General features: G+C 31.5%; 48 protein-coding genes and 5 long non-coding RNA genes across 113 annotated transcripts; 26 read left to right on the forward strand and 27 right to left on the reverse strand.

The window, feature by feature from the left end:
- Nucleotides 1-291,043: 291,043 nt before the first annotated feature.
- LOC138188063 (venom allergen 3) lies at nucleotides 291,044-316,586 on the reverse strand. Of its 3 annotated transcripts, XR_011175338.1 has the most exons (9): nucleotides 316,536-316,586; nucleotides 316,200-316,291; nucleotides 315,801-316,128; nucleotides 308,386-308,556; nucleotides 307,439-307,523; nucleotides 302,653-302,788; nucleotides 298,080-298,381; nucleotides 293,286-293,493; nucleotides 291,044-291,742 (listed from the first exon to the last, which is right to left on the reverse strand). XR_011175338.1 is itself a non-coding variant. In XM_069129492.1 (8 exons), exons 3-8 carry the CDS (start codon nucleotides 315,948-315,950, stop codon nucleotides 293,342-293,344), a joined length of 996 nt encoding a protein of 331 aa, XP_068985593.1. In that variant the 5' UTR covers nucleotides 315,951-316,128; nucleotides 316,200-316,291; nucleotides 316,536-316,586; the 3' UTR covers nucleotides 293,281-293,341. The 3 variants fall into 3 exon arrangements, 2 of the variants coding, with proteins under 2 accessions (XP_068985593.1, XP_068985598.1); XM_069129492.1 differs by lacking the exon at nucleotides 291,044-291,742 and having other exon boundaries at nucleotides 293,281-293,493; XM_069129497.1 differs by lacking the exons at nucleotides 291,044-291,742; nucleotides 298,080-298,381 and having other exon boundaries at nucleotides 293,281-293,493.
- Nucleotides 316,587-323,581: 6,995 nt separating this feature from the next.
- iav (transient receptor potential cation channel subfamily V iav) lies at nucleotides 323,582-378,434 on the reverse strand. 5 transcript variants are annotated; one of them, XM_069129447.1, is made up of 13 exons: nucleotides 376,724-378,432; nucleotides 374,858-375,083; nucleotides 368,274-368,389; nucleotides 364,249-364,479; nucleotides 362,134-362,285; nucleotides 343,747-343,963; nucleotides 338,654-338,815; nucleotides 338,032-338,229; nucleotides 337,221-337,330; nucleotides 333,840-334,183; nucleotides 329,463-329,711; nucleotides 328,694-328,997; nucleotides 323,582-323,826 (listed from the first exon to the last, which is right to left on the reverse strand). In XM_069129447.1, the coding sequence occupies exons 1-13, from the start codon at nucleotides 377,543-377,545 to the stop codon at nucleotides 323,649-323,651; spliced, it is 3,309 nt and encodes a 1,102-aa protein (XP_068985548.1). In that variant the 5' UTR covers nucleotides 377,546-378,432; the 3' UTR covers nucleotides 323,582-323,648. The 5 variants fall into 5 exon arrangements, with proteins under 5 accessions (XP_068985548.1, XP_068985542.1, XP_068985555.1 ...); XM_069129441.1 differs by having other exon boundaries at nucleotides 364,249-364,485; XM_069129454.1 differs by lacking the exon at nucleotides 338,654-338,815 and having other exon boundaries at nucleotides 364,249-364,485; nucleotides 376,724-378,434.
- An 8,503-nt stretch (nucleotides 378,435-386,937) lies between these two features.
- On the forward strand, nucleotides 386,938-442,827 carry LOC138189685 (icarapin-like). Its single transcript, XM_069131804.1, has 4 exons — nucleotides 386,938-387,190; nucleotides 420,615-420,824; nucleotides 439,616-439,731; nucleotides 441,313-442,827. The coding sequence occupies exons 1-4, from the start codon at nucleotides 387,124-387,126 to the stop codon at nucleotides 441,610-441,612; spliced, it is 693 nt and encodes a 230-aa protein (XP_068987905.1). The 5' UTR covers nucleotides 386,938-387,123; the 3' UTR covers nucleotides 441,613-442,827.
- On the reverse strand, nucleotides 386,979-387,529 carry LOC138189693 (uncharacterized). The gene is made up of 2 exons (XR_011176095.1): nucleotides 387,375-387,529; nucleotides 386,979-387,247 (listed from the first exon to the last, which is right to left on the reverse strand). It is a non-coding gene; the product is annotated as an uncharacterized LOC138189693 (long non-coding RNA).
- A 1,176-nt stretch (nucleotides 442,828-444,003) lies between the features above and the next one.
- Syx5 (syntaxin 5) lies at nucleotides 444,004-446,137 on the forward strand. Its single transcript, XM_069131798.1, has 5 exons — nucleotides 444,004-444,296; nucleotides 444,745-445,001; nucleotides 445,065-445,256; nucleotides 445,335-445,456; nucleotides 445,695-446,137. Exons 1-5 carry the CDS (start codon nucleotides 444,098-444,100, stop codon nucleotides 445,852-445,854), a joined length of 930 nt encoding a protein of 309 aa, XP_068987899.1. The 5' UTR covers nucleotides 444,004-444,097; the 3' UTR covers nucleotides 445,855-446,137.
- Nucleotides 446,138-446,221: 84 nt separating this feature from the next.
- Nucleotides 446,222-453,283, reverse strand: Tango1 (transport and golgi organization 1). 3 transcript variants are annotated; one of them, XM_069131753.1, is made up of 16 exons: nucleotides 453,058-453,277; nucleotides 452,832-452,965; nucleotides 450,862-452,542; nucleotides 450,690-450,760; nucleotides 450,468-450,605; nucleotides 450,196-450,312; nucleotides 450,053-450,130; nucleotides 449,719-449,943; nucleotides 449,316-449,483; nucleotides 449,026-449,248; nucleotides 448,816-448,954; nucleotides 448,628-448,717; nucleotides 448,452-448,548; nucleotides 448,238-448,361; nucleotides 447,360-447,869; nucleotides 446,222-446,769 (listed from the first exon to the last, which is right to left on the reverse strand). In XM_069131753.1, the coding sequence occupies exons 1-16, from the start codon at nucleotides 453,215-453,217 to the stop codon at nucleotides 446,711-446,713; spliced, it is 4,014 nt and encodes a 1,337-aa protein (XP_068987854.1). In that variant the 5' UTR covers nucleotides 453,218-453,277; the 3' UTR covers nucleotides 446,222-446,710. The 3 variants fall into 3 exon arrangements, with proteins under 3 accessions (XP_068987854.1, XP_068987853.1, XP_068987856.1); XM_069131752.1 differs by having other exon boundaries at nucleotides 450,690-450,766; XM_069131755.1 differs by lacking the exon at nucleotides 447,360-447,869 and having other exon boundaries at nucleotides 446,717-447,224; nucleotides 450,690-450,766; nucleotides 453,058-453,283.
- Nucleotides 453,284-454,303: 1,020 nt separating this feature from the next.
- LOC138189667 (uncharacterized) lies at nucleotides 454,304-597,739 on the forward strand. Of its 16 annotated transcripts, none has more exons than XM_069131765.1 (16): nucleotides 454,304-454,439; nucleotides 454,548-454,660; nucleotides 454,743-454,880; nucleotides 455,056-455,549; nucleotides 568,628-568,691; nucleotides 578,856-579,112; nucleotides 583,263-583,326; nucleotides 587,331-587,426; nucleotides 589,518-589,618; nucleotides 589,695-589,826; nucleotides 589,906-590,079; nucleotides 590,565-592,448; nucleotides 592,691-592,829; nucleotides 592,920-593,042; nucleotides 593,125-593,514; nucleotides 593,785-597,739. In XM_069131765.1, exons 4-16 carry the CDS (start codon nucleotides 455,445-455,447, stop codon nucleotides 593,826-593,828), a joined length of 3,573 nt encoding a protein of 1,190 aa, XP_068987866.1. In that variant the 5' UTR covers nucleotides 454,304-454,439; nucleotides 454,548-454,660; nucleotides 454,743-454,880; nucleotides 455,056-455,444; the 3' UTR covers nucleotides 593,829-597,739. The 16 variants fall into 16 exon arrangements, with proteins under 16 accessions (XP_068987866.1, XP_068987869.1, XP_068987867.1 ...); XM_069131766.1 differs by lacking the exon at nucleotides 454,304-454,439 and having other exon boundaries at nucleotides 454,447-454,660; nucleotides 455,056-455,145; nucleotides 455,411-455,549; XM_069131768.1 differs by lacking the exon at nucleotides 454,743-454,880.
- Nucleotides 550,295-551,964, reverse strand: LOC138189682 (caldesmon-like). The gene is made up of 2 exons (XM_069131800.1): nucleotides 551,468-551,964; nucleotides 550,295-551,372 (listed from the first exon to the last, which is right to left on the reverse strand). Exon 2 carries the CDS (start codon nucleotides 551,167-551,169, stop codon nucleotides 550,306-550,308), a length of 864 nt encoding a protein of 287 aa, XP_068987901.1. The 5' UTR covers nucleotides 551,170-551,372; nucleotides 551,468-551,964; the 3' UTR covers nucleotides 550,295-550,305.
- Nucleotides 597,740-598,341: 602 nt separating the features above from the next.
- Nucleotides 598,342-623,544, forward strand: LOC138189670 (ankyrin repeat domain-containing protein 12). 3 transcript variants are annotated; one of them, XM_069131777.1, is made up of 8 exons: nucleotides 598,342-598,850; nucleotides 600,158-600,355; nucleotides 610,958-611,215; nucleotides 619,113-619,246; nucleotides 620,478-620,984; nucleotides 621,238-622,299; nucleotides 622,382-622,837; nucleotides 623,078-623,544. In XM_069131777.1, the coding sequence occupies exons 1-8, from the start codon at nucleotides 598,727-598,729 to the stop codon at nucleotides 623,255-623,257; spliced, it is 2,919 nt and encodes a 972-aa protein (XP_068987878.1). In that variant the 5' UTR covers nucleotides 598,342-598,726; the 3' UTR covers nucleotides 623,258-623,544. The 3 variants fall into 3 exon arrangements, with proteins under 3 accessions (XP_068987878.1, XP_068987881.1, XP_068987879.1); XM_069131780.1 differs by lacking the exon at nucleotides 598,342-598,850 and adding an exon at nucleotides 607,757-607,840 and having other exon boundaries at nucleotides 600,222-600,355; XM_069131778.1 differs by lacking the exons at nucleotides 598,342-598,850; nucleotides 600,158-600,355 and adding an exon at nucleotides 610,065-610,494.
- LOC138189683 (uncharacterized) lies at nucleotides 607,847-609,942 on the reverse strand. The gene is made up of 2 exons (XM_069131802.1): nucleotides 609,518-609,942; nucleotides 607,847-608,557 (listed from the first exon to the last, which is right to left on the reverse strand). Exons 1-2 carry the CDS (start codon nucleotides 609,648-609,650, stop codon nucleotides 607,911-607,913), a joined length of 780 nt encoding a protein of 259 aa, XP_068987903.1. The 5' UTR covers nucleotides 609,651-609,942; the 3' UTR covers nucleotides 607,847-607,910.
- LOC138189684 (transmembrane protein 70 homolog, mitochondrial) lies at nucleotides 623,329-624,961 on the reverse strand. The gene is made up of 3 exons (XM_069131803.1): nucleotides 624,690-624,961; nucleotides 624,128-624,487; nucleotides 623,329-624,052 (listed from the first exon to the last, which is right to left on the reverse strand). Exons 1-3 carry the CDS (start codon nucleotides 624,795-624,797, stop codon nucleotides 623,804-623,806), a joined length of 717 nt encoding a protein of 238 aa, XP_068987904.1. The 5' UTR covers nucleotides 624,798-624,961; the 3' UTR covers nucleotides 623,329-623,803.
- A 487-nt stretch (nucleotides 624,962-625,448) lies between these two features.
- Nucleotides 625,449-630,682, forward strand: LOC138189690 (trafficking protein particle complex subunit 2-like protein). Its single transcript, XM_069131809.1, has 7 exons — nucleotides 625,449-626,201; nucleotides 626,385-626,539; nucleotides 627,054-627,096; nucleotides 627,235-627,407; nucleotides 627,480-627,567; nucleotides 627,634-627,713; nucleotides 627,803-630,682. The coding sequence occupies exons 1-7, from the start codon at nucleotides 626,163-626,165 to the stop codon at nucleotides 627,852-627,854; spliced, it is 630 nt and encodes a 209-aa protein (XP_068987910.1). The 5' UTR covers nucleotides 625,449-626,162; the 3' UTR covers nucleotides 627,855-630,682.
- Nucleotides 628,259-629,853, reverse strand: LOC138189676 (uncharacterized). Its single transcript, XM_069131788.1, has 3 exons — nucleotides 629,730-629,853; nucleotides 628,551-629,486; nucleotides 628,259-628,399 (listed from the first exon to the last, which is right to left on the reverse strand). The coding sequence occupies exons 1-3, from the start codon at nucleotides 629,773-629,775 to the stop codon at nucleotides 628,305-628,307; spliced, it is 1,077 nt and encodes a 358-aa protein (XP_068987889.1). The 5' UTR covers nucleotides 629,776-629,853; the 3' UTR covers nucleotides 628,259-628,304.
- An 806-nt stretch (nucleotides 630,683-631,488) lies between the features above and the next one.
- LOC138189664 (uncharacterized) lies at nucleotides 631,489-646,031 on the forward strand. 3 transcript variants are annotated; one of them, XM_069131749.1, is made up of 12 exons: nucleotides 631,489-631,954; nucleotides 632,528-632,716; nucleotides 632,844-634,580; nucleotides 634,660-634,927; nucleotides 635,005-635,438; nucleotides 635,509-635,732; nucleotides 635,803-637,227; nucleotides 637,608-637,771; nucleotides 638,160-638,350; nucleotides 638,456-642,485; nucleotides 643,411-643,490; nucleotides 643,572-646,031. In XM_069131749.1, exons 2-12 carry the CDS (start codon nucleotides 632,615-632,617, stop codon nucleotides 644,295-644,297), a joined length of 9,381 nt encoding a protein of 3,126 aa, XP_068987850.1. In that variant the 5' UTR covers nucleotides 631,489-631,954; nucleotides 632,528-632,614; the 3' UTR covers nucleotides 644,298-646,031. The 3 variants fall into 3 exon arrangements, with proteins under 3 accessions (XP_068987850.1, XP_068987852.1, XP_068987851.1); XM_069131751.1 differs by having other exon boundaries at nucleotides 638,184-638,350; XM_069131750.1 differs by having other exon boundaries at nucleotides 632,847-634,580.
- A 956-nt stretch (nucleotides 646,032-646,987) lies between these two features.
- Nucleotides 646,988-649,362, forward strand: LOC138189681 (glycerol-3-phosphate phosphatase). Its single transcript, XM_069131799.1, has 6 exons — nucleotides 646,988-647,304; nucleotides 647,487-647,647; nucleotides 647,730-647,867; nucleotides 647,950-648,157; nucleotides 648,246-648,387; nucleotides 648,468-649,362. Exons 1-6 carry the CDS (start codon nucleotides 647,214-647,216, stop codon nucleotides 648,652-648,654), a joined length of 927 nt encoding a protein of 308 aa, XP_068987900.1. The 5' UTR covers nucleotides 646,988-647,213; the 3' UTR covers nucleotides 648,655-649,362.
- A 3,956-nt stretch (nucleotides 649,363-653,318) lies between these two features.
- On the reverse strand, nucleotides 653,319-746,147 carry Grd (GABA-gated ion channel). 2 transcript variants are annotated; one of them, XM_069131786.1, is made up of 10 exons: nucleotides 745,433-746,146; nucleotides 725,314-725,826; nucleotides 701,055-701,202; nucleotides 694,738-694,930; nucleotides 693,695-693,915; nucleotides 665,930-666,012; nucleotides 665,107-665,247; nucleotides 657,074-657,226; nucleotides 656,191-656,450; nucleotides 653,319-653,708 (listed from the first exon to the last, which is right to left on the reverse strand). In XM_069131786.1, exons 3-10 carry the CDS (start codon nucleotides 701,159-701,161, stop codon nucleotides 653,319-653,321), a joined length of 1,548 nt encoding a protein of 515 aa, XP_068987887.1. In that variant the 5' UTR covers nucleotides 701,162-701,202; nucleotides 725,314-725,826; nucleotides 745,433-746,146. The 2 variants fall into 2 exon arrangements, with proteins under 2 accessions (XP_068987887.1, XP_068987886.1); XM_069131785.1 differs by lacking the exon at nucleotides 725,314-725,826 and having other exon boundaries at nucleotides 745,433-746,147.
- Nucleotides 653,627-657,938, forward strand: LOC138189692 (uncharacterized). 2 transcript variants are annotated; one of them, XR_011176094.1, is made up of 3 exons: nucleotides 653,627-653,736; nucleotides 657,033-657,228; nucleotides 657,699-657,938. It is a non-coding gene; the product is annotated as an uncharacterized LOC138189692 (long non-coding RNA). The 2 variants fall into 2 exon arrangements; XR_011176093.1 differs by having other exon boundaries at nucleotides 653,701-654,136.
- LOC138189574 (protein FAM133) lies at nucleotides 706,964-714,700 on the forward strand. Its single transcript, XM_069131601.1, has 4 exons — nucleotides 706,964-707,110; nucleotides 710,042-710,247; nucleotides 712,805-713,118; nucleotides 714,453-714,700. Exons 1-4 carry the CDS (start codon nucleotides 706,964-706,966, stop codon nucleotides 714,698-714,700), a joined length of 915 nt encoding a protein of 304 aa, XP_068987702.1.
- On the forward strand, nucleotides 745,718-756,983 carry LOC138189672 (arylsulfatase B). Of its 2 annotated transcripts, none has more exons than XM_069131784.1 (9): nucleotides 745,718-745,787; nucleotides 750,724-750,914; nucleotides 751,280-751,510; nucleotides 753,095-753,250; nucleotides 753,374-753,638; nucleotides 754,429-754,586; nucleotides 754,655-754,790; nucleotides 755,097-755,545; nucleotides 755,658-756,983. In XM_069131784.1, the coding sequence occupies exons 2-9, from the start codon at nucleotides 750,735-750,737 to the stop codon at nucleotides 756,156-756,158; spliced, it is 2,076 nt and encodes a 691-aa protein (XP_068987885.1). In that variant the 5' UTR covers nucleotides 745,718-745,787; nucleotides 750,724-750,734; the 3' UTR covers nucleotides 756,159-756,983. The 2 variants fall into 2 exon arrangements, with proteins under 2 accessions (XP_068987885.1, XP_068987884.1); XM_069131783.1 differs by lacking the exon at nucleotides 745,718-745,787 and adding an exon at nucleotides 748,728-748,895.
- LOC138189663 (golgin subfamily B member 1) lies at nucleotides 755,263-773,444 on the reverse strand. Of its 4 annotated transcripts, none has more exons than XM_069131748.1 (11): nucleotides 773,190-773,444; nucleotides 772,069-772,242; nucleotides 771,617-771,994; nucleotides 771,181-771,533; nucleotides 770,336-771,095; nucleotides 770,106-770,172; nucleotides 768,876-769,004; nucleotides 759,855-768,738; nucleotides 758,171-758,334; nucleotides 757,806-757,860; nucleotides 756,698-757,506 (listed from the first exon to the last, which is right to left on the reverse strand). In XM_069131748.1, exons 2-11 carry the CDS (start codon nucleotides 772,234-772,236, stop codon nucleotides 757,482-757,484), a joined length of 10,983 nt encoding a protein of 3,660 aa, XP_068987849.1. In that variant the 5' UTR covers nucleotides 772,237-772,242; nucleotides 773,190-773,444; the 3' UTR covers nucleotides 756,698-757,481. The 4 variants fall into 4 exon arrangements, with proteins under 4 accessions (XP_068987848.1, XP_068987849.1, XP_068987847.1 ...); XM_069131746.1 differs by having other exon boundaries at nucleotides 770,064-770,172; XM_069131745.1 differs by lacking the exon at nucleotides 773,190-773,444 and having other exon boundaries at nucleotides 770,064-770,172; nucleotides 772,069-772,290.
- Nucleotides 773,445-774,619: 1,175 nt separating this feature from the next.
- LOC138189911 (fatty acid hydroxylase domain-containing protein 2) lies at nucleotides 774,620-784,643 on the forward strand. Of its 3 annotated transcripts, none has more exons than XM_069132216.1 (6): nucleotides 774,620-774,806; nucleotides 781,297-781,426; nucleotides 781,565-781,668; nucleotides 782,068-782,395; nucleotides 782,865-783,137; nucleotides 783,331-784,643. In XM_069132216.1, exons 1-6 carry the CDS (start codon nucleotides 774,779-774,781, stop codon nucleotides 783,488-783,490), a joined length of 1,023 nt encoding a protein of 340 aa, XP_068988317.1. In that variant the 5' UTR covers nucleotides 774,620-774,778; the 3' UTR covers nucleotides 783,491-784,643. The 3 variants fall into 3 exon arrangements, with proteins under 3 accessions (XP_068988317.1, XP_068988318.1, XP_068988316.1); XM_069132215.1 differs by lacking the exon at nucleotides 774,620-774,806 and adding an exon at nucleotides 777,937-778,127; XM_069132217.1 differs by lacking the exons at nucleotides 774,620-774,806; nucleotides 782,865-783,137 and adding an exon at nucleotides 777,910-778,127.
- LOC138189914 (uncharacterized) lies at nucleotides 778,134-780,431 on the forward strand. Its single transcript, XR_011176152.1, has 3 exons — nucleotides 778,134-779,308; nucleotides 779,434-779,662; nucleotides 779,794-780,431. It is a non-coding gene; the product is annotated as an uncharacterized LOC138189914 (long non-coding RNA).
- Nucleotides 784,644-785,799: 1,156 nt separating the features above from the next.
- Nucleotides 785,800-787,176, reverse strand: LOC138189913 (uncharacterized). The gene is made up of 2 exons (XM_069132218.1): nucleotides 786,780-787,176; nucleotides 785,800-786,601 (listed from the first exon to the last, which is right to left on the reverse strand). Exons 1-2 carry the CDS (start codon nucleotides 787,005-787,007, stop codon nucleotides 785,879-785,881), a joined length of 951 nt encoding a protein of 316 aa, XP_068988319.1. The 5' UTR covers nucleotides 787,008-787,176; the 3' UTR covers nucleotides 785,800-785,878.
- Nucleotides 787,177-789,513: 2,337 nt separating this feature from the next.
- Nucleotides 789,514-792,820, reverse strand: LOC138189918 (uncharacterized). Its single transcript, XM_069132228.1, has 2 exons — nucleotides 792,025-792,820; nucleotides 789,514-790,734 (listed from the first exon to the last, which is right to left on the reverse strand). The coding sequence occupies exons 1-2, from the start codon at nucleotides 792,512-792,514 to the stop codon at nucleotides 789,980-789,982; spliced, it is 1,245 nt and encodes a 414-aa protein (XP_068988329.1). The 5' UTR covers nucleotides 792,515-792,820; the 3' UTR covers nucleotides 789,514-789,979.
- A 263-nt stretch (nucleotides 792,821-793,083) lies between these two features.
- Oscillin (glucosamine-6-phosphate isomerase Oscillin) lies at nucleotides 793,084-795,777 on the reverse strand. 2 transcript variants are annotated; one of them, XM_069132229.1, is made up of 6 exons: nucleotides 795,621-795,777; nucleotides 794,797-794,945; nucleotides 794,372-794,656; nucleotides 793,938-794,296; nucleotides 793,730-793,811; nucleotides 793,084-793,383 (listed from the first exon to the last, which is right to left on the reverse strand). In XM_069132229.1, the coding sequence occupies exons 2-5, from the start codon at nucleotides 794,918-794,920 to the stop codon at nucleotides 793,734-793,736; spliced, it is 846 nt and encodes a 281-aa protein (XP_068988330.1). In that variant the 5' UTR covers nucleotides 794,921-794,945; nucleotides 795,621-795,777; the 3' UTR covers nucleotides 793,084-793,383; nucleotides 793,730-793,733. The 2 variants fall into 2 exon arrangements, with proteins under 2 accessions (XP_068988330.1, XP_068988331.1); XM_069132230.1 differs by lacking the exon at nucleotides 795,621-795,777 and adding an exon at nucleotides 795,048-795,502.
- Nucleotides 795,778-795,988: 211 nt separating this feature from the next.
- On the forward strand, nucleotides 795,989-800,687 carry Rtel1 (Regulator of telomere elongation helicase 1). Of its 2 annotated transcripts, XR_011176154.1 has the most exons (13): nucleotides 795,989-796,321; nucleotides 796,393-796,816; nucleotides 796,903-797,158; nucleotides 797,269-797,532; nucleotides 797,603-797,913; nucleotides 797,993-798,199; nucleotides 798,280-798,442; nucleotides 798,542-798,799; nucleotides 798,867-799,106; nucleotides 799,170-799,679; nucleotides 799,799-799,943; nucleotides 800,026-800,179; nucleotides 800,258-800,687. XR_011176154.1 is itself a non-coding variant. In XM_069132219.1 (12 exons), exons 1-12 carry the CDS (start codon nucleotides 796,189-796,191, stop codon nucleotides 800,103-800,105), a joined length of 2,991 nt encoding a protein of 996 aa, XP_068988320.1. In that variant the 5' UTR covers nucleotides 795,989-796,188; the 3' UTR covers nucleotides 800,106-800,687. The 2 variants fall into 2 exon arrangements, 1 of the variants encoding a protein (XP_068988320.1); XM_069132219.1 differs by having other exon boundaries at nucleotides 800,026-800,687.
- Nucleotides 800,688-800,825: 138 nt separating this feature from the next.
- LOC138189916 (T-complex protein 11-like protein 1) lies at nucleotides 800,826-805,153 on the reverse strand. 8 transcript variants are annotated; one of them, XM_069132226.1, is made up of 8 exons: nucleotides 805,006-805,146; nucleotides 804,121-804,234; nucleotides 803,222-803,341; nucleotides 802,811-803,079; nucleotides 802,212-802,730; nucleotides 801,935-802,119; nucleotides 801,680-801,846; nucleotides 800,826-801,614 (listed from the first exon to the last, which is right to left on the reverse strand). In XM_069132226.1, the coding sequence occupies exons 3-8, from the start codon at nucleotides 803,229-803,231 to the stop codon at nucleotides 801,367-801,369; spliced, it is 1,398 nt and encodes a 465-aa protein (XP_068988327.1). In that variant the 5' UTR covers nucleotides 803,232-803,341; nucleotides 804,121-804,234; nucleotides 805,006-805,146; the 3' UTR covers nucleotides 800,826-801,366. The 8 variants fall into 8 exon arrangements, with proteins under 8 accessions (XP_068988327.1, XP_068988322.1, XP_068988323.1 ...); XM_069132221.1 differs by having other exon boundaries at nucleotides 802,811-803,105; nucleotides 805,006-805,145; XM_069132222.1 differs by having other exon boundaries at nucleotides 802,811-803,105; nucleotides 804,900-805,118.
- Nucleotides 805,154-807,259: 2,106 nt separating this feature from the next.
- AIF (Apoptosis inducing factor) lies at nucleotides 807,260-811,131 on the forward strand. The gene is made up of 12 exons (XM_069131049.1): nucleotides 807,260-807,545; nucleotides 808,053-808,342; nucleotides 808,466-808,526; nucleotides 808,613-808,773; nucleotides 808,845-808,975; nucleotides 809,060-809,235; nucleotides 809,297-809,488; nucleotides 809,576-809,769; nucleotides 809,884-810,136; nucleotides 810,235-810,419; nucleotides 810,491-810,688; nucleotides 810,783-811,131. The coding sequence occupies exons 1-12, from the start codon at nucleotides 807,455-807,457 to the stop codon at nucleotides 810,852-810,854; spliced, it is 2,004 nt and encodes a 667-aa protein (XP_068987150.1). The 5' UTR covers nucleotides 807,260-807,454; the 3' UTR covers nucleotides 810,855-811,131.
- Nucleotides 811,132-811,326: 195 nt separating this feature from the next.
- On the reverse strand, nucleotides 811,327-815,750 carry LOC138189669 (protein broad-minded). Its single transcript, XM_069131776.1, has 8 exons — nucleotides 813,954-815,750; nucleotides 813,543-813,880; nucleotides 813,259-813,455; nucleotides 812,848-813,180; nucleotides 812,441-812,760; nucleotides 811,881-812,058; nucleotides 811,586-811,801; nucleotides 811,327-811,517 (listed from the first exon to the last, which is right to left on the reverse strand). The coding sequence occupies exons 1-8, from the start codon at nucleotides 815,627-815,629 to the stop codon at nucleotides 811,410-811,412; spliced, it is 3,366 nt and encodes a 1,121-aa protein (XP_068987877.1). The 5' UTR covers nucleotides 815,630-815,750; the 3' UTR covers nucleotides 811,327-811,409.
- A 26-nt stretch (nucleotides 815,751-815,776) lies between these two features.
- LOC138189671 (TBC domain-containing protein kinase-like protein) lies at nucleotides 815,777-820,206 on the reverse strand. Of its 2 annotated transcripts, XM_069131781.1 has the most exons (14): nucleotides 819,617-820,206; nucleotides 819,268-819,478; nucleotides 818,941-819,190; nucleotides 818,606-818,834; nucleotides 818,259-818,533; nucleotides 818,044-818,190; nucleotides 817,846-817,966; nucleotides 817,537-817,698; nucleotides 817,293-817,470; nucleotides 817,024-817,230; nucleotides 816,659-816,918; nucleotides 816,456-816,583; nucleotides 816,213-816,375; nucleotides 815,777-816,155 (listed from the first exon to the last, which is right to left on the reverse strand). In XM_069131781.1, exons 2-14 carry the CDS (start codon nucleotides 819,470-819,472, stop codon nucleotides 816,048-816,050), a joined length of 2,433 nt encoding a protein of 810 aa, XP_068987882.1. In that variant the 5' UTR covers nucleotides 819,473-819,478; nucleotides 819,617-820,206; the 3' UTR covers nucleotides 815,777-816,047. The 2 variants fall into 2 exon arrangements, with proteins under 2 accessions (XP_068987882.1, XP_068987883.1); XM_069131782.1 differs by lacking the exon at nucleotides 817,024-817,230 and having other exon boundaries at nucleotides 816,659-816,795.
- Nucleotides 820,207-820,313: 107 nt separating this feature from the next.
- RpL10Ab (ribosomal protein L10Ab) lies at nucleotides 820,314-822,777 on the forward strand. Its single transcript, XM_069131805.1, has 5 exons — nucleotides 820,314-820,471; nucleotides 821,196-821,351; nucleotides 821,887-822,035; nucleotides 822,270-822,442; nucleotides 822,549-822,777. The coding sequence occupies exons 1-5, from the start codon at nucleotides 820,467-820,469 to the stop codon at nucleotides 822,717-822,719; spliced, it is 654 nt and encodes a 217-aa protein (XP_068987906.1). The 5' UTR covers nucleotides 820,314-820,466; the 3' UTR covers nucleotides 822,720-822,777.
- Nucleotides 821,939-824,226, reverse strand: LOC138189691 (uncharacterized). The gene is made up of 2 exons (XR_011176092.1): nucleotides 824,148-824,226; nucleotides 821,939-824,065 (listed from the first exon to the last, which is right to left on the reverse strand). It is a non-coding gene; the product is annotated as an uncharacterized LOC138189691 (long non-coding RNA).
- LOC138189666 (tyrosine-protein phosphatase 10D) lies at nucleotides 824,198-834,424 on the forward strand. 3 transcript variants are annotated; one of them, XM_069131756.1, is made up of 21 exons: nucleotides 824,198-824,311; nucleotides 827,644-828,045; nucleotides 828,114-828,401; nucleotides 828,531-828,809; nucleotides 828,890-829,156; nucleotides 829,236-829,568; nucleotides 829,696-830,013; nucleotides 830,100-830,432; nucleotides 830,539-830,838; nucleotides 830,911-831,114; nucleotides 831,242-831,347; nucleotides 831,510-831,736; nucleotides 831,821-831,897; nucleotides 831,986-832,120; nucleotides 832,192-832,314; nucleotides 832,410-832,558; nucleotides 832,734-832,869; nucleotides 833,478-833,544; nucleotides 833,622-833,720; nucleotides 834,158-834,224; nucleotides 834,299-834,424. In XM_069131756.1, the coding sequence occupies exons 2-19, from the start codon at nucleotides 827,649-827,651 to the stop codon at nucleotides 833,705-833,707; spliced, it is 3,825 nt and encodes a 1,274-aa protein (XP_068987857.1). In that variant the 5' UTR covers nucleotides 824,198-824,311; nucleotides 827,644-827,648; the 3' UTR covers nucleotides 833,708-833,720; nucleotides 834,158-834,224; nucleotides 834,299-834,424. The 3 variants fall into 3 exon arrangements, with proteins under 3 accessions (XP_068987857.1, XP_068987858.1, XP_068987859.1); XM_069131757.1 differs by having other exon boundaries at nucleotides 828,941-829,156; XM_069131758.1 differs by lacking the exons at nucleotides 832,410-832,558; nucleotides 832,734-832,869; nucleotides 833,478-833,544; ... (1 more) ...; nucleotides 834,158-834,224; nucleotides 834,299-834,424 and having other exon boundaries at nucleotides 831,969-832,120; nucleotides 832,192-832,315.
- A 77-nt stretch (nucleotides 834,425-834,501) lies between these two features.
- On the reverse strand, nucleotides 834,502-835,595 carry Dim1 (thioredoxin-like protein Dim1). Of its 2 annotated transcripts, none has more exons than XM_069131808.1 (4): nucleotides 835,491-835,595; nucleotides 835,246-835,329; nucleotides 834,985-835,121; nucleotides 834,502-834,808 (listed from the first exon to the last, which is right to left on the reverse strand). In XM_069131808.1, the coding sequence occupies exons 2-4, from the start codon at nucleotides 835,321-835,323 to the stop codon at nucleotides 834,595-834,597; spliced, it is 429 nt and encodes a 142-aa protein (XP_068987909.1). In that variant the 5' UTR covers nucleotides 835,324-835,329; nucleotides 835,491-835,595; the 3' UTR covers nucleotides 834,502-834,594. The 2 variants fall into 2 exon arrangements, with proteins under 2 accessions (XP_068987909.1, XP_068987908.1); XM_069131807.1 differs by having other exon boundaries at nucleotides 835,246-835,377; nucleotides 835,491-835,586.
- Nucleotides 835,596-835,737: 142 nt separating this feature from the next.
- Ugalt (UDP-galactose transporter) lies at nucleotides 835,738-838,764 on the forward strand. Of its 2 annotated transcripts, none has more exons than XM_069131795.1 (5): nucleotides 835,738-836,142; nucleotides 836,693-836,764; nucleotides 836,902-837,021; nucleotides 837,119-837,333; nucleotides 837,420-838,764. In XM_069131795.1, the coding sequence occupies exons 2-5, from the start codon at nucleotides 836,746-836,748 to the stop codon at nucleotides 838,065-838,067; spliced, it is 1,002 nt and encodes a 333-aa protein (XP_068987896.1). In that variant the 5' UTR covers nucleotides 835,738-836,142; nucleotides 836,693-836,745; the 3' UTR covers nucleotides 838,068-838,764. The 2 variants fall into 2 exon arrangements, with proteins under 2 accessions (XP_068987896.1, XP_068987897.1); XM_069131796.1 differs by lacking the exon at nucleotides 835,738-836,142 and adding an exon at nucleotides 836,192-836,346.
- Nucleotides 838,765-839,181: 417 nt separating this feature from the next.
- On the forward strand, nucleotides 839,182-842,274 carry Taldo (transaldolase). The gene is made up of 6 exons (XM_069131797.1): nucleotides 839,182-839,395; nucleotides 840,339-840,462; nucleotides 841,139-841,378; nucleotides 841,461-841,586; nucleotides 841,648-841,784; nucleotides 841,897-842,274. Exons 1-6 carry the CDS (start codon nucleotides 839,299-839,301, stop codon nucleotides 842,169-842,171), a joined length of 999 nt encoding a protein of 332 aa, XP_068987898.1. The 5' UTR covers nucleotides 839,182-839,298; the 3' UTR covers nucleotides 842,172-842,274.
- A 1,659-nt stretch (nucleotides 842,275-843,933) lies between these two features.
- On the forward strand, nucleotides 843,934-846,202 carry Noa36 (zinc finger protein 330 homolog Noa36). 5 transcript variants are annotated; one of them, XM_069131793.1, is made up of 7 exons: nucleotides 843,934-844,048; nucleotides 844,439-844,579; nucleotides 844,812-844,982; nucleotides 845,130-845,361; nucleotides 845,465-845,629; nucleotides 845,737-845,808; nucleotides 845,879-846,202. In XM_069131793.1, the coding sequence occupies exons 2-7, from the start codon at nucleotides 844,460-844,462 to the stop codon at nucleotides 846,121-846,123; spliced, it is 1,005 nt and encodes a 334-aa protein (XP_068987894.1). In that variant the 5' UTR covers nucleotides 843,934-844,048; nucleotides 844,439-844,459; the 3' UTR covers nucleotides 846,124-846,202. The 5 variants fall into 5 exon arrangements, with proteins under 5 accessions (XP_068987894.1, XP_068987892.1, XP_068987895.1 ...); XM_069131791.1 differs by lacking the exon at nucleotides 843,934-844,048 and adding an exon at nucleotides 844,159-844,290; XM_069131794.1 differs by lacking the exon at nucleotides 843,934-844,048 and adding an exon at nucleotides 844,313-844,331.
- Nucleotides 846,203-846,301: 99 nt separating this feature from the next.
- Nucleotides 846,302-847,703, reverse strand: Spase22-23 (Signal peptidase complex subunit Spase22-23). The gene is made up of 5 exons (XM_069131806.1): nucleotides 847,561-847,703; nucleotides 847,108-847,183; nucleotides 846,818-846,904; nucleotides 846,625-846,728; nucleotides 846,302-846,533 (listed from the first exon to the last, which is right to left on the reverse strand). Exons 1-5 carry the CDS (start codon nucleotides 847,701-847,703, stop codon nucleotides 846,404-846,406), a joined length of 540 nt encoding a protein of 179 aa, XP_068987907.1. The 3' UTR covers nucleotides 846,302-846,403.
- A 141-nt stretch (nucleotides 847,704-847,844) lies between these two features.
- LOC138189674 (fibroblast growth factor receptor substrate 2) lies at nucleotides 847,845-851,552 on the forward strand. The gene is made up of 5 exons (XM_069131787.1): nucleotides 847,845-847,925; nucleotides 848,352-848,475; nucleotides 848,952-849,271; nucleotides 849,344-849,750; nucleotides 849,819-851,552. Exons 3-5 carry the CDS (start codon nucleotides 848,963-848,965, stop codon nucleotides 850,552-850,554), a joined length of 1,452 nt encoding a protein of 483 aa, XP_068987888.1. The 5' UTR covers nucleotides 847,845-847,925; nucleotides 848,352-848,475; nucleotides 848,952-848,962; the 3' UTR covers nucleotides 850,555-851,552.
- Nucleotides 851,553-855,680: 4,128 nt separating this feature from the next.
- LOC138190038 (putative ankyrin repeat protein RF_0381) lies at nucleotides 855,681-861,694 on the reverse strand. The gene is made up of 3 exons (XM_069132485.1): nucleotides 859,068-861,694; nucleotides 857,325-857,668; nucleotides 855,681-857,065 (listed from the first exon to the last, which is right to left on the reverse strand). Exons 1-3 carry the CDS (start codon nucleotides 859,868-859,870, stop codon nucleotides 856,503-856,505), a joined length of 1,710 nt encoding a protein of 569 aa, XP_068988586.1. The 5' UTR covers nucleotides 859,871-861,694; the 3' UTR covers nucleotides 855,681-856,502.
- Nucleotides 861,695-861,934: 240 nt separating this feature from the next.
- LOC138190042 (serine/arginine-rich splicing factor 7) lies at nucleotides 861,935-864,521 on the reverse strand. Its single transcript, XM_081833786.1, is given in 4 exon segments — nucleotides 861,935-861,990; nucleotides 861,993-862,177; nucleotides 863,520-863,899; nucleotides 864,172-864,521. Coding segments are annotated over 4 exon segments (612 nt in total). The 5' UTR covers nucleotides 864,181-864,521; the 3' UTR covers nucleotides 861,935-861,952.
- Nucleotides 864,522-864,577: 56 nt separating this feature from the next.
- Nnp-1 (Ribosomal RNA processing protein 1 homolog Nnp-1) lies at nucleotides 864,578-868,178 on the forward strand. 2 transcript variants are annotated; one of them, XM_069132484.1, is made up of 7 exons: nucleotides 864,578-865,013; nucleotides 865,152-865,375; nucleotides 866,066-866,236; nucleotides 866,298-866,480; nucleotides 866,576-866,850; nucleotides 866,934-867,717; nucleotides 867,894-867,971. In XM_069132484.1, the coding sequence occupies exons 1-7, from the start codon at nucleotides 864,788-864,790 to the stop codon at nucleotides 867,918-867,920; spliced, it is 1,890 nt and encodes a 629-aa protein (XP_068988585.1). In that variant the 5' UTR covers nucleotides 864,578-864,787; the 3' UTR covers nucleotides 867,921-867,971. The 2 variants fall into 2 exon arrangements, with proteins under 2 accessions (XP_068988585.1, XP_068988584.1); XM_069132483.1 differs by having other exon boundaries at nucleotides 864,579-865,013; nucleotides 866,934-867,711; nucleotides 867,889-868,178.
- Nucleotides 868,179-870,633: 2,455 nt separating this feature from the next.
- On the reverse strand, nucleotides 870,634-874,471 carry LOC138190039 (lysocardiolipin acyltransferase 1). The gene is made up of 6 exons (XM_069132486.1): nucleotides 874,331-874,471; nucleotides 873,349-873,536; nucleotides 872,826-873,005; nucleotides 872,497-872,704; nucleotides 871,761-872,327; nucleotides 870,634-871,679 (listed from the first exon to the last, which is right to left on the reverse strand). The coding sequence occupies exons 3-6, from the start codon at nucleotides 872,991-872,993 to the stop codon at nucleotides 871,513-871,515; spliced, it is 1,110 nt and encodes a 369-aa protein (XP_068988587.1). The 5' UTR covers nucleotides 872,994-873,005; nucleotides 873,349-873,536; nucleotides 874,331-874,471; the 3' UTR covers nucleotides 870,634-871,512.
- Nucleotides 874,014-876,634, reverse strand: LOC138190041 (regulator of microtubule dynamics protein 1). The gene is made up of 6 exons (XM_069132487.1): nucleotides 876,219-876,634; nucleotides 875,906-876,085; nucleotides 875,611-875,793; nucleotides 875,145-875,359; nucleotides 874,843-875,081; nucleotides 874,014-874,730 (listed from the first exon to the last, which is right to left on the reverse strand). Exons 2-6 carry the CDS (start codon nucleotides 876,079-876,081, stop codon nucleotides 874,473-874,475), a joined length of 1,071 nt encoding a protein of 356 aa, XP_068988588.1. The 5' UTR covers nucleotides 876,082-876,085; nucleotides 876,219-876,634; the 3' UTR covers nucleotides 874,014-874,472.
- Nucleotides 876,635-877,939: 1,305 nt separating this feature from the next.
- On the reverse strand, nucleotides 877,940-883,904 carry LOC138189891 (phospholipase DDHD1). 2 transcript variants are annotated; one of them, XM_069132188.1, is made up of 10 exons: nucleotides 883,345-883,904; nucleotides 882,333-882,647; nucleotides 881,622-881,789; nucleotides 881,403-881,531; nucleotides 881,191-881,332; nucleotides 880,984-881,090; nucleotides 880,581-880,894; nucleotides 880,176-880,461; nucleotides 879,971-880,105; nucleotides 877,940-879,874 (listed from the first exon to the last, which is right to left on the reverse strand). In XM_069132188.1, exons 1-10 carry the CDS (start codon nucleotides 883,406-883,408, stop codon nucleotides 879,729-879,731), a joined length of 1,806 nt encoding a protein of 601 aa, XP_068988289.1. In that variant the 5' UTR covers nucleotides 883,409-883,904; the 3' UTR covers nucleotides 877,940-879,728. The 2 variants fall into 2 exon arrangements, with proteins under 2 accessions (XP_068988289.1, XP_068988288.1); XM_069132187.1 differs by having other exon boundaries at nucleotides 879,971-880,108; nucleotides 883,345-883,903.
- Nucleotides 883,905-884,341: 437 nt separating this feature from the next.
- On the reverse strand, nucleotides 884,342-886,130 carry e(r) (enhancer of rudimentary). 2 transcript variants are annotated; one of them, XR_011176148.1, is made up of 4 exons: nucleotides 885,873-886,130; nucleotides 885,449-885,536; nucleotides 885,047-885,320; nucleotides 884,342-884,939 (listed from the first exon to the last, which is right to left on the reverse strand). XR_011176148.1 is itself a non-coding variant. In XM_069132191.1 (3 exons), the coding sequence occupies exons 1-3, from the start codon at nucleotides 885,873-885,875 to the stop codon at nucleotides 885,100-885,102; spliced, it is 312 nt and encodes a 103-aa protein (XP_068988292.1). In that variant the 5' UTR covers nucleotides 885,876-886,130; the 3' UTR covers nucleotides 885,036-885,099. The 2 variants fall into 2 exon arrangements, 1 of the variants encoding a protein (XP_068988292.1); XM_069132191.1 differs by lacking the exon at nucleotides 884,342-884,939 and having other exon boundaries at nucleotides 885,036-885,320.
- Nucleotides 886,131-886,713: 583 nt separating this feature from the next.
- On the forward strand, nucleotides 886,714-890,004 carry Pgi (glucose-6-phosphate isomerase). Its single transcript, XM_069132189.1, has 11 exons — nucleotides 886,714-886,940; nucleotides 887,253-887,346; nucleotides 887,486-887,677; nucleotides 887,809-887,889; nucleotides 887,970-888,185; nucleotides 888,248-888,487; nucleotides 888,603-888,783; nucleotides 888,899-889,017; nucleotides 889,103-889,331; nucleotides 889,403-889,469; nucleotides 889,543-890,004. Exons 1-11 carry the CDS (start codon nucleotides 886,810-886,812, stop codon nucleotides 889,664-889,666), a joined length of 1,674 nt encoding a protein of 557 aa, XP_068988290.1. The 5' UTR covers nucleotides 886,714-886,809; the 3' UTR covers nucleotides 889,667-890,004.
- A 162-nt stretch (nucleotides 890,005-890,166) lies between these two features.
- Dolk (Dolichol kinase) lies at nucleotides 890,167-893,574 on the forward strand. The gene is made up of 7 exons (XM_069132190.1): nucleotides 890,167-890,562; nucleotides 890,918-891,171; nucleotides 891,379-891,599; nucleotides 891,669-891,857; nucleotides 891,932-892,141; nucleotides 892,230-892,557; nucleotides 892,769-893,574. Exons 1-7 carry the CDS (start codon nucleotides 890,483-890,485, stop codon nucleotides 892,900-892,902), a joined length of 1,416 nt encoding a protein of 471 aa, XP_068988291.1. The 5' UTR covers nucleotides 890,167-890,482; the 3' UTR covers nucleotides 892,903-893,574.
- A 266-nt stretch (nucleotides 893,575-893,840) lies between these two features.
- On the reverse strand, nucleotides 893,841-899,498 carry LOC138189895 (uncharacterized). The gene is made up of 2 exons (XR_011176149.1): nucleotides 896,038-899,498; nucleotides 893,841-895,318 (listed from the first exon to the last, which is right to left on the reverse strand). It is a non-coding gene; the product is annotated as an uncharacterized LOC138189895 (long non-coding RNA).
- Nucleotides 899,499-900,017: 519 nt separating this feature from the next.
- Syt4 (Synaptotagmin 4) lies at nucleotides 900,018-907,723 on the reverse strand. Its single transcript, XM_069129229.1, has 6 exons — nucleotides 907,513-907,723; nucleotides 905,619-905,933; nucleotides 904,412-904,773; nucleotides 903,271-903,429; nucleotides 902,297-902,614; nucleotides 900,018-900,250 (listed from the first exon to the last, which is right to left on the reverse strand). Exons 1-6 carry the CDS (start codon nucleotides 907,562-907,564, stop codon nucleotides 900,131-900,133), a joined length of 1,326 nt encoding a protein of 441 aa, XP_068985330.1. The 5' UTR covers nucleotides 907,565-907,723; the 3' UTR covers nucleotides 900,018-900,130.
- A 3,186-nt stretch (nucleotides 907,724-910,909) lies between these two features.
- LOC138187940 (arrestin domain-containing protein 17) lies at nucleotides 910,910-916,047 on the forward strand. Of its 2 annotated transcripts, none has more exons than XM_069129243.1 (7): nucleotides 910,910-911,328; nucleotides 913,159-913,314; nucleotides 913,384-913,595; nucleotides 913,881-914,063; nucleotides 914,147-914,358; nucleotides 914,703-914,890; nucleotides 915,001-915,834. In XM_069129243.1, the coding sequence occupies exons 1-7, from the start codon at nucleotides 911,214-911,216 to the stop codon at nucleotides 915,132-915,134; spliced, it is 1,200 nt and encodes a 399-aa protein (XP_068985344.1). In that variant the 5' UTR covers nucleotides 910,910-911,213; the 3' UTR covers nucleotides 915,135-915,834. The 2 variants fall into 2 exon arrangements, with proteins under 2 accessions (XP_068985344.1, XP_068985353.1); XM_069129252.1 differs by lacking the exon at nucleotides 910,910-911,328 and adding an exon at nucleotides 911,435-911,589 and having other exon boundaries at nucleotides 915,001-916,047.
- Nucleotides 916,048-921,209: 5,162 nt separating this feature from the next.
- Nucleotides 921,210-972,296, forward strand: LOC138190060 (potassium voltage-gated channel subfamily KQT member 1-like). 2 transcript variants are annotated; one of them, XM_069132543.1, is made up of 5 exons: nucleotides 921,210-921,715; nucleotides 941,019-941,389; nucleotides 947,476-947,655; nucleotides 952,940-953,114; nucleotides 971,526-972,296. In XM_069132543.1, the coding sequence occupies exons 2-5, from the start codon at nucleotides 941,293-941,295 to the stop codon at nucleotides 971,557-971,559; spliced, it is 486 nt and encodes a 161-aa protein (XP_068988644.1). In that variant the 5' UTR covers nucleotides 921,210-921,715; nucleotides 941,019-941,292; the 3' UTR covers nucleotides 971,560-972,296. The 2 variants fall into 2 exon arrangements, with proteins under 2 accessions (XP_068988644.1, XP_068988643.1); XM_069132542.1 differs by lacking the exon at nucleotides 971,526-972,296 and adding an exon at nucleotides 958,857-958,981.
- Nucleotides 972,297-987,904: 15,608 nt separating this feature from the next.
- On the forward strand, nucleotides 987,905-1,061,656 carry LOC138190059 (potassium voltage-gated channel subfamily KQT member 1). 3 transcript variants are annotated; one of them, XM_069132539.1, is made up of 14 exons: nucleotides 987,905-988,809; nucleotides 1,003,097-1,003,649; nucleotides 1,021,303-1,021,393; nucleotides 1,027,053-1,027,179; nucleotides 1,028,906-1,029,081; nucleotides 1,029,345-1,029,485; nucleotides 1,032,662-1,032,772; nucleotides 1,033,386-1,033,592; nucleotides 1,037,478-1,037,498; nucleotides 1,042,517-1,042,749; nucleotides 1,045,064-1,045,156; nucleotides 1,049,053-1,049,209; nucleotides 1,055,031-1,055,153; nucleotides 1,056,035-1,061,656. In XM_069132539.1, the coding sequence occupies exons 1-14, from the start codon at nucleotides 988,488-988,490 to the stop codon at nucleotides 1,056,134-1,056,136; spliced, it is 2,457 nt and encodes an 818-aa protein (XP_068988640.1). In that variant the 5' UTR covers nucleotides 987,905-988,487; the 3' UTR covers nucleotides 1,056,137-1,061,656. The 3 variants fall into 3 exon arrangements, with proteins under 3 accessions (XP_068988640.1, XP_068988641.1, XP_068988642.1); XM_069132540.1 differs by lacking the exon at nucleotides 1,037,478-1,037,498 and having other exon boundaries at nucleotides 987,906-988,809; nucleotides 1,042,502-1,042,749; XM_069132541.1 differs by lacking the exon at nucleotides 1,037,478-1,037,498 and having other exon boundaries at nucleotides 987,906-988,809.
- The last annotated feature ends 9,076 nt before the right edge of the window (nucleotides 1,061,657-1,070,732 follow it).

The following is a 1,070,732-nucleotide window of genomic DNA, read 5'->3' on the forward strand; positions in this document are numbered from 1 at the left end:
GTTATAACGTTATACCATATAACGTTATACTATATAACGTAATACGTTTTAACGCTATACCATATAACGTATTACGTTATAACGTTGTACCATATAACGTATTACGTTATAACGTTGTACCATATAACGTATTACGTTATAACGTTATACCATATAACGTGTTACGTTATAACGTTATACCAGATAACGTATTACTTTATAATGTTATACCATATAACGTATTACGTTATAACTTTATACCATATAACGTAATACTATATAACGTAATACGTTATAACGTTACACCATATAATGTAATACGTTATAACGTTATACCATATAAAGCATTACGTTATAACGCTCTACTACATAACGTAATACGTTATAACGTTATACCATATAATTCTAAACTACATAACGTAATACGTTATAACGTTATACCATATAACGTAATACGTTATAACGTTATAACATATAACGGTATATAATATAACGTAATACGTTTTGACGTTATACCATTTAACGTATTACGTTATAACGTTATACCATATAACGTTATACTATATAACGTAATACGTTATAACGTTATACCATATAGCGTATTACGTTATAACGTTATACCATATAACGTATTACGTTATAACGTTATACCATATAACGTATTACGTTATAACGTTTTACCATATAACGTATTACGTTATAACGTTATACCAGATAACGTATTACGTTATAACGACATACCATATAACGTATTACGTTATAACGTTATACCATATAACGTATTACGTTATAACGTTATACCATATGACGTTATACTGTGTAACGTAATATGTTTTAACGTTATACCATATAACGTATTACGTTATATCGTTATACCATATAACGTATTACGTTATAACGTTATACCATATAACGTATTACGTTTTAACGTTATACCATATAACGTTATACTATATAACGTAATACGTTTTGACGTTATACCATATAACGTATTACGTTAAATCGTTATACCATATAACGTTATACTATATAACGTAATACGTTATAACGTTATACCATATAAAGCATTACGTTATAACGTTATACCATATAACGTATTACGTTATAACGTTATACCATATAACGTATTACGTTATAACGTTATACCAGATAACGTATTACGTTATAACGACATACCATATAACGTATTACTTTATAATGTTATACCATATAACGTATTACGTTATAACGTTATACCATATAACGTATTTTGTTATAACTTTATACCATATAACGCTATACTACATAACGTAATACGTTATAACGTTATATCAGATAACGTATTACGTTATAACGACATACCATATAACGTATTACTTTATAATGTTATACCATATAACGTATTACGTTATAACGTTATACCATATAACGTAATACTATATAACGTAATACGTTATAACGTTATACCATATAACGTAATACGTTATAACGTTATACCATATAAAGCATTACGTTATAACGCTCTACTATATAACGTAATACGTTATAACGTTATACCGTATAACGCTAAACTACATAACGTAATACGTTATAACGTTATACCATATAACGTAATACGTTATAACGTTATACCATATAACGCTAAACTACATAACGTAATACGTTATAACGTTATACCATATAGCGTAATACGTTATAACGTTATAACATATAACGTTATATAATATAACGTAATACGTTTTGACGTTATACCATATAACGTATTACGTTATAACGTTATACCATATAACGTTATACTATATAACGTAATACGTTATAACGTTATACCATATAGCGTATTACGTTATATCGTTATACCATATAACGTATTACGTTATAACGTTGTACCATATAACGTATTACGTTATAACGTTACACCATATAACGTATTACGTTATAACGTTATACCATATAACGTTATACTATATAACGTAATACGTTTTAACTTTATACCATATAACGTATTACGTTATAACGTTATACCATATAACGTATTACGTTATAACGTAATACCATATAACGTAATATGTTATAACGTTATACCATATAAAGCATTACGTGATAACGTTATACCATATAACGTATTACGTTATAACGTTGTACCATATAACGTATTACGTTATAACGTTATACCATATAACGTTATACTATATAACGTAATACGTTTTAACGCTATACCATATAACGTATTACGTTATAACGTTATACCATATAACGTATTACGTTATAACGTTATACCATATAACGTATTACGTTATAACGTTATACCATATAACGTATTACGTTATAACGTTATACCATATAACGTATTACGTTATAACGTTATACCATATAACGTATTACGTTATAACGTTATACCATATAACGTATTACGTTATAACGTTATACCATATAACGTATTACGTTATAACGTTATACCAGATAACGTATTACGTTATAACGACATACCATATAACGTATTACGTTATAACGTTATACCATATAAAGCATTACGTTATAACGTTATACCATATAACGTATTAAAGTATAACGTTGTACCATATATCGTATTACGTTTTAACGTTATACCATATAACGTATTACGTTATAACGTTATACCATATAACGTTATACTATATAACGTAATACGTTTTAACGCTATACCATATAACGTATTACGTTATAACGTTGTACCATATAACGTATTACGTTATAACGTTGTACCATATAACGTAATACGTTATAACGTTACACCATATAACGTATTACGTTATAACGTTATACCATATAACGTTATACTATATAACGTAATACGTTTTAACTTTATACCATATAACGTATTACGTTATAACGTAATACCATATAACGTTATATTATGTAACGTAATACGTTATAACGTTATACCATATAACGTATTACGTTATAACGTTATACCATATAACGTATTACGTTATAACGTTATACCATATAACGTATTACGTTATAACGTTATACCATATAACGTATTACGTTATAACGTTATACCAGATAACGTATAACGTTATAACGACATACCATATAACGTATTACGTTATATCGTTATACCATATAACGTATTACGTTATAACGTCGTACCATATAACGTATTACTTTATAATGTTATACCATATAACGTATTACGTTATAACTTTATACCATATAACGTAATACTATATAACGTAATACGTTATAACGTTATACCATATAATGTAATACGTTATAACGTTATACCATATAAAGCATTACGTTATAACGCTCTACTACATAACGTAATACGTTATAACGTTATACCATATAATTCTAAACTACATAACGTAATACGTTATAACGTTATACCATATAACGTAATACGTTATAACGTTATAACATATAACGTTATATAATATAACGTAATACGTTTTGACGTTATACCATTTAACGTATTACGTTATAACGTTATACCATATAACGTTATACTATATAACGTAATACGTTATAACGTTATACCATATAGCGTATTACGTTATAACGTTATACCATATAACGTATTAAGTTATAACGTTATGCCATATAACGTATTACGTTATAACGTTATACCATATAACGTATTACGTTATAACGTTATACCAGATAACGCATTACGTTATAACGACATACCATATAACGTATTACGTTATAACGTTATACCATATAACGTATTACGTTATAACGTTATACCATATGACGTTATACTGTGTAACGTAATATGTTTTAACGTTATACCATATAACGTATTACGGTATATCGTTATACCATATAACGTATTACGTTATAACGTTATACCATATAACGTATTTTGTTATAACGTTATACCATATAACGCTATACTACATAACGTAATACGTTATAACGTTATACCAGATAACGTATTACGTTATAACGGCATACCATATAACGTATTACGTTATATCGTTATACCATATAACGTATTACGTTATAACGTTATACCATATAACGTATTACGTTTTAACGTTATACCATATAACGTTATACTATATAACGTAATACGTTTTGACGTTATACCATATAACGTATTACGTTAAATCGTTATACCATATAACGTTATACTATATAACGTAATACGTTATAACGACATACCATATAACGTATTACTTTATAATGTTATACCATATAACGTATTACGTTATAACGACATACCATATAACGTATTACGGTATATCGTTATACCATATAACGTATTACGTTATAACGTTATACCATATAACGTATTTTGTTATAACGTTATACCATATAACGCTATACTACATAACGTAATACGTTATAACGTTATACCAGATAACGTATTACGTTATAACGGCATACCATATAACGTATTACGTTATATCGTTATACCATATAACGTATTACGTTATAACGTTATACCATATAACGTATTACGTTTTAACGTTATACCATATAACGTTATACTATATAACGTAATACGTTTTGACGTTATACCATATAACGTATTACGTTAAATCGTTATACCATATAACGTTATACTATATAACGTAATACGTTATAACGTTATACCATATAGCGTATTACGTTATAACGTAATACTATATAACGTAATACGTTATAACGTTATACCATATAAAGCATTACGTTATAACGCTCTACTATATAACGTAATACGTTATAACGTTATACCATATAACGCTAAACTACATAACGTAATACGTTATAACGTTATACCATATAACGTAATATGTTATAACGTTATACCATATAACGTATTTTGTTATAACGTTATACCATATAACGCTATACTACATAACGTAATACGTCATAACGGTATACCATATAACGTTATGCTATATAACGTATTACGTTATAACGTTATACCGTATGACGTTATACTATGTAACGTATTACGTTATAACGTTGTACCATATAACGTATTACGTTATAACGTTATACCATATTACGTATCACGTTATAACGTTATACCATTTAACGTTATACTATATAACGTAATACGTATTAACTTTATACCATATAACGTATTACGTTATACCGTTATAGCATATAACGTTATGCTATATAACGTAATACGTTTTAACGTTATACCATATCACGTATTACGTTATAACATTATACCATATAACGTATTACGTTATAACGTTATACCATATAACGTAATATGTTATAACGTTATACCATATAAAGCATTACGTTATAACGTTATACCATATAACGTATTACGTTATAACGTTGTACCATATAACGTATTACGTTATAACGTTATACCATATAACGTTATACTATATAACGTAATACGTTTTAACGCTATACCATATAACGTATTACGTTATAACGTTGTACCATATAACGTATTACGTTATAACGTTGTACCATATAACGTATTACGTTATAACGTTATACCATATAACGTGTTACGTTATAACGTTATACCAGATAACGTATTACGTTTTAACGACATACCACATAACGTATTACGTTATAACGTTATACCAGATAACGTATTACGTTATAACGACATACCATATAACGTATTACGTTATATCGTTATACCATATAACGTATTACGTTATAACGTCGTACCATATAACGTATTACTTTATAATGTTATACCATATAACGTATTACGTTATAACTTTATACCATATAACGTAATACTATATAACGTAATACGTTATAACGTTACACCATATAATGTAATACGTTATAACGTTATACCATATAAAGCATTACGTTATAACGCTCTACTACATAACGTAATACGTTATAACGTTATACCATATAATTCTAAACTACATAACGTAATACGTTATAACGTTATACCATATAACGTAATACGTTATAACGTTATAACATATAACGGTATATAATATAACGTAATACGTTTTGACGTTATACCATTTAACGTATTACGTTATAACGTTATACCATATAACGTTATACTATATAACGTAATACGTTATAACGTTATACCATATAGCGTATTACGTTATAACGTTATACCATATAACGTATTACGTTATAACGTTATACCATATAACGTATTACGTTATAACGTTTTACCATACAACGTATTACGTTATAACGTTGTACCAGATAACGTATTACGTTATAACGACATACCATATAACGTATTACGTTATAACGTTATACCATATAACGTATTACGTTATAACGTTATACCATATGACGTTATACTGTGTAACGTAATATGTTTTAACGTTATACCATATAACGTATTACGTTATATCGTTATACCATATAACGTATTACGTTATAACGTTATACCATATAACGTATTACGTTTTAACGTTATACCATATAACGTTATACTATATAACGTAATACGTTTTGACGTTATACCATATAACGTATTACGTTAAATCGTTATACCATATAACGTTATACTATATAACGTAATACGTTATAACGTTATACCATATAAAGCATTACGTTATAACGTTATACCATATAACGTATTACGTTATAACGTTATACCATATAACGTATTACGTTATAACGTTATACCAGATAACGTATTACGTTATAACGACATACCATATAACGTATTACTTTATAATGTTATACCATATAACGTATTACGTTATAACGTTATACCATATAACGTATTTTGTTATAACTTTATACCATATAACGCTATACTACATAACGTAATACGTTATAACGTTATATCAGATAACGTATTACGTTATAACGACATACCATATAACGTATTACTTTATAATGTTATACCATATAACGTATTACGTTATAACGTTATACCATATAACGTAATACTATATAACGTAATACGTTATAACGTTATACCATATAACGTAATACGTTATAACGTTATACCATATAAAGCATTACGTTATAACGCTCTACTATATAACGTAATACGTTATAACGTTATACCATATAACGCTAAACTACATAACGTAATACGTTATAACGTTATACCATATAACGTAATACGTTATAACGTTATACCATATAACGCTAAACTACATAACGTAATACGTTATAACGTTATACCATATAGCGTAATACGTTATAACGTTATAACATATAACGTTATATAATATAACGTAATACGTTTTGACGTTATACCATATAACGTATTACGTTATAACGTTATACCATATAACGTTATACTATATAACGTAATACGTTATAACGTTATACCATATAGCGTATTACGTTATATCGTTATACCATATAACGTATTACGTTATAACGTTGTACCATATAACGTATTACGTTATAACGTTACACCATATAACGTATTACGTTATAACGTTATACCATATAACGTTATACTATATAACGTAATACGTTTTAACTTTATACCATATAACGTATTACGTTATAACGTTATACCATATAACGTATTACGTTATAACGTTGTACCATATAACGTATTACGTTATAACGTTACACCATATAACGTATTACGTTAAAACGTTATACCGTAAAACGTTATACTATATAACGTAATACGTTTTAACGCTATACCATATAACGTATTACGTTATAACGTTGTACCATATAACGTATTACGTTATAACGTTGTACCATATTACGTATTACGTTATAACGTTACACCATATAACGTATTACGTTATAACGTTATACCATATAACGTTATACTATATAACGTAATACGTTTTAAGTTTATTCCATATAACGTATTACGTTATAACGTTATACCATATAACGTTATATTATATAACGTAATACGTTATAACGTTATACCATATAACGTATTACGTTATAACGTTATACCATATAACGTATTACGTTATAACGTTATACCATAAAACGTATTACGTTATAACGTTATACCATAAAACGTTATACTGTATAACGTAATACGTCTTAACGCTATACCATATAACGTATTACGTTATAACGTTGTACCATATAACGTATTACGTTATAACGTTGTACCATATAACGTATTACGTTATAACGTTATACCATATAACGTATTACGTTATAACGTTACACCATATAACGTATTACGTTATAACGTTATACCATATAACGTTATACTATATAACGTAATACGTTTTAACTTTATACCATATAACGTATTACGTTATAACGTTATACCATATAACGTTATATTATATAACGTAAAACGTTATAACGTTATACCATATAACGTATTACGTTATAACGTTATACCATATAACGTATTACGTTATAACGTTATACCATAAAACGTATTACGTTATAACGTTATACCAGATAACGTATTACGTTATAACGTTATACCATATAACGTATTACGTTATAACGTTATACCATATAACGTATTACGTTATAACGTTATACCAGATAACGTATTACGTTATAGCGTTATACCATATAACGTATTACGTTATAACGTTATACCATATAACGTATTACGTTTTAACGTTATACCATATAACGTTATACTATATAACGTAATACGTTTTGACGTTATACCATATAACGTATTACGTTATAACGTTATACCATATAACGTTATATTATATAACGTAATACGTTATAACGTTATACCATATAACGTATTACGTTATAGCGTTATACCATATAACGTATTACGTTATAACGTTATACCATATAACGTATTACATTATAACGTTATACCATAAAACGTATTACGTTATAACGTTATACCAGATAACGTATTACGTTATAACGACATACCATATAACGTATTACGTTATAACGTTATACCATATAACGTATTACGTTATAACGTTATACCATATGACGTTATACTGTGTAACGTAATATGTTTTAACGTTATACCATATAACGTGTTACGTTATAACGTTATACCATATAACGTATTACGTTATAACGTTATACCATATAACGTATTTTGTTATAACGTTATACCATATAACGTATTTTGTTATAACGTTATACCATATAACGCTATACTACATAACGTAATACGTTATAACGTTATACCATATAACGTGTTACGTTATAACGTTATACCAGATAACGTATTACGTTATAACGACATACCATATAACGTATTACGTTATAACGTTATACCATATAACGTATTACGTTATAACGTTATACCATAAAACGTATTACGTTATAACGTTATACCAGATAACGTATTACGTTATAACGACATACCATATAACGTATTACGTTATAACGTTATACCATATAACGTATTACGTTATAACGTTATACCATAAAACGTATTACGTTATAACGTTATACCAGATAACGTATTACGTTATAACGACATACCATATAACGTATTACGTTATAACGTTATACCATATAACGTATTACGTTATAACGTTATACCATATGACGTTATACTGTGTAACGTAATATGTTTTAACGTTATACCATATAACGTGTTACGTTATAACGTTATACCATATAACGTATTATGTTATAACGTTATACCATATAACGTGTTACGTTATAACGTTATACCATATAACGTATTATGTTATAACGTTATACCATATAACGTATTTTGTTATAACGTTATACCATATAACGCTATACTACATAACGTAATACGTCATAACGTTATACCATATAACGTTATGCTATATAACGTATTACGTTATAACGTTATACCATATAACGTGTTACGTTATAACGTTATACCATATAACGTATTACGTTATAACGTTATACCATATAACGTATTTTGTTATAACGTTATACCATATAACGCTATACTACATAACGTAATACGTCATAACGTTATACCATATAACGTATTACGTTTTAACGTTATACCATATAACGTTATACTATATAACGTAATACGTTTTGACGTTATACCATATAACGTATTACGTTATAACGTTATACCATATAACGTTATACTATATAACGTATTACGTTATAACATTATACCATATAACGTATTTTGTTATAACGTTATACCATATAACGCTATACTACATAACGTAATACGTTATAACGTTATACCAGATAACGTATTACGTTATAACGACATACCATATAACGTATTACGTTATATCGTTATACCATATAACGTATTACGTTATAACGTTATACCATATAACGTATTGCGTTTCAACGTTATACCATATAACGTTATACTATATAACGTAATACGTTTTGACGTTATACCATATAACGTATTACGTTAAATCGTTATACCATATAACGTTATACTATATAACGTAATACGTTATAACGTTATACCATATAGCGTATTACGTTATAACGTTATACCATATAACGAATTACGTTATAACGTTATACCATATAACGTATTACGTTATAACGCTATACCATATAACGTATTTTGTTATAACGTTATACCATATAACGCTATACTACATAACGTAATACGTTATAACGTTGTACCATATAACGTATTACGTTATAAAGTTGTACCATATAACGTATTACGTTATAACGTTACACCATATAACGTATTACGTTATAACGTTATACCATATAACGCTATACTATATAACGTAATACGTTTTAACTTTATACCATATAACGTATTACGTTATAACGTTATACCATATAACGTTATACTATATAACGTATTACGTTATAACATTATACCATATAACGTATTTTGTTATAACGTTATACCATATAACGCTATACTACATAACGTAATACGTTATAACGTTATACCATATAACGTGTTACGTTATAACGTTATACCAGATAACGTATTACGTTATAACGACATACCATATAACGTATTACGTTATAACGTTATACCATATAACGTATTACGTTATAACGTTATACCATATGACGTTATACTGTGTAACGTAATATGTTTTAACGTTATACCATATAACGTATTACGTTTTAACGTTATACCATATAACGTTATACTATATAACGTAATACGTTTTGACGTTATACCATATAACGTATTACGTTATAACGTTATACCATATAACGTTATATTATATAACGTAATACGTTATAACGTTATACCATATAACGTATTACGTTATAGCGTTATACCATATAACGTATTACGTTATAACGTTATACCATATAACGTATTACGTTATAACGTTATACCATAAAACGTATTACGTTATAACGTTATACCAGATAACGTATTACGTTATAACGACATACCATATAACGTATTACGTTATAACGTTATACCATATAACGTATTACGTTATAACGTTATACCATATGACGTTATACTGTGTAACGTAATATGTTTTAACGTTATACCATATAACGTGTTACGTTATAACGTTATACCATATAACGTATTATGTTATAACGTTATACCATATAACGTATTTTGTTATAACGTTATACCATATAACGCTATACTACATAACGTAATACGTCATAACGTTATACCATATAACGTTATGCTATATAACGTATTACGTTATAACGTTATACCATATAACGTGTTACGTTATAACGTTATACCATATAACGTATTACGTTATAACGTTATACCATATAACGTATTTTGTTATAACGTTATACCATATAACGCTATACTACATAACGTAATACGTCATAACGTTATACCATATAACGTATTACGTTTTAACGTTATACCATATAACGTTATACTATATAACGTAATACGTTTTGACGTTATACCATATAACGTATTACGTTATAACGTTATACCATATAACGTTATACTATAGAACGTATTACGTTATAACATTATACCATATAACGTATTTTGTTATAACGTTATACCATATAACGCTATACTACATAACGTAATACGTTATAACGTTATACCAGATAACGTATTACGTTATAACGACATACCATATAACGTATTACGTTATAACGTTATACCATATAACGTAATATGTTATAACGTTATACCATATAAAGCATTACGTTATAACGTTATACCATATAACGTATTACGTTATAACGTTGTACCATATAACGTATTACGTTATAACGTTATACCATATAACGTTATACTATATAACGTAATACGTTTTAACGCTATACCATATAACGTATTACGTTATAACGTTGTACCATATAACGTGTTACGTTATAACGTTATACCAGATAACGTATTACGTTTTAACGACATACCACATAACGTATTACGTTATAACGTTATACCAGATAACGTATTACGTTATAACGACATACCATATAACGTATTACGTTATATCGTTATACCATATAACGTATTACGTTATAACGTCGTACCATATAACGTATTACTTTATAATGTTATACCATATAACGTATTACGTTATAACTTTATACCATATAACGTAATACTATATAACGTAATACGTTATAACGTTACACCATATAATGTAATACGTTATAACGTTATACCATATAAAGCATTACGTTATAACGCTCTACTACATAACGTAATACGTTATAACGTTATACCATATAATTCTAAACTACATAACGTAATACGTTATAACGTTATACCATATAACGTAATACGTTATAACGTTATAACATATAACGGTATATAATATAACGTAATACGTTTTGACGTTATACCATTTAACGTATTACGTTATAACGTTATACCATATAACGTTATACTATATAACGTAATACGTTATAACGTTATACCATATAGCGTATTACGTTATAACGTTATACCATATAACGTATTACGTTATAACGTTATACCATATAACGTATTACGTTATAACGTTTTACCATACAACGTATTACGTTATAACGTTGTACCAGATAACGTATTACGTTATAACGACATACCATATAACGTATTACGTTATAACGTTATACCATATAACGTATTACGTTATAACGTTATACCATATGACGTTATACTGTGTAACGTAATATGTTTTAACGTTATACCATATAACGTATTACGTTATATCGTTATACCATATAACGTATTACGTTATAACGTTATACCATATAACGTATTACGTTTTAACGTTATACCATATAACGTTATACTATATAACGTAATACGTTTTGACGTTATACCATATAACGTATTACGTTAAATCGTTATACCATATAACGTTATACTATATAACGTAATACGTTATAACGTTATACCATATAAAGCATTACGTTATAACGTTATACCATATAACGTATTACGTTATAACGTTATACCATATAACGTATTACGTTATAACGTTATACCAGATAACGTATTACGTTATAACGACATACCATATAACGTATTACTTTATAATGTTATACCATATAACGTATTACGTTATAACGTTATACCATATAACGTATTTTGTTATAACTTTATACCATATAACGCTATACTACATAACGTAATACGTTATAACGTTATATCAGATAACGTATTACGTTATAACGACATACCATATAACGTATTACTTTATAATGTTATACCATATAACGTATTACGTTATAACGTTATACCATATAACGTAATACTATATAACGTAATACGTTATAACGTTATACCATATAACGTAATACGTTATAACGTTATACCATATAAAGCATTACGTTATAACGCTCTACTATATAACGTAATACGTTATAACGTTATACCATATAACGCTAAACTACATAACGTAATACGTTATAACGTTATACCATATAACGTAATACGTTATAACGTTATACCATATAACGCTAAACTACATAACGTAATACGTTATAACGTTATACCATATAGCGTAATACGTTATAACGTTATAACATATAACGTTATATAATATAACGTAATACGTTTTGACGTTATACCATATAACGTATTACGTTATAACGTTATACCATATAACGTTATACTATATAACGTAATACGTTATAACGTTATACCATATAGCGTATTACGTTATATCGTTATACCATATAACGTATTACGTTATAACGTTGTACCATATAACGTATTACGTTATAACGTTACACCATATAACGTATTACGTTATAACGTTATACCATATAACGTTATACTATATAACGTAATACGTTTTAACTTTATACCATATAACGTATTACGTTATAACGTTATACCATATAACGTATTACGTTATAACGTTGTACCATATAACGTAATACGTTATAACGTTACACCATATAACGTATTACGTTAAAACGTTATACCGTAAAACGTTATACTATATAACGTAATACGTTTTAACGCTATACCATATAACGTATTACGTTATAACGTTGTACCATATAACGTATTACGTTATAACGTTGTACCATATTACGTATTACGTTATAACGTTACACCATATAACGTATTACGTTATAACGTTATACCATATAACGTTATACTATATAACGTAATACGTTTTAAGTTTATTCCATATAACGTATTACGTTATAACGTTATACCATATAACGTTATATTATATAACGTAATACGTTATAACGTTATACCATATAACGTATTACGTTATAACGTTATACCATATAACGTATTACGTTATAACGTTATACCATAAAACGTATTACGTTATAACGTTATACCATAAAACGTTATACTGTATAACGTAATACGTCTTAACGCTATACCATATAACGTATTACGTTATAACGTTGTACCATATAACGTATTACGTTATAACGTTGTACCATATAACGTATTACGTTATAACGTTATACCATATAACGTATTACGTTATAACGTTACACCATATAACGTATTACGTTATAACGTTATACCATATAACGTTATACTATATAACGTAATACGTTTTAACTTTATACCATATAACGTATTACGTTATAACGTTATACCATATAACGTTATATTATATAACGTAAAACGTTATAACGTTATACCATATAACGTATTACGTTATAATGTTATACCATATAACGTATTACGTTATAACGTTATACCATAAAACGTATTACGTTATAACGTTATACCAGATAACGTATTACGTTATAACGTTATACCATATAACGTATTACGTTATAACGTTATACCATATAACGTATTACGTTATAACGTTATACCAGATAACGTATTACGTTATAGCGTTATACCATATAACGTATTACGTTATAACGTTATACCATATAACGTATTACGTTTTAACGTTATACCATATAACGTTATACTATATAACGTAATACGTTTTGACGTTATACCATATAACGTATTACGTTATAACGTTATACCATATAACGTTATATTATATAACGTAATACGTTATAACGTTATACCATATAACGTATTACGTTATAGCGTTATACCATATAACGTATTACGTTATAACGTTATACCATATAACGTATTACATTATAACGTTATACCATAAAACGTATTACGTTATAACGTTATACCAGATAACGTATTACGTTATAACGACATACCATATAACGTACTACGTTATAACGTTATACCATATAACGTATTACGTTATAACGTTATACCATATGACGTTATACTGTATAACGTAATATGTTTTAACGTTATACCATATAACGTGTTACGTTATAACGTTATACCATATAACGTATTACGTTATAACGTTATACCATATAACGTATTTTGTTATAACGTTACACCATATAACGTATTACGTTATAACGTTATACCATATAACGTTATACTATATAACGTAATACGTTTTAACTTTATACCATATAACGTATTACGTTATAACGTTATACCATATAACGTATTACGTTATAACGTTGTACCATATAACGTAATACGTTATAACGTTACACCATATAACGTATTACGTTAAAACGTTATACCGTAAAACGTTATACTATATAACGTAATACGTTTTAACGCTATACCATATAACGTATTACGTTATAACGTTGTACCATATAACGTATTACGTTATAACGTTGTACCATATTACGTATTACGTTATAACGTTACACCATATAACGTATTACGTTATAACGTTATACCATATAACGTTATACTATATAACGTAATACGTTTTAAGTTTATTCCATATAACGTATTACGTTATAACGTTATACCATATAACGTTATATTATATAACGTAATACGTTATAACGTTATACCATATAACGTATTACGTTATAACGTTATACCATATAACGTATTACGTTATAACGTTATACCATAAAACGTATTACGTTATAACGTTATACCATAAAACGTTATACTGTATAACGTAATACGTCTTAACGCTATACCATATAACGTATTACGTTATAACGTTGTACCATATAACGTATTACGTTATAACGTTGTACCATATAACGTATTACGTTATAACGTTATACCATATAACGTATTACGTTATAACGTTACACCATATAACGTATTACGTTATAACGTTATACCATATAACGTTATACTATATAACGTAATACGTTTTAACTTTATACCATATAACGTATTACGTTATAACGTTATACCATATAACGTTATATTATATAACGTAAAACGTTATAACGTTATACCATATAACGTATTACGTTATAATGTTATACCATATAACGTATTACGTTATAACGTTATACCATAAAACGTATTACGTTATAACGTTATACCAGATAACGTATTACGTTATAACGTTATACCATATAACGTATTACGTTATAACGTTATACCATATAACGTATTACGTTATAACGTTATACCAGATAACGTATTACGTTATAGCGTTATACCATATAACGTATTACGTTATAACGTTATACCATATAACGTATTACGTTTTAACGTTATACCATATAACGTTATACTATATAACGTAATACGTTTTGACGTTATACCATATAACGTATTACGTTATAACGTTATACCATATAACGTTATATTATATAACGTAATACGTTATAACGTTATACCATATAACGTATTACGTTATAGCGTTATACCATATAACGTATTACGTTATAACGTTATACCATATAACGTATTACATTATAACGTTATACCATAAAACGTATTACGTTATAACGTTATACCAGATAACGTATTACGTTATAACGACATACCATATAACGTACTACGTTATAACGTTATACCATATAACGTATTACGTTATAACGTTATACCATATGACGTTATACTGTATAACGTAATATGTTTTAACGTTATACCATATAACGTGTTACGTTATAACGTTATACCATATAACGTATTACGTTATAACGTTATACCATATAACGTATTTTGTTATAACGTTATACCATATAACGTATTTTGTTATAACGTTATACCATATAACGCTATACTACATAACGTAATACGTTATAACGTTATACCATATAACGTGTTACGTTATAACGTTATACCAGATAACGTATTACGTTATAACGACATACCATATAACGTATTACGTTATAACGTTATACCATATAACGTATTACGTTATAACGTTATACCATAAAACGTATTACGTTATAACGTTATACCAGATAACGTATTACGTTATAACGACATACCATATAACGTATTACGTTATAACGTTATACCATATAACGTATTACGTTATAACGTTATACCATATGACGTTATACTGTGTAACGTAATATGTTTTAACGTTATACCATATAACGTGTTACGTTATAACGTTATACCATATAACGTATTATGTTATAACGTTATACCATATAACGTATTTTGTTATAACGTTATACCATATAACGCTATACTACATAACGTAATACGTCATAACGTTATACCATATAACGTTATGCTATATAACGTATTACGTTATAACGTTATACCATATAACGTGTTACGTTATAACGTTATACCATATAACGTATTACGTTATAACGTTATACCATATAACGTATTTTGTTATAACGTTATACCATATAACGCTATACTACATAACGTAATACGTCATAACGTTATACCATATAACGTATTACGTTTTAACGTTATACCATATAACGTTATACTATATAACGTAATACGTTTTGACGTTATACCATATAACGTATTACGTTATAACGTTATACCATATAACGTTATACTATATAACGTATTACGTTATAACATTATACCATATAACGTATTTTGTTATAACGTTATACCATATAACGCTATACTACATAACGTAATACGTTATAACGTTATACCAGATAACGTATTACGTTATAACGACATACCATATAACGTATTACGTTATATCGTTATACCATATAACGTATTACGTTATAACGTTATACCATATAACGTATTGCGTTTCAACGTTATACCATATAACGTTATACTATATAACGTAATACGTTTTGACGTTATACCATATAACGTATTACGTTAAATCGTTATACCATATAACGTTATACTATATAACGTAATACGTTATAACGTTATACCATATAGCGTATTACGTTATAACGTTATACCATATAACGAATTACGTTATAACGTTATACCATATAACGTATTACGTTATAACGCTATACCATATAACGTATTTTGTTATAACGTTATACCATATAACGCTATACTACATAACGTAATACGTTATAACGTTGTACCATATAACGTATTACGTTATAAAGTTGTACCATATAACGTATTACGTTATAACGTTACACCATATAACGTATTACGTTATAACGTTATACCATATAACGCTATACTATATAACGTAATACGTTTTAACTTTATACCATATAACGTATTACGTTATAACGTTATACCATATAACGTTATACTATATAACGTATTACGTTATAACATTATACCATATAACGTATTTTGTTATAACGTTATACCATATAACGCTATACTACATAACGTAATACGTTATAACGTTATACCATATAACGTGTTACGTTATAACGTTATACCAGATAACGTATTACGTTATAACGACATACCATATAACGTATTACGTTATAACGTTATACCATATAACGTATTACGTTATAACGTTATACCATATGACGTTATACTGTGTAACGTAATATGTTTTAACGTTATACCATATAACGTATTACGTTTTAACGTTATACCATATAACGTTATACTATATAACGTAATACGTTTTGACGTTATACCATATAACGTATTACGTTATAACGTTATACCATATAACGTTATATTATATAACGTAATACGTTATAACGTTATACCATATAACGTATTACGTTATAGCGTTATACCATATAACGTATTACGTTATAACGTTATACCATATAACGTATTACGTTATAACGTTATACCATAAAACGTATTACGTTATAACGTTATACCAGATAACGTATTACGTTATAACGACATACCATATAACGTATTACGTTATAACGTTATACCATATAACGTATTACGTTATAACGTTATACCATATGACGTTATACTGTGTAACGTAATATGTTTTAACGTTATACCATATAACGTGTTACGTTATAACGTTATACCATATAACGTATTATGTTATAACGTTATACCATATAACGTATTTTGTTATAACGTTATACCATATAACGCTATACTACATAACGTAATACGTCATAACGTTATACCATATAACGTTATGCTATATAACGTATTACGTTATAACGTTATACCATATAACGTGTTACGTTATAACGTTATACCATATAACGTATTACGTTATAACGTTATACCATATAACGTATTTTGTTATAACGTTATACCATATAACGCTATACTACATAACGTAATACGTCATAACGTTATACCATATAACGTATTACGTTTTAACGTTATACCATATAACGTTATACTATATAACGTAATACGTTTTGACGTTATACCATATAACGTATTACGTTATAACGTTATACCATATAACGTTATACTATAGAACGTATTACGTTATAACATTATACCATATAACGTATTTTGTTATAACGTTATACCATATAACGCTATACTACATAACGTAATACGTTATAACGTTATACCAGATAACGTATTACGTTATAACGACATACCATATAACGTATTACGTTATATCGTTATACCATATAACGTATTACGTTATAACGTTATACCATATAACGTATTGCGTTTTAACGTTATACCATATAACGTTATACTATATAACGTAATACGTTTTGACGTTATACCATATAACGTATTACGTTAAATCGTTATACCATATAACGTTATACTATATAACGTAATACGTTATAACGTTATACCATATAGCGTATTACGTTATAACGTTATACCATATAGCGTATTACGTTATAACGTTATACCATATAACGAATTACGTTATAACGTTATACCATATAACGTATTACGTTATAACGCTATACCATATAACGTATTTTGTTATAACGTTATACCATATAACGCTATACTACATAACGTAATACGTTATAACGTTGTACCATATAACGTATTACGTTATAAAGTTGTACCATATAACGTATTACGTTATAACGTTACACCATATAACGTATTACGTTATAACGTTATACCATATAACGTTATACTATATAACGTAATACGTTTTAACTTTATACCATATAACGTATTACGTTATAACGTTATACCATATAACGTTATATTATATAACGTAATACGTTATAACGTTATACCATATAACGTATTACGTTATAACGTTATACCATATAACGTATTACGTTATAACGTTATACCATAAAACGTATTACGTTATAACGTTATACCAGATAACGTATTACGTTATAACGACATACCATATAACGTATTACGTTATAACGTTATACCATATAACGTATTACGTTATAACGTTATACCATATGACGTTATACTGTGTAACGTAATATGTTTTAACGTTATACCATATAACGTGTTACCTTATAACGTTATACCATATAACGTATTACGTTATAACGTTATACCATATAACGTATTTTGTTATAACGTTATTCCATATAACGCTATACTACATAACGTAATACGTCATAACGGTATACCATATAACGTATTACGTTATACCGTTATAGCATATAACGTTATGCTACATAACGTGATACGTTTTAACGTTATACCATATCACGTATTACGTTATAACGTTATACCATATAACGTATTACGTTATAACGTTATACCATATAACGTTATACTATAGAACGTATTACGTTATAACATTATACCATATAACGTATTTTGTTATAACGTTATACCATATAACGCTATACTACATAACGTAATACGTTATAACGTTATACCAGATAACGTATTACGTTATAACGACATACCATATAACGTATTACGTTATATCGTTATACCATATAACGTATTACGTTATAACGTTATACCATATAACGTATTGCGTTTTAACGTTATACCATATAACGTTATACTATATAACGTAATACGTTTTGACGTTATACCATATAACGTATTACGTTAAATCGTTATACCATATAACGTTATACTATATAACGTAATACGTTATAACGTTATACCATATAGCGTATTACGTTATAACGTTATACCATATAGCGTATTACGTTATAACGTTATACCATATAACGAATTACGTTATAACGTTATACCATATAACGTATTACGATATAACGCTATACCATATAACGTATTTTGTTATAACGTTATACCATATAACGCTATACTACATAACGTAATACGTTATAACGTTGTACCATATAACGTATTACGTTATAAAGTTGTACCATATAACGTATTACGTTATAACGTTACACCACATAACGTATTACGTTATAACGTTATACCATATAACGTTATACTATATAACGTAATACGTTTTAACTTTATACCATATAACGTATTACGTTATAACGTTATACCATATAACGTTATATTATATAACGTAATACGTTATAACGTTATACCATATAACGTATTACGTTATAACGTTATACCATATAACGTATTACGTTATAACGTTATACCATAAAACGTATTACGTTATAACGTTATACCAGATAACGTATTACGTTATAACGACATACCATATAACGTATTACGTTATAACGTTATACCATATAACGTATTACGTTATAACGTTATACCATATAACGTTATACTATATAACGTAATACGTTTTAACTTTATACCATATAACGTATTACGTTATAACGTTATACCATATAACGTATTTTGTTATAACGTTATACCATATAACGCTATACTACATAACGTAATACGTTATAACGTTGTACCATATAACGTATTACGTTATAAAGTTGTACCATATAACGTATTACGTTATAACGTTACACCATATAACGTATTACGTTATAACGTTATACCATATAACGTTATACTATATAACGTAATACGTTTTAACTTTATACCATATAACGTATTACGTTATAACGTTATACCATATAACGTTATATTATATAACGTAATACGTTATAACGTTATACCATATGACGTTATACTGTGTAACGTAATATGTTTTAACGTTATACCATATCACGTATTACGTTATAACGTTATACCATATAACGTATTACGTTATAACGTTATACCATATAACGTTATATTATATAACGTAATACGTTATAACGTTATACCATATGACGTTATACTGTGTAACGTAATATGTTTTAACGTTATACCATATAACGTGTTACCTTATAACGTTATACCATATAACGTATTACGTTATAACGTTATACCATATAACGTATTTTGTTATAACGTTATACCATATAACGCTATACTACATAACGTAATACGTTATAACGTTGTACCATATAACGTATTACGTTATAAAGTTGTACCATATAACGTATTACGTTATAACGTTACACCATATAACGTATTACGTTATAACGTTATACCATATAACGTTATACTATATAACGTAATACGTTTTAACTTTATACCATATAACGTATTACGTTATAACGTTATACCATATAACGTTATATTATATAACGTAATACGTTATAACGTTATACCATATGACGTTATACTGTGTAACGTAATATGTTTTAACGTTATACCATATAACGTGTTACCTTATAACGTTATACCATATAACGTATTACGTTATAACGTTATACCATATAACGTATTTTGTTATAACGTTATTCCATATAACGCTATACTACATAACGTAATACGTCATAACGGTATACCATATAACGTATTACGTTATACCGTTATAGCATATAACGTTATGCTACATAACGTGATACGTTTTAACGTTATACCATATCACGTATTACGTTATAACGTTATACCATATAACGTATTACGTTATAACGTTATACCATATAACGTTATACTATATAACGTAATACGTTTTAACTTTATACCATATAACGTATTACGTTATAACGTTATACCATATAACGTTATATTATATAACGTAATACGTTATAACGTTATACCATATGACGTTATACTGTGTAACGTAATATGTTTTAACGTTATACCATATAACGTGTTACCTTATAACGTTATACCATATAACGTATTACGTTATAACGTTATACCATATAACGTATTTTGTTATAACGTTATTCCATATAACGCTATACTACATAACGTAATACGTCATAACGGTATACCATATAACGTATTACGTTATACCGTTATAGCATATAACGTTATGCTACATAACGTGATACGTTTTAACGTTATACCATATCACGTATTACGTTATAACGTTATACCATATAACGTATTACGTTATAACGTTATACCATATAACGTAATATGTTATAACGTTATACCATTTAACGTTATACTATATAACGTAATACGTTTTAACTTTATACCATATAACGTATTACGTTATACCGTTATAGCATATAACGTTATGCTACATAACGTAATACGTTTTAACGTTATACCATATCACGTATTACGTTACAACGTTATACCATATAACGTATTACGTTATACCGTTATAGCATATAACGTTATGCTACATAACGTGATACGTTTTAACGTTATACCATATCACGTATTACGTTATAACGTTATACCATATAACGTATTACGTTATAACGTTGTACCATATAACGTATTACGTTATAACGTTATACCATATAACGTTATACTATATAACGTAATACGTTATAACGTTATACCATATAACGTAATACGTTATAACGTTATACCATATAAAGCATTACGTTATAACGTTATCCCATATAACGCATTAAAGTATAACGTTGTACCATATATCGTATTACGTTTTAACGTTATAACGTTATACCATATAACGTTATACTATATAACGTAATACGTTTTAACGCTATACCATATAACGTATTACGTTATAACGTTGTACCATATAACGTATTACGTTATAACGTTGTACCATATAACGTATTACGTTATAACGTTACACCATATAGCGTATTACGTTATAACGACATACCATATAACGTATTTCGTTATATCGTTATACCATATAACGTATTACGTTATAACGTCGTACCATATAACGTATTACTTTATAATGTTATACCATATAACGTATTACGTTATAACTTTATATCATATAACGTAATACTATATAACGTAATACGTTATAACGTTATACCATATAATGTAATACGTTATAACGTTATACCATATAAAGCATTACGTTATAACGCTCTACTACATAACGTAATACGTTATAACGTTATACCATATAATTCTAAACTACATAACGTAATACGTTATAACGTTATACCATATAACGTAATACGTTATAACGTTATAACATATAACGTTATATAATATAACGTAATACGTTTTGACGTTATACCATTTAACGTATTACGTTATAACGTTATACCATATAACGTTATACTATATAACGTAATACGTTATAACGTTATACCATATAGCGTATTACGTTAGAACGTTATACCATATAACGTATTACGTTATAACGTTATACCATATAACGTTATATTATATAACGTAATACGTTATAACGTTATACCATATAACGTATTACGTTATAACGTTATACCATATAACGTATTACGTTATAACGTTATACCATAAAACGTATTACGTTATAACGTTATACCAGATAACGTATTACGTTATAACGACATACCATATAACGTATTACGTTATAACGTTATACCATATAACGTATTACGTTATAACGTTATACCATATGACGTTATACTGTGTAACGTAATATGTTTTAACGTTATACCATATAACGTGTTACCTTATAACGTTATACCATATAACGTATTACGTTATAACGTTATACCATATAACGTATTTTGTTATAACGTTATTCCATATAACGCTATACTACATAACGTAATACGTCATAACGGTATACCATATAACGTATTACGTTATACCGTTATAGCATATAACGTTACGCTACATAACGTGATACGTTTTAACGTTATACCATATCACGTATTACGTTATAACGTTATACCATATAACGTATTACGTTATAACGTTATACCATATAACGTTATACTATAGAACGTATTACGTTATAACATTATACCATATAACGTATTTTGTTATAACGTTATACCATATAACGCTATACTACATAACGTAATACGTTATAACGTTATACCAGATAACGTATTACGTTATAACGACATACCATATAACGTATTACGTTATATCGTTATACCATATAACGTATTACGTTATAACGTTATACCATATAACGTATTGCGTTTTAACGTTATACCATATAACGTTATACTATATAACGTAATACGTTTTGACGTTATACCATATAACGTATTACGTTAAATCGTTATACCATATAACGTTATACTATATAACGTAATACGTTATAACGTTATACCATATAGCGTATTACGTTATAACGTTATACCATATAGCGTATTACGTTATAACGTTATACCATATAACGAATTACGTTATAACGTTATACCATATAACGTATTACGATATAACGCTATACCATATAACGTATTTTGTTATAACGTTATACCATATAACGCTATACTACATAACGTAATACGTTATAACGTTGTACCATATAACGTATTACGTTATAAAGTTGTACCATATAACGTATTACGTTATAACGTTACACCATATAACGTATTACGTTATAACGTTATACCATATAACGTTATACTATATAACGTAATACGTTTTAACTTTATACCATATAACGTATTACGTTATAACGTTATACCATATAACGTTATATTATATAACGTAATACGTTATAACGTTATACCATATAACGTATTACGTTATAACGTTATACCATATAACGTATTACGTTATAACGTTATACCATAAAACGTATTACGTTATAACGTTATACCAGATAACGTATTACGTTATAACGACATACCATATAACGTATTACGTTATAACGTTATACCATATAACGTATTACGTTATAACGTTATACCATATAACGTTATACTATATAACGTAATACGTTTTAACTTTATACCATATAACGTATTACGTTATAACGTTATACCATATAACGTATTTTGTTATAACGTTATACCATATAACGCTATACTACATAACGTAATACGTTATAACGTTGTACCATATAACGTATTACGTTATAAAGTTGTACCATATAACGTATTACGTTATAACGTTACACCATATAACGTATTACGTTATAACGTTATACCATATAACGTTATACTATATAACGTAATACGTTTTAACTTTATACCATATAACGTATTACGTTATAACGTTATACCATATAACGTTATATTATATAACGTAATACGTTATAACGTTATACCATATGACGTTATACTGTGTAACGTAATATGTTTTAACGTTATACCATATAACGTGTTACCTTATAACGTTATACCATATAACGTATTACGTTATAACGTTATACCATATAACGTATTTTGTTATAACGTTATTCCATATAACGCTATACTACATAACGTAATACGTCATAACGGTATACCATATAACGTATTACGTTATACCGTTATAGCATATAACGTTATGCTACATAACGTGATACGTTTTAACGTTATACCATATCACGTATTACGTTATAACGTTATACCATATAACGTATTACGTTATAACGTTATACCATATAACGTTATATTATATAACGTAATACGTTATAACGTTATACCATATGACGTTATACTGTGTAACGTAATATGTTTTAACGTTATACCATATAACGTGTTACCTTATAACGTTATACCATATAACGTATTACGTTATAACGTTATACCATATAACGTATTTTGTTATAACGTTATACCATATAACGCTATACTACATAACGTAATACGCTATAACGTTGTACCATATAACGTATTACGTTATAAAGTTGTACCATATAACGTATTACGTTATAACGTTACACCATATAACGTATTACGTTATAACGTTATACCATATAACGTTATACTATATAACGTAATACGTTTTAACTTTATACCATATAACGTATTACGTTATAACGTTATACCATATAACGTTATATTATATAACGTAATACGTTATAACGTTATACCATATGACGTTATACTGTGTAACGTAATATGTTTTAACGTTATACCATATAACGTGTTACCTTATAACGTTATACCATATAACGTATTACGTTATAACGTTATACCATATAACGTATTTTGTTATAACGTTATACCATATAACGCTATACTACATAACGTAATACGTTATAACGTTGTACCATATAACGTATTACGTTATAAAGTTGTACCATATAACGTATTACGTTATAACGTTACACCATATAACGTATTACGTTATAACGTTATACCATATAACGTTATACTATATAACGTAATACGTTTTAACTTTATACCATATAACGTATTACGTTATAACGTTATACCATATAACGTTATATTATATAACGTAATACGTTATAACGTTATACCATATGACGTTATACTGTGTAACGTAATATGTTTTAACGTTATACCATATAACGTGTTACCTTATAACGTTATACCATATAACGTATTACGTTATAACGTTATACCATATAACGTATTTTGTTATAACGTTATTCCATATAACGCTATACTACATAACGTAATACGTCATAACGGTATACCATATAACGTATTACGTTATACCGTTATAGCATATAACGTTATGCTACATAACGTGATACGTTTTAACGTTATACCATATCACGTATTACGTTATAACGTTATACCATATAACGTATTACGTTATAACGTTATACCATATAACGTAATATGTTATAACGTTATACCATTTAACGTTATACTATATAACGTAATACGTTTTAACTTTATACCATATAACGTATTACGTTATACCGTTATAGCATATAACGTTATGCTACATAACGTAATACGTTTTAACGTTATACCATATCACGTATTACGTTACAACGTTATACCATATAACGTATTACGTTATACCGTTATAGCATATAACGTTATGCTACATAACGTGATACGTTTTAACGTTATACCATATCACGTATTACGTTATAACGTTATCCCATATAACGCATTAAAGTATAACGTTGTACCATATATCGTATTACGTTTTAACGTTATAACGTTATACCATATAACGTTATACTATATAACGTAATACGTTTTAACGCTATACCATATAACGTATTACGTTATAACGTTGTACCATATAACGTATTACGTTATAACGTTGTACCATATAACGTATTACGTTATAACGTTACACCATATAGCGTATTACGTTATAACGACATACCATATAACGTATTTCGTTATATCGTTATACCATATAACGTATTACGTTATAACGTCGTACCATATAACGTATTACTTTATAATGTTATACCATATAACGTATTACGTTATAACTTTATATCATATAACGTAATACTATATAACGTAATACGTTATAACGTTATACCATATAATGTAATACGTTATAACGTTATACCATATAAAGCATTACGTTATAACGCTCTACTACATAACGTAATACGTTATAACGTTATACCATATAATTCTAAACTACATAACGTAATACGTTATAACGTTATACCATATAACGTAATACGTTATAACGTTATAACATATAACGTTATATAATATAACGTAATACGTTTTGACGTTATACCATTTAACGTATTACGTTATAACGTTATACCATATAACGTTATACTATATAACGTAATACGTTATAACGTTATACCATATAGCGTATTACGTTACAACGTTATACCATATAACGTATTACGTTATAACGTTATACCATATAACGTTATATTATATAACGTAATACGTTATAACGTTATACCATATAACGTATTACGTTATAACGTTATACCATATAACGTATTACGTTATAACGTTATACCATAAAACGTATTACGTTATAACGTTATACCAGATAACGTATTACGTTATAACGACATACCATATAACGTATTACGTTATAACGTTATACCATATAACGTATTACGTTATAACGTTATACCATATGACGTTATACTGTGTAACGTAATATGTTTTAACGTTATACCATATAACGTGTTACCTTATAACGTTATACCATATAACGTATTACGTTATAACGTTATACCATATAACGTATTTTGTTATAACGTTATTCCATATAACGCTATACTACATAACGTAATACGTCATAACGGTATACCATATAACGTATTACGTTATACCGTTATAGCATATAACGTTATGCTACATAACGTGATACGTTTTAACGTTATACCATATCACGTATTACGTTATAACGTTATACCATATAACGTATTACGTTATAACGTTATACCATATAACGTTATACTATAGAACGTATTACGTTATAACATTATACCATATAACGTATTTTGTTATAACGTTATACCATATAACGCTATACTACATAACGTAATACGTTATAACGTTATACCAGATAACGTATTACGTTATAACGACATACCATATAACGTATTACGTTATATCGTTATACCATATAACGTATTACGTTATAACGTTATACCATATAACGTATTGCGTTTTAACGTTATACCATATAACGTTATACTATATAACGTAATACGTTTTGACGTTATACCATATAACGTATTACGTTAAATCGTTATACCATATAACGTTATACTATATAACGTAATACGTTATAACGTTATACCATATAGCGTATTACGTTATAACGTTATACCATATAGCGTATTACGTTATAACGTTATACCATATAACGAATTACGTTATAACGTTATACCATATAACGTATGACGATATAACGCTATACCATATAACGTATTTTGTTATAACGTTATACCATATAACGCTATACTACATAACGTAATACGTTATAACGTTGTACCATATAACGTATTACGTTATAAAGTTGTACCATATAACGTATTACGTTATAACGTTACACCATATAACGTATTACGTTATAACGTTATACCATATAACGTTATACTATATAACGTAATACGTTTTAACTTTATACCATATAACGTATTACGTTATAACGTTATACCATATAACGTTATATTATATAACGTAATACGTTATAACGTTATACCATATAACGTATTACGTTATAACGTTATACCATATAACGTATTACGTTATAACGTTATACCATAAAACGTATTACGTTATAACGTTATACCAGATAACGTATTACGTTATAACGACATACCATATAACGTATTACGTTATAACGTTATACCATATAACGTATTACGTTATAACGTTATACCATATAACGTTATACTATATAACGTAATACGTTTTAACTTTATACCATATAACGTATTACGTTATAACGTTATACCATATAACGTATTTTGTTATAACGTTATACCATATAACGCTATACTACATAACGTAATACGTTATAACGTTGTACCATATAACGTATTACGTTATAAAGTTGTACCATATAACGTATTACGTTATAACGTTACACCATATAACGTATTACGTTATAACGTTATACCATATAACGTTATACTATATAACGTAATACGTTTTAACTTTATACCATATAACGTATTACGTTATAACGTTATACCATATAACGTTATATTATATAACGTAATACGTTATAACGTTATACCATATGACGTTATACTGTGTAACGTAATATGTTTTAACGTTATACCATATAACGTGTTACCTTATAACGTTATACCATATAACGTATTACGTTATAACGTTATACCATATAACGTATTTTGTTATAACGTTATTCCATATAACGCTATACTACATAACGTAATACGTCATAACGGTATACCATATAACGTATTACGTTATACCGTTATAGCATATAACGTTATGCTACATAACGTGATACGTTTTAACGTTATACCATATCACGTATTACGTTATAACGTTATACCATATAACGTATTACGTTATAACGTTATACCATATAACGTTATATTATATAACGTAATACGTTATAACGTTATACCATATGACGTTATACTGTGTAACGTAATATGTTTTAACGTTATACCATATAACGTGTTACCTTATAACGTTATACCATATAACGTATTACGTTATAACGTTATACCATATAACGTATTTTGTTATAACGTTATACCATATAACGCTATACTACATAACGTAATACGTTATAACGTTGTACCATATAACGTATTACGTTATAAAGTTGTACCATATAACGTATTACGTTATAACGTTACACCATATAACGTATTACGTTATAACGTTATACCATATAACGTTATACTATATAACGTAATACGTTTTAACTTTATACCATATAACGTATTACGTTATAACGTTATACCATATAACGTTATATTATATAACGTAATACGTTATAACGTTATACCATATGACGTTATACTGTGTAACGTAATATGTTTTAACGTTATACCATATAACGTGTTACCTTATAACGTTATACCATATAACGTATTACGTTATAACGTTATACCATATAACGTATTTTGTTATAACGTTATTCCATATAACGCTATACTACATAACGTAATACGTCATAACGGTATACCATATAACGTATTACGTTATACCGTTATAGCATATAACGTTATGCTACATAACGTGATACGTTTTAACGTTATACCATATCACGTATTACGTTATAACGTTATACCATATAACGTATTACGTTATAACGTTATACCATATAACGTAATATGTTATAACGTTATACCATTTAACGTTATACTATATAACGTAATACGTTTTAACTTTATACCATATAACGTATTACGTTATACCGTTATAGCATATAACGTTATGCTACATAACGTAATACGTTTTAACGTTATACCATATCACGTATTACGTTACAACGTTATACCATATAACGTATTACGTTATAACGTTACACCATATAACGTATTACGTTATAACGTTATACCATATGACGTTATACTGTGTAACGTAATATGTTTTAACGTTATACCATATAACGTGTTACCTTATAACGTTATACCATATAACGTATTACGTTATAACGTTATACCATATAACGTATTTTGTTATAACGTTATACCATATAACGCTATACTACATAACGTAATACGTTATAACGTTGTACCATATAACGTATTACGTTATAAAGTTGTACCATATAACGTATTACGTTATAACGTTACACCATATAACGTATTACGTTATAACGTTATACCATATAACGTTATACTATATAACGTAATACGTTTTAACTTTATACCATATAACGTATTACGTTATAACGTTATACCATATAACGTTATATTATATAACGTAATACGTTATAACGTTATACCATATGACGTTATACTGTGTAACGTAATATGTTTTAACGTTATACCATATAACGTGTTACCTTATAACGTTATACCATATAACGTATTACGTTATAACGTTATACCATATAACGTATTTTGTTATAACGTTATTCCATATAACGCTATACTACATAACGTAATACGTCATAACGGTATACCATATAACGTATTACGTTATACCGTTATAGCATATAACGTTATGCTACATAACGTGATACGTTTTAACGTTATACCATATCACGTATTACGTTATAACGTTATACCATATAACGTATTACGTTATAACGTTATACCATATAACGTAATATGTTATAACGTTATACCATTTAACGTTATACTATATAACGTAATACGTTTTAACTTTATACCATATAACGTATTACGTTATACCGTTATAGCATATAACGTTATGCTACATAACGTAATACGTTTTAACGTTATACCATATCACGTATTACGTTACAACGTTATACCATATAACGTATTACGTTATACCGTTATAGCATATAACGTTATGCTACATAACGTGATACGTTTTAACGTTATACCATATCACGTATTACGTTATAACGTTATACCATATAACGTATTACGTTATAACGTTGTACCATATAACGTATTACGTTATAACGTTATACCATATAACGTTATACTATATAACGTCATACGTTATAACGTTATACCATATAACGTAATACGTTATAACGTTATACCATATAAAGCATTACGTTATAACGTTATCCCATATAACGCATTAAAGTATAACGTTGTACCATATATCGTATTACGTTTTAACGTTATAACGTTATACCATATAACGTTATACTATATAACGTAATACGTTTTAACGCTATACCATATAACGTATTACGTTATAACGTTGTACCATATAACGTATTACGTTATAACGTTGTACCATATAACGTATTACGTTATAACGTTACACCATATAGCGTATTACGTTATAACGACATACCATATAACGTATTTCGTTATATCGTTATACCATATAACGTATTACGTTATAACGTCGTACCATATAACGTATTACTTTATAATGTTATACCATATAACGTATTACGTTATAACTTTATATCATATAACGTAATACTATATAACGTAATACGTTATAACGTTATACCATATAATGTAATACGTTATAACGTTATACCATATAAAGCATTACGTTATAACGCTCTACTACATAACGTAATACGTTATAACGTTATACCATATAATTCTAAACTACATAACGTAATACGTTATAACGTTATACCATATAACGTAATACGTTATAACGTTATAACATATAACGTTATATAATATAACGTAATACGTTTTGACGTTATACCATTTAACGTATTACGTTATAACGTTATACCATATAACGTTATACTATATAACGTAATACGTTATAACGTTATACCATATAGCGTATTACGTTACAACGTTATACCATATAACGTATTACGTTATAACGTTATACCATATAACGTATTACGTTATAACGTTATACCATATAACGTATTACGTTATAACGTTATACCAGATAACGTATTACGTTATAACGACATACCATATAACGTATTACGTTATAACGTTATACCATATAACGTATTACGTTATAACGTTATACCATATGACGTTATACTGTGTAACGTAATATGTTTTAACGTTATACCATATAACGTATTACGGTATATCGTTATACCATATAACGTATTACGTTATAACGTTATACCATATAACGTATTTTGTTATAACGTTATACCATATAACGCTATACTACATAACGTAATACGTTATAACGTTATACCAGATAACGTATTACGTTATAACGGCATACCATATAACGTATTACGTTATAACGTTATACCAGATAACGTATTACGTTATAACGACATACCATATAACGTATTACGTTATAACGTTATACCATATAACGTATTACGTTATAACGTTATACCATATGACGTTATACTGTGTAACGTAATATGTTTTAACGTTATACCATATAACGTATTACGGTATATCGTTATACCATATAACGTATTACGTTATAACGTTATACCATATAACGTATTTTGTTATAACGTTATACCATATAACGCTATACTACATAACGTAATACGTTATAACGTTGTACCATATAACGTATTACGTTATAAAGTTGTACCATATAACGTATTACGTTATAACGTTACACCATATAACGTATTACGTTATAACGTTATACCATATAACGTTATACTATATAACGTAATACGTTTTAACTTTATACCATATAACGTATTACGTTATAACGTTATACCATATAACGTTATATTATATAACGTAATACGTTATAACGTTATACCATATGACGTTATACTGTGTAACGTAATATGTTTTAACGTTATACCATATAACGTGTTACCTTATAACGTTATACCATATAACGTATTACGTTATAACGTTATACCATATAACGTATTTTGTTATAACGTTATTCCATATAACGCTATACTACATAACGTAATACGTCATAACGGTATACCATATAACGTATTACGTTATACCGTTATAGCATATAACGTTATGCTACATAACGTGATACGTTTTAACGTTATACCATATCACGTATTACGTTATAACGTTATACCATATAACGTATTACGTTATAACGTTATACCATATAACGTATTACGTTATACCGTTATAGCATATAACGTTATGCTACATAACGTAATACGTTTTAACGTTATACCATATCACGTATTACGTTACAACGTTATACCATATAACGTATTACGTTATAACGTTACACCATATAACGTATTACGTTATAACGTTATACCATATGACGTTATACTGTGTAACGTAATATGTTTTAACGTTATACCATATAACGTGTTACCTTATAACGTTATACCATATAACGTATTACGTTATAACGTTATACCATATAACGTATTTTGTTATAACGTTATACCATATAACGCTATACTACATAACGTAATACGTTATAACGTTGTACCATATAACGTATTACGTTATAAAGTTGTACCATATAACGTATTACGTTATAACGTTACACCATATAACGTATTACGTTATAACGTTATACCATATAACGTTATACTATATAACGTAATACGTTTTAACTTTATACCATATAACGTATTACGTTATAACGTTATACCATATAACGTTATATTATATAACGTAATACGTTATAACGTTATACCATATGACGTTATACTGTGTAACGTAATATGTTTTAACGTTATACCATATAACGTGTTACCTTATAACGTTATACCATATAACGTATTACGTTATAACGTTATACCATATAACGTATTTTGTTATAACGTTATTCCATATAACGCTATACTACATAACGTAATACGTCATAACGGTATACCATATAACGTATTACGTTATACCGTTATAGCATATAACGTTATGCTACATAACGTGATACGTTTTAACGTTATACCATATCACGTATTACGTTATAACGTTATACCATATAACGTATTACGTTATAACGTTATACCATATAACGTAATATGTTATAACGTTATACCATTTAACGTTATACTATATAACGTAATACGTTTTAACTTTATACCATATAACGTATTACGTTATACCGTTATAGCATATAACGTTATGCTACATAACGTAATACGTTTTAACGTTATACCATATCACGTATTACGTTACAACGTTATACCATATAACGTATTACGTTATACCGTTATAGCATATAACGTTATGCTACATAACGTGATACGTTTTAACGTTATACCATATCACGTATTACGTTATAACGTTATACCATATAACGTATTACGTTATAACGTTGTACCATATAACGTATTACGTTATAACGTTATACCATATAACGTTATACTATATAACGTAATACGTTATAACGTTATACCATATAACGTAATACGTTATAACGTTATACCATATAAAGCATTACGTTATAACGTTATCCCATATAACGCATTAAAGTATAACGTTGTACCATATATCGTATTACGTTTTAACGTTATAACGTTATACCATATAACGTTATACTATATAACGTAATACGTTTTAACGCTATACCATATAACGTATTACGTTATAACGTTGTACCATATAACGTATTACGTTATAACGTTGTACCATATAACGTATTACGTTATAACGTTACACCATATAGCGTATTACGTTATAACGACATACCATATAACGTATTTCGTTATATCGTTATACCATATAACGTATTACGTTATAACGTCGTGCCATATAACGTATTACTTTATAATGTTATACCATATAACGTATTACGTTATAACTTTATATCATATAACGTAATACTATATAACGTAATACGTTATAACGTTATACCATATAATGTAATACGTTATAACGTTATACCATATAAAGCATTACGTTATAACGCTCTACTACATAACGTAATACGTTATAACGTTATACCATATAATTCTAAACTACATAACGTAATACGTTATAACGTTATACCATATAACGTAATACGTTATAACGTTATAACATATAACGTTATATAATATAACGTAATACGTTTTGACGTTATACCATTTAACGTATTACGTTATAACGTTATACCATATAACGTTATACTATATAACGTAATACGTTATAACGTTATACCATATAGCGTATTACGTTACAACGTTATACCATATAACGTATTACGTTATAACGTTATACCATATAACGTATTACGTTATAACGTTATACCATATAACGTATTACGTTATAACGTTATACCAGATAACGTATTACGTTATAACGACATACCATATAACGTATTACGTTATAACGTTATACCATATAACGTATTACGTTATAACGTTATACCATATGACGTTATACTGTGTAACGTAATATGTTTTAACGTTATACCATATAACGTATTACGGTATATCGTTATACCATATAACGTATTACGTTATAACGTTATACCATATAACGTATTTTGTTATAACGTTATACCATATAACGCTATACTACATAACGTAATACGTTATAACGTTATACCAGATAACGTATTACGTTATAACGGCATACCATATAACGTATTACGTTATATCGTTATACCATATAACGTATTACGTTATAACGTTAGACCATATAACGTATTACGTTTTAACGTTATACCATATAACGTAATAATATATAACGTAATACGTTTTGACGTTATACCATATAACGTATTACGTTAAATCGTTATACCATATAACGTTATACTATATAACGTAATACGTTATAACGTTATACCATATAGCGTATTACGTAATAACGTTATACCATATAACGTATTACGTTATAACGTTATACCATATAAGGTATTACGTTATAACGTTATACCAGATAACGTATTACGTTATAACGACATACCATATAACGTATTACTTTATAATGTTATACCATATAACGTATTACGTTATAACGTTATACCATATAACGTATTTTGTTATAACTTTATACCATATAACGCTATACTACATAACGTAATACGTTATAACGTTATATCAGATAACGTATTACGTTATAACGACATACCATATAACGTATTACTTTATAATGTTATACCATATAACGTATTACGTTATAACGTTATACCATATAACGTAATACTATATAACGTAATACGTTATAACTTTATACCATATAACGTAATACGTTATAACGTTATACCATATAAAGCATTACGTTATAACGCTCTACTATATAACGTAATACGTTATAACGTTATACCATATAACGCTAAACTACATAACGTAATACGTTATAACGTTATACCATATAACGTAATACGTTATAACGTTATACCATCTAACGCTAAACTACATAACGTAATACGTTATAACGTTATACCATATAACGTAATACGTTATAACGTTATAACATATAACGTTATACCATATCACGTATTACGTTACAACGTTATACCATATAACGTATTACGTTATAACGTTATACCATATAACGTAATATGTTATAACGTTATACCATATAAAGCATTACGTTATAACGTTATACCATATAACGTATTACGTTATAACGTTGTACCATATAACGTATTACGTTATAACGTTATACCATATAACGTTATACTATATAACGTAATACGTTTTAACTTTATACCATATAACGTATTACGTTATAACGTTATACCATATAACGTTATATTATATAACGTAATACGTTATAACGTTATACCATATAACGTATTACGTTATAACGTTATACCATATAACGTATTACGTTATAACGTTATACCATAAAACGTATTACGTTATAACGTTATACCAGATAACGTATTACGTTATAACGACATACCATATAACGTATTACGTTATAACGTTATACCATATAACGTATTACGTTATAACGTTATACCATATGACGTTATACTGTGTAACGTAATATGTTTTAACGTTATACCATATAACGTGTTACCTTATAACGTTATACCATATAACGTATTACGTTATAACGTTATACCATATAACGTATTTTGTTATAACGTTATACCATATAACGCTATACTACATAACGTAATACGACATAACGGTATACCATATAACGTATTACGTTATACCGTTATAGCATATAACGTTATGCTACATAACGTGATACGTTTTTACGTTATACCATATCACGTATTACGTTATAACGTTATACCATATAACGTATTACGTTATAACGTTATACCATATAACGTAATATGTTATAACGTTATACCATTTAACGTTACACTATATAACGTAATACGTTTTAACTTTATACCATATAACGTATTACGTTATACCGTTATAGCATATAACGTTATGATACATAACGTAATACGTTTTAACGTTATACCATATCACGTATTACGTTACAACGTTATACCATATAACGTATTACGTTATTCCGTTATAGCATATAACGTTATGCTACATAACGTGATACGTTTTAACGTTATACCATATCACGTATTACGTTATAACGTTATACCATATAACGTATTACGTTATAACGTTGTACCATATAACGTATTACGTTATAACGTTATACCATATAACGTTATACTATATAACGTAATACGTTATAACGTTATACCATATAACGTAATACGTTATAACGTTATACCATATAAAGCATTACGTTATAACGTTATCCCATATAACGCAATAAAGTATAACGTTGTACCATATATCGTATTACGTTTTAACGTTATACCATATAACGTATTACGTTATAACGTTATACCATATAACGTTATACTATATAACGTAATACGTTTTAACGCTATACCATATAACGTATTACGTTATAACGTTGTACCATATAACGTATTACGTTATAACGTTGTACCATATAACGTATTACGTTATAACGTTACACCATATAGCGTATTACGTTATAACGACATACCATATAACGTATTACGTTATATCGTTATACCATATAACGTATTACGTTATAACGTCGTACCATATAACGTATTACTTTATAATGTTATACCATATAACGTATTACGTTATAACTTTATATCATATAACGTAATACTATATAACGTAATACGTTATAACGTTATACCATATAATGTAATACGTTATAACGTTATACCATATAAAGCATTACGTTATAACGCTCTACTACATAACGTAATACGTTATAACGTTATACCAAATAATTATAAACTACATAACGTAATACGTTATAACGTTATACCATATAACGTAATACGTTATAACGTTATAACATATAACGTTATATAATATAACGTAATACGTTTTGACGTTATACCATTTAACGTGTTACGTTATAACGTTATACCATATAACGTTATACTATATAACGTTATACCATATAACGTATTACGTTATAACGTTATACCATATAACGTATTACGTTATAACGTTATACCAGATAACGTATTACGTTATAACGACATACCATATAACGTATTACGTTATAACGTTATACCATATAACGTATTACGTTATAACGTTATACCATATGACGTTATACTGTGTAACGTAATATGTTTTAACGTTATACCATATAACGTATTACGGTATATCGTTATACCATATAACGTATTACGTTATAACGTTATACCATATAACGTATTTTGTTATAACGTTATACCATATAACGCTATACTACATAACGTAATACGTTATAACGTTATACCAGATAACGTATTACGTTATAACGGCATACCATATAACGTATTACGTTATATCGTTATACCATATAACGTATTACGTTATAACGTTATACCATACAACGTATTACGCTTTAACGTTATACCATATAACGTAATAATATATAACGTAATACGTTTTGACGTTATACCATATAACGTATTACGTTAAATCGTTATACCATATAACGTTATACTATATAACGTAATACGTTATAACGTTATACCATATAGCGTATTACGTAATAACGTTATACCATATAACGTATTACGTTATAACGTTATACCATATAAGGTATTACGCTATAACGTTATACCAGATAACGTATTACGTTATAACGACATACCATATAACGTATTACTTTATAATGTTATACCATATAACGTATTACGTTATAACGTTATACCATATAACGTATTTTGTTATAACTTTATACCATATAACGCTATACTACATAACGTAATACGTTATAGCGTTATATCAGATAACGTATTACGTTATAACGACATACCATATAACGTATTACTTTATAATGTTATACCATATAACGTATTACGTTATAACGTTATACCATATAACGTAATACTATATAACGTAATACGTTATAACTTTATACCATATAACGTAATACGTTATAACGTTATACCATATAAAGCATTACGTTATAACGCTCTACTATATAACGTAATACGTTATAACGTTATACCATATAACGCTAAACTACATAACGTAATACGTTATAACGTTATACCATATAACGTAATACGTTATAACGTTATACCATATAACGCTAAACTACATAACGTAATACGTTATAACGTTATACCATATAACGTAATACGTTATAACGTTATAACATATAACGTTATACCATATCACGTATTACGTTACAACGTTATACCATATAACGTATTACGTTATAACGTTATACCATATAACGTAATATGTTATAACTTTATACCATATAAAGCATTACGTTATAACGTTATACCATATAACGTATTACGTTATAACGTTGTACCATATAACGTATTACGTTATAACGTTATACCATATAACGTTATACTATATAACGTAATACGTTATAACGTTATACCATATAAAGCATTACGTTATAACGTTATACCATATAACGTATTAAAGTATAACGTTGTACCCTATATCGTATTACGTTTTAACGTTATACCATATAACGTATTACGTTATAACGTTATACCATATAACGTTATACTATATAACGTAATACGTTTTAACGCTATACCATATAACGTATTACGTTATAACGTTGTACCATACAACGTATTACGTTATAACGTTGTACCATATAACGTATTACGTTATAACGTTACACCATATAGCGTATTACGTTATAACGTTACACCATATAACGTTATACTATATAACGTAATACGTTTTAACTTTATACCATATAACGTATTACGTTATAACGTAATACCATATAACGTTATATTATGTAACGTAATACGTTATAACGTTATACCATATAACGTATTACGTTATAAAGTTATACCATATAACGTATTACGTTATAACGTTATACCATATAACGTATTACGTTATAACGTTATACCAGATAACGTATTAAAGTATAACGTTGTACCCTATATCGTATTACGTTTTAACGTTATACCATATAACGTATTACGTTATAACGTTATACCATATAACGTTATACTATATAACGTAATACGTTTTAACGCTATACCATATAACGTATTACGTTATATCGTTATACCATATAACGTATTACGTTATAACGTCGTACCATATAACGTATTACTTTATAATGTTATACCATATAACGTATTACGTTATAACTTTATACCATATAACGTAATACTATATAACGTAATACGTTATAACGTTATACCATATAATGTAATACGTTATAACGTTATACCATATAAAGCATTACGTTATAACGCTCTACTACATAACGTAATACGTTATAACGTTATACCATATAACGTTATATTATATAAGGTAATACGTTATAACGTTATACCATATAACGTATTACGTTATAACGTTATACCATATAACGTATTACGTTATAACGTTATACCATAAAACGTATTACGTTATAACGTTATACCAGATAACGTATTACGTTATAACGACATACCATATAACGTATTACGTTATAACGTTATACCATATAACGTATTACGTTATAACGTTATACCATATGACGTTATACTGTGTAACGTAATATGTTTTAGCGTTATACCATATAACGTGTTACCTTATAACGTTATACCATATAACGTATTACGTTATAACGTTATACCATATAACGTATTTTGTTATAACGTTATACCATATAACGCTATACTACATAACGTAATACGTCATAACGGTATACCATATAACGTTATGCTATATCACGTATTACGTTATAACGTTATACCGTATGACGTTATACTATGTAACGTATTACGTTATAACGTTGTACCATATAACGTATTACGTTATAACGTTATACCATATAACGTATCACGTTATAACGTTATACCATTTAACGTTATACTATATAACGTAATACGTTTTAACTTTATACCATATAACGTATTACGTTATACCGTTATAGCATATAACGTTATGCTATATAACGTAATACGTTTTAACGTTATACCATATCACGTATTACGTTATAACGTTATACCATATAACGTATTACGTTATAACGTTATACCATATAACGTAATATGTTATAACGTTATACCATATAAAGCATTACGTTATAACGTTATACCATATAACGTATTACGTTATAACGTTGTACCATATAACGTATTACGTTATAACGTTATACCATATAAAGCATTACGTTATAACGTTATAACATATAACGTATTAAAGTATAACGTTGTACCATATATCGTATTACGTTTTAACGTTATACCATATAACGTATTACGTTATAACGTTATACCATATAACGTTATACTATATAACGTAATACGTTTTAACGCTATACCATATAACGTATTACGTTATAACGTTGTACCATATAACGTATTACGTTATAACGTTGTACCATATAACGTATTACGTTATAACGTTATACCATATAACGTATTACGTTATATCGTTATACCATATAACGTATTACGTTATAACGTCGTACCATATAACGTATTACTTTATAATGTTATACCATATAACGTATTACGTTATACCTTTATACCATATAACGTAATACTATATAACGTAATACGTTATAACGTTACACCATATAATGTAATACGTTTTGACGTTATACCATATAACGTATTACGTTAAATCGTTATACCATATAACGTTATACTATATAACGTAATACGTTATAACGTTATACCAGATAACGTATTACGTTATAACGTTATACCATATAACGTATTTTGTTATAACGTTATACCATATAACGTATTTTGTTATAACGTTATACCATATAACGTATTTTGTTATAACGTTATACCATATAACGCTATACTACACAACGTAATACGTTATAACGTTATACCAGATAACGTATTACGTTACAACAGCATACCATATAACGTATTACGTTATATCGTTATACCATATAACGTATTACGTTATAACGTTATACCAATAACGTATTACGTTTTAACGTTATACCATATAACGTTATACTATATAACGTAATACGTTTTGACGTTATACCATATAACGTATTACGTTAAATCGTTATACCATATAACGTTATACTATATAACATAATACGTTATAACGTTATACCATATAGCGTATTACGTTATAACGTTATACCATATAACGTATTACGTTATAACGTTATACCATATAACGTATTACGTTATAACGTTATACCAGATAACGTATTACGTTATAACGACATACCATATAACGTATTACTTTATAATGTTATACCATATAACGTATTACGTTATAACGTTATACCATATAACGTATTTTGTTATAACTTCATACCATATAACGCTATACTACATAACGTAATACGTTATAAGGTTATATCAGATAACGTATTACGTTATAACGACATACCATATAACGTATTACTTTATAATGTTATACCATATAACGTATTACGTTATAACGTTATACCATATAACGTTATATTATATAACGTAATACGTTATAACGTTATACCATATAACGTATTACGTTATAACGTTATACCATATAACGTATTACGTTATAACGTTATACCATACAACGTATTACGTTATAACGTTGTACCATATAACGTATTACGTTATAACGTTGTACCATATAACGTATTACGTTATAACGTTACACCATATAACGTATTACGTTATAACGTTATACCATATAACGTTATACTATATACCGTAATACGTTTTAACTTTATACCATATAACGTATTACGTTATAACGTTATACCATATAACGTTATATTATATAACGTAATACGTTATAACGTTATACCATATAACGTATTACGTTATAACGTTATACCATATAACGTATTACGTTATAACGTTATACCATAAAACGTATTACGTTATAACGTTATACCAGATAACGTATTTTGTTATAACGTTATACCATATAACGCTATACTACATAACGTAATACGTCATAACGGTATACCATATAACATTATGCTATATCACGTATTACGTTATAACGTTATACCGTATGACGTTATACTATGTAACGTATTACGTTATAACGTTGTACCATATAACGTATTACGTTATAACGTTATACCATATAACGTATCACGTTATAACGTTATACCATTTAACGTTATACTATATAACGTAATACGTTTTAACTTTATACCATATAACGTATTACGTTATACCGTTATAGCATATAACGTTATGCTATATAACGTAATACGTTTTAACGTTATACCATATCACGTATTACGTTATAACGTTATACCATATAACGTATTACGTTATAACGTTATACCATATAACGTAATATGTTATAACGTTATACCATATAAAGCATTACGTTATAACGTTATACCATATAACGTATTACGTTATAACGTTGTACCATATAACGTATTACGTTATAACGTTATACCATATAAAGCATTACGTTATAACGTTATACCATATAACGTATTAAAGTATAACGTTGTACCATATATCGTATTACGTTTTAACGTTATACCATATAACGTATTACGTTATAACGTTATACCATATAACGTTATACTATATAACGTAATACGTTTTAACGCTATACCATATAACGTATTACGTTATAACGTTGTACCATATAACGTATTACGATATAACGTTGTACCATATAACGTATTTTGTTATAACGTTATACCATATAACGCTATACTACATAACGTAATACGTCATAACGGTATACCATATAACGTTATGCTATATCACGTATTACGTTATAACGTTATACCGTATGACGTTATACTATGTAACGTATTACGTTATAACGTTGTACCATATAACGCATTACGTTATAACGTTATACCATATAACGTATCACGTTATAACGTTATACCATTTAACGTTATACTATATAACGTAATACGTTTTAACTTTATACCATATAACGTATTACGTTATACCGTTATAGCATATAACGTTATGCTATATAACGTAATACGTTTTAACGTTATACCATATCACGTATTACGTTATAACGTTGTACCATATAACGTATTACGTTATAACGTTATACCATATAAAGCAATACGTTATAACGTTATACCATATAACGTATTACGTTATATCGTTATACCATATAACGTATTACGTTATAACGTTATACCATATAACGTATTTTGTTATAACGTTATACCATATAACGTATTACGTTATAACGTTATACCATATAACGTATTACGTTATAACGTTATACCAGATAACGTATTACGTTATAACGACATACCATATAACGTATTACTTTATAATGTTATACCATATAACGTATTACGTTATAACGTTATACCATATAACGTATTTTGTTATAACGTTATACCATATAACGCTATACTACATAACGTAATACGTTATAACGTTATACCAGATAACGTATTACGTTATAACGACATACCATATAACGTATTACTTAATAATGTTATAACATATAACGTATTACGTTATAACGTTATACCATATAACGTATTTTGTTATAACGTTATACCATATAACACTATACTACATAACGTAATACGTTATAACGTTATACCAGATAACGTATTACGTTATAACGACATACCATATAACGTATTACTTTATAATGTTATACCATATAACGTATTACGTTATAACGTTACACCATATAACGTATTACGTGATAACGTTATACCATAAAACGTTATACTATATAACGTAATACGTTTTAACGCTATACCATATAACGTATTACGTTATAACGTTGTACCATATAACGTATTACGTTATAACGTTGTACCATATAACGTATTACGCTATAACGTTACACCATATAACGTATTACGTTATAACGTAATACCATATAACGTTATACTATATAACGTAATACGTTTTAACTTTATACCATATAACGTATTACGTTATAACGTTATACCATATAACGTTATATTATATAACGTAATACGTTATAACGTTATACCATATAACGTATTACGTTATAACGTTATACCATATAACGTATTACGTTATAACGTTATACCATAAAACGTATTACGTTATAACGTTATACCAGATAACGTATTACGTTATAACGACATACCATATAACGTATTACGTTGTAACGTTATTCCATATAACGTATTACGTTATAACGTTTTACCATATGACGTTATACTGTGTAACGTAAAATGTTTTAACGTTATACCATATAACGTGTTACCTTATAACGTTATACCATATAACGTATTACGTTATAACGTTATACCATATAACGTATTTTGTTATAACGTTATACCATATAACGCTATACTACATAACGTAATACGTCTTAACGGTATACCATATAACGTTATGCTATATAACGTATTACGTTATAACGTTATACCGTATGACGTTATACTATGTAACGTATTACGTTATAACGTTGTACCATATAACGTATTACGTTATAACGTTATACCATATAACGTATCACGTTATAACGTTATACCATTTAACGTTATACTATATAACGTAATACGTTTTAACTTTATACCATATAACGTATTACGTTATACCGTTATAGCATATAACGTTATGCTATATAACGTAATACGTTTTAACGTTATACCATATCACGTATTACGTTATAACGTTCTACCATATAACGTATTACGTTATAACGTTATACCATATAACGTAATACGTTATAACGTTATACCATATAACGTATTACGTTATAACGTTGTACCATATAACGTATTACGTTATAACGTTATACCATATAAAGCATTACGTTATAACGTTATAACATATAACGTATTAAAGTATAACGTTGTACCATATATCGTATTACGTTTTAACGTTATACCATATAACGTATTACGTTATAACGTTATACCATATAACGTTATACTATATAACGTAATACGTTTTAACGCTATACCATATAACGTATTACGTTATAACGTTGTACCATATAACGTATTACGTTATAACGTTGTACCATATAACGTATTACGTTATAACGTTATACCATATCACGTATTACGTTATAACGTTATACTATGTAACGTATTACGTTATAACGTTATACCATATAACGTAATATGTTATAACGTTATACCATATAAAGCATTACGTTATAACGTTATACCATATAACGTATTACGTTATAACGTTGTACCATATAACGTATTACGTTATAACGTTATACCATATACAGCATTACGTTATAACGTTATAACATATAACGTATTAAAGTATAACGTTGTACCATATATCGTATTACGTTTTAACGTTATACCATATAACGTATTACGTTATAACGTTATACCATATAACGTTATACTATATAACGTAATACGTTTTAACGCTATACCATATAACGTATTACGTTATAACGTTGTACCATATAACGTATTACGTTATAACGTTGTACCATATAACGTATTACGTTATAACGTTATACCATATAACGTATTACGTTATATCGTTATACCATATAACGTATTACGTTATAACGTCGTACCATATAACGTATTACTTTATAATGTTATACCATATAACGTATTACGTTATACCTTTATACCATATAACGTAATACTATATAACGTAATACGTTATAACGTTACACCATATAATGTAATACGTTTTGACGTTATACCATATAACGTATTACGTTAAATCGTTATACCATATAACGTAATACTATATAACGTAATACGTTATAACGTTACACCATATAATGTATTACGTTTTAACGTTATACCATATAACGTATTACGTTATAACGTTATACCATATAACGTTATACTATATAACGTAATACGTTTTAACGCTATACCATATAACGTATTACGTTATAACGTTATACCATAAAACGTATTACGTTATAACGTTATACCAGATAACGTATTACGTTATAACGACATACCATATAACGTATTACGTTATAACGTTATACCATATAACGTATTACGTTATAACGTTATACCATATGACGTTATACTGTGTAACGTAATATGTTTTAGCGTTATACCATATAACGTGTTACCTTATAACGTTATACCATATAACGTATTACGTTATAACGTTATACCATATAACGTATTTTGTTATAACGTTATACCATATAACGCTATACTACATAACGTAATACGTCATAACGGTATACCATATAACGTTATGCTATATCACGTATTACGTTATAACGTTATACCGTATGACGTTATACTATGTAACGTATTACGTTATAACGTTGTACCATATAACGTATTACGTTATAACGTTATACCATATAACGTATCACGTTATAACGTTATACCATTTAACGTTATACTATATAACGTAATACGTTTTAACTTTATACCATATAACGTATTACGTTATACCGTTATAGCATATAACGTTATGCTATATAACGTAATACGTTTTAACGTTATACCATATCACGTATTACGTTATAACGTTATACCATATAACGTATTACGTTATAACGTTATACCATATAACGTAATATGTTATAACGTTATACCATATAAAGCATTACGTTATAACGTTATACCATATAACGTATTACGTTATAACGTTGTACCATATAACGTATTACGTTATAACGTTATACCATATAAAGCATTACGTTATAACGTTATAACATATAACGTATTAAAGTATAACGTTGTACCATATATCGTATTACGTTTTAACGTTATACCATATAACGTATTACGTTATAACGTTATACCATATAACGTTATACTATATAACGTAATACGTTTTAACGCTATACCATATAACGTATTACGTTATAACGTTGTACCATATAACGTATTACGTTATAACGTTGTACCATATAACGTATTACGTTATAACGTTATACCATATAACGTATTACGTTATATCGTTATACCATATAACGTATTACGTTATAACGTCGTACCATATAACGTATTACTTTATAATGTTATACCATATAACGTATTACGTTATACCTTTATACCATATAACGTAATACTATATAACGTAATACGTTATAACGTTACACCATATAATGTAATACGTTTTGACGTTATACCATATAACGTATTACGTTAAATCGTTATACCATATAACGTTATACTATATAACGTAATACGTTATAACGTTATACCAGATAACGTATTACGTTATAACGTTATACCATATAACGTATTTTGTTATAACGTTATACCATATAACGTATTTTGTTATAACGTTATACCATATAACGTATTTTGTTATAACGTTATACCATATAACGCTATACTACACAACGTAATACGTTATAACGTTATACCAGATAACGTATTACGTTACAACAGCATACCATATAACGTATTACGTTATATCGTTATACCATATAACGTATTACGTTATAACGTTATACCAATAACGTATTACGTTTTAACGTTATACCATATAACGTTATACTATATAACGTAATACGTTTTGACGTTATACCATATAACGTATTACGTTAAATCGTTATACCATATAACGTTATACTATATAACATAATACGTTATAACGTTATACCATATAGCGTATTACGTTATAACGTTATACCATAAAACGTATTACGTTATAACGTTATACCATATAACGTATTACGTTATAACGTTATACCAGATAACGTATTACGTTATAACGACATACCATATAACGTATTACTTTATAATGTTATACCATATAACGTATTACGTTATAACGTTATACCATATAACGTATTTTGTTATAACTTCATACCATATAACGCTATACTACATAACGTAATACGTTACAAGGTTATATCAGATAACGTATTACGTTATAACGACATACCATATAACGTATTACTTTATAATGTTATACCATATAACGTATTACGTTATAACGTTATACCATATAACGTTATATTATATAACGTAATACGTTATAACGTTATACCATATAACGTATTACGTTATAACGTTATACCATATAACGTATTACGTTATAACGTTATACCATACAACGTATTACGTTATAACGTTGTACCATATAACGTATTACGTTATAACGTTGTACCATATAACGTATTACGTTATAACGTTACACCATATAACGTATTACGTTATAACGTTATACCATATAACGTTATACTATATACCGTAATACGTTTTAACTTTATACCATATAACGTATTACGTTATAACGTTATACCATATAACGTTATATTATATAACGTAATACGTTATAACGTTATACCATATAACGTATTACGTTATAACGTTATACCATATAACGTATTACGTTATAACGTTATACCATAAAACGTATTACGTTATAACGTTATACCAGATAACGTATTACGTTATAACGACATACCATATAACGTATTACGTTATAACGTTATACCATATAACGTATTACGTTATAACGTTATACCATATGACGTTATACTGTGTAACGTAATATGTTTTAACGTTATACCATATAAGGTGTTACCTTATAACGTTATACCATATAACGTATTACGTTATAACGTTATACCATATAACGTATTTTGTTATAACGTTATACCATATAACGCTATACTACATAACGTAATACGTCATAACGGTATACCATATAACATTATGCTATATCACGTATTACGTTATAACGTTATACCGTATGACGTTATACTATGTAACGTATTACGTTATAACGTTGTACCATATAACGTATTACGTTATAACGTTATACCATATAACGTATCACGTTATAACGTTATACCATTTAACGTTATACTATATAACGTAATACGTTTTAACTTTATACCATATAACGTATTACGTTATACCGTTATAGCATATAACGTTATGCTATATAACGTAATACGTTTTAACGTTATACCATATCACGTATTACGTTATAACGTTATACCATATAACGTATTACGTTATAACGTTATACCATATAACGTAATATGTTATAACGTTATACCATATAAAGCATTACGTTATAACGTTATACCATATAACGTATTACGTTATAACGTTGTACCATATAACGTATTACGTTATAACGTTATACCATATAAAGCATTACGTTATAACGTTATACCATATAACGTATTAAAGTATAACGTTGTACCATATATCGTATTACGTTTTAACGTTATACCATATAACGTATTACGTTATAACGTTATACCATATAACGTTATACTATATAACGTAATACGTTTTAACGCTATACCATATAACGTATTACGTTATAACGTTGTACCATATAACGTATTACGCTATAACGTTGTACCATATAACGTATTTTGTTATAACGTTATACCATATAACGCTATACTACATAACGTAATACGTCATAACGGTATACCATATAACGTTATGCTATATCACGTATTACGTTATAACGTTATACCGTATGACGTTATACTATGTAACGTATTACGTTATAACGTTGTACCATATAACGCATTACGTTATAACGTTATACCATATAACGTATCACGTTATAACGTTATACCATTTAACGTTATACTATATAACGTAATACGTTTTAACTTTATACCATATAACGTATTACGTTATACCGTTATAGCATATAACGTTATGCTATATAACGTAATACGTTTTAACGTTATACCATATCACGTATTACGTTATAACGTTATACCATATAACGTATTACGTTATAACGTTATACCATATAACGTAATATGTTATAACGTTATACCATATAAAGCATTACGTTATAAGGTTATACCATATAACGTATTACGTTATAACGTTGTACCATATAACGTATTACGTTATAACGTTATACCATATAAAGCAATACGTTATAACGTTATACCATATAACGTATTACGTTATATCGTTATACCATATAACGTATTACGTTATAACGTTATACCATATAACGTATTTTGTTATAACGTTATACCATATAACGCTATACTACATAACGTAATACGTTATAACGTTATACCAGATAACGTATTACGTTATATCGGCATACCATATAACGTATTACGTTATATCGTTATACCATATAACGTATTACGTTATAACGTTATACCATATAACGTATTACGTTTTAACGTTATACCATATAACGTTATACTATATAACGTAATACGTTTTGACGTTATACCATATAACGTATTACGTTAAATCGTTATACCATATAACGTTATACTATATAACGTAATACGTTATAACGTTATACCATATAGCGTATTACGTTATAACGTTATACCATATAACGTATTACGTTATAACGTTATACCATATAACGTATTACGTTATAACGTTATACCAGATAACGTATTACGTTATAACGACATACCATATAACGTATTACTTTATAATGTTATACCATATAACGTATTACGTTATAACGTTATACCATATAACGTATTTTGTTATAACGTTATACCATATAACGCTATACTACATAACGTAATACGTTATAACGTTATACCAGATAACGTATTACGTTATAACGACATACCATATAACGTATTACTTAATAATGTTATAACATATAACGTATTACGTTATAACGTTATACCATATAACGTATTTTGTTATAACGTTATACCATATAACACTATACTACATAACGTAATACGTTATAACGTTATACCAGATAACGTATTACGTTATAACGACATACCATATAACGTATTACTTTATAATGTTATACCATATAACGTATTACGTTATAACGTTACACCATATAACGTATTACGTGATAACGTTATACCATAAAACGTTATACTATATAACGTAATACGTTTTAACGCTATACCATATAACGTATTACGTTATAACGTTGTACCATATAACGTATTACGTTATAACGTTGTACCATATAACGTATTACAATATAACGTTACACCATATAACGTATTACGTTATAACGTAATACCATATAACGTTATACTATATAACGTAATACGTTTTAACTTTATACCATATAACGTATTACGTTATAACGTTATACCATATAACGTTATATTATATAACGTAATACGTTATAACGTTATACCATATAACGTATTACGTTATAACGTTATACCATATAACGTATTACGTTATAACGTTATACCATAAAACGTATTACGTTATAACGTTATACCAGATAACGTATTACGTTATAACGACATACCATATAACGTATTACGTTGTAACGTTATTCCATATAACGTATTACGTTATAACGTTTTACCATATGACGTTATACTGTGTAACGTAAAATGTTTTAACGTTATACCATATAACGTGTTACCTTATAACGTTATACCATATAACGTATTACGTTATAACGTTATACCATATAACGTATTTTGTTATAACGTTATACCATATAACGCTATACTACATAACGTAATACGTCTTAACGGTATACCATATAACGTTATGCTATATAACGTATTACGTTATAACGTTATACCGTATGACGTTATACTATGTAACGTATTACGTTATAACGTTGTACCATATAACGTATTACGTTATAACGTTATACCATATAACGTATCACGTTATAACGTTATACCATTTAACGTTATACTATATAACGTAATACGTTTTAACTTTATACCATATAACGTATTACGTTATACCGTTATAGCATATAACGTTATGCTATATAACGTAATACGTTTTAACGTTATACCATATCACGTATTACGTTATAACGTTCTACCATATAACGTATTACGTTATAACGTTATTCCATATAACGTAATACGTTATAACGTTATACCATATAAAGCATTACGTTATAACGTTATACCATATAACGTATTAAAGTATAACGTTGTACCATATATCGTATTACGTTTTAACGTTATACCATATAACGTATTACGTTATAACGTTATACCATATAACGTTATACTATATAACGTAATAGGTTTTAACGCTATACCATATAACGTATTACGTTATAACGTTGTACCATATAACGTATTACGTTATAACGTTGTACCATATAACGTATTTTGTTATAACGTTATACCATATAACGTATTACGTTATAACGTTATACCATATAACGTATTACGTTATAACGTTATACCAGATAACGTATTACGTTATAACGACATACCATATAACGTATTACTTTATAATGTTATACCATATAACGTATTACGTTATAACGTTATACCATATAACGTATTTTGTTATAACGTTATACCATATAACGCTATACTACATAACGTAATACGTTATAACGTTATACCAGATAACGTATTACGTTATAACGACATACCATATAACGTATTACTTAATAATGTTATAACATATAACGTATTACGTTATAACGTTATACCATATAACGTATTTTGTTATAACGTTATACCATATAACACTATACTACATAACGTAATACGTTATAACGTTATACCAGATAACGTATTACGTTATAACGACATACCATATAACGTATTACTTTATAATGTTATACCATATAACGTATTACGTTATAACGTTACACCATATAACGTATTACGTGATAACGTTATACCATAAAACGTTATACTATATAACGTAATACGTTTTAACGCTATACCATATAACGTATTACGTTATAACGTTGTACCATATAACGTATTACGTTATAACGTTGTACCATATAACGTATTACGCTATAACGTTACACCATATAACGTATTACGTTATAACGTTATACCATATAACGTATTACGTTATAACGTTATACCATATAACGTATTACGTTATAACGTTATACCATAAAACGTATTACGTTATAACGTTATACCAGATAACGTATTACGTTATAACGACATACCATATAACGTATTACGTTGTAACGTTATTCCATATAACGTATTACGTTATAACGTTTTACCATATGACGTTATACTGTGTAACGTAAAATGTTTTAACGTTATACCATATAACGTGTTACCTTATAACGTTATACCATATAACGTATTACGTTATAACGTTATACCATATAACGTATTTTGTTATAACGTTATACCATATAACGCTATACTACATAACGTAATACGTCTTAACGGTATACCATATAACGTTATGCTATATAACGTATTACGTTATAACGTTATACCGTATAACGTATTACGTTATAACGTTATACCATATAACGTTATACTATATAACGTAATACGTTTTAACGCTATACCATATAACGTATTACGTTATAACGTTGTACCATATAACGTATTACGTTATAACGTTATACCATATAACGTTATACTATATAACGTAATACGTTTTAACGCTATACCATATAACGTATTACGTTATAACGTTGTACCATATAACGTATTACGTTATAACGTTATACCATATAAAGCATTACGTTATAACGTTATAACATATAACGTATTAAAGTATAACGTTATACCATATAACGTATTACGTTATAACGTTATACCAGATAACGTATTACGTTATAACGACATACCATATAACGTATTACTTTATAATGTTATACCATATAACGTATTACGTTATAACGTTATACCATATAACGTATTTTGTTATAACGTTATACCATATAACGCTATACTACATAACGTAATACGTTATAACGTTATACCAGATAACGTATTACGTTATAACGACATACCATATAACGTATTACTTAATAATGTTATAACATATAACGTATTACGTTATAACGTTATACCATATAACGTATTTTGTTATAACGTTATACCATATAACACTATACTACATAACGTAATACGTTATAACGTTATACCAGATAACGTATTACGTTATAACGACATACCATATAACGTATTACTTTATAATGTTATACCATATAACGTATTACGTTATAACGTTACACCATATAACGTATTACGTGATAACGTTATACCATAAAACGTTATACTATATAACGTAATACGTTTTAACGCTATACCATATAACGTATTACGTTATAACGTTGTACCATATAACGTATTACGTTATAACGTTGTACCATATAACGTATTACGCTATAACGTTACACCATATAACGTATTACGTTATAACGTAATACCATATAACGTTATACTATATAACGTAATACGTTTTAACTTTATACCATATAACGTATTACGTTATAACGTTATACCATATAACGTTATATTATATAACGTAATACGTTATAACGTTATACCATATAACGTATTACGTTATAACGTTATACCATATAACGTATTACGTTATAACGTTATACCATAAAACGTATTACGTTATAACGTTATACCAGATAACGTATTACGTTATAACGACATACCATATAACGTATTACGTTGTAACGTTATTCCATATAACGTATTACGTTATAACGTTTTACCATATGACGTTATACTGTGTAACGTAAAATGTTTTAACGTTATACCATATAACGTGTTACCTTATAACGTTATACCATATAACGTATTACGTTATAACGTTATACCATATAACGTATTTTGTTATAACGTTATACCATATAACGCTATACTACATAACGTAATACGTCTTAACGGTATACCATATAACGTTATGCTATATAACGTATTACGTTATAACGTTATACCGTATAACGTATTACGTTATAACGTTATACCATATAACGTTATACTATATAACGTAATACGTTTTAACGCTATACCATATAACGTATTACGTTATAACGTTGTACCATATAACGTATTACGTTATAACGTTATACCATATAAAGCATTACGTTATAACGTTATAACATATAACGTATTAAAGTATAACGTTGTACCATATATCGTATTACGTTTTAACGTTATACCATATAAAGCATTACGTTATAACGTTATAACATATAACGTATCACGTTATAACGTTATACCATTTAACGTTATACTATATAACGTAATACGTTTTAACTTTATACCATATAACGTATTACGTTATACCGTTATAGCATATAACGTTATGCTATATAACGTAATACGTTTTAACGTTATACCATATCACGTATTACGTTATAACGTTCTACCATATAACGTATTACGTTATAACGTTATACCATATAACGTAATACGTTATAACGTTATACCATATAACGTATTACGTTATAACGTTGTACCATATAACGTATTACGTTATAACGTTATACCATATAAAGCATTACGTTATAACGTTATAACATATAACGTATTAAAGTATAACGTTGTACCATATATCGTATTACGTTTTAACGTTATACCATATAACGTATTACGTTATAACGTTATACCATATAACGTTATACTATATAACGTAATACGTTTTAACGCTATACCATATAACGTATTACGTTATAACGTTGTACCATATAACGTATTACGTTATAACGTTGTACCATATAACGTATTACGTTATAACGTTATACCATATCACGTATTACGTTATAACGTTATACTATGTAACGTATTACGTTATAACGTTATACCATATAACGTAATATGTTATAACGTTATACCATATAAAGCATTACGTTATAACGTTATACCATATAACGTATTACGTTATAACGTTGTACCATATAACGTATTACGTTATAACGTTATACCATATAAAGCATTACGTTATAACGTTATAACATATAACGTATTAAAGTATAACGTTGTACCATATATCGTATTACGTTTTAACGTTATACCATATAACGTATTACGGTATAACGTTATACCATATAACGTTATACTATATAACGTAATACGTTTTAACGCTATACCATATAACGTATTACGTTATAACGTTGTACCATATAACGTATTACGTTATAACGTTGTACCATATAACGTATTACGTTATAACGTTATACCATATAACGTATTACGTTATATCGTTATACCATATAACGTATTACGTTATAACGTCGTACCATATAACGTATTACTTTATAATGTTATACCATATAACGTATTACGTTATACCTTTATACCATATAACGTAATACTATATAACGTAATACGTTATAACGTTACACCATATAATGTAATACGTTTTGACGTTATACCATATAACGTATTACGTTAAATCGTTATACCATATAACGTAATACTATATAACGTAATACGTTATAACGTTACACCATATAATGTATTACGTTTTAACGTTATACCATATAACGTATTACGTTATAACGTTATACCATATAACGTTATACTATATAACGTAATACGTTTTAACGCTATACCATATAACGTATTACGTTATAACGTTATACCATAAAACGTATTACGTTATAACGTTATACCAGATAACGTATTACGTTATAACGACATACCATATAACGTATTACGTTATAACGTTATACCATATAACGTATTACGTTATAACGTTATACCATATGACGTTATACTGTGTAACGTAATATGTTTTAGCGTTATACCATATAACGTGTTACCTTATAACGTTATACCATATAACGTATTACGTTATAACGTTATACCATATAACGTATTTTGTTATAACGTTATACCATATAACGCTATACTACATAACGTAATACGTCATAACGGTATACCATATAACGTTATGCTATATCACGTATTACGTTATAACGTTATACCGTATGACGTTATACTATGTAACGTATTACGTTATAACGTTGTACCATATAACGTATTACGTTATAACGTTATACCATATAACGTATCACGTTATAACGTTATACCATTTAACGTTATACTATATAACGTAATACGTTTTAACTTTATACCATATAACGTATTACGTTATACCGTTATAGCATATAACGTTATGCTATATAACGTAATACGTTTTAACGTTATACCATATCACGTATTACGTTATAACGTTATACCATATAACGTATTACGTTATAACGTTATACCATATAACGTAATATGTTATAACGTTATACCATATAAAGCATTACGTTATAACGTTATACCATATAACGTATTACGTTATAACGTTGTACCATATAACGTATTACGTTATAACGTTATACCATATAAAGCATTACGTTATAACGTTATAACATATAACGTATTAAAGTATAACGTTGTACCATATATCGTATTACGTTTTAACGTTATACCATATAACGTATTACGTTATAACGTTATACCATATAACGTTATACTATATAACGTAATACGTTTTAACGCTATACCATATAACGTATTACGTTATAACGTTGTACCATATAACGTATTACGTTATAACGTTGTACCATATAACGTATTACGTTATAACGTTATACCATATAACGTATTACGTTATATCGTTATACCATATAACGTATTACGTTATAACGTCGTACCATATAACGTATTACTTTATAATGTTATACCATATAACGTATTACGTTATACCTTTATACCATATAACGTAATACTATATAACGTAATACGTTATAACGTTACACCATATAATGTAATACGTTTTGACGTTATACCATATAACGTATTACGTTAAATCGTTATACCATATAACGTTATACTATATAACGTAATACGTTATAACGTTATACCAGATAACGTATTACGTTATAACGTTATACCATATAACGTATTTTGTTATAACGTTATACCATATAACGTATTTTGTTATAACGTTATACCATATAACGTATTTTGTTATAACGTTATACCATATAACGCTATACTACACAACGTAATACGTTATAACGTTATACCAGATAACGTATTACGTTACAACAGCATACCATATAACGTATTACGTTATATCGTTATACCATATAACGTATTACGTTATAACGTTATACCAATAACGTATTACGTTTTAACGTTATACCATATAACGTTATACTATATAACGTAATACGTTTTGACGTTATACCATATAACGTATTACGTTAAATCGTTATACCATATAACGTTATACTATATAACATAATACGTTATAACGTTATACCATATAGCGTATTACGTTATAACGTTATACCATATAACGTATTACGTTATAACGTTATACCATATAACGTATTACGTTATAACGTTATACCAGATAACGTATTACGTTATAACGACATACCATATAACGTATTACTTTATAATGTTATACCATATAACGTATTACGTTATAACGTTATACCATATAACGTATTTTGTTATAACTTCATACCATATAACGCTATACTACATAACGTAATACGTTATAAGGTTATATCAGATAACGTATTACGTTATAACGACATACCATATAACGTATTACTTTATAATGTTATACCATATAACGTATTACGTTATAACGTTATACCATATAACGTTATATTATATAACGTAATACGTTATAACGTTATACCATATAACGTATTACGTTATAACGTTATACCATATAACGTATTACGTTATAACGTTATACCATACAACGTATTACGTTATAACGTTGTACCATATAACGTATTACGTTATAACGTTGTACCATATAACGTATTACGTTATAACGTTACACCATATAACGTATTACGTTATAACGTTATACCATATAACGTTATACTATATACCGTAATACGTTTTAACTTTATACCATATAACGTATTACGTTATAACGTTATACCATATAACGTTATATTATATAACGTAATACGTTATAACGTTATACCATATAACGTATTACGTTATAACGTTATACCATATAACGTATTACGTTATAACGTTATACCATATAACGTATTACGTTATAACGTTATACCATATAACGTATTACGCTATAACGTTGTACCATATAACGTATTTTGTTATAACGTTATACCATATAACGCTATACTACATAACGTAATACGTCATAACGGTATACCATATAACGTTATGCTATATCACGTATTACGTTATAACGTTATACCGTATGACGTTATACTATGTAACGTATTACGTTATAACGTTGTACCATATAACGCATTACGTTATAACGTTATACCATATAACGTATCACGTTATAACGTTATACCATTTAACGTTATACTATATAACGTAATACGTTTTAACTTTATACCATATAACGTATTACGTTATACCGTTATAGCATATAACGTTATGCTATATAACGTAATACGTTTTAACGTTATACCATATCACGTATTACGTTATAACGTTATACCATATAACGTATTACGTTATAACGTTATACCATATAACGTAATATGTTATAACGTTATACCATATAAAGCATTACGTTATAAGGTTATACCATATAACGTATTACGTTATAACGTTGTACCATATAACGTATTACGTTATAACGTTATACCATATAAAGCAATACGTTATAACGTTATACCATATAACGTATTACGTTATATCGTTATACCATATAACGTATTACGTTATAACGTTATACCATATAACGTATTTTGTTATAACGTTATACCATATAACGCTATACTACATAACGTAATACGTTATAACGTTATACCAGATAACGTATTACGTTATATCGGCATACCATATAACGTATTACGTTATATCGTTATACCATATAACGTATTACGTTATAACGTTATACCATATAACGTATTACGTTTTAACGTTATACCATATAACGTTATACTATATAACGTAATACGTTTTGACGTTATACCATATAACGTATTACGTTAAATCGTTATACCATATAACGTTATACTATATAACGTAATACGTTATAACGTTATACCATATAGCGTATTACGTTATAACGTTATACCATATAACGTATTACGTTATAACGTTATACCATATAACGTATTACGTTATAACGTTATACCAGATAACGTATTACGTTATAACGACATACCATATAACGTATTACTTTATAATGTTATACCATATAACGTATTACGTTATAACGTTATACCATATAACGTATTTTGTTATAACGTTATACCATATAACGCTATACTACATAACGTAATACGTTATAACGTTATACCAGATAACGTATTACGTTATAACGACATACCATATAACGTATTACTTAATAATGTTATAACATATAACGTATTACGTTATAACGTTATACCATATAACGTATTTTGTTATAACGTTATACCATATAACACTATACTACATAACGTAATACGTTATAACGTTATACCAGATAACGTATTACGTTATAACGACATACCATATAACGTATTACTTTATAATGTTATACCATATAACGTATTACGTTATAACGTTACACCATATAACGTATTACGTGATAACGTTATACCATAAAACGTTATACTATATAACGTAATACGTTTTAACGCTATACCATATAACGTATTACGTTATAACGTTGTACCATATAACGTATTACGTTATAACGTTGTACCATATAACGTATTACGCTATAACGTTACACCATATAACGTATTACGTTATAACGTAATACCATATAACGTTATACTATATAACGTAATACGTTTTAACTTTATACCATATAACGTATGACGTTATAACGTTATACCATATAACGTTATATTATATAACGTAATACGTTATAACGTTATACCATATAACGTATTACGTTATAACGTTATACCATATAACGTATTACGTTATAACGTTATACCATAAAACGTATTACGTTATAACGTTATACCAGATAACGTATTACGTTATAACGACATACCATATAACGTATTACGTTGTAACGTTATTCCATATAACGTATTACGTTATAACGTTTTACCATATGACGTTATACTGTGTAACGTAAAATGTTTTAACGTTATACCATATAACGTGTTACCTTATAACGTTATACCATATAACGTATTACGTTATAACGTTATACCATATAACGTAATACGTTATAACGTAATACGTTTTAACTTTATACCATATAACGTATTACGTTATACCGTTATAGCATATAACGTTATGCTATATAACGTAATACGTTTTAACGTTATACCATATCACGTATTACGTTATAACGTTCTACCATATAACGTATTACGTTATAACGTTATACCATATAACGTAATACGTTATAACGTTATACCATATAAAGCATTACGTTATAACGTTATACCATATAACGTATTAAAGTATAACGTTGTACCATATATCGTATTACGTTTTAACGTTATACCATATAACGTATTACGTTATAACGTTATACCATATAACGTTATACTATATAACGTAATAGGTTTTAACGCTATACCATATAACGTATTACGTTATAACGTTGTACCATATAACGTATTACGTTATAACGTTGTACCATATAACGTATTACGTTATAACGTTACACCATATAACGTATTACGTTATAACGTTATACCATATAACGTTATACTATATAACGTAATACGTTTTAACTTTATACCATATAACGTATTACGTTATAACGTAATACCATATAACGTTATATTATGTAACGTAATACGTTATAACGTTATACCATATAACGTATTACGTTATAACGTTATACCATATAACGTATTACGTTATAACGTTATACCATATAACGTATTACGTTATAACGTTATACCAGATAACGTATTAAGTTATAACGACACACCATATAACGTATTACGTTATATCGTTATACCATATAACGTATTACGTTATAACGTCGTACCATATAACGTATTACTTTATAATGTTATACCATATAACGTATTACGTTATAACTTTATACCATATAACGTAATACTATATAACGTAATACGTTATAACGTTATACCATATAATGTAATACGTTATAACGTTATACCATATAAAGCATTACGTTATAACGCTCTACTACATAACGTAATACGTTATAACGTTATACCATATAATTCTAAACTACATAACGTAATACGTTATAACGTTATACCATATAACGTTATACTATATAACGTAATACGTTTTAACTTTATACCATATAACGTATTACGTTATAACGTAATACCATATAACGTTATATTATGTAACGTAATACGTTATAACGTTATACCATATAACGTATTACGTTATAACGTTATACCATATAACGTATTACGTTATAACGTTATACCATATAACGTATTACGTTATAACGTTATACCAGATAACGTATTACGTTATAACGACATACCATATAACGTATTACGTTATATCGTTATACCATATAACGTATTACGTTATAACGTCGTACCATATAACGTATTACTTTATAATGTTATACCATATAACGTATTACGTTATAACTTTATACCATATAACGTAATACTATATAACGTAATACGTTATAACGTTATACCATATAATGTAATACGTTATAACGTTATACCATATAAAGCATTACGTTATAACGCTCTACTACATAACGTAATACGTTATAACGTTATACCATATAATTCTAAACTACATAACGTAATACGTTATAACGTTATACCATATAACGTAATACGTTATAACGTTATAACATATAACGTTATATAATATAACGTAATACGTTTTGACGTTATACCATTTAACGTATTACGTTATAACGTTATACCATATAACGTTATACTATATAACGTAATCCGTTATAACGTTATACCATATAGCGTATTACGTTATAACGTTATACCATATAACGTATTACGTTATAACGTTATACCATATAACGTATTACGTTATAACGTTATACCATATAACGTATTACGTTATAACGTTATACCAGATAACGTATTACGTTATAACGACATACCATATAACGTATTACGTTATAACGTTATACCATATAACGTATTACGTTATAACGTTATACCATATGACGCTATACTGTGTAACGTAATATTTTTTAACGTTATACCATATAACGTGTTACGTTATAACGTTATACCATATAACGCTATACTACATAACGTAATACGTTTTAACTTTATACTATATAACGTATTACTTTATAACGTTATAGCATATAACGTTATGATATATAACGTAATACGTTTTAACGTTATACCATATCACGTATTACGTTATAACGTTATACCATATAACGTATTACGTTATAACGTTATACCATATAACGTAACATGTTATAACGTTATACCATATAAAGCATTACGTTATAACGTTATACCATATAACGTATTTTGTGATAACGTTATACCATATAACGCTATACTACATAACGTAATACGTCATAACGTTATACCATATAACGTTATGCTATATAACGTATTACGTTATAACGTTATACCATATGACGTTATACTATGTAACGTATAACGTTATAACGTTGTACCATATAACGTATTACGTTATAACGTTATACCATATAACGTATCACGTTATAACGTTATACCATTTAACGTTATACTATATAACGTAATACGTTTTAACTTTATACTATATAACGTATTACTTTATAACGTTATAGCATATAACGTTATGATATATAACGTAATACGTTTTAACGTTATACCATATCACGTATTACGTTATAACGTTATACCATATAACGTATTACGTTATAACGTTATACCATATAACGTAACATGTTATAACGTTATACCATATAAAGCATTACGTTTTGACGTTATACCATATCACGTATTACGTTATAACGTTATACCATATAACGTATTACGTTATAACGTTATACCATATAACGTAACATGTTATAACGTTATACCATATAAAGCATTACGTTATAACGTTATACCATATAACGTATTACGTTATAACGTTGTACCATATAACGTATTACGTTATAACGTTATACCATATAACGTTATACTATATAACGTAATACGTTATAACGTTATACCATATAACGTAATACGTTATAACGTTATACCATATAAAGCATTACGTTATAACGTTATACCATATAACGTATTAAAGTATAACGTTGTACCATATATCGTATTACGTTTTAACGTTATACCATATAACGTATTACGTTATAACGTTATACCATATAACGTATTACGTTATAACGTTATACCATATAACGTATTACGTTATAACGTTATACCATATAACGTAACATGTTATAACGTTATACCATATAAAGCATTACGTTATAACGTTATACCATATAACGTATTACGTTATAACGTTGTACCATATAACGTATTACGTTATAACGTTATACCATATAACGTTATACTATATAACGTAATACGTTATAACGTTATACCATATAACGTAATACGTTATAACGTTATACCATATAAAGCATTACGTTATAACGTTATACCATATAACGTATTAAAGTATAACGTTGTACCATATATCGTATTACGTTTTAACGTTATACCATATAACGTATTACGTTATAACGTTATACCATATAACGTATTACGTTATAACGTTATACCATATGACGTTATACTGTGTAACTTAATATTTTTTAACGTTATACCATATAACGTGTTACGTTATAACGTTATACCATATAACGTATAATGTTATAACGTTATACCATATAACGTATTTTGTGATAACGTTATACCATATAACGCTATACTACATAACGTAATACGTCATAACGTTATACCATATAACGTTATGCTATATAACGTATTACGTTATAACGTTATACCATATGACGTTATACTATGTAACGTATAACGTTATAACGTTGTACCATATAACGTATTACGTTATAACGTTATACCATATAACGTATCACGTTATAACGTTATACCATTTAACGTTATACTATATAACGTAATACGTTTTAACTTTATACTATATAACGTATTACTTTATAACGTTATAGCATATAACGTTATGCTATATAACGTAATACGTTTTAACGTTATACCATATCACGTATTTCGTTATAACGTTATACCATATAACGTATTACGTTATAACGTTATACCATATAACGTAACATGTTATAACGTTATACCATATAAAGCATTACGTTATAACGTTATACCATATAACGTATTACGTTATAACGTTGTACCATATAACGTATTACGTTATAACGTTATACCATATAACGTTATACTATATAACGTAATACGTTATAACGTTATACCATATAACGTAATACGTTATAACGTTATACCATATAAAGCATTACGTTATAACGTTATACCATATAACGTATTAAAGTATAACGTTGTACCATATATCGTATTACGTTTTAACGTTATACCATATAACGTATTACGTTATAACGTTATACCATATAACGTATTACGTTATAACGTTATACCATATAACGTATTACGTTATAACGTTATACCATATAACGTAACATGTTATAACGTTATACCATATAAAGCATTACGTTATAACGTTATACCATATAACGTATTACGTTATAACGTTGTACCATATAACGTATTACGTTATAACGTTATACCATATAACGTTATACTATATAACGTAATACGTTATAACGTTATACCATATAACGTAATACGTTATAACGTTATACCATATAAAGCATTACGTTATAACGTTATACCATATAACGTATTAAAGTATAACGTTGTACCATATATCGTATTACGTTTTAACGTTATACCATATAACGTATTACGTTATAACGTTATACCATATAACGTATTACGTTATAACGTTATACCATATGACGTTATACTGTGTAACTTAATATTTTTTAACGTTATACCATATAACGTGTTACGTTATAACGTTATACCATATAACGTATAACGTTATAACGTTATACCATATAACGTATTTTGTGATAACGTTATACCATATAACGCTATACTACATAACGTAATACGTCATAACGTTATACCATATAACGTTATGCTATATAACGTATTACGTTATAACGTTATACCATATGACGTTATACTATGTAACGTATAACGTTATAACGTTGTACCATATAACGTATTACGTTATAACGTTATACCATATAACGTATCACGTTATAACGTTATACCATTTAACGTTATACTATATAACGTAATACGTTTTAACTTTATACTATATAACGTATTACTTTATAACGTTATAGCATATAACGTTATGCTATATAACGTAATACGTTTTAACGTTATACCATATCACGTATTACGTTATAACGTTATACCATATAACGTATTACGTTATAACGTTATACCATATAACGTAACATGTTATAACGTTATACCATATAAAGCATTACGTTATAACGTTATACCATATAACGTATTACGTTATAACGTTGTACCATATAACGTATTACGTTATAACGTTATACCATATAACGTTATACTATATAACGTAATACGTTATAACGTTATACCATATAACGTAATACGTTATAACGTTATACCATATAAAGCATTACGTTATAACGTTATACCATATAACGTATTAAAGTATAACGTTGTACCATATATCGTATTACGTTTTTACGTTATACCATATAACGTATTACGTTATAACGTTATACCATATAACGTATTACGTTATAACGTTATACCATATGACGTTATACTGTGTAACGTAATATTTTTTAACGTTATACCATATAACGTGTTACGTTATAACGTTATACCATATAACGTATAACGTTATAACGTTATACCATATAACGTATTTTGTGATAACGTTATACCATATAACGCTATACTACATAACGTAATACGTCATAACGTTATACCATATAACGTTATGCTATATAACGTATTACGTTATAACGTTATACCATATGACGTTATACTATGTAACGTATAACGTTATAACGTTGTACCATATAACGTATTACGTTATAACGTTATACCATATAACGTATCACGTTATAACGTTATACCATTTAACGTTATACTATATAACGTAATACGTTTTAACTTTATACTATATAACGTATTACTTTATAACGTTATAGCATATAACGTTATGCTATATAACGTAATACGTTTTAACGTTATACCATATCACGTATTACGTTATAACGTTATACCATATAACGTATTACGTTATAACGTTATACCATATAACGTAACATGTTATAACGTTATACCATATAAAGCATTACGTTATAACGTTATACCATATAACGTATTACGTTATAACGTTGTACCATATAACGTATTACGTTATAACGTTATACCATATAACGTTATACTATATAACGTAATACGTTATAACGTTATACCATATAACGTAATACGTTATAACGTTATACCATATAAAGCAATACGTTATAACGTTATACCATATAACGTATTAAAGTATAACGTTGTACCATATATCGTATTACGTTTTAACGTTATACCATATAACGTATTACGTTATAACGTTATACCATATAACGTTGTACCATATAACGTATTACGTTATAACGTTGTACCATATAACGTATTACGTTATAACGTTACACCATATAACGTATTAAAGTATAACGTTGTACCATATATCGTATTACGTTATAACGACATACCATATAACGTATTACGTTATAACGTTATACCATATAACGTAATACGTTATAACGTTATAACATATAAAGCATTACGTTATAACGTTATACCATATAACGTATTAAAGTATAACGTTGTACCATATATCGTATTACGTTATAACGTTATACCATATAACGTTATACTATATAACGTAATACGTTTTAACTTTATACCATATAACGTATTACGTTATAACGTAATACCATATAACGTTATATTATATAACGTAATACGTTATAACGTTATACCATATAACGTATTACGTTATAACGTTATACCATATAACGTATTACGTTATAACGTTATACCATATAACGTATTACGTTATAACGTTATACCAGATAACGTATTACGTTATAACGACATACCATATAACGTATTACGTTATATCGTTATACCATATAACGTATTACGTTATAACGCTCTACTACATAACGTAATACGTTATAACGTTATACCATATAATTCTAAACTACATAACGTAATACGTTATAACGTTATACCATATAACGTAATACGCTATAACGTTATAACATATAACGTTATATAATATAACGTAATACGTTTTGACGTTATACCATATAAAGCATTACGTTATAACGCTCTACTACATAACGTAATACGTTATAACGTTATACCATATAACGCTATACTACATAACGTAATACGTCATAACGTTATACCATATAACGTTATGCTATATAACGTATTACGTTATAAGGTTATACCGTATGACGTTATACTATGTAACTTATTACGTTATAACGTTGTACCATATAACGTATTACGTTCTAACGTTATACCATATAACGTAATACTATATAACGTAATACGTTATAACGTTATACCATATAACGTAATACGTTATAACGTTATACCATATAAAGCATTACGTTATAACGTTATACCATATAACGTATCACGTTATAACGTTATACCATTTAACGTTATACTATATAACGTAATACGTTTTAACTTTATACCATATAACGTATTACGTTATACCGTTATAGCATATAACGTTATGCTATATAACGTAATACGTTTTAACGTTATACCATATCACGTATTACGTTATAACGTTCTACCATATAACGTATTACGTTATAACGTTATACCATATAACGTAATACGTTATAACGTTATACCGTATAACGTATTACGTTATAACGTTGTACCATATAACGTATTACGTTATAACGTTATACCATATAAAGCATTACGTTATAACGTTATAACATATAACGTATTAAAGTATAACGTTGTACCATATATCGTATTACGTTTTAACGTTATACCATATAACGTATTACGTTATAACGTTATACCATATAACGTTATACTATATAACGTAATACGTTTTAACGCTATACCATATAACGTATTACGTTATAACGTTGTACCATATAACGTATTACGTTATAACGTTGTACCATATAACGTATTACGTTATAACGTTATACCATATCACGTATTACGTTATAACGTTATACTATGTAACGTATTACGTTATAACGTTATACCATATAACGTAATATGTTATAACGTTATACCATATAAAGCATTACGTTATAACGTTATACCATATAACGTATTACGTTATAACGTTGTACCATATAACGTATTACGTTATAACGTTATACCATATAAAGCATTACGTTATAACGTTATAACATATAACGTATTAAAGTATAACGTTGTACCATATATCGTATTACGTTTTAACGTTATACCATATAACGTATTACGTTATAACGTTATACCATATAACGTTATACTATATAACGTAATACGTTTTAACGCTATACCATATAACGTATTACGTTATAACGTTGTACCATATAACGTATTACGTTATAACGTTGTACCATATAACGTATTACGTTATAACGTTATACCATATAACGTATTACGTTATATCGTTATACCATATAACGTATTACGTTATAACGTCGTACCATATAACGTATTACTTTATAATGTTATACCATATAACGTATTACGTTATACCTTTATACCATATAACGTAATACTATATAACGTAATACGTTATAACGTTACACCATATAATGTAATACGTTTTGACGTTATACCATATAACGTATTACGTTAAATCGTTATACCATATAACGTAATACTATATAACGTAATACGTTATAACGTTACACCATATAATGTATTACGTTTTAACGTTATACCATATAACGTATTACGTTATAACGTTATACCATATAACGTTATACTATATAACGTAATACGTTTTAACGCTATACCATATAACGTATTACGTTATAACGTTATACCATAAAACGTATTACGTTATAACGTTATACCAGATAACGTATTACGTTATAACGACATACCATATAACGTATTACGTTATAACGTTATACCATATAACGTATTACGTTATAACGTTATACCATATGACGTTATACTGTGTAACGTAATATGTTTTAGCGTTATACCATATAACGTGTTACCTTATAACGTTATACCATATAACGTATTACGTTATAACGTTATACCATATAACGTATTTTGTTATAACGTTATACCATATAACGCTATACTACATAACGTAATACGTCATAACGGTATACCATATAACGTTATGCTATATCACGTATTACGTTATAACGTTATACCGTATGACGTTATACTATGTAACGTATTACGTTATAACGTTGTACCATATAACGTATTACGTTATAACGTTATACCATATAACGTATCACGTTATAACGTTATACCATTTAACGTTATACTATATAACGTAATACGTTTTAACTTTATACCATATAACGTATTACGTTATACCGTTATAGCATATAACGTTATGCTATATAACGTAATACGTTTTAACGTTATACCATATCACGTATTACGTTATAACGTTATACCATATAACGTATTACGTTATAACGTTATACCATATAACGTAATATGTTATAACGTTATACCATATAAAGCATTACGTTATAACGTTATACCATATAACGTATTACGTTATAACGTTGTACCATATAACGTATTACGTTATAACGTTATACCATATAAAGCATTACGTTATAACGTTATAACATATAACGTATTAAAGTATAACGTTGTACCATATATCGTATTACGTTTTAACGTTATACCATATAACGTATTACGTTATAACGTTATACCATATAACGTTATACTATATAACGTAATACGTTTTAACGCTATACCATATAACGTATTACGTTATAACGTTGTACCATATAACGTATTACGTTATAACGTTGTACCATATAACGTATTACGTTATAACGTTATACCATATAACGTATTACGTTATATCGTTATACCATATAACGTATTACGTTATAACGTCGTACCATATAACGTATTACTTTATAATGTTATACCATATAACGTATTACGTTATACCTTTATACCATATAACGTAATACTATATAACGTAATACGTTATAACGTTACACCATATAATGTAATACGTTTTGACGTTATACCATATAACGTATTACGTTAAATCGTTATACCATATAACGTTATACTATATAACGTAATACGTTATAACGTTATACCAGATAACGTATTACGTTATAACGTTATACCATATAACGTATTTTGTTATAACGTTATACCATATAACGTATTTTGTTATAACGTTATACCATATAACGTATTTTGTTATAACGTTATACCATATAACGCTATACTACACAACGTAATACGTTATAACGTTATACCAGATAACGTATTACGTTACAACAGCATACCATATAACGTATTACGTTATATCGTTATACCATATAACGTATTACGTTATAACGTTATACCAATAACGTATTACGTTTTAACGTTATACCATATAACGTTATACTATATAACGTAATACGTTTTGACGTTATACCATATAACGTATTACGTTAAATCGTTATACCATATAACGTTATACTATATAACATAATACGTTATAACGTTATACCATATAGCGTATTACGTTATAACGTTATACCATAAAACGTATTACGTTATAACGTTATACCATATAACGTATTACGTTATAACGTTATACCAGATAACGTATTACGTTATAACGACATACCATATAACGTATTACTTTATAATGTTATACCATATAACGTATTACGTTATAACGTTATACCATATAACGTATTTTGTTATAACTTCATACCATATAACGCTATACTACATAACGTAATACGTTACAAGGTTATATCAGATAACGTATTACGTTATAACGACATACCATATAACGTATTACTTTATAATGTTATACCATATAACGTATTACGTTATAACGTTATACCATATAACGTTATATTATATAACGTAATACGTTATAACGTTATACCATATAACGTATTACGTTATAACGTTATACCATATAACGTATTACGTTATAACGTTATACCATACAACGTATTACGTTATAACGTTGTACCATATAACGTATTACGTTATAACGTTGTACCATATAACGTATTACGTTATAACGTTACACCATATAACGTATTACGTTATAACGTTATACCATATAACGTTATACTATATACCGTAATACGTTTTAACTTTATACCATATAACGTATTACGTTATAACGTTATACCATATAACGTTATATTATATAACGTAATACGTTATAACGGTATACCATATAACGTATTACGTTATAACGTTATACCATATAACGTATTACGTTATAACGTTATACCATAAAACGTATTACGTTATAACGTTATACCAGATAACGTATTACGTTATAACGACATACCATATAACGTATTACGTTATAACGTTATACCATATAACGTATTACGTTATAACGTTATACCATATGACGTTATACTGTGTAACGTAATATGTTTTAACGTTATACCATATAAGGTGTTACCTTATAACGTTATACCATATAACGTATTACGTTATAACGTTATACCATATAACGTATTTTGTTATAACGTTATACCATATAACGCTATACTACATAACGTAATACGTCATAACGGTATACCATATAACATTATGCTATATCACGTATTACGTTATAACGTTATACCGTATGACGTTATACTATGTAACGTATTACGTTATAACGTTGTACCATATAACGTATTACGTTATAACGTTATACCATATAACGTATCACGTTATAACGTTATACCATTTAACGTTATACTATATAACGTAATACGTTTTAACTTTATACCATATAACGTATTACGTTATACCGTTATAGCATATAACGTTATTCTATATAACGTAATACGTTTTAACGTTATACCATATCACGTATTACGTTATAACGTTATACCATATAACGTATTACGTTATAACGTTATACCATATAACGTAATATGTTATAACGTTATACCATATAAAGCATTACGTTATAACGTTATACCATATAACGTATTACGTTATAACGTTGTACCATATAACGTATTACGTTATAACGTTATACCATATAAAGCATTACGTTATAACGTTATACCATATAACGTATTAAAGTATAACGTTGTACCATATATCGTATTACGTTTTAACGTTATACCATATAACGTATTACGTTATAACGTTATACCATATAACGTTATACTATATAACGTAATACGTTTTAACGCTATACCATATAACGTATTACGTTATAACGTTGTACCATATAACGTATTACGCTATAACGTTGTACCATATAACGTATTTTGTTATAACGTTATACCATATAACGCTATACTACATAACGTAATACGTCATAACGGTATACCATATAACGTTATGCTATATCACGTATTACGTTATAACGTTATACCGTATGACGTTATACTATGTAACGTATTACGTTATAACGTTGTACCATATAACGCATTACGTTATAACGTTATACCATATAACGTATCACGTTATAACGTTATACCATTTAACGTTATACTATATAACGTAATACGTTTTAACTTTATACCATATAACGTATTACGTTATACCGTTATAGCATATAACGTTATGCTATATAACGTAATACGTTTTAACGTTATACCATATCACGTATTACGTTATAACGTTATACCATATAACGTATTACGTTATAACGTTATACCATATAACGTAATATGTTATAACGTTATACCATATAAAGCATTACGTTATAAGGTTATACCATATAACGTATTACGTTATAACGTTGTACCATATAACGTATTACGTTATAACGTTATACCATATAAAGCAATACGTTATAACGTTATACCATATAACGTATTACGTTATATCGTTATACCATATAACGTATTACGTTATAACGTTATACCATATAACGTATTTTGTTATAACGTTATACCATATAACGCTATACTACATAACGTAATACGTTATAACGTTATACCAGATAACGTATTACGTTATATCGGCATACCATATAACGTATTACGTTATATCGTTATACCATATAACGTATTACGTTATAACGTTATACCATATAACGTATTACGTTTTAACGTTATACCATATAACGTTATACTATATAACGTAATACGTTTTGACGTTATACCATATAACGTATTACGTTAAATCGTTATACCATATAACGTTATACTATATAACGTAATACGTTATAACGTTATACCATATAGCGTATTACGTTATAACGTTATACCATATAACGTATTACGTTATAACGTTATACCATATAACGTATTACGTTATAACGTTATACCAGATAACGTATTACGTTATAACGACATACCATATAACGTATTACTTTATAATGTTATACCATATAACGTATTACGTTATAACGTTATACCATATAACGTATTTTGTTATAACGTTATACCATAGAACGCTATACTACATAACGTAATACGTTATAACGTTATACCAGATAACGTATTACGTTATAACGACATACCATATAACGTATTACTTAATAATGTTATAACATATAACGTATTACGTTATAACGTTATACCATATAACGTATTTTGTTATAACGTTATACCATATAACACTATACTACATAACGTAATACGTTATAACGTTATACCAGATAACGTATTACGTTATAACGTTACACCATATAACGTATTACGTGATAACGTTATACCATAAAACGTTATACTATATAACGTAATACGTTTTAACGCTATACCATATAACGTATTACGTTATAACGTTGTACCATATAACGTATTACGTTATAACGTTGTACCATATAACGTATTACGCTATAACGTTACACCATATAACGTATTACGTTATAACGTAATACCATATAACGTTATACTATATAACGTAATACGTTTTAACTTTATACCATATAACGTATTACGTTATAACGTTATACCATATAACGTTATATTATATAACGTAATACGTTATAACGTTATACCATATAACGTATTACGTTATAACGTTATACCATATAACGTATTACGTTATAACGTTATACCATAAAACGTATTACGTTATAACGTTATACCAGATAACGTATTACGTTATAACGACATACCATATAACGTATTACGTTGTAACGTTATTCCATATAACGTATTACGTTATAACGTTTTACCATATGACGTTATGCTGTGTAACGTAAAATGTTTTAACGTTATACCATATAACGTGTTACCTTATAACGTTATACCATATAACGTATTACGTTATAACGTTATACCATATAACGTATTTTGTTATAACGTTATACCATATAACGCTATACTACATAACGTAATACGTCTTAACGGTATACCATATAACGTTATGCTATATAACGTATTACGTTATAACGTTATACCGTATGACGTTATACTATGTAACGTATTACGTTATAACGTTGTACCATATAACGTATTACGTTATAACGTTATACCATATAACGTATCACGTTATAACGTTATACCATTTAACGTTATACTATATAACGTAATACGTTTTAACTTTATACCATATAACGTATTACGTTATACCGTTATAGCATATAACGTTATGCTATATAACGTAATACGTTTTAACGTTATACCATATCACGTATTACGTTATAACGTTCTACCATATAACGTATTACGTTATAACGTTATACCATATAACGTAATACGTTATAACGTTATACCATATAAAGCATTACGTTATAACGTTATACCATATAACGTATTAAAGTATAACGTTGTACCATATATCGTATTACGTTTTAACGTTATACCATATAACGTATTACGTTATAACGTTATACCATATAACGTTATACTATATAACGTAATAGGTTTTAACGCTATACCATATAACGTATTACGTTATAACGTTGTACCATATAACGTATTACGTTATAACGTTGTACCATATAACGTATTTTGTTATAACGTTATACCATATAACGTATTACGTTATAACGTTATACCATATAACGTATTACGTTATAACGTTATACCAGATAACGTATTACGTTATAACGACATACCATATAACGTATTACTTTATAATGTTATACCATATAACGTATTACGTTATAACGTTATACCATATAACGTATTTTGTTATAACGTTATACCATATAACGCTATACTACATAACGTAATACGTTATAACGTTATACCAGATAACGTATTACGTTATAACGACATACCATATAACGTATTACTTAATAATGTTATAACATATAACGTATTACGTTATAACGTTATACCATATAACGTATTTTGTTATAACGTTATACCATATAACACTATACTACATAACGTAATACGTTATAACGTTATACCAGATAACGTATTACGTTATAACGACATACCATATAACGTATTACTTTATAATGTTATACCATATAACGTATTACGTTGTAACGTTACACCATATAACGTATTACGTGATAACGTTATACCATAAAACGTTATACTATATAACGTAATACGTTTTAACGCTATACCATATAACGTATTACGTTATAACGTTGTACCATATAACGTATTACGTTATAACGTTGTACCATATAACGTATTACGCTATAACGTTACACCATATAACGTATTACGTTATAACGTAATACCATATAACGTTATACTATATAACGTAATACGTTTTAACTTTATACCATATAACGTATTACGTTATAACGTTATACCATATAACGTTATATTATATAACGTAATACGTTATAACGTTATACCATATAACGTATTACGTTATAACGTTATACCATATAACGTATTACGTTATAACGTTATACCATAAAACGTATTACGTTATAACGTTATACCAGATAACGTATTACGTTATGACGACATACCATATAACGTATTACGTTGTAACGTTATTCCATATAACGTATTACGTTATAACGTTTTACCATATGACGTTATACTGTGTAACGTAAAATGTTTTAACGTTATACCATATAACGTGTTACCTTATAACGTTATACCATATAACGTATTACGTTATAACGTTATACCATATAACGTATTTTGTTATAACGTTATACCATATAACGCTATACTACATAACGTAATACGTCTTAACGGTATACCATATAACGTTATGCTATATAACGTATTACGTTATAACGTTATACCGTATAACGTATTACGTTATAACGTTATACCATATAACGTTATACTATATAACGTAATACGTTTTAACGCTATACCATATAACGTATTACGTTATAACGTTGTACCATATAACGTATTACGTTATAACGTTATACCATATAAAGCATTACGTTATAACGTTATAACATATAACGTATTAAAGTATAACGTTGTACCATATATCGTATTACGTTTTAACGTTATACCATATAAAGCATTACGTTATAACGTTATAACATATAACGTATCACGTTATAACGTTATACCATTTAACGTTATACTATATAACGTAATACGTTTTAACTTTATACCATATAACGTATTACGTTATACCGTTATAGCATATAACGTTATGCTATATAACGTAATACGTTTTAACGTTATACCATATCACGTATTACGTTATAACGTTCTACCATATAACGTATTACGTTATAACGTTATACCATATAACGTAATACGTTATAACGTTATACCATATAACGTATTACGTTATAACGTTGTACCATATAACGTATTACGTTATAACGTTATACCATATAAAGCATTACGTTATAACGTTATAACATATAACGTATTAAAGTATAACGTTGTACCATATATCGTATTACGTTTTAACGTTATACCATATAACGTATTACGTTATAACGTTATACCATATAACGTTATACTATATAACGTAATACGTTTTAACGCTATACCATATAACGTATTACGTTATAACGTTGTACCATATAACGTATTACGTTATAACGTTGTACCATATAACGTATTACGTTATAACGTTATACCATATCACGTATTACGTTATAACGTTATACTATGTAACGTATTACGTTATAACGTTATACCATATAACGTAATATGTTATAACGTTATACCATATAAAGCATTACGTTATAACGTTATACCATATAACGTATTACGTTATAACGTTGTACCATATAACGTATTACGTTATAACGTTATACCATATAAAGCATTACGTTATAACGTTATAACATATAACGTATTAAAGTATAACGTTGTACCATATATCGTATTACGTTTTAACGTTATACCATATAACGTATTACGGTATAACGTTATACCATATAACGTTATACTATATAACGTAATACGTTTTAACGCTATACCATATAACGTATTACGTTATAACGTTGTACCATATAACGTATTACGTTATAACGTTGTACCATATAACGTATTACGTTATAACGTTATACCATATAACGTATTACGTTATATCGTTATACCATATAACGTATTACGTTATAACGTCGTACCATATAACGTATTACTTTATAATGTTATACCATATAACGTATTACGTTATACCTTTATACCATATAACGTAATACTATATAACGTAATACGTTATAACGTTACACCATATAATGTAATACGTTTTGACGTTATACCATATAACGTATTACGTTAAATCGTTATACCATATAACGTAATACTATATAACGTAATACGTTATAACGTTACACCATATAATGTATTACGTTTTAACGTTATACCATATAACGTATTACGTTATAACGTTATACCATATAACGTTATACTATATAACGTAATACGTTTTAACGCTATACCATATAACGTATTACGTTATAACGTTATACCATAAAACGTATTACGTTATAACGTTATACCAGATAACGTATTACGTTATAACGACATACCATATAACGTATTACGTTATAACGTTATACCATATAACGTATTACGTTATAACGTTATACCATATGACGTTATACTGTGTAACGTAATATGTTTTAGCGTTATACCATATAACGTGTTACCTTATAACGTTATACCATATAACGTATTACGTTATAACGTTATACCATATAACGTATTTTGTTATAACGTTATACCATATAACGCTATACTACATAACGTAATACGTCATAACGGTATACCATATAACGTTATGCTATATCACGTATTACGTTATAACGTTATACCGTATGACGTTATACTATGTAACGTATTACGTTATAACGTTGTACCATATAACGTATTACGTTATAACGTTATACCATATAACGTATCACGTTATAACGTTATACCATTTAACGTTATACTATATAACGTAATACGTTTTAACTTTATACCATATAACGTATTACGTTATACCGTTATAGCATATAACGTTATGCTATATAACGTAATACGTTTTAACGTTATACCATATCACGTATTACGTTATAACGTTATACCATATAACGTATTACGTTATAACGTTATACCATATAACGTAATATGTTATAACGTTATACCATATAAAGCATTACGTTATAACGTTATACCATATAACGTATTACGTTATAACGTTGTACCATATAACGTATTACGTTATAACGTTATACCATATAAAGCATTACGTTATAACGTTATAACATATAACGTATTAAAGTATAACGTTGTACCATATATCGTATTACGTTTTAACGTTATACCATATAACGTATTACGTTATAACGTTATACCATATAACGTTATACTATATAACGTAATACGTTTTAACGCTATACCATATAACGTATTACGTTATAACGTTGTACCATATAACGTATTACGTTATAACGTTGTACCATATAACGTATTACGTTATAACGTTATACCATATAACGTATTACGTTATATCGTTATACCATATAACGTATTACGTTATAACGTCGTACCATATAACGTATTACTTTATAATGTTATACCATATAACGTATTACGTTATACCTTTATACCATATAACGTAATACTATATAACGTAATACGTTATAACGTTACACCATATAATGTAATACGTTTTGACGTTATACCATATAACGTATTACGTTAAATCGTTATACCATATAACGTTATACTATATAACGTAATACGTTATAACGTTATACCAGATAACGTATTACGTTATAACGTTATACCATATAACGTATTTTGTTATAACGTTATACCATATAACGTATTTTGTTATAACGTTATACCATATAACGTATTTTGTTATAACGTTATACCATATAACGCTATACTACACAACGTAATACGTTATAACGTTATACCAGATAACGTATTACGTTACAACAGCATACCATATAACGTATTACGTTATATCGTTATACCATATAACGTATTACGTTATAACGTTATACCAATAACGTATTACGTTTTAACGTTATACCATATAACGTTATACTATATAACGTAATACGTTTTGACGTTATACCATATAACGTATTACGTTAAATCGTTATACCATATAACGTTATACTATATAACATAATACGTTATAACGTTATACCATATAGCGTATTACGTTATAACGTTATACCATATAACGTATTACGTTATAACGTTATACCATATAACGTATTACGTTATAACGTTATACCAGATAACGTATTACGTTATAACGACATACCATATAACGTATTACTTTATAATGTTATACCATATAACGTATTACGTTATAACGTTATACCATATAACGTATTTTGTTATAACTTCATACCATATAACGCTATACTACATAACGTAATACGTTATAAGGTTATATCAGATAACGTATTACGTTATAACGACATACCATATAACGTATTACTTTATAATGTTATACCATATAACGTATTACGTTATAACGTTATACCATATAACGTTATATTATATAACGTAATACGTTATAACGTTATACCATATAACGTATTACGTTATAACGTTATACCATATAACGTATTACGTTATAACGTTATACCATACAACGTATTACGTTATAACGTTGTACCATATAACGTATTACGTTATAACGTTGTACCATATAACGTATTACGTTATAACGTTACACCATATAACGTATTACGTTATAACGTTATACCATATAACGTTATACTATATACCGTAATACGTTTTAACTTTATACCATATAACGTATTACGTTATAACGTTATACCATATAACGTTATATTATATAACGTAATACGTTATAACGTTATACCATATAACGTATTACGTTATAACGTTATACCATATAACGTATTACGTTATAACGTTATACCATATAACGTATTACGTTATAACGTTATACCATATAACGTATTACGCTATAACGTTGTACCATATAACGTATTTTGTTATAACGTTATACCATATAACGCTATACTACATAACGTAATACGTCATAACGGTATACCATATAACGTTATGCTATATCACGTATTACGTTATAACGTTATACCGTATGACGTTATACTATGTAACGTATTACGTTATAACGTTGTACCATATAACGCATTACGTTATAACGTTATACCATATAACGTATCACGTTATAACGTTATACCATTTAACGTTATACTATATAACGTAATACGTTTTAACTTTATACCATATAACGTATTACGTTATACCGTTATAGCATATAACGTTATGCTATATAACGTAATACGTTTTAACGTTATACCATATCACGTATTACGTTATAACGTTATACCATATAACGTATTACGTTATAACGTTATACCATATAACGTAATATGTTATAACGTTATACCATATAAAGCATTACGTTATAAGGTTATACCATATAACGTATTACGTTATAACGTTGTACCATATAACGTATTACGTTATAACGTTATACCATATAAAGCAATACGTTATAACGTTATACCATATAACGTATTACGTTATATCGTTATACCATATAACGTATTACGTTATAACGTTATACCATATAACGTATTTTGTTATAACGTTATACCATATAACGCTATACTACATAACGTAATACGTTATAACGTTATACCAGATAACGTATTACGTTATATCGGCATACCATATAACGTATTACGTTATATCGTTATACCATATAACGTATTACGTTATAACGTTATACCATATAACGTATTACGTTTTAACGTTATACCATATAACGTTATACTATATAACGTAATACGTTTTGACGTTATACCATATAACGTATTACGTTAAATCGTTATACCATATAACGTTATACTATATAACGTAATACGTTATAACGTTATACCATATAGCGTATTACGTTATAACGTTATACCATATAACGTATTACGTTATAACGTTATACCATATAACGTATTACGTTATAACGTTATACCAGATAACGTATTACGTTATAACGACATACCATATAACGTATTACTTTATAATGTTATACCATATAACGTATTACGTTATAACGTTATACCATATAACGTATTTTGTTATAACGTTATACCATATAACGCTATACTACATAACGTAATACGTTATAACGTTATACCAGATAACGTATTACGTTATAACGACATACCATATAACGTATTACTTAATAATGTTATAACATATAACGTATTACGTTATAACGTTATACCATATAACGTATTTTGTTATAACGTTATACCATATAACACTATACTACATAACGTAATACGTTATAACGTTATACCAGATAACGTATTACGTTATAACGACATACCATATAACGTATTACTTTATAATGTTATACCATATAACGTATTACGTTATAACGTTACACCATATAACGTATTACGTGATAACGTTATACCATAAAACGTTATACTATATAACGTAATACGTTTTAACGCTATACCATATAACGTATTACGTTATAACGTTGTACCATATAACGTATTACGTTATAACGTTGTACCATATAACGTATTACGCTATAACGTTACACCATATAACGTATTACGTTATAACGTAATACCATATAACGTTATACTATATAACGTAATACGTTTTAACTTTATACCATATAACGTATTACGTTATAACGTTGTACCATATAACGTATTACGTTATAACGTTATACCATATAAAGCATTACGTTATAACGTTATAACATATAACGTATTAAAGTATAACGTTGTACCATATATCGTATTACGTTTTAACGTTATACCATATAACGTATTACGGTATAACGTTATACCATATAACGTTATACTATATAACGTAATACGTTTTAACGCTATACCATATAACGTATTACGTTATAACGTTGTACCATATAACGTATTACGTTATAACGTTGTACCATATAACGTATTACGTTATAACGTTATACCATATAACGTATTACGTTATATCGTTATACCATATAACGTATTACGTTATAACGTCGTACCATATAACGTATTACTTTATAATGTTATACCATATAACGTATTACGTTATACCTTTATACCATATAACGTAATACTATATAACGTAATACGTTATAACGTTACACCATATAATGTAATACGTTTTGACGTTATACCATATAACGTATTACGTTAAATCGTTATACCATATAACGTAATACTATATAACGTAATACGTTATAACGTTACACCATATAATGTATTACGTTTTAACGTTATACCATATAACGTATTACGTTATAACGTTATACCATATAACGTTATACTATATAACGTAATACGTTTTAACGCTATACCATATAACGTATTACGTTATAACGTTATACCATAAAACGTATTACGTTATAACGTTATACCAGATAACGTATTACGTTATAACGACATACCATATAACGTATTACGTTATAACGTTATGCCATATAACGTATTACGTTATAACGTTATACCATATGACGTTATACTGTGTAACGTAATATGTTTTAGCGTTATACCATATAACGTGTTACCTTATAACGTTATACCATATAACGTATTACGTTATAACGTTATACCATATAACGTATTTTGTTATAACGTTATACCATATAACGCTATACTACATAACGTAATACGTCATAACGGTATACCATATAACGTTATGCTATATCACGTATTACGTTATAACGTTATACCGTATGACGTTATACTATGTAACGTATTACGTTATAACGTTGTACCATATAACGTATTACGTTATAACGTTATACCATATAACGTATCACGTTATAACGTTATACCATTTAACGTTATACTATATAACGTAATACGTTTTAACTTTATACCATATAACGTATTACGTTATACCGTTATAGCATATAACGTTATGCTATATAACGTAATACGTTTTAACGTTATACCATATCACGTATTACGTTATAACGTTATACCATATAACGTATTACGTTATAACGTTATACCATATAACGTAATATGTTATAACGTTATACCATATAAAGCATTACGTTATAACGTTATACCATATAACGTATTACGTTATAACGTTGTACCATATAACGTATTACGTTATAACGTTATACCATATAAAGCATTACGTTATAACGTTATAACATATAACGTATTAAAGTATAACGTTGTACCATATATCGTATTACGTTTTAACGTTATACCATATAACGTATTACGTTATAACGTTATACCATATAACGTTATACTATATAACGTAATACGTTTTAACGCTATACCATATAACGTATTACGTTATAACGTTGTACCATATAACGTATTACGTTATAACGTTGTACCATATAACGTATTACGTTATAACGTTATACCATATAACGTATTACGTTATATCGTTATACCATATAACGTATTACGTTATAACGTCGTACCATATAACGTATTACTTTATAATGTTATACCATATAACGTATTACGTTATACCTTTATACCATATAACGTAATACTATATAACGTAATACGTTATAACGTTACACCATATAATGTAATACGTTTTGACGTTATACCATATAACGTATTACGTTAAATCGTTATACCATATAACGTTATACTATATAACGTAATACGTTATAACGTTATACCAGATAACGTATTACGTTATAACGTTATACCATATAACGTATTTTGTTATAACGTTATACCATATAACGTATTTTGTTATAACGTTATACCATATAACGTATTTTGTTATAACGTTATACCATATAACGCTATACTACACAACGTAATACGTTATAACGTTATACCAGATAACGTATTACGTTACAACAGCATACCATATAACGTATTACGTTATATCGTTATACCATATAACGTATTACGTTATAACGTTATACCAATAACGTATTACGTTTTAACGTTATACCATATAACGTTATACTATATAACGTAATACGTTTTGACGTTATACCATATAACGTATTACGTTAAATCGTTATACCATATAACGTTATACTATATAACATAATACGTTATAACGTTATACCATATAGCGTATTACGTTATAACGTTATACCATATAACGTATTACGTTATAACGTTATACCATATAACGTATTACGTTATAACGTTATACCAGATAACGTATTACGTTATAACGACATACCATATAACGTATTACTTTATAATGTTATACCATATAACGTATTACGTTATAACGTTATACCATATAACGTATTTTGTTATAACTTCATACCATATAACGCTATACTACATAACGTAATACGTTATAAGGTTATATCAGATAACGTATTACGTTATAACGACATACCATATAACGTATTACTTTATAATGTTATACCATATAACGTATTACGTTATAACGTTATACCATATAACGTTATATTATATAACGTAATACGTTATAACGTTATACCATATAACGTATTACGTTATAACGTTATACCATATAACGTATTACGTTATAACGTTATACCATACAACGTATTACGTTATAACGTTGTACCATATAACGTATTACGTTATAACGTTGTACCATATAACGTATTACGTTATAACGTTACACCATATAACGTATTACGTTATAACGTTATACCATATAACGTTATACTATATACCGTAATACGTTTTAACTTTATACCATATAACGTATTACGTTATAACGTTATACCATATAACGTTATATTATATAACGTAATACGTTATAACGTTATACCATATAACGTATTACGTTATAACGTTATACCATATAACGTATTACGTTATAACGTTATACCATATAACGTATTACGTTATAACGTTATACCATATAACGTATTACGCTATAACGTTGTACCATATAACGTATTTTGTTATAACGTTATACCATATAACGCTATACTACATAACGTAATACGTCATAACGGTATACCATATAACGTTATGCTATATCACGTATTACGTTATAACGTTATACCGTATGACGTTATACTATGTAACGTATTACGTTATAACGTTGTACCATATAACGCATTACGTTATAACGTTATACCATATAACGTATCACGTTATAACGTTATACCATTTAACGTTATACTATATAACGTAATACGTTTTAACTTTATACCATATAACGTATTACGTTATACCGTTATAGCATATAACGTTATGCTATATAACGTAATACGTTTTAACGTTATACCATATCACGTATTACGTTATAACGTTATACCATATAACGTATTACGTTATAACGTTATACCATATAACGTAATATGTTATAACGTTATACCATATAAAGCATTACGTTATAAGGTTATACCATATAACGTATTACGTTATAACGTTGTACCATATAACGTATTACGTTATAACGTTATACCATATAAAGCAATACGTTATAACGTTATACCATATAACGTATTACGTTATATCGTTATACCATATAACGTATTACGTTATAACGTTATACCATATAACGTATTTTGTTATAACGTTATACCATATAACGCTATACTACATAACGTAATACGTTATAACGTTATACCAGATAACGTATTACGTTATATCGGCATACCATATAACGTATTACGTTATATCGTTATACCATATAACGTATTACGTTATAACGTTATACCATATAACGTATTACGTTTTAACGTTATACCATATAACGTTATACTATATAACGTAATACGTTTTGACGTTATACCATATAACGTATTACGTTAAATCGTTATACCATATAACGTTATACTATATAACGTAATACGTTATAACGTTATACCATATAGCGTATTACGTTATAACGTTATACCATATAACGTATTACGTTATAACGTTATACCATATAACGTATTACGTTATAACGTTATACCAGATAACGTATTACGTTATAACGACATACCATATAACGTATTACTTTATAATGTTATACCATATAACGTATTACGTTATAACGTTATACCATATAACGTATTTTGTTATAACGTTATACCATATAACGCTATACTACATAACGTAATACGTTATAACGTTATACCAGATAACGTATTACGTTATAACGACATACCATATAACGTATTACTTAATAATGTTATAACATATAACGTATTACGTTATAACGTTATACCATATAACGTATTTTGTTATAACGTTATACCATATAACACTATACTACATAACGTAATACGTTATAACGTTATACCAGATAACGTATTACGTTATAACGACATACCATATAACGTATTACTTTATAATGTTATACCATATAACGTATTACGTTATAACGTTACACCATATAACGTATTACGTGATAACGTTATACCATAAAACGTTATACTATATAACGTAATACGTTTTAACGCTATACCATATAACGTATTACGTTATAACGTTGTACCATATAACGTATTACGTTATAACGTTGTACCATATAACGTATTACGCTATAACGTTACACCATATAACGTATTACGTTATAACGTAATACCATATAACGTTATACTATATAACGTAATACGTTTTAACTTTATACCATATAACGTATGACGTTATAACGTTATACCATATAACGTTATATTATATAACGTAATACGTTATAACGTTATACCATATAACGTATTACGTTATAACGTTATACCATATAACGTATTACGTTATAACGTTATACCATAAAACGTATTACGTTATAACGTTATACCAGATAACGTATTACGTTATAACGACATACCATATAACGTATTACGTTGTAACGTTATTCCATATAACGTATTACGTTATAACGTTTTACCATATGACGTTATACTGTGTAACGTAAAATGTTTTAACGTTATACCATATAACGTGTTACCTTATAACGTTATACCATATAACGTATTACGTTATAACGTTATACCATATAACGTAATACGTTATAACGTAATACGTTTTAACTTTATACCATATAACGTATTACGTTATACCGTTATAGCATATAACGTTATGCTATATAACGTAATACGTTTTAACGTTATACCATATCACGTATTACGTTATAACGTTCTACCATATAACGTATTACGTTATAACGTTATACCATATAACGTAATACGTTATAACGTTATACCATATAAAGCATTACGTTATAACGTTATACCATATAACGTATTAAAGTATAACGTTGTACCATATATCGTATTACGTTTTAACGTTATACCATATAACGTATTACGTTATAACGTTATACCATATAACGTTATACTATATAACGTAATAGGTTTTAACGCTATACCATATAACGTATTACGTTATAACGTTGTACCATATAACGTATTACGTTATAACGTTGTACCATATAACGTATTACGTTATAACGTTACACCATATAACGTATTACGTTATAACGTTATACCATATAACGTTATACTATATAACGTAATACGTTTTAACTTTATACCATATAACGTATTACGTTATAACGTAATACCATATAACGTTATATTATGTAACGTAATACGTTATAACGTTATACCATATAACGTATTACGTTATAACGTTATACCATATAACGTATTACGTTATAACGTTATACCATATAACGTATTACGTTATAACGTTATACCAGATAACGTATTAAGTTATAACGACACACCATATAACGTATTACGTTATATCGTTATACCATATAACGTATTACGTTATAACGTCGTACCATATAACGTATTACTTTATAATGTTATACCATATAACGTATTACGTTATAACTTTATACCATATAACGTAATACTATATAACGTAATACGTTATAACGTTATACCATATAATGTAATACGTTATAACGTTATACCATATAAAGCATTACGTTATAACGCTCTACTACATAACGTAATACGTTATAACGTTATACCATATAATTCTAAACTACATAACGTAATACGTTATAACGTTATACCATATAATTCTAAACTACATAACGTAATACGTTATAACGTTATACCATATAACGTAATACGTTATAACGTTATAACATATAACGTTATATAATATAACGTAATACGTTTTGACGTTATACCATTTAACGTATTACGTTATAACGTTATACCATATAACGTTATACTATATAACGTAATACGTTTTAACTTTATACCATATAACGTATTACGTTATAACGTAATACCATATAACGTTATATTATGTAACGTAATACGTTATAACGTTATACCATATAACGTATTACGTTATAACGTTATACCATATAACGTATTACGTTATAACGTTATACCATATAACGTATTACGTTATAACGTTATACCAGATAACGTATTACGTTATAACGACATACCATATAACGTATTACGTTATATCGTTATACCATATAACGTATTACGTTATAACGTCGTACCATATAACGTATTACTTTATAATGTTATACCATATAACGTATTACGTTATAACTTTATACCATATAACGTAATACTATATAACGTAATACGTTATAACGTTATACCATATAATGTAATACGTTATAACGTTATACCATATAAAGCATTACGTTATAACGCTCTACTACATAACGTAATACGTTATAACGTTATACCATATAATTCTAAACTACATAACGTAATACGTTATAACGTTATACCATATAACGTAATACGTTATAACGTTATAACATATAACGTTATATAATATAACGTAATACGTTTTGACGTTATACCATTTAACGTATTACGTTATAACGTTATACCATATAACGTTATACTATATAACGTAATCCGTTATAACGTTATACCATATAGCGTATTACGTTATAACGTTATACCATATAACGTATTACGTTATAACGTTATACCATATAACGTATTACGTTATAACGTTATACCATATAACGTATTACGTTATAACGTTATACCAGATAACGTATTACGTTATAACGACATACCATATAACGTATTACGTTATAACGTTATACCATATAACGTATTACGTTATAACGTTATACCATATGACGCTATACTGTGTAACGTAATATTTTTTAACGTTATACCATATAACGTGTTACGTTATAACGTTATACCATATAACGCTATACTACATAACGTAATACGTTTTAACTTTATACTATATAACGTATTACTTTATAACGTTATAGCATATAACGTTATGATATATAACGTAATACGTTTTAACGTTATACCATATCACGTATTACGTTATAACGTTATACCATATAACGTATTACGTTATAACGTTATACCATATAACGTAACATGTTATAACGTTATACCATATAAAGCATTACGTTATAACGTTATACCATATAACGTATTTTGTGATAACGTTATACCATATAACGCTATACTACATAACGTAATACGTCATAACGTTATACCATATAACGTTATGCTATATAACGTATTACGTTATAACGTTATACCATATGACGTTATACTATGTAACGTAACATGTTATAACGTTATACCATATAAAGCATTACGTTTTGACGTTATACCATATCACGTATTACGTTATAACGTTATACCATATAACGTATTACGTTATAACGTTATACCATATAACGTAACATGTTATAACGTTATACCATATAAAGCATTACGTTATAACGTTATACCATATAACGTATTACGTTATAACGTTGTACCATATAACGTATTACGTTATAACGTTATACCATATAACGTTATACTATATAACGTAATACGTTATAACGTTATACCATATAACGTAATACGTTATAACGTTATACCATATAAAGCATTACGTTATAACGTTATACCATATAACGTATTAAAGTATAACGTTGTACCATATATCGTATTACGTTTTAACGTTATACCATATAACGTATTACGTTATAACGTTATACCATATAACGTATTACGTTATAACGTTATACCATATAACGTATTACGTTATAACGTTATACCATATAACGTAACATGTTATAACGTTATACCATATAAAGCATTACGTTATAACGTTATACCATATAACGTATTACGTTATAACGTTGTACCATATAACGTATTACGTTATAACGTTATACCATATAACGTTATACTATATAACGTAATACGTTATAACGTTATACCATATAACGTAATACGTTATAACGTTATACCATATAAAGCATTACGTTATAACGTTATACCATATAACGTATTAAAGTATAACGTTGTACCATATATCGTATTACGTTTTAACGTTATACCATATAACGTATTACGTTATAACGTTATACCATATAACGTATTACGTTATAACGTTATACCATATGACGTTATACTGTGTAACTTAATATTTTTTAACGTTATACCATATAACGTGTTACGTTATAACGTTATACCATATAACGAATAATGTTATAACGTTATACCATATAACGTATTTTGTGATAACGTTATACCATATAACGCTATACTACATAACGTAATACGTCATAACGTTATACCATATAACGTTATGCTATATAACGTATTACGTTATAACGTTATACCATATGACGTTATACTATGTAACGTATAACGTTATAACGTTGTACCATATAACGTATTACGTTATAACGTTATACCATATAACGTATCACGTTATAACGTTATACCATTTAACGTTATACTATATAACGTAATACGTTTTAACTTTATACTATATAACGTATTACTTTATAACGTTATAGCATATAACGTTATGCTATATAACGTAATACGTTTTAACGTTATACCATATCACGTATTACGTTATAACGTTATACCATATAACGTATTACGTTATAACGTTATACCATATAACGTAACATGTTATAACGTTATACCATATAAAGCATTACGTTATAACGTTATACCATATAACGTATTACGTTATAACGTTGTACCATATAACGTATTACGTTATAACGTTATACCATATAACGTTATACTATATAACGTAATACGTTATAACGTTATACCATATAACGTAATACGTTATAACGTTATACCATATAAAGCATTACGTTATAACGTTATACCATATAACGTATTAAAGTATAACGTTGTACCATATATCGTATTACGTTTTAACGTTATACCATATAACGTATTACGTTATAACGTTATACCATATAACGTATTACGTTATAACGTTATACCATATAACGTATTACGTTATAACGTTATACCATATAACGTAACATGTTATAACGTTATACCATATAAAGCATTACGTTATAACGTTATACCATATAACGTATTACGTTATAACGTTGTACCATATAACGTATTACGTTATAACGTTATACCATATAACGTTATACTATATAACGTAATACGTTATAACGTTATACCATATAACGTAATACGTTATAACGTTATACCATATAAAGCATTACGTTATAACGTTATACCATATAACGTATTAAAGTATAACGTTGTACCATATATCGTATTACGTTTTAACGTTATACCATATAACGTATTACGTTATAACGTTATACCATATAACGTATTACGTTATAACGTTATACCATATGACGTTATACTGTGTAACTTAATATTTTTTAACGTTATACCATATAACGTGTTACGTTATAACGTTATACCATATAACGTATAACGTTATAACGTTATACCATATAACGTATTTTGTGATAACGTTATACCATATAACGCTATACTACATAACGTAATACGTCATAACGTTATACCATATAACGTTATGCTATATAACGTATTACGTTATAACGTTATACCATATGACGTTATACTATGTAACGTATAACGTTATAACGTTGTACCATATAACGTATTACGTTATAACGTTATACCATATAACGTATCACGTTATAACGTTATACCATTTAACGTTATACTATATAACGTAATACGTTTTAACTTTATACTATATAACGTATTACTTTATAACGTTATAGCATATAACGTTATGCTATATAACGTAATACGTTTTAACGTTATACCATATCACGTATTACGTTATAACGTTATACCATATAACGTATTACGTTATAACGTTATACCATATAACGTAACATGTTATAACGTTATACCATATAAAGCATTACGTTATAAAGTTATACCATATAACGTATTACGTTATAACGTTGTACCATATAACGTATTACGTTATAACGTTATACCATATAACGTTATACTATATAACGTAATACGTTATAACGTTATACCATATAACGTAATACGTTATAACGTTATACCATATAAAGCATTACGTTATAACGTTATACCATATAACGTATTAAAGTATAACGTTGTACCATATATCGTATTACGTTTTTACGTTATACCATATAACGTATTACGTTATAACGTTATACCATATAACGTATTACGTTATAACGTTATACCATATGACGTTATACTGTGTAACGTAATATTTTTTAACGTTATACCATATAACGTGTTACGTTATAACGTTATACCATATAACGTATAACGTTATAACGTTATACCATATAACGTATTTTGTGATAACGTTATACCATATAACGCTATACTACATAACGTAATACGTCATAACGTTATACCATATAACGTTATGCTATATAACGTATTACGTTATAACGTTATACCATATGACGTTATACTATGTAACGTATAACGTTATAACGTTGTACCATATAACGTATTACGTTATAACGTTATACCATATAACGTATCACGTTATAACGTTATACCATTTAACGTTATACTATATAACGTAATACGTTTTAACTTTATACTATATAACGTATTACTTTATAACGTTATAGCATATAACGTTATGCTATATAACGTAATACGTTTTAACGTTATACCATATCACGTATTACGTTATAACGTTATACCATATAACGTATTACGTTATAACGTTATACCATATAACGTAACATGTTATAACGTTATACCATATAAAGCATTACGTTATAACGTTATACCATATAACGTATTACGTTATAACGTTGTACCATATAACGTATTACGTTATAACGTTATACCATATAACGTTATACTATATAACGTAATACGTTATAACGTTATACCATATAACGTAATACGTTATAACGTTATACCATATAAAGCAATACGTTATAACGTTATACCATATAACGTATTAAAGTATAACGTTGTACCATATATCGTATTACGTTTTAACGTTATACCATATAACGTATTACGTTATAACGTTATACCATATAACGTTGTACCATATAACGTATTACGTTATAACGTTGTACCATATAACGTATTACGTTATAACGTTACACCATATAACGTATTAAAGTATAACGTTGTACCATATATCGTATTACGTTATAACGACATACCATATAACATATTACGTTATAACGTTATACCATATAACGTAATACGTTATAACGTTATAACATATAAAGCATTACGTTATAACGTTATACCATATAACGTATTAAAGTATAACGTTGTACCATATATCGTATTACGTTATAACGTTATACCATATAACGTTATACTATATAACGTAATACGTTTTAACTTTATACCATATAACGTATTACGTTATAACGTAATACCATATAACGTTATATTATATAACGTAATACGTTATAACGTTATACCATATAACGTATTACGTTATAACGTTATACCATATAACGTATTACGTTATAACGTTATACCATATAACGTATTACGTTATAACGTTATACCAGATAACGTATTACGTTATAACGACATACCATATAACGTATTACGTTATATCGTTATACCATATAACGTATTACGTTATAACGCTCTACTACATAACGTAATACGTTATAACGTTATACCATATAATTCTAAACTACATAACGTAATACGTTATAACGTTATACCATATAACGTAATACGCTATAACGTTATAACATATAACGTTATATAATATAACGTAATACGTTTTGACGTTATACCATATAAAGCATTACGTTATAACGCTCTACTACATAACGTAATACGTTATAACGTTATACCATATAACGCTATACTACATAACGTAATACGTCATAACGTTATACCATATAACGTTATGCTATATAACGTATTACGTTATAAGGTTATACCGTATGACGTTATACTATGTAACTTATTACGTTATAACGTTGTACCATATAACGTATTACGTTCTAACGTTATACCATATAACGTAATACTATATAACGTAATACGTTATAACGTTATACCATATAACGTAATACGTTATAACGTTATACCATATAAAGCATTACGTTATAACGCTCTACTACATAACGTAATACGTTATAACGTTATACCATATAATTCTAAACTACATAACGTAATACGTTATAACGTTATACCATATAACGTAATACGCTATAACGTTATAACATATAACGTTATATAATATAACGTAATACGTTTTGACGTTATACCACATAACGTATTACGTTATAACGTTATACCATATAACGTTATACTATATAACGTAATACGTCATAACGTTATACCATATAACGTTATAATATATAACGTAATACGTTTTAACGTTATACCATATCACGTATTACATTATAACGTTATACCATATAACGTATTACGTTATAACGTTATACCATATAACGTAATATGTTATAACGTTATACCATATAACGTATTACGTTATAACGTTATACCATATAACGTATTACGTTATAACGTTATACCAGATAACGTATTACGTTATAACGACATACCATATAACGTATTACGTTATATCGTTATACCATATAACGTATTACGTTATAACGCTCTACTACATAACGTAATACGTTATAACGTTATACCATATAATTCTAAACTACATAACGTAATACGTTATAACGTTATACCATATAACGTAATACGCTATAACGTTATAACATATAACGTTATATAATATAACGTAATACGTTTTGACGTTATACCATATAAAGCATTACGTTATAACGCTCTACTACATAACGTAATACGTTATAACGTTATACCATATAATTCTAAACTACATAACGTAATACGTTATAACGTTATACCATATAACGTAATACGCTATAACGTTATAACATATAACGTTATATAATATAACGTAATACGTTTTAACGCTATACCATATAACGTATTACGTTATAACGTTGTACCATATAACGTATTACGTTATAACGTTGTACCATATAACGTATTACGTTATAACGTTACACCATATAACGTATTACGTTATAACGTTATACCATATAACGTTATATTATATAACGTATTACGTTATAACGTTGTACCATATAACGCATTACGATATAACGTTATAAAATATAAAGCATTACGTTATAACGTTATACCATATAACGTATTACGTTATAACATTATTCCATATAACGTTCTATTATATAACGTAATACGTTTTAACGTTATACCATATAACGTATTAGGTTATAACGTTATACCATATAACGTATTACGTTATAACGTTATACCATATAACGTTATACTATATAACGTAATACGTTTTAACGTTATACCATATAACGTAATACGTTATAACGTTATAAAATATAAAGCATTACGTTATAACGTTATACCATATAACGTATTACGTTATAACATTATTCCATATAACGTTCTATTATATAACGTAATACGTTTTAACGTTATACCATATAACGTATTAGGTTATAACGTTATACCATATAACGTATTACGTTATAACGTTATACCATATAACGTGATACGTTATAACGTTATAAAATATAAAGCATTACGTTATAACGTTATACCATATAACGTATTACGTTATAACGTTATATCATATAACGTATTACGTTATAACGTTACACCATATAACGTTATACTATATAACGTAATACGTTTTAACGTTATACCATATAACGTATTACGTTATAACGTCATACATTATAACGTTATACCATATAACGTAATACGTTATAACGTTATACCATATAACGTATTACGTTATAACGTTGTACCATATAACGTATTACGTTATAACGTTATAGCATATAACGTTATACTATATAACGTAATACGTTTTAACGTTACACCATATAACGTAATACGTTTTAACGTTATACCATATAACGAATTACTTTATAACGTCATACATTATAACGTTATACTATATAACGTAATACGTTTTAACGTTACACCATATAACGTAATACGTTTTAACGTTATACCATATAACGAATTACTTTATAACGTCATACATTATAACGTTATACCATATAACGTAATACGTTTTAACGTTATACCATATAACGTTATACCATATAACGCAATACGTTATAACGTTATACCTTATAAAGCATTACGTTATAACGTTGTACCGTATAACGTATTACGTTATAACGTTACACCATATAACGTTATACTATATAACGTAATACGTTTTAACGTTACACCACATAACGTATTACGTTATAACGTCATACCTTATAACGTATTACGTTATAACGTTATACCATATAACGTATTACGTTATAACGTTACACCATATAACGTTATACTATATAACGTAATACGTTTTAACGTTACACCACATAACGTATTACGTTATAACGTCATACCTTATAACGTTATACCATATAACGTATTGCGTTATAACGTTATACCTTATAACGTATTACGTTATAACGTTATACCACATAACGTATTGCGTTATAACTTTATACCATATAACGTTATACTATATAACGTAATACGTTATAACGTTATACCATATAACGTTATATTATATAACGTATTACGTTATAACGTTGTACCATATAACGCATTACGATATAACGTTATACCATATAACGTATTACGTTATAACGTTATACCATATAACGTTATATTATATAACGTATTACGTTATAACGTTGTACCATATAACGTAATACGTTATAACGTTATACCATATAACGTATTACGTTATAACGTTATAGCATATAACGTTATACTATATAACGTAATACGTTTTAACGTTATACCATATAACGTAATACGTTATAACGTTATAAAATATAAAGCATTACGTTATAACGTTATACCATATAACGTATTACGTTATAACATTATTCCATATAACGTTCTATTATATAACGTAATACGTTTTAACGTTATACCATATAACGTATTAGGTTATGACGTTATACCATATAACGTATTACGTTATAACGTTATACCATATAACGTTATACTATATAACGTAATACGTTTTAACGTTATACCATATAAAGTTGTACTATATAACGTAATATGTTTTAACGTTATACCATATAACGTGTTACGTTATAACGTTATACCATATAACGTATTACGTTATAACGTTACACCATATAACGTATTACGTTTTAACGTTATACCATATGACGTATTACGTTATAACGTTATACCATATAACGTTATACCACATAACGCAATACGTTATAACGTTATACCTTATAAAGCATTACGTTATAACGTTATACCATATAACGTATTACGTTATAACGTTACACCATATAACGTTATACTATATAACGTAATACGTTTTAACGTTACACCACATAACGTATTACGTTATAACGTCATACCTTATAACGTTATACCATATAACGTATTGCGTTATAACGTTATACCTTATAACGTATTACGTTATAACGTTATACCACATAACGTTATACTATATAACGTATTACGTTTTAACGTTACACCATATCACGTATTACGTTATAACGTTGTACCATATAACGTATTACGTTATAACATTATTCCATATAACGTTCTATTATATAACGTAATACGTTTTAACGTTATACCATATAACGTATTAGGTTATAACGTTATAAAATATAAAGCATTACGTTATAACGTTATACTATATAACGTAATACGTTATATCGTTATACCATATAACGTTATACTATATAACGTAATACGTTTCAACGTTATACCATATAACGTTGTACTATATAACGTAATATGTTTTAACGTTATACCATATAACGTATTACGTTTTAACGTTATACCATATAACGCTATACCATATAACGTAATACGTTATAACGTTATACCATATAACGTATTACGTTATAACGTTACACCATATAACGTAATACGTTTTAACGTTATACCATATAACGTATTACTTTATAACGTCATACATTATAACGTTATACCATATAACGAAATACGTTATAACGTTATACCATATAACGTATTACGTTATAACGTTATACCATATAACGTATTGCGTTATAACTTTATACCATATAACGTTATACTATATAACGTAATACGTTTTAACGTTATACCATATAACGTTGTACTATATAACGTAATACGTTATAACGTTATACCATATAACGTATTACGTTATAACGTTACACCATATAACGTAATACGTTTTAACGTTATACCATATAACGTATTACTTTATAACGTCATACATTATAACGTTATACCATATAACGTAATACGTTATAACGTTATACCATATAACGTATTACGTTATAACGTTATACCATATAACGTATTACGTTATAACGTTACACCATATAACGTTATACTATATAACGTAATACGTTTTAACGTTATACCATATAACGTATTACGTTATAACGTCATACATTATAACGTTATACCATATAACGTAATACGTTATAACGTTATACCATATAACGTATTACGTTATAACGTTGTACCATATAACGTATTACGTTATAACGTTATAGCATATAACGTTATACTATATAACGTAATACGTTTTAACGTTACACCATATAACGTAATACGTTTTAACGTTATACCATATAACGAATTACTTTATAACGTCATACATTATAACGTTATACCATATAACGTAATACGTTATAACGTTATACCATATAACGTATTACGTTATAACGTTATACCATATAACGTATTGCGTTATAACTTTATACCATATAACGTTATACTATATAACGTAATACGTTTTAACGTTATACCATATAACGTTATACTATATAACGCAATACGTTATAACGTTATACCTTATAAAGCATTACGTTATAACGTTATACCATATAACGTATTACGTTATAACGTTACACCATATAACGTTATACTATATAACGTAATACGTTTTAACGTTACACCACATAACGTATTACGTTATAACATCATACCTTATAACGTATTACGTTATAACATTATACCATATAACGTTATACTATATAACGTAATACATTTTAACGTTATACCATATAACGTTGTACTATATAACGTAATATGTTTTAACGTTATACCAAATAACGTGTTACGTTATAACGTTATACCATATAACGTTATATTATATAACGTATTACGTTATAACGTTATACCATATAACGTATTGCGTTATAACTTTATACCATATAACGTTATACTATATAACGTAATACGTTTTAACGTTATACCATATAACGTTGTACTATATAACGTAATATGTTTTAACGTTATACCATATAACGTATTACGTTATATCGTTATACCATATAACGCTATACCATATAACGTAATACGTTATAACGTTATACCATATAACGTATTACTTTATAACGTCATACATTATAACGTTATACCATATAACGTAATACGTTATAACGTTATACCATATAACGTATTACGTTATAACGTTATACCATATAACGTATTGCGTTATAACTTTATACCATATAACGTTATACTATATAACGTAATACGTTTTAACGTTATACCATATAACGTTATACTATATAACGCAATACGTTATAACGTTATACCTTATAAAGCATTACGTTATAACGTTATACCATATAACGTATTACGTTATAACGTTACACCATATAACGTTATACTATATAACGTAATACGTTATAACGTTATACCATATAATGTAATACGTTATAACGTTATACCATATAAAGCATTACGTTATAACGCTCTACTACATAACGTAATACGTTATAACGTTATACCATATAATTCTAAACTACATAACGTAATACGTTATAACGTTATACCATATAATTCTAAACTACATAACGTAATACGTTATAACGTTATACCATATAACGTAATACGTTTTAACGTTATACCATATAACGAATTACTTTATAACGTCATACATTATAACGTTATACCATATAACGTAATACGTTATAACGTTACACCATATAACGTTATACTATATAACGTAATACGTTATAACGTTATACCATATAATGTAATACGTTATAACGTTATACCATATAAAGCATTACGTTATAACGCTCTACTACATAACGTAATACGTTATAACGTTATACCATATAATTCTAAACTACATAACGTAATACGTTATAACGTTATACCATATAACGTATTGCGTTATAACTTTATACCATATAACGTTATACTATATAACGTAATACGTTTTAACGTTATACCATATAACGTTATACTATATAACGCAATACGTTATAACGTTATACCTTATAAAGCATTACGTTATAACGTTATACCATATAACGTATTACGTTATAACGTTACACCATATAACGTTATACTATATAACGTAATACGTTATAACGTTATACCATATAATGTAATACGTTATAACGTTATACCATATAAAGCATTACGTTATAACGCTCTACTACATAACGTAATACGTTATAACGTTATACCATATAATTCTAAACTACATAACGTAATACGTTATAACGTTATACCATATAATTCTAAACTACATAACGTAATACGTTATAACGTTATACCATATAACGTAATACGTTTTAACGTTATACCATATAACGAATTACTTTATAACGTCATACATTATAACGTTATACCATATAACGTAATACGTTATAACGTTATACCATATAACGTATTACGTTATAACGTTATACCATATAACGTATTGCGTTATAACTTTATACCATATAACGTTATACTATATAACGTAATACGTTTTAACGTTATACCATATAACGTTATACTATATAACGCAATACGTTATAACGTTATAACTTATAAAGCATTACGTTATAACGTTATACCATATAACGTATTACGTTATAACGTTATACCATATAACGTTATACTATATAACGTAATACATTTTAACGTTATACCATATAACGTTGTAATATATAACGTAATATGTTTTAACGTTATACCAAATAACGTGTTACGTTATAACGTTATACCATATAACGTTATATTATATAACGTATTACGTTATAACGTTATACCATATAACGTATTGCGTTATAACTTTATACCATATAACGTTATACTATATAACGTAATACGTTTTAACGTTATACCATATAACGTTATACCATATAACGCAATACGTTATAACGTTATACCTTATAAAGCATTACGTTATAACGTTGTACCGTATAACGTATTACGTTATAACGTTACACCATATAACGTTATACTATATAACGTAATACGTTTTAACGTTACACCACATAACGTATTACGTTATAACGTCATACCTTATAACGTATTACGTTATAACGTTATACCATATAACGTATTACGTTATAACGTTACACCATATAACGTTATACTATATAACGTAATACGTTTTAACGTTACACCACATAACGTATTACGTTATAACGTCATACCTTATAACGTTATACCATATAACGTATTGCGTTATAACGTTATACCTTATAACGTATTACGTTATAACGTTATACCACATAACGTATTGCGTTATAACTTTATACCATATAACGTTATACTATATAACGTAATACGTTATAACGTTATACCATATAACGTTATATTATATAACGTATTACGTTATAACGTTGTACCATATAACGCATTACGATATAACGTTATACCATATAACGTATTACGTTATAACGTTATACCATATAACGTTATATTATATAACGTATTACGTTATAACGTTGTACCATATAACGTAATACGTTATAACGTTATACCATATAACGTATTACGTTATAACGTTATAGCATATAACGTTATACTATATAACGTAATACGTTTTAACGTTATACCATATAACGTAATACGTTATAACGTTATAAAATATAAAGCATTACGTTATAACGTTATACCATATAACGTATTACGTTATAACATTATTCCATATAACGTTCTATTATATAACGTAATACGTTTTAACGTTATACCATATAACGTATTAGGTTATAACGTTATACCATATAACGTATTACGTTATAACGTTATACCATATAACGTTATACTATATAACGTAATACGTTTTAACGTTATACCATATAAAGTTGTACTATATAACGTAATATGTTTTAACGTTATACCATATAACGTGTTACGTTATAACGTTATACCATATAACGTATTACGTTATAACGTTACACCATATAACGTATTACGTTTTAACGTTATACCATATGACGTATTACGTTATAACGTTATACCATATAACGTTATACCACATAACGCAATACGTTATAACGTTATACCTTATAAAGCATTACGTTATAACGTTATACCATATAACGTATTACGTTATAACGTTACACCATATAACGCTATACTATATAACGTAATACGTTTTAACGTTACACCACATAACGTATTACGTTATAACGTCATACCTTATAACGTTATACCATATAACGTATTGCGTTATAACGTTATACCTTATAACGTATTACGTTATAACGTTATACCACATAACGTTATACTATATAACGTATTACGTTTTAACGTTACACCATATCACGTATTACGTTATAACGTTGTACCATATAACGTATTACGTTATAACATTATTCCATATAACGTTCTATTATATAACGTAATACGTTTTAACGTTATACCATATAACGTATTAGGTTATAACGTTATAAAATATAAAGCATTACGTTATAACGTTATACTATATAACGTAATACGTTATATCGTTATACCATATAACGTTATACTATATAACGTAATACGTTTTAACGTTATACCATATAACGTTGTACTATATAACGTAATATGTTTTAACGTTATACCATATAACGTATTACGTTATAACGTTATACCATATAACGTATTACGTTATAACGTTACACCATATAACGTTATACTATATAACGTAATACGTTTTAACGTTATACCATATAACGTATTACGTTATAACGTCATACATTATAACGTTATACCATATAACGTAATACGTTATAACGTTATACCATATAACGTATTACGTTATTACGTTGTACCATATAACGTATTACGTTATAACGTTATAGCATATAACGTTATACTATATAACGTATTGCGTTATAACTTTATACCATATAACGTTATACTATATAACGTAATACGTTTTAACGTTATACCATATAACGTTGTACTATATAACGTAATACGTTATAACGTTATACCATATAACGTATTACGTTATAACGTTACACCATATAACGTAATACGTTTTAACGTTATACCATATAACGTATTACTTTATAACGTCATACATTATAACGTTATACCATATAACGTAATACGTTATAACGTTATACCATATAACGTATTACGTTATAACGTTATACCATATAACGTATTACGTTATAACGTTACACCATATAACGTTATACTATATAACGTAATACGTTTTAACGTTATACCATATAACGTATTACGTTATAACGTCATACATTATAACGTTATACCATATAACGTAATACGTTATAACGTTATACCATATAACGTATTACGTTATAACGTTGTACCATATAACGTATTACGTTATAACGTTATAGCATATAACGTTATACTATATAACGTAATACGTTTTAACGTTACACCATATAACGTAATACGTTTTAACGTTATACCATATAACGTTGTACTATATAACGTATTACGTTATAACGTTGTACCATATAACGTATTACGTTATAACGTTATACCATATAACGCTATACCATATAACGTAATACGTTATAACGTTATACCATATAACGTATTACGTTATAACGTTACACCATATAACGTAATACGTTTTAACGTTATACCATATAACGTATTACTTTATAACGTCATACATTATAACGTTATACCATATAACGAAATACGTTATAACGTTATACCATATAACGTATTACGTTATAACGTTATACCATATAACGTATTGCGTTATAACTTTATACCATATAACGTTATACTATATAACGTAATACGTTTTAACGTTATACCATATAACGTTGTACTATATAACGTAATACGTTATAACGTTATACCATATAACGTATTACGTTATAACGTTACACCATATAACGTAATACGTTTTAACGTTATACCATATAACGTATTACTTTATAACGTCATACATTATAACGTTATACCATATAACGTAATACGTTATAACGTTATACCATATAACGTATTACGTTATAACGTTATACCATATAACGTATTACGTTATAACGTTACACCATATAACGTTATACTATATAACGTAATACGTTTTAACGTTATACCATATAACGTATTACGTTATAACGTCATACATTATAACGTTATACCATATAACGTAATACGTTATAACGTTATACCATATAACGTATTACGTTATAACGTTGTACCATATAACGTATTACGTTATAACGTTATAGCATATAACGTTATACTATATAACGTAATACGTTTTAACGTTACACCATATAACGTAATACGTTTTAACGTTATACCATATATCGAATTACTTTATAACGTCATACATTATAACGTTATACCATATAACGTAATACGTTATAACGTTATACCATATAACGTATTACGTTATAACGTTATACCATATAACGTATTGCGTTATAACTTTATACCATATAACGTTATACTATATAACGTAATACGTTTTAACGTTATACCATATAACGTTATACTATATAACGCAATACGTTATAACGTTATACCTTATAAAGCATTACGTTATAACGTTATACCATATAACGTATTACGTTATAACGTTACACCATATAACGTTATACTATATAACGTAATACGTTTTAACGTTACACCACATAACGTATTACGTTATAACATCATACCTTATAACGTATTACGTTATAACATTATACCATATAACGTTATACTATATAACGTAATACATTTTAACGTTATACCATATAACGTTGTACTATATAACGTAATATGTTTTAACGTTATACCAAATAACGTGTTACGTTATAACGTTATACCATATAACGTTATATTATATAACGTATTACGTTATAACGTTATACCATATAACGTATTGCGTTATAACTTTATACCATATAACGTTATACTATATAACGTAATACGTTTTAACGTTATACCATATAACGTTGTACTATATAACGTAATATGTTTTAACGTTATACCATATAACGTATTACGTTATATCGTTATACCATATAACGCTATACCATATAACGTAATACGTTATAACGTTATACCATATAACGTATTACTTTATAACGTCATACATTATAACGTTATACCATATAACGTAATACGTTATAACGTTATACCATATAACGTATTACGTTATAACGTTATACCATATAACGTATTGCGTTATAACTTTATACCATATAACGTTATACTATATAACGTAATACGTTTTAACGTTATACCATATAACGTTATACTATATAACGCAATACGTTATAACGTTATACCTTATAAAGCATTACGTTATAACGTTATACCATATAACGTATTACGTTATAACGTTACACCATATAACGTTATACTATATAACGTAATACGTTTTAACGTTACACCATATAACGTAATACGTTTTAACGTTATACCATATAACGAATTACTTTATAACGTCATACATTATAACGTTATACCATATAACGTAATACGTTATAACGTTATACCATATAACGTATTACGTTATAACGTTATACCATATAACGTATTGCGTTATAACTTTATACCATATAACGTTATACTATATAACGTAATACGTTTTAACGTTATACCATATAACGTTATACTATATAACGCAATACGTTATAACGTTATACCTTATAAAGCATTACGTTATAACGTTATACCATATAACGTATTACGTTATAACGTTACACCATATAACGTTATACTATATAACGTAATACGTTTTAACGTTACACCACATAACGTATTACGTTATAACATCATACCTTATAACGTATTACGTTATAACATTATACCATATAACGTTATACTATATAACGTAATACATTTTAACGTTATACCATATAACGTTGTACTATATAACGTAATATGTTTTAACGTTATACCAAATAACGTGTTACGTTATAACGTTATACCATATAACGTTATATTATATAACGTATTACGTTATAATGTTATACCATATAACGTATTGCGTTATAACTTTATACCATATAACGTTATACTATATAACGTAATACGTTTTAACGTTATACCATATAACGTTGTACTATATAACGTAATATGTTTTAACGTTATACCATATAACGTATTACGTTATATCGTTATACCATATAACGCTATACCATATAACGTAATACGTTATAACGTTATACCATATAACGTATTACGTTATAACGTTACACCATATAACGTTATACTATATAACGTAATACGTTTTAACGTTATACCATATAACGTATTACGTTATAACGTCATACATTATAACGTTATACCATATATCGTAATACGTTATAACGTTATACCATATAACGTATTACGTTATAACGTTATACCATATAACGTTATACTATATAACGTAATACGTTTTAACGTTATACCATATAACGTTGTACTATATAACGTAATATGTTTTAACGTTATACCATATAACGTTGTACTATATAACGTAATATGTTTTAACGTTATACCATATAACGTATTACGTTATATCATTATTCCATATAACGTTCTATTATATAACGTAATACGTTTTAACGTTATACCATATAACGTATTACGTTATAACGTTATACCATATAACGTTATACTATATAACGTAATACGTTTTAACGTTATACCATATAACGTTGTACTATATAACGTAATATGTTTTAACGTTATACCATATAACGTGTTACGTTATAACGTTATACCATATAACGTATTACGTTTTAACGTTATACCATATAACGTATTACGTTATAACGTTATACCATATAACGTATTACGTTATAACGTTATACCACATAACGTATTACGTTATAACGTTATACTATATAACGTAATACGTTATAACGTTATACCTTACAACGTTATACTTTATAACGTCATACGTTATAACGTTATACCATATAACGTTATACCATATAACGTTATACCATATAACGTAATACGTTTTAACGTTATACCATATAACGAATTACTTTATAACGTCATACATTATAACGTTATACCATATAACGTAATACGTTATAACGTTATACCATATAACGTATTACGTTATAACGTTATACCATATAACGTATTGCGTTATAACTTTATACCATATAACGTTATACTATATAACGTAATACGTTTTAACGTTATACCATATAACGTTGTACTATATAACGTAATATGTTTTAACGTTATACCATATAACGTGTTACGTTATAACGTTATACCATATAACGTATTACGTTATAACGTTACACCATATAACGTATTACGTTTTAACGTTATACCATATAACGTATTACGTTATAACGTTATACCATATAACGTTATACCATATAACGCAATACGTTATAACGTTATACCTTATAAAGCATAACGTTATAACGTTGTACCGTATAACGTATTACGTTATAACGTTACACCATATAACGTTTGACTATATAACGTAATACGTTTTAACGTTACACCACATAACGTATTACGTTATAACGTCATACCTTATAACGTATTACGTTATAACGTTATACCATATAACGTTATACTATATAACGTAATACGTTTTAACGTTATACCATATAACGTTGTACTATATAACGTAATATGTTTTAACGTTATACCATATAACGTGTTACGTTATAACGTTATACCATATAACGTTATATTATATAACGTATTACGTTATAACGTTGTACCATATAACGCATTACGATATAACGTTATACCATATAACGCATTACGTTATAACGTTATACCATATAACGTTATATTATATAACGTATTACGTTATAACGTTGTACCATATAACGTAATACGTTATAACGTTATACCATATAACGTATTACGTTATAACGTTATAGCATATAACGTTATACTATATAACGTAATACGTTTTAACGTTATACCATATAACGTAATACGTTATAACGTTATAAAATATAAAGCATTACGTTATAACGTTATACCATATAACGTATTACGTTATAACATTATTCCATATAACGTTCTATTATATAACGTAATACGTATTAACGTTATACCATATAACGTATTAGGTTATAACGTTATACCATATAACGTATTACGTTATAACGTTATACCATATAACGTTATACTATATAACGTAATATGTTTTAACGTTATACCATATAACGTTGTACTATATAACGTAATATGTTTTAACGTTATACCATATAACGTGTTACGTTATAACGTTATACCATATAACGTATTACGTTATAACGTTACACCATATAACGTATTACGTTTTAACGTTATACCATATGACGTATTACGTTATAACGTTACACCATATAACGTTATACTACATAACGTAATACGTTTTAACGTTACACCACATAACGTATTACGTTATAACGTCATACCTTATAACGTTATACCATATAACGTATTGCGTTATAACGTTATACCTTATAACGTATTACGTTATAACGTTATACCACATAACGTTATACTATATAACGTATTACGTTTTAACGTTACACCATATCACGTATTACGTTATAACGTTGTACCATATAACGTATTACGTTATAACATTATTCCATATAACGTTCTATTATATAACGTAATACGTTTTAACGTTATACCATATAACGTATTAGGTTATAACGTTATAAAATATAAAGCATTACGTTATAACGTTATACTATATAACGTAATACGTTATATCGTTATACCATATAACGTTATACTATATAACGTAATACGTTTTAACGTTATACCATATAACGTTGTACTATATAACGTAATATGTTTTAACGTTATACCATATAACGTATTACGTTATAACGTTATACCATATAACGCTATACCATATAACGTAATACGTTATAACGTTATACCATATAACGTATTACGTTATAACGTTACACCATATAACGTAATACGTTTTACTGTTATACCATATAACGTATTACTTTATAACGTCATACATTATAACGTTATACCATATAACGTAATACGTTATAACGTTATACCATATATCGTATTACGTTATAACGTTATACCATATAACGTATTGCGTTATAACTTTATACCATATAACGTTATACTATATAACGTAATACGTTTTAACGTTATACCACATAACGTTGTACTATATAACGTAATATGTTTTAACGTTATACCATATAACGTATTACGTTATAACGTTATACCATATAACGTATTACGTTATAACGTTATTCCATATAACGTATTACGTTATAGCGTTATACCATATAACGTTAAACTATATAACGTAATACGTTTTAACGTTATACCATATAACGTGTTACGTTATAACGTTATACCATATAACGTTATATTATATAACGTATTACGTTATAACGTTGTACCATATAACGTATTACGTTATAACGTTGTACCATATAACGTATTACGTTATAACGTTATTCCATATAACGTATTACGTTATAACGTTATACCATATAACGTATTACGTTACAACGTTATACCATATAACGTATTACGTTATAACATTATTCCATATAACGTTCTATTATATAACGTAATACGTTTTAACGTTATACCATATAACGTATTACGTTATAACGTTATACCATATAACGTAATACGTTATAACGTTATACCATATAACGTATTACGTTATAACGTTGTACCATATAACGTATTACGTTATAACGTTATAGCATATAACGTTATACTATATAACGTAATACGTTTTAACGTTACACCATATAACGTAATACGTTTTAACGTTATACCATATATCGAATTACTTTATAACGTCATACATTATAACGTTATACCATATAACGTAATACGTTATAACGTTATACCATATAACGTATTACGTTATAACGTTATACCATATAACGTATTGCGTTATAACTTTATACCATATAACGTTATACTATATAACGTAATACGTTTTAACGTTATACCATATAACGTTATACTATATAACGCAATACGTTATAACGTTATACCTTATAAAGCATTACGTTATAACGTTATACCATATAACGTATTACGTTATAACGTTACACCATATAACGTTATACTATATAACGTAATACGTTTTAACGTTACACCACATAACGTATTACGTTATAACATCATACCTTATAACGTATTACGTTATAACATTATACCATATAACGTTATACTATATAACGTAATACATTTTAACGTTATACCATATAACGTTGTACTATATAACGTAATATGTTTTAACGTTATACCAAATAACGTGTTACGTTATAACGTTATACCATATAACGTTATATTATATAACGTATTACGTTATAACGTTATACCATATAACGTATTGCGTTATAACTTTATACCATATAACGTTATACTATATAACGTAATACGTTTTAACGTTATACCATATAACGTTGTACTATATAACGTAATATGTTTTAACGTTATACCATATAACGTATTACGTTATATCGTTATACCATATAACGCTATACCATATAACGTAATACGTTATAACGTTATACCATATAACGTATTACTTTATAACGTCATACATTATAACGTTATACCATATAACGTAATACGTTATAACGTTATACCATATAACGTATTACGTTATAACGTTATACCATATAACGTATTGCGTTATAACTTTATACCATATAACGTTATACTATATAACGTAATACGTTTTAACGTTATACCATATAACGTTATACTATATAACGCAATACGTTATAACGTTATACCTTATAAAGCATTACGTTATAACGTTATACCATATAACGTATTACGTTATAACGTTACACCATATAACGTTATACTATATAACGTAATACGTTTTAACGTTACACCATATAACGTAATACGTTTTAACGTTATACCATATAACGAATTACTTTATAACGTCATACATTATAACGTTATACCATATAACGTAATACGTTATAACGTTATACCATATAACGTATTACGTTATAACGTTATACCATATAACGTATTGCGTTATAACTTTATACCATATAACGTTATACTATATAACGTAATACGTTTTAACGTTATACCATATAACGTTATACTATATAACGCAATACGTTATAACGTTATACCTTATAAAGCATTACGTTATAACGTTATACCATATAACGTATTACGTTATAACGTTACACCATATAACGTTATACTATATAACGTAATACGTTTTAACGTTACACCACATAACGTATTACGTTATAACATCATACCTTATAACGTATTACGTTATAACATTATACCATATAACGTTATACTATATAACGTAATACATTTTAACGTTATACCATATAACGTTGTACTATATAACGTAATATGTTTTAACGTTATACCAAATAACGTGTTACGTTATAACGTTATACCATATAACGTTATATTATATAACGTATTACGTTATAATGTTATACCATATAACGTATTGCGTTATAACTTTATACCATATAACGTTATACTATATAACGTAATACGTTTTAACGTTATACCATATAACGTTGTACTATATAACGTAATATGTTTTAACGTTATACCATATAACGTATTACGTTATATCGTTATACCATATAACGCTATACCATATAACGTAATACGTTATAACGTTATACCATATAACGTATTACGTTATAACGTTACACCATATAACGTTATACTATATAACGTAATACGTTTTAACGTTATACCATATAACGTATTACGTTATAACGTCATACATTATAACGTTATACCATATATCGTAATACGTTATAACGTTATACCATATAACGTATTACGTTATAACGTTATACCATATAACGTTATACTATATAACGTAATACGTTTTAACGTTATACCATATAACGTTGTACTATATAACGTAATATGTTTTAACGTTATACCATATAACGTTGTACTATATAACGTAATATGTTTTAACGTTATACCATATAACGTATTACGTTATATCATTATTCCATATAACGTTCTATTATATAACGTAATACGTTTTAACGTTATACCATATAACGTATTACGTTATAACGTTATACCATATAACGTTATACTATATAACGTAATACGTTTTAACGTTATACCATATAACGTTGTACTATATAACGTAATATGTTTTAACGTTATACCATATAACGTGTTACGTTATAACGTTATACCATATAACGTATTACGTTTTAACGTTATACCATATAACGTATTACGTTATAACGTTATACCATATAACGTATTACGTTATAACGTTATACCACATAACGTATTACGTTATAACGTTATACTATATAACGTAATACGTTATAACGTTATACCTTACAACGTTATACTTTATAACGTCATACGTTATAACGTTATACCATATAACGTTATACCATATAACGTTATACCATATAACGTAATACGTTTTAACGTTATACCATATAACGAATTACTTTATAACGTCATACATTATAACGTTATACCATATAACGTAATACGTTATAACGTTATACCATATAACGTATTACGTTATAACGTTATACCATATAACGTATTGCGTTATAACTTTATACCATATAACGTTATACTATATAACGTAATACGTTTTAACGTTATACCATATAACGTTGTACTATATAACGTAATATGTTTTAACGTTATACCATATAACGTGTTACGTTATAACGTTATACCATATAACGTATTACGTTATAACGTTACACCATATAACGTATTACGTTTTAACGTTATACCATATAACGTATTACGTTATAACGTTATACCATATAACGTTATACCATATAACGCAATACGTTATAACGTTATACCTTATAAAGCATAACGTTATAACGTTGTACCGTATAACGTATTACGTTATAACGTTACACCATATAACGTTTGACTATATAACGTAATACGTTTTAACGTTACACCACATAACGTATTACGTTATAACGTCATACCTTATAACGTATTACGTTATAACGTTATACCATATAACGTTATACTATATAACGTAATACGTTTTAACGTTATACCATATAACGTTGTACTATATAACGTAATATGTTTTAACGTTATACCATATAACGTGTTACGTTATAACGTTATACCATATAACGTTATATTATATAACGTATTACGTTATAACGTTGTACCATATAACGCATTACGATATAACGTTATACCATATAACGCATTACGTTATAACGTTATACCATATAACGTTATATTATATAACGTATTACGTTATAACGTTGTACCATATAACGTATTACGTTATAACGTTATACCATATAACGTATTACGTTATAACGTTATACCATATAACGTTATACTATATAACGTAATACGTTATAACGTTATACCATATAACGTTATATTATTTAACGTATTACGTTATAACGTTGTACCATATAACGTATTACGTTATAACGTTATACCATATAACGTATTACGTTATAACGTTATACCATATAACGTTATACTATATAACGTAATACGTTATAACGTTATACCATATAACGTTATATTATTTAACGTATTACGTTATAACGTTGTACCATATAACGTGTTACGTTATAACGTTATACCATATAACGTTATATTATATAACGTATTACGTTATAACGTTGTACCATATAACGTATTACGCTATAACGTTATACCATATAACGTATTACGTTATAACGTTATACCATATAACGTTATACTATATAACGTATTACGTTATAACGTTGTACCATATAACGTATTACGTTATAACGTTATACCATATAACGTATTACGTTATAACGTTATACCATATAACGTTATACTATATAACGTAATACGTTATAACGTTATACCATATAACGTAATACGTTATAACGTTATACCATATAACGTATTACGTTATAACGTTATACCATATAACGTTATATTATATAACGTATTACGTTATAACGTTGTACCATATAACGTATTACGTTATAACGTTATACCATATAACGTATTACGTTATAACGTTATACCATATAACGTTATACTATATAACGCAATACGTTATAACGTTATACCTTATAAAGCATTACGTTATAACGTTATACCATATAACGTATTACGTTATAACTTTACACCATATAACGTTATACTATATAACGTAATACGTTTTAACGTTACACCACATAACGTATTACGTTATAACGTCATACCTTATAACGTATTACGTTATAACGTTATACCATATAACGTTATACTATATAACGTAATACATTTTACCGTTATACCATATAACGTTGTACTATATAACGTAATATGTTTTAACGTTATACCAAATAACGTGTTACGTTATAACGTTATACCATATAACGTTATATTATATAACGTATTACGTTATAACGTTGTACCATATAACGTATTACGTTATAACGTTATACCATATAACGTATTACGTTATAACGTTATACCATATAACGTTATATTATATAACGTATTACGTTATAACGTTGTACCATATAACGTATTACGTTATAACGTTATACCATATAACGTTATACTATATAACGTAATACGTTTTAACGTTATACCATATAACGTAATACGTTATAACGTTATAAAATATAAAGCATTACGTTATAACGTTATACCATATAACGTATTACGTTATAACATTTTTCCATATAACGTTCTATTATATAACGTAATACGTTTTAACGTTATACCATATAACGTATTAGGTTATAACGTTATACCATATAACGTATTACGTTATAACGTTATACCATATAACGTTATACTATATAACGTAATACGTTTTAACGTTATACCATATAACGTTGTACTATATAACGTAATATGTTTTAACGTTATACCATATAACGTGTTACGTTATAACGTTATACCATATAACGTATTACGTTATAACGTTACACCATATAACGTATTACGTTTTAACGTTATACCATATAACGTATTACGTTATAACGTTATACCATATAACGTTATACCATATAACGCAATACGTTATAACGTTATACCTTATAAAGCATTACGTTATAACGTTATACCATATAACGTATTACGTTATAACGTTACACCATATAACGTTTTACTATATAACGTAATACGTTTTAACGTTACACCACATAACGTATTACGTTATAACGTCATACCTTATAACGTGTTACGTTATAACGTTATACCATATAACGTTATACTATATAACGTAATATATTTTAACGTTATACCATATAACGTTGTACTATATAACGTAATATGTATTAACGTTATACCATATAACGTGTTACGTTATAACGTTATACCATATAACGTTATATTATATAACGTATTACGTTATAACGTTGTACCATATAACGTATTACGTTATAACGTTATACCATATAACGTATTACGTTAAAACGTTATACCATATGACGTTATATTATATAACGTATTACGTTATAACGTTTTACCATATAACGTATTACGTTATAACGTTTTACCATATAACGTATTACGTTATAACGTTATACCATATAACGTTATACTATATAACGTAATACGTTATAACGTTATACCATATAACGTTATATTATTTAACGTATTACGTTATAACGTTGTACCATATAACGTATTACGTTATAACGTTATACCATATAACGTATTACGTTATAACGTTATACCATATAACGTTATACTATATAACGTAATACGTTATAACGTTATACCATATAACGTTATATTATTTAACGTATTACGTTATAACGTTGTACCATATAACGTATTACGTTATAACGTTATACCATATAACGTATTACGTTATAACGTTATACCATATAACGTTATACTATATAACGTAATACGTTATAACGTTATACCGTACCACGTATTACGTTATAACGTTTTACCATTTAACGTATTACGTTATAACGTTGTACCATATAACGTATTACGTTATAACGTTATACCATATATCGTATTACGTTATAACGTTATACCATATAACGTTATACTATATAACGTAATACGTTATAACGTTATACCATATGACGTATTACGTTATAAAGTTATACCATATAACGTATTATGTTATAACGTTATACCATATAACGTATTACGTTATAACGCTATACTATATAACGTTATACTATATAACGTAATACGTTTTAACGTTATACCATATAACGTAATACGTTATAACGTTATAAAATATAAAGCATTACGTTATAACGTTATACCTTATAACGTATTACGTTATAACGTTGTACCATATAACGTATTACGTTATAACGTTATACCATATAACGTATTACGTTATAACGTTATACCATATAACGTTATACTATATAACGTAATACGTTATAACGTTATACCATATAACGTAATACGTTATAACGTTATACCATATAACGTATTACGTTATAACGTTATACCATATAACGTATTACGTTATAACGTTATACCATATAACGTATTACGTTATAACGTTATACCATATAACGTTATACTATATAACGTAATACGTTATAACGTTATACCATATAACGTAATACGTTATAACGTTATACCATATAACGTATTACGTTATAACGTTATACCATATAACGTTATACTATATAACGTAATACGTTATAACGTTATACCATATAACGTAATACGTTATAACGTTATACCATATAACGTATTACGATATAACGTTATACCATATATCGTATTACGTTATAACGTTATACCATATAACGTTATACTATATAACGTAATACGTTATAACGTTATACCATATAACGTATTACGTTATAAAGTTATACCATATAACGTATTATGTTATAACGTTATACCATATAACGTATTACGTTATTACGTTATACCATATAACGTTCTATTATATAACGTAATACGTTTTAACGTTATACCATATAACGTATTACGATATAACGTTACACCATATAACGTATTACGTTATAACGTTATACCATATAACGTATTACGTTATAACGTCATACCTTATAACGTTATACCATATAACGTATTACGTTATAACGTTATACCATATAACGTATTACGTTATAACGTTATACCATATAACGTTATACTATATAACGTAATACGTTATAACGTTACACCATATAACGTATTACGTTATAACGTTATAGCATATAACGTTATACCATATAACGTAATACGTTTTAACGTTATACCATATAACGTATTACGTTATAACGTTATACCATATAACGTTATACTATATAACGTAATATATTTTAACGTTATACCATATAACGTTGTACTATATAACGTAATATGTTTTAACGTTATACCATATAACGTGTTACGTTATAACGTTATACCATATAACGTTATATTATATAACGTATTACGTTATAACGTTGTACCATATAACGTATTACGTTATAACGTTATACCATATAACGTATTACGTTATAACGTTATACCATATGACGTTATATTATATAACGTAATACGTTATAACGTTATACCATATAACGTAATACGTTATAACGTTATACCATATAACGTATTACGTTATAACGTTATACCATATAACGTTATACTATATAACGTAATACGTTATAACGTTATACTATATAACGTAATACGTTATAACGTTATACTATATAACGTAATACGTTATAACGTTATACCATATAACGTTATATTATTTAACGTATTACGTTATAACGTTGTACCATATAACGTATTACGTTATAACGTTATACCATATAACGTATTACGTTATAACGTTATACCATATAACGTTATACTATATAACGTAATACGTTATAACGTTATACCGTACCACGTATTACGTTATAACGTTTTACCATTTAACGTATTACTTTATAACGTTGTACCATATAACGTATTACGTTATAACGTTATACCATATATCGTATTACGTTATAACGTTATACAATATAACGTTATGCTATATAACGTAATACGTTATAACGTTATACCATATGACGTATTACGTTATAAAGTTATACCATATAACGTATTATGTTATAACGTTATACCATATAACGTATTACGTTATAACGCTATACTATATAACGTTATACTATATAACGTAATACGTTTTAACGTTATACCATATAACGTAATACGTTATTACGTTATAAAATATAAAGCATTACGTTATAACGTTATACCTTATAACGTATTACGTTATAACGTTGTACCATATAACGTATTACGTTATAACGTTATACCATATAACGTATTACGTTATAACGTTATACCATATAACGTTATACTATATAACGTAATACGTTATAACGTTATACCATATAACGTAATACGTTATAACGTTATACCATATAACGTATTACGTTATAACGTTATACCATATTACGTATTACGTTATAACGTTATACCATATAACGTATTACGTTATAACGTTATACCATATAACGTTATACTATATAACGTAATACGTTATAACGTTATACCATATAACGTAATACGTTATAACGTTATACCATATAACGTATTACGTTATAACGTTATACCATATAACGTTATACTATATAACGTAATACGTTATAACGTTATACTATATAACGTAATACGTTATAACGTTATACCATATAACGTATTACGTTATAACGTCATACCTTATAACGTTATACCATATAACGTATTACGTTATAACGTTATACCATATAACGTATTACGTTATAACGTTATACCATATAACGTATTACGTTATAACGTTATACCATATAACGTTATACTATATAACGTATTACGTTATAACGTTATACCATATAACGTTATACTATATAACGTATTACGTTTTAACGTTATACCATATCACGTATTACGTTATAACGTTATACCATATAACGTATTACGTTATTACGTTATACCATATAACGTTCTATTATATAACGTAATACGTTTTAACGTTATACCATATAACGTATTACGATATATCGTTACACCATATAACGTATTACGTTATAACGTTATACCATATAACGTTATACTATATAACGTATTACGTTATAACGTTATACCATATAACGTTATACTATATAACGTATAACGTTATAACGTTATACCATATAACGTTATACTATATAACGTATTACGTTATAACGTTATACTATATAACGTTATACTATATAACGTAATACGTTTTAACGTTATACCATATAACGTAGTACGTTATAACGTTATAAAATATAAAGCATTACGTTATAACGTTATACCATATAACGTATTACGTTATAACGTTACACCATATAACGTATTACGTTATAACGTTATACCATATAACGTATTACGTTATAACGTTATACCATATAACGTTATACTATATAACGTAATACGTTTCAACGTTATACCATATAACGTTGTACTATATAACGTAATATGTTTTAACGTTATACCATATAACGTGTTACGTTATAACGTTATACCATATAACGTATTACGTTATAACGCTACACCATATAACGTTATACTATATAACGTAATACGTTTTAACGTTATACCACATAACGTATTACGTTATAACATCATACCATATAACGTTATACCATATAACGTATTACGTTATAACGTTATACCATATAACGTATTACGTTATAACGTTATACCATATAAAGCATTACGTTATAACGTTATACCATATAACGTATTACGTTATAACATTATACCAGATAACGTATTACGTTATAACGACAATACCATATAACTTATTACGTTATAACGTTATACCATATAACGTATTACGCTATAACGTTATACCATATAACGTAGTACGTTATAACGTTATACCATATAACGTATTACGATATAACGTTATACCATATATCGTATTACGTTATAACGTTATACCATATAACGTTATACTATATAACGTAATACGTTATAACGTTATACCATATAACGTATTACGTTATAACGTTACACCATATAACGTTATACTATATAACGTAATACGTTTTAACGTTATACCACATAACGTATTACGTTATAACATCATACCATATAACGTTATACCATATAACGTAATACGTTATAACGTTATACCATATAACGTATTGCGATATAACGTTATACCATATAACGTATTACGTTATAACGTTATACCATATAACGTATTACGTTATAACGTTATACCATATAAAGCATTACGTTATAACGTTATACCATATAACGTATTATGTTATAACGTTATACCATATAACGTATTACGTTATAACGCTATACTATATAACGTTATACTATATAACGTAATACGTTTTAACGTTATACCATATAACGTAATACGTTATAACGTTATAAAATATAAAGCATTACGTTATAACGTTTTACCATATAACGTATTACGTTATAACGTCATACCTTATAACGTTATACCATATAACGTATTACGTTATAACGTTATACCATATAACGTATTACGTTATAACGTTATACCATATAACGTTATACTATATAACGTATTACGTTATAACGTTATACCATATAACGTTATACCATATAACGTATTACGTTATAACGTTATACCATATAACGTTATACTATATAACGTAATACGTTTCAACGTTATGTAATATCGGAATGTATTGAAGATGTAGTTTTGTCCGATTTATTATAATTTATTAATAATGGATTGAAATTACAGATATTAATTAGACAGAAAACGATGTTTGATTAACAGGAAAACTAAATACAACGCTCGTATTTGTATCAAATAACTCGACAGCTATTTGGTAATACTCTCTCTCTCTCTCTCTCACTAGCAACTCTAACAACTCTACAACACTAACAGCTCAACTCTCACGACTCTACTCTTCGACGACTCGGTTAGCTCTCGACTCTACTCTTCGACGTCTCGATCAACTCTGATCTTAGCAACACACTCGCTTTTCGACTTGCACACTCTGACCTCTCGGTCATTGCTCCTTGAACCCGAAACCGTCCTTTTTTGTTCTAACGCTGTTTATCGTTTTTCCGCATACCTCTGTAAGAACTAGGTCACTTTAGTCGCATAGGCGCTCTTAGATATAAACAAACCACAAAGGACAACGTACACGGTGTTTTTTCTAGTTTCAGCCGATTTCAAATCGAAGCTATTTTACGATATTACAATCGGCCTTTCCTGACAATCACATCTGCCCTCAGATGTGTTCATCGTCGCTGCTCGTATTTTCATCACTACTATCGGCATTCCACCACTTCATGTGATCGGCTGCCGTGGAAGTTGTACGTGGCCCTTCGTGTTCTCCCTCTCGCTGCACTATGTATCGGTCATTACGCAGGACTTTTACCACCCGATACGGTCCAAGAAACTTCGGATGCAGCTTTAGCCCAGGACCGCCCTGCGTTCTCTTGATCGCCACCAGATCTCCCGTCTTGTATGTTGTTGCCTTCTTGCGTCTCCTGTTATACGCCCGCTTGTTTCGGATTTGAATCTCCTCAATCCGTCTTCTTGCGTCTGCACGCAGCTGATCCCGTTCCTCTTGGAACACCGCGGCCTGTTCGTCCTCAATTAGCTGTCTGATCTGCGGATCGTCTCGCAGCCTCATTCGTGTTCCGAACAACAACTGGAACGGGGCAGCGTTCGTACTTACATTGGGAGCTGCATTTAGATACTTCTGCGCTGTCTCCAGGTGTTTGAACCACTTGTCCGGCGTTGGCGCAGATAGCTTCGTCAACAGTGGAATAAGCGTCCGGTTCACTCTTTCCACTTGTCCGTTTGCCCGCGGGATCCCAGTCGTAGTCCGAACGTGTTGAATGCCTTCCTCTCTGCAGTAGTCTTCGAAGGCGCCGGCCGTGAACGCTGTTCCGCGATCGGAGATGATTCTCCTTGGGTTCCCAAAGTTCACGGACTGCTTCCTCAGGCGACTAATGACCTCGGCAGAACCCGTCGACTTAGTGGGATACAACCATACAAACTTTGTGAACGCGTCCACCACCACAAAGATATGCCGGTAGCTTTTTTTTGTGGAGGGTAATGGTCCAAGGTGGTCGACGTGATAGGTGTCGAGCGGCAATTCCCCCTTGTCGATGGTATTTAGCAACCCTTCCTGTTTTCCCTGTTTTCTCTCTGCAAGGATACAGTCGATGCAGCTCTGCACTACCTTTTCCACTTTTTCGCGCATTCCTCTAAACCAATAGTCCCTCCTTAATAATGCTTCTGTTTTGGTGATGCCAAAGTGACCGCGTTCGTGAGCCCGTCGAACCACCTGAGTTTGCATTGACTTTGGCACGACCAACAACGGTGTATCCTTTATTTCTCGGTATAAAATGCCGTTCTTTACGATGTACCCGTCGGCCTCATGTTGTTCCACGTTGTCTCGGATCTGCCGCAAGTCGTCTTCCTCCAGCTGCGCGTTCCTTATTCGTGCAACAATCCCTCGCTCGTCTTCGTCTATCAGCATGACTTCAGGTAGCGGATTTCGACTCAACGCATCGACATGCATCATACTGCTCCCGGGTCTATGTTCCACCTTGTAGTCGAATTCCTCTAAAAGGATCGCCCACCTCGCAACACGTACACACAGGTCCCTTTTTTGCATCGTTAATGCAAACGCCTTACAGTCCGTAACGATCTTAAATGGGATACCTAGCAGGTAAACGCGGAACTTCTTTAACGCTTTCACGATGGCCAGGACTTCAAGCTCGTAGCTGGTGTATTTCTCCTCAGCCGGCGAAGTCTTTCCACTCGAATAGTATACAGGGTGAAAAGCGTTGTCCTCACTGTCGCGTTGCAACAAAATTGCACCGTATCCCATACTACACGCATCTGTATGCAGCTGAGTTTCCGCCCCCATGCAGTATAGCTTCAACACCGGTTTCTCGCTCAGCGCTGCTTTCAGTCTTATGAACGCTTCTCGCTCGCGCAGCTCGAACCTAAATGGGACATCTTTTTTCAGCAGATCCGACAATGGTCTCGCAATGATAGAATATCGGGGCACGAACTTTCTAAAATATCCTGTTAAACCCAGGAAACTCTGAACATCTCTAGCGGACCGGGGCTCCGGGAAATTAGTGACGGCCCTGGTTTTGCATTCCGATGGCTGAACGTTACCACCTTCGATAATATGGCCCAGATACTCTATCCTTGTTTGTAGGAATCGGCACTTATTCCAGTTTACGAGTAGTCCGTGTTCGCTAGCTACACGCAATACCGACCTTAATTTTTCGATTCCACTCGAAAAGTCAGTCGACGGCACAATTAAATCGTCCATGTACGTTAGTACAACCCCCGTCGCGATCAGCTCTTTAAAAATTGCATTTATGAATTTCTGGAAGACAGCTGGCGAATTACACAATCCAAATGGCATCTTAAGGAATTCGTATTGGCCCGTGGGGACTACGAATGCCGTATACTTTCTACTACTTTCCCCAACAGGAACATGAAAGAATCCGTTCTTGAGATCTAGAGTACTAAATACTCTCGAGCCCTGTAACGAATCTAATTGGTCTTCGATCAAGGGCAGCGGGTATCTGTCCTTCACTACTTTTTGATTTAGTCGTCTATAATCGACACAAATTCTAGTCGAGCCATCTTTTTTTTTGACTAGAACGATCGGACTGGCATAATCGGAATGTGACTGGCGTATTATGCCGTCCTCCAGCCACATTTCGATTTGTTTATCGACTTCGACTTTGTCTTGTGGAGATAGTCTTCGCGGCCTTTCGTAAACTGGAATATCATCCCGTAATATCATATTCATCTCGATTCCTACTTCGCGCGTTTTCAATGGTCTATATTCTCGGATCAGATTTTCCACTGCCTGCCTATGTTGCATGTCCTTAACGTGTGACAAATCTATCTCACTCGCCTGTGTCTCTACATCTATCTTGAGGATTTCCGGACACTTATCGGGATTTTCGTCCTTTATTCTACTAATAAAAGATTCTCCCCTTTTTATTCTTATCTCAACAGTGTCCAAAAAGTCTGTGCCAATAATAAGCGAATATTGCATCACTGTGTTTGGAACTACGTGTACGGTTATACAGTACGACTCATCGTCTATAATGATGTTCGTTGAAAATTTCCCGAGCGTAAAATTCCTTCCGAAACCGACACCGCGAAATCCAACGATTTCCCGACTTAATCGGGGCGCTCCGATTTTCATATGCTGATCTGCTCGCATTAGAGTCAACTCACTACCGGTGTCTATCAACGCGCTCAACTCGAAGTTTCCGATCTTAACGTTTTTACCACGCTTCGTCGGTAATGATCGAAACGCGCTAGAAATTTTTTTTAAGGACTCACCCAAATTGTCGCATTTTGATGCGACGTGTCCGTACTCCCTACACTTGAAGCATTTAGGCCCTTTCGACCTGCTCGGACACTCCGCACACACGTGCTCCGCATCACCGCAATTGTAGCATCGCACCTTCTTCGCATCTCCAGATCGACCGGGCTCCTCGTTCCTCTCGGTTTCGGACAGCTTCGCCACCGGCTTTAACCTGTTACTCTTCGGCTTCTCAATTTTCATCCTCGCCTCCATATCTCTTTTTATCGCCTCGTAGTGCCTGAAACGCTCTTTTAACTGCTCAATACTTCTGGCTCCGTATAACACAGTCTTGTTCGCGACTGCGTCGGGAATGCCTTGAATAATGTAGTTTATCAAGGATTGCGTATCAACCCTTCCTTGTTTTGCGATCCCGCACATGTGGTACATGTATTGTTGCAAACTCTCACATGCTTTCTTTTTCCTATGGGATAGCTCGTGATGTATCTGTTGGTCGCTTACTACACTTTCAAATTCATTCCTCAGCGCCGTTTTTAGCTTTGCCCAAGATTTCGCGCATCGTTCTTGTTGTATGAAGGCCTGAGCGGAGCCTGCGAGCTGTTTCTTAGCATAGGCCACCATGTGGGCGTCTGACCAACCCCACACTTCTGCCATTTCCTCGAAGTCTTCCACCCACTGATCTACACTCAGCAGGTCATCCCCGCTGAATTTCTTTAACGAGCCCTCAACGTCTTTAAGACTCAACGTCGAACCGACACATACCTTCTGGTGATATTCATCGTGGTTCTGATACACCGCGCGCGTACCTCTCCTGTATTCTCGCGCGCCTCGTTTATCGTCCTCACCCTCACTTTCGTCGGAGCTCTCTTCTTCCGACGATACATCATTTCCTTCTAGGGCCGCCTGCAACCGTGCGCGTAATTCGGATTTTCTTCCCGTTACTTTCAACCCCAAGCTAGCGAGACGCGTTCTCAACTCTTTCGTCCTCAGCTTCTCGAGGTCTTCTTCTCCCTCTTGACTGCGTTCAGCTCTCTGCTTGCTTCTTAGACCTCGCTGGTTTGTTGGTTCTTCACCGCGCTTCGAATCCTTAGGAGTAGAACGACCAGGCTTGCACGCTCTGTTCAACCTGGCGACCAACACCGATCTCGCACCAGATATAGGCAGATTCATCTGTGCGAGCTTACTCCTCAGCTCCTCCAGCGTCAAATCCTCTTCACCCGACAATCGTTCATCCTCAACGTTTGCCATTTTTCTCTATTCTTTTTCTACTCCCACACAAATAGCTCCGTTAAATCGTGTCGTTCTCTGTCTTATTCAATCCCGGACGAGCCCCCAAGTTGTAATATCGGAATGTATTGAAGATGTAGTTTTGTCCGATTTATTATAATTTATTAATAATGGATTGAAATTACAGATATTAATTAGACAGAAAACGATGTTTGATTAACAGGAAAACTAAATACAACGCTCGTATTTGTATCAAATAACTCGACAGCTATTTGGTAATACTCTCTCTCTCTCTCTCTCACTAGCAACTCTAACAACTCTACAACACTAACAGCTCAACTCTCACGACTCTACTCTTCGACGACTCGGTTAGCTCTCGACTCTACTCTTCGACGTCTCGATCAACTCTGATCTTAGCAACACACTCGCTTTTCGACTTGCACACTCTGACCTCTCGGTCATTGCTCCTTGAACCCGAAACCGTCCTTTTTTGTTCTAACGCTGTTTATCGTTTTTCCGCATACCTCTGTAAGAACTAGGTCACTTTAGTCGCATAGGCGCTCTTAGATATAAACAAACCACAAAGGACAACGTACACGGTGTTTTTTCTAGTTTCAGCCGATTTCAAATCGAAGCTATTTTACGATATTACAGTTATACCATATAACGTTGTACTATATAACGTAATATGTTTTAACGTTATACCATATAACGTGTTACGTTATAACGTTATACCATATAACGTATTACGTTATAACGTTACACCATATAACGTTATACTATATAACGTAATACGTTTTAACGTTATACCACATAACGTATTACGTTATAACATCATACCATATAACGTTATACCATATAACGTAATACGTTATAACGTTATACCATATAACGTATTGCGATATAACGTTATACCATATAACGTATTACGTTATAACGTTATACCATATAACGTATTACGTTATAACGTTATACCATATAAAGCATTACGTTATAACGTTATACCATATAACGTATTACGTTATAACATTATACCAGATAACGTATTACGTTATAACGTTATACCATATAACGTATTACGCTATAACGTTATACCATATAACGTAGTACGTTATAACGTTATACCATATAACGTATTACGACATAAAGTTATACCATATATCGTATTACGTTATAACGTTATACCATATAACGTTATACTATATAACGTAATACGTTATAACGTTATACCATATAACGTATTACGTTATAAAGTTATACCATATAACGTATTATGTTATAACGTTATACCATATAACGTATTACGTTATAACGCTATACTATATAACGTTATACTATATAACGTAATACGTTTTAACGTTATACCATATAACGTAATACGTTATAACGTTATAAAATATAAAGCATTACGTTATAACGTTATACCATATAACGTATTACGTTATAACGTCATACCTTATAACGTTATACCATATAACGTATTACGTTATAACGTTATACCATATAACGTATTACGTTATAACGTTATACCATATAACGTTATACTATATAACGTATTACGTTATAACGTTATACCATATAACGTTATACTATATAACGTATTACGTATCAACGTTATACCATATCACGTGTTACGTTATAACGTTGTACCATATAACGTATTACGTTATAACGTTATACCATATAACGTATTACGTTATTACGTTATACCATATAACGTTCTATTATATAACGTAATACGTTTTAACGTTATACCATATAACGTATTACGATATAACGTTACACCATATAACGTATTACGTTATAACGTTATACCATATAACGTATTACGTTATAACGTTATACCATATAACGTTATACTATATAACGTAATACGTTTTAACGTTATACCATATAACGTAATACGTTACAACGTTATAAAATATAAAGCATTACGTTATAACGTTATACCATATAACGTATTACGTTATAACGTCATACCTTATAACGTTATACCATATAACGTATTACGTTATAACGTTATACCATATAACGTATTACGTTATAACGTTATACCATATAACGTTATACTATATAACGTAATACGTTTTACCGTTATACCATATAACGTAATACGTTATAACGTTATAAAATATAAAGCATTACGTTATAACGTTATACCATATAACGTATTACGTTATAACATTATTCCATATAACGTTCTATTATATAACGTAATACGTTTTAACGTTATACCATATAACGTATTAGGTTATAACGTTATACCATATAACGTGTTACGTTATAACGTTATACCATATAACGTATTACGTTATAACGTTATACCATATAACGTATTACGTTATAACGTTATACCATATAACGTTATACTATATAACGTAATACGTTTTAACGTTATACCATATAACGTAATACGTTACAACGTTATAAAATATAAAGCATTACGTTATAACGTTATACCATATAACGTATTACGTTATAACGTCATACCTTATAACGTTGTACCATATAACGTATTACGTTATAACGTTATACCATATAACGTATTACGTTATAACGTTATACCATATAACGTTATACTATATAACGTAATACGTTATAACGTTACACCATATAACGTATTACGTTATAACGTTATAGCATATAACGTTATACCATATAACGTAATACGTTTTAACGTTATACCATATAACGTATTACGTTATAACGTTATACCATATAACGTATTGCGTTATAACTTTATACCATATAACGTTATACTATATAACGTAATACGTTTTAACGTTATACCATATAACGTTGTACTATATAACGTAATATGTTGTAACGTTATACCATATAACGTATTACGTTATAACGTTATACCATATAACGCTATACCATATAACGTAATACGTTATAACGTTATACCATATAACGTATTACGTTATAACGTTACACCATATAACGTTATACTATATAACGTAATACGTTTTAACGTTATACCATATAACGTATTACGTTATAACGTCATACATTATAACGTTATACCATATAACGTAATACGTTATAACGTTATACCATATAACGTATTACGTTATAACGTTATACCATATAACGTTATACTATATAACGTAATACGTTTTAACGTTATACCATATAACGTAATACGTTATAACGTTATAAAATATAAAGCATTACGTTATAACGTTATACCATATAACGTATTACGTTATAACATTATTCCATATAACGTTCTATTATATAACGTAATACGTTTTAACGTTATACCATATAACGTATTAGGTTATAACGTTATACCATATAACGTATTACGTTATAACGTTACACCATATAACGTATTACGTTTTAACGTTATACCATATAACGTTATACTATATAACGTAATACGTTTTAACGTTATACCATATAACGTAATACGTTATAACGTTATAAAATATAAAGCATTACGTTATAACGTTATACCATATAACGTATTACGTTATAACGTTATACCATATAACGTTATACTATATAACGTAATACGTTTTAATGTTATACCATATAACGTTGTACTATATAACGTAATACGTTTTAACGTTATACCATATAACGTGTTACGTTATAACGTTATACCATATAACGTATTACGTTATAACGTTACACCATATAACGTATTACGTTTTAACGTTATACCATATAACGTTATACCATATAACGCAATACGTTATAACGTTATACCTTATAAAGCATTACGTTATAACGTTATACCATATAACGTATTACGTTATAACGTTACACCATATAACGTTATACTATATAACGTAATACGTTTTAACGTTACACCACATAACGTATTACGTTATAACGTCATACCTTATAACGTGTTACGTTATAACGTTATACCATATAACGTTATACTATATAACGTAATACATTTTAACGTTATACCATATAACGTTGTACTATATAACGTAATATGTTTTAACGTTATACCATATAACGTGTTCCGTTATAACGTTATACCATATAACGTTATATTATATAACGTATTACGTTATAACGTTGTACCATATAACGTATTACGTTATAACGTTATACCATATAACGTATTACGTTATAACGTTATACCATATAACGTTATACTATATAACGTATTACGTTATAACGTTGTACCATATAACGTATTACGTTATAACGTTATACCATATAACGTATTACGTTATAACGTTATACCATATAACGTTATACTATATAACGTAATACGTTATAACGTTATACCATATAACGTATTACGTTATAACGTTATAGCATATAACGTTATACCATATAACGTAATACGTTTTAACGTTATACCATATAACGTATTACGTTATAACGTTATACCATATAACGTATTGCGTTATAACTTTATACCATATAACGTTATACTATATAACGTAATACGTTTTAACGTTATACCATATAACGTTGTACTATATAACGTAATATGTTGTAACGTTATACCATATAACGTATTACGTTATAACGTTATACCATATAACGCTATACCATATAACGTAATACGTTATAACGTTATACCATATAACGTATTACGTTATAACGTTACACCATATAACGTTATACTATATAACGTAATACGTTTTAACGTTATACCATATAACGTATTACGTTATAACGTCATACATTATAACGTTATACCATATAACGTAATACGTTATAACGTTATACCATATAACGTATTACGTTATAACGTTATACCATATAACGTTATACTATATAACGTAATACGTTTTAACGTTATACCATATAACGTAATACGTTATAACGTTATAAAATATAAAGCATTACGTTATAACGTTATACCATATAACGTATTACGTTATAACATTATTCCATATAACGTTCTATTATATAACGTAATACGTTTTAACGTTATACCATATAACGTATTAGGTTATAACGTTATACCATATAACGTATTACGTTATAACGTTATACCATATAACGTTATACTATATAACGTAATACGTTTTAATGTTATACCATATAACGTTGTACTATATAACGTAATATGTTTTAACGTTATACCATATAACGTGTTACGTTATAACGTTATACCATATAACGTATTACGTTATAACGTTACACCATATAACGTATTACGTTTTAACGTTATACCATATAACGTTATACCATATAACGCAATACGTTATAACGTTATACCTTATAAAGCATTACGTTATAACGTTATACCATATAACGTATTACGTTATAACGTTACACCATATAACGTTATACTATATAACGTAATACGTTTTAACGTTACACCACATAACGTATTACGTTATAACGTCATACCTTATAACGTGTTACGTTATAACGTTATACCATATAACGTTATACTATATAACGTAATACATTTTAACGTTATACCATATAACGTTGTACTATATAACGTAATATGTTTTAACGTTATACCATATAACGTGTTACGTTATAACGTTATACCATATAACGTTATATTATATAACGTATTACGTTATAACGTTGTACCATATAACGTATTACGTTATAACGTTATACCATATAACGTATTACGTTATAACGTTATACCATATAACGTTATACTATATAACGTATTACGTTATAACGTTGTACCATATAACGTATTACGTTATAACGTTATACCATATAACGTTATACTATATAACGTAATACGTTTTAACGTTATACCATATAACGTAATACGTTATAACGTTATAAAATATAAAGCATTACGTTATAACGTTATACCATATAACGTATTACGTTATAACATTTTTCCATATAACGTTCTATTATATAACGTAATACCTTTTAACGTTATACCATATAACGTATTAGGTTATAACGTTATACCATATAACGTTATACTATATAACGTAATACGTTATAACGTTATACCATATAACGTTATATTATTTAACGTATTACGTTATAACGTTGTACCATATAACGTATTACGTTATAACGTTATACCATATAACGTATTACGTTATAACGTTATACCATATAACGTTATACTATATAACGTAATACGTTATAATAACGTTATACCATATAACGTTATATTATTTAACGTATTACGTTATAACGTTGTACCATATAACGTATTACGTTATAACGTTATACCATATAACGTATTACGTTATAACGTTATACCATATAACGTTATACTATATAACGTAATACGTTATAACGTTATACCGTACCACGTATTACGTTATAACGTTTTACCATTTAACGTATTACGTTATAACGTTGTACCATATAACGTATTACGTTATAACGTTATACCATATATCGTATTACGTTATAACGTTATACCATATAACGTTATACTATATAACGTAATACGTTATAACGTTATACCATATGACGTATTACGTTATAAAGTTATACCATATAACGTATTATGTTATAACGTTATACCATATAACGTATTACGTTATAACGCTATACTATATAACGTTATACTATATAACGTAATACGTTTTAACGTTATACCATATAACGTATTGCGATATAACGTTATACCATATAACGTATTACGTTATAACATTATACCAGATAACGTATTACGTTATAACATTATACCAGATAACGTATTACGTTATAACGTTATACCATATAACGTATTACGCTATAACGTTATACCATATAACGTAGTACGTTATAACGTTATACCATATAACGTTATACTATATAACGTAATACGTTATAACGTTATACCATATAACGTATTACGTTATAAAGTTATACCATATAACGTATTATGTTATAACGTTATACCATATAACGTATTACGTTATAACGCTATACTATATAACGTTATACTATATAACGTAATACGTTTTAACGTTATACCATATAACGTAATACGTTATAACGTTATAAAATATAAAGCATTACGTTATAACGTTATACCATATAACGTATTACGTTTTAACGTTATACCATATAACGTTATACCATATAACGCAATACGTTATAACGTTATACCTTATAAAGCATTACGTTATAACGTTATACCATATAACGTATTACGTTATAACGTTACACCATATAACGTTATACTATATAACGTAATACGTTTTAACGTTACACCACATAACGTATTACGTTATAACGTCATACCTTATAACGTGTTACGTTATAACGTTATACCATATAACGTTATACTATATAACGTAATACATTTTAACGTTATACCATATAACGTTGTACTATATAACGTAATATGTTTTAACGTTATACCATATAACGTGTTACGTTATAACGTTATACCATATAACGTTATATTATATAACGTATTACGTTATAACGTTGTACCATATAACGTATTACGTTATAACGTTATACCATATAACGTATTACGTTATAACGTTATACCATATAACGTTATACTATATAACGTATTACGTTATAACGTTGTACCATATAACGTATTACGTTATAACGTTATACCATATAACGTTATACTATATAACGTAATACGTTTTAACGTTATACCATATAACGTAATACGTTATAACGTTATAAAATATAAAGCATTACGTTATAACGTTATACCATATAACGTATTACGTTATAACATTTTTCCATATAACGTTCTATTATATAACGTAATACGTTTTAACGTTATACCATATAACGTATTAGGTTATAACGTTATACCATATAACGTTATACTATATAACGTAATACGTTATAACGTTATACCATATAACGTTATATTATTTAACGTATTACGTTATAACGTTGTACCATATAACGTATTACGTTATAACGTTATACCATATAACGTATTACGTTATAACGTTATACCATATAACGTTATACTATATAACGTAATACGTTATAATAACGTTATACCATATAACGTTATATTATTTAACGTATTACGTTATAACGTTGTACCATATAACGTATTACGTTATAACGTTATACCATATAACGTATTACGTTATAACGTTATACCATATAACGTTATACTATATAACGTAATACGTTATAACGTTATACCGTACCACGTATTACGTTATAACGTTTTACCATTTAACGTATTACGTTATAACGTTGTACCATATAACGTATTACGTTATAACGTTATACCATATATCGTATTACGTTATAACGTTATACCATATAACGTTATACTATATAACGTAATACGTTATAACGTTATACCATATGACGTATTACGTTATAAAGTTATACCATATAACGTATTATGTTATAACGTTATACCATATAACGTATTACGTTATAACGCTATACTATATAACGTTATACTATATAACGTAATACGTTTTAACGTTATACCATATAACGTAATACGTTATAACGTTATAAAATATAAAGCATTACGTTATAACGTTATACCTTATAACGTATTACGTTATAACGTTGTACCATATAACGTATTACGTTATAACGTTATACCATATAACGTATTACGTTATAACGTTATACCATATAACGTTATACTATATAACGTAATACGTTATAACGTTATACCATATAACGTAATACGTTATAACGTTATACCATATAACGTATTACGTTATAACGTTATACCATATAACGTATTACGTTATAACGTTATACCATATAACGTATTACGTTATAACGTTATACCATATAACGTATTACGTTATAACGTTATACCATATAACGTTATACTATATAACGTAATACGTTATAACGTTATACCATATAACGTATTACGTTAGAACGTCATACCTTATAACGTTATACCATATAACGTATTACGTTATAACGTTATACCATATAACGTATTACGTTATAACGTTATACCATATAACGTATTACGTTATAACGTTATACCATATAACGTTATACTATATAACGTATTACGTTATATCGTTATACCATATAACGTTATACTATATAACGTATTACGTTTTAACGTTATACCATATCACGTATTACGTTGTAACGTTATACCATATAACGTATTACGTTATTACGTTATACCATATAACGTTCTATTATATAACGTAATACGTTTTAACGTTATACCATATAACGTATTACGATATAACGTTACACCATATAACGTATTACGTTATAACGTTATACCATATAACGTATTACGTTATAACGTTATACCATATAACGTTATACTATATAACGTATTACGTTATAACGTTATACCATATAACGTTATACTATATAACGTATTACGTTATAACGTTATACCATATAACGTTATACTATATAACGTATAACGTTATAACGTTATACCATATAACGTTATACTATATAACGTATTACGTTATAACGCTATACTATATAACGTTATACTATATAACGTAATACGTTTTAACGTTATACCATATAACGTAATACGTTATAACGTTATACCATATAACGTATTACGTTATAACGTTACACCATATAACGTATTACGTTATAACGTTATACCATATAACGTAATACGTTTTAACGTTATACCACATAACGTATTACGTTATAACATCATACCATATAACGTTATACCATATAACGTATTACGTTATAACGTTATACCATATAACGTATTACGTTATAACGTTATACCATATAAAGCATTACGTTATAACGTTATACCATATAACGTTATACCATATAACGTATTACGTTATAACGTTATACCATATAACGTATTACGTTATAACGTTATACCATATAAAGCATTACGTTATAACGTTATACCATATAACGTATTACGTTATAACATTATACCAGATAACGTATTACGTTATAACGACATACCATATAACTTATTACGTTATAACGTTATACCATATAACGTGTTACGCTATAACGTTATACCATATAACGTAGTACGTTATAACGTTATACCATATAACGTATTACGATATAACGTTATACCATATATCGTATTACGTTATAACGTTATACCATATAACGTTATACCATATAACGTATTACGTTATAACGTTATACCATATAACGTTATACTATATAACGTAATACGTTTCAACGTTATACCATATAACGTTGTACTATATAACGTAATATGTTTTAACGTTATACCATATAACGTGTTACGTTATAACGTTATACCATATAACGTATTACGTTATAACGTTACACCATATAACGTTATACTATATAACGTAATACGTTTTAACGTTATACCACATAACGTATTACGTTATAACATCATACCATATAACGTTATACCATATAACGTAATACGTTATAACGTTATACCATATAACGTATTGCGATATAACGTTATACCATATAACGTATTACGTTATAACATTATACCAGATAACGTATTACGTTATAACATTATACCAGATAACGTATTACGTTATAACGTTATACCATATAACGTATTACGCTATAACGTTATACCATATAACGTAGTACGTTATAACGTTATACCATATAACGTTATACTATATAACGTAATACGTTATAACGTTATACCATATAACGTATTACGTTATAAAGTTATACCATATAACGTATTATGTTATAACGTTATACCATATAACGTATTACGTTATAACGCTATACTATATAACGTTATACTATATAACGTAATACGTTTTAACGTTATACCATATAACGTAATACGTTATAACGTTATAAAATATAAAGCATTACGTTATAACGTTATACCATATAACGTATTACGTTATAACGTCATACCTTATAACGTTATACCATATAACGTATTACGTTATAACGTTATACCATATAACGTATTACGTTATAACGTTATACCATATAACGTATTACGTTATAACGTTATACCATATAACGTTATACTATATAACGTATTACGTTATGACGTTATAACATATAACGTTATACTATATAACGTATTACGTTTTAACGTTATACCATATCACGTGTTACGTTATAACGTTGTACCATATAACGTATTACGTTATAACGTTATACCATATAACGTATTACGTTATTACGTTATACCATATAACGTTCTATTATATAACGTAATACGTTTTAACGTTATACCATATAACGTATTACGATATAACGTTACACCATATAACGTATTACGTTATAACGTTATACCATATAACGTTATACTATATAACGTAATACGTTTTAACGTTATACCATATAACTTATTACGATATAACGTTACACCATATAACGTATTACGTTATAACGTTATACCATATAACGTTATACTATATAACGTATTACGTTATAACGCTATACTATATAACGTTATACTATATAACGTGATACGTTTTAACGTTATACCATATAACGTAATACGTCATAACGTTATAAAATATAAAGCATTACGTTATAACGTTATACCATATAACGTATTACGTTATTACGTTATACCATATAACGTTCTATTATATAACGTAATACGTTTTAACGTTATACCATATAACGTATTACGATATAACGTTACACCATATAACGTATTACGTTATAACGTTATACCACATAACGTATTACGTTATTACCTTTTAGCATATATCGTTATACTATATAACGTAATACGTTATAACGTTATACCATATGACGTAATACGTTATAACGTTATACCATATAACGTATTACGTTATAACGTTATACCATATAACGTATTACGTTATAACGTTATACCATATAACGTTATACTATATAACGTAATACGTTTCAACGTTATACCATATAACGTTGTACTATATAACGTAATATGTTTTAACGTTATACCATATAACGTGTTACGTTATAACGTTATACCATATAACGTATTACGTTATAACGTTACACCATATAACGTGATACTATATAACGTAATACGTTTTAACGTTATACCACATAACGTATTACGTTATAACATCATACCATATAACGTTATACCATATAACGTAATACGTTATAACGTTATACCATATAACGTATGGCGATATAACGTTATACCATATATCGTATTACGTTATAACGTTATACCATATAGCGTATTACGTTATAACGTTATACCATATAAAGCATTACGTTATAACGTTATACCATATAACGTATTACGTTATAACATTATACCAGATAACGTATTACGTTATAACGACATACCATATAACTTATTACGTTATAACGTTATACCATATAACGTATTACGCTATAACGTTATACCATATAACGTAGTACGTTATAACGTTATACCATATAACGTATTACGATACAACGTTATACCATACAACATATTACGATATAACGTTATACCATATAACGTATTACGTTATAACGTTATACCATATAACGTATTTGGTTATAAAGTTGTTCCATATAAAGCATTACGTTATAACGTTATACCATATAACATATTACGTTATAACGTTATACCAGATAACGTATTACGTTATAACGACATGCCATATAACTTATTACGTTATAACGTTATACCATATAACGTATTACGTTATAACGTTATACCATATAAAGCATTACGTTATAACGTTATACCATATAACGTATTACGTTATAACGTTATACCATATAACGTATTACGTTATAACGTTATACCATATAACGTTATACTATATAACGTAATACGTTTCAACGTTATACCATATAACGTTGTACTATACAACGTAATATGTTTTAACGTTATACCATATAACGTGTTACGTTATAACGTTATACCATATAACGTATTATGTTATAACGTTACACCATATAACGTTATACTATATAACGTAATACGTTTTAACGTTATACCACATAACGTATTACGTTATAACATCATACCATATAACGTTATACCATATAACGTAATACGTTATAACGTTATACCATATAACGTATTGCGATATAACGTTATACCATATAACGTATTACGTTATAACGTTATACCATATAACGTATTACGTTATAACGTTATACCATATAAAGCATTACGTTATAACATTATACCATATAACGTATTACGTTATACCATTATACCAGATAACGTATTACGTTATAACGACATACCATATAACTTATTACGTTATAACGTTATACCATATAACGTATTACGCTATAACGTTATACCATATAACGTAGTACGTTATAACGTTATACCATATAACGTATTACGATATAACGTTATACCATACAACATATTACGATATAAGGTTATACCATATAACGTATTACGTTATAACGTTATACCATATAACGTATTACGTTATAACGTTATTCCATATAAAGCATTACGTTATAACGTTATACCATATAACGTATTACGTTATAACGTTATACCAGATAACGTATTACGTTATAACGACATACCATATAACTTATTACGTTATAACGTTATACCATATAACGTATTACGTTATAACGTTATACCATATAAAGCATTACGTTATAACGTTATACCATATAACGTATTACTTTATAACGTTATACCATATAACGTATTACGCTATAACGTTATACCATATAACGTAGTACGTTATAACGTCGTACCATATAACGTATTACGATATAACGTTATACCATATAACGTACTACGTTATAACGTTATACCATATAACGTATTACGATATAACGTTATACCATACAACATATTACGATATAACGTTATACCATATAACGTAATACGATATAACGTTATACCATACAACATATTACGATAAAACGTTATACCACATAACGTACTACGTTATAACGTTATACCATATAACGTATTACGCTATAACGTTATACCATATAACGTAGTACGCTATAACGTTATACCATATAACGTATTAGGATATAACGTTATACCATACAACATATTACGATATAACGTTACACCATATAACGTATTACGTTATAACGTTATACCATATAACGTATTACGATATAACGTTATACCATACAACGTATTACGATATAACGTTATACCATATAACGTATTACGTTATAATGTTATACCATATAACGTATTACGCTATAACGTTATACCATATAACGTAGTACGTTATAACGTTATACCATATAACGTATTACGATATAACGTTATACCATACAACATATTACGATATAACGTTATACCATATAACGTATTACGTTATAACGTTATACCATATAACGTATTACGCTATAGCGTTATACCATAAAACGTAATACGATATAACGTTATACCATATAACGTATTACGATATAACGTTATACCATATAACATATTACGATATAACGTTATACCATATAACGTATTACGTTATAACGTTATACCATATAACGTATTACGTTATAACGTTATACCATATAAAGCATTACGTTAGAATGTTATACCACATAACGTATTACGTTATAACGTTATACCATATAACGTTGTACTATATAACGTAATATGTTTTAGCGTTATACCATATAACGTGTTACGTTATAACGTTATACCATATAACGTATTACGTTATAACGTTACACCATATAACGTTATACTATATAACGTAATACGTTTTAACGTTATACCATATAACGTATTACGTTATAACGTCATACATTAAAACGTTATACCATATAACGTAACACGTTATAACGTTATACCATATAACGTATTACGTTATAACGTTATACCATATAACGTTATACTATATAACGTAATACGTTTTAACGTTATACCATATAACGTAATACGTTATAACGTTATAAAATATAAAGCATTACGTTATAACGTTATACCATATAACGTATTACGTTATAACGTTATACCATATAAAGCATTACGTTATAACGTTATACCATATAACGTATTACTTTATAACGTTATACCATATAACGTATTACGCTATAACGTTATACCATATAACGTAGTACGTTATAACGTTGTACCATATATCGTATTACGTTATAACGTTATACCATATAACGTATTACGTTATTACGTTATACCATATAACGTTCTATTATATAACGTAATACGTTTTAACGTTATACCATATAACGTATTACGATATAACGTTACACCATATAACGTATTACGTTATAACGTTATACCATATAACGTTATACTATATAACGTAATACGTTTTAACGTTATACCATATAACGTATTACGATATAACGTTACACCATATAACGTATTACGTTATAACGTTATACCATATAACGTTATACTATATAACGTATTACGTTATAACGCTATACTATATAACGTTATACTATATAACGTGATACGTTTTAACGTTATACCATATAACGTAATACGTCATAACGTTATAAAATATAAAGCATTACGTTATAACGTTATACCATATAACGTATTACGTTATTACGTTATACCATATAACGTTCTATTATATAACGTAATACGTTTTAACGTTATACCATATAACGTATTACGATATAACGTTACACCATATAACGTATTACGTTATAACGTTATACCACATAACGTATTACGTTATTACCTTTTAGCATATATCGTTATACTATATAACGTAATACGTTATAACGTTATACCATATGACGTAATACGTTATAACGTTATACCATATAACGTATTACGTTATAACGTTATACCATATAACGTATTACGTTATAACGTTATACCATATAACGTTATACTATATAACGTAATACGTTTCAACGTTATACCATATAACGTTGTACTATATAACGTAATATGTTTTAACGTTATACCATATAACGTGTTACGTTATAACGTTATACCATATAACGTATTACGTTATAACGTTACACCATATAACGTGATACTATATAACGTAATACGTTTTAACGTTATACCACATAACGTATTACGTTATAACATCATACCATATAACGTTATACCATATAACGTAATACGTTATAACGTTATACCATATAACGTATGGCGATATAACGTTATACCATATAACGTATTACGTTATAACGTTATACCATATAGCGTATTACGTTATAACGTTATACCATATAAAGCATTACGTTATAACGTTATACCATATAACGTATTACGTTATAACATTATACCAGATAACGTATTACGTTATAACGACATACCATATAACTTATTACGTTATAACGTTATACCATATAACGTATTACGCTATAACGTTATACCATATAACGTAGTACGTTATAACGTTATACCATATAACGTATTACGATATAACGTTATACCATACAACATATTACGATATAACGTTATACCATATAACGTATTACGTTATAACGTTATACCATATAACGTATTTGGTTATAAAGTTGTTCCATATAAAGCATTACGTTATAACGTTATACCATATAACATATTACGTTATAACGTTATACCAGATAACGTATTACGTTATAACGACATGCCATATAACTTATTACGTTATAACGTTATACCATATAACGTATTACGTTATAACGTTATACCATATAAAGCATTACGTTATAACGTTATACCATATAACGTATTACGTTATAACGTTATACCATATAACGTATTACGTTATAACGTTATACCATATAACGTTATACTATATAACGTAATACGTTTCAACGTTATACCATATAACGTTGTACTATACAACGTAATATGTTTTAACGTTATACCATATAACGTGTTACGTTATAACGTTATACCATATAACGTATTATGTTATAACGTTACACCATATAACGTTATACTATATAACGTAATACGTTTTAACGTTATACCACATAACGTATTACGTTATAACATCATACCATATAACGTTATACCATATAACGTAATACGTTATAACGTTATACCATATAACGTATTGCGATATAACGTTATACCATATAACGTATTACGTTATAACGTTATACCATATAACGTATTACGTTATAACGTTATACCATATAAAGCATTACGTTATAACGTTATACCATATAACGTATTACGTTATACCATTATACCAGATAACGTATTACGTTATAACGACATACCATATAACTTATTACGTTATAACGTTATACCATATAACGTATTACGCTATAACGTTATACCATATAACGTAGTACGTTATAACGTTATACCATATAACGTATTACGATATAACGGTATACCATACAACATATTACGATATAAGGTTATACCATATAACGTATTACGTTATAACGTTATACCATATAACGTATTACGTTATAACGTTATTCCATATAAAGCATTACGTTATAACGTTATACCATATAACGTATTACGTTATAACGTTATACCAGATAACGTATTACGTTATAACGACATACCATATAACTTATTACGTTATAACGTTATACCATATAACGTATTACGTTATAACGTTATACCATATAAAGCATTACGTTATAACGTTATACCATATAACGTATTACTTTATAACGTTATACCATATAACGTATTACGCTATAACGTTATACCATATAACGTAGTACGTTATAACGTCGTACCATATAACGTATTACGATATAACGTTATACCATATAACGTACTACGTTATAACGTTATACCATATAACGTATTACGATATAACGTTATACCATACAACATATTACGATATAACGTTATACCATATAACGTAATACGATATAACGTTATACCATACAACATATTACGATAAAACGTTATACCACATAACGTACTACGTTATAACGTTATACCATATAACGTATTACGCTATAACGTTATACCATATAACGTAGTACGCTATAACGTTATACCATATAACGTATTAGGATATAACGTTATACCATACAACATATTACGATATAACGTTACACCATATAACGTATTACGTTATAACGTTATACCATATAACGTATTACGATATAACGTTATACCATACAACGTATTACGATATAACGTTATACCATATAACGTATTACGTTATAATGTTATACCATATAACGTATTACGCTATAACGTTATACCATATAACGTAGTACGTTATAACGTTATACCATATAACGTATTACGATATAACGTTATACCATACAACATATTACGATATAACGTTATACCATATAACGTATTACGTTATAACGTTATACCATATAACGTATTACGCTATAGCGTTATACCATAAAACGTAATACGATATAACGTTATACCATATAACGTATTACGATATAACGTTATACCATATAACATATTACGATATAACGTTATACCATATAACGTATTACGTTATAACGTTATACCATATAACGTATTACGTTATAACGTTATACCATATAAAGCATTACGTTAGAATGTTATACCACATAACGTATTACGTTATAACGTTATACCATATAACGTTGTACTATATAACGTAATATGTTTTAGCGTTATACCATATAACGTGTTACGTTATAACGTTATACCATATAACGTATTACGTTATAACGTTACACCATATAACGTTATACTATATAACGTAATACGTTTTAACGTTATACCATATAACGTATTACGTTATAACGTCATACATTAAAACGTTATACCATATAACGTAACACGTTATAACGTTATACCATATAACGTATTACGTTATAACGTTATACCATATAACGTTATACTATATAACGTAATACGTTTTAACGTTATACCATATAACGTAATACGTTATAACGTTATAAAATATAAAGCATTACGTTATAACGTTATACCATATAACGTATTACGTTATAACGTTATACCATATAACGTTAAATTATATAACGTATTACGTTATAACGTTGTACCATATAACGTATTACGTTATAACGTTATACCATATAACGTATTACGTTATAACGTTATACCATATAACGTTATGCTATATAACGTAATACGTTTTAACGTTATACCATATAACGTATTACGATATAACGTTACACCATATAACGTAATACGTTATAACGTTATAAAATATAAAGCATTACGTTATAACGTTATACCATATAACGTATTACGTTATAACGTTATACCATATAACGTATTACGTTATAACGTTATACCATATAACGTTATACTATATAACGTAATACGTTTCAACGTTATACCATATAACGTTGTACTATATAACGTAATATGTTTTAACGTTATACCATATAACGTGTTACGTTATAACGTTATACCATATAACGTATTACGTTATAACGTTACACCATATAACGTTATACTATATAACGTAATACGTTTTAACGTTATACCACATAACGTATTACGTTATAACATCATACCATATAACGTTATACCATATAACGTAATACGTTATAACGTTATACCATATAACGTATTGCGATATAACGTTATACCATATAACGTATTACGTTATAACGTTATACCATATAACGTATTACTTTATAACGTTATACCATATAAAGCATTACGTTATAACGTTATACCATATAACGTATTACGTTATAACATTATACCAGATTACGTATTACGTTATAACGACATACCATATAACTTATTACGTTATAACGTTATACCATATAATGTATTAAGCTATAACGTTATACCATATAACGTAGTACGTTATAACGTTATACCATATAACGTATTACGATATAACGTTATACCATACAACATATTACGATATAACGTTATACCATATAACGTATTACGTTATAACGTTATACCATATAACGTATTACGTTATAACGTTATTCCATATAAAGCATTACGTTATAACGTTATACCATATAACGTATTACGTTATAACGTTATACCAGATAACGTATTACGTTATAACGACATACCATATAACTTATTACGTTATAACGTTATACCATATAACGTATTACGTTATAACGTTATACCATATAAAGCATTACGTTATAACGTTATACCATATAACGTATTACTTTATAACGTTATACCATATAACGTATTACGCTATAACGTTATACCATATAACGTAGTACGTTATAACGTCGTACCATATAACGTATTACGATATAACGTTATACCATATAACGTAGTACGTTATAACGTTATACCATATAACGTATTACGATATAACGTTATACCATACAATATATTACGATATAACGTTATACCATATAACGTAATACGATATAACGTTATACCATACAACATATTACGATATAACGTTATACCACATAACGTATTACGTTATAACGTTATACCATATAACGTATTACGCTATAACGTTATACCATATAACGTAGTACGCTATAACGTTATACCATATAACGTATTACGATATAACGTTATACCATACAACATATTACGATATAACATTATACCATATAACGTATTACGTTATAACGTTATACCATATAACGTATTACGCTATAGCGTTATACCATATAACGTAATACGATATAACGTTATACCATATAACGTATTACGATATAACGTTATACCATATAACATATTACGATATAACGTTATACCATATAACGTATTACGTTATAACGTTATACCATATAACGTATTACGTTATAACGTTATTCCATATAAAGCATTACGTTATAACGTTATACCATATAACGTATTACGTTATAACGTTATACCAGATAACGTATTACGTTATAACGACATACCATATAACTTATTACGTTATAACGTTATACCATATAACGTATTACGTTATAACGTTATACCATATAAAGCATTACGTTATAACGTTATACCATATAACGTATTACTTTATAACGTTATACCATATAACGTATTACGCTATAACGTTATACCATATAACGTAGTACGTTATAACGTCGTACCATATAACGTATTACGATATAACGTTATACCATATAACGTAGTACGTTATAACGTTATACCATATAACGTATTACGATATAACGTTATACCATACAATATATTACGATATAACGTTATACCATATAACGTAATACGATATAACGTTATACCATACAACATATTACGATATAACGTTATACCACATAACGTATTACGTTATAACGTTATACCATATAACGTATTACGCTATAACGTTATACCATATAACGTAGTACGCTATAACGTTATACCATATAACGTATTACGATATAACGTTATACCATACAACATATTACGATATAACATTATACCATATAACGTATTACGTTATAACGTTATACCATATAACGTATTACGCTATAGCGTTATACCATATAACGTAATACGATATAACGTTATACCATATAACGTATTACGATATAACGTTATACCATATAACATATTACGATATAACGTTATACCATATAACGTATTACGTTATAACGTTATACCATATAACGTATTACGTTATAACGTTATACCATATAAAGCATTACGTTAGAACGTTATACCACATAACGTATTACGTTATAACGTTATAACATATAACGTTATACTATATAACGTAATACGTTTTAACGTTATACCATATAACGTTGTACTATATAACGTAATATGTTTTAACGTTATACCATATAACGTGTTACGTTATAACGTTATACCATATAACGTATTACGTTATAACGTTACACCATATAACGTTATACTATATAACGTAATACGTTTTAACGTTATACCATATAACGTATTACGTTATAACGTCAGACATTAAAACGTTATACCATATAACGTAATACGTTATAACGTTATACCATATAACGTATTAAGTTATAACGTTATACCATATAACGTTATACTATATAACGTAATACGTTTTAACGTTATACCATATAACGTAATACGTTATAACGTTATAAAATATAAAGCATTACGTTATAACGTTATACCATATAACGTATTACGTTATAACATTATTCCAAATAACGTTCTATTATATAACGTAATACGTTTTAACGTTATAGCATATAACGTATTACGTTATAACGTCATACATTAAAACGTTATACCATATAACGTAATACGTTATAACGTTATACCATATAACGTATTACGTTATAACGTTATACCATATAACGTTATGCTATATAACGTAATACGTTTTAACGTTATACCATATAACGTAATACGTTATAACGTTATAAAATATAAAGCATTACGTTATAACGTTATACCATATAACGTATTACGTTATAACATTATTCCAAATAACGTTCTATTATATAACGTAATACGTTTTAACGTTATACCATATAACGTATTACGATATAACGTTATACCATACAACATATTACGATATAACGTTATACCATATAACGTAATACAATATAACGTTATACCATACAACATATTACGATATAACGTTATACCACATAACGTATTACGTTATAACGTTATACCATATAACGTATTACGCTATAACGTTATACCATATAACGTAGTACGCTATAACGTTATACCATATAACGTATTACGATATAACGTTATACCATATAACATATTACGATATAACGTTATACCATATAACGTATTACGTTATAACGTTATACCATATAACGTATTACGTTATAACGTTATTCCATATAAAGCATTACGTTATAACGTTATACCATATAACGTATTACGTTATAACGTTATACCAGATAACGTATTACGTTATAACGACATACCATATAACTTATTACGTTATAACGTTATACCATATAACGTATTACGTTATAACGTTATACCATATAAAGCATTACGTTATAACGTTATACCATATAACGTATTACTTTATAACGTTATACCATATAACGTATTACGCTATAACGTTATACCATATAACGTAGTACGTTATAACGTCGTACCATATAACGTATTACGATATAACGTTATACCATATAACGTAGTACGTTATAACGTTATACCATATAACGTATTACGATATAACGTTATACCATACAATATATTACGATATAACGTTATACCATATAACGTAATACGATATAACGTTATACCATACAACATATTACGATATAACGTTATACCACATAACGTATTACGTTATAACGTTATACCATATAACGTATTACGCTATAACGTTATACCATATAACGTAGTACGCTATAACGTTATACCATATAACGTATTACGATATAACGTTATACCATACAACATATTACGATATAACATTATACCATATAACGTATTACGTTATAACGTTATACCATATAACGTATTACGCTATAGCGTTATACCATATAACGTAATACGATATAACGTTATACCATATAACGTATTACGATATAACGTTATACCATATAACATATTACGATATAACGTTATACCATATAACGTATTACGTTATAACGTTATACCATATAACGTATTACGTTATAACGTTATACCATATAAAGCATTACGTTAGAACGTTATACCACATAACGTATTACGTTATAACGTTATAACATATAACGTTATACTATATAACGTAATACGTTTTAACGTTATACCATATAACGTTGTACTATATAACGTAATATGTTTTAACGTTATACCATATAACGTGTTACGTTATAACGTTATACCATATAACGTATTACGTTATAACGTTACACCATATAACGTTATACTATATAACGTAATACGTTTTAACGTTATACCATATAACGTATTACGTTATAACGTCAGACATTAAAACGTTATACCATATAACGTAATACGTTATAACGTTATACCATATAACGTATTAAGTTATAACGTTATACCATATAACGTTATACTATATAACGTAATACGTTTTAACGTTATACCATATAACGTAATACGTTATAACGTTATAAAATATAAAGCATTACGTTATAACGTTATACCATATAACGTATTACGTTATAACATTATTCCAAATAACGTTCTATTATATAACGTAATACGTTTTAACGTTATAGCATATAACGTATTACGTTATAACGTCATACATTAAAACGTTATACCATATAACGTAATACGTTATAACGTTATACCATATAACGTATTACGTTATAACGTTATACCATATAACGTTATGCTATATAACGTAATACGTTTTAACGTTATACCATATAACGTAATACGTTATAACGTTATAAAATATAAAGCATTACGTTATAACGTTATACCATATAACGTATTACGTTATAACATTATTCCAAATAACGTTCTATTATATAACGTAATACGTTTTAACGTTATACCATATAACGTATTACGATATAACGTTATACCATACAACATATTACGATATAACGTTATACCATATAACGTAATACAATATAACGTTATACCATACAACATATTACGATATAACGTTATACCACATAACGTATTACGTTATAACGTTATACCATATAACGTATTACGCTATAACGTTATACCATATAACGTAGTACGCTATAACGTTATACCATATAACGTATTACGATATAACGTTATACCATACAACATATTACGATATAACGTTATACCATATAACGTATTACGTTATAACGTTATACCATATAACGTATTACGATATAACGTTATACCATACAACGTATTACGATATAACGTTATACCATATAACGTATTACGTTATAACGTTATACCATATAACGTATTACGCTATAACGTTATACCATATAACGTAGTACGTTATAACGTTATACCATATAACGTATTACGATATAACGTTATACCATACAACATATTACGATATAACGTTATACCATATAACGTATTACGTTATAACGTTATACCAAATAACGTATTACGCTATAGCGTTATACCATATAACGTAATACGATATAACGTTATACCATATAACGTATTACGATATAACGTTATACCATATAACATATTACGATATAACGTTATACCATATAACGTATTACGTTATAACGTTATACCATACAACGTATTACGTTATAACGTTATACCATATAAAGCATTACGTTATAACGTTATACCACATAACGTATTACGTTATAACGTTATACCATATAACGTTATACTATATAACGTAATACGTTTTAAGGTTATACCATATAACGTTGTACTATATAACGTAATATGTTTTAACGTTATACCATATAACGTGTTACGTTATAACGTTATACCATATAACGTATTACGTTATAACGTTACACCATATAACGTTATACTATATAACGTAATACGTTTTAACGTTATACCATATAACGTATTACGTTATAACGTCATACATTAAAACGTTATACCATATAACGTAATACGTTATAACGTTATACCATATAACGTATTACGTTATAACGTTATACCATATAACGTTATACTATATAACGTAATACGTTTTAACGTTATACCATATAACGTAATACGTTATAACGTTATAAAATATAAAGCATTACGTTATAACGTTATACCATATAACGTATTACGTTATAACATTATTCCAAATAACGTTCTATTATATAACGTAATACGTTTTAACGTTATACCATATAACGTATTAGGTTATAACGTTATACCATATAACGTATTACGTTATAACGTTATACCATATAACGTTATACTATATAACGTAATACGTTTTAACGTTATACCCTATAACGTTGTACTATATAACGTAATATGTTTTAACGTTATACCATATAACGTGTTACGTTATAACGTTATACCATATAACGTATTACGTTATAACGTTATACCATATAACGTATTGCGATATAACGTTATACCATATAACGTATTACGTTATAACATTATACCAGATAACGTATTACGTTATAACGACATACCATATAACTTATTACGTTATAACGTTATACCATATAACGTATTACGCTATAACGTTATACCATATAACGTAGTACGTTATAACGTTATACCATATAACGTATTACGATATAACGTTATACCATACAACATATTACGATATAACGTTATACCATATAACGTATTACGTTATAACGTTATACCATATAACGTATTACGTTATAAAGTTATTCCATATAAAGCATTACGTTATAACGTTATACCATATAACATATTACGTTATAACGTTATACCAGATAACGTATTACGTTATAACGACATGCCATATAACTTATTACGTTATAACGTTATACCATATAACGTATTACGTTATAACGTTATACCATATAAAGCATTACGTTATAACGTTATACCATATAACGTATTACGTTATAACGTTATACCATATAACGTATTACGTTATAACGTTATACCATATAACGTTATACTATATAACGTAATACGTTTCAACGTTATACCATATAACGTTGTACTATATAACGTAATATGTTTTAACGTTATACCATATAACGTGTTACGTTATAACGTTATACCATATAACGTATTACGTTATAACGTTACACCATATAACGTTATACTATATAACGTAATACGTTTTAACGTTATACCACATAACGTATTACGTTATAACATCATACTATATAACGTTATACCATATAACGTAATACGTTATAACGTTATACCATATAACGTATTGCGATATAACGTTATACCATATAACGTATTACGTTATAACGTTATACCATATAACGTATTACGTTATAACGTTATACCATATAAAGCATTACGTTATAACGTTATACCATATAACGTATTACGTTATAACATTATACCAGATAACGTATTACGTTATAACGACATACCATATAACTTATTACGTTATAACGTTATACCATATAACGTATTACGCTATAACGTTATACCATATAACGTAGTACGTTATAACGTTATACCATATAACGTATTACGATATAACGTTATACCATACAACATATTACGATATAAGGTTATACCATATAACGTATTACGTTATAACGTTATACCATATAACGTATTACGTTATAACGTTATTCCATATAAAGCATTACGTTATAACGTTATACCATATAACGTATTACGTTATAACGTTATACCAGATAACGTATTACGTTATAACGACATACCATATAACTTATTACGTTATAACGTTATACCATATAACGTATTACGTTATAACGTTATACCATATAAAGCATTACGTTATAACGTTATACCATATAACGTATTACTTTATAACGTTATACCATATAACGTATTACGCTATAACGTTATACCATATAACGTAGTACGTTATAACGTCGTACCATATAACGTATTACGATATAACGTTATACCATATAACGTAGTACGTTATAACGTTATACCATATAACGTATTACGATATAACGTTATACCATACAACATATTACGATATAACGTTATACCATATAACGTAATACGATATAACGTTATACCATACAACATATTACGATATAACGTTATACCACATAACGTACTACGTTATAACGTTATACCATATAACGTATTACGTTATAACGTTATACCATATAACGTATTACGTTATAACGTTATACCATATAACGTATTACGTTATAAAGTTATTCCATATAAAGCATTACGTTATAACGTTATACCATATAACATATTACGTTATAACGTTATACCAGATAACGTATTACGTTATAACGACATGCCATATAACTTATTACGTTATAACGTTATACCATATAACGTATTACGTTATAACGTTATACCATATAAAGCATTACGTTATAACGTTATACCATATAACGTATTACGTTATAACGTTATACCATATAACGTATTACGTTATAACGTTATACCATATAACGTTATACTATATAACGTAATACGTTTCAACGTTATACCATATAACGTTGTACTATATAACGTAATATGTTTTAACGTTATACCATATAACGTGTTACGTTATAACGTTATACCATATAACGTATTACGTTATAACGTTACACCATATAACGTTATACTATATAACGTAATACGTTTTAACGTTATACCACATAACGTATTACGTTATAACATCATACTATATAACGTTATACCATATAACGTAATACGTTATAACGTTATACCATATAACGTATTGCGATATAACGTTATACCATATAACGTATTACGTTATAACGTTATACCATATAACGTATTACGTTATAACGTTATACCATATAAAGCATTACGTTATAACGTTATACCATATAACGTATTACGTTATAACATTATACCAGATAACGTATTACGTTATAACGACATACCATATAACTTATTACGTTATAACGTTATACCATATAACGTATTACGCTATAACGTTATACCATATAACGTAGTACGTTATAACGTTATACCATATAACGTATTACGATATAACGTTATACCATACAACATATTACGATATAAGGTTATACCATATAACGTATTACGTTATAACGTTATACCATATAACGTATTACGTTATAACGTTATTCCATATAAAGCATTACGTTATAACGTTATACCATATAACGTATTACGTTATAACGTTATACCAGATAACGTATTACGTTATAACGACATACCATATAACTTATTACGTTATAACGTTATACCATATAACGTATTACGTTATAACGTTATACCATATAAAGCATTACGTTATAACGTTATACCATATAACGTATTACTTTATAACGTTATACCATATAACGTATTACGCTATAACGTTATACCATATAACGTAGTACGTTATAACGTCGTACCATATAACGTATTACGATATAACGTTATACCATATAACGTAGTACGTTATAACGTTATACCATATAACGTATTACGATATAACGTTATACCATACAACATATTACGATATAACGTTATACCATATAACGTAATACGATATAACGTTATACCATACAACATATTACGATATAACGTTATACCACATAACGTACTACGTTATAACGTTATACCATATAACGTATTACGCTATAACGTTATACCATATAACGTAGTACGCTATAACGTTATACCTTATAACGTATTACGATATAACGTTATACCATACAACATATTACGATATAACGTTACACCATATAACGTATTACGTTATAACGTTATACCATATAACGTATTACGATATAACGTTATACCATACAACGTATTACGATATAACGTTATACCATATAACGTATTACGTTATAATGTTATACCATATAACGTATTACGCTATAACGTTATACCATATAACGTAGTACGTTATAACGTTATACCATATAACGTATTACGATATAACGTTATACCATACAACATATTACGATATAACGTTATACCATATAACGTATTACGTTATAACGTTATACCATATAACGTATTACGCTATAGCGTTATACCATATAACGTAATACGATATAACGTTATACCATATAACGTATTACGATACAACGTTATACCATATAACATATTACGATATAACGTTATACCATATAACGTATTACGCTATAACGTTATACCATATAACATAGTACGTTATAACGTCGTACCATATAACGTATTACGATGTAACGTTATACCATATAACGTAGTACGTTATAACGTTATACCATATAACGTATTGCGATATAACGTTATACCATATAACGTATTACGTTATAACGTTATACCATATAACGTATTACGTTATAACGTTACACCATATAACGTTATACTATATAACGTAATACGTTTTAACGTTATACCATATAACGTAATACGTTATAACGTTATAAAATATAAAGCATTACGTTATAACGTTATACCATATAACGTATTACGTTATAACATTATTCCAAATAACGTTCTATTATATAACGTAATACGTTTTAACGTTATACCATATAACGTATTAGGTTATAACGTTATACCATATAACGTATTACGTTATAACGTTATACCATATAACGTTATACTATATAACGTAATACGTTTTAACGTTATACCCTATAACGTTGTACTATATAACGTAATATGTTTTAACGTTATACCATATAACGTGTTACGTTATAACGTTATACCATATAACGTATTACGTTATAACGTTACACCATATAACGTATTACGTTTTAACGTTATACCATATAACGTATTACGTTATAACGTTATACCATATAACGTTATACCATATAACGCAATACGTTATAACGTTATACCTTATAAAGCATTACGTTATAACGTTATACCATATAACGTATTACGTTATAACGTTACACCATATAACGTTATACTATATAACGTAATACGTTTTAACGTTACACCACATAACGTATTACGTTATAACGTCATACCTTATAACGTTGTACCATATAACTTATTGCGTTATAACGTTATACCTTATAACGTATTACGTTATAACGTTATACCACAAAACGTTATACTATATAACGTATTACGTTTTAACGTTACACCATATCACGTATTACGTTATAACGTTGTACCATATAACGTATTACGTTATAACGTTATAACATATAACGTATTACGTTATAACGTTATACCATATAACGTTATACTATATAACGTAGTACGTTATAACGTTATACCATATAACGTACTACGTTATAACGTTTTAGCATATATCGTTATACTATATAACGAAATACGTTATAACGTTATACCATATAACGTAATACGTTATAACGTTATACCATATAACGTAATACGTTATAACGTTATACCATATAACGTATTACGTTATAACGTTATACCATATAACGCATTACGTTATAACGTTATACCATATAGCGTATTATGTTTTAACGTTATGCCATATAACGTATTACGTTATAACTCTATACCATATAACGTTATACTATATAGCGTAATACGTTTTAACGTTATACCATATAACGTAATACGTTAAAACGTTATAAAATATAAAGCATTAGGTTAGAACGTTATACCATATAGCGTATTATGTTATAACGTTATACCATATTACGTATTACGTTATAACGTTATACCATATAACGTATTACGTTATAACGTTTTAGCATATAACGTATTACGTTATAACGTTATACCATATAACGTATTACGTTATAACGTTATACCATATAACGTAATACGTTATAACGTTATAGCATATAACGTACTACGTTATAACGTTTTAGCATATATCGTTATACTATATAACGTAATACGTTATAACGTTATACCATATAACGTAATACGTTATAACGTTATACCATATAACGTAATACGTTATAACGTTATACCATATAACGTAATACTTTATAACGTTATACCATATAACGTATTACGTTATAACGTTATACCATATAACGCAATACGTTATAACGTTATACCATATAGCGTATTATGTTATAACGTTATACCATATAACGTATTACGTTATAACTCTATACCATATAACGTTATACGATATAACGTAATACGTTTAAACGTTATACCATATAACGTAATACGTTATAACGTTATAAAATATAAAGCATTATGTTAGGACTTTATACCATATAACGTACTACGTTACAACGTTATAACATATAACGTAATACGTTATAACGTTATACCATATAACGTATTACGTAATAACGTTTTACTACATAACGTAATATTTTATAACGTTAAACCATATAACGCTATACTACGTAACGTAATACGTCATAATGTTATACCATATAACGTTATACCATATAACGTAATACGTTATAGCGTTATACCATATAACGTAATACGTTATAACGTTATACCATATAACGTATTACGTTATAACGTTATACCATATAACGTTATATTATATAACGTATTACGTTATAACGTTGTACCATATAACGTATTACGTTATAACGTTATACCATATAACGTTTTACGTTATAACGTTATACAATATAACGTTATGCTATATAACGTAATACGTTTTAACGTTATACCATATAACGTATTACGTTATAACGTTATACCTTATAACGTATTACGTTATAACGTTATGCCACATAACGTATTACGTTATAACGTTATACCATATAAAGCATTACGTTATAACGTTATACCACATAACGTATTACGTTATAACGTTATACCATATAACGTTATACTATATAACGTAATACGTTTTAACGTTATACCATATAACGTTGTACTATATAACGTAATATGTTTTAACGTTATACCATAGAACGTGTTACGGTATAACGTTATACCATATAACGTATTACGTTATAACGTTACACCATATAACGTTATACTATATAACGTAATACGTTTTAACGTTATACCATATAACGTATTACGTTATAACGTCATACATTAAAACGTTATACCATATAACGTAATACGTTATAACGTTATACCATATAACGTATTACGTTATAACGTTATACCATATAACGTTATACTATATAACGTAATACGTTTTAACGTTATACCATGTAACGTAATACGTTATAACGTTATAAAATATAAAGCATTACGTTATAACGTTATACCATATAACGTATTACGTTATAACATTATTCCAAATAACGTTCTATTATATAACGTAATACGTTTTAACGTTATACCATATAACGTATTAGGTTATAACGTTATACCATATAACGTATTACGTTATAACGTTATACCATATAACGTTATACTATATAACGTAATACGTTTTAACGTTATACCCTATAACGTTGTACTATATAACGTAATATGTTTTAACGTTATACCATATAACGTGTTACGTTATAACGTTATACCATATAACGTATTACGTTATAACGTTACACCATATAACGTATTACGTTTTAACGTTATACCATATAACGTATTACGTTATAACGTTATACCATATATCGTTATACCATATAACGCAATACATTATAACGTTATACCTTATAAAGCATTACGTTATAACGTTATACCATATAACGTATTACGTTATAACGTTACACCATATAACGTTATACTATATAACGTAATACGTTTTAACGTTACACCACATAACGTATTACGTTATAACGTCATACCTTATAACGTTATACCATATAACTTATTGCGTTATAACGTTATACCTTATAACGTATTACGTTATAACGTTATACCACAAAACGTTATACTATATAACGTATTACGTTTTAACGTTACACCATATCACGTATTACGTTATAACGTTGTACCATATAACGTATTACGTTATAACGTTATAACATATAACGTATTACGTTATAACGTTATACCATATAACGTTATACTATATAACGTAGTACGTTATAACGTTATACCATATAACGTACTACGTTATAACGTTTTAGCATATATCGTTATACTATATAACGAAATACGTTATAACGTTATACCATATAACGTAATACGTTATAACGTTATACCATATAACGTAATACGTTATAACGTTATACCATATAACGTATTACGTTATAACGTTATACCATATAAAGCATTACGTTATAACGTTATACCATATAGCGTATTATGTTTTAACGTTATGCCATATAACGTATTACGTTATAACTCTATACCATATAACGTTATACTATATAGCGTAATACGTTTTAACGTTATACCATATAACGTAATACGTTAAAACGTTATAAAATATAAAGCATTAGGTTAGAACGTTATACCATATAGCGTATTATGTTATAACGTTATACCATATAACGTATTACGTTATAACGTTATACCATATAACGTATTACGTTATAACGTTTTAGCATATAACGTATTACGTTATAACGTTATACCATATAACGTATTACGTTATAACGTTATACCATATAACGTAATACGTTATAACGTTATAGCATATAACGTACTACGTTATAACGTTTTAGCATATATCGTTATACTATATAACGTAATACGTTATAACGTTATACCATATAACGTAATACGTTATAACGTTATACCATATAACGTAATACGTTATAACGTTATACCATATAACGTATTACGTTATAACGTTATACCATATAACGCAATACGTTATAACGTTATACCATATAGCGTATTATGTTATAACGTTATACCATATAACGTATTACGTTATAACTCTATACCATATAACGTTATACGATATAACGTAATACGTTTTAACGTTATACCATATAACGTAATACGTTATAACGTTATAAAATATAAAGCATTATGTTAGGACTTTATACCATATAACGTACTACGTTACAACGTTATAACATATAACGTAATACGTTATAACGTTATACCATATAACGTATTACGTAATAACGTTTTACTACATAACGTAATATTTTATAACGTTAAACCATATAACGTATTACGTTATAAGGTTTTAGCATATAACGTATTACGTTATAACGTTATACCATATAACGTATTACGTTATAACATTATACCATATAACGTATTACGTTATAAGGTTTTAGCATATAACGTAATACGTCATAATGTTATACCATATAACGTTATACCATATAACGTAATACGTTATAGCGTTATACCATATAACGTAATACGTTATAACGTTATACCATATAACGTATTACGTAATAACGTTTTACTACATAACGTAATATTTTATAACGTTAAACCATATAACGTATTACGTTATAAGGTTTTAGCATATAACGTAATACGTCATAATGTTATACCATATAACGTTATACCATATAACGTAATACGTTATAGCGTTATACCATATAACGTAATACGTTATAACGTTATACCATATAACGTATTACGTTATAACGTTATACCATATAACGTTATATTATATAACGTATTACGTTATAACGTTGTACCATATAACGTATTACGTTATAACGTTATACCATATAACGTATTACGTTATAACGTTATACAATATAACGTTATGCTATATAACGTAATACGTTTTAACGTTATACCATATAACGTATTACGTTATAACGTTATACCATATAACGTATTACGTTATAACGTTATACCATATAACGTTATACTATATAACGTAATACGTTATAACGTTATACCATGTAACATAATACGTTATAACGTTATACTATATAACGTAATACGTTATAACGTTATACCATACAACGTTATACTTTATAACGTCATACGTTATAATGTTATACCATAAAACGTTATACCATATAACGTTATACCATATAACGTAATACGTTATAGCGTTATACCATATAACGTAATACGTCATAACGTTATACCATATAACGTATTACGTTATAACGTTATACCATATAACGTTATACTATTTAACGTAATACGTTATAACGTTACACCATGTAACACAATACGTTATAACGTTACACCATGTAACATAATACGTTATAACGTTATACCATATAAAGCATTACGTTATAACGTTATACCATATAACGTATTACGTTATAACGTTATACCATATAACGTTATACCATATAACGCAATACGTTATAACGTTATACCATATAAAGCATTACGTTATAACGTTATACCATATAACGTATTACGTTATAACGTTGTACCATATAACGTATTACGTTTTAACGTTATACCATATAACATATTACGTTATAACGTTATACCATATAACGTTATACCATATAACGCAATAAGTTATAACGTTATACCATATAAAGCATTACGTTATAACGTTATACCATATAACGTATTACGTTATAACGTTACACCATATAACGTTATACTATATAACGTAATACGTTATAACGTTACACCATATAACGTTATACTATATAACGTAATACGTTTTAACGTTATACCATATAACGTATTACGTTATAACGTCATACATTATAACGTTATACCATATAACGTAATACGTTATAACGTTATACCATATAACGTATTACGTTATAACGTTATACCATATAACGTATTACGTTATAACTTTATACCATATAACGTTATACTGTATAACGTAATACGTTTTAACGTTATACCATATAACGTTGTACTATATAACGTAATATGTTTTAACGTTATACCATATAACGTATTACGTTATAACGTTATACCATATAACGCTATACCATATAACGTAATACGTTATAACGTTATACCATATAACGTATTACGTTATAACGTTACACCATATAACGTTATACTATATAACGTAATACGTTTTAACGTTATACCATATAACGTATTACGTTATAACGTCATACATTATAACGTTATACCATATAACGTAATACGTTATAACCTTATACCATATAACGTATTACGTTATAACGTTATACCATATAACGTTATACTATATAACGTAATACGTTTTAACGTTATACCATATAACGTAATACGTTATAACGTTATAAAATATAAAGCATTACGTTATAACGTTATATCTTATAAAGCATTACGTTATAACGTTATACCATATAACGTATTACGTTATAACGTTACACCATATAATGTTATACTATATAACGTAATACGTTTTAACGTTATACTATATAACGTATTACGTTATAACGTCATACCTTATAACGTTATACCATATAACGTATTGCGTTATAACGTTATACCATATAACGTATTACGTTATAACGTTACACCATATCACGTATTTCGTTATAACGTTGTACCATATAACGTATTTCGTTATAACGTTATACCATATAACGTATTACGTTATAACGTTATACCATATAACGTTATACTATATAACGTAGTACGGTATAACGTTATACCATATAACGTATTACGTTATAACGTTGTACCATATAACGTATTACGTTATAACGTTATACCATATAACGTATTACGTTATAAGGTTTTAGCATATAACGTATTACGTTATAACGTTATACCATATAACGTATTACGTTATAACATTATACCATATAACGTATTACGTTATAACGTTAAACCATATAACGTATTACGTTATAACATTATACCATATAACTTATTACGTTATAACGTTATACCATATTACGTGATACTACATAACGTATTACGTTATAACGTTATATCATATAACGTTATGCTATACAACGTAGTACGATATAACGTTATACCATACAACGTATTACGTTATAACGTTATACCATACAACGTATTACGTTATAATGTTATACTATATAACGTATTACGTTATAACGTTATACCATATATCGTAATACTACATAACGTAATACGTAATAACGTTATACCATACAACGTATTACGTTATAACCTTATACCATATAACGTGATAATACATACCGTAATACGTTATAACGTTATATCATATAACGTTATGCTATATAACGTAGTACGATATAACGTTATACCATACAACGTATTACGTTATAACGTTATATCATATAACATTATCCTATATAACGTAATACGTTATTACGTTATACCATATAACGTGATACTACATAACGCAATACGTAATAACGTTATACCATACAACGTATTACGTTATAACGTTACACCATATCACGTATTTCGTTATAACGTTGTACCATATAACGTATTTCGTTATAACGCTATACCATATAACGTATTACGTTATAACGTTATACCATATAACGTTATACTATATAACGTAGTACGGTATAACGTTATACCATATAACGTATTACGTTATAACGTTGTACCATATAACGTATTACGTTATAACGTTATACCATATAACGTATTACGTTATAAGGTTTTAGCATATAACGTATTACGTTATAACGTTATACCATATAACGTATTACGTTATAACATTATACCATATAACGTATTACGTTATAACGTTAAACCATATAACGTATTACGTTATAACATTATACCATATAACTTATTACGTTATAACGTTATACCATATTACGTGATACTACATAACGTATTACGTTATAACGTTATATCATATAACGTTATGCTATACAACGTAGTACGATATAACGTTATACCATACAACGTATTACGTTATAACGTTATACCATACAACGTATTACGTTATAATGTTATACTATATAACGTATTACGTTATAACGTTATACCATATATCGTAATACTACATAACGTAATACGTAATAACGTTATACCATACAACGTATTACGTTATAACGTTATACCATATAACGTGATAATACATACCGTAATACGTTATAACGTTATACCATATATCGTAATACTACATAACGTAATACGTAATAACGTTATACCATACAACGTATTACGTTATAACGTTATACCACATAACGTTATACTATATAACGTAATACGTTATAACGTTATACCATATAACGTTATGCTATATAACGTAATTCGTTATTACGTTATACCATATAACGTGATACTACATAACGCAATACGTAATAACGTTATACCATATAACGTATTACGTTATAACGTTATACAATATAACGTTATGCTATATAACGTAATACGTTTTAACGTTATACCATATAACGTATTACGTTATAACGTTATACCATATAACGTATTACGTTATAACGTTATACCATATAACGTTATGCCATATAACGTAGTACGACATAACGTTATACCATACAAAGTATTACGTTATAACGTTATACCATATAACGTGATAATACATACTGTAATACGTTATAACGTTATACCATATAACGTTATACTATGTAACGTAATACGTTATTACGTTATACCATATAACGTTATACTATATAACGTAATACGTTATAACGTTATACCATACAAGGTATTACGTTATAACATTATACCATATAACGTATTACGTTATAACGTTATAACATATAACGTTATGCTATAAAACGTAATACGTTATAACGTTATACCATACGACGTATTACGTTATAACATTATACCATATAACGTATTACGTTATAACGTTATATCATATAACATTATGCTATATAACGTAATACGCTATTACGTTATACCATATAACGTGATACGACATAACGTAATACGTTATAAAGTTATACCATACAACGTATTACGTTATAACATTATACCAAATACCGCATTACGTTATAACGTCATACCATTATACCATATGACTTAATACGTTGTAACGTTATAGCATATAACGTTATGGTATATAACGTAATACGTTATAACGTTATTCCATATAACGTGATACTACATAACGTATTACGTTATATCGTTAAACCATATAACGTATTACGTTATAACATTATAGCATATAACTTATTAAGTTATAACGTTATACCGTATGACGTATTACGTTATAACGTATACCATATAACGTTATACCGTATAACGCATTACGTTATAACGTTATACTATATAACGTAATACGTAATAACATTATACCATACAACGTATTACGTTATAACGTTATACCATACAACGTATTACGTTATAACGTTATACCATGTAACGTGATACTACATAACGTATTACGTTATAACGTTGAACCATATAACGTATTACGTTATAACATTATACCATATAACGTATTACGTTATAACGTTATGGTATATAACGTAATACGTTATAACGTTATTCCATATAACGTGATACTACATTACGTAATACGTAATAACGTTATACCATACAACGTATTACGTTATAACGTTATACCATATAACGTAATACATTATAACATTATACCATATAACTTATTACGTTATAACGTATACCATATAACGTTATACCGTATAACGTATTATGTTAAAACGTTATACTATATAACGTACTACGTTATAACGTTATACTATATAACGTATTACGTTATAACATTATACCATATAACGTATTACGTTATAACGTTATAGCATATAACGTGATAATACATAACGTAATACGTTATTACGTTATACCATATAACGTGATACTACATAACATGATACTACATAACGTAATGCGTTACAAAGTTATACTATACAACGTATTACGTTATAACGTTATACCATATAACGAATTACGTTATAAGGTTATACCATATAACGTTGAACCATATAACGTATTACGTTATAACGTTATGGTATATAACGTAATACGTTATAACGTTATTCCATATAACGTGATACTACATAACGCAATACGTAATAACGTTATACCATACAACGTATTACGTTATAACGTTATACCATATAACGTGATAATACATACCGTAATACGTTATAACGTTATATCATATAACGTTATACTATGTAACGAAATAGGTTATTACGTTATACCATATAACGTTATACTATATAACGTAATACGTTATAACGTTATACCATATAACGTTATGCTATATAACGTAATTCGTTATTACGTTATACCATATAACGTGATACTACATAAAGCAATACGTAATAACGTTATACCATATAACGTATTACGTTATAACGTTATACAATATAACGTTATGCTATATAACGTAATACGTTTTAACGTTATACCATATAACGTATTACGTTATAACGTTATACCATATAACGTATTACGTTATAACGTTATACCATATAACGTTATGCCATATAACGTAGTACGACATAACGTTATACCATACAAAGTATTACGTTATAACGTTATACCATATAACGTGATAATACCTACTGTAATACGTTATAACGTTATACCATATAACGTTATACTATGTAACGTAATACGTTATTACGTTATACCATATAACGTTATACTATATAACGTAATACGTTATAACGTTATACCATACAAGGTATTACGTTATAACATTATACCATATAACGTATTACGTTATAACGTTATAACATATAACGTTATGCTATAAAACGTAATACGTTATAACGTTATACCATACGACGTATTACGTTATAACATTATACCATATAACGTATTACGTTATAACGTTATATCATATAACATTATGCTATATAACGTAATACGCTATTACGTTATACCATATAACGTGATACGACATAACGTAATACGTTATAAAGTTATACCATACAACGTATTACGTTATAACATTATACCAAATACCGCATTACGTTATAACGTCATACCATTATACCATATAACTTAATACGTTGTAACGTTATAGCATATAACGTTATGGTATATAACGTAATACGTTATAACGTTATTCCATATAACGTGATACTACATAACGTATTACGTTATATCGTTAAACCATATAACGTATTACGTTATAACATTATAGCATATAACTTATTAAGTTATAACGTTATAACGTATGACGTATTACGTTATAACGTATACCATATAACGTTATACCGTATAACGCATTACGTTATAACGTTATACTATATAACGTAATACGTAATAACATTATACCATACAACGTATTACGTTATAACGTTATACCATACAACGTATTACGTTATAACGTTATACCATGTAACGTGATACTACATAACGTATTACGTTATAACGTTGAACCATATAACGTATTACGTTATAACATTATACCATATAACGTATTACGTTATAACGTTATGGTATATAACGTAATACGTTATAACGTTATTCCATATAACGTGATACTACATTACGTAATACGTAATAACGTTATACCATACAACGTATTACGTTATAACGTTATACCATATAACGTAATACATTATAACATTATACCATATAACTTATTACGTTATAACGTATACCATATAACGTTATACCGTATAACGTATTATGTTAAAACGTTATACTATATAACGTACTACGTTATAACGTTATACTATATAACGTATTACGTTATAACATTATACCATATAACGTATTACGTTATAACGTTATAGCATATAACGTGATACTACATAACGTAATACGTTTTAACGTTATACCATATAACGTATTACGTTATAACGTTATACCATATAACGTATTACGTTATAACGTTATACCATATAACGTTAAGCCATATAACGTAGTACGACATAACGTTATACCATACAAAGTATTACGTTATAACGTTATACCATATAACGTGATAATACATACTGTAATACGTTATAACGTTATACCATATAACGTTATACTATGTAACGTAATACGTTATTACGTTATACCATATAACGTTATACTATATAACGTAATACGTTATAACGTTATACCATACAAGGTATTACGTTATAACATTATACCATATAACGTATTACGTTATAACGTTATACCATATAACGTATTAGGTTATATCCTTATACCATATAACGTATTACGTAATAACGATTTACCATATAACGTATCACGTTATAACGTTATACCATATAACGTTATACTATGTAACGTTATACGTTATTACGTTATACCATATAACGTTATACTATATAACGTAATACGTTATAATGTTATACCATATAACGAATTACTATATAACGTATTACGCTATAACGTTATACCATGTAACGTATTACGTTATAACGTTATACCATATAACGTGATACTACATAACGTAATACGTAGTAACATCATACCATACAACGTATTACGTTATAACGTTATACCATATAACGTGATAATACATACCGTAGTACGTTATAACGTTATACCATATAACGTTATACTGTGTAACGAAATAGGTTATTACGTTATACCATATAACGTTATACTATATAACGTAATACGTTATAACGTTATACCATATAACGTTATGCTATATAACGTATTACGCTATAACGGTATACCATACAACGTATTACGTTATAACGTTATACCATATAACGTGATACTACATAACGTAATACGTTATAACGTTATACCATATAACGTCTTATGTTATAACATTATACCATACAACGTATTACGTTATAGCGTTATACCATATAACGTTATACCATATACCGTACTACGTTATAACGTTATACCATATAACGTTATACTATGTAACGAAATAGGTTATTACGTTAAACCATATAACGTTATACTATATAAAGGAATACGTTATAATGTTATGCCATATAACGTAATACGTTATAACGTTATACCACATAACGTATTACGTTATTACGTTATACCATATAACGTTATGGTATATAACGTAATACGTTATAACGTTATTCCATATAACGTGATACTACATTACGTAATACGTTATAACGTTATACCATATAACGTATTACGTAATAATGTTATACCATACAAGGTATTACGTTATAACATTATACCATATAACGTATTACGTTATAACGTTATATCATATAACATTATGCTATATAACGTAATACGCTATTACGTTATACCATATAACGTGATACGACATAACGTAATACGTTATAAAGTTATACCATACAACGTATTACGTTATAACATTATACCAAATACCGCATTACGTTATAACGTCATACCATTATACCATATAACTTAATACGTTGTAACGTTATAGCATATAACGTTATGGTATATAACGTAATACGTTATAACGTTATTGCATATAACGTGATACTACATAACGTATTACGTTATATCGTTAAACCATATAACGTATTACGTTATAACATTATAGCATATAACTTATTAAGTTATAACGTTATACCGTATGACGTATTACGTTATAACGTATACCATATAACGTTATACCGTATAACGTATTATGTTAAAACGTTATACTATATAACGTACTACGTTATAACGTTATACTATATAACGTATTACGTTATAACATTATACCATATAACGTATTACGTTATAACGTTATAGCATATAACGTGATACTACATAACGTAATACGTTATTACGTTATACCATATAACGTGATACTACATAACATGATACTACATAACGTAATGCGTTACAAAGTTATACTATACAACGTATTACGTTATAACGTTATACCATATAACGAATTACGTTATAAGGTTATACCATATAACGTTGAACCATATAACGTATTACGTTATAACATTATACCATATAACGTATTACGTTATAACGTTATGGTATATAACGTAATACGTTATAACGTTATTCCATATAACGTGATACTACATAACGCAATACGTAATAACGTTATACCATACAACGTATTACGTTATAACGTTATACCATATAACGTGATAATACATACCGTAATACGTTATAACGTTATATCATATAACGTTATACTATGTAACGAAATAGGTTATTACGTTATACCATATAACGTTATACTATATAACGTAATACGTTATAACGTTATACCATATAACGTTATGCTATATAACGTAATTCGTTATTACGTTATACCATATAACGTGATACTACATAACGCAATACGTAATAACGTTATACCATATAACGTATTACGTTATAACGTTATACAATATAACGTTATGCTATATAACGTAATACGTTTTAACGTTATACCATATAACGTATTACGTTATAACGTTATACCATATAACGTATTACGTTATAACGTTATACCATATAACGTTATGCCATATAACGTAGTACGACATAACGTTATACCATACAAAGTATTACGTTATAACGTTATACCATATAACGTGATAATACATACTGTAATACGTTATAACGTTATACCATATAACGTTATACTATGTAACGTAATACGTTATTACGTTATACCATATAACGTTATACTATATAACGTAATACGTTATAACGTTATACCATACAAGGTATTACGTTATAACATTATACCATATAACGTATTACGTTATAACGTTATAACATATAACGTTATGCTATAAAACGTAATACGTTATAACGTTATACCATACGACGTATTACGTTATAACATTATACCATATAACGTATTACGTTATAACGTTATATCATATAACATTATGCTATATAACGTAATACGCTATTACGTTATACCATATAACGTGATACGACATAACGTAATACGTTATAAAGTTATACCATACAACGTATTACGTTATAACATTATACCAAATACCGCATTACGTTATAACGTCATACCATTATACCATATAACTTAATACGTTGTAACGTTATAGCATATAACGTTATGGTATATAACGTAATACGTTATAACGTTATTCCATATAACGTGATACTACATAACGTATTACGTTATATCGTTAAACCATATAACGTATTACGTTATAACATTATAGCATATAACTTATTAAGTTATAACGTTATACCGTATGACGTATTACGTTATAACGTATAGCATATAACGTTATACCGTATAACGCATTACGTTATAACGTTATACTATATAACGTAATACGTAATAACATTATACCATACAACGTATTACGTTATAACGTTATACCATACAACGTATTACGTTATAACGTTATACCATGTAACGTGATACTACATAACGTATTACGTTATAACGTTGAACCATATAACGTATTACGTTATAACATTATACCATATAACGTATTACGTTATAACGTTATGGTATATAACGTAATACGTTATAACGTTATTCCATATAACGTGATACTACATTACGTAATACGTAATAACGTTATACCATACAACGTATTACGTTATAACGTTATACCATATAACGTAATACATTATAACATTATACCATATAACTTATTACGTTATAACGTATACCATATAACGTTAAACCGTATAACGTATTATGTTAAAACGTTATACTATATAACGTACTACGTTATAACGTTATACTATATAACGTATTACGTTATAACATTATACCATATAACGTATTACGTTATAACGTTATAGCATATAACGTGATACTACATAACGTAATACGTTATTACGTTATACCATATAACGTGATACTACATAACATGATACTACATAACGTAATGCGTTACAAAGTTATACTATACAACGTATTACGTTATAACGTTATACCATATAACGAATTACGTTATAAGGTTATACCATATAACGTTATACTATATAACGTAATACGTTATAACGTTATGCCATATAACGTATTACGTTATAACATTATACCATATAACGTTATAACATTATACCGTATAACGTTATACTATGTAACGTAATACGTTATAACCTTATACCATATAACGTATTGCGTTATAACATTATACCGTATAACTTATTACGTTATAACGTTATACCATATAACTTATTACGTTATAACGTTATACCGTATGACGTAATACGTTATAACGTATACCATATAACGTTATACCATATAACGTATTACGTTATAACGTTATACCATATAACGTATTAGGTTATATCCTTATACCATATAACGTATTACGTAATAACGATTTACCATATAACGTATCACGTTATAACGTTATACCATATAACGTTATACTATGTAACGTTATACGTTATTACGTTATACCATATAACGTTATACTATATAACGTAATACGTTATAATGTTATACCATATAACGAATTACTATATAACGTATTACGCTATAACGTTATACCATGTAACGTATTACGTTATAACGTTATACCATATAACGTGATACTACATAACGTAATACGTAGTAACATCATACCATACAACGTATTACGTTATAACGTTATACCATATAACGTGATAATACATACCGTAGTACGTTATAACGTTATACCATATAACGTTATACTGTGTAACGAAATAGGTTATTACGTTATACCATATAACGTTATACTATATAACTTAATACGTTATAACGTTATACCATATAACGTTATGCTATATAACGTATTACGCTATAACGTTATACCATACAACGTATTACGTTATAACGTTATACCATATAACGTGATACTACATAACGTAATACGTTATAACGTTATACCATATAACGTCTTATGTTATAACATTATACCATACAACGTATTACGTTATAGCGTTATACCATATAACGTTATACCATATACCGTACTACGTTATAACGTTATACCATATAACGTTATACTATGTAACGAAATAGGTTATTACGTTAAACCATATAACGTTATACTATATAAAGGAATACGTTATAATGTTATGCCATATAACGTAATACGTTATAACGTTATACCACATAACGTATTACGTTATTACGTTATACCATATAACGTTATGGTATATAACGTAATACGTTATAACGTTATTCCATATAACGTGATACTACATTACGTAATACGTTATAACGTTATACCATATAACGTATTACGTAATAATGTTATACCATATAACGTTATACTTTATATCGTAATACGTTATAACGTTATACCGTATAACGTTATACTATATTACGTAATACGTTATAACGTTATAACATATAACGTTATGCTATAAAACGTAATACGATATCACGTTATACCATATAACGTGATACTACATATCGTAACACGTTATAACGTTATATCATACAACGTATTACGTTATATCGTTATACCATATAACGTAATACTTTATAACATTATACAGTATAACTTTTTACGTTATAACTTCATACCATATAACGTTATAATATATAAAGGAATACGTTATAATGTTATGCCATATAACGTAATACGTTATAACGTTATACCATATAACGTATTACGTTATAACGTTATACCATATAACGTATTACGTTATAACATTATACCATATAACGTATTACGTTTTAACATTATACCATATAACTTATTACGTTATAACGTTATACCATATAACGTGATACTACATAACGTAATACGTTATAACGTTATACCATATAACGTATTACGTAATAATGTTATACCATACAACGTTATACTATATATCGCAATACGTTATAATGTTATACCATATAACGTATTACTATATAACTTATTACGCTATAACGTTATACCATGTAACGTATTACGTTATATCGTTATACCATATAACGTTATAATATATAACGTAGTACGTTATAACGTTATACCATATAACGTTATGCTATATAACGTAATTCGTTATTACGTTATACCATATAACGTGATACTACACTACGTAATACGTTATATAGTTATACTATATAACGTATTAAGTTATAACATTATACCATATAACGTATTACGTTATAACGTTATACCATATAACGTGATACTACATAACGTAATACGCAATAACGTTATACCATACAACGTATTACCTTATAACTTTATTCCATATAACGTGATAATACATACCGTAATACGTTATAACGTTATATCATATAACGTTATGCTATATAACGTATTACGCTATAACGTTATACCATACAACGTATTACGTTATAACGTTATACCATATAACGTGATACTACATAACGTAATACGTTATAACGTTATACCATATAACGCATTATGTTATAACATTATACCATACAACGTATTACGTTATAGCGTTATACCATATAACGTTATACCATATACCGTACTACGTTATAACGTTATACCATATAACGTTATACTATGTAACGAAATAGGTTATTACGTTAAACCATATAACGTTATACTATATAAAGGAATACGTTATAATGTTATGCCATATAACGTAATACGTTATAACGTTATACCACATAACGTATTACGTTATTACGTTATACCATATAACGATATGGTATATAACGTAATACGTTATAACGTTATTCCATATAACGTGAGACTACATTACGTAATACGTTATAACGTTATACCATATAACGTATTACGCTATAACATTATACCATATAACGTATTACGTTTTAACATTATACCATAACTTATTACGTTATAACGTTATACCGTATGACGTATTACGTTATAACGTATACCATATAACGTTATACCACATAACGTATTACGTTATTACGTTATACCATATAACGATATGGTATATAACGTAATACGTTATAACGTTATTCCATATAACGTGAGACTACATTACGTAATACGTTATAACGTTATACCATATAACGTATTATGTTATAACATTATACCATACAACGTATTACGTTATAACGTTATACTATATATCGTATTACGTTATAACGTTATACCATATAACGTATTACGTTATAACATTATACCATATAACGTGATACTACAAAACGTAATACGCAATAACGTTATACCATACAACGTATTACCTTATAACTTTATACCATATAACGTGATAATACATACCGTAATTCGTTATAACGTTATATCATATAACGTTATGCTATATAACGTAGTACGTTATAACGTTATACCATGTAACGTTATGCTATATAACGTAATTCGTTATTACGTTATACCATATATCGTGATACTACACAACGTAATACGTTATAAAGTTATTTTATACAACGAATTACGTTATAACGTTATACCATATAACGTATTACGTTATAATGTTATACCATATAACGTTATACTATTTAACGTAATACGTTATAACGTTATACCATATAACGTTATACTTTATGACGTAATACGTTATAACGTTATAACATATAACTTTATACTATATAACGTAATACGTTATTACGTTATACCACAAAACGTATTACGTTATATCGTTATACCATATAACGTAATACCTTATAACATTATACAATATAACTTTTTACGTTATAACTTCATACCATATAACGTTATACTATATAAAGGAATACGTTATAACGTAATGCCATACAACGTTATACTATATAACGTAATACGTTATAACGTTATTCCATATAACGTGATACTACATTACGTAATACGTTATAACGTTATGCCATATAACGTTATACTATATAACGTAATACGTTATAACGTTATGTCATATAACGTTATGCTATATAACGTAATACGTTATAACGTTATAACATATAACGTTATACTATATAACGTAATACGTTATTACGTTATACCATAAAATGTATTACGTTATATCGTTATACCATATAACGTAATACCTTATAACATTATACAATATAACTTCTTACGTTATAACTTCATACCATATAACGTTATACTATATAAAGGAATACGTTATAACGTAATGCCATACAACGTTATACTATATAACGTAATACGTTATAACGTTATTCCATATAACGTGATACTACATTACGTAATACGTTATAACGTTATACCATATAACGTATTACGTTATAACATTATACCATATAACGTATTACGTTTTAACATTATACCATATAACTTATTACGTTATAACGTTATACCGCATGACGTATTACGTTGTAACGTATACCATATGACGTTATACTTTATGACGTAATACGTTGTTACGTTATACCATACAACGTTATACTATATATCGTAATACGTTATAATGTTATACCATATAACGTATTACTATATAACTTATTACGCTATAACGTTATACCATGTAACGTATTACGTTATAACGTTATACCATATAACGTTATAATATATAACTTATTACGCTATAACGTTATACCATACAACATATTATGTTATAACGTTATACTATATAACGTGATACTATATAACGTAATACGTTATAACATTATAGCATATAACTTATTAAGTTATAACGTTATACCGTATGACGTATTACGTTATAACGTATACCATATAACGTTATACCGTATAACGCATTACGTTATAACGTTATACTATATAACGTAATACGTAATAACATTATACCATACAACGTATTACGTTATAACGTTATACCATACAACGTATTACGTTATAACGTTATAACATGTAACGTGATACTACATAACGTATTACGTTATAACGTTGAACCATATAACGTATTACGTTATAACATTATACCATATAACGTATTACGTTATAACGTTATGGTATATAACGTAATACGTTATAACGTTATTCCATATAACGTGATACTACATTACGTAATACGTAATAACGTTATACCATACAACGTATTACGTTATAACGTTATACCATATAACGTAATACATTATAACATTATACCATATAACTTATTACGTTATAACGTATACCATATAACGTTAAACCGTATAACGTATTATGTTAAAACGTTATACTATATAACGTACTACGTTATAACGTTATACTATATAACGTATTACGTTATAACATTATACCATATAACGTATTACGTTATAACGTTATAGCATATAACGTGATACTACATAACGTAATACGTTATTACGTTATACCATATAACGTGATACTACATAACATGATACTACATAACGTAATGCGTTACAAAGTTATACTATACAACGTATTACGTTATAACGTTATACCATATAACGAATTACGTTATAAGGTTATACCATATAACGTTATACTATATAACGTAATACGTTATAACGTTATGCCATATAACGTATTACGTTATAACATTATACCATATAACGTTATAACATTATACCGTATAACGTTATACTATGTAACGTAATACGTTATAACCTTATACCATATAACGTATTGCGTTATAACATTATACCGTATAACTTATTACGTTATAACGTTATACCATATAACTTATTACGTTATAACGTTATACCGTATGACGTAATACGTTATAACGTATACCATATAACGTTATACCATATAACGTATTACGTTATAACGTTATACCATATAACGTATTAGGTTATATCCTTATACCATATAACGTATTACGTAATAACGATTTACCATATAACGTATCACGTTATAACGTTATACCATATAACGTTATACTATGTAACGTTATACGTTATTACGTTATACCATATAACGTTATACTATATAACGTAATACGTTATAATGTTATACCATATAACGAATTACTATATAACGTATTACGCTATAACGTTATACCATGTAACGTATTACGTTATAACGTTATACCATATAACGTGATACTACATAACGTAATACGTAGTAACATCATACCATACAACGTATTACGTTATAACGTTATACCATATAACGTGATAATACATACCGTAGTACGTTATAACGTTATACCATATAACGTTATACTGTGTAACGAAATAGGTTATTACGTTATACCATATAACGTTATACTATATAACGTAATACGTTATAACGTTATACCATATAACGTTATGCTATATAACGTATTACGCTATAACGTTATACCATACAACGTATTACGTTATAACGTTATACCATATAACGTGATACTACATAACGTAATACGTTATAACGTTATAGCATATAACGTCTTATTTTATAACATTATACCATACAACGTATTACGTTATAGCGTAATACCATATAACGTTATACCATATACCGTACTACGTTATAACGTTATACCATATAACGTTATACTATGTAACGAAATAGGTTATTACGTTAAACCATATAACGTTATACTATATAAAGGAATACGTTATAATGTTATGCCATATAACGTAATACGTTATAACGTTATACCACATAACGTATTACGTTATTACGTTATACCATATAACGTTATGGTATATAACGTAATACGTTATAACGTTATTCCATATAACGTGATACTACATTACGTAATACGTTATAACGTTATACCATATAACGTATTACGTAATAATGTTATACCATATAACGTTATACTTTATATCGTAATACGTTATAACGTTATACCGTATAACGTTATACTATATTACGTAATACGTTATAACGTTATAACATATAACGTTATGCTATAAAACGTAATACGATATAACGTTATACCATATAACGTGATACTACATATCGTAACACGTTATAACGTTATATCATACAACGTATTACGTTATATCGTTATACCATATAACGTAATACTTTATAACATTATACAGTATAACTTTTTACGTTATAACTTCATACCATATAACGTTATACTATATAAAGGAATACGTTATAATGTTATGCCATATAACGTAATACGTTATAACGTTATACCATATAACGTATTACGTTATAACGTTATACCATATAACGTATTACGTTATAACATTATACCATATAACGTATTACGTTTTAACATTATACCATATAACTTATTACGTTATAACGTTATACCATATAACGTGATACTACATAACGTAATACGTTATAACGTTATACCATATAACGTATTACGTAATAATGTTATACCATACAACGTTATACTATATATCGCAATACGTTATAATGTTATACCATATAACGTATTACTATATAACTTATTACGCTATAACGTTATACCATGTAACGTATTACGTTATATCGTTATACCATATAACGTTATAATATATAACGTAATACGTTATAACGTTATACCATATAACGTTATGCTATATAACGTAATTCGTTATTACGTTATACCATATAACGTGATACTACACTACGTAATACGTTATATAGTTATACTATATAACGTATTAAGTTATAACATTATACCATATAACGTATTACGTTATAACGTTATACCATATAACGTGATACTACATAACGTAATACGCAATAACGTTATACCATACAACGTATTACCTTATAACTTTATACCATATAACGTGATAATACATACCGTAATACGTTATAACGTTATATCATATAACGTTATGCTATATAACGTATTACGCTATAACGTTATACCATACAACGTATTACGTTATAACGTTGTACCATATAACGTGATACTACATAACGTAATACGTTATAACGTTATGCCATATAACGTATTATGTTATAACATTATACCATAAAACGTATTACGTTATAGCGTTATACCATATAACGTTATACCATATACCGTACTACGTTATAACGTTATACCATATAACGTTATACTATGTAACGAAATAGGTTATTACGTTAAACCATATAACGTTATACTATATAAAGGAATACGTTATAATGTTATGCCATATAACGTAATACGTTATAACGTTATACCACATAACGTATTACGTTATTACGTTATACCATATAACGATATGGTATATAACGTAATACGTTATAACGTTATTCCATATAACGTGAGACTACATTACGTAATACGTTATAACGTTATACCATATAACGTATTACGCTATAACATTATACCATATAACGTATTACGTTTTAACATTATACCATAACTTATTACGTTATAACGTTATACCGTATGACGTATTACGTTATAACGTATACCATATAACGTTATACCACATAACGTATTTCGTTATTACGTTATACCATATAACGATATGGTATATAACGTAATACGTTATAACGTTATTCCATATAACGTGAGACTACATTACGTAATACGTTATAACGTTATACCATATAACGTATTATGTTATAACATTATACCATACAACGTATTACGTTATAACGTTATACTATATATCGTATTACGTTATAACGTTATACCATATAACGTATTACGTTATAACATTATACCATATAACGTGATACTACAAAACGTAATACGCAATAACGTTATACCATACAACGTATTACCTTATAACTTTATACCATATTACGTGATAATACATACCGTAATTCGTTATAACGTTATATCATATAACGTTATGCTATATAACGTAGTACGTTATAACGTTATACCATGTAACGTTATGCTATATAACGTAATTCGTTATTACGTTATACCATATATCGTGATACTACACAACGTAATACGTTATAAAGTTATTTTATACAACGAATTACGTTATAACGTTATACCATATAACGTATTACGTTATAATGTTATACCATATAACGTTATACTATTTAACGTAATACGTTATAACGTTATACCATATAACGTTATACTTTATGACGTAATACGTTATAACGTTATAACATATAACTTTATACTATATAACGTAATACGTTATTACGTTATACCACAAAACGTATTACGTTATATCGTTATACCATATAACGTAATACCTTATAACATTATACAATATAACTTTTTACGTTATAACTTCATACCATATAACGTTATACTATATAAAGGAATACGTTATAACGTAATGCCATACAACGTTATACTATATAACGTAATACGTTATAACGTTATTCCATATAACGTGATACTACATTACGTAATACGTTATAACGTTATGCCATATAACGTTATACTATATAACGTAATACGTTATAACGTTATGTCATATAACGTTATGCTATATAACGTAATACGTTATAACGTTATAACATATAACGTTATACTATATAACGTAATACGTTATTACGTTATACCATAAAATGTATTACGTTATATCGTTATACCATATAACGTAATACCTTATAACATTATACAATATAACTTCTTACGTTATAACTTCATACCATATAACGTTATACTATATAAAGGAATACGTTATAACGTAATGCCATACAACGTTATACTATATAACGTAATACGTTATAACGTTATTCCATATAACGTGATACTACATTACGTAATACGTTATAACGTTATACCATATAACGTATTACGTTATAACATTATACCATATAACGTATTACGTTTTAACATTATACCATATAACTTATTACGTTATAACGTTATACCGCATGACGTATTACGTTGTAACGTATACCATATGACGTTATACTTTATGACGTAATACGTTGTTACGTTATACCATACAACGTTATACTATATATCGTAATACGTTATAATGTTATACCATATAACGTATTACTATATAACTTATTACGCTATAACGTTATACCATGTAACGTATTACGTTATAACGTTATACCATATAACGTTATAATATATAACTTATTACGCTATAACGTTATACCATACAACATATTATGTTATAACGTTATACTATATAACGTGATACTATATAACGTAATACGTTATAACGTTATACCATATAACGTATTATGTTATAACATTATACCATACAACGTATTACGTTATAACGTTATACTATATATCGTATTACGTTATAACGTTCTACCATATAACGTATTACGTTATAACATTATACCATATAACGTGATACTACAAAACGTAATACGCAATAACGTTATACCATACAACGTATTACCTTATAACTTTATACCATATAACGTGATAATACATACCGTAATTCGTTATAACGTTATATCATATAACGTTATGCTATATAACGTAGTACGTTATAACGTTATACCATGTAACGTTATGCTATATAACGTAATTCGTTATTACGTTATACCATATATCGTGATACTACACAACGTAATACGTTATAAAGATATTTTATACAACGAATTACGTTATAACGTTATACCATATAACGTATTACGTTATAATGTTATACCATATAACGTTATACTATTTAACGTAATACGTTATAACGTTCTACCATATAACGTATTACGTTATAACATTATACCATATAACGTGATACTACAAAACGTAATACGCAATAACGTTATACCATACAACGTATTACCTTATAACTTTATACCATATAACGTGATAATACATACCGTAATTCGTTATAACGTTATATCATATAACGTTATGCTATATAACGTAGTACGTTATAACGTTATACCATGTAACGTTATGCTATATAACGTAATTCGTTATTACGTTATACCATATATCGTGATACTACACAACGTAATACGTTATAAAGATATTTTATACAACGAATTACGTTATAACGTTATGCCATATAACGTTATACTATATAACGTATTACGTTATAACGTTATACCATATAACGTGATACTACATAACGTAATACGTTATAACGTTATACTATATAACGTAATACGTTATCACGTTATGCCATATAACGTTATACTATATAACGTAATACGTTATAACGTTATGTCATATAACGTTATGCTATATAACGTAATACGTTATAACGTTATACCATATAACGTATTACGTTATAACGTTATGCCATATAACGTTATACTATATAACGTATTACGTTATAACGTTATACCATATAACGTGATACTACATAACGTAATACGTTATAACGTTATACCATATAACGTATTACGTAATAATGTTATACCATATAACGTTATACTTTATATCGTAATACGTTATAACGTTATACCGTATAACGTTATACTATATTACGTAATACGTTATAACGTTATAACATATAACGTTATGCTATAAAACATAATACGATATAACGTTATACCATATAACGTGATACTACATATCGTAACACGTTATAACGTTATATCATACAACGTATTACGTTATATCGTTATACCATATAACGTAATACTTTATAACATTATACAATATAACTTTTTACGTTATAACTTCATACCATATAACGTTATACTATATAAAGGAATACGTTATAATTTTATGCCATATAACGTTACACTATTTAACGTAATACGTTATAACGTTATACCATATAACGTGATACTACATATCGTAACACGTTATAACGTTATATCATACAACGTATTACGTTATATCGTTATACCATATAACGTAATACTTTATAACATTATACAATATAACTTTTTACGTTATAACTTCATACCATATAACGTTATACTATATAAAGGAATACGTTATAATGTTATGCCATATAACGTAATACGTTATAACGTTATACCATATAACGTATTACGTTATAATGTTATACCATATAACGTTACACTATTAAACGTAATACGTTATAACGTTATACCATATAACGTGATACTACATATCGTAACACGTTATAACGTTATATCATACAACGTATTACGTTATATCGTTATACCATATAACGTAATACTTTATAACATTATACAATATAACTTTTTACGTTATAACTTCATACCATATAACGTTATACTATATAAAGGAATACGTTATAATGTTATGCCATATAACGTATTATGTTATAACATTATACCATAAAACGTATTACGTTATAGCGTTATACCATATAACGTTATACCATATACCGTACTACGTTATAACGTTATACCATATAACGTATTACGTTATTACGTTATACCATATAACGTTATGGTATATAACGTAATACGTTATAACGTTATTCCATATAACGTGATACTACATATCGTAACACGTTATAACGTTATATCATACAACGTATTACGTTATATCGTTATACCATATAACGTAATACTTTATAACATTATACAATATAACTTTTTACGTTATAACTTCATACCATATAACGTTATACTATATAAAGGAATACGTTATAATGTTATGCCATATAACGTAATACGTTATAACGTTATACCATATAACGTATTACGTTATAATGTTATACCATATAACGTTACACTATTTAACGTAATACGTTATAACGTTATACCATATAACGTGATACTACATATCGTAACACGTTATAACGTTATATCATACAACGTATTACGTTATATCGTTATACCATATAACGTAATACTTTATAACATTATACAATATAACTTTTTACGTTATAACTTCATACCATATAACGTTATACTATATAAAGGAATACGTTATAATGTTATGCCATATAACGTAATACGTTATAACGTTATACCATATAACGTATTACGTTATAACGTTATACCATATAACGTTATGGTATATAACGTAATACGTTATAACGTTATTCCATATAACGTGATGCTACATTACGTAATACGTTATATCGTTATACCATATAACGTATTACGTTATAACATTATACCATATAACGTATTACGTTTTAACATTATACCATATAACTTATTACGTTATAACATTATACCGTATGGCGTATTACGTTGTAACGTATACCATATAACGTTATACTTTATGACGTAATACGTTGTTACGTTATACCATACAACGTTATACTATATATCGTAATACGTTATAATGTTATACCATATAACGTATTACTATATAACTTATTACGCTATAACGTTATACCATGTAACGTATTACGTTATAACGTTATAATATATAACGTATTACGCTATAACGTTATACCATACAACGTATTACGTTATAACGTTGTACCATATAACGTGATACTACATAACGTAATACGTTATAACGTTATGCCATATAACGTATTATGTTATAACATTATACCATAAAACGTATTACGTTATAGCGTTATACCATATAACGTTATACCATATACCGTACTACGTTATAACGTTATACCATATAACGTATTACGTTATTACGTTATACCATATAACGTTATGGTATATAACGTAATACGTTATAACGTTATTCCATATAACGTGATACTACATTACGTAATACGTTATAACGTTATACCATATAACGTATTACGTTACAACGTTATACCATATAACGTATTACGTTATAACGTTATACCATATAACGTAATACGTTATAACGTTATACCATATAACGTATTACGTTATAACGTTGTACCATATACCGTTATACTATATAACGTAATACGTTTTATCGTTATATCATATAACGTATTACGTTATAACGTTATACCATATAACGTTATACTATATAACGTATTATGTTATAACCTTTTAGCATATACCGTTATACTATATAACGTAATACGTTATAACGTTATACCATATAACGTATTACGTTACAACGTTATACCATATAACGTATTACGTTATAACGTTATACCATATAACGTATTACGTTATAACGTTATACCGTACAACGTATTACGTTATAACGTTATAGCATATAACGTGATACTACATAACGTAATACGTTATTACGTTATACCATATAACGTGATACTACATAACATGATACTACATAACGTAATGCGTTACAAAGTTATACTATACAACGTATTACGTTATAACGTTATACCATATAACGAATTACGTTATAAGGTTATACCATATAACGTTATACTATATAACGTAATACGTTATAACGTTATGCCATATAACGTATTACGTTATAACATTATACCATATAACGTTATAACATTATACCGTATAACGTTATACTATGTAACGTAATACGTTATAACCTTATACCATATAACGTATTGCGTTATAACATTATACCGTATAACTTATTACGTTATAACGTTATACCATATAACTTATTACGTTATAACGTTATACCGTATGACGTAATACGTTATAACGTATACCATATAACGTTATACCATATAACGTATTACGTTATAACGTTATACCATATAACGTTATACCATATACCGTACTACGTTATAACGTTATACCATATAACGTATTACGTTATTACGTTATACCATATAACGTTATGGTATATAACGTAATACGTTATAACGTTATTCCATATAACGTGATACTACATTACGTAATACGTTATAACGTTATACCATATAACGTATTACGTTACAACGTTATACCATATAACGTATTACGTTATAACGTTGTACCATATACCGTTATACTATATAACGTAATACGTTTTATCGTTATATCATATAACGTATTACGTTATAACGTTATACCATATAACGTTATACTATATAACGTATTATGTTATAACCTTTTAGCATATACCGTTATACTATATATCGTAATACGTTATAATGTTATACCATATAACGTATTACTATATAACTTATTACGCTATAACGTTATACCATGTAACGTATTACGTTATAACGTTATAATATATAACGTATTACGCTATAACGTTATACCATACAACGTATTACGTTATAACGTTATAGCATATAACGTGATACTACATAACGTAATACGTTATTACGTTATACCATATAACGTGATACTACATAACATGATACTACATAACGTAATGCGTTACAAAGTTATACTATACAACGTATTACGTTATAACGTTATACCATATAACGAATTACGTTATAAGGTTATACCATATAACGTTATACTATATAACGTAATACGTTATAACGTTATGCCATATAACGTATTACGTTATAACATTATACCATATAACGTTATAACATTATACCGTATAACGTTATACTATGTAACGTAATACGTTATAACCTTATACCATATAACGTATTGCGTTATAACATTATACCGTATAACTTATTACGTTATAACGTTATACCATATAACTTATTACGTTATAACGTTATACCGTATGACGTAATACGTTATAACGTATACCATATAACGTTATACCATATAACGTATTACGTTATAACGTTATACCATATAACGTATTAGGTTATATCCTTATACCATATAACGTATTACGTAATAACGATTTACCATATAACGTATCACGTTATAACGTTATACCATATAACGTTATACTATGTAACGTTATACGTTATTACGTTATACCATATAACGTTATACTATATAACGTAATACGTTATAATGTTATACCATATAACGAATTACTATATAACGTATTACGCTATAACGTTATACCATGTAACGTATTACGTTATAACGTTATACCATATAACGTGATACTACATAACGTAATACGTAGTAACATCATACCATACAACGTATTACGTTATAACGTTATACCATATAACGTGATAATACATACCGTAGTACGTTATAACGTTATACCATATAACGTTATACTGTGTAACGAAATAGGTTATTACGTTATACCATATAACGTTATACTATATAACGTAATACGTTATAACGTTATACCATATAACGTTATGCTATATAACGTATTACGCTATAACGTTATACCATACAACGTATTACGTTATAACGTTATACCATATAACGTGATACTACATAACGTAATACGTTATAACGTTATAGCATATAACGTCTTATTTTATAACATTATACCATACAACGTATTACGTTATAGCGTAATACCATATAACGTTATACCATATACCGTACTACGTTATAACGTTATACCATATAACGTTATACTATGTAACGAAATAGGTTATTACGTTAAACCATATAACGTTATACTATATAAAGGAATACGTTATAATGTTATGCCATATAACGTAATACGTTATAACGTTATACCACATAACGTATTACGTTATTACGTTATACCATATAACGTTATGGTATATAACGTAATACGTTATAACGTTATTCCATATAACGTGATACTACATTACGTAATACGTTATAACGTTATACCATATAACGTATTACGTAATAATGTTATACCATATAACGTTATACTTTATATCGTAATACGTTATAACGTTATACCGTATAACGTTATACTATATTACGTAATACGTTATAACGTTATAACATATAACGTTATGCTATAAAACGTAATACGATATAACGTTATACCATATAACGTGATACTACATATCGTAACACGTTATAACGTTATATCATACAACGTATTACGTTATATCGTTATACCATATAACGTAATACTTTATAACATTATACAGTATAACTTTTTACGTTATAACTTCATACCATATAACGTTATACTATATAAAGGAATACGTTATAATGTTATGCCATATAACGTAATACGTTATAACGTTATACCATATAACGTATTACGTTATAACGTTATACCATATAACGTATTACGTTATAACATTATACCATATAACGTATTACGTTTTAACATTATACCATATAACTTATTACGTTATAACGTTATACCATATAACGTGATACTACATAACGTAATACGTTATAACGTTATACCATATAACGTATTACGTAATAATGTTATACCATACAACGTTATACTATATATCGCAATACGTTATAATGTTATACCATATAACGTATTACTATATAACTTATTACGCTATAACGTTATACCATGTAACGTATTACGTTATATCGTTATACCATATAACGTTATAATATATAACGTAATACGTTATAACGTTATACCATATAACGTTATGCTATATAACGTAATTCGTTATTACGTTATACCATATAACGTGATACTACACTACGTAATACGTTATATAGTTATACTATATAACGTATTAAGTTATAACATTATACCATATAACGTATTACGTTATAACGTTATACCATATAACGTGATACTACATAACGTAATACGCAATAACGTTATACCATACAACGTATTACCTTATAACTTTATACCATATAACGTGATAATACATACCGTAATACGTTATAACGTTATATCATATAACGTTATGCTATATAACGTATTACGCTATAACGTTATACCATACAACGTATTACGTTATAACGTTATACCATATAACGTGATACTACATAACGTAATACGTTATAACGTTATACCATATAACGAATTATGTTATAACATTATACCATACAACGTATTACGTTATAGCGTTATACCATATAACGTTATACCATATACCGTACTACGTTATAACGTTATACCATATAACGTTATACTATGTAACGAAATAGGTTATTACGTTAAACCATATAACGTTATACTATATAAAGGAATACGTTATAATGTTATGCCATATAACGTAATACGTTATAACGTTATACCACATAACGTATTACGTTATTACGTTATACCATATAACGATATGGTATATAACGTAATACGTTATAACGTTATTCCATATAACGTGAGACTACATTACGTAATACGTTATAACGTTATACCATATAACGTATTACGCTATAACATTATACCATATAACGTATTACGTTTTAACATTATACCATAACTTATTACGTTATAACGTTATACCGTATGACGTATTACGTTATAACGTATACCATATAACGTTATACCACATAACGTATTTCGTTATTACGTTATACCATATAACGATATGGTATATAACGTAATACGTTATAACGTTATTCCATATAACGTGAGACTACATTACGTAATACGTTATAACGTTATACCATATAACGTATTATGTTATAACATTATACCATACAACGTATTACGTTATAACGTTATACTATATATCGTATTACGTTATAACGTTATACCATATAACGTATTACGTTATAACATTATACCATATAACGTGATACTACAAAACGTAATACGCAATAACGTTATACCATACAACGTATTACCTTATAACTTTATACCATATTACGTGATAATACATACCGTAATTCGTTATAACGTTATATCATATAACGTTATGCTATATAACGTAGTACGTTATAACGTTATACCATGTAACGTTATGCTATATAACGTAATTCCTTATTACGTTATACCATATATCGTGATACTACACAACGTAATACGTTATAAAGTTATTTTATACAACGAATTACGTTATAACGTTATACCATATAACGTATTACGTTATAATGTTATACCATATAACGTTATACTATTTAACGTAATACGTTATAACGTTATACCATATAACGTTATACTTTATGACGTAATACGTTATAACGTTATAACATATAACTTTATACTATATAACGTAATACGTTATTACGTTATACCACAAAACGTATTACGTTATATCGTTATACCATATAACGTAATACCTTATAACATTATACAATATAACTTTTTACGTTATAACTTCATACCATATAACGTTATACTATATAAAGGAATACGTTATAACGTAATGCCATACAACGTTATACTATATAACGTAATACGTTATAACGTTATTCCATATAACGTGATACTACATTACGTAATACGTTATAACGTTATGCCATATAACGTTATACTATATAACGTAATACGTTATAACGTTATGTCATATAACGTTATGCTATATAACGTAATACGTTATAACGTTATAACATATAACGTTATACTATATAACGTAATACGTTATTACGTTATACCATAAAATGTATTACGTTATATCGTTATACCATATAACGTAATACCTTATAACATTATACAATATAACTTCTTACGTTATAACTTCATACCATATAACGTTATACTATATAAAGGAATACGTTATAACGTAATGCCATACAACGTTATACTATATAACGTAATACGTTATAACGTTATTCCATATAACGTGATACTACATTACGTAATACGTTATAACGTTATACCATATAACGTATTACGTTATAACATTATACCATATAACGTATTACGTTTTAACATTATACCATATAACTTATTACGTTATAACGTTATACCGCATGACGTATTACGTTGTAACGTATACCATATGACGTTATACTTTATGACGTAATACGTTGTTACGTTATACCATACAACGTTATACTATATATCGTAATACGTTATAATGTTATACCATATAACGTATTACTATATAACTTATTACGCTATAACGTTATACCATGTAACGTATTACGTTATAACGTTATACCATATAACGTTATAATATATAACTTATTACGCTATAACGTTATACCATACAACATATTATGTTATAACGTTATACTATATAACGTGATACTATATAACGTAATACGTTATAACGTTATACCATATAACGTATTATGTTATAACATTATACCATACAACGTATTACGTTATAACGTTATACTATATATCGTATTACGTTATAACGTTCTACCATATAACGTATTACGTTATAACATTATACCATATAACGTGATACTACAAAACGTAATACGCAATAACGTTATACCATACAACGTATTACCTTATAACTTTATACCATATAACGTGATAATACATACCGTAATTCGTTATAACGTTATATCATATAACGTTATGCTATATAACGTAGTACGTTATAACGTTATACCATGTAACGTTATGCTATATAACGTAATTCGTTATTACGTTATACCATATATCGTGATACTACACAACGTAATACGTTATAAAGATATTTTATACAACGAATTACGTTATAACGTTATACCATATAACGTATTACGTTATAATGTTATACCATATAACGTTATACTATTTAACGTAATACGTTATAACGTTCTACCATATAACGTATTACGTTATAACATTATACCATATAACGTGATACTACAAAACGTAATACGCAATAACGTTATACCATACAACGTATTACCTTATAACTTTATACCATATAACGTGATAATACATACCGTAATTCGTTATAACGTTATATCATATAACGTTATGCTATATAACGTAGTACGTTATAACGTTATACCATGTAACGTTATGCTATATAACGTAATTCGTTATTACGTTATACCATATATCGTGATACTACACAACGTAATACGTTATAAAGATATTTTATACAACGAATTACGTTATAACGTTATGCCATATAACGTTATACTATATAACGTATTACGTTATAACGTTATACCATATAACGTGATACTACATAACGTAATACGTTATAACGTTATACTATATAACGTAATACGTTATCACGTTATGCCATATAACGTTATACTATATAACGTAATACGTTATAACGTTATGTCATATAACGTTATGCTATATAACGTAATACGTTATAACGTTATACCATATAACGTATTACGTTATAACGTTATGCCATATAACGTTATACTATATAACGTATTACGTTATAACGTTATACCATATAACGTGATACTACATAACGTAATACGTTATAACGTTATACCATATAACGTATTACGTAATAATGTTATACCATATAACGTTATACTTTATATCGTAATACGTTATAACGTTATACCGTATAACGTTATACTATATTACGTAATACGTTATAACGTTATAACATATAACGTTATGCTATAAAACATAATACGATATAACGTTATACCATATAACGTGATACTACATATCGTAACACGTTATAACGTTATATCATACAACGTATTACGTTATATCGTTATACCATATAACGTAATACTTTATAACATTATACAATATAACTTTTTACGTTATAACTTCATACCATATAACGTTATACTATATAAAGGAATACGTTATAATTTTATGCCATATAACGTTACACTATTTAACGTAATACGTTATAACGTTATACCATATAACGTGATACTACATATCGTAACACGTTATAACGTTATATCATACAACGTATTACGTTATATCGTTATACCATATAACGTAATACTTTATAACATTATACAATATAACTTTTTACGTTATAACTTCATACCATATAACGTTATACTATATAAAGGAATACGTTATAATGTTATGCCATATAACGTAATACGTTATAACGTTATACCATATAACGTATTACGTTATAATGTTATACCATATAACGTTACACTATTAAACGTAATACGTTATAACGTTATACCATATAACGTGATACTACATATCGTAACACGTTATAACGTTATATCATACAACGTATTACGTTATATCGTTATACCATATAACGTAATACTTTATAACATTATACAATATAACTTTTTACGTTATAACTTCATACCATATAACGTTATACTATATAAAGGAATACGTTATAATGTTATGCCATATAACGTATTATGTTATAACATTATACCATAAAACGTATTACGTTATAGCGTTATACCATATAACGTTATACCATATACCGTACTACGTTATAACGTTATACCATATAACGTGATACTACATATCGTAACACGTTATAACGTTATATCATACAACGTATTACGTTATATCGTTATACCATATAACGTAATACTTTATAACATTATACAATATAACTTTTTACGTTATAACTTCATACCATATAACGTTATACTATATAAAGGAATACGTTATAATGTTATGCCATATAACGTAATACGTTATAACGTTATACCATATAACGTATTACGTTATAATGTTATACCATATAACGTTACACTATTTAACGTAATACGTTATAACGTTATACCATATAACGTGATACTACATATCGTAACACGTTATAACGTTATATCATACAACGTATTACGTTATATCGTTATACCATATAACGTAATACTTTATAACATTATACAATATAACTTTTTACGTTATAACTTCATACCATATAACGTTATACTATATAAAGGAATACGTTATAATGTTATGCCATATAACGTAATACGTTATAACGTTATACCATATAACGTATTACGTTATAACGTTATACCATATAACGTTATGGTATATAACGTAATACGTTATAACGTTATTCCATATAACGTGATGCTACATTACGTAATACGTTATATCGTTATACCATATAACGTATTACGTTATAACATTATACCATATAACGTATTACGTTTTAACATTATACCATATAACTTATTACGTTATAACATTATACCGTATGGCGTATTACGTTGTAACGTATACCATATAACGTTATACTTTATGACGTAATACGTTGTTACGTTATACCATACAACGTTATACTATATATCGTAATACGTTATAATGTTATACCATATAACGTATTACTATATAACTTATTACGCTATAACGTTATACCATGTAACGTATTACGTTATAACGTTATAATATATAACGTATTACGCTATAACGTTATACCATACAACGTATTACGTTATAACGTTGTACCATATAACGTGATACTACATAACGTAATACGTTATAACGTTATGCCATATAACGTATTATGTTATAACATTATACCATAAAACGTATTACGTTATAGCGTTATACCATATAACGTTATACCATATACCGTACTACGTTATAACGTTATACCATATAACGTATTACGTTATTACGTTATACCATATAACGTTATGGTATATAACGTAATACGTTATAACGTTATTCCATATAACGTGATACTACATTACGTAATACGTTATAACGTTATACCATATAACGTATTACGTTACAACGTTATACCATATAACGTATTACGTTATAACGTTATACCATATAACGTAATACGTTATAACGTTATACCATATAACGTATTACGTTATAACGTTGTACCATATACCGTTATACTATATAACGTAATACGTTTTATCGTTATATCATATAACGTATTACGTTATAACGTTATACCATATAACGTTATACTATATAACGTATTATGTTATAACCTTTTAGCATATACCGTTATACTATATAACGTAATACGTTATAACGTTATACCATATAACGTATTACGTTACAACGTTATACCATATAACGTATTACGTTATAACGTTATACCATATAACGTAATACGTTTTAACGTTATACCATATAACGTATTACGTTATAACGTTACACCATATAACGTTATACTATATAAAGGAATACGTTATAATGTTATGCCATATAACGTAATACGTTATAACGTTATACCATATAACGTATTACGTTATAACGTTGTACCATATACCGTTATACTATATAACGTAATACGTTTTATCGTTATATCATATAACGTATTACGTTATAACGTTATACCATATAACGTTATACTATATAACGTATTATGTTATAACCTTTTAGCATATACCGTTATACTATATAACGTAATACGTTATAACGTTATACCATATAACGTATTACATTATAACGTTATACTATATAACGTAATACGTTATAACGTTATACCATATAACGTATTACGTTATAACGTTATAATATATAACGTTAGACTATATAACGTAATACGTTATAACGTTATACCATATAACGTAATACGTTATAACGTTATACCATATAACGTATTACGTTACAACGTTATACCATATAACGTATTACGTTATAACGTTATACCATATAACGTATTACGTTATAACGTTATACCACATAACGTTATTCTATATAACATAATACGTTTTAACGTTATACCATATAACGTATTACGTTATAACGTTTTCCATGTGACGTTATACTATGTAACGTAATGCGTTATTACGTTATAGCATACAACGTATTACTTTATAACGATATACCATATAACGTATTACGTTATAACGATATACCATATAACGCTAGAATACATAACGTAATACGTTATAACGTTATACCATATGACGTTATGCTATATACCGTAATACGTTATAACGCTATACCATATAACGTTATACTATATAACGTAATACGTTATAAAGTTATACCATATAACGTTATACTATATAACGTAATACGTTATAACGTTATACCATATAACGTATTGCGTTACTACGTTTTAGCATATATCGATATACTATATAACGTAATACGTTATAACGTTATACCATATAACATATTACATTATAACGTTATACCATATAACGTTATACTATATAACATTATACTATATAACGTAATACGTTTTAACGTTATACCATATAACGTATTACGTTATAACGTTATACCATATAACTTAATACGTTATAACGTTATACCATATAACGTATTACGTTATAACGTTATACCATATAACGTTATTCTATATAACGTAATACGTTTTAACGTTATACCATATAACGTAATACGTTATAACGTTATACCATACAACGTTATTCTATATAACGTAATACGTTTTAACGTTATACCATATAACGTATTACGTTATAACGTTATACCATATAACGTAATACGTTATAACGTTATACCATATAACGTATTACATTATAACGTTATACTATATAACGTAATACGTTATAACGTTATACCATATAACGTATTACGTTATAACGTTATACCATATAACGTTATTCTATATAACGTAATACGTTTTAACGTTATACCATATAACGTATTACTTTATAACGTTATACCATATAACGCTAGAATACATAACGTAATACGTTATAACGTTATACCATATGACGTTATGCTATATACCGTAATACGTTATAACGCTATACCATATAACGTTATACTATATAACGTAATACGTTATAAAGTTATACCATATAACGTTATACTATATAACGTAATACGTTATAACGTTATGCCATATACCGTATTACGTTACTACGTTTTATCATATATCGATATACTATATAACGTAATACGTTATAACGTTATACCATATAACATATTACATTATAACGTTGTACCATATAACGTTATACTATATAACGTTATACTATATAACGTAATACGTTTTAACGTTATACCATATAACGTTATGGTATATAACGTAATACGTTATAACGTTATTCCATATAACGTGATACTACATATCGTAACACGTTATAACGTTATATCATACAACGTATTACGTTATATCGTTATACCATATAACGTAATACTTTATAACATTATACAATATAACTTTTTACGTTATAACTTCATACCATATAACGTTATACTATATAAAGGAATACGTTATAATGTTATGCCATATAACGTAATACGTTATAACGTTATACCATATAACGTATTACGTTATAATGTTATACCATATAACGTTACACTATTTAACGTAATACGTTATAACGTTATACCATATAACGTGATACTACATATCGTAACACGTTATAACGTTATATCATACAACGTATTACGTTATATCGTTATACCATATAACGTAATACTTTATAACATTATACAATATAACTTTTTACGTTATAACTTCATACCATATAACGTTATACTATATAAAGGAATACGTTATAATGTTATGCCATATAACGTAATACGTTATAACGTTATACCATATAACGTATTACGTTATAATGTTATACCATATAACGTTACACTATTTAACGTAATACGTTATAACGTTATACCATATAACGTGATACTACATATCGTAACACGTTATAACGTTATATCATACAACGTATTACGTTATATCGTTATACCATATAACGTAATACTTTATAACATTATACAATATAACTTTTTACGTTATAACTTCATACCATATAACGTTATACTATATAAAGGAATACGTTATAATGTTATGCCATATAACGTAATACGTTATAACGTTATACCATATAACGTATTACGTTATAACGTTATACCATATAACGTTATGGTATATAACGTAATACGTTATAACGTTATTCCATATAACGTGATGCTACATTACGTAATACGTTATATCGTTATACCATATAACGTATTACGTTATAACATTATACCATATAACGTATTACGTTTTAACATTATACCATATAACTTATTACGTTATAACATTATACCGTATGGCGTATTACGTTGTAACGTATACCATATAACGTTATACTTTATGACGTAATACGTTGTTACGTTATACCATACAACGTTATACTATATATCGTAATACGTTATAATGTTATACCATATAACGTATTACTATATAACTTATTACGCTATAACGTTATACCATGTAACGTATTACGTTATAACGTTATAATATATAACGTATTACGCTATAACGTTATACCATACAACGTATTACGTTATAACGTTGTACCATATAACGTGATACTACATAACGTAATACGTTATAACGTTATGCCATATAACGTATTATGTTATAACATTATACCATAAAACGTATTACGTTATAGCGTTATACCATATAACGTTATACCATATACCGTACTACGTTATAACGTTATACCATATAACGTATTACGTTATTACGTTATACCATATAACGTTATGGTATATAACGTAATACGTTATAACGTTATACCATATAACGTATTACGTTATAACGTTATAATATATAACGTTAGACTATATAACGTAATACGTTATAACGTTATACCATATAACGTAATACGTTATAACGTTATACCATATAACGTATTACGTTACAACGTTATACCATATAACGTATTACGTTATAACGTTATACCATATAACGTATTACGTTATAACGTTATACCACATAACGTTATTCTATATAACATAATACGTTTTAACGTTATACCATATAACGTATTACGTTATAACGTTTTCCATGTGACGTTATACTATGTAACGTAATGCGTTATTACGTTATAGCATACAACGTATTACTTTATAACGATATACCATATAACGTATTACGTTATAACGATATACCATATAACGCTAGAATACATAACGTAATACGTTATAACGTTATACCATATGACGTTATGCTATATACCGTAATACGTTATAACGCTATACCATATAACGTTATACTATATAACGTAATACGTTATAAAGTTATACCATATAACGTTATACTATATAACGTAATACGTTATAACGTTATACCATATAACGTATTGCGTTACTACGTTTTAGCATATATCGATATACTATATAACGTAATACGTTATAACGTTATACCATATAACATATTACATTATAACGTTATACCATATAACGTTATACTATATAACATTATACTATATAACGTAATACGTTTTAACGTTATACCATATAACGTATTACGTTATAACGTTATACCATATAACTTAATACGTTATAACGTTATACCATATAACGTATTACGTTATAACGTTATACCATATAACGTTATTCTATATAACGTAATACGTTTTAACGTTATACCATATAACGTAATACGTTATAACGTTATACCATACAACGTTATTCTATATAACGTAATACGTTTTAACGTTATACCATATAACGTATTACGTTATAACGTTATACCATATAACGTAATACGTTATAACGTTATACCATATAACGTATTACATTATAACGTTATACTATATAACGTAATACGTTATAACGTTATACCATATAACGTATTACGTTATAACGTTATACCATATAACGTTATTCTATATAACGTAATACGTTTTAACGTTATACCATATAACGTATTACTTTATAACGTTATACCATATAACGCTAGAATACATAACGTAATACGTTATAACGTTATACCATATGACGTTATGCTATATACCGTAATACGTTATAACGCTATACCATATAACGTTATACTATATAACGTAATACGTTATAAAGTTATACCATATAACGTTATACTATATAACGTAATACGTTATAACGTTATGCCATATACCGTATTACGTTACTACGTTTTATCATATATCGATATACTATATAACGTAATACGTTATAACGTTATACCATATAACATATTACATTATAACGTTGTACCATATAACGTTATACTATATAACGTTATACTATATAACGTAATACGTTTTAACGTTATACCATATAACGTATTACGTTATAACGTTATACCATATAACTTAATACGTTATAACGTTATACTATATAACATATTACGTTTTAACGTTATACCATATAACGTATTACGGTATAACGTTATACCATATAACGTATTACGTTATAACGTTATACCATATAACGTTATACTATATAACGTATTACGTTATAACGTTATACCGTATAACGCATTACGTTATAACGTTATACCATATAACGTTATTCTATATAACGTAATACGTTTTAACGTTATACCATATAACGTATTACGTTATAACGTGATACCATATAACGTATTACGTTATAATGTTATACCATATAACGTATTACGTTACAACGTTTTAGGATATATCGTTATACTATATAACGTAATGCGTTATAACGTTATACCATATAACGTAATACGTTATAACGTTATACCATATAACGTAATACGTTATAACGTTATACTATATAACGTATTACGTTATAACGTTATACCATATAACGTATTACGTTATAACGTTATACCAAATGACGTAGTATGTTTTAACGTTATACCATTTAACGTCTTACGTTATAACGTTATACCATATAACGTAATACGTTATAACGTTATATCATATAATGTATTACGTAATAACGTTATACCATATAACGTATTACGTTATAACGTGATACCATATAACGTATTACGTTATTACGTTATACCATATAACGTTATACTATATAACGTAATACGTTTTAACGTTATACTATATAACGTAATACGTTTTAACGTTATACCATATAACGTATTACGTTATAACGTTATACCATATAACGTATTACGTTATAACGTTATACCATATAACGTATTACGTTATTACGTTATACCATATAACGTTATACTATATAACGTAATACGTTTTAACGTTATACTATATAACGTATTACGTTATAACGTTATACCATATAACGTATTACGTTATAACGTTATACCATATGACGTGGTATGTTTTAACGTTATACCATTTAACGTGTTACGTTATAACGTTATACCATATAACGTATTACGTAATAACGTTATACCATATAACGTATTACGTTATAACGTTATACCATATAACGTATTACGTTATAACGTTATACCATATAACGTTGTAATATATAACGTAATACGTTTTAACGTTATACCATATAACGTATTACGTTATAACGTTATACCATATAACGTTATACTATATAACGTATTACGTTTTAACGTTATACCATATAACGTATTACGTTATAACGTTATACCATATAACGTATTACGTTATAACGTTATACCATATAACGTATTACGTTATAACGTTATACCATAAAACGTATCACGTTATTGCGTTATACCATATAACGTATCACGTTATAACGTTATACCATATGACGTATTACGTAATAACGTTATACCATATAACGTATTACGTTATAACGTGATACCATATAACGTATTACGTTATAACGTTATACCATATAACGTTATTCTATATAACGTAATACGTTTTAACGTTATACCATATAACGTATTACGTTACAACGTTTTAGCATATATCGTTATACTATATAACGTAATGCGTTATAGCGTTATACCATATAACGTAATACGTTATAACGTTATACCATATAACGTAATACGTTATAACGTTATACTATATAACGTATTACGTTATAACGTTATACCATATAACGTATTACGTTATAACGTTATACCATATGACGTGGTATGTTTTAACGTTATACCATTTAACGTGTTACGTTATAACGTTATACCATATAACGTAATACGTTATAACGATATACCATATAACGTAATACGTTATAACGTTATAACATATAACGTATTACGTAATAACGTTATACCATATAACGTTATACTATATAACGTATTACGTTATAACGTTATAGCATACAACGTATTACTTTATAACGTTATACCACATAACGTATTACGTTATAACGTTATACCATATAAAGCTATAATACATAACGTACTACGTTATAACGTTATACCATATGACGTTATGCTATATCCCGTAATACGTTATAACGCTATACCATATAACGTATTACGTAATAACGTTATACCATATAACGTATTACGTTATACCGTGATACCATATAACGTATTAAGTTATAATGTTATACCATATAACGTATTACGTTATAACATTATACGATATAACGTTTTACTATATAACGTTATACTATATAACGTATTACGTTTTAACGTTATAACATATAACGTATTACGTTATAACGTTATACCATATAACGTATTACGTTATAACGTTATACCATATAACGTATTACGTTATAACGTTATACCAAATGACGTAGTATGTTTCAACGTTATACCATTGAACGTGTTACGTTATGACGTTATACCATATAACGTATTACGTAATAACGTTATACCATATAACGTATTACGTTATACCGTGATACCATATAACGTATTACGTTATAATGATATACCATATAACGTATTACGTTATAACATTATACGATATAACGCTTTACTATATAACGTTATACTATATAACGTGTTACGTTATAACGTTATACCATATAACGTATTACGTAATAACGTTATACCATATAACGTTATAATATATAACGTAATGCGTTTTAACGTTATACCATATAACGTATTACGTTATAACGTTATACCATATAACGTATTACGTTATAACGTTATACCATATAACGTTATAATATATAACGTAATGCGTTTTAACGTTATACCATATAACGTATTACGTTATAACGCTATACCATATAACGTATTACGTAATAACGTTATACCATATAACGTATTACGTTATACCGTGATACCATATAACGTATTAAGTTATAATGTTATACCATATAACGTATTACGTTATAACATTATACGATATAACGTTTTACTATATAACGTTATACTATATAACGTATTACGTTTTAACGTTATAACATATAACGTATTACGTTATAACGTTATACCATATAACGTATTACGTTATACCGTGATACCATATAACGTATTACGTAATAACGTTATACCATATAACGTTATAATATATAACGTAATGCGTTTTAACGTTATACCATATAACGTATTACGTTATAATGATATACCATATAACGTATTACGTTATAACATTATACGATATAACGCTTTACTATATAACGTTATACTATATAACGTGTTACGTTATAACGTTATACCATATAACGTATTACGTAATAACGTTATACCATATAACGTTATAATATATAACGTAATGCGTTTTAACGTTATACCATATAACGTATTACGTTATAATGATATACCATATAACGTATTACGTTATAACATTATACGATATAACGCTTTACTATATAACGTTATACTATATAACGTGTTACGTTATAACGTTATACCATATAACGTATTACGTAATAACGTTATACCATATAACGTTATAATATATAACGTAATGCGTTTTAACGTTATACCATATAACGTATTACGTTATAACGCTATACCATATAACGTATTACGTAATAACGTTATACCATATAACGTATTACGTTATACCGTGATACCATATAACGTATTAAGTTATAATGTTATACCATATAACGTATTACGTTATAACATTATACGATATAACGTTTTACTATATAACGTTATACTATATAACGTATTACGTTTTAACGTTATAACATATAACGTATTACGTTATAACGTTATACCATATAACGTATTACGTTATACCGTGATACCATATAACGTATTACGTTATAACGTTATACCATATAACGTATTCCGTTATAACGTTATACCATATAACGTAATACGTTATAACGTTATTCCATATAACGTAATACGTTATAACGTTATACCATATAATGTATTACGTAATAACGTTATACCATATAACGTATTACGTTATAACGTGATACCATATAACGTATTACGTTATAATGTTATACCATATAACGTATTACGTTATAACGTTATACCATATAACGTTTTACTATATAACGTTATACTATATAACGTAATACGTTTTAACGTTATACCATATAACGTATTACGTTATAACGTTATACCATATAACGTATTACGTTATAACGTTATACCATATAACGTTATAATATATAACGTAATGCGTTTTAACGTTATACCATATCACGTATTACGTTATCACGTTATACCATATAACGTTATACTATATAACGTAATACGTTTTAACGTTATACCATATAACGTATTACGTTATAACGTTATACCATATAACGTATTAAGTTATAACGTTATACCATATAACGTTATACTATTTAACGTAATACGTTTTAACGTTACACCATATAACGTATTACGTTATAACGTTATACCATATAACGTATTACGTTATAACGTTATACCATATAACGTATCACGTTATAACGTTATACCATATGACGTATTACGTAATAACGTTATACCATATAACGTATTACGTTCTATCGTGATACCATATAACGTATTACGTTATAACGTTATACCATATAAAGTATTACGTTATAACGTTATACCATATAACGTATTACGTTATAACGTTATACCATATAACGTTATAATATATAACGTAATACGTTTTAACGTTATACCATATAACGTATTACGTTATAACGTTATACCATATAACCTTATACTATATAACGTATTACGTTTTAACGTTATACCATATAACGTATTACGTTATAACGTTATACCATATAACGTATTACGTTATAACGTTATACCATAAAACGTATTACGTTATTGCGTTATACCATATAACGTATCACGTTATAACGTTATACCATATGACGTATTACGTAATAACGTTATACCATATAACGTATTACGTTATAACGTGATACCATATAACGTATTACGTTATAACGTTATACCATATAACGTTATTCTATGTAACGTAATACGTTTTAACGTTATACCATATAACGTATTACGTTACAACGTTTTAGCATATATCGTTATACTATATAACGTAATGCGTTATAGCGTTATACCGTATAACGTAATACGTTATAACGTTATACCATATAACGTAATACGTTATAACGTTATACTATATAACGTATTACGTTATAACGTTATACCATATAACGTATTACGTTATAACGTTATACCATATGACGTGGTATGTTTTAACGTTATACCATTTAACGTGTTACGTTATAACGTTATACCATATAACGTAATACGTTATAACGTTATACCATATAACGTAATACGTTATGACGTTATACCATATAATGTATTACGTAATAACGTTATACCATATAACGTATTACGTTATAATGTTATACCATATAACGTATTACGTTATAACGGTATACCATATAACGTTTTACTATATAACGTTATACTATATAACGTAATACGTTTTAACGTTATACCATATAACGTATTACGTTATAACGCTATACCATATAACGTATTACGTTATAGCGTTATACCATATAACGTTATAATATATAACGTAATACGTTTTAACGTTATACCATATCACGTATTACGTTATAACGTTATACCATATAACGTTATACTATATAACGTAATACGTTTTAACGTTATACCATATAACGTATTACGTTACAACGTTATACCATATAACGTATTACGTTATAACGTTATACCATATAACGTATTACGTTATAACGTTATACCATATAACGTTATAATATATAACGTAATACGTTTTAACGTTATACCATATAACGTATTACGTTATAACGTTATACCATATAACGTATCACGTTATAACGTTATACCATATGACGTATTACGTAATAACGTTATACCATATAACGTATTACGTTCTATCGTGATACCATATAACGTATTACGTTATAACGTTATACCATATAAAGTATTACGTTATAACGTTATACCATATAACGTATTACGTTATAACGTTATACCATATAACGTTATAATATATAACGTAATACGTTTTAACGTTATACCATATAACGTATTACGTTATAACGTTATACCATATAACCTTATACTATATAACGTATTACGTTTTAACGTTATACCATATAACGTATTACGTTATAACGTTATACCATATAACGTATTACGTTATAACGTTATACCATAAAACGTATTACGTTATTGCGTTATACCATATAACGTATCACGTTATAACGTTATACCATATGACGTATTACGTAATAACGTTATACCATATAACGTATTACGTTATAACGTTATACCATATAAAGTATTACGTTATAACGTTATACCATATAACGTATTACGTTATAACGTTATACCATATAACGTTATAATATATAACGTAATACGTTTTAACGTTATACCATATAACGTATTACGTTATAACGTTATACCATATAACCTTATACTATATAACGTATTACGTTTTAACGTTATACCATATAACGTATTACGTTATAACGTTATACCATATAACGTATTACGTTATAACGTTATACCATAAAACGTATTAAGTTATAACGTTATACCATATAACGTATTACGTTATTACGTTATACCATATAACCTTATACTACATAACGTATTACGTTTTAACGTTATACCATATAACGTATTACGTTATAACGTTATACCATATAACGTATTACGTTATAACGTTATACCATATAACGTATCACGTTATAACGTTATACCATATGACGTATTACGTAATAACGTTATACCATATAACGTATTACGTTCTATCGTGATACCATATAACGTATTACGTTATAACGTTATACCATATAAAGTATTACGTTATAACGTTATACCATATAACGTATTACGTTATAACGTTATACCATATAACGTTATAATATATAACGTAATACGTTTTAACGTTATACCATATAACGTATTACGTTATAACGTTATCCCATATAACCTTATACTATATAACGTATTACGTTTTAACGTTATACCATATAACGTATTACGTTATAACGTTATACCATATAACGTATTACGTTATAACGTTGTACCATAAAACGTATTACGTTATTGCGTTATACCATATAACGTATCACGTTATAACGTTATACCATATGACGTATTACGTAATAACGTTATACCATATAACGTATTACGTTATAACGTGATACCATATAACGTATTACGTTATAACGTTATACCATATAACGTTATTCTATGTAACGTAATACGTTTTAACGTTATACCATATAACGTATTACGTTACAACGTTTTAGCATATATCGTTATACTATATAACGTAATGCGTTATAGCGTTATACCATATAACGTAATACGTTATAACGTTATACCATATAACGTAATACGTTATAACGTTATACTATATAACGTATTACGTTATAACGTTATACCATATAACGTATTACGTTATAACGTTATACCATATGACGTGGTATGTTTTAACGTTATACCATTTAACGTGTTACGTTATAACGTTATACGATATAACGTAATACGTTATAACGTTATACCATATAACGTAATACGTTATAACGTTATACCATATAATGTATTACGTAATAACGTTATACCATATAACGTATTACGTTATAATGTTATACCATATAACGTATTACGTTATAACGGTATACCATATAACGTTTTACTATATAACGTTATACTATATAACGTAATACGTTTTAACGTTATACCATATAACGTATTACGTTATAACGTTATACCATATAACGTATTACGTTATAACGTTATACCATATAACGTTATAATATATAACGTAATACGTTTTCACGTTATACCATATCACGTATTACGTTATAACGTTATACCATATAACGTTATACTATATAACGTAATACGTTTTAACGTTATACCATATAACGTATTACGTTACAACGTTATACCATATAACGTATCACGTTATAACGTTATACCATATAACGTAATACGTTATAACGTTATACTATATAACGTATTACGTTATAACGTGATACCATATAACGTATTACGTTATAATGTTATACCATATAACGTATTACGTTACAACGCTTTACTATATAACGTTATACTATATAACGTGTTACGTTATAACGTTATACCATATAACGTAATACGTTATAACGTTATTCCATATAACGTAATACGTTATAACGTTATACCATATAATGTATTACGTAATAACGTTATACCATATAACGTATTACGTTATAACGTGATACCATATAACGTATTACGTTATAATGTTATACCATATAACGTATTACGTTATAACGTTATACCATATAACGTTTTACTATATAACGTTATACTATATAACGTAATACGTTTTAACGTTATACCATATAACGTATTACGTTATAACGTTATACCATATAACGTATTACGTTATAACGTTATACCATATAACGTTATAATATATAACGTAATGCGTTTTAACGTTATACCATATCACGTATTACGTTATCACGTTATACCATATAACGTTATACTATATAACGTAATACGTTTTAACGTTATACCATATAACGTATTACGTTATAACGTTATACCATATAACGTATTAAGTTATAACGTTATACCATATAACGTTATACTATTTAACGTAATACGTTTTAACGTTACACCATATAACGTATTACGTTATAACGTTATACCATATAACGTATTACGTTATAACGTTATACCATATAACGTATCACGTTATAACGTTATACCATATGACGAATTACGTAATAACGTTATACCATATAACGTATTACGTTCTATCGTGATACCATATAACGTATTACGTTATAACGTTATACCATATAAAGTATTACGTTATAACGTTATACCATATAACGTATTACGTTATAACGTTATACCATATAACGTTATAATATATAACGTAATACGTTTTAACGTTATACCATATAACGTATTACGTTATAACGTTATACCATATAACCTTATACTATATAACGTATTACGTTTTAACGTTATACCATATAACGTATTACGTTATAACGTTATACCATATAACGTATTACGTTATAACGTTATACCATAAAACGTATTACGTTATTGCGTTATACCATATAACGTATCACGTTATAACGTTATACCATATGACGTATTACGTAATAACGTTATACCATATAACGTATTACGTTATAACGTGATACCATATAACGTATTACGTTATAACGTTATACCATATAACGTTATTCTATGTAACGTAATACGTTTTAACGTTATACCATATAACGTATTACGTTACAACGTTTTAGCATATATCGTTATACTATATAACGTAATGCGTTATAGCGTTATACCGTATAACGTAATACGTTATAACGTTATACCATATAACATAATACGTTATAACGTTATACTATATAACGTATTACGTTATAACGTTATACCATATAACGTATTACGTTATAACGTTATACCATATGACGTGGTATGTTTTAACGTTATACCATTTAACGTGTTACGTTATAACGTTATACCATATAACGTAATACGTTATAACGTTATACCATATAACGTAATACGTTATGACGTTATACCATATAATGTATTACGTAATAACGTTATACCATATAACGTATTACGTTATAATGTTATACCATATAACGTATTACGTTATAACGGTATACCATATAACGTTTTACTATATAACGTTATACTATATAACGTAATACGTTTTAACGTTATACCATATAACGTATTACGTTATAACGCTATACCATATAACGTATTACGTTATAGCGTTATACCATATAACGTTATAATATATAACGTAATACGTTTTAACGTTATACCATATCACGTATTACGTTATAACGTTATACCATATAACGTTATACTATATAACGTAATACGTTTTAACGTTATACCATATAACGTATTACGTTACAACGTTATACCATATAACGTATTACGTTATAACGTTATACCATATAACGTATTACGTTATAACGTTATACCATATAACGTTATAATATATAACGTAATACGTTTTAACGTTATACCATATAACGTATTACGTTATAACGTTATACCATATAACGTATCACGTTATAACGTTATACCATATGACGTATTACGTAATAACGTTATACCATATAACGTATTACGTTCTATCGTGATACCATATAACGTATTACGTTATAACGTTATACCATATAAAGTATTACGTTATAACGTTATACCATATAACGTATTACGTTATAACGTTATACCATATAACGTTATAATATATAACGTAATACGTTTTAACGTTATACCATATAACGTATTACGTTATAACGTTATACCATATAACCTTATACTATATAACGTATTACGTTTTAACGTTATACCATATAACGTATTACGTTATAACGTTATACCATATAACGTATTACGTTATAACGTTATACCATAAAACGTATTACGTTATTGCGTTATACCATATAACGTATCACGTTATAACGTTATACCATATGACGTATTACGTAATAACGTTATACCATATAACGTATTACGTTATAACGTTATACCATATAAAGTATTACGTTATAACGTTATACCATATAACGTATTACGTTATAACGTTATACCATATAACGTTATAATATATAACGTAATACGTTTTAACGTTATACCATATAACGTATTACGTTATAACGTTATACCATATAACCTTATACTATATAACGTATTACGTTTTAACGTTATACCATATAACGTATTACGTTATAACGTTATACCATATAACGTATTACGTTATAACGTTATACCATAAAACGTATTAAGTTATAACGTTATACCATATAACGTATTACGTTATTACGTTATACCATATAACCTTATACTATATAACGTATTACGTTTTAACGTTATACCATATAACGTATTACGTTATAACGTTATACCATATAACTTATTACGTTATAACGTTATACCATATAACGTATCACGTTATAACGTTATACCATATAACGTATTAAGTTATAACGTTATACCATATAACGTATTACGTTATTACGTTATACCATATAACCTTATACTACATAACGTATTACGTTTTAACGTTATACCATATAACGTATTACGTTATAACGTTATACCATATAACGTATTACGTTATAACGTTATACCATATAACGTATCACGTTATAACGTTATACCATATGACGTATTACGTAATAACGTTATACCATATAACGTATTACGTTCTATCGTGATACCATATAACGTATTACGTTATAACGTTATACCATATAAAGTATTACGTTATAACGTTATACCATATAACGTATTACGTTATAACGTTATACCATATAACGTTATAATATATAACGTAATACGTTTTAACGTTATACCATATAACGTATTACGTTATAACGTTATCCCATATAACCTTATACTATATAACGTATTACGTTTTAACGTTATACCATATAACGTATTACGTTATAACGTTATACCATATAACGTATTACGTTATAACGTTGTACCATAAAACGTATTACGTTATTGCGTTATACCATATAACGTATCACGTTATAACGTTATACCATATGACGTATTACGTAATAACGTTATACCACATAACGTATTACGTTATAACGTGATACCATATAACGTATTACGTTATAACGTTATACCATATAACGTTATTCTATGTAACGTAATACGTTTTAACGTTATACCATATAACGTATTACGTTACAACGTTTTAGCATATACCGTTATACTATATAACGTAATGCGTTATAGCGTTATACCATATAACGTAATACGTTATAACGTTATACCATATAACGTAATACGTTATAACGTTATACTATATAACGTATTACGTTATAACGTTATACCATATAACGTATTACGTTATAACGTTATACCATATGACGTGGTATGTTTTAACGTTATACCATTTAACGTGTTACGTTATAACGTTATACGATATAACGTAATACGTTATAACGTTATACCATATAACGTAATACGTTATAACGTTATACCATATAATGTATTACGTAATAACGTTATACCATATAACGTATTACGTTATAATGTTATACCATATAACGTATTACGTTATAACGGTATACCATATAACGTTTTACTATATAACGTTATACTATATAACGTAATACGTTTTAACGTTATACCATATAACGTATTACGTTATAACGTTATACCATATAACGTATTACGTTATAACGTTATACCATATAACGTTATAATATATAACGTAATACGTTTTAACGTTATACCATATCACGTATTACGTTATAACGTTATACCATATAACGTTATACTATATAACGTAATACGTTTTAACGTTATACCATATAACGTATTATGTTACAACGTTATACCATATAACGTATTACGTTATAACGTTATACCATATAACGTATTACGTTATAACGTTATACCATATAACGTTATAATATATAACGTAATACGTTTTAACGTTATACCATATAACGTATTACGTTATAACGTTATACCATATAACGTATCACGCTATAACGTTATACCATATGACGTATTACGTAATAACGTTATACCATATAACGTATTACGTTCTATCGTGATACCATATAACGTATTACGTTATAACGTTATACCATATAAAGTATTACGTTATAACGTTATACCATATAACGCATTACGTTATAACGTTATACCATATAACGTTATAATATATAACGTAATACGTTTTAACGTTATACCATATAACGTATTACGTTATAACGTTATACCATATAACCTTATACTATATAACGTATTACGTTTTAACGTTATACCATATAACGTATTACGTTATAACGTTATACCATATAACGTATTACGTTATAACGTTATACCATAAAACGTATTACGTTATTGCGTTATACCATATAACGTATCACGTTATAACGTTATACCATATGACGTATTACGTAATAACGTTATACCATATAACGTATTACGTTATAACGTGATACCATATAACGTATTACGTTATAACGTTATACCATATAACGTTATTCTATGTAACGTAATACGTTTTAACGTTATACCATATAACGTATTACGTTACAACGTTTTAGCATATATCGTTATACTATATAACGTAATGCGTTATAGCGTTATACCATATAACGTAATACGTTATAACGTTATACCATATAACGTAATACGTTATAACGTTATACTATATAACGTATTACGTTATAACGTTATACCATATAACGTATTACGTTATAACGTTATACCATATGACGTGGTATGTTTTAACGTTATACCATTTAACGTGTTACGTTATAACGTTATACCATATAACGTAATACGTTATAACGTTATACCATATAACGTAATACGTTATAACGTTATACCATATAATGTATTACGTAATAACGTTATACCATATAACGTATTACGTTATAATGTTATACCATATAACGTATTACGTTATAACGTTATACTATATAACGTTTTACTATATAACGTTATACTATATAACGTAATACGTTTTAACGTTATACCATATAACGTATTACGTTATAACGTTATACCATATAACGTATTACGTTATAACGTTATACCATATAACGTTATAATATATAACGTAATACGTTTTAACGTTATACCATATCACGTATTACGTTATAACGTTATACCATATAACGTTATACTATATAACGTAATACGTTTTAACGTTATACCATATAACGTATTACGTTATAACGTTATACCATATAACGTAATACGTTTTAACGTTATACCATATCACGTATTACGTTATAACGTTATACCATATAACGTTATACTATATAACGTATTACGTTTTAACGTTATACCATATAACGTATTACGTTATAACGTTATACCATATAACGTATTACGTTATAACGTTATACCATAAAACGTATTACGTTATTGCGTTATACCATATAACGTATCACGTTATAACGTTATACCATATGACGTATTACGTAATAACGTTATACCATATAACGTATTACGTTATAACGTGATACCATATAACGTATTACGTTATAACGTTATACCATATAACGTTATTCTATATAACGTAATACGTTTTAACGTTATACCATATAACGTATTACGTTACAACGTTTTAGCATATATCGTTATACTATATAACGTAATGCGCTATAACGTTATACCATATAACGTATCACGTTATAACGTTATACCATATGACGTATTACGTAATAACGTTATACCATATAACGTGTTACGTTATAACGTGATACCATATAACGTATTACGTTATAACGTTATACCATATAACGTTATTCTATATAACGTAATACGTTTTAACGTTATACCATATAACGTATTACGTTATAACGTTATACCATATAACGTATTACGTTATAACGTTATACCATATAACGTATCACGTTATAACGTTATACCATATGACGTATTACGTAATAACGTTATACCATATAACGTATTACGTTCTATCGTGATACCATATAACGTATTACGTTATAACGTTATACCATATAACGTTATTCCATATAACGTAATACGTTATAACGTTATACCATATAACGTAATACGTTATAACGTTATACTATATAACGTATTACGTTATAACGTTATACTATATAACGTATTACGTTATAACGTTATACCATATGACGTGGTATGTTTTAACGTTATACCATTTAACGTATTACGTTATAACGTTATACCATATAACGTATTCCGTTATAACGTTATACCAAATGACGTAGTATGTTTCAACGTTATACCATTTAACGTGTTACGTTATAACGTTATACCATATAACGTATTACGTTATAACGTGATACCATATAACGTATTACGTTATAATGTTATACCATATAACGTATTACGTTACAACGTTTTAGGATATATCGTTATACTATATAACGTAATGCGTTATAACGTTATACCATATAACGTAATACGTTATAACGTTATACCATATAACGTAATACGTTATAACGTTATACTATATAACGTATTACGTTATAACGTTATACCATATAACGTATTACGTTATAACGTTATACCAAATGACGTAGTATGTTTCAACGTTATACCATTTAACGTGTTACGTTATAACGTTATACCATATAACGTAATACGTTATAACGTTATTCCATATAACGTAATACGTTATAACGTTATACCATATAATGTATTACGTAATAACGTTATACCATATAACGTATTACGTTATAACGTGATACCATATAACGTATTACGTTATAATGTTATACCATATAACGTATTACGTTATAACGTTATACCATATAACGTTTTACTATATAACGTTATACTATATAACGTAATACGTTTTAACGTTATACCATATAATGTATTACGTTATAACGTTATACCATATAACGTATTACGTTATAACGTTATAACATATAACGTTATAATATATAACGTAATGCGTTTTAACGTTATACCATATCACGTATTACGTTATCACGTTATACCATATAACGTTATACTATATAACGTAATACGTTTTAACGTTATACCATATAACGTATTACGTTATAACGTTATACCATATAACGTATTAAGTTATAACGTTATACCATATAACGTATTACGTTATTACGTTATACCATATAACGTTATACTATTTAACGTAATACGTTTTAACGTTACACCATATAACGTATTACGTTATAACGTTATACCATATAACGTATTACGTTATAACGTTATACCATATAACGTATCACGTTATAACGTTATACCATATGACGTATTACGTAATAACGTTATACCATATAACGTATTACGTTCTATCGTGATACCATATAACGTATTACGTTATAACGTTATACCATATAACGTATTACGTTATAACGTTATACCATATAACGCTAGAATACATAACGTAATACGTTATAACGTTATACCATATGACGTTATGCTATATACCGTAATACGTTATAACGCTATACCATATAACGTTATACTATATAACGTAATACGTTATAAAGTTATACCATATAACGTTATACTATATAACGTAATACGTTATAACGTTATACCATATAACGTATTACGTTACTACGTTTTAGCATATATCGATATACTATATAACGTAATACGTTATAACGTTATACCATATAACATATTACATTATAACGTTACACCATATAACGTATTACGTTATAACGTTATACCATATAACGTAATACGTTATAACGTTATACCGTATAACGTATTACGTTACAACGTTTTAGCATATATCGTTATACTATATAACGTAATGCGTTATAACGTTATACCATATAACGTAATACGTTATAACGTTATACCATACAACGTTATTCTATATAACGTAATACGTTTTAACGTTATACCATATAACGTATTACGTTATAACGTTATACCATATAACGTATTACGTTATAACGTTATACCATATAACGTAATACGTTATAAAGTTATACCATATAACGTATTACATTATAACGTTATACTATATAACGTAATACGTTATAACGTTATACCATATAACGTATTACGTTATAACCTTATACCATATAACGTTATTCTATATAACGTAATACGTTTTAACGTTATACCATATAACGTATTACGTTATAACGTTATACCATATAACGCTAGAATACATAACGTAATACATTATAACGTTATACCATATGACGTTATGCTATATACCGTAATACGTTATAACGCTATACCATATAACGTTATACTATATAACGTAATACGTTATAAAGTTATACCATATAACGTTATACTATATAACGTAATACGTTATAACGTTATACCATATACCGTATTACGTTACTACGTTTTAGCATATATCGATATACTATATAACGTAATACGTTATAACGTTATACCATATAACATATTACATTATAACGTTGTACCATATAACGTTATACTATATAACGTTATACTATATAACGTAATACGTTTTAACGTTATACCATATAACGTATTACGTTATAACATTATACCATATAACTTAATACGTTATAACGTTATACTATATAACGTATTACGTTTTAACGTTATACCATATAACGTATTACGGTATAACGTTATACCATATAACGTATTACGTTATAACGTTATACCATATAACGTTATAGTATATAACGTATTACGTTATAACGTTATACCATATAACGCATTACGTTATAACGTTATACCATATAACGTTATTCTATATAACGTAATACGTTTTAACGTTATACCATATAACGTATTACGTTATAACGTGATACCATATAACGTATTACGTTATAATGTTATACCATATAACGTATTACGTTACAACGTTTTAGGATATATCGTTATACTATATAACGTAATGCGTTATAACGTTATACCATATAACGTAATACGTTATAACGTTATACCATATAACGTAATACGTTATAACGTTATACTATATAACGTATTACGTTATAACGTTATACCATATAACGTATTACGTTATAACGTTATACCAAATGACGTAGTATGTTTTAACGTTATACCATTTAACGTGTTACGTTATACCGTTATACCATATAACGTAATACGTTATAACGTTATACCATATAATGTATTACGTAATAACGTTATACCATATAACGTATTACGTTATAACGTGATACCATATAACGTATTACGTTATTACGTTATACCATATAACGTTATACTATATAACGTAATACGTTTTAACGTTATACTATATAACGTAATACGTTTTAACGTTATACCATATAACGTATTACGTTATAACGTTATACCATATAACGTATTACGTTATAACGTTATACCATATAACGTATTACGTTATTACGCTATACCATATAACGTTATACTATATAACGTAATGCGTTATAACGTTATACCATATAACGTAATACGTTATAACGTTATACCATATAACGTAATACGTTATAACGTTATACTATATAACGTATTACGTTATAACGTTATACCATATAACGTATTACGTTATAGCGTTATACCAAATGACGTAGTAGGTTTCAACGTTATACCATTTAACGTGATACGTTATAACGTTATACCATATAACGTAATACGTTATAACGTTATTCCATATAACGTAATACGCTATAACGTTGTACCATATAATGTATTACGTAATAACGTTATACCATATAACGTATTACGTTATAACGTGATACCATATAACGTATTACGTTATAATGTTATACCATATAACGTATTACGTTATAACGTTATACCATATAACGTTTTACTATATAACGTTATACTATATAACGTAATACGTTTTAACGTTATACCATATAACGTATTACGTTATAACGTTATACCATATAACGTATTACGTTATAACGTTATACCATATAACGTTATAATATATAACGTAATGCGTTTTAACGTTATACCATATCACGTATTACGTTATCACGTTATACCATATAACGTTATACTATATAACGTAATACGTTTTAACGTTATACCATATAACGTATTACGTTATAACGTTATACCATATAACGTATTAAGTTATAACGTTATACCATATAACGTATTACGTTATTACGTTATACCATATAACGTTATACTATTTAACGTAATACGTTTTAACGTTACACCATATAACGTATTACGTTATAACGTTATACCATATAACGTATTACGTTATAACGTTATACCATATAACGTATCACGTTATAACGTTATACCATATGACGTATTACGTAATAACGTTATACCATATAACGTATTACGTTCTATCGTGATACCATATAACGTATTACGTTATAACGTTATACCATATAAAGTATTACGTTATAACGTTATACCATATAATGTATTACGTAATAACGTTATACCATATAACGTATTACGTTATAATGTTATACCATATAACGTATTACGTTATAACGGTATACCATATAACGTTTTACTATATAACGTTATACTATATAACGTAATACGTTTTAACGTTATACCATATAACGTATTACGTTACAACGTTTTAGCATATATCGTTATACTATATAACGTAATGCGTTATAGCGTTATACCATATAACGTAATACGTTATAACGTTATACCATATAACGTAATACGTTATAACGTTATACTATATAACGTATTACGTTATAACGTTATACCATATAACGTATTACGTTATAACGTTATACCATATGACGTGGTATGTTTTAACGTTATACCATTTAACGTGTTACGTTATAACGTTATACCATATAACGTAATACGTTATAACGTTATACCATATAACGTAATACGTTATAACGTTATACCATATAATGTATTACGTAATAACGTTATACCATATAACGTATTACGTTATAATGTTATACCATATAACGTATTACGTTATAACGGTATACCATATAACGTTTTACTATATAACGTTATACTATATAACGTAATACGTTTTAACGTTATACCATATAACGTATTACGTTATAACGTTATACCATATAACGTATTACGTTATAACGTTATATCATATAACGTTATAATATATAACGTAATACGTTTTAACGTTATACCATATCACGTATTACGTTATAACGTTATTCCATATAACGTTATACTATATAACGTAATACGTTTTAACGTTATACCATATAACGTATTACGTTATAACGTTATACCATATAACGTATTACGTTATAACGTTATACCATATAACGTATTACGTTATAACGTTATACCATATAACGTTATAATATATAACGTAATACGTTTTAACGTTATACCATATAACGTATTACGTTATAACGTTATACCATATAACGTATCACGTTATAACGTTATACCATATGACGTATTACGTAATAACGTTATACCATATAACGTATTACGTTCTATCGTGATACCATATAACGTATTACGCTATAACGTTATACCATATAAAGTATTACGTTATAACGTTATACCATATAACGTATTACGTTATAACGTTATACCATATAACGTTATAATATATAACGTAATACGTTTTAACGTTATACCATATAACGTATTACGTTATAACGTTATACCATATAACCTTATACTATATAACGTATTACGTTTTAACGTTATACCATATAACGTATTACGTTATAACGTTATACCATATAACGTATTACGTTATAACGTTATACCATAAAACGTATTACGTTATTGCGTTATACCATATAACGTATCACGTTATAACGTTATACCATATGGCGTATTACGTAATAACGTTATACCATATAACGTATTACGTTATAACGTGATACCATATAACGTATTACGTTATAACGTTATACCATATAACGTTATTCTATGTAACGTAATACGTTTTAACGTTATACCATATAACGTATTACGTTACAACGTTTTAGCATATATCGTTATACTATATAACGTAATGCGTTATAGCGTTATACCATATAACGTAATACGTTATAACGTTATACCATATAACGTAATACGTTATAACGTTATACCATATAACGTAATACGTTATAACGTTATACCATATAATGTATTACGTAATAACGTTATACCATATAACGTATTACGTTATAATGTTATACCATATAACGTATTACGTTATAACGTTATACCATATAACGTTTTACTATATAACGTTATACTATATAACGTAATACGTTTTAACGTTATACCATATCACGTATTACGTTATAACGTTATACCATATAACGTTATACTATATAACGTAATACGTTTTAACGTTATACCATATAACGTATTACGTTATAACGTTATACCATATAACGTATTACGTTATAACGTTATACCATATAACGTATTACGTTATAACGTTATACCATATAACGTTATAATATATAACGTAATACGTTTTAACGTTATACCATATAACGTATTACGTTATAACGTTATACCATATAACGTATCACGTTATAACGTTATACCATATGACGTATTACGTAATAACGTTATACCATATAACGCATTACGTTCTATCGTGATACCATATAACGTATTACGTTATAACGTTATACCATATAAAGTATTACGTTATAACGTTATACCATATAACGTATTACGTTATAACGTTATACCATATAACGTTATAATATATAACGTAATACGTTTTAACGTTATACCATATAACGTATTACGTTATAACGTTATACCATATAACCTTATACTATATAACGTATTACGTTTTAACGTTATACCATATAACGTATTACGTTATAACGTTATACCATATAACGTATTACGTTATAACGTTATACCATAAAACGTATTACGTTATTGCGTTATACCATATAACGTGTCACGTTATAACGTTATACCATATGGCGTATTACGTAATAACGTTATACCATATAACGTATTACGTTATAACGTGATACCATATAACGTATTACGTTATAACGTTATACCATATAACGTTATTCTATGTAACGTAATACGTTTTAACGTTATACCATATAACGTATTACGTTACAACGTTTTAGCATATATCGTTATACTATATAACGTAATGCGTTATAGCGTTATACCATATAACGTAATACGTTATAACGTTATACCATATAACGTAATACGTTATAACGTTATACCATATAACGTAATACGTTATAACGTTATACCATATAATGTATTACGTAATAACGTTATACCATATAACGTATTACGTTATAATGTTATACCATATAACGTATTACGTTATAACGTTATACCATATAACGTTTTACTATATAACGTTATACTATATAACGTAATACGTTTTAACGTTATACCATATAACGTATTACGTTATAACGTTATACCATATAACGTATTACGTTATAACGTTATACCATATAACGTTATAATATATAACGTAATACGTTTTAACGTTATACCATATCACGTATTACGTTATAACGTTATACCATATAACGTTATACTATATAACGTAATACGTTTTAACGTTATACCATATAACGTATTACGTTATAACGTTATACCATATAACGTAATACGTTTTAACGTTATACCATATAACGTATTACGTTACAACGTTTTAGCATATATCGTTATACTATATAACGTAATGCGTTATAGCGTTATACCATATAACGTAATACGTTATAACGTTATACCATATAACGTAATACGTTATAACGTTATACCATATAACGTAATACGTTATAACGTTATACCATAAAATGTATTACGTAATAACGTTATACCATATAACGTATTACGTTATAATGTTATACCATATAACGTATTACGTTATAACGTTATACCATATAACGTTTTACTATATAACGTTATACTATATAACGTAATACGTTTTAACGTTATACCATATAACGTATTACGTTATAACGTTATACCATATAACGTATTACGTTATAACGTTATACCATATAACGTTATAATATATAACGTAATACGTTTTAACGTTATACCATATCACGTATTACGTTATAACGTTATACCATATAACGTTATACTATATAACGTAATACGTTTTAACGTTATACCATATAACGTATTACGTTATAACGTTATACCATATAACGTAATACGTTTTAACGTTATACCATATCACGTATTACGTTATAACGTTATACCATATAACGTTATACTATATAACGTATTACGTTTTAACGTTATACCATATAACGTATTACGTTATAACGTTATACCATATAACGTATTACGTTATAACGTTATACCATAAAACGTATTACGTTATTGCGTTATACCATATAACGTATCACGTTATAACGTTATACCATATGACGTATTACGTAATAACGTTATACCATATAACGTATTACGTTATAACGTGATACCATATAACGTATTACGTTATAACGTTATACCATATAACGTTATTCTATATAACGTAATACGTTTTAACGTTATACCATATAACGTATTACGTTACAACGTTTTAGCATATATCGTTATACTATATAACGTAATGCGCTATAACGTTATACCATATAACGTATCACGTTATAACGTTATACCATATGACGTATTACGTAATAACGTTATACCATATAACGTGTTACGTTATAACGTGATACCATATAACGTATTACGTTATAACGTTATACCATATAACGTTATTCTATATAACGTAATACGTTTTAACGTTATACCATATAACGTATTACGTTATAACGTGATACCATATAACGTATTACGTTATAACGTTATACCATATAACGTTATTCTATATAACGTAATACGTTATAACGTTATACCATATAACGTAATACGTTATAACGTTATACTATATAACGTATTACGTTATAACGTTATACCATATAACGTATTACGTTATAACGTTATACCATATGACGTGGTATGTTTTAACGTTATACCATTTAACGTATTACGTTATAACGTTATACCATATAACGTATTCCGTTATAACGTTATACCAAATGACGTAGTATGTTTCAACGTTATACCATTTAACGTGTTACGTTATAACGTTATACCATATAACGTATTACGTTATAACGTGATACCATATAACGTATTACGTTATAATGTTATACCATATAACGTATTACGTTACAACGTTTTAGGATATATCGTTATACTATATAACGTAATGCGTTATAACGTTATACCATATAACGTAATACGTTATAACGTTATACCATATAACGTAATACGTTATAACGTTATACTATATAACGTATTACGTTATAACGTTATACCATATAACGAATTACGTTATAACGTTATACCAAATGACGTAGTATGTTTCAACGTTATACCATTTAACGTGTTACGTTATAACGTTATACCATATAACGTAATACGTTATAACGTTATTCCATATAACGTAATACGTTATAACGTTATACCATATAATGTATTACGTAATAACGTTATACCATATAACGTATTACGTTATAACGTGATACCATATAACGTATTACGTTATAATGTTATACCATATAACGTATTACGTTATAACGTTATACCATATAACGTTTTACTATATAACGTTATACTATATAACGTAATACGTTTTAACGTTATACCATATAACGTATTACGTTATAACGTTATACCATATAACGTATTACGTTATAACGTTATACCATATAACGTTATAATATATAACGTAATGCGTTTTAACGTTATACCATATCACGTATTACGTTATCACGTTATACCATATAACGTTATACTATATAACGTAATACGTTTTAACGTTATACCATATAACGTATTACGTTATAACGTTATACCATATAACGTATTAAGTTATAACGTTATACCATATCACGTATTACGTTATTACGTTATACCATATAACGTTATACTATTTAACGTAATACGTTTTAACGTTACACCATATAACGTATTACGTTATAACGTTATACCATATAACGTATTACGTTATAACGTTATACCATATAACGTATCACGTTATAACGTTATACCATATGACGTTTTACGTAATAACGTTATACCATATAACGTATTACGTTCTATCGTGATACCATATAACGTATTACGTTATAACGTTATACCATATAAAGTATTACGTTATAACGTTATACCATATAACGTATTACGTTATAACGTTATACCATATAACGTTATAATATATAACGTAATACGTTTTAACGTTATACCATATAACGTATTACGTTATAACGTTATACCATATAACCTTATACTATATAACGTATTACGTTTTAACGTTATACCATATAACGTATTACGTTATAACGTTATACCATATAACGTATTACGTTATAACGTTATACCATAAAACGTATTACGTTATTGCGTTATACCATATAACGTATCACGTTATAACGTTATACCATATGACGTATTACGTAATAACGTTATACCATATAACGTATTACGTTATAACGTGATACCATATAACGTATTACGTTATAACGTTATACCATATAACGTTATTCTATGTAACGTAATACGTTTTAACGTTATACCATATAACGTATTACGTTACAACGTTTTAGCATATATCGTTATACTAAATAACGTAATGCGTTATAGCGTTATACCATATAACGTAATACGTTATAACGTTATACTATATAACGTAATACGTTATAACGTTATACTATATAACGTATTACGTTATAACGTTATACCATATAACGTATTACGTTATAACGTTATACCATATGACGTGGTATGTTTTAACGTTATACCATTTAACGTGTTACGTTATAACGTTATACCATATAACGTAATACGTTATAACGTTATACCATATAACGTAATACGTTATAACGTTATACCATATAATGTATTACGTAATAACGTTATACCATATAACGTATTACGTTATAATGTTATACCATATAACGTATTACGTTATAACGTTATACCATATAACGTTTTACTATATAACGTTATACTATATAACGTAATACGTTTTAACGTTATACCATATAACGTATTACGTTATAACGTTATACCATATAACGTATTACGTTATAACGTTATACCATATAACGTTATAATATATAACGTAATACGTTTTAACGTTATACCATATCACGTATTACGTTATAACGTTATACCATATAACGTTATTCTATATAACGTAATACGTTTTAACGTTATACCATATAACGTATTACGTTATAACGTTATACCATATAACGTAATACGTTTTAACGTTATACCATATCACGTATTACGTTATAACGTTATACCATATAACGTTATACTATATAACGTATTACGTTTTAACGTTATACCATATAACGTATTACGTTATAACGTTATACCATATAACGTATTACGTTATAACGTTATACCATAAAACGTATTACGTTATTGCGTTATACCATATAACGTATCACGTTATAACGTTATACCATATGACGTATTACGTAATAACGTTATACCATATAACGTATTACGTTATAACGTGATACCATGTAACGTATTACGTTATAACGTTATACCATATAACGTTATTCTATATAACGTAATACGTTTTAACGTTATACCATATAACGTATTACGTTACAACGTTTTAGCATATATCGTTATACTATATAACGTAATGCGCTATAACGTTATACCATATAACGTATCACGTTATAACGTTATACCATATGACGTATTACGTAATAACGTTATACCATATAACGTGTTACGTTATAACGTGATACCATATAACGTATTACGTTATAACGTTATACCATATAACGTTATTCTATATAACGTATTACGTTTTAACGTTATACCATATAACGTATTACGTTATAACGTTATACCATATAACGTATTACGTTATAACGTTATACCATATAACGTATCACGTTATAACGTTATACCATATGACGTATTACGTAATAACGTTATACCATATAACGTATTACGTTCTATCGTGATACCATATAACGTATTACGTTATAACGTTATACCATATAACGTTATTCCATATAACGTAATACGTTATAACGTTATACCATATAACGTAATACGTTATAACGTTATACTATATAACGTATTACGTTATAACGTTATACCATATAACGTATTACGTTATAACGTTATACCATATGACGTGGTATGTTTTAACGTTATACCATTTAACGTGTTACGTTATAACGTTATAACATATAACGTATTACGTAATAACGTTATACCATATAACGTATTACGTTATATCGTTATACCATATAACGTATTACGTTATAACGCTATACCATATAACGTTATAATATATAACGTAATACGTTTTAACGTTATACCATATAACGTATTACGTTATAACGTTATACCATATAACGTTATACTATATAACGTATTACGTTATAACGTTATACCATATAACGTTATAATATATAACGTAATACGTTTTAACGTTATACCATATAACGTATTACGTTATAACGTTATACCATATAACGTTATACTATATAACGTATTACGTTTTAACGTTATACCATATAACGTATTACGTTATAACGTTATACCATATAACGTATTACGTTATAACGTTATACCATGAAACGTATTACGTTATTGCGTTATACCATATAACTTATCACTTTATAACGTTATACCATATGACGTATTACGTAATAACGTTATACCATATAACGTATAACGTTATAACGTGATACCATATAACGTATTACGTTATAACGTTATACCATATAACGTTATTCTATATAACGTAATACGTTTTAACGTTATACCATATAACGTATTACGTTACAACGTTTTAGCATATATCGTTATACTATATAACGTAATGCGCTATAACGTTATACCATATAACGTATCACGTTATAACGTTATACCATATGACGTATTACGTAATAACGTTATACCATATAACGTATTACGTTATAACGTGATACCATATAACGTATTACGTTATAACGTTATACCATATAACGTTATTCTATATAACGTAATACGTTTTAACGTTATACCATATAACGTATTACGTTATAACGTTATACCATATAACGTATTACGTTATAACGTTATACCATATAACGTATCACGTTATAACGTTATACCATATGACGTATTACGTAATAACGTTATACCATATAACGTATTACGTTCTATCGTGGTACCATATAACGTATTACGTTATAACGTTATACCATATAACGTTATTCCATATAACGTAATACGTTATAACGTTATACCATATAACGTAATACGTTATAACGTTATACTATATAACGTATTACGTTATAACGTTATACCATATAACGTATTACGTTATAACGTTATACCATATGACGTGGTATGTTTTAACGTTATACCATTTAACGTGTTACGTTATAACGTTATAACATATAACGTATTACGTAATAACGTTATACCATATAACGTATTACGTTATAACGTTATACCATATAACGTATTACGTTATAACGCTATACCATATAACGTTATAATATATAACGTAATACGTTTTAACGTTATACCATATAACGTATTACGTTATAACGTTATACCATATAACGTTATACTATATAACGTATTACGTTTTAACGTTATACCATATAACGTATTACGTTATAACGTTATACCATATAACGTATTACGTTATAACGTTATACCATAAAACGTATTACGTTATTGCGTTATACCATATAACGTATCACGTTATAACGTTATACCATATGACGTATTACGTAATAACGTTATACCATATAACGTATTACGTTATAACGTTATACTATATAACGTATTACGTTATAACGTTATACCATATAACGTATTACGTTATAACGTTATACCATATTACGTGGTATGTTTTAACGTTATACCATTTAACGTGTTACGTTATAACGTTATACCATATAACGTAATACGTTATAACGTTATACCATATAACGTAATACGCTATAACGTTATACCATATAACGTATTACGTCACAACGTTTTAGCATATATCGTTATACTATATAACGTAATGCGCTATAGCGTTATACCATATAACGTAATACGTTATAACGTTATACCATATAACGTAATACGTTATAACGTTATACTATATAACGTATTACGTTATAACGTTATACCATATAACGTATTACGTTATAACGTTATACCATATTACGTGGTATGTTTTAACGTTATACCATTTAACGTGTTACGTTATAACGTTATACCATATAACGTAATACGTTATAACGTTATACCATATAACGTAATACGCTATAACGTTATACCATATAACGTTATACTATATAACGTAATACGTTATAACGTTATACCATATAACGTATTACGTTATAACGTTTTAGCATATATCGTTATTCTATATAACGTAATACGTTTTAACGTTATACCATATAACGTATTACGTTATGACGTTATACCATATAACGTATTATGTTATAACGTTATACCATATAACGTATTACGTTACAACGTTTTAGCATATATCGTTATTCTATATAACGTAATACGTTTTAACGTTATACCATATAACGTATTACGTTATGACGTTATACCATATAACGTATTACGTTATAACGTTATACCATATAACGGCATACTATATAACGTAATACGTTTTAACGTTTTACCATATAACGTACTACGCTATAACGTTATACCATATAACGTTATACTATATAACGTAATACGTTATAACGTTATACCATATAACGTATTACGTTATAACGTTATACCATGTAACGTATTACGTTATAACGTTGTACCATATAACGTATTACGTTATAACGTTATAACATATAACGTTATACTATATAACGTAATACGTTTTATCGCTATATCATATAACGTATTACGTTATAACGTTATACCATATAACGTTATACTATATAACGTATTACGTTATAACGTTTTAGCATATACCGTTATACTATATAACGTAATACGTTACAACGTTATACCATATAACGTGTTACGTTATAACGTTATACTATATAACGTAATACGTTATAACGTTATACCATATAACGTATTACGTTATAACGTTATAACATATAACGTTATACTATATAACGTAATACGTTATAACGTTATAGAATATATCGTATTACGTTATAACATCATACCATATAACGTATTACGTTATAACGTTATACCATATAACGTATTACGTTATAACGTTATACCATATAACGTATTACGTTATAACGTTATACTATATAACGTAATACGTTATAACGTTATACCATATAACGTACTACGCTATAACGTTATACCATATAACGTTATACTATATAACGTAATACGTTATAACGTTATACCATATAACGTATTACGTTATAACGTTATAACATATAACGTTATTCTATATAACGTAATACGTTTTAACGTTATACTATGTAACGTAATGCGTTATTACGGTATAGCATACAACGTATTACTTTATAACGTTATACCACATAACGTATTACGTTATAACGTTATACCATATAACGCTATAATACATAACGTACTACGTTATAACGTTATACCATATGACGTTATGCTATATACCGTAATACGTTATAACGCTATACCATATAACGTATTACGTAATAACGTTATACCATATAACGTATTACGTTATACCGTGATACCATATAACGTATTACCTTATAATTTTATACCATATAACGTATTACGTTATAACATTATACGATATAACGTTTTACTATATAACGTTATACTATATAACGTAATACGTTTTAACGTTATACCATATAACGTATTACGTTATAACGTTATACTATATAACGTAATACGTTATAACGTTATACCATATAACGTACTACGCTATAACGTTATACCATATAACGTTATACTATATAACGTAATACGTTATAACGTTATACCATATAACGTATTACGTTATAACGTTATACCATGTAACGTATTACGTTATAACGTTGTACCATATAACGTTATTCTATATAACGTAATACGTTTTAACGTTATACTATGTAACGTAATGCGTTATTACGGTATAGCATACAACGTATTACTTTATAACGTTATACCACATAACGTATTACGTTATAACGTTATACCATATAACGCTATAATACATAACGTACTACGTTATAACGTTATACCATATGACGTTATGCTATATACCGTAATACGTTATAACGCTATACCATATAACGTATTACGTAATAACGTTATACCATATAACGTATTACGTTATACCGTGATACCATATAACGTATTACCTTATAATGTTATACCATATAACGTATTACGTTATAACATTATACGATATAACGTTTTACTATATAACGTTATACTATATAACGTAATACGTTTTAACGTTATACCATATAACGTAATACGTTTTAACGTTATACCATATAACGTATTACGTTATAACGTTATACCATATAACGTATAACGTTATAACGTTATACCATATAGCGTATTACGTTATAACGTTATACCATATAACGTTATACTATATAACGTATTACGTTATAACGTTATACCATATAACGTATTACGTTATAACGTTATACCATACAACGTTATTCTATATAACGTAATACGTTTTAACGTTATACCATATAACGTATTACGTTATAACGTGATACCATATAACGTATTACGTTATAATGTTATACCATATAACGTATTACGTTACAACGTTTTAGGATATATCGTTATACTATACAACGTAATGCGTTATAACGTTATACCATATAACGTAATACGTTATAACGTTATACCATATAACGTAATACGTTATAACGTTATACTATATAAAGTATTACGTTATAACGTTATACCATATAACGTATTACGTTATAACGTTATACCAAATGACGTAGTATGTTTTAAAGTTATACCATTTAACGTGTTACGTTATAACGTTATACCATATAACGTAATACGTTATAACGTTATACCATATAACGTAATACGTTATAACGTTATACCATATAACGTATTACGTAATAACGTTATACCATATAACGTATTACGTTATAACGTGATACCATATAACGTATTACGTTATAATGTTATACCATATAACGTATTACGTTATAACGTTATACCATGTAACGTATTACGTTATAACGTTGTACCATATAACGTATTACGTTATAACGTTATAACATATAACGTTATACTATATAACGTAATACGTTTTATCGTTATACCATATAACGTATTACGTAATAACGTTATACCATATAACGTATTACGTTATAACGTGATACCATATAACGTATTACGTTATAATGTTATACCATATAACGTATTACGTTATAACGTTATACCATATAACGTTTTACTATATAACGTTATACTATATAACGTAATACGTTTTAACGTTATACCATATAACGTATTACGTTATAACGTTTTAGCATATACCGTTATACTATATAACGTAATACGTTACAACGTTATACCATATAACGTATTACGTTATAACGTTATACCATATAACGTATTACGTTATAACGTTATACCATATAACGCTATAATACATAACGTACTACGTTATAACGTTATACCATATGACGTTATGCTATATACCGTAATACGTTATAACGCTATACCATATAACGTATTACGTAATAACGTTATACCATATAACGTATTACGTTATACCGTGATACCATATAACGTATTACGTTATAATGTTATACCATATAACGTATTACGTTATAATGTTATACCATATAACGTATTACGTTATAACATTATACGATATAACGTTTTACTATATAACGTTATACTATATAACGTAATACGTTTTAACGTTATACCATATTACGTATTACGTTATAACGTTATACCATATAACGTATTACGTTATAACGTTATACCATATAGCGTATTACGTTATAACGTTATACCATATAACGTTATACTATATAACGTATTACGTTATAACGTTATACCATATAACGCTATAATACATAACGTACTACGTTATAACGTTATACCATATGACGTTATGCTATATACCCTAATACGTTATAACGCTATACCATATAACGTATTACGTAATAACGTTATACCATATAACGTATTACGTTATACCGTGATACCATATAACGTATTACGTTATAATGTTATACCATATAACGTATTACGTTATAACATTATACGATATAACGTTTTACTATATAACGTTATACTATATAACGTAATACGTTTTAACGTTATACCATATAACGTATTACGTTATAACGTTATACCATATAACGTATTACGTTATAACGTTATACCATATAGCGTATTACGTTATAACGTTATACCATATAACGTTATACTATATAACGTATTACGTTATAACGTTATACCATATAACGTATTACGTTATAACGTTATACCATATAACGTTATGCTATATAACGTAATACGTTATAACGTTATACCATATAACGTATTACGCTATAATATTATACCATATAACGTTATAACATTACACCGTATAACGTTATACTATGTAACGTAATACGTTATTACGTTATTACATATAACGTTATACTATATAACGTAATACGTTCTAACCTTATACCATATAACGTATTGCGTTTTAACGTTATACCATATAACGTTATACTATGTAACGTAATACGTTATTACGTTATACCATAGAACGTTATGCTATATAACGTAATACGTTTCAACGTTATACCATACAACGTATTACGTTATAACGTTATACCATACAACGTATTACGTTATAACGTTATACCATATAACGTATTACGTAATAACGTTATACCATATAACGTATTACGTTATACCGTGATACCATATAACGTATTACCTTATAATGTTATACCATATAACGTATTACGTTATAACGTGATACCATATAACGTATTACGTTATAACGTTATACCATATAACGTTATTCCATATAACGTAATACGTTATAACGTTATACCATATAACGTAATACGTTATAACGTTATACTATATAACGTATTACGTTATAACGTTATACCATATAACGTATTACGTTATAACGTTATACCATATGACGTGGTATGTTTTAACGTTATACCATTTAACGTGTTACGTTATAACGTTATAACATATAACGTATTACGTAATAACGTTATACCATATAACGTATTACGTTATAACGTTATACCATATAACGTATTACGTTATAACGCTATACCATATAACGTTATAATATATAACGTAATACGTTTTAACGTTATACCATATAACGTATTACGTTATAACGTTATACCATATAACGTTATACTATATAACGTATTACGTTTTAACGTTATACCATATAACGTATTACGTTATAACGTTATACCATATAACGTATTACGTTATAACGTTATAACATAAAACGTATTACGTTATTGCGTTATACCATATAACGTATCACGTTATAACGTTATACCATATGACGTATTACGTAATAACGTTATACCATATAACGTATTACGTTATAACGTGATACCATATAACGTATTACGTTATAACGTTATATCATATAACGTTATTCTATATAACGTAATACGTTTTAACGTTATACCATATAACGTATTACGTTACAACGTTTTAGCATATATCGTTATACTATATAACGTAATGCGCTATAGCGTTATACCATATAACGTAATACGTTATAACGTTATACCATATAACGTAATACGTTATAACGTTATACTATATAACGTATTACGTTATAACGTTATACCATATAACGTATTACGTTATAACGTTATACCATATTACGTGGTATGTTTTAACGTTATACGATTTAACGTGTTACGTTATAACGTTATACCATATAACGTAATACGTTATAACGTTATACCATATAACGTAATACGCTATAACGTTATACCATATAACGTTATACTATATAACGTAATACGTTATAACGTTATACCATATAACGTATTACGTTATAACGTTTTAGCATATATCGTTATTCTATATAACGTAATACGTTTTAACGTTATACCATATAACGTATTACGTTATGACGTTATACCATATAACGTATTACGTTATAACGTTATACCATATAACGTATTACGTTACAACGTTTTAGCATATATCGTTATTCTATATAACGTAATACGTTTTAACGTTATACCATATAACGTATTACGTTATGACGTTATACCATATAACGTATTACGTTATAACGTTATACCATATAACGGCATACTATATAACGTAATACGTTTTAACGTTTTACCATATAACGTACTACGCTATAACGTTATACCATATAACGTTATACTATATAACGTAATACGTTATAACGTTATACCATATAACGTATTACGTTATAACGTTATACCATGTAACGTATTACGTTATAACGTTGTACCATATAACGTATTACGTTATAACGTTATAACATATAACGTTATACTATATAACGTAATACGTTTTATCGTTATATCATATAACGTATTACGTTATAACGTTATACCATATAACGTTATACTATATAACGTATTACGTTATAACGTTTTAGCATATACCGTTATACTATATAACGTAATACGTTAGAACGTTATACCATATAACGTGTTACGTTATAACGTTATACTATATAACGTAATACGTTATAACGTTATACCATATAACGTATTACGTTATAACGTTATAACATATAACGTTATACTATATAACGTAATACGTTATAACGTTATAGAATATATCGTATTACGTTATAACATCATACCATATAACGTATTACGTTATAACGTTATACCATATAACGTATTACGTTATAACGTTATACCATATAACGTTATTCTATATAACGTAATACGTTTTAACGTTATACTATGTAACGTAATGCGTTATTACGGTATAGCATACAACGTATTACTTTATAACGTTATACCACATAACGTATTACGTTATAACGTTATACCATATAACGCTATAATACATAACGTACTACGTTATAACGTTATACCATATGACGTTATGCTATATACCGTAATACGTTATAACGCTATACCATATAACGTATTACGTAATAACGTTATACCATATAACGTATTACGTTATACCGTGATACCATATAACGTATTACCTTATAATGTTATACCATATAACGTATTACGTTATAACATTATACGATATAACGTTTTACTATATAACGTTATACTATATAACGTAATACGTTTTAACGTTATACCATATAACGTATTACGTTATAACGTTATACTATATAACGTAATACGTTATAACGTTATACCATATAACGTACTACGCTATAACGTTATACCATATAACGTTATACTATATAACGTAATACGTTATAACGTTATACCATATAACGTATTACGTTATAACGTTATACCATGTAACGTATTACGTTATAACGTTGTACCATATAACGTTATTCTATATAACGTAATACGTTTTAACGTTATACTATGTAACGTAATGCGTTATTACGGTATAGCATACAACGTATTACTTTATAACGTTATACCACATAACGTATTACGTTATAACGTTATACCATATAACGCTATAATACATAACGTACTACGTTATAACGTTATACCATATGACGTTATGCTATATACCGTAATACGTTATAACGCTATACCATATAACGTATTACGTAATAACGTTATACCATATAACGTATTACGTTATACCGTGATACCATATAACGTATTACCTTATAATGTTATACCATATAACGTATTACGTTATAACATTATACGATATAACGTTTTACTATATAACGTTATACTATATAACGTAATACGTTTTAACGTTATACCATATAACGTATTACGTTATAACGTTATACCATATAACGTATAACGTTATAACGTTATACCATATAGCGTATTACGTTATAACGTTATACCATATAACGTTATACTATATAACGTATTACGTTATAACGTTATACCATATAACGTATTACGTTATAACGTTATACCATACAACGTTATTCTATATAACGTAATACGTTTTAACGTTATACCATATAACGTATTACGTTATAACGTGATACCATATAACGTATTACGTTATAATGTTATACCATATAACGTATTACGTTACAACGTTTTAGGATATATCGTTATACTATACAACGTAATGCGTTATAACGTTATACCATATAACGTAATACGTTATAACGTTATACCATATAACGTAATACGTTATAACGTTATACTATATAAAGTATTACGTTATAACGTTATACCATATAACGTATTACGTTATAACGTTATACCAAATGACGTAGTATGTTTTAACGTTATACCATTTAACGTGTTACGTTATAACGTTATACCATATAACGTAATACGTTATAACGTTATACCATATAACGTAATACGTTATAACGTTATACCATATAACGTATTACGTAATAACGTTATACCATATAACGTATTACGTTATAACGTGATACCATATAACGTATTACGTTATAATGTTATACCATATAACGTATTACGTTATAACGTTATACCATGTAACGTATTACGTTATAACGTTGTACCATATAACGTATTACGTTATAACGTTATAACATATAACGCTATACTATATAACGTAATACGTTTTATCGTTATACCATATAACGTATTACGTAATAACGTTATACCATATAACGTATAACGTTATAACGTGATACCATATAACGTATTACGTTATAATGTTATACCATATAACGTATTACGTTATAACGTTATACCATATAACGTAATACGTTTTAACGTTATACCATATAACGTATTACGTTATAACGTTTTAGCATATACCGTTATACTATATAACGTAATACGTTACAACGTTATACCATATAACGTATTACGTTATAACGTTATACCATATAACGTATTACGTTATAACGTTATACCATATAACGTATTACGTTATAACGTTATACCATATAACGTTATTCTATATAACGTAATACGTTTTAACGTTATACTATGTAACGTAATGCGTTATTACGGTATAGCATACAACGTATTACTTTATAACGTTATACCACATAACGTATTACGTTATAACGTTATACCATATAACGCTATAATACATAACGTACTACGTTATAACGTTATACCATATGACGTTATGCTATATACCGTAATACGTTATAACGCTATACCATATAACGTATTACGTAATAACGTTATACCATATAACGTATTACGTTATACCGTGATACCATATAACGTATTACGTTATAATGTTATACCATATAACGTATTACGTTATAACATTATACGATATAACGTTTTACTATATAACGTTATACTATATAACGTAATACGTTTTAACGTTATACCATATAACGTATTACGTTATAACGTTATACCATATAACGTATTACGTTATAACGTTATACCATATAGCGTATTACGTTATAACGTTATACCATATAACGTTATACTATATAACCTATTACGTTATAACGTTATACCATATAACGCTATAATACATAACGTACTACGTTATAACGTTATACCATATGACGTTATGCTATATACCGTAATACGTTATAACGTTATACCATATAACGTATTACGTAATAACGTTATACCATATAACGTATTACGTTATACCGTGATACCATATAACGTATTACGTTATAATGTTATACCATATAACGTATTACGTTATAACATTATACGATATAACGTTTTACTATATAACGTTATACTATATAACGTAATACGTTTTAACGTTATACCATATAACGTATTACGTTATAACGTTATACCATATAACGTATTACGTTATAACGTTATACCATATAGCGTATTACGTTATAACGTTATACCATATAACGTTATACTATATAACGTATTACGTTATAACGTTATACCATATAACGTATTACGTTATAACGTTATACCATATAACGTTATGCTATGTAACGTAATACGTTATAACGTTATACCATATAACGTATTACGCTATAATATTATACCATATAACGTTATAACATTACACCGTATAACGTTATACTATGTAACGTAATACGTTATTACGTTATTACATATAACGTTATACTATATAACGTAATACGTTCTAACCTTATACCATATAACGTATTGCGTTTTAACGTTATACCATATAACGTTATACTATGTAACGTAATACGTTATTACGTTATACCATAGAACGTTATGCTATATAACGTAATACGTTTCAACGTTATACCATACAACGTATTACGTTATAACGTTATACCATACAACGTATTACGTTATAACGTTATACCATATAACGTATTACGTAATAACGTTATACCATATAACGTATTACGTTATACCGTGATACCATATAACGTATTACCTTATAATGTTATACCATATAACGTATTACGTTATAACGTGATACCATATAACGTATTACGTTATAACGTTATACCATATAACGTATTACGTTATAACGTTATACCATATAACGTTATGCTATATAACGTAATACGTTATAACGTTATACCATATAACGTATTACGTTATAACGTTATAACATATAACGTTATACTATATAACGTAATACGTTATAACGTTATAGAATATATCGTATTACGTTATAACATCATACCATATAACGTATTACGTTATAACGTTATACCATATAACGTATTACGTTATAACGTTATACCATATAACGTTATTCTATATAACGTAATACGTTTTAACGTTATACTATGTAACGTAATGCGTTATTACGGTATAGCATACAACGTATTACTTTATAACGTTATACCACATAACGTATTACGTTATAACGTTATACCATATAACGCTATAATACATAACGTACTACGTTATAACGTTATACCATATGACGTTATGCTATATACCGTAATACGTTATAACGCTATACCATATAACGTATTACGTAATAACGTTATACCATATAACGTATTACGTTATACCGTGATACCATATAACGTATTACCTTATAATGTTATACCATATAACGTATTACGTTATAACATTATACGATATAACGTTTTACTATATAACGTTATACTATATAACGTAATACGTTTTAACGTTATACCATATAACGTATTACGTTATAACGTTATACTATATAACGTAATACGTTATAACCTTATACCATATAACGTATTGCGTTTTAACGTTATACCATATAACGTTATACTATGTAACGTAATACGTTATTACGTTATACTATATAACGTTATACTATATAACGTAATACGTTATAATGTTATACCATAGAACGTTATGCTATATAACGTGATTCGTTATTACGTTATACCATTTAACGTGATACTACATAACGTAATACGCTATAACGTTATACCATATAACGTATTACGTTATAACATCATTCCATATAACGTATTACGTTATAAATTTATAACATATAACGTATTACGTTATATCGTTATACCATATAACGTAATCCGTTATAACGTTATACCATATAACGTTATACTATGTAACGTAATACGTTACTACGTTATACCATTTAACGTGATGCTACATAAAGTAATACGTTATAACGTTATACCATATAACGTAATACGCTATAACGTTATACCATAGAACGTTATGCTATATAACGTAATACGTTATTACGTTATTCCATATAACGTTTTACTACATAACGTATTACGTTATAACGTTATATCATATAACGTTATATCATATAACGTTATGCCATATAACCTAAAACCTTATAACGTTATACCATATAACTTTATGCTATATAACGTAATACGTTATAACGTTATAGAATATATCGTATTACGTTATAACATCATACCATATAACGTATTACGTTATAACGTTATAACATATAACGTATTACGTTATATCGTTATACCATATAACTTTATGCTATATAACGTAATACGTTTCAACGTTATACCATACAACGTATTACGTTATAACGTTATACCATACAACGTATTACGTTATAACGTTATACCATATAATGTATTACGTAATAACTTCATACCATATAACGTATTAAGTTATAACATTTTACAATATAACGTATTACGTTATAACGTTATACCATATAACGTATTACGTAATAACTTTATACCATATAACGTTATACTATATAACGTAATAAGTTATAACGTTATACCATACAACGTATTACGTCATAACGTTATACCATATAACGTATTACATCATAACATTATACCATATAACGTATTACGTTTTAACGAAATACCATATAACGTATTACACTATAAAGTTATACCATATAACGTTATGCTATACAAGGTAATACGTTTCAACGTTATACCATACAACGTATTACGTTATAACGTTATACCATACAACGTATTACGTTATAACGTTATGCTATATAACGTAATACGTTTCAACGTTATACCATACAACGTATTACGTTATAACGTTATACCATACAACGTATTACGTTATAACGTTATACCATATAATGTATTACGTTATAACATTATACCATATAACGTATTAAGTTTTAACGAAATACCATATAACGTATTACACTATAAAGTTATACCATATAACGTTATGCTATACAAGGTAATACGTTTCAACGTTATACCATACAACGTATTACGTTATAACGTTATACCATACAACGTATTACGTTATAACCTTATACCATACAACGTATTACGTTATAACGTTATACCATATAATGTATTACGTAATAACTTCATACCATATAATGTATTACGTTATAACATTATACCATATAACGTATTAAGTTTTAACGAAATACCATATAACGTATTACACTATAAAGTTATACCATATAACGTTATGCTATATAACGTAATACGTTATAACGTTATACCATATAACGTATTACGCTATAATATTATACCATATAACGTTATAACATTACACCGTATAACGTTATACTATGTAACGTAATACATTATTACGTTATTCCATATAACGTTATACTATATAACGTAATACGTTATAACCTTATACCATATAACGTATTGCGTTTTAACGTTATACCATATAACGTTATACTATATAACGTAATACGTTGTAACGTTATATCATATTACGTTATGCCATATAACGTAATACGCTATGACGTTATACCATATAACTTTATGCTATATAACGTAATACGTTTCAACGTTATACCATACAACGTATTACGTTAAAACGTTATACCATACAACGTATTACGTTATAACGTTATACCATATAATGTATTACGTTATAACATTATACCATATAACTTATTACGTTATAACGTTATACCATATAACGTGATACTACATAACGTAATACGTTATAACGTTATACCATATAACGTGATACTACATAACGTAATACGTTATGATGTTATACCATAGAACGTTATGCTATATAACGTAACACGTTTCAACGTTATACCATACAACGTATTACGTTATAACGTTATACCATACAACGTATTACGTTATAACGTTATACCATATAACGTATTACATCATAACATTATACCATATAACGTATTACGTTTTATCGAAATACCATATAACGTATTACACTATAAAGTTATACCATATAACGTTATGCTATATAACGTAATACGTTATAACGTTATACCATATAACGTATTACGCTATAATATTATACCATATAACGTTATAACATTACACCGTATAACGTTATACTATGTAACGTAATACATTATTACGTTATTCCATATAACGTTATACTATATAACGTAATACGTTATAACCTTATACCATATAACGTATTGCGTTTTAACGTTATACCATATAACGTTATACTATATAACGTAATACGTTGTAACGTTATATCATATTACGTTATGCCATATAACGTAATACGCTATGACGTTATACCATATAACTTTATGCTATATAACGTAATACGTTTCAACGTTATACCATACAACGTATTACGTTAAAACGTTATACCATACAACGTATTACGTTATAACGTTATACCATATAATGTATTACGTTATAACATTATACCATATAACTTATTACGTTATAACGTTATACCATATAACGTGATACTACATAACGTAATACGTTATAACGTTATACCATATAACGTGATACTACATAACGTAATACGTTATGATGTTATACCATAGAACGTTATGCTATATAACGTAACACGTTTCAACGTTATACCATACAACGTATTACGTTATAACGTTATACCATACAACGCATTACGTTATAACGTTATACCATATAACGTATTACATCATAACATTATACCATATAACGTATTACGTTTTATCGAAATACCATATAACGTATTACACTATAAAGTTATACCATATAACGTTATGCTATATAACGTAATACATTATAACGTTATACCATATAACGTATTACGCTATAATATTATACCATATAACGTTATAACATTACACCGTATAACGTTATACTATGTAACGTAATACGTTATTACGTTATTCCATATAACGTTATACTATATAACGTAATACGTTATAACCTTATACCATATAACGTATTGCGTTTTAACGTTATACCATATAACGTTATACTATGTAACGTAATACGTTATTACGTTATACCATATAACGTTATACTATATAACGTAATACGTTATAACGTTATATCATATAACGTTATATCATATAACGATATGCCATATAACCTAAAACCTTATAACGTTATACCATATAACTTTATGCTATATAACGTAATACGTTATAACGTTATAGAATATATCATATTACGTTATAACATCATACCATATAACGTAATACGTTATAACGTTATAACATATAACGTATTACGTTATATCGTTATACCATATAACTTTATGCTATATAACGTAATACGTTTCAACGTTATACCATACAACGTATTACGTTATAACGTTATACCATACAACGTAATACTTTATAACATTATACTATATAACGTATTACGTTATAACGTTATATCATATAACGTTATATCATATAACGTTATGCCATATAACCTAAAACCTTATAACGTTATTCCATATAACGTTATACTATATAACGTAATACGTTATAACCTTATACCATATAACGTATTGCGTTTTAACGTTATACCATATAACGTTATACTATATAACGTAATACGTTGTAACGTTATATCATATTACGTTATGCCATATAACGTAATACGCTATGACGTTATACCATATAACTTTATGCTATATAACGTAATACGTTTCAACGTTATACCATACAACGTATTACGTTAAAACGTTATACCATACAACGTATTACGTTATAACGTTATACCATATAATGTATTACGTTATAACATTATACCATATAACTTATTACGTTATAACGTTATACCATATAACGTGATACTACATAACGTAATACGTTATAACGTTATACCATATAACGTGATACTACATAACGTAATACGTTATGATGTTATACCATAGAACGTTATGCTATATAACGTAACACGTTTTAACGTTATACCATACAACGTATTACGTTATAACGTTATACCATACAACGTATTACGTTATAACGTTATACCATATAACGTATTACATCATAACATTATACCATATAACGTATTACGTTTTATCGAAATACCATATAACGTATTACACTATAAAGTTATACCATATAACGTTATGCTATATAACGTAATACATTATAACGTTATACCATATAACGTATTACGCTATAATATTATACCATATAACGTTATAACATTACACCGTATAACGTTATACTATGTAACGTAATACGTTATTACGTTATTCCATATAACGTTATACTATATAACGTAATACGTTATAACCTTATACCATATAACGTATTGCGTTTTAACGTTATACCATATAACGTTATACTATGTAACGTAATACGTTATTACGTTATACCATATAACGTTATACTATATAACGTAATACGTTATAACGTTATATCATATAACGTTATATCATATAACGATATGCCATATAACCTAAAACCTTATAACGTTATACCATATAACTTTATGCTATATAACGTAATACGTTATAACGTTATAGAATATATCATATTACGTTATAACATCATACCATATAACGTAATACGTTATAACGTTATAACATATAACGTATTACGTTATATCGTTATACCATATAACTTTATGCTATATAACGTAATACGTTTCAACGTTATACCATACAACGTATTACGTTATAACGTTATACCATACAACGTAATACTTTATAACATTATACTATATAACGTATTACGTTATAACGTTATATCATATAACGTTATATCATATAACGTTATGCCATATAACCTAAAACCTTATAACGTTATACCATATAACTTTATGCTATATAACGTAATACGTTATAACGTTATAGAATATATCGTATTACGTTATAACATCATACCATATAACGTATTACGTTATAACGTTAAAACATATAACGAATTACGTTATATCGTTATACCATATAACCTTATGCTATATAACGTAATACGTTTCAACGTTATACCATACAACGTATTACGTTATAACGTTATACCATATAATGTATTACGTAATAACTTTATACCATATAACGTATTAAGTTATAACATTTTACAATATAACGTATTACGTTATAACGTTATACCATATAACGTATTACGTAATAACTTTATACCATATAACGTTATACTATATAACGTAATACGTTATAACGTTATACCATACAACGTATTACGTCATAACGTTATACCATATAACGTATTACATCATAACATTATACCATATAACGTATTACGTTTTAACGAAATACCATATAACGTATTACACTATAAAGTTATACCATATAACGTTATGCTATACAAGGTAATACGTTTCAACGTTATACCATACAACGTATTACGTTATAACGTTATACCATACAACGTATTACGTTATAACGTTATGCTATATAACGTAATACGTTTCAACGTTATACCATACAACGTATTACGTTATAACGTTATACCATACAACGTATTACGTTATAACGTTATACCATATAACGTGATACTACATAACGTAATACGTTACAACGTTATACCATATAACGTGATACTACATAACGTAATACGTTATAACGTTATACCATATAACGTATTACGCTATAACATTATAAAATATAACGTATTACGTTATAACTTTATAACATATAACCTATTACGTTATATCGTTATACCATATAACGTAATACGTTATAACGTTATACCATATAACGTTATACTAGGTAACGTAATACGTTACTACGTAATACCATTTAACGTGATACTACATAACGTAATACGTTATAACGTTATACTACATAACGTAATACGTTATAACGTCATACCATAGAACGTTATTCTATATAACGTAATTCGTTATTACGTTATACCATTTAACGTGACACTACATAACGTAATACGTTATAACGTTATACCATATAACGTTATACTATGTAACGTAATACGTTATTACGTTATAACATATAACGTGATACTACATAACGTAATACGTTATAAAGTTATGCCATAGAACGTATTACGTTATAACGTTCTAACGTTATACCCTATAACATTATACTATATAACATAATACGTTATAACGTTATACCATATAACGTTATGCTATAAAACGTAATATGTTATAACGTTATACAATATAACGTGATACTACATAACGTATCACGTTATAACGTTATATCGTTATACCATACAACGTAACAATTTATAACATTATACCATATAACTTATTACGTTATAACGTTATATCATATAACGTTATACTATATAAAGTAATACGTTATAATGTTATGCCATATAACGCAATACGTTATAACGTTATACCATATAACGTTATGCTATCTAACGTAATACGTTATAACGTTATACCATATAACGTATTGCGTTATAGCGTTATGCTATACAACGTATTACGTTAGAACGTTATACCATACAGCGTATTACGTTATAGCGTTATACCATATAACGTATTAAGTTATAACGTTATACCACATAACGTATTACGTAATAACTTTATACCATATAACGTTATACTATATAACGTAATACGTTATAACGTTATATCATATTACGTTATGCCATATAACGTAATACGTTATAACGTTAAACCATATAACGTATTACGTTATAACGTTATACCATATAACATCCTACGTTATAACGTTATACCATATAACGTTATACTATATAACGTAATACGTTATAACGTTATACCATATAACGTAATGCTATATAACGTAATTCGTTATTACGTTATACCATTTAACGTGATACTCCATATCGTAATACGTTATAACGTTATTCCATATAACTTATTACGTTATAACATTATACCATATAACGTAATACGTTATAACGTTATAACATATAACGTATTACGTATTAACGTTATACCATATAACGTATTAAGTTATAACATTATACCATATAATGTTATGCTATATAACGTATTGCGTTATAACATTATACCATATACCGTAATACGTTATAACGATATACCATATAACGTTATGCTATATAACGTAATACGTTATAACGTTATACCATATAACGTGATACTTCATAACGTAATACGTTATAACGTTATACCATATAACGTATTACGTTATAACGTTATATAATGTAACGTATTACGTTATAACGTTATACCATATAACATCCTACGTTATAACGTTATACCATATAACGTTATACTATACAACGTAATACGTTATATCCCTACACCATATAAAGTATTACGTTAATACGTTATGCCATATAACGTATTACCTTATAACATTATACCATATAACTTATTGCGTTATAACGTTATACCATATAACGTACTACGTTATATCGTTATACCATATAACGTGATACTACATAACGCAATACGTAATAACGTTATACCATACAACGCATTACGTTATAACGTTATACCATATAACGTGATAATACATACCGTAATACGTTATAACGCTATACCATATAACGTGATACCTTATAACGTAATGCGTTATAACGTTATACCATATAGCGTATTACGTTATAACGTTATATCATATATCATTATGCTATATAACGTAATACGTTATTACGTTATACCATATAACGTGATACTACATAACGTAATACGTTATAAACTTATACCATGGAACGTGATACTACATAACGTATCACGTTATAACGTTATACTACATAACGTAATACGTTATAACGTCATACCATATAACGTTATGCTATAAAACGTAATATGTTATAACGTTATACAATATAACGTGATACTACATAACGTATCACGTTATAACGTTATATCGTTATACCATACAACGTAACAATTTATAACATTATACCATATAACTTATTACGTTATAACGTTATATCATATAACGTTATACTATATAAAGTAATACGTTATAATGTTATGCCATATAACGTAATACGTTATAACGTTATACCATATAACGTTATGCTATCTAACGTAATACGTTATAACGTTATACCATATAACGTATTGCGTTATAGCGTTATGCTATACAACGTATTACGTTATAACGTTATACCATATAACGTGATAATACATACCGTAATACGTTATAACGTTATATCATATAACGTTATGCTATATAACGTAGTACGTTATAACGTTATACTATATAACGTATTACGTTATAACGTTATACCATATAACGTGATAATACATAACGTAATACGTTATAACGTTATACCATATAACGTATTACGCAATAACTTTATACCTTATAACGTTATACTATATAACGTAATACGTTATAACGTTATGTCATATTTCGTTATGCCATATAACGTAATACGCTATGACAGTATACCGTATAACTTTATGCTATATAACGTAACACGTTACAACGTTATACCATACAACGTATTACGTTATAACGTTATACCATACAACGTAATACGTTATATCCCTACACCATATAAAGTATTACGTTATTACGTTATGCCATATAACGTATTACCTTATAACATTATACCATATAACTTATTACGTTATAACGTTATACCATATAACGTACTACGTTATATCGTTATACCATATAACGTGATACTATATAACGCAATACGTAATAACGTTATACCATACAACGCATTACGTTATAACGTTATACCATATAACGTGATAATACATACCGTAATACGTTATAACGCTATACCATATAACGTGATACCTTATAACGTAATACGTTATAACGTTATACCATATAACGTATTACGTTATAACGTTATATAATGTAACGTATTACGTTATAACGTTATACCATATAACATTATACCATAAAACGTATTACGTTATAACGTTATACCATATATCGTAATACGTTAGAACATTATACCATATAACGTATTACGTTATAACGTTATACCATATAACGTGATAATACATACCGTAATACGTTATAACGTTATATCATATAACGTTATGCTATATAACGTAGTACGTTATAACGTTATACTATATAACGTATTACGTTATAACGTTATACCATATAACGTGATAATACATAACGTAATACGTTATAACGTTATACCATATAACGTATTACGCAATAACTTTATACCTTATAACGTTATACTATATAACGTAATACGTTATAACGTTATGTCATATTTCGTTATGCCATATAACGTAATACGCTATGACAGTATACCGTATAACTTTATGCTATATAACGTAACACGTTACAACGTTATACCATACAACGTATTACGTTATAACGTTATACCATACAACGTAATACGTTATATCCCTACACCATATAAAGTATTACGTTATTACGTTATGCCATATAACGTATTACCTTATAACATTATACCATATAACTTATTACGTTATAACGTTATACCATATAACGTACTACGTTATATCGTTATACCATATAACGTGATACTATATAACGCAATACGTAATAACGTTATACCATACAACGCATTACGTTATAACGTTATACCATATAACGTGATAATACATACCGTAATACGTTATAACGCTATACCATATAACGTGATACCTTATAACGTAATACGTTATAACGTTATACCATATAACGTATTACGTTATAACGTTATATAATGTAACGTATTACGTTATAACGTTATACCATATAACATTATACCATAAAACGTATTACGTTATAACGTTATACCATATATCGTAATACGTTAGAACATTATACCATATAACGTATTACGTTATAACGTTATACCATATAACGTACTACGTTATATCGTTATACCATATAACGTGAAACTACATAAGGCAATACGTAATAACGTTATACCATACAACGCATTACGTTATAACGTTATACAATATAACGTGATAATACATACCGTAATACGTTATAACGTTATATCATATAACGTTATGCTACATAACGTAGTACGTTATAACGTTATACAATACAACGTATTACGTTATAACGTTATACCATACAACGTGTTACGTTATAACGTTATACCATACAACGTATTACGTTATAACGTTATACTATATAACGTATTACGTTATAACGTTATACCATATAACGTGATAATACATAACGTAATACGTTATAACGTTATACCGTATAACGTATTACGTAATAACTTTATACCATATAACGTTATACTATATAACGTAATACGTTATAACGTTATGTCATATTTCGTTATGCCATATAACGTAATACGCTATGACGGTATACCGTATAACTTTATGCTATATAACGTAACACGTTACAACGTTATACCATACAACGTCTTACGTTATAACGTTATACCATATAACGTATTACATCATGTCATTATACCATATAACGTATTACGTTTTAACGAAATACCATATAACGTATTACACTATAAAGTTATACCATATAACGTTATGCTATATAACGTAATACGTTATAACGATATACCATATAACGTATTACGTTATAACATTATACCATATAACGTTATAACATTACACCGTATAACGTTATACTATGTAACGTAATACGTTATTACGTTATTCCATATAACGTCATACTATATAACGTAATACGTTATAAACTTATACCATATAACGTATTGCGTTATAACGTTATACCATATAACGTATTACACTATAAAATTATAACATATAACGTTATGCTATATAACGTAATACGTTATAACGATATACCATATAACGTATTACTTTATAACATTATACCATATAACGTTATAGCATTATACCGTATAACGTTATACTATGTAAAGTATTACGCTATAAAGTTATACCATATAACGTTATGCTATATAACGTAATTCGTTATTACGTTATACCATTTAACGTGATACTACATAACGTAATACGTTATAACGTTATACCATATAACGTTATGCTATATAACGTAGTTCGTTATTACGTTATACCATTTAACGTGATACTACATAACGTAATACGTTATAACGTTATACCATATAACGTATTACGTTATAACGTTATACCATATAACGTCCTATGTTACAACGTTATACTATATAACGTTATACTATGTAACGTAATACGTTATTACGTTATACCATATAACGTTATACTATATAACGTAATACGTTATAACGTTATACCATATAACGTTATGCTATATAACGTAATTCGTTATTACGTTATACCATTTAACGTGATACTACATAACGTAATACGTTATAACGTTATACCATATAACGTATTACGTTATAACATTATACCATATAACGTATTACGTTATAACATTATACCATATAACGTATTACGTTATAACGTTATAACATATAACGTATTACGTAATAACGTTTTACCATATAACGTTTTACTATATAACGTAATACGTTATAACGATATATCATATAACGTTACGCCATATAACGTAATACGTTATAACGTTATACCATATAACGTACTACGTTATAACGTTATATCGTTATACCATATAACGTCCTACGTTATAACGATATACCATATAACTTTATGCTATATAACGTAATACGTTATAACGTTATATCATATAACGTTATGCCATATAACGTAATACGTTATAACGTTATACCATATAACAGTATGCTATATAACGTAATACGTTATAACGTTATACCATATAACGTGATACAACATAACGTAATACGTTATAACGTTATACCATATAACGTATTACGTTATAACGTTTTATCATATAACGTATTACGTTATAACGTTATATCATATAACATTATGCTATATAACGTAATACTTTATTACGTTATACCATATAACGTGATACTACATAACGTAATAAGTTATAAAGTTATACCATAGAACGTATTACGTTATAACGTTATAACGTTATACCCTATAACGTTATACTATATAACACAATACGTTATAACGTTATACCATATAACGTTATACTATATAAAGTAATACGTTATAATGTTACGCCATATAACGTAATACGTTATAACGTTATACCATATAACGTTATGCTATCTAACGTAATACGATATAACGTTGTACCATATAACGTATTGCGTTATAGCAATATGCCATACAACGAATTACGTTATAACGTTATACCATACAGCGTATTACGTTATAAAGTTATACCATATAACGTATTAGGTTATAACATTATACCATATAACGTTATAACATTAAGCCGTATAACGTTATGCTATATAACGTAATACGTTATAACGTTATAACAAATAACGTATTACCTTATAACGTTATAACATATAACGTATTAGGTTATAACATTATACCATATAACGTTATAACATTAAGCCGTATAACGTTATACTATGTAACGTAATACGTTATTGCGTTATACCATATAACGTTATACTATGTAACGTAATACGTTTTTACGTTATACCATATAACGTTATACTATATAACGTAATACGCTATAACGTTATACCATATAACGATATGCTATATAACGTAATTCGTTATTACGTTATACCATTTAACGTGATACTACATAACGTAATAGGTTATAACATTATACCATATAACTTATTACGTTATAACGTTATACCATATGCCGTACTACGTTATAACGTTATAACATATAACGTATTACGTTATATCGTTATACCATATAACGTCCTACGTTATAACGTTATACCATATAACTTTATGCTATATAACGTAATACGTTATAACGTTATAGGATATAACGTATTACGTTATAACGTTATACCATAGAACGTTATGCTATATAACGTAATTCGTTATTACGTTATACCATTTAACGTGATACTACATAACGTAATACGTTATAATGTTATACCATATAACGTATTACGTTATAACATCATACCATATAACGTATTACGTTATAACGTTATAACGTATAACGTATTACGTTATATCGTTATACCATATAACGTCCTACGTTATAACGTTATACCATATAACGTTATACTATGTAACGTAATACGTTATAACGTTATACCATATGACGTGATACAACATAACGTGATACGTTATGACGTTATACCATATAACGTATTACGTTATAACATTATACCATATAACTTATTACGTTATAACGTTATACCATATACCGTACTACGTTATAACGTTATACCATATATCGTTATACTATGTAACGTAATACGTTATTACGTTATACCATATAACGTTATACTATATAACGTAATACGTTATAACGTTATACCATATAACGTTATGCTATATAACGTAATACGTTATAACGTTATACCATATAACGTTATGCTATATAACGTAGTTCGTTATTACGTTATACCATTTAACGTGATACTACATAACGTAATACGTTATAACGTTATACCATATAACGTATTACGTTATAACGTTACATCATATAACGTTATACTATATAACGTAATGCGTTATAACCTTACACCATATAACGTCCTACGTTATAACGTTATACCATATAACGTTATACTATGTAACATAATACGTTATTACGTTATAGCATATAACGTTATACTATATAACGTAATACGTTATAACGTTATACCATATAACGTTATGCTATATAACGTAGTTCGTTATTACGTTATACCATTTAACGTGATACTACATAACGTAATACGTTATAACGTTATACCATATAACGTATTACGTTATAACGTTATACCATATAACGTCCTACGTTATAACGTTATACTATATAACGTTATACTATGTAACGTAATACGTTATTACGTTATACCATATAACGTTATACTATATAACGTAATACGTTATAACGTTATACCATATAACGTTATGCTATATAACGTAATTCGTTATTACGTTATACCATTTAACGTGATACTACATAACGTAATACGTTATAACGTTATACCATATAACGTATTACGTTATAACATTATACCATATAACGTATTACGTTATAACATTATACCATATAACGTATTACGTTATAACGTTATAACATATAACGTATTACGTAATAACGTTTTACCACATAACGTTTTACTATATAACGTATTACGTTATAACGTTATAACATATAACGTACTACGTTATAACGTTATGTAATGTAACGTATTACGTTATAACGTTATACCATATAACGTATTACGTTATAACGTTATACCGTATAACGTTATACTATACAACGTATTACGTTATAACGTTATACCATAAAGCGTTATGATATATAACGTAATACGCTACAACGTTATAATACATAACGTAAAGCGTTATATCGTCATACTACATAACGTAATACGTTATAACGATATACCATATAACGTTATACTACATAACGTATTACGATATAACATTATACCATATAACATTATACTATATAGCGTAATATTTTATAACGTTATGCCATATAACGTTATACTACATAACGTATTACGTTATACAATAATACCATATAACGTATTACGTTATAACGTTATAACATATAACGTATTACGTAATAACGTTTTACCACATAACGTTTTACTATATAACGTATTACGTTATAACATTATACCATTTAACTTATTACGTTATAACGGTATACCATTTAACGTATTACTTTATAACATTATACCATATAACGTTATAACATTATACCGTATAACGTTATACTATGTAACGTATTACGCTATAAAGTTATACCATATAACGTTATGCTATATAACGTAATACGTTATAACGTTATAACAAATAACGTATTACGTTATAACGTTATAACATATAACGTATTAGGTTATAACATTATACCATATAACGTTGTAACATTAAGCCGTATAACGTTATACTATGTAACGTAATACGTTATTGCGTTATACCTTATAACGTTATACTATACAACGTAATACGTTATAACGTTATTCCATATAACGTTATACCATATAACGTAATACGTTATAACATTATACCATATAACGTATTACGTTTTAACGTTATACCATATAACATCCTACGTTATAACTTTATACCATATAACGTTATACTATGTAACGTAATACGTTTTTACGTTATACCATATAACGTTATACTATATAACGTAATACGCTATAACGTTATACCATATAACGATATGCTATATAACGTAATTCGTTATTACGTTATACCATTTAACGTGATACTACATAACGTAATAGGTTATAACATTATACCATATAACTTATTACGTTATAACGTTATACCATATACCGTACTGCGTTATAACGTTATAACATATAACGTATTACGTTATATCGTTATACCATATAACGTCCTACGTTATAACGTTATACCATATAACTTTATGCTATATAACGTAATACGTTATAACGTTATAGAATATAACGTATTACGTTATAACGTTATACCATAGAACGTTATGCTATATAACGTAATTCGTTATTACGTTATACCATTTAACGTGATACTACATAACGTAATACGTTATAACGTTATACCATATAACGTATTACGTTATAACATCATACCATATAACGTATTACGTTATAACGTTATAACATATAACGTATTACGTTATATCGTTATACCATATAACGTCCTACGTTATAACGTTATACCATATAACGTTATACTATGTAACGTAATACGTTATAACGTTATACCATATGACGTGATACAACATAACGTGATACGTTATAACGTTATACCATATAACGTATTACGTTATAACATTATACCATATAACTTATTACGTTATAACGTTATACCATATACCGTACTACGCTATAACGTTTTACCATATATCGTTATACTATGTAACGTAATACGTTATTACGTTATACCATATAACGTTATACTATATAACGTAATACGTTATAACGTTATACCATATAACCTTATGCTATATAACGTAATACGTTATAACGTTATACCATATAACGTTATGCTATATAACGTAGTTCGTTATTACGTTATACCATTTAACGTGATACTACATAACGTAATACGTTATAACGTTATACCATACAACGTATTACGTTATAACGTTATATCATATAACGTTATACTATATAACGTAATGCGTTATAACCTTACACCATATAACGTCCTACGTTATAACGTTATACCATATAACGTTATACTATGTAACGTAATACGTTATTACGTTATAGCATATAACGTTATACTATATAACGTAATACGTTATAACGTTATACCATATGACGTGATACAACATAACGTGATACGTTATAACGTTATACCATATAACGTATTACGTTATAACATTATACCATATAACTTATTACGTTATAACGTTATACCATATACCGTACTACGCTATAACGTTTTACCATATATCGTTATACTATGTAACGTAATACGTTATTACGTTATACCATATAACGTTATACTATATAACGTAATACGTTATAACGTTATACCATATAACGTTATGCTATATAACGTAATTCGTTATTACGTTATACCATTTAACGTGATACTACATAACGTAATACGTTATAACGTTATACCATATAACGTATTACGTTATAACATTATACCATATGACGTATTACGTTATAACATTATTCCATATAACGTATTACGTTATAACGTTATAACATATAACGTATTACGTAATAACGTTTTACCACATAACGTTTTACTATATAACGTAATACGTTATAACGTTATATCATATAACGTTATGCAATATAACGTAATACGTTATAACGTTATACCATATAACAGTATGCTATATAACGTAATACGTTATAACGTTATACCATATAACGTGATACAACATAACGTAATACGTTATAACGTTATACCATATAACGTGATACAAAATAACGTAATACGTTATAACGTTATACCATATAACGTATTACGTTATAACGTTTTATCATATAACGTATTACGTTATAACGTTATATCATATAACATTATGCTATATAACGTAATACGTTATTACGTTATACCATATAACGTTATGCTATCTAACGTAATACGTTATAACGTTGTACCATATAACGTATTGCGTTATAGCGTTATGCCATACAACGTATTACGTTATAACGTTATACCATACAGCGTATTACGTTATAACGTTATACCATATAACGTATTAAGTTATAACATTATACAACATAACGTATTACGTTATAACGTTATAACATATAACGTACTACGTTATAACGTTATGTAATGTAACGTATTACGTTATAACGTTATACCATATAACGTATTACATTATAACGTTATACCGTATAACGTTATACTATACAACGTATTACGTTATAACGTTATACCATAAAGCGTTATGATATATAACGTAATACGCTACAACGTTATAATACATAACGTAAAGCGTTATATCGTTATACTACATAACGTAATACGTTATAACGATATACCATATAACGTTATACTACATAACGTATTACGATATAACATTATACCATATAACATTATACTATATAGCGTAATATTTTATAACGTTATGCCATATAACGTTATACTACATAACGTAGTACGTTAGAATGTTACACCATACAACGTACTAACATTTTGCGTATTAAGTTATTGTGTTATACCATATTACGTATTACGTTATGACGTTATAACATATAACGTAATACGTTACAATGTTAAACCATATAACGCAATACGTTACAACGTTATACCATATAACGTTATACCATATTACCATATAACGTATTACGTTATAACGTTAATACTGTATAACATATTACGTTATAACATAATACCATATAACGTATTACGTTATAACATTAATACTGTATAACGTATTACGTTATAACATTATACCATTTAACTTATTACGTTATAACGTTATACTATATAACGTAATACGTTATAAGGTCACGCTACAAAACGTAAAACGTAATAACGGTATACCATGCAGCGTAATACGTTATAACGTTATACCATATAACGTTATACTATATGACGCATTACGTTATAACGTCATACCATATAACATTATACAATATAACGCTATACTATATAACGAGTTACGTTATGTTATACCATACAACGTGTAACGTTATAACGTTATACCATATAACGCATTACGTTATAACGTTATACCATATAACTTTATACTATATAACGTATTACGTTATACCACAATACCATGTAACTTATTACGTTATAACCTATTACGCTATATAGTATAATGTTATAACGTAATAAGTTAAATGGTATAATGTTATAACGTAATACGTTATACAGTATTAATGTTATAACGTAGTACGTTATATGGTATTATGTTATAACGTAATATGTTATATGGTATAACGTAATACTTTATATAGTATAACGTTATATGGTATAACGTTATAACGTAATACGTTTTATGGTATAACGTTATAACGTATTACGTTATACGTTACAACGTTATAATGTAATACGTTATATGGTATAACGTTATAACGTAATACGCTATATAGTACAGCGTTATATTGTATAATGTTATAACGTCTTACGTTAGATGGTATACCGTTATAACGTAATATGTTATATGGTATAACGTTATAACTTAATACGTTATATGGTATAACGTTATAACGTATTACGTTATGTAGTATAACGTTGTTACGTTATAACGTAATACGTTATATGGTATAACGTTATAACGTAATACGTTATATGGTTTAACGTTATAACGTAGTACGTTATATGGTATAACGTTATAACGTATTACTTTATGTAGTATAACGTTATATCGTATAGCGTTATAACGATTTACGTTATGCAGTATAACGTCATAACGTAATACGTTATGTAGTATAGCGTTATAACGTATTACGTTGTAAAGTATATCCTTATACGGTATAACGTTATAACGTAATACGTTATATAGTATATCGTTATATTGTATAATGTTATTACGTCATACGTTAGATGGTATACCGTTGTAACGTAATACGTTATATGGTATAAAGTTATAACCTCATGCGTTATATGATATAACGTTATAACGTAATACGTTATATGGTTTAACGTTATAACGTAGTACGTTATATGGTATAACGTTATAACGTATTACTTTATGTAGTATAACGTTATATCGTATAGCGTTATAACGTTTTACGTTATGCAGTATAACGTCATAACGTAATACGTTATATGGTATAACGTTATAACGCTTTACGTTACGTATTATAACGTTGTAACGTATTACGTTATATAGTATAACGTTATATGGTATAACGTTATAACGTAATACATTATATAGCAAGACGTTATATGGTATAACGTTATATCGTAATACGTTATGCAGTATAGCGTTATAACGTATTACGTTATAAAGTATATCCTTATACGGTATAACGTTATACCGTAGTACGTTATATGGTATAACGTTATAACGTAATACATTATATAGTATAACGTTATATGGTATAACGTTATAAAGTAATACGTTATATGGTATAACGTTATTACGTATTACGTTATTTAGTATAACGCTATAACGTATTACGCTATATAATATAACGTTATATTGTATATCATTATAAGGTAATACGTTATAACGGTGTCCAATGGTGTTTAACTGTATCGAACGGTGTCCAACGGCGTCCCACGCTGTCCAACGGCATCCCACGCTTTCAAATGTCGTCCTATGCTGTCCAATGTCGTCCCACGCTGTCCAACGGCGCCCCACGCTGTCCAACGGCGTCCCACGCTGTCCAACGGCGTCCCATGCTGCCCAATGTCGTCCCACGCTGTCCAATGTCGTCCCACGCTGTCCAACGGCGTCCCACGATGTCCACCGGCGTCCCACGATGTCCACCGGCGTCCCACGATGTCCACCGGCGTCCCACGATGTTCACCGGCGTCCCACGATGTTTACCGGCGTCCCACGATGTTTACCGGCGTCCCACGATGTTTACCGGCGTCCCACGATGTTTACCGGCGTCCCACGATGTTCACTGGCGTCCCACGATGTCCAACGGCGTCCAACGGCGTCCCACGATGTCCAACGGCGTCCAACGGCGTCCCAGGATGTCCAACGGCGTCCAACGGTGTCCCACGATGTCCAACGGCGTCCAACGGCGTCCAACGGCGTTCAACTGCGTCCAACGGTGCCCAACGGCGTTCCACGTTGCAGTCCAGTTTAAATTATCCAATATTCTCTTCGTGGCTTTTCGTAATTCATACTGGACCGAATTAGGGTGGTTCGTAACTTGGTATCGAAGTATTGTACAATGTTTGTATGGATAGATGTAGTCATTTTCCAAAAGTTAATCAACTGATTAATCTGCGAAAACTATTACATTGATCTGTACAAACATTGTACAATAATTCGCAACTGTACTGGCAACATTCATATCAAAGATACATTTATCTAACTTGGAACGAGAGTAGGGAAATGGAACTATTGACGCTGCATATACAATTTAGATTCTTGCAAAAGAGACATACGACTCGTTGTACTAAACTTATAAAGATATCGGAAAGTTATTTACTCCGACGTGACCGCAATATGCTTCTTTTTAAAATGGGAAAACGGGAAGAAGCCTGAAAAATCAGACAATGAAAGAAAAATCATTTGGGTATGTAGCATATTTAATATGCTATGAAATGTTCATGTATATAACTGAAATGTATTTTCTGCAAATTGGTAAATCTGAAACAAACTCATTTACTGGATTTGGTACATGAAAGAAACAGGCATCTTTAAAACGAGAACATTATATACATGAAAAATAAACTACTAATAATGGTCAATTATAGATCAAATCTCTCTTGATTAAGTTTTAGCAAAAATAGAGAATCATTTGTATCTTTTTAATCGAGACTAGGGTTACGTTGAAAACAAGAATTTTAAGTGATTGAATTTAAACTGAATTAAAACTTGAAAATTTCATTTGAAATAACTAAGATAAGAGAAAACCCGATTATTCTAAAATCACTTGCTTTGTCTTTTAACTTTTAACAGTATCTGTTATTTCCTACAACGACATAGTGACTCGCAACATAGAGAACCGAAAGATATGCACATATATCATTTTGTTCAGAATTTTTGTTACAAACGAACGATGATCGCGAATGATCTTTTGTTTCATGCAAATGACATTCGAATATTTATAAAATTCTACATTACTGTTAAAAGATTCCAAATATCGCGATCGAAAAAATTCTAAATGTTCTAAGAACGATAAATCACCAACATTCATTCTAATATCAATGAATTAAATTTTAAAAAATATTTCAAGCCTTCATAGCAGCATTAAGATATTTCATTATAATACTTTGTTGCGCATGAAATCGCTCACAATTTCATACATGTACATATATTGCATTCGTAATAAAATTCTGTATTTTAACAGTCATGGTAACTTTAACGCTGACAAAGGAATATGTCTTATAGCAGTATTTTCAGTAATAAACGTAGTAATAAGGGGCGCATTAATAAGGGGCGCTGAAAAAGAAACATAGCAGTAGCCAGAAGGGCTACTAAAATTCGATCGTGTTCCGCTCTATATAAACCCGATCAACAAGAGAGTGGAATTGAATATTCTTGTTTCGCAACACTAATTTACTACTAACATTTATGAAGCAGAAAATTCTCAAAATGAAACGCGACGAGTGCTTCGTTATATCTGCAATATCAATTAATTTACCATTAAAAAAAAAAGAAATACTGAAAATACCCGAAATTTGATACGCAACGCTAATAAGTATAAATCTATGCACTCGTATTTAAGCAATACACAACACTAATAGCGAGAGATCGAAATGCAACCATTTAAGAGGTTGCCGATGAACGATCACACTTGCACAGCTCTTGCAGCTGTATCGTGTGATCCAGAAACAGTGTCTGACAAATACTGTCGGAGGGTTTGGGCATTTTGTGAACGCAACTCTACTTAAGAAAACGCGATCATTCATTATCGCAACGCTAACTCTTAAAGTGAATTGAATGAAAATTACTATTTACTACATGAAAAAGGTACTTTAAATATTCTGATATTACAACTTGCAATACTATAAAATTAATTGAAAACTAACATTTTTATAATCTAATTTTAAACAATAGAAAATAGGATAAATTCTAAAAATTTATAATAAAATTTGCAAAAGACAATCGCGATATCGTAATTCGCAACTCTAAAGCAAACGCGATTATCATTTTATCGCAACTCTAATTCAAACCGTAATCATTTTCTCGCTACACTAACGAAAAGCCGCGATGTTGTTTCGAAACTCTAATACAACCCGTGATTCATTTGTCGCAACACTAATAAGAAAAATCGCGATTTGCCCAATGGGACGATGGACTGATATATATATCGGCCAAAAAAACAAAGACTACTACTATTACTACTACTACTACAAATACTAAAAGCGAGCATAGTGACAAAGTAGTAACAATAATGACTTCCCATGTTCTGGATGACCCAGAGGATGGGGAGCCATTAGTAGTTGCCCTCTTGAGTGGCAGTTTGCCGGGCCTCTTCGGCTTATAGCCTCTTCTTTCTTCGGGCGCAGTGCCCGCTGAAACTTAAATCTAAGCTCGAGACTTCTAAATCGCAAACAAAAAAAAAACTTATAAAGGTAAAATAATAACATAAACCGCGGAAGCTGATTGAAGTGCACATGGACTGACCAACGATCACGGCAATGATCGTTGCCCACTCGCATGTGCGTGCTCGAGCAATATACGTTCGTTTCGAGCCCACTCGCGACCGCGACCGCGAAATTCGAAAAATCGATAGGCAAAACCAGAGACGAGAGCATGCTCTACCCGTGCCAGTTTCACCATCGATTTTTCAAATTAGATTTCCAGAAACAGGTTGGTCACACGAAAACGCGCCTACCCGACCAGAGACTGTGCCAACCTGCCCGGCCCTACCTACTTATAATTAACTTTCATACCAGAAAGTATACTACCTATCCTACCTAGCGCTATATTTAAAAATGGCAAAACAGGCACACCAACACATTCGCTCCACGGTTCTCACACAAACGCTCGGGCGCAAAGGTCCTACACTAGAGAGGACGTCCCGGGACGCCTCCGACACCCGAGCTTAACACACAGCATGCACACTCTAAGGTACGTACCGTTTTCCTGAAATCGACTGACGAAGGCTAGTGACCATTGCGTAAAACGCGATAAAACACGTCTGAGGAAATGATATTGTTAAAATAAATGTAAGTAAACTTGGAATTATAATTGTAATTTACGGCAATATTACATGCGTGGTTACACTTAATCGCGTGGATGATATTATCACAAATTGCGACTGTATCGAGACGTAAATTGAATCGATATATGTCTCGACATTTTTAATATTTGAAGTCTTAACGAATAAGAGAAAGCGACGCAATTCCACGGCCTAACAACACACACACATAATGTGGAAAATACGTCGTGCACGATACACTAACACATCGTCAGTCGCTGTTCAATTATTACATTACTTAATTCTAGATCATCGTGCCCAATGTCTCTCTCCCATTCAAGTAGCACCTGGGCACATGAATGAGATGCTGACAATGGGCACGGAAAGGGTTAAACCTGAAAATCCTGATCTAAAAAGATGATTAGTTTGTGTAATTTTTATTTAACGGACTAACGTTCTTTAATTTTATATTTTACTACTTCGTATCTGATTAAATCTACTTTATTAATTTAATAGTAACTAAGTAACTCTACTTTATGAATTTAATAAATTAGAACAAAATTTTGATATTGCAAAAAAGGTAGCGTTAATTGAAAAAGACTGAGATTCGATCAAATGGGATAATTGACTCTAAATATATTACTAAGAAAGAAATAATCTCAGGCGATCTCTTTATCAAAGCATATACTCGAAAGTGCAGAGGCAGTGTTCAAAATTATTGCTTTGATTAAAAAATCTGCTTGTCGCGAAGTGTCTTCTTGCACGTAAAATTTCACACATTCTTGTACGGGAAAAAATGAATTTTAACTCATATTTTAAATTCTAGCCAAAGTGAAATAAACGAACGTGACTTAATATTATCACGATTAATTCACTGCTTAAGATCAAGTATATTTCTGTCAAACAGATATATTCGTGTAGATATTTGTCATTTGCAAATATTCATGCGGAATATTAACATGCATATTTATAAATAACACGAATATATTCTCAAGTGTATATGTTTAAACTAATTATTATAATCGCGCTGTGCAAGAAGACCTATCCTAAACTAATAAATTTAAAAAAATAATGTTACTACTCACGGGTATAAAAAATACCCGCGGTCACTATGCTCGCAAAAAGTTCTACGTAATACAACCAGTCACCCGTGCCGATTTGGACCTTTCATCCTACGACATGATTGGGTGACCGAAGGAACAGAAATGCATGCGACTCACCGTTCGAAGCGGAGAAACAGAAGACGTACCATGGATGCTGCGCCATCCCAGCGAATATCATCAGGGAGACTAACATCAGTCAGGAACCGTTGAAAGGCCAATGGTGGAAATGGAGGTTGCGAAAAATCTGTTACAAAACAAAACACGATGAATGATTGCTGACTATTAGAAAAGTTGGAGATAGTGAAAAATGAAAGTTTATTAACTTTAGTAACTTTAGTAATGATAAAGATTGAAATTCTAATAAACTTTGACAAGAGTAAAAACTGAAACTCTAATATAAAAGTTTAAAATCTAAAAATTAAGAATCTAATGATTTCTAGAATATGTTAATCATTTGTTTCATAATTCGGTATAAAGACTTTAACACTTATTTTATTTCAATGAAAGAAGAACCTCAGAAAATGCTAACCTTCTAAATTTTCAATCGAATTGCATTTCTCAATTGATAGTGATCAAAGAAAAATATACAGAATAGACATAATTGAAGTACAATATGTAAAGTTACTTACATTTTTGGCTTTTGAGCCACCATTGGAGCATTCCCAAAGAAGTTGAAGCTGTGATACGTCTATAACAAGACATAAAATATCATTAATATCGTTAATATATTATAACAAACATGGAACTTTAGCAATAATAAAGACTAAACTCTAATAAGTATGTAAATTGAAACTCTAATATAAAAGTTTGAGAATAAAACATTCACTGATTTTTTATACGTATCAGACAGTTTTATTGTACTTTAATGTTAAGACTTTAAGATTTTATTTCAACTAAAAAGGATATTTACAACTTTCTAAATTATCAATCATTTTTATTTTATAATTAACAATATTTCAAACAAAATGTAATAAATAGAACAAATTAAAATACAATATATAAAATTACTTACAATCATGACCTCATGGAGAGGCTTTATCCTCTTGAGGTAGGCACTGACTCTAATACCGAAAACGAATATTAAAAAAAATAAATATATAAAAAAAACAAAAAATAAAAGACTACGTTATCGCGACCGCTTAAATTATGATCGGCGAACAAGAACTCTAATATCGCGTACAAATTTAATGGATAAAATTTTATTACTTTCGCGTGTGATTATTCGACCGAAATGAATCAAAAATATCGTGATTTTGAAATATTGAAAAGAAATTATTGCGTAGCAAACACTGACTCTACAACCGCATTGCGCGCGGTCACAAATAATCTCTGAAAATGAAACTGTTTAAGGGCGGGGGGGGGGGGTGAAAAAGAAACGAAACGTCGTTTCGACAATTTTCTTCTTTTTCCTATCGAACGTTTATTTAGCAAATACTGCTATTTTTTTACACATATTAGAATTAAGAAATTGGAATAAGTATGAAAGCTATTATTTAGTTGAAAATTGTGAGATATTTCTCGATAGCGAACAAATGCTTACGAATACCGTGAATGCAATTCACGTGCAAATCGTTTGCAAGAATTATACTGTTCGCAATTGGAATATATACTGTGAATATTCGTTATTAGAATACGAAATATACATTCCACTAATACACTGTAGTCGCGTGTTATAAATATTGGAAAATATTTGCAAGAATTCAAAAGTTCGCCACTTAAATATACTTAAAGAATACTGCACAAACGCGCGCGAAACCTTATTTCGATGTATTTAAATCTAACTGTTACTAAATTGCAAGTTTATGACGTTATAACTCAATTTGAAACAATAAGATAATACTTGATGAAACAATAAGATAGTCCTATGGTGTCCCCGTAGGGAGGTATTAGTCCAGTCTAGATCATCAAAACAGTTATGGATGATCTAGACAAGACTATATTAAAGTAGTTTTTAGCATGATATCGTTGTTCAAATGTTATAAATTAGTGGTTTAAATATTATAAATTAATGCTTCAATTGCTATTAAGTAATGGTTAAAATGTCGTTAATTAATGGTTTGATTGTAATAAATTAGTGGTTTAATTGTTATTAATTAATAGGTTAAATATTATAAATTAATAGTTTAAATGTTAAAATAAATGTTTCAAATGTTGTTACTTAATGGTCCAATTGTTGTAAATTAATAGCTTATATGTTATAAATTAATAGTTTGAATATTAGAAATTAATGGTTTAAATGTATAAGGTAATAGTTTAAATATCGTAAATTAATGGCTTAGACGTTATAAATTAATAGCTTAAATGTTGCAAATTAATAGCTTGAATGTTATCATTTAATAGCTTAAATGTTAGAAATTAGTGTCTTAAATGTAATAAAATAGCAGTTTAAATATTGTAAATTAGTAGCTTGTATGTTGTAAATTAATAGCTTAAATGTTATAAATTAATTGCTTAAATGTTATAAATTTATAGCTTAAGTGTTGTAAATTAATGGTTTAGACGTTGTAAATTGTTAGTTGCAATGTTGTTATTTGATATCTTTTTTTTATTTACCTTATATTTAAATTCTTCTTCGATGTTCACTCTCCAGAATTTCTGGCACAAAAGAGCTCGCTCGCGACTTATGTGTTCCTTATATACCTTGACACGGTGTCGAGATGTCATTCAAACGGTAACGATCTGTTGACATAGCAAAGGACGGTTTTTCCATTATAACAAAATCAAATTGAACAATTTCTTAATTTTTATCGTAAATTGGCATCTTTAACATTTTAATACGACGTCCATTTTTATCATTTTAATAGTTTCTACAAACTAAGACTAAATTCACACCTCCTTGATACTAGTTTTCGACTATCAATTAGTTTCAATAAAAAGGGAAAAAAAGCCTAACGGCAGTCAATGACCTTACTGTGAAATAAGTTAAGGTGTTTAAATAATCAGACAGGTAAAATTCATATTAATCGTTATATTATATTATCGATATTCGTTCATTTACTCGTGCTAATTGCAAAATAAAATGTTCTTTTTTCTTGAATAACACCTGCATCACCGTCTGCGATATTTAAAATTCTTATTTAATGCTTATTTAAAAGTCAGGTACCTTTTTAATTGCTCTCAAGTTAAACGAGTATATTTACTCGTTATAGTTGTAACATAAAATGGCTATTTATTTCAATACCATCTGCATGGCTGTACGTGATACAGATATTAATTATGTATCAAATAATATGAACTAATTGGCTGTAATCGCGGTTAGGTATTTCTTCGATTGATTTATCAAGGGATCTATTAGGCTATTAGCGAGAGATTTATTGATTCTTTAAAAAAGTATCAAATTCTATGAAAATTAACTAAATGATTATATTCGATTAGTATTCGACAATGTCTATCATATCCAGCCACCTTCTTTTATAATAGATTCTGTTCGGATCAATTATTTTATAATAAATTGCAGATTATGTCACGGTATATTATAAGATATTTGTCTATAGCTCTTTTTTTTTCTAATTCATTGATTTTATTATTAGTCTTATTAGTTTTTCTGTTCTGTTGTTCTAGTTGTTCTGTTCTAGTTGTTGTGCTGTTCTAGTTGTTCTGTTGTACGTACATTTCCATTATGCTCAGATTTTTAATATCGTTGTGCGAACATGTACGTGCTCTAGCAATAAACATTCGTTTCGAGCTTACTCATGACCGCGACCGCGAAATTCGATAAATCGAAAGGAAAAAACCAGGGACGAGGGCATGCTCTAATATTAAGTCACGTTCGTTTATTTCACTTCGGCTAGAATTTAAAATATGAGCTAAAATTCACTTTTTTCCGTACAAGAAGATACTTCGCGACAAGCAGATTTTTGAATCAAAGCAATAATTTTGAACACTGCTTCTGCACTTTCGAGTATATGCTTTGATAAAGAGATCGTCTGAGATTATTTCTTTCTTAGTAATATATTTAGAGTCAATTATTGCACTTGATTGAGTCTCGACGATGTATTAGTGTATCGTGCACACTTCCTACTTTGATGATTCATCATAATATTTCATCAATTTTCATAACTTAATTATAAGCATATACCATTATTCAATAATTAATTATTAAATATATAAATATAATATATTCTTACAGGAACAAGTTTCTTTTACTTTCAAATATAAGATCATGCTACAGTAATAAAAATTTTAGAATTTATACATCAATTAATAGCAAAGTAAATAATGATAATAAATTATTTTCAATTATAGAAATTTCTCTTTTCATGATAGTTTCGCTATTAATTCTCAAAGACCATTGTAAATTGCTAACATTTTTGTCACGTTTTTCTATTTATTACAATGTTTGAATCATTGAAATATATTTATTAATAATTGTATGAATAATTAAGTAATATACCGTAACGATATTCTTACTAAACAATATTTTGTTTAATAGTACCAGCTATACTCATGTAATATAAAAGCTTTTCATTAAGAACATAATCTTATCCGTAATTGTTACTGAACATTGTTTTAAATATGTTCTCTATTTCTCAATTTCATCAATTTCACTGTTTGAATATGACAAATTTGCGCGCACTCGTGCCCACGAAAATCGTGCGTTCCTATTGGCGGAATATATTGCGAGGTCAAACAGAGCGTGTATATTGGCGCAGAATATTGCCAACTGAAATTGAGCGTTCCTATTGGCGCAATATATTGTGACGTCATATCGAGCGCTCCTATTGGCTGGAAAGTCGTAGTTTCAACCGAGAGGCATACTCGTGAAAGTCGTGCTGCGTAAATTCGTCTCGTCGAGCGTTGTCCTGTTTTTAGTACCTTCATTTCGATTTTATCAACGATTCTGCGCTTCTATCTGGTTAATTCAAATAGTACGTTCGTATTTAATCGTTTATTGATTGTAATTTTAGTAAAATTACATTGTATCGCGAAATTTTCTTTTACTTTTGTCATTAACTGCGTATTTGGCAATTTGCAGTTACTGATCGTTTTTATTACAGACCTTTGAGGTAGAATTTAGGTTCTATTTTTACTTTATTTCACAATAATTGCTTTATTATTGATTTTTTATACATTTATCCTTAACTGTATTTCTAATAGGGTTAGGTTCAAATTATCGATAACTCATATTACTGGCTTTTAATATAATTTGTTCTGTTATTGCAGATTATTGGTTTTGTCGTATATTTATTTGAAATTGTTGGTTTTCTTTTGTGTAGATTATTGGCTGGACACATGACTGAAAACACTGAAAGAATCGCATCATAGACGCCACAAGCAATCAACAATCGATAATTCGAACTGAAACAAGAAGAACGTCATAGATGATTATTAATAAATGGAATCGTTGAACTTTCATGCCGACTTAACAATGACTGACGTATTATAACAAATCCGAGGTACGTATACGACTATTTTCTCTTTTTATTGCATCAAAAGTAATCGATTTTTGCTAAATAATTCCTATACAGCTTACGATTGGCATATAATAACATCATTTTATAAATAGTTGCATAATTTATTGAAAATATTAAGATGAAACAAAAAAAGGTTAAAGAAATCACATTTAAAACTGTTCACAGATCAAAATGTTTCGGGTATATAGATTATCCTCAATAATAGGATATACTATTAATTAATTAATTAACGTTTTTATATTAATATATAACAAATTATGCAAATCATTTACATGTTATTAGAAAACAATCTATTTGTATAGTAATTAGATTTTAACACAATTTCAATTTTTATTGTTATTAATATTTCAAGTTTGAATAGAGCTTTAATTTTTATTACCTTCGACTTTTTTAACAATGAACGATATATGGTATAACGTTAAAAGGTATAACGTTTTATGGTACAACGTCATAACGTTTTACGTTATATAGTATAATGCTATAACATATTACGGTATATAGCATAACGTTATATGGTATAACGTTACCACGTAATAAGGTATATAGTGTAATGCTATAACGTATTACGTTATACAGTATAACGCAATAACGTATTATGTTATGTAGTATTACGTTAATTAGTAAAACGCTGTAAAGTATTACGCTATATAGTATAACGTATTACGTTATACCATATAACGTAATACCATATAACGTTATACGCGATAACGTATTACGTTACAACGTTATACCATATAATGTATTACGTTATAACGTTACACCATATAACGTAATACGTTGTAACGTTATACCATATAACTTATTACGTTATAACGTTATACCATATAACGAATTACGTTATAACGTTATACCATATAACGATATACTATATAACGTAATACGTTATAACGTTATACCATATAAGGTAATGCGTTATAACGTTATACCACATAACGTAATACGTTATAACGTTATACCATATAACGTTATACCATATAAGGTAATACGTTATAACGTTATACCATATAACGTTATACTATATAACGTATTACGTTATAAATTTATACCATATAACGTAATACGTTATAACGTTATACCATATATAGCAATACTATATAACGTGATACGTTATAACGTTATACCATATAATGTATTACGTTATAACGTTACACCATATAACGTAATACGTTGTAACGTTATACCATATAACTTATTACGTTATAACGTTATACCATATAACGAATTACGTTATAACGTTATACCTTATAACGATATACTATATAACGTAATACGTTATAACGTTATACCATATAAGGTAATGCGTTATAACGTTATACCACATAACGTAATACGTTATAACGTTATACCATATAACGTTATACCATATAAGGTAATACGTTATAACGTTATACTGCATAACGTAATACGTTGTAACGTTATACCATATAACGTAATACGTTGTAACGTTATACCATATAACTTATTACGTTATAAAGTTATACCATATAACGTTATACTATATAACGTATTACGTTATAAATTTATACCATATAACGTAATACGTTATAACGTTATACCATATATAGCAATACTATATAACGAGATACGTTATAACGTTATACCATATAATGTATTACGTTATAACGTTACACCATATAACGTAATACGTTGTAACGTTATACCATATAACTTATTACGTTATAACGTTATACCATATAACGTATTACGTTATGACGTTATACCATATAACGCATTACGTTATAACGTTATACCATATAACGTAATACGTTATAACGTTATACCGAATAAGGTAATGCGTTATAACGTTATACCATATAAGGTAATACGTTATAACGTTATACCATATAACGTTATACTATATAACGCAATACGTTATAACGTTATACTGCATAACGTAATACGTTGTAACGTTATACCATATAACGTAATACGTTGTAACGTTATACCATATAACTTATTACGTTATAAAGTTATACCATACAACGTTATAGTATATAACTTAATACGTTATAACGTTATACCATATAACCTAATACGGTATAACGTTATACCACTTAACGTATGACGTTATAACGTTATACCATATAACGTAATACGTTATAACGTTGTACCGAATAAGGTAATGCGTTATAACGTTATACCATATAAGGTAATACGTTATAACGTTATACCATATAACGTTATACTATATAACGCAATACGTTATAACGTTATACTGCATAACGTAATGCGTTATAACGTTATACCATATAAGGTAATACGTTATAACGTTATACCATATAACGTTATACTATATAACGTATTACGTTATAAATTTATACCATATAACGTAATACGTTATAACTTTATACCATATAACGCGTTACTTTATAATGTTATAGCATACAACTTAATATGTTATAACGTTATGCCATATAACGTTATACCTTATAACGTATATCGTTATTACGTTATACCATATAAGGTAATACGTCATAACGTTATACCATATAACGTAATGCGTTATAACGTTGTACCACATAACCTAATACGTTATAACGTTATACCATATAACGTTATACTATATAACGTATTACGTTATAAATTTATAGCATATAACGTAATACGTCATAACGTTATACCATATAGCGCAATACTATATAACGTGACACGTTATAACGTTATACCATGTAAAGTAATACGTTATAACGTTATACCATATAACGCGTTATTTATAACGTTATAGCATATAACTTAATATGTTATAACGTTATAGCATATAACGTTATACCTTATAACGTATAACGTTATTACGTGATACCATATAAGGTAATACGTCATAACGTTATACCATATAACGTTATACCATATAACATTATACTATATAATGTAAAACGTTATAACGTTATACTACATAACGTATAACGTTATTACGTTATACCATATAACGTAATACGTTGTAACGTTATACCATATAACTTATTACGTTATAAAGTTATACCATATAACGTTATAGTATATAACGTAATACGTTATTACGTTATATTATATGACGTATTACGTTATAGCGTTGTACCATATAAGGAATTACGTTATGACGTTATAGCATATAACGTAATACGTTATAACGTTATACCATATAACCTCATACGTTATAACGTTATACTATTTAACGTATTACGTTATAGCGTTGTACCATATAAGGTAATACGTTATAACGTTATACCATATAAGGTAATACGTTATAACGTTATACCATATAACCTAATACGGTATAACGTTATACCATTTAACGTATTACGTTATAACGTTATACCATATAACGTATCACGTTAAATCGTTATACCACATAACGTTATACCCTATAACGTTTTACGCTATAACGTTGTACCTTTTAACGTTTTACGCTATAACGTTATACCATATAACGTAACACGATATAACGTTATACCATATTAGGTAATACGTTACAACGATATACTGCATAACGTAATACGTTATAACGTAATACTACATAACGTAATACGTTATATCGTTATACCACATAACGTATTACGTTATAATGCTATACCACATAACGTATTACGTTCTAACGTTATACCATATAATGTATTACGTTATAACGTTATACCATATAACGTATCACGTTATATCGTTATACCACATAACGTTATACCCTATAACGTATTACGCTATAACGTTATACCATATAACGTATTACGTTATAACGTTATACTATATAACGTGATACATTGTAACGTTATATCATATAACGTATTACCTTGTAACGTTATACCATATTACGTTGTACTACATAACGTAACACGTTATAACGATATACCATATAACGTAATACGTTATAACGTTTTACCATATAATCTAAAACGTTATAACGTAATACGTTATAACGTTTTACCATATAATCTAATACGTTATAACGTTATAATATTTAACGTATTACGTTATAACGTTATACCATATAACGTTGTTCTATATAACATAATACGTTATAATGTTATGCCCCATAACGTAATACGTTAGAACGTTATACCATATAACGCATTATGTTATAACGTTATACCATGTAACGTTATACTATACAACTTATTACGTTATAAAGTTATACCATATAACGTTATAGTATATAACGTAATACGTTATAACGTTATTCTACATGACGTATTACGTTATAGCGTTGTACCATATAAGGTATTACGTTATGACGTTATACCATATCTCGTATTACGTTATAACGTTATACCATATAACGTTATACTATATAACGTAATACGTTATATGGTATAACGTCATAACGTAATACCTTATATGGTATATCATATAACGTTATACTATATAACGTAATACGTTATATGGTATAACGTTATACCATATATCCTAATACGTTATAACGTTATACCGTATAACGTATTACGTTATAACGTTATACCATATAACGTTATACTACATAACGTAATATGTTATAACGTAATACTACATAACGTAATACGTTATATCGTTATACCACATAACGTATTACGTTATAACGTTATACCACATAACGTATTACGTTCTAACGTTATACCATATAATGTATTACGTTATAACGTTATACCATATAACGTATCACGTTATATCGTTATACCACATAACGTTATACCCTATAACGTATTGCGCTATAACGTTATACCATATAACGTATTACGTTATAACGTTATAACATATAACGTCAGAGTATACAACGTAATACGTTGTAACGTCATACCATATAATGTATTACCTTGTAACGTTATACCATATTACGTTATACTACATAACGTAACACGTTATAACGATATACCATATAACGTAATACGTTATAACGTTATACTATATAACCTCATACGTTATATCGTTATACCATTTAACGTATTCCGTTATAACGTTATACCATATAACGTTGTTCTATATAACATAATACGTTATAACGTTGTGCCCTATAACGTAATACGTTTGAACGATAGACCATATAACGCATCACGTTATAACGATATACTATGTAACGTAATACGTTATAACGTTATACCATATAACGTATTACGTTATAACGTATTACGATATATGGTGTAACGTTATAACGTATTACGTTATGTAGTATCATGCTATATGGTATAACGTTATAAAGTATTGCGTTATGTAGTATAACGTTATGTGGTATAACATTATAACGTATTACGTTATATAGTACATCCCTATATGGTATAACGTTATAACGTAATATGGTATATGGTACAACGTTATATAGTATTACGTTATAACGTATTACGGTATAGTGAAGGACGATGTATAGTTTACGTTATATATTATAACGTTATACAGTATTTCGTTATAATGCATTGCGCTACAGCGTGTTACGATATATGGTATTACATTATGAAGTATTGCGATATATTGTATTAAGTTATATAATATTACGATATAACGTATAACGTTATGTAATTGTATTACGTTATAACATATTACGCCATGTAGTATAACGTTATATAGTATTACGTTATAACGTATTACGATATATAGTATAACGTCATAACTTATTACGTTACGTAGTATAACGCTACAACGAATTGTGTTACACTTTATTAAGTTACACAGTTACGTTATACAGTATACGTTGAATAGTATTACGATATAACGTATAACTGTGCATGATATTACGTTACGTAGTATTATATTATATCGTTTTACGATGTATAATTTTACGTCATATTATATTGCGTTGTAGTATATCATAACATGTAATATTACATTACTTTCTATTGCATTTCATTATATTATTTTACGTTTTATTACATGTAGTGTCGGGGAGAAACCCGACGTATTTAAGAATCTCTACTTGACCATGGAATATCCTCATCTCTGGAATATGTGTGTGCTGGATATAGCCGAACCATGCTATAAGAGGTAGCCGTTAGTTGAGAAGTGAGTGTTTTCAGCGTTGTCAAGAAGTGCTGTCAGCGTTGTCAAGGAGTGTTGTCAGCGTTGTGATGGTCTGTTGTCAGCGTTGTCAAGTAGTTTTGTCAGCTCTGTCAGGGAGTGTGGTTAGCCGGAAAAATAGCGATGGACACATTGTAAAAAAAGTAGTTTGTGACGAATGGTGAATGCGTGCATATAGACATACGGAGCATCATAAAAAATTTTGTCTTGACACGAGCATTATAGAAGCAAATCGTACCTTTACGAAACCTACCAGCAGAATACCCTATCACAAGTATTACGTTGTATACTATTACGGTATCATGAATGTAGTATTACGTTGTGTAGTATTACCCTATAGCGTATGTAATATTACGTTATATAGTATTTCCTTATGTAGTATTACTTTATAACGTATTACGACATATAGTATTACCTCATAAGGAATTACGTTATACAGTATTACGTTATCTATTTTTACGTTATATAGTATCACGATATAACGTATTACATTACATTCTACTACATAACATATACATTACTACATTCATACTACATAGTATTACGTTATAACGTACTTCGATATATACTATTGCGTTATATAGTACATACTTATATAGTATTACGATATAAAGTATAACGTTATATAGAATTACGTTATAACGTAATACGTTATGTCATATTACGTTATATAATAAGCAGTTCTATAGTATCACGATATATAATATAAAGTCATAACTTATCACGTTATGTAGTATTACGTTATAACGTATTACGTTATGTAGTATAACGTTATATGGTATAACGTTATAACGTATTAGGATATATGGTATAACGTTAAATAGTATTACGTTATAACGTATTATGCCTATAGAGTATAACGTTATATAGTATTACGATATAACGTACAACGTTATATAACGTATTACGCCGTATAATATAGTATATGGTATGACGTTATATAGTATAACGCTACAACGAATTACGTTACATATTATTATGTTACATAGTTACGTTATACAGTATACGTTGAATAGTATTACGTTATGTAGTGTTTCGTTATACAGTATTACGTTAGCGTATAGCTTAGCGTTATTACGTAATGTATTACGTTATAAAGTATATCGTAGTAACATATTACGCTATATAGTATTCCGATATATAACATTACGTTATATAGTATAACGTTATGACGTATTTCGTTATCTAGTGTATCGTTATATAGTATTACGTTATAACTTATTACGTGTTTCGTTATATATTCAATCGTTGTATGGTACTTCATTATTATATACGTATTACATTATATAGTATAATGTTATATAATATTACGTTCACAGTATTACGTTATTTAGTATTATGTTACAATGTATTACGCTATAAAGTATTACGTTATAAAGTATTACGTTATATGGTATTACGTTATGCAGCATTACCATATGTAGTACTAAGTTATATAGTATTGCAGTACAACGTATAACGTTATATAGTATTACGTTATTACTTATTACGATATATAGTATTATGCTTTATAGTATTACGTTATAACGTATTGCGTTATACAGTGCAACGCTGTAACGAATTACGCTACGTAGTGTTACGTTATGTAGTATTACGTTACATTGTATTACGTTACATATTATACGTTAAATTGTATTACGTTAAATATTATTACGTTATGTAGTATTATGTTATATAGTATTACGTTAGAACCTATTACGTTATATAGTATAACGGTATATTGTAGTACGGTATATATTATTAGGTTCTATAGTATTATACATTATTGCGGTATGTAGTATTACGTTATACAGTATTACCATATAACGTAATACGGTATATAGTATTACGTTATGTATTATTACGTTATACGGTATTGCGTTATGTAGTATTACGTTATATAGTATTACGTTATATGGTATTAATGCTTATAGCATTACGGTATATGGTATTACGCTATATAGTATTACGTTATAGAGTACCATGTTTTAACGTATTACTGACCATACTATTACGTTATATAGTGTTACCGTACGACGTATTCTGGTGTATAGTATTACATTATATAGTATTAAGGTGTATGCTATTACGGTATATTATATCACGTTACAAAAGATCACATTGTGTTATATTATGTTGTACTTTATAACGTTATGATATGGCGTTATATTATGTCACGTTGTACTATATTACGTTATATTACATTACGTAATAAAGTATGACGATATATTATGTCACGTTATAATATATAACGTTATATTATTTGACGTTATGTTTTATTACGTTATGCTATATTACATTATATTACATTATGTTGGTCTGTATGGCGTTATTATATGACGTTATATGATATCGCGTTATACTAGCTTACTTCATACTATATGGCGTTATATTATATGTCGTCATGCTATATATCTTTTTATTATGTGACGTTATACTGTATAACGTTGCATTATATAACGTTATACTATGTAACGTTATACTCTGTGACGTTGCACTGTATGACGTTATATGATGCTTCTGTATCTTATATTAGGTTATACTGTATGACGTTCTGTTTTATTACGTTGTATTATGTTACATTGTACTATATTATTGAACTATACAACGTTATAGTATGTGACTTTATACTATATGACGTTATACTATGTGAAATTGTACTATGTATGACGTTGTACTATATGACGTTATTCTATGTGACGTTATACTATATGACGTTATTCTATGTGACGTCATAATGTGTGATGTTATATTATATCACGTTATACTGTATAACGTTGTACTATGTGACCTTATATTTTATCACGTTATGCTATTTAACCTAATATTATATGACGCTATAATATATCTCGTTGTATTATATCACGTTGTATTATATCACGTTGTATTATATCACGTTGTATTATTTATATTATATGACGTTATATTATATTATATTACGTTACGCTATGTTACGTTTGCTTATATCACATTATATTCTATTACGTTAAACTATTTGACGTTTTAATATAGTACCTTATATCATATCACGTTTTTTCGTATCACGTTGTACTGTATTACGTTATGCTATATTACGTTTCATTATGTTACATCATTCTATATAACGTTATAATATATTATGTTATATTGTATTACGTTATATTATATTTCGTTTAATTATATCATAATTAATAATGAACAGCGAATAATTATTCTGGTTATGAATCGTCCGATTGAATTATCATTATTTAGTCCACTATCTTTTGTAAATTTTTATTCCATGTCATTTGAGATATCTTTCAGATTCTAGACCGGGTTGATCGGTATTCCTTCTGCGATATTATCGATAGACGGATTAGTAAATTTATTAGTCCAACGTAATAACTCTTGAGAGGGAGAAGTAATAATATTGTTAGTGCAGGGTATAATGTTTCTAACTCAATGGATGTTGTAGAAAATGCATAAAGTATATAAGATAACCCAGATAGATAAAAGACTATCTTATTGTCTAAATTCATATAAATATTAATATCACAATTTCTAACAGTAAATGTGGCCGCAATTTACATAATTAGTATTTACGTGGTCATAATCTCGTAACTGTAAGCAATATCTGCGTATATAGGTATCTTTTTTATATATTATTTTTTTTATATTATATATAAGAAATAATTATTTATATAAACCGAATCAAAGGAATAAGCAAGCTGCAGATGTTGAGACATTTGCAAGGAATTTAGAGATACGAAAATACACAGACTATATACGGTACCCAGAATTGCATGAAATACGCAAAGTATAGAGTTCATTCTAATGTTCAGTGAGTAAAAAATATACTTCGTCTCGATCATATTTCTTGAAATGTGTTAAAATCATAAGAAACATACAAATAAAAAACTTTATATAAAAAAATAGATATGATTAAACGAAATACCTGCCCCGAAATATTGTTAATAATCAAAGAAGAACAAGTGAAATACTGTTTTACGCAAACAATGCTAAAAATAAGAGCATTTTGCTAAAATGAATAGACTTGCGGATGACTAGAATATAGGAGTAGAAAATAAAAAAAATCTTTGTATCCATCGGGGTTGCAATAGACGAAAACCGATAGGCGACTATTATTACTATTGTTATTGTTATTATTATTATCCCTATATTAAATAGTTACGGGTGTTATATATATGAGCAAACAGGCATGATGCCAAGATTGCTAATAATTAGTCTATTAAGTGTTATAAACGAGCGCGTTATATTTATAGCTTTTAGAACTGACTCTTGCATGCATGTATGGATGTTTATGTGCAGGTCTAATTCCTATATATTTTTGTGAAAAGATTTGGATGCTATTCCGAATACTGATACGATTATTGGTAAAATTTTTGCTGTTATTTGATGTCATATCTTTGTTATTTCTCGCGTTACTGGTACATGTTTTTCTATCTTTTCTTGCTACTTCTTCATTACGTTGTTGTCGTTCAGGGTGTTGATTTCTATTAGGTGTATTGTTTCGTTCATGTTATCTATTAGTGTTATGTCTGGTCTATTGTTCGTTATTGTATGATCCGTTTGTGTCGTTTTATCCCAGTATAGTTTTACGTCATCATTCTATAATACTGTTTGTGGTCTGTCTGTACCTATGTATGTATCATTTTCCGTTGTGAACTTGTAATTCTGTGCTATGGCTGTGAATTCCTTCTTGCCGCTCGGTTATGCCTGTTTATTATCATTATTACTATTATTGTTATATCGATATAAATATAACTTTGGAAATTCGCGATAGAGCAATATAAATAAGTAGAACTCGATGCTCATTAACCTAACGAAGTACATGGTCGAATTAAACGTTTCAACGATTAAATATTTAGATAAGAGGCACCAGGGGTGAGCATACGGAGAGTGAAGGAGGCATTTACGATATCAGCAACAAACGTCGGCTGGGCTTGACCGAGAGGGAAGTGGTTTTCGAAATGAGAAACGGGGTGCTTGAATTGATCAAACAGGAGAAACAACTACAAGAAGACCAGCCGTAATATGTTTTTATGACTCTTATAAATCGAAATATCTAAACCGTATCGATTAATGTTCCTTCCTTCGGCGATTCTTTATTAATTTCTGATAACATTGTTGTACGGTTGGTAATACCGATTATTTTTATACAGAAATATATACACAATGGCTATATACATATAAATTATATGTGTACTATTTCGTATTTCAATTTACTTGCAAATTAATTTAATTCAATTGTATTATTCGATGATCAAGATTATATATTTATTAATTTTAAATTAGTAGATATTACTTTGACGAGGAAGTAATGTCACTTTTGCTCGCGGAGAAAATCAAAGTAATGGTTCTATGCTTTTGAAACATTTGCTCCTTGTTCGAACCTAGAAGTCAACTTAAAAATGGAGTAGTTTTAACGTTTAAACTCGGAGCGTGGCAAAGTTTGTTTTTGGTCAATTATTTTACCTTCGAGATTTCTTTTTACATTCCACATTTCCTAGAAACCCTATATTCTTCTTCTACCGTAAAATTATTTGAAATTGAAAGAAGTACATACACATTCGTTAAAATCGAACGAGAGAATGAGAATTGACTTCTTTTGTATGAATGTAGTATGGAAAGGCCATAGAAAACAATGACCAATAAAATATAATTAATTAAACAAAACAAGACCATTCACTTTTATACCTATAAAACCGGCACTACTTCCCCATTGGCTTGATATCTATTCGAATGGTTGCACGAATTCTTTAATACTCACTGTGCCGCAGTAAGCTACGCGAAAGCCATTTCAAGCAGCTGGAATCAAAAGAACTAGCACATTGTTTTCCGTAACTACTAGAAAATACGTACGATCACTTGCGGTAACCCCGTGGGATCTTATGTCGACAACATCGGTTTTACGATACTCAATATTCACTTCTTCAACTTACCATACATTCAATATTACATCTTCGGACATGGAGGATGCAACACACGACAAATCTGGCCGTGCAGAATTTCATATTGATAACATAGAAGTTGCAGAACTTACGAGATTCGGTATAGAGTATAGACGAACGATGGAGAACGAGTAAGATTCTAAAACTTTAGAAACGTAGTAAATAAATTTGACAAATCTTTGTAGGATACGAACATCAAGTTCGTAAGATAGAATTTCCGCGAATTTTAAATCTTACATTAATTCTCCAATTGATATCTTTGATTAAAAAATCAATATCATTTAAACTTGCATTTATTCTTCCATTTTAGTTATTCTCAAAATTTCAAAGGAAATATTATCTATGTTCTTGACTTATTTTCCATTTAAAAAATGCTTCTTAAACTAGGATCTTTATACCTTCTTTGAATAACTATTATTCCCATTAGCTTTTCAAACTTTCAGAGCTCAAATTCTTACAGATAAATTCGCAAGCGAAGCTTTATTAATTTTAAGTGCTCAGAATCGAGAAATTGAAATGACTCTCACTCGTACAATTCGATAGATAACTCGTTAGAGAGAACAATCGAATTAATAGAAATCGATAAAGACAATGTCGGAATCATTAGACTCGATTAGTAAGCTCTTAAAGCGATAAGACATAAGAGACTAAACGATAATACACGCGAAATGTAGATATCTAGGTTATGGGAATAGTGGAAAAACTTTTGAGGCTTAACAACACGAATATTTCGCTGATCTGAGGAGAAATAAGAATTCTAAGAATGTCAGAGGTACATGAGAACTTTAGCGGTACCATAGGTATGCAAACTATCCGAAATTGTAATATGTTGTACGAGTGCTGCTGATATGTGTGATCGCTAAAAAAATTCCAAAGATACCGCAGATATCTGACCGCAGATAAAGAGACCGCAGAGATTCCATTGATGTTTGAAGCATCCATGATCCTCCAGAGTTTCAAACTTATCGACAGGATTCGAGGTCATCAGAGGTTTTAAGAGTACCTATTCTGGAACCACGAAAGTCCAACAGGTATTGAGGGTATCCTGTGACCCAGAAAGTTGCGCAAATATTGATAATACACGTCTGCCTGGAAAGCCACGCTTCGGACTGGTAACGTAATTGAATGTAAAAAAATCGTTCTTCAAGGTATATCCTTTATTCAAGGTATATCATCTTTCTAACTTTATTTGTTTTTCTCGAAAATCAATGTTATCTATACTCTCAATTTATTCTTTCATGAAAAATCTTCCTTAGTTAGAATATTAAGACTATTTAAAAGGTAAAGAAAAAAAACCGAGAAATGTTTCCTCATCTTCCGTTCGATAACACATTTTGTTCATGACAATTGGAACTGCAAAACTGTCAAGTCGCAACGATTATAATGTTTCGAATGTCTCCACCAGATAGCATTAAAGATTTGGTATACCGGTTAAAATCAGGAAATGTCCACTCTGTATAGGGACAAGACACGGATTAGGATGGCAAATATTCTACTAACCATTATTTTTTATGATGGTTAAGTAAAGTATAAACTTCATTTTATGGACAATACAGTCGAATTTATCAAATGTTTTTTCTTTTCTAGTGGACTAAATTATCGATACAATCAAGCCATTTGATCATATCCCTTGTTTTTCCTCCTTACGAGTAGCAAAATTCTTTTTACCTTTGAAACTCGTCGAATGATACTCAATAAATAATACCAATAAAGCTAAAGATAGTCGACCAATGAATAAATAGATTTCTGAGTATGTGTTACTGCTGTGATCTCGTGTAACTATTTCTACGGTTGCAATGTTTTCTTTGCGAGTGTGTTATTGGAATTTTGAGTTTCCGGAGTAGAAAGTGGTTACAGAGTGCCAAATCAGATAAATACAGTGGATAAGGAAGCATTGCTACTTTTTTTGGCAAAGATTCACGTACAATGTGCTGGTATAAGCAGGTAATGTTGAATGTCAAGTAGAATATATCAATGTTATGTCTGACGAATGAATGTTGTAGCAAGTAGTGGCGTAACGAAGCATAGTAATGCGATATCCACTGGTTCCTACAACTGTGAATCTTAAAGTTGTCATTAACAGATTCCATGATATCTTGAATCCTGAGTAAATGTCCTCCTATCGTAATTGTCTCTTGCAATTCCGTATTTCAGAATGGTTCCGAAGGTGTATAAATGCAATATTTCTATTATTTCCAGCAAAATTTTCAAAAGTGACTTAAATAATCCACATTCTATCGTAGATATCATCGAATAATTAAAAAAGTACCGAGTAGAGTAGTAATAGCTTTAGTCTGAAAGCTGCGTTCTCTTAAGTTGAACGCTCTGATAACTTTAATATTATTTAATGCCGAGAACCTACTATTTCTCACACCATAAAAATATACTATATGTGAATGTGTCTAGAAATAACAATAACGCGCAGCACAGCAGCGCCGGTATCCTGAGCCTGACAACGGAATGGTTATGAGAGTTTGCAGGATGTCATTCTTTGCGTATATAAACTATCATATATTACATCGCACGACGTTTGATATTGCAAACTTCGAACTTCTTTTATGCTGTAAAAAAACTTGTGTAATATGAGCCTGAGTAAGTGCCTGGTAGAAAATAAATATATAAATTCCCTAAATTCTTTTAAATTATAATTTAATGTGCCACCGACTTATGGTAATTAAGCTTTAATCAAGTACATAGTTATATGCTCGATAAACTCATTATTCCATACTGTTACTTAAACACTCGAAGTATTCAAATAATGTTATACATTTTCTCGTATAAATTTAAATTGTTTTTAACTTCTCTTCACTGAATTTCTTCCTCCTTAACCCTTTGCGCACAATACAATCTGTTCATAGATACATGGTAGTCCCGACAAAATTTTTTTGAGAAAATTTGCGTTCCTATAAGCGTGTATATATATTTCGGAGATGACCGGACATCGAGGCCTTTCTTTTGGAATTTTTGGGAGGATCCCCAATACTTCAGTCTAGACTATTTATTATAGCTGTACTTAAATGATAAAACTTAGAAATAGTTGTTATGATTCAATCCTATTATGTTTGCCCGAGATTTATGACAGTGGGCTTGGGCTCGAGGTGACACAACTGGTCGCCGAACGTAGCCACGGTCACGGGATGAACGTTTTTACCTAACTGAGAAGTACCAATATTGTGGGATACACGTTGTATTAACAATCAAACCCCGGGCAGGAGCAATGTCAGCTCCACGCGGGTCTGCCTAGCAACGGCGGCTGGAATTTTGTTGGTATTCCCGGCCAATATGCAACGAACAAACGCGATCGTAAGGAGAGGAAAATTTCCACCAGTCTTTTATTCTTGCGATCACCTTGGAGAGTTTGCACCTCGTCTTTACATACAGTATTATACCGAGCGTCTCAGCAAACGTTACTTTGTGCTTCAAAATATATTCTACGTTTAACAAAGAGTTACCCCGTTGACCGTGGATTCATTACTGAACCTAAGAACATTGTCACTAACATCTCGAATGTTTAATCACCACGGTTATTTGTCAAACTTTGTAAAAATCAATATTTATACTAGTAAATATAATCTCTATTGTACAACAACGATGGCTAGTCCGAATGAAGATTCGTTAACCCGAATATAACATTAACCCGATATAACGATAACCCGATATAAACATATAAATTTATAAATTTTCTGTTAGATCTATTGTATATATATATATATATATATATATATATATGTATATATACATATATATATATATGTATATATGTATATATATATATATACAATATATACATATATACATATATATATATATATACATATATATATATATGTATATATTGTATATATATATATGTATATATATGTATATATATATATATGTATATAAACAAAATTGATAACAAATTTTGAAACTATAGATCTAACAGAAAATTTCCATAATAGATCTGCATTGGCTTTTGAGTATCATTTTTCGAATGATTCCTTAATTTATTAATTGTATATTCTCACATCTGTGTCAAACTAAATACATTCATATCTTACACGAGTTCACATCGTTAGCCAAGCGAGATTCTCTTCACATCGTCTGTTTCATCCCATCCTTGAAATTCTCTAATCAGGGTTCACGAGGTGACCATGTGAAATCTAGTGCGATTTGACGTGAAATGGCTAGTCGTTACGTGATCTGAAGAGCTCGGCTCTCCCCTGCTCACTCGATGTCTTTCCGCTCTTTGACTGTGAGGAGAAACATAGAGGAAGAGAACTAATTCACTTGGTAAATAATAATCCCGTAGAGATGCGCAAATACTTGACACTTTCAATTAACGCAACGTCATTGTACGTGGTTATGGCTATTTTGTATCCAGTTGACGTATAACATACAGTCTATTTATCATTTGGGAAAGGTAAGAAATATTCATTTTATTGTACATCGTTATTCTATACGACGTTTGATCATTTCTTCTATTCCGGCGAATTTGTAAAATAAAATAAAATATTTTCAAGGAAAAGAAAATATTATTTATTGTTTATCAAGGTACTAGTGACTACAAATTCATATTTTTTATAAATATATAAATATTTAAATACTATTTACATGCTTAATTTGGTACAGTTACCTTAATGCTGTTAACTAGTAAATAATTAGTTAGTTATTAGTAGTTAATTACAAAACTAGCACAGTTTTACATACGTGTTTCTACAGGCGGCACAAAAGATTTAGTATTTCTAATAGAAAACTAAAGTTTTTTTTGACATTGTATTCTAGCAGTTAGAAGCGTTTGCATATTGTTGGGTATTTTTAAGTTTCACCTTTTACGTATATATTAATATTTTTCAGCATGCTGCACAATCACATTGCTCTGCACTGTATTATATTTGTTCACTGTTTTTCTCAAGTACAATTCTGTTTTGTAAAATCATACTTATTTTTTGTGCCGCTTGTATCTAAACTTTCTTTCGTTCGCTACCGTATCTTAGAGTAAGATAAGAATAGAAAGGAGTGTCCAAGGAAGTTGCGGAATGTCCATAGGTTTCGAAGGTCGCGAAACATCGAGCCGAGAAAATTGTTTAATGTCACGAGAAAGGAACATCGAGCTAATATTACTTGTCGCTAGAAACGTTGCGGAATAATTTAATGAGAACTGGCCGGTCCTTCTTTCACGAAATGATTCTCCACCTCCTAGGTCGTGATGTTCATTTTAAATTGGAAGTCGAGCGCGAGGGTGAAGCCGATTGCCCGACATATTAAATCATCTTGTTGTCGACTCGTGATACCAACTTCCTTCGCCCCTTCGGTTAGATTACTGTTTCCACCAGACCTGCACCACTAAAAACTCTCCGGTTAAATTAAAAAACAAGACGACGATGGAACGAAAGAAAGAAGCAATTTCGCTGTCGCGTGAAATGTTCATTGCGAAAACACCTTGACGCTTTTTCATTAGCGATGCTATTTCTATTGGAACGCAATATAACAGCGCCTCCCACTAAGCTCGAAGCACGTTACGATTTCCTTCGAACGTTATACTTAACAAGAAGACATCTTGCAATATTTTTTCGTTTTCAATTACGACAATGCCACGATAATTACGTTGATCGAATCGGCTAATGTTTCGTAATATATGTTTGAAATACAGAATTTTCAATGGATCTTCGATCGGTTCTTATCTTACCTTCTTTTTCTGGAATTCAATTAATATCATTATCGAAATTTTACAAGTCAGAAATTAACAAGTATCAATTACTTCGTTCTCTGCACGAGTACTAAGCTCGTAATGGACGAAAGCCTAACACGATAATAATAGTAATAATAATGAAAAAAAAAAGGTTTCAGAAATAAATTTTGCAAGCTGCGAATGAAACTATGAAGCTAAACGTCCTGGAACTATGAAATTGTGAGAGAAAAATCTATATCCTACAACCTTTAACTTCTCGATTTATAACATTCGTTAGAATATTGATTTATTTATTTGTCATATTTTTATTTAAGGGAATATTTCAGGCAAATGAAGTTTTATCATATTCGATATATTGTATATACATACATGTTGTATATAGGAGGAGAAATTTATATTACATTGTAGAATTCTTCAGGTGATACCATTTTGTTATTTACATGAATTGGGCAATTTCATTAAATTTTATTCATAGAAGTTACATCTGTTATTATTACAATTATACTATTTGTGTAAGATACAAATACTATTTGTATCTGTAACGATTGCTCTATAAACATCATCATGCAAATAGAATTTTCACCAATGGAATCGTTCGAAATGCTCGAAAAAATATCCCGTTTTAAACTCACGTTCTCTTAGCACGCAAAAATGATTTTTGCAAAATCATAATGGAATCGAAATTTGATTCGCGCGAGCGCTCCCATTTCCAAAAAAAAAGAAAAGGGCAACCGAACCGATGGAATAAACCACTCAACGACGCGTCAAGCAACAGACATGCCACGAAACGTTCCGAAGTTGCGGCCAAACAAGAAAATAACGCAAAACGGGCAAGGACATCGTTCCACTTACGGAACATCGATTTTCTCGATTCTTCTTTCGCGAAACCTTCGGTGACGGCCAGCCGTTACCACCGTGAAGCTTCCCTTTTTCGCCTCGTAATTCTCGACCTGATCCCCGCTGAAATATTCATCAATCGTCTCGCTCGATTCTCTTTTCGACCTGTCTCTTTCAATTATCGCCTGGACAAGCTGGATCCGTTTCTTTTTGCACCCAACAGTCATGTTGCTTCGTCACGGTCGTTTAATCGTCCGATCAAATTCTTCGAGCTGGCAAAAAGTAACGGACCTCGGCAAATTGATCGAGTAAAAGTCCACGTTAAACACACGTCTAATCGCCCTACGATCCACGTTCCTCGTTATCGCGGCTAATGAGCCGACCCGGTGACTATGGCATAAACAGTGGTTAAACTGTAATGAAAAGGCGAATGGAGATTAATGTCGTTGTCATGACACCGGTGATCGTTGGGCAGTTATGTTTTAGGGGTAATCAAATGAATGCACCTCGTAAGTGGGTTTTTGAAATTTCAATTAGATCCAATCGAATTTACTTACTGCATAATGTCGTTCTCGTTTCGATGGAGAAAATGATTTCTTATGTTTTAAAGGAAGCTTCCAACGTAAAATTGGAAAAGCAAGTTACGCATATAACAGTGATTATTTTGTATTTTTCTCGATCCTTTTGACAGGTTTTCTAATGATAGAGAAATACAGTTTGATCGGAAATAAACCGATGAAGGCGACAGGGTTCAGACTTCTTAGGGTTAGCGTAAGATTTTTATAAAATTGATATGAGGGATTAATCACAAGAAATATTAACTATCCGTATTAAGAATAAAAATAGATAAAAAGTATACGAGAAGAAACTTCTGACGTGGAAATCACAGGATTGTTGGATTTTAAATGAAATGAAGTGTACTTACGTGTACTGTGAGTAGGTTTTACAGATCTGGGTTAGGTGTAGCGGCGTGATTGGCATGCAATTTGTAGAAACGTTTTAGTGCGTTATATTGTAATTAAGTAACATTTGCAAGACACGTTCAGAAATTTGGAGAAAAATATAATCACGTTTTTAGCAGTTCTTGAAACGATTAAGTTCTGAAATGTTTGCTTTCTACTACAACGCATGTTTGGCTTGTCCCATTTTCTAGTATTTGCAGACGTATGCAAAGACAAAACTCCCATGAATTTGAAATCCGTCAAAAGCGCTATACAGTCGTAACTAGTTTTCCTTTCCGTTACTATAATTTACTTTCGAGTATTATAAAATATTCAGAGATTGGACATCAAACATTATTACGTTATAAGATATAAATCGTTTTATTACCTTGTAAAGATCTCTTGTAACAATACATATTTGTTGTACAGCAATTGAAACATATGATATCAGTTGTGAGAAAAAACTGAGAGAAAATTGAAACATTACTCGAGTGAACATTTGTATAAGAATTGCTAAAAATAAGTTACTAATAAGTGAATAGAATAAATAAATAGTAATAAATCAGTAACAGATGAATAAGTGAATAATTACCGATGATAATGGAAAATAAAGTTCAAGGAAAATAAGAAATTCGAACAAGGAAAAGAAACTATTTAAGAATATCAACGTCAAACGATTAATATAATAACACTAAGAAGATTAATTAAGGAAAAGTTACTCAAATATACAATGCGATAATATAATATTAATTTTCTACAAATTACAATAACGGTGGAAAAATCTTCGACCGGATAGATTTTCCCCTGTAACTCTCTGAATACGTTAAATCGCTCGTTCTTTACGGAAATATACAAACATCAATAATCAGGAGTCGTTCGTTGGTGCAATATCAATTAAGATTCTTTCAATTTTTTTGTAAAGAACAAGCCTAAAAAATTCCATCTGTTCGAAGACTTTCTATGCGCTATTGTACACCAAATCAACGGAAAGGAAGAGAAGGAAAAAACAATTTACCTGGTTAATACGGTCTATTGATAGTGCTACAGCAGGGAACGACGATAAGTGAGCGATCACGTCGACAACAATAATAATACCAGTTGACTAAGATAAATTGCCGATTTAATTAAGAATGCCCCGTTGTTCATCGGTCGATCGTTCCTTTTATCTTGCTTCTGTTGAATCTTGTGCTGCACCTTTTGCGACTGCCGCTTCTGAAGCTTTTCTAATAGAGGCAATCATTTTTTCTTCTCTTTTTTTCTTATCTCTCTCTCTCTCTCTCTCTCTCTCTCTCTCTCTCTCTCTGCCCCTTTTTTCTCCATTCGAGTGGCAGTGTCTCATGGAAAACTTTAAAGAGCATCCACCTTATCCTTGTTGAGATCTCGCGAGCGAGTTCGTTGGTATAAATTGGAAAAATAACTGAAATCCATGCGCAATTTCGCGACCAACGCGGCTACGTTGTTCTATGTATGTAATGTGTATGTACGCGTTCTTTGAAGGAATTTTCGATCGGTATAGTAGATCGTTGTTTTCGTATACGGAACGAGTCACGCGATATGTCGGTTTTCTTGTTTGCTTTTCGATGGCATGGAAGAGGAAAAATGTCGACTCGCGAGGAAACAGCCGAGCTGGGTGAGATTTATTTGCTTACGACGTAATGTTGCCACGAAGATTGATGTTTGATACTTACGGTGGCTGCACAAAATATTTACACGTACTTCTTTTTACTTTGCGTTTCGACGTGTTTGTTCCGACTGGCCTTTTAGGTAACATTACAATTACTGAACTCGTCGAAATACGAAATCTTTCGTTCCATATGCGATTGGAAGGGTTGCAGTTGTGAGACAAATACACAATATCTGGTAATTTGAGTAAATAACACAATTTTTCAAGCACGTTATAAATTTATGGTTAACTAATATCGATAGCAATAAAATTCTTTTCTCAAGCGTTTAAAATATATTTCTTTATTAAATGTTAAATCTATATTTTGTTCCATTAGGACTAAATATCTTTTATTGTACTTCTTGGCTTCGAGTCTCGAATGTTCGAATAGAAAACGAATAATCATAGGGAACTTGTCATTCGCACGAGACGACAGAAATGACAGTTTAATTAATATCGGGATACATTGATTCCTTAACGCGGAAACGCGGATGAATGTTATCAAATGGCTATTTGCGCAGTTAATATAATTCTTTCGCTGTCATAAGACGCGTACTGTTTGGGACCTGGTAAGAAACCAAACTCGATGACGAATGGATTAATTTTGTCCGCTAAAAACTTTGGCGACGTTTCCATCAGGAATGGATTAAGAAGGAGGACTAAAAGGAGTTACAGCCCCGAAGCTTTCTACATTTTTGTAGACACCGCTGTTCAAGAAAAATTTCATTTTACGCCAATAACAAGAAATTCACTCGCTCATTTAATTTAAAAATTAAAAAAAATTAAAAGAAAGCAGCTGTCTTTTGATAATGCATAGTAAAAAGTTTTGAATATGACTTATTATACAATAAATTTCATTCCATATTTACGTAAATTTATTTAATTTTGCTGTAGATTAGCAAAGAATACTTCTTATAATATCTAATCGATATATATGTATACACATTTTAATTCCCGCCTCTGAATTTTCTATAAAGGGGGCCTTGGCTGGATCAATGATCCCAGGCCTCAAAAACTTTCATCCGGCCCTGGTTTCCATCGACGGATTTTAGATTTTCTTTCCCTTGGAATACGTAATCGACTGAAAAACGATCGAGTAATTTTCGTAGCGAGAATCATACGACTAACCCGAAATCACGAACGCTGTGTCACGATCGTTCCATTGTAACGTATTAATTTTTATCCTCGTTATGTGTATTATTTGATTGACGGTGGTCTAATCGCGATGAAAGGCGAGGAAAAGATTTCGCGAGGAATAAAAAAGGTTGTGCACGGAACGAGTCACGCAATTTCAGCGAGGAAAAAGTCGAACAGTGTAACGAGGTTTGTCTTGCTATGATTATTGCTTTTTCCAATTGTAACAACACTCCAGGGAAAGATGCTATCATAGTTTTTTTTATCGCGTAACTTTACGTTTTTTGCTTTTCTTGGGTCTCGCTCTCTTTCAGAATGTTCTACGCACGAAGGAAAAATTTGAAAACGAAAGATAAGGTAACTAAGAATAATACGTTAAGCAGTTAACGTAAACACTTGTGTATAATTTTGTTTGACTCAAAAGGAAACGTCTTGTTGAATTATTGGAAAATAATTTTAGGCGATAAGAAGAAAGATCTTCGCATGCAATATTTCACGCTAGTATAAGCTTATGGGGAATGAAATTTTGTTTTCGGAGATACGTTTTGTGATTCGTTACTCTCCTGCTGATATTCTTCCTGTCGTAATGTTTTTATATTATTGTTAGTGATATATCATGTAAAATTTTAACACTTTATGATTCGTATTTTTAGTAAGAAATTATTTGAATGATATCTAAACGAATAATGGCGAAAATAAGAAGATATCGATTTAAGTAACTCGATTGACAATGGTAATAGCATCACGGTTTTATTGCTGTTCATTTGTTCTAAGTTCAGTTTCAAACAGAAGCGAAAATTTTCGAGGGAACTAGGTACGTTTTCGGGAAACTCTGGAGGATTCAGCAGTACCGGAGCAGAATGCTGAATAAGATTGTAGAGACGCTCCCTTAATGTTCAGCCTGCCCCTTCTATATCTACTTATAGAAATGTTCTGCAACTTCAAGTACCTATATCTCGCAATCAGAGGTAATAGTTTCGCGGCTCTTACAGTCGCTCGAACGTCGGATTTTACGAATCGTTCAGACATCGTCGAAATTGCAAAGAAATAACATACTTTTGTGAAGAATAAAATAGGCAACGGAGAAAAATAGAGGAAGGATATTCTTTAAAAGCTGAAAAATGTATTTTATCAGTCGTGACGCCAAATATTTGCTTTTTTATAGATAAATTTCCTAAAAGTAGCTTTTGCTACAAATAAACAAACTAAATCATTTTTTAAATAGAATCCGACAAACGTTTTTCAAACAAAGCAATACTATGCAAAATATTCTTTTGTCCATCATATTTCAGCGTATGAAAAATCGATGTTTTGCACGCAATAAAAGAAGAAACAAATAACGTACAAACTGGTGGCTGCATTTCATTCTTTGACAGAGTTGCATTTCAATATTTACAATGTATATTTCACTATGACCGTTTTCTACTAAATTGTACGTATAAAATCAGTCTTTCTTTCGCCGATTGACGGTTTACACTTTTATTTTGTTATTTTAACAAAACTTTCATCGTAGTTACCTGCTACCTTGTGAAGTATTTTAAGAGTAGACCGTAATTGCAATTTCCCGTGTTATATTAAGATTTCGACAAAAACAACATCGTTCTCGTTTTCTCGCAGTCATTGAAAAATAATGTAGCAAATAAAGATAGACTTGATCAATGAAGCAAAGCGAAACACTATTTCGATACAACTTCAGTCTTGTCCTACTAACATGCGAATACCGAACAAATCGATCTTATTCTTGAATTAGCCTTATCATTTTCGCGTGAGATCTGCTAAAAATCAATTCGTGTTATTCTATGAAACTTGATAAGCGGCAATTTGATAGGCATGGTTGCTACATTTTTAAACAATTGAAGTGTCAATAGTATTACATTCCGTTCTGTATATCTTACATAGTATTGATACGTAAACACTGTAGAACTGTACATAAATAGCGTTAAAATATATATAGTATAAATGAATATTGGAAACTAATGGCAAGTCAATCAAATTAATTAAGAGTCACACTTGTGATCTCATGGAATCAGCAGACTAATTTGATTCACTAAAATGTTTATGAAATCCATACATAATAAATCGAAATTATTTATTAAATCGTAGTTGAATACTGAGTTCGGATACAGTGTCGGAAGAAAGTATCTTTTATATACCTACTAATTAATTATGTTCAAGTATATTAAATTTCGTATGATTTAGAAGTACCTTCATTTGGTTATCTAATTCCACGAAAGTGAAATATAAAATCTCATAAAAAGCTTGTTCACTGGGAAATAACTGTCGGTATTACAAAAATGCTTTGCATAGCCTTTGTAGCTTGTCGCAGCAATTTTCTGCAATCTACCTGGAAAGATCTACTTGCCCCGTTTTACCATTAAATCCCTTATTTAATCTTATCCTACGACATCTTTTCTCATCCTCGACCATTTCGATATCGCAAAGACTATGCGCGCACTAGTGACAATTCGTCGCGCGATATTTTCGTCGTTTACGAAAAGGACATTCGTTTACGTGTATATAAACGCGCATTTGACGATTGCAAGACTAGCATTTAACTGCTTATTGGAGAAAGAAACAATTGAACTTGCGGTTGATGCGAGTGGGAGCGTGACGAATTGTCACCAACGCGCACGCAGCCTAAATATTCCGTTATTTACGATAACGAAAGCATTTCACATTGTTCTTGTTGTGGCAAATTGTTGCATAGACTTTTAACGATGATTGTATGTATCGTGTCGTATGTTTCCCGTTAGCTTGTGGCAGCAGAACTAACCCACTCCGTATATATCGAATAACCTGAAGCCAGTCTCCCGTGAGACCAACGATCCGAATACTCCATGAAAACGATTCTGATGTCGCGTAGTCGCGTCGTCGCAAGAATCGTCATCCAAGGAAATAGCTAACAAGCGCTGTATGCAGACACAGCGAGGGAGAGGACAGAGAGAAGAGAAAGGAAGCGACAACGATCGCGCGAGTTCCGCGGCGGGAACATCTCTACGAGGAAACACTTACGACAGAGGGCTCGGTATCGTGAGCTGCGAATCGTCCCCGATGGACAAAGAGCCGGCACACCATCTTCGTACAGTTCTCTTGCAGTGTTCCGATCGAGTGGGCCGTAATTGCACACGAGGGCCTCTACGCGATCCCCGAATCCAACTGCCATTGTACGGCCGGCTATTGGCGTGTCTGTGCTACTGCTTGTCGATTGCCCGGACCTGCCCGTGTAAATTGCACGACCGCAACCGATCTGCCTAATTGTCGACGACGCGAACGGAATGTAAGACAGGTTGCTCCGCGCTGCGAAATTCACCAATCTGAAATCGAGGGATTGTAAATGAGGAGGTTTTGCAGAGAAGCATAGAAACTGCAATGTAAGATGAGGTGGTTGCGGTGCCCTGAGACAATCGATACTATTGTCAATATTTCATGGTTCTCAACGAAAATGCGATTCATCAGTAAATATTGACAATATCGCATTGACAATACTTATTGAGCCCTTCAGTTGAGAATCGTGAAATGGTGACAATATATATATATATATATATATATATATATATATATATATATATATATATATATATATATATATATATATATATATATATGAGATGGTATGAGGTGTGAAATTTTATATGCGAAGGTTGATAACATTGTATGATATTCAAATTGGAAAAAGTCGTAGCTCCATTTGACACTGGGCTTGGTATTTAATGAGCCATCCCAATAAATAAAATTTGAACAGTTATGGAAAAATGTAATACTTTGTACGTCATGCGAAATGTATAATAAAACTGAAGGTGATAGCTATGTATTGTCCTGGATTTTTAATAGCCTATGTAATAAATATACGACACGTTGAAACTGCTACTAAAATTCGCTTGTAGAGACACCTGATTTTGAAAATTTTTTATCATTATTCCTAACATTGCACAAATTTGCCACCGATAAATTTATTTTATACCACTTATTACTGTATGCTCGGTGTCATTCGATATGATTCTATTTATCCATTTTCGTTTAGTTTGATCAATCGAATTTGACTAAAATTGATTCATTACTGTATCAACATATATGATTAAATGGACCAACTAAAACCGATACATGCATATGCATTAGTTTTGACACTTGGAATTAAACAGAATCTATCAATAGTCTAATAATAATTATCGAGAGTCTACGATAATTATGTCTTTCACTGAAGCATATTAGAATTAAGAAAATAATTTAATCAATCAGAAATTAAGCAAATTCAGCAAAACGATATTAACGATACGATTTGAAAATTTCAATCTACTACCACTGTAATACAAATTATTATACATACCATAATACAGAGGATTTTCATTAAAATCGACGATGAAAGCTCGATGTTTTGGTGTTTTCCTAGGCAACGTCGATTCGATGCAAGCGAAATGCGTCTGTCATACATAGACAGTTGGGATAAAACACGCAAAGACAGAGTGGAAAGTTAAGGAAAGGGCTAGAGAAAGAGGCAATGTAAACCTTCTACTAAATTCAAAGGCGAGTTAACAGTGTCTACACATGCTGCATCGACCAGTTCCATTTACAAAGTGAAAGCCTTGGCAGATAAAAGTCGTTTCGATCAATTCAACTTAGGCTATTGCATGCTGTGCAGAATGACAATACGTGTGGATTTTCACGCGACTTTGGTGCACATTCACATTTACACAGGCTCGCGTATACACGAGGTATTATCACACGACAAACGTACGGTGAAAGGCCTCGTGTCTTTTGACTCCCTTTGTATCTGCGCTATTTATTGTCGATCCCTGAAGATGGAAGGGAAGTGATTGAATTCCATTGAATTTTACGAGTCATACTCGTTGATCGTCTTCCCTTAAAGTCATTTAAAAGCTTATGTCATGTATTTCATAAGACGATTCCTGTCTTTTTCTACGCGATTTGCTGCTTTCTGTAATTCGAAGATATGAAGAAATATACAAACATATTTATATTTTGAAATTTTTATTTTGATTTTCAAGCTTGATTGCGAAATGGAAGAGCATTGAATGGTGAAAAAGTTATAAAAAATAAAATAATGAAAGAAGTATTTATTTATTGTATCATTATGTGTACGTTCCAAAAAATATATTTTGCCATTTTTTTCTAATATACTTCTAATTATAAAATTAAATAAAATGACGCTATATATGTAATTTCTGTCTTCGATCCTTTTAAAGATTTTGAAAATTTATGTTGGCTAGAAAAAACATGTTTTATAAATGCTTAAGTACTCCGAATAGCCACAAAACTGCGCGGCGCATCCTGAAAATATCGAAGTATAAAATATCATACTCTGTAATGAAATAGTAATACCATCGAAATATCGTAGTAGATACCAATAAATGCAAAATTCCTTTATTTCCCAGTATTCGGCAGATTAGTTTCATTAACAATATAAAAATAAACACTATGTCACAAACGACAACGAAATCAAAAAGCTACGTTCATTTCGTCCTTTTTATTTTTTGCGTGTCGAACCGCCGTTAATGCAAATAACGAGTTTACGTCGTGATAAAGTCGCGCCGATGTGATTAATGCATATCCATTTTTTCATTTGCTTTTCTGGCCATATTTCTCGCTTTTTTACGTTTTTAATCAAATCCTATCTATCTTGTTAAATTACATACGATTCGTATTTATCCGTCAATCGTTCGCCTGTGGTAAATCACCGTGAATATGTTTGTGAAAGCCGCTTAATGTTACAAAACCGAACAAAGATATCTATTCGAATACCACTTTTTAATATAATTTCACAATTAAATAACATCCCTGCATCATCAATATCGGAAAGCTTTTGTTACAATTTAAAATACGAGATGTTTTTGTACAAAATTGTGTACCTAAAATCTTGAGTGTACGCGTATTTGTAAATAATTTGTACAAGTACCTTTAGCTCATAAGAATGTATCTATAGGTTGAATTTTCTTTTAATTATTGCAAGTTTGTTATCAATTAGTTTTAGATTAATTATAAGCGTATAAAGAAATATTTGATCTATTCTAGTCTACCCAATTGGATATCTGGATTTTCAATTTGTTAATCTTCTATTTAGGTTCATGGCTATTTGATCTGAAGGCTTTGTTTCAAGCACTTCCTGTAATCCTAAACCATGACATGACTTATTATCGTCGAGATCAAATTACTCCTGTATCAATTTTTCATATCAGGGTATTTGCAGACTTTCAGGATTTTAGTCATTCCTCAGGGGCCAATAAAATCCGCATCAATATTTCTGAACGACGAACTATTTCGATACTTCAACACCCTACAGAGGGAATGAAAAAGGAAACAAGATCTTTGGCAATCTTTGGCGCCGTTCCAATTATTCCGTCAATTTCTCTTCCATCGTTCGAATCATTCCTTTCTATAAAAGAAATAGTGACTGAAGGAAGTAACTCATCAAGATTTTATATCTCATGAATGAAATTTTATAACTGATTTAAATTGTGTATAAAAATAAAGTATTCATTCATTCAGAATAAAATAACCCTTAAAATATCTAAAAGAAGAAGACGTCTATTAGGATCCAATTTATTTGATTCTGTTCATAAAAATATGTATTTGTATAAACCCGTAGCCTGCAAATTATAATAAATAGTAACAGAAACGAATAGCAAAATATTGGCGATTATTTTTATATATTCTCCCAGAATCAACGATTCATTGATGTACCATTAAGAAAGAAAGCGAAGTGGAATTCAAATCTTATTCGTTATTTAAGAAAACATTTTGTTTTAACTTGTAATATTAAGTATTGTAGTATTTCTAGTATTAAGGTACCGTTGGGGAGTCATATTTTTTGTTTCCATACAATAGACAGATTAAAATGTATATATATGGAAAAGAATTAGTTCCACAGCCTTCCTAAAGAACAAATCGATTTCGAATTAACTACGTTGCCATGTTCCAAATCTTCGCTTTCCCCCTCATGTTCCCCGCTATTGAATTAAAAACAATATAAGTCACTTTGTAGAAACAGATATAACTTTTCTAACGTTTCTTACGAATCACTTTTCCTATTTTATCACATACACATGTACACATTTTTGGCTTATCTGCACTCATTTAACGTATTAGTGACGTATAATTCCGCACTAATTTACAGGCGAAAAATATGATTCAGCGAATAATTCGATCCCCCCCCCCCGCCCCACCAAAAAAACTTGTTTGTTCCCGATCTCACCGATTCAATTACAGTGTCTTGTTAAACCAGCCACAATAGAACAATTAAACTCAGCAACCTGAACTATACAACAATCCTCCCAATCTCAAAAACCTGAAAGACTACCATACAAATGAAATTCAATTTAACACGATACACAGAATCGGTGCGGAGCACGGCTACGCGCTCACTTTTATTCTTTTCGAATAACACCTTTCACACCGGATCTCTCTGCTGAAGTTCATCCTCGCACGCTCGTGCAAAAGGGTAGATTGAAAAAGAGAACTTAAAAAACAAAAAAAAAAAAAAACAAAAAAGGAAAGAAAAAAGAAAAGAAAGGAAAGAAGAGGAAAAATGAATGCCTTAAAATCCGTACGAAAGCGCGCGCAAAGAGCTTACCCGAATTCCGCAGAATCGAAGTCTTCTACTTCGTCGTACCATGATTGAATATGAAAGCGAATCCTTGCCGTGGACGTCGTGTTTCCTACGCTGTACATGTCGAGTACGTGCACGTTCTGCCACACTCCGAATCGTTCTACAAAAGATAGACACCCGGATTGTTATCACCTGTAATTTTAGGTTCCAAACGATTGAATGATACGAAGTGGCTCACGAAAGTATTCTGACACTCCTAGAAATATTTTATGTATATGCAGTTATACGAAACATTTCGAAATGTCATTAACACTGTACCGAGACATGGCTCGTTAACAACAAGTTGTTCAAATTGATGAAATGACATAATGAAATTCTTTTTCTTCGGATGTTCCTTTATTCAAACGCTTCTAATTGTATGCTTGTAATTACTTGAATTTATTTTATGGTAGTACTTATCGTTATAATACTAATCGTCAGAGTGAAAGTTAATGTTGTATCGGTATCGATTATCAATTATTAATCATTAGGTGTAAATAGATGTAAACGGTGTTTCCTTTGAAGTTCCTTAGAAACCTGAGTAACAACTTTTGTCAAATTGATTTTTGTGTTTAACCTGTGTTCATGTGATTCCGAATATCTTCTAATTTCCTATTCCACTGTTAGGATTTTTAGTATCTTCCTTATATTCATATATGCCACGGTGCATTTAACGTAGTTTTTAGTAGAATCAATTGTAGATTTTCTATTTCTTTTTTTTTTTTTTTTTACACGGAATTTGGCAGCCATGCCTCAAATTTGAATTCAATACGACTACATGGGGTCGGTAATTTGTAAATTTATAGTTTACTGTTTGTATTCAGTTTGGAATTGTTGGTCATGAGCCAGTTCATAGTTTTCCTGCCAGTTTTTATTTGATTTTCTATTGAATATATATTTTCCGGTTTAGTTTGTTGTCCAAAAGAAGACCAAGGTATTTGATAGAGCTTGTTTGCGGGATTTCTGAATTATGAAAGTAGATTTTCGAAGTAGGATTTTGTTTTCAGTGTAAAAGCGACGTTCGAGTATTACGTTCAAGTTCATTTTAATTTTGTTATCTTAACATAATGAAATAGAAACGTGGTTACAACTGAATCAATTAAATTCCTTAGTCGGATAGATCCATTTGATTCGTTTCTTTTTTGCTTTTCCCCTTCGTCATGCGTGCATATTGTATATGTTTTGCTAAAACTATGTTCGTCGATATTTTTTCGAATAAGTATAAATTCATTCAGTGAAAATAGAGGGAAATTTCTGCTTTATTGATAAAATTCCAGTAGAGCCCTATTTTTTGTATTGAAATTTTAAATACGCGTGTAAGTATTAAACGTATGCATACTTCGATCGGTGTAAATTTTATTTCCCTGAATTCAAGTTAATTTAAAATTGAACGCGACGATCGTGGAATCAGCAATGGAATATTTAATAATACCAGTAACATCGGTAACTTCGATGTTATTCGATGTTTTCCATCTGTTGGAAATATTGTTACGCTAAAAGAATTCATTTGTTACCAGCAAATGTAAATACTTCAGATTTATGTATCAAAATACCAAAATAATCGAATAACGTTTGTTAAAAGAAGCTGTGTTGAAATTTGTTGTTAGCAACAGACAGAATTTGTGAAACCACATGAATAGCTTCATAAATTAATGCGACAAACATACTTAAATATCGGATTTTGTATTAGCGTGTTAAATATTATATGAACTAAATTACGGGTACTATGACTCTACTAATCAATTAATAATAACATTCATGCTGATAAATATTAATTTTGTTATTAATAAATAGTATTAACATAATATCAATAATCGATATTATAAACAATGATTAAAAATATATGCGGCGTAAATGTATTATAGAATATATAATTGCTATATATTTCTTGCGGGCAGAATCGCTGCTACAAATAAACTACCTTACTTTAGAAATTCGTTAGATCTGGTTCACGTATGACTGACCTCCGGTTTTCAGTCTCATACCCGAGACTGTTTTAATAAAAGGTATTCTGGTCATTGAATTGATAAAAGAGAGCCAACTGCATGACCCATATGCTCCTCGGATTTCAATCTTTCGGATTTTTTCATCCGAAGGCAACTCTACCGGCTTATTCGCTGGAATCCTGTTGATAGTTCGCAAGATCTCAATTATAAACTCGCGTTACGCAATCCAGAACGCACCAGGGGGTTTGAATGTCACGTGCCGTGCTATCGAGGGTTCCACTTGAATATTTTTCTATTATACGAAAAAATCAGAGAAAAATGATAAAATCTTTAATTTGGAAAGATTGTGCGCGATGTTTAAATTTTCGCTATCGAATGTTATTCTTTCACTGTCAAACGTTATTACAGTTACAGTGGAAGCTCGATTATCCGAACTAACTTCGTTCAGGATGATCGGATAATCGAATTTTTCGTATAATCGAACGACTCGTATTTAACTACATTCTACGTGAAAAATTATAATTTGTTACATATTACGTAATATTATATTACGTATATTATATACGTAAGTTTTGTTCGTCATTGTTTTTCCCAATCCTTGTGAGCTGCAAAATCTCATATCTTTTTTTAAAGTTAATAGTTTCGCAGGAGTATCATTTGTGAAAATGTCATGTTAATTTACTAATTCCGCAAATCACTGCTATTTCAGTTAGTGTTTCACCACTGGTTAATCGAGTCACTGTTTCACGTCTCCCCTGAATTGAAAACGGTACGCTTACGTTTTGATATATTAGCGTGCAATATAAAAATCAACTGACAATATATCGACAATACAGACAATATACTAGCTTGTTTCTCATCGACAAAAATATATGTACAATGTTTACCAATGCAATGTTCAGATAATCGGACGTTCGAATAATCGATGTTCGAATAATGGAGGTTCTACTGTACTTACAAAGGCTCAAATATACAAAACAACTACATATTCAGTATGAAAAAGAATGGAACATTGCCATTTGACTGGGCCCTTCATATTTATATTTTTCTTGTTGCATTATTATTTTACTGTTGTATTATGTAGTAAGATATTTTCTTAATTATATTATTACTCTAATACATATTTACCTTTTATTAATATCTTGTATATCTTTTATCTTGTATACCTTTGATATCTTTTCCTTTTCTTTCTTTTTTTTTTTTTTTTGTTTAATGAAACGATCCATTTAATTTCTTACGTTTAGTATTCTTTTCGTACCATAATTGTTTATTTATATATGCAATATTCACTTTCATATTTCACTTTACTTTGTTTTATTTCAAGTTGATGTTACTCTGATATTATTGTGTTTATTTTACGTTTTGCGTACTTTGCTTTAAATTGGTTGAATCAACGAGTCTGGTTTGATAATGAAAAGCCGATGTTTTAAATTAGCTATATTTTTATCGTTTTAACTGCTAAAATATTTACGCGGAACAGAACTAAATAAGCTTTTCAAGCGGGTTTCCTCTTTCTTCTTTTTAATTTCATTAACGTATTAGAAACATTTTCGGACAAAAGGAATTCTACGAACTCATGCTTTTTCTAACAGGATATATCTACGCATAATTAGTTTTTTACATGTTTCAATCGGTTTTCTTTTGTAGGTAACTTCATATTTTCCGCGGTGAGCGTAAATAAGAGAATCTGTTTCAATTATATACCGAACGATATAAAACAATACGTAAAACAAAGGAATTGTTTCTATGCATTACCAGCTAAACGCTTGAAAATTCTGTATACTGAAATAAGTATAAGAATTAATTAAATAAAGTTAATAATTTTAAGCCACTTTAAAATACATTTTTTGTCCTTAAAAATATACCAAAGGAAAATAAGATGCTTTGTCGAATTAAATTAGTCTATGTAATATTATTCTCTTAAATTATATAACTGTTTCCGAAATGAATAAAAAAATTTGCAAATTTATGTTACAGCAACCGAACAAATGATTCCAAGCTTTTAATCGATAATGTATATGTCGAGGAATTGTAGAGGATTGATAAATAGGTAACGAGAACTTGCTGTTGCAACCCGTCAAACATATATTCGAAATAAATTAAATAAATTATAAATAAATATAGACAATGTCCAAAGTCGCTCATACAAACGTATTCGCAAAGACAGTGTATAACTCGTAGATATTAATCGATAACTCGTATAACTCGTATAACTGCTTCGCTCGCAATCGCGTCTGTTTATTTATACTGGTCGGGGGAGAGTCGGAAAATTCGAATTCGTCTTTGTTTGACGGTTGCACGTAGCGGCGACATTGTTTTACCCGGAGTTTATTTACTCTTATATTACGTATATCTTAACGATCTTGATACTTCGAGGCAAAACAACAACATGATTTGAATTATCCTCTGACTCATGTGCCGCTACATATATTATCAAAGCTCAGACAAATATTTCGAAGGCATCTACAGCACGTCGATTGTTTCTCGACAAAATCAAACAAGCAATCAAGTGCACCCATCGAAGACAGGCAATAAACAAAATGGAATTTTTCTTTTATAAGAACCACTATCGCTTTTTGCGCCTTGCTGTTGAAAATTGAAATGAAGTCGAAACAAACTACACGGGACGAGAAAAAAAACAGTATGGCAGGGGAGATTCGTAAGTAAGAAGAAGAAAAATTGAGGTAAAAAGAAGAAACGCACTGACATCGATCTGGTTGCAGGCGGAACAATTTCGCGTTCGAACGTATACCGGTGGATATTGAAAAATGATAGGGACGACTAAAGGGAATGAAAAATGAAATATATCTGTAGGAGTTACTTGCCAACGTCTCTGCACTGATCTTTCTCGAGAAGGTTGCACTGTACTACCCATCGTCTCGCGATATGAGCAAGTTCGTCATCCCAGATCTGTCAAAATAAATATCGACATCAGATTCTGACAAGTATGATCATTACAGAAAAGTCCATTAACTCTTTATTCGAAATGATCGAAAAAATCGATAGCTGTGTAACTAGAGAGAAATTATTGATATTATAGGCTGCATCATACTGCGATTTTGTTTGTTATTAATGTATATAGAATAAATGTAGCTTCAATCGTTAATTGTTATGATTAAACGATGGACTTTTGTACATTTATAGATATTATATTATATAGATATTATAGATATTATGATATTCAGTGGATTTCTACTTAGATTCCATTTGTTTAATTAGGTTTATAAAAATACGAATTTACATAAAAATCCAATTGTGGTGAAACACAGATACGTCCATTTTCTAGTACACAGATAAAATATCCATAACTGAACTCATAATTATGAAGCTCAAATTAATTTAAAGAGAAGACAGAAATATGAGATACCATTTTTGACTTTTATATAGCACTTGCATATTTAAAAACCGATCGAAAATCAAGTATTAGGGGGACTAAAGTTCTCCTACGACAGCTATTCACTGTTCTTTCATTTAATTGACAGTTTTTATTTGTGTCGTAATATAAAGTTTTTATAACTCGATTTTATAAGTTACATTGGGTTTACGCGTATCGAAGTGGAATATACTTTGGGTTATGAACAGATTTATGAAATAAAACAGTCGAAAGGGAATAGTTGGGAATTTTTCTACTATAGAGAGGGTTGAAATTTCTTTACAGTTGCCATCCAACACCTGAATGTTGTTCATGCCAGTCGTCAGCATGTCCCAACCTTATCCCTTATTTTTTTATAGTCACATATATTATGCCTTGACGGACCAAACTAAATCTTACCAGCTCCATCATGAACTTTGCTGGACGTTGAGGGCCCGGATTTCCTCGCTCCTCGTCCCCGTTTGCCACAGTGTTACGATAAACGTTGTGCCAATCGAGTATGGTCTCAATATCCTTCTCGTTCAGATCAGTATGCTGAAGGTTCACGCATCTGGTGCCATCCGTGTCGTGCTGTAAAAATTATATATCGAACTTTCGATTTACGATAGGACATTAGATGTTTTACTATTAACTTAATATTAAGAAAGTAGAATTTTCTGTTTAATAAAAGAAAAGGAATAGTTATTCTCTTTGATCATTTTTTTCATTATTTCTTATAATCATATTTTCTCCAATATCTTTGTTTCTTGTTGCTTTGTCTTTAACGATTTTACGTCATTCGAACGTCTTTTAAGTTTAACAAACAAACGAGATATTGTTAATTGAATCGCTGCTTTAATCTTCCTGTCCGTTTCAAATAGCTTTTATACATTCTAATTGAAATTGTCATTTGAAAGCCCGATTAGTTATACATCTTGGATGTTTGTATTAATAAAAGCAAATTATGAACCGAAATTTCTATAACTGGTGTAGCAATAGTACAAGAATAGTGCAGATATCATACATATTGTATGAAGACTCTATCATATTACTACATTTTAGGTACATCGATGATTTATTATACCTATGGTTACTCTCACGAAGATTACTGTTTTAAAATACGATTTCTATTACTTGATATAATGTTAGAAGATCTATTTCCATTTTCCATATTAAAATTTCTGAAACGTACACAAAAATTTATCAATTGGTACGATCAATTATTATCAGGGATACACAAATGTATTTGGTTTGGGTCGAATAGTTGGAATAAAATTAAAATGTCAATAGCCTTCTTTTTATATGGATTCATAGTTCCTTCGAACTGGCGCTATCAACTTGCGAATTTCGTACTCAATAAAAATAGCCTCTTTAAGCTTTTCATACGAAATGGTATCGAATTTAGTGGGAGGGTACTCGAAGCAGATACTTTCTTTAGACAGAGCTTTGACGTGATGCTTCATCGAATTCGCTTTGATGTATAGCAGAGGAAGAAGCATTTTTTTATGTCTATCACAGACCCACAGGGGTATTCTATTTTTTAGAAGCAAGCTATGAAATTCACTCTGTCAGTCTTGATTTTCGTTCTACGCGTTCTTTGTTTGGTTGTTTTATGCGCGTAAAATACATACATGTGTGATATCCTAGCTAAATTAATTCATCAAGTATATATGTATATATTCTTTCATATTTTTGTACGGACAATATATAAAATTCTATAGTCTATATATTCTATATTCCGCAATACATTTCTACTTTAAGTAATAAAGACACTCATTTAAGAAAAAAAGAAGAAGACAGAATATAATATAAAAAAAGATATTAACCGTCGATTCAGAAAAAGTGAGCAATTCAAAAAGTTTCAAGATCGACGTAAAAAATCGTTCTAAAAATTGTCTACATAATTATTTTCAGGAGAAATAAAAATTTTAAATATAGCGGCGATTTTTGTCGTGTCGAAAAGTTTGATCTGATACTGCTTCTATAATATTTTTCCAATAAAGCATTCTATTTTACGCAATCGTGTGATATCGTAAAAGTATCGTTATCAACGGAAACGATATCACGACGTTGTTTTAATTCACTATCTTACGTAATTCCATCGATTGCAAATGGGTTCTGAAACAGTTGCTCGAACGAACATTTGCATGTTGCAACGAACAAAAAACATAACTTTTTATTGGAAACTGAAGAACAATGAAATCTTAATTCGACTGCAATTTGAAGTTACTCAAGTAGTACCTTCAGCTAGAGAACTAACGATGGCATTGATAACATGGTACTTGAAGCAAAATTGGGAACTAATTTTAACAAGCCATGCTATAGATCATAGATAAATAATTTTCAGAAATTATTCGATTATACCTGCTTGCATTTATACGTGCATTCGTACCTGTAACAGTTTTCATATGTTTAAATGCAGGTGGAGGATTTATTATTAATAAATAGGAGGCAATTCTGTACGTTGCAGCAAATACTTAATTTATTTTTGATAAATAATAAATTTAATTCGATTCTGAACGATTACTATTCTGTATCTAGATGTGTGAAATGATAAATAAGATGGCTATTTAATACCCTAACGCTCTAAAGAATCTAAAGTAATGACAGTATTTCAACTAATCGAAACACGACGGATTAATGATAACGCGTTGGTTGTTGCGGCATCGGGGAATTTAGAAAATAATTGGGCGGAAAATATCACAGAGAATTTTCAAACTGCCACGAAAGCTCGGATTAAAGGGAAATTAGCGATAACGACAGAAAGCGATCGACCTAATGGCATTTAATCAAAAGGTTTCTTCTCACCTACTTCCTGCATTAACGTTAATCGAGCGAATAAAGAAAAAGCCTCTATCACGCTATCAGTTTTCACCATTCTAAATGTCCAGCTTGTAATCTTTCATTCTGACGAATGTGTAAATAAATTTCGTATTTCAATTTTCTGTTAATAATACGATCTACTATATTTTTGGATTGTCTGTGCCGGCCGAAAGTTCACATAAAAACGTTATTATGCATAACATATTGTTCATTCATATAGAGGATGTTTCACGCAACTAACTCAGGCTATGGATTTAAAACGATGAAACGTAGAAAGAATGCTCATTAAGTAAAATTAAGACGGTTCCGAACGGCTCATGTGACGCAAGTGTTTTCTTTTAAAGCGCAGGTGTTTTAAAGAGTTCGAGTTAACCCATATTTTTTTAACTGTATATCTTTTAAATAAAAATAAAAATTGATTTCTTGTTCTTATAATAAAAATTCTTTTCTTGTTCCACCAAAAATGTTAAAGTCTTTGGGAAGGATTAATTCGAATGATATATACACTTTAATTTCAATTTTTGCAAAACGAGGAGAACGCAAAGTCGTAATTTATACTTATATTACTTTTTCTACATTACAAATTTCCGGATACGTGTACATTTCTGATATATTTTCTTGCTTAAAAGTTGCTATTCAATGAAATTTGTCACTCCTTTCAATTACAACAATGTCTCTAATTACACAATATATTGCATGCTATTTAGCAAACGCGTTCATAACCGGAAACAGTCAGAAAGTATTGATGAGCACGTAAACTGAAATCTGTATCCGATATATCAATATTTCAAAAGCTCGATTTCAACGGTACGAGCATAAGCGTAATTTATGTACGAGACGTACCTAAATCAGTCTAACTAAAATATTAAACATGACAGCGAAATATGGTATTCGAATGCACATTGGTATTAAGAGCCTTCATAGAAATGTATCATAATAGTACTTCAAACGATAAATATTAAATATTAATCGCTTTTATATTTTTACAAATACATATACGTGATACGTAATTGTAATTGCATATGGCCAATAGTAGGTTGAATTTTGGGGAGAAAAGTCCAACAAACGCTAAAATAGAGAGTTAACGTGATTGGTACAAATAACGTTAAGGAACAGCGGCATCGTTATTCGAAATTCCATGGGCCGCAATTTCACACGCACACACTGATAGCCATCGTTAATGCAGTATCCACCCTTTACCACCAGCTTATTTTCGATATATCGCGTTCTCGACATCGTTATTTCCTCGTTTCATAAATTTAAACCGGTAGAAATTTCGCACTGGCTGAGCAACGTCGACACTCCTTGTCGCGCTTTACTCTGAACGTGCATATGAAATAATTGAATATGCGTATGAAATGGTAATTCGTTTTTCGAAAAGCGAATTTTACGATCGATGTAACGATCATTTAATCTCGTTCTGTACTGAAATAAATTAGCTATTAGATTTTAAGAAAAATGAAAAATCGATTTGGAGACAAGTAAGTACGTCGAAAAACTGAAAATTATCGAGTACGAAAGTAAATTATTTTTTTATTACGTGTAAATTATTATTTATTCCGTGACATTTTCCGTATACAATAATGGGCGAAACTGAACGTACACTCTTTAAAATAAAATAACTTTTTTAAAATGGGATCAAACGACTTGAGTTTGTTTCTTGAGAATTAGGAGGATTAGTTTAAAAGTTGACGTGCAAAAAGTCCTTGTAAAAATTGCAATTCAGCGGAATCGCGAAGAAAATAGTAAAGCTCGCATTTCATAACGTCTTTATCTGAGCCTGTCATGAAATTTTAAACAATACGTTTGATTATGAGTATATTACGAATATTTCGTTTAAACACAGTTCGATCCAAAACAAAATTTTCGTCACTTTCAGTCTAAAATCTATAAATTCTTTCATCTTTATATCTTTACTGCAGACTCAGATAAAAAAAGTTGTAAAAGCGATTTTTACTTTCTTCTATCGGTTCCGGCCAGTTTGCGATTTATATAAAACGTTTTTACACGTCATCTAGTAAACTGATTCTTCTTACTTCTTAAAAAAGAAAAAAAAATCAATTCGTTTGGTCGAATTTTAAAAAAGTTACACTGTTTTAGAGACCGTGTATTTAATTTTGCTCATTACTGTAATTACCTATCATATTTTCATGTAAGAAATCCTTTGTTATTAATTAAAATTGCAATTCTAAGGCGAGTAATCGAGAGGTCGGGAAACTAGGGTAAATGGAGACCTATTAATTTACGAAGATCGATTTTAAGGGAACACGAAATAGAAATTTTATAATACAGTTGCGTTAAGATTGAATTGTCTTTATATAAAATTACTAGAAGGAAATTGAATCTTTTGTGTGACATAAGTTCGTTTTTTGAAGAAGCTGAAGCATAAAAAAAATATTGTACTTTATTTAACTTGTGCTTTTTAATTCGTTGCCTACGAGAAAGACTCTCTTGATGTCTCCTTTAATATCATTTAAAGTAAACTATTGTGAAATAAGCATTTTGCTTTAGCATACTTTCCTTTAAGTGCAACACGTCAATTATTTATAGTAATAATGTAATTGATTTTGAAATTAACGTACCTATCTATTGTTCTAGTATATACTATTTGTAAATTGCAAGATAATATACAAGTTACTTTATTTACAATTTTCAATAACATCGTATATATGAAACGTTTAAACATTGCTTCACTACTTAATCGTTAATCGTTAACAATTTCCTTGTTGCGGGTTAATACCTAGACACTTCTGTATTACATGTTTATAATCTTCCCCTCAATAAAGTAAAATTTCCTTGCAAAACTTTGATTGTTTTATTATCAAAGCTGTTATATCATCATGCAAAAATATTCGTTAACACTGATAATTTGTTACTTGCATCTTGTATAGTTTCCCTAATAATATTGTTCCAGTTCTACAAAACAGCCCTGGTCGTATTTTAATTTAACCATAAGACAATATAATATTAATTTGCTAATTAGTACACTTCGAAATTTTTTCACAAAGGGGCGTTAAAAAATACTACAAAAATCTAAAGTTATATAAAGCTACATTATCATAGAAAATCAACGATTCATAGTATTTTTCAGTATTTTCCAAGCTCATCAACGAGAAGCAGGCAGCATCGGCGTGCATCCGGCGCGGAATGATGATACCACGTATCTGACATCGCAAATTAACGCCCGTCTCAAGAATTCACGTTTCCTATAAAACCTTAGTCTGAATGCGTTCGCGCTATTCTTCGTGGGGGACGGCGTGATCCTCCGGCCTGGAAATGTGCACCGAGAATAGACTCATTGTATGCGTGACACCGGGTCGACAATAACGAGCGGTGTCGTCGTCCCGAATTTCCTGTTGCGCAAATTCGCACTTGCGATGGATTTTTATGTTCTCGATTCGCTAACCTCGACCGCGTTCGTATTTATTATCGACGTCGCGGTGACGTTCTCCGCGCGTATCGTTCGCTCATCGCGAACGCGGCGTCTCGATGAAGCAACAATTTCGTTGGATATTTACGGAAAACAAGCGGAAGTCGATATTGGAAGAGGGTGTGATTACGTTTCGTGAGATAATGACAAAGCGTAAATGAAGAAGATTTAAACGATAAATCGACGTGTTGCCCTATTTAAAACGAAATATCCTAAAACATAGAGTTTACTTTACAGTATTTTAGTTTAAAAGATTGTCGTAAAGAAGATTGCATTAGGGCGATACGTACGAGACTTTCGTTTCTTTGAATCAAATTTTAATCGCACACAGTTTCTTCAAAATGTCATGTAACCTTTAAATGATTTTCCAAATTTTTAATTGTAATAATTAATAATTTCCAAATTTCTGGGCTGCCGCGGATCTCCACGCAACGTATTTCATATGATTTCGGCGATAATAACGTCTACGATAGATTATGTACTCTGTTTTATGGTTCAATATTGATCATTCTTTATGCACTTGCATGCGTTTAAACAATTTTTATAGTTTACCGATACATCGCACTTGATAAATTGTGGATTTAATGAAGATTCAATGGGGAGTAAATAATGGATGATTAATGACCAATAATCTTACTCAGCGTTTTCTGACTCGCTGTATCGGTTAATTAAATGAACAAAATCATGTTGTATCACGTTTGCTCGGACTGATTAATATTTGCTGCATTAATTAAAAATTTCATCGATAGAACAAACAGCATAGGCATTGCGTAAATGTGAAAGTATCGCAATAAAGATTTAACGGCTCCAATAATTATATTCCACTTTATTCCTATCTCAAATTTATGATAGATTGATTAAAATTCATGTCTTTATATCATTAACCTAATATAATTTACACCATTTGTATGGTTGTACCGTTATTTACATCATTCCTGCCATCGGCACTAGAACTACCGACGATTAAAACATGAGATTTGCAAGTACCAGAGAAATGCAAATGCAAGATAAAATATAAAAAATACCATGTTGTTTGGTCCTCCTATTTCAGTGATACAAGGCAAAAGGAGATCTTTCATCCACATATTTTACGCATATTCATATTTTCATCCACATAATTTTTATTTTTATGAAAAATCGCCAATTGGTTATTTGCGGCATTCTTGTAGTATCAACGTTAAGATTCGACATAAGATCGGTACAATAAATCTTCTAACGTAATAACATAAACTAACATTGAGATTGAAGAAACCTCAGCTTAACAGTTGGAGAAGTTCATTATTTTTATGATCGATTATGATTAAAGGCCATGTTATTATATTACTAACTTGCCATCGTTTATATCATTAAGATGCAATGTAACATCGAGATAATAAACCTCATAACATAACATGATATCGAAATTTACTAACCTTCGCCTCAAGAATTAGGTTAACATATCACAACAACCATACAAATCAACAATCATAATAAGATGAAACGAGACAGATATGGCACAGAGGATTAATATCTCTAAATGCAGAAATACCCAAGCAGCAAGTCACTTTAATAAATAAGTTCATCGATTCATGGAAATACGTACCGGAAATTGGCACATGGTGTGATTGGCGCAAATGCGGCAGTAAGGATTGTCTTCGTGGCCCACTGAGAACGATGATATTGTTCTCGGTAGTATGCAATCATAACAGCCCGTTAAGAACAATAAGAAGCAGAACGAGATATGACCTGTCATACCGCCGGTTCTCGTCGTGGCTTTCAACGGCCGAAAATTCGCCGCGACGTTTTATCTTTTGCGTTTCACTGCTGTCCGGGTAATCTCGCCGCTACCTTCACCCCATGGCGATGTTTTCCGAATCGATTTTCCAATGAAACAGTGACAAGCCGGCCCACGGCGGAGGATAATATTTTACCTGCCGGAAATGATGTTCGTTAAAAAGCAAGCGGGTAGGACGAACCAAAAGAGGATAACAAACCTACGTACCAGTTCCTTGATGGTAACCAACGCTCGCTCACGACTGAGATTTCACGATAGTGACGGTTAATCGCTTAACTTATAGTTACGAGCCTGCTATTCTATAAATTGAAACGATAATTTCGTTAATCAATACATATAAGTATGTGATAATACGTCAATGGTATTTTTACATTAGCTTCGGTTATAAATATTTTCAGATTAAAACTGTTGAATACGATCCATTGAATTATCAACAGTATAGGTACTAGTATTTATTTTAAGCGATGTAGAAACAGCGTCTAGCACATGTATATTCACTCTGCGGGAATAGGAGCGTTTCGTGTAAAATATGCAAGCATATACGTATATATCTAAGCAGTCGCCCAGTCCAAAATCAACCGTCATAGTAAAAACACGGGAAAGCTGGTCGTCTGCAAATTAATGAAAAGTAATAATTAGCAACTTATAATTAGAATTATTTTTTTCGTCCTCGTAACAAATCTTCTAATCAAGTATGTAATTATCGTTTAACACACAGTGTCTGCATACGTTACCGGAATTGAATTTTTTTATAGAAGATTGAAATCTTATAACATTAAATTTTTCCTCTCGATTCACGTGTTTACCTATATATCTCTCACTTATAAAGGATGGTTTGTGAATTTCCTTTAAAAAGTTCATGTATTTTTAATTATATATATACATATTACACGCGAAGTTTATGTTTATCAGTGGAGCCGCAATAGATTGAAATATACTACGTCATAACATTTATTTTTCGCAAATATTATATCATATAATAATACAACATTATATTGCACAGTTTTTCTCAATTTTCACATTGCTGACAATTTTTCGGCCCACGGAAATTTATCTTAATTCAATCATTCTAAATTTAATAAAACGTTTGTCACTGATGTACACCGTGGCAGTCAACGTGTCAACCATGTACAAAAAGTCCAGTAACGAAGTTGCGTATTTGCGACTATTTACACAGCTAATTATCGCTCGGTTGATTTTTATTTCGACCATATGGTAAAAGTTCCGGCACACAGTGTCTATATCGTTCCCCAGGCGGAAGCGCTATAACGCGTAAACGGCACCGACGCAACTTACCGACAAGTTGGACGATTTTCGGATGTTCAGCACGTGTTTTCATTTCGTTATCCCACCGACTTCTTCCCATATCATTACTGTTTCAATACGCGCGGGAGACGGAAAGTTTTCCGAGTCAGCGAGCCTTCGTATATCGCTGGACTTTTTGTTCCCTCTCGTTCATGGTCTTGTTGGAATGGCAATGGCCCAAGCCACAAAAGAACGCTTGGAGGAGAAACGACCAACCAAAATTTTATATCGGTAGTTCTTAGATTCGCGAGAAAATCGGGGAGAAAAGGAATAAAGAAGAAGCAGTGTATTAAATTTGTCGAATGTTATATCGCGGTACCTATTTTTATCTTCAAGCTGTTTGTTCAAGTTTGATTCGTTATAGCTATCAAATGTACATACATTTTTATGGACATAGCTAAAGTCATATGTAAAATTCAAATAGAGATTCCAATTTAATCTAATAGAAATCGTAACTGAAAGTACTCTACTTTGTACATTTTTGTGTGTTGTACCTTTCAAGCGGCATTGAAATTAATTCCATCTTTATTTTTAAGAAACAAAAATTCGAATTTCGCGCTCCTTAGTAAGAATCGAAATAATATTAAAAGGACTATTATACTTACCAGGTATGTAAATATGAAATCGAAATTTTTGTATAGAAAATACACGTTTATTGTATGAAAATGATTAAAAATATTTTAATCGAAGTATTGCCCATCGCTAGCTATACATTTTTCCCACATGTCTGGCAATTGGTGGATGCCACGCCAAAAAAACTGTCGCTCTTTTGAGGCAAACCAGTCATCGAGCCATTTTCGTACATTTTCGTAAGAAGTGAAGTGCTGATCAGAAAGTGCGTGTCCCATCGATGCAAATAAATAGTAATCGGACGGAGCCAAGTCTGGTGAGTAAGCCGCATGCGAAAGTATTTCCCAACTGAACGCTTCGATCGTTTCCTTGACCGGTTTTGCTGTATGCGATGGTGCATTATCATGAAGCAAAATTACTTTGTGTTGCCTTTTTTGATATTCTGGTCGTTTTTCACGCAAGCTTGATTCAAATCGATCATTTGTTGTCGGTAGCGCTCAGTATTAACGGTTTCGCCAGGTTTTAACAGCTCGGTAGTCTTTTTCGGTGGTCTTCCACGTTCTTCGTTCCTCACGTCAAAATTGCCACTTCTGAATTTTTTAAACCACTCAAAGCACTGTGATTTACCAAGAGCATGCTCACCGTAAGCTTCGACAAGCATTCGATGCGATTCTGCAGCAGTTTTCTTCAAATGGTAACAGAAAATCAATGCTGTCCGCAAATCGTAGTTTCCAGGCACAAAATTTGACATGTTCAACGCTATTACAAACTATGCTGTTGTATGAAACTTGTATTGTTCTGAGTCGAAAATGTTTGTGAGATGTCAACAAAGACTTTTGGCATCAATGACGCAGTTTAGTGATAACTACATTATCAGCTAGGGCCATCTATAGGCAAATTCCGGTTTCATACGTACAGACCTGGTATATATTAAGTTGACGAAGACTATATATTGTTAAATATTTTAAAAGAGAGTACAAATCACGAATACACATTTGTAAAACCAATGTGACTGATAGGAAAGCTGATAATATAGATAATAACGATCCCAACATTACAGGAACGGTGCACAAAATTTTTCCCTCGTCGCATATTAAAACTATAACAAACATACATTTATTATTTATTATCTGGGTTACTTTGGCTAAATAAAAAAAAAGCTATACACACATTAAATAATGAATAATTTAAGAAAGAATAATTAATAATAAAATAAGAACAGGTTGGAAATAATTTACTTTTTCACCTGTACTAGTACATTTCTCGCGTATACATCGTTTTCACACGAGAAATATGCATAAGATCCTCGAGATTCTGTCCTCTCTTTTCTTTTTACACATGTATCAAACGTATGATAATTCCACGCGTCGCTCCGGGATACACAACTGCGTTGATCTCTAGATACGTTAAAAATAGGGCAGTGACGTACTTTATTAATGAAATTGCACCGATAAGAGGACTAATTTCTCTTGCATGCTATTGCGATCAGGCACCTAAGAGGCCTCCATTTCTCTTATCTAAGCCTTCTAAGCTCTTAATTCGCGGACTTTCTTTAAAGTGTTGAATGTTTCAACTTGAAACATCGACCGCGTGTATACGCAGCTGCGTTAAGCCCAGCGCATGCGGTTACATTTGCGTTCTAATAACATCCGTATGCACACTTCCAAATGCAAACAAAATTACTTTCCGTCGGAAATGACGTGTGAACTTCTTTGTATACGCTAACATGTGTATAATTATTTGAACGACTTCAAAAGTAAAACGATTGTTGTTTCGATAAGAAAAGAACTTCAGCTCTAGATTTAAGAATAGCTTTGGAATAACATTGGACGAGATCGTAGAAAACGATAGAATAATTACAGACCTAAGATACGAGCCATTAAATTACAATAATGTAGTTGACCACTGTAGTTGAAATAGTTGATTGATTTAATGAACGTTTATGCTAGCAATAATATAACTACGCACATTTATTTAATGCTTATTCATGGTAAATTTAAGTGTGCAAACGTATTTAGAATGTAAGTGATACCCAAAATCAACGAAAGAGATTTGATTTTGGTTAATGGAAAAAATGCACTGCATGATTTTTTCCATTAATTGGTTAAATTGGCTCTCGAAGTTATCCTACGAATATCACTCGTGCGCATCAGATTTTTAACTAAAGCGTACTGGATACCTTGAGGTCGATGATAAACTGAATTAACCTCTTGATGCCAGGCTCCGTATCCTGCACGCATCAACGCGTTTACGCGGAATAATATGCATTGCCTATTAGCAATATGCGACATATATGATTGTAGTTTATTTAAGTTTAGTTTATTTAGGAGTTTACCTATTCCCCCCACTACAATCAGCGAAAATCCAGTTAATCGAGGCGCTAACTAAAATATCGTGTCGATAAACGAAGTACTGTAGAAGTAGGTACATCCTGTCACCTAAAAATATTGGAAATAGTTCCAAAATTATCAAGCACACGCGAAACATATTTAAACGAACTTCTCAATATACCACGAACTTTATACAATATAAGTACGATACATTTCCCAATTCTATATATTACTCAGTTATAAAAACTAAATAAAATATGGAGGAAAAATAATACACCGGATACGTAATATAATATTTTATTTTAAATATGTACGTAAAAAAGATAATTGTTCCACGCTCCGCGTTATTGCTACAGCAATAGTTCTAGTATTGTTAAAGACACATTTATAACAGTTTGCTGTTGCTGTTAACTGGAAACCGTGTGCTTCGATTTCGCTTTCCTCCGTCGTATCTCTAGACATCAGATTTCTGAGAAATATGTTCCAATTTCCCTATTTTTACGTATCTGCGTATTTTGCGTATCTGGTATACTATAGTAGCTTGTACGTATAACTTCTACTCTCTTACACTGTTAACTTTGTCATGATAATTTCTGTTACAACAATTTAAATTCTCTCCTGCATTTTCCAATAATTGTAACTTTCCTTCCTACGCTTCTTTCTTCCGTACAAATATACCGTTTTGTGTGCAACTTCAAAATTCCAAAGAAAAACATTTGCGATTGTACGGTTTCGTATTTCTTTTTTCATTGTTATAAGAGCTCGACTACATTTGGATCATTAAACGAAGAAGTCGATGTAACTTTGCATGTGGTTTTCGAAGACCGTAACTCTGAAGAGAAAAAGTTTGCACAATACATCTTTCATTCCTATAAATAGTAGGAAACTTTTCTTAAGTATTTTAATAACACTCTGCTTGGAATAAATATAAAGATAAGTTATAGAAGAGTGGTGAGTGCAGCGTTATGTGCATGATAAACTTTCAAAATCGAACGTGGGAAAAACGGGAGCAAAATTAATAATTTAGATCCATATCAGTAACAATAGAAAATTATAGATTAAAATAGAATTTTTGAACGTGAAATTAGAATTTCTATCGAATTTTAACTTGAGAGTAAACACAAAATAAATTTCTTAATGAATCAAAATTCACATTACTTTTTGTATGTATAAACCTTAATCTTCTCTTCCTTATCCCTAAGCTAGGAAATGGCCATACGAATAATCTTAAAATGATTTTTTATTTAAAATTTATCTACTGTAAAATTTATCTAATGCAAAAATCGTTTATACATAACGCTATTTGAATCTTACTCTACAAAATGTATAGCCCCGTGTAAGTATTTCGATCATTTTTCAAATAGGGCGTATGTTATAAGATTTATATTCCTTTTTCTTTTTTGGCACGTGCAATATTTTTTGTTAAATACCTTCATATTTTTTTATTTAATTTAAAAATTACTTAGATACTATTTAAATGCCAAATTATTTAATATCATGATACATTTGTTTCTTCAACTTGAACTTTCTTGAACTTCAATAATCGATATGCTACAACAATATCTTTAATTACAATTGATCTATCAAAAACTGAACGTTTATTCGTAGATACCCAAACTATGCTTCAAATTACTATATATATTTTATTATACAATATTTCTATAAAAGCTTTTAATTAAGTAATTTTCAAAACTTTGTTTCAAAATATCTAGAGTTTTATTTTTTATTGCTGTTGTTTCTTTATCGAGATGTATATGCTTTCATATCAAAGAACAGTTTAATGAGCAACATCTGATCAAACGAGTGGCGTTCGTCAGCAAGAATTTTATTTTTTTGATTTTTTTCTGCGATCATAAATGCGAAGAATTAATCCTTTTGCAGAAAGAAATTGCTATTTGTTGATTTTATCATTACGTCATTGTCCTTTATGATATTAGTCAATGTTGGTACGCTACAAAAGGAATAAACGCTTTTCGTCTAGCATCTTCGTTTTTTCGTACTCCTTGTAATCGGATTAAAGTGTTCTTGGATGAACATTTGATACGTTTGTTATTCATTTATAGAGATTTAACCAACAAACTAAATGAATGGCTAAAACGCTCCTTGTATCATTCACGTACAAGGACGACAATCTTATTAAATTTTTAATCCTATTGTTCCTTAAATACATAAATGAATTTGATCTGATGACGTTACAATTTTAACGTTTGAACCACTTTTTCGAATAAAAACATATATCTTTTTCATCCCCATTAATTGTCACAATTTTATTCCAGTATCACTCTAAAATTTCGTACTAAACTCAGTCACAATTTTCTTGTACAGGACGAAGTAAAAGGAACTTTCAAAAGTTCTTAGAGTTTGCTTCAGACAATATTGAAATCAAAACAGAATAAAAACCTGCGGTTTCTTCGGATTCGTTAATTACTGCAATTTTGTTTCTGAATCTCTCTAACATCTCTAACGAAACTCAATCACAATTTACTTTTGCGATATGAAATTAAAACAACTTTCAAAAGTTCTATAAAATTCATTTCGAACAATTGAAATCAAAAAGATTCTTGTCAACTTTCACTTTGTCTTTCTCAACGGAAATATATTACACACAATACACGATGTAAGACAAATTGCGTTTCGCTGAAACAAGATGTAAAATGCCTAATAACGACAGCATAACACGAAATAGCATCACTTCGCGTTGTACCCAGACAGTTTGAGCGAAAAACAAACTTATACGTATTTATATACATTACATGTATATATGCTTCAAACTGGCAATATACAGTGGCTACAAAAAAGCATTTGTACATCGTTGTATTTATTTGGGCATTTACATACTTATTAATTGGGTCCAAGTATTTCAAATTTCATCCGATTTAGTAATACTTTCATATAACCAGCCATAAATATTGGGACACCTACTGGTTACATTTATTCGAAAAATCTAACAAATTTCATTTCCTACTTAATATTTTACATTACAAAAAATACATATACGTTGCGGACGAAATGACTGGTTAGCAATAAAATAGCTAAAGGATAAAAGCAGTGAATAGCATTCTACACCAAATATCAATAAGTATTCCAATGCCTATAGTCGGCAGCTACAAACACAATACTGCAAATAACATTGATACTGTGAAAGTGAAATGTGAGAAGCTATTTAAAAAACAGAAACTATATCTTGCGATAAGAGTTTGTTTGATGGACATACAAACACCGTTTGTAGCGACTGTGTTTTCCCTTTTTCTCTCGATACTTCCTCAACGTTACCATCGAATCCTTCAAGAATTCTCTATATCGCTTGAATCTCGGTTTGGCTTTCGAGCGATCTCGAGCTTCCAAGTACTTGACGCGTCGCAGCTTGCTGCCAGGGCAAAAACCATTGATGCCATTTTGTCGATCGAACGGTCAGCCGGAAGTACACGGCGCATAATATCGTAAAGTTTCGTTAAGGACTGTCCGGCGTATTCTCCTCCCAAGCCAATATCGTGTTCATGTCCTTAATGCCGCGTGTGCTCCATGGTTCGAGCGGATCAGTAGGCGACGTCGCTGGTGAAACCGCCTTATTCCGCTCGATCGATTCTCTTCTCCTCGGACCAGCCTCCTCTATTTCCTTCGGTGATACCCTGTGCATGCATCGTGCCGAACAGAAACCATTAAACGAACGGTCAATCGTTTCCTGTGCTCACGGACACTAACGCCGCGAACATTGCCTCCGATCGGGATTGGAGGAATGGGTTCTTTCGAACTTGCGATTCGAAAGGTCTTGGTAAGATAGGATTTTCTTATTCTTTTCGTCTTCGTCTCTTTTTTCTTTCCGTTTTCTCTTATTTCTTTTCTTACTTGTTTTCTTTCTACGGGTTAGGAAGTTGAATTTTATATAAAGGACGTTGGAACTGAATGATGGAAGTAGAAGCAAGACCATATGTATACTTCTAGAGGCCCCCAGGAACAACGGCGTTACAAGGTCTAATTAGGTTGCCGAGTTAAGTTTTAAGATGTGGCCACGTAGAGAGCGAGGCCCCACCTTGCTCCTAATGTGCCTTATGGCAAATGCGGCTCTGGGTAGAAGCGTAATAATTTGGAGTTAAGTACGTGGCAGATAACGGTGTTGGAAATTTATCTTCGTCGATAGAACCATGGATAAGCGCGTATATTTAAATATTTCGAAAAATAATTTACATCAAAGCGCGACAAAATTGAAATTCGAGAATGACTACGCATTCCAATAGCATAACAGCCCTGAATGTCGTTCATATCTGGTGAAAGAATGGCTGTTATAAAAATGAATGATTCTTTGGATATTGCGTTGTGTACGTGTAATGCTTTTGTTCGAATTTATTCAATTCTACTTCCAAATCGATATTGCATATTTAACTGATTCGAGAAATAATAGAAACGACGACGTTGACTGTGATCAATACTTCGCCCCTTGTGCATTTGTTCCGATGTTTCTCTGATTTTGAAATGATCGAAATAAGAGCTTGTCATATAAAATGAAATTAAACATTCATACTTTTTGTCGAAAATAATATTCTCCCGCTTTTTATTACTACATCCCTGCATACACCAATATGGAAGAAATCAATTAAACAATATAATCCGATCGGATAAATAAGCAATTCATTATGACAATATTTACGAATTCGCTTCCGTTGTCGCCTTTTTATCGCATAATCTCAATTTGCTCTGGAAACGACTCGCACTCCGCGTTTATCCCGCCTAATAAAGCTATACTTTCAATTTGCCTTTGGTAATCGTCGATATCACCGATCGTTCCGCGTTTAAATCCCTTCTTTCACGAGCAATATCGCGCTCGCGTGATTCCCAATACTGTTTATCGAACGGGTGCATACGTCGTGATCCGATTTCGTTGTCCCGTGGCGTTCGTTTGAAGAAGAATTATTAACGAGTGATTAATAATTTATCGCAGCATCGAGTTCCGTGGAATAATTACAGAGGACGTTGACGTTTCACCGAAAGTAACTGTATCGGTAACAGACGCCTCCTGTATTACATATCGGTGCAGAAAATTTTGAAATTCGCGCACGGTAATTTACATTACTTGTTTCGGATAGCTATTCATCATTTCGTTATCCACGTCCCATTGGTTGCTTTAGGATCTCGGATAAAAATCGTGTGACAAGTTGATGATGGAACGAGTGATGCGACTCATGCGAATCAACGTCAATTCGAATGAAAAGTTGTAAGAAATTTTTGAACTAAGAAACGAAATATGTAAACTATATAACGTGACAAATGCTAAGACAAATGCATCGTGTAACGTGCTAGATAAATTTAATATTTCTGGAATCCAAAACCAGAGCGTATTAAGTCACGTTTTTCAAACTTTAAAGCAAAGCAAATCAAAGTTGCAAGAACTTTGTATCGAGATACGGACTGAATGTTATTTTTACGCTATTATAAAAGCTTAGGATGAGAAAAGTTTTACTATCGGAAAGAGCGAAGACTTTGGCGCAGGAAACATGTAAAATGTTATTTTTGAAAAAAAAAATAGACTTAATATATTCTAGCTCTGGAGTCTAGTTTTTGGACTGTAACGCTCTTTTCGACTTTTTGTTTAGAAAAATATTTTCACGCGTATGGTATAACGCGGAAAAAGTATCTGTCGCGTTTCATAGGATTATTTCTACGAAAGGACTATAATTTATAAACAAATTCATATAAAGGTGTAATTAGTAATAATAGATTATTTCAAAACGTTAGAGTATTAAATTCGTCATCTTTTTTTTAAAGGAAAATATAAACTACGATTTAATCATCTTCGGAGAAAAATTTTACAAAGCAATTTTGTTATTTCAGAAGTTCATTATCCTCAATAATGCTCACTCGTCAAGGGATAGATATAAGATAAAGAAAATTCTTCCAAATTGAGATTAATTATAGCAACAATTATATTTAATTACATTCAAACTGCAATAATATATTTATAGCGCTCGCAAGCTGAATCCATGGATTCTATACTTTCTATAAATTTTCTTCGGTTCAACGACACTTTTGTATTACACTAGTATAGTTAACTTTTAAATTTTCAGAAACAAAATGATTACTGTCTTTCGTGTCTAATTCATTCAGTCTATAAAGGAAAATACGATAGGTTGAAAATAATAATCGTTGAAATTTATTTTCTATCCTGCCACGCCCATAAAATTCCAGCGGTTACCTCGCAGATAATTCGCAAAGAAGAATGTTTCGATGAATAGGTACCTCGCGTGGCAAACTTCTGCTGCAGATGCGTAAGATTTATTCTAACGTTGGAACAAAACGTCTTGTATTATTCTATTCACGAGGTAACAACGAGCACTGTGCAATCTGAGTAACACACAATGATTTCATTGTGACGATTAATCACAGCTCTGAGTCTATAGTTTCGAGTGACTCGTTCGCTGTGCTCTCTTTGTTCTGAAACACGATTACTTGGAAATTGAACAATGAAAAATTGTGCACCTTAAAAGAATGTTCGTTTAAACTCTTAATAAAATTAACGGAAAACCGATTCTTTATGACAAAAGAATAATTCCGTGTTTCGATGAGGAGTAACAACGGAATACATGTTTTCTTGAAAGGAAAGGAAAACTTTACAGACGTCGATCTTTCGCAGATTATGTAGAAATAATTTTTATCGTGTCGTAACATGCTACGAGATACAGATATAATAATAAATAAAGGGAATAATAGCACAATACCGCTTAAAAGTATGTAAACGCTTGCTTACTTTTGATAGAATCAAATAATTTCGTTACAAAATTACACGGAAAAAGATCCAGATCGATTCTATTCCTTATCACTAGAATGCGGATTTCTATGTATTTATGGGAAATTTGATGGTGTATATAACACACAAAAATATATAAAATACACAAAATAAAGTATTTGTTATAATACTCGAGAGATGAAACAAATTCCTATTTAAATTTCATTTCTTTAGTTCTATTCGTAAAAGTATAAAAGTGCATAAAAATTCGCAGTCTGTTAATAAAGAGTAAAATTAATCTGGATCTTTTTCTGTGTAATTCTATAACGAAATTATTCAATTGCGTTCAAAGTAAGCAAGCATCCACATACCTTTGAGCGATACTGCGGTATTATTCCTTTCTCAGTTATATAATCTACGATCTACGCAATTACAACGAACCATGTATAATTTCACCGATGCAAAACAATCGAAACCCATTCTTAATTTCATCCATGAGTACGTGTTTTATACGCGAAAGCGAACCTGTCTATTTTCCGACTTCGTACGGAAAGTGGTGGAAGGAAACATTCGACAAATCTAAATAGGAAATCTATGTTCCAATATTGCGTGTTCCTCGTGTCCTGGTATGTCGACATACGATCGATTGTTGATAGTGTTGCCCAGTGCTTCTAGTGTTTTCAGCCTGATTCTATATACCTTTGTCCGGTATACGTATGCGTGGCTGTACATACATCCGAGCTGTGACTTAACACGAATGCCACGAAACGTTGTAACTCGACCATTATGTTGTAATTACTTTTCGAGGCCGGGCCAGGAAATTGTGTATTTTCTATACTATCGTTCCTCTGGCGGGCGTTCACGCGGCGGCTCGATGAAATTTCATTAAAGTCCAAAGAAGTCAGTTCGGCCGTACCACGGATTTCCATTTAGCAGTTCTTTAAGTGATAATTGTTTTGTTACGTGTGTATGGCTTTGTTAGATGCCCGACGATGCTCGCGTTACGGGAGATTCAAATTGGATACGGGTAATGGGATTGACGATCGAGGAAAATGACGACGGCGTTGAAATATCAAACGTTAATATTGCTTTCTGATAAGTATAGATTTTTCGTAATGAACCACCTTAATTAAGGAAGTAAGGCAAGCTCTGCGAAATTGATGCTCCTAATAGTTTTTTGATACGACTCTCAGGTTTTTATCAATTACGTCGAACAATTAGATTAACCTTTAGCTACAATAATATAATATTACTCTAATATCGATATTTTAATCTATAACTATATATATTTTCATTGATATAGATTTTTTACGGTTAAAAGTACTCAAATGTTGAATTTTTTAAGCTCCTTCGCTAGATTGTAGTAATGAAACGAAAATACAGACTCTTCTAACAGTTAAGTGGTCCGTAGTTAAAGGCTAAAGTAGACTTTTTCTAACAAATAGAAAATAGGACAGGTAAATATAGGGAGAAACTTATAATCGGATAATCCTAACAATACTAATTAAAATCAAATAACAGTACTTTAATCTTACTGATATGTCGTCCCTAGAAAAACATCCCCTTTCGTCCCTCTTCTTATCTATTTAACTTTTTTATACTCTACAGAAATACAGACTTTGATTTGGGGATGTAAATTATTCAAAAATCTTTTCACCTTTTTACGTTGCATAGCTATTAAAGTACGTTAATCCTTAATTCCATAATTAAAGTTTAATTCTATCAATGATTTAAAAGAGAAAAAGAGATTTAGAAGAGTTTCATTATGAATTCGGTACCTATTTTTCGCCGTTTTCGGTCGACGCTTCTGAACCTTGATCTTCACTGAATCGCATGACCCGTTCTGCTTTACTTGCGGCTTAATTGCTTCGATAGAGCTCTCTCGACTTTCGATTTGACGGCTCGCCAAATTCTCAGGGCCGTTGAGCAATGGCTGATATTGAGGATTTCTGTCGGCGGATGTGGACGACGTGGATGACAGGTCGTCGTCGGTGTGCCGCGACCGTCTCCGTGTCGTGATAAATCTATTGTTCGCTGATCTTATTCTACGTAGACGGGCCTCGGTTCCGAGTAGGTTGTCGCCTGCGATAAGACAATCAATTTTCATGAAATTCGCGTGACGCTTAACGCTCTCCAGCAAAACTTACGGCCACACAGCCATTGCTGGTTTTATTCTTTGATATCTTCATTGTAAAATTATCGTTGAAAGATCGCTTTACTTTTTAATACTTTGATTATACGCGTATAAATGCATGTTAAATATTAAACATAAATTTAAAATTTTGATGGTTTGTAATAATTCTCTAGTATTATTCGTTTCGTTGCTCGGAATAAAGCAAAAATAAAATTCGATTTGATGAGATGCTTGCAGATTAAATTAGGTAAGACGCAAATGTACAGAGATGATTCATTCAAATTCGCCTAGTAACAATTACGCTTAAGGCAATCGGTGGTGCGTTTAGTAATAGGCAATTAGTGTGCGACCATGCCATTGATTAATTCTTAGAATATCAAAGAAATATTTTACGGAAAGTAGTTCGTCATTACCACCAAAATCGTTGTCACTCGATTCAACAAAGTACTGCTTCTTTGTAGCGGCAACTTTCTCCTCCATAGGTAGCTTAGTCATCGTGAATTGCTCCAAAATTTGCAGATTTATTTTCGAACTGCTCTCCACTTCGAAATTCGCCGCGGCCCGCTCCGCTATTTTCAGCAGTGTTTCAGGATCGTGCGTATTTTCGGAAGCAATCACAAGCTCCAAAAGCGGATCCTGAAAATCCTCGGCCATGCTCGAATCTAGGATAAATATGTATATTTGTAGTTCTTTTTTAATATTCATCGTTTTGCGAAGTCTATTATATCTATAAATAATATTAATAACATTGATATATTCTTCTTTAGACACTGCTCGAATATTGCGTAAGTTGACGTATCTCTGGATAAAAACGAAAAATCTTTTCGTTTGCGATTATTACAAAAAGAAAATTTCAACAACTCCATTTTTACTGAACTCGATTTTATGCTGTAGCAATTTTTATTTCTTTTGGACATAGTTCCATTTTTGCTGAAGTAAAGTTAAATGCATTGAAAATATGGATAAAATTGTTACATTCTTATACGTATTATACATTACATCGCGTGATTATCGATATTTGTTTATTGTTACTAGACTATTATCTTCCTTGAAACTTTATCAAGTTAATGTATTAAACAACAAACGTAAAATAAGTATCTGATTCCAGACAGTTTAAAAAACGATTAAAAGAAGTTTAATACTAATTAGCTGCTTAACAAGTAACTACAAAATTAATTTTAAACAAATGCAAACGGATTTCCATCATGTAGAAACATTTCTGAAGACCGTAATTTGTTAATTGTTTTGAACAAAACGTTTCAATCCAGCACTGTTTCGTTCAAAGAAATTGCAGTTTCTCAGAAATATAGAAAATTATTTCATTCAAATCCAAACAATTCTAAACAATGTATAAACATTATTACTTCGGGCGACACTCTACCTAAACCAGGCCACACACCGCGGGCAAGATGGCAGCCAGATGTCTTCAGATCCTTACTGCGTACCCTCAATAGTCTCAAGTACTCTTCATAAATCTTAGGAATTTTCTAGTTAAGGTCCTTCAGACCGAACAGATATTCTTTCACTGAATTGTTCCCTAAAGTTTGTTGTCCACCACGGGTTGACACGAAAAGTTGCCTTTCCTCACGTATGAGGCCTCCCACTAGCAACTTTATCTCGAGGGCGGTTAGCAACCTTCCTCACCCACCACCATAGCAAACAACTAATTAACAACGAAGCCTATTTCCCCTCACTCTCTTAGCCAAAATTGTCATCAACAAATCCGATGGTCCCGTGCGCTAGACACACCCATCCTTAGTTTTCCTCCGCCACAGCATCGTCACCGAACTTCACTGATTTTCCATCTTTCAACAGTCAACATTCTTTTGACTGGGTTTACACCGTCAGATCAATCACTTACTTATCTTATACATACGCACCAGCGTAACTATCTTCTTTACAAAGTTGTTGGAATAAACTGTGATTTATAACTTGTTATATCAGTGTCATATTCAATTTAACTACCTCTATTATCCTAATCGAAATAGGGGATCGATCATTTCGTGGCGTCGATTATCTAATCGTAACGGGAATTTACGACTCCCATTGGCGTGCTTCCTCGCGATCGCGTCTCTCCGCGAGTGGTCAAAAGAAACATCGTTCACCAAAATGCGTATGAGCAGAAATAACAACGAAGATACAAATTTCAAATCCACGAAAAGAAACTTTTTAATAAACTTAATTTTTTACATTTTACGACCTATATCCGACAAAAAGAAACCGTACACATATACGTATGAAAGCAACATATCAATTGTTGCTGATCTTTCTGTCGAAAAAGAGAAAAGAGAAAAAGGAATCTTTCTCTTGAAAAAAGAAATTCGTTGTCTATATCGTTATCTTTATTTTTAAATTTACTTGTTTAAAAATTGATGTTGTTAAAAATTGCAATTTCTGCGTCCATGCAGACTTCTGTTTGCCGCAAATAGACCAGTTTTCATTATTTCAATGCGCAAGCTCGTTTTCAAGTTTTATTAACGTCCTGCGCACAGCAAGCTGCATAATAAAAGTTGGCCAAGCTGCGTTAAATCCTGACGAATGTGAATTATTTTCAGGCCAAAAATGGGAAATGCTTGTTGTGCAGCGATGCCTGAAACAGCGGCATTTTGTTTTGTTGCTCATGAGCGGAAACGAGATCAAGGACGCCGGAAACAAGAAAGGCGGAAACGTCGGAGGCCGCTGAAAAATATTTGAAATATTTCTGTTCGAAACGTTGGTCAAATCTACATTTATGGTTTCGTTAATATTTACCTAATTAGCGAACTCGTAAGAAAATAATACGAGTAACAAGATCTGCAATTTGAGAGAATTGTGGATTAAAGTAAACTTGAACAGAAAAGTCTGTATGATTGTAAATATCAAAGTAGCTACGTTGTTATATGCAAAAATAATTCTTTAAATAAATACAAATATTATTTTATCGTATTGCTTCTATCTTTTTTGGGAAAAGGCATAAAATACACACGTATATTAAATTTTTTACATTACACATTATACATACAATACGTGTAATATATAACATATAATGGTTAAAATCTAGTTTAATCTTGTAAAGTTGGCACAGTTTGATTATATCGAGTAAAAAGCAATAAAAATGTACGTAGAGTTGTATAAAAACTTGAAGAAACCGAAGGTGACAATTAATGAATTGATAATGTTCTTTGTTAATGGAAACTTCGAAACAGAAGTGATAATTAAAGGAAGGAGGTATAATATTGTAGTAATTGCTGAAGAATGCTGAAGGATTACAATATTTGATTAACGAAGGAAATTAGGTTACAACTTTGCTAATTTATGATAATCATATGCTTAACGGATGAAAGGCCATAAATTATCCAATGCTTGTTGCACTACTTTTCAGGTTAATCAATAAAGTCTCTCGTTTCATTTACGCTTTAATAACCAAATTATCGTGATTAAGAACGAAACTGCAAGCTTTTGAATTTAAGGTGCTGTTGAATGACAAGTGTTCGGTTTTAAAATACATGGATCATTATGCAGACATAAAAGAGACATCCAGCGAAGAATCCGCAAGATTTAATCGACTTCTGCTTAGCAAACTCGTGACATTTCCTAATAACGCGAAAAGCTGCAATATTTACATTCCTATTTTGGTCTGTTCAGTTATATACGTACGTTCTGAAATTCGAAATTTAATTCAATATCAAATAATTTGTACTTAATAATTACCAATTATTTCACGCCCCGATATTACTTTCTAACGGATAACATCGAAGTTCGAACTTGGTTTTGTTATCGAAATTTATCCGACAAGTAAAAACCTATGTGCAGCTAGTAAAAATTCATGCACATTCATAAGCTTGATTCGATTACCATTACTATAGAGCTTCGAAACGACTCACAAAATTTGGATTATATGTAGAAGATATATCAAATTTTAATAAACAAATTGGAGAACACGTAGAGACAGTCAAAGAAAGAAAAATAATTCGTCCTGCATTCCTTTTTAAACTATAAAGAAATGAAATTGTTTGAAAGAAAAATCAAAATAAACAATTTTATTGTCGCACATTTTCAAAAGAAAAGAAAATATTTTAATTTTCATTGAATTACAGATTAGGATTGGTTCAACAAATTGTCGAGATAGGAATCGCTATATTGTGCCCATTGTGAATAATGTTCTTTTTTTTTATCGAATCGTTTGCAACTTTCAATATCTCTATGCTTTTTTTTTTAAAAAAAAAAAAAACCTTTTTCATTTATAAACGAAATATCTTGCGCGATGTCTGTAAAAATCGGTTCACAAAACATCTCGCCCGTGGATGCTATAGGATTAACGATATTGAATTTTAACTCCATTTTTACACAAAACAATATTCAGTTGTATATATCGTAAAATAAAAAATTGGTAAAATTTTTATTAAAACATTGTATTGTTATATTTAGCGATATTTCCTGTTCGTGAATGTAAAGGGATTGTATTTTAACGGATATTCAAGAGATTAAAACAAGCTTTTACCTCGTAAGAGGTTAACAATGCTATTTAAAATTTCACCGTTTTTCTTAAGTCATAGAATATTCTTATATTATTCTTCTTCTTATTATTCTATGTTAAAATATTAAAAATATAAAAATTAAAATAGAAATATCAGAATATTCGCACATCATTATTATTATTCTATGTTATCACTTTATATTAAAATGTTAAGAACATGAAATACGCAGCGTACAGTATTAACCATTATTTAAAATATATTCGTTGTGCAATCCACTATTCTTCATAGTTTTTCATAAAATTCCTTTTTAATTAATACAATAACTTTACTTACGACTCGCGTTCTTCGAATTCATCTCGCGAACGGCCACAAATTCGCTGGATGTTTTGTCAATATCATTATGACTGCTCGCCAGATTATTCAGATTTTCCGTGGTTAGTTTCCGTTGTTGCTGAACGTTCGTCGACCCTTTCTCCTGATTATTCGTCGCCGATTTCGCTTGATCCTTGCAGGCGGTCTTCGATTTCGACTGCTTCGCGTCGATGTTGGTCGGAATTCCTTCCGTAGCAGTAGACAAGTCGAGATCGTGGGCGAACGCCATCACATCCAGCGCTGCGGTCAATGCGTCTCCAAAACCGGCCGTAACCGCTGAAACTTGAGGCTCGGCAGTGTTTGGACTGCGCAGAAATTGATTATCTCTCCTTCGGTATTATTCAAATAGCATCTGCTACTGGGGAGTTTATAATTTACTAGGTTGTCCGAAAAGTTTCTTTCGTTTTATGAGGAAATAATAGACGCACAACGTTTCTTGTTTTATATTTGTGGCGGCACTCGACAGCAAAATACCACCGCTCGACACTAACTAGAACCAGACAATGGCAGCGCAGTGGTTAGCGCCTTAGGTTACGAAAGTTCGGGACACGGATTCAAATCCCGGCGACCAGAGTCCGATTTTTCTTCCACGATTCTTAAATTAGAAGAAAAACAGCAATATCCCAGCAGCGACATCTACAGCCAACAGCTGCAATTACCACGGACAACACTTACACCTCATATTATTTAGTCGAATTACGTACGATCCATTTTGTTCTGTTGAGATAAACACCGCGACATTTCACAGACTTGCTTCACGTTTGTATGAAGGTGCACTGTTGTAAAAAAACACGTTTACGAAAGAAAGACACTTTTCAGACAACCTAATAATTTAAATATAATTTACAGTTTTCTTTAATAATGTTCCTATTTCGAGACTCGTTTTTTTCTTGCTTTTCTTTTTTCTTCGCATCTCATTTGCATCAGCGATGTTTGATATCAGTGAAGTCAACAACGACGCTGATACATCGAGCGTTATTTCTACGACATCAGTTAGTGATATAAAACTTGTTCTAGCGATTTACTAAAGCACGTAAACAACACATAAAGAGCAACATGTTATATGTGTCTGAACATTCTTCATACGTTAAAAATTTGATCACATTATTTAGTTTGTCGTCTACTACGCAGAAAGTTCATACGGATTTAGTAAATAAACTAATGAATGCTTTTTAAAGCGGTATAACGCAATCGGTTCGTTAACTCTATCGTAAACAAATATGTTCAACAATCTCTCGAACACTATGATAGCCGAGTATCAATGGAATTCACTGTATAAAAGTGAAATTCGAACGGGAACGAATACGATATTTTGGAAATTCATGAACTGCGTTCCAAATTTCGCCGAATATTTCAGTTAGAAATAGCGATGAAAAATTGGAATTGAATAGAATATGCATGAATTCTGTATATGTGAATATTTTACGAAATACGTTAATATTGATTGTAAAAAAGAATTTTAATATCCACCTTATTTTTATGTTATAACTCGTAATATTTACTGTGTAAAATATACGCGTAAAGTTTCGAGCGTTCAAGCTTTAACGTTTAAAGCCTTTCGAACATTAAAATCATCTGAAGTCGTTCCGTCTGATCATTTACAAGTCTCGTCGTTTTACAAGTTCGAGCATCGAATACAAATGCCGACCTAAATAAAATATCTTGATAAGTAAGGTTTGGTGGAAAGCTCTGCTACTCTCAAGCTAATTTTTACTCTTTGACATTTATTAAAATTAACCGCAATGAGGTGCCATTAAAATTGAAGTCCGATGCAGACGTTCTTAATATCAGTTGTCTGATATCGAATGCTATCAAACTCGCGTAAATTTTTATCAGTAATGCCCGAACTATAGAACCAATGAAAAAATATCCCATACTTATACAATATGGGCATATTAATATTTATTAACCAACAAACATATACAATACCGTACCATTATGATTAGACCACGAAATTCTGTGCGAATTTAAACTTTTCTAAAATTTTGCAGAATGAATTTATGTTAAATTTAAAGATGCAAAAATGCAGAGTACAAGTAATAAGGAAATATATATGAAATATCCAAAGTAATAGAACAAACAATTTTCTATCTAGGTTCCACTCCTTTTTTAATTATCTTTATAGAATTATGAAACTGCATAATAAATATCCATAGTCTACTCAATGCTTTCGAAGCAAGTCACGTGTATAAGGTTGTTCAACTAACTCTATTACTTGAAATATTGTTTTTGATAATATTAAAATATGTTCCAGGTACAACTCGAATGGGTTAGAGAGCAACGTAATTTCACATAATTAGTATTTTTCATATGTGAACGCGTACAGGAATATCATCGATGTTTTCTAAATCGGAATCATATATATTTTAATATATTAGCATGTATTACTCTCTTAGCGTATCTCTACAAAAAAGTATTAATCTGTTTATTACCTATTCGTATATACTTTTAGTTTAGTAGATATTTTAACTATAATTTGTCAAATTTGACGTATGAGAGGCAAAGGGAAAAACGCAAAATGGTATTCCAGTGTTTTCCTTATCTTTGCCTTTCATACCTTAAATTTGACAAATTAAAGCTAAAATATCTACTAAACTAATAGTTTTCCGACTACAGGTTATAGAAATACGTTAACACTTTTTTTATCAAGAATATCGCAATGGATCGATTAATTTATTAAATTATATGATTTCACTTAAAGAAACAACGCTAACCATCATATATCATTTACGCGTTCATCCACTGAAAAAACTATTCATGCCAAAACTAATCATGCTCTCCTCGAAACTATTCGACTTGTATCTGAAATATTCCTTGATGTTATCAAAAACAAGCAAAATATTCTAGGTGATAAAGTTAAGTGGATCGCCTTGTATAGCTGATCACCTAGAATCCTCAGGATTTAGTCTCTTAGGCCTTGAACTCCAAATATTATCTCGCATGATACTATACTAGATTCGTTAGCACAAATTGGCAGAAATTCCAGTGCCTTCGGCGTGTGATACCATGACAGGAGTACTCAGAATGATGACACTATCAAGCATTATGGTCGACCAATATCGTGTCCTTGGAGATAATAGTTTGTCGAATCACGTGTCATGCCCCTCATGTTATCAATATCGAATGCACCGCATTTACTGACGTTAATATCGGATTTCGTAACCTTGATGCCTTGCATATTAGCTCTCACAAGTGCAAGGTCAATTGTATCGCGTTCCATTAAGCCGAGACAATTTACATGGTTTCAGATGCCACGTGGGCCCCCGTTAACGAATCAATTAACGATCTCGATGTTACATTTATCACTTCCTTTGTCCTATAATGAACGCAACTTGATATTACCTTGTTCTGACAGGAGTGGAGAAAGATGCTCGGCCCCACATGATTCGTCGCAACGCCTCTCCTGTTATACCACGTTTCTTCAATTCGTTTATCGTCACTTTGCCTACGCGCTGTAAGCAGAAGCATTAAACATAAGGAGTTAAATTAAGAGTAACGAGATTAAAAAATTTCGGTGTAGAAATTCTACGAGAAAAGAGGAAGATAAGGCAAACTGCATTTATACTTCTATTTTAATTTCATTAAAAAATCCTGTAATATCGAAGTTAAATTAAAAACAGTAAGGTGTAAAAGGAATTAGTTTTTAAAAGAAGAGAGAAAGAGAATGCAAATTAAATTAATACGTTCATTCTAATTTCTTGGAAATACTGTAATATCGAGATAAAGAAAAGATCGTGCAAGAAATACAGCTGATAAAAATTTATAACGCTACTCCGGTTATTCTTGTTATTCTAGTCGCTTAAAACAAAGATTTCGGAAAGTTTGAAACGTATCCGAACCCTTTAAATCGATTCCTTACTGTACAAAAATCCATTAAAAATACTTGTTAAAGCACAAAGCTGATGGCTATAAAACGAGGAGAAACATAGGTTTGAATATAGGTTTGAACATGGATCTCAACTCAGCAGGTTTCTTCCTGTTTAAAAAGCACTATGTTATATGTGTAAAAAATCTAACACCCATAATATTTTTAGTACTCGTTATCGTCGTTGATAATCACATATTTGTAGTTGATGCGACGTTAAAACCTATTAAAAAAAAAAAAAAAAAAAAAAAAAAACAGAAAATGAAACAACAGAGGAAAACGCGTCACCTTCCAATTAGCCACCGCGCCTTTGCGTTGCTTCGCCTTGGTTTTCGATTTACTTTTAATAACCAGGACTCCGCGCTGTTCCGAGGCGGGGTTGTTCGGGTCATCTCCAGGTCCCAGTTTAATACTGTATTCTTGCAAATAATTCTGCGCATCTTTCTGCGCGACTGCACGCTCCAGAGAAACCACGATTTTTGCCCACTGCAACCAGTTAAACGCTCTATAATGGACTGCTTCTAAAATTTTCTGACATTTTAGCTCAATTTCTTAATTAATTCTTAAATTAAAAATATGCAGAATATATATTAAAAGTGATAGCCATTCAAAATAAGACCTTTACCAAATTCTTTGTTACACGCGTATCGTACTACGATTATAATATGACTATTTCATCGATATATCAATTTTATCACATATATATATATATAAATTTTTTTAAAATTTACATAACTATATTTAATCATACTTCAACGACATTCAAATGTACGTGTACGACACTTAATTCTATCTGTAGACCTGCAGATCGACGCAATCGTATGATATACAGAATCCAAGAGATAGCAAACAATAGGACACGTTAATCCATGAAATCATCAATTAATTATGTCGTTATACAAATATTTACTTGCTTCACCCATTCCTTCTCGCTCTGCTCGATCACATGCGCGTAAGTGTTGCCCATCATCGCAATCAACATATTCAACAGCAGTATGGGCACCAGGACCATAAATATGGCGAACACCATCTTCGATAAATTAGGGTAGGTTGTATAGCCGAGGTCCGTATACTGAAACGGACAATCGTTTCGCCTCGTTATCAGTATCGCCTCTAATACGCTCGAACGATCCGGAATCGCGGGCAGCGGATCGATAAAAATAATCGTGTCGCAAGCAAAAGTGCACGGCCATGGATTTACCAGCGGGAATCCAGCCGATTCTTCTGCTGCTTCGCGTGTTTAATTCGACGTGTTTCGACGAATCGCTAGACGAACCGTAAAACCGAGCAACGATTTTTAGCGGACATTCTACGCTTTATAAAGCTATTTATGCGGTGCTGGTGCTGGCATGGTGCAAACTTTTATTCGTTTGTCTTTTTAAGGGAAAAAATAAAAAGAAAGAATATACAACATAGGGAAACTGATGAAATAGACCGAAAAATGTAACGTTATTCGCGCAGACAATTCGTAATTGAAATTCAAAATTAATGCGTACCGTAACGTTCTATGAGGTGAAAAACAGGCCGGCTTTGCCGTAAATTTACACTTACCATTAGAGAAATTTTATTCTCGGATTATAAAATAATCGCTGTAACGAAGATCGAAGTGTAACTGTATTTCGTTAAGAGTTTGCATCGCAAGATGTTTAAGTGGCGCAAATTCGATAACCTTTCTCTGTATGAATTGGTCGGAAGCTATGCTGACTAAGTCGGTAAATTAAAATGCATAGAAGAATGACTATTACAAACTTTATCTCTGGAAATATTCCTTCGAATTGGCAATTATTTATGCAATCTTCTTACGACAAATACATTTACGAAAATGAGATTCTTGTTTGAGACATCGAATACTAGTTTTGTACGTGGATAATGTGAAATTGGTATATTTCTAAAAAATGGAATTGATCAGTTTGAGGCTCGTATGACAATATCTCTCTAGACGTTAAAGCTATGAAAATGTTGATGCGGATATAATAACACGTTTTACGATAAACAACAGAAAACAAGTAGACGGTGAGTACGGGCTTTAAATGTTTTCAAATTTCTTGTTTAAAAGCTGAATTTAAATTCGTATTAAATTTCCCTAAAATACGTAAATACCAATTTTCCCTCTACAAAACGTACATTGAATTCGAATCTTCACGGGAAATTTTTTTTCGCTCAGAAAGTTTGCCACTTTTTATCTAGGCATCGGTTTTTCAAATTTGATAATCTGCCGATAGATCGTTTCCCGTAGACCAACGATTCTAAGCAAATGTTTCACAGGGAATAAATTCCCTCCCTTTCGTCGCCCGACAGCATAATCGATTCGTTAATTACGCGAAAGATATACGAGATCTCGGGGAAACGCGGCGTGGCGCGTTATTTTCTAGCAGGTCCGGGGGCCGGTCGTTGAATGTAATTCAATTAGCCACGGATACAGTGAGCGCGCGTTGCGAATTGTCTTGATATTTCATCGGTGAAATTCGATTAATTGAAACGCAGGAAACCACGCCGCGAGGCGAGCCAATTTTTCCCGACGCGCGTGCCGGCTTGCAACTCGCGATCTATCGATTGCCGAACGAGCGAGTGTTTCTCTTTGCCCCTTCTTTTTCCCCTTTTACACGTGCCCGGGAATTGCGCGTAGCGCGAATGTTACATTAAAAATGAGTTTTCCGCGTTGAATATTCTCAACTGTGAAATGACGACTTTTTTTCCTATTCTTGTTTATGGTACAGTGGCTTACGAAAGTATTTGAGCGCTCCTGAAAACTTTTTATGGTCGTGACATAGGTCGTGTCGCTTTTTGACGTTAACTTTAAGCCTGTAATAATAATACTTACATTTATCGTTGATCATTGTGTACTTTATCATCATTTTTAGCATACCCCTACGATCTCTCGATTAACTTTTTTATTGCATTTTCCAAACATTTGCGAGGCTTTAAATTAAAAAATACCTAATCTATTATCAACTTGATATGTCCGCTATCGTTGGCCTTTTTTAAATAAATATATCATGCGCGTTATATAAAACATTTTGAAATCTCATTGGCACTGTAACGAGACACAACTATCGCGATTATATTGGTAAAATATGAAACAGATTTGGATATGTATGTGGCAGTTACAAGATACTCAGTGGAAGCGTAACTTCGCAAACATCACCACAGTAATTGAACAATCAAGTATTCACTATATTGTATCTTTAAACCTACTATTCATGTTGTATAATAATCACTCACTAAATGTAAAATACATTTTCAAATCGGTTCCAGTGGTTTCAGTACTTTCACTGGTTTCAAGATAGTTGCGTTTCGTTGCAGTGCTATCGAAATTTCAACAAGTTTCGTATAATGCAAATAATATACTCGTAGAAAAATTCGGTGATAAGCGTTCGAATACTTTCGTGATCCACTGTGCATCGATTCAAGTCGAAACGATACCGTTCATACTGAGAACCCCTGTTACTTGGAAATTGAATTTTCCTGAAACCGGAAGAATAGTTCTTTCGTAGTATTGTTGTACCGCTCGTATCAAAGAATTATTCTTTCATTTTATTTATCTTTTTCCCAAATTTCCTCATCCTCTTTTTGTCTTCAACGAATAACATAGAAACAAGAATTCTTTGATAATTCATTTTGTTGCAGCAGTTTGGTGGATTGGAATACATTTACAGGATGATTTACAGGAAGAAAGAAAGAAATTAAGTTACTTGTTATCTTAAATAAAAAGTAGTGAAACTTTGAAATCCGAACTGAAGATACTTCATTTTTCATTTTCATTAGCGACGAAATTTCAATTTCTATATAATTTTCTTTCTTATTCTATATAATTCTATATAATTTTCTTTCATATCGTAGAAAATTAGATTTTAGTGATTGGTAAATTTTAAGTAAATCTTAACTGTAGCTTTGTAAAACTTTGTAAGATATTTTTTACTAGATTCTCGTAAATTATTAGTATTTTATTATTATTTTATATAGAAGCATCATTGCTAATAATACGAAACAATGATATACTAAAATAAATATAATTACAAATTAATAACAACACGAAATAACAATAAGGTAATCATTAACTAACCATTATGTCCTAATCGCCTTTCACCTACTATACTCCTTAATAATCAAGCATTAAATCATTAACAAGAACCAATCATTTATTTTATTATTATTTTATATAAAAACAGCAACATTAATAATACGAGGTAATAGTACACTAAGATAAATATAACTATAAAGAATAATAACGCGAAACAATGATAACGTAATAGTTAAGTGATTATTATGTTAACCAATAATACTTTTAATAATATTTTTACACCGACTTAATGTATTCCTATAAATTATACTGGACGTTATTAAACTCGTACGAACGATTCGGGCAATAAATCAAACGAATTACTTTGAAAAAATAAGAAGAACAGAAGATTCTGTCGCTCTAACAACGTGACGGTTTCTTGTAATCCGAAACGGGTCAACGTTTAATCAGAAAAACAGGAATGGCAAGTATCTCTGATTGAAACTGATTTACGAGCAACGTTTAAATTCTTAACCCTTCCACGGTAACCGCTACGAAAAAAGCTATGCTGGAAACACCGCTGGAAGTTATGCTCTCCATTGACATGCAGACACGATTTATCAAATTGCCCGATCCTTTTCAACATTCAACTTTTTCCTCCTATTGAAAATGCCGCGACTGAAATTATGTACATATGTACATAGAGCACGTAACAATCCGCACAACCTTAAAAAAGAAAGGTTGCAAACGTTTCAAAATTTCCTTTCACTCCTTTCAAACGTCAATAGTTTCCTTTACGCGTATTGGAGGAAATATTGTAAAGAAATAAACATGATCTCGATCGAACTATAATTCGTATGATGACGGAAACGAATGTAAAACTTTTTCGAATCATTGGTTATTTTAACTTCCAGTTATTTTTTCCGAAGTACCATTTCGGCAAAGGAAATATTTAAAAATTGTGTTTACTAAGGCTTAGAGAATATTCGATGGAATAAGAAGAAAGGTATTGAATCGTTATTTAGAATGCAATAAAATCGAACATGTAAACGGGAAAAAACAATAACGTGTATTTCGTTTTTAGTAGTCAATGTCGCTAAAGTGATTATTAAATAGCAATTTAATTTACGAACCGTGACGATCATATTACATCAATATAACGTACAATGTATGTTCTAATTCCTTTCAACTCTGTATAAATACTTGTGCTATTGCTCGTACTGATTGCGAATCTATTTAGTTAGTAGGAAGTAGTAGCCAATGTAAGTTCAGTAAATATGTCTTTACAACGTAACTAGTAACGTAATAGTGTGTGGTTGCTAGTAGCTAATAAACCGCTGCGACACTAAACAAATAAATAAATAATAATAACGTATAACATATATATTACGTATGAAAAATAGCAAAACTTCGTCTATTTTTATTTTCCTCATAAATTTATCATTTATAAGAATATCGCAATGCTGCGATAATAAAATAAAATGATTGAAATAAAATTTAATATTTAACAAGCACAATCTCGTTATCGCATATAACACTCTCAATCCTGATTTGTATAGTAAGCAACATATATAAACGATGTTTTATCAGATCCTCTCAAAATCCAAAAACTGTCAGCTAAATTATAAAAGAACGAAGTTTGTTCACTACCAAATGGTTAAGTAATTAATAATTCTCCTCTTCAAACTTTCTACTTCCTGATTTGATTTCATAAAACCTTCTTTGCTTCGTTCTGGCATAAATAATGTAAATAATGTAAATACATTGCTCTGTTACGTGCTGTGTTGTTAAGCGGGTGATGGCCTTAGTCCGCAACGAGCATTTCGTCCAAAACCTCGTTCGAAATACGGTGTGTTCATAGTTATGAAAGGGCAGAAGTAAAAAACGGAGATAAAGAATAGGCGTGCATCCTAGCAAACATGTGTGCACGTGAATACATACGACGATAGTAGAAATAACCGCGACAATAAAACGCTGATTTATAGGGAACGGGGGAGGCTTACGTTATAATCGCCGAGGGTTATCTGAAACAGTGCCATCCAGGTCGAGTGATAGGAACTGTAGAGGGATGATTTCACTCCCGGGAAGCCTTTGTACAAAAAGTAGAACGACTGGCAAAATCCGAACAGCACCACCATGTAGATTATCCCGAAGGTCAACATGTCACCGGTTATCATACTGTAGACCATGGTAACGAATGGACCGGTCAACCGGATAGCGCTGTTAAAACAATCGAAAGATACATAAAAAGTATATATGTGTGTATCAATGGCCGTACGATAATGACGCGTTAAAACTCGTCGACGATCAGATATAGCGGTTGCATCGTTTGTCTGCGCACAGATTTCGTCGTGCGTCCTTCTGTACGAATGCAAACAGCCAGAAAGGGTAGAAAGAGCGATAGAGAGCTGGTATGTATTACTGCACTGCGGTTTTCGGTCCATTTTTGGCTTAATAGTATCCTGCTGTTGCTAAAAAAATTAATTTTTGCTTTATTAATTCCACTTTTGTATTTACAATCTGTCAAGAAGAGACGATACGTAAATATATGTAGTTATTTCGTTACAGTAACATGCGGCTTTTCACGAAAGAATCTTTCCTAATACGCGTGAATTTAGATTTCGCTTTTGTCACAAAGTTGATTTTTTTTCTTTTATTTTTTAATACTACAATAGCTTTTTTGATTAGTAAAACAAGAGTGAGACTAGACTATAAAAATTGGAGATACGTAGCAGTAAACCGTTAATTGTATTCGAATAAGGAACGCTGCACACAAGGTACAACTTATGCAAGAGTGAATTTAGCGCTAGTTAGTGTGTAAGTATAACGATAAGTATTGTTATCCAATCTAGGTAGTTAAGCATGTATCTACGAGAACTCACCCCAGAGCAATTAGATTAGCTCCAGCGTCATTACGGTTCAGCTGTTACGTTTACGGTATTATCAATGTTATGGCGTAATTTTTGTAAAAAGAAGTTGTAGGCAATGAGCGTTTTTTTTTTTTTTTTAAAGAAAGCCTTGTACGTGTGTGCTATTGCAATCTTATCGCGAGAGATAACAACCGACATGATCGATGGAACTGGATGTTGTCGTGAAAAAGCAGCATTAAATGTTAAAGTGTCCAGGTTTAACGTACCATAAAAGAGAGTAGTAGAAAGAATAGAGAGAGAATACTGGATTATTCAACCACAATTTGGGTCTTATGGTTTTGATTCCAGTGGAAAGTTGATTATACTGGTCTGACAAAAAATTTGTCTATGCATACATTTTTGTATCAACTTTTTTGTTATTGACAATGCATTGTAATAGTGTGACACGTTTACGATTTATTATTTCGTGCATGAGTCCATACAGCGATCCATCCCTGCATCAGTCATGCTCGGGGTCAGAAATCATATATTCTTCTTTCTACATATTACAAATGTTTTTCTTTTATTCGCTCATTTATTTTTTTCCGATAAGTTGTAGAGAGAACATATACAATAATCGCGTTGTTTGTGAACAATAAGTATCAGTGAATATTTCCGTATTGTTTTTATTCAAGTTGCGCGGAGCGTCTTGTTTTGAATAATGGTGAAACAGATTGTCTAACCATGGAGTGCTTCGGTTCAGTTAGCGTAGTTTGCTTCCTAAGAGAGAAGATACATAAACCTTCTAAGTAAACATGTTCTTTTATGAAGCTTATCTCGATGGCTTGATACCATACATAAGATGTACTATTGATTTTGGATAAATTTTACCTTTGCCCTACTTGCTCTTGCATATCTTATACGATACTTCTTTATACAAAGTTACAGCTCGAACAGATTATTTAATCTGAGATGAGCTTCTTATTCTATTGTACGTACCAACATTAATTAAGCTACTTAAACTACATAGTTCCGCGCCTAAATACGAAGAAGATAATTTCTGCTTACAACAACAATGCTTTCTATTCTAAAAAGTTATTAGTTATCTTGCATCTTTCACCATAGCTACACATAGCTTAACATAAAATAATAACATTCTAAATGATAATACATGTGGCGTTCTTTACGAATTAACTTCCGGCACGAGACATAAAATTAGCAGTTTCGTAGCTAATAATTTTTTCATGTGTTCTAAAACTAAATGTTGCTTGTGAAAGGGTAAATCTAAAACTGGCTATCCTAGAATTATCAGAAATATATAAATTACCAAATCTCTTTTAAAATAAGGATTTTGGTCCTTTTCACATTTTATTACACTATAGAAAAGTTTATAGTTTATACCATAGTTCATACTAATCATTACACATGTTTCGTGCATTTAGTTGATAAATGTACGGTCCTAGAATGTTCAAGGCTGTATTAATATTAGGTTATCCGGAAAGTGTCTTTCTTTTACAGACACATCTTTGACAACAACGCATCTTTATACAAATATGAAACCGACAGATTTGTCGAACATTGTGATCTTTAGTTTGATAGAACAAAATGGATCGTACGTAATTCAATAAAATAATATAAAACGGAAAATGTTGTGCATCCATTATTTCCTTATAAAATGAAAGAAACTTTTCGGACGACCTAATAATTTTGAAATAAAAATTAAACTAAACTATCTGTAAGAAGGAAAGAGGCAGAGATTGTATATTAAATATTCGTGGAAAAATATGTATAGGTAAAAAATATAAATCTGCGATCTTCAAGAAGCGCCACATCGTTCTAGTAATTTCCTCTCTATTTTCCTTTCACTTTGTCTCGTATCTCAAAGAGATTCTCGCTCTTCAGCGAGACGCAGCTTTAACAACGATGAAGCGTCACTGTCATTGCGATATCGATGAAGTCTCGTGTTCCTTTCAAAGGTACCCGTGCATCGTGCAACAGATATCGATCCTTTCTGTGTTTACTGTCAACGGATGCAGTCGTATATAACGTGTTTAACGTCAGTTTGTAGACAGGAAGGCAATGACTGGCGTTTGATTCCTGAATACAATGCGATTACGAAGACACTGATCTTCTAACTATCGTTATCAATGGTTCATTAAAGTTAGCCGAAAAAAGTGACATTTAAAAACATTAAAGATTAATATCGAATGACACTAATGATAATTTATCAATTTATTATTGGCGAGAGAAAATTTGAAGTACAGGAATAAAACGATGGGACAAGTTAAATACGTAACTATTTTATTCTATATGTATATCATGATATTAAAATCGTAGAGATATGACAAGAAGTGAAATTTAAGCGATTCGTTTGAATTCCTAATAATTTTTGTATCTGCATTAAACACAAGCATTATTTTCAGTGTAATTCATCGCAATTGCTTGATTATTGCCGCAACAACGTCATTATATACTTTTCCAGGTATTCGATTATTTCTTTAGAAGCAAATATTCTGGGAATTTTACACAGAACTTGTCATAATGAAAATATAATAAATATAGCAAAATCAATTCAACATATTTATCCGGTCGCTGAGTTTTATTAATTATTGCCTGTAATACAGTGCGTTTTATTTAAAATAATTAAGATCGTATATCCACTATACCGTTAAAAAATAACTCATATGAAAGATCCTTGTCAAACCGTCGATGTTTTACATTCAAAACAACGAGATAATTAGCTTATGTTTCCTTTTCTATCGTTTATTATTCTAAATTTTCATAAAAATCAATACAGTAGTGTCATTATCCGGACGCCTATTATCCGAATACTATAATATCCGAACGTTCTCTTATTCGAACACTTTGTTATCCGAACATAATATTTCCAATAAGAAATGCTTTTTCTGTTTCAAATGTGCACATTTTTATTGGTGTTCATATACAATGTATTCTTTTCTTTATTTTATCGAGTGGATTCTGATTATAAGAACTTAGTATGAAACTAATAGCGTTCTAACTGTCGAAAGAAAATACGACATAATTAAAAAGCTCGAAAGTGGTGTAAGTACAACAGAATTAGCGAAAGTACACGATGTTGGAAAAGCGATAATCAAAAACATTAGAAAATATGATATTGAAAATTATCTAAAGCATGTAGATGTCTCAGGTACTGGTAACGTTAGAAAAACCTTATATACCGATGTAACGAATGATGTTTCCATTGCAATAGAGGCGACTAATAACAACGATTTTACACAAATGGAAGGAGCAAACGAAAGTGTTAATGGAGTATCTTCTCATGTCGAAGCATTAGCAAAGTATTCAGGAAAGGGCTTCGATGTTTCGAAGTACAGAAGAATTGTGACTCTACGCAGTTACTCGTGTTGAAAGAATTATGTGATTTAGCAGCTAGAAAGATATGGGAATAAATATTTCAAGAAACTATCAATCTTAATTGGTATTCGAATAAATGAAATTTTGTATCAGAAAAGTGACTGTTCTATTATCTGAAAATTCCATTTTGTTTTATTCGTTTTGTCTCCCTGTTAGATCGGATAAGGGAGGCCCTACTGTACTTCGCTTGTTCGTGGCAGACCTGAAACTAGAATATTCACCTCTTCAGGACAGACGTAAAACTGGAATATGTATTCACTTCTTCAGAACAAGCTTTAAATTGAAAAGTTTTCGAAACATTGGAACAAAGATAACTATTAAAAGCACGATCGAAATCCAGAGAACCACAAATGCATATGTTGTCTAATAAACATAGTAAAAATTACAAATTTTAATAACTATTAAATTAATAAAAATCAAATATTCGAGAGTCACGCAATAGCTCTAAACAGCGGACATAATTGCGAATGACGTGGATTTGAACTTTGTAGCGAAAACCTAGTGGCATAGTGCGTAATATAAGAGATCACATTGTACCTTTCGAGTTTGTCATCGGTTTACAGGTCATTCCGAGTGGATCATGGACAAGTTCGAAACAAAATGCCGTGAAGAGAGATAAAGTTACTCCTATTACCAGTGCTATCGTGTTGTCGATCACTCGTCACGTTACCTGTTTCGTCGGCCGTTGATTATCCGATTTACCAACGCGATCGGCGTTCAATGAAATTGAAGCAGCGCGTAATTCAAGCCGAAATCGCGCACGGGACAAGACAATGGTCGCGTTTCCTGAATCGAGCGCCAGCCGAAATCGATTTTCGCGACACCGCCAGACAAACGACAGAATGGAACATTTTTAATCTTTCGTTAACACGGATAGACTCTTTCGTTACGTTTTCTCTTTCTTTCTCTTTTCCCTTCTTGTTGATAAGGACTTAGAATCGTGTCGACTTCCGATCTAAAAATCTACAGACGTGCAACATGACATATGCTGCAATTAAATTTTATGAGAAGCTTATATTAATTTCTTATAAGTAACGTTCGAATCCAACGAAGCAAAGAAGGGTCGATGCATATGGAAGTCACGTATAGCTTATCCGTGGAACAAAATTCATCAGAAGTAGGCTAACTTACTGGATTAAAACGATCTAAAGGATCAATTCTTATTATTCGGACATTCAGTGGATTTAGGGAAATAAAAAATTAGATTTAGAACAGTGTTCTAATGTTATTAATTTAATTGATTTTTCATAATATAATAATTCAATTTTGAACTTAGTTCTGTTCAAAGAATAATTATAAAAGGTTCTTTCAAGCGTAATAGGTGTGTGATATAAATCGTAGATCATACTATGCGCTTCAGAACATTGACCAAAACTATAATAGATAACTATAAAATCAGTCGTAGATATTTGTCAAAGAAGCGAATCTTCCTCGTTGCTTAATCCAGATTTTATCAGTTTTACACATCGTTCGTATTTAATTTGTTCCTTTCTTTTCACTTATTTTGATTTGATATAGCGTACGGGTAAATTGGCAGAATTGGATTATGTAAAGAATAGGGAATTATATAAAGTCAATAGAGAAATGACAAAGTGGAGGAGGCATCGATCCAGGTACCATTAGCCAGACCGACAGCTCAGTCCCTTCTCGCTTCCGTTAATCGATCGGTGACCTTATCTTGTCAAAAGTTACCGGTAGTCATAAATCTTCGGTTTTTCCTAACGTGCGAAGTTCAAGGGAGGATACAGTCGCTGTGGAAATTAATAAAATAGAGATGCACGAGAGAGTTACGAAGATGGTGATAGTCGGAGATGTTGAATCTATGTAACGTGGTAATCTTTTATAAGTTTGGAATATGTATAATGAAAGTTTGTGAAACTTTTTTATATATATTGTATAAATTTGTTGCTTCTCCTTTCTGTTTATAAGTATCATGTTCTAACCTGATTGCATATTGTTTAAGAAGAAGCTATTTTTTGTAATAGGAATGAAGATATATAATGGTAACATATAATACATAATCTTATATGTTTTAAAATTAGAAGCTGATTTGTATCGCGTAGAGAAGTATCGTTACTTTAAGCGTGGAATATTTTTCACCACTTTCTTGTATCTTGTAGTTTATCGCTGAGTAAAGGTATATCTAAATCTGACTATGATTCAAAGTAGTGAAAAGAAAGTGGAAGTACAGTAGGTCAGACATCAATGAATTAAAGAAGTGGTAAGATAATAAATACATATAAAATATTTCTGATTTAAAAAGAAACGAGGAAGATATGTATATGTGTATAATTATTGTTTCATAAATAACAACATTTTCATTTTATATATATAAATCAAAAGAACGATTTATCAAAATATATTCTGATACCGAGCAATTCCCGAATAAAACCATCTCATCTAAATAAGCAATAACTAATGGAACCACAGATGTACTTCTGTTCAAAACGCAATAAAAATGAATTCGGACGTACAAATCTCTCAGGATGAAAAGCTTATAATAGCAAGATATATTAAAAAGCCAATAAGAAGAAAAGTATTTTAACTTACAGCATGTTTTGAAACAAATAACACGGGAACATTAAAACAACGTATTTAGGTTACAAAGAAATAAATAAATTCATCTAAACCAAAAGATCGCTTGCGATTCAAATGTCTTAAAAAAGATCACTAAAAGATATTGAATTTCTATAAAACCCTCTATAATTTCATGCTACTCGCGTTTATATATTACAGATTCGTTTATATTTGAATAGATCTATTTCAAACTAATATTTTATTCGCTTATGAGTGTAATATTACGCTACTTTATCACTTAATTAGAACATACTTCTATTAGTACTCTACTCATAGAACTAACTAATTTACAATTTTCAGATAAAATTGGGAAATTGCAACCAATCATTTTCTTCGCAAAGGAACGAGATTCGAGTTACAGATAGATTTAAACGATTTTCGACTTTTCCTATCGCTAGTATATGTACGTATGAAGAAAAAAAGAAAGATAAGAAAAAAGTAGGCTGATTATAAGCGAGAATAGAAGAACGAGGAAGAAACGAGCACAGATTTGTTTCTAGAGGGAAGCGAAACGCTGGCCTCGCAAACCCGAAGCTGATAGCATGGCTCGACGTAAAAACAGGTTTTATTTCATCGTGTTTCCTTCTCTTTTTTTCCTCGCATTTTCCACCATTTTTTCCTTCCTTCTTTTTTCCAACTGTATAACCCGAATCTCAAGCAACATTTCTCGTCCCTTGCTCTTTTCTGCAAGTAATCGAGCTTCAACAAACGGAGAATGATTCCGTAAAATTCACGGGTGTATGGACGATGACAATTATTCGACGGTTTACCGTAGCCGCGACATTTTGAAGGACGATGTTTCGCGGAAATTTACATCGACAGGCTGACTCGTCGTCTCTGTTTTATGTTGTACGCTCGCTACCACCGATTTATAACCGTTTCTGCGCCACTGTCTCGTTATTTCACGCGCCATTTGTATTATTTAGAAGTTATTCGACGCGTCCGATTTATGTTCGACTCTTCCCCTGATTTGATTGGTCGCGCCGTTTTTATCATACTGCGCTGTACGAAAGTCGAAGGGAACGGTGTGTAATGTCATTTTAAAATATTATCGTTTTATAAACTGATTACGACAAGTATATAATGAATCGTATAGAACGTTTATAAACTCCACGTCTATAAGTATCTAGTCATATCGTATAGATAATAGATATAACGTAAGAGTTAACAACCACCAAAACCCACTAGTTACTCAATTTCTTGACACGTCGAATCAGATCCGCAGGCTAAAAAGACATTACCCTTTAGATTTAAGCACTAGATTCAACTAAAATCAAATACACGATAAACACTTATTAAACACAACATAGTACCAAGCCAGAAAAATTTACTTATTTGTCAATGAAAATTGATTGTAAAATTCAACCAAATAAAAAAAAATCGTATAGATTGTAAAACATAAGTTGTATACATGAACGAAAAATTAATGACTAAAAACAATATTTATTACCAGACTGCGGATTTTTTATGCATTTGTAGGAAATTTGAAGATGCAAAATTTCAGAAAAAGATCATACAACGTATAGTGCTTTCTACATATAATACTTGAAAGGTAAAGCAAATTTTTTAGCAAGATTATTATTATTTTTAATCATATTCTCAGAAATACGAATGTGCATGAAAATCCGCAGTCTATTTATTACCTTCTTGTGAAATCACATTATAAATAATCAAATTATTTGCTCTTTGAAAAAGGTTAAATACGCAAAGTGTTTCAGTTGTTTGCGGTCAAACTTTGTCAGGCTCTATGGGTATAAAATTTTAAAGATGTTATACATTACAAGTGTAGGTCGTTTGAAGATTTATTGAAATGACAAACAGTCGAAAAGATTAGCCTCCAATATCACCAGATTTCATACCACTTTTATGTGTACCTTTATGCATGGGTTACTTTGGAAACAAGGGATATCAAACAAATACGCAATACGTGTAGCGAACTGATAGCAAGATTTCATCGACCGATTCAGTGATATGAAACGAAATCAAAATGAACTTCTGGTATACACATCTGTACTGATCCTATAGAATTAAAATCATTGCAGATCCTTTTATGAAGTATTTTTTTATATCGCATCTTGTTCACACTTTGTAACAATAATATATATCTACATCATTCAATATTAATTTTGAATATTAATCTGAAATATTAATCAATATAATTTTGAAAATTAAACGTACGTCTGTGGTACAATTTTGCCAAGTTTCATTTATTGCAAAAACACGGTTTTGTGTTGTATATGTGTTAGAATTTAATCTTGAAATTAAGATTAATAAACTGTGGAAGACACAATGTTTGTATTGAAACAATACTATATGATTTTTATTAAACAAAGTTATAGTAAAATACAAGTAAACGTTATGAATGTTGACAGTTGGCTAGTTATTCTCAGACTGACTAAGTGATCCATGGCCCTTGAAAAGATTTTGAATCCCCACTCTCTATGCAGTAATGAGTGTGACCTATGTGGATGTCTTTGTGGCGGCACGTGTCACGGAACCTTCCAGCAGCTTCGCGATGCAAAGCGCTATGCCGTCAAAGCGCGACACCGACGTGCCAAATGTTCCGTCCGTATCCTTATACTTCTTCCGCCGAATTCTCGGAAGAGCATGCACGCGCTAGCAGCCGCGGTACATCTAACGAACGCACGCTAGTGGGGATAGCGCTGGGCAACGAAGGGAAAAATCTGATCGATCGATCACCTCATCTGTACGCGATTAATATCGTTGTATTCCAACAATATGTATATTTTATATTGTATGTGAAACAATGACATGACTTATTTGTATTAAGACGAATACCAAACAAAGACGAGATTCTTATATAAAACTCTTGTTCATTGCTCTAGCTTCTTCTCTCCTTATTCCTATATCTGGTATAGTCGGATAATTCCTGAGGCTTTCTAAGCGCTTGATACGCTTAGTGTTCCTGGAACGTGATGCAGATTCTGACGGAACCATTTTGTTCTCCTTTGGAATTGCAAATAGAATTTCAGAGATGCTTAGCGTTTACATTGTTTCATTGGCATATATATTAGATAATACTTTTTCAACGAAATTTGTTACGTAACTATACAGTATAATCTTTTCGGCGTGTTATTTTGTTTCCTTTCCAGAACTTATCAACGTTTTATCTCTTATCTTTTTAATTTTCCAATTAATGTGAGTATACGTATGTAGGGAATATTACCAGCGACATATATCTTATTCCTCGTAATCAAACAAAGTAACTTAAAAATGCAGTGCTATTGTTTTTGACATTTCCATTAAAAGATATACATTACAAAAATTACTTTCTCCAATTGAAAAAATCGTGCACACGATTTATTACGCCAGACTTCTGCGAGTATACCGATCGGCTACTAACGAATTAATTGCCGATTTGATGATCTGTTGAGTCTTTAAAGACTTAACTTCTCGTTAACGCTGATACAAACATTTAAACGCCGTTCCTCTTTGTCAAATATTTCATAGAAATAACCAACGTTTAATTCCTACTAATTACGTAAATTCAATAAAACCCACTCTGAAATTAAAATCTAATCAACCGAATTTTCATAGGCTCCGGTCTCTCATTAGTATAGACACGTTAGTCACTAATTACGTTAAAAATACATTGTAATTCTTAAAGAAAGAGAAAGAAGGAAAACCGATGACAAGAAACGAAATATCCCTTAACGTCAACGTCGTCAGTCGGAAATACGAAGCTCCATTACGATTATCGATTTTGCGTAGTATAGGACCAAGCAAGAGAAACTCTACCGAGAGAATCGGTTTAGCCCCGCCAATAGCTGGACAGAGCTTATGTCAGGTTAACTATAGCCTACAAATCTGAATTAGGTTCTTGGATGGTAGACATTCGATTCATACTTGGCTCAACTCTCTCCTCTCTCTCTCTCTCTCTCTCACTCTCTCTCTCTCTCACTCTCTCTCACTCTCTCTCTTTCTCTCTCTCGATCGGAGAGGATTATACCTCGTTAGGCTTGTGAATCTAAACTATGCGGGTTAGCATCTCGGAGCTAGATGAGGCCGCAATTATGTTCGCTTCGTGTACCTATAATTAGAAGTCTCGGCACGGTGCTTTCGTGCCGACGAATCTGAAATATTCGGCCGTTAGGTAACAGAAAATTTTAGCTAATCGTTATCCATTTCGAATAATCGTCTCGCGATGATGTAGGCGCAGTACGATATGATCCGTGTGAAATCATGTGATTGGGCGGTCGAAATAGGCTGGAATTGCAAATCAAAACGTTGAAATTTTCTATCGAATACTAATGCTTACGTAGACAGACAGTGTTCCATGAAAGTAGGACAAAATTATTTCTGTGTGATGGTTAAATATTAGCAAATTCTATACAGGACAAGTGATTAATTTTTGAACGGCTGATTTCTATAAGCGTGTTCTATGATATTAACACATGCTGGAATGTATCATGCATTTTGGAACTTTATTTTAGTACGAAGAAAGGGAGTAATTAAGAACACGAAATGCGATTTAATGTAGAAAGATCATTCAAAAAGTATTTCCATTGTGGAGTTCGGAAAATTGATGACGATTGTTGAGTAAATGAAATACGGAAATCATTGTACATACTTATCAACCTACTATGATAGAATAGGTATAACACGAAGTAACATTTTTTTAAACCGACGTTACTCTTTTATTAAACATGCTCGTTATTGCTAATCTTCGGTATTTTATATCCACTCGAGATTCTTTTATTCAGTCTGAGGTAAAACTTTCACTTTGAAAAGAGGAGTGAATAACAACATCGTTAAAAAGTTTCAGTTCTCCATACTTCTTTCCATTATTACCGTACAAACCGTTATTTACTCTAAAAAAATATTTTCGTAGTTTAATGGTACTTCTGTAATTACTAGCCCTAAATTCATCTATAATTCGAGAAATATTCAATGATTTCGAAGTTCGATGAAAAAACCACAACATTTGTATCTTCCAGTTATATTTCAGAATACAGAACAACCTATAATTATTTTATGCATTGAGAAAATAAATATGAATACAGGAATACAAATTTGAATTTATATGAAAGAGACTGTTTTTAAATTAAATTAATTTGTTTCCTATAAGAATTCATTAACTCTTTAAAAAGGATGAAAGAAAGGATTTTCAAGTTTCTGACCACACGCTCAAGAAATAGCGTACTGAAGATATTGCAAGCGAGGACAAAAAGTGATTGCAGTGGCGAAGAAAGTAAGCCAAGCAAGCTCCGTTGCTAAGCAGTGAATACAGATTTGTATACTGAAGAATGTAGCAGGATATTTGGGAAAACAAATCGTGAGAAGACTCGACGTTTCACCAAAAAGGGCGTACCGCACTCTGCAGGCTAAAAGATAATGCTTCCAAACTTCTCGTCGGTGTCGGATGTGCAATCATGCAGTTGCAAAGTGCAATTACGCTTTTTTCCCAAGTGGAGCTCCATACTTTTTGGTGGAACGATCTACTTATACGGTTTCTCATTCTTTTCGAAAAACCATTATTAGGTTTCTGTGGCGATAGATATGTCTATATAAAAACAACTGATTACCAAAAGAGAAATGAAAATCTTCTCTTATCTTAGTTTAATAAGAATATTCCCTTGTTAATCCGTATGCATTAACCTCTCATTAATCCTGTTTACATTCCTACAAAATTTATCATAATTATAACTGGGAGAAACGGGAAAATGTTCTGCATCGTATTATTTCAAATCATTATGTCATATAATCATTAAGAAAAGATGTCATCATTCATATACTCGTAGCTTTTTAAGACCTAAATAGTATTCATTTGCTTTAACTTAATCATGCTGATATTTACTAGCCCAGTATAGTTTTGAAATTTCAGATCCGAACTTTACAAAATATTTATTTCTAACTTTTGAACGTTCCAATGTTATAAGCATTCTTTCGCAGTTATAGTTTTTAATGCACTGTTAGGAGTCAATATTTAATTAACAACATAAATAAAGACAAAATACTAAAGAAAAAATCTTTCTTTGCTTTCTATAAGTTCGGAAACTTTTAAAAGGCCTAGCAGACTTTCATAGGAAAAGAAACAAATTTTTTCTTTCTTTAATAAATAACGATACGCGTCGTGTAATCACCAGGACTATAAAATTAATCTAAAAAAGAAGAGGGGTAACGATGAATGAGAACGCGAAGGAAAACGATGATAAGTAATGGAAACAGAGAGAATCGTAAGCGGAAGTGGCGTAGAATAAAGCGTTTAGGGGCGAGAGAAACTGCATCGATCTGCAGTTAAATTTCGTGCGAAATTAATCTCAGGCGCAACGGTGGCTTATTGCCAAGTCAACGGCAGCAGTTATAGAGGACAAGAAATCTGGTAGCGGGCGTTCGAAAGCCTTTGAGGAATTACGCTCCCTATACATGTACTTAAACGGAAAGCCAGAGACAAAAGGGCGTCCTGATGGACAGTAATTACACGCCGGAACGCAGACGCTTTTACGTAATATTGCTCCAATAAAGAAAATACGTTTTCGACGCGGCATGCGGACGTTAATGCTGTGACGCTCGTTTTATCTCTCATTATATCAAATTAAATTAACTCTGTCGATATGTTTTTCCCTTGTACACAATAAAATGGTTATTCCATCGACTTATATTTACTTGTTTTTCAATAAACAATGACGTGTCATTTGAAAAAATTATCATGAGCTTCATGAGCTCGAATTTCCTGAAATTGTTGACAGTATAGTATGACTAAGTTAGTACAGTTAAAACTAATTCGACGTTATTTTATTGATAAAAGATTAAGATGATCTGAAGATTTCATATGGAGAAGGTTATACAAATTTAACAATCTTTCCCTTATCAAATATCTGAAGTTAAAAATGTCACAGCGTAAGAATTAACGGTTTAAATAGTATAAATTTTGTTTACACTTTGAAAGATTCAATTACGGAAATGAAACCTAAATATCGTAATAATTTGTTTCGACTAAATAGTAATTATTACGAATACTCCATATATTTTCGTATGCTATATTATTTACATTCTGTACATTTTCAAACGTTTAAGTCTCTTATAAGTGCAGAAATATCCGAGATTTAATAATTGTTGCCAGAAATTTTCTACAATTTGTTTTGCGCTAATATAATCACCAAACGTATTAACATCGGACACGTAAACAAACTACTTCATACAACAATTTGCTCTGAACTTATCCTCTGTAAAATCAGGAATTTTAATGAAATGAAATGAAAATAAATTCAACGCAACAGTTCGTGTAACTAACAATCCTAACATTTTTCACATTCGGAAGCCTCGTTTCAGCCCACCGAGCAAATTCCACTCCTCTCGAATCCGAAAAACTCACGCTTCGCGTAGAATTGATATTTATCTACAATTACCGACGTCACGGCTCAAAGTACGAGGTCAGAAAACAAGATGCACTATCGCGGTCCAATAGGGTCTTGCATCCTTTTTCGTCGTTTCGACGCAATGGTTGCAGACGCTCGTCAAAGTGATGGTGGAAACCGCGCGAGTCAAAGAGCGTTCTTCGACGAATTGCCTCGGAGCTTTGCAGCAGAAGATAGAAAAGAAGTCGTCGTCGACGTCATTGGGCCACACCAAAGAAAAGGCAGCAGATGGGGGAGGAAGAGAGAGAGATGGAGGGGCAGAAAGTTCTGCAGTAATATCTGCAGGAAAGTGGCCACGAAAAGGACGCGGCGGTGGAGAAAAACGATTGCCAAGAGAGGCGTGTGTATGGTAATGCGAAATAGCCGGCATTATCTCGTCGTAAATCACGTGAAAAGAGGTTTGAAATCTGGAGGCGCTATCATCCAACCGATTATAAATGCCTTTCTTCTGGTTGCTCCATTCATTCCTGGGGAGAAAAATCGCGCGTACACAGCTGCTGGTGGATTTTATTTCGGCTGATTATAGGGTCCTTCCTTTATACATATTGCATGCGTTAATTCTCCTTCGCCTTCTTATACGTATAATATTAGATCAGAACGTACGAAAAGTGGTTTCTTCAGTTAAGAAGAACACGTTTTACGTTTCATCGAGCTAAATTTATTAATCTGAGTTACTATGTCGTTGAGATTAACGTGCTTATTATTATTAATTAACGTGCTTATATTATTAACGAGAAACATGTACCGAGTTGTCTTCGCAAGTCTCTGTTAATCACTTTCATTTAATTTAATTCATTAACCATTTAATGATATCACTAAAAGAAAACGTAGAGAACCACTGACGGATTGTACGTTCATTACTGACACTTTCAAATACATATCAACGTTATCTATGCAAATCGGCTAAACAATTTTTAAGGAAAAATGTCTCAAAGTTCACGTATATTTGTTCTACTCTTGTAAACAGAATATCGAAGAACTTGTAGCGATAGTTCAAAGAAAGAAAGAAATATAAATCAGCATTTAACTTTATATATGTTATCAGAGGAATGCAGAAAAATAATGTGTTACTTAATATAATTTAGATAAAGAACTCGAAACGTTCGACTTTACATGTTACAACCTATTACGTACAATATATTCGGTTACTTGGGAGTTTATATATCTAGCAATAGAAAGTATGATGTACTTTTTATACCTAAGATATACAGACACAGTACTTCTACAAATTTTGTGATTTAATATTTATAGCATTCTGCGTACGATGTGCATTATAATATATTCTATTGATATAATAGTAGTATAAAGGATTCGAGTGGATGGAGAAGCGATATTATGCTAGAAGAGGACGCGATAAAAAGCAATATCAAACGGATAGGAACTGAATAGAAATATAGTAAGGACACAGAGAATAGGAGAATGAAAATGAAAGATTTGAGCGAAAGATTAAGACAGAATTATAAGCCAGGGATTTTGCAAAGCAAGCCCATTTCTTAGCCGTGAGGCTAAAAATAAAGAATATTGTCAATGATACTAATATTTTCTGCTGCCTGTAATTTTTTAGCTAATAATAAAAACTAAAGTATAGTTTTTGTACGTAAGATGGTGTTATGTATGCGTGTGAGTGACTGACAGCCCGCTAAATAATAAAAGTCCTCTAAATAATCATTTAAACACGCGATATAATAATCATCTATCTTGTAAGACTGCAAATAACGAATACTTATGTAGCCATTAATATCACTATGTTTCCACTTAAGAGATTTAAGACAAATTACGTTTTAACATTCTGTATTATTTTTAAATCGTATCACATAATTTTGAATGTTTCTATTAAATAATCAAGTTAGTATACCTTTTATCATTGATATATAATTTCGTTTAATTTATAATATAAATGTAGTAAATTTGTGCTATTGATCTAACGTATGCGCGTCATTACCAGCGATATTAATAATCCTGAGTATATTAATCAAATTTATGCTGTGATCATTACATATCATTCCAGGAACGGATATAACTCATAGTTATTTCACGTCAAAATCTAACCAGTTGGATTATATGTCAATTACTTAGTTCCGAATTAAACGTTTGTTTTCGAATGATAGTCAAATTCTGGATATTCGAAACCTTAAATTTGTTAAATCCTCTACATAACAAAAAGATAGTAAACTAGCAAAAATAACTATAACTGAGCGTTGCATGTATTGCAAACAAAATTAACATATTTATTTACTATTACATTGCAACAATTTGTATATTTGCTTGACATCCATTATATTTTCAGAAATATTTTAGAAATGAAAGTAATTCATTCGTTTAAAAAAAACGGAGCAACTTTCGACGCAATTATAGCTATAGTAAATAAGGAGATAGGTCGAAGTTACAAAATATCGTCGCAGGTATTTTAAATAGCACGTGTAGCCAACGTTGCATGACCAGGCGACATAATACTTAATCGAGCATTCTTTTATCACTCTTCATGAATATTTCTGTCATAAGCTAACTAGCCACCAACGGAATTTCAACGGCGAAACATCCATTCGACATCATCGTTACCTGCTATATTATTAACAAACACCGATGCCGTTAATAATTCACATTCTATTAACGAAGCGTAGCGTAAAGTCGCGCTAGATAAATGCGGGTTTGTAAATCCTCTCTGCTAATGCAACGGTCACACACGAAATTTTAGCAGTTAATTGTTGTAATAAATGCGTTAACGTAAGTACATATAGCAGTGAACTATATAAGATAATGCATACAGTATATATTAATATATTCGAGTTTATAAAACATTTTTCCCTATTTCTTTTGAGAATTTAATTTCAATGTCAAATGGTAAATTATTCGTGTCCTTTATTGAAGAAGTATAATTACTGATAAACATCGAGGGTCACCGCTGACTCACGCATAGTTCTTTCAATGCATTAGACATTAATTCAGCAATTTCTAAGTTACGATGCAATCATGCTTAACTAACATACAAATAAAAAGTTGATAAACATACAGCGTAGAATACACAGACCGTGAACTTATAGTGTGGTGAGTTATCTTTTAGATTATTAATGAAGCAAAGATACAGATTTTAAGGTCGCTATTTTTATAAAAAAAAGGAATAAAACATGAAATTAATCGATTTGATTCGATATAATATAAATGAAACTAGAGAATTTGTTAGATATATTACGAGTAATATCTATCGAATATGGAATCAAATTTTGTATAAATTAATACCTTTTAACTTCTATTTTTCAAGTAATTTTAACTGATTGCGAAGCAAAGACATAGAAGATGAAATAAAAATTTCCTTTCGAAACTCCATTTTCATTTCAGTCATGAAAATCTATAGACATTCGTTCCATTTCAATGGCAGAGATTAGTTCATAGTCTGGAGGCTGTTGCGATCATTCTATTACTTGTTGCTGGCTTAATTAGCATTTACATGTGTGCAAGAAGTTTTGGAACAAGTCATACATCAGTAATACATCAAACAGCTCATCAGTTAAGTAAAGTAAGCTTCTTATATAATTTCCTATCGTATCTTCTACTCTTAAGAACAAACATATATTTAATACATAGTTCCCGTGAGAAGATAACGCTTTAACTATACGAAGTCTGTAATGTATACAAGAAGTCGCTATCTTAGATCTAATGTAACTACACGTAAAATAAAAACAGTTTTTCAAAGCCGTCGATATTGTGACATTAACATTACAATGATTAAATAACTTTTTATCTTCGTTAATTAATACTCTTCGGAAATTGCTAATCGCTAATTATCTCTAATTACTAAAATAATAAACTTACATGTAATACAATTAAAACTTATGTCGTTATTAATGAAATAAAATAAGATTAGTTTTATCAAACAAAAAGAGATAGTACTTAAGAGAAAAAAATTACAATTGATTAAAAATCGGCAAGAGAAGCGGATCTTTTTTCATTCTTTCCGGTTGCAGGACCTTTTAAGCATACATACAAAATTGCGGATATATAAAAATAGTTATATAGAAAATAATTAGGCATATATAAAAATTACAGCAATTGAGCACGCTTAATACGGAATTGGCAATTATTAATGGAAAGAGATTTCCTTTTGAATTCTTATTCAGTTGTTCCTTCTCTTAAGCGTGTAGCGTAAACGCTAGAAATTCAGTAGCAATTAAGAACACAAAACGTCACTCACCCAGCAAAGAACATGAGGAGGAACCAAGAGCCGGGAACAGCAACCACGAGTATCGCGTCTTCAGCATGCCTATTACCAGCAAGACGACATGGTATGCACGCGAGTATGAGCAGATTGCTGATCAAGAATATGAGCTTGGCAGGCTCGTGACTCTGTAAGGTAAATGCGCAGGTGAAACGTCAAAGGTAGCACGTATTCTTGCACGCTTCACGGCCTTCCGCAGAGGAATCGATATACGCCATGGAATTTCGGTACGTGGCAACGCGTTGCGTCGCCAAGCAAACGATCTGCATAATTGTGCCGTGAAATCGGAGTTGCTTCCTAGAGAATCATTTTCAGTGGTTCGAAAAGGATTCCACGGCAACGTTGATACGCGATCACGATTAATAACTCGCGATATATCACATAATACTGCCGCATACATCAAGTCGTCCTAATTATATCGTACACTTGATGTCTACGCTATCGAGCGAGCCAGGCTAATTACGAATTACGTATTCCCCCGTACGAGAATGCCCAATGAGCGCGATTTACGAGTAATTCGGCCGTTAGTGAGAAATTAATTCGCGAACAATGTCCCCTTTTAGATAAACGATGCAAATTTCTTGTGTTTGGTTTGGCATGTGAGCAACGATTTATTTCCATTCTCGTTTCCAAGCTTTAATCGTGAGTTTTCGAGGCAGAACGGCGTTTTAGCAACTTGTAAGTTTTGAATAATCATTAATACAATATTCTTTAGAATGTATTTTATAACATACGAAAATCGAGAGATACACATGGCACTGAATCGAATCGTTCGTCTAATCCATGTTCATCTAATTTGAATACGTTTTGCCTAAAAAACAACCGCAATCATGAGATCTCCAAAATAATTCAATTGAATGCGGTCCTCTGACAGACTTGCAAACAAAACCCATCGAAATTATAGAACATACCGATTTCGTGAAAAAGATTGAAATGTATGCAATGAACATCGAATATAAAACCTCTTTTCTCCCTCCATAAAAAGATAAATGTTGACAGGTGCCTTTTTCTATGAAACTTTTAGTAACAGCAACTGATGAATTATTCGATATAATACCCCAGAAATTGTTATACAACAATATTTACATTCTTCTCCAGCTTCTACCAATGAAAAACAAAAAAAGAACCTCACGCGGCATACGTTTATTTTCAAATTGCGATCAAAACCCCGTGCACGCTCTATCCAGTCAAACCAACAAAAAAAAGAGGGATCTCTCGTATCTAGAAGCGCACTGCATTCACGACGAAATACTTCCTTTCTTCCATTATACTCCTGACCCGTTACAGTTCACTGGCGGTTTGCTCAACCTTCGATACCCGCGACGCGATTCGAGAGATTCGAAATTGCCTCCGTCCATCCATCCAAGTGAGATATCTCGATGTATGGAACAACGGAGTGTTTCGTGAGAGTACAACTTTCACGGGTGGACCGTCGATGTATAATAGAGAACTGAAAAGGCTATTAGGCAAAGGAATGCAGGTTCGATTGGCTATTTCTAATTTAGCAAGTAGAATCATAAAAATAAGCACGCCTATTGGTCGAAGGTGTCAGACGTACAAACAAGATCATACGAGCGAGATGAGCAACAGGAATACGGTAGAACTTCGTTTGCTCGAACTCCATTTATCCGAACTAATTTCATCGCTAGACTGCGAAAAAATATGCACGTTCGTATGTTTACAAGTCCAATTATAAAAAATGTAATCCAGATAGACATCTGTTTTACTCGCTAAATATCGTACCGAGTCCTACACTTGGAATATTTTATACTTATATATATTTTATTAAATCGTGTACACTCTGTATTCTACGTCTGTTTATACCTCCCAATTCCCCATAAATGCTTAATAATTCCGTAATCTAGTCACCACAGTACTCGGTTTATCGAATTTGTTCCTAAATTCCCATTATTCGACTTCAGACTTATCGGCTTAGACTTAGCCCTGCTTCACCTTGCAGTCTAACGAATGAACAAAATCTAGTCATATGAAAATCAGCTCCGATTGTATGAACGGGTAAGTATCGAATAAGTGGAGCTACGCAGCGCGGGATGAATTCATCCAAGAAGCAAGATTTAAGATTAAACGTACCAATTGTTTCATGAACGATAGAAGACCAATGTTGACTACCTCGCCGCCTAGTTGCACCAAAATGTAGCTCAGCACACCTATCACCGTGGTGCACTCCGCGATCATGCGTCCAACTTCCGTGATTTCTTCCGGCCATTCCAGGAGGGTGGCATCGATGTTCGACGGTCTCATATACACGGCTAGCGAGAGTGATGTTAGATGGAACACCAGGATGATCAACCGTTTCAAGAACTGCAACTTTCATAGGGGCATACTAATTATTAGAGTGGTATGCTAATTATTGAATAATTCTTTGTCTTCTTTGATCTTTCCATAGGTTGTCCCATAATTGAAGATATTCAAAGTGTTTTCGATAGTTAATACGTTGGATATACGTTGTTTCTAAATTTTTAATATATTTCGCTATAAACCTTCCAAACAACCTAATAATTTCGAATCTCTGTACCAGCGATTCTTAACATTTTCAAAACATATTTTTATCTACTTGTTAAATTTTAAGGGCTGTTTTCAACCTGTTTCAAGACGTAGAGGACGGCCGATAAACGGCAGCGATCAAATGTATTTGTTCAAAACCTCTCTCGAAAAATTTCAAAATTGATGATCAGCAGTCGAAATACTTTCACTTGGAAAACATACAAATGCGTTTATAAAAAATATAACATTGAAAAAATGACTGAATATCTGCAACGCATATATACATAACATATATCTATTGCACGTCACTATGAAAAACATGTAAAGCCAACATAGATAACAAAAGATGAAACGTCCAAGCGATAATTCTAAGTGCCGCGAACAGAATTGCGATTCATGGCTTACGATAATAAACGTAATTCTCTATTAAGTTATTGTGTTGTTTAAATTGACGGATAACACGAATAGATATTTGCGAATGTTCAAGTAACGTATATTCTCGTCTGTCCGTGGAGTTGTTCTAATGACGTGTTACCATCAAATGTGCTTCGTGATTAATTACACTACAACCATGCTAATCTCTGTGTACAGTATCATGGCATAATTGGTCATTTGACGCTTGTATGCGGTTTAAACGTGGTCGTGATTAGTACTATAAGTGGGATATATCATGGATGCTGTGCCATTATGATGTTCCTCCGTAGTTGTACACGATGTTCCATTAACTCCATTACAAGTTTCTTAAATGTCCGTAACGAGCAATCAATTCAATCTCGATATTATGTATGTATACGTATCGATAGCAAAAAAAAAAAGAAAATTTATGTACATACTTCTTTTTTTTTAACCTCGTATTAACTCGGCCAACTTTTTTACATTTTTATCGGAAACAATTTTCGAAATAATACACGGATCGGTGGTTACCGCATAACCTCTTTTAATTTTCGATATGGAAAATACAGTCAGCGATATTTAAATATGGAATTTTTCATAAATTCTACGTATTCATGTGTTTTTAACGTTTTGTGCTCGCATTTTACGAAACTATTTCAAATAACAGCGAAATTAATCAAAATAATTCGTAAAAGCGACGAAAATACGTGTAATTACGCTGCACGATTAATAAATGATAGCTTTACATGAAACGTTACGTCTTTGATTTCGTGAGAGTAATTCCAAAGTTTTTTCTCCTTGCGACATAAAATACTTTTCTTATGTCAAGAAATAGAGAACGTGATATCGATTCCACGAATATAGACATTAGAGAACTTTGTGCTGTAAAGTTAGGAAAGCCTGTTATGTGTAAGTACTCGCATGCCTGCCTATACATGTGTACATAATTTAACATTATAAGTTGAATATTTTTCGTATGATTGATACTATTCATATATTCACATCACTTCGTTCTTGTTGTTTGTGCAAGACATGTATATAACATATAAATATTGCGATAATTTATACAGACAATTTATATGCAAAATATAGTAAATTGATAAAATGAATATGTATGAAATTTTAAATGAAAGGATGCAAAAGTGATATTTCGCAAAATTAAAAATATGCATCAAATTAATCACATTTTTTTAGTTAGATTTTTCGATCTCTTCTTCAAAAAACATTCGAACATCGTTTGAAGTTCAATTAATATCTTGAATCTCCGAAACTCCGATCATGTTACTATCAGCTTCATACACCGGGACAAGAAACGATTCTAACATGTTCTTTCGTTTCTATTTTTCCTTGTTAAGTAATTTTAATATTACTTATCAAAAGTTCAGAATTGCCACCTCAGTCGATCCTAGACTAAAATACACTTAATGAAACGTTTCTACGTACTTAATGCCCATCATCAATGAAACTCCTCCATCGTTGAAAATACCAAGCCAAGTAGACATTAAACGTATGCCAAAACCATCCATTCTCACCCCTTTAATATTTTTATCGTGTATCCCGTACGTCAACCCTAATAATAATCCTATAATTGGATGTACATGTCAGCTGTCCTAATTGACGAAGCTCGTACGAGGAGCACCAGGTACATACACCAGAAATTTTCGTTGCTCAGGCAAGTACTTACACGTGCACGAGCGTATTTCAAATTATTCCGGTGATTACCAAGTGACGTCGAGTAGACGTTGGACGAACGTTGACTCGGAAACGATTGTCACTAGCGTGCTCGACGGCCGGACGATCGAGTGGCATCGACAGGATTTTCCAGAGGTTTTCTAGGTTGGAATGGTGAACACGCCGCACGATTTATTTCGATTGACCGGGTTGGCCTGGCATTCACGATGCTATCGGCAATCTCCGAATGATCTCGTGGAACAACGATAGTCGTCGACGTCCGACTGATTGCGGTCATAATCACGCCCGCCCAATGGCACTTGATGCCTCGAAAGGGTTAATGAGCGGACGTTTTTTAAATTGCACGTACATTTATTTCATATTCGAAACGACGATGGTTCTCGCGTTCGAGATTTGTTTTGATAACGAGCTCTCAGCGACCACTGTAATCATAACCGTACGCTTGATGATGAATGTAAATGGTAACGGAAGTACTTACCGCCTGTAACTGTCCGACCGCGCTTTTTCGTCGATTTGCGGCAACAATACTTACGTACAGAGTCTTCCAGGTTTTTGCTATAAAACGGTGCCAGCTGTGAGTAAATATAAGAGAATAATGCTACATAAATGTAGGCTCATAAATGCTGTATTAAAAAATTATAACGTAGATAGGCAAGATAGGATCAAAGTAGATTTTCATTTGATAATTGAATTATAATTTAAGACGAACGAGACATAATACCAACGATGGATAAGTCGAGGAGAAGAAATTGTTTGGTTTCTATGAGCATCGGATATGATTTTCTTGTAGGAGATAAGGAATATGCAATGCATTCGATGGAATTAAAGGAAGAAATCAACAAAGAATTCGTAGTGTAACAAATCGATCAATATTTTAAATTGAAGCTAACGCAAATACTGTTCATTTATCTGTACGTTTTATTCAACAAAAATCCAGCCTGTTATCATTTGATATTTTTGTTATAACTTTTTAATGAAATACTTGTGAGCTTCTAATTATATAATATTTTCTCTTATTTTTACCTACAGAATATGCCAATATCGTTTTGTGAAAAAAACCTGAGAAACACGATATACAATGGTAAATGAAATACACGAAAATTTTATACATTTCCAAAATCGAATTTATCTTAAACAAAGGCTCATTTACAAAGATTAAGGCTCTCGCTTTATTCCTTCGTATAGAATTATATTTTGTAAAGCTTTTTAATTATACAAGCGAAAAATAAGAATTCCTCGTTTACGAAATTTTTAATCTACAATTTCATTGCATCTGCTTGTGAAAAATTGCACACGTTACTCAATAATACTACATTTAGCAAAGCGTCGTATATATGAGGCATGCGAACAGCAAAATATCAATTAAATTCTTTGAACGTACAAGCAAAGGGTGGAAATTCCTAACGGAGCGGTCTAATGGATACCATTGCTTTTCCCGAGCAGGAGGAAACTGGTCTAGCTAGAATCCGTGAAAAATGTCCGGAAAGGAGGTGGTAGCGAGAATATTGTCACGTGGACGCACTTACCCGCGCAAAGGTCTTCCATTTTTCCTCGAGTAATCGCTGAATAATACCACCGTCCAGCATGTCCAAGTGCTCCTCCTTCGTACCGTTCAGAATGATAAATAGCGCGGAGTTCCAGTCTGAAATAGAAATTCGGAGAGGACCATTTGCGGTTAATGGAACATCACTTTAGGGTTCTCTCTACGCCGCGATAATTATGGGTTTTGCATTAGCGGCTATATATATTAGATGCGCGAGTTTCCTCGGGGCGACGGTGGGCGGCGGCGAAGGAAGGATGGTGGCTTTTTCTGTAACCACGCCACGTGCGCTGGCTAAACTTTCTTGCATGTAAAGATAAAAGTTTACGCCGGCCCACCTCGATTCTGCAGACCACGAAAGAATTCCATCGAATCGTTAATCTGCTGGTCGAACTTGCTAAAAGTCAGCTAATGTTAGTTCGATGTACTGCACTAGCCGGATTGTTGCACCGAACACATACAAATGACGACTGTCGCACACTGTTAGAAATAGCCAGTAACTTATATGTCGTAGCAGAAATAAATTTGTGCGGTGAACGTTTTGACAGTTTTAATCGAACGACGATACATAATATCGATGATTCTCATACATTCGCTGATCTTTTTTACCAGTTGCCTTATTTGTGCAAACACGAGCTCATATCTCGCTCTAGATCTTGGTTCGTTCCCATCTCACTGTGTTATTTATAGATTACACTGTATCTTATACATATATAATTTCCTTTCTACTTTCTTTTTATTAACGAGTGTCTGCCGTCAATAAATAGGGAAATGGGTAAACTATAACAGCGAATGTACTTCGATATTGGAAGTAATCGTTTGAAATTAATAAATTCAGACTTACTATTATAGTCACTTCAAACTCACATTGCACGATCTCCGTCTTTCTTGATCTATACCAATTGTGGCAAAGTAAGGTTAAAATAAAATAATAAAAAAGACTTTTGATTGATGTTTCGATTTGTAACAGCACGTTAGAGTATTATGATATCTTGACGCACATAAAGTACCACTTTCCTTGTATTTTTAGTATTCAAAGTCTGAAAACATTCACCAAAGGCAAGCGGTTGGAATGCTTACGGGATACCTATTACTTACACTTTCACTACTGAACGTGGACAGATAAATCTATACTACACATTTGCTAGTAACAAAACGTTATGTCGATTTCTCTCCGCTTTAGTATATACATCGTGAGTTTAAAATCTTGGTACAAACGAATTTGAAGATATTCAATAGCTAAAAGATAAAACGAGAATCGAGAATAACGAAACTGCGTCGAAGGTTTCATCCCCTTGAAAAAGAACCACCGACAGTATCGCCTGTATTTTATAGTATTTTTGTCAAATACTATACAAATATTTTAAAAATTTAATCCATATCATATGTACATGAAATTAAAGACATATAGCACCTCATAAATCTGTCACATTTTAGCTAAATCAAAGTTGGCTTGTACACGATCAATTAATCCTTTCATTCAAATCACAAAATCCACGAACATTGCTTGGTCAACACTGTTACAAGCGATCCAACATTGTTACACTAATTTGATCGCGAAACAAAAGCAGTCTACAGAGTACGGTGGAGCGTGAAAGATTTGAAAGAACCGACAAATATCGAACAACGGCCAACGAACTTTTAACCGTGTCATCCGTATTGATTATTGAATTTTGTTCAGCTGACTTCGCCGTGAAATATTAAGCGTTCATCGTTGGTAAGTTTGGTAAAGTTTAGCGCGTTCATCGATCGGATTCGTTTTCCTTTTCGCGTGTCGTCTCGACTAGTCTCGCCGTGTCGCGTCAAATTCTTCGTACGATGGCGATGGCAACGTCTCACCTCGATCGTCTTGCCTTCAGACTCTTTAATCAGTCGTCGACCCAAACAAAGCTGCTTTCACGGTAGCTTAAAGCGTCAAGAAAGTTCGCAGTTCCATTGGATATTTTCAAGGAAACGTTTTAACGTTCGCTCTCGTCTGTTGTCAATTTCCATTCTTCTCTCTTTCACACTCCACCGCGACGGCGGCAGCGGAGCCGCCATTGATGGGAACTTCCCCGACAGCTTTTGGCTGGGAAATTGAATTTCAGATGTGCAAGCAAAATGGCAACGAATATCCGCGTCCCCGTTCTATCCGGTCCGAAACTTTCCATTCCAGCTCTGTCTTCTACGCCGATGGAATCGATGCTCGAGCTTTCGGACGACCGAATCTATCTCGTTCCTTTTCTCTCGCACCTCCGAATTATATGGAGCCCCCATTGTGAGATTCAATTAACTAAGCATTTAACGGTTCGTGGGTAGTGTGTGAATATTAATTTGACTAGCCACTTTGATGTTTCGCTGAAGCTTAAACGCTGTTACGAGACCGAGCAATTCGATCTGCGACCAAATATCTATGCGACGCTGTACTTGTTTGATACATCCCCTTGATAATCACGCGGATTAAAATGTTTTAACCCCTTAACCTACAACTACGGGCATAGCCCGTAGTATGATGATCGGATCAAACGTAAATATTACGGGCATTCTCGAACGTAAATCGTAGGTTAAGGGGTTAAGTCGAATAATGGACTTTAAGAGGTACTAAGCATATAGTTAGATTTGAAACTGTTAATACTGTTGAACGAAACTTTGTAAAAGAAGAAAATATTGGTGAATTTACAGAAGCTTATTAAACAAGTACTGTTTGGTATTGGTAATAGTAATGATGTGAAATGAAATGTTTAAAGTTAAGTAAAGAGTTTTTTATAATTTTTAGATGCAGAGCTGTCCAATTTTACGAAAGAAATAGAACATAAACTAGTTTCTCACTATCGACAACAGCAAGCTTCAGTAACGAGAAACCTTTTACGATAATTTAAAACAAGCAAACCCGAATTAAATCAATAACTAAACTTCCTAGCAAATCCGTGTCTTAAGGTGACACATTCTATAGCAGGATTTGTTCTTTAAAACTTTCTTAGCACATTTTTTTACCAAGAATTTATACAGCATTTTCCATCGCTATCTTGCACGCACATTTATCCTGTTTCAGCAACATCCATAAAACTTTTGTAGTGCAAAATCTCCAGCACGCTTGATTAAGACAAAAGGAGTCTTCCTGGGGTATTCGTGATTTCACCCATACATCCATCAAGTTCTATCAATTCCCTTTTGCAAATTTTCATCAACCACAATTTATTCACACGATATGTTACGCGTATCGGAAAATACATTGTACACGATACCATCCAAGTGTCTTACGTCTGACAGTTGCTGTCGTCTAATCTTGAATTTTCGGCGATACATCGCCACTGTGTCGAACAGGGTGTTCAAAGTTCGCGCACACGACGAACTTCTCTATAGTAGGCGGTCGTTACCGCAACTCGTAATTATATCCAACTCCGGTACGAACCTCACGAGAAGTTTTCCCTGACGGTTCTCTGTTCTCTCCTCACCTATGGTCATCCCGTGGATCAACGAGTGGACCAAGGTGGTCGACCAGTCCCGCAAAAACGGACGTTGAGCCAAAGTTGAATAACGATTCGCTATCGCTGATAATCATCCCTAAGTGCTGCGTCCGGATAATTATTAACGTTTCAGCAGAGGCGGCCATCCGTGTTCCCAGTAATCGATTTAAGCTATCTTTCCGAGGTTAATTTCATCAGGGAACATCAAAAGTCGATCGCTGGTGATGTAATAGCGCGACAGATTATATCAGGAAACCTCTGTCCCTGTGAACGCATACGCCCAATGAATTTTCGTGTCAAGCCGCTCGATAGAGAACAAAGAGGCGTTAGGAATATCATCGATCAACTTTATCGCTTTTAGTTGCTCCTCTCCATTTCGTTCTCCTTCTTCCCCCCTCTCTCTCCCCTCCTTCCTCTCCCCCTCCCTCCCTCCCTCCCTCCCTATCTCCCTCTCTCCCTCCCTCACTTTCTCCCACCCTCCCTCACTCTCTCCCACCCTCCCTCACTTTCTCCCACCCTCCCTCACTCTCTCCCTCCGTCCCACCCTCTACATGATCGATAATGATGACACGTGGACGAAACATTGTCTCCCCGGTGGTCTGTATGCTTTTTCTGTCTCCCCTTTCGACCCCTGTAGTTTCTCTTGTATTCCCTTGGAGATCTTAGTCCCCTTCGTTCGTCGAAAGAAGAGGAAGATTCTTCGAAAGAAGAAAGGAAATACAACGGCGGGAGAAAGAAGGTCTCGACGATTTTGTGTCATTGAGGATCCACGGGGAATTCTCACGATGCTAACAAAGGACAGCCGAAAGGCTTTAACAAAGGAATTAACGCGACTCCTCAAAACTGCGACCTCCCTGTAAAGTCTCTTTTCGAAGGCTTCCCCTCTTTCATGCGGACACGGCGCTCGTGACAAATACAAACGCGAAAAGCTCGAACAGGGAAGAAAGAGCGAAGAAACGGAAAAGAAAATAAGAAGGAAAGTCTGGACCTTGGTTAGCAGACTGGTTTACCCAGCGAACTGAACTAGTCCGGCTAACCAACTGACGGACCCTGGCTGGCTGGCTGACTGGCTGGCTAGCTGGCCTTGGCTCGGAGTAATTAAGCGTTCCCGCTGGAAGGAGAGCAAGCCCAAAGTTCACCCTCTCTTATACATATATACCAACGACATTGGTTACCCTCTCCCCGCCCCGTATTATCCCCATCCTTTAGTCGGAAGGTTCATCTTGACTCAGCTATCGGCGAATCCATCGGATGACATTCACGCCGCGGTGACAAAGACGGACACGGCTAGGAAACGAAGGATCGTGGAGAGACGATGGTGGGTACGAAGTGGTAGTGAGGTTAGGTTGGAGGAAGAGCTGGGTGAAAGGATAATGGATTCCGAAACTAAATGAAACGCGAGCACCCAACTCCGCGTCCGCGGCTAATCTCGAAACTTCGTTAAATGGCCGTAATTGCATCCTGCAACGACCCGCTTTCCCTTGTCTTCCTTCTTACACCGTTCCCGCGCCCCTCTTCGGGGGTGGCATTCCCAACGTTGCACAATCTTCACACTGGCATCTTTGCTTTCTCTCTATCTCTCTATCTTGCTGTTTCTGTCTTTCCCTTCCGTTTCTTTCTTTGCTTCCCATGAATCACCGAAACGTCTAGAAAACTCGCCAATCGTGGATGGATACATCCACTTTGCACGAATTCGAAGGTGAATGAGAGAGAGGAAAGGAAAGCAGGCAGGCTCAAGAGACTGCTGGGAACTTCGATACAATTTGGCAGAAGTCCGCTTGCCGGGCTCTTTAAATGCAGATCGTGGCATGGTAACGGGGCTTAGCTTCGTGCACAGTGCGTCTCTCTATCGAAGACGAATTTCGTGGAAATTAAACGACGATCGCGAGTAATGTGATTGCTCATGGATATCGAGGTCTTACGATCGAATTATATGATTGCTCGTTTCTTGATTCAGTATTTGGTAATAATCGCAATTAACGAGTGTCATAACGAGACTTTCTCAAATGCGTACAAAGTCTGAGTAAATTCTTGACAAAGTCGGAAAAGTTCGTCAATGTGAACGCTTAAAATCCGCAAAATTCTTAAAAAGGTTCTTAAAAATCTACAAAGTCCATACGAAATATTTTAAAAGATTCGCATGTTCCGTAAGAAAGTTCTTAACGTATCTAATCATATGTCTTTCGTCAACCACTTTTATAAACGTTCGTGAACTGTTTAATTAAAAATCCTGTTTTGTAAAAAAGGAAAATTCTATTCAAATAAGGAGAATGTTTCGTTCGATCCACAATTCGAGTAGCATCCAGTTTTTAATTCTAAAAATAAAATACAAAGTTCAAAATAAAAGTTCAAAAAATAAAATACAACCGTGCTTCGAAAGATGTTCGCAATTCGAACTCCATGACGAATGTTGTTCGTCATTTATTAAAATTATTCGATCTGCACTCGATATGTAGTAAAGTACGTATCTGTTATCAGAAATGAACAAACGTAACTATTTAAAAATAAGACAATTATTTTTGAATCTTAAATATTCTTTCGCACAAAAATTCTCTTCAAGGTTTTAGTGATTTCCCCCTCATATCAAAGAATAATATCATACGCGCAACCACATACGCGTAAAATCACATATCGAATCGAGCTCGAATCATGCACAGTGTTCTTCTTAAACCCATATTTTATCTCCACGAGCGCTGGTATCATCGAAAAATCGTTAGTACCTTAAATATCAAACCAAAACCTGGAATATATTTTATCTTCTATTACCAACGATATTCGCGCGATCTGGCAATTCCATAAATTAAAGGTCCCAAAGCAGCTACAAATTTCCGGCTCTCCCAGAACACTGATTTCAAAGCACCGGTATTTCCCTCAGAAAATCAATCAAGAGGTGTCGATCGGGATTCGAAAAAGGCGAGCCAATTACATGGTATTACCGGAGAACCGGTGTCCCCTTTTTTCCACCGAAATAGAGGAAACGATCTAAAGACGATTCGGCCTTGAGTCTTGGCAGTTATACGAAGGCACGTCACAAAGTGAGTGGCCACTTGAACGTTGCTCGTGGACGACGAAACCCGGACGACGATTCTCGAAAGCGTGTAATTCGATTAGCATTACGACGTACTTGTTCTGCCGTCAGGTAACAGCGTGTCGAGTGCATTCAGCGGATATGCCGAGCAGGTGATATTACTGTAACGCCAGAATTCTCGTGCAGACAGTTCCAACATCTCCCGAAAGACCTCTGCGCGACCCAGCTGGCATGCGAGCGTCAATGGGGTCAGTCCGGCGGCATTCACGATCCCATTGCGAGCAGGAAGCTTCGGATGACGGAGGGCATACCCGAACATGTCCTGCGTTATACAGCCGTGCTATTGTACTCGATTTAGCGGAAATCTTTCTCGATGGTCTAAGAAAAACAGACCAGTACGCTGTGTGGTCTCTTGTTTAAGATGGTATTCGTTTGCGTTGGGTCAGTGATATCGATTTTTCTCTCTTTTTTTATATCTTCGTTGCAAGTAAATAACGGATAGAATGTTCGTGCACAATATTGTAATATTAGATACGTAACGTAATAATGAAATAAGCGATGAAAATAAAAAAAATGAAAATGAATATTATGAAGAAACTTGCGATATTGACTGTGCTACGGGGGTTGAAAAAAAAATGTGGTTTTATTTGTCTAAAATGTACACATATAAAAGTGTAATTCCTCTACTGTCTTATTTTTTACTACCTTTTCAAAAGAATGAAGAAGTCATGAGAGGTTAAAGTCGTATGGACTTGGTATTGCATGTGTACGTATGTATATGTAAACAAATCAAATCGTAGTTAATCGAGTTTTCGAATACTCGATGTTCCATTTTTATACACCGTTGCTTTGTTATATTTAATTGTTTATCAATTTAGCACGAATTGTAAAGTTACATACTCTCCCGAAATAACTTTCGACTTGGTTGGATCATGATTTCCACGAAAACCGATATAACCTTGTGAAAATATGCAGATAGTTACGAATAAAAAATAAAAAGAGTCTGGCAAAAATGTTGGTAAATTGCAGCTTGAAATTTTTTCCGGTTCCTTTGAAAAAAATCAACATAGCGATCAATTTTTGACCGGTTTGCCAACAAATAACCTTTATTAGAGCGTTGTTACACCAGATAACCGAGTAAACTATTTTTAATTACGTTATATGGAAATTACCGATACGCAGAATAATATTTATGGTGAGTCGATTAATTCACCTGTTCGTTCGATATATTCTGTCTGATGTCGTGAATGCTAATTCGATTTTATCGTTTAAACCCGTATAAGGCTTATTAATCCTTTATCTTATAAAGCTTTTATGGCTAGACTAGTTAATTAGGTTTTTAAACACTGCGACTACGTCCACATTTGCTAGATCGCGAAACCTTTTAAATTTTCGTCGATATTTGCTTCCTGTTTATCATGTATGAATTATAGTTAGGTATACTCATGCTATAGGACAAGGAATTCAAGTGCTCAGTGTTGTTTAAAAAATTTCTATAGAAAACAATCGTAAGTTATTGTTCAAGGTTCTCTAGACATACAATTTCAAATAATAATAGATATTTCTTCTTCGAGAATTACGATGCGATGTTTATGCAGAATAGATGCATACACATATACGTAAGAAGTAGTTCTGTCAATAATTTATTACGGAAAATATCATAAAAATGTTTTCTTCGAGATCTTATGCGACTGAATGTGGTATAAAAGATGTGGTGAAAAAGAATCAGAAAAAATAAAAAAAGCATCGCATATTAACTATTACCACGAATTGAACCTTGAATAACGATATATGTTTGTACAAGATATCGTTCGATTAACCAACTTACATAATATAGAAAAATATGCCTCTCGAAACAGTGAAATAGAAATATTCAAAGAATATTGCAGAAACAAAACAGTAACTCAAATTAACATTTGCTTAGAATAACGTATGATATAAACAAATTTAACAAGTACATACCAATTTATCACAAACGACTACCATATGTAGTATCATGTTCCCAAAAGAGTCCTGCTCGTCAGGATCAGCGCCAGAGTCGAGTAATAAGTTGTAAACACTCTCGTTTGCACAGCAAGCAGCCCAGGCGAGGGGATACTCTCCCAGGTATGCTAATCCCTCGTAATCCGTATTCTTAGCTGGATTCGTTCGTTGTTGGTCCCTAGGCAGGAAAAAGCTGCCTATCGCCCTCTGAGAAATAATCGCGCCCGCCTCCACGAGATCTTGAACCAGTTCATTATTGTTGTACGCGATAGCGAGATGCAGAGCGCTAGCACCGAGGTACTCTTCGCCCTCGACTACGTCAATAGCCAATCGTGGAAAGCACTTAAGCAGAATACGCGCTAGTCGTGTGTGTATCCTGGTATCGCATATAATCAGGACATGCAGGAGAGTCTCTCCGAGTGATCCTCTATATTGCATCTGCCAACATGCTTCATGATCGTTCCATTGAGCCAGAGGATCGAACTGTGACAAAGAAGCCTCTATTGGTAGCACAACCTGCTCGAGGTCACGGAATTTCCAACGTAGATATTCCGCCCGATTGATCGCCTGACCCTTCCCATCTGCGTACATCAGTACACCGAACTGTTCCCTGATCAATTTTTCCACTTCCGCTTGGCCACCTTGATTGTACGACTCGATCAGCTCGCCGCCCTTCTTGTAATTGGCCAGACGATACAATAGACATTGATCCTCATCGCTCGCATGACTGATCACTCGATCAAGGATCGAGCCAGCATTCACCTGGCTACCGCGACCTCGACACGAGCAGACACCACCCATTCAGACATCCCTCTTTACGCTCTTTCACGTCTTCCAAACGTCTTTTTCTTGACGTTTGTCCACTCTAGATCAGGCTTTTTCTTCCTTCCTTTTTACTTCTTACCTGCCACTCTCGATAGGCCTACGATCTTTCCACGATCCTTTCCTTCAGTTTATCAACTGCCAGCCGAATGGGATTCTCGTCGAGTGCTTTCAGGTATCCTCCAAGATAAGGGTTCTTCCATTTTTCAACAGTTCTATCCTGGTGGACGGGGTTACTTCGCTGTGTGGCTAACCGTGATCGACTCCCCCAAGCTGGATACAACCCTTGAGAGATTCCTTCGTGCCGACGAAAGGTGGCACACAGGTGGAAAACCGTTTTCAAGCTATAGCAACCAACAGTGTACGCCCGGTGGTAATCTATAAACAGTGCCTGGCTCCGCTTGACACGGGAGAGTCACTGGATAATGTCTAAACTTTCGGCTCTGTGTCAAAACCTATTTTTCTCGTCAATACAGCCTTGAATAATATTTCTCTAAGACATTATTATTTTTATTGTTTAATCTATTTTTTCATAAGGCTATAGTAAGTTTATGCTTTTTCGCTTTTTCATTCTCTTTTTCTTGGAACATCGGCTTGTCGATAAAGTTTTCGCGTGAAATGCAGTTCGAGAGTGACGAGCGAATATTCGCTCCACTTTTCCTTCGCTCGACCTTAACACAGATTGTGACGTCTGAATATTATGTTCCCGCAGATAATTTTAGAAACCGATTAAGAGAGTACGCAAAGCATTGAAGACAGTGGACGTGACTTGCAAAATATGAAGGCAAAGCTGCACGAAATTGATGGAAATATTCGCTTTCTGTGATTCCAGATTCATTTCATTGTGTGAGATCAGAGAAAGTCGTGAGTTTTTTCTTTTTATCGAATACAAGGAATTTTTACTTTTCGAAAACAATTTTTCATAATAAAAATTCAATTTTTCAAAATCATTGTCTATATGTATATATATATTTATAGATATCCATACATATATCAATTTTCTTCTTATTTCTTATTGTATAATTTCAGCTTTTATATCAATTTTTGATCAGTTTCATTTCAATAACTGTTCATAATGAAAGAATAAGCAGCAGTGTACATAAATTTATTTTTTAACAAAATATGAAGGATCCGTTGTTAGTATGCATGTCTTCTCGCTCCTATGTTAGTTACACTTTCTTTTTGCAACATTGAAAGTCTTTCTGTTTATTATCACGAAAGCAAGAATGGAATCTAAAAATTCCAAGAACATAGTGAAAGTAATAGAAATATTATGTTTCCCTCTGTAAAGACTTTTAACTTCGATAGGACTTTTAACCGTGATAGCAGTTTAACGATGAATCTTTTACGGAAAGAAACGAACAATGTTATTCGACAGCGTGCTATGATTGCGTGATTGTGTCGCGACATATTGTCGTCGATTGAATGAATGGAACCAGGGAAACGACTTTCTGAATGGATATCTACGAGAAGAATAGGAGCAGATCACGTGCAAATCATAAAAAAATCAATGAAAGAAAAATGTACATTTAGCGTAGTTTAACAACTTGTGTTTCGCTTGTCTTTTTTTCAAAGAAAATAATGTTTCGTCTGTAGGAATACGTAACGAATTGACGTGTTCAGGTTATATCGTAAACGTGAAGAATGAATCGCACGTTAACATGTACTATATTTTTTATGATTTGAAAGAAAGTCAATGATTATAATTTTATACAATAGAGAAGAAATTAATAAAGTTGTATTTAAAATTTTCGAACAATTTCATATTAAATTTTATTTAGTTCATAACCAAGTGGCAAATTATTCAATCAATATCACTTGAACCAGTCAGGAGTTAGGAAACTGATTATGAAATATTTCTTGGGAATAAAAATAGAAACTATGGTAAAATGTTTTTGAGGAATATACATTCGGAAACGTCCTGCCATATTGAAGATCGGAAAGGAATTTCACAGTCTTAATGTAACTTATCAATTACTTAAAGCAAACTTTACTATTCGCTGTCCGTGAACTGTAATTCTTTTGTAGAATCGTTTAATCGATAATGAAACATTGTTGAGTAAATTTATATCTCACAACTTAATATATTTGTAATTGCGGAATTAATAATAAAGTTTGGTTAAGAAGTAAAAAGCCATTGAGCGATAGGAAAATTAGTTTTACCAAAATTTGCCCCAATCTTGTCAAAACTTAGAAACAGAACATACTGAATCAGTTATTATCAATGCGAAGATCATACAATACGAGGTAGTTCACGGTATTTCATTAACGAGTGAAGTCTCGTGGAACAATAAGTGATACTTTGTCACAATAAGATTTATTTTACATGATTACTAAGTAAATTACATCAAGAACGTAATCTGTCCTCGAGATGTTCAAAGTGATTTCCTGACAGTCATCGTATACGATAAAGCTTCTTATGAGTGTTTAGACGAAATTGAATAATCAGAATATTGGAATAATTGGAAGCTTCTTCGAAGAAATCATACCTTTCCTTCGTTTGAATAATTAATCGAAATTTTTTTATTTTAACGAAAGTTAATTCGCAATATTACGTTACCGAATCAAAGCATATTATTACTATGCAATGGTTCAGCATCTAAGTGCTTATATTTTCGTTATCCATAAAATTAGAAAATTAAAGGAAGAAGGATTATTCATACATATCTATTAAATTCGAGGAAATGGCTACTTCGTATTTAAAGTTTTAATTAAACGTCGAAGAAATGGAAATGCCTCATTCTGTCCGAATAACGTTCTTTTATTAAAATTTCGTACCACGACTTTCAAATATAGCTCCGATAAAAACGGAAATAACCACAATTTAAAGGAAGCGAGTTGAAATGGTCGCGATGCATTACTTTATTCTTTCCGCGAGCAAATCACGCAGTTCAAGCTCGAATGTTCTGGACACGTCACCATTTGCAGGTACACTGCATACAGTCAAGGAGAAAATATACGTGTGTAAACGGACGGTGTAATTACGATATTTTCAGTCGTGATGACTCAACATTTGCGTCGCACAATGGTGCTGGTACCAGTCTCAGAGAAGCACACTTACTATCATTGCACCATTAACCGATAATGAGGAGCAGCCTGACGACACATTATCTAAGAAATATTCAGTCGAACACTCTTCACACAAAGTTTTTGTCGTTGTCCATAGATACCAACCAATGTCCTAATATCTAATAAGGGAACAAATATTACCTTAAGATTACATTCCAGACAGTTGGGTAATCGTACAATCGCTTTTTCTTGATACACAATTTCATGTTAAAGTAATTGTATATTATATACCACAATATAGTAAACTTAAAACTAGGAGAACTACTAAACTGTCTAATGATATGATCAAATTGTTGGATTCTAGTCAAAATCTGCTGAACCTCCTTCGATTCCTGATATCTACAAAATTGTATTTAAAATTATAGATTGTTAACTGTGCTGCTCTGCTAATGACCTCCGCTGTTGAAGCAACGTTAAATGTATATAATAAAATCAAATTATCAACACCGTTCGAAATAGCTGACTTGCAGTTTGACAAAAATATTCGACGTATACATATTGTTCACTAACAAAGTTACGTAGGTATACAGGGCATTTCGTTTAGTTGGAAACGATGGAATGTTTCACAAGTTGAAGTTACCAAAAAATTGTTCCTACAGAATAGTTTTACAAATTCTCTAACCAAGTTTCCAGCAAAGATGTTTTCCTAAACACGTACAGGGTATTTCAGTACCTTCCCGCTAAACTTTACCAGTGTAGTCTATAACCAAAAATAAGAAAAAGATATTTTATAAACTCCTGCTCCCAAATGCTTCGTTAGAAAGTTACAATAAAAATATAAAACGACAATGGGATACTTTCTTCTTCGATGTCACATGGGAGTTGATTATCGGTTCGCATTATAATACCATTTCAAATCGTAGCCTGTTATTAAGAATGCAAAATTGGCATCTATGGGAAATATAGTCTATTGTATTACCAATTTCTTGTTGGGAAATGAAAAGGAAACTGTCCCTAATTGCGTAAATAGGTGCGAATTAATATACGAATATAATAAATATATATAATAAATATAATAAATAGTAATTCTTTGCACTAACTCTTGATGCGTATTAATTTGTGTTTCATAAACTTTTTCTATCACAGTTTCTCATAAGTGAAAATCCATTGGTGAGGTATCTGGTGATTTTAGTGGCCAAGAAACAAAATGAGAATCAGACCAAAGTATAATTGTTAGAAGGTTACTAAGAATTTATGATTGATTAAATTAATTGTTTAAATGATTAGTTAAGATTTATATAGCGATAAGTAAAGAGTAAGATTAGAATAAGTATAATGTAAGGAAGGCAATTATATAAAATTTGTAAGGAGTCATGCATAAAATCGGGAGCCTCCCGAAGCCGAAAGGCAAGAGGTAATAAATATAAATACAAATACAATATAGCATTCTTCTCTTAGCCTTGCTTATAAAATATACTGGAAAAGTTTTGCGGAAAAAACTGGGACTTGTATACAATTCTTTTCTTCTGAATCAAGCTTCATTTCCAAGAAATATTCCTATATCATTAATTTTTTATCCATAAAATGAATCGCGGTTGTACCTACAGCAAGCTAAAATCCGATTGCGTCATATTAACATTATTCATCTCGGGTACAATGCAGCTACTACGATCACGTAGACTAATATAGACTATTTTGTGAAACTTGTAAACAAAGAGACCTCAGTGGAAGTCTTGAGTCAAGCAAATAAATTCAACGTTGTGACAAGAATCCTGCGAAAACGTATTTATATTTAATAGCGAAACTCGTTCCTCCTTCGTTTCATCAAGCACTACGATTGTAAGAACGTTAGACGTTTATCTCTTATTTGTGCATATATACATTTCCACTCGCAAATTATTACTCGCTAACGACAGAGAAACCCAAGTTTACTGCAACTACATGTACAGATGTTCTCTGAGTTAACAGCTCTGCTCGTGAATGAGAAGTGGATCTTATACGTCCATAAAATGGAGGAAGCTTATTCGAACTTTGCTCGTAGATCATGATATCTAATCTCTAATTTCGTTTACACGCAAGAAATTAAAATTATGGATTACATATATCGTTGTTCACTATTGGAAATTGCGATTATCGAAATGGAAATCATTAACAAAAGACTATCCTCACTTAGAACTAATATTTATAAGACTAGTACTTTTTGAATTTCACTTCTTGGAAATGATGTAGGGGCAATAACGAGTACAAAAGTATAACTAGAAAATGAAAGAAACTAAAAGCAGAAGACGGAAATGACAGTGACACAGGTGAGGTAAACAAAGATAACAGTTATCGTTTGAAATAGCAGATAAAATAGAGTGCTTTAAAAAATAAATGGTATTAAGAGAAAATTTATATTAATAACATCATTAATAGATTATTATTATGGCAATGAACACAAAGATGATTTTCTACAAAATAATTTGATTTGAACCTACTACATAATATCATACATTATACATGAAACATGTAATTACAGAAACGCAATCTATTCCGTTTTGTTATTCTTTAAAGTAATCGAACGAAGTACAAAAATCATATCTCGCAACCAACGGTCTATCACTTCATTTCTGCGAATGGTGCAACTGATAAAACGGGAAGATAAAAAAAAAGAACAAAAAAAGAATAGAGAAAAAAATAAAGAGGAACTGTCGTCGTTGCAAAAGAGATCATACTAGAAAGTCATTCGCGACGAAAATCAGGATATCGACGGGCACAATCGTAACACACGGCTTTATGGTCTCCGATAAAACACCGGAAATCCTCGTACATTTAGAACGCAAGCCACGTTGTTTACGACTTTACGAGACACCAAATTAACGCCGACGCCTGGTCTTCTCTTCGAAATAAATCTACGCCAACTGATGATCGTTCGATTCATTCTACGCTTGAATTTCACGATTTCAACGAGCCATCACGGAGAAACGCCGCGAAATGGAGGAAGTAAATCGTTCGAGCATTATTACAGGATATCGGAAAATTGGTAACACTGCTTTGTCGCCTGGCCTATCGCAAATCGATTTTATTTTATTTTTCAAATCATTGTCCGATGTGCCTTTGTTGCTATTAATATAACACATCAATTATCGATGATCGCCACGTTTCGAACATTATGTCGAATTCTGGCGAAAATATTACGTAACAGTCGAACACGTCGCGTGCGTAAATTTTATTGAATCGCATTATGCAAAATCGCAACGAAAATGTAATACATATTTCTCGAACGATTTCGCTTTGTTAACTCGACGCACGATCAAACCGATCGCTCATGGTTGCTCGAACGCCATTTCAGATTTTCTACGTTATAAATCGTAATCGTACACTCGACCGGAAAGATCGGAGGAAATGGACACGAAACGAAAAACAACAATGAAATACGACATCGCAGTCGATCCACGGGATGCATTTTCGCGAAATCGGTGCTGGTTTCCAAGCAAGTGTACCATCTCGAAAATTCGACGGAACATACATGCAACGTCGTTAATGAAACTTCCCATTTATATTCCACGACCGTATGATCGTTTAACGTGCGTCGTAACAGCTCACATAAGTACTCACGATTCACACTGTAGGCCATTTACTTGCACGATCGTTTGAAACATTCGCGTATTCAATGACCTGTTGGAATTGCATCATTAGCTAAGAAGAACTACGTGGTTTCGTCGACAAATTCTCCATTTGTCAACGATTACACGGTCTTGTTTGTATCTGGTTGCAAAAAAAATTGCCACGTTGTCGAATGTCTGGACCCGTTAATAATGACTTTTGAAATTCATGAAGTGTCACACTTGCACATGTTCGGTGAAAACAAGGTTAAAAGTGTACACTCTTCTTATTCTACGATTACAACCAGTTATTACATTGCTATCGCATGTACAGTTAACCTTTCCTTGTGGTGATATGAAGTGATCAGTTATATTTGCATATCTGCAAAGGGTATCCTTGACGTGCGTTTTTTTACGTAATGTAAAAATGAATTGAGGTAAATTGTAAATCGTAGAACGTGCAAGTCAATCTGGCATGAATGACTGACGTTTAAATGAACAAGAATTTTTTAATGAAATTGTATTCATTCGCAATGTTATTGAAATTTTGCGAACGCTTACTAAATGAAAACTTCCATTTTGAATATCACGACAACATTAATTATTAAATCGCGTTCCTAATGTCTTATTCTACTTTATATAGCGATATATTTTGCATACTAATGTGGCTACGAACGCTGAATATGTGGTGCGACCACCGGTCATATTTAGGTTATGTTACTTTATTCTTATATTATTATATTAGATAATATATCTCTAATACTATCAATTATTGCAAAAATGCGAACTCAAAAAAGGAACAGCGTATTCAAATTTATGGAAAACTTACAAAAATGATAGACACCTATCTTAATAAATTTATTTCCTAAAAATGAAGCGGCAATGGGTTATAGTGGAAAAGAATGTTCGTTTCACTACTAACCTTTATTATTACTATTCCCTGCATCATTGACTTCTAAAACATCTTGTACATCATCTTGTGTCGTAGGGGAACACGGAGAAATCTAATTCACCTTTGAACCAGAATGGACTGATTACCGCACATAACAATTCAAGGTAGACCAACGCACGCACAGACATCATTAGCATGTATGTAGTTAATGTAGCTATACATACCTACAAGTACCGGAGTACCGAGTGAGATTAATTATCTTCGAAACATTACCAAGGTTATTTGTAATATCGGAAATACCAAATCATTCGATAATAAATAACATGATTGATGACATTGTTTCCTATATCTGAATTTATTTCCATGATATGTAACATTGTCTCGATATTTCAAGAAAACGAAAAATACATATTTTCCAACGATTGTAAGCAGGGCCGTTTACACAGAAGATGTAACAAGGTTATACAGGAGCCCCGGAAAAAGGACAAAATAATTAAAAAAAAAAAATTAAAACGAAAAGTTTTTAATTTGTTAAAATTAATTTCATTTTGTAAACTCTGCCAGAATGTGTGCAGAACGATTAAACGCACATGTTATATTAACTATTGATAAAAATATTATAAAAAATTGAAATTTTTTCAATATTATTGATGATATAACAATAAAAGGTTACATATTTAAATATGTTAATGTTTATTTTCTTATTTTTTGGTGTTATTTTCTTTATTATGTCTATTTTTCTTCATTTTTTCAAGAAAATATGCTTTTTTACCGATAAGGAATTATTTGGGACTCCAAAATATTTCTTGCATCTGGTCCCCTTATTAAAAGGGCCAATCTTGATTAGAAGTAAGTGAAACGATGAAACTGATTTACGTATGCATATAATTTCATTCCACTATAATTAACGGCGCACTGTGATTATAGACTGATTGGTTAGAAAAATTAAACTCATGAATAAACCGATGCTACCCATCGATGAATTCGCAACATCAAGGATCTGTAGGAAATTTACCTTCCGTTCAATTATAAATATTTCCTTTGGCAAGAATGCAATATGGTATTGTAAGATCAATTATTTCAATAAATTATTTTATATAATAGAAGAAAATGATTGAATATTATTATGTACTTATAATATTTACAATATTTTATTCTACCACGATAGTATCTTGGATGAATTACATTTGATTTTTACAAATAGCTCCTCCATTGCAATAAAATCGAAAGATAGAGATTTAAGGAATTATTAACAGATTTCGTACATATACGTGTAGTATAATCTCTTACCAAACATGGACAAACGGAATCAGTAATCCTGTATTTGAAACAGTAGTTATTGAATTTCATTGCTATAAAATTCTCCTCGGTATTCCAGTTCAGATACGCATGCACAATAAAGGTTGGAAATGTAATGCGTTAAGTCGATTGCATAGAACAAATAACATAGCTGTGGCTGACTTTTACGTCTTATAGTATCATTAATTCTCCAACATATTTATTGCAAATAATCGTAGCTAGTAGTTAACGCAAAATCATACGTTAAAAATTCGCAGAACGGAGAAAAAACTTGTTCATCATATTCACAGTATCATCCATAGCGTTCTCTATCATTATCACATCAACAACGTCAGTTTGCAATTCTCTATGAAATTAATTATAAAGAATAGTCGCTATCATTCTGTTTACACAGTTGTTGAAGACGGTAGCGACATAACAGAATGTATTATAGTAGAATGTAAATTAGTAATACCGGGAAAAAACGTTGTGCTATGAGTCAAGCAGCGCGCCGTACAGTCACGTGACCAATGGTTCACGTGATTACGGCGAGGTGTGCGATGATTGGTCGAGCAGCAGGCGAACGATCACATATAGAGTGGCGCGAGACAAAAGTCGTAGTGCAAAGCGTCAGCGAGTTTCAGTGAGCTGGTTCTGTGAGTGACCTTGATCCCCTCGCGAATTGTGTGACAATCTCGTTCGCAAGAAGCCGAACGCGTCAGTACTAATCGAATCATCGTTGCAGAAACTTACCGCTAACGGCTTTTCTAAATCAGCGCGACAGGAAAACAAAAATGAAAACCTTTGCTGAAGTTCTACTCGTCGTAGCGTGTTTCGTCGCATATACGCACAGCTTCCCCGGTGAGTACACAGTTTTGTGGTTATGGCAAACAAACGAAAAAGCCCCGACTTTTTCGTCTGTAACATAAAAATTCGACACGAGTGACGTACGAAGGGACAATTTGCCCGAGACTAATTATGCCGACAGATGGATCCGGTCACGTTCGACGCTCCGTCGTTATCGTTGTTTGTCTTTCGGGATTACCTTCGAAATTAGTTTCTGTCGACCCTACAACGAATCGAGTTTTTCAATTCGTTGTTCTCGAACAACTGAATAATTTTCCGAGGGGAACGGACAAGTGAATAAAGAGTCGCGCTCGATAGAATTCCTTGGCAATTGCTAAGGTCATATTCGTGATCTTGTCGCGTAACAGCTGAATAAATGCTGTTACGAGCGAAAGGAGCATGCGTGCACCGAGTATTACGTGCGGGGGCGAAACGTATAGACAAAGGTATAGAGTGTTCGAAAAGTTAGTGCTCATTCGTTAATCGCAGCTTGTTTGTTGTACATGTATAAAACGTTCAACTTTTAGATTATATTTTATTTTTTCAATCGTTAATACTACAACTATCGGATTTGTGGATTGGGAAAGTTTGTTTTTCTTTTTGTATTATATGCATATCTTTTATAATACTTCCATTTAGATTTGTTTAGTATAGGCTCTATATTTTTTTAGTTATCAATAGCTTTAATGTTAAAATATTAGAAGCTTTAAATTAAACGTTATTAAGATAATAGATGCCAACTTTATATTCTATAATGTAAATACATATGTATCTACATATCTACTTGCATATATTCGTGACGAATAGACGACTTGAAATATTTACTAAAAATAGTTCAGGGAATAAACCGATTCGGTTATCGTGTATGACTCATCATAACAATCGCGCCGACTCGAGACATCCAAAACAAATATTCGATCGACATAGATCGGTTTCGTCGAAGAATATCAAACAAGCTGATCGAATCAAAACATTGTTCTTCTTACTATCAATGACACACACGATATTCGATATTTATCTGATACAAGACATTCGAAACTTTTCGAAACGTTTGACTAATACTTAGTACGATGTAGAGTTATATAATAGTAATAAAGATTGATCTTTCCGGGGGGTTAGAGAGTACCATACATAGATAATAGTAATATAAATCGAGTGCAACATTAAGGGAAGATAGATTCATTCGTAAAATCTCGCGAATATTTTTCGTTTTAATTTATATCTATAAATCTTTCGTTCTCGGAAAACTTCTCATACTTATTCATGATATTTATTGGAAAACTAAAAAATTTCGCTTTATTTATTATTTTATTATCAGATGCATATAATGCAAATGGAATAACAGATTTATAATAAAATATACAGAAGACATTAGAGACAGTGAAAAGCATTCAATTCATGCTAGATATTAATAGATATCCTAGTACTTACGATCGGCAGTACATATGTATATGTATAAATAGTAGTAATATACACTGAATATATCAATAGACTATATGTATACATTAACGAAAGATAGACTCATTACTAAAGAAAATCTCGTGAATTCTCTCGCTTTAAGTCTACAAATCTCTCGTTTCCGGAATACGTAAGCGCGTACATATTTCTAAATGGACTTAACTTTTCTCATAGTGGGCATTTTCCTGTCGGAATAGTGCCATCTTGCTATAAAACTTCGCAAATCAAGAGCTGCGTCAGCCTGCCGTTGTTTTACACAGTTTTATACGAAAAGTTGTATGCAGTATGGTCGTACACCCAAATAATCATTTTCTCCTTCTTCTCGTTGGTAGAAAGTGCGCCAGGAATATTGCCAATTGGCATGTATGTTTATTTTATTTCTTTTGTAGTACAATTCGTGCCTTAATATGACGTATAAATTTAAACTTGTACGTTTTAAATCTTGCCTAATGTTGCGTCATTCTCTTAAATACGTTGCAATTCAAATTACTTCAATGAAGCTTTCCACGATATTAGTCACATAATTTTATTGCTTTTTTATAGCGTGAAATCATTTTTTGAATATTAGGAAATAAAGAGAATATGGTAGTTAAAGTATTATGGACGATTACCTACTTAAATCTCGATATCTTGTAATCAACCTAGACTCGTTTACGTATAATATTTTGGATTATTTTGTAATACAGGTTATTGTATCGTGTTACAATATAAGTAATGTAATTTTTGTGAGAGATGAACTTAAAATAACGGATTTTAGCACGATAAATACTTTATGAAAAATGGATATGAAATAAAATAGGAAGTTGGCAAACAATTGTAGGAGATGAGGTAAATTATACTAATAATTAATAAACAGATAATTGTTTATTTAAACGCATTGCTTACAACATTAGCTTGAAAAATATTTCGTGAAACCATTTAAAAGAATAATGTAATGAGAATTTGTTTATGATAGATACTAATGAAAGTTTAAACTCTAGAATAAAAATGTATAATTTTTAATTATTAGGCTCCGAGTAAACTTTTCAAATTCAAAGCTTGAAGAATTCGAAGTATGTAGTATTGATTTTAAAGTTTATTTAACGTTCCTGACTATTCCTGTCTTTTCAATGTTCTGAGATATTCGATGGTTTCAGATACATATTATGATTTTTCCAACTGATTCAAAAGACCTCGTAGCCTCGAAAACGTTCTTCCAAGAATATCTTCCAAAATTGTCATTGAAAGTGACATAATTGAAAAGTGCTGTTTTCACTTTCACGTTCACGTTTGCATTTCAGCCAAATTAAAGTGTTTCAAAAAATGTACAATCCTTAAAATCCTTTAAGTAATTTCTCAAATATAGCATTGTTCTTTCACCATATCGTCACTGATCTTTAATATATAGTACACATAATCTAGTATAATAATTTACTTTTCTCTTTAAAATACGAGTAATATTTTCACCTTGTCAATTTAGAAATAATAAACAAATCAAACTCAAAAATCAAATTATTTAACTGATCACTTATTATGCATACCTACAACAATTATCGAGTCAATTTGATAATTAATTTAATTTAATATGACATTATAATCAGTGTCATAATTTGTCAAAAAACAAGCAGAGGCAATGTGCCTTACAAAAGATCGCAAGAAACCTAAAGCTCAACACTTTTAATGTAAATTTTGAGTTTATTCACACAGGTGGTGAATAAATAGGAGCTCCAAACAGATAAACAAAGAACAAAAATAACTACTTTGTAGTTAAAATTAAAATAGTCCGAAAGCTTGATTAAAACGAGTGATTAACATAAACAGTCTCCGTTTTCGCACGTGAACCGTCAGTCCTCGTTTCTTTTTAAGCCGATTACATCGTAATACGTATTCAAAGCGTTGATTAAGTTCTCGTGTTCGTCTCGACAGTTTATTCATTACTACGTTCTTCTTTCCCACATGTATAAGGCTAAGTATAATTACATGGGTGTTATAACAGTAACTATCGTTATTATTTTAATAATGCAAATAATTGATTAAAACTGACTGTTAATCGATAGTTTATTTTATAATCGTCATTAAGTTTTACCATACATCTAATTATACTGGAAGGGAATTATTTATTATATGCCAATAGGCAATTGATAATTCTAAAAAATTGAAAAATGTTAATTGCAATATTGAAAAAGAAACAAGGACGATAAGTAAAAAATAGTGTGAGATAAGATAATTGATAAGATAGTAGTTAAAGTTGAATTGATAATTGAACTTTATAGTTTGTAATAGTATAAAGTAAAAAGTAAAATTTTCCTTACGTTATAAATATTTCTGAAAAATAATCAATTATGTGGAATGCAAAATAGGGGCACGCGATAAAATTAGCTTTGACCAAATATCTGGATGCATGTCCAATGTCCAAGAGGGAAAAACGAGTATTCTGTCGCAGGAAGAAATTGCCGAGTGGTATTGTTGAAAGTACTTTGGATCGTTTATGAGGTAGAAGACAGCCCAGAATAGTTGGCGGAGTATCCAAGACTCGTAGATCCTGGTATGAAATTCACTTGGAGCGTGGACTTTGCTAATTAGTACCGACGTCGTTTTTGCAAGCTCGGAAGAACGGGGGAAACTCGTTTAATTGGTGCCATTTCATTCCGAAGATAATTGTTCGGATGAATTTCCGTCGAACCGGAGTTTACTCCAGTTGTGTTTTGATCCAAGTTTCCTGTCAGTCAAGATTTTGTCGCGCCGTGTGCCGGGCTGCTTCATTATTCCGCAAATATGCCTCGCATTGTTATCTGTCCTGATGAAAAACTAGGGGAAAAATGAGAATTGCCGGGCTATATAGGTTGCAGGTTGAAGAGAAACAAGCATCGTTATTGTATGCTTTCGTTGACCTGTTTCTATTTCTTTCTCTACCATTAAAATTTATGAATTAATTGCACGTTTCTGTAGTGCATACTTATCATAGTAAACATAATTTCAAGAATGACAAGGGACGATAACAGGTATAATACTATGTGATAATAAGCTATTGAAATTATAATTAATGTTTAAAAATTGTTAAATATATACCTTATATGCAAACTGAGAGTTTACGATGAACGTTTTTGTCAAAAAATAGTATTTTGCACCATTTTTAAGGTCAATTTAGATTTAAAAAACGAGCAGATGGTAATTTTAGTTGATTCGAGATTTTGTACGATATTATTTGTAAAATGGGAGTCGTTACATTCTAGCAAAAGATATTACTTTTTAACTGTCGTATTTTTATTTTATAAATTAAATCTATTTTTGTGATAAAATCATGTGATTGTCTTTTTGATTAATTTTTTCTGAACGCATAAGACGCAAATTCACAAACCATAAGTAAGAAACTACTATCTAAGAATAAGAATTTTAATCGTTTTGATTTTATCCAAACGTTCCAATGCCTTCAATATGGCTTTGATAAACTCCAATTTGCTCAACACATACAGATAAAAATCTCTGTGAAGCATATATTCACCAACTAAAGTGTATTCAAAGTAATTTATAAACCGTGTCGTATTGTAGTTAACTGGAACTGTAGGAATGCATATGTATTACACCTGATTGTTAGCATACTTATCATAGGTATAATTTTTTGATGATTCACCGGAAGTGACTGGAGAACTTCATACACTATGTATTAATGAAGCACAGCTTACATTTAAACTGGTTTTATAATTTCTTTTTATATCATCATAAACATTCGTAAATTTATATATATTTCATGGTTATAACATAGTATATTGATGTACTTTACCAATTTCAAAAATATTATATTCTGCTTTAATTTCATTATACCTTGAGATAATTGAAGCCTGCGTTGTTTGTCAAAGAATATCCATTTCGAAAACTCTTGTACTATATTCTATTTATACTGTATTTAATTTTGTTCAGTACCACTTACAATATTTTAAACGAAAGTTTTATTTTCATAATTTTTGTACACCTCCAAATAAAGAGTCTTTAACGCGGTGGTTTAAAAACAGATCTGCGAAATACAAAATCATACAGCACTTGCAAAAGTACGTAAGAAACGTCCAGTTAGCACAAGTCCCAGAATCAACACAGACGAAGACTAAATTAGATAAAGGTGTGTACTCAACCAATCACATTTTTATTCCTGCTTCCATAAAGGCTATTCTTTGTGTCAACGATACGTTTGAAAGTAACATGACAAATATTTTACCGTAAAATTACTTGTACCGTGAAACAAAATTAGTGATAGGAAAGTTAGATTTAGTATATCGAAAATTTTTTTCGATTTACTTTTTACGACTTATCTTTTTTCGACTTTTCGCATTGTAAGTCAAATTATATTCTATTATGTGAAATCATTGTTTAATCAAGATTTGTGAATCTGCGTTAATTGAAAAGTCATGTGTCTAAATTTGCATGTTTATGTGCTTCTAAATTTTTCAGACATCTTTCATAATTAGTAATGATCGCTCTGTATATAAAACGGAGTAATACTCATGTAAAGCCAGTTGCAAAATTATTTTAGATCTAAAAATGCTTGGTCATTGCCTTTTAATCTGTGTTTCAATAAAGGTTAAATTGTACGAATCTTATTACAATATAAAACGTTGATGCTTTGAAGTGCACAAAATTTAATGACACAATCATTCTTCTCTGTTCAAAGAAATTTTCGGTGATTGACCTTGCAGTCCCCTCAAAATTCGAGGCAACGCCCAAAATTGCCCGTCTGTCACGTTCAGGTATAACACGAGGTCTCCCACATTTTTAGTTTTTCCATAAGCTTTAGGACTTCTCAGTACATTCTATACGGCATAACGATTTCTATTTAATAATTTCACAATTTCTGCCAACATTTCTGGATTTTTAAACCACTTTGATTTGGGTTAAATTTAACTTCATATTTTTTGTCTTTTTTTTACTACCGAATATTGATATTCGTACTTTCGTTTATCTGGGATTAATTCCGCTCGGACGAAGTTTATTTGTCGCGAATCGCGCAGATATACAAATTAATTTGCGACAAAAGGGGTGAAGGCCTCGCTAGCCAGCATTTAATTATATCGCGAATAGGATACGCGACTAATTATTTCCGACATCGTTCAATCGTTAATTAGTTTATCCAGCATGAGCCAACTGGTTAGGTATTGTCTTTCTTTTTATATGCCAACGAACGTAGCCTGGAACGTTCAACGTCCACTTATTCCTCTATCTCTGCACACGTATTTACGCATCCGTTACGAACGTAAATGGATGTTTGCGCTTCCTCGCGCCGTTTCATGTCACGCTCAGTTGCTCAGTTTATTGTATACGTACCTTTGCTCGCTACCTGCTTAATAACCTTCCACGTTGAAATACGGTACAACAGCAAGAATATGGGCTCGATCAAGCTTCGCGTTGCGTTGAATTTTAATTTGACCATTGTAATCAGCGTGGTCTGAACTATTTTATTCAATCTACTCCATACTCAACTAAATAGTTTCTGAAAATTGGCTGTGAAAAATCACAAGGTTTTATTGCGATTTTGACATTTGTTTAACGCGACTGCCACGATAGTCATTGGTAATTTATTACGCTGTTGAGGACTAACAGAAAATAAATATCAAAGTATAAGAACTGTGTTGCTTCTATTGATACACAATGACTGTATATATACTTATTAATGAATTATAACAGTTTATAACTTTTCGTCATCTGCAGACCAGAATGTTAAAACGTCGTATCTCTAGAACCAGCACGAATCAGATTTCCGTTACGATTTATTCCGCTTTTTCTAAATAGTTTAGAGAGCTATTAACGGATTATATAATTACAATAGATATTCCCTTGCAAAGATTTCCTCCAAGGTATTCTACTACTCATAAATTTCAAAATCCATTCAATAACTTAAACTAACGTAATAGTTATATATCATTTCAACGTTTTCTATTAAACGCACGCCAATCTTCATTCATTTGAACAAGTTTTATCTTTCTACTATCACATCAGAACGAAACTTCAACTTAATACAAACCTAACAGCACGAATATATCCTTCAAATAACTCGAATAAAACTTCACCTTGAAAGCTTACTTTGACAACTAGTAAAAGCCACTAGAATGATCCATTGTCTATCCAAATCAGCCATTCAATCAACTTAAACTCTTCACCTATTCGATTCAACTCTCAGTCAAGTTCAGCTCTTGTGATGTCCTCCACCAACTGCACTCGACGACGTGTCCCTCTTGCATGGATCATCGAAGAGAAGGCCAACCCTCAGTTCCCGTGAGACGGAATACTCACGTAGACTAGAATATACGCTGCCATTTGGATAAACGATTACGTGATCTTCTCGTGATAATGTAACGTGTACCTCGTACACAGCCAGAGCATGCGTACACCTGTACCTATATATCCATAGACAAAAAGCAGCCACGAATTATGAGGAACTCGGTATTATTTTCCTGTCGTGAACAGGTCCGCCAGCCGTTGACGCAGTAGTGTGTTCTCGGTTTGCCTTGAGTGGCAGTGGCAGCGCACAATATGCGGCCATTAGGTATGCCGGCCGCGTCGCACCACTACCGCCTTCGAGTAATTTAAATGAAAAAAGGGGGTACACCCCCAGTCACTTTGCCTGGTCGGCGTGCTTTTTCTCCGCTGATGATCGCCGCATCCGTTCACCGGGTCCACTGTCCCTTGGCTGGGCTCTAACACGTTCGCCCTGCCACCGAGACTCTCCAGGAGGGTCAATTTAGCACACGATCATCAGCGACGTTATCAGCGATTGAGTTTATGATCATGGGAACTCCCGGGACGCACGATAGTTGTGGCAGCTCGATGAGAGCGATAAGATACAGTCGTATCTTTCAGATAGCTTAGCCTGTCACCTATGTAGGTATCCCTTTGAATTTCCATGACCCGTACAATGGATCAAGTATAATCCATATATCAGTAAGATGTCGTACGGAGCGAATGTGACATTACAGTCAAGAATAAAACGAAGAACTCATAGGTGAACGATGTTATCGATGACTGGACAAAATTGGATTGCGTAGAGTGTTTCATTGAAGAATAAAGTCATTAGGTGTCTCAATCGCTCTGCAAATCTATCTTTGTAGCTTAGATTACTGTCCAATTATGAAAAGGGCAATAATTGCAAGAAGTGTAAAACCAGTCTCTTTGTGTCCTCGATTCAATGCTACAAGGAAACAGTACGTTTGTTACATTTATACAAAATGTAGCGAATGTAGGAAACGACAAAAGTTTCTGTCGGTTCCCACAAATTGGTTGTTTAACGGATACTGTCTTTCGTAATTGGATTTGCCTTTTTTATTTTCTAAGCTCCAGCTGTCTTCCCTGCAATTGCTTTAGTTCAATCTTTTATTATTTCATAGTTTAACCTTTCTGCCTTGATTTTTATTTTCAAGATCTTTCTATTTTAATTGAAAAAAGTAGATTGTAGGAATGTTTTAGGGAAATCTACAGATTGTTTAAGGTCTAATTGAAGAATCCAAAAGAAGCTACTTCGTTGCAACGTTTTACTATGCGTTGTTATATTATCTTACCAAGACAGGTGAATGACCTGGAGGATCGTTGCAATATGCATCCGAGGTCAAAAGTCGAAGTTGACTCGATACGCGGTATCGTTGCAGCAAATTAGTCGAAGTCGATCGGCTGAAGTGTTTCTGACACTTCGGAAGGTTCCTGTTTCCTATCGTGCAATCCGAGAAGTTGTCGTTGCAATCCTCGACCGAAATTGTTCGAAACTATGTCCTAAGTAGTTGGCCTATGTATTCCATTGTATGAACGTTTTCTTCGATCAAATACGTTAATACTAGAAAGAGTAGTGGGTTATTAGAACGTTTCAATAGTACAATATTCCAATTAATTGAATGTTATATATTTCAATGACTATTCTACCGATCTTCGAATTTTTTACAAACGCTTGACTTCTACGAAGGATAGATTAACTATTGTTATATCTCTATGCACGTATCGTGTCACGAAGTTAATTTTATTTTATGGAAAAATAAGGATGCAAGTTGGAAGTAAAGGAAGTAAAGGAACGATAGGTTGAACACATCGCCGAGGATTTATAATTCCGGAAACTACGCGAGGACAATACTCTGTACTTAACAGGACATGAGATACTTACATCTGCGAGCTGCTCCGTGTTCAGTGTCCCAGATAACTTGCGATGTATCGCTAGAAAAGACGTGTTAGGATTGAACTTTTGTTCCATCTCCGAGCTACGTACTTACGTGCAACTTACATTTAAGCCGAGGCAATCGCATCGGCGTTGCCGCTTTTTAAAAATCGATAAATACGTACATCAGCGGTAAAATGATACGGTGTAGGAAACTTTTAGAGTGTATGATTCGTTCAGAACTCATGGTTATCAAATTCATAAATCGAATAGTTGAAAAGAGCGATGATATAAATATTATTTTTTTAAATTCTTTAAATTCATTGAAATAAATCAATATAACAGAAATGGATACTTATAGTAGAAACAAATCATTTTTCTTTTTTCTTTTTTTTTTTTTGTTTTTTAGAGAAATTTATAAAAGACGGCCATGGTATGGTTTCTCATTGGTTAGCTGATAAAAGAAGGTAGTTCTATTATTAATCGAAGATTGAAGGACTAGAATATTCTAGTTTAATTTTTAGTTTAAAGTAAAAATAAATATATGGATGCATATTTATTAAGAATTTAAAAAATTTATACGGTTTTTTTAAATGCATCATATCGGAATTTTCTATATTTGTAATTCAATGAATTATTTTTCAAAGTATTTAAAATATCGATACGTATACAATTGAATAATAAAATACATCGGCTGAAATTACAGGATTTCACACGTTGCAATGTAATGTATTAATATATCGCTAATGGATTTTAATGTCCCAACTGTACCAGTTCGGGCTGTATGCCGGTTTGACACCATGAAAACGCGTTTGATAAATTCAACGTAGCATTGCATTACATAAAAACGCGATGTCACTATCGGTCACAACATTTTTTAAAATATGTATAATGTATATTATTACTCGAAGTACACGGGGCGCATTTTTGTGATTATGTGGTTTCATAACGTGCCTTTCAAAGCAATGCGGCTGATTTATGGAAATAAGAAGTAAATTAGCGTTCTCCGTGGTGGATGAGTTGAAGAACACGAAACGCCATACGACGTAATAATTCAATACCCTGATGGCGCGCACAGGAAACGTATAAATTTTTAAATAGCTAAAAATTAAATTTTAATCTATGAAGTTCGCGATCAACGGAACCTGTGCACTTCCATTTACGCATAATTAAACGGAAATCATATTACCAATTTTCGTCGGCTGACGCGAGCCAACATTTTTACTGTAATTAAAATTTTGCCGTTTATGTGGAAATTTTTTTAAAGCGAAACAGAACTTTTTAATTGCTGTAACAACAATTGCACTAACGTGAACAGTCCATTTTCATTCTGTACAATGATTTTAAACAGTATTAAAGGGAGTTATTACTACAACGTATTAAACAAAACTCATACGTTCATATTGCTCTCTAAAATCGATTCTCCAATTTGTAATATACTCAATTGCCAGGTAACCGTGAAACACATTCTTGTTCAACCTTTATACGTTTATTATTTTTTGATACAAGCAAACAGCAATTTCAGCACGTTTTTACAAGTGAAGCTTTACGTGCAATATTTATGAATTTATTTATACAAGATTATTTGTACGCCCTCTTTCATTTTCCATCGGTGCAAACAAAACGAAATAATAATTTGCACATTATATTAAAGCGGCGCTAGTGAATTACATAGGGTTAAATTATTCGAAGTACATCGAATCTCGTTTTCAAATCGAAGTTAGGGAGATGTTGAATGATAATACGGATGATCATAAGCAAACGTTAAAAGAATTTTCCTTTTCAACAGAATCATTGCTAGGTATAATAAAATGTAATTTCTCGTAGTTAAACCATTCTATATTATCGACGTAACGTTAATATTATTTAGATCTCATTGAACAAAAATAACATTTCATTATATGATTATCATATTAGTTTCGATAAATGACACAGGTTTTTTAATAAAAAGGGGAGTGGTGTTTTCGCTCTGTTAGTTGACGAATGAGAAAAAAGGTGGGAAAAGGATTTAACATAAGCTCGGAGGGTACAAGTGGACAACTACGCGTTTCATATTAAAATCATTAACTACCTGTTAATTATAACAAATCGGAAAAATAATCTTATAGTTGCAGTTATGATTTCATTGCGAATAAAGTTGCATTGTATGAAAGAACGTAACATAATTGCATCTCGGGTATTCGTTGATGAAAAACTTGATTGCGCCCACGTATGATGTAACTCTGTTTTATCAGCTTCGAAGTGCATAACTGACCCATATATATACTGGTATTATTTAAGAGAAAATAAAAAAGTTGGAACGCACAACGCTTGCAATTAGAAGAAAATTAAATTTTGTTGAGAGAAGTAAGTTTCGCGAGATGTTATACGATAATAAACAAAGTAAATGTATATCATTTTTATTGAAAACAGAAAACGTAGTAAATATCGTCAAACATTACTAAACATAAATATTACAAAATTAACAACAGTACGAGGAACGCTTTCTGCGTAGATTGCTCAGATTTTCGTCAAAATCGAATAGATAGAAGACAAAACTAATTGTCTTCAACTTCTAAATTCATATGGAATACAATTTATAGAGACAAATAAGTATAATAGAGACACTTGATAATAAGCTTCGCATTACTTTGAATCAATATTATTCAATGATAATGAATAACCATAAATTTTGTTTCTTGACATATTGCACTCAAGACTTCTAATGTATTTTGACAGTGTCTTCGAAGTGCATCGAAACTAACGTTATAAAACCGTACTAAACATTCGCGAAAACGAGAATATCGCGTGTTTTATACTGAGTGTGGAGATGACGAGAAAAAAAGCTACGAGAGAAAGGACGAAAGTATCTTTAAAACGTTCTGCTTCCTCTAACAAGATCTTAATAAGGCGTGAAAACTTTTCAGCGTAATATAATTTCGTGAAATTTTTTACACGAAACTTCTCATATTAACGCTTCGATTCGCGCCAGGCGAAACAGGATAACACGTTCGCGAAAACGATTGGTTAAACAGACTTCTAAGAAAGACCTTGCTGACGGAAATAGCTCAGCTAATTTCTATCTGCCATTACTTGGTATTTATGATACATAATGAGTGTTCTAATTAACTTCAGAACTTACAAAGTATATTGCGACACTGTCGAAATTGTCACAAATGACGTGTCTTCCATAATACTCAAAATCCAATGTAATAATATTTATCGAACTTTATTATGAAAACAATTCGTACATGTCACATTTGAATATAATCATGAACGAACAGATTAATGCATATTGAAGTATTCGAATATTCTGTTGCCTTCTGATACGTAACTTTAAAGGAATAATTAACATAAACAGTAACATAAACATTAACATCAACAAAAATATCTAAAGAGCTTGCAACGAATAATGGAATATTCAATTGCGTCATCAGTTTGGTAAAAGCGGCTCTATTAAGGAAAGTAAATTTATCAAAATATCAGCTCGAAATAGAAATCTTCATTAAAAGCATTATTCATATCTACAATCTGTGTTATATAAATCAAACATCAACTCATCGTCGTCATTATCTTCTCTTAGCTCTTTCATAACTTACAATTTGAAAAGCATATAATTTACCAGACATGCTCAAAAGTTTAAAATAGAAATTAAAAGTATACCCACGTTTTGCAAATTTCAAATTTCGAGATTACAATATAATATCAACATTATCGTTCTGAACTGCAAACAAGTACTGATTAGAACTCGCAAACTAAAACACATAGCGGAGCCTATCAACTTTCAAGGATTAATTATTAAAAATAACAAAGGAAGAATATTATTATTATTCGAGTCGGATAATAAAATACGCTAACAGCCTTTGATTTTCGAAAAGTATACATATGAACACTCCTAATGCTAATACTAATATCAAACAATCAAGACCAAGGCCTTCAAGACAGATAAGGGATACTTTCTACTGTCTTGGAAAAAGAAATTTGCAAAGAGAAGTCACAGTCACCATAAACAGACGTAGAGTCGATCATTATAACTTTGCAGCCTTATTAGCAGGCTTAAGCATTATTAATAGTACGAAACGCTACTACTTTAATTTTCAATTACAGAACTTGAACCGTATCCTTTGAAATTGTCAATTATATGATGAGCAGAAACTTGTATTAATCGATAGGTTGCGAAAACGCAAAATTTTTCTTCCATTCGATAAAACCTACTTTCGCTGAATATAAGAGTCTTATAGAGTACGTACGTACATTTTTAAACAAACGTAATATCCAAGTTTAAACGAACGTACTTGCACGAACCTTGTAACGTAATGCCGCATTCAGTTAATTTTGCGTAGCTATATAAACCTTCTAGACAGGTTCGAGCAAGCTTAATGAAAGAAAAAAGAAGCGCTCCGTTACCAAGAGGAAAACGCAAAAAATTTTACAGAAGATATTATTTACGGAGAATTTTAGTTACAGAGAAAACGTGGCTCGATACGCAGAGCGCGCAATCGCCATTTCGATTTTACGCTACGTACAAAGAATTATGGAAGCGTTCGTTCGGCCAGTCGACAGACAATCCGATTAGCGGCGAGTTGCGAAGCCATAAACTTCGGCCCCTGTGGCCGCTAACTATCCAGTAATTATGAATAGTCGAGTGCATATCGCACGTGGAAATCGGAATTGAATTGGTTAGTTGGAAATTCATTTGGAAGCAATCATAAGTCCGGGTCCCTTTATTATCTATCTCTTTTCTGCTCCATCGTTTCTTCTTTTGGATGCACCGATTCGATTCGTCCCGATTTCCGATCCTACGTATCCCGTATCGCGGCGTCGCTTCGATAACCATCAATGCGATTCTGCGTACGCGGAAGTGCTCTCCACGTGAAATGGAAGAAGAGGGGCCTCAATTTGAATCAATTTAAAATGATACGTCATTATTCGAGTTCGAAGGAATATTCCTCGACGAGAGAGCGTACTCCGTTTCGAGAGGCAACTAGACGATCACGTTTCACGTGAACGTTGTTTAGAGCAGTAACGTGGAGCAGTATACAATTAGCAGTTGTCTGTATGTATCGTGCAGTTAATAATCCACGAAGACGCGAATGAAGTCAGAGGAAGCGTACTGATTGACGTTGACTCATCCTCGTCGAGCCACTTTGTCGAATGATGTGCATACCTATGTAATTTCTTCTATCCTCTCTACTTTGCTTTTCTTTCTCGTTTTGTAAATGTTAAACCGTTAGGTAGAAAATTGAGCTACGATTACGGGATGTTTGTAATTTCTGTGTGGTATCAGTTTCGATTCAATAGAGATTACGATGTGAGTCTCGGACGATGTGTCGTATCGGGAAAAAGAATACACACCCGGTTTCAGCATGACAAGCCTCCGCTACATTTTTCAATTAATGTGACACAACATCTAAATCGAATCTCTAGTGGGAAATAGATAGGGCGAGAAAGTCCAAGAGAATGGCCTCTTCGATCACCTGACTTGGATGCGACTGCTTTTTGTAGGGACACTTAAAGACTCTATTCTGCTGATCGCTAACGAAGTAATGTAGTAGATTTAAAACATAGAAAATAAAAAAAATATATATATATATATATATAACATCGAGAGGAAATATTTGAAAAAATACATAGATCTTTTGTTCGCAAATATCAGTCTGGCAAGAATGCACAAAACGCGCATAAAATACAAAAATATACAAAATATCTAAAATAAAATACGCGTCGTAACATTTAATATATTAAATAACTTTCTGTTTAAATTCTAGTTCTTTAATAACGTCTATAAATAACCGCAGTCTACTTATATCTATGGAAGTGAAAAAAGACACATTCGACATCTTTTACGAATATGAAAACAAGTTGTATTTTTTATTAGAAACTTACACGGCTTTGCCTTAGATCAATTTCTGTAACATCCTGTATAAAAATCGAACTAGAAACTATATATGTAATAGGAAGTCAACTATTACTCACGTTTTCTTAATCATGTAATTCTAATACGTTCTCATGGACGGAAAATCACGATTGAACGGGTCGATTAAACGTGGATCACGCGTTGGATTAAATCGACGTGCCGGTCGTTTAACAGGTTATGCGGATCGGTTTAGCTTACAGAAGCGCGTAATCGCGTATCAGATTCACGGTGAATTTTTAAAATTCAATTCACGCGCGGCCCGATCGGAATGGAATACGATACGCAACGGGGTCTCTATCGCGCGGCTAGCTAATATTAATACTTACCGATTATCGAATCGGTACGCTCGAATTGAATTGATTCTATTTCATTCTACCTCTCTTTCTCTCTTTCGTTTCCTTATTTTTCTTTTTCCTTTTCCTTTCTATTCTTCTTTTGTTCGATTGGTTTCCTTTTACGGTATTTTCCTACGGTTGTAATTTAACGATTTTATAGATACGACGATTCGTAAAATTCTCAAAATGGAATTTTTCGAGCCAGGTGTAGTTAGCTTTTTTTTAGTATCGTTCCCCGTTTCCTTACTTTCTTTCTCTTTTCTCCTTTCGGTATTATATCTATACGTTCTTTTATTTTTGGATTTGGACCCTCGAATCGAATCGATATCAGCTTGCCTGATATTTTTACTGTATCTTTCCGGTGTTTGTTATTTTCTTTTCATTTCTACGTAACTGCTTTATAATTACGACAGCAAATCGAATATCCTGAATCAGCTTACGTCTTTCCTTTTAATAACATTTCGAAAATGTTATAAATACACCGATATCGATAAATCCCAGGTGTGACTCAACTTCTCGAATTAAACATTCCACCGTAAATTCGAACTAATCATGGCAGAGTGTACCTTATTTCCACATAACGGCTTTATAAATTATGGTAACGAATTGAATCTCGCTCTCAACTCGCGTATCCTTTTAATAACATTTCGAAAATTTTATAAATACACCGATACCGATAAATCCTTGGGGATTGAATTTCTCAAATCAAACCTTGGAAACCGCAACTAATCATAGCAAAGTGTACCAACACCCATAAATCGTCCTCCTTTTCCCTCATCCTCTCTGATTCCGTAGCCTGCAGTAACGCCACTCGTAAATTCTCCCATCGATTTATTCGTATTTTTGTCGTTGTTACCCCGTCTTATCCTTTCCAACGTCGTCCCTCTAATTACGAGTCAGCGATCTCCGAAGAACCGTAGCGTAGACACACTTCTTAGCAACGTATCTCTATTCGAGCATGAAGAAGTTCATTGTACCGTTTCTTCGTGTGTTACGACACGGTTGGCCGTGCAGGCCTCGCGGAACGTGTCGACGTATACCGGAGCCGGTCGCATTCCAAGATGAGAGTTGGCAGAGGCAAAGAAGTGGAACGACTTCCAATTATCGACAGGCGTCTGGCGGAAGTGTACACGTTGAAGGACTTCGTCGCGGATCGGAGCGAATCATCGGCGATGAACTCGTTTCTTTTCCGATGCATGCCGCGCGTTTTCCGCCGCTCTGATGGATATCTCTGTATAGGGTAGGGCATCTGGAACAGGCTATTCCAACAACTCGTTTGCTTTTCATGGTAGAAAAAGACGCATCGAATTAAACTTGCTTGCTTTGGAGAAAGATATAATCTGACGTTAACAGTTTTTTCCTAGGTGGAGGGTTAGAGGAGATATCAAGCTGAACTTCCTTTTTTCTTTTTTTCTTTTTTTCTTTATAACGGAACAATATATTTGTTTATCTACCTTCCAAGAGGGAGAGAGAGAGAGAGAGAGAGCTTTAAGACGAATGCAATGATCTATAGTTGAAGGTCGTTCAAGGTCAGTACGTTAATTATTATTAGTTTGAGATAAAACGCGGATCTCGTACAATATCTCAAACTAATAATGATGTAGTTAGTATTCATGGATATAGATAAACACAGATACGACACGACTCAGTGTTTCGAAATGTTAAACGGAATTTAAATATTATTACTGGAACTAAATAAATCTCTCTATCGTCTTTGAAGCATCTATTTATAGTTTAACAACAAGGCAAACTGTAGGTAATGAACTCCTTACATAACAAAACTACTTCATAATGTTTTGTACGTAGACGTTAATTCTTGTATCGCATATAAATATTTACAAATAGATTGTAATAAATTTTAAATGTTAAATCTATGCTTATATAGACTTCGTCGTATTGTACTAATATTCTGCAACAGTTCTGACAAAGGATATACTGGTCTTGAGACTTCCTATTTATAAATTCGTAACTAAATTACATTCTGCTAAAAATAATCTTATAACTGCGTACATACCACATATCTTAGCGCTCCTTTTACGTATGCATGCTTATGTGTGGCTTAATATGTATCTTACTGCCTTTATATGCCTCTGCCTCCTATATGCGTTTGTATCTTTAATCTTTATGCGTCTCTCCTGTGCGCACGCATGCGTCTCAGTACGTATATACATAATATATATGCGAAGCTTCTTGCGTTTCCTTGTGACTTGGCATTGGTAACGAGCGTAACGAGCCCGAGAGATGTCCTCTCACGGTCAATCCTATATCCTTGCGAGCGAGATAGAAACATCTATACGACTTCCTACCATGCGTCACGTTAATAACACGCATAACTGAAAATGAATTTCATTATGATAATCTTTCTTTATTATGCGCGTCACCGTGATAAAATGCAATATGTATGAAGCCCTTGCATGCGCGATACATAACAGTGCACGCGTTTAACGACCATCGTGACGATCGCACGAAAGTAACGCATACTCTCTGCAGTTTCCATTATTTCGAGATAATTGTTTTCTACGGTCCGTGGTAGGATTTTTCTTCAATTGCCTGGTTGCGTAATTAAATTTTATTTAGAAATTGCAAAAGAAATGGATGTTTGTCGAAGAATATTGTAAGTGACAATAATGAAATGGCTAATATCGAATGGTATACTATATGTGTGCGTAATTGTAATTATTGTAAGTTCAGTCTAAACGTTGGAGGTTGTTATACACGAATCTCAAAGTATTAAAAATATAAGGAAGATGAAACAAACTCGATAGAAAATGATTTTGTTTAGGTTGTTATTTATAGAAACTTCAGTTTCAGTGTATCTGCGTTTTACATACTTATTACTTATTATTATAATATTGTAATCATTCGAAAACTCATTATAGACTTCCAAGATAAAAGCTGTTGAATTAATTGGTAGATTGAACATTGGTAATCCATAATATGCAAATAATCTATCTAGATCGGATTAGCTGTATCTTTGAAAAATGAATGTGACGCGTTGATTCAAAATAGGTGAAAATAAATCAATAAAAAATATTTTTATTCTGTACTAATTTTTCAAATCAGATATATATACTTACAGGTTATATACTCAGAATAACTCGGTATGTAATTACATATATGTAATCGTATTTCCACTTCTGTCGAATTCAGTATTAATTTTTCTAAAAGCACTTGCATGCTTTTAGTAATTATAAAAATAGGAACCGGTTTTTATCACAGATATATAGTATATCTGAAATTATATATATTTGATCATTTTATTTATTAAATGGTTGTATCGTAAGAACCATAAAAAGTTTAATAACTAATTTAATAACGTAGACACGCGGGAATCCCTTACAATTAAAACACTCAAACACTCGCCTCTAAAATTCTCTACTGAATTCTACTAACGAAATAAAAATTCAAACTTCTCTCCGAGACCAGTTGCGTATGGTTAAGGTCCAGCGCGGTCCACTTCATGTTCAGCATACCGAACTAAAATGCAAATATCGCTTATACCTGGTCGTAGTAGTTTCTAGCCGTGGCATAACTTTCAATTTCCCCAATTTCCCTAAGATCCTTGCACCATCCTCGTCGTGCCACCTGTTCCGCTTCCTGAAACGCATAAACGCGAGGTAATTTCGCGTACAGTCGCGTCTTTTCGTCTAATTAACGAGCCTTCGAGCATAAAGAGTCGCAACCCCACCGCGTCTAAACGTTACGTTACACGCAACTACTTGCGAGTTATTACGTCTTTGGCATTAAGCCCGTACTCGTTGTACATGTACTCGCTCGCGTTATTTCGATTTCAAGTTTCATAATGCCGGAACGTATTGTCGGCGCCGTTTTTACCTCGCCTTTACCTCTCCACCTTTCTCTCTTTCTCCTCCTCTTTTTTTCTCCTTCTCCCGCCGGGTTGTCAACCCGTATCGTTCGCCTATCGTGGTAGAAAATAGAACTTCGCTATAGAACGGGCGCAACGTCAGGATGAAAATGATTCAACCACTTAACTCGTCAAGATTTCATATTTCTTTCCCTTTAAATCCACCCTAGGTTCGCTTCTAGCAGCGATATAATCTCTTTTCGGTTATCTGTTCACGACCGGTGGTACTTTTCTGTGTATCGATTGTCAACAAGTATTTGCCATTTCTCGGTTGATGATCGAGTTAATTTATGAGAATGATTGAGTCTGATCGAATTAGACAGGTTGAATAGTGCGTCGTTGCAGACTTATTGGCATCTATGGAGTTAACTAATATTCCAAGTAATCTGATTGAGAATCAGAAATTTTATTACTGACCGATTTATTTCTTGTATTTGATTTTCAATTAATGTTTCTTTTCAAATATGTTCAAGTTATTTGGGATTTGACAGAAGTTTATTGTGAAAAATTAATGTCACGTTAAATATTTCATTTCAAGTTATATTTTTGTATTATACGCGATATCAGGGAACTGCTTCGACGGTAGGTTCTGCACATGAAAACAATAAAAAAGGTTTATATAACACTATAAAGGTATGACCTATTTAACCTTGTTTTCAAGTTACAGCGAGTTTCATCTAAACAAGCAGTATCTGTGTAGCTCCACAAGAGGCGTTCAAAATAATCTTGCATCACGCTTGAACACAAGATTGGAGACGTCTTAATGACTGTTCTCCACTTCTCCGGGTATTGTTCGTTAGATATTCTATTAGAAATTCTGTTTGTAAATAGGTAGATGTAAATAGGTAGTTGTAAATAGGTATTTTTTCCATGTTGTGTTCGACTTGCATCGATCTATGAAGAATAACACGATAAAAGAAGAAGTTTATTAAAATTTTTACTTACGTTGATTTCGAATGATACTTGTTATCGTTTAATTTGAAAGAAAAGATTTATTACGCCTAAAAACTGGTTAAGTTAATTCTAAATGTAATCTGGAAATTCGTGTCATTTAAACAAGCTTGTGTCCATAATCGAATACTCCATTCAGAGTTATTTTCAAAGACGAGATAAGAAAATTAAATCTCGTAGCCAGTGAAACCGTGAACGCAAATAACGTTTCTACTTTTGAGAGCAAAGTTTATTTGTATGTCTAAGGTATCACGCAGAGTTTATGAATTCTTAGAGAAGCTCATGAATATTTAAAAATCGGATCACTTAAGTACCTACACCATTACAGCCATAATACAGAATTGCAAATTCATTCATTTGTAACTGTTTTGTACCTTTCAATTTAAAATCAACCAACAGTTTCATTTTTCTTCTTATAAAATGTAAACTAACACGCGAACATGATATTTGTTACTTCGTAAAAAGAAAGAGGCTAATTTAAGCCTTCTTCCTCTAGTAAAAAACATACCTTTTCAACGTAATTATACGGAAGTCAAGCCAACCCTATCGAGACTAGTCGTTCCTAAAGAATTCAATGTTTCTCATGTAACTTCTGCTTCTGATGTTAAAATGCAGAAATTTTCCAGAACTGCTGTTGATCAACCAGCTTTCGAATGATTCAATTATAACGAAATTAATACTCAACAATTTTTAAATTTCTCAAACAAAAATTCTACATATTGCTTTCAAATATAAATTAATGTAATTTGTTTCGAGGGCAAAAATATAATTGTATTGTCACGTTGCAAAAATACGGTGAATATCTCATTATGATTCTAGTAACGTTCTAGTTGCAATTTTACATTCTGCATATAACAAACTTTTTATCAAGCAGTTAGGAAGATAAGAAGATACGCTCTAATTTGAGAAATGTGTAAATAATCGAACTAAGAAAACTAGAACGAATATATTGTTTTATTTTTATTTATTTCATTTGCTTCTAATTTTCTTACTACCAGTTACATTTATGTTTTATTTTTCCAACCACCAAGCTTAACGTCTCTCGTGCTTAACATTTAGACTTAAAACCTACAATTTATATTCCTTATTCTCTATGTCTTTACCACTTGCATGTACAACTCTTCTTAAACTTTAGTAGCTTAACTTAAATTTCAGTAGCATACAAAACAGAAACATAAAATATGAAACTCAAATAACATAAAATATACAAATACCAGAATATACATACAATAGTTATAGATGATCATCGCACGTATTTGAAAAAGTGTTCGTGGAACGAACAGAATGCAATATGGTCAGAAAGCCAACCAGAGTTCTAGGTGGTTGGTAAATGTCACTGGGCGAGATTTACACACGTAGGTCATGTGTGCTATGAATCACACACGATTACGGAAAACTTGTTTCTTCCAGCATGCCAAGAAAGCTGTTCTGTTGTCTTTGATCTCAGATACTCGTTCATTGCGTATTCATTCGTCGGTCAGTCGCATATCTTCGCATAATTTTTCTTAAAGGCTCTGGTGTTATGTATATCAGTTAAAGTCCAATGCCTATTGCCTTTTTTTGTACTTCTGTTTTGCCATTTTGTAATCTTTTAAACCCGTTAAAAGCAAAACTTCTCGTCGACTCCGTCGTAAAAATAATTAATAATGCGTAATTTGTTTATCGAGTTAAATTAGAATAAAATACGAACTATTATCTGCGATCCATAGATCCTTAAGAACTGTAAATATTTTAATTAGTAAATTTCATGAAATTCTTTGTCAGTACTTTTTACTACCTTCTAAGTGTTTAATAAATATTAAATTCTCAATTAAAAGTTAGGATAAGAAAGAAGTTAGCCAATCCAATTTTTCATAGAAAAATGCCGGTTTTTATTAAAGAAATGCTTCTGACTTTCAATGAACGAACCTATGTTCTTCCTATTTAAGTAATTTCGTAAAAATTGAAAAATGTGCTATAATCTGAAATTATTATGAATACGTGTAAATTATTTATTTAACAAATTTATTAAATTAAAATTATTAAGATCTAAATTAACGTGATAACGTGCAAATTATTTGAAATTGTTTATCCTAACAGGATAAAATTAACATTACTTTACCACGAATTCTATATTTCGGCAAGAAATTAATTCATTCCTTTACAATTTGCTTATAGTTTGGCGGTAGAGGATTCTAACGAAGCAAAATTATTTTATTATTTATTGTTGTAGTTTGTCGTTTCATTGCGTGAGAAACAATTACGCTTATAGACTTTTAATAGGCAACGATGCGCTCGAATCCTGCGACATTTCACACAGACTTCGAAACACAAGGTATCTAAATACTCCTTTTGGGGACACCGCAACAGCACATCGCACTTTAAATGTTGAGTTTCATTCAGATTAACTCGCTTCCGAGTTAAGTTTCCTTTTCCGAGTACGAAAGTCAATGAGATAATTGAAATCTTGTGTTTCGCTGGTAGCCGCGTTACCTCGAACTCTCAACGAATTTTTTAAAAGAATTAAACACATATTTAAATCGTACACCATCTGTTGGTTTTAACTTATTTGAATAATAGCGTGGAACTTTGTTCACGAAAATTGGAGATTATACAATGGTCTGAAAATTTAAACATTTAACAGATATGAAAGTTCGAAGGTTTGGAACATTTGAATCATTGGAAAATGTTTGGTTTCGGAATCAGATTTACACCTCTTTGCACGTCAAATTTGAATAAATGCGAATTATGTGTTTCGCGTAGTTATCAAAATCATATTGTTAACGATGATTGTTGCAATTAATTACAAAGAACAAATTTCTGCTAGTTATCGAAATACTCGAATTCTTAATAAAAAAAAATTATAGATACAGGGCGACGTTGCAATTTTTGAATTTTTATTTACGCCTTGTTGAAAGCAATTTACGAATTTACGCTGATTCAATTCAAAAGTATATTTGAGACAAGTTATTTACGCTATGCATATACTAAATCATCATACGTAAAACAAATTAAAAAAAATCGTTTCTTCTAAATAAAAACCTCATAGCTGAAACTGCAACAAATAAAATTCACTTAAGAAGAATATTTCCTTTCGATTGTTCAATAAGTGTACAATTTTACTAGAGGAACGTCTCAACATCGATGCTACCCCATCACAACATAATTACGAATAAGCTTTGCTACATTTTCATTCTCCTTCGGTCTATCTGATTACCGCCTCTCGCCGCTAAACGCGTGCTAACTTTATTCAAGCCAACTGCAGGCTATTTTCAAGCCACGATATATAGATATTCTAAGAAATGTTAAAATATTTATCCACACCCATTGCGTTCAAAACATATTAATTTAATTTAATTACTGTAACGTAGAAAGTATGTATATAGAAAGCAGATGTGCCGAAAAAATGTTATAAATGGTGATTCGTAGAAGTGGCAGATAAATCTTGAACTCTTCAATCGCCAAGCGAACGTCACGGCTTGAATACGTCTTGGCCCGATAAAGCTCGCGATAAAGTGATAGAAGAGAGAGCGCAAGGTACTTAAAATAACGCAAGGTCCACTCGTAATCATTATATATTCGCATCGATTTCCATAAAACCTTCTCTGCACCGTTCGTTGCACTCTGTGATTTCCTGCAGTTGGCAATTGCGACGACTTGATACACTGCAGTATAAATTTAATGGGAATATCGGTGCGCGCACGTGTACGTTTCCTGCATGCACACCCATATCGCGTAATAAATCTGGTAAGACGATGATAATTTGACGATTTTTCTACTAATTCATAAATATTCACATTTACTATTGTTTTAAAAGCGAGCCAGGGATATAATATCATCGGAATAATGAACAATAGATTGTGACATAATTTAGCTTGATATATCTGCCAAGAAATATATTTCATATGTTATGAATTTAATTATATTATAAAAATAAAAATACTTTCTGAAAATATGATTCCATAATTAATAATATATGATATAACAGAGGCAAAGGATGAAAGCGAATGATATGCGGGTCATTGGAAAGATGAAATAGATGTTAGGAAGGGAATGAGAAGAAACTATGCGAATTTTGTAATGACGAAATTGGAGATTTAAAGCACATGTTAACAGAGTACGGAAAACTGGCGGGGAGAAATGAATATACAGGAGATAGTTAACGAGAAAGGAAAAGAAGAGACTTTGGACTGATTAAGAGAACTGGAAAGGAAAAGGGAGGAAAAATTAAGAAGGTATTTTAGGAGTTAGATAAAGAATCATAATCGGTTAAATAGTTAGCTCTAATAGCTATTACTAAATAATCAGATAAGAGCTAAGCAATAAGAATTTAAATAGTACAGTTAGGTTGATGGACAATAGGTGGATTAATAGCTATGTTAATAGTTATACAGTTTGATAAGAAGAGCGTTTAAAATATATGTATCAGAAGGATGCTTGGTGAAGACTGTAAAGCAAATAAAAATAAGAAGAAAAAGTGAAAACATAAGCTATTATTATTAATAGTATATAACAAATATAAAACAAATAAATAAAGGTATAATAGAATATCTAGTATACGTATAAGGAAACATCTTTGATATTAATTTTTAACTTTTTCCAAACAATTCACCAAGAAATGCAGGCTTAAACTCAAAACAAAAATAGTTTAACCCTTGTGGAATGATAATATTTCCCGCTTCATGCTAATAAATTAAGAAATCTAAACTAGTTTACTTTCTACAATCTAAGCTAGGAATTAATCATTGTCTATTAGCTTTCTTCAACTAAATTAGATCTGACTATTTCGTGTTTGAAATTAATGAAAAAGTATCACGAAATGTCATCAAGTATTACGAAGTATCAGCCAGTATCACTAAATCGAATTTGTCCTAATGACCAGCCTTGTTATATATCACATAAATTTTTCTCCTTTACGTGCTGGATCAATCTTTTTCTTTCATCAAAAATCCACGAAACGGGCTTTTCTAAGTTAAGACAATCCATAAATCCACTGGACAAGGAATCGGCGAAGGAAATAAGTATCAGACTTGTCTTTCTATCGACACTATCGAGGGTCGTGCATAGGTGGTAGGTTCGTATATATGGGAAGGCAAGCATTATCATCCGCTTAATTGCCGGCTATTAATTCAAGTGGTTGTGTCAATGGTTATAGCTATTCAGCTAGTATATACACTAAGAGATTCATCCTAATGTTAGCCTAGGACGCTGTCATTGAGAAGCTGTGTCGTTGCCGTATACACATATGTGTATCGGTTATATATTGCAAGCTACACGTCGATCCTTTGCCTATAATTACTATAATTACTCAGGATGCAAGGGCAGTCAGTCCACGTTCATATTGATAAGCCAATTCCTAATTAAGCTTATGTTCAGTCTTTGGTTGAAGTGAATTATTCCAGTTGTGAAACTCATAATAAAATCGAACTTTGTTAATTTTTTAACTGTTTTAGATAATAGTACGTTATAGTGGTTAGGATATACATAGTGAACCATAAATAATATGACGAAACATAGTGAAATATTGCGAATCATAACGAATCATAATGAATCTCGATAAATACCATAAAAATTATCTATATTCTGTCGTATCGTCGAATCGAAATTGACTGCTTGTACTGAAACAACCTTTATCGAATATGTTGCTCAACGGAATAACTCTTATTTCTGTTTCTTTTTTCTTTTAACCAAGCACTAGTATTCAGTACTTTATGTAATTAGAAAACGTTTATAATATTACAAACCAAAAGCAATTGGCAATTAAATATCGTATGCATCATTTCTCCGCATCGTATTGTAAGAACTTATCTAGTAAACAGAAGTATATACGTGTGTATATATCTGCGGTTATATTCCGTCCATTGCGAGATAAAGGAGCAGTTCTAACCAAGGTAAGGCTGTAAGACACGCTTTGTACCACAATCCTGAATACACGAACCACTGTGAACCACCTCAAAGACTCGGGACCGCGAACTCCAAGATACCAGATTCGTGGAACACATCCAAGTCCAGTTCTAAAGTGTTAGAAGCGGTATAGACCAATCTAAAATCGTAGAACTCAAAACTGCTTGCTCAGGGGATCTAAAACTGACCGTGAAATCATAAATTCAATGATTCAAATGCATAGGATCCGGCACAGTGTAGTAGACTATAAACTACCAGGATTCGATACAAAGCGCCCGAAATGAGTCAGAATTCTACGATTGCGAAATCATCGAACTCGCTTTGGATACACACGAAAGTCATGAAGACTGACACGGTATATCCCGAAGCCTTGAAACTTCAAACTTCGTACAAGTGAAGTCGTAGAACGTGATATAAATACACACAACGTCAAAACGTCGTAGAATCTGGGATTCTAAGATCGTGGATATGTGTCACCATTTGCTGACACTTCTTTTCTAGCCAACGAACGTAAAGTAAGATATGAAAAATTTTGTTATTTACCAATAACGCTACACATATGTATAGTTGTCAGAGTTCCAGACATCTATTTATCCTCTAAACATATATTCTCAGTCTACGTGCGCGATTTTCAACCGATTTGCCGCAAGAATTTTTGAAACGTGCGATGTTTGACTATTTATTCGAGTAAAAACAACAATAGTCGTCCCGAAATACAAACGTAACATACTTTTTGACACGCCACATGATTACTGAAAACGAAGATTCCATCCGAATGTAAAAACACGTCGCGTAAAAAAGCTTACGAACATTATGCGATCCACTAAATACAACATACCAAACGAAAATTATACATCTTTTTATCTCTTCCTTCATCTCGATTCGAAGGACAGTTCGGTACGATATATCAGTGCTCAGAGATATATCGATGCCCTCCTTGGCAAGGAGGGAAAGGGAATGAAAAGGCAGAAAAATAACTGAAGAAATTGAACAAAAAGAAAAATGAAAACGGAAAAGAACAAAGAGAGGGGAAATATCAGTTCTTGCTCAGGGCGCGTACCTCGTGGAAAAGAAATGGAATTTTGCCAAGGCTGAGCCACGCTGGAAATACCACCATCTATTTTATTCTGCAGTCAATGGCACTCGGCACCTACTCGCTGTACCTCTACACCCTGTTTCCCTTTTTGCAGGCATCGCATTAAACCTGCCTAATGTCACTTGAGAAAGAGCGAAGGAAAGGAAGGCGAAGGAGGGTAGAGGAGAAGAAGAAAAAAGAGAGAAAACGGAGAAAAAAAGGGTGGCAGGGAGCCGCGTCCGATAAATCGATCAGGTTCAAATTTCTCAAGGGAGGCCAGAGACCCGTGTACAGGAAAGCCGCGAGGAAAAATGTGACACGACGCGACGCGGGAAAGCGTCGAAGTATCGCGAGGGTCCATGAACCACGGTACATACATAGTTTACCATATTTGCGGATAGACGAGCAGATTTACCGGCTAAGCGTTCCGCCGTACGAACGGTCGACGATAAACTGCTCAGGAGTGGAAGTTCGCTGGAAGTTACCGAACTTTGCTCGCTTTAACGCGTCTCTGCGAACGCTATACTCGTAGAAATTAATTTTAATGCCCGGAGATAATTTCGTGACTCTCGTTATAGTCGCTTGGCGAGGGAGAGTTCTGAATTAACGATCGCCAAGCAGCATGTCTGTTAACGATGAGTTTCTTTCGCGCAGTTTTCTGCTTTACGAGAATTATGGACATAGGAATCGACGGTACGAGAGTTCGATAAAAATTAATGGAAAGTTTTGTTCGTCGTTGAGATTGATAGCGTTCTTATAATGAATCGCATAAGGCTGAAGTAGATAAACTTGTAGAGGCTGTAGCATTTATTTCATGAAAGTATATTGAGAAATATCGGTTGTATGTATGGAGTAGATGGAATTTTTGGTTTATTATGTCACTGTCTGTTTTACTTTCTGTAACATTTTTTAAATTGTGTAACGCCTTATTTTCTTTACCATCGTGCATATTTCATTCGACTCTCTTCAGGATCTAATCGAGAGTTTGCAGAAATTGAAATTAAGAAACATAAGTTGAAAGAAATATGTGACATTTTTGACGGTGAAAGATTTTTTTGAGTTTAGATTGTAATTAGACACGGCCTACGTAATGGCTAAAGTCACTAACTCAGTAACTTCGTCAAGCCCTTCACAGTAGAGTGCGAGAGAGGCTCGAGCAAGTTGTCAAGAATAATGCTATAAACTTTACGTCTTAAATATTATTACACGCGACATGATTATTAGGAATTGTCGAGTATGATAAGCTGAAAGTACATGTTTTCTACATCCAACGTCAAAAGTGCAACGTAACTTCGCTATAAAGAAATAAAGTATATTTAAGATACATTTAATCTCAACTTCTCATCATTTTTTCACATTGGAGGGATTCAAAAACGATTAAAAAGGACGAAGTATGTACTACCATGCGTTGCCGAAAAGAAGACTAGCGCGATGGAACGAAGGCAAGGTAGCAATATTGTTACTGTATCTTTGTATTTATTTGTATATATGATATTTGCGATCAATACACGTGATTATCGTTATGATTGTGTTGAGTCTATACGAAACAGCTAATCGGACTCGCGTTTCTCACGCCAGTCTTCTTTCCAGCAACGTTCTATAAAATGACAATAAGTTGACGATTCCTACGTACTTGTACAACACAGGCTTGTCTACTCCTCTCGATTTCCTCTTCTCTAAGTTTTGACATTTCATCATGCACCTAACACAGTACCGATACAAAACACTGTTTTTATTTCGGTATGCAGGATTGCGTGTACTTTATCGCAATAACTTTATTACAATTTAATAAAGACAGTGGCATGCTCGGTGTCTAGCTGCTTGGAAAGTGTTGTATGGAATAATCTTGAATTCGTTTCTCGTATACTATAGAAGCCTTGGAGGAGGGAATTCAATAAGGGACTAGTATCTTGTCGTTGTCGTCTGTCAAAACATTTCATTCCGTGGCAGCAATCTCGACGACTTTTCGTCATTGAAAGCTGTGGCCGCGAATTTCCTCGAGCTATGATAGACCGTGCGTCGTCTTTCGCACGGGGAAGGGCTTCCAAACAGGAATTAGATTGACTCAAACTAACTCCTACGTTTCTACGTGCGTCAATATGAATTGGCTACGAGTAAATTGAATAATCGCCAGAAGCATTCGAGAAAAATCTAGTTCGCTGAGTCCGATGAATATGCTCCTGTCTCTATCTTTCTCCCTCTCTCTTTCTTTCTCTTTTTCTATTTTTCGACACCCCTTACATATTGGATGCTCGTGCGAACGATAGTGATCTCTTTGGGGGAAATTGCTTTTACTGTTTTTAGGATTTCTTGTAGGATTATTTGTTTGCAGAGTTATTGGTATATCGCAAGTTTCTCCTGTAAAGCTAACTTGAAAAGTTAACGAAGTAGAATTAAAAATTTACTAGTTGGATAATTCAAAGATTATGTAACGCGAAAATTTTCAAGTTCAATGATTCTGAACACCTCTTTCGCTTGCGAAGACAGTTTTTTGTTTTCCCGAAAGGGTTAAATAAGTGAATGAGGAAACTTAAGGAGATATTGCAAAAACTTACAAGTTTGGAAATATGAGAATTGAAGGGTTTAGTAACTCGAAAGATAGAATACTTAAAACTTTGCAGACTTGAAAATTTGTAAATTTACAGATACGATGATTAAGAAACTCGTATATAACGATTATATACATATATTACGATTATAAATTATATACGTTATACAAGGTACAACGACTATGTATAAAGCATTAAAAATAGTTGACGTCTTTTTAGCATAAGAATACTTGTCTGTTTAACAGATTATTCTACGAAATAACTTTGTAATAGTTCGGGAATTGTGTTATCATACACCTGAAATCTCGAATAATTTCATTTAACAGCTTATTTTGAAAGCACCGCAGGGGGTTGTATAGAATATAATATCCCGTGTACAGAAACAAAGACGATCTTAGAAACATCCGTAACGCCTCTCGCGGTTTCCCTCTGAGAAATTTTCACGAACATCCCGTCGACGTCTTTCAAACGTTGCGCGCCCAATTTCTTCACCTCGCCGTACTTATATACCCAGCTACCGTGCCTCTACAAATTGAAATTAAATTATGCTCGAACATTCTGTACACGAAACGAGGATTACACTTTGAAAAGGTAGCACAGAATATAGAGGTATTACGTTATCTTTCGCCGATAGTCATGATCGATCGTAACTTTACATTCGCGTTTTTCTTTATCGAAAAACATCCCTGTTTTACATTTTATCCCGTATAAACGGTGTAGCGTCTATGAAAAAAATTCGAGGTTCTTTGAGAGGAAGGAATACTGTGTGACGGACCGTTTGATATACAAACGAGAGGAGGGGCTGTTTAAAAGAAGACACGATCGATCATTCCGAAACGATAGCCGTGCGCCACGCCGTCGAGACTTTAGTTACACGCAGCGCTTTGACACTTTGCAAATGAGACGTCACGTGGTCGCTGTTTTTATTGTTTTCTCCTCTTTTCCTTTCTTTCTCTCTTTCTTCTTCGTTTCTTCCCTTTTTTCTTGCTTTTTAATCCTTACCAGACATACTCTGCTTATCGATTACCGATTAAGTTTGTTCATGCGTGTCAAACTCCCAGCACAGAAGTACAGAATCCTGCATTTCCTGGCTGACAGTGAGGTCGGTAGCGGATCCAGTGGCGTGGCACTAAAAGGGCTCGACGATAAATCACTACGGCAAATTCGCTGTAAAGCACTAAGTACCACGAGCCGTTTGAAAGGATCGCGCGGGTAAAACGCCACGCCGAGAGCAAGAATAATTATTATAAGGTCGCATTCTGGTCCTCTTCGTTTTTAAACGACCTTCTTCGATCGACGCGTGTATTTGAAGTTTCGCGATTGAAAGCTTTGCAGCTGCACTGGCTTCTCTTCTTTATCCGTACTAATTCATGTTTGAAAGAAACACGTATAATTGAACTCGTGTTTAAGAAATTCTACAATTTCTGAAAATTATATTTCATCGAATACGCGATTAATATTCTATTTTTATTCGTACAACAAATTTTGCGAGCAACAAGAGACGAGTTAAAGCTGATAAGCTGAAAAACGGACTGACGTTACGAAATTCAGTTTTCCTTGTGATATCTGACACGCAATATATACGGAAGAGTCATGAAGTGTATCAGTATTGATTCAATCAGTTGCTTTTTTTATGCTTGTCCAGTAGATGACACGATCGAAATTAACCGTTTGAGTTCCAAGTAGCGCGATCGCGCTGTTTAGATTTTGTATCGAAAAGTCCCAGTACATTTGAACGCTACGGACGACTGAAGGTATTTTGTTATCTTCTCAATAATTTTTATTGAACAAAATTTGAAATATGTATAAATTAATAGTACATATATAATAAGATAGATGAATTTCATAAAATAACAAAGTGTTTCTCTTCGCAATCGATTAAGACAAGCGCTATCGCGCTGTTCGGAATTTTTCGATCCTGTTTTTTTTCAAAGACCCCTGGGACTCAAACGGTTAAAAGGTGGAATTTTCAAAATCGAAACGAGAGAATTCGTTTAAAAGGAGAAATAGGTTAAACGTGAATTACATGATTCGAAAATTGTCCATTTTCGAGCAAGTGTCGACCATGGAAATAGCAAATATAATCACGGCTGAGAAATAAAGAGCATGTTAAAACGAGATAGACATATTTTGATATCACTTTCCCTTTGTAGCTGATATTTGCTCCGCCTATAGAAAGGAAAAGAAAAACTTGTTATTTATTTCTATTTCTCTCTATAAAGTCGATTTTATCAACACAACATCTGTAATCTACACTTCTTATATCTACGGTCTTGACATATTATTACAAATCTTGAAACTAGGCGGTACTTATATTTAGCTCAGCTAAATCTTTCATATATATATTCTATCCATATGACTCTTTAAAATACCAGAATGATTTACCTAGATATTATCTTTAGAAAAATGGGTTAAACAGAAGTTATACGGTTTCAAGAGGGAGTCGTAAGCTGGATCAAACAAATTCTTTCTTAGAAAATGTATTTTTCAGAGAATCGAAGGTTAAGCTTAAAATTGTTTGGCGAATGATAAAAATACATATTTTTTAATACTAACAAAATTCACTTTTTTTATAAAAAAAAAATACCTCATGTTTTTAGATTTGCTTATTGTTAGTATGGCAATTTGTTTTACAATCCATACTCCGTCTTACTTCATCACGGATAATGTACTCGGTAATTTTGAAACTTTTCTCTCGTATCAATTTAACTTTACAAATACAGTGCATACGATGACGTAATATATACTCCCGCCATATGTTTTTCATTAAAACTTTCTATAACGACCGTTCTTTTGGGTACTAGCATATAAATCGGCAACGAAAGATACACGCATATTTACGTAACGTTACGAGATATGCAATCATCGAAATACTTGAATATTCTGGAATTTAGTAACAAACAACCTATCCCGAGTCATCGTCCAATGTTACATATGTATGTACCGAACGTGGTAGTCAACTTGAGTATTAATGTTAAAAGTTATTCGAATAAACAGAACCTTTGTTACATATCACGTAACTGTATAATCTAAAAAATAGGATATTGTTAGTCAATATACACCCTCATATATATGTCATCAGAAATTTCATTTTAGAGCGAGGTGAAATTTATGTTACTTATTACAATATTTATTAAAATATATACATAATTTATATACAATTACAACGTTCAAAGCTAATACTTAATACTCGGTTAGATCTTAAATGTGATTCAGTTGTTTAAAATTGAAAGATCTTATCAAAGATCTATCTCGACAGCTGTAATTAGTAAGGAACGTATTTAATATCTAACGTGTTTTTCAAATAATTTTGTTATTTATTACAGGTGCACGTAACGCAGATACTAGCGACAAGAATAATGTAGACACCGTCGTTGTTTTACCATCCGATGTTGGAAGTCAAATGATGTCAGCAGCGTTCGATTTCCCTGATGTGAGCTTCGACAGCGACAGTGACAGTCTTGAAAGTCCAACCTGGAATTGGAACAGATTGTTCAGGTCAAACTTCTTGGACGGGTGGTATTCCAGCCTGCAAGGTACGTGAATAAAAATATTTGCTATATGCGCGCTATATACAATTTCAATATGTTTATTAAGCATCTTGTCGACGAGGTGCTTTCAAACGATAGCTTATTATCTGGGCTATTTTTAAAAAATGCAAAAAGAAATTTAACGTTCTCTGAAAATATAATTTACCTATTCAAACACCGTAAATTTGTTCAATTTACTATTAAAATATTCTTCCGATATCTCCTCAATTTAATTTCTATAGTTAATATCGAATATCTTTTCTGTCAAGAAAGATCAGCTATTTCTTGCCGTTAATTTTTGAACGAAATTTGTTAAATGGGCAAAATACCTTGCGTGTAATAGTGAATTCTCAATAGTAAATAATTTTTTCCAGTAATGTTACACAAGCCAATATATCGCCATTGAAAATAGCCGCAAGAAAATTTCTTTTCCTCTATTCGAAGCTATTTAGATTATATCTAAAATATTTCCTTCGTCGTTAAGTACAAAGGAGACATTTTAGTTTATGAAATTAGTTTTTATTAGTTATTAATTAGTTTTTAAATAACAGGATACGATGCATAACGTTCGAAAGAAATACACTCAGCTATATCACAGAGCTCCTTTCGAACAACCGTTTTTCAATTTGAAACGACGTTTTTGACAGCCATCGTTGTCACTGCCTCTCGAAAAAGAACCTCTCGTTAACAACTCTCGCGAAACAACTCTAAATCGAATTTTACTTTAACTCGGGGGATTATCAGAACACCTGTTTCCACTGTCGACTCTTTCGAATCACCCTCTTTTCAATCTCGAACGACACAATTGCCACAACCGTAATTGCCGGCCAACTCTCCGACGAAACGTCTCGTTAATATCCTAAAACAACTGGCCATCGAATTATGCTTTAGATCGGTAGATAATCAGGGAACGGGGGATTATGATCGCGGATCAGTTGGATTCGTGGGGACGTAACACAGAATCGGCCAAATAGAGTGATAGTTTGCTGGAATCGGGAATGACCGCACGCGTGCCGCTTAGACTGCCGCAGAAACGCGATCACGGTTCAGCAAACACAAACATAAAATTACACGGAATCGCGAACGGCCGTGTCCGTGTTCCGCTTACATGCGGTTTGTCAAACGTAACTTCCGGCGACCCGTTGCGCTCGTAATACCCGCGCGCAATCGGCCTCTGTATAGCCAACCGATTGTCGTTTCCCGCGGTGATATACGGGTTACGTTTGTGTACGTTCGTGAAAGTATTCGGTCGCCGTCGAAATTTCTCGAATTTCCGACTCGCTTTATTGCGACTCGCTTGCACACATAGAACTGTGTCATCGGTGCTTTACGATACGTACAGCGTAAAAATACGGCAAAGGAAAAATCATTCGGTCGCAGGATGAGAAACGGATAACGGCGGTCAACGATGATTAACGACGAGTTGGAAAGCGAAAAAAGATTGTAGATGTGATTCGTGATTGTGTTATAATTATCGATCATAGAACATTTTCAAGATCTTTCATTTCATTTTAGTAAAATGAGAGGCACGAATCAATTATACGATAGTAAGTTTATCGATGATAGATGTCAATAAATTGATGTTTCGTACAGAATATGATAATCGAGCTAAATTATCAGACTATTAATCGTTATTGATTTTAACAATATATGGCAAACGCGTTTAAGAACAATTTGCAAGAGTTATCCAAAAATTTTAGATATATTACACACAGTATAGTCAAAAAGCTGTACTAGAAAATATCTAAATTTGAATCGAGGCATCGTTTAAAGTGCAGAATCAAATAATGATAAATACTTGTAATATGAACATGGATGATATATAGCAAACGAAAACTGATTGAACGATAATATTCAGCAATGGAGAGAGGCGATTTAATTTTATTATACAAAGAACGTAATTTAATTCCGTTATTTAGGTATACGTATGATCGTTGAGAAATTTGGTATAATATTAAACATAGACACGCATATGGATCTTTTAAAATATGAAATGTCGAAGAGGCAATGATATTTGAAAATTTCTGAAGACTTTCCAGATTTACCTCGTATTTCGCAAGTATCTTATTAAATCTTATTACATGCATGCACATATGAACGGTAATATAAACTATCGTAACTTGAATTCTCAGGCGTAGCTATATCTGTAGACTCTGACACGTTTGATAACTTATCGGGGTCTAAATAAATTGGTCGACGTAAACTGAGAACCTTTATCGTAGAATAACGCAGGAGTTTCGAAGTCATTTCCGCGCTAAGTGTTGAAGCTATTCTTGAACGTGAAATAATATAGGAGTTCTGAAGTTACTTTCCTCATGAAATATTACAAAAGTTTCGAAGTTACTTCTCGACATAATGTAATCGTTTTGCAGTTACTCTTACGTTAGGTATCAAAGTTACTCTGGAACATATATACGAATGTGCTAATCAAAATTTCAAGTAATATCGTGGCTGACTGTTTCGGCTTCCGTAATTCGTTTTCTTTCTTTTTTATTTTCAAAATTACGCAAGTTATAATGAAAGCCACTGTACGTTTCCTGTATAGAGCGTTAATATCACTTTTTAAAAGAACTAAAAAAAAGAATAAGCTTATTTTTGACGTAATTAAAAGTAAATGTTAGCAAATTATATAAAACATTATATAAAACAAAAAATTATATAATACAAAATATTATATAAAACAATTAAATTGCAAACAAGCGTTAATTATAACGCTTTTAAAATTTCGTTAAACGTTCTTATCTATAATACGCATCTATAGCACTTATTATTAAGTCGCTTTTCCATAATTATAATTACGGAAGACTATATTTCGAATTATTAATTCTTCGAATCTAAATACCGAGAAACAATTCTTACGAAGTTACTAAGAAGAACAGAGTAAAAGTGAAGCGGTCGCTGTTTAATAAATAAAACAGATTCACGTGAAACCACAATAAAATGCTATGGACATTGTGCTTCGTAGACTCTAACCACGACTCAAAGTCAGCCAATTGACACAGGAAGCACAGTTATAAAACATGATACCGTGAAATCGACGTAATTATAGAATTATATCGGCGATAAAGAAGATGGTAGTTCGGTCTGTACTAATGAAAGCAATTAGCAGAAATTACCGCCCTAATTAGCTGGTCGTGATTACTGCCGCATCGCGGAAACTGCGGATCCTTTCGTTCCTTTCCTTCCGCCGTCCCTTTTTCTTTTTTTTTTTTTCTTTTCTTGTTTTCTTTTCTAACTTTCCTTCTCTCCTCTCGCTTATCTCCTTTTCTTTCTTTCTCTCTTTCCCTCCTGTTGCCGCGTTCCCTTCTACGTAACGGAGAATTGATTCTATAGCCTTCAAGACGAGCATCTACAATTTGTTGCCAGTTCCATGCGCTTCTGCTCACGTTCACGGAGCAATTTCATGAATATATCTGCATACCGTTAGGAACGAGTTTCGAAAAGAAAAAGGGAAGTCAGAAAACGAAGCGGAGGCAGTAGAGAATAAGTGGACGAAGGGGGATGAAGATAAAACGAGGACCAAGATGACGAAGAACGGAAGAAAAGAAACAACGTGAAAGGATCAGAGAGAGGCCGGCCGTGATGCGAGGAGATTGATGACATTATCGCGTGGAATTCGCAATGAAGCAGTCTTTAAAGCCACCCGACATTCCCAAAACCACACGTGCCTTCACATGCATAATCGAACGAGAAGAAAACGGAAATCCGTGGCTCTAAGTGCAGGTTCACGATTCCTACTTTTAATACAATGGGTAAAGGTCTGGAATATCGGCTACCAAAAAACATTGCTTCGTATTATACATTTTCAATAAATGATGCGACGAGTGTCGAGTAAGGAATGTTGTGAACGTTGAAATAAAGGTTCGGCGTATCAATGCAACGACGTTCCTTGCAAACAAATTAACACTAGAACTACCGATAGTTAACACGAAACTATTTCTACCAAAACCGATCAAAATGACTGTTCTTTAAAAAATACGTAATAATAGAATATTTTTATATTTATTGATTTATTACTTTCTTACAGAAGGAACTCAATGTTATTTAGTACATTTTTTATATTATTAATCCATCTGGGACCATGATCCCTAAATGAGAGTTGACACGTTTATAAAATTGTAGAACTAGTTAGCATCTAGCGATCGATCTGGAATTTTCTTGATAACTAATATCATCATATTGAATGATACACAGTAAAAATTTTTAAAACGTGTGGAAGGTTGTACAAAACGAAGAAACTGGTTAATCGGGGTTCGATAAACAGATTGCCTAAGTAGCCTCGAATAGCCTAATAGTAGCCTAAGTGGCCTAATAAGTAGCCTCGATACGAAATTATTTTGAGTTTGAATACATAAAAAACAATATAAAATTCATTATATTATTCTTTTAGTTATCGTTGCGAAAGTCATTACATCATTGCGTAAGGAAAATATAACATGAAGTAGGAATTTTAAAATAAAATTGTAAAACCAGTCAATTTGACCGGTGTGGTAGTTCTAGTGTTAAATATCGGCTTAATGCAAGATTCTACGATAGAAGGCAGCAAGGTCTTGCGATCACAACAAGCACAACGATCGAGCAATTGAAATAATAAGCGATATAAATGCTGAGAATGTAAAAGAAAGTGCAAGAGAGCGTAAATTATACGTGGAGTAAGGTGAAGAAAGTTGTAAGTGCTAGAATAATTTATTTTATTCTAGAACTTAAAATGATACAGCTATGATCCTATGTGCTAATTACATTGTGATAAAACATGAACAATAGTATAATGTAGTTCGTAAGTTCGTAAAAGTGACAAATGTTGAAAGCCCCGAATGATGTAAATTACGAAATTAACAGACACGCCTTCTTTTTCTCTGTGTAAAAATTTTCAACTCTGACATTTAACCATTTCAAATATCGTTCTTTGTATCGCTTGCTATTACTTGAGATGGAAACAAACAACTACAAATTCTCCGTTTTTTCAGTGCCACTGACGATTAATGTAACGCGTGGTAGTTTAGAAACGATAAAAACTTGTTGCCATGTCAGCAGCTATTAACTTGTTAACGTTATCAATAGACGCGAACGAAGTAAACAGCACAGAAGACAAGCGTGGAAAGGAAGTATTTAGACGAATTGCAGCAGGTCGGAGAAATGAAATTCCTCCCGTCTCTCTAAATATTTCGCTTAACATTAGCGGCGACAGAATCAAAAACGCGATTCTAATTGCGTTTGCTTACTTTGAAAGAGGAATTCTCGGTTGTGCCTAGGAGGAGGAGGATTCGCGGCAGATGTTTGCAGTGGAACGCCGAAGAAAGTAGCAGTCGCGAGATTAAAATGGCCCCAACATTGCCTGGGCACAATCTGTTTAATTGTAAAGCGTTCCCTACCGAATGAAGTGGCAAGAGAAAAAAGCTTATTTCACGGAAGTTCTCCACACTCTTGACCAACGTTTTGCGCTTGTGAAAATGAAGGGAAATTAACGTTACGAAATTAAAGAATCTTTGATAGCTTGGTCACTGACGATAGCCAGGAAGGATATTGGTTAATGCTGTGAAACTTGTAAGAGGAGTATCGCAAGCATCTGGATCTTGTCAAACGATTAATCATTCTCGTTGAATGTTCGCTCGTGGTGAAACACGATAGTTGCTCAATAACTTTGCTCCAGTTGTTTTGGAATCCTACTGGACTTCATTTATCAATCGTTTAATAATTATACAATCGAAACAATTAGTCTCTTTTAAATAAATATCCATCCTCCGTTGAACTTGATTCGAGTATGAACGTCTAAGTACTTTAAAATAATTATCAACTTGTTTTTAATATTTCTATACGCTTATATTAGATCGTTAGTGGTAAATATTTCTTTTCGAGGTCCTCTTTCGTCCATCTCAAGATCACAAAACATTCAAACAGACATTGTTTCCATTTGTGTATCATTTTCCACATAAAGCTTGATCTATTATTTTTTTCGTACATGGTACATTATATACTATTACAGAATATTTAATATATAGTATATTATATGCTTAAAGCAAGTATACGATCTGCTTCTTTAAAAGTGAATTGCAGTTTCCGGGTCATTCTTCCTTTTCTTAGTGAGTACAAGTCTAGCCGAACTGCTCCGAAACAGCGAGAATACCAAGTTTTTACAAATCTGAAATTAACAAACTTATATTTAATTACGAAAGAGGAAACATATACAAACCAGTCAGCACCGATCATAAACTTAATAATGTTGATACGATTGACTTAATTTTTGGATTAAGTAATACATTCGATTTTAAACAACTTCATAATCATTACTTTGCATATACACTAAACGTGTCGATAAAAACAATTTCATTCTACACCTGTACTCGCTTGAAAAATTATACTCGTCCAACTACGATAGCGATATCACTCCTTTGAAAAAATCTCTGCTTCGTCGTTACTTCCTGGTAATCTCCGTTATAAGAAATATTCCACAAATTACCTCCAAAGAAAATAGAAGGATCCAATTTAGAAGACCACGGAGAACTAAATCGATAACAACGAGCAAAAAACCGACGATTATCCGTATGCTGCTAGTTGCATAACTCTTACAGTTGCAAAACGCGGACGAGCGAGTTTTACTTTCAAAGGTCGGGTTCTGTGGCGCCAAGGTCGGCCATCGTAATATGCGGTTTATTTATATTGACGATCGCTTTCACCAGCGAAAGTTCCACGCGCTTATTTGATCTCGAGACAAAGAGACACAGAAGGACGCGCCGGAAACGACGGAAAAAAGGAGCAAGAAGAAAAAGAGGAATAGAAGGGAAGAATAATTGCACGGGTCGATCGTGTAATTCATTAGGCGAAAGACGAGCCGGTGAATGGACAGCAATTTTCGGTAATCGCCGATTGCACGACTCGATGAGTCGTTATTCAGATCCACGTTACGTATACCGTTGCTGCTAGCCAGAGTGGAAGAAAGGGTCTTCAGGATTAAAAGTTGCAGAGCTGTCGAGTGGCGGAGCCAGAGACAGGAGCCAGGAAAGCGGAGCCGTTGTTAAAAAGGGGAGAAAATTTACGCCTGAAAAGAGATGCTACGCGGAGAAAGAAGGGAACGAGAGGGCTCCAGATGTACGGGGTGTTTCTGCAGAGAAAGAATGTTGCGTTGATATAGCGAAGTAGGGCCGGAGTAAATGTTTCTGGTAAATATTGTCTTATTTCAAAGGTTGAGAGGTAAAGAATGAAGTAGGAAATTAAAGTATATATTGACAGTGTACCTGATGATATAATTAAAAATATAGCAAAAGGCAACGGCTATTTTTACAGTTCTGTGAATTATAAAGAAATTAGAAGAATTTCTTTTTTTTAAATGCACAAGCAAATGGAAATGACATCGTCGTAGAAAATAATTTAGTCGGATCTAAAGTCTAAAGTTCACTCCAAGTTTAAAGTAAAAGTAATAGTAAAAGTAATAGTATCGTTGAAGCAGTTCGCTCGTTATGAAATTATCTGCAGGATAATTTCCTTACTTGATACGAATGTATCTCTTCGTATTATCGATTAAAAAGCCAAAACTAAAATAGTCTTTTATCGTTCTAATAGATGAGAACTAACAAACTATACAGTTGTATATACATTTTGAAATACAGAAAGATTTGAAAGTAAAAATTTTAAAATTACTTGAAACAGCTAATTTATAATAGAAAGAGAATAAACGAAAATAATAGCAAAACTAAGAAACAGGAAAGATGGAAATGAAAGATATAAAAAATTAATAAGTGAATAATAGATGGAAATAACAAATGGAGAACTAGTGTTTATATCAATTTCTTGCACATTCGTGAAACAATATTCCAACTGTGGGAAAAGTCTGGAATCCAGCAGAGTTGATCTCGCTTATGATCTCACTGTACACGTGATATTTGACGAACGAATTCAAGCGTATAATGTCGAACTGGCTGGGCATGGTTACATGGAAATGTCAGGGATTTTATTCGCGGCAATGAAGCGTTTTCATCGGCGATGAACAGGGGCCACGAAATTCGACCGATCGAACAAGAAAAGCCAACCGAATCGGAGCTGTCGTCGCCAGCCGAATAATTCGTTGCCTTCGAAACGCCATTTTCAACGCGTTCACAGGTAGAGCCCATTCGTTTCGATTAATGAAACTGCTTTGAACTGATCCAAATTGATCCTACTGTAGAAACCATTTCACCTGAAACCGTCCAAGATTTGTTACCGTGACGGTGCTTAAATTTGTAACTCTCATTGATAACTAATTCAGCGAAATTAAAACTTCGTTGAATTTTCAACACCTAATTTATAAAGATTAGTGGGTACGAGTTATCGAAACCTCGGAAATTTTGTTTGATAATTGCGGCATGCTTCCGTGAAAAAGGTCTTCAAAAATTAGAATTAGATTTCACAGAGAAACAAATTATAGATATCCGTAAAATATTGTTACTAGATAGTAACCTTTTATTCTCTCCAATTTTTTAGCAAATAAAAATTTGCCTATTGCAAATTAAGGGTTAAACATGGAAGCTCGAAATAATTAAAAAATATTGTAGAAATACGATACACAGGATTAATCCCTCAAGCCAAGTAAATTAAGATATTATAACGCAAATTCATATTTTTCTCAATATAATTTAGAAGATAGTGAGGTGGAATGTCGTGATAGGTGCGGAAGGAATACTCAGATGTATTCAACAATAGCGTTTATTAAACTCTATCACTTGATAACAATGAATAACAATTAACGATAGTAACGATTAACAGCAGTTGAACAACGATTAACAATAGTGGCGATTGGCCGATCTCTCGAAGAATAACTGTCTCGCTTGTCTTCACTTTGTTGCCCATCGATATCCCCACTAGCATGCGTTCATTAGATGTGCCGCCGCGGCTGGCACCTGTATGCTCTTCCGAGATTTCGGCGGAAGGAGCTTGAAGATATCGATGGCACATTGGGCACGTCGATGTTGCGCTTTGACGGCGTAACGCTTTGTATCACGAAGCCGTTGAAAAGTTCCGTGATCTGTGCCGCCACAATAGAATCTGGGCAGTAATCTTTGTTATCTGCTAAATATTACAACGAGTACTACATTTTGGATATTTTATACAACTTTCCAGATTATATATTTTTGAGTCTTCGAATCCTCCATGAATACATAAAAATCCGCAGTCCATTAATTATAGTCGTTTTTCGAAAATAAAAAAATATACTCGTTCGAATATTGGACGAAAGAAGATCTCTACAAAAAATCTATTATGTATCTATTGCTGCGTGGAACAACGTTGCAAATTAAACATTCATTATCTCACGTCTTAATAGATTTGAAAAATATGCAAGAAGCAGGCAGAAAAATATTCAGATAGAAGCGCATGATTCATTCTATCCTGAACTAGAGCGTAAATGCGAAGACAAAACAATATACTATTCCGAACCAAAACGTAATTAATGAAACGCTATTATTATTCTCTGTATTTTTTAGTCTTCGTCCTTAACGCCCCCAAAAAATTGTTCGATTCAATAACTAAAATCTTGTGCGTAAAATAATCACTTTCTTCATAAAATATTTCATTCCACGATGTGTCATCTTGCACGTGCTGCAATTTTATAGCGTTGTATTAAGCGGGGATATCGAAAGCGGTGTCAGGGTCTCGTTTTACCGGTTTTTGAATACGGTTCGCTTGTTCTTACATAATTTAATGTAATTCTTGTGGCGATCAAGGTGAAGTTATTAAACTGTTAGCGGGATCCTTACTGGAAAGCAGAACGTAAAAATAATTAGCTGATCGAATAATGGATCTGTTACCATTTTTGTTACGTGGTCTCGATTTATTACGTTAGTTAGCCTGAGGCGTGTAACTTATCAAACTAACTAGATTTGATATGGTGAACGTAACTGTTAATATTATTTATATTACTATTTTCTTGAGGCAAGCAGGACTATGTTTTAATGAATAGCGGTGTTTCACTTGATTGAAAATGCAGTTATATGCTGATAAGAAAGGAAACGCAGGAATGACGGCCTATTTGAATTGGCCCTAATACGGCTACCAGCGCTTTAATTCTACCACGTTCATTTTCCACCTAAGTATATTTGTATAATGTTAAAAAATATCTCCGGCGTTTTGGAAAAATATGAAAGTCTTGTTAGTATACGTGATTTTTTCATTCGATTTTATATTAAACATCTTCTCGCTACTTTACAAATCCTTCTTTCTTGCTGAGATGAGAGCAAGATTGAAATATTAAAATTTCGACGAGGATCGTGGGTTAAATACAAACAGGATTAAATACATGCTGGAATTATATGAATCTTTAGAGAAAAAGATATATCTTGTTTAATTAAAGAAAATGCTGATCGTACCAGGGAGGAAAATAATCTAACGTTTCCTTCTTATTTGGTTCTTTCTTCTTTAATTGAAGTTAGGATTATTTAATAGAATTTACCACTAACGATGAGTCACATTAGGCTTCCATTCGTTAGTATATACAATCAAATAATATTTCAGCTCGTAAAATCTGAATGTAGGACGAGAAAATGATGCAACGTTTCTTCCTTACTCTTTCCTTTTGTTCTCTTTTATTTTTTTGTTTTAATTAGGTTTAACACTGACCGGTTGCTTTTACGCGTAATCGGTCGGTGTTGGTACAGCGATACGGTCTTATCGATAAGTTTCAACGTTTTTTCTACGATATGTTAGCACTTGAATCGCTCACTGACTTCCCGCACGATTATGACAGCGCGCGCGAGTCCGCGTAACCGCGATAAAACGTTATTGCCCTCGCGGCTATCCGGAGGAACGGAAAAGTGAAATCGCGGTCACAGGTAGGGTCGTGGAGCAACGCGAAATCGATTATCGAGGAAATTACCATAATATCGTTGGCATTTGAATTGCCGCTCATTAGAACAAAGGTAAATTCGCATTTAAGGAAAGTCATCGTAATACCCGAAACTCTCGGTGGTCGCGGTTTCTAAAATTTGCCGCGACCACCTCGATGTTCGAACGTTTAAAATGGATATAAATGACGAACGTTAGTCTCGTAATATTGGCACGTGAACATATCTTTAAGGAATGCTTTCGCATAATGTATGCGTAATGCGAATGTATGCGTAATGCATAATGTATGGTCGCGTCGAGCATTTTTTTTTTTTTTTGTCATTAGCGATTAACCAAAACGTAACAATAATATAGAAGAAACGAAGTGTACAATAAGACAAATTACAAACTTATAATAATAATTGTATCTATATGTATAAGTATAATTCTTATAAGTATAATTGTACCTATATGTTTTGAACATATATCATATATAGTATACTATATCAGTACACTGTAATTAGCCTAAACTTAATGAATATAATACAGTGTATATTAGAGCTAAGTCGGTAACTTATAATATCGTAATTGGTGGTACAAATTAATATCTTTGAGGAAATAATGATTTGAAATAATGTATTTTGGGACACGTTACTACAATTAAAAAGAGTTACTTGTAATATTGGCGTTAGAATAGAATTCTGTTTACACTTACGTTAATATTCGAGCACAGTACTGTCTCCGTATTCATTACTTTGTAAAGACGGGTTTTTTAAAATATTGTTTTGCTTATTCTAAGAAAATACAAGCCATTTATTATATCTTGAAGATTAACAAGCTAAGATCTGAGGTAAACGATTCTTTCCTAGCAATAACATTTTATTGTACGATAAATTTTTAACATTAATATGAGAAAATGCACCTACTTAAATCCATTGGCAGCCAAGTCGTTCATATTATAATTCATTCACCTACAAATAAATAGATTTAGTCGACAGGAGGATTATTTAATTGGGCATTAATATTTCGTTTCAATAAATGGAGTTTTGTTGTACATGAAAATCAACCTTTAGATATTCTCATTATGGTGTTGCTCATTTATAATTTCCTTTATTCTGGCAATGAAAGCTTTTGAAAATACTAAAATAATGCTAGAATGATTAGAGTTCTGATTTGAATGGAAACATGCATGGGATTATTTTGAATGAACCAAGAGAGCGAAAATTGAAAACGGGGTTCCTGAAATACTGAAAATAAATGGATAGGAAACAGAGAATAGGAAAAACGATAAGTATAGATGGTATTCCTACATTCCTTTAAAACGGAATAACTTTTTGAAAGTGAAATAAATAAATAGGACCAAACGAATTGAGTTTCTTTTTAGAAAATAGGAGAATTAGCTTGTTAGACGACGTATAAAAAATATTGACAAGATTACAATACATCGGAATCGCGAAGAAAATAGCGAAAATTGCTTTTTACATTTTGTAGATTTATGTCAACTATATACGTGCTAAAGATTCCATTGAATTGCAGTTTTCTCAAAATGTTTTTTATACGTCATCTAGTAAATTGGTCCTTCTAACTTTCCAAGAAAGACTCAAGTCCAGTTCGGTCCGATTTTTAAAATGTTATTCTGTCTTAAAGAATACCTTCTACAACCATTGTAAATATATTAGAAAAATACTCGGCGCCATAAAAAGAATTTCATTTCATAAGAAGAAATTCGATTTTACCGTGTTATATTAGATTTCACAATATATGAAAAGAAATACATATTGTGTATCTCTGCCTTTGATATTCTTAACGAAATTAACTCGTGCACGGGCCATTAGTAAATGGGGCAACAGATAATTGTATCCAATCTCTGGCTGGAAAATAATTACGAACAATTGTGAAGCGTCTTTGTGTCTTTTGGCAATGAACAATCGCGACATATGTATATATTATTTACAACGCATTGTTAGCTGATACTATTTCTGTTTCGATAACTAATGGAACAAAGACAAAGAATTCATAATTTTATCGCGTATTTGTAGATGTTTTGTTTCCTTCTTCTTTAATTTTCCATGGATACGAGATTAAATAATGGTGTAGCGTGGCACATATCCTGATTAAAATTCCGCGCAACAATAATAAATCGATACAGTAGTCTATTTTGTTCCGCATTGTAAACGTAATAAAATATACGGAATTTATCGACGCGATTATCACCTATCTCCGTGCATTCATGGCCTCAATTCGTGCATAAATTATTATTACATTGTCAGGACAAAAACGGTTATCTCGAATGCCGTTCTGCTTACGATGCAGAGAACTTATCTATCACTGAAAATGAAACGAACAAAATACGTATGTTTCTCGAGTAAATATTCAAATATCTCTATTAAATATTCAAATATCAAAATAGAATAAATTTTATATACAGAATGCGTAATATATAACTGACTGATTTTCATTGTTAATAACTCTTAGACAGGATAGAAGACGATAGTTTTTTTAATACCAGTCATTTGTTATGGAAGCTAATTGGAAGTTATATATGGAATATAATATCAGAAAGATTTCCGCCTTCGGACGTTGTACAAGGTCCAGCCTTCTCGATCGCATTTTTCGTTATATTTTCACACGCTTCGCATGATATGTTCGTTATCGCTTCTCGAATAGCATCTTTTAGCTGCTCAATTGCCATTTGGTTTGCCGATGTATACTATACGTTTTTAAAAAGCGCTGTGAGAAGTCCGGTGCGGTTAACCCTTCATCCGCATACTGGGCCGTTATCGACCGCTAACTTTAAGTAATTTTTCACATTCTTCATATTTTTGTTCAAATTTCACTTTGCTTGAAAAAAACGAAAATCACATGTGATAAAAATGAAACTATCAACCAAATAAGAACTATCGGATGACATTCTGGAAACTTACAACATAAAAAGTAAAACAAAACGTAAAATAAAACAAAAACGTAAAAAGACTTGAACGACCCAGTATGCAGACGACGTCAGGTAAAATAAGATTGCAGATCGAGGATTAAGTCAAGCGATCTAGATTACCAGATAATATCGCCAACGTAACTTGCGTAAGATCACCGCCATTGACGAATTATTTTGGCAAAGTGTCTCGACTCCGTCACTATTTTGCCGTGCATCCGTCAAACAATTGCTAAAGCGGAACAAAATATGCATCGTTGCAGAATGGCGAAACTTTGAAATTAGTCAGTTATATATCGTCCACCCTATATATGAGCATTGCACGTAAGTTATTCAAATAAATTCAATCGAATTAGTAAATCATTACGATTACGTAGGAAAGAGTTGTTTCCAAGTTTATTTAATTTTACGTGCATTTATATATTCACTTGCTCAAATTCTACATGTATTTGTCAAGTTATCTCGTGTGTCCTAAACCAATGTTTCGAACCTGAGCACGCTTCGGTTCAATCTGTTTAACCTTTATGAGCCCCGAGCTATTCAACCTGTTCGATATCTACGAGTCCCAAACCAATCTATTCGATTTCTATGTGTCCCAGGGTAACCTATTCTGCTTTTACAAGTCTCGAACCAATCCATTTGGCTTCTGTGCATTACAAGACAATCTATTCAATCTTTACAGTCCCGATCGATTTTTAGCAAAATGTAACGTCCTTTTATCGAACTCTACCGTTTTTTCTATGCTTCTCGGATTCTGTAGAAGGCTCACGTATCTTACATTAAAACTGGAAATTTGAATTAATACACATAACATTCGAAGGCATACACATATTATTTATTATATGTATAAAAAATCTATATTACGCGTTAAAGAGGTGAAGCAGATAAAAAGAGTTCATATAAACTTACGTTCGAAAATGCTTTCTTAATGAGTTAGAAACGTTCAAAGAATTTCGGGAAAGAGTTCTTAAGGCTCGTTGTACAGACTCAGACAGACAGGCACAAATGCGTTTACTACTATTTCTACAACAGCAGGTATGTTCAAAAGAGTTCAACGAATGAAAGGAAGCCTGCGTTCTTGCAGAACACACTTATTGTAACTGCCAAAACGATCAATAGAAATTTTCGGACGCTTGTAACTCTTCAATAAAGCGTTTTCGAACGTAAATTTATATGAATTTTTCTTATCTACTTGACCTCATTACTACCTTCTTTTCGGACACTCTATATATCAAACATTTTCGTTCTTATACTTCGTCATACAACATACGACATATAAATCGCTAATAACTTCGATATTCTGCAGCTCGTACTTATTTTTTTTATAGCGTAAAATTTTAGTTTCATTATACTCGCTACGTTAAATGCTGTTAATCTATCGTAAATCTAGATCGTTCCTTGCGCATTTCTAATGATTCATATCGATTTTCACCTGTAGGAAGGGTCTTGTTTCTCATTATACCGCTGCAATATGATGTATAACATCATGCTTTACAATTTAGTAGTAGTCTTTGCCGAATTTCAACGACCCAGGGTTAATCTTTATTGCGTTCTGTGAGTGCTTAATAATCTCTATCGGTTACACCAGTCCCTGATGATTTGTAACACCTAGTTGCTCCACCTGTCACATGCTCTACATCATAGTTTACGAACTCGACGTCGTCTTTATTGTACCCTGCACATTCTGCCTGTCCTGCATTGCATATCTCAAGTTTACGATTGTCGAGCTATACAAGCCTCCTATCATTTGCGAACCCATAGTCATGTTTTACAAATTACAGTAGGCAAGCATACATGATATTAATAGCTTCCACAGAAACTGCGATAGTTCATGTACTCGATATATTTTTTATTATGTTAAATTATGTTAATTACGTTGGCGTGTTAACTATTTGAGAAATATTTCTCTTTAAAAATAAATCTTCCAGTGCGCATGCACAAGCACCACTCTATAGTCTTGTCGTATCTTCAATTAGACTACACTCTCGCTCGATTCTCCTCATTGACCTAATTTGTCTGCGATACCAAAAGTATCAGTCTATAATTAATCGGTTTATTTATTACTATATCTAATTGAAAATATCTCTCTGCAATTTACTGCTTTACCTTGACTTTCCCGAGAAAATTTATACGGTAGACTTGTAGAATATTTCCAGCAAATAAGAACTGAAACTGTAGCTGCGAGAAAGCATAAAAGAAGAAATTTCTTGGTATTTGTAATAATCAACGTTTCGTATCTTAATTCAACGAGGGAAAACAATAAAATATAACGCTCTAGCAATGCGTCGAGAATTAATTTTTTAAGCCAAACTCCAGTTTTATAACCGTCAATACTATATAATACTTTCTTTAAAAAGTCATTAATATATTTTCTATTTATCAAACTGTGAAAGTTTACGTCAATTTGCTAGAAATTGTATGTTTAACAGAATACTACCTGTCTCCATGGTTGCAGAGTCGTTCTACTACAATAGCTAATCTATAATCTTCGACACTACTATAATGATCGATCCATCATCTTCAATATTAGATACTGTAATAATCCATACAATGCTCCAATTCTCTGTCCTATACATACATCCATATGCATGAATAAATCATAAACTACACATATAAATTATAACTTCACCAAACAAACCGACATCCACATAACCATTTAGAGTGACAATATCGCTCGATCCGAACATCCTTAGGTCTGACATGGAAAAATCGTATAATTCGCGACGTTTTACCATGTCATTCCCCTCGACTGATAAAGCGGTTAGGCGAGCAATTTTCATCGACGATGGTTTATGAGAGTATAGAAATAATTATAGTTTCTATTTTCTCATCTATCTACCGATTGGTAACCTAGTCTTAATGCACGTGAACGTATACCTTCCTGAATAATGCTCGACGTTCTTAAGCCAACGTCATGCACGACTAGCCGTAAGGTTTTATCAACTCGTTTAGTTAGACGCTCTAACAGGATTTGTGTGAATAATGCAAGTTCGATTACGATGCTTTCTAAATCACTCTCGTGATTCGAACAATCGAAACGAGATGTTTATATGCATTGTTAACGTTGGCGGACATTGCATTTCTGCATAAACAGTCGCGTGTTTCTTTTGTTAATTTCACGGAAAGTAACCCCGACAAATAATCGAGAATGAAAGAAGTTTCTGTGTATTTCTATTATTTTGTGCATACATTTGTTTTCTTCGAATTCATTAAAACTTATTATTATTATTATATTATTGTTCGAGTACTGTAAGAACCAACTTTTATTTATGACTATCTGTAAAGATAAATATCAGAATTCGAATGTGTAAGTACAGTGATATTACCAGATGACGAAACAAATCATTTTATTACCAATTCCAAATTTCTTCAAAAACAATAATACGAACTAAATATTCAGTTTCTTCTAGATCTTCTATTTGTTGTCAACTGTTTCATATAACGTGTTTTATATTCGTTTTCCATGCTTGTCTCCCTTTTTCTGTTTATTCGTTAAGCATCGTTTATTCGTTAAAATAAAGATCCGACACAGAGGTTGAAATATTCCGGCAACGGAAAACGGATTGATAAATTTATTCTTGGTTTTATATTCCTGATATAACCGGGTCAAGTTCAGCGTGTGCTTATTGATCTGAAAGAGAAACATGTCGATGCAAGGTTGCGAAATGCTTATGTCCCAATTTTGGTATCGATATCTTTTAAATGACTGCGTAGAAACCTACGTGTCAAAAATATCTAATTTAATAAACGCCAAATATCGTGAATACTATACTCGAATATTATTTATAATTCTAATTTATATCGTTTACACTGTTTATCGGACCTTAGCAGAAATTTGTTTTATCTATTAAACGTTACAACAGGTACTCTGTTTTAAATATTTTCGACATTTTTCCATTCTGTTCATTTGTGCACCTTTAAATTTCCCCGTAAATACATAAAAATTCACAGTCTAATAATCACAAGTAATAAGCAACTATCTCTTCAAATTTCAAGTACAATTAGAAACTTTTATTCTAGAAACATCTAGAGCAAAAAATACTGCTATAAGATATCAAATCGAACTTCTTAGCCTCCGAACTACTGAAAACTCACGTACCTATCATAAACTCGATTCAGCTAGCAGATCATAAAACTTTTCAAACTATTTCCCAAGGAAGTATACTCTATGGAACAAAAATTTATATCCACTATACTGTACTAATGTAGAATCTCTTATTAAATCTTTTTCGTTTTCACCTGAACGTTACAAGGATTATTCTCTGCGCGTGTATAGGAAATATTTTACAGCTATATAAATATACTACAGTTATGTGTAATAAAATATTACAGTAACATTAATGTCTAAACGCTGATACGCTAATAATACAAGAATAAAATTGACAATCGTAATTGCTAAATCTCGTAGAGTAGTTTTGTCGTTTGAGATGCTCTTTATCAAGTCGTTTAACCCTCTATCTGCAACATTACCTTTACTGCTTTGCTGCTTTACGTACATACTGGGTCGTTTAAGTCCATGCAGTCTTCTTCAGACTTCTGTGTATTAAAAAATCCCCAAAAAGTCCCGAATATTCTCCCAAGTTTTTAAAATATCATCCAATAGTTTTTATTGCTACCTACATGTTGCCTTATCTTTTTTTAAGCAAAGCAAAACCTAAACAAAGATACTAATAGAACGAGAAATAATTTTAAATTACTGATCGCAAACGACGCGATATACAGCTGGAAGGTTAATCTCTGAATTACGACTTGGTTAGATAAACTTTCTTCGAAATGACATCAATCGAAGCAGTGATATTTAAAATTAATAATCGCGTCGACAAATTGCATATTGTACCATAATATACTACTAACAAATTCTCTTATGTAGTAGATAATCTAAAAATCCATAACCTACTGACTTCATAGGCAAGTGCACCTTCTCATCATTAATTTACAATTAATTCCTGTAATAGTAGAATTCAAATACTATTGCCAGTATATATATTTATATATACATATATATATATATATATATATTTTTATGGATAATTTAATTACTCCCTGTCAGTTTAATAATCAATTTCAAATATGTTTTTAGCCCACATGAAGAGGATAAGAGATCAGATGGCTGGCATTTTGTCACGCATTCCCGGAGATGGGGTTGTGAATTGGAGCAAGATTCCTGAAGGAGCGAACACCACCTCCACCACCAAGGTCAGTCACGCGTAAATATTACGCTCATTTCCGTTTTTCCTCTTTCAGCTAATCGATTCACGCGGCTGACAAAATTCCTTCGGTTAGAACCCTTTGTTACTTTTGTATATCATAGTCTTTGTACAGTGAAAAGATACATTTCCGTTGAATGTATTCCAGAGAAATACGTATGTAATTCGGTTCATTAAAAATGGGAACCTTATTAGCATCAAATCGTACCATCTTTGTGTCTATTGACGAGAACAATAACGACAAGTATATTATAGTGATTTTTGTTGCATGTTGATGAGATAACGTACGTTATATAAATTGTCCGTAAAATCCAAGGTGAAATAGTAAATATCATCGAATGAGAAACTACAATTAATAGTAATTTCATTCTCCGCTTTTCAATGATTCGTTTCTGATTTATTTAGAAAATTAATTATTCATTTAGGAAATGGTAACTTGTGTTCTTTTTATTCGAATACAAATACAATACTCGGTTAAAACTTTATATGTATTGAATATTCTACCAAGATAAAAGACAAGTTTAATTACGTTTGTTATAAGATGCAAGTTTTAAAAATTGTTAACTGCTCTCATAAGATACTTTGTTATTAGCCGTGTTTAATGATCCAACAGCGGAGACGAAAGAGTTAATGGAACACTAATCGAAATATCAAGAGTAATATCATTGCAGAAACTTAAGACGATTCCGTAATTGCCTTTAAATATTTCCACGAAACGATCCTCTTCTATAACATTCAATTTAAAGTAAATACGTTAGAACAGCACAGTAATCCCGCATCATGTCTCTTGTGAAAGATGAAATAATGAAACAAGAGTGTTCAACTTTAGCATTACTCAAATATAATTAATAGTGCTGCGTAAGAGTACGGCTTATGTACTTGCATATAACGTGTACGATTTGTCTGAATACGCGCAATACATTGTTCCAAGTTACGTAATAAATTGCGCAACGTAATCTGCACATCAATGCTGATCAGGTTGCTACATTTCCTGGGATGAAATAACCGCCGTGCCACTTAGATCGATGCGCAGCCTTTAATTTTTATTGCGACGCATTCGCGGAAAGTGTAAACATTTAAAATTAAAGTGGCTTCGTGCTGTGAAAATTGTTGATACAGATTGTAAAAATGTTGAAAGTTTGATACATAGACGAGTGTTCATAGAATATTGAATGTTAATATTTTAGACGTAGCTTTTTTAAAGATTTTCTTAATTTGCTTAAAAAGGATAATCATACGATAGAAGAAAATAATTGTGTAACAATTCGAGGAACGTTCATTTGTATTTTAAATCTATTTTTCAGCAAAAGCACCTTCGTCAAATAATGATTAGTAACTTATAAAATGATCTTTTTTAATTTTGCGGAAATTCATTTAATACAAAATGAACTAATAGGGGAAACTTTGATCATCCTCTAAAGAAAAGTAAAACGTATCATTGCATTGTTAACGTAGATATACGTATTACATTTCATTGCAAATCTTTAATTTTGTATATCTATATAAGTGTTTGAAATTAAATTGAAATTAAGTTTATTGTAAAATACAGAACACTATCATTTGCTTGTAGATCATCAATGGACACGTGTTGACCATCAACGAAACAACCTACACCGATGGTGACGACGAATACAGCACGCTGATCCGCGTCCGTGTTATTGACGTGAGGCCTCAGAACGAAACTCTCTTGCAGACCGAAAACGAGGCTGATGCCGAAGTAACCACCCTTCCTACAGTTACGGGTACCGGAGGGACCACTGGTACCGACACCAGCAAAGTAGACCGCACTACACCCTCACGAAGCGTGGAAACCGTGGAAGAATTCGACAACGAAATACCGAAGAATCAAGTGGACACTCTAACCGCTTGAAACAATCAAGAAACAATCTAAAAGAATAGCGTCGGATTTATTGAATCCGAAAGATCGTTCCATTATTTTTTATCAATTTTTACAAAAATTTAATAATTGGTTTATATATCGTATTATATATCTTATGTATACATATACCATCATTGAATGATTTGAGATTATTTTTCGCAATGTTTAAAACATATATTTATATAACGTCTTCCTGAATGCAGTGTATAATCAAAAATTTATGCAAGAAAATAATTTTCTTAAATTAAATTTAAAGTATAATTTTATGGTAAGTAACCGGAATGATGCGTGATCTCAAACTTTTAGATGGTGTCTGTATATTGCCGTAATTATATTTTTACACAGTATAGCTATGTACTTAGGTACACTATACGTATATAACTTAATCAGTAAAATAGCAGTGATAACATAAATAGTAAAAGAACGTAAGATTTCCGTCCGCGACAATCTTTCGGATTCAACGACGACATTCGTGTACGAGAAATTGTAAACCATCGCAATGCAATAAAATGTTGACTATCGTAGAGTTATATAGATGATATACATATATGTTATATGTTCTTCTATAGCTATGTACATTATATATGTCAGAGAGTCACCTGTAACAAAGCCGATTGTTATAACGTTTAGAGATATGCTTTCTCGAAGATGAACGCATAAACTAAACTATACTATAGTTACGTATAGCAGTCCTATGAAATAGCAGCATTAGTGAGACTATATTACAGGTTGTACACCATCCATAATATTCGACAGTAAGACATTTTGAAAGAGAACGAAAACATCTTTTCTTCGAATTTTTGCTTAAATGAAAAGATACGAGTCAACAATACCCTTCTGGAATGTTTCTTCTGGATTCTCTTCCTTATCCTTGATGTCAGGAAAATCTCCTCTTAGTAAGAATACATGCATGTAACAGAAATTTTATACGTGTATTCGTTTGTAATGATCAACCGTATTTTATGCTAATAAATCCTTGAAAGAATATTTAAATATATTTACGCGTAAGTATACCGAGCGATTTAAAAATACAGAATAGCTGTTTTCTTATTCAGTCTTTGACTGGAGAGGGATCAAGATAAATGAGAACTATTTTTTTATGAGATCAGAAATGGTACAGTTTAAAATGTAACGTGTTGTTTCGTGCGAAGATAATTTTTTAATGAAAGTAAATGTTAGCATAAAAAATAAATATTGTTGACATAAGACTAGTATCTTTATTTCAATTGCCCTATGAAATTTTAGCAGACTTATATACTGCGATAAATAATTCTTTTTGATATCATGCGTGAAATAAAAATTGATATAAAAAGATATATAAAAAATGAAGTAAAAAAGCCTCACATCAAAATTGTTATCCCATTATCATTTTGAAGATTATCTATACGTAACTGCAATACTAAATTAGTAGGAAGGGTTTCTTCTTATTTATCACACAATAATAAATAAAATATCATCATTAGAATGAATAAATGCAAATAAATAGTAATATATAACAAATAAATACATACTAAAATATGCAGTTCGAAATAAATAATGAATACTTACTTTCCTTCCTTGAAAATTTTCAAATCGTATTAACTCAAATAAAGATATATTTTTTGTAATGAACTATATAATTTAAATTATTTTGAAGATAGGAATAAAAATTGCAGTTTTCATTTTCTTAAAAAAGAAATTCTCTTAATTTTGTAAAAATTGAACTAATTAAATTATTTAAAAAATCATACGTGTTAAATAGTTCGATAACGAATATGGTGTAAAAATTTGAAATTGATGGGATAACTAAATCAAACAACATGGTTTAAACAAACGCGCTTAAAATTTTAAATTAACCATCTATCTCGTTAATATACCTATATTTATTAATTCATAGTTACTTCATACTTTTATTGCATTCAACAAATTTCATTGCGTAAACAATAATAAGCTAACTAAAACGTATTACTAAGCATGAAGATAATAATAATATAAAATAGTACAGCATCACACTTAAAAAATATTCAATAATTTTTAGATTTGACAAATACTAAGAGCAAATCAAAGAATATTTCTATAATGCTTAAAGTTAGTAGAATTTAGGTTTAAATCTCATCTCTAACGTCAAAATCAATGACATTTATCCTAGTATCCCATTTTATCAAATGCGCACCTTGACATCTGACGTTGTCAAGAATAAAATAGGAAAAATCCCCATAGGAAACATAGCTCTGTAGTGTCACGATTAGGGGGATTCACGTTAGGCCGTGTAGCTTATAAAACTATTTTATTTAATACATGACATACAAAAATGGTTACGATACGCATTGCTAGTTCAGCCATTCTCTTTTAACTAGCTTCTCTGTCCCTCTACAGATGGTGCTACAATCGTGCTGCCAACTCTTTAGACTAAATGCTACACTCCTAGAGCGTCGCTGCACTGTCATGTGGACGTGTCGAAAACGGAGGAAAGTAAACGGATATTACAGCCGCGACAATGTCGTCGCGCGACAGGACTAATGAATTTGTTAAAGCTGTTCGAACGATGGAAGTCAGAACCGTGGCTCGGACATCGGTTCTGCAAAATCCTCGTCGGGCACGCCAATTACACAGTTACTCGAATTTCATGATGAACGCTAAGAGCATTGGAAAAAATATAGCGAGCACATATGCTAAGTTAGAAAAACTTGCTCTAGGTAAGATTACAAAGCCTATCTAATGCTAGATTCTTGTTAAATTTAATATAAGATATTTATAACATACTGTGACATAAAGATGTAAGGTAAGGAACTGTACCATATAGTTAACATACTACATACATTTTTATAATGTAGATGAAGTTTGATCTTTATTAATTAATTATATCAATTGATTATTTGATTGAAATAATGTTTTTACACTTGATTCACAAACATCTTTTGCATTGAATTCCTCTATATTTTTATTCCTTGAGCTAAATCTTAGTCTTTGACAAAAAGATAACGATGTGTGTTATATACATGTAAATAACATTCTATATATATCAAATTTAAGTATATGGAGCATATAGTTAAGTATAGACATGTTGATAGAAGTAACACTTAATTGATTTAATAAGTGTTACTTCTATCAACATTCTATGAAACAATTGATTTAATGTTTCAGTGGCAAAAAGGAAGTCTATATTCAATGACAGACAAATGGAAATTGAAGAATTAACAAACATGATAAAAACAGATTTAAAAAGTTTGAATCATCAAATAGGAAAACTACAAGAACTTAGTAAAAAGCAACGGGAAAAATATGGTGCATCTCAAAGTCATCACATGGCTTCACATTCATCTTCAATTGTTATGGCCTTACAATCAAAACTAGCAAACATGTCAAATCATTTTAAAAGTGTACTTGAAGTGAGATCAGAGGTATGTAAGAGAAAAAAAACAAAGAAATGTAGAATTAAGTAATAATTCTATTAACATATACAGAATATGAGAGAAGAACAAAGTAGAAGACAACAATTTACTCAAGGAACTGTATCCACCATGTTACCTCCAAGTGTAACTGGAAAACAAGGTTCATTGTTGTTACAAGAAGAAAATTCTCCTTCTTCTGTGGCTATTGATCTGGAACCAGCAATGGGACAACTAGTAATGCAACGTGCGATACAAGATGACACTGTAAGCTACATAATATATATGACAAAATGATAAGAAACTAGTATGTCTGAAAAAAATTAATCAATGTTTGATTATAAGGATGCTTACCTTCAATCAAGAGCAGAAACAATGCAAAACATAGAATCAACTATAGTTGAACTTGGAGGAATTTTCCAACAATTAGCACACATGGTTAAAGAACAAGAAGAAATGGTAGAAAGGTAACAATATTTTAGATATATGTACGTGTTAATATGTTTCATATCCTATTCTATTAATAGTTAACAAATTAAGTGCTAAGAGTCCAGCACAATGTTGCATTCCTTTTCTAATATCTATTGTATTTGAATTTTCAATCTGATTGTAACTATTACTTCTTTTTGGATATGGAATATGTTAATAAATTTTTTGTATTTACAATTATTTATTAGTTATTGTAAATTTTGAATAAACTTTCAGGATAGATAGCAATATAGAAGATACAGAATTAAATGTAGAAGCTGCACATGCAGAAATTTTAAGATATTTCCAATCCGTAACTAATAACAGGTGGTTAATGATAAAGATCTTTGCGGTTCTTATATTTTTCTTTATATTTTTTGTAGTATTTTTGGCATAAAATAATTGTTACATTATTATTATGCATATTTCTTTATGCAACTGTGTATTTGACCATCCATATCCATTACATGTGATATAAGATGATCGAAGAACAAGCCGAATTTTTATAAAATTACGACTATAGAGTTATAGTATAATCATTGCATTCCTCGACCTCTTTGTTGAATTGTGAATACTGTAAGTATTAATTATTAAATGATCCAGCAATGTAGACAAACGGCTACATTGTTGTTCATAAAATGTAAAAAGGAAACTGTGGATAATAAATGTATAATTTTCAATGCTTGGCAATTTCTGAGAAATATACATATGTATATACACGAATAGCAAATGGAAATCATAAAAATTATAAGATGTAACGTAATAATAAATTACAATTTATTTCAATTTTTTAAAACCTTATATAACAATTCTATTTAATCTAAATTCATATTACAATTTATTTCCTGGTTGAGAAATTTATGAAGATAGTAAATTTTTTAGAATTGAACAAAGATTTATACATAACTATATAAAGAAACATTTTTACAATTCCTTCTATACTTCAATACATCCCTAAAGAATAATTAAATATATATATACAATTTGCTTCTTTCTCCTTTTTGATATAACAGTGATGGCTAATAGATGTATTTCTCATAGCAAACTAATGTGTTTATTACATTTGACAAATATCATATCAAAATGCATGATTTACTATTTCACAAAGTAGTAAATGCTGGTTGGTCTATTAGCGTTAATATATCCTGCATCACTGTTATTTGTTTATTGAAATATTTTTATATTTAAATGTCTCACAATATAATGACAAGTTTAACGCGTATACGAAGATATTTTATAACAAAATAAAAGACTCAAACTTTACTGTTATGATGTGATTTATCTAGTGATTCTCCCGAAGAATGTAAGGAACCTGAAAACAATAATAAACTGTAAATAACATGTTATATCTGCTACTAATTCGTTCTAATTGTTGATATAGAAAGAAGAATATGAGAAGTCATGAATAAAAATATAGGAAGAAAAAGATATTGCTACTTGAAAGTAAGTGTAATTATTAAGATATCAAAATCAAATCACAAATCCATGTCCAACAAAGTAAATTATATTTTAACAATAATATCATAATACAATGTCATTAAGAAAATAATGAAACCACTATGTAAAGAATCCATTTAACACATATAATAATGAAAGGAAAGAACTTTGTGATTTAATTTTTACACTTATTTCGATATTTGACGCGTATTTTGCATTGGCGGAGCAAAACAAAATCAATCTCGTTCAGCTTAACATACTGCATTTATTTGCAATTATTTCCCTCCATAGTACTCCAAAATTGTCTCACTTTAGAGAATCGCTTGCGTCCTTGCATGCACAACAAAAAAGAAGAGAAAAAAATAATAATGAGAAAAAATGGAAAAACTCATTTCAATGAAAGTGAAATCGACCATTAATGAGGGTGCCGAGTTCTTGCGGTTGCTTGTCATCTTATACACAAACCTTTGTGATTTCGAACTCGTTCTCGTTGTGCTGGATGAAAACCAGAACTGCGTGGAGGCGGCAGTGATTCTTCCCCCCACGAATGCGGCGTTCCAAGGGGTGGTGGTAATATCGAACCAGGAGGAGGTGGAGGAGGTGGATGAATGTCACTAGCAAACGGAGGAGGTGGAGGTGATCTATGATTAAAAGGTGGAAGTAAGTGTGGAGACATTGGTGGTGGAGAACCTGCGTTGTCGTACCTATTAGGAGCAGGTGGATGCAGAGGCATAGGCGGAGGTGAAGATAACCGACCACCAAGTGGTGGTGGTCGTTGACTAACTTCGTATGGTGGTACTCCGGATGTATTTGGTAATGGAGGTGGTAAGTACGGAGGAAACAATGAATGTAAATAGGAAGGTGGTGGTGGTGGTGGAACACTCGAAGAACCAGAAAACATTATAGGGGAGCTGGATGATTCTGCTCCTATGAATAATGGAGGCGACGTTGTCGTCTCGCCGTTTGCTTCTAGTCCTGTTTGAAAATTACGTTAAAAAAATACAATTTTCTACATTAGAGCACTCTGTGGTACCATATCAGCAATGGTATATGGGCCAAAGTACTTATGGTAAGTCTCATTATAACTTCATATATTTCGATGATTAAATGTATTCAATAATTAAGGCAACAAATGTCTATGTCTATAACTTCTACTAATGCTAAATAGAAAATTTATACCAATTTATTGCATTAGATCAGCAACAATAATCTATCAAGTATACATTTTAAAATACTATTGCTTCTCAAAATTAAAATAATATTTACTACTTAAAGCAATTACAACATTGAAATGAAATTGGTAAACATAAAATAGAAAAGAAACTTCTTTTGATTATACTTACTATGCAATTTCGCTTCAGAATCTACATCGTTAATATTTTTTTCTATTAATGTAAGGCGATTACGCAATTGACCTGCTTCAACCTTGGATTCGTCTAAACGACGTTCAACTTGACGAGCTATGACCTTAATATAAAATTTAATCAAAATATTAAAACAAATTTCACAACATAGTAAGTCAAAATAATCAAGTCAAAATAATCAAAACATTCATACCCATTGCTCATGTGCTTTTGTTTCAAGAACAGAAATTTGATTCTTGTATTCTCTTTCTTGGTCTAATATTTCACGTTTTAACACTTCTATTTGTTGTCTAAATGCAGTTTAAAAATTCAATATTATAATAACCATAGAAGAAATTTTCAGACATAGTTTAAACGATAAACACTCACTTATAGTTTTGTATTTCATTTTGCATCGTTTGTATTCGTTCTACAGTGGATACAACCTCACCTTGCTGTTGTAACCAAATAGCTTCTTCCCTAATGATAATGCATAAGAATAATTGATATTATTTTTAATATAAATATTAATTAAAGAGAAGAATAATTTTAAATTAATTTAGATAAACATGTAATACTTTTGGCGATGTGCCTCTTTCTCCTCGAAAAAGTTTGTCAACACCTCAAGTCGTGTTTCTGCATCTTTCTTTTCTTTTTCCGCTACTTTGCATTGTTCGCCTAAAGTAGCTACTTCCTCTTTAACGAACTTCACATGTTCTATAATTCAAAAATTTATATATAGTATATTCCACCAAGTATGTGATTTTAAATAATATTTCAAGATATACCTTCTAATAAATTATGAGCTCCTTCAATTTCAGCCAATCGTATTTTTAATTCGTTCCTTTCTTCAAGCAATGCTGTTGCTTCAACTTTAATATGAGATACATCATACAACTTGTCCAAATCCAAGTTGTTAGAATTCAATCGATTAATAACATCTACAAGGTCGTTTGCTTCTACTTCTTTAGCTTTCAACTCCTTCTGTAAGGTTGTCTTTTCAGTAGAAATCTACAAAAATAAATATACATAAAACACCTTACATGTACCTTTGATCTCATATTTGTTTAACACTCACTTCCTTGATTTCCATTTCTAGTTGTTGCACCTTATCACTCCAAGTTTGTTCGATATTATTCTTGCTGTTTATTTCTTGTTTTAAATTTTCCGTAAGCCTGGCTAGTTCAACCTCAAGCTCTTCATATTTCTTCTTAACAGATACAAGTTCTGCTGATATAGATTCGTTCTGTAAAATATTTAGTATTGAAGATTACGTATATGCATAGAATAAAATATATCATACAAGGTATATACTCCAACAAATTATAATGGTATCCTTGATAATATACGACGTTACGGAATGCCTATAATTACGAACCTCAAGTTTATGAAATTCAAACTACAATAAATATGTAGAACATGCAATTAAATACATACTTCTGTTTATAAAAATATCTATCACCTAATTTAAATATACACACCTCTTGAGTTTTAAGATTCACAGCATTCGTTAAAGATTCGTTTGCAGCTTGCTGAGCATTCAACCTAGTTTGTAAATCCTCTACTGACTGCGCTAACGGATTAACTTCATTATTTGCCGAGAGAACTTCTCGCAACATTTTTTCTAATTCTAACCCTGCTTCAGTAGCACTTTCTAGGTCTTTTTCCAACATGGCTACTTGATCTTCTAGTTCTGTTTTCGCATTCTATTAGAAATATTATATTATTATTATTATTATTATTATTATTATTATTATTATTATTATTATTATTATATCTATATCGTATTTAAATGCACATATTACAAAATATTACCTGTGAGGCTTCTAAATCAGCCCTTAAAGAAAGCACCATTTCGTCAGAACCGAATGATTCATCTTCCATGCGACTCAACTACAATATGTTTTATGATAGTATAAATTCACTAAAAAAAGAATATGAATATATAATTGTAGTACCTTTTCCTTCGTTGCTTTTAAATTTTCGTTTACCATTGTACATTCTGCTTCTGAAATAAGTAAATCTTTTTCAAGTTTGTTGATTCTAACTATCAGTTGTCTATCACTCCTCATATTCTATAAACATAAAATTATTAAAATTACATATGCATGTTTCCCTTATTCATATACATTTTTGCTCATACAATTTTAAATAATTTTTTAATATTAATACTAGGATAGTGAAATATTTCAACATAAAGCATATACTTTAAAAGTATTTATTATAATACCTCAATGCAGTAGTACCCTAAAGAAAATATAAGCGTTGCAGTGGCAGTGACACTTAGATACATTAATGCCAACCAATAATTGCTTTCGATTTGTATCCCACTCATTAGAGCATTTTCACTGCCCTGAGAAGGTTGTTCCTATAATAATTAACTAAATAATAAATAACACACAAAAGACTTACAATTTATAATTGTAATATTTCTAAGATAATTATGACTTACGTGATGTGGAAAATTATTTTGATTGTCTGTTAGAGGACATCCAATATTGTCGGCTGTACAAACATCTGGAACTGAAGCTAAAAAGTATTAGCGCATTAATTAGAATTATATATCAATTCTAATAATATTACATAATAATATACACAAGAATAAAATAATTTTTATACTGTACCTTGTACTTCATGGAAAATATTCTCAGATGTTTCTTCTATTATAGGCAAAGCATCCTCATTATCTGTATTATATTGGATATCTGTTATTTCTTTTACAGAAACAGTATCTTCAATATTTGAATTAGATTTAGTATCTGATGTAGCTCCTTCCTCTGTTTCAATATCTAAATCAAACTGAATATCTTTAGTTTCAATATTATGAGTAGGTAACGTTACTAGTACTTCATTGTTTACATTTGATTCAATAAATGAAAATGGTTTATATTCACTAGTATCATGTTCATTTAAATCTTCAATATTTTTGTTTTCTTCTTCTTTTTTTGCATCATCTGGCTCTGTTTGTATTTGCATAACACTTCCTAAATATTGGGTATCTTTTATACGGGGTATGATGTTTTCTAATAAAGGGATATTTTTTATATCAACTTTATCAGAATTTTCTTTATTTCGTACATCTGATTTAGTGTCACTAGTTGTAACTATTGTAACATTTTGTGAAGCCTGGATATCTTTAGCTTCAATTTGATCAGAATTTTCTGCATTTTGTATATCTGATTTAATGTTACTAAGTGAAAATAATTCAATGTTTGCTGAGGAGTTGATATCTTCTTTTTCAACTTTACCAGAATTTTCTGTATTTTGTATACCCAATTCAGTCTCATTAACCACAATCATCTCAACACTTGAAGTGTGGATATTTTCTGTTTCAACTTTATCAGAATTTTCTGCATTTTGTGCATCTGATCTAGCGTCACTAGTTGTGACTATTGTAATATTCTGTGAAGATTGGATATCTTTTGTCTGTATTTGATCAAAACTTTCTGCATTTTGTATATCTAATTGAGTTTTATTGGTTGTATCTATCATAACATTTTGTAAAGGTTGAATATCTACTTTCTCAATTTGATCAATAGTTCTTACATTTTGTACATCTGGTGTAGTGTTATAATTTACATCTGCTTCACTGGGACTGACATTATCTTCTTTATTTAATTCAATTGCTTCTTCTCCTTCAATAGTTAATGTCTCTTTAAGACCATCAGATGTAGATGTTTGTGGACTATTGATATCAATAACTTTATCTAAAAATTGATCACCCTCCACATTCGTGACTGACTTATTTTCTACATTCTCTATTGGATATTCTACTTTATCAGAGGTTATACTTATATTCAATGGTGAACTCTGTATACCAGATATTTCTGGTAAATCTAATATTTTTTCCGAACTTGCCACAAAGTCTTTAAAATCAACTTCAGCAGAAATGGTGTGCTCCTTGCTCTCTAGATTATTATTTAAGATTTCATCAACTGCATCTTGTTCATTTGGCACTACTGTTGTTTGAATAACTTCTTTTATAAAAGTTGGTTCAGAAGGCTTATTGATATCTAAGTGAACTGTAGTTCCATCTATAATCTCATAAGATGGATTTATACCATTTGCACTCTGTGGCAATTCTTCCAAGGACTTTAAATCCAAATTATCAATTTGTTCACTTGAAGCTTTAATATCTTTCTTGTCAAACACTGATTTATTTTTATTTTTCTTTGATTGAAGTTTCTCATTAGATGAAACATTACTAAATAGTGGATCAATCAATACTTCATGTTTTAAATTTTTATGTAGAATTTTATATTCCTTTAAAAATGTTTTTGGTATATATCCATGTCTGCCATTTATCTAAAATTAATAAAATCTTTCGAATTATTTGTATAAATATAATAATTACCACAGGAAAAGTAAAATAAAAGATTATACAATCAGAAAAACCATAATAATAATAATAATATAATCTTTAGATTTTTATATTGTTCTTAGTATTTAATTTGGCCAGATTTCAGATTATACTATTTTAATTTTTTTAATTCCTACATTTGTCTTTATATCAGATAATTTTACATACAAGTACAAACAATAAAAACCGGAAAACCTAAAATTAGATGGAAAAATAGAAATTAATAAAATTTACCTCTACACCCCACAAGTCATTTCTCTTCCCTGCTTCTTTACTATAAACTGTGACTTTTTCATTAATGTTACACGACAATAATCCCGCCTCGTTTGGGGTATATCTGATAGTCGTTCTAGCTAATGAAACAGGCTCTATAGAAAATACATCATTAAATAATTTACACGAAATAAAAAAAAGAATTTAAATTAGACACGTATTGAGGATAAAGTATGGCTTCAATTACCGGAACAGTCAGGATCATAACACAGTCGTTTGTCTGATAAAACTGAGGAACACTGTGGTATTGCATTAAATATTATTGCAATAACTAGAAATAATACGTTAATAAACAAATTCCTTTCCGTCATATTTATACTACTGCAGTTCCACATCACTACTAACATATAATGACACAGCCTTGGACGCACATTTTATCCGTGAAGTAGTCTGTAATAAGATGGTTCGTTGAAGGGAATATTTAATATTGGCTCGAGACGAACATTGACTATACTTCACAGGATTGGTAATTGAATCTGTACAAAATACAGAAAGTACGGGTCCATTTTCATATATATTTTTGTATTTTCAAATCTTAAATATATATATATATATATATATATATATGTGTGAATTAGAAAAATATTATATTTAACAAGCATGTAAATAATAAGTGGATACTATTAGATACGTATGTATTAAGAACAAATAGTGCCAACTGAAACAAAATCATAAAGATTTCTAACGCACGTATTACTATACCCGCATTGAATTCAGAAATTCAAAATGCACATGCGCAATATAAAAAGTCGAAGATGATATTCAACGTGCATTTATTACATTTGACATTTCAATTTTGGATATGATATATTTATCAGTATATCTAATTTCTCTTTTTATGAGATTCAGATATCATTAATCGTATAAAAACAACATAAATATTTTTAACCCCAAACTACTAGTTTCAAACAATACTACTCTTTAATATTGAACATATTAGAAGAAACAAAATTGATTTAAAATATAAATATTATACTAGATTATACTAGAAGAAATACAATGAAATAGTAACTAATAGGTATAGGTTGTAGTTATTTAAAACTGTTTCTTTCTGTAAACATTCATGTCAGAGAATTTTTATTGTGAAATCATAGTATATAATAATAATTTAACTATTACGATACATAATTATTAAGATAATTGACTTTGTTTAAGCAGCAGAGACGAAATTAGAGGCGCTCATGTTCACGCCCGGAACGAGAGTTATTCCCCAGAGCTTTACAAGTGCTACACCAGGCGACCAAGTGCTGCAAAAGAAAGGGATTTACTTTGGTTCCACTATCGACGAAATACCTCATCTGCGGTTCCACTCTAGCATAAGAAGTATGTACGCGCCAAGTACTAAATCAGATGGTAACCATTTAATTACCAAAGTTAGATCATGTAGTAATCTTACTTTATACCCAGCCGGTAATATCGCATGTGGTATGAAAATGTTAAGAAATTTAGAACAAAAGAACCAAGTCGGGCAAGGAAAAGCACCACATCTCAGATCTATTCTATGTTTCGTTTATGGTTATAGTATCTATTTGTATGAAAATTTGTTGGGTCAAGGTCAGATTATACTAGGTTAGTATCTTTCACCATGTGCATATTCGTTATCAATGCTAATTATTGCTAATACATCAAACTTAATGTGCAAGCTAATATATAATTTACTACTTGTATTCGTTAAAGCAAAACAATAAATCAAGTTCGTTTTTGATCTAATCGTCGTAAAGCACAATTTACAATATGTATCGAGGCCAAGGTGATCAAGTCTTGACAAACAAAATATCGACATAAGATCAGTAAGTACATAACACGCCCACGTGTGAAAAGGATAATATCGAAATAAGCTGGAATGCTTCATTTGGACATGTTATTTCATAGTTTTTGTTTGAAGTTGGTATCAGCAAATTAGTTTGAAAAATTTCGGCGGCAAAAGTGTGGTGACGAACATGTTCATCGTAGTTACACGGAACTCACTTTTGTTAAATACAATCGACATTTGAATTTAAAAAATCGTTGGTATGTATCGCGTTAAATATTCAAAACAATTGTTCGATTTTATACTTTCCGTATGTTTGTCATATAAAAGATATTCAAAATATATATCAAGAAATATTTTGAATATTAATTATCATTCATAGTAATAATCTCAAATGTTTTGTATATTACAGACATGTTTTTAACCACTTTCTAGGTTGTTACAATCGAATTTTATTTAATAAATCAATATATTTTTATTTAAAAAGCGTATTATCGGTTATCACTCATAATTGCTACATACAATGTACATATTGAACTATCTATGGTTCATAATTATGGGATTTCTATGGTTAAAAGTAAAACTAAAAGTGAAAGTGAGGTTATGATCTTATCGAACGTGTTTATTTACCATGATCGAGAACATCATACAGTTCGACGGACGTGTAAATTGCATGTTTGACTAAATGAATAAATTTGTCTGAAAAGATATTTAAATGTTTAGTGGAATTGATATTGCACATGTCTTTCTTTTTACTCAGTCATGTGATGCATATATTTTTAATTTAAAGAAAACGGGTGAGAATCAGTGAAGCATCTACCATTATGGTGGAATTATCGAAACTTGCTTTGGACATTGCAGTTCCTCCGAAAGTTCTCGCACGTCGTGGCGGAGTTACTATTTCAGAAGATATCGTGACGTTCCTTCATGTAAGTCAATTTTTTTTTCGACTTTTTATCCTGTTTTTATATCTTTAATTGAAGAATAAACATGCCATTCATAACATAACTATTAATATACCAGACGTACAAAAATCTACTTTCAAATCGGTGATTTATTGAGATAAAATCATAAGTAGGTTTATGTTTACATTTTATGATGTAAATATAAATTATATTATATTATAAATCTTTATTATAGAAAACGAAATATGACAAATACTACTATTAATTATAGAATTTACGTTCCAAAAATTAATTTCAACACGTTGTTTGATTTCGTAGCGAAATTCCAGTGAAATGATAGCTTTATTAAAAGATGTAAAAATTAAAGTATGTAAAGATAATGAATGAAATTGTCGGTACTATAAAAGACAAAATATATGGCAAGAACACGTAAGGTTTCTTATGTGATCGATTCATAAAGTTCGTAAGTAACTAAATATTTATGTAGAATGTAACGTCAAATATAATTTATGATAAAAGAAGTCTCGTTTCATAGTCTTTGTATTATGCACACTGAATAATGTTCGCGATGCGTCTGGCTCCAAAGGAACGTTTCTATTGAACGTATACGATCTATCATGTGCATAAACATTAGGTAATCCTCGTGTTAAAATTAACTCGGCTCATTTGTCGATGGATAACTAGAATAGCAACAACAATTTAAAACAATCTTATATCTTTATATCTTTCGTTATATCTTTCGTTAAATATGAAGACGGAAATTAAATCTAATTTCAAGTTTCCTTTTTTCTCTTATAATAATTGGATATTTGGATATTTAATGCGATTTGGATATATAATTGGATATTTAATGCGATTTGGATATATAATTGGATATTTAATGCGAATTCATATTTTTATGACTATGTAATTAGAAGACTACAGAATTTGTTTAAATATTACAAAACAGAGATTTATTTAAATATTACGCTGAATATTAAGTCAATATTATAAACGCGATCTTAGAATCATAATCGTTAAAAAGATTTTGATGTGATATATAATATAACGGGCAATAAATAAATATTATTTCCTTTGAATTTTGTAAATTAAATTCGCGGCAATTCTGTCATTAATATTTTCCATATTCTTGCAGATAGTAAGATTCCGATTATTTCGATTCCCAAGTAATATTACTACTAATATTATCTAATATTATTAATGTTATATTTTATAATATATTATAATGTTAATATTCTATAATATATTATAATATTATCACTAATATTAAAATCAACCGCGGTTCAACACAAATATACTTAATGCTGATTGAATCTAATAAAATTAAAAGTGCTTTTTTCTTTCAAATTTATTCTCTATGCTCGATAAATATTTCGAACCCAAACTCCGAAGAATTCATGAGAATTATTGCGAGAATGCCATATAATCTTCTGGGACATTATTTCTGGCGTGCGAAATTTTTCAATAAGAATGCCGCGAACTTAAATTCAGGATGCCTCTTAAATTTATTGGAAGAGTACTTTGCAAATGGGAGAAACTAAAACCAACGATACTTGAGACGATGCAGTCCAATAGATGTAGAATAGCAGATGTTCAAATCTGAGAATAATTTCATACAATAATCGCTTGTTTACTATTTATAGTCAAATGTCTGTTGCACAAAATGTAGACAACGTACGATATTTGTTAGGATAAAAGGTGTTAAAGGATAAAAGAAAGAATGTGATGATCAGAATGATCGAAGGGATAAGCTGTAATAACGGGAACGGCAACAAGCTTCCTTTCATATGGGAGAGGAGGTGCGCTTCAGGTGCGTGAAGTTAGGATCGATATTGCAAGCGACTCCCTGGGCCATGACATGCCCCTGCGGCAGCCATCGGCTGCACGCGATCGTGCTAAAATTAAATGATGAAATTCATTCCTCCTTTTTTCCCCCCGATCTTTCCTATTCACTCATTTTATTTTTCGTCTCATTAACCCTCATCTTTTTCTTGTCTTTCTCTCTTGTTCTCTTTATATTTATTTCCCCCATTCACTCCTGTCTGCTATTCTTTTTACTTACCATCTCTTTTCATACACTATATTTATGGCTTTGTTTCTCTTTCGCTTTGCCATCTCCTTTATTTCTGTTCACTTTGGTCTTTCAGCATCTCTACGTTTCTTTCTTCTTCTTTTCGCTCTATTGTCTCACTTCATATCCTTGCTGTTTACTGATTTTTATATCTTCCATTTTGTCATTGCTTTTATGCTTCTTTTATTTTAATTTCTACCTTCGTTGATCTCTTTCGCATTGATTTTTTTAACGTTTCATATTTTTTTCGTCATATCCTCCACCGCTATCCCGTCTATTCTTTTATTTTGCATTGTTTTTTGTCTTTCTAAATTTTTCTGTTTATTACATTTTATATATTTATTAGATTTTTATTTATTTTATGTATTATGTAGATCTTATTTATTTCCTCTTTGCTTTTTTTTTATCGGAAAGACATTTTCTTCATCCTCCTTCTTTGATTTTTACGTCATCTAGCTTCTTTTTCGCCATCATTTGAATTACTCCCTTTTACAGTGTTTCGTCATCTGTGTCACGAAGCACACGTGACGTCTTATCAATGACGTAACACGGACCGTATTATTCAGGAAGTAGTGTGCGTCATCGTCCTTGAGGTGATCTGTAATGCAAACGGCCAGGGAATTACGTTTACAAGTGGTGCACGCATCCCCTAACTTCGCTTGTTCATACATAATCAGCTTTTATCGTACAGATTTTAGTTAAAAATAACGCTTAACAAACATCTAGCTATTCTATTAAATGACAAATCTTTAGTAGTGACTGACTTTTTTGAGTATTTTAATAAAATGGAAATATATGAAAGGAATCAGTTACATTTAGTAGATAAAAATAAAAATAATTAACCTACTAAATAGATTAAAAAATGGAATTTAACTCAGAAGCATTATAATATTCATAGTACAAAACATTATGTGTAATATTCATAAACGCGCGTGCGTTTGATATTTTACTGACAACACTGACGATTCCTTCAGGTCAAATCAATTAACTCTGCGAAAATGCATCAGTTGCACGCGATATTGCTAAATTTAAACCAGGCAGCTTCTTGCCACCTGCACGTACATTTCTGCGTGACGTACGCTAAAGTCAACTTCATAAATGCAATCATTACGGAAAACGCAATTCAGTTCTACGAAGGATGCAACAATATATAACGTACCCTAAAGTGTATAGGCATAAACGTATTTTATTGTTGTTTACTTCCCGGAATAAGGACTATATCTATTATTATTCCTTCCATCGAATTGCGACTACTTTTGCAACTATAAAAATGGATTTTTGCTCGCTAAACATCGGTCGATTAATCCTATCATAATCCTCGAATTTTTATATTTCAATCTAGCACTCATTTTAGAAAATAAAAAGAATTTACAATGTTTTAAGAAGATGTTTAACATACGATTGAAACGAAAAATCAATAAGACGTTTTTCATATTTCTTCCAAACTGTGAAGAAATATTTTAACATTAGAAAAATATAATTTGGTTGAAAATAACTGAATGAGCGTAGCAGGGTTGAACGTTCATCGACCACCGAATTAAATGTTACAATCGTTAAACAGAAAATGACATAATCGACGAGTAATCACAGTCATACCAATCAGCACCGTTAGTAGCGATGAACACTGAAAAATATGTGGAGCACATATGCCCATATGTTTATATTATATATACGGTGTGCGTTAGAGAGAAAATGTCAGACGATTTATCTCTCGAAGAGAAGCTATCGAGGAAGAAAATTGTCAATTGTCAAACGTAAAACGTCGCTCCGTATCGACTATATGCGGCACCGCGACCCGATTCTTAGACAGCCCTGTCTTCGGTGAACCTCGCACGCGCTCGTGAGTGTTCGGGTACTTCTAGGTGAGTGTCTTCTTCGGCTCGAGTCTCATTGATCTCTCGGATGCGGTTGCGCGCAATGGTCGGCAGACGGCGGTGGTACTCCCGTCGACCAATCAGCTGTCGTGATTCCCTAGCTACGCTCGAGTCTCGTGGTCCTTCGAGCTAGCCGGTCGCCTCTTGTTTTCCATCGTGGGCTTCTCTAACCCGTTCGGTTGTTCGGTGGTGCGGCGCGAGGCGCGTTCTACCAACGCCGCTAAACGTCAAACGTGCTCGGCCGAAAAGACGTGGTAATAAAAAAAAAAAAAATACAACGTGTCGACAACGACGGTCACGACGCGGACGACAATTAGTAGCGACGTCCTCGGTGACAAGGTTCGAGCGGATCGTACGCCCCCTTCTTGTCGCCGCCGTCACCATGATACCGTACTCCACGTGCTTGTCTTTTGGGGGCCGACACGACGCTCGTCGCTGGGTGGTCCTACACGACGAGTTCTCTCCCTACCCGGTGAGTCGCAGTACGAATACGCACGAGCACGCACGACGTATCACGTTCCTCAACCGAAAAGACGCGCGGCCACCGCCACTCCAAATCTCCTTTTCTCTATCCTCTAGCTAGTGTGATTACAGACAAAGCAGAGGGAAGTTGTGTTTCGGCACATCGTGTTGATGCATACTCGCATAACATGTAGTATCAGTACTATATACATGTACACATACTTGTACACACGTATACACCTTAGTTACGTCTATATACATAACACTGGTTCGATCGCGTGCGCGACAATGCCTCCGGGTTCGATGAACGTCTTCGATTGCCTCGATTGCCTAGCTTCATTGTGTATAGGCTGCATTTGCGGGATAGATCCGAGCGACTTCTCTCTCTCATCGTCTGCCATATTTGTTGACATTCGATTCGTTTGCGATACATCGTCGTGCGATATATATATCTATATATATGTTTTTTGGAAAGTTATAACTTTTTCGTGAGCAGAAATTAAAAATCAGAAAGCTTGAGACAAAGCAAGTGCTTAATAGATACACATATGCTTATTTTAGTAAAATTAATTTACTTTTTTTGTGTACAACCGTTTACCTCTTTAAAGGGGTTAACGTTATGGTTCCTATCGCCGAATATATTCAATATATTTTATTAAATTGACATTGAATGGAATGAAATTGTTTGTTTTCTAAGGTTGTTTATGCACATATGTATGTAGCAGTACATATATATAACTCTGCAGAAATGGAAACATATTTTTATATTCTCTATACCCATGACTTCAATTGATGGGAAAAATAATTCACTTCATCTATGACAGAGTTAAAAGGTTGATAGATAGTATTCGAATGTTTGACATTCGTTAATTTTTTTACGCGTTGACTACTGGATTTGTTGTATTTTACGACATATGCGGAATATCGATTCAGTTTGTGCGTATTACGTATTATGTATTATAGAATTATGTTTTTACGCTCGACGTACAGTTTACGATAGGTAATCTATGAGCAAAGCAAACGAAGAATTACTCCATATTCTGTACCGATCGCATGTTTTATGTTTCTTATAATGTTCTCAACTCGCTTAACGTTAAACATGATTTTGTTTTTTGTTACAAGTTATAGGCGAGGTATAGATGGTTTACCGGAATATGCTTATGATTATTCATCTGTTCCTTAGAAATCAGATTTTTGAATTGAAGCAATAGGAAAATAATTATCAATAAATATAAATATAAGAAATATAAGAAAATCACTTCGTTCAAATGGTAAAGTGAATTAACATATTATTTGCCTTCTAATCTTAATTATACAAGGTATAATGTGTTACATTGTTTACCAGTACACGTATATTTAACGTTAATTTAAAGTTACTTATATTTAAAGAACAACTTATCATTACTTATCTTCTAATTATAATTATGTTATACGAGGAATAATATTTTAAAGAAGTAACTTTTATTACCATTAGAGTACCTAATCTTCTAAATAATGTTAATAAAGGAAAATTTGTTAGTTGAAAAATTCTACAAATATTTTGTACCAATATATTATAGAGATAAATATGAATTGAAATATATAAATATCTTTTGTTTTTTGTGAAACAAGGATTTGTTGAACAAATATTATTAAAAGATCTCTTTACAATTTTTTTATGAATTGAAGATAAAGTGTATATATTTTATTGGATGGTATCATTATGCTTGTAATTTAAAGTATGATTTGTCTTCTCTTATCGGTTCAACTGGACGAAACCATGACAATGGACGGATGATAGAAATAGAGAGGGTCGGAAGTTTCATCAAATGACACGGTAATCAGATAACTTCAGCCGTGAATATAACAATGAAATGAGCATGGTCATTGCACGTTATTATAAAATGAAATCGATGCCACTTGCAGACGAGCTGCATCTCTCGTATAGCTTCTCTCGTTTTCATCAATATCGTATTTAGACGTTCCAAGCATTTCAATTTTCAATTATTAAAATGACAAGATCGTTCGAAGCAATTAAATTACAACTCGTCAATGAGTAAGGCAGTTACAACGAAAATATCCAATTTTTATTTCAGCATTATAAATTTATCGTATTTCCCTGAGTTCAATACTTGAACGTGCTATAATTCTTTATTATTAATTAAAAATTTACTCTATTCTGTGATTTCATTCATTTATAATTAATAAAAACACTAGAATTTTGTTTTACAATTTAGTTTACTTTAACGCGTAACATACTATTTATTTCTACAAAATAATGAGAAGTATAAAATTAGCCAGAAGTTTCTACTTCCCTTCCATTTTTCTATCAATGGTAACAATTCTTTTAACCTTGAAATTCTATACTGGATATCACATTCCCCACCTGTTCCCCTCTATTTTAACTTCATCTAACAGTTGATAGCTCTTTGTTATTAATTTTTCCTTGATAATTTTCCAATGCGGAAGAACGAAGATTATTCAGTAGCATGCCCGAATTCATTTGAAGTATTATATTAATATTATAAATACAATATTATATTAATAACATTGTTTTTCAATCATGTAAACCCTATACTTACTTATTTTCATAGTTAGATTATTCAGTTCGTTAGTTACAGTGTTACCATTTTTTTGTACGTATTACATTACAAAACTGACAAGTCAAAGAATGATGTAGTAATTCTATTTTAAGCTAAAACATTACGTCACTCAATAGTTCGTATTCAATATGCAATACAAATAAATATACAATACGATATAGCCGTTTTATGTTGAAATATCGTAGTACGAATAGCGAATATACTTCGAGTTAGTTTATAATGAAAGAAGATTTGAATCTCTTTATAAAAATAAAATCTACTGTCCTTTTGTCGTGAGAGCCGAAAAATAATTTGGAACGAGCAACAATTTATGCACAGAAGTGCATGCAAAATGCATCGTAAGCGTAAATGCGTTTTTAGGAGTTTGCAAAAAAGTTGATTACGCACTGTTGAGCAGAATACGTGTCCGTCCTTTGAACACTCGGTCAGATAGCTCGAAGGGTTGCTATAAACGAATTATTTTAAGGTGATTGTTGTTCACGGTTGACATTTTGTTGCGCTATTACTATAGTCGATTGAACTTTCATTAAATTACATACATACTTGGATTCTATGTTTTCTGCGGATTAAATCAGTTTTTCAAGAGGAATAATTACATTATAGTTAATAATTAAACTTGTATCACGAATTTACGAGTTTAATATATTCCTTAATATGGAAATTACTTTGTGTACGCTTTACGGGGTTTTGTTCGTTTTAATGGGATAAAATAGGAAACCACCTCTATTGGAACTCTTAATTTAATTTCAAAAGCTAAATTTTTAATTAATTTTGTTTCAATGGAAATAAATCGAAAAAATGGGATTTTTTGTTCTTTTACATTAATCTTTTAAATTAAAATCAGGTAAGCTGGAAGATCCTTTGTTTAAATAAACTAAACTACATAATAAGGGTGCCTTTATGGTTCGTTCACACACGTTCTTCTGCCCCCTTTATTTTTCATTATATCGATCAATAAATACTTCCTTGTATCTTTCTATTTATATAATAACCTATGCACGTTGTCCCATTAACGGGACGTTTGTCAGAAGAATCTAATTATGTAACAGTTTGTTCAAATTATCTTCTTTTTTCTTTTTTAATAAAACTTCATTTTCTTTCTTCATAGCCCCAAAAAGAATAAGAGAAAGGATCAATCAAATATTAATGATAGGAGTATACTTATCGTTAGAGGTATACGTACTATTAAATAATAGAAAGATTTTGAAATAATATTCAATATTGTTACAAATTAGAGATAGATTATCTATTTTCTCACGCATTTTCAAAGTATTTTTTAAATGTCAATAAAAATCGATTTCAGCCTTTATTACATTTATTCCACAAAAACTAACTTGCGGGCATTTAACAGTTTATTCTCTGATTAAAAATCAGCAAACACTGGTTTATTCTCGTATAGTTTTTGTGAGAAAAGAATCATTCTACGTGAAAAATCATTCTGTTCGATACGATGTGTATATTTCTCGTATAGGCAATTTTTCTGTTAATCTTCTGGCATCTTTTATTCGCTTTTGTTAATCTATTGATATTTTTAATAGACTTTTGAAAACTTTATTTTTTAATTCAAATTCAAATTTTTTAATTAACTTTTAATATCCATTTCCAATGTCTAAATAATAAGTTTTATTATCTTTGTCGTAATGAAAATTAAACTCAGGAAAAATTACATACTAAATTGTAAAATAAAATCATGATTATTAAACGATTACGTTAAACGTAGTATTTAAAACTTTCCTGAAACACGTTGGAAACATAGGTATTTAGAACACGAAGTAAATTCACGAATAAACTAAATTAACATAAATTTACTGGGTTGTTTGCCAGACAATGATTCAGCGAATTGACCTGAAAATCCTGAAATCACGGAACATCTCTTCCTTTTCATTTGTATCAACGTGACGCACGAATATAATTTCTACAAAAAAACGATCCGTTTCTCATCTAATTTTGTATGCCGTTTGTTTTCGTAGATTCGTTATTTGCCACCTGATCGTAAATTAAAATATGCTCGAAAATATTTTGTAACTTTGTTCCCTTAACACTATCTGGGTCACTAATACATGCTATTTCACAGTTATGTATAAAAATGTGCACGATTTAAAGGAAAAAGAAAAAGCAACAATTTTAGGTACTTACAACTTAATCGAGTTTTCTGAGTAGTCAGAGTTCTTTTATTTTGAATTTTATTGAAATACCTAAAATGCAGCTTCTTTTTTATTGTAACTATTACTAGTTACTAGAATAAAGTTACTGTATTACTATAATTCACATGGAAATATGCAAATGGATTTTTATGTTCTTTTATTTCACTTATATATTACTTAGCACAGAAACTTTCGCTGTTAATTTAACGAGTTCCAAAAGATTTCTCATTCTGATCGGACTTCCTTACCCAAATTGGCTATTCTTATTCTTTCTAATAACGTTTCTTTAGAATTTGTAACAATCAGTTTGCAATTTCTCTCATTAGACAATCTCATTAACAATCAGCATTTTGTGACATTTCTTCAACACATCCAATGCGACAGGATTTCTAACGATCCCTGTTCTATCTTCTGTGACGAAAAGAATCAAAGAAAATTGTCATTTACTTGGTTTTAGTTAAAAATGTAACTCGGACGCGCGACGTTAGATTGTTAAGAAATATTAAAACTAAAATGATGTTATAGATTTTATCAATATCGTCATTGAACGTATTAAGTATCCATTATTTGAAATCAGATTAGATAAATTTCCAGCTAAATTGTTTGAATTCAAGTTTTATTTGAACAAAGTTTAAGATTCAATCTCGGAAAGTTACCCCTCGGATAAGAAGCAGAAACGAAATCGAAAGATCTGTAACACCTGTTTCAATGTCGCTACAACGCTGCTTTTGTTTCGTTCTATTCTAGCTGCGTTGTTAAAGAAATCTCTATTCCGGAGCTGTTCCATTTTCCTTGTCGTGGATTTAAAAATCCTGTGCCTATGTCCGTGCCCGACGAAACAGTGTCGCGTTGTTCTATTCCCCTTTTTATCGATTTGCAGCTCACAGGAAGTTCCATCCGAAAGGGTGAGCGAATAAAGCCTCGCGGTACTTGTCGTTGGCTTTATCTAAATAGAATTTTCGGTACATGTCTCAATAAAGCGCGATGCTACCGAAGAATATGATTCTCCAACGAGCACGTGCATCACATAGCCAATTTTCATAGCCAATCTCCTTTTCTTATTGATTGCCTTTTTATTTTTAACTTGAAATTGCATCCCTTTGTACTGCCTAAAGGAAATCTGGCCGAGGTTGATTGAAACTTTCAAATCGGTGCTAAATGCTTCTTCTTCTACAATTTTTCAAATATGTAATTAATGATAATATTAATATGTCTTGCTTTTATATAAACTAATAAACCGGGAGAATAATATCTGATCCTATTTTGTTTAATTGTGCCAGAAGTAGAAGTTGTCTCGTGCAAACGAGCTTATTATACATTTATTATTCAAGTAAAGTCATTGAAACGAGGAGAATTTTGAAAGCGTATGCTATTACGTTGTAGAATCTGGATTTATTGTTCATAACTGAAACACAGTGTTTAACGCTCTAGATTATTCGTTATTTCGATAAAAATCGTTAACTACAATGAAAAATTATTGCAAGATAATTTATTTGACCTTAACATAAAATTGGGTTGCTTTTAAAATAAAAATAGCAAGTTGGCCGAAATGACTTACTATTTGCTATAGTCTTATTTTCATCTCAATTACAATTTGCCTATGTCTCATAGAAAATATGTTTCGTAGAAAATTATATTATTTAATTCAACATTTTTCAATCGCAAAAATAATTAGTAGCATGATTCTCTGTACATAAACAGAGTTAAATTTGTATTCTGCTCTTTTTTCTTTTTTTGTTAAAATTTCAATAAAAATTTATCCAAACTGTAAGTTTCAAGAACTTCCTCAAGCTTTATAACTTGATGAGATTTTTGCAGTAACAAGCAATAGTAATTAATGCTTTTTAACAACTCTTGTGTGTATCATTTCATTGCAGGCTTCTTTCTTCTTTTATAATCTTAAATCTTTTGCCAGAACTGTCACCATCGTGAAAGATAAAAATTGCATTAGTTAGCTGGTGTCGAGGAAGGACTAACGCAGTCTCATCACGGATGGGGTAATGAGTAAAGTTCATTTCTGAAATTGAGACTGAGAAAGGTATCAGTACGCAGGAAAATAGTTTCATCCTGTTGTGAATGTAACTCTCGAATTGCTTTTGCGACCTTTTCGTTTCACCGTTTGACAATTCACCGATTCGCTGTTTCCAACAAATCTTTTTCCCTTAAAGAGATATATACATATATGTATACACACACACACACACCACACACACATACACACATATTGGATTGACTAGAGGGTAATGTCAGACTTTTTGGTATGAAACTATACCAAGAGTTAATGCAAATGATCTTCAACGTTGAATTTCTGTATTCCTAACATTTCAGTCAACTCTTGTGCACTAATGTGGATTATTTTCTACTACTACTAGTACTACGACAGTCGTTTACCATCGATAAGATCAAAATCTCCATCAGGAAACTTTGTGAACTATCTTTGCAGCATTTTTTCATTCCTACACCACGTACATCTTTTGTGCTGTTTATACAGTATTTTTACCTTTGAAATTATATGACCTATTAAATTATAACTCACAATTGCGAAATACGAAAATACGTCTTCTTACTGTTCATCTTCGAGTCAAAGTAAACATGAAAAAAATGTAAACAAATGTAATGAATTATTTTTTAAATTGCACAAAATTTGAGATGTCAGGTTATAGATCGTACGGACGTTATAGAACTTATCGATAGACTGTCGCTTTCGCAAGTAGAACGACAGAAATGAATGTTTAGTGAAGAATTCGACATTACTTATACGTATTGGCCAATCTAATATGTACATGTTTATGTTAAAAAAAGAAAAAAAGATGAACGATTGAATAATAATGAACACGTGAACAGACATAATTAAGTAATTAATAATACGTAATTGATTTGACGTATCTCAGGGACAAGGAAACATTAATTAAGAAACTAATTTTCACTTCGATTTCTATTTCGATATACAACAATGACAAATGAAAACTGTAAATGAAATTATTTGGCAATCAGGTAGAAAAGATTTCTTTAGAAATGGAAAGACAAGCCGATTGACCACAGTCGTGTCTCGTTTGCGCTAAATTAATTTTCTAGACTTAACTGGTTATCTCTGAGCTTGATATAGCTGAATTATAGCTCGTTTATTGTTCATGGTGCCCGATGCTCGCATGATGAAATCTGGGGAATGTTTGTTGGCAGGGCAAGTTCGTTTATCAATGCCAAGATCAAAGGGATTCAGTGCGTTTCTGTGATCGTTGACTAAACTTATTGGTGAAACGCAATTGCTTTAGCTTACCTTGTCACGAAACAACCTCGTATAGACCCCTTCCCGAGAGATGGAGAGCGCGCGAAAGAGAGAGAGATTGAATCGAGCGTGTAGATAACTTGATTAGTCTATATATCGCGAAAGAAAATGCGTTTCAATATCTCCTATAATCACTTTTGTTTCACAGGGAATTTGAAATTTCAAATTCCTTGCGCGGTTTTAATAAAATTACAATTTCATTCGAGAGATCTTTGCATTGGAGAAAAAAGATTATCTCGTCGTTGACTAATACTTCGAAATTTTTCAAGCGAACATAGCTTTCGATAATCGCGTTTTATAACGCATTGCTTTGTTCTATTATATCGTTATAAGATTTCTGTACATTTGTCGGAAGTAGAACATTTTTAAAGAAAATTGTGTTATTTAAAAGATGTTTGAATTTTCCTCTATGTCGAAATATCGTGCAAGTTAATGATGGTTTCCGTACATCTCTAAACAGATGATTCAAGGAGAAAGTTTCCCATTATATGGTAGTATACTACCTCTTTGAAGTGAACTGTTTTATAACAAAAGTCGTCCATGATAGTAAGAAGTCATTGTTATTCAATGTTAGAACCACGTGCGAAAATAAAGACTTTTAAGATATTGAAACGATCGCATAATGAAGATCTTCATCTACTTCAGAGACTTGGATTCTTGAGGCTATTCTCAACTATTGCTTTCAAAAGTATCTCTATTATTTGAATTCTTCTCGAACATCATATTAAATTCTACTATTTAAACACCCTTACAATTTCATATTGATCCATTGTAAATGAGATCGTGAAATATAAGAAATGATTTTTTCTCCCTGCCAGGTTAACATTTTAATCAACTTTCATACCTGAACAGCAAACATTTATTTTAAACACGTGGATGAAATATTTAACTACGAATTCATTTCATTCGAATGAATATAGTAGAAAAATTAATAATAATTTTGTTGTGTAATACGTAATACATTTAAAGTATATATATAAAGAACTAATGAAGGAATCTTCATAGTGACTAGACACGGCTTTTCATGTATTCATAGGAAATTTGAAAGTGCAAATTGCATATAGTATGAAAAAGTGTCTATAGTATTTGGCAGATAAAACAATTTCCTACCAAGATTCTACTTTCTTAATTATATCCTGGAAAATATAGGTGTGCATAAAAATTCGTTCTATTCTGATAACGATCCAGAAAACGGATCAATGTTTTCCTTCGCTTAAAAATTCGTTCATTGCCGAAGAAACACAGGACACCGTGCGTGCTATAGGAATAACGGAAATAGTTGGAATATAATCTCGGTGGGTAATTTCGAAACGACAAGCCCCTCGGTATGCCGTAGGATTGTTTAATCAAGATGCAAGGGAAAAGAGGCGAAGGACACCATCTTTGAAGGAGAAATATTTTCACGATCGAAGGGCTTGCCTTGCAATTTCTTTTGGTCCCTCTCTTCGCGGTGCCGTTCCTTCTCCATCGTGGACTGTCCGAACGCTCCCGTCGGGTGATTAAAAACGAAGCTAATAAATTGATTTAAAGCGCTTTCAAGATGGCGTCTTTGATAGCAAATCATGAGACGAGGAGGAAATGGGAAAGTAGCATCCTTCCATCCTGAATCGTCTCGAAGACGTTTTAACGAGACTTCCAGCATGACTACCACTTTCCTCTCTTGTCTTCTTCTCTTTCTCCTCTTTGACAACTGGTCTCCCGTCGTTTTCGTTAAAACGTACCGCGATCGAAGAAATCTATCATTTATTGGTTTCTCGTCGGAGTTGTTTATCACGGATTTCTTGCTAATGGTCCTCGTTATACTCGTTACTGTTACGGAATCTTTATGTGCGAGTAATAATACAAGGGTCTTATAACAAGAAACGACCCTTGTCAAATTCTTCCGTCTCCGCTAGCTTCTCCTATGAAGCTTTAACCGCGTGTATTTTTATTTGTCGGAACATTGTTCATTTAATCATAATAATTCGCGAAATGATGTAACGTACTTTTTCAACGACTAGTTTTACTATTGCAGATTTATTGGTTTGTTTTGAAATAATACGGGAAACTATTGGTTCGATGGAAATAATATCTGCGTGGAAAAATTATGCGATTGAAACAAATACGATAACCGCACAACGTATTTTAGACTTTTACGAATTAATAAATAATTAATTAATAATTCGGGACATACAAAAAATGTTAAATTTAATCTAAACCAGCGCTTTTTGAACTTTTTCTATTCGCGATCGCATTTTGTCTGGGAAAATTATACGCGACCACAATTATATACATGAGAAGGTACATAAAATAAATATACAAACAAAACGTTAATCGATAATAAATCAAAGAAGTTTAGTTCTTAACAATTCTTCGCTATATTTGTAGTTTTATTACTTATTACTATTTATTAAGGTAAAAGCAAAGGATATCGATGTGACAAACGAGCTAATTTATTTTTCCATAAAGAATTAAATATTGGTTGAATATTTGATATGACAGAGTATCTTCAACGTTTTTCAAAATTGATGGATATTTTGATTTTACAATCGTCAATGACGAAAACGTCGTTTTGTTATAGATACGTAGTATAAAAGGTTATAAGGCTATTGTAGAAATTACTGGAAATTCTGTCCTAATTCCAGTAAAGTAAAAACCCATTTACATGATTTTTTAAAAAGCCGGTGTTTTATATCTATGTCGATTAATGGCTCAGTGAATTTTTCATGATCCTTTAATGACAGATGAGCGACATTTTTCATTTCACTGGTGTATGGTAGCCGTAAAAATTGTCAAGATCTTGTAATTTTTTTACGCGATTCATAGCTTAAATAAAAAGCTCCTGATTTAAACTATAACAAAATAAATATGCTCGTGAGTTTTATATGGATTTAGGATCGGTGTCGCAATGTATTCTCGGTGTCTAGAGTTGCAGAATTTCATCAGATACCCATGTACGCCTCACGGTTATCACCTATTTAAGGTATACTTACCTGCTCATATCACGGATCACTGACGTCCACCACAGGTTTTTAATTGACCAGCTGATCAACCGTACCAAATGACCCATGATATGAGCACGAGTATCTACCTTAAATAGGTGGCAAGCGTAAGGCGCAAATTACCATCAGTGGGTCCTTAGAACGGTGACAAAGCTAGATGTGATATTGATATAAAAAAAGAGATATTTTTTTCAACGATACACATTGAATATTTAACAATCTAAACTGAATCTAGTAGGAAATTGGAAAGTTAGGAATAAAGTAAAGGAATAATAATCCCGGAATCGGAGAAAATCGCTTGAGATGATTTATGAGTTAAAATAAAGTTTGACACTTCAAGAAGATAAAAAAGATCGTTTCTATTAAACTTAGTTTTTTTTGTTTAATTCTGTCGTAACCTACTTGTGCTATACTTTCGTTACTTTCACTGTGCATATCGTCTAGGTGTTAATATAACATTGGAAGTATCTTGTCGTTATGTATAATGTGTAAAAAAACAACTTTCAAAAGTGTACAATTTTTGTTTAGAGAAGTTGTTTCTTGGCTATTAATTCTATTTCTATATCTTACGTTTTTAATACTGAAGGTGCAAAATACAAGATGGGAAGTGAAACAAAGCAACTGTTTTTATAACTACGAAAATGTATGTAAATTATATATATATTAGTACATTATATATTTATTAATACAAAAAATGTATTAAAACGATTGATTAGCTGCATTCGTGTCTTCTTAAAGGCTTCAAGAAATTGACAGAACGTTTTCACTGGCTGAAGCCACTTACGAACGTATTGTGAACGCATGTTTGTTCGTATTCAGCGTAGACCGTAAGTGTTCCGAAACGAGTTTACGTGACGATACCATTTGCTGCTAATGCATGTTTAGGCTTTGTGGTACATTACCCTGTAAGGAAGCTGCAGGGGTGCCGTACAACGAGGATATCGGAATTCATACAGTTACGGACCGGACAAGGTTGAGAAGGTGGACAAAGAGAAGACAATAGGAGCGAGGGAGATAATCAATGGTATAGTCCATGGGGTGGAGCGGAGCGATGGGTGAGAATCATGAGGGTGCCACTTATGTCGTCGATCGACATCGCCGTCATGTTACTATATCAAATGCTAACATTGGTTCCGCTTCAAGTGTATACAACGAGATCCAAAAATGAGAATACATCTTGATGGCGCGTAATTTATTGTAAAATCTCTTACGCGTATGTCGTATAAATTAAAAGTTGATTGTAAGTGTTAAAGCGTTAGCATTTTGTTTTATTAAAGTTCAGTTTTTTACATATGTTGTGTTTACCTTTGAATCTATAGTCCAACGTATTTGCTATTATTTTATGACATATATGTTTCATCTTTTCAATTATAAAACGGCTAATAGAAACATATCGCTGGAAGTTTCACGGGCAACGGAATATCCGTTCCTCGAACTAGACGAAGCGTAACGAGATCCGTAGAAAAGAGTAGAACACAGATAGATATACGTTGTTCCTTCGCACCATAAACTTTATGGTCGACCTTCTACTTCATACGTCGATATGCTCTTGTGAAATCGATGCGTAACGCGATTTAATACGGAAAAGAGAGGAATTACGATGTCCTGACAAGGTAGTCGACGGTGCAGTAGAATCTCATTTTCGATGAGATCTACGCGAATCCATATCTAACGTTGCATTATATGGGCAATATTCGTTCAACATTCGTTCGCTATCAACAAAATGAAATTTTTACAGCACCGTTTTGCTTAGTTGTCTAATCATTTCAGATTTTTCGAACCATATAAATATTTTCAGATTAGATTAGATTATCCTTTTTTTTTTTTTTTCTTTTTTTGAAACACGTTGCGATAGGAAGTGGTATTAACGTAGGTTAAGGATAGCAACGTGAGCCATCGGTATTTGTAGATATTTAAGAAAATTTTTGTAGACTGCTTGTAATCTTTGCACGTTATATGTAAAAAATACACTTTAATCTCTCAGCAATTGTGTCGTATAATGTGCATCAAGACGAAAATCAATTCACAATGGAAATGACGGATATAATCAGATTATGAAAATTGTTGTGCATATCAATCTGTATGTCGGATATGTTAACTTATGACACTTTACTGCGTCAGATCTTGAACTGTCGCACGAAACTAACCGACTTGTTCAAACTTATCTTCTTCTGTTCAGTAGTAAATTCAGTCATTAAGATACTGCATTGGTTATCACGTATGTATATATACGGTACACTTTCCGTAATGAATCATACGTATAAACAAAACAGCGATTTACTGTCGTCATTTGAGCATATTCAACTAGCCACCGATTACAATTCGTTTTACGATACATATTTTCTAATGAAGATTACGCGCGCTTCTATTCAACGGTTTACTTTGTACTTTTTAAAAACTGAAGAAGACTAAAATACGGATCAGAAACCACAGTGATAATCCGATTTTGGAATACAGTTTCACAAAAACATTACGAGAACGCCATGAGGAAGATGCTTCTCGACTGAGACTCTGACGAAAACACGAATTAATAAACATGTATTCACGATCTATGATCGAAAGAAAGTGCCAACTTGAGAAGCACGGATTCTCACGGATACGACACATTGCAGGACAAGCTAAACACAAAATCGAGCAGCAGATCGATATAAATTCGCTGGAATGCGACAGTTGAAGGGACGGTTCAGAAACGCGATTGTGCGAATGCCAAAATTCTCAACCGACAGTGTTCTGCGTGGGAAACGAGAGAGAAGAAAAGAAAGCGAGGTCGTGTTCTCGCGAGTAATTTAGTTGATGGTGGCTGCGCCCTCGACGAGAGTGAGTGAGCGAGAGAGAATGGGCGAGAGCACCCTTAGGAACGATTCGTGGCCTCTTCAGAGACCCCGAGGTCGGTCCTGCCTGTTAGTAAATATTACTTAACATTATTGCCTGTCAGGCTGATGTCATTGTGGACGTGGACTAACGAACGAGGACGCTCGCGTTCACTTCATTGCGTGTCGCAGTTTTTCTCTATGGAATTTGGTTTTTTGGAATGCCAAGCAGAAGCTTGCGTCAGATTATTCCGCAGCAGGGTTGGGCAACTCGCGGCTTGCGATCCGCATGTGACTTCTTTCCTGCTTGTATTCCTCTTCAGCGATCCTTATCATATGCATTTGACTTCTACGTACGTATCTTAAGTATCTTGATTCAGAAAGTTTTATTCTTTCAATGCAAATAAAGAATATTTTATGAATACAAATAAACGGAGCGCTAATTAAACTGTAATGGGCCCATAATCATAATCATTGTATATATACATACCTATACTCGCAGTCACACGAGATAAAACAAGATTGGAACATATGACGTGGTGGGCAGATTAAGGGTGAAAAACTCGATGATGGTACGGAAAAATTTATTAAATGAGATTAAGAACTTAATTGACAGATAAGGAGTTAGAATGACGAGTGTGACTGTTACATTAGTGCTTACTCATCACTTACTGACATCATTCATGTGATATCGCTATATAGTTCTTGTAACGTATTGCTACTGAACTTAAAATTTCTTCGCACGACGATACGTGTATCGCAATATGCGAGATACAGCTATTTTTTTCTGAATAACCATACGACAAATTCCTCCTCCTGAGTCTTTCAGTTGAAGAGAAACATCGTCGCAGCTAACTCATCAATCATCAATCTGTCAATCTTGTTCGTTTCCTTTGTATCGTGTATTCATCTCTGGAATGTTAATTTGGAGTAAAAGAATAAAGCAAGATCATTTTCAAGCGAACAGTAATTGATTTTTCGGTATGTATTACTTGAGTACCAAAAGTGAAAAGATCTCCGATAGAAACCTTGGTGAGAAGCAGATATTTGTTTATTAGCACATTCTGACTTCTGATGAGTGTCTAGTTGTGATCTGGTCATGTAACGAGTTCTAAAAGGCAGGTGTGCGTCGATTCCAAGGATTTACGTAAGATTGCACGCAATATACGCATTAATTATGAGGATACTATGTATAAGATTTGTCTTTTTACTGAATTACTCGACTGTCCGCATTGCAAGGGTAATCATATAAACAAAGATTGTCGATCCATAAGAAATTTATCAAAACGATGTCATTTAAAAGGAGATTGACATAGGAGATCTTTGGATCATGAAAATGAGTTGCTACATTTTATGGAAAGTCAAATACTTGAACTTCTCTTTTCCTCTTGCATGTTATCAGTAATTCTGATAATAGCTGTCATCAAATCGTTTTACAACATCTTGCTTCTGTAAGTCGATTGAATTAGTTATTAAAAATAAATTGCAATGTTGAATCGGAGTTCGAAACATTTAATCTAAAAATCACAGTGATCTCCATAAAGGATAATTGTTTATTGATTATACGTTGTCTTTAACGTTATATCTATTATACAAAACGCTCTTCACGAGATAAAAAAACAATTTTATCCTATATTTGCGTCTATATAAATATCCGTAAGCTGTTTTTATTTATTTACATTATTTTATAATCTTTTACATTGCTTTGATTAATCTTTTATGTTGCGCTAATTAATATTTTATTACGTCCTATGCTTAAAAGATAAGGAAAAGGAATACCTACATGCATTTATAAATATTATACTGGTTGTTTGCTACCAGGTAATTCATTATCAATGTATTATAAAAAAGATATTATAATTATCATTATATAAGTACCTCTTAACTATCTAACCCTAACGCTATCTCTTATTCTTAGAAATACCTTAGTTGAAAAAAATTTTATTTTTTAACATATCGTGATGCAAACAAACAAAAGGTTATATTACAAATTAGGAATTTTTAAACAATCTTTCCCCTAGGTTATGGAAACTATTATATTAATTTGTATTATCATAATCTATATTATTTATATTATATTACATTGTTATATTATATTATTATAATTCATAATTTATAGCATTATACCTATTTTATTAATTTACGATGAGATAAAAATTCCATACTTAAAATATGTAACTATGTTTCAACAAAGCTACATATTCGTAAAAATCGGGATTCGAAACTGCGAAGAAATCTGGTTAATCAGTGTAAACATTGGTTTTTAATTGACCGGTTAATCGGATTCGTGGACCTGGTTAAGCAGATCCCCGTAAATCTGATTTTTCGAGGCTTTTTTCTGGCGCGTCACGCACACTCGTGCTCACGCGGACCCTCTTAACTCGTTTGTTCAGAAAACAATCTAAGTTTAGCGCGACCGTCTAAATGCGTCCGCGGTGGCGGATCGCGAACAACTATTTTCGACTTGTATGTCTTACCTACACCGCGGTAATACTACTGTTTTGACGTTTACTCTTCGATCATGGCTAGTGATATTATTTTTATTAATAGTGGCGCCATACGCTCGCACTGATAAATAATTTTGGCTCGTTCTTCGAAATGGAATTTAACGCTTCTAATTGAAATGCGTTATTTTTGTCGCCGATAGCGGTTTAACGAGTCCTTTTTTTCTTTTGACATAAATTTTTCTTTTGTGTACATGTTGGTTTCGCCGAATTATAAAAGCGCATTTACGAATGTCGCCGGAACAATTTAAGTTCCGATTTAGTTTTTTAATAAATTGTCAAACTGTTGCATAATGAATGTCGCTTCGCTTATACTTTTACAAATGCGGTTTTGTAAACCGTTGATAGGTTAAACTCTGTTCGCCAAGATACAGAAATCTAGTTCCGCATTGACTGAAACTACTGATTAATTCTCTGTGACTAAACGCATGACAAATAGAATTGCACATTTTCTGCGTATTACGCATAATAAAACGTTTATCATTTCACTTTCCAAAGTTATTTTATTCCAGATTGTTAAATGTGAGGGACAAAGGAAAAAGATCTACTCTTTCTACTTCCACTACTTTTGATTAGTATATGTTCGTATTACATTAGGGGTAATATAATCTCATGCATAACAAACGAGCAAAGGACCAAGGTATCTGAACTGTAATACAGTAAGAGGACATTTCTTGTTTTGATAATAATAGAAGAGCACAGTTTCTATTTTGTTCTAATATACAGGGTGGTTGGAAACTGGTGGTACACTGGTGGAAAGGGGGTGATTCTACGCGAAAAAAGAAGTCGAAAATATAGAATAAAATTTTTTTTTTTTTAATTTTTTCCATCGAGACAACGATCTACAGTGAGATCCGTTATAACGAGACGTGATAAAGTGCACGCGTAGCGATCGAAAATTCAAAGTCGATTTTCTCGAAAACAAAGCCTCAAAGGAAAAATTTTTATTCTATATTTTCGACTTCTTTTTTCGTGTAGAATCGCCCCCTTTCCGCTTGTACCATCAGTTACTAACCACCCTGTATTTTGCAATGTTTGATCGTAACATAAAATTAGAGAACATAATGCATAATACATTCTACTAACCAGAAATTCTACTAGTCATTCCTTCATGAAATCTAACATTAACCAATCACACCACGTTGCGGTTGGTATTGTGAAAAATAATCTGTATTCTAAGTTATAATCGGTTAACAAATTTATTTTTAAGGTGAATCGAAGTATCGAATTGATGTATGCATTGCAGTATTGCTATTATACTTACCTGTATATTGGTATAATTCTTTATTCTAATTATTTATTATTTATTAATACAGGTATTATTTTGTAGAAATTCTGATCTTAATTTATTTTTTGTTCTCTTTTTTGTTTTCGGTATTTAGATAAAACGAATATTGTTTCGTGGAAACAATTTATTTTAATTATTAATTAAGTTTAAGAAGTTGAAAATTACATTTTTCTATAGCGATATATGTAATATTAATGTAATATTTAACAATGTAGAATCAATACAATATTTTACTGAATTGAAATGAAAAAAAATAGAACATTCGAGACTTTTATTCGATGTTTTACATAATACACATTCAAAGTTTTCAAAATAACGACACAACTCGACACTTACAATATCCTAAACCCGATACTTTGTCTACTTGTATGCCAAAATAATCTACGTGGAATTAATTTATCCTCCGTGCAAGTTTCTAGCTCGAGTTGAAGAACGTCCAATTATCCCAAACAAAATGTCACAACTCGACGCTCGTCTAAACTAAAATATGCTACACAACAACCATTACAATAATACGATATTTTGTCTTGTTCGCAAAGCACGTCGCTTATATCTATTTTACTAGCAGTCATTCGTCTAGACTGTACCATTTTTAATTTATTATATAATAACAACACGCTGTCTTCTGACATAGCCGTCTATTTGGATCGATATCAAAAACTCGTGCAACACGGTCAAGAAATAAACTGAACACCGGTATCGCGATGCAACAAAAACGATACAGTCACTCTCGTATTCACTGCCTTTCTCGCTAATTGAATCAAAACCTAGAATAACAATTTCAAAAACATTTAGCATATTTTTTTAAAAATGCGGTTTTTAAATTACACTGTTCCGTAAGATTCAATCTAACGCGCTTGCTGTGTTCAACATTATACTGAGAATCTTGAGGTTTTCATGGCTCGAGTTCTAATCGCAATCAACCCTGCTGCTTCGTCTTGAGTTTATATAACGTAAAATGGATATTATATTTTAGTAAATATTATTAAAATATAGTAGATTTTTTATTTTTGAATGTTGATTTTGGTATATAATAATAATAATAATAATTTAATTTCAGTTTCCTCGGCCATAATATGGACTTAGTTTACATAGATTCTTAATCTAGATATTCATCCGGACAAATCACCTATATCCTTCTGTACTATCTTTTTCTTCCAGTATCTTTTCCCGCCTCTTTTTCTTTTCCGCACACGCCAGTTATCTTACTACTTTCACATCGAGAAACTTTGCCACTACATCTTCTAACCTGCATTCGCACCTTTTCAGTTCCCTACGCGTCTCAATTAGGTGCTTCAGCGTTTCTCGATCTTCCTTGTGTAACACACAATGTTACAGCACACATATGCTACTTTCCTCATCTATCCAATATTTATCCCATTGCTCAAGGTTTCCGCTCCTGATCTTTTCTATTAGCTTTTGACCGTCCCCTACACCTACCCTGTATTTGATTTTAATATTTGATATAATAAATATATTACTTTTCGCGTGTTCTACGCGTTTTATGGATAAAATATTCAAAGAGAAAGAGATATCTAAAGAGATGCAAACCCGAAGAGGAAGTGAGGAGAACATCAGGATTAGCACACTTAACATTGTTATGGATAACATTGCTAATATGCTGTTCGATTCTGCCTGACGCTTCTAGATACAGTATAAAACGCGTCCAAAAAGAAAAGGTCCCAACATTTCGTTAATATCAGTACAACCAGTTTCATCAGATTTCCAAGAACTGCGTGTTATCAGTGCAATTTTCGACCCCTAACGAAGATAATTACTAGACCGCGAATTTTTATGCAAATTCATATTTTTGGGAATATAATTAAAAAAGTAAAGTCTCGGTAGAAAATGACTTTAACTACCAAGAAGTAGTATTAGAGAAAGTACTATACTCCAAGTATTTTATATATTCTTTCACATTACGTATATTCCCTGCATTTTTTCACTTTCAAATTTCTTATAAATGCATAAAAATCCTCAGATCACTGATTGCAACGTTAACGACAGTTTGGCAATCTTTTCCTCTTATCGTTGGTTACGGTTCACATCCGAAAGCCTCAAACAGTATTGAATGTAGCCCTATCTACAACATTGCGTAAAAGTGCCCATTTTCGTGAATGCATCGCTTCCCTACAAAATATCTGCAATTGGTGGGTAGTAAAACGATCGACAGCAACGTGTAGAGTTACATTTTACTGCTAATTGAACACTGACCAAAATACGCTATAGATCCTTATTTGAGGTTTCCGTACAATTATATTGTCACCTTACGAGTCCCTTCGAGAACGGCGAACGTTTACTCTTGGATCGATGGTATGTCGAGAATGCCGATCTGGAGACGAAACAGAGTCTGGGATCGAATTTCTACTTTCTAAAGATAACGCGCACAAATTAAGAGGGCCGTGGAAACTGCTTTCTCAAAGCGACGTATTGTCGCTGAAAGGAAATGCTAAAGCCAACAAGGAGATTGCCTCGCTCGCCATAGGGGGAGAGAGAAGCTGCACACGGGAGACATTTTGCACAAAAAGAAAGGATAAACATCAATAAAGACAGCAAGGAAGGGTAGAGACACCACGCTCTTGATCCTTCTTTTTGTCTTGGCTTCCTCTTCGGCCGTAGCATCACCTCCTACTCTCGTTGGTTTGTTCCACTTCTTTCTCGACTCAGCGTTTCGACAGACGAATTTCACAGTTGCGTGTATCAATGTCATGCTATTCCGTGAAAAAAGGTGTCTCGTCGATAGAAAAGAACTGAAAGGCTAAAGATACTGTTAGGATGAAATAAAAGAGTAATATACAGGGTGTCGCGTAGCATCCGCGAACAGCTTTAGCAGTAAATTCTGTGTATGACCTTGCTTTCGAATTATAGCGAGTTTCTTCTCCAATAAACCGTATTTGCATATCTATACAGGAGATACTCAAAATGATTTTCTTTGCATCCGAACACGAGCCTGGAGACGTTTACTATTATTAGCCTTTAATTGTTCTACCCTTTCCATTCCTCCAGGTATTGTTCTGATTTTCTGGACGCCTTGTACAATTCCCTCGCGATTTCGACCCTGTCGATGGACAACTTATTCCAACGTGAAACCTATATTATTGGATTACTGTTCTGTTTGATACATTATGACAGATTTCTATCATTTCTTTCTTAATTCAGGCTTTTGACGCGTGAATATGAACGTTATATCATTGCTCGAAGAATAATATTTTGCTGATAGACGGGGGAGAAAAGATCACAGTCTCGAGAGACGAAGCAGTTGAATCGATGAAATCGTGGAAGGAAGTGCAAGTTGCGCAACTTGTTATAAGAACTTTTTACTTAATAATTGCAGGGTTTAAATAATAAAAAACGCAAGTAGCACGAACGTAAAAATTTTCTTTTTTTTTCCTTTAGTGAAGAGAAATGTAAATTGGACGCTAAACACGATACAATAAAACAATTTTTTAATAAGGTAGGTACGTTGAATTATTTACTGGGGTGAAACTTGTTTCGTAGGAAGTCTCTATTTGCAGACACTTCAGTACGGCGGATAGTAATTGCCAATTAACCTATTATGAAAATAAATATACCCTACGAATGTACAATTTTTATGATTTTTGAAATTCGAAAGAATACATATATGATATAAATATATGAAAATAAATGATATGAATTTTCGTAACTATACGATATAAATTTACAAACATAAATGGTATAAATTTGACATAAATTCGGAGTTTTACGTTTATGCGTTTATACAGCATTGTAATGGAAAAAAAGGCAATTTGTACTTTACAAAGCGCTATTGTTTTCCTGATTGGCTATAAATCAAGTCCCAATTTAATATCGTGTCTGTTAGCACGGTTCACTGATATTCCACGGAAATCGTAGACATCTTTAAACTGTATAATCGATTTCCATCTAATATATCGTCTGCCATTTCTATCTTCTTTTCCTCTCACCGTCTTCCGGGTATTCGAGTAAGCCCTTGTAGAATCGGCAAGATATTACCAGAGAAAAAGGTGGACGGAGTTAAAGGTGACAGACATTGCTATTGGAGGTTCCAACGAAAAATATTCGCCACGAACGCACTGTATCTACTGGGAAAATGGAATTTCATTGTAACCAGCAGCTCTGATTTAGCATCGGGGATAAAGGCACAGAACGATTCAACGATAAAGAGATTTAGGGAACTTGACAGTGTTCAATTACTGCGTCAAAGAGAGGCTAAGGTTTGCTCTTTGAATAGGTAACGTAATTATAGCGCGATCACGGATACCAGAATTTAGAATAGGTGTACCGTTGCTTCAACGTATTACCAATATTTTTAATGCGGCTAATTTTGTAGATGGTTAAATAAGAGCGAAATGTCATTGAATACCAATTAATTCTTGGATTATTCTAATTACAGAGAACCATTTATAAATTTGAATGTCGCGTGAATGTGTTTTTAATGAATTTTTTATTCATAGATATAGCCAAAAGAATCTTCCTGTTCGATAGGTTGTTCTAAACTCGTCGTAGTTCCCTTGTTTTAAAAGCGTTTCACGAGGTTCCGTTATTTTCAACTTTGTTCATTTTCTTAGAACTTAAACAAACGGTTATAAGGTTGATAATATAAAAGTTTATGAAAGGCTATAAAGGTTGGCGGCGATTCTTTCTATAGCTATACAACGAATTTTATCATTTCATATACGAGGTGTGTCTAAAAGGTAACAAGATAGATTTCGGTTCTCGGGAGTCCGCGACATTGTATCACGATGCTGCGGCGTTATTTGAGACGTATATCTCTGCACTACCTTCCGTATTAATTTCAACTCGATTCAGCTAACGCAATCAATTTCGCAGCGAGTTTTATAAAAGCATGTTTTAGCGACGCGTTACGGAAATGGAACAGCAACGTATCGAGCAGCGTCTTACACTACATCAAGAACGAGTTTTGATCAATTTCGAACGAGTCTGTAAATGAGTTTTGTGTCCAACAAACGTATTCATGTGCTTTCACAGCCTCCGTACTCCCCAGATATGAATTCACGTGACTCTCTCATTTTCTCAATATTCAAAAGTCATCTTAAGGGATATCATTTTGGAACTGTGAACAGCATCCAACAGGTTGTAATCGATCAACAGAAAGTAGTTTCGGTAGAATTTCAGCACTGTTTCCAGGAATGGAAACGGTGTATAGCTTCTCAAAGGAATCATTCTGAAATGGACAATATAGATTTTTCATTAAATGACATATAAACGTTTCTACAGAATCAGTTTCATTACTTCTTAGACACATGTCGTAGTACTAACATTTGTAAGGGTGCATATTAACAAGTTTGCTACCTCCGATTAAAAACAAAGAGGCTTCCCATTGTCCAAGTAACGAATTTTCATGATATTACGTAGTGTTACTTATGTTTTTACATATATACTATAGAAACGTACTAAATCAACGATTGGAGTGGTTTCTATAATGTGTCAAACTGGTTTTTATAGTGTGCAACGCTGGGCTGTGGATAAACCGTATCTTACTATGTACATATATGTGACGTATTGGAATAATGACGGAGAAAAAGACATATTTGAAGCTAGGTTATTTTTATTTATTAACGTGATACTTTTTGAAAGACTCACATAAGATTTTAATAAACCTAGTGGTTCATTATCATCATCATAAACTAAAAGGTATTGAAAATATTTCTACGAATATCTGAGAAGCTAAAGTCGAGCTGCGATATGCACAAGTGAAATTACTCAGAATGCTGACACTGGCAGCGTATTTGAGGGACGTTGAAGTCGCTGAGTTGTGCTCTTTCGATATATAATTATCAAACACTTTCAACAATAGAGATGCACTGTTCGAGCGAAGGACAAGTCGCGTTTCAATGAAATATTGTGTAGTTAAAATAATAAAAGATAAACGCGTTTTAACACCAGATCAAGCGTAGTCGTTGTAGATATTGTACAGAAGCATCTCCGATGAAAATAAACGAGGCTTCATCTATTTTTCTTGTCGAAAATTGGAACGCAATTCCCTGTACAGCTCTTAGTGCGTCACGCACGTGTGACGTCCGACAGCGAGCGTGTTAGGAAACGTGACCTGTAGCGTACAATGATTGTTTTCGTAAAAATTCTTAATGGCATTTCACATTTCACATTATGGCCATAAGACTATACTATTAGGTCAGTGTACAATGTGTTGCCGCAAATGCTGTACGCGTGTAGAAGCACTCTAGAAGTTGGAAAATCCTGTACTCTATCGCTAGAGCAGGCGTGTACCACAGAAGAAGAGAGTACGTAGAAAATCAGTCAGGTGTACGCGTGTCGAGTATACGAGGGCGTATAATGGGCTCGTAAGGCTCGATGGATCCGGGCGGATGGAGCTGGAGCTGGCTAGCAGAGAGGGTGCGCACGCATTCTCTCCCAGGAACACCTTTTGCACGTCCATCCGCGTGGCCCAGCCATGACAAACCACCCCCGTAGCGCGATCAGTTCTATCGTTACCAAAGTCAACCTGGATAGTCCACGCTTCCAGGGTCTATAATACTTTTTCGACCCCCGAGTTGAAGTTCCATCCCAACGGAAACTGTTAATAGCGTAAACAGCGTCTGGTATTTGCCACCAAAGGACAGTTTAATTAACCGTTATACAGATTCGTTGTAACAGGTTGTAGCCTTTGTTATTTTTGGAAAATGTCGAGTTATTTCAATCTTGATCAAAGGGACACTTTGACTTCTCTCTTGTTACAGAAAGATTTGGCGAGGTTCAAAGATTTGGGTTTATGTTTCTTCGTTACACCCGGTTCTCACTGATTTCGATGAAAGTTGATAGAATAGTAACTAGATACGTAGTAATTGTAGTTTCGGCACGTATAGAGCCGACATAAATCTACGGAAGCGTATCGTTTAAATTTTTATTAAAAGACCAATCGCAGTTTTTTCCAGAATTTTCTCTTATATGTCGTCTAGTAAACGAAACTTTTTAACTTTTCAGGAAAACTCAAGCCGTTTGATCTAGTTTGGAAAGAGTTATTCTGTTTTAAAGAGTGTGTCAATATTAATGTAACTGGCCGTATGAGAGAAACACGGTTTAAAGTTTGGAGAAATCGCATTCTGTGATATATTCAACTTGTGGAGTATTTTATTGAACGATATAATCATAGAATATAGAAGCCAGATCGATCAACTTCACTTTTTATTATCAATTTCACATTATTAGTATTCAAGAAAGAACATAATTAGTATTCAACATCTCAAAGAAGAAATCTTAAATTTATGAAAATAAGATTTATCACAAGGAGATAGCATAAATAATTGTAAATTGCAAACAAAATTGTGGTAACAAAAATTTGTAAAATATTCGCAATTGTCGATCTATGAATTTTAATTTATGAATATAATCAGCGTGGATTATTGTGTAGAATTTTTGTTAAACTATTTATTTTTCACGTAATTGGTCGAACATCTGCACTTAAAATTACGTTCATTGTTGTAATACGGTATTGTAGTACTATCATCTTGCCACATCTGAATCAACCCTTGCTAGAACGATAAGATAGTAGGTTATATCGTGTAGGGTAGACCTGGTCGAAAATAACAATTTCACTTTCGAATACTATCTCGAAAAGATAGAGCTACAAAAAGTTCCTTTATACCCGAAGCTCATATACCCATCTAATATTACTGAAAGTATAACAGTTGGACTTTGTGATAAGTAATATCAAAATTGCCAATCAAAAATAAGAATAAGAGAAAATATTACAACCACCCTTTGCTCCAGGGAGGGTTCGCGAAGATAATTGTAACTTGAAGAGACCAAAATATTTACTCGACTAAATAAATAAAAGGGAACTAAAATATCTATCTAAGCAAAGAGAAACTGTAACCCAGTTAAATTATTTGACAATTTGAGTAAGATTTTTAACCATTTATAAATTACTATAAATTGTTTGCGATGTTATAAACGCGTGAACGATATGTCAACTCTTAACGAAAGATATTTATTTTTTTATCTAAATGGCGGGTGAAATTATAACGAACAATATACGGATATAAATATTTGACGTGAGAATATAAGATTTTGTTTATTGTTTTAACATAATAAAAAGTTAAGAAAATGTACTCTATTAAAATTCCAATATCAATTGATTGACATTAATATCGTATACGTATTTGTACATGCATATAAACATTTTCTTTCCTCTTGACACAGGTAAATGTTAAAATATTCATATATGAAAATGTATTCTAAAACCAATCGAATTTTTATTATATTTACGTACTGTGATTATTTTACTTTTGGTACAAATATTCCATATTTTATTGGTGAAATTTAAAATACTTCCATCACTCGTTTAGAGTGGATTTTATATTATTGATTAATCGCTGCAATCATCGGCCTCTGATATTCGTCCGATAGCTGTTATTGGATGAAACGCTATGAAATTTGAAAAATGTAGTTTTTGAATCTATAAATCGAAATAGCCAATGAAGATATTTTATCAATCTGAAATATGCATATCACGTTGTTTGACAATCTTATATTTGTCTGTTTATACAAATACACGTGAAATATGGTCGTCAGTATATCTTCGATAATTTCATTTCCTTGATTTGAAACAAACGTCGATAAACGACGCTGGCTATATATCTTCTCTTTCGAATGACAATTTTCAGGCAAGTTGAACATTTTTCGGTCAGGTTATTTTTTGTTTTAATTTCGCGCTTGGAGATTGCTTGGCAACGGAGTTGGAAACGGCGTACTCAATGCTCCAAATTACACAGATCGGTTGTCCATTTTGCTATTTGCGCAATGGTTCCTCTGGGAGGAATAATCGCGGGTGGTTCTGCCACGTTGAATTCGACTGTCACACAATCCGTGTCGAAACAAATTGCACGTCATCCTATCTAAATTATGGTTGCAGACATAAGGAAAAGGGAAAACGGGAGTTGGATAAGATGATCTGTTCGATAATAATGCATGTCCCGAGACTTCTCTGGTATTATGGTCATAATTATACCGTGGATGTTTGTGTATTCATGGAAAATTTTAATGTACACGCACATTTAATGTACAGAAATATTATATGTATATAGTATATATAATAAAAAGTATTACATATATATAATCATATTTAATTGTTATGAAATAAAAAGCGTGTATTAGAATTATAAATACCTCCGAGGTGGAATTATTTTTACTTCATCGTAGTTCAAGAAAACTGATAAAAGAAGAATGATTAATGGATTAGAACCATGCGGGAAGAATTAATGTAATCACCGAGTAATATACAATTTTATTCGTATTATTAACTACAAGGTAAAACTGAAACACTTTTCTGGCATCAAATGTGAAATAAAGCTATATGATACAAGGTATCATTGATAAACGTTTAGAAAAAATTCACGAATTAGAAAATTATTTGCGAATTTATTCTATCGTATCTTATTTCAAAAAATTATATTCAAAACATAAATAGTTGTATTTAATGATAAATTTGAAAATGAAAAGCTACGATTGCAGATACGGGGACAATTTGCATGTTACGGTTTGAAACGTAGTGATGTAAGAGAGTACCATCTATATCGATAAAGAAAATTACCGATACTATCTCTCGTTTCCTGTGACAACCACTCCGTCTTGCATTCTTCTCGCGTGGAAAAGAAATTAATCCGATGGGTAGCGGGAGAAAAAAGACGCGCAAAAGCTCGAAGAAGCGGAAAGAGTCGTAATGAGTAACCAGACAGGAAGAGCGATAGATACGGAGGAGAGGCAGATAGAATAGTTTCATGGCACCTAGAAGAGAGAGACTGAGATGGGGTGGTGGTTGCAGTTGCGAGGTCAATGGCCGACAAGCAGTCGCCCCCCGTTCCAGCCATCCTACCAAACGAACAGAGGTTCTCAGTTATCTGTTTTTCTCGTCTCTTTTCGTCTCGTTTGGTTTTGCTCCTTTCTTTCTCCAAGTACCTATCGAACAAAAGTGACATACAAAATGAATATAAAAACGGGCTAATTGTAAGTCTGGAGGATTGCCTGGAGACAGTGAACTTACTGTTTGTTTTATTAATCGTTAACAAATTTATGTCGTAGTAAGCTGGAAGAGTGGCTATTTATTTTTAGAAAGTTGGTTGCTAAATTATTTAGCGGCACAGAGAAACAAACGTTGGAATTTAAGTCTCTAAAGAAAGAAAATATTCAAAGAAAAATTGGATATTTAAAAAAATAATTGTAGAGAATAATTGTAGAGAAAATAATTGTAGGTGTACAAGCTTTACTAGATGTATAGATAAGTTTATAACATGTTGGCCTAAAATCTAAAATTTTGAGCCAATATCCACGTCTTTAAGCTCTCACAATAAGCCTCTATTTAACGAACTGGTGTAGATTTACTGTGAGGTATATGTTTGTCAGTAAAAGTGCAAATAAAATTAAATCGTATAAACACTCGGTGCAAAAATCGAATATCGTTACGTTTTATTTGGATAATTTAGTGATAAACAACTCGATATTGCAAGCAATCTTATTAGAATGCAAGAACAAGTAGTAAACCGTAGCATATTCGCGGTCAAGCAATGGACGTCAGTATCCAAAAGGACGTTTGTACTTTTGTGCATCAAAAATTAAGAGAGTTGCGATTTCTTCTCGTATTAATATGCTGCATACGTTGTAAGCATACGTAAACTTTGATATAGAACACGAAATAGGATTAGATATCGATATACATAGAATACATCCGATATAGAGTATAAAATATAAATTGGATATCAAATAACTGGAACGAATTTGATTAAGCATATCGTATTGCTCTAAAAGTGAGTATGTATTACAAGCTCCAAGATTCATTACCATTTATAATCTTATCAATCGAAGTAGTTCGAATTTCATGAAAACTTTCGTTTCATAAAAAAGAAATTCTGCCGAAGTTGTGATAGCAGATACTGGAAATTATTATTGAAGTCACTTGTCCATCAATCTATTCGATCGAAGTATTATCAGAATTAAAATTTTCAAGGGAAACGAAACTTTGAAAGCTTTTCGCCAGTTTCACTGACAGCCGTGAGTTTCAGTTTGAAAGAAGTTGAAGAAGTATGTAACTCGATTACCTATACTACTTGCATTGCGAGCTATATGCATGCAGTATGTACATATATCGCGAGCACCTTGACAGAGGCAAGGGAAAATAGTACGTGTATTTCTATCGCGGTAATAGATACGTACTTGTGCCCGTTTACGCTGATTCTATATTTGGAATCGCTTAGATGAATTCCTAAATACGCGAACATTCCGTTTGAAAGTTTCGTGAAGTCGTTGCGTGAAACCGTCGCACACGGCTATAATGTTACGTTGTTGCTTTAAAAGTCGAACTGAGTAAATTGATCGCGATTTATACCAAGCAACATTTTTGTTGCGCTTAACTTCGGTTAGATTACGTTATTCAAACTACATAACAAGACAACAGCATAATTTTTCTAAACGAAAATGTATTTTAAATTTTCTTTTGTTACAGGGGAAATTCTTTGATCGCTTTTGAACCGAAGTAATTGAATTTTTAATAAGTCGCATATAGTCGTAGTTAATGTAATATAGTGCTGGATAAAACTATAGTAATTTTAGAATAATTAATGTTCGCTGATCCCTTTTACATCTTTAACGCGATATTGACAAGCTTTTTTAAAAAGTAATTTAAATTGGCTCTAGTATCTGGCCCACAGAATACTCGGTTAAAATGACATTTTTTGGAGTTTTTGAGGTCGCCGAAGCCAAAAATATTGATCGCTTTTCAAATAAGACGTCAAAAATTTCGATCAACTTGTTGATGTATGACATCCTCGTGAATTTTAACGGGACCTTTTCTAAAATTTGATGCTCTTAACATACTGTATGGCTTACTCTGTGTGCATTTGAATCGTGAGTGTTGAACTAGGTTTGTTTGGGTTATTTTTTATTTTTACAGAGAGCGGTAAGCTGTAAAGAGGAAAATTGGCATTTGGAGCATTGGCATTAGCTGTGCCATCACTTTACTCGGTAAGTTACCCCTTGCCGCTCTGTATGGTCTTAAGCGGATTTCTACAGTTAGAACCTTTGTCGGTTAAATGTTCACAAAGACGAATCTTTAAAGGCGTTCGTTTCCGTGAAATATGATGTCCGATTTCGGCTTTGCCGGCCCAAAGCACCCTCAGAAAGACACATTTAGGTTAAAAATTTTACAGTCTATATCATTACTTCTATACCTAATCCTTCAAATTTATAATCTATCGATTTCATAAAAAGAAAATAAATATGACTTTCAATTCTTAATTGTAAATTTCAATTGATATAAACTTATTTGTCTTAGTAAGATTTACGTAACGACAAATTGATCAAGCGCCTATAACTGTAGTTTCTAACTAGCAAGTACTAATAACACGATTGAAACTTTGAAAAAGAGTCACGAATACGTCATCCAATGGTCGTGAAAGTATAAAACAGTGTACACGAATATCCTGAAATATTCTCTTGGTCTCTTGACAGAGTTTCCGTGTTTCGCGTTGAAACACCATTGATTCGCCTCTAAAATCCATTGTGGCAAACATTAGACGCTAGGATCTCGTTTAAACGCAGATGTCCCACCACGAGAGCTCTGGTTATTACCTAAATTCGGTCCGTGGGTCGATCGACCGGTGCTTTCTGGCGTTCGTTAACAAACGTATTCAAGGGATCGTCGACGACGAACCCCCGTCGCGAGTTAGAGTGTCCTTTCCGCGAAACGAGCCGCGAAAGAAAAGTCTGAAGGGAGGAAAATAAAAGAAAAGAAGAAAAGAAAAGAGAAGAAAAATGAGGTTTCTATGGCGGTGGCCAAGTTGAACGTAAAAGAGAATACGGGTCAAGCTTTTTTTTTTTATAGCGGCAATGGCAATCCGGCGATAATGCAGCCCGATTCTCCCTCTCTTCGGGATTGTCGTCGTGCACAAGAGAGGAGAGGATTCACTGAAAACACATCGTTATTTTCTCTATCCGCAATTGCCCCAGCGGGGATCTCACCTTGGTTCGGGCACGCTCTCCTCTGCGTGCGTTTTCAGGGTCACGCTCTCGTAGGAAATCAGGAGTTGCTATAAACTGGGGGAACACGGGTACATTTTTCTAATATTTTAATATTGTATAATGTATAAATTAAAATAATATATCGAAATGTATTTGAGGCGGTCATTAGAAGAGTGGTATAAATGTAGAGTACCAGTTGTTATTGGTGCATAATTGCTAATTATAACTTATAGTAACGAGGAAATAAGAGTAGTATAAAAGAAAATATGATAGCTAGAATCCTTCTTCTACGTGTGTTTCCATGATCACGCTTTTACGAAATCGTGAGTTGCTGTAAACAGGAACTTAGGTAGATTTTTCAAATATTTTGACATGTAACATATAAATTAAAATAATAAATTAAAATGTATTTAAAGCGCTCGTTGAAAGAACGGTGTAGGTGTAATGTGCCAGTTATTATTGATCGTATAATACAAGTTATAATTATAGTAATCAGAAAATAAAAGTAATTACGATAGAAACATCCGAGGAAGTTAACGTTATTATAAAAGAAAATATAATAACTGGAATTCTTCTTCTTCTACGTGTGTTTCCATGACCACGTTCTTACGAGTTATTGTAAACCGGAATTTAGGTAGATCTTTCAAATATTTTGACATGTAACGTATAAACTAAAATAATAAATTAAAATGTATTTAAGGCACTTGTTGGAAGATCGGTATACGTGTAGTTATTATTGGTCGAATAATACAAGTTATAATTATGGTAATCAGAACATAAAAGTAGTTACGATAGAAACATTCGAGAATGTTGATGTTATTATAGAATAAAATTCTTCTTCTACGTATGTTTTTTATTGTTACGCTCGTAAGAACTGACGAATTGCTATAAACGATCGTATTTGGTGGAAGATTTTTCCCTTTTTTGAAAAGTGTAATAGAAAGTGCAAAAATTTCATAAAATAAAATGGATTGTATCTCTCGATGTTCCCTCAGTTTACAAAACCTCTTCGTCTTGATAAAATAAAAGCTTCTCGACGCTTAGAATTGTATTATTTTCTTTCTTCTGATCTGTGTAAGATATGGTGATCATTTTGATTTCTCATGCGTCGAAACAAAGATCTCTTTGTTGGAGTTGGATGGGAATATGGGGATGCGGAAATATGAAAAATTTAAAGTCATGAATGATAGTCATGTTATTGTAGAGGCACGAGCTTTGGAAAATTTAGTATTTCAAGAATGGCAACGTTTATTTGATCGTATTTTTCGTCCTTTCGTTTTACGATATTCCAGCATTTTATCTCTCATTTTTGCAGCTTATCCAGAAATTGTCGATGATTTTTAACTTCAACTTGTATACAGGATGTATCGTTGCTTTTATTAAAAATTCGTAAAGAAATATGAGAAATTAGTAAATAATTGGTTATTGACAAAGAAATTATTTTTCAGTCTATAACTAAATTGCAAATATTTATGCAAGTATATAATTTCTATGATCATAACTAAAATAATGAAATCTAAATAGAGATCCCATGTCGCTTGCTAAATATTATAACGAATAATTTGCTTTGGCTATTTTATGTATTTTTGCATATTGCCGTTCTATATATTTTTATATCCTTCGATTCCTCATAAGTGTCTAAACATCCGCCGTCTAATTATAATCAACTATGTTTATTTTTTCTTCATAAGCAAACGAAATTCTGGTTATAGAGAGGTTAACGTGTTTTCACCGCTATTTCCTCGAATAAAGCACTCGGCCGTGCTGTTTCGTCGAACAGAGACGAGTGCATTCGCGTTTTCGATAGTGTGAATACGTTATCTGACGAATCGCATATGTAGAACCGGAAACGTTTATCGATTTTTCATCTAGCCATTTCTGATATCGGTGTAAAATGCAGAGATAGGCCGGCACATCGCTCTAAATTCATCGGACACAGTTGTCACGATACTTTGTAATATTTCCTGCTTTTTTCGTTTCATTTCGAGAAAAATCGAATTTATTCACGCGACAAATAAAAATAATCTTTTTCGCGTATTCGTTTCTCGAGCAAAAATTTTATCACGTTGCTCATGGTATTTAAGGCATTAAACATCGTGTTTCCATCATTTTCATGTTTCAAGAGGGAAACAAATCGTCGAAAGGAATTTCTAACGCGTTCCCTCAGGTTTTCGCTTGTTTTACGCTCTAACGCGATATAATTTGCTTAATGCTTGTCGCAATGACGCAGAAACAACGTAATATACAATTCCATTTAGATATTAATTCTCCTGGAAGTCACAGTGAGCGAGTAATGAAAGAATATCGCAATATATTGCAGTGTTAAAGAGTCAAAAATTTATTACATGTAAATGGTACTTGTATAAATGTATCTGCTATATATCTTCCAATTTACTCCGCAACGGCCTTTATACCGTATTTCATCTTCAAATTCTGTTTTCGAAAATTTCAAAAAGTGGAAAGTATTTAGGGAATTTTACTCGAAATTTTCATTAACCCATCGAAGCTTGTTTGAAATTTGAAATTATTGTAACGGTACATATCGGGTGTACTTTTTTGAATACAACGAGCGTCAATGAGTTAAGAAATTTCTTTTAAGAAATTAGCGATTAATTCGAAAAACAGTGAAGGTCGTCGTACCCTGTAAAGAGAGATTGCGCTAGACTTTAACTACATGTAATATTCATTAACTCTTGACTGCAGTTTAAAGCTTGACTCTACTTTTAAACACCCTATGCATTCGTAATTAACTATAAACCCAATTCGTTGTACGGCAAAACTTGCGAAAGCAAGTAAAAAATTTTGCAAATTGTACAATTAATGAAATTTCTAGCAGTTTGTGAAAGTAGCTTGGTGAACCCTAGATACGCTATCCTATAATTTTTCTCTTACGACCAACAATGCAAATCGACATCGGGCTTTGCTTATCGGCACTCTAAGCCATAAAATTTCAAGGCACCGGTCATTGGCTATTGCAAACTCGTGAATCGAAAAAATCGTTCCAACATTCGACATAAACGAAAATTTACTCGATCGAACTTTCACGAATCTGCGAATATACGACTCGAAAACGCCCTGTCTATATCTCTATGAATCAACCGTTCAATTTGTGCCCGCAGCTTCCGATCCATACTTCCGAACGGTAAACACGGTCAGCTTCCGTCGTTAGCGTTGTGCAGCAGCGACGAATCAGCAGAGCACACCTCCACGTTGCATGCAATACTAGTAGCGAAATCTGTAAGGGATCGATAAAACGGGGTATATCCTTTGCACGCGTCTTGCGACCGCGAAATTCTTGACCGCGGACGTTCGCGATGTTCCGCGGGGGGTGGTGTAAGACTGGCATGACGTGCGTGTGTAAATACGTGGCGGCTACGTCGCCGCGGCTGGCGCGTACACGCGACGGAAAGAGGGAGGGATCCGTTATTGATCTTCTCTCGTCGCGTACAAGCGATTCCTCTCTTTCTATTTCCCAGAGAGAGAAACGCATCGAAGCAAGCGCCGACCGAACGGTCGCGATGGCCTACGTAGAACGAGTCACTCGCGACGAGAGCTCGACGCATAATGAGAAAGGCACTCTCGCGTCGCCTGTTCGGAGCAAGCGTTGCGCGGTTCGGGCAGCCTGACCGGGAAGCGTGGCCAGGCAACGGAGGCAGCCGAGCGGCGGCGAAGACGACCGAGCGCCGCCGAGCTCGTACGTCGTCCGAGCGTTCGTCGCTCGAAGCCAGTGGCTCAGTGCATGCACAGCGGCCGGCCGGCGTGCATAGTCGGTGATAGCAGTAGTACGCTCCCGGCCTCGAATTCTTCTATCTTCGGGGGGATATTCCTCTTTCTCTCACTCTTTTTATTTATTGCCACATTTGCCTCGTACGGAAACGTGTACGACGAAGGAACCATCAAGGGAAGCGCCCTCGTGCTCGAGCCGACGTCGGCACCGGGCCTCGGGGCCCGGGGGCCAACCCGTAACACGCGGTTATGGAGCTCCTAGGCTCGTCCCGGTGCGGAAGCAGCTACGATATCTGTGCGCGGGCGTTACCCCGTCGTTCTTCTCTCGCGTACTAGTTAGGACGGCACAACGACAGTCAAGCCCCGTATGCTCCGCTAAAGGTATCGCATCCAGGGTATCGTTCTTACTCGCGGATATTCTATTCGATTCTACTGCGATCTCGATGGACGCTTCTCTCGTGTTTCTATACGATAAGGATATTCCGAAGCTATATACAGAAGTCGAGTTGCAGTTGTTGAAAGAGAATATCATCGTCTATTGACCATCGTTCGATTGTCCTTTCGCTGTCGGGTGATACGGCTTTTAAGTGATACGAGCGTATGTTTACGCGGTGCGTCCGTACGACGAGGAAACGATAGTGCTTGTTGAATTTCCGTACATGTCGATGTTGATCGAGATGTATGAATCTAATCGACTGAAATGTAAATAAAGCTAAATCGCTTAATTTCTCACGTCGATGAAAATGAATAGGTGAAAGGTGTCCCGGAAGCTTCTCAACGAATCTTCTTTCTTTCCGTCTCTTTTTAAATGGCAAGAATTAATCGTACGAGCAAGAGACATTGGAGCGATAGGAAGCGCGGAAACGGGTACACGTAACCGTGGTTCCCACCTTTTTCCAAACCTCCTTTCCTCGTTTTTCACCATTTTTTTTTTTTCTTTTTTTTTCTCGTGGCCGTACACTCTTTGAGTGCGCACTCTCGCCACACGGTTATAATTGCTGCTCCGTAAGCTGAAAAAAAGTCTCGCGGAAAAATCGAGGTCGAAGGGAACAAAGAGGAGGACCTTTGTTCTTGCCCATTTTTATTTCTTTTCTCCTCCCTGGCCTGCACACAGCGAAGAGAGAGATTCTTACTACGGATTCGTGGTATCTTATCCAGAAAGAGGGTAGCGGGAGGATCTCGTTGTTTACCTGATGTATTAGACGTGCCATTAACGACGACGACGACGACGACGACGACGACGACGCGACGCGACGCGATGGAAATCGACAATGTGGTTCACGGATAGATCATCGACATTTCCAGGTTCAGCGAGTGAACCACGTGCTCATCATCGTCTCGATGCTTTTTTCGAAATTCGTTGACGTCGGATCGAAGGAAATACGAAGGAAACGACGATTTACACGTTTCTCTGTACTTGTCCGTGTTCTTCTTACACGACGTATGTCATTTTCCCGGTATATTAACCTTTTGTACTCTGCACGAATCGATTGACAATGTGCCAATTGTTATTTGGTTTTGCGATGGAAAAGAAAAGAAGTTCACAGTGCACAGGTAAATTCGTATCATAGATACTTATTAGGTACTTTCTTTCTTCTAAATATATGAGATTTGGCTTTAAAATACTCCACCGTAGAAAAGTGCTGGGATCGTTAACTGATCATATTGAAAGATTTTGCAAAGGGTGGAAAGCTGGCAGATGTATTTAGGGAGCAGCGTTGTTAGCACGTTCCGTGCCCACTAAAAAGCAAAAGTTCTGCTATATCAGAATTACGTAATGTTCAATATATTAACATTTTAAATACGATTTTGCTAGCTTCACATAATCGTGAATAAAAGTCTTCGCAGGTTCCTCGACTTTGAAAGAACGCGAATGGTGTTTCTTTATCGTTCAAAAATTAGAACAGAAATTTTGTTTGCTCGTAAAGAAGAGAAACTGCAATCAGTCACAGTTTTTAGTTCGATCTAAAAACTAAGGACCAATAACGAATAGATTGCAGGTATATTTCTTGGTATATCAGTAGAATGATATAGTAATTAAATATAATATTGTAGTAATTAATAAAACACGATTAGAAGAATATACCTACATAGATATACAAATTGCGTAATCTCTAATCGTAAATAAACAGATGTCTGTTGGTTAAAACAAGGCTGAAATTGTTACACAAAATATTGCAACAAAAATAAACGAAATCAAAGGGAAACTCTCGAATATACCTGCTTTTGGCCCAAAATTCAAACAGGAAGTGCATATCGGAACATTTGTTTCAAGAGTGACGCTTCGATCTCCCTAGCGCCAACTTTTTAACCTTCCCCATACTACGAGTCCTTCTCTTCAGCCGACGAAGTGTTTGCTTTCGTGTGTATACGATCTTGGACCACGGGGGACTCGAGGGGCACGGGGCGCGTTAAAATTCCAAAAGCTACGTTCCCACGTGACCCGGACACAACGGCGCCACGAGACATCCGTTCGGAATCGAGATTAACGTCTGTCCACGAGGAAAATCGTTCGATCGACAATTTTACATCGTACGGACCATGTGTGTACCCAAAAAATCGGTTTCGTTCACCTTCTGTGTGTGATTCGCCCAACGTTTTCCTATTCTTTCTCTCTCGTTATCCTAGTCATGGTGCTCCATTGTAGGACCACTATGTGTCGTTAGATGCTATCGTGCTCGTAACTTGACGGCAATCGATAGTTTCCTCCGAGGAAAGGAAGGAGAGAGCTGCAGCTCCTCCCTCTCGACCTTCTCGAGTTCCGTGGAGACTCGTTTCCGACGTACTTTCCTGGTGGTGCAGGTGATATGCGGTACCGGTGGATCGTCGTTGGAAGGGACGGTCGTCTGAGCGGCGTGCGACACGGGATCGATCGAATGTACGCGACCACGCGACCACTAGCCGATCTCCGGATCAGGACAAAGCTGAACCGTGTCCGGGATGAGGCGTTCGAACGTGAAAGATAATCGGTCAATCGTGTCGAGAGATATATCTGAACCAGCTGGCTAGATGTACATCGTAGTAACGCGAATGTATAGTAGTACGATCGAGTAGTTAAAACGGTGAAGTTCGAAGTCGCGGTTGGATAACGATAGGAGATACCTGCATGCGAAGACAACGATCTAGGAGATCGGAGGAATAGTGTGAAACAGTAGTGAGAAGCTGAAGTGCGACAGATACGTGAAATTTAGAGGAAGAATAATCAGAGGAATTTTAGCACAAGTGATAAAAGTGCTCGAATAATTAAAAAAAGAAGGCGCGATAAAATCAAACACGACGAATTACGCGAGAGATTAAAAGCGCAAGCTTTGAAAACGCTCGCTAGGAGAACGTTCAGCAATTGAAAGAAAAAAAAAGAACGAAAGAAATTAATTACATTTCAAAGAAGCGAATAAATTATCGACGATCAATCGAGGATAAAAATCCGAGATAAAATTGGAAGAGTGTAGCGGAATTGTATAGTAGAGAAAAGAAATAGAGAAACAAGATTGAACGAAACGTTTGAAGGGATAATAAGGTTAAAGCGTGAAAAAGATAAAAAGGGGCGGAAAACGAAAAAGGCAGAAAAGCTGGCGTCCAAAGCACGTGAGGGTGGCTCTCGCGGGACTCGGACCCGTCGACGAACAAATGGCGGCTCGTTGTCCAGCCGAGGAAGCGCGACGGGCATGCAGTGTGGCCTGTGCGCTGTCGTTGCGGGACTTTTCCGCCGAGCCATGTGTATCGCCGGCAGCAGACGAGGTTCCGGCGAATCCTGCTATCAGGAGCTTACCGATGCCGAAGGGCGACGACATTCGCAGATCGCACCCATCGAGACCGGTCTGACTGCGGCGGAGATCGCGGAACACGTTATAGAGGCCGTTGAGGCTGTAGAGGAGGTGAGACTACCTTTACCACCCACATATCTAAGTACTCTTACTTCTCACTTCCCATTGTTTTTCCTTCTGCCGATCGTTTCGTGATTCTTATGTAATGTTTCGACCGAACGAATGTGGATACACGTACGAGTCATCTAAAAGCGCTGTCCGGATTTTGAAGGAGCAAACATTTGTTTTTGATAGTCCTAGTGTACCAATGAAGTACGTGTTTTAAAAAAAGATTAGAATTTTATTGATTTAGTACAGGGAAGGGATATTGAATAGTATTGGATAGTTTTTACTTTTTAGTTTTCAGGATGTAAGTGTTTCTTATTTTTCCAACGGATTCGGAAAAATAGGATATTGAATTAGAAGTAATCGATATTAATGCTGCGACTACTATTCCTTAATACGTACTTAAACATATCGTACGCAGTTAATTGGGATTAAAGTAATGTGGTAATAATAAATAGCTATATGTAGCTAAATTTTCGATACGATAAAAGCAAACATTTTAATATCGAAGATAGTTATACGTGTTTTTAGTAATTGTAAAAATAAAAAACTGATGGCAGTCATTTTGACAGGCTCGGTAGTTGCGGTGTTATTGGATTGTTGAAACGAATTGAACGAATAGCGTGTGTGGCACGTACGATACTTCTTGCTAAACAGTTACTTTGTCGCTTTTTCTTGTGGAAGATAATTGAAAGTGTAACAAGCAGAAGTCTGTATAGTCGGGCAATTTTGTACGTTACGGTTGTTTTAAACATAAATAATTAATTGCCAGCTCAACCTTTTTTTTGTTTGTAACTGTCTCCAAATTTAAATGTTGTTAATTCAATGATTGGTTGAATCAGACTAGTATTTCGTAAAGTTTTCTTACCATTTATTCTCGTGAATCTAAATATTGGTTGAAGAAAAGATTGATTAATTCTTCCAAATACAATATACGTGTATGCAATTAAATGTAATTTTCAAAATTACGCGACATAATGGTATAACAATTTAACAATTTTTATAAAAGTTACTATATAGGATAACTGCACCTAACGTGGGACAGCTGATTTTAAAGACGAAATAAGCAAAAAGAGGAATAAAGAGACTTTCTTTTCAATGAAAATAACGTTAAAACGCGACAATATTGATAAATGTTCGTGTGCTAATAGTTAACTATGTAAAAGTTTAAGTGGCGTAAGGTCATGATGAAAGGTATTAAAAAAGTCAAATCCGGCGAGTTAAAAAAATAATACTTAAGAAATTTGTAAAGAAATTTCAAAAATCTTTATTTCTACCGTGAAAACTGGATATCTATTTAAGTAAAAAAACAAATAAAGAAATATTTTCCGTTTGTTGCAACTTATATTATATTACATTATATTATATTATATCATATTATATTATATTATATTATATTAACGTTCTTTATCTTCTACACGTTGAACACGCGAATGACGCACCTGAAACACATTAATCGTGATCCCAGTGAAAACAGCGAATACATTGGACACATTTTTCACTATTATTGTCTCTTTTGTAGTTGCCAGCACAAGACAGATACAATTCTGTATCATAGTCATCGGTAACAGTATCATTCACATGTTCCGTATTACGTGAATACTAAATATATATGAATACATACTAAGAAGAAAATTAATTTCACGGTAAATTTCTTTTGGACACTCAAAAACAAACGTGTTTCACGATAAATCATGTAAAAATAATATTTTCTAAGTTGTCTCCATTAAGAAATTATTTAACTTGCTTCTCAAGAATTTTGTTACGCTTTCAAACACAACGATCAACTGCATTCAACGACATGCATTCAAATGAAGTTGAGATGCCAATATGCTTGCCTCTTGCTTTTAGCGAAATATTTTACGCTGTTGCCGATTGATTTTGTTAGTTACTCGCCGAGCTATCGCGCTGTTCCATATTGAGTATAGTTGCCCTATCGTCTCGTCAGTTTTGAAAAGGTTAAAGCAGATATAAGAGAAAGCTTATTGTAACGAGAATTCATGTTCGGTTAAATCTAGCAGAGATTTGTTAGGACTTTTAATCTTCTGAAAAACGATCTAAATATCTAAGAATCGACGAGTATTTATACTGTCGCGTACAATTTTAACGATAACCACTTGAATAAACGCCGATGACTGAGAAAATGTCAAGGATCTGGAAATACTTCAAAATCATCAATATTCAATGTGCCGAATAATGTTTCGAGTCCGTTCGCTATTTCGAATCTCGAACATCCCTTCCCCCATACCATACTGAACGCGCCTCTAAATCCAAATTGCGACGACATAACAGCCACTTTATTTTGTAAATGCAGCCCCTTGCCAATTCGATCCTGGCTCGCGTTTCGATGTCAGGACTTCGTGTTTCGTTTAGGAAATGCCCTAGATGCAACCATTGCCATGATTAATCTAGTCCCCTCCCTATTTTTATCGTTCATTATTTTAATATCCTCGATCTTACGATCGTCACACAAAATTGCCAGTCCATCTCCAAATTTCGCACTGTTCCCACGTTTAAATCGCATAAAGGGATTGCAGGTTAAATCAAACTCGCAAGCGTGTTTTCAAAGTGAAGTAGTCGAGAACGAATAATATTATTCGAATTGATCACCTAGTCGAATTCCAATTACGAAACGTTCGATGGAAGGGAGCCAGTGTTCGTAAAAATACTCGCCAGACCGATACAACGAAGTAAGCATAGAGAGCAAAGTGTACTGGTTGGAACAAAGGGGTGCAATTTTCGTGGCTACAATTTTATGTCCGGTATAGTTAGAGAGAAGAAAAATCTCAGCATCTTGTTCTTAGAAAGCAATCGCGATAAATTAATTTCGAATAAACTGCAAGTGCAGCTCATTCGTTACATCTTGATACAATTGTACATTTCTTGACTTGTTCTTTGATTCGTACGTAAAAATGTACTTTAGGCTCCTTTCCATCCAAGTATATTCTAACTTTGATTCAGTCCCTATCGTAAAGTATAGAGAAGCACACGCAACGTTATTATTATATTATTTATTATTATTATTATTATTATCGATGCATCAGTAGTGGTTTTTATTCGATATTTCAACTCTTTGCATGGATTATCCGGAAAATGTCGATTCTTTTTTTCCTGCCCATATACTTCATCCTGAAGTAAACGAAACGATATAATGCTAGACAAGGAACAACTTTTTACTATAATAGAAAAAATGAAAAGAAAACAAGCTTATGAATTATCTTAACAACATTCGATCGCAACATGTTTAAAAATTGAATTATCTACGATACACACGTATTCATAATTAAAGAACACATAATCCACTATCGCAATTTCGCCGCGATTGGATCTCGCTCCCCCACGTAAGCAATTGTCACAGAATGGTCAACGTGCGTGCGTCATGTCAACTCATGAGAGTCACGAGCTGCCCGTATCGGGGATTAATTTAAGATCTCCCCATATTACGAAGGCTACTGCACTTTATACAACGCGAACCTAACCGTAGCCGAGTTTTCGAGCCTTTATCATCCAACGTTTCTGTCAACTCGCTCATCGAAACGTTTCAGCACGTGAAACTACGAGCACGTGAACCCTCGATGACGTCGATCCGACCAATTCTACGATCTCGTTGATATTTCTTCCCCGCGCTATGTAGTAAATACATAACGACTACATACCTATCGTGTCCGCGTTCGAAATCACGATAATCGACTTTTAATATAACCGTTCACGTGCCACGGTGGTTCTGCCTCTCTTACGTCATGGCCGGTCGAGTACGCCTCTCTAACACGGACGAGTTTACGTCGAGCGTGTAAATCGAGCCTTTCCTTTCTTTTCCCATTCGCACCTTATCCGTACCTCTGCGTGGCGAAGTTTACACCCCAGCGAGTCTAGGTCAGGACGATGACGACAGCACCAACGTTTGACCTTAAAGTCTAATTTTAAAAATTCCCACCAGCAGGAGAGAGCGAGGAAGGAATAGAGAGAAGTACACGAGAGATGCAACGAACGAGATATATACGATCGCCACTCGATGAAACAACAAGCATTATCACATTTATCAACGCGACCGATATCAGTAGCCGGCGTTGTTCGGCAACCAAGATTTTTTCACTCGATAAAGAGAATCGAGGCGGTGGAGCGTATCCACCGACCTGTTTTCGCGGATCCCTGAAAAAATTTCATTCTTAACACAGTCGAGGCTGACAACAATTCGTATTCGTACAATGGCCAGCGTAAATAAGCATTCCAACGCTTACCATAGAATCGTTCTACGAATATATCGTGTGTATATTATACGAAACTTTGTGGAATTTTGTTAGCACTGCAGTAAAGAACGACTATGGTGATTATACTACGATAGTAAAATTTGGAACGAATTTCAAGATGTATGTAAAAGTTAGAAGATCTTTGTAAAAAGTTAATATATAACGCGAATAGTAGTCTTAAATGTACAATTAGTGCTAAATATGGTACATATTTTTGTTCCTTAATCGTACCTGTTTGTATAAATAAAAAGTATTCCAAATACCTTGGTGATTTTTGCGAAGAGTATATTTCCAATAAGTATCTTTTAACTTCTATATACATTTCCAAGTTGCTTCCAAATTTTACCAATGTAACAACGATAGTCGTGTCTCGTTACAGTGTTAAGGAAATTCCTAAATGTTCTCTATATAATACGTACATGTATATACAAAAAATTTTCCAACTGCGTTGGAATACTTTTTTGAGTCACTATATTTGACCAAAGGGATTAACAAGGGCTCCAAAAAGGCGTTAAGGAGCGAAAAAATTGATTTTGTCTTTTTCCTGTTTCCTCTTATCGGTAAAAGTATTCTCTTTGCAATGGAGCCGAATCCATTTTCCCCGAATAAAATTATTGACTTGGCAATTCACCATTGGAATCGTGCATTAATAGCGAAAGTAAACAATCTAACTTTGAACGCATTTATCTCAAAAAGTCGTTTTCGCACGCTGGTCTCTTTTTATCAGAGCACGTCGCATAGTATTGAGCGAAAAATATTCGCGAAGTTACACGCTTGGAACCGAATTAATATCGACGCTGTGTGCACGATATAGCGAAATAGCTCGTAGCAACCACAACTTCGCTATCCGCTGCCTCGTCAAAGTAACGCGCGTGTCACATGGTAAATCAACCCCCTAACCACTCGACTAGCCTGTTAACGCATTATCACAATCGAAGGTATTTTGCAACTATAAGGAGTCTGCTCGGAGCAGCTAACTTTTCGGCAATTTGGACGAGTCGAAAAAGAACTTACTTAGTAGCTTCATTCGGAAGTGTTGTTATTTAGATAGAAGTCCTTCAATTCCAACTACAACAGCTGATGGTGGCAGTGAAGTTTTTCACTATATTACTGACAATTTATATCACTCTTTTGTTTTCGATAAATATGATTTAAATATCGGAGCTGCGCCATTCCTACACCAAAAGAGAAACAAATTTAAAGTAGTAGAATTGAAAGTATTCAATGAAGCAATGAATAGAAAATGGATGGAGATAAATTTGGAGATTGAGTATGGGATTTTATTCATGAAACAGTAAACGTTGATATTTGTGATCATCGCGAAATCATGTTTGCACGAGGAACTATTAGAAATACATTCTCGTGAAATCATGCGTAAATGCTCTGAATCTTAAACGTTATTTCATCGTGGCTCTGTTATTACTAGATATAGAAATGCGTATAATACGAAAAAGTATATCAAATATTCAAGGTATAGCGCATTCTATAATACTTCGTAGGCGAAACATTTCTCTACCGAGGTTTTACATTTTTAATTATATTCTCAAGAATATGAATTCGCATAAAAACACGCAGTTTTATCATCACGATATCCATGGTTTTACGAAGCATTCTACTTTTTCTTCGAAAGAACTGAATCATAGCAGCCTCTACGATACAGCAAGCTCTTAAAATCGGTCAGGCGTCAAACTTTAACTATGTCTAGTAGACGTATGAAATTGTCAGAAGTGCGAGAAGATAAGGTCCCGAAAGTTCAGTGAACGTTGCATAAAGCGCACACGTAATAACCTGCACATGTAACAAGCAAATCAAATTGGTCAAAGTGTCGAAGTTTGACTACCAGAACGTTTCTTCTATGTACAAACGAATTGACAGAAATTTTATGAACTTTTCTTTCTGTTGATCTTTTTTATCGTAAGAATGATTGCATTCATGATACACGCAAAATGAGGCTTTCACGTAACAGTAGATTATTGTAGATCAGTTTTTCAGGAATCCAAAATTACACACCGATTTTTTACTATACACAATGTGTCATCGTTAACTCTTGCGTTGCTCGAGGATCGATTGTATTTGTATTTGATAATATCTGGCTCATTTTTCTCTTCAAATATCGGTAACTACTGACTTTTGAATCAATTTTAAAAAAATTTATATGCACCACGATATACATATAATCGAATTAAATTTTATGACAAACATTTGCATCGATTACGAGCTTAATGGTATTCTTGTAAGGGTCTTGTAGAGCAAGAGCGGTATTTGAATAGATGCTTCCGCATTTACGAGTCGAGCGTTTTGCGTTTGAATACAGATAATGGATTGTTACAGGATCGTAACAGGAATTACAACGGCGATTCGTTTTCTCGCTTCAAAAGTAATCTTAGAGTGGATCGTTATTGTTTCTTTCTTCCACGTGGCTGTGTAGAATTGCTTGATCAAAATTCTTGGCCGCATTCCGAATATCAGTCATTCTTTTCGCGTTTTTAAACTCGAATGAAACGCAACAAAGTTACATGGAACAAAGGAACGGTACGAGAAACAAGTTCTGCTAAAATCTGAGTAATTTTGCTAACGCAACGATCAACACTGCGAGGATGTCGACACGTCAGATGCATGTCCCGCTTCGAAATAAAAACCGAAGTACAAAACTCGCGAAAGATACATACAACATTCAAAGGTTTTTCATTTTCCAATTATTATTCGTCGTCTTAATGATTATCGGGGCCATCAATCTCGATTTAAATGTTAAAATAGATGCGTACAATGTATAGTAAGCAGATCGAGATCCTTCGTTTCTGTAGTCGTGCTTTTTTGTTGTTGCGTTCCAAGAGCTTGTAACCGAAGTGAGTTGCAAGTTTTTACTCAGCAATTTTTTTGTCGTTTAATGACACCGCTACTATGAAAACAGTAATTTATGACTAAATTAATGGATATTTATAGATTGACGGAGAACCTAAGCGCGCGGAATTTTTACAATATTTAAAGTATCTTATAACATTTAAAAAGTGTAATAAATGTCTAATCAGATCTTACTTTTATAGTTACGTATAATTAGTTTATGTTCATAGATATATTTTATATAATTTTGCATAAATCTCTTCGGTACTTATCGATATTTATCATCTCCATTGTATCTGTTAGTCATGGTTGAGCATTTTACGTTAGTACATTATATCTGTACGTTTGTAGTAACAGGAAATAAATCTAATCGAGTAGACCGATTCGAAATAAGCAATCGCGCGACTGGGTCAAAACATTTTCAATTCAGAAATCCATGTACATACGTGTTTAAAAAAAAATTTTAACAAATACACGTACGTTATTGAGCAACATATCTATATTAGGTAATTTGTATATACAGCGATTGTGTATGCACGTGTGTATCAAAGATACGTTTGATGCTCGATCGAAAGAGCATTTTCACGAGAAAAATTCGATTCGATTCCGAAACGGGTGATATACCCGACCCATATCGACGAGTATCATGCGCCGACAATGTGATTTCTGTCGTAAATCACAATAATTAGCGATATAGTAGTTCGGCGAAATAGTCTGATCATTATTTCGCGGAGCACTTGGTACACGGCAGTTAAGACTCGCGTGCTCGTAAACTACGCGAAACAAGTTTATGAGACGGGACGATAATACGGTTATCGCAACCGCTGTGCCTGACCTACCCTCGAAAATAATGTAATCTTCCCTCCGCCTCGAACTTTCAACAATCGGACAAGAATTAACAGTAGAACAGAGACAGACGGACATGGCGAAAAAGAGGAACTTTAACGAGCATTCACGGAACTACGTACACGTACAGGTGCTGCTGCTCAAAGGTATCTCCAGTTATTTTAGCAGCTCACGATCAGTGTAGATACGTTAACATGCTATGAATATTGTATATAAATTACGTAACCGCCACAGGTTACTTTTTATAAGGCTGAGGTTTAAAGTAGCAAAATTAAAACGAACAGTTCGATGAATTTCATTAAATTTTATGGATTTTATTTATATTATATTTGATAGATTTCATGAAATATTTCATCCGCAGTATGAAATAACAATTATATTACGTTTATAATATTAAGTGTTCTGTACATTTGTTTACCGTATTGAGTATAAGAATTGTCCACCCTTTTTATAAAATTTTTTATAATCCTTTCCTGTGTGAGATACGTTCATTGAATTTGCCGATCCATGCGAGGACCATGCAATTTCAAATCTTTTATCAGTGCAATTAAAAAAAATGTCAAACGGAGAAAGTGAACGATACAAATAGTACTATGTTTGTAGTACTATATTTTCATCTTTGTAAGAGATCTAATAATTAGACTCCGGATGCTTACGCAAAAGCATAGTTTCATATGTAACTACTATTTTCCATATTGCATATGCTTCGCACATTGTCTTAATTAAAGAGAATATGCGTACATATGTTAAATATTTTTTCCATGTCTATCTCGTGGTTGTATTTAATTCCGATCATGGTTGGCTATGTATATAATTACAAGTCGGAATATGTACGACGCAAATATTCATAGATTGTATTACACATTTGATGTATGTACTCGGTAATTGCAACGAATAAGTTCACATAAAGGTAGATGCAATGTTAAAAAGAATACTGGTTTGCGCGACATATGTAAAATTGCGAGTATAATCGCGCATCGTAAATTGTGGAACAGCCAAATTATGCAATGATATTATAAATTGTAAATTGCAGCGAGCGTAGATATGTATTCGTTTCATTTTGCGTATTCGATTTATTAAAGTTCGCTAATTCCATTGTTTTTTTAAACGAGAATGCATTTTCTACTTTACATAGATCAAAGTCTCTTATCATTCCACGTAGAGTCGAGTTTAAAATAAATTGCAGAAAAAGTGAAACGAACGTCGAGGATCTTGTTTATTAACGCAAATCGAGATAACGAAACGCGAAGCTTTTTCGTCGTAAGATCTGTATCGTTATTGAACGATAAAATTTTTTCCATCTATGTAGTTCCTTTCTTCCTTTTATGTAGTTCTGAGCTTCAATTTGGTATACTGGAGGTTTTCATTTGGCAATATCTTTCGCTTCTTTTTTTGCTAGCAAAACTGCAGCGCAAAAATCCTGTGGTCAAGTGTAACGGCAAATACTGGAAATGTTTTTCGATTGAAGCAAACTTGTCGAAACCTTTGAAGAGCACGAAACTCGAAGCATACCGATAAAAAGCTTTTTGCCTCTGTGATTGGACAAGCGGAGATTTATCGTTCTTGGTAAAGAATAAATAAAATATACATAAGTATACATAAGTATATACTTAGGAATGTTTTTTCGACGATGAGAGTCGTTAGAATTTTATTCCGGATTTATGCCCTTACTTCTACCGTGAATTTCAGTTTATTTTGTATATTTCATGCTTCTGTATTTCTTTTCAAAACCGAAATTGCATCAAATATGTGCACATATAATTATATTGTATTTACCGTTTATGAAGTAAAATGAGAATATAATAAATGGAAGAAACTTTTCAATAACAATTATACTAATATAATTTTTTTGTAATCACTTGGAATCGCACTTCTGTGATCATTTGGAATTACACAAGAACCTTGAAATGCAATTAGAGGATAGAATAATATTTTTAAATGCTAATATTCTTACTATCAATATTCTCGATCTTGGTACTTTTTAATATAACAGCAGCATGAATTCTGCTAAACAACGCATTTCTTATGTGTTGATATATCAATATAGTATAATTTTAATAATATAATTAAACCACGGAGAAAGATGTTTCTCGAGAAATTCCCATTTCTCTTCTAACTCTTTTTTAATAAATTATAAGTACGACATATTGACAAATTATCATAACATTATTGGGCTCTCTAGTATAGTACCTATGCTGATTGTAAAATATTCGGTTAGAACGATATTTTTTATGGTTTTTCGAAGTCGCTGGAGCCGAAAGTGAGAGTCGTTTTTTACGGAAATAAGACGTCAAAAATTTCGATCAACCTGTTGATGTGTGACGTCCTCATGGATTTTAACGAGACCTTTTCTAAAACTTGGTGCTCTTAACCTACTGTGTGGCACGCTCTGTATGCATTTGAATCGTGAGCATTGCACTAGGTTTGAGTTATTTTTTAGTTAGCGTTCATACAATGAGCGCCAAGCTATAAGCGGCAAAATTAGCTTACCGCTTACTAACTTTGAAAATGTAACATTGCACAGAATGCACAGAATGCACACAATACGAGAAGACGCATCTAAAGCATCTAAACTATAATGCTTTCTATGATACTCGATAGGTAAAACAATTTTCTACCAGTTCTACATTCTCGAATATATTCTGAAAAATATGAATTTGCATAAAAATCCGCAGTCTGGCGATCACGATCTTACGTGAATTTCTAAAGTTAAAACTTTTGTCGGCCAAATGTTCGCAAGGACGAATTGTTAAAACCGTTCATTTCCATGAAAAATGATCCTTATTTGCGGCTTTGGCGGCCCGAAATATCGCCGCCTGAAAGACACATTCAGACCAAAAATTTTGCAGTGCGCATCCTAGCATTGCATCGATGATTTCTAGACAAATATAATTAAATGTGCAAACTCTGAAAATCTGGTAACTGGAAAATAAACATGGCACATGTTTCAAGAAACATCCGTATTCTCAATTGTCCCGCTTCATTTAATTTCTTTCTTCTGAAAAGAAAAAAGAGAAAGAGGAAACGAGAAGACTTTTCGATAAAGCTGTTACCTATTCCTGCATCAAAGTCTGTCGATGGGAGTGCGGTGCATTTATATCTCTAAGAAACAGGTTAAATCTTTTGTCTGGCGAATCGAGATGATTTACCATTGGTGGCGGAAAGTTGCGCGCTACCACGGTTCGAAAGCGACTGTGACCGAACAGTAAAAATCGGGTCAATCTCTTATTGGATCTATGAAACGTGCCTTGACTATAAAATAAACGAGCGTTGTGCGTGTACCGTACTCGAATTCCATCTCAATCAACGGCGTCGCGTAGGCAAATACGTTCCTCTCCGATCGAGGTCAAAATAACGAAACTCAATTCGCGCATCAGTCGTTGTTAAGCAACGCCATCAATTTGCATCGAATTAGCCACGCTCCTTGTTCATTGTGATTTCGATCATTTCTTCCTTTCTTCTTTTTTCTCTTATTTATCGTTTCTCGTTACTTAAGCTGGTAAGATACTAGTGACCACAATTACATGTATTCTATAAAAACAACCTTGTTGTTAGATCTTTCGTGATGTCAAAACAAAAATTGACAAAATCGTTTATGTAATTTCATGTTATAATATAAAAGAACACTGAAGATACGTCAAACGAAAATTTTCTTCTCTCGAAGTTTGGAAGAAATGAAAATTTCCTTTTAAAATTGTGTTTTTAACTGTGAAAAAATATAAACCCGTTGTTAACTTTGTTACCTTTTCGCGCAATATTTAGTGGATTTTCCTTTATTTATAGCTATTTCTGTTAATCTGTTAGGTATGCTATCTACTAACTTATTTAAAGTTTCGTTCCCTTTTTTAAATTCAACGATATTTTCTATAGATGACTTCTGTTGATCTCAAACTTTTCTTGCCAGAATTCCCCACGGATTCTTGATCGGGTTCAGATCAGGACTCGATGCTGACCATGGTAACAGTTCTATTCCGAAATTGTGAAACCACGTTTTCGTAGCGGATTGTATGGATAGTTTTCTGTATGAATAGTTGAATAATTTTCTATCTCCTATTCCGACCATGAAAGGCAATAGTTCGTCATGTAATATCATGATATCCTGATATCCTATCAGTTTACCCTTTGCAAAAATAATTTCGCTTAACATATCAAGCTACGATCACTGGTTTCTTGGAAATATTAAAGATATAATGCAGAAATTGTGTTTGGGTCTATAATTATTCACAGCATTGTATACAGGTATCTAAATACTATTTCCACGCTTAATAGGTAATGCTATTAATAATTAGTCAGTGCAGTAAATAATTAGTTAGTTATTAGTTAGCGAATTAGTACAGTTTTGTATACTTCCATAGGCATCGTGAAAGATCTATTTCTTCTAGCAAACTTGCAATTTTTTACACTGTGTTCTATTACTTAGAAGCGATCGTGCAGGCTGAATGTACATATGTACAATTAACTAATTTCAAAATTGACATCCTGGCACGATGTATCACTTTTCCGCTTTAGCAATTGTTTTATGGATACGTGGCAAAATAATCATGGAGCGTTGCGCAGTTCAAGAAAAAAAAAAGAAAATTATCGAAACATTTTGTCAAAGTAATTCGAGTATTCTTATCAAAATAATTTCGATGACGGTGATGTCGCGCAAGTTACGTTCGCTTTTTTATCATCTGGTATCGTCCTATCATCTAATCTAACTGATTTAACTGCACTACACTTCTTCCTCTTATGAAGTTTTCTTAAAAGTAAAGTGTATGTCAATGAACCAAACGTAATCGAGCAAGTAAAGGATGCTATCGGAGAATCGATAACGAATATAACTTGCGAAACGTGCGAGAATGTAACGAAGAGCATTCTTCGATTAAGGGCTCGACTTCCTAAGCTCTTTGTCAATGTCATTCTGATATTATATTCCATACATAATGTCCAAGTATTAATGAATCTCTTGTATCGAAAACTGATGATTGCCGGCTGTTCTATCTTATCTAAAAGTTATTGACAATGAAAATCAGCCACCTGTATATCGTATCTTTGTGTCGCGTCTTGTTTCGCCGAATTTGATTCTATAGCAAAGTAAATATTCCGTGGTGTTGTTGACGTTGCAATACTTACGAGCTTTAGGATTCTGTTCTTCGATAAAGTGCGAAGGTGTAATGTTAAGACTAACCTTATCCCCAGTCTAGTTATTTGTGTCTGTTCTTTTCTCGTGAAAGTCATAGCCGGGCTTACTTCGTGTACGTTTCTACTGGATTTATGTACGAAGATGTTGCGCTTCTGTCAGAAGTTATATCATCCTTTTCTTATCATTGTTTTTACGAGGCGTTTATTTTTCAAGTCTTTATTAGTAGTTGGTTGTTGGAGCGTAGTGTTGCTTTTATTTAGGTATTTCTCAACTCTTACGCGATATGGTTTGGCTGTTGGTGGTTTTTTGCTCTAATGGAAACCGGTAGAAGGTTTCATTAAATATTTTATGCACCTGTTTATTGGATGCTGGCTTATTCTACCGATAACAGAGTTTTTTTAGAATGTTCGATAATATCAGTATCTATATTCTTATTTATTAATATCTTCTAATAACCTTCTAATAATTCTTAAGGGTCGCAGAATAGAGCTTGGTTTACGGAATATACTAAATCGCACAGCCTTCCATTCCATATTGCACCTTCCTGACTTTACACTCCTACTTCGACGTTACTTTGATATCACTCGATGTTGCTTGGTACTTTTATTGCCAACATTCTTTTATGCTTATTTGTAGACTTATCAATCCAAACCTGCTTATTACATCCCGATAGTCTAAACTGCTCTAAACTAATCTATCGCTATCTATAAACTGCGCATTGGATACTTTTCTTGTCCTATTCTTGCTCTTTCCACTTCCTATCCACTTTGCTTGACCAGTTCACAACACTTAACACTTTGCCCGCCACGCCGAAATCACATGCCACGGGAGTATTTTTATTATTCAAAGCATATAATGGCAAAGTAATAATAAATTGATGATGTAAGACAATATTCTTCCCCAATGGACCGTGTATCTTATTGGTGGTCACGGGTGACCACCGTGGCGCCTTGGTAACAGTTGATAGCGACATATTATAACAAGGCTTCGTTTATTTCAACAATCCATTCGCATTCGTTATTTCGTCGTAAGCAAAACGTGCAGAATATATTGTTGAAACGTGCAGAAGATATTAGTAAACGGTATTTGCTCATTCTATATATAATAGTAAGGTATGTGCACACTTCTAACTTCAATTATATATATGATTATATATATGATTAAAGCAACATTTACGATTATTTTCTAAGCTGTGTTTATAATAATATTCGTAGAATACCCCTCAAAGATATGGATGCAAACACAGTGCACCGTTAGATGCAAGATTTGTTCTCATTTTTTTTTTTTTATTGATGTTCTGATAAAAATGTTTAATTGTTCAATGGGGCACTTTTTGTTTCAAAGTATCTTCTATTTATCGGTTATGTTCAAAATGCCCTAATTGTCAATTGTCATACAATTTTTACAATTGTAAGAAGTTCAAGGGCTCCGATCATCAATGATCACTGTGGCGTCACAGGAGAAACCGTGATCGGTCATATATGACCAACGTGGCAGTCAGTCAGAGTGTTAAGCAAAGCACCAAGCTTTCGCTTAATATTTCTTCTATATCGCACACGCCTAATCATCGTGTCTCTACACGGACTTGCAACCAGATATCCATTGCATAATTGAATATTTTTCTGATGTTCTATGCAGAGGATCGAAGTCACAAGGAGAACACGTGGTATGATATTTACAGCCGGTTACGAAAGTCTGTATAACACTTGCAGAATTTCGTGTGTACGATTTAGCAAAGAAATTAAAAACGCACTTTGTCACAAAATTATTTATATTCATATGTACTATAGCTATTGCTTACGCATCGATACAATTATTATTTACGTATTTACGAAAGGAATGTAAAAGGTTGAAACATTTGATGGATTAAAATATCGGGATAAAATTATTACAATCACGTCACGGTGGCAAATGTGTTAATAAATTATCCATTAATCATTATTTCTGTCAAATAAATATTCAGAAATATAAGATTCTCGGTTACACATGTGGAATATTAGTCAATGTTATTGACAGTTTGGAAAATCGATAGACGTAATTTTAATAGAAGACAGATTGCCAGAAATCCCTGTCGCGATACATAGAAGCACGAGGTTAATGAGGATATTGACACAAGAAACAGATGTTCCTGTTTTCGCAGCTCATAAAGCCATACACAAAGGCTATAAATCTCTCGCTCATAAAATGATAACCATTCATGAATTACCAGAAATCGATTATCAGCGGGAAACAATTTACTACGATTGATTTCATGATCAATCATCGGCGATGTAATCGTAGTTGTAAAGCAACGCCGTAAATAAAGATTAATCTAAAATAATCATCAAATTTCTCTGGTCAACGATTCTAGTGCTTTCTAGTGCTCTACACTCCTAGTACTGGTATTTGAAACCGCACTTATTAAAAGTGTCAATTAATTCTTGGACATCGGTTGACGGCACAAAATATCTATAATCTTTCGTTACAAATAATTTTGTAACGTTATATAATTCTCTCAGGAAATATAATAATTCATCGATATCATCCATTGTTCTTCATTACGAATTATTAATTTTACTTTTCGTAATGAATTAAGTTTGCGTCAAATATGTTTTTGTACTCTCGCGTTTGATACTTAATATCGCAACTCGTATCGTACGCGTGATATGTTGATTAGAAATTAAAGTGGGTTGGAAAGGAACAGAACAGCTTCGCCGGTAAAAGATTCGACGTTATTTTCCGATCGATTCAATAATTGTTGGCTGTCAAACATTAATTAACAAGGCCGAGTAATTAGACTGTTTGACCGTGGACTGACCGATGAACGCAGGTAGCTTTGAATGCAGTGGCACAAAGGCGCGCCACGGTATCAATTGATTCATGTATATCATATCGTATCGTAACAGCAAACGAGTTTTTGAATATTTATCTCGGGGTAACGTGACTCACTTGTCAATACGGTTTTGCTAGCACCTTCGTTAAATTCATGCTACGATCAACCAGGGACAACGGGTATATATTAATCGCGCGTCCGCTTTCGAAATGCTCGAGAAACTTGGAACGCGCCGCCGTGGAATTTCAATCGGCCCACGTTCGCCCTATTCGAATCGACACGATGCGACGCGACGCGATTGACAAAACACCAATCGATTTTCGCTTCAAACGGGCCGCATTGCCAGAAGCAAAACTGGATTTTTCCGTTCGTTCCCGGTTCTCAGTAATTCCATTAAAAAATTCAATTTTCATGAAATCGTTCAAAAGGTTTCCGAGATTAAAAACGTACTGGTATTTAAAGATTTATCGTTTCTATTTGTTTAAAATTGGAATATTGTAGTACGGTATACTGTATTTTTTATTTGTTTTAAAGTATTTTTAAGAAACAGTAACTTTCTATTTGAAGATCAAGACTGTCCAATAATAGGTTTGAAGTTACTTGAAATGATATAGTAACGAAATGATGTTTTTCAATCGGTTAAGGAACGTTCAGGCTTGTAGTTTTAATTGCAATGGACCAAGTAGATGCGTTTCTATTTTTAGCAAGAAATATCCTTCGAGGAAATATCGGCCAACGATCTAAACAATTCAAACAACGTTTTAGCCAACGATCAATCGACTGAATATCAAATAAGTGATCGAAAATTCAAGGTCTCATTCAACAAATTCTTCTGTCGATGGAATGTTCCGAAGATTGATTCCCCGTTGAAAACAACATTCCATCTCTGGTTGACTAAACATTGTAATTATCTGATATAATCAGTTGAAAGTCAGCGATCCGAAGCAACATTCAATGTAGTACGTACCTCCGCCTTGCATTAGCTTTAGATCGTTTCACGCGTTAGACTCGATTACGAGCGAACTGTCCTTTCCTTAAAAAATCCGCAACAGAAATTTAAATTACCCATGTATTTCTTTCTCGATATTCCAAATACTTTGCGCATTCTCATATTTCATTTTCGAATCATTTTAAATAACGAATCACACGCAAGAGCCAACAGCAGTCGCATTTATAAAACTGTCGGAAGTCCAATAAAGGTAGCCATTTTTCAGCTATCGAATTTAAAAAGAAACTTTCAGTTTGCCGTCCAAATGGCTCAATAGATCGGAAGGTTGAAGTCACACGATCGATAAAAATTATTCTAATAGCCGACGGTTCTTTCTGCTCCGGGGCAAGCCTCTACGAACAGAATCGACGAGCATAAAGGACATAGAGAGCGCGTAAAAGTCGTTGGTTTTATATAGAGCGCGAATGCCGGCAAACCGGTGGAAAGCAGAAGAAGCGACTGCGAGTTACTCGGCTCGATGCGCTCGTCGTTCCACTTATTCTTTAAATAGTGCGAGTCAACAAATCTCGGTTCCATAAAGTTCAGAATTTGTCGCGGGAGAAACCACTTCGAAGTTTCTTCGTTTCTGACCCGATTCACGGAAACACCTATATCCCCTCCAGCCATCCTTTTTTGTCAGAATTCAAACAACCGACAAAAATATCCGGGCTACGGATTTCGCAATCGTCGTTGCACGATGCACACCGTGATTCTTCGATTTATCGCAGAAAAGTTTCGTCACCGTTCAGATTTCCTCCTTACTTTGTTACGTTTCGTTCGTTCGTTCGTTCCACTCTCATAGGTGAATGGAATTGTGATGACGTTAAACGTCTGTCGAATGTCAAATTTGACGAGCATACGGTAGCTTAGGAATGTGTACGGACACTTATCATGGAATTTCTTTTATAAATTTATCGTGTGCGTGATACTAAACTTTGCGAAACTTCGTTAGCACCGTAACGAGATACGATTAGCGTGATTATAATAGCTAAATTTGAAAGCAATCCAACGAAGGATGTATATAGGAGTTACGAGATATTTATTGATATTAAGGTACACTCACTGAGAAATTAGTATACAACGTGAATTATTCGTTCGATTCGTTGTTATAGTAGTCTTAAATATACTATTATACCTATAAACATACTCTTCAATTCTTGAAATTCTTCACTTTTGCTTGGACAAAATATTGCAATAAATGAAACGAAATCGTTCCACGAATGGATGATTTCGGCGACATTTTGTCTAATGCAATTTTGAGCGAATGCAAGAGAATAAACAATTAAATACAAATAGACCGTGGGTAAAATTTGTTAAAACTCTGCAATGCGTATGCTTAATTAATTACCGAAAACCGAATTGATACACCGAGTTAATGAAAATAACGCAATATTTCTTCAGCATACCCGCCCACACTGCCAATGTCGGAAGAATCTTCTCTTTAATTAAAAGACAATGAACGATAGAACGAAATTCCTTAGGATTATGTACAATTTCATCGCTAATAAAGATAAATTACAATTTCAAAGTCTTTGAAATTGTACTTGCACTGACTTTCACAAATTTCTCATTACCAAGGAAGATGTTTTAATGGCCATTAGCAAGTACAAGAAGACTGAAACTACATAAACGATATTCATAGTTTGATCTCGCGTTGACTTTATCAAAGATTCGCATCTTAATTAAATTATTGCATTGCCAAATAAATTTCAATTATGTTTACGTTTATATATTTTAGTTGCGTTACTGTATGCCCCAAATTCGTTTGTAAGAAGACTTGCGTTTTAAATTTACTTCGAGATTTATTTTTGCTAGATCGTTAATAATCGTCAAAGTAATCAAGATAACTGATTTAAATATTCTTTATCGAGTTTATTTCAATTGTAAGTTAAAATAAAGTTTAATTTGGGAAACATTTTAACGATTGACAACATAGTAAACGATCAGTTTCATTTTCTTTGTCGAATATTTAATGCTTTAATTTTCTATTTTTTTATTTACGGTGGATAAAAGATCGTAAATAAAGTTCCTATTTTGTACAACTATATATATTTTGTTTTGTTTATTTCTTGATTGCGATTACAAGAGATTACATTCTCTGTAGTTGCTGTCAGAATCTAAAAAATAGTTAAAAGCGCCCGACTTTTAGATGGAAAAACTCTCGATTCTAGATCAGTGATTTTCTAAATGGAAATTCCACAGTCTCACTACGTATTGTGGCTTATTAATATTATAACGAATAATCGAACGTACAACAAATACTTCGGTGATTTTTGCGAAGTCAATACTTTACAAGAAATATATTGTAACTTTCATATACGTATTTTTGATTACAAATTACTTTACTACACCATTATTTTGTTACACATTTCAAAATGTTTCGTATAATATATCGATAGAAGTTTCCAAGATTGTTCGAATACTTTCGTGAACCACTGTAGATTCGTTGGAAGAAGAAGATTATTTAACCATCTCTAAACAACGATACGTCAGGCGACTGAACCTTAAAAGAAACAGTCACGGTCTTACTCCTATTGACCCGTATTTCTTATTACGTTTTCTCCTTTTATTGTCTCGTACGACTCAGAGCCAACGAAGCGCCCCCTTCTTGGTCAATGTTTTCATTTAACCGACTTCTTCGCTAGAGAATCTCCTTATCTATCCTTTCTTTCTCCCATGCCGACATTCCTCGTCGTTCCACCATCGTAAATGTTCTTTCACCGTGATCCTGTCCCTGTTACGTTCACATTCGTATCGCATCTACATTCTGGATGCTACAGTCTACTTAGCAATCGATTCATGGGCGCCAGCTTCGAACAATTGAAAGCTAGGTGAAAGGGCGCATATACATATACCGCGGGCCTACATTTCTAGCGCTAAAGTATTCTATCAGTAGTGGTAAGAGTACTACTTCTAGTGGTGGAGTAAGAAAATCACGTTGGAGGATTCATTTTTTAGAAAATCTAGCTTGAAAATTCGTCGAGTTTACGTGTACTCGACTAATTCTCGATCAGATAAGAGCGAACAATCTGTAGCATGTTGTTCGTCGACAATACAAAACAAAATTTTCTTTAAAATCATGTTTAAACACGTTTGGTTAAGAATCAGCCCGACACAAGCGAAGACATTGTGTTCCACTCGTTCGACTTATTCTCACGCGTACGATAACCGCCAGATAATAGTCCAATGCTTTCTAACGGAGAATTGGCTGAAATACGCGCGTACTTGTCAAGTTTTCAGCGCAATTTTTCTCGAAAACGAAGCTTCTAACGATATTCCCATTAATTTAGGTCCACGGTGTATACGACCGGGCTTGCGGCTTCCCTATTTACATGAAATTCGCTTAAGCGCCGAATGATCGACGGTAATATAACTAACCGTCAACGTGCAACATCATCCGGAATGCTCGAGCAATTAAATCACTCACGAACAGCATGACGACAATGACAGCTCTGTCGCGATGGAATTTACGTTTCGTCGACCTGTCATTATGCCGTGGCCGTTATGTAATTAGGCGTTCGAATAACCGTGAAACGTCTACACCGTCGTAAGCCGCACAGCTGCGTCTACGAGCCCTGTCCACCGAATATTTCTACGGCGAATAAATGTCGCGATGAACGTTTCGCGTCACTTGTCCGTCAACGCGCCGAGACGTTGCGTTAATTTTTAGATGGATCGACGCCAATGCATTGAGATCCGTGACCACTGTGTACTTCTCTGTTTTAAACCAGCACGAACGACAGCTGGCAAGGCACCCGAGAGAACAGAGTGCAACTGTAAATCGAGGTGACAGACCCGTTCTGTGTTCTAGCCGAGCATAGTAACGATGCGAGAACGCACAGCTTTATTCACAGCTGTCTTTTATTTTTCCACATTTATATCTTGCAGAGTATTTAATCCAATCCCGTGTAGCGAGCCGCGTCTCTGTTCCTACTATCGAGCCAGAATCTGTCTTCTTCGTTCGAAGAATCTGTCTTCTTCGTTCGAAGAATCAAACTAAGCGGCATTTGTACCGAAAAGCGAGAAAAATATTGTTTGTGTATTCGCGTCACATAGAATCGAGATAGTTTGTTACTTTGAATGCGGAATAAGTAAACGGAGCAAGTACTTAATAGGAAAATATACAGGGTGTGACAGTAAAAATAGTCAGCTGAAATAATTCGTTATCTATTGACGACATAAAGAAAGGAAATGTTTGAAGTGGAATTTATTGTATTTAAGGTGATTGGGCGGATGAGTACGTTTTGATTTCTTAAAATAGCTTATATTCTTTCACATATCAAAGTGGCTTTGAGTTCTTTAACAGTCATCGTATATCTTTTATAACATTACTCGATCAACTTGGACATTCTCTACGAGAAAATATTATGCTATTTATATTGAAAAATCATTTTTTCGACACATACTTTCCTTATCTATTATTACTTGAACAAATTAAAGTTAAAATATCTGCTAAACTAAGTTGATACTTGTTTGTAGAGAATTCCCAGTTGAATTGACTGGTGTTATAGAAAACATATAGCGATCATTAAAAAAATCAAAGCTACCTTGATATCTAAAAAGACGTGAGGTATTAGGAAACTGAAATGTACTCGTCCGACCAGGCTGCTCAAGTACAATAAATTCCATCTGGAACATTTGTTTGATAACGTCAATTGATAAAGAGTTATTTCAGGTGATAGTTTCTACCGATTTACCCTGTATATTTTGAGAAAATTTCTCAAGTAACGATTTGTTAATTAATTTTCATCGCAAGATCATTTTCGCCGTTCTATGAAACCAAGTTTCATTTTGAAAATGTTCTCTTTGTAGTTCAACCATCCCTGTTCCAAGTATGATTTTATGTAAAATACTGTGCGCTTGAAAGCTTGACATAATAATAATTCTCTTAGTCCAGTTACGTTCTTATATTGTGCTGCATAATTGTTTCTGTGTCATCAGTTTACTCCCAGTTTTAACGAGAAACGATCAAAAGAAGAAGTAGGAATTTGATACGAGCTTCACAAGCTGAGGTATCTACAAAGCTCAACTCAGAAGATTTCAGAGTCAATTTTTTTCTTTTTTACGCAAGTACAACTGTAATGCCAACTAGTTTATTTACACAATTTCTGCGAAATATGGAAAGATCGTTAATAAGCGAACGATGTTTCGGACAGTAGTTGAGATAAGAAATTACTGCGTTGTTGCTCGTATGTTTAACCAACCCGTAAGCTACTTCGACGGCAAAGATTCGACAGCTTAAAAAAACATTGTACACCAACAAATTTTGAGATCGACTTTTTCCTAACTTTTTGGCGAAAACATCCGAGCATGCATCGTGGCGCGTGCACGACGAAAACAATCTCGTGGAATGTGTTTCTCACGAGGCTCGCCCGAACTCCGTCACCAACTATGCTTGGCAAAAACAAGAAAATAAACAAGTCTCGTACACTTTCAAACATTTGTCGCATGCTCCGAGTCTAAGTAACTAGCAGACATTCCACAAACTAAATACAGACTTTCTTTGACGAGTGTTGGAAAGTTCTTCGCGGTTTTCCGAGAATGACGTACGAGCAACATTTACGTAATTTGCCGCATAAACGGATTACATCGTTTGATATCGAATATGCTTTCGACAAATCGTTCGTTGTTAAAGTAAAATATTTTATCTGTGTGCATCGATCGCTAAATGTGCCTCGAAACTTCCTCGATTCTTCTACCGATTACTTATTTGATTAGTACTCCAATCTGTCTTACTAACCGTCCTATTGACTCGAAAGGGGGACTGTAGAAAGTAAATTAAATGTCAAGGGTACTGGAAATATTTTGTATTTAATTCGATAAAATTATTTCTATCGAACGTCTGACTTATATAATATTCTATATAGATTACGAAAAAGACAATATTTTCCGAATAATAAAAATACGATATTATTAGTAAGCGATTCAGGTAGCACATTGTACGAAGATAGTACGTTAATTATCGTCAAATATTTATAAGTATTAATATTACGTATTAATAGAATACAAATATCAAATTACTTAATATGTAAATTGGTAAAATATAGAGTGTTTCGAATTTATTAAATTTTGGAAATATTCTATGTTAGAGGCATCTGTATGATACGATACACCGTACTTCATTATCAGGCCTAGAACCATTTTTCAATGGAAAACATGTTTCAAACTTCGACGGTTATCGTCACGATTGTTACCAAATATATTCATAGTCCATGGAGGTATTTGCATAACTACTTCGTTCACCTTCGCGTCTTTATTCGCGAAACTTTCTTACGCTATAGACATTTCTTCAGCTGTAAACGTTCTACGAAGCAACTGATAAACAACGGTGTTGGCTTTGGAGCAATAACGAAAACTTAAAAGAACCATTTAAGATAATTGTCAATAATTGGGCGTGATCGTTCTTTAATAATTTAGTCGTTTAAATGAACTTCCTAGAAATAAACGATCTAACCTTTACCCTTATCGTATGGTTAATTTTTGCATTTTTCACCTCATTATCTGTATATTGCTTTTGATTAATGAAATAAAAATTCAGTTGTTCAGAGGAAAGTAGCCAAACATGGAATACCAGTTTGTTCTTCGAATGTCATTCTTAGAAAATCGATTACATCAAAAAAAGACTTCTATGGATATTCAATGATACATTTATACTAAGTTTAAGATCACTTTTATGCTTCTCACGTAATAAACAATTTTCAATATTTAACTAACATTGAGAAGACAGAAGTTGTAGCTAACATGAAATACCGACGTTAGATATTTTCATAGATAATAAGCAAAAAGAATCGTATTCTTTTTATTTTATTCTTCTTTGAGAATAAAATCACATCTCGGAAGAACTACGTTAAAAAATAGGTCTCTTTTTTCACAAAGTCGAAATAAGGTGGTTCTCGGGTCTTGAAAACGATTTGTTACCTTCAGGTATCCCTTTTTTCTTTTCTCGAACCATTTCTTTTTCGTTCCACGGTTTTCTTTCTTGTCAATCTTTCCTCACGCTGAAATAGGATATCCCGCTATCTTATAAATAAAACAACCTATAAAAAGAAGTAATTCAAATATGGAATATTCTATAATTGGACCACTACTGGGTGTCCGCATTTGGAATTTTACAAAGTTAAAAACACGGTAATCAGGTCGTAAATACTTGCAAATATCACGGGCAAGTATGTTGGCAACAACGAAAAGCGCAAATAAGTATGGTGAAATGATAAAAAAAAACACGTCAAATTTGCACACCGTGGAAAGTTTTCGAACAGCGGTAAAGTAAAACGATCCTGTCACGACATTAACATTCGCTCGACTGATGAACCACAATGTTTGTGGTACCAAAGTGACTGAGTGAGATTATAACCGTTCGAGAGATATTAATTTGTCAGATTTTTAAAAATAGCACTGTTCCATATTACGTACTAGGCAATTAGTTTGGTTATTCCATGTTTTCCATGTTTGGTTACTTTCTTCGTAATATTACGAAGATGAACAATGATACTAGAAACGCATCGACTGATCCACAAGTGTTACTTTCATTAACAAGCATAACTGTTAGTAAGTTTTTAATTTTTCTTTTTAACGAGGACAAATTATTCTCTAGCGATTGTTTCTGCGATACAGAAATAGTATGTTCTCTCAAGAAAGCATGGCAAAGAAAGAAAACTTTGGTGTTTTTCCTATCAATGGATTAAAATAGCCTGGCGTTTTATCACAGCGCGGATCGACGAAATCAGGAATTCGAGGAATTCGAGAAATTCAAATTCTCCAGGTCTCGAAGTTGCAATTACTGTTGCACTAATCAACGCCATATTTGACACATTGTTTGAAGGTAAACGGAAGAACGTCGGTAGGGAGAAATCGCGGCTTATCGTCGCGTTTCTCGCATATTTCACCTAAGTCCCGCATGCGTGCGTATTCTATCTGGCGAAAGAATTTTCAACGAGACGTGTCAGCGCGCGCGAATTCCCCTGTTGACGAAAATACACTGCTGAAAAGTTTATGTCCCATCGACTACGTGTCTGGTCTGGCGCTGTGTCGCCTGCGTGTTTCTCTTGTAAACACGCTATAGTTAGGAACGATGAGTAACATTCTCAATAGATTCGTGTTCAGCAAAAATTCTCTGTCGAAATAAAGTGGCAATTGCTATTCGAAAGGCGACAAAAATTCCCAAGTTGCGAAGTAAAGTTTGAAGATATATATAGCGAACATTTGGACAAATTTGAGTATTTGAGTATTTGATAGTATCAAATATATTGACTGGTAATATGGTGGTTACTTTGTCACGCGGATATTGTAGCGAATTTCACAGTACTCTAAAAAATATTTAGAAGTTTATGGATAATTAGGAAAACAAGCGTGAGAAGAGTTTTAGTGTTGCAGTTCAACTTCAGTGAACGTCGAACATTATGAGCATAAAAAGAATCGAAACATTTTGATTTATTAAATTCCGTATTAATACATAATATATTTATTTAGATAACTTTTTATTAAAATTTCCAAAAAGACACTGATTTATTTTATCGATTGATACGATGCTCAAAGTGCTGCTTCGTGATAGCTAAAGAATATATCTGATAAAATTATTTGTGTAAAAGGAATCTTTCGTTAAGATTGTACGATTTCTCTCATTGACAAAAAAGATAGTGAAACGCTTTATTTTAACAATTTCACTTTTTAATAAACGGGTTACGAATCATGCATTAAATCGAGAAACGAATTTTCTAAATTTTCCAGTTTCGTTATTATATCTTTCCAAAATTAAATCCGTTAAATTTAACGACGATGTCAAAGAGCTATCCGTTATTGCAATGAAAGCTTATTTCTCAAAGCAAAACCTTCTTGCTCTGTCTGGAGATTGAGAAAGGTGCGGAAGAAAGCCCACAAAGCATACACGAAAAATATATACGCACGTAATTCCTCGTAGGAAGTTGTCGAGAATGTTACGTACTTACGTTTTCATCGTTAAAAATTCGCATTTGAACACACGTTGTGTTCCATAAATAAATCTGTCACGTCAAGTATGCGGAGAAAATTCACAGACACGCGATCAATTGTGAAAATATAATCTGAAACGCGACGCTTTGACAGCGTATACTTGATGCACATGCCGATCGTGATATGATAATTGCGCATAGTGGATTCGTTTACACGACACACAGGGTATATCAAATTCAAAAGACGAACGCAAGCGTAATGTTTCCTTCTCGTAATACAATGAATTAATGCGGTATTATAATTATCGCGATAAAGATAAGAGTCCAATTTCTTTCAAGCAGCTTTTTTAACGCTTTTAACAGTGCTTTTTAGATTGACGAGTATACTTGTCTTACAATTGATATTACCTGCGATTAGCTAAAGAGAACAAGTCAATAGTTCAATTTCTTTCAAGTAATTTCCTTTCTCGCATATCTTTTTATCTTATCTCCTCTGCGAAATGTTCCTAATTGTCAAGTACAATTAATTACAAGTTTATTCTAAGGGTTAAAAAGAATTGCGTGGATTCCGATGCGATTATATCGGCAATTACTGGAATGTTTTATGGCTGTTGTATGCGTTTACGTGTAATGTAATGCGTGTTAGTGTGCGAGTACGAGTAAACCGGAGAGTTGTTTTCTCGTGAATCTTCGTGGTAAGTTTGTGTAGCAATTTTTAGCGTTTAGTATGTTCGTGTGGTTGTTCGTCCTATTTAGATGAGTTTCGGTGTGTTTCGGTAATTTCTTCTTCGACTATGGCAATTATTAACGTTTTCTTTATATCTTCGTTTCTGACGGATTACGACGCTCTAACACACATAGTAAGTTTCTTCGCAGACTGACGAATATGTTCGTCTTAGGATTCGTATTAGTTACGAATAGTTGTTGCCATAAACAGAAGAATCCAATTTCTTTCAAGCAATTTTTTTCGACACATTTTTAGTAAGTCTTTTACGGTCTGATGAATATGACAATCTCATAATTAGCGCAGAAGATACAACAAAGTAGCAAAATTAATTAGGAGCTAAAGTTGATACGTTTCGAGGTTCGAAATAAATTTTCGATATTTTTTAGAATGTAGAGAGACGTAAAGTTTCGTTCAGGGTTGTAAACTCAATACCGCCTTTTTCTTTTTTTACTTTTTCCAGAACTATGAAGCTAAACCTTGAACAGTTGGAAATTAGTAATTTTTGCTAGTAGCTGAATTATTTATTATCAACCATAACCGGCAAGAGCAAACATAATCGGCAAGACTAATAGAAACGCCTGGGAATATAAGAAACTTGAGAAATATAACTGTGGAACGGAATGCCTTGAATTAATTAGCATCGTTAGTTTGAATTAGATTTCAGTTAGGTTACTTAATGGTGATTAATTTTAAATGAATTCATCACGTAAAGTGAGGTGCTCCAAAACCAAGTAATTTAATCCAAACTCTTGATGTACAATCCAACGATATGAATCGAGGATCACATCGCTGAATTAGGAATTAATTACAAGGATATCTGAATTTATGTTTCCAAATTTCTGCTAATTTTCTGTAAGGAAATTTTATGTGAAATTTTATGTGAAAGCTTTTTCGTCCTTCAAATCGTAATTTAAGAAACGATATTATATTATCGTATATTTTATACAACAACATATATTTTTCTATCTTCAAGTTTAATAGAAAATACTCGTTCTGGAACGATTAATTTCATTCTTTTTCCTCTCATGCGATTATATTTTATTCAACCTGAATCTATAGCAATCTTACATAAGATAAAGGCACGAGAAAGATAAAAAATATGTTAGAACAATCCACGTGAGTCGAGCCAAATAATATCAATCATCTATTAAAGATATTATATTTATACGTAACGTGTATATTTCACGGCGCGTTAATCTCGCAGAGAGTAAAAATGAAACATATTCACGCAGGAAAATTGTGAGAAATGAACGTATCAAAAATATCATAAACCATCGATACACAGAATTAATCTTTTTTTTTTCTCTCTCCCCTTTTATCTTTTTTTTTCTTTTTTTTTAACCGAAAAGGTCTAACAGCTCCGATATAAAAACTTATACAGCAATTTTACAGGATAATGTAATACTAGCGATTAAAACGGCGCTTAAAAACAACTTAGTCATTCATCGTTCGCTATTATATCACGTATTGTGTGACATTATTGAACTCGAATACCATAGACAGGAAAATCATGGTAGGAAAAAAAAAATAGAATTTGCGAATTCGACGTATGAAAAATTGTTTCGCAACGTTCGATGCGTTTCATATTCAATATACGAATTGCACGGATATGGGGGATGATCTTAATTTTAATGGAGAAAAAAAACACAGATTGTATTTTCATGCGATTTGACGGGATATAAACGTGTTCTGGTGAAATATACTGTCCAATATGACGCAAATATCGCTTTTGATCTTTCCACATTTAAACGATCGCAAAATAGATGCCCGCATTTGATAATATCGACATTTCAAAGATATTGCGTACAACGTTAAATCTGATAACATGCTCAAAAAATTGTCGATGCTATTTTACGCTTCTCATTACGTTCCATTATCGACGAAAGCGAATTATATTTTGATATATTTGATATATTTCGGGTATTTGGAAACGTCGAGCTAAAATTTTGATTGATTACGCTCAGAATATCGTTAACGAACCTTCAAACTTGTTCGAAACGGTATGTTGATTTTATCTCTTGTGGGATATCTCTTACAGTACTTGTTTTCCATTTATTCCTATTTTATATTCTATCGTAATTTCGACTCTGTAATTGCCGCTGTCGTAACAGCGGTAATTTACTATAATTCCCAGTGGTATTTAAACGTGTATTATCTAAAATTACACCCCCTTTTAGAAGAATGTTACCGCGACTACTGTCATATTATCATTTTCTGTCTTTTTTTTCTGAAATTCAACCAAACGACTCCATATTTTTTGAGAAGCTAAAAGAATTGGTTTTGCCGAATGATGTACAAAAAGAATTTCGAAAGAAGTGCAATCTGGGTGTGTAATGAAAATTTAAGCAACACATTTTGTACATTTATCGGTAAACATTGCTGTAAGGTACAAATAGTTAAAGTTGAAAAATCGTAGTTTCTCGAATTTCGGCCTAGAATCTACAGATCCTTACAACTTTCGATGCCTATCGCTTGTAGCCGTTTCAACCGATTTCATTACTGCATACAGATTTATCATTTTCCTACGAGAGAGAACGTATTTTCCAATCTTCTCTTTGCTCTTAATTTTCTTCTTGTTCCCTTCCGACAAACATTTATCGTTACCTTCCTTGGATTTCTCAACTTCTAAATCTTTTCGTTAATTCCATATCGCAATTCGTATAATTTTAATCATTTGACAGATTCACGAAGAAACTAATAACGTTTTATAAACAGATTTTACATGCTCTTTTTTTTATTCAATTTTATTCTGTCACTTATATCAGACGATTTTTAATATTTTTTCGTTTAACACCTCGTATTTTTACATTGACTCGAGCCCACATTGAATCGAGTCGATTGGCGCACAGTTTGCAAAACAGGTTGAATTCGTAAAATAGTTTGTCCTCGAATCTTCGAGAGTTCTTCGATCGTTTAACTCTGCGGAGTAGAGCATTCTACGTGTTGACTCTTCTGTTCGCTTAAACGACCAAACACATTCTACATGCTTGTTTTGCATGTCCATTTGCTTGCCTTTGTTCACTTTGTACGACTCGTGTCCACTTGGAAGATTTTCATCAGCATCGGCCACCACTTGAGCCATGCGAGACGCGACGTTTATCCTTTAGCATGTTGATCACGCATTAGCGCAAAAAGTTAAAGGGATAATGGTCCTTTAATGGAAGTGTCTTTGAATTCGGACGACATCGCACTAATAGTTGAAATTACGTTCGAACAATGCGCTGCGTTCGACCTGCGTCCACAGGAACATTTCTATAGACTAAAATTGCGCGCAATGACTATAATGAAAACCAGTCAGCCTACGGCTTATCGTCATTGTCCTCTCGCACGATAATTTCTTAATTAGCCGCGTAAGAAGAAGTTAAATTAGTTTGAAAAAACCAGCTCGTTTTACGATCATCGGAGAAACTGTATTTGTAAAGAAGATTAAAGCATATCTTAGTTGATGTGTGCCATAAATTAATTCGGAGATCGTGACGCTATATTATATGACGGTTATCACCTAAGCTGTTATTGTATAAGTCATTATTATGCGTTTTAACTGTTAACAATTTTATGATATGTAACGCGCTTTGGTGAAACAACATTAGTGTGCGAAAATTACTTTTCGAGACTAACATATAAAGTTAGCTGTTTTAGCCTGTGAAAAAAATAATCGATTTTCTCACCCCTTAAACATACGTTTTGTAATTTTTATTAATGCAGTAAATAATTGTCTACTTTCATTATTGATACGTAATTTCGATCGTGAACTGTAAAGTCAATAATTTTTCTAGGAAATTAGAGAGAACAAAGGATGTTCTTTCGCCTATAAAAAAAAAGAAGAAAATGTGAAATAGTAGGAATCAGTTTTTTGGCATATTACTTTCTTTATATCAGAACACGTCACATACGAGATTAGATGAAAAAGTTCGCAGAATTTTTATTTATTTCAAGAAATATTTATTTATTCATCCGCATTGATGTTTTCCACTTCAAAGTAATCCCCATCGGATATAATACATTTGTGCCAACGTTGTTCCCGATCATAGAAATATTTTTAAAACACACTTTTTGAAATAGCTTTCAGTTCGTCCATCGATTTTGTCTTTATTTGCAGCATCGCAAAGCGGTGTCCTTTCGTTTTTCGTTCCGATTTTCCAGTTTATTCTTTTCCCCTGGAGACTGTTCACATGTAAATACAAATAACCAGCCATACAGTATTTCTTCGGCTCCAAGAATTTTTTGGATTTTTGAATTCGACATCTTTTAAGAATTGATTACTCTTATTCTACCTTGTTAAGTGAAAAAGGTACATCCACATCTTTTGCTTAAATCAAGTCGTATTAAATAAGAAATCCGTATCTGTGCATCGAAATCGAACGTATATGAAACACTTTTGTATTTTGAACGTACGTGAAATCGATGCCTGCTCGTAAAATGCATCTAAAAGTCGTTCTTCCTAAAACCACGTTTTGGCCAGACACAATTATCCTGTTTGAATGAACGCGGCAGAATTTTCGTTGCCCAACGAAATTTTTCCCATGCTTATGCCATTTTTAGTTTACATATCTTTCGCTATTCTCATCCTTTCTCATCTCTGTCCAACTGATTCAAATATCTAGTTAGTTTCGCGCTCTTGCATCTCTCAGATGTTAAACATCTTTTTCTTTCCTAAACATATATAAATATTTGGACTGTTCATTTTGGAATTGGTGTAAGCGCATTTTCCTTTGTTTCGCGATATCGAAGTGATCGCATTTCTGTCGATCGAAAAATCCCAACGAGGTCTACTTCGTTTGTACACGCCTCTATGCGCTTACGTAGCTGTGAATTCATTATACAAATAATTTTGTTGAGAATTAACTAGACCAATATGCTTTTGAAGGATTTACACAGCACTGTGGAAATCAGCGAATCGTGCGACTCATTAAATTTTGATCATTTCTCTATATTTCATGCTTTGATCCACTTTTATTCGTAAATAAAAGCAGGAAAAGCAAAATACTGTTGTTTAATTTCAATATTATTTGTTTATGATTATTGGTGTCCCGACAGTTTGAACAGGCTGCAGATTACAGGAAATGAACTTACGCACCAGTTTCAAAATAAACGATTATGCAATTCCATTTATTATCGAAATTTCAACGCGACTAAAACAGACGAATATTCTACGATTTAAATTGTGATTTGTCTATAAATAAAAAGTTTCTTGCTTTCTCAATTTTTCCAAAAAATATACTTTCAAAATAAACGGTCCATTTATAGGAGCGAACAAACATAACGGTGCAAGATGAAGCTTTAACACGTCGACTTATTTATATTACAATCTTATCTTAAGGTCTATTTATGGATATCTTAGATATTAACTGCCTCTTATCCTCCATTTCATTGACCTCTTCATTTTTGGAAACAGGAAGAAGTCGCTGGGGACTATGTCCGACGTATACGGCGGCTGAGACATCTCACTGTCGTATAGTTTTCTGACAAAAATACACGAACAAGTAGCAAAGCGCGAGTCGTGTTTCATCATCTCCAGAATTAAAAGATCGACGAACTCATCGAAACGTGTGTATTTATTTATTTGCCTGTAGCAAAAGCAAAGGACGAATGCGAAGCAGCTGAAAATCAGTACATATGGGGTGTCTCTGAGCTTTCTCTCGGCCAAACATTATCAGTATGTTCAACAGGTGTCAAGATAACGAACACACATTATATAAACGTATGTCATTAGAAACGTTGTTAAGAAGTTATAACAAAAACAAACAAAAGGACGATTCATTAAACGTGCGATAAGGAACGTGCGTTACCGCGATACACAATATGAATAGATCAGGAATGTTTATATCCAGTAGTAGGCAGGAGATATCGCAATACTTCTACGACTTTAACTACAACTCCGTTTCCAAATATTCATCATTCTTGTCGATATAAGATTACCAGCGATAAAAAATTGAATTTATTACTCTTTGAAGTTCTTGTTTACTGTTCGTCGAAGTTGGAGTCGTAGAAGTGTATTACGATATCTTCTACCTATTGTTATGTGTAAATACTCCTGATCTATTCATACTTTGCACCGTAATAAAGCGCACGTTTGTTGCCGCTTATTTCATGCATCGTCTTTTTTCTTTTTTTTTTTTCTTTTTTTTCATTAATAACTCTTTAATAATGATTCCAATGACATATGTGTATATGGCTTCTCTTGCTATCTTGACTTATGGGGTATACTTACAACGTTTGACCGAAGAAAACTGGGACATCCCGTGTATCACGGACATGCGCGTCATAACACGAGACGAAAAGATAAATTCAATCGGATACGTAGAGAAGCGAATCTCTGTAAATTCTATTTCTTTAGCTGCGTCTGTGAGAAATTGATTGCTGAAACGTTGAAACGTTTTAACGTTGAAACGTTGAATTGTTTTTGGGCGATTTAGTCGATATTAAAAATAACTCTAGCAATTTTACCCGTCTCGTAAGTGGTGGTTTTTAAAAATTTATGTCGATCCCTGTCAATTGTACGACGTTATTGAACTCGCCCGCGCGATGCAACTCCGTCGCTTGGGCCGCGTCGGCTTTATGGCAGAGCATGCAAAATTAAAAAGTTGCGGCAACTTTTTCATCCAACCATTTATATTATCAATTATTTAATAAAGATATATCTAATCAGAAAGTTTTGATTATCGTTACTCGTATTCGTGTTATTCTGCCGTGTCGCTCGTCTTACTCCTTAATTAATGGTCACATTGTTCTAAGCTCCTTTAAGATGTACGAATTGGTTTCGCGTTACTTTCTATCGCGTGCCGCAAAAGACACGCGTGCGGGGTCAAAACGATCCGAGAAAAAGCACGTAGAACGCGGAAATTGCAATTTATTAGAAAAGTTACGATGTGAACTTACTTTTGTACAGAATTGTTGTTAAGGAATTGCCCAGTGAACTTAGTCAAGGCGAGTATCGGATCGTGTTTTGGCTCGTTTCGAACAACTGATTAAACGAAGAATATTTTTTTTTTGTAAAATCGATAAACATTTACCGAGGACAGTACCGTTTTTTATCAGCCGCTAGCTATTTTTCTCTACGATCTTATATAGTACAACGTGAAGAAAGGATGAAGTTGAATCTTGAATAATTAAATAATTCTCTTAATTGCCAAGTAATTGAGATATTGCCGACGAATCGTATAATTAAATGATCAGATAAAAGAAGAAAAAAAAGATTTATATATATATATATCTTGAACTAACAAATAATTTTTGTGAAATTGTGATATTACCTTACGTTGAAGTGTTTACGTTTAAAAGTTAGTCATGACGTTCTTTTATATATATATGACGTTCTTATATATATATATATATATATATATATATATATATATATATATATATAAGTTTTAAAAATGTGTATCTTAGATAGATCTGCATCGAGACATCAATTTGCTGGACGCAGCGGTTACATAATTTAATTGCATCGTTCTTTCCATCTTCTACGCTGCCGGACAGAAGTCATAAACAATTGTTATCTTTTTACCCTGAAATGTACGCTAAAGATATAGACTTATGATCATTTTCAAATTTTTATAACTGCATGTGCCAGACAAGTTATTAGTACGTTGGAAGTTAGAACTGGTTGAAAAGATTAATGTTGGTCATAAAGTTGTCAAGTGGATTGCTTAATCGTAACAAAAATCCCTGGTAATTGTAGTTTACATTGCGCATACGTATGTACGACACAGAATTAATAGCGTTATCATTTGTAACAGCCGGGTTAAATATTAATAAATGCAACTCTATCGTCCGCAGTTTACGTAGTAATAAGGAAATTGCGGTATTCATTGGCTGCATCCATCCGCATGCATAATACCATAATGTTAGCGATAAAAAAAGAGATAGAAATAAAGAATGTTTCCTTATATATATGGATAACTTTGTATCAATCTTTGGTGTACGATACACATGCCGTAGGAAATTGTTGTTACGAAAGCTCGTTTCTATTTCAATGTAGCAACATATATATATATTATCCGCGTTTGGGAAAAGATTACTCTAAGCAAAAGCAGTCCGCCAAAATTATTCTTCTACGTTTATGAGTTGCATTTGGACAGTTCAACATTTGGTAACATTCGTGACTGATGATTTCTCGTTTAAAAAATGAACCAAGGAAAAGGCTGAAAGGTGCCATCGACGATAATGTTATCGAAAATAATTCATGAAAAATAACGGGAGAAATAACGTTTCAAATGTAGACGATTCATTCGACAATTATTTATCACTTGGTTGGAATGAGAAAAGTAAGGAAAATGCAGGGTTTTCATTGGATTGCACGATGTATAAAAGCTTAGACGAACAAAGATGGCTATCTGATTGTTTCAGAGAAATAATTTAAAAGCGGATCTTATATGATAATGGAAAATGTTCGAAATAATGGCCAGATAACGATGAACATGCAAACTGCTTGTCGAAATAATGCCAATTGTTTGGTAATACAGCGCGTGTTCTTAACGGAATTTCCCGGTCATTTTTCTGAAAAACGAGCCTCGTTAGCATTCTACGTTTTTAATCCATTCTTGCACAAGAAACTACGCAGTTTCGGGTTATACTACGATTTTTTGTACATGCCGTATATCACAGGAACAAAGATATACAGGATGTCATCGATCAATCTACATGAAAAAATAAGTCGAAAATACAGAAAAGTAGAAAAATAGTAAATAAAATTGTAGTAAATAAGAAAAGGGCAAAAAGTAATAAAAATTTTTGTTCGCAGCACGCTTCGCTACCGACGAAAATAAATTAAAAATTTGATCATGGACGTGTACCAGGTCAATGCTTAACCAAACATGTTCATACCTTATTTTCTCGAAAATGAAACCTTAAACGAAACTATTTTATACCAGATTTTCCATTTATTTTCGCATTTAGGATAACCTCCTGACTGCTTACTGCTACCTAGTCGATAACTACTAGCCAAATTCGAATATACTTGACAAACTTTCAAATTTGATTTTCTCAACGATAAAACCTCGAACAAAAAAATGGTGACATTTTTTGTTTTCTTCACTCTACATTTTCTACTTCTTGTTCATGTAGATTCACCTCCTTTCCACTTGTACCATCGATTCGATGACACTCTGGATATGTATATATATGTGTGTGTGTGTGTGTGTGTGTGTGTGTGTGTGTGTGTGTGTGTTTATAAATATTCAATGCGAACAAATATTTTGCTGACCGAACCTTTTTTGAGAACGTTGAGCGTTGAATAGGACGTTGTCGAACTAAATGCAGGCAGAAAATTGCTATCTCGATGACAAAAAATTTAAATAATCTAATTGGAAAGATGGATATTTGGGGGACACGTGACGCTAATTATTAATAAAGTCATGGTAACCGAGCTTCCGATGGACGCCCGACGAAAAACCACTCTACCGGTGGAAGATTCCCGGGGTAATTGATAAATTGCAGCAGAAATAAAATTTCATTTATTATCCATATGTATTCGGGGTCCGCAGTGACGGAAAATTAGGTCAACGTGTGACGAATGTTTTATACTGCGTCGGATTTAACGTAATACCAGACGTACGAATATGTACCTCATATAGGATAAGATATCGAGAAAGCAATAACCAAATTTCTCGGTCTCTAAGCTTCCAACAATGGGAAAGTATTGTTGACAAACTTAAAATTAGCAACAGATATATCACAATTATCACAATTATATACGCAATTATCTCACAATCTGTTCCTTCGCCAAACAAGTATTTGAAGCGCAACATATGTTGTTTCAACGGAGACACGTTGCGATGATCACGAATTTACGTATCCGACATTTCAAGTTGACATCTTTGAAATTGAGCATCTTTCAAAAGTGAAAAACGCACAGATAGTTAATAACATAACTAGTTAGTAAAAATAATAAAAACAATAACTTTCGCCAATCTTAATGAATCAAATAGAAATGCATTTTTTGTTTCTATTGAAAATCTTCGCTTCTATCGCTTACCATCGTTTATCGTTTCAATTCCTCGATTAAGCACGTGTATATAATATGATATACCAAAATGGAACAGAAGAAAAATGGTAAATTCGTGCTGATAATTTATATTCATTTTTAGCAACACGATTATAAATCGCTCCATGGGATCATCAGTTCGAGAGTACTGTATACAGGATGCCTCATTTTCATCGACCCACGCAAATATCTGGTAAACTATACGTTGTTCGAAAAAATGTTTCATAGAAAACTTGTTCTATTTCAAGGTGGACGTCTTACGACGACGACCAGGTTCGTCTAGATGAAGGCGAATTCTCGAGATCTCAATGCGAGCTTTATTTTTTTTACATGGACTTTTTATACACCATTCGATGCACTTTTTCATTCTCTACAAACAAGTAGATAAGATACTTGTATCTGAAAATACTTAGTTTAAAAGACATTTCAATGTTGATTTCATGAAATTGAGTGTCTTAAAGACAAAGAAGACATAAACGTAAAAGCGCTACGTTATCTTTCATACGATAAGTTGCACAAGATTAAAGTTAAAATATCTTTCAAAGTAATCATTTCTTGATCCAACTACCTTAATACTTTTTTTATAGAGAATTAAAATATGCATCGAGTGGTGCATAAAGAATGGTTATGGTTCCATAAAAAAAAAACAAAGACCATATTGAAATCTCAAAGGCACGTTCATCTAGATAAAATTTCTGGCCATCATGGCATGTCCCTTTCGAAACAAAGTGAGTTTTATTTGAAACACTTTTTCCAGTAATATATAATTTAGAAAATGTTTGCGTGGATCGATTAAAATGAGATACCGTGTATAACGATACTGACGGCTCTGCCCGCGTCAACTTGCATTAAACACGATTTGCATTATATGTTTTTGTAGCTGAGGATCGCGTTTGATATAGTCGATAATGGTTGTTTTCAACATTTAATGTGTCTAGATTGATGTACTCGCTCGACAGAAATTGCCTGTAATTAGCGTACGCACAAATAAATTCGCGTCTCAGTTGATTCTAAACTATGAATGGTAAATAGACAATGTAAAAGGCACTTTTTAAGTAAAATATATAGACGCGCCAAGTGTGCAATTTATTTACATATAGATTTAGAGGTTTTCACGTCAAACACCGGCGAATTTGACGATAAAAGAACAATATTTTTTTCATCATAAAAGTGTTATTGTAAATTACCTGGGGACGATATGTATATAGTGTTACGGATTATTTTCGTAGAATTATTAAAGAGCTAGATATCTTTCATACATTGTTTCGATATCTTTTGTAGTTTCCGCAAAGCATTAAGTTTACTGTGTGTTTTCAATTTTTTCCACCGCACTTGCAGTACGTTTGTGCTCACCGTTCACCTCCGGAAAAACCAATTTTAACCAGACACAGCGTGGAATGTACGTACATGGAAAAGAAAAACGCATGAAAATATAAAATTTAACGATTCTCGAGTTACATATAAGGTAACAAACAAACAAACTGACAGACAGACAGACATTGCATTTTATTAACGTAGATATAAAGACTCGCGTGTAAAAAATTTTGTTCTATATTTTCTTTTTTTATATATATAAGATTGCTTCTTCTTTATATTTAACTATCACCTACGACCTTCGTAGCGAAATGGTTAATGCAAACGAACTTCGGATCTTCGAAAGAAAAACGCCTCAAAAAACTAGAATTTCTTCTACCTACTTCTCTTTTGTTGATCATAAAACTTTATTCTTAACTACATCTCCGCATCTTCGAAAGTGAGAAAAGACGCGTTTAGACCTACTTATTCCTACAGCTTAGCTGGCACACATAGAAGCGCAGGTGTACTCGGAAGCTAGCAATCACCGCAAGACGCAGATGTTGCGTTTCAACGCATCTCTCTTTCTCTCTCTCTCTCTTTCTCCTTCTCTCTCTCTCTCTCTCTCTTTCTCTCTCTCTCTCTTTCTCTCTCTCTCTCTCTCCTTCTCTCTCTCTCTCTCTATCTATCTATCTATCTATCTCTATTTATTATTTATGGGACTACAACGTTACATCGATTTATAAAGATGCCAACGCCTCTCACTAATCACGTCACAGACTTTGCCTACGCCTCTGTGTATCTTCCCAGTGTATTAATATCGCGAAATTACATCAGTCGTGAGATTAATTTCAACGACATGACCTAAGGCAACTTACACGAAATTCTAGCCGTGTCGTGACGCGCCACGTCATCGCAGAACGTTTTAAACATTGTAAACAAGTCATTGCTCGAAATCGCGCGTTCAATGTCGGTACGAGAAGCTTATCAGCGCGAGACGCTTAATGATTAATGACAAGAGCGTCGAGTGTAGGAAGAACGCCTTCGAACCGTATTGTAGCCAATATAATAAGCGCAGGCTAATTGTCTTGACATAGTAACGAAGTTCTGCTATTTCGAAAACAGCCTGGCTGTTCGAAACGAAAATATCGTCCACGAACACGAAACGTCCGTGTACTCATTGTAACTCGATAACAACACCACGATGCACGCGCGATGCGTCTATTTCCATCGTAATTAAGTTTCTCAATCTGAACGATTGCGAAACTGTTTCTCTGCCGTTCGTGATCGATTTAATGCATGTAAAAGTGGTTCGTGTCTAATAAAAATAGCGTTGAGTGATCGTCAAACCGTTAAACGAGTGACAATCGCTGTGTTGTAAATTTTCATTCCTTTTTCGAAAACAAGTTTGATATCTTCGATAGGAATAATTACGTGAAGATATCGTTTTATCGCGCGTTGCATTAAAATAAGTTGTTTAAAATAATTAGAAGATATGACTCGCGTGTAATAAAATTAGTGTTAAACGTTTATTTATTAATGTGCCAAACATGCGAGGATCACTGTATAGTAACGTAATCATGAGAATTCCATTTTTGAAAATAAGTTTGTCGTCGTAGGGTTTTTTGGTGAAAAGAAATATCGTGTTCAAATAAATTGCTCGAAACGATCGAAAAATGGAATAGATGGTTGATTTACGTATAATAGAAATAGCGTTAGATGATTATCAATTTATCAAGCATGTAAAAATCACCGTGTAAGTATGATAAATAAGGATAATAAATTTCCGTAGGAATTTTTCAAAAACAAGTTTGTCGTCGTACGAATATTTGGGAAGGAAAACGTTTTATTACGTATAGCAATAAAATAAATCGTTTAAAACAACTAGAGAATTGGACATTACAACTGTTGATTGTACGTTTTTGTTTAATGATTATCATAAATTTCATCGTTCTCGCAAGTAACAAGTTAGTCTGTCAAGCTTGTAGGACTCGTTCGCGTCTGTTCGATTGGTTGCTGCAACAGAACCATTCATAACGAAGTTTCTCCGATTGTTTCGTATTATAATTTAGTAGAACGCCGAAATTGTTTAGTCATAGTTTTTTCGTACGTTTTGAATACTACAATGATATTTAATATCTTAGATTCTATCAGAAATAATAAACGTACTTTCCTGGCAGAGTTTGCCAAGTTCAGCATTAAGCACCAACTATATAATAATTTTGATTTCATATTTTCTAAACGTTTCTATTTGGAAACTTTACTGGGAATAGTGGACAGTGGATTTAACGATGTTTATTATTAATGAATGTATTCTTTTAGAAAAACTTGTCGCGTCTATGTGTGAATTATATTGTAGCAGCAAGTAAGAAAACATTTACGCTGTAATCACTGTGATTTATTATTGACAGGAGTGTCGAGTGATTTACTAATGTAAAAAGTCGACAAGATTTCTTCGTTCTTCATGTTAATGAGTTTTTTGGCTACTGAACAACATAGGTTCTAGGTCTAGGAACAACACAAGTCAGGAATCAAGATGTAGATAGATAGGAGTGGAATATAATGCAGGTACGAAACGTAGTAAACTTTTCACGTCATGCAGTTTATTTTTGTTCGACCTCGATATGACAGCAAGCATGTTAACGTATTTCGGTTGCAATCGTGTTTTTCGGGTGGAAAGAATTTGCATCGTTTTTGAAAATAGACGGTGGCTGGAAGAACGACGAAGCAGATGTACCCAAGAATACCATAATATAGCATTTGTAAACATAGATATGCATTAAATATGTTTTCCTTTTAATTTTTCAAAATCTTTTATTATTATCAAGTGTTTAATATATATGGCAAAGTGAAAAATAGTATATAAAAATATGAAATATTTCATTTGAGAATTATTTTAACGTAAATAAAATTCTTATTATAGAATCTGAATACGATAAGGATCCACGATAAAATTTGTAGAATGTTCTTCGATTCGAATGATATAGGAGATAAGTTGCGTTTTCAGTTAATTGAAAATTGAATGTAGATAAAAGAATACGAACTGTGTTTGAAATTTATTTCCTGTTACTTTGAATTAGTAATTGTAATGGAAAACTTCCAAACTTTTTTATATTACACTTTAACAATATAGTAGATGCACTTGAAATTTTATTTCATGTTCTTCGCCCTACAACTAACCCATCCGCTAGCAATTACGATAGTAATATTTCACGCTGTACAATCTCAAACAAAAACGTGACATTAAGGAAAGAGCGAGTGTCATTAAAGAGAGCACTTTGGGAACAAAGCGCTTCTATCCTTTTCGACGCCTCTTGATAGGCATTTTCTATTATATCCCACCTATCTCGTTCGAGCTTCTATCAAACCAAAAAGCCTCCAAAGATACACTACAATTTGATACGTTTCAAAACTGACAAACCCGTCATTCAAGACAACCTCCCCTTTATTGTCGTTACGCATTAACCCATCTCATCCCTCGATCGACGTTTTTAATCGTCTCTCTCCTTCAAACTTCCACCAAACTGAAGCCATTCTACTGCCGGTTACTACGTTCAAAAAGGAACTCTCTGGAAAAGAAAGCCCCATCTCGAAAGTATTATTACCTTCCCACGCTGCAATTCGCTAATTAATTCCGCTATTATTAATCCATTAGAAAGATGAAGAAGGAAAAAAGAAGGAAGAAAAATGCCCGTATCGATGATGACGTTACATAACGTATCATACAAGATAAACGAGCCACAGAAAGCACGAGAAAGGCAGCAAATAGGTTCCTCCTTTTTCTTCTCTCTGTTTCTTTTTTCTTCTTTTTTTTTTTTTTTTTTGCTTCTCTCGTTGACGTTTACGAGAAACATTCGAGTATACATGTAAAGTGGGGGTGAGGGATACGGAGAAAGATGGAGTGAAGCAGCAGGGATGGACAGAGCGAATATAAGGGACGGACAGAGAGAAACCGAGAGAGAGAGAGAGAGAGAGAGAGAGGGAGGAAAGGAGAGAAGGACAGAGCGTGGTAGTGGGTGGTTGATAAAGGGGTGAGTCGACCTGAATTTCAACGCGTGACCCCAAGCTCGATGACGTCACGGGACTATATTTCCCTCGCCCTCCTCCGTGTCCTGAAGTATTCAGGGCCGCAAGGAGTGCAGTGGACGAAGTTAGCCGAAGAAAGAGAAAATTACGAGGCTAACTGCAAGGGGAGGGGGCAGATAAAGGGGGTTGGACGAAGAAGGGAGCAAGGTAGACAGAAGAAATGTGTGCGTATAGGTGTATGTATGTATGCGGCAAAGAAGAGGTTGAAGGGAGAATTTCAAAAGATTCGCGGCAATTGCGTTAAGCAGCCGTGACTGTCGTGACACGGCACCGAAATAAGGTTACTTGTAAACGAGACCGGTGACTAAGAGAAGCCGTCTTAAAGTAAACTCGGCCCGGCGAGGTGGGTTCTTCAACCCTCCGCGTGAAACACGCTGTTAAAATCGAGTTTCCTTGTCTGGTTGCATTTTGAGCGCAGGGAAGCGAGACGCAGGCTTCGATTAGGGTTGTTTGGTGGGGATCATTTGTTCGTATACGGATATAGTTCTGAGATTACGAGTTTTTATCTCTAAGAAGCTTTCGGCTGGGAATTTTTATTTTAAATCGCGCGTAGCAAAGGCAATTAGAGGCGTCTTCGTTTTTCAAGAAAATGCATCAAAGTTACTTGATGTGTCACCTAGCGTCTCGACGGCTGTTGATTCTCCTGATAGTTCATTAATGTATATATAACGTAATTCGATTTTATAGAATTTTGTTTCGAACATACCTTTTTAATTTAAAATCTATGCCATCACGCGTGGCTTTGTACGTGAGGTTATAATAGTCATAATTGTTATATGGATGTGAACGTCAAGCGTTCAATGTTAGATTTATTTGACGATATTCGTTATAATAAAATCGATGAAAAATCATAATGTTACGAGAGATCGGCACCGCGGCGATACGCTTCTGCAAAGCAATGACGGATGAGTTAAACGTTGTTCGCGTGTAAACGCGGTAGAACGCTGCGATTCCGTGCAAGCTCGCTTCTGTAAGTTTATTTAATAGAAATTTATCCAATCATTGTCGTCTTTCTCACTAACTCAAACCTGGCTTAAGTCTAATTTATGGGACGGCATAATTTCCTCGCGTAGGGCATCATCGCAGCAGGATAGAAGATGCAGCTTGGAATCGCAAGAATACACTAATGCAGTTAATTAAAAAGAATGTTACCAATGCGTTAACGAGTGCCGTGTAATTTTTGATATTTGTTTGTTATTAGTCTGTAAACTGTAGCAAGATTATACGTATGCGTTATCGAAAAAGACAAACGTTGAATTAAATTCTTAGTGATAAAAGCGAGTTTTTCGAATTTATTTCAAGATTTTTCCACATATTCATTAATATTATGCGATTAAGTTGCCCCGTGGTCACTCGTAGAAAGAGAACATTTTTACTTGGATATTTTATTTTTTAATATACAAATAGGAAGCGAATGGAGAATATAATGTTTGCATAATTCTCTTCCGTGTGAATGGTTCCTATATTTTAGTTATTAACTCGGTGAAATGGAAACTCATTTACAAACTTATATTATCTCTGTCGTTACTATTTCGCTTTTAATATTCACTGTTCTTTCACTTGTTTATATCAACTTTTTAATCACACGCTAGAATAATTCTCCTTTTAGTACGTCGTCGTTGCTCGTTACTTTTTCCTATATACTCTCGTGTTAAAAAATTAGTAAAGTCGATACGTTCATCGAATTATACAAACACTCCATATTCATGATTTGTATAATTTAATATCAGTTCACAAGTTGAAGCAAAAATAAGATATTTTCCGGAACAACTGTCACTCGTATTCTACGATATAACGTATTCGTCCAACGCGTAGGAATAATTCAAAGGATCAAAATACATAAACTGTTCTGGCACTCGTTCCATCATTTTATTAAACGCTTCGTCAACACTCGTTCAACAACGAAAACAGTCGCCAAAAATTTACTTACGAATGATTCACGCTTGCTGGTAATACGCCCGTTCAAACCACGCTTTTCCGACGTGTTTATCGACGAGGAAAACGATCGTTGATTTTCGCTAGAGAGATCGTAAAATGAAGGCGCGATGATGTCGGTCACGTTTCGGCCTGGAAGAGACAACAATCGATAATCCTCGAAAGCTGTGCGAGTGTAATGGTTTTTCGGCTCGGGCGACGATAAATCACGTCCGATTAACTGTTTTCAGCGACGGTGGTCGTTTCTGTGGATCGTTCGCCGATCTTAATGGCCGTTTTCCGGTTTCGTAACCGCGAGCCGGAGTTAATCTTAGCCGTTTCGCAGTTCCACGCAATTTACAACCCGCAAATCGAGACTCGTGCAGATGCCATCCATCGATCCTTGATATCGCGACATCACGACGTCTGCGGTTCTTCTTGAAAAGATTAAATAATATTAATATTATTTTGGACGCGACGCGCGCACAAGGAAGAAGCTTTTTATATCGTATAGAAATTTGATAAAGTACAATTATAATAAATACAGTAAATAAATAACAATTTGATAAAGTATTTCATACAAACCTGAGTACGCAATAGGTGTGAGAATAGGCGAGGAATGTAGGGGTAAGATTAAAGTGTAGATTAGAATTAAATGAAGTTAATGAAATTTGGAAATTATTGAATTTAATTATTGATGAAATTAGAATAGGGCAAAGGTAGAAATAAGGTTTCGTTTACAAAATTTGTTAAGTATATAAATTATAGTTATATATGTATATATGTATGAATTTTACTATATTTTTACATTACATTATACGTGGTATTTATGTATATGATATATAGATATAAATCAACAAATGTTGTTTTTGTTATTATTAATATTATTATTAACTGAGTATATATATCCATATAATTCATCTCGAATTTTATAGAGTCTTGGACAGCGGCTAATGTATCAGGGAAAGGCTCACTACTTTTTACAATATATACATACATAGACATACGTTACCGCATTTACCCTTTCTCCAGCTGTTACTATTGGCTCTCTTCCTATTTTCTGTATTTATTTCATACAATTCGAATGCTACTTTCGAGAATGCTACTGTCCGGAGAATTCTCATTACAGATCTTTCGGTTTCACCCTCGTCGTTAAAATTCTTTTCGCGGATTTCTCTCCAGCTATCTGGAAAATTGCCTTCGAACGAGAAACTATGCGTCTGGTGGCTTTATCTTGCACAGAACTCACAAGTGCAACATTTTCGAACGAAAAGAATACTTGTAACGAACAAGTAATTCGAACTGCTAATTTGACCTAGTTCTCTAGGTTGCAGTTTTCGATCAAATTTCCGAATATTTGCCTCCTCGTCGATTTCGATGTTCTTGAAATATGTCAAGGTCGTCGTTCTGAACAACCTTTTTCCTATACATATACAGAGTGATCGGTTTCAATTTTCAAGTTATACACAAAGGTATGTTTGGTGTCATATACATATGTCCGTGTCAAGCTATCGACGTGCTATCTCCTCGTGAATTTTAATGGGATTTTTTTTTAATATCTTCGTAGCGACGTATAAACAATGAAAAAGATAATAAAAATTCCAGCCACTTCCAAACCCAAAGGATTACTAAGGGTTAGGCAATTTAAATGGTGGCGGCCAGCAAAAGCGATTATATTTTGGACACACACACGGATACACCGACAATAATTATAACAGATAGAAAGATAGATATTTATTATAATATCAGCCCCCAGGGGGTCATAGAATGAACACAGTTTACAATATTCCTTATAGACACTCGTTCCTCCATACCATACCCATATCGCCCTCTAATCTATATTGCACACAGTACTCTCTTTGGTCCTATTACCTTCCACTTGCCTTCCATTCTCCCTCTCCTGGTATTAACATCCACATAAAGTTACAGAGTATATAACTGGAAATGAAAGAACGCAAACAGACGAGCCAGGAAACGTAAAGTAGCCACACGCATCCATACAGAGATAATGCGGCATATTTGGAATACCAGTTTGTTTAAGATGAATGAAAAATTACAGCAGAGGATGGGAACGAATAAAACTGTATAACATCATAGGGAAGCTAATGTACTTTTATAATTTCAAACGCTCGGTAATAGCGAAAAACAAAGAGTATCTGAAGCGTTGGTCTAATTGAAAACTGACATAAAAGTAAACGATTTTGTTACGGTGTGGGTAATTTGAAATATCGCTGCTCCAATTTAGCTTCGCTATATAGAATTAAAGAGCGGTTAGATAATAAAAGCATTTTCTCTTTTCTCAGGTCCAATTGCGTACAAAAATTACAGCATAGGGAACGATCACGTTTGATGAACGTCGACTCTGTGTGTTAAAATTTACTTGCAGTAGTCACGTGTATAACTTGCACGGTCATAACCAACGTATTCAAAATGTAGCCACATTTCACACGTGAAACACTGCACCCACTCTTCCGCTCTTTCGCCTTCGCTGTAGCTCACGTTGCAGAGAAGAGGCGCACAGCATCCGTTTCGATAGATTTTTCCTCGGTATGCCGAATTAGCAACGTGACATTGGAACCTAAAATACAGTGTCACGTTATGTACGAAATGTTCGCAAAATTGACACGAAACCATAGAATTAAGACACGAACGAGTAAATTAAGCGACTTTCTCTAATTTTTTGTCATGGTTGTAACAATGAAATACTTTTAAAAATTGACGTTCTTTTACAGACTTTACCGTAGATCGAGGCGGAAATATAAAAATTACGATTCCTGAACAAATGTCACTGGTTAACTGGTCATTCGCCTCTATTATTCACGGTGTTACAATTCAGACGACGTTAATAGTTTTTTTAGATACTTCGGTACTCCAAACTACTAATAGTATTCCAAATATGCTGCATTTCTTCTACACATATCAGAGTTCGGAATACATATACCAATAAATACTATTAATTAGAACTAAAGTAAAACTACAGCTGAAAAAGCTATTATAGAACTAAAGCTACACCAACATAAGTATATATATAAATAGATAAATATGAATATAATATTGATGGGATAAAAGCATATCTAACCTCTACAATTTTCTATAAAATACGCTAATATAATAAGATGATATATAAATAAATAAAATAAAAGTAAATTATGCATAAATAAAAAGTAATATAAAATTTATTAACATAGTGGTATAGAAACGATATCTAAAACCGACCATCTTGTATATAGGATGTTTCGTAATGCGTGGAACCCATTTTAGGATTGGCAAGGGATACAAAAACGACGAACAAGGTTCATAAAAACGCGTGTCCTGTTTAACCTCGTTTCAAAGTTAGAGCCACTCTCGCGTCGCAATAAACCGCGACAACTTATCTTCATAGAGGATGCTCGAAATGACCGCCCTCGGTTTGTACGCAAGCTCGCGGTCGTCATGTCAAAGAATTTTGCGATCTTTCGAAAATTCCAGGTCTATGTCGGATAAAACAGACCGAGGGTGATTATTTGGAGCAGCTTGTACAAAGGTAAGCAGTTGCGGATTATCGAAACGCAAAAGTAGCCGTAACTTTGAAACAAGGTCAAATGGGACGCGTGTTTATATCAACTTTTTTCATTGTTCTTGCGCCCCCTGTTCATTCCTAAAGTGGATTGTGCTGTGAAACGCCCTGTATGTACAGAGAGGAAGTTGTTTAGGGTGGTGATCTTGACAACGCATTACAAGGTTATGGAAATCGATCAAACAGTAATTATTCAATAACTTTACCCCGTTTTTGATAGAATCTACATAAGTAATGTTACCTAAGACGAGCCTGAGTGCAGAGTTTGAAGAAATTCGGAAAAATAGAAATGCGTGAAAAAATACCCGACAAGATTTAACGGCCTCGAGCAAACGTACATCAAAATGACTAAATCTTTGTAACAACCTGTAATCCGTTGTTTTATCACATTTTTCTCTTTGCTGATAACGCTTGAAACGTTTTTCATTCGTGTCCCAGTGTTCTTGTTTTGAAAAATTTTTCAGTTTTATGCGCACTCGTGAGAAATTTCAAAGTACAGAAATGCATCTAATATGCAAAAATACATAAAATATTCTAAATAGAGTTCTGCTTATCATATTTAATGGATGAAATAAATTTCTGTTTTATCTATATATAAATAAATAAATAAATACATATATATATATTAGGTTGTCCGGAAAGTGTCTTTCTTTTCCAGACACGTCTTTTACAACAACGCATCTTTATACAAACATGAAACCTAATCTGTCGAACGTTGTAATCTTTATTTATTTACAACAAAATGAGTCATACGTAATTCGATAAAATAATATAAAACGGAATATAAAAAAAGGAAAGAAACTTTTCGGGCGACCGTATGATATATGTATATATTTTGTAATTTATCAGTAGACAAACATTAGGCAAATTGTTTTAAGTGTGGCAAAATAGCACGACGACGGTCTTCTCATTAAGACGTCATTATCGACGATCCATGTTTTTTGCTTAAGTTTTCCCGATCCATAAAAATACGAGTTTGCATGAAATCCTATTTTAGCAGTCTATTGATTAGTCTACGAGTCTCCGATTATTAAGGGAATTATTAAGGGAGACAATGAACGCGTTAGTTAAATATATAGGACTTATTATTAAAGAGATTATTAATAGATGTAGAGAATTTTCCTTTTTCTTTGATGCACCAGACATGTTATGGTTGGAAAGTTCGAATCTTTTATCTCATTTCTGTATGACACGGACATTTTACTTCGTGCAGAATGCACATTTAAAGATTAAAAGCAGTTATTCCAAGTTTCTTGTGCTTCGTACATGTTTTATGAATATATAATTTGTCGAGGAGCTTCTGATTGGAATCTTTCGTTTCATTTTTCAATTGTCAGATTAATGCGTATCGCAGATTTGTAACGTTCAAAAAGATGCGTTAGAATTCTACTTTCTCTTCGCAAATCTAAACGATTTAAATACTTTAGAAATTATAGAAAATATATCTACTTAGAATTTTTACCGAGCATTGTATACAATATTTTATACGATGTAATTAAAACAGAAGTCTCGTACAATTCGATTTCCAATGAAAATTGTATTTCATAATTCGAGCAACAATTTTAAATTATCTAACGTGTAGAATGGAGGGGCTCAGTGAAGAACAGATACATGTCAAATATACATAAATTTTCGTTTTTTTTTAATTATCATTAATCCGTTCCTACAATATAGTGTTCATTCCACAATTTCCTAATATAATAGCATGTACGTCTCACTGAAGAGAATAATATTATATTTTCTTCACGCTTTATATATTTATATTTATATAGCTTTCATATAACATCCGGAACGTATGAGACCCATCTTGTTGGAGCTGATTGTACACGTAAAATCAATTTAAAAAAATTTCTTATAAACGTATTTCATGTTCCATCTATCTTCGTTTATGTGACGTAACGAATTTTCTATTTTGATTTTATTTTATCTAGTTACTAGACCACGTGCTTTTATGTATTTATAGAAAATTTCGGACTGCAAAATTGCACAGAATTCGCATTATATGAATCTGCATAAAATTAATTTTGGTCTATTAATTACTCTTAATTACCTTTACGGGAGATACTCAAAATAATCAGCTTGCATTTGAAGGCAACTCTGTAGACGTCTTATCATGAATTCGGTTACATTCTGAATTGTTCCCAGCGTTTGCCGAATTTGTTGAAAGCTTGTCCTATTCTGAACCTTAGTATTTCGACATTTTCAATAGCTGTTACATACACACAAAATTCATCATATCTCATGAACGAAAACAGATAAAGCGCATGTCTATACGAATTTCTTTCGTTGCTTTTAGATGCACAATCAGTCCCCGAAGTTGAGCCCCACATACTTTGTTATTCCCTATATTTATATTTATATATTATATGTCTGATAGTAGTTGTCATTTACCATTTAATTGAAGTGTCACTTAAAACGATTACGATTTCATAACACTTTTCTTACGAAAATAATTTTTCTTTCAATTTGCTTTCCTCTAAAATTAATAAAACGATGACAAACATGTCTGCATTTCGCTGGACCCCTCAATTTCGGACAGAACGAATAGAATTCTGATCGAATAATTTGTGCATACGCGCATGCATATTACAATTAAACATCCTGTCTTTTATTGTAATTAACTACTACTTTATGCATCGAACTAATTTTCCGCTACGAAAGTCGGTCGATGGTAAACTAATTGATTACAGACAGTTATTATTCTTAATTAAAATATGAATATTAATGTCTTACTCATCGCTGGTATAATCATGCACAACGTTCCAGTGTCACTATTATTTCACAGCAGTTTGTGACTTGCCACGAAATGCACCCGTTATTTTAATGATAATTACATGTTAAACGAGAATCGACTACAGTTACCCGCGGCACCGGCCGATGAAATAATTTTATCGAAATAGTATTAATAATTACGCGAATATACCAATTTGTCTATAGCAGATACCTGTTATCTGCGTTCACCAATTGCGTATAATTGCCCGATAAAATGCAAACATAATTTCCAGTTCGCCTTCTGTTAATAATCTTGACGCAATTATATCTTATACCTTTCTACTTTAGAAAAAATTGATTTATTTGAGATAGAATCGATATTGTTCGTGTTTTGGCGAGTTAACGTTTACGATTGAAAAGCTCGGAAGAAAAGTAGTATATCGGTGTTCTGTATATCTACCGAATATTGTGTTCTAATAAGTTATTAACTAGCTGAGAAAGATATTGTTATTTATTCATTTTTAACTGCTGCCTTGCGGCTTAGGATGTCTTTCCATTTACAATCTATTTGTTTACGATATGTGCTTAAACCGTATTCATATTATAATTACAACTAATAACCTTAATTATCATTATCTTCCTTTTTAAACTATCAACCTATTGTTAAATTATTGTTCTATCGATGTTATAAGATGTATATGTCTGTTCCAAGTTTTATATTTTTGTACGTGAAGTGAAATGTAGATTTTACGAAGAATCAAAAAATGTAAGAATGTAAAGTCGAAAGTTCGTGTAAATCCTAAAGTTGAGGACTAGATAAAATAAACAAATATAAATAAATATTAACTAGCTGAGAAAGAGCGATTAGTGTACTAATGTAATTTTAATGCAATTTTATTGCGTTATGTCTTCCTTAAAAGAATTGTGTTTAAATTTTTAATCGTGTTTAAATATTAGTAATTATTCAAACGTCGATACTTTTCCATAACTCAAAAAGCATTAATTTCAAAGAAGAACTAATTTGAGGAAGTTATGATTAGAGTCAATAGTTTCCAGAAATGGAATGAAACTTGAAATTTCTAATTAATTGTGAAATAACAATAATTTTTACTTATTACTTATTTATTATTTTCTCTGTTTCAAAATGAAGTGAAACTTATTCACTGAAACTTTGATTCCATACATTTTTTGCATAAATAGGAAACTTTTATTTTCTTGGAGATAGAAAGGAGATTCAATTATTCAGAAACATTTATTTTGCTTTAAAAAAGTTAAAACTGTCCGAGCATTAATGAAAGTTACTTGGAAAATGCATTACTCTTAAAAAAATTAAACGCTAAATTCTAGAGTGTATATGTAATTAATTGCTTTTTCCTTTGTACAATTCCGCCCTTGTTGTTGGCGAAATAAAACAATTATACAAAAATCGTAACTTGCTTTCTCTTCTACATCCTACTTTCGATTCCTTAAATAATCATACGTGAAAAAATAATTTTAACCTTCGTATTTTCTCCTAAAATATCTGCTAAAAAGTATATGGATCCATCAGAAGTTTTATTAATGGAATACAAAATAACTGGTTATAACTCAACTTTTATAACAGAGTTAAAGTGTTAACATACAAAGTTAACTTGGAACAGGAAAGGAATGATTGAAAAGTTAAAAGTTCGGTAAATCACGTTTATTTATAAAAGTTAAAAGTTTCATTCGATCCCTGCTGGTTCTCCGCAAACTTGATCTGCAATTTTATTGCGTTAAAATATAAACTCTTTACAAAAAATATGTTTCAATTTTTAATCGTGTTTAAAACATAATATTAATAGTTGCTGAAATACGTAGATATTTTTCCGTTACCCAAAAGGAATTCGATACTGATAGGTTTAATTTGAGACCATAACGTTGAAGTTTTTCGCGTAACAATTTCTCAGAATGTATTATTTATTATTTATTTATTATTGCTTAGTCCGTGCCTTTCGGCTTTGAACGAACTTTCGGTTTTACATCTCTTATATCTATTTCGCTTCTTATATGTCTACCTCCCGTCTTATCCACTCTATTGTATTGCATTCCCGTAATTATTTTATCTCTAAAAACTAAAATTAAAAACTACAAATTAACAACTAATGACTAAAGATTATTGCAACTTTGGGCTTTTGCCTCCTTGCTGTGCTTCCTTCCTGTCGTTTGCCCTTCTCTTCTCTATTATTGCTTTTAGTTCTGTTAAACCTTCTCCAGTCTCATTTAGTGTTTTTCCTATGTCCTTTGGTCTTCCTGTTATTTCACATTCTTCTATTACATATCTCAGGTCTTCTTCTTTCCTTCTACATAGTCTGCATCTTTTTTCTCCCTCTTCTTTCCAGTATTCCCTTGCTTTGGTCTCGTTTCCACATCTAAATCTTGCCAGTATTCTTTTGTCCTTCCACTTCATCCTCCCTTCTAAGTACTTTGGTAATTTTTCTTTGGCGATATTTCTGTAATGTATATTATATTTGGATTCTCTTATCCTTTTCTCTCTCTCTTCTGCTTCTCTCTTTCTTCTTTCTTCTATAATTCGGTCTGCTGTCATCCTTTCTTGCTCTTCTCTTGCTTCTGTCTGCGTCCCTCCATTTCTCACTTCTTCTAGTCCCTTCTTTCTCTTTCTTGCTCTTTTCCCTTCTTGCACCATTTCCCAGTTTCTCTCTCTTTCTTTTATATACTCCTTTACTAGTTCCTTTTTTGATTCTTTCTCTTTATACCTTGCTGCTCTTTCTAATGCTTTTTCTTTGATTTCTATTAGTTTGCATTCTTCTATCAATATATAATTTGGTGTTGTCATATCTAAACCTAATATCCATTTCACATATCTTCTTTGTATTCTATCTAGTCTTTCTTCCATGTTCCAGCCCCATACCTCTGCTCCAAACAGCGCCACGTTCTCTACCAGTGCTCCAAACATCTTCATTCTCCTCTTATAATCCTGTTTGAATATTCTTTCTCCCACGCTCCATGTTTTCTTCATTGTTATTGTTGCTCTCTTTTTCCTGTCTTGTATGTGTTTCTCGTCACTGCTGTTTTTCTGTAGTATATACCCTAGATATCTTATCTCGTCCGCTTCTTCTAATTCTTACTCTCCCCATTTCCATTTTCTTTGTCTCCTTTTGTTCGTTTTTTTTCGAAAACTGCTACCTTGGTCTTTTCCGTGCTCAGTTCTAATTCGGCTTCCTTTAAAAATTGTTGAATCTCTTTAACATTTCTTTTAGCTCCTCTTCTTTATCCGTCATCAGCATAATATCGTCTGCATATGTTAGTGACCATACCTTTCTTCCTCCTACCACTATGCCCACAGCTTGTCCTTTCCTTAGTTCTTCTTCCAATCCTGCCACGTAGATGTTGAATAACGTCGGGCTCAACGGGCACCCTTGTTTGACTCCCCTCACTGTCCAAAATTCTCTTGTGTTGTGGTTCTTGACTCTCACTACATTCTTTGTTTTGCGTATATCTCTTTAATCCTTCGGGTTAGTTTTTCGCTAATCCCCATTTTCCTCTTTTTCTCCTCCAATTTCTCTCCGTTTAGCCTGTCGAACGCCGCTCTTAATTCCGCAAAGCAGGCATATAATTTCCCTTTTTCTCTACTCAACTGTTTGTCTATGATATGGTTTATCACAAATACTGCGTCGGTTACTCCTCTTCCTTTTCTGAATCCGAATTGGCTCTCTTCCAGTTTGTTTTCAATCTCTGCCTTTAGCCGTTCGTCCAGTATTCCTGCATAGATCTTGTATGCTGTATCCATTAATGATAACTCTTCTCCTCTGTAACTCTTCTACTCTCTTGTCCCCCTTCTTATATATCGAACATATTACTCCTTTTTCCAATCTTCTGGTATCCCCTCCCCATTCCATATTTTCCTTAACAACTCCCATAACGCCTTCCCCATTTCCTTCGGTGCATACTTCCATACCTCATTTTCTAGCCCGTCCTCCTCCATTGCTTTCTTTTCCTTCAAGTTTCTTAGCTGGTAGATCACCTCTTCCTTCTCTATATTATCTTCTCTCTCCTCCATTATTTCCTCTTCCGCTCTATGCCCCTCCGTTTTTCTTCCCTCCTTGTGCTCTGTTCTTTCTAAAATTTCCATAAAATGATCTTTCCACTCTTCTTCGCTTATATCCTCATCTATACCTTCTCTACTTCTATATTTATTTATGTATTTCCACGCTTCTTGTTCTGTTTTGATCTTCTTTATTTTCCCCATTTCTTCTTCTTCGTGTCTTTCCTTTCTTTGTTTGCACCACTGTTTGAATGCCTTTTTTTCCTCTATGAGCGCTTCTCTGCTGCATTTTCCTTTCATAAACTTTGTCATCTTCCTTCTCATCTCTCCTTTCCTTTCTTTCCACTCCTTGTCGTATCACGCTTTCTCTCCCATGCACCATTTCCTTATCTTTACTTTCTTCTTTGGCATTGCTTCGTTCATCTTCTTTTTGATTTCCGTCCACATTTCCTCTACTGTTCTTCCCTTGCAGGTGCAATCTTTACATTCCTCCAGGTACTTTTCTATACTTTCGTTTGTCCATTCCCTTTTCTCCTTCTTTTCTTCCTTCTTTTCCTCATTTTTTGTAATTCCGGCTCCCCTATTTCTGTTTCTAACGGCATGTGGTCCGACTCTGTTCTTTTTCCTACTTTCATGTCGTTTATTTCTTCTGTCGCTTCCTGATTGCCAATCACATAATCTATTACTGAGTTTCCTCTCTCCCCAATATATGTCCACTCCTCCCCTTCTTTATCTCTTCCATTGATTATCATCCAGTCTCCCTCTTCCAGGTACTTTAGCAGAGTTCTTCCTTTCATGTTTATTTTCTTGTCATTTGATCGCCTGTTTTTTTCTTTCCCTAGATCTTCGTTTATCGGCCCTCCCTCTTCTCCCGTTCTTGCGTTCCAGTCTCCGTCTACTCTTTCCTCCATTTCTTTCTATGTCCCTATACGTCTTATCATTGTATACTATTTCTCTTTCCACTATATTATCACTTATTGCTTTGTATTCTATTTCTCTCAGTTCCTTATTTATACCCGTTATTATTCCTCCCTTTGCTTTTCCTTCTTTCCTTACTCTCATTGCTGCCCTGCATTTCCAGTCGAATACTTTGGGTAGTCTATATTTTAGTTTTTCCCAATTGTCTTCCTCTATCCATGTTTCCGTGAGTTCGATCAAGTCGAATGTCTTCAAATATTCCCACACCTCCTTGTCCTTACTTATTAACCCTACTACATTCCAGAAGCACATTTTCATCCGCTTTGTAGTCCCCCCCTTTCCCCTCTTTTCGTTTTTCTTCCTCTCTCTTTCTTTCTTCCTCCAGCCTCTCTTCATTTCGTTCCATCTGTACCATCTGTTTTGTATTTTTAGTTTCTTATACCCTATCCTTACATATTCGCCCTTTTCTCTTCTTACTCTGGCTATCCTTCTTATTTGTTGCTGTACCTCCCTTTCTTTTCTTGTCAGATCGTCATCTATGTATACCCCTTTTTCCAATTTGCTTTTCTCCTTCATTATCCTTATTTTTTCCTCCATTAATTTCGTCGTCGCCACTATTATTGCGTTTTTGCCCCCCCCCCACCCTTATCATATGTGTTCTTTCTACTTCTGCCCCTATTTTCCTTTTTTTCTCTTATGAACTCCTTTACTGTCTCTTCATTGCTTCCTTCGTTCCAGTCTACTCCTTTGATTACTATGTTCCTTCTTCTTTTCTCTCTCTCTCTCTCTGCCCTGTCCTTCTCCTCCTCGATTCTTCTGATTTTGCCCAATAGTTCTTTTCTTCCCTTTCCCACTCTACTTTCTCTCTGGCTCTCTCTCTTTCCCTTCTTTGCCTTTCCTCTTTCATTTCCCTCTTCATTTCCTCCACTTGCTTTTTGAATGTACTTTTTATTTCCTTTATCATTGTCTCGAATCCTCTTTCCATTTTCTCCATTTCTTCCATCATTACCTCCATTCCTTTCTCCCTGGTCGGTGTCTCCTTTTCTGACAAGCTGTATTTATCCAATGTATTTTTTAAATCTGCCTTATCTCCCGCTTTACCCGTGTTCCTTGGTCTTCCTCTGTTTGTCGTCATCTGTCGTTTCCCTACCTTACTTTTTTTGCCGCGCTTCTGACTTCCTAACCTCTTCTCTTCCAGTTTTTCTCATTTGTATCTCTCTCTCGTTCCAGTCTTCTTTTCGCTTTTCTTTCACTTTCTCCTCGTACGTTCACCCTTTATTTTCCCTCCTTCGTGTCATTTTGTGTTTCCTTCTCCTTTTTCCCTTTACACTTCACTTTTTCCACAGAGCTCTCCGTCCGCGTGTTACCCTCGCCCCGAAACAAACTTAAAGTCTTTCTCAGAATGTACTTAAACTATCAATCTATTGCTAAACTATTGTTCTGTCGATGTTATAAGATGTATATGTCTGTTCAAAGTTTTATATTTTTTCGATTGTTGTACGTGAAGATAATGTAAAATCGAAAGTTTGTGCAAATCCTAAAGTTGGGGACTAGATGAAATAAACAAATATAAATAAATATTAACTAACTGAGAAAGAGTGTGTATTTAGATCGATGACAAATTTATTATATATTTATAAATATAAGAACCATGAGGAAGAAATATAATTTTCGATAGAACGTTAGGATTAATATAGTATGATTTCTTGCGTAATATGTACCTTACAGTAAATATTTGTGCGGCTCGCGTTCGATATATTCAACAAATATGTCTTCTTCCTGAAATGTAGTTTAAATATTATCCAACGATATTTAGTAGTTCTTCTATTTATATCGATTAATATTGACTAATATCGATTAATATTGACTTATAGATTGAAAACGCATAACATGGTTGCAACACAGAGTTTCATAGTAGTATGCTGTTAAATGTACAGGCTATTAATTTGCTATCATTGTTTGCCAAAACACGGTTTATTTCTGTTTAACAATTGCCCGTCGCTCGCGTGGCTAACCGATTTTGATTTATCTCGTCGCGTGCGTGTCACTTTTGCATTATTGCGTCGTTAATTTATCAAAATCAGCCTTTAACACACATGGTGTGGCAGCATAATCGAAAGCATTCGTCTATATTATAAATTGCCAAAAATTTAACGATGTTCTAGACAGGTAGATTTGTCGACGAGCGTAGAGTCAATTACTGAAAAACAAAATTCTGAAAACTGAATTTTATAACGTGTGATATTCTTCGTGAGATCGTAAATTTACAGTATTTCAAAGTTAATGTAATAAACAATCCTTTACGTTATCCAGTGTGTTATATCCATCATACTTAGATCGATAACGTAACATAATCGATATAATTGAACTCTGATACAATTAAGACTAAGATAGGAAGGAAATGATGGAAAATTAGCAGAATAAATGAAGTACAATGTAATGAATGAAGAAGAACTATGCCAAATATGTAACATGAAAAAATTAGAATTAACCGAATACATCGTAAAAAACCAATGTATATAGTGAACCCAGAACAAAAATATGCAGGAATAAGAATAGCAGGCAAATTATGAAAGCGAACATTGAAGAAGATGTAAAAATACTCCACAACTTCGTACAAAGTGCAGTGAGAATTAGAACAATTTGCTGAAAATACTAAGACAGTAAAGGTCCATTTACAATAATTGATATTAATCGTGATATTAATTATCGACGTTAATTTCTAGTAATAAAGATAGGAATAAGACTAAAAGGGATAGTACAAATCAGGATTATACCAAAGAAAAAAGATCGTTACTTATATATCTACTCATATACTTTTGTAATATTATTGCAGGAAAGTATCCAAATATGAAATACCATTTTATTTTTCGTATGTTGTTCGTATAAAATTAATCACATCAGAAGAAGACTTTTATGGATATTCAATGATACATTTACACCAAATTAAAGACCACTTTTATGCTTCTCACACTATGAACAATATTCAATATTGAACTAACATTAAGAAGACAGGAGTTGTACCTAACATACAATACCGACGTTAGGTATTTCCATAAAAAAAGCAAAAGAAATCGTGTTCTTTTTATTTTACTTTTCTTTGAGAATAAAATCGTATCTCGGAAGAAGTACATTAAAAAATAGGTCTCTTTTTTCACAAAGCCGAAATAAGGTGGTTCTCGGGACTTAAAAACGATTTATTGCTTTGAGGTACCCCATTTTCTTTTCTCGAACCATTTTTACGGCTCGAACCGTCTCTTTTTCGTTCCACACTTTTCTTTCTTATCAATTTTTCCTTATGCTGGAACAGGACATCTTGCTATCTTATAAATAAAACAAACTATAAAAAGAAGTAATCCAAATATGGAATATTCTAAATTGGACTACTACTGGGCGTCCGCATTTGGAATTTTACAAAGTTAAAAATACGATAATCAATTCTTAAATACTTGCGAGCATCATATCGGCAACAACGAAAAGCATAAATAAATACTGTGAAATAGTAACAAAAACAGACCAAATTTACACATCGTTAAAAGTTTTCGAACGGCAGTAAAGTAGAATGATCCTGCCACGACATTAACGTTCATTACATACACGACATTACATGCCAAAGCGAATGAGGCAGTCTACAGCCGTGTGAGATATTCGATTGTCAGATTTTTAAAAATAGCATTATTCCATATTAGGTATACTATTCCATACTTGGTACTTTCCTCTACTTTTTTACATATTTTTAATCAGCATATTATTTAAGCTTGTAATGACGAAAGTCTAACACAAGAATTTAAAAGAAGATACAAAGAAACTATAGATAAAAGAAAAGATATTTAATAATCAATGATAATTGAGCAACTGTTTAGCATTTCTTAGAAACTTGATGTACAGAAATACAAAGATATCAATTATTTATTAATATACAACTCCCTGGCGATTATTTACTCCTATTCATTTTCGAATTATCCAAATTCAAATATATCTGACAAATTTTCAAACTGAATTTTCTCGAAAACGATACGCCATGGAATAATGTTATATCATATTTTCGACTTGCTTTTTCACGTATAAAACGGAAAATGTTGTGCATCCATTATTTCCTTATAAAACGAAAGAAACTTTTCGGACGACTTATATATGTTACGTCTTAGAAATATTTAAATTGGTTAAAATTCCATAATATTTGTAAGATATTCGAACTCAATATGAATTCTATAACATGAATAATGGAATTTAATTTCACCGCTATAAATACATAGGCTAAAATGTATAATTACATCAAAATATTATATTGCATTTACTTACGTTTTTTCCACAATATTATCTAAATCTAAATCATTCGTATTGTTGAAAATTTGTTAGTCCATCAAATTTATAATCTATGAAATATTTAAAATCTATGACATTTAGCAAACCGTCTCACCGATGAGCAATGTGGCCAGTCAACGTGTCGAACGTTGAGCCATAACGTGATAACGTAAAGCCATTTCTATCAAGATTTCAGGTCGAAAAAAATTGAAGAAACAGAAGGAAAGGAAAAAGGACAGAAAAAAAAGAAAGAAAGATTGCACGCGATAGAAACTTAGTTTACATAATCACGTTGGCACGCGTGGTGCGTTCCATTAATTATGCGCGGCCACAGTCCTCCGGATTACAGACTCTTTTTTGGTTAAACTAACGCCTTGTTGTGCGACGATAAGCATTTTGTAATAGCTGGAACGATCCTTCGAGGGTTGGCCACGGACCAAATTCTCATGGACGGTCACGAACAGATATGACCGACCGCGAATTTATTATTCTATACGCGACAGTTTGATGTACGACATCGAGATCGAATTAAACCGATGCGATGTGTCTCGATCTCGCAACCATTCCGTGAAGATATTCGTGCTATAGATCGTATAGCTTAGAATTTAGAATGAAGAAACAAAAGGAGATCGTGATGGGTTGTCGTGTTGCACATACAAAATGTTCCACGCAACTAATAGTTGTAATAGTAAAGATGTAATAGTATTTGTTATAGTAATTGTAGGTCTAATTCTTTATGAATCAATCTCTTCTTTGCTCGTGAAAGAGAAAGTAGCATTCCTGATCTTTATAACAGTAATTAGAGAGATTACAGTAATTATACATACATAGTAATGAAATTAAATATTAAAGCGCAATAAGTAGACTACGGATTTTTATGAGATATGGTATGTTCTGAATAGAAGAAAGTTGAAAACATTTACTTTATTTGACTATAGAAAGTACATAGCTTCAGTTTAAGTGTTAAAATTTCGGCTGCGTATAGGGGACAGGACAAATTAAGAAAAATAGTTCTTTAGAGATTCGCTCGTTTTTGTTCCATTTTGCAGAAAACACGTAGAAGAAAATAAAAATGTTCTCGTTTGTTTTTAATTATTTAGCTACAGTTATTTATTCTGAGAGACCGAATCGCAGTCGTATTCAACCGACAGACCGAATCGTAGCTGCAGTGCAGCAAATATCACCAAGGCAATATCATCTAGCTGCGATTATAGCGGTCAATGTTAGACGTAACGCTTGTATTGCTGCAAGAGGCCAGCATTGTGGACAGTGTCTTCGTAAAATATATACAGATGGTAACAAGAATAAATGAATGTCAATAAAGAAGTAAAAAACGGAAACTTTTGTGTTTCCTCCTTCGCGATTTTCTTCAATTTGGAGCAAAATTGAGCAAATCTCTAAAGAACTGTCTTTCTTAATTTATCGGTCCCATGCACGCTTCCGAAGTTTTGACATTTAAATTGGGGGCACACTGTATGTATGTATACATATTTATCGTAATTCCAACCCCCGGAGAGCCGTGGAAGGGACTTGATTTACAAAAAACCCTACAATCACTCATACCTCCCCACATCACAATCATACCTCGCTCCGTATGTCGGACTAACTTTAAAATTAAATTATCTGCAATGCGCACAGTTCTTTCTTTGATCATCTTTATTTCTCTCTAACTACCTTACATTTATTCTTGTCACCTAACGTTGTACTACGTCCAACCTGCCTGTACTCTCGTTATACTAATATTAACATCTAAATATAATTACAAGACGGGCTACAAAAACTATTTGCACGCTATTGTATTTATTATAGCATTTAAATACCGATTACTTGAGTCCAAGTATACGAAACTTCGCGTCATTCGGTAACGCGTTTACATGATCACGAAAATTTGATGCTACGAAAGTGAAATATAGAAGTTCATGAAACATTTGAAAGAAACATTTTATTAAAAAATGGGAGTATACGCCGACGCTTATCGTAGCCACCGCAGATGAGACGAAAAAATGTAACTTTACCAAGTGAAGAAATGCTAATAGTCCGGCTGGAAATTTTATTTTCGATGTTCTTCTGGTCTTTCGTCGCCATTTTTATTTTTACTGCCACAATTTCCGTTAGCAAAAACTACCGATGTTGAACAATAGTTATGAAGTCTCCTTTTAATATGCAATCTTCGTAATAACTACATCCGGCATTGCAACACAGAGCTTTCATGTAAGTATCTGCTTTAGAAGATAAAGTATCGCGTAGCTATGAATTTTAACGAGTAATATATATGCTACGATGAACATTTCCATGATAATAAGAATTAATAGAATACCGTAATTAACGTTCTCCGAGTACTGATTTGATCAAGACGAATTACGTATTTAAAATCACTGGCTAATTACATTTTCTGTTTCCGACGATGAAAAATATATAAAGAATAAAGGAGACAGGGACGAGAAACACGCACTTTTGTGTGATTTTCCATTTTATAACACATTTTTTTGATGGGAACCAGGACTGCAAAAGTATCAAAGCACAAAGATTGTAATGTCCAAAATGCTGTCCATAAGGTAGTAGTAAATATTTGGTGTACTGATTAAAAACAGGGAATGTTCATTTTGTACTGGAACAAAATACAGATAGAAATGATGAATACTTTATTAATCATACACATGTCGTGAAAGTAGATGTCGACTTTAATTCAAGATACATAAATATGATAATTAGACAACAAATTAACATATGTGAATGATTCATTTAAATTCCGAAAATCCCTTGCATCTTCTGTTTTAGTGCATCATTTTTCATTCTTATTACAAATAAATTAAGTCACTTCCTCTTCCCACATTTGCAAGGAATAAAATCAACTAGAACCTGGATCAAACTTCAGTCGTCTTTATTAATTTTTAATCTCATGCTTGCTGAGGTTTCTAGATAACTCAATTAGCATTGAAATTGCCAATCTGCGATATACCAAATTAAACATACTATACACAAATGACTGCAACTAGTGCGATGCGATGACAATTAATGGATATATTTAAAAGTAATAGATAATTATAATAATAAAAAATCTAAAATTGTATCGACGAGATTTGTAGTTTCGGTATTAATAATTCCTCGACCGTCCTTTCGACGTTTCGTATCGTTTGAAGGTTCATGACTGCAAGCGTACGGCGCATTGCACAACTATGCGAATAAGCTGCTTTCCATTTATAAGTTCGCAACATTAGCAACATATTGCGATTGTACCAGAGATTGCATAACATATACCAGGCAGCTAGGAAATTCTGTTTGTCGAGTGCAGACGTGGGAACTTAAAGAATATGATATTCAGAAACCAGTGGATAGAATTAGGAATAAAGGAACTATCAGCTGCGTGAGCGTGACCTGTTTAAATAATAGCAATTTACTATATGAACTGTTACTATTGACAAAATATCTATAGGGTATCTCATTTTCATTGATCCACGCAAACATTTCCTAAACGGATATTCGAAACAGCGTTTCAAAGAAAACTCACTTTGTTTCGAAAGGGACATGTCATGATGGCCAGAAATCTTATCTAGATGAACGTGCCTTCGAGATTTTAACGTGGTCTTTATGGTTCCATAAAAAAAGAACAAAGACCTTCTTTTCAAAGAATTCTTTATGCACCACTCAATGCATATTTCAATTCTCTATAAAAAAGTATTATGGTAGTTGGTTCAAAAAATGATTACTTTGAAATATATTTTAACTTTAATCTTGTGCAACTTATCGTATGAAAGATAACGTAGCGTCCTTACGTTTATGTTTCTCTTGTCTTTCATACACTCAGTTTCACGAAATCAACGTTGAAATATCTTTTAAACTAAGCATTTCCAGATACAAGTATCTTATCTACTTGTTTGTAGAGAATGAAAAAGTACATCGAATGGTGTATAAAAAAATGTATAAATCCATGTAAAAAAAATAAAGCTCGCATTGAGATCTCGAAAACTCGCCTTCACCTAAACGAACCTGGTGGTCGTTGTAAGAATATTCTTGAAATAGAACAAGTTTTGTATAAAATACTTTTCCGAACAACGTGTACTTTAACAGATATTTACGTGAATCGATGAAAATGAGAGATTTATAATCATGTTGCTAAAAATGAATATAAATTATCAGCACGAATTTACCATTTTTCTTCTGTTCCATTTTGCCATAACATATTATATACACGCGCTTAATCGAGGAATTGAAACAATAAATGATGGTAAATGTCGGAAGCGAAGATTTCCAATAGAAACAAAGAACACATTTCTATTTGACTCATTAGGATCGACGAATGTTATTGTTTTTATTATTTTTACCAACTAGTTCTTTTGTTAATTATCTGCGCGTTTTTCACTTTTGATAATAGCATATTGTTTCTCAATGATTAGTTGTAAATTATAAGTGGACTATACTTGAGATTATTTGATAGATAATAGACATTTATAATAAGTGAAGAGTTAGACGATAGACAGTAGATATGGGTAGTAAAATAAGGTTAAGATAAGATTGTGTGTGCGAGTAGGTGGATATGTGTATAGATGATTAAGTGGGAGTACAAGGCAATGGGAGAAATGATTGTGAACCGAGTTCCTTTTATGACTGGCAGGCTGAAAATAAACTATACTACCACTTAAGATATTTGTAGGGTAGATTGCTTCTTTTTACAATTTCTTTGAAATTTTGACGATACGTCATCTATACGTGATTTGATTGTTAGAGAGCCTAGTCTTATCGAAATGGAGATATTCACCATCAGAGTAGCAAGATTTAACACGTATTCCTTATAATAAGCCGCTGCGAGCATAACTTTTTGATTAATTACAAACAAAATATCGTTCTTATAAAGTTGTTAAAAAACTAATATGTAGCTAAGAATGGTGGTCAGAAGAATTTTTTTTTAAAGAAAAATTTAGCTCTCACCTTATTGTTTTCGAATAAATTTATTGTGAAGTACGTGTAATATCGGTAAATTCGGTGTCCAAAATACTACATGTTCTAATGTGAAACTATCGTCGTATTCGTTTCTCAATTGTTTGTTGGTGTACGCGCGTAGAAAGTACAGACAATGAAGAAATTTCCTCCTAGATGTAGAATCTCAGACGCCCGTGAAGAATAGAGTGTTTCGAGTGTCAGCGTCTTTTACTTTTGCGGGATATTGTCGCGCTATAAATACCTTCAGTGAGATATCAAGAAACTCTGCAATTTGTAGTGTTAATTCTATCACTTTTACCATATATCACTTGTTAGCTGTTCACTTTCGCCATTTAATCCTTTTATAGATTTAGAAGAAGAATAAGCGATGAAAAATTATTTTGAATTACTTGAATTTATACATTTATAACATATTTCATTTTCTCAAGCACAGCTAAAATAAATCACTGCAGCACTTAGAATTTTGTTCACCGTAAGAGCAATTTTTAGTCACCCTTCAGATTAGTCAAATTCCCTACTAAAGAGATTGCTTTTTATTTTTTTAATCACTCATATCGTTTATCGTTTCAACCTCTCAATTTTGACGATTCGTTCACTTGCTATACTTCATTTTCGAATTAAATTGATATTTCTCTGATAACTCTGGCAGCATGAGTTTACTTCTACGGCAAAGTACAAGCGGAAGAATGTTGCGAGAGATTTCCTCCAAGTTTCCACGGCTTTCCATCCAATTGTTGTTGCATTCGACGAATGAATGGTTCCTTTTTCGTGTTCTCTGACAGCCTTCCCTTGAGAACCGGACCAAATCCTTGCAAAAGATTCTGCGGTTACTTTTAACCTTTACCTTCGATCAAAGGCGATGCAACGATCCTTTGATCATAAAGCAGAATTAGTTTTTCGTAATCAACGTCGAAGCCGAAGAATATTTCGAAACGATGTCACTATACCGCGCGTATACCATTTATTTCTCTTAGACCCTTGAAAACGAAAATCATTACTCCGTACATTTAGTTGGTTAAGTAGTTATTTGAAAATAAATCTAATTTAATCTTATTTAATATCGAAATAATGGTTACTGAAGATGGTCTATACAAGGAGTCTCGGATAAAGCGAAACATCTGGAGAAGGAAGAAAACGCAGACAGCCAGAGGCTAATAGCAAGAGCAAGATGCGGAAATGTTGAGGAAATGGTTACTGGTTGAAAGAGGAAAAAGGAAAATGTGCTTTATGTAGTTTAGAGATAGGCAGCTTAAAACATTAATCAGAAGATTGCTGTGGATTAGAGGACTAAGAGAGAAAGATATAGTAGAAGATAAAATATGCAAAGCGATGATAAACTGGTTAAGAGTTTCGGGAAAAAAGCGTAAAGATACAGGTAATGAACTAATTGTGAGTCAAACGTAGCTATGTATTAGTAGTGTAGTATTAGGTTGTCCGAAAAGTTTCTTTCGTTTTATAAGGAGATAATAGACGCACAATGTTTTTTGTTTCATATTAGTTTATTCAATTATGCACGAACATAATAATAGAAATAGAACGAAATGAATCATACCTAATTCAATAAAATAATATAAAACAGGAATTGTTGTTCGTCTATTATCACCTTATGAAACGAAAGAAACCTTTCGGACAACCTAATACATAGATTAAGTATTGGATAATGTATATAGGTTGAGAGAAACAAAGATATATATGTTTTATTAATTTATTAATTTTTATTATAATTTTTAGATATAAGAGGAAATATGTGTGTTTGGGATGGAAGTGTGGATGGGTGTGGGTCTTTGGATACGCTGATGGATGCTCTAAGAAATATAAGAGAATGAGTGGGAGTTAGAATGTGTAAGCCAAGTACCTTTTCCGGACTATAAAGCCGAAAAATACACGAATATCTCGTCCATCTTGAGCATCTTAGACGTTTCTTCTTTATTTTAATAATATGTAATTCTAATCCCTGGAGGTCACAGAATACAACTTGGTTTGCATAATATACTAAATCACCCAACAGCCTTCCATCCCATATCATATCTCAGTGACCTCACGCTTCTACTTCGTATGCTGCATATATCCCTATTCTTTGGGCGTTGCTTTAGTCGTCGATGTCTATTCTCATTGCTAACATCATTCTATTTATATGTAAACTTATGTCTAAACCTACTTATTACATCCTGATAGTGCAAACTGCCCTAAACTAATCTACTCCGACCTACAAACTATTTCCTGTCTTCCTTCATGAGCATCTTAAATATCGCATTTGTATTTTATAATAGAAAAGATCATGGAAGGAAAATATTGCTTGTTTAAGGGAACAAATATTATAAATAGTCTGCAGATGTTTATGCAATGTTTTTAGTTTTACGAATATAAATCGCTACTCGCATTAGAAAAACTCTGATGAACTAAAAACTGAAGATTCGTTAAGCACGGAATACAAAAGTAGCTTTTTACTACGCAAAAAGGTAAAGACATTAGATTTATACGTATATGGGTTCATAGTTCATGGCGTTCATTGAATAGTTAAACGTCGACAGATAAGTAGGTCTATAATACACGGTGAATAACTCGTTTAGGAGTTTATACCTCCGAAAAAGTTAACCTGCGAATTTTTTCAAATTACCCTCTTATTATATCGTAAGATTGAATTAACATACCAGGAAATATGTCAACTTGGTATTACGACTTAAAAAACCGTGGAGAATCTTAACTAGTCTCAACGAGTCCTTGTTTGTCTGATTAGAATTCTAAAAATTCGATATCGTTCATTACGACGATTCAAAAGATCGGAAGTCGTTGTCCGAATAGCTTTGCTTAAATTTTAACTCATTCCTATGGACAATCACGAATTAATGAGGCCAATAAAAGGCTACGTGTCTAGAATCACTCGTGTCGAACATCTCGTTCAGTTCACAACGTATTTCAATTAAGTTTCATAGTTCCATGTGTCGTGCTAATAATTCGAGTAATTAGAGTATTCCCAATTTAATAACTAACAACACCAAAATTAAACCAATCTTCAACGCTTTACTCTTTTTTAATTTAACACTTTCACAAGCCTCTAATAAGTCTCATCGAGTCTTAGGATCTTTAGAGAAAATCTTTAATGCATATCGGTACTTGCCATTGATAACGACACAACTCGAAAAATGCAAATTTCAGAAGAGAGGCTTTTTAAAATTTGCAAAGAAATCTTCTTGTGTCACTTCAAACACATTCTAAGGCTGACTTAATACAAGATAATACAAGGTAACGCTATTCTCGAAAGCGGTAGAACCTTCCATTCGTAAGGTCAGAGAGCAACAGCGTTGTTGAAAAACCAAAGCCAGATTGATAATGACGTAAGTAATGATTTTGCCCTCTGACGCAAAACTGATTATATTTAACTAGGAATTATAAATATAGCGTTTTACACAATGAAAATAGAGACATAGCGTAGACCATTGTAATTGGATAAAAGGAAAATTGAAATTCTTTCAGTCGTGTCACTTTAGTCTATGCCAAGCGGCGATATGCATTAAAGATTTCTGCTCGCAATTTTCGCTGGCTAAGTTCGAGAATGGAAAAATATAAAAATCATAATATTTCCATAGTGTTCGGGGATTCGAGGGATCCTTTCCGTAACACTGGTGATTTCAAGCATTCCATTAACCTTTTTCCCCTTCGATTCTAAAGATTCGGATTTTCTTTTCCTTCCGATTACGAAGTCCTCTATCATAAGCGTATAAATAAGAAAGCAACGATCTTAACCACGCTTCCAATTTTTCCAAGAGTTTTCCATGTTTCCCTTCTGAAAACGTATCCAACGTGTGTCGACTACGTAACGAGTGTTTCATCGAGCGTGCGCGAAAGATTTCGAGATCCGACTATGTAGTCCACAGGTCCACAGAATTCACGAATTCTGCCAAGTTCTTCTACGTGGCCGGCGTAATGAGCACTTCCTGTCGTTCCTTCGAGGATTCTTCTGTTTCGCAGGCCTATCACGGAGTTGGTAATCGTCCCTGCATCAGAACGGTAGCCTAGGTGCCTCGAAATCCAGGTCGCCCCATTTTGCAATTGGCAATCGGCCTGATCCGCTGGCGAGAAGACTGCCAGCAAGTTCCAGTCGTCGAGTACTGCCAGGTCGCTGTATCTATCGGTCGCCGGGTCACATCTTCTACCGTTCTTTTTTTTTTTTTTTTTGTTTTTTAAACAAATTACAAACTTATCGTATTCTCATTTTCGTGCCACTTTTATATCGCTCTTCGATAAATTTTCTATCATTTCTGGAAACTTGTGATGTCTTTCGTCGGATGTATGCGTTCTTTAGTTATCCGTGTATTTTACGTTTCTGTTTAGATTTGTTATTGAAGCTTAGGCGCCGAGAGAATATAAGTAGTAAGAGCATAAAGAATAAGGAACACAAGGGGCACCATATAAGGTCAAGTTGAAGTTGTTGGTTTTAAGTCAGTTGGTGTTAAGTACAGGAGATGTCTGATGGTTGGAAAAGAAGACGATAAGTGTAAACCCAAGAATAAAATGTAACTGCAAATCCGTTTTAAACCAGAAAAGGGACTATGAAAAATAAATAACGAATGAAAGATAGCTGTCAATAAATTGCGGACATTTATGTAAACTATTATTTGCACAAACACTATTAGAGGAATGGAACCTGGACGGAAATTTATTTTATTTATTAAATATTATAATAATCCCTGGTTCAGATATTTTAGATATTTCTGCATTTTATGTGCACTCTGTGGCGTATCTGCACCTTTAAATTTTCCATAAATACATAAAAATTCGCAGTCTAGTTACCATGATTCGCTTCGTGTATTATTTTAAATCAGTAGAATAAATCGAAGCGTGTTTTTCTTTCTTTTTTATTGTGTGCTTCCAATTTAATTTTAATTTTTGTAATTGAACTTTAATAAAGAATCTATATTAAAACATTTTTTCCCTATATTAAATTTTTTTCAGAATTTTTTCATAATTCGCGATAGATAAGCTTCAACGTTCTGAAGCTCTTATCGGACTCGTTCGTCTTCTTTTCTTGTTCCTTGTCGACATTCGCGTCGTATCTTCTCTTCCTGTTTTCGTTCGTTATTATTCTCCCACAGCCGAACCCACCTCGTATTTTCGACATCCAGGACAGTCTTCAATTCCTCTGTTTTCCAAAGAAAATTCATCGAAGTCTATTTTTCACAAGGACGGAAGGAAGTCGGGCGAGGAAAGAAGAAAGAATTGATTCAAACGCGCGGGAAGTTCGCGGAGTTCAGCTTCGGGGATGGGGTTGCAGGTTGTCGAAGTAGCGGAAGTCCATGGCGCAGGAACACTGTCCGAAGGTGTTCGCGTTAAAAGTTCTTTTTGTTCTTTTCGAATGAGATAGGTGGAACACTAGCAACTAAACTTAGATTTATTGGTTTCTGTGAAATTGGAATTGCAATAAAGAAAAAGATTCTTAGTTCTGCGACATACAGGAAATGTAAAATTGGTAGTTCTTATTGATCTTGAAATTGAATTGAAAAACTATTGTACTGTATTTCTTCAAGTATAATATTTTATCATTTCAAGAGAACGAATGTTCATTTAGCAAAAAAAAATTTAGCAAAAAGAAGAAAGATAGTTTTACAAATTTTATCAGAATCGCCACGGTACAGATGCTAGGTGAGGCAAATCTCTATTTAGATTCCATTTCCTTAATCGTACTCATAAAAGCGCAAATTTGTATAAATGGTACACGTTCTACGTGTAAAAGAAAAAGAACATGTTTTTAATTATCCTGATCTGATCGCTAAGTATTCTACTATGGCGAAATGGAATTAACTCCCTGGTGAGGTTCTCAACTAACTCCACGAAAGATTTAAATCTAGACTTGTAATCTTAAGACTCGACCTAATTCGAAATTATTGATGTAAGACGGATTAGTGTCATGCGTTACTTGAGCGAAATTATAACAGTGTCTACTATATCGCGCGAGATATTTCGGGATCTTGCAGTAACAGTGTTAAATAATCGAACGCGTTACGAATATAATTTCTAATTTCTGTTACTTTGAAATTAATTTTAAAATGGATTTTACGTCCTTAATCTACGTCCATTTTATTCGCAATGAGAAATGCAATCTATTATTCTCGTGTTTACAAATGCAGAAAGTAAACACACCACCCTTTTTTACCTCGGATATAATAAAAATTATTTTTAATCTCGTATTAATGTCGCCACTTAATTTATTCACTTTCCACACTCATATTTGTCAGAAGAATAAAACGTTACGTAAATTCTTTTATCGTTACAGAGGAGAAGTGCGGAGATAACGGTGGACAGTGGGGAGCAGAATGCCGTGTTCATCCGCATTTCCGGTGAGTGTAACTCGTGCTGCATTAAAAATTTAAATGAGCGTTGACTTATTTACCTTTTTTAAACCGTTGTCTTTTCATTTACATAATGAATTTGGAAATGATGTTATACAAATGCAACATCCAGTCGAGTCACAGTATTTTAAATATTCTTTCCCTTACTCATAAATATATATACGATGTTTAAAAATACCATTGCTACAAATAGAAGTAATACAAATGTTATAAATATTGCAAGTGTCGCGTGTATATTTTTCTTTCTTCGTTTTTAAAATTACGAATACTTGTACGAAAATAATATCGAGAAGTTTCATTCTCAATTATGTACAACGAACGTAAATACTTTGTCCGACTAAAGCGCTTATCTCGTTTACCTTATCATCGCTGTTTTCCTCTTACTCCTACGTCTCTGTACATAGAATCAAATATCAATTTATTATCACATTACGCAAAAAGTACGCCGATTATCGAAATCTTGGATGCATATTACAATAATTCATCACGGAATACATAATTATAAGAGCATATTCAGAAATTGATTTTATAACTTTCGATTAATTCAGATAATTAAAGAGCTATTCGTATTACGATCGCTTCTCGAGATTTTCCCTCTTTCCGATTATCGCATCCTTATAATCTATAAAATTTACCATACGTGCCTCCAAATTATGGATATTATATCGCAGTAATTCACTTAGACACAGAAAAGTTATTTCACGAAAAACGCCCTTTCCCGATTTAATATTTTCCGATCTACAAAAAGGACATATCCACAAAAATGTCTAAAGAAATTTTAACTTTCACGAAATGTCAACAGGGAATTTTTGTCGATCTTCATATTGTCGCTTTCGAACAAACATGTATTTTTTTATATCTATCTTTTGTAGTACGTAATATAATACTATATATATATATATATATATATATATATATATATATATATATATATATTCGCGTCCAAAATTAATAACGCGTTAGTTTTGATTACATAAGTTAAGATGTCTATGTGAATAGAATTCATGCTGTAAAATTACATAATATTATTGAAAATTAAATTTTAATGCAGAAAGTGCCAGTTTATAAGTATTTCTTCCATTATCGATACAATCTGGTATTAAATTAAGTTACGAACGTAATCTTTTTCACATATTTGTTCTCTATCCGATAAATATTTGTAAAGACTCTTATATCTGTTTTTATTGCTTTGTATTTACTTACGTGTGCGTTCAATCGTGTTTGACGGGGTATTGCACATATGTAATTACTTTCAACGTTGTAATCCATCATAATGAAACGTGAAGAAACCCGATATTCGAAAAGGGACATCCAGAGTCATCTTTTTACAGCTTTGTCATTTTTTACTGGAAATAAAGTAATCATATTTCTCGACATAATTTTATTCTACATTAAAAGGTGAAATCTGTACAGTGCCGATTTTACAGGCTTTTCATAAATACCGCGATTCTATAAACGAGAGAAAGCTTTAACTTTGAACATCTCGAAATATAATTTTGACAGATACGTGAATAATATTCCAAATAACTTCTCGTTTGCTTCTGTTAAACGATCGAAAAATTTAATATTTCTTTGCTTCCAAAAAAATATCATACTATCAGAATCTTTCTAATCAAATGCCAATGTTTCTTTTAACGCTTTTACTCCCAAATTGTTCTCATGAAAATTGGAAAAACGTTCGCGCCTTAGTTTGCGTACGAGTCGAATTACTATGCAACAAAAAGAAAGAGAAAAGGAATTTAACACAATTGCGATTCATTGTTCCACTAGACAATACCAGCGTACTCTCTTGAAATAAATGAGAAACCAGCGTTTTACGAAGAATAAAATTCAAATGGTTCACGAGGAAATAGCAAGCATTGCGCTACTGAAGCAACGTGAAACAACAACAACAAAAATAAATCAAGTCCTTTGCCGCAGTGGGATTTGGTCGAACCATTGCCCATTGTCCACTTTTTTCCCGTCCCTATGGTAGTGAATCTGTTTGTAACCATAAATTCAATTCGAATTGTTCGCAAGAACGCTGAAACAGAATCGCATCGTGTAAATGAAGCTAGAAACAAACTACTGAAACGCGAAATTATCATCATACTAAGAAACCACGCAGCGCAATAAATCATCGTCGCTGTAAGTGCTAGCTTTTCGTATAGCTTACTCGGACGATTTAGCTTATTCGAAGGAAATTTGGAATTTTAGTTTTCCAACACCGTAGAACTCCATTTATCTGAACTACGTCTATCGAAACGAAATTTTGGTTATCGCCTGATTAATTGAACTTTTACCGATTAAATTTGCTTGTCCGTGAGTTCCTATCGTTTGAACGGAAAATAACAGATAGCCAGAGATATCGACGAGTTTCTATTATATGAACTTCAATTATATAAACTATCTGTTCGCCGATATCTGTTCGGATAAATGCAGTTCTACTGTAATTACAATAGTAAATACGTATGGATTATTCTACAATTACGCTTCATAGCTATCTCCTACTTACAGTAGATAGCGAGTTTCGTTGGAATCAATTTTACAAAAAGAAGTCACAGAGAATCTCCTAAAATTATGAATCTGTAAAATCCCTATGAAAAATTACGAATCGATTATTTTGACTGTTCTATAGATCTTTGCCGATAAATAAAGAAACTTGCTCGAAACAAGGATACGAAAGGATAAGAAAAAGTATAAGGAGTAATCAACGCTAGTTAAGATTCGTGCTGAAGTGTCATTCGATCGATTTGCTCGGTAATAAACCGGTTGATCGATAAAGAAAACATCGATCGAAATAGACAAACATGCGAAGAACGCTGGTTAATGAACGATACAAGGAATCATGGCACCGCACTATTAATCTTTTAATTGGTCGTTAGAGCCGAAGGGAATAATTGAAACAATTAAACGGGGAATTCTAACTTACGATTGAGTTTTCTCAAGACGTCCGATTCGATTAGAAAAAGGTTTACGAGATAGAAAACGGGAATGACGATCGGGAAGTATTGTGTGTTTCCCACGACAGTGTCGATAAACGATAATGGACCCTTGTGTTTGCCATATTTGTCTTGTCTAACGAAACGTTCCTGTCCGATTGACTGTGTGTTTACCGATCCTGGACTTAACAGATAGCCGCTCATTGAATGCGTCAGTAAATCGTTAACCTTCGATTTCACGATGGGACTTCTCTGTCCGCACCTTTCTTTACTCCTTGTCTCCTTTGTTTTCTCTCTTTTTCTACCTTTTCAATTTGGACGCATTTTACGCCAATAAAATTGCGTACAGTGGCTACAAAAATCATCGTACGAGGGTCGTCCAGATATTAATAGTCGTCGGTTTTGAAATAACAACGATACAAATGCATTTTAAAAACTTCTTTTTATTTGCAACTTTAGTATATGTACTAAGTTAATTTTCAATATAATCAGCAGCCCTATTTCAATGCTTATCGTAACGATAAATACGAGTTTTTGTATACGTCATACACTTTCTTCGTCATTCACTTCCGCCGTTTACACGTAAGCATCGTCTTGTACAGTCCCGTAAATCATCATTTCTTGCGAGAAATGTTATCGTTGATTCTATAAGTACATTCAATCTCGGTCTAGTCTACACTGTAGAAAATCTACTTTCTGGACAACCGTTTATTATATCAACTACATGTATATCAGTTATTACAAAATTACAATTGCCATTAGATTTATATCAATTATGCTCAAGTATTCGTACATTAAATTTCGCATCATTTGCAGGTATTTTCATATGGTAACTAAAATTTCATATTAAAGTTCATAAATAATTATCAAATAAAATTTCATGTTATAAAAGTGGAAATGAAATGACGTCCTTGTTGCGAAATTACTTAGAAATACTTCTTGCGGTCACTGTACTCGCATGAGGAAATGGAAATTTGGTGCGAATGTTTCTATTAGTAAGTAATTGAGTTTCGAATGTCGATTCAGATATACATATTTATCATCGACGCAGATGGTTGTGAAAATCACGTCCGACCATCAGTGAGTTTTGCATGGTAATAGTATGTCGATTATAGGAAATCTTTCTGAAAGAAGCAGTCCAGTGAGGTATTACGAAAAAGGATTTTCTTCTAGCGCACATAATGCTTGCAAATTATGAAAATCTTGTATGAAAAAATTGTTCAAACTGTCATTAGAAAAGATCTTGTGAAGCTTGTATTTGAGAAACCTGAATGTTTAAAAGTTTAAATGTGCTCGTCCTTTTGTACAAAGCAAGCAAATATAGGCGAATTAACGAGCAAATCAGTGAGAGTCTTACTCATTGATCACATCTAATACCATGTCTGGTTTGGTGGAAGTAAACGACTTAAAATTACGTGATCTTTAGGACGATACTATACGTACACAGGTCTAAGATAATATAACATAAAAATGATAAATTCGCGATTGAACGAAGATCAGACGAAAATTAGACGTAAAAGCGGGAAGTCATGTCGATGATTAATCGCTATACGTTTATACGAACGCGTTAATGCTCGTGCTGAGAAACGAAACTGATGGATCTTCCGCCTCGACCCGATAATATTTCAGGAAGTAGCCGAGCTACGAAAGAAAATGCGATGACTGACGTACAGTGCGCTTCCTGAACGCTGCTGAACACTCGAAGCTTTACTATGTATGGAGATGTTTCTTACCTCTGAATGAATGTCTGCTATACGAATGAACTTTCAGAACGAATAATATATCGTTTTCTCTAGGTTCAATAAGAAAATTTTGTTTTCAAACGTTGATAGTTGCATGAACGTGTAACAAGAAATCGCAAGGAATTGCGAGTTCGAGTTATAAATAGCGTTTCGAAGCTTTTTGGTCGACACCTGTCGTCATGCTTCATGATTCGAAATAAAAGAAAAACGTTGTACGATCGTCTATCTAAATTATTAATAAAAGCCTGTAAAAGCGATAATTTATATCGACATTTTCAATCGAAATGGAATTCTTTCCAATCTTTTTCAATAAGTATGATATAACGTATATAATAATAGTAGTAATATAATGTATGATATATAACATATAGTATAATATATCGCATAGTGTAATATAACGTATGATTGATATACAATACTTTTCAAACTATCGCGAATATCACCGTGCGAAAAAGAAGAATGGTGAAAATATACTTTTAAACCGACTGGTATACTCGGCAAAGAACAAATGGGGAAAAGTAACGAAGCGATAACCTCGATGGAATTTACGCGTTATAAAGTCTGTCGGTTTCTTTGACTGATAACACGTATAGCTGCAATTAGGTTAATTAGACAGCGACAGTGCGTGAGCACGCCACAGGCAGTGGCGGATCCAGAAAGGGGCGATTCAAGAGTAATAAAATATAAAAATGCTGTGGCAGATTTTGAAAAACTTATTAGGCATATAATTAATGCGAGTTTAATTGTTTACGCTGTAGTATCGGACAGAGGTATTAAAATATAAATTACAAGGAAATTTTAAATCTCGTAAAAGAAGATTCATAAATGTACCTGGTCGTGTACTTTTACACATTTTGCCCCACCCAGGAAACTCACCTGGATCATCTACTTTTACTGGTCACGAGGACGCCGTAGGACGTTTACGTTCTCTTTCTACTCGCACTATGAATCAAACTTACCTTTTATATCATCTACTATTATTTATTTGTTATAAAACTTCCGGGTTAAAACTGACTCGCAGTTATATTCCTCTTTGGTTTACATCTATGATCTACTTTTTCAAGCTTAACATCTTTCATATATAACAATTAGTTCTGAAATTTATAACTTAAACTTGGATTAAAATAGAATTATGTCTATAATGTAATAGACAAATTATGTCTATTACCTCTTATGTTCCTTATTCTTTATACTTTTACTATTTATATTCTGTCAGTGTCTAATCTTCAGCAAGATACAGATCCAAACAGGAACGTAAAATATAAATTCTAGGAACTAAGAAATTCTAACAATATAAAATTAAAAAATACAAAAATATAATACAAAACTATAAGTTATGAAATTATTCCCTGTTCCTCTTTGGTCCCCCTTCTACTTTCTCTCTCCTGTTCTCCTTTCTCCCTACTAGCGACTTACCTTTTATATAAATTATTAAAAAATTAAACAAATAGATACAAAAATTCGTAAATTCTAGGAACACGTGACATCGAGCTGGATGAATTTAATTGTCTAATTTTACGAATTCATTCTTCCAGAGTAGACAGCATTTTATTTCAGTAAAGTATATGATATTTCGTTATATACTTTATAATATTTCGTTATAATATTTCATGTCGATACTTGGAAATATTAGCAGCTTTTGAATTATACTATCGCATGTTATGAAATGGAATGTTTTATCGAATGAAACATTAAACGCACATAATCCTATCAAAATATATATTCAATCAATGTAATTTAATATTACCGTGACGATGCATCCAATGTGGATTATGGTAATGAATGGTGCAAAAAATGGCTCTGTACTACATGTGGAATTTTATATTTGCTATCTTTTATTATCGAATATCCATTTTATTTTACACGTATCATAAAATACCCATTCTATTTATCATTTCCGATAATAAAAATCGGCATGCTATATAACAAAATATTTTTTCGCTCAATTTCTAATAATCCTTGGATAAGTGTTTTCTTACACGAATAATAAATATATCGACGAATAACAACAAACAAGAAGATTTATGTTATCGAAATAAAAAAGTATAAATCAACATGAAGAGATAGGTCCCCTAATCTTTGTTGACCAAGCATTTTTACTTGACTCAAGGATTTCCAATAATAGTATCAATAATACAACGTACAAAAGCAAATGACTTGCAGTATCATCGCAAGGAAATACAGCAATTTTCGTGTTTATATTGATCAAGCTTTCTCCGCGTACATCAATTCCCAATGACAATTCGTTCTCATAATAACATTACATATAAGACACAAAATAACACTATAATAACACTAGTGCGTACTAACATAACACGTCCCTTCTTCGTTTTCTCACTCAATAAATACAGGGCGTTCACGCTATTAGTTCCCAGCGTTTTTCTCGTAAACGATAAGTATGAGGAAAAAATGAAAGAGGGAGAAGAGGAATGATTCAAAGTGATCTACATATTTACGATAATATTTTCCTCGCAAGTGCGTAAATGCACGTGCGTTCTGCAGCTGCGCTATTCTTTTAAACGGAAACCTTCCGTTTCGTTTTGCGTACATCGAACCCTCTCGTCTTCTACGAAAAAAATGTATTAGGGTAACACGATCGAAAACTGATTACTAATTTAAAACTAAATATTTTAACTTCAATTTTGTAGAATTTATCATAAAAAAGACAAAGAAAACATAAATACAATAATACTGCGTTACGTCTTTTCTCGTTTTTGATACTCTACAAAATTAAAGTTAAAATATTTTTTAAACTAGAAAATTGAATAAAATATAAAATAGAATAGAAGAATATTGTCCCGAATATATAGATCACATTGGACCATTCGTCTTTCTCCTCTTTCGTTTTTTCGTTGAAAATCGCTGAAAACTAATAGCATGAACACCTTATATATCCAAATGACATGAAGTTGTTGTTTCGGTATTCCTTAAAATAAAATTGCAATAAAAAATGTTAACTTCTGCGAAGGACCATGAATAGATTGAACCTAACGAACTGGTATTGTATAGGCAGTTGGGAAATTGGAAATTTGTTAATTAAGGTCAACTCTCGTGCACATGGAAGCTAGGTGTCAATGTAGGTTCTAAGATAGCATCGATTAATTGGTTTAAAATTAAATTTTTTTATCTTACATAAGCACGGAGTTCATTTATTTTATTTACTTGGACGCGTTTCAACCGAATCGCTCTCTAGATGAGACATCGTTACGTAAACGTGTAAATTCTAAGGAGAATTCTTTTTCTTCTTTTTCCAATGAAGGACAAGTTTCGTTATCAAGTGGATGTATTCGGGGGAAAAAAGCATGCAAAAGGTTGGAAATAGGAGAAAAGTCGATGAATCGATTTTGAAAACTGTAGTTGTGTAGGTAAGCGAAAAGTTGGGAATTTGTTAATTAAGGTCAAGTCCCGTATTCTGCGCGCATGTGAAAATTCCCATTATGTTTCTATCTTTCCATTGTAAACTCTACAATGCAACCGACTGAGAAACTGAGTAAAATTAAGTCTAGTAATTTTGTTTAGCCACTAATTTTATTCAAATAAAGCGTGGTAAGGTCTGTTTAAAGGAAAAGTGATTAGCCAAAATTATAGTATATTTTCTACAATATAATATTTCCTAAAATTATAGTAAAAAGTAAATTAATATATGTTAATAGTATTAGAAACACGTGCAGAGTTTCATAAATATGAAACAAATTATATATAATTGAAAAGAAAATGTGACAATTTTTGACAGACTGCGCTTTGGTTATAATAATTGTGGACAAATTATAGTCAATTAATGACAGTAATCTGTAGAAAAATACCACTAACGATAGAATTTTCTTCTAAAAGTTAATATTCAGTAACAAAGTTAACGTCTTCTATCGTCTGGTCATCTGGAAAACTCTTTATCCTCGGCTTCTTCGAACCTTTCAAGACCCAATTTTCTTAGTCTGCGAGAGAAATTATTTTTTATAATTTATTAACAATAGAAGCATAATATTATCGAATCATCCAGGCACGTGACCGTCTACTTATTGTTTCCAGCAGAATATTTACACAAGCAGCGAGCGTCATACTCTCGCAACAATACTCTTAATAATTCCGAACACAAGCCCCGATATAGATTATTATATCCTGCGTATTCATCGTCATTGACCATTTTTGTTTGCGTTCAATCTCGACAAACGGAGAATCGCAGTATCGCGCTGACGTAGAATTAATCTTCCAGCGATCATCAGTTTACTGTATTTATAATTTATGAAAGATTCATTTCGCGACTGCAACTACAGAAAAAGATTGCCAGAGCGGTTTGATTTCAAAAATAATTTTACTTTAATGCTACTAGTAATATCGAATGGTAATATTTCTCGAGATAAATATGCAACGATGTGCAACGTGATATACAAATTGTGACAAAAACAAATTCGATGCTCACAATGTAGAGCATCTCAAAAACATAAATCCTACAATTAAATAAGACCATTGTTTGTCTTTATTTCAACCATTGACTTTCTAGTACAAAGATAAATTGCGGATAACATCGAAAACTAAATGTCACCCACCATTCATGAAACGTATCCCACGTAAACTTTCCTTGTTATCTCGATATTTACGTAGAATCAATTATTCGAAAAACGCCCACATATTTATAAAGAAGAGAACCTGTATTTTATGTCATATTCCTCTTCGTACTTAGTTTATTTTATTGTTAAAAAAATTCCATGTTTTCATTGATAAACGTCATCGTGTTATTTAGCGTTATTTTTAATGTTAAGATAAAAGTCCACTTGAGAGTAAAACTATCGCGAATTGCTCTCGAGAGTATCTTGACGTAGTGTCCACTTGTGAGAAATACTCTCGAGAGCAACTCGCGATAGCTTTATGTTCAAATATAAACCTACCTTAATGTCAAATCTCTGATAGCGCGGACAACAGAGCATAAGTGAGAATTATTAGTTTTCCAGAGAAAAATTTACTTGCAATCTTCTTGAATATACGATTTTGAATATACAATACTATTAGAACCTAAAATAAGATAAAAGAGCAACAAAGAAATTTACCTGTTAGAATCGTAAGCAAAGAACACGGTCACCTGTCTTTAATCTGTACTATCTTTAAAGTGTTGAGAGCGACTTTTCATCTTATACCGACTCGTGCGGTCACTCTCAACGCATCGTTCACTCTTACGAGAAATACTCGCGAGAACAACTGACAAACGAATACACAGTGAAACTGTTATTGCTGTAAAGCTGCTCTCGTGAATATTTCTCGCAAGCTGACAGGACACTGCGTTGAGAGTGACTATCCGATCTGACAGTGACTTGGATAGTCGCTGTCCATTTACGCAACTGTCCATTTACGTACACTTTCAAAAGCAACTGGCGATAATTTTCCTCTCGAAGAAACATGCGCACCTATGTACCTTTAACGCGTTAAAATCGCGCGACATATTTCATTTTACGATTCACGCGATTCACATCTAACGATTTCTTCGAATCGCTTCGCAGAAAATGCCGCATTGCCAACATCCGGCGTATCGGTGACTTTGACGGAAGTTCGCAATGAAGCCAGGACAGATACGACGTTCAGACGCTTGTCAGAGGTAGACCGCAACCTGCTAGAGAGTTTGGATATCGGTCGTTCCAGGCCCAGACCCACCGGTCGATTCCTGACGATGCACAAGAGACGCCGTAAGAGGCTTACCACGAGATCCTTAACCGAAGAGCCTGGTATCCTGGACGATATCTTCCACGGCCTGGTTCAGGTAAGCCATTGATCGACGAGGATTTAAACCTTATATGTATATGCGTAAAAAGATGCCGTTTTCTCGGAATCGTATCCACTGTTATCTATAAGATTCGGCGTATCTTACGATACGTATCGTTTCGATATTTCATTCGTGTTATTAAGGGAAGTTGGTTAAAGAGATAGAACGTATACAGATTTTATAGGATATTAAATTTTATATTTGAATAAAGTGGAAAGCTTGTAAGAAAGGAATATATAAGGAAAGGATATCATTGAATGTTTTATAAACTATACTTCTTAATATTGGATTAAAAACTTGGAAATCTTGAAGGTAAACTATACAAGGTTTTTCGTTTCTTCTTCTTCTTCTTTTTTTTTTAATATCAGATTAAAAAGTTAGAAATGTCGAAGGTGAAACGTAATGAATGAGAGGAAAGCTTGTAGATTATTTTTGTTTAAATTGTTCTTCGAGTTTAGATTGTGACATAGTGAATTGCAGTTTAAGACAAACTAGACTACGCTATCTCGTGTTATAGAACGTCGGGAGACTTTTGAGCTAATATTTTGAAGTTAAGTTTAGTTGTTTATATTAGTATCTTTGATCAAAGTTGTTGAAAGCTGGTTCATAAATTACGGAATAATCGTATCGCGTTATATCTGTGTCAAAGCTGTGTTCATTACCTTGATAATAAAATATATGTGACGTGTATGAAGTCGAAAACTAGATGGTTCATATATTCCGTTCGAAGACAAATGCCAAGTTTGTTAATTTTTTTATTTTTTAATATCGAAACTTTCGTATCTTCGTATTTCCAAATCTTCAAGTTTACCAATCGTCTAGAAGAACGTTCCAATCTTTCAAGTTTCGAAACTTGAAGACCCCGAAACTTCCCGAAAATTGATATCGATACAAGCAACGCGAAGAAGAAACTTCGCAAAACTTCAAATAGTCTCCCAACCGAAAGGTAGTTGTTTCCTCTTGAGATACTGTTTTAAACTTTCCAGCAGACAGGATACATTGTTTACGGCATCGATATAAGTACCGAGGATTTGGAGATTCGTGAAACTTTTTGTCTTACGTACATATACTTTGAAAAATCTCGATACGAAATGAAAATTTTCGATCTGCGTGTTAATTTTCTTGCTGTCATTCGCTTCAATCCCTGGAAGTAATGTAAAAAAATATGACATACTAAGCGGAAGCTATAACTCTCTGATTTTATTTTATTTTATATTATTTTATTAACCGATTGGGAAAAGAACACATTAGCGATTCAAAAGCAGGAAAGTTACCCAGGTGAGTGAATAATTGAACCCAAATTGAAATAAAACACTGTAAGTGCCAAAATTGAAAAATTTTGATTTTTTATTGGAAATTATTCTACGTACCAATGAGAATACTGTAGTATAGAATTTATGTGCAATTTCCATTTCTAAATATTTATTAATAATGCTAGAGAATGGTTTCACGATGTCGTTTCTAGTTAACTGATATTTGGCTTTTGTTTATACCATCTATCTAAATGATTGAAACATTGAATCGTTTTTACAACTAACAGGTAGCACGAACGTAATTTTCTTCTACAGATACACTTTCCTTTTTCATGAATTTGTGAAATTATCATGCATAAGTTTTCTTTTCCTCCTGAAAAATTCGTTTCTTAGCACTTACAGTGTTTTTTTACAAGCACTCTTCAATTAGTAATTGTAATTACTGAAACTAGTTATGGTTAATACTTAATTACTAAGCAATATCTAAGTACTTAAATAGAATTTAATTAGCGAATATAAATTAAAAACTAATGAAATAAAAACAATTCCAATGGGACAAACAAGATCTAAAGCGACATAGAAGGTCGTTGATATTAAAATAGATAAGCGAGATAATTGCGGAAAAAAATCAGTAGATGCATGTAATTTCCTATTACATCCACGACGCTTCATTTTTTCCGACTGATTTTGTACAACTTATTAGATCGAAATAAAAAAACCAATTAATTAACGAAACCGGTCCGGGTAATCGGATCGATAAAATCCGAAGTAGTTAAGACACTTAAACTGTTATGTAATTGAAGCGGAAAACCGATGACACCGGTCGAATGATCAGAACCTTTGTGCAATTTAACCGGTTAAATGCTAATACATTGCTGGTCAGTAATGATCGTGATACTAGGTGAAAGTCATTGATTCTGCTTAGAATTTACGCGTTCGTTGATTCTCATGTTCCATAGAAAAAGGGAAATATCGCTGTATTGGGAGAACAATAACACCGATGCGAAAAACGTAATTTTTTAAAGAATAAAAAAGGATTGAGTTTACTTAATCATGCTTGTAACTAAATAAAGAAAGAAGATGTTTGGTTGCAAGATAATTTTAGTTCACAGAGAAAAAATAATAATGTCTACTTTTTTCTTTTTTTTTTAGAAATGCTGGAAATATATTTTTTAATAGAGGGAAATATGAATTTTATCATTGTACTGAAAGAAGGGATTACACTTTAATAGGAATTATTCCTGTACAGTTGTTAACAAAATTTACAAAACACATATACATAATTTCTTAATGTTCAACATGCTGAAATTCCAAGCGTGATTTCCATCATTTTAATTTTATCTGTTAATCAGAATAGTTGTAAAAACGGAGAATAATAAGCTACATGTAGCTAAATTTGAACGAATTTTTTGTTATACTTATAAATTTAATAAATGCATGACCCATTCTATATATATTTATATATATATAATATATGGTATATACACACACACTCGGAGGATCAATATTCCATCTTGTGCTTAATGGTATAAGGGTACATTTAGCAGCATATTCATCCAAGTTTCAATTTGTTCCACCCTTTTAAAGTGAAAGAAGATGAAGACCTTCTGTCTAAAATCCATTTGAACCTCCTTACGCTTTCGTTATTAATTTAAATTCACGTCGATTTTAAAAAGTTGAACGTCAATATTATTATAGGAAGTGTGTGCAAAATATTCACGCGCATTCACTTTAAGATAATATATTTTCTAATGTCAATTAAATTTATTTACACGTTCTTAAATTCTATTATTTAAAGATACAGATGGTCATATCGTACTAAAAGTAAAATTTTACTTGTCGTTCGTTACTGCTTGTATTTTTTGTAAAATTCAGTGATAGAGATTAATTTCGTTTATGTAGGAATGATTTCTGTTACAAAGTTCAGTCTTGTCGTTATCGTTCATTACAAACTTGTGTAGCTTGCTTAACTTTGATACGAAATTTCGCACGATATAATTTGTTTTCCTACGATCATCTTCGATAATAAACTGAATATTATACTATCTAAATCGCGACTTAGCAGTATAATATTAATATATATTCGTAAATATATAGTGTCTCGATTAGATCACCTAAATATTATTTACGATTGAATGAGAAGCTTATCAGGACAAAGTTAAATTATTTCAGGGCGCAATTTTTTTCCAAGGTCGAAAAATATAGGGTATCATTTAAAAATACACCGATAACCTTGAAATCTTCTAGAAAAGATGAACTTGAGAAAAAATTCTTCCCACCGTTATACGTGCTTCTTGAAATAGTTTAGCTTCGCCCTGAGAAGTTTTTTCATACAATCGTAAATAAGACAGATATCTAGGTAATCTCGCGTAACTGAGATACCGTGTATACGGCCAAAAAAGTATTATCCACAAAACAATTAAGTATTACCTATGTATATATATAAAAGTACTATATAATAATTACATCAATTTAATTATTAGTCATATCCTTAATTTGCTATTAATTCTGTTCGCTAATAAACGAAATAAACGCAAAGGTACATGTGGCAAGCATTCTGCGAAACTTTCGTATTCCATACGTTCAAAAGTTTCTATAACAGAACGTTTGAAATTTACTGAAAGCTCTCTTTGAATCACTGCCCCACGTATGTATTATTACACGTTTATTGAAGCTTGCTATTACTCCGAGATATTTCACGAAACGACACGAGAGAGTTCGATTAACAGAGCCACGTTCCAGATCCTTAATGATTTATTTTATTATATTCTCGAGAAATGGACACGGTTGTTCCATTACAGTGACATTGTGCTCGGGAACACGTTTCAACCCTTTCTAGCGGCAATCATCTATTTCACTGTCGACCTAATGCGATATTTGATGGTTTGTTGCAGTGCGTGTTACAGAAGGCTAGCAACTGGCGATTTAATGCGTTCACGCTGGAAACGGTGACGGGAGGTAAGCAATTAAGAAAGAAGAAGAAAAAGAAAAGAAGTTTGCTTGTTTCGTGGCTCGTTGAACCTCGACAACGCGAACACGTTGAATTTGAAAGCGATAGACGAAAGCTCGAGGTTAGGCAGCTATTTTTCAAAAGATTAAATTAATAATCGAATGGAGTAAATTGGTTGAAGATATTTACGTTCGAATGAAAAGTTTTATTGCATCAATTGAATCATTAATACGTTCCGTGCTTTGTAGGAATTGCATGCTTTTAATTGAATTTTTTAAACCAAGTCAATCTGTTTGCTTGAAATATCTAATTATAAATAAATAACAATCCTCTCCGTTGAATTTTTTATATTTTGATAACGTTTAATCGTTTTTCTGCTATTTTCAACAAATAACGGATCGAGAAGTATATTTCTCCCGGTTATGAAAATTGCGCGACTAGTGTTTATTAATTATTGGAATAATTTATAACAAAGTTTGCCAAATTCTCGATCGCAAAGTTAAGGCAGCCTGATGTTCGTCTGCAATGCGAATAAAAGCTGATACAAGTCAATTTCAGCTGATCAAGGTTTAATATGCATTACTTGGTAAAAGGATGGAGAATATTCCTATTGCCAAAAAATCAGATATAAGAATATTGCACTAACGTTTATTACACTAACAGTTGTTTACTTAAATAACATAGATTATGATGATACAGTGAATATTTATATCTATCTTTTTTATATTTATATTTGCTATGTTGAGTATTTTTTTATATTCTATTTCATTAAATGTTTAATACTATATGTCACTTTGATAATACCAAAGTAAAATGCACATTACAGTTTCTAGTAAAAATAAGATTTAATAGTTGTTCAGAGAAAGATATTCTCAATTTTTTTATTTATCCTGTAATTTAAATACCTACCGAAGCTGTTTGTTCCATCGGGTTGTTGCGGGATTCTCGCGGATTTTTGTGTATAATGTTTTATTAATACCCACGCCCCGCCACGAGAGAATGTTTACGTTATCCACGTACTGAAAGCTTCAGCGCGATATTATGTATTTTATAAAGCAAACTGGCTGGTACGGCGTTTTACTTCTGCCCTGTTAATATTGCAAAATGTCTTTCACAAACAAAGTACTTCTTCCGAGAAGTCGTTTCTGTCTGTTGCATGAATTCAAACGAGAAGATGCCTTACAGCAACAATACGATACCAAATCTAAACGAATGATATCCGTGAGAAAATAATTTCACTACAGGTTGGCGCCATACAGTAGAATACAAACTTCGTCATTCAGGAAATGTAAATAATTCAATTATTTTTAAAAGCTATTACAAAAATTATACAAATTTAAATAAAATTTTAACGTTGCATCGTATTGTATTCTATTCGTTCATTATACCGAAGCTTATGTCTATTACAATGTTTTCGTGTATGTGCCCGCTTGATACATTTTGTTTCTACCTCGATTTATTCCTTCAAGCTAAATCTTGGTAAATAAAATTTTAACAAGATACTCAAGTACAATCGTCCTGTAAAAAGATTTCACAATTTTTGGAAAAATATTACATACATCTAGCACGAACCTAGCACGAAATAAAAACGATAATTTTATTATTCGAAAAAAATTAACAATTTACGGATCGTTTGATATACGAAGAAAATTGGATAAAACTGTATTTGCTAATGAAATATCGACGGTATAATGTAAAAAGAAAACAGCAGATGCATTGATCTATTTTTCGTTTGTACAATAACATAGAGAAAAAGGCAATTTTATAAATTTATAGGCCACAATAGAGCGATAAATTTAGGAGTTTTCTGTAATACAAAGAAAGCACCATAAAACCTTCAAGTAGCGAAAAAGCTGCAATAAACAGCAGATACATAATTCACCATCGATGCACGCTTTCTAAAAATTGGATTTTGCAGCGGAACATGCACCAGCATCTCGATGTTCACCGTCATGTGTGAAAAAGAATCTTTGAAAATATCAAAAAAAAAAAAAAAAAAACCAGAAAGGAAACTCCTAGAAAGAAGCGTCGCTTTTAACGTAACACCGACCCGATTTATCATTCAACGTCAAAACCGCGTGTGAGCATGCAAAGAGCAGCGGAACGCGTGGTATCGAAAAAAAGCGTGGTTCCCGCTTGAAATAAGAGTATTTCGCTTTTCCAACCTGCAGGATCCGCGAGAATCCTCGCGATCCATCGCGATCCAATATTCACGCGCAGCTTGATTTATTTGGCACGAGCCGGAGCAAACTGAGAAACCGTGATATTTATGAGAAAGCGAGAACATTTTCGATTGGCCCTGTTTAAGTCTGGTGCAGTTATTAATTAACACGCTCGGTGGTCATCGATAGCCAACGTTATGAAATTTTTTAGAACGACTAACTGATTAAGGACCAACCCGATAATTTATCACAATGTGATAAATACAGTGGAGTAACAGGGAGACAAAATTGTTGGAACAATGGAATTTTCGAAGAATAGAACAATCACGTTTCTGACGTAAAATTTCATCTGTTCAAAGACTGATTAACGTTGATTGGCAATTTCTTTAAATATGGATCTTTTTGCCTGCTAAATAACGCAATTCTTTCAACGTAAGTAACCGCATAGAGTTAGGTTCTTTTTTACTTTGAACCATCGAAGCCTTTTTCCGAATACCACGAATCACTCGACGTGAGAAAGCACCATTCCAATTAACACTCTTTCGTTCGTCCTTTCCATTTGTTTAAAATCGTCGTTATTAATTGTTTTTATCGCTTTATCTTTATCTAAAATTATTTCATTACGTCGGTATATTTCGAAGGTTTTTCCACTGTTGCATTTACCAAGGAATCCACGTGCTTTGAATAATGATCAATATCATCTTTTTGCTTTTTAATGTGAATTTTAATGCGATCTGCGATCGTGGCGTTCCCAGCACCGTGTATTTCTGCTAATTCTGTTACAGTTACATCGCTTTCGAGCTTTTCAATTATGTGGTATTTTGTTTTCATAGTTAAAACGCTATTAGTTCCACACTGAATTCTTCAAATCAAAATTCATCCGAACTTTTCACTATCGAATTCATTCTCGAATAGAGAAAAGAATACATTGTGTATGGTCACTATATTTCGTATGTGAATACTATTGTATACGAATGAAATACGTATGTACATATTTGAAACGGAAAGAGGCATCCGTTACTAGGAAATATCGTGTTCGGATGATAGAGCGTTCGGATATTCGGATAATAGGTGTTCGGATAAGGGGAGTTCTACTGCACTTCGATTTCCGACAATTTTCAATTTCATAAAATTATAGAATCTAGATGGAAGAAATAGTGATGTAAAAGAAATATTAAACGAATCCTTGGAATTTCCTTTCCATAGCCACAGTGTCAGGAAACAGAACTGGAGAATGTAAATTCATTGGAAAAATTGAAAACGAAGTGTTGTATTAAACCAACGTTGATTCTCAGTAGATTAAAACAAGACAAATTTCATAGACTAACAAATTTTCAACAATGTAAACGATTTGGATAATATCGTTAGAAGAAAATGCACGAAATACAATATAATATTTTGCAAAATGTAAATGTCATGGTGTTGCGTATAATCTATCGTGGCTTCCAGGGTAAAATATTATAAAATTCGCGTGACAGTCGACGTGTTAACCGGCTTTGCTGTTAATTATTACCAGCTTGAATGCATATGAAATATGTTTTTCTTTTTTTTTTTTTTTTCAAATGAAACTTTAATCGTATATAGTGTCTTCGCGATATTAATTAAATTTATGAAAATTTGATACAAATAATACTAAAGAGTAAAAGCTATTAGAAATGCGAATCGCATCCGTGCAAACGTTGTTAATTCTCTTCTTTATTCCTTCCTCTCATCATTTGGAATTTTTCTGCTTTAAAGTAGTTTCAGTTTACTGTTATTTAATGTCCATGAGGTTTTAACTCGACGACACGGTAGCTCGACTTACAGCTTAGATACCATTCCCGTCGTATCACGTTGCGTTTGATTTTCAGGACGTTCGCTTCCGGTATTATGCGTCCACCTTTTCCACTGGTACGGACTTCTGGAGTACTTCAACTTGGACGTGGTAACCGTGTGGAAATTGTTCGGTAAGTAAATAGCGAAAGCGATCACTTCGTCAAAACTCGCGTTATGATGATATGGAAAAAATAATTTTTATTTGGAAAATACTTTATGATATTTCACGATTTTGGAAAACGCGTTTGCAAGCGTTTGATGAAAACCACGTAAACGCACATAAATATACACCGCGCTAAAAACGTAATCAGACACTTTTTGAATTTTCGTAAGACGCGATTTAATTTAGAAATTATAAACTCGTTCGTAATATCACCAAATTTCGTACTCGTATAATACGCACGACACATTCGTAAACAAAACTTGATGGTAACTGTTCGAATACCTTCGCAAGCCGCTGTATCGCTCCCGTTTCTCCGATACTGCGTTTCCGTGAAAAGCAGAAGCCGCGTATACCTCCGTATTAATGATCGTTGCTCTCTTTCTGCACGAAATTTTTACGTCATCGTCGGGCCTGGAATACAGGTCGGAAGCTATTCGTCACCATTAAATATTCAAAAGGGGAGAGTCCCGTGAAGAGAAACAGCCCTCTTTACGCGCCGTACGTATTCGTATTTATAGACTGTACACGACGCTTATTATTTATTTATTCTGTATAAAATTTCCATACAAACAGGATTTATGTAGCGACATGTATAAAAGAGAGGTTGGATGGGGTTACGTGAATATTTAAGTCCGCAATCGGTCGACTAAAACAAACTTGGCTACGCGAGGATAATTGTTGTAGTTTCTCTCGATAGAGAAGATGATGGATAATAATTGTTGAAAAAAGTATCGAGATGATCGACCGTATTATTTGTTCGAAGGTATTTTAGGGGATTTACAAGACAAAGCCCGAGGAGATTTACCTAAAATACTAGATGAAATAATTTGTGGTTTTCTGTTGCGCAATCGTTCATTTTTGGGGAGTTATATCGTTAAAATTAATTAAGCGCAAAAACTCGCGTGGAAACTGTTGTGGAATATTAAGAATGATATTTTTGTTACATCCTCATGTTCTTCGATGTTTGCAGAGTCTGCGATCTAACTTCGCCGTAGCCCCGAGACATTTTTAATTATGTTACTTTTTCGATCCCTTGTTTTATTTATTAATTTATTTATTATCAAAAATTTATTTACCAAGTAATCTTCGATTCGGTACTTTGCATTTCTTGACATAAATTAACTACGAACTAATATCTCGTTATCATCTTCGATTCAGTCGCTTCTTCATCTCTCTTCTCATCTCCTTTTTTCTCTTTCATCTTTGATTCGTTTGCACGTTCAGTACTCTTTATCTCTTTTATCGTTCTATTAAAAACTCATTTTGTATGAAAATTAAGACATTTATATACATATAATGAAACAGTAGAAGGATTATGTCTACACATTGAATAAAAGAAAATGAAACCCCAATCATCCAGGAACAGGAATGGAGAAAAGGTAATTTTTGGAATTTTTGTCTGCCTTTGCTTGTCTCGTATCACATAAAAACTACTGAACGGATTTTCATGGGGTTTTCTCTGTTCTATAACTTAGTATCCGAAAAAGACAATAGATTATGTTTCACCTCGATCCATTTCTTAGAAGATGAGAGATAGCCTGGCATCCAAATTGTATGCGCTCCCATGTTTGGTAAAACTCAAGCAACGATGATTGCTGTTCACGTGGTGTTTGTTCTGAGATCGAATCCTTTTATAATTTAATATTCTTTACTACGAAGAATCACCTAACTGTTAGTATAAAAAACACGTAAAATTCAGCTGCTTAAAAATCGTTCCGTATATCCACGCGAACAGACACGCGGACAAGAACTAGTTGTTAAATAAGAGATCGCGATAGAAGTTTAAATTACAGAAAAATAGAAATTTTATCGAACCCTTTCGCTCGTATCTTTTATTACATCATTACATCATTTAAACAACGAAATTGATAAAGTTGTACGTTTCCAATACACATAACACGTTAGATGCGAAGAAACTCGCGTGAGCAACTCTTATTCTTTGTAATTCGTTTAAACGGTGATTCCTATCGTTTAAGCTAATTTTTATTTAAAACAACCACGCAAGATCTAAAAAACATATGGCAAACAATTTAATCATACTCCGTCTTCTCCCATTCAGCCTTCATCGAGGAGGGTTATCATAGCACAAATCCTTACCACAACAGTATACACGCGACCGATGTGACGCAGGCGATGCACTGCTTCCTCCAAGAGGAAAAAGTAAGTATATACGACAAGATTTTATGGCTTGTAAAAGATGAAGCATAATGAGATATGCAACGTCGTAAATTTACAGATCAGGGCGCACTTAACCAACTTGGAGATTATGGCGTCGCTGATTGCCGCGGTGACGCACGATCTGGATCATCCAGGCGTCAATCAACCGTTCCTAGTTGCCACGAGCAATCACTTGGCTGCTCTCTATCAAGTAAGTCGACGCAATTTTTGACATGTTTAATACACAGCTGCGTAGAACTGGTAAGAAACGTTCGTTGACGGTTTTCCAGAACACGTCGGTTCTTGAGAACCATCATTGGAGATCAGCGATAGGATGTCTTCTGGAGAGCGGAGTTTCCGATCAACTGCCAGCCAACGTGAGGCCAGAACTTCAGCGGCACATCAGTTCGTTGATTTTAGCGACAGACATCACCAGACAACAAGAGTTTCTCATTCGATTCAAAGTGAGCTGTGAAAAATCTTGTTAACATTCGTCATCTTATAGGCAATATTAACACGCTAGCTATTTATCGATACAAAAAATACTTTGAAGAAAAGAGATTTTACAAAGAAGATGTATTTGGCTTATTTTTAATTAATACCTCTTTGCGTCTGAGAAAATATGAGAAATTGATGGAAGCAGTCTTTTCGATCCAACAAACTTTCTTCAGACAATACAGCAGCTTTCATTAAAGAACGGTTCGCGCATCGTAACATATGAACAATATACTAAAAATCGAGTAACCAAACGATGATATGAAATTCATTAAAGATATTGAATTTTTATGCGATCTCTATTTTATCTATAAATATAAATACGTGCTAGGAAAGAAAATTGCGTGAAAGCAAAGGAAGAGAGAGAGAGAACTCTATTTCTTCTATCGTTTTCATATCAATTTAATATCTTCTTTTTATCATATTTCATCGTTCTTCTGCCGTATGTTTGCAGCATTACTTGGACGATAACCTGCTGGAAATGAGACGCGCAGATGATCGGCATTTCATTCTGCAAATAGCCCTGAAATGTGCCGACATATCGAACCCGTGCAGGCCTTGGGACATCTCGCAGAAGTGGTCGCACAAAGTATGCGAAGAATTCTTTCGTCAAGGTGATTACGAACGTCGTCTAAACCTTCCGGTGACGCCATTATGTGATCGGCATACCACTAGCATACCAAAGATACAGGCTGGATTCTTTAAATTCGTGGTGACGCCTCTATACGAGGAATGGCATCGTTTCCTGGGCGATGGTCTCAGTGTATCGTTAATGGAACACCTGCGTACAAATCAGAAGAAATGGGAAGCTTTAATTCTGCAAGAAACAGCGAAGGATACGGAAACGGAAATCTCGGAACTCGAGGAGGTGGAAGACGCCGTCAGCTCTGTGGGAGATCCAGCTGCGGAAGAGGATACAGCAAGTATCGATTTGCTGATACCAGCTGCGTACGTTCAATCCTCTAAGATGCAGAGTCTGCCAGCGCGAATTGGTCTGGAACGCGTTGGAAGACGCCATTCCGTACCATTAAGTATCACGCAACCTATGACTCTTCTTCCACGAAGTAACGTTAGGCGTGAGAGTCTACCGACCGAACAGAGCAAATCGAGGAATCTTTTATGGAAATTAGATGATCAGAGTCTTTTAGATCCAAGCTCGATGTCTTTATTATCGTCCAAGACCAGTATACCCGAACTTTCCCCGAGTGCCAGTAATACAGGGGAAAGACCGGTCAGTGCTGAAAGTCTTCTGCCAGAAACCAGCATAGCCAGTATCACGAATAGCACTGAAGCCTCGAGATTAAGCACGGTATTACAATCGGATGTAGAAAAGCCAAGTACGCAGACGAAACAACTGACGAGACAACAGACCTTCCCTCCACTACAACCGTATGTCAGAACAAGGTACTTGTCCACGACCGCGGAGATGTCGCAATGTTACTCACAGATCTTATTAGAGGCAGACAGTTCGGCTTCTTCCTCGTGTTCGGTGAAAGAGAAATCGTGCTCGGATGGCCGCTGCGGTACTCCCCCGTCGAAAGAAATGGATACCAGTAACGTTGTAATGTCAAAAGAAGTAAATATGTTAAATAAGAGACGAGGTTCCACGATTCCGGAAACATTTAGACAGAAAACAGAACCCGTACCAACTATCGAATATCCACGTCGTCATTCGGTTCAAACGATCCGTATAGAAGATATCAGCTTAAAAAATCGATACAAACGACCAACTTCTGCTCAAGGAACAGATTCCACGCATGTCTTCTACGCGTCTTTAGCCGGTTCACGTACCGACAAGGATGGTCACAGCATCGAGGAAGAATCTAAGCCAGGTACTATCTTCGTCTCGAAGACGATATTAGAAAGTGAAAAGTCGATAAGCGAGGAGCAACGGACTACAATATTAAATAAATCTGAACAGTATGGTTCGATAACCGTTACTACGAAACCAAAGTGCACCAACTCTGAATTACGAAGATACTCAACTCCTGTGCCAGAAACTAAGACAATAACGACTGATACCAGTGGTAGACGATTTACCGCGATACCAGTATCCTCCGAACTTAGCACACATAAAGTGTTCTTTATTGGTAGCCCGCCAGACTCGCCGCCCCTTGTTCGGAACGTATCTTCGTCGAGCGACAGTGGTAGCGACTCGCGAAGAGCAGATACGAATAACGAGATTGTTTCTATCGGTAACAAACGGGATCCGGATCCTATGAAAGAACGAAATTCAAAGGTAGCCAAACTAAGTATGGATATACAGATGAAGGAGAACGTTGATCCGCGAGCGATAGAAGACACAAAAGGAATTAGTTTGTCTAGAAAGGGAAGTCAGGTAAAGTTCCATAATATATTCAATGCCTAATATACAGCTTCTAGATTTTTTGAACAATTAATTTGCTTAAAAATAATAATTTATAAATTTGAGTAGTTAATATAATAATGAATTATAAAGAAATAATTGTGTAACTTAGAAATGGCAGCACAGAAATTATAATTATATTTACTGCAATATTTTAATTTCTATTTCATCTAAGTACCAGTTCAAATTAAAATATGTTGTCGATCATTATTTAGTCATGGACCAGACGACGTGGCTCTGCTCCAGTTGGCCTCATGTCTAGATTGGATGACATTACGGCACCAGCTATACCAACCAGGGTTGATCATAGTTCCAGGCGTGGTTCTGTACCAAATGACATTACTAGACAACAGGGTAAGAGAACAACAAATAATAGTTGTTCTAAATCTCCATAAAATCAATAAAGCGTGGCTAATATTATAATAATATTTGCTGTATTTTCAGGTGGTGGCTTTAATAGATTAGCTTTAGGACCTCGAGAGGGTAATGTTGCAGGACCTCGAAGAGCAAGTCTCCCGCAAGAAACTGCTCTTGGAAATCTTCTTGGCAATATCTTGTCTTTAACAAGTATGTATATACGCTATATAATTAAAATTGTAATTAACAAGTTTTTGCTTGAAGTTTGTTACTACTAGCTGCATGTTTTTAGATGAACGAGAAAATCTCCCAATAAATAATAACAATAATAATAACAATACCGGAAGTAGCAACAATAACGGAATAACAAGAATAATCGATAGTACCGGCCCTGGCATGCCGTCACCGCGGCGAGGTTCAGTGCCAGCAGACATATCCGAATTACGCCGTGATATGTTCAATAGGAGTAGCATAAATGGTAAGCCTCGTAATCGGAAAAAGGTATTGAGGAGAAGGAGTTCCGGAGGACCAGAAATGTTCTCTGGAGGATCCACAGATGGAAATGATAATGGCACATGGCTTAAATGGAAGAGGGAACTAGGAAAAAAGGACTCGATTCCTGAACCGATCGTCAAACGAAGAGGTTCCTTGCCCATAGAGATGGTGGCCATTACTCATGCTGGTCGGTACAATCATAGATAAAGGAGGATGTCGTTAAACACAAGCCGGTACCATTGCGTTCTCCACTAATATTTTTACGATGGAATTGAAAATTCGCTAGTTCTCACTCACTCACTCACTTAAATATTTTCAATTCGTTAGCAGCATTTTAGTAGAAAATCTAGCATTGATCACATGACACTACGTACGTTCGATATAATCATTTTACATAGAAATAGGTCATTCGAATTATTATTGGCCCTAATGAAATCACTGTGTATATGCATGCCAGGATCAGGATCAGGAGCACGAAGATCTAGCTTATGGAGGCTTTAGCATGCAGTAGAAACAAGTGGACCGTCCGTGTTATCAGCGGTTAACATCAGATCATCGAATACTACCGTACTGACAGTCTTTCCTTACAACATTAGCAGCAACAGCGATGATTGACTTCCACGTTTCTGGATTGCCAAAACTGGAACTCTTCTAATCAACTGTAATTGGGGGCAAGTGAATTTTGTAAAATTAATCAAGATTTCTATAATAATATTTGCAATAAGAAAACGAAGAAAAATGTTTGCGGCGATTTATTAAACGATCGTTAATAATAATTTTATTGCCGTTATCCCAAATACTACGCGTATTATATGCCTATAGTAAAGAAAGTGAAACAAGCTACTTTAAAGGAAAATGGTATATGTATATCTTTGAACATCAGTATAGTATACAAATTCAAGATTGGCAGATTGTAACATGAAATTTTGCGACAGGGTTAAATAATAGCGAACGAAGAATGAAGAAATATGAATTCTAAATTCTTCCCCGCAATTAGTGCACCCGCGTGGAAGAAGTAAAAGTAATATACGCATATTAGTTATGTGAGCTCTATATTCATTTGTGCCATACACAAATGTTGTTGAAAACGAGACACAGTTAAACACAGGGTTCAAAATATGACGATTTTAATAATTAAAATGCCTAGGTTCGGAGAAGGAGAAAAGACTGGTAGAGAAACTCACCGTTATAAAATTAGACACTTCTAAAGTGGCACATAAACTGATTGAAACCTAATGACATTTGCTCATAGTTAAGGAAATTAAAATTTTTCGAAACAATTGGGATAGAATGACGTTTTATCTTCATTCGGTTGATCATACTTAGCGAGCGTCATTCCCATCAAATATTAAATACGTTTCTGTACCCACCTCAAACATATGATTTTTTATTTTTTATCGACCATGTTAACGCAAAACAAGTTGAATTTATTATTAAGTCGAAAATAAGAGAAAGTAACGGCTATGAAAAAAATAGCTCTGATAGGAAAAAATATACTCAATATCAGATGTAGTTTTATTTGAACTCTAATGAAAATCAAGATAGACATTCCATTAAAACAAATAGCATACACTGCATAGTAACATGAATGAGAATTAATCATGATAAAGTTGTAATTATCGCTATTTATCATTATTCATTATACTATCATAATCATAATCATAACTATTGTCATCATCGTTGTTGTTATAGTTATAAATGAAATCTTAAATGACCGTTCAAGTAGATAGACATTGTAAACTTAGGAAGTAACAATATGTGCGTTTAATCTCAAAGTTAATTAGTTAGAGAATTGCGTGAAATTATAACCATGATCGTTTATTATCAATGAAAACTAAAGATGGTTACACGATGAGTGGGTTTACGGTACGTGAACCGAGATCAATCAAAAGCCACAAAAATTCGTTTATATTATCTATTAAAATATTACTTTAGTAAAGAGCGTTCAATTAGTAAACTTTAGTTACTTAAAGTACAATTATTAAACTGCCTGTGCACAAATATGTACAACACGGATTCAAGCGTTAGTTTGTTTTATTATAAAATTTCTGTTATTATAAGGTTATTACAATTGTACGAAAGAGAAATCTTTAATAGCGTCTTGAATTACGTTTTTTAGGAAGTAAGGAAAGTTATAATTTATATCACGTACTGTTATAAACCTATCGTCCCTCTGACTGTCAGAAAGTAAAGAAATATTATTAAGCCATTACAGTTCAGTAATAATATATACTGAGTCTAAGTTTATAACTAATTAAAGTAATAATTGATATCTGTATTGATGTAATATAGATAGGTGATCCACTCTCCAAGCAAAATATTGCAAAGCTTAACAAACTCTCCCTGGTAAAGATTCCAGATCTTCTCGATGCAAGAACTATCAGAGCTTTATGTGTACTTCACTCAAAATGACCAGAAAACAAAGGTGAAGAGAATCGCCTTGAATAGATTTCAAATCTTTAAACACAAAATATGAAAACGATTCTTAAGTTTTCCTACTTATAATGCAGGGTCACTGCATAAATGACTCGTTGTATAAGTGTATTGACAACTAAGTTAGTATAAAACTACTAGTCTTTCTAACTCTTAATATAATTTGTATATAAATATAAAACTATATATATACATCTCATTTGACAAAGAAATGCACAGACAACGCCAAGGAACACATTGATAAACGCTATTGAAAAGTTTCAGTGAAAAATTTATTTATTTATACTTCTCTAAATACTTATCTTTACAGACAGACCAATAAAAATGGGACTAAATGGAATCTCTTTGTGAAAACGATAATTGACTTAGCTTCTGAACTAAATTTGAATTCAATAATATACATGACCATTCTGTCCAACTACTTTTTGAAGAATTTACGGCACCTAGATATACATACATGTTCCCTGTTACAATACAAAACATGCCTCATTCCAATAGAGAATTATTGATGTTCTTCAAAAATTCTCTTCTGCCATCCTATAGATATGTACTATGTATTTATATTACACTGTTTTCTAAGATTATATTATCGCGGATGTGCAAAATTAACGAAACAGTCTATTAATTATTATTTTATAGGAATGGATGTAATAGAATATTTGACATACAATGCATCAAGCAGTGTCTATGCTCATACAAATATCAATTTTTTATGCCAAAATCTTACGCTATTATATTATTATGAGTCTTTAATCTTTTATTATAATCTTTTTTCAAGCTTTTACTCGATCATTTTATTTACAACGAAGGATCAGTAAAAAATGAAATAAAATTCTAAAAATTCAGGGATATAGTTTTTTGTTTAAATTACTGTATTGATAAAAATTTGGAATTATATTCACATTAAAGTTATATCCAATGTTATATTTATATGAAATATACTTTTTTGCAATTTCCTTAGAATTTTTTAAACTATCGACTGTTCAAGATCCTAGATTACTATAATTATTACTGTTAAAGTTCACATAATATGTATGCACATTTTGATACCTAACAATGGCCAAATTATTTATAATTTTTTTTGTATTATTTTTTTTAATACATATATAATGATACTATAAATAATTTTGTTTATACTCCATTCATAATGAAAACATAAGAAAAATGACAACCAATTGTCTCTTTCTCTTGAGGTATATTAATATATTGAAACATCTGCGATACAGTGAATAATTAATTAATGTATGAGTGAAATTGAAAAGCTTGTTCCCAAATTTAATAAAATGATTAAGTGAATTAAATCAGAATATTTCCTTTCAAAATAAATCAAACAAGTGAATACCACAGAATGTCTCTTTTTTTAATTAATATTCTTCTTTTTACGTTGAAAATATTGAACATTGTAATTATACACCAGCAAAAAAAAATCGCGTGCAATTCGCAGTATTGGAAATGTCAATTAACAAGTAACAATTCGTATGTAATCGGTCTGACGATAAGAAAGTCGTTATGTATTTTCTATAATGTTACTGGTAGATAGCTACTGCGTTAGATACAATTAAACGATGTGTTCTTATCATTATTCATAATTAAATTATAATGTCGTTACAATAAATGCAAGATGCGAAATAGTATGAAATGGACATGTGCATGTGTGGCAGCGATGAGAATGTGAGTGTAGTTCAATTTATTGTCCTATTTATGGTGGACAGTGTGGAAAAAAAAGTTAATATATATGTATATGTATGTGGTGGCTCTACATGGCCTATTATATTATTAGATCGAAATTACTATAGTAGATAATTATAGTACCCAAATTTTCTATAATTTTCATTCGGTTGTATTGACTATTTATTTCATCAATGTACATGCAATTTTACTCATTGTACGGTACAACTCCCATTATAAGTTTCAAATTGAATGATACGTGATACAGTATGTAAACCCATCTTCTTTATTAAAAAAACACACAAAAGTTATATGAGTATATTTTATTAGCTGAGATATATCATTCTTATCTCGACTAAAACAAAATCGTCTCTATCATTCTTTTTGTTACAATTTTTTACTGTTAATCAAATATTAAACTGTCTTAATACTAGACCGCGGATTTTTATACATTTAAAGAAAATTTGAAAGTGTGAAAATGCATAGAATACATACATATAAAAAATATATAAATATCATAATAATTAAATATAGTATTTAATAGGTAAAAAATTTCTCTACATAAATCCAATTTATTAGATCATATTCCGAAGGATATGAATTCACATAAAAATTCATAATTTACTAATTACTAGATTGCGGGTTTTTATGCATTTATACGAAATTTGGAATTTCAAAATTGTGCGGAATGCACATAATATGAGAAAATATATGAATTGTCCAAGGTATAACGCTCTCCGCAATACTTGGTAGATAAAGCAATTTTCTACCGAGATTCTACTTCTCTAATAAAATTCTCAAAAATAAAAATTTAGCTAAAGATCCGCAGTTTACTAAATATGTTGATTTGAATATTGGCGCGATACACGCTACCGACAGAGATACCAACTGTAAATACAACACAAACGTTGCGTCATATTGCGCACTGTGTTCCGAGTAGTGTGTCGCGAATCTCGTTTTCGAAAGAAGCACGCACACACATGCCGCGTCGTGAAATCAAACCATCGGCCCGGGAAACAACAGTGCATAAATCACGAGCGACAATTCACAGTGTTCATCGAATGAAAACAGTTTTGGCGCGTGTGGTTGCGTACGTGTCGCGTGACTGTCGATTCACGTATCTGTGCGCGCTCGGTAGGTCAAAATGGCGTGAACCGACTGTGCGATTTTAGGTTATCTCTGCTCGTGACAAACCACCGCAAGTTTAGAAAACAAAGACGCCTGTCCGTTCCTTAGTGGTATCCTTTCTGTCGAGAGCTCACCGAAATCCTCCACGTGCGTTTTCGTGTTCAAGTTACATGAGTTATGAGGACGGAATGCCCGCAGGCGGTAACAGTCGTTTCCGCGGTTACCCAGCGCGGATGTCCGAGCGACAACAGCTCGCGCTTCTTCTTCAAATGACCTCCCAGGAAATAACATCAGGTGAGAAGAAGGAACACTTTATCGAACACAAGCACATACACAATTTAATACTCTGATGAAATACATAACACATTGTCGATGGTCAAACAATAACGCTCCATGTGATCCACCATGCATGTACACCTTTTACGTTGAACATCTTTCATGCGTTATATGCGAGTTATTTTTTATTTCTTTTTATGTTTACACAGATGTACGTAGTTGACAATAAAATTCACTACAACGTAACTTTACGTTACTTTGTACATAGGTTAGTCGAAGAATGTACTTGACAGCTGGATTACTTGTTTGATCGCGAGTCTACGTGTTTATTTCATTATTGGTACACTGATAAGTAACACTCGCGCGAACTACGCAGTTTTGTACCTCCCGATAGGCACATAGTTTTCTGCTGTGTATTGCTCATTTTATCGAAACAAACTGCAATGCGAAATCGAGGCTAGTTACTTCGCGCGAACGAGTTTTGCCCGCCTGTACTTTCCATTCAGGCCTGCCAACCACGTAATTTTATGTTAGTCGAGTTCCCGCGGTTCTGCTGCAGCAAATAGCGCCTTCCAATTTTAACAAAGGAAAGAGAGAGGGTTATGTTAATGTAAATAATTGACGTGCGCTCGAGTTCCCGCCATAAGAGAAATGACCTGACAGCAACACCGATTGCCGGTAACTTGTTGCAGCTACAATGTGCACTAGGAGGCGTTAATATGTATATTCATATAGGTAATGTAGCTACGCGATTGTAATATGCAAAACCGAAACTAAGAGTGAATTCAAATGACCGAAGATTAAACGCTAGATTTAAGATTAATGCACATTAGATTTAAGATTAAGTATTAGAAACAATGTAATTCATTTAAACTTTTAATTCTAAGACATTATTTTTGTATATTTGTTAAATGATTATACATTTAACAGTAATTGTTGCGGCCTATAGACTTACGAAAGGCTAAAACTCGTATTCAATAAAAAACAGAAAGAAAGTGTATATATAACGTAGCTGATCAATTCCATTACTTTGTACGTATTTGGCATTTTCCAGTTTACATATCCGAATTTTATAATATGTATTTAATATTTATTTATTAATAATATTTATTTTTCTTTATATATTGAAGGGACACTTAATAATATATTCAATATTTTTTTCAAGTAAATAGACGAAATTACCCAAGGTAATGTTATAATAATTAAATTGCAATGTATGTTTTATTCTATGGGTTATTATATAGTTTACAAACAAGAGTTTCGTGTGTTTGTTTCGCATTACATGATTTAACTCTTAAAGATCTAACTCTTCTATTTGTTTTCAGGCGGAAATCGAACAGAGAACACAACTGCATCAAATACTACTTCAAGGTCTTCATCATTGCAACAGCGAGGGTCAAAGGGCCGCTGGACGAGCAAAAATGGGGAATCGGCAGTTCAGGCGTCTATCAATCGTAAAGAAGATTTTCGAGTGCGGCAGATGCTCGTGAATGGTTATGATATCAATGCTAAGGAAGGAAATGGTAAGTAAACTACAGTTCTTTTGTTTTTCACCCCACTTTTATTTTATTTTATTCTATTTTATTTATAGATATATAATCCCATATCATCCCATTTTCGTTCATAGCAATTTCAAACATAAACCCTATCGTAATCGTTATAACTTATAACTGTATTTCTTGATGCTTGTATTATTATTTCTAACGTCAATGAATAGCAATTAGTTTTTTTTTTTTGATATATCCCGTAACACGATGTATATGTTTACTATTTAAAAGAGACGCAGTAAGTAAAAATTAATTGTTAATTGGTATATCTATATTTTTTAATATATATATATATTATACGAAAAATAGTAAATTGTATATTTTTAGAATCTGTATCTAGAACCCCTAATTAGCTTTTTTATGTATATCAGAAAGGAAAGAACGATTCTGAATTGACGCCATATGGTCCTAAATGAGAATCCAAGCTTCTTATTTCTCCTTATATGTCTAAAATAGTTGGTTTAGCTCTTAAACATATAAACTTTAACATTAACACTTTACCGATTTTATAACTATATCTCTCACTTTATCTCTTCCATACGCAGTACATAATTATAGCGTGATAAAAGCCAGAAAGTTTTCTTTTAAACGAAAGACAACATTGTCGGGGTCGGTCACCTCCGTTCGTTCTTATGTATAGTAGAGAGTAGAGTAGAGATTCTCGTCAATAAATGAAAGCGACGGTGCACGACCTTCTTAAACGCAGGAAGTCAGCGGGTCCGGGTTCATTCATATACAATCCACCTTCGTTGCTCGGCTACCCTTTCTCTGTCCCGTTTCGTCCCATTACCCTTTAAGGTCGAAGAAACAGATGGAACAAGCTACTTACAAGGCATAACTAACAAGTTTTTTCAGCTTCTTCTTTCCATTTTTCATTTTTTTAATTAATTGTTTTGAATCATAATGCATATATGAAATATTTTCCTATCGTTGTACTTATTTTAATATTCATGATTGATCATATATTAATATGAAATTTTGTTTTACCACATAAACATAGTTTCATGCGATTATAAAAATTTAACACGAGGGTGAAGCGCCAACTTTAATTAAGAAATCGTGAAGGCTTTAAAACGTATTAATTTTTGCTATTTATAGCAGTTAAATGTAATGCATTTCAATACCGAAATAAGGCAAGTAGATAAAAATATATTCTGGTTATTAAATGTTTTATATACTAGATGTGTTCACGTCACAAAACAGTAATCACCAATCAGCATCATATTTTAGTTGACCAGGTGTACAAATTAATTAAAAAAAAAAAAAAATGGGGAAAGAAATATTAAAAAAAACTGCATTGATACGAGCAACCATTGATACGATGCCCCTTCAAATAATACGCAAGGCGAACAGCACGCAGCTGGTGCTAGATTCACACAACGGTTCGCAGGCACTGTGGAAACTTTTGCGAGCAACGAACTCATCAACGAGCAGCGAATACCGTTTAGAAAGCAATACATATATTAAAGGGCTTATTTGCGAAAGATCTGCTTATATCCTGCTCACGAGCTTCAATATCATTACAACGTTGCCTCCATTTAACGAACAGTCTGCGAACAGCTCGCGAATTGAGTCGTTCACAGACCAAAGTGGTTAACCTCACTATAAACAATTTTTGAAATTTTAGTGTCAAAGTACTGGTGATTATGTTATTATCTTTTATAATTTTATCGATTTTCTTTACTTTTTGTTTTGTGGAATTAAGCGATTTGGTAAATAAACGCCTAACCTGTTTGTATACAGTCCTAGCAAGTGTGGATTCGGCATTAGGAATAACTCCGTTGGTCACTTTCCCTTTTAGCGTATCTTGCGTGGTTGCATAAGTGAGCTCCAATCTCCGACAAAATTGAAACTATTCCATAACGCGAAGGTCGAATTTGAATGATGCTGTAGGCCGTAGAATATCATAATGTTATAGTGGAAGTGGAGAGCGAATGGTGAGTCAAGTCGTAAGCTCACATGTACTTACGTATACCTAATACCTACCGTGCGAAGACAATGTCTCCTCGGCGTAAGATACGTATATATATGTAATAGGGTATTCACCAACACTGTAGTCACAGGTGCACGACATCCTTGTTGTTCAGGGGTTGCGGAGGGATGAAACATCCAGCGTTGGACTTGGGAGGGGCGGCAGACAACTCTCGTACAGATCAATACTCGAGACAGGGCCGCACTGTTCCACATAATTTTTCATCTCCGATTGCTATAGGTCTGGGATTTTCGGCGTTTATATTTTAGACGATATTTAAGGGTGGAATTGTATTAGACGCTAAATCATATTTTCGGAATGTATAGTATTGGAAGAAATTATTCGATAACTGACTTTATTAGTATTTTTGTATTGATGACGAATATTGTAGTTTTGTGTTAGAAAATGATACAAGCTACCTGATAGTTGATTTGACTATAGTTCCTGAAAATTGATTAGTTTTAGTACCAGAACCTATATATTAAAAATATTTGAATGTTTAAAGTAGGACAAATATTGCGTATATAATTCTCAATTTTATAATAATAATGCTACATATAGCTTTTTGTTTTAATATCAAGTGTACCACGTTCTCTCTCATTCTCTCTCTTTTTGCCCTCTCTTTTTCTTTTGTTAATATTAGGAAGATTATTTGACATAAGAACCGCAATATATGGCATGACTTTGAAGTTGATGATAAGACTTGAAGAATATTTCCTTTAAATGTTAAAATTATTTAAAACAATTTTTAGTAGCACAACTACTGAAGAATGTCTCCCTGGAAGATGTTCTTCCTCAGATTGTTCTTAATTAATTAAAATATGCAATATCTCTTTACAATATTTAATATAAATTTTTTAAGTGAATATTGGTAAATATTAACTGAACATTTAAAATAATGTTTATAATGGGACGATTTTTAATTACAAGATAATGTACAAGAAATTCATTCTTTTTCAGACGAGAAAAGTTATATAGCTATATATAGGGAATCATCTAGTTGTTAATGCTTGAAACGAAAATAATAAATGACTTCGTTTACCTAGTAGCAGAATAGTCATTTAACAGATATAATAAACGAAATCATAAAATAGAATTAATTTTCTTTTGAAATATCATAAAATCGTATTACATTTATCTCTTTTTTTTGGCTCTTATTGTAAATTTTCTCCTTGAATCTCAACAATATATGCAAAAAATTATGAAAATCATAAGAAGATTCAATATCTTCATGAATATTATAATCTATTTTCTGAAGTTGTACCATTTTGTGAAACAATTCACTTTCCTTAAGTGTTTTCACAATGGTGGTCATTTTTAACGAAAGTTCGGCCCTGGCTTACCTGCGAGACGATGCCGACGACAAATCCAATGTTTCCACAGAGAATTTCGAACTCGGCTTTAAAGCTGAAGATTCGGTGTACCGCTGTGCCGTGCCAGGCATTCTTGAGGAAGTAATCTTTAATATCAATGGGCGTTGGACTCACGTATACAAAGATTATATATAGTCACTACCAATATCTACTCAATATAGTCATTCATTTATTTCGAACCAAACTCGTATATAATTTTCTGTAACTTTATACACGTGCATACATCGGAAACATCCTATGTTGGTATGTTCTACCTTCATTCCTCGCAAACTCGTATATAATTTTCTGTAACTTCATACATATATACAAACATCCTATCTAACGCTAAAAAGTTCAAATGACATTTTTGCTTACACAATAACCTATTGAAAAGGTCAACGTATTGTACTAAATGCAAAAGATATTCATACAAACGTCAATGATACGTCAAAATAATACACTAATTAAAAATATCATAACATGTGTATATCCAGGAAGATGTATGTATGTACAAATGTTTATACATGTACGTATATATATAGAGCTACGAGAACTGATTTTTATCCGGATCTTTCGATTTTGTATAGCAGCATTCAGTTTTTCGTATACTCTATTATATGTATGCTTTTATCTACATATCAGGTACGAAATGTCGTGGAATTTGTTACTCTTTCTTCTTCTTCTTCTTCTTCTTCTTCTTCTTCTCTTCCGTTGTTTTCTTTTCTTTCCTTTTCTTTTTTTTTCTTCTTTTTTTGACATATTTATGTCGCCATGTGAAATTGACTAAAGTTTTGAAGTAGAATCTCCAGTCAGTAATGTAATTAAAGTGAATGCAGTTTTCATCAGACTGGTCAGAGAAGGAGAAGGCGGTATCGGGCGCCGCCCGTGTCTTAAAGCCGATATACCACTCAAGAAATGACGGGCTTGTTTATCGCGATGTCGCGTCGCGTCTGTTCCGAACTTATTTTCACTGGTGGTAACCATATGTGTTCTCTCACGAAAACAAAATGACGCCATCTGTGCCTACGTGACACCTTTTCTACGACATCCGCGAATTATGTATGTCGAGATAGTATATACATGAAATCTTTTCGTCACGCTACATTTCGAATAGCGAAATATCAGATGTCTGATTATTCTCGTCTGCTGCAAACAATTTTGAAATGGGAACATTCATTTGATATGAATAAATATTGTCCCGTTATAAGGAATGTATTTAACAAGTTGTTGAAAATGAACACTGCAAAATGAAACCCGAACTATTTCCCTGTTTTTCACACATTAGCCTCGTTCTGTAGTCCGCTTCTCTTCTTTTTTCGGAATTAACGTGCTCGCTGAACGGATGGAACCGTTTAAAGTGGCCGCAAAAGATTACATTTCTTGGAAATTAATCGAAATAACAGAATTTACATTTACATTTATATAATGTAATATTACATATATTATACATGCATATATATACTATATACAACATTAAATTCAAGGAATATATTTTATTTACAACATTTATAACATCTCAACATTTATAACAACTCTCACTCATCCTCTCATTCTTCAAAGTAATATTATATATCATATATATTATTATATTATATTTTAATTATTATTACAAATTACCTAATATACGATAGAAAAATGTATGTTTCATTGCATTCTAAATTCGACATAATAGTGCTTAGAATTCTTAATCCTAAAGTCACACAATGTCCCACCATATATATGTGTATGTATGTACCCCAAAAAGGATCTGAATACTTGAAAGAGAGAAAGAATTTTGTACCCTAATCCATAATAGTTATTAGAAAAATAATTTAAGTATCTGGTATGCCTTGACCGATTCAGTTTAACCTGCAGTAATTCCTAATTTCGAAGCAGATGTTTCTGATGAATCAATCTGTAGAATTTAATACCTCATTGCCAGGTATCTCAAGCGCGTTTAATGTCAGGTAAACGAGTAGTACTATACGTTTGTTGCTTTAATGTCATTCTATATAAAAATTTCTAATCAACGAACATAGACAACGCGGTATAACTATTGCACGATCCTTGCATAATCGAAATTATCACGTTCGTGTTTATCGCAAGATCACATCGGCTGAAAATTTCAAGTGCGAGACCTTGAAAAACGTTTTCCTCGCGATATTAATCGTCCAAGGATTTCTTCTATTACCTCGCACGCCATCGACTGTTCAGTTATTCGCGTTTTCTGTTTCTCACGAGCGGTGGGGATAAAGCATTTTATCGTTCGTTGAATGTCGGACCGTTGATAAACAGGAAATGTATTTTACCAATGAAACACGCGGTGTGAAAGGAACGAGAATAAAAGTCTAGAATCTTGAAACACGACGAGTTCCATCTTTGCTCGTAAATGGCCAGCTTTATTCTAACGGCGGAGATATCGATCGGGAAGAAAACCAACGAATGTCGCAACTCCTCGACAAGGATCGTACACTAGTCAAGTTAACATGACAGTTCACAGGACGTTCAGATTCGAATCTTTTTGTGAATACGCTGAAAGAACATCAATTACTTGAAAGCGTCGCATTTTTTCCCTTTGTCTAAATGGAGCACACAGATTCTTGGAGACGCTTCTATTCGTTATTACTCTTCTAGAATTTAATAATAAGATTACATTCTTTCCTTTAATTCCTTTTTAGCTCTTTACTTATTTATTTTTCCTTTATCTATTCTTTTCATGAATTTTTTTTCTATGTAACAAATATGTACTACATATACTACAATATGTAAAAAGTGTAAAAAATATAATTTATTAGAAAAATTTGTGTTTGTAATATTTAACTGAACGTTTAGTTAAAATGTTAGTAATCTTTCATTTTATATTATTACATAATTGCTATTATATTAGAACCGTACCCACGGTTTTGTGTTAATATTTTTAAATAATTGAGGACAGGGAGAAAGAGAGAGAATCAGAGTAGCAGTCAAGAATATAAATATAATAAACGAAAATTGGTAAAGAATATAATATGCAATAATTTAACTTACAATTAATTGCAATATATCTCTCTACATGGGCGACCTATTTAGAAAAACATTTACATACTCCTAAAAAATAGTATATCCTTTAAAATATTGATAAATTTGACTTTTCTCAAAAACATTCAATTAACGTTTACCGAGCTATTTACCAGACTACATACATATCTACTTGATACTAACCACAACGTGAAAGGAAGAGATAAAAGAGGTGGAACTCGATATTATAAAAATGTTATTGTCTTAGACTTTCCTGCCATTTTTGTCATATCTGGCAAACAGGCAAGTGGTTAGTGATACTCGAGATAGTTAATCAGAAAAAAATGCTAGAAAAAAAATAAAGCGGTCACGACAATCATACTAGTCTATCGCCTTTAAAGTAAACGTTGCTTTTCATGTGTGCAAATACCCTAAGAGCATGTCTCGTCCCTCTCGTATTCACTAGTAAGCCACACGTCGACCAAACATGCCAGTCTTCCCCTCATCAGCCCTCATGGCAGTTTGGCATTCTACCGAATCACGTTTTCACTTTTTCAACCAGTCTGTACTTACTTTGTTTCCTATTTCCTGCTTCCTTTCCCATATCTCATTTGTTCATCTCTCCAACGCTTCACAGACGTAACGATCGTAAATATCGCTGATTTCATCCAACGATTTTAAAAGGTTTGTTTTTGTCGATGGCGACCCTTCTCCTGTTTTTAGAAGACGCACACGGCCATCTTGATTTATTACACTGGTCACTAAGGCCGGTTTCACACAGAAGTATGCGTATCGCGAGCTGCGTACCGTATGTATGTCGCCATGTGTTTCAATGTTTTATCTGTCACCTTCATACGAAAAGTACCTATCATTGCCAAAATAAACAAAACGAATATGTGTATTCAGTATCTATCATGTGTATACCTCTGTGTGAACCCAGTCTAAAGGCTTCGTAACACTTATGTTCTGTCTTATTAAAATAAATAATTCGCAAAGTATTTAAACAGTTAATGGATGATGAAGAAAAGTCCTTCCTACATATCAGAATGTCTATGCACGATTTAAATGTTCTTTTAGGGAAAATAGAAAATTCCACGAAAAAAACAATACAACTTTCAAGGAAGGTATAAGTCCAAGAGAAAAGCAAGCAGTATGTTTGAGGTAAATCTTTTTATTAATGAAAAGCATATAAAAATTAAATTATTTATCTATATATGTGCATCGAATTTATTTAAGTGTTGGTTGGTTGCTGTGGATTGATCGTTTGTATTGACTCTAGTGTACATGGTGACGGTGTGGGTGTTGAAACGGCTGATGAATTTAGTGATTCTGATGAAAAATGTTGGCGATTTGTATTGGAAAGTTCTTGTATTTGTAATTCGGATATCACAGAGGAAACGCGAGCTTTAGCTATTATTTGATTGTATGGTGATAGTTTTTTAACAGTTAACGCTATACTTTTAAAAAATAAATCTATGTCGTCCATAGTTTGTTGTTCTTCATTTACGGTCCTATTAGTATTACTTGAAGCATAATCCATTAATACTGCTGTTGCTGGTTCTCTTTTCATCTTTCTCCTGAATGTTTCTATTGGTATGTCGCTAACTTTAGAAGATGATGATCTTTCTATTAAATTGCTATTGTCTTCTGTCGTATTGACGTCATCCAGTTCATCATTAGATTCGTCACTGACGTGTACTTGTATTGAGGTAATAGTTTCTCTTTCCTTCATATATGGAATTAAAAATGACATTTCATCTTCGTATCTCCATTTTCTAATTTTATTTGCGGCTTGTCCGCTTTTTGTATCTTTTCTTTTCCTTAGTGATCTGCGAAAACTATCTCGCAAACTGTTCCATTGTTTTTTGCAATGTTTAGCTAGAATAATTGAAGAAAATTAAGAACTATCGTAGGTGTCATAGTAATTAGAGCTAAAATATATGCTGTTTTCCAGATTTCTAGCAACCAGTGATTCATAATTTTCGATTACCGATTAGGCCATACTGCTGTTTCATTTATCATATATAATTGAGGTTTACAAGGCAATAATTAAATACCCTTTGTCCAGAGTATATCGCTATACTCAGTCAGGTTAAGTAGCTTACAATAACTGATGAATTTCGGAAAACGGAATTTTCTTAATTGTATTCATGCTTTAAGCGAAAAGCGTGTAATTATTGTTGCATCACCTAACAGGCGGTTCATTTTAATTACAAAGAAACATTTTCTATTATCTTATTAGCTTTAGTAGATGCCAATTATAAATGTATAGCAGTTGATATCGGATCGTACGGAAAGAATAGCGATGGCGGAATATTTTGTAATTCAAAATTAGAAAAATATATAAGAAACTTAATGTACCGAAGCGCCTCGTAATATTCGAAACCGTAACTCGATAATCCCGCTAAGTAGCATTATAATTATCGGTATTCACAAGCGAGAAGAGTGTCAGAAAAATATTTTCTGAATTTTAATGCAAAAATTCAAACTATACCAGGAAAAAATTCAATTAAGTCCAGAACATGCGGATAAAATTATTACTCAGCGACCTATATTCTACACAACTATATTACATCTCACAATTTTCAACTATCAGCTATGGCACCTTTAGCCATTTAAGCTGCATGTAATTTAAGCTTACATGCTCCATGTAAGCTGCAGTTACACTTTCGATAAAGTCGTCTCAATCTTCCATACGCATCTAAACGAATCATTGACTCTTCTCGAGGCAGTCTCGCGAGTCAGCCTCGCACTCCTTATACATAGCTTAAGATGTAAGAACACGTGGATAATATTCATTCCACTAGGGAAAATAAAATCTGATTATACGTTACCTACCTGGTTCATTTAGCATTTTTCCAATTTCTTTCCAGGCAGCATCCTTTTTATCATTATCACTATAACTTTTATCTTCCTGGTTATATAAAAAACTATAGTACCTGACTAATTCTATTAATTTTTCGTTGTGCATTATAAAATATAGATAGATTACACGTTCGTCCACTAGCAAGATTCTGCCTGAAATAAATGCATGTCAAGGTGAATTTATGTTATCCGTTCAGACACGGAACGGTTACGGCACGGTTCCGTTCATGACTGGTGTGCTAAGCGCTGAAGCGCAGAAGCGGCACGTGAGGAAATGCTGCCACCGACACTTGTGCAGATACAGGATATAGCTATAGGATGTGTCCGCCTTCGTATACAGATATCATAGCGAATACAGCCACATGCTTTTATGCAGTGGTGACTGTGACCACCGTCTTGTAGAGCGCACGACTGACTGTGTCGTTGGCGGGATCAGCCCGCGTCCGATTGGCGAAAAAGAACGTTCTTGGCTCACCGTTGGTGGGGGGTCGCGGGGAAAGGCGGAGCCAATCGTCGACATAGCGACGCAACATGGCCTCTAGTTCGCGAGGGGCCGTGTTCGCGTGCACGTCGAGCACGTACACGTACGGACTTTCCCCCGGCGGACCGACAGATGTCGCCCTGACCGCCTTTGAATCGTCAAGATCGGCGTGACAATCGGTCTCGCAAGAAAAAAGGAGATCGAGAAAGAACCTGTTTATTGTAAAAAAAAAAAAAAAAAAAAAAAAAGAAAAGAACGTGATCAAATATCAGTACGGTCAAAAGTATTTGTGGGAATGAGTTGAAACAGAAGATTTAGCATTGCCTATAATATCAAGCTTTAGAAGACATTGAGAATGATGATAGCTCATCCGTTACATTTCGAAGCATCGAAACTTTTGTTGGATCTTTCGAAACCTTTCCTCTCGAAAAAGGAGTCGTTTCTTGCCAATTAATTGTCGTTTAATCAGGTGTGTTGTGCGTTGTTATAAGAACTGTACTGTGGTAGAGCAATCGGAATTTTGTTTAGACATGTACACACGAGATTGTGAAGATACTAATCAAATATTTTAGGGAAGTGTTGAGAGTGTGTGTATATATCGAGACTGAAAATTTGTGCTAATTTGTCAAGTGTCCTAATTGTTCATATCGTGTTGACAAACTACGTAGACCTTAAATGTAATGAAAATATTATTCTAATAGAACGAAGGGAAAAGGAGAAAGAAATGTTACTTCCCTTAGAATGTTGATCAAATAATCCAAATATTAGAAATTATTGTGTACATTCTACCAAACGTTTACCTTGAACCACAGTTACATTATTCCTATATTCTGTATTATATTTTATCGACGTCTAGACATTTGAAATGTTTGAAGCAATTTTTGGAAGAGCACGCCCATAAGCTTTTATTTCTGTTTTATTTGTGACTATAGATATTACAGGTGTGAGTTCACCTGATGAAAATACAGCAATTGCCCCTGATAGCCCATGCTCTCCGGCTGAAACAAGCGCATCTGCGCCGTCAAAGGAACAAGAACAAGAGCAACAGCAACAGCAGATTTACGATCACCATTCTCAATTTCAACAACAGCAGCAACGTACGACCGGAAGTGCGCCAGCCGCTGCACCGCACGTTGCTGAGGACAGTGGAGCCCCCTGTGAGATGCGGAGGACACCACCGCAAAATAAAGGTGAGTTTATATGCAATCTTCTTATGCACTGATATTATTTGCACAATAATTTACTAAGATTATAGTGTACTAAAGTACTTAGATAGACAGATGTTTACGCATTTATGAAAAATCTAGATACAAAATGCACAGAATATATAAAATTATATAAACTTATTAAAGTTTAATATTATTCTCTGTTTAAACTACATTCCCTTAGTTGTATTCATAAAAATAATATTGTATAAATATCTATAGATTGCTAATAATATTTGTGAATTGATAAATGATAAGTTATCGGACAACAATTAGCTGGCTTGTAATTAGTACAATCACTTGTAGAATTTTACTTTATATTACCAAGTTTCTTTACACAAGACAATAATTACAAATTATAATTTATGACACTTTGTTAATAATATCAGTTTAATTATGCAAAAAGGCCCTGATATTATTTTTTTACTACTTTTTAAAATTGAAGTTTAATTCTTACATGGAATTCGATCTTTTCATGCATGCTAAGTTCTCTCATAGGTGCTTTTATATTGAATATATCGAAAAAAATGAATATTTTTTAAATATGTAAAGTAGATGTGCAAATAATATTAAATTCAATTAGTTACAGAAACAGTAAATATAGGCATACATATGTAATCACATCCACAGTAATGTATGTTTGACAACGTAATGCTTTAGTTAATAATATTATTATTTGGAATGCTTTAAAATTCTAATTTTATATAAATTCACAAAAGTCATTTTCATTATCTAACAATGTAATTAATACAATTAATAAAATGATTTATATTCTTTATCTTTATTCTTTATACTAGAAAATAAAACGATTAATTAAAAAGATATGTTAAAGTTAAGAAAATATTTCATGTGTTCATACTTACTAATATTTATTTATTGATAACTACTAATGCATTTTGCTGTATCGTTTTACCGATATAATAAAAACCGACTTTACCGACATGGCTCTTAACAAGTTTCTTTCTGATAAATATAATAAAAACGTAAAAAAAAAAAGAAAACATAGTAAAAAACAACACGTTACAACAATCTTATATTATATGTATATTGAAGTTGATAATTACTTATAGAATAGATACATTTAAAAAGATGATGCAAAAATAATCTTTATTTTGTTTATATATGTTTTCTTTTTTCATAAAACAATCTTCAGAAAATTTTCATATAAGAATATTATTTACATTCCTAATAAATATTTTCAACTGCAAAACTGAATTCATAGCCGGAAAAATAAAGAAAGTAGAGAAATCATTTTGCATTCTGTATTATTATACAAATTATTCAAAAACTGAAGATAAAACTACAAAACAGAAAAATTTTCCATTTATCTCTGTTACCATAACATCAGAGTGTCATGAAAAATTATCCCATCGGACGCAATATGTGCTCGGTGCATTGTGAAACACATACAAGATCGTGGCAATTAGCAAGATTATTCTTTTCACCACACATAAGTGCATGATAAATATTTAATACGATCGTAACCTATCTATACGCGCGTGCGCGTACAATGTGTATCGCTCGTATAGCTTATGGACACGCGTGAGCGTGCAATCACTACCGATCGGTAATAATAGCGGGCGATGCAGAAACAGCACTTAATTAGACGTGACATTCCCCAGTAGTGACGCGTCGGTATCGTGCGCGCGATGCAGTGCCGCGCCTGGTAGAAGTTGGTCGAGACGGAGACGCGGCGACACAGTCGCGAGCCGGTTCCTCTCTCTCTTAGCTCTCTCATCGTCAGTGTCTTCGCTCTAGCGCGTTGTGTGGGAGCCGTACGAGTGGCAGTAGTGTACACACGCTGCTTCGACGGTTACTGAACTTCTCGTCGGCCTGTATACTTTTTGTATTCTACGCTTGATCGTCACATTGTCCTTTTTTGCCCATTATATTATCCCGCGATTATCAATCGAGAATCATTGTATCGTCAGGAGCCGTGTTAGTTGGTGGTCCGTCGCGGGAGCAGGTATGCGCTCGTGGTTACGTTTGTACATGTTCGAAACACTCTGGCTGCCATCGTTTGATCCAAAAGTACCGTTACCAGCAAGTACCGTCGACCACGTGGCTTAGCGCGTGTTTCTACTCTCTTAACGTGCGTCGTTCTATCGAGTCGACGTCCCGTTTACCGACGACATTCGATATCAACCTAGAAAGAAGCGTCAGTCGCGAACCAGGAGTGCTGAACCTTGGAATACATCTCTTCGCTGCTGTTCTCTTTGCTGTCGAACGAGAGAGGGACAAAGGCAGACTTGTACGAGGTGAGAGAAGGGGGAGAAAAAGAGGGAGAAGGTGAGAGAGCGAGCGAGAGAGAGAGAGAGAGAGAGAGAGCGCGAGCGAGCGAGCGAGCGAGTATGCTGACTGGCAAGTACATTGGACACGTTTGCGCTCGCGGGCTGCGTCCATCGACACCACTAGGGTGATCGTACCTCCGAAAGGGGTCTGTGTTGCAGTTATTGCAACAGCGCACCATTTTCTAACAAGCTACCTTGGGTTATTTACGTCTCGTTTGTCTTTTAATTCTGTAATCGGAAACCGAATTTTTGTGTTGAATGATTTTGGTACAAGTATACATTTTAAGGTACAGAGGTCTAAATGATTTATATTCACAATTAATAATTCAGTATTGTGGTCAGCTATGTTGAAACCGTGGCTAACGTAAAAATCGTGTCAATATCGCATTCCTTTTTGTCTCTTTATCTCTTTCATCTAAAGTCAGGAGTTGAATTATTATTTTGAACAATTCTGGATAAGATACAGGTGTCTAAATCAGTGATTTTCAATCTTTTTCAAAATTATGTTTGGTACAAGTAAGGGCATTTACACCGAATAGATTTTGTTGTACTGGTTGTTATCACTTCTTTATTTGACGGTGTAAGTGACTAAATGCATAATAATAGATGTAATTGACTTATCACATGGTTTTAATTATTTCCGCGGCATACTGGTTGAAAATTTCTGATCTAGATGATTTATACTTGTGATTAATATTGCAAGCTTCTACGTCGAAACCGTTGTTAACGCAAAAATCGTATCAATATCGCAGTCTTCGCAGTTTATTAGTCGTTAACAAAGTCAAATCGAAGACTAGGAAATATTTAACCGCGACAATTAAACGTACGTGCATAGCGAGGAACAAAACCGGTTGCGTAGTTTGTCTCGTTCATTTCGCGGAACATGTTGGAAACACGATATAGCATGTTCGCTATGCTCGCTTTCAATGTAGCTGAAATCTTTTAAACTTCAGCTTAACGATATGCTAATCTTTCGCAATAGGAACTGACAGATAGTCCGTAGGAGGAAACAACGACATTTTACAGAGCAGTATCTCGGTTGACCTTGATTCTCGTTGTAACTTTTTGTCATTGAGCTGATCGATAATTGGATTTAGATCAGTACTTCACTAGTCGATCGGCCATTACGAATTGTTCATCTGCAAATCTTGTTTTAATCGCGGTATAATAATGTTTTCAAGAACGATAATATTTACATACATTTTTACATATATATATTTGTTTTTTTAAAGCAGAAAAATAGAAACAATGTTATATACTTATGCAAGACGTTTACGTTTAATTGAATTAATTGAAGTATTATATATGTATATTGACTGCCACTTAATTTTAATGCAATGATTTGTGTGGTATGTCAAAAGATAATTGGCATGCGTTAATTTATGTCATCAATTGTACAATTATCTTTGTTGCTACAAGTTAATGAACTTCTCCTGCAAACAATATCCGATAAAACGCGTTTCGTTATCGGTCAAAAAGGGTATGATATCTTCATTCGTCGGATAAAAACTAACTCTCGATTTGTGTTTTGCAAGGTCAGGAACGAAAGCGAACAGAATAAACGACTTCTAGTATATTCCTTCAACGATATATAAAACAATTCCGCGTGTATTTTATAAATCTTATCTTTTCAGCTATCTCATCGATTTTCAATATTTGATCTGTCGAACATTAATATTATAGTTAACTTCTCTTGCGCGCGATTACGTTTTATGGAAATTTACATGTTATTCTGAGCGCGTGATATTTACATAATACATGTATTTGGCGAATCGTGAAATATAATCATCTCGATTAGTACGACGTGATTGATAAATCGTCTCGCTCGATAGCTTTTTTAACGTATTAATGATTCACTCCCTTGAAGACAGATTTCTTCTATCGCGCAGGAAGTGGGAGGGCGGAGCGTATATGTGTACATATGTACATACACGCTATGAAATAATATACGTTACATTCCGAGAAGCACGTACGTCGGATACACTGTGATATTTGCTTATCGTCGTTTCTCAGTAAGAAAGTTCCATAAATATGTAATGCCTTTGAGAGAGATATAGGGAGGTCATAAAATCGGTCAGGTGTTAAAGTTTACATGTTTCGAGAGTGAAAACAGTAATTCGCAACATACGGTGGAGATAAAAAGCCTGAGATTTCATTTAGAATCGTATTGCATTAATTCAGAATTACTTCTCCTTTTGTAATGTATCTAGAAAGATTGTATACATATAGCACGCAACCTGGAAAACAGATTCTGAAATTGCACAATTTGCTATTTTTCATACGATGCATAGATTTTATTAGGTCAAATAATAAGTTCATTAAAGTGCGCATTAAGTGTTATTAGTTTCATATAAAAGTTATTCATTTAGTTTAATTGTTATAATTAGTTTACTTATCCTATTTATTTATAAATATGTGTATCTATCGTCAAAAATTCAGATTTATGAGTCTTTATAATCTTTAAACAATTTTTTATAATATTCTGTTCGGGATTTGGAATGGCTGTCCGTTTATGACTCGGACAACACATCTATCTGTTTTGGGAAAGTTCGAATTGCCTACTTCCCAAGTTGTAAACCTTACGACGCGGACCTCATTAATCCGACTCGAAGGACCAATATGTTGCGAATTCTCAACTAACAGACAATCAGTCAGATTGTAACCGATCGGTTGATATCGCGAACCTTAAACGACATTAACGCTCAAGGTGTAGATAAATTAAATATATTAAGTAGTAGTATGGTTTGGTTATTTATTTGCACTTTTTAGTATACACGAAGAGTTTAACGTTCTCGTGAAGACTGTTGTAAGATGTGGATACTGCCACCAGATACTTCGTCTCGTCCTTATATACTGATTTTTCGTTCCCGGGTTTTCCATGATTTAATTGTGTACTCTCGTGGGCGCATATCCTCTGCTATTGCCATCTGTTTACCTTTGACCTGACCCATCGGGCACTTAGGGTGTTTTTTAGCCTCTTAATGAGGTCCGTATCGTAAGGTTTACAGCTTTGGGAAGTAGGTAATTCGGACTTTCTCAAAAAAAGGTAGATTTGTTGTCCGAGTAATAAACGGACGACCACTTCAAATCCCGAACATATTCTTCAAAACGCCTATCCTAACGAAAGGAGAACTTAGTATAAGGAAATTTTATATATCAATACGCAAATGATTTTTGCAGTCTGAAATTGAAGGTCTTCTATAGGATGGGTAGGGTTCTGGGTGCGGTTATTATCAATCAATGTCGCCGACTAATGGTTTAATTTGCAATACCGCTATATTTATGCAACAACCTAAAATTGTGCTACGTGCGTAGTCGCGACACTAGCGATAAACATATTTGTTTCAATTTCGATCGATTAAAAGGAGCATCGACTAATTTGAAGCGTCACTATGTGCCTACTGTGATTCGAGGGTATTGTTTATAGATTCCAGTGGCGGAACATCACGCGATAATTCATGTGAAACATAATACTTTAAAGCTTTTTTCTTTAATTACTCAGGCTAAAGATTGTTACAATTTTCAATTTTCAAGGCATCTTTACTGGGCATGCGTTATGAAAGTAACGTATAGAATTCTCTCTATACGTAACAATAAGCAAAATAATCTTTATTTGTATACTTATGTATAGAATTCTTCCAACGCGTAATAATAAACAAAATAATTTCCATTTTAAATTCACATTTTTTATCTCACCGTAAGTGATCGCAAGACCTTCGTCTTTCGATCTACTAAACGGTTTAAAAACGAATCAGAATACTCTTTTCGGCCGATGCGATCAAGTCGAACGGAATTTTCTAAAGTAATTAAAAAGCATCGAGGCATCTGTATACGGTGAAATCATTTCCGTGTATCGTCAGCGTTGTAAGAGGCGGCGAACAACTACGAATTCATTGACTAGCGAAGTTGGTGTATTTTGGGATACACTATTCGCAAGCGCCAAGTTTCATTGGCACAATTCCCTCTTCCGAAAGAGCAAGAAAGAAAGAGAGAGAGAGAGAGAGAGAGAGAGAGAGAGAGAGAGGAAGGAACATGGTGCAGATGGGAGGGGAACTACGATCAATGACCAAACGAAAGAGATCTTAATAAAAGTACGATGCTATTTAGAGATTATCTTAGAGTGGAATCGATATTAAACGTGCAACGTTTTTATACAATTCGGCATAGGTATTGATCCTGAATTCTGCAATTATAGAGTGACGTTCGCGTTAACTCGTAGATTTAATTATATATTGATCGAGAGCAGTGCTTGCGTCAGCATCGCTTTCAACATTGCACGGTATCCTAGAATCTCTCGAAACAAGCGTTCCATGAAATCACCGGGACAAGCCTCGTATTATTGCTACGCCACGGAATCCGTTTTCCCGCTCGGCTCGCGAATCTCTCGGGCCAATTCCGCCCGTTAAAATACGATTATGTTGGCGAACGTAATTGTATCTCGCGATGGATCCTTTCGTACACCTAATGAACGTACGCTTGTCACGTACACTATAATTTTAGTATTCCATTTGCGTTTGCCACTTAATCGAGGTATTCTGGCCTTTGACTCTCTAACTGAGATAGTCCGATCGCTAAACTTTACCGACATCTAACGATCTAACCTTCACCATCAAATCGTATAAAAGTCCGAAAATTATCCTACTCGGTGATAAATTGTTCTTGCTCTGTAAAATGCTTTTGTAAATATTGATATGCGTAATACACGTTCATGTACATACAAGAGTGAGATTTCTGAACAACTAATTTATAGGAACAAAATAATTAACACGATGACAGCCATTGATCAATTTTATCAGCTACGTTACTATTTTTATAGGATGATAAATGAGATAAAGATAAGGTAAATTTCGTGAACTGCAAAATGTTCAACAACACAAACGACCTGAGTAACATTATCAAAAAAAAGATGCGCAAATACGATGTAATATTTCGCAAAAATTAAATGTTACAGTGTTTTAAATTATTTCGACTTCCAGGGCAAAATATATAAAATATACAAGGCGATGTACAATTAAACAATTAACTAAAATAAATAATGAATATATAAATAATTGATTACTACAACACGACAAAAATTTCGAAAATAAAATACTCGAAAGATTAATCTCGATTCCGTCGGTCGGTAAATTTCGCTTATTGTACTGATCGCGTACCGCAACCAAGCGAATAAAAGGTTTAATATGACATGCCTTCCTGTAACGCGATCGTTCGGTAAAAGGCCACTAATGAATCGATCGCGGATCGGGATGCCCCTCACTCTCCTCGAGGAACTCGTTCTCCCGGGGGTCCCTGTGATTAACGGCCGTACCCTCAATGATAGCAAGCAGCGGCTCATTCCTCTCTGGATCTCCTAGCATCTTTGTCCTTCTTTCTTTCGAATGGTTTCCTCCTCTCCTTTTCACTTACCTTCTATTTCGTCCTCTTCTTTCTATCAATTTCTTTTTCTCTCTTTTCTCGGTTCCTTCAACTTCAACCATCCTCCATCTCTCCCTCTCCCTCGATGCCAGAGGAATACTGGTTTCGTGGAAACTCATTCCCCTGCTATTTCGTCGTTGTTCTTGCAATTAACCGGCATTTTCTTTTATCCACAGTCGATAGATCGGGAACCGGGCAGTCTGGAAGCTCGCCGAGGGTGACGCTTCGGCTCAACCAGGTGCGAGGAGCGAGGGATGAAAAGAAAGGAGGGGGTGCTACTAACTCCCGTCAAGGCGGCATAAACGCACAGGTATACATATATACATACATATGTACATACGTGAATATGTACCGGGGTGTCCCGGTATTGATGGTAATCGGCAAGAAGGTGATTGATTCTATATACGCGGGAATACAAATAGAAAATATAGAATAAGATATGACGCTTCGTTTAAAACGAGTTTGTAGATTTATCGAGTATAGTTGAACTTGGCTGATTGAATCGGATTAGACAGAAGTAAATAATCGATAAGAGTTATTGTATGTGTAAAAACGAGTCGAAAATGTAGAATAAAATTTGTTTATAAGACTCTTTATTTCAGAGACACATAAATTTGAAAATTTATTAGACGTGCGTACTGGGCCAATTCTTAATTGAATATGTTTGAGCTTTATTTTGTTGAAAATGAGACTTTAAATCGAGAAATTGTATCCCAAATTTTTTACACATTTTTACATGTAGAACGATCTTCTGCCGATTGTTTACTTCTAGCTAATCGGTAACTAGCCAGATTCACATATGCTATTTTCAATGTCGATTTTCCGCGAAAATAAAACGTCAAATGAAAAAAATTTATCTTATATTTCCGATATATTTTTTCATATAGAATCACCCTCTCGTCGGTTGTATCATTAATACTGGGACACCCTCTGTGTGTGTGTGTGCGCGCGCGCGCGTGTGTGTACTTCAGTACTTGATAGGTCTCTTCGATGAAAATCTGTGGTTTGGAACGATCGTTACGAATAACGTTAAATTTTAATGTTTACGAGAACCTGGGACATTAAGAAACGATCGTTAATTCAATTTAACTGACCCAAGCAATGACAGGAACTTCGATGATGTATAAAATACATAGTACATAGTTAAGACTTGTTAATAGGAATTGTATATAAAAAGAAAAACACTAACCGATGTACTCAATAAATATATTAGTAATGTTTTTTACTTAATGTTCTAAGTTTTCGCTGACACTTAACGCAAATTAACTTTGCCACTCGTTTAAATACGGGTTTGTAAGAATGACGTTTAAAAGATGCGCATCGATTAGCGAACAGTACCGAGGTCATTGTTAAGAAGTATGACGATAAATATTATACTTACATTGGAAATAATGGAATATACGATAACGTGTAAAATGCTAACAAGCAAAAAAATATTTGTATTTTACAAATTGTACGTTATTTGTAGTAACGATAAAGAATGTGTATGATTTGCGCACTGCGTTAAGAAATTGTATCATTTTTTAAACATGCATTTGCAGAATCAAGGTCAAATGGAAACTTCGTCGAAGACGTCGTCAAACGTCTCGTCAGGGACCGTGAATGCCGTCTCGGGCTCCAGTACCTCTGGAAACACATCATCTACCGGTGACAGTGGCGACGTGTATGAATTCAAAAGTTCGAAAGAGCCAACACCAGTTAGGGGTGCAAGCTCGTCGCCGAATCCTAATCCCGAGAAAGATAAAGATGGTAACAAGTCTGCTAACAATCAAGGGAGTCAGAGTAGTGGTAACAACGTGTCTACTGCTGGTAGTGCGACAACATCTTCTGGTGAAACAGCGACCGCATCGATTACTACCGATGATGCTCCTGCGGTTTCAGCGTCGCCTTCGTCTAAGCGCGCGTTTGAAAGCGACAATGCGGAGGAACAGGACGAAGAGATTCGTCGGAAGAAACGAAAAGATTCAGAACCTGCGAAAGAAAATTTAAAAGGCACCACCACTGGAAGACAAAGCACTGGTAGAAATTCCGCCAATACTGGAGAAAAGGTTTGTTTATTGTTATTAGGTATAAAATATATAATTAAACTATTTATATAATCGGTGGAAGAAATAAATGAGAACAAACTGAAATCATTCGTAAATTGATCACTGTACGATAAAATGTGTAAAATAAAATTTATGATGCTAAGAGGAATATATGTATGCTGCACATTCGTTTCTTTTTTTTAAGATAATTGTTTAATGATGCTGTAATTAGTAATAAATTAATATTAAACTAATATTTTTCCTTTCTTTGTAGTGTACAAAGTCGGGAAAACAAGGATCTGGCGCAACATCGAGCAAGAACAATCAAAACGCAACTTCGATTAGTACGGACAGGAAAAGTCCAAGTACTTCTTCAATGGCAAGTAGTCCAAAGCCTTCGAATCCGTCTGGTTCAACGATTAGCTCTAAAACAACAACACCAGCACCTCCAGAATCCGATGGTGAGGACGATCGGTCGAAAGGATCAGATTCCAATTCAGCTCCTAAAGTACCACCTTTGAAGATAGTTATCCCACAAAGTACTACGTCCGAGCAAGAGCAGGGCAATAGAAACGGAAAGAGCACATCTAATAGGAGTCATCAGTTGCCCTATGTAGTTGCAAGTTCTAACAGTAATGATTCAACGGATAAAGAACAGAGTCAATCCACTAGTGGAACAACGAGTCCTACAGAAAGCGGAAATAATACAAAAAATGAGGATAAGAAAGATTTCAGTGGTGCCTTACACGGAGAAGAAAGATCAACGCATCACCAAAGAGTGTTGAGAAGTTCACATAGATCCGGTAATGGGAGTAATGGATCAGCAACCTTAAAAGAAACCTCCTCTTCTTCAGGAAATGGAAGTTATTCGAACTCGTCTCCATTACCAGTCCCTACTTCGACGGATCGTTCCAATAATTCATCACCACAACAGAGGCATCATTCACCAACACCTGAAACTCCTGGTTCTGAATCGAATAAAAATACCTCAACGGAAGTCTCAAATTGTGGCACGACTTCAAAAACAAACATTATGACAGAAAAATCCGAGAAAAACAACGAAATTAGTGGAAAATGTCAAAAAGATAGCGGTACCGAAAATTCTGAAAATACTTCTACTAGTACCTCATCGACGACGTCAAATGTAGGCACCCCGGCACCACCGGTTGAACTTCATCCTAGAAAAAGAAAAATGAAACCTAATAAAGAAGCACAACAAGCTGCTACCGCTGCCTCTAATGAAGCATCTGAAGCAACAAATACGGGTCCAGAAGTTCATCCACATGATCAACCAATTACTAATTGTTATCAATTGTTTTTAAACATTAGAAAACAGGTTCGTATATTTGCCGTTTTTAATATATTTCAACAATTCTTTTTATAAAAAATATATCGTAAGTACATTTTCTCTCTTTTAGATCGAACGAAGGAGAAAAGGCCTTTTTCCAGTTCAACCAAAACCACCTCAGGGTTTTAAAGATTATTTAATGAATCGTTGTACATACGTGTTAGCTGGGAATGCAAATAAAGAGCCCAACGTTAATCCTCCGGTTGGATTGCAAGGCGCTATGAAGGACTTGTATATTGAACAAGAAAAAGAGAGATATCGTCTTAGAATGCAGCATGTTGTTGAAAAAGAAAAGCTAGTTTTGTCGGTAGAACAAGAAATCCTTAGAGTACATGGCAGAGCTGCTAGAGCTCTAGCCAATCAATCCCTTCCCTTCTCTGTTTGTACGATATTAAAAGATGAGGAAGTTTATAATGTTATTACTCCAGAACAAGAAGAGAAAGATAGAAACGCAAGGAGTAGATACAATGGTAGATTATTCTTAAGTTGGTTACAAGATGTAGATGATAAATGGGAAAAGATTAAGGTAAAAATTATAGCGGTTATTATAATATTTATACCTGAATTATATAGATTAGACAACTATAAATATATATATATTGTCTTTAATTATTCAGGTTAAATTAATTCATGTTACGTAAAAACCGACTGATAACCTTTTTTCCATGAGTATCAGTTTAATAAGATGTAATACATTGATAAATGTTCCATTAAATTTTGATTTATCTAAGTTAGGATAAAATTAAAGAAAAATTTACTATTTTAGGAAGCAATGTTACTCAGGCATCATAATGAAGCTGAATCATTACATGCTGTACAAAGAATGGATTGGGAATGGAAATTAAAGGAAGTTGGATTATGTGAATTCAAAGCAACACCACAAATAGAAGATATTCATGTTCCGATGGTACATGTTTCAGACGACTTCGATTTACTCCCAGCTTAGTGTATAGTGATTACAATTGACTCGAGACGTTTCACTCATTCCTTTGAAATAATCTCGAAGGATATACATAATTATAATCTGTGATCTCTTTAATAATGTATTTGCCGTTCTTGCACGGTTACCAAATTACATTGTACTGCTCTTAAAACTATTGTTACACAAGGAGGCTATATTTAAAAAACATTTGACTCTAATTAGATTATGTATTACATTATATTTATATTTTTAACTAACTTTTCAAAATTTATGTACCACATTATATAAATTATTTTTGTTTATGTTTAATACTTAATATGTTTTATTAACGCATTATATAATTAAAAGGATGAACACATGAAAATTATATCATCGGATGATTTGCAATATTTTACAAATTCAATAACTGTACAATCTCATACGTTAGTAATTTGGTACTGTATCTTTTAATATACAGTCTCTTGTAATAACGTATATATTTTGTACCTAGCAACTTATATAGTGCTTTTAAATAATGTATAAAAATTTAGACTAAAAAGCCGCGTAATAAATGAAACTATACTTGTCAAATTATTTCTGTTCTTCATTTTTGTTTCCCATTGTTATTCTTTTATCTTGTGGTTGATTGATCGCAGTAATATGTAATTGCTCTACTTCAAAATCTATTGGTTTGTTATAATTCATAATAATTTTATAATGTTTGGGATCTATAAAATTGTTTTCATCAAAAAGCAAAGGTTTACCACCTACAACACAGGTTGTAAATGCCGCTGTAACTTGTGTTTTAGGTTCATTAACATCATCTGGAGTAAATGTTATCTGTAATATACAAATCATCATTTTATACAAAATAGCTTAATTAAGTAATAAATAAGTTTAAAGAGATATAAATACCTCTCTTTCTTTGCAAAAAAATGAATATAATTTGGCGGTATACTTCTCTTCGTTAGGATAATGATACATTTCAATTACATATCTTCTTGTTAAAAAATGTATTAAAAGAGGACTACTTATAGTAAGTATATTTACTAGTGCAAATAATGCTCCTGCACCTACTACATTATCTTCTTCTAAAATCTTCATGTAAATAATTGGTTGAGAAATTACTGATACAAGTGATGATAACAAGGATATCATTTTAATATTACGGACTTTATTTGTTATTGATCCATTGTATATCATTTCTCTTTCACTAGTGTTTCTTTCACTGTGTTTATCAGAAATATGCCTTACATGCAAACATGGTCTAAATTTCTGTAACACAAATATATATTTCTGTGCTACTTTACAAAATAAAATTTGTATTTTGAAATGTATTATATAAATCATGAAATAATATACAAAAAGGTTATAAATATACATAGAGTGAAAGAATAATTAGAATAAAGCTTATAATATACATATATTCATTGATAACTTCATAAAAATAAAATACTTCTTAAAAAGAATTTCTAACCTTGACGTTTCCACATGTATAATACATAGACGTCCGTTTAAATGTAATAATTTCTTTCATGAACAGTTTCCTTTGGTTTAAAATGCAACTCCGCAAAAGTAAAGACATGGTTAATAATTAACTGCAGTTTATTTTGGATTATTTAAATTATTTAAATATACAATAGGAATGTTTTAAAATCGCCATGAACAGGGAAGCCTCAAATTGTTCAAATATATAGAGTGTTTAGTTTTTTCCGAACAACTTGCAGGAAACAAATAAAAACAAAAGAAATATTATATAATACGTAAAACTATGAAACATCAACAAAGTTAGAAGCAAATGTCAACTATACGATACAGAAGTAACTATAAGATAAATTAATGCAATGAATTAATAACTTGATTACGCATTTAGAGCAAAATTTTTTAAAAATCAGAACGTAATAAATTCCATATTACATTGATGTAAAATTTATCTGTGGTAAATTAGCAAAAGAGTAGTATTGTAAGTCGAAATTATTTGTATTATTAGTTTTGTACAGAAGCCCTTATAATAATAAGTGCAATTTAAGATCAGGCATTAGATCTTCTTCTTATAACTATGTTCTATAGTTAAATTTCAACATATATTTCTAGATATTTTCAAGCAAAAGCTTTGTAAAATAAAAAAGATAATATAAAAATTATTTTCCTATAAAAATATATAAAATTCATTTACGAATTGTTATGTCACCACATCATCACGAGCGGAGCGCTTAGCGCTCCATATGTAACAAGAACAGACACGCAACTCTCTATAATTTAGTTCAGCAGTTCTTATATTCATTCTACCTTTTGTTTATCACGGATGCTCTTTGAATAATTTTCTATTGTTACGGATCCCTAAGACTTAACTCAATATTTAAATCCTTAATGTGCTAAATATGTATTTAAAACACTCATCAACTACTCATTAATAACCTTTTTCGCGATAAGAGATTCATTATAAATAAATAAGTACAATAAATAATTTTTATTCGTATAGTACAATAATTTGCGTATGTAAGGATTTCGTAGTTCCCCAAAAGTCTGCCATAGGTTAAGAACCGCTATTCTAATTAATTAATTATAATTAATTAACAATCACAACACGATTATTCATCTTTTATTTACTTTAATGAAAGAATGAGTTATAATGTGATTGGTTAATAACATGTGTTTCATTTTGCAATATCAGAAGTATGAAATAAGCAGAAATGCTTTGTTAGCGTTTCCTTGCATTTGCAATATTATTTAAAGTAATGGAACAAACAATATTGTGTTTAACAATAAACTGTTTCGAATATTTTAATATAATTTCTATACATTAGAAATTATATATATATTGTTCAATTAAAGTGTAAATACATATTGCGCACATACATAACCAACATATATGTACATGTATATGTACATGACCAAGAAAATATTCATTAATTGATTAATACTTATAATTTAAAATAATTTTTAATCGATGTCTCAACGTATTAAAGTTATCCAATTATACAAGACGGTATGAAATATAATATTACAATTTCGTTACAATTTATTAAAAAATTAAATATGTTATTTTAAAATAAAATAGCTGTGCGATATATATATAATAACACGTAACGAAAATTACACATAAAACAAGATATTGTTTATCCATTTTATTATTATAAATACAAATAACAATATTTTTTTATGCTTTTAGCTCTTGTATATGGGTCGTGACTATCCAAGAGGTTATGATGTTTTCAAACGAAATTTAAGAAAAGTTTTTGAAAAAAATAAACAAGAACGTGATCCTGAGAAAATTGATAAAATGTTGGCTCATGGTAATTTTATTATCAAAGAATTAGAAACTTTGTATATGTTACGCAAGTATAGAACTTTAAAGAAAAGATATTATAAAGAATGATATTGTATTACATTATATTGTACTCATATGTTTAAATATAGACATAAAATACAAATTAAAAATTAATTTTCCTTATAATTTTATTTTTCAATCAATTTTATGGTTTCTATTTTTAAAAATGAAATAATTCGTATATCATGTTTATAAATACAATTAAATTTTTACCAAACCTATACATTTGTTGTTGTTATTTTATTGCAAAACAATGCAATGTTTTATAACATAATTGTACGATTATTAATTTTACTAAGAACTGTTTAATCATTCATTAACAGCAGTTATTATCAGCAGTTGTCAAAAATGGTGGCATAACCTATATGTTGTGACATCTAAACAATATTTATGTGTGTGGTCTTCACAAAAAAGCCTTTACGTGTGTAATGATCTTTACAAAAATTAAAGTTTTCAATCTTAATTACTAAAAATGTTTTGTTATGAATTATAATGTTGTAAGTTTATAAGATTCATAAATATGGCCATTTGTGTAGCTGTAATCGGAAAAGATGTAAGTACACATCTTTTAAGGTTGGAATGTTAATAAGTGTGCAAAATCTTTAGTTAATAAATGATACAAATCAAAAAATATTGTAGTTCTGAAATTCGATAGCAATAATAATATGTGTTCCAAACTACTTATTTGCAGAATTCTCCAAAATATATTAGATGTGTGGATGAATCATCAGCATTGCAATTTCATTGCAAAGTTCATACGTCAATTGATATTATAGAAGAAAAATTAAATGTTGGAAATAAAACTGCTATTGATATACGAGATTTGTATTTAAATTTATTATATGCTACTGAAGAATATAAAATGTACATATGTAACATGTATTGCATCTTCAAATATATTATGTTTTTACATAGTATTTCTTTGTACAATTTCAGATATGGTTATGCTACTAATACAAAAATCAAATTTATTATTGTGTCTCATTCATCAAACACGTCTCTGAGAGATAATGATGTAAAAATGGTAAATCTTTTATAAATCATATGATAAAAGAACTATATTTAATATATGTAAATCTATACTTTGCAGATTTTTAAGAAATTGCATGCGGCTTATTCTAATGCTGTATGCAATCCATTTTACATTCCAGGTGACCAATTGAATTCCAAGTAAGTTCATTTAATTTAGTTAATAGTATTACTTTAATGTATATAGCAAATTTTAATATATTACAATCAATGCATATATATCATTTCAGGTCTTTTGATTTAGCAGTAATGGATATAATGGGTATTATATCACCTTTTTAATAAATTATATTTGAACTTAGTATATTGTGAATATATTTCAAATAGGTATCATTAAATTATGTAAAAATTATTACAAATCTTTTTGCTTTGATAAAATGTATAGTAACTTATTACAAAATTTATTATGTTAAACTGTAATTTACCTTTTTAGTCTTTAACTTTGTAATATTATAGTAAGCTTCTGTATTTTCTATCCATTTCTGTTTTAGCTATTTTTAAGGAATGGTAATTCTTTATTATTTGTTTTTTGATAATTTTCTGATATACAAAGATTATTTAATAGCAAATTTTGTTTGAAATGATTATTATGTTGATAAAATTTTATTTTCATGATTGAAATTTTCAACAGGATTGAGTCTAATATTGAACAATTAAAAAGGATATTAAATAATAAACACTAAATGTATTTTTAAAATTTGAAATTAAATAGTTTATTTATCTAGAAATCTTTTAAGGAGTTGAAGGAGTTATAGTTATGAAAGGAATTAGAAATAATTTATGTACCCTGCATAATTTGCACACTGACGACCGTTTTACATCGAATTCTGAAAAAATTAAAAATTACTATATAACAAATTGTTACCAGTTCTTATAGTGAGATATAATTTTTGCATAAAAAAATTATTTTCGTATTTATGTGTTTATATTTAAATATTATTTATTTATTTTTTTAATTTAAATATTAAGATTACTTACTCTCATTCCTGTTTTCAAGTACATTATCTGCTTTTTTTAAGATTTCTTTACTTAGTATTTCGATATCAGTTGATATGTTTGAAGACATAGTAGTAGCATCACTTATCTCACTTATATCACTGGTGGTAAATATTTTTCTGCTCATCCATTTATTTACTATTTTATGAGGAAAGAAATGTTTTAATTTGCCTATACATCTCCCAGAGTACTCCTGAGAATCGTTCAGTTCTGAATTGCTACTACTTTCATTGGAATCCTCCAATATTGTAATTAATTGCTCAGAATTGAATCTGTCTAAAGAAGATGTATTAAATGAAGATGAAACTTTACTTTTACTATAGTTATTTATATTATTAATTGAAGTTGTCGCCATATTATTAAATTTTTGTGTCTGACATACTGGGTCATTATTATTTATTTCAAAAGAACTGTCCGATTTGTCTGTTAAGTTGCTATTATTTGATAAAAACTCATTACTTGAATGTCTGTTAACATAAGTTTTGCCTAATTGTTTTGAAGAGTCATGTCTTCCTAAAATTTCATCGAACATCTGCCTTAATAGTGTCCTTAATGAAACATCTTTATTTGTCTTGCAATTATCTTTTTCAGTGTCCATGTCTTGTTGATGTTGCAGATTACTTGAATTTTGTAAAAAATCATTCGTAAGGTTATTGCTTACATAATCTGAATCAGATTTTGTACAAGGTAAAGAAAACAGACTTGTGCTATCATTGTGTTCAAATATACTTGAAATATGTTTGCTTTCTTCTGTATTAGTTGCAACTGAAATGTCGATTTCTGTGTCTTCATTCCTTAATGAGAGACTAGAATCGAATACATCATGAAAACACTCGTTATCCGAGTATGAAAAAACCTCATCATTAATTGACATAAACATAGCATCATTTAAATTTATTCTTGAATTTGATTTTTTGCCTAGATAAAATAATATACTTTGATTATTTGCAGGAAAGTATTCTTGCTTTTGGTTTATTAAAGTTTTCCTTATTAAAAAATACATTAATTTTTAGCTGATAAATTGAAATTAAAACAAATTTTGTCATAATTATATTAAATAATATTTATGTTATAAACAAAATATGAATTTTTATACAAAGAATATGTTTAAAATAACTTTCTGCCATTCATTTTTTTTAATTAAAAAATGTTGCCACTCACAACTATATGTTTCATCTGTAGAACTTATGGAATTCGCTTGTTCCATATCTTCTATTTCAACTTACTGTTTTCGTATACTCGTAGTTGTTGATCTCTTGACGTGTATCGGATGAGAAGAAATGCAAATACTACTTTGAAATACGTTATATTTAACTTCCAGAGTGTTTTGTTTACCAACAAATTTTGAAACACATAATGAGTGATATAATTCCAATAATTTGTAATTGGCAATACTATTCACTAAAACAGATTTTATTATAACGTAAAACAAGTTTTAATAAAAAACTTGATCTTTAATATAAACAATACATCGCAAAAGATACAAGATTTCTTTACTGATTAATGTCGAATAATTCAATGATAGTTTTGTAGAATTAAATTTGATTGAAAATGAGAAAAGGTTACAGAAAATGGATAGAATAATCTTTATATAAATGGTAGGTTCCAAAATTAAGTTCATTAAAAACAACAAACAATTTTCTCAATTTATAACACAAATGATATCATTTAATGTCAAACAATCAAATAAGATCAATATTATATGATTGAAGATATGGCAAAAATTATTTTAACAATTATATTAATTCATGCTCCCAAAATTCGTGTTCACAAAAGACGCTGTAAGAAGCTTTTAGATTTATAAACTTCATTTTTTATCTTTTATGCCTTTTTCCCTGTTTGAGGGAAAAAACAAGGTTTCGAATTACAATCAAGTTTTATGTTTTCAAAATTATTAACTTGATCAGTTTCGCAGACAGTTCAAGAATGGCGCCGACTCATGGACTACAAAACCGCCTTAGAACTTAACGGTTGAGAAAGTAAACGCGAACGGCGCGATGTTTGGTTTGTTTTGTTTGTATCGTTCAGATTTATATAATATGTAATTTTTTCAAATATAAAAATTTATTTATTAATAAATAGAAATGTATAGAAATAAATTGCTTTTTTTTTAATGCTGACTTTTCGTACCGCCGAAATCATGCCGCTTCCTATGGTATCATATTCTCCTGATATAAAATCACAAAATCAACCGAAAGTATTTTCCAGGAGCTGAAAATTTCTACAAATTCTTAGAGTATGACGTCGTTTTCAAGAATCATTAAAATTGTGTTATCTCTTATTTATCATCTCCTGATACAAAATCGCTATTTTGACCGACATATTTCTCGTTCGAATAGCAAATTTTTGCTTCGCGTCTTTTTTTCTTTCAGAAAATGACGTCATTTCTAGGAATTTTAGAAGGTCTCGAATACCTCTTACTTTATTCTTTTCTAATACTTTATTCTTTTAATATGTACTTACCAATACTTACTAATTTTGTCGAAATTCTTCTTCGTATCCTATAACGTATTCCTTAAATTAATGAAAACTGGAAAGGAATTGATGATTGTGAATGTTGAAAGGGTTTTAAATGATTAAATGTTTTGTTCATCCGCAAAAAAAAAATAAGATTGTTTTATTCAGTCCAATTTACAAGTTTACAGTAATTGTACAATTCTACAATGAATTCATAATTTTCTGTATAATAATTTGCATAAAACCAAAGTTAGCGCTCTACAAGTAACAATCCAAGCTCAAATTCCCCAAATGAACAAACACACAACACAACAGAATACATTTTATATTTACAACTCATTTCATGTTAGAAGCATTGATGTTGCCAGGACTGATAAAATCGCAGAAATTTAAGACATTCAAGCAAATTATCTAATATTTTTTATTTAATATTATACACGGTTATCGCTTTTTTCTTTTTACGTCGTTTTTGTAAAACTTTACATATAACAAGTATAAAATTTTCACGTAATATTATATTCATTGTTAAAAATAGTTATGTGTTTCTTACGTTACTAGCATATGTGTTGCGTTTGTAAATAACTGTGTTATCGATTATTCAGATTTTGTCGTTGCCATATTTTCAATTTTACATAAGTAGGAATTCACGAAGCACCACGTGATTGTCGTTTACAAATGATCGTCGTGATGAAAGTTATTGTGTTTAGTATTATGAAAAAATGAATGATATATAATATATGAAAACCCGGTTTCTCTCTGAGTATCTCAAAACGTACTTGTCAGTTTTTGTTAAATGTTTGAAAATTGATTTTATGAAACATATTTATGTAACACTGAATTAGGTTATAAATACGTTGAATCTTAACGTACTTTTGTGAACTAGTCTCGTCTTACCTGTGTTTAACGGTAATCGTATTAAATATCTAAATGTAAGTTTTCATGTATTAATAGATTAATAGATAATGTATTAATAGATTCATAGATAATGTATTAATAAATTAGCAGTTAATATATTAATAGATTATAGATAATGCATTAATACATTATTAAGTTTATAATAAAATTATATATCAATATTATTATTTTATAATTTTTTGCATTAACAGTATAAATTGTTTAATTTAGTTTATGAAATATCTTGACAATTAAATTTATTTTGGTTTATTAGGTGGAAATAAGTAGAATATAATAGACTACACATTTTTATGCAGTTTCATATTTTTAAAAATCCAATTAAAAAAGTAGAGCCTCTGCAGAAAATTGACTTTTCTACTAAGTATTATAGAATGTATTATAGTTTGAATATTTTACACAGTTTAATATTATGTGCATTTGTGTAAATTAGCTTACTTTTAAATTTCCTATAAATGCATAAAAATCTGCAGTGTAATGATTATTTATGAATTTTTGTGCTTGTATAATTACAATTATACAGATAAACATGAAAAATGTTTTGTTTTAAAAAAATATATATTTTTAATATTTATAAATTATATTTGTAGTTTATTAATTTATTGCACATATTACAAGTATGGAAAAGCAAGTGTCAATTAAACAAAGATTGACTGCTGTGCAACAGATGTAAAAATATGCAAAGTAGTTCCAAAAAAGAAGATACTAATGCAAAAAAGAAATATGTTTTTTTCACTGATCCTGACATTATTGTTCAACGTGCTGAAACATCTGCAGCAGTAAGTCAATTTTATCTTTTTGTCTTTGTGTCATATGTATTGCAATGATTTTATAAATGAAAATAGTTATCTATATATATGTATATATACATTGTTAAAAGTATAATGTAATAAAATATAATTTTAGCAGCAGCAAGATTATATTACCAGTCAGCTATCTAAAGACAAACCACCTCATGTCCCACTTCAATTTGACTTGAAAAGTCTAGAGAAGTTATCATATCATTCTGTCCAACCATATCCTTTCACATTTATAAGTGCTCTGAAACGAAAACTTGCTTTAAACGATGGTTCTGAGGTCTATAGAAAAACACATGAATTAAATAATAAAAATGCAATTAAGTCTCCAACAATATTAGAGTCTAATAGTGTGCAGAATTTGCATGAAGTTGTACAAAAAATGGATTTTATACGGCCATTGAAAGCACCAGATCTGAAAATTTCTGCAAAGAAATTAGATTTCTCTAACAGAGAAAATTGTGCATCGAAAGAGTTGATATCACCAAAATTTGAGACACCTACAAAGGAATTTCATGAAAGAGGAGAGAAACCAACAAAGAGCTTTGAGCGAGTTCAAAGAAGATTAGATTTCTCAACATCAGATGTCTCATCTACTATTAACAGTGAAGTAGAACCACTAAAGGTGCCAAATATTTCTATATCTTCAAATTTATCAAAGAAGAAAGAATGCATTAGAGAAAATTCTAGAGAAAAGGAAAACAGGTCTAAAAGAATTAGAAAAGATGAATCCTCATTCTCTAAACAAGATGATACAGTACAATACTTTCTTAGAAGATCCAGAAGTCCAAGACATGCTTCTAGGAAGGATTTTTCTAATAATGTAAGTGAAAATACATTAGGTATAAAATTAAAAAATGACAGATTGTCATTTCATATTCCACGGGAAAGTGATTTTGTTCCAACAAAACCAAGACCAAAAAACTTTGCAACATCAACTGCTAAAAAGGTTAATGATAAGAAACATAGATCTATTAATACTAGATCTTTAAAGACAAGAGATATCTCTTTAGAATCTAAGAACAGATCTTATAGTAATGAATCACTTTCCGAACGATCTTCAAAATTATCAGACAAGCTCACAGTTAGAGAGTCTAGAAATATGTTTGAAAATTTCGATTACAAACATAAGGATGATTTACATACGTTAAAACAAATAAGTGATCAGAAATATATGTTTTCATCAGAAAGTAGACAAGTTCAACAACACAAAATAACATGTCAATCACAGGGAAAGACAGGAAATGTATTTTTTAAAGAGCAGAGTAAAAGATTTGAAAAAGTAAAACCATCAACAAGTAAAATGGATGGTAAAATGTATATAATAAACTCTAAGGAGTCTGAAAGTATAGAGAGTGTAACTGATTCAAATATTAGTGTAAGAACTCAAAGTCCAATCACTGTCTCTACACAGCAGATGAGAAATAAAAATTCTGAAAAAATTGCACAAAGTATTAACATTAGTAAATCAAATAAAGCTACTGAAGATTCAAAATATACAGATGATTCTTTGACACAATGTACTAGTGTAAATACAAAGAAAGAAGAAGAATCGTTTATACAAAGCGTTGCTACTACAGTTAAACAAACTAGTAATAGTAATGAATCTAATTTAAACAACAGTATTTTATCAAGTGCATTATTAGATCCAAGAAGAATTTCATTTAGAGATGAAAATCGTTCACAGCAAGAGGACTTTTGTGATTTAATTACGCCAGATATGAATCTTATGCCTCGATCTAAGCGAAAACGGCAATTTATGCAAAATAATAATATAGAAACCGATTTTAAATGTTCAAAACATAATATAGCTAAAACTGAAACAGAGCCAGAAAATATTTCATTGGTAAGTAAATATGTACAGTATATATTGCTATTTTATTTAATCTATGCATTATGTTAGAAAAGCAATTTTACAATTGTAGTTACATCCAACTGCCTTACACATGCAATTTCAAGCTGAGCTGCATCTTCTTGATTCATTTAATGAATCACTGAGGCAAGTCATGGATGTTGAAAAATGTTTATATAATGTTAAACATGATCAAGAAAAAGAGTTACCATTACTACATAATCAGTCAAATGATCAAATAAAATCACATTTCTCTAAAGCAATGGATGAAAGAAATATTGATGATATGGAACATTGCAATGAAATTAGTAGATCACAGAAACATGTTGCCACTGATAAAGGTAAAAGATTTAATAAATTATTTATTATAATATATGAAAATTATTAATTACTAATGAAAGTATTAATGTTGACATAGCGTTTCCGACTCACAAAGTACATCATATTACAAGTCAAACTATGGGAAACGAGTTTGACAATGTAAATAAAGTAACTAAACCAGTAGTTAAAGCTGTAGAAGTACAAACCCAAACAGTGAATGACATGGCAACTCAAACAGATATACGTCCAACTCGACGAAATGTACAAAATAGATGCTCGGAGATATGTGGAATACCGTACGAAGAAGAATTCATTGGAGACAGTGAAGTTCCACATCTTTTTTTAGATTCGGTAGAACAATTCGAAGATTTAGATCAAATAGAAGAAATATCGTTATCTAGTAAATTAAGAACGATGTCTGAAATAAGCTTACATGAAACCACATCGTCTATACGGACAGAGACTGGAACGGAAATTAGCATCTCTACTCGAGACTTAACTTGTTCTTTTAATAAATATCTAGATCTAGAGGTAAGTATAATGGATTAAAATTTCCATATTAAAAATAAATTGAGATTAAATATATTACGCATTTTTGTAGATTGCACAGCTAATAAAAGACGAGAAACAAAGATATGATAAAATTGAGATGCTATTCAAATCTCGTGAAAAAACATTGAATGATCGAACTAAAAAGTTAGTGAAACTAGAAGAACAAAAACGGGCATTAAAAGATACTGGGCAAGATAGTCGTGTTAGCTCTGTGAAAAAGAAGCAGAGAGCTTTACTTTTAAAATTACAACAAGAAAAGGACGAAATGAACAGGTATTGCAATTCTTTGTACTTAAAAATACTTTATTTAGTTTTTACATATTTATAAAGATTATGTTTTTAGATTAAAAGAGCTTCATAAAATTGCAAGCCAAGAACGTAAGCTTATGTTACAAAAACAGAGAAGCATGTTTAATCCCCAAATATCCACTAAAAATATTTTAACAAAACTAAAACGAAGTGCAGATAGTCAGTCTCCAAGGAGATTATCTGGACCTATGAAGGGTTATGATATAAGGAGTAATAGTTCTATGAGTTCTCTAGTTGATTCTGACAAATCTCAGCACGATCGATCTCAAACAGACGCGCGCTTGCAAATATCAGAAAACGAATCACACTTTTCTAAAATCGATTTACCAAATAGTAATAAATTCACGAATTTCATTGAGGTATCTAATACATCGTTTTTAAGATCGGATAAATCCGATGAAGCTATACAAAGCAATGTGTCTCAAGAAAAATGTCTTTACAAAACACAAAGGGATGGAAACATATCTAAATACGAGATAAAGTCAAGAAAATTTGAGGAAAAGATGCCTAAGGTGGATGTTACAAGACTGAAATCGCATCAACATTCTGTTGACCCAAAATTGATCTCGAATCATTCCATAAGCATTCCTGGGAAATATCTTTTTGAGAAAGAAAAATCTCCCGATATGTTAGAAGTACAACAGAATCTAAACAAATCTATCTCTGAACATATTAAATCAGAATCTGACACTTTAGTAGAAGAATTATCTAAAAAATCAAAGCCTTCTCAAGTAATTGATAATCATTTTCAGAGTATAGTGTCCCCAAGGGAATCTTTGAAAGCTATTACTACGAATAGCGAAATTTTGTCAGAAGAAGTAAGTTCTGTTAGTCAAGATACCATATTGAAAACATCAAAATCATCTCAAGCGTCTGAAGACGTTTTACAAACGTATTCGAAAAGTTCTAAACGAAGCAGTAAATCAATTCCGACCGATATGTCTAAAAAGACCCAATATAGTTCCGAATCTAAATCAAATTTTAAACGCAGAAGTTCAAAATGTCAAAAAAGCAAATCGTCATCTAGCATACTTACCGAGAATATATTACAATCCAAGTCCAATTCTCAAATGTCAGAGGAGCTTGTCAACCATCATAATAAACGAACAAAAATGGAAAAGGAATTTATTCAATTTGATAAGAACGATGAAACTGCACTTATGGATAAACATACAAAAGATAAGAATTTCAAATTACTAACAGATAGGATAGACGACTATGATAGCAAAGAGAATGTATTCTGTCAAAAAATGTTTGATAAAAGTGTAAACTCCTATGAAAATTCCTTTTGTAGCCAAGACAAGAATGGGCATAATTTCGATGAGACATCCACAAAATCTCAGATTAGTAATTTCGCTATTTCTCATCATAGTTCCGGAGAGAGTGACAGAAATTATTCTAAATCCGTGGTTATTAGATTACAAGATCATAATTTGAAAACATCTAAAAAGCTTGAACAGTAAGTATATGTTTTTTTAGATTAATTTATATATTTATATATTTTATCGTCATGATTTCGGAAAGTGTTTCTAATATGATTAAATTGAATTAATAAATGTGTGAATCACTAGAGATACGTGTAAGAAGTCTAATAATAAACTGTGTATTCACACTATGAAATGAAGCATTGTAAAAATAGATTCAGTGCACCGACGATTTGCATTCCGCCGTTATTGCAGTATTCCACTGTAGTAAAGAATATTTGGCTTACTTCTTACGCCTAAATAATTGTTTTTAATAATTTCGAATCCTTGCAATTTTACCACAAATTTTTTTTGTAGTTATTTTAATCGATATGGAAAATGTATTCGTGTTATCGGATGTGGTTACATTTTTTAGAATTTTGAACGCACGTGAAGATGCACTTACATCGCGGAAAAACTGTGTGGAAGAGTGGATGGCTTGGCATGCGAAATTAAGAAATGAAGAAGATCGTGTTGCACGAATGGAACAAGCTGCACTTAAACTTGTAACTGCAACATCTAATGTTTTTTCTCAACAAGGTAGCTTTATTGTAGAGTTTTTTCAAATACAACTTCATACATGTGTATAATTCATACTTCGTACGTATTTTAAGATATATTATCGTTTATTAAAGCTGTGAGAAATTTTTCAGAAAAGTTCTTTATTTATTTTTAATAAGAACCATTAAACAAATCAAACCTACGATTCGTACCTTGCAAATTTTCAAAGTAATATTATTAAAGTATGTCACATGTGTTTTCTACATAACGTTTAATAAAAAATTATTTATGTCAGTAATAGTAAAATTTCTTCATGAATGAACAAATACTTCTAAACGATAATGTGTATAAAATATACTACTTAATAATTTGCATTGAATCATCTATTTTATATAAATATACATCTTTTAACTCTGATAACTATCAGAGAGAAGTATGTGTTATTTTATAGATACTACTATTTCATCGGACACGAGCGATATCGAAGGAAGAATAGAGTTACTCACTGAAAAATTAGCTGAAAGACGAATAGAAATGTCACGTTTGAAAAGGGAAGCCAGGAAACAGACGAAACAAAAACTTCGAACTTTAGAAGCTAATTTACTGCATCAAATCAAGGTAGATAATTTAATATTGTTAATAGATTTGAATATGATTTTATAATAAATTTGATGAGATAAATCTTATGTTACATTTATTGAATGATTTGTTATGTTCAAACAGAAATATGATACAACGATTTACGAAATGCGTAAGAAACTGGAGTCGAAAAAAGGATCTTCTAAAGACAACGAGAAATTAGCGATAGAGTCCAAATCTTTGGCAGACTTCAAAATACCTGAGATTCCTCTGAAAAAGCTACAGGATATGTTCAAAAGCAGCGATTTGTTGAGGTCTAGGTCGGAATCTGATTTATTTTCCACGAAAAAATTACCAGTAAAAGATTCCATAAAAAATATTAATTTATTACGAGATGAAATTATTGAAGCTAAATATGATAGAAATCACTCTGAAAAGACGCTTAAATCTTCAAGAAGTATGAAAACATTAGAACAACCAAGTTCCGCAAAAATGAGTACGGCAAATCACCGCACTCAATCAGTTTTTGATGAAATCATATCAGAAAAGATTGAAATTGATAAACTTGGTTCTGCTGCGATGTCATCAGTCTCAGATGGACGATCTGACAAAAATATTCCTTGTAAAACTGGACAATATAAAGATGAAATCCGAAACAATCAAAGTATTTCTGAAGATATTAGAACTGAAATTAATACATCGAAGTCTGAAACAGATATACTTACACAATCGGAAGCTAAGCTTTCTCACCATGATACTACGATTCAGTCTGATTTAAAGGAGTATAAATCCGATTTTGATACATTTTCTGAACAGTCTCAGGCTAGAACTATTTCATCACAACATTCAGAACATTCACATATTTCTTCGAGAAAATCCAGTAATATTCAAAATTCTAATGCAGAAATCAACACTGAATCTGTTAATGAAAGTCTTGATTTTTCCAAAAAAGTAGACTTTTTGCGTTTAAATAATCAAAATTTGAATGAGGATATAAGCTCATTGGAAAATGAACTAAAGATACTTTCAGAGATGATGTCGCGCTTTAATAAAAAATCGAACGAAGAAAGAAAATATGAGTCACAAAATGAAGAGAGAAGTACATCGAAAGGAATATCAGAAATACTTTCAGTATCTGATAAAAATAACGAAGTTTATGATGAGGAAATCGTAAAAGAAGACAAAAGCACAGATGTAGAATTATATGAAGAGAAGGGTAATTCTGACATTCCACAGTATTTAACGAATAATACAAAATTGAAATCGGTTACTAACATCAGTGATAATAAAATTATAACGAAAGAAGACGATAATGTAATATCTGTTATGATGCCTCAAAATAAAATATCGCCTTCTAGGTCAAATATCCAAGAAATTGATTATAAAGCGAGAAGCAAAAAAATTTTAAATGAAATCGAGAAATCTATAATATTAGAACATATTAAGGCAACTAAGGATGATCTCAGTCGCTCAGAGATGTTAATCGAAAATAATAATTTAAGCCTGCATAAAAAAGATGAAGAAGTGTCTTGTAATACTTCTGTTGGAATCAGATCCATATCCGAAATTTGTTCAAAAACAATGCAGAATGAAGAATGTATAAATATTATGGAATTTGAAACAGTATATTCTGAAGAAAATGTTGATGCAAATATTGAAGAAGATTCGGTTAACTCATATAATTTAGAGAGTCATCAATCATTGGGGTCCAGTAAAAGTTCTTCATTATTTTTAGAAAAATCCAACTTAGCTGAGAAGAGTAAGTCTTCAAATCAATGCACAAATATCAATCATAGTTCAATAATAAATGTACTTAATATAGAAACTCAGTCTGAAAATAAAAATGATCCATCTCTTAAACAAGTTCTGCAGGATATTTCAAAACAGACAATAGTTACAGAATATATAAATGAATTATTAAAAAGACAAATTTCTCCACAGTTATCAAATTCGTCCAAACAAAATGATAGTTTTAAGGAACCAATAGATTATATGGAAGATACAGTGAATGATAGTAAATGCCAAAATATAAATGATATATGCACAGCTTCAAAAATAGAAGGTTCAGAATTATTCTTAAATGAATCCAAAGAATTTAACGATAATAATAAGAATGAAATTTCATTTCTACAAACTGATACGGGAAAACCTAAAGAAATTTCTCAAAAATCTGTTCAGGGATCTAAACACGATGCCTTTGATCGCGCTTTAAGTATTAGTAATCAAGAAGTCGATAAAAATGGAAGTCAGGCACATGAAGGATTTATTAATAAAAGTTTTGATAAAGATGATTGGACCGCATCTGATTCATTTGATATTCATTCTGCATGGAAAAATTCTCAAAGTCAAATTTCAAAATTATTCAATGATGACTCGAGTATACTGTCAAGTTCAAAAGATACATTCCAGTCAACTAATAATTCTAAAAATCAAATTAACGCAATAACCGATATAGAAGATATAGAAAATATGTCACTATTTATTCCAGAAAGTGAATCTACAAATATTGACATATATGGAATCAAAATTGATGAAACGATATTAGATTCTCATTTTGGAAGTTCTGATAATAAAGCTAAAAATATTTTGAATATAATTACGAAAGATAACGATAAAGAGCAATATGAAGAAGACACTGTGCACAGTATAGAAACCGATGATTTCCAAAAGGCCATTTATGATTCTGTGATTAAGATACTGGATAAGGTTGAAAAGAGCATTGAGGATAATTCAACAAGAGAAAATGTTGAGAACCATGTACATAGTATAGGAAGCAAAACTAAAATAAAAGTCACAGTACAAGAAAAAGAGAAACCAATTTTAAGTAGTTTTACCTTACAAGATAAATGTTTGAAAGAAAATAAAGGCAACATCATTGATACTAATGAAGAAGCCGCTAACAGAAATATCAATGAAGAGGTTATAGCTAATAAAGTTAGTACAGAGACTGCTATAAGACTAGATGTGCACACAAAAATCAAAGATGATGATAATACATGTCTCAGTGAATCTAAATCTCGAGAAATTATCATAACAGAATTAGAACCAGGGAGTGCTGAAAGTGAATGTTTATCAGAACTCGAAATTGATGCTAAAGTAGAATTAGCAGAAGAAGAACTTATAGAAATAAATAAAAGTGATGACAAAGAAGAAATACAAGACAAAATAACACAAGAACAAAAATCCTTGGAATCCATAATAGAACAAGATAGTTCTGATGGTGAACAGCTTGATAATTTAGTTGAAGTAACTGAAAGTGTATTGGATGTTATAGAAAAAGAAACTAAATATTCTATAGATTCTATTACCAAACCAGAATCGACTTCACATAATAAAACAGATATTCAAAGCGTTGAAATGCAAGAAAATAAAATACAAAGTAATGTAACTCCTTCCACAATAATAAATAATGTTAAAACAGTAGAAAATGTTGAAGTGATTGTATCGGATGTCTCACCAAATATAGGGGATAAAACCTTTGATATTTTGAAAGATCCAGAGTATGAAGATATTTCAGAAGAAAGTCTTGAAGTTTCTGAAATATTCGATAAAAGTGAACTTCAGAAATCTGCTGTTTTACGAAAATCATCTTCTATACTGGAAAGATATGAAGCAATACAAAAATCAGGAGAAGTATTGAAAATACTTGATGAAATTGCACAGAAATTTTCATCAAGTTCAGAAAATGATATAAACAAACTTCAAGACAATAAATATATTTCTGGAGATAATAAAAAATCACAAACTGAAATTTCTGATACAGATAGCATTGCATCTTCAAAAGTAGATAATAAAGCTATTGATAAACATGAACAACCTCTAATAAATAATTTAGAAAGCCGGCAGTCTAAAACAGAAGCACTAGAAAAAGAAAATCAATTGATAAAAGCAGTGATTAATCCAAATAAAACAGAAGAAAGAGAAAAGCAGGAACAAGATGTATTATCTGAGTCAAGTGAGGGCAGAGATACACCAAAAGGTGTATCAGAAATTGAGATGGATTCTCCTAGAGATCATAATGATTCAAGATTGGATATCGACGTGTTAAATGATGATTTATTAAGTAATTCAAACATAGAAAATCAAAATGCAGATTCGAAGAATACATTCCATGCTACACCCATTGTTGCAACATCTGAAAAGGATATAGAAATCATGATAGATAAATTAAAAGGTATGATTTTTATTTATCGTAACTATTACATTACTATTAAATTAAGGCTATACAATTTAAATTTTAGTAAAAATATATTTTTAAATATCTATTTCATAATTCAATATATAGAGGAGTATTTCTTTCATATTTTGTAAATATTTTTTAATTTTGTAATCATAATTCTTTATATTAAATGTATATATAAATAATTCAAATTATTGAGTTGTAAATTATATCGTTATTGAACGGATATTTGAATATGTAATACATACATATTTTTATGGTATTAAATACATATTGGATACAACCAACTTAGTTTTAATATTATTTATATAATTTAATGCATAAATGATAATACATTCTTGCATATCACATACATTACAGAGACACATTCTGATTTTTATGTTGGCTGTGTATTCCTGTGCAAAGCATTGCCTCGTATAGCCATGTATTATTTATTTTCAGAATAGCAAAGTCGAGATAATAATTACTTAAAGGTAATACAACACGAAACTTTGAATGAAACAAACATTGACTTGTTCCTTTTATACAAATCAGTGTTGCATGAGTGCTTGATATTTACTTATTAATTTCTGTATGCACAAAAAAAGCCTGTAAATATTGTGCAACACAACACAATATAAAACATTGTATCTTCTGTTCTCTTTAGATACTTTTAAAAGAAAATGACTATTGTATACATATATATGATCTTGGAATGTATAATTTTATCACAGCTTCATACTGTTTTATTAATGCATCAGAATATTTTCTTTATCCATATTTGGATGTTTTTCTTTTTTTTTTTAAAATCATCAAAGCACCTAAACAAAGTAAAATGTGAACTTATAATGTAATGTAAAGATTCGTGTTGCTTTTCCTAGACAATTTATTTATAAAGCTTTTCATGAATTTGTATTATTTCACATTTTTATTTACACAGCCTCATTGAAACAACCTGGTATGGAGGCAGATTGGGAAGCAAAATTGCTTCGCATTGAACAACTTCAAATTGAGTTAGAGGTAACAATTCATTCCTGCTATCTTATTATATTGTTTATGTAAAAGTCGTTCCCCTATACATATATCATCCCTTTATAACAGATTAAGAAATTAGAAGCAGAGGAAGTATCTTTCTATGTTCGAGAAATACCAAACAAACCACCACCTCCATACACACCACCTGGTGGTGGTGCAAGAATTTCAACATCCCTTGGATCATCTTCTCCTCCTCCAGCTGTAATTCCCTCCAATATTGAAGAATTAACGGCATTTACTGAAAAAGCCACGGCTATAATATTTAATGCTAAAGAGGCTGGAGAAGATATCATGAGCTTAGAAGCTCCTCCTGAAATCTGCGAGTTAACCAAAGAAAACGACGAGACTGTAAAAAAGGATAGAAGAATTTACAACACATTCCTCTTTGATCTGTGCAAAGAAACAATCGCCGAAGTTTATCAGGCCGAATACGAAAAACCAGGTCCAAGTTGGACAAAACCAAATGTGAAAACAAAACCTACAATGAAAATCCCTAAAACTATACAAGAGCTTAATGCTTATGTGAATAAGGAAGTGGCCACGTTGTTCGGTTTCAAAACGAAACTACAACGGGAAAACATGGTGATGCGTTGGAGCAGAAAGCGAAGGGACAGGGTTGATGAATTATTGGCTAGAGAAGCTCAGGCTGAGGAAGATGAATGGACGAAGTTCCATCATGATGAACTCGCGGTAAAAAATGGTCTTACTGTAACTATATTAGATACTCTGTTGATGGAAACTGTGAATGTAGTTAAAGTGGCATACGCAAAAAAAAGAAAAGTAATGGTTTAGTTTCTTTCTTTATTCTTTCTTTTTTGCAATGTTATGATTAACGACTGAGATTACCAATATATATGAACTACGGAACAACCATTTAATTATGAAAAATAGTATATATTATTTTAAAATTCAGTAAACTGGCCTGAACTGCCATATTTTAATGAATTTCTATAATAATTAATTTTTATGTGTGCCCTATACATGATCTGTAGGCTGGTTCCTATTTATTTCTTTGATAAATCAATCGTAAATACGAAAATAAAATGTGTAAGGGATTCATTTCATGAATTTTAGAATTATAGAAGGTATTTGTGTATCAGTGTGTAGAATTCGATAATCAAACGCTATAAGTTCGTTTTGTTAACATTAAGAAATAATTATTACAGCATATAGTACATAGGTTTATCACACTCTATATTCACATATATTGGGATATAATAACATACTTAATATAGCGAAATCCCGTTGATATTTAATTTTAAGAAGAACATATAGTGTTGTTGTTTTAATAATTGTGAGCGTCTTGTTCGAGTAATTTTTCAAGTAATATTATTTTATGTAGTTATTAATGACATGTTCCTTATTTGAGTTGTTTCACTTTTATATATATTTTTGACTTTTATGTAATAAGTAAAATTGTGACTTACTTGTTACAGAAATATTATAAACATTTTGATTAAGTGTTATACAACGTTACTCAAACAAGTATTTATTAATTATTCAAACATATTAAATATTCGAACAAAATGCTCTTTCGGTTATTACGTGTAACCATTATAATTGTGTTATAGAAGACGTCGGCTATGGAACGTAGATAGTATGTTCTTATGAGGCCACATCAGATTTCGTAGAATTATGCTCAACTATGTATAATAAAACTAACAAAATTTCAACTAAAAGACTGATATTTCGGGGCCATTTCGATCCAAATTAAAAACATTCTAGAAAGATGCATAATTACAAGTAGTCGGTAGTTGAACGTTGGTTATTAATTGGCATTAAAAAAACTCTCCAAGTTGACTATCTGCAACAAGGAGATTGCTTCGCTTTTCTACTGTAGCCCCTTTATTACATAAGAATGAATATATGAATGTAAAAATAAGATACTACTTTTGTGCTATCAACTGCAACATGTTAACGAACTGATAAATCAGTTACACATTTTAGTCTAATTTCAGTTGGCAATATGCTAACTGTTATTCTGCCGGACCTAAGTTTATATTTGTGGTTGTGATGTCGATTTAATATCCATGAAACGATAGAAGTGACGAGTTAATTACATGAAAGTACAGAAGCGATAGGACAAATGAAACATTAGCTTTAATTACCATGAATTGTCAGTTATTGATACTGTGTGATGAGTTCAAGTGTTTAATTGATTTATTGTAGATCTTCAGAAAACATCGTGAACTCTGGTCTTTTAATGTATGTCCTTTAAAACTTCTATATTTTAGAAATGTACATACAACGATAAGGTTCAAATTGTAGAATACTACGTTTTCCTTCGTAGAGATTTCTACCAATCTGTTTTTAACAATTTCTTAAGTTTTTCGTCTATTATGTGAGTTTCTTCTAACTTCAGTGTTGTCTAGCTTCACTTTTTTTTTATTTTGCAGTCAGTTTGACAATCTGAGATTGATTGCATACATAGTTGTTATACATACATAGATATTGTTCGCATACGTAGTGTTGAATATGTACTTAACTAAGGTATAATATATTTTATAATAAATTTTTTGAAAAATTTATGGTGACTTTGTTAATAAACGAAAAATAGAACATATTTTAGATATTATTTTAGATAATGAAATTTATAAAATTGAGTATAATGTAAAGAACATTTATTTTGTGTGAAACAAATAATATGTAATTTAATATTACATATGTTTTTTTGTGTTTATTAAGATCATATTTATTCTGATTATATCTTTAATGAATAAAATATTTTTTTAAGAAAATAAAGGTGATGGAAGGAATAAGTATATAAAAAAGAAATGGACAAAAACATAATAAGGGTTACAATGCAAAAACAATGTAATGATAGAATAAATATGTATATTATAATATTGATGTTCACAAAATTTGACTTTTATTTATAAACATGTAATAATACATATTATTTATAGACCTAGAAACATTATAAATTACAATACAATTTATAAACTATATTTCATTTTCCAATTATTCGATCAATTATAATAAGTCAAAAAATTAGCTTTTTTATATTAAAATCATTTCTTTTTTATTCTTCAAGATACAGTATAAAATTTTTATATAAAAATCGAGTATATCATTACAGATTCTTTTATATGATGTATTTAAAATTTGCAAAATAATTAGTTATATTCGGACTGTTTGATAGTCTTTACATAAATATTATGTTATGTGTAATCCAAATCTAGTCCAATATATACGATTCAAAATCCCGCCGCAAACTGGCCGACATCCACGTGCGTTTGTTACAGCCAGAGACTCAATTCATTGGATGAATCCTATAAATAGAAGCCTATATGGCATCGAAGTAAGCCATCAAATATGCTAAAAACATTCAACAAGACGTATTTTTGGATTATATGCATTGAAAATTATTAAATTGCAATAAAAAGGGCAATAACTTTATGTTTATTAAATCGAAGTGCAGCCCATATTATTTCTCTATTGATATTGATATATATAATTGCCAATCATATACATTTGTAGTTTGGAATGATATAGGAACAATTTATATTCCTATATTACGTAACCAGCACGCAAGGTCATGTTACAAATGCGTGAATGTCAATAATAGTACTGATAGGCTGATAGACATGCTCTGTTTAAGATCATCTCTTTAGTTACCGTAGTTAATTGCTAAAGAGTGTACTTTGTGTGAATAGTAGACCTAGCTCCATTTCAGTTTGAAAAGTTGGATCTGCAGGTCGTTGCAAAATGACGACAAAACGTAATATATTGTCATTATCAAGTGCAGAATTTAAAAATTTCATAGACTCCATTGATGTAGTTTTATCAGACTGTGATGGTGAGTGACTACTTAGTGCAAAATAATTTCTATAAAAAATTATTGAAAATAAATATGCGTACTTTATGTTATTTTTATATCATATTTTTGATATTGGAGTATTTAATAATTGTAAGATAATAATAGACAAATACTTCAATGTACAATGTCATAAATGGTATTTTAATCTCAGTAAACCTTAGGCGTTCTATGGAAGGAAACCCAAGTAATAAAGAATTCACCTGAAACTGTAAATAAGTTTAAAGAATTAGGTAAAAAGTTTTTTTATGTAACAAATAGTAATACTAAAACCAGGTCTGAATTTGTGGACAAGTGTAAAAATCTTAAGTATGATGCAACAATAGTAAGTAAAATATATGAGGTAATGTTTTGGATTAAATAATATGCATTTATTGTTTAAAATGTTATTTTAAACTTTTCTTCAGGATGAAATAGTATGTTCTTCATTTTTGGCTGCTATGTATCTTAAGGAAAAAAGATTTAATAAAAAAGCATACGTAGTTGGGAGTGATGGTATTACCAAGGAATTGGAAGCTGAAGGTATCAAACATTTTGGTGTCGGAGTAAGTCTTTTTAAACAAAAGATATATAATTGTCTCCAATTCAGCTCAAATTAACAATATGAAATTTGTTTTGTTATTGTAGCCAGATGTAATGGAAGGTGATGAAGTAGAAATGATAGAAAACTTTAAACCAGACCCAGAAGTTGGAGCAGTTATTGTAGGCTTTGATAAACACTTTAGTTTTCCTAAGCTTGTGAAAGCTGCCACTTATTTACGAGATCCAAATGTTCATTTTATAGGGACAAATTGTGATGTAGAAAGACCATCGCCAAATACTAATAAATTCCCAGGTTGCAAAACTATTTATTATGCTACACTATTAATATATTTATTTCAAATATTTTTTAAAATTTTGAAGTATAAATTTTAATTATATAGGAACTGGATGTTTCATAAAGATTATAGAAATGGCATCCAATAGATCAGCAGTGATGCTTGGAAAACCAGAATCATTTTTGAGCGAATATATTATAAAGAAATATGGTTTAAATCCTCAAAGAACACTTATGATTGGTGACAAGTAAATATTATTCATAGTCATAACACTATGCAGCAGTATTTTATTATTGGTATGTTTAAGACATAATTATTCTATTTCAGTTGTAATACTGACATTCTTCTTGGGAAACGTTGTGGATTTAAAACTCTTCTTGTATTAACGGGTATTACAACACAAAATGACGTAGATGCCATGAACGCTTCTACTACAAGTTCTAAAGATTTGATAATTCCAGACTATTATGCAAATGAGTTAGGTGATGTACTAAAAATGATTGCATCATCTTGATAATTTGGTAATATATAATTATTTCATTCTCATTTATATTTTTGGTCTTTCTAATTGTTTGGATTACTAATATAATTATTTATTTATTATGCCATATGCAAAAAATGTTTTTCAATGTTCCTCCATATATATATATATATTTTTTTTGTCTAATTAAAGATGTTTTATTATATAAAAATTGTTTAGTTACATGTACAATACATAATTGTTATTTAGCTAATATAGAAATTTGCATATAAAAATATACAGTGTTATAGTGTTATATGTAACATGTTCAATTTTAGCTAAAATAGTATCTTAAATAATATTAAAAATGATTAGTGTTCCAATCCAGATACAAAATGACAGTACAAATATGTAAAAATATGTAAAATTACTGTATTAATTTTGGGTATTTTTTATTAATATTACCTTTTGATAAATGTTCTTGAAAGAAACTGAAAGAAAAGATTTGCCAAAAAATTATATCTATATGATAGTCTGTGGTTACTGATGGAATTAGCATTTTGTATTTACTTGTATGCCTAAGTATTTTTATAACATTTAAAACATTGTATGCCTGGTGCATACAGCGAAAATTAGGTAAAATATATGTATGGATCTATGTTTAACTCAGCAATGAAGTTATAGTTTATATATATTACATATATACGTTACATTATATGTATGTGTGTATATAGTAACAATAAATGTTAAAAGCATATATAATGTTTATGTTATATATTTTTTATGTATTATATATTTATATTAAAGCATTTCTTAATATTATGGTTACTTTAAATAAGACATAAAAGAATTTATTGGTTTTATTAATTTCCGAACTTAAAAGCATCAATGGATCTTAAGCTTTTAATTTATATTTTTATATTTTTTGTATCAAAAAGTATTGCAATATTTGTTCATATTTTTTAAAAATCAATCTTATCAGAAAAATAGATCTATATATAACAAATATTAACATCTAATATTTAATAATTATGTCGTTCAATATATGGAGTAAATCTCTTGTAATATGAGTAATAGACAATATCTCAGGGATTGATTCAGCATCTGAAAATAGTTCATATAAATATATGTCTGTTTGACCTTGTTTACAAGCTATAGCAAAATAAAAGAAGTTATCAGAATAATTTAAATAAAAGAAATGCAAATTCCTGAACTGTAATATCCTGAAACAGTGTCATTCTCAATTAAAAATATTCTTGTTCATTATGAAGATTATAAAATATCTCAAATAGAAGGAGCACATTTTAAAAAATATACGGTTTAATGTGTTTTCGAAACTTGAAAAACATGAATTCGTAGACGATTGCTATCTTGTAGAGGCATTATGATAAAGAGAAATTAATACATACATATGTAGTATATACGTATAGTGCGTATTGCGATACTACATACTAGTCTCTCAATAAATATATTACAGAGGCTTATTATAAAGTAAGTACGATATTAGCGAAAGTTGAAGTGATTGAATGTGTCAGAAATCTTTGTGATAAATTAGCAATAAAGTGATAAATAACGAAGATGGATAGGACACCTGTTGCTTTGTAAAAGGAAACATGTATGAGATTTCGTCAAACGATAATGTTTGCATATTTTGAATGTACCGAAATGCATCATTCACCTTATGCTTAAAAATGAAAGTTATATAATTATATATATGTATGCACATATTTTATTATTGTATGCAGGATATTTGAAATTGAGATATATTATGGTCACAAATTTCAAGGTGCATGTAATAACGAAATTGGGAAGTATGAATATTTCTGCTACAGGGAAATTTTTTATTTATTTCTTATTTCCTTCTTTTCCTGTTTTTATTTGTAAGTTCTCTTTTATTTACTAGAAACAATATAGATTTTTAATGTCAGCATTAATGATACAACATGCGTGCTAATTGAATGGCGTGAATATTGTTCATTTTGAAAATTTTGGATAGCAGAATATCTTTATAAAAGCTAATACAACATCAGTATAATAACAAACTTATCATCATTATGGCGTTTTGCATTTCATTATATCAGTCAAACGAAAGTTATTGTAAATATGAATTGTTTGAGATAAATATTGCATAAAATATGATGAAAGATAAGAAAGTATTATGTATAATTTGTTATCAGCAAAGAAATATTTGTTTTGTGTCAAAAAGGAAAAACAATTAACTGAAGCACATACTATCAATAAAAAATATAAATTTCTTAAATATTAAGAAACAGAACAATTTAAAGAAGTATTCAAAAATATTTACAAAACATGAAACAGTAATACTATGATCTCGAAACTAAATAAACGATATTTTGTTGTTTTTTTTACAAATTTGTTATAAGAAATGAAAGAATTCTATTGTATTTGTATTATATTTCTCATTATTTAATAGTATTTTCATAGAGGACATGTATTATGTATATCTCACTATACTCCATATGTTAAAAAATACTATATATCTTTATTTTATCGTAGCAGGCTATATTGTATGTACATATTTTGTGTATATATGTTACAATAAATAACAACGGACTGTTTTTAAAATTGATTTTTATTGTCGCACCTAATACGCAATTACCATTGAATATTTCTATTATTTCACTCACTAAACGTTCTTCTAATGATTAAAATTTATTCCGTACGTTTCACCGATATTTTATTATTAGATCAGACTGGCACAATTTTTTTTCTGCAATTGATGCAACTTACATTTAAGTAGGAATTTCAAACAATTTTTATATATTTGTCCTAAACTTTATCGCATCATTTACATTTGAAATCTTTTTTTCATACATGCACGGAAGGTGAGAATTAATTTATTCTCTGAAACAGATTGAATGTTGCAGATATCGCGACATTATAAAATTTCGTTTTATTAACAATTAAGAAGGAAGAAAAGTCGATAATTGAGAAAAAATAGGAAAAGGTTTTATCTTTTCATTGTTCACGTATTTTGTATAGTCTAACGAGGGAGGTATTAAAGCTAAATTTTCTTTTCAGTAGACTAACTTGAACACTGTGTTTTCGAGGAATGAAAACCATAAATACTAACTACTGTATGGCACATTAACGGTCAAAAATATGAAACGACGATTTTAATTTGTTACCATTTATGACTGTTAGACAAAGGTCGAACCTATAATAATCAGTCGTTATCTGTAATGGAAATGATGAGTACAATTTAGTACTGTACCGGCTATCTCGTTCCAGCATGGTCATACAATCATTTGTTGACCCAATTGCTTGTTTCAAGAGTGGAGGAAGTAATTTCTGTGATTGTGATTGACAGAAATAGATTGGTGTTTTCAATACATATATCACTATTTAGAATGATTAATTGGTACGGATAAGGGATTTTTTATATCCGTGTTATATTCGTGTGCTATAATTTAACACTTAGGAGATTGAACATAATATTTCATATATATATATATATATCTCATTTTAACGCAGACAATTTTTCCATTTTTGTCAAGAATAATGAATAATGTTATTTGCCAACAAAAAATATGCTTATTAACCCTTGAACGGCTTGTAAGTCGTGAATTATAAAAAGATATTTTTACATCTGATTGTTATTGTAAAGAGATATTTCTACATATATCATTCTATTTTGAATCGTGAACATAACTTTTATTGTCATAAAATAGTAATAATAATATATACTGTTTACTGTCTAATAATGATACTGTTTAAATTATAAATTCGTCTACTATGTTTAAAGTGTTAAACACAAAAAACCTATTATAGTTCGTTTTCTAAGTGTTACGATATGAATCACTATTTAACAAGATATAAAATTTAAACAATAATTATTTCTTAAACCGATTTAAACAATATTTATCTCTTCAGTTTCTCTGCATACATTACAAACTCACATTTTAAGCTTTATTAAATATTTATATAGCGTTTCATAAAGTTTCCTAGTCTGGTCTCATATCTTCGTCCGTATTGTTGGTATCGATTATTTATCAGTAGCATCGTTCACAAGGTTAATCGTATTGAACAACAACTGCGAAGAATGCAGAATGCAGAATTTCGAATGAAATATGTATCATTGTACTAATTGTAAAGGAAATTGGAAAATGTCACAACTTTTTAATGTTCCGTATACAAACTTATAAAATATATCTTTTCAATATAGAAATTGGATCGTTTATATCCAAACATACATCTTCTTGCTGTTTCAGACTTTTAAAAAAATTCTGCCATACTTATCAACATCTTTGTTATATTATCTAATCACTTGTTAAGTCAAATATTAGAATCTCCTCTTGAAATATTCGCAATTCTTTTCGAAAAGACTCCAGGGTGAAATTTTACTTTGATCGTAAGCTAAGCAATAATTAAAACTTTTTTTAAACAATAGTTAGAAACTTCCGCTACAGAGAATTAAAAATACAAATGCAAATGTCTCTAATACTTATAATATTCATGCATCCTTGTCCCTTTCTATTTAATACGATTAAACTTACGAACGATAACGTAATATTCGTTCATACGCTCGTCCATATCTCTCATTGTCCTCGTAAATCGCCCGCCGGCCAACAATTTTTATTAAGTGATCGCTTAAAGTAATATCGTAGATTGGTCGACATCTCCTTCTCCGTTGAGTAATCTCGTAGAGAACGTTCGTACACTTGTTTTCCCTTGGTTGTCCCGTTTAGCGACCGATTTCACGTGCCGTTCGAATCCACGTTGTAGTAATTGATACGCTCGCTTCTCGACAGATACGCGCACCAGTAGAACACGTTGATAGCCAGGAAGAACACAGGGAACACGATGCGGCTGGCACGATCGATTTTCGATACGGAATTGTATCTAGGCGTTCTTCTGCGTCGCCTTCGACTGGATCCCTCTTTTCTGCTCGGAGGAGCTTGACGAGGGGGCGGGCTGCAGGTCACGCAGGACATCTGCCAGTGGCCAACTGTAGGATTTCTGCTGGGTTCTGGGATCGCTGATAACGGTATCACTTCGATCATACCGTCCTCATTCATCGTAAAATTTCGACTTGAGTGCCCTCGTGCCGTTAGGTTTCCAGCGGTTCTTTTGTGCGATTGGAGTATCTGAAATAAGTAGCAGCAGATATTTATTGTGCGTTTCGATGCTTTCGCATACAATATATAGTCTAATAATATTCCGACGGGATAGGTGAAATGATAAACGTCCCTTAAATTAAACGAGAATTAAAATGAAAAAAACGAGAGGCGCGGAGGAAAATATTGTCTCTCGAAATTCATCTAGAACTTGCAAATATTTTCGTTGGATTGTTTTTGTTGTTTTCTGCTAGTTTTATTGATCCAGAATATTCGAGGTAATATTTTATTTTATATTTATTATTTTTTATTGGTATTTATTGTTTTATTTCACCATCCATTCGTTACATGTGTCTGTGGATATGTTTTTTAGTCTACGCTGTTTCTGGTCGCATAATTGATGAATAAATGAAAGCTGTTTCCGGCTTGCAAGCTCGCATAGGAACCATATATTTGAGGTAGCATAAAAATAATATTAATACATTAACGACTATTGACGTAGTATCGCGTCTCTCTAAGGCGAAAACATGCCCAAGTATAAGTTAGTTGTGCCAAGCTGATTATGAATATCTACAAGGAAAGAATTAATTAATAATAATAACCGATGTAAAGTACTTTAGACTTTGAAAACAATATACAGGGTGGTTGGTAACTGGTGGTACAAGCGGAAAGGGGATGATTCTACGCGAAAAAAAGAAGTCGAAAATATAGAATAAAAATTTTTCGTTTGAGGCTTTGTTTTCGAGAAAATCGACTTTCAATTCTCGCTCGGTACGCGTGCGGTACGTTATAACGGATCTCACTGTAGATCGTTGTCTCGATGGAAAAATTAAAAAAAAATAAAAAAAAAATTTTTATTCTATATTTTCGACTTCCTTTTTCGCGTAGAATCACCCCCTTTCCGCTTGTACCACCAGTTACCAACCACCCTGTATAACCATAATTATCGAAACTTGTCAACTTGAAATTTCAGGATTTTCGTACAATTACTGGCTATGAGTATGTTAAGATACAATGTACGATATTTAAGACGACTTCTTAGTGTTCTTTTATTCTTCGATTCTGTTTTGTACGTGGAAACGTTAAAAATGATCGAATTATCTTCGTTTCAAACGAATGACCGCACTTTTGAAAGTATATTTTCTCAAACCTTTTTTTATCCACTAAATGGAAGTTATTCGATGAATTAACGCGTTAGTCATGCATGTAAATGTATTTCAAATCGAAGGTAATTTTATTTCGATGCGAATAACTTTTCTTTTCCTTCTATTAAGGCTTTTCATTGCAGTAACCTACATACAACTTTAGGAATCCAATTATTTCTTGGATTGGATTAAAGTAACTTTAAATCAACATTTATATTCCCTTTATACTTCATGTTCTTTACTGTTATATGGAGATCGAATGATATATACGTATACTCTTCTTCTTATGTAAATCAAAGTATCATGGTCCAGGTACTTTATTTTGTTTCTTTATATGCAATTCGTTTCCACAATGAAGAATATGATGACCTATTAAAGTCTTTTATTTTGTTGATGCATTTATAATAAATTCAGTCTTTCCAAAAATATACGCAGCGTTAAGAAAAATAAGTTAAGTCTCTGAAGGTTTACATTCGCTAACAAGGGAAGCTTCTAATTTGACCCTCACCGATTTCAATAAAAGCTCTCATCTGTTTCTTTTTCACGAGTGTTGTACTACCCTACTGTAGAAAAAAAAGAAGAGAGATAAATGCAAAACGCGTAAAACAAGTTTCTTTGTATCTTTCAATACCTGTGGATATTTCGCAACATAGATTTTGTTTATTAATGTTCGCTATCAAGTTTTCGTAGAAGCATGTGTCTAATATTGGAGGGGACGTAAGAAAGCGTCTATGATGGATTATCACGCTGGCAGAGCGACGATTTCGATCTTTATAACCGGAACCCAGAAATCGGGTTTGCCGATTTCAATATGGAACAATGCCAAAATAACGGAGATTTGCATGATCTCTTATAAAGTATGAATATTGAACGATCTTGCACGTATTCGTGAAATATAAGCGAGAGATTTATCATTGTTATTGGAATTTTGGAGTATTTTTGTTCCATTTCCATTTTAAATACCAGTGATTTATCGTAGTCGCTACTTATTAATCAAAACTTTAACACTTGAATAATTGAATATAGGTTGTGCCAATCTCAATATCGATATCTGTTTTTTCTGATTTAGATATTGAAAGAACGCTACGCACAAAATAACATTATTTTTATTCTCTGCGTACAAGATAATATAATTTCTATACTTCCACGTCATAAATGTTCGTTATTATGAAATAATTAAATAACCGTAGAGACAAATGGTTTAACACAAATTCGATGCAACTAGATTAATTTACAATGGACAAATTTGTGAAAACAGATTTAAATATGTTTGACGGGTGATAATGGTTATTATAAAAGTTGATAAACTGTTTGTTCGTTCGACTGTTTTCACTGAAATAATAAAATATCAAATGCATGCAAATTACCGGTTCTTTCTGCAATTGTCGTGTATTCGCCTCCTCCTCGTCGCTGGAACTCTCGCTTTCGCTTAAATCGGAGCTGAAATAACACTCGCCGGAACCGTACTTGGTGAAATAATGCACCACCGCGAATTGTATAATGGTGGCAAAAATGAAAGCGAACGAAAGGAAAACGAAGAAGTCCAGGGCAGTGGGGTAAGGAACTTTAGGCAAATCTGTCCGCGCCTCTAATCCCAGAAATGTCATCGTTAATACGGTTGTTATACCTTTAAACAAATATGAAAGGACTTTTATTTATATTTCATTCAATTGTCAAGTTATCAAAGAATATACGTATTCGGTTTCAAAATATAATTTTTAAAATGGCTCGAAACCAACGCAGTCGTTATTGTTTATATAATTGAGATAAAACAACGAATGTGTTACATCTGTCGCAGTACTCTATCGATTATTCTCACAGTTCGTTTTATCATTCATTTGAACAACAGATATGTTGTAAATAATCGAAGTATGATTTTATCCAATTCCCAATGATAAAATATTTTGGCAGATATGTTTTTTGTGAATTTAATAAAGAAAAATCTAATTATTAGAAGAAGACAGGACTATTATACATCGTTTTACAAATAAGATGAAGTCATTATATGATTTAATAAATAGACGGATAGAAATTCCTTTTCCCGAATAAAATCAATATAAAACTGTCTGAAATTTCCAATCGACGTAACAAGTTAAATATCCGGTAAAAGTATCACTATAATTATATACTTTTGATATTATTTCTACCACGCGATTAACCTTCGTTGTCACTTAAAAAATCTGATTTATTTTTATTTACTTGCTTCTAGCGTACGTGTATCTTTGAAACATGGCCTAGCTATGAGCTTACCCAGTGATACACGATCTGCAGTGGCTTCTCGATTTAACCAGAAGGAGACCCAAGATAGGACCACGAGTAAAACACAGGGCCCGTATACTTGTATAAGAAAATTACCCATGTGCCTCTGCAGATGAAAATATACCAGCAGCATCGAATATTCCGCTGTAATCAGATAATATATTCAATACGTAACACAGAAAAATTTATTATTTATTTACTATTAGGTTGTCCGAAAAATTTCTTTCGTTTCATAAAGTGATAATAGATGAACAACAATTTCTGTTTTATATTATTTTATATTGAATTGATCCATTTCGTTCTATTTCTATTATTATGTTCGTGCATAATTTAATAAACTAATATAAAACAAAAAACATTGTGCGTCTATAATCTCTTTATAAAACGAAAGAAACTTTTCGGACAACTTAATATATTTCTTTATTCATGAGTTTATTTCAAGGTGTACATAGCGCGTAATTAGCGATTACATGTTTACAAGATTAATGATACACGGTTACATGGAATTGAATATGTTTAACTGCTTAAAAAAGTCTCGAACGCGTTATGAGTGCTTTGAGAAACATTCATGTTTAGACGTTCGTATCGGCTTTAATGTTGCAACTGTTTCTTTCAGGTGAAAATCTAGGGCAGTCCGATAAACTGTGCTGTATGGTTATAGGTGAGCCACAAGATTGGCATTCAGGAGATGATTGTTTTGTTAACAACTACTCGTGCGTAAGTCTGGAATGGTCGGTGCGAATGCGGGTGAGGGCGGCTTAGTTCTGATTAGTGCTGAGACGTTGGGTATCTCTTGCACGCTAGATCGTACTGTGCGAAGTTTTGTATGGGGGTTGTTGAGCCATAAACAGTCCTAAAATTTGCTAACGGCTTCTTTGATAACGGTTTTAGCATCGTGGAAGTTAGGCCTGATTTTTCTTCACGGTAAATAAGTTTTGATGCCCTCTTGATTTCTATATGACTGGAAATCTATATTAATTTGATGCTATACTGTTTATTTCAATGATCGAATGGATTTCTATTTATGACGCTACGTGTTAAGGCGTTTTCGATGGCTTGAGTTTCGCAGGATAAAGAAGAGAAGGTATAATCTGCGTGTAGAAGTAAAATCGTTTCTAACAAATATTTATTATATTACCCTTAATATTTCGTTACAATATAATGGTAAATATGTAGAACCTAATCTGTCCTCTTTTCCTTGTTATACTATAATCCACATTTGTAATCTATCTTTTATGCTTCGAATGAAAAAAAGAGAAAGAGGATTACGTGCCAGTATAATGCAATTTCACTCATAAAACTAATAAATCGAGTTAAATCAATATTCCACGATCCTTTTCGTTCGGTCCACCTTCAGCTATTGTTCGATATGTATATAATATTTATCTTCCACTCGTTTCAATTTTCATCTGTAGTTGAGTTCGACATCGAATATCAACAAGGTTCGACCGAAATCGAAATCAAACAGGGTCGCGATCATTAGTTTCTTCGGTTACGCACAAACCATATCCTAGCGTCCAACGTAGCAGCTAGTCGCTCTGTTTGTCCTGCACTTTTTCCTCGATAACGAGTACAATGTACAAGAAACAACTGTCATCCGTTTCGATTTGTCCAACGCAAACAGAAATGATGCCATGCATACACGTGAATGTTTGCGCCACGTTGACGGATCCTTAAAAAATTTTTACTACCCTATTGATGCAATCACAGTGACGACGCGACGATTGTTTGCGGAGTATTAATCGATGCTAATCCAATTAAAAGTGGAAGTCGTTGCGAGTCGGCGTCTCCCTTCTCGTTTCTCGTTATCAGCCGATGGAAATACAAGAGGGACGAGAGTTTTCTGCAGGAGGATGCTGCAATTAGTCGTCGTTTCTTCCGTTGCCAACTTTCAACGTGGAACCTCTTTTCTTCATCCTCCTTCTCCTGTTTCATCCCCTATCCTCTTCCATCGCTTCTCCTCCATCTTTTCCTTTTTCTTTACGTCGTCGTTTTCTCGCACCACTTGTCGGTCCGCTCGAATCCCACCCACTTCCGGGCTGATTCATTCGTACCTTCGATATTCCTATAGAATCCGTAAGCGTGGCCCGATAAAAGTTTCCAATCGAGATCCTTTGCAGTCGTTAAGAGACAATTCCTTTCTCTCGTTTCTCTAATTCGAACAAGCCTTAGCCATCGACATTCTTCGATGACTCTTATCGTGGCTATACGTTTCTCTTTCGATTATACTTCCGACGTCTATCTTTTTCTTCCTCGGTTTGATCCTTGATACATCGCGTCGTCGATAAGGATTTTTCGCTGAAATCTATTCTTAAATGGAGTTTCCTTTCACGGGTTATCGCCTGGCGTACAAGTACGGTTCTTTAGGTAGACAATTCTGAAAATATTTTGAAAGATGAGAAAGGACAGGTCGAAGATGAATGTTGAAGTATTACGGATAGATTATTGTCTGGTATACGAGTATTATTATGTCGTATGAAGCGTGATTTCTGAGGGAGGCGACTTGGAAAATATTTTTAAAGATGAGGAAGGATAGATCGAAGGTGAAAGCTGAAAGTATTATGGGTAGGTTATTGCGTGGAATACAAATGATTGTCGTGTTATACGAAGTACGATTTTCGAGGGGGTCAATTTTGAAAGTATTTTTCAAAATGAGAATGGATAGATCGAAAGTTGAGGTATTAAAGATATTCAAACTATGAAACGAAGATTGTTCGACCGTTCGCGGAGAGATGTGTTCGCGATAGATAGCGTCAATGGAAGTCGTAAATTTCCGTTACGATTAGTTAATTGACGCCACGAAATGATCGATCTCTATTTCGTTTGGGACAATAGAGATGGTTGAATTGATTATAACACTGAGGTAAAAGGTTACAATATACACTTTATTCCAATAACTTCCTGGATATAACATTCAATATTACAGTTGATATGTTGACAGACAGAATACAAGTTAAGACAAAATACAGTGAGTAAAGTGACGGATCAGAGAACAAACAGAAAACTAACTAAAAACTCCTGTTCTGTGACGGAGGTATTTATACTGAACCGGGGAAGGTTATTTACGAGTGGAAATTCTGGGAAAAATGGGAAAACTCACGTTTCCCTATTTGCCTTTGGATTATTGCAGTGATGTTTGCACCGCTAGTGGCCATCCCGACCGAGGGACGGAATTCAGCCCGTACCAGATAACGGGACGTAACATCCTCTCTTCGTTGAGAGGGTACCGATTGTGAATATAGAGTTAATTACATCTTCCACCAAACTCTCTCTCGATTGATTCTGCTGGATCGGATTGGCTCGGTAGGGGGACGAAACGTTTGACACCTCAATCCAAGATGCTGGTTGCCGTCTTAACCGTGGTCGTCCGGATGATGTCGTCGGCGCCTAGATGAACCTTGATGAATCGGAAACCGATGTCCTCTTCCTTTGCCAGTTGCTTGAGGCACCGAATGGCTAGATACGGGGCTGCGGATAAATCGAACGTTACGTCGTTGAGCTGGTATGTCTCGGTTTCCCCACCCGCATTGCGCCGTAAGATTTTTTGATATTTTAGGTCTTCTGGTCGCACGAGGAATTGCCGATACATCTTTTTAATGTCACCAGTGAGTACATATTGATGAGAGTGGAATCAAACAAGTCTTCCTATAACTTGAGCCCTCTATAAAGCGTATCGTTTAGAGAAACTCCGGTGGTGCTTGTTGCCGATCCGTCGAATACGACACGGAGTTTGGTGGTTTGGCTCGATGCCTTGATTACGCCGTGATATGGTAGATAGAACCAGTTATCGTCGGAGTGCTCTGTGATAACCCTCGTCATGTGTCCCAAGTCCAGGTATTTTTGTAATACCGCTCGATATTCTGATTCGATGGCTTTGCCGCGTTGAAATCGGCGGTTGAGGGAGGCGAGTCGTTTCATTGCAAACGTTTTGTGGGATTCAAGCGACTGAAGCTAGTCGTTGAATGGGAGAGCGACGATGTATCGTCCTTCGCTGGTGCGTCAGACGTCGGAAGTGTTCTTCGCATTGTCTGTCGTCTGAAATATGTTTAATCGGCGATCCTTCGTCGACTTCCCAAAACCCCGCGAGGTCCGCTTGTAGAGCCGTCGTGGAGGCGTGAAATGTTTGTCGCGGTGTGGGAGTTTGGGTCCTCCCCGATGACCCATCCGAATCGCGTTTTTTGCAGATGCAGTTCGGGGTTGTCCGGCTGTGTTAAATTGATTTGTCCGACACACATCGACGCAAGTGTTGATCCCGCGCTCAATGAGACATCGATCGGGGCTAGTAAGTGGAATCGTGGGTCGGCTAATCGGAGATTCCTGGGTATGTTAAGTGTCGAGCGATCGATGGGTTGATTTGGGATTAAGGTCGATATGGCCGGGATAATGAGGAACGTCAATGTGCGTTCGTAAGTACCGTCAATGGAAGTGAGCGTGGCCGTAATGTAGCGTTTAAAGGTCGTCATAAGGTTTCGAGGGCTCCAATTGGGACCGAACATTTCCCTTGTTCAGAGTGATTTTGCCAGTTTTTCGGTTATGAAGTTTATGCTAGCACTGCGCGACAACGGATTGGTTGTTGTTTATCGTTTAAAATGCTGATTTAAGCCGTGATTACCAGATCGTTGTGTAATGAATTGGATGCTACTGGGTTAATAGGTTCGGTCGTCATTGGAATCGTCGATTGTCGGTGTCACTGTTTATGTGTTCGTCGATGTCTGGAGGATGGAGTTGGGGACGAGTTCGTTCGTGGTGTCTTCGATTTGTGGTTTGTTGTAGATTTCCGACGACGAGGTGATGAGGCGGGTGTCGAGGATCGACTGTTTGACGGAGAGGAGGCTCGGCTGGATGTTGCAGGACGAGCCCTTGCGTGGTGTTTGGCCCTATGTAGCATCGTGTGATGCCGTTGTCCGCACCTATGACATAATTCGGCGTTACAATCTTGCACTGAATGTCCTTTCTTCAGGCAATTGATGCATAAGGATGCCCTTGTAACGTCCTTAAGGCGCTCGTCAACGGGTTTAGCCTTGAAGTTGTCACATCTCCAAATGGTGTGTGATCCTTGGCAGATTGGACATGTCAACGGAGCCTGTGTCGCGGCAAGTGCGTGTTTCCGTCGCGTGCATTGATAGACCGATTTGGGTTGATGTGGTGATCCTCTTGTCGGCGAGACCTCGGAAGATGATATAAAGATAAATGCCAAATTCTTGAGGAAGTCCAGTAAATGAGTGTACTGAGGCACTTCCTTGTTAGGTAACGTAAGTTCCCATTGTTTAATGATATTTGCTGGTAATTTCGAACTGATGAGGCCGATAAGTATGGCGTTTCTATTGGTTTGTTCTCCTAAACTTTGTAATGAGCAGAGATTTTGTCTGACCGAGCAGATTAAATGCCACAAGGCCGTTGGAGATTCTTTAGTTATTTTTGGATAATTAACGATTGCGTGGCTGTGGCGTAAAGCGACGTATCGTGGATGCTCGAACCTGTTCTTGAGAATGGCTATAGCGGTAATGTAATTTGCGTCGCTGAGGGGTAATCCATTCACGCAGTCCGCTGCTTCTCCCGTTAGGAAGGACCGAAGGTATAGGAATTTTTGTACAAGCGTGAGACGGTGGTTGTTGTCTATTGTCGAGCAAAAAAGCTCATAGAACCCTTCCCATTCCTCTAATTTCCCGTCGAAGGTGGGGAACTCCAGCTTCGGTAATAGAATTTCCGTTGCGGGAAAATCGCTGCCTTTGGGTGTCGACAGGGTTGATGGTCGCTCGCCCTCTATGAGATTCCTTAATTGAGCGACCAGGGAAATGTAAGTTTTAAGCGCTTCTTGTTCTTGCGTGTTGTCCTCTTCGTCGAGGTCGTCTAATTCTTCCTGGACTAGTTGGAACCGTTTCCACTCGTCCTTGAGTAGGTCTTCATATGTTTCCAAAAGACCAACGTCATGATTGTCGGATTGTTGGTAATCGTCGATGCCTTTCTTTATGAACTGGATGTTGTCGAGATGGTTATCGCGTTTTCGTCGCAGGGAGTTGATTTTTGACGCGGTCGACATGCTTCGTGATGAAGGTATTTCGTTAACGAAGGTGACACTTGTGATGTTGTGAGACTGAAGTTGTTGGAACTTGTTGCACTGATAGTGATGGATTTGCGTGGCACTCTATGGTAGTGGGTATCACTGGTGTGTACACTTTTTACTTGATACGTAATCGGGCTCGAAGGACCAAAATGTTACGGATCAGAGAACAAACAGAAAACTAACTAGAAACTCCTGTTCTGTGACGGAGGTATTTATACTGAACCGGGGATGGTTGCTGGTCGCCCCGCCATAGGTTATTTACGAGTAGAAATCCCGGGAAAAATAGGAAAACCCACGTTTCCCCATTTTTGATTGGCTGGCCCTAAGGAATGTCTCGATTTGACCTCTATATTGCAGCAATTGAGGGCTTTGAAGTTAAAGTAAAAGGGACGATATTTAATTTATGATCGTACCTTAGGATTATTGCAGTCCGATCTATGATGTTTGTACCGTTAGTGGCCTTGCCGACCGAGGGACGGAATTCAGCCAGTACCAGATAACGGAACGTAACAGAGATTGTTAAGAAAATTCGAATTTTACATAGAAAAAACTCAGCAGAACTCTCAATCGCTATCGATTTCATAATTTTATCGTATGGGCATGTAATACTTTCATTCGGATATCGAAAATTCTGTCACGTAGTGAACAGGTGAAATCTTCAATTTGTTTGCTCGAGTGCATCGAAATTTCATTTGTCGTTTTCTACTCCATTTTATAAGGTACATATATATCATACTTCGTTCGAGGATAAAGTATTTGATGATATCGTTCGATTTATTGTTTCTGTTTCATACCAGCGCTCAACTACGGAGGAAGACAACACCTGAAAACCAACTACACGCAACATATTCATCGCTGTTTAACATATACAGAAACTTATTTTTCCTCATTTTTCTATTTATTACTCTTTTTCGTAGCTTCGTAAATTATATTTACAAACTAAAGCTGTCGAGAATTGTGAATATCATGTCGTTGATTTCATCTAACTATAATGGAAAAGTGCATATTTAATACGTCGTATTACTGGAGATCAAGATTTACTTTGCGATTTCTGCGTTTTTCTGCTTCCATGCATTTTGAGGGCGGATATTAGATTCGTAGTATAGTACACATAGCGGAGTGACCAACGAAGAGTCTATTTACAGAATGGCAAGAGTAATCAGATTATTTCTGATCTGAAAAATACGACAGACTGGATTTATGATTGAAATTTTCTACTTCGAATCGTTCGATTATTCGTTTTGTATTATCGATTAGTTTTTTTATTAACTGATGCGTACTGACACTTGTATAGTCCATTTTTATTCCTTTTCTCTGGCTATTTTATAATTTAAGAACTGCAGTCAACTGTTATGAACGCTGGTCATTTATCTCAGTATGAATTAATTAATCGTGATACATTAAAATTTTTATGAGAAATAGTATTATCATACATTATTTTTCTCATAATAACAATACCTTTTATAATAATAATAATGTCCTTTTTTGTAATTATATTACTAATATCTTTATTTGGTTTTTGCTTCGAGGTAACATTAAAGTGAAATTACAGTGCCACGATTTCTTTGGAACAATCGAAATTCATATTATAAAATAGCGTAAGAAAGTTGATTAAATGTACCGATTTAATATAATAAATTAATTACGACACGCGATACATGTATATAAATAAATAAAAAGTTCACTCGTCTGCATGTATTTATAACGAAGAGAAGAAAATGTTAAGAAAAATTGTAAATTTGTATCGTTATAAACAGGTGTGATGGTAGTATAAAAAGGCGCTGAAAGAGTCCAAAATAACGAGCAAAGATGAAACAAAAGAAAAAAATAATAAAATAAAATGGCAAGTACGTGAAACAAAATCTCCTTTCTCTAGCGATTTCAGCAACTATTTTTTTTCTTTCTTTTTTTCTTAAATAAAGTTTCGAATGAAGTGCCGAAGAAGGAGGCACTGACTCACCGTGTGAAAGCGTCGCCGATGCAGAATAATTCGCAGTGGGATTGGCAACTAAATCGAATTGGGATAATTTCATGTCCTCGGCGATTGCTACTTGTCGGGCGCTGTTCCATTTGTAGATCACGTCCCGTTTCGTGTAACCGACTGCAATCAAGAGAATATTTCTTACTAGCTCGTCGCGCTGGAGCTGTAAAAAAGCATCGAATTCGTTCGTCGTTGAAGTGTCACCTTTCGACGAAAAGCCTCCCGAGTGGCTACTATAATATACGTATTCTTTGCTGATCTTAAATCTCTCTTATTTCTCGTGCGACACGTTCACGCAAAAACCGACAATTACACGAACGTTCTTCAGATATGAGAGTATTCTATACTTTTAGTGCTTTTTACGTTTGACAAATGTCCTCTGAAACTTCGAATTTCTTCCATAACTTGTTCCTTTTTCTTGAACGCCACTGGCAAGAATAATTTTGATAAAAGTCGTTGCAACTTACAAAATAATTATATAAACGCAAAGGTTTTGTATTAGCGTACAGCATAACCGTAATTAAATTTTTAGGCAATGTCACATTTTTATGAATGTGATTAAAATACGAAACGTAGATAGAAAATTGTTTCACGTATTATGTATCACTGAGACTATTACAGGTTTAGATATTTTATACATTTTTGTAAATTATATTTACATTCTGCGTGTTTTTTCTATTTTCCTCGTAAATACACAAAGATCCACAGTCTACTAACGATTAAGATAAAAGAAATCAAGAGAGAGGTGAAAATTTATAACAAACGACGAATAGTAAAATTTCTTTTTAAGTTAAAAACGTACAGCTGCCAAATTGTAATGGACATCTCTGCGTATCCATCGGAAAATTCTCAAGATTCATCGGACAACCAGCCTTGATCGTAAGTCTGAAATCAAACAGTTTATAGCATTAGAAAAAGAAAGAAAAAAGAAGATATACTCGATTATCACGAAAATTATTAATATTAGAATTTCATTAATGTTATCGCGTAATTGAAGGTCCGTTGAGAAAATTAATCTTTTGAACAAATAAATTTATACTATAAAACATAATAAATTTAATAAACTTAGATCTAATTAATTAGCATGTGTAATTAGCTAATTAATTAGTAAATGCTATAACAAATACAATATGCCGTGCCAATACTTTTTGTAGCCTCTGTATAGCGCTACAACATTCGGTATCGGTCAATTTTGTTCGCCGTACGTGGTGAACGTGATAATTGATAGGCGAACCTTCGAAATATGTGTTCAACTTACACGCGTTATTCGCCACGTGTTGCTTCGTGGTACTGCGGTCCGTCGAGCATTGGGCTATCTAATTCGCGTGTACAATGGGCATACGGACGAAATCTGGGACCGTGCTATTGGAAAATATTATTTAGCGTCGCTAGAACGAACGTTTTGGAGAGCAACGGACGATAAGGAACGAGCCACGGCTTAGCTATTGTTCTTTTAACGCGACGGACAGTTGGCGGCTACGAATTTTCATGAAATACGAAGCAATACGCGAAGTAATCTACCACTGGTGGATTTCTCTGGCTATTCATCTATTCCGTCTGTTTTAAGTTCTGTAGAATGACGTACGTGGAATATCGTTTCTTTAGAGTTTGCAATTTAACGGATTAGTAAGATTCGTTTTTACCTTCTCGTTAACTCGGAGGCGTATGAAATGCTTCTTTAGAGTTTGCAATTTGACAGATTAGTGAGAATCGTTAAATATCGTATCGTCGGCTTGGAAGCAGATGAAACGATCTTTTTACAGTTTGTAATTTGACGGGTTAATAGGAATCGTGAAATATCTTATTGTCGACTTAGAAGCACACATGAAATGTTTCTTCCAGTGTTTGCAATTTGATCATTGGATTAGGTAGTAAAATTCGTTAAAAGATCATTACGAGTTACATTAGTAATTGCAACATTAAACAATGTTTTTGATACGTCATGCATCTTCCATGTCCAGGTGTACAATGACGTCTAAAGACTTTATTTGATGATAAGTAATTTTTTATTATTAGTGAACATATTTTAATAACTATACATCAGCGAACATATATCTTCATGTTTCAAAATTATTTCAAATTAATTAATTTCAATTAAGTTTATAATTATATGATTTCGTACTATACAGAATTTAAGAAATTTAAAGAAAAATAAATTTAACGCAACTGTTTCCTACAAGATTCTATTGGGATTATAATTACTACAGCGAAGAAGATAGACGGGAGATCGTAATTGTTACAGCATCGAATAGGGAAATCAAGGTAAATGGCTGGAAAATAGATAAAACAGAAAGCTATTTACTACCTTTATTTTCTATCTTTAACAACGACCACGGTCTGCTCATTCTTTAACGAGTTTGATGTCGTGAAATCACGAAAATTTGCACACGTTCATGCTTAGAGGTAAATATCGGAGATAGGTGGAAAATCAGCCAGACCAGTTTGACCGAGTTATCGCGCCAGATATCGAGGAACCTACGAAATACGAGACGATCCGTGACTAATCGGATCCATCATCCTAACATTCTCGATCGGCCAATTTGTAATTCGAATGTGTTACATTCACCAGCGGCCAGATCACGGTCGGTATTAACTTCCAAATACGCTGAATGGGTTGTTTTCACTGTGGAATTTCGATTACTACGAAGTTTCTTTCTATCTACGGAAATTTTTCATATTTCGTGCAAAAGTATTTTCAAGTGTGCATGAACATTTTCATTTGATTGATTTCTTTTGATTTCTGACCTACTCAAAATCGCATTGTACATCCATTTCTATCTCACAGAAATTTCTAATTGCTTTCTTTGTAACTTCTTCTATTATGAAGATCGATTTGTAATATAAAATAATTATAAATATAAATTTATATTGTATAAATATAAGTTATGTTACAGAATATTATATTATAGTATATTTATATCATAAAAATGATATTACATAATAATTTATATTTACTTATAAGGTAAGTTATACTTTATAAAGGGAAATTTGACAAGCATAACGTCAGATTTATGAAAGCTCGCGTCTTGTGTTTGCAATTTGTGATTTGAAATTCAATGAACGAGATTCAGCCTGAAACTTTTAATTGATGGATGTTTTGTTGCAGAATTCTACTACCCATGGGTCGTTTATCGCGATGTCGTTCTACAACCGAGATTTGTGGAATTCCAAATGAACTACGATATGTCTCACAAGCGTGTGATGATGCAGATTCTGATCACATAATTTCAAGTTTGTTGGTTGGTCGTGCTATTAAGGATATCTCTGGTGTCGACCACCAAGATGGATAGACCGGAAGTGATAAAGCACACATCCTGAGTTCTAATTAGAATTCAAGTAATATATACATATATATATACACGAATATATTGAATGTAATTACTGTTGGATTGTACGTACATGTACAAGTGTTTCTGAAGAAAATTGCTTTTAAAGAATGAGAATCGATTGCAATCATTCGACCTATTATTTTAATTCTAACTTATATTAATTGCTCCAATCCTTTTTCGGTATCCCGACAAAACAATATTAAATTGTAAATTGTAAGTTACGTTATTTTCATCTTTTACGCGTTTTTTTTTTTTTTTTACCATTTGACTCTCAATGAGCTAAATCGTAAACAGGTATTATACAGCACAGTATAGTCTATTTGTAGTTAACATTGCGAGGATTTTCCATTGTGTGAGAGGAGTGTTTCTTAATGCCACTTTTGTTACGTTAAGTAGTCAAAATTCAGGCCGAGATGCGCTTTCTTTGCGCAATATCGGCGTTTTCACTGACCAACGATTGTCAATCTTACGTGCATCCATCGGTCTGTTTACCAGGAAGATATTTCTCACGTATCGAGTGTCAGTCACGTATCTGGTCTAGCCACGATTTTGATCGAGGATAGAGCACGTTCAAGCACGAGGATAGGTCTTGAGCAATTTGCTTTCGACAATTTCCGGCAACAATTCCGTCGTTTTCTAAGCACGTCTCATATACAAATCTCCGTTGTAGGTTTGATCGATTTTCTTCCAAACAATCAATCGATTTTCGACGAGAGAATTAATCCACCGTTGCTGTGGACAATTCGGCGACGTAACAATTCTCTCATGTTTGTGAATATTTTAAGAGGAAGAAGAAATTCGATCGGAGAAAAATAAAAAACAGAGAAAATATTTATAAGTTGATTCAAAGTATGTAGATGTTTATCACGCTGAAAATAACACGTTGATAGGAACGAAATGTGTTCCAAGCAATCGATTAGTTATCTATGTTTATTTCTTAATTCTGTTTCTTAAGAAGACCCAATTAAGATAGTTTGAAACAAGACAGAAATTAAACGCAACAAGAAGAGATAGAAAATTCATTTCCTCTTCTTCATTTTACGGCAAGTCTGTCGAAACAGTATTTACGATATCGTTCCTGGAAACAACATAAGTTAATTAAGCTGTTAATTAAATTGGCATTGACGTATAGATTTCCTCGTTTAATCTTCAGGGTCCTCTGGCGCGATAATTTACTAATAATATCAGCGGATCGACAAGTTACAACTTGTACATTATAAACTTATTTTCGATAATTTTACAAGTTGACGTTAAATATATAATTAGCGATAATCAGCTGATTGTATAATAATCGGTAAAATTTACTTGTAGAATTTTATTTGTTTCGTTATTAAACTTGTTTGTGCTATACCAGAAAATTGTTTAATTCTGATAGCTTGTAATAGGTGGCTTGTAAAATTTTGTTAACAATATTAATCCAGTTATACAGATATAAAGTAGAGCTCGTACAAGCATTATGTTCCCGGGCTTCGTACTCACATTTCAGATGTTCGTACGACTTTAAGTTTTCTTCTCATTTTTGCCGGATTTCCACGGAAACATTCCACGCGGATACGAAGAAAATCCTACTAAATTGCAAAATTTATTCGCTCCTGAATACGATATCGACTTCATATTAGAAATAAATCAAGATAGTACTCGAATCTAATAACAGATATGATATCTTATCGACTCATATATTTGTGTTATCTCCGGAAATACAGGTAACTGAATATCAGCAAATAATCATGAATATCGGTGAAATATATAATCTAAAATATCCATTTTTAATTTATATCTTAATCATAAATACGTAAATCGATGAGTATTTTACAGGTTAATTACTATACGAGTTTAATGCTTCCTAGGGAATAACAATAAAATTAAAGCAATGCAAAATATTTATTAAATAAAATAAATATTAAATATATTCTATTCATTTCTAAAGTTGAAAGGTCTAAGATTTTTTATTCCGAAGCAGTACTCCAATTTAGCCATGGAGAAATGTAGCAATATGTTGATTTTATGTTTCACATCGTCGATTGAGATGTAACGTCATACTTAGATCGCGGATTTCTATACATCTATTGAAAATTTGGAGAATGTACATGACGTGCAAAAATATATAAAATATCCAAGGTATAAATACATATTTAATAGATAAAACAACTTTTTATCCAAGTTTTATTTTTCAATCGTATTTGCAAAAATATGAATTTACACGGATACACGTAGTCTAATTATAACGCATGCCTAAATTTCGAAATTCATCGTTTCATTTACTATCTCCCTATTTCGAATACGATTTTCAATAACACGTTCCTTTCCTCTTTTTCCTCAACATACTGTCATCTCTGTGATGATGCTCGTTTCGAAAATTCGCAGGATGATTTGCGATGTCTGTTACAATCGTACCTGTTGGTGTCTGAAGGCGCATCAAACGACTTTTACAACGGAGAACTTTCACCTTAATTGCCAGGCCGGAAACAGGAAACGTTTTCGAAGTTGAAAAGGGCTCGTTGGTACGTCAAAAGCAATGGGAAGGACTTGTTCAGCAAAGCGTGGGAAGAGAAGAACGTCATCTCCTTTCTCGCACCTTCTTCAAAATGCTTTTCCTACCTTCCGTACGTTTTTCGTAGTTTACTTTCTTTTTTTTTTTACTTTTCGTGGTTTTTCGTAGTTAAGCGACCGAGATAGAAACACACGCAATTATTTGCGTTTCTTTGATCCTTGATCATGTCAGTTATGGGAATAGCGCTGAATCGTGTATAGGAGAAATAAAATGGTACACGGTCTTTAGAAATAAGAAAACGATAAATATCAAACAGGAACGAACGTAATTTTCTCTCAAAATGATACAAATATATTTTTCATAGAGACATATGGACATACTTTATTAGCGTCCATATACAGTGTATTCTTCGCTTTATTCGCTTGAGTGAACTCTGATTATAAATATTTAGTATGAAATTAATAGCGTTCTAGTCATCGAGATAAAATACGTCGTAATTAAGAAACTAGAAGGTGGTGTAGGTGCAACGAAATTGGCAAAAATATGACAAAATGGTGTTGGAAAAATCACGGACATTAAAAAAGGAAAATATGATATTAAGAATTATCTAAACCACGTAGATTCCTCTGATGCTGGCAACGATAGAAAAAACTTGTATATTAACATAATAATGAAATGGTTTCATCGCGATAGAGACGATAATAACGGCGATTTTATACAAATGGAAAGAGCAAATGAAAGTGGTAACGAAGATGTTTGAAGTACAAAAAGAACGTAACTGTATTTAGTTACTCATGTTGAAAGAATACAAGGTAGTATACTTGGACCCCTACTGTTCTCCATCTATACTGCCGATTTACCAACCTTAGCAGAGATAACAACAGCGACATTTGCTGACGACACAGCACTACTAGCATCCCACTCAGACCCAATAATGGCATCTCACACTCTCCAGCGAGGTCTTGACTCTATGGAAAAGTGGTTCCACAAATGGGGCTTCAAAATTAACGAAAATAAATCCACACAGGTAACCTTCACGCTGCGAAAACAAACCTGCCCTCAGGTGATCATTAACAATATCACAATTCCTAACAAGGATTCAGTCAGATATCTGGGCATGACTCTGGACAGGAGATTGACATGGAAACAACACGTCATAGACAAATCGAAGCAACTCAAGGCTAAACTTAAAAAATTTTACTGGCTCATTGGCCGTCGCTCCAACTTCAGCACTGAGAGCAAAATAATGCTATATAAAGCCATACTAAAATCTGTCTGGACCTATGGGATTCAACTATGGGGAACAGCGAATAACTCCAACATAGAAATCCTTCAACGATTTCAATCAGAAACACTAAGATCCTTAATAGATGCACCTTGGCATGTCACCAACGAAACAATCCACCGCGACCTCAAGATACCTACAGTCAAAAAAGAAATATACAAGTTCAGAAGCAGATAGAACACAAGAGTCAACAACCATTACCCATTAGTCACCCAACTACTTGACACGACGGACCAGATCCGCAGACTAAAAAGAAAATATCCTTTAGATTGAAGCATTAGATTCAACTAGAATCAACATAATATAAATTATTATAAACCAAGCTATTGTACCACGCCAAATGAAGTTACTTAAAATTCTTAACGAGAACTGATTGTAAATAGTCTACCAAATAAAGAAAAATGTTGAAAGAATTATGTGACTCAGCAGTCAAAAGGATACGAGATACAGAAATATTTAAAGGAACTGTCAATTAATTGTAATTTATATTTGAATAAGTGAAATTTCATATCAGAAAATTGATCGTTCTATCATCCGGAAATTCCATTATCCGAGCAGTTTTGTCTCCTGTTAGTTCAGATAAGGCAGGTTCTACTGTATTTACCGCGTATGAGAATTTGTTTATGGTATAATAAGCTAACGTTACATCGTTCGAGTATTTCAGAGTTAATAGGTAATACGTCTGTGTGCACTTCTTTTTATGTTTCATCCTCAAGAATCAACATTTTAAACAGGATTTTAATAATTCATATCGATTGAACGGTAGAGATTCGTTACTTTTGCATAGCAGCTCTTGGTGTCAGAGGCTCTACTCGAATACTTGTGAAATAAATATGTAATATGTAAATATGAAAGCTGACGAGCAGTATTTTCTCCCTCTAAACGCTCGTAGTTATATCACTCACAGATTTTCTACTGTGTCAGTTTATACGATCGTTAATAATATGTACAGTAATTAGACACAGCTGGAAGAAAACCTACGTATAAAAGTAAAATAAAATAAAACGTACAATGCCATTAACTTACTTTTCAGGCTACGAAATATTAAACTTTTCTAAATAAAACGAAAGAGCGCAGAGTTTAGTGCTGGAAAAGGTCAACAGTGCTTCACGAACGCCATGGTTTGATCACGAGGAACGAACGTTTGCCACGAATCGATTCAATATTTAACTGCGAATCCTTTTTCCCAGTGATAGTGGAGCCTTTGTATCAGACGAGATGCACGATATGCGAGGGAAAATAATTTTCATTGTTCATCAGGTTGAATGGATTTCATTGTGGGCCGCGTGCAACCCTTGAGAGTCAGTCCGCAACACGTCCGGGAATATTCGTTTACGCGTCGGAAAACCGAGAGACGAAGACGAAAAATTCAAGAGAAATCGTAGATCGTTGGATTGGAAATTGCATATCGGAGAACGAATCGCCGCGCCTTTTTGTCACAGCTGTCTATTTTTACCGTGTCTTTCCGACTATCCGTCAAACGACCTCTTAAATAATTTTACTCCGTTCGGACCACGTTTGTGAATTCTGTTAGCTCCATTCTGTTGGAAAGATTCTCCACGAGCATATTCAAGATATGTGACGCATGACACTTTCTTGTTTGACTTACCTCGAGATTCGATTCTCGGTTGACGCTGAGCACCTTTCTATGAATCAGCAAATTTGGTTTTCGACGGGAATAGATATTGGAAAAATTGGTATATAGGGCATTCGCGTTATTACCAATCGATGTTTCTTTTGTAAAACGGTAAATGCACGGGGGAAAATGCAAGAAGAGAAGCTTCGCCCGTTCTATGACGAGTAGGATAAAATACGTGCTAATCTTTTATATATTTCTAATATTTCTCAGAGGAAATGAAAACGTTCTTTGATTTTTTTAATTGGACGTCGTATGTCGTTTACGTAGCAAACATATAACTAAATAATATGAAATAATATATATGTCGGGTTCACATTATGGTTAAGGTTAGGGGCGTGAAACGAATCTGCATTTGGATTACACATTGTTATTATGCAATAGAGAAGACGTTGACTAGTGCAAATACGATTATTGTAGAATTTGACAAGTAACCGTGGTAATTAGATACTCGAGAAGCTAATGCCGATGATCCTAGGTTCAATAACGAATCCGCGGTCAACGGAATAACAGAATGCGCCTTCTTCCAAAGCCCAAGTCGTACTCGACTTGCTTGGCTACGGTGGAAGTATAACTAAACTAACTCTTTGTTAAAACGTGGAATATCCACCGAGCGTAAAGACGCTAAGTAACTCGCTAATACGACCTCACGAGAGAATGACTTTCCTTTGGAACTTCGGGAAAATCCCTTAATACCGTAATCTAGATTCTATCATAGGCGTAATTAAACAATTGTCGTCATTCGATTCGATTGTATTTGTTCGAGATTTGTGATAATGAGCTTGGGCTCGAGGCGACAACCAGTCGCCGAACGTAGCCGCGGTCACGGGATGAACGCTTTGTCTAACAAAGGTATGGAGTAATTCTATGGCTCTCCTTAAAAAAAATATTTGTAGCGACACGCGACAGTAAATATTCCAACGGTTTCTGTTCCGTGGCTCGCCACACGCAGACCCTATTCTTCGGGTATGATGGTTATCAGACGCTAACACATCTCCACAGTACATGTTCAGCTAGCCTGAGGGCCGTTATAAATATTAAAATTTAGTTATCTAAAGTCCTGCGAACAGACAGTCTTTGTCCCAACTACGGGAAGATAGGGGAGATCTATTTTTTCAACGAACGACGCTTCCCGCTAGCAACCTTCCCTCAAGGACGGCTAGCATCCTTTTCTAACCACCAACATGGAAATTGATCAATTAACAGCAACGTCAATTTCCCTCACTTTCCGGACGAAGGCTTTTCTCGACGAATCCGATGATCTCGTGTCCTTATACACACTCCATCATAGTTTTCCTCTGCAGCATCATCGTGATGGAGAGTTCGATGAATAATTGACTAGAGCTCTGTGACGCATCGTGAGCAATCATCGACCGAACTCGCTCCGCGATCTCTGTTCAATCGCAAACTGTTAGCGCAATCGTGAGTTCTACACAAAGTGTATATTGGGAGTGTTGTTAATAAATATGCTGTTAATTATACTCTAGTACTTCTTCAGTACCTATCACGACCTATCCACTTCAACCGGGTTTTCACCCTTAGATCAGTCACCTACGTCACTTATATCTACACATCAGCGTAACTATCTTTTCTACAAAGTTGTTGGAAATATATATCTTTGAACTGTTAATAAAGCATTATACTCATTAAACTACCTCTATTATCCTAATCGAAATAGGGAATCGAACAGTTCGTGGCGTCGATTGTCAAATCGTAACGGGAATTTACGACTCCTGTTGACGCGCTTTCTCGCGATCGCGTCTCTCCGCGACTGGTCGAATAAACATTGTCCTTCGAGTCGGATACGTGTCAACTGAAAAATGCACTCACCAGTGACCACACAGTGCCACGTGAATACATCAAAACCAGCAGCGGAAGCGTTATCACTTCAGCGAAGCCAGTAACGTTAGGAGCGTCACTTTCGAAGAGGTATAACCCGTTGGTCGAAGAAGGCAACCTCCCGCCGCAGCTGGACAATCATCAGCATAGCAATTTCCAACAACTCCAATCTCACAACAATATAAGTGTCACGTTCGGCGCCAAACGCACACTCAACCTCCTGCCGCACATTAACGAGCAGCCACCGATAACCGGACTGACGTCCATATCGCAACTACAAGGTAACCTCGTTCAATTCGTTGAATCCACTATGGCCTCTATTCAAGAAAAGCGCATAAAACAGCTGATCCTGAAACGAGAAGCGTTTAGGAGAGAATTAAAATCATTGCGCGCTATTCTCGACGATAATGAGGAAGGGATACAATCAATTGCTATCCAACGCAATTTAGAATACTTAGAAGAAGAATACGCGACGTTTAGGGAAACTCAATGCGAATTAGACGATCTGGACGAGAGTCAATCAATGCAGGATCGCATTTACCTTAAATGTAAGTACTTCCAGATCAAAGCACGCACGTCTGAGATGATTGAGGAGGCAAACAAGCGATCAGATCAAAAATCTCGAAATATTACAACAAACTTATCGGACACATCATTATCGTATTCCGTCGAGTTACCGAAAATTCGACTACTTACATTTTCGGGAGCTTACGAAGATTGGCCAGGTTTCGCGGTTCAGTTTCGCTCCATAGTTCACGAAAACCCTCGTTTTGACGACTGTAAACGATTGATTTATCTCCGCTCTTGTTTAACACATGAAGCGTTTTACACTATAGCATCGTTAAGCAACGCAGCAGTCAATTACTCAGCCGCTTGGGACATATTAGAACGAAGATATAATAGACCGGCAAAAATCGTGGCTAAGCATTTGACAGAATTATTTGACACTGCCCCTTTACGCTGAACATCATATCGAGATTTACAAGCATATGCAAGCAAGGTAGAGTCCCACTACAACGCCTTGGAAGCGCTCGGACAACCAACTGCAGATACCGTGCTGTTATTTCCTCACATCGAAGTTAGATCGCGAGACCGAATTAATGTGGAAGGATCAGACAAAATCCATACTATTGCCTAAGTTTAATGAACTTCTGACGTTTGTAAACGATCGCTGTCAGCTCTTAGAACCTACAGGATCGATACGTCAAACACGAGGGCATGCATTCATCACGTCTCAATCTGTCATCCTGCCCGATTTGCCGTGGACCACATAAAATTTGGATCTGCAACACCTTCAAGATGAAAACCATCGGAGAACGCCTTGTAGCCGCCGAAGAAGTATCAGCGTGTACCAACTGCTTGAGGACAGGACACACACTTTCGCATTGTACCGCCGGATTCTGTCGTATATGCGGGCAACGCCATCACACGCTGTTACATGGATTCGACTCTTGAATCAAGGGTCGGAACATCACTGGACTACCAGACACCTCCGACGACACCTCCATGCATCCGGAAGGCTCCATTAACACGTTGATTACCACGACACCCGTATTCAGGTATCAGCAACGTTTCCGGTAGGGCCGCGTCACCCGTATTCGGGTGGCACTTATTTGGCTACTTGCGAAGGATCGTCGTAGGTATTTGAAAAGATATTCCAGAGGAAATAATAAAACTATTGAATTGTTATAAAAGTAATACGAAAATGGTTTATTAAAAAAATTATTTACAACGTAAAACTTTAAAGCATTCTATACATAGCTGAGGTTGGTCGGAACAATTTGGACAATAAGTTGTTGTTTTCTTTTGTGTCTTTGTTTGGTCCATTCGATGTCTTTTATTTACATAACATAGTTTGCATACGCGTCTAATGCGTCTTCCGGAATCATTTTTCCGAACGGCAATATTATGCTGACACCGTCGAAGACAAGAATTTTCTGTATTTTCAGACAACCCTAATAATTTTAGAGCTAATAATTCTCTAAATATTCTAATATTTATATCTTTCCTTGTTGCAATTTTGTAAATCGTCAGAGTCGCGATATACGAAAGTCAATAAGCTACTATTATTATTATTATACTTTATTTATAAAATATTATAAAACCCTTTCTTCTTTCTTTTCTTTCATACCTTTATCATCTAAAAAAAAACAATGATTTATTCTAATAAATAATAATACTGATATAATATAATAATATTACTATAACAAACGGGTTTCCCAAATTTGACGAGTCGAAACTAATCATAAAGAAACGATTAATCGTGACAGAGTTATCTGTATTAAAGTTGAAACGTCATGCTATAGAGATAATTGGCAACGCACGATCGTTTGTCAGAGCGTGCGGGTATGTTACAGGAGACAGAGCAAAAAGATCTGAACTTTAAAATGTTGGCTACATTCCAAATGAGCATGCTATAAATTGAAACAAACCGCAGGTTCGAACGTGTATTGGGAATTCTTGTAATTTACAGTCGGATTTAATACTTTCTAACGGTCTCGTTGGCGTTTCTAATATTCGACAATAATTAACGAATTTTCATTCAACGAAAGTGCTATTCCGTTATTAACTATGACTATCAATAATTTACATTGTGATTTTATAATGTAAACCGCGTTGAAAACCTTGATTTTGATAGTGTTCCTCGTTCTTTCGCATCAACAATTAAAGTATTTAAATAAACTGACATAATTTGTACTGTTAGAAAAGATTGATGCATCGTGGAACCATTTTTGTTATATGCTACAAGATTACTATAATAACCCTAAACAGCTACTCATTATCAATCATTAACAATTCAATCAAAATTTTAATTTTGAACTTCTCAAGAAAGAGAAAAAATTTTTCATTTTCATCGACATAAACTAAAAAAATGTACAAAACGATAATAAAACCAATTTGGACGTACGGAATACCACTATGGGAGACAGCAGCAATGAGCCACATAAATAAACTAGAGTCGCTACAATCGAAGATACTGAGAACAATAGCCAACGCCCCATGGTATGTCAAAAACGAGGATATACGCAAAGACTTAAAAATACTAACAATCAAAGAAGGAATCAGCAGGTACGCAGAAAAATATAAGGAAAGAACGGCAACACATCCAATTCAGTTGGCTGCTGAAGCGAGCAAAACTCTCATAAAAAGAAGACTAAAGAGAAAACACCCCACTGACCTCACTAAAAAAATAAAATAGACAAACTCGAAGATGGTATCTCGCTGGGGGTGGCCATCCACATGTTATTTAGCAATTAAGCTAGAAAAATTTACCGAATGTCCAGCTGGACAAATTGTAAAGTACAAATTAAATAATAAAAAAAAAAATGTTCATCGATAGAAGCTTTTAAAATTTGTCTTAAGGAATTATTGTACAATGTAATAGAGGTGTTGATAAGTAATGCCAAACTTTTGCAGACTTTCTAAAATCTTAGAAGAGCAAAAAAGCTAGGTTTAGTTATAAATGATCTTAGTTTGTCCAGTTGTCTTAGTAGACAGTTCGAGTAATGAAGTATAGTTTTCTCTAAAATAAATAGAACGGGCAAGCAATATATTAAACGCTTAAGCACGTTCGACAAAATTTCTCAATTTCAAACGTATCCTTCAAACTTGTCCGAATTCTACGACTTTCGATTAAATTCGAAATTAATAGAAAATAGATTTATATTTATTCGAATTCTACCTAACATTCCTCAAGTATGGTCGTGCATTACTTCCACGGATATCACGTTAGACTTAATTCGAAGTCTAATAGGATCAACGTCCATCTCTCTAGGCACAAATCAACTCATATTAGCAAGCGAGACAAGCACGTGCAAGGATGAAGTGGAGAGTCCGGCATCTGTTCAACGCAGCGGGTACATCAGCTGTATCATTTCAGATTGAATCCAACCACGGATGATCGTCCATGCATGGGAGCTAGTAATTAATTGCGAAATCCTAACACGGATATTGCGAATAAATTTTCATCGCTGTCCAAGCAAAACAACAGTGAAAAAGGCGGTCTAACGTATCGTGACGACCAAAAGTGTAAAAACAAAGCAGAAAAAGAAATCCGCGGGTATTGATATACAAAAAAATCTGAAATACGTTCCGGTCAGTCGCTACGAACCGTTGCTATTTCTTCGATACGTTTGCATCGTACTGGTAAGAATATTGTTTGATTTTGAAATAACTCCTGGTAAAGACGATTAAATTACATATAGGCATTTCATTAACGGACACTGTGAATAATCAGAATATTCATGTGATTTTCTTACACGGGGAAAAATCGTACGAGAGCAAATTTGCTACTTGACGAAGATATCATTTATTCCTTTTAACCAATTTTTTAATACGTAAATTATATGAGAAAGAGTTGCACATGTGCATCTTTGTTCCAAAAAATGTACGAATTTTAGGATTGGCGATTCTTATAAATCCGAAATAACGAAACTAGTTCATCGTTGGAAAAACACACTGACGCAATTGCTTCGATGAAATATTTTGAAGAAGCTGGCGATTAAGCTGTGACTAAAATTTCGTTCGAGAAAATCCAACGTTTCTTATGCAGCAACTTAACAATTGCGCTAATTGTACAATTTTTTCAGTACTCAGAGGATAATACTTTACTAAGCTTTTGGGACTTTCTGTTAGCCAGATTTTGACTATACTCTATCGGCCAAACTCGATATCATTCCGGCGATGAAAACGTGGCTAACAAACTATAAGAATCAACAGCTGGAAAATTTGCGCCCCAGTGGCATTCGAATCGATTATTTCGACGAGTAATTGCCGCCAACTAAATTCAGATAACGTGAATAATCACCAGGGCAAACACATGCAGAAACGTAGTCCGCGTCGTACACAAGAACAGGAATGTACACGAACGCAGCAAGGAGAGGATCATATTGGAAACTGTCTGTTGGCACGAGAATTCCAGCCAGTTCCACGCATGGACGAACGGAATCGTAACAGCAACCAGGCATTTTGAGATCCTTGATTCCGTCCAAGAGGATATAAATCATCTCGAGCGTGAAGTGTACATACGGCGCCGAGTTACAGGGGCCCTTCACATTTGCCAGCCTCCTTCCGGTTACCTCGCCGCTTCGTCTTAACCTCTGACGCAGTATTTGCCGGCTTGATTCTCGGTTCAAAGGGAAATGCGACCCTCTTTCGTTTCTCTTTTCATTCGTTTTTCCGGTAAAAATATGCCGGGAATTATCTCGTTTACCTAGCTGTGTATTTTTAACTCGTTTTTAACGTGACTTTTACTGGTTTCCTGTTTAATTTTGGTAATGCTCGTAGACGTCGTATGAGTTTAATTAAATATGGACTAACTGTAGGGTTCTTTTCCATCGTTACGCGTGGATGCGCGAAATGGTTAGAGGGAAAGACGAATAGGATTTTTCTGAAAATAGAATACCTCCCTATAAATCGTTTCATTTATGTTGATTACTCTTGATCTCTTCTCTTCCATTAACGTATACGAATTTCTGGTGTAAAAAATAGTTTGATGATTGTAGCTGCTTGATATATAAGCAAGATTCAGGCCACTCGCGATAGGAAATTTTGCGGCGGAGATAAAAGTGATAAAAAGATTATTTCATTTTCAAATGTGTGAGTGAAAGAAGTATGTGCGTTTAAATAAAAAAGTAAAATAATGAGAAAGAACGATGTAGAAATTAACATCGATATTAAAACGGGGAGATTTTTCCAAGAAAATAAAAGTAACATTAAATTCTTCTAATCATATGAAACTGTACTATGTAAATAATATAAAACTTCGGATACTTGGGTTTAATTGATTATCACATAAACGACGTAAGAAATACCGTTGTCTATCGACGTTTATTATATTTCTTGTACATTCGAAGAAAGCAACGTTCCAAATGCGTCAATCTGCTATCAATTACCACTGACTCGATTTCCCATTTTCGCGCAAACAACCTGCTCGTTCTCCGTACAAAAACGCGCTCTGCTTCGTAAATTGCAATCGCGGAGGCTCTCCAAGCTCCGAACAAACCAACTCGTCCCTCCGTTCAAGTTGTTCTACCTCAAACAGACGAGTGTCTTAACCGAGCGGAACAACACCAGTGGTGAACACCAGTCGTTTTATCCGGCTCCAGAAAAATTCATGGAATAGAAGAAATTTTCAGGGTGAGTGATTCCCGAGTCTGGTAAAGAGGACAAAGAGAAAGAGCGAAAATAGTAGAAAAATGGGAAAGCAGTGAAAGCGAAGGAGCGTTGTTAGTCTGCGCTTACTATGGCGTATTATTTAACAGGTTTCGTGGGCCGTCTCGTTTGCATGAAAATAACCGTCTCGATTAGCATACAGACGCGACGAAATCCTAAAACTACTTTGGCCTGAGGATCACGTGCGCGGTCTTCTTCTCCGTACCACGTAGGCAGAATCTAAAATCATGGATTTCCAACGGTGAAATCCCCGTGGCCGTGGAAGATCGCGCAGGCGAACACGCTAAAGATTATCTGTGACGAGAAGTGGCCTGTTCTAGGTGGTCTATTCTGTCTGGAAATGAGCAGATGCTGCCCATCGAGGGAACCAACATCCGACTGCTTGCTCGGCCATCCGTGAAATCGCGCCGCGATTTTATTCTCCAGAGAGCGTGCATGTGGTTTAGGACGTACTTGTATACAGTTGATATATTTACATATGTAGTTGCGGATAGCGATGGATATTTGAGTCTCAGTTTTCGAAATTATTCGATATTTTCTGAGGCTGTGAATAGAGTTTGATAGGTACCCTGAAACTCCTGAAAATGTTGGAAATCTTAAAAATCCTGAAGGTCTTGTAAACCTTGTAAATCCTGCAAGTCGTTCGCATAAATGCATTTCCAATATCTTGAAATTTTCTAGATATTCTCCGATAGGTATCTTTATGTTATTATTAGGTGTATCATGTATTTTACGTATATCATTGATACCGTTTAAGTTAAAGCATTCAGAATGCTCGTAAAACATTGACTACGCGCTAAACCTTTTAAGATCTATCGAAATAATCGCGATTTTCAAGACTTTCCACACTTTCGAGACTTTCAGGAGTTTTCGGGGTATCGAATCCTATTCGATGCAATTCGAAGTGCTTGACAATCCATCGCTGGTTGCAAAGGAACAAAGGAAACTTTAAAGGGTGAAGGGGAAGAGCGCTATAATTTTACGAAATTGAGTTACGTTTTACAAGAGTAACAAATAATTTCCGTATAGTTTGTATAGTACTATATACTCAATTATTAATCTAATTGTATATAAATTTATTACTGTTACATATAAAAATCTATTGAATTTATTTAAAAATGTGACTTGTAAAATCTCAGTAATGATATTAGTGATTTAATTGTACAAGGGGCCGGTGAATACTCTTATATTTCTTGCGAAAAAAGACCTATACACAGTATATTCCTGAATAAATTGATTTAAGCTCCACGAAGCAAGTCATTTTTATCGTAAGAAATGTAGAATCTCGAAAGCAGTTTCCGTTCGTTAATATCTGATGTTAAAACATTGAAAATTTGTATCGAAAAATTGTATCAATATGGATGGAATTAACAACGTACTTCTTTGAAAAATATTGTCAATGAGCTTTTATTGAGTCGTCTCTGACGAGGTTTACTACGGAAGGATAGTCGACCTATTTTCACATCGACGCACGAGACTTACATGCTTGCTCCTCGTTCGACGAAGAAAGTGTAAAATGTATATAAAAAGGATAATGAACTTTTATAACCTGGAAACTTTATCGTAGCCAGAAAGCAAAGTAGAACGAGCTGCCTGACTTATGCCAAGTTTTTCTACTGAAAGCTTTTAATCTCGCGGTGCAACATCACTTTTATTGCTTCACAACGAACCAAAACCAGTTGTTTCATACATAATCATGTAAAACAATGTGAAATTCTAGTAACAGCGTGCTTTTCGAGATAAGAAATGTACATTGTTTTCATTTCTGTAGACGCAGGTAATATAATAATGTTCATTTATTTCGCCCTCTGCGCCTTTGAAATGGACTTGGCATTATAGTTGCCAAATATTAATCCATCCAAACCTTCACATACATACTTACGAAAAGATTGCGTATTTGTATGCAAATTCATATTTTTCAGAGTACAATTTAAAAAATAGAACCTCGGTAGAAAATTGTTTCCCTTGCTAGATGTTATGAAAAGAGCTACACTTTGGTCGTTTTATATATTTTTTCATATATATATATAGTCTGTGCAATTTCGCACTTCCAACTTTTTTTATAAATGCATAAGAATCTATCCTCTACTTATGAATTGTAGATCAATCGTTCTAGCTCTGCTTCGTGACAGTTACAAATAATATATGTATAAAAATGTATGTATATATATGTCGGAGATGAAAGGAAAGCCGAAGCCGTTCCTTGGAAATTTTGGGAACATCTTCTAGTAGTCTAGCCTGGATTTTATCATAGCTGTAATTGTTCGAGATTTGTGATATCAAGATTGGGTTCGAGGCGACAATTGGTCGCCGAACATAGCCACGGTCACGGGATGTACTCAGGCAGAAACTGCCTAACAACGGCGTTTGGAATTTTCTCGATGCTTCCAACGAGTCTGCCTAACAACGGCGTTTGGAACTTTCTCGATGCTTCCAACGAGTCTGCCTAGCAACGGCGTTTGGAACCTTCTCGATGCTTCCAAACGGGTATAGAAAAACAAATGCAATTGTACAGCGAGAGAAATCTCGACAAGGCTGGCATTCGTCTTGTGACTGCTTTGGAGAGTGACACGTCGTGTTTCTGTGCTTAAGATCAGTCTACGCTTAGTAAGGAGTCATCCCGTCGATCGTGGATTCGTTTGAACTCAAAATTATTGTTTATAACGATTATTAACTTATTGTTTGTAAATCATATTATTCATTGAACTTACTATCCGTTAAACGTATTATTCATTAGTTTTATTATTTGTTAAACTTATTATTCGTTCAATTTATTTTCCACTAACTTTATTATTTGTTAAGCTTATTATTCACTAGACTTATTATTTGTTAATCTTTGTAGTAGACTTGTGTATACGTGAAAATATAATCTCAGTTGTGTTAAACAATGGATAACTCACGTGAAGAGTTGTCACGCGCCCAAAATTCCAATCTCACCCCGACATCAGAAGTGGGATCAGAACCTCTTAAAGTGATACAAGAACAGATGGCCTTTATGCGCGATTTAATTCAGACGCTAGTGCAAAAACCGAGGGAGCTTGAACCGAGTGTGAAACCCGGAAAATTTTCGTTACCACGTTTTAACCCCGCGATCGCGGGCGCCGATCCAGCCGCATGGTGCACGACTGTGGACCTGCTTATGAAGGGTAATCCTCTGCAAGACAGTGCACTAGTTTCTGTTTTAAATAGTGCTCTAGAGGGTCGTGCAGCGCATTGGCTCAAGCAGATAGTGACCGGCGAAGGGCTTACCTGGCCAACGTTTAGGGAACTTTTCATTACACGTTTTGGTAGCAAAGATACGGCAACCTCGACGCTAATGAAGACGCTCAGGGAACCACCACAAGAGGACGAAAACATGGCTGCGTACGCCATCCGTCTCCGTTCCCTCCTGGAGACGAAGTGGCAAAATGCCACTATGGCCGAAATAATCAACGCTACCGTTCTTTGTCACCTGAGCTCATGGGATCAGCGCATCGAAGAGATAGCAGCTGGGAAGGATATCAAGACCAAGGATCAATTTTTAGACGAAATGAGAGCCGTTGCTTTCGCGAAGAGGCCCGTATTTTTGACGAGCGACACCTCCACGGGCCCTGAAGCCAAAAGACACAAGCCGTCGGCCCACCACGTGAAGTGCCTCTACTGTGGTAAACACGGACACAGAATAGCGGAGTGCCGCAGTAGGATGCAGAGAGAACAGCGAGGAAATACACAACGCCCGGAAGGAAGACGACCGGCAACATCGCCCCAGGTGGTTTGCTTCAAGTGTCGTGCGTAGGGCCATATCGCACCTGATTGTCCGCTACTGCAGAACAGAAAACCCGGCCCCAAGAACAAACGTCGAGTCGACTCCTGCGTGGTGGAGTCTCCAGCTGGTAGTTTAAGTCATCTGGGTGAGTCGTTCCCATTTTGTTTCGATTCCGGAGCCGAATGCTCATTAATTAAAGAATCTATATCCTCGAAATTTTCTGGCAAACGAACGACTGATGTAGTAGTAATGCGAGGCATAGGAAATACTTGTGTTAACAGTACATCTCAGATCTTGTTCACTGTATGTATTAACGGTTTTACATTGGAGATAACTTTTCATGTCCTTGCTGATAGCTACTTAAAATACGATATCATGATTGGTCGTGAAATCTTGAGCCAAGGTTTTGACGTCAATATTACACAAAATAGCGTCGATATTTGCAAGACAAAAATGGTTAACGCCTGTAGCAAAGTCGCGGAAGATGCGGTCAACATTAACGAGGTCGACACTGATGTAGTTGGTAACGACAAAGATCGATTGATTTCTGTTCTCGAAAAATTCAAAGAGTCATTTATTACGGGTTTCCCGCGGACTCGTGTAAGTACGGGCCAGTTAGAAATTCGATTAATTGACCCTAATGTCACCGTACAAAGAAGTCCTTACAGACTTAGCGAGGAAGAGCGGAAAATAGCGCGCGAGCGAATAAGTGAACTGATTAGGGCAAAAATTGTAAAACCTAGTAATTCGCCGTTCGCGAGCCCCATGTTACTCGTGAAGAAGAAGGACGGATCAGACAGATTGTGCGTAGATTTCCGGGCGCTAAATAAAAACACGGTCGCGGATCGGTATCCTTTATCCCTTATTGCTAATCAAATCGCGAGATTGCAGAGTGCGAGATACTTCATTCGCTTGGACATGGCCAGCGGATTCCATCAGATTCCCATTCACCCTAACTCGACTGAATATATAGCGTTCGTCACCCCCGACGGTCAATACGAATACGTAACGATGCCATTTTGTTTGAAAAATGCACCAGCCGTTTTCCAGAGAGCCATTTTCAAAGCCTTAGGCGACCTTGCTTATTCATACGTCGTAGTTTACTTGGATGACGTCTTAATTATCGCTGACTCGGTAGACCAAGCCCTAGAAAGATTGAACATCGTATTAGATACCCTTGTAAAAGCCGGATTCTCTTTCAACTTTTCAAAATGTTCTTTTCTAACGACCTCGGTACTCTATTTGGGATATGTAATTCGTAACGGAGAAGTTCGCGCCAACCCGGGTAAAATACACGCCTTAAGCTCTTTACCCGCACCGACGACCGTTACACAGCTTCGGCAGTTCATCGGTCTAGCTTCTTATTTCCGAAAATTCGTTCCTAAATTCTCTCAAGTAATGAAATCTTTGTATGCACTCACTTCCGGTAACAAGAACATAAATTGGACGGATAAACACGAAAAGACAAGGCGAAAGGTAATTTCTATTCTGACCGATGAGCCTGTGCTAATGATATTTGACCCAAATTACCCGATAGAGCGTACTATGAGCACCTTAAAAAATATGTTTTCGACGGTAGAAACGACCGGGCGATCGTGGCAAGACGCGATTGGCGAGATACAGTTAGCCTTGAATTGCACCACCAATCGTGTAACTAAATCAAGTCCTCTGGAATTATTAATTGGCAAGGCAGCAAGGTCCTACGGCTTATCGTTGCCTGATAATGTCGAGGAAAAGGAAGTGGACATCTCCAGTGTAAGACAACAGGCGATACGGAACATGGAGACTTGCGCTAGCTATGATAAAGACAGGTTCGACAAAACGAAAGCCAAGGTAGTTAGGTTTAACCTTGGTGACTTTGTGTTACGAAAAAATGAGGAAAGGAACCAAACGAAGTTGGACCCGAAATTCAGGGGTCCATTCGTGATAGCAGAGATTTTGGAAGGGGACCGATATACTTTAAAGACCTTAGACGGTAAACGGACATACAAGGACAGTCATGACAAACTAAGAAAAATGCCAAATAGTTGCGTTCCTGCTGAGTTGAACGTCTGCGGCGATGACAGCGACGGTGATAATAACGATGCGAGTACACTGACCTCAGGGGATCATTAACACCGCGTTGTGGTGTTCTGCGCCTTTTGTAATACACCCAGTGTGTGGTGTCCTGCGCCTTCGTAATATGTCCAGTGGGACACTCTGCGCCTTCGTAATACGTCCAGTGGGACACTCTGCGCCTTCGTAATACGTCCAGTGGGACACTCTGCGCCTTCGTAATACGTCCAGTGAGACACTCTGCGCCTTCGTAATACGCCCAACGTGGTAACACGATCCAACAATCTGAGATTCACCCGTGTGCGGAATTGAAAATGATCTGTCGTGTCGTTGCGGTCTGACTGGTGACTCACAGAATGCAACTAGCACTTCGAAATACAAACTATGACACTACCAATTTGAGTTCTCTTTCATTTCTTTGCTTGTTAAACCTTCGAACAAAATCTTGCTGTCGAACTGGACCCTTGACTTATTTGGAACATTTGACTGAATGGTAGATAATATCAGTTACAACGAGTCTAATGTTAAAAAAAAAAAAATCTCTGTATTTTAGCTACACACGAGGACGTGTGACAGTCAGAATGGCCGTGTCGGAGATGAAAGGAAAGCCGAAGCCGTTCCTTGGAAATTTTGGGAACATCTTCTAGTAGTCTAGCCTGGATTTTATCATAGCTGTAATTGTTCGAGATTTGTGATATCAAGATTGGGTTCGAGGCGACAATTGGTCGCCGAACGTAGCCACGGTCACGGGATGTACTCAGGCAGAAACTGCCTAACAACGGCGTTTGGAATTTTCTCGATGCTTCCAACGAGTCTGCCTAACAACGGCGTTTGGAACTTTCTCGATGCTTCCAACGAGTCTGCCTAACAACGGCGTTTGGAACCTTCTCGATGCTTCCAAACGGGTATAGAAAAACAAATGCAATTGTACAGCGAGAAAAATCTCGACGAGGCTGGCATTCGTCTTGTGACTGCTTTGGAGAGTGACACGTCGTGTTTCTGTGCTTAAGATCAGTCTACGCTTAGTAAGGAGCCATCCCGTCGATCGTGGATTCGTTTGAACTCAAAATTATTGTTTATAACGATTATTAACTTATTGTTTGTAAATCATATTATTCATTGAACTTTAATCCGTTAAACGTATTATTCATTAGTTTTATTATTTGTTAAACTTATTATTCGTTCAATTTATTTTCCACTAACTTTATTATTTGTTAAGCTTATTATTCACTAGACTTATTATTTGTTAATCTTTGTAGTAGACTTGTGTATACGTGAAAATATAATCTCAGTTGTGTTAAACAATGGATAACTCACGTGAAGAGTTGTCACGCGCCCAAAATTCCAATCTCACCCCGACATATATATATACACATATATATATATGCTATTTATTCCCAGTTTTGACATAGTTTCGCACTTCCATTTTACTTCTTCTCTAAGGAGCAAATCCAGTTAACTGTCTCTTCGCAATATTTTTCTTCTGAAATTTCTTTCGTATTAGCTTTCAACCACTTCATTCTTTCGCATTTCGTTACATAGTGCTTCATTAAAAGTACAGGAGCTGTACGATCAATAATCCTTCGTACGCTAGTTCATGCTCCGTGGTACATTAGAGACGAGGATCTCAGGAAAGATCTCCAGGTGCAATCAGTTGAAAATACAACACAATTAACGCGTCTTTTTGCGAGACATTTGCGAGATTTTAGGAGACCACCCAAATCTACTGGCAAACAATTTACATTGAACGTTTATTCCGAGAAGACTGAGCAAAAGACATTCCAATGATTTGTTTAACTAAGACACTTAATAACCTGCGAACAAATGTATTAGGTTGTTCCAAAAATTTCTTTCGTCTAAGGAAATAATAGATGCACAACATCCTCTGTTTCATATTATTTTACTGAATCACGTATAATCTATTTTGTAGTAACAAAACAAGTATTTCCTTATCAAAGGAAAGAACAGTTTTGGGACAACCTAATATTTAATTCTAAGGCATGGATTACTGGGACTATGCTTACAAACTAGTATTGTAACTCGTTACGCCAATTTACGAATGTTTTCATAAACAACATGTAAAGTATCTCGAGGAAAATAAAAAAAAGAAAACATAGTACTTTAAATTTCCTTCCTTATCACTACATAATTTACATTTCTTTTTATCTTCCTCTAACTAAAATCTGCTCGATTTCTTTAAATTATCGCATTACAATTACCACTTTGCGATTCTTTTTTGCCTACCACCTTTATCACATTTATTTCTGGATATTCTGGCATCGCTGCACATTTAATATATTTATAACTCACAAGTGGTATAATAAATAATTTTTCGCGAAAAATGTACGCCAAAGAAACGGTCCTAATCGTAATATTATAATTTGTGTGCCTAACGAAACTTACTTCCCCTTGGTAGCGATAAAGTTAGCCGTGGAAAATTAAATTAATTTCTAATTGTACTTCTGAATTAAACGATTACGGAGGAGTTAGAGCTGACGTTAATACTAATAGAGTGTTGAAAATTAACAAGTTTTCTAAAAGATTTGATCAAGGTTGAACAAAATTGGTAGGTACTTAATGCCTTTACGTTCAGACGTGTTCAATCTCGGTAAAGTAACTAGAAGCCGTACGAATAAATATTTACGGAAAGCTGTAGTAGCAGCTAATAAAGTGCTGTGCAAATAGTGCAGACGTGATCGACATTTAATGGCTACCGATCGGTCACGAAAGTGTACAGAGTTTCCGAAGGAATTCGATTTTCCGCTCTGGTCACATCCCAGGGATAGTCGGCTAAGCCTTCAACAAATACTTTTAGAGGCACTACAAACATCACCAAGATTTATTGAATTATCGATTAAATTGATCAACTCCTTGTTAAGAAGTAACAAAATATTATTGCATCGTAATTTTTCAATTCTATTGATTCGTATAAAATGTTTCACTGAAACATAGTAAACATATGATTGAAATACTAAAAGAAATGCTATTCTTCGATTTTGCATGCGTGATGTTTTCATCATATCTGGTAAACATCGAAATCGTAAAAACACTCAAACTCGTTTATAACGTGTAAACGATCTCGAATTCTTAAAATTATATGAAAATATATTTTTATACGGGAGAGCCCTTTTGTATCAGGTGGATGGAAAGATGCAGTTTGATACCCGTGTAAATCAATCAGACGTATAACAAAATAGTTACACGTGTACGCCTGTACAACATCAATTATAAAATTCAAACTGCCATTCAATTTCGTGCCTGGAATTTATCCATTTCTCTTTATTGAATTTATCCATATAGAAAACGCGCGTTTCATAAATATGTTTCACACGATGTTTTATGAGATTGTGCACAGCTTTAAATTAATAATTATTCCTATTACAGCAATAATCGTAACGAATATTCAAATAAACGTACTCCATTCTGGCTAGGAAAGATGAACATCATTCAAAGAGGGAAAGTTCATATTTCAATTTTCAAGGGAGTTGCATCTAGAAGCTTCAGCCTAGAATCTAGAAGAACGTTTCGTGTAACGCTTTATTCGAATCATTTCGCTCTAGAACTAACAACATTGACGCAAATCAAGGTAATAATTTCGAGTCCTTTGTCTCTCGGTCACCGTACACAAAAGATGATAGTTCCGAGAAGGACGATGCACTTTTTGAAAGAACAAGCCGTGCCCGACGCGTGATTCTTAGGGAAGCCAGAGAGATGTGCATGTACGTACGTGTGCAGAGGCACCTTGAGCTCAAGGGTTAATTCTGGTCTGCACAATAGAGCCGATCCAGAAGACTAGGTCAAGAGAAAGGGAATGGGTTAACAAAGGGGAAATGTACATCGCTTGATTCTCTCCCTTTCCATCTCTCTCTCTTTCTTTCTCTCCCCGCTCCTCACTCTGTTTCTTTGTTTGTTTTCTCTGCTTTTCTCTTGTAACAGATGTGTATTTCTATCGGTCCCTTGTATGGACAATTTGAAATAGCTGGATCGTTGAACACTCTTGTGAATGAAACAGAGAAAGTATTAACACTAATCTTACCCAGGCTCGGTCAAACGACCGGTTTTAAAATTTAATTTAAAATTGTACGTTCATTGTTATCTCTTTTGTTCATCTAAGTTCATGTAAGTTCTTATATTAACAAAAATTGAGAAATTGATTAATCGGATAACATAAGAATTTACATAAAGTTAGACGAATGAAAGAAATAACGATGAATGTAGAATTTTAATTTAAATTTTGTAACCGGTCATATGATCAGCCTTGAGAAGCTTAGTGTTAAGCGTTGTATTACATTTTGTCGATGACAGAACGAACTTTCGAAACAGAACGAAACATTCTCAGATAATAACTGACCGTGTAAACTCGACCGCTATGGATAGTTTGTACGATCGATTGCAATATAGTTTCAAGTATAGTCACGAGAATGTAACGCACAATTCAAATTATTAGATAATAAAAATTTGTTACTTTGTAACATTATGAATTCTGGAACAGATAATGTAATCAATTGAATAACTCAATAAATCGTTAACCATTAATTTCTACAGTTGCTAACATGATTTCACCTAAAACGACAGAGATGTAATCTAAATAGTTACTTCGATAGATCAATAAAATATTATTTGTACTAATAACGGATAAATCTTTGTACCATTGATTTAAGATCGATGATCTAGAATAAATTATTATTAAATTCTACAGCCATAAATCTAAAAATCTCATTGTATTTTCTTCAAAATTAAGAATTAAAAACTTTAAACGATGCGCAGACTTTTTATATCGGGAAACAAACTTTAAAATCACCATCACGCTAAGAAGGAATTTTGTCATATTGTCTACTAACATCGTTTTACGTACTTGAACGTATACTCCTCTTTCTCTATTTAATTCATATCCTTCAATGCGTCAGATGAATAAACACTCGTTTTTCGCGAAGAAACTCGGGAGGATTTTATGTGGGTGATTGAATTCGAGACAGTTTTTGAACCCGATCCAGAAACGTTTGACTAGGAGAGAATTTATCATTCGCTCTCAAACGATGGTCAAACATTTTTCCAGTGTAGACACGATAGAGTCGTTTAACATAAACGCAAGTCAAGGCGGCCAGCTGGAACCGCTGCATCATGCTCGATCAAGCGAAGGACGATCACGAAACGGACGTAACGCAATAAAACAGAAAACTTGCACAATCCCCATAAACTTCACGGACTGACTGCAGTTGATTGAAAGATATTGCAAGATACCTCAGCGTACCATGTTATTTCGCACGTTCATATTAGATATATATTTTTCTTTCCCTATTTTACTTTCTTCCCTATTTATCCTTTAATCGTTACGTTCGGGAATATACTTTTTTACTTTATCATTTAATCGTAAAATTTACGTTGAACAAACCTCCTATTTTATCCTTTAATCATTACGTTTCATTTACAGGGTTTTGTGTTATTAACGTCTCATTCAATACGTCTGATTTTCGTCAAACGATTTGCATATAATCACGATCCTTTTCTCTTTTCTTTTTTAATGAAAGGATTTGTCATTATACAAAGGTAAAGCTTTAACGAATTTATAATTGAAACTCTTTCTACGCAGAATATCTGCTTCGTTCGTTATGATAAAAGAAACTCGCGTGTTAAAATCTTCTAAAAGCAAAGCATTTTTATACGAATCTGCCAAATTAAAAATTTCAGTTTCTGTCTGTCGATGGTAAAGAAAGTCTTAACATTGGGCTCTCAGCCTCGAGAAATTGGAATTCTGCGTCTCTCTGAGCAAAACATTTCTACTCTGCGTTCTGGTAGAAAAATTTTAATCTTAGCATTTCAGGATTAAAACGTATGTAGGTACTATATTAAAATTAGTATCCGTGATAGGACATTTTTAGGAGATTGAAATCGTCTTTGAAGATCCAAAATTCGAGGACAATGAGAAGCAACCGTCGGTAATAAATATTAAAAATTATGCAAAATATTATAAATTATAGAAAAATATTATAAATCGTGTAAAATAATCACTTACCTTGAACTATACAGGACTCTGCCGTCTTGATAAAGCCTGACGAACTTATTAGGGCTGGTTATCGTGTGTAAATAACTGTGCTTTCCATTGTAAAAGTACGTATCCGGCTTCCAGATTCTTGCCAGCATCGATATACTGAGCGCCAGAGTTTCTTTGCCACCTTGAAAAGCCAAACGTCGATCCACCCACGATTGCCGGAAGTAGCAATCCATTGAATATGTCTGCGCAGAGATTTTGTTCTTCTTACTTTTGTAAATTCGTATTCGATAAAACTTTCTAATCAACGAGATCCTCTTCTTTACCATTATAGTATTCCATGATAATAATACATTATCCAATACAAGTACTGGCGCAAAAATTTCGTGTATAATTTGAGCAAATAAGTTTTGCATTTGGTTTCGATAGATCAGAAATAATCTCATTCCCTTATATATATACAAATGCTTTGGCAGATAAGTCTTAAAGTAACGAAATAAAGCGAACCACAAGATACAGTTATATTTAGACAGGTAGCGAAATAAAGTTTAATTTCAAGAAATACATTAAGTTTGTTTACCAGATGTCCATTTGGACAAATTGTAAAGTACAAATTAAATAATAATGAAAGAAAGAAAAAACATTCAGCTATAGAAACAGAATATATAAAACGCGTATATATTCAAGAAAGATCGTGAATGACATAAGCCTCGACATCATAAAGAAATACAATAAAATACATCTCATTCTTCTTATTAATATTTAACAAAATACTAATTCTATAAAAATACACTAACCTTTGTTTCTTTTTATTTTTTCATTTCTTCAATTAATTCACGAACTGTCTATGCATATGTGTAATGCCTACATTCGTACGTGTAATGCGCACATTCTACAAATAGAAACTCATAAAACTGCTTCTACTCCTATCGAATCATGTAACGAATGAAATCGAATTTGTACCACGATGAATGAGATCTCAGGCAATTGTGTATGGCTATCTATCAAGTAGCCAGGCTGCTGCTGCTGCTGCTGAGAGAAACAAAGGGAAATGAAGAGATACGAACCATATCGACTTCGGAAATCGGACCCATACTGCGCACCATGATGTCGACCTCAACCGTGGCTGGTGGACCACCGAAGTCTGGTCTGACGCTGTTGTCGTAACCGCGAAGAAGATTGTCCAGTAGCTCGCTGATGTTGCTGTGATTGTTGCTTTGCGTCCTCTGCCTCGTGGACGCTTTTGCTCCAGTAGCCGCTCTGAAACATTTTTCAAAACGATCGATCTATACATCAGTGAAAAATGCGTGATTTTAAGAGAATCAAATAGGACAAGTAGAGGTAATTCAGAGAAAGAAATTTTGTAAAGCGGATTGATTTTTTCTCTTTAAGAGCGATTTAAAAAATTAAAAATCTTATACGAAAAGAGCTGTCTTATCTAACTCGTTTCTAACTAATTAACTTAACTAATTAACTAACTATGATTAACCAAATATGATTAACAGTGCAAACATGCACATAATATGTACAGGTTGTCCAGACGTTTCAAAAACGTCACAGACACGTGTCTTTTGCAGTATGCGTTATCGAGATACAAACTTAAAAATTTCATGCGCCGCTGGCATTGCCGAAACACGTTTCCCAATGTGTCGAAAACAGTCAGTTAGTTCGGAGCAGTCGCTTTAATTTCTTATATCGTCCTATTGAATTTGGAAGCTTTTATCTCGGTGGCGGATGGTGTGAAAGACGCAAGATTGTAGTGTTTTGAAAACGTCTGAATGTCAAGTACTAAGAATCAGGTATTAAGTTGTCTCAAAATTTTCCTTCGTTTTACAGGAAAATAATAGATGCACAACATTTTTTGTTTTGTATTATTTTATTGAATTATGTATGATCCATTTTGTACTATTGGAATAATTCAATAAAATGGATAATTAGATAATTCAATAACATAATATAGAACAAAAAATGTTGTGCATCTGATATTCTTTATAAAACGAAAGAAACTTTTGGGACAACCTAATATAACGAAAAATGGAGGAATCCATTTAACAATTTCAATGTTACCTCTGCCGCCAAGCATTTATTTGTATTACAATATTTGGTGGATGAAACTGTATTTAAATTCCATTCCATTTCTTTAGTCATACTCGTAAAAATATAAAAATGCATTGAAATCTACAGTCCAGTTATCGCACACACGTAACAAACCCGCGAATCGTGATATTCCTCGAGGTCGCTAATAGCCCAAGGAGTTTCGATTACTCCATCAATTTTAGCATATACAGAGGCCGGTTATTCATCGAGTTCGCATCGTTGCAAACTAGTAGGCAACTACTTGGAATATCGTGGTTCTAAAGCTCGAACGTGTTATAACGCCTATAAGAGAAAAACAAGGAATGTCCATTTTTAGTTGTAAATTTTATTCTATAGAACGTACTTTATCGATGACTACTAGGATTACAGAATCATCGAATTCGAAATTATTATAAAATAAAAATGTTCACGTTGGATGATATCAAATATTCAGTATGTTAATTAATTCGCTAGGACAAAGAATATTCTTTCTCTTCCTAATTTCACTATACTTTTTATTTATTCACTATAATTGTAAATATTTATGGAAATTCATATTTTTCATAAATTCATTGAACACTCTTGCTTTGCTGATGTGTTAAAATATTAAAACTTGATTTACTCGATGAAACTATTTTGTGCCATTCTTCGTTCATACTTTTAATCTTTCGAACGTTATATATTTTCGATTCACTCGCAAATTCGTGCGTGCTAGAGCATAAGCCTTTGTAAACGCATTACAAAACAAGTCTTTGCAAAGCACGTGCTAGGTCGTTTTGGTTTCCGTATCCTCTACATTTGAAAGTATCGAGGACATTTGGTCGTACCATAGTGTTTGCCGTTATCGCAAACTAAAGTTGCTTTGTACCACACAGCTACTGCGAAAGGGATCGTCGGAGAGGAGCGACAGATGCAAAGGAACGGACAGAGGGAAACGTATAGCAATGTAGAGAGTATTTGTAAATTTTTGAAGCAGCTTGTAGCTGAACTTTGATACGATTAGGTTTAAATCAGATGGATTTAATTTATATTAATAATTTTTAATGGTTGATAAATACATAGAAAAGTAATAAGAGTAACGGAAAAGATATTTCAGCTACTTGAAGTCTAACAATATTTATCCCTGATATTTATCTTCTTAGTGTTATTTAAGTATTTAAATATTTGAGAAATTGCCCAACGATATATATGATTTTATAAACTTTCTAATTTGTAGTATTTTAGAGAACTTTTTGTACCAATGACTGAATGTGTTCCCACGCTACAAATCTCTGATTCATCGAAACGCTTTTTTACCGAGTTTACTTTGATCAGTGAACTGAAAATTCTCCAGCGTGACCCCTTTCCCCTGTGAAACATCATATTTGTTCTCCCTTCGACTTTAGCTGTGAAATAGCAAAATTACTTCCACGTATACCCGTACAAAACATCGTATTGTCATTCTCCTTTTTGAAAAAAGACACCGAAAAAGACTGAAAACGAAAAGAATCCACAGAAACGTAAACACATTCTCGGCCCACCTCAAACATTTTCTCTTTCTAGTTAAACTAATATACCTCAAGCGATTCTCTCTCTCTCTTCCTTCCCCCTATTTTCTTTTACCTTCATTTGGAAAAAGAATTTAAAAAAGTAAGAAGGACACTAAACAGAGAAACAGTAAATTTGTTGAGCCTAAACATTTTCTCTCTCTATGTAAATTAATAAATCTCGAGGGTTTCTCTCCCTCTCTTTTCTCTATTTCTTTTTACTTTCACTCGGGTAAAAGCATAGAAAAAGAATTTTAAAGAAGTAAAAAGGACACTAAACAGAGAAACAGTAAATTTGTCGAGTCTAAACATTTCCTCTCCCTCTATGTAAATTAATAAATTTCTCTCTCTCTTTCTCTCTCTTCCCTCTTCTGTATTTTCTTTTATCCTCACTCGAAAAAAAAGAAAAAAAATAGAAAAAGAACTAAAAAAAAAAAAAAAATACAGAAGGGACACTAAACAGAAAAACAGTAGCTTTTTGGCCCTGGTGCCTCATTTTTTTCTCTCGTGTTCAATGCCGTTTCGTTTATGTTTCACGGTACAAGCAGCACATGTGTACACGTGGCACAGTGTACACACTCGGGGGGTGGAAATTGGGACGAGGGAATTTCGCCAGGATAGAACGAAAATTGCGGCTGGATCGTTTTTAAACCGAAATAAAGCGGCATTTTAATGCCTGTCCGTTCTTTTAGGTCACGATGAAAACCAGCTGCTCGATCGGACACGTTGCTACTGTTACCCGTTACCATTCCCGTCTACTACTCTATTTTCTAGGATCTCCTATACTAGCGGTCTTCTTTGTTTGCTGACATCGTGCCTTTCGATCTCTCGATTCTTCTCGCCGCGTCTCTTTCGTACAGATCGATGTACCATGAACGACTTTTGCCTCGTGACGATATAAGCGGCGCATCGTCGAGATACACATATAAGAGGCTTTGGATATGCTTATGTAAGGATTTACATGTTGAAATTATTAAAAGACAGTTGACCTGTTTGCGAGGGAAATAAGAATCCGAGTGATGCTTTCCAAGGAACGTTCTTTCTTTCATATAGCTGATTAACGTTCTCCTCGACCTCTTGCTAGTCTTTTATGTAAATACCAAGGCGAATTCTCTTTGTGGATCGACGAGAATTTTTCGCTTCTTCCGGAAACAGCAAAATTTCTTGCCTATTACAGATCTATGATGAAAATCGATGCTTCGCCGCTCGATTCGTACAAGTTAGCAGCACTTCGCTGTTGAGAAAACAAATGTTGGAATTTCTAGTTGATTAAAAAATTGAATGAAAGTTTCTCGAAATATTTGGAAGGAGTGAAGGAGTTTGTTCTTGAATGACCGTGTCGTACGCTTCAAGAGACTACGATAAATGATATATATATACGATACAAAGGAATAGAAAAATAAAACGAATTCTTATACGAATGGAAGGAACTTTTTGGCGCGATTACAAAAAATTTGTGCATCGGATTTAGACCGCGTGCAGATCACGTCAGATTTATGTAAATTCTTTCACAAATATTTTTGGACAGGCATATTCTGAAGTTCACTATAATAATATGATTTACAATTATGATTTGTATATGAGTTATAGAAACGTCATAGGTCCTTTACACATTCGTGAACAGAGAATTCCAATTAGTTTATTCGATCGATCGTTATTTACTTAATTATTCGTTCTTTATACGTCGTCCAAGATGATTGCATTTATATGAGAAAATCGATATTGTTGCAAAAAAATTATTTTAAATATGTCTTCGCGCAACTTTAGAACGAGCAGAGCATACATCGAACGAGATATGATGTTTTCGAATTCTAAATTAAATTGTTCGCATGATGAAACGAGGAAATGGACAATTATGAGAATAACGCCAAGAAATGGAGTGTTATTCAGCGACCGCCTCGAATTGGGTTAATTGTCTGACAAGAGGGTTCAAATCAAACAGGATTCCAACGATCTGCATTACGACGCTCATCCAACTTCGAATATTCCATCGTTGCATTCACGGTTTCTCGTCGAACGGACACTGGAAAGTACATCCTGAGCCGAGAGCTTGACCCATCGCATAAGATCAATCGTACGACTTAATCATATTGTACTTAAGTATCTCTGTTATCAGGTGATTTGATGTATCATTTTTATTAGCCTAGATATTTCTATGTTTGATATCTGTAATTTCTTTTTAATGATTTACGACGAGACGCGACGCTTTGATACAAAAAATTGATTTTGCTTTAATTATTACCGATGGTGGAATACGTTAATGCAATTTTTGTTAACACATGTCTTTCTGTTATTAATCTGATTTTGTTTATATCGTTTCTTTATTATTCGCATTTATTTTCTAACTTTCTATTATTGCGTGAACAATTTTTTTTTAGATAAGGCAGAGTTATGTAACGTTATTTTGCTTTTCTTTAATGTAGCGAGAAAAATGAGCGTATGATATTTGATCTTCGATCTTTATGATAGTAAATTGAATATATAGTTAATGCAGTGTAAAACTGTCTTTCTACACTTTCGTTAAGATGCTTTTATTTATATTTATAAGATTACAATTATAAGATTTGTAGCGACTCATGGTCGTAAAGGAAGGTTCAGGGTTTAAGCGCATGTGTTGGCCACGTAATTTGCGAAACGACGTCCGAGGCTAAGGCGTCGTAAAAGAAAAAACCCTGGCCAGGACGTCGTAAAGGAATAAACTCTGGGACTTACAAAAATGAACAAGAGCCTTCGATACGATTCTAATCGAAAACTCCAAGATCCTTAATAGATGCACCTTGGTATGTTACCAACGAAACATACCCACAGTTAAAGAAGAAATGTCCAAATTCAGTAATAGATATAACATAAGAGTTAACAATCACCAAAACCCATTAGTTACTCAATTACTTGACACGACGGATCAGATCCGCAGACTAAAAAGACATTACCCTCTAGATTTAAACATTAGATTCAGCTAGAATCAAACAGACGATAATCACCTATTATACATGATATAGTACCACGCCAGAATAATTTACTTATAATTCTCAACGAGAACTGATCGTAAAATCCTTTCAAATAAAAAAAAGGGCCTTAGATAATAAAAAAAAACTGTTTCCCTACCCAGAAAGAAAACTTTCTCTTTCGACATACGTGGCGAGTGGTAAGCGAAATTTAGTCGACGACGAGCAAACGAAGAACGGTACTAGTAGGGACCAGGTAACGCGCACGAATAAGATTGTCAAGTCTGTCTTCGATCAACTCGCGGAGTATTTCTTTGACACCTTACACGTCCTACCACCTCAAATTGGGAACCTCAACGTGATTTGAAAAGACAGAGGTGAACGTGTAGCGCCACATGAAGACATCATTTCCGTAAATCGCAAGTGTTCGAAATGGCAAGGGCCAACGAGGAAGTGCGTGCGACGAACGCCGCGGACAGCGTAGATTTCCGCGCACCGCAATTTGCGACGTATGTTTCTGACTGACTTCTGTGACTAACCGTTTCGAGCTTTTCCTCGTTTCCCTTTATATAGGTTGCCCTCGAAAGAGAAAGTTTTCTTTTAGGGTTAGGGAAACGGTTCTTTTTATTATCAAAAGCCCTTGTACATTTTTGTAAGTTCCAGGGTTTTTTCTTTTACGACGTTCTAGCTTCTGACGTCGTTTCGCAGGTCATGTGGCCAACACATGCGCTTGAATCTTGAACTTTTCTTTACGGCCATGGACCGCTACAGATTTTTATAATTATATTTATATTTTTAATTATAAGATTTCTTAAAAATAATTTGAAAGATACTTACAGGAAAGATACGTAGGAGGTGATCAAGTTGGCGAGGGCCAGTAGGACTCGCTGCTTCATGATGTCTTGGGACAGATCCTCCCTCGCAATGCGTCCTAATTCATTCATCAATTCGATTGAAACGCCTAGCGTTCGGATACCTTCTATTTCTGAAATGAGATATTCAGAAGAACGATGGTTAGTGTTTCAACAAAAATGTATCGTTCAAAGTGATACTATAATATCAAAAGTACGTTGGATAATATAACAAAATATAACAAATATAATATAACAAATAATCGGCGATTATTTTGGCTTTGCCTTTTTTTTATAGAGACTATAAATAGTCTAAGCTTTTTTCATTCTAAGATATAATTACGATATTTAAACATTATAAGTTTATAGTTTGTTTAAAACAACTGCGTTTTCCTTTAAATATTTTTAAAAGCAAGATATTCTGCTTAATATTTTTACTTCTTCCATTTTACATCTAAATAAAGAACAAAAGATTTTTTTTTACCCTGTAGTACTATCAATCTATCTATTTAATCATTTGTTTTTTTCCAAACACATTGTCCGTAACAATGAATATCTTTTTAATATAGCGACACAATTTATACAATAATCCAATGGTTTATGATATACGAATATTTATATAGGATGGCGTTATCCTGTCAAGTAGTTTTACAGAGAACTGCTCGAATTAGAGAGGAACAATTTTTGCTAGCGGACAGTCGAATCGAATCCGTTTCGAGTGTCCATTCGATCGGTTATTCCGGGTAGAACGTCGATGGTGAAACTTCGTCGAGTGTGCCGTTGATGGTGATTCATTCATCGACGAGTGAAAATAAAATTCAAAATTATTCCGGCTTTATTACGCGGCAAATGACGCAGGCGAAGAAAAGAAGAGAGAAGAAAAAAAGAGGCAAATTCACGGCGGAAGTTCGTTAAACGTTCGATGAATGATATTTTAACGACGGAAGATCTCTCTGGGGACGACTGGAAAAAAATCATCTTTTTAATGATTTGAAAAATTCAGGTTGGGGAATACAGTAAAAAATAGACCAAAGAATTATCAACGATAACGAATCAAAGTTCTAGTTTTGTAATAACTTTGTTATAGAACGATCGAAATACATACGTTGAATAATAATTTAATACTAGTTTTAAAAAGACCATAAACATTGAAAGTTTTATTTACGAAGTCGATCATACTGGAAGCAAATCATTGGAATTTCGTTTTACAATTTGTAATGTTAGAAGACAAAATTCCGTAATATAAATTGATTGGAAAAATTGCAAATGTTATGTTATTAATTATTTTCACTAATAATTTATAATTTACAATTTTCAATCCTATCTATCACTACGCGATAACTAATTGTAATCGATAACTGTATCTCATCTGTAACGACTGTTTATCCTTTTGAAATAAATATCTTAAACGAAAAACCTTGGACAAACGTACAACATTACGCTAGGTATTTTACAATCAACCAATCATCTCTTGGTCCTCTCTAAATCCTTCAACGACAAGCAATTTGCTTAAAGAACCTCGAATCGTCGTATTTTCTTCGATCAATGAAATTCGCCGTTCAAGCTGTGCATCGAACAATGATTCCGCATCACGCTTGAGTACGTGCATTCACGTCCGGTGGAGAACGTTTCAATTACGAGGTTGATCGGCGATAATTAATACTATTCTGTAACCGCGGCCCAAAGGACGGACGTGCGGGTGCGGCCAATTGACGGATGCAGAAAGGAATCGAATTAGCGAATTAATTCATCCGTTCTTCCTTTGTGGTCATCGTGGACATCGTTTCCAGCGTTGAAACTCGGTTGGAGCTCCAGTCAACGGAGAATACAGAACGGTTGAAAACGGTCTTTGCGATGGCGTTCACGTTGGAAAACGAACAGGCCGCAAATTCCAGTAAACATGCCTCGACTGGTAAACACGCCGTCCTACGAGAGTACACACGCGAGTGCGAAAGCAACACTGGGGGAAAGGTACTTCCGAGGGTGCGTTTGACTTGCAATTTAGCTCACCGCGACATTCGTCGATAATCAGGTCGCTTCTCGTTCGACCTTCCGTCCTAGACATTTTCCAAAATTTTAGAATGTAGTAGATCTATCGTTATATGAACACCCGTTGTGTGAATGTTTTATTATATAAACGTTCTGTTAGTTCAACGTTCTATTATTTAGACGTTACGTTATATGAACGTTCTGTTGCATGAAAGTTCTGTTACATGAAAGTGCTGTTAGTTGAACTTTTTTATTACTAGAACGTTTTATTACGTGAACATTCTGATAGTTGAACGTTCTACTATATGAACTTTTTGCTTTATGAACGTTCTGTTAGTTGAATGTTCTATTATACGAACGTTTCGTTAGTTAAACGTTCTATTATATAGAGATTATGTTATATGAACGTTCTATTAGCTGAACCTTCTGTTTTATGTACGTTCTGTTAGTTGAATGTTCCATTATACGAACGTTTTGTTAGTGACATATTCTATTATATAGCTATTATATTATATGAACGTTCTATTCGTTGAATTTTTTTTATTACTGAAACGTTATTATGTGGATATTCCATTAGTTGAACGTCTTACTATATGAACGTTCTGTTAGTTGAACTTTCTGTTATATGAACGTTGTATTAGTTGAATGTTTTATTATACGAAACTTTTGTTAATTAAACGTTCCATTATATGGAGATTATGATATATAAACTTTCTGTTAGTTAAACCTTCTGTTATATGAACATTCTATTAGTTGAATGTTGTATTATACGAACGTTTTGTTAGTGAAATGTTCTATTACAATACCGTATGTAAATATACGAAGTGTTTACACACTTGTTTTACGAACAGAAATGTAATTGGAATTCATAAAAAATTAAGTTTAAAAGGTAGCACGTGACTAATTGATCATGAAAAAACTGAAGAAACCAAGGAAACACCGAAGAGAGTACGTGGCAAACTTTCGCTGCATGAAGTGACAGAAGAAAATGAGGAAGTAGACTCGTGCGAAAATGATATAGACGAAGTCATTGTAGTGTCATATAGAATAGTAGAATACAACGATTGTGATAAATCTACCATGGTAACGCTTCTCGTAGATCACCTAAATTCCGCACCATTGAACTTCTTTCTTTGCGGAGTAAAAGATATCGTTCAGACTTTGGTTTAATAATTTTTCACCGTATCCTATACATATGTATTATTAGTTTGTCCATTCTATTTGGCGTTATTTGATTTCATATATGTCGTAAACGATTTTACATACCAGATTCTAAATTTCCATTAGATTTTGAGCAAATTTCTCTTATCGCAATTTCTTTCAATGGAGATTTAGATCAAAATAAAAAATTAATTATTCAATTATATCAATTCGTTGTTCTTTTATAGATTTTGCAAGTAGATCTCTACATTTTTGTCGTGTATTTTGAATCATACTTCTTCTCTGATCGATTAACCGATTCCCTGATAGCAAACCATCGAGTGTACTGATACTTATGAGGGAGGTTGTGTGTGATCGAACAGTACGTGACAATGTTCTCGATACGACGTTGTACGTGAAAGAAGATAGCTGAGATAACTGTGTAAAGATAAGCACAAGTTCGACGTTAGATCATTATTGTATTAAAAAATTTGTGTTTGAGAGGGATATCTTGTATGTGAAAGCAGTTAAGTAGCAAATAATATTATAGATCGAAACTACATCGAATTGTACATAATAATTTGACAATCAATAAATTATTATTATTACAATAATAAACTGGTAAATTACAAGTTATAAATTAACGGTTGCATATTTGTTAAATAGAATAATTATAATAATATAATTATAGTATCATTCATAATGTAAATATCTTGCACACCGTGTTCATATATATAGTATTTAAATAATAAATTTCTGTTTCTGTATAGAACAGATTATGCTCATTATATAGCTATAAAATATATATAACTTTCATTTCATTACACAGTCATCGTGTAATTGTAATGCAGTTTTTAGAATTAATTAGAAGATATTCAGAAAATACAATTTAATTATCTCTATATTTTATCACGAGGAAACTCAAGTATTTCAGAAAAAAAGAGAACAAATGTATGTCAAGTTGTAGTATCGTTTTATGATTTCGGTATTTTCGATGAAATGATACAATTTCTATCAAACTGACACATTCAAACGTAGCTATTGAAATTAGCAACGTTTGATTGCAGAATCGAGACTAAAAAATGACAATAAAACTGCCCAGCAACGCGTTGCATTACGCGTCAGTTTGCTGTTGATCCGAGTAAAATTCGATATGTTCTAATTAAATTTGTGGTTTGGAGAAATTCCAATTTGCATAATTATACCATCGATTTATTTCGGCAATGTTATGATTCGAATACCTACGTTCTCTTAAGATTTAAATCTTCAAGAGGTAAAAGTCGCATCTTACTATCTACTTTCTTTTAAATTATATTCTCATTTATCATAAAGGCAATCATCTCTTTCTATACTCCTTGCCGTGCACATAGTAATAACAATACATAATCCTAAAATATTTAGCATAAATGCTTATTATGTAAATTAATAAATTCGAAATTCTCTTTTCAATCATTTTTATAATTAGACTTTTGAATGATATTAGTAAATTATCTTAATCATCAATTCATCAATTTGATATAGAAGAACTGCTTCATTAAAAATAAGCTGTAACAACGATAAAGTTAGTAATTATTTTCAAAGTCCATTATTTATTCCGTTATTATCTGTTTTCATCATATTTTATACTACTGTTATTATTATACAGGGTGTATACTGTACAGCTACTTTATACAGTGTGCTCGGTTATAAAAAAAATCATGCAAATTACTGAAAAACTATCAATTGTATCATGAAAAATGATTCAGACAAAAAGTGAATGATTTCAAAGGGGACGTACGTAATCCAGAGTATTTAGTCTTTTTGTACATGATCAGGTAGAGATCGTATGAAGGTGATGTACGTTTTTGTAAATGGAATCATGTAATTTTAAACACAGTAATCGATTCGTTTCGGTATTCCCTACAACAATGTGTTAACCTATTCATAACGAAAAACTATTTTAGTTCAGTAAATATGTTAACTTTAATTTGTCTAACGTAATGTATGACAGAAAAGAAAAGACGCGACGCGGTATCCTTATGTTTGCGTTACCTTTGCATTCATATGTTCTCTACCTTCTTGTCCATCCAAAAAAATATAGTTACACCAAATTATACCCCTTTAGAAGCCATTCACTTTTTGTCTGAACTATTTTTTCATACAGTGGACACCCTGCGTATTACTACATTATACATATTTATATTTACGTATTATATTACAGTATATAATTAATCATTCTTATTTATTAATATTATTAGTTATTATTTATTACATCACATATTGTACATACTATATATATATACTACACTATACTATATATCTATTATATATATTAGGTTGTTCCAAAAGTTTCTTTCGTTTTATTTGTTTATTTTATATTATTTTATTGAATTATGTATGATCCATTTTGTAGTACTAAAATTTGTATTTGTATAATTTTTTTTAGTACTAAATAGATCATATATAATTCAGGAAAATAATATAAAAGAAAAATGTTGTGCATCCATTATTTTTTCATAAAACAAAAAAAACTTTTAGTACAATTTAATATGATTATATATATTATTATTATTAATACATTTATATATATGTTATATTATATATGTACATCTTATATATATGATATATTATATAATTATATTATATTTAATACTTTATATCTATTAATATATTATATTTATTACATATTCATATAATTGTATTATATATATATTTTATATATATAATATACATATTATTTTATATTTTCATGCAGCGTAGTTGCAAGAAGTTGGAAGCGAATCAACCATGGTGTATGCGTCGAATCCACGACTAATGAATCGCGTACTCGATGCTGTGGCGCATCTATGTGAGGGGAAAGGATCCACCGCTCGAGATGTCCTCGACTTCCTTCGACAAACTTCCAAGGGCGTCCCGAGGAATTTGACGATGCAGGTGACAGAGGGGTGAACGTAAATTAATTTCCTACGATTCCTAGTGATTCGACATTGTCAATTGAAAATCATACCATTTCTTTACGTTTTTCTCGTTTCTTCTGCTTATTCCAATATTAATTTTCGCAATCGTTAAGAGTTATTTGATTTTTTAAGGGTGGGATGAGTTTCATGGTATATTCATTATGCAAATGATACGATTTAGTAAACGTAACGAAAGACGAATTTTTCCCATTACTCCTAGGATTTCAAACGACTTGAAAAATTTCTAAGATACTTATCGGTGTATCTCTTTTTTTACATAATAGCTAAATTTGAAAATTTAAAGATACGTGGATTTCGATTATGAAATTATTTTTTTCACTTACGCGCAAGTAAATTTGGAACAAGTTGCTCCAAATAATTAATAACTTAAAAATCGAGAAGGGGAGGAGCGATTTGTTCGAGTTTTAACGATCGAAATTTTTTAATCGTCAAACAAATATTTTTAGTATTTTAATCCCTGAAGCTCATCTTTAGCTTTATCTACGGCTCGATTTCTATTTTTAGTCTTTAGTGTTCGCGAAAATTTTCTCTTTGAGAAAATTAAAAATTAGAAATTCTTCGAAATTACGTGTGATAGAAAGGCGAACGATCTATGAAGGGCTGGTTCCACGAATTTACAAGATTTTCACAATGATGCTGTAGTTGGTTGTCAAACAATTCGAAGCGCTCTAAGAATCTTCGAACGTCTTTGACGATCCACCAGACGCCTCGAAGCTTCCATCCTTCGTGGAAGAAGGAGCATTTTCCAGCATTTTCCTTAATGCCGCAACTTCCAACGATTATACATTCGAACAGACAGTGTTTGCTCCTACTTATCTTAATGTTATATTAGTGATATTTAATATCCAATAAAATTCTGCTGGTAAATTATATAATTTCAAAACAATTTCAAGTAGAACGTACAAATAATGAAATTACCAACACTACGATTAGTCACACTTTTGACTGTTTGTTTCTTCACTAAATTTATATACACGATCGCTCATAAGTATGCGGGCACTCTGGTCGATTTGTAATAACAATATGGGAATTTGCGCACACTGTAAAAATTAATGACGAATTAGCAATTAGAAGCAACACTCGCTACCTTTTTATGGAGTCATTACAATATAAATCTAAATTACATATTAATAAACATTGCAATAATATCTTTATTATATTTATAATACATATAAATGCATATATTTGCTATTTAAGTATCACTGGTAGTATTAACATTGAATGTCTTACTATCAGTTTAGAAGAAGCTTCTTGATCTGTCTTATAATTCAAAAATTAAAGAATCTGGAGATAAAGAGTCTGCCAATATTCGTAATTCTACAAATAGCATGTAATTTATTATTTTTACGAGTAGCATGAAAATTACAAATGCTAGTTTTCTCGTTATATACATATTGACTCTCGAAAGTCAATTTAATCGGGTTCTAATATCCTATTATACGTATCTATGATGATTATGGAGAACAAAATTACTGCAGCTTGATTCGACTGTAGTTTTATACCGTGCCGTGAATAATTTTAAACTCGAGCCTATTCTTAGATTTGTCATAATACTGAAACGGAAATTGGCAAAATTGTTGATATAGTTTCATATTGTAATATAAAAGAACAATTTTCTTCTCTCGAAGTTTGGAAGAAATGAAATTTCCTCTTAAAATTGTGTTTTTAACTGTGAAAGAATATAAACTCGATGTTAACTTTGTTACGTTTTCGCTAAATATTTAATGGATTTCCCTTTATTTCTGATTACTTCTATTAATTTGTTAGGTACACTATCTACCAACTTATTTAAAGTTTCCTTTCGAATATTCGCCCATGCGGATTTTATTTCTTTCTTAAGTTCCACGATATTTTCTATAGGCGGCTTATCCTGATCGTAAATCTTTTTTGCTATTGTACAATTCTCCGCAAGTTCTCGATCGGTTTCAGATCGAGACTCAAAGCTAATAATTCTATTCCGAAAACTTTTTTTTTTATTTGGAAGTAGTTTACAATCAATTCTCATTGAGAATTATAAGTGAATTATTCTGGCGTGGCACTATAACGTGAATAATAAATGATTATCGTATGTTTGATTCTAATGTTTAAATCTAGAGGGTAATATCTTTTTAGCCTGCGGATTTGATCCGTCGTGTCAAGTAATTAAGTAACTAATGGGTTTTGGTGGTTGTTAATTCTTGTGTTATATCTATTACTGAATTTGGATATTTCTTCTTTAACTGTAGGTATCTTAAGGTCGCGATGTATTGTTTCGTTGGTAACATACCAAGGTGCATCTATTAAAGATCTTAAAGTTTTTGATTGGAATCGTTGAAGAAATTCTATGTTGGAATTACTCGCTGTTCCCCATAGTTGGTTTCCGAAATCTTGAAACCATTATTTTGTAGTCGCAACTATATGAGTAGGAGCACTGTCTCGTTGAAAAATCGTTTCTCTGTCTATTATTTCGGTTATGAAAGGCAATATTTCGCCATGTAACATCTCCTGACATCCTACGACGTTCGATTAAAAAAAAAAAAATTTCTCTCCACATATCCAGACGCGATCAGTGGTTTCTCAGAAATCTCGAAAAAATAGTACAAGCAATGTGTTTGCGTCTATAATTATTTACAGCACTGTCAAAAATAAGCGGCAATACGGTAAATAATGAAAGTTTACATTATTTAAGCGATAAACGTTGTACCATAACAAGAGCATATTTTTTATGTACGTTGAAAATTTTCGCCTCTGGTATTTACATAGACGCCTTGAAATAGGACTTGGATTACAAATTTTTGGTACTTCCATTATTTTTGTCCTCTCAACTTCTCAATTATAAAACACGAAAATGCGCTCGGCGTTTCCCGCAAGCTTCCCATTTGTCGTTTCTTATGAGAAAAGCTTTCAGGTTCATCGGGCTCTGAAGCACGCGGTGAATGCCGGATTGTTGCGGCATAGAAGTGGTCGTTACAAGGCAGTGTTCACGTTAAATCCAGCTCCGATTAAGCAGTCCGTGAAGGAGAATAACGAACAGAGATCTGCCGATGGGACGAACATATCCGACATACAACAAACGTCTTCGAGAAGTCAATCCAACGACGAAGAGGAAAATAGGTTAATTATTTAACGATCGATTAATTATGATTGAACCCAGGGTCTTTACGTCTTTGAGTTTTTATCACGCTAAACATCGCTACATTATATATTTCGAGAATCGATATATTATAATCAAAATGCGAGCATTCGTGCGTTTATTGGAAATTGAAACGTGCAAAAATAAGATAAAATACAGAATTATGTATAACATATCCAAAATAGAGCACTCGCTATAATATTTAGAAAGTGGAACAAATCAGTATTTAGGTGCAACTTTTTCAGTTGTATTAAGAAAAATGCATGTTTACAAAGATACTCGCAATCTAACTCAAATCGACGAATGTAATTTGCGGTAACTTCTATCACTATTTTTCAATTGTTATTTACCACGCTATCTAATCGATACGCGATGAACGTGTTTATTTCTTAGATCACGCGAGAGAAAGTATCTTGGATAGCAAGAACTTTTGTCCTCTGTACTTTAATAGCATGCTCAATCGCGTTTCATTATAACTTTCTATGATTCCCTGTGACTAGTGAGACTATGATCCAATTAATATCAGTTGGATAATATAGTTACGTAAGTTCTCGTCTTCGTAAAACGATGTTAAACGCAGACGTCACGCGGAGCAGAATGTCAACTTGTCCCTTTACGTAGGTAATCGTTAAATTGACACAATCCTTGAGCAGTTATACTTTGCTCTAAACACTTTGAGCAATTAATCTCTACAACCTTAAAAATATGTATATTCTATAGTAAATCTAAGAAATATGTATATTCTATATATTTGCGTATTTTCATCGAAAATTAAAAAATGTTAGGATGAGATGATCAATATCTCGAGTAAATAAATTAAACCTTAGACTAACATTAACGCTTAGATTAATTCCCAGTAATTTTAAATCAGTTCACATTTTCTCCATATATTTCTTGAAATTTTGCTTCCCTTAAGAACGATTAAGGTAACGCGTAGCAATAAAAAGCTATTTGACGATATTCTAGAAACTTGGGAGAGTATTGAAGAATTTTGAGCGGCTTTTTTAAACTCTACATAAAACAGAAACTCAAAAAATTGGGGCGATTAATAATGCAACAAGGTTGATATAGTTCAACAAATTTTTAGTACTATACGGATTAGAATAACATTGGTAATAACATTATATGGATTTAATTGTCGGAGTAAAGTGTTAAATCATAAGTTTCCAACGTCTGAATTTATAGATGTTAGATAACAAAATGTATAATTGCTTTCGAACTGCTCATAGAGTCTTTGGAAATTCTAGATTAAATGTTTGCCAACTACTTGCGGAACTGTGTTTTCTGCACAGTGCGGTGGTTAAAACTGTAATTCGTTATAACGATATGAGGAGAAAAGGCGTTTTTAACGCGAGCTTGAATAATTTTTCGTGATTTCGTTAAAATATAATACTATAATAATAAAAGAATTAGATAATGAAAATATTTTGATGAGACGTGATAGAAAGAACAACTACTTTGCAGAGAGAAAATAGAAAAATAAAAAAAAAGACACTGTTCAATAACTATTCTGTCAATATCATGATACTCCCATTCCGGAAAACTTTAGATCAGTTGAAAATCGGTTAATCATTCTATGCATTGCTCCATACAATTTTCGCTTTACCCGAAAAGTCATATTTCTGAATGCGACTGCAGCTTTAAAAGCACTTGCATTCCAAGGAAGACGTATAAATACATATCTCCCGTTCTTACAGGAAAAGGCATTTTCCACTTCTATAGAAAGTTTTATAGATTTAAAAAAAATTGTATTTCAAAGACCACGTAGAAGTGTATATATCCTTCAGCCCTATAGAAAAGGACATTCGCTATTTTTATAAGAAATTTTATAGATTTAAAAAAGGTGTTTTCTATAGAACTCATCGAATATGTATCCCTTTTTCTGATTGAAAGAACATCCTCTATTTCTTTTATAAGACTTACGCAGATTCTTGCAGATAAGAATATCCTCTATTTCTAGACAAGGTTTTATAGATTTTAAAGCCCAGTGCGCGCGTTTCAAAAAATACGCACAAACACGTGCTTCTCATTCTCGTAGAAAAGTATATTCTCCATTTTTATAAGGAATGATTTTTTCCATTTTCAAACGTCAGAGAAATAAAAGTATTCCACTATACCAGAAAATAGTTACTTCCACTGATTCATATTGCGTTTCATCTCAAACGTTCATAGGTAAACGTATTTTTTCACGTTCTGTTGCTATACCGGATCGTTTAAGCGTTCGAGCTTAATTTTCACACTGTTGCAGGATTTGGAAAAAACTTGAAATACTTGTCAAAATCTTTGTAACATTATACGATTGTTCCTTATCTTACATAGATACAATTATTACATACAATTATTCCTTCGCTAGATTCCTGAAGTATTTGACTTTTTCCCATCGAAACAAAATGTTTGTTCGAAGGAATTTTCAAGGCAAAAGTTTTACTTGAACCATCAACGACTCGGCTTGTCTACGCAGGATTAAGTTTAAGAATCTAATATATAACGAATATAATAAGGAATGAATAATATAACGATGGAAATTAATCGTTTAAGAGAGAAACGCAGGAGGCCACGCGGCGAGAAAAGACGAAGACGCAGCGATAGTCAGAAAAGACGAAAACGTCGCAGCAGATCCAGGAAACGCGACGAGCCAAAGCACATCGGAGAGATACGAAAGCACAAGTATAAAGAAAAGGGGGAAAGTGTTCGGTCACCACGACACAAGATCTCGAACAGCAGGCTTGAAGCAGATATTGGAAACACGTCGGGTTCGCCTAATCGTAAAAGAACCAAGACGAAGCGAAGGGATCCAAGTAACTACAGCGATTTGTCGGACTGTAGCGAATACGAGGATAGAAAGGCCAAAGGTAAAAACTACATACAATGCTACTTACAAATACCCAGACACTTTGGCCGACTCGGAGCAGCAATATACGAAAACTAAATATAATTAGAGTAAACTGACTATAAATAAAAGATTAATCTTATGGAATGTTATGCAATTTGCGAGTTATTAAATCGTGAAACACGATGCACGAAATTACCGATGTTAGAATAATTGGTAATTAACCGTGATTAGCAAAATTTATGTAATTCATATTTTTATTATCTGCTATTTGCTTTTTTTCTGCAATTTGATGTTTTTGCTATTTATATTTTGACAAGAGTTATCTTATATTCTGATAAGAGTCCATCTCGATATCGTGCTCGTCTGAAGACAAAGGACTTTTCGAATAAAAGAAACCGGATAAAAGGGAGAAAAATCGAAACCGCAACATTTTTACTTGCAGGCTACTTAAGTGCACTCAAAGCAAAATCTCCGAGATGCTTTTACTAATTTCTCGTTGTATTGCTCCTCTTTATGGATATACAGCGTAAACCTCTAAAGATGGGTATAAAAGTTTCAATCTTACGTAAAATGTGATAAAAAAATAATATAGATAAAACGAAACCTTCCATCTTCTTCCAGTCGGCACGGTACAGCTTTGCTTACAAAATTGAATTTTTATGTACGCGTATCACGTTCGCTGGAGATTCGTACCTTTTATATCTTCGGTATCAAGTTGATGGTTAATTGAAATGAAATGAACAATAAACAATCTTCTGTTATTGAACGATACGTTTAATAACAAAGTCCTTGAATAAAAAACACTTTACCTCGAGTTACAATAACAACGCTCGCGTTTACTACGCGCAGTCCTCTTTGTAGGTTCTCTATGTATTAATTGATTTCATTTCAATTGACTTCTACCAAAATATCGATATCTGGCTGAATGTCCCTTCCCTTTGGTCCCTTTTCAGCCGTTGCTTTCTTCGTTTTTTAAAGCCTTTGAGTTTACGGCTAAGTTTAGGGCCTCTTCTCTAGGGGAAAAGAACGATTTGTCTCGCGTAGACTTTCTCTATATTTAGACGCCGAGGACATTTTTCAGAGCTTGGCGAAATTAAACCTCTGCTCGCCTATTGTGTCTCATTGAGCTCATTGTCAGAAGACTGGCGACTATAATACTTGATTCAATTTGTGGCATAAGGGCAGATGTGAATGACAAATGATAAAGAACCCGCTTTTTTTGTTGCAACAAAAAGTCGTAGTGACAAATGACAGAGATTTTGTTCTCTTTTCTGTCCTGACTTATTTTGTCAACAGGTGTTACACGAACTCTGATACGATTAAGCGAAAAGAGTTGTATAAATTATTTTGCAGCGAGGAGGAGAAACTCGATGTGTCCAGAATCCAGTCACGATGGATTTGACAAACAATATAGGAGATCGATATCGCGGCATCGCAGCCCTCAAAAACAACAATCGCAGCAATTAAATATGAAATATTCCAACGACGACAACGAAGCAAGTAAATTGAATGTCAACGAGGAAGGAAACGACGAAGCAGATCAGGAAGAAGGGAAAGAAGAAGAAGAGCCTAATAACAGCGGAAGTGGTAGCACGTTGTGAAATCGTGTGAAATTATGTCAGACAACGAGGACTATCTGTCACGTCTTTCGTGTCTTACATTAACATTATGCAAAATTTTTTATAATAATCCGTTCTTTTTGTAAAACTTTGTAGGATCGTGTCCGGGAAATTAAATGTATCATTTTAGTAAACAACTCTGGACAAGGGTAACGTTATTAATAACGCTGCAAATGTTTCAGCATTATTCATATTCTTACAAGCATTATCGAAGGATACGCTTCAGCTTCCAAGTGTGGTATCATGGAATTTAGTGAAATTATAATTTCTTCAAGTTGTAACATGCTATTGCTCTCTATTTCACAACTCTCGTAAGCTTAACTTAATATGATCTATTTAACATAATACGATCCTTTTCATACGCGCGTTCTCTTGATTCAATCGTATCGAATTTTTATAAATTTTTATAAAAAAAGCTACGGATTTTTATGCGTGTATAAAAAATTTGAAAGTGCGAAATTACACAGAAATGAATTAAAAAAAAAATACATCAGATGTAGGTAAAATAATTTTTTTTACCGAGACTCCACTTTTTTAACTATATTCTCGAAAATACAAATTTGCATAAAGATCTGCACTCTGCCTCTAAATCTCACACAGACAATACACGTTGTTGCCACGTGTGATCAAATTTTTACGCGGTGCTATGCATGATGATTCCCCGTATAAGTACATTGCTCGAACCACACTTCGCTCGCAAACGATATTTCAGCGTAAACATCTATTCACAGGTTTTAATCATTCGTCATCCATGCAATTTTTCACTCCCTTGGTACTTTATTTCACGGTTGCCACGATCTATCATTGAGATTTTGCATCAAAAAAGGGAACCCTTATCCACGACATGGATTGTATCATCAAAAGGATATTCCTAACTCAGGAGCAGTAAAGAAGCCTCGAAGCAAAACATTTTTCAACGTAGTCGCATGGCTAAAGCTTTCTGGTGTTTATCGGTTTAGCCAATGGCGCTTTTCTTACTGCGGAAGTTCCCTTCGATACGAGGTCGTACGGTTTCCAACACATTCTTTTTCTCCTGTATAGATCGTATCTCGTTAGTTTTTCAAAGCATCGTTAGACGAAACACGTGTAATCTGCGCTCGAGTATGTTTCAAAATAGTACGACTTGATTTATTTATTAAGAGTTATTAATAATTAATAACGACGTGTAGAACTTTCTTCTGTGAATTAAATTTGAATATTATCGCGACATTTTGTTGATTGAGAGATTAATTATTATGTTATTCGTATCAATTATATTACAGAGTTTTGCGTATATGTTAAATTAATATTTTCGTGAAAAATTATTCAAATCACTGTCAGGCAGATTTTCGATAACTATGTAATGAGATCGATAAATAATGATAAATTGGGAAGGTTTCAATTTTGATCCGGTATATTAATCAACCGAAATATAATGAATAATGTATTTCCTTGTCATCGTTACTAATGGCTAATGCTTTGATTTGCATTTATTTGGAACTATGTTACAAATCTAAAACTAATCGATATAGCTCCAATAAAACGGTCGTACGAGGATTATTAATCGGTTGAAATTACGTACTATTAAATTATTATAGGCGAACTTATTTCACTGTAACGTATATACTAAAAGTATCGTAAACAGATGTTATGCTCGTGTAAACTAAAAAAAGTAAAATTGTAAAGTATATCAAAAGTAAGTTGGATGATGCAAATTGCATAATATTATTCCCACCATTCATCTGTAATTTATTCGAGTCACTCCATTTCTTCCTGCAATTTTTCAGCCGATTAAATTGTAAGTTAAAGCAGAAAATATGCTCCACGATTCTTTTCCCGCGTAGCAGATTTATAAAATTATAAAATTTACAAATAATCTAATTCATACATCTTTTACGAACAAATTCATAGACAAAACTAATCCACACATATTTCTTTTTTATATTACAAACGGAACGAATCTGTACATACAAATCTTTGAAACTTCAATTATTATACTTTTAATTGTACAACCGCTAACAAATATTATTCGAACAGGCTTCTCAAATCTCTTGTCATAATGATTCGCATATTATACGAACTCTCCATTATAACGCTTTAATCTCCAATGCGAGAATATAGGTCAAAGAAGGAAAATTTTTTAACCAACTCGTATAATACCACTCGCTCTTAAAAACGAACCAAACAATGCAATTTCGAAATCTCGCGTCTTTACTTTGACTAAACCAATTCAACCAGCTGTCCATGCAAAAATTCCCATATATGTACAGAGTCTATCTTCTCTCTTGTTATTACGTGAAACTGTTGTTCGAGGGCATATAGATCGTTTCATAATATACAAGCATAAAATACAAAATCTGCGATTGAGGTGTACACATGTAACATTTGTTGTGTTAGTTGATATTATTCCTGGTTTATAATCACATGCAGGTATATGTCCATCACGTTCAGAAAGCTAAAATATTGGACCAGCACAGTCTACGAATTTAAAAATCGTACATCCTTATGGAAGCTTTTAAATATATTATTTATTAAAGATTTACTATTTTTAGATTTACTACCTTTTACCTATAATTACTACTTTTTTTTACTATATTTGATACATTGCTCATATTTATTTAAAGATTCTTTTTAATCTATTTAATACTACAGTTCTATTGTATTTACTACTTGTTAGGGATTTTTCGTTTTCAGAATAATATTTTAATATTGAATAATAATATTGTACTTTTCTACGGGTTCATTTCGACAGTTTATTGATTCGTATAAAGATTTTTATTAATCCATAGAAATTTCGTTCATAAAATGATTACGTAAATAGTTGCTATATTATTTGTTTGCTATATTCATTTTGAACATAATTATTTGGAACTAGATGCATTTAAGATTTTTAGTACAACTTCGGTATCACAACGCGAGTTGTTGTAAGAAATTTCATTTCTACAATAAATCTCACCGCATCTAATTGTGCTCTTTACATGTCGGAAAACTTTGTCAGAATTTCCAACGGTTTCATTCGCTTTTATAGACTGCCTTCGTAACTTTATTGGCCACTCAGAGTCATAATTCAGTTAATAAAAGGCCTTTATAAGAAACAAAGTGATTATAAAGTTGTGATGTTCTGACAGGTTTTTAAGCCTTTTAATATAAAAAATAGTACGTTACTTGTTTATAATATCTTTTCTACAATAAAGAATCAGTCACACTGAAACGAAACAAAAAAATTGTCGATAATTTAATTTATCTATATAATTTCGTACTATTATTATTTTTGATAAACGATCGAAGACTTCTCGTAAACAACCACTGTAAGTGCTAAACATCAAATTTTTTACGAGCGAGAAAATACTTCACTGATTTAACATTATCTTCGCAAGTTGAATTGTTTTGATTATTATAAAATCTTAAGTGTACAATAATCCAAAAGAAAAGCTTTCCATTTTTTGCACTAATATAGTCGAAATTCATCAGAAAAAGAATCGCAATTGTGGAAGAGCTTATATGTGCTACAGCTTAGTTGCAGAGAAAACATCGATCCTCTTTGTCTCTAAATAACGTGTGTGAAACACAAAAAAATACATTTATTTAATAAAATAAATATAATTAATCATATATTTCAAACACTTTTTATTTTTCTTACGAAAGTGCATTTTATAATGTTCCCAGTAATAACTATAGGATTGGTCATATTTAGTGACCATGTGTTTGAACATATTTATCGCATAATTACATTTACGTTGTTTTACACGGAGACAATGTTAGATGTACCAGTGGCATCTTTCAACTATTAGTAATTATTATATTAAGTAGTATTATATTAGTAATTATTATATTATTATATTAAGCTATTAGTAATTATTTACAAATGAAAGTTGCTATTAAATTCTGTACTACGATATTCCTATTGGCATATAAGACATTACACGACAAGATTTTTAAATTTTTGCACTTACGTTATCGTCTACAAGAAATCTTCGATTAGTGTCTATAACTACTAACGATCAATCGTATATAGCGTTGGCTGTTGTTGTTATAGTTATAGCTATTAACTAGAAGCAACTAAATGGTTCTGTATAAACTCACATTACTAATTACTGGCGCACTGCATAGAAATTATTTCGACGCGTTTTTTCAGAAAATATTCTTTTACGAATAACGATACCAGCCGAGAATCAATGTTTTATTACATTAACATTTTATGTATTACACGTATTAACACATTTTGCTATATCATATTTATTAATACTAGATAATCAAAGAGTCTCATGACGTATAAAAACTGGGTATAATAAAAAGTTTTCATAGTTGTTCGGAAGATACTAGTAATTATTATAAAAATATTAAAAGATGGAACGTTATCCTTCTAAAGACAAAGACGAATGAACCTACTTTGAAAAAATTCTTTGTCATAAAATGGTCGCCTTTCTACACGTAGTTTTTCTAGTGCAAATTTATCTCGCTCAGACAATATCAAGATACATACTAAGTATTTACCGAAGCACCCTATATATTTACGGTATCGAGGCTTTCACGCGATTAGATTTATCGTCGTTGTTAAAGTGATATCACAACCCATATTGGCACCGAACTGTCAGTATTTATTTGTCACGTTTTCACGCACGTTGTTACCGCCATCGTCGCTCTGAATTCGTTTTTTCCAGTCTTTCTCATGATATCTTTCGATAGCGTTCTATGATGCTCATTCTACCGAGAAATGCATTTATACAAATTGTGAAATATTTATAAATTAAATGAGAAATCCATTCTAAGTATCACTATTTATTTATTAACTTAAAGTCAGTTCCACCTTTAAAATATAAGAGCAAAAAAGAAATTAACGAGTAATAGACAGCAATAATATAAATAAAGACAGTAAAATATAAAAATTGTAAAGACAGAGAAACGCGAAGCGAACAATGACGAGATATATAACGTGAACAGAAAGCGAGAATTTTATGACTCGTTAGAAATGAATACAATTCAATTTTAATGCTACAAATTATGTCGTTACAACTAGTAGTTATCGACGTTCGTTAATATTACCATTCGACTCATGCTTATAAACTTCCACCTGAATCTATTATACATAATCCGCGGTACGATTTGTTACGAATAATTACAAGATACATAAAGTACACATCTACAAACACAGTGGCTATGAAAAGTTTCAAATCGTCCATAAAGAAACATGAAGAAACAAATGAAAGTTCATGAAAAAGTCGTTTATGGATGTAAAATGTTTATCTTCGAGAAATTCTCTCAAAAGATTAATGCGTACATTAAAGGGCAAGAAAGTAACAGGTGCATTAAGCTTTCACTTTGTACTTTATATCAACAACTGTATCAGCTAAAAACACTAAAAGTAGTTTCTTTTGAATTAAACACGAAGTTTTACAGAGTGGTTAATAAAGATCTCCTTTATTTCGATTTGCATACAGCACGAAAATGACACTATGGCCGATCTAATTTCGTGTCAAATTTCTTGGAATCCAGAATCCTCACACTACTTCTAAACTAAATTAGCAGTCCAACAAATGGTTCTGTGACCGCACAAAAGTCTAATTTATCTGAAACACATCAAATTCTTTCAATAAAATTTTGATTCTTCGATATAAAAGAAAATCATAGAATCGTGTCATTTTCGCCAATGAATGGCTTACAATTGGCGGTAGATGCGACGTGAAAATATGTAAAGCTTATAATTGAAACGAAGAAATGGAAAGAAACCGAACAGAATTATTGTATACGTAAACTACGATCTCATCACAATTTCTAATTATGTTACAACGGAATCAAGAGCCTCGATTACGATGCAAACGAAACATCGACTTCGTTAAGCCTCGCAATCTCGAGTGATATTATTACAAACCGTTTGTTACAAAATAACACCACGGTTGCAGGAAACTGCGCGGCTGCCGTTTCCATTCGAAATGGCCGGCTTTAACGTCGAGAGCTTGCTAATATCGAGCAAAACATCACAGATGGGTCAACGAGAAATTACATCGCACCCCCGTGAACACAGGAGCCGCGATATTCGGCCGGCACACGATTCTCGAGGAAACGAAATCTGCCATCGTCGACAAGGTCTCTCGCCATGAAAACGTCCCGGGTAAATAATGATACTGACACTCTTCTCACTTTTCAAGGGTGCCAGGACTTTATCGCGACCTCTCCAGTGGCTTTTGTGTTTTCGCGATAGTCGCTGCACGATTCCGTAACCGTGAGACGGTTTTTCCGGACGAGAATAAAGCGTTTGAAAGCGAAGTTTCTTCGAAAAAGAGCGTCACGGCATCCGAGATTTCTCTTCTTATTTTGTATTATTTTCTATGTTTTCTCCTCTGCATTTTTTCTATTTCACATTTTTCTAACATGTTTTCAGACTTTTTCAGCGATGAGTTGGTCATTGGGTTTCGTTTTACTCATTGGGACAACGCATAGAAGGGCGTGTGATACCTTGATCGGAAGCTCGTCTCTAAAAAATTACAACTATGATGGTCCGAAACTCACAGTTCACGAGATTGTATCGAGAAAAATATATTAATATTACTAATACATTGCATCTTGCCTAGATATACATACGTGACTGCATGCGCAACACGGTCGTGGCGATAGTCGCTTCGCTCGTAACAGGCCACCTAAACGACACGGTCGGAAAGTAAAGGATAACCCAAACCTATATAATCCTATATCTACGTGCAAACTATAAATTATAAATAGTTCGTCGACCGGCGAGCGAAGCGACTATCGCGTCGTCTGCATCTCTGTACGCAGTCGCATACATGTATGCACAGGTAGAACGTAATGTACATAGTAGTAATAGAATTTTGTTAATATCTCGAAAACTACGAGTATGCTGCACTTCGGACCACCATATACAACGAAATCTGCATCTTAAGGCATAAGCTTCCAGTGAAGGTATCACGTGCCCTTTTACTCGTTTTGCCCAATAACCAAAGCCGTGTTCGGTCATTGCAACAATTGATAGCAGAATATATTTTGCAGCGTGTTTTCCTTCGAAGAATAGTCTTACGGTGTTCGAGATTTCTTTCTGCAGCGATTTTTTATATTCCATATCTTTTCACGTTACTATCTAGCAATTTTGTAAGCTGTTTTGGTATTTTCTTGGAAAATAAGTTGGTCATTGTAACAATTGATAACAGAATATCTTTATTTTAAGCACGTTTTCCTTCGAAGAGCAACCTCGGCGTCCGAGATTTCCTTTCGTATTTCTAATTTTCCATACTTTTTACACAGTTTTTTAATATGTTTTACTTCTAACAAAAGGGTGAGCGTCGAGGTATTGGAGATTTGCTTCGATAGCAATGTTTTGTTTACTTTTCTTTAATTGTTTAAAATATAGAAAAGATTTTTCAGCAAGAGAGGCAAACTTTTATGACAAAAGTTTCTAATCAGCCTGGGAATAAATTGCATCTTCGTTTCGTTCACGCAAAATCAGATTGCCGATACATTGTGTATGTTTCACGTATTGACAAACATCGAGTTTACTGAAAAGATCGGCTGAACAAACGATTGAAAAGCCTGTGGATGGTGATGAACAACATAATTATCGATTCGACGATGAAAACTGGTTGATTGAACCGAACGATTGAAAATGTGATTCGACGTTGTACGGTATAATAGAAATTAATATGAATCGATATTAGTATTAACAATTTTATAATTAATACTAATAATGATGTAATACTATGATAATTCTTAAAGTACTTAATTTATTTCCCACATATGATTTTTTAATTGAATATTATCGATATCCAATTAAATTTCTAATTAAATATTATCGATATCTGATTGAATTTTTAATTGAATATCTTTATTTTTTTTTTTTTTTTTTTAAGTATAACTTTAGTAATTTTCCGTAGAAATTATGATCATGAGTGGTATGTTTGAATTTCAATTTAATAAACTGAAATTTTAAAGTACGTAATATTTCCTTTTCTTATTATCGTATATCGATGCAATATTTTTAATTTTATTCGAGTAAACATTCTTCGCGAAATATAATTTCTAAGAATTCATGATCTTATTTTAGTGATTCTTTTCTTGCAAAAAAGTTTTTTTAAGAAATTTCTCCAAGGAAAGATTTCACGAGTGACGTTTTTATACGGGAAATGCGTCGCAATATATTTTATTCGGTAGATCTTTTCATCTATTTCATTCAGATAAGAAGATAATTTCTTTCAAAATTTGTTTTTTAAATTATCTTTAAACTATTCCAAGTAATTTAAAGCATTTTCTTTATTAACAAAGGTAACCATCCATGTATGGCAGAAACGTATAAAATCTTCCTTCGTGCAAATTAAATTGCTAAATATATACGGCACTGAATTACGAAAAATATAATAAAATATAATTATAAGCGCGAATATTATGTTAATTTAATTTTTCGACATAAAAAGATAGATTGTTTCTCCTAAAAAGAAGCACGTTAACTTCTTCTAATTTCGCTGCGAAAGCTACAAATTTCGCGTGTAAAAACGACTGCTATAAATGTTCATTAACGCAATTATCACGTTATTTCGCTTCGCGAGAATTATATACCAACTCTCTCATTCATCTAGCAAAGATCATCTCTATTAAGTCTCATTTAGATATCGTTCTATCTACAAGCTTCTTTTCACCGTAACGAAACTGCTTACCTCCTCGTACTTCTTGTCACATTTTCTCTTCAAGCGTTACCGGAGCGCGTGTACATAATAAAAGTACGATTCGTTGAATAACTAACGTTCCATAGCATGTGAAACCAATTTACGAACATCAAGCGTAAGTTTATACGATGTCGTACGAAAAGATCTTTAAACGAATTTCTTGGAAAAAGATCCATCCCAAGAAATAATTTCTCCTCTGGCGCAATATCTTTCCCATCTTTTACTAAACTCGGATGTGAAAAGTTAAGGAACGTATTTCTTCAAGAAATGAATTATAGATTTGTATTTTCCAGATATCACACGTATTTATTACGTTATATTTACTATTATTTAAAATGAATTATAACGTTACTAAGATCACGTATCAAGCATTGGTTTTATAAAGTTTACGTTAACGTGAAATTTTCTATTTGTTTTTACGAATATCATATGCTTGTATGTCTAGTCAGCTCTTCATTTGTTTCTCTAATTTATCTTTTGATTGGAATTTAATGAAAAAACCAATGAATGAGTACATCTTTCTCAACGAGTTTTGTTGTTGCAATATCATTTTGATAACATCCAATTATTTTATTTCACATCAGTAAATAATTAGCAATATTACGTATTTTTTCTAATCCAACTTGAGCAAGGTTGGCAAACCAGTAACTTTGTCGAACGTGTTGACCATAATGATGAAGTAGAAGTATAGCTTATCTCAACTTTCGAAATGTTTCTAAGCTTAGCGAATTAAGACACGCTTCAAACTTTTTGCACTTGCTGTTATGAAAATACGCTTTTCGACCTTTTAAAGTATTCTTAATGAAAGTGGCGAACAACTTTGCCGAAGAAGAGGATAAAGCATAATCTTTGCTACCGCGGATAAAGATGCCTAATTTTTAGATAAACTGACGATTTTTAAGAACTTTTTACTACACTTTCGTGACTTTATTCTTAAGAAAGTGAAGTTTTTTATCGCAATTTTTAGACTTGAATTCCTAAATTCTTAAAGTGGCAAAAATAATTTGCCATTGCGTCTTCTGCAATTCAAGAATGATGTTAAACGATTATTCTGACGTATCAAAAATTAGCACAATACTAAAATAAATATTTGTTCTATACTTATTTTTATCTGTACATATTTCTGCAAAAAGATGCACTTCGAATTTCAATTTATACGCCGTCCATATTAATATTCATAATCATTATTAATATTTCACCTTCAGTTTATAAAATCATATTTCAAAACAAATAACTGCCTAACTTACTTTCAATGAAAACAAGCTTATTTTTATTTCTTATCATTTAAATTCTTAATAAAGCACGATGTAACATTTACTTTTATCATCCAATTATTTTATCTCGCGTCAGTAAATAATTATCATTATTACACGTCTCAGTTTCATTTGTCTCCGACTTGCACCCTCATCATTTTTCTCGGAAAAGAATCGCAGATATTAAACACACGAAGAAAGAACAAATTCATTGCAAGAAAGAAAAAAACAAAAATTAATTTTCAAACTAAATTTCAATAGAAACTAATGTTATGTTGCCGAACCAAAAATTACACCCACGAGCAAGGTACAAAGAGAGTGTTAAAAATTCTCACCGAAGATCAAACGATTCTGATTGCACGTCGTTCGATTTGTAAAATTTGTTGTCAAAATAAAGTAAGAAACGAATCGTCAAGATACAAAAGATACTCGAACAACTACGATAAAAAATTCAAAATACACAAGCAGCAACGAATATCACAAAAAAATTAAACGAGTAAGACTTTCGATTATTAAAAACCTCATTTCTCTTCCCTTTCTTTTTCAAAAAAAAATTGCTGATTCTTTTCAAGTGAAATTTAATATATAAACGTCGATCTTGACTTTGGTTCGTGTCACTGGTTTCTTTGAAACGAAACTGAAGCTAAGTTTATTAGTAAACTGCATATTAAAAGAACGATATTTTTCACAAACTCACCTATTATTACGCTCGATGAAAAAACGCTGGAATCTCCATAATGAACTCGTATCGAAGATAAGCGTCTCGTTCGTCACATGGTCGTCGAAACAGTATGTACGACCGATGGTCACGAACGGATCCAGATGTCCCAAATTGATCGCATCGCGGAGAATCCGTGGTTCGATTTGATCGGCGAGTCAACACAACAAGATCACGGTCAAATATGAAAACATCGTCGACGATGGTGAACACGAACTTTGCAAAGAGACGAGAAGCACGTGGCGAAGCCACGACGCGTACTGGCTGCCTCGTACAGGACAGCTGACGAGGGGTGGCAACTCGGCGTTTGCCACCCTGCGCTTTCCCTCTTACTCTCTCGCTGATGCTCCGCATCGCTATGTATGTGTAGCTCTCATTGCCCGATCCCCCACCAGTTTCCCAAAATTGATCAGATCGATGATCTATCGATGGACTCTGTTTTTCTCTTCTTTCTCTTCTTTCGAGATTTTCCATCTTGATAAAGTGCGAGACCTGAAATTTTTTAAATGGAAGCGTTATCGTTAGCAGATGTAGGACGTAACAGAGTTCCGTTTTCAATACGTTGTTTTCAATGTTGTTTTCTGTACGTGATCGAACTAAATACTAAAAGGTAATTTGACGTTAGACGATAGATCAAAAAGGGAAAAATACGTGTTTAAGATTTTTCCTTTAAAAACGATTGTTTAGACGATACATAATTTATTTGGCCAGACATGTTATTTCGAACGAACGAAAATGCGAAAAATTTTATGCGACCTGTTTCGCGGTTATATTACAATTTTCGATACACCTCGTGCATATGCGATATACTTAGATACTGCCACTCTAAAGGAATCTCCTCGTCTCGCTCATCGAAGAAATACTTTTCAAAGTTTAAAAGTTGAATATCGAGCGAAATTTGAGGAATGGTACGCACGTGCTAAGTTTGAAGCTAACGTGTAGATATCATTCCTTGCATTTTCTCCTATATTCGATTGCTTGAAATCATATTGGAGAAGAAGAAGTTTTCTAGTATAATTCACGTTCATGGCATATTTTAATCGATCGATAATACGAACAGAAAATATCCGTAAAATAAATCCTGCGTTCTTAACAGGATAGAATTACATTATCCAATACAACGTATACGTATAATATATATTTTATCCAAAGAAAAGAAATAAAAAAGAAATATAGTGTTGATTAATAAAATATAGTAGAACCTCGTTTATCCGAACAATTCTGGGGACAAGACAGTTCGGATGACCTAATAGTTCGGATAATAGGGGCTCCCTTAGGAGTTTGTATTTCTGAGGTTGAGTCTGAATTTGTTTGTACACACAAGGTGCGAATAAAGCGAGGTTCTACTGTAATACAATAATATAGTACAATAGAAATATAGGTTAAATTTTATAATAATTAATTACGGTTTGTCCAGGCATCGTGGCATTTGCACGTGAAGTAGTTGAAGTCAACAGAGCTCGAATTCATTGCAACAGAGAAGGAGAGAGAGAGGGAGATTTCCTGGTGAGAGATCCATTGTTGACAGTGCATTAGCAGTCTCCTGCGGTTCTACGGTACTCCATTCAGCAGTGGAGTTTTCTCGATATTCACTCGACAATGGGATTATCGATACCAAACCCGTGAACGGAAGTTATTAAAATCCGACAAACCTCGCCGGAAGGAAGATCGCAGCACGAAATATAAAAAAACATTTCCAAGATTGAGTGCTACCGCTATGCGCATTAAGCAAAATTTCCAATCGATTCTTCGATAATGTCTCAAGTGGACGACGTTTTTCGAGAATGAGGCACGTTTCGCTATTGATTGAAACGCGTCGTTACTATGTATAGCGTATTACAAAAACTTTATAGATCTTACTTTTAATTTATAATTTTGCGTATTTTGGTACTAGTATTTAGCAAAGGGCTAGAACTTGAAAAGATAGAGGGAAAGCTTTGTTAAATCGGATCGAATCATTTTATTATCAAATAAGACGGAAAAGACAAAATTTCGATCGTTTCTCGTCGTAATGGTTATAATATTTTTTCCATTTGAAAATGTCAAACATGACTAAATATTGTAACGATAATAATACTGATTTATTTATGCTTTAAGCCCATAGCCTATTACAAGGAAGATGTTGCGTTCTTATTCCTAGTTTCTTACGCTGTATTATATTTTTACATTGAATTCTTAATTCCTGTATTGTATCCTGATTTTATTTATTGTTATACTAACTTAATCCTTTCTTCATAATTGCAACTAAGAATAAAATTCTGCAAAAATGTCAGCCAGGAAATCAATTAATTCACTTTGTAAATTACTAAGTATCTCTTAGGATTTAGTATATGCTTCGTAAGCATCCTACAAAAATACATACCACACGATAATTTTATAATCATCGTTCATACAAAAGACCTAGATACGATTACGACAAAATAATTTTTATAAGCATATCATGGTTTCGCCGATAATATTATTTCCACTAGTAACACAACGAAGTATAAAGGAACGCGGACACTCGCATCGATTTAAAGCCTCGTTATCGTCTTATTAATGGAGGAGCTAGGGAACCATATTTCTCGAATCGAGGTTGCTAGTGATTACTACTATTTACGTAGCCTTTTTCTCCATCGAAGTACCAGTGAGATCTCAAGGAATTGGTAATTTAATCCGGAAATCGATCTCGCGTCTTTCCTCCACCCTGCCTGATTACAGCCGCGATCGTTCCTGAAGAAATACAGGCAACGATCTCAATTTTTTTCCTCGGTATTTTCATCGTTACGACGGCAACTTAATGGCAGATTTCACCACAAAATCGCGAGGCGTAATTTCCAGACTTTGCCGAGTTCTCAGACGTTTCTCCGAAAGAATCACTTCCAGTGTTACGATTTTACTTTCCCGACGAAATATTTTTCCGTTCGTCATATCGGTAGCGTTTAATAACTTTTTATTTATTCATTTACGATAGTTGTTATCTTATCCTTTATTTTATTTAATTTTATATTCACAATCTGAAAATGGACTTTTACAATATTTTCTGAAACTCACGCATACTTACACGTTTCTTACATTTGGCTTCAGCTCATTTGGCATTCAAAATTCATAACACTAATCCTACTCTTCTATGTATGTATATGTATATTATGACTTAAACTCTCTTAACATATATATCTCTGTAGAAATTATAATTAATATGATTATATATATGATATAATACAAACATGTTTACATTTGATTTATATAGATAGTTAGTTTCTATAACATAGAAAGAGAAATGAATATTATACGTGTCTTCTCTTGTGTGCAAATTATTGGAAATTAAATTTATGGCTGTTTTCGATTTTTGTGGTAATATCGATATTTGGTTTACATAATTTTCTAATGAAAACACGTTCTGCTTTTTAAACACGATCGTTTTCAATAGACAACTGATGCACTTAACTATGTTGAAAAATTTGTACAAATGTTTTATTCATATGTTTACATGCCTATATATATATAAATATATTTATTTATTTATTTATTTATTTATTATATATAAAGAATAGATGACAGATGTTCCAGAAAAGATATCTTCTTTGAATCTTCTTGCATTCCTTATTTGGGTATTTTGATATAAATAGTATTTTTTTACTATATCAAAGAGCATACGATGGAATTTAAATTTAAAATTTTACAATGTAAAAACTACATGTATAGAAAAAAGTAAATTGTATGTCATATCTATCCGTGTCGTTTAGGATTCAGATTGATCTTGACTGGGTACTAAATGGCAGAACTATCTTCCCCTTATCTGTCAGAGGAATGCCTGTAGGATTCATTTACGATTTCGAAGGGATCGCTGAGGAACATCTGCGGGTTCTCGCGAAAAACCATTTCCTTGATAACACGTTTTATACATTTTTTTACTGTTCTTGTTGGTGCTGCTTGATGGATTATAGAGGCCCCCCCTTGCATCATCAGCGATATATTGACAATATAGAACCACATAAGTACACATGTAAATATATAAGTATGTACAGTGCTCTAAGAACGTTCCATTCCTTCACGGCAAACGCGAGAAAACGTTCATACAGATTATAATATCTAAAAGAATCGAACAAACGTCCTTGGAGCATCCTTAGAGCATTCGAGTGTTCGATTTCCGATTCGGCAAGCAATCGTCAAACTTCGAACGAATGCTGGTTTACACTTTCGTTAGCTTTTATCAAATGCTGGTAAAGGGAAAGAAAAGCGAGCAACGTTCGCATAACGTTAGGCTAAGCGCATCGTATTAGTATGAAATTTAAAGAGACTAAAGCAAATCTTTCTAATAGATATACATTAACGTGTCACGCATAATTATATTACTTCAAGAATAATGTCGAGATTAGCGATTTAAAAACCTTTTCTCAATTCCTATAGGCGGAATATTTTTATTCGCGTATTCTATTACGTATACTTTATATGTATGCATACTACGTATGCGTATTACGTATGCACGAATTTAGAAAAAAATTTGTAATTATGAAGAAGCTTCATGAAATATCTATTCTCAAAAATGTATGGACTCTTTGAGTATCCGATAGCGTTAGGCCTCTTTCACACACCGATACATATATCGCGATGTATGATATTATGAAAGCTATTATGAAGGCGATGTATAATTGGTATCCATCATACACATGTCACACATGTGTATCGTTGTGTAAAAAAAGGCTTATTGTATAGCTGCTACTTCTTCGCATAATATAAAAATAAAAATTCTTACATAGAATCTATAAGATTGAGGTCAAGCAAAAGATTACGACAAATGATACACAGAAAGGATATCGCGAAGGACAATTCAACGAAAAGAGACTAAGATAAACGATACACCATAAGGAACAATCAAACATTAAGGACGATTAAACAGAAAAAGATTACGATAAATGATACACGCAAAAGATATCGTGAAGGATAATTTAATGAAAAGAAACTAAGTTGAACGACACACCACAAGGAACAATCAAACGTTAAGAACGATTAAACAAAAAAAAAGAAGAAGAAGATCACGATAAATGATACACAGCGGAGAACAATTAAAACACATTAGGAATTGATGCAGGTTTCACCTGCACCACCTTCGCTATCAAGAGAAAGGTTAGAAGGGAAGAGGAAATAGCCGAAAGGACTTCCAACTTCAATGAATCCTTTCAGCTGGATGCTCGTCGGGCGTGTATTAAATCGGATAAAATCGCGAGATGTGATCATAAAGGTAAAAGGTATTTCGTAGGCAGCGCCCCTACGTATGGGACCTGTACAGGTTTTCGTTTTCACCACGTTTTCGGATCAGCCGCGTGTTCTTCCCAGGTATCGGAAGATCGAGCCGGCCCGTGAAAGCACGATAAAAGATGGATGATGGGAAAGAAGGATGCCAGGGAAACAGCGAGTTAAACGGAGAAACTCCGCATGAAGGGTGCTCCAAGATGGCATCGTCAGCGATATTCAGGAATCTTCTTTGTCCCACCTTAGCCCCTTTGTATCTGTCTCGTTTCCTCTTCCAGCCTGCCTACACTTTGACTTCGACCTCCGTCGCAGATACCCTCTTTTCGCCTTATACCCTCGATAACCTATATTCGGCGTTGCAACCGCGAAACCTCAAGGAAAGAATTTCCCTCTTAACCTGTATACACGCTAACGCCAAGCCCGTTGATTTTCATCGACGGTGGAATGAACCCGGAAATTCTCGAGGAATCATAAAAGGATACCCTGCCCTTTTTATACCGCGCCACCGACGAGAATGACTCTCTTTAAGACAATCGAACCATTTCGATGATGAAATTTACCAAGTCTTTGTTGGGTGAAAGAGGCGGGGAGCAGGGTTTGGGGGAGGATGGAAGCTATTTGAAGGACGTGGATGGGGAAGAGAGCGGAGGAGATAGATTGGTTTTGATAGGTTCGACTGGTATTATGTGGCGAACGTGTGCTTATATAGATCAGTCAGATAGTTATAGAAATTAATAATTGCGTAATTATTCATTTTAATTGAATATCCACGGTACGATGAGTTGATGCATTGTTGTTTTGAGTTACGGTAGAGTAATAGTAGTATTTGGACGAACCGAACGACGGTTTTATGTCAGTTCAACGAGTCGGTGATCGGTGCGTTAACTGTCGAGTATGGGGATTAAATTTTCAACTAAATTTGAATGATACAGCGGAGTGTGAAAGATAAATTCAAGAGATAAGTAGTAGAAAGAACGCCACGATTTTAGAAAAAAGGCTCGTGATTCATAAGAACGATTAACTTGTTAATGGATGTAATTAATGCGCGTATGTGTGTGACTAGAATAAACGAACGTTATCAACGTGGTAATGAAAATTTAGTACAAAATTATTATACACAAATAAGTAGTTCAAGCTTTCCTTTGTCCGCCACTGTATATACACATTCGCATCTCAAACACGGAACGTTATTTTATCACGAACAAACAGATATTCACGCATGTAAAAGAAGAGAAAGAAAAGTCTACTTTGACATTTCGAAATGATCTCTACGAACAGCTTCTTCATTTGTATTCCACGAAACGAGATAAAACGTCGGTGTCTCGAATGAAATTAATCAGTACTCGATCCAGAAGCGGCGGAATGTTGAACGGAAGGTGGGATATACTCGAGATCGTGGAAAAGCATCGAAAGTACTCTGCGAAAGTTCTTAGGTAAAGAGGCTTCAGTCGAGCAAGCTCGCGTTCAGCTCACACTATCTCTCTTCATCGTCCTTCTTTTTTCCTATTTGCTTCTCTTTTTATCTCTACAAGTCGGACCTACACCTACTTGTTACGGGCATTGCTGATTTTTTGCAAGAAGAACGCAAAGAAAAAGAAACAGAAGTTTTAGGCGCTTTTAAGATCTCATAACAGGAACCCGGTTTGCTTCTTTCTTTTTTTCTGAGAAAGTTAAATTATACACTGGCAATCTGAAACGGAAGTCAAGAACAATCTTCAGGGAGCTTTCCTCTGGAAAAGGAGATCAAGCCTTTATAGGAGAAAAGCTAATGATCATACCATTTTTGTTTTTATATTTACAGTCTTTATGAATCGTTCCAATTAACTCTTTTATTCTACCTTCACTAAAATGTTTATTAATTTTTGTATCGATTTTCTTAATTACCTTGTCAGTTTCTAATATCACATATTTCTTTATTTTTTAACGCCTGATACTTCGTTGAAAAAGGTGAAGCATTTAGATAGATTGTGTATCATAACAGTAGGCATAGATCGTTATTGTTATAATCGTAAATACTGTTGTTAATTGTTCATTTATCTGTTATTTGGTGATTGTTTATTACAAGTAGCTGGATTCGTTGCAGCACTGGGATATTTAATTCATAGATTTAACGTCTGTGCGTTTCATCGCCATACTAACATATCTTAACTTACATACATGTGACATCAAATATTTGAATTCGATACTTCCACTTGAGCATCGTGCAAGAAAGATGAGCAAAGACACCGATCTGCGTTCTAAAATTCTTCTTCGAAAACGTTCAATTTTGCCTCAGAGTATTCTCCCGAGATCCACTAAATCTCCGCTGCAGAAAGCTCCGTGTCCGAGATACGCGGAAAAAAGCGACGTTTCTTGCGCTTTTTCTTTCTTCGTTCTTTTGTAATCCCATCGATTTGAGATTTCCAGCAAAATTACAGAAAATAATACACTGTCAAGATATTCAACTGCAGGTACATTCTTGAAGATTAAGAGAAGTAGAATTGGCCAACCGAACATCAAATTCTTCCCCCTTCTATTCTTTTTCCGTTGTATTGTTCGACAGAGAAAGTAGTTGGTCCGATCGATACGAAGCTTTAACGAGCTTCTCACAATCAAGGATAAACTTATACCTCGATTTACCGTAATCTGTCAAGAGGGACTCCACAATTTTCTCAACTCTTCTAGTCGTAATTGGAATGACTGCTATCGAGATACAGTGGTCGGAAAAATTTTTTGGACATCGATGTATCGTAACATTTACATAGATACTGATCGATCAGGACCAAGTATATTAAATCGTAAATTTTAAATCACCTAATGCTAATTTTATGCGACTATGAAAATTCGAGTGAAAATTCTGTGAAAATGAAATATAGAATACGATGAAAAAATATTTCACTGGAGAATAAAGGTATATGCGAATATAAAAGTTATTTAAATTTATCAGTTTCTAGCTCAAAGTTGAAACTCGATAGAACGTATTTAAATTTATCACGAGCTATTTATGTACGTTAATTTCCAAATAAAAAAGATACATTTGAAATTTGATATTTTGATATTCAATTGCAACGCGTATACATATTGCGCTGTACATTGTTAATTCGTTCTAGCGTGTTGAACTGTTTATATTGGAAGCACCCAATAGTTTTAGAAGGGAAGAACAATCGTAACGTAGTCTGTCATCGTTTAACGATTGTTAGAGCAATTAACATGTACAAACACAATCAACAAGCACGAAAACATGTGTACTCAAAGTATTTGGAGGCCCGATATTTGAACAGTAGCGTTGTATACTCGACAAACAAATTAATTTTATAGACACACGAAACTGTTGTTCACTTTTTATTTGAACGCTGCATACCTGATTTCAATTTTATGTCTTTTCGCGAAAATTGTATTAATGGAAATTATATTTTTCGGGTTGTATGAAAAATTGAAAGGCGATAAGTGAGCGAAGAATCATTAAATAAAGAAGAAAAGAATTTGAAATAGGAAGTCAAAACTTGCCTCGCACGTAGATACGAATAGGCACGGAGCCGAGTTTCATTTGCAATATTCCATGTTTGCTTGGCCCACGATGCTCACGAAAATCTTCTACTTTCCTGAGAACCCTCAATTCGGGGTCGCCTCATCGTCTGACGAAATGAATTTGCGAACATTCGTCGCGCAAACACAGCGCAGCAAAAAATCATCTCGGTGAGATTTACTTTTCGAGCTTTCGAATAAAATACCGCAAAATGCCTTCACCTTGACAAATAAGTAATTAACGTAACGAAGATAAAAACAAACCAACGAGAGAATCATTCCCAACAGGGATAACGAAGATTCAGGAAAAAACGCAGCAAGTTGGAGAATGTACGAACATTTTTCACCTGTCGTTTAATTACTTGAACTTTCTGTTCTTCTCTTTGGTATATTCTTGAAACTGAAATTCGTATTATAAAGCGTCGTTTTTAATCAATATTCTGCTTTAAAGTTTCCCGTGAATAATATGATACACCGGCGCTTTGCGCGAAAAGTTTCCTATCGAATTGACTTCTCGACTTTCGAATATACCGAAATTACTTTCGCGAGTAAGTTCTGCCACGAGAAACACCTTGAGACCAAAATCGTACGTTTCGACTAACGGTATAATGGAATTTTGAACAGCAAGGTCTGTCAATATCGAATACAGAAGCAGCCTTGAAGAGATAAACATTGAAGGAGAAAAAGAATTATTACAAGTTTATAAATAAAAAAAGGATGTAACTGATCAACCCCGTTCTTTGTCAATTTTTCAAGTTTATTATATAAATACACGATCGGTGTCCGATTTTTAGAAAACATTGATTATCCACCGCCATGAGTTCGTTTGTTAAAAGGAGATAATACGAATAATAACGAATTGCAAGGTAGGTTTGAAAAAAAATTTGTTTACGATATATCATCACTTATTTTACTTTTCAATTTATAGAGTTGAGCAACGTGGCTCCTGAACGACGCAACTTATATACTCAAATTCTTGCCCACGTTTTTTAAAACATCCTATACACTGTTCGACTCTCTCTACTTTGATCAAGGTAAAAGAAAAATTAAAATAAATCACCCTATACATGTGATCTAATAATCGGTCCTGACATTATAGAGAAATTTATACTTAATGTTCCATCCAAAAATGTACGTCGTTGTGAACTACTGCAAGTTGAACATCGTCGTACATTCTACAGTTATTTTAACTGCTTCAACTACATGATACTACATGCTTTTAGCATACATGCTTTAGCATGCTTACATGCATAGCTTTTTTCTGAAACCATCTCGCTTAAACACACACCAACAATTCCTTATATCGCTTTAGATCTTGTCTGTCTCATTGTTTTTGTTCTTATTCTATTATAGTTAGTAATTCTTGATATTTAAGTTATATTTAAATACTTAGTTATTTTTTTTCAATGACTTACTAGCCAGAATTATCGTTACAATTAGCTGTTAAGTTTCCAATAATTATAATTATTAATCCATTACTCACTTACTTGCGCATCTCTCCTCCTTCGTATTACTAATGGATTACTCACAATATAATATAATATTACGATATAATAAATAAAACAGAATAATGTAAAAAAAAGATATAATACGAAGAATAATATAATAACGAAATAAAATAAAATGTACCTAAATCTACACCCTCTACTCGACTATTTAATTTAATTTAAAAATAACGTATATAATATCATTGCTTATACTTTTCCATTTATGGAATTGATCGATATAACTTTTGAAGTATACATATCTCCCGAAGATAATTATTTCGTTCGTAGAAAAGTTCTATCGCCGAATAATGTATTATCTTTAAAATTGTACTTTATTCCCATTGGCTTCTAATTTTTTGAAATAAATTTAATCGCGCTTTCATACGAACAGGTATGTAAAAGATCTCAGATCGAAAAATATGTCTGTTGGTTCTCAAACTCCTCTCGATTTTTCGTTCATATTTCTCCCGTTTTCCGCTGTTTATCTCGCAGATGTTCATCGATCTGCTGGCACAGCCTCGATCGTAAGTCAAGAATGCAGTCTAGCGAAATGGAGATAAACCAGTGACGATTGATCGCGAACGCTTTCAAGGGTTCTCGATATCGTCCTTGACACCTGGTCCTTTGTCTTCTATTCTGCCTATGCTTTCGCTTATAACCGAGCAACAGAACTTTCTTAAGATTCTTTTTTAAAGCCACCTTCGTTGTGCGCCAAATTTATCACGCCACTCGTAAATTCAGATTTCGATCTTGAATTATCGACTTATATTTCACCTATTCTATATATACGTCAAAATAGTTCAACAAATATGAAAAAAGAACGAGACACACGATAAAATTATTTATTTCGTTAGCGAATATTGTTGAGAATAAATACGCGATATAAGCGTTTTTATCTTAAAAAAATTTAATAAACTGACAGTCTTTATGACAATTCGATTAAATTATTGATCAAATGTAATTCTTAAGTTTCTTAAAATGATAACTGTACATTCTACGTGAGAGAAACTATTCCTCCGTTTTAGTCCTCGTTCAAGCATCGAGACTTAATAAACACGTAAAGTAATTTTCTCATTATTTCCTGCTCAATTGACGAGGTTTTGATGGTCTCCATCCAAAGATGTTCTTCCCGGAAGATCCGGAAATTGTGTACTACCTTAACGGAGACATGATGGAAAACGTCACTGCGGATAAGACAGAATCCTTTCAAGTTCTTGAAGTCGATTATCGTTCGAGAGTCTTGATCTTGACAGAATTCCAGAAAACAATCTTATCACGCATAGAAAGATGTCGTAAAATAATTTCTCACGTATAATATATTCAATATTGTCCCTTCTAAAAAATCCTTTCTTCGTATCGAATACATTATCATCCGAATAAAAATCTATTCCTAACAGTAGAATTATCCGAATTCTACAATACGAACAAGAGTATTTGCTACTATTGAGGATTTGAATAATTAATTTATTCCAAACACATTATGAACTCCAGCACCGAGGAAATATCGAAACTATGGTTGTAAAAAAGATATTGAGTATAAAAGTTTCGTCTTTTCCCTCATAAGAATCTGATTAACCGAATTCTTAATAGGAATCTACAGAAAACAATATATTTTTTTAATTAAAAAAAAAAATTGAGCTTCAAATAATCTTGAAAACGTCCCACATCTAAATTAATTAAATATCTTCTATTTTATATATATATTATTCGACGAGTTGTTCGAACATAACATTTGTAATTTCGAGCAAAACTTGCAGTCTCTAACGCAGTTTTAAAGCACATGCAAATATTTACCAGAAGTACAAACAAATTAAGCCTTATTCCTTATCGCTATACTTTTGTTTGTAAATGTTTTTCGAAGAGTTTGCGAAGCTGAACCTTGGTACGAAAAAGCAGGGACTGAAACGAGAAAAGTTTCTTGAAGAGATCTCAACATAGTGTCCTCGCGCTGTCTACGTTGAGCGAAACCGCTAACGATTCCTTTAAGATTTCGGCTGTATCTATTTTTCAATACCACCTGCTTCCATCTCGAGAATGAATTGATACGAAGGGTAAATGGAAAAGGGACGACCAGGGGTTACGTTTAACAAAGGCTGAACGAAATTCAATTTCAGCTGGAAGTTGGAGCCTTCGAGGCTACCTTTTTGGACACTTTCATACTGATCTCTTTTACCTTTTTGTAATTATTCGTTACATATTACATATTACATGTTTCTAATCTTTTTTTTTTATTAAGGATAGTCGCGCTCCTTTGATTTGAGCGATCATAGCTAAGAAAAAAAGAAAATACTAATACTATGTAACATTTTTGGCTATCGAGATTGTTCACGACCTTTTCTTATAAGTAAACTTCGATGCTAGCCTTACAACTACAACTCATGAATTTACATATTTATTTTGTACCAAAACGTCTGAACCAAATAATTAAGAGAAAAAATATTTTCTTTTTCTTCTTTTATTTCGTTTCGTTGTCCTTTATTTCCTTCAGCTAATTTAGAGCGTCTATGATGTGATTCTTTGATATCAAAGCGATCTTTCAATTCAATTTGTACTTAAGTCTTTGGGTTCAGATAGAAGATGTTATTATCTAGCATATAGCAGCTACCCTTATCTTATATGGATATTACCTGGTTGCACAAGGTGCAAATTATTGGTGTTGTTTTGCATAGGAGGTATTCGTGAGTGATTTTCGTGTGTTCAATTCTGAGCCTTGTCACAGTCGACTTTCCTTTTCTATTTAAGTTGAGAATGGGCGTTTGTTAATAGAAGTCTTTTACCAAGTCGCGTTTTTGTTCCTTTTGTCGTGTTCCATTCCTCTTTTTCGATATTGTAGATCGATCCGAGGAGGTCTTCATAAGGGATTGGTTTTTCTATTGCTTTTTTATTTTCTTTTCTATTGTTTAATGGACCCGTTGTTGCTTCCTTGCTTATGGTGTCCGCTTTCTTATTTCCAGGTATGACTTGGTGGGCCGAGATCCAGGTAAAGTACTATATGTCTATTATTGTTTATGAGGTTCGAGCAGGTTTCTCGAATGATCTGCATGATTTCGCGTTTCTTTTTCTCGTTTATGGCTGTTATTGTGCCGACTAACGAAAGATATATTTATTTCCATTAAAAAATTAGAACTGCATTTTATGAAATCAATATTCCTATTATCGTACTAACAAATGTACAACGTAGTCCCTCTTATTTTGACAATTGACTCGATGCGTGTTTAATAAAATTAGAAAAGCGTAGAACAACAGGGACAGAAACTATTAGCGCCGCGAATGATTACCAAACTGAGGAGTTTCGTAATGCTGAAGGAGTACATGTCTCCATAACCCACTCTTAATCCTATTTAACTTTGCACGAACCAGAGTGTCGATGTTCGCAAACACCGACAAAGCCGTATCAGAGCTTCCATTTCTTATGAAATTAATTTAGACGCGGTTCGAAACCATCTGAAGGTGAGTTTAGACCAAACGAGCAAGAACATAGTACGTTTAGCGTAAACAGTCATCGATCCTCGATTTCGATTTTGATGAGCAAACAACGAGCAAACTACGTGTTAGTTTGTTTAATAAAGAGACGAGTGATAAAACTGTAATAGTCAATGTATATTAAAATCACTGTAAGTACAAGTACAGAGACAGTGTATGATAGTGTATAGTCGTCGCTCGCTCAATGCTACTATTCAACTCTCTAATTGTTGAACTATTCAACTCGCTATAATGACTCGCTATAATGACTGTTCTAGAGAGCACGTTCGTCTATTTGTATCGACCGGTGTTATTATAAAAAGTTCAAATGTAACTCCGGTTGACAATTACAAATAACAGCGATAATATTTTGTCCGGAGTTCGTTTACCTTTGAACCTAGACACCAAAACAACGTTGGTATTCCAAGGCAGAATAATATGAGTCTCTTCCGATTCAAATCTTCCGTTGAATCATGTGCTGTTACAGCCTGATCTAAACACACCTTAGTGGTGCAACCACGAGCGAGCATTCACTCAGGAAAGTAAACCTACAGTGACGGATAGAAGAACACGCTATGCATTTTGTACAAGGACTAGAAATTTTTCACAAGTATTCGTTACAGTCATCAATTTTGCGTTAGATCGCTTTTATTGAATTTAGGTCTAGTTAACAAAATTACATTGTGTTTTATACATCTTATCTTATAAGATTTCTTTTGTTCACCGCTGTAATTGTGTAAAAGGGGCAACATTTTTTACAGTTTCGTTATCAAATTATTCTGACAAAGAAGATCGAACTCCTCAATTAATTGCATCGGCAGTTTATCGTAGCAACGATAGTTCACTGTAATGTAGATAAAACGGATCATTTAAATTAATTTCGATCTTCGTGTGAAAGTCGATTTCAAATTATTCTGATTTTTTAACGAGATGCTACGCTACATATATTCATGTACCATGTATTTTGTGAATTTATTTAGTCAAATGAGAAACAAACTAGAAACAAGGTTTTTAGAGCACGCGATCACGAAACGGAATCGTCGATAAAGCGATGAAAATCTAGCGCGCATTAAAATCCACTTCACACGACTCTTATTTTCACTCAGACAGATGCTCGAGAAGTTTTCCATGCGTCGTTATCTTCGATCCTTGATCGCTAAATAAATAATGCATTCTGCCTTTTGTACAGCTCATTTACTACTTCTTTCGCGTATTACAGCTTCGCACTATATACCGGGTGTGTTCAGATTTTCTTTCTACTAAAATAATAACTTTATTCCCAAAAATCCGCCCAGTAATAATATGATTTAATTCAATGAAATATAATATTTAATAGATATTCTTAAATAATGAATACTTTATACACATATGAGTTTTAACAGTAAATACACCGTTATTAAAAAACCAAGCTAACGAACGAAAAATGTAAGTATATAAAATCCGTAACCCGGATGTTACTACAAAAACAATAATCTCTTAGTTACAAGGATTATTTTAAATTCATAAGGTCCTTAGATTACAAATTATTCTCGCGTAAATAAAAATTCATGTATGTAATTATTTCCCATGTAAATAAAATAATGATGGCATGTAATGTGAATGAACAATATGTAAAATATGTAAATAAGATGGAATAAATACACGTACCAAAAATTCGTATAATCGAAATAAATGTACGTGTCATTCATTCGTTAAGAATCACAAAATCTCCGCTTAATTTATTGCACCCTCTATACCGTTCGTCTTCCAACTATAATCCCCCACATTTGACCAAGATAACACGTCCGATTCTCATGACAAAACGATTCTCAGGATGGCATATTTCATAGCTGTAGCACGTGTCGCTCAAAATCGACGCAGCTGTTGCATTTCGAAAATGTGTCCCGGCCACCTCGTTCAAGGCAGTCACGTACGAATCTTTCGCCAAGATTAAAGCTTTCGATCCCTCATTCGAGGACACTCGTAAAGATACGACACCCGAAATATTATATCAATATTCCCATGAAATTATATATAGGAACATTTCGAGTTTCAATATTCACGCAATTATCAAGATCTCTTATATTATCTGCGATCTTCTATCGCTTTTAACGTCTGTTAGTCCTTCGACGTGTAATCAAATTTACTTATTGGCGACTAATGACGTTAATAGGCTGCTACGAAGATTACATTTTATTAATGCTCTAATCCTTATTAACCAGTCATTCTATTTTGTTAACAAATTCATATACTTTCCATAATTAATTATTAAGTTAATTATGCCCACCACTGAATACCTTTTTCCGTTTCAAATATGTACATATTTTATTACTGTTCGTGCACAATGTATCCTTTGCTTTATTCGATTCAGTGAATTCTGATTGGAAGAATTTAATATGAAACTAACAGCATTCTAACATAATTAAAAAATTGAAGAGTGAAGTGAGTGCAACGGGATTAGGAAAAATACATGACGTTGAAAAAGCCACGATGACGACATTAAAAAGCACAAACTTGATATCGAATATTGTCTAAAGCAGGTAGATTTCCCTGGCAATAGCAGAAAATCTGAACTATACTAACGCAACGAAATGTTTTCATCTCGATAGAGACGATTTCATAGAAATGGAAACAGTGAACGCTGCTGGCAATGGAGAGGTGCCTTCTGACGCCCAAGCATCCGAGGCATTAGAAAAAGCGTTTCGATAGTTCGAAATACAAAAAGAATATAAATATATGCAGTTATTTATGGTGAAAGAATTATAATAAGACTCAGCAACCAAAAAGATATGGGATCCAGAAACATTTAAAGAAACTGCCAGTTAATTTTAATCTATATTTGAAGAAGTGAAATTTTATATGAGAAAAGTGATATCATTCAATTATCCGAACAATTTTGTTCTTTCATATTATTTCGGATAAGCGAGATTTTACTGTTTATGCTATTTTTATATCGTCCCTTCATATAATGCCTCGTCGTTAATCTTGAGCTCCCCAACTTTAACCTTAGAACTATTACAAGAGCTATAGAATTATTTTCTTGTACAACAAGAAACAAGTGTTACTACGATATGTAATAATCTAAAAAAATCTATAAATATATATATATATATGCAATAATCCAAATTGCTTGAAAAAAGAAATTTCGACAGAAGATTTTGCTGCATAAATTACATTAAATCGCTATTCTCAAACTCATCGTATTGTTAATATCACGTTGCACTACTATTTCCTTGAGTAACTAACAAAAGTTATTTTATTTCGAATTATTTCGACGTCGTAAACTGTTCCAATTTTCTACGACACGCTATATGTACTAATTAAAAACAGAAACAACACGTAAAACGCCTTTACTGCTGATGACTGACCGCTTTGTTGAACAATAATAGCGTAAATAACTATGTGGTCAAGGTACAATAGAGATATTAACCTAACATTGAAATGCTCTGTTCCGTGCAGATTTATGTTCTTTGACTGAAATTGGTTTGCACTTGCGTAACGAATTATATGGAGTTTTCGCCAACAATTGAGCTGTCAGTGATTTGCATGTTTTTCGTCAATGGAATTTGAAAAGTGAAAGGCAATTAAAGGCAACTAACACGATGCAAAATATAAATAACAATTGTTATTTGTTTGTTATAGATCATAAGTAAATTCTACGTTATGAAATTTATAGAATCTATTTAAAATCGTACAGTTATGGAAATATGCAGACATTTCCAAGTTAAAAATCATAATTCTTGATAATACCATAGAAAAGAATTTTAAAATCTTTTTAGGTGATAGCAAAGAAACGAATACAATAGATAACATTGCAATAGAAAGATATCTATATTCTCTATGTTTATTTTCTTATATTTTTATATTTTTGTTAAAGATATGTAACGAGTTAGGCTATAATAAGTATCAAATTTATTATTTCATTTTGAATTTAAAAATTCGTAACATCGATCGTTGTGATACAAGTATTCAGATATGTTCTTTGTTTGAAATTCTATTGACCGTGATTCGGAATTTTATATTCGTTCCAGTTGTAAGAAGAAAGTAGGAGTTCGTAATTTTGTTTTATTTTTTTCTATGCACTTAGTAGAAGCGCTATAAAATATGTCGAGTTTGAGATTTCTAGGCCACGAGACAATGTAACTATAAACATTTCCTTCGTGTGTAAATACTTCCTTGATGTGCAAGTAATATCGATTAATTTCTTGTTCAACTTATATAGATTTCTTAATTGTAGAAAAATTGTACTAATCATTACGATAGTTTTAAAGTATATATTCATGGAGTGAAATCCTTGGCGAACAAGAAATTAGATGAAATATTTATCGAATCAATTTAACTATAGAGATAGAGTCAAACTAAATTTCTGGAAGCAAGCGTCGATTTGGAAATCCATGATTTCGCAGAATGGTATGGAATGGAAGACAGTATTAACCACACAGTAGCTAAGAACTTCATAACTTTCTCAATCTAGATGAAACGAAAGAGTTTTGCATTATAATCGCCAAATACAGTGGCTGACTTAAATGGAAAAGAACAGGAATCAAGTTACTCAGATAGTTGCAGTTATCCGTTCATAACTTCATATTCTGCCGAATTAATAGTTTGAAATGAATTTAAATGGTTTGAATTAATTGAAAGTTATTCCACGGAGCGTAGAATTTGAAAACGCAAGCCCATTCAGCAAATATGCTTAGTAAGTTTACGCGAAAATACGAAAAAAAGCGTCTGTTGTTTTACTCATTTTTTAATCACACGTCGACAATCGAATAAACACGAAATATGTGCAAAAACTCTGCTTAATTTTATTCTTTCTATTCATTGTACTCTAGCAAACTTTTTTATTTCATTTAGTAATATCGCAAAATCTCTCGCAAACTTATCTGTTATGAAATTGATTTAAATAAACTGCAAATGTTTAAGATGACTTTTTTTTAAAGAATTACGCAATTATGAGCTCTGAGGAAGAATAAATAGTTAATTATACGATGAATTTTTCTATCTTGTCACAAAGATAAAAACAAAAATAAAAACAAAAACTCGATAACAAAGTTATATAACAGAGTTTAAAAAAGAAGAAAGTGGTCCACGAGAAGCAACATTGATATTTATTTTAAGAAATTCGTTAAATCAGAATAATTTTTTTCATATAGTGCATAGTACCACAGTGGATTCGATTATTTCCTTTCGAGTCACAATCGTTCATGGACGAAATACAAAAACTGTTCTCGAGGTTGTAGGAACGCGCAACTTAAGCGTGAATTAGATAAATCGCAGTCTCCTTCAGTCTGGCAAACAAGAAAGTATACCATTACATTTTAAGGTAAGTTCTTGCCTTCTTATGTACCTTATTAAATATATATAATATAAATAATAATATAAATATAAATAAATAATTCCAATTATTGTTTCATGTGAATTTTACACGAAATCTCGCCTAGATAATTGATTGTTTTTAAACTGATTCCTGAGCACAAGGTGGTAGGTTAAACGTAACCGTGAAACATTCAGTTTATATACTCAATATATTACATCGATATTTGTATAAAGATAATTCCATTATATCACTAATTATAAAAATATAATTAGTAAAATTAATTCTTAAAATTTGCATTTTTGCAATTTTAAAACATTGTAATTTTAATCATGTGAAAATTGCAATGTTAGCAATTCATTAATATTTTATGTATTACAACTTCAAGATTATTATGTGAATTCATATCTTATATATATAATAATTTCAAAATTAATACGGTTGTGTATGATGTAAATGAGTAAAACATATTATGTCTAAAGCGTTTTACGTATCACTCTTATTTCTTAATACTTTCTATTATGTCTCTAAAGTTTATTAAAAAAAATACTACTACTTTCCCTCTGTTTTTTTAACGAGTATGTAATTATACCTTGTATTTACCTACTTCCTTAATCACTGTTCCATATCTGATTCTTTTCAAAGTAATATATATGACTTATTGCTGAAAGATATATACTCTAAATTACATTCCAACAACAATTTAATATTTATGTATAACAATTTCTTTTCCTTTATGGAGAATTACAATTATTTTTAAACTGGAAGAACAATTAAGTAAATGGAATAATCATTATTATTCGCTAAATTTATAGTAACTAGTAAATATTAATTAGTATCTAGTAACTATTGCCATAATACTTAACTATATACTTAACACAATACATTATTGTTGCACAAGAAACATCTACAAAATTAATATTTATACCTTATACTACTTTTGTCGATTACTTTTTATTAGGTACTTTTATCAACAACAATTAAGATATATGCCGCGTTCGAAATATGTAGTCGGATCATCGAGCAGCCATTACAACGAATCTATTGAATCCAATGGAACTAAATTATGAAATAAAGGTTCCGATAAAATGAAATAAAATTTCAAACAAATTTTAATTACCTTGAGATATTTGCAAAATGTAAAATAATTCGTAGAAAGTAACAGCTTCGTCATCAGTAACTCTGGTTTTCGTTGATGCACTCACTTCGAATAAATTACCGTCTAAGAAAACTATGTAGTCCATTTTCATTTTACGTTCGTAAGAAACTATTTTCTACCTTTCGCGGAAGTAAAAGTACAAGACTATGTCTATGACATAACTTCGTTTTTAGGTATACACAATAAGCAAAAATGCGTGTGCTAAAGAAAAAGTGTCAGAAACGAATAAGATATCCATCGAGTTTCGAAAAATTGAAATGCGTGAATTAGGCACGAAACGAGTTTACTGCAGTGAATGTAAACTAATGAAAATCAAGTAGTGTCGCGTGTACTATGTACACATTTTACTACGCGAATCAGTGCATAAACTCCGTTCACGTCGTTTACAAATAAATCCTGTTACGTTTCACCCATCTTAACCTCTCCGGTACACGCGTCGACTACAAAAACTATGAGCGTACTAGCGACAATTTTTCGCACCACAATCTTTTCACTTACGAAAGCACGATAAGCGCATCCTTTAAATATGGACAACGCGATTACAGGATGACTCTTTTGTTAATACCTCGAAGGAGGAGAAACTGAACCTTTGATTGATGCGAGTGAAAGCGATAGAAATGATGCGCGACAATTTTTCGTTTGTGCGCGTAACCTAATCATCGAGAACCATCCAATGCGACCCCATAGTCAAACATCGACTGAAGTCTGCAATACGATATACAAATGCTCTTGTCGCGACGTGGCTGTTAAATAATACCACACAGCGAACGAGCGCCATACTAAATCAAATTGTAAATCAAATATTCAATAGAATAAAGAAAAATGTTAGTAAACTCTTAATTGTATCGATATTTGTTAACTTCTTCATTGACTGAAATATCATATTAGCATTCGCAAAATGATATAAGATTTATTAAAGTCTATCTATTTAAACCATAGGTATATGTAAATAAATACTAGGTAGATAATATGTACTTAAAGATTTGTTTCGTGTGTTGAGAAATTGAAATATACGACAATATATGTATAATTAAAATATAAATTAAATTTGGTTCCTCGTCTAAATTTTTAAATTCAACATTAGGATCTGAAAGTTTCGAATAGTTTGGATTAAAATATTTAAATTACAAATCTTTCAATTAATATTTAAATAAGTAATAAATGATGAGAAAAAGTAAATATTGGTTTCGTTCTCACGAAATTTCAAATCTAAGAAATATATAAGGAATATAAAAGTACATATTACAAATCAAAGTTTTAGAAATTTATGTTTTAAAACTTCAAACTTCTAGAATATGGGATTTGATAGTATTTGCTAGGGCTGCACAGAGGGACCAACGATATTTTGTATTCAAAGAAAGTCCAGAAATGACAGAAACAAAGAAAACACGTTTTATCTTATAAAATAGGTTGCACCTACGACATTCTTGTCAATACCATAAAAATGAAACATTCTTCGAGGATTTAAGATCGAAAAGAATTATATAAGATATTTTTACCAAATCTGGGAGAAAATTGTATAAAAACATTTTCCTTGCTATTCCAATATTTATACCGATATCAAATAACAAAACTACAATATGATGGACTTTGTAATAAATAAATTGAATTTCTACAAAATAAATACCTTTCAAAATACAAACGGATGAAGTATTTAAATATATGTTTGTATTTCATCAAATTAATTCATCTGCTAATTACTTTTTCCACGTACTGTACATTATTAACGCGCATCCAGCTACATCTTTGATTTCGGTTAATTTACTCGCAATATAAATCGTGTTTCACTACGTCGTTTCTTTTTACACCAGAGTCAATTTGCTACTTAATTTGAAAGAAGCCGACTACATTCATCTAAGTAGAGCTACATAGCAATAATTAAGTGCATTCCTGTATATATAGTATGATATACAGTAGACAATAAAAATATTTGTATATCCCTTCTATCATAATGTATAAATAGTGGTTCGTTAAATCTAACGTCCATTTATTAATTTATCCATTGTATAGGTGCATACATATAAAGATTCTATTATTTAATAATATCTTCATTCAATTACAAAAAGTCTGTATCCAATTAATAACCATAGCAATGCGCATATGCTTTTTATATCAGTTGCAGTCACGGGTGGTCGTATATAGAGAATCTTTGAAAAAGATAGCCTTCATACATGAGATCGCGAAGGAGATTATAAATTATAATAAAACGAAATACGAGTAGTTAAAGACTAAAAACTTATCTAATTGAACGAACTATGTATAGAAGATTTTATTGTAAACATCATTTTCCTTTATACCGATTTTAAATCATAATAAATATTATTAAGTAAGTAACGTAATAATATAAATATATTATATTCCAATCGGCACAATCTCATATGTGCAAGTATTTTGCTTTGACTTTATAAAAATAGATAAATATGAAATAATGGAATACTCCGTGTAAAACTAGCAGCGAAACGTAACAATCGAAACAAATTGAAGAAATTAGCGACAATTAGCGAACGTTTTCGCAGCGTTCTGCTTATGACAATTTGAATGTCATGCCGATTGAAAATTTAATTACATCGCGACGCAGGCTACTGCAAGCTTTACTTGTGTTTCCATCTAATTATTCAAATCGTATTTGTCCAAACTGTGGCACCGTTCCAACCAATAATATGTACTATCTCATTAATATAATATAATAATTCCACCGGAATTATTGGTCGAATCGAAATGCTACATCAAAAGCTATATCACCTTAGTTACTTGAGATAAAAGGTTGTTCGTTCTCAACTAGTGTCATTGCATTATATAAATAATAATAACAGAATAGATTTGAGAATATTATTAAATAAGAACTATCTTAGTGCTATGTCTATCTCGATAGTTATAAAACATTTATTTTATTAAAAAAGGATTCGTGTGTGTGTGTTTCTCTCTCTCTCTCTCTCTCTCTCTCTCTCTCTCTCTCTCTCTCTCTCTCTCTCTCTCTCTCTCTCCCTCTCTCTCTTTTTCTTTCTCTGCCTAAATACCGTAAGATCATTAAATAAGATTTTTCCATGGCATAGTAACTTTACATGCACAAAAACCACAGTGATTTAAAAGGAATGTTGAATTTTCACGTATGCATACACGACGCATCGCTGCGACTTCTCGCACTCGCCTCCTTCATTTTCCTCCCCCAGAACAGCACTTTCGTTATGCTCCAGATCCTCCCTTTGCTCCTCGCCGCTAGCCAAACGGAAAATCTAAAGTGGTAATAAGCCAACGCGTTTTGAGTTTCCCAGTCAGTCGGTTCTCGCGTTGGCAAAGACCAGCCGAACAAAGCTGATCTCTTTTATTCCACGGAAAGATGCCACCCGGACATAAACGGAAAAAATGTACAGCTTACAACGAATAGTTGGATACAGGACAGTCATTCTTCTCCTTTACCATGAACGTAAGAACTTTCTTCCTTCGCTCTCACGTGTTTGAAAGATATTTATGCATTTCCATTTAACGCGGCTGAAATTGTGCCATCGATAGAACGTTATTAATTAACATAATTTTCCAATATATATTATTCTAATGCTAATAGATTAATCACCGAGTGACAAAGTGATTTTTATCGTCGATATGCGAAATATGCGAAAAATTGTAACACCTCAGTAGTAAATTTTATTGATCGATGAAGGATAGCTTCGTACAGTGAAAGTGTTTAGAATAGTTAACCATCCTGATGTTTATAGCACGGACCAGCATATTCACTACCTTTAAGGACTAACTTTAGTATGGGGAGAAATGTCCAAAACTTAATTCCTCCGTAAAAATTCGGTCTTCTCTAATGAATACAAGGAATAGTTCTACTCTTAGAGTTGCGAATATATATAAACTTACTTCTCTTTAACAGGATAATCTAATCATAAAATTGCAGAAAAGAAATATTTGAAATTACGTTGCTCTCTAGCATCTTTACAATACAATGACGTTGATTTCTTAGGGCTAAGTTGCAACAATAAATTTGTTAAAGCTTGCGAATATTTTATTGTTTGGGAACTATCTTATTGTTTGGAAAGCTCAAACTGTTTAATTATCCGAACTCCTACCGATCGTTTTCTTTTGTTCAGTCTGGAATTAGCTAGATTTAAATATACCTATTGTCACATTTCCAAACTGATTTTCTCGGAAACGAAACGTCATATGATAAACTCTTATTGCATATTTTCGCCTTATTTTTTTCTCGTAGAATTACTCTACACCCAATTATATCAATGGTTACGGATCACTCTGTATAAATGAGATGACGAAACGATCTTCTAAATTCATACAACTACTGATGTTGTTTCATACGTCAAATAAAAGTCCTGTGGATTGATTAATGAGTAATTAATTATTAATATTTAATATTTAATTTGTTATTTATTTATATAATTATTTAATATTTAATTATTTGATTAAAAAGAAAGATATATATACTACAGCTAATTCTTTAAATAGATAATTTCAATGTATAATTTGCTAACTTCATAAGTACTGTTTTTAGCTACTAATTTGCCATTAATTTGTACTTTTTAATACAAATTCACATACTGTTGCAACAAATACTGTTACTGTTGAATATTTACGGGCAGCAATATATGGATTTACTTGAAGATGGATTGAAATACAATAAGGTAAATAACGGTAATAGAAAACGCTCTTCACTTTTCTTTAGTCTCTTGGACTAGACTATTCCCTGCTCATATATTAGAGAAATATCCTGACAGGGATATTTGTTGTTCTTCTATTCAACATTTCGTATACAAGCCCAGGTCTTCGAAATTTTTGAATCAGTAATGCCAATGGCACTACATCTATCACTATACTATAGTTACAAGTGCTGGACTAAACGTAGAAACATCTTATATTGGAGTATTACTATCACCAACCATGTACGATATTGTATTATTAATTTACTTAATTACTTTAATTAATTAATTATCATTATTGTGTATTATACTATTGTTAAATTATTAATTTATTTCCTTCTGTAATTAACTTTTATGTTGGAATTTCAACCTCGGGATAGTATTTTATTGATATTTGTATTTTGAAACTTTACACTTCGTTTTCAATCAAATCTGTAATTTACTTAATCAATACTTGTGATAGCAGCTAATCAAATTATAACTATTTATTATACAATCAATTCTACGAACTGTATGGGTACCTTAATAGATTGGATCAGTTTTTAAATTTGATCTGTAATCAACTTCTGTGAATGGTAAATTTTATTTTATTTGTTGCAGTTGATTTCGAGATGAACCTCGCATTGATACTACAGTTTTTTACCGTGCTATTTCTCTCGGAGTTAATAGTAACAACCGTGGGCACGGTTTTCTTCACATCCTTATTTTCGCGGCCGAAAGTGAAAATTAACTTTCAACCGCCGAAAACTAAACAGAAGCCACATATCATCATTATTCTTGCTGATGACATGGTATGTACAAATAACAGCAGAGAATCGATATATCGTGTCTGTGAAAAAGGACGTTATAATTAAACAAAGTAGCGTTATATCAGATACGAAGAAAGATATTCTGAAAATAAAGCTATAAATATACTAAAGAATTACGAATTTTATATCTTTTTAGTTATTAAGAATATTTCTCGCAAAATCCATATCAACTTTTATCGTGCCGCTTTAATGATATTCGTGATAATCATTTATTGGTATTAATATTTAATGTAAATAATATTTAATATATTAATATTTAATCATTCAGGTGTACTGAAAATAAAAGACGATAATAATCATATCCTCACTTACTTAAAAATTGTTTATTTAAAATTTGCATTGCATAGGGTTGGAACGACGTAAGCTTTCACGGATCGGATCAAATTCCTACACCGAACATCGACGCCCTTGCATACAATGGTATCATCTTAAATAATCATTACGTTCCGGCATTGTGCACGCCAAGCAGATCCGCTTTGATGACTGGAAAAAACCCGATTCATCTGGGTATGCAACATTCTGTTCTCTATCCGACCGAACCGCGAGGGCTTCCTCTAAGTGAGAAACTATTACCGCAGGTAGGTTTCTGAACGAATCACGCAACGTGAGTTTCTTTCGATTTTATCATCTTAATAAAATATCATTTACTAGGAAGCTTACTAAATACTATGTTATACTAAATATATACAATATATTACATTACATTAAATATTACACAGCTACTTTGCATTAGTATTATTAACATAACTTATACAGGGTGGTTGGTAACTGGTGGTACAAGCGGAAAGGGGGTGATTCTACGCGAAAAAAGAAGTCGAAAATATAGAATAAAAATTTTTCGTTTGAGGCTTTGTTTTCGAGAAAATCGACTTTCAATTCTCGCTCGGTACGCGTGCACTTTATCACGTCCCGTTAAAAAAATTAATAGTAATATTTGCATACCTTATTTACATAGCATTGATAGTGGCGCAAGTAAAAAGATTTCAAACTTGCTTTTATTAAATACGAAATCTACATTATGTTTCTATTTCTATCACGAAAAATGGCATATTTATAGTGGCATCAGTTTTGTGTTAAACGGCAGTTACATCAATAAAGCCTGTATTTAGTATTTTCAAAAATATAAATTTTAAAAAGTCTCTCCTGTAAAATTTACATTTCTTGTTGTACCACTTATTAATAGTTGTACCACTATTAATACCAAGTAGCGATATTAACTATATAATATAGTATTATCTATATTAAATAGTATTTATTGGGAAATTTATTTAAAGTATTTTACAATTCTTCTCGCGAATAACTTCTATGTATAATCATAGTAAATTCTTTGTTAATCCATGATCATTTGCATGATCAAGCAAATTTACCATAAAGCAAATATTAAAATATCAGAATCTGCTTAATCAGAATACAATAGAATTATTCAAATAATGGAAGCTAGAATATATTCTTTATTTTTAAATACAGAAAATCTCTACTTTGAAACAAAAAAAATTTGACGTAACTGCTGGCAATACACCGAAAAATGCAGTCATGCTTATTCAAAATATTTATAATAATTTTTTATATTAATTGTGACTATTCTTCTAAATTGCTTTCCCGCAAATGTACTTAATAACTTAGCATTGCCTATGGTCTCGAGTGTACCAAATTATCAGAATCCGTAAATTCATTAGTTGTTCATATGTTTAATTATATCGTAATTTCGATTAAATATTCATATGTTTTCTGTAATAAGAAAATCTTACTCTAGTCAAATCACTGGATTAAATTACCGAAATTAATTATAAGAGACTATTTGATATGATTTTCTCCGCGTTATCGATATCACAGGAAAGACGTAAATATCTCGGAAACTATAAATGGTACGAAAAAGGATTTGAAACAAATGTTGTACGATTTCGAAGGGAACATACCGTGCCGATATTTACTTTACCTTGCAATGATCTTGAAATGCCCTGTGAAGGTCACAGATACATTTTTAAGTGAGAATTATGTATATGTTATATGATATACGTTCATATATATTTTTATTCCATATTCTTCTAGATGACATGAAAACATTTTAAAGACACTAAGCGAATCATTAATTTAAGTTTAATGCCTTAAACTACGATTTGGACAAAAACTTAATATATTTTTCGTACGAATGTTCGTTTCAGTATTTACGGGAGATAGGCTATAAAACACACGCTGTGGGAAAATGGCATTTAGGATATTTCAAAAAACAATATACTCCGACGTATCGTGGATTTGACTCACACTTTGGATATTGGAACGGTCTTGAGGATTATTACACTCATATCGCGCAAGAACCGGTAAATATTTTGAAAGTTAAACTTGTGATAACTTGTCATTTCTATAATTTTATTTTCCTAAATATGAAACGTTAGAATATAAAACCTATATAAATCAGTTTTGTATAAGAAAAATTTCCTCAGGATCCACTATATAACGAGTACAGAGGCTTCGATATGAGGCGAAATCTGACAGTGGCATGGGACACTGCAGGAAAGTACGCTACCGATCTGTTCACAAACGAAGCTGTGCGGCTGATTAACGAACACAATATTGAACGTCCAATGTTTCTATACCTGGCTCACTTGGCTGCCCATAAAGGTAATGAAAATCAACTGCTACGAGCACCGGACGAAGAGATCGCCAAATTTTCATACATTCTCGACCCGGAAAGAAGAATCCAAGCAGGTAAGCGTTAACCTTTTTCTTGACAAATTATCTACTTCAATTATACCTTAACACTTTGAGGACGGTATGCTCTGACAAGCATCTAGCCAGAATTCCGCGTATTTTTGGAAAAGGTTCAAAAGGTCGCTGGGAAAGTTCGTTCCGATTTACGTTTCGATTCGATATACATTTATTGAATTATATAGGTTTTTTATATATAGGTATTTTATTCCACGGTCTTTCTCTATCTTTCACGCAACTTGAATATTCCATCCTTGCAGAACCTCTCAGATTTCTCGGCGAAAAACTTTTCAATATGATCTTTCATGTCAACCAAACTCCTTAAAAATCGGAACGAACTTTCTAAGCAGCGAATATTATATCTAATATATTGATAACGGTTTCGTATTATTCAAGCATGTAGTTAACATTTTTAGAGGATACTCTCATCGTCAACAGTTGAAAAATGAAAGACGCGAATTCGCGTCGCACGTACGCAGTGTTAACTTTATCGTTTTTCAACATTTTCAAATAACAGCGTTCACAACGTACCTCCACGGATCTGCTCTTTTAAACAATTCAAAATAGCGATCGTAATGTAAACAGATATTTAGCACTCTACAATTAAAATATCAATTATCGTACTCCCTTATCAAATTCTACGTTTTTCTAAGTAAAGAAACAATTTCCGTCGATAACAATAAAACGTACTTTCGAAGTTTTTGTGTGCGTGTTAAAAGAATAAAACATGGAAATAATATTCTAACATCGCGCTGAGTTCAAATATTATAATTTATACCTGTACTTACAGCCGTTGTATCGAAATTGGACCAAAGCGTTGGCGATGTGATGGACGCACTGCGAAGTCGCGGCATGTTGGAAAATAGCATAGTAATCTTCATGAGCGACAACGGTGCACCAACCAACGGTATACTGAGCAATCAAGGCAGCAATTACCCTCTTCGTGGCGTAAATATATTCTACATAGAACGATTGTACGTTCGTCTGGAACAGCTGAAACTTTGAGAATTTTTCAGATAAAGAACAGTCCATGGGAAGGTGGAACGAGAGGAGTCGCAGCTATCTGGAGTCCCCTGATTAGAAAATCTAAAAGAGTGTCGAATCAAATGATGTTCATGTCCGATTGGCTACCTACTCTTTTGTCTGCAGCAGGTTAATAGAATAATGTCAAAAGTATTAAAATCATTCTACGGTATTAGAAATTCGCGTTCTATTAAATTCTCATTTCTCGCAAAATTTTCAAAACAAGTGTAAGACAAATTATTAAAAAGATCAAGATTTTGCTATAAGTCACTTTACGTCCACATCTCTATAGAAATACTTTACCGTATTGATATTGCAAGATATTACGGTAAAATTACTAAAAACGTTAACAAACACTAGATTAATTGAAACGTTTACGAAATCAGAATGACACACAGTAAAGTTTATTTTATTCAAAACTCGTGTAACCTTTAGGAGTGGACAGGATGCAACTCGGAAACATCGATGGATTCGATCTCTGGCCATCCTTGGTGTCGGGCAAAATCAGTCCCAGATCCGAAATAGTGATCAACATCGATGACCTCGCTGATTATGCTGTTATTAGACGAGGCGATTTTAAATATATCATCGGCCGGACTGAAACTGGCATCGCCTGGCTTGGGGCAAGTGGAGACCCATCCGAGGGCGTTTCCCCTCGATACGATCCTTACAAAGTGTTGTACAGCAAAACTGGTGTCGCTATTTCTGGTATTATTACCGCTAAACAAGCGATGGAACTAAACGAAAAGAAAAAAGAAAACATAAGAATTGTGTACGATACTTCTTCAAAAACCAATTTTCAAGAGAAGATACTTACCAGCGAGGACATTATCGAAATGCGAAAAAAAGCACAGATAAAGTGTAACGTTACAGAGAAAGATAAGGTCAGTGTCGTACGAACAAAGATCCTATTTGAAATTACATATGTTACGTATAAGTTTTATGACCATCTTGTGTTGCAAACCGCTAAAAAATTTGTCTATAATTTTATTACAGATCCCTTGCGAACCAATGATAGCACCATGTCTCTTTAATATAGAACAAGATCCTTGCGAAATGGTGAATCTTGCTGAGAAAAATCCTGTGATTTTAGCTATATTTGAAACGATTCTTATTAGGCACAGATTAACCGTGATACCTCCTAGTAATTTGGATGGAGATCCCAGATCGAACCCATCGCTTTGGAATAACACCTGGACCAGTTGGGCCGAACCTAATCCATTAATGCTCGCTTATACGAATATTAAGCAGCCTGAATATTATGCGGATCAGGCGATCGTAGTAATGTCTATCATTTTTTGTTTTTTCGTCATTGGAGCAATAATTGCTTTTAAGTGTCGGAAAACTAATTCGAACAACTTGGGGAATCCTGAATATCAGAATTATCATGAAGGAGTCACTTGTACTATAGATGACAGCGAAGAAACATTTTCTATATCTAGTGTTGTACCAAATAGAAGACGAAATGATACGCTTAGACACGAAGATATAAATTGACATCTTCGAATGAGATGCACGAGCGCTAAACCTCTTTTAATTACCGTAAAAATTTATTACACTCGTCGTACTCTTTTGCAAAGATATTAATAATATTCTATTTGAATTCTAATAGTTAAACTACATACGATACTTGTTCATTTATAAATTCACGAAATGTATTAAATGAAAGCGTGTACAGAAGTTTCACGGCTTTTATCTCGTGTCATCTCGTTCTTTGCTTTCCTATAGAAAATGTGATCCATACGATATACAGAAGTATTATATCGTTAATAGGATGACAACGATAAAATACAAATTCCAAGTTTAAAGGTACCGCTTGTTCAGTAAGTTTGTTGTACTTTGAGAAAAATTCATCGAATAATTCGCAACATTTGTAAATAGTCGACAATCTTAATTAATGCTTACGAAATATTCATACTGATTAAAAACAAAAATTACACCTACCAGATTATATCACTTCTAACAGAATTAAACATACGCGCACGTGCGTTCATTTAACTAACATCTGTCACATGAATGATCAACAATAAAAACACTTTTATGAATAAATACTTCAGTTTCATAATTTATTTATTCACCGACGCTTTCTTGTCTCTGTACAAAATTTCGTGGAAATAGAAAGTTCGAATCATCGCATTTAAAAAGCAACAAATACGGCACTTCTATTTGCGATCGATATCGAGATTTCGATGATCTTGTGTTTTGCCAGCATTTTATTTCAATTTACTATCCATTTCATCGATACCATTCTCTAGAAACGTTTACGTCAATAAACGGCTGGCAAATCACAGAGAATTTGCATGAAACGCATTTTGAACAAAACTGTTTGCAAAAACTATAAAGAGTAACCATCGGAATAAATATTCTTCCATCAGATATCGGAACTCGATACCCGAGATACATCTTATACTATTAACAATTTCATAGCTAATAAAATAACTGAAATATACAGTTCTTCTCCAAGGCAATGTTTCGTTATATCTAAACACAAAAGCTATACAACGATTATAATACAGTTTAGTCATGCTCTCACACTCTCTTTTCCTCTGAAGAGATGGAGCGACTTTTTCGTTTTAAAAGCTTCAGGAAAAGCTCCTTTAGAAGCACGACGCGATTAATGTTCCAACGCTCAGAATTGTCACACTAAAAATACAGACATCTTTGCATCCTTGAATCACAGGAATACGTGCGTCACATCTTTAATCACGTTTATCTTGTTCGATCTAGTCTAATTACAGGAATAGCCCCGGCAGTTGGCACTTGGCAGGAATGTATCCAGAAGGCAAGGATGGTGTTCACTTCACCGTCATTAATATTCCATCACATGTGCACCACCTTTGGCGTGCTACAATTACGTTGACATCGTGTTAATATTAATTATCTTATGATAAACATTTTTTGGATATACAAATTTCGAAAAAAGAAATAATAATGCATTGTCTCGCGATTCTAAATATTTTCTTGAATTTATAAATTAAAATATAAAATGAAAGGAACGGATGAGGGAAAAAGTTTCATTCCACATTGAGATTAATCATCCAAATATTTTATAGAATTAGAAACGATTAGTTAAAAGGTCAATGACCGTTATTATCTCTTTTTATTAATCAAAACTAATCTATACTGATATAATTAGAAAACTACCTTTTTCCCCACAGCCAATTCAGTAAAACGCTCGACTGACTCTGAACATCCCTAGCTGTAAGCAGAAAATTAGAAGATTTATAGCCAACGCTTTAAAAATACCTTGATACTTCTATAAAAATCTTACAAAACATTTTCCTAAAATTTTATATCTTGTTAAATTTCTCTTCAAACTAATCAAATGTTCTACTACATCACTTTTATGATAATGATTAAGATTAAAAAAAAAAGTTTAAAATATAATGAAAAACAAAACACGTACAAAGCCAAACTACGTACTATTACGTAACTACTAACTACGTACTATTGCTTGATACTCTGGAAGATGAAAACTGGAAATGTTAAATATGCCTGAGGATACATACAGAGTGTATAATTTGCATTGACGAGCCGGGCAGCTGCTTCTGGGGGCAAGGTACTTAGAACGTCTTTGTGCGCTAGCAAAGACATTTGCTGTGTGTGCCTCAATTCTCGCTCATCCCTCAATCGCACGTCTTTTGCGTGGCTCACCGTTTGCAGCTGCGACAGCCTAAAGGGAAAACTAGCTTGTACAATGAAATAAGGAGCTTACTATACTACTCACAAACACATCTTAACATATTTCCGCCGAGGAAAACGTAAAGTTAATTCTCTCCTTACGAATAAAGTGCTCAGAAACGAATTTACCACCGCATTCACACATTTAAAGCTCTTATAAGTAGCTTATATCTTTACAACCAGCTGATCCGTGAATTTATTAAACTGAACCCATTAAAGTCCAATATCTATGTTTTCTTTTCTTTTGTTCAATCTAGAGATGCTATACAGGGTGTCTCCGAAATCATACTACAAGCGATCGGGTGGTGATTTTACATGTAAAAATAGGTCAGAAAAAGAAAAGAATATCACTTTTTTATTTAAGGCTCCGTTTTCGAAAAAATTAAGTTTAAAAGCCCATCAGGTACCCTGTATTAGCTGGAAATTTCGAATTATGAAACTTTTGTTTCTGCTCGTATCTGTATTATTAAACATGGACAATGTCACGATTTGCTGAGCTTTCAAACACACTTCTCTTGAAAATGAAGCGTTAAACGAAAAAATGTTATTCCTTCTTTTCGGCTTATTTTTGCACGTAAAATCACCACCTGACTGCTTGTACCATGATTTCGAAGGCATCTTGTATATAATTCAGGAAAAGAAAAAAGATTTGAAAGAAAATTTTGCTTATCAAACCTTTGAATCTTTAATGTGCTGGACGTAACAGGAGCTCCAAAAAATTGACACTCATTCGTTTCTTGAAACGCATTCATATTTAATTGAAAACATTTGTCTTGTTCAGATTAATTGGTGCAGAGCTTCAAACAACATGAACAGAACATACAGGGCTACAGAGGAAAGGATGAATCAACTTGGAAAGCTTGTTTCCAGATCTGCTACGCGCTAAGCAAACTTAGGGGCTAAACAAATGTGTAATCTTTTAATTAACGCAATGTTAAAAACTCTTTTTAATGAATTATGATATCTTATTTAATAGAAACTATCAGCTAAACGAATAAAAAATATTACAGAGGATAATACGCTAGAATCAAACGTGTAATTATTTTCCTTGACACTAAAAAGTATTATTTTAAAATAATGTTTGAATTAAAATTTATAAAAATCCTTCAATAATAATACAGCTTTTCTTTGTGAACAAAAAGAATCAAAATAAACCATGCCTGAAGACCACTTCAATTTAAAAACATAGAGATATATTATATGTATTAAGTTGTCCCAAAAGTTTCTTTCGTTTTATAGGGAAATAATAGATGCGCAATATTCTTTTGTTTTATATTATTTTATTGAATTGCGTATGATCCATTTTGTTCCATTGGAACTATAAAACGAAAGAAAGAAACATTTGGGACAACCTAATACATTACCTCATATAAAGTTAAATATTAATGCCTCAACTATTCCAAAAAGGAATGTGCATAACACTATATAGCGACTATAGTAAATAATAATAGATATCAATGAATTATGTACTATATATACAATTTAATTAGGATAAAAGAATATAATGCATACTTCAGGGCAAGAGTTTCCTTGTCTTCTCCAATTGGAGTATCAATAGCCTCTTTCGCTATCTCGACTGGTCCCTCAGACTTTGACGGTGAAGGATGTTCCACGATTGGTTCCACAGTGCTAGAAGATGACACCTCCCTTTTTGGGCTGAGATCGGAGCTCGCTGAACTCCCCATCTTTCTCAGCTCTTCGTTCACTCTGATTGCATTAGAGAGGCGTAATTGCAATGTGTCACGTTCTTCGAGTAACTGCATCAATTCATGCGTCAATTCCTCGCATCTGACATCCCTTTGATGAAGCATATACAACGCAAGATCTAGTTCTTGCGAAGTCGACGTTTTGTTTTCTTCGTCAGAAGCTTCTACGCTTCGAACTGCAGAAGTATCAGTCGCAGGAACGTCTTTCGTTAAAACATTTTGAATTAATTCATATTCCTTCACTTTCTCTTGTAAAAGTGTCTTCAATGAATTTATTTCCGTTTCTCTGGCCGCTAAAGTATTTTTGAGTTCGGTAAGTTGTTTTCCTGCTTCATCGTATGATGCTAAAACTTCCTCTATACGTTCCTCCTTCTCATGAATTTGAATTTTCAAATTGTGAAGTTCCGCATCTTTGGTGATACTCAATTCGGCCAACCTACGTTCCTTCTCTGCCAGGTCGGAGCTTACTCGAATCAATTCTTCGTCCTTCTGGTGCAATTCGTTTTTCATTGTTTGCTCTATCGTAGAAAATTCTTTCAGCTGTTTCTTCAGATTTTCTATGTCCGTATCCCTCAATCGTAGTTCGTTTAAAATATTTTGATTTTCCTTGGCTAACTTTTGCTTTATTTCGTCGATCTCCATTTCTTTCTCTCTCAGTTTCTTCTCCAAGAATTCATGAGCCTTCAAACGAACCTGTTCTTTCTCGATACTAAGTTTTTGTATAACTTCTTTAGTTGTTTCCGAGAGCCTCTCAAATTCTTGCAAACGAGAAACTTCTTTCTGCAATTCAACAACTGTTGATTTCAAATGTTGAATTTCCTGTTCCTTACCATATAATTCAGTAGTCAATCTCTGCACCATTTCACGCAATTCAAATTCATCTGATTGAGGCTCCATGCTGGCTTGAAGAGACAACTGAGAGTCTTTCTCAGCTATGACATACTTTAGTTCGTTAATTTCCTGTTCCTTGGCATACAACTCATTCTGAAGCCTAACAATTTGTTCTTGATCTTGAACCGATCTTCGATCTTTGGAATGAAGACCTGCCTCTTCTTTGGAAACAAATTCTTGATTTTGTATCTCTATTCGTTGTTTCAAAGCATCAATTTGTTTTTCCTTATCTTCGGCTTTTATAGTAGCTACTTCCAAAGCAGATTCCAACTCAGCCTTTTCATTATACAGGCAATTGATTCTTTGTTGCATTTCTTGAATTATACTGGGATACGTATTTTCATTTAGAATGTATTTCAAATGCTCAATCTCTTCTTCCTTCCTTTCCAATTCAACCTGCATGTTATCTATCGTACGCTGTAAATTTTGTTCATTATTACCCATTCTAAAAACTGGTAAACCATCTATAGTATTAGAAGAGCTCTGTTGGTGTTGACTCTGCTGTACAGTAGTTGATAATCTATCAATTTCCATTTGTTTCTCATTTAACATTTGACTACTCTTCTCTAATAGAGATACCTTCTCATTCAAACTATGATGAGTTTCTTCTAATGTCTTACGAGTGACTTCTAATTCCAAATTTAAACTGTCTATTCGTTCTGTTTTCCTTAAGAGCTCATTTTTCAAATCCTCTACGTTTTGTACCTCTGTACGAAGTTTATCAATTTCAATTTTATTGTTGTCTAAAACTGTCTTCTGCTCTGCGGTTTCCTGAATATGATGCTGCAAAATCGACTCTTTCTCCGTCAAAGTTAACGTCGTACTTTGAATTTCTTGCTCTAAAGTCTGAATACGTAATATGTATTCATTTATACTGACTGATGCTGCTTCAGATTCATTCAAACGTTTATTCAGTTCTTCAATCGTTTCCGTATATCTTTGATTATCCAACGACAATTTCTGAACTCTTGCCTTGCTTTCAGATAACTCTAGTTGTTTCTTAGTCAACTGGTCAGTTATTGATATTAAATTAACCTGAATAGATTCTAGACTTGACTCCTTTTCCACCAAATTCTGCTTTAAAAGTTCCAGTTCTTGTTGCAGAGCACGAAACTGAGAAATATTATTCTGTTTTTCAAGCGAATGCTCACTTATAACTTTCTCTGACGTCGATAGTCTTTCATTAAGATTTTGTATCTGTTTTTCTTTTTCCTCAATTTCTATTGCATGTTTTTGTACTAACTCTTGAGTAGCTTGACTGACAGTAGCACTGACAGTTTCCATACTCTGTTGCTGAATACATTCATTTTCTTTGTCACTAAGAGATTTCTTCAGAATTTCCAGCTGTTGTTTCTTTTCACTGAGCTCCTGATTCAGACCCTGTATAGTGTCCTGCAATTTTAACTTTGCACCTTCATTGTCCGTATACTGTTTTTGAAGTTCCTGCTTCAAATCCGCCACTTCTTGTATCCTGATATTCAAAAGATCCATCACTTCCACCATCGACGCATTCATAGAAGATAATTGCTTCTCTGAAGATGTCGTTAAAGCAGTTAGCTTTTCTTCTGCAGATACTTTTTCTTGTAGAATGTCCTGTAATCTTTTCTGTAGTTCGATGGCATTTGATTCGGAGGTTTCGATTTGTTGACGCAAATCGGCTATTTCCATCTCCAATTTACTAGTTTTTTCAAATGCTTCCTCCTTCAAAAAATCAGTATTTTGTCTCATGGCCGTAACTTGATCATTGGCATCCATCAAACTCTGTTCGTACTGCTTCCTCAATAAATCATATTCTTCTCTAGATTTGCTTAACATTCCCTGCAATTCTGAAATTCTTTTATTTAAATCGTCTACGATCTGGATAGATTCATTTTCTTCCGCAGTTCGTTTTGATTCTAAAGCAGATAATTTCATCTTTAAATCTTCTAAGAAATGTTGAAGTTGCTCATTTTCAGTTGCAAGCGCCTCCATCTCATCCTTAAGATCGTCGATCTCATCCTTATATGTTTTACACAAATTTTCATAATCTGCTTCTTGAACAGATCGCTTTTCTCGAGAACGTTCCTGTGTAGCTGGCTTAGACTCTTCGTTCGAAGAAATGTTTTCATTTTGAGAAATGACATTTTCGTCTAACTTAACTGCACTTCCCCGTAGTCGTTTGTCAAGAGCCTCGACTTTATCAGATAATTCCTTATTTTGAATACGTAATACTTCCATATCCATGTCCTGTCTTTCTTTCATTTCCATATACCTTTCATTCGCAGAAACTACCACATCTAAACGTTTTATCAAAGCCTCTTTCTCAGCAACAGTATTTTTCTGTTCTTCTTTAAGCTCTACCAAGGTCTTTTCCAATTTACTAATCTGAGACTTCAATTCTTCCTCTATTGCAGAATCTAATTCATAAAAATCACTTGCTGACTTCTGTATTTTTATCTGTTGCTGGAGGCTCTCCAGCTGTACCTTATACTCCTTCAATTTTTTTATCATTTTTGCATTCCTCAATTGAGTAGTCTTACTTTCTTCCATCATCTTCTCCTTCTCCTTCTCTAAATCTCTGATCTGATCCTGAAGATCATCTATTTTGGCTTGTAACTGCATTTCCTTGCTTGGAATCAATGTAGTAGTGAGATGCTGTTCATCAGCTAACTGAGCATCATCCGCATTCCATCCCCAGGTTTCCTCGTCGAGTTTTTCCATCGATCCAGCATCCCATGCTGCTTCCACATCCAAGGAAACCTCCTGCTGAATTTCCTCTGTTGTAACTTTTGTGATCTCCGGTTCTGTCTGTTGTCCAACAGTAATTTCCTCTAATGGAGTAGATTCTTTCGACGTATCCGTGATGGTAAGCGTTTTATCGGACTGTTTATTCGCCTCTTCCAGAGCTCGAGTAAGATTTACAACTAGTTCTCTAGCTTCATCTCTCTCGTGCATAGTTTTCTCAATCTCCATCTGCAAGTGTCGTTCAACGTTCATAGAGTCCTTCAATTCCTCCATGGACCTAGACAAATCATTCACTTGCAGTTGCAACAAATCTCTCTCCTTGGTAAGAATTGATACACGATTTTCCAACTCTGGTACCAACTCAAGATCGGTAGAATTTTTCAGTTCTGCCTCTAAGTTATTTATTTGTAATTTGCACGAGTCCAAAAGGACTTTTTGTTGGTTTTGATCTTCAACAGTTTTGTTTAATTCTTCCTTCATGGAGATTAAAGTCATGTTTAATTTCTCTATCTGATTATCTTTAGCTAACAATGAATCCTTGAACTTATTTTCGATATCATTTTGTTGTTCCATCATTTGCGTACTAAGATTATGTAACTCTACATTCAATAAATCAACCTGTTTTTCTTTTTCAGTCAGTACTTCTTTTAGCTTTTCCACATTTGCCTCTGCAGCATATAATTGTTTCTGTGAAACTTCTAATTCTTCAACACGTTGACTATAATTCTGAGATATCTGTGTCCTCTCTTCAATCATCAATTTCTGCAGATGATTAATCTCTTGAGTTAGATTAGAGCATTGTGCTTCCTTTTCGTTTAATAAAGTCTGCAACCTTCTCACTTCTTTGTTAGTCAAAAGATCGGAATTGGAAGCAGATGACATACCAAAGATTTTAGAAGCATCAAATAATTGGGGAGCATTATTCTGAGGAGCACTGTCAAGAACGGGTGACTCTTTCTGTGATTTTTCTACAGATTCTGTATTCAAATTTCTATATGCATCTAACTCCATCTTTAATTCCTCTATTTCCTTTTCACTGGATTCTTTATCTACTTTAAGAGATTCAATTTCTTGTTCCAAACTGTGTCTAGTATCTTCTAACAATTTTTCTGCCATTTCTCTCTGTGCTTCCATTGATTTAAGAGAATCTATTTGAAAGTTCAATTGTTGTTCTAGTTCATCAGCGCGTTTCTGAACAATTTGCATCTTTTGTTGCATGTTTAATAATTCTGTTTCTCGTACTTTGCATTCTTTGTTTAAATCAGAATTTAATAGATCAGCACCTTCCAATCTTTCTGTGTTCTGTTTATTATCTTCCAATATCTGCTCTGTTCTAACTATCTTCTCTTCCAAAGTGGCATTTCTAGATTGCTGTTCTTCAACTTTTCCTATCAATTCTTTATTTTCTCTCAATGTTTCCTCCAATTTTGCTTTCACCTCTTCGTGATTTGCTATCAATGAATTATACTGGAACAAAAGATCATTGTATGGATCTTCCAATGATCTGTTTCTCATACCAGTTTGATTCATCAAATCGTTGAATCTAAAAGATTCTCTCATCTGAACAAAGTTACCAATGGAATTAGCTAATTCATTATCCAAATTCTCAATTTCAGCTTCTCGTTCTTGTAATTTTGCTTCCAAAGCTTGCACCAAAGTCTGGCATTGTTCACAATGACTACAATGTTGGACTCCAGTCATTTTTGTATCATCCTCAGTAACTTCTTCTTCCAAAGTTTGAGTGGTTTCCGTTGATGTGTTAATAACTGCTTTCTCCATCTGCTCAATCAACAATCTGCGTTCTTCTGACTCTTTTTCAACAATTTCCAATTTTTCATTAATATGCGCCTGCTTTGACAGTAATAGCCCATTTTGAGCCTTAAGATCATTAATTAATGCAAGCTGGTCAACATACTCTGCTTCCATAACTTGCATTCGTACACTAAGCTCTCTAGCTTTGTCCTTTATGTCCTCTAGCTCCAATTGTTTACGTTCATTTTCTTGAATAACCTGCTGTTTATAAGATTCATATTCCGAGATTATATTCTGTTTGCTTTCTCTTTCTGTTGCAAGTTCTGCTGTAGAAGATTCAATATCTTTACGTAACTTCACAATTTCCTCTTCCATTTCTGTAAGTTGTTGCATAAGGAGAGGCATCTTCTCCTTTGAATTAGTCAAATCATTTGTTAATCTTTCGATATTTTTGGAAGCTTCTGTAGACTCGTTTCTAGCTTGTATTAGTTTCTCTTCTAAATCGGCTATTCTATTATCCTTTTCGCGTATTGCAATCTCCACATCCTGAATTTGCTTGTTTTTAGCTTCTTTTTCATCTTTTTCAGTCGTCCACTTCTCTTCGAGCTCGGTAACTCTACTCTCAAGTTCTTGACATACCGCTGTCTTCTTCTTTAGATTAGCGGCAATTTTTTTCATCTTTTCTAGCTGCATTTGTATCTTGTCGTCCGAATCCTTTAACTTTTGCTCCAAATCGGCAACTTTAGCTTCTAAAGCAAGTTTAGTTTCTTCAGTTATATTATGACCAACTAGTCTTTCCTTTTCTTCTAATTCACCTTTCAAGATTTCACATTCTTGCATCTTGGCATTCAATTCTTCAATTACATTTTCAAGTCTCTGGTTTTGCAGTTGGGTATCTTCAGTATGCTTCACTTTTAATTGTTCTATTTGTTTATATGTGCTTCTTAATTCTGCTTGCACATCATTCACAAATCCTGTATTATTATCTATAATGCTCTGTAATTCCCAAACTTGCCTTTCAGCTTCACTTTTTTCATTCTTAGCTTCCACAATTTGTACTTCTAGATGATCTTTCATTGTAATTAAATCAACAAATTCTCGTTGCTTCTCGACTAATTGATTTTGAATATCGTAATTTTGCTGAGACAGATTTTTTACTTTTTCCAATAAATTACTATTTTCTTTTGTGGTTGCATTGATCTTACACTCTAGTTCATCAAGGATCATATTCTTATCTTTCAATTGCTCTACCAAAGCATCATAATCTTTCATAGGTTTTGATTCCTTTACTTTGTTATTCAATTCAACAACGTCTTTTCTCAAAAAATGTATTTCTTCTTCTTTACTTTTCACTAGACTACTAAGATTTGCTATTTCGTTAGATATCGACGTTAGCAATGAATCTTTGTCTTGGATTAACATTTTATAGTTATTAAGTTCATCCTGTAAACTATCTATCATAATCATTTTATTTTGTAATTCTGCATTTTTAGCTTGTAACTCTTGATTTTTGTCTTCAATAATTGCTTTAAAATTAGCAATTTCATTATCTTTTTCAGAGACAGCTGCAATCTGCTCCTGATGCTTTAATTCAAATGTCGTCGTTGTACTATGCAATTGTTGTTGCAGTGAAATAATTTCTGCATCTTTCTTTTCCTTTTCATCTAGCAATATTTTGTATTCATTTTGCAAAATTTTGAATCCCTCTTCGATGGAAGCTTTTCCTGCTTCCAGTTTCTCCATCTTTTCTTGCATTTCATTGCACTTATATTTCCATTCCTCTAAAGTATTAAACATTTCTTTTAATTCATTTTCCAAGCTTTCTGCTTTCTTTCCAGACTTTTCATATTCCATAATCTGTTTACCTTTTTCCTCTAATTCTTCTTCCTTGTTTGCAAGTTTTATTTTCATTTCTTCAATTAGGCCTGTTTGTTCTGTGATTAAGCTTTTGCATTTTTCTATCTCATGTTCTAAGGAAGCAACAATCATGGATTCTGTTTGTTGAGACAGGGCATCATCAGATTGTGGAGTTTCAAATACTTTCTGACCCAATTTCTGTAAACCAGTGCTGTCTTGAACAGCATCTTGTTTTTCTTGATTTAGTTTTTCTAATTTTTCAATAAGTTCTAACTTCTCATTATTAGGATCATCTTGCAACATTTGATTCATTTTTAGATGTAATTTTTCTTTTTCTAGCATCACTTCAGTTAAATTATCTTTCAACTTTTGATTAAAACTTTTAAGTTCTGACACCTTTGTAACTACTTCTTCATTTTCTTTCAATAATTCTTCTATTTTGGTTCTCAAATCATTGATTTGAAGATCCTGAGTCGTTTCATGCCACTGATCTAATGAATTACGTAATTCTTTTACCTCTTTTTGTAAAAGACTTTTTTCTTCCATTAATATATCAACTTGTGCTTTAAAATCAATTTCTCTAATTGATATCTCAGAAGCTTCAGATAATTTTGTTTCAATTTGAGAATCATCATCCAATTTGACAATCGTAGACAATGTTTCAATTTGTTTCTGCAATTTACTATTCTCTTCAATAAGATTTGTTATTTGAATTCTGAGGTTAGATAATTCTACAGACTGATTATCATTTTCTTGTAATAAAGTATCAACTTTTAATTTCAAATCAACGTTTGATTTAGATTCTACATATTCTAGTTGTTCCTCAAGTTTTGTAAGTTTAATTACAAGTTCGCTATTTTCTTGTGTGAGAAGCTCGATTTTTGTTATACTTTCGTTGTGCTCTGGAATCCGTTCAAAAGATTCTGTCGAACCTGTATCAGATGATCCTTTCTCTTCCACTCTGCTTAACTTCATCGTTAAATCCGTATTTTCTTGGGTTAATTGATCAATCTTCTTTAATAATTCATTTTTATCCGGGTCATTTATAGATTCTGTAGATTCAGCATGGAAATTTTCTTTTTCTTGAAGTTTATTTAATTTAAGGGTTAAATTACTATTTTTCTGTGTCAAATCTTCGACCTTTTTCAATAAATCAGTTTTGTCTAATTCTTGTACAGTTTCGAACGACTCTGTTGACCCAGTGTCAGATGTTCCTTTTTCCTCGAGTTTTGATATTCTATTATATAACTCGGTATTTTCTCGTGTTAAGGTTGTCACTTGTTTGATCAATTCTGTATGATTAGCTTCCGTTGAAGATTCTAATTTACTTTCATTTTGCAATCTGTGCATAGCTTCTAATTGCTCTTCAAGATCTACCACTTTCATTTCTGCAGTTACTCTAAGATTTTCGGATTCTGCATTTTCTGCCTCTAGAGACGAAATTTCCCGCTTCGCCATATGGAGCTCTAAGGTGAAAATCAAATACTCATTATGGAATAATTAAATCTATATTTTATGCCTTTTAAAATGTTCTTTACATCTGGTATTCAATATTAATTTTATATTCAAATTAATACAAAAAAAAAAACAATACATAGATTACCTTGCATAAGATCCAATTTTTGATTCTCTAGAGTAGCAATGGCTTCAATTTGCATTTCAATTTCTTTCGTTTGAGCAGAAACTTTACTTTCAAGATCAACAACACGTTCTTGCCAATCTCCTGCTGAGGCTATGCAAATCGTACAACATGCCAATGATGTATGTATATAATTGATATTAATTGATAGTAAATGCAAAAGCAAGCAACTTAAATATTACATTATTACAAGTAAATCCATATTCAACAAGCTTAGATTCAACAATTTTTAAGTAAACATATCAACTGTTCTCCAATTATTAATTAACCTTACACTAATTAATTAATTTTAAGATTAATTGATCTTACACTAAGCATGATTAATATTCTTCAAATTATTAATTCAACAAACAAATCCCCAAATTTAAAGCAAACATAAATTGGTCTGCTTGTTAATTTAATTATCGCCTATTTATTTATTTATATATCCAAGTGTTAACTTGTATATTTTGAACCATATTAGACAGTTATTTTATATAATATCAATAATATTATACAATATACTGCAAAGGTTTTAAAAAAGATGGCAAAATTGCTGTTTTATCTAATTGTTCATGCAAGTACGTTAATTATGCAAAAAATCATGTAAAAGATAATACAAAATTTAATATTTGCTAACAAATAAATCTAGTTCTATGAATCAGAGTGTAGCAAACTTTGACAAGTAAAGTAGGTACCATGTTATGTTAAAATAATAAACCTGATATAACATAATTGATTAGTAATCTCAATAAATATTTATATAATTTAGTATAAGTATCTAACTAATCAGGTAAAAAGATTCCATCACCGGAAATTAGCACAATTACAATTGTCTCAATAGCAATATTTCTCTTATGGGGTAAGCAACAAGAATACAAAAAATATTAACAATTTGTGCTATATATATATATGCATATATATATAACTAATTCATATATACAAGATCAGTTATCAAAAATTCAATATAAATTTCTTATATGTATCATTAAATACATATGTATAAATATGTACATAGGTATTGAAATTTCTCTGCAGTAAGGAAGACAACAACAGGACTTATGGATAATTATTTTAAGAATAATATAAATAGACAATGCATTGCACGTAAAATTGATAACAAAACTAGAACAATGAAAACAACGATGACAGAATTTCTGCCCTGGTTCCTACCTTTAAGCTCATCAAAGTCTACCAGACTCAGCTGAAGGTTACCTTTCTCTTCCTCTAATAATGCCACTTGGTTCCCCAATCTGACAAGTTCTGCATTTGTATCAGACACCTAAATTACAAAATTACATGTAAATGAATTTCATTATTATTTTAAGTAAATAATTACTTATACTTTCAAATAACTGATCAATTTAAAAATTATAAAGCTTTGAAATGATTAATAAATTTTTGGCCTCATAAACTTATAAATTAATAGTATTAATATATTTTACCTTTTTAAAGTTCTCCAACTGTTTTTGTAGGCTTTTTACTTTACTTTTATGTTGTGCTTTAATTTTAATCATACTCTTATTTAATTCTTCCAATTCTTTGGTAAGTTTCATCACTTTTTCACCTTCTTTAATTGTACTTTCTTCTGGTAATTTTGCCACGATTTCATTTTTTTGTTCTTCAAGTTTATGTACCAAATTTTCAAGATCGGTTATTTTATTTGAATATTCTTCATTTTTTAATGTTAAATCTGCTACTTGATTTTGCAATTCTGCTTTAGATTCTTCTTCAAGAAGCTTATTAGATTGTTTTAACTCTTCTACCAAATTTTCAAGTTCAACTATTCTATTATCCTTCTCCATTATTGCACCATTACCATGCATAGATATATTTACAATTTTATCTTGTAATTCTGCAACACCTTTTTGTAACTCATATTTTTCATCTTGTAACTGCTTATTATTATGTTCCAATTTTTCCAATTTAAACTGCAAATCATCAACAGTCGGATCTCTGACTATTCCAATACCAGATTCCAATTTAAATACTCGTTCATTAGCTTCTGCTAACTTCAACTCATAATCTTTTAACTGTTGTAATAAATTCTCATTTTTCGCTTTAAGGGAAGATTCCATTAGTATAAAATTTTCTTGCATTGATTTCATTGCTTCTTTAGTTTCTACCAAAGCATCCATTGTGGAACGAGAAAAGTCAGCACTTGCTGACTCAGACAACTTTTGCTTGTTAATTTCTTTCTTAAACCTAAATAAAGTAATAGATAAAAGAAATAATAAATAAATATATTTTAATCAGTTATAAAATATATTTAACAAATTTATAAAATTACCCATCAACCGAATTTTCTAATTCTGTTATTTTATTATCCCTTTCTTGCAATTGTATTAAGAGATTTTCGTTCTTATTTTTCAGGGATGTCTCTAAAAGTACAAAGTGTTCCTGCATCGTTCGCATTTCGTCTTTCGTATCTTCGAGAGTATCTAACGTCGTTTTGCCCTTTTTTGAAAGATCTGCTGACATAAGGGTAACTGCCTTTGTCTTAGATTCAATAACAGAGTCTTTTTCTTTTAAATTTTCTTGGAGATCCATAATTGTAGCTTCAAGCTCCAAAATTTTATTAGTAAGTTCTGCAATTTTGTTTTCTTTTTCCTGAATACTCTCAATTTGTATTGGTGACATGACCTATAATTAAAATATTAAGTGTAATTACCAATAGCATAGTAAAAATATTTATTATTGAAAAGATGTAAAAATTATTTGCTAACATCAGAAGTAATCATGACTGGTTTAACAGGGGCAATGGATGATAATTGATCCCTTTGAAAACCCACTACTGCCACATCTTTTTCTTCTAATTGTTGCCTAATAGCTTCTACTTTCTCTTCAACTGCACGTTTAGTTTCTATTATTTCTTTATTACGTTGTTCAAAAGCTTTTCTATTTTCTGCTAGCTTCTTTTGGAGTAAAGTAGACTTTGCTTTTGCAGTTTTTGCCTGACTAATATCATCAATACTTCCTTCAGATGTATCTGCCAAAGATGTCTCAGATGTATGAGTTACATCTGTAGAAGTCAAATTTCTTTCTCTACTCCTACGTGACAATTTAGCTCTGGATTTAATTTTGGAAAGTCTCCTTGCATATTCCTAAATTTAAATTTAAATTTTCAATGAAATATTCAAATCTTATCATTAAAATTTTATACATTAATATTTATTACCTGAACTTCCTCTTCTTTCTTTTTTAAACTCTGTTTATTTTTCAACATAATTTCTTTAAGAGATTCTAACTGGCTTTTATTTTGTTCACATTTTTCTTTCGCATGCGCCATAGATTCAGATGCTTCCCCTTCCGTGGTTCCTGGTGGTTCTTCTGACGCACCCCACATTGTAAACTGTAGAATTAAGAACAATAAAAACCACTTCATTATAATTTGTATAAAACAAACATAAACTCTTTTAAATAAGAAATTATGATGTCAATGGCAGTGAAAGTTTCTATAAAGTGGTCAGACAGTGTGTCACCCACTGCTCTCATTTTCATAGACTAATTGGATGAAAGCTAAACGGGGGTAAACTAATTGTATTATCTATATGTATAGATATTGAATGTCAGAATACACACGAGTTACCTTGTGGCATATTTAATGCTTACAACACAGCGTTTAAGTAGGAACTTTTTCAATGACATCTTATATAAACTACCAGATAAGAAATATACTAATATTATAATCAGACTTATGTATTATACATAGATATTTTCATTAATGCATACTTAAATATCACATATATTAATTTTAATGTACATATATTATATACAACAATAAGAAATATACATTTAATATAAATTTAGATATAAAACTTTTAGTACTTATGTATATTTAATATGAATTTATTTTTATATATCAAAACATTTATACAGCTACAATATAAAACATATATAAAACATTTATATATTTGCTTAATATAATATCAAAAAATAATTAAGCAAATTCTACATACAATATTCTAAACTGAAATTATAATATGACACATATGGCTTTCTAATGAATAGATAACTGAAGAAGTTAACCTCAAAATATGTTTAATTAGAAAAAGAACATGATATACATAAATTACGAAGTAAATAGATAATATGATAAACAATAAATAAAATTACATAGATAAGTTTAAATAATAATGAGATGACGTAATTTATGTTACAAGAGAAAAGTACATATTCTAACATTCTTTGACATTAAAAACTAGAAATCATATCAAAATAATTGATTTTCATATATGTTCTAAATGAACTTGTATTTTTATAAGAACACAAAGTAATTATTTTTCAAACTGTATTTACCTTTATTTATATTTCTGAAATTGTCAAGATGGAAACCCGTTATCATTCGTGCACATATTTTATTAAAGTATTTTTATCACTCACATCTGTATGTAATCAATACCAAATCCATTCATGTCCATATTTCATTAATTTTACAATATTTACAATAATTTTACTAATAAGTACATAAAAATACCAGGTAAATTGTAATCCTATGCCTCAAAATGTAAAGTCTACATTACTCCCTTTACATACGGAAGCAGTTGGAGTTTGAAGTGTTGGTTGGATCTCTTAAGCGCATATGTGCTGCCACATTACGGAAGTCTTTATGACTGTTAGAAGATTTAGAATAACAATTTCAAACTTATACAATTCTATTCCAAATATATTCCCTAATTTTTCTTCGTATATTAGAATTTTCATTTTTATATTAGTGAAATACAAATTGGAAACCTCTATTGTATATGTACTTACTATGAAAACCATAAATTTAATGATTTAATTTTGCAATATTTTATTAAATACTTTAATAAAATTGTTTATATTTGTCAGACAAGATTATGTAGGGTATAAACATACCACAATTGTAAAAATATAATATTGCATAAGTATTGTTATTGAAAATAATGTTTTAGCAAGACTCACTATACCATTTTTTATTCATGTTTTAATAATATAGGAGTATATTTAATAAATCGTTCATTAAAACTAAACAATTTTTTATACAATTTTTGATTCTTTTATTATTTTGGTATAAATAATTAAAAATTTATCTGTATATTAATTAGTTTTTATTTTTTTACTTTTATAAAATCAATAGTCAGTTTATAATAATTGGATTATTGTATTTTACAAATAATGAATTGTTTAACTCCAGACGATCATTTAACAGTAAAGAAAATAATCCTATTGTAACCTGCCACGTACGTTTCAATATAGGTACATACATCGTAGCACAACAGGTGATAACAGCTGATTCTTATGTGTGTTGTGCAACAGAAAACATTTCAACACCTACAGAATAGCATGCAAAATCCAGTTACTCTTTATAGCGCTCTTTTTAAATGTTAAACATCTAACAGTAAATACATAGTATTTATTAACAATTATTAATAAATTATATAAAGAATAAAAAAGGAAATGAATGTGAATGAATAAATAGATTTCAAATATTATTCTAATTAAGTTTCTTTCTGTTTAGCACGTTGATGGTAGTCAGCTCTACAAGAAAAGAAAAAGACATAAGTACAGTTCTAACCTAATACGTATGCGTAAACGCAGGTTTCATATACACATGTATATATAGATTGCATTGTACACTATAGAATACGGTTTATTATATATACCCATCTATACAGATCTATACACATCTATATATATATATATATATGTATACACACATGCATATATATAGTTGTACACATGAAAGTGTATGTATATGTATACGTATGTTCGAGCTGGAGGTACGCGCTTGGTGCTACGGCGCATTTGCCAGTATCAACGGTCTGCGTTTATCGACTATCATGTATACTGTGGCAAATGCGATCCATTGACTTCAGACGCAAGAATTTCCGTGACTTTTTCATTAAACGCTACCATCTTCAACTATGATGGACGTGCAGAACCAGTTCAAAGGTAGGAAGAGACCATTTCGATTTCTTCCTGTTGACACTTGAATAAAACACGTCGAAACAAGTCGAGTGAATCTACGGCGGCACTGTGACAGTTACCACAAGCAAAACCATAATTCGTTGAACTGTATGTTTTTGTTTATTAAGTATAGTTCATTGGCAGTTGATTGTACTTCTTTCACCTTCTCTACATTTTTTTTACTTATTCTACGATTTCAAATGTGATGTCGATGTATATGTGTATGTGTATGTGTATGTGTATGTGTCGATATGCATTCGATTATTGACATACACTTTTGGAGGGAAGAAAACTGTAGGCGGAGATGTAAATAAACGCGCATTAATTGATCAATTTGGTCTTTTGTCTTTTGCTCGCTAATAAGTTTGATTTGTATAGCGGTTATCGTAATTATGAAAGGAAATTATCGTTTCTATTTTACCAACTTGTCCATAGCCACGATCACAGACACAAGGTGAGCGATATGAATTTAATCAATAATGAAATTAGTATTTTCATCAAGACATTAACATGACCCCGCTTATCGTATCATGCAAAAAAATAAGGATATATACACCGTTCCCACTGTGGAAGCTTTTATTTACAATGTATACAGGCAACGTTGATATGAACGTAGATTAAGCTATTTATTTATTTGTGTTAAATAAATCCTTTACTCTAGTTAGGTAAGTAATCCTTTTTGTTATAGAGAGATGAATGTATCATACAATAGTACCGAAGTTATAAATTAATTTCGAATTGAAAAATTAAAGTTATTCAATATTGAAAACATTTTAGTATCACATATAACCATCAATATTTTTCAATTTACGATGTACTCGCTTCTAAAAATAACAGAGAGAACTGTTTTTTACAATAAAATAAATACATTTTCGAGCACGCAAGAAGTAAGTATGTGTTGAATGTATTAAATAGTCTGCATTAAATTTCATTATGTAATGTATTAATTAATTCCACACATATTATCTAATTATTGCACGCAAGATAATAATATATATCCATAATTCATATTATGCAACAGATTATTGCACAGATATAAATCAAATAAAATTATAATTGAACTGTTTGAAGATACACGGTGCAATAGGACAAATTATGCGAAAGCAATGTTTGACCTTAATCGGGTTAAATTGTCACGTGCGATTCAATTTTCGAATCAAGTCATATAATAAGCAAAGTTTCTTTATTGTAAATATTTTTAACAAAATCTAGCAAAAATGTTCAACAATATTATGAAATTCATCTTCTTCATCTCCTTTTTTAACAAATGTTCATAACTGAAACTATACTTAATTGTAGTTACAATTAATATATATGTACATATTTCCTTATACAATTATTTTATATGTACGTTACACTATGTACTTAATGCAAATAAAATAATGCAATATTCTAATATTTCATACTATTTCTGTAAAAAATATATATTATTGAAATTTTTGTATTTCTATTACTATGTATACTGTGTTGATGCTTGCAGATTATGAATGGTAGTTCAATTTGTATAATGCTTACACGTTATATGTATTTCACCTTTAATCTAGCTCGACATTTAAGGTAGCTATTATATGCTTAGCATTTGAATTATATATGTTCTCTCTAATATAACTTACCTAAGCCTTTAACCCGTTTATGGAGTTTTAAGCTTAACCAACTAGTTAAAACTTTGGATTATTTTATTTTTTTTATAAAAACAATTTTTTTATATAAAAAATTATTATCTATTTCATCATTTTTGTCATATAACTCACATACATGTAATTAATATAAAAAGATATTTACATGTCCGTTATGTTTAAAATAGAATTCGTGTTTATTATTTAGAATAGAAAATTAAAAAATAATGATGCTTTGTTCTCTACTATTGTTTTCACAAATTTATTGCACAAACATAAGTAAGATATTGGAACTATAGCGTAAAAAATATTACAATCGGATCCATTTATATCCAACTAGTATGATTCTACATGAAATGCATCAGATAATAAAAAGAATAATACATATAGAGGTCGTGAATATATTATCGTCATCATCAATGTTACACTTTAATGTGTTGTAAGTGCTATAGTGTTCATGTAGATAGCGCAAGTAAATTAAAACTTAAAGAGCATCTCTTAATTATATCGTTTAGATGTAAAGTAACGCGTTCGGTGACTCGAATATTCACGAATCAAACAACGCTGGTCGTCAGGACGTCACAGGGGCAAGGGAGGCACTGCTTTCTATCGCTCTCCGTCACACGTTGTTATATTGTTTTATCTGCATATGTGACACTTTTGGCCAATACGCGTGCTTATCTTTATGATCGTGTTGAGTCTAACAGAAATAACCAATCGGACCCGCATTCTTCCCATCTACCAACTTACCATCAATGCATTATACATACACTGTACTGATGAGTTATGAAATGTTGCAATCTAAATTTTTAGTATCACAGTTTTAATACTTTTCATGTAAGCTACATATCTTCTTCTCTTTAGTTGGAAATTAGTTATTTTTATTTGAATATTTATCAAATAATTTAATGCAGAATGACTTGTGAACAACATTTTAGTTTTACACATTCTTTTAACAGTGATTCATTTAAATGTGTACGTTCATATTTGGAATACTTAAGCGTCAACGAAAATACATTGTATATGCTCTTTGTCATTATGACATATAGATATATACATATGTATATTATACAAAACATTGTAGTTTTATATGAAAAATATTTACAAAAATAAGAACTAAGATTTGTATAAAACAAGAATTTCATGACTAATAAGAAAATATTTAAAAAATAATTAAAGCTATGGACTTTGTAAAGGTAAATTTGATGATGAAATTATTTTTCATAATAAAACTGGGAAATATAAAGATAAATCAATTATATGAAAACCGTTCTTATAATTGATTATTCTTATCTCCGAGAAATTTTTAATCCAAAAGTTAGAACATTTGACAAATCTACTGATTTAACTTTCATTCAAAATATTCCAAAAGTCTTCATCAAAAATCAAACATAAACATGTTTAGTAACGGTTAATGGACTTTTGACGATCTAATATTTACTTCCACGGACTAGTAAAAGATTAAGTGGTACAAGTAAAAAGGAGCGAGTGGTGGAGGGGCGATTATATTGTCTGAGGTATAGTTAAGGATGAAAGAACACGAGTTTGGCCAGTATGTGTCACTCGACAACGCAATGCCGTACATCAGAGTCTGAACATAAAAGCGTGAATATAAAAAGTGCGTGTTTTAATCAGATCCTGAGGACAAGTTTCACGATGGCATTACTCGAAACATTTTTTCGACGAAAAGGTATAATATCAGTGAAGATAGAGACGAGAGTATGTCTCGAAACGTGAATGAAGCGTGTCACTGTGCAAATGTACATTATAAATACATACTTCGAATTCTCCTTTCTTCGAATCCGCGCTTTGTGACACATACCATGTGCGAGATGTTCAGTGGAGTTTGTGGACCAAAGAGGGAGCTATGTATTTACTTGACACGTTAAGGAGACTTTCTTCGAATCTTGTTACGAATAAATTGCGGATATTTATAGTGTTTCGACAATAGCAGTACGACCGGGTAGGGGATGATTCTTCGTGAAAAAATTAATCAAAAATGTAGAGTAAAGTTTTTGCGTGTGATACTTTATTTTCGAGAAAATCAAGTTTGAAAATTTGACAAGTATGCTTGAACTTGTATAACTCCGAACTGAACAAGACTAAATTATCGACATAAAGTTATTCTGCATGTGACAATAAGTAAGAAATGTAGAATAAAATTTTTTCGTAAGACGTTTTGTTTTCAAGAAAACTAAATTTGAAAATTTATTATGCACCTATACTAAGCCGGTTCTTAGCCAAATATGTCCAAACTGTCGAAAACTTCTTGAAAACAAGGTTTGAAATGGAAAAATTTTATTTCACATTATTGTCTTATTTTCGCATATAGAGTAATCTCCTACCGATTGTCTTCTATTCATACCTAGTCTCTGATTAGCCGTTTAAATATACTTAACAAATTTTGAAACTCAATATTCTCAAAAGTGAAGACTCGTACGCAAAATCTGTACTGTACGTTTTCGACTCATTTTTTCACGAGAATTCGCACTACAAAAATTTTCTTCGCCCACTAGATATTATACGTAATGATATATTTTACATATATTTTCTTATATATTTTCAATGTAATGTATATAAGTACACTCTATGAATTTTTGCATCTTTGTATTTACCATAAATGCATAAAAAGATAAATATACATATCTTCAATAATAGAAAATGATAAATTTTCGAAATACAGCAATCTCGAAATAAAGATAATGAATACAAAATCTATCCATACTCAAAAACTCTATCTTAGAAAGATTACTATGGTATTATAAATCCTATCATTGAATTATAGGTAAAACAATGACCCAGAATCATTGATGCTACACAAGGAACTGTTACCAAAGAAATTGTTGTAGAAGAATCTAATCTTCGAAAGATGTTTGTAACTATAATATGAACATTAAACAAAAGTTGCGAAATATGTCGCAATCGTAAAACAAAAATAATTTTCCATGTGTTATTGCATATGCGGCAATGATAAATTTTTCCATATGAAATGTTAGATCTGAAATTTTCACGATGGAAATTTTCCATGTGTTATTGCATGTGCGGTAATAATAAATTTTTTCGTATGAAATGTTAGATTTGAAATTTTTACGATAGTGAGATATCATGCTATTGGTTTTTCGGGAAGGAGCTGTTACACTTGCAACACGATTGTATAACAATGATAATATCATAACTTTTGAAGACTTATAACTTAAACAAATATAACAAGTACGAGTATCCATGGTAAATTACAAATCAATGTTACGAATACGGACTAACACAAGTATGTCTGTCAATATTATCGAGAGCGTAAAAATAAACTCTTCGAGAATTGATGTATTTATTTTACAAGTGAAATCTCATTATGTTTTCAGAGCTCGTGAAACTTTCACCCTTACGTATTACGATATTATAACAGAAGTCGCTTTTTAACGTGACTTGAAAATCCTACGTCTGACGATTTATAGAAATTATTTAAAAAAATTATATATATATAAAATTATATATTATCAAAACATCAGCAAAAGACATGACAAAAGCATGACATATTGATGTGCCTTGCATAAAAATTATTCGATTAGACGAACAAAATTTTCCAACATAATATATCCATTTATAATTAGTTTTATCCGTTCATCTCATCAAACAACGCACTATTTCATAATCAGTCCAAATTTTATGAGAAATCATTAAGAAGATGTGATTTAACCTGATGTTACTGTGATAGATAAACTAAATTTTGTAATATATATATGTATATATATTTTAGAAAATAAATTAAATGGCATAATAGATAGGTATATTTTAAAAATTAATGTACATTGAAAAGATTGAATAAGGGAAGATAAAAGGGACTTTAAATAAACATTAGCTAACAGGAAGGAAAATCGAAGCACAAAAAAGCCAAGGACATGTTAATCTGGTTGATGCGCGATAAAATGCTCAATAGATAGCAGCAGAATAACATGTCTAACAAATGATTCATTAAAAAAAGAAAATGAGTCACATAGATTTTTAATGGCATGTTTGTAGTTGATTTAAACATTGATGCCATTCGTTAAGACGACAAGCAAGGCATTATCTATCACAAAATTTACTGTATTAATTTTTATTGTTAGCCATGCATGTGACCTTTTCTGACCGCCATGTACTTATTCATTTTTTGCTTGTTAAAACATCTATAAGATAGTTTAATAAAAAGAAATTAATTTTATTTCTTTTGTTTTAACGATATAAAATAGAAAATCTTTAAATATCAGCATTTTATCGACATATTTTTTTAAATAAATGTATCCGTTTATAATAGTCTTTTTTATGTTTCACGTATACTATTTCCGTGTAAAAATTGTTATATTTTGTGAAAATGTTGAATTCGTAAATATGGTATGGCATGGTATGTAATAATTCGAACGTCGATAATCGGCTTCGTGCAACTTGTCCGCGAACACGTTAAAAACAGTAATTGCACGTAATCGCACGTTTGAAAGGGCTAAAGTCGAGTGGCTGTTCAGTGCATTGTCGATCGAATCCGGGTTATCTTGTATAACGTCCTGTTGTGCAAACGTCGCGCCGTCTTTCCTCACACTTTTATTTGAAACCGAACTTTCTTCCATTACTATCCTTTTCTGAAACATAATAGGAAACAAAAAAATTATACGGGATAAGTAATTAAAATAAATAATCACTCGATGTAATTATTAAATGTGAATTTGAATTTTTGAAAAAAACGGCGAGCTTAAGTAACAATAACAAGAAGATCAAAGAATATCTCTTCCAAATTACATAAATTAAATGCCATTTGTAATGATATAAAATTGATGTAATCAAAAGAACTATAAAATCTATACATAAAGTTAATAACAATCTGTTCTTTACAGTGACGCCTGCGACCGGCGATGATTGTAAGAATCAAACACCACCAACTTTGCTTTCGAGTTTAAGAAGCGTCCTTTTCGTAATCGGAACCGTAGTGATCGGGTTCGCTGCGTTCTGCAACTCGTTAACATGGTAAATCCTAACGAATGACGTATACAAATATGGCTTCCGCATTTTTCGATCAAATACTAAGAGATATTGTTACCTTTAAGATTGAACGACTCATGTTTACCATAATCATTTCACTGCTTCGATCCTTTCATTTATTAGGCATTTACAAAGATTTTGGGGAGCCTCTGGAGATTTCTGGCAAGCACAATGGGACAAAATCTTAGACAAATTAGGAGACGACCCTGTCACGCTTTGGGTTCATGGTATATCGAGATAAAACAACGAGAATATATAGAATATACCAGCAGTTCCTAGATAAGTACCATTTAAAATGAAAAATCCAGTTCGAGATCGATTGATGATGATGATATCATCAGAATTGAATTTTATCACAAAACTATTTCAAATATGTTGGAGATATTAATAATAAGGATGATGCTACACTTCTATGAAACATGATATACGATAATATACAATTGAGTTATCTTTTATTTCCTCTTTTTTTATTTAAGAAAACAGATATTTATACAAATATGATATTTTATTATACGGGAAAGAAATTATTTGAAACTTATCTTGGAACATTTTTGTCGTCTTACGTATGTTTACCAATTTCTTGCAAAAATGTAAAAAATTACAAATTTGGAACTAATACGTTCCAGGCTCATTGGGACTAATGTTCTTCGTATATTGGTTCTTCGGTGGGATTTACACGATTCTAGACATAACTAATCGACCGGCTGCTTTGCGGAGATACAAAATACAACCGGGTACGAACGAACCAGTCGACACGAGGGAATTGTGCAAAGTAATCGCTCAAGTACTATTCAATCAGATCATTGTTGGAGTTCCTCTAGCGTGCGTCAGTTATCACTTTATGGAATGGCGCGGTTATCCGCCTGTACGCGAATTGCCGACCTTCCACTGGGTGCTCGTTGAAATCGCCATCCACATATTATGCGAGGAAATTGGATTTTATTACTCACATAGGTATGCAATTTCTTTTTTATCCCCTATTAAGGTATCTTGTTAACTTTGCTCTTAAGTCGCTCATAAAGCTTCATTAGAAAACATTTTACCGTTAATAAATATGGATTATACGAGATGGCCTGTATTAATCCCTAAATTAATTCATCTTGAAAGGTACGTATACTGAGTTAAAAGAAAATTAAATGTGCCAAATATCAGTTTCTAAATCTTTCTTGTATTATTTTTTGTACTAAATCTATTTATGTGTGTAGTAGATTAAAATGATTCATTATGTGCACTGCTTAAAGTAATTAAGGAGTAATACTTTTGTATAGATAAACAGAAAAATAATTTTTAATTATCTTACTAAGCAATTAAAATCATGTTTGAATAAATGTTCCTCTGCATTATTACGTATGTGTATTACGTAGTGTTTTATATGCCTATATTGTTGTAAACAAACTTATGTAAAAGTAAAATTACATTACAGATTTCTGCATAGCCGTTATCTCTATAAGTATATACATAAACAGCACCACGAATGGACGGCCCCTATAGCTGTAACATCGCTATATTGTCATCCTTTAGAACACATTGGCTCAAATCTATTACCACCGTTTTTGGGAGTATTCATCGTAGGTTCTCATGTGGCTACTGCTTGGCTTTGGTTCTCGCTTGCTATTCTCTCTACATTAAATGCTCATTCTGGTTACCACCTACCGTTCTTTCCATCTCCAGAAGCTCACGATTTTCACCACTTAAAGTAAGTAATTTTCATACATTTTTTTTTTTTTTGGAGATTATTTATCCTTAACATTAAATAGATTGAACTGAGTTGTACACGCGCTAATATAATAATTTGTTTCCTTTCTTACTAGTATTTCATAAGTCTCTAGCGATATAAATATATTTTATATGGAAGTTTAATATTGAATATTGGACTTATTATATTTTAGATTTAATCAATGCTTTGGAGTTTTGGGAGTATTGGATCGAATTCACGGAACAGATACGCAATTTCGTAATTCCAGAGCTTATCAACGTCATGTAATGATGCTTAGCTTGGTTCCTCCAAGAGAAGCTTTTCCGGATGAAGTGAAGTATAAATCTAAGTAGAATGTTTTATCGAACATCGTGATTAAATATGAAAGTTCAGTACGAGAATATGTTTAATATGGAAATGCAGTATAAATACTTCTACATTTGTAGTATTTTTCTGTTTCTTTCTTCTTATTTTATTAATTTTCGTGGAGAACAATCGATGAATTAAATTTAATCAACAAGATATAGTAGAAGTTAAAATTTTTTAATATTTATCGTTCGTCAACCAAGTACTTTTTTCTTTATGTAGAAACTGCATATTTTTCATTATTATCAGTTTGTAAACAGTTTCAATTACTACAAACTTTACAATGGTGCGATTGTAATATTATTATTATTAAACAATTTATCCGCGTAAACAATTTTTTTGTGTGAAAACACGACAAATGTAACTTTCTGAGAGTATTTATAACGAATACTTTCAGATGTAAAAATGATCGTTCTAAAATTATAACGGAAAGAATTTTACCATAACTTTAATGGGCGAATTTTAGATTATTAGAATATCTTTTTTACGACAAATACATTGTTGGGAAATTTAGAAAGATATTGAGTATTTCATCTGGATATTACCCTGTTAATAATTACATGACATAGCAATATTCTGAGAACATCTACTTAACAAAATTATATTTATATTGAAATTACAACATTAAGATAAAGCTATTTGTGACAATTACTATTTTTATATTTAATTCAATAATAAAAGCAATAAATATTTAATCTAAGATGAAATTACAATTGTAGTATTATAGTAAAAATTATAATTGCTGTAGATTGTTACTAGCCATCAAAGATTATGCACTTTAAATCTTTAAATTTGCAAAATAAGTCACACTATTTAAAAGTATTGAAGACATTAATATCAATAACTTCTTTCTCTAATCAAACTTATTTATATACTAAAAACACAGATCAAATCACGGAATTGAAGCTTCATCTATTTTTTCGTATAATAAATTTTTACATGTATAAATTAAATTAATACATGTATACAAAATTATATATCATATTTATAACTGTCCTATAATTTGTTAACGATTATTATCAGAAATGGCTACATTATTCTTTGTCATTATAAACTTTGTAATTTATATGCAACGCTAATATGCATAATTTTATGTACCTACATAACAAGCATACTAATAAAAAGAAAAAATCAAAACTACGAATTTTTCTTAATATTAAAATGTAATTATAATATATAACATAAAAGATAATATAACGTAATATATAATGTAAAAAGTAATCAAACATTTTTAGTTACAAGTATTTATATTTTATAAGAATATGAAGGATCTTGTTACATATATATATATATATATATAAATAGTTATTGCTTTATTACACCCAGATAACATACAAATTTTACGAACATTAAATAAACAAGAAGTTTATAAAATTCCATCATTACTAATAACAATTGCAGAAACCTTATTGGATAAAGTAATTACATAAATCATTGCTTATATTTTCTATAATATAATAAATTTACAAATGGGCATTCAATTCCTATTCCATTCGCATGTTTATAATAATAATTATTATTTTACATAAACATCTTTCCAAAAATGTAAATAACAATTAACAATTATAGGAATTAAATTGAGATATCAAATTATTCAAATCAGATACTTCTTTGGTGAGCTAGATATTAGATATTTTACAATTCGTAAATTATTCTCAAGAGCATTATTAAATTTAAAAATACAACCAAGATATAGTGAGAAGGAAATTATATGGAAATAGAAAAAACCAATTTCCTTTAATGTGAAAACATTTTCATACTGTTACCAGAAAAATTTTACTTTGAGTTATTAAAAGAAATTATAACAATACTGTTCTCACAATCAAATTTGTAATACGTTTATTTCTCTATTGAGAACTTTTAATGATAAATTAGCATAAGTTAATAATAAATCATTTACAGATAAAATTATTTGAGTAAAACCATTAATCCCAAAAATTATTTTAATGTACATTTCTTCACCTACAAAAGTTATAAACAGGTTAATAATTATCTTACAAAATAAGATTAAAGTTTAACTTTGAAACTACTTTATTTGTACAAATCATAAAATACTGCTATTATTATAATTGTAAATTTGTTATTATTTCCATATTGTCTTTCCTAAGCACCGTTTATCCAAATTTACAAAGATAAATGTTCAAATTTCATACATGACATAGTACATATAAAATAACAAATCTCATATCAAGGCAGTAAAATAATAAAAATATATGCAGCAAGTTATAGTAAACCAAAAAATTTATAAGTATTTGTATATGGAATATATATATGTTCATTGCAGCAATAATGGCAGAATAGTATATTCAATTGTTATATATTGCATATATGAAACTAGCATTAGGATCCCACTTTTTAAATGATATTTGTTGACATTAATCATTATACATCCCATCAATAAGGAAATCCATTCTCCGATAGTGTCTTTTATCCCAACAATCTCTACCTTGTTTGTATATCATGAAAATAATACCACCCAAAACTGGCAAAGCTATAAGAGTAACAATAACTGGTAAAACATAATCAATTTTCTTTGGCATTCCTAAGCGTGAACCTGAGTAGTATGAGTTAGCATGATCTATAAATGCTTGTTTATCACTATAAGAATCTGCCTGTGTTCTAGTTGGTTTATGTTTATGTTCTCGGACTGACGATGCATTATTTATTACAGCTGCACTTGGTAGTTTCTGCTGTATCACATTTGTAACCTGCAAAGTACTATTTACAATAGTATTTGAAACAGTATTTGTATGCTTGTCAGTAATATTTGATTTTAATTCATTCATGTTTGTATCAATCTTTCCAATATTATGAACATTTGTTGTTGTTAAAGATTTAATTATTGTCTTCGTATCATTGGATGATATAGTTTCAATGGAAGAATTTGCTCCTTTCCTTGATACAATTTTAGAAGTGGTTTTTTTACTTTTTACGTAAGGAACATTATCATCTTCTGTTGATACATTAACTCGTACATCTAAACTGTCTGTAGCATTTGTTAAATATTTATGTGAATTAGTAGAAAATGTTGGTTCAGTAGTAGAAATAATTGAAATTGGGCCACCTTCTCCTGCAACTAAAGGGGTGGCAACATTTTTCTGTAATAACATTTACATATTTCAGTTATATATTTACTTGTCATCATTATATGTGCTTATTTAAATAGAAAAGATTGTAAACATATTAAACAAACCGTTCGTTTTTTAAATGATATGATTTAAGTTTCAAAATAATTATTTCTATGCTTACTAATTGTCAAATACCATTACTACATACGTTTTGGGTTTTAGCAGAATTAACAGATTCAGATGTAAATTGAATTGGCGAAGATAAAGTTCGATGTTCAGTTTTAGAATCTCCATCAGTAAAGTTTGCATTTAACGTTAACGTTAAAGTCGTATCACCATCTGTTTTAATTTCATCACTGATAGATAAGGTTAGAACAGATACGAGCCATATAAACAGAATTAATTTATGGAATTTCTGCATCATAAAGAAACTCATTATTTTAATTATAGAATTGTATTTCGTAATATGACCAATTGCAGATAAATCTGGCTAAAACTTTTATAAAAATATAGAAAAACTAAAAAAAAAAGTGGTCTCAACCACTAAGAAACTTCTCGTTCCATCGTAAGCAGGCATTAACTATTGCGTAAATATACATGTAGAAACATATAGTATAAATATATTCCACTAATTGAATGCATAGGGTTTCACTTTTTTTCTTGTTATGATTTTAAATAATTCAATTTCAGTTATTTATGTTTAAGAAAATATAAATTTAATTTCTTTCATTCTTTCTATTTTCTTTTCTTTTTTTCTGTAAAATTTTTGTACTAACAGGATAGAAGGAGTGATGTTAAAAATACCAAGTATATTAAAAAAATTGTTAACTCGTATAATCATTTGCCACCCATTTAGTATAAAAAAATTCGTAGTATACAATTAATACAAAAAATATTACAGCTATTGTGTGTTATTTACTTAATGTAAAAAATGAAAGTTATTAATCAATCACATACTGAAGTGTAAAATATAAATTTTCGCATTAATCGTATCGACAATTATTTCAAAATATGGGCTATAGAAAGTTATATTAGATCCTCGATACGATTAACTTATCATTAGATGTTGATACGTACATACCGTCACGAAGAACATTATATAACATTACACATATATACATTGTACTTCGAAGCAGACAATACTTATATTTATATTACTATAGCATATACCTAAATGTTTATTATTATATAACATCATATTTATATTTTTAACGTTATTACATTTTGTTAGTCCAATAATACAAGCAAAAATATTTTTTTATTATAGAATAATTCTATAATCAGATATTTTTGAACATTTTTATAATTAAAAAGATGCTTTCTAATATTTTATTAAGTAGTTATTATATAAATTATATTCCGCATATTAAGTTATTCTTTTTCATCAAAATTCCGATCGGTATACGTATCAATAAATTTTCTCGTAGTTCTGACATATTAGGTCGTCCGAAAAGTTTCTTTCGTTTTATAAGGAAATAATGGATGCACAACATTTTTCGTTTTATATTATTTTATCGAATTACGTATGATCTATTTTGTTCTATCAAAATAAAGATCACAATGTTTGACAGATTATGTTTCATGTTTGTATAAAGATGCGTCGTTGTAAAAGACGTGTTTGTAAAAGAAAGACACTTTTCGAACAACCTAATACAATTATAATTGCATATTCTATTACCGCTTGTTACGATTATCGTGCTTCGTAAAGGGTTAAATATTGTTTGCCCGTTTTGTACATACTTATGTATCACCTTTGAGAAATTACTCTGTCGAAAAACACTCTGGAGTAATAATAGTGTTGCAGGAATAGAGCTTAATAAAACACGAATATGTAAAGTACATTAGCAATTTTTTAATACGTACGACATCATTTATAACGTAAAGGTTTCCACTAAAAAATATTGAATAGTGATTTTATCGCTATTTTCTAAGCTGTATGATTGATTAATAATTCTATATCGTTTCATGACACTACCTATAGAATTATTGTTCTATAGAAGCGATAAAGATACGCTTGTAACGATTCTTGATATTTCATTATCAGATAACTCACAAGGTCATATTCGTCATTCTTTCTTCAGTATCATCATTGCCATTATTTTTTTATACTAACTTCCTATAAATAACACATATATATACGCATGTTTTTATTTCCATACCTATTTTCTTATATTACTTACTTTCGTAGATTAAAATAAATGTAGAATTTATCTGAGAATAAAACTTTCGTAAAAGAGACATTCTAAACAATCCATCATTCGTGATATTTTCAATGCATTGACGTTTGGATATTACTTGTATATACTAACTTTCATAACTCTGTTATCCAGGAAGAATTATGTTCAAATCCCACTTCAGCTCTTGTCTTAATATTTGTTTGATAACAATATCTAATTCATTTTGTCAAAGTCCCCTTGAACATGTGAAGCAATTGTGAACTATTACTTTATACTTTAGATATAGTTGAAAACAATTATGTAATACAAACAAAATTTAAATAATCTTAATCAAAATTATTGGTTTATCTTAAAAACTATGATAGATCGAGATTAATCACAAATCCTGTTTGCCTCATCATAAGAAATCACGTTCATTTACGTATAAGAGATAGAGCTAATCTCCGTATAAGTTGAATAAAATACACGCATTGTGTTTAAAAATAGTTTTATTAATTTACTCCATTTTTTTCATGATAATGAAAGATATGTGTCCATTAATGTACAATTTTTAAATATTCGTATCCTCCGATAAATAATTCATTGATATAATTTCATTACGTCGCATTAAAAATAAAGCAACTAATCTTTATTTTGCAGTTGTGATACATAAAAAAATTATTTATTTATATCTCTGTATAATTTATATAAAAGAAGAATTTTCTTATTATATATATATATATATATAATTTTTACACGAAATTTTTACATACGATAATACCATAATAAATATAAAATATTACTGTATTTTTATTATACTATTAATTACATTTATATCTCTTGAAAATAATTAATTTATGTCGATTAAAATCTTATTAATGCCTCTCTCCAAAAATCAAATGTTTATTTATGAGTTCGTCCTTTATTATTGATTTAGTTTATCTTTAAATGTTATCTGTTTTTCGACCAAATTCTTTCCTATTGTCGCCTGTCATTTAGACTCGATATTATATCGTTGATTTATTTTACTGAATTTTATTTAATTGAACTGATTATATTTCGTTGCAGATTACAGATATGGATTGGATTAGTCATTGAGAATATAATTCTTATTGATGTGATATATCTGTGATTGTGATATATGGAAAAATCGGATACGATCATTTAAAAAATAATATGCTATGATTACGTAGGTACATATATACGATGTCACTTTATAGGTACGGAAAGATCCACCCTCGTAATAATTTTTTTATATCCAATTACGTTTAACAAAGACGAGCACGAGTCTCCGTAGTCGGTCTTTAAATAATTGATTTGCGCTTTTTCCCATAAGTACAGACTGCATTTTATCTACGTCAAAATTCTCTATTTCTTTCGTATCCAATGTGAGCACCTTTATCATCCAGCTTACATGGATGAATTCACGTTCGGCATCCTCGACTAATTTCTCTTGAAATCCTTCCTTGGTATACAGACTCGTATTGCATCCCATTTTACTTAGCGTGTTTATGAAAGTTTCGTAATACAAATCCAACAGATCATCGATTTGCTCCTCCATTGTATCGTTCTTTACGCTAGAGTAAAGGAAAAACAACAGATCACGCAGGGGACTTCCGTAAAGGTATATTTGGAAATCGACGAATTTTACGCCATCGATTTTCCCTTTTTCGCTACGATGGAACATCACATTGTTCACCCAGAAATCAGAATGAATGATGGTCGTCCATGGTTCTCGAAGAGCGTCCGTCCAAAGATCTTCCATTTTCAATTGTGTTAAAATTTTCTCACATTTCTCGTAATAAGGACTTGTTTCTGGGTCATTCTTTATTTGATCGAGTACCAACGCAAACATATCATCCGTGTTGTTCTTTGAATGTTGTAAAGGTCTTGCGTACATCTTGAACACCTCAAAAATACCAGGTCTTTTCTCTTTCATAGCTATTCCTAAAGCATGAAATCTAGCCAAAGCCTTGACTGCTTCCTCTGCGTGCTCTAAGTCGTAACCTGTATAAAACCATCAAACAGAATAATTAGAAAATAAAATTTCATTTTATAAGTATTTTCGAAATATTAGGTTTAGTAAATCTATAAGGAACTTGCTTAAAGTAAAATTTAATCGCTGCGTGCAAACAAATTTGTATGTGTTATTTATTATAAATAGAGATTGTATAAGATGATCGAAATGAAGAAAATTTAACGATAAAATATAATTGAAAGGTCGTTAAAATTTAAATAAATTTTGCATTCTATATTATATATAAACTTGTAATTCTCATCGTACGAAAAATCGTTGAGAATGAGTTCTTAACATAGAAATCAAGGTATTTACGTATTAAGGATTTCTTTAAATTGTCAAGGATATATGAGCATGATTCAGCGAAAATACCAGAGTAAGAAATCTCGACGATAGAATCTCGATAGATATCAAACGATTATATACATAAATACTTGTGTAAGACACTGAATATAACTTAGTAAAAAAATTAAACATTGTTACTCGTAATTAATGACATATAAGTTTATAAATTAAAAGTGTATGAACATAGTTCGTAAAGAAAATTTTTATATTTAATTTTTCTAAATTAATTTTTTAAATTTTATATAAATTTTTATGTTAATTAAATTTTTCAGTGAATGTATTAAGTTTTACTTCGTATTAATATTATTTTTATTTATATTATTTCATTTTTAATTTTTTCTATAAAAATACAGTACAGTTTTCTTCTATTAGTTCATAAGATAGGAACTGTTTCATAGCAATCTATAACTAACAATCTTAAACGATTTTAAGAGAGAGTTGATTTATATATAATGTTAAAAATATACATAACATCAAACCGCTAATATTTTGTGTTAACAGTTTTCGTTTTAAGCAAACTTTAAATGAAATTTCACTATCATTTCGTTGTAAAAATTAGTGTCCCGCTTTTTTTATCGGACAAATGATTCGAGTAATTAAACCTTTGAACTTAAACGTAAAAAGTACAAAGAGATATGATTAAAAAGATAGTTACATTTTAAAACGATGTACAATTTTATAAAAAGATAGTATACAGACGTCCATATTTTTGTCATTACCACAAATATAAACATATTTTTTCAGATTATTCGATATTTTATTTATTAAATTACTGTATTACAAAAATTTATTTAATATAATTATTTTACCTCTCCTTAATACTTCCAAAATTATATACTAGACTATAATAATGAAATTAAAATTTAGTCTATTCTCAAAGACGAATGGTAGTTAAGAATTTACTTAACAAATTATACTAGAGTATGTATACATACCTATAGATCGATCGCCTGTGTAGTAACCCTTAATTTTCAAATTCTCCATAAGGATAACAGCATCGTCATCAAACTCTCTATCCGGTTGTAGAGACAGTCTAGATCCATAAAATTTTGGCAAAATCTCGAACACCTCGTTCTTTCTCAATCCGCACTCCACTTCCAACTTATTATAAGCTGGTAAAATAGTCTCGTACATAAAGATTTCTTTCATAAATGTACGAGAACTATTGAAAACTTCTTTCTGATATTCCGTTGGTGGACACATCTTTGCAATAAGATGAAGATCTTCCTTCTTTCCAGTATTTTTATCCTTCAATTCAACATCGACTCTAAAAATCGAACTTCCGTAATTTTCTCCAGGGGGTAATAATGATTTGCTGGTATAATCTCCGATGATCATATGATCCCCGATCCTTTGACGCAGAACCGACTCGATATCACGGAGTACAACATTCTTAATTGTAAACGCATCGCTGTTGTCATTCATTATTATAGCAGAGAGAAGTACACGAACGAGAGAAAAACGATCTAATAGTAAGTTTCCGATCGATCAGTCACAGCTGGCGAAAGGAGCACCGAAGAACAATTTGTAGGTTTTAGATATTGACTGAATTTATAAGATCGACTACTGACAAGATCACAAGATTAATGTTCTTATCAATTACTTCGGTGTGTGACTATTATCAGCAATTCTATCCGATACAAATGTTAACGGTTCTTTCTGGCAAGTCAGTACGATCCCAATAACCAACTTACGTATTGTCCTCAGTTCCACTTATCATGTACTCTTCATGATAATGATCGCTTCTACGCACGATCTCTCCCACTTGTTGCTTACAGTTCGACCTCGGTTTTAAGAAGGACATCAAATCTTTCAAAATATATGCCCGTGTTTCCTTTGTAAAATTTTTTTGTTCGTGTAACATCTTAAAAATTATTTTATTTAAAGTTTATGTTTTCCTTTTACACGTTTAGACACACTTGTTAATTAGAAGTATTCTTTTAATTATATTACAGTTCATTTCACAGAATGAAAAGGTAAGTATATGATAAAAATTTTGTGACAAAAAGCATAAGTTTATTTATGAAAAAATATACTGATACAAAAATATGAAACAATAACAATACTATAACTCGTGCTTTATTGAAACAAATGTGTATATATCATATAAAGTTTTCATATCAATTGTTTCGCATAATGTACACGTACACCGTGTAAAGTTCGTCACATCCATCGAAATTCTTTTTATGCGAGACTTTATACATTTTCATATATGTATAACAATATCTTATATTATTTTAAATCGATATTTTCCCATTTTCATCAATTAGTTTGCTGTGAATATTCCATAAATTCTGTAAAAATAACACATTTTACAATTTATCATAACAACAAAAACGATTTATAATAATTTTTCAGATAATTCATTATATAATAAAATTATAACATTACAAGTAATATTCCGTAATACAATACCATTAATAAATTATTATTAAACTGTTAAATACTATTAAACAATTAATGGACATTATTAATGTAGATTAATTATATAAACAACATAAAGAGAAGATGTAATGTTTTTGTAATAAACAACAAAATAAGGAGTACAGAATTCTCAATTTACTCTAATTTAAAAAGAGACAGAAAACAAAAATACAGATGTGTAATCCATATTTATGCAATGTTAAAAAATATAACTACCATTTTAACTGTTTTGTATTGAACGACGAAGGATTGCATCTCCATCTTCTTCAATCAATTTTTGATGTGTAGCACTGAGAGCCTGCATATATCATACAAATTGAAAAGTTATGAATTAAGTTCCAATTAGAACAAATATCTAAAATTTTTACTTTTCAAATATTTTAAACAAAAGTTTTTAAAATTGTAGGAAATTTATATTTTATACCTTGAAATATTTGACTGTCTTCACACGTAATTCTAGAGTTGCATCCTCATCACAAATAATTATTGTACGAGGATGTTGTTGAAAAGCTGATACAGTCCACATATGATTAATTCCTTCTTCTATTGCTTTGTAAAGAGCAAATGCTTTATGAGATCCTGTGATAAGAATCATTACTTCTTTGGCATCCATCACTGTGCCAACACCAACAGTCAATGCTTGATTAGGAACTTTAGAAATATCATTTCCAAAGAATCTCGCGTTAGCTTCTAACGTATCTTGTGCCAAAGTTTTTACTCTTGTACGTGATGCTAAAGATGAACCTGGTTCGTTGAAAGCTATATGACCATCTGGGCCAATACCTGAAACACAACATTTTGTTTTGTATCCAACTAATTTTTTATATGAATTTATTTGTTATATTACAAATTACATACCACCAATAAACAATTCAATACCACCAGCTTCTTTAATCTTAATTTCAAAATCATCACATTCCTTTATAAGATCAGGTGCATTACCATCAAGAATGTGTACATTTTGTGGATCTATATCTATATGTTTAAAGAAATTATTGTACATATAGTAATGATAAGATTCTGGATGGTCCCTGGGCAAATCAACATATTCATCCATATTAAAGGTTTTTACATACTTGAAGGAAATTTTTCCTGCTTTGTAGTATTCTATAAGTTTTCTGTACATCCCTAAAGGAGTACCACCTAAAGATGATAATCAACCATTGTAAATTTATTTCCCACAATCGTTGCTAACAGACATACATTAAATATTTCCCTTCCTTTTTCTTTTTCTTTTCTATTTCTAATATATGAAAGATAATAATATATACAATAATATATACCTGTTGGAAGACCAAGAACAAAATATTTGTTTTCATTTGGTTGAAAATCATTAATTCTTTTTAAAACATACTTAGCAGACCATTCTGCCACATAATCCACTGTATCACAGATTACTAAACGCATTTTACAATTATGTTGTAATTGAACACTGAAAAAATGATAAAATTATAGACACAATCGGAAAATATATATCGAAAAAATTTAAATAATTTATAAAAATGAAATATAATTCTTCAATAATATGACTAACATCTCAATTAATTATATAAATATGCACAGTATAGTTTTATCAGTTCCCGATAATATATTTATGCGAGTATATATGCAGAGATATCGTTATGGCAAAGAACTTATCTGAACACACAGAATATTGAGATCACAGAATTTCAGATTCAAGTTTTATATTATCTTTATCTTTACATGAAATATTTCATTTGTTAAAGTAAATTTTATATAAAAATTGTATTCCGATCTTTTCTCTCTATTAGTCTTTATTTTTAAAATCTTGAAGAAGACGCAAATGTATTCAATAGATACATATTTTATCACTGTCAAAAACTTATTTCGAATACATATTTATTATGTCGTATGTGGTGCGCATGTTTTAAATGCAGGAATGTTGAATGGTCTTCGGTAATTTATTTTAAAGGTCAATAACCAATGGTCATTACTCTTTAAAAAACAAATATTAAATCTTCCTAACTAATAAGTTTTAATATGTTATTCATTTTTATAAATTCGAATGCTACAACAACCCTGACATATAATAATTTATACTTGCTGCAAGAAACCAAAAAATGAAAGATGATAGAAGTATACTAACCTGAAGAAAAATTAAGAATTACCTACTCTTACAGTAGTTGGTCAAACATGAAATCAGCTGACATTCAACTGATGCCACTGATGTGAATGACCTAATCTCGAGCCTTTACTACTTAGCAAAAGATTTAATATATATTCCACTTATAGGTGTTGTTAATACTTGAAAATAGATTCCTATACAAAATAAACTAGCTGATAAATCGAAAATAAAATATTTATTATATACCCTTATTATATATATATTTTCTTTTTTTGAAATCTAATAAACGAAATATATATTTCCTATTATTTTCTTTTTATTATAATTTTAGAAAGAAAAGTTAATTATATGTAATAGATATGTATCAGAACAAATATAAATTTTATATTTAGTATCAGTTAGTGCTTATACATACATATGTATGTAAGTAAATACTTTAATGGTGTATGTAATTTAATATCAAAGTAGCTCAGAATTTGGCGGGAATGTGATCTTGATGTTTCTATAAATGCTAACTGAGAGATTCACATTTCTTATGTTATGAAAATCTTAATTTTTGTGTATATTGCATAAAATTTATAACGTTGCAATGCCAGACGTGACAATTAATAACGTTATTGTAAATTTTCCTTTTAAACCATATTCAATACAAGAAGAATATATGGTAAAAGTGATAGAATGTCTTCAAAATGGTAAAAATGGTGTTTTGGAATCTCCAACTGGTATTATTCACTCTTTTTATTATTATATATTAGTTAAGAAATATTAAAACTAATTCATAGAAATGTTATAGGTACGGGGAAAACACTCAGTCTTCTGTGTTCTTCTTTAAGTTGGTTATTAACAAAGAAAGCTCAATTACAAGCACAATCATTAATAGGTGCAATTGAGAAGCCTGATTTTGGTGGACATTTTTTTAAGCAATTAAGTAATGGACTTAAAGAAGGAACAGGAGATTCTGAGCCTACTAGTAATTTAGGTTGGGCACCACCAAAAATTATCTATGCATCTAGAACTCATTCCCAACTTTCGCAAGCAATGCAAGAATTAAAAAGAACTTCCTATAAACATGTAAGCACAGCTGTTTTGGGATCTCGAGATCAGCTTTGTATTCATCCAGAAGTTTCCAAAGAAAATAGTAGTTCAAACAAAATATATATGTGTCATTCTAAAATCAAATCTAGGACATGTTTCTATTACAATAATGTTGAAAGCAGGTAAAAAAACTGTAACATTAATATTTGATAAAATTGATAAATTTTTTTGTTAGCAAAAGGTATTGATGAAGAAATATATGTTTTAGGAAAGATGATCCTCTTTTTAAACAAGAAGTACTTGATATAGAAGACTTAGTAAAAGCTGGACAAAAATTTAAATGTTGTCCATACTTTCTGTCCAGGGAACTTAAACAGAATGCAGATATTACCTTTATGCCATATAATTACTTACTGGATTCAAAATCACGGAAGACACAAGGCATAGATATCCAAAATAATATTATTCTCTTAGATGAAGCACACAATATTGAGAAAACATGTGAAGAAGCAGCATCATTACAGGTATTAAATTAATTTATATTTAATAGCAATTATTATCAATCTAAGAAAAATTGAGTAAAATTAAGTTGGTAAAATATATATAGAAATTATTCTACATAAAATTTCTGTAGATATGTAGTACAGATATTGCAATGTGCATTGATGAAATAACAGCTGTAATGGAAGATATGGCTAGTAATATTGAACAAGAAAATGATTTTTCAATGGAAAATTCAGGAAATATTGTAAAAGATTTTACTGCGGATGACTTATGTATTTTAAAAGCTATGTTTCTGGAATTAGAGAAAGCTATTGATGCTATAGAAATCGTAAAACGCAATGAGGGAGATACATTTCCTGGTGGATACATTTTTGAATTACTAGGAAAGGCACAAGTACATAATTAATATTTTCTAATTTGTATAATTGTGTAAAGTAGATAAAAATAATAAATATATTCAACAGTTAACTCATGGCAGAGAACAACTTGTAATAGAAAAGTTGGAGAAAATTGCTTTTTACTTAACAACTACAAGCACTTCTCCATTTACAAGAAAAGGTCATGCACTTCAGAAATTCAGTGACCTATTAAAAACTGTATTTAGCAGTGGTAATAGTCCACGCTATAGAGAAAAAATCAAACAATGTTATAAAGTGTATATTCAATTAGAAGAACAGAAAAAAACAAAACAAAATGAAGTTTGGGAAACAAAAAAAATACTTAAAAAGAATGAAAGCAAAGTTATCAGTTATTGGTGTTTTAGTCCTGGATTTAGGTAAATCTTTCTTTTATTACTGCATTTAATTTTGAATAGACTGTATTAATGTATTCGTATATTAATTACAATAATCAAGTATGCAACAACTAATGGATCAAGGTGTGCGTTCAATAATATTAACAAGTGGTACATTATCTCCTTTGAAACCTTTCATATCTGAACTTGGAATACCAATTGAACTTCAATTAGAAAATCCGCATATTGTGAAAGGAGATCAAATTTGTGTCGGTGTCCTTAGTCAAGGACCTGATGGTTATTCATTAAATTCTTCTTTTAATACAAGGTATTTTTATTAAATATATTGTATGTAATATACAATCCCTTTCATAATACATCATGTAAAAAACATAATTTGTGTTTTAGAAATGATCCAAAATATATAGCATCTCTTGGGCGAACAGTGCTTAACTTTAGTTGTATTATTCCTCATGGTCTATTAGTTTTCTTTCCTTCATACCCAATAATGAAAAAGTGTAAAGAAGAATGGCAAACTACAGGTTTGTGGACTAAAATTGCAGATCGTAAAGTAATTACCTTTAATTAATTTTAATTTCAATAATATTCAAATGATTATAGCTATATATTATAACTAAGATAGTAAAACTTATTTATTTATATTTATCAGCCTATATATGTAGAACCTCAGTACAGAGATGGTTTTATAAATGTTATGAATGAGTATTACGAAAAAATTAAAGATCCCTCTTGCAAAGGTGCTATTTTTATGGCAGTTTGTAGGGGTAAAGTGAGTGAAGGGCTTGATTTTGCTAATGCAAATGGAAGAGCTGTATTAATTACAGGTCTTCCATTTCCACCTTTAAAAGATCCGAGAGTTATATTAAAACAACGGTATTTAGAAGAAATGAAAAAACAAAATAAAGAGGTAATTAGAATTGAGATATTAAATATTCATCAAGTATGTTAATTTTATGAATCTTATTCCTCTCCAGGCTTTGTCTGGTCAACAGTGGTACCAGCTTGAAGCATCACGAGCTGTTAACCAAGCCATTGGCCGCATAATACGTCATAAAAATGATTATGGAGCTATAATTCTTTGTGACTGTCGATTTGATAATCCAAGTTTTAAGAAACATTTATCTGCTTGGCTCAGACCTCATATAAAAAATTTTACCTCTTTTGGTATTATTATGAAAGAGCTAAAAGATTTTTTCAGATATGCAGGACACACTGTAAGTTTAATTTTATAAAAAAGGAAACATACTTAAGTATTGTTATTTTATAATTATTTTCAGTTTCCACAACCGAATATGCCTGGTGTACAATTTACAAGTAGTTATGTTTCATTACCAGCAGTATCAGCATCATTTGATACAACCGTGTCTCGCACCGGAAAAGTTACTTTGAAGCAAAAAATTGAAACCCCTTCAACTAAAGATATCTTCAATATTGATTCTTATACTAAGAAAGATGAGAAAAGTAAACAATTGGTTGAAACACAAAAAAGAAACTTGTTTGAACTTTTGGAAACAGAGTCAAAGCCTGTAATTAATTTTAGTAATTGTAAATTAAGAAGTGATTACACCACCTGTGAACTAACAAAAAATAGCAGTGAACCTGCCACAAAAAAAAGGAAAATAAAGATGTTACCAATAGAATTTAATGAACATTTATCTGGTGCTTCAACTTCTTCATGTGTAAATAGGGATCATACAGACAATACAACATATTCTCAACAAATATTTGAAGAAACTAATAATAAAGAAACTGATAAAAAAGCTTTAGGCAAAGCATATTTAAAGGAAGTAAGTAATCATCTGCGATTATGACTAATTATGATTAATTATAAATATACATAATGAATAAAAGTTTAATTAACAAGAAATTTATGTTGCAATAACTTTGTATATAATACATTCCTTAGGTAAAACGATCTTTATCAGAAGCTGATTATAAAATATTTGCGAAAATGATACAGGACTATACAAGAACAGGCAATCTGGAGGAATTGTTGAAAATACTTCAAAATTTATTTTCCCCTAATAAGGAATTGCTTCATTTATTTATAGGTATTTTATATATATTAATAAATATATATGTAGATCAATTGTGTGATATTATAATCCCTTATTGATCTAATACAATTTCTAGGTTTTAAATATTTTGTAAAGAAGCAACACATTTCTGTATTTGAAAATCATATTACTTTGATCACAAATACACAAACATAATAGTAAACATAGAAAAGAATTCAAAGATTCATAACATTTTAATATAAAGAGTTATTATTAAAACTACGTTATAAGTAAGTATTAACGAATTAAACATATTTTATAGCTTTACCCATATCTAGATTAATATAGATTCATATTTATTTCCTGAGTTTACATCTTCAAGATCTCACGACCCCTGAGATACTTGTAACAGTCCTATAAATTCAAGATCATGTTGAAGCAAGATCATTTTAGCTTAAGATCATCCTGGTTTTTGTATATTAGTATAGCCTAAGGTTGTGGTCACAAATCTTGTGTTGTCTGACAATTTTTCATCATTGTTTTGGAAGTAACGCCGTTTTGAACTAACATGATGATTTTTGCAAATCATATCTCAAAATTCTATAGGATGGTTCAACCATATATCTCGAATTTGTTTAACATTTTTTTGAAAAAGTTTTAGAAAATATCTTTGTGCAATAGGATCGTGTAAATAAACATATATTATTATGGTTATAAAGAACTTATATTTTAGCAGTGAACGTTTGTTACTTGATATTCAAAAGCAATTTGTATAATATACAATAAATATAAGTTTTCTAATAAAAATACGGGAATGTGTTTTTATAAAAAAATAGAATGTTGTATGTATATCAGAATCCATATAGCAATTTATGAATTACATTTGATGTAATAAATAAACTTAAAATGATTTTAGTTATTTTAAAAAATGCAATAAAATTTAATTATGAATTACTTTAATTTTTGCGTGTATATACAAATATATGTTACATATTTTTTCATTATAAATTTTGAATACAATATTTAAAATAACATTTGGAAATCATGTTAAAGCATCAAATATAAAAAATAAGTTGCAGCTCATCATAATATGCAACTACAAAGTAAAGATTAAGTTACAGTTAACTTGTATGTAAAATAGTGATTGCATATAGTTAAAAACAAATAATTACTATTTGCAATATATGTGAAAATTGTTTTTTTCCTTTTTATAAGTATTTTTCACTCATACAATTAATTGTGTCATTTATAACTTACATCAATATCAGAACTTTTTCTGTATAACGTTTTTGTTTTTATGTTTTTAATATATATTCTTTATTTTCTTTTCTTTTTTTTTTGTTAGAAAACTTAACGTATGAAAACAAATAAATTGTTACTTTAAGATATATATGTCACTTATTTTTTTAATTAATGTGCTATTTTATGAACACAAATATGTTTCCCTTACAAAAATTGATTTAAAATCTCAATTGCTTTACAAGTCCATGGCATGAATTGCACTCATATCTTTATTACTTTCAGTTTCTTTTTTAATAAGTGCATTAGTAATGATTTCTTGATAATATTCTCCAAATACACTTCGATTATGAGAAATAAGTATCAAAAATTGAGCTACTATAGCTGTTAATTCTTCTTGTAGTGATGAAAGTCCAGGTGGAACTTGTTGTGGTGCCGTAGATTGAGATAATATTATTTTTTGTAAAAATTGCCGAATTCTTAAATCTAAAAAAGATATACAAAGTAAATAAGATGTAAAATAAATTTTATAGGTCCCATACAATACTTACTTATAAGATGCCTTATTTTATGTTCTGGATTGATGAGATCCAATATCTGTCCTTCTAATAATGTTTCTATCTCTGGAGATAAGGAAGCAGCATTAATTTCCTGCAATGTCGTTTTCAAGTCTGTTTTTACTTGTAATACAATATTTGGCATTACAGTTTCCAAATCCCTATTAATAGTTAGTATGACAAATTTAATTTATGATTACTTATATATATATATATATATATATATGTCAGATGTTATTATGTACATACTTATTTGAATGTACAGAATCTAACAACACATTAAGATGTTGTTTAATATTCTTCTTAAAGTTTGATACACCATGAATTGGTGCACCTACTGTATTATTTACTAGCAATATTACAGATCCTATAATGCTTAATCTGCTGGTCTTATCACGCAATTCCAGTAATCTACTTTGATCAAGCATCAAAGTCTGTAAAAATGATGGCAATAAAATTTGTATTATTATTAACTCAAATAACCGAGGATTGACTATATTATTAACACAAATAGTTGCATATGTACTTCTGCATCTGGACTAAAATCCCATTCTAGAAGATCAAGATACGCTTCAGTTAAAAGACAATGGGTAAGCTGACGAGCTGCATTAATGTCAGACGAACTGCTCATAATATTTGTTGGATCAAAATGCCTCAACAACCATTTTTCTGTAAATTGTAGACCATTTGTATTAACTTTTAAGAATTCAGCGAACTTGGCTTTCTCGTATTCAATACTTGAAGCAACTATATTTGGTCTCATCATAGTAATGGTAAAATTTGCCAAATCAAGTCGCATTAATTGCAGTACTTCCATTATTCCTTTGAATATTTCAATAACATGTGTTTCTTGACTAAGTTCTCGAATCTTCTCGTCTCTTACTGGCGCACAAACTTTACTCATAATGGATATCACATATTGTGCATAATGATGGAAGTCCAAAACACCATTTTCTGCTTGCTGTTTAATTAAATCCACATCAAGTACTTCTTTTAAATTTTCTCGAATTTTTGCATGATGTGGTAATACTAGTTCATCTAATGTCTATAAAACAGAAAGATTATTGAACATATGTAGATACAGAAATCATACATTATTTCATAAAATCCATATAAATATACTACTTCTTTAATTTCCTTTAGTAAAACCAACGCTTGTGTATAATTTGGAGGATCTTCATCTAATTGCTCTGCTAATAAATTCCAAAAAGCTTTATGCATAATTTCTTTTACTTTTCTATGAATTGTGCCATCATCAGGTTCAAGTTTTTGTAACTGAAAATTTTTATCCACCGCAATTTCATGTGCTAATGCCATATTTTTCATGCCATTTGCAGCATTTATGATTTCTTCGAGAGAAACAAATTTTGGTGGTGATGCTCCTATTAATCCACCTACCACAAAATTTGGTGTTTTTTGCCTGTGTGATACACATTTAATTACGAAAAATATTAATATAAAATCTGAACATATCTATTGATGAATAAATTAAGAAAATAATCATATTATATTTCAATTAAAAAAATAATAATTTACCCCTTTGCATTTTCTTCTTCTGTCTCAAGATGAGAATCAGATTTACAATCTACAGGTACAGATGTGCTAGCTTCATTGATATTGGATTTTTGTCCTTCATTGTTTTCCATTTTTTGATTCCTATATAATAATATGTATTATTAAAATTTAATTGTGATAACACACATACAAACTCCATTATATAAATACCATTAGTCTATAGCAATAAATAACATAACAAATAATAAAACACAATGCACATTGTAAAATATAAACAATAAAACAATATTAATTACTTACTGTTAAATATTATACTTAATATTCACCATTTGATTAATAAATAGATAGGATATATAACACACAGTAATCATTACATATAAAATTATAATTAGTGTATTAAAACTAATAAACAGTTATATAAGTAACACTACAGATTTCAGATTATGCAAATGTACACTGACTAAAACAAAATACCAGAAAATTTACAACTAATAAAGAGGCAGCAAAGAGTTATACCCCACATTACTCCAGCACTAACCAAAATTTTATTCCTAACAAAATATGTACCATTTTAGCATATGTTTAACAATACTTAAAAACATGTAAATTTGTTTTGAACAATACAAATAATAGAAAATTTGTGTTTCATATAATTCAACATATAATTATCATAATAATCTTGTCTTTAGAAATAAAATTGAAAAATAAATATGTGTCGAATAATATTTCCTTAAATCAGATATATTGTAAAAAAGAAATATTTTATTATTCCACCTCGTAAAATTTAAATTTGCCTCCAAAAGTAGTTTTCTTAATAAACAGATATTTTATAACTAGATAATAAATATAGTAATTCATATAATTAGCATAGATTCTTTACTATATGATTAAAATGTTTTATAAATATATGAAAAATATACCTATCTGGCATGATTAATTTTTGATTTAACTGTTTTGTTGTAGCATGATCAGCACTGAGAAACAGCTGGCACTTAAATGCAATAGATATTGAAGACAAGGAGGTCAAACTTTGTCTATAAAAAGAACATTCACAAGGTACATATAAGAACAACCCTCCTTATTTGATTTTAAAAGACTGATACAATATTTCCATTTTTTAATAACCTATCTCAGATTTACACTTATATCTGCTACATATTTAACATATGATATTAAAATAATTATTGATTATAATATATTTCATGTTATTTCCTAAAATATTTTATACTATGTATATTAAATACAAAATCATTATAAATATTTGTCTGTAAAACAAAAAATAAATAAAATTACTATCTGTATACTTACAAAAATTTTTCATAGATTAACATTATATTTCTATTTTTTATTTAGAATTTAAAACTTACCATAGTTTCTATATTTTATAAAAAAAATGCACCTTTCGCAAAAGTTTAGTTTCTAAATATTTTTGCTATCAACTCTAAATATTTTATATCAAAAATAATAATTTATGCATATCGCTCGAAATATTTTTCTGAATGCAATTTTTTTTACTTTCTAATCAAACAACGCATGTATATGCTAATCAGTTTACAAACAAAACCAAATTTGCAATATTGTATACATAAACTTATTTTTTAACCATTTATTTATTTAGAAACGAAAGAATACGGAAGTGCCTTTTTCTAGATTTAATTATATTTGATAATTTGCAATTTAATTGAGGAAACATATTTACACTTTCACTAGAAAGTCAAAATGCGTAAAATAATATCTAGACTTGTTTTACCAAAACATTCCAATGTTTTAACATAATACAATTCACATTTCTATTATAAATTTACCAGCGATTTTATATATAAATTGTCATGTTGAAAAATCAATTTTGTTCCAAACAACTACGAATTGTGTATTTACAACTTTTTAGGTTGATGCTCAACAGTAAACTTAGAATATATAAGACAGTAGCGTCCTCTGCAAATTGTCATTTCTTAGTTTTCGCAAAATTATTTGTATTATTACCATAATTATCTTTTATATTCTTTTATAGATATTTATACTTCTACGTACTATTTCAAACAATAAAATGATACATTCAGGAAATAAAGATATGTACATTATTCATACATTTAATACTAAGGACATTAAACACAATAGTATTAAAAAATATATACAGTGTAATTTTACGCTTAATTAAAAATGACACTGTTTATAAATGACAAGACATACATATGTAATAAACTATATGCATGTAATATAAGCCAAGAATCAAAAACCATACTGAGCTATTCCATAAATTGAAATTTACAAAAAAATAACGATTACAAATATTATTTTTAAAACTTTACTTTGGAATTTATGATTACTTATGCTGCTTTTTTGTGATACATAAATTCACGAAATTAAGTTGTTTTTTAAGATATTGAATGCTTAAATACGGATTGATTAAATACAAAATAAGGAGTTGAATAATTTGATTTCAAAGAAGTTCATATCTATAGTAAAGTTGCTAGAATAATGATGATGATACATCAGATCTTAAGAATTTCAAGGTGCAGACGAACCATTTTCGGAAATAATATGAGTCACTGTTGTCCACCTTGAATCTTACAAAGGTTGTATAGGTACTAATAAATTAATTAGTCAGAATATGTTCTTGCACAAAAGTAAGTAAAAACACAATGTATATTTAACGATTATCCTTCGACTTTTTAAATAATTCATATTAACTTGCAATTCATAATACTATATAGTATGACTAATGTAATTGTTATTATACATAATTACAATTTCTTATCAAAAATATAATATTATTTCACGTTAAAGAAAACCTTCTTTAATTATTTTCTCTATTCATTAATCAGTTTCATTTGTCCAAATTAAACGAACATGTGCAAACTTATGTATAGGTGTTTTAAAATCATCATATATATATATATATATATATATATATATATATATATATATATATATCTTGTATACCTATATGGTGAAAATATTTGACTTCCCAAGAAATCGGTTGATCACGTATTTGTACATATGTATTTACTACCTAAGTATTTAATTACACACCTCCTTATGACCAATTGATAAGGATGTCCCATAACTTGTTAATCGAGAAAATTTCTACGATTTTCAAAATGTCGGTTCATCGCGTGGTTTTTACTGGAAGGAGAATCAAGCTTCCCTATTAAATTAGAAGAGTCCCTGAGATTCATTTGATATGTTGACACTAAGAACACACATTATATATAAAATTACTCAAAAAAACAAATTTCTTTGAAATTTTTTACATAAATAAAAACATATGTATTATCAATTTTTAACGTTAGCTTTTCTGTTGATCCTCAAGGAAGGAAAAGGAAAATATTTAAGGTAATATAATGATAATGATAGTTTAATATAATGATTTATAAGAAAAAATTATATATTTACGTTATATGTACATGTATATATATTCATATATAGTCATTTTGAAGACAGATTCAATGAGCTATAACAGTATACATAAATATTTTAAGATCAGCGAAAGTCACAAAGAAGAATTTAAATTTTATTTAAATGTCGCTGGAATGTTGAAAAACAAATGAAAAATTGTAAAGAGTTGTAGATTAAAATCACATTATACTTATTACTTACGCAGAAAACTTTGCTTATACGATTTTCGCTGACATATCAGTATTATGCTTAGTGGCATTCTTAGTGTTATAGATCGTTGAATTTGGCTTCAAAATGGCTATAACTTACAAACAAACAAAATGTAACATTCGATAAAAAGACAAAGTTGGTCTTTTTATCTCGTTAACTTTTTGTAACACACAATAAAACTATTTTTGCTATTCATTGCTCCCTATAAAATTATGTAATTTTTATAAGAAACATTTTTTCAAATTTTGTGTTACAATGGAAATATATATTTCAGATGATAAAATTGGGTGGTAGGTACATATGTACGTTCTGTATGCTTCATTTGTATTAGCATGAAGTTGCGCGATTATCTATGTGGAGTATGCGCGGCTGTCATTCGTTAATAAATTAAAATTGTAATAAATATTTTAACATATTTACAAATCTTATTCCCGCTGTATAACAAATTTCTCTGGAATTGTTTCAAAATCGATGTATCGTAAATACGGCAAGTTGTTTCCTAAAGAAATTTGGTAATGGAGTGTCCTGTGCCATTCAAGTATAAAGGGAAAACTATAGAGCGACTTCCAGTCGTGCGTGTGGATAATAGAACCGGCCACACGCGCTTCCTCCATATTGCGTAAGGCCAAAATTGGCCCGTCAAAAATGTTAAGCTACGGTAGAGTTATAGGACGATTGCCAAAACTTACGAGACATTCATATGCCAATCACTATTGTCGACCTTCAAAATATGTTGGTAAGTACCGATATACTTAATTTTCAAAAACGTAGTTTTTTCTTAATTTATATCAATTTTTCTTCTGCTACTGAGCTTGTTAGTATTTTCCAATTAAATATTAAGTTAAATCTTTTATTTGACATTCTAATTACAAACATTGACAGTAAGATCTTATAATTGTATATACATATTCAGATGATACTATCTTTCAATTAATATTCTGTTAAATTTATATCCGGTTTATTTATCTGAAAGTACACCATGCGATATAACCTCAAAGCCAGACAATGTATACATTTTTTCAATGTATTTGTTTCATATGATGTTATTGATGAAAAAAATCCTTTTATTAAATGAAGCCTAAAAGTTGTGTAGAGCATATTATTCAATTACAATTATTTCATAAAGCTTATTTTTCTTGCAGTAAAACAATTACTAATTTTATTTATATGTAAACAATTTCTAAATTAATGTTTAATGAGAATTATTCTTAAATTAACTATTATTATATTTTTCTGATTATAGGAATATTTAGTGTTCATAATTTATGGTATAGTAGCAATACAAATGATAAAGCATTTAAACCTCCAGGGACCACCATAAAACCAGAAGAATGTGTACCTGAAAGTAGTTATTCCAAACAAAAAAGAATTGTTCCTATATGTGAGTCTCATCCTAATGCATCTTGTCCACCATCTTGTTATGAAATTTGTGGAAAACCAGATGATTCGAAGAAACCAAATGACAAGAAGCCTTCATCGCCATATTGGAAAATATTAGCAACCTTATTCATAGCAGGAGTTACAATATATGCGGTATGGTACTAGAGATTTCTTTGTATATTATGTCTTATTTGTACTCTTGATTATAACAGATTATAATATTATAAATTTTTTGTTTTTTTTCTTTCTTTTTAATATTTTCATTGAAACATGTAGATATCTTCTTCAAATTGGTTTACTATGAAAAAAACAGATTCTCAAAAGGATGTAAGTAAGAGTAAGTTGAATAAGAGCTTGTACTTATAAAATGTCTTTTTAAATGTAGATGTTCATGATTAATTTATGTTTATGTCACATAATTAGGAAAAAAGAATGGAAGAAGAATTAGAAGATCACTTGAAAAAACTAAATCTCCACCTACTTCTAGTTCATTCCCTTCAGAAATACCTTATCTTTTAATAGGAGGTGGAACAGCTGCATTTTCTGCATTTAGGTCTATTAAATCTAGAGATCCTAGAGCTAAGGTGCTTTGTAATAATTTTGTTTCTTCATTTACTGAACTAGGATCTAATAACATAACCAGTATTTTCCTTAGGTTTTAGTAATAACAGAAGAAGGAGATTTGCCATATATGAGACCTCCATTATCCAAAGAACTTTGGTATAATAAAGATAGAAAAATAAGTGCGCAATTACTTTTTAAACAATGGAATGGTGCTCAAAGAAGGTAATAATCGAATGATCATTTATTCAAATAGAAATTCATTATGTTTTTATATAGTTAGTAATTTATTATATATTATGTTTACAGCATATTTTATGAACCACCGGAATTTTATTCAGATATTACTAATTTGAGTCAATCTGATAAAGGTGGTGTGGCTGTAGCCACAGGTTGGAAAGTCACAAAAATTGATGTTCCAAACAAAACTGTGATGCTTGATGATGGTTATGAAATAAAGTATGACAAGTGTCTTATTGCAACTGGTAAGTATAAATAATTTATATTTAAAATTTACATACAATTTTCATTATAATATATTTACAGGTGCATCACCTAAAAATCTCCCAGTTTTTGAATCAATGCAAGATGAACTTAAGGATAAAATTGTAACCTTCAGAACAAAAGAAGATTTTCTTGATTTAGAAGATGCTGTGCATGATCCTAAGTATAAAAATACAGTTATAATTGGTGGAGGATTTCTTGGTTCGGAACTTGCCTGCTCGTTGGCTCGTACTTGTAGGTTTTTATTACATCTTTTATTATTAATACCATTGTTTAATTAATTATTAACATAAAATAATAACTAATTTTATTATTATTTAGTACCTGAGAATAGAAAAGTATATCAAGTATATAAAGAGAAATTTATAATGGATCAAGTATTACCACAATACCTAAGCGAATGGGCAACAAAGAAAGCAATGTTAGAAGGTGTTAATTGTATTGCTAATTCTGAAGTAGAAGATTATTCTTATAAAGGTGGACAATTATCGCTCGTCCTTTCGGATAATCGTGTTGTACGTTTTATTTAAATATCTACACAAAAATAAAAATAATAATGAAAGTGGTAGTTTGTTGATAAGTGAGTGATCATTCTTTTTTTTTTTTCTTTTTTTTGTTTACATGGAAAGATTGATGCCGATCAAGTGATTGTAGCAGTAGGTGTTGAACCAAATACTGATTTGGCAAAAGCTTCACATTTAGAAACAGATCCTGAAATAGGCGGTTTTCTTGTTAATGCGGAATTAGAAGCAAGGAGTAATCTTTGGGTTGCTGGAGATGCAGCTTGCTTTTATGACATTAGACTTGGTAGAAGAAGAGTAGAACATCATGATCATGCTGTAATCTCAGGAAGATTGGCAGGAGAAAATATGACTGGTGCAAGTAAGTTAAGATTTTCTCAATATATGCTATGTTAATTATTAATATAAAAATTCAGATAAAATGAAAAATGATAAAATCTGTATTTCTGTGTTAACTAGGAAAACCATATCTACATCAATCAATGTTTTGGTCCGACTTAGGACCAGAGGTTGGATATGAAGCAATTGGTATTGTGGATTCATCACTGCCAACTGTAGGAGTTTTTGTAAAAACAACGAAGTCAGATGCTTCGATAACATCTGTTAATAGTTCAAATGAAATCACACAATCTTCAGATACGAAGGTAATGAATAGTATACTAATAATACAATCATAATTAACTTTATTTATATATTATGTACTTTTAAACCACAGAAATTGAATTCAACACAAATACAATCAAGCTTAGAAGAAACAGATAAATCAAAATGTTCCGATAATTCAAAAATCTCACTGGAGGAACCTAAAAAATATGACGATTTTGGAAAAGGAGTCGTTTTTTATTTACGTGATGATATTGTGGTTGGCATAGTTCTTTGGAACATCTTTAATCGGATGTCTATTGCTAGACAGGTGCGTTCATGAAATGTGTAGAACAGAAGAAAGTTCAGTTTTTATAAAATATATATTAAAAGATATATTTCTTTTATATATGTATCTGTTACAGGTGCTTGCAAGAGGCACAAAATATGATGATTTAAATGAAGTAGCAAAACTGTTCACTATTCATGATGATTGATTCCATTAATACAAAAACTATATGACTATATCATGTCATTGTACATAAGGTTATTTATCTATCAGTTCTAAAACATTTTACAAATAAAAAAAAAGCCTACAACTGGTATCTTATTCCTGAGTTTATAAAATACGATTTGTATAAATATTGCACATACTACGTACAAAGTATTTTCCATAAAAATAAATAGAAACATTCTTATAGACAATGAGATATGTTTATTAAACTAACTACAAAATGTGAATTTTACTAGAAAATAAATGAAAATGTTTTGTTAGTTGAGCAGAGTTTAATATTATATCATACCAACAATAGTTATATATGTGTAAACATTCATACATACATATAAATTTACTTTAAAATAAGTTTTAAAAGTCGTTTTTTGTTGACATATTTAAGGTTGGTTTTATTATTTTATATATATATATATATATATATTAAATAATAAAATATATATATAATTATTTATATATATATATAATTATCTTGTTTTATTAATATAATGAATATTCATTAAAAAATGAAATTTTTTGCTATTTTTATATTTTATTCTTTTTAATTAAATCCTTTAACCGAAAATTTTGGTAGAATTTTATTCCCATATCTTTTGTCTAATGAATCCATAAATTTGATATAATTGTGACATTGATAATCATCCAAAACCTATATAAATAACGTAGATAAATTATACAATATGTAGGCATTATTTTAATATGTGTTATGATACATACCATATGTTCTGGCCACAGTTTTCCATTCGTTGTGCTTTCCATTATTGAAAATTGACAATGATATAAAAGTGATACACAATAATATATTATATAATCAGGCGAAAACAAAACACAAATTGCGAAAAAATGCATAATTTGGGACAATGGAAGTATACCCCAAAAACATTGAGATACCATTAAATTACATATTAAAGACCAATCCACTCCAGAAGCATTCTGCATTGGAATATAAATTAATACATAATAATCTGTGATGGAAGGAAAATAAGAATGAAATTTATTTTTCAATATATACCTTAAGTGCAAATTTGATATGTGGAAGTTCATTACTAACAATGCTTTCTAAAATTTGCATAAATGTATATTGTGTGGCACATTCTTCTTTAATATTTTTATCCACAACTTTTCCCAAATTACACCATAAAAACGGAGTTACTGGGAATTGAATTAATTGAGTAATAAATGTTTTGCATCTGTAATTATCATATGCTATTATATCATAATATAATATAGGTCAATGATGTGAAATAGTTGTCTTATGTGCATTATCATTGCAATGATGACCAAGTTTTCAACCTGAGACCTACCAATGATGATACATTGACTAGCTAGAGTTACCCCATAAGTAGTAGTAATTTCAATATTACTTTATTCAGAAAGTTTTTGATCTATTTATTAAGATACTGCAGCATTTAGAAATTGCTACCAGGGGTATATTCGCGGTCAACTGAGGTATATGTGTATGAAGTACAATAGTAGAAAATAAAACAATTATTTAATTATAAAATGTTTGTGTTTTTTATATAAAATTATATTATGCAAAGATTTAATTTCCACTGGTAATTTTGTGTGTACCTGTCAACATCTCCTTTACAAATGATGAATACTGTTGATAAAAACCAATCAAATCCATCAAATTTTGCTGGTCTTTCATATTGTATAAATGCATAACATGCATTTATAAATTCTTGTAATTTTTCTTTCATTTCAACTGTATTTTTCAAAACATCATTTTGTTCTGCATAATACAGAACTAAATCAATTCCGTGTATTTCTTCTGAAAACCAACAATCTATATTTGATGATATGTTTTCCTTCCATTGAAAGATTTCTCCCCATTCTGAAGTAGGAATTGCTTTCTGCATCTGATCCACTAATTGAATTAATACTGTATTCTAGTAAATAAAAAATTTATCTTATAAAAATATAACAAGATAAACTTAACAAACTGAACCCAATAAAAGCAGAAAATCTGTATTTACTTTTATTGGATCTTGCGATGCTATATACGCTTCTCTAATTTGTTGGACCCAATTATTATCTAATAATCCAGATCTATTTTCTCGAAGCAAACTTTCTAATTCTGTGCCATATTCGGTTTCTGAGAATGAATTTTCTTTGATTAATTCCAATGGAAGTAACTTTGGTAGATTATATTCTTCTGGTTCTGAAACTCCTTCTTCATCTTTACTTTTAACAAAATATGTTTTAGATATAATTTTATGTTGTATTAAAGTATAATCATCAATGTATTTTGTATTCAGTTCTTCACTTATTACTTCTGTATTAAAATTTTGAAATCCTAACAAGATATTCTGGAAAGATTTATATTATAAAAATATAAAAAAGAAGAGATGAAAATATCTTAGTCTTATAGCATGTAGATGTATTACCTGAAAATTCAGTAATTCTAATAGATATAAACAAATATTCAAATTCCAAATCACAATATTTAATGATAGAAGCCCTAAATAGTGATAATTTGACTCAGGATTTATTGCATCATTAAATAATTCTGATAAATTAAGTGGATAATTGTGCTCTTCATTATTGTATGATTCTTTTATATTTGACATAAATGCACAAAAACCTATAAAATAAAAGATAAATAATTAATATAAATAAATTAAAATTAAATTAGTATGATATAATGAAAAATTTTTATCATTATTCTTACACTTAAAATTAAGAGAAAAAATTTTTATTATATGTAAAAATTTCTGAATATTTTCATGATCCCATGGGTCATGAAAATAGTGTGGATCTTCTAGTATTTTACATGTTTCTGAGAGTAAGGTAGATAGAACATGGGGTGCAAGATTAGCAATTACATTATACCCCAAATGAAAAAAGGCAGCAGATGATACAAAGTTAACTACTTCAATTGATGCCCATGACATTCTTAAAGGTGCAGTAGATCCTTCAATTAGTTCTTGAAATACTGATGATTCTTGAACAAGACTTTTCAATCCATATGGTATAGATACCATCTTAAGTAATAATGTATTAATTGCACTATAAATAAAATTTTACTTTCTTAATATTATATTTAACTAATAAAAGCAGATGCCATATATATTTAAATTACCTATTTATCTGTTGAGCTTTATTTTCATTCTCAAAATAAGATTTATCTAATTTCTTATAAAAATATGATACAGCAGGATAAAATTCTTTTTCTACTTTATACTGTATTATTTCATATGCATCAAATACATTAAATAACTTCTGTATTACTTCAAATAATTTAACAAGATATTCTACATTCATTATGGATAAAGGTTGCCGTAACATATTTGATGCTATTATTATAATAAACATAGCTGGACATTTAGATATGTTACTTTCAAAATTTACTGTATGTTCTTTGCATTCTGAGATAAGAAATGTAGAACCATCTGCTGTGTCTAACATACATAGAATAATATTTAATGTATGTGGCCATATATTAATGTTATTTTCAGAAAAAGATGATAAATGACATAGTGCAATATGATAAAATTCATAATCATATAATATAGTTGGTTGATCTAAAACAAATTGTAGAGCATAACAAGAAACATCATATACACTGCTTAATGTTTCTATGGATAATTTATTTAAAGCTCTCAGAGAAGCAGTTAAAAATCCAGAAACTGAAAATGGAATGTCAAATGTATTTTCCTTTAAAAGTTCACGACCTGCTTTATAAACACAGAGTTGGGATACAAAACATAAACAATGAAGATAAGTTACTGTTTCCACTGTACTTCCATTAATAATAACTTCCATTGGATCATCATAAATAGAAACTGCTATAGAATGAGGAGGCTCTTCCAGTCCTCTTTGTACATAATGCATTATTTGTTGTAATAAATTTGGTGATTTTCCTATAGCAGTTAGAAATATTTTTCTAGTAGCAAGACTAACAATCCATTTTCTACTCCAGTCAGCACGTGGTTCTAATACAGAAATAATATTCAGTATATTTAATGTTTTTGTCTGTGTTGCAGTTCCAAATTCATGTGTACTCAAAAATATTATAAATTCTTCTATCATTTGTTCTATAGTTTTATCAGGATTTCTTGCACTTTTTAACTTTTCTTCGTGATAACGAAGTATTAGATGTATGATACGAAATATTCTTTCATGGAAAAAGAATTTAAAATTAATTCCAGAAATTAATGTAGGTAAAATTTCAAATGTCTTTTGCGAGTGGTATTGAGCATTAAAACCATTCAATAAATTGGTATATACATCATACGATTGTAAACAAGAGAGCAATTTAGCGTGTACCTGTAAACTAGCTTCAAAAATAGATCTACTTTCATCTATAAGACCATCTAATAAAGATTTTTGAAGCGAATCCCATATGGGATTATTATTTAAATTCGATAGTTCACTTTTTAATAAAATTTCGTAACCAGCTAATCTTACATGAGCAGGTTTATTTTGATTAATTTTATCAAGAATAACGTTATAATATTCATCGTTATTTAATGGAGAATTCCAATCTTCACTTGTTTGATCACTGATGCAAGAGGAGGATGACTGTGGTCGCGAATCGAAGAGTAGAGTTGATGTAGATCTCGAAGTAGATTGTTCAACGATTGTAGCTCTTATAGAATTCACTAAAATGAACATTTCTTTTGAACGTATAATCTTTTGAGCAATATTAATATTGTCCACGTCTTCTCTCAACGATTTTTGTATATTTGCTTCAAATTCTTTTTTCAAGCACCTTTTTATCCACTTTTGAAGATTTGGAGAAATATCACCTTCCATATTTGCAAAATAAATGAATTCTATCTATACAATCATGTTTAGACAATTAGAGTAACTCGAAAATATAAATGAAATCTTTGTACTAAAATGTTTTGACTGTGTTTCTATAGTAACCATCTAAAGCAAATGAAGATATAGTATACTGTATATAGTATAACAAAAATTTAATTCTTTAATTAATATAATACATATTTTATATGTACTATTATCGTTTATAATCTCAATGTTAGAAAGATATAATATTTTACAATTACCTCATAATATTCTACATATAATATAGTTAAATAAAATATTACAATATATGAGTAATTTAAAATTATATATATATACATATATATACAAATTGTATAATCCTCAAATATGAAAATGTGGTGTTGTAATTTATTACATTAAAAAGTGCAGCATTTACACATTACGTTTATCGTAATGCTACTATAACATTTGGAGATTTTGCCCGTAAGATAGAAATTCCTCCTTGTAAAGAACATACACCCACAACTCCACACTTTACCAAAAAATCTGCAAACTATAAAACATTTTTATTTCAATGCTGAAAAACTAAATTTTGTATTATAATACTGACCAAGGCATTATTTTGATCATGAGGCCCAATAATTACAACAACGCTATTTTTATTTTCTACAAGTGGTTTTGCATGTGGTCCAAGAGTTTCAATATGAGTTAAGGAAAGTTGTACGCTTGTAAATGGAATATTAATACTGCCTACTACAGCACCTCTTTCAAATCTATATAAAGAAAATGATTACCATATATATAGAAATGATTTAGAATAATGTAATATTTCCTTTACAGGTAAATTACTCACTGTATGTTATTGCGCACATCTACAGTTATTAATCTTTCAGGGCTATTGTTTAATAAATCTAAAAAGTCATCAACAGAAATTCTTGGCATTTTTTCAGTACCTGGTTCTTGTTCTAACCAATTTATATCCTAAAACGTAACATATTTTTTTAAATTTGTATTTAATAAATTATCTTGAAGAATATATAGAGTTTATATTTATACTTTTGGTTGATTAAACTGATGTTTTCTATAAGTAATACTAGGTGGTGTATTTTGGTACATCATCATAGAATCTTTAACACATAATTCAATGTCGATTTCAGGAAGATCAGAAAATAAGAGGATACATTCATTGAAACCTGAAGTTAAAAGAGAATCTCGTAATTGTTTTAATATTGCTAGTCCAACTAAAAGTGGAAATGATGAGTCTCCTAATAGAAGTTTATCCCATAAATGAAGTATTTTGTGAAGTGGAAACACATCTAAAATAAGAAAGTTCAAAAATATGTAATAATCAATAATTTCAAAAGAAGAAAATTTATGTGAACAATTTTACATAATCCAAACATTAATAATAAATGGCTTACGTGAAAACATTGTTAAAAACCATGGAATTGCAAACAGTTCTAATACAAAGTTGATTGATCTAAGATGATTAGCTAATTGTGGATCGTGGAAAGCTATAATTTGTGAAAATTTTCCTAAATATTCTTGTATAATAGCAGAATTATCTTTCAGAAAAAATTTGTGAAGATATTTTGGTATAAATGCAGACAGACATTCGAATGCTCTAGCTAAAATAAAAATATTAATAAAGTTTACATATATATACTATATAATTTACTTAATTTATTACCTTCGTTATTAAAATTAAGATATAGAAATGGAGCTGTTAACGAATCTAATCCTTGCCAATAAACATAATGAGGATTATTTCGAACCCATGCTTTCAGCAATCTTTGTAATCTTTCGTGACCAGCACCAGATGACAATAATTCACTATACTGATGACATCTTGGTATGTCTACCTCTATCTAAGATATTGTTAATAAATTAAAACATAAAGATAAATAATATAATGTGACTTAATGATGAATTACTTGTCGATCTGTGTGTGTAGGTGTTTCTTTATCAATCATATCATAACGTTTCTGAATATCACCAGTAATACCAAGCAATGCTGCCCATACAGCTCCCCTAACAGGTGGAGGTATATCTTTGTGTGCTTCTTCAATTATTGCTTCCCGTGTAATTGGATAAACCTAAATTATCAATGTACATAAGTAAATATTTTAAGTGTTCTATGAAAAGATTATGAAGAAATAATTTCAAACTTCAAAGATATTCAAAATAAAGTAATTACCCGTAACAGTTTATTATATATCAAATATTCAAAATAATATAATCACCTGTAGTAATCTATCATATAAAACAATCCTATAAAATTGATATTCTGTATCTCTTTCTCTTATAATTAAAGGTAACTGGGAAGCAGCATCTATCAAATCCTCTTGTGATTGAACGCGCATTCTATAAAGCATTTATGAGATGATTTATATAATATTGAAGAAAAATGTGAAATTTACATTTATCTTTATTATACCTACTGATTTGTTAACCATGGATAATTAGCTATATATGGAATATGAGACAAACGTTGATGTAGTGTATCAAGAGGAACTTTAACCACACGTAAATCAAGTAATCCTGCTGTGTCTCTTCTGCCAAACATTTGACCTAAAAGTATCACTAAACTAAAAAGAAAATTAAAATAAATTGTGCTTTTTTCCACAGAACATGATATTTATGAAACTTTTATTACTTTGGAATTGATAAAATAGGTGGTCTTGACCGGATAAATCCCTGTTTCTTTAACTCCACAGTAATATCGCCTCCTGCTAATTGCCATAAATAATATAATTCATCCATTTTTCTAACAATAACATTCTTATATAAATTTTTTTCTTTTTCTTTCTCATTTTGTAACAAAAATTCTTCAAATATAGGTAATTTCAGTAACTCTTCTGGTACCTTGCGCTCTAAGGGGTGAATTTGTAAGCAACAATCTACAAAATCCTTTACTTTATCAGGTAAATCCTAGAACAATAATAAATACAAAGAAATAACTATACAGTGTGACCCAGGATTTAAGAGTCAAATAAATTATACCTTATAAATATTGTAACAATTAGTTTCTCTTGCAAGGCGTTCAAAAACAGAAGTTTCACAGTGTATTAGACTAAGAACTTTCCGCAAACATTGAGATAATTTTACACCTGGCCATATTGACTTTCCCAATAATAATTCTGCAATAATCATACCTAAAGACCAAGAATCTACTTTTGAGCTACTGACACCAGAACTCAGAAATACTTCAGGAGCTGTATACTTTGGATAACTAATAAAAAATTGTATTATGCATTTAAATAAGTATTTCTTATTTTTACTAAATATTCAATTACAATTAAATTTTATTAACCTAAATATTTTATTATAAGACATACCCAATAGGAAAAGATACATTCTTTCCACTATCTGTCATATAATATAAACCAAAATTATATAACTGTACATTTCCACTTTTATTGACTAATATATTTTCAGGATTTAAATGTCTGTGTACTAAGCCTAAATTATTCATATGCTGTAAACCCAACAGGCATTGAAATGCTATTTTCACAATATCATCAATGTTCAAATTTTCTTTTTTATTTAATGTATCTCCATTATATTCTGCAACTACTACTACCCGTTCTACAAAATATAATTTTAATTAGATAATCATATGAAATGTTTTTAAATTTCTAATTTTTAAATATAATAAGATTTACCATGTTTACTTCTAATTATATCAAGATATGTAGATAAATTTGGATGGTGAATAGTCTTTAAAAATTGAGATTTTCCATATATGGTTATTGAATTTGGTGTAAGAGGTAAACCATTACTACCACAAACTTCAACTGGATGACTTTGGGCAAAAAATGTCATCCCTCCGAAACATCGTTCTTCGTTTTCTAAAAGTGCTGGACACATCCTCAACTATAAAATAGAACATATTATTATACAGTATCTTAACAATATTTAAATAACTAATTTAATTTTAATAATGACAAAAAGTTTCATATATATTAAAAAATACATCATGTAATACAAGAAATAATTATAAAATATACGTACTTGATTTATTAATATATATTTTTATGAAATTTTAAACTATAAATCGATATTTACATCATTAACCTCAACGAATACTTATAACCATTATCAATTATAAAAATACATTTAATTGTCTCTTAGAATTATGTCTTTCCATAGTTTAATTATTTATCATTTGTAAAGTAAATCAAATTATTGATTTATTTATCAATTTTGTTTACAAGAATAAACAAGAGCATCTACTACATATACATACATATGTATATATGTATATATCACTGATATGTATATGTATCGTGAACCACGATCATATAAATAGATCTAGACACTTGCTAGGGAAAATCGTTCGAAAATTGAATCATGTCTAGTTGTAAAAAATTAACATGGAAGATCAACAAAGTCTGCGTTCTTACGAGACAGACAGAGAAGAGTAGAGTGTTTCTTTCTTTGAGTTGTTCATAGCATGTCACGGATTGCAAAACGAAAACCTTCTTGCCTTCGATGTTAATTTTTCACAACTAGTCACGATTTAATTTTCAGACAGTTTTTCACAGACTTCAATATATATGAATGTAAGACCTGGTAATAGGAATTCTGGTACATAATATGTATAGTCTAACATACATAGACTATATATATATATCGATGCATACCGAAATAGTTAAATTTAAAGCCGAGTTCACATAAATTGCAAGCACGACATCTGTGACAGTTTCATAAACTATGAGCTAGGATGCTCATAAACGTGATCCCATCTAGCAAATATATATTGGTTTTACTGGTTCTGCTGTTAATATAGCAGTTTCCTTTCTGATTTTAGTCGTGCAGTAGATAGGACGTTTTCTTTTTAGTGATCTTGTAAGGAGGTACAATGACGTGAGTATCTAATCTTTTCATATTTTATAAATCTGAAATTTTTTTTCTTTGATATTGTAAATAATATTTATTGCGATATATCTTTTTAATATAATTACCAATATTTTTTAAAAGTAATCGTTATTGAAGCTTTATATCGTACCAATTTCTGGACATGATATCTCCACATTGTACTATAATTTTTCAAATGCATCTTTAAAAGTCTTTTATAAAATGAATTTTAAGCATTTAATAAATATAAATAAATACTTTTTCTATTATGTGTTGAATTCTTTTTATTTTATAACAGTTATATATTTTATTTAAATTATATTATAATCCTAACCGACTTTTTTATCATTGTGGCATAGTATTATTGAAAATATTGAACTTTTATATATATATTATTTTAATATAATTTTATTTTAATAATAAATAAATTCACATGAGTTCACTATATGTTGGATATAAATAAAGGAAATGGGCACTGCTTATAAGATTGATTGTGAACACCAAGCAATAAAAAAATTTCATGTACAAAAATGTTGGTAGCGATTCATATCTTATCTATAAACAATTTCATTAGAAACAGAAACATGCTAGTATCAATGAATCAATTGACAAAGCTCTGTCCGTATCTCACTCCTAAAAACCACTTCTTTTTATTTGTATTATGTATATTATAATAGTAGTAATAATTGTTTTAAATTTCAACTTCAATTGTAATAATAATTTTAATCAATAGGTCCAAAGTATCACGTGATACTCTCTATGAATGTGTGAATGGTGTTATCCAAAATTCACAAGACAAAAAAAGGAAATTCTTAGAAACAGTGGAACTCCAAATTGGCTTGAAGAATTATGATCCTCAAAAGGACAAACGTTTCTCAGGCACCGTCAAGTATGTTTCTACCTGACATTGAGGATTCTTTTCGGTTTTTAATGATTACCATAAAATCTTTATTTCTCTTTTCTTTTCCTTTTTTTATTTTTTTTTTATTTTTTTCTAACATCCGAAAAGGTTGCCTCATGCATAGTCAGGAAGCTAGGTTTTATCTAGCGGACCTCTACCCAGGGTCTTAAATAATTTGGGGAGGTTTTTTACCGTTATATTTATTACAGGATCATGAATCATGATCCTGCTGGTAAGTCAATATTTGACTATGGCAACTATTCAATCAATTCAATTATTAAAACCAATGTTCAGTGATGTTGAACTACTTTGCATGTATTATCTGAATACTTCGTGTGGTTATCCAATATGTTACTGAGAATATTGACTTTGATAATTGTATTTTCATTTTTGAGTAATTGGAATAATGTTGAATTCCACTTTGAGTGTTACTTTGAATATTTATTCATAATAACATATATAGAATCAACAGTTTAAGGAATATTAATTACTTAATTACACACGTAATTTATCTCTATTAAAGGTTGAAGAATATTCCAAGACCAAAAATGCAAGTTTGTGTTTTGGGAGATCAGCAACACTGTGATGAAGCTAAAGCTAATAATATTCCATATATGGATGCAGAAGCATTGAAAAAATTAAATAAGAACAAAAAGCTTGTAAAGAAACTAGGTAATTTGAAGTTTTTTATTTTGTCTATTTAATTCTTTTCTTTGTGCCTTCCAAAAAGCACCATTGCTAGTTTGTAATTTGTAGTAGTGGTCGTCTACTGGAAGAAAATGAAATTCTTCACTTGGTGAGGACGTTGTGTTTTATTCCTTCGTACCTCAATCCGTGTCGAGACATCTTTTCAATCAACTTTAGTATAATTTGATTTAAAAATTAACTTGCACGTGCTTTTTACAGCTAAAAAATATGACGCCTTCTTAGCTAGTGAATCTTTAATTAAACAAATTCCACGTATTCTTGGTCCTGGTCTAAACAAAGCTGGCAAATTCCCTGGTCTTCTATCTCATCAGGAGTCAATGGTAGGGAAAATAGATGAGGTGAAAGCTACAATTAAATTTCAAATGAAGAAGGTAAATTTTGTTGCATATTCGTTGTTTCAAAAAAATATTTTACTTACAAATTCTTGCTAAAATTGTAATTTATAATATTCAAACGTAATTTGAAAATCTTTTTCAGGTATTATGTTTATCAGTGGCTGTAGGTCACGTGGGAATGACTCCAGATGAATTGGTACAAAATGTACATCTTTCAATTAACTTTTTAGTTTCATTGTTGAAAAAACACTGGCAAAATGTACGTTCTCTTCACATTAAATCTTCTATGGGACCACCTCAGAGATTATACTAATTTAATTAGTATAAATACTATCAATGTACAATGAAAAAATAAAGCAGACATAACTCAATGTATGATGTTACAATTTGTTATAAAAAATGTTCCTATTTGATATTTTTCAAACTCATAATTTAAAAATGTATTGATATCATAATTCATGTACTATAATTATCTTATTGAAAATCGTACAATTGTTGCATTTACTAGAGTAAAGTTCTATATGTTTTAACATAATGTATCATCGTAATCGTATTGTGTAATATTTCATTAAAAAGACTGTGATGCATTTATAATATTTTATCGTTATTAATACGGTATCAAAAATTTTATAAAAAAAACATTCATTTATTACATGTATCAATGATTATGAAAATGCTGTATCTAGAAAAAAGTCGAGATTTTCATTTGTTTTATGTTATATCGATTTATATTTTTATATAACTAAGAAATTTTTGCTAAATAGCTGAGAAATGAGTAACGATATGAGGAAGTCACTTCCATATTTATCCATGGAAGTTACGATTTATCTACGTTCATTTTGACAGTGGTGTAGGTCACATGTACCTTGTGCGTGAGTTGTGAGCTTGTGAGAAAAATAACAATTACATATTTTTGTATTATGTTAGAGAGGCAATGAGAGAACTCACACCAATTGTTCTAGTTATTCCACAGTACAAATGCTGCACTACGCTGCCAAGTCCTAGTGTTCCACGCTAGTATATACAAAAACCTATTTAATTTCACCGTAAACGAGGTATAACCCAACAAATGAAAACGACGTATTCGTTAAGACGATGGTAGAAACGAAAGACAACTTTGGACGGCGGTGACCTAAGGCCTAAGGCTTACTCTTTTAACGGATGATATAACTAGACACGAACACAATACACCATATCACACTAGCACATTGATTTTTCTCGATTTCTTTCTTTTTCTTTTACTATTATATGTCATTACCTTTAATGTTAAGCATGTAAAATAAAAATTTCACAAGTAAATTTCAAAGTAAAAGATAAAAGTTTCGGTTAATAAATTAGTCATGACGTCAAATCTTGTCTGCCGATAATTTGCTCTTCTGTTTTTACCATTTCTGTAAATAAATACGCATGCAAACATATACATTACGTCAAAAATACTATCAGAGAGGAACTTCCTCTCTGATATTATTCACAACCTATCAACCACTGAAATTACTATTAAAGTGAAATTTAAGATTTATTATAACGTTTATTATTTAATATAAAGCAAATTTAATGTTAAATCTAAAAGTCTATTGTGTATAAAATATATTAAAATTATTACTATTCATCATTCCACTAATCCATTATCGTTTAAACGGTAAGGTTTCCTATTCTTCTCTAAAAAGAATATAATAAATAATTAATTTCTCTTTCTGAGGCAACTTTCTTTCAGTATTGCGTGAATATGTTATTCTCTTACTTGTCTATCTCGAATAGAAAAGTATGAACTTGTTCATAAAACCGTACAATGAAATAGTCTTTTGTAGCGTGCAACTAAATAGGTTCATGTATGCTAGCGTGGAACATTTTCAGTAGTTAGCCGTTAGGAGCAGCACTAATCCGGAAACAACTGGAACCATACGCGTGAGTACTCCCATTTCCTCTCTAACTATGTCGTTAAATAAAGGCTCGGGTATGGGGTATGGTAATGCTTTATATGAAACATCAATGGATTTTGAAGCGGGATTTCATGTTTTAAACTTCTCACCGAAAAAAGAAAGACCAAAATTATGTTATAATTTACACTTACCTCCATTATATGCAAATGTGAGACCAAGAGAAAAGTATAAAGACATTTATTTACTACTTTACATTTCACTAATTTATCAAGAATATTTTAAAGCCCTTAGAATATCTGAAACAAAATTTTGTTATTGAACCAGGAGATGATTAATAATTAATTATACAAAATTACAATATATAGAACATAAATAAATAAATCTGTTTGTTTTAGCTTTTCTTAATAAAATTCATTATCTTTTTTATCGTAAAAGATTACATATTTTATGAAACGTTTTATTTCATAATGGAAAAATATTTTGTAATACACTCAAACGCAAAAATTTAAATATCTAGAAACAAAATATATATGTATGACTTACACCACGTTCATAATCACAGGCACATATGTTGAGGAAACACCCCGTCGCAAGTATACGCATCAAATTACATTAACATACGTGTGAAATGGTCAAATGATAAATCGCTTGAGAAATAAATAGTAATTCTATTTGTTTTTCCAACAATATAAATATAAAATTATACAATAATTGTAGCAATGTTAAAAAATATTTATTTTTATTACTTAAGCAGATTTTTATCAAATTATTAATTACATATATATAGTTAAAATACCTTTTTGTATTTATTTTATTAACTTATCTCAAACATATTTTTCATGAATATTCTAATATGATATTTTTTATATTGAAAAATTAAAAGTTATAAATTAAAGATATACCAAAAAGTAAACAGAATAAAAGTGTCTTAAATTTTCCCTCGTCTGCGCTTATATATACATATAGTAAAATGAAGATTTCTTATTCGTTGAATTTTTGTTTATCTTATATTAGCTTATATATTTTCTTTTCATTTGAAAGTCTTACTCAAATAATCAGTAATAAATAATTTATTAATTATTACTTAATTAATAAATTTAAGTTGTTCATTTCGTTTAAGTTGTACAAATATATTTTATAAATATACTATTCAAATACAAGCGTAAATATAATTTTTTGTGAGTTAAAAGGTTCAAATAATCAGAACATGTTATTTTTAACAACCTTTGAGGAGGTTATAATATATTCTTTAAAAATGTATGTACATATGCTCCTCTATTTCGCTTCATAAGTAAATTGCAGCTTCAATGAAGTTGTAGATTTATCCGAGAGCTTAATGCTGCCTTATTTTTTTTACGATTGAATGTAATTTTAATATAGCGAATTTCAATCATAGTGCTTAACATTCGATTTACATGTATTTTACTAAAATGCGCAAAAACGTTAATGAAAACGGGGAGTCTTATCTATATTAAAAGAAAACTGATATTTAATGAATAACATTGAGAGATTAAAATTACGGCAAAGTCTAATCTTTTGGGCAAGTACATTTTATGTTGAATTTAATGCTTAACATACACAATTGCATTAAGAATTACGTACACATATATAATGGTATATAAATGTAGTTTAAATATTATGAATTATTTATTAATTATGATTTCCAATTATTAACAATGCGTTAACATATCAGTTATTATATATGCGTTATTACATGTATATATATATATATATATATATATATATATATATATATATATATATATATAGTTATAGATATATAATTATATACATATATATATAATTATAGATATATAATTAAAATTATACAATTTTAAAAATTACAAAGCTTTTCAATAACAGCCATTTGTGTTATAATTGTGTTCAGTGATTTTATAAACTTATTATAATAAATATAATTCATGTAAGACTTCAAAGAAACGAATTTTTATAAAAGCTATATGTAAAATATAATAAAAAATTGTTAAAATTCGTAAAAAGATCAAGATAAATATTACCCTCATGTTTGATTAATAAAGTAGTACAGAGTACGCTTTTAAGAGTTTAAAATAGACTTGAGATTCTTATCAGCAATATCAATGACTATAGGAGGGATAAACGAAAACCTGTTGGTAAGTGATCAGAAGTCAGAATGATTATCAAGAAAATAACTAACACATCGAGTTTTCAAAATAGTTCTTCGTACCTTTGTTAATAGATCTCATTGATTCGAGTGTATAAATTTTTAATAATTTTATTGAAAACAACGAATTAATTCTTATGTGCAGAGTTTAATCCTAGATAAACCGACTTTTTCTTGAATAAGTGGATAAAACATAACAATTGTTTTATATATGAAAAAGGTTTCAATTCGTAATGAAAAGTATAGAATATATGTTTGTAATTTATCAATGAAGAACAATTTTTTGTGAGATTAGGTAAAGAATCGTGAGCATTTGACTTTTCATATTACGATGATCTGTGAAAAAACATTGCTGATGGAATCGTGATTGATATGAGCTATAACATATCAATCAATTATTGTGAAATTCTACTTGCCACTTTAAACGCCTATTGTACACATACCATTTAATTTTTAATATCTGATTTTTTACAATGCATTTATAAAATGGATAATAATAGTAATTAAAATAAATTTACATAACGTGTTAAATGAAGTGAAATGCACAATCATAAATGCACAAAACGTATAAAAATTACAATTTCAATTGTTAAGTCTTTGGTATAAAATTATTTTTCTGGTTTTAAATTATGAGACTAAGTATATAATACTTTGAAATATATATATATAATTAACATTTTAATTAATTTAGATAGCCTAAAAAATATCACTTTAAATAGAAAAAGAATTATATTGGCAGAAGCCAATGTAACCTATCTAAATAATGTGTTAAAAAGATACATTGGTAAAAATTAAATCGATTATTTATCAAATTTCTTTATTTCTAATATTAACATTTTTCATCGTTCCTTCGAAATCGTGGTTAATGAAACGTTACCATTTCTAATTAATATACGATTTATTTGTGACAACAATGATATTTTTCGTTTGTGAATTGACTCAAGGTATATTTTAAGTTTATCAGAAAGAATCACAAATATTGATTTCGTTTTTAGTTGTGATATGAAATAAACCTTTCGAAAGTCTAGATTACATCGTTTCAAGTACGTAATGTTAACTATACGACGTATAAAGTGTACAATAAAATTATCACCAGAACCTGATACTTTACCTACCGCAGTTAATTAATTAATTAAGATAAAAAAACATCAAACTGTTATCTTAGATTTCACGATTTTAATAATGAAACTGTGTTTCAATTTGCAATCTTATAGGTAACATGGTACGAAAAAAACGATTGAAAGTGTTGATTTACGCACTACAGATCATCTATGTGCTGAGTGAAAATAATTTAATCGATCATCGACACATCGGACAAAATGAAACAGTGAACGCTTCGATGAAAATTTTATCGTTTGATCTCAATACTGAATATGTAGTATCTTCAGACCTAAATAATTCTATGAGCATAAAAGAGTTTCTAGACGAAGCTACGGAATTCGAACAAAATGAGCTCCTGCCGAATGATTACCTGAACAACGATACTAATATATCGATTCTCGATACAACGAACAATGACTTCGTTCAAAAATTCGAGTATATTTCTATTTCATCTAACGAATTGAAAGATAACCAAATTTTATCGGAAGATATATTAGTGACATGTAACGAAGAAGGTATAATTATCTAGATAAAGGTCAGTATAAATGAATAATTTTACTATTTACGTTTGCTTTGTTTATAGATCGAAAAAATGTACAGAATCTAACGATTGATCTAGTTGCTACAGAATGGATATTTCTCTCCTGGGAACCTCCTTGTGATAATATAACAAGTGAATTGTTTTATACTATCGATATATGCTTGGACTCGAATCAACTATGTTTTTCAAGAAATAGAACCATAGTAAAAGATGCACAATATAATGCCACTGATCTAGAACCATGCAACAATTATACATTTATTGTAAAAGCCATTGACAAAGATTTAAACTCGACTGGAGTTATTGTAACAGGCGCGACGAGTTCTAATAGTAAAATTATAATATTAATACAAATTTAATATCCAATATAATTATTTAAATTTACTCTGGTTTAATTATTTTGCAGAAATTGCTTTCAAAAGTATAATATACAATTTATATACTATTCATTCTTTTTAGTTACTGAAATTGGAGATATTCAAAAATTAGTTGCACATACTGCTTCTAGTACAATTAAATTAAGCTGGAAATCACCAGGAGATTATCCAACATGTGTAAATTATTATTTAATTGAGCAATGCCTTAAAAATATTTGTAATAATGCCTCAATTACAACTGAGGAATATATTTCATCAAATTTAGAACCATGTGAGGAATATTTCTTTATAATTAGAGCAGTTTCAATAAACAACAAACAATCTAATGGTGTTGATATTACATTAAAAACAAATTCTCCAAGTATGTTAGTCAGTGATTATACTAGTTTTTACACATAGCTACTAATTAATAATTTTTTGAATAATAATTATTTTTATAAGAATCTAGTAGACCTCAAAACCCAACCGTGGAAGCTAATGCATTTTCTTTAGTTATTCATTGGGAACCACCAGAAATTGGAGCTAAATGTATTAAATATTACCGTGTTACTATCGATCCACAGCCAAAAACAGAACAAGTAACTGGAATAAATGTAACAATAAGTGATTTGTATGCATGTACTCCATATTGCATTTATATTAATGCAGTAGATGAAGACAATAATGATGGGGAAATGATCACTATTGATACAAGAACAGCATCAACAGGTAAAAAGAAATTATGAATATTATATATGTATATTTTATAAAATATTTATGTTTAAGAACAAATGAAAATTTTATTTAGTATCGAAATCACCAATATTAAATATGAAAGAACCAATTGTTACAACGCATGACATAATGCTTTCATGGAAGATTGAGAAAGGCAACAGTAACTGTACTTTAACATCTTTAAAAGCTATGTGTAATGCTACAATGACAAACGGTCATGGTTATGAAGTTAAGAATGGGGAAGCTGAAGTACATATAGATTCTCATATTCAAGATGAATATTTTACAAATTCAATAATAAAGAATGTCAGTCCATTTACTACATATATATGTTGGGCATATGTTCTTAATGAAGCAGGAAATAGTGAATTAAGTAAATTAATAAGTGTAACAACATCAGAAGATAGTAAGTAAGCAGAAATGCATACAAATTATGTTAAACATATAGTTTTTAACCTATATTAAAAATACAAGAAATAACAAAAGTCATAAGTAATATTAATGGTAATATATGATATTCTTTAATATTTCAGTACCATCCGCACCTTTTCTCAATGTTACAAATATAACATATTCACAATTTATATTTGTTTGGGAACCACCATCATATTTAGCAGGGAATTTACATGAATTTGAACTTGTATTTGAAGGAGAAATATGTTTCTATATGCCTGATTGGTGCAAACCAGTAACCTTAAAAACCATTAAACATTTTAATGGATCTACGTTCATTTTTGAATATTTAAATGCAACAGCATTTACATATTATACAGCAAAAATCAAAGCAAGAACCTCTGCAGGCTGGGGAAGTTATAACAATGACTTAGTATTATTTAAAACACCACCTGGAGGTAATTTCTTATTACATGAAATTATAGATATTTATAATTTCAATATCACTAAACTCTATTATATTACCATAGTTATTATATATTAGTTCCAGGGATGGTATCCAACTTTTCATATTCAATTGTAAACAATGAAAATAATAAAAATGTTTTGAGTACCATTTTGACATGGAGCATTCCATGTTCTTTAAATGGAATATTGGAATATTTTAATGTATTTGTAGATGGGATTAGAACTAATTATGAACCACATTCTTTTACATTACAATTTTTATCAAATGATGTTAAAAATGATACAGTCATAACAAATTTAAACGAGTTAAAAGCAGAATATAATTATATCATTAAAGTGGTAACAAAGGTTCAGGGAGTCCAAGATTTTGGAATACCAGCATTTAAAAATATTTCATATCCTGCTGGCAGTATGTATCTAACTCCAAATAATATAAACTAGCAACTTTCATAAAATATTTATCTTCAAGTATTAAAATGTCGTTAATAAGTTACTACACATTATTTATATTTTAGTTCCACCTCAACCTGATGAAGATTATATAAAATCTATAACTATAGATCCAGCTAGTGCACGAAGAACTACAACAACAGCTACACTTTTACTTCCCTTATTCCCTAATACAAATGGTGATATTATTTATTATTCTATTATAGTATCAAGAATGAACTATAATATTCCATCAAGTATTAGATTTAATATAACAAATAATACAAATCATATATTATGGCCAAATATATCTTCTTGGAAAGAAGCTATGCTACAAGACTTTACAATACCTTATCAAGCTACTAGACTATGTTGGAATCCTTATCGTAGGTGATATATTTTTCAGTTTATATTCAAATTTAATTAAAAATGTTTGAATTATTATCGTATATTTGCAGCTAATTCTGTTGCTGATTATGGCGATATGGAAGCAGTCAAGTATACACTTGGCGAAAATACAAATTGTAAAGAAATTTCATCTAATACCAATAAAAGAATTTATTGTAATGGTCCTCTTAAACCAAATACATGGTATCATGTTAGAATGCGGGCATTTACTCGTGGTGGATATTCTGATTCTACAACTTTTTTAATAAAAACCAGTAAAGTGTTTATTGATTCTTAAAGTTATTTGTATTTTTCTTCGTTTAGTCGCTTCGATATTGGTATTGCAAAAATCATACATAATTAAATTTTATTGTATTCATTAAATATTTTAAATTATATTAGATGCTGAAATAGATATCGTACTTGTTAGTGGAGTTGTTTTTGGTATTTTATTCTTGGGAATTTTATCAACAATAATGTTATTATTTCGCAAATGTTCAATTCGTGCGTAAGTAAATCTTATTTTTTGTTTAGTTCAACATTGTCACAGTAAAAATAATATTCATCAAAATATAAAAATTTAAACATTTAAACATTGTAACAAAGCATATATTGTGGCCAAAAATTTACATAATTAATAATTTAATGATAATTTATACATGTTTTTTAGAATATTACGACGATTTCTACATTCTGACATGTCTGGATCACCAGTTCCTACACCTTTTTCAAAAAAGAAATTTATAGCTCATTGTCAACAATTTATTGATAATCCTGGAAAATTAAGCAATGAATTTCAGTTACTTCAAACTCTTAGTATTGATTTACAGATGCCAACCAATACTGCTTGTTTACAAGCCAATAAGAAGAAAAACAGATATTCTGATATTTTACCATGTAAAAATATTGATTTACATATTATAAAGATGTGAATTATATATAAAATGAAAAAAAAATGCTTTATTAAATTTATATTTTCAGATGATTTTTCAAGAGTTAAACTGGAAGTAATTGAAAATGATCCTAATACTGACTACATCAATGCATCTTTTATTAAGGTGAGTAACCATAAAATTATTTGTTTACACTAAATATGAATTATATTATGTATTAAATATGAAATAAATAGGTATACACTATTTTCAGGGCTATAGTGGCGAAAATGAATATATAGCTTGTCAAGGACCAAAAGAAGAAACAACATTTGATTTTTGGAGAATGATAGAGCAATATGACATCAATGTGATAGTTATGTTGACTGAGTTAGTTGAAAAAGACAAAGTAAGATTTTCGTACTAAATATATTTAAATCTCGTTTAACGCAAGAATGTTAAAAATTGATACCTTTGTAGGAGAAATGTCATCAATATTTTCCAACAATTAGGGAAACTTTTAAGTATGAAAATTTGACTATAAAATGTATAAGTGAATTAGATTATAGATCTTATACACAAAGAACGCTAGTATTACAAAAGGTATAAGATTTAAACTTAAGTTACAAGATTTAATAAAATACATTTGTACTTATATATATTAATTTAATTCTCCTATTTATAAATAATAAATATAGGAAAACAAAAAAAGAAATATAACACATTTACATTTCAAAGAATGGCCAGATCATGATGTCCCAGAAGATTTTGAACCAATAATCCATTTTTGCCAGATTGTACATCGTAATGTTACTGCTAATAAAGGATATATTGTGATTCATTGCAGGTAAAAATATATGAGTTTAGTATAATAGTTAATAATATCATATATCTTGATGTTTTAATATTATTCAGTACTGTTACTACTTTACATTTTGAATTTATTTAATATTATTACTATTTCACTATTTTATATAAATTTGTTATATATATATATATATATATAATACATACTTTTACAGTGCAGGAATTGGTAGAACTGGCACTTTAATAGCAATAGATATAATTTTACAACATCTTCGAGATAATAAAAAATTGGATGTGTTTGGAACAGTATATAGATTACGACGTGATAGAATAAATATGGTGCAAAAAGAAGTAAGAAAATCTAAGATCTTTTATATTAATATTAATATAAATTATGTACTCATAAATTGTATATCTACAGAATCCGACCGAATAACATGTAAAAATAGGCGTGATTCCTTGTGGAAAAATAAGGAAAAATATAGAATAAAATTTTTTTATTCTTGATTTAATTTTTGAGAAAATCGAGTTTGAAAATTCGTCAAATATATTTGAATATGACTAATTCCGGGCTGAACAGGATTAAATAATCGATAGGAAATCATTCCACGTGTGAAAATAAATCAAAAATGCAGAACAACATTTTTTTACGGGATACTTTGTTTCCGAAAAAAATAAATTTGAAAATTTATCATACGCGTGTAGTAGGTCAATTTTTAACTAAATGTGTTCAAACTTTACATTATTTTGTCCTGTCCAATCCGAAATTTGTCATGTTGAAGCATATAAATTTCATAAATTTTCAACCTCTATTTTCTCGGAAACTAAGCTGAGAATGAAAAAATTTTATTCTATATCTTTTCTTACTTTTCCACAAACAGTCACATTATGCCCGCTTTTACGTGTTATTCGGTTGGATCCTGTATATCTAATACTATTAATATTTATTATATTTTTAGAGTCAGTATGCTTACATATACAATTGTACAAAGCAAGTATTAAAAAATCCCTATTGTTTAAAGAATTGTAAGTTTGTCATGCTTATTACAAACAAGTTTATTTACTATGTTTTTCGTTTTAAATATTGAAATTTTTGTCTTTAGATAAACCACCACCTATGAATCCAGTGTACGAAAATACCTCCAGGAAAATAAGAATAGTACCAAGTTCAAATATAAATCTACACTAGTCACAACTTTGAGGTAAGCATGTAGCAAGTAATTTTAAATATTTATTTTTGTTTTGCACAATATTGAAATTTATATGTATAAAAAAGTGATAGAAATATGTATTTTTTCTAACATAAAATGAAGATGTATTATTTAATATAGAAGATCAATGTAATAAGTAATGTATGTATGTATAAGTACAACTGTAATGAAACATGATATTTTGTATTTTGTTTATAATAATACGTGAATCAAATTTTATTCTTGCAATACATAAATTTAATTCTTTTTTATTTCTATAGAATGCATATGATAATATATTTTTAAAGCAGACAGAACATTTTAAGGAAACTATAATAATAACATTTCAATATAAGGTTGTAATTGTTTAGTTTTAACTGGCTATATAATTTAAGGATTACAATAGATTTAATTAATATAAATGTCTAATCTTTTAATTGTTATTCAAGGTATAAGCTACCTACCTACCATTGCTTGACAAAAGTCCTACATGAGAAGTGCAATCTTCCTTTGAGTGTAAGTGTTATTTAAATATATATACATATCAAAAATGAATAATATACACAAAACCAATAAAAATATGTTTTCAGGATTTAATTATCTAGTCTTTCTTCACTAAGCTATTGACTTCTTCTTGTATAGAAAATAAATTAACCAATTTATACAAAACTATAATTGCTATTTACAGATAAATGTAAAATAATAAATATACAAATATACTTAATATTTTTACAATAATTTGCATAAGTACATATATGCTATATATAACTTTATATTTATTTGTAATTATGCCATATTTTCATTTATTTATGTAAATTCAGTTATATACCAATATTTTCTCTCTGATTTATACATTAATATAAAATATTTTCGTCAATAAAGATAATTAATAACGATATTTTGTAGAATAATCTTTTGGTGAAACAACTAAACCTCTACCTTTTCTGGCACCTCTGTAGACTGTTTCAATGATATCAATCATTTCTTGTTTGTCCTCTAATGTCCAGTTTATTTTATTATTATTTCCAGTTCCCAAATCAATCATTATATGTTTATTTCGAAAGAAAAACATAACTGTGCAAGGATCATACAATTCATACCTGTAAAAAATCATACTTATATCTCTTTGAAAATGTATATCTTCAATAGTTTAAGATAATAAAAAAACATTATCCAGTTTACTGACTAAAATAATACTATCAATAATGATTTAAACAATATTTTATGAATATATAAAATAATATCTTAAGATTTTTAATTGCATATTAAACCTTACATTTTATTAAAATCAGGTACTTGAGTAATATCAACTAGATAAATGACAGCAAAGTTTTTTACTTTTTCAGCAATATTATAAAGAACTTCATCCATTTTCATACACATTGGATCCCAGTCATGACCAAATCTAATAACCTAAAAAATTTTGTTTTTAATTATAATTTCATATATAGATAGTCACTACAGATAGTAAAATTACGAGGTGAAATTTCATCCATGATAGCCATTAAAAGTTAATACAAGTCAATTAGAAGCTTACAACTACTCTGTCTTCTTCAGATAATATTGCCTGATCCACTTGCCATCCATTGTGGAGATGTGACAACATATAAGACATTGTTTTCTGTTTATCAAATACAGATCCAAGAAAAATGAACAAATTTAATGTAACCTATATTTTTATATTCAAGTTTAGAACACTTTTTATTGGTATATATCACAAGCTAAAAAGTGTAGAATAACAATATATTCTACAAAATCATGTAATAATTATACACTATTTACATGGGTTTTATCATATGATTGAGATTATGGAATAAAAGTTCCTTAGCTTCTCACAATACGATCAACACCACCGCTATATACGTTTATTTGCGAAAGTCAAAATTTACCACCCATTACCCCATTGCCACCAACATATTAGCAATAATTTAAAAAATCCCTAGTTTCATTTTAATCTCTTCAATTATATCTAGTTATATAGTATATTAATATTGCAATACAAGATTATTAGATTCTTTTTACAATTTTATTCTATCGTATATCTATTTTTTCATATATATTAAATAATTACAATATCTATAAATTAACAATACAATTTCAAAGTTTTATTAAGATTTAAATGTTTTAAATCTGACCTATTTTTTCCAATAATGGCAAGAAAAATTATTTTATTAGTCGGTGAAATATCATTTTCTATCATTGTTATTAAAAATTTGTAATTTTGATTGATTTAGTAAAATATCTAAATATGTATTAAGATAACTAAACTTGATATATTTTAGATTTAAAAATATCTCGGCTTTCTATAAGCACATCATACACATGTTGGCGATAGACAATAAAGGGGTATAAATGTCAACGTGTACATATCTTGTGTGCATACTTACCATTCCTTGTTTTCTCTTTTTTTATTTCAGTAAAAATAAAGAAAAAGGTAAAATGAAAGTATTTATATATTTGAAAAAGAACATTACAGTTAGTATTATGTATTACTGTAGATATAAATCCTATGCACATTTTATTTTTATTGCTAAATATAAAATTTTTACTTACATATTTACTTAAATATTAATCGTATATCACATAATCATAAGGAATACACTCGTTTAACATAAATCTTTTATACTCTGAATAATTGGTATGTTTTATACTATTTCATATACTATATATTTTTTCTTAAATTACAATATGTATTGTGTATTGTTACATTGATTTATAATTATTGCATTATTTCTTTAAACGTTATACTGAACATGAATTAAAAAATCAGGATTACATTTGACAAATAGTATTAAGCTTTAAATATGTTAATGTTTTGTAAATATATCTATAATTTATTATATATAATCAAAGATTTATGATTAAATTATATATTTAATACACATGCATATACATATGTTCAACAATTTTTTAACAAATTTTCTAAAATGTAAAACATTAATAACACTACATTTATAACTTTAATAAAACATCTTATTTTGTAGATGAAATGATCCATTAGCTTTTATATTATAAAAATTGTTATAAAAAACATTACATGATGGAATCACAACAACGTAAGTCTATAATTTTAATATAAGAAATTGTAATAAATAAATTTAACATAAAATTAAATTTAGTATGTCTAATGGACTAACTAATGTATTGATTCCTTAATCATTCTCTGATATCTTTTTCTTAATTTATTTTACAGGAAGTGCTCAGACACTAAAATACATTAGTTTAATTACACTTACATTACAAAATGCCCTGGTTGGGCTTAGTATGCGTTATGCACGTACAAGATCAGGAGATATGTTTCTTTCATCAACTGGTATATTACATTTTTTTATACAAATTAATTATTGTATTTATTATTTTTATTACATTCATGTAAGTTATTAATGTATAATAATTAAATGCTATTTCAGCGGTAGTTATGGCGGAGGTTGTTAAACTCTTAACATGTCTAATATTAGTTCTTGTTGAAGAAGGAAACTTTCCAAAATTTTTTGATGCCCTAAAATCAACAATCATAAAACAGCCTGTTGATACTCTAAAAGTATCTGTGCCATCACTTCTATATGTTGTACAGAATAATCTTTTATATATATCAGCGTCTAATTTAGATGCAGCAACTTATCAGGTATATCCAATACTTAGGTATATATTTGATATTTTTCACCTATTAATACTATTTATTACATATTTTTTATACATACTATTCCTCAGGTAACATACCAATTAAAAATTTTAACAACAGCATTTTTTGCTGTGGTAATACTACGAAAGTCTTTAAAGAATACTCAGTGGGGAGCTCTAATATTATTAGTCATAGGTGTAGTATTAGTACAACTAGCACAAAGTTCAGATACTGCTTTACCATCTGGTATAGAACAGAATCATTTACTTGGATTCTCAGCTGCCTTAAGTGCATGTTTTCTATCAGGGTTTGCAGGGATATACTTCGAAAAAATACTAAAAGATTCAGATATATCAGTATGGATGAGAAATGTTCAATTAAGTTTACTATCATTACCTTTTGGATTAATTACATGTTTTGTAAATGATGGTGAAATTTTACGAAAACAAGGCTTCTTTTTTGGCTATGATCTATTTATTTGTTATTTAATTGTACTTCAAGCAGGTGGAGGTCTTATTGTTGCAATGGTAGTTAAGTATGCAGATAATATACTTAAAGGTTTTGCCACCTCTTTAGCCATTATAATTTCTTGTATAGCTTCTATATATCTTTTCGATTTTAACTTGAGTTTCCAGTTTTCTTTAGGTGCAATTTTAGTAATATGTTCGATTTTTATGTACAGTCACCAACCAAAATCGACATTTATCGATAAACATTCTCGAAGTGATAAAGTTTAATATAAATTGAACTAAACTTATTTGTAAGATGAAAGTGATATTTCCCAATTCAGCAAGTGTTTTAACATGTCCATTCAACAACATAATTTAATTCATTTCTTCCATATAAAATGGGAATCTCTCTCTCATATGGTTTACATATTAGTATATATGTTATCACATACTTTATCAGTATTCTATTATACTTTTTAACAAGAGGTATAATGGAATTGATCAAATATATAGAATCGATCGAAGAATAGAATCAATCAAATTGATTTCCTAATATTAATCATGATCAATAATATAATTAATTGATAGTTCAGAATATTTTCATAAGAAAATACAATTTACTAATGGACCATATGCTAGAGAGAAATAAGAATATATAAATACATTATTGAATAAATTCTATGTTAAAATTAACTAAGATCAAGTAAGCATATATTTATATCAAATTAAAAAATTACATACATCAATATATAAAAATATTCCATCTAAAATATATCTTAGAAATTGAGATATATTTTTAGAGTATTATATACAAATAATTTTAATTTGAATGCATATAAAAAACAATAAGATTGTTTCCTTTTAATTTATATATTTTTATACAATGTTACAATGTTTGATTATAGATATAAGTATACATATGTATCAACAAAACTGAATTCACTATTATTGTACTTAAGTTTTAATAAATATGTCTTATAATGCATACGCAACTTATATATTAAAATATATCTATTTACAATTTTAAAATATAATGTAAATTGTAGACTAAAAAAGTAAGGAACAAGATGAAATAATTTTTAATTTTGTAATGCATTTAAACTATAAGGGAAAATACGTTTGGTTACAAAAGAATCAACGTATGTACTTCTGTATAGATCTTATCTCTTATCGTTACTAGGGTCATTACATATAACAATTACAGATAATAAATACTGATTTCAAATATTCAAATTGTAAAATATGAAAACCTAGAATTAAATAATATTTATATAAATATTACTATATTATTAAAATTATAAATCAATGGAATTTTGTTTAAATATTTGAATAATATCGATTTCAGATACAAAGGATCGATAGTAAAAGTTACTTACGTAATGCAAGTAATGTTGGAGAAAATTAAGCGGTAGTGTCATGCAAGTTGGCAAGCGTGTACAGTATCGTTGAATGCTGAATCGCTCCAGTGCAAGAAGTAGAATTTTCGATTTCCAGTCGGTATATAAAAGTAACGATAAGAATGAGTGAGCCTCAATCGAAGAAAGTCAAGATGACGAACTCATTGACACAACTAAAAGAAATCACAACGATTGTCGCCGATACCGGTGATTTTCAAGGTAAGTAATAAAATAAGTTTTAAATAAATGGTTTTGCACCTAATACACATACGGTCAAAGGTGAAGGTGACTAAAAAAAAGTGTGGTAGGGGTACACCAATAGCGCACTTTTAATTTATCTTTTAAACATCTTGTTACTTGAAGAATAAATATTTTTTATATATTTATTTTATTGTACATTCATTTTATAAATGCATATATGCATAAGCACTATAATAGAATACGCAATACTTCATTAGAAAGCAGATATTAGTTTAAAGTTTAGATTACGTTACGCACACAAGAGTAGGGGAAATTACAAAATCTTCCGATCTTACGATTGCATTTTTTTTAATAGTTTCATAATAATGCTATTTATACTTATCAATATTTTATAAAAATGTAATAAAACTAAAATGTAAGTAAATTATTATTCTTTACCATCGTACATTTTAAAATATATAAATATATAAAATATATTTTATATTACAAAGTACATTATGTGATTTTATTGTAATTGTTATATCATTAAAATCATTGTATTATATCATAATAAATAATTTATAACATATGTTAAAAAATCAAATTAATTACATACAATTTTAATTATGTATTTAAAATGTAAAATAAGTAGTTTTAGTTTGATTCATTCTATTATAAACCTTCACTTTATAAACCATTCTTTTTAATACTATGTAGATAATATTTTGTTGAATTAAATAGAAAAATTTCTATTTATCATGTAATGTAATCCATAAGATATGTATGTAGGTATCTATTATCTTTGACCTATAGATGTCAGTGATAACTCTTGGAATATATGTAAATGAGTAAATATATATAAATGTCTTACACTAAAATATATGTTATTACAAAGTAAAATAAATGTATTATCTTATTACCATATAAAATTTTTATTAATGCATTAATTTGTTATTTCATTATACTTTTTAATTGTTTTTAGCTATGGAGCAATTTAAGCCAATAGATGCAACTACAAATCCTTCTTTGATCCTTGCTGCAGCTAATCAAAAAAAATATGCTCACTTAATAGATAAAGCTGTACAATATGGAAAAAAGTCAGGATCGTAAGTATATTATAATATTAAATTAACAAATTGAAAGTATAGTTATTCTAATAAATATTTCAAATAAATGTGGTACTTTTACTATTACTTAAATGCCCATTATTTTACAAATTTTTAATATATATTAAATTTGTTGTCTTATTAAAATATTAGTACTAAATTATGAGATATTTATTTTGATACATTAAAGAAGAGTATATTTTTTAATACTAATTTGTAAAAATTAGTGCACTGAATTTTTTATAGTTTTTATATTATTATTAATACTAAATAACTATTATAATTAAAAAATATATAAATGCTTGTTTTAGTAGATAGACTTGTAGATATAGAATCTATAGTACAGTAAAAGTTAATTTAAGACATTATAGGAATTATAAGGGATAAAATGATATACGTGAACAGAATAGTATACATATCAAGAAATATAAAGGAATTAAAGTAAATCTGTATGAAAATGTAGGAAATTCTATGGAGATTAGTATTAGGAATGGGAGAATATTAAAATTTATAAAAAAGAAAAATAAAAGGAAGTGTATGCAGCAAAAGGTATGAAAGAAAAGAAGTATTCACTTGAAATTATAACTGTGGTAATAATTAATATGATAATTTTATGATTTACGTGGCTTCTTAATTAGAGAAATGGGGAACTTATAAACTAATGTATTTGTTTCAGTACTTTGACAGAGCAAGTTGAAGCAGCTTTAGACATTACATGTGTTCTTTTTGGTAAAGAAATCTTAAATATTATACCTGGTAGAGTTTCCACGGAGGTAGATGCTAGGTTGTCTTTTAACAAAGAAGCTAGCATTGAGAAAGCCAAACGGTTAATTGCTTTATATGAAGAACTTGGTGTAAATAAAAATCGTGTGTTAATTAAGCTTGCTTCTACATGGGAAGGTATTCAAGCAGCAAAGTAAGCTGATCTCACTTTTATTATCAACCAACTGTTTAATAAAAAGATTAAACTCAAAATAGTGAAATTCATTTCTGTATAGAGAACTGGAAGAGAAATATGGAATCCATTGTAATTTAACGCTTCTATTTTCTTTTGCTCAAGCAGTTGCATGTGCAGAAGCAGGTGTAACTCTCATATCACCGTTTGTTGGTAGAATTTTAGATTGGTAAGTTCAACAATATTATTTATAAGTATTAAAAAGCTGTACAAACGAAGTGATTTGTTAGGTATGTGGCAAATACAGATAAAAAATCTTATGAATCTAAAGAAGATCCAGGTGTTATATCTGTAACTAACATTTTTAATTACTATAAAAAGTTTGGATATAAAACAGTTGTCATGGGCGCCTCATTTAGGAACATTGGTAAATATAAAGATTAATATTTATTAGAGGGTTAAGATTATTTTAAAATTAATTATAGTTACTAAAACTAGAGGTTGTAATGAAAATTATATTATATGATTTTTTCATTAAGGTGAGATAAAAGAATTAGCTGGTTGTGATTTTCTAACTATAAGTCCCAAGCTATTAGAAGAATTGGAAAAGAACAATGAACCAATTCGCAGAGTACTTACAGTAGATGCAGCAAAGAAATCTGATCTTCAAAAGACCAGTTTGAGTGAAGCTGAATTTAGGTGGCTTCTTAATGAAGATCAAATGGCAACAGATAAATTAAGTGAAGGTATTCGAAAATTCACAGTGGATGTTCGCAAATTGGAGAAGCTATTGCATGCAAAGATACAATCTTAAATATAACCAAAATACTTTTCTTAAACATACTTATGTAACAAATGTTTTATCGTAAATATCGTACATAACAATACTAAAAAATAATAATTATTTCGAATGATAAGTTTTCAATATGTAATACATTCCACCCTTCGTATCTACACAATACGTGAACAATGTACAAATGAACATAGAAATTATACTTTTAACATTAAATAAAAATGGGATATTAAGAAAGTGCATACTTATAAAGATTTATTTCAGGAGTTTAGTTTATTTATTCCTGATAAAGTATATCAGGACACCAAAATGATGCACTTGATTAATTGCATGTAATTATTTAATTAGCTAGGAAATCGAAATAATACTATATAGAGAAGATTTCTGAGAATTAAAGCATTAATTTAATCCTAGAATAGTTAAGTAATTCGCCTTATAGATTGAAAAATTTAATTTTTTAATTTTGTCGTAAAGAGGTTAATTCAGTTATTCCATCGTGACATGGTTATAATATTTCAGAGCCTATGAGTACTGTTCACGCTAATTATTCCTTTCATGATCCTTTTAGAAACCGCGGAAGGAAATGATTATTGAGAACTCGATTTTTAATGGTAAGAAATAACAAATGTTTTATTAAGTAAGGAAACGAACTAAACAACTACAAGAATTACAAGAAAAAAAAACACAAATGCTATGAATTCAAATTAAACATCGGAAATGGCCTTTTCCATTTGAAGTATTGCGCCTTAATATTCGTTTTTACGAATGTGTTTATAATTGTTTGTATAATTCACGGTCGTACCATGATAGATTCCAACGATCATGTAAACAGATCTCGACACTCGCTAGGGAAAACTATTCAAAAATTGTATCGCGTCTAATCGTAAAACATCAATATGGACGGTCAACAAAGTTCGCATTCTTACGAGATAGACACAAAGGGAACATTTGTGTTTCTATCTGAGACACTCATAGCATATCACGATGCGTAGAACGAGAATCTTCCTGCAACGATGATTCGATGTTAATTTTTCACAACTAGTCATGACTCAATTTTCAGATATTCAGTTTTCCCTAGACTTTGGTACGTGAGTGTCGAGACCTATTTATATGATCATGACATAGTCTATAGTTTTGCATCATGCGGTAAATATGTAAATACAACACCGATAAATAAACAGCGTCGGTGTGCATGCCTGATTAGACAGGGACAGAAGGGGTCTCTTAGTAGCGATCTCTTTCTATTCTCATATCGTATCCACTTACATCGTAACATATGACTCGCGTAGTTGTATATCTCTATGATCACTTGTAACTCTTCTGTATAATCACGGTCTCAAAATTTCAAATTATTCAATTTCAAATTTATAAACACGAGCAGAATGCTCTAGCACTCCATGGGCACGACAACCAAGCTTAAATTCCATAAATTTCTGAACTGCCCATATATGCGAGCGCCTGTATCATAGACCCGCCAATTGGGCGATTTTTAAAATTTGCTTATAACTAAGAAACCAGGGAGACTATTTAAATAAAACCAGATAAAGTTTGATAAAACCAATCTCAATTAATTCTTTAGGTTCTAAACTTTCATTTGAGCCCTCATAAGTTAAGAAATTTTGTCTAGGTGCCAACAAATTTTAATTTCTTAATTTTGCCACTTATTGATTGAATGTAATTAAATATTATGTATGTATACTTCAGATTCAAATATTTCAGGATTAAATAATGGGCACGATATGTTTAAGGTTGCTGAATTGTTTTTTTTTTTTTATAATCTACAAGGATATTGAAGAATAAATATATAGTATAAATATATGTGTAGACCTTATAATTTCTTTGAAAAATAACCATGAAAGAAATAGTTATAGTTTATTTTTTCCTTCGGCATTCATCGAGTAGGTATTTATATTTTTTGTCTTAACAGTACCAAAGAGGAAATTTCCTCTCTCATAGTACCTTGTTCGTGAAAAAAGACTATTTTTAGCGTTGCATGTGATCCTTGAAATACTATCCTGTCCTGAGAAGTTTTTTTATACAACAATAAATAAGGCAAATATTTAGGTGATCCCATTTAGCTACGCCACTCTATATATTCTAAAAATACGAAAATAAATATACGAAATGAAGTGATTATGATGTATGTTATCCTGAAAGTAAACCATTAAATTAAACTAAACTGTATGGAATGATTTTGAATTCTACCCTAACCTTGTTCAATTAATCGAAATTGCACTCCAACGTTTCTAACCTCGTTTTATTATTAATCAAATAATTATATTTGTCAGGTTGATATTAAATTTTCCAAAATGCCGAAGAAAAAGACAGGACAAAGACGGAAAGCTGAAAAACAAAAATTAAGGCAGAAAGAAATTAGAACCGCTAAAGATCAATTAGATTTAGCTAAATTTCCATGCAATGCAGTAATGGTAAATATGATATATTATAATATACATCAGTATTATCATAATTTAACCTTTTTACAAATAAATACTGAAAATAAATCCCAATTTCACAAATATATTTTTTATATCATAAAATTTCAAATATATTAATTATTAATATTATCAATTAGTAGAAAATATTTAAAAATAGCCTATGTCTCATAAGCAGAGTATCAGTATTTCTATATATCACACTTATATCTAACTTTTAATAAAGGAATGTGACAAATGTAGCAAGAAACAAAAAAGTAGAGCCTTCTGTTATTTCTGTCAAAGTGTACAACGATTACCAATGTGTGCTCATTGTGGAAAAATAAAGTGTATGCTAAAAACAGGAGATTGTGTTGTTCGTCATCCTGGTGTGTTTAATACTGGATTGGGTATGGTGGTAAGTACATGTAACTTACATATAATTAAATATATATATATATATATATATATATATATATATAATTACTTATAGTTATAATAATTAAATATATTATACAGTATAATAAACTATGAGAGTATAAGTAACAAACACAAATTTTTAAAGGGAGCCATATGCGATCATTGTGAAGCATGGGTTTGTCACGGAAGACGTTGCCTTACAACTCATGCATGTATATGTCCATTGATAGATGCAATTTGTCAAGAATGTGAAAGAGGTGTATGGGATCATGGTGGTAGAATATTCCGATGTTCATTTTGTAATTGCTTTCTTTGTGAAGATGATCAATTTGAACATCAAGCATCATGTCAGGTTTTGGAGGCAGAAAGTTTCAAGTGTAAGAATATGAAAGAGATAAATATATAAGTATAAATATATTTTACGTATAATTATATTAGTGTCATAATTTTTGGTTTATTGTAAACAATTAATATTTTTAGGTCAATCATGCAATCGATTAGGACAATACTCTTGCTTAAGATGTAAAACATGTTATTGCGAGGATCATATTAGAAGAAAAGGGTTTAAGTATGAAAAGAACAAACCTATACCTTGCCCCAAATGTGGTTTTGAAACATCTCAAACAAAAGATCTTAGTATGTCAAGTAAGTAATATAATTAGTTCTAATACTACTTTTTTATATCTACATTTAATTAAAATTTATAATTTTTAGTAATTATTTTCAAAATTATATTTTCTATTCTATTGTAGCAAGAACTCATAAATTTGGTAGACAAGGTGGAACATACGAATCTGATGATGAAGGTGGATATAATTATTATGGTAAAGGTCTTAAGTATTTTAACGTTTACTTATTGTCTTTATAGCCTGCTGTATATCATCTTTTTTACAGGAAATCAATCACAAGACTATATTCCTGAAAATCATACATCTTATCAGGAAGATGAAGATGAAGATGACGATAATGATGAGGATGTTGATGATGATGATAATGATGATGAAGATGATGACGATGACGATGACGATGATGATGATGGTGATGATGAAGGAGGAAGAGAGCGGGAAAATGAGTTCATAAGTGAAAATCAAGAAAATTGCAATAATAAATTGCATCAAAGTATGAATAAAAATGTTTAGCAAAAATTTAAATTTTGCAACTAAATGTAAAAATGGAAAAATAAATATATCACTTTGTTGTCTTTATAATAAATTATAACATGCTATTCTTTAATATGAAAAATTGTATATCGAATATCGATACATATAGGATAAAGCTAATTGGGAAACCTAATAGTTCCTGACTATTAAATAATAATACATGAAAATATTAAATTTATTATACATCGACTTTATGTAAAATAATTAGAAATTTTACAAAGCAATGAATATGGACGTATTGCATATACAGAAATGTATGTTACACACGCAATGAGGTATATTCAGATGGAAATGCAAAAGTATGAGAGCCAAAGGCATTAACACTTGGCAAAAGTCCAGCATTTGGAATAATATTCCATGATAATGTCAATGTTACATTCTTATTTCCCCTAGAAAAAGAAGCAAACATTAGGTTATTTTATAAAAATTTATAATTTCTACGATTAAAAAATTCTACTTATAATTATTAGAAAAAATTACCTTAAACCATTACCATCATCCCAGAAGTAATATTTTGTATTCATATTTTTAAAATCAAGTACTGCATTATCCCCACGCAGTACTATTTTATCCCATAACACTACCTAGGATACAAAAACATTTTAATATAACATACAAAATGAATATGATTATAAACTAAAAATATTCCTATATTACAATATTTATGTTATACCTGATTAAAACCATTATTTTCTGTTTGATACTCTGCTGTGAGATATAAAAATAATTGTTTAACATTCCAATTAAATAATGGAGTCAGATGTATATATACTAATATGTGTAAAGAAATGATATATTTTATGCTCTTATATTATTATAAAAAGATAAAAATTAATATAAATATAAACAAAAATAAATAGAAAAGCTTGATAAATATTCCTATTGATATAAGTAAACTTAAAATATAAGAAATCAAAATATTCAAAAGTATAATAGATAAATATTTATATAATAAAAAAGGATATCAGTTTGTAAATCAAATGTTAAGTATCCCAAGTCATTTTTTTCTCTTGAAGCACTGTAATCTGCTACATTTTTCCTACAAAATAAAACGTGAATAATTATTAATACATTTATTTTCATAAACAAGTAAATAGTATTAATTTTAACCATTTATAAATAAATATTAATAATTTTAACCAACACTTTTATATTATATAGTTCTTCATAAGGTCTTCCATAAATTCAAATGATATTCAAATAATATTTTCATAATATATCATGTAACATTTTGCAAAAAAAACTATATTACGTCGAAGTAAGTTTTATATTATATTATAGTAGATACATAATCCAGTAATGAAAAAGTCAGATATAATAACACATAATTTGAGATGAAATATCGTGAATAAACAAGTTTATCTTTTTCCTGAATTTACTCTTATAATATCTGTAAAATAAATTCACTATACTTACACAACTACTTTTACAGTATTTAAAGTTGCATTTGCTCTGTAATCAATAAATACAGTAGAGAGAAAACAACAAAATGTTAGACACGCTGAAACAGTCAAAGTATATGCCACAATAGCATTACCGCGCGTAAAAACGGTATGCATTATTACGTTTTAATATTGATGATTAGGGTATACAAAATTCGTATTTAATAAATCAGTTAATCGAATCATGCATCAAAATATTTTAACCAAAATCATCGTCACCCCGATTTCGATTTTCAACGTCAGCACTTCGACACAATGGAACACCGGGTTGGTGTTCGAAAATATATCGAATAATGTACCGTGTTCACAAATAAAGTAAATTTTACTTTAGCAGTCAATGTAAGTTTACTTAAATTACGTAAATTTACTTATTTACTGTTTCCATTTTACAGAAATGCTTACAATACATTCTATTATTACATTCTATTGTTTAAATTATATCTTTATTAAAATCCATATTAGCTTCATAAATAAATGAGACTTCATAGATAAATAAGAACATTAACAAGTAGAAAAATAAATTTCATATAGTATGTTTATAAGAGCAAATTGTAAAGAATATCAATTCTTTTAAAAATGATTGATATAATTGTCATATTTCTAATAATGTGAATATATGTATTCATGTATAATAATTAGTATTCATGCATATACATTAAATTGGATTACTGGAATATAAAGAATCTAATTGATGATCTAAGTTGTTTCTTGTCTGGTGTGAATATATGCACAAATACACATAATAGTTTACTTTTTTATCTGCAGCAACTTCAAGGAAGTGCAGATTACTATGCAACATGTTTATGTGGAATGTGTAATGTATTGTATGAAAGAAAATAAATAATTTGTCTTAAGAAAGGAGTTGAATGTGTTGGATATGTCGCATTTGGTAAGTAATTAAATATTACTAAAATATTTTTATGATTATTTCTAACTTTAAAACATTTTCTTCTCATGTAATTAACGAGATAGATGTTAAGATTCGCATCATAACATTTTTTAAATTGTTTATTTTTTAACATGATTTATTTTTCGCTATAATGTTATACTAACAAACATGTATGTTTTTAAATTAAATTATTTGCAAGAAAATTCTTAAAAATTGGTGACGATAATTAATTGTTTACTTATTAGATTATATATTAACAATATAATCATTAACATTGAATAACAGTTCTTCTTTTTATATCCTATCTAATGTTTACATTAAATCTTGAAACATGTTATATTTTGAGACATTAATTTTTAAATTTAATATCAACCTCATAAACACTAAAATATGTACATGTTACATTACAATGACATTTGTATACTATATTCACAATGACATTTGTATTAAAATTAATTTGACTTATTTTATTTCAGAATAAAAAAGAATGGGTTGTGTCAATAGTCGAACAGATATTAATGATTTACATCCAAATGTTTTTCAAGTGATGAATGTAGATGATTTAGGTAATTTAATTACACCTGGACGTTTAGAAGTTACAGAAACTGATATAATACTTTACCAACGTGGTAAACAACCTATTAAATGGCCATTACGATGTTTAAGGCGATACGGCCATGATGCTGAAATTTTTAGCTTTGAATCAGGAAGGAGGTGCTCTACAGGACCAGGCATTTATGCTTTTAAATGTCGTAGAGCTGCACATTTATTTAATCTTGTGCAAACAAATATTCAGGTTTGTTTAGTTTTTATAATATTAAATGTAAAAATATGCATATGAGTATTTTTCAAATAAAATTTATTATAGGTTTGTAATAATAGTGGAGATGATACAATATCCAGAGAACTTCCAGTTGCTTCTCATTCTGGTCCTACAGTAACAAGAGTGACAATACCAGTTGAGCCTAACTATTTGGATCTCATATTAAATAGAACTAATAATCACGTGGGTCCTAGATTTGCACATAATCAACAAAACGGAGTTGGAAGATTAGATAGTGTGGGAAGTAGCACTGGTCTTATGTCATCACAAGGAAACATAAGTTCTCCTACATCACCTCCTGTGTTACCACCGCTACCACCACCACCACCACCACCACCACCATTTCCTCAACCACATCCGTCCTCACTTTATGTGAATGAAGAAATATTGTCTTCTCTATCATTAGAAATGGAACATAACAACAACAAAAGCCTTAGAAGCGCAATACAGAGGTAACTAAAAATATAATTATATTGTTCGTATTGTTTAATAATATCTATAATCTTGTATGTTTTTATAGATCTCGTACAGTCAGTAATTCTATATCTGATAATGGTTCAGCATCATTAGAACTGACATCTATATACAACAAAAGTTCAGAAGTCACTTCTCAAATTAAATCACCACTCTCAGTAGCAACTTATATGAATGTAGACATTAATACTGATATTGGTCCACTTTCTCCAAGTCATAGTATTTCTGAAGCAATGCAGTTTAAAGAAGATAAAAACGAAAACAGTGAATCTGGACATGCCTACATAAATATAAGTCCTGGTCAAGAATATGCAGAATTTCTTGGTGCCAAATCACGACCATCACCATTGTTGTCTATTCAATCTGATGTAGAAGAAACAACAAGACATTGCTATGCTAATTTAGAACCAAGTGAAATTGAAAATTTAAGAAAAAGATTTTCTGGAGTATCTGCTCCAGAGAAATCACCTCTGCCTCCATCAACACCACCAGGTGGTTCAGGTAAAGAAGTAAATTATGCTGTATTAGATCTGGATACAAAGGATGTACCAATGAATTCACCATTAGATGGTCCTTCAAATTCTACCACATCTCCTCCAGAATCTCCAAATAAGATACAAAAAGGGTATACTACAATAGATTTTAATAAAACAGCTGCTCTTTCTCATTCAGTCAACCCAAATCTTGTGAATGATAATGAAGGTTCGAGGAAAACACGTCACAATTCTACAATTAGTGATTTAGCAGCCTCTGGTAGACGTAGTTCATCTATAAGTGAATAATACATTTTTTGTTTCCTGACTGTGCCTACATAATAAATATTTGTAGCATTTTATAAAAAGTATGAAATAATACGCTTTCCTTTTTTATTGAATTCTAATATTGAATACTATAAAACCAAAGAAGGAATATTAAATTAGTTTGTATAGTTTTTGTACACTTATTTTGTACAATATTAAACAAATGAAATTTTTTAGTGCGTAAAAATACAACACATTTAATTAAAAAATCGTATTTCACGATTTGTTCTACAATTTATTCATTTGGTAGCATTTAGTTATGTATAATGTACACAAAGGACATCACAGTATTTTTAAAGAATAAGTCATTTTCCAAGTGCTATTAGTATGCACAAAGGAAAAAATCTCTTTTATATGTATAATATACAAATGTGTTTATAAAACATTGTACGTAAAATGATTTTTCAAATTGACTATTGTAGGGAAATTGGAAGCAGAAGTGCTCCAATTTTCCTGTATCATAGGAATTGATGAGGCTCAAATAGACTAACTGAAATGAGAGTTTATGACGTGATAATATAACAGGATGATGATAAAAGAATATATCATTTTAAATGGCTACTTTTAAAGTAGTCAATTAAAATTTAACTATGGCCATAATTTGGAGTGATTTTGATATAAATGATAGATATTTATAGTAAAACATTGCATATGTGTGTGTGTATATATATATATATTATACAGCACAGGTATTATACAGGGTGGTTGGTAACTGGTGATACAAGCGGAAAGGGGGTGATTCTACGCGAAAAAAGAAGTCGAAAATATAGAATAAAAATCTTTTTTTTTTTTAATTTTTTTTTAAATCTACAGTGAGATCCGTTATAACGAGACGTGATGAAGTGCACGCGTACCGAGCGAAAATTCAAAGTCGATTTTCTCGAAAACAAAGCCACAAACAAAAAATTTTTATTCTATATTTTCGACTTCTTTTTTCGCGTAGGATCACCCCCTTTCCGCTTGTACCACTAGTTACCAACCACCCTGTATATATACACACACACAGAGACACAGATGCATATGGAAACTAGTATATTATAGCTCTTTAGAAAAATGTTTTTAAAATACATAATTTTAATAATACATTATCATGTTCTATCTAGAATTTGATATATTTTATAATCATTTGCTTTATAAATCGTATATATGTATCATATATATATATATATGAAAGTTGATTAAAATATGTTTCTTTTACACAATTAATCCGTAATAAGAACTTTAATTGTAATATATTTAAGATATATGTTGTTATAAATTGTATATATATGAAAGTTGATTAAAATATGTTTCTTTTACAAAATTAAGAGAAATAGTTCAATCTGTAATAAAAACTTTAATTGTACTACATATATTTAAGATATATGTGTGACATAATATATCACTCATTTTTATTTAGTAGATAAGAATATGATTTTTATGTATTGATTAATTTTAAAACTGATGGCTTTTTAAATATACACAAACAGTGTTTTATATCTATATAAATTTCTTTATGAATAATGTTAATATTCTTATAATAATTTTGTTACAATTAAAAAAATTTCAATATTATTTGCTTAAAATATAATTTAGTGTTAGTAACTTGATTTTTCTGGATTATATTATTTTTTATAATTTTATTTTCTAAAAACGTCTAATATATGTATTTAAAATCTTTAAAGTGTATAAAAATACTTTCTTACTAAAGATATATTTATCACACATTTATTATATACTTCTATACAATATTTTGCATATTTATAGTTCAATAAAAAAATATTAGTCATTGTTAGGCTCTTTCTATCATGCTTATACTATAATATTTAGTTAATCATGACTGTTATTATCATATTTGTTATTTGCTAATTAGATTTAAATATGAAATTACTAAAAAGATGTTAAGATTGTTTTAATACCTAGTACTCAATACGAGAAATAATATCCATATTTTAAATCTTAATTTTGCAATGCACCATATTTACTGCACAGTTTTGTCAGCCTTCTTCTATCATAAGTATTAATATAAATGTTTAGAACAGGTGAATGAAACTAGAGTAACAAGTATGGTGCATTGCTAAGTTTAATATTAAGAACATAATTTTTTTATATTGAATATTGTCAAAAAATATAACATCACATATTTACAACATATACATAACACATACATCTGAAAATATAATTAATTAAAACCATTTATTTTTTACAAGCATATAAACAAGTTTAATGAATAGAAATGTTACAATATTCTTAAATGCTATTCTGAGAAACTGATTATTCATTGAATACATCAGACACTTTTACTTCTAGAAGAAATGTTGCATGCTATAAGTAATTTTAAATACATATTGTAGTAACATGGTATTAGAAAAAGATGTAATAAAAGATTCCGTGATTACACGTAACTACATGTTATCTCATAATATTGAGATATTCACTGCCATAGTTTAACATCTATTAAGAAAACAAGTATAACTTTTCATATGCATTTAAAATAATTATTGCTAATACTTCATATTATGTTTTATCATATTATGATGGAAGTAAAGCTTTGTTACAGTTATTACTGATAATCATACATATTTTGTATGAATAGATAATGGTAGTGAATAAATTGATATAAAATAGTAAAATATTCTGTTTTGTTATATAATAATTTTATATGAGAATATATTTGACTACATACATAGATCTTATATTATCATTTAATATATGATTTGAATGCAGAGTGCACTTATATCCTTGAACAAATTAAGAGCTTTATGTTCAAAATGTAATAGTAAATAAGAAAAGGCAGGCTGGCCCATATAGAAGAATATATGTTTTCATAGTCATATAGGATTACACATATAGAAACTACTTCAGTAAATAACTACACATGTATTCACTTAAAATTTTTTTTTAAATAACCAAATCTAAAGAGTCAAAGAGCCTCTATTTTTATTTTTATTTATTAGATTCAAAAGCATGCTTGTATCATTCTCTTAATTCATAAGTTTTCTTTTCACAAATATTGTTCTTAAAGATATTTGAAAATATTGTATTGTTAAAAGTTTGTTACATTTAAATGAAACAAGTGATTTAATATACATTATTAACTTTATACATAGAATATATGAATATATAAGCGGTAAAAGACAACATTATATTATAAGTTGTATTTTCTTTCAATCTTTCAAGTTGTAACTAATTAAACTTGTTATGTCTTAAGTTGGATTTTTCTTAAATTTAATGCTTTCAATGTAATTAGAGGAGTATTATGCAAACTAAAATACAATACATTTGAAACTTTTTTCTTTTTTTTATCTAAATATGATGAAAATAGAAAAGAAACTGTAAATAAAAAATGAATGCAACCTTTTGAAATTACTTTGTAGATATACATGTGTATAAACTTAAAATTTAATGAACTTTACACCATTATATTAAATAATAGTGCTGATATGGAATAATGACTATGGATATATATGAAGTTAAATTTATCGTTTAGGATATTTATATATTGGCAATAGTTCAATTTAATGACTCATAGAATGACAATGCAACATAAAATTACATTAAATTTTATATTTTAATGTATATTTTACAATTAAATTCCAGTCTTAAGTTTAAAATGTCTCTTATAAAAAAATTAGATATTTTACATCATTAGTTAGGAAAAGAAAGAGAAGAGGGATATAGCCAAGAATGGATGAACAAAATGTTTTCATAATTCTAATATATTTGAAATAATAGTTTTTGAGAATACTAAAAGGTGCCAAAGAAAAATTTGTTCCATATGTGTGAAATAAATTTTGAAGTACAATAAATTCTAGTATAATATACTAAAAAAATTGTATGTTCATAAAAATAATTAAATCATTGTTTCATTCTTTGTAAGTGATATAAATGTATCATAAAGCTATACATCGAATACGTTATATGAATGTTTCATTGCACTTGATACAATTAATACTTTTATATTATTGCAAAGATAAAAACTCGTTCTTTTCTTTAAATATGACAGTATTATATGATCAGTGGTCAATGATCACAGTTTATTAGTTTTCAAGAAGTTATAATTCATTGATTAGTATTATTAATCAATCTAGAAATACTATATAATAAAAATGTTTTTGGATGCTAATGCAACATTTCTTAATTTACATTTCAAAGGTAAATAAATTAAACATGTATGAATTTATTACATATGTTTTGTTTGAAAAAGAAAAGTTAAATATTCTGTAACTGTTTTTGCATGCAACAAATATTACTCATTAACCATCAAACAAAGACCAACAAAATTTGTTGAAATAATAAACATGATCTAATCCTTAATTAATTCTTAAAACAAAGAAAACGTTGCATTAGACATTTCAAACAGTAAATGAATGAAAAAAAGGAATCAACTTTTCTACAGCAATTTATAAAATTGTGCAATGTCGGATATTATCACAATGTATTGACAAAAAATTATAAGTAAGAGCGGCGCAACGACAAATTGGGCAAGCACGCTGAATGTGCACATTCACTGAATGTAACGGCTGTGAAATATTTTAATTCTTCGACTGTCATTTTATAGTCATATGGAAAAATGATTCGTAATAGTTTTATCCATTATTTCATAATAATTCACTTCCCAAATTTTAACTTTGTTTCAACTAATTGCTATTTATTTGAATAAAATATAGCTGTCTCCATTTTTAATTAATAATATGAGAGTCGGAAAATTAACAGCATACATTATTAAGATGAAACATTGCTTTCCATGTGTTTTTATATTTTAAACTTCAATTAGAGTATGTAAAATTAGTATTTTTCTTAAGTAAAAAAGTCATGTTTGTATGCATTTTACATTAAATATAAAGTAATTTTGAACTACGTATTTTAAAGTCGTTACGCAACTTTTGTTTACACATGTATTGCGTTATATTTACTATAAAACTTTGTTTAAACGAATATTAACTAGAAATTGTTTTATACGTAATTGTATATAAGTAACTATAAAAACATGATTACTTTATTATTTCTTCTTTTTAATGGTTTATGTATGATTTATAATGTATACCAAATATATAGTAATGTTATTTTAATTAATCTATTATTATTTTTTAAAGTAATATTGTATGATAATAAATTAACCATAACGTTAAAAGCATATTTAATAAGGCAGTATTCAAATTGGTATTATTCCTTTATTTAGAATATGTTTTGATATCACACAAATCTTTAGAAGGCACTTTTATCCACAGCCAAAAATTATGGCATTTACATACATATGTATATATCATTTTTAATTATATCTGTCCCAGTTTTACATATTTGAATACTAGACAGTCTTGAGCAACAAGCAAATACTAGTACCTATAATTGAGAAACAAAGAAGAATATGTACATGTGAATTACAATATTATGTAAGAATCTATTTTAAATTTTTCTTTTCCTGCGCTGTGGACCCCGTATAACACGGAATTCATATAACATGGAGCGTATCTCTCGCGTTATAAAGGGTCCCACTGTATATACCAAAATTAATAAAAAAATTATATAATTTTATTAGATAATATATTTTAGTACTTAAATTTTATAGAAAAATATTTTGTTAAGCCGCGTGAAAAAATAACAGTCATATAGTTGATATTCTCAAAATTATCATACAGAGACTATACAAACATAAAATATTGTCTATAGTATTATGGATATAATGTTCTAATACAGTCATTTATTTCAAAATTTGAACATTTTCAATAATAATAATTTTGAAATATATTTGTATATAAATATATATTTATTAAATATCTATATCAATATAAAAATGAATAACAATATAATCATCAGATTAATTGACTTTCGATTTTTTGACGAAATTCAAGATTTTATTACAAATTATGTTTCAATAAAAATAAAGGAATCTTAATTGGATTAACCATGAATTCAACAGTCTATTAGTAAAAATAGATATAAAGAAATAATTAAGCAGCGAGCTGACGACGTCTACTCAGTTCGTGATCTATTAAAATGGAAATATCAGGATGGCGATGAAAAATCGTCGTGCAATAGTTGACTGTTTGACTTGGGTCTGCGCCTGCTTTTAACAACAGACGTACTGCATTAACAAAGCCACTTTCGGCGGCTACTTGGAGGGCAGTCAATCCTTCTACGTTCAATTTCTCTAGCTGTGCAAGGGGTGATGTAACCAACAAAGAAACGGTTTGATGAAAACCTCTTGCAGAGGCTAAATGCAACGGTGTATTACCACCAGCATCTTGTATACTAGGATCTTCTCCATGTTCCAACAGTTTCGCCACCATGTCAGCATAATTTTTTCTAGAGGCAATGTGCAATGGAGTTTCACCATAACGCGACATTATACCGGTTGGCGTGTGAGATATAAGTAAAAACGCGGTGTTTAAAGCACCGCACTCGAGGCACTCGTGTAAAGGAGTTTCTCCTCTATCATTCTTCAGTGATGGATCCGCGCCAGCAGCCAACAACGTTTCGATCAATGATTCGATTTCAGTTCTATGATTGTTGTCTGTAATAAAAAAAATTATTTTTATTTATTTATTACAAAAAAAATGAGAATAGTTGGGAATAAATAGATGTGAAGATTACTTTTGATATTTAAATATACATATAATCTTAATATAATAATAATTGTTTAAATTTATTTCTTATTAAGGTAATTTTTAAGTATAATTTTTTTTAAGAAATATGTTGTTATTTAACAAAATACTTTTTAACAATAAAAAAAGTAATGCTTTAGTTTATCTGAATGCACATGAAATTCATACCAAAAATAGTGGAGGAAGCTAAAATATGAAGTGCGCTGCGACCTTGATGGTCCTTTGCATTAACAGGACCAGCGCGTGCTAATAAATCAAGCGTTTCTAAAGCTGCTTCAAAATTATGATGTAAATTTTTTGATCCTTGTGCGTGAGCTAGTTGGCGTGTTAATATGTGTAACGCGGTTAAACCACCGCCAGCTTCTTTCACGCCTGACGGGCAACCATATTTCAGGAGTTCTCCTACAAATTGTAATACATTTCCTGGTCCTCCATTTAAAATCACTCTGTGAAGCGCTGTCTCACCACGAGGGGAACGCACAGCTGGATCGCATCCGTTCGCAAGTAGTAAACTACGAAAGTTGGAGATAATCGTTTTTTTATTTTCGATTGTTCTGTATCTATCAAATTGCAACGTTATTACTGGTAAAAATAGGTTGTAAATAAATTTAATTTCAATAAAAATTATGATGTTAATTAAAGATAACAATACAAATAATTTGTCAATACTGAAATTCTACATTATAGAACAATAGACTTTTAACTCTGCTGCGTTCTTTAAATTATTTTTGATCCAATCGTATTTCTTTATCGTTAAACAATTTCTTAATTTTGAAGAAGACATAAAGGAAGGGTTATTAATGTGAAGAAAATTCCAAAATAAATGATGTGCCGATAAATGTATTGCTAAATTCATTTCAAATGTAATGCTAAAGAATATTTTAAAACATTAAAAATTTTATGATACGATTTAGAAGTCGTTTTAATATTATTCGGAAAAAAAAAAAAAAAAAAAATAGGTAGTAAGTAGAATATTTTACATTTTTACATTTGTTAGTATTATAGAATTACGTGAAATTCTTTCGGGAATATTACATCTTTGAACATCTGGTAACAACATGGCAAGAAAGATATTGAGGAAAACCATATAAACAAGAACATTTTCATTGTTATTAACAAGTTTGATGGTAAAATTCATTAAGAATGATTCACGTATTCATTTACCTCGATCGTAATAATTCCGATGTTTGGATACTTTTTACGACGTCAACATATTTCCCCACTAAAATTCAGTGGGCAAAATTAGAATTCAGTAAAGTCGACAAAATTAGATCGCTGTATTTACTATAGGAAATATTTGAATCTTTTTTCTTCTATTTAAAAGAATTATATTTTATGTAAGTTTAATATTTGATAGTAATATGGAATGTTAAAGTAATAATTCGTATACATAGGAAAGTAATAAAAACAATGTGAAAATAATTAATAACAAAGAACTTTTTAAATTAATTTCTTCAAGAACAAATTTATTATGATTAAAAAAAGGTAAGTACTATTTATATTTTTAGTTATATTTATTTAAAACATATTTATATATAGACATTAAACAAAATAAGTAATACTAAAAAATATTTCGAAGACCGAGAAAGATAATATATATAGCCATTGCATCTTTACATTTTTAGATATAACCCTTAAGTTCAAATGAAAAGACCAAATGTATACACAAACTTGTGTCAATATCAAAAAATTGAAATATATTTTTAATAAAATTTTAACAAATTTAAAAAAATGGATACTTACTGACAATTATTAGGTATAATTTCGAAACTTTCAAATTAAATTTTTCAGAAATGTAGCTCACAATTATATCATTAGTATATACTTGTATATGTTTAACAAAAATCTTATTTAAAAATATAAAACAACTCTAACTTTTAACTTGTACAATTTATTGAAGAAATTTCTTACCTGAGAATAGGAAAACAATGGTTCGTAGCGGCTACTAACAGGGGTGGATCACCTGAAACATTCCAATCCGGTTCGTCCAGGTTTTGTACAGAGTCACTGGCAAGAAGTGCCGCAACACACTTGGCGTCCCCAGCACGTACAGCTTCGTGAAAATTCAGTTCACTTTCGGGATCATATATTTCCTCAATGTCTTTTTGATGAACCACATCTTCTAACGATCCATTAGAAATTTCATAATTGTTTGAAAAATCGCTCGTTTCCATAGTAATATTATCGATAGAGTTCTGCAGTTCTTCTAACTTAAAATTATCCTCCGAAGAAAAATCGGTTCCACGTGTTTCCGACGTTGCATCTTGAGAATTACACTCAGTAAAAAACGCATCAACTTTCATTGATACGAGCGAATTTGAATCTGGTAGTACACTTGAATCACAATCTTTCAACACTTCGTTTCTAATTTCATCAATATTTTTTGCATTTTCATTATCTTCATTGCTAATCGAAGTATTTTCATTTCTCCCTGGAAATTCAACATCTTCGATATTTTTACATTCTACGGTATCTTTAACTTTCTGTTCGAGCAATTCTGACGTAGAAAGCGTCAGTTTTTCTTGATTAACAAGGATTTTTTCTTGTTCCTGACCACTTGTTGCATGCTTCATCATTGCAGAATCAAATTCGGTGCTTTCCTCGCGCGTTGCTTGTTCTTTCTTGTTGTGCACTACTTTACTGACTACTGTGCCTGTCTTCTTCTCTATGTTCTGTTCCTGTGATATGAGTTCGTTTGTATAAGCAGCAGTCATTCTGATGATAGTTGCTCGCCTTTTAATTGAACCTGATTCTCTGGTAATTGGCTTGACGCCTTTTAAGAGGAAGATAGCCCCACACCGTGATCTACTTTACTGCAGTCATTGCTGTGTTCTGTTTTTTCTCTTTTTTTATACACCTGTTTGTTCATTGGTCTTTCGGTACGGTGTAATTGTCTACCATACGATCGAGATATCGGTCGATGAGTAAAAATTATAAATCTCTGTACGTGAATCGAGTGTGGAAACAACTCATAAAACAGACCAACGAATCACAAATACGTGACTGAAAATCAAATGAGTCTGCTTACGAAGCGTCGCTATGGATTTCTCTGCTTCCCCTCTCCTTCTGCTAAACATCCCCACCTTTACTCTTTACCCCACTTCTCAAAACCCCCTGCGGTGCATTCAAGGAATTTATTGTAGATTGACATACTGAAAAATTGGATCACAATCATGATATATAATCCTTTTTATTTCTACAGCTTTATGCGTTTTAGACATTCACGAATATTGTTTTATCTATCTGCTTCTCCTTCTCATTAATAAAGCGTTAATAGTATAAAGACTTTTACTTATCAAAATAATTAACATTTTTAGTTTTCAAAGTAACATTTTACCATTCATCACTTTCCTTACATTACGTTAATATGCAGAAAATTTTATTTTTATTTATGCTGTTATATAAAAATAAATAATTTTAATTTAATTATGCAAAAATCGAATACATGGAGAAACTACAATATATAATTTTAGCCTTAATGGCGTAAACTAATTAGAATATGTAATATCATCGTTAACTCATTTTTTATGATTTCATATATACATCGCGGAACATAATTTTACTTTTCATTCACATTTCCAGAAAGATAATTATTTTTTTTTAAATTTCAAATGTTATATCAAAAAGCATTAAAATATATCAATAATATATTAAATATTACTTATATACCAACAATTTGTTTTTTTTCTATTATTCAATATTTCGAAATTATGCAAATTAATTACTTACAGTTAATTTACTTTGATCAAAAAACAGGTTTTGCAAAGAGCGCATTTAGAATATTTTTTGCTTAGAAAAATAAAAAGGTTACTTCGCGAAAATGCGTACAAAACATTTTTTTAAATGATCTGCTCGTTATCTGTAAGTATATTCACAGTGATATATGTACGTGTGTTATTATATATTTAAAAAGTCCATGAGAGTCACATTTATTTTAATTTCATGAAAAAACTTCATTTTTAGGTTCTTGTTTAAAATTGTGCAAATAGGATTTGCATATGTATACATGTATATATATTCTTTTTTTTGTTACTAATCTCCTAACTATAATTTTGCTTTACTTCCTAAAACCACCTCTCACTCTTTATCAAATATTGTAAGTATATATATCTATGTGTCTAGACTTCTTAAGACTGCAAATGTTTCTTAGTATGCCCAACATTTTCTTGTATACATAAATTATATAAAAATTCTACTAACCCTGTGTGCAACATCTTACATTTAAGAGTATGTAATCAACTTATTGTGATGATTCTATTTTTGTTATTATAATGTGAAGGAGATTTTAGGAAGCAATATATGATTTAAATTACAACAAATGTATTGTTCATGAAAGAGATATAGTGTGGCCATAAACTAAAATGTTAAATAGTGATATACAGACTGATCCAGATGCACTTAGGACCATGAATATGTATATGTATATATATATATATATATATATATATATATATATATATATATACACCTTGAACATTTAAAAAATATAGAAACTATAAATGTATAGTAATATTAATAATAATGTTTTTTCCATCTCTAGTCTATCATTATATAAATATTTACCGACTAAAATTTTGTACAAAAAAATTAAACAGGTTGTTCTAGAAATGTTTGAAATGTACATTAATATCTTAATTATTTAAAGTAGCACTTTTGTGCCAAGAAGTATCACAGGTATCTTCAAATATGTACATATTTCGAAAAGCTAGAAAAAGTTTGCCACAAAAGAGCTTAATTGATAAAATAACATAAAAAATGATGGTCATACACGTATCAAATAAAGAATATACATTGTTTTATTTGCTGTGATATCTAGAAACAGATTTGGATTTGGCGGACTATGATCTTTAGAATCAGATCGCCGTTTATTACAAAGTTTCTCTTTAGTATAATCGCTTCTACTATGAGAACGGCTACGAGATGATGATCGTGAATGCTTGCTTCTTGATCTTGACCTCGAACGTGAGCGAGACCGTGACCTTGATTGCGATTTTGACCGTGAATAAGACCTGGAGTGGGATCTAAAATATATATTATATTAAAATCACGATTATATTGAAATTGCCTACAATTTCGAATTTTATTGCTTTTCTCTATCAAGTACATATATTTATTTATGTCAATTGTATCAAATTTTCTATTTTTTCTATGAATGTAGCGTAGTATATCTTATGCAAAATTTTAAGAGATTTATGGAATAATTGGGCTTGCAAAAATTGTGACAAGTACCCAGGAAAACTATCATAGTTTACTTCATATTCTAATAAAAGTAAAAATTACAGAAATATTAATATACTATTATAGTTTGTAAAATGGATCTTCATATTTTATATTTTCTATTTCTTTTCTTTTGCTTAAATGTCAATATATAAGTGTATATATATTATATATATAAAAATATATATATATAACATATTAATAAAATTAATTTAAATTGCTAAGTATTACAAATAAAATGCTATATTAATTTTAAAACTAATTATATCTATTTTGTTTCATTATTATTTTAGTTATGTACCGTCTTTAACAGCTGTTTGTAGTAGAAGGTTGTAGAGTACGTAATAGCAATACCAGAAAGAAGAGAACAGATGAGTACTTATAGAGATGAAATCATATAAATATGTCAGGTATATGGGCGAAGAGTGGCTAGATGAGATGACTCACAGTTTATCTTTTAGTGACCATTAGATCTATTATAATAATTTGGCAAAGATAATAAGACGAAGGAAGAATATCAGAGATACCAGTAGTGCTGATGCGCAAAAACTTTCAGTCTAAGGTGATCTCAGTGGTCGTTAGAAGTATCGCAGTATGCAGAACTAGCCACTCCATCGGCCGTGTTTTCCTCTTTCGCTTGTAGTATGCAGAAAGAAACCAGAGAAATGTGGATATTCTATGCTGTAACTACGTAGTATCACAAAGTGAACCCAAGGCGAATCTGATGAGAATCTCAGTAGCAACACGTTTCTCTTACGTATGCCTGTTCAGCGGGGTCTGCTATAAAAATGTCAATATTATATCGATATTGTTCTTGATAATGAAAGCACTTTGGTATAGTATGTAAAATTTTAATATACAAAATTATTTCGTATTTCATTTGTTTCATACACCAAATATAAAAAAAAATAATTTCTCTTAATTAATATATATTAAAGTTTATCTTCTAATATAAATATTCTATTATAAAATGTTCAATATTCAAAGACCCAAACCTTATATAAAATTCATTATTACAAATTACTTTCATTGTACATTTAAGCATATATTTGTTAAATCAAATTCTGCATATATTTCTTGCTTACTTGTCTAATGGTTTTTTGCATGCCATAAAGTTTATGTAAAGTGAATATGTTCTATACTTACCTTTTCTTACGAGTATTTCTATGTCGTTGACAATTTCTAGCATAGTGACCTCTTTCACCACATTCGTAACACCTATCTTCAGGATGAAATAGTTTGCCTACACCTCTTCTGAAATAACTTCTATCTCTTAATCTTCTCCCATTAGATGCTTCCACACGAGCTCGTCTTCCACATATAGTTCTCCCATCAAGTCCTCTTATTGCATCTTCTGCGTCTCTAGCATCTTCAAATTCCACAAAAGCAAATCCAGGTGGGTTTCTAGCTACCCATACATTCCTTAAAGATCCATAATAAGAGAAAGCATCTTCCAATTCTCGTCTTGTTGCACCATTTCCTAAGTTTCCTACATAGACTTTACAATCTGAAGGGTATCTTGGCATCTGAAAAATATATTTTAATAATTTAATACTGAATATATATAAACAATTTCCTTTATTTTTTACTTAATAATGTATTTTAGACAATTAATGAATTTAACTTGTATGTTTTAATGATTTAACTATGACTGTAATATCTATTAATAATATTGAAAAGTATTAAAAGTCATAGCAGTCCTAAAGACTCAGACATTTGTAAACAATATATTATTTCTTTCCACGGAATATTTAATTTCTTTAAAAAATAAAGTATAACATATTCGACAAAATTATACCTTATTCATTGTTGATTAATTTATTGAGCACGAACATACAACGATATAATATACAAAATTTTCAATTTTTCATACTGAAGAAAAAAATTGCATGTCAAGCGCGTCAATTTTTTACATTTAGTATTTCACCGAAATATAGGGGTTGATTAAAGTCCGGTTTCTATTTAAAAATATAGATGTAAACGATGAAAAATATGGAACTAACTGATATAATTACATATTTCTGTTATGATTTAAACATAATATAGATATAACTTCTTTTTTTCTGCTGTTTTTCAAACAAATAAAACAAATATTAAAAAGACTTAACATTTCCCAATTAAATTATTTCACGTATGTACAATATTAATAGCACAATATTTTAATGATTTCGATTTTACTATTGGTAGAACTGAAATCGATTCAGACCACGTTTTAAACGAAATTCATGATACTCTATTACTATAGCGTACTGTACGAATTATACATAATTGAAATTATATATAATTCACGTGTTGACGAAACGTTAACAAATGTGATTACAAACTTTATGTGTTGTAATATATATACATTTATAAAATAATAATTTTAAATTGAAATTTGGGTATTAGTTAAAAATTGTTTAGAATAGTTAAAAATGGCAGTTAGAAAAGCACGTTGTATACGTGAACCGATGCCAAAGTCTATACAACGTGTAAGACATATATCTTCAAAGCAAGTGAATGAAAGAGATAAAAAAGCAATTGTTATCGCACAAGAAATTAAATTTGCTCGATTACTCTCATGTAACGATAAAGTAACTCGAGATAGAGTACTAAAAAATTTAAAAAGATGGTTGATAGTTCGTTCACAAAGTACTCTTGGTAAGATTTGTATTCTTGTTAATTGAAATTCCAATTAGTTCTGATTTTTGTTTATCTAAATTTATTTATCTAAATTTTGTTTATCTATTTATTCGTTATATTATTATGAAAAGATATACTTTGTATGTTTTTTCTTAGCACTTACAAAGGCGGATTTTATGCGATTATGGAAAGGTTTATTTTATTATATGTGGATGTCAGACAAACCTTTGATTCAAGAAGAACTAGCAGAATCTCTTAGTAAAATTGTACATTGTTTAAAAACTAAAGAGGTAGTATTACTCTATACAGAATGTGTTTTAAGAACATTAGGTATTGAATGGTTTGGTATAGATCAATATAGATTAGATAAATTTTGCATGGTAAGTATTAATATGATACCTTTTTATATAGTACACTTATATATACACTCCTCATCAAAAAGATAACCCAGGTGTGCTATCTTTAATTTCTCAATGACGCATGTAAAGTTTTTTGTCTGTAACGTATGATATCAAAACATTATGAGCTCAGAATATGCAGTTCGTTGAAAGTAATTAAAAGTATTATGAGGTTTAGTGTGTAACAAAAAAAATTGTTTTATTTTAAGAACGAAATGATAATATACTCTGTTAATATGTTTAAAAATTACTCAGTAGTTCACGATCTATCAACGAATATAGATTACAGTACAATATTATATAAATTTGTAAGTATGGGACATGGAAAAAATTAAACAAGTCTTGAAAAAAAGCAAATTTAACCCTTTATTAAATAAGTATATATGTTTGATAAGTAATTATTGTTAGTTACAATTTATGTTGATTATTATTTTCTTATTGTAGATGTGTTATCATCTCGTTCTTAAAATAAAACATTTTTTTTTGTTACACACTAAACCTCATAATACTTTTAATTGCTTTCAACGAACTGCATATTCTGAGCTCATAATGTTTTGATATCATACGTTACTTTACTTTACACGTGTCATTGAGAAATTAAAGATAGCACCTGGATTATCTTTTTGACGAGGAGTGTATTAAATTCTTTTATTAATAAATATGTATTTACAGCTAGTTCGAAGAATAATTCGACAGACTTTCCAGAAATGTAAAGAGAATTTATGGGATATTGAATGGATAAAAGATATTTCTGAAATACTTGAAAAATTATTAGTTGATCCAAAAATATGTCTTGGTTTTACTATGCATATAACAGAAATATATCTAGAAGAACTTGCAAAAGTATGTTATTTTATATTAAATATTGATTTATTGTTAATTTATTAACAAGTAATTTTTATAGATTAGTGATGGAAATATACCAGAAAATGCTGTTACAGAATTTATTAAACCATTTATTTCGTATCTTATACCTATGGATGATGAAAGACAAATTAAACATGTAATGAGACATATTTTTAGATATCTGATTTTTCAATCAGATATTGGTATGGATTATATGGAAAAATTTAAAGCTTGGAGAAGTGTGAATATTAATGTTTTTTATTATCTTAAAACTTATATGAAATAATTTGTTTATAACTTATACTGACAATAATATGTATTATTGTTTTTATATAGGCTGGTTTTCCTGCTGGTTCTATTGATGCTATGGAAAAAATAGAACTGTCAGATGAAGAAGATAATAATATTACCAGAGACGTAGACATTTATCTTGAAAAACAAATGAAATATAATACAGAGAAACCACTAGATCCTAGAGCTGGTAAAATAGATGTTGAATTGCCACAAATACCTTTTAATCCAAGACAGATAGCTGATTTGTTAAATAAGTATAAATTTCATTCCTTATCAACAACAAAATCACGTAGACAATTACGTCGTCTTATTAAAGAGTATGTATTGTGTGATTATCAATTAAAGAATATATTAAAGACATTAGTAACAAACTAATAAATTGATTGAAATATCTTTGTAGGTTTATAGAATTATCAGATGGTAAAATGCCATTAGGCATTAAGGAAATAAGAATTCCAAAAATGCAAAAGAAAAATACAGATATAAAGTCAGCTGCAGTACGTCTTTTAAAATTTGAGCAGGAATTATATTCGGATACGCTACAAGAAGGGCGCAAAAGAAAAAAGAATAAGCAGTTAATACAAGATGAAAGTGATAAATTTAGTGAAGAAGAATCAGAAAATATTAATGACGAAACTAATCGTGAAAATAATACTGTAGAAGTGAATAATGATAAAACTATTAAAAAAAAAAGAAAAGTGAAGCATAAATTAGATTTTACTGATAATTTAACAAATACAAATTCGCAAATATTAGATGAAAATAATCTGAGTTTGAAGAAAAGGAAATTTAAGACAAAAGAAAATCAGAATATTTGCAAGACAGATGCAAAAGATAGTAATTGTAAATTAAGAAATAATTCTTCATTATTAATTGAAGATATTGATGAAAATAAGAAAATAAAATTGAAAAAGAACAAAAATATAGCTGCCAAGACACTAAACATTGTCAAACAAGTAAAAAGAAAAAAGTCAACAAAATCGAAAGTTACTGGTAAATGGAATGTTTCTGATAATATAGAACCATCCACTCTTTTGATGGATAATAACAGCACAAAGTCATGTATGGAAATTGATGAAAATACAGTTACAAGTAACCACGAGCAAAGAAATAATGTATATAATAAACAACCAACTTGGTTGGTACCTATATTAACAAAATTAGAGAATAAAAAAAATGTAAGTCTTATAGCATTTACTTGTTATATATTTTTGTATTTTTATTTTTCATAAAATACGTACGTATCTACTTTAAAATGGCAATTAAATTTTCAAACTTACTGTCTTTTTTTATACTGTTTGAAACTATTATAATATGATTATTGATATATATATATAAATATCTTTATTATGTAGGAAACACCAATAAGCTTAAAAAAAAAACATGAAATAAGTACCACTACAAGTTCTAAAAAACGAGTGAAAATTGCTCTTCACTGTAATACAGCTCAACATACATCTGAATATATTTCACAAATTCGAAAAAGTCCAGCTATACCTTTTGATGCAAACAAGAAACCATTAGCAGGTGTACTAAAAGCAAGTCCTATACCAAGTCCAATTAATCCATTTTATGGAAAAAATATGTGAAATGTTTGTTAAATTAATAAATGAAGTAATAATTATTTGTTAAAAAAATAAATAAAACTACGATTTTTTCAAATCAGCTAGTTTATTCTTATTAATTATTATTTTTCAATGTATTATGATGGTTCTTACATATTTTTTGGAAAATTTATAACGCGGGAATAACAATTAACATACGGGAAATACAGAATATGGGAATACAGAGTTATCTACTTGACTCGTAACCCGTGGTTGCGACATATAAGATGGCAAGTGTCATGTACGTTTACTGTCAATAAATTGCTATTTACTCGCATTTAACTTCTGATCATGGGCATAAAACTATAAATAAGATAAACCTAACATCATTGATAATTATGTATACGTATACTTGACGCTCATCTTAATTATCTCTGCCAAAACCATTGGAGTGATTAAACACATTGACGTCCAACCATCGGTATCACGGATACTCGAGTGTTCCGGACGGCCCGGAAAAAATCGGATGATCTCGTGCGGTGACACACGATATACGAATACTATATTTTTTATGCATAGTAGTCTACGGTGCGTGTGACCTTACACTTGTAATTGGAAAAAAAGAATGATTGCAATCATAACTACGTATTTTAAATATAAACTTATAAACAATTAAGAGAAAACTTTTCATATAATAATATAAACTTAAATGTATTTATTGCATTTACATTTATTTTCATAATACTATACTAAAGTTTCATACATACTTACATTTACATAATAATAAAGTTTCATCATATATATGTATATTTCTCGCATCATGAAATACATACACATTGGAACAAATATATTATTTTGATTTTTTTATAATTATAATATATATATATATAATTATATAATAATATAAACTGTAAATATATAGTATAAATTATATGATTATATAATTACAATTTATATTATTTTCCTTTTTGTCCATTTTTGTGTGATGACACACACATTGCATGTAACAAATATATATCCTAATGCTTAAATAACAAATATTTAAATGTATTTATGGTTTAAAAATAGTGTGAAGTATATTGAAAATGAAAAGATTAAAGTGTATATTATTATTCAAGCCAAATAAAAAATGATATTTTATTAATAAATTATTTAAAATTCGTAAGCAATTAATATTAATTTATTTGCCTCTTGTCTTAACTGAGGTAAGTGAAATTTTAATACCCATGATAATGAAAAAGTTTTAGAAAAAGCGGATAATTTAAACAGAGAAGTCTTTAAAATTCTTATACAACCTTCTTGTTTGAATACTGTTCATAAAAGTACACTAATACACATATGTTTTTGGCACATGAATTCACTTTTACTTATAACATTTCTATAGCTATAGAAAAATAGAGGATCAGCTACTATTACAAAACCAAATACTTAAAAATTATATTCTATGCATTTCATTCATATATTACGTAATATTTTTAGTTTTAATACTAAGTTCCATTACAAAAGAATTGAAACTTGTAAGATTGTTTGTATAATTCAGTCAATACGAAAAGTAAAAGATTATATTCCATACCATTTAAATACATTGAAATGACACTTTAAGAAATTTTAAGTGCATAAGTATCTCATACTTTACTTTGATTGAATTTTAAATTTCGCAGGATTTTGAAATGTTTCACGAAAGTAATTTTATTTTATACCATATATGTATGTACATTTGTACTTTGAAATATGAGATAATGAGGCACTGTGTCCATCGTTAGCTAGATTGACTTTAATTATGATTCCTAAAAAATATTCAAACCAAATATTATAGCAACATGTAAATTAAAAAATATATATAAATATCTGTCATTATTTAAATACATACATATAATACTGCTTGTATTATTATATCATTATATTATAGATAGATTAAACATCTTCGAAAAATTATAATGCTTAATGCTGCTAAAATTTATGATCATAAAATTCATTAATTATTGCTAAACTATATATCTATCATTCGAAATTATTTATCATTTCATCTTATATTGTTTTTCAATAGTTATAATATAAATTATTGATAAAAAGCAAAATCAAGATTCTTTTTTAAAAATTTGTTACAGTATTCAAATTATACTCAATAAAAGTATCATTATAACATGCATTTGCAACACATTTTAAGAAATTTGTACAATATCTAAAGTTTTTAAAGTATAAAAATCGTAGAATGCGTGCGCTCAGTGAATTATATTTAATTTAGAACTTTTTTTGTAATATCAAACTATATGCGTTAAATTAATATTATAATCTCTAGCAATAACATGTAATAAACTGAATATTTTTATACACATTTCATGCATAAATTTTGTATAAAGTACGTTCCTAAGTAACACAGAAAGTTTTTTGAAAATTGATCTGGTAATTTGTATAAATGTAATATTTTAATTGTTTGTAATGTACAATTTTTAAAATGTCTGAAATATTCATATATGACATAAATAATTAGAGTTTTGTACCATTATTATACATTTTGATATTAAATATTGTTAACCTAATTGTATTCTTTATATGTGTTGAGTGCTGAATAAAAAAGGTATTTGAAAATTTGTTAATTTTTCTATGATTGTACTTTAATATTAAATACTTCTTTTCTCAGATTTTAGAAACAAAAATAAAATATTGTCATATATATAAATCGAAACCATTTTTTATAAATATTAACACTGAATATGAGAAAAGGATACTACATCCTAAACATTTAAGTTAGCAAAATATATTTTTTTTAAAACTTGTCGATATTAGTATCAACTCTCCATAGTTTACAAACTGTATCAAGATATAAACAAAATTATGAAAAACAGTAATTTTTAAACCATAGCACATGGTAGAAAAGAATAAATTAAATATTATGGTGTATATACAATCTTTATTTTCTATAATTAGAACTAAAAAATGTAAAATATAAATTCTTTTTTATAACTCAGTAATCTATGGAGGGCTAATTTTCCCACACATTAAAGTATTATAATTTTATAGTTCCATCATTTTTTTTATCTAGTACACTATAGTAATACCTTTAATTTATGATATTAGACTAGCATTATTATTATATATTTCAGTCAAATATATTAAATTGTGTTTGTTCTAAATCAACTTTTTTAAATTAGTTCATATTAAATTTATATATTATCTATAAGGTAAGTGTTCCCACATATTCTATGCTCTGCTTCGAATTGTCATTATACCACTTAAAATTTCTAATATATAAACTTGTTAAAATTAATATCTTTCATCGATTTTTGAAAATAAATCAACTTTAATTTACTCCAAACTCATATATAGATTATTTATGAATGTCTAAAATATTTATAATAAAGTTTTAGAAATAATTTAATTTAATATTGGAATTTAATACTGAAATCTATTTGCATTAAATAGTTTAAAATTTTATTAATCATATTTTTTTGTAAGGAAGTGTGTTCTCCAACGCCAATACCATCCCATTTCAAGTTGATTAAAACCAGTAGTAAAAAATGATAGAGCAATAAAAAAAACTGAATGTACCAGTGTCCATAATTGGAATACTGGTGAAATAATAAGTAAAACTATCATACATCCTGAAATTTAAAAAAAAGATACGATATTTTTAATAGAAATATTATCAAGAATTAGTGAAAATAAGTAGAATAAAATATTACCTGTTAAAATGCTCCAGAAACTAAAGGCAATATGTAAAGGACGTAATTTTGTTAACGGCCAAATTTCAGCAGGAAAAGTTTTCTTTTCATAAAATTGTTTTAAGATTTCTTCTTTGTTAAACCACTTTTCTTCTAACCATCGCCTTAATGTTAAATCATCTGTTGGCACATCCGATGATGGTATTCGCTTAATATGAAAATGTACTTCATTTGGTAATTTTCCTTTGATCAAATCTAATTCAGATTGTGGAATATAATCAGGATATGCAATCGTTAAATCATAAACAGCATTGAGATAACTTGCTTGTTGAAGATGTCGAACTAAATAACTGAATCCTGTTGTCTTTGGATGAAGAGTAAAAGAATATTGTGGCAGAACATGTTGCATGGCATATTTGTCAGATTTCTCTTTGCTGTTTTTTGTTAGATCAGTACCCTCGGGAAATATAAGTAATTGAGAGCGCCTATCAAGAGCCACTAAATAATCCAAGGTACGTGACAATCGGTTTTGATCTTCTTCCCAGCGACGAGTTATATAAAGGAAACCATACATTTGCATTATCCATCCTGTTATATAATGACATTATTTTGTTATGTTATTTAAGAAAAACAAATGGAATAACAATTAAGTTTTTAATGATCATTGTATAAAAATGATGTGGTAGTTATGGTATTATGAAAGGTATGTTATGAATATTTTTGGAGTATGTGGGATTATGATCACTTATCGTATTACCTGGTCCTGGAATATGTCGTATAGGATCCTTCAAAACAAATTTTAATCTATGAGTTGCTACATTAGGTAAACATGCTTGATACATTGCAGCCCACAAAAAATTCCAATCCACCCGTGTTCTATGATTCATTACAAGAACAGCAGATTCATTTGGAGATATATGGTCTCCTGATACCAAAATTTTTACACCAAATACTTTTAAAAGAGCCTAGAATATATTGAAATTATTAGCTTATTCATGGTACAATTACATAACTCACATGTAAGGAAATTTTTGAGTCTGAAACAAAAAAAAAAAGAAAGAAAAAGAAGACATTTATTTTGCTTACTGTGGAATAAAGTTCCCAACAAGAAAGTAATAGATCACCACATTTTCGAAACTTTGGAGGACTAAAAAATAACAGTGGTAACATAGGGCAAGCAATAAATAGAAAACCAGCCACTATGCTGCTGTACCATAGTGCACAATATAAAGTACCACGTAAAAGTCCACGCATCTCAAATTGTGTCTTGAATATTTAAAGAAATATGTAATAATATATTTATTTATAACAATTATATGTATAAAGCTTAAAAACTTATCTATTATTATAAAATATATGTACTAGAAATACATACCTTAGAACATTTACTTATAATTAAATCATATATGATATAAAAGAATTATAAGGCAAAAGATAGAAACTTTTGTTTATAACGAAACATTTTTAGTTTATAAAAAAATAGAAAATTTTTATTTTTAAATAATATTTAATATTAAAGAAGTAGGAACAGCAGAAGTGTAAGTTTAATATAAATTAAATTAAATGTTTACAAATTTGTATATATAATATATTGAATAGTAGAACTTACCTTGTCATGTGTATGTTTTAAATGAACTACTTTTTTCAAGCATTTAATGTTAACTGAAATGTTCTGAAATGTTTTCTTTGGCTTCTCTTCTATCTTACTAGAGGGGCTTCCTCTACTTCACCCCTTTCACCCCATTCTCCACCCAATATCTACTAAGTTCTGGGATGCTGTGTTGGACCATTATTGATCTGTTAAAACAAGGGGAAAATTCATAATTGTTTTTAAAATTTTGATTTGTTTCCACAGTTTCTTTATAAATGTTATAAGAATAAATATTATAACAAAAAGATATATGTGTGTATATGCAGTAGAATAGATCTTTGTCATTTGTTTTTACTTTTTTGTTTTATGATTATGTTGATAATCTTAACTTTCTATTTAAGTTTGTTTTACTAATACAAAAATATATAATTACATAAATTAAAATGAACAAAAAAAAATATAACTAAGCTAGTATAATATATTTTTACTAAGGTAGAAAAGTTATCAATCAATTATTAATATAAAAATTGTTGCAAATTATACAAATAAAATATTATAGATAATAATAAAAGTTTATTTTAATTGTAATGCCAAAAGTAACTGGATTTATAAATATTTAGGGGACAAATCACTTGAAATTTACACTTTTTATAAGGTTTATAAAATTTAATTATACAAAAGTGTTTGTATGACTTTTTATATTATAAATTTTACTTAGAAGATGTATACAGTGAATATCACTAATAATAAATTCTATAAATTCTTTTAAGAAAATAACTAAATCCAGGCGCTTCAATGTATATACCGTTTTCTATATATATAAAATATTATTTGCTAAATTGTACAACTAAAATACATATTTCTAATTTACAAAACCTTGCACTAGTGATGTACATTTTTTATGCAGATCTTTACAAATTACATTCTTTCATAAAATTTAAATTAAAAGATTTACAATACATACTGCAATAGATAAAATATTTTGAAAATTGTTTAGTACCTATGTTTCATGTAATAATTGATTATAAATTGTTTGATGTTAACGTTTAGATTAAACTGTAATATAGTTGTTTTTATCTGTATATGTATACGGAAATAGTATAACTATTAATAGGTGTGATGTACAAATACATTATTTTTCACTATGAACTATATCCTGAGTACTTGTCAAGAAGTTTACTCGCTTCCGTATGTACTTTTTCATCATCAGCTGATACAATTGGTTTTTCTAAAATTTCTTTTAACGAATCAATTGCACATGTATATTTCTTTAAAGCAATATAACATTTACTAATGTATAACTGAGTGTATGGATTTGTACTTCCAAGCCTTGCTGCAGTTTCAAAACAAATGAGTGTTTCTTCAATAGAAACATTTGGAATTTCAAATAATGTTGCTACCTGTAAAGAGTACAAGAAAATTTAAGCTTTTTAGTATTAAATTGTAATATTATATAAAAATAATATTTTGTATATATTAAAATTTGTTAGTAAATTAAATTAGAAGTTAAACCTTTTTCTCGATCCAACTTAAATTAGCAATTTCATATTTAAATCTTCCTAGAAGATAATGTAATTCAAAGTCATCTGGTTGCATTTCTAAAGCCAGTTCTACATATTTCTTAAAAACAATGCCATTCTTTATTTTGTCTGGCACTGATAAATAGTCTCCATGTAGTCCTATAAGGATAGCATACCACTTATACAGATCTGCTTTTCGATTTTCAATAATTCTCTCACACTGTTGAATACCTATTAAAAATATTATTTGTTTTCATTACATTATGCAAAAATAAACAAATATATTGTTCTTACCTTCAAGAATGATTAACTTTCTAATATTCTTATCAATTTGTGCTTCTGCATAATGGTAGCTAGCTCTTGTGAATCTCCATACTACTTCTACATTATCTGGGTGGGATCTCGCTAATGTTTGCAATATATAGTAAGTCTTGACATCAAATTGATCATTTAGTTGTTCATCAATCTCCTTAAGTATTATATCCAGCTGGTTCAGTTCGTCTGAGATCCTATATTACTGAACATATAATCTCTTCCTTTTACACTTTTAAAATAACTTTACTCGCCAAAATGATCAAATTCTAATTTTCCAAATTAGTACAAGTAATCACATGCTTAAATCACGAATTAAATAGTATAATTTGAATATTCTTAAGATGTTTCTTCAGGAAGTGGATTCACATTTTTACTAGAATAAATTATAAATCCTCGTACGTGTTATTTATATAAGTTTAACATATATTTATGTTACTTTACCAACCTTAAGTCACTATCGCTAACAATACTTTCACCATCGGAACAATCATAGAACTCATCATCTCCAATATCAGTTGTTGTTGAAAAAACATCAATATCTGTATCATTATCTAAAGTATAGGTACTATCGTTAGAGTTAAATTTTCGTGAAATTTTTCTTTTCTTTTTCTGTTGTTTTAGTTGTAACCTTAAATGAAAAAAATAATAATATATGCCAAAATAGTTATTAATTTTATAGGATAATACATAAATTTAAGAAATATTTATGTAAATATTTCATATCAAAATAATATTATTACCTTAAAGCTTCTAATTCTGTTTGCAATTCATCAATTCTTTTATTGGCTGCATCTAAGTCAGAAATTGTTGTGCTATATTGTTGATTTGCCAAAATTTTACGGTAAATAAAAATACTAGCTGCACTTATAACACCAACGGTTACACCGATGGCAGCAGCAATTAAATTATTATGCATTATGCTGTAAATATAGTCTATATTAATATGTTAAAAAATCTAATTCTATATTACTATTTTTTATTAAATAAATAATATATATAAATGCATAAAAAAAAGTTAGAAATTCTGTAAGCAGCATAAACATAGTAAAATACCGTTATTTCTCTGGGTTTCTTACTATAAATTATACTCAATATTATGTAAATTATCCACGACTATCATTCATTAATACACAATAACCATGTCCATAAAACAAACATTTTATTATCTCAATAAAAGAGAAACATATGTTCTTTCAAGTTACGCATATAAAACGTTTTTTCCTTTTTTCTATAAAATGTTGATCACGCATCACAGAAACCACATTGTACGCCGGCAATTAAGAGTTTCTTCGGCAAACGAATACTTAATTCAATTTCCATTAAAAATCCGACTTTATTACTCAACCATTTGCTAACGATATATAAATATAATGTTCTTTTTAAGTTCAAAGTACAAAATGATTTAAAACTCAAATTATAGAGCATGAACAACTACAATACGATTTGCTATACACGCATGCATGTATATACACATATATACATACAATGCTTCTGCTATTTACATACATTCACGTGATTCTAAATCAATTCATCATATTTCACGATAATAATTTTCATGAAACATAACTATAACTTCAACTTTTTAATCGAGTAATTTTAAAATTAAGAGGAAAGAAAGAAATTCCATTATATCGCATATTACAATATTTATATAATATGTATCCGTACATGCAGTAGACACTTCCTTTTTATTATTAAATACATGTTCCTTCTTATATAATAAATAGACATATGTATTTCAATAAATTTAATATAAATAAATAATATTGTATATACAGATAATATTATTCAACCAAACACTATAGTAATTACTATATTGCAAATATTTATGCATTTATGGAAAAATAAAATGTATAAAAGTATACAAAACGCGCAATTGTACAAATGTCCATAATTTAATAGCTATACATACATATGTATATTTATACGTACGTACATATTTGAATATTTAATATAATGTAATTTTGTATTCCATAAAAGAAATGTAATTTAATAACGATTATAAATTATAATCATTACATTATCATATTAAAAGACAAACATACTTATAGTTTTTTATATACTTATAGTTAGGATATGAAATTACAGAAAAAAGATAAGGAATAACTATAATTATGTATGTAATTTGAATTTATTTAAGTAAATGACGTCAAAACTTTCATATTATTCCTCCTAATATTTTTTCAACATTATTTCATAAAAATATAGGGCTTTCTTTACAATAAGATAACAATAAGTAATGAAATAATCAAATGTAATTTTGCAACATTAATGGGATATTTTGTTATCTATGTTTCACCAAATTATTAATTTTTTTATCACTTAAAATATAAACTGAATAAATTTAAAAAAAATCGTACAAAAGTAATTGTAAAATTGTAAAATATTATATCAGTTATGTATTATAATATCCATATTGATAATGTAAAAATTGATATAGAACAAGGGAATCATATATACCCTTATTTTTATAACATAACTATACCATATATTTAGATATGCAGGAATAAATGAAATCCTCTTCTTCATTCTAAGAAAAAATATGTTTATTAACATATAAATGTATTTATATATTTATATATATTTTTAATGGATAAATATTTAAAATTAAATAAAATTTAATTATACCTAGCAACTTTGGCATCGCATATATATGTATATATATATCGTATATACACATGTACATATGTATGTGTCGGTGTGTGTATGTATCATGCTATTAAATATTTTATTAAAATGTTAAATTCTTAATTTTTCCAGTAAAAGACTGTATATGTTTTATTACTGATATTATGATTTTAATTTATTTATTTCATTTAACATTTGCACTATGATTTGGAGGCTTTTTCCTACATGTCTATTATGTACTCTAATTTTTAAAATTTGATATGATATTTATCTTTGGAATAGTTAATATTATTGTCATGCTACCAAATTGTGTATTATAGACAAAGCTCCTTAAAAATTTATTGTTACATAATAGTCCTTAAAAAGTGCACCATTATTAAATTTTCTAAAAACTGATAAGTATATAATATTATGATATGAACACATTTACATAATACGTAAATATTACTTATGATTACAATAATATTATATGATTATAATATCAGAAAAATATGTCAACAAAATTTAAATATATTGATAAAATAAATTTTGTTCTTTGTTCGCATATGGTTTAAATTTTTAATATATGATAAGAGAAATATATATATCAATACCTGTCACTAATGTTTCATATTTCAAATATATGTAATTTTTTACATAAAGAATTTGTGATAAAGATATTTTTTCACTTATGGCATAAATGATATAATATAAATAGAATTAATATTTAATATCAAATTATCTATAAAATTTTGATAAATGAATTTAATACATGTAATGAAATAGAAAAAGTCTATACAATGGAAATGGCATTAACAAAGTATAGTCTTTCTAACGTATTACGAAAAATTTTGTTACTTTAACGGGAAATTCGATCATTTAATAAGTATTAAAAGATAATAATAAATTATTATCCTTTTTTATTCGAAGCAACAAAGATAACATATTGATATCATTTATTTGTTTTATGAATCGACCTTGGTTGATACAATTAATCAAATATTTTTTGTCTTATTTTAAGTAAACTTTCAGTACATAGGACGAGTTTCATTTTTTATAGCAAAATAAAAGATTACTATAACAAAGAAATAAAATATTTAACGCATATCGGTCTCAATCAATAATTTTAAATAAGTCAAAATAATTAATTAAAATTTGATTAAATACATTTCTGTATTTCTTTACCTAACATGTAAATAATATATAATACGTAACATATTAATAAACAATATAAAATATACAAAACTATGTACACATGTAACAGAAAGTAGAATTACAATTTCGTATTGATATTAGTTTGTGAAGATATATAAAAAAAATGTTATATTATTGAACGCAAAAGAATTTTTCAAACTCTTATAATATAGATTTATGATCTTAGATTATTATGATAGTTAATTATGACATTTTTGCGTTGCTTAAAGTACAATTTTAATGCTATTTTAAGATCTAAAATATAACGTCTCTACCTAAAAAATAAATATAACTTATAATTTTTTAGTTAACCTGTATAATACAAATTTTTGAAAGATATACTATTCAATAATATATTATAGTAATTTAAGTAAATATTTTACATAAACTATATTTGCATATTCAACATAGATTATAAAATATATCTTTTTAATGATGAAGAATTTACTAATTAGATGAAATTATTTAAACAATCGTTCAATTAACTATGTTAATATACTGCATGTAAATGAGGTACCTTATAGAATACGTAAAATCTCGTTTCAATTTTTTAATTGTGAAACTCGACCACATTAACCTTAAATTATGCGAACGATATAAAACGATTACATAGAATCTATAATATTATTGTATCGTTTTTTTCATTATCACAGATTGTTTTGGTGGTAGGCCTACTCCCAATATTAAGTTTTAAAGGCCTACAATGGACTAGTAAATTTTAACAGAATCCGACTGATTTCATTCTACACATACAAACCAACATCATGTTTCTAATGTTGGAAAAAGTCTTGTTAGCACAAAATAAGCTACATCGTAATTACTCCAATATGTTGTATGTGCTGCTAATGTGTAAAAATAATTCCTCCCTAAACTTGCTCGAAGTACATAATCCAATCGTTCTGTTAATTCTAACAAAAAGAGTAAAAAGATATTAAATTATATACCTTTTATTGAATAACTTTTATCATTATTAGATTAATTAAAAATTAATGTAATATTTTTACCTTGACCTGGTTGGATAGGTGCAGAAACATCTTTTTTAACATTCCAACCAGCACGGACTAAGCCCCAAAGACTCCAACCTTTGTCCGGTGCACGATTAGACATATCTACTGAATTTTCTTCTTTTTCATCATTATCTGCTATTAAATATTTTAAATTGAAAATGAATAGAATAATCTGAAAATAAATAGAAACTATCTGATATACCTATAAGAGAACAATTTTGGTCAGCATTACTCATTGTTGGTGGTGACTGCTCTGTTTGTTGACCATCAACTCCTCCATATGGCGGAATTAGAACAGGTTCAATTTTGCTATATCCTCTTTCTAAAAGTGGCTCCATTCTATAAGCTACAGGATCAGACCAGTGAAATATATTGTAAAATCTTTTGCATAAACCTTGAGGCATCACATCTGTTTTGTTGGATGGAGAGGGTGTACGTAATACAAGAAATACTGATAATGGGGAACCCAAACAAAATAAATTTTCAATCTGGAATTATGAAAATATTTAAATTAAAATTATTTAATATTAAACTATATTGAATTATTCTTACTGTATATAAATATCTTATATTATATAAATAATATACAATTAGTAATAACACCTACGGGGAATTGTAATCGTTGTTTTAAAACTTCTTGCGTTTCTGGAGATGGAGGTCTTGTATCTGGAGCCATCCAGCCTGTGACAATGTCATAAACAATTACACATCCCAAAGAATGTGCTAAAATTGAAACTTTCCCTTTCCAACCAGGATGACGACTAGTAAACATAAAGTATAATCTATTTAACTCTTTTTGTAATCCAGCTCTAACTTCCCCTCCATAAAGAGGACTTGTGTAGTAGAGAATATCCATTGCTGATGTATTTAATAAGTGTCGTATGCTTACCACACTAAAGGGGGTGATAGCCTCTACTATACCTAAAATAATTTTCATTAAATACAAGATGCTATTAAATAAATGTAAAAATCTAAATATTAGTTAGAGAAATTGTACATCAGTTTTTTACCTCCATCAAGCTTTAACGATGAACGCCATTCCACAGGGAAAAATTCTATTCTATAGTTAGAGTTAGGAAAATATTTTTGTTTCAACCAATCTACACAGTCTCTAAACCTATTTAAATATTAAATACAATAGAGTAATTTCTTAAAACTTTTATATGATATCAATTGCATATAGTATATTATAATCATTAATTATATTTTCTACATACAATGTTGTATTACGAATAATTTTTCCAGTATCTCCTTTTTGACCAATTCCATGAACTACAAAAATTATATGATCAATATCATGAGGTTTATCTTCCTTTACAGCTGCAATTTTATATCCTCTTCTTAGTTGATAACCTGTTGCTATATTATAAAGCCATTATAAGTAATGCATAAATTTTTAATAATAATTATATATTTTTAAAATACTTACTTTTTGCAAAACCTAATTTTGATGTAACACTACGCATTAATTTTTTATGCCTATATTCGCTATATAATACTACATCATTTATACTATGCCAGTCAACATGAAATTCAGAAAAATGTTCCGTGTGTAATACTAGAAATACAAAAATTTAATTCCTTATTATATTACATTGTATATATACTATTACAGAAAATAATATATAATTAAAAGCAAAATTCATACCTTCGTAAGAGTGAGAAGGTGTATCATATGTTGAAGTGGATTGACCAGAATTTTGCTTTTGAAAAAGATTAAGATGAACTTCTTCTATAATTTTAGCTTGTTCTGCCTCTAAAGGTAACCAACTACCATCATAATACCAAGTCCCTCTCATAATTTCCCATTCTTCACCTTCAAATAAAATTAAAACTGATGATTACATTTATTTAAACAAAACCATATACATACAATATATGTGTAGCTATTTAATTAATTAAAAATTTAATGAATTATCTTTTTAATTATTTAATAAAATATTTTTAATTTAAAAGCGAAAAAAACATAAAAATATCTTTGTGCATGAAACTTTCTCTATCTGAAATACACATAGAAATTGAAAAAAAATTACAATACAATATACATATAACACTCACCCTATACTCTGATTACATTAATCATGGTTAAATGAAACTAATTATAATAGATTTAAGATAACAAATTGATTGATTTTTATGGTAGACATAATAATTAGTACCCATAAAAAAAAGTGAACATTATTACTCAAATTAAATTAAAATATTATATACAATAAAGAAATTTGTATTTTATTTAGAATGTGGAATGTAATATGAAATAATTAAATATAAGCTTGAATTATTTTAGTTATTTTATATTTTGTTAAATTATACTAAAAAAATAATGATATATGAGATTAAAGCTAAATAAAATATATACCTGTACAATATATTGAAACACATTTCATTTTATCTAGTTCCACATCGTACATTCCTCCTCTAACTACAATTTTTTCAACAGCAGGTGGATTGTTAGTTATGTTATTATTTTTACTAAGGAAATTTTGATAATTTTGCCAAGCATATTCAATTCTTAAGCTATCATATCCACAGAATTCTACCCATCTTTTATCTACACCATCTCTATAAAACCATCGTATTTGTTCTGCAGTTAAAGGTTCTGCATATGTTAATTCATTTATTATATTTTGTGAGTTATCCTTTGAATTTAATTCTCTGGTAGTATCTGGAATTTCTTTAAACATTAAAATTTGGAATTAGAATACAATAAATTTAACATGGTATGTATAATTTTTGTTATTTAATAAAATATAAAACTTACTAAAAACTTTGGTTAAAAAGATATGTTATAGTTTTTAATCTTTCAGTTTATTATTTACAAACAATGTCAAATTATATAGCATGCAATAACAAAAAATGTGAAGTAAGATTCACACACAGTCATTATTAGTATATTTTGATTTAATAAATTGTAATACATGAGAAGTATATATGTTTAAATTATATGTATTGCAAAGATATAAATTGAACACCATCAAGTAAGATTTCAAATATATATATATTTCATTAATTGTTTATAAAATTGATAAATTATTGTTAAATTTCTATAGGTTTCATTAAATTATATTAAAGTGAGTTACAGGTTTATTAGATATAATAAACATATAGAAAGTTTTTTTTTATCGGATATTATAGATATTACAATTTGCAGTAACTTTGCATAATTTTCAAATTCTTCTTTATATCGACTGCGTGTATCGAGTACATATGTAGATACTTATACGTATTATAGATATTCTGAGCATACGAATTGCTCCTTATTGACGACAGATGCACTAAATAATAGATTCTTTTAATAGTTCGCCAAATTTGTATAATGAATAATGTTTAAGTTATTTGCAAAGACAATCTTAAATAATTGATAACTTTACCTTCGCAATTTTGAGATTCCAGAGGTGTTTCACTAAAAGGATCAATTTCAATCTTGTCAGACATCCTGTCACTTATGTAATAATCACAGGATATTTTCTAAATCATCTGATTAAAAAATTTTGCAATATTTTATGTCATATCAACTTTTTTGTAACATCTGACACATACAAAGAGCAACAATTTTTATCAAAATTAACGTTAGACACTACTGAACACTTGTCATTGATAAAAATTTAATTATAACACAAAATCCACAGTCTGTCAGTAGAAAATATTATAAATTGTTTTATTAGTATTTATAAAGGATAATTCCTATGACGGTATCGTTGATTAAAATATAAAGGTGTCTCGTTCACGAGCAAATGCAACGTTGAGAGCTGATTGACGAACTGGCAATCGTTCTCTACAGTAGTTGGACGTTATCTCAAAACTGATTTTTAGGACTTGGGTCTCAACAAACAAACTTATTCGCGTTTTGTTATCTTATATAACTCCAACTTCATACTTCGTCAAAACCACTGCATTTAATGGTAGACAGCTGATGTATAAACGCAATGCGTAAAACAGTATGCGATATGTACAATTCATACGTACTTTTATATTACTATGTACCAGTCTATATGCATATAGAGATATATAGTTTTATATATATATATATATATATAGATGTATGCATAAGCGCATATATTTACGAGTGATTGTATACAACGTGCTTATTACTAATGCATATGAATTATGTAAAGATAAAAAATAAACTGAAAGGTATTACTGTATACACACAACTTGTTTGTAAAATTTACATTTATATATAAGTCTAATATTTATTAAATACAATATAATATATTTTGTAAAAATTGCATATTTTTCATTTTTGATATTTAATTATTACATTTAATGTAATGTTATATTGAACTTATTTCGAATACGCACTATCATTTGCCTTAATTTTTATAACAGAATGATAATTTCATCTTGTACAAACCAGATTCTTTTACAGATTTATTCATGCGCAAATTGAAAACGTACATAATGAGAAATATGCATATAAAATGTTAGTTTTTCCAATTGTCTCTTATGTATTATGCAAAAGAATTATTGGTTATTTTATATACAATGTGTTATCTCATCATTCACTCTCATTGGTACCAGGTAAATAATTATTGATCTTTTAGATCAATTTTTAAATAGAATTAGATAATATTAAATACATCTTTTATGTAACATACATATAAATATAATTTTTAAAAAATTTGATTTATTTTATTAATGATACTTTCACATTACCTACATACATATATTCTATTATTCTATTTTATAAAAGTTAAATGAATGATAAATGTTGAATATTTATAATTTCATGTATTTATGTAAGAATTAATAAACATTTTTTTGAACGATTTATTATTATTTAAAAATAATATAAATTCATTTTATAAATAAAATAATAGAATTTCTTCAATGTTAAGAGAAATATATATTTCATTGAACTAATACATATATTCACATTCATTTAAAAATAATACAAGTTTAAAAAAACCACATAACTATTTTATTATAAGCACATATGTATGTGAAATAAGAAATCATATTATCCCTAAAAATAATATTAAGGAGATTATTCTACAGTATGTGATTATACAATAGTACAGTTTTTCTGCACGTTATATATTTATTATTACAAACTTTAACATAGATCTTTACCTAAAGGTCATTTTTATTATACACAAAATTATAGATGTACATTTATTCATTAATTATTTCCCATGTCCTGCAGCTCGACGTAGTAAAACATATATCTTTTCTTTAATCCAATCCTTATTGTATGGGGCATATGTGTTTGTGGATTTTTGATAAACAAGACATGATAAATCTGTAAGTTGATCAACAAAATCAAACAACTGACTGATATCGTATGTTATAGTTGGCGTATTTGGATTTCGCCTTTTTAAATGTTCTTCATAAATCTTGCATACACCTGTATTAAAAAATCAAGCTTATTTTCCTATATTTATATCATATATATATGTATTTGATATATGATTAAATATTCTGTGATTCAATTAAAAATTACTAAGTTCCAACCACAATATAAAATATCCTTACCTTCCATACATTCATTAACACTTTCGTAATCAGAGTATGTTCTTGTTTCAGGTCTATTACCTGGTTGTACAAGCAATATTGTGTGAGACTATAACAGATAAAAACAAATATTGCAATTTAGTTATTTTAATGTATACACTGTACTAAATAATTTTTCATTTTTAAATACTTATTGGTTATAATATTTCAAAAGAGTAAATATTTACATTCTTCGTGCCCCAGTGTAAAAAGACAGGTACACATATGTATTTTAACATAAAGATATTATGATATCTAAAATTGGCTATAAACTGTGTAATAATTTTAACTTGGTTAAAACATATGTATATTTATAACTATGGACGTGAAAAGAAATTTAAGTTTCAAATAAACAAATATCAAAAGTTTGACATAACTTAAAGTAGTCAAAACAAAAGTCGATTACCATTTTTGATCTTGAATTAAGAACAACTCAGTTATATGATTTTAGCGGCGTTTAACTTTTTCCCAATTTTTGTCACTTTTGCCACAATAATTCCACGCAATAAAAAAAATAAAACGTCGAAATCCCTTCAGAAAGCAACCTCAAAATTTCGACTCTAGAGTTTTCGATGATAACACTTGATTCACTTGGAACTTGGAATTTGGAACATACATCAGTTCAATGGAAACATATCGTATTGTTCCTTCGTTTCTTGTATATCTCGTGGTTCAATTTACGTTCCACATGTTTAACATTCATGTTATGTTTAAATATACATTTTTAAATTAACGTCGAGTTTTTAAAGAAGTGTGGAATTCCTAAAAACGAATGAAAAATTACAAGACTATATGATTAAACTTAATGATTTAGTAGTTAAATATATTAAATATATTTGATTACGATAAATAAATTATGTTAGGAGTATTGAATGCAAAACTACCTGTTATATTAAGGAAATGTATATTATTCAATTTATTCAGCAAAGTTTTATTGTTCCTTATATAATATTAATTAAAAATATTTAAAAAATTTTATCAAAATCTATACTATAAAAATCCTTTATTTCTTTAACATTATCAAACTCATTTTAAATCATATTAAATCTATTGTATATTAAATAGTATTTAATGAATATTTCTTGAAAATTTGCGTGTATTTGTAAAATTAAAATATTAAGATTTATATTTGTATATAATGCAATTATAGTATGATAGTTTTTTGAAAGATATTCTTCAAACACCGTTCTTATGAGAGATTACGTTGAGAAGCAGCTTGAACATACAAGAAATGTTGGCACGTCTTGAATTAACTTTGTACGTGAGTAGTCGACGTCGACATAGAGCCACAGAGCACGAGTTTGGATTTCACACTGTCAGCGCGGTTTTCTTAAATTAAAAAAATGAAACCGAAACCAGAATTGACTACCGAAGCGGCATGGACTAAGTTGCAACAGTATTTTGATATCAATGGTTCAAAAATTAAAATATATGATCTTTTTCAACAAAATCCTAAACGCTTCGAAAACTTTAGGTGAGTTTTATTAATCCTTGACATATGACCTTGAGATGACCCGAAGGTTGTTTGCTCTAATAAAATGAGATTATTGTAAAAATCTTTGTCTGAATTGTTTATGAGATTAAAATGAAAAAAAGCATTTCTATTTTACGTATTATTTTATATAGTTATGATTTTTTTCTTGAAATATTTCTTTCGCTCAATTTTATATACAATAATTTTATATAAAGTAAATTTATATACAATACACATTAAAATATCATGAAAAATAATTGTAATATGATTTTATATAAAGATTATTTTAACGATATTTAATTTATTAATTAGTCTAGAAATTCCTACTCCTGAAGATGGGCCAATTTTACTTGATTATTCTAAGAATCGGCTTACTGAAGAAGCATTGCAACTTTTATTGGAATTAGTATGTATTGTAATATTGTACAAGTATTAAACTTATATTGCATTAATTATAATAAGAAGAAATTTATATTTAAATATATTTAAATGCTATGTAATAATTTATTACATTCGCAATTATAATATATTTTGTAAATTTTAAGGCACGAGCACGTGAAATAGAAGCCGCAAGAGATGCCATGTTTAATGGAAAGAAAATTAATTTCACAGAGAATAGAGCAGTTTTACATATTGCTTTGCGCAATAGACTTAACAAACCAATATTAGTTGATAATAAAGATGTAATGCCAGAAGTAAATGCTGTATTAAATCACATGAAACAATTTACTAATGAGGTAAAATTTATATATATATATATATATATATATATATATATATATATAAATATAAGACAGTTTTATATTTTATTTTTAACTTTCGGAAGTAATAACTTTGTATATAATATTTATTTTTTTGTATTATATAGATTCTTTCAAAACAATGGAAAGGTTTTACTGGTAAACCAATTGAAGATGTTGTTAATATTGGAATTGGTGGTTCAGATTTGGTATGTTATATAAATTGTGATCATAAGATATATAAATTGATTCCTCTTTTATTCATGTAGCTATATATTTATATATATAGGGTCCTTTAATGGTAACTGAAGCATTAAAGGCATTTCATGTTGGACCACGAGTTCATTTTGTTAGTAACATAGATGGAACCCATATTGCTGAAACTTTGAAAAAGTTGAATCCAGAAACAACTCTTTTTATAATAGCATCGAAAACATTTACTACTCAAGAGACGATTACAAATGCCACTTCTGCTAAAATATGGCTTTTGGATGCTTTAAAAGATGTGAGTAATGAAATAACAATCTTAAATTTAGTGGTATATAAAATATACTTATTTTTATATAGCCTGCAGCAGTTGCACGTCATTTTGTTGCATTGTCTACTAATAATCAAAAAGTGAAAGAATTTGGTATTGATGAAAAAAATATGTTTGGATTTTGGGACTGGGTTGGAGGACGTTATTCGTTATGGTCAGCTATTGGTTTATCAATTTGTTTGTCTATTGGATTTGAAAATTTTGAAAAATTATTGAACGGTGCATACTTTATGGATCAACATTTCTGTAGTGCTCCATTGGAGAAAAATGCAAGTATATTCTTAATCTTTGTTTGTAATATTATAATTATATCTTTTTAATATTTTGAGAAAAATATTGAATCATCGAATTTTGTCGTGTATGTAATAAAACATTACTTTATAGGCACCAGTTATATTAGCTCTTCTTGGAGTATGGTACCATAATTTTTACAAAGCTGAAACACATGCATTATTACCATATGATCAGTACTTACATAGGTTTGCTGCTTATTTTCAACAAGGAGATATGGAAAGTAATGGAAAATATGTTACTCGTGCAGGGAAAATTGTAAATTATAGTACTGGTAAATATTTTATATATTTTATATGTCTAGAAAAAAATACTATTTTTTATTTTCTCTAATTAAGTATTATAAGTGTTTTATTCAGTTAATGTGAGAAAAAAATTAAATATTTAAGGACCAATTGTATGGGGAGAACCAGGTACTAATGGACAACATGCATTTTACCAGTTACTACATCAGGGTACTAGACTTGTCCCTGCTGATTTTTTAATTCCAATACAGTCACATAATAAGGTACTATTATAATTAATAGTTGGAAATTATCATTCGAAAAGAAAGTTTTAATATAATAGCAGGTAATAAGACATTCTTATTTTAGGTTCAAGGAAATCTCCATCATAAAATATTGCTTGCAAATTGTTTTGCACAAACCGAAGCTTTAATGAAAGGAAAAAATGAGAATGAAGCACGAAGTGAATTGCAAAAAGCAGGAATGAATCCTGAGCAAATAAATCTATTATTACCACATAAGATGTTTGAGGGAAATAGACCAACCAATACTATTCTTCTTAAGAAAATAACGCCTTTTATTCTTGGAGCTTTGATTGGTAAATTTAATACATATATTAATATATCATTTAAATGTATCATTCAGTTTAATCGTAATTTATGTTTAAAGCAATGTACGAGCATAAAATCTTCGTGCAAGGGATTATTTGGGATATCAATTCCTTTGATCAATGGGGGTAAGTAATAACTTCATCATTGAATACTTGAAAACTTTGAAATATGTAAAAATATATAATTTTATTTTAATAGTGTTGAATTAGGGAAGCAGTTGGCAAAGGTAATTGAACCTGAATTAGAAAGTACTCAAGCAGTTACAAATCATGATTCATCAACAAACGGATTGATCGCATTTGCCAAAAATCATAGCTCGTAAAAAGTTCCTCAAATGATATAAAATAAATAATTGAGGTACGATAAAGTAGTAATTGTCAATTGTTACAATCAAACTCTTGTTAAAGTATATATAAGTTGTTATAGAAATATAATTTTTTAATGTTCTTTTACTGTTTCTTATCACAAATTGTAGTATCAAGAAATTTTTAATCATATCAATACACTTATTAAATCACTGTAAGTGAAAGGTATAAGATGACATTGCAAATTGTTAAATGATGAAAAAATTATTTATCGAAATAATAATCTGTTGTTTTATTTTTGTGACATTATTCTATAATTTTTATAAATATGTATTTAATAAATAATATAATCATATTTTTCTGTTTCTTTTTTTATTATTACCTTGGTTTCTATGTTATTAACAAATATGTTGATATTAAATTCAAATTAAATATCTAATTATAACTTTGTTTTAAACGTATATTATATGTCGTTCTAATAACAATATGTGAGACAAAATTTAATACAAAAGTATTACAAATAAAGGCAAAAAATGTAAAAAATTATAAAATAAAGCTTTAAAATTTATAATAAAGCGAATCTATATTTTAAGATATTTCGTCATTTACTTATTACTATATTTTATTATGTACATATGTATATATGTTGTACTGCGTATTCTACTATACATGCATACAATACGCAATATACGGCGGAAAAAGTGTTTCATCTTTCCAGGCGATATCACATCATTTACCCATTCACACTTCATACTCACGTTTTCCGTGTTAGAAGATCGGGGGTGTGGTTATTGATGGTGTAGAACGCGTTTTTTTTAAGTACTTTATTAATAATGGAATTTCTTTTAAACAAATACAGACACTTCGAAGAAAGGATATTGCAAAGTTTGAAAGATAATGGCATAAAACATCGGTATGTTTATTATTCAGTGTATAAATGTAAAGATCAACGTGACTTAACCTAGAAATCTGGTTAAGAATATTAACTATTTAATATGTTTAAATTTTGTATTTTCATCATTAAAAATTATGTAATGTTAAATTTTATTCAATATATTGTAATATATAAATATTTTGTATGTATAAATAATGTATATATAACTATTTTAAAATATTCAATTATGTATTACAAATTACTAGTATGTTTGATCTATTTTATGCTACTTATTTATATCTATAATACCATTATTATAATAAAAATGTTTTTATGATGATTTATCTTCAGCTAAGTCCCATATAAAAATATTAACATTAAGAAATATTTTCAGTATAAAAGCTGACAGTGGACTATGGCTTGGAACATTAGTAGGTTTAAGCGCAGTTTTAACACTATTAAAGGAAGGTGTTAGTTACTCTGAAATCTGCCTCATTGTGGGTCTCACAGGAATTGGTCTTGTTATTAGTTCCATATGTTTATATTTGAAATTGTCAACTGAGAAAGTAACAGTTAAAGATTTTCAAGCTATATATTTTTTACCAGCTATAATAACATCCTTATTATACCTCCTTGTAGTAAATAAAGGTATATCAATTTATAAATATTGTTTTATATTGTTAATAATATCCTTTAATATTTTATGAATTAATTAAAGCTAAATTATATTAAGTTTTATCTTATAATATGATTTGTTTAAATCAACTTTTTTATGTAAATATTAATTATCTATTTTATAGAATCATATTATTTTAGTTAAAGCAAATTATTTTGTTTATTGATAAATAAGAACAGGATTACTGGTGAGTGTCACATGGGGTTTAAGTATTGGAAGTTTAGGAACATGGGGTATTCTTCAATTGATGTCTACATTTCCTTGTTGTTTCACAATTGGAGAAGCAACAGCAGTTATGCATGGATGTATTTTGTTTCTAATGTCTGTAGTAACAAACTTGCCACTAAGATATCATCTACCACCAATCCATGATGACGATATTGCAACAGTTATTTTACAGGTATTCTAAATTAAATCTTCTACAGATAATAAATTTGATGTGATCAATAATTGAAAATTATAATTTCAGGTTGCAATATTATATGTGATATCAGTATGTTTAATATCTAGTTATTTTCCAATGTTTCGCTTAGCCAGAAATTTTTATTTAATGACAATCACACTTTTATTGATTGTAGTCTTACCATTAATGTATATTTTATTGGATCAAAATCCTCTAATCTGGACGTTTTACTTTGTTTGCAATAAAACAAATAAGGTGCGCATAATAATAATTTTGCAGTATTTCTTATATAAGTGTCAAATTATTTTTAACGGTTGCAAATATTACAGATCATGTTAATTGGATACTGGGCTTTATGTTTAGTACTAGGTGTAATAGTTGTCACATACCAGGTATTATTAAATCTCCAAGCAACATCTTCAACTCGAAAAATGTTTCATTTATTGGCTGTACTTGTGTATATACCTGGTTTAATATATGAACGCATATTGTTGTATCTAGCTAGTGGTGTAATAATGGGACTGTTTGTATTTCTTGAGGTATATCAAGTTTAAGAAACTAAGTTTTCTTGAATTTTATATTTACAATATTTTTAAATTTTCTATTGATAATTTCTTACTTTTTTAGTTGATGAGGTACTTACAAATATCGCCTCTTGGAGAATTATTACAGCAGGGATTTTCTGTGTTTGCTGATGAGAAAGATAATTTGATTTCTTTAACACCTCTCTATTTGCTCTGTGGTTTGTCTTTCCCACTTTGGATGCCTACCAACAATCTTTCATTATTAGCTTTGCTTAGTGGTATCTTAACAGTTGGTGTGGGCGATACTGCTGCTAGTTTTGTTGGTAGTAGATGGGGTTTTCATAAATGGACCAATTCAGATAAATCTGTTGAAGGAACTATTGCTTGTATTTTTAGCCAGATTGGATTAATATGTCTTTTAGCATTTATGGGTATGTATTATTTAAAGTTTTTCTCTCAAATTTTTATGAATTAAATTTATGTATGTTGTAAATATATATAAATTTAAATATATTTAATATAGTTAATAATATCCTTGTGGAAGTCTGATAAAATACTGATTAAAATAACTAATTATTAAAATTGTTATTTTTAAAAAATATATACTGGTACACCACAAAATTAATGTATGTTTTTTAATAGGCTACGTAGATAATGGTTGGTTATTTTTACAAAGCTTATTATCGAGTATCGTGTTGTCATTTATTGAAGCACAAACAAATCAAGTTGACAATCTGGCATTACCATTGTTCATGTACATGTGTCTAATGGTCTAAGCAAACAATAGGTAACAGTAACTGTTTTAAAACAAATTTGAACATATTTGATTGTTCAATGTAGTGTGGACCAAAGGTGTAGTGTTTCCTTAATTCATTTCTTTATTTGTGTCGTTATATTTGAAGATACATATATATTTCCTTGTATATAACATCCTTTTTCACACTAACTTGTTTTGTTACGAGTAATACTTAAAATTAGTTACTAGTCAAAAGTTTTTTTTTGCACTATATGCTGTTTCATTATTATATAGCTCTATAGTTTTATATCATTTAAAAATGTATGCATTATTGGAAATATTTATTTTGTAATTTATATTTCAAGTGAATAACAGAAAAATCTTACTCATATATATTACTGTTGAAAGTTATATTAAATAATATTTATATAAAATTGTTCATATTTGTATATAAATATTATATTAAATGTGTATATGAATTTGTTTGACACACAAAATAGCACATGAAACATTAGCTACTTTATCCTTGATATTGCATTTAATCATCTGATTTGTTTAAAAAAGATGAGTGGAATGCCTGTACTGTTATGACGACTCACATAATTTGGTATTCCGTAACGCGTAATTTATTCATTCCTACCGATGTATTTTTGTATTTCATTCGAAAGAGTTTGTAAACAAAATCTAATAATAAAATATTTTTATAGTTGTATGTATGTATATTATTGATATTTTATTGTTTAGTAATTACAGGAAAGAATAAACAAAAAAAGAAAAAATAAATGTTTATTGTAAGGTGTAATGACATTTTTTGCGTTAATCTTGCAGTAATATGAAAGTGTAATTAATTCGTATTATATTAGTATATCGTATTCTTTCCTAATGTCAAATTTTTTTGGTATATATAGCTAATAATATAGCTACCATAAGGTATGCTATATATTTAGAAGAGGACGAGTCTGAAAAAGATCATTAAAATTATCTCGTTTCATTATTTTATTGACCACACAGCCTTAAAATCTGACCGTACACATGTCATCATACGCCATGTCTATACGCGTACATGATATGTGGAATGTTCGAAAAGCACCGATTTCTTGTCAAGGCTTATCATTAATTGCGAACTCTGTATTAAATATAATTCTATTATACCGCAGGTTTTATTCGTGAAGAAAAGTATTAATAACATTATATATTAAAAATGTCTAGATTTCTTTCTTATTTTTTTTTCTAAATCGTTTGATGTGTCTTGTCACGTTATCGCATATTAATTTCTGTGTAGAAATCGTTTGTTTACAAGACGAGTCGAATAATAAACTAAAATTATAAATACATCTAAATTAATATTTGATTAAAAATATTGATATAGTAAAAATACATGTATGCGAAAATATTACAATCGTATAAATTGTAGATCTATAATTTTAAGTTTATGTAAACTGATATGTGCAGTGGTATAGTTTCTCTGTTAACATTTTTCTTCACGAATTATTTTTTATACCATCTTTTTAAACAACTTTTTTTAAATATTAGTGGTTATGTCATATTAATTTATTAAAGTTTATTGGTATTTATATGTGTGTATATTTATGAATCGTTTATAAGTGCCATTAGTTTTTGTAAATATTAAAGGTGCGGTTAGATATTTTTATTTCAAGAAGTACAGTTTATTTATAACTGCCAATTGATTGCATCATTTAAAACAGAACATTAAAATGATCAGAAGAGAAAGATGAAAACAAAAAAGAAAGAGGATGACATAGAAACAAAGTAGAAAATTTATATTATCTTTTCCAATATAAAAATTATCACAAAAATAAAATACTTCTTATCGTGGTTGTTCGTATTGTTAAAGAGTTTATACATAAAAGTAGCTTATTACATAACTTATGAGTTATGTGTAGTTTGTTTAATCTGGCGTTGCAATATGAAACATGATACGGAAGTCATGAATTATTTCAAATTATTTTTGCGAAATAGCATTGCGAAATAGTATTGAAAACTTATTTTGCAAAAGATTCTTATTAATTTATTAAGTTGAAAATATACGATATTTAAGGTATAACATAGAATTAATCCATAAATGAATATATTAATTATAAATAAATTAATCTAGGAATAAATAAAATGTCTAAATTATTTACGCATCTTTTACTGCATTTCCAACTTAAACGATGTTAATTATCGTCCCACCGCATGTAGATATTTGCTTTTGTAAAAAATGTCAGGCTGTTTTAATGTCAAATGAAACGTTTTTCAATATATTAATACAGTAAATTATTTTTAGTATATAATCTTTTTTTACATATGTATACACCTCAAATTTCAATTGTATGTTGGGAAGTGTAATTATTATATTATGAAGTTTTATTGAACAATAAAAAGCTATCGTTGTCAAAATTATTATATCGACAGTTATGTCTCATAAAAATTATGGACCAAGTGTCAAATACGTTCTGAAACATACATATAAAACAGAAAATATTGAAAAATAATAAATTGTATCGATATATGGTGAATTAGAAAATAATTTTTAAGCAACCCATTGTATTTAAATATGTATGATAAATTCACGTATTATATTTTATTGGAAAACAGGGAAGGGTTGGATTCTAAACAATTGAAGTGAATCTCTTTTCTATATTCCATAAACGAGTATCAACTACATCGTAAATCTCAATACAAAAAATCGTTGTTGTAAAGTCCCTAACCGCGAAATTATCGACAAATGAAAGAAGAAAAACGATGAAAGGAACTGTGACAAGAACGGTGATTTTCCAGCATTCCATACCGACGTTCATTATGTTACATCGCATCTGTCGATCTCACGAAGCTGGGTTTTCGCATTGGTAAATCGCTGTCTTATTCGAAAATCGTCGAACGATTAATAGCAAGCTCAAGGAGAACGACAGATGATATTTATAAGATGTTTTACTACGTGCTACTTATTATAGTCGTTTCTTATATAGTTGTATCTGTAATTGTATAGCAATTAAATAAATATCCTGAAACTCTCGATCGTGTAATTCCGTTTTATTTTTATCTTTCGTTCCACCATGGTGCGCAATAGTACCGATCTTCTGGTTTCTCTCTTTTCTTTCTACTATATTTAATTACGAAAATTTATGTATTCGGTGTATTTTTTGAATTTCTTTTGTGATATATTACGATGTACCTGTTGTTACTTTCGTTTTTTTTTTGGTGCTGATCTATGCCCACATTTTGTCGTTGCATCTTCCTCTTTTGCAAAGAATTGGTTTCTCCCTTTGCCTTAGCAGCTCTCTTTCTGGTCTTGCCATTGCATCTTTCGCAAAGGAAGGACGATGGAGCGAAAAGTTACGATAAAAAAATAAGCAATCGCTTTATATCTTACCAGTTACCGACTGACACGCATATGTATTTAAACGTTTTACACGTCAGGCGCTTTCCTTTTACGGACAGGAAATACAGATTACATTTTTGCTTGGTTTAGTATGACCCTCTGTGGCGGTGCTTTTTATTCCGTTCTGGTATATCACGTCTTTAACGAATTCAAACTTTCATAAAAGCCAATAAATTTCATTCATGCTTTGCTTGATTCGATCTACGTGTTTTAAATTCCCTTTTTCGGTTAAATAATTATGTGACTTATTTTCGCTTTCACTTATACTTCGTATTTAAGGTATAATTGATGCATGTTATTTAACACTTTCATTGATATTTATAACTTTACGAATGCATCTGTATTACAATTTCATTACTTCGACATTCATCATGAAATGCAACATTACGTGGTTGGTTGTCTTGCTTTTACATAAACAAGAAATATATTAACGTCGATTTACTTGGAACTGGAACTTTCTAAACTTTGGATCTGAATTAAATCGAGGTGACGGAATAAGTAAACGAGATTTATTGAATGAAATTGCAATCTAGGTCGGACTTACTGTAAGTTTGTCAATAATCTACAAATTATATTTTGAAATGTATAATGTCTAAAATGTGAAACTTTTGTAACTTTGCATTGAAAAACGTTGCTCTGCCTTTCATCAAACGTTCGATACATTAAAAATATTCGCTTAATCGAGTTATGCGTGATTACTTTCTAGGAACATTTCTGTTGCGTTCACCGTGAGACTCTCGCTATGTTTCGTTAAACACATCGTCAGAAAAAATGTTCCAAACATAGCAAATATTTCGTAATTAGCAGTGGTCGGTTATGCTGCAGTAATCTAGTGTACTTTACAGTTTAGTCACGAAGCTGATATTCTCATAATTGATCCACGTGTATAAGTTCCGTATGTTAAAGGTTATCTCAAGTTTAAAGTAACTTTAAAGTTTCGGTGAATTCGAGCCTACCATAATACTTAATCGATATTCGTTATTCATTGCAGTGTTGTATTTGCGGCACATGCGAACGGGGCCTTTAAACAGAAACTCCTCATTCTTATACGATTTAAATTCATTTTATCGATTGCCGATATCTCGCGTGCATATTTATCTACATTAATTTACTTTCCGGTGAAACAGATTAAGAAGCTATTAACTTCCTTTCTAAAGAATTATAGGATCGTTTTTAATCGTACCCTTACGTATATATCTAAGTTTGTCAAATAATTCAAACATACAACGATAATAGAATAAAAATAATCCTCTATTGATAACAATAGGTACATCAATACACTGCTAAGTAACAAATCTTCATTTTCAAAGTAATATATTTAATTAAATAGTGTAAAGCAGAGTCGACAATACTTTCATTCGTTGAAAGCGGTGTTTTGCTATCTTTTCTACCATTTCAACAATAATCGACTATTACTGGAAACATTTCAACAAGATCCACTACTTAATGGTTGATCTCTTGTTGCACTCTGTGTAAATGGAATCTTTTCATAAACTATAGTCATAAATTCTAATTTTTTCATTAATCGCAATTGAAACCACAATGGGTCCGTCGTAACTAAATAAAGAGCATCGTATCATTCTTTTTCCCCCCCTCCATTTAAACGTAAATTACATATTTACAATCGCGAAGCGGTCTCCGTTGGCACTTCAAAACAACGTCACAATTCCTCGACCCCGTTCCACAATTATTAATGACACGAAGAAGAAAATGCTTCGCTTTCGTTACAGCAAGTAAGGGCAATCATATATGAATTTGAAGGAAAAAGCAACAAATATAACGCAAATAATTCAACAATAATGATAATTCAATAATTCAATGCACCATGAAGCTTTTATAGCAATACTGTGTCTTCCCTCCTATGCATTTGTTACAGTGCTTTTTCCCGGTGCACGTCAAGAATCTTATTCAATGTTCTCCAAGAATTTTATCTCGAGGAGAAGCATTTTTATTTGAAGTTTTTCGATATTCCGAAAAGTCGACGCTGAAATTTGTATTCACCAGCGATCGTAATTCTCTTTATTATTAATTATCGAGTTATAATTGTCGTTCAGCCAGTTGACGCGGAGTTAGAGAATTTTGGAATAGGAACGAATAATCGTATTATTGTTTTTAACTAGATCAATGCTTTTGATATTAGCGGTATTATCTCCACGTCTTCCGGTGTTTGCATACGTTCTATACAAGAATCGCTCCAAAATCGTATTCTATTCGTTTATTTATTAATATATATATATATATCTCTTTGGAGAGTTCTATTAATTCTCCGAATCCTGTGTATTATAAATATTAAGAAATAGCGATCGAAGCAAAACTAAATATTCTATTTTCTCTTTTCCACTATATCTCCCTCTCTCTTGTTTTCCTTTTCTTTTCTCTTTCCCTAAGAGTAGAGACTGATTGAAAATTATATTAAAAGATTGTTCCCGATTATCGTAATTTGTTGTTCGACGAATATTTTGGAGAGATTCTTGTATTTACACAACGAGCGAGATAAACACAGTTGCGAGTGTGTCGCGTGATTTTCGATATTCTTTTGACGATTAATTCACATTAACTTCACCAAAACCGATGGTTTTTGTGATCTGACAGGGTCGTGCGAAATTTTCGCAGCACATTTGTTTGCATTAAAAAAGAACCGAACGAGTTAAATGGAATACAAATTTCATACGTTATTTTTTAACTGTAACAAACTTTCATTGAAATACTCTTGTTTCGTAAAATACAAATGTATTGTTCAAAACAAGGTCCTCCGTAAACATTCACGTAGATTAGCTTTAAGCTTTTATCATTGAAGACAATGACCGAAATTGAAAAGTAGATAAATCAAAGATTAAGATAAATTTTCATGTACTATACTTTAGTGAGAGTTTTATTAATTGTTGATAAAATATTCAAATTTGCTCGTTTCGGGGTAAGTTTTCGCAACTTTTTCATATCAAACTACATGCATTATAAAATATTATAAACCAAATGTTTTGCGTGGGATTCGAAATACACTTAAGTATCAAGAATTCTTCTTTCAACTTTCCGATTAAAAGCATTGATTTTCTATAGTACGACCCTGTACAGCAATGTTCAATAATCGGCAAATTAGCTTTGTATTTGACTGTTTCATTTTCCTCCTCCCTTTGCCACCTGGTCGGAAATCTTAACAACTATATTTATATCGTAAAGCATTTTGTATGCGTTTCTCCCGCGATCGTTTGCCACTGCGATCAACGAAGACGCGATCTACGCTCGAAGAGTGAACGATTTAACTCGATTTGCTCGAACGAGATCAATGATCCTGAATTTATCCTCACTGTCCATTATTTTTTTCAGCGAATAATTGTTTCTCTGAATAGTATGAATCCATAGCTCTATCAATATCATCTTCAGAGGAGTGGGTATTATTTTGCGTGTTTCTGTTACGTGAAAATCTTAAAACTTAAAATACGAAAGCTTAAAACTTACGCAATGAACTCGAACTGATGAGGAAGATCGATAATCTCAATTTGTTCGATGTCCAAACGAAAAACAGGTGTGGTTTCGCTATCGAGTCGAACTGCGTTCAGAATTGATCGGATAATTAGAAGTAGCTCTTCGTAGTGCACGCCTCGTACTGACAATGCCGACACGTAACACGGTTAGACGACTACTAGACAGAAGTAGACGGTAACATTTCACACGGTGTATACGCAGTGGCATCGATCGCGGGTGGACGTGCCGCCACTCGTTTCAAGCCTAATATACATCGAGTATTAGGTTTACAAAACAGATACCCTACTTCATCGTAGGGTTTCAAGGGGTGAATCAGTGGTTTCGCAATGGAGAAGGACGTGGGGCATTTGGATAGTTGGAGACGGGATTCTAGGAAAGTTGACAGGGCTGGGAGAGACTAGTTTTACTCCCTTAATTTGTGCCAATCGGCGATCTGCCTCTGCGGTGAGCTACAAACTTCCCTCCAATGATTCAAAGCGGATCCTTGACAATTCGGTCCACCGAATTCGAGTCGTCCAATCACCTAAAAAATGTACAATTATGTGCATAATGTACGAGAAATATATTTTTTGTCGATTCTATCTTGTTTACAGAACAGTTTACCGAACTACGACTTCTCTGAAATTAATTGGTTAATAGACAATTGTTATAGTTTCTGGAGTGTAAAAGACCAATCAGGAGATAAGACGAGACGTGTTCAAAAGAGATTTTAATTGTTCTTCGATTATGTTATTTATAAAAATGTTGTATGTATGTATCATATATCTACTTTGACTTTAAAATAGAAGGTAAAGTAAGTGGCTGTTATACAGTATAAGCGTATGTCTAACGGATAGAATAATTACGTAACTAATCAGTTTTAAGTTAATTTCGTCATCTCGCAAGAAGGATCTTCCACTTGAAAGCTGGAAATTCTGAATAATTTACGAAATAATCGGTGATTTATCATTATGTATATTTCCTATTAAAAGCGTTTCTCATTATTTCGATGTGTAAACGTATTAAAATCTTTCAAATGTTCAAATTCATATTGTTATTATATTTTTTTAATTTTATATTATTATTATATTGCTTAGTGTTCTTTGTAGAAAAACCGAAACTAAATGATCTGCTATCAGCTTTGTTTCGTTTGATTTTATTTGATTAATCAAATTACTATTTGAATTTATTCGGTATGTCATGGATATAATTTGACCTAATTTCATAGAGTATTTCGTACAGCTAAATAAAAACGTGACATGCGGTAATCATTTTAAAAATTCGAATTGTCCACGGATTGATTTATCGATCGAATGAGAGTTCGCCATGCTTAGTTAGTGTTATGTTACGTAAGAAAATTATGAAAAATCACGCTACACCGTGCGAGTCTACGACTTTCAGTCGCGTCACGCTATACCTGTCTATAGTGTTACAGTTTGAGGGTCGTACAGTATGATACGTACACACGCATCACTGTATGCATGTGCATGACTTAATTGTTCGATCAATCGCATACATTTTTGTTGACTAACACTAGTACGAACGAAATTACCTAGTAGGTATATTCCTAGAAATTCTTAGCTTCGCGTTTTGCATATTGCGAGAAGGATTTGTAACATAATACTACGTTACATCTTAATATCTTTAACTGTAGAAGGAATTCTTAGGTTTTTTTACAGACCTCACGAAACTGATTTTTCTCTCTTTGATTTGCTTTTATACGTTGCTTACTGAAAATGTAACATTATAATTTAAAATTATAATCTAAAATTTAACTTTCAAATTTATTTTAATTTTATTAAATTTTAATATTATAACTTTTAATTTAATTCAAATTAGATTTTCAAAAGATTAACGAATGCAAACGTTACCAATAATTACATACTATATAACGATTATTAAAAGGTTTTATTTTCATTTGAAAAAAAATTATTTAAAAAATTTCAAACTATAACTAAAAGTCATGAACCAGAGAAATTATCCTAAAGTTAATTCCAAAATTTTACCTTCATTAATAAAAAATCACTTAAAAATACACTTCTAACTAGGATAGTAACGAAACACTAAATAATGCAGTGATTATCCACATATATATGCATTACCTATAGATCGTGCGCGTGAAAAACAAGTTAGAAATTGATCTTTTGATGAAACGCAAGCAATGAATGGTTTCATGGATGGTGTACAAAAATTGACTAGATAATTCGATGGGTGGTTTTGAACACAAAATATAAATACACGAAACTTTATCGGTAAACTTACTATATCGAAAATTGTTAATTATCGTTATTTAACTGGAAAACTATTAATCACATATGACTGAGATTGAAATATTACTGTGATATCGAAAAGCCGACAAAACATTTGTTTTACAAATATAATATTTCGTTCGTAAAGGGATGAAAAATAAATAAAATATCTACTCTAACTGCTATATATGTATATAAGAATATATTAGTAATTAAATTATAATTTCTAAGGAGATAAATTTGCAAATGAAAGTTGAGTTGAAAGCAATTGAATTTACTGATCAAAATGGGGGAACGAAAGTGACACGTAGTAAGCTAGAAACGGGGTTGAAGGTACGTACCTCGTTTCTTGTAACGCGATCCCAATCGATCAGCATAAACTCGAGGCTGACGTTGTTAAGACCATCAGCACCGTTCGGAATGTCAAAACCAAATGATTCGTTAAAGACCGGACTAAGAGTGCGTTTCTTCACGCGCGTCTTCCTCTTCGCTATGCGCTGAGAGTTATACAAAAGATAGATCTTGACGTATGGATCTGCCAGCCCAGTCACGTCCATCTTCGGTAAATTCTGCGCCTTCAGCACAACCACCGTCAATCGGCTGTTGATCGGTTGCCAACAAAGGGAGACTAACAACTCACCCCTGCCTTGTGATTGAATCTATAATCACATACATGATTTCAATTTTTCTTTCACTATAAAATATAACGTTCTTTTTTGACAAGTAAATTGACAAGTCATAAAAAGATAGAGATTTTATACTATTTGTATAGTTATCAAGATATCATTTTTTTTAATTCCTTCAACGCGACGTTTAGAGTAGCTCGTAGGAAAGAAAATGCAAAAAGTATTTCTATTGCATCGCGCGTTCGAATTTTATTGTATTGAAGCTCGAATAACGCTTTGTTAATAATAATTAGAACGGAAAAATAAAATTGACCGGATTTTTAGCCTCCTTTTTTTCCTCTTTTTCATCCACTTTTGCCACATTAACAAACGTGTACCTTTTCCTATTGATATTACGAAAAGCTCTCATGGTTTCTTAAATGAAAATATAGCTTTGGATGATCAATCTGTTTGCTAGATAATTAATTAAATAAAATTCGTTCTCGTATCTTTCTTTCTTTCACGAGGAGCTGTAAAAACGTTAATATACAAATTACGTTAATTTTTTGTAATTTCTATTCTCCGCATTATCTTTGTTCGAACGTTTAACGAACGTTTGTTAATGCTAATTGTGAAATTCGACAAAAATTGCAAGCTATTAGTAGAGTAACTTGAAAAAGTTAATTTTTCATTAGTGTTTTGTTTCTTACCTTTAGACTCCTAGGGCATATTTTTCGACACAATGATATCTCCTGGTTATCAGCGTTCTCCAAATCGGGCACCGATGAAAGTGCACATGTCAGTTCACCGATAATATCGTCCCGAGAATATCTATCGAAGCTGAGCACTATAAAGTGCAAACTGATTTTCTGTGAACGATAACGAAAAAATACGTTTCGATGAGATATCTCGATTCGTTTTCTAATTAATCTAATCTTTATGTTTATTTATATCTTGAACTCGACTAATTCTAAATTTAGAATATTTATGTCCTGAACTTAATTCAGTTTGAATTTAAAATATTATATACAGGGTGGTTGGTAACTGGTGGTACAAGCGGAAAGGGGGTGATTCTACGCGAAAAAAGAAGTCGAAAATATAGAATAAAAATTTTTCGTTTGAGGCTTTGTTTTCGAGAAAATCGACTTTGAATTTTCGCTTGGTACGCGTGCACTTTATCACGTCTCGTTATAACGTATCTCACTGTAGATCGTTGTCTCGATGGAAAAATTAAAAAAAAAAAAATTAAAAAAAAGATTTTTATTCTATATTTTCGACTTCTTTTTTCGCGTAGAATCACCCCCTTTCCGCTTGTATCACCAGTTACCAACCACCCTGTATATTACAAAATCTTCATTCTCTTTTTTATCTTTATAAATTCATCACATATACATCTTTTTCTATGGACATAGAATAATCAAACATTTCATGCAACGAAGTCTAATTAATAACAATAACATATAATAATAACATATATCGAAACACGAAACGATAAAAATATTTACAGAAGTATTAACGCAGCTTAAGCAAGAAATATTGTACTGTATCGTCACTTTAACGTTATAGTCATTAGTTTTAACGTCAATTATTTGTTATCACTTCGTTTTGAGATGACAATAAAGAAAGTAAATAATAAAGAAGTAATCTCAAGCGAATTATTGGATGCCATTGTAATTTCACTTTCGATCGTAATTCTCTATTGTCCATAACAAACTCTTAAGATTCACGCTCTTAACATTCGAATACCATTTAATTATTAACGACAAATTAAAGTAAAAAGAAATAAACAAATAAAAATCTGTAATTTAATTGTTGCTTTTTAAAAGACAAAAAGTAGAAAGAATTTGTTACCTGAAGCTGGTCCTTCGATATTCCAAAGAACGTGAAATCTTCATCATAGACGGGGTCTCTGGTGTTTCTGAGTACCCTGGTCTTCGCTTGGTGTTGTTTATCCGGCAACAACTTCAATTTCACATAAGGATCGCTGGTAGCTCTCGCAGGTAGACCCTTACAGTTCACCACTGTCACTCCGAGTGCATTTTGTTCGTTTACGTACCGCAATTTGAATACCAATTGACCCATATCGCCTTTGTTATTCTCTGTTCCGTGGTTCTTTTCACGTTCTGTTTTCTCGTTGTTCTCAATTTCCGCCTTGTCCCGTTCATTCTCGATGCTTAGAGTAACCTCGCCAGAAGGTGTCTGAGCCGGGGTGCCTGTAGTTGATTGAACGAGCAACCGATATTTTAATCATCGATAACCCAGTCTATTCTAACATGTTAATACGCTGGTTTAGGAATAATTTCTACCGAGTACATTCAGTTATTTAGTAATTTAAAGTAATTTCCATCAACCATATTCATTATTTTACGTGGTTAGTACTTTAGAATTTATTTGTCCTAATTTCTCGTTGTACAACAAAAATTTTTCCTTCCGCGACTACTGTCTTTTATGTAGAATTGGAATAAATTTTAAATGAACTTCCAAGAGAGGACGAAAGTGTCGCTTCTAAGTTAAACCGTAGCAAACGTCTTTCAGCTACCAAGGTTGTAGAAAGAAGCTTATATATATATCTTCACTCGTTTCTTACGACGCGATACCGGCGGCTAAATAGTCAAATGTTTGATAGTAAAAGTAAAAATGTTAAAATTTATCCGATTCTTGTATCCAATTACGGAAGTAGTAACTGGAATAATAAATTTTGTACAAGTTAAATGGTTATCAACGTGTTACCCCTTAACGCTCGTGTTATTCAGCTAATCGTTCAAAGCGCACAAGTCCGTGTCAACCGCCAACCAACCATTTTTAATTCATTCTTCGTACAGATAAACAATCACGTTTTCGTATTTATAAAAAAAACGCTTACTTTTTTCATTTCCTACCTTGTGTTTTGCATTTTGTCGTATTATAAATGTATGATATAGAGTTAAAATTACAGAAGAATGCATTAATATATAGCCAGGAAATAATTCCGCTGAAAACAAAATTGTGCATTTTCGACCGACTTGATTGTCAGATTAGAAAGGGGCGTTAATAAACGTACTTGAACGAAGATTTATACCTGTACCCTGAGGTGTTCTTGGCTGTGATCCAGGATTCGACGACTGGGATCCGGTCGGGCTGGGCGTCTGTCCACCCGAACCAGGAGGACTCTTGGCTAGTCCGGTCGGGCTGGGACTTTTCTTCAGGTAGTGGCTGGTACTACCGGGACTTTTAACTGCTGTCGGTTTTCTGTGGGGCGGCCTGAACGCCAGGGACTTGTCGGAGTTCAGCTTGGTGTGTTCACGACGTCGTCGACAAAGCCACCAGGTCATGGCGACGGCGCAAAGTAGGAAAACGGCTCCTATACATAGTGCGACTACGGTCGTCGTCGACACTGAAATTCATGCATATTTTTCCTTGAAATTCTGTTACTTTTTACTTATCGACAGTTCACTGAATTTTTGTTTTTAATACGCATTTCGCTTGTGAACGATCATTATAGAGGAATTAGTAATCAAGTATGTGTATTTTATGTTTAAAACTACTGTACTTACATGCGTATATGTAAGTATATGACGTTGCAAGATATCATCGTATTTATTATAATATTTTGTAAATATGTGTCGTATCTTTTAATTTTCTTGCTCTTAAGACCTCAACTTACGACAAAGATTAAACACATCTTTCTTCCCTTAATTTAACATTCTCAGTTTTATATTTTAACCTACTCTTCTCACTGATTATAAAAGAATATTTTTTAATTTAATTTTTTATCGCGTGTTTTAATTCCATTACGCGCTTGGATGCAAGTGGCAACCGGTTGTAGTTAATGAGAACTGCAGGCCAGGAAAATATCTATCTAAAATCTGTAGTTATACTTTTTGCGCAATTAGCATCGAAGAAATTAATTCGTGCGAAGACGAAAATACATATCGATCAGAGAAGATTTGAATTTCATAGGAAGGTTAGCCTCTCATTGCTGACTAATAGCAAATCCTGGCAACGTTGAATCATCGTGACAACGTGCGCGTCTTATTTGTTAGTTTAATCAAACCTCGTAAACGTCACGAATCGATCAAAAATAAGACGAGTTCCAATAAAAGTCACGCGATGTTGCTAAAATACAATTTATGCTATTTTTATATCTGTCTTAATAACGTTTTCGTTGAAATGTTATAAGAAACACTCGAATTTCATCCCTTATTCAGGGTGCTGTGTTTAAGTTTATACTCTATCACGAATAACATGGTCATCAAATTTCCCTATAACGAGTTATGGAACCGTATGAGTTCACAACGTCGACTCCAAAACATCCCAAAACAGCATCAATCGTCGAATCTACGTATATACGTGAACTAATTGATACTGATAATACAAGCATCGACTGACAAATATCACATGTTGTTGTGTGTCATTAGCCGTAAAATCAATCATCCTCCACTATATGCATACATTGTTGAATTGAAACAATTTATTAAACCATTCATCAACCATTGCGATTACATGTATAATTCTAAAGTAGTTAGTCTACGTTGACTCATCTACAAGCAGCTAACGGTACGAAACAACGAGAACAAATTCGAAAGTAATTTACTTTGATTCAACTACAAGCAGCTACAAACAACGAGAAGAAATAAAATAAAAGCGATCGCAATCGATGGAAACACCCAGTCACGAAACGCACAAGATTACGCGGTGTAACAGCTGTCTGCGGTTATCGGCGCCACGATTTCCTCGATCCCGAACCAGTGTCCCATTCGAATCAGTCGAATGGCATCTTCGAAATCGAATTATCCCCGAAAGAAGGAAAAGCGATGCACGATGGTGTAATCGCGTAAATCGAGCAAAGAGCTCGGAATTGTGGTTGTGAAGGAGGATCGATGTCGGTTGAATCACGAGGATTGCCCGGTTCGAAGAAGATACGCAAAAAAGGCTAAGGCAAGTCGAATTTCACGTAAACGTAGTCCACTCACCGAAATCGACGGGTCGAATCACAGGTCCGTCTTCCGTCACTCCTCCGACCATGTTCGGCCACGTTTTCCTCCGTCTATTTGGACGCTTTTATCCGCGTAAGTTACTCGGCCACGACGCACTGAACGAATATTTACGGCGTGCGGACCGTTCGTGGTATTCTGAGGCGACCATCGGACGAAATGCTCCGATCAATAGTAACGTCCGGGGCTTGCGCGGAATAGACGTCGCTGGAAAAGGAACCAACGACGACCACGACGCCGACGATCAAGACGGTGACGACGACCATGACGCCAGGGACAATGCTGTTTCGATGGTCGTACGACGAAAGAAGGGCCCCCGTCCCTGCAGGTAATGAAGGATTTCACAGGATGATGCACTTGAGGGGAAGTGGCGCAACCAGGGGTCGAATCGACGGGATATCGATTGTTGGAGTAGCTTGGTTTTAGAACTGATATTCTGAGAAACGATAGGATGACTAGTTTTTATTACCCACGAAGAATGACTCATGATGGAAGAGGGATTTCAGGGAAAAGGGAAAAGGAATTAAAAGATTTGTGCGCGTTTCTGATAATCCTGGGATTTTGAAGCCCGAGAGAGTTAGGGTGGTGTTTTGTTTTTGACGTGTCACGGTGAGCGTGATACGATTGAGAAAGAGTTTGGAGATAGCGAGGACTGAATGATAACATGTTTTATGTAATTTTGGTTTAGCGTAAAGATATTTCCTTTTTCTTATTTTTAGGGTCGATGATTCCCTTCTATATTTTTAATATAATGTTCCTTATGTATATATGTTCCTTTTATCGTTTAGTCATTATGTTGAAAGCATATTCATACAGTTTTGTAACCGTCAGAATATTTCATCGTGAAATTCATTTTCGTTTTTGCAATGTTACCAATACCGACCCGGGGAATGTACTGATTTTTAAGGAAGCAATAGACAATATCTATCTATATTTATATTTGGGCGTGGACTACAGGTACAATGGACCCTTCTGCATGAAACTGACGTACTTACATATTTATAATTTAAATGTTTTGTTTTAACAATCTTTATTAATACGTTTTGAAATACCGATAAAAATATTGCGATATAGTAATACCGAAGAAATTATTATATAAAGACTAATAATATAGAAATTTTGCATGTTCAGGAAGAATTATGCCGCGATATTTTTAATTATTTACTTCGGACGATATTATTATCATATTTATATTAGTTATGTTTATTAAAGTTAATTTATTTTCACCCCTTCGGTAAAATGGAGAAAGCATCAAAGTCGAAGGGAAAGGTGAGACTAAAAGTAAAACTGCAACTTTAATCCACTTCGCGCGAGTTCTGTTTTGAATTATCGATCTACATTACAGCTAACATACGGAAGATAAGTCTCTATGAGTCATCTATCGCCTCAAACCTTCTAATTAAGCGAATAAATTAACATTCGTATGATGGCACGAATCACGCATAAATTGCGAATTTTATGTTACTAATTAAATTAAAACGTCATACTTTTTACATTTATAATCTCAGAAATATATGTCAAATATACGTATACAAACAATTTCTTTGTCTAAATTGAAGAAATTTGTTAAAACCGCCCAATATTTTAGAAATATATCTTGCCTTTTGTAATGTTAAATTTTTCTTCGTATCAAATTTGTCGAAAATTTATTCATACAAATATCACTTCCACTGGATCGAAATATCGATGAAGGCCGTGTTGCGCATACATACGAGTGTATTCGTAACTGTGAAATAGTTTTGAGGATCGAATACTAACCTTTTCATTCACGTGGACAGGTTCGTATTTTCTGTGTCCGAAAACACAAGCGATGATGTTCGACGTGAAAATAAATTTCCGTAAAATATCGTGTACGCGGAGCGCGACACGGCGCGTGCACATCTACTACATTTTTTAAACGAATTGGGATTACGTGAGTGACAGATAACTGCTCTCATTTTCAAGCTTTTATAGAAATTATTACTAAATCTTCAACGATCGCGTAAATCTTTTTTTTTTTTTTTAGAAAAGAATAGAATAGATTTTCAATCAAAATAAAGAAGTTCATTCGAATCTTATTAATAATTGGTTTTTATATATACTTTTTACGTAAATGCATTTCTTCAAAAAGTTTATCTATAATAATTTTGTACTTTTCTATTTATAATTTTCATTTGTAATCATTATTTTATATCGATATTTATTTTTACTGTTTGACGTTTTAATTTTTACTTTTATCTTTAAATCACTCTTTTGGTATTTTCCCCATGATTTATAAAATATCATGGTGTTAAAAATAAAACAGTTGTATTTGAAAGTAATTTCTAAAAATAGCTATTGATTTTAAATTATTGGTATTTTTAGCGACATATCATTGATAGGAAATTTAGGACCTCTTTAAATACAAGCTATATTAAGGACTATCGTATAAACGAACTTCGATCATTCCGTTAATTATAATTTAAGCAGATAACCGATAAAAGTGATGACTCGTTTAATTATTTTAACAAATTGGAAGAGTCCGACCATTTGAGGATAAGTGTTAGCTTTATTATCAGCCGTCTTCGTCAATTACATCATCGCTATCTTATCTGTTATCCGCCTATGACGTCATTGGACTTGAATAAGAGCATGCGCGTTTCCATCACGAGGCTACAGCGCCATGATACGTGAAAACACTTTATCTGGGCGCATGTTTATCCACGCTTAACCAATGGGGCCAACGTAATGTTGTTACGTCATTGTTGATAAAACGCGTGTATATGGGAAACTTCAAAAGTGGCGAGCATAATTTTAAAAGTACTAATATTCAGGAGCTTATAAATGGTCATATAAATATCGATAGTATAATATTCTTCCATAATCGTCGTATTTTCACGTTATCGTTGACGCAGTGTGGATATACAGGATGCTTAAAAACTGGAAAAAAATGTGTACCAAAATGATGAGGGAAATTATTTGAATTATTATCTCGTTTGTTTTGCTTTCTGCATTACATATCTTTTACGAAACTTCGTCATTTCAACTGCATTGATAGAAGCACATATGCACGTTAACCACGGAGCAGTTGTATCATCGATATAATATCAAATACTATAATATGTAAAATAGTGATAAATTGAAAAGTGACATTAAGTTTATCGTTTACTATTATACTGCACCTTGATCTTTTTTATCGCTTCTCAGTCTGATACCAATGATCGAAGTGCAGTTGAATAGCACATAACGAATCAAATGTCACCTTACTTTTTATCACTGCTAAGCCTGATAGCTAAGATCAAAGTGTAGCAAAACAGTAAATATTGAATTTAACGTCACTTTCTAATTCTCTTTGAATCATAACCTCTCTTTTAGATTTTTCAGCGCGAGAGTAACAAGCGCCGTTGTCAATAATCCGTTTGAAATGACCTGTAGCATCGTTCTACCAGCACTGCGTCAGTTGGTATGTGCGCAGAAGACAAATATCGAATGGTACGTAGTAACGTGGACTCGTAACTACGATCAGACCGGCTTTTACGAGCGGCTCGATATAGTCGCGCTGCGTGTGCTCAGTGTGTGGAACAAGAACGACGGATGAACGACCGTATGTTGGATGATCGCACATCTATCCCAGAACGTCACTGGAATAATTAATAAATAAAGAAACAAAACGAATTTATAAATCGAGTGACCGCGAAAGGTGTGACCGTGTCGCAACAGACATGGGATTAAAGGATTTCCGAATAATCTACGACAATCCTTGGGGGACTTATTATCCAGGACAGACCGTCAGTGGAAATATCATCGTGGTATTAAACAGTACGAAGAAGATTCGTGGTATGTTATGCATATTCGAAAGTATTGTCGAGTGACTCAGTCAGACGATGTTATTTCCGGATGAGTAATATGTGATAGTATATACTCGATTAGTAATATCTAGAGATCGACAGGTGTTTCTAAGTGTTCGAGATACGCGACATTCATATGGCTTTCTTATTGGAAATACGGCTATGTGTCGCCGGACAGATCATGATGTGTAGTGCATTTTGCAGATTCGAGGATATATGCCGTATTAGAAAATCAGGAGAGGTAGTGGCAGTAAGAACGAAGAAGTAACGAGAATTATTTGTAGTATTCTTCGTTTAGTTTGATAATTTAAACGAAGAAAGATCTGTAATTTAAATGAAAAAGGTCTTTGAAGAATTAAAGAATGACTATAAACATTTAGAAAACATTTTACATTTAGAAAAGTAAGTTTTGCTCAAATTTAAATAGCAAAGGAATAAGTGAAATTATTTAGTATTTTCTATTAAGAAAATATTGTTAAATTATTTCTCATCTGTAAGAACTCTAAAAAGTTAAAGCGAATGTGGAACAAAGAACTATTACTTGAGTGTGGGAGAAACTATGTATAATATTAGATGCATTCTCCGTATACTGCTTATGTAGGAGCATGTTCTATTCTAAGTTTCCTTCTAATTTCGAAATGATATTCGATGTATATTGTCGAGCTCCTGTCGCCGCATTCCTGTGGAGAATATTTTTTTCTTCTTTGTGGTAAGGTGTAGTTTAATTATAGCACGACTATACACACCCGCACAGTGGAAATGAACAGTGGCGATCGGCCGTGGAACACTTGTTTTCGTCACGCTGTATTGTATTACTATATTATATGTAACAATATTCTTCTAATTACTTTACTATAGCTAATATCCTATTTTAGTATTGGTACTATTTATTTAGTATTGGTATTTCTTTGCTGTAATATTATTTAATATCATTATTTGCTATTGTATTACAGTCTCTCATATGATAGAATATTGTTATTAATTTAATTTTTCTGGAATTTGTATATATTTTTATTGCTTATTTTTGCTAATTATTTTTATGATTTTATGCCTTATCACCTTTTATTTTTGTAACATTTTTAACAGATCACGAACGTTTCTTCTATAAGCGATGCTATTTATATTTTAAATTTATGTCAGCCACATAGAAATATTTTATAGGATTCTCTCGTGGTACGATGTTCTTGACATTTATTTGACGTTGATGTAATGTTTTATTAGCATCAACTTTGCGGTTGGCTCGTGGTTAATTTTACACCATTATCTCATTGTTAATGGTAATTTCAAAAATGTGTCACTTTCTGTTTAAACCGAGCAATGTGAAACGCCTTAAATAATTGAAAATATGGAGCTCTGATAATTTTGCTATTCAGAGTTATCTGAAATCGAGTTAAACGTTAGAACCATACAAGGCAATGTATACTATCACATATTATATACACATTTATATCATACGCAATGAAATCGAGTAACAAAACTATTTAATTTCAGTATTAAATTACATCTATATTACCTAAAGCGAAGATGTGAAGAAAGTAATAATCAGTTTTCAACGTTCACAAAAACAATACCTCAATCTTATTCATATTGTATCGGAGTACAATTGTATTCAATTGTACTTAAATCAATATGTGATTTCAATTAGATAAATTTAAAAGCCATTACCGTATGCAGTATGAAACTAAGATTGATAAATTTGAACTATATGTAATTTCTCTTTATAGTATAGAATGTCATATGTATACGATATTCTATAATTTATGTAAGAGGAATATCAATTGATTAATAATAATATCTAATAATTTCATTATTTCTCCAGGCATATGTGTAAAAATAAAAGGTGTGGCGAATACATGTTGGACAACAGACAAACAGGATATGGATGAGAGAGGACAGTACAGAGATGGAACTCAGACGGTCACCGCACATGAAGAATACTTCGATACAAAGTATTATCTTGTTGGATCAGCTTCTGGTAAAATTTTACCTTAAATTATTTCATTGGTTAGAACTTTCATTGGAAAAAGTAATAAATTTTCTTTAGGAGGTGAAATCGAGATACAAGGTGGCGAGCATAAATTCCCGTTTCAATGTATCCTACCTATGAATTTACCCAGCAGTTTCGAATCCGATTTTGGCCACGTTCGGTATACAGTCAAAGCGACTCTGGATCGCCCTTGGAAATTCGATCAAGAAGTAAAGAGCCCCTTTACAGTAGTGTCGCCTTTTGACCTTAATCAAGAAGTAAGATCCTTGGTACGTATTCACCAGAAAATTCTCCATTCAGTGAAAATTTAGTGAACGTTTCACGATTGAAATTGAAGCTACGAATAATTGACATTCGTTAAACAGTTATGGGAACACTCAGTTCCTTAAAATTTAGCATACATTTCGAAGTAGAAAATTAAATCGAGAGTGAAAATTTTCATATTTAAAATTTATAAAAATATCAGCAAAATTATGTTTCATAGTTTAACTTTTGCACATACAGTTAATCTAGTAAAATTTTATTATGGTATAAAGAAACGCATACATTTTCAGGAAAAGGTGCAAGTAGAAATGAGTAAGACGTTTTGCTGCTTATGTTGCGGAACACCATCATTAACTGTTAACTATTCGTTACCAGTGAGGGGATACGTACCAGGTCAAACAATGCCAATAAAGGTGAACGTTGAAAATTTGTCAGGAGTCACTGTGGAGACTGTAAAATTCATTTTGTGTAAGGTATATACAGTTTGATGATGCTGATAAATATGCAATATCAGTGAAAATATTTCGAGATAATAATGGAATCACATGAAGTCTAGATCGTGACTTTTCGGGCTACCACACCGACCACTGATACTAAAACGGAGGAAATTGTGATAGCGGAAGTTGCCAAAGGACCCGTCGAAGGACGTGGAACTGCAGATTATGAACAGAAGCTCGATATACCTCCACTTCCTCCATCGAACTTGACGAATTGTGGAATTATTGATCTGGAATATAATCTTAAAGTCGTAGCTTGTGTCTCAGGATGGTTAGTATATGTTACCTTATGCAGAATATATTATTTGCGAATTAATTAATTTTTATATACGCAAAAGTTATTAATTTGTATACTATTAATTTTACTATAAGAGAATTTTTTTTAATGTTACATGTTTCAAGTGAAATTAAATGCATGCGCTATTACATTTGTGAAGCATTATAAATAAATCAGTGCTATTCACTATTTGTATGATACGATGATACTATGACTCATTGAGTGATCTGCAAAGAATGGCAATTGAACGACACAATGGAAAATTGGCTCTATAAAACCGATTCTAGTTGCTCGTAAAAATGTTTTTGAATGAGTTAGAGCGGTTGATTCTATGTTAGGTACCATCGAAATTTGACGCAGAACACCCTTATATTCGTGGGCACGGTGCCATTAGTAAATTATCAAACTCCAAGTGCTCCATCGGCCGAAGGATATCCACAACCCTCAGAAATTGGATGGACGACGACAGGAATTCCAGTTTCAAGCGTTGACGGAAGTCCACCATCGAATTTGTACCCTAATCTGCGTAAGAATATTTTCATATATTTCTTATAATTATATAGTTTTAATGAATTAAATTATTGTATTCTAAGAAAGGATATAGTTTAACAGTAGTTAATGTATAAAATTATATAGCTCCACCATCGTACGAAGAATCAACCAATGGTGCTAGAAGTCTGTGGGAACGTGGTGAATCCGAGTATATTTTTGGTGTGTCGAATCGTTTCGCGCCAAAATATCCCGTGTTCAATTTTGCGGCGAATCAGTAAACAACGAAATAAAATAATTTGGTGCTTTGTTTTGAGAAAGAAAAGCGAAAGTTATATACGCGTTACATATTACAGTCTGTAAAACAGTTTCTAGGAGCTTTGATCAAAATTAGGAGCTCGCGATTGTGTATGTTGTTTAAATTGAATTAAGAGTTGTTCAAGCACGTCTTGTTTAACTTTTTTTTAAAACAGAAGAATGCGGGCAAAATAATTAACCAAAGCAAATCCCAAGAAAATAATTATTTAAAGCATAAGAATGACAGTATAATTTAATTTATGTAATTTCTCATTAGGGATATTACTTTTTGATTGAAATGCGGGTTAGGCATATACCACTAATGGCAAACATTGTAATTAGTTTTGAAGGTTGCATTTCTGTAATGAAGAAATCGTTCTGATTAATTAAGGCGCACAATTAGAAAATACTCAAAATGCAAAAAAATACTATGCATATTTTTCTATGATATTTTTCGTAGGAATGACTACAATCTAAAGCAATATTTAACATTTTTAAACTGCCGATACGAGAACATTTAGCTTTTATGATAATTTGTTCGAGTCACATTTTTATATGTATTTAATTATATGCTATCATTAGTTATATCAATATTATGTGTATAATGAAGATACAAATCCCTAAATTTGTATTTGTATCTATCTTGTTGTCAATAAAACGTTTTTTTCATATATTTACGATATTTAATTATATACTGTTGAATTATATTAACTGTCATTATGTATATGTATAAGTACAGGCTTGACTTTATATGCCAAATTGATTAAACGTTATAATGATACTGAACTATTGCAAAAAATTCTACATAAGTAAGTAGAATACAATTAGGATACAATCGTTTACTGTGCAGGCATTAGTTTCCATTCTAAGATAAATATCTTCATTAATTTGATATTTGTAAGTATACTACTACACTTGATTAAGTTTTATTTCATATTATATTTCCATATAATAAAGTAATCAATTTTAGAGATAAATAAATAAATCTCCTATCTATAATTTTTGTCCTTCGTGTGTTATTATTTTTTATTATTGTTATTTTATCAATATATTTAGTAAAATATACGAGTAAAACATTTCGGAAATGTTATATACTATTACCTATAATTCTTGTCCTTCGTGTGTTATTATTTTTTATTATTGTTATTCTATCAATATATTTAGTAAAATGTACGAGTAAAACATTTCGGAAATGTTATATACTATTGCATGCTCAACAGATTACAGTTACATTCATCTCATTTCTGACCTTACTTTTCAGTTTTGTACTTATAAAGTCCCAGTTACTCAACCTTGTTTGTGCAGGAATGTTCTTACCTACTGCAGTTACGGTAGACGCGTAAATGTCTGTCAGAGAATTAAACGAATAACTCTCTCCAATAAATTAAAATCAATTTCTTAAATTAAAAATGAATTAAACAAATGAAATGAATTTCTTCAAATAATTGTAAATTAATCAAAATTTTTAACGAACTAAAATTTCCCGTTCTATCGACGCCTTTCATGCGATTATAATTACTTAAAATCTTAAGTTTCAGTATATGTAAACTATAATAGTATATAGAAATTTATCAATTAAATTAGCCGATCACTTCTTTCGTTTATGAATCTAATTCCATCGAAAAATGAATAACATAACTGTGTTAAAAATAAAAACGCTTTATATCTTATTCTCTGGTCACGACATGGGCGTCCAAGGTGTCTATTGATTTCACGTTAATCATGTTTTGCGGAAAGATCTCTATCGATAACTTCGTCATATCGAGGAATGATTCGTCACACACGGTATTTCTTATCTATTTGCTGCATCTACACAATGCATGACTCGATATCGTGCTGCTACATTTTTATTGCGGAACGGATTCTATCAGTGGCACAACGTTAAATTCGATTCAGGGGTCGCCTTATTTTTTAAGTTTCAACTTTAAATCGATAGAACCGTTGTGTTTCCCCTTTGATTTTATAGCGGAATTGTGTATTATTTAAATCGAAATGAAACACCGGAGAGCTTGTAGGAAATAATTTTTGTCGCTAACAACACAATTATTATTTGCAATTTTTCATTTGAAATGAACTCAAAAAGATTTTCTCGTATTCACAGTAATGAGATTGGCTCTTAATACTTGTTCTTAATGAATCTGTATAAATATTCTCAAGTTCTTTCGTCAACTGACCACTACTATCCCGTCCACTCCTCTCGGCTCACTAAGCCTCGATTTGCTAACTGGCCGCGAACTCTCAGAAGTATGATGCGTAGCTTTCAATTCATAATATAATATATAAAAATAAGGAAATATAAATGTTTCCTTATTTGAAACTAGTAATCAAACAAAATAATTTCATCCGCGTTTTTTCTTCGCATATCAATTATTTTTCGTTCATTATTTTTAGAAACAATTTTAATTACTTTATAACCGTGTATATATTAGGTATATACAAATTAGGTATATACAAATATTTTTGTAGAAATTAGTATAGTGAATGGACGGACCTTCGATTGGACCAGAGAAATTTGAACAGAAATGATATCAAGTACGGTTACACCTAACTTAAATTCCTTATTAATTCTTATATGCTAGTATAGCTAACAATATTCCTAGATCTTTTCTACTTTTGTTCCTTCTAAATTAGAACGAAGAATATTTTGTCGTATAGCGCAAAAGAACTTTCTTTTATCTATAGCGCACTTGCATGGCGTGAAGATTTACGAAAGTCCTAATATAACAGAAATTATATCTTATATACAAAAGCTAGGAAAAATGAGACAGAATCAGAATTGCACGTTTAGTTCGATGCACAGTGGTGACAAAAAGAATTTGTGCATACTCTTATTTCCTAATGACACATTTTTTTTGTAGTCACATGAAAATACTATTGTACGAAATGACACGAAATTTGATATGTTCGAACTTAACTAATTGCTATATAAATGTTATACTAAATACAATGGTGTAGAGATACTTTTCGTAGCCACTGTAGGAATACAAAGGGTTAAGTTAATGGAACTATATTCCTATTGTATGTGGATCGTACAGAAGCTCCGTTGATTCGAGTGTTAACGAGGTCTCCTGTGATATCGTGCAAGAGTCGAACATCGACGTATCGCGGTCACAGAGGTATCACGTTTCAATTTTACTCGTGTATAATACATAACTACGTATGGCGATGTTCAATATACCGCATAAGTGTTAGCCGCTAGTTGGACAAATGAGGCGTTAAATTTTAACCAATTTTAGCGTACCGCTGAACCATAATCTATTGTTACGTAAGTTACATTCGAAACGTTGTCGCTAATTAAAGCATCGTGGTTTATAATTGAACGTGTCGGAACGGTGTCCAGCTCGACTCGTCGATGCTCTAATTTAGCCGGTTAAATTTCCATATTTGGAATTTATAGAGGCTCAGTGGAGTGACGTATTATCGCTATTCCACGTTCGATATCGTTGGACATGCAATAGCAAATTTCTAAGGCGTGGCAACGATTACTCTCGATCGAGGTAATTACATATTGCTGCATAAATATGCCCAGATGTTTTGATATTTTGTCGTGTTTACACGATTATGGTACCGGAGATTGCTAAGTAAGAATCCCGCTGTGTTGTAATTTACATGTTTCAAATTGATTTAAACGTGAATGAAGTATAGTATTTTAACTCCTTTCTGGCAACGACACTGATAATATGAAAATTTTAGATTATAAACTTTCACACGATCATTATTAAGATGACATATCTGCGGTTCGTTTACTAATTGAGAACACATTTATGTGAAGTTCGATTTTAAAACAAGTATGGAAAAATGTAAGCCTTGAAACATACCGGAAAATTAAGTGGCCGTCTAAGGCTCATCGATTACGTGGAAGTATCACTGGGACGGTTTTGCGTCCTTGAGAGTAGTAAATGAAATATTCGTAGGCTATGGTCTAACTTCTGTGCGGATGTTCAACTAGCAAGGATAGTATGGATTACGATAGAGGTAGGCTAATTTTCGTCCAGTTGTTTGAAAATTTTCATTATGGAGAACCATTACGTAGGACACACGTGTCTTTAACCAACAGCCGTAAAAATATGAACATTCGGATGATAATTTAATTGCAATAGTAATTCTTTTATGTTTGAAAATAATATTTCAATTTGCATGATAATTCTTTTTACGATCGAAAATCGAATATTGCGAGATTGAAGTTTAGAATTAACATATTAATATATGTATATGTATTTCTCTCCTTTTTAATATATATATATATATATATATATATATATATATATATATTATATATTATGTATTAAATATTATACTATATAATATAACGTAATGCGTATAAAATAATATATTAATCGTGTTGAAATTCTTCGCCAATTAATCATTCTGATGGTTTCATATTAATTTCCTTACTCGAAGTAATGAATAGATAATAAAATGCATCTTATTTGAATATATATCTAAATATGTATGTACTCGCTATCGTGTCATTTTGCAGTTATTTGTGATTCGTATGAAACGAAACAAGTGCAGTAGATGAGTAGGTAAGCAATTTGAACTGGAAAGTATAAAGTGGTAGGTACGTAATGTGTGTAAAATTTCTATGAAATGGATACACAGCAATCAAAATTTAAAATTTTTTGCGGTTATAATTATTGCATAGTACAGATTTAATCATTCTTATAAATTCAGAGAGTAACTTTTATCTGTTTCTACCAATTATGATATTTAAAACTAAAAAAAATTTATTAAATGTAAAAAAATTATAAAAAGGAAGATGCAAAAATTATTAATAAAATTAATTGAAAATAATAAAATTTTGTCACTATATGTTAAAAAATGCTACTATGCTTATATAAAAAAAACTACAACTTTCTAACGTTTAATATTTTAAAGATTTCAACACAACAAATTATCCTTACTGATATTAAATTTAGTAGCTTGAAAGCCTTAGCATACAAAATTAGTCCATTAAAAAGTCATTATCACCTAGAGTATGCCATGTTTCTTTCATCCCTTCATCGTTTCACTTTTCTTCATTGTACAGGAACTTGATCCTCTAATTTATTTTGAATGGTGTATTTTCCTTTCTCTACCGTGTTATTTGACATAAAATGAACGGATAGTCTATCTTATTCGTAATTAGCCATCTGATCAGCCATACATGTTTGCATAAAATACAGTTCCCTTTCTAAATTCTTCTAAGTTAATTATATATTTTCTTTGTTTTGTTGTGTTTTATATTTAGCTATAATATATTTCAATTTATTGAATTTTATAAACAAAATAGTAAATAGTAAACTAGTACATATTGTCATTGTTTGGCTTTTTTAGATAACGAAAGATCTTAAGAATGGTCGATCTAGAGTTTGTCTATAATAACATAAATAGATATAGAATATTTTATCTATTACATTCAATTACATGTTGACCGAATAATTGATCACTTCAACTACTCTAATAAAAATTATTACAAAATACACGACTCACATTAATCACATTATGTATATATATATATTTTTTTTTATACTAACAGTTACATTACACACCATTGTAAAAAAAATATTAAATTATAAAAAGTTTCGATTTTAGACATATTGTTTGACCTTTACCAAATATGGGAGCGCATACAAGTCAGATACCAGGCTATTTTTAGCTTCTACAAAACGGATCGAGATAAAATATACCCTATTTTCTTTCCTAAAAATTAAGCTCTACACCAGAGAAAACCCCATCAATATCCGTTCAAAGTAGTTCCTACTTTTAATAGTTTTAACAAGCAGTGATACGCGTACAAACGAACAGACAAAAATTACAAAGATTAGCTTTTTGGACTCCATAACTTATGGCTGTTCCTGAATGACTGATGTTTTATGTTGTTTATTCAATGTATAAACACAACCCTTCTACTGTTTTATTACGTGTGTAGATTGTATAGATTAATTCTGAAGTTCAAAATCACAGAATAAGCCAGCTTTTGTTTACGATAGTCTGGTAAGATTCCAAGCGTTACAGTTGGCGCGCCTGCTTAATGAGCCGAGGGCACGATGCGCGTGAACGTATGCGCGATGGATGGAGGCGCGCGTGTACGCCTCCTGTCAGAGCTGTCCGTCCGTAACGCCGCAGGACGAGTTGTCTCCGTAGAAAAGCCGCCTATGGTGGTAGTGGTAGCTCGCGAGTCTCTCGAGGGACCATTTTTTTTCTACATTGCCCTACAGCTTTTCGCGCATAATCGATAGTCAAAGCGTGTGTGCCTCACGCGCCACGGCGTATACACGTGTACGCGAATGGATCGCTGGTACACGTGCCTATTATCGTAGACAGGTGCAGATCCACGGTGGTTTCCTCTCCATTCTCGGTTTCCTGTCATAATTTTGTGCAAGCAAGTGAACAATGAACAATTCTTGGTTAGCAAGCGCAGGAATCGATGCGACCAGGATGTCTCGAGGAATCCTCGTCCACATATCTTCGAATGCATTGGTGATCTGGTGATTGGTAATATGTGATTTGGATAACACTTTGTTTCTCCGTATTATCTCTCCCTTGGTACACATCTCGTTCTTCTGGGCTGTTGTCATAACAGGTAAGCTTTATTTTTGTATTATTAGGCGTGTGATCGTTGACTTGCTTTTGTTTTGGGTTCGTCTTTGATAGTAAATTTGACTTACGATGTAAAGTTATGTTACATTTTCTTGTTAGGAAATTTTAATGAACTCACTAGTTGAGAAGCAACACAACCTAAAAACGAGGGATGTTTATACATGATAATGATGTTAAACAGTTGTTATGCAGATGTTAAAAAGTTTCTTTTGTATTGATTGCTACATGGTAAAGTGAATAAATAATTCGAATAACTGGAAATTTATAAATTCTTGCATTTTGGTGATGCAATTGAGAAACAATATTGGAAACGATACGACGTTAAAAGCAATTTCACTGAACTATGTCAGCTAATTAATCAAATGTTAAGAAAGAAAAAGAAGTGTAGCTCATGTTTTTTTACGATGACTCTTTTATCGAATACCTTGAACATTTTTACGATATTGGATACTTGAGCGACCGATAAAATTACTCGAGTACGTGATCTTTTAATTATTTTTTTCAACTTCGCTGAAAATATCTTATGTTTATTATAAAACGATGAAATTATGTTCGTTATAAAGCTTACTACATATAGGTAAAATAGTATGCTAAAAATATTGAAGTGCATGATTTGAATTTTCTGCCCAATCATCTATGACAACTAATTGAAAAATACAAATTATTATGTTGATCATAAAACAGAGATTAGTTCACATCATTAAGTTGCTAGAATATAAAAGTTATTGATAAAACTATATATACTCTGTAATATTTATCTCATTATCGTAACAATTTATTAATGCTCTAACGTTTTTAAAAAAGTATGTCACGAATTCTTAATTTCCCCCTCGAGTGAAATCCATGCCTGGCTTGCGTTTGATCCTGATCACTTGTACTTACTTAATTACCCATTCCGTTTAATACAATTTCTTTTATTTCGCGTATTATTTATAATATTAAGCATTCGGTGAATTACCTTAAGTTTCTCATTAGATCAAGTGTCAAGGTAAGAAATACATTTTCTAGCGTGTTTTCGGTGATTTATCCGCGTAGTCGATAATTGACGCGGGTGAGTAACCCAAAGGTTTGCGTTTTGTGAGTAATCGGGGTCGAAGTTCAGAGCACATGCTAGCTTATGTGAGCTCGAGATATTTATGAAATTTCATTATGCTAATTATTAGTACGGAAACAGGCAATGTAATTCACGAATTAATATACGCGTGAAGTAATAAGATCAATAGTATCTTCTGCACGCAGTGTTCTATTTAAACAACCTTTTCGTAGATTAGCGAGAAACATCAATGATTCGTGGAAAATAAACATGTAACTTCGACGCCATAAACGGCAGAAGATCTTCTATTTCGTTGAAAATTATTTTTGTTGATTTCTATATATGATGTAACATTATAGAAACGACGAATAATTATATGCATGGCAGGAATTTTTCCGAAGATAGAACAAGAATATTATAATTAACAAGAATTAAAAAATTTGAAATTATTACGAAAGTTATATTACATGTAAATTATAGCGTTTTGTTGATTAATTGGTCACCTGTACGTTAATTCTCTTAATATCTTATTATATGGATATATTAGCGATATTTAATGATCCATTCATTCAAATCATTTATGATTCTATGGAAAAGGACCCAATGTTATTTCTATCGAGAATTACTTGTACATAATTGAAATTTAAATTTTGCTGCTCGCTATTCACTTTCATCTAGTTAAAGCACGACGACACCACATTTACATCATTGATAGACCGAGTATTTCGCGCATGTACATATGTAGTTTGTTTTTCGTGTTACGTTCTCATTGTTTCGCGGAATACGCCATCGCGAATTGAGCCTATTTTTCGGAGAGTGGGTTAATAGTGAAACGAGTACATATTTTTGTTTGTGTGAAGCGACATGGAAGTAGTTGATTACCGTGTGTTGCAACGATCTATTTGCAGTTGGTCGAATTTTGTTGATAGCGGAAAATCTAGTGGGAAAGCGAGATCTTTGCTGAGAATACAATTTTTATTTTTTTAGAATATTTTCGAATAAACGTTTATTTGTTTATTTTCAGTATGAAACGATTTGCCACTTTACAGCGAGATTATAAAATCAGTAAACCAAGTAATTGTGTTTTGGTTGTCAGGATGAAGGAATTGACAGACATATGGGCACATGCGGACTTAGAACTGAACGGACAATTCTGGAATGAAATTTTTAATAAATAGTCTACTATGTTTGTACCTTATATATGTATACTAATAAATATTTGCATTTTTCTTATTTGCAAATCAAATGCCGTTAATTATGTGTTGTTATTTTCTCTCATGGTGTGAGATCTTAAAACAGAAATGGGTCTACACCCCTAAGGCATTATTCGGTAGCTGTTGAATGATTTAATTTTCATGTAAATTTCAGCCATCAAAATTCATTTAATATTTATATGCTTCATCTCGTACTCACAAACAATATTGTAATATGTTTTTACATTTTGATGAACACCAATAATGCTGTAGATGTATTGTAATGCCGTAGAAACGGTATTAAATTGTCATACATCTGTTTCTGTACTTCTCATCATTATTCGCATAAAACAATAACAATTTTGCACAATATGTGCACATTCGTATATATACGTTATGTGAATGATTTTTCAGAGAATCGTAGGATGAATTTTGCCCTGACATAATACGCACCATACTCCATCCTAATACGGCATAAAGCTTTTATCCAATTGGCTTCTTAGCCAAAGTTGCCGATTTTATACAGTTTCCAAGATGGTGCGACAATGAAACGTAAAGAAAAGCATACCTGACTGAGTACAACTACCTGTTATCGTCGAATGACTTTACCACGATTTAGTACCGACATTTATGTCATTTTCTTCTACGCTGGAAAAATATCGATCCTCCTTAAATTATTTAATGACACCCTATGTGACTCACAGTGATTGCCTCTGGGTAATTTGCTTAATTATGTATCGATTTATGCTCGCTATCTACATCTGTGTAGTATGCAACTGTTACTACTATTCTGACCTATATACATATATATTCTGATTATTACCCTGACAGTATCTGAATACGTATCGACGTTCACAAGAGCTTCTTTTATTATATAATATTATATAATAACATTTATTAATATTATATAATAACATAGAATTATTCGAAGATTATTAGGATCAATTTCTAGGTTTACAATTTTGGATATTTATTTGATTCTCTGATTAAGATATTACCGTCAAGGTTCTATTGAAACCAACGAGGTTCTGATGCCTTCGAGATACAACACGCGGAAATGTGATTTTCGGGCCATTTTTCTTTACGAATATATATAATGTCACATTTTGTTTATACTAGATTTGTTTTCGCGAAAACGAGCTTATGTGCTACGACGAAGATATATTAATTCAGATGATTTTAAGTTTCACCAAAAATTTCATTTTCACGAAATTGACACTTATTTTGTAACGACATCGCTGTAATCGAAGACCAAATGTATTTTCTCTCTTACGTTTTCTAGTTATCCTCCTGTCTTCGTACTTCTTTTATCTATAGATGGATGTCTCTAACGGATAAGGAACATGAAGTAGGTGTGTAGAATAGTAAATACAATCTGCACATGTTGAAGTCATCAACACAGCGCTTAGAAGCTAAAATTAGGTCAAATAGAATATCAGCAAGTTGTTCGAACGTTAGTTGTACCGTCGGTTTAAGCATACAGTGATTATAATTGTTTATACATTCAATTTTATTGTATAAGATAGAAAATACGCTCTTTATTATTGCTTTGGTAACAGCGTGACGTACCCTATCTATGTGCACACTTTTTAGCAGTATTATAATTCTACTTTATATACATGGCGTTTAGGGCCAAAGAGATGCAAGTGCAATAACGTTATTTTCATATATTCGATAATTCGTAACACATTTGAATTTCAAACTCGATTTTCTCGATATCAGAAAAGTATCATTTGCATCCCTTTGGCTTTGGGTAGCTCATATTTCTTGCAAGATTACGGTTTTTAGTCATTCCGATGATATTTTAACCTTTAAATCGTAACATTAACTTTACGGGTTTAGATTCGTTGTCTCCTTAATTAGAATAATAATTAAAGCTTTTTGACCGTGTGACCTAATACTGTCTACTTGTCAATTTATTTATCCCGAATATTTTGCAGTTGTGGACAGCTGTACTTTATCAATATCGGATGGGAATAAATCAAAAAAGAAATAGAAGTTCGATGTGGAAACATTTATAACGGAACTGTTAATCTTCATGACGATTTTATCTTATTTTATGGAGATGACGAATTAAGATCAGAACGCTATACTAAATTTAAATGTCACAACGGATTTTTACGTAACTATTTATATTTTTATTTCTGTCTAAAATATTTGTCCCGTTATTTGCATTTCTCCTGCAGAATTTTTCACTTCAACTTCAATATTGAAGTTCATTCTCCTTGATGCAGGAGAAGACCCGCGCTTGCGATTAACCGTGACTTATAAAAGCTGCCTTTTAAAGGAGAGAGACTCGCGATGAATTAAAATTATGACGTGAAAAGAGCACGTGCAGAGTAAACGACGAAACCGGCCAAGAACTGTTATAACTACACTGTCAGCCAAAAGATTCATGTCATTTGCATAATTGCGCCAATATTTAATCTTCCGTTACGTTTCCTGTTCACTGAAACTTGTCCACTGCATGGATCTTAAGGGCAATTACGAATTGTTTCTGCTCTCTTCCTTCTTAGATAATAAATAGCGAGCAACTTTTTCAATTAATTCAAAAATTCTTCATTCTTCTGAACATCCATATGTTCCATGAATTGCATAGTGATCTCCTCATGTCCTTTAAGAAATTACTCTGGCTGACTTCTAGGTGGGAATGTTTTTCAGTTAACTCGTAAAATTCTTATTTTTCTTTTCTTAACATTTTCGTGCTTCGCTCATTCGGTTATCCCAGTGTTGAACTAGAAACTTACAAAATTTCAATTTCATTTTCGCGTTCCTCTGAGTCCTTCGAACTGCGTACTGACCTTAAATTTTCTATTTCATTATCACAAAATCGTTCAAGCTCATTTTTACCTATGAATAAAGATTTTTAACTTTTGATCGGACGGTATATGATCTCGCTTTGTCGTCCGTTTAACGAAGAGCAATGATTCTGAGCTTCGCCGATTTTTCGAACTTAAATAGTCCAGTAAAGCTCCATTCACACTAGCGATTACAGTACGGTCAGATCGCATCAAGTCAAATGCCGGTCAAAATCGTTCACACGTGATCCGATGAGAGCATTCACTATGGATGATTTGGTCAAGTCAAATGAAAATCTGTTGACCGTGGCTTGTCGATTTGCTGACGATTAAGACACGGTCGACAGTCGGAAACGAACATGAAGAACGTGATTAAATTTGTACGAAATTGCAACGTGATGTCAGTTCATGATTTCAGTCGCGAAAGATATCGTGACACACTTGACAAAATGAAACTTTGGATCGAAATAGGGAAAAAATTTCAAAAAGAATCAAAATCTCAGGAATCAAATATTTCCAAAAAAAAAAAAAAAAAAGAAATCGAAGGAGACTTGGACTGGACGTGATTGTGTAGGATCTTTTAGTGCGAATGCTTGAGAAAAGTCTTAGATTTTTGATTGATCGTGATCTAACCGTACGTTTGACCGCTAGTGTGAATCAGGCTTTATTCTTTCGTTCGCTGCGAAAATCAGGTGAACAGAGGGCAACGTAATTTTTCTTCTTTTCATTCGCGTTTGCTGGTATTCTTCGATCTATACCTCTTCCTTGAAAGTCCCGCTGGGCTATGATAAAAGCCCTGACGTCTGTCTTCGTTTGAAAAACGAATCGTTTAGCACAGTTACATAGTATATTGCTCCCAGAAGAGCGATGTTGCCTGAGAAATGTCTGCTTTTTGACAAGGTCAAATATCCTATTTTGTGTCGGATGTTAAATCGTATCTGCTTCTATTCGCTTTTCAAAATCATTGGTGAAAATTTTCCAGATATTTTCAAACTGTTTGTTGATAATTCCAATTAACGAGTGTTATTGTCAATAGCAATAATAATCTTTTTTTCTATTGCACGAAATTATACAATTTAAATTGTACAGCTGGTACTCGAACTGCGAGCGCTTTAATTGTAAACAAAAAGATATAAAAAATGGTATTATGCAGTGTATCTCGTTATGTGGAGTTATTATATACACAGTGTCTTATAATACCCAGTGTAAATATTTCGTGATCACGTTTGATCGCCGAAGCAAATACAAATAACGTATATGTATATGAATTTCGAGAGCAAACTGTCAAACTGTTTTCAATGCAAATGTTTTGCAGCTGGTTCTCAACGATAACTGTTTAAGCAGTTTCAGATCGTTTAGGAACTGCGCGGTTCGAATTTTCGAATCATGCGTTAAATGAAAAGACGTATTTTGTTTTGTCAAGCCTTAAACTGAACTTGACACGTGTCTAACAACAATTTGGTCGCTGATTGCGTGATTTTGTCGATAAATTTTAGGAGAGAATTTCAGACGCTGTATAAAATATATAAATTTTGTTCAGTAACTTTGTTTGCAGATATTTAATGCTCAACTTGTTTTTCATTGTTTCCTTTAAAATATGTAAATATATGCGAGATTAGCTAGCAGTTTCAAATTTATTTTCCAGCTGTCATCCGAAATAATAAATTTTTACTATGCCAGTTTATTGTGGTAAACGGAGCAACATCATAGAAAGTAGTTTGTTACGGTAAAAATAGATATTTAAACTTGATCTTTTGTTTCAAGACCTTATCAAAACTTTGATAAATAGAAGATTGCAGTTAGATTTGTTTTCTGCAGCTAAAATTGCTAAAAGATTGGGGAAGATTTGAGAAGAAATTATTATTAAGAATTATTTAATGTTAGTATACGTTATTATTTAATTAATTAATCAATTGTAAAATTATCCATTATTCGATCAAATGTCTTCAAAGGCTGAGAGAAAGAAAGGATGATTTTCACCAAACAATATTTAATAACATCCATAAAGTGGCAAACTTAAATTCTATTTTACATGTTAGATTATTTCGCGGAACGAGTAGCGAGTGAAAGAGCGTGCAAGTATGAAATTCAGGATGGGACGACTTTATCGGAGTCGTCTTCTTGGGTAGGAGTTTCTCCAGTTCCTGAAAATATAATCTACAGGATTCAGTGAAATGTCAGTTGAAGTTGTAGAAGCTTTTATAAATTCACTAGCCGGCAGTCAGTAACTTTTGTACCGCTTTGCCTACCAAAGTTCCCATTATACCTCCTCTTCCATTGTGGATCGTCTTCTCAATTTCGTGTTCAAAATTCAAGATGCTGAATCGATTCTAATATCCTTTCGTTCGCGAAACCACGCTGACGTGAGATAAGTAATTTCATTAAAAGTATATCATTTACGGCGCCGCGGTAGTAGGTTTATGTAAAAGTATACTTTTATAGATCTTTCCGAGGCACGATACGCTAAATTATATTGCCAATAGATTTCTCAGCGAATTACATAAAGGAATTTATCAAAACAGACTGTTGGTCTATCTCGTACGATGTGCAGGAATTTTCCCTGTAAGAAATATGAATTAACGTTATTTTTACGAAAGGAACGCGGTTTATAATATTCGATATTGGAAAAATAATATTCCCTTTAAATAATATCTGTATCATTTTCTTAATAATACTCGAAGAGTATACCAAATACTTTACTATACTATACTACCTATATCTTATACTTTCAATCTTTCCACTGTAACGTCAAATTACAAATTATTATAAAAGGTCAATTTCCTCGAGATTTTGATTACTTTTTATTTCACGGGAAGGCTATGAAAATACCATGAACGAATATCAGATATATATCTATACGAAATAATGTTAATTATTTTTCTGAAATATAAAAGTTTCGTTATAGAATCAGGGTGAGTATATATCGTTTCAAGAACTGGCTAATGTTAGCAGTTCTGATACGTTGAACAGATAAACATGACCGATCGAAAAGTCGGTTGGTCATCATGGTTATAGTCATCTTTCATCTATTTAACTCGATTTATACGTGCCAGTTATTACACACAGCTAAAGCATCGTGTCTGCTGAACAATAAAATTAGACTTGACCGGGAATCACAATATAATGACCACACATATATACATACATATATACGTATATCATTCGTTATCATTAACGACGCTTATCTTACGTGGGTATCGTTTTTATTAGGAAAATTACATGAAATTGCTTTGTCGTAGATTTTTAAGATGCAAAGTATTTGCTCTTTGATATCGGTTCAGAAATAACGTACTATTTTCCTGCTGTAATTGAAATTATATAATGTAACGAATAATGACATTAACGAGAATAATTTTGAAGCAAGTTGATTCGTTAATTTTAATTTCGTTGCTGTTGCCTTTAGAAATATTTTGTCGTCGCGTTTTTTTAACTTCATGTTTCTTGCTTCGTGTTTAACGCCGTCTTAGCATTTGCAAGGACAATGAATAAGAACCATGAATAATTCAAACATGTTCAGAACACTTCGATAGCAATTGTGTCCATACAAAATTCAAGGATTTCCTTTACCAAGCCTCTGAATTAAGAGATATACTTGCAGCGATGGTTACTCGAGATAAAGCAAGTGTTCACTGACTGACTTATAACACTATCTTACATAGTGAGTTAGAGGTGTTTTACATAATTGCATGTTTTCATTCATTCGCAGTTTGAATATATTTATTCCTACATGAATGCGTGCTTGGTTTCATTCATATTTTTACATTGTACTTTTCTAGTATACACGAAATTTTATTTACAATTGTCCATAATTGAAATTCCAGAACGAATACAAAATTGATGTTTATATTTAGTGATTAGGATCTACATTTTAATTCCATTCAAATCGAAAAATATTTCTTTACAATTAGTGGTAGAAGAAAATCCTTGTTACGTCAGATTAAATATTTTTCTATTAAAAATAGAAAGTATTTAGCGTTTCGTGTGTTATATATATTAATTAATATACATTAATCAATATAATTATTATAATCACTTATACACATATATATGTTAAAGTTTGAAAAATTGTTTCGTTCCTTTAACCCACGAAAGGTCAAGCATTAATCATAATTTATAAATACTTCAGTTTCTCTTGATTTTATCAAATTGTATAGTCCAAATGGAAGACACAGTGACGTAAAAAACATTAGTCGAATCCTTAGAATTTTCTTTTAGTGCCGAAATATTAAAAAACAGAATTCAATAACGTAAATTGATTGGCAAATAAATCGTCAATAAAATATCGCGTGAACTCAATGTTGGGTTATTATCACTGATGGCTTAAGGATAATGATCAATACAGGTAGTAATAGTGATACGCAGTATTTCATCTCATACTTCGGCCAAGAAGTAGCAACTTAGTCACGAGAATGATAAAAAAAAATTTGTATTTCAACCGTAAACAGTATTTATCGGTTTGAGTCTACAGAAGTAAATCTTTCGAGATAAATTCGTCTAATACAAAAATTTATTAATATTACTTTACTTTATTAAAAAATGTATTAATAGAAGTCTATTAATAGAAGTCATCATTTGTCACTCGATAATTGCCGGATAGTTGGCCATTTAATTAACGGAAATCGAGTATGTTTTGTAAAGCGGCATCCATGTCGGAATAAATACCAGCTAATAATCGATACTTTTAAAACCGCGACAATGCATTCTCTCTTGTTTTCCCCTTTCTCCACATACACCCGATAAAAAGTACATCTGACTAATATATTTCTTTCTATCCCTTGGTGGAGATAAAAGAAGCACAATCCGTAAGCAAATCTCTAGCGACCTGAATAGAAAATACGATTAGAGAAAGAAGGGGATCATTTAGCATGACGACTCCACATCGATCATTGATAGACGTCAATATAAATCTTGGGTACTATAGTTATTTACTGGAAAGCAAGGGAAGGGCAGCTTGTCACGAAACGTTTTCAGTCGACGATGTTTCGTATTCTGTTTCCTAAGCATTAATTTTCAATGAGCGATTTCAAGATATATTGGTCGAGCCTTTTCCTTAGCGAACTGAATACACACACAGCAAACGGAATATGTAATTTTGGCAAATGTATAATTCGTGTAAGTTAGCCAAGTTACTTGGATTTTCAATTCAAAATTCAAAAGAAAATCTATGATAAAGCTTTGTCATCCGGAGATTTAATTTCTGAGAAAGTCGAGCTCGAAAATTCATCGCTCGTCTATGTAAAAAATATTATTCTATATTTTTTTCTTATTTTAGTCGCTTCTAAGAGATAGTCGCGTTATACGTAGCATGGTAAATCGATTTGTAGATGAAAGGAGAAGCGATGACTAGATGTTTAATGTTCCTAATGTACTTCGCTAACAATCTCGTGCTGCGCGTAGCAAATGGTTTCCTCTTCGAACACATCACGGTCGAAGGGTTAAGATTATGGGGATTATGGTCTGATTGAGTGGCGTTTGAAATTGTTCTGTCATGGGTGCTAGACACATGGTAATAACGTTTCGTATCGATGATACGTACTGATATAAATTATCTGATTATTGCGTTACGGTATTAATGAACAATGGGTAGCAATGTAGGTCAAAAGGTATTTACACAATTATGATCGTGTTGGTGGTGTCTTCTTGTTCTTTGATAAGTAATTTTGCATTCCGAGTTTATGGCAAAATCGTTAATTTTGTAAAGTATGCTTACGTCAAATACATTATGCTACATGTGAAACATTTGACGTTAGAGCGAAGGTATAAGATTTGTGTAAACTGTACATTATCAAATTTGTAGGTCATCAGAATCTGTAGAATGTAAAAGCTGCGGAAAATAGGATTTATTAAATCCAAAGCTAAAACAGAATCAGGATTTTATGGGCTACAGATTTCATAGGTCGTAGGATTTATAGGTTACAGGATCTGTATATCAGGTTAGAAAATTTGTAGAATGTCGAATTTATTATAGCTGTTATAATTTTCCATTGTTAAACATGTTATAGGATGGAAATCGATTACGCAAATCGAGATGATGATACCTGTTAAATTTACGCTATAACGACTCTATTTTTGTCAACTCCACACGGTACTGATCATTTCCATGAAATGTCACAATATCTAGTTTGTTAATGTGCCATCGATTATGAAATACCTTTCGCGCGTTCGTTATTGCGAACGTTTTGCGCTCTGTTAATCGTCGCATTGCACGCTTTCTCGTTATAATATCATTTAATTATCCAAAGATTATATAATTTTCATTTTCTATCGTATCGATTAAAGAATTTGTGGACAATCTTTGGGATTTGATAAGTCGAAGCAGTAAGTAATTTAAAGTAAAAGGTAGAGATTTAAAAGCAATTAATTTACTGTATCGTATAGTTAAGCTGTTCATTGACGTCCGAGCAGATAAAATTGAAGAAACTGTTGTATCGTTATATGCAAATGTACAGAATTCGTTATTACCTGAAGAAGTAAATCTGTAGAGGTTGTAGTAGTTAAAACATACCTGTTTATCTTTATGTCTAACGTGCGCTTAAGAAGTTTATGATCCTCCGTAGAAGACGAATATAAGAAACATATTGGATTGCTAAAGTAAAAAATATCTTTCATCTCAGTTTCGTTCATTTAAAATTGTACCACTCTATTGACGAGTCTAAAGACGGCGGTTCTGTATGAAGAAATAAGTCGGAAACGTGGAATAAAATATTTTCGTGCAATGCTGAATCATATATGACGAAATAGGGTAGTAAATATAATAGATGATATTATGTAATAGAATAAACATATAATGGAATAGAAGACATTTGCGACAATTCATAAAGTAGTAAAATTATCATGCACATAAATATTTAGTATCATGTATATGTTCTTGCAGGAATCTAGAGGTATGTTCGTTTAATAATTTGCAACACAATTTTTATTGCCTTTGTTCCTATAATAGATAAGTCCCCGATAAGAAAAACTATTCTTTTGATTGATGTATCGCAGAGTTAGATATTCTTTTATATCACTTGTTGTCAGTGAGCGATTAAATAACTGACACGAAATGCCTATCTCCATCATTGGTTACACGTTATTTCTGCATTTTATATTCTATATTTTTTAAATATGATTTAGCCACGTAGGTTATTTATTTTAGAATTAAATTTTAAACCATTACACTGGAATAAAAATAGAACCATTAAATGATCTACAAGGTAGATCCTTCCATGTAACCAGGGCAAACTATAGCGCTGAAACAGTGAAAGATACGACAAAATTTCATTAGACATAGCAGTTTTATGCGTCACCTGTACCTTTGGTGCAATATTCTTTTATGGCGTACAGATTGTTGGAAAGAAGCTTTATATCCCTTTTTTCGCTTAAAAGCGCGTATTTTCTGAATAAAAATAACTTTTAAAATTAATTATATCCTTTACATTATTGTTGGTCACATAATGAGATTGTTACACCTAATAAAATAATTCATCAGATTGGAAAGATTTATTGACCTTTTCCTCTTTCAAAAGCGAATTTTAATCGAGTAGTTTTAGTCTATATGGAAGAATGGGTTGGTCAGTGAATTGTCCTAGAATTTCGAAGTTCACGAGTTCGTTAAATGTCAAGTCGCTTGCTATTTGAGGTCTCCATTATTTTTCTGACGATGTATTGATCAATGCTATGTGGTCATAACAGATTTGATTATTAATTATTGACTATTGTATCGATTCAAAGAGTAGGCATAATATGTTTTTAATAAATATCATGAACATGCTATTTGTTTTATATTCTGTACATTTAATTCTGGCAGTACGAAAAAACCAATATTTTCCGATCCACTTAAGTAGATATATAATATGTTTAAATAATATTACAAAACATAACATAATATAATATAATATAATATAATATAATATAATATAAAGTATAATATAAAATGCATAAAAACATTGGCCTCTCGTTGGAAGGAACAAATTTCCGTATAATTATACCTGTTAGCGAAAATAATAATTTTTGTTCGTTAGTTAATGGGTCAGAATACCTCTACTGCTATTTTTCCAGTTAATATCTCTTCCCTTACCTTTTACTTCAAATAACGAGCATAGTTAACATGTAAGTAAATGCCGTAAAAAATTAGACGAACCTCTGAGAATATATTCAGTTTACTTTCAAGATTAAAAACTTCGTAGCCCTTTAATATCGTGGTCCTATGAGGTTCCCGAAATTAAGGATAATATGATTACATAATTTCGTTAAGCGCGTAGTAGGAAGACGGAAGCGCGAGATACGTCACGGTTCAGCGTGATTTTAATCTAGAAGTCCATCAAACGTTGATTGCAAAAAATGTGACTTTGACGCTGTATTGTTGAACTCCGCGCGAGAAGTTCTCAACAAAGAACTTTGTGAAAACGGAAGGTATGAATCCCGTACGCAAGTCAAGTGAATGCTTGTCTCGGAGTCAGTGTAACAAGAGGGACATAAGTAGATCGTTATCCTCCCATTCTCATTATTTTAGATACAGTTAATGGCATACAGCAACCTTCATAATTATTCAAGTGATAGCTGATTCGAATCTAACTGCAGTCAGGCACGTTACTTTTTGTAACGTACTGTTTAACGTAGTTCTTATTTGATAAATTCCGGTATTTTTATGTTCTACTTAGAAGGGAAATTTTATTTTAACATTTTTTATTCTGTAGTTTCAGTTTTAATCTTTTTTTTTTTAATTCATACCAGGCTAGTGTTTACAAAATGCTTAATTACTGTATAAATCATCGTTAGTGGCTTGAAAATAATGTTCTTCATTGAGGAGGTATTTTATATTTCAAATTCAATTTCAACGTAGTTCTTTCACAGTATCACGTATTTGATGAAAGTCATTGTCGCACGATTGGAAGCAGTTTCCTGCTGGTTATTTAGAGTTCCTTAAGAGATCGCATGCTCTCCGTGCATTTCCATTCGCCTTCGTAATGTACTTTATCAAAATACATAATTCACTTTACACGCGAATCACGTGAACTATTTATGTATTATGTTATACGTAGAATTGTTCGTTAAGTAGGATCTCAGATGACTTAAGAAGTGGTTTCGTCAAAAAATACAATGGCTTGCAGTTGTTTACAACAGTTTACTACGCATTAAATTACTGTTACTCAGTGGCTTCGTATTAAATCATTCTTAGTGGCTTCAAAATGATGTTTTCGAACGGAGAAGTATACTCGGCATCAGAAATAATTTTCTAAGGAAATTAAGGGCGTCGGATGAGAAAAACGAATAGTATATTTTATATATAGTATTATATATTATATATATTTTATATTGGCTTCGCGATATTAGTTTTATAAATTTATGATGAATCAAATAGTCCAGAATCCAAACCTGACTTATGTTTGCTTTATTATTATTATTTCAAAAATTGTTTTAGCATACGATGAAACAACGACATATAAATTTAATACAGAAATCGAAAATCTCATAATACGAAGAAGAAGAATGAACATAATACCAAGAGTAGAATGAAACAGCGGTTAGAAAACATAATAGATTTATTATACGTGTGTCCGAAATAGTTGCAGCGAAAATTTTGCTTCTTCCTATGAGTACTACACCCGTAGTTTAGCTTCATTCTTTCCTACTCCCTATAGATAATTATCGATATTTTTATTGCCTATATTCATTCGTAGTACGTATATTCGTATAAGTTCTTTGCAATCTAAGGTTCAAAATGAATTCATAATTCGTAAATGTACTCTAAATGAAATCTACATGTTGGATCTACCTTCAAAAATAAAGGACAGAAAAACTGAAGTTTTAATTTAATAGTTTCCAGACACCAGGCACTGCTAATTTCAAAATCTTGATACACATTCGCAATTCCCATTGCTACGTAAATATTCGCACAGTAGCATAGTTGCGCGATATGGACATCGTGGTAAATCGCGTTTTAATGGTTGGATTGTCGTCATCGTGATAAAAAAAAAATGAGTTGGAAAAAAACTCGGAGAGCTCACGTCAAGTTGTGTTCCCTTGTCGTTGGAAAAACTGTTTACAGTTTTCTTCTTACTTCTTCTTCTACTTCTTCTTCTTTTTTTAAAGAAGGGGCGCCAACTAAATTGATAGACGAAGGACAGACAGGAAAAAAGTATCACGTGCAACGATAAGGTCACTGTCGGTCTAAGAGACACGAACGATCTTGCATGTCTATACTGTACGATCCACTACATAATTCCAGTTGAACTAGACCTACTAACCGAGACAGCATTTCTATCGATCTATTTCACACGCATGTAATGTGTACTCTTAACAAACAGCTGTCGGTGGTCTACGCGCCTCCGCTTCGATGACCGAGGGTATGAGAACGTGAAGCGTGTCTATAGGCAAAAATACATATGGGAACGGTCAGTTACAATTCAGCGTTATATACGTATATAGAGCGAGTCACAGAAATGTGTTCCCGCTATTATTAAATCTGATTATTGATTAATGTTCTTTAATAATAAAAATTATATTTCCGAAGATTATATCGAAGTCAAAGATTTCATGTTTTCTTCTCACTTTTCGGTATAGTTTTTTGACACTGTTGGATTTTTAATACAACTTATATATATATATATATATACATATACATGTATATATATATATATATATATATATATATATACATACATGTATATACACATTTACTGTAACCTATATATGTGTAATAGATTACAAAAATATACCGTAAATTGTAAACGTTTGCGTGTAGCGACTAAATCGATATCTATGACTACTACATACTCATTACACTCCTCGTCAAAAAGATAACCCAGTAGTGCTATCTTTAATTTCTCAATGACGCGTGTGAAGTTTTTCGTCTGTAACGTATACTATTAAAACATTATGAGCTCAGAAAATAATTAAAAATATTATGAGGTTTAGTGTGCAACAAAAAAAATTGTTTTATTTTAAGAACGAAATGATAACACGCTCTGTTAATATGTTTAGAAATTTCTCAGTAGTTCATGATCTATCAACGAGTAAAGATCACAGTACAATATTATATAAATTTGTAAGTATGGGATGCGGAAAAAAATTAAAAGAGTCTGAAAAAAAGCAAATTCTTGAACTAAAACAGCAACGGTTATCAGTAGCAAAAATATCGAAAGTAATAAGAAAAAGTCGTAGAGTAATACAGAATTTCTTAAAAAATGTTGAAGATTGTGACAAAAAGAAAAGTACTGGTTGGCGGTCTTCGTTATCCGATCGTGATAAGCGAGCAATTTTGCGTGTGGCTTCCAACTCGCAGTTAACGACGAAGCAAATAATGGAAAAATCTGGTCTTAGTGCCAGTGTATCAAGTGTTTGTCGGGTTCTACTATCCTGCAAAAATATCAAGAGGCTAAAATTGAGAAAGAAACCTTCGTTAACAACGAAACACAAACTAGAACGTTTACGCTTTGCAAAAGAATGAATGCATTGGAAAAAGTAATGGAGAAGGGTACCATTTTCAGACGAAAAAGATTCAACTGGATGGTCCTGATGGGTTCCATTATTATTTTCATGACACAAGGAAAGAGACAATGTCAGAAATTCGACGACAAATGGAAGGAGGCAGCGTGATGGTTTGGGCCGGCATCGGTTATTTCGGCAAGACAAGTATCAAGTTCAACAATGGGAGAATGAATAGTGTCCGATATATAAATTTAATCAAAGAACAAATAAATAATCATGCAGAACACATTTCTGGACCTAATTACATCTTTCAACAAGATAATGCATCTGTATACACATCAAGATTGGTCTAATCATATTTTAATGAAAATAATATATCTATTTTGCCGTGGCCTGCACGCTCCCCGGACCTTAATATTATTGAAAATTGCTGGGCAGAACTTGTTCACGGCGTATATGCGAATGGAAAGCAGTATCAACACATACAAGAATTAAAAAATGCAATTGTACGCAAATGAGATACGTTAAGTCAAAATTATATCCAGAAACTATATAAATCGACAGCAAATCGTACAATCGAAGCAATAGAAAATAAAGCGGGATGTACCCTTTATTAAATAAGTATATATGTTTGATAAGTAATTATTGTTAGTTACAATTTATGTTGATTATTATTTTCTTATTGTAGATATGTTATTATCTCGTTCTTAAAATAAAACAATTTTTTTTGTTACACACTAAACTTCATAATATTTTTAATTATTTTCAATGAACCGCATATTCTGAGCTCATAATGTTTTGATATTATACGTTACAGACGAAAAACTTCGCACGCGTCATTGAGAAATTAAAGATAGCACTACTGGGTTATCTTTTTAACGAGGAGTGAAAGTACTAAATTCGGATTTATATTTTTATGTGAATATTTATTTTGCACATTAGTTGGGTTTTAACATTCTGTATATTGTTTATATGTAAACGTGGAAGGTTTAATTATTTTGTATTCACGCGGCGTACGTTCCTATGATAAAACAACAATGAGAATGACGATTTATGATAAGCTGTTTAGAAGTATCGTTTTGATACCAAATTGCTGGCAATACGAAAGAACTCTGCCATCGTTGAATGATTTATGGTGTTGGTTATTGGTACGATCTACATATGCATAGGCAAGAGATTTTGTATATTGGCAGATCGCTTTATTGCTAGTTTTCAGTCTACTTCGCGTAGTTCATGTTCAAAGGTGTGATAATCAAAAGTTGTTCCTCTTTCTCACCAGAAATATGTTTTAAATCAATTTTCAGTACTTCCAATAATTTTAAAGTTGTAAAGATATTTCAACATTAAGCTTATCTTTTCCTTTCGGTATTTATAGTCGCTTTAACTGATCGTACGGGTTACTTGTAACGCAGAACAATGGAAAGATAGACGTGGCACTGTAGATTACTGTATCATCTGGAATATTTCAAGTAATTTAATTCAGCTGTTAGTATCCTCTCGTATTATTTTTTCAAACAGAAAGAAATGTGTAACGATAAAAAATGCATGATTCAAACGTCATAAAAATATATGTACAGAATCATAGATTTAATAAAAATACAAATATAAAATGTAGAATTGCGAGAAAAGTTATTCATTGCCAGTTAATTAATGATACGTAAATGGGTTGAAAAATTGTTGTAAAGTGGTCTGTAAGGTTGATGATAAGTTTCGAGGACAGTGCAATCAGCAGCTCAACGATTATACCTATGTCTATCTACAAGATACAACTTTTTCACAACAGCAATCAATATGTGACCTAAATTGGTTTCGTAGAAAAAATGGTCGTAGTCCTCTCATAGTAATCTTGGCAATTACAGTCGAAATCGTAAAATTTTAGCATAAGATCCATTACTCAGCTTGCATTTAACGAGTACCATCGATAATTTGTTACTTTTAATAATATCATATAAAGTGATGGAATATATTATTTCAAAACCAAATTCATTTTATAATATAAAATAATTCCAAATTGTATGAAATATCATCTGCATTTTATCGCACGTCTGCCAAATTTTACAAAATTCTGTACCTTCGATTAATCGAATAATAATTATTAATTATATTTAACGGCATTACGGAATTTATCAGAGAACGCAATATTATTAAATCTGCAATATCAACTTGCCAATTGATTGCATGACGTAGCTGATTGTTAATCAACGTTGTGATTACTTCAGAATTAGATTATTAACAACTCGATGAGACGCAACGAATAAATAATCTCCTTGATAGTTCTTTCATGTTTAATTACGAAACTTTATAAATAAAAAACCGACGTATTTAAATTACCTGAAATATACTTGTTAAATATGTATACACAATTTGCTATTAATCGATGGTAGAAAATGTGCAGCCCTGGTTAATGAATTATTATAATTATTACATCATTGCAATAGGTGGCCAATTAAATCGATAGCATGTTATACGCGAAAAACACGAAACGTTGCGGTGACTAAAATTAATTTCTAAAACTGTCGAAACAAATATAAAATATAATATAAATACTATAAAAATTATATAATACAAATGTAAAATAAAATATAAAAAATTGTAATGCTCGTTTCCGTGATTCTATATTTTCATTAATACATCAAATATTATTTACGAATGAAAGAAATCTCCAACTTCAGATATTTCGATGGAAAAATTTAATAAACACACGCATATCCATATCCGTGTAGAATTCCACCGAGAAGAATTAAACTTTCTTTTTTAAGTTTTCCTCGATTTCTTTTTCTTACTCACTGTTTATTCCTGACAATCGAAATTTCAATAATTAACGAAAACTTTCTCTGTTTATTGTTACAGAGCGAAAGAAGATCAAACTTGTTGAAGTAGCACACTGCAAACTGTTCGACTCGAGATTCTTTGTAAGCTGGGCATGGTCTTAGGGACGACGGCGGGGCGATGACGCTCTACCACCGTCCTTCATCATCGCCAGGAGTCCTTCAGGACTCGCACAGTCTCCCGAACCCGATCCTGAGTTTCGCCTCGATCCTTACCTCCGATAACAAACGTTACTATCGTTGTTCAACGTGGAAACTGGCAAAGACGAACGCCACCATTGCGTTCGTTAGGAGGCATGAAGGATCGACCTCATCGACCTTACCGAGACCATCACGGACAGGCGATGCCTCTAGAGGAGGTTCAGGGATTGCTGCTTCCACCCTCCAGAACAGGTAACACGTTCCTCCCTTTATCTTATCTATTGCCATCGCATAAAGTTTCCTCGTTTTTTCACACCTTTTTAATGAATTATGAGCTTTTTGTCTTTTTCGTATTGTACTACCTTTGTATCGCTTCTGGAAAAAATTTCTATTACCTTTTATGACTCGGGATGGTTTTCATCAGATACATTCTTTGTTTATAACTACGCAGTCTAACGCTAACTTTACCAGGTTGAATGATCTGATTCAAAATTTAATTTAAAACTGTACTTGTTTCTTTCGTTCATCTAACTTTATGTAGATTTCTATATTAAGAAAAATCGAGAAATTGATTAATCGGATAATATAGGAATATGCATAAAGTTAGATTTTACAAAGTTAGAATTTACAGAAGAAATAACAATAAATGTACAATTTTCAATGAAATTTTGAAACCGGTCATTTAGCCGAGCCAGGTAAGGTTAGCGCTAAGTATCATTTTGAATCAATGGAATAAATCAAAGTGCTCTTTTTTGGCGATTTTAGCGAAAAATTAAATAAACTAAAATGTTTCTTCATAATTCGCGACAGTTAACTTTCAACATCGTTAAGCACTTTCCGTACTTGTTTAATCTCTTAAATACAGTTGAAATTTGTGAGGGGCTTTCTCTGTACGGCAGTTTGACGCGAATTACGCGTAAACGATACAGCACTGCAATTATGTGGCGGATAAGTTGTCTCAAATAAAACATTAACTATTTATCATATGAGATTTTTGTTACACTGAATGCATATTACGTGTTGAGAATTATGGGTTGTAAATGCCGAAATAAATATGTAGGAATTCGTTGTAAATAAAAAAAATTATTTCTTTATTTATTTAGCACGTGTTTTACAAGATGTTTATAGATAACAATTTCATGTGTTTCACTACTTAAACTCTTCTAGTGTGTCACTGCTCCTCTTCCTGCCAAGTTACATCATCATTTTCTCTTCTTTCGTTGAGGGATCCTTCCTTCCTGTCACGCAGGTACTCACAAATTCACACCCACATTCACACACTGTAATATGCGTGTCACTGTGCGGCGCCCACTCAGATTGTAACGCATAATATTACACACACATATTTCAATGGAACATCACGAGTTTGCAAGCATGACAAAACCCTTGCGTAGGGGCCACGCTGACACTTCTCTGATCGTTCCACTTTTAGTATATGTTTTTTTTTTTTTAATAATGTTTATTAAACCAAGGATACATTTTTCGTTACATTTTGATATTCAAATAAACTGTGAATTTTGGTAATGGTGTGCTAGGCAAAAGTACCGATACGCGACGGTACGACGTAGCCATACTATATTATGTGTCGGTGTTTTACAATTTTTTTGTGATTTTTGTATATTCTTTGGATTTAAGCCGCTGGGGGGCGGAGCTTTTATGTAATTTTGTTCTTGCTTGATTTTTTTTTGTCCTGAAACTTGGTCGCAAAACAGGACTTATCGACTTTTAGTATATGTACTACCGAAGGAAGTACGTAAGGTACGATTTGTTTCCCGTATATAAAGCAATATACTACCTTTGCGACAACTAGTGAGAAAGCAAATATTTTATAGGCCACCTAACGGCACGTCGATGTACTACAAATGCAAGAGAACTTATTCTTTATTACATTAACCTCTTAGGTAAGGTTGAATTTTGTGCAAGGCTGTTTCTCTGTACAGCAGAGTTTGACGCGAATTACGCGTAAACGATACAGCACTGCAATTTGTGGCAGATAATGCTGTTCTCTACGCAAGCACATTGGAACGAAGTTTTTGATAATTAAATTATAATTTTTCTTAAAGATAGGATGCATATACTTTAACTTTAATAATTTAATTTAATAATTAATAATACAATTGAGTGTGATATATTTTAAAGCATGGTACGACACACAGATCCACGTTACAAATTTCACACTCAGAGCGCGATAGTGTTTTTCAAATTGCTCTTCGTTTCCTATTTTGAAACTACATTTTGAGGTTGAAGATCCTAAAAAAAATTTGAGGGTACGGATCGGCATGTTAAAAAGAGCATCTAATAATGATACATCTATTTTAACGGAAAGCAACAATTCATATCTGACACTGGCGTATCAAAAACAAAGACTATACATTCTGTCTGTATATTGTTAACACTGTTATAAAACGTTGCGAGGACAAGAAAAATGTGAAGCAAGACAAGTAAAATACATCATCATTTAGTTCAAACGGTGAGCGAATGAGCTAAATATGCGTAGGTACGCTCAGTCGAAAAAACTTCTTGTACCGTTTGAAGAATAATTTTCATTCTTAATCCTAAAACTTTTTTTAGCCCATCTGTAAATTTGTCTTTGCAAGTTTTCTTCGTTTTTCACATGTTTTATAAATGTTTACTCAGTACTGAAGAATTTCTTATATCGTTTGAAGAACAGTTTCTGTCTTTGATCCTAGAACTATCTCTATTTTACATGTTTTGTCTTCGCACAAGGTTTTCTTAGTTTCTCACACAATTTTTAAACGTATACTTAGGTGAAGAAGTTTTTTGTACAGCTTGATAGATTTTAAATTTTAATCCTTGAAGGATCCTATTAATTGCAAAAGCCGTACGAGAAGGCTACGCCAATCGCAAGATTTCAAATTACATTTGTTTTTTTATAGAACAAACTTCTCGTAAAATTATTTCTAACTCGATTAAGCTTTCATGCGAGCTGGATTTACCTATAATACCAATGTTTTATAAATACTGCAGAGTTTGTTTATATGGACCTGTCGGAGGACTAGTCGTTTCAAATAACTAGGTCGTTCGTATAATAGAAGTCCACCTATTTCTCCCCACCATCTATCATTTTTCGTTCAGTTTAATAGAAAGTTCACGTTCGTACGAGAGGAGTCAACGAAACATTGATTTTGCTTTTAAATACATAATCAATAATGAATTACGAGAGTGTGTCGCATAATGCGTGCCTTTATTGTTTACATCTTATTGTTCGACATTCGTATAAATGGATTGATGCTCGGCAGTAGTTCAGATAATAGGCGCTCATTTGAAGTTCAGTTAATCAGGCACGACTGAAATTTTGTTCACACAAATGGAGTTACATAATCCGTATAAATGTATTAAATACAATACCTTCTAATATTTTGTATATATATATATATATACATATATTTTTATACTGGACGATATTTAGGAGAGCGTAGAATTTTCATCGATATTGTGAACAAGATATGGAAAATTCGTCGGGCAATCGTTACGTTAACGACGAATCTCGTTTAACCGAGATTATGCAGCGTCCGTTAAATTTTCATAAAAATCTGAATGGTCCTGCACCGAGTGCACCAGTCGACATAATTTTGAATTTGGTCATCGGTTATGAAAAGCCGAGCTTTACGAGGGCTGTTTAAGCAGTAAAATTTTATTGTCTTCCTTTATTACGTATACGATATACTCGGAAGTCAGTAGTGTTCTACCGGATTGTATAGATAGGACGCGATAAGGATTTGATGTTTCTTCGTATTTATCGTGAAATCTGCGGCACGATAGTCAACTATTTCGAAGGAGAAATAAAACGCGACGAGTAACGATGGCTCGAATGAATATCCGTGTATTGGTTGTGTAGCTTTGATAGTTGGGTCTTGTAAAAAGAATTCTTACTTTTTAAGTCATATACTTGCCATTTTTGATCTTTATCATAAACGTCTTACAAGCAATCGGATTTTTCGTATCGGATAGCTACGCGATTTCGATTTCCTCAGCTTCACGAATACGTCTGACCATACGCAGGTTAAATCCTTGTTATAAATCGTAAAAGAAAATAAAAATAGCATTGATCTACTTGTCCTACATGACCCTTAGAAATACGTCACCGTTCACAACTACTATATCTTCTTTACTCAAACATAATGTCTCTATTCCCTTATATCTCTTTTTCCTATCTACCAACATTTAGTAAGGATAGTCCCCGAGGAGATCTGGTAAAACTGTGAAACAACGAAAGGTCGTAGTATTACGTCACTGGTTAGTAAGTTTAACCTGTAGGAAGATATATATATATATATATATATATATATATACATACACACATACACACGTACACACAAATATTATATGTCTAATTGTGTCAGAGAAAAGGTCATAACATTAAGTCATCGGATAGCAGGTTTAACAAAGTATATTTCAGAGTATATTACACATCGACGCTCTTTCCGAGGAATTGATTGTTTTCTTTCGGAAACTCTATCACATCGGATATTTTCGATAATTTATTGAATCGGAAATCAGGGAAGGCATAGATTAAGAGTTAAGTGGCTTTAACGTTGACACAGCTTACTCGAAGCTCGGTAAAACGAAGGTTAATTGCCACTTAGTAACGTTCCCGAGAAACTCATCGCCTATTTCCTCGTTCATAATCGTATTCCTTCGAATAATTATAATCTGCCATTGTCAACGACGTTGATCGGTTGACCGACATTGATGAATAAATATAACGCGGAAAAAGTTCCAAGCCGTCGACTACTCGTACTTTGATCGATCTGCGTTGGCCATTTTTATATTATCGAAAATGATAACACGTGGGAAACATCGTGAGCGTTTAACTATTTGCACGCACCTTCGTTTACTTTTCGTAATTAATTCAATTACTAATAAACTCAGAATTCACGAAAGATAGAGCAAACTGATGTAAACATGCTCGATTTAATTTTGTGTTTCAATTACAGAGCCTGGCTTTCTAATATCAGATTTACTTTCAACTTAAATATTCATTGACGCGTCGCGAATTTACTCTTCCCGAGGTTAAAAGGTCTTTAATCACATTGATACGCGATTTTTGTACGGTTGGCTGCTCGTCGAATTAGTATTGATCGACTGATTCACGGTGGAAAGTGAGTGGAAAATAGATATTCCCAAACGATGGATACGAACGTTAAAACGTTAGCGAAATGTTAAATGATTCTGCAGGACTATTCGACGTTTCTATTCGGCTGATGAAATGGTTCGAATAATCGCCTATCCAACTCGTTCGAGAGTTCGAATCGTTCGAGTGTTAGATGTTCGTCCATCTGATAGTTCAAGTGTTTCTGACTTGCAAATCTTCAATGCTGACCTTGCAAGAGCCATGCAAGAGTGATTTTCGACATTATACATGCTGGTTGGTTTTCATCGAGCGCAAGAATGTTTCAATGAACGTGTTTCTAAGGTGTCGCGCACACCATTGTGTGCGCGCTTCACGTACCGCAGAGAAAGAATGAAACATTTTCTATAGAAAGTTGCATGCATATAGACGTAACATACCGCATTAACGTAATTGTATTTTTAGTTGAGCTCGTGGTAATTAATTATCGCGTCTACAGCGCCAGTATCGATCGAAAAAATGGCCTCTGGCTATAATAATTTCCAGAGAAACTATATGTAACTTCAGCATACACGAAGTTGCATTCTTTTTCCATTTATCGAACGAGTAATTTACTCTTGGTTAATTATCACTGGGTTATTTGAGATGGAATAATTCTAGATGGAATAAAAAGATATATATGCTTCATTCTACTATTACGCATGCATATATGAAAGAAAGAAACTTGTTAGTGATTGACTTGATAATGATAAAATTCGTTTATACCGATTATATTTCTAATAATTTTGTAATATCCGTAGTTCTTCTTACACTTACACTACATACAGCTTTCATCATTTCTCCATTGTTTTATGCTTCCGTGGATTACACGATAATCATTTATAAAGTCACACGCATAGTCGAGAATATAATAAAAATTTATAAAGTAATAGGAAGTAATTTATAAAGTAATACAAAGAGCTTTATTAAATACTTTTAATTAAGATTATGAGATAAGAAACTGCGAGGAAGATAAAAAAATGTAAAAAAAAAAGGATTATATAAATTGATCGAAGAAAAAAAAATACAAATGAAATCGTCTTGATGGATTAATGCAAGTTCCAATTTGCAAGTTAGTTGGTAAACATGCAATACATTGGTCGACGAATTGACCGGAAGTAGTATCAGCGAGCACCGTCGTTGCAAACATCTAGGCGATGTATTTTTGGTGTCCGAGCCTCATAGCAGTTTCTCTGTTTTACGACAGGTAACCGGGGACCACTGAACGTGACGATTGTACAGGTCGGAAAAGGAAACGGAGGCGGTGGAGATGGCGGAAGTGATTTACTGAGATTGGAACCACCGTCGGATTTAAGGCCAGCACCGTCGCCCTTATCCGACACGAGTGCTACGCTGCAGTCCGACAACAATGATACTTTTAGCGGAGGTGAGGTTGTTCACGATTATTGTTCCCCTTTGATGCACTTGAATATTGCGATATTTATTTACCTTTAATATCATAATGTATTGAGAGTTTCACGGCCCGGTTTGTTAGATGGCAATCGACTGTAACCTTGTTCATTGGAATTTGAGCTTCTTCATCTTCTTAACACTTTACTGACCGCTAGCTGTTCAACAGTATACGCACGTCCGACCGGCAGCTCAGGCTCAGCACATTCTCCCTGCCGTCGGCTCTGTTTCGGTTTAGACTCTCCAATACCATTCTTTTCGTTCATCACGAATGGTAAGTTTTTCAAATTGGTATAAAACTGTGGGAGCTTACGAAGCAATGCAACTAATGCAACTGGGCAAGATACCTTAGTACTAAATAACAAATTACTGCTGAAATAATGAAAAAGATTGTTGACGATAAAAAGCCGATTAATAGGCTATCGGTCGGTGAGCGTCGGCAACAAAAACCGATTAATAGGCTATTGGTCGTTAAAGTGTTAATTTTTGTGTGTTTCGTGGATCTTTCAAATTGATTTATCAAATCGTAATGGTCTTGTATTTCGTATTATTGTTGAGGTTTTATATCTCGGAATAAAGAAAGCAAACGCGTGGATGAATGTATTATAGGATTTCTTTGTCAGAAATGTTAGAAATTAGGATTTCCAGTGGTTTCTGTTCTACATGATAATGTATTGATAAATTGATTTATTACAGAGAATTAAATAGAAAATGATGATTATTTAATGTGAACTTAATGCAGTAGTGTGATATTACAATTCTCGATTAACGACTTTTGATTCTTGACTCTCTGGTGGCTAACTGAATATCAACTGCTGCGGTGCCGAAATATATTGATGGCCGTTAGACCTATTGAAATTTTCCCACTCTTTCGGCTTGTCGGCATTTGAGCTTTATCGTCGACATTGTCTGTATGTCGGCAATCTTTCCGCGGTACTGGGTTGTCAACTAAGTGATTGCGAATTTTGTCATTAGGTGATAATGATAAAAGGTGGTAATGGAATAGTTGCCAACCCAATATAATAGAGACGAAAGAAGCTGCTGTAAAGAGAATCGTTGTGCCAAAAACTAAATACTAGAGAAGATGTAGAGTTTTCCTAGAAGTGAGATCCACTTCAACTATTATCAACCATTTTTCGTCCATACATGTTACTTTGCATAATGGTCGATTATAATCGTTTCTTTTTATAAATTAAACGCTTCTTAATATATAGATCGAGAAGATTTATAATCAGAAATAAACGAAACAAACATGCACCGTGCTATAGTATTTCAATAAATAAGAAATTATTCTTCCTTCAAATTTTAGTGTAAAGTAAGTTGGTGAAATGTGAAGAATTGTTGGGATTTCTCGGACACCAGTGGCGTATGTAGATACAGCTTAAATATTGACTGCGAAGGATCGGCTTACTTTCAGTTCGTAATGGAAGGGTAGATGACGTCATATCCTGTAAGCGGAAGCGTTTCAGGGGTGAGGTCCTGGTTACAGTCAGGTTGCTAAGCGATAGTGTGAGAAAAAAGTTAGTAAAGCGCTAGATCAAAGGTAGATAAATTCATGATTGTATCGAATGTATTTTTGGATACACCGATATCTGCTATGCCGTACAAATAATATAAGCTTGATAAATAATTTATTATATACGCGATAAGGTATTAAAAACGAATATGCTCCGGATTAATATGAAAATAATGGTAGATGGTAAAGAATTTATCGAAAAAGAACGATATACTTGGAAAATGGTGCAAACTATTGGAGAAAAATTTTGTTAAATTAAACAATTACTTGCCGCTGTAAGTAACGATATATCGGATTTTCAGTATTTTAAATACTTCATTTGAAAATCTAACTTTTTGTCATGTGTTTAGTTCAGTTTGATCATTGTATACGTAGTGCATGTAAAACATATTGTCTTTTGCAAATTACGCTTGAAGGAAAAATTGATCTTATCGTCTCGAACAAGATGTAATTAGTTGAAGATTTTATTTACATCGCAATCTTCTACGCCTTCGGTGTACTTAAATTTCTTAAATGATACAATGCCACAGTTTCATGATCTCCTGAATTTTTTAAGTCAACGATTGTTTAAAAGTTCAGATACAGTTATATGTCGTTCTATATACAGATTAATTCCCGTTTTAAACTAATTATTCAATGTCTCAAGTATTCAACTTATTACGGAGAAGAAGAACTAATAAAATATGCCGTATTATAATCAGGCAAGAGGACATAAAAAATTAATACCTTCTGTAGCCATTGTGACATTAAACTCAATCGAGTCGATAATATCCTGAAAAAGAAATCGCTCGAAATTGTTCGACTCGTGGCTCGAATAGCATTAATTACGAATATCCCCTGAGAATATCGTATTTCCTTATGGGTGACATGCTTTAATTCCGCATCAGATTGTTTCTGTCCGCTTCAAGTTCATGCGTGGCCGATATTTACTCGCCAAATAATTGGATTACTCGGAACCTGTGGTTCGTGTTCAGCTTGCTGTGGTTTTTTCGTGGGCGCACTCGACAGTTTTTAATGAAAGAGTGACGGATAAAAAGGCGCGGATCGAACCGCTCGTGCAATCGTGCGTCTCTCCCTCGTCAATTCTGTCCCGTAGCAGCTACAAATTTTTATCTCGTTAAATGACAATCCATTCGATCGAACAGGCGTCTCTTTGTCGCACTCGACAAAAAGTAATGTATTTTTTGATAAGAAACTTAAGTTGAATTAGCATACTGAATTTTAATTGAAAAAGTTTCGAGCAATTTGCTGTTTGATTGGCGATAGAATTTCATTATTGCAATTGGCAAATTTGTAAATTTCTTATGTAATAAAGCATTTCATTCTTGGGTTACTCAATAAGAATTTTGCATAAATTTTATTTTACATTCCGATGGAATATCGATTGTATTTGAGTGATAAATGCGTCTCTCTTTGTTTTTTAAAGATATGTATATCGTCAAAAGGAGTTGGAAAATTTCATTTGTACGACTTTGTTTAATAAATAAACCAGTGGATAACAAATAATTACGTATTAATCGACTTGAACGTAACTCGTATTTATAGTTCATCGGTAATATGAAGTTCGATGTTTTGTAACTGCTGCCGCGAGTGTGCATTGCTGTACGTTGCACAGGGAAATTTTTGCGATCGATTGCGAAAACGATGGAAATAATAACAATACCTTCGGAATAGAAGCGTTTATAAGATAATATCAATCTTACTTAAATGATATAGCTCTTGTAAATACAAGATTTACTATTAAGAATCGACGAGGATGATAGCAAATAATAAAATTCGATTTAAGTATTTTAATCAAATACGGGTTTTATTTTATACTATCTTTATCGAACGAAATCATAGCTGTGAATTATCAAAGAGATTCGATTGCATTGAACACGTTTCTATTTCATATATGGGCTTCGCGATGTGCTTTTGCAGCAGCTTTGCGAAACATCTGAGGCTTTGACAAATGGTAAATAGTTCATGCGATTATATAATATAATACGATCTCTATGCAGATTATATGTATACGGGATGGATGTATAATACGGAGATGCGTTCCAAGCTACACCGTGTACGTAATTCCTGGTATGAATGAATAATTTAGCGTATTGAAGGTTCATGCTTTAACCAAGTAACAGGATCTTCGGACGAATAAACTAATTAACAATAATCTACTTGTGTTTCCCCTAAGCCTTGAACCAAATATTTGATTGTTGTAGAATAAACATATTACGGACATTTATGCAAATTCATAATTTTATCAATGCACTAAAGAAATAAAAGAAACTAAAAAGGTGAAACCTAAGAAACAAAGCCTTTGGATGCTTCGATTTAAGATATATCATTCTATATTTTCCATAAATGCATGAACAAAATGCGTTTTAAGACGAATGGTATGCGGAAATAGGTACAACTAGTTTTAAAATGAACATTTTTAATCAAACAAAGGACCATCTGAAACAATATGCTTTTTAAAATAATTGTGTAAGTTCTTTTGATTTCTGTTGCTGTATCGGTTTGGTGCAATTTGATCAAATTGATATTTATGAAAAATGGTCGAAAGTCGGTGATTCAACTTGTCAAATCGCTGCTTGCAAAATGTAGAACGTACAATTGCTTTGAGAATATTATTGAATCAGTGAAGAAAATAGTTGACCGAAGCTTTCCGAACAGGATAATACACGAATGAAAATAATTATTGAAAGTTTTACGACTTTAAAATAACTGAAAGTTTGATATTTATTATGTAACGATCTGATACTCTTAACAATGTTAATTGGGGTTTAAGCTTGAAATCATATAACAGTATCTGATAAAGTTCTCTTTTAATGTGCTTCGCGTGTAAATAAAATTATAAAGCTCAGTGTCTATAAATTATTTTACAATGCATAACCAGTGTCCATTAGTCTATGTGAGAGTACTATATACATATATGTATAAACTTCTATCTCGCTATTTGTAAACTTATTGATATTAAACTTTCTCGAACAATTCCTCGACAAATTGTTGTGAATGTCTGTGCACCTGGTGGATTGAAATTAACTTTTAAAGTTACTTATTTTTATCAGACTGAATCGAAAATATCTATATGTGTGTATATACTTGTATGTAATGTATTACGTAACCAAAATGTGCATTTATTGTCATGTGTCATAAATATATGCTTCTACGTTGTTAATATTTATTTGATAGTATTTAACAGGAAGAATTTATCTTTGCATGTGTATAGATTTTTAAAAATTTTGCAATACGCGTATACATATTTAAGTTAAAAACTCTGAACTAAAAATTCTGATGTCATTTTTATATTTAATTCCTATTACATTCGTTTGCTGATAACTGAAATCTTAAATCATATAAAATTACCATATTTCGTATTAATTAAGTTTCAATGAATAAAGAAAATATATGTGAAAATACGAAAAGTAAAATATCTCCGGAACGAATTTCATTAAAAAATATTACATCCTTTAAAAAAAAACTCTAAAAGAAACGACGCTAACATTACACTAAAATGAAATATTCTAATAGAATGTATGAAAATAAAATATTTGGTACACAGATGATCTAACGATAAACCTTTGCGTTATATTATACGTAGACCTAGTCTAACGTTTTCACAGTCATCCTATCTATCCTTTAGCTTCGCGGAAACTCAATGCTTCGTGGAATGTTACTTGAAATTCCTGACGAAAAATCTTTAAATTTCCGTACTTTTATCGGTGTTTGGAGTATTCAACGAAATTTCACGAATGTTCAGGTGTTGATCCACGATTACTGTTGGGTGCAAACACCGGTGGCGAACGTAACACGTGGGAGGGTCGTTATCACGTGAAGGAACATCGGCGTGCTGGGAAGGCGACCTTTCAGGGCCAAGTTTACAACTTCCTAGAGCGTCCCACTGGCTGGAAGTGCTTCCTATACCACTTCTCTGTGTAAGTACCTATCAATTTTATATATATACATTGTTCGATGTTTTTGATGCTTTCGATATTTCGTATCGTTATTCGTTTCATCAATGACTATTGTTACTGTATGGAATATACGTTATCGCTTTTGTCTTTAGCTTATATCGTACGTTCTGGTAACAGTCATATATGTATTGTTACTATAAAATAATTCAAGTTTCTGAATATCTATGTGTAGTACAAATATATATGGATTTTGGAATTTCTCTACGTGAAGTAGGAGAAAGCATATTTCAATAGGACCTTTTAAGTTTCGACGTTTCGTAGTAGAAAAATGTGAACTAACTAAATATTTTATATATTGAAATGACACACGATATACCTGGTTAAAAGTTTGTAAATCGAGTGGCACAGAAGCCTGCATTTATTTAAAATGTAATACTTTTTAGTCGAAATGAATCAGCAGTTTTCGCCTGCGTCATGATTTTAATACATAAACATTGACCGTGGATATTCCACGATGAATAATTTTTTCTACGTGTACGATCTTTTTCCTTTAAGAGTCGTTTCTCCATCGATTAACCGAATTTTTCACGTTGGAAGACATTACGCAATAAATAATGAATAATAAATGAATACCGTGAATAATAAATAGACGGCGGATGTTTATGCATTTCTGAAAAATTTAAGCGTGCAAGGACGTACAATAATAGTTACAGAGAAATATATGAAACGATCAAAGCAAGGTATTCATTGAAATATTTAGAATCTAGAGGGTGGTTCGGTCAGATACTATTTTTTCAGTCGCCCTCGTAAAAGTGTGAACTTATATAAACATTAATAATAGGACACGTTATTTCAAGCAGCTTCGTTTGGATGCTGTCTTGCGTGGTGATATGTCAAAGGCGGATTAATGGTAGTATATTGGTCCCGCTTCCTATATTATCTTCCCTGAACGTTACCACATCGATCTTTGTTGTCAGTTAATAAATATCATGGAATACGGTGTACTTGATTGATCGTGTGAATAGAGTATTTCACGAAGCACGGGAAATACACATGGTATTTTATCCATCAGTTTGTTTATACAAATGTATGAAACATATATTCCGCGCAACTGAAATACTTTGTTCCCCTTTTCTAACTGCAATTACAAAAAGAAGTGAAAAACAAAGAAATGTTAGACAAGCTATTATTTGGAAAGATTAGGAAAAGATGTTAGAATAACTTAACACTAGAAGCATCGAAGATATTTCTTGTATCCTTTGTAAAAATGTGTATCCTCCTTTATTATATTTTAAAACTGTCGCTAAAAGAACAATTTTCTTTAATTATCAAAATTAAAATTAAAATTAAGCATAACTTTAGTTTACACAAAAAATATGGTAGAAAGTATAATACATATCTAAACTTTCTGAAATGATAAAAATAATTATCAAAACGTAGGTTAAATGTATTTAAATTATTAGTTAGAATCGATAGTTTCATCGTTGTTTACAGAAGATTTATTGCGCTTGCTAGGAAGTTGAATTCTCTTCGCACAGATGGCGTGTTCTATACCGACCTGTATCCCTTGGTCTGATCAATATCCTGGCTACATCACTTACTGAGCGTCTATGCAGAAATCTGCAATTCGATTTGTCGTACTTCGGTCCTTCTTACAAAAGCTTTAACACGTTTATTGCAAAAATTAACGTTACAAATTAACAGGATTTGTGTCGTGTACTACACAGAATTATAATTCTTGCAACGTAAATATTCGTTGCAGAAACAAAATCCTTAAATAATTCTTTCTGCTTTACGTTTGTATTGCTACATCCTATCTTAGCATTTCTATTGTTTTATACTTTTCGAAAATCATATACATGTCTTTGATGACTCACTGATTTTTATATTAAGAAAACAGCTTTTTTACTTGAACCTACCCCTCAAACAGAATTTTTCTACAAAGATTAACGACCGTCTATTTGTCAATTTTCCGAGAGATGAAAAACACCGTTTATTTTTCCTTACTTCCTTTATCTGGAAAAAAATACTGTTACCTCTTTTTTCCTTCGGTGGAATATGGTTCTTAATTAAATCGCGTCGATAGAGTGACGTTTTCCAGAGAGATATTCGATGAAGAAGTTACATTAGAATATATAAGTAGAGCAAAGTAACGTTTCTGATATTTTTCTTTACGTAACGAAAATTTTTTATTTTGTTTCAAAAAAACCTATACAGTAATCTTCGTCCCTTTCTCAATTTTTCTTATTATTAGAAACAGTACAAGATACAATCTTCAATTTATTAATATCGTTGCAGCAACATCAGTGGAGTACGAAAGGTTAAAACAAAAGGTGCTTTTCATCTAAATTCGTAAATAAGCTACTGATAACGAGTACTAGTTAGGTTGGTGATTAAAACGGTTGGAACCCTAATTCGAAAATAGAATGTTGCAGTGGTTACTACGGAGAGTGGTAACTCATTGATGTAACAAAGCGGTTAATGTAACTAATGTAAGCCAGGCTTACAGTGGTTGTTGCAAATTGGGCGTGTATGAACAAGGTACTCGCGATAATAATACTCACTCTCATTCTGCTTTGTAGTACTGTTGGAACATGCAAATGTTACTTTTAATAATATATAATATGCTTTAATTACGTAAATTTGTAACGGAGTGATTATGCGTATGTCGAGATTAGGGAAGCCACACTTGTTACACCGATTATCATTAAAATATAATACTTCGAATTAGTAACACTGATAAAATAATATTTGCCAATTACATTTGTCGAACATTAGCTGATTCGTTACAGTAGGTATTGAAATTAACATGTAAATGATGTTATTTAGAAAAGTTAAAGATGATTTTAAAGAGATAAGTGTGTATTATGGATAACGCTTGGCAGTATTCAGATTGAAATATCATTTACAAAAAATTAACAAACTACATTCGACTAATGAATTCAGAAACTCACTCAAAATCTAAAATACTGTTCTATGTACAAAAATCAAGGTAATATAGTTGAACGTAATTGAATTTTTTAAGCCATATATAAGGAAGGATATTTTAAACAAATGGGACGAAAAAGTTATTTCTTGATTAAATAGATTTTTTTATAAAAGTGACAGGACTTGCCGAATGAATTTAATACCAAAGCTTAACATTTTTGTTAATAAAAATAGAATATTTTAAAAACTTATTGATCGCAAAAAATTGCTTGATATTACATATGAAATATTATATATTTTTATATAGGAAATTATATATATATATAATTTCAGATATTTTTTTCTGAAATTGTTTGCTACGAGCTATACTCACTACGTCTTAAATATTTTTGCATTTTATGCGAATTCTATGTATTTTTGTATCTTCGAATCCACAAATTCATACGAATCGGTAATCTAATCGTCAGACTATGCACGAGATTCGAAGCCATTCCCAGTCATCTAAAGTTGTGCGACTGAATCCGATTTTAATTAAAAATTTTCGGCCAACGAGATCACACGTTTTCTGACGATGTCGGTCCGCTTTACAATCGCCCGCCACCGTCCCAGAAAAAGAATCGTGAGACATGCAATTAAGCAATTTGCCTTGTCCATCGCGGAGGAATTATTCGTGGTACGCTATTGCTGTCGTGTCAAGTTATTCAAATTATTCAAATTGGATCATGTGACGGCTGTGCATGTGGTGTTCTGCCCCCTGCGCATATATCATCGAAGGGGCCAGAAGTTGTTCGCGTGAGGAATGTTTCAGTGATGATAACCGGGGCTTTCATACTAATACACCTGGGGGAGCCTGCCGCGGAAAAGTATATCGTTTCCTCGTGGAACGTCGTTCGGAAGGGAGCACGTCTGAAATAGGGTCAATGCGGTATCGAGGAGTACGTAGGGTATTTTGAAAGAAAGGCTCGGCTACTTTTATGACGTACATTCGTTTCATCGAAGCAGGCGCAGCATAGGTTCTGAGACGATATTGCTTTTATACAGAGTGGGGTCAAAATATCAGACAATCGGACAGGAGGTGATTCTTTATACAAAAATGTTGAACTTGAGTAATAAGTTCATTCGTCAAGTCCTATCACTTTTATAAAAAATCTATCTAATCAGCAAGTAACTTTTTCGTCCCATTTGTTTAAAATATTCTTCCTTATATATGGCTTAAAAAATTCAATTACGTTCAACGTATTTAATTTATATCTATCAAACACGTTCTACAAAAGTTTTTTAAATGAATGCATTAGCGAAAGACGAAGGAATTTATTATTCAATCCGATAGATTAATTTTGCGACGTATTTTTTAAATCACTTTCGAGCCGATCGTGATTTACTATCGCTAAAACGTTTCTTAAGCTTGAGGAACGTATTGTTACAAACATAATAACACATCGCGGTACAACGAGGAACAGCGTACGATCTCTTGAAAATAATGATTTTTTTATTCACGCATCTTTATTATGTAAAATATTACTCTACATTATGTAAAATAATACTCTATGGAACTTTTGCATCGTATAATTTATATTCGTAGCTGTTCGTTCGATACATCAACCGAGCATTAAGGCCATTAATCTACGAACGGTAGAGGAAGATCAGATACAATTTTTAGTTGCTGAATTTTAATCTCTTTCCTAACAGTATACCAAGTTGCGTATAAATACGTAATATGCATTGTATCGTTTTAAGAACAGACAAGCAGAGTGCAGCGCATTTCGCGAGATCTTCCAAAGGCCGGGTAAAGCAAAATTATACGTTGTTTAATGGCAACGTGGTAGCGATATGCGTTGCTCGTTTAACTTGAAATGGCATTAAACCGAGAATTGCGTCTCAAAACGGAATATTCCTTGTAAAACGTGCACACATAGGATGTATGTTCGGAATTTTGTAACTTTAACCGACCAGGGGTTAAGAAGATCGTTATTTTCTTGAATATAACTGGATACAACATTTTAGCATTTTTGTGTTGTTTAGAATTGTTAATAGCCACCGAAATAAGTATTTCGCTTTATTTCTTTCTTCACGAAAAACATGAATTTCTCAAACGTTTCTGCACGGATATTTTCCTTTTGACATTTCAATCTGTAGAAACATCTTTCAAAGCTACACATCATACATATGGTTAAGTATCGAATAACCCTGGAAACAAATATTTTCCACAATTATTAGCACGCCACTGTTGCATTAGGCGTTATCAATGTAATGTAACGAGAGTCACATTCGATACACAGTCTCGCCTTTGTTACATGTTATTCTTGACACGAATTCTTTAACGAGATCCAATCAGAATTCGCTGTCATAATTCTGCCTGTTTCGCTCCATCATTACTATCGATCTTGGACAGCAATTTCCTTCTTTTTGCTGGCCAACATCGTCTACCTGTTTTCCCATTAACGAAATGTTTCCATAACGTTCCCACGACTTTGCTTTTCTCTCCGTTTTACCGAACAAAATTTTTCTCTCGTATTGAATTTTTGTACATCTTTTACCCAAGTAAAATATAATTCCAGAATAATTTTTTCCAACTATAACAGTGCATTAAAATCATAAACTTTCCGCTAGAAATCTACTGTTAATTATTAACGCTTGTGTTATTATAACGTTACACATATTTGCTGTATCAGCTATGTGGAAGATTTTCGACCGTATTGGAGGATAATTGTTTATTGATATACCTGGTGATATTCTGAGTTTCTATTTATTTTTCGAAAAAAGACAACTTTTTGTAGATAAATATAACATTTCGTTTTTTTAAGAAGAATTTCCTAATATTACAACGCTTCACAGGATATACGAACTTGGTGGTTCCTTGGGTTACGTTCTCCTCCCAATTTACGAAGAATTTTTTACATTATACAAGAGTTCTCCACATTTGTAGGACACGAGGTCGAAATCATGAAGATAGAAGTTTACAAAATCACATATGGATACCGTGATCGAAGAATGCGAATAATTAAATTCTTTATTACACGAGGATTTCATTAATGAAATAAATGAAGTGAATCTTCCGCGTGTAAAAATAAGAAAATTTCATTTTCGCTATCTTCGAACTGCTACTGACTGAGTAAGCGTAGATACGAGTACGATACATGAGACCGCCTAACATGAGATTCTGAATCATACGGCGACGTATGAGCATCACAGTGAATAGGATATCTAAATAACGTTAACATGATTGCATACGTTCCTACATCTCGAAATAGGAAGAGCGGAGAATATTTTCGTTACTGTAGAGAATAGTTTCAAAGGGACTGAGGAAAAGAAAAAAAAACGGATATTGACGAATATCGCGGACAATGTATCGAGAAATTTGGAGGACGCTTCGGAGTTGGCATCGAAAAAAGGAATAGGACGAAATCAAGGCCCGGTGTATCAGAGGGAAATGGATGATGAATCGGAGAAGGCAGGATAGGATAGCTAGCAGCTTAACGACTAATATCGATTTTCTCACTTTTGTAACTATACGTATGAATATCAGAGCTGTACGTCTACGTTATCCTTTCACGTTCACCTTGGTGTTTCGTTCTTTTCCTGGTCTCATCGTACTGGACAGTGGAAATGGATGCCAATGAAGTTTTGTTAAATAAAGCTTGTTTACATAAAAATGTAAATATTAATTTCGATTATTTACTATTTAATCGAAGCTATTTAATTAAAATTAAATTGTAAATAACGTATAACAGATATGTATATGTATAATAATATGAAAGATAAAATGTATAATAAATAAAATTTAGGTATATAATTCATATAGTTTTGTCCACATATTTTTGTCCCCGACTATGTGTGGACCCTGTAACCTACTTCTTTTCAAGGTACCGTGTTGGATAACAGAGAAGGACGTCTGTAAAGCGGCCTTAGTCGACCGCTTTAAGACGAGATTCGCGTGGATCCGAGCTTCTGTGCTAGATTGTGCTTCTGTTTTGCGAGCTCGGCCCAGCTACTCGTGTTTCCTCGCACAGTTACCGTGGTTTCCCCTTTTAATTCAAATTGTTCATGTTGCGTAGGATTGCAACGTGTTATCATTGCGTTGCAAAGCTTTCAACACGATTACCTTAATGCTTCATGGCTCTTCATATGTTGAATTAACTTTGCGTTGATCCTCTGTGTATCGTATTTTGTTATATACCGATGCAATAATGAAGAATAAAATCATAACAGATCCTACGTGCGTCCACGTAAAATTGTCGAGAGAAAATTGTCAATTTAAAAAGAATTAAATAAATTAGAATTAAGACGAACGATGAACCAGGTTTTTAAACTCCCTCCTTTCCTTTATCTTTTAAAGGAAAATGAAGGATCGAGTGGATGTTTAATCTAGATATTGGGCGATAGCTTGGTTGAGTAGAGTATGTATGCATCATGTATGTGTATGAATATTAAAACTTTGTGACCAAAGTCCTGTATATTTTTTAAATAGGTTACGAATCAATTTTGAGTATTTCGGAAATGTAGGACACTGGCCGTCTTTTTGTACACGCGTATGTACAATTAATATATTTGTTAAGATATTATTTTTGTCATAAGCTATTGATATTTATGGGATTATACACGGACTTTTTTCATTTTTACAATTTTTCTTCTTCCTTCCAATAAATTCTACCTATCCAAATATGCATTAATGGTGCGCGTCGTATCGAAATATCTTCTACAATAAAATTGTGACGGTTATTAAAGGGCATGTTGTACGAATCGATTAAGCAAACAGTTATGAAATGCGAGGAAAATTTTCTGGCCATTGAAAAAATCGAATACTTTAATACGAAATTGAAATGTTGAAGAATTTTATACGCAGGAAGTTAAATAACTCGCAGAGGGACACGTCTAAAATTGCACTGTAACGAAATTGTCATTGTTTACTGTAAATTTTGAAACTTTATACCCATTTTCTCGATCCGTGAACGGATTCTGAATAATTCGAGAAATTTGAAGTGGATTTTATAAATCAAATTTCTGTTTACGTCGTTCTTCTTCGTACATAAGGATATGAAACTACAGTGTCAAAATGAACAAAAGTAATATATTTGATATGATATAATGACAATTATTAAACATCGCTTCGTCCTCACTCTGTTTCTCTTAAATATTAAAATAATTATGCTACACGGCAGTTCAACTATTCAGCCGTTCCACAACGACATTTTCTTGTTACATTGAGTTTTACCCGTGAAAATATTTTAACGTCGCTAGTGGATTAATTCGATATATAAATTATCCGCTGGAGGCGACACGAATTAATTAGAAAGTTATTAAACAATATACGAAAAGGAAGGAAACGATGGGAGTTAACATCTTCAAAAATTCATTAGCAATTGCAATAATAATAGGTTGAATGGTGTAGTGACAAGACTTTAAACTTCTCTACTTTTCAGCGAATTGAATTTTGTGCTTTTCAAGGAGTAGTTATAACCGTGCTTAAAAATATTTCCTGAGCGTTTCTCCTGCATAACGTAAAGCCTGGTAGCATTTTAAACGAATGAATTTTAAAGAAATGCAGTCCAATATAACCATTGACAAAGCTACAAAACATTAAAATGAATTTTTTTCCACTGCAGCCTTTTTTCCACATCGTAAACTGAATGAAGAACGGTTTTCACGATGCTTCAAGTTATTTTTGTTTGCCTGAATATTACTCGCTCTTTCGTTCTTTCGTTTCTTCATGAAATTTGCATGTTGAAAAATTCGCAATTTTTCACATGAAATTGGATGTACTATATTATAAATATAATCATATTAGGTTGTTCGAAAAGTTTCTTTCGTTTCATAAGGTGATAATACATGAGCAACAATTTCTGTTTTATATTATTTTATTAAATTAGGTATGATCCATTTCGTTATATTTTTATTATTATGTTCGTGCATAATTCAATAAGCTAACATAAAACAAAAAACATTGTGCGTCTATTATTTCTTTATAAAGTGAAAGAAACTTTTCGGACAACCTAATATAATCGGCGATGAGGATAATACTATGCGAAAATATAGAAATAATTTTAGGAAGAATAATTTTGAAGATTATAAATCAGTAGAAGAATTATTAATAGGATTCGGTTGCTTATACAAACGCGTATTTTACAGAAAATTGATTTGTCTTTTTTGTTTTTTAATTGATCCGCGTATTATTTCGCATAATTTCATACGTTACACAATTTTCGCAGAATTTGTTAAGATTATATTTCGTACACGTCTATCGTCTCTTTTTTCTGTAATATCTGGTTTTTGATAACGGGCGCTTATATTGAAGACTTCGTTATTCCAGAATATTTTCACAATTTTCAATATACTTATCATGCGTAAGTTGGCATATTACGTTTTCATATTTCCCATATTTCATTCACATATTTCAACATCCATAATTTAGATATTGTTAATTTTTAATCCATTGTGTAATTATCTCATTCTCTCGCGTCACTGATAACTAGATTTTACGCATTTATAGGAGATTAAAAGGCGTAAAATTACACGGGAAGCACACGGTATGAACAAAATATTTGTACAAAATATCCAATGCCTTTTATGATATTTCAAACAATTTTCCACTATCGTTCTATTTCTGTTTTAATTATATTCTTAAAACTACGAGTTTGCATAATTACTGAAAACGATTCGTCTGTTTGTAATCGATACGGCTATGAACAATAGAAAGAGAAAAACAAGAAAAGGTCAAGACATCCGCGATAAACAAATTGCAAAGAATTTGTCGCGAAAAAAATCAGTATCCGCTTGTGTTGAAGTTGACCGATAGAGGAACGAGTGGATGAATTTGTAATATATTGAAATAAGTATAGGTATAAGTATAAGTACAGGTATAGTGTATGCTGATCCAGATCCTCACTTTTTCAATGTTACAATACAATAGAATTGAATATGCAGCACGTTCATACATTATAGCAAAGGACATCATCAAAAGGTTAATTTTGGTAGCTCTAGCTGAACACTACAAGAAATAGCAATAGAAATCTAGTTATAACTCATTTGTTTCTAGACGTTGTAACCCAAATCAAAATTTATATTCAAAGGCACAATAATATGGACCTCTCTTTATTTTGAATTTTTTTCACTAAATTCTATTCTCTTCATAGCAGCTCTCTCCAGGTAACGGATATACAAAAATAAAGGTGTAGAGTTTTTCTTGAAGTAATTATTGGGTTGACAACAAAGTGATTGCGGATTTTGTCAATACGATCTAATGACAAAATCCGCAATCACTTAGTTGCCAAACCAATACTTCAACAGCTTGTACGGATCCACGTACTGGAACAGTAGCTGTAATTGCAAGTAAAAAGAGCAACGAGTATTGGATAGTAAGAGCAATCGGAATTGCTTGATTCGAGTCGGTGTTGCTTTGCAAAGGTTGACGCGTATAATGCGTTTGTTGCTCGCGCGTCGATGAAAAACCGCGCTACCGAAAACCATTATCGATCAATGTGTCTCGTTGCCGTGATTTAGCCGTTGGGAAGCTCGATAGGCCTGGGAGATTCCAATATCGTCTTGAAAAGAATTCGCTTTGTGCCCGCTAGCACAATATCGACGAGCCAATCGGTTTGTGCTCGCGTGTCCGTGCCACTATCGCGTTCGTCCATCCTTTTAGTTTTTAAATTTAGTAAAGTTTCTTTTTGCGAAAAGCGCGCAATTGTACAGTTACCGCGTGCCCCGCACTATAGTTTGATATATCCGTACGTGGTGGATTTAGGGGATTCAGAAGATCTATTGGGTTGGTAACTAAGTGATTGCGGATTTTGTCATTAGGTGTTATTGACAAAATCCGCAATCACTTAGTTGCCAACCCAATAGAGCAATTTAGTTTTCAAAGTGGCGGGAAGAGGACGAGTCGATCTACATTATCACGTTTAATGAAGATTTTGACGAAGGAATATAATGACAAAGTTTCAACTTTTTCTTCGCCGGTTAAATCTATTTAAACTTGAAACTATCTTTTTTAAATGGTTAATTTTATGGTTAGTGGGAGGCTGACAATGAACGACGCTGGACCAAAAAGCCGGTTTTAAGACCCATCTTCAAGTTTGAAATTCTATAGACAGGACATACAATGGTTGTAGGAAGAATGTCGACATCATTATATTTATTATAGCATTTGTATAGAGATTAGGTTGACGTAGATTGAAAATTTTTTAAAAAATTCCATGTCTTTGACGATAAACATTAACGGTAGACAGTTCTGCGATTATGAAAGTATGATGGAATCGATGTGTCTTACGTATGAGTATAAACATGCATCATCCTCGACGTCCTATCATCCAATAAATCATGTTTAGTTACTATAGTCTCGATACAATTTATTCATCTTTAACCGTGCTATACGTTTCGTCCGTAATATGAGATATTAATTTTCTGACTTTTCTAGAATATCGATTACGTAAAGGACACCATGTAAGCAAAGAATACGTTGATATTAAAAAGTAAATGAATAACAACGATAGAGAGTGAGTGACCGTTATCAATAACATATCTATTTTCTTAATTACCGTTTCATCCTTAATAGTTGCAAAGTTTAAGAAGATTAAGAAATTATTGCAACTTAAATAGCGAATAATAAGTATTTAAAATTCTGTCAGACGTGTCACAAATTTATAAATTACACGATACAAAAAAAAAAAAGAAAAAGAAGAAAAGAAAGAAGTAAACCTAATAGAACGCGATCAAAAGTTAACAATTAAGGAGACAGAAAAGTTAGTTTCTAACGAACAGTAAACGAGAGAGCGTACGTCTATGATCAAAGACGTAATTTCTGTAACTTTACGTGAAACTTTTGATAAAATAAAAACTCGTGGTACGATCTAATGCGTCGGTGAATGCATTAAAAAAGGGTAGTTAGTTATCTGTTAATGTCTCGATTAGTCGCATTCCAGGCATTCACCATGCAAACGTCCATCGTTGAATAGGATAACCGGTGCGCAGCGAGAAAATTATTGTGACACAGAGCAGTCGGCACGCGAGGCTTGGTGACCCGCAAACAGCGAGACACCCCGTTCCACAAAAGCCGTCCATCAAGCATCAATAATGCAGAAGGGTCGTGGTGTGGCCTTGCCGCGAGATATCGACCCGCATGTGAATATCGATTCTTCCCATTCGGCGACCAAAAGACCCCTGCCACAAAGTATAACTCTTGCTGTTGCGTTCGCTTCGCTGCTTTTCACGTTTCCCTCCTACCTCGCAATCGTTTTTCTTCTGCGTTTATTTCCTTCTTGCTCCCAGCAATTGGATGTTCTTCCTGTCTCTTTGAAATGTTGATTCCGCGCCACTTAAATTGCGAGTCGTTGCCGGACAGGCAACGTTCTTGCATTCTTGGCACCGACTTGTTTGAATCAACTTGTTCGATGGAAAGTTCGGAGTTTGTATGTTTCTCGATGGTTGTTTGCGGTGAATTTGTACACTTCATGGTCCTTGCACCGTGCAATGAATGAAACGAGGGACGCTTAGGAAACACGCGTGTAATATCTCCTTAGGAAAGATTATTTTTTCAATGATTTAGAATGAATAATTCGAAAAATTTAGAATTCTTGGTTCTCGCACTGTGTGCCGGATAAAATGAATATCTCGTTAAGAGATATTGTTTGTACTTGATTACTTGGAACGAATAACTTGTGATTCGTTCGCTGTCAGATGTATCAAGTTATTTGTCTTCTGTTTCCGAACAGTTGCTTCCGGATAAACATGTAGAAATATAGAGAGAATGCATATAACGTATAAATATACAATGTAAAATATTTAGCAAGTTTTGGCAATCGTTAAAATATTTTAGTAGATGGAACAAATCTACGTTTGTGTTCCATTCGTTCAATCATATCTGCAGAAACATGAAATTGCATAAATATTCAAGAGAAGGAGACACGAATTGTATCTAGATTTTTATTCTGAATCCAAGAAGCGAAAACATATATTCCATCTATATTTTGAATCCGAATTTAAATACTGTTTAGGCACAATCGTACGAAAAGCAAAGTTTGACGAGGTAAAAAAGCTTGCGGTTGAAAGATAAACGATTCGGGCGTGAACGGTGGAAGTCTGTGAAAGTTTTCATTGGGAGAAAAGAGCTATTGAAGTTCACGTTTGATCGAGGTCTAGGGAAAAAGGCGCAATTCACCGAGAGCTGTACACTCGTCCAAGTCTGAATATCGATACTTTGCCTGATCGATCGACAGATCTGTGGTTGCAAAGTGATTCTCTTCTTGTAGTGTTCGAAATATTGCTTTGAATCGCCACCTTCTTTTCTCCTTTTCATGTCTTTCCCCTCTATTTTTCTCCGCTTTGTATTTTATTTGTGCATCCTGACGACAATTTCAGCGACGAAAAGAAGAGGCACTTAGGTTGTACGACACGAGAAATATACGGAAAACACGGTGAAGTTGCGAACAATGTTAGCAAACATATCGTTATACTATATGGTATACTTAGGTATATTTGCTGTATTATTTGTATGTCTCCATATGTTTATTACATATTTGTCGAGAAATTACATATCGATCGATTAAATGTTGCGAATATTTTTTTATAATTAGAATGGAGTGTTTATTACATATTTGTCGAGAAATTACATATCGATCGATTAAATGTTGCGAATATTTTTTTATAATTAGAATGGAGTGTTATAATTGCGATTACTTTATGATGCATCTTCTTTAATTGCAAGTGTTTAATTTCCGAGATCAATTACGAGATAAATAACAAAAAATTTGATAAAAATTCATATATTTTATGATGTTTTTTTAGGAAGTTGATTCGTTATGCGAATAACATCGTTCACTTTTTTTTGTAATCATCAGGTTAACAAATAAATACCAGCTATATTTGTTGTTAAAATAATTCCGCAAACGAGAACGTTTAATTTTACCGTAAAATATCAGACATTGTCGAAATATATTTTCTGGATGGCATTTCATGATATCAATTTTGTACACAGTATATTGTTATTTTATATATACAGTATATTGTAATTTTGTACACAGTGTGAGAAACGTACACAGATATAATTTCTACATGAATCGCGAATCTAATCATTAATCTTCAAGAAAATTAAATTCAACGTATACTCTGACTATGAATTTCAACCTGTAATTCATGAAGTTTAACATTTTCATTTACGAACTTTAATCTAGCCTTTCAGTTTAATTAATTTTCATGCATATTTAATACGGAATAATAGGTAATTCTCGAAATTCAGAGAGAGAGAGAGAGAGAGAGAGAGAGAGAGAGAGAGAGAGAGAGAGAGCAAAAGTGACAGCATAATTCCATTATTCTTGCAACAAGTAGCTAGGTGGTGTAGTTACTCGACTATAGTTAGAAATTATTGTATAAATCACGCGATAGACTGCCAACGATTGATCTCAAAATCGAAATATCCATATTTCCGAGAATAATAAGTAATTTTGTTAGACGAGAAGAGGAAAGAAAAAGTGAAAATAATGCTATTGAAAAATACGGCTGTTCTATTAGGGGAATAATTTGCACGGTCAAATACAGACACCGCATCTCAAGTAACGATTTTCTATCGAAGAATTCCAGGTCTTTCCTTCGAGCATGAGTTTTCCTTTTTTCCTTTTTCCCGATCTTGTATCAAAGGATACGTGGGATCATTTATAACGATATATGGCTTTTCACGTAAAAACTACGAAATAATTCATTGAGAGTTTCGAGATTTTCTTTTGCCCGAGCTCGTATCTCCTTTGTTCCATTGCAAAATTGATATGTTCGGATAAAAGGCTGTGATCCCGTTGTTTTTTATAATTTCCCGTTGTTTTCGAAGGCGCAATCGACGAGAAATAAAACTAACGCAATTATGGATGACAGGCGCGAGGATACATTTAATTCGTGGGTGTTCTTGATAGCTTACAAAGTAAACTCTACAGCGTGGAGCAATAATCGTTAAATGTCGGAAGTTAAATGACAAAATGGGAGAGAAGAGTTCTCGTGAAAGCTAACATGGTACACATGTGGTGACAGTAACATCTACTACTTCGTTAAAATAAATTATTAAAATGCGCTGAACAAGCTGAAAGCGCTGTACAAGCGAAGAGAAGGTGATCTTCCGTAGAAAAAGTTAAAAGCGCGAGATAAAATTTGATCAGGCAAGGATTAATTTGAATATACATATTTGAATATACATATAACGTTTTTCAAGAAAGTATAAATGAAAATATTATCAACGACACTTTGTTTTATCAATTATTTCCGTCAAAACTATGCTATAACGCTATGACTATAGCTAAATACTATATAATATAATGTAATAATAAATACCAAATATTATAACTAAATACTTTTTTAATTCTCTTAAGCTCTTTCTTTTTATATTTTTCTAACTACTTAAAAAATATCTTCGCGCGCACTTTAAAACAAAATATGAGAAAGAAGACTTTTTCATATGCACGATTTCTCGTTCCAATTGCGTATGTTGTGCATCTTTTCAAAGTATAACAAGTTCTTTCTGCTTGCCAAAACGAGAGTAAGATTCTATTTGCTAAAGATATCCATTCAAATTGGATGTGCGGCGAGTAAGTTGTGAGAGTAAACGTTTGACGATGATTTCGTTAACTTTTACGACAGATTAATTATTTGCCGCATGGTAGATGTATCGTAAGCCACCATTCATGTGGAAGAATACAGAAATTGGATTACACGTGTGAGAGGATCCTCTCGCATCAGAGAATATCGATATGTATTTTATAGTAACCATCTACATAAATGTATAAAAAAATTGAAATAATTCAACGATTTGCGTTACAGCTTGCTAACGAGATTATAATTTTACAATTTTGTTTTTCATGTTACTCCTTGTTTTATTCATTCTATCATTTCAAAGGAAAAATAAAGAAGAATTTAAAGAAGTTTGGTAGAGAATGTACAAATATTTTGAAGCTTAATAATATCTAGAAATTTGTATATTAACTTCCGAAAGCGCCATTTGTCGACTATCTGGTAATTGTTATTCTTGTGAAATTCTCTCCATCAAAGCTGGTACATACGCAAAACCTGTATCACACAACATTAGCCGTTATATGTGTAAGTTAGGATTTGCTGAGTAAGTTTATTGACGAGACCATTAGCGAAGCTAGAAAGAAATTCGCTTCTCTCGTTCTTCATCTTCCTTTGCTTTCCCTTTTTTTTATCGTTTCTACCTTCCTTTTTCTGCCATCAGAAAACCATTCGTATAAAACGACCGATTTATATGTAGTAAGCAGCAGAGTAAAATTATCGTATACAATGTTCTAGTTCGTTTTGAGGTCGTTCTGATCGGTCGAGTCGTTAAATGTCGCTTAACGATTGAGAATTTCGAATTTCTGATATATAATATATACTAATATTTCTAATATAAAAAATAGCCAGAAGTCAGAAATAAAGAATATATTGACGTCTTGTAAATTTCGAATTGCGAAACTGCTTGCGAAAAGATGTAAAAGTGTACTTCCACTTGGAAAATATAACATTATGAAAAAATATTTATATTTTTACCCAGAGTACCTATAGACACGAAGCATCTGTGTTCGAAATATTTATCAAATTTTTTGTTTGAAATTGTTAATAATTGACTTCTCCTTTGAAACATGCAATATTATATCTATCTATATAATACACAAATAGAATATTTATATTTAAAATATTTACGGTACTTCGAAACTACATATGTACCTGTCTTCTCGATCGCACAAAGCCAGCTCTCTCAAAATGAATATATCGTCAAATTGTATAGAAACCTTTCGAGCTCAACTGCCGTGAATGAAACACCGAAAGATACTCGAGATGTTGTGTGAAAAATTCCTAATTAGCACAAGTTCAGTTCGTTCCACTGGGAGGCAAAACGAAGAGATCCGTAATGCAAAGAGATCCGTCACCTTAGGCCTCCGTCATTGAAACGAATGACAATGGGAAACAGACACGAGCTCGTATAGAATTATCCTCTTGTTTTTTTGTGGCGAAGACGTCGCTTCTCTTCGAAGACAATAGGATCCGGGCGTTCGGCGAGGTCAGCCTCTTAGCAGAAGATGAAGTAGCACGGAAAGTGCTCACTTCAGAGCGTTGGAGTGTACAAACAGGTCGCTAATGGGCCCCTTTGCACATTCTATTTCAGAGTTTCAGCCGAGTCGGTTCGCGTTCCTTTTCATGCGAGAACACGATCGACTCGCGTCTATCTGGTTATACAAGAGTTGAGTTAGTGGTATTCTCTAGTAGGAAGTAGAAATAGAACGATTCTCCATCGATAATTTCCATTTTGCAAAATTTATTTGTACAACTTCTTGTGACACAAAAGGAGCACACTTTAGAAAAGATTTCGTCTTGAGAAAACATCAAATTTCGAAGGTTGTATTTTTAAAACGATTTCCATTCGACTCATTCTTTATTCGGGGCCATTCTTTAATGTACTTTTGTATAATCGAATCGTAATTTGATACGCTGCGGAGTTTTCTGCGTTTGTCTTAGAAATTTGAAGACGAAGATAAGGACAGAACGCATATAATGTGTAATTTGTATGTTATAGTGAAAATATTATTTAAAATATATTTAATATGTAACGAAAATGTATAAAATATCTAAAATAAAGCATTCGTTATAATTTTTAATAACCAAAACAAATCTGAAAGTTATATTTCTTTAGTCGTGTCCATAGAAAGACAAATTTGTATAAAAATCAGCAGTCTAACAATTAATTTCGCAGGGATATTGGGAAAAGTCAGGCGACTGAAATATGAAGGCAAGTATAACGACGAGATTTGTCGTCCTTTATTTAGAGGTGGCATCGTGTATCGTTGACGTGATAAAATTGAGAAATCAGCGTGTTCACGAGCGAACCAATTTAAATCGCAATCGAAGCATTAACGGCATTGATTTCGCGTATTATATTTCTCGACTTTTTATTTTATTCGGTTGTCGCGGTTTTATTTTGACAAATGTTTGATAGTGGTTATTGAGCGCAACGCGAGCGTAGCGGCGCGGCGGCATGGGAGCATCGACTGGGAAATTTGTACCATGACGTTCGATTTTTCTAAATGGAACGTTGAAAAACGTGATAAATACAAAACTTAATGCAACGTCGGAAAAATTTGTTTCAGGATTAACTAATCATTGATTAGATATATTTTTACACGTGTAAAATCTTATAAATATCTTATACCTTTGCATATCATCTTTTTCCATATCTTTTCATTCCTTTCATATGTTTGAAATCTGTAAATCGGTAAATCTCGTTGAATTTAATGATTTGTAAATTTGATAACTTGATTTCTAAAACTTTCCGTACGGAGATTCGCATGATTTCGAATGAAAAAATCTAGGTTCTACTTCCTTAATGTATACAATATTTTCAATATTTTCAAAGAAGAAGAATATTTTCAAAGAAATCTCCTATCCAGATTTATTTGCTGGAGTGGAGCTCGGAATACATTTATTTCGTTAACTACTACAAGTTATTTGCAAATTTTCTTCTTGCTTTTAAATTCACAGTTGTTATAGATTCAACTGGACGAAGACACTCTAACGATGTTTCGCAGGAAAGGGAAACGAAACGAAGAAAAGGATTCGTCGAGTAGAAAGATGAACAAATGGTGGAGGAAAGCGTGTGAAAGGAACAAACAAGGAGAGCAGGTGGAAGATTGGAGTAGATCGTGGTTTGCTTTGAGATCAAACGCTAGGCTCGGATGAGCGGCGTTGCAACTAAATTTAACGTGAACTTTCACATTTCGCATTTGCGCTTCTGATTTTGGAACAAAACGGGGATTCCTCGGGCGATTCGCTCCCTTCAACGTTCCCTTATTCGTGTACCTTGTGCCAAAAAAAAAAAAAAGAAACACAGAAAAACAAGTGTATGTGAAGAGCTTTAAAACGTTGAAGATCAATTGTCGCGAATTATAAGCGCGAAAGAAATTTTAATATACAGAGGAGGATAAAAAGACGTATGCACGTTTCAACAAAAGAAATTTCCCAACTGACGATAAATTGATTCAATTTTGAGAAAGCGCACAGCCAACATCTTTTGGTCCCTTCTGTGTAACAAATAAAAAACATTTTGATTTATTTCATGCCTTTTTAAAACGACGTAACCAGCAAGTGCACTGCATAAGCCCGCGAAAGTCGTATAAAATAAAAGACTGTTATAAACGAAAGTCATGCCAAGCCATCAGAAGTAATGGGAAAGCTTTTCCAAAGAGTAATATAAAAGTGGTGTGAAAAGGGCGAGATAATAAGCTCGTAATTCGTTAATAACCTTTATCACCGTTACTCATCTGAATAATAAATTCTGGCCGTTAAAAGAGAAGATTGCTACGAAAAACTTCTTCCTTTTTTTTAAGCAAACTATGCAAAATAAATCAATTTATTGCCTTGGCGGTCGACTTCTTCCGGTAGATAGGCTTCTTCGTTGATTTCATTGCGATATTGCTACTCACAACAGCGGAAGGAGACTAACAAATTTTCAACAACGCGAACGGTTTAGATTGTCCGAGAAAAGTGGTCCGATACGACGTAATACTTTGTAAAAATGAAATATTATGGCGTAATATATTTCAATCTATTGGAATTGCCAGGGAAAAATATATAAAATTCGCGTAACAATATCTTAATTATGCTCTTCGTTGTATTTATCTTTTTCGCTTGATATCTCTCTTATCTCTCTTCGCTTTCTCTATTTACTCTTTGTAAGCTTTTCTTGCCGATTTCATCGTATTTTCTCACTTCCCTTTCCTATTTTTTTCCTTCTCGCGTGCTCTAGCCCCGGTTTACTCTTGCTATACCGGCCGAATATCGATCCAGCCGCCTCTATAAATAGACACGCGGGTCGTCGACGGTATTTAGCATTTCACTACGAACTACTTACTCCGTCCGCGTGCACCGAACATCGGATCGTGACAAGTAGGCGTTACGATATTGGTGTCGGCACAGTTGCCGAAGTTAAAGAGCTCGAATACCTTCGTGGTGTGGCTGTTCGCTTTTACAAAACTCGATTCGATCGTTTTCTTTCTTTTTAGCCGGTTGAGATTGCATTCGATCGATCGCTTTTGATCGTGAAATTGCTTCTTGTCTGGTTTATGAGCCAGTCGAGGTGGCTGAAAGAGTTAGATACATGTTTGCTGGAAAAGTCACGTACAATTGGAAGTGTCGTTAGGGATTATCGATGGGCCAGAGATGAATCGACGATGAATATGAATTAGTCGGCGATGATGAAACACGTGTTCGTACGATTGCTGGTATGCTTGATGGTACGCGTGTAGTTTTTATTTTGTTAGCGAGATTTGCGTTTGTTTTATATGTAAATTAAAGCACAATTCCAAAACAAATTCATCGGTAGCTATGATCTGACACTTCATTGCTTTTTAATTGATATTTCCAGGCTTTATTTATAAAATCTCTTTCTTTCTCGTGCGTATTAATTTTATATTTAATGTAAATATATCTGCGGTTCAGATATTTTAAACAAAGATACGGTTTATAGACTATAATAAAATATAATATGTAATTTGCAAGTCCAATAAAGGTAACTTCGTCTTCGTTCAAATGTCCAAAAATCTTTCAAAAAGATCTTCGAAAGCATTTTTAAGAACAGTTCGTAGTCGCCACAAACTTCTTAATACCACGAACGACTCTATTCTATCCTCTTCCGTGTTATCCAATTTCATTCAACTGTTCCTCTTCGACTTTTTGAATAACTCAGCTATTGGTTTTTCTACTTTCACTTCAGTCTTCGAAAGTTAATACGACAGAAGAATTATTCGAAAGACACATAAGGAAAGTTGAACGGCTGTTGCAACTTTCTGTTAATTCCTCCTATAGTTATCCTCGAAATTCCTGTCTTTCTAACGAGTCTTGTCACGTTACTTCCATTAATCGTATAGATGCAACAAATCATTGCGACAATAAGCTCAGAAATCACTTCCCTGTGTGACATTTCATCGGCGAGAATTATACTTAACATTGACCATACACGTATTTTCCATTGGGGATGTCTGGTCGCGTGGCGTTTACACAGAAACAGTTAACAAAGCTGGTTATTACCCTGGTCAGGGATTACTCCCACGAGTCTTAACCAGTTTACTCGGCAGCGAAAGCAGGTGTATAGGTCAGCCATGGCATAATTGCATGCGGCGAGAGTGAATTTACAGCGCGTTCAACTCCCTTGTCCGCTTACACCGTTACACACATACACACACACACACACACACACATATTGTTTCAAGACGTCCCAATGATTCTGCATTTCTAAAAGACAACCATGCGAGATTATATTTTGGACTATGTAGCGGTAATTAAAATAATTGGATGAAAATTAATCGATTAACGTATTTGAATAGTTTACTTATCGCGTGTCGTATGTAATTAGGATGCAAGGGAAAACGGTCATAGTCTATTCGAGATTGAAATTGCTATTTTAGCATCGTGTTACAGTTTAGAGAAAGCTATAATAACGTATAACGGGGCAAATGTGAGAGAAGTTAAACGCCGAAAAATCTTGGAGATGGAAGTTTGGTAATTTTGTATGTTAATATAAATTAATATAATATTTTGGAACTTCGAACATCGTATCTCGTACTCTGCTAAATGGTTTAATTTGGTTTATCAACGAATGTGTAGAATGCGCTTAGTTTCATTCGATTCGTCCGAGTTTGATACGTAAATTGATTTTACTACTCTTATTTTTTTTAACGATATATTTCAGGTTTAATAATGACGCTAAAGGACTCGTCTAATTTTAGAATATTTTCTATGGTAATTATCGAATTACATTTTTAACAACTGTCTGTGATAATCGGAAAATCAATTTCTTATTTGTTTAATATCGTAATTTCCTTGTGCTTTCGAGCATTTTATCCCTTACGTTATATAAAATTATACCTCACCAAGCGGTATCAGTTTTTTGTTCGCAACTCGTTTCGAACATCTAATAAAATCAATTAACCCGCCCATCGGTTAATCGAACTTTTCCCATCCGCGTTCGGGGCCATAAAGACGGCAGCAAACCGTGAATAAACTCCGTTTAAACCGTTTTGTATACGGTAGTCCGTGTTGTCGATCTTTCGACTGCTTTTGACGCGATACCTTCGCTACCATTGACTCGACTTATCGACTTATCTTTTGCGAAGCAACTGGCGGGATGCTCGAACGCTTTCAGGTGAGGTCACCGTGGAAATCGTAGAGGTGGAAAAGTCGTCACGATAGCAAGGACGAAATTTCACTTTATCGATGGTATATCGACACTAGAGGGAAAAGGTTGAATGGATAAAATCGTTAGCAGTTTGTTTCTGCTTATTTCGTTCGTTATCGAATAATAATACGTTAACTTGTTAACGAGCCAATTACACTAATTATAATGCAATATATATAAAATGTTCTAAAAGATTGGGCTCAAGTCTCCGAAGAATTTTCCTAGGAGCATGATATTATAAAAATCATATTTCGTTAATACTTGTAACATTTACATTCAAAGCTAGTCAGTCGTCGTATCTTGCAACTTGTAGTTTCGTTAGAATCAACAAAACCGCGTGGTATTATGTTGTCCAAAAAGTGTTTTTCTTTTACAGACACGTCTTTTACAACGATGCATCTTTATACAAACATGAAACCTAATCTGTCGAACGTTGTGATCTTTATTTTAATAGAACAAAATGGATCATACGTAATACGTATAGTCTCTGTTGTAATATTTATGTTACATAAATATCTATTGCGAGTCAAAGATAGCGAAGAGTAGATCGTTCAACCAATCCTTAATCATCGTTATCTTACAAAATTAACAAAATCCTTCAAACTAAAATATACTACGCTATGTTCAAATATAAAAAAAAGAGGGAGAAAAAGAGAACACTCAGTTCAATGAAATTGCGAAATAATTGAAATATATTTTATAAATCGAATAAATATTTTATTCGATCCATGACCTACGATCTAAATGATAATGCACGATAACAGAATACGTAAAATATTTTATACATTTGCGAAAGAAGAATTACGATACCTTGGAATACCATTCTCTTTTCCAAAGTGATATTTTCCAAGAACATAACGATCTAATTATTTTTGAGCCATTTTCCCATTGAAATACTGGTATTTCCGGGAATCGGATATCGCGGAAGACGTTTGGGAACAACGAGACTTTAAAGAGGACAACGTGAAATGTGAATCAATAAGAAGTCCTCTTGTTTCTCGATTACCACCGAAATCGTTGCATATCGATGCCGTTTCGATGGAACCGCGTGGTCAAAACGTTGGAAATATTTCTGACAAACAGCTGCCTTTGTCCTCCATTACTCATCCCAACCACAGTAACGCTTTAGCCTCTGCAACGTGCGAGCTTCAGCCTCGAAACATCAAAATTTCTTTTGACTGGAAAACGGGAACGTTGTTCGATTAATCGAGCCTGACGGGCAACTTTGGCCGTGTTTGTTTCTCGTGGTTGTTTCGTGCCTCGAACGAGCTCGCTCTGCGAAATGTCGATTCGAAGTGCACACGTGCCGTGAAACGTTTCTGCACTTTTGTTAGTTTCGAACTGGCTGGCCAGACGTTAGAAGGCGTTCTCATTAAAATCGTAGAATCTCGATTTAAGGAAAATTTACTGTTCGGACGAGTGTTCTTTATTGTTGTACAGACGTTACACGCATATACAGGGTGGTTGGTAATTGGTGGTACAAGCGGAAAAGGGGTGATTCTACGCGAGAGAAGAAGTCGAAAATATAGGATAAACATTTTTTTTTTTTTTTTTTTTAATTTTTCCATCGAGACAACGATCTACAGTGAGATCCGTTATAACGTACAGCACGCGTACCGAGCGAAAATTCAAAGTCGATTTTCTCGAAAACAAAGTCTCAAACGAAAAATTTTTATTCTATATTTTCGACTTCTTTTTTCGCGTAGAATCACCCCCTTTCCGCTTGTACCACCAGTTACCAACCACCCTGTATTTCGATAAATTTAAAGAACATAAAGGATATTAATTTCAGAATTAAATTTAAGAATGTAGAATATTTAACACTAGAACTATCAATAGTTAACACGAATTTATTTATATCAAAACCAGTCAAAATGACTGGTCTTTAAAAAATACGTAACAATAAAGTATGTTATATTTAGTGATTTATTACTTTCTTACAGAAGGAACATGTTATGTAGTACATTTTTGGTATTATATTTCTAGTGTTAGCATCTAGCGATCTAGCGATCGATCCGGAATTTTCCTAATAAGTGATATCATCTTATCAAATGATACGCAGTAAAAATTTGAAAAACGTATGTGAAGTTGTACAAAACGAGGAAACTGGTTAATTGGGGTTCGATAAACAGATTGCAGGACCCTTTTGCACTTTGACAAGTACCAGTCATTTTGACTGGTGTCGGTATAAGTAGCCTTAATATAAAATTATTTTGAGTTTGAATACGTAAAAAACACAATAAAATTCATTGTATTATTCTTTTACTTATCGTTGCGAAAGTCATTACATCATCGCAGAAAAAAAATATAACATGAAGTAGGAATTTTAAAATAAAATTGTAAAACCAGTAAATTTGATTGGTGTGGTAGTTCTAGTGTTAAAGTATATGTAGATATCACGTTATGCATCTTTCGATAACAGGCATTTTTTGTTTTTAATGATATTTTTTAATCCATAGTGTTATATATACTAACTTATATATTATATATATTTGTATAATAAGAATGGTAGAATGATATATTGGTATATAATGGTATATTAAACATACATAATTATATATATGTTTAAAATGTTTACATTTTAATTTCGTGTCAAAGAATATTAAATCGATATAAGCATAAATATGGAAAGTAGTAGGAACTAAAATTACATTTCGCTCTTGAATTGCTCGATCGAAACGAGACCACAACCGATACTGCGCTCGTGGATGTCCGAAGATACGAGCTACTGGTAATCCTACTTTTATATCGATTGCTATTCAACCACGCATTACTGCCGCCAAAAGGTGGCTTGAATCCTTTCGCCAGAAGCCATTTATCAGTTGAAGTCGTTTTATCACTATAAGCCGGTAAGCTATATGAGATACAGATATCATGAAATTGGACCGGGCAAATGAAGTTAGATTGTGCTTCTACTCAAGAAATGTTTCTTTTTCTCATTTTTCATATATTTCTCTGCAATTCGACGTTTGGAAAATTGCTATAACAATTGGAGTTGGAAGCATGTAAATGGTCATTTCCGATTTCCATTTAGATGTCATTACAGGATGTCTGTATACGTACATAGCTTGGGTTTATACACACATAGTATGTATTTATTTGTATATATTTATAACCTAATTTCAGTATACTTATGGATATGTATAGGTACAGTATATTTAGTAGGCCTTTTAGTGCTTCTTTCACTATCAGTGGTGTTGATTTGACAAAATTGCCCCTAAAACGCTTCCTTAGAAAACTTCCGCGTTTATATGCTTCACTTGTGAATCTTTAATTTTTATCGTGACAGTTCTATTATATATATGTACGATTCGTGATGACAGAATCGAGTTGATTCGCCGATTATACGGAGAAAATCATAAAATCCATCGATGTAGAGAGATAGCACTCTGTATATCTAATAAAATACGATTAATGATTTACGTTCTTCCAATTTAAATTGATATTTTTCTCTCTAGAAGAGTGTTTTCTTATCTGTTTTGTCTAGAAATAAAAGTTCTAAAACTATAACAAACGAAGATGAAGAAAAAATAAACAGGAGCAAAAATTGATCAAAATAATAATAGCAATAATTTATTTGATCTCGACATCACGGTGAAGAAACGCGACTTGTTTACAATTTTTCTAACACCTTCTCCTCGTCCGATCTTTTCACTCATCCACTTGTATACTTTATTCTTATGCTAGCCTTAACCTAGTTACAACATACTATGTATTTAAGAATCTACGCTGCAAGTTCTTCCTATTCTAAAACTATTATTTCCGTCAGCCACTCCTACTGCTAGCCGTCTGCTTATTGCAACTTTTAATCTTTGATATTTCTCCCATCATTTCCTACTTTATCTTTCCTCTTCCTTTCCTTCTTCTTTCTATCTTCCTTAACCATTTCTACACTTCCATTCTATCTTTTATCTACCTAGAATTTTCTCCACGTTTGTGTTTGTTCCTTCCACTACTACACTGTCTTCTATCAGATGTTTCAACGTCCCCTCAATATTTCACTTTTACATATTCTTTCCTGTTCCGATCTTCAATACTTGTTCGCATCTTCTACGTTTCCATATCCCTCTAGTTATAACGCTTTGCCCTCTCCCCTCTTCCTTTATGTGACGTGACATCCTGGTATTTTGTATGTAGTTACATAATTCGTCGTATTTTGATTCTCTAATCTTATCGTTCTTCCACTGTTTTCTGAATATCGCCATCTCTTCCTGTCGGTATCTCAGTTATTACTTTCCCCTTCCTTTCGTCCATATTTCGTTTCATTACTCGTTGGCTGTACCCGTTTCAAATTTGCCAATGTATCTTAATAATAACAAATCAAGTAACGTCGAAGTCATTTTTATATCGAATGTATCACGTATACTTTTCAATTCCTCATCTCGTATATATCGAATTGTTAATTATGGGTTGGCGTCCCTATAGAGTTGCAAAAAGGTACGTGGCACGCATTCGAGAGGGGACTTCTTTCCCTTTTGACGGCGGTAAGAAAAATTTATCGTGGTCGAAGAAGGGTTGCGAGACACTTTAAGAAATCCTTTGGGACGCATTGCTCGTTTATCTAACGACAGAAAAGAATTTCTGATCCCGCAGATCAGAAACGTGACCATAAAGCTGACTGTCGAGGACGTTGATATTTACACCGATATACGTAACAGTTTTTCATTTTCAAAGGGAATAAGAATCGGCCAGTAAAATATTTATTTATATCGTTGCATCTTGCAGGAGAAATGCTAGAAATAGAAACGAATCAATAACACCTTCCTTTTTTCCTCATTTATAGAAATCTGAGTTTCGTAATTTTGTTAAATTACACCTAATTTCAACTTTTTTAATATTTTTCAGAATTTTCTACAAATTCCACCGTTTTTTGTGTTCGCCAGACAAGCCGACCTCGCGGTATACATTCACCGCGTTGTTCTCAGTACAAACAAACTTGTTTAATGATCCTGCCCATAGGACGAAGATCTCTCGTTAACGTGCATCTGCATGCAATCGCGAAATTTTCCCATTAATTTCTGCTTTTTCTCTGCTTTCTCGTATGCGTATAAAGATAAATATATACGCGTATTTAAAAGAGTATCACTAACGAGTTATATCTTTATCTTTCTTTCAGCTTGTTATTTTTTTTTAACGAATATAATATGTTAAGAATAAATAAACGCGATGAAGGTTGTTAATATTTTCGTAATTAAGTTACTTGAATACCATATATATTATTAATTACTATTATTATTAGTATTATTTAACATCGTGGTAGTGATGGAAAATTTTTAAGCGTTGCTTATTTCTGTCGATCGTTTCTTCTTCCATCTATTGCGTTGGCAACTAAGTGATTGCGGATTTTGTCATTAGGTGGTATTGACAAAATCCGCAATCACTTAGTTGCCAACGCAATAGATCCTGCAATCTGATGAAGTTTGAAGAAATTGAAGTATCTATAGCACTGTAAACTATTTGTTTCAAAACCGTGAACGTTTTCTTATCGTATGTTTGATTCCTATAAAATAGATATTTGCATTCGTTCTAATGTATTTTTAACATGCTAGTTACTTTATCTGGTCTGGGATTGTTTTGTTAGGGTAAATATCATCAAGTGCATGGTTGAAATGTTCGGAAAGTTATCGTACAAAGCAATAAAACAGAAAAAAAGGAAATGTAGAGAAATTCAGCAATGGTTCTACGATTTATTGCAGCCATGTTTGAATAATTTCATTCTGTTCCGGTTCAAAAAGTTCCGCTTAAATTATTCGAACTGTCGGTAAGTTCTGTATAACTTTCGCATCTGATTTCGAAACTATCATTGGATTTGCTAACTTAATCAGTCACGGCGGAAACATGTATATATTCGCCCTCATCTAATATCGTTTTCTTCCTCTTGTTCCATTCCATTGTACACATCTCTTCCTTCATTTTATCTTCCAACTTTTTATAATCAACTCGGTCGATCCAGATTTTCGATGTTTCAGCGTCAATTTCCTTCAATTTTCCAATCTATCCATCGTCACTTTCTTTCATCACTACAATTTATAAAAGTCAATTTTTAAGGATTTAACATTTTTTGCGTACTTTCTAAGCGATTGGTCGCGAAAACAATTTGTGAAAATTCTTTATACAAAAACTAAAATGCATGTAAAAATCACTTTGCTAAAGATTGTTGAAATGTTGTAGAAGTAAAAGATATTTGTACACAACGGAAAGACAATGTTTGGGCAGCTAATATTTTAAAAATGCTAGTTGGCTAGCTTTGAACGTTGCTATGTGTATATATGTATATATAACGTGTAATGTATGTTTGTGTAACCGTGGGAGTGAATCCTTTTAAGGGCGAAGACTGCGGATAAGAGTTAAGAAAGGATATTCAGAAAGAACTCTTAACGAAAGTTTTGAGAAAGAGTTTTCAAAGAGTTTTGCGATCGTATTTGCATCTGGTTTCGTGTCGTCTTTGTGTAGGAGAATTCTTCATATAACAATTTTCTCAGTTATGTAACTTTCCAAGCTTTTATCTTTATATTATGAACTGATAATCAATTCAGGAAATGCTGGTTGTACCAAGATCCAATGATCGTAATTGTTTACATTGTATATTAATAAATTTCAAATATTACACGTGTAATTATTCGTAAAAGTGTGGGAAAAATATTCGTATTATGTTTCATGGAAAAAATTGCCGCAATTATAATTAGCGCTGTATAGTATAACGATTACAAGTTGCAATTAAGATTTAATAAAAATGAGGAAGATAGTGGAAAGCTGGAATTACGATTCTTAAAATAGTTGCAGAAACGCAATATAAACGGTGCAGAATTTGTACGCTCAATGGATTCCAAACCGTTTAATCCAACCAAGCCAAGGCTTTGCAGACATTTCGTTTCGCAGATCTTCTATAAATTCTTGTAATTTCCAATAAATACTTCGAGAGAAATGAAATTAGTTGCAAAACTATCTTCAGGATTCATAATATTTTCCCATTTGTTTGTATGAGAAAAATTAATTTTTTGAAACTTCCCGTAATTGAATATTACGAATTGGTTTAATTTCTTAGCAAATTAAGAAGAAATGTGAAACTTTAAGTAACATTTGTTTTCAATATTATACAACCTAGCGTTATACCTATAATTATTCAACCTGTAATTACCATAATTATTCATTATATTAATTAATTTTTCATAGAACTAGAGGTCCGTAATCCGCACAATTAATTCACGTAGATCTTAATAGATTTCATGATTGGTGTGCGCTGAATAAATTGTCCCTCAGCTTAATTAAACGTTATACCCTTAGATTTAGCAGCAAGAAAGATAATTTAGTCTTTAATTATACTATACCATTATCCACGCTAAGCATTGTCAAGAATCTAGACGTCACCTTCAAGTCCAACTTATCATTTGCGGCTCATCGTAGTAACGTCATTTCTCGTAGTATTAACGCTGTGAAGCTTATTCCCGGGATCTCTAAATTCTCTGCTAATTACTAACGCTCTTAGAGTATCCTATCGTCAGCCGATTAGACCCATTTTGGAACACAGAAGCATTAGCAATTTCTCCGTTTCTTTTCTTTGTTTTCCATATGCGCATCTGCACGTGCAATTTATTTCTCCGCGCATTACATCTGTGTATCCAAGAATACGCCACACTAATAACAATGATAACAACGATAATGATATTGTTACAAACAAAATGTTAATATTCGAAGGAAATTTTTCTCTTCTGTTGCACCTAACCACTTAGGATTTGCGAGCTCTTTGAAAATCGTGTGCCTAAGTTGTGTCGCAAAAAGTAAGCGATGACGAGTATACTCGTGAAACACAGAGCACACGTGGCTGTTACAATATAGAATTAGTAACCTAACGTAATTATACTTGTAACGAAATGAAATGAGAGATTTTTGAAATAAAAATGAAATTAAGATAAAAATAAATAAAAATGGAATAAAACAATTGCCATTTCTTCATGACGTTACCTTGACTATATTCGTGAAAAACAGCTAACTGCTTAAGAAAATCGCTATTAAGCCATTATTAACATTAGAACTACCACACCAATCAAATTGACTGGTTTTACAATTTTATTTTAAAATTCCTACTTCATGTTATATTTTTTTTCTGCGATGATGTAATGACTTTCGCAACGATAAGTAAAAGAATAATACAATGAATTTTATTGTGTTTTTTACGTATTCAAACTCAAAATAATTTTATATTAAGGCTACTTATACCGACACCAGTCAAAATGACTGGTACTTGTCAAAGTGTAAAAGGGTCCTGCAATTTGTTTATCGAACCCCAATTAATCAGTTTCCTCGTTTTATACAACTTCACACACGTTTTTCAAATTGTTACCTCGCATTATTCAATATGATCATATCAGTTATCAGGAAAAATCCGGATCGATCGCTAGATCGCTAACATTAGAAATACTACACCAGTCAAAATGTTTGGCTTTACAATTTCATAAATGTGTTAACCCTCGTTTAGGGATCCCAGATGAATTAATAATACCAAAAATCTACTACATAACATGGAATTCCTTCTGTAAGAAAGTAATAAATCAGTAAAGGTAAAAATATTCTATTGTTACCCATTTCTTTAAAGACCATTTTAACTGGTTTTGGTAGAAATAGCTTCGTGTTAACTATCGGTAGTTCTAGTGTTAAAGTCTTAGAACCTTACGTTTTAACACATTACACGATAAATACCCCTATGGATCGTTCTAAGCGTGTACGCTCATTCCACTAACCAGAGTGAAACTCGAGTACCGTGAAAGAAGCGTAAGGTTTTTGCGTGTGCGATCTGTCGCTCGACGAGGGATAGGCCAGATGAAAACATTTCTCATGATCCGTAAACGGTGCGCGGCGTGCAAGCGCCGAGAGCCACCACCTATTCGGGGTTGCGATGGGTGGCGGAACTACAGGGTGGCCAAGAGCCACAGTTGGTTGCGGGCTGTCGTCCTGAGCACATTACGCGTCTTCGACTAGCGCCACGCGACCTCGTGTATCATCCACCCTCCTCTTCCCTCTGCCAGGTGCGATTGCGTGATCAACGAGTCGCTCGCCCTCGAACAACCATTTGTCGACCTCCTTGTGCTTCCGTCTCGAGTGAGTGCGGGAACACGTGCGTGAAAATCATCTGGAAACACGAGCGAAATTCGCACCGATCTTACTGCACTTTAACTCGTTCCTTCCTGTTTTCTTTTTTCTTTCGTCTCCTCCTCCTTGTTCCTTTCTGCCTTCTTTTCTTTAGGAGAAAATCCGTGAAAGTCGAATGTAGGCTTTACGACGATCGTGGTTTTTTCGTTGGTTCGTCACGACGTACGTGAATAATTGTCATTGCGCGGGAAAAGAAAGATCAGTCTGTTTGTGAACGATCGAGGGAAATGGATTTCGAGCGTGCGAGGATTCGAAGAAGTTAGGAATCGAAGCTCGAGGGACGAAAACATGGACGAACTGTGCTTATGACTGAAAGAGATCTTTTCTCAGAGGTTGCAAGAAACGGACTCGGCCAAGCTTTTTCGTTCAAACTCCCTCGATCGGAGTCGTAAATGATCGCGCAATTATGGGGAACGGATCGAAGAGGCAAATTATCGTACACCTGTGTCAAACCTATTCTTTCGAAACGATGCTACAACGATTTCGAAATCCTGAACGTTAACCTGTACATGCCCAAATCGATCGAGATCCAACATCGTACGAACTCCAAACGGTTTTTACTTTCCGTAGACACGTAGGAATCGAGGACGCGTGTATAAGAGGCGAACGAAGGAGAAAAGAAAAAGAAAGAAAGAAACAAACGACGAAATTGAATCGCGGTTTCATACCCGCATTTAGACGGGTATGAAAGCGCACTGCAACGAAATAGGCGGATCTTAAATGTCAAAGGAGACGCGTCCTCGTGGGAACTTTCAATTAAAATTTTATCGGACCGGGGATAACGGTCGGACGCGGATTCGAGGCTTCGTAAAATGTAATCCCGTCGTTAAACACGCGGCCCATGACGAAGATGATTGAGATAAGACCGTGGAGATCGCATTCGTTGCCTTATTAAATCACCGTATACCCCGAAAAGATGCGGATAAAAGGCCGAAATTACATCGTTTTATTCATTCTCTCCAGGGCACGGTGAATCGGAAATCTTACAAAGTCCAACAAAATTCTTTTCACGTGGATCTACTGGCAGACGTCTTGAATAAGAGCAATATAGAGGGATCTCGCTATAGCGAAGCAATTTCGTGCTACAAATCAAACGAATTGAATGGAAAAAGGAAGAAAATACAGGGAACGATCAATTTCTCGCGTTCCTTCCACTCCGATTGTAGGATTTTAGAGGTTGATAGAGAGGTGGAAGAAAGAATATATGAAACGTCAAAACGAAGCTAGGATCGCGTTTAAAGAATTTACGAAACGCCTGAATCCGACGAGGGCGAGATCTCGAAAGGTTCGAGCAAAGATGATCCGATGGTGTTGAATACACGTTCTTCGCCGATATGTACACACCACCCATGCACGCGTATTCTTTTCTTTTTCCCGAAGACCCGTTCTATTTGTTCGACAAGGGATTTTCAATCTCGAAATAGACATTACGTTCGATGATAGGAAATAGTTTGTACAGAAGCTCGAAGCTGGTCGGAAAAGAAGAGATTTATTGAGCCTTTTCCGTGGCAAGCTGACGTCGAGTTTCGAATTTGCACGTCCTCACGGTGAAGCGATTGCTTCCTTAAAAGCTTCCCTGTTAGAACTTATAAGTTTTGAAGTGGTTGACGAGACCGCGTTTCAATCAAACGATAAAAATACCGAACGATAAATACGCTAATTCCAGCGTAGAAGTAAAGCAGAATGTTTTGCTAGCGTAACGCGATATCGAGCAAAATCCCGAAGCAATTTCAGGTTACACGAAACAGTACTTCTCGTTCCTTTTATCTCGACACGGTAAACACGTCGAGAATAATAGAGTCGTCGCACGAGAGTTCGTGTGTGACTGTTTGGAAGATAAGTGAGCGGAAATCGTCGGGAAACCCTCGGGATCAGTTTCTGCAACGGCTCGAGCATCGAATGTTGACTGTCCAATGTCGCGTCGTGTCGTAACGATCGACAAGAGGATCCGCAACTCGCTGAGAATGCCAATCTCGTCGACCAGATTGTTGTGGAAAAGCAAGAGGTGTAATCCCTTTAAAAGAGTCTCGAGGTGAGTCTCGACGTTGAGGACATCAACTAGGTAGAGAAGAAAAGCCGAGGAAAAGGAACGAGCACGTGATTCCTCTTCACGTTTCCCGGAGAGAAATCTATTTCGCATGGCAAATTCAGGAGGGGTAGAAAGTTATCGTTGCTACTGTTGCGCCTTTATTACGCGCTCCAGCCGTATAATTAACGATTACTTGAAACGATCGCTCGAGTCAGATTTAAGTATCACGTGTAGGCAGAAAGGATTAAATATAACTGAAGATTGCTATCGAATCCAAGTCCTTGAAGACCGTCGATCTGTCTATACAATGGCCTCTGCTCTGACAGAATTTCTCCCTCGGAAATTTGTTTTGATAGATTCTTGAATTTGTACCATCGTATTCGGCAAAAACTTGGAAGTTTAGGAGCGATTCGTATTCGATCGTCCAACTTTCAAGGGACGAGTCGATCGACGAGGCAAAGTATATTACGAGAGCTAATCGCTTTTGCGGGATTGTGGACCGAACGAGGAACGAGAGATATCGCGAGGGAAACAGCATTGCAAGGCAGAAGAAGTTGGACAACGAGTGAAATTGCTCGATACTTCTCAAGGGAAAAAGAACGAAGAACAAACAAGGAAAGGCAATGGAGGGTCGTTTTGTTGCGACAGCAGGAAAAACTACATGGACACAACAGGAGAAAACTACGAGAACTGGATAAAAAAGAAAGTACTTTAGAAGAAGGGGGAGGAAAGTGTCGTTAATTTCCATGTGAGATTGAAACGCACGATCTCTGTGAATTACGATAGTTCGCGATTGATTTGAATTACGATAGGAAACGATCTTGGGCAGAGATTGATCCCCTTTGCCACCTTTCTACCAATAGGCTAATGATCGCGTAAACTTGATTCAAATTGCAAGAAGAGAAAACGTTACAATTTCAGATCGACTATTTCGCGTTCGAGGATCAAAGTGGTTAAGAAATTTTTGATCAAGCTCGTGATTATCTGCGGTTAATTTAAGCTGCGAGTAGAAAGCAGTTTAATTTGGCATTAGTTCTTATTCTTTTGTTTTCCATCGCAAAAAGTGTTTACACATATACAAGACTTTAGGGAAAGATTGGCCCAGTGTTTAATAGCGAATTCGGAATTTCGAAAATGTGATAGTAGCTTAGAGATTCGAGTTGGAAGATCCGCACTCACGAAAAATCCTTTTTCTAACAAGATATACGCATGAAAGATTAAAACATTCAAAGACTACGATCCTCATTACGCGTTAGTTTCTCAAAGTATACGAATTTCATCAGTTTGATATTAATCGCACGGAACTTGTTAAAATTTGTAATACAATTTTAAGGTCAGGCTACTACATCGTAACTATGAAAAATCAGTTCATCAAAGTTTAGCGCAAAATTGAATGGCTCCAGTGCGTAACTATTGCGTTCAAATTCCACGAATTAAGTGCTTTACGAAATTGTGGTGAAGGAATGTGCGAGAATGTTCTCCCCTAAAATCTCGTCATCAAAATATTCAGATAGCGTTAAAATGCCACAAATCGAATGTTTCGTTAAACGATGTGGAAGAATCGTCTGGGAATCTTCAACCTAAAATCCTAATCCAATTAAATCGTTATCAAACTGCGTCAGAAGTGAGTTAAACGTTTCCAATGTCCAAATAGTGTTCAAACAACATAAATCGGGTGTTGCATTAAAAAGAAAGGTACTCGTCGCGTTCATTTCCCCTTAAATTGGCATAACGAACGAACCCATTAAAGCGTACTAAGAGACGTTTATCAGTGCTTAATTAGCACCCGAAATCATAAATAGTTTCATCAAACGATGACCAGTTGCACACGCAATCTTTAACCGGAAACGTTATTACTTCCATTGTTCCCTGAATTGAAAATTGAATCGGAATCGGTGTAACAAAATACTCGAATAGTGTTTAAATCGTATAAAACGTGTATTTTATCAAGTTGTGAAAAAAGAAAAGAAAAAAGAAAGAAAGAAGACCGCGTATCGTGAAGTGATCATAGATCTGAGACGACCATGAAAAAAAGGGAGAATCGTCTGGCGGTGGGTCAGATGAACGAAAGTTCTTGCTGCAAGAGAGCGTCGGGATGCTGCACGCTGTTATGCTAGGTAGCGGTCCGGGTCGAGGGAGACACGAATGGTATCCGGGATTTTATTTGCAACGTCGACGACTTGGATGCAGGATGAACCGCGCGGAGCAGGAGAACATATACAGGCAGAGCAGGCAGCTCACGACGATCGTGCCATCTCACGAGGATCTGGTGCTGAGCGTGCTTAAATCGCCGATCAGCCAGCATCAGCACCAGCATCAGCACCAGCAACGCCAGCAGCATCATCCTACGCACCATTCTCACGGACACCATGTTAACTGCCAAGGTCATCAGAATCATAAGAAGTGCACGCATTCAGGTATACTCGGACTAGCCGAGGAAACTCAGTTCGTTCTATATGGTGTAACGATCGGAAGATTTTTGGCTGCCCACTGAAATTATAGGAATACTGCTGGTTTTTCGGTGATTTCTGTTGTTCTGTTTCGTTGTTACAATTTCTTGTACAAAGATGCTTCTATTAGGTTGTTTCGACACGTGATTCTCTACGAATATCGTAGATTTCAATCGTGTCTTTAGTTGTTGTGGTTAGTTTAGGGGGTTTGGTGGTGTCTCAAGTTATATCAGTCTTCGTATTGTTATAAATTTGCTCTTGGAATACTGGTTTTTAAGAAGTTGAATTTATTTGATCGTTCTTGATTCTCTAATGATCTATTGTCATAAATTAAACCTTAGAAAAAAACAGCCTCGTTCTTTCGCTCTCGTATCTTCTATTTCCTTCGGTTTGTCTCGTGTTTATAGCCCTTATGAACCGTCCGATTCTACAATCAAACAGAAGATAGATTTCTTGTACAGATGCAATAGAATTCGAATTCGATTAATTGAATTGATATTTTGTGAACGAGTATTAATATTGGAATACTTTCAGTAGGTACCAAAAGTTGATATTTATGAAGAGAGGGAGAGAGAGAGAGAGAGTGAGAGATACAGGGACTCTTGCGTTACATTAGATTTTCTGTCAATAACATTACATGTTAATGTTCCAAGATATTTTCGACATTGAAGCTTCAATGTTCTATGGAATTTTCAACAGCACGATAAATTTTCAAAATTAAAACTTTGTCGTTTACAATTAATTTGCTTTTAAATTGAACCTGAATAATGTTTCGTTCACAAAGGATTAAATTGCATCGATAAGTTTCACACGAGGACGGGAAATTTGTAATAAAACGACACAGAAAGAGTTTCGTGTGAAATATTACCTACGTTTCGGCAGTATCTAATTAAAAGATATTTAGAAGCTGTCGATATTTGTTTTGATATTATTAACGTCAGAATTATTTTTTATTGCATCAGATATTCTTTTACGTTAACTAAAAGCAAATGAACGGCAGAGAGCCATGTAATCTGTGTGTTATTTAATTTTTCTTTGTCTGATATTCTGTTACTCTAATAATCTGATAATTTGAACGTTGTTTTACATTCATTAAAAACAATTTTCTTCGTGAGTTTTGATTGTAACACGATCATAATTACGTTATCCATAGCATGAACCTAATAATACTATGAATTACTATGAACTAACTACTAATCGTGTGTCGATAAATTGAAAATATAAAAAGTGTCATAAATCGAATGAAAAAAATTTGTGGGTTTGTTTTGAAGATAATTGCAAGCAAAAGCTGTCACAGGTCATCATCTTCAGTATTTGTAGCCTCAATTTAAAATATCAATATATCGTCATATGCAATTACAAGTTCGATACGAAGATATCTTTACAAAAAACAATTTACGAAAAAACTGTTTAATTTTGAGTATCTATCATAGAATCAAACTAAACGTAAATGACATTAAAATTTCGTTTAGGTTACAATAAGATGCGTAGATGTTCTAAGAATCTACGTTTCATTTTTTTAATTGTCAGTAACACGTAGTACACCAGACTTTTTCTACTATCGACCATATCGCTAGAACAAGTCGAGTTCTAACAATTCAGAAATAAAACCTCTGCCTAGTTAGTTTGAAGCAGAGAGCGTGGCCACAATCAAACTTGTATACGTGAATTCTGGCTATCTTTCGCAAATAGAATACGTCAGCATAGTTTGACCGACTTTGAGAACATTGTCTGTAGAAAACTTGCGCGAACTATTTTTCCTAAATATTCGTAATATACTTCCTTGATTTTATACCAGATATTATGGAAAGTACATACTAAAGTTATTTAATCGAATTAACTAACCTGTCAACTGCTACGTATTTTGATAAAAATTATTTACTTGGCGATTGTTGATAAATTGATAATTACTTTCGCTATTAATTTACAAATCGATCTATTTATTTAGAAAAGAACAAAGATTTTCAACTGGCGAACTAATTCGTCTTTGCCGATTCTCTTGCTGTTATAAAATTTCTTGCCACAAAAAACCAATTAAAAGGAGCAGTATAAAGGACAAAAGTCGAATTTATATCGCAACCGTAAATAAACTAAAACGGATTAAGCTTGATACCAAAAAGTTTAGCAGTATCAAACAACTACTACGATAGTTTCCTATCGTAAAATGTTCCTCTTTCTTATCGCAAACGATCGATCCGCTTAACTTTTTCATTCACGAAATAACGATCGAAATCTTCTTACGCGGTTTTTACAGAACCGGCTTCGTTAGATCTCGTCTTCGAATTAACAAATTATTCGCTCCGTTTTAAACGTTGTTCTAGCAGTTTGTTCTAGCAGGATTTCTTTTCGTTCTTAACTCTCCGGAAGATAGTAAAAAAAACAAAAAAAAAAAAGAGAATTGAAATATCAAAAGAGCACGACGCCGGTTGAAAGTGTCCCTTAAGCCGTCGTGATGGCTTTTAGGTGACTCTCGTTTCACAGCTCGGTGGAAAGTAGGCAACGAGCTGGTGATTTTTAGCTTCTTGCCTTGTATTATACGGAAGCTCGGAAGGAAAGCCGGCTGGAGTGTAATCTTCTTTGAAAAAAGAGCGACTGATTTCGTGAACACGTGAAATAAAGTAATAGCTGTGTTTTCGTTGCGGTGAGCGAAAGATTTCACTCGTTTCTTCCCTTTCACAATCTTTTTCCTTTCTCCTTTGTTCGAGGAGAAAAGCAAAATTCTGCCTTCTTCTATGGTTCCTCGTTGAATGTTACTTAGTTCGGTCTTCCTTTAATAAATAGGCTGCGGACGTTTTTGCAGATTCATATTTCTATGAACATCGCTAAAGAAATAGAACGTAAGTAGAGATATTTTTCATCCGAATAAGAGACGCGCAATTTTTACTTTGGGGATTTGCGTCTAAGAGTAAAATTTATATTTATTTAGACAAGTCTGTAGGAGTTTCAGTCTTCATTACCATTATCTCATGGAAAACTTCAGTATTCGAATATCCGCGATTGTAAAGGACCCTTGGTAAACAAATATACGTATCATTTAATAAAATAGTTATATTGGATCAACGTTTATAACGCAATGTTTTAACGAATAAAATTACGCCTCTAGTAATCGCAAAAATAATATTCTCGAACGAATTTCATCTCTGCTTTCTCGAACTTGTCGCTATCTTTTTCCCATCCATTTTTTCATCTGCTTCACCCGTTATTTATTCGACCAAGAGTTATCTGTTTTTACCCTGTGGTATCTTTCTGTTTGCAATTTCCAAAAATTTGAATCAGTTGCAAAGAGAGCATTCCCTTACTTAGCATGTTAGTTGTTTTTCTCGAGTATACTAAGAATATCTTGTCTTTGAGATAAAAATAAGCAACAACAAGGGGACGTTTGTTTCCCTCGCTAGGAAAACTGAAAAATCTCTTGTCCTTTGGTGCTTGCTCGGTGAGTGAAACACGCTTGATTCTCGATTTTCCATGCGACTCATTATGAAATATCAGGGAGCTTCCATCGATATGCAGATGCCCCTATTAACACTACAGGGGAGTTATATTTATTTACAATCAATAAAGAGAGACTCCTATATCGCCACTTTCGTGTCATGAAATTTTCTATATGCATTTCGGAGCTTGGCCGACAAATTTTCTTAGCATCGTTTCGTAAATATTTATCAATCATTACTACATTATTATTAATTTCACGTTATATTTTGTATAATATAACCATATGTCATACAAATTATTAAGTCGTCCGAAAAGTTTCTTTCGTTTTATAAGAAAATAATAGATACACAACATTTTTCGTTTTATATTATTTTGTTTTATCAAGATAAAGATCACAACGTTCGACAGATTAGGTTTCATGTTCGTATAAAAATACGTCGTTGTAAAAGACGTCTGTAAAAGAAAGACACTTTTCGGACAACCTAATATAAAATATCATCATATTTTATAATTGAAAATCAGCGTTACCTTTGACGATTATTAACAATTGTTAATAATTATTAATCTTTATAATTGTTCGGCTCTAAAAAAGTATGTATCTTAAACGTCCATTGCTGTAATACACGCAGTACGAGAGAAAGTGAGTTTCGGCTAGCGTTAAAGTTAAATGATCGTAGTGATAATACAGCCTAATTAAGTTTTACGAAAATCCGCCTCCACGCAGTACAATTACATTCTTTGCTGGATTTCATGACGATTCAAGTAATCTTCTGTCCCTGTCTCTAAGTGTGTTTCACCTGTACGAGGGAACTTGCCTGCAGCTGATTCTGGGAAGTTAAATTATTCGTATTCACCGTTTCTCCCAACGCGAACGTTGGGTTAACGCATTCTTAACAAGGCTTCCGTTTTCGAGTAAGTTTCTCTGAGCGGACTGAATGTTCAGCTGGAGGATCCGTGAAATTCATTGTCTCAAGATAGAATAAAACGATCCCATTCACCTGACGGTGGAGCATTGGAATAATTCTTAACTCTTTTCAATCATAAACGCTGGCTTTGTATTATTTTGCTTTAGATTTCACAATTTCATATATTTCAATTGTATTATATCCTTCGATAAGAGAGACGTGCATGGAAAAAAAGAAGTATCGATTCAGTATACGTATATTTCGTACATAGATTTCCGAATTTCCAATTATTATAACGGAGCAATCATGCTAAATTAATACAAACATATATATCATATATAGTTATATAGTATATAGTATATCATGTATAGTTACGTTTCATAACATGTATTTGTTCGCTGATATTTATTCGCCGAATTTCCATACTCGTGGAAATTACATATGCATATGCTTCTTCCATTTCAATATAAGAATTAATTATTTTCATCCATATACGCTTATCATTTTTACTTAATTTTATTTTGTGATTTGGCAATGTTTGGGTTAGCTAGTTCAAGCGCGGCATTGTTTACGTTACCTTGTATCGCTTTAGGAGAATAGCCATTAATCGGAAACTTAGTTAACCGTGATGAAAAATTTAATCGATACGTTTAAGTAGAAATTTAAATAGAAAATGACACATTTTCATTAGAATAGTGTAACAATAAATTTTGGATATGGTGTTAGTTAATAATATCGATTAAATAGGACTTGTGGTCCTGATATTAACATTGCTCGGTTGTAATAATGCGGTTACAGTAATGTTAGCTGAATGAACACGTAGGATAACGCGAGTTTCGATGCTCAGAACGTGGTCGAGTATAACGCACGACATTGTTCGAGTATATAATCTACATCAGGACGGAATTATTATATTATCGATTACGAGTATGAACGCCATTGACCTTTCTATTACGTCCCTGTAATCCGTTCCGCTGTAGTGTACAAACTCGTTGATGTGGACATGAGAATACGCGGATGGTTGCGTTAATATTTACAGGTATCTTGTCAACATTTCTTTCGTGATTTCATATATTTCTCGGCGTTGCACGATTTTCCAGCAAAAACGTCGGATTATACAAAAATTAAATCCAATGATACGCGTTTCGGGTTTTAACTAGAGATTTAGTTTGATTAGTTTTGGCAAAATTTTAAATTCACTCGTAACAAAAGTTTCCATATGTCCATTATTAGTTAAGTTACATTTTTATTATCATTGTTGATAGAAGATTATCTGGAATTGAAACACGTTTTTAACAAAAGACACATATAATTGTAATTATTCATTGCAGCCTTTTGGCTTGGAAATTAAACTTGGCTGTACGTAGTTTACAAACATGAAACAAAACTAAAGCTAAACTTACTTGATGACTACAGTAGCCTAAGAATATATCGATGCTTCGATTGTCCTTTCTCTCTATCTCTAAATACTTTATTTCTATATAAACATTCTCCCCATTGCACATCATTCGTCCGTTCATTCGTCCCTTCTTTACCCACTTTTTACTTGTACTTTATTTTCCAATAATTTTACTTTTCTCCGCCCTTCCTCTACTTCTACTTCTCCCAGTCTCTGGTTTTCCTAAAACAGACATATAGAAAATCCTCTTATGGTGTAATCGAAAAGGGAAAAATGAGATTGAGCGAGAAAGAAGGGACAATGTTAAAAAAATAAATCGTCTCTGTCGCATAATGCGACAATATCTCGTGTCGCATAGAATCGTAGATCGTGGAAATAGGAAATTTAGATCAGCTACGTGAAATTACGACCAGTGTTCTGAAGTATTGGCGAAGCGCGCAAAGAGATCATCGAACGAAACTCTCGTTCTTATCCTTCTTTGTTTTCTCTTCTTTCTTTGGAAACAGCGAATCGGTTTCGGTCGAAGTTGAAGTGGTTCCCGATGAATATCTCACAGCTCGCTATAGCTGCTCCAACTTCCGATTCTTCGTTCGCTAATGTCCCGGGGAAATTGCATGTAATCGTTAGAATTTATCTGTACGGCCTATAGAGGTGGTCGCTGCTCGAAGAGAAAAGGAAGTGCTGGCGATGAGCGTGCAGATAATTCGAAGCAATTTATCGGCCTAGCGTGTATCGGTATCTGGTCTCCACGTGCACTGTTCGCGCATTTTTAGCTCGATCCGTGCACCAATTTTCTTTGTCCGCCGGCGAACTGCAGGCTCGATCGTACGCGTTTTAATTGGACGTCCAATTTCGTTAACTTTCGCAGATTTTAAGATTCGTTCGTGGTGAAGATTGCTAGTTGCAGTATAGTTAATATATCGAACTCTTATAGTATATACTACTGTCAAGTTATCTTTTTTATTATCATTGTGATTTCGGTTAGGTAACTTTACGACTAGTTCTCTTCCAGAAAGGAAATATAGAAGCAGAGATTTGACAAAATGTAAATGATCAACGCTCGATAACTATTGAACGGCTAACGAATATTAATCGGCTCTTAAAAATTTAAATAAGCAATGTCGATATTTCTTATCAGTTTATTCTTATTTCTTACACTACCACGTAATTTTTAGCGATACATGTATATAGGAAGTTAATGAGATGAGTAACTTTAGTTTTTAGTTGTCGAGCGAACAGCACTTTGCATTTGACACTTCGAAGGCAGAGTGTCAGCGCAGTGATAAATAATAATCTGATAGTAGCTGTCTAACGGGAAGTTTTGAAAGGCCAAATATCACATCGATTTGTGGCTAATAGGCGATTAATCATTCAACAACTGTACCTATTCTTGGGTCCTCGTTGAATATGTTATAGGTCCGCTTTAATTAATAAGAATGCAAGTTTCATATCTTTAAGTAGACTTCCAAAACTTTGATTTAGGTGGGAAACTTTATTCCTGTAATGTATTGGATGAAAAGTCGACACACTGGGAATCTCATCGGTAGTTTCAGACAATCCTTCACAAACATTCCTTATTTATCACGTAATTAATTAATTAATTAATTTATTGTAATCACGTTCTCATTTCGACAAGAACAAAAAGACTTTCGATGCGCGAAGAAAATGTGGCATTAAGGCGAATCATTTAAACAATGAGCAAATCTAAATTTCAATTTGTACTGTGCAAAGAAAGATTATATTAACTCTACTTATATTTTAGTTCTATGAATCTACCAATTACTACGGAAATCGCAGAAATGCCAATTGTTGTATAAAATGGAATCTTTTAAGTTTTTCGTCAAAAATGTTTAAAGAATTAGAAATTCAATATCGTAGTCGTTTCGTGGGAGCTCGGTTATCATTTTACAAGGGAATAAAGTTAACGATAACAGTGTATCGGGGTGTTACCTATAAGAAAAAAGACTAACTCCAATAAATGAAAGGCTTGTGCTTTTACATCGGTTTTTAATTGGATGTAGCCTTTGCCACCTAAATTAAAGCGTTTCTTTTGTTCGATTCAAAACCCCGAGCTTCGTGTAACTTTACACAAATAGAAAACTATAGACGATCTTTTAGAACGTGTTACAATCCATAATAGCGTTCATTGGTTCATAAAGTCCATAAGGACGATTGAAATCAATAATTTCTGTGATAATATATCTAATCATTTTTTGAGAGTGCAGTGATTCGTGTTGCAAAAAATTTCTAAAAATTCAGGACCATTTTTTAGTAAGATCGTTTGGATTTAATTAAAATTTTCGATTTTACCGAGTTTAATTTGTTTTTAACATAAGATACTCGCGGCAAAAGAGAAATAACGGAATAATACAGAAATAGATGAAATTTTGTCGGTTTTATTCGTTTTTACAGTTTCGCAGTAAAGCTTCAAGTCCACGAAGACTCAGTAATCGAAGTCCACTAATTAATTCTGTTTAAAGTAGAATTCACTGGAGTGTATAGAATCTGCCCTGTAGCATAAATTATCGGGTCATCTCGTTAGTGGTGTATCTTTACTCATCCCGATCGTGATAAAACACAGTCTTACAGCCTCCAAAATATATAGGTGACCGACTGTTGTCAGTATTTTTTTATAATTATTTGTATTTCTGAATACATATTTGGTTTGCTAATATCATATTTCATTTTTATATTCAATGTTAAACTCGTATCATAATTTCAGTCTTTTGTTAAATTTTAAGGCAAGAAATTTCTAACTTTAGTTCATAGACTTTCGCGTAACGAGCCATCAACAAAGACTTTTGATACCGTTAGAATCTCGTTACAAAACTTTCGCTCCTCTAATACTTTACCGATCGATCTTCGATGTCAGATTTCGTTATTAAAATACAAGCATCAGAAGAAGCTTTGTTAGTAGAATTACTTTCTATTATAAGGTATCAAATAATATTCCATCTTTCATGTGATTTTATTGTGACGTAGGTACTATCTGTTTCGCGAATATCGAATTTACATAATATAATTAATATTTGAACAAAGCATAAATGAGTTTCAGTAATTTTCAATACTTCTTCGACGTACTGTAATACGCGTTAAATTCAAACCAGTAACAGCTTGTCACCATCTGCTTTCCCATCATGGAACTTCAATGCAAGAGTTTTTAATCTAATTTCACCATCTCCTTGCGCAACAATTTGATCGCGAAAACTCGTGTCTTTTAATATAGCCTCAGTCTGAATCCGATAAGAAACTTTACTTTTATTTACTTATATTAAAAATAAGCTAAAGCCATTTAAAATAAGTTTGATAATAGAACTGCTTCATAATGTAAAATACTAAGTAATACCTGATTTCATTTTGAAACTCGTAGCAAACATTTTCTCACCATAGCCTTTCCCTCTGCCTTTTTATACGCATCGTAGTAATATTATAAATGAGGAATTTTATAAGTCACGTATTACAAGTTATCGTATCGTAAGTATCCACGAAGTATCGAGTTATGGCAAACTGATCTGAATCCTCTGCTTATAAGAAAAATTTCCTATCTCACTTGCACGATTCTCCATGGAACTAGCTATCGATAGAATTTTCGTTTATTAATAACAGCGCGTCGTAAAATTTCGTATCTTCCGATATTCACTCGACCGATTTTCCACAACAGATAAGCGGTCTAGATCTGTTGTACTATAGAAGGCAGCCGATATACAGCGACATGTCGAGCAATCTCGTTACTTCAATTGATGCTGAGAAATATAACCGTCACGTACGTGGTCGATAATCGAATCTCTCAGCCGTTTTTGTTACTCTTGCTACACCGGCGGCGAAATAGAAAAATCTTGATCGACTGCGACACTGCAAAATCGTGATTCGATCGTGTAAAAGTCTAAACTCATTAGCGGGACAAACGAAGAAAGAGTACGGAGGGAAAAGAAATATAAGAAACAGGTAAATATTTCTCAAAGAAAATATCAGAATCAATCGATAGAACTAGCTTCGCGCTAGCTGGAATTGCGAATCCTTAACGATTTTCATTGGATCAAATATTTGAATAATTCCTACTCGGCGAACGATTCATCTGTTTATCAATGGAATGAGCGCGAGATAGATTCCTCGTACAATTTCCTTGCTTTGTTAATACTACAGCCGGCGTGTCTCATAGAAGGAATTTTCGTGATAATTTTACGATACGATCATGAAGATTCTTCGAACGGAATGGAGAACTTGATGTATCCAAGGTTCATGAAAATCGTTGTCCTTATACATGGTAGAAAATAGAAGGTGGTCGAGCTTGTTGAAAACTTTTGCACGCTATTGAATCGTATTCGTATCCTTTGTGTTCCCATTTATTCTTAGAATCTCTACTTACTACACGTCATAGTTATGCTTCGTTCAAAAAGTCTTGCATTTGCACAGTATTGAAGTGGTCAGTGTCGGGACTTCGTACGTTGCCTGTCGATCAAAATAGTATAGGAAGAAAGTTCTACCGCAAAGAGAGAAAGGAAAGAGATTATGATAAAAGTTTGTAGTTTAAGATTGTCACGTATACCTCGTATATATTTGTTATGAATTATAGTTGGTTATAAAACGCAAAAAATTATTACTATGTTAATCGTTAATTATCATGTATCGTAGTGAAATTATATTAAATTAAAATTATTGGAACGTTATTGCGTTATTAAATTATCACAGTTGATTTAAATAAGTCAGAATGTATTATATTTTTTATTGAAACACATTTTAAAATATATTTTATCAATCGCCCTTATGCATTTATATCAAATATCCAGCTGCGCGTCATTTTCAGCTATTTGGTGATACGATTGTTACCGTGAATTGTGCCCGTATAATTTGATTATAGTCGGGTCAATTAATCGAATAATTAATTCAGCGGTGAAATTCATCATTTGTTTGTAGAGCACATGTCGTAATCAAGTCTATGAACCCAATCCAAACGTCAGTTATTTGTCACATTGAATCAAGTTAATTACTGGTTGATAAACAGTATGCCTATTAAAATAATATAATAGTAATATCAAAGTTCAAAGGTTAAACGATACGATATACTATAACAAAACCATGTTGAATATACTCGTATTCTTTATACCGTAATTTAAAATCTCGTAATGGTTCCGAGCGAACTTTTTCATAATGTTATTTATCACTTTTATAACAACTACGATGCACGTGGATCAAGACGATATTCAAATTAAACGAATATACGCCGAAGAGAACAAAATTACAGTTTTAGTATTATTACTATTTATTAGAAATTTATTTATCCGTTTCACTTAAAGTTAACTTGAAAAATTAGAGCTTGTGGAATTCATAACAAATCAATACCATTTATTTATACCAAATTCAAATAATAGGAATAGAAAGCAACGGAATTTAAAATTATAATTAATCTTCAAGAAATATCGCCTTTTCATATTGGATAGTAAGTATGTTCTCGGCATGATAAATGTCGCAAACTCCATAGACGCATCGTGATTGTCACTTCTTTTGTGATAACATTCCAACGGCGAGACGTAACACTGTCGCAAATACGGTTGCTCGAAGGCTGAATACGAAACAGTGTTTTATTTCCATTTTACGACTATTAGTTGAAAACTAAAGTCACACGTGTTATATTTTCGATAACGAAAATCTTTGTTCCTTAAAAGAATGAAGATTTAAACGTAGCAGCGTGGCGAATAAGGGCTATAAATATTATCGCTTCGTGAAATGTTGGCCTCCAGTATCGTCGATATGATATTATCATATGATTTAGGTAGTTTCTTCTAATGAGAAGTAGTTTTCTCCTATATTCTAGCTATTACAGGTTTTTTTTATTACAGAACGTCGTAGATGGTAAACGACGGGTAGCAGTGTATAAAATGAGAGAATAGTTAAGTATTTTATAGCTTTTTACAATGGGAAACTATTGTTAAGCACAACCGTTGCGTGTTAAAGAAAAAAGTAATTTTTCTCGAAGGTTATGAAAATCTTTTATTAAATACATAGAACCTTATATTTTCATCTTATGTTCTTTTGAATAATTGACATATTCGTGAAGGTTATACATACTACATCGATCGCCTCTCAGTATTACGCTTGGCGTAATAGAATAAACATCATTTTCTGACTGGAAATTCACAATTGAAATACATTCTTTAGTTAATAACTTCTGATAATTTATTAATTTTGAATCTCACGGAGAAATATGTTTCTTCTGAATCTATCGAGCAACGAGAAACACTTCAATTGGATGTTAAATTCTATCTATAGGATCTAAAAATAAATTTCTTGTACTTTTTGAGTCACTAAGAATGTACCTAGCGTGACTGAAATTTATATTTCGAACATCTAAATCCGCTACATGCAAATAATTTTAATTTTGCCGATCTCTATTCTTCTATCGATCTTTATTTCTATCAATCGTTTATCTTTTGATTCCACCTATTAATCGCTTATTAATATTCTCAACAATGAAGTATCAGACGAGAGTCACAATCAAAGCCACGACGAAGCACTTATTAGAACCAAACTGATCAGTTTCGATCCTATTGAGAGGCAAACGTTCTTTTGTACTTCGAGGCATCCATTCATCGTGTCGATCGATCAGCCCGAAATCCCTAGGCTCGTTTGCCCAGAAATTCGCTCTTCCCTCGCGTTACAAAATTCAGGCCGCATAAGCCGTATCGAGCTGCCAATGTGGCGAGATAGAGATGTCGCATGATCGACGATAGAATTTGTCATCAATGGAATGTCATTCTGGCTATTAACGTATCACGCGAAACAATCAGAACTGACAAATTTTTTCAGAAATCAATCGAAACGTTTTACCAGCGATCGTTTGCTTGAATCGATTACACGATGAATGTTCTAGAAATACGCAATGGTATAGAAAAGGATCGAGGATGGAAAAGCGTGACGCGTTTGTAACTGTTTGAGGAATTGTTGTCCGTTGTCCCGTAAAATTGACTAGGAGTTTTGCTAAAAGCCAATTGCAACGAACGAGCGGTCAATGGTCGAGTAATCAGTGAGCTATGAGAAGAATCAAACGTAAAACTGGTTCCCGGGATTTGATGGAAACGAAAATTACTGCTACAATCCCGACGTTTATTTATTGACATTTTTAGAATATTGATAGGATGTGTTAGGATCGCAAATCGAAGTAGCCAGATCGTCAAATCGAAATAGATTTGGAAATTTTAAAGCGCGGTTAGATCAAACGAGCGAATGGTCATTCTTCTTCTAGTTGAAGGCAACATTAAAATGTAAATTAAAATAAAATGTTCTTTCGTCGTTTAGCGATAGCTCGCTCAATCGAAAATCGAACATCCGAACACTCCAAAAATGCTGGAAAAATAGTTGATATGAAAAATTTAAAAATTATTAATCAGATGTATGTAGATATAAATTGGAATATAATATCGCATAGAAAGTTTCTGTTTTAAAAATGAAGTTCCCCATAGTATACTGTTCGCTATGAAGTCAGACTTCAGGGTAGTAAGGAGACAGCAAGTGTCGAAGATTTCTGAATTTTCGATCGTTGACATAATTTTTCAGATTTTTTTACGAAGCTTAGCGCTAATTGTATTCGGTTGAAGCACTCTTAACTCTTCGATATCTTCCACTTGAGTTGAATGACTCATTAAAAATTCAGGAATTCATTAAAATTATCTATGTATTATTGATTAACGTACTGTGATATTTCGTTGAAAGAAGAAAGAGAAGAAGGTCTTGACGTCTTCGTTGTGTATCCACAAAAGAAACCAGCGTTACTATATTCTACATTTTCGAATTCAAATATAATTAATCCCTGCTGCGAGTGTATCTTACAAACTCGATCTTAATTTATTAATTCCTGTTCCTATCGTACCGAAATGTGTCATAATCATTTCCCAATATCACATCGTTACGTAAATTACCTTACATAAATCACCTTAGAACTAGAAATGTTCCCAAAAGTAAGCAGCCTATAATCAATTTCGATCGTATTTACCGCCTCGAGCATCAAACGCGATACTTAAACTGGATCTGCGCTTGACGAATGAGCAGAGACGAACATTAACGAGCAACCGCAAACTGCATTGCCAGCAGCAGCGCAAGCGAACATTAATAAACACGATCCTGTCGCTTGACGGCACAATAGTACACATCGTCAACAATAATCTAGAATGTGAATAATCTAGATGTCATTGTCAGATAAATATGAACAAATATAATACAACATTTTGTAAAAATTCGATCTATCGTGGTTGTCAAAATGGTCAAAGTAAACATATGTATAAAATTCGCGTGGCAGTGGAACACGCGTTAATGGTCCTTACTTTCTATTTAAGTATCTTAGGTGAACGATACCAGTTGAAGACTAATACCGTCTTGTTCGTTCGTGTTCCTTCATGTTTGTTTGCGTCTGTTCGCGTTTATTCGTCAGCTGCATATCCTTAGCGTTAAATCGAATCCTGAAAGCGACGCTCGGCGTGTATCTATCGAGTTCAGCACAAGTCGGCAATATCCTGGAAATGTCCAGGTGAGACCAACGAGAGTCTTCCACGAAGCAAGGACCAATGCTCTAGGCTCACAGGAAGGCGGTCGAGCACGGCGTACGCCGTCCTGCAGCCAAGCGAGGACGAGCTCATCACCGAGCACTGCCTTGAATCGGAGGACACGGCATTGAAAACGCCGGGCAGCGAGACCGAGGACACCGAGGACAACGGCACGCAGATGGACGAGGCCAGCTCTTCGCCTAGTCGTCGTTTCACATTCCTCAGACGTTTCCGGTCACCGAGATTCGGCGAGGCACACCACAAGAGGGTGCCCACGCCGATGAAAAGGAAATATCGCCGGAAGAAGAGCAAAGATGACATTATCAATAGTGATATGAACGCCACGGAGGTTGAGCCACCTAGCTTGAACCAAGCTGGCGTGCCCGATCCGTATTACCCGATCTATCTGCCCATCGACCAGGCCTTTAAAGCCAAGTACGTGTTCCATCATAAAAAGGGCAAGACTTTCCAGGAAAGACTGTACGTGTTCCTGGAACATCCTGGCGGGTGGATCTGCTTCATCTACCATTTCACTGTGTGAGTACTTTTGATGCAGTTTTTATGAGAGAGGTTCTATATCGGTTAGATGTTGCGATGGTTAACATCGATGATCGTAACAACGAACGGAACATCGTATTAGGTTGTTGTATAATGGATGTCGTTTCTCAACGAGATCTTGTTTCTGTCCTTTCCGTTTAAATTACATTTTTCTGTTGCACCAGCTCGTTGAGGTCATTAACAACCACGTTAATTTACATAAAGATAAAGGTAAACATACATGTTAGATCAGATTAAATGATAAATATTAATATGTTGTTAGAATTGTAATACTTGAGCGTGAATTTGCAATTCAAGTAGAATGCTCTCTAATTTCATTAAATAGTCTTATTTTAGAACTTGCTCTAAAGTAAATTACATCTATTTATATCGTTTTTCTCGATGTTTCATGGCGCAACAATCTAACCTGCGGGTAAATGTGAGATTGAAATGTTCGTTATTCGATCTTTGATTGAGGGGATTCTTCGACTGAGATTGAATTTTACTGAGATTGAAATTTACGTATGTTTAGGGTGGCTCGTAAAATTTGTTACACCTTCGTACATCTTATCTTTAAGTTGTTTAAATAAGAATATATTTATCGTTGAAAATCCAATTAACATCTTTTATTTAATCGAATTTCTATTAAAATTATCACAGAATATCGTATGTGATTCTCTCCCGGCAGAATGAATAGCGATAAATCGATATATGTTAATATCTATCTGATTAGAGTAGTTACATTTCGTCAGGATTAATATTCAAAACTGACATTTTGCCCGATCTACCATACGTGAAATTGATTCGTCGTATGCTAATGTTCCAGGATCAGTATTAGAGAGATTTCCCTTTCTGAACGTACTGCTCGAGGAATTAGTGACGTATCGACAGGTTCGTTACTCTGGTATTCAGTACTGAGATCTCTCTTCATGTTGCGTCAACCATTGGCAATCGTGATCGTTTATTTCTTTGACAATATTTAAACAGTCACTTTAACAAATTAACGAAATTAAACGAAATTAATAGTTGGCCAATAAATAAAGAGAGAGTTAGAGAAATTGTTAAAGAAATTTCACTATACTGTTAATGATTCGAAGCTTATACTTTTATTAGATATCAAAAAACAGACGAGGAAAAACAATTGTCTAACGTTAGCTTTTTCTCGAAGAATACTATAAGCGAAGGAACACGTACTAAATGATTGTACAATTTATAAAAGAATGTTAATTATTATTTTATTAAATGATAATTTACTTCTGTAAATAAATATGTCGTCTCTTCTGACTTGGAGGAATACGATGATGGTAACAATATGTTGGAATTTAATTGATCGATATTTAAATATTAAGACATAGGAATGACGTATATATATTTTCGTACTTTCTGTATGCTTTAATCAATAGCCCCATTCATTTCCTCTCAAGGATCATCCACCATTTTCTATACCTTTGCAATCCTGCATTCTGTTCCCGAAGACAAATATTTCTCCGATCTATATAGGAAGCAACGTCAGCTATTCGAAATAGAAACGGCTCGATTCAACAAGTGAATCGAAATTCTTTTGTATCGTCTTTACGTCGCCTGTGTTATATTATATAGACATCGAAGCTTGTTTGACGGTGATCCTTCGGTCTCCGTGCGCGTTTCTCATTGTACGTCGATTCTGTCGGCTCGTTCCACTTGACAAAACACGCTCGAGGTGTTTCTCGATCACTCGTGGGAATTCCCGATGGGAAAAGATGCTGCGTAAAACATGCACGCTCGTTTTTCCATTTTATGCGACGCGTGAATATGACTTTTTTTTTATTGCGAACAATATCTCGTGTTTAAAGCCAAATACTACCATACGCTAGTTTCACAGCAATAATATTACGATATCGTGGAATTTCAGGACGTACAGAATGTACGTGATATGAAAAAGTATGTAAAATATGAAAAATAAAATAGTCGTCGTAATGTTATGAAAATATGAATTTGCATAAACATCCGCAGTTTATTAATCACGTTCTTGACTGTTCGTAAGGAAAAGATATAATAATGAATTATTATGACGTAAGAAAGATAGAAATTACTTCAACAAAATTGATTCATATAGGCAATACGTTGTATAGCCATGTAACTTGATAAACGTGACAATATAACTTTTAAGTCACGTGGGGTTACAAAGTGTTACAAAGGCTTAACATAATGAGAGTTTTAAATTATTAGCTACTTTTATTTATCGTCTATCATTACTTGTTAGCCGAGCAGCAGCAGCAGTAGCAGTAAACTAGGTTTTAAAGTTTAGAGCTACTACTCGAATAAAGTTCCATCTTTCTTTACGATCTGCAATCGAGAAATAGAGGATTGGTATACTATTACGAGAGAAAAAGGAGAACGTAAAGAGACAAACATTCGTAATTGTCAAAACACTGATATTCCAAGTAAATGCGTATTGGTTTTGTAGGAGAGTAATATCGATTGTTTGTATTATTTATACCAAGATAAGTTTCCAACAGTTTATACATCTGCGTTTACGATCAATTTTTTCCATCTTCATAAAATTAATCGTAAGAAGTATATTAAACGTAAGAAGCGTAAACGGTTTTCTCGACTGTCAGAAGCATCTGCAATATTTTTTCTGCCAACCCCTTGACGCACACAGGGTTTTTATGATCCGCTATGATTTATTAATGGAAACTCATTTACAATAAAGCGAAGCAATAACGAAAATATATCAAGTATTATCAATTACTTTTACGACGTAGAAAACGATTATTATCGTATTATAATATCAATTAATCATGTAAAATATAATCCTATTCGAGATTAATAAATATCGTGCAAAATATTTCCTCTGGTAGAAACTTCGTTCCCATCGCGTAACGATAAGAGCGGTGGACGTAAAAGGAAAGGAAAACAAAAATACACACGCATTAACGCATTCCCATTTCACAGTCCCATTTCTCAACGCTCAAATCGTGAAATCGTAAAAACGTTATCACCGTCGCTCGATACCCTATGAAGTATTCTTACCCTGGACGATGCCGCGTTTCGCGAGGCGAGCGTTGCAAATAAACGCCATCGTAAAAGCTGACTAAAAGGAATGGCCAAACTGCCGATGGTTGAAAGTACTCCGCTACCCTGGAGTTTCTCTATCGTTCCTGACCGCCGTTTTATTCCCGTTTGCTTCTCTGCCCTCGTGTACAGTAAAAATCCATCTTTGATCCGCCCACGTTCTCAATCACCTGCATAAGTATCAAAATACTTTTGGTCCTCATGCATTATTCAGCGTTTTGCCGTTTTTCATTCTCCCTCTTTGTTTTCCCCTGCGGACCTCCTTTTTTCCAAAGTTGTTGCCAAGTACCGCAGTCCTTTAAATAATTCATTACGAAAACAAAGTATACGTCCTGATGGTACGTGTGGCATCGAAGTCTATTGATCGCACGAACGCAACCACGTTCACGCTTCCTTCTTTTTTTTTTATTTTCTCTCTTTCTCGTTTTTTTATCGCGTACCGCGAGACCGGCATCGAACGGTTGTTCTTATCGTTTCTCGTTAATTTCCTGTTGCAGCGAAACGATTCTCCTCGGTGCTTTTTAATGAGCTTGCGTTCGTGTCACTTTCCCTCGTTGTTCCATTCTTTTGTTTCTATCCACCTGCGCTTCCTTTTTCTTTTGATCGATCCTCGCTTCGTTTCCCCCCTCTCTCTCTCTCTCTCTATTTTTCTCGGTTTGCGTGTGCGAAAGATTTGACCGGATCTGTGTTGATTTCGCGATAATACACTGTACTATCGCACTTTTCACGATGCGAAACGGCACGATCGGAAATTATCACGGAAGCGTGTTTCATTTTGCTCTCCACGCATCCACTGTCACTCTTCGAACGCGCCATTCATTTCCGCAAGCGTGAATCCGTTTTTCGTTCGGCGCGAACATCGTTCTAACCGCATAATTTATCTGGTTTCTCCGTGTATTGTTGTTTAGATACCTTTTATCATAATTGCAAGCTTCGCGAAACACCAATACCGATTTCGGTTACAAGTTCGCTCGGCGGATGTTTCAAGTGGTTCAGTCGAACCGATTTCCTCGTAAAGTTCAACGGAACATCACATACCGAACTCTTGGACGACGCGTTAGAAATTAACAATTGTTAAATTTTTTTTTATTATTTAATTTGTATTTTACAATTTGTCCAGCTGGACATTTGGTAAATTTTTCCAACTTGATTGCTAAATAACATGTGGATGACTACATTCATTTCATTTTATCATTAGCTCATGTGCATCCGTCTTCTTGGCACGAGAATTATGGATGTATTCAGAAGTCAATAGAAAGATTCGTTTCAAATAGTTTTATTTGGCTACACGTGTAAACTGATTTCATTCATGAAACTATTATGTGAAAGTTGAAGATTAGTATAAAGGAAAGGAAGTAACAGAAAGTTGTAGAAACTAGAATTGCAGGTAGAAAAGAAATAAATTCCGAGTTCTTCCAGCTTCTGAAATACTACTATTGTACATTACCATTCCAATAATTAAATTGTTACGAAAATTAAGTGTCACGAGAATAAACACTTAATATTTGATTTCGATAATATTGGAAAAAAATGTGGAAAATTGGGATTTCAGGTCGTACAATACGAAATTTCATGAGACCATAGGTCTAGTCTGTTTCTTATCCGTGATCATGGTCTCCTTGCCCAGAAGAAAAATTATCGTTCAATGATATTAATCGAAGTGCAACTAGCTGTACAGATATTTATCATTTTGTCGTGAAAAATATCGCAGGACTATTTGTTTTATATCAGTTGAATTGTTTGCCGAACGTTTCAGCACGAGTTATAAATCGTTTCACACTTCGCAATGATCGTCGACCGAGCTCAGACGGTTCTTCTTTCTGTTCGAGACATCAATTAATCGAGCTAATGGTTGTGATGATCATTTGTCGCAAACGATAAAGAAGATTTAATTTCTATTTGCTTCATACAATTTTACATAATAGAAATCCGAAGTAACAGCTTAATCATACACTGCTATAGTTAATTGTATCCTGTAGAATATGCAAAATGGAAATAAATATTATATTCGCGGTGATAGTCATCGCGTTGCGTGTTGCCTATAAGAAATTTTCCAGTTCAGAGTATTTAACATTCAAGAGATTTGAATTCCGTATAGATCGCTAGTCAAACATGATAGTAGATATAATAGTTGATACAGTGATATTCAAAAATGGCTTGTTGCTTTAGATTGAAAATTATTTGCTTTAATTTATTTGGTAATAGTACGAAGAAGAATTAACGGCGTGATTTTAATTATTTTAGCTGAATGGATAGCAACATTATATCAGTGATAAATTATTTTCTACTGTGCAATATTTCATTGAGTTGAATAATTTGTTGGTCATCAGACGCATAAGGAATACGTTGCATAATTTCTCTATATTTTCAGTATTAAGCATTGAGAGTCCTAAGGTTATAAATTATATAACGAATTTTCAGGATGTTAAGTTACTTGAATTGTTTCATGGTTTCGCGTTGAAACAACTAAGAGGGAAATTTATTTTAAGGAGTAAAGAGGCAGTGAAAGTTTAAAAATTAATACGTAAAAATATGTAATACCATTCGATTAGCACAGAAACTCCTCTTTCCTGGTTAACAGAGTAGAGTCAATCTAAGAGAAATCTGTTAAATTAATACGTTTGAAGCATGTAACAATGAAATTAATAATTATTTATAGCTTCCACATGTATTCTATTTAATAAATTTCACGACTTATATCTCTTGTTTTAAAATGAATTATCTTACCTATAATTGTCACGGCCTTCAACGTGATCATTGTTCCAAGTTTCTTATTAGCGAATTATATAATTCATTCATTTTGAAATAATTAGAACGCTCGTAGTACGACACTTGATAGTACCACTGTCCACGAATCTCAGTAAACATCGTAAATTATATTCTCATTACAATATACAGTAGCTATCATAAATTCCATTACCAGCAGTGCAAATATTTTTAATCATAATCTGTTTTCCAACGTTAACAGAAACTTTATTTGCAATATCTATTTGTCTTATCCGAACGAATACTTGTCACTGGTTGCACCATTGTTACACACGCACGTTTTCCTACAATCGATGCGAAATTGGAGACGAATATTCATCGTTCCTTCGTCGAACAAAGGAAATTGACTCGCATTGTGTGGCTCGCGTATAATCGAGTGTCTTCAGGGGATGCATGAAACGATGGTTTTAATAGTTTCTTAGTAAAACGATTTTAATTCTGCCGTAGACATCGCGTTGTTTTCCTTAACAAATTTTTTGATATTAAAAGAAAGGAAATTTCCAACGTAATTACAAGAAATGTACATTAACAGTATATTATAGTTCTTTATATTTTTATCAAAATTCGGATTGCAGCAGCAAAAGAAAATTATAATTCTGCGTCTAGACTCTGTTTGGTACATTTGCTGCATATTTTTATATATTTACTTCTCCAGTATTTCAAGGCAGCAAGCTTTTTCGTCCGTTTCGTAAAACTGGCTCGTTGCAGTGACGAAATTTTTAAAAAGGCCGATGTAACGTGGATAATATTCGTAATATTCGTAAAGTTGTACCTTAAATTTCCGCATCATACGTATGTTGTAAGCTTTACTGTGTCTCCGACAAGTTTTCGAATTTCCAATTGAATATGAGTTGAATTCGAGTTGAAACGAATTCTTAATATTCTAAGGCTTTCGAAAAGTGTAAGAATAAAATTGATATGTGTGAAATTGACGGATATGTATCTATTTAAACAAATCAGATGATACAGTGTATGCAGATTATTTCCTACGAAGATATGCAAAAGAATTAAGAATCGACAGATTTCTAATCGAACAATTTTACAGAGAGTATATCCAAGTTATTGCATTAATATTTTCACTATGAGTTGTTAATAATTCGATATTCAGAAAACATAAAGCCAATATTTCTGACCTGTTTGGACCAATGGGATCCAATTATGGGGAACAGCGAGTAATTCTAATATAGAAATTCTCCAACGATTCCAATAAGAAACTCTAAGATCCTTAATAGATGCACCTTGGTATGTTATCAACGAAACAATACATCGCGACCTTAAGATAGCCACAGTTAAAGAAGAAATATCCAAATTCAGTGACAGATATAATATAAGAGTTAACAACCACCAAAACCCATTAGTTACCCAATTACTTCCGCATGAGAGTATGGGATCCGGGAGAGGACTCGACCGAGCAGGCGGTCCCAAACGACCTAGGAACCGCCGAGGAGGACGCGTGGAACCAGTGGCGATCCCAGCTGATCAACGAGGGAGGCGAACATCGAGGCGCGGAGGCGGTCCTCCCAAACTGGGAGACATGGAGAAGCCGCCGCGGCCTCCCGCTCACCTACAGGATGACCCAGGTGCTCACGGGACACGATGTGTTCGGCGAGTACCTGAGGAAAATCGGTCGGGAGACGACGGACATCTGTTACCACTGCGGGGAGGGCAGGGACACAGCGCAGCACACGCTGGAGCTTTGTCCGGCGTGGGAGCTGTCCCGCTACACCCTGCGGCACGTCATAGGCGAAAGATTAACCTTCTTGGCGATTATAGAAGCAATGTTGAGCAGGCCACAGGAATACGAGGCTGTTCGCCTCTTCTGCGAGCGAGCTATGTTCGCAAAGGAGCGAGCAGAAAGGGAGAGAAAGAAAAACTCTCACCCTTGTAGGATAAGACGATGGAGGGGGATGGCAGTCAGGCGGCCTAGAGCCGCATTAATCGCCGTCCCAACGGACCACGACTAGAAGGGGGGATAGCACTAAGGGCAATGCCCCTTGCTAACGCCAAATTAAGCAGACAGAGAATTATTAGGACTGGCTCGAACAAGAGGACGCGGGAAGGGGGTGCAACAGAAGATAATTCATAAGAGGTTCCTGGAGCACTCCTGTCATACGCGTAGGATGGTCATCGTGGAGTTTTAGTCGGTAGGAGTCCGACACTACTCTGCTGTTAGCGATTATTAGCAGCAGCGGAGTGTCCATGAGGATTTCTCCACGTGCAAAAAAAAAAGTTACCCAATTACTTGACACGAGGATCAGATCCGCAGACTAAAAAGACAATACCCTTCAGATTTAAGCATTAGATTCAACTAGAATCACGCATACACTTCACGTATATTAGCATTTTTCAAGGTACAAAATATCAAGAAATTTCCTGTTTAACCAATTTTAAGAAGATACTTAATACATCCATTAGACAAAAAATCGTGATTTCTTGCGGCCTTTTCGTTGCAGTCCCACTAACGATAATCTCTCATGGTCGGAGAAGAAACATTGCCGTTTAATAGAAATGACCCTAACGTTTCGGCCTACTTTGTCGCCGCATAAATAGCAGCATTACTTATTAGGTGCAATGCATAGGCTAGCTATTTGCGTGCCGCTTGTTATTTTTAGCCCGGAAATCATACTTGACGATACATGCGCGCGATCTTTCTGTGTTGAGCGTGGCACGAATTTTCTCGTATTTCAATCTTTTACACGAGCATCGTTAAATTTTTTAACGGTCGGTCGTCTGCGCTCGTAAAATAAAAAAATATATTCGCTCGGCAAACGAATCGATCCGCGTCCAACATCTCGAGTTCCGCTCGAAAATTTTTCGGAAAGTCGAAACAAATTAAGTGTCATATTCGCCTAAACGTTGATCTTGTCAGAGACTTACGATTGCAATGGAAAGACTGGACGAAGAAGATAATTTGGTAGGTGATATGTGAAAGAAAGGCAGTGTGATATTGTTAATTAGTATTTTTTTAAATATAATACATGCGTGGAATACACAGAATAGTGACGGAATCGAGAAAATGTTTCTTCGAACGTTGAGAATTATTAGCTCGAAGAAATGATCTGACAAATCTTTCAGATTTTAATTTAGAACAAATAAACGATGCACCGTGTATATCGAGAAGATTATAATTTTTTCGATTAATCGCGATTGTAATTGGTATTGGAAGCTTTTCGAGAGTCTTCGTATATTTCTGTTTAAGAGAATGTAATATGTTTATGATCCACTAAGGAGATTATCATCGATATCGAAATACGGAGATAATATGATTGAAATTACAATTTGATACATGTATTTATAAATTTCATGGATATATTCTGTTTGCGTGCGGACATACAATTCAGATGTTGGTCGCCCGTATTTATTGTACTTGATATGAATTCAATGATTGTTTGATATCGTACATAGTTGATGTTTGTTTGAAGTCTTCTACGCACCGTTCGTTTACAGCATAATATTTTTACACTTTTTGTTATTAATTATATTAAATTGTATTGGGAGCGTGTTAAGCATATAATTACTTTCTATTTGTGCGAATAAATTTTAAATCTCTATTTATAATTCTGTTACAAATGCTTGTCGAAATATAAATTTTTTTTCAAAAATTAGGAAGATTAGGAAACATTTTCTTACGAAACGCTTGATTTACTGGAAAATTGACTCGTAACCTATGCGAAATAAGTATGCATTCGTGTCAACTTCTAGCATAATAAATCTTGTACGTCTGGATAGGTATTATTATTGATCTTTCTACACCACTCTGTCGCATTCATGAGCAAACTATACTTTACGATGTATTGCATTAATGAAATCGAGGACTTGAATATTAATAACTAACCAGAAGCCTTTCCACGAAATAGATTCAAATTACGTTAAGAACAACAATTATTTAAATATCAACATATATTTAAGTAGAGTCAATGTCTATTTTGCTTGCTATATTATTTTACACTTGTCTTTTTACCTAATTTCTAATACCTAAACTACGGTTGTTTTTGTTTTACGAAGTTAATCATAACGATACCCAGCTAAGTGATAATAGCGGTTATACAAGTGATTTTAATAGCAAAATTTCGTCCTACCAGTCAATCCCCAGGATAAACGTCGATAACACTAGAATACCATTGTGATTCGGATTGCGGTTAACTACGAGAGAAACAATCAATGAATGGATCGCGCTTGTATATGAGTAACACTCGAACGCAGTTTAACCGATATTCCGAAATTAATTCGACGAATATGATTCAACCGGTCCGTTGTAACTGGTTACGATTTACACGATGCTTTCTCACTACGCTTAACCACGCGTCCAATTTTTCCCATTGATTCTTCTAACTATACACGGAATGTTGCAATTAGTAGGAAATATTGATTCGTCTAGAATCAATAATTCAGTTTACAAAGAGAAATTACAGATTTCAATCAAATCCTTTTAGAGGGATTGCTTTACAACGATAATTCCTATAAAAAGTTACGTCTATTCAAACGAATTATAACATTCGTAAATAATATTGTTTGAAAAGATGGTGTTAAATATTATACTTTTTGGATTTGGATTGTGTTACAATCGAAAAAAATGATCGTAAATAACAATGGTAGCCCATAATGTTTGCCACTGTATTCTTTTTTACAGTTTATCTTAGTACGAATGTGGTTAAAGTTGCTGAGATTCGTTCACGTTCTTAGCGTGACACGTGCATAGTTCCAAATTTTCGAAACTTGAGATAAAAACTGGGAAAGTGAACGTCAAAAGAGGGTAAACAATCGTAAATCCTCTTTGGTGATACAGAAACAAGAGGAACGTCGTTCGTGACACGTTGCTCGCAGACCACTTGATAGAGCTGGTCGACCAACAAGGGATAAATTCTCGAGCACTCCTCGACTATCCTCCACGATGAAGAGCCTATCGACGTCGACCACGTCGTGAACACACTAACTGTATGGGCTGTTCCGCGATATACGATGAAAGAAAACATTTCAACCATGTAAAATAAAATATTATTTTACCGATTTTTACATTTTAAAGCTAAAACTCGACTTTATGATAATTAAATGTAAAGAAACGAAATAGAGCATAAAACTAAAAGTACACAGTCCTTTTATACCTTCCTTATACTTTATACACATTATAACGACACTTAATATTTTTAATATATTTTATATTTTCAAAGGTATATTTTAATATATCTATTTCTATCGAACTGGTCGCTCGATCGGTTTTTGAATAAAAGTTATCTTTTTCCCGATTGAATGCAAACAATAGTGAATTTACTACGGACGATAATAAACAGAATAACTTTTGGATATCAATTTAGAAAAGATTTATATATCTTTTTTATTTTAAATATAAACAAGAACATGAACTTAATTAAAGCTTCATCATTAAAGACCGTAAGAGATTAGAAGTTTCGCTTCGTTCGTAATACAAAATCAATTTTCACGTTATTATCCGAAAGCACGAAATTCTTTATTTCCAGCTACCACTTCCTGAGATTCAAACTAGCGAGATCTGTTTCATTTAAACGTTGTTATTAATTCATCGTGTGTACAAGCGAAACGAGAAAACAGTGACGATAATCAACGGCTGGGGATACATACGGCCAGAGATGCGAATTGAAATGCGGCCGACATCTCCACGGGCAGATAGCTTTTCCCATTCGACGTTTACGATGGAATAAACGCCGAGATGATTTCGCGGGTATTGCAGTAGGAAATCCGAAGGCTTTGGTAAACATTGCGGTGGATTCATCCGCTTGTGCAAGTAATTTATTAGCAAGCGATAGCTCGTTAAGTAACGACGAACGGCGCGTTAACGAAGTCGGCTCGCTTTGGAACACGCTTTAAGATGGCGTGTCGGCCGACTATAATTTCGATCTTACACACCCCTTAGGCTACCTTCGCTTTGCGGGTCACCTTCATCGACCTACTATGATAATTGTCCACGTTCGGCTCCCTTTTTTTCATTTCTACGGTGTTGTACGGCGCCGTGTTCTTTTTTTTCTATTGTATCTCAATAACGTATCGTTGAAAGTTGCAGGGTTTATTATTTGGTAGAAAATTGTGGAGAATTTAGAGGATTTTGTACGAGGTTGTTGCACGTGAAATAGTAGATTACGTTACTTTTTCGTGAATTAATAATTTACAATCTCTCATTGTACATTCATCACTTTTATTAATCCTTTCAATACTTTACATCCGTCGAAACAAATCGGCTTTGACGAGTTTTTCTGTAGTTGGCATACCTTGTGTGTATGGCATGGAAACTATTCGTTAATAGAACATAACAAAAACTTTGTAAGAATACGTTGATGACTGAACTGACAAAGTGGCAATGTTCTTCTGTAATTTCACATTAAACTTTAGATAAAAAAGAGACAAAATTTACGGAATAACTGAATAAGATGTTGTTGTGCAGAATCGACGATTAAACTTATTATGTTGTTCTGAAATATCAAATTTTTTGTAAAAAAAGAAAGATGTATTACGAACAGTTTTATAGAACGTTGTCGCATAGGGTTGTTATGGAAAATTCTTCCAAATTCCATAAGCTTGGAAAATTTATCAACGTCGTAAAGTTTGCAAACTTCGAATTCGTTCTCCGTTCACGACATTCCCATCTAACCGTCGTCGCATTCTCCTCACCGGAGAATCTTAAACCAACGTCGACAGTAAGTCGCTACGATAAGGTCGACGGTGATACGCGAGATTAGCCTTAAATCGAATCAAAGTAGTCCAGCCAAGTTGTGAAATTTCGAGGTATCTGCATTTCCAACTGTTAAATATCGCCCTACATATCGTGCTCGTGCATATTCTATCGCGTTTGCTTCGTTTGTTATTCCGCATCGCTACGTAGATTGTCTTCGCGTGCTGATACGAACCACCGACATAAATTAAATTGCTTTGGAGTTCACTCGAGCCTGTGTATAATCACGGAAAAATTCGTTGAGTCGCTTTGGAAATTTTCATCGTTTGCGTGACACAGGGAATACAAAGTGAATTTCTTGGAAATATTTCGAGATCGATCCGCTACCTGTGTTACATCAAATGCTTACTTGTACATAGAAGTTCAACTTTAAGAAACTTCTCTAACTGACTTTTGTAACCAACTGAAATTCGATGAAATCTGAGAAAAAGAAAATCACGATGAATGATAGGTCGTTGTGTAACGCGCGTTTAGCGCTGGTTCCAGTTAAATGGGAGGCTGTTTAGTGGTTTACTTAACAACGGTACAAGATTCAAATAAGTCATGTAAGTTTGCTTCAGAGATAGAGAGATATAATGGAACATCTAATCGAATTGCAAAGCTGCAACTTGACGTGATCTGTCCGTGAAATTCTCAAAAAAAAAGATTGTTTTCTGTAATAAGTTCGCGAGAAGATGAAGATGGAATTCACAGAAAAGGAGATGCGTACAATCCAATCCAGAAAAGGACGATAGATCTTGAGGTCTCGAAATCGCGAAATCTATGTATATATCAATGTGTAGAAAAGCGATTTGCGCAACCTATAAATTGTATTCTCATCGACACGTTTAATAAATATTTTTCTGGCCATTTGAAAATGTCCGAACACGCGAAACGACGATTCTGGTTGCGCGAATCGATTTAATAATGTGTGCATTCGTGACCTAAACGAGTATAATTCAGCCAGTAATTTATCACTGCATTGCAATTACGGTCCTCATTGTTCCTTTCAAATCTCTACGGATTCAATTATTCGTACGGAGCATGTATTTCAACCGTGAGTATACGGTGTCTTGTTTCAATTTGACCACCTTAACTATCTCACTCATTTTCGATGATGGGAAAAAACGTAAGAGAAAAATATTATACGAGATTTTTCTGTATATTTTTCTAAGAGAAACATAGGAAAAGAAATGTTTTTTTTATTTGGTAGATTTTTTACAATCAATTCTTATTAAGAATTATAAGTAAATTATTTTGGCGTGGTACTGTAACTTGGATTATAAGAGTTTATAGTATATTTGATTCTAGTTGAATCTAATGCTTGGATCTAAAGGGTAATGTCTTTTTAGTCTGCGAAATTGATCCGTCGTGTCAAGTAATTGGGTAACTAATGGGTTTTGGTGGTTGTTAACTTCTATATTATATCTGTTACTGAATTTGAATATTTCTTCTTTAACTGTGGCTATCTTAAGATCGCAATGTATTGTTTCGTTGGTAACATACCAAGGTGCGTCTATTAAGGATCTTAGAGATTGCGATTGGAATCGTTGGAGAATTTCTATATTGCAATTACTCGCTGTTCCCCATAGTTGGATCCCATAGGCCCAAACAGGTTTTAATATGGTTTTATATAGCATTATTTTACTCTGCATGTTTAAGTTGAAGCGTCTGCCAATGAGCCAGTAGAATTTTTTTAGTTTGGATTTCTGTTGTTAGGAAAAGAAAACGATAAAAGAATCGTCTGAAAGTTTCAAATAAATTTTTCGAAGATATTGCGGTATAAAGCAATCGTATGCACACGAGACGGGCATATCGTGAGTCGGAAGGATCACGTGTCGTCGAGTTAATTACTATAATTTAGAGAAGAGAAGCTAGTTCCGATAGTGTGGCTATCTTGAGGTCGTATAACCTATACTACAAGTCTTATACATATATTTAACTAACTTTGGGAGTCGATTAATTACGCGATTAGTAAGTTGAGTATTTTGCTGCAAATGACTATTCTACAGATCGGATTACTACAAGATACCAAAAGATAATCGATTTTTGAAAGAACAGGGTTAGGAAATCTTAGTGATAGTTTTATTTAGATACTGTATCGTTAATTAATTTTTGACAACCTGCAATTTTTTCTTTAATCTCATAATAGTGTAACGCCACATGAGTCAATGGAACATTTGAATCGGGAGAGACTCATATTATTGTGCCTTGGAATACCAACGTTATTTAGGTTTGATAGGTCTTAAAGTAAACGAACTTCGGACAAAATATTATTGCCATTATTTGTAATCGTCAACCGGAGTTATAATTGAACTTTTTATAATAACACCTGTCGATACAAATAAACGAACGTGCTCTCTAGGACAGTCATATAGTCGAATAGTTAGTCGAATAGCGAACGGTTAGAGAGTTGAATAGTAGCATTGAGCGAGCGACGATTACGATCAGCATACACTAATAAAGCCATATTAAAACCTGTTTGGACCTATGGGATCCAACTATGGGGAACAGCGAGTAATTCCAACATAGAGATTCTCCAACGATTCTAATGAAAATCTCTGAGATCCTTAATAGATGCACCTTGGTATGTTACCAACGAAACAATACATCGCGACCTTAAGATACCCACAGTTAAAGAAGAAATATCCAAATTCAGTAACAGATATAATATAAAAGTTAACAATCACCAAAACCCATTAGTTATCCAATTACTTGACACGACGGATCAGATCCAGAGACTAAAAAGACATTACCCTTTAGATTTAAGCATTAGATTCAAATAGAATCAAACATACTATAAACATTTATAATCCAAGTTACAGTTCCACGCCAAAATAATTTACTTATAATTCTCAGTGAGAATTGATTGTGAAAATTCTACCAAATAAAAGAAAAATACACTAATTCTGTACTTGTACTTGCAGTGATTTTAATATAATTGACTATTACAATTTTATCACTCGTCTCTTTATGAAACAAATCAACAAGTTTAATATTCACCTCAATAATACCAAATAATTATTTTTCCATTTATTTAGTAACGTTAGATCCATAGATTGGATATCGCTCTGTGAATATGTTTCATTTATTTGAAATATTGAATAATTGCCTCCATAGATTTAATGAATTAAGCGATCTTAGTTTATTGCACCCACTTGACCTATTAGACTAACAAATATCGAATTTATCGGACTTATTTAATATATGCAGCAAGTTTGAAAAGTTCTGCTTACTTAATCCCAACTTAATTCGTATTTATTTCATTGTAATTGCCCGACAATCGACTTAAATAAATATGTTTATTCCAAGAAATATTTATTCCCCACATGTTAATAAGTAAATATGATATTGTATAAAGTGTGGTTTATTCTAATCAAACGAACCTTTTAAGGATGTGCAGTGACTCCCACGACTGATTGATACGCGCAGCTTACTACTTTAGAGAGCTCTTTTCAACGATGGATTATAATATAATAGTAACTAGGTTTTTGCTAAAAATAGCATATCGTTATAAGTGTCTTTTCGCCGGAAGACCGTATGAATTGCAAAACTTGGATAAAGGTATAGTGGACGTCCCAGTTCGGCGGCTGTCTAAATGTCTCGATGATAAAACGGTTAGAATCGATACGTAATGCATGCATATGAATTGGTTCGCTTATAAATAAGTCCTTTCTTCCATGACCCGGCTGTTATTGACTGATAATGTATGCGGCGACGTAAGTAACGCGTTTGGCGTCTCATGAATTTTCAATGACAATGATTCGTGATAAAATGCAGGACGCAATTATAAATCGGGCGTATCATCTACTGTTTCATCTTTCCCAATATATCAATGTAGTAAGATGGATAGATCTTTTCCGATGCAGAAAATGAGCCGTTATAAATCATGAGGACCTTTATATAAAATTCTAAACTAACAAATTTAAATGTTTTCGTAGTATGTGACGTCGAAGTAAAAATTTCATTCCTTGTTTCCCTGACACAATGTTATATAATATAATAATATATTTTTATTATAATATAATAATGTTATATACGTATAACAGGAAATAAATTAAAAATTTTATGTAAGAGCTCTAGAACGAAATGTATCTGAAAGTGATAAGTATAGCAAAGTTTTTTTTTTATTATTTAATTTATATTTTACAATTTGTCCAGCTGGACATTCGGTCAATTTTTCTAGCTTAATTGCTAAATAACATGTGGATGGCTACCCCCAGCGGGATACCATCTTCGAGTCTGTATAACAAAGTGGAAGCCAACGATGAACGTTTTTATTTCAATCGTTTAATTGTACGAGATAAACCTATTTAATCCTTTCGAGATTAACAAGATATTTGCGTACAAATCTAACCATTAGAAAAACCATTGGATTCTTATTATATAATTTCATTGAGATTAAGAACGTACAAATATTCGGAACATAGAATTCTATTCAAAATAGGACTACATATTTCATCTAAAAACTGTGATTTATTTATCTGTTTGTAAATTTGAGCGAATCGTAGCTGATACTATTGCATACTGTTACGTTCATTGTTGAACGTAAAATCTCCCTCAACAATGCTAAAGTCACGAATACACGAAGTCTGAAAATATCGTATCGTTTGTATCTTACTCTTGCGATTGTAACTGTAAAGTTGGCAGCGTAGCGATGTTAGTTTCCGTTTAAAGTTGAAATTAGCAGTAGAAATCAGATGGTCGTAATAAGTCAAACAGTAACCAGAATGTCAGAGGACGTCGAATAGCAAGTAGAACATCTCTCGGAAATTTCAACAGGAACCGTATCTCTCTAACTACTAGACTTCACTCCGCCAAACCTCATGACTTGTTAGACCTTATAAACTTTGCGTATAAACCTTGTACCGAGCAATTCTTTCTCTACATTTTCCAAACAAACTAAAAGATATTCGTAAAGATACTTCGATAATATTATCGCAGTCCTGTGCTAAACTTTCAACGTATAAATTTTATTACATTTATTATTGGAATGGTAATTTAAGAGAGTTACCGCGTTACATCAATAAATAATCTTAAAATTCACAGTATTAAACGGTTCGACAACTCGGAAGGAATCCTTTAATCAATTCATTGGTAAATAACGAGCGCAAAATAATGAAATTGTTAATCGAAATTACTTTTTTCCAGGTTCATGGTGGTATTGGTGTGCCTCATATTTAGCGTTTTGTCGACGATAGACCAGTACAGTAATTTCGCGAACGAAACCCTCTTTTGGATGGTAAGTAGCTTTATACTATATTCATCGTCAATTTTTTACACCCAGTATATAAAAATTTCTTCATAGTGCACTTGAATAGATGTTTCGAGAATTTTTACATCTGTCGCTCGTAATCATGACTATAAGTTTTAAATTATGTCAAGTTAGGTTTAAGGTCAAGTTACATCTACTCTTTAGTTCAATATAATGACTAACCGGAAGTCTTCCAAAGCCGGAAAACATGGATAATAATAAATAAATAAAAAAAAAACTATACAATCGTGATTATCATTTGATAATTATCTTAAATTGATAATGGTAGTGTTTGAAAAGTAAAATTAATCTCCTAAGATTGAAACTACAAAATTAATATACTTATTATATTAATATAAAAATAACGCTACCTACGTAACATAAAGATCGGTAAGTAAATTCCTATTAGAAAATAGACTTGTAAGTTGAAAGATAATCAAAAGTTGAAATTGTTCTTCCTTGAGAATTAAAACGCTATAACTAAATGACGTTTATGTTATAAATATATTAAATAAAATATAAAAAAATAAAATGAGAAATTACCAGAAATTCGTGGGAACAAAAATTGACTTATTCTCAGTGTTGCTTGCACATCAAAATTCTTCGAATGCTACGCAAAATTGTAGAAGCTTAAGCTCAATACGAATTTCGTCTCAAACAAAACAGTAATTCGTTTGGAAAGTAATTCGAGCGTAGCTTGATTAAGATAAATTGGCCTAATTAGTTATACCGGGTCTGAAAGCAGAAAGTCTGCTGGAAGTTCGTTAACATTCGAAAGGGGAAATTTTCAATGCCAAAGGGCTGAGTTGTTTCTCGCAAACAAACACTTCTGAAATCACAGAGAACGATCTCTTTATTCCATATATCTTTCAGGGAAGCGTTTAACAATCCATCGGTCTTTTAGTGCTTTTACACAATTCTCGAGGAAACAACGTACTTTTCTTTTCGTTGAAAGCGCTTGTTGTCTACGATCCTGGTGGAAGATAGTGGCAGCTCAAAGCCATCGAGCTGCTTCTCCCTCATGTCTTGTTTATTTTCTGTTCACTGCTGAATTGACTACCCGAAACTACATATTGAAAAGTGAATTCTAACGTAGTTATCGTGTACTGTCGTATTCACATTGCGAATATTTCTGCAAATTCATACTTTTATGAATATGATAATTAAAGAGCATATTCGTGACTCTTTTTCAATCGTGGCTTTATTAGTACTTTGCGTTTCATTTTCAGGTCTGCCCTGAAGAAGTGAATTTAGAATATTCGCAAAATGTCGGAACAAAGCGTAATGTACTGATAAAAACGCGATGAGAACCCGAAGTACCATAACTATGTTATCTAATCACCGTAAAAACCTAAAATCTAAAATGATCAAGAAAATTCAACATAGAAATTTATATTGCGATTGCAGTGTCTTTCTAATTGTCGGTTTCAATATTACGCGGTACTAAAATAAAATTGCGCGTTCTAATGTGTATGCTTTGATACTAAATTTCCGTAAATCGATGTTTCGTTATAGAAGTCTGTATAGTTTGGCGTGTGTTTCACAATTAATCGTGATCAATGTGGACTTCAACCGTTAATGGTCTTCAAACTGTTTGATAAATATCGTGGAATGTCGCGATAATGAAGATCGAAGTTCTAGGCCTTCGAATTGTTCTCATTAGTAGATTCGAACTATCAGAATACCGAAGTTAATGAATCAATGGTTTGTTCAAAGATGTCGAGTAACATGAATTTTTAAGCCAAAGTTCGATAGTAATCGCCATTTGTTATGTGCTCCAATTATCAGTTAAAATAATTACAATTTGGTATTATATTTAAAAAAAAATTATTTCTCCACAGATTCGTTTTCTTAGAAATTTATATTGCAATGTGTGTAATGAATTTGTATTAACATGTATCTATTTTCTATTAAACTTCTCGCATCTTCTTTTCATTTCTTATCGCACTAAAGGACGTGGATAATTGAATCAACAGAAGTGGACGTTTAAAAAAATATTCCTCTATCTTACGCGTTTATTTGAAACGATTCGAGAAACGAGCGTAAATATCATTCGAGCTAAAAGGGTTTCTTCGTTCAGTTGAGAATAAACACAGCCAAATTGACAAAAACTTGAAAATGTTCAGATAGAAGTGCAGTGAGAACGGTATTTAACGGAATTGAGGTCGGAGGCGGAAAGGTCGATGCTGCGTTCAAATGTTAGATTAAAGAATAACGTTGACGGAATATGACTGGTGTACAATCAGAGAAAATAAATAAGTAAATAATGCCGTAAATTTTTCCAAATTAAATACATGTCGGTTTTGCTCGTAAATATTTAATTTAATTTGAATTCTCGAATCGAACAACGCTGGGGAACGTACGTTACGCTTTCGGGCGATTCACTACGAGCTATAGTTTTTTTTTTTTTGGATTTGAAATCTAATGTTTCACTATTTTATTCTTGTTTTTATGACCCTTTAATTATAACGTGATGCGCTACCGTGGCAATATTATCGGTAAGTATTTAGTAGTATCGACGCATTAAATATAAATTAATTTTCGCGTTTCCTACTACTGAAATACCTTTCATTCCATTTATTCGCCCTAAATTAAACACGATCGAATTATGCGAATACTATTTCGACACAAAGCCTTCTGCTGTAATTGAAATTCCAGCAAGTTTTCGAAGTACACCCACTCTCTTCCGATACTGATGCGTCACGTTGTCTTAAAAAGCATCAAAAAGTAAAGACAATGATAGATTTTGAGGCATTCGGAAGATATCGTAATTGTTTTTTCAAAAAGGAATTTTCCGTGTCCGTCTGTCCATGGCCATTGTCAGACGAGCCATAAATCTTACTTATGTACCACGAGTATACACCATAAAAAGCTTTTTACGTGCGTATTACGAGCCTTGACACGTTACCATTTTCACCCTAATGATACATCCTGACTTCCGGTTTTCTTAGACAGATCTTGGCCTAAAAGTAAACGTAGGTGGACAGTTCGGGCTCGTACATTTCTCAATAACCAGTTCCTTTTTATAACTAACATCGGTAATTAATCAAAGGATAGTATCTTCTGTTCCTTTTGTCAAGATATAATATAATATAAAATGATGAATAAAATTATCAATGACTATTTTATTTTATGTATATCCGAAAATATTATATACACTCGGCTATTTATTTCTCCATATTAGGTATATATAAATTACTATATAGGTGTAATTAAATTATATACAGGTATATATAATTACAATAATAATATAACTATGATAATAAATATATAACGATACAACAATAATATTTAATTATATATATACCAATCGACAAAAAGTTCATTCACCCTTTTAATTACCTTCCGTCATTCAACGCTAATTCTATCTGTGAAATATTAACACCATGAACCATCCAAATCCAAACCAATCCAAATTTAATCCAAATCTCGAATCTAATTCTTAACATGTAGGTAAGTTAAATACTCTTACCATTATTATCTGTTATTGAATTTTAACACCATCCAGAATATCAACGAAGTATTCGTGCAAAATAGGGCTAAAAAAAAAAGAAGAAAAATGTGAAAGTTTTACGGGACAGCAGACCATCGCGATTCTGTCATCGATGTCCCCATTTTTACAGGGCGTCGTGTCATTGCAATAAAGGTCGTACAATCGATACAGCATCTCTATATGTATAGCATCGCGCTCGTTGTACATTTATTTTAAGAACAGGAGATTAATGATTCCGCTGCCTAGAAAGTCATCAAGGAAATGCCTTGCTCCCTGTTATTACAATTATCGATTATTCGAGGCAATTTACATCGCATTTTTCTCGCTCATTTAACCTATTGACTTGTTTATTCGCATTTTCAATGCGTTCGTCATTGATCGTTCAATGAAATTTGTTCGATGTTTGTGTTTATTCAAATATTTGTGTAGTATTATTCTGTAAATTTTTCTTCTTAATTCAAAGATGTTTTTTTTGTATCTTTTTCCTCCTTGTTTTTCTAATAATAATAAATTATTATTCTTCTAATTTTATTTCTTCCGCGGTGAAGAAACTAATTAAATTAAATTAAGTTCATCGACGAGCTTTATCCAAACACTGTTTCAACGGAAGCGCGAATGTTGCACTGCCAATATTTGTTGTAATACGAGTAAATGTGGCATGTTCTGTTGTAGAATTCAATAGAAATTTTAATTTCATTTTTTTTAATTGATCCTCTTGATATGCAATTTTAATTCTGGAAGCTGCATGCAACATACGAACGATAAAATAAATATGAAACTTGCTAAACTGAAATTTATGGTAAATAAAACTTATCATCAACAGATCATTATGTGTGTGGAATTTATTTATCGCTTTCATGAAACGTCCTCTTGAAACTTTTAAACGTTATTATTGAAGGAACGCGTAAATCAGTAAATTTTGCAACACTTGTACTTTCATGTTACAAAGCATGTTTTATTATACGCGACATATTTCATCACACAGAATGCAATACAAAGTGCTTGAAATGTCAGAGATAAAACATGTGTGATGAAATGTGTTCGTGTGTATGTAAATCAGATACAAGATAAAATTGTTAAATAAGTTTCAAATTAAGTTTCAAATTAAGTTTCAAAAATTAAAATCGTATAACGATTGATTTTCATCATTTTAAAGATTTTGTACTAAAAATTCCTATAAAAAATTGTAAATAATAATACAATTAGACATGGCGCTAAAATGAACTATTATATGCGATATATTGAAGAAGAATATCGAACCGAAAAACACGCGGCAACAACAAGTAAACAATTTCAATCAATCTGATTGAAACGTATGGAATGTACAGTTAGAATATTCTTTGACAAAGTTATACATTCGAATCTAGTGGGCTGTTCAAATCTCTGTAAAAAAAGAAGTTTTCATGGTAACGTGGAGAATAAAGCGGCGTTTGAATTACGTAGAATGGAAAAAATGGTGAATGGAAGTTGAATGGTCAGAATGTACGGCATGTGGATACAAGTTGAACATGTGATTATCTAATATTTTTCATGCTCTACTGTTCGGAAAAACTGTTTGAACGATGTTTAAATTGTTTCTTTTTTTTTTTTTAGTTTTAACTGCGTTTAACCACATTTACGTTACTACATTTTATATGTAATATCTAGAAACTGACATGCCTTATAAGTCCTATATTTTAACATTAAAAGCTCATACTTCCTTTTCGATATTCATCGATTTATTTCATTTTAAAACTTGCATATCCAATCATAAACATTTTCTATTAGATGTACATGATTATATAAAAGCAAACATCAACTTTCACCTTAAGCATCGTACGTAAACCTGAATTAAATACTTGTTGTTGTATTATACGAAAATTCTGGTATCCGAACTATTTTTCCTAACTTTCGTCCGCCTATTAATTCGGATACGAAATATCTTAATACCTGCGATAAGATCCAAAAGTACTTCATTTTTTAAATCTTCCACATGCGTCTGGTGCGTTTTATATTTCAACATTAAAAACATCGTATTTTTTCTCAGTATCCATTGATCTATTTTATTCTAAAATTTGCACATTCGATCTCAACCATTTTCTGCCATTTTCGATTGAGAAGTTTGGCAAGTTAATTAAAAAGCCTTGCATTATACACTCTCTTTCGTGTTTACAGGAAATATGTTTGGTGGTGTTCTTTGGCGTGGAATACCTAGTGAGGTTGTGGAGTGCGGGATGCAGATCGAAGTACATGGGTTGCTGCGGCAGGCTCCGTTTCATACGGAAACCGATTTGTATCATAGGTGAGTGCGTTTCGCTAATGCACGTCAAGTCCCGGTCTAATTAGTTCGCAGCCCAAGGGCTGATCCAATATTCGCGTTGATCGATTGTCGTGGCCGAAATTGAAACTTCCCTCGGTGACAAAACTGTTTGTCGGACTCGTGTCCCTGCTGATTTCATTACCACACTTGTCCTTCACTCGTTATCCATACGAGATATCCTCTCATCAAGTTCAATCGAACATCATATCATCAGGATATCCTACATTCTATAGTTCTATAAGTTGAGTCTCTAAGTTGATTCTCCGAGTTGACCAACAAACAGAGAAGTCTATGGGTTCATGAGACACAATGATTTGTAAAAGCTGAGATTATGATTTACCGATTAAGATATTATATTCTGATTGAGACGTATCGAATGGCTCGTCATTCATTGAGAGTTTTTCCAAATTACTTTTCTGCAGTAGGATGACGAATATCATTTATGTTGATTATTATTTAATATTCATACATGACAAATTTGTTACTTGGAAAATGATTTTTAAAATTTATCGAATGGCTTGTTTTTGTTCAGATTTTTGTTAATATTTGAGTATGACAAATCTACTACTAAGAAATTGTCAGAAACGTTCCTATTAAAATCGGGACGCAAACTTTCCAGAGTTTAGCGAATTATAGTCTTCGTATTAAAAGGATCAGTTAATTCTTTCGAGTCTATGTCAGAAGCATAAAAGTAAGATAAATTCGTAGCCTTCATTAAGTGCCAATTATCGAGTTAAGCCTCGTACATTACTTTTCCTTCTTCAATTCAATATATCGTTATCCTTTCTGAATTTTCTATAATTATATCTGTACGACCTCAATATTAAATAATCTTATTAATGATATTTATCGCTAAAATATCTTATATTGATAAAATTCCGATCGATAAGACCGAAATGTTTCACATCTATTCTAATATCATGTACGCGATTCCATTGTGATTCATGAGCTATCCGACGTAAACTCGCTACGGGCGATGCTTCTCGTGCTGTTCACGTAATTGAATCGCGCGAAAGTATAATCGAGATCGTTCGAGAATGAACAGCGACGGCTTCGTGACGCGCGACTTGATTCGCGATCAAACGAACTTTACGAGCGTGGTAAATTGTAACACGGTGCCGGATATTAATCGGATCAGGCATCGCGTGTTTATCGGTAAGGCCGATTACACACGCTCGATTTCCATAGAGTGAATAACCAGCGTGGCGTCGCGGAATGGCAAGGAAATGTCATCGGCCATGGATGTGCACGTGTCATGGGTTATACCTGGCACTGTTTCAGTCACAACACGGTAGAATCGGTATTTTGTGAAACTGAATCATTTTGAGATATCATTTATCCGATTCAGGGTAAGCGCGGATGGGATGCTGCATATTTTGAAAAGTTCTGTTAAAAATAAATTGAAGTTGTAGTGTATATATTTAAAAATTGAAATTTTTTATATAGATCGTCTGATTATCTTTTTGTTATTTCTATTCTTCCGAATTTTGTTATCTTAAAATGTCTTTTTTTTATTTTATACATTAAAGAAGTGAATCTATCTCGACTGTGTGTGTGTAATAATACAGCGAGTATCTCGAATATTAATATAAAAATTGATACACTATCGTTAAGTATGAACATTTACTGTCACTCCATATGAATTTTCTGTCCTATGATATCGATCGTTAATTGTCTCTTTTTGTTTTTTTCTGTTTTCTCTCTTCAGATTTAATCGTGGTGGTCGCGTCTATGGTGGTGTTGTCGGTGGGAAGCAATGGTCAGGTGTTCGCCACTTCTGCTATAAGAGGAATCCGATTTTTACAAATATTGCGGATGCTTCATGTCGATCGACAAGGTGGCACGTGGCGACTTCTCGGCTCCGTCGTTTTTATTCATCGTCAGGTACGTTAATCAATGTCTAAATTTAGATTCAATAAGTATCAATTATTGATTATATAGAATATTTTACGTTTTCTCGCGTTCTATTTGATACTTATACCTATATTGAATGTTCATCGGTCTTATTACGCAATCAATACATACGTATGTTTACAGTTATTTAGGTCAATAATTTCAATAAATAATTTCATCGAGAAACGATTCCACTGGCCAGTGTAAAATGACGCGATGCTTCATCGTATTTTTTACGATTTCATACTTTTCAGGAGCTGATCACGACTTTGTACATCGGGTTCCTAGGTCTTATTTTCAGCAGCTACTTCGTGTATCTTGCCGAAAAGGATGTTGTTGGACCCGATGGCAAAACAGATTTTTCCAGCTACGCCGATGCGTTATGGTGGGGCGTGGTATGTGATTTTTATTTTTAAATGCTTGCTTATTGTACAATGTTATAGCTTTATTAGCACTGGTACAAACTATCTTGTCATTCTAAGCGACATCATACACATGTATTTTGACGTCTCCTATGCACAGTCTGTCTGAAAAATATTTCCTTAAGTTTTATATTTCTTACGCTATTGTACAAAATGTATGAATGTTGTCTACCAATTTTTATCGTCTTTTTGAGGTCACATTTACATATATATATATATATATATATACGTAAGTATACACGAGGAAATGACACAACGTACAAATATGTATAAGAATGAACGATATGTGTATGTGTGGTATAGGATACGTGCAATTTTATGCGGACGAGAAAACAATAGAAGATGCGAGAACGAATGCGAGATGAGAAAGAACTTTGTTGGAAAAAAGAATCGAAGATCGCATCACGCGAGAAATATTCTTGTACTATTTCATTTTTTATCATCTTCCTTGCTCTTTTACTTTCTTTTGCTTAATAATTTCTACTTTCTTTTATATAATAGTAGTTCAATAGCAATCCGAAATTACTTCAAATTCGCAGGAATAATCATTTCCGTCGCAATTACGTATTTAAATTTACATTTTATTGGGGAATGTCTATAAAGCATTTACAGAAAGAGTTTGAATATAAATTTCGCCATTATATTAGTTGATAAAATAATTGGACGACAATTATTTGAAGTATCTGGCAAGTTAATGTAATCGAGGGTAATCGATAGGTAACATCGAGTTTCATTGGCCGGATAATACGGTTAAATGAGGAGACACATACATATATGTACATACGTATAACTGTCAGAAACGTTGTATTAAGTAAAACGAATTTTATCTCGAATCAATTGCCAATTACCATGAATTTGAAAACGTTAGACGTTTTAATTTGATAACGAGTATGTTGAAAGCCTAAATCTTGCATGATAGAGATAAGATGTATATAATTAGAGATTAAGATATATGTATATATAGTTTCGTTTAGTTTAAGTAAATCACAAATGTTGTAAGACAATGAAATTTAGAAATAAAAGCTGAATTTTGGGAAATTTTATTTCACAAACGGTCTTGGAATATTTGAATTAAAATCTAGAAATACTTGTGTCTTTCAATCAGATCTTTGATTTCAAAATTTCGAATCGGTTTCGGCGGAAATATTTTTGCAAATGGCTATACAAATATTCGGAAGCTTTCGTTTTAATCCACGAGTATGCATTTCTATCGATTTCTTTTCTTTACACAACATCGGAGTGATTTTAACAAAGAAAACCATGGGATAAAACTTATTACTTTTATTGGGAACGATTAATAAATACAAATTCGTTGTTGGTTTATAGCTTTTCAGACAAGTACTTGTAACAAACAAACGCCGAAAATGCAATCCTACCTACGATGAAACTTCGTGTATTGTCCTTTTTTCAGGTATACACATGTACAGCAACAAAGCGACTACATGTAGATGATTGGAAAATTTCATAAACAGCGGAACAGATGCAGTAGGATCTGTGTAAAGCTTGTTATCATATTCCCTTATTAATTATTAAACAGTTAAAAGCAGTTGTACTTTTGGGAATTTATGAAACGAATGCTTCTACTTTAAAATTATATGTTTACTTTTAATCAATTATCAAACTTGTTCTGATAATATCAAGGAACAGGAGATGCAGATGTTAACGACAACCTTTTTATATTTTTCTCAAAATTAGACATTTTCTAAACAAACGATAAAACTCGAATTAAGATTAAATCAAATTGGAAAAGGCTTGAAATAAATCTTAAAGAAAAATTTAAACCACTGCAAATCATCACTTGTGATCACTTTTATAAACTCGACGCTATTCGATAAACTCTGTAACTCAGAAATTTTTATAACGATTATTGCGAATAACTATGTAGGTTGTATAGTATCAAGCAGATTCGAAGTAACGAAACCAGATATTTAGAAAAAGTATGAAAAACGTCTGTGAAAAGTCACTGCAAAATTGACAACGAATTGTCTGAATTTCGTAACGTCTATCAGAGGACCAAACTACATATGTGTATGTATATATCCATGCTCATTCACATAGCTCCACTTAATAATCTTCCAGCTCTTGCTCCACTCGTTCGATTTCTATTAACGCCAATAATTAATTGGAATCACGGATTTCTCCAGATTTTCGTCGAAACCAATTGAACTGACTCGATCGTACGGACGACTGTTTGTTAAGCGACTGCCACTAATCATTCGGAAAATATGTCTGTATTTATAACCGTTGTCGAACGGGCAGCAACGAGCCGAGGATCGATGAAACCGAGGCCGAGAATTTAAATGTGGGCTTGATTAACGTCGCCTCGCGGATTGCCGCTGTTCAACCGCTGTCCGATTTTCCAGGAGACGGGAAATTCTCCTGGAATCGTTTCGCCGCGACTGAAAGGGACGCGGCGCGGAATTGAAATTTTAATTAGGTTGTTTTTCAATTTGGTGTTAATTACCACGCCGCGCTCAACCGGAACAGGCTTTAATAAATTACCTGTTGGCTAATGGCAGTGGCGCAATAACGCATAATATCAAATTTACGGTGAAATCGGAAATTACAATTTCTATGTTCCTTCCAATTTGATCGGTAGTTGCTTTGAGGTTATCCTGCTGCGAATTTCAAATTCGTAATGAGTATATTGGTTTTACAGGTGTACATGTATTTTCTGCGGTTTGATCTCTTGTGCGCTTCCTCTTTTTCTTTTTTCTTTATTATACATTTATTTTCGAATTTTACTTTTGACATTATTTTCTTCGAATGCCAGTGGTTGGTTCTCTTTTTAAATTTAGCGAAATTGTTGCTTTAGTCGTGCAAGCTGTACAGTGGTTTGTTAATTTTCTTGACATTATTTATTTTAATTTTTTTGACATTATTCTTCCTTAGTCAACTGTTTTATACTGTTTTATACAATATATAGTGTTAAGAGAAAATATATTTCTTTTATTTGTTTGCAAGGAAGCGTGATGTTGATAAAATGGTTATCATAAAGACAGAAGCAATCGTTACCACGTTTTTATGATTTTAGAAGTTACGATGAAAATTATTTAAGTAACTTTTTTAAATGAAAGTACAGATTCTCTTTCTTTATTTTCAGAATGCTTGAACTCTTCTAACGAGAAATAATTTTATTTCTTTTTCAGATTACCGTGACCACGATTGGTTACGGTGATACTGTCCCACAAACGTGGATGGGAAAAATAGTCGCTTCGTGTTTCAGCGTATTCGCCATATCCTTTTTCGCACTTCCAGCCGTAAGTATAATTCTAGCGTTATACATTCTTCCACATATTTTCCATTTTGATTTCTTGCGTAAATTTTATATTTTAATCGTCGATATTTCTAACGTTAAAAAGAATATTCTGAAAGGAACAATTTCTTATTTTCGAAAACAAGCATTATACGTATTTTCCAATGATAGTAAAACAAACTACCCTTTATAACTGTTATAACAATTGTACCGATAGTTGGATTGTTGACATTCGCATTAACACGTGGACTGCTGATGACGCAATTGTGGCGTCATAATCTACTTGCTTCCGAAAGCGGATGACGCTACGTCGGTGTCAGTAGCTAATGATCTTCAAATGCCGTCGAAAACAGATTGACAAGTTTAAGATTATTAAGTTACTTATATAAATAGTTTTAAGACTAATTTCACTCACAATGGAGGGCCACGCAGTCAACGTGTTAAGAGATAAAACACAAACGAGCTGTTCACAGGCAAAAGTGGCTAACTCCACTTTTTGAAAGTTTTTAAATTTTACTGCCAAAGCACTCGATCGATGCTTAAACTTATATAATTTCATTAACTGCCTCTGTTTCTTGTTTCGTGGAATTAAGCGATTTGGTAAATACGCGTTTCAGGGAATATTGGGCTCTGGTTTTGCACTAAAAGTCCAGCAAAAACAACGACAAAAACACTTCAACAGACAGATACCAGCCGCTGCGATGTTAATACAGTGTCTGTGGAGGTGCTACGCTGCCGACAAAGCCATCAACAGCGTGGCCACGTGGAACATCTACATCAAAGATCCAACACCAGCCGGACAACCGTCCACACCTTTGGGAAAGGTAAGATTTCGCGATTTTTTGGCCCGAGTTCAGTGGCAGTAGCTACTGTAGCCGTTGATTGTTGCTGTTTCTAGTTGCTTACGAATCGTCTAATTGGACGCTGACGATTGCGATATTCGTTCTTTGCCGTTCTTTAGGCCGGGATCATTTCAGTCATTCTTGTTTTCAATGACGGACCGGATTCAGAATATCACGATTGGAGACTTGGTTGATGTTTATTTTCGTTGAACAGATTACAGTGGATGTTACTGTAAAATGGTAGATGTGTAGTTATAATGTGTCGATGTTCGAAAGTCGTTGAATGTTATCAGCGTTAGAAGTTGTAAGCGAGAGTCAGTAGTGAAAGTTTGACAGTTTAGTAGAAGTTTCGTATTAAATTTGTTTATTGATGAATTTTATGTAAAAGTCTGTGTAGAGAAATGTTTGCGTAGAAGGAAATCTTTGTCGAGAAATTAAGAATTAAATTCCATATTTTCGATATGAATTTGAATTTTGTGTGGCATTTAAATTCTGTATATATTTTGGGAAGTTTGTAGATTATTGTACAGAATAACATATCATTGTTTCAAGTATAGTCGTATATTTGATACATATTTATTTCTGATATATGTTTATAGATGAAAGATCATTCTAGTTATTTCAATGTGCATTCTTTCGAAAATTTTGTTCGTAATTATCATCTAATCGCTGCACTGTACTTCTCACACATGTAAATCAAACGAAGATATTTTTAAAACGAATAATTATCAAATAGAAATGATATAAAAATTTGAAACTAATTTAATTTGACTTTTTACATCACTGATTCGAGTAAAGATTACAATGATTGAAAATTAAATATGAAACAACGATGTCTGACTATTTTGAGAATGAGAAAAGTTACAGAAATTCATAATTTTACAGTAATATATACGCTTATCTGTTGCAACAATAGGAAAAACATCGAGCTAGTTTCCTTTCTTTATGTTCTGAATGTTCCTTTCTCACAATTGAAATTTCGTTTGATTTTCCTGCCGTATGTGAGACGGCGTTGCCTCGTTTGATCTCGGTAAACTATACAAAATTTCAAAGAATTCAGTTACGAAAGAGATTATTCGCTTTTATTTTCGTTACAAGATAACGTCATCAGTCTATGATATTTTCCTTAAAGAAACAATATTACTTGGTAATTTGTTTATGTAAGTACGTTCAACTATTTCAAACTGTTTTCTTATTCTATTTTATATGGGATTGTATTAATTAAATATTACCGAGATTTTTCGAGTTGGTATACAACATAAAATGTTTTTAAAATGACATTAGAAAATTTACAGACGTATTATCGTAAAAGCAATCCAAATATAATATTTTGTTTGTAATTTATGTATAAAGTATTTGTATAATTTTTTGTATAAAACAAATTTCCTATAATTTCTAATATGTTTTTATAATAATCTATACAACGCTTTATGCTGTTATTTTATGAAATACAAGACGAGATTTAGTTTTTTGGCATAAAAATCTTTCCAAATGTTATCTTTCCAAAATTCCTCAAAACTTAATAATCGATGCAGCTATTTTGAAAAATTCTATCGTACATAATATCATTTATGCATAACGCAATAGTGAAGATGAATATTAGTAACACGTACCAAAATTCCAATCTCAAAAGTAATAACTAAAAGTAAATAACGAAGCGCGTAAAGTAAGGTAATGATTTTCCGGAGTCTTAATTTTTCAAATGTATATCTGTGATTTTCCGACGTCATTTCAAAAACAATCTGCTTATATCAGAGTTCTCGTTCGAGTTTGGTATCGATAATGAATTGTTTGGATTGAAGGTACTTATTGGCATGTTGATTCGTTAATTACCGTTAAAATTGAGAAAATTTGCGACTTCCATTAAAACTGAAGAGATAAAAAATGGAAGAGAAAAAAAGAGAAAGAGAACGAAAAGAAACGTTAATTAATACGGAGATACACGAAGTCCCGTGAAATTAGTATCGATCGCAGGACTTCGATTATCCCACAGGGTCATGCAAATAATTTGGCAGTGGATGTATGCAAGCAGAGAATGCGAATTCTGCTCTGTGTTTTTAATGTGCCGTTCAATATATTCGAAATATAATAATAACTGAGTGTTGCTCGTGATTATTCGTGTGTTGATGCAGTTTCAAATTACGCTTGGAAGCTTCTGTATTATTATATTTTCTCAGTTTTCTGTCGTGGCACGAGAAAAATCTCGCTTCTCTATTGTTTATCCGAACCCTCCTCTGTTGCGTTCATTATTTCATCGTTGAGAAAACGAATTACATCGATTTCTTTCGTAGGGATCGTTTGCCTCTTAACGAAGCGTTAACTTCCGTTTCGTTTGTTCACGAATTTCCGAAACGCGCTGTAATTTGCCGTGTAATCGAATTAGGGATGGTCTTTTGCCTATAACAAAAGAGAAATTGCGAAAAAGATCCCTTTTACCTGGAAAGAACTTTTTGAATGGTTCATTGATTAATGTACATATTTAGTTTCGCGGATTAATAACAGAAATTCATTTTATTCACTGGTAAACGTTATATGAATGTGTTAAAGAATTTCAATTAAATTGGAAGAATTTTATTTGCAGTTATTTAAATATAATCGGAAATAGTTTGATGTTCAAACTTTTTTTCAAAATTTAAAAGTTACTTCTTAAGAGTCAAAAATATTATTTTTATATATTTCAGATATTTAAGTAGATACAAGTGTACAAATTTGCATTATAAGGAAAGTTAATAAAAATTTTATTGTATTTTTTAATAGAATACGATTAATGTACATTTTTATCTATTATATCGTAAACAAACATCTCTCGTTCGATTACATTAGAAGGGCGATTATTATTTTTGGCATCGATCATGTGCAATTTAATTTTAAGTGAATGCTTAATTGTATTTGTTTATGTATTTTTTCTTTGTAATGAATCATGCTACATTTTATCAAAAGGAAACTCAAGAGAACTTGAGTCATCAACTGAATAAAGGCTTTTCATTTCTCGATAATATTTAACATTTTTTCATAAACCTTGCTTTCAAAACTCTGATTAATCAAGTGTTATGCAAATCGCTTCTCGCATCTAGGTACTGCTTAAAAATGAAAAAAATTTTTAATTTAATTTTTTTTTGGTATCAAATAATCGATACGACTTAATTTAAGTTTGTATCATATTCGGGTACGTATCAGTTCAAGAAATATATTATATTTAAAAAATTTGTTCCTAACCATGCTGTTTTTAATGCAACTTTTTTAAACGTAATATTCTTGGCAGTAATTTAATTATTTCGCTTGGAAAATTGTATTTGTTAATATTTTGTGGCTGATGCAAATTATTATTTTTCCTGTTTGTTTCTTCTTGCTCAGCTGCCATCGAACACAATGTCCATAGACAATAGAAATATAAAAAATGATAAATTAATTCTACAGAAAATAACGAGTATACAAGGGGAGAACATTATTTTCAAATGTAATATATTAATAAACATAAAGAAAATCTATATGAATAAATAACTGAATCGTGCCAAACAAAGGTTTATGAATTATAAATTAATATGAGCAATTTTGTGAATATTTCAAGCAAAGCTGTATAGTTTGAAATATACGAAATTTTCAAATAAATTCGGCACACAGGAGTTTCATGGAAAAAAAAGAAATTCTACGACGGAAACATCAATATCTATCGCATCTGCTGCCAAAAATTCGCGCGTATTACAATATATCCCATTATGTTCGCTCTTTCTGTTCCGTCCTTTCTTCTCTCATACTCTCACCTATCGCGTTTTTATTAATTCCATTAAAATTTATATCATCTACATACAAAAAACATCTCTCCTTTCTCTGATACGATATATATAAAATGTACCTAATATATTTCAGTTGATTTGTGTAAAGAAGATGGTATGTAAAGGCTATTTAGATTTATTTCAATTTTTACTCTTTTGCATGTTTATTTATTTACCAATTTATTATTCACTTTTCCTTGTCACGTAACGGGAACCTATCGCGTTTTCGGAATCACTGGCCACACGCGAGTTTGTTGAATGTTTCAAATATTAAAATTTAAGTGATATATTTTAGTCGATAATCACTTTCAGCTTCCAATGACACCACACACACACACACACACAAACACACACAAACACAAACACATATACAAGCAAACAAACACGGAATTTGAGATCGATATCGACTACTTTTTTTCTCAATTTTCGCGACATATTTGTCCAGATATGATTTTGTTGTGTTAAGTAACTCGATCGTCGAGTATATAATAAATCGACAAAATTTACTCTATACGCTTTTTAGCAATTTAAGCTTCGAAGCAATTTGCATTATTAATGAAATATGTTGCTGTAAAATGATTGCAAGTGATTAAAACACGTGATTGTTGTAAAATACATATTTATAGAATAGACACGCTGGTGATTTTGTTTAAAAACAGTATTTACGAAAGCAAGACGCGATCATTGGCAATTCTATACGTAGTATAATACACCCTGTATAACGCGGGGAGGGGCGGGATATTCGCGATAATTCGCGGAAAGGCTCGTTTATTCGACGTATAATACTTATTGCTCTTCTTTCTATGTATGTATCTATATTGTTGCGTTTTTATTCTATACTGCACTTATATTAAGCTTCGTTTTACCACTTGGATCGTGAAAAATAATAATGATCTGCGCTATGCAATGTATTTCTACCGCGTCACACATTATTGTGCATGAATTCTAATTGAGTGTATGCGGTGTCTTTGTGCAAAATATATGTGCGACGCTTTCACGTACAGGGTGTTGAGAAAGTCGAGGATATTTCATAAAAGTTGTCTGATCGTTTGTATATCGTGTCTTGACATTTTTGGATTGTGATTTGTTAGAAATAAAAGTGGGTAGAGAAATTTCTTTAAACGCGTACAATTATGTTATTTTTGTCATTCATATTTACGCGCTTCATGTGAGTAATCTATTGGCAATTTGTATCGCTTCGATGCTTAAGTGGAGAGTACTTAATCATGTTCGACGAAGTTAAAGTTGCAGTATCGCTTGATAGCTACTTATAAGCTTGTATATGAATTATTTATTTCGTTTCATTGGTTTCGATCAATTTTCAGTTCCTTTTCTCAGTTTCCTTAGTATTTTATAGTTCTTTTAGATGTATGTTACGTTGGGCTTTGACAAACGTAAACAATTCTAGAACATTGTAACCTATGTCCTTAAGAGAAACCTGCGTACGTAACAATGTTATTGTTTTAATGAATTTCAAATGTTGAAAAGGAAAATATATTTCGATGTTAGAAATCGATATAATATCACCACCTTTAAATATAGCATAATCATTACACGGATTGAAATATAAAAAAAAGTTTGAGTTTAACAGTTACAGATGAAAAATTCGTAAGTTTCAGGTAATGTTACGCTACATGTTAATCTTAACAAGTATTCTTGATATTATTGACATCCTGTACGCACAATATGAACCGACACAACAGTGGTGGTAACAACTCTGCTTTAAACATAAATATCTTAAAAAAGAACATTTTTCATATTCCAATAACTCTGTTCTATAACTCTACATGATTTTATAATACCTATTACAAAATAAAAATATTCTGATTTTATTCATGTTACAATATAATTTAATAGCGATGGATAGTAAATAGTTAATTACATTATTAGTACCTATGTATAAAATATTACAAGCGCACTGCAATTGAATTGCTTGTGTTACTAAATATGTATACTTGCTATTATCTTTATTAAAACCTATAATTACAGAATATAAGAACCACGCGAGCAGTGGATACCTAAACACATTTCTAGGTGAATTTTGGGCTCTTATTATATTATTATTACTCACTACCACTAATATCTAATTGCATTATATAACATTATTACTAATATTATAAACTAATATCTATTAACAACTATTTTTATTACGTTATAATTATTTCCTATGCAGAACAGATAAAGAATACAGGAAAAAGATTTCATTTACGTATTCTTCCCTTTAAAAGAAGTTTATATTCTATAGAAAATATACGTAAGTAAGAACTTCCCTATTTCTTTTCTCATTAATTCTTAATTTATTGATCAAAATTTATATGTAGTTGGAAATATAAAAAAAAAACTTGAACGTGTAGTGGTATTTGTAAAGTGATGCACAATCGTAATATCGTTTCGAGGCATTTGAAGCAGAGTCGTTTCACCGATTCGGTGCACAGTGTACGTCTCGCCATTTTATTTTCGCGTCAGCTTGCAAAGCAAAGAAACGAACGCGTTCGCGGGGAACGAGAATTTACGCTCGTCGGCTGTCACGGTCGTCGCTCGAATATTTCCGTTGTCGTTTTCCTTTCTGTCTCGTGCGATTGTTTCCTGAATCTTGATAGAACGTTTCATTGTCCATGTTAAACATTTACAGCTTTCACGCTGGCAAATAGGATTGAATACTAAAACGCACTGAGACATGACGGTACTTTCTCACCTTTTTCATCTGACGTCTTTTACCAATGAATTTCCTTTTTCTGGTTTCTTCGGACTTCTTTCACTTGCTCACTTTTCTTTCGTCTTTCTATCACTTTATTTTCACGTATGTTTGATTCGTTGATTTGATTTAAAAGTTACAACACATCGGTTTATGCGAACTGAACTGTCGAGTGTAACGTTTCGATTACTTTTAAATTAGATTAGAGTAAGTTTGTGAGAAATTTTTGTTAGGTTCTTCCATAATAAATATCGTTTATCGGGATTAACAATATCAATAAGTACAAAGTGATTGAAATTGTTCAATCAAACTAAGAACCATCCGAATCGATACATCCAAAAGATACTAAATTTTTGGCTAGTAGGAGGTATCGAACCTCTTTGTTAATAATTTCCAAATTATCGAAACTATTCGAAAATCAAATTATCGTCAAGAGCTTCGTAAACTCACGATCGATTCATCCTGAATGCTAAAACTTTCTTCGTAAAGATTTCGCGAGTAGACAAGTTATGTCGATTATGGAAGTTTTATGAATTTTTATCCCGTGATATTCTTCCAAAACCCTCCATAAGTGCTTAACGCGTAGAGCCTAAGGAAAAATGACGTTAATGCGTAGTTATATTGCCTGCTCCAAGAGCAGATTTGAAAACCGATGCTGACCTACTTTCGTTCCTGTACGGAAAAAATTCGATAAGTCTGAAAAGGAGAGGAACAGTTTCATCGTCCGTGGGTCTTGTTTTTTCTTCCCGGTGCGGTAAACAATTCGTTTTCCAACTTTTTCTCCCCTTGTGGAAACGTACAACGATTACCGTTCCATATGATGCGACGAATGTCGCGAAAAAGAATTTCAAACGAGTCTCTCAGCCTCTTGTTAATTAATTTCTAAAAGTTTAAAAGTTACCCTATTTCCCTTATTCCTTTCTTGTTTTTATTTTAATGCAGATGCAATTAAATTGCTGTTAGATTAGTTTTTTTTTTCTTTGGATAGATCGTTCTCCGATTTATTTTTAAAGTTTTATTATTTTTAATTGGCCTTTCTTCATCCGAGGAAATAGTTTAATGAGATTGATATTTGTGCCTCCGCAATATTTTTTCGTAATTTATTCTATAAAATTGATAAATGTCTGGTATCTAACGCGTAAATGGCACACACACACATATATATTCATATTATCATTATTCTTATATATACATATAATATCTTTTCATTTTTATTCAAATTCACGAATGCAGTGTCAATAATTTTCCATTATTTCCTCCTAATACCATTTTATTCACATAAACGATTTCATGACTGATTTACGAAATATTTTATTCGACTTACAAAGAAGATTGGCAACAAGCTGATACTGCGTGGATTTCAAATGGAGATCAGGTCCCTTTAGAATAGTATTTCTGCATTTTTTCAATCTCATCTCATTTAGCAATCTCATCAGGAGTTCTGTACGCTATCAATATGGTGTCATTAAACTTGCGCTAATAATCAGGGACGAATCTCGAAATAGGATAGTACTGTGTGATTAATCTGATGAAAACTGAAATTGCCAGAGAACTGCCATATTCGAATCAATGTACGTATGCTCCGTTTCCTTTGTCACTACTACTTGATGTAAAGCGGATCATGCATTTGGTCAAACTATAAGGAAGATTCACACCTTCTCTGTGATCCCTATATACGTAGTAATTAACTTATTATTTCAATTTATATTAACACGTTACAGAGTCATTCGTCACAATCTCGTTTCACTGAAAAACATCCTCCATAGTGAATGTGTCTCGTTCAAAGTTATTGACAAAGTCTGCATCTTATTCCAATCATTTGTGTATTTGACCATTATATTATCATACCTATAGAATGTTTGCTCTTAAGAGAGATTAATCGAAGTAAATACAAGAAATTCCCCTTTTCTCGGAGTCATCAAACTTATGTAGCTGAAAGAAGTAATGCATCCGGAATAGCTCCAATATAGTAACACATTCCGTACATGGCTCACAGATGACCTATATCGAACTTTCCCCTCATTAATCTTTAGGCCATTTAATATTCTGACAATAAAGATACGCAAAATCGTAAAGTCACTTCAGTCGTAACATCTGTTTGATGACAAACTACGTAAAATTGGTGCAACACGGAATATGTTAATCTGTTCCAAGTGTATGATGAAAACCCAGGTGCAGATTTCTGCCAATACCTATGGATGCTATCTATATGAATACTATCCGTCCATTATTAACGAAAATCCTGAATAATATCGCGGCAGCCGAGCGAGCTTAAATTTTCAGTGCACAGATATACCGCCGTTGGCGAACTAGGGAGCTTTTCAGATGGATCCGTGTTCGGGGCCGAGCTGTGGCGCTCGCTAGTAGGGATAGTGCATGTTGTGTTCGACGTGTGTTGTAATGGGAGGGCACCGGGGGTTCAGTCTCTGATGATCCAGGTGGCAAAAAAGGCGAGCGTACTGAAGAGGCGAAAATCGAGGAACCGGATGGATGTTCAACAACAGCAACAGTTACCGCCGGTTACGATATCCGGTGGTGTGTCCAGTGGCGGTGCTACTGGTGATACCGGGGGTCAGAATGACAACCAACGAATGGAGAACGAGGGCGACGTAATCTTCTACATGGAGGAACCGAAGGCTGGTACACCTAATCGTGCTAGACGCGACAATCGGTGAGTCGAGGCATCGATTGTTGTTTTTTGTTAATTTAGTAAAGCTGACGAATGTTGCTGGTAGGAGCGGAAAATTAACATGTTAAGCGCCGTGTTGGTCATCGGTAACCGATAGTATACTTTGGTAGTTGGTTTGGTAACCATTTTGCTTGGAATTCTTTTCCGGTAATATTTGCATAATGTACGATACGTTTATTTTAAAGTAAAAAAATCTGTTCATAAATGTTAATCCAAACCAGTAAATTATTAAATCAATGCCAATCTTTGATTGATAGTGACAGTTGATTGTACACGTGAAAGGTACACAATTTTTACAACTGATTTTAAAATCAACGAGAAACCTCATCTTAAATCAATAAATACGACTTGACTCGTTAAAGTTAAAGATGAAATTTCACTTCCTTTAAATTCATTACACTGCAACTGTGTATATTTGAATAATTCGAATAAAATAATCCGGATAATGAATTGACCCCTGAAAATAGGAATTCACTAACTCACTGCTTCATTAACAATTTCACTTTCCAATAATATGAATTAACGTTCAAACAAACAGATGTAAGTTCCATCCAATTCATTTACATAGAAACTTTAATTTTCAGTTTGCATCTTTCTATTAGAATAGAATTTATATCGATCTAATGATATTATTAAATTGATAAGCAATTTTAGGTTTCACTAAAATGCTTTATTCGACGAAGATTTAAAGAAATTTACAAACTACAAATTTAGATTGCTTATTGTTGCTTAGTGATCTGACAATATTAATTAATTATTTTTTCTTTATTCTTTATTCTTATTTATTTCTTCTTTATTTTTATACATTATTCGACTTTGAGTACATTTTTATTACCTAGATAACAATATTTTACTTAGACTAATTTTTTGCATCATATTATTATTAATTAATTATATACATTGCATATATAAATAGATATTAAGTAGAATAAAATAGGACAAAATGGCATAATATAAAAGGAATTTGTAGGTTTGCACCAATCAATATTTGATAAATAATCTTCGGGTTATCGCGGTTATTTAAATTTCAGTTTCAGTAATAAATCTTTTAATGAAGTTATTTTCTTTTTTTCGTAGTGAAATACTTTTACTGGCCATTTTTAATTTCGGATTAAATAATTTGGAATATCGTACACAGACTCCAATCGATCTACAGATTCGACACAAATAGCTTTCGTAGTATACGAGGAAATTAAACAAAAATCACATTTTATTCAACGTTTTATGACACAGGCCATCGATGCGGGCATTTGATTCAAAACTTCGAGCCACGGTTCCATAACTTTCAATATTATTCAGTTCTCAAATAAACTTGCAAATTGAGTTCTATAGTCTGCGCTTGGAAATGAGGTCCCGCGAACTTATTGAATTTTTAAATAAGCCTCTGGAATATCCAATTTTGAAATGACCAGTGAATCGACAAGATACAAGCTATAGATAATGAATTTTTCTTTTATAGCTCTATCATTTTAACGAGTCGGGCAAAAATTGCCTAATGTAAATGCGACTTTAATAAAAATATTTGTTCCTACCATCAAGAACGTTTGATTATACAATCGTCTTTATTTTAATATTCTAGTTATCTTTGTAAAATTAATCGAGCGACTTTACTTCGAGATATTATTCTTATTTAATTGAGTTTCAGATTATGGTGGATTTTCTTTGCTAACTATGGTATTGTTGCATTGTAACGAGGAATAATGTTATTATCCCCTTACTATGTTCATACGAAATCTCGTAATATTTTCTTTTTGCGGAACGAAACATAAAACGTTGATGTGAAAATGAAAAGTGTAATCTAAGCAGTAGTCTAGTTACTTAATTTTGAAATTCGCTCCAGAGAGAAGCTTAGAAGCCGACAGATATAACAATTCCTACGATTTAATATTTAAAAATTTATACATGCATTTAAAATATATTTGAACCAAAATCTTCTAAATAAATTCTTCTTATAAACCATCCGCTACTTTTTCTAACAATAGTCTTCTAGCTGTACGTATATTTCTTTTTTTTCTTGTATTGATCCACCGACTTTAGACAATAGATAACTGGTGCGAAAAGATCTCATTTACTCGAGCATGAAACGCCGGTAAAATGGAGCATGTGAAGTGTGCGTAAGGGTCGAGAACGGAGAAAATCTTTGGAAATTTCGCGGGGAAATAATGGTTGGTTCGGGAAAGTTGGCGTGACAGGAAACGTCAACCGGCTGAAGGGCACTTTCTCTGGAGCGGTTTTGAACGTCGAACGAACTAGTTCTTGAGTTTGGTAGTGTGAGTAGCGTATTTCCGGTTGGCAGGGGAAGCCTCTTCACCTCGCAGACGAGCTCCGTCACGGAGGCTACCAGCGATGAAATTGACATTGATATCGAGGAACCGCAGAGAGTCACCACGTAAGTACGATTTTCTTTCTGTCATCTTGCTGGATTTTCGTATGAAAAGTATTTTAACCGAGAGATGGAGGCAAACTACACAACGTTGTGATTTTGTGCCATGGAAATGTCTTTTGTAAGTTACCTTCCTTTGATTGAGTCGATTGGTTAAATCGGATTTGAAATAAATAAATAAATCGAGATATAGGTAACTCTTTTGATTTGTGATTATATGTAGCGTTGTTTTAACGTATACGAAGTACTGTTTGAAGAATGAAAGAAATTTGTAAGTACATATATGCTAATGTGCGAAACAGTAATTTGATATTGAACAAATTTATGTTTGTATTTCGTAGAGACTTAAACGAGACAATGAATACTTGTTGATATAATTCAGAGTTTATCAAATGGTACTTAGTATTACAGAAATCTATGAATAATTTGTAAGGTCTTTTCATTAACTGTCGCTCGATTCGATATAATTTAGAGTCGACAAAGTATATAGCACATATGTAAAGAAAGGAAACAGAATTTGAATTTTAATAATTCATGTTTAGAACACGCGTGGAATAAAATAAACATTCCTTAACAAATTTTCATCCAAATGTCATTAAAATTAATTATTAGACGATCCAGATACTTAAATACAAAAAACATGTGTCATCATATCGAAGTGAAATCGTCAAGAGACTTTTCCCACTCTAAAATTATCTAATAGAAATTTCATTAATCTCCAAAATATTCACAATTACGAAAAAAAGAAAAAAACAGTAATATTTTTGTCGATGTCTAAATGGAACTGCCTTGAAAAAACTGGCAACGATAGTATCGTTCGACTATTTTTCGTTTGCACGTCGGGTCTGTTAACAGCAAGCAAAATCAAGGCATAGGCGAGAATAGAGGAAGCCTACATCTTCATGCAAATTACTTTCATTTTGCATGCGGAATCGATATTAACTGGAGAATTTTCGTCCAGCACGTATGGTTTCTGTAATACATGCTGGAAACAGCTCGAAACGGCACCGTACAGTGTGCATCCGATTCAACGATTCGGATCTCGTTAATGTTAAACGTGCCGCGATTCATGGTCTTTCTGCTATTCAATCGATCTCGAGAACCGCTGCAAAGCAAGTAGGTAAAGCGTGCGACGAACAGAAATTTAAATGTGCTCGAGAATCACTGTTGAATGCAAGCAGCAATTATTGAGTGTAACAACGACTCGTTTTGTGGGGGTAAAGAGAGCTTGTACCATACACGTATTTCTTTCTAATATCTCAATCTAGAACTTTGTATTGGGTTGTCGCAAAAGTTTCTTCCGTTTTGTAAGGAAGTAACAGATGCATAACACTTTTTGTTGTATTATTTTATCGAATTAGGTATAATCCATTTAATTCTATTGGAATGAAATAAAACAAAAAGTGTGTGCATCTATTATTTCCTTACAAAACGAAAGAAACTTTTACCACAATCTAATATTAATATGCTACTTATTTAAAACAAATTTTTAAGAATTATCTCTTTAAAGATTCTTGCGCCGATTCATTAAGGATAATTGTGCGAACGAAATATTTCATCCGCAGTATCTTCTCAATCAATTTATGTCATTGAATCTTATTTTTTAACGTTGTGATCACGAAAAGAATATCAAAGACTTGCTTAATATCTTGTTTGTCACTATTTCTGTAGTCTGTCGTTCATACAAATAGATCATACGAATTCTTTTCGTGCCTCTGATTTAGATATTGAGCTTTCATGAATTGTCTCTTGTTCTAATTTCTAATATTTTTCGTGCATCTTGACGACGTTTACCTCGAAAAGCTACTACCAACAATTATCCTCCCCTGGCCTCGTCCAGGAAGAATTTTTTCAAAATTTTCCTCAAAGTGTTATTATCGAAAATTATCGCCGTGAGTAAACCAACAGCAAAGTTGGTAATATGTTAGGAAAGCAAATTCCGAGCACGTGGCATTGACATTTCGAGGAAGTCTCCGTTCTCGAAAGCGGAATGGAGCGTTACCTTGCGGCGGCTCTCGTGAAAAGCTCCTCTTCTCTACTCGCCTGTTTCTTTCTCTCTTTCCCTCGCCCACTTCAAAAAGCACGGAACGTAAGTGCTTTTTTCACCGATGCATTACTTCGCTTCATGGACGGCCTACATTCTTTGCAAGCCTGGCACTCGAACCTCCGACACAAAGACAAGTCGCGTTCAGAATTTTTCTTTTTCTCCCGTTCTTCTCGCTGCCCCGCGACGCACATCCCTAACGTTTGATTCGCGAGTCGTATCTCTCTCTCCCTCTCTCTCTCTGTTTCTTTTTTTCTCTATTTTATTTTTTGCTTTTCTAGCGTTTCGGAGCTCGAGTTTCCCGCGTTTCATCGCTGAAACGTGAAATCGTTTGTGAAAATAAGCGGTCGGCGGCTGGCCAACCGTTTTGTCGAGCCACTCCAATTTTTCCTCTGAATTAGGAATTTTCGACTCGCGAATTGAGAATAGATAAGTCGAATGGTGAAATTTTGCCGGTGAGCAAGATTTGGATAAAGTGCTGAAAAATGCTCTTCATTTATGCAGATTGTTTAGAGAAAGGGTGTTTAGTATTTGAATTGAATAATGTTACTGTAATTTTTCTGTAATTTATCTATAAAATCAAATCTATAAAATCTATATAATCTTTGTAATGCAAACTTTGGCAAATGAAAAGTCGCGAGTAATGCGAGTCTTTACTGTATAGTATCACGATAAGAAAGCTGGTCAATCTTTGGAACAATTTCAAACTCATTTGAATAATTTCTCATTACTACGTTTAATACTGAAAACGTAAAGTCACAAAACAAAGAATTTATTGTATTAATGTTTCATTTTCGTTCCAGTTACAATTTCTAGGAAAACACACGTTCAAAAAATGGTAAAAATTGTAATTATTCAATTTTGCAGTTGCCCGAACAGTTCAACATTTCTTTAAATATTATCTTGTTCTATTATAAATTTAAAATAATTCAATATTTAAAAATAACACATCATAATACGTATTTCAGTCAATAGCTAACTAAATTTAATTTCTGTGTCCACATAATTTGTAGAAATAAATTAATTGGCTCGAGTAATTTAGCGTTATAAGAATAAGAAGCAATAAGAGCGCAAATTACTCATAAAATTCCATGACACAGAACAAGGAACAACCAGCAAACATCGCATCGTTTCGCATAAACTCGTATCATCAATTGCGACACTAATAAACGTCGAAAGTGTGCCACTGACGAGATTGTTGGAATAACACGAGTCCTTTCTTAGCGGAATACATATGCATGTAAAATCCTCCCTGTTCCATTTATGTACGTCTCTCAATGAGAATACGTCTTTACTCGCGGTAAGACAGCATTGAATAGTAAACAACCGAAGGACAGCCACTTTTCTCGAGAATGTCCTTGTGAGATAGCTAGCACGCGTATCATTTAAAACAGTTAGTAGAATCGTGAACTGACAACGGAAAATATTTTCGATAAGCAAAGTTATACGAGTGTTGACGATCTATAGTCGGTGTTGGATAATAAAATAAATTCTCTACTTGCGCCAAGTTTCTCTTCCTTTTATCACATTCAATGAAATTCATTTGGACGGTTCTTATATTTTCCCTCCTATTTTTTCCGTTTTTGAACCGAGTCTAGCTCGATTTTCTTAGACTTCCAGTTTTTATAAATAATAATTCGAACAGAGGAACAAATTTTATTTCAATACGAAATAGTAAAGGATTCATATAGTAAACATAATCTTATGTATAGGATAGATTTGTGTAAACGGAAGCGAAGAAATATTAATTGTGATGCGAATGGTGAATCATTATATAATGACGTATATGTATATTGGAAAATTTGTTTGTTACCAGTGTGAGTAAATTGACTGAAAATAGAATCATTATAATTTTCAGGCTGACGGAAGCACATCGAAACGCCATAAGGGCGATCAGGAAGATTAAGTACTTCGTGGCCAGGAGGAAGTTTCAACAAGCACGGAAACCGTACGACGTGCGCGATGTGATCGAACAGTATAGTCAAGGTCACTTGAACATGATGGTTCGGATTAAGGTAAGTTTTTGTTGCTACTTTTTTTCGTATTATTATGAAACGACTGTATACGAGTTAGTTGCTGATAGACAGAAATAGTTTGGAATATAGAAATTAATAATTTACTACGATACAATATGATAGTACAGGAATAAGCAAATAAAATAAACTTTAGATATATGTAAATCTATAGATTGTGTAACTTCCAAATTACATATACCTTTAGTTGCAACTATGTTCTATAATTAACTTAAAAAGTTACCACTGCAGCAACATTGTTAACAAATTAAGGTTTTTAGGTGAAACATTGCCTTTGGACAAATTGTCCACATTGTAGTTTCAAATCGTATTGTTCTACTTGAACTATAGTTCTGGAACATTATCAGAGAACTCAATTCGCAAGTTGCACATTTGTCATGCTAACTTCCTTCCTTGAATTTATGAAATGTCAAGTTACCGTTGCGAGATCCAAAAATTGTACACTAGAAAACAGGAAAGTAAAAAATCATGTAACTTCCTAGCTGAAATTTTCGCGAAACATTCTTCCTTATGGCATTTTGAACAAGAAATAGTGCCTTAGACTTTCATCTTTTCGTTTTACGAACCCTATTGCAAAGAAGAGAAAGATTTCAAGAAGGAATTTTGATTAAGGAGAAAGCTGAATCCTTTAAGAGACTCGCAAAGCTCGCAAGTTCTATCGCTAATGCGAATATTAATGTTTACCTGTGTACACACGCAGGTCAAATATTTGAGCAAAGCAGGAAAGATATAAAAGATGGACGAAAATATCTTTCATGTTCAAATGTAAATCTTCGTAGGTAATTTTCGAAAAAATTGCTAAGAGGCCGAAGGAAACTTTTATATTTGCGAACAGCAGGAAAGTTCCGTCATTACACGAAAGAATAAAAGCACAAGAGTTATGAATAGAGAAAGAGAAACGAAAAGATCACATAATATCACGCATCAATATTTTTTATTCGAAAAGCATTTTTTCCTGACATGTTAGTTTCCAATTAAATTATTTCTATTTTAGATATCAATTTCTCCCGCTATTTTGTGGCCTTAAAGCGTCAATCTTAATATTTAAGAAATCACGTATGTATAACTTGTCAAATCAAACGACAAAATCTTATTAAAAAAACAAAATAGCAGAAACAATGGCATTCGAAAATCAACACATCAGAAGTTGCATCATTTCCGATTTTTAACTGAAGAAAAACACTGATGAAGATGCGAATATAATTTCTTTCTTCGCTGATCGTACATCAATTTCACACATAATCAAATTTATATTCGTTAATTATCAAAAAGACAAATATTTCGAAAAATGAAATATATTACATTTTTCTAGTAAACTAATTAATGAGCAAAAAAAGAAAGAGATTGGAAAAGTAACAAAAAAGGACTCGTTAATAATATCGGATCGTATCGACGCTTATTGAAAATTCTCTTTATCGCCATCTGCGCGAATACTCGTCGATTCTCCGTTAAATGCAAAAATAAAAAAGAAAAAGGAATAACGAAAAAGGAAAAATAGCAAGGAGAATAAAAAAAAAAGAAATCGGTCATCGAGGCGAGTAACGTTTAGCATTTCGCGATAGAACGTGCTGTGAGCTGCGGCTGAGAGACAATGGCAGCTGCTACGTCGCGTATCATTTCTCATCGGAGAAATGCAGATTTCGCGTTGTCGACAATTATTACGTCTCTGCCAATCGCTGCGGGCGAATAAAGCCAATGTCAGACCATGGGACAACAGAGTTGTCAATAGAAGGAACGACAGGTCTAGGTTACGTGATCGGCTGTCTACATAATAGCGTAACCAATTGGAATTGTATCAAGCATACTCGTGTGCTTGAACTTTGCCATGTTTTAAGGGATAACCCTTCATTAATAGAAAGTGAAAACCGTTTCTCTTTAATATGACTTTTTATGATTAATGGGCCAATATAACGTTGATATATTATATCGATATATCATGAGAAGATGGTTGCTATTAAGATGCTATAAAATTAATTGAACTATTGTACGAATTATGGTTAAGACTTGGATGCGTTCTAAGTTTCTTGAAATGTTGCATAGCAAGTATCTTCTAAAATTCCGCTTTGAAGGATTCGGCAAATGTTCTTGTTAATAAAAAAAAAATGATATTGTATCAAGTTCTATTTGATTAAATTCTTTATATAATATTTTATTAATTAATTATATGATACTAATTTATTAAATTTATTTGAGATATCGATTAACATTTAATCCATTCCAAATATAATACACTTCCACTATCATTTATTCTGCTCTTTACAAGTTTTGCGACAGCAAGGACTTTAATATTTTAGACTATTCTAGAGGCTTGCATGAAATATTCAGAGGATTTCATTGCCAGGAAATTTCGAGAAGCTTTTCGGAAAGGATTTGTGATCTTACTCTACGAAAGTTCACTACAAATAAAAGATTTTTTATCAACAATATATTAGCGACTTCGAAATGCGTAAAAAGTTTGTATTCTATTTAGACACATATGGAGTAACGATTAAGATTATTCATTTATTTACTAAACATAACTTGTGTATTAAATATATCGCTATCTTCTTGAAAGTGACGCAAAATTAAAAATACATCTAATATATGATCTATGTTCATTTCTATTCATTCAATTCAGAAAAATCTTTCATTTTACATTTTTTAATGGAAACGATCGATATTACAGGGCGTAAAATGGTTTTCACTGTCATTAATTAGGTGGTCATTTATTTCTATCTATTTATTATTTATTTCAATTTTTAATTCTTACTAATGAATAAAAAATTGTATTGGCTGTATGCGAATAAAGAATAAATCAGCTGTACTGCGCCACTGATATTATTAATATGAACAGCGATAGGGAAGGATATTTCTATAACTCAATAGTGTGTCCCAAATCATTGCGCAATGAAGGTAGACTTATAGCCGAAAACGAATCCGTAGAACAACGTTTCCTGCGACGGAAACGCGAGTTAAAGCCTATCTTGAGAAACGCAATTTCAAAGCGCTCGCCTAGGTCGCTACAGTACAATCATTTTGACATCTGTCTAACAATGGCAAAGCAATCGCTGAACGCAAGTAAATGAAATTAATGAACGAATTATTTACAATAACGATAGTTAATAATGAACAAATTGGAGAAATTTTGCAAACGGAGCCGATCGGTGGACAAGAAAATGCAAAAGGTTTCGTCCCGATAGCTCAATCTAATACTGAGTAATCGATGAACATACGTAAAATTTTTGCAGAAGAAAAACTAGTTGACAAAAAATAACCGGGAGATATGCCTTATAAAATGCAAAAAAGAATGATTGCGGTTGATCAAGCCGTTTTGCAGAAATAGACGAACATACATAAAAGAACAAATATATGTGGAATTGAGATACCTTCCTTCTGTTCCGAAATCGGTATAAATTAAATATAAATTAAATATAAATCGATATAAAAAATGATGCATACATTATTCGATAAATGTGGATTGTCTCTAAGTATTCTATAAAAATACATTATGTTAAATTTTTTCTCAAGCATCGTTACGAACTTCCCGAATAAATCAATATGTTCTCATATATTTGAAAATTTCATTATTAACCCATTCGTCACGCGAAAACTATTTATTTCCTCGTGATTAATTAATACAGAAAATTTAACGAAGCCAACGAAATTCATTACCGTAGATCCGACGCTTGTTACCTACGAAAAAGGATATCTACAATTTGTTCTGATTTTCCTAGCGTTGAAACGAGTCGAAAATGCTGAATAACAAACTCATCCGGAAATGATGTGGAACACTGTGATTATTCAAAGCGAATCATCGATCATATTGATCCAGCTTACGCGAACGAGGCATCCTTTGTTCGAGCGAGAACCAGGCTTTGTTATATATTCGGAAAATCGATAGTATTCTTAAACCTTCACGGTATCACGCTAAGATGGCGTTTCCTTATTCTCATACATAATTCTCAACATTATGGTAGTTGTACGAACATCGATTTGTTATATCGTTATAATAGGCAGATAATATTTCATTTTTACAATTTTTGAGATCTTCAATAGCGTGCCGAGATACGATGAACCTCGATATGTTATATTATTAAGTTGGATTGATATTAGTTCGGATTAAATTCTTATAATTATTCTTTATGAATTTCTGACTTTGTGCAACTTGCATATAATATACCTACGGTATTCCTGATAACGAAAATAGAAGATAACCAACATTCCTTGATTCATTAATTATTGATACTTAAATTGTAAATGATTGATGTTATTGATAGTAAATATCTACTGATATCGATAAAAATAATTTAATACAAATCTAGCACAGTCCAATACAAAACTGGCCAACAATCAAAGAAACGTAATAACTTTACGAAAGTGTAAAACGAGAGTTTTGTACTTTTGAATAATTATAAACATTTTAGGTCTTGATATTATGTAAAAAGGCAGTAACATATAATATTCTCCTTAAAGAAGCTAGTGATGTATTTTTTACCTTTAAACAAAACGCATTAAACTGTGCAAGTGAGTGTGAATTTGCAACAAATTGCTTGCTTAATAAATACCGGTTTCTTTTGTATTAGTAACTGTAAACAGTGTACGCTTCATTCGTATTATTTTCTCACTCGATGGCCCCATAATCTTCACTAATATGTATGTACTATACAATATATTTATTGACCTGAAGAAAGTATTACTTTATAATTTTTCCCAATCTTTGTGCCAACATTAATTTATCACCAGCATCAAGCAAGTCGGCGGTATTTGCCGTTGCTCGCTACTCGTGAAATACGATTAATTAATAAGGCTAATTAAACATTTCTACAACACAATCAATTTCGTTCGCTCGATAATGTGCGTATGAACATCGAATGTTGTTTTTCGATCCAGGATAATGAACGGATAATGCAATATTCACATTCGAAAATCCAATTATACGTTTGATGTGTATGTATGTATGTATGTATATATATATTATGTATGTATGTATATATATATATATATATATATATATATACACATAATACGATGTACTTGAGCACGATGCCTGGCAAAATGTCGGTCTCTGAGCGAGCACGGTCTCTGCGTGCGTATAATTGTATATTAAGTTTGAGGGAAAATTCGACCCACGAATAGGAAAACGCGAGTTAATTACATACTCTGATAATAGAAAGAGAATTATGAGACTTATGAATACAAGAATTATAAATACGAAATAATATCGTTTTCAACAGGTAAACTTTTATTGATCAGAAAGAAAAATGACTATAACTGCCATAGTTATATTATAAGTAAGTTATATTACAGATTAGATATAAGCAAAATGAGGCTGCATTATTTCTTTTAAATTCCTCTTACTTGAGACTGCACAGAGTATCGCATTTAGAATGAATAACTAAATTATTTTAAGTGATATTAAGTGATTAAAACAAAGTATCACGCATAACTCTGAAAACATGTCAATAACTAGACAGTGGATATTTATACAAATAAATATTTTTATAAACGATATTAAAGAAATAGAACTTAGGCAGAAAGTATTAGCTATTAAATATTATACGGAGTATTCTAGTTTCAGAGTATTATATCTTATGTGCATTCTGTACATTTCTGTATTTTCAAAATCCCCATAAGTGTATAAAAATCCGCAAGTTTATTAACGACTCTTACGTCCCTTTATTTAATTACATACGTTTCTTGTATTAATTCTGATATCTTCACGTTAAACAATATTTATGTTATAAAATTCGAAAGAAACAACTCGTTTGTTCCTAATTTTATACCACATTACACCGTTAAGCGTTTAACCTGCGCATTTTCACAGGAATTGCAGAGGAGGTTGGACCAGACCCTGGGCAAACCAGGCAGCTACCTAGCAGGAATCGACCGAGCAGGCAACGTGAAACCGATGACTATAGGTGCACGTTTATACAGGGTCGAACAGCAGGTGAGTTCCATCGTGACCCTTTTTCCGGCTCCATTACATCCTTAATACTGATTTCCCCTTATCTTTTTTGAAAAGGAAGAAAATTTGTTAGTCTTTCACAGTATATCTCCTTTCACTGTAGGATTGCAGATGAACAGATGTAACGAGAGATATAATTTTCAATTTGTTGGATGCCTGCGCAGCATCATGCTGAGACACTCGAATTCAGTTCGACCGAATTAACACGGATAGTTGCATCGTAATAATATAATGAGATAACAAGGGTTTCAAAGTTGACGAATTCGAGAAAGATGTAATTCGAGTATCATTAAATGGAAGTTGAAATTTTCATTGTTCTTTTCCCTTCCTCTTTTAAAGATTGTTCGAGGAAAGTTTTAAAATTAATAACGATTTTCGTTACAACTTTTGGATTGAACCATCTCCTCCTTGTATTTTTCTACGAAATCTAAGAATCATGTTATCAATCGTCTCCTTTGATTAAATCCATCATAACATTCTCCGTAATAAATGGTATTTAACCGAATCTAAAATCATCGATCGATTCCTTCTCAGAATTTCTACCTCGTTTCATGATTTAAAAATAAGGAGAAACAAAATATAAAGCAAAGAATATAAAAATATAAAACATTTCTTTATAAGTGAAAACGAATGTAAGCATACACACCGTTTTCTTACCTATTCTTCGTCTCCATAAACTCGATCTATTTATCTTCTCTCCTTAATCTCTGAAATGAAATTAAACAAAACGAAAAAAAGGAAAAAGAAGGAAGAAAATAGAAAGTCCAAAGGAAACTATCTCAGGTCGAAAGGCAGAGATTTTTCTATCCAAAGCGCCGCAGTGAGAAGATTGATTCTTATATGGAAACCATTTCTGTCCGCAGTTGTCCGTGATAGACAAGAAATTGGACCAGCTGGTCTACGTGCTGAACGCAGTGGCACAAAAGCAACAAATACCCCTGAGAAGTATAGAGGACGACGTGTAACAGAAAGCCCCCGGCGAGCTCGTGCCATCTGTTTCGCGATCACCAGCAATTCCGTGGACTTTGCCCCGTGTTACCATAACCAGCGTCGCCTCGAACATGCTCAGCAAAAGCGGCTGAATCGATGTCTCCGATAGCCCTCAAGCACGGCACATATTTACTGATTCGTGAGACTTCTCGCGTCACTAACCGAGGTGGAGATAACGTTCAAAGGAAACTGCAGGCGCGGACAGTTTTATCGGATTATCCTCCCATTTGTTTTCTTTTTCTTCTTTCTTTTCCCGTCTTTTCTTACTGTTGTCGCCGTTGACGAAAGGATATAAGAAGAAGTGACGAATCGCGAAGAATCGAAAAGATATCGATGTAAGTGATGAATCGCGGAGGAATGGAGAAGTATCGAAATAAGTGATAAATCGCATCAAGGATTTCGAAGACCACCGGAAGGAGTGACGAATTTGGGTGGATATTGGAAGAAGCGATGAATCGCGAAGGATTTGGAAGAGCATTGAAAGAAATGATGAATCGTAAAGAATTTGAAAAAAAGTATGGGAAAAAGCGATGAATGGCATGGATGAAAGGAAATGGTGGATGCATTCAAGGTAGCGAAGGTTTAAAGTAATTTCAGCAAAGAACCGCTGATAGAAATGAAAGCTGTGAAATAAATGAAAAACGAAAGATAGATTAGTTGATTGATTGGCTAATTAAGACGCAATTCAGGAAGATACAGTGAATTAAAGAAGGAATGAATCTGTCATTAAACATTCAATTGGTAGTTGTAAAAACAGATTTGGATTTATTTTAGAAATGGTGTATGTTGACTGAGTAAGAGTAAATGAATAATCTGTTGCTTGTTATTGGAATATAATTGATATGAATTGTGAAAACATTAAGATAAATAAATATAACGTGAACGTCAGAATTGTGATTAGTTAAAATTACTTTGAAGATAAAATTAATAAGAATATCTGCCCAAAAAGGAAAAAAGGAAATAAGATGCAATGATTAATAGAACGAAACTACAATTTGTTTTATTTTTCGAATAAATCCAAAAACAAAGTACGTTTACGAAATAAAAATCGAAAAGAATATAGATGATACACAGAAAAGAAGTTACAATCGAATTAGTGAAGCTTTGATAACTCCATTACTTCAAACTCCAAAAATTGCTTTAATTTTCAATGACTCGTAACATGGACTGTAGCTAAACGAATAGAAGTGAATCGAAGCAAAGCATTCACAAAATCAGAAGATCATACAAAACTCGTTTAGAACAAAAAGAAAAGGAGAAGAAGAAAGAACGTTAAAAACTCGGAAAAGAAGGGAAGAAAGAATGGAAGATATCGTTTCCTTTAAACTTGTTCGCACCTCGTCGATAGGCAAAAGAGAAAAAGAACACCAAAGATTCAAGGAACTCGCTTTCCCCAGCCCAGAGGACGCGCTTCTCCCGGAAGAAATTGGTTCACATTTAAAGGGATTGAAAATTGGTATGAGTCGACGGGAACGAAAGCTCACTGAAGATGGAAACGTTGTTACTTGGATACTTCCGCTACGCAGAATTAATGGTCCTCGGAGAATAGCCTTCGCGAAACGATCACGTTAAACGCACAGAAACGATAATTCTCTTCGCACGAACGAGGAATAGTTGCCAAGCTGATAGAAGCGTTAGAAACGTTGGAAATGAGAAAATAAACGAAAAATTGAATAAAATAAAGAGAATTACAAAAAAGGTACAGAAGATTCTTCGTTGGTGTTAATGGAGATTTAATCGGTTCACTACGTCGATCTTCGGCTGATCGGCGTTTCTTCGCGTCGCACGATGTAACCAAGAGATCGAAATTCCGAACGAGTCGGATTAATCGGATCTGCAGGTGAACATTGAAGAATTTATCGAAATATGTGTTTTATAAAGAAACGTGATAAGAAAGTTGGTAATCGGAGTAGGGGAAGTGTTAAAATAAGAAAACCGAAAATAGAAGAAGCTTCTTCAAAAGAGCTACGTGGGACGATACGCCGGAGAAACGTACGCAAACGTATTGGGAACATCACTTGGGCCAACTAGGAATAATAGAAAGGAACAATAAGCAAATAAAGAGAAACTTCCTAGACGAGATATATCTCTATAAATAGGCTTATATACATATATTATATATATAGAATAATATACTTATTATATACATTGTGTGTTTGCGCGCGTGCATGTGTGCTTGTGTGTATATATATACACATATAGATACAACTTCTAGTCTCCGCTAATAATGATCAATTATTAAGCCTTAAAATTAATCACGGACTTTACAAAACTTGTTGCTAGGCTAGTTAGAAGGAAATCGAGGTATAGCCGCGTGTACGCGTGGACGATAAGCGGGAACACGCATTGTACAAAAACGCGATGTCGAGTTCTATACATACTTTTGCTCGAAACGAACGTTTTTCTCCCTCCTCGCTATCTCTTTCTTTCTCTTTATTTTTTCTCGATTTCTAACGCAAACTTTGCCGGACTACGTGAAAATGTTATACATGTATATATATCTATACTTTGAAATCGTTGAAATATCATCTTCTCCTAAATGATCTTTGATGCAAATGTAGAATTGGTAGCTATATGGGGTATTCGTGGTTTTTAATTCACTCCGCAAGTTTTGTGCGTATATGTCTTAATGTAAAAACGATGCAGGAAATTACGAAAAACATTATCTTTTCTCATGAATTGTCGTAAAATTTAATGGTTTAATCATTTAAAATATTTATTTCGAATCGCTTTCCAAAATTCATAGTCGTGATTTACTGACAAATATTTGGTTTTCACAGATTCAAACTGTAATAGAATGAAGTAAGTTTTCTCGGCACCATCTTATATACGAAAACTGTTCTGAAACACGACAGAAAATATATAAGAGAGCAATATAAACTGATGGATATTTAATTTTCTTAATTGTTACTTTCATTAAATCTTTTTGTCTCTGTTAGAGACATTAGAGAATTATTGCCTTATAAATCTCTGATTAAGAACGTCCAAATATCCAAAAAATTGTATTCAATACATTTTCTAACATATTTGTACAATCTCGGATATTTATATCACGCCACGAATATCTTATATCGATGTTGCTCGTGAATGCATGAAGGATTGTGCATTTGGACACAGGAGACGAAAGAATAGTGATAGTGGAAATATTGCAGAAATAAAAATAAAAAGAGAAAGAGAAAAAGAAATTCGAATTATATTCTGCATGTATAAATACATTTATATTTTCTACGTAGGCTATCGAATATGGCATATAACGAATTATAATGTTACTGACACCGTAAAATATTATATATAAATTCACGTCTAATTTCTAAGCGATTCTAGACGTGTGCGTGCGTACGTATGTCGTATAACAAGAAGCATTTTTCTGTCTATTATTTATTTTTCAATGACCATTCGAGTGTAAAAGAACATAAAGGTTATATTTTATCTATGGCTATAAAAATTCTGGGCTCATTATTTAAACAATAATTAGAACTCAAATAAGTTTCAAAAAGATGAAATAATTATAGAGCATCTCTTTTTTTTTGTATAGTACTTATCTTCGTTGCTCCTTTTTTCTTTTTCTATTGCAATTTACCAATTGATTATAATAATAATTATTATTTTTTATTTGATATTTGATGTTTTTAAATATTTGATAATATTTTTTATTTGATACGTGTAATTTAAATCAAAAGTTCGACTAACAAAATTCAGTAGCCTCGCTTCGCTTAAAGGTGATTAAAATATTGATTCGAACAAAATAATAATTTATATCCTATAATTAAAAAAGAAGAAATCTTCATCAAAATCTTTGAGTTCAAGATTTCAAGCAATGTATCCATGTTCAAAGATACAGTAAATGAATCTGTGATAAATCAATTCTTTCATACTCGATCATTTCGGTTTGAATTTAATTAAACCAACAAGAAAGAAAGGATATCGTTATACATTCGAATGGTAAAACAAATCGGCATCTTCTGCGGATCGTTTCTTTGAGACGCACGTGTGCTTTGGAAATGCACGAAAATTTTTCAGTTTAATCGATCTCTGTGCGGGAAGGACCAGTTTCTTGATAACTAGGATTACGTACATAATCGGGCGAAATATTGCACTGAATATATCTATCGTCTTCACTATATTATTATTAGAGTCTAACGTAACGCAATTCTGTATATATATATATATAAATACATACATATGAATATCATATGAATATATAGCGAGAATAGAGAAACTTAAACGAAGCAGCTTTTTAGGAGTATTTTTGAATCGAGTATCTTTTTAGTATCATTAAACATTTTTCAAGGAAGGTAATTTCTCGAATGCAATTGGACATATAAAAAATTGTAGATGTAAAAATATTATTTCGGATGATAAAATTAATAGGATAACGAAGAAAATTGTAAAATATATGTTGTTAAAGAGTTTTCGTTCTTTTATAGTTGACTATCTAATTGTAATATATAAGTTGTCCAATTAAGACGAACATATTCCAGTCAATCGATCGTAAATGTACCATTAATAATTATTAAGTTATGTAATGCTTATTTTTATGATCATAATTCGATTTCTTGTCATTGTGGTAGATTTTTCGGTTTGTAAGTAGCTTCGAAAACGTTGCTACACTTCAATGGACACGGAAAAATACTCTGTAAAACGCGCTCCAACGTATTAAGATTGTACGATATAAAGATTCTATGGTGCCTCTCACTCGACTAACTCCACTATAACGCAACTAATTAATAATATCAACGATAGAATTAGGTGTAAGATAGCGTTATAAATAACGTAGGCGATATCGTAGGACTATTAAACTATATTATAATGGCAATATATACATACATGTAGGTACGCTCCGAAGGTACAGCACGAATTTTTCAATTTCGTAATGCAAAGTCGCTCGACGTTAGTCTCTTTCGTCCCTGACAATGAAACGTTTCTCGTTGGATAAATATACAAATAAGAATAAAGCAAGTTAATAATTCATAAATAAACATGTGTAAATAATAATTCACAGAGACAAGATTATGGAGAAGAATTGAGAAAATTGTACGAAAGGAGTGTGAAGTTAAATCTTGAAAGCAATTTTTAAATAGCAATATCTCTGTACGCAACAATCTTCATGCTTTCATATGACGATGAAAAATATTTGAAAAAGACGCGTTATGTTGCAAAAGAATTGTTGAATATTGCAATTAAAGAAGTAATCAGAAATAGGGAGGTATGCGTGCAATTCTTGTGTTTTATGGGTGAAATATTTTATGAAGAATACGCGAAGAAATTATTGTTTAAGAGGATACAAATATTGTTCGAAAGTAACGTTATTGCGAAAGTTTTGAGGATGCAACCTAATTTTTTATTCATGCAATATAAACAAAAAAATATTATGATAATAATACTCCCATACTACCCAGATTATTTTTTGCATTGATGAAAATTCAACGAGAAACGTTTTTTAGGATCTCGAAACTTTTATGTCATTAATCCTAAAATCGAGTCGGTTCAATCGATCGTTTCAAGAGAACGTTTTAAGAGTTTATGAATTATAAAAATCACTCGATTATTATATTGCCGACCACAAGTAGAGACAATCAATAATGTGAATACGCGCGTAAAGAGTATATAAACATTAACGATTTCGTTTTCCAATAAAATCTCTTTGTGAACAATGATTAATAATCAATGTTGGAACACACGATTTTTCGATTCTATGAGAATACTCTGGGAACATTTATTATAAATTAACTAACTGATAATCTCGGGAGAACAGCGTGAAAGAATCGTGTTAAGTTTAAACCGAAAAGTTATATAAGTGATGAATTTTAAGGGATGAAACTCGAGGTACGTTTTTGGATCATAATGAGAACCCGTACTAGATAGGTACTGGGTAGATTCTAATTTGACATTGCAATAATTTCCAAATTGACCCATTGAGTCAAATTTAAGTAACTTGAGAAATCTGACAAACATACAAAGATAATTTTATATGTATATTTTTTTATTAAGCTTTTCCTTCTCCCTTTACTATAACGTAAACTATACAAGAAGGAAATTAAAATGTTTAAATTTGTATGTACTTTTTTTTACGATAATGTGAAAAGCAAATTGTTAGAAATTATCAATGGTTTTCGTATTGTTTAATTTTCAGTTGAAACATGGATCGGTATAATATATTTTATAAATATATATTTATTATACAATTCTATTTATTTCAGTTACTTGATAAAAACAATAAAATGTCAACATTGTCCAGGATTGGTCACGCGAATTAGCCATCTATCTCATACGGCCTCTTTTCCTGAACATATATCTCTTGAATAACTTACGAGTATGTACTAGTAAATAACGATATAATTGCATTTTCACTTTGTTGTCACGTTATTTATCTAATATTCCAGTCATAAGGGTCAATACGAAGAATTTTATCTGAATTTATACAAAAAGAAGGATCGAAACACGGGCAATCGAAGCGTCCAAAAATTATACTCACAACGGTATATCTTATTTTCGTTGTACAACATTTTAACTGGACCACCGTAATGTCTGCTAATTACAATAGAAAACATTTAAGAGACTTCGAATATAATCAAATTGCGTATAAATATTATCATGTTTATTCATATAGGAAGGTAGTATTAATTGACGCTCATCAAAACCATAGTGATTAAAGAAAAGAAAGAACATAAAAAAAGCATAAGAAAAAGAAATAAAAATTATCTTAAACTTCAATCTTAAAAATCATGTGAAATCAGGAAAACTTTCCCAATTATTTTTTAATCGAATCGTCTACAAATCTTTACCATAAATGTGCTTGAGAAGTAGGTTGTATCTTCGTTTGCAAAATTCAACATGTTTCTCATTATATACTCCGAGCATAGAGAGACGATTTTTGCGAATTGTAAAGAAATGTTATAAAGGATATGTATAAAAATATATATTATCACAGTCGTGATAATGTTTTACAACTTTTACATGGTTGATATGTTGTATTTATAGCTTTGTTAAAAATTGTAGAACATTTATGGCGAGGATCTTGGAAGGCAAGTAGTGTTCGCGAATCGGCCGAAAATACATGTAATACGATTGTTAATAGTGTACGTGTAACGTATATATCGTAAAACGTATAAATAGATATACATGTACATAGACGCTTTTGCTTCGTGTAATTATACAAAATTATTCGCGGATATTCGGTTGAAACGAGATAGAATGTAACTTTTATTTAACACGTTGCCTCTCGGTTTTACAAAGAATGAATTTTAAATTAAACGTAGAAAAAATGTGATATCTGCAGGAAATGTAATCTCCATTGCGGTTTAAAAGAAAAATTCATTTCACTGAGGAATTAACAATTGAATAAACAACAATGGTATGTTCGCGCTTTGTTCATACCATCGGGTTCTTCCGAGTTTATTTTCAACGAAGGAAAAGACATTTAATGAATGCATATTTCTAGATGAAAAAGAAAATTATAAAAAAGATTATATAGTAGAAATAGAAAATTGAGCGCAAAGCGTTAAAATCGTGGTTTTAAGATATCTCGGATGTACTTGTATTACGAGAGTTATAATTCAACATAAAACTATAATTACGATATTAATACATTGCGTACTGATCTTGCAATATTGAAATTTTACACTGCATATTTAAGGCTAGATCGATTTCACATAGTGAAAATATTGACGTTATTCAATAATCACATGCAAATCAAATGAAACAATGGCATAGTAGCAAGTTGAAATACCGTTGATCTTCATTAGACAGCTGGTATTAAAAAATAATTTAATTCTAATAAAAAAAAAAAAGGAGAGTGGACTAACATTCAACTGTCTAGTTATAGCTTAGACGAAATTTATTTAATTTTGTCCAAGCTAAATTAAGCAAAATTTTTTGTTTTTCAACAAATTCTTGTTTTTGAAAGCTGAGAAAGATTGATTAAAGTTGCAATGGATTTGAAAACCATTTGTATATACGTTTGTATCGTATACTACTCTTCATAGTTTCCAATGAACTATCAATGAGATATTTTAATCGTATTTTCTTCAAATCGGGTGTATCATTTGATAATTTGATCTTATGATACGCCCACAATAATACTAATACATATACTGTAATACGACAAAAAATAATTTTTATACAATATTCTTTTCTCAATACTTTTCAATACTTTTATATAATATTCTTATATTGCAAACCTTTACACACATACTTTATATGAATTATGATCAAAGCTTTTTTCAAAATTTTTGGAAAAGAAATTTGAAAAACATAGCTCCGTACGCAATGTGTTAAAATGGCATCGTAGCGTGTATAAACAGGGAAAAGATTAAATCTACGAATTGAAATTTCAACAAATTTTGCAAAAGTTCTTGCAGTTCGCAATTAGAACGTGTGATAATCTTTAGTCGAAATTCTTTCCTTTCTCTTAGCAGAAGCGAACCAGTTTCGTTCTTTCGATTAATCTCAATTTGCTCGCAATTTCTAAAATAAAACATGCTATTGGATCTTTAACACTTTTATGACAGTTAGAGATAGTGGTAGTTTCTTTTTTCTAATTTTCAATTTAAACGTAATCACAGTAACAAGTGTTGTGAAATTACATGTATACTTGTTGCTATCGAACGAAAAGTAAAAATCTTGTGGAGGAAATGAAGCGAGCAATACTGAAACAAATATTGAAACAAACAATAATTAGCGTTAACTGTTGTTATTGCTTTTGACAAAATTATAGCGTATGTCACTGAGAATTTGATCCAATAAAATTAATTCTACCTATTTCGTCTAGAAACATCTCAGAAGCTTTGTTCATGAAACTGTTTAATTTGAAAATCTTACATCGTTTTAATTAGTTCACGAAAGTTCGAAATTACTTCGCGTTTTTACATCGCGTCACAATCAATCTCGCTAGAGAATAAAGTAATAAATAAGCAGATTATAATTCTTGCTACGTGTTACGCTAGATAATTGCAATATCGCGTCCTACACAGGATGGACATAAAAATGTTTTGTCACAGAACGAATTTAATCGAATTTGAGCTTTATATTAAATTATATCTTTCGAATTAAGTTCGCCTCACGGCTGGCGTGGTCTAACTTCAAAAGCTTGGATCGTGTTGGAAATTGTTCGAGAATATAATTCGCAAATGGAGCAACCATAGTGATCGAAACACAAGAATATTCGCAGAATTCTAATATTGTCAATTATTTATTGTACCTAAAATTGGTCTTTTGTTTCAGTGGCATTTTCGAAATAAAATTAAGCTTTAACAGTAAATTGTATGGAAAGAACATCGTTTTGCAAAATGATGTTTATGTCGTAGGTTAATTCTTCTTAATATAGATTTTCTGTAGTACGTACATGAAATATGAAATTTATAGAGTTTCGATTACTCGCTAGACTTAGGAATTTGAAAATTATGACATGTAAAGGTTTGTATATTAAATCAGCAAGTGAAAACTATTAACTCACACCGAATCTTACATTTCGTAAATTCATATTTTTGTAAAAGTAAATTTATTCTTGTTGTCTCAGTTCGTACGATGTTGTAACAAAAATCGCGAAACGTTTGCTAATACGCTAACGCAGTTCCTTAATTATTTTTATTTTACAAGTCTCCCGGAAAATATTCCATAAGTTTCTAACAAATCAACTTTTCTTTGAAGACTAATATTAAGAAATTAATTAGGAAATTCGACAAATAAATATGGTAATGATTTTATTATATAAATGACTGGTGCTTTGTTTTATATATTCATTCGATAAAGTATATGTAAGAAAACGCAAAAATTTGTCAGAATTGTAATACTTTGCTCGTACAGTGTAACATAGCTATTTATTGTGTACTTCTCCACATAGTATCGTATCTTTAAAAATAATTACTTTTAATTCTTATTCATTCTGTCTTTATTGAAACGAACGTGATTTCGTATGTCCTTGATCCGTTAGTGTCACAATTAATTAAAAAACCTTATGAATATAAAATTTCTTAAATGAAGAAGTGACTGTGTATTCGAAAAGGTACCTACAATTATTTGTAACGCACTGAGATAGATAATAGATTATTAAAAACTTCATTAGAATGCAATGTTTGTAAGATTCATTAACATCTGCCTCGATAGTTTTGATATATCAGCAACGAAATCGAAAGCAATAATCGCTTAATTACAGAATTATGCTACCGATGCTTCTACATATAATAGATAGGTAATTTCCATTTTTTAGTCTCACGCCTCAATCATGTAAAATCAAACAGCTAAACCTGCGTTGTTACTATAATGAATATTGTTCTCTCTTTAATTAAATATAAATTGGTACGAACGCACAAAGTGATAGTAACTAACAACATAGTCCAAAAGTTCAAGTAAAGATACCATTTGTTATGATGGTTAACCAATGTTGAAATAATCTCCTTTTATCCTCAGTCGTGATACTTTTGGATCAAGGATCAGTACGTTTCCTGTATTAACCTGGTTTCAAGTTTCTTACATTTTTATGTGTAGATGAAATCTAGTGCATCAAAATGTGTTTTAAATTATAGAAGAGGAAACGAACCTGATACACGAAGGATGATTTTTTCCAATCGTCAAAGCAAATTCGACGTGTACCATAATTACAAAGATGCATGTGATTTTATACACTGGATAAAATAAAACGAGAGAAAGATAAAATCAAACAAAAGAACGAAGAAAAGACACGATTTACTCTATATTTTCGAACAATCATGAGACAAACCTACTTGACCGAAATGGATACTAAATCCTATTTCCATATATGAAATCAAATTCTATGTAAATCAATCACAATTAATTTTTCATTACAGTAGAATCAATTTTAATCGAACCAAGGAAAATGAATGTCTACTTTCAACTTTTAAACAAACTTCAATGTAAAATCCACGCACGATCGGATTTTCTTGGAGGAACATGTAAATGTTATCGCGATTCTAAAATCGACTAGAAATAAGGTCGGAAATGAAAGTAGCTAAACAATTTTGCGATGCAGGAAACGTATTCGTTGCGAACGAAAGAAAAGAAAGAAAGTAAAATAATCGCGAGAAGGGTTCACGATCGAATCTTTTGAAGCTACGGAAACGAGATAAACGAAACTCAATCATATCACCGTAGTTGCCTCTACTATCCGCTAATAGTAGCTCGTCGACAATACTGTTGACTTTTTAACGTTAAATGGTTGGAACAATCACGGAAATCTTTAAAAGCAATCCGATTTCCGCGATCGATCTGACACGCGCTGTGTTTTTACTACTACTCTCTATTATAGTTACCGAATAAACGAGCTATCTAACGTGACTATCAATTACGATTATACTTAACGATCACGCAAAACTATCTTTAAGATCGTACTTGAAGAGTTGGAAAGCTAAATGATAAATTCTTCGAAAAAATGACTATGTATATTAACTCTGCTTGCGACCTTTTCGCCATTTTTTGTCCAATCGTGTTTTTTAATGTTAAAAAGGTTTCTTAAGTTTAAGGGAATTGTGAAACAAATCGTCGATAAGAGCAATTTCAGATTTGTATTTTATATTGAAATTTGTCTGGTTTGTTAAAACAGATCCGAAATTTACATATAAATACTCAGGAATCGTAGCAGGATTAAAAGAATTTATTTATAAAGAAATCGAATCATTGCTTATTTGTTTAGCGATATTGAGATATTGCAATAAGCTACACGTGCTTTCCCGCTATTGCATGATATCTATATTTTGTTAAAGGATCGTAAAAATCGGAGCACTGTAACAGACAAAACTTGGAAATCGTGTAATAGCGTGAGATATCATTAGAAATATCATTGGAAAAATAAAAATGAATTCTCGTCATTTGGTTTTTTAACTCCTTCTACTGTAAATACATGGCATGTACTTACTTACACTATGGTTACTATACACGAATACAGACGTTTCGAGCGAATTGTGTTGCCCAAGAGTGGCGTTATGAGAACTCGTAAAACAATCGATGGATCCTCTGGGAAGTTCGCACTAATATTTAATACGACATACGGTAATTTGTATAAATAATGTCGAAGCTATCCGAAATTAGATATTTAATATCGAAGAAATTATACGATTATTTCTAAATCGAATCGTATTTAAAATGAAGGTAGATTAAGCAAGCTATGATACAAGACAGAATATTTACGATCAAATGTATAACTAAGTATTAACACGAACGTTCCATGGGATTTAATAATATAGCAGTGCGATATGTTGTGATATAGACACATTGTCAAATTACTAAACACGTTCCAATGGCACATCACCAAATATTTATATAGTATGATGTACGTAAACTTTAAGAATTAAATCTCGAAAGGTTCTTGAGCAACATTATTCGTTTTAACGGTCTGTGCAATATAAAATAGACTATACTATCGCTGTACCGATAAATCGTAATCGATAAATACAGAGATCGACGTATTGAAAAATATAATCGGCAATTCAACCTGTACGCTGTAGTTTGTCCAACTTTTGCACTGGCTGTGTGTCTTTTTCTACGTTCGAAAAATTGTCGGCCGACCATTATTGTGAGGACGTAATTAAAATATTACTTCGAAGATATTGGAATCTATTCCGATGATCGTATCTCTGTTTTGTATGTTTCTTAAAAACACGTGCTTTATCCAGTAAAAGTGGGGCCAAGATCTTTAACGGTGGCTGATTTCGAATATTCGAAGGTGAAAAAATGGTATTACGACGAGGAGAAAGTTTGTTTATAAAATTAATTCATGTAATTACACGTGTGCTTTTGTTTAAAATATTCCCGTATACACGTTCGTCCGTACAGTTGAGTTAATGATTTAGTACAATATTTCTTTATAACTTGACAAGTCTTGGGATTTCATTCCATGAAAATTTTCAATCTAAAAATGTTTCGTTTTGTTATTTTGGAAACGATAGTAATTAGAAATATAAATAAACAAAATATTCTTATATCATTGATCCATTGCGTTTGTAAACTCGTATCTTTTGTTTTCTTCGAAGTTCATAGTCTAGTTTCAATGTAAAATTTTTTAATTGCATATAAAAAAACATCCTTTTTAACGCAATAATTGTTCAATAAAAGTAATTCCAGACTTTGAAGCAATTTTCAAGAAATACGAATCATCGCCGTTTACTTAAAGAAAATGGCAATGTGAGAATAATTCAAAGTAAGAGGTTAGAGAAACTGAACGTAACGATCCGTGATACAAAGGCGCCCGCTTTGTAAATCAATTTAAATAACAAATCCAGCAATACTCTTCGATTTTAGTGCTCTTGATACTAGAATCGTTAAGAATACTATATAGTTCGTTGATAGTTTAACGTGTTCAACCTGGCGCGAGGTTTTGATAAAAATCTTGATACGACGGTGAATACCATATCGTGTGCATTCCCTTGCATTTGTTTTACTAACCAGAAAACATTTGATAAGAGAATTCTTAATTTACTATTATCAAATAATAGTTCGTAGATAAATAACTAGTATCAAATTTTATGATTTAATGTATACAAATAGGTGACATTGTAAATCGTAATTACAAATATAATTGAGGAATATAATTGAAAAACTTGTTAACTAGATAGACTTAAGAGAAGAAAAACGAGATTAATAGACAAGTGAAATTGTTATAAATTATAACATAAAGTTACTGCTGGTTCTGTGACTTCTTTTATCTTCTTTATTAACTACACACTATTTTTTAACTATACAGGTAATCTGTGCCGAATTCAATGTTAAAAATGTAAATAGCGTTTAAACCGCCTTTAAAATTAGGATATAAATTTACGCGCGAAATTAGAAAATAGCTTCAGCTGAAACAACTTTATGCTTAATATATATAATATCCTTTTTTTCATACGTTAGAAATCAAAGGAAATCAGAGCAATCCTTGTAGTACATAGCGCACTATATGGGTTTGAAAAATATAATTATATAGGTATATATGTATAAGGCGTACTACCTATCAATACTCATAATTGTATTATAATGCGTGAATAAGTGTAAATAGGCGAAAATGACTTGTTATAAATACATATGTATTTATTTCAGGAGCAATTAAACTATAGTCCGCCGCCGAAATCGACTGGGCATATTTGTAAATTCGTAGGTACCGGACTTGCCGATTTATATAAAAGTATTCAACTCCTCATGCTTTACGATGAAATCGTTTATTTTGGAAGAACTGTTTCAATTATGTATTTTATTATATATTATTAATGTGAAATATTTATAAAATCTAGAAATTTGTGTTTGAACAAATATTATTAAAAGATCGGGAAAATATTCATTGTATTGTCTAATTGTAATATTAATATAAGAGTCCCTTATTCTTGTAAATTTATTATAATATCTCACAAGTTTTATTTTCTCTTTGTAATAATAAATTTAATATTAGCCAATGTGAGTAATGGTTTTAATTTATGTTATCGATATGTGTCGCAGTATATTGCGAAAATTTCTTTGAACTCTCAATTTATACGCCGGGAGAAATAAAAATAATGTACGGATAGTCTCTGAACTAAACGATTTAATCGGAAACAAAAGTTCCAAACAGAGACAAATAGTCCAATCACTGTAATTTCAACCAAG

Source organism: Bombus flavifrons, chromosome 2 (assembly GCF_040668555.2).
Source record: "Bombus flavifrons isolate JBK064 chromosome 2, iyBomFlav1_principal, whole genome shotgun sequence".
Taxonomy (NCBI): domain Eukaryota; kingdom Metazoa; phylum Arthropoda; class Insecta; order Hymenoptera; family Apidae; genus Bombus; species Bombus flavifrons.

What these genes read in the sequence shown, in the direction of transcription:
- LOC138188063 (XM_069129492.1), bottom strand. Translation starts at nt 315,950, where the DNA reads ATGACAGGTCATATCTCGTTCTGCTTCTTATTGTTCTTAACGGGCTGT. An exon ending in ACACCATGTGCCAATTTCCG is followed by an intron (nt 308,557 to 315,800) that starts GTACGTATTTCC and finishes TAATTTTTACAG; the next exon opens with CACGACACGGATGGCACCAG. An exon ending in TTCGATTCTGCGGAATTCGG is followed by an intron (nt 298,382 to 302,652) that starts GTAAGCTCTTTG and finishes CCTCGATTTCAG; the next exon opens with ATTGGTGAATTTCGCAGCGC.
- iav (XM_069129441.1), bottom strand. Translation starts at nt 377,545, where the DNA reads ATGGGTGGTGTCTGCTCGTGTCGAGGTCGCGGTAGCCAGGTGAATGCT. An exon ending in TAGTCGTTTGTGATAAATTG is followed by an intron (nt 375,084 to 376,723) that starts GTATGTACTTGT and finishes TGTATAACGCAG; the next exon opens with GACATGTTCGGGTATGCCCT. An exon ending in GTTACCTGACGGCAGAACAA is followed by an intron (nt 368,390 to 374,857) that starts GTACGTCGTAAT and finishes TTTCTATTTCAG; the next exon opens with ACTGGAACTCCGCGCTATTT.
- LOC138189685 (XM_069131804.1), top strand. Translation starts at nt 387,124, where the DNA reads ATGAAAACCTTTGCTGAAGTTCTACTCGTCGTAGCGTGTTTCGTCGCA. An exon ending in ATATACGCACAGCTTCCCCG is followed by an intron (nt 387,191 to 420,614) that starts GTGAGTACACAG and finishes TATTTATTACAG; the next exon opens with GTGCACGTAACGCAGATACT. An exon ending in GTGGTATTCCAGCCTGCAAG is followed by an intron (nt 420,825 to 439,615) that starts GTACGTGAATAA and finishes ATATGTTTTTAG; the next exon opens with CCCACATGAAGAGGATAAGA.
- Syx5 (XM_069131798.1), top strand. Translation starts at nt 444,098, where the DNA reads ATGTCGTCGCGCGACAGGACTAATGAATTTGTTAAAGCTGTTCGAACG. An exon ending in GTTAGAAAAACTTGCTCTAG is followed by an intron (nt 444,297 to 444,744) that starts GTAAGATTACAA and finishes TTAATGTTTCAG; the next exon opens with TGGCAAAAAGGAAGTCTATA. An exon ending in TACTTGAAGTGAGATCAGAG is followed by an intron (nt 445,002 to 445,064) that starts GTATGTAAGAGA and finishes TAACATATACAG; the next exon opens with AATATGAGAGAAGAACAAAG.
- Tango1 (XM_069131752.1), bottom strand. Translation starts at nt 453,217, where the DNA reads ATGTTAGTAGTGATGTGGAACTGCAGTAGTATAAATATGACGGAAAGG. An exon ending in AGCTCATAATTTATTAGAAG is followed by an intron (nt 448,955 to 449,025) that starts GTATATCTTGAA and finishes TTTGAATTATAG; the next exon opens with AACATGTGAAGTTCGTTAAA. An exon ending in TTCTGAAGCGAAATTGCATA is followed by an intron (nt 447,870 to 448,237) that starts GTAAGTATAATC and finishes ATTTTCAAACAG; the next exon opens with GACTAGAAGCAAACGGCGAG.
- LOC138189667 (XM_069131761.1), top strand. Translation starts at nt 497,909, where the DNA reads ATGCAGTGTGGCCTGTGCGCTGTCGTTGCGGGACTTTTCCGCCGAGCC. An exon ending in GCTGGAAACGGTGACGGGAG is followed by an intron (nt 583,327 to 587,330) that starts GTAAGCAATTAA and finishes TTTGATTTTCAG; the next exon opens with GACGTTCGCTTCCGGTATTA. An exon ending in TGACATTACTAGACAACAGG is followed by an intron (nt 592,830 to 592,919) that starts GTAAGAGAACAA and finishes CTGTATTTTCAG; the next exon opens with GTGGTGGCTTTAATAGATTA.
- LOC138189682 (XM_069131800.1), bottom strand. Translation starts at nt 551,169, where the DNA reads ATGAAGAAAACATGGAGCGTGGGAGAAAGAATATTCAAACAGGATTAT.
- LOC138189670 (XM_069131777.1), top strand. Translation starts at nt 598,727, where the DNA reads ATGAGTTATGAGGACGGAATGCCCGCAGGCGGTAACAGTCGTTTCCGC. An exon ending in CTCCCAGGAAATAACATCAG is followed by an intron (nt 598,851 to 600,157) that starts GTGAGAAGAAGG and finishes ATTTGTTTTCAG; the next exon opens with GCGGAAATCGAACAGAGAAC. An exon ending in CAATGCTAAGGAAGGAAATG is followed by an intron (nt 600,356 to 610,957) that starts GTAAGTAAACTA and finishes TTGTGACTATAG; the next exon opens with ATATTACAGGTGTGAGTTCA.
- LOC138189683 (XM_069131802.1), bottom strand. Translation starts at nt 609,650, where the DNA reads ATGCACAACGAAAAATTAATAGAATTAGTCAGGTACTATAGTTTTTTA. An exon ending in AAAAATGCTAAATGAACCAG is followed by an intron (nt 608,558 to 609,517) that starts GTAGGTAACGTA and finishes CAATTATTCTAG; the next exon opens with CTAAACATTGCAAAAAACAA.
- LOC138189684 (XM_069131803.1), bottom strand. Translation starts at nt 624,797, where the DNA reads ATGTCTTTACTTTTGCGGAGTTGCATTTTAAACCAAAGGAAACTGTTC. An exon ending in ATACATGTGGAAACGTCAAG is followed by an intron (nt 624,488 to 624,689) that starts GTTAGAAATTCT and finishes TTTGTGTTACAG; the next exon opens with AAATTTAGACCATGTTTGCA. An exon ending in TTTTTTGCAAAGAAAGAGAG is followed by an intron (nt 624,053 to 624,127) that starts GTATTTATATCT and finishes TGTATATTACAG; the next exon opens with ATAACATTTACTCCAGATGA.
- LOC138189690 (XM_069131809.1), top strand. Translation starts at nt 626,163, where the DNA reads ATGTCTCAACGTATTAAAGTTATCCAATTATACAAGACG. An exon ending in GCTACTGAAGAATATAAAAT is followed by an intron (nt 627,408 to 627,479) that starts GTACATATGTAA and finishes GTACAATTTCAG; the next exon opens with ATATGGTTATGCTACTAATA. An exon ending in GAGATAATGATGTAAAAATG is followed by an intron (nt 627,568 to 627,633) that starts GTAAATCTTTTA and finishes TATACTTTGCAG; the next exon opens with ATTTTTAAGAAATTGCATGC.
- LOC138189676 (XM_069131788.1), bottom strand. Translation starts at nt 629,775, where the DNA reads ATGGAACAAGCGAATTCCATAAGTTCTACAGATGAAACATATAGTT. An exon ending in TACAGATGAAACATATAGTT is followed by an intron (nt 629,487 to 629,729) that starts GTGAGTGGCAAC and finishes TATTTTATCTAG; the next exon opens with GCAAAAAATCAAATTCAAGA. An exon ending in ACTTGAAAACAGGAATGAGA is followed by an intron (nt 628,400 to 628,550) that starts GTAAGTAATCTT and finishes TAATTTTTTCAG; the next exon opens with AATTCGATGTAAAACGGTCG.
- LOC138189664 (XM_069131749.1), top strand. Translation starts at nt 632,615, where the DNA reads ATGCAAAGTAGTTCCAAAAAAGAAGATACTAATGCAAAAAAGAAATAT. An exon ending in ATAAATATCTAGATCTAGAG is followed by an intron (nt 635,439 to 635,508) that starts GTAAGTATAATG and finishes GCATTTTTGTAG; the next exon opens with ATTGCACAGCTAATAAAAGA. An exon ending in GAAAAGGACGAAATGAACAG is followed by an intron (nt 635,733 to 635,802) that starts GTATTGCAATTC and finishes TTATGTTTTTAG; the next exon opens with ATTAAAAGAGCTTCATAAAA.
- LOC138189681 (XM_069131799.1), top strand. Translation starts at nt 647,214, where the DNA reads ATGACGACAAAACGTAATATATTGTCATTATCAAGTGCAGAATTTAAA. An exon ending in AGTTTTATCAGACTGTGATG is followed by an intron (nt 647,305 to 647,486) that starts GTGAGTGACTAC and finishes AGTAAACCTTAG; the next exon opens with GCGTTCTATGGAAGGAAACC. An exon ending in AAATACTAATAAATTCCCAG is followed by an intron (nt 648,158 to 648,245) that starts GTTGCAAAACTA and finishes TTAATTATATAG; the next exon opens with GAACTGGATGTTTCATAAAG.
- LOC138189574 (XM_069131601.1), top strand. Translation starts at nt 706,964, where the DNA reads ATGGTGTATGCGTCGAATCCACGACTAATGAATCGCGTACTCGATGCT. An exon ending in CGAGGAATTTGACGATGCAG is followed by an intron (nt 707,111 to 710,041) that starts GTGACAGAGGGG and finishes AAAAGCTTTCAG; the next exon opens with GTTCATCGGGCTCTGAAGCA. An exon ending in AACGACGAAGAGGAAAATAG is followed by an intron (nt 710,248 to 712,804) that starts GTTAATTATTTA and finishes TAATCGTTTAAG; the next exon opens with AGAGAAACGCAGGAGGCCAC.
- Grd (XM_069131785.1), bottom strand. Translation starts at nt 745,562, where the DNA reads ATGAAAATGGACTACATAGTTTTCTTAGACGGTAATTTATTCGAAGTG. An exon ending in TGCAGATCGTGTATCACTGG is followed by an intron (nt 656,451 to 657,073) that starts GTAAGCTCATAG and finishes ATTTGTTTAAAG; the next exon opens with GTATAACAACCGTATTAACG. An exon ending in GACAATTGCAGAAAGAACCG is followed by an intron (nt 653,709 to 656,190) that starts GTAATTTGCATG and finishes TACTTATTTCAG; the next exon opens with ATACTCCAATCGCACAAAAG.
- LOC138189672 (XM_069131783.1), top strand. Translation starts at nt 748,835, where the DNA reads ATGTACAGCTTACAACGAATAGTTGGATACAGGACAGTCATTCTTCTC. An exon ending in TACTCTTTTGTCTGCAGCAG is followed by an intron (nt 754,791 to 755,096) that starts GTTAATAGAATA and finishes TGTAACCTTTAG; the next exon opens with GAGTGGACAGGATGCAACTC. An exon ending in ACGTTACAGAGAAAGATAAG is followed by an intron (nt 755,546 to 755,657) that starts GTCAGTGTCGTA and finishes ATTTTATTACAG; the next exon opens with ATCCCTTGCGAACCAATGAT.
- LOC138189663 (XM_069131745.1), bottom strand. Translation starts at nt 772,275, where the DNA reads ATGAAGTGGTTTTTATTGTTCTTAATTCTACAGTTTACAATGTGGGGT. An exon ending in AGTTGGAGAACTTTAAAAAG is followed by an intron (nt 770,173 to 770,335) that starts GTAAAATATATT and finishes TTTGTAATTTAG; the next exon opens with GTGTCTGATACAAATGCAGA. An exon ending in AAAATTGGATCTTATGCAAG is followed by an intron (nt 768,739 to 768,875) that starts GTAATCTATGTA and finishes TTTTCACCTTAG; the next exon opens with AGCTCCATATGGCGAAGCGG.
- LOC138189911 (XM_069132215.1), top strand. Translation starts at nt 777,992, where the DNA reads ATGTGTCACTCGACAACGCAATGCCGTACATCAGAGTCTGAACATAAA. An exon ending in TGTCACGCTTTGGGTTCATG is followed by an intron (nt 781,669 to 782,067) that starts GTATATCGAGAT and finishes AATACGTTCCAG; the next exon opens with GCTCATTGGGACTAATGTTC. An exon ending in CACGATTTTCACCACTTAAA is followed by an intron (nt 783,138 to 783,330) that starts GTAAGTAATTTT and finishes ATTATATTTTAG; the next exon opens with ATTTAATCAATGCTTTGGAG.
- LOC138189913 (XM_069132218.1), bottom strand. Translation starts at nt 787,007, where the DNA reads ATGAGTTTCTTTATGATGCAGAAATTCCATAAATTAATTCTGTTTATA. An exon ending in ATTCTGCTAAAACCCAAAAC is followed by an intron (nt 786,602 to 786,779) that starts GTATGTAGTAAT and finishes ATGTTATTACAG; the next exon opens with AAAAATGTTGCCACCCCTTT.
- LOC138189918 (XM_069132228.1), bottom strand. Translation starts at nt 792,514, where the DNA reads ATGAATGACAACAGCGATGCGTTTACAATTAAGAATGTTGTACTCCGT. An exon ending in CACAGGCGATCGATCTATAG is followed by an intron (nt 790,735 to 792,024) that starts GTATGTATACAT and finishes GGTTTTATACAG; the next exon opens with GTTACGACTTAGAGCACGCA.
- Oscillin (XM_069132229.1), bottom strand. Translation starts at nt 794,920, where the DNA reads ATGCGTTTAGTAATCTGTGATACAGTGGATTATGTGGCAGAATGGTCT. An exon ending in TGTTCTTGGTCTTCCAACAG is followed by an intron (nt 794,657 to 794,796) that starts GTATATATTATT and finishes TATCATCTTTAG; the next exon opens with GTGGTACTCCTTTAGGGATG. An exon ending in AGACAGTCAAATATTTCAAG is followed by an intron (nt 793,812 to 793,937) that starts GTATAAAATATA and finishes TGATATATGCAG; the next exon opens with GCTCTCAGTGCTACACATCA.
- Rtel1 (XM_069132219.1), top strand. Translation starts at nt 796,189, where the DNA reads ATGCCAGACGTGACAATTAATAACGTTATTGTAAATTTTCCTTTTAAA. An exon ending in TGTTTTGGAATCTCCAACTG is followed by an intron (nt 796,322 to 796,392) that starts GTATTATTCACT and finishes GAAATGTTATAG; the next exon opens with GTACGGGGAAAACACTCAGT. An exon ending in AATTCTTCTTTTAATACAAG is followed by an intron (nt 798,200 to 798,279) that starts GTATTTTTATTA and finishes TTTGTGTTTTAG; the next exon opens with AAATGATCCAAAATATATAG.
- LOC138189916 (XM_069132220.1), bottom strand. Translation starts at nt 804,531, where the DNA reads ATGTTAATCTATGAAAAATTTTT. An exon ending in TACTAAAGGAAATTAAAGAA is followed by an intron (nt 802,731 to 802,810) that starts GTAGTATATTTA and finishes TCTGTTTTATAG; the next exon opens with ACATTAGATGAACTAGTATT. An exon ending in TAAAATAAGGCATCTTATAA is followed by an intron (nt 801,615 to 801,679) that starts GTAAGTATTGTA and finishes TATCTTTTTTAG; the next exon opens with ATTTAAGAATTCGGCAATTT.
- AIF (XM_069131049.1), top strand. Translation starts at nt 807,455, where the DNA reads ATGTTAAGCTACGGTAGAGTTATAGGACGATTGCCAAAACTTACGAGA. An exon ending in TGGAATGGTGCTCAAAGAAG is followed by an intron (nt 808,976 to 809,059) that starts GTAATAATCGAA and finishes TTATGTTTACAG; the next exon opens with CATATTTTATGAACCACCGG. An exon ending in GGATGTCTATTGCTAGACAG is followed by an intron (nt 810,689 to 810,782) that starts GTGCGTTCATGA and finishes TATCTGTTACAG; the next exon opens with GTGCTTGCAAGAGGCACAAA.
- LOC138189669 (XM_069131776.1), bottom strand. Translation starts at nt 815,629, where the DNA reads ATGGAAGGTGATATTTCTCCAAATCTTCAAAAGTGGATAAAAAGGTGC. An exon ending in TAGAATTACTGAATTTTCAG is followed by an intron (nt 813,181 to 813,258) that starts GTAATACATCTA and finishes AAATCTTTCCAG; the next exon opens with AATATCTTGTTAGGATTTCA. An exon ending in TGTAAAGGAGATGTTGACAG is followed by an intron (nt 812,059 to 812,440) that starts GTACACACAAAA and finishes TGATAATTACAG; the next exon opens with ATGCAAAACATTTATTACTC.
- LOC138189671 (XM_069131781.1), bottom strand. Translation starts at nt 819,472, where the DNA reads ATGTGTCCAGCACTTTTAGAAAACGAAGAACGATGTTTCGGAGGGATG. An exon ending in TATAATTAGAAGTAAACATG is followed by an intron (nt 819,191 to 819,267) that starts GTAAATCTTATT and finishes TATATTTTGTAG; the next exon opens with AACGGGTAGTAGTAGTTGCA. An exon ending in CTACACACACAGATCGACAA is followed by an intron (nt 817,471 to 817,536) that starts GTAATTCATCAT and finishes ACAATATCTTAG; the next exon opens with ATAGAGGTAGACATACCAAG.
- RpL10Ab (XM_069131805.1), top strand. An exon ending in CGTTTCTCAGGCACCGTCAA is followed by an intron (nt 821,352 to 821,886) that starts GTATGTTTCTAC and finishes TCTCTATTAAAG; the next exon opens with GTTGAAGAATATTCCAAGAC. An exon ending in TTAAATTTCAAATGAAGAAG is followed by an intron (nt 822,443 to 822,548) that starts GTAAATTTTGTT and finishes AATCTTTTTCAG; the next exon opens with GTATTATGTTTATCAGTGGC.
- LOC138189666 (XM_069131756.1), top strand. Translation starts at nt 827,649, where the DNA reads ATGGTACGAAAAAAACGATTGAAAGTGTTGATTTACGCACTACAGATC. An exon ending in AGGCGCGACGAGTTCTAATA is followed by an intron (nt 828,402 to 828,530) that starts GTAAAATTATAA and finishes CATTCTTTTTAG; the next exon opens with TTACTGAAATTGGAGATATT. An exon ending in ACTATGTTGGAATCCTTATC is followed by an intron (nt 830,839 to 830,910) that starts GTAGGTGATATA and finishes GTATATTTGCAG; the next exon opens with CTAATTCTGTTGCTGATTAT.
- Dim1 (XM_069131808.1), bottom strand. Translation starts at nt 835,323, where the DNA reads ATGTCTTATATGTTGTCACATCTCCACAATGGATGGCAAGTGGATCAG. An exon ending in CTGAAGAAGACAGAGTAGTT is followed by an intron (nt 835,122 to 835,245) that starts GTAAGCTTCTAA and finishes AAAATTTTTTAG; the next exon opens with GTTATTAGATTTGGTCATGA. An exon ending in GTACCTGATTTTAATAAAAT is followed by an intron (nt 834,809 to 834,984) that starts GTAAGGTTTAAT and finishes GATTTTTTACAG; the next exon opens with GTATGAATTGTATGATCCTT.
- Ugalt (XM_069131795.1), top strand. An exon ending in TATGTTTCTTTCATCAACTG is followed by an intron (nt 837,022 to 837,118) that starts GTATATTACATT and finishes ATGCTATTTCAG; the next exon opens with CGGTAGTTATGGCGGAGGTT. An exon ending in TAGATGCAGCAACTTATCAG is followed by an intron (nt 837,334 to 837,419) that starts GTATATCCAATA and finishes ACTATTCCTCAG; the next exon opens with GTAACATACCAATTAAAAAT.
- Taldo (XM_069131797.1), top strand. Translation starts at nt 839,299, where the DNA reads ATGAGTGAGCCTCAATCGAAGAAAGTCAAGATGACGAACTCATTGACA. An exon ending in TATGGAAAAAAGTCAGGATC is followed by an intron (nt 840,463 to 841,138) that starts GTAAGTATATTA and finishes TATTTGTTTCAG; the next exon opens with TACTTTGACAGAGCAAGTTG. An exon ending in GAAGGTATTCAAGCAGCAAA is followed by an intron (nt 841,379 to 841,460) that starts GTAAGCTGATCT and finishes ATTTCTGTATAG; the next exon opens with AGAACTGGAAGAGAAATATG.
- Noa36 (XM_069131793.1), top strand. Translation starts at nt 844,460, where the DNA reads ATGCCGAAGAAAAAGACAGGACAAAGACGGAAAGCTGAAAAACAAAAA. An exon ending in GGAGGCAGAAAGTTTCAAGT is followed by an intron (nt 845,362 to 845,464) that starts GTAAGAATATGA and finishes TAATATTTTTAG; the next exon opens with GTCAATCATGCAATCGATTA. An exon ending in AAAAGATCTTAGTATGTCAA is followed by an intron (nt 845,630 to 845,736) that starts GTAAGTAATATA and finishes ATTCTATTGTAG; the next exon opens with CAAGAACTCATAAATTTGGT.
- Spase22-23 (XM_069131806.1), bottom strand. Translation starts at nt 847,703, where the DNA reads ATGCATACCGTTTTTACGCGCGGTAATGCTATTGTGGCATATACTTTG. An exon ending in AATACTGTAAAAGTAGTTGT is followed by an intron (nt 847,184 to 847,560) that starts GTAAGTATAGTG and finishes TTTATTTTGTAG; the next exon opens with GAAAAATGTAGCAGATTACA. An exon ending in AAAATAATGGTTTTAATCAG is followed by an intron (nt 846,729 to 846,817) that starts GTATAACATAAA and finishes TTTGTATCCTAG; the next exon opens with GTAGTGTTATGGGATAAAAT.
- LOC138189674 (XM_069131787.1), top strand. Translation starts at nt 848,963, where the DNA reads ATGGGTTGTGTCAATAGTCGAACAGATATTAATGATTTACATCCAAAT. An exon ending in TTGTGCAAACAAATATTCAG is followed by an intron (nt 849,272 to 849,343) that starts GTTTGTTTAGTT and finishes AATTTATTATAG; the next exon opens with GTTTGTAATAATAGTGGAGA. An exon ending in CTTAGAAGCGCAATACAGAG is followed by an intron (nt 849,751 to 849,818) that starts GTAACTAAAAAT and finishes ATGTTTTTATAG; the next exon opens with ATCTCGTACAGTCAGTAATT.
- LOC138190038 (XM_069132485.1), bottom strand. Translation starts at nt 859,870, where the DNA reads ATGACTGCTGCTTATACAAACGAACTCATATCACAGGAACAGAACATA. An exon ending in CATTGTTTTCCTATTCTCAG is followed by an intron (nt 857,669 to 859,067) that starts GTAAGAAATTTC and finishes CAACTTTCGTAG; the next exon opens with TTTACTACTTGCGAACGGAT. An exon ending in AGCTTCCTCCACTATTTTTG is followed by an intron (nt 857,066 to 857,324) that starts GTATGAATTTCA and finishes TTTTTATTACAG; the next exon opens with ACAACAATCATAGAACTGAA.
- Nnp-1 (XM_069132483.1), top strand. Translation starts at nt 864,788, where the DNA reads ATGGCAGTTAGAAAAGCACGTTGTATACGTGAACCGATGCCAAAGTCT. An exon ending in TTACGTCGTCTTATTAAAGA is followed by an intron (nt 866,851 to 866,933) that starts GTATGTATTGTG and finishes ATATCTTTGTAG; the next exon opens with GTTTATAGAATTATCAGATG. An exon ending in AATTAGAGAATAAAAAAAAT is followed by an intron (nt 867,712 to 867,888) that starts GTAAGTCTTATA and finishes TTTATTATGTAG; the next exon opens with GAAACACCAATAAGCTTAAA.
- LOC138190039 (XM_069132486.1), bottom strand. Translation starts at nt 872,993, where the DNA reads ATGCGTGGACTTTTACGTGGTACTTTATATTGTGCACTATGGTACAGC. An exon ending in GTTGGGAACTTTATTCCACA is followed by an intron (nt 872,705 to 872,825) that starts GTAAGCAAAATA and finishes AATATATTCTAG; the next exon opens with GCTCTTTTAAAAGTATTTGG. An exon ending in TTTCTGGAGCATTTTAACAG is followed by an intron (nt 871,680 to 871,760) that starts GTAATATTTTAT and finishes TTTAAATTTCAG; the next exon opens with GATGTATGATAGTTTTACTT.
- LOC138190041 (XM_069132487.1), bottom strand. Translation starts at nt 876,081, where the DNA reads ATGCATAATAATTTAATTGCTGCTGCCATCGGTGTAACCGTTGGTGTT. An exon ending in ACAGAATTAGAAGCTTTAAG is followed by an intron (nt 875,794 to 875,905) that starts GTAATAATATTA and finishes TTTTCATTTAAG; the next exon opens with GTTACAACTAAAACAACAGA. An exon ending in TAAGTTGGATCGAGAAAAAG is followed by an intron (nt 874,731 to 874,842) that starts GTTTAACTTCTA and finishes TACTCTTTACAG; the next exon opens with GTAGCAACATTATTTGAAAT.
- LOC138189891 (XM_069132187.1), bottom strand. Translation starts at nt 883,408, where the DNA reads ATGTCTGACAAGATTGAAATTGATCCTTTTAGTGAAACACCTCTGGAA. An exon ending in ACCTTCTCACTCTTACGAAG is followed by an intron (nt 881,532 to 881,621) that starts GTATGAATTTTG and finishes TTGTATTTCTAG; the next exon opens with TATTACACACGGAACATTTT. An exon ending in ACCTATCCAACCAGGTCAAG is followed by an intron (nt 879,875 to 879,970) that starts GTAAAAATATTA and finishes TCTTTTTGTTAG; the next exon opens with AATTAACAGAACGATTGGAT.
- Pgi (XM_069132189.1), top strand. Translation starts at nt 886,810, where the DNA reads ATGAAACCGAAACCAGAATTGACTACCGAAGCGGCATGGACTAAGTTG. An exon ending in TGAAACAATTTACTAATGAG is followed by an intron (nt 887,678 to 887,808) that starts GTAAAATTTATA and finishes TGTATTATATAG; the next exon opens with ATTCTTTCAAAACAATGGAA. An exon ending in AATTCCTTTGATCAATGGGG is followed by an intron (nt 889,470 to 889,542) that starts GTAAGTAATAAC and finishes TTATTTTAATAG; the next exon opens with TGTTGAATTAGGGAAGCAGT.
- Dolk (XM_069132190.1), top strand. Translation starts at nt 890,483, where the DNA reads ATGGAATTTCTTTTAAACAAATACAGACACTTCGAAGAAAGGATATTG. An exon ending in GATAATGGCATAAAACATCG is followed by an intron (nt 890,563 to 890,917) that starts GTATGTTTATTA and finishes AAATATTTTCAG; the next exon opens with TATAAAAGCTGACAGTGGAC. An exon ending in CCTCCTTGTAGTAAATAAAG is followed by an intron (nt 891,172 to 891,378) that starts GTATATCAATTT and finishes AAATAAGAACAG; the next exon opens with GATTACTGGTGAGTGTCACA.
- Syt4 (XM_069129229.1), bottom strand. Translation starts at nt 907,564, where the DNA reads ATGGTCGGAGGAGTGACGGAAGACGGACCTGTGATTCGACCCGTCGAT. An exon ending in GATTCGACCCGTCGATTTCG is followed by an intron (nt 905,934 to 907,512) that starts GTGAGTGGACTA and finishes CATGAATTTCAG; the next exon opens with TGTCGACGACGACCGTAGTC. An exon ending in TATGCCCTAGGAGTCTAAAG is followed by an intron (nt 902,615 to 903,270) that starts GTAAGAAACAAA and finishes ATGTGATTATAG; the next exon opens with ATTCAATCACAAGGCAGGGG.
- LOC138187940 (XM_069129243.1), top strand. Translation starts at nt 911,214, where the DNA reads ATGGGATTAAAGGATTTCCGAATAATCTACGACAATCCTTGGGGGACT. An exon ending in CAGTACGAAGAAGATTCGTG is followed by an intron (nt 911,329 to 913,158) that starts GTATGTTATGCA and finishes TTATTTCTCCAG; the next exon opens with GCATATGTGTAAAAATAAAA. An exon ending in TAAAATTCATTTTGTGTAAG is followed by an intron (nt 914,064 to 914,146) that starts GTATATACAGTT and finishes CATGAAGTCTAG; the next exon opens with ATCGTGACTTTTCGGGCTAC.
- LOC138190060 (XM_069132542.1), top strand. Translation starts at nt 941,293, where the DNA reads ATGAAGGATCGACCTCATCGACCTTACCGAGACCATCACGGACAGGCG. An exon ending in GCTTCCACCCTCCAGAACAG is followed by an intron (nt 941,390 to 947,475) that starts GTAACACGTTCC and finishes GTTTTACGACAG; the next exon opens with GTAACCGGGGACCACTGAAC. An exon ending in CAATGATACTTTTAGCGGAG is followed by an intron (nt 947,656 to 952,939) that starts GTGAGGTTGTTC and finishes ACGAATGTTCAG; the next exon opens with GTGTTGATCCACGATTACTG.
- LOC138190059 (XM_069132539.1), top strand. Translation starts at nt 988,488, where the DNA reads ATGCTGCACGCTGTTATGCTAGGTAGCGGTCCGGGTCGAGGGAGACAC. An exon ending in TTCATCTACCATTTCACTGT is followed by an intron (nt 1,003,650 to 1,021,302) that starts GTGAGTACTTTT and finishes ACTTTTTTCCAG; the next exon opens with GTTCATGGTGGTATTGGTGT. An exon ending in ACGAAACCCTCTTTTGGATG is followed by an intron (nt 1,021,394 to 1,027,052) that starts GTAAGTAGCTTT and finishes TCGTGTTTACAG; the next exon opens with GAAATATGTTTGGTGGTGTT.